Below are 1,153,433 nucleotides of genomic sequence, written 5' to 3' on the forward strand. Positions count from 1 at the left end.
TATTTTTTTGTTCTTGGGGGGGGGGGGAGGTGTCATGTGAGAGTATCTTTAAGAAATGGATGTTTAAGCAATGTACCTTTAAGAAATAGAGCAGCTCATATTACTGAAGTGATGTCAGAGGGTGGGGGGAGCTGAGCTCACTTCAGCTTTTAGTTTCAGTTTGAGAGAGAGCAGCTGAAAAGTGCCAGGCTGGTTTGCTGTGAGCTGTTTGAAAGGGGAAAGCCGAGTTTTGTGAAAAAGAGCTTGGGTGTGTCTGTGTTTGCAGTGAGCTGGATCTGCTGTGATCTCTGCCATGAAAGACTATCTCTGAATCATTTGGGTGATTTAAACTCATAATAGTAATGTCTTTAACCTGATGTGTTTCTGTTGTTAAAGGTGAAGTCTTTTGGAGGTTTGAAGGAACATTTTGAGGGATTATTTCGTGTTTTATTATTTTTGGGGTTATCTTTGAAGTAAGGAGTGTTAAGTGATCCAATGTTTATTTAAAAGCTTAAGGTGAATTCATGGAATAAACATTGTTTTGTGTTTAAAAACCCACATGTCCATAATTGTAATACCACACCTGGAGAACAAGCCCTGTGCTTCAAAAGCAACAATCCATTAAAGGGAGAGGTTGGTTGAGCTCCATGATACATTTTGTGGTTCTGAAAACACCGCTCCCATAACACCGAGGTTGCCGGAGATGCGGAGTTGCGGAGGAGGCTGGATGTTTTCCATTTCGTTAGATGGCTGCTTGCTGGTCAATGCTGATTCACTCGAGGTAGGTCCGTCAAGATCAGTATCGCTCTGATACCATGATGTGTTAGGCAGGTTGGTTCGATGTGGACTGCACTCGATGCAGGGAAGTTAGAAACAGACGTCTAACACTGGAGAAGATCCAACACTGTTTTATTCAACTATACTGCTGTATACAGCTATACATATTCAGCTGTGGGTCGACACTATACTGATCTGACTGGTGACCTTGTAGTAGCCTGACCAGACTTATTAGCTACCGCATGGTGTTTGCACTTGCTAGCTCGTGGACTCTGACTATCTCAGTAGCTGGGTCCTTAGAGAGCGGGAAACCTAGTGCCCTCTGGCTTTATAGTGATAGTGTCCTATCTAGTGATTGGCTGCACTGTGTTGTATGCTTACTGGTCATCTTATGTGTCAATCACTGCCTGTCTGCATCTCATTATATACATGAGTGGATATTATGACACATTCCTCGTGCTCGGACACCTTTTTCTTCACCTCCTGGATTGCACGTCCGTGATTTCTTGGTTCTGCACCACCTGATCAATCGAAGCCTTGATCGGGGTCCAGCGTGTCGTTCTTAAGCTTGGCGAAGCAGTCTTCAAAAGATTTCATCAGCTGCTCCGTCGACTAATGTGCCATCTCCCCACGGCCCTGCTGCTCTGCCATGTCTTCCCGCGTTGCCAGCTCTGCTCGTGTCTTTCTTGTAAAACTTTGTCTTCTCACATGGCCATTTCTGGTCCAATTCCCCATGCATTGGAGGGGGACTTCTCCTCACTGTCTCACTCTCCACCGATTCATCCAATAAAATCTGGGGAAAAAACGGGAGGAAAAGGCCCAAATGTCCGTCACAGGCGGAAGCTATCAAATGTGCGACCTACCCCTCCATGGCCGCCACTGGAAGTCTTGAAGTTTTTTCGTAATGGGGAATTTTATTGTGGGGATTGGAGGGATGGATGTTGATTATTGTTTATGGTTCTTTGCATTTTTCTTACAATAAAGCTGATTTTGGGCTGGTTGATATTCTAGCGGGATGTGTTAAGTAAATTAGTTAACGGGAGAAAAATGATGGGGATTGCTGCAGCTAATGTTGAGCGGGGCTTTTAAGTCAGAACTTCAGAGTTTTGTTTTCGTGTTGGGTAGGGTTTGAGGGGGAAGGGAGTGGGGGAAGTCTTCGGTTGTCTGGTCGATGCTGGGTGTGGTGTTGGAGGGAAGAAGGAGGAAGGGGTGGGTTAGGTTTCCCTTTTTAAAAATGTTTTTATTGAGTTTTTTGTGGCATACAAAACATGGATAAGTGTGGTCAAACAGGAGACAGAAGATAAAGAAACATATTTACACATCGGTCGGTTTCAATTATTTACATACATCGTCGTTCTTTCTCTTGCATTTTTACTCAATTAAGGGGCAATTTAGCGTGGCCAATCCGCCTGGCCTGCACATCTTTGGGTGCGAAACCCACACAAACATGGGGAGAATGTGCAAACTCCACAGTCAATGACCCAGAGTCCCGATCGATCCTGGAACCTCGGTGCTGTGAGGCAGCAGTGCTAACCACTGCACCACCACGCTGCCCAACTCTTGCATTTTTTACAGGGGTGGTTATGATTTCCTGTTATTCATTTGCCATGGGTTTTTTTTGGTTCTGGTTGTTTCCCCTGCCCCCTCTTCTCTTTTCCTACTCCCTGCTGCACTCCCCCTTGGTCATTTGTCTTGCCTTTTTCCCTCATCTGTGCTTGTGCCCTGTTCCTGTTATGTTGGAGTGATACTGCTCCTCATGTTTCTTTTGTTGGGCGTGGTTGGGTTCCATGTCTTCCCCCCGTCCCCCCTACCGTGTCATGGCCACTCCCTCCTGTTCTTTGAGCAGTCCCAGTAAGCCAGCGGACACATCAGAGTGAGACACATTGAAGAGTGAGTTTGAGAGCTGGGAGTTTGAAGCTAGGTGGGAATTGAATTGGTAAGACTGTTCCTTTTTAAATTTCAGTCATATTTTAGGTTAATCAACTTAACAGAAAAACAGAAATCAACCCAGGGACAAATTAAAATGGGGCCGCTCCCAGTAGAAGCACAGCCCAAAAATAGAAAAGAGAAACGGACATTTAAGAAGAAACAGCAAATCAAAATATAGGAAGAGGGGGTCAATAAAACAGTCCAACCCCTGGGGTGCCCACCGAGCATGGGAGAGCTTGAGTGTGCCCGTGGACATCGCATTCTCTCTCTTCAGGGCCACCCAGCTGCAAATGAAGCCTTGGAAGAGGGTCAGACAGTCCGGTCGAACGACCCCTTCAGTCGCCTGCTGCCTGGACCTGTTATGACAAGTTTTGCCAGGCCAAGGAGCAGGTTCACGGAGGTTCTCAGCCTTCCCCGCCCCTCTCCGCACCGGATGCCCGTGGATCAGAAGTGTGGGGCTGAAGTGTAAACAAAATTTAAACAACGTTGTGAACCGGTGCAAGTGATGATTGCATGATACTACTGCGTGCATAACCCTCCATCCAGGTCCCCAAGTTTTAGGGGGAAGATGCCTCTGAAGAGGGACCGCCAGCGGGTCCGCCGCCAAGGCGTGTCCGGACGAGGACAACGAGGTGAAGGGTAGGCAGCTGTACAGAAAACTGATCCGCGCAGTGCGAAAAGATATGGTGGGTATTTCCGCAAGGTGTCTACGGTTGTGGAGCACCAGAGCCCGGGTTCCGGGGCTTGGGACCAATGTGTAATTCCGTCCAAGCAGGGGTTTGCTCAGACGGGATACCACCGCACATCTGTGCCGTCTCCAAACTGAGTGTGCCCTTGGGGCTGAGCATGACCATTTTGAGACCTTGAATGGCTTTGGCCGCGAGCCGGATGAACACCGCTGCATGCGCGTAGAGCGTCATCCAGTCCACTCCGCCACCAATACGTCCCCCATCCTGGCAGCCACAGCCTTCCGCCAGCTGAAAGGATATTGATGGAGGTGCGGATTCCTGGGTAGTGGCTCCCTAACGACAGTTTCTACTCCTGATGGGGGAGAGCTGCAGCGCATGGTGACCATGCTCCGTACAGAATACTTGCCTTCATTGGACGGGACTTTGAGTATAAAAATTGGCAAGTCATGCTGCAGTTGTATAAACCCTCAGTAAGGCCTCACTTGGAATATTTTGCACAATTCTGGTCGCCACACTACCAGAAGGATGTGGAGGCTTTGGAGAGGGTGCAGAGGATGTTGCCTAGACGGTGTTTGCTATGAAGAGAAGCTGAATAGACTCGGACAGATTTAATTAGAACGATGGAGGTTGAGGGGTGACCTGATAGAGGTCTACAAGAATATGAGGGGCATGGGTAGAGTGGATGGGCAGGCACTCTTTCCCAGGGTGGAGGGGTCAGTCACCAGGGCACATACATTTAAGATCCGTGGGGCAAAGTTTAGAGGAGATGTGCGAGGCAGGTTTTTTACACAGGGTGGTGAATGCCTGGAACGCGTTGCCAGGGGATTTTGTGGAGGCAGATACATTAACGACTTTCAAAAGGCATCTTGACAAATACACTGATATTATGGGTATAGAGGGATGCGGCACATGGAAGTACTGAGGGTTTTAGCCAAGGTTAGTATCATGACCAGTACAGGGGTTCGAAGGGCCTGTGCTGTATTGTTCTTTGTTCTTTGAACAAGCCTGGGAACAACTCTATGATGGGGCTGGGCACTCTGGCATCGAAAGTGGGGACGGAGGGGGAAGGGTCTCCCTTGCTACCTCCTACCCACAACCTGAAGATAAATGAATCGCCACTGCCGCTGCAGTGTTCCAGGGTTCAAAACTGCACGGGCGGAATGGGCCCTCGGAGGTCCCATCCGCGCCCGTCCTTGGATCATCCCACTCGGGGCAACCGCAGCTCAAGGAGTCTGGGTGGCTTTTTGACGGGCCTTCTTTGTCTTTGGTTTGGGTATCAGGTCAAGGGGCATGTACTTCGGCGACACTCACCCCTAGCTGGGCAGGGGGGTTGAACGGTGTCTTTCTCTCTCCTCCCCCCCCCCCCCCCCCTTTGAATGGTGTCATTTGCGGGAGGGAGAAATAGAATCAATTGTCTGAAGGACCTCCTGCACCTTCACCCCGTTTAAAATAGGACTGAAGAAATGTCAAATTGGAAGAAGTGAAGTCGACTATTTAGGTTATTCAGTATCAAAGCAAGGTAAAAAGCAAAAATAAGTGGAACATTGGGATATTTAAGGCCAGCAGTGAAGGATTTAGTCTTTATGCCAAACCCATTTATGAAACTTTGAGAGGCGATTTTATGTGGACCAGCGAGGCCCAGAGTGGGTTAGATCAGTAAAAAACAACAGTTGCAACTTTGGGACCATTAATTGGGAGACATGAAGAGGGTGATTTAAGCGTTAAATTAGACCTATATAAAAATGGATATGGTATGGTGCTTGCTAATCATAGCGATCAGGATTAAAAGAGCTGACCAAGAGGCAAATTTGCCAGCAAGGCACGAATACCACTCGATGAGAGAGATGGGAAACCATTCTTTTGAACCCTGACTTAATGTTTGTTCATAATATTAAAAAGGGACAAAAACTTGATAAATCGGCTAGTGAAACGGAGTTGGTCGATGCTTGGGTGTTATATACTAATGGTAGTAAAGTCAAGGAGGATGAAGAAAAAGCCAGATAGGAATTAATTTTTGCTCTCCCCATGCGGTCGGGTCTCTGCGCTCCGGGGTTTCCCCTTGTCCCGGGGGCATCTGCCATGGCCGTCCACTGTGTGTCCGCCACGCGGGTAGTCCCCGGCACTCTGGGGGCCCCCTTCGCCCACAGACCGTACTAGGTGGGTGCTTGCAGCGGTTCCTTGTTTCGAGCCCTTGGTTGTGGCACTTTGTAGCCCTGTTCCTTTTCTGGCCTCTTTTGTCCCTTTGTCCCTGCATTTCCCCTCCCTGGTCTCTCGCTCCCTGTGTGCCCCCCCCCCTCCCGGTCTCTCCCTTTTCCCTCCTCCCCTGTATACCCCTCATTTGTCCCTCTATCCCCTATTCCTGTCCCCGTTTGCTCTCCCGACTTTGATGGGTGATCCCCCCCTCCCCTGCCTGGCGCCTTCCCCCCTGTTGAGGGTGTGCTGCGGCCCTGCTTTGTTGCGTGCCCCCGGCGCTAGCTTTCCTGCTAGTACGGTGACTCCCCTCTCGGAGGTTGTTGTCTCGCTTCTCCTCTGCCTGGCCTCTACGGTTTTGTGCCCGCTCTTCACCCATCCTACCCTGCACCCCTCTCGCCTGCTCTCCCTTCTCCAATACTCTCGTTCCCTCGTGCTGGGGCTTGGCCTCCCACCTGGAGCGGTCCCTTGGGAAGTGGGTTGCTTTTTGTTCTGGGTGTTCCTGCCGGGGGGGGGGGGGAGGGCTGGCTTTGCCTCGCCCCTCCCCACCCCCCCCTTCGGCGTGTCGTTGCCCCTTGCCAGGGGCCCCTCGTCCCTTCCCCCCCCTGGTGTTTTTCCAGCCCGTGCTCCTCGACGAACCTATTCGCCTCAGCAGGGGCTGTAAAGAAATGTTCCTTGTTTTGGTATGTGACCCAGAGTTTCGCTGGGTACAGCATACCAAAACACACTTTGCTCCTGTAGAGAGCTGCTTTCGCTCTGTTGAACTCAGCCCGTCTCTTAGTTATGTCTGCTCCAAGATCCTCATAGATTCGGATGGCGTGCCCTTCCCATTTACAGGCTCTATTTTCCTTGGCAGGATTGTCTCCCTATCCCGGTACCGGTACAGTTTGGCTATGACTGCTCTCAGTTGTTCCCCTGCCTTGGGCTTCAGGCGCAGCGACCGATGTGCTCTGTCCATTTCCGGTGGGGTGGGGAAAGTGTTCCTCCCCGCTAAGTTGCCCAGCATCGCAGCCATGTATGCTGTGGGGTTTCTACCCTCGGTCCCCTCTGGCAGACCCACTATCCTAACATTTTGCCTTCTCGAGCTGTTTTCCTGGTCATCTACCCTGCCCTTCAGGCTTCCCTGTGTTGCGCCCAGTCTCGCCACTTCCCTCTCCAGGGCCGTGACCCGGTCGCTCATGTCAGTCACTGCTTTCTCCAGCTCTTTAATGGTTGCCTCATGGGCTTCCAGTTTCTCCCCTTGGGCTTCCAGTTTCTCCCCTTGGGCATCCACTTTCTCCTCCAATCTGGTCAGAGCCTCCTGCACCCGACATGGCCCTGGTCACTGCTGCCTGTACTGCAGCCTCTGCGTCTGCTTTCCCCTCTGCCTTGATTGCCTGCAGCTGCTCCCTCAGCACCTCGGTAAAGGCTGCCTTCCAATTCCAGCCCCCCTCTAGCCCCAGGGGAGAGGGCACCTGTCTGTCCAGCTCTTTTTGATGCGGCGACACATCCGTCCCGCCGCTTCGTGTGCTGATTCGCTCGCCTGAGCTGGCTTGCCCTTTGTCCCATCTGCTTCTGGTGCCCCCTCTCTGGGAGTGAGTGTAAAAAGAGAGAAAATAATAAAACAATATATATATCCCTCCCCCTCTCTCTTTAACCATTTTCTTTTGGTTTAAAAAAAATAAAAGTCCTTTTTTCTTTTCTCCCCCTTCCTTTCTCCTCACTCACCCAGGAGAGAGAGAGCGAGAGGCTTTTGCCCAGTCCCTTTGTCCTTGCCTCGTGGTGGTCGCTGCCGGTTTGGGGGGGGGGGGGGGGGGGGGGTTGGGCCGGTCCCCGCTGCTCGGTCCCCGCTGCTCGGTCCCTGCTGCCGCACTTCACACCCCACGTCCTCCCGGTGGGGGTGGTTAGGTTGCTGGTCGCTGCCGCCGGCTGGGACCCCCTTCGGTCCCGGCCGCTGCCGCACCGCTCCTGGCCTGCGTTGGGGGGGGCGGGGGGATGTGGACCTGCCGCTACCGCACCGCTCCGCTCCTGGCCTGCGTTGGGGGGGGGGGGTGGACCTGCCGCCGCACCGCTCCTGCTGCCGCCGAACCGCTCCTGCTGCCGCCGCCGAGCCGCTCCTGCTGCCGCCACCACCGCGCCGCTCCTGCTGCCGCCGCTGCCACCGCCGCCGAGCCGCTCCTGCTGCCACCGCCGCCGCCGAGCCGCTCCTGCTGCCGCCGCCAAGGATCCTCCGCCGACAGGTTTGTTTGGGGGGGGGGGGGGGGGCGTCCCTTTTTTCCCCTTTTTTCCCCTTTTTTCCCCTTTTTTCCCCTTTTTTCCCCTTTTCTTCCCTTTTCTTCCCTTTTCTTCCCTTCCCTTTTCTTCCCTTCCCTTCCCTTCCCTGCTCTTTGCCGCTACGGAGAGAAAGGCCCCGACTTCATTACCTTGCGGGAGCCCCTCTATGTGCGACCGCTCCGCTTGCCGACCGGAAGTCAAGTCGTCTGCCGATCTCACTCTTAAATGTAGATGCAAAGTTACTGGCAAAGATGCTGGCCATGAGGATAGAGGACTGTGTGTCACAGGTCATACATGAGGATCAAACGGGGTTTGTGAAAGGGAGGCAGTTGAATGCTAATGTACGGAGGCTCTTAAATGTTATAATGATGCCGGCAGTGAAAGGGGAGGCGGAGATAGTGGAGGCAATGGATGCGGAGAAGGCCTTTGATAGGGTGGAATGGCGATACCTGTGGGAGGTGCTGAAAAGGTTCGGGTTTGGGGAGGGGTTCATCAGGTGGGTGAGGTTGCTATATGAGGCCCCGGTGGCGAGTGTGGCTACGAACGGAAGGAGGTCAGAGTATTTCCGATTGCACCGGGGAACGGGGCAGGGGTGTACCCTGTCCCTCCTGCTCTTTGTGCTGGTGATTGAACCCCTGGCCATGGCGCTGAGGGAGTCGAGGAACTGGAGGGGGATAGTGGAGCATCGGCTGTCGCTACATGCGGATGACTTACTGTTGTATGTGGCGGACCCGGTGGGGGGAATGCCGGAGGTGATGGGGATCCTTAGGGAGTTTGGGGATTTCTCCGGGTACAAGCTCAATATGGGGAAGAGCGAGCTGTTCGTAGTACACCCAGGGGACCAGGAGAGGGGGATTGGTGAGCTTCCGTTGAAAAAGGCGGAGAAGAGTTTTAGGTACCTGGGGGTACAGCTAGCTAGTAGCTGGGGGGCCTTATATAGGCTTAACTTTACGAGGCTGGTGGAGCAGATGGAGGAGGAGTTTAAGAGGTGGCGTGCTGCCACTCTCCCTGACGGGCAGGGTGCAGTCAGTCAAAATGACGGTGCTCCCGAGGTTTTTGTTCTTGTTCCAGTGCCTCCCTATCCTGATCCCTAAGGCCTTTTTCAGGTGGGTCAACAGGAGTGTTGTGGGGTTCGTGTGGGCGCAGAAGACCCCGAGGGTGAGAAGGGTGTTCCTGGAGCGGAGCAGGGATGGGGGGGATTGGCGCTGCCTAATCTCTGTGGGTATTATTGGGCCGCCAACGTAGCGATGATACGCAAGTGGGTAATGGAGGGGGAGGGGGCGGCATGGAAGAGGTTGGAGATGGCGTCCTGTGTGGGCACGAGCCTGGAGGCGCTGGTGACGGCGCCGCTGCCGCTTCCTCCAACGAGGTATACCACAAGTCTGGTGGTGGCGGCTACCCTCAAAATTTGAAGGAAATGGAGATGGCATAGGGGGGAGGTGGGGGCCTTGGTGTGGTCCCCGATACGGGGGAACCACCGGTTTATCCCGGGGAGAATGGATGGAGGGTTCCTGAGTTGGCACAGGGCAGGCATTAAAAGGATGGGGGACCTGTTTGTGGACGGGAAGTTCGCGAGTCTGGGTTAGCTGGAGGGGAGGTTCGGCCTCCCCCCCGGGGAACACCTTCAGATATATGCAGGTAAGGGCGTTTGTTAGGCGGCAGGTGATGGAGTTCCCTCTGCTGCCGCCACGAGGGGTCCAGGACAGGGTGCGTCCGGGGACTGTGGTTGGAGAGGGGAGGATATCGGCAACGTATCAGGTGATGCAGGAGGAGGAGGAGGCCTTGGTGGAGGAGCTGAAGGGTAAGTGGGAGGAGGAGTTGGGTGAGGAGATCAATGAGGGGACGTGAGCGGATGCCCTGGGGAGGGTAAATTCCTACTCCTCTTGCGCGAGGCTCAGTTTAATACAATTCAAGGTGCTGCATAGGGCGCATATGACCGGGGCAAGGTTGAGCCGGTTCTTTGGGAGAGAGGACAGATGTGTTAGATGCTCAGGGAGCCAAGAAAACCATACCCACATGTTCAGGGCGTGCCCAGCGCTGGAGGCCTTCTGGGGGGGCGTAGCAGAGACAATGTCAAGGGTGGTTGGATCCAGGGTTGATCCGAGCTGGGGGCTCGCAATATTTGGGGTGGCAGAGGACCGGGAGTGCCAGTATTCTGGCCTTTGCGTCCCTGGCAGCCCGGTTAAGGATTCTTCTTCAGTGGAAAGATGCGAGACCCCCAGGCGTGGAGTCCTGGATTAATGACATGGCAGGATTTATTAAATTGGAGAGGGTCAAGTTTGCCTTAAGGGGATCGGTAAAAGGGTTCTTCAGGCGGTGGCAACCGTTCCTAGACTTTCTGGCGGGGCGGTAGGCGATGGTCAACAACAGCAGCAACCCAGGGAGGGGGGGGGGGGGGGTGGGGGAAGAGAGTTCGGGGTGGGGGTTTATGAGGATTTGTTTGTTTTTCTTGATTGGGTGTGTATATTTGCGTTTATATCGTTTATCTTTGTTAATTTATTCTGTGTGTATATGGGGGGGGGGGGGGGGGGTTGTTATTTCTTTGTGTTATTTATATTGTTGACAATTTGTGAAAACTTGAATAAAAATTATTTTTAAAAAAAAGAAAATCGAGGTAACTCCAGCTTGGCTCTTCCGCATACCTTTCAAGTAGGGAGCAAGACTTTGTAGATCCAATGAGTGAGAAGCTTGTGCAGAGTGTTAAAGCACAAGACTGGATGATCTCTTCACTTTTGCCACCCAAGTGCAACAACAAACACACCAGGTTGGCATGGATCTGCTGCTGTAAGTTACTGGAGCCTTTAAACTTGGTCAAAATCCCCAACATTTTGAAAGGTGCCACCTGGATTTGCTCACTCGCTGCCCCAAAGAACGGCTGAATCCTGGTGAAGATTGCATCTAAAAGGAGCTGAATTATCTCTGCTGGTGCTTCAATAATGTTTTTTTTGCAGGCATGACAGCAGTCCCAAGTCTTAAGATGGGGTGACCATTCAACCCTAACAAGTTCACCAATGTATCTGTGACACTCCAAACCGTCGTCACTCTCCAAAATTCAGAATTTTGAGGGCTTTGACACAGAGAAACTAGGTAACAGGTGAGGCGTAATACCACAGGTATCTCACTTTCAGTGACCTCACACAATTTTCATTCTAAAGCATACTTGTATGTATCTCAAACTCAGTTGTGAAACTTCTGTTTTGGTGAATTGTGAGACATTGAAATAACTGGTGAGGGATACAAGTGGGCCTTCAAATACCAATGGGAATAATGTACTCACAACTTCTTCCATCTTGCGCTTAGTTATAATATCATATAGTCCAGAGATGGCAACCAATGAAATACTAGTTGAATACACGTTCCCACTGATAAGACAGGTTTTTCTGTGAAGTGGGTTCACCAGATGCTTTATGGTACTCACTGGACAGTCTGTGTCCTCAGACGCTGCTCTCCACACACCCTTGGTAAACTTCTTCCCAGAGATGTGGCAGGTGAGCTGATGGATCACAGCTGCTGTTGAGCTGTGTGAGGTCAAAATTGTTATACCTCATAAAACTCGCCGTTTAACCGCCTGGTATGGAATGAACAGAAAATGAACCCCCAGCACATCAGTGATCTGTGATACCTTGTCCTGAAGTTCTTGCTCTTGATTTTCAAAGATTGTCTCAAACCACTTGCAGCCATAGTGCACAACTCTGATGTTCATCAGCCAAGTTATCGAAGACCATGTCCAGCAGATCATGGGGCATGTACTTGGAAATTATTTCCGTGACCTGCTGCCATTGCGCACTGGGGTTCACTTTTTCTTGATGCAGAGTCATCAGAACTCCAATCTTCTCCTCTTGCTGTTCCAGGCTTAAACCTTGATACAATAGCTGGATGGCAAGCATTCTGTAGACGGTATCCAAGGCTGTCTGTCGAACAGCAAGAGAATGGTCTGAGCAGTGCAGCAACAGTCCTCCAAACAAGGTCCCCATGATCTTCTCAAGCATTCTTCTGCTCACCGAGTAAAATTTTAGCAGCTCCTAGATGGCACATAGTGCTGCCTGGCTCTCATGGTCTTCGACTGAAATGATCGCCTCTTCGATTTTACATATTTGCGATCTTTCCTCTGTGTTAACAAGCATCTCCTCGACAGCAGCTGAAAATAAATGAATAAGCTTAATTTTATGTGTCTATGATGGTATTCCGACACAGAGTCCTCTAGAGTTTAATCGATGTACACAGGTGTGTTTCTCATTGTGGTTTCATGCAGAAGTGAATAGATTGCATTACTTTATTGTGTTTCATTAAATTCTGCCGTAACTGAGTTTTCACGGTTCCCATTGTGATGCCAGGTTACCTAACCCCTCAAATGTAGCTCTGAGGTCTGCGACCCTATCAGTCCTGCCAAATGGTGACCATTTAAGATGGTGCTGGGGTTTAAGTATCAGAATTGAAATAGAAGCCATTGGGGACACTGCAACATTTCCAGTCTTTAGTAGTAATATTTGGCTGAAGAGCTCTCCGTGGCTGATAAAGTATCCATTCTGCCATAGTCACTCAAAGTGCTTTGGCAAAAAATGTTGCAATGGGAGCACAGGATACGCATTTTTAGCAGAGATGCCATCAACTTAGGATGTTGAAGTTTCAGATCATGGGCAAACATGCTGGAATATATGAGGGACTTGGTAAGAAAGCACTTAAAGAGTCATAATATGATTTGGCAGCCACATTAGAGATTTGTGAACAGGAAATCTTGGTTGGCCAACTTATCCAGAGTTTTTGAGATAGTGCAAATGAGGGACTCGGGTGGTGGGTTGGCATCTGCTCAAGTGAAGTTAAATGCTGGTTTGAGACCTTTTATCAAAGCCTATATAAATTGGAGCCCCCAGGGGAGATGTTACCAATGAAGCAATTTTTGGATGGGGTGTCCATCCCAGTGGTGGGGCGGGGGAGAAGAGAGGAGACCCCATTGAGCCTGGAGGAGATCATAAAATGTATGAGTTTAATGCAGTCCTGTAAAGCTCTGGGCCCAGACAGATTCCCGATTGAATTCCATGCAAAATTTGCAGGTCAGCCGAGCTCATTGTTGCTCGACATGTTTAAAGATTCTATGTCCTGGGCTTATGCTGGTCACACTGAACCAGGCATTAATTTCCTAATTTTGAAGAAGGATAAGGAACCAACAGAGTGTGGGTTGTACCGTCCCATCTCGTTGCTGAATGCCGCTCTAAGCCGTTGACTTAGGTGCTGGCAATGAGCATGGCGACCTGTCTTCCAGGGGTGATTTCGAAGAACAAACTGGTTTTGTCAAGGGTTGACAGCTGTCAGCCAACATACATCGACTATGTAATATCATCCTATCCCCCTCTCAAATTGCTGAGTCAGAGGTGGTTATTTCAATGGATGCTGAAAAAGTGTTTGATAGGGTAGAATCGGGGTACCTATTTGAAATCCTTGGGAGGTTGAGTTTTGGGCCTCAATTGATATCTCTGGATCTGTCTTCTGTACAGGGCCCCCACCGCAAGTATTCGTATGAATGCCCTGAGCTTGGGCTACTTCCACTTGTCCCGCTTTTGTTTGCCTTGACAATTGGGCCTCTCGTCGTAGTGTTGAGGTCATCTATAGGGTGGAGGGGGATTGAAAGGGGCGGGAGGGAGAATAGGGTGTCCTTGTATGCAGATGATCTCCCATATATTACGGCTCTGCTTTCCAATGTGGAGGAGATAATGAAGCTACTTCGGAGGTTTAGCTCTGTCTCAGCGTATAAGATGAATCTGGGCAAAAGCAAATACTTTATGGTGAATTCCCGAGGAAGAGAAGCTGATCTGGATGCATCGCCTTTTCACTTGGCCAGATCTAGCTTTCCTTATCTGAGAATCTAAGTGGCCAAGACTGGTCCTTTCTCCCTAAATCAATGTCGCTAGCCTGGTGAATGGGGTTGAGTTCGAATTGAAGAAGTGGGTTAACCTCCATCTATCCTTGGTGGGCAGGTAACCTCCATCTATCCTTGGGCAGGTAGGCACCTTCTAGCGTGGAGGTGATCAAAGTGTATCGCATTAGTTGTCCACGTACACAAACCTGGTTGGATACAGGACCAGGCTGAAAATTCCAGAGAGCCAGCAAGATTCTTTGCCAAAGTTATGAGCGTAGACCACTTCGTCAGGTGCAAAGTATCGAAGAGGACGATGTCTATAATAATAATAATTTTTAGTGTCACAAGTAGGCTTACATTAACTGCCATCCCCACACTACAGTGCCTATTCGGGTACACCAAGGGAGAATTCAGAATGTCCAATTCACCTAACTAACATGCACATCTTTTGGGGTTTGTGGGAGGGAACTGGAGCATCCGGAGGAAACCCATGCAGACACAGGGAGAACATGCAAACTCCGCCAGACAGTGACCCAAGCCAGTAATTGAACCCAGATCCCTGGCGCTGTGAATAAACAGTGCCAACCACTGTGCTGCCCATAGTCAGGAAAAACCCTTGTAAATCTTGGGTACGGCGCACCTTTGCGCCAATGCCAGGGAGCAGCAAGCTCAGTTGTGTCTGAAGTCGATGACTCATCAACATCTTGGCTGCCGCTATCCTAGACACAGTGTGAAACATTGTCCTGTACGAGAACAGGAATCGCGCCAGCCTGGCATCTGTAATGATGCATAAGCTATCTTGTATATAATGATGTAAATAACTTCTGACCATAGGTGGCAGTGTAAGTCTACCATGTGACTTTGTACCTTGAGGAGTTGGGAGTTAGTCATGTTAGTGGATAGTTGTACTTGCAGTAGCTTTAGGATAATTTGTTAGTATTAATAGTTTGTAATATAATTATTATAGTTATCTTTACCACACATTTGTTTGATAATAAAATACTTCAACTAGTCAAGAACTGGATTTTCTTCTGTGTATCATGCACACCGGCCAGAACATATCAGTATTCATCGGACCAAGGGTTTGCTTCTTCAGTCCCCGCTTCACCGTCTGCAGGGCTCTCTCTGCCAGGCCATTGAACACCGAGTGATAAAGAGCAACGGGGACATGGCAAATCCCAATTGTTTTCACAAAAACAGCAAACTCCTAGCTCATAATCAAGGCATCATTATCGGTGACAAGCACCTCTGGGATTCCGTGGGCCAGAAAAGAGGTATGTAGCTGCTCTAAGGTTGCGTGGGCGCCTACATTTTTTCTGCGACTGGTTGTGGGCCATCCTGATTGACCCTGTAGCCTAAATACACCACCTCCTCAGCATCGAAGAAGCATTTTGCCTTGTGTAGGTGGACTCCTTATTTGGAAAACTGCTCACACCAAAGACACACCAAACGGAAGCCGGGTGTGTTTGTATAACCCTTTGTGTGGGTTGATGGTCACAAATATTTGTGAGGCCTTATCCAATTTAAGTTGTAAATAAGCGTTGCACATGTCTAACTTAGTAAATGTAGAACCACCTGCCAATGGAGGGCAGAGATCTCCAATACGGGGTAGCAAATAACAGTCCAACCGTGTTCGCCATTGGCTTAGAATTGTCAGGACTTCCAGTGGTGGCCATGGAGTGAGTGGTGGCACATTTGGTAGCTCCTGCTCGAGGTGGAAGTTTGGTTCTTTTCATCTGATATGGTGGGTGTCTGCTGGTGCAAAGTGCATGAACAATGAGAGATAGGAATTCTCCTCCAGTTAGGGCCTGTTTATGCTTATTGAACGAGGAGTGTATTGAGAAAGGGGCAGCAGTCTGGCCGCGAGGATTTTCGAAATGCGACAGAGGAAAAATGGCATCTTGGTTGGTTTTTTCAATGTCAAGTTCCAACAGCAGAGGCAAAAGGCCTCAGAGGACCTGGCTATGGTGGTGAAGCTGATCAGGGCAGCTATTGAGAGAGTGGAGCAAGGGTTGGAGGTGCAGAGTTCAGCGCTCCAGCAGATGGAGGTGTCAATAGTGGATCATGAGGACCAGTTGGCCTCGCTGGAGGCAAATATGTTGCTTGTGGCAAAGGGCCAGAAATGGCTGAGGGAGAAGGTAGAGGACCTGGAGAATCGCTCCAGGAGGCAGAATCTCTAGATTGTGGGGCTGCCTGAAGGGAGTTAGGGAACACAGGCCACAAAGTATGTGGCAAATATTTTGAGAAGCTGGTGGGAGAGGGGCTCTTTGACCATCCTCTTGAGGTGGATCGAGCGCATAGGACATTGGGGGGGAGGCCGAAGGCGGGGAGCACCCGATGAGTGGTGCATCGTTTTCTGGACAATTAGAAGGAGACAAGAGAATGGACCTGCGAAGGAAACATGCTGCGTATCTACAAGGACTTAGGTAAGGAGTTAGCCAAGTGGCGGGCTGGGTTCAACAGGGTCAAGGCGGCCCTTACAAGAGTGAAGTGAAGTTCGAGTGTTGTATCCTTCTTGTCTGTGGGTCATGTAGCAGAAAAAATAATTTTATTTCAATACGCCAGACGAGGTGAGTAAATTTATGAGACCATGGACTGGGAGGCTTGTGAGGACACTTTGGAGATGCCAGTATGGAAAATGCAGGTGTGTCTGCTGTGCGGATTGTTGTATTTACTATGTGTGGATTGGGTAAGTATGTTCAACTGTTCTTAGGTTATTGCAGATGAGGGGTGGTGGGGGGGTAGGAGGTTGCCTCGAGTGAGGGCCACCATAGAAGCAGGGAGTGCAGTTGGGGGATGATCCATGGAGGGAATGGGGAGGGGTGGGTTTGTTTTCTTTTTCTTTGCTTACGTGGAGGGGGCGTGGGGGGTGGGGGATGCTGACGTGGGTGGAGTTGGTGTGGCGCAGTTGATTAAGGGGAGATGGCGGCGGACGAACTGGGGAGGCCCAGAGGGTGGGCTTGGCATGAACCTGGGGGAGATGGTTAAAGAGGGAAAACAGCTAATCGGGCTGTAGGAGGGCATTGATTACATGGAACGTTCAGGAGTTGAATGGGCAAATTAAGAGATCTCACAATTTTGCACATTTAAGGAGTTTGAAGTCGGAGTGGTATTTCTTCAGAAGTCACACTTGAAGGTGGGGGAACCAGACGAGGTTGAAGAAGAGCTGGGTGGGACAGGTTTTCCATTCGGGATTGGATGTGAAGATGATGGGGTGGCAGTGTTGATCAATAAGAGGGTGGCTTTTGTTGGGGGGGGGGATTCTAATGTAATGCTGTACCCTCGGCTGGACTGGTCGTGTCCCAGGTCCCTGAAGGTGTCGGCCATGACAAAGGAGCTGTCGGAGTTTATGGACTGCATGGGGTAGGCAGACCTGTGGTGGTTTGAGAGGGTGAAGGCGAAGGAATTTTTGTACTTCTCGCATGTCCACCGGGTGTACTCCCAGACTGACTTCTTTGTGCTGGACAAGACGCTGTTGTCGGGGGTGATTGGATCAGAGTATCTGGCGATCGTGGTGTCTGACCACGCTCCATATTGGGTGGCAAAGGGGAATTCTCAACGGCCACAGTGGAGGTTGGATGTGGTGTTGTTGGAGGATAAAGAGGTTTTCGAAAAGATAGGGGAGGTTCTCCAGAACTATGTGGGGCAGAATAAGACAGAGGTTGTTTCCACCTCCACATTGTGGAAGACACTGAAGGCGGTGGTAAAGGGACATTTATCTCAATCTGGGCAAAGAGAAGGTGGAGTGAACTGAGAAGTTGAGGTTGGTGAATGCCATTCTGAGGGCTGACCGGAGGTACTCAGCAGCACCTCTGCTCCAGATGGAGTTTGGGCTTGTGTCCACGGGAAATGTTGTGCGTAACTGCGTAGGGCCAGGAGTCTGTATGTGGATATGTGTAAAAAGCCAGCAGGATGCTTGCACATCAGCTGAGGAAGCAGGCAGCAGCGAAGGAAATTGGGAGGATGAGAGAGTGCAGGGGTACGGTGGTAATGGAGCCAGAGGTGAAGAGTGTTTGAGCCTCCAGTAGGGGATGAGGGGATAAGGCCGGTTTTGGATGGGCTGAAATTTCCGAATTTGGTGGAGGCAAAGGTGCAGGGATGGGGGGCCCCGATGGGGCTGAAGGAGGTAATGGATTGCGTGGGGTCGATGCACACAGGGCAGACCCGGATCCGGATGGGTTCCCAGCAAAGTTCTACAGGAAGTTTGGGTGGGAGCTGGGGCCCCGTTAGTTGAGATGTATAATGAGTCAATGGTGAGGTGAGAGCTCCTCCCCTCGTTGTCTCAGGTCTGGATGTCGCTCATTTTAAAGAAAGAGAAGGATCCGGAGCAGCGTGTCATACCACCCAATTTCGCTATTGAATGTAGATGCAAAGCTGTTGATGAGGTTACTAGCGACACGGATAGAGGATTGTGTGTGTTGTGTAATGCTTCTTCATGTAGCATAAGCTGCTTCCTTGATGTATACTCTGACAAAGGAAGGTTCAGACTTGGAGATAGGTTTAACACATTTATTGAACAGTTAACAATTCTCCGACTTGAGTTTGACTCTCCTACTGATCTTACTATAGTAACTCAATCTAACTAACCAGTCTGCTCTAATCCATGCGGTGGGTGTGATGATTCCTGATCTGCCCGTCTCTCTGAGTGTCTCCTATGGAAAGAGAAAGAGCATGTGTGCCCTGTCCTTTCATATGGGTAGCCCCCTTGTGGTAGTGTCACCTCTGGGTGTGTCTTGACTGCCCATTGGTCATGTCCTATCTTACTGACCTATTGGTTGAATGTCTGTGTGTCATGATGTCTCTGGTGCTCCCTCTAGTGTTTATTTAGTCTAAGTGTATTTGCATGAACCCCTTGTGTATTTACAATGATGCATATCACCACATCCCCCTTTTTTGTGTTACATATTTTCTGTACTACGCTAAAGAAAATTGAACAAAATAGATAGATAAGTGATGAAATGTACAAATCATGATGACAGTGATGATTATACAATACCAAATAATATGTATGAGTCCAAAGTTCATGAATTAACATGGTCAAGTGGCTTTCTTGTTTTGTTGGTGAAGTGGTGATGTTGATGGTGGCATGTCCTTGTGAACGCCATCAGTGTCCCTGTGCTTAAGGAACCAAGAAGTCATCAGGAGGTGTTCAAATGGTCAAATCACCTTGTTGTCTGATTTGGACTCTTTTTTTTCTATGCTTGTGGTAGCAACGCAGTCTGTCATCTGCCTTGAAAGCTGGTTTGCTTGTTCGTAGTGGAGCAAACCCATGTGCCTTAAAAGCTGATTTGCAGTGGAGCAAACTTTGATCAGTGAGATTGCTGTCATGCCATGGTATGGCTGTACTCTTGCCAGTGTTAGGAACTGTGCTGTCACATTGTCCTGCAGATGCAGAGTTGTATCATGTCATCCCAGTCATTGTTCCAGTGTTGTTGGTTTTGTCATGCTTGTTGTCGACGTTGGTGCCTTTGGTACGCTTCTTGTTGTTTTCTTTGTTGTTGTTTTTGTAGGTTGTGTTGTGTTTGTTGCACTCAATGACCACACCGAGTGGCGTATTCGAGTCCTTCACAAAGTTACTTGTGTCAGTGTCCTTTGTGGCATCTGCTGTTTCGTTGAGCATGCCGTCTCTGATTCCTCGGCGCTCCCCGTCTGGAGTCATGTCCGTGCACTGGAATCATCTTTGACTTGTTGATGCTCCACGTCTGGAGTCCTTTCTGGTTCACCTGATTCAGCTTTGGTTTCTTGACACTCCCCGTCTGGAGTCATTTCAGGTCTGAATCATTTGAGGCGTCACTTGAATCATCCGAGGTGTCTTGATGCTCCCCTTCCGGAGTCAAAACATTCAGGAATGCATTTTCTTGTGGAGAGGCTCGAGTGGATGAGGTTTGAATTAACATGGTGTCATTGGACTCACTAGTAGTCTCACTTTGACTGTTGAGTGCCACTGTACATACTAGCGGAGAACAGTCAGTCTCGCTGTCATGTTGCACATCCTGTATGGGAATTGTGAGGTCTTCGTCACTTGTCGCACATACAGTGGGAAGACCTTCTGTGTCTTCTTGTCGGTTAATTGAGCTGGGTAGAGTGTCAGAGTCTTCTTGTGGTGGCTCAAATAATCTGGGTGGACTGTCATAGTCGCTTTGTTGTTCACATGAGCGTGGTAGACTGTCATAGTCTTCTTGCTGTTCACTTGAGCATGGCAGACTTGCATTTTCTGCTGCTGGTTGCTCAGATAAGGTTGCTAGACCTTCATGGTCTTATTCATACAAGGACTGCCCTCTGGAGTCTTGCGTTGCTTCCATCATGGAGTCTGTCAACGAGCTCGCTGTGGAGGCTTGTATCTCTCTCTCTCTGGAGTCTGGCATCGTTCCCTGTGTGGAGTTATGCAGTGGTCTCGCTGTGGAGTCGATCTGTGCATTCTCAACGGAGTTGTGCAGTGGTTTTGCTGTGGAGTCTTTCTGTGTTTCCTGTGTGGAGACCTGCAGTGGTCTCGCTGTGGAGTCTGTCATCACTTTCTGTGCAGAGACGGGGACTCTTCGTGGTACGCGGACCACTCTCTGTGTAGAGTCGGGGACTCTTCATGGTGCGTGGACCACTCTGTGTGGAGTTGGGGACTCTTCGTGGTGTGTGGAGCATGTACGCGGTGCGTGGAGCACTGTTCGTGGTGCGTGGACCTTTCTCTGTCTCTTGCCGTCAGGCCGCTCTCTGTGGTCTTGTACCTATCTCTGTCTCTTGGCGTCAGGTCGCAACAGAATCCTGTACTTCTGGGTTAGGATGTTGTTTGTGCTGGGAATCTCAAATCCGAAGAACACGTCCATGTCTGTGTCGGATTCTTCACTGTACAACACATCCCGTTGCGGTTCGGATCTGGTACTGAGGTCGCCACATCCAATGATGAAATCATCTTCCGAATCGTAGTCTTCAAGAACCATATCATCACTTTTCGTGTCGGAGCTGTCATTGGGCTTGCGATGTCCAAAGAAGTCGTAGTCGTCAAGGACTAAATCATTACTTTGGGCGGTGCTAACTGCTTGTTGCAGGGTTCTGCGGAGGTTACTTTCAGCTACTGGTCGAAGTTCAGGCATTGTGCTGTCGTTCCAGGTGAAAAAATTGTGTTTTCCGGCTTTAAATTTTTATTTCACTGTTTTGGGACATTTCCCCTTTAAGTGGGCATGGTCCGGGGCCTCTGACGTCATGATTCTTGTGACGTAGAGCATAGGAATGGATTACACATGCGCAGCTCGCTGTTCCTTCACTTTGTGCCGTTTTCGCAATGACGCATGCGCGAGACCTTCCTTTTCTGTGCGCTTTGGCAACTGCGCATGTGCGGCTTGTTGTGCATGCGCAAAACACTGTTTTGCCGGTACGCTTCTTTTGGAGAACAGCGCATGTGCGGCTCCTTTCCCAAGATGGCTGCCAATAAAAACTGCCATTTTCTGTATTTGCAGGCCTACCTTCACCTCGTGGTGAGTATTGGCGCCTCTTTTACCCTTCTCTCTTGCATTTTCCTCACAGTATCTATCACATTTGTCCAGGACTGTCTGGAAGTCTCTCTTGTCTTGCCCCCATTGTTGTACTGGAAGGTCTTGAAGATTTCTTCTGCACTTGCACCCTCAATTGTGAGCAGAAGCTTTATTTTCTCTGCATCCGCCACGCTATCTAGGTCGGACACTACCAGGTAGATCTCGAATCTCTGCCTGAACGCACGCTAGTTTGCACTGAGATTGCCGTGGTACCTGAACTGCTGCGGAACTGGAATCTCGAACATCTTGCCTGGGTGCTGTTGCTGGTAGTCACGGATTTGTTGAGTTGAACTATGTAGATTTAACAGGCACTCCTGGAACCATGTGTAATGCTTCTTCATGTAGTATAAGCTGCTTCCTTGATGTATACTCTGACAAAGGAAGGTTCAGACTGGAGATAGGCTTAACAAATTTATTGAACATTTATTGAACAGTTAACAATTCTCCTACTTGAGTTCGACTCTCCTGCTGATCTTACTATAGTAACTCAATCTAACTAACCAGTCTGCTCTAATCCATGCGGTGGGTGTGATGATTCCTGATCTGCCCATCTCTCTGAGTGTCTCCTATGGAAAGAGAAAGCGCATGTGTGCCCTGTCCTTTCATATGGGTAGCCCCCTTGTGGTAGTGTCACCTCTGGGTGTGTCTTGACTGCCCATTGGTCGTGTCCTATCTTACTGACCCATTGGTTGAATGTCTGTGTGTCATGATGTCTCTGGTGCTCCCTCTAGTGTTTATTTAGTCTTAGTGTATTTGCATTAACCCCTTGTGTATTTACAGTGATGCATATCACTACAGTGTGCTGGTGGTGGTAGGTGAGGACCAGACAGGGTATGTGAAGGCAGCAGCTGTCGATGAATGTCCGGAGATTGCTGAATATAAATAAATGCCCTCGGAGGGTCGAGAAGTGGAAGTGGTTGTGGCATTGGACGCGGAGAAAGCTTTCGATCAGATGGAGTGGGAATACTTATTTTAGGTGCTGGAGCGGTTTGGGTTTGGTTAGGGATTCATGGACTAGGTTTGGTTGTTGTATAAGGTGCCTAAAGCAAGTGTTTGGACTAACAAGGTCAGCTTGGAGTACTTTGGGTTGTGCTGAGTGTCAAGGCAGGGCGTCCACTCTCCACTGCTCTTTGCCCTGGCGATTGAGTCCTTGGAAATGGTGCTTTGTGTCTCGAATAGATGAAGGGGTTGGGCGGGGGGGGGGGGGGGGGGGGGGGTGGCGTTGCAGCTCCGTGTTTCTTTGTATGTTGATGATAATTTCAGACCTATTGGGACCTTTGACAGGATCATGGGAATTTGTGGGGAGTTTGGTCTCTTTTCGGGGTATAAGCTCAACATGGAGAAAAGTGAGATATTCCCAATTAATGCCTGGGGATAGGGGAGGAGTTTGGCGGCGCTACCGTTTTGGCCGTGAACCGGCAGAGCAGGCCGTACCAGCACCGAGGAGTGGCGTGAAGCAGTCCGGCATCGGGCCGCCCGGAAGGTGTGGAATCCTCCGAACCTTCTGGGGCTAGGCCAGCACCAGCGGGTTGGTGCCGCGGCAACGGGCACCGAAGGGCCTCCGCCGGCCAGCACGAGTTGGCGCATGTGCAGGGGGGTTCTTCTCCGCGCCAGCCATGGCGGACCGTTACAGCGGCCGGAGGGGAGGGAAAGAATGCCACCATGGCACAGACCTGCCCGCGGATTGGTGGGCTCCGATTGCGGGCCAGGCTAGCAGATTCCCCCCGCGCCCCCTAAGAACTCCGCAGGCCACCTGCAGAGCCAGGTCCCGCCGGTATGGACCGAGTCTAATTTATGCCGGCGGGACTGGCTGAAAACGGGCGGCCACTCGGCCCATCGCACGGCAGAGAATCGCCGGAGAGGGGCCGCTGCCATTGGTCCCCAACCGGCGCGGCGCAATTCCCGCCCCCGCTGAAAAACTGGCACCAGAGAATCTGGCAGCCGGCATTGAGGCGGCACGGCAGGATTCACGCCGCCCCCGGCGATTCTCTGGCCCGGCGGGGAGTCGGAAAGTCCCGCCCATAATGTCAAAGATTATGGGGTAATGGTATTTCCAAGTCTGGAGATGGCGATATTTGGAGTGTCAAAGGATTCAGGAATGCAGGTGTAGAGAGAGGCGGATGTATTGGCCTTTGCCTCTCTGATAGCCCGGAGACGGATTTTGTTCTGTTGGCGGGACTCAGAGCCGCCAAGCGCAGAGGTATGGGTAAACGATTTAATAACAATAATCTTTATTAGTATCACAAATAGGCTTACATTAACACTGCAAATAAGTTACTGTGAAAATCCCCTAGTCGCCACACTCCGGCACCTGTTCGGCTACAGAGGGAGAATTCAGAATGTCCAATTCACCTAACAAGTACGTCTTTTGGGAGTTGTGGGAGGAAACCGGAGAACCCAGAGGAAAATCCACACAGAATGTGCAGACTCCGCACAAACAGTGACCCAAGCCGGGAATTGAACCCAGGTCCCTGCCGCTGTGAAGCAATAGTGCTAACCACTGTGCTACCGTGTGATTTGATAGAGTTCCCACACTTCGCGAAAATCAGGTTCCCCATTAGGGCTGCTGAGGGGTTTGTTCACCTTGAGGTGAAAGCTGTTCATCGACTTCCTTTATTTTAATATAAATGTTTTTTATTGGATTTTTGAAGAGCATATTTTGCCGTTATGTACACAGGATATATCTATATATATGTAAGTAGGCATCCGTTTGTGCTGGCGAGGCATTCAGGAGGACAATCCTCGAGTGGGTCTGGTGCCGGTGTTACCCCTCACTTCTCCCAGTCGGATTTCACCGGCGTTATCTTCTCGTGCATGCTGCCGCTTCATCCGGCCCTCCCATCCTCCGCCTATATTCTCCTTTTTCTCTGTTCCTGCGGATGTCAGGTTGGTTAACGTTTCCCTGCCTCCCTCCCCCTCCCCCCCCCCCCACTACCTACCTCCCTGGCTCTCCTCTATTGTTCCCTGTCTGTTCCCTCCCCCCCGCAGTTCGCCTTTCCTTTCCTCCTCCCCGCCCCCCCTCCCCGGGTTCCCCTTTCCCTTCTCTTAGACTGAGTTGTTTCCCCCCCTCCCCCCCAACCCCTCCCGGTCTATCTCCCCCTCTCATGCTTTGGCTGCTTTCCCCTGGTTCTTGGCTACCTGGCTATTCTTCTGTTGGCCACAAACAAGTCCCGGAACAATCTGGTGAATGGCTCCCATGTTCTGTGGAAGCTGTCTTCTGACCCTCTGATGGCGAATTTAATTTTCTCCATTTGGAGAGATTCCGAGAGGTCGGACAGCCAGTCTGCAGCTTTGGGTGGTGCTGCTGACCGCCAGCCAAACAGGATTCTACGGCAGGCGATCAGGGAGGCAAAGGTAAGGGCATCTGCCCTCCTCTCCAGAAATAGATCTGGCTGGTCTGAAACCCCGAAGACCGCCACTTTCGGGCATGGCTCCACCCTCACCACTTTGGACATTGCCTTGAAGAAGGCAGTCCAGTACACCACAAGTCTGGGACAGGACCAGAACATGTGGGCATGGTTGGCTGCACCTCCTTGGCACCGTTTACATCTATCCTCCACCTCTGGGAAGAACCTACTCATACGGGTTCTTGTTAAGTGGGCTCTATGTACCACTTTTAGTTGTGTCAGGCTGAGCCTTGTGCAGGTGGAGGTGGAGTTTCCTTATTGTTGCATCCAGTACGGTGTCGGCCCCTTCTATCAGTTGGTCGTACATGTCGCTACAGTTGCCTCTCTCTGATATGCTTGCGTCCAGTAACTCTTCCAGTAATGTCTGTTGTGGCAGTTGTGGGTAAGTCCTTGTCTCCTTTCGTAGGAAGTTTCTGAGCTGCAGGTACCTTAGCTTGCTCCCCCTGGCCAGCTGGAATTTCTTCGTCAGTTCGTCCAGTGTCGCGACTCTGCCGTCGGTGTATAGGTCCCTGACTGTCAGTGTCCCCTTGTCCTGTTCATCGACTTCCTTAAGGGGTATTGAAATGTCAGCGGGGGGGGGGGGGGGGGGTGGGTTCTTTGTTGATTTGTGTTGGGTTAGAAGGTAAAAATGAAAAATGGGGAGCGAGCACCAGGCTGGTAGGGGGTAGAGTGTGGGGGAGGGAGACAAAATTGTTGGGGGTTGTTTTGGCTGTTGCCGCGGGTTGGTTTTTGTATTTTTCTTCTTTGTTATGTATATATTTGAAAATGCCTCCAATAAAATGTTTTTCAAAACAAAACTTCTAATCGGCACAAAGGCGAACAGTCTGATTCATTTTCATCAATGGAACCACCGGTGCTGCCCAGTTGGCGAAACGCACCAGTCGTAATACTCCAAGGCTCTCTATCAAAGCTCGGTCTCGACTTTTCCTATGATAGCATAGGGCAGTGTTTTTAAAAGTGGGGAACCTGATTTTCTCGAAGTGCAGGAACTCTGTCAAATCACACGGTAGCTAGCACAGTTGCTTCACAGCTTCAGGGTCCCAGGTTCGATTCACGGCTTGGGTCACTGTCAGTGCAGTCTGCACATTGTCCCCGTGTCTGTGTGGGTTTCCTCCCGATCTCCGGTTTGTTCCCACAGTCCGAAAATGTGCCGGTTAGGTGGATTGACCATGCTAAATTGCCCTTAGTGTCCAAAAATGTTAGTTGGGGTTACTGGGATAGGGCAGAGGTATGGGCTTAGGTAGGGTGCTCTTTCAAAGGGTCTGTGCAGGCTCGATGGGTCGAATGGCCTCCTTCTTCACTGTAAATTCTATGATCCATGTAAAATGAGTTGCCAAAAATGATCCCTGAGGATCGCCTGATCTTGGGCGGGATTCTCCGAACCCCACCGGGTAGGAGAATCGCGGGGGGGGGGGGGGGGGCGGCATGAATCCTGCCCCCGCCGGTCGCCAAATTCTCTGGCAACGGAGATTCAGCGGGGGTGGGAATCGCGCCGCGCCAGTCGGCGCCCCCCCCCCCAGCGATTCTCCGGCCCGCGACGGGCCGAAGTCCCGCTGCTGTAATTTTATTATTTATTTATTTTTTAATTTTAGAGTACCCAATTATTTTTTCCAATTAAGGGGCAATTTAGAGTGGTCAATCTACCTATCCTGCACATCTTTGGGTTCTGGGGGTGAAACGCACGCAGACACGGGGAGAATGTGCAAACTCTACACGGACAGTGACCCAGGGCCGGGATTCGAACCCAGGTCCTCAGCGCCGTAGGCAGCAATGCTAACCACTGTGCCACCACGTCCCGCTGCTGTAATGCCTGTCCCACCGGCGTGAATCAAACCACCTCCCTTACTGGCGGAATTGACGGCGAGGGCGGGGTGATCTGGCCCTGGGGGGTGCCCCCACGGTGGCCTGGCCCGTGATCGGGGCCCACCAATCCGCGGGCGGGCCTGTGCCGTGGGTCACTCTTTTCCGTCTGCATCGGCCATAGCCTCCGTGATGGCCTCCGCGGAAGTGACCCCCCCCCGCGCATGCATGGACTTCCGCCGGCTGGCGAAGTCCCTTTGGCCCTCGCTGGCGTGGCGCCAAAGGCTTTCCACGCCAGCCGGCAGGACGGCAACCACACCGGCACGGGCCTAGCCCCTCAAGGGGCGGCGGCCCGACGTCGAGTGGTTCCCGCCACTCCATCCCGACGGGACACCCCGCCCCGCCGGGTAGGGGAGAATCCCGGCCCTTATTTCCAATTTTCTCCTTGGGTGAATTCTGGCTGCAGTGCTGTGTGTGGCCACATGAGGCTGATGTAGAGGCCGGTGCTGTGGCCTTTCTGCCCCCTTGGGTCACTGTTACAGTCACCGCCACTGACAGTCTCCAGCAGCCACTCCCATTTCTGCAGCAGCTGATCAGCCAGTTTAGTCAGCACCTGCCCCCACAACTTAAGAGTTTTAAAAAAAATCAATGATCTTTAAATTTATTTCTTGCAGATACTCCTAATGCACAAAGTTAGTTTCAGCAGTGCTTTGCGCTCTTTTTCTTCCAGGCCTGCATTCTCCCACCCAAAACCAAGTGACTGCTGACTGGAATATGTTTCCACAATTACGCCAGTCAGTAACTCATAGCCGGAATACAGGATCTAGCAGATAATTCTTGTGTATCCTGTGGGGATCCATCCACCTTTCAATTGATCCATTGTCACAAAGCTGGTTTATGTTTTCCCCGTTCTGAACTCGGCTCTGAGGTTTGGGAACTCCATCCATCCCAGTCAGGAGGAAATGCATCTGTTCAATACACAGGCCGCAGGGAGTCAATGATCACTTAAAAGGACCAACTTCAGGGTTAATATTCTGAATCCGATGCATGTTTAATGTCTACCATTGTTAGTTAATCTTGAATTTCTGTTACCATTATCATTGTCAATGTTGGTTCAATTTCTGCGAGTTAATCTTGATGTCTGTTGAGTTTCAGTTACTCTTAACCTTGTTCATCAGATCTAAGTTTAAAGCTGTGTACATAAGAGGTTTGATGTATATTTAAAATGGGGAGCCATTCTCCGCTCACTTTCTGAGATGAGTCACTCTCTCAGTGAGATTCACTTTGCGATCAATGGTGAGTCTCCTTCCTCCTCTATCAGCCCAAAATCCAGGTGCGTTTCCAATAATTTCCTCATTTCCCCTTCAGAACCCTCAAAAGTCTGTGATCAAAAGACTCCCACAATGATCTGTGCAGAGGCATTTATTACATGTTATTTAGATCTCCAACTGACAACAAAAATAGAAAATATATTTTCATGTACAATTTTTTTACATTTAATGATACAGAAGTGCCAACACTGAACGTGATGTTTTAAAAAGTAACAATGGAGAATCTATTGTAAATGTGGCATGGGTCGCAGGAGGTGATCATTTTGTAAAAATGGATAGCCGGAAAAAAAGTTTGACAAACACTGGCAGAGGGACTGGGCAAGCTTGAAAATACTGGGGCTGGTCCTGCAGGTCCACTTTATTCATAGCCATAGCCCCCTTAATAGTAACAAGGCCCGGTCAAAAGACTGGGAAACTTGCTCAACACCGTGCACAAGCCCTTTGCCTCTATGTTGCCAGTTTATCTGCAAATGGTGCACCCAATCTCGACCTAAAAAGCTAGGGCCATCTCCTTGAACAACAATGATGGGAAGGCACCGGGACTGACAGCTGTAGACCACTGGAGGGTGGGTGGACTCCATGATAGATTTTCATACAAGAGGCAAAAGCATCCAATCGTGGGCGGCACGGTGGCACAGTGGTTAGCACTGCTGCCTCACAGCGCCGAGCGGCCGGGTTTAATCCTGGCCAAGGGTCACTGTTCGTGTGGAGTTTGCACATTCTCCATGTGTCTGTGTGGGTTTCACCCCCACAACCCAAAAAGATGTGCAGCGTAGGTGAATTGGCCATGCTAAATTACCCCTTAATTAGAAAAAAAAATTGGGTACTCTAAATTTATTTTTTAACAAAGCAACCAATCGTCCAAACAAAGGCATAGTGAATCAAATAACACTGTTCCTTAGATCGAAAGAAAGAAAGTTGTGGGAAGACCGTTCAGCTGGATGAGTTGCACGTCGACAGCTCCAGTTCTGGCTTTTGGGCGACAGGGGTTATCCACTGGGGTCGTGGCTTTTGACGCCTATCCGAAGGCCACAGACCGACTCACTACAATGACGCCCATGCAGTGACCGGGGCTTGATTGAGTGGTGCTTTGGCATCTTGAAACTGTGGTTCAGGTGTCTGGACTGCACTGGAGGAGCCCTCCAGTATAGCGCGAGGAGGGTCCCCACATCGTGGTGGCATGCTACATCCGCCACAACATCGCACAGCAGTGATGTGACGTGCTGGAGGGGGAAGATGAATGCCAGGCCTCGTCCGACGAAGAGGATGGGTAGGAGGGTGAGGATGGACAGGACATGGGGCCTGGGCAGACATGAGAGACCGTATAATGTGTGCCAGGGACGATGCGCATGGAACACTCTTAATGGTCTTCAGTTTCAGCGACGAGGGGGGTTCGGCTGGCGGCATGGACATTCCATCCAATCCCCCCACCCAGCCCAGTGTGGGGTGGAGCGGGGGTTGTGGGAGTGGTTGGGGTGGAGCAGGCAATGGTGGGGGTCCGGTCGCCATCCGGGAGGAGTTACGGTTGTTTGGGTCGGGGGTGAGTTCCAGGGGCACAGTGCTGCCTACTCACCCTGGCCGCCCTCATTGACAGGTCCAAGCGGTGTTGCCCACGCCGCTCATGACCTCTCTCACCTGCGCCCAGGCCCGGTAGTGGGTGGTAACCGCCTCTCCACTCCGAGGTACAGGATAGCCTGCCTCTCATCCACTGCGCCCAGTAGGGTCTCCAGCTCTGCGTTGGTGAACCGTGATGCCGTCTTACTGCCATCTTGCTGGCTGTGATGATGTATTTGAGGAGTGGATTGCTTATATTTGGCCGCAGCTTATCAGCCTCTCGAGTGTCAAACCCGAATCCGGCGAATCAGACACCATTTTTCATTGGAATGGGTTGTGCTTCAAGTGGCGCCGGTGCTAGCCCCGTAACGTTTGGTGCATTGATCTAGGAATGGCGCCAATTTTGCTCCTGTAGAATACCATCAATTCAGTCTTGGTCTCAGCACTTTGTTTCCAGCACATAGAATTCTGTCACATTCCTTTGTGCTAACGGGTTTGGACTCATCATTCAAGTCATGGGATAGGAAGGGTCTGGAGAGGTTGGGGACATGTTTTTAGAGGGAAATGTTTCCAGTTTGGGAGCTGTTGGATAAATTCCAACTCCCGAAGACAAACATATTTAGGTTTTTTTCAGGTCCACAACGTTTTGCACAAGGTGATTTCTGCCTTTCCTCTGGCACCTTCACCCTTGCTTTTGGATATGGTTGTACCACTGACAGATTTGGGAGAGGGGATGAATTTGAACGTTTATGGCCAAATCTTGGCAATGGAGCAGGCTCCATTGGATGAGGTGAGGGTGAAACGCGAGGAGGAGCGGGACAAGGTTTTTGATGGGGTATGTGGAGTGAAGCTCTCCACATGGTCAACTCCACCTCCTCATGTCCTAGTCTCAGCTTTATTCCGTTCAAAGCAGTGCATAGGACACACTTGACAATGGTGCAGATGAGTGGATTGATGCGACCATCAATTCATTCACAGACACGAGTTGAAGTAAACTGTGGCTTTAATCGGCTTGCAACTGAGCTGCATGCGGCTATACTGAACTGAGGGCGAACTCGTAGGACCGCAGCACTTATACTTCCTGCTGGGGGCGGAGCCAAAGGCGGAGCCCTGTACATGCTCCTCATCTCCCCCTGTGGGCAGAGCCGCACAACGGCTCACAGATGGAGCCCATAGGGACACAGTAATGTACAGTGTGAATTAATAGTGGTTACACATTCACCACATGGACAGAAAGCCTAACATTTATTTTAATTTTGTAAGATTATGAGGAAATGATACCTCGCTCTCCAGGAGTAATTTAATGAAGTAATAGGGATACGTGTTGCTCCCGGCATATATCGTGCCGTGATTTAACTACCGCGTTGTGCCCCGCATGGATCAGGGTGTGCCAACTGAATAGTGGGAAATGTCAAAATCGAGATTCGCGCCAGACGAGAACCATTTTGCAATTCACCGATCTACTGTTGATGGTGAGTTCCAGATCGCACACAAAAATGCTGAGGATATCATTAACCTTCATTTGAATTCATTTCAATCTCAGAGAGATTAAAGTTGAATGCTGTGGCCTCTCGGGAATTAACCGACTCCCCGGCGAGAAATCACGTGGCCGACGTTAAGCATTCCTTTTTTTAAATGTGAAGGTGGCACAATGGCTTTGTTGGGGTGGGGAAGGGGGGGGGAAACGACCAATCAGGGGGTTTGGGGTGGAAGGTTATGTGTCTGTGAGGCCTTCAAGCCATCTTTAAATATTGTGGCGACACATACCAGGGGGAACGAACCACAGCTACAGACTGTCTGTGCTACCAAATACTTTCAGGACAGAGCCCTGCTGTGGCTAACATCCAGAAAGTCAATTTCACCCCCTTTGTCTGTGACTAGCCTCCAGCTTCATAGCTGAAGGCTATTTCAAATGAGGAATGAGCCTTGTTAATTGTGAGAGCACTTCACAGCTGCAGATTGTATTTGTTGTTGCTCCTGTTGGTGGCAGCAATGACTGGAGGCTGCTGTTGCTGTTTCCTTCCTTTTCTGCAGGCAGAAAGAATGACAATTTTTTCTAAGATACCTGGGTCCGAAACACAGAGCGCAGGGGACGTCTGAGTCCAGAAGGCAATCCGGTTTGAGGCAAGAAGACACAGACCTGGTGCGCAACATTGTTCCAAATGGGCCACCTGCTAACACCATTGAAGAAATGCTTTCACAGATTGCTGATGCTTTTATTGTTGGTGTGGTGAGTGCTGCATGTAACTGGCAGGTCTCCACAGGTCAAACATACTGGAAGGATGTTCAATTACACCTTGAAGTGCCAGTGGAATATGTAGATGCCAGGATATGGCTCAGGTGAAATTGGGCCATGTGAGAGGGTCTGTACAGCTGTGGCTCCTGGACAGAGAACGATACTCAAACATTCAACAACTAACACATTGATGGACTGATCATTTCTTGACAAAGTTCTGGACATGATAACACATTCTTCGATTTCTCCTCCATTTCTGTTGAGGAACCTGCGGGGGCTGATATGTTTTAGCATCAAATGAGTTGGTATAGCTTTGTATTGGTAACAATATGGAAGGATAACGTTTCCTTGTTGTTTCATGGCAAGTGTGATACTGTATGTGGAATGTTACGTAGTTGATTTTCAAGTGCCATGTCTCAAAGGATGATTAATGCCTGGCATGTCAAGCAAACTTTGATGCCTGAACAGTGTGCCTGAACTCGAGGCAGCTGCCAAAAATCAAACAATAAAGAGCTGGCCATAACACTGTGGATTTTCTCACAACCAAAGGGTAATTCTTTGGATCAAGAGAGGGCACCTGAACACAGCCTCCCTAATGTTCCCGGCAGAGGTCTGAGATCTAGGAGCTCCTGATGTGGCTGGGACTGAGTGTGCAGACCAAACTTTTCCAGCACAACAGGCTCGCTCGATGGCATTCTGTGAAAAGGCAGGACACATAAGGGTGGGGGAGGCTTTAGGAATTTGAGTGTCCTGAGATGGAAGCCCTAACTGATTGTCGATCTCTCTCCTTCTCCAAATCCTTCCAGATCAACAAGTGTTTCTGGTGTCGATGTCATAGAGGCTGCCCTCGTGTGGCTGGTGGCAGCCAAGGTGGGCAGAGGCTGGTGAAAGCAGCAATGATGACACATGCTGAGGCTGCACTTCATGTGCATACCTTGGAGACCTGATCGTCCATTAGGCTGAGGAGGGACCCTGAAGGGAAGGCCAGCGACGGCCCTTCGTTGTTGGTCATTCAATGAGATGACAGACACCATGTGCCGCAGAAGACTGCATCTCAGCAGGCACAGTGCTGCACCTGTGCCACAACGTGGGACAGCTATATCCTGGGGATTTCAGAAACCTCTGGTTTCTTCAAGGACCATTTCAGGATGACTGGTTGGCATGATGGAGGACAAGGGATACCCGCTGTGGTCATCCTGATGATGCCGGTGCAAGGCCTGAGACCGAGACAGAGACCTGACATAATGAGGCCCATGTTACCATGAAATTGACTCTCATGAGAGAAGCTGCAGCATGGCTCTGTCCTGGGAGAGTTTGGTAGGACAGACAGGCTGCAGGAGTGATAGCCCCTGTTATGAAAATATTTAAAGATCGCTCGAAAGCCTCAAAGACGTAAGGCAACCCCTCACTAATGAGATTGAAATGAATGTAAATTAGGCTTCATGAGCTCCTCGCTATTTTTGGGTGAGATCGAGACATTGCAATGGGAGCTGACCGGGTGAATCGCAAAATGGTTCACGCCTAGCACGAATCTCATTTTTGGTCTTTTCCACTATTCACCCGGTGGAATGGGATGAGCGCTGGGCATAATGGGATAGGAGAATTGCAACCTAATAGTTATTTTGGGTGAGGTCATTGGCGATGAGTCATTTGGTGCGATCCAGACCGACATTCGCCCACACCTAGTAATGGCAGCATCGTACACAACTGAGGACGCGATGCAGCCAGTATATCTTATAAGAGATCTCTCCCAAGATTCACCTGGCTCTCTATGCCCCAAGAGATCTAATGGGATCTTGTGAGATGTCGCGATCTGCACCCCCCCCCCCACCCACAATGGTGGCACCCGGATGGCACTGCCAGGGTTTCCAGGTGACACTGCCAGTCTTGCAGGGGCACTGCCAGGGTGCCATTGCCAAAGTCGCATTTTGCCCATGCCAGGGATTGAGCCCTGGGGTGCCCTGTCATAATGAGGTTGGGTGCGGGAGCTCGATGACCCCCTTACAGGTGAGTTGGGGGGGTTTAGAGGCTGTGGTTGGGGCTGCAGAGATTGGGGTGCCATTCTCTTCATGTTCTGACGAAGGATGCTGGGTAGTGCAGGAATTAGGAATGAATGTGGCCTCAGTGGGGCGTTCTTTGCCAAAACCCTGAAATGATGCAGAGCTCCATTTGATAGCGAGGGTCATTCTCAGTATTGCTGATGCTGGGAAACACAGCTAATCGCGCTTGACAAGGGACTTAATTTCCATTACATTGAACCCGTAGGCGTTTTTCTAAATCCCATATTTCGAATTTTTTTCTGCACTGGGGAATTAAGCTCGCTGGGAAGACCGGCTCCTCAGAGAATGGGCACTCACTTAAGGGTACCCCGATCTCAAAGTGAGGTCAATGTTCCCCACAACATCCTGCCCCCATCCACAGACATAGGGATCCTTGCAGACATGGGCAACACTCCCAATGCTTGACCCTCGTGGGGGATAACTCCCCCTCGCCCCCCCACCCCCCATGATGATAAGTCCGGGTGACTAACCCACCACCACCCAGGTATGAGGATCACTGTTGCAACACCCTAGGCTACTACATCTCCATTTGGGAGGCCAAGTGTTGACACCGGGACTGAATTGCGTACAGTCTGTGTTCTCATTGGGGGTGCTAGTTCTGAAGCAATTCAGGACATGTGAATGTAGAGAAATTGTCATTGATGCCAGTGTCGGATTCACTGGGGCCGGAATTGGCACAAGAGAACTTGACAAGCTGGAGCTACTTATAAACACTCCAAACCCCACACTCATTCAAGGCACAAAGATGGCCCTACAGAGAACAGAACCATGCTTTGCAGATGCCGATTTGGACCGAATTCTGTGGGCGGTCCACCCTCTTCCCCAGGATGGGCAGAAGGCTACCACCCGTGGATGTCAGCCAGGCTTGGAGGAGTTGACAGAGATGGTCAGTGCAGAACATCTCGCTCGCCATGCTGACTGGCATGCAGTGCCGAAAAAAGATAAACTATCTCCTTAGGTCACCAGTGTCCATGACATCACTCATGTCCTTTACTGCTCACATCACCACCCCCGACCCAGTCCCGCAGAGGCCAATCAAAACCCCTCTGCCCGTATCCCCTTGCATCCCACCCTGCACCAAACCCTAACATATGTATTGTCTTCTGTGGCCAGGTGCCTTGCACACACATACCACCAGCTACACATTCCCCCATGTAACTCGCCTCCATGCATCTCACCATGACCGTTATGTGTTCGCTAGGAAAAGCTGGCCTACAACAGAAGTGAGTGGGAGAGGAACAGAGTGGGCATACTGGACCTCCAGGCCTTCACCCTCGTTGAGCAGAGGGCGATGGAGCTAGCCAGGGAGGAGCAGCAAAGGGCCTTCTCTGAGGCGGAGGTCTGCATGGGACAACCAAGTGAGCTCCTAATGCAAAATGATGTCCCTATAACAAGTCACCCCTCTTCCCCAGACCACTCCTTCCCAAGATCTCAACATGTGTTGTGCCTTTTGTCTTGCAGGATCACTGTTGGACCAAGCCAGCCTGTCTGGGGTACCTCGCCCCCATCCACAACCCAAGCACCCACCCCGGAGGATCAGTACAGGGACAACACCGACTTCTGGGTACTGCAATAACCTGCACCCTCCATCATCCCAGAGACTGTCACCTCGGTAGCTCATGTTAGTGAAGAGGTTCCTGGGTCACCATTTGATGCACACACCACACAAGCTGCAGCACATTAGGTAGAGGTAGTGACGCTCAATGGAGGGGACAGTCGGAAGGTTACCCAGTCCCATGAACCAGCTGTAGTCCGGACTGCTGTTAGGATTTATCTGAGTGGGTCTCAGTAACCTTCCAGTGCCTTCAGATACTATTGAAGGAGTCCAACTGCCTTCAGGCGCAGAAGAGGGTGCCGACAATTCATGGCACCCAGGCCAACCGAGAACAGGTGGTGTATGTGGTGAAAGCCTTGGGTCAAAAAGTGACAGGCATGAATCAAGTCGTCCAAGGCTTGGGACACACTGTGAAGCTGATGGCTGACTCTCACGACAGAGGAGCCCAGTCACAGCCAAACATGTACCGGGCCCACATGGATATTGCTGCGGCGCTCCAGAGTTTGGCCCAGTCACAAAGGTGCATGGCTGAGGAACATCAAGAGCATTGACCAGGCGCTCACTGACCTGGAACAGGCATAGAGGACCTGGCAGAGTCCCAGAGGGATATTGCAAAGTGCCAGTAGAACATGACTGAGGCACAGAGGGGCATGACGGAGGCAAGCTCACTTGCTGAGGGACATGTTTCAGTCTTAGTGCTCCATAGTTGAGGGCATCCTAGTCCCAGGTTCAGATGATAGCAGGCCTCCAGGCCTGGTAGCACCAGGTGACGGGGAGCCTCCAGAGCTCACTATGGCCTCACCTGGGTCCCATGACCCGGAGTCGATCAAGCTCCCCGAGCGAGGAGGAAGTAAGGGGCCCATGCCAGAACCTCCCAAAGGGAGGTGCTGGAACACCTCAGCTCTTCTAAATCCCCCCCGCACCTGACTCTGGTGCATCTGATGGGCAGCGGGCAAAACTGGCAAGCACCTCATCACCTGTGACACCTGAAATTCGGCCTGGTCCATCCAGGTCCAGGCACCCCAGAGGACGGCTGCCAAAGGCGTCGCAAGTCAGAGGGCAAGATACGCAGCAGGCTGCCTCCACGTCAGATATACTGTCTAGGGGCACACCCTAGAAGGAGCAGTAGGCCATGTAAGATAAGGAATTCAGCCATCAGTTAAGTTGGTATGGATGCAGCACATAAGTTAGAGGTTGGGGACAATGCACAATAATATATAGTCACTATTAAACACCTTTTCACCCAACATTCCGACCTGCTCGATCCTCTGAAGGGTGTGACGGATGGGTTGGGGATAGATGGTGTGCCGACTAGGGTGTGGGGTGTGCTGTGGGAGGTTGGTGGTGTGGGTGTTAGAGGATGGCACGGGGCAGACACCCCAGACAATTGGATGTTCCACCTGGGGTCACACTGACAAGTGGCAGGGAACGGTCCAGAAGTGTGAGGGTGCCTTGGAGGACACTTGTACAAGTGAGTAACCCATCACCGCCCACCATCCCCATAACCGTTCCCCCCCCGACAAAGGATACACGGGGACCGTGAGATGGAACAGACAGTACACATGAAAGGATTGCCCGGACTGTGGAATGTGATCCTGAAAGCAGGAGTCAGACTTTGTTGAGCAATAAGGAGTAGCAGAGCTCAGCTCACAGCAATCACCATCGTCCTACATCCCATGGACAAAACCTACTGATACTGCCAACCCAGGGTCAACACCCTGTAGTGTTGCTGGTAGGCCCTTCTGAGGCGGAAAGGGGGCTGGTGTGGTGGGATGGAGTAAAGGGATGAGCGACAGGGGAGGATGTGAGCTGCTATGGGTAAGGGGGCACCACTTGGAAGGTTGGGAGGGGGGGTAGGTTGGAAAAGTATGGAGAGGTGGGACATGGTGGCGGAGCTGCCAGTGGCCAGGCCTCCTAACAGGAGAATCCGGAGGTGATGAGGTTGTCCCATATGCAACGGCCCTGGAGCACATGTTGGGCAGCCTGCCTTGCCCCATACAGAGGCATAAAGGTTCAGTGTGACCATCACCTTGACAACCATCTGAAGCAGTTGGCACCCGCGCAGTGCCAGGTGCGCTATCATCTGGCACAAATGCTGCACTTCTTAGGTGGCACAAGCGGTGCAGCAGATCCTCGAAAGACAGACATTGATGGTATAAACATGGGGGTGGGAAAGAGAAGATATGTCAGCAAGGTGAGTATTCCCTTGCCTATCCAGTTCCAAAAAGCTACATAGTAACCCTAAGTTGTACTCCATCTCCACCCTCTGACATCACCTCCCCACCTCGGCTATTTTCCCCGATATGTTGCCTTCCGCACTGCACCACTGTCCGCAGCAATGAGTGGCACCGGGGAGCTTCGATCCTCACCAGTGCGCCCTATCAACAGGGGTATGGGTTGTTGCCGCAACCCATGGCAAAACACTCTGCGGGTCTCCCCAGTGGGATCTACTGTGAGTGTCCTCATTGGTTGGGCTACGTATTTTCCTGCCAGCAGGCTGGCATCCAGTTGTGCGGTGCAGAGTCACATTTGCCACCAATTACTTCCATGCTTAGAGGCTTGTGTGTGGACAGGTCCGACAGATGGGGTGAGGCAGGGAGGTGGGGGTCTGCTTGGAGTGTAGCTGCACGTGTTGTGGATCCTGGATGTGACAAACATGTTGTGACAACCTGTCTGGCGGCAGGATGGATGGAAGTAGGGGCGCAGTGAGAACCCATGGCTTGGAGTCAGCTGATGGCCTTGTGCAATGGGCTAGCTGAAAGTCACTGTGAGGCCTCTACCCTGAAAGGGGCACTGTGTCAGGGAGGGTGCCAAAGGCATGTGTCCCTTGTTTGGTGTGAACTTTGCTATTCCCGTGTAGTGGGGCTGCACTTCTGATCAGTGAATTGAGGAGTGCAGCACCTGATGTGCCACTAATTGAGCCTGGTCACATCCATCCTGTTGATGGGGCAGCTGAGGTCTAAGGGACGGCTTGGATGGACGCCCGAATCTCCAGAGGTTCTGAGAACATTTACAGGACGCAGTCAGCAATCAGGAGAGTGAGTAGCCAAGGGTCTGTAACATGTACAAAATGGGTGCATCTAAAACAAATACTGCAGCATTGGCAGACTGAGTCAGTCCACCCCGATCCCGAGAGCGACACGCTGAATCCACGGAGCTGTCACCAAGTCATTCCCCACTCCTGGCGCTGGCAGGCACCCCCAGCAAGCTCTGCAATTTACATTTTTTTAAACTTTGCTTACCTTCTCTCATTCCCTCAGTAGCGCACCCAGTACCCGCTTGTAAATACTTGTAGTAAATCGTGTCCAAGTGAATTCCACCTGAGAGGGGCAGAACACAGCAGAGGACCAGAGCATACTGGGTCTAACCCACTAATGATATGTAAATGAATGTAAACGATGGTTTTGCATGCTGCCGCTAATTCGGTGCACATACCTCATTACCATCACCAATGAGGGACCAAAGCATGACATTTGATTCGGTGTCAGGCGCGACCTCGATTTTGGATGGACGCCCGATTGCGTTCCACGATTGGTGTCAAGAGGCTGAGATTCCCACCTTTTTTGGCCTTTGACTCCCCGATAATTACAGTCACCAGGTTTGTAAATTTAAACCCAATTACTTTCTATTATAACAAGAACTATAATTGAATAAGCAGCAAATACAACAGGTTAACTATTACCTAATTCTTAAGCCCCCACTTTAACTTTCCCCCACTCTCTACATGCACACAGAAGACAAACAGAGGAGAGAGGGGTGAATAATAAGAAGTAAAAGGAAACAAAATCCTCATTTCTGATGGTTGTCTTTCGCACACTGTCCTTCAAAACAGGATTTCAGGTCGAGAATTCTGCTTTCCAGTCTGTAATGGTTTTCACTGTAGATTCATTCAGGTTTCCACAGAGAGAGTGAGAAGTGAGCAGGTCCTTCTCCTGAGTGTCCAGGATTCAAAACTGAACTTCTCCTGGCTCTCTGAAAATCAGCCCACTCAAGCAGGACCCAATCACCACTTGTAATTGAGCAGAATGTGTCCTTTAGGCCAATTCATTGGCCACCAGCCAACCAATCGAACCAAGTCCACTCCACCTCTCGGATGCTGAAAAGTCTGAGTTCTGTTGTCCAAAGCTGGCACCATATACCATGTTGCAACTTTTTGAATTCCTTTCTGCTGCTTGACTTAAAGATACATGTCCATTAAGCATCCATGGATCAAAATGATAACAACAAAAATATAAAGATAGGGCAATAAGGGAATCATCAGGAAGGAGCATACAGTGACATGGCCCCACACCTATCAATGTGTGGAATTGGAGCATCACTCCCCCAACAAGTGAGCATACTCCACTATGGGGTCACTGAGGGACCCCCGCTGCCTTTGGCGCCCCTTCCTTGATAACGCTCCCCCTTAACCCCCTGTCCACTCTTCATACCCCCTCTTTCTTCTTTTAAATATTTTATTCGGCATTTATATAATTAACAAACAAAACAAATAAGATCAGAAGCAAAATTGTACAACAGAGTAAATAACCAGCACCCACACTCCCCCACCTTCCGGACCCCTCCCCCGTTTTTAACAACCTTATCCCCCCCTCCCCACTGCTGAGACCTCAATCCTCCTTAAAGAAGTCAACGAATGGTTTACACCTCCGGGCGAGCCAATCCACCGACCCTCTCAAGACAAACTTGATGTTTTCAGGAATTCCGCCAGGTCACTCACTGATAGAGTATTATTTTATTCATAGTTTTATTCACATAGGTGCTAGTTGAATGTATGTAGATAGGAGGTAAAAACATTGAAAAGTGTCTTCACTGTGAATATCCAGTCATTGCTTCAAATAATGAATGAACCATTATATTCCACTGTATTCAGCACTAAGAATGTATTGTTCTCTGTCTAATCAACTAATCAGTTACAGCAAGGTCTCCGCAGAGCTGTGTAATATGGAAAGCGTGGGAAATATATCCAGTAATTTTCCTACGACTGCACACAGATGTTGAGCCAGTTTTGATGGGCACCAGTCAATCTTAAGTAATGTCCAATGTTTGATTAACAAATCATCCTCTAAGTAACAGGCATTCATTTGAACAAACCAGGAGGTCTCAGCTGAGAATTGGAAGGCAATGAAAGTAAATGAGGGGTTAAAGCAGAGGTAAGAATTCCCTTAAAAGTTAAGACCTCGTGGTCAAAGTCTTTGTTCCTGAATTCTTGAATCATCTATCTGTTTGTTTGTGTTAAAGTGATTTATTTTTATGCTTTTTGCCATGTGCTTAACTATTTTATGTATTGTTTGATATTTTGTTTCTAAGTTTTTATTCAGTTCTTATTCAAGTATATTCAAGTGAGTAATTTTGACACCTCCCACCAATCAGACTACCGATTTTTATTGGAAGGTAAAATAAGAGTCCCACACTCAACCACACATCCGTTTTCGGCGGCTTCGAGTCCATCCACCCAAGAAATATCCTTCTACAGACTATCAGAGAGGCAAAGACCAAGACATTGGCCTCTGCCTCTTGCCCCCCCTGGACACCCCAAATATTGCTACTTCTGGGCTCGGGGCCACCTTTACCCCCAACACCTCAGACATTACGTCTGCAAACCCCTGCCAGAAGCACCTCAGTTTTGGACATGTCCAAAACATGTGGGCATGGTTTGCAGGCCTCCCCGTGCTCCGTCCACACCTAGCCTTTACTGCCTCAAATAACCTATTCATCCTTGCCACTATCATATGCGCCCTGTGAACTACTTTGAACTGAATAAGACTGAGCCTTGCACACAGCGAAGATGCATTTACCCTCCACAGAGCCACCTCCCAAGCCCCGTCGAGAACGGCAGAGGTGCTGTCAACAATGCCCCTAAACACATTCCCCTGCAAGAAGCCGCCTGCATCTGCTCATCTGGTCTCAATTGGGAACCCCTCGTTCTTTTCCATGTTCATCTTATCTGGAAAACCGGCCAAAATCCTTCAAAATCCTGATAATTCTGCCAATGCCCCCCAATGGGTCCGAAATGTATAGCAATAGGTTGTTTGCATGCAGCAAAACCCTGTGCTAGCCCCCCCCCCCCCCCCCCCACCCCGCACAATCCCTTTCTAACCCCTCCACCTTGAACAGCTTTGTGAACATCTTTGCAAAATACTCCGTCGGCCCCGTGCCCACATCTTTAAGCATCCCCACAATCCTGTGGTTCTACACTTATTTCTGTCATCCACCTTCAGTAACTCCATTTCCAGCGACATGAGCTGGTCACTGTGTCGTGACACTGATTCATCCACCCCCTTCAGGACCCACCTCACCATGCTCCTGCACCGTCTCCAACGTCTTTTCAAGAACCTCGTTTATCGGGGCCAGCAATCTTCCATCGATTTCTTAAGAGTGTCCATCATCTCCTTCTCTTGCCACTGAAAATGTTTGGCAAATTGCCGCTCAAACTCCATCACCATCACCTCAGCCAACATATTACAGGGTAATGGGCGCAGCCCCACCCGGCAGGCTTGATCCCGCCATCTTTCCACCAACCACATTCTGCACCGTCATCAACTCGACCAGCAGACTAGCACTCGCTCCCTTTCTCCTAATATTCTTCCTTTGGGATTTTAACATCCTCCAGTGCCCACAATTATATTAGGATGTTTCCCCCCCCCCCAAAACTGGTTGCAAAGGATTAAAAACCGAGGATTCTAGAGGGAGCCACCAACATGCAACCTCCCCCTACATGGTGCCACCGGAAGTCCAACCAGGCTCCATGATTCTCCAGAATCATGCACTGAAAAGAAATGAACACCAAAGCGAGTGGTGATAATTCCTGACAGACCCCTGCCCCTCAGCTCTCCACTCCTCTGGGACGCCACCCAGGCACTTCCCTGCGCACTAGTCCTCATATCCTCCACTCTCATAGTGACAAATCCCGACAGCTGTCCTTCTCAACCCCACCAGGATTAAGGGGCCTAGCCCCTCGATAGTCTCAGTGGCACCTTTCCCCAAACTACCCCGCCGCCAAACCTTGCATTAGGTAACAGGGAAGTTGAGTCAATGCATGGGAGCAGCATCTGCAACCTCACAGGGCACCCCAAGACGGCCCCTGTCATGTTCCAGAATGGGTTGAGTAATTATAGACTTAATCATGAAGTCTTGCATTGGGGTACACATCAGTGTAATTTGTGTGATAGTATGAACATTGGAGTTCAATGCTTGGGACTTCCAACTATTTTGTGTGAAAACTAAATCAACTAAATTAAAAGAACTGAGGGACAAAATAAAAGGGATTTCTTAAAGGGATACTGCCTTAAACAAAAACAAATCCCAAATTAAACTTGAAACATCAACTAAAATGTGATTTAAGGGGTAAATAAGGCACCACAGTCCCTGCGGTACCCAGCAGGTATGGTGCCAGTGGAAGTATGGTGCCAGTGGACACAGCATGCTCCCTCTTCAAGGATACCCGGCTGTGAATGTAGCTGCGGTAGAGCAGCAGACAGTTGGGTTGGACAACAGCCTTGGTCGCCTGCTAACTGGACCTGTACATGGCAAGGATTGGGTCTCCCAACTGTTTTGATTAAACCAAATAAACTAAATTTTAAAAATTGAGTGACAAATTAAAATGGACAGCCCCTTAATAGCCTTAAATAAAAACAAATCATAAATGAGACTTACACATCAACCTGAAATGTGATTAAATGGGTCAACAAAGCTCCCATACCCTACGAGGCCTAACATGCATCAAAGGCCTCTGTGGTGTCCATTGGACTCCGTGTGCTCCCTCTCCAGGGACACCTGGCTGCGAATATAGGCACAGAAGATGGGCGGGCAGGTAGTCAGTTCGGATGACCTGACTGTCTGCTGCCTGGACCTGTAGATGGCAAGGCTTGGACTCCAACTATTTTGTACAAACAAGTAAACTAAATTGAATGAACTGAGGGACAAAATAAAAGGGGCAGCCCATTGAAGGGATACTACTTTAAACAAAATCAAAACGGCTTCCGGTGATGGCCATGCAGGTGACGGTATGTACCTGCTGGCTCCTGCGCAGGGAAACTTTCTTTGGCTCAGAGATCCCTATCAGCCAATCGAAGACGGTCTTGAAGTCTCGATTCTTGTTCCCAATTGTAACGGCAACGTTTTGAGTGAGGTCCAGCATGACACACCTAAAAACAACGGCAAGATTAAGCAGACCATGAGCACTGGAGAGTGCGGTCGAAGGTACGATGGCGGTGGGCTCGGAATCAGCACTTCCGACCCAATGGTCCACAACTCAGCTGGTGAACTTTTTAACAGCTCAATTTCAAAAACAGAGGTTGGAAACCTCTGAGGATCTGACATGGGCCTTTGATCCGATTAAGGTGGCAGTGGAGAAAGTTGAACAGTGACATGAGACTCAGGGTGCGTCGCGACAGAAAATGGAGGAGTCCGTTGCTGACCACAAGGACCGACTTCTCTCGATGGAAGCAGTCCTTTCCTTGATGGCTGATAAGTCACAAAAAGTTACGAGACAAGGTTGGTGAGTTGGCGAATTGCAATCCACATAGTCACACATAGCTCCTTCTATCCTTTTGCATACACCCTTATCTGCAAGGAGACCAACATCCAGCCTCCACTGGGGTCTGCTAGGGGGCACCCTTACCGCCGACAGCATGGTCAGAAACCATGATTGCCGAGTACTCTGTCTCAGCCACTTCTGAAATCAACACCTTATCCAAAACAAAAATGTCTATCCAGGAAAACCACTTGAAAAAAGAAAGGAAACTCCTTTGTCCTAGGTCTCTCATAACGCCACGGATCGATGCCTCCCATAAATTGCATGAATCGCGACATCTCCCTGACCATCACCGATATCCTCCCAAATCAACTAAATTAAAAGAACTGAGGGACAAATTAAAAGGGGCAGCTCCTTAAAGGGACACTGCCTTAAACAAAAACAAATCCCAGATTAAACTTGAAACATCAACTAAAATGTGATTTATGGGGTCAAGAAGGCACTCCAGTCCCTGCGGTACCCAGCAGGTATGGTGCCAGTGGACACAGCATGCTCCATGTCCATGTCTAGGACTGTGTGGAAGTCCCCCCTCTGAGGATCAATCTATGTCTATCCAAATCTAGGATCAATGCCAGAGCTCGCCTCATAAAATCCACATCATCTCAGTTCGGGGATTAAACATTGCATCGTACTACCGGAGAACCCTCCAACCACCCACTCACCAGCACGAATCTTCCACTTGGATCAGCAATTAACCCTTTTATTGAAAAGCCAGCCCTCTTGTCTTCATGTCAAGTTCTGAACGGTAGACCAGACCGACCCACCCCATTCTTAGACTTGGCTGGACTGCTCATGCTCTAGATCCGGGAGGATATCGGTGATGGTCAGGGAGATGTCGCGATTCATGCAACTTATGGGAGGCGCCGAGCCGTGGCGTTATGAGAGACCTAGGACAAAGGAGTTTTCTTTCTTTTTTCATGTGGTTTTCCTGGATATTTTTTGTTTTGGATAAGACGTTGATTTCATGAGTGGCTGAGACAGAGTACTCACCATCGTGGTGTCTGACCACGCTGCCGGCGGTAAAGGTGCCCCCTACCAGACCCTAGTGGAGGCTGGACGTTGGTCTCCTTGCAGATAATGGTGTACATAAAAGGATAGAAGGAGCTATCCGTAACTATGTGGATCACAACAACATGTGGGAGGTTTCTGCCAGGCTATTGTTGGAGGCATTGAAGGCTGTGGTTCGGGGAGAGCTCATCTCTCTCCGGGCGCACAGCCTGGGGGTGGAACAAAAGGACCAGACAAGGTTAGTGAAGGCAATTTTGACAGTCGACTGTAGTTACCTGGAATCACAATATAAGGCGCTGTTGAAGGAGCGTCGGAGGCTCCAGGTGGAATTTAATCTGGTCACTTCTCTAAGGCAGTGAGACAACTGCACAGAGCTAGAGGGTATGTGTACGAGTACGTGGGGAAGGCTAGTAGGATGCTCGCTCGCCAACTAAGGAAACAGCGGCGGCAAGGGAGATAGGCAGACTGACGGACAAGAGGGGCAGGGAGCTAACAAACCCGACAGGGATCAATAGAATTTTTGAGACCTTTTATCAGAGACTATACCAATTGGAACCTCCGTCAAGGGACGAGTCGAGACGGTACTTTTTGGATGGATTAGAGTTTCCGACTGTGGATCAGGCAAGGGTACAGTGGGTTGAGGTCTCAACTTCCTGACCCATAGACCACAATCAGAAAGGATAAACAACAACACCTCCTCCATAACAGACCTCAATACCGATACCCCGCAAGGCTGCGTACTTAGCCCCTTACTATACTCCCTGGACACACACGACTGGGTGGCACAATTTGGCACCAACACCATCTATAAGTTTGCTGATGACACGACCATAGTGGGATGGATCTCGAACAACGATGAGTCAAGAGTACAGGAGGAATATAGAGAACCTAGTGGCATGATGTATGACACCAATCTCTCCCTCAACGTCAGTAAAACTAAGGAGCTGGTCACTGACTTCAGGAAGCAAAGTATTGTACACACCCGTCTGCAATGATGCCGAGGTGGAGGTGGTTAACAGTTTCAAATACCTAGGTTTGCACATCACCAACAATCTGTTCTAGTCCACCCACATTGATGCTGCGACCTAGAAAGCACAATATAAGGGGCCTCACGGTAGCATGGTGGTTAGCATCAATGCTTCACAGCTCTAGGGTCCCAGGTTCGATTCCCGGCTGGGTCACTGTCTGTGTGGAGTCTGCACGTCCTCCCCGTGTGTGCGTGGGTTTCCTCCGGGTGCTCCGGTTTCCTCCCACAGTCCAAAGATGTGCGGGTTAGGTGGATTGGCCATGCTAAATTGCCCGTAATGTAAAGGTTAATGGGGGGATTGTTGGGTTAGGGGTATGTGGGTTTAAGTGGGGTGATCATTGCTCGGCACAACATCGAGGGCCGAAGGGCCTGTTCTGTGCTGTACTGTTCTATGTTCTATTTTCTAATAGCACCTACACTTCCTCAGGAAACCAATTTTTTCCCCCAATTTTTATAGATGCACCATAGAAAGCATCCTATTTGGCTGCATCACAGCCTGATATGGCAATTACTCAGCCCAAGATCATAAGAAACTACAGAGAGTTGGAAACACAGCCCAGTCCATCTTGTGAACCCACCTCTCATCCATTGAGTCTGTCTACACCTCCCGCTGCTTTGGGAAAGCGGGCAGCATAATCAAAGACTCCTCCCGCCCAGGTTATTGTCTCTGCAACTGTATAGGGCATTGGTGAGGCCACACCTGGAGTATTGTGTGTAGTTTTGGTGTCCTTATCTGGAAGGATGTTCTTGCTATGGAGGGAGTGCAAAAAAGGTTTATCAGGTTGATTCCCGGGACTGACATATGAGGAGAGACTAAATCAGTTAGCACTATATTCATTGGAGTTTAGAAGAATGAGAGGAGATCTCACAGAAACTTACAAAATTCAATAATTATTATTATTAGATAGGGTAGAGTACCACAGATCAGGGCTCCCGATGGTGGGGGAGTCCAGAACTAGGGGGTCATAGTTTGAGGATAAGGGTTAAATCTTTTAGGACTGAGATGAGGAGAAATTTCGTCATCCACAGAGTGGGAATCTGTGGAATTTGCTACCACAGAAAGTAGGTGAGGCCAAAATGTTGTGTATTTTCAAGAAGGAATCAGATATAGCTCTTGGGGCTAAAGGGATCAAGGGATTATGGGGGGAAGGCGGGATCAGGGTATTGAACTTGATGATCAGCCATGATCAAAATGAATGGCGGAGCAGGCTCGAAGGGCCGAATGTCCTCTTCCTGCTTCTATTTTCTATGTTTCCAACCTCTTCTATCAGGCAGGAGATACAAAGTCTGAGGTCGCACACTAAGATTCAAAAACAGCTTCTTCCCCACTGCTACCAGACTGCTGAATGACCCTCTTATGGACTGAACTGATCTCTCCACACATCTTCTCTGCTAAGTAGAACTACAATACCTATGCTTCACCCGATGTCTACGTATTTACATTGTGTATTTATCATAAGTTCTATGTTTTCATGTATGGAATGATCTGTCTGGACTGTACGCAGAACTATACTTTTTACTGCACCTCAGTACATGTGACAATAAACTCAAATCCAAATTTAAGTTTACAGGAGATGTTAGGTTGTGTGAGATCGATGCAGTCCCAGAAGGCCCCGTGCCCAGATGGATACCCAGCCAAATTTTCCAAACGTTTTGGCGGGCTGCTGCGTCCGTTACTGCTGGGATGTACAATGAATCACTGGAGAAGGGTGTGCTCCCCCCCCCCCCCCCCCCCCCCCCGCACCACCAATGTTGTCACAGGCCTCCATTTCTCTTATCCAGAAAAAGGACAAAGATCTGGAACAATGTGGATTTTATCGTCCAATCTCGCTCCTGAATGTGGATGCAAAACTCCTCGCTAAGATCTTGGCTACACGTATTGAGGGGCGTGTGGTTGGAGAGGATCAAACCGGCAGACTAATAGCAACCAATATACGGAGGCTATTAGACGTAATTATGATACCCGCAGGAAGAAGTAGGGTGGAAATTGTAATGTCAATGGATGCCGAGAAGGCACTCAATCGAGCGGAATGAGCATTCTTGTTTGATATATTGGAGCGTTTGGGTTTGGACAGAGATTTGTGGACTGCGTAAAATTATTGTACAAAGCCCCAAAAGCAACCGTTTTGACTAATGGGGTTAACTTCACCTTGCAACGTAGGACAAGGCAGGGGTGCCCACTCTCTCCTTTGCTCTTCGCCTTTGTCATTGAGCCATTGGCGTTGGCTCTCTGATCATCGAGGGAATGGAGGGGTATTGAGTGAGGGGAAGTGAAGCACCATGGGCGAATTTCTCCCCCTACCCGGCGGGGCGGGGGGTACCGGCGTAGCCGAGTGGCGGCAACCACTCCGGCGTTGGGTCTCCCCAAAGATGCGGAATTCTCCACACCTTTAGGGGCTAGGCCTGCGCCGGAGTGGCTCCCGCTCCGCCGACTGCCTTTGGCGCCACGCTGCCCGGCGTCGGGGCTGGCCGAAAGGCCTTCGCCGGACGGCATGAGTCCATGCATGCGCCGGAGCATCAGCGGTCGCTGACGTCACCACCGGCGCATGCGCGGTGGAGGAGGTCTCTTCCGCCTCCGCCATGGTGGACACCGTGGCAGTGGCGGAAGTAAAAGAGTGCCCCCACGGCACAGGCCCACCCGCCGATCGGTGGGCCCCGATCGCGGGCCGGGCCACTGTGGGGACACCCCCCGGTGTCCGATCCCCCAGGACCCCGGGGGCCCACTCGTGCCGCCTGCTCCCGCCGGCACAGAGGTGGTTTAAACCACGTCGGCAGGAGAGGCCTGACAGCGGCGGGACTTCGGTCCATCGCGGGCCGGAGAATCACCGCAGGGGTCCGCCGGGACGCGCCGGGATTCCCGGGTGGCGGAGAATTCCGGCCACTGCGGGATGTACGCCGGCTCCGGGCGATTCCCCGAACCTGCGGGGGTCGGAGAATTCCGCCCCATGTCTCTTTATATGCAGATGACCTCCTGTTGTACATTTCTAATTCCATGGAATTTCTCGATAAGATACTGGGGATTCTAAGTGAGTGTGTCTCCTTTTCTGGATAAAAGTACAATACGACAAAAAGTGAGATATTCGTGATTGGCTCCGGAGGGCAGGAGGGGTGTTTTACTGAGCTTCCATTCCGCTTGGCAAGAAAGATCTTTTGATATATGGGAATCCATGTGGCACAGTATGGGCCTAGCTCCACAGGTTAAATCCAGCAGGTTTAATGGAAGGGCTAAAAGAGGATTTTAAAAGATGAGATATGATGTTGACTCTGTCTGGGAGAGATCAGACAATAAAAATGGTGGTCCTGTCTGAGTTCCTCTTTATATTCCTGAATCTCCCAATCTTTTTGCCCAAATTGTTCTTCAAAAAAGTTAATAGGCTTGTCCTGGGCTTTGTTTGGGCAGGAAGGATTCCTCGTATTTTAGAGAGCTTATTGGAGAGGGATAGATGATACGGTGGTCTGGCTCTCCCTAACTTTCAAAATTACGAGTGGGCTGCTAACATCGTCATGGTCCGGAAATGGGTGGTGGACCAAGAGTCAGTATGGTGCAGGGTGGAGGAGGCCACATGCAGAGAGACCTCCTTGAGGGCACTGGCTTCGGCTCCTCTGCCGTTCTCACCAAACAGGTACACATCGAATCCGGTGGTAGCTTCTACTCTAAGGGTGGGGAATCAGTGGCAGCTGCATTTTAGCTTGGATCACATGTACATGAAGACCCTGATCTGTGGTAACCATAGATTTGTCCCAGCTAGATTAGATGCCAAGTTTAGGGTGTGGGACCGTTTGGGGATCAAATGCTTTGAGGACCTGTTACTGGTTCGGAAATTTGTGGACTTAACTGAGGTGGCAGAGGCTTACCACTTTCCCAATGGTAATGGGTTCAGATACCTCCAAATCAGGGCCTTTTTGAGAAAAGAGTTGGGTTCATTCCCAATGTTGCCACCCTCAGGATTATAGGATAGGCTCCTTTCAGAGGATGAAATTGAGAATGGCAAGATCTCTGATGTATATGCTGAGCTGGCCAAGAAGGAGGAAGCTTCAATGGTGGTTATGCGTCAAGAGTGGGAGGAAGAATTGGGAGGGGTGGTGCGAGGAGAGATTTGGGAAGAAACGCGATGTAGGATTAATGCGTCCTCGTCATGTGCCAGACTTAGTCTTATTCAGTTGAAAGTTGTACATAGAGCACATATGATGCCGACAGGGTTGAGCCAATTCTTCCCAGAAGTGGTTGATCATTGCATACGAAGTGCTGGGTCCCCCGCCCACATGTTCTGGTCTTGTCCAAAATTGGAGGGTTTCTGGAGAGGAGTCATGGGTGTATTGTCTAAGGTATTTGGATTGGTAGTCACACCTTTCCCATGGGCAGCTATTTTTGGAGTGTCTGGAGATGTCAGTGCTCTGGTGTGGAAGGAAGCCGATGCTGTGACTTTCGCTTCCCTGTTAGCCCGTAGGAGAATTTTGTTAAACTGGAGGTCCTCAGATCCACGAAGTATCGGGTTTTGAGTGCAGGACCTTGCTGAGTTTCTTCTTCTGGAGATAATTAAGTTTGCCATTAGAGGATTGGATGAGGGGTTCTCCATGAGATGGAAGCTGTTCATCAACTTTTTCAAGAATTATTAGAATGTCAGCAGGGTTTGGGGTGGGGAGGGTGGCAGGGTATAGCAGCTATTGGTTATTAAGGGGTAGGAATTGATTATTTTGGTTGAAAAACATTTTGGGGGTGTGGTGGATGTATTTACATATTTGAGAGTTCCTGTTGTGTTATATCGCTATGATGGTGTTAAATGCATTGTTACAGTACTGTGACTTGTTTGTTATCGTGCTGATTGTTTTTGTGTTTGTATTTTCTTGATCTACCTTCAATAAATTATCATTTGAGAAAAAAAACAAAATCAAAACACAAATGAAATTTAAAACATCAAACAAAAATGTAATGGGCTCAATAAAGTACTCCTCAGTGGTACTGATGTTTAGATCTTCAGATTGGATTAGCACAATTGTCGAGTCGATGAAGAGCGAAGCAGCATATCAGGAAATGACTGCCTTTTGTGGCACATGAGGCGCAGCTGATTTGAAACCTGCAATTAGCATGACAAGCACATAGCTGGAGGGCACACTCATTCTCCCAGTTCACAGCCCAACACACTAATTCCTGACAGTCAAACTTCCCTGACAAATGGAATTGATATTCCATACAGCTTAAACCCTTTCTCCTCACAGTGCTGCCTGAGTATGAGGTTCTACTCACACTGCAGTCGTGCTTCCCCAAGTGAAATGGTCTTCATTCTTCATGGGGTACAGATGCAACCCATTCCTGAGTCCCCCACTCTGTCCTTGCAGCCTGGCCTCTGATGGGACCCCACCCACGAATCTCAGTCGTTCCCAGTGCTGGCCCTCTGTATTCATCTCCTCCCACTCTTTCCAGCTCCAATAAGGACAGGCACTTCCTTAGCAGCGACTTGAGCACAAACCCAGCAAGGAGGACACAGGAAGTGATGCCTACATGCCAGCCTCCAGACCCCTAAAAGGAGTGCCCCAAAATGAAGGGAAGGTAAAACCTACTAGCAACTCCTCCTGAGATTGAGAGACTAAGCCCCAGCCCCGAGTTGAACATATCCAAGCCCCCACATCCTCTCTATGCACCCTACAAAAAAATACAACGGTGGTATGGATTGCGATTGATATTGTGCCAACCCACCCGGTAGCAATTGCACCACGTTTCCAGTTGGAGACCACATTTCGAATTTTTTGGGAGAAGTGCGATTTACTGGCCGCGTCCCACCTGAAACGGGGCTCGATGCAGCCGGTAGATTTCGGGAGAGGCCTCTTCCAAGATTTACCCGACTCACCATGTCTCGGGAGATCTAACGGGGTCTTGTGAGATGTTGCAATCTGGATCCCGCCCATTGTGGGTGAGATCCAGATATTTTATTGAGTTTAAATTCCATCATCTGAAAATTGCTTATTGTCACGAGAAGGCTTCAATGAAGTTACTGTGAAAAGCCCCTAGTCGCCACATTCGCGACTGTCCGAGGAGGTTGGTACGGGAATCGAACCGTGCTGCTGGCCTGCTTGAAAAGCCAGTGATTTAGCCAAGTGAGCTAAACCAGCCCCTGTCGTGATGGGATTCGAATCCGGGTCCTCAAATCATGAGTGGGCAAGTGGAATTTAAGTTAAAAACCAGCCATGATTTAACTGAATAGCAAAAGAGACTTGAGGGACTTGTGGCCTCTTTGTTCTTATGCTCATATATGTGAGCTGTGCATTGTTCTCTGTCTTCCTAAATCTCTGTGTACAATCATTATCCTGGATCCCTGGATAACGAGTCAAGTGATAATACCACTACGCCACCGCCTCCCCGTATTTGGCAAATCTGCAAATAGACTAGAGTGAGTATCTCGTCTCACGCTAATATGCACCTGCCTGATCCACCCGAGGCTTTGGCTTTTGCCTCGGGACCTTAGGTGAGCACCGGTTAGCACACTGGTCCCCACAAATGAAAATCAGGCAGAGGCTCGAGGTACCTTGTCCATGTGAGGTGGGGTACGGGAGCCCCCGTGGACCCCCTTATAGGCGAGTTGGGGAGGGTTTGGGGGTCATGTCAGGGGTCGAGATTGAAATCGAGTGGGCAAGTGGAATTTAAGTCAAAAACCTGCCATGATTTAACCAAATAGCGAAACAGACTTGAGGGGCTTATGGCCTCTTAGTTCCGATGCTCATACATGTGAGCTGTGCATTGGACTCTGTCTTCCTAAATCTCTGTGTACAAAACATTTATATACTGCCTTTAACAAAGTAAAATATTCAAAGCTGCAAGAGTATTATCAAATTACTTGAGTTATTATAATAATCTTTGTCACAAGTATGCTTACATTGTAATGAAGATACTGTGAAAAGCCCCTAGTTGCCGCATTCCGGCATCTGTTCAGGTACAGAGAGGGAGAATTTAGAATGTCCAATTCACCTAACAGCTAACCTTTCGAGACTTGTGGGAGGAAACCGAAACACTCGGAGGAAACCTACGCAGACATAGGGAGAACGTGCAGACTCCGCACAGAGTGACCCAGCCGGGTATCAAAACTGGGACCATGAAGCTGTGAAGCCACAATGCTATCCACTGTGCTACCGTGTTGCCTATTATGGCAGATGACCAAAAGCTTGGCTGAAAAGGTAATTTTTTTGTAATGCTTGAAAGGAGCTTAAAGTGGTAGACATGTTCAGGAGGGAATTCCAGCATTTAAGGCCTTAGCAGCTGAAGGGACGTCACCTACAGGGGAGTGACAAAAATGGTGAAATGCAAATAAAGGACAGAATCAGATTTGCTCCGACCCCACCGTGATTTGCTATTATTGCCCATGGGAATCAGTCAATATTCATCATGGATATCTGTCAGTACTCCCCATGGGAAACATGGCATTAAACTGAATACACAGATTACTAAGCGAGGGGTGTGATAAAATTTAAGGATTTAAATCTAAGATTTAGCTTGCCAGTGTCTTCTATAATTATTTCATGGCACATGAGGAATCGAAAAGCAAGGATCCTAATGTCAGCTGAGATCCCTAAATATCCACTTTGGAACAAACCTTGTTTTTTTTGCCTGCCATGGTTCAGGGTGCTGAAGCCAATTATTGGATCTCTACTGCCATGCTGGACCGGCACCCCTGCACACGGCAAAAGGATTGAGCTTGGCACCTGTCAGTCTCTGCAGCACCGTGGTTCACCATGGAGCGGTTGGAGGGATCCATACGCTCGCCTCTCTTAAAAATCAAACTGCGCAGTTTCCGGCCTCGCGCGCCCTGAGACCGGAAACTCCCGCCCTCGAGATCAATTGACCGTTAAACGGTTTTTGTCAAACTAGCCGTTCGGCGCGTGTCAGTAGCTGTGGTCGGTGGGTGGTAGCGCAGTCTTTCTCCGAGAAGAACCAATTTCTTGACCAAGAGCTTGAACAGCTCCTTAATATGTTGGGAAAGCTCACGGCAAGTTAACCAAAGCAACCTCTGCTGTTCATCCTCGTCCAGGTTGTATTTCATTCCTTGGTTTATCCACAAACCGGTACGGTAGTGGTAGGCGTTCGCTTCTCACTTGCGTAACTCACACCCCCCACCTGCCCTCGATGGCTTGTTCGTTAAGCGCCTTGGCTAGAATAACACACATCATCGTTGATAAGCAACTTAAATCTCATGGCATAATGTAGAAATCACGCAAACCAACCTCCCCATCACGCAAACCAGCCTCCCCATCACGCAAACCAGCCTCATCCATTATCTATAATTCCCTCTGCCTCAGAAAGACAGTCAGCATAATTAAGGACCCCATGCACCCAGGACATACTCTCTTCCACCTTCTGTTAGGAAAAAGATACCAAAGTTTGAAGTCGCGTACCAACTGACTCAAGAACAGCTTCTTCCCTACTGTCACCAGACTTCTGAATTGGGTTTGAATTGACAGACCTTGTATTAAGTTGATCTTTTCTCTACACCTTGCTATAACTTATTCTGCAGTCTCCTTCCTTCCCTATGTATGGTATGTGTTTGTACAGCATGTAAGAAACAATACTTTTCACTGTACTAATACATGTGACAATAAATCAAATCAATGATAATGGTGACGATGACGTGTAACAAAGTACTTGAACTGTCCTACAGGTTGAGAAGAGGTGACTGCAGCTACAGCAATAATTAGTTTAAAGATTGGTGAGTTGCAGTCTACTGTTTCTATAAGAATGTAAGTTAATTGTTGCAATTACGATCAGGTTTTTGGGTGCACTGTCACTGCAAGCATCTATCATAACTATAGACAATGCAGAACCCACACTATTCAATCTAACTGATGGGGTAGTTAATGTAGTTGATTTCGCCCTTGGCTGAATGTTTGGAGTTTGTATGTTCACCCTGTGCCTGCGTGGGTTTCCTCTGGTTTCTTTCTAAAGTCCAAAGATGTGCATGCTACATGATGGATTGGCCATGCTAAATTGCCCCATGGTGTTCATATTCAAAAGGTGTACAGGTTAGATGGGGTTCTGAGAGAGTGGGCCTGGGTAGGGTGCTCTTTTGGAGGGTCTGCAGACTCAGTGGGCTGAATGGCCTGCTTCTGTACTGTAGGAATTCTGTGGATTAGAATTAATCTGTACTAGCTGTGATGGTACACGAAGGCTTACCTCTTCAATTTGCCCCGTGTTTGTGTAGTGGTGCTCCTCATGCTAGATAACCAATTATTCATAAGGAGCTGTGAACTAATTGTTATGTGAATTATATCCCAGCCCAGGATGCCACATCTACTGTTGCACTGCAGTCACGTGGTGAGTAAAAGTCTTGCAGTCCACCATCTCCATCTACATGGAGAGCTGAAAGAAATATACTTGCTGACGCTCCAGGATTTGAGTTTCAAAGTGTGATTGTTGCCAACTTATGGGAACCAGCAGACACAACACGGTGCCAGCAGGGTGTCTGAGTAAAAATTCAAAAGATTGAAACTAATTTAATGCTAAATTAGATTGAAAAGTCAACCTAAATTAGTACTAGAGAGAAAGGCAAAAAACCTGAAGTGTTACTGAAAATGGAATGGTTGTTTCGGCAACTAAGCACCACACCAGCCATGATTAATTGGGATCCTGATGTCATGAAGGTTTTTGAGAAGTTTAACTGAAGTGTGGACTGACATTCAATATTTTTCTAAAGACCCTTGCACCCTTGGTTGTAGGAAAGGTCAACTATATCCTTTTGTGAGCAGGGGAAAAGATTTCCCACTCTACTGTGGGTTCCCTGGCAGCAGAGAGTACGCACAACAGGAAGCTCCACTAATGGCAGTGGGATGGGACGATCCCACTGCTGACCAGTGGTGGGCTGCTGCCACTCAACATGCTGCCCGCGGGGGGGGGAAGAGTTTGATCCTGGAGAACATCACAATACTAGAAGATCTTTCCTGAAAATTTACAATAAAATGGTTATCCAAGGAAAGATATTCTGAAACTGAGCAATGTCATGTTAACGACACGGGTGAACTGAAATTCAACAACCAGGAACAATCCAAATCAGGGGGACGTACAAAAGGAAAGACATTAACTACATGTTTTATGCCATTACAACAGTTAATGCTACCATCCTGTGGTTAAGTAGTTGCAAAGAGCTTCAGCTTGTCTCACTAAACCATGAGATAAAAGATGTCAGTGTAGAGATGCATCACCTAGTGAATGCAACATCATCAAAACTGAGTTAGATTAGAGACGAGCCAAAGGGTTACAAATACTCTTATTAGCAAGTGATCCAGGGATGGTCCAATAAGATACAGAAAGCATAGCCAGTAATTCATCAGTCGTGGCATATTAAGAGATTGCATCTTGCTACAAGATGGTGTCCGGCTGCGAGGTCCAGAATAATCCTCCCCAAAATGATGCAGGAAGACGTTCTCTAGGATATTAATGAAGGCAACATGGAAATGGAGAAGTGTAAGCTCAGAACCAGATCAGCTGTATATTTGATAGACATCTACAAAGACATCAAAAGAGTGGTATTGACTTCCAGTGGCGGACGGAGTGAGCAGTCGCACACAGGGCAGCTCTGGCTCAAAGGTGTTGGTTTGGGCATTTTATATCTCTTAGTGGGGTAACTCTGGCAATAAAGTCATGTGGAAAGTGTAGAGGGAAAGGTTCTCCCCAAGATTGGTGTGTCTACTGGCTACCAGACCTGGCAAAAAACAGTTACTGTGGCTAAGGAATGGGAAAGGATTTGTGGTGCGGGAGGGGGGAGGGTCATCACCAGTGGGAAAGGCCCATAAGGGACATATGATGGCCTTCGCAAAGAGGAATTTCAGTAGCAAAGGAAGGAGATGCATGGCAACTGGTCAAAGTCCATTGAGAGAGCAATAGCACCTCCTGTGAGGATCAGTGCACCAGGTAGAGAAGTGCCTCGAGGTGCAAGGGGAGACGATCTGAAGGTGGGAGATGGCATCCAACCAGAGTGATCGGATCGTGTCCTTGGAGGCAGAGGTGGTGATCCTGGGGCATCTATGCAAGTCACTGCGAGTAAAAGTCGAGAGGAGAATAGGTCCTGGCAGCAGAACCTGCAAATTGTGGGTCTGGAAGGAACAAGCGCCACAAAATATGTCCAGGATGCTGGCTGGGTTGGTGGAGGTGAAGATGCTCAGCAAGGCCCCAGAGGTGGACTGGGCCCACAGGTCCTTGGGGCAGAAGGCTGGGGATTCGCCGCGGGCAGTGATTGTGCAGTTGCGGAACTTCATGGAGACGGAGAAGATCCTAAGGTGGGCCAGGGAAAACAAGACTGTGAATGGGAGGGGAGTCTGGTCCGAATATACCACGACATTGGCGCGGAGCTGGAGAAGAGACGTACTGTATTTAACAGGGCCAAGGTTGTACCGAAGGAAGTTTAGGTTTTTAGTGTTGCGATGTGGCAGATTTGGAGACTTGAGCGTGGTCATGGATGGAGAGGGGTCATCGTGGATGGGCATGATTGAAGGTGGTATTAAAGGAGGTCGAACTGGTGGGGGATGATGGGGGGTGGAGGCTTAAGAGTGGGAACATGGAATGACCAAGGTTAAGCTAGCTGATTTTAAAAAGGTTCTGTGTTTTTGTCCACCTGAGGAGTTTGAAGGTGGCGGTGAAAAGTCTTTTACAGGAGATGCACCTCCGGGTGAAGGATCAGATAAGGTTGAGGAAGGGATAGATGGGACAAGTATTTCACTCTGGGTTTGACTCGAAGTCGCAGAGAGGTGGCCATTTTATCGAACAATAGGACAGGGTTTGTGGGAGCTAAGGAAGTGTGAGACCTAGGGGGTAGATATGTGATGGTGTTGGAGAGGACGCTGGTGGTGCTTGTCAACGTATATGCGTCAAATTGGGATGATGTGGGATTTGTGAAGGGTTTATTGGGAACGATCCTGGACTTGGACACATCCAGCTGATTATGGGTGGAGATTTTAATTGCGGACCAAAGGTAGCCAGGTCAAGTCCCCAAGTGAATGGGAAGGTTGAGGATGGCAAGGGAGTTGGGAGAGTTTATGGAATGAATGGGAATGGTTGACCTATGAAACTCAGGAACCCGGGGGGGGGGGGGGGGGGGGGGGGGAAAGAGGAGGAGGGAGTACTCCTCACACGTGTATAAGGTGTACTGGAGAATTGCTTTTTGTTGCAAGTCAAGCAGTGTTCGTGTGGTGGATTATGGGGGAGTCGTGGTTACAGATCATGCGCCGTATTGGCCGTAGGTGTGGCTTGGCTCTGGGCAAGTGTAGAGACCGGGATGGAGGCTAGATTCAGGTCTTTTGGCAGATGAGGGGTTTTGCGAGAAGGTGAGGTCGGCGATTGGGAATCACGTGGAGACTAATCAGGATGGGAAGGTGTTGGTGGCCATGTTCTGGGAGGCGTTGAAGGTGGTGGTGCAAGGGGAGCTTATCTTGTTCAAGGCTCACAAGGAAAGGAAGGACTAGGGACGGTTGCACTCTATAAGACAGTTAAGGTTGACAGGAGATACTCTGGGAATCCCACTGAAGAGCTGTTGACGGAGAGGAAGAGGTTGCAGCAGAGGTTTGATAGGTTGATGACGAGAAAGGCAGTGGGGTAGCTGCGGCGGGGGAGGGGGGTGCAATATGAATATGGAGACAAGGCGAGCCGTATGTTGACCCACCAGCTATAGATGCAGGCTACATCAATGGAAATTCTAAGGGTCCAGGTAAAGAAAGGGGAGGTAGTGTCAGAGCCAGGGAGGATAAACAAGGTGTTCAGAGGATATTAAAAGAAGCTGAGGTTCCTGATTCGATCCCGGTTCTGAGTCACTGTCCGTGTGGAGTTTGCACCTTCTCCCCGTGTGTGTGGGTTTCGCCCCCATAACCCAAAGATGATAAATTGCCCCTTAATTGGAAAAAATGAATTGGTAAGATTTATTTTTTTTAAAAGCCTGCTTAGAGAGGAAGAGGATATGGGACGGTTTTTGGAGGGGCTGGAGTTTCCAAGGGTGGAGGAAGAGAGGAGGCTGACATTGGAGGAGCCACTGGGGCTGAGGTGATTGACAGCATTAGGGGATGAAGTTAACGAAGTCTCCAGGACCGGATGGCTTCCTGGCAGAGATGGCGCCACATTTGTTGGGGATGTTGAGTGGGGTGTTGGAGAAAGGTAAGTTCCCAGAGACATTGATCACATTAATCCCGAAGAAGGATCCGTTGGGAGTGTGGGTTGTATAGCCGATTTTGTTGTTGAATACAGATGTGAAAGTGATGGCTACGTTGCCAGTGGGGAGGATGGAGGCATGTGCCAGGGGTGGTTGCTGAGGATTGATGCACGATCAATTGCACAAAGACTAGAGTTGAATACAATTGAGACTTAACGCTCTAAGATGTGTGGCCTCACACAGCGGCTGGCGAAATGGCTGCAGCATGGAGGACACGCACATTTATACACCGCCTACTGGACGGAGCTAGCAGGCAGGGGCTACCGACGTACATGTAGTACAGGTCCTACCATACATCACCTAATATAGGTGCAACAGTGGTTTATCACAAGAATCAAACCGGTTTTGTAAAGGGCTAGCAGCTCACTAGCAACATCAGGAGGCTGTTTAAATAGAAAAAAATCAAAGAAAAGTACAGCACAGGAACTGTCCCTTCGGCCCTCCAAGCCTGTGCCAACCACGCTGCCCGTCTAAACTAAAATCTTCTACACTTCAGGGGTCCATATCCCTCTATTCCCAACCTAATTCATGTATTTGTCAAGCTGCCCCTTAAACTTCACTATTGTGGGCAGCACGATAGCACAAGCGGATAGCACTGTGGCTTCACAGCACAAGGGCCCCAGGTTCGATTCACCGCTGGGTCACTGTCTGTGCGGAGTCTGCACGTTCTCCCCATGTCTGCGTGGGTTTCCTCCCACAGTCCAAAGACATGCAGGTTAGGTGGGTTGGCCATGCTAAATTGACCTTAGTGACTGAAAAGGTTAGGAGGAGTTATTGGGTTACAGGGATACGGGGGGAAGTGAGGGCTTAAGTGGGTCGGTGCAGACTCGATGGGCAGAATTACCTCCTTCTGCACTGTATGTCCTACGTTCATGTCCCTGCTTCCACCACCACCTCCGGCAGTGAGTTCCACACCCACTACCCTGTTTTTTTAAAAAACTTGCTTTGTACATCTCCTCTAAACATTGCACCTTAAACCTATGCCCCCTAGTAATTGACCCCTCTACTCTGCGGGGGGGGGGGGGGGGGAGAGTCTCTGACTATCCACTCTGTCTATGCCCCTCATAATTTTGTAGACCTCTATCAGGTCGCCCTTCCATCTCCTTGGTTCCAGTGAGAACAAACCAAGTTTATTCAACCTCTCCTCATAACTAATGCCCTCCATACTAGGCAACATCCTGGTAAATCTCTTCTGCACCCTCTCTGAAGCCTCCACATCCTTCTGGTAGTACGGCGACCAGAATTGAGCACTATACTCCAAGTGTGGCCTAACTAAGGTTCTATACAGCTACAACATGATTGCCAATTTTTGTACTCAATTCTCCGGCCAATTTTTATACTCAATGCCCTGGCCAATGAAGGCAAACATGTATGTCTTCTTGACTACCTTCTCCACCTGTGTTGCCCCTTGACCTGTGGACCTGTACACCTAGATCTCTGACTGTCAATACTCTTGAGGGTTCTACCATTCACTGTATATTCCCTACCTGCATTAGACCTTCCAAAATGCATTACCTCACATTTGTCCGGATTAAACTCCATCTGCCATCTCTTCGCCCAAGTCTCCAAACAATCTAAATCCTGCTGTATCCTCTGACAGTACTCATCGCTATCCGAAATTCATCAACCTTTGTATCGTCTGCAAACTTACTAATCAGTCCAGTTACATTTTCCTCAATCAATCATATATACTACGAACAGCAAAGGTCCCAGCACATCCCTGCGGAACACCACTGGTCACAGGCCTCCAATCAGAAACACCCTCCATTGCTACTCTCTGCCTTCTATATCCTTGCCAGTTCTGTATCCATCTTGCCAGCTCATCTCTGATCCTGTGTGACTTCACCTTTTGTACCAGTCTGCCATGAGGGACCTTGTCAAAGGCCTTACTGAGGTCTATATAGACACCATCCACTGCCCTACTTCCATCAATCATCCTTGTGACATCCTCGAAAACTCTATCAAGTTCATGAGACACGACCTCCCCTTCACAAAACCGTGCTGCCTCTCACTAATATGTCCACTTGCTTCCAAATGGGAGTAGATCCTGTCTCGTAGAATTCTCTCCAGTAATTTCCCTACCACTGACGTAAGGCTCACCGGTCTGTAGTTCCCTGGATTATCCTCGCTATCCTTCTTGAACAAAGGAACAGCATTGGCTATTCTCCAGTCCTCCGGGACATCAGCTGAAGACAGTGAGGATCCAAAGATTTCTGTCAAGGCCTCACAATTTCTTCTCTTGCCTCCTTGTGGTTAGGACTCCATCAGGGGTGGCAGGTGCCAGACGTTATTGTTTCTATGGATGCAGAGAAGACTTACGGGGTGGAGTGAATGTATTTGTTTGAAATTTTGGCGAGGTTGGTTTTGGCCAGAAGATTGGCATGGGTGCGTCTGTTGTATGTAGCCCCGGTGGTAAGTCTATGTACAAATTAGATAAGATCAGAGTTTTGGACTGCATAGGGGAAGGAGACGGGTGTCCGCTGTCACCGTTGTTCGTGTTGGTGATTGAGCCTTTGACAATGGCCCTTAGGGGGTCTGTGGAGTGGCAGGGGTTTGTGAAGGAGAGCAGGGAGCACCAGGTGTCGTCTGCAGACTGTTGTTTGTGTCAGACCTGCTGGAGATAATTGGTAGGATCATCGGAATATTAGAGATTTTTGGCCTTCTCTCGGTATATAAGTAATCTTTAATATTGTCACAATAGGCTTACAGTTAAATGTCAGGAAGAGGGGGCAGCACAACCGTAGTTAGCACTGCTGCCTCATGGCGCCGAGGACCCGGGTTCGATCCGGGTCACTGCGTGTGGAGTTTGCACATTCTCCCCTTCTCTTCCTGGGTCTCGCCTTCACAAACTCAAATGTGCAGGGTAGGTGGATTGGCCACACTAAATTGCCCCTTAATTGGGGGGTGGGGAAGAATTGGGTACTCTTAAGTTTTTAAAAAATGTCGGGAGGAGTGAGGTGTTTCCAGTGAATGCGGCGGGGCGGGGGAACCAACTTGGATATGTTGCCGTTCAAGGTAGCTAGGGAAAAGTTCAGCTATTTGGGAATTCGAGTGACAAGGGAACCGGCTACAATGCACAAGTGGAATTTGATAATAGTAGTGGAGGAGATTAGGGGGGATTTTGAGATAGAATACATCACCTGACACTGGCAGGGAGGGTGCAGGTATAAAGATGACTACTGCCAAAGTTTCTATTTGTTTTCCAGACCCTCAACGATCTTTCTCCCTAAGGCCTTCTTACGAAGTTGGAGACAGTGATTTCAGAGTTTATATGGGCAGGGACGGTGCTGAGGGCAAAGAGGGCTCTTTTACAGAGGCAGAGCCAGAAAGGGGGGTTGGCGCTCCTGAACATGCTGCACTATTATTAGGCGGCAAATGTGGAGGGAGGGGATGGTTGAGGGGTGGAGTGGGTCAGGATGGTGGAGGAGTCCTGGATGGGTTCTAGTCTAAGGGCTATGGTGACAGCTCCGCTGCCTCCAGCTCTTGGGCGTATACGGGGAGCCTGGTGGTACAGCCTACGGTTAAGGTGTGGAATCAACTGAGGAGACACTTTGGAGGGAATGTTGGTGTTGATGCCATTGTACGGGAATCATGGGTTTAACCCAGGGGAGATAGATGGGAAGTGAAGGGATGTGGGGCTGGAGAGTGTGAGGGACATTTACTCAGAAGGGAAGTTTGCAGGCTCGGATGATTTCCGCGAGAGGTTTGAGTTGCAGGTGACTGGTTTTGTGCGAAAAGAGTGGAGGACGTTTCCCAGGTTGCCAGAGTGCACCTTACTGGAGCAACAGCTGCTGGATGAGCTGGGGGAGGGTAGTATTGGGGATACATACGGGTGGTTGGGGGAGCAAGTCGTGAGGATCAAGATCAAATGGGGGGGGAAATAGATTGGGGGCTATAGTGCGAGGCGATTCGGAGGGTGAACTCGACCTCTTGCTGCACGAGGAGTTTGATCCAGGTTAAGGTGGCGCGTAGGGTGCACATGACTTGGGCGAGGATGAGTGGCCTCTTCTGGATGGAGGCCGATGAGTGTGAAAACTGTGGGCGAGGGCTGGCGAATCATGTGCACATGTTTTAGGATTGCATGAAGCTGGAGAGATACTGGGAAGTGGTGTTTGGGACACTATCTAAGATTGTGGGGGTGGAGGTCAGGCCAGTGGTGAGGTCAGTGACTGCCCTTGACATCAAGGCAGCATTTGACCGAGTATGGTATCAAGGAGCCCTAGCTAAACTGGAATGAATGGGAATTGGGGAAAAAACTCCACTAGTTGGAGTAATACCTGGCACTAGGAAGATGGTTGCGGTAGTTGGAGGTCAATCATCTCCACTCCAAGGCATCACTGCGGAAGTTCCTCGGGGTATTGTCCTCGGCCCAATCATCTTCCGCTGCTTCATCAATGACCTGCCTTCCATCATAAGGTCAGAAGTAGGGATGTTTGCGGATTACTGCACATGTTCAGCACCATTCACGATGACTCCTGGTGCAAATGCAGCAATACCTGGACAATATCCAGGCTTGGAGCGACAAGTGGCAAGTAACATTTGCATGACAGAAGTGCCAGGCAATGACCATCTCCTACGAGAGGATCTAACCATCGTCCCTTGACAATCAATGGCATTACCATCGCTGAATTCCCCCACAATCTACATCCATTGATACTCACCTGATGAAGGAGCTGTGCTCCGAAAGCTAGTGATTTAACCTGGTGTTTGAAGACCTCTTGCCAAGTCAGAATGTAATGGAATACAATCCACTTGACTGGATGAGCGCAGCTCCAGCAACACTCGAAGCTCAACACTATCCAGGACAAACCAGTAAACTTGATTGCTCCCTCCTTCCACAAACATACAAACCCTCCACCATCGACAAAGAAGTGACAGCCTTGTTTGCCATCTACAAGATACACAGCAGTAAATCACCAAGGTTGCTTAGATAGCACCTTCCACAACCACTGCCATCTAGAAGGTCAAGAGCAGAGATACCTGGGAACCCCACTACCGAGAGATTCCCCTTGAAGTCTCTCACCACCCTGACTTGGAAATATATTGCCGTTCCTTCATTATAGCTGGGACAGAATCCTGGCACTCCCTCCCTAACAGCACAGTGGCGGTGCCTACACCTGAAGGTACTGCAGTGGTTCAAGAAGGCAACTCGCCACCACCTTTTGAAGGGCAACTAGGGATGGGCAATAAATGCTGGCCTAACCAGCGACGCCCATATCCCAGACACACTGGTGGCGATCTGTGGGGTATCGTAAGTGCTAAAGCTGCTAGAGGGGAAGGGGGCTGGGGTTGTGGCCTTCGCCTTTCTAATTGCCCAGCAAAGGCCCGGGGTAAAAAGGGGAAAAATTGTACAAACCATGGAGTGTTTTTTAAAAATATGTTACTGCTTTTTACATCTGTTTGGAATAAAGTACTTTTTTTTTTTAAATGGCATCTACTTGCAGCATATGCCAGAGGTAGATAAATACATAACCAGGAGATGATAGCATCTGAAGTAACGTTCAGACCGTGGCATAGAATGGGAAGTGATTCACAGGTCAAGATGGTATATAATATTTGTTGTAAGATTATTACTCTAATTCTATTTCACCTGAAACTGAAAGTTATACGGTTTTGTGGAGCAAGAGACTCAGTCTGGATTCAACATCATCACCTCGTTGCCATTTTGTCCAAAGGGGCCACAATTTACAGTCAAGAGAACCCTCACAAAATGCCAAGAGACAGGAAGACCTAAATATTGTCAGTCCAATTCACACCCCTCGACTGACATGAAATCACTCTGCCAAGCAAAGTGACTTGAGTGGAAATAAAACAACAATTCTGTGCTAGTATGACTAGAGGTACCACAGTACCTGGGAATGTGAGCTACCATTGATGGAGAAGGCTCGCTGCTCATTGGCCCAAGTGTTACCTTTTCATTGGTCAAGACGTAAGGTAGCTCCGCCCAATGAGGCGGGGTATAAGAACCCGTGTTTCCCAGCAGCCATCGTTCTTTCTGTACTCGAGCTGCTGGGGAAACATTTTGTAGATTAAAGCCTTCAATTCGGACTACTCTTTCGTTTCAGTGGTTATTGATCGCGCATCAAATTCAAAACTTCAAGCAAGTAAAATCTCTGCTTGAGTTGTTGTAGGGATAAACTGTGCATGCACAGGATCGAAACATGACAACTTGTAACCCAAAGGTTGATGAAACTGAGACTTCGAGGTCCTACATCATTGAGACAGAAACATTAAGCAACTGAGAAGGAGCAGAGTCTGTATTCAACAAATTCCTGAACTGGAAAAGCAGAAAAGATCACTATCACTAATCAGTGAGACAACGTAATAGTATATCAACAAGTGGTAATACATCAACGTCACCAGAAACTGACAGAACATAAGGATAGCACCTACAAAACCAGGAGCAACACGTACAACATTGCCATTGAACAGCATACAAATTCACCCTGGAGAAGGATAAATGTAAAATCTGTAAGGTGGAATCACAACATCCTACCACCTACATGATGGAGGGGTAAAAGCCGGAGGCATAGATTTAACGGTACAGTAAGAAGTGTTACAACACCAGGTTAAAGTCCAACAGGTTTGTTTCAAATCACTAGATTTCGGAGCACTGCTCCTTTCTCGGGTGAATAAAGAGGTGTGTTCCAGAAACATCTATGGAGACAAAAGTCAAAGATGCAAAACAATGCTTTGAATGGGAGCATTTGCAGGTAATTAAGTCCTTACAGATCCAGAGATGGGAGTAACCCCAGGATAAAGAGGTGTGAATTGTCTCAAGCCAGGACAGTTGGTAGAATTTTGCAAGCCCAGGCCAGATGGTGGGGGATGAATGTAATGTGACATGAATCCAAGGTCCTGGTTGAGGTTGTACTCATGTGTGCGGAACTTGGCTCTAAGTTTCTGCTCGGCGATTTTTGCATTGTCACGCGTCCTGGAAGGTTGCCTTGGTGAACGCTTACCCGGAGATCAGAGGCTGAATGCCCTTGACTGCTGAAGTGATCCCCAACTGTAAGGGAACATTCCTCCCTGGCGATTGTCATGTCTGTTCATCCGTTGTTGCAGCATCTGCATGGTCTCGCCAATGTACCTCGCGCGATGTCCGTTCATCCGTTGTCGCAGCGTCTACATGGCCTTGCCAATGTACCACGCTTCGGGACATCCTTTCCTGCAGCGTATGAGATAGACAACTTTTGGCCGAGTCGCACGAGTATGTACCGCATACCTGGTGGGTGGTGTTCTCACGTGCAATGGTGGGTACCCATGTCGATGATCTGGCATGTCTTGCAGAGATTGCCGTGGCAGAGTTGTGTAGTGTTGTGGTCGCTGTTCTAAAGGCTGGGAAGTTTGCTGCAAACAATGGTTTGTTTAAGGTTGCGCGGTTGTTTGCATGCAAGTAGTGGGGGTGTGGGGATGACCTTGGCAAGATGTTCATTTTCATCGATGATGTGTTGAAGGCTGCGAGGATGTCGTAGTTGCTCCGCTCCAGGGAAGTACTGGACGACGAAGGGTACTCTGTCGGTTGTGTCCCGTGTTTGTCGTCTGAGGAGGTCGGTGCAGTTTTTTTTTTTTTGCTGTGGTGTGTTGAAACTGTCGATCGATGAGTTTAGCGCCATATCCCGTTCGTATGAGGGCATCTTTCAGCATCTGTAGATGTCTGTTACACTCCTCCTCGTCTGAGCAGATCCTGTGTACACTGATTTCTCCACATCATAGATTTACGGTAAGGAGGATGCAATTTAGAGGGAATTTGAAGAAGACTTTTTCACCCCAAGGGTGGTGGGAATCTCAAATTCACTGCCTGACATGGTGTTAGAGGCTAGAACCCTCACAACATTTAAGATGTGTTTAGGTGAGCACTTGAAATGCCACAGCAGACTTCCGGTGTGGACCATGGAGTAAGTGGTCACATACAAGGCAGCCCCTGCCCAAGGTTACAGAAAAGAGCTCTTTTTAATCAATGGGTGGAATTTTGTTGAAAAGATGTAGGTGAATGTTGGAGGAGTACTTTCCCCCAGGAATGGCATGTCTCTTGGTTACCAGACCCGGCAGAAACAGTGAGGGATTTGGCTGGAGCTGCAGCAAAGACAAAAACCTCTCCCAGCATGCAGGCGGGGGAAGGACAAGCTTAAAGGATTCAAACTGACTTGATGGCCTTTATTAAAGCTGAATTCGAGCAGCAGAGGGAATAACTGTGAAATGATCTCGCAAAGGTCATTGAAGAAGCGGTGCCGAGACTTCTGGTGGCGGCCATGGAGGAGTAAGTCGTGCATTCGGCAGCTCCTGTCTGGAACGGACTCTTGGACGTTTTTTCAGGAGTTTGCACTGACTTTTTGGGCCAGATTGGTGAAGCAAACACTGTCAGAAGGATTTCCTCTCTGTTGTATGGATAGCTGGACCAGGAGTGGCTGGGTGAAGCGTTTAAGTCCCAACAGACAGAAGTGTGCGGAGCGGGTGCCGAGGCACGGCATGGTGGCCGGTATAGACCAGAGTGCATGGGCGCAGTGGGCACAGGAGCAACAGGAGTTCCTTAGGGGCTGCTTTGCTGATCTTAAAATGGACATGCTGGCCCCGATGAAGGCATCAATAGACCAAATTATTGCAACTCAGGCGACACAAGGGAAAGCGATTAAGGAGATGGAGAAAAAGCTATCCGACCATGAGGACGAGTTGTTCGTATTGGCCCTTAAGGTGGAGGTGCAGAATGACCTCCACAAGAAGTGGCAGGAGAGGCTGGAGGACCTAGAAAACAGGTCCAGGAGACACAACTTGAGAATTGTGGACCTCCCCGAAGGTGTGGAGGGGTTGGATGCGGGAGCATTCGTGTCCAAGATGCTGGAGACGCTGATAGGGACGGGGGTATTCCCTCGACCGCTGGAGCTGGACGGGGCGCACAGAGCCCTCGCAAGGAAGCCCAAGGCGAATGAACCGCCGAGGGCCATGGTGGTGAGATTTCATTGCTCCTCAGACAAGGAACTTGTCTTGCGGTGGGCAAAAAAAGAACAGAGCAGCAGGTGGGAGAACAGCGTGATATGCATCTACCAGGACCTGGGTGCGGAGCTGGCCAAGAGGCGTGCTGGATTCAACCGGGTGAAGGCGACTCTCTTCAGCAAGTGGGTGAAATTTGGGATGCTACACCCAGCGAGGCTATGGGTCACGTACAAGGAACGGCATCACTATTTTGAGACGCCGGACGAGGCATGGTCATTTGTCAAACAAGAAAAGCTGGACTCTAATTTAAAGGACAGTTAAGCTTTGGTGGAATGCGGCGGTGGGGCTGGGTAACACGGTACCGTTTCTAATATAAGATTGCATACGATGTTGGGTGCTTGTAAGGGCTGTGGTGGTGGCTGGAGGGTGCAGTGTTTTCGGCAAAGTTGAGATATGGAGCACTGTACTTAGTGCGATTTTTAGGGAAGTTGGAGCCTTGGTTCAACAAGTGTCTCCTCACAGGGCAATGTTAGTGTATTCTGTTTATTTTTTGTTTTGTATTACTATTTACTCACTGGGGCTGAAGAGGTAGTTTAATTGGTTTATTCATGTGGGGAGAGGGGTCCGGACAATGAGGCGACAGTCTGATCGGCGCCAGGGGCGGGAACTGCCGGGGTCAGCATGGCTCAGCTGACTCTCTGGAGCGTAGTGGGGGGTGAGCAAGTGCTCAGCTGGTGCTTGGCGGGGGGTTTTGGGTCATGAGGGGGAGGTGGGGGATGCTGCTTTGTTGACGGGAGGTATCAATTTTGGGGTACCAATTGAGGGTCGGGGACGGTGGCTCCCTGTGGGGGCGCTCGAGGAAGTGAAGGGCGCGGGCTCGAGGTTGGCCAAAAAACGGTGATGGCTAGTTGGCGGGGGGAGGGGCGGGGGCGTTAGTCATCCGTCCAGGCTGATCACGTGGAATGTGAGGGGTTTGAATGGGCCGGTCAAAAGAGCGCGCATCTAAAGGGGTCAAAGGCAGACGTAGCAATGCTTCAGGAGACACATTTAAAGCTCGTAGATCACACGAGATTGAGAAAGGGATGGATTCGAAGACCAGTGGGGTAGCAATTCTGATCAGTAAGGGTGTGGCATTCGAGGCTGGGAGAATTGTGGCAGATGAGGGGGGCAGGTATATAATGGTGAGTGGGAGGGGGTACGGGTGGTGTTTGTGCACATCTATGCTCCGAATTGGGATGATGTGGAATTTGAGATGCATGCTAGGCAAAATCCCGGATTTAGAGTCACACAACCTGATCATTGGGGGGGGGAAGAGAGACTTTAACACAGTCATTGATCCCGAGCTGGACCGGTCGAAGTCCAGGACAGGGAAGCGACCAGCAGTGGCTAAGGAACTGAAGGGTTTTATGGCGCAGATGGGGGGGCCAGATCCCTGGAGGTTTGCGCGGCCGAGAGCGAAGGAGTTCTCCCACATTCATAAGGTTTATTCCCGCATAGACTTCTTTGTCTTGAGCAGGGCGTTAATCCCAAAGGTGGTAGGGACAGAATACTCAGCAATCACAGTTTTGGACCATGCCCAGCACTGGGTGGACCTGCGGCTTAGTGAGGAGAGAGGGCAGCGCCCACTCTGGAGACTGGATGTGGGGCTGCTGGCGGACAAAGAGGTTTGCGTGTGGATTAGCAGGAACATCCAGGATTACCTGGAAACAAACGATACGGGTGAGGTAGCAGCGGCAACGGTCTGGGAGGCTCTGAAGGCAGTTGTCAGAGGGGAACTCATCTAAATTTGATCCCATAGGGAAAAGAGAGAAAGAGCGGAGAGGGAGAGACTGGTGGAGGAGATACTCCGAGTGGACAGGAGATATGCGGAGGCCCCTGAGACGGGACTACTGAGGGAGTGGCGAAGTCTGCAGGCGGAGTTTGAACTGCTGACCCCAGGGAAAGCGGTAGCATAGCTGAGGAAGGCAAGGGGGGCAGTCTGAGTACGGGGAGAAAGCAAGTGGAATGCTGGCACACCAACTGCGAAAGAGGGAGGCGGCCAGGGAAATCAGGGGAGTAAAGAATAAGGAGGGTAACACGGTCTTGGATCCAGGGGGGGTGAACGGAGTCTTTAAGGAGTTCTATAGTAAACTATACAAGTCGGAGCCCCTGACGGGAGCGGAAGGGATGAGGCAATTTTTGGACCAGTTGAGGTTTCCACGGGTGGAAGAGGACATGGTGGAGGGGCTGGGGGGCCCGATTGAATTGGAGGAGATTGTCAAGGGTATAGAGGGCATGCAATCGGGTAAAGCCCTGGGGCCGGACGGTTACCAGGTAGAAATCTATGAGAAATTTTTGGAAATATTGAGCCCACTCCTGATGAGACCTTCAATGAGGCAAGAGAGAAAGGAACCCTCCCCCCAACAATGTCACAGGCTTTGATCTCACTCATTCTTAAACGAGGGAAGGACCCGGGACATTGCGGGTCATACAGGCTGATTTCGCTTTTGAACGTGGATGCCAAATTGCTAGCTAAGATTCTGGCCACAAGAATTGAACATGGGAAAGAGCGAGTTGTTTGTGATCCAGGCCAAGGGGCAGGAGGAGAGACTGAAAGAGCTGCCGCGCAGGATGGTAGAGAAAAGTTTTCGTTACCTGGGTATACAGGTGGCCAGGAAATGGGATGCCCTGCATAGGCTCAACCTGATCCGGTTGGTAGAACAAATGGAAGGGGACTTTAAAAGGTGGGACATGCTCCTGCTGTTACTGGCAGGGAGGGTGCAGACCGTGAAAATGACTGTTCTCCCCAGATTTTTGTTTGTCTTCCAGTGTCTCTCCATCTTCATCCCAAAGACCTTTTTTAAACGGGTGAGTAGGATTTGTGTGGCCGAGTAAGACCCCGCGAATCATGAGATCGCTGTTGGTGTGCAGTCGGGGGTGGGCTGGCGCTGCCGAACTTTCACAACTACTACTGGGCGGCCAATATAGCTATGATTCGGAAGTGGGCGATGGGGGGAGGGGGCGGCATGGGAGCAGCTGGAGGCGGTGTCATGTAAAGGTACTATTTTGGGAGCTTTCATAACGGCTCCTTTGCTGTTCTCGCTGACCCCTTATTCCACAAGTCCAGTGGTGGTGGCGACACTGCGGATCTGGGGACAGTGGAGGAGGTACAAGAAGGTGGAGGGAGCGTCTGTCTGGACCCCGATATGCAACAACCACAGGTTTGTCCCGGGTAGGATGGATGGTGGGTTCCAGAGCTGACTGAGGGCAGACATCAGAAGAATGGGAGATCTGTTCGTAGACGGAAGCTTTCCCAGTTTGAAGGCGCTAGAGGACAAATTTAATCTGCCGCCAGGAAACTCCTTTAATTATCTGCAAGTACGAGCCTTCCTGAAAAAACAGGTAGTGGCCTTTCCGACACTGCCACCACTGAGGATGCAGGACAGGGTGGTCTCCGGCACTTGGGTGGGGGAGGGGAAGATGTCAGATATCTACCAGGAACTATAGGAGGCGGAGGAAACCCCGGTGGAGGAGCTCAAGGGCAAGTGGGAGGAGAAGCTAGGTGAGGAGTTGGAAGCGGGTCTGTGGGCAGAGGTCCTGGGCAGGGTTAATTCCTCCTCATCATGTGCCAGGCTCAGTCTCATTCAATTTAAGGTGGTCCACCGGGCACACATGACGGCAGCGAGAATGAGCACGTTTTTTGGGGTAGAAGACAGTTGTATGAGGTGCAAGGGCAGCCCTGCAAATCATGTCCACATGTTTTGGGCATGCCCAGAGCTTAAGAGTTCTGGCAAGGGTTCGCGAGGGCAATGTCCAAGGTGCTTAACACACGGGTGGTGCCGAGTCCAGAGATAGCGATCTTTGGAGTGTCAGAAGATCCGGGAGTTCAGGGGGCAAAAGAGGCCGACGTCTTGGCCTTTGCTTCCCTAGTAGCCCGGAGATGGATTTTATTAATGTGGAGGGACTCATGCCCCCAAGTGTAGAGACTTGGGTTAACGACATGGCTGGGTTTCTCAGCCTTGAGAAAATAAAGTTTGCCTTAAGAGGGTCTACACTAGGGTTCTCTCGGAGGTGGTAGCCATTCGTCGACTTTCTCGGGAAAAATTTAAATGTCAGCAGCAGCAATCCGTGGGTGGGGGGTGAGTGCTTCATTGGGATGGTGTGGGAAGATTGGGTCGCATGGGGTAATGTCTATTTAATTGTTATTGTCTATTTAATTGTTATTGTATATTCCCTTTTTACACTGTTCGTGTTCACTCTAGTTTGTTTTGTTATCATTGTTACTACTGCTTTATTATGAAAAATTCTGCAAAACCTTAATAGAAATACTTTATATAAAAAAAAATGAAATGCCACAGCATACAAGGCCACAGGCCAGTTGCTGTAAAATGGGATTAGAACAGATGGGTGTTAGATGGCCGGCAAAGACACAATGGCCTGAAGGGATTCTTTCTGTGCTGTAAAAGTCTGTGACTAATATTTTTGAGAAGCAAACAAGCCTCCAAAAGACTTCTTTAAGGAGGGGTCAGAGGGCAGGGGCAAAGTGGGCGGGGGCGTAGGTTGGGGGTCGCTCTGGCCGGGGGTTGAGGGGTTGACTCATCTGTGAGGCTTTCAAGTTATCTTGAAATATTGTGGAGATCCATAACAAGGGCAACCACAGCTGCAGCCTGTCCATCCTACCAAACACTTCCAAGACTGAGCTCTGCTGTGGCTTATCTCATGAAAGTCAATTTCACTCCCTTTGACTGTGAGCAATCTCTATCTTCACAGCTGAATGCTATTTCAATGGAAGAATTAGCCTTGTTAGTTGTGAGAGCACTTCATAGCTACAGGTTGTGTTTGATGCTTGCTCTCACTTGTGGCTGAAAATGCCTGGGGGTTGTTGTTGCGGTTTCCTTCCTTTTCTGTAGCTGGAAAGAAGGGCGATTTTTTTTTTTTCTTTCTAAGATACCTGGATCCTGGAGCACCAGGTACGTGGGAATGTATGAGTCAAGGCAATCCAGTTTGAAGCAAGACGCTCCTGCAGGACTTGGTGCATGTCATTGATCCAAATGGCCACCTGATGACCCGGTTGAAGAACCTGTGAGGGGTGATGCCGTGTGTTTGGTTTTTATTGTGAAAATGAGCTGATATAGCTTACCAATATGAAACAATGATGTTTCCTTGTTGCTTCATAGTTAATGTGATACGTGGAATGTTACGTAGATGACGTTTAAATCTTTGTTACTGTTAACCTTTTAATAAACAAAATATTCTCAATTCTCAAGCCACCTCGATGGCACTTCTGCCATTTCTCAGATGACGATTAGTGCACTGCATGTCAAGCAAACTTTGAAGCCTGAACAGTGTGCCTGTTAGGAGCGTCAGCGCCACAGAGGCAGCTGCCAACAATCAATGACTAATGAGCAGGGCATCAGCACTGGATTCTCTTGCGACCAAAAGAGAAGTATGTACATCTCGGGAGGGCACCTGAGGTTCGGACTCCCTAATGTTCCTGGCACAGGTCTTGGATCTAAGGACTCCTGATGTGGCCAGAGTGAGTATGCAAAGCAAGGTTTGCCAGCACAACTGGCTCTCTGGATGGCATGCTTGAGAGAAGGCAGGACACGTAGGGGAGGCTTGGGGGATTTTTTGGACCTGGTAGGGGAGGCTTGTGGGATTTGATGGTCCTGCGATGGAAGCCCTAACTGATTGTTGGTCCACCTCCTCCAATTCCTTAGATACCAAAATGGTTTCTGGTGTTGATCCCACAGCTGTTTCCCTCGCGTTACTAATGACAGCGGGGCAGCCAGACAGGAGAAGGCAGCAGTGATTACCCTGGCTGGAGGCAGTACCTCATGTGCACGGGACAGCTGCACCCCCTGAAGACTTGGCCGTCCATTAGGCTGAGGTGGTACCCAGCAGGGGAGGCCAGTGACGGCCCAAGGTGTACAGGCACCATTGGTCATTCAGTGAGATGATGGACAGCATGTACCACAGAAGACTCTTGTCTCGGGCGAGAGACAGTGCTGCAACTATGCCACGTCTCACGGACTTGGCACCTTGTGGAGGAGGCGGTCATCCACTCGTGGTGACCGTGAAGGTCACTACTGCCTTCAACCTTTATGCCACTGGTTCATTCCAGGGCTCAAGAGGGGACCTGTGCAGCATTTCACAATCTACAGCCCACAGGTGCATCCGAGAGGTCACGGATGCCCTATATATCCGTGCATCAGACTTTATCACCCTATGAGCTAGACCAGGCCCACCAAGATACCCGGGCTGCAGGATTCTCTGCCCTTGCCGGAATGGCATGCATGTCGCCTTACAAGCACCTGGACACCAGGGAGTGTCCCTTATTAAGATGAAGCAGTTGCATTCCCTGAATGTTCAGATTGTGTGCAGCCACCGTATCATGCACACGTGTGTGCCTGCTACCCACGTAGTGTGCGTGACCGGTACATCCTGGGGCACTCTTGAGATCCTCTGTATCTTCGTGGAGCACCTCAGAATGATGGGTTGGCTGTTTGGGGACAAGGGATACTCGCTGATGCCGTGGCTGATGTTGCCGGTGTGGAGTCCTGAGACCAATTTAATGCCCATGTTGTCACCTGTGCTGTCATTGAGAGGTTTATGAGAATGCTGGAAATGCGGTTCTGATTCCAGGACTGCTATGGTGGTGCTGTTCCGACACCCTGGGCGAGTGCGCGGTCAACTCCAGTCCCACAGACCCAGGAGTCCCAACGTAAAGTGAATTAACCAATAATTCTTATTTTCCGAAGATCTAACCCTTGACTGCTCCAACGCATTGCAGACACCAGATTTATAAGTAAAACATTAACCAACTATAAAGGAGAAAAAACGAACATAATAAGGAAATAACAGGATAACCGTCTACCAGACCGCCTTATCCCAAGATCCCGTCACATTCTCTGTCCAGACACACGCAAGACAAACACCAGTTAAGTGTTGGCGAGGAATAAAATAAAACTGGAATTAAAGGGGTAGGTCTGAGATGAGTCTTCACTCTGTTGTTGCAGTGTCTGGGGAAATAGGTTTACTCGAGGAGGTTTAGGTTGGCGCAATTCCTTCCTTTGACCACCAGATGGTGTTTCACCCAAGAATTCCAGGTCAGTGCAGTTTTTGTCCCCAGCCACCAGATGATTCTGTACACAGGATGCTCAAGTCGGTGCACTTCTGCCTTTTTACCATCAGATGGAGCTTTTGCCACCCTGTGAGAACAAGACAACTCTGGTCTTGGAAGATAGAAGTTTTCAGTTGGCTGATTCCTGTTAAAGACTCTGCAGCTTTGTTACAAATGTTTCTATCTTAAGCTTTAATTCTTCAGCTCTTCTCAGCCCCTGACACACCTTTGGGAAAACTTGTTCCTTCACACAAATCTCTTTCCCAGATCTGTTGGCATCGGAGCTCTTTTAATACCGTAAAGTCTTCACAGATTTGGCTACAATGCTTCTTAATATTGTCCAGCGTAATCTGGGTCTTAACCTCATTGGCTGCTTAACAGAACTGAACAAAAGGGTGGCACTCTCCAGAAGACACTGCTTCTTCCCTGAAAGTTTTGACTGGCCTCACCAACAACAGGCCGCAAAAGGAGAAGGTTGAAAATCTTGTATGCACTGATTGGCAGCTTGTCAAGTTTATCAAACAACTTCACAGATTCTGCCACAGAACCTAAAGGAGATGGGCGGGATTCTCTGACTCCAGGCAATTGTCGGGGGGGGGGGGGGGGGGGGTGGCTTGATTCACATGACACCGATTCTCCGGTCACTGGAGAATCTGCGCCATTGGCTTCGGTGCGGCGCCAGTCGGGGGCTGCTCTATGCCCCCCCCCCCCCCCCCCCCCCGGGGCAACTCTCCGCGCAGGATGGGCCGAGTGGCCGCCGGCATTGGCAGAGTCCCACAGCGCCGCTCACATGTGCTCCTACCTGGCGGGACTCGCCGTTCAGTGGGGGCGCGTCCTGATGGGGGGGGGAGGGGGCCCCAGCCCCAGCCCCGGAATGGGCCTCCACCGTGGCCTAGCCCGCGATCAGGGCCTACTGATCGGCGGACCGGCTTCTCCTGGTGGGAACCTCTTTTACTCCACGCCGGGCCCCTGTAGCGCTCTGCCATGTTGTGTCGGGCCGGCGCGGAGAAGGCAATTAGCGCGCATGCGCGAATTTGCGCCCGTTTGTCACCGCTATTGCCAGCTGGAGCTGCGTGAGTCGCTCCAGTGCTGTGCTGGCCCCCTGTAGGGCCCAGGATCGCTGATCCTGGGAGCCTCTTGACGCCGTCTTAAAACGCGACAACATTTACGACGGCGTCAACACTTAAACCTCCGAATCAGAGAATCCTGCCTGATTGTTTTCAGACCGGCGCATCTGAAAGGGGGCTTGTCCCAGAGGACAGACAGTCAACATCCTAACAGTGCCCTGCTGTACCCGCCATAACCATATTGGGAGCAGCGAATGCAATAGACCAGATTGAAAGAGGTGCAAGTGAAACGCTGCTTAACCTGGAATGAGTGTTTTGGGTCTGGAATGTTAAGCATGGAAGAGGTAAAGGGGCAGGTGTTACACCTTCTGCGATTGCATAGGAAGGTGCTATCGGTGATGGGAGAGGTACTGGGTATGGTGGCGGAGTGGACTAGATTGTCTCGGAGGGAACGGTCTCTGCGGAATGCTGACAGAGGGAGTGAAGGGAAGATGTGTTTGGTGCTGGCATCACGCTGGAGTTGGCGAAAATGGCGGAGAATTATGCTTTGCATACGGAGGCTTGTGGGATGAAATGTGAGAACAAGGGGGACTCTATCCTTGGTCTGGGAGGGAGTGGAGGGGGCGATCCCACCAGCCTTCATAATGTGGTCTCCTCGATATTGGAGAGACCAAACGCAGACTGGGGATCGCTTTGCTGAGCATCTTCGGTCTGTGTGCATTCAGGATCCTGACCTTCCTGTTGCTTGCCATTTTAACAAACGACCCTGCTCCCATGCCCATATGTCTGTTCTTGGCCTGCTGCAATGTTCCAGTGAAGCGCAACGCAAACTGGAGGAACAAGGTCTCATCTTCCGGTTAGGCACGCTACAGCCTTCCGGCCTGAACATCGAATTCAACAACTTCAAATGAGCAGCCCCACCTCGACCCATTTGTTTTCATTTCATTTTAACTGTCTTTTACCATTTTCTTTCTTTCCTGCACCTTTCTCCTCTTTGCTTCCCCCTTCCCCTCCCCCCACACCTACAGTTCATCCTCTGATAGTTTCCCTGCTGTTTGCCCTTTCACATCTTTTGTCCTCTCTGGGGACTGCCATTAGCACTCTTCCCCCTTGGTTTCTGTGGCTATTAGCACCCGGTTTCCCTGGGTTTCTATGGCTTTGACTCATCTTTCATTCTCACTCCACAGTATAAATATTTCCCACTCTCTCTGTCTGTTAGCTTTGACAAAGTGTTATCAGACTCGAAACGTTAGCTCTTTTCTCTCCCTACAGATGCTGCCAGACTTGCTGAGATTTTCCCTTTCGTTCGAAAAAGCTTTCCAGCGTGATTTGAGAAGGAATGGGGGGCATATGATGAGGGTGGTAAATGTCCGGAGTGTGACACCGTGGACCTGGCAGCAGGGCCGAAGAAAGTTTTCCCTCAGTTGCATGGTCAATATGAGTGAATGTATCTGTACCTGACACCTCACACCCACATCACCCTCTCACGGGTCAATGCACCACACCCATATTACTTAGCGAACACCACACCCTGACAATCGTGGTTCCTAAAATCCTGAAACTACTGGCTGGAATTTTCCCCCTCCTGCCGGCATGTTTAAAAACAGGAATTTCGTAAAATGCAGTGTGTCACCTTCTCACCACCTTCCCACCTGTCTCTCGGTTGACAGGAGGTGCCAAGGAGCCCACCTATCCTTCGGCCTATTGAGCCGAGTCTCAACTTTAGGTAATGAATGCTACTTCCAGTGTAAAATGGCTACAGGGAAGTCAGTCTATTGGTGGGCACGCTCCCGAATTACCTTTCGTTGGATGGGGGTGTGAGAATACGGCACCCCATAAAATCAAGTCTAGGATCTCATCCACGCACACACTTAACAAAGCGAACCAGCTGAATGTACATGGCTCTCACTGCCCCTACATACTTCCAGCTATGACAGGCATCACCTAACAGTGACCCACAATCAGTGACATTATGCATTCCCTCTTGCAGGCGAAGGTGAAACACGAGACAGAAAAAACAGAAGATGGGAGAAGGGTCAGGATGGCTACATACCCACAACTCCCTGGAAGAGATTATGAGCAAGGGTGTAATGGAGCTAGTGGCATCTGGTGCCGGGAAGCCACCTTGTGAGTGCTGCCTTATTTATCTCTTCTGTTCATTCCTCAACCTTATCCTGAAAGGTACCACAAAATTAAAAATGCAGATAATGTGACCATGAACATCTAGTATTCTCCCCTTGTCTCAGTCCTGTCCTTATGCATTTGTGCCAGAGTCGACCAGGAGCAAGTGCAAGAGCAGGAACAGAGCTTTGATTAAAAAAAGCACCATCATTTGACCCAACACACTCTGCCCCTAGCTTAGACACTGGCACTTGGAGTGAGTTTAGGGTGGAGTGGGTTTAGGGTAGGGTAAGTATGTGGTGAGTCACTGGACACATGAGCCAGGCCGGGGGGAAAGGTCAGCTCCGATACAAAATACCTGGAGGGTAAGGTCGCACGTCACTTGTACAGGGTTCAGATTAAGGACCTCAGTGCAGGCAATGCAAACTGAGTTGCTTGGTGCATTGGCAGATCTATAGTCTTTAGTCAGTGGCAAAAAGCAGGGAGAAGGCGGGCTCTACCGGCGCACAGGACATTGTGCAGATATCGAACAAGAAGGTTCCTTTTGTACTTTGCCCAGTTTTTATCTGTGCCATAGATATCACTCTATTTTTGTAGGCACCTTTCTAGCTCTGCCTGAAAACTATTCCACAACTCTGCTTCACTGACTTTTGTGGAAGAGTTCCATTGACTCGCAACCCTCTAAACGAAAGCTGATGACCTTCTGAGAGAAATGTTTCTCCTCATCTCGTTGACCTCCCCTATTTTTAAACAGTGACTCCTAGTTCTAGATTCCCCAACAAAAGAAAATATCTCCACATCCACCCTGTCAAGACCCTTCAGGACCTTAAAATGTTTTGATCAATTCTCCTTTTATTCTTCTAAACTCAAATGAATGCAAACCCAACCTCTCCAGCCTATCCTTGCAAGACACCCTGCCCAATCCTGGAATTAGTCCAGTAAATCTTCTCTGAACTGCTTCTGAGGCATTTACATATTTCCTTTTCGGAGACCAATACTCCAGATGTGCTCTCACCAACACCCTGTCCAACTGAAGCATAACCTCCCTACATTTGTATTTAATTCCCTTCACAAGAATCAATAATGTTCTATTAGCTTTCCTAATTACTTGCTATACCTACATAATAACTTTGTGATTCATGCACTCTGACGTCCTGATCCCTCTGTGCTTCAGAGCTCTGAAATCCTTCACCATTTAGATAAGTTTTTTTATTCTACCAAAATGGACAATTTCGCATTTGCCCCTCAACAAACTTTGCACATAACGAAGTCGAGACAGCCTGAGTGAGGAGACAGCGAGAGTGAGGTTGAAACTTGGTAATTTGATGCAGTGAGGTAATCAGAAAGGTAAGGGTTCAATCCAATTGTCCTGTTTTTCAGTTAAAAGTTTACTGTGTATCTTAGTGTCTGATTGGCTGAAGCTGCTACCACCACTGATTGCTGAGTGGTAGTAATATCCGTGATTAGTGGCCAAAGGTATGAATTGTATTGAATTGCATTATTCTTCAGTAAATAGTGTGAATCATCTTTTTTAACTGAGTTCTATATAAACACAGACATAAAGTGCATTAAGTAATTTGATGCAGTGAGGGAATTTGGTGCAGAGTGGGAGGAGGTGCCTTTTCCCTATCGTTTTGTTTTCCTTCTTCTGGCTTGTAACTGTTAATCTGTCGGGAGAGATCTGTTAAATTTGAAAACAATACATTGAAAAATAAATCTAATTAAAACTTATCAATAAACTAGGTAGAGGAGTAACGAAACCTGAAGGCAGAGATTAGTATTTATCATTTAATTTTACAGTAAAAATCTAGTGTCAGGGCCATATAGTTAATTGTAACTCAATCTAACAATAATTCAAGTATTATTTTAAATTAACTAACGTGCTTAAATGTCACTCAGCGGGGTGCAGTGCTCCAACTGAGATGTGGCAGATCTGTGATTCTTCCAGCATTCCGGTCGACTACATCTGCAGCAAGTGTAACCAATGGCAGCTCCTCACAGACCGTGGAGTTCAGTTGGAGCTGCAGTTGGATGCGCTTAGGAGCAGGCATGTGGCGGAAAGTGGCATAGATAGGAGTTATAGAGACGTGGTCACACCCAAGGTGCAGGCAGACAGATGGGTGACCGCAAGAAAGGGCAGGCAGTCAGCGCAGGAATCCCCTGTGGTAGTACCCCTCTCTAGCAGGTATACCATTTTTGGATGCTGTTAGGAGGGATAGCCTAACAGGGGAAAACAATAGCAGCCAGAACAGTGGCACTGCAACTGGCTCTGTTGCTCAGCAGGGGAGGGCAAAGTACAGGAGAGTGATAGTTATAGGGGACTCTATAGTAAAGGGCACAGATAGGCACTTCTGTGGATGTCAAAGAGACTCCAGGATGGTATGTTGCCTCCCTGGTTCCAGAGTCCAGGATGTCTCTGAATGAACACAGGACATCTTGAAGGGGAAGGATGAACAGCCAGAGGTAGTAGTATACATAAGTACTAACGACATAGGCGGGAAGAGTGATGAGGTCCTGCAGAAGGAGTTCAGGGAGTTGGGCAGTAAGCTAAAAAGCAGGACCCCTAGGATTGTCATCTCAGGATTACACCATGTGCCAGTGAGGCTAGAAATAGGAGGATAGTGCAACTAAACACGTGGCTAAACTGCTGGTGTAGGAGGGAGAGTTTCAGATTTTTGGACCATTGGGATCTGGGGGCAGGTTAGATCTGTACAAGAAGGATGGGTTACATCTAAACTGGAGGGGCACTGATATTCTGGATGGGAGGTTTGCTAAATTCACTCCTGGAGGATTTAAACTAGTATGGCAGGGTGGTGGGAACCAGAATGTGAGTTTAGAAGGTGTAATAACTGAAGGGGAAATAGAGAACCGAATTAAAAGAACAAAATTACCCTTGGGCAGAGCAAAAAGGGTGACCAGTGTGAAAAGGGAGGTGGTCAGTGCAGGATTGAGGATATTGTACCTCGATGCGCGCAGTATGCGGAACAAGGTAAATGAGCTTGTTGCGCTCATTGAAATTGGCCAGTACGATGTTGTGGGCATCACAGAGACATGGCTGCAAGAGGATCAGGGCTGGGATCTCAATATACCAGGATATGTGTCCTATTGAAAGGACAGGCAGATGGGCAAAGTGAGCAGGGTTGCATTGTTAGTAAGGAATGAAGTTAAATTGATAGCAAGGAGCAATATCAGATGAGAAGGCATAGAATCTCTGTGGGTAGAGTTGAAGAATTGCAAAGGTAAAAAGACCCTGATGGGAGTTATGTACAGGCCCCCTAGCAGTAGTCAGGATGTGGGGCAGAAAATAAATCGGGAGATAGAAAAGGCATGTAAAAAAGTCAATATTACAATAATCAGGAGGGACTTCAATATGCAGGTGGACTGGGAAAATAAGGTTGGTGGTGGATCCCAAGAAACTGAATTTGTGGAATGTCCAAGAGATGTTTTTTTGGAGCAGCTTGTGACAGAGCCTACTAAGGAATAGGCAATTCTGGATTTGGTGATGTGTAATGAGGCAGACTTGATCAAGGAACTTAAGGTGAAGGAACCTAGTGACCACAATATGATAGAATTTACCCTGCAGTTTGAGAGGGAGAAGCTGCAATCCGATGTAACAGCATTACAATTAAATAAGTGTAACTACAAAGACATAAGGGAGGAGCTGGTCAGAGTTGATTGGAAAAGGAGCCCAGCAGGGAAGATAGTGGAACAGCAATGGCAGGTGTTTTTGGGGGTTATTCAGGAGGCACAGCAGAAATTCGTCCCAAGAAGGAAGAAACATGCTAAGGGGAGAACAAGGCATCGATAGCTGACAAAGGAAGTCAAGTACAGCATAAAAGCTAATAAAAAGCATACAAAGTGGTGAGGATTAGTGGGAAGCCAGAGGATTGGGAAACCTTTAAAAGTGAGCAGAGGACAACTAAAAAAGCAATAAGGGGGGAGAAGATGAACTATGAGTGCAAGCTAGCTGTAATATAAAGGAAGATAGGCAGAGTTTTTTTTCATATATAAAAGGTAAGAGAGAGGCAAAAATGGACATTGGACCATTGGAAAATGTGGCTGGAGAAGTAATAATAGGAAACAAAGAAATCGCAGACGAACTGAAGAGTTACTTTGCCTCAGTCTTCATGGTGGAAGACACCAGTGGGATGCCAGAGCTCCAGGAGAACCAGGGGGCAGTGAGTGCAGTGACCATTACTGAGAAGGTTCTGGGAAAACTGAAAGGCCCGAAGGTGGATAAATCACCTGGACCAAGGTTCTAAAAGAGATAGCTGCGGAAATTGTGGAGGCATTGGTGATGGTCCTTCAGGAATCACTGGAGGCAGGAAGGATCCCAGAGGACTGGAAGGTGGCTAATGTAACACCATTGTTTAAGAAGGGAGGGAGGCAGAAGACAGGAAATTATAGGCCGGTTAGCCTGACTTTGGTCATTGGTAAGATTTTAGAGTCCACTATTAAAGATGAGATCGCGGAGTACTTGGAAGTGCATGATAAAATAGGACTGAGTCAGCACGGCTTCGTCAAGGGGAGGTCATGTCTGCCAAATCTGTTAAGAGTTCTTTGAGGAAGTAACAAGGAAGTTAGACAAAGGAGAACCAGTGGGCATGATTTATTTAGATTTCTAGAAGGCCTTTGACAAGATGCCGCATAGGATACTGTTGAATAAATAAGTTAAGAGCCCATGGTGTTCAGGGTAAGATCCTGGCGTGGATAGAGGATTGGCTGACTTTCAGAAGGCAGAGAGTGGGGATAAAGAGGTATTTTTCAGGATGGCAGCCGGTGACTAGTAGTGTACCTCAGAGGTCGGTGCTGGGACCACAACTTTTCTCGATATACATTAATGATCTGGAAGAAGAAACTGAAGGCACGGTTGTTAAGTTTGCAGATGATACAAAGATCTGTGTAGGGGCAGGTAGGATTGAGGAAGCAGGCAGGCTTCAGAAGGACTTGACAGGCTAGGAGAGTGGGCAAAGAAGTGGCAGATGGAATACAATGTGGAAAAGTGTGAGGTTATGCATTTTGGAAGGAGCAATGGAGGCATAGACTATTTTCTAAATGGGAAGATGCTTAGGAAATCAGAAGCACAAAGGGACGTAGGAGTCCTTGTTCACGATTCTCTTGAGTTTAACGTGCAGGTTCAGTCGGCAGTTAGGAAGGCAAATGCAATGTTAGCATTCATGTCGAGAGGGCTAGAATACAAGAGCAGGGATGGACTTCTGAGGCTATATAAGGCTCTGTTCAGACCCCATTTGGAGTATTGTGAGCAGTTTTGGGCATTGTATCTAAGGAAGGATGTGCTGGCCTTGGAAAGGGTCCAGAGGAGGTTCACAAGAATGATCCCTGGAATGAAGAGCTTGTCGTATGAGGAACGGTTGAGGACTCTGGGTCTGTACTTGTTGGAGTTTAGAAGGATGAGGGGGAATCTTATGGAAACTTACAGGATATACTGCGTGGCCTGGATAGAGTGGACGTGGAGAGAATGTTTCCACTTGTAGGAAAAACTAGAAGCAGAGCACACTAAAGTGACGATCCTTTAAAACAGAGATGAGGAGGCATTTCTTCCGCTAGAGGGTGGTGAATCGGTGGAACTCTTTGCCGCAGAAGGTTGTGGAGGCCAAATCACTGAGTGTCTTTAAATTAGAGATAGATAGGTTAAGGGGATCAGGGGTTGTGGGGAGAAGGCAGGAGAATGGGGATGAGAAAAATATTAGCCATGATTGAATGGCGGAGCAGATTCGATGGGCCGAGTGGCCTAATTCTGTTCCTCTCTCTTATGGTCTTATCGTACTTGATTTGCCATACTTTTGTCCACTAGTTTAACCTATCTGTGACCTTTGTCACCTTTTTTTTGTCCTCATCACTATTTACTTTCCTACCTATCTATGTGTTGTTACAAAATTTACAATTGTATCTTCAGTTCTTTCATCCAAGTCATTTATATAAATTGTAAAACATTGAGTGAAGTACCAGAACATCACTTGGTACATCCTTGAAACCCAAAAAGACTCTTATATGCCAACTCTGTTTCCTGTTAGAACATACAGTGCAAAAGGAAGCCATTCGGCCCATCAAGTCTGCACCGACCCACTTAAGCCCTCACTTCCACCCTATCCCCGTAACCCAATAAGCCCTCCTAACCTTTTTGGTCACTCAATTTATCGTGGCCAATCCACCTAACCTGCACGTCTTTGGGCTGTCGGAGGAAACTGGAGCACCCGGAGGAAACCCACGCAGAAACTGGGAGCTAGCCAATCTTCAATCCATTCCATCCCCCTTACATTGTGAGTATTTTTTGCAATAAATCTTGTGGTTGCTTATCATCCAAGAACAACCAAAGAGTAAGCTATGGCCCAAAAGCCCGTTTTGTCATTCACAGAATCGCAGAATAATAGAGTGCAGAAGATGCCTTCGGCCCATCGAGTTTGCACCTGACCTGCCTACCTAATCCCATTTGTCAGCACTTGGCCCATAGCCTTGAATGTTGTGACATGCCAAGTGCTCATTCTGGTACTTTTTAAAGGATGTGAGGCAATCTGCCTCTAGCACCCTCCGATGCAGTGCATTCCAGACCGTCACCACCCTCTTGAGTAAAAAGGTTTTTCCTCAAATCTCCCTAAACCTACTACCCCTCACCTTGAACTTGTGTCCCCTCGTAACTGACCCTTGAACTAAGGGGAACATCTGCTCCCTGTCCATGCCCCCTCATGATCTTCACCTCGATCAGGTCGCCCCTCCGTCTTCTCTGCTCTAGCGAAAATAACCCAAGCCTATCCAACCTCTCTTCATAACTTGAATGTTCCATGCCAGGCAACATCCTGGTGAATCACCTTTGTGCCCCCTCTTATAATGTGGCGACCAAAATTGCACTCCATACTCCAGCTGTGGCCTCACCAAAATTTGATAGAACGGCAACATGACCTACCTACTTTTGTAATCAGTGCCTCGATTGTTAAAGGCAAGTGCCCCATGAGCATCTTTTACCACCCTATTAACCTGCTCTTCTGCCTTCAGATATCAATGGACAAACCACCAAAGTCCCTTTGTTCCTCGGAATTCTCCCCCCCCCCCCCCCACCACCACCACACACACACACACACACACATTGTCAACTATGTTGTTTGTATAAATGACAAACAATAGCGGACCCAGCACAGATCCCTGTGGTGTGCCATTGGACACTGGCTTCCAATCACTAAAGCAGACGTCTGTCATCACCCTCTGTCTCCTACATCTAAGCTAATTTTGAATCCACCGTATCAAGTTACCCCATATCCCATGTGCATTTGCCGTCTTTATAAGTCTCCCATGTGGGACCTTGTCAAAGGCTTTGCTGCAATCCATGTAAACTACATCAACTGCACTAACCTCATCTACGCATCAAAACATTCAATCAAATTTGCTAGGCATGACCTCCCTCTGAAATAGCCATGCTGACTATTCCTGATCAAACCTTGCCTCTCCAAGTGGAGATAGATTCTCTCCTTTAGAATTTTCTCCCAATAGTTTCCCTACCACTGACACGAGACTTGCAGGTCTTTAGTGCCCTGGCTTATCTCTACAACCTTTCTTAAATAGTGGGGCTGCATTAGCTGTTTTCCTGCCCTCTAGCACCTCAAGGCCAGAGAGGAATTAAAATTTGGGTCAGAGCCCTTGCAATCTCCTATCTCATTTCCCACAGCATCCTGGGACACAATTCATCTGGACCTGAATATGTTTCCACTTTTAAGCCTGCCAATATCTCCAATACCTTGTTACTTCATATGACAATTTGCTCAGGAACCTCAGTCTCTCTCTCCCCGAATTCTATATTTCCCTCCTCATTCTAGTGAGTGAAGACAGATGTGAAGTATTCGTCCACCTTTGGATTTTCCTGTTGGTTCCTAATGGGCCCTAGTCTTTCCCTGGTTATCCTCTTCCCATTGATATATTTATAGAATATCTTTGAGATGTTCCCTACTTTTATCAGCCACAGCTTTCTTTTATCATGAGGGCAGCACGGTAGCACAGTTGCTTCACAGCTCCAGGGTTCCAGGTTCGATTTCCGGCTTGGTTCACTGTCTGCGGAGTCTGCACGTTCTCCCCGTGTCTGCATGTGTTTCCTCTGGGTGCCCCGGTTTCCTCCCATGGTCCAAAGATGTTCAGGTTAGGTGGATTGGCCATGATAAACTGCCCTTAGTGTCCAAAAAGGTTAAGTGGGTTATGGGCGTAGGGCAGGGTGCTCCTTCCAGGGGATGGCGCGGAGTCAATGGGCAGAGTGGCCTCCTATGATTCTATGATCCTCTCTTGGCTCTCCTAATTGCTTTCTTAAACTCTGTCCTGCACTTTCTGTACTCCACTAATGCCTCCATTGATTGCTCCCTTTGTACTGGCTAAAAGCCTCTTTTCCTTCTCATCGTATCCTGAATGTCTCTGGTCATCCATGAATCTCTGGGTTTGTTACTCCTTCCTATTACACGAGAGGGAACATCTTTCGTCATCCTCTCTATCCAGGCCTCGCAATATCCTGTAAGTTTCAATAAGATTCCCCCCCCTCATCCTTCTAAACTCCAATGAGCACAGACCCAGAGCCCTTAACTGTTCCTTATACGACAAGCTCTTCATTCCAGGGATCATTCTTGTGAACCTCCTCTGGACCCTTTTCCAAGGCCAGCACATCCTTCCTTAGATACGGGGCCTGAAACTGCTCACAATACTCCAAATGGGGTCTGACCAGATTCTTGTAACGTCTCAGAAGTACATCCCTGCTCTTGTATTCTAACCCTCTCGACATGAATGCTAACATTTGCATTTGCCTTCCTAACTGCCGACTGAACCTGCACGTTAACCTTAAGAGAATCTTAAGGTTAATGTGCATGTGCTTCTGATTTGTGCTTCTGATTTCCTAAGCATTTCCCCATTTAGAAAATAGGCTATGCCTCCATTCCTCCCTCCAAAGTGCATAACCTCAAACTTTTCCACATTGTACTCCATCTGCCACATCTTTGCCCACTCTCCTAGCCTGTCCAAGTCCTTATGCAACCCCTTTGCTTCCTCAATGCTATCTGTCCCTCTACAGATCTTTGTGTCATCTGCAAACTTAGCAACAGTGCCTTCAGTCCTACTTCCAGATCATTAATGCGTATTGTGAAAAGATATGGTCCCGACTCTTGAGGCACACCACTAGTCACTGGCTGCCATCCTGAAAATTACCCATTTATTCCCACTCTCTACCTTCTGCCAGTCAGCCAATCCTCTATCCACACCAGGATCTTACCCTAAACACCATGGGCTCTTAACCTATTTAACAGTCTCTTATGGGGCAGCTTGTAAAAGGCCTTCTGGAAATCTAAATAAATCAAGTCCACTGGTTCTCCTTTGTCTAACCACTTTGTAGCCTCCTCAAATCACTCTAACAGATTTGTTAGACGTGACCTCCCTTGTCGAAGCCGTGCTGACTCAGTCGTATTTTATTGTGCACTTCCAAGTACTCCGCGATCTCATCTTTAATAATGGACTCTAAAATCGTACCAATGACCGAAGTCACGATAACTGGCCTATAATTTCCTGTCTTCTGCGCCTCTCTCTTCTTTAACAGCAGTGCTACATTACCCACTTTCCAGTCCTCTGGGTCACTCCCTGCCTCCAGTGATTCCTGATAGATCACCACCAATGCCTCCACAATCTCTTCAAAGATATCTCTTTTAGAACCCTAGGGTGTCGTTCATCCGGTTCAGGCAATTTATCCACCTTCAGACCTTTCAATTTTTTCAGAACCTTCTCCTAACCACTACACTCACCTGCGCCGCTGATTCTCCTGGAGCTCTGGCATGCCCCTGGTGTCTTCCGCCGAGAAGACTGATGCAAAGTAACTATTCAGTTCCTCTGCAATTTCTTTGTTTCCTGTTGGACCCTCTACATTTTGAGCTAAAAGTTATGACTCCTGCCCATGGTAGCACCTTCTACCATCCACCTGGGTGATCCCTGCATGTGAACTGGCCATTTCATCACACGGTCCCATCGGATCCCTGGGGTGACGGCGATGGTGGTAGTCGGGAGGGTGGGGAACTCAGCCGACCCACAACATCTGCCCATTGCCAACCCAGACCAGCCCACCCCTCACACCCATGTGACAGATTACCGAGGCAGGTTATAACATTGTGAACAGGTGTTTAATGTGCACAGATATTTACAGATGTGTCCGAGCCCCTATAATTAAACTGCCCCGCACCTGTGCCAACTTAACTGGTGTCTAACTTTCTGGCCCTGTGGGCCTAATGATACGTCTAGGTGGATACGCAGATGCAATATCAGGAGAGGCAGCAGCCTGCTGTGATGCCCACCAGGCGACTGGGTCCTCGTTGGTGGCCGTCTGCTGTGGCGATTGGGCCTGGATGGGCCCGGCTGCTGCTCGAGTGTCCCAGGTGGCGTGGATCTGCCCGCTGCCCACCTGATGCGCCAGGACAGGAGGGGGGTGTCCAAGCCGCTGCGGTGTTCCAGCACCTCTCCTACGGAAGTCACCACACTTCCCATCACCACCTCCTCCCTTGTGGTGCCTGGTGACACCTGGGCTACTCCGTGGGATAGGGGTGCCAGTGGAGCTATCCTCTGAGGCTCCCCTGCCACCTGGCATTGCCAGTCCTGGAGGTCCTGATCTGGTCTCAACCAGGGTCTCCATGCTGGTGGCCTTGGTGCGCAGGGAGTGAGACCATTGGAGTCTGGGACTGTGCTACCACCTTCTGGGTCTGTGTCACATCAGCCAGTGACTGAGCCACTTCTCTGTCTGCGCAACATCTGTCAGTACGGTCAATGCCGTTGACATTTTCAGCCATGGCCTGATGTGAGTACGCCTGAATGCTCGCCGACAACCCCTCTAAGAACAACACAGCACTGGAACAGGCCCTTCAACCCTCCAAACCTGTACCGGTCATGATACCACCCTTGGCCAAAACCCTCAGCACTTTCTAGTGCTGTATACCTCTATACCCATCCTATCCATGTATATCGAGATGCCTTTTGAACGCCATTAATGTACCTGCTTCCACAACCTCCCCGGCAATGTGCTCCAGGCACTCACCACTCTGTAAAAAGCCTGCCTCGCGCATCTCCTCAAAACTTTGCCCCATGAACCTTAAACCCATGCCCCATTGACTTGTGGTCCCCATCCAGTTTTCTCCCGCTTCTGGGCGGTCTTTCCCTGGGGGGGGGGAGGGTGTGCGGAAACAGAAAACAACAGTGTTAGACAGTCCAACGTATACAGCCCATGGATGGGTAGCTGTTGGCCTCCAGTGTCCAGGGCGGCCTCGGCCGTTATCGGTGCTGACATGTGGTGCAGACTGGGGGTTCGTCTGGTCTCTGGGTGGTGGGAAGTAGGGTTACAGGTTTGTGGGACGGGTTGGTGCCAAGAGCACAGTGATGCCTACTCACCCTGGCCGCCCTGAGGAGGTTGTGCAGTTTTTTGCGGCACTCTGGGCTGGTCCAGATGGTGTTGATGGTGGCGCTGACTGCCTTTGCTGCCCGTGCCCAGGCAGGGTGAATGGCGGCTTGTGGCAGCTGCCTTCTCATGTGGCGCGAGTGCAGTGTGTGTATTCGGCTGCAGCTCGTCAGCCTCCTGGTGTTAATTGTGAATCCCGCACCATTTTGCATTGGAATCGATCGTGTTCCATGTGGTACCGATACCAGCCTCTCAACAGTTGCTGAATTGGTCCAGGTGCGGCACCAGTTTTGCTGTCGTGGAAGCCCATGAATCCTGCCCCGGCATCAACACTTAGTCTCAGGAATGGTGAATCCCCCCCCTTATATTTCAAAAGTTCCTATGAGACCATGAATCAGGGGTGTCGCTTCTAATAAAGTGGAGGAGGAAGTTCTGTTGTGTACTCGTCTGTCTTGTGTACGTCTGTCCGTCTGTCTGTGTGGTATGTGTTTGCATCTGCCTGTCTTACATGTGTGTCTATGCATCGGGAGGGCCAGCATCATTTGGAGATCTAATAAATGTAATTAGTAATAAAGTAAAATTCCCGACGGCGAGGTTCACTTGTGCTTAGAAAAATCGGGAAATAGGCACTGGCTGATGAGGGGGGAGAGAGAGGAGGTAGGATGTGCATAGGTGCAACTGGGCTGCCAGTCCTGATACTGGCAGGGCCGGGAGAGGGGGCAGGGTGGGACCTTGGCAACCCCGCAAGGGACCATGATGTCCAGGAATGGACCGCCATTGCCGCAGCCTGCAAGGCAGCAATCTTGCTGTGCGCCCCATTGACCGCCCATGATTCTGCAGAGTGACACCCGCCCCACAACCCACTGGGGGGGAACCAGGGGGCAGGGCCTTCAGTGCCAACCAGGTCCACCATGTAACCCGTTGGGCCTGGTTGGGCACAAGGATACGCACTGTGCTGGCATGTCAGCCTATCACTCCCTGCAAACAGTGGATATTGCAATTCAACCAGCAATGGTGGCCTTCCTCTTTGTCACTGCAATCCTTGCGATACATTGCGTCTATACAAGCTGGAGCTGCTTGAGGAGGGGTTGCTGCAGCAGCAGAGCCTGCCACAGAGGAACAGGAGGCAGCCGGTGAGGTTGGAAAGCCAGCCGTGCAACAGACCAAGGAGGAGGTAGTGCAAAGGAGGTGCTGCATGAGGTCTTATGGTACCGGCAGCGCCTGTCATTCGAGAACCTGCCAGACCTGGCTACACAGAAGGACCCCTTTAGAGTGGATCAGGCACCTAAACCGCATCTTGAGCACACCGATACGCCACTATATCAAGCCCCTCATCATGGAGGGGGGGGGGGGGGGAGAAAAGAGTGGTGATGGGGCTGTGTTTCCCATCCCGTGACCTGGGTCCCCTTTGCGGTAGGTTTTCTGGGGCGACTGGGCCTGGATGGCCAAGCTGCTGCTCAGGTAGGTGATTTTGGTGGGGTGGTGCTCCCCTTTACTGCTCGTTGTCCCTGTGATGCGCCAGGGACAGGTGCAGGGGGAGAAGAAGAGTTCAAGGCGCTGCGGTGTTCTGGCACCTCCCCTCCAATAGTAAACCAGCATAGGCCCCGTACCACCTCCCTCGGGGTGCCTGGGCTACTCCATGGGACAGCGGTGCGAGCGGAGCTCACCCTGAGGCTGCCCCACCTTGGGTGACCAGTCCTGGAGGCCCGCACTCTACTCGACTAGAGTCTGAATGTTCGCGGCCATGGAGCACAGAGTGGACCGTCTCCGTCTGGGACTGTGCCACATCACGCTGCGACTATGCCACATCTGCCAGTGACTGTGCCATCTCCCTCTGGATCTGTGCCATGTCAGCCAGTGGCTGGGCAATGCTGGCAATGCACTCAACCATGGCCCGCTGTGACTGGGCTACGCCCTGAAGTGCAGCTGCAATGTCCAAGTGGCTCTAGTACAATGCTCCCTGTGATAGGGCAGCCCTGTCCTGGGCCTCGGCAGCCGCCTTGCACAGATTGCCTCAGGCCTTGGACACCTTGACCCATGCCTGAGACTTTCGCCCTAAGATCTCCAGCACAGCAACCTGCACACGGTTGGACTCCTCCTGAAATGTGGCTGAGATCAGTTCTTCCAAAGATGAGGATTGGGCTGAGATCAGTTGTTACATTGAGGATCTGGATGAGTTCATCTATCATTCAAAGAGATGGTTGTGGCTGAGTTCCTTGGCTGTTACAAAGAGGATCTGGCTGAGATCAGTTCCTGTGAACAATCAGGTTCAGGACAGATTCTGCTGCGGGTTGAAGTTAAAATTGACAAGAAATCTCCCCCTAGACCAAAAAGGGTCGAGAAATTCTATGTGGTGAACAGGGATTCCCTTGTTTCCCTGACTCCTAGACAGACTTAGGTGGGTGCTATTCGGATCAAACTAATTTTTCAAGTTAAATCAACGGTATAACCCATATAGTTCCTAGAAGATTTCATTTACCTGTCACTCAATAGCTCTACTCACGGTCAGGCTTTTTAAGTAGAATAAGTAAACTTTCTGATAGCCACTTTTCAGGTTATCAACTTAACTTGAGTTTATTTCAAAATTAAAAGATTAAAACTTTTTTTAAAAAAGGATATAACAGATCTTTTTCTTTCGATGCTTTGGACCAGTAGTAAGACTTTCAGGTCTTTCTTGTCAATCATTACTCTTTTAATCTTGGGCCTTCCAATGTATTTTCTGGGATGCTTGGTTTTTAAAAGCGAGTCTCAAGCTTTTTCTTCTTTCTCCCTCCTCTTTATTTATTTCTTTATGACCTTATTCTTTGTAGCCGCTGGCACCTTGTTCGCTTTACGGAGCCATTTGCCCAGGTCGTCGGCTGCCTTCCTCAAGCTGCCTTTCTCCAACTGAACCCCTTTCAACTGCCGTTTATTTTTAAAAATAACGGCCCCTGCGAGTGCCAGCGCGTGCCTCCCCTCGCACTGCCAACCGCTGCTTTTTTTCAAACAGCAGCGGCCCCCGCGAGTCCTGAACCACACCCTTTTCCAATCAAAAACTTTTTAGCCCATAAGCAACAAAAACTCCCATTGGGGCCGACTCCCCACACACCTGCAGATAAAAATAGTGACCAACCTTGTTTTTCCTCCCCCGCAGCATGGTCAAAGACTAGACATGATTTAATTGGATGGCAGGCAGATGAGCTTCAAGGCACTGACTAGTGCCATGCCGTTCCTCTAAAGACACCAGCTCAAGTTGGTCATAGAACATAGAATAATACAGCACAGAACAGGCCCTTCGGCCCACGATGTTATGCCGAAACTTTGTCCTAGATTAATCATAGATTAACATAGAATTTACAGTGCAGAAGGAGGCCACTCGGCCCATCGAGTCTGCACCGGCTCTTGGAAAGAGCATCCTACCCGAGGTCAACACCTCCACCCTATCCCCATAACCCAGTAACCCTACCCAACACTAAGGGCAATTTTGGACACTAAGGGCACTTTATCATGGCCAATCCACCTAACCTGCACATCCTTGGACTGTGGGAGGAAACCGGAGCACCGGGAGGAAACCCACGCACACACTGGGAGGATGTGCAGACTCCGCACAGACAGTGACCCAAGCCGGAATCGAACCTGGGTCCCTGGGGCTGAAGCAGTTGTGCTATCCACAATGCTACCATGTTGCCCTTAAGAAGAAATTAATCTACACTCCATTATTCTACCATAATCCATATACCTATCCAATAGCCGCTTGAAGGTCCCTAATGTTTCCGACTCAACTACTTCCACAGGCAGTGCATTCCATGCCCCCACTACTCTCTGGGTAAAGAACCTACCTCTGACATCCCCTCCTATATCTTCCACCATTCACCTTAAATTTATGTCCCCTTGTAATGGTTTGTTCCACCTGGGGAAAAAGTCTCTGGCTGTCCACTCTATCTATTCCCCTGATCATCTTATAAACCTCTATCAAGTCGCCTCTCATCCTTCTGCATTCTGATGAGAAAAGGCCTAGCACCCTCAACCTTTCCTCGTAAGACCTACTCTCCATTCCAGGCAACAACCTGGTAAATCTCCTTTGCACCTTTTCCAAAGCTTCCACATCCTTCCTAAAATGAGGTGACCAGAACTGCGCACAGTACTCCAAAAGCGGCCTTACTAAGGTTTTGTACAGCTGCACCATCACCTCACAGCTCTTAAATTCAATCCCTCTGCTAATGAACGCTAGCACACCATAGGCCTTCTTCACAGCTCTATCCACTTTAGTGGCAACTTTCAAAGATCTATGAACATAGACCCCAAGATCGCTCTGTTCCTCCACATTGCCAAGAACCCTACCGTTAACCCTGTATTCCACATTCATATTTGGCCTTCAAAAATGGACAACCTCGCACTTGTCCGGGTTAAACTCCATCTGCCACTTCAGCCCAGCTCTGCATCCTATCTATGTCTCTTTGCAACCAACAACAGCCCTCCTCACTATCCACAACTCCACCAATCTTCGTATCATCTGCAAATTTACTGACCCACCCTTCAACGCCCTCATCCCAGTCATTAATGAAAATCCGAAACAGCAGAGGACCCAGAACTGATGCCTGCGGTATGCCACTGGTAACTGGGTTCCAGGCTGAATATTTGCCATCCACCACCACTCTCTGACTTCTATTGGTTAGCCAGTTTGTTATCCAACTGGCCAAATTTCCCACTATCCCATGCCTCCTTACTTTCTGCATAAGCCTACCATGGGGAACCTTATCAAATGCCTTACTAAAATCCATGTACACTACATCCACTGCTTTACCTTCATCCACATGCTTGGTCACCTCCTCAAAGAATTCAATAAGACTTGTAAGGCAAGACCTACCCCTCGCAAATCCGTGTTGACTATCCCTAATTAAGCAGTGTTTTTCCAGATGCTCAGAAATCCTATCCCTCCGTACCCATTCCATTACTTTGTCTACCACCGAATTAAGACTAACTGGCCTGTAATTCCCAGGGTTATCCCTATTCCCTTTTTTGAACAGGGGCACGACATTCGCCACTCTCCAATCCCCTGGTACCACCCCTGTTGACAGTGAGGACGAAAATATCATTGCCAACGGCTCTGCAATTTCATTTCTTGCTTCCCATAGAATCCTTGGATATATCCCGTCAGGCCCGGAGGACTTGTCTATCCTCAAATTTTTCAAAATGCCCAACACATCTTCCTTCCTAACAGGTATCTCCTCGAGCTTACCAGTCTGTTTCACACTGTCCTCTCCAACAATATGGCCCCTCTCGTTTGTAAATGCTGAAGAAAAGTACTCGTTCAAGACCTCTCCTATCTCTTCAGACTCGATACACAATCTCCTGCTACTGTCCTTGATCAGACCTACTCTCGCTCTAGTCTTTCTCATATTTCTTAATATGTGTAAAAGGCCTTGGGGTTTTCCTTGATCCTACCCACCAAAGATTTTTCATGCCCTCTCTTAGCTCTCCTAATCCCTTTCTTCAGTTCCCTCCTGGCTATCTTGTATCCCTCCAGCGCCCTGTCTGAACCTTGTTTCCCCAGCCTTACATAAGTCACCTTCCTCTTAACAAAACATTCAACCTCTCTTGTCAACCATAGTTCCCTCACTTGACCATCTCTTCCCTGCCTGACAGGGACATACATATTAAAGACACGTAGTACCTGTTCCTTGAACAAGTTCCACATTTCACTTGTGTCCTTCCCTGACAGTCTATGTTCCCAACTTATGCACTTCAATTCTTGTCTGACAGCATTGTATTTACCCTTCCCCCAATTGTAAACCTTGCCCTGTTGCATGCACCTACCCTCTCCATTACTAAAGTGAAAGTCACAGAATTGTGGTCACTACCTCCAAAATTCTCCCCCACTAACAAATCTATCACTTGCTCTGGTTCATTACCAAGTACCAAATCCAATATGGCCTCCCCTCTGGTCGGACAATCTACATACTGAGGCACCCTCAATTACGACGCGAGAGCGAGGTCGGTAATCAAAAGGCTTTAATCTACAGAGAACAAGACAGCATGCGAGAGAAGTGTGCTCGCCACATGGAGCCTTATCCATTATACCGTTTCCTGGGGGCGTAGCCCCCCAGGGTTCCAAGCCTCTTAAAGGGGCATGATATTAAAGGTCCGGTACCGTTTACGGCAGTTATTAATACCGTTCATCACATTCACCCCGTTTTAAAAACAAAACACATAGTCCGTCGGGGGTGAAGTGTAGTTATTAGTTCAGTCTTTGTGGTGGTCTGATCGTCCGTGCTGACTTTCGCTGCTCCGGTGGTGGCACCGTGAATGCGGTCGGTTCCGATGGTGGTCTATCCGGGAGCACGGTTGACTGAGCCTTTGCCCGCCTTGGAAGGGGAGGGGTATCAGGGGTGATAGGGTGGTCGGCGCCAGCTGGGGGGCAGGGGGCGCTATGGAGGGGGCGCTGTCGGTGCGGGGCGGGGAGCGTCGGTAGAAGAGGGGGGAGTTGGTGTGAGAGCCAGCGGGTGCCAGGTCTCGCAGGGAGACGGTATCCTGCCTGCCGTCGGGGTGCTCGCCGTAGGCATATTGAGTGTTTGCTTTAGCTTCCTGGACACACTGAACAAACACCACCCCATCCAAACTATTTGATCTAAAGAGTTTCCACTCAATGTTTGGGAAGTTGAAGTCACCCATGACTACTACCCTGTGACTTCTGCACCTTTCCAAAATCTGTTTCCCAATCTGTTCATCCACAACTGTGCTGCTATTGGGGGCCCTATAGAAAACTCCCAACAAGGTGACTGCTCCTTTCCTATTTCTGACTTCAACCCATACTACCTCAGTAGGCAGATCCCCCTCGAACTGCCTTTCTGCAGCTGTTATACTATCTCTAATTAACAATGCCCCCCCCCCCCCTCACCTCTTTTACCATCCTCCTAACCTTGTTGAAACATCTATAACCAGGGACCTCCAACAACCATTTCTGCCCCTCTTCTATCCAAGTTTCCGTGATGGCCACCACATCGTAGTCCCAAGTACCGATCCATGCCTCAAGTTCACCCATCTTATTCCTGATGCTTCTTGCTTTGAAGTATACACACTTCAACCCATCTCCGTGCCTGCAAGTACTCTCCTTTGTCAGTGTTACCTTCCCCACTGCGTCACTACATGCTTTGGCATCCTGAATATCGGCTACCTTAGTTGCTGGACTACAAATCCGGTTCCCATTCCCCTGCCAAATTAGTTTAAACCCTCCAAAGAGTACTCCCAAAGAGTACTAGAAAACCTCCCTCCCAGGATACACTTGTTTTGAGGGGAACGGCCATGAGGGATCCTTGCACTGTCTGCCGTTCGTTTTCTTTCCCCTGACTGTAACCCAGCTACTCTTCTCCTGTACCTTGGGTGTGGCTACCTCCCTGTAACTCTTCTCTATAACCCCCTCTGCCTCCCGGATGATCGGAAGTTCATCCAGCTCCAGTTCCTTAACACGGTCTCTGAGGAGCTGGAGTTGGGTGCATTTCCCACAGGTATAGTCAGCGGGGACACCGGTGGTATCCCTCACCACCCACATCGTACAGGAGGAGCATGCAACTGCCCTAGCATCCTGCCCTCTTACTTTACAGAATATAGCTGCCCTGTGGACCAACTGGACCTCCGCCCTCCGACTCTGCTCCCAGTCAGCTGCACTCTGTAAACTCCTGGCTCCCTTCTCGCTCTTTGCGGAAATGAAATGAAAGGAGCACCTTGCTCCCTCCTCACCTAACTGCCTCAGTCACCACACTCTCACTATAGCACTCAAATGCACGAAATTCAGCACTCCTTCGGTCGCCAAACTCTCACTGTAGCACTCAAATGCACCAAATTCAGCACTCGGTGCAAACAAAGTCTGCTCCCTTTGCCCATCATTGGTTCCCCAAACAAAAATCCCAAGTCCTCCCAGGACAACACCCACTTTTCAGTACAGGATTCAATCGGGTGCTGGACAGCAGCAATTTGTAATTAATCTTTTCCACCAGGAGAAACATCGGGCGAGTTCAAAGCGGCTGTATGCTTCATGAGGAAGGTTGACAAGGCCAGTGCATAATCACAGAGATGGTCATGGTTGTTAAATGGTGCACACTGCATGGCATAGAAATTCACCATACTGGGAATATCATGAACAAGTTGGCGTGATATGCGCATCATAAATTGGAGATCTAGCTCGTCTCCTCTGCATACCTTTCAAATAGGGAGCAAGCCTTTGCAGATCCAATGAAAAGCTCATGCAAAGTGTTAAAGATTGGATGACGTCCTTACTCTTGCCACCCAGACACAGCAACAAACACACCAGGTTGGCATGAATTTGATGCCATAAGTTACTGGAGCCCACAAACTTGGTCAAGATCCCCAACATTTTGAAAACTGCCGCCTGTACTTGTTCACTCGCTGCATCAAAGAGCGGCTGAATCCTGGTGTGGATTTCATTTAAAAGGGGCTGAATTGTCTCTGCTGTTGCTTCAATAATGTTTTTTTGCAGGCATGACAACAAGCTCAACAATGTATCTGTCACACTCCAAGACCGTTGTCTCGCTTCAAAATTCAGATTTTCCAGTGCTTTGACGCAGGAAAACTGGGTAACAGGTGAGGCATAACACCACAGGTATCTCACCAAGTTGTTGACCACAATGTCTCAGACTCAGCTTTAAAATGTACGGAGCTTTTAGGAGTTCCCCAGAAAAGATGATCACTGGAACTGCCTGATAGTCTTGGAGCCCAAAGATTTGGTGAGCTAGTTGGTAAACAATGTCACCCAGATAACAGCTTGTACATGCTGTCATTGCACTGGCCAGCAAAACAATGCCCTGATCAAAAGTAACCCCTACCACCTCATGCCATCATCCATTTTCCACCATCTTTCCACAGATGTCGCTTTGACCTGGCTGATCAAACAATGCCGTTAGTGACCTCGCACAATTTTCATTCAAAAGCCTACTTGTATGTGAATCAAACTCAGTTGTGAAACCTCTGTTTTGATGATGAAGCAAGAAAGACATGGACATAACTTGTGATAGATACAAGTAGGTCTTTGAATATCAGTGAGAACAATGTACTCACCACTTCTTCCATTTTGGGCTGAGTTATAAAGACCAGTGATGGTGACCAGTGAAATACTAGTTGAATACATGTTCCCACTGATAGTTTTTCTCTGAAGTGAGTTCACCAGCTGCTTTATGGTACTCACTGCACAGTCTGTATCCTCAGACGCTGCTCTCCACACATTCTTAATGAACTTCTCCCCAGGGATGTGGCAGATGAGCTGGTGGGTCACAGCTGCTGTTGAGCTGTATGAGGTCAAAATTGTTATACCTCATAAAACTCTCTGTTTAACCTCCTGGTAAGGAATTAACTGAAAATGAACCCCCAGCACATCTGTGAAATCTTGTCGTGAAGTTCTTGCTGTCGATTTGTAAAGATTGTCTTGACCAACTGTGCAGCTATAGTGGCACAACTATGGTGTCCATCAACCAAATTGTCAAAGACCATGAGCAGCAGGTTGTCCAGCGGATCATGGGGCATGACTTGGAAATTAATTCCGCCTTCTGCTGACATTGCGCATCGGGGTTCACTGTTTCTAGATGTAGAGTAGTCAGAACCCCGATCTCCTCTTGCTGCTCCGGACTTACACCTTGACAAAATAGCTGGATGGCAATCATTGTGTAGATGGTATCCAAGGCAGTCTGTCGAACAGCAAGACAATGGTCTATGCAGCAGTCCTTCAAGCAATGTCCCCATGATCTTAAGCATTCTTCTGCTCACAAAGTAAGATTTTAGCACCATGGTGGCACATAGTGCTGCCTGGCGCTCATGGTCTTCCACTGAAAATAATCACCTCTTTGATTTTACATATTTGTGATCTCTCTTTAAGTGTTAACAACCATCTCCTCAACAGCAGCTGAAAAGCTTTGTTTTATGCATCTATGATTGTATTCTGATGAAGTTTAATTAATGCACGCAGATATCTCTCTTTGTGGTTTTATGTGTGCACAAATGCAAAGATTGCATTACTTTACTGTGTTGTCATGGTTCTCGATGCCAAGTTACCTAACCCCTCAAATGAGATGTCGCTCTGAGGTTCGCATTCCTATCAGTCCTGCCAACTGTCGATGGCCATTTAAGATGGTGCTGATCTTTAAGTGCAAGACTTGAAGTACAGGCCATTAGGAACACTGCACCATTTCCAGTCTTCAGTGGTAAAATTTGGCTTAAGAGCTCTACATTGCTAATAAAGTATCCACCTCAATATAGACACTCAAAAGTGCTTTACCAAAAATGTTGGAATGGTAGTATAGGACAGGCATTTTTAGGAGAGATGCCAGCAACGTCGGATGTTGAAGTCTCAGATCATGGGCAAACATGTTGGGATATCTGAGAGACTTTTTAACCCTCTCCGCGCTGGAGCCGCGCAACATGGCGGAGACCCACAGCAGGCCAGCGCAGAAGGAGGTAGGCCCCCTCCAGATCGTGGAGCCACCCCCCCCGCCCAACCAAGATGTCCACCGCGGCCGCGGATCCGAGCTCCTACTAGGTGGTGCTAGGTTGGAACCACGCCGACGGGAGTTTGGCCGGTTGACCGCGGAGAATCGCCGCCGCGGCCACTTTCAACAGCCCGCGATCGCACATGTGTGATTGCCGTCGATTCTCTGGTCAGCAGAGAATTGTGTCCCGGCGTCGGATTGGCGGGATTTTCCTGCGTCCCCATCGATTCTCCGATCCGCGCGGGCTCAGAGAATCCTGCCCGCAAAGTGTCATAATATGATTTGACAGCCACAATAGAGATTTGTGAAAGAGAAATCTTGGTTGGGCGACTTATTCTGTGTTTTTGAGACTATCTTGTAGCATAGATGAGAGGGAACAAAGGGGATGTAGTGTGATTGGATTTTCAAAGTGTTCAAATGGTTGCTACCAAGAAGTTATTGTACAAAATAAGGGCTCGTGATTAAAATTAAACCATCATGGTTTGAGGACTAGTTAGTGGAGACGGGAATAGATGGAATAGGAATAATTTTGATGTTTGAAGGCAGTAAATTAGTAGGGTACCAAAAAGATCCGTTTAAGTTAAGAAAGAACCACGAGCAATTGGGAAATAAACTGAACACAGGCCAGGTAAAATAATGTAGAAGTAAAGTTAACAGAAGGGAAGCAACTGCAAGCCATGAGAGAACAATGAATTATTGTGGAATTTGTGTCTGTAATAAGTGGGAGGTTGTGGAAGCTCCTGGTGTCCTAGATGACCACATGCTCATGAATACCACCAGCTGCAGAAATTCTGAACACATGCAGTGGCCGGAGTCACTGTGGTGCACTCAGGAAGCTGCAATCTACATTGATAGCACATTCAGAGAGCTGGTCACACTGCAGCTTAGGAGCCTTAAGGCAGAAAGAAAATGCGTGACCACCAAGCGGGCCCAGAAAACTCGACAGTATGCTGCATTTGTGCAGCCTTTTCTGTTTTCCTTTCAGATCTCCACAAACAATGTCTTTACCTCATGTCACTGATGATGTAGAAATTATTTATATCAATGCTTTATATTGCATCTCTTCCAAGTCTCTGACTCAATAAATACCATTTACTTTATCCCGCAGAAATCTGTTTTCATCTCTGGTGTACAGAGATGAGAATTGTGGTGGTTTTACTAATCCCTTTTTGTTCACACCTCTGTCTCTCTTTGAGGTTGCACAGGATTCGGGTCCTCCTGTTCTCTCCTGGACTCTGTTGAATAGCTAGCGAATCTTCTGAGACTACTGTCTCTTTTCAGGTTGCTCTCCTAATTATAAGGATAGTTGATCCATTCAGCTGTTTATCTTTTCAGTGTTGTTATGAGTGTTCTACTATTTCTTAGTATCCCATTGTTTCTTTCAGCCACATACGATCTTGGATTTTCTGTCTTTTCCAGTACTTGGCCTTCTCTATGCCGTATCCAGACAGGTTCACCTGATTGAAGTTTGGGTGACTCATACACTGTGTGGGATTGATTGATTGTAATTCTTTGTCTGATTGGAACAGTTCTCATCCTTCTTTTCCTTTCTCTCTTGATGACAGAGGATTTCAGACATGATATTTGGACCGTCATTACTGCAGCCTGCGAGGTAGCCAAATTGCTGTGCACCCACTGACCACCCACCTTGGCCCCTGGTTCTTCAGAACGACACTAGCCGTATGAGTGCCCCCATCCCCTGCACCACAGCCTCTGCCGCACCCCCCACCCATGCAGGGCAACGGAAACACATACCCCTAGCGAGTGCAGTGCCAGCCCCAGTACCCATAGCATCAGGGACGAGAGTCAGAGGCCTGCATGGAGCCGGCCACTGAAGGGGTTAGGAGTGCAGATTGGGGGGGCATACAGGAGCAGAGCCCCCAGTGCCAACTGGGGCCAACATATAGCCTGGTGGACCTGGTTAGTCACAGGGGCACCATGGTAACATGTCGGCCTTTCACCTCCTGCAGACAATGGGTATTGGAATTCAATCAGCAATATCCTACTAGTCGCCGCAGCCCTAGTGGATGCCCTGTGGCTATATGACCTGGAGCTGCTAAAGGAGGAGGAAGCTGGCAGCTGCCAGGGTGGAGAGCGGGCCGCCCCACCGAAAAAGGAGGAGGTGCCAAGGAGGCGGCACATGAGGCCTTGTGTATCGGCAGCGCCTGTCATTCAAGGACCTGCTGGACCAGGCATGCCGTCGAGGACTCCGGCTGAGTAGAGAGACAATGTAACATATATGCCTGCTGATGGCACATCTGGCACTGTGGGGGTATGGGGGAAGGCACCCACTCCCGATGGCCATCAAGGTAACAGTTGCCATAAACCTTTACGCCACAGTCCTTCCAGACGCTGAGTGGGGACCTGTCCGGGATCTCAAAGACATGGGTGCACAAGTACATCCGTGTTGTCACGGAGGTCCTATATGCCCAGGCGGTTCAATATATCCATTTCGATGTGGACTGAGCCCACCAGGCTGCCCAGCGATGGGATTCGCCAACGTGCCCCGGGTCCAGGGGGTGGTTGACAGGATGCATGTCCCCTGCGAGTACCTGCAGATGACAGGCCGCTCGACGCAAACCAAAAGGGGGAACATACAGCTTATAATCTTTATTAGTGTCACAAGTAGGCTTACATTAACACTGCAATAAAATCCCCTTGTCGTTACACTCTGGTGCCTGTTCAGGTACACAGAGGGAGAATTTAGAATGTCCAATTCCCCTAATGAGCACGTCTTTTGGACATGTGGGAGGAAACCGGAACGTCGGGAGGAAACCCACGCAGACAAAGGGAGAACGTACAGACTCCACACAGATAGTGACCCAAGTGGGAATTGAACCCGGAACCCTGGCGCTGTGAAGCAACAGTTCTAACCACTGTGCTGCCGTGCCACCCATGAGTGATCATCAGATGCGCATCATTCAACTCTGCACCTGATATCGGACAGTTTGCACGTCACCTTCATTCTGGCACATTTGACCATTCCTGACATGTTCAAAATGCCTCCCCCCACCATCCCCGACTGGGGGGTTGGCTCCTGGGCTGCAGGTCATGGCTGATGACACCTACCCATGTTGCTCGTTATGCTCTCGCCTTAATTGGCTCTGTTTTTGACGGTTAATATGGTCGCCATCCTTAATTCTAATTATGCTTGCTCAAGAGTCGCCAGGTATCCTTTCGATACCGCCACAAGGTTCAAAGCCGAATACTGATCAAAGACTCGATACTCCAGTTAGTAAGTTCAAAATCAATACTCATTTATTTACACACAGTCAATTATACTCGTGCACAATCTCTACTAATTAAACTATCACTACTACTAAAAGCTGATACTTAGCTTCGGGTGCCCACTTAGTCAGAGGAACAATGGCCGTTGTCCGGTTCTGAGGCTGCTGGCATCGAACTTGTACAGAATAGTAGCTTGGAGCGTCTATCTCGTAGCGTGTGTTGACTTTGGACTTACTTGTCTGGTGCCACTGCTAGGCAGGTCTCTCGCTGCTGAGAGCCAAGGCCAAGAAGAACAATTCTTGCTTGGGGGCTTCCTCTTATGCCCCAAAGGGGCTTCCCGCGCTTTTGGGCGGGCCTTGAACTTGGCCCCAATTAATTGGGCCATATCCTAATCATCGGTATTGATTTTCTCCAATAAAGGGGTGGCTGCCTGATCGCTGGGCGGGCCCTAGGTGACCGTTGGCCTGCTTTGTTTTAGTCTCCTCTGGTGCCGGGATGTCTGCTTTGGTATCGTTTTCTTAAATGTTTCTCTTTTGTCCCCGGAGATAGCCCATTAGTATGCTAATGGCTTTGCAGTATCGGTCTTGTCTGGGAGCTGCAAACTTCAATCCACAGACAAACCTTGCACCTGCTTGCTTTCTTAGCATTGTCCAATTTTCCCTTCATTCTCTGCAAGTGTCCATTTTGTAATAAGGCGTGGCCACCCCAGGTGGCTACACTCCCGCCTTGTGATCCTCAACGCGTAGCGTGAAGGATCACATTACCGCGTCGTCTTTGTTCTCTGACCAAGCGGGGCACCCATGACTAGGCTCTACGCTGACCTATGCTATGAAATACAATTTTATCTAAAATCATTTTAAATACATACGTCATCAAAAAAACTCTACAGGGCGCTATGGCATTAAGGCATGCATTACAAAATTTAAAAAACTGGAACCTCTATCTATTCTCAATAAACTATTCTCACTTAAACAATCCAAAAATATTCTAACATCTTAAACTGTACAAAATAGCAGCATACAAATTTATCTGGCTTGGCAGTCAAGCACAGAGATCACACTTCTTTATTGAGACAAACAAAACACACACAAAATAAACGGATGCTCTTTAATCCATGTCAAGGGGTTCAGGGGTCTGGTGAAATCCGAACGTAGGGGATCTAAGTCTATACCGGGGTGCGAGAGCGGTAGGCTCTCCTTCACCATTTTCTCATCCTAATGGTCTGCACGACACTGCAAAGTATCGCCAGTGCTAAGAGTGCTTCTACAGCATATGAAAGTGAATGCCAAGTGAATTGCTGGACAAGACATCCTAGAGAAATACTGACACAGTGCGAGCCGTCTCGCAGCCTGTGCGATTTACCATTCCACTGTTTGGGCATGTGGAGAGCAACCTACGGGTCGCCGTAAAACAAACCAAAAAAATTTTGAACTAAAAGGGCCAAAATGAGGTGCGTATGGGCCACGGCGGGTAAGAAATGGATGGATTCCTCGGGTAGGACGGTGATCAATGCAGCATGTGCTCTACCCGAGCGTAGCTGACCAGAGGGGGAGTCCTCAGGCAGGGCGGGGATTAGTGCCGCTTCTCCACTTCCTAAGCAACCAGCAAGAACGAGTACGAATGTGGTCGTCGTGGGGGTTGCAGTAATGCCTCTTGTCTTCACTCTCTAATCAGAAGAGCAGTTATGAACCGGGGTCTGGGCAAACTTTCAAGTTCTCAAGAGGTTTCAGCTGATAAACTAGTCGGTTGTCCGTGGACAAACTTGTTCCGTTAACTGCCAGGGGGCGTTAAAGGAGTGGTGGCGTGGGGCTGTGAAAATGTGCAAATTCTAAACGATCAACACTTAACAGTTACACGAACAACCAAACATGCAACAAACATGGTGCAGGTTCCATCAGAAAGGACACCGTATCTCTCTATTGGTTCATTTTTACCATCATCTGCCCACCTCAGTTTTCGGTAGCAAACAGAATCGCAAAGGGATTGGTTTGGTAGGAGTCAGACTCTATGTCATCATCTTCTCCCGGCTGCCATACTCTCGACTGGAGTAACTTTGCCAAAGCTGCATGGTGCGAATTGGGGTCCATCTCATCGTTCCGGATAAGCCTGAACGAATTGTCTCGGTGCGAGAATCGTGTGTCGAGTTTGGAACTACTGGGGATCAGTCTGTAATCGTCAGGCGGTGGGTCTGGGTCAGGGGCTTTTATGTATGTGATTTCGAAGGGGCCACTAGAATCATGCTTGGAATCGCTGGGAGTGGGGCCTGGTGCAGGGGGATAGTCATAACGTGGTATGCTGTGGCTGTCATCAGTGCTGTCGCAATCACTGTCGCTGTCGGTTGGGGGTGGGGATGATCAGAGGATTAGATAGGGTGGACAGTGAGAGTCTTTTTCCTCAGATGGTGATGTCTAGAACGAGGGGACATAGCTTTAAATTGAGGGGAGATAGATATAGGACAGATATCCAAGGTAGGTTCTTTACTCAGAGAGTAGTAAGGGCGTGGAATGCCCTGCCTGCAACAGTAGTGGACGCGCCAACACTAAGGGCATTCAAATGGTTATTGGATAGACATATGGACGATAAGGGAATAGTGTAGATGGGCTTTAGAGGGGTTTCACAGGTCGGCGCAACATCGAGGGCCGAAGGGCCTGTACTGCGCTGTAATGTTCTATGAGAGGCGGAGTCGTGTCTGAGGACGGGCTGGACTGGCTGGGGGAGGGAAGGAATGCATCATCTGTGGGCGGGGCGTGCTCGTGTGCTGCTACAAGCAGGATGTGGTGTGTGTGGTTATTCTGCGAGCCATAATCCTTGAGCTGGTTTATGTGAAACCACGCAAACTTTCCATTGGGATATGTGATCTTGTATACCAAGGGGCTTACTTTGTCCGAAATGGAGTACGGACCTGAGAATTTTGGGGAAAGGAATGAACTTGGGTTGTATAGGGAAAGCATCACTTGCAAATTGATGCAAAACTACTGCAAATTCAGTGGCATGTATTGTCTTATCGAAACAAGCCTTGCTCTATTCCTTCCGTGTTCCCAGTCTCACAGATGCTGCGAGCTGGGCTGCTTTAACATTCTCTACTAGCTGCTGTTCAGCGTTTTCATGTGTGAGGGCTGTGACTGCGGGGCTGGCAAAATCCAATCCAAATAAATATTCTGTCCCTTTCATGGGGCGTCCAGTCATGAGAGTGTGGGGGGTGTATCCTGTGGACGTGGATACCGTGTTTCTTAAAAACATTAACGCAAATGGGAGAACTGAATCCCAGGTGCTATTATTTTGCTGTACCATTTTCCTGAGGGTGGCTTTTAATGTCCTGTTCATTCGTTCGACGATACCACTTGACTGGGGGTGGTATGCGATATGAAACTTTTGGGTTATACCGAAAATTGTGAGGACGTTTTTCATAACTCTTCCTGTAAAATGGGAGCCTTGATCGGTCTCTATACTGCGGGGGAGTTCCCATCTTGTAAAGATGTGGTGGGTTAGGATTTTTGCGGTTGTCTTTGCCGTATTTGTTCGCGATGGAAAAGCTTCCACCCATTTAGTGAAGGTGTCGATGACCACTAACACATACTTATATCTGTTTCTGCAAGGGGGAGGGGTCCTATGAAATCTATCTGGAGATTAGTCCAGGGGCCATTAACGGGGCGGGTATGACTAAGTTGAGCCTTTTTTGCATATCTGTCCGGATTGTTCTGGGCACAGATCAAGCAATTCTCTATGTAGTGGGTAACATCGGCTTTTAAATTAGGCCACCAGCAGAGCGGTCTGAGGTGGGCTAAATTGGGTTCATTTCTTGGTGTCCATGATTGTCATGGAACTGACAAATGATCTGGTTCCTGTCCTGCTTTGGAACTACATAAATGCTGTCTTTCAGGATCACACCTTCATGTGTGGTTAGAGAATTCTTAAACTTGTCATAAGGGGCTGGGAAGGTTCCCTTTAAAACTTCCCTGAGCTTCTCATCCTCCTTCTGAGCCGGAGCTAAATCCTGTATGTTGGTCTGTGAGACCTGAACTGCGTGTACTGGGGTGCTTTCGGGGGGGGGGGTTCCAAAAATAACTATGCCTAGAACCTGCCTTCGCTAGGGCGTCTGCTTTAACGTTACCGGGGGGGAAGAACGGTGATGACTGCAAACTTTAATAATGCGTACTTTCTGTCTTTTGCCTTCTCTAAAATATGGCGGAGTAATGGGGCTGAAGGTAGGGGTTTTCCATCTGCGGAAACAAATCCTCTTGTTTCTCTCAGGGGTAGGAATTCCGTCAAACTATTACAGACATACAAGCTGTCCGAATAGACATCTGCTGGGGTCGGGAACGAGTCGGGGTGGTCTACTATATATGCGATTGCTGCCAGCTCTGCTGCCTGCGAGCCTAAGTGTCCTGGCAACTTGAGGTAAATCTCTTCTTGGGCATGTCCCTGCGTGTCCTCTACGTAAATTCTGCAACTGTTATTCTTTTTCAATTCAAAATTGTGGAGGAGCCATCCACATAAATTTTCATGGGTGCGCACGTGTCTGTGGGCTGGGGTCTCTGGGGTGTACTACCCATTTTCTTGGGAAGTGTCTTCGGAATAAATGGGCCTGTGTTATGTTGTGTGGTGATGATCTCACATTCATGAGGGGTGCCCGGGTACTGTAAATTATCGGCAAGGAAAGTGTAGGTCTTTGTTCGTTTAACTGTAATGTCCCGTCCCTGTAAAAGAAGGGTCCAACGGGCTGCTCGGATTTGGCTGACTGTGCCATCTTTAAGTCGGCCGTCTAACAATAGCTGTGTTGGGGCGTGTTCAGTGAGGATGGTGATGAGTCCTGTTATGTATGTGAAGTATTGTACTGCCCAAAAAACTGCGAGCAGGTGCCTTTCACAGGCAGAAAATCCTTGCTCGACAAGGTCTAAAACTCGTGAGGCATATGCCACGGGTCGTAAATGGTCATGGCGTTCCTGGAGGAGCACGGCCGAAAGGGTTCGGTCAGTGCTTGCTACTTCAATAGCGAACGGGGATAGGGGGTCTGGGACCTGTAGTGTGGGGGCTGTGCTGAGTGCTCTTTTTAAGGCATCCACGGCATCTGTATGCTGTGGAAGCCATTCCCAAGGTGCCTGCTTCTTGAGAAGTTCAGATCGGGACGCTGCTTTCGTGGTGAAACCGTCGATATGGTTTCGGCAGTAGCCAACCAGTCCTAGAAATGAACGGAGGGCTGAGACATTGTGGGGAAGGGGCAATTTGACGATCGAGTCAATTCTCATTTGCTCAATCTCGCGTTTACCATGCGTGATAACTGTACCCAAGTATATCACTTTTTCTTCCAAAATCTGGGCCTTTTTTGGGATTTACCTTACAACCAATTTGTTCTGCGAGAAGTGAAATGTGCTTTGCCTTTGTGTCTGTCTGTAGTAGCAAGTCGTCTACATACTGGACCAGACTTTCGAGGCGGGAAAACTTAGCTAATCCATTTGCCAGCTGTCGGTGGAAAATGGAGGGGGAGTTGTGGAAGGCACGTCCATGTGTACTGCTGTCCTTTAAATGTGAATGCGAATTTATATTGGCACGCTTTAGCCAATGGAATGGACCAAAAGCCGTTGCTGATGTCCAAAACTGAAAAGAATTTTGACTGGAGTCCCTGTTTGAGCATGGTGTCGGGACTCGTGGCTATGGTGGGGGCTCCTGCTGGGGTTACTTTGTTCAGTTCCCGGTAATCAATGGTCAGTCGCCATGATCCATCCGGTTTCCTGACGGGCCAAATTGGTGCATTGTTTGTGGAGGCTACTGATCTCGATACGCCTTGGTCTAGTAAGCTGTCTATCACTTTTGAGATTTCTCCCTCTGCTTCCTGGGGAAATCCGTACTGCTTCTGGGGTCTGGGGTCAGGACCTGTGATATGCACAGAGCCAGCCATTCTGCCACAGTCGTGCTTGTGCTGTGCAAATGCTGCTTTGTGTTCTTGCAGGACTGCCCTAACCTGTCTGTCTGAACTAATGGTTCGACGGTCGAACCAGAAGTCTCCTACTGAGTTTATTCTATTCTTGTACTCTCCAACTGTGAGCGTGGCGGGGGCTCGTGCTGCCTTTGCCATTCTCCAAACACATTTGTTAACTGGATCAAAGGAAAGGTTGTGGGAGCTCATGAAATCGATCCCTAAGATATGTTCTGCTGTGTGGGGCAGATCAACTAACACTATGGGGTGTTTGGTTGTTATATTGTCGATTTGTATGGATACAGGGACTGTAATGTGTCCCTGTTGTAAGTGACCTGTAAAGCCGCTGAGTGTAATGGTGTCTGTTGTGGGCCACGTGTCCCTCTGGAACATCGTGGAGGAATTTAGTTTGGTGCAGGACCCTCCTGTGTCCCAAAGAAATTCTACGGGCTGGCTCCGGACTTTGCCTGCTACGACCGGTCTACCGGACTTATCCCGAAGGGTGTCGCAGACCCAAGTTCGGGAGCCCGAACACCATCAGTCGGTGCCGTTCATGTCTCCATGGTCTGAACGGGCTCTAACACTAGAATTGGCTTTGCCCTATTCCTATTTAGGGTGCCTGTCTGTTGGACTCTCTGCTGTTTCTGTGGTGCGTTGCACTCTCGTGCAAAGTGTCCCAACTGTCCACAGTTGTAACACTCCTGTGATTTGGGCTGGGGTGGGTGTCGCCCTCATTTACCCATGCGGGGTTCTGGTGCGCTTTAATGGGATGCATGTCTGCATCTGCCTGCTCTTCCTCGGGTTTGTTAAATGCGGTTTTGTTGTGAACGGATTGCTCCCAAGCACGAGCCAACCTATTCAAAGCCCATTTTTCATTATGGGCCTCGTCTGAGGGGTCAGAATTTGCGCACGCTCTCTGTCCTGCCTCTGTTGCATGAGAGACCAGGATTCGAGTCCATTTGGCCATGTTATCTGTGGACAAATGGGCGCGGGCTAACTCTCCAAAAACTGCTGTGAAGTGTATCCACAAGTGTCCAGCAAGCGCTGTGGGGTGCTCTGTCTTCTTTTGCCTACATTTGTTTAGGCCTTCTACCGGGTCTCCTCTGTTGTAGCCAATCGCATCAAGGATCGCTGTGTGCATCTCTTGGAGTGTGCCTCCTCCTACATTCTGTGGGTCGGAAAGGGCTGCCACGACTGAAGAGTCGAGGCTTAAAACTATGAGCTTTACCTGCTCTCTCTCGTCCAGGCCGTACATGGTGGCTTGCTGTTTTAATTTAGCTTCCTGGACACACTGCACAAACACCACCCCATCCAAACTATTTGATCTAAAGAGTTTCCACTCAATGTTTGGGAAGTTGAAGTCACCCATGACTACGACCCTGTGACTTCTGCACCTTTCCAAAATCTGTTTCCCAATCTTCCTCCACATCTGTGCTGCTATTGGGGTCCCTATAGAAAACTCCCAACAAGGTGACTTCTCCTTTCCTATTTCTGACTTCAACCCATACTACCTCAGTAGGCAGATCCCCCTCAAACTGCCTTTCTGCAGCTGTTATACTATCTCTAATTAACAATGTCCCCCCCCCCCCTCACCTCTTTTACCATCCTCCTAACCTTGTTGAAACATCTACAACCAGGGACCTCCAACAACCATTTCTGCCCCTCTTCTATCCAAGTTTCCGTGATGGCCACCACATCGTAGTCCCAAGTACCGATCCATGACTCAAGTTCACCCATTTTATTCCTGATGCTTCTTGCTTTGAAGTATACACACTTCAACCCATCACCGTGCCTGCAAGTATTCTCCTTTGTCAGTGTTACCTTCCCCACTGTGTCACTACATGCTTTGGCATCCTGAATATCGGCTACCTTAGTTGCTGGACTACATATCCGGTTCCCATTCCCCTGCCAAATTGGTTTAAACCCTCCCAAAGAGTACTAGAAAACCTCCCTCCCAGGATATTGGTGCCCCTCTGGTTCAGATGCAACACGTCCTGCTTGAACAGGTCCCACCTTCCCCAAAATGCGCTCCAATAATCCAAATACCTGGAGCCCTCCCTCCTACACCATTCCTGCAGCCACTTGTTCAACTGCACTCTCCCTATTCCTAGCCTCGCTATCATGTGGCACCGGCAACAAACCAGAGATGACAACTCTGTCTGTCCTGGCTTTTAACTTCCAGCCTAACTCCCTAAACTTGTTTATGATTTAGGCATATTGAGGGTTTGCGTGCAGCAGGTGGACCCTCTTGACTATTGGATCCGTTTTATGGCTCCTCACGTGCCTCCGGAGTAGGACTGGACCTGGAGTCGTCAGCCAGAGTGGAAGCGTGACCCCAGAGGTGGACTTCCTGGGGAAGACAAACAAACGATTGTGAGGGTCTCGTTCGTGGCCGTACAGAGGAGCGACCTAATGGAGTACAGGGCACCGGGGGTCCTGTAGAAAACTCCCAACAAGGTGACTGCTCCTTTCCTATTTCTGACTTCAACCCATACTACCTCAGTAGGCAGATCCCCCTCGACAGCCTTTCTGCAGCTGTTATGCTATCTCTAATTAATAATGCCACCCCCCGCCCCTCACCTCTTTTACCATCCTCCCTATTCTTGTTGAAACATCTATAACCAGGGACCTCCAACAACCATTTCTGCCCCTCTTCTATCCAAGTTTCCGTGATGGCCACCACATCGTAGTCCCAAGTACCGATCCATGCCTCAAGTTCACCCATCTTATTCCTGATGCTTCTTGCTTTGAAGTATACACACTTCAACCCATCTCCGTGCCTGCAAGTACTCTCCTTTGTCAGTGTTACCTTCCCCACAGCGTCACTACATGCTTTGGCATCCTGAATATCGGCTACCTTAGTTGCTGGACTACAAATCCGGTTCCCATTCCCCTGCCAAATTAGTTTAAACCCTCCAAAGTGTACTCGAAAACCTCCCTCCCCAGGATATACTTGTTTTGAAGGGAACGGCCATAAGGGATCCCTGCACTGTCTGTCTGTTCGTTTTCTTTCCCCTGACTGTAACCCAGCTACTCTTCTCCCGTACCTTGGGTGTGGCTACCTCTCTGTAACTCTTCTCCATAACCCCCTCTGCCTCCCGGATGATCAGAAGTTCATCCAGCTCCAGTTCCTTAACACAGTCTCTGAGGAGCTGGAGTTGGGTGCATTTCCCACAGGTATAGTCAGCGGGGACACCGGTGGTATCCCTCACCACCCACATCGTACAGGAGGAGCATGCAACTGCCCGAGCATCCTGCCCTCTTACTTTACAGAATATAGCTGCCCTGTGGACCAACTGGACCTCTGCCTCTGAAAACTGGCCTAATCCAATTAACAAGCTCCAGCTGCAAGTACCTACAAGTAGAACCTTGTTTAAAGCTGATTGAAAATTCACCTTCTTCTGAACCAAACGGCAACTTTTAAGTTAATTAACTAAATAAGCGAAAGACTAAACCTTCGGTAAAAATGAACCCTTATACTCCTTCAGTCACCAAACTCTCACTATAGCACTCAAATGCACCAAATTCAGCACTCAGTGCAAACAAAGTCTGCTCCCTTCGCCCATCATTGGTTCCCCGAACAAAAATCCCAAGTCCTCCCAGGACAACACCCACTTTTCAGTACAGGATTCAATCGGGTGCTGGACAGCAGCAATTTGTAATTAATCTTTTCCACCAGGAGAAACATCGGGCGAGTTCAAAGCGGTCTGTATGCTTCACGAGGAAGGTTGACAAGGCCAGTGCATAATCACAGAGATGGTCATGGTTGTTAAATGGTGCACACTGCATGGCATAGAAATTCACCATACTGGGAATATCATGAACAAGTTGGCGTGATATGCGCATCATAAATTGGAGATCTAGCTCGTCTCCTCTGCATACCTTTCAAATAGGGAGCAAGCCTTTGCAGATCCAATGAAAAGCTCATGCAAAGTGTTAAAGATTGGATGACGTCCTTACTCTTGCCACCCAGCACAGCAACAAACACACCAGGTTGGCATGAATTTGATGCTATAAGTTACTGGAGCCCACAAACTTGGTCAAGATCCCCAACATTTTGAAAACTGCCGCCTGTACTTGTTCACTCGCTGCATCAAAGAGCGGCTGAATCCTGGCGTGGATTTCATTTAAAAGGGGCTGAATTGTCTCTGCTGTTGCTTCAATAATGTTTTTTTGCAGGCATGACAACAAGCTCAACAATGTATCTGTCACACTCCAAGACCGTTGTCTCGCTTCAAAATTCAGATTTTCCAGTGCTTTGACGCAGGAAAACTGGGTAACAGGTGAGGCATAACACCACAGGTATCTCACCAAGTTGTTGACCACAGTGTCTCAGACTCAGCTTTAAAATGTACGGAGCTTTTAGGAGTTCCCCAGAAAAGATGATCACTGGAACTGCCTGATAGTCTTGGAGCCCAAAGATTTGGTGAGCTAGTTGGTAAACAATGTCACCCAGATAACAGCTTGTACGTGCTGTCATTGCACTGGCCAGCAAAACAACGCCCTGATCAAAAGTAACCCCTACCACCTCATGCCATCATCCATTTTCCACCATCTTTCCACAGATGTCGCTTTGACCTGGCTGATCAAACAATGCCGTTAGTGACCTCGCACAATTTTCATTCAAAAGCCTACTTGTATGTGAATCAAACTCAGTTGTGAAACCTCTGTTTTGATGATGAAGCAAGAAAGACATGGACATAACTTGTGATAGATACAAGTAGGTCTTTGAATATCAGTGAGAACAATGTACTCACCACTTCTTCCATTTTGGACTGAGTTATAATGACCAGTGATGGTGACCAGTGAAATACTAGTTGAATACATGTTCCCACTGATAGTTTTTCTCTGAAGTGAGTTCACCAGCTGCTTTATGGTGCTCACTGAACAGTCTGTATCCTCAGACGCTGCTCTCCACACATTCTTAATGAACTTCTCCCCAGGGATGTGGCAGATGAGCTGGTGGGTCACAGCTGCTGTTGAGCTGTATGAGGTCAAAATTGTTATACCTCATAAAACTCTCTGTTTAACCTCCTGGTAAGGAATTAACTGAAAATGAACCCCCAGCACATCAGTGATCTGTGATATATTGTCGTGAAGTTCTTGCTGTCGATTTGTAAAGATTGTCTTGACCAACTGTGCAGCTATAATGGCACAACTATGGTGTCCATCAACCAAATTGTCAAAGACCATGAGCAGCAGGTTGTCCAGCGGATCATGGGGCATGACTTGGAAATTAATTCCGCCTTCTGCTGACATTGCGCATCGGGGTTCACTGTTTCTAGATGTAGAGTAGTCAGAACCCCGATCTCCTCTTGCTGCTCCGGACTTACACCTTGACAAAATAGCTGGATGGCAATCATTGTGTAGATGGTATCCAAGGCAGTCTGTCGAACAGCAAGACAATGGTCTATGCAGCAGTCCTTCAAGCAATGTCCCCATGATCTTAAGCATTCTTCTGCACACAAAGTAAGATTTTAGCACCATGGTGGCACATAGTGCTGCCTGGCGCTCATGGTCTTCCACTGAAAATAATCACCTCTTTGATTTTACATATTTGTGATCTCTCTTTAAGTGTTAACAACCATCTCCTCAACAGCAGCTGAAAAGCTTTGTTTTATGCATCTATGATTGTATTCTGATGAAGTTTATTTAATGCACGCAGATATCTCTCTTTGTGGTTTTATGTGTGCACAAATGCAAAGATTGCATTACTTTACTGTGTTGTCATGGTTCCCATTGTGATGCCAAGTTACCTAACCCCTCAAATGAGATGTCGCTCTGAGGTCCGCATTCCTATCAGTCCTGCCAACTGTCGATGGCCATTTAAGATGGTGCTGATCTTTAAGTGCAAGACTTGAAGTACAGGCCATTAGGAACACTGCACCATTTCCAGTCTTCAGTGGTAAAATTTGGCTTAAGAGCTCTACATTGCTAATAAAGTATCCACCTCAATATAGACACTCAAAAGTGCTTTACCAAAAATGTTGGAATGGTAGTATAGGATAGGCATTTTTAGGAGAGATGCCAGCAATGTCGGATGTTGAAGTCTCAGATCATGGGCAAACATGTTGGAATATCTGAGGGACATTTTAACCCTCTCCGCGCTGGAGCCACGCAACATGGTGGAGACCCACAGCAAGCACGTGCGGAAGGAGGTAGGCCCCCTCCAGATCATGGAGCCACCCCGCCAACCGGAGTCCGATACCCCTGCCCAACCAGGTCAGGGGTATCGGGAGGTCCGAGCTCCTGCTGGGTAGTGCCAGGTTGGAACCACGCTGGCGGGAGTTCGGCCGGTTGACCGCAGAGATTCGCCGCGGCGGTCACTTTCAGCAGCCCGCGCATGCGTGATTGGCGCCGATTCTCTGGTCAGCGGAGAATTGTGTCCCGGCGTGGCGGGAATTTCCTGCGTCCCCATTGATTCTCCGATCCGCGCGGCCTCAGAGAATCCCGCCCGCAAAGTGTCATAATATGATTTGACAGCCACAATAGAGATTTGTGAAAGAGAAATCTTGGTTGGGCAGCTTATTCTGTGTTTTTGAGACTATCTTGTAGCATAGATGAGAGGGAACAAAGGGGATGTAGTGTGATTGGATTTTCAAAGTGTTCAAATGGTTGCTACCAAGAAGTTATTGTACAAAATAAGGGCTCATGTGATTAAAATTAAACCATCATGGTTTGAGGACTAGTTAGTGGAGACGGGAATAGATGGAAGAGGAATAATTTTGGGGTTTGAAGGCAGTAAATTAGTAGGGTACCAAAAAGATCCGTTTAAGTTAAGAAAGAACCACGAGCAATTGGGAAATAAACTGAACACAGGCCAGGTAAAATAATGTAGAAGTAAAGTTAACAGAAGGGAAGCAACTGCAAGCCATGAGAGAACAATGAATTCTTGTGGAATTTGTGTCTGTAATAAGTGGGAGGTTGTGGAAGCTCCTGGTGTCCTAGATGACCACATGCTCATGAATACCACCAGCTGCAGAAACTTGAGCTCTGAGTTTCTGAACACATGCAGTGGCCGGAGTCACTGTGGTGCACTCATGAATCTGCAATCTACATTGATAGCACATTCAGAGAGCTGGTCACACTGCAGCTTAGGAGCCTTAAGGCAGAAAGGAAATGCGTGACCACCAAGCCGGCCAAGAAAACTCGACAGTATGCTGCATTTGTGCATCCTTTTCTGTTTTCCTTTCAGATCTCCACAAACAATGTCTTTACCTCATGTCACCGATGATGTAGAAATTATTTATACTATTTATATCAATGCTTTATATTGCATCTCTTCCAAGTCTCTGACTCAATAAATACCATTTACGTTATCCCCCATAAATCTGTTTTCATCTCTGATGTACAGAGATGAGAATTGTGGTGGTTTTACTAATCCCTGTGGCCTTGTTCACACCTCTGTCTCTCTTTGAGGTTGCACAGGATTCGGGTCCTCCTGTTCTCTCCTGGACTCTGTTGAGTAGCTAGCGAATCTTCCGCGACTACTGGACTATTTTCAGGTTGCTCTCCTAATTATAAGGATAGTTGGTCCATTCAGCTGTTTATCTTTTCAGTGTTATGAGTGTTCTACTATTTCTTAGAATCCCATTGTTTCTTTCAGCCACATACGATCTTGGATTTTCTGTCTTTTCCAGTACTTGGCCTTCTTTATGCCGTATCCAGATAGGTTCACCTGATTGAAGTTTGGGTGACTCATGCACTGTGTGGCATTGATTGATTGTAATTCTTTGTCTGATTTGAACAGTTCTCATCCTTTTCCTTTCTCTCTTGATGACAGAGGATTTCAGACATGATATTTGGACCGTCATTACTGCAGCCTGCAAGGTAGCCAAGTTGCCGTGCACCCCACTGACCACCCCTCTTGGCCCCTGGTTCTTCAGAACAACATTAGCCGTATGAGTGCCCCCACCCCCTGCACCGCAGCCTCTGCCGCACCCCCCACCAATGCAGGGCAACGGCAACACATACCCCTAGCGAGTGCAGTGCCAGCCGCAGTACCCATGGCATCAGGGACGAGGGTCAGAGGCCTGCATAGTGCCGGCCACTGAAGGGGTTAGGAGTGCAGATTGGCGGGGGGGGGGGGGGGGGGGGGGGTGCATACAGGAGCAGAGTCCGCAGTGCCAACTGGGGCCAACATATAGCCTGGTTAGTCACGGGCACGCCATGGTAACATGTCGGCCTTTTACCTCCTGCAGACAATGGATATTGGAATTCAATCAGCAATATCCTACTAGTCGCCGCAGCCCTAGTGGATGCCCTGTGGCTATATGAGCTGGAGCTGCTAAAGGAGGAGGAAGCTGAGCAGGTGGCAGCTGCCAGGGTGGAGAGCGGGCCGCCCCACCGAAAAAGGAGGAGGTGCCAAGGAGGCGGCACATGAGGCCTCGTGTACCGGCAGCGCCTGTCATTCAAGGACCTGCTGGACCAGTCATGCCGTCGAGGACTCCGGCTGAGTCGAGAGACAATGCAACATATCTGCCCGATGATGGCACATCTGGCACTGCGGGGGTATGGGGGAGGACTCTCACTCCCGATGGCCATCAACGTAACAGTTGCCATAAACTTTTACGCCACAGTCCTTCCAGATGCCGAGTGGGGACCTGTCCGGATCTCAAAGACATGGGTGCACAAGTACATCCGTGTTGTCACGGAGGTCCTATATGCCCAGGCGGTTCAATATATCCATTTCGATGTGGACTGAGCCCAGCAGGCTGCCCACTGGTGGGATTCGCCAACGTGTCCAGGGGGTGGTCGACAGGATGTCCCCTGCGAGTACCTGCAGATGACAGGCCGCTCGACGCAAACCAAAAGGGGGTACCAATTAAACGTGCAGCTGATAATCTTTATTAGTGTCACAAGTAGGCTTACATTAACACTGCAATAACATCCCCTTGTCGTTACACTCTGGTGCCTGTTCAGGTACACAGAGGGAGAATTTGAATGTCCAATTCACCTAACGAGCACGTCTTTTGGACTTGTGGGAGGAAACCGGAACTGGCTCCTGGGCTACAGGTCATGGCTGATGACACCTACCCATGTTGCTCGTTATGCTCTCTCCTTAATTGGCTCAGTTTATGACGGTTAATATGGTCGCCGTCCTTAATTCTAATTATGCTTGCTCACGAGTCGCCAGGTATCCTTTCGATACCGCCACAAGGTTCAAAGCCGAATACTGATCAAAGATTCGATACAGCAGTTAGTAAGTTCAAAATCAATACTCATTTATTTACAGACAGTCAATTATACTCCTGCACAAACTCTACTAATTAAACTATCACTACTACTAAAAGCCTATACTTAGCTTCGGGTGCCCACTTAGTCAGAGGAACAATGGCCGTTGTCCGGTTCTGAGGCTGCTGGCATCGAACTTGTATAGAATAGTAGCTAGGAGCGTCTATCTCGTAGCATGTGTTGACTTTGGACTTACTTGTCTGGTACAGCTGCTCGGCAGGTCTCTCGCTGGTGAGAGCCAAGGCCAAGAAGAACGATTCTTGCTTGGGGGCTTCCTCTTATACCCCAAAGGGGCTTCGCGCGTTTTTGGGCGGGCCTTGAATTTGTCCCCAATTAATTGGACCATATGCTAATCATCGGTATTGATTTTATCCAAAAAAGGGGTGGCTGCCTGATTGCTGGGCGGGCCCTAGGTGACCGTTGGCCTGCTTTGTTTTAGTCTCCTCTGGCGCCGGGGTGTCTGCTTTGGTATCGTTTTCTTAATTGTTTCTCTTTTGTCCCTGGAGATAGCCCATTTGTATGCTAATGGCTTTGCAGTATCGGTCTTGTCTGGGAGCTACAACTCCAATCCACAGACAAACCTTGCACCTGCTTGCTTTCTTAGCATTGTCCAATTTTCCCTTCATTCTCTGCAAGTGTCCATTTTATAATCGGGACGTGGCCACAGACCGACACAAAGACCCGCTACACCGATACCCATACAGCGATGAGGGATGTGATCAAGCGGTGCTCTGGCCTCCTGAAAATGCAGTTCAGGTGCCTGGACTGCTCTGGAGGGGATCTCCAGCTGAGAATGACGCCCACATCATGGCCTGCTGCGCCCTCCACAATATTGCACAGCAGAGAGGCGATGTGCTGGAGGAGGAGGTGGGACACCAGTCCTGGTCCGGTGAGGAGGATGCGGGGAAGGGGAGGACGGGCAGGACATGCAGCACAGGCAGGCAAGGGAGACCGCACGACATGTGCACCAGGGCCAATGCAACGGGACGTTCTGATCGCCTCACGGTTCGCCATCTGGGTGGGGTGGGAGAACTGGCCAGGGGCACAGACACCGCAGCCCAGTCCCCCCCTCCCCAAGCCCCCGCCTGCAACTCCGTGATACATACCTGCCGCACTACGGGATGTGGGCCCTGGGTTGACAGTAACACCGGGTCTGGTCCATGACATGAAGGATGATGACAGCCCGCTCTGTGATGAGCTCTGGTGCTCCACAAGGTGTGACTTCTGGCCATGGTAGCACTTTCAACCATGCACCTGGGTGACCCTGCATGCAAGTTGGCCATTCCCTGGGGGTTGACGGTGGTGGAGACCGTCGGGGGGGGGGGGGGGGGGGGGACTTTCCTCCATTTCCGCCCCCTCACTGTTGTCAGCCCAGATCAGCCCACCCCTCACACCCATCTGGAAGAGCACCGAAACAGGTTATAACAGTGGTAATATGTGTTTAATGTGAACGAATAGTTACAGATTGTGCCCTAGCCCCTGTAACTAAATTGTGCCCTGCATCCGTGCCAACCTAAGTGGTGTCTAATTTCTTGGCCTTGTAGAGCCTAAAGGCGTCTTTGGGGTGACCGGGACTGGATGGGCCCGGCTGCTGCTCGGGGTGTCCTGTTCTGCTCGCTGTCTACCTAGTACATGGGGGGGGGGAGAGGGGAGGTCCAGCTCCTTCCGTGCAAGAGTCACCGGCATGGGCCCCATCATCACCTCCTCTCAGGGTGCCCGATGGGCCCCAGGCTACAGATGTGGGTGTGAGCTTTCCCCTGTGGCTCCCCCACCACCTAGCATTGCCAGTCCTGGAGGCCCACTCTGGACTCGGCCAGGGTCCGCGTGCTCATGGCCATAGAGCACATGGAGTTGACCATCTCAGTCTGGGATTGTGCTACATCACTCATTGACTGTGCAACCACCTTCTGGGTCTGTATAACTTCAGCATCTGTGTAACATCGGTCAGTGACTGCACCATCTCCCTCTGTGACTGGGCCACCTCTCTGTGCCTGTGCCATGTCAGCCACCATCTGGGCGATACCAACGATGTTCCCAGCAATGGCCTGCTGTGACTGGGCCACACTCTGGAGCGCCGCTGCAATGTCCAGATGGCTCTAGCACATGGTTGCCTGTGAGGGGGAAACCCTGCCCTGGGCCCAGCGCCCGCACAGAATGCCCCAGGCCTTGGACATGCTGATCCATTGCCAAAAACGTCGCCACCAGTGCCTCCACTGTGGACGCCACCCGTGCGGTGTTGGCCTGAGTGGCACTCAGTCGGTTGTTGGCACTATCTCCTGCTGCTGCCTGACAACTCCTTATGTAGTCCCTGGCTCTGCAACTCCATCTCCACGATTGATGGGACTGTCCGTTCCAGAAACCCAAAACCCATCTGGACAGAAGCTAGTGCCTGGGATCGGAATTACACAGACCATTAGTGACGTTATTTCCTATTTTTCAGGATTCTTTGGATCCTTTATGAATATTCTACATTATGCACTGCCTATTGGCAGAATAATTTGTTTAATTTTACTCAATTCCTGTCTCCACCGATAAATCATCATGTCCTCAGTGTTCACAGTCCATCTTCAGGACTGGGCTGAGGACTGGCAATTCCTCATTGATACAGGAAAGGGCACTGCTCATCAACAATGGGAATCATTTTACTTGCGCATTTGTCTTTCTGGATATGAGGATATGTATACAAAATATCAAATCAACTGACTCCCGATCCAGAAATCCTAACGCGCTCTAAATTTTGCATAGCCTCGACGACATATGACATCTTCCAAATGATGCCTCATCAATGAGCAGATAGAAATCCCGATAGGATTATTAACCTCCTTCACGAAGAAGAGTTCCCGTACCAGATGAGGATATGCATGAAGGCCCAGCCTTTTCAATCTTTCCCCTCGCCTGAGGTGTGGTGATCCTCTGATTAAATCACCTGTGGTCATTTGGACGATGATGACTTTACCTTTACCACCATGTTATGTTTTCTAACGAGATTCGGGTATTGTCATGGTTATCTGCTATCTAATCTGAATGCAAGCATTGACTCTTCTTGGTGACCACTTCATTTTGCATCTGCAATGACCCCAACCTTTACTGATGGATTCATTTATCAACATCTCTTTGGACTTTTCACACCAAAGTCACCTATCGTTATCGTTCCTTCATGCCTCCATTGCAATAATATTGGTTTCATACTAGGACCATCCCTTACACCATTTTCAAATTCCTCACTTCCTTATCTGGAGATGAGGTCGGATGTGAAAAGTGAGCCTGCTGCCGTAGGTTCATCTTCTCCACCTCTATCTGTTTTGATTTACAGCCTGGACAATTATCTCGCGACAGTTGAATGTTTCAGCAAGGATTGGTGCACTTTTCCCGAGGTACCTTCAGATTTCTCTCCTCTTACATACGAAGATGCCACGGCGATCATCAATTATGTTGAAATTCCCAATCTTTCTAGAGGGAGATCCAACACCAATGTCGAAGAAAACCACGTCTCTGAAACTGACATAAAGCCAGGAAAGTCCAAATCTTATTAATCCTATTGCTTACAAATTACTTATAAATTGGCACTACTCCGACTTAGAAATTTAGGTCCATCCTTAATAATGGTCCTCTTAACAGCCACGATAATGGAAATATCTTGAATTAAGTATAGGTACCAGGATTGATGGTACAATCTATTATATCACTCTCTCCATGTGATAAAACAGTTTATCCCAACCTCATCGGAAAGATGGAGAATGCTGTATTCCTATATCCACCGGGTTCACATTTCGCAAGATTTTACTCTGGAACATTGACATACGAAGTGTTCAGAAACAGTCAGAACTCTTCGATCTAACGTCATCCAACTATCAAGAAGTCCAACATTATTAGAACCAATAGTTCTTAACCGACGATCCATTCCCATTAACAATGAGGAACTAGAAACAGTTATTATTCCTACGGTTTGTTTAATTGGAGGGAACCTGGAAATCTCAGCCCTCTCTCCAGGGATTGGAACAATCTATTACCAATATCACAAATATGGATTTACGAACAAGAAATCAATCATATTTTGAGAAAATTATAAAGAAAAATTTGCCCTTGTGGATGGAGGGAGGACTGAATTACAAAGATACGAAGCTCTAAAGATCGAACTAAGATCAGTATACTTTGAGGCATGTACAATCTGAGCCTCAGGGTACAAACATGTAAATAATGTGTTAAGTAATGATCAGGAAGCTCTATTATTCCTTGCTGTTGTATGTAACAATACTGTACATCCTCTTGGGAAGACAAAATGTTCAATCTGTCACCAAGAGAATGGCCAGAAAGAAATAAAGTCATGCCTGTGTTGCATGCTGAAATTTAAAGATGATAAATGTGATATAGAATTGTCTTGGAGAGGCTTCTATTCTCTTTCAACTTCCTGAGAAAGGAATGAATTGAACCTTTGCATTCCCTTGATTGATAGTAGGCGGCCACTCAGTACAACCAGGAAACACTGGACCTTGGTTTAAGATTGAATATCGAGCAGAGCTCAATGGAAAATTCTCAGACAACCTGGACGAGTTTATGTTCAAGAATATCACACCCCAGAATTAATCCAATGTTGTCAAGATGAGATTCATGACACTGGTTTTCCGGGAAAGAAAACAATTGTATTTTATCCTCCTTTTCAAAAATGTGCTATATGCATATCAGGAGGGAGTTCAAACCAAATCTATTCTATTTCGGTATGTATTTGATGCTATAGTACTTTGTGGGCTCACCTGTGTTCCTAGCATCCCTTTCAGATTTAAATGTTGAGCAATTGCTTCAATTATTTCCACCTTTCTAACTCCAGCTGGTAACTCTATTCTAATTCACCTACCAATTTGACTAACTTGTTTTTTCAAAATTCTTTAAAATAAACCAGAGATAAGTCTTCCACCTGAAGAAAATGCCTGGCAGCTTCCAGAGCCATCCTGTTATATCACTACAAACCTGGTGTCTCTTTAATTGATACAGTAACCCTAGGCAGCACGGTGGCCTCACGGCGCTGAGGTCCCTGGTTCAATCCCAGCTCTGGGTCACTGTCCGTGTGGAGTTTGCACATTCTCCACGTGCTTGCGTGGGTTTCATCCCCGCAACCCATAAATGTGCAAACTAGGTGGATTGGCCACGCTAAATTGCCCCTTAATTGAAAAAAATGAATCGGATAATCTAAATTTAAAAAAAAAATACAGTAACCCAAACTTCGCCATCCACCTTTCCAAATATCCTGGACAAGCCCCCAAGTTATGTTACAACACCCTGGCTAGTGCACGGTCAATTCCAGCCCCATGTGCCCCGGGGTCACAAAACAAGTGAATTATAAAAATGCCCAAAGTCTTTGACCCATGGCCGTCCAATAATCAGGCACCAGGTTTGTAATTGTTAATACAATTACTGTTTATTTGTAACAAGAACTATAATGCAATATGCAGTAAATACAACTGTTTAATGACAGGTTAATACAATTTAAATTTGCCCCCAACTCTACATTCACCTACACCTCACAAGACAGACAAACACATAGGGGTTGAAAGGGGTGACATAGGGGCTGGTTTGTGATGCAGACCAAGGCCAGCAGTGCAGGTTCTATTGCCGTACCACCTTACCTGAACAGGTGCCAAAATGTGGTGACAAGGGGCTTTTCACAGTAACTTAATATTTGTGACAATAAAATATCCCAATTCAATTTGGGAATAATGGAAATTTGAAATGAAATGAAAATCACTTATTGTCACAAGTAGGATTCAAATTAAGTTACTGTGAAAAGCCCCTAGTTGCCACATTCCGGCACCTGTTCGGGGAGGCTGGTACAGGAATTGAACCGTGCTGCTGGCCTGCCTTGAAAGCCAGCAATTTAGCCCTGTGCTAAACCAGCCCCTTATAGACGTAACACCTTCCAACCGTCTTAAACCAGAGAATAGGGAAGGAATAGAACTAACCAGACATCTAGGACAGGATTCTCCGTCCCGCCAGCCCCATTTTCCAGCGCAGCATGCCCCCGCCGGCATTGGGATCCTCCGTTCCGGCAGCCAGCCAATGGGGTTTCCCATTTTGACCATCCTGCATGGTCAGAAAACCTACAGGCATGGCTGCACTGCCAGCAAGTCAGGTTCCCGCCGATGGAGAATCCCCAGCTCGACTATGAATGTGACTACATGGGAATGAGACTAATACAATCAGTTCCTCCTACAGTCTAAAAAGGAACATAGATTAAAAAATAAAATGGAAATTGATTCTAGTCACAATGGTTTCATGTTACTATCCAACAAAAAGAGGAAGGATGTCAGAGCTTGTGGATACACTCCTATGAATAGCGGGACTGGGACCCCTGAGCTCTCTGTCCATGGGAGACAAGAAAAGGAAATGGCTTAGTAAATTAACCCTTATCAGTTTGGTTAAGTTTAGGTAATTTGTAACTTTAATGGACTTAATGCAAAAAGAGATCAACCAAACTCATAAGGAAATAGAGACTGAAATAAAACCTGAGAAAGAAAAACAATTGGGAATCTTGAAATCAATGCTAGAATTAGGTCTAGGCCTTATGCAAAACACTACTGGAAAGACAGAACAAAAAATGCATTGACTAGAACCAGAGAAATTAAATTCCTACAGTGGTCAGGAAACCAAATGTCACCATCTTTTGTACAGGAAATGGAAACGTTCCTCCTTGTAGACCAACGATGTTTGAAAGATCGAATCCATGGAATCCTCAATGTATGTGAGGATGCCCTCAGGGACAATTATCTGCCTGTATAAAAGGAGCTGAGGATGGTTTACAAGATAGTCCGCCAAACGAATGCACAATATACTACTCCTTCTGACTAAAGTCTCTCCTTTGGTGGGGGAGGATGAAGTCAATGTTAGTGTAGTCGAGAGGACGGGCTTGAGTAAAAACAGCTCAGTAAGTCAAGAGGGCGATGTGATGAATATCACACTGACCACAGGATTCAGATTAAAATAAAGCTTTGTGATAATCAGGAGTTAAAACTGATACACAGTATATTTAATCCAAGTAGAGTTAAATCACTATAATACAAGTATCTTTTTAGAATCCTTTAGACGCATTGAAAATGACACATGCTCACCCTTAGACTAATTAAGTTGCCTCAAACAAACAAAGAACCTAAATTTAAAAAATCCTTGGTTTGACAGACCATAAATCCATTTTAATTACAGCTGTAGCTACAGGCAAACCTAATAGGCTTTTTACATGAAAACAGAATAGAACCAGTTAAGTGACTGTCCAATTATATAACTTATCAACACATCAGTGATAAACAACAATAGAGTCACTCTTAATAGTAGCTTTCTGTCCAATTATAAACTTAAAAACTCTTGACACCTAAGAGATAACTGAATGGAGTCACTCTTAGAATGACCTGCTGAACATACGTTAAAATATTTGACACTCAAACCAATATTAGAAGAAACATTTTAAAGACAGACTGAATAAGATTAAGTGAAACTGTAATACCTAGCTGCTTAACTATGAGGTATGTGCCTGGCACTTTTTTTTAGAAATATATTATGTAGGGATATTTTCAATTTCTATTTTCAAATATATCTTTCTCTTAAGATAATCTGCAGATAACAGTGGACTGTTAGTAGATTCAGATTTTGAAGACTGTAACTATGTTTTATACCTTTGAAATGTTTATAATAAAATCTCACTGAAATATAAACTGTATTTTTACATTGAGTAAGTTTAAAATCTTGCCGCTCTTTTAGAATGTCTTAAATGACAGGTTTCATGCTGAAAAAGATTTAATTTTGAGCAACCTACCTGAAAATTCTCCACTAGAAAGTATTGGAAATCTGTTTAAGAAAGTAATCTCCCTTAGTGAGAGCCATTCTGTTCTTTACAGGAACTTAGCTTTCCTTCCTTGGCTTAGTCAGAAATAAGACTAGTAAAATTGACCCTTCGAGTCAGGAAAATACTAAATCGTCCATACAGAGTGCAGAATTAAAAGTGGGAGCCGAGAGTCAGCGGAGATTTCAAAAGAGCAGGAGCTCAGAGTCAGAGTGGAGATTTAAAAAGCGCAGGAGACCAGAGCAGAGATTTAAAAAGAATGGTAACCGAGAGTCAAAGAGATGATTTAAAAAGAACAGGAGTTGAGAGTCAACTCAGAAAATTAAAAAGAGCGGGAACTGAGATTCGGAGTGGAGATTTAGAAAGAGGGATAGCTGAGGGTCATAGAAATTTTAAAAGGGCGGAAGCTGGGAGTCAGCTCAGCTTAAAAAAGATCGGGAATTTAGAGCGGCAATTCAAAAACTGGAAGCTGAGAGTCAGCAGCTATTTAAAGAATGTGGGAACTCAGTCAGAGTAGAGATTTAAAAAGAGCGGGAGCTGGAAGTCAGAGCGTAGATTCAAAAAGAGCGGGAGCTGGAAGTCAGAGTAGAGATTTTTTTTAAATGGGCTGAGAGCGGAGATATAAAAAGAGCTGAGAGTGAAGATTTAAAAAGAGCAGGAGCTGGGAGTCGGAACGCCGATTTTATAAAGAACGGAAACAGTCAAAGCGGATATTTAAAAAGCGTGAGCTGAGTCAGCTCAGAGAATGAAAAAAGGTAGCAGTCGATTGTCAGAACGGCGATTTACTCAAAGCAGGAACTGAAGGTCGGAGCAGAGTTTTAAAAAGAACGGGAGTTGAAACTCGGAGCAGAGGTTTAAAAAGAGTGGGAGCTGAGAGTCTGCGCGGTGATAGTAGAAAGAGTGGGAGTTGGAAGTCAGAGCAGAGATTTAAAAAGAATGAGCTGAGAGTCAGTGCAGACTTAAAAAGAATGGGAACTGAGAGTCAGAGCGATGATAAGAAATAGCAGGAGCTGGAAGTCAGAGTGGAGATTGAAAAAGAACGGGAACTGAGCGTCCGAGTATAGATTTAAAAAGCGGAAACTGAGTCGGAGCGGAGCTTTAGAAAGAGTGGGAACTGGAAGTCAGACTAGAGATTTAAAAAGAAAGTGAGCTGAGAGGCAGAGCAGAGATTTAACAAGAGCGGGAGCTAGGAGTCGGAGCGGACATTTAAAAAGAGCGGGAGCTGAGAGTCAGAGCAGAGATTAAAAGAAAGTGGGAGCTAGGAGTCAGAGCGCCGATTGTAAAGAGCGGGAACTCAGAGTCGGAGTGGATATTTAAAAAGAGTAAGGGCTGAGAGGCAGCTCGGAGAATAAAAGAGAGTGGGAACTGAGAGTTGGAGCACCGATTTAAAAAGGACGGAAGCTGAGAGTCAGCGGAGATTTAAAAAGAGCAGGAAATGTGAGTCATAGAATCCCTACAGTGCAGAAGGAAGCCATTCGGCCCATCAAGTCTGCACTGGACCTTGCTCTGAAAGAGCACCCTACCTAGGCCCAATCCCCCACTCCTATCCCCGTAACCCCACCTAACTTTTGGGCACTTTTGCATGGACAGTTCACCTAACCTGCACATTTTTGGACTGTGGGAGGAAACCAGTGCACCCAGAGGAAACCCACACAGACACGGGGAGAAAGTGCAAACTCCACAAAGACTGTCACCTGAAGTCAGAATCGAACATGGGACCCTGGTGTTGTGAGGCAACAGTGCTAACCACTGTGCCACCATGGCGAGTTAAAAAGAGTAGGAACTGACAGATTTAAAAAGAGCAAAAACTGAGGTACAGCTCAGAGATTAAAACAGAGCAGGAGCCAGAGCAGAGATTTCAAAAGAGAGGGAGCTGAGAGTCAGACCAGCAGTCTAAAAAGAGTCGGAGCTGGAAATCAGAGCGGAGATTTAAAAAGAACGGGAGCTGAGAGAATGGCGATTTGATAAGAGCAGGAACTGAAGGTCAGAGCGGAGATTTAAAAAACGGGAGCTGAGAGTCGGAGCAGAAATTTAAGAAGAGCGGCAGCTGAGAGTCAGAGCAGTAATGTAAAAAGAGCAGGAGCTGAGAGTCCAAGCGACAATTTAAAAAAATCGGGGGCTGAGAGTCAGTGCAGAGATTGAAAAAGAGCAAGAGCTGAGAGTTGAAGTAGAGATTTAAAAAGAGTAGATCTGGAAGTCAGATTGGAGATTTATAAAGAACTGGAGCTGAGAGTCAGAGCGGTGATGTAGAAAGAGAGAGAGCTGGAAGTTGGAGCGGAGATTTTAAAAGAACGAAAGCTGACGGTCAGGGTGGTGATTTAAAAAGCAGGAGCTGGAAGTTAGAGCAGAGATATAAAAGGAATGGTGTGGTGGAATAGTTATTGGTGCAACCTCCAACCAGCAGGTGGCAGTACCGATCTACCATGTGGTCTGGAGATATCAGTCAGGGGACTTCTGGCCACCAGCAGAAGGCTGTAAGGTGTACATGTGGGCTGTCGCACATCAGGGTAGTTCCAGGAGAGTCTAATTTAACTTTATGATAACCTGGTCTGTATTGATTCTGATTGTTACCTTACTACGTATACATCAATAAAACATTGTTCTGGCTAAGTCACCAGCAGTTCTGTAGATTAATTGCAAGGCAGGTCACAGAACACAACATGGTACCAGAAGTACTGAAGATTTAAGGGTAATGTCAGAGCAGGCAAAGTTAAATCGGCTGAAACACCAATCTGGTGAACTGCGTCCATTAGCGACTCAATGCATCAAACTGCATTGAAGTTCGAGATGGAAGGTTTAAAGGCACCCCACCAGCTTCAAGTATCGGGTAACAGACAAAAATTGGCGCGTTTTCAAACAGCAGTTTAAACTCTATGTCTCAGCCCTTGGCCTGCACAGCCTGACGAAAGGTGGATTGCGTTGCTGCTCACGGTGGCGGGTCCACAAGAAATTAAAATATATAATACTTCTGCTTTTAATAGTTAAGAGGGGAGCAAGAGATACGCTGAAATGATCAAACACTCCAATCCGCATTGTTCGCCCAAGAAAAATGAATCCTTTGAGAGATACATTTTTCGTACGCATACCCAGAAACCAGGCGAATCTTTCAACAGTTTTGTGACGGATTTGAGGCTGAAAGCCCAGTCCTGCAATTTCTGCCATCTTAAATCATCAATGACACGTGACCAACTTGTATTTGACATATCAAATGGTAAGCTCCGTGAACGGTTGTTGCGAGAGGAAGACCTGAAGTTGGAAAATCCGATAAAGATTTGTCATGCGAGTGAGTTGGCTGCACAGCAAATCAGTGCTTTCACTTTCAAGTATTTTGGCACCGACATAGAAGTGGATGCCAGCGCCATCAGCACTATGACGCAGGTCAATAAAAAACGTGGTCTCAATGTGGGTGGCCATTTTAAGCGGCCGACAGGAACTACCACCTTATGCCAAATAAGTGGCAATCAGCATGGCCCACAGCAATATCTGGCCTTTGGAAAAGTCTTTTCCAGGTGTGGCCATGTTGGTCATTTTGTGAAGTAGTGGGCGGGATTCTCCGACCCCACCCCCCCCCCCCCCCCCCTCCCCCCCACCGGGCCGGGTCGGAGAATCGCCGGGGGCCGGCATCAATCCCGTCCCGGAGATTCGGCGGGGGCGGGAATCGCTCCGCGCCGGTCGGCGTGCCCCCCCCCCCCCCGGCGATTCTCTGGCCTGCGATGGTCCGAAGTCCCGCCACTGTCATGCTTCTCCTGCCGGCGTGGATCAAACCACCTACCTGACCGGGCAGCGCAGGCGGGCTCCGGGGTCCTGGGGGGGGCCCGGGCCGATCTGGCCCCAGGGGGTGCCCCCACGGTGGCCTGGCCCACGATCGGGGCCCACCGATCAGTGGCAGGCCTGTGCCGTGGGGGCACTCCTTTCCTTCCGCCTTCACCATAGTCTTCACCATGGCGGAGGCGGAAGTGACCCCCTCCCCTGCGCATGCGTGGGGATGACGTCAGCAACCGCTGATGCTCCGGCGCATGCGTGGACTTCCACCGGCCGCCGTAGTCCCTTCGGCCCCGGCTGGCGTGGAGCCAAAGGCCTTCTACGCCAGCCGGCGGAGCGCCAACCCGGTGTGGGCCTAGCCCCTCAATGTTAAGGCTTGGCCCCTAAAGGTGCAGAGACTTCCGCACCTTTGGGGCAGCCTGACGCCGGAGTGGTTCACGCCACTCCATCACGCCGGGACCCCCTGCCCTGCTGAGGAGGGGAGAATTCCGGCCGGTGTTTTTCACGTCCCACAGTGGACAAAATGAGATCAGCCAACCTGGTCGATGAGATGCCTCCGGATGAACAGTTCTTCACCAATCTAATTGCAACCAAGGACTAGAAGAGTCCGAGCCAGAAAAGTGAAGATATAATCTCAAAAAATAACGACATTAGTAAGAACAAACTGGATGCCATCAAAACCAAATGGGAAACAATGGTGTTCTTGAACGACACATTATTACGCTGCAACCTTGACATTGGAGTAAGGGACAACATCATCAGTCAGTCTACATTGCAGAAGCTGAACACGCAGCCGAAAGTCGTTGAGCGACCTGGACTGCACCGGGACTGCCGATACGCTATGATACGAAAAACATGTTGATGTTTGGTGAATGCAAGCTTGAGCTTGGCATGCGCGACACAATGTATATGTTACCGTTTCATATTGTGGACATGAAAATGGAATCCACCATAGGAGAGGATGCCTGTGAGGCCCTGAACCTAGTTGAGTGGCTGTACGTTCCAGAAGACAGGTGGGCAGTTGAACTCTATAAATCCCAATGCGATGTGATAGTGCAGTCATTCGATGAGGATTCAGCAGTAGTCCTGGTGGAAGACGACAAATCCGATGAGGAGCTAGAAGAGTCAAAGACATTCCACACTTCTGGTTAACAGTCTTCAAGAAGGTTAATATACTCAGTGGCATGATGCAGGAGCATTATGAGCCCATATTAAAACATCTACAAGATGTGAATGTTAAATGTTCAGAGCGTGAACAGCCGAGGAGCTTCACTCTGGAGTTGAAGTTCGAGCCGCATGAGTACTTTACAAATGAGGTGCTTACGAAAGTACACCAGCAGCAATCACAGCCTGACAAGCTTGAATCTCCATTCTCTGATGAACTAGAAATCACAGGATGCACAGGCTGCCAGATTGACTGGAAGAAAGGAAAAAATTTCACGTTGAAACCAATTAAAACCAAACCGAAGCACAAAGGTTGGAGCACTCACAAAACAATTACGAAAACTACGAAATGACTCATTCTTCAATCTCTTCAGTCCTCCTGAAGTTCCACAGTGTGGAATGTTAAGTAAAAGTTCTGCAGCAAAGCTCGATGCTGACTTTGAAATTGGTTGCCTCCTGCGCGAACACATAATTCCATTTACGATGTTGTATTTTGCAGAGCTTTTTGCAAAAGACATTGACTCTGATGATGAATACAACAAAGATGTATATGACGACTGCAAAGATGATGCAGAAAGTACAAACATGGAAGCTAAGTCAGTTGAAGATGAATGTGAAATGTTTGTGAACCTTTTTTACGGGAGAAATGGAGAGCTCGATGAAGGGGCCGAGGTAGCGCTGCTCTGGTGGCTTGGTGGGAATTATGAGGGGGTCATGAGAGATGCCAAGACTGCGCAGGACATCGAGAAGGGAGAGAAGTCTGAGACGACACACTCCAAAATGAAAAGTGAGATTACAGTGGCCAACACCTCAGGTGATCAGCTCTCGAATAAGCTTGTAACAGAAGATATTGTTCCAATCCTGGAAACGCTAGTTCCAGGCACACAGGGTTAGTTATCTCAGGCCTCTAAAATGGTTCCGGTAGTCGACTCCATCATTTTGAAGCAAGTCCACCGGGCGATGACTTCGAGGAGCTGATGACTACATCGCCATGTAATTCAATAGATCACACATCCATACTACTGCAAGACCATGATGACCCATCTCCTGATCGCCAGGGCCATTTAGAGTAATTGTGGGCAGCACGGTAGCACAAGTGGATAGCACTTTGGCTTCCCAGCGCCAGGGTCCCAGGTTCAATTCCCCGCTGGGTCACTGTCTGTGCGGAGCCTGCACATTCTTCCCATGTCTGCGTGGGTTTCCTCCGGGTGCTCTGGTTTCCTCCCACAGTCCAAAGACGTGCAGGTTAGGTGGATTAGCCATGATAAATTGCCCTTAGTGACGAAAAAAAAGGTTGGGAGGGGTTATTGGGTTACAGGGATAGGGTGGAAATGAGGGCTTAAGTGGGTCGGTGCAGACTTGATGGGCCGAATGGCCTCCTGCACTGTATATTCTATGTACCCAATTCATTTTTTCCAATTAAAGGGTAATTTAGCTTGGCCAATCCACCTAGCCTGCACATCTTTGGGTTGTAGGGGCAAAACCCATGCAGACACAGGAGAAAGTGCAAACTCCACACGGACAGAGACCCAGAGCTGAAATCGAACCTAGGACTTTGGCGCCATGAGGCAGCAGTGCTGTCCACTGTGCCACCGTGCTGCCCTACATTTCTATCATAATCTCCAGTGATGACGAGCCATCAATAGATGTTCCAGCAAGCCAAGACGGGACAGCACATGATGTTACAGATGTGACTTCCACCCAGGCATCTGAGAGCGAGGCTCTGCAGCCTCCAATTAAGGACATAGAATTGGGCATGGCTACACAATCCCATGGAAGCATGTCGGAGCCAGACGTCCCAACTGAGGTTCCATAAAACTTCAATGCACAGGGTGCAGACCAGCACTAAGATAGGGGTTTCCAACCCCAAATGCAAAAAGAAAAGTACTCGCCAAAAGATCATTAAAATAAAAAAGAGGAAGAGCAGAAGAGTGGGAGAGCTAGTGCATCCCACTGATGAAAACAAAAGAGAAGAAAACAAAAGAAAAGATGTCGATGTCGTGACTGACAAGCCAGAGACTGAGAACATACAACGAAGTAGCGAAGAGCGTTGTGGGAAGAGATGAGAATAGAAAAAACTGGTGAAACAGTGTGTCAAACAAGGACACATGCCTTTAAAAAACATTGCGTCAAATGGATATGAAGCAAAAGACTGGCACGCAAACCAGTCTTTGAAAAGGCTGGCAACAGCGAAGTGATCAGAGGGGCGATCTGTGAGAGAGGCACAGTGAGCTGTGCACAAGGGACGTACATCAAATAGGCATATGTCTATAGACACATTAGTTAAACTTGCTTGTATGGTTTATACTTAAACAAAATACGTAATGTAAAGATATTGATCATGTTTGTACAGGCATATCATGTCTATGGACACATTAGTTAAACTTGCTTATATGGTTTATACTTAAACAAAATGTGTAATATAAAGATATTGATCGTGTTTGTACATAAATATCAAAATCTCCTAAGGAAGAGGATGTGATGATATGCCTGTAAACAATATTGTATATAGTTGGTGGTGCGACCTCCAACCAGCAGGTGCGGTAAAGATCTACCATGCGGTCTGGTGACATCAGTCAGTGGACATCCAGCCACCAGCAGAAGGTTGTCAGGGGTACATGAGGACAGTCGCTCATAAGGGTAGTTCCAAGAGAGTCTAATGTAACTCTATAATTACATGGTCTGTATTCATTCCGATTGTTACCTTACCAGTACCACATGTGCATCAATAAAACATTGTTCTGGCTAAATCACCAGCAGTTCTGTACATTAATAAGAGCAGGGGATTTAAAAAGAACAGGAGCTGAGACTCAGAACAGTGATATAAAAAGAGAGGGAACTCAGAGTGGAGATTTAAAAAGAGTGAGAACTGAGCGTTGGAGCGGAGATTTTAAAAATGCCGGGGCTGGATGTCAGCAGAGATTTAAAAAGAGTGTGAGCTGGACATCAAAGCGGAGATTTAATAAGAGCGGGAGCTGAATGTCAGACCAGAGATTTAAAAACAGTGGGAACTGAAAGTCAGACCAGAGATTTTAAAAACGTGGGAACTAAGAGTCAGAGCGAAGATTTAAAAATAATGATAACAGATTCAGTGCGGAGATTTAAAAAGAATGGGAACTGAGAGTCAGAGCGGAATTTAAAAAGAGAGAGTTGAGAGTCAGTGCGGAGATTTGAAAAGAATGATAACTGAGAGTCAGAACGGTGATTTAAGAAGGGCAGGGGCTGAGAGCCGGAGCAGAGATGTAAAAAGAGTGGGAGCTGAGAGTCCGAGCGGAATTTAAAAAGCATGGGAACTGAAGGGCAGTATGGTAGCACAGTTTTTCGCCTAGTTAATTCACAGCTCCCAGGTTCGATTCCCGGCTTGGGTCACTGTCTGTGCAGAGTCTGCATGTTCTCCCCATGTCTGCATGGGTTTCCTCCGAGAGCTCCAGTTTCCTCCCACAGTCCAAAGATGTGCAGGTCAGCTGGATTGGCCATGCTAAATTGCCCTTAGTGTCCAAAAAGGTTTGGTGGGGTTACTGGGTTCGGGTATGGGCTTAAGTGGGGTGCTAATTCCAAGGGCTGGTGCAGACTCGATGGGCCAAACGGCCTCCTGCATTTTAAATTCTATGATTCTACGAGAGTCGGAGCAGAGATTTAGAAAGACTGGGTGCTGAGAGTCAGAGCAGAGATTTACAAAGAGCGGACACTGAAAGTCGGAGAGGAGATTTAAAAAGAGCAGGAACCGAGTGTCATAATGAGATTTAAAAATGTCGGGAGCTGAGAGTCAGCTCAGTTCAAAAAACAGGGGGAGCTGACAGAGCAGCGGTTTAAAAAGCGGGAACTGAGAGTCAGAGTGGAATTTAAAAAGAGCGGGAGCTGAGAATCAGAGCAGAAATATAAAAAGAGTGGGAGCTGAGTCAATGTGGAGATTTAAAAAGGGCAGGAGCTGAGAGTCGGAGCGGAGATTTTAAAAGAGCGGGAACTGAGAGTCAAAGCGGAGATTTAGAAAGAGCGGGAGATGAGAGTCTGAGCGTTAATTTAAAAGGAGCAGGAACAGAGAGTTGGAGCAGAGATTTAAAAAGAGTGGGAGCACGAAGTCAGAGCAGAGATTTAAAAAGAATGGGAGCTGAGAGTCAGAGTGGCGATTTAAAAAGAGCGGAACTGAGAGTCACAGCGCCGTTTTAAAAAGAGCGGGAACTGAGGATCGGAGCAATAATTTAAAAAGAGTGAGAGCTGAGAGTCAGTTCAGAGAATAAAAAAGCAGGAGCTGAGAGTCAAAGTGCAGATTAAAAATGAGCACAAGCCAAGATTTAGAGCAGCAATTTAAAAAGAACTGGAGCTGGAAGTCAGAGCAGAGATTTAAAAAGAGCGGGAGCTAGAATAGCTAAGATTTAATAAGAATGGGAGCTGAGAGTCAGCGGAGATTTTAAAAGATTGGGAACTGAGAGTCAGAACGGCGATTTCAAAAGAGCGGGAACTGAGAATCAGCAGTGTTAAAAAGAGTGGGAGCTGAGAGTCGGAGCAGATATTTAAAAGGCAGGATCCGGATGTCAGAACGGATATTTAAAAAGTGAGGGAGCTGGAAGTTGTGATATATCTGTGAATAGTACTGTGCAGGTAGCAATGCAACTTCCAACCAGCTGGTTTGGGCAGACCTTGGTCACGTGATGTGGCAGGCTCATTAATTGGTAGACATAGAATTTACAGTGCAGAAGGAGGCCGTTTGGCCCATCGAGTCCATACCGGAAAGACCAACCCATCTAAGCCCACACCTCCATACTATCCCCACAACCCAGTAATCCCACCTAACCTTTTTGAACACTATGGACAATTTAGTATGGCCAATTCACCAAACCTGCACACCTTTGGACTGTGGGAGGAAACCGGAGCACTTGGAGGAAACCCACGCAGACGCAGGGAGAACGTGCAGACTCCGCAGAGACAGTGAAGCAAGTCGGGAATCGAACCTGAGACCCTGGAGCTGTGAAGCCATAGTGTTATCGTGCTGCCCATAATATGGTAGTAAGACGTACACCAGGAGAGTCGCACATCGGGTAGTTTCAGAGCAACAAAGTCTGTATAGCTAAGTTACTCTTTCGCGTGTTCATTAATAAACCATCATTCTAAGTAAGTCACTTGCAGTTTTGTGAGAATCATTGCAACGGCAAGACAACAGAAGACATCATGGTTCCAGGAGAGTTGAACATTTCAAGGTAACAGCAGAAAAGGTGAAGTAAAACCGGCCGAAGAACGGGAAAAAAAGCGAAGATTCTTCAACTGACCTGGTAAACTGTGGCTTGTGGCCACTTAATGCAATAAACTATGGCATAGCTCAAAATGGAAGTTTTAAAGGCACCCCACCAACTTCAACGATCGGGTAACGTAGATGAAAACTGCGTATCTTCAAATAGCAGTTTAAGTTCTAAGTTTTCAGCCCTTGACCTGCAGGCACAGCCTAATGTGAGGCTCATTGTGTTTCTGCTCATGGTGGCAAGCCCACAAGCAATCGAGATCTACAATACCTTTGTGCTTCATAGCGAAGAGGAACGCAAGAGATACGATCAAGTACTGGAGTACTTCGGCCGGCATTGCTCTCCAAAAAAAAAAGAAACATTTGAAAATATATTTTTCACACGCATACCCAGAAACCAGGCAAATCTTTTGACCGTTCTGTCACTGACTTGAGGCTGAAGGCCCAGTCCTGCAACTTCAGTCATCTAAAGTCTTTGATGCTCCGCACCCAAATAGTATTTGGCGTATCGAATGACAAGCTCCGTGAGAGATTGGTGTGGGAAGAAGATCTGATATTGGAAAAAGCAATTATGATTTGCCATGCGAGTGAGTTGGCTGCACAGCATGCCAACTCAGCTCGAAAAATTTTGGTGCCAACATGAAAGAAGATACCAGCGCCATCAGAACTGTGACACAGTTCAATAAGAAACGTGGTCTCAGTGTGGATGGCCATTTTAAGCGCTCAACCAGGTCTGCCATCATATGCCAGAAATGTGGCAACCGACATGGCTCATGATAATGTCCAGTATATGGAAAAGTATGTTCCAGGTGTGGCCAGATGAATTACTTTGTGAAACAATGTTTTTTGTTTCTTTCAGGGACCAAATCAGAGCAATCAACGAATTGGAGGAGATGCCCCTAGAACAGCTGTTCTTCATTGGTCTGATTTCAGTAAAGGATCAGAAAAGTCCAACCAAAACAAATGTAGAAGTCCTTCTGGAGAGTCGTGAGCGACTGTATGGTCCAGACAGCGAGTGGCCAGACGTGACTGCGACTCTTAAGATATGCTGGTACACTCACTCAATGAGAAGCAAGCAAATGTCCAGGTGGAAAATGACAAAGCAAATAAGGCACTGGGAGAGCCAAAGAGAATTCCAGACTTCTGGTTAACAGTCTTCAAGAAGGTGTATGTACTTAGTGGCATGATACAGGAGCATGATGAGCCAATATGAAACCATCTACAAGATGTGAATGTTAAATGTTCAGAGTCTACAAGCTGATGAGCTTCACTCTGGAGTTGTTTTTCTTATTATTAAGATTATTATTAAGTTTGAGCCAAATTAGTATTTTACAAATGCGATGATTTTGAAGGCCTACCAGCTGGAATTGTGATCTGCCGAGTGTGAATTCTCATTCTGTGACAAACTAGAAATCAGATGATGCATAGGGTGCCAGAGCGGCTGGAAGAAAGGGAAAAATATTACATTGAAAACCATTCAAATGAAGCCGCAGCATAACGGTCGGAGCACTCTCAAAACGGTTATGAAAACTGAGCCAAATGACTCATTCATTAATTTCTTCAGTCCTCCAGAAGCACCGCAGCATGGAATGTATAATAAAGGTTCTGCAGCAAGACCCGCTGCTGACTTTGAAATTGGTCGACTTTTGTGGGACCACATAATTCCGTGTGCAATGTTATATTTTACAGGAGAAGTCTTTGCTGATGAGTACCTTCATGATATTTACGAAGACCATGAAGACGATGAAATAAACAAAGGCTTGGAGAGTGAGCCGGAGCAGGATGAATATGAAACACTAGTAAGGTTGTTTCGCGGGAGAGATGGCAAACTCAGTGAGGGAGCCCGTGCAGCGCTTCGTCAGTGGTTTGGCGGGAATAACGAGCTGATCACAAGGAGCGTCCAGCCTGTGCCGTAAAACGAGAAGTGTGAACGCTCCGATATGGCGCACACAGAGATGGTCAGTGAGATTGTCATTGCAGATACCTCAGGGGAAAACGATATAGCTCCGAACATACTAAAAACAGAAGTAATCTTACCCATTCTGGAGAAACACATGGGGAATTATTGCAGCCGTATGAAGAAGTTCCGGTCGTGCACTCCATGAAACTCAAGGCCACTCACCGAAGGAGGAGTTAATAATAATAATCTTTATTGTCACAAGTAAGCTAACATTAACACTGCAATGAAGTTACTGTGAAAAGCCCCTAGTTGCCACATTCTGGCACCTGTTCGGGTACACTGAGGGAGAATTCAGAATATCCAAATTACCTAACAGCATGTCTTTTGGGACTTGTGGGAGGAAACTGGAGCCCCCCGGAGGAAACCCACACAGGGAGAACGTACGGACTCCACACAGACAGTGACCCAAGCCGGGATTCGAACCTGGGACCCTGGAGCTGTGAAGCAACAGTGCTAACCACTGTGCTACCGTGCTGCCCCCAAGAGGAGCAAATAATGGCATCCGTATGCAGTTCCACGGTGACGGATGATACATACATAATAGTACATGACATGAATGAGCCATGACCTGTATCTGTATGCAGCTCCACGATGACAGCTGATATTGAGTATAGATGCAGTTCCTTGGCATTAGACAATACGTATATATTATCACCAGGTAAGGGTGAGTTACTACCTGGTCTCTCTGGAAAAGATGATCTGTGCATAGTTATCTTGAGCGACGAGGAGTCATCACTTGGGGCTAAAGTACAAGATATAGGGACAGCGCCCAACACTAAGGATGTTAATCCAATACAGATATCGGAGTGTGAAGCAATCCAGACACCTGACTGCGATCCAACTCAGACAACAGAGTGTGAGGCTCTGCAGCTGGTCGTTGAAGGTGTTGACTTAACTACCACTGCACAGTCCCTCGGAAGCACAGCAACACGAGATGACTCTGCAGACGCCCCACAAACTACTGCTTCCAGGGCGCAGGCCAGCAGCAGGAAGGGTGCCAACAAAACCAAATGAAAACAGAGAAGTAGTCACAAAATAGTTCTGAAAAGAGACAGGAGGACCGGTCATAGTATCAGTCCCAAAGTCGCATGCAAAACAAAAAAGAGGAAGAGAAAGAGAGTGGGGGAAACCATGAAGCCCACCGAGGACACCAATCAGGGAGACATCGGCAATGTGGCTAACAGACGGGAGACTACACAACAACGCAGCAGCAAAGAGCATCTCGAGAGCACATAACACTGCAGCAGTTTTCATAGGATATTGGCACCAGTATTGAGGAAGAAGGGAGCTGTTCCGATGGAATGGTTTTCATTTGAATCATATTGGAAGCAGAGTCTTGGTGAATCGCATGACTAGACCTGAAGATAGGGCTTTAAACTAAATAGTGGAGGGTGAAGGGTTCAGTGGTATGGAAAATTAGAAAATCAAAGTTAAAGAAGGTAGGTGGCAGCACGGTGGTGCAGTGGTTAGCACAGCTGCCTCATGGCACCAAGGTCCCAGATTCAATCCCGGCTCTGGGTCACTGTCCATATGGAGTTTGCATATTCTCCCGTTGTTTGCGTGGGTTTCGCCCCCACAACCCAAAGATGTGCAGGTTAGGTAAATTGGCCACGCTAAATTGTCCCTTAATTGGAAAAAATTATTTGGGTGCTCTAAATTTATTTAAAAAAAGAAAAGATAGGAGTTCAGGTTAATTATTATGTGGATTATGTAATGATACATGGAATATCATCTGTGTATAATTTAATAACCGAACTGTAAGTAAAGATAGATGCCATATGCATAGACTGAGATTCTAGTATGAGACCACAAGTGGCATGGTGACAGGAGTAGGTCAGTGGAAGACAGGTCGCGTGGAGATAGGAGGTGATCTCCTGGACAGCACACAGAGACAGAATCCGGACAACAAACACAGAGTGCTGTCGCATATTGAGCAGCACCTGAGTCTACAGTTATTAATAAGAGTAAACCATCATTGTTTATTTATATCCAACTGCAATCTTACATCATTGACAAATGGTACATCAACAAACAGTTATTGGTTACAGTGCGGAACAAGGGGCTAAACAAAGCAAATACATGAGCAAGAGCAGCATTGGGCATCATGAATAGTGTTCTTACAGGGAACAGATCAGTCCGAGGGGGAGAGTCTTGTAGCTGTGGGGAAGAAGCTGTTCCTATGTCTGGATCTCCGGACAAATGTGAGGTAATGCATTTTGGAAGGTCTAATGCAGGTAGGGAATATACAGTGAATGGTAGAACCCTCAAGAGTATTGAAAGTCATAGAGGTCTAGGTGTACAGGTCCACAGGTCATTGAAAGGAGCAACACAGGTGGAGAAGGTAGTCAAGAAGGCATACTGTATGCTTGCCTTCATTGGCCGGGACATACGAATTGGCAAGTCATGTTGCAGCTGTATAGAACCTTAGTTAGGCCACTTGGAGTATAGTGTTCAATTCTGGTTGCCACACTACCAGAAGGATGTGGAGGCTTTAGAGTGGGTGCAGAAGAGATTTACCAAGATGTTGCCTAGTATGGAGGGCATTAGCTATGAGGAGCAGTTGAATAAACTTGGTTTGTTCTCACTGGAACGACAGAGGTTGAGGGGCAACCTGATAGAGGTCTACAAAATTATGAGGGGCATAGACAGAGTGGATAGTCAGGAGCTTTTCCCCAGGGTAGAGGAGTCAATTACTCGGGGGCATAGGTTTAAGGTGGGAGGGGCAAGGTTTAGAGGAGATGTACGGGGCAAGTTTTTTTACACAGAGCGTAGTGGGTGCCTGGAACTCGCTGCCGGAGGAGGTGGTGGAAGTCGGGACAATAGTGACATTTAAGGGGCATCTTGACAAATACATGAATAGGATGGGAATAAAAGGATACGGATCTAGGAAGTGTGGAAGATTTTAGTTTCGACGAGCAGCATGGTCGGCACGGGCTTGGAGGGCCGAAGGGCCTGTTCCTGTGCTGTACTTTTCTTTGTTCTTTGTTCTTTGTTACGTCGGGTCTTCAGACTTCTGAACTTTCTCCCTGATGGAAGTGTCTGGAAGAAGGCAATGCCTGGGCGGGAGGGGTCTCTGATAATGCTGTCTGCCTTCCTGAGGCAGAGGGAGGTGTATACAGAATCAATGTGGGGGTGGCAAGCTTGTGTGAAGCGTTGGGTTGTGTTCACCACACTTTGCAGTTTCTTGTGAGCTTGGACCGAGCAGTTGCCACACCAGGCTGTGAAGCAGCCGGATAGGATGCTCTCTGTCGCACATCTGTAGAAGTTTGTGAGAGTCGATGCAGACATGCCAAATTTCTTTAGCTTCCGTAGGAAGTAGAGACAGTGTTGGGCTTTCTTGACTGTTGCATCAATGTGAGTGGACCAGGACAGACTGTTGGTGATGGTGACCCCCAGGAACTTAAAGCTATCGACCATCTCCACTTCGGAGCCAATGATGCAGACGGGAGTATGTGTCATTCTACGCTTCCTGAAGTTGATGATCAGTTCATTGGTCTTTCTAACATTTAGAGAGGGTTGTTTTCGGTACACCATGCAACCTAGTGATTTATCTCCCTCCTGTAGACTGATTTGTCGTTGTTTGAGATACGGCCCACCACAATCGTATCATCCGTAAATTTATAGATTGAGTTGCAGTTAAATCTTGCCACACAATCATGTGTGTATAGGGAGTGCAGTAGAGACTGAGCACACATCCTTGCGGGGCCCCAGTATTGTGGACTATTGTGGAGGAAGTGCTGTTGCCTATCCTGACAGATTGCGGTCTGTTGGTGAGGAAGTCGAGGATCCAACTGCACAGGGAGGGGTCAAGTCCAAGATTGCTGAGTTTGGTTATTAGTCTTGTCGGCATACTGGTGTTGGAGACGGAACTGTAGTCGATGAACAGCAGTCTTACATAGGTGTCCTTGTTCGAGTGTTGGTTGTAGAGCCGGGGAGATAGCATCTGCTGTGGACCAGTTGCGGTGATAGGAAAACTGCAGTGGATCGAGACCGTTTGTGAGGCTGGCAGTGACCCGTCTCATGAATTACCATTTAGTTAATTAATAATTAATAATTAACATAATGTATGTTCTCTGAGCACTTCAACTACAAAGATCAAGCCATCCGTGCATACAGAGAACATTACATGGTACCAGGATAGGTGTTAAATGGGTGCAGTTTGGAAAAACTAGATACGGCAAGAAAAATCAAAAAGGACGAAAGGATGCGCGATAGGAAAGAGATCGGTTGCGAAACATGAGACGACCAGGTGAAGCGAGATGGAAGCGCTCAAGACTCCCAGCCCATTCTTCACAACTGGTAACGTTGACGCTAACTGGCATGCTTTTAAAAAACAATTAACTTTTTACGTGGAGGCCCGAGGTCTCCAGGAGGCCTCAGATCAGCGGTAAATAACCCTACTGATGACTGTAGCAGGTCCCCACGCAATTGACTTGTATAACATGTTCCTGAGGACGACAGGAAAAGCTACGATAAAATAATTGAATGCTATGATGGCTACTGCCATCCGAAGAAAAATGTAACGTTTGAGTGATATGTCTTTTGGATGCGGTTAAAAGAATCGGGCGAAGCATTCGACTCTTTTGTAACAGACATGCGTCTTAAAGCGCAATCCTACAGTTTTGCAGACCTGCAGGATTCTCTAATCAAGGACCAAATTGTTTATGGACTTTAGGCAAACGATTGCTGCGCCAACGAAATTTGACTTTATCCGATGCAATACAGATATGCAAGGCCAGCGAAGTTGCTTTGCAACAACTCACAGAAATTCAAACACAGGGAAGTGGCGCAAAACGAGAAAGGGGGACCGACGCCACCTTTGCTGTATTGCAGCAAACCAACCAAAGTGGTCAGCATGGGGGCGATCATTTTAGAAGACCATCGGAACACGCCGCTTTGTGTCTGAGGTGCGGCAGAATGCACAGCCCACATAAGTGCCCTGCATATGGCAAAATGTGTGCCAGATGCTCAAAGCGCAAACATTTTGTCCAGAAATGCCAGTCCATGGAGCGAACACAAGTGCCAAGGAGCATCAACTATGTAAATGAAATGAGCTACGACATTTCTACATTGCAAGATGCTGTTCGGAGTCGGCAGGATGAGGACACCAGTGCAACAGATGGCGACAAAGATTCATTCTTCATCTATACCATCGTGGAAGACACAAAACGATTTTGCGAGATAGAAGAAACAGGAATAGGCCAGGTAGACAATTGGACACTTCAGCTCATGATACATCAAACCAGCACATTCACTGGTACCAGAGCAAATGTAATAAACTAGGCAGACCTCAAGAAGGGTGCATTCGCGACTTCCGGTTGCGGCTATGTAGAGCTAAGTCGCACGTTCGGCAGCTCCCACTAGAAACGGACTTTTGGGCTCTTTTTAGGGCCCCCAACGGTACTTTTTTGATGATTCCCAGTGTGGGAAGGGGACAGCAATATTCCCCCAGCACTGTATGGATTGGACCAGGAGTGGAGCGGTGAAAAAAGTGGAATTGGAGCAGAGAAAGGTGCGAGGGAGGAAGATGGCGGCGGGTGGAAACCAGGCAGCGTGGGTGCAGTGGTCACAGCAGCAGCAGGAGTTTCTCCAGCGCTGCTTCACGGAGCTGAAAGCAGAGCTGCTGGAGCCGATGAAGGCGTCAATTGACAGGCTGCTTGAGACCCAGACGGCCCAAGGGGCGGCGATCCGGGAGGTCCGGCAAAAGGTCTCGGAGATTGAGGACGAGATCTTGGGCCTGGCGGTGAAGGAGGAGGCGCATGAGGCGCTCCATCAGAAATGGCAGGCGAAGCTCGAGGACGTGGAGAACCGGTCGAGAAGAAAGAATCTGCGGATTCTGGGTCCCCCGGAGGGGCTGGAAGGGTCGGATGTGGGTGCCTACGTGGTCACCATGTTGAACACGCTGATGGGCGCGGGGGCCTTCCAGGGGCTCCTGGAGCTGGAGGGGATTTGTCGAGTGCTGGCGAGGAGGCCCAAGCCCAGAGAGCCGCCGCGGGTGGTGCTGGTACGGTTCCACCGGTTCGCGGACAGAGAGTGTGTGTTAAGGTGGGCCAAGAAAGAGCGGAGCAGCAGGTGGGAGAATGCAGAGGTCCGGATTTATCAGGACTGGTGCGCGGAGGTGGCTAAGAAGCGGGCCGGGTACAATCGGGCTAAGGTGGTGCTGCACCGGAGAGGGATGAAGTTCGGCATATTGCAGCCGGCACGAATGTGGGTCACCTACAGGGGCCATCACCATTATTTCGAGACGCCGGAGGAGGCGTGGACCTTTATTCAGGCCGAAAAGCTGGACTCGATTGAGGGCCAGGGACGAGGGGATGCTGAGGGGGGGTCGGTGGGACTGTTGTGTTGTGTTTTGGGGGCATTTTGTGGTTAGGTTGGGCAATGTTTCTTCTCTGTATGTCGGATGGGTTCGTGGGGGGGGGGGGCAGGTATAAACCTGTGGGCGTCGGGGGCTGGAAATGGGGGGGGGGGGGGGGGGGGGGGGGAGGCCCGGGCCGGGGTAATTGGGACTGGGCCTGGAAAGGGAGCTATGCCAGAGGGGGCGGGGAAGGGTGAGTGGAAAGCGCGGGCTTTTTCCCGCGCTGAGAGTGGAAGGGAGTGGGGTTGGGGAGGTAGGGAGAGCCTGTTGATGGACAGGGAGGGAGGAGGTGAGATTCCCACACTGGGGGGGTCGATGGAGCGGCGGGAGTGGCCGGGGTCAGCAGGAGTCGCCTGACTCACGGGAGTGCAATGGGGGAGCAATGCAGCTAAGGGGAGAGCTAGTGGGGGGGGGGGGGGGCAACCGGGTTGCTGCTGAAATGGCCAAGGGGGAGCTGGAGTCTGTAGAGGAGGCCGGGGCGGGGGTCTGGGGGGAACAGGAAGTGAGGGGGGCACGGGCACATGGCTGGCCTAGAAAGGGTTATGACTAATCGCTGGGGGGTGGGGGGGAGGGGGGGGGGGGGCAGCCCTCTGATCCGGCTGATAACCTGGGATGTAAGAGGTCTGAATGGGCCGGTCAAATGGGCCCGTGTGTTCACGCACCTGAAGGGGCTGAAGGCAGATGTGGTCATGCTTCAGGAAACGCATCTGCGGGTAGCAGATCAGGTAAGGCTGAGAAAGGGGTGGGTAGGGCAGATGTTCCATTCGGGGCTGGATGCAAAAAATCAGGGGGGTGGCGAATTTGGCGGGGAAGCGGGTGTCGTTTGAGGCATTGCGCATCGTGGCAGACAATGGAGGTAGGTATGTGATGGTGAGTGGTAAACTGCAGGGGGTGCGGGTGGTTTTGGTAAATGTATACGCCCCGAATTGGGACGCATGTTAGGCCGGATCCCGGACTTGGAGACAGGGGGCTTGATAATGGGGGGGGGGGGGGGCTTCAACACGGTGCTGGATCCAGCATTGGATCGCTCTAGGTCTAGGACGGGCAGGAGGCCGGCGGCGGCCAATGTGCTGAGGGGGTTTATGGACCAGATGGGAGGAGTGGATCCGTGGAGGTTTGCGAGGCCGGGGGCCAGGGAATTCTCATTCTTCTCCCATGTTCATAAGGCCTACTCCCGGATTTACTTTTTTGCAATGAGCAAGGCGCTGATTCCGAGGATGGAGGCCACGGAGTATTCGGCGATAGCCATCTCTGACCATGCCCCGCATTAGGTGGACCTCGAGCTGGGGGAGGAGAGGGACCAGCGCTTGGAGGTGGGGTTGTTGGCGGACGAGGAGATGTGCGGGCGGGTCCGGGGTGTATAGAGAGGTACCTGGAGGTCAATGATAACGGGGAGGTGCAGGTAGGGGTGGTCTGGGAGGCGCTGAAGGCGGTAGTCAGGGGAGAGCTGATCTCCATCAGGGCCCACAAAGAGGGGAAGGAGAGGAGAGCGAGGGAGAGGCTAGTGGGGGAGATAGTAAGGGTGGATAGGAGGTACTCAGAGGCCCCTGAGGAGGGATTACTTAAGGAACGGCGCAGCCTCCAGGCTGAGTTTGTCCTGTTGATCACCAGGAAGGCGGAGGTGCAATGGAGGAAGGCACAAGGGGCGGTGTACGAGTACGGAGAGAAGGCTAGCCGGATGCTGGCACACTAGCTTCGGAAGCGGGAGGCAGCGAGGGAGATCAGGGGGGGTGAGGGAGGGAGGGGGGAGCACGGTGCGAAGTGCGGTGGGTATTAATTGGGTCTTCAGGGACTTCTACGAGCGACTGTATCGGTCTTAGCCCCCATCGGAGGATGTGCCGGTTTCTGGACCGGCTGAGGATCCCGAGGGTAGAGGAGGGGCAGGTGGCGGGGCTGGGGGCGCTGGTTGGGTTGGAGGAAATGGTCAAGGGACCAGGGAGTATTCAGGCGGGGAAGGCACCGGGGCCAGTTGGGTTCCCGGTGGAATTCTATAGGAAGTGCATGGACCTGTTGGGCCCGCTGCTGGTAAGGACTTTCAATGAGGCAAGGGAGGAGGGGGTCCTGCCCCCGACGATGTCTAGGGCACTGATTTCTCTAATTCTGAAGTGGGACAAGGACCCCTTACAGTCTGTGTCGTCTCGGTCGATTTCACTCCTTAATGTGGATGTGAAACTGCTAGCAAAGATATTGGCCATGAGGATCGAGGACTGTGTTCCGGGGGTCATACACGAGGATCAGACGGGTTTTGTGAAAGGGAGGCAGTTGAATACCAACGTACATAGGTTCCTGAATGTAATTATGATGCCGGCGGTGGAGGGGGAGGCGGAGATAGTGGCGGCTATGGACGCGGAGAAGGTCTTTGATAGGGTGGAGTGGGGGTACCTGTGGGAGGTGTTGAGGAGGTTTGGGTTCGGGTAGGGGTTCGTCAGCTGGGTGATGCTGCTGTACGAGGCCCCAGTGGCGAGTGTGGCCACGAACAGGAGGAGGTTGGAATATTTCTGGCTATACCAGGAACGAGGCAGGGGTGTCCTCTATCCCCCCTGCTCTGCGCTGGCGATTGAGCCCCTGGGCATGGCTTTCAGGGAGTCTAGGAATTGGAGGAGGTTGGTGCGGGGGGTGTGAGGAACACCGGGTATTGTTGTATGCGGACGATCTGCTATTGTATGTGGCGGACCCAGTGGGGGGAATGCCGGAGGTGATGAGGATCCTTAGGGAGTTTGGGATTTCTCCGGGTATAAGCTCAACATGGGGAAGAGCGAGCTGTTCGTGGTGCACCCGGGAGACCAGGAGAGGGGGATTGTGAGCTAAAAATGGCAGAAAGTAGTTCTAGATACCTGGGGGTCCAGGTGGCTAGAAGCTGGGTGGCCCTGCATAAGCTCAACTTAACGAGGCTGGTGGAGCAAATGGAGGAGGAGTTCAAAAGGTGGGATATGCTGCCGCTCTCCCTGGCGGGTAGGGTGCCGTCGGTTAAAATGACGGTGCTCCCGTGGTTTTTGTTTTTGTTTCAGTGCCTCCCCATCCTGATCCCTAAGGCCTTCTTTAAGTGGGTTAACAGGAGTATTATGGGATTCGTGAGGGTGAAGAAGGGTGAGAAGGCTGTTTCTGGAGCGGAGCAGGGACAAGGGGGGGCTGGCGTTGCCTAACCTCTGCGGGTACTATTGGGCTGCCAACGTGGCGATGGTACGCAAGTGGGTAATGGAGGGGGAGGGGGCGGCATGGAAGAGGTTGGAGATGGTGTCCTGTGTGGGCACGAGCCTGGGGGCGCTGGTGACGGCACCGCTGCAGCTCCCTCCGATGAGGTACACCACGAGCCCGGTGGTGGCGGCGACCTTCAAAATCTGGGGGCAATGGAGATGTCACAGGGGAGAGGTGGGGGCTTCGGTCTGGTCCCCGATACGGGAGAACCATCGGTTTGTCCAGGGGAAAATGGATGGGGGGTTCCAGAGCTTGGACAGGGCAGGAATTAGGAGGATGGGGGACCTGTTCATTGACGGGAAGTTTGCGAGCCTTGGGGAGCTGGAGGAGAAATTCGGGCTCCCCCCTGGAAATGCCTTCAGATAGATGCAGGTAAGGGCCTTCGTTAGGCATCAGGTGGTGGAGTTTACGCTGCTGCGGGCGCGCAGGGTCCAGGACAGGGTGCTTTCAGGGGTGTGGGTTGGAGAGGATAGGATCTCGGCAACTTATCAGGTGATGCAGGAGGAGGAGGAGACCTTGGCGGAGGAGTTAAAAGGTAAATGGGAGGAGGTACTGGGGGAGGGGATCGACGAGGGTATGTGGGCGGATGCCTTGGGAATGGCTAACTCTTCCTCCTCTTGCGCGAGGCTAAGCCTGATACAATTTAAGGTGCTGCACAGGGCGCACATGACCGGGGCAAGGTTGAGCCGGCTATTTGGGAGTGAGGACAGATGCGTGAGGTGTTCGGGGAGTCCAGCAAACTACACTCACATGTTCTGGGCATGCCCAGCATTGGAGGAGTTCTGGAGGGGCGTAGCGAGGACGGTGTCAAGTGTAGTGAATTCCAGGGTTAAGCCAAGCTGGGGGCTCGCAATATTTGGGGTGTCAGATGAGCCAGGAGTGCAGGAGGCGAAAGAGGCCGGTATCCTGGCCTTTGCGTCCCTGGTAGCCCGGCGAAGGATTCTGCTTCAGTGGAAGGATGCGAGGCCCCCAAGCGTGGAATCCTGGATTAACAACATGGCCGGATTTATTAAATTGGAGAAGGTGAAATTTGCCTTAAGGGGATCTGTGCAAGGGTTCTTCAGGCGGTGGCAGCCGTTCCTAGACTTCCTGGCGGAGCGTTCGGAGCTGGTCAGCAGTAGCAGCAACCTGGTGGGGGGGGGGGGGTATGTTCGTGTTTGGTTGGGGATTTACTATTGTTTACTGGTTAACGTGTATTTGTTTACTTCGGCACTTTTGTTCTTGTTTTATTATTTGTGTAAAGGGGCGGGGAAGGTTTTCTATTTTTCCTTTCTGTCATTTATAATATGAAAAGTTTGAATAAAAATTATTTTTTTTAAAAAGTTGTGCATTCAGCCACACATTTGTTGTATTTTATATTTTCCCCGCGTCTTGACTGTGATAGAGAAATTCAAACAGCATTCATTAGGTAAGAAAAACTGAACTTTATTCACTAATTAGAACTGACTGCTAGCAGTAAATGGCTGAGATTTGAAGTCGGAAGGCAGTCAAAGACAAACTGCTGAGTCCGTCCCAAGTCTGCGATATTACAGAAAAAGAAGGCGATTCTTATACATTATAGGATCAAGATAACATGAATACAACTTGGTCAGGAATTTAATCGAAAGTAAAACATAAGTAATAATCGTTACAATGGCGTCACCTTGCTGACCTTTAGGGGACTGGAGTTTCATATCATTATCTTGCCTTTGTTTTAAGAAAGGGAAGAATTTGTTTAGGAACAGGAAGAGATAGTTGTTCAGCTTGTTATGTATTGAGACTGCTTCTAAGTTCAAGCCTTATCTAGACTCTCAGAGTCACCCAGTTCTCAGGACATGCTGTCTATGTATATTCTGGGCCTTAGGTTATATGAAAATCAGTTTAAATTCACTTGTACGAAGAAAACTTGACTACTTTTCCCATCATGCCATTATTTGCTTCACACAATACCACACATTCAGCCAGACAATGAGTACAATCTCAGAGACTACCACGGTGCACAAATTAAGACGCTTGGAAAATGCACTCTGCAAGTAGAGGTGGAATTCGGGGTTGTAGAGGTGGATAAGAGATCACAAGACGACGATTTCTTTGAACTCAACGAATTGCACAGCGAGTATACAATTGGTGAGTCAGAAATTCAAGTCACAGGCACCAACTGCACACAGCTGGCGCACACGGCAACTGTGGATGAAAAGACACAACAGACGCTGGAGAACAAATCCAAAGCTCAGGCTGCAGCTCAGCTCAGAAAAAAGCACTGCCAAGCTGCTACCGAAAGAATGGTGGGCCAAGGAGACAGGGTTGCCTCCGAGAGTGTCCACCATTACAGCGACCAAAACCGTGAGTCAAATGAAATAATAAACACAATGCAATGCATATCTAAGCAGCTGATATTGAATAGCACAACGGTGAGCCCAAGTATAGCAAGGAAATCCCTGAAGTCAGATCAAATAAAATCACTTCCTTCAAAACTTAATCGGGATGTTGGGCTGGCAACAAAAGCCGGTAAGATAAAGATAAAGAACGCCCTATGCATTGAAGATGGTGAAACAGCTGAATCAGCCAAAACACTGATACAGACTTTTTAAAATACCGGGCACTTTGACCAATTTTAAAAACTAGTTCATATGTGTATGTAGACCATAAGACATAGGAGCAGAATTAGTCCACTCGGCCCATTGAGTCTGCTCCGCCATTCAATCATGGCTGATATTTTCTCATCCCCATTCTCCTGCCTTCTCCCCATAACCCCTGATCCCTTATTAATCAAGAACCTATCTATATCTATCTTAAAGACACTTAGTGAATTGGCCTCCACAGCCTTCTGCGGCAAAGAGTTCCACAGATTCACCACCATCTGGCTCAAAACATTCCTCCTCATCTCTGTTTTAAAGGATGTCCCTTTAGTCTGAGATGGTGTCCTCTGGTTCTAGTTTTTCCTACAAGTGGACACATCCTCTCCACGTTCACTCTATCCAGGCCTCGCAGTATCTTGTAAGTTTCAATAAGATCCCCTCTCATCCTTCTAAACTCCAATGAGTACAGACCCAGAGTCCTCAACCATTCCACATACGACAAGTTCTTCATTCCAGGGTTCATTTTTCTGAACCTCCTCTGGACCCTTTCCAAGGCCAGCACATCCTTCCTTAGATACAGGGCCCAAAACTGCTCACAATACTCCAAATGGGATCTGACCAGAGCCTTATATAGCCTCAGAAGTACATCCCTGATCTTGTATTCTAGCCCTCTTGACATGAATGCTAACATTGCATTTGCCTCCTTAACTGCCAATTGAACCTACAAATTAACCTTAAGAGAATTGTGAACAAGGACTCCCAAGTCCCTTTGTGCTTCTGATTTCCAAAGCATTTCCCCATTTAGAAAATAGTCTATGCCTAAAGTCCTCCTTCCAAAGTGCATAACCTCACACTTTTCCACATTGTATTTCATTTGTCATTTCATTGCCCACTCTCCTAGCTTGTCCAAGTCTTTCTGCAGCCCCCTTGCTTCCTCAATACTACCTGTCCCTCTATAGATCTTTGTCTCATCTGCAAACTTAGCAACAGTGCCTTCAGTACCTTCTTCCAGATCATTAATGTATATTGTGAAAGGTTGTGGTCCCAGCACAGACCCCTGAGGCACACCACTAGTCACCGGCTGCCATCCTGAAAAAGACCCCTTTATTCCCACTCTCTGCCTTCTGCCAGTCAGCCAATCCTCTATCCATGGCAGGATATTACCCTTAACACCATGGGCTTTTAACTTATTTAACAGTCTCCTATGCGCCACCTTGTCAAAGGCCTTCTGGAAATCTAAATAAATCACGTCCACTGGTTCTCCTTTGTCTAACTTACTTGTTACTTCCTCAAAGAACTCTAACAGATTTGTCAGACACAACCTCCCTTTGACAAAGCTGTGCTGACTCAGTCCTATTTTATCATGCACTTTCAAGTACTTCGCGGTCTTATCTTTAAAGACAGACTCTAAAATCTTACCAATGACCGAAGTCAGGCTAACCGGCCTATAATTTCCCGTCTTCTACCTCGCTCCCTTCTTAAACAATGGTGTTAAATTAGCCACCTTCCAGTCCTCTGGGACCCTTCCTGCCTCCAGTAATTCTTGAAAGATCAACACCAATGCCTCCACAATTTCCTCAGCTATCTCGTTTAGGACCCTGGGGTGTAGTCCGTCTGGTCCTGGTGACTTATCCACCTTCAGACCTTTCATTTCCCCAGAACCTTCTCCTTAGTAATGGTCACTGCACTCACCTCTACCCCCTGGTTCTCCTGGAACTCTGGCATCACACTGGTGTCTTCCACCGTGAAGACTGATGAAAAATAACTATTCAGTTCGTCTGCCATTTCTTTGTTTCCTATTGTTACTTCTCCAGCCACATTTTCCAGTGGTCCAATGTATATTTTTGCCTCTCTCGTACCTTTTATAAAATTGAAAAAAATTCTTCCTATCTTCTCTTATATTACTAGCTAGCTTGCACTCATACTTTATCTTCTCCCCCCTATTGCTTTTTTAGTTGTCCTCTGCTCGCTTTTGAAGGCTTGCCAATCCTCTGGCTTCCCACTAATCCTTGCCTCTTTTTTCTTTAGCCTTTATGCTCCCCTTGACTTCCCTCGTCAGCTATGGATACCTTCTTCTCCCCTTAGCATGTTTCTTCCTCCTTGGGATGAATTTCTGTTGTGCCACCCGAATAACCCCCAAAAACACCTGCCATTGCTGCTCCACTATCTTTCCTGCTGGGCTCCTTTTCCAATCAACTCTGGCCAGCTCCTCCCTCATGTCTATGTAGTTACCCTTATTTAATTGTAATACCGTTACATCTGATTGCAGCTTCTCCCTCTCAAACTGCAGTGTAAATTCTATCATATTGTTGTCACTGCTTCCTAAGGGTTCCTTCACCTTAAGTTCCCCAATCAAGTCTGCCTCATTACACATCACCAAATCCAGAATTGCCTGTTCCCTAGTAGGCTCTGTCATAAGAACATAAGAACTAGGAGCAGGAGTAGGCCATCTGGCCTCTCGAACCTGCTCCGCCATTCAATGAGATCATGCCTGATCTTTTGTGGACTCAGCTCCACTTTCCAGCCCGAACACCATAACCCTTAATCCCTTTATTCTTCAAAAAACTATCTATCTCTATCTTAAAAACATTTAATGAAGGAGCCTCAACTGCTTCACTGGGCAAGGAATTCCATAGATTCACAACCCTTTGGGTGAAGAAGTTCCTCCTAAACTCAATCTTAAATCTACTTCCCCTTATTTTGAGGCTATGCCCCCTCGTTCTACTTTCACCCGCCAGTGGAAACAACCTGCCCGCATCTATCTTATCTATTCCCTTCATAATTTTATATGTTTCTATAAGATCCCCCTTCATCCTTCTAAATTTCAACGAGTACAGTCCCAGCCTACTCAACCTCTCCTCGTAATCCAACCACTTCAGCTCTGGGATTAACCTAGTGAATCTCCTCTGCACACCCTCCAGCGCCAGTACGTCCTTTCTCGGGTAAGGAGACCAAAACTGAACATAATACTCCAGGTGTGGCCTCACTAACACCTTATACACCTGTAAACCAACTTTTTGCGACTCATGCACGAGCACACCCAGCAGCACGTTTTAATATTTTATCATTTAAATAATAATCCTTTTTGCTGTTATTCGTACCAAAATGAATAACCTCACATTTGTCAACATTGTATTCCATCTGCCAGACCCTAGCCCATTCACTTAACCTATCCAAATCCCTCTGCAGACTTCCGGTATCCTCTGCACTTTTTGCTTTACCACCCATCTTCGTGTCGTCTGCAAACTTGGACACATTGCACTTGGTCCCCAACTCCAAATCATCTATGTAAATTGTGAACAATTGTGGGCCCAACACTGATCCCTGAGGGACACCACTAGCTACTGATTGCCAAGCAGAGAAACACCCATTAATCCCCACTCTTTGCTTTCTGTTAATTAACCAACCCTCTATCCATGCTACTACTTTACCCTTAATGCCATGCATCTTTATCTTATGCAGCAACCTTTTGTGTGGCACCTTGTCAAAGGCTTTCTGGAAATCCAGATATACCACATCCATTGGCTCCCCATTATCTATCGCACTGGTAATGTCCTAAAAAAATTCCACTAAATTAGTTAGGCACGACCTGCCCTTTATGAACCCATGCTGCGTCTGCCCAATGGGACAATTTCCATCCAGATGCTTCGCTATTTCTTCCTTGACGATAGATTCCAGCATCTTCCCTACTACAGAAATTAAGCTCACTGGCCTATAATTTCCTGCTTTCTGCCTACCTCCTTTTTTAAACAGTGCTGTCACGTTTGCCAATTTCCAATCTGCCGGGACCATCCCAGAATCTAGTGAATTTTGGTAAATTATCACTAGTGCATTTGCAATTTCTCTAGCCGTCTCTTTTAGTGCTCCAAAAAACCATCTCTTGGACATTCCACAAATTCCATTTCTTGGGATCCACTACCAACCTGATTTTCCCAGTCCACCTGCATATTGAAGTCCCTCCTGATTATTGTAATATTGCCTTTTTTACATGCCTTTTCTATCTCCTGATTTATTTTCTGCCCCACATCCTGACTACTGCTAGGGGGCCTGTACATCACGCCCATCAGGGTCTTTTTACCTTTGTGATTAACAATCATCTTGAAAAAGTGGAGGATGTAATGATATGTAGAATATCATTTGTGTATAATTTAATAACCGAACTGCAAGTAAAGATAGTGCCATTTGCATAGACTCAGATCCTAGCATCCGACTACAGGTGGCTTGGTGATAGGAGTAGGTCAGTGGAAGACAGGTCGCGTGGAGATAGGAGGTAATCTCCTGGACAGCACACAGAGACAGAATCTGGACAACAAGCACAGAGTACAGTTGCATATCGAGCAGCTCCTGAGTCTACAGTTATTAATAAGAGTTGACCATTGTTGTTTGTATTCAGCAACTGCAATCTTACATCATAGAAACCCTTTACTGATTTAGTTAATTAATAAACAGTTTGTTCATTCACAAAGCCGAATGTTCTCTCAGCACTTCAACTACAAAGACTTTGTCATCCGTGCATACAGAGAACATTACAGATTGTTCCCAGAAACTAAAAGAAAGAGATGGAGGGCACGATTCTCCGGCCTCATTACGCTCTCCCTCAAGCGGAAAATGCTAATTTCATGCTCCTATTCAAAAAGGGAGGGAGAGGGCAGCACGGTGGCGCAGTGGTTAGCATTGTTGCCTACGGCGGTGAGGACCCGGCAGCACGGTAGCACACGTGGCTAGCACTGTGGCTTCACAGCGCCAGGGTCCCAGGCTCGATTCCCCGCTGGGTCACTGTCTGTGCCAAGTCTGCACGTTCTCTCCATGTCTGCGTGGGTTTCCTCCGGGTGCTCCGGTTTCCTCCCACAGCCCAAAGACGTGCTTGTTAGGTTGGTTGGCCATGCTAAATTGCCCTTAGTGTCCAAAAAGTTTGGGGGGGGGGCTATTGGGTTCTGGGGATAGAGTGGAAGTGAGGGCTTAAGTGGGTCGGTGCAGACTCGATGGGCCGAATGGCCTCCTTCTGCACTGTATGTTCTATGAATCCCGGCTCTGGGTCACTGTCCGTGTGGAGTTTGCACATTCTTCCCACGTGTGCGTGGGTTTCACCCCCACAACCCAAAAGATGTGCAGGATAGGTGGATTGGCCACACTAAAAAAATTGCCCCTTAATTGGAAAAAATAATTGGGTACTCTAAATTTATATAAAAGATTTGGGAGACAGAAAGCAGGAAAATATAGACCAGTTAGTTTAACATCTGTCATTAGGAAATTTTTGGGAAGTAATGACAGTAAATTTAAAATGCAATCCATCAGAGTCAGCATGGTTTTACGAAGAGTAAATCATGTTTGACTAATTTGATAGGGTCCTTCAAAGATGTAACAAGCCAAGTGGATAATAATTGTCTTGTAAATAGAGCGTATCTGGACTTTCAGAAAGCTTTTGATAAGGTGCCAACAAAAGGTCAGATCAATTGAGATTGGGGTAATTAATTAGTTTGGATAGAAGGCTGGCTCCGAAAGCTCGTGTTTGAAACAAACCTGTTGGACTTTAACCTGGTCCAACGCCGGCATCTCCACATCATGGCTACCATCGACACCGCAAACTGCCGGCTCAAAGTGGAGAGGATCTCCAGGAAGATCGCGCATATAGACACTGACATTAAGTTTCTACAAAGATGCAGAAAAGCAGACAAGATTCCGAAAGGGCTACAGATCACAAACCCACTCAAGTCAACCTACAACACAGACTACGCTGAAAGACTCTGCCGCCGCACCTCTGTCACACTCCTCAAACACCTCATACACCAGCTCTACAGCAGTCGACGCAACCTGGAAACCAAGATAGAGGCCATATTCTCAACTTGCACTCAGGACACAGCATACCAGCTGCGTAACACCGCCAAACAGATGAGACAACAATACTATGCCACCTATATGCACACCAAGAACAGGAAGCTTGAGAAACTCGGCATCACCACCAGCAGCAACCAAGCCTCCCCCAGTACCACAGTCGAAAATAATACAGGGAAATCTATTGTCAACTTGTCAGACTACACCCTTCAACCAGATGAAATCGAAGTCCTCAGCAGAGGGCTCAATTTCTGCACCACCACCAAAATGGACCCCATCAGTCTCGCGGCAGACACGGAGGAATTCATCAGGCGAATGAGGCTCCGGGAATTCTTCCACAGACCCCAAGAGGCCGACAGCGAACCCAAGGAGACGACCAATGAACCAGAACAGCAGACCGCGAGATCTGCGGTGCAGCAAACGAAAAGGAAAGAGTCGAATTGGACCCCTCCGGAAGGCCGCTGCCCTAGACTCGACATGTATGCTCAAGCCATCAGAAGTTGTGTCAATGCCAGATTCATCAGTCGCATTCACAAGGTAGCCCCGAACGTCACCCAACCACAACACAACGCCATCCGTGCTCTCAAGACCAACCGCAACATTGTCATCAAACCAGCAGACAAAGGAGGGGCCACCGTCATACTGAATAGAACGGACTACTGCAAAGAAGTATACCGACAACTCGACAACCAGGAACACTACAGACAGTTACCCGCAGATCCAACCAAGGAACAGATCCGCCAACTCAACAGACTGATCAAGACCTTGGATCCAAACCTTCAGAGCACCCTACGTGCTCTCAACCCACGTAATCCCCGCATTGGAGATCTCTACTGCCTCCCAAAAATACACAAGACCAACACACCAGGCCGTCCTATCGTTTCAGGCAATGGGACCCTGTGTGAGAACCTCTCTGGCCATATCGAGGGCATCCTGAAACCCATCGTACAAGGTACACCCAGCTTCTGTCGCAACATGACGGACTTCCTACAGAAACTCAGCACCCATGGACCAGTTGAACCAGGAACATTCCTCGTCACAATGGACGTCTCGGCACTCTACACCAGCATCCCCCATGACGACGGCATTGCTGCAACAGCCTCAGTCCTCAACATTGACAACTGCCAATCTCCAGACGCAATTCTGTAACTCATCCGCTTCATTCTAGATCACAACGGCTTCACCTTTGACAACAAATTCTTCATCCAGACGCATGGAACAGCCATGGAGACCAAATTCGCACCTCAATATGCCAACATCTTCATGCACAAGTTTAAACAAGACTTCCTCACCCCACAGGACCTTCAACCGATGTTATACACCAGATACATCGATGACATTTTTTTCCTTTGGACCCACAGCGAAGAATCACTGAAACGACTACACGACTATGAGATCAATAAATTCCATCCCACCATCAGACTCACCATGGACTATTCTCCAAATTCTGTTGCATTCTTGGACACACTCCTCCATCAAGGACGGTCACCTCAGCACTTCGCTTTACCGCAAGCCCACAGACAACCTCACGATGCTCCACTTCTCCAGCTTTCACCCAGAACACATTAAAGAAGCCATCCCCTATGGACAAGCCCTCCGTATACACAGGATCTGCTCAGACGAGGAGGAGCGTAACAGACACCTACAGATGCTGAAAGATGCCCTCGTACGAACAGGATATGGCGCTCGACTCATCGATCGACAGTTCCAACGCGCCACAGCAAAAAACCGCACCGACCTTCTCAGAAGACAAACACAGGACACCACTGACAGAGTACCCTTTGTCGTCCAGTACTTTCCTGGGGCGGAGAAACTACGACATCTTCTTCGCAGCCTTCAACACATCATCAATGAAGATGAACATCTTGCCAAGGTCATCCCCACACCCCCACTACTGGCCTTCAAACAACCGCGCAACCTCAAACAAACCATTGTTTGCAGCAAATTACCCAGCCTTCAGAACAGCGACCACGACACCACACAACCCTGCCAGGTCAATCTCTGCAAGACATGCCAGATCATCGACTTGGATACCACCATTACACGTGGAAACACCACCCACCAGGTACACGGCACATACTCGTGCGACTCGACCAATGTAGTCTACCTCATACGCTGCAGGAAAGGATGCCCCGAAGCGTGGTACATTGGCGAGACCATGCAGACACTGCGACAACGAATGAACGGGCACCGTGCGACAATCACCAGGCAGGAATGTTCCCTTCCAGTCGGGGAACACTTCAGCAGTCAAGGGCATTCAGCCTCTGATCTCCGGGTAAGCGTTCTTCAAGGCAGCCTTCAGGACACGCAACAACGCAGAATTGCCGAGCAGAAACTTATAGCTAAGTTCCGCACGCATGAGTGCGGCCTCAACCGGGATCTTGGATTCATGTCGCATTACATCCACTCCCCACCATCTGGCCTGGACTTGCAAAATTCCACCAACTGTTCTGGCTTGAGACAATTCACACCTCTTTAACCTGTGATTATCCCTCTCTCTGGATCTGTAATGATTTGATTACCTGCAAATTCTCGCATTCCAAGCATTGTCCGGCATCGCTGACTTTGTCTATATAAATGTTTCTGGATCATACCTCTCCAGTCACCTGAAGAAGGAGCTGCGCTCCGAAAGCTCGTGTTTGAAACAAACCTGTTGGACTTTAACCTGGTGTTGTAAGACTTCTTACTAAAAGACAGAAGACAGAGAGTCAGGATAAACTGGTCTTTCTGGTTGGCAAGATGAAACTAGTGGGGTTCGTTCCTCGGGCCCCAACTACTTACAATATATATTAATGACATGGATGCCACCAAGTTTGCAGATGACAATAAACTAGGTGGAATAGTAAGTTATAATGAGGAAATAAGAAATTTAAGAATGGATAGATAGGTTAAGTTAGTGGACCAAAATCTGGCAGATAGAGTTTAATGTGGATAAGCGTGATGTTATCCATTTTGGTCAGAAAAATGGAAAGACGATTTATTATCTATATGGAGAAAAGCTTCAGAGTGCCTTGGTGCAAAGTGATCTGGGTGTCCTCGTGCATGAATCTCAGGAAACTGGTAATCAGGCACAGCAGGTAATAAGGAAGGCAAACGGATTTTGGACTATTATAGCTAAAGAGATAGTGTATAAAAGGAAGTAAGTGTTGCTGCAAATGTACAAGACATTGGTCAAACCGCACCTGGAGTACTGTGTATAGTTTTGGTCCCTTTATTTGAGGAGGGATGTAGTTGCATTCGAGGTAGTTCAGAGAAGGTTCACTAGATTGATTCCAGAGATGATGGGGTTGTCTTTTGAAGAGAGATTGAGCAGTTTAAGCCTATACTCACTCAAGATTAGAAGAATGAGAGGGGATCTAATTGAGGTATGCAAGATGATAAAAGGTATTGACAAAGTAGACATAGAGCAGATGCTTCCTCTTGTGTGACAATCTAGAATGAAAGGTGATTGTTTTCGGATAAGGAGGAGCAGATTTAAAACAGAGATATGGAGAAATTACTTCTCTCAAAGGGCATGAATCTGTGGCATTCACTACCCCAGAGTTCAGTGGGATGCCAGGAATATGAATAAATTTAAAGGGACATAGACAGATTTTTAATTAGTAATGGGTTGAAGGGTTATGAAGAACAGGCAGGAAAGTGGAGTTGAGGCAGAGAGGAGATCAGCCATGATCATATTGAATGGTGGAGTGCGCTTGAGGGGCTGAACCTGCTACTCCTGCTTCTCATTCTTATGTCATTTGCTTATGTTCTCACCATTTACTTGCTGAGCACCATTTGCTCATAATTACCTGGGTGAATTTGTTGTGTAGGCAAATCCATTGCCTTCTGTAAATTTCTTGAACCTTTCATTTGCAAACTGTGGACTAAAATGACACCATCTGACAAAAAAAATCTTTGAGTGAATTAATGACTGCATCCTGAGGTTGTTCGATGAAGATGTTTAGTTTCAATGAATCTGGAGTAACAGTCGATATCCATGAGAAATGTCTTTACTTTGAGTTTGAATAGGTCCATTCCGAGAAATTCCCAGGGTCTGGATACAAATGAGGAAACCATTCCTTCTGCTCTTGACAATGGAGTGCACAGCCAATGCAGCTTGAAGTCATGTCCTCGAATGATCTTGAAATTCCTGGCCACTGAGCTGAATTTTGTGACCTAGCATGACACTTTGTAATGCCCAAGTGTATTCTTCGAAGACTTTTGGGACGGTGAACCTCTCACTGTAGATGTGGTGACCTAACGGGCCTAGTTGTGAGCCAGAATAAAATTGGATATCCCAAATTAAAGAATTGGGCACTTTAAATTAAACTACAGTCAACACCAGCAAGTGGCATGCTGGGAATTCGGACATGGCCAAGTTCAAATATACAGAACTCAGACAACCTGCCTGAGTATGCCTGGACCTACCCTGTCAATCGCCTATCAAGAGGTCATCGCACCCTATTGATATGCACCAGTCTATTGCCCACAGTCTAGATTAGTTCAGACTCCTGGTACCCTGAGTATCCACCGTTAACATATTTGGCAAGAGATACATGCACGCCACACTATCAAAAATGGCACATGAGGTGGCCCTGTCAACAGGTCATCGACCAGATCATTGGATGCTGGGACCCCCACCCAAGGCCTTATTGACAGGAGGCCAAGGGAAGTGGCAAAAGTGCACAAAGGAAAATGGGCTAAATATAGACACTTGGGGTACATCGATAACCGCCATCTGGTGCAGAGTGGGGGTTTCGCTGTTGTCCGGGCGAGGGGGTGGTGAGGTTAGAGGTGTGTGGGACAGGGGTTGGTGCCAGGGTCACAGTGCTGCATACTCACCTTGGCTGCCCTGACGAAGTCGGGCAGTTTCTTTCGGCACTGCTGGCCGGACGGTGTTGCCGACAGCATTGACGACCTCGGCTACTTGCGCCCAAGCCCGGCGAACGGCAGCGGTTGGCATCGTCCTTCCCACCTGGGTAAAGGGTTGCCCACCTCTCCGAAACAGTGTCCAGCATGGTCTCCCATTCCGCGGCAGTAAATCTTGGTGCCGCTCTCCTTGTTACCATCTTGTTGGCTGGGATGTGTGTGCATAGGGAGTGCAGTGCATATATATACAGCTGTAGCTTGTCAGGCTCCTGAGTGTCAATCCTGAATCCGGCTAATCCGGCACCGTTTCCCATTGGAATCAATTGTGTTCCATGTGGTGCCGGAGCTAGCCCTTTGATGGTCGGTGAATTGGTCCAGGTGAAGCGCCAGTTTTGCTGTTGTGGAAATCCACTAACTCTGCCCTGGCATCAACACTTCGTCTCAGGAACAGAGAATCCCGCTGAAGATGTTACAAAGTGGAATCAGAGTAAACACACACCATTACCACCTTACTTTCTTAAATTGATAAAACTGCTGTACAGTTCTAGCATTTTCTATTATAATTCCATCAATTTCCAGCATTTTCACATTATTTCTATAATTTGTGTATGTATTTTAATGAACTTTGCTGCCACCTGCTGACTATTCTTTCAAATATCGGTAGGTCAGGAAGTACATAGATACATAGAACATACAGTGCAGAAGGAGGCCATTCGGCCCATCGAGTCTGCCCTCACTTCTACCCTATCCCCGTAACCCAATAACCCCTCCTAACCTTTTTGGACACTAATGGCAATTTATCATGGCCAATCCACCTACCCTGTGGGAGGAAACCGGACTGTGGGAGGAAACCGGAGCACCCGGAGGAAACCCGCGGGGACACGGGGAGAATGTGCAGACTCCGCACAGACAGTGACCCAGCGGGGAATTGAACCTGGAACCATGGCGCTATGAAGCCACGGTGCTAGCCACGTGTGCTGTTGTGCTGCCCAAAAACAAAAAAAACCAAACAAACGAATGCTTCTGAATCCATGCTAATTATTATTTATAATCTTTGACCATATCCTATAGAATGCTCTTAAACCTTTCCCAAACAATGTAATTAGGCTAAATTGTCTTTCATTTCTGGACTCTCATCTAAACCATTTTTCAAATATTGGAATAAATCACCATTCTCTGTATTTTATTAATCCCAACATAGACAAAACTCGATTAGATCATAATTTATGCTAATCCAGAAAAAAACTATTGTGATATTGCACCATAGAAAAGGCATTAATTATCATTAGTAATTTTCCTTTTAAATCAATTTAAAAGTCTCTATGGGTTCTTTTACATTTTAATGTGCCACAATTTTATGTGCTGAGGTGCATAATGAACAATTTCTAAATTTTGTTGGTTCTTTATCAGGATTGACCCTCTTAGATTTGCAACCATTAATTTCCTCAATCAAAAAGGAGGTGCCGTGTGCAGAAATTGAAACATTTTTAATGAATTTGAATTTTCAGGAAAAGTATATTTTCATTGCTTTTGAAAAGAAGTGACTGCTAGTAGTCCATCCAGACTGCAGTGTCCTCCTCCACTTCTTTATTCTGTTTCCTGAGCAGACAAAATAAAAATAGAAGAACAGAAAAGTCAATTGCTTAATCACCGATATTAAATGCTTTTTGTCAAGGCATATTACCCTTTATAATAGTTTGCTCCCTCAGAGGTTTGAACAATCATCAGCTGCCATAAGGATGATTTTCACAAATTTGAAATTGATGGGGTAGATTTTCATCTCCACTGCCCGGGTGATAATTTGATTAGCTGAATACCTGCCTATTTTAGAATGGGATGGCATGGAGACACAGTGGTTAGAACTGCTGCTTCACACCACCAGGAACCCGGGTTCAATTCCATACTCGGGTGACTGCGTGGAGTTTGCCTTCCTCACCGTGTCTGTATGAGTTTCCTCCGGATGCTCTGGTTTCCTCCCACAGTCCAAAGAAGTGCAGGTTAGGTGGATTGGCTAGGCTAAATTGCACCTTAGTGTCTAAAAGGTTAGGTGGGGTTACTGGGTTATGGGGATATGGTGGAGGCATGAGTTTAAGTAGGTTGCTTTTTCCAAGGACTGGTGAAGACTCGATGGGCTGAATGGTCTACTTCTGCACTGTAAATTCTATGAAAAGCTGCCTGATTTCAAATCAATTAAATTAAAATTGGGTGACTGCTAAAACATTTATTGAGCATGAGTATCTGTGTTGGGCACAATCTTACCTGTTCATTTACTTGGAATCACTAGCTTTCGGAGCACAGCTCCTTCATCAGGTGAATGATGAAGGAGCTATGCTCCGAAAGCTAGTGATTCCAAAGAAGCCTGTTGGACTTTAACCTGGTGTTGTAAGACTTCTTACTGTGTCCAACCAAGTCCAACACTGGCATCACCACATCATGACTGTTTATTCACGTCAGCAGTTTCAGAGGGAAACCTGTAAAGTGGCATTGGCCCATGTTGGGATAGCTTCTCGACATTGTTCCACCGTTGAACCAGTTTCCAATATAGAGGTGGTGGGGCGTTAGTTCCCAGGCCTAGGGACAATAATGACACAAAAGAGTAGAATGGTAAAAGAAGGCTTTAATAAGCAGAGAACTAGCTTGTTGCCGAGATGAGCGCTTACTGGGTGCCGCCTACAGGGCAGCCCCTTATGTACGACTCCCTGGTGGGCGTAGCTGGACAGGGAGTCCCCCAGGGTTCCAAGCCCGGTCTTAAAGGGGCATCACCTAAGGTTAAGGTTACATTAACCGTTCATCACATTCACCCCCTGTTTAAAAAAAACGCAAAGTCTGTCGGGGGTGAAGTGGAATCACATGTCTAGTCTTTTCGGTGGCCTGATCGTCCTCGTTGACCTCCTCAGCTCGGGTGGTGGTGCGGCGGACACGGACGTCTTTGGTGAGGGTACATCCGGGAGCACGGTGGTCAGAGCTTTGGTCCGGGTCAGGGTAGGGGGTCAGGGTGCAGGAGGGATAGCTGGGGCTGGGGGTAGCGGTGCCGCCGCCAGTTTTGTGGTGGGGGGGGGGGCTGGGGGGGGAGAGGCGTGGTCAGTGTCTACCGAAGGAGAGGGGGACCGGGGCAGGGGGGGGCATCAGTGGGTGCCAGGTCTCGCAGGGAAACTCTGAGAGAGGGGGCGTCTGCTGTGGGGGAACCAGCGGGTGCCAGATCCCGGAGGGAAACCGTGTCTTGCCTGCCGTCGGGGTGCTCGACGTAGGCGTATCGGGGGTTCGCATGTCGTAGTCGGACCCTCTCGACCAGGGGGTCCGTTTTATGGCTCCTCGCGTGCCTCCGGAGAAGATCAGGTCCTGGAGTCGTCAGCCAAGGTGGAAGCGAGACCCCGGAGGTGGACTTCCTGGGGAAGACAAACAAGCGATTGTGAGGGGTCTCATTCGTGGGCGTGCAGTGGAGCGGAGGGCATCGGGTAGGACCTCCTGCCAGCAGGTGGTTGGGAGACTTCTCGACTGCAGGGCCAGAAGGACATAGAACATAGAACACTACAGCACAGTACGGGCCCTTCGGCCCTCGATGTTGCGCCGACCTGTGAAACCATCTGAAGCCTATCTGACCTACACTATCCATTTTCATCCATATGTCTATCCAGTGACCACTTAAATGCCCTTAAAGTTGGCGAGTCTACTACTATTGCAGGCAGGGCGTTCCACACCCCTACTACTCTCTGAGTAAAGAAACTGCCTCTGACATCTGTCCTATATCTATCACCCCTCAATTTAAAGCTATGTCCCGTCGTGTTGGTCATCACCATCCGAGGAAAAAGACTCTCACTGTCCACCCTATCTAACCCTCTGACTATCTTATATGTCTCTATTAAGTCACCTCTCAGCCTTCTCCTCTCTAACGAAAAAAACCTCAATTCCCTGAGCCTTTTCTCATAAGACCTTCCCTCCGTACCAGGCAACATCCTAGTAAATCTCCTCTGAACCCTTTCCAAAGCTTCCACATCCTTCCTATAATGTGGTGACCAGAACTGCACGCAGTACTCCAGGTGCGGCCGCACCAGAGTTATGTACAGCTGCACCTTGTGGTTCCGAAACTCAATCCCCCTGCTTATAAAGGCTAGCACACCATATGCCTTCTTAACAGCCCTATTAACCTGGGTGGCAACTTTCAGGGATTTATGTACCTGGATGCCGAGATCTCTCTGTTCATCTACACTACCAAGAATCTTGCCACTAGCCCAGTACTCTGCATTCCTGTTACTCCTTCCAAAGTGAACCACCTCACACTTTTCCGCATTAAACTCCATCTGCCACCTCTCAGCCCAGCTCTGCAGCTTATCTATGTCCCTCTGTATCCTATAACATCCTTCAGCACTATCCACAACTCCACCGACCTTCGTGTCATCTGCAAATTTACTAACCCATCCTTCTACACCCTCTTCCAGGTCATTTATAAAAATGACAAACAGCAGTGGCCCCAAAACAGATCCTTGCGGTACACCACTAGTAACTGAACTCCAGGATGAACATTTGCCATCAACCACCACCCTCTGTCTTCTTTCAGCTAGCCAATTACTGATCCAAACCGCTAAATCACCTTCAATTCTATACTTCCTTATTTTCTGCAATAGCCTACCGTGGGGAACCCTATCAAACGCCTTGCTGAAATCCATATACACCACATCAACAGCTTTACCCTGATCCACCTGTTTGGTCACCTTCTCAAAAAACTCAATAAGGTTTGTGAGACATGACCTACCCTTCACAAAACCGTGTTGAGTATCGCTAATCAACTTGTTCTTTTCAAGATGATTATAAACCCTATCTCTTATAACCTTTTCCAACATTTTACCCACAACCGAAGTAAGGCTCACAGGTCTATAATTACCAGGGTTGTCTCTACTCCCCTTCTTGAACAAGGGGACAACATTTGCTATCCTCCAGTCTTCCGGCACTATTCCTGTCGACAAAGACAACATAAAGATCAAGGACAAAGGCTCTGCAATCTCCTCCCTGGCTTCCCAGAGAATCCTAGGATAAATCCCATCTGGCCCATGGGACTTATCTATTTTGACATTTTCTAAAATTGCTAACACCTCCTCCTTTTGAACCTCAATTCCATCTAGCCTGGTCGACTGAACCTGAGTGTTCTCCTCGACAACATTGTCTTTCTCCAGTGTAAACATTGACGAAAAATATCCATTTAATGCTTCCCCTATCTCCTCTGATTCCACACACAACTTTCCACTACTACCCTTGATTGGCCCTAATCTTACTCTAGTCATTCTTTTGTTCCTGATATACCTATAGAAAGCCTTAGGGTTTTCCTTGATCCTATCCGCCAACGACTTTTCGTGTCCTCTCCTCGCTCTTCTTAACTCTCCCTTTAGGTCCTTCCTGGCTAACTTGTAACTCTCAAGTGCCCTAACTGAGCCTTCATGTCTCATCCTAACATAAGCCTTCTTCTTCCTCTTGACAAGTGCTTCAACTTCCTTAGTAAACCACGGTTCCCTTGCTCGACAACTTCCTCCCTGCCTGACAGGTACATACTTATCAAGGACACGCAGTAGCTGTTCCTTGAAAAAGCTCCACATTTCGATTGTACCCATCCCCTGCAGTTTCCTTCCCCATCCTATACATCCTAAATCTTGCCGAATAGCATCATAATTGCCTTTCCCCCAGCTATAATTCTTGCCTTGCGGTATATACCTATCCCTGCCCATTGCTAAAGTAAACATAACTGAATTGTGATCACTATCACCAAAGTGCTCACCTACATCTAAATCTAACACCTGGCCGAGTTCATTACCCAGTACCAAATCCAATGTGGCCTTGCCCCTTGTTGGCCTGTCTACATACTGTGTCAGAAAACCCTCCTGCACACACTGCACAAAAACTGACCCATCTATAGTACTCGAACTATAGTATTTCCAGTCAATATTTGGAAAGTTAAAGTCCCCCATAACAACTACCCTGTTACTCTCGCTCCTGTCAAGAATCATCTTTGCAATCCTTTCGTCTACATCTCTGGAACTATTCGGAGGTCTATAGACAACTGCCAACAGGGTGACCTCTCCTCTACTGTTCCTAACCTCGGCCCATACTGCCTCAGTAGACGAGTCCTCATGCGTCCTTTCTACCGCCGTAATACTTTCCTTGATTAACAATGCCACACCCCCCCCTCTTTTACCATCTTCTCTGTTCTTACAGAAACATCTAAATCCTGGAACCTGCAACAACCATTCCTGTCCCTGCTCTACCCATGTCTCCGAAATCGCCACAACATCGAGATCCCAGGTACCAACCCATGCTGCAAGCTCACCCACCTTATTCCGGATGCTCCTGGCGTTGAAGTAGACACACTTCAAACCAGCGTCCTGCTTGCCGGTGCCCTCTTTCGAACTTTTAACCCTATCCCTGACCTCACTACTCTCAACATCCTGTACACTGGGACTACAATTTAGGTTCCCATCCCCCTGCTGAATTAGTTTAAACCCCCCCGAAGAGCACTAGCAAATCTCCCCCCCCAGGATATTGGTACCCCTCTGGTTCAGGTGAAGACCATCCTGTTTGTAGAGGTCCCACCTACCCCAGAATGAGCCCCAATTATCCAGGAAACCAAAACCCTCCCTCCTGCAACATCCCTGTAGCCACGTGTTCAACTCCTCTCTCTCCTTATTTCTCACTTCACTAGCACATGGCACGGGTAACAACCCAGAGATAACAACTCTGTTTGTTCTAGCTCTCAGCTTCCACCCTAGCTCCCTGAATTTCTGTCTCAAATCCCCATCTCTCTTCCTACCTATGTCGTTGGTACCTATGTGGACCACGACTTGGGGCTGCTCCCCCTCCCCCTTAAGGATCCCAAAAACACGATCAGAGACATCACGAACTCTGGCACCTGGGAGGCAACACACCAACCGTGAGTCTCTTTCGTTCCCACAGAACCTCCTGTCTGTTCCTCTAACTATGGAGTCCCCAATGACAAGTGCTCTGTTCCTCTTCTCCCTTCCCTTCTGAGCAACAGGGACAGACTCTGTGCCAGAGACCTGTACCCTAATGCTTACCCCTGGTAAGTCGTCCCCCGCAACAGTATCCAAAACGGTATACTTGTTATAGAGGGGAACGACCACAGGGGATCCCTGCACTGCCTGCCGGTTCCCTCTCCCTCCCCTGACGGTAACCCATCTACCTTCTTCTTTTACCTGAGGTGTGACTACGTCCCTATAACTCCTCTCAATAACCTCCTCCGCCTCCCGAATGATCCGAAGTTCATCCAGCTCCAGGTCCCTAACGCGGCTCTCGAGCAGCTGGAGTTGGGTGCACTTCCCGCAGATGTAGTCAGAAAGGACACTAGAGGTGACCCTTTCCTCCCACATTCTGCAGGAGGAACATTCAACTGCCCTAGCCTCCATTCCCACTGAACTAACTTCCCAACTACTGAAAAATAAAAATAAAAACTTGTTAGTTTAGCAATCCAACGGACAGAACTTTTTTTTTTGGTTAGAGGAGGAGGATGGGTGGGAGACACTACGTGAGTAGTGTTTCAGGTAAAGCTGTCACTCGAGAACAGCCCCTTCACAAACCACCTACAACTTATGCTGACCGCACTGCACGTATGCAAATCTCCCCGGAACAGCCAATCAGAAGCTCTGCTCTGCTGCCCTCTGCTAGATGTTCGCCTTCCGTCGAACTCCTCGGGTCACTGATGCAGGTGCACCTTCAACTTACGCTGACCGCACTGCATGTATGCAAATCTCCCCGGAACAGCCAATCAGAAGCTCTGCTCTGCTGCCCTCTGCTGGATGCTGGCCTTCCGTCGAACTCCTCGGGTCACTGATGCAGGTGCACCTTCAACTTACGCTGACCGCACTGCGCGTATGCAAATCTCCCCGGAACAGCCAATCAGAAGCTCTGCTCTGCTGCCCTCTGCTGGATGCTCGCCTTCCGTCGAACTCCTCGGGTCACTGATGCAGGTGCACCTTCAACTTACGCTGACCGCACTGCACGTATGCAAATCTCCCCAGAACAGCCAATCAGAAGCTCTGCTCTGCTGCCCTCTGCTGGATGGGCATTCAGTCAGTCCCTTTGCTACTCGGGATTCATGGTTGACATCTCACTTTTCAACCCCCGTCAGCTGGATGTTTTTTGTTGTTGCTTTCCTCTCACGGCTCCGGGTTATGTTTCAGTGTCTGAGACTCTATTTGAATAGTTAGGGAGCAGTGCTTCGCCCCCAAACGGCCTTCCAAATGGTCGTGTTCTCCCTCTCCACCTGCCCGTTTCCCCGCGGGTTATAACTGGCCGTTCTGCTCGAGGCGATGCCCTTGCTGAGCAGATACTGATGCAGCTCATCGCTCATGAACGATGTACCCCTGTCGCTGTGGATATAAGCGGGGAAACCAAACAGGGTGAAGATGCTGTGCAGTGCCTTTATCACGGTGGCCGAGGTCATGTCGGGACAGGGGTCGGAGAATGGGAAGCGGGAGAACTCGTCGACGACGGTTAGGAAGTAGATATTGCGGGTGGTGGACGGGAGGGGGCCTTTGAAGTCCACTCTTAGTCGCTCAAAGACCCCGAGGCCTTTACGAGGCGAGCCTTGTCCGGCCGGTAGAAGTGCGGTTTGCACTCCGCACAGATCTGGCAGGCCCTAGTCATGGCCTTGACCTACTTGGTGGAGTAAGGTAGGTTGCGGGACTTGATAAAGTGGGCGAGCCGGGTAACCCCCGGGTGACGGAGGTCATTGTGGATGGCCCGCAGGTGATCCTCCTGCGTGTTGGCGCACATGCCGCGGGACAGGGCATCTGGTGGCTTGTTGAGCTCCTCTGGACGATACTTGATATCGTACGTGTAGGTGGAGAGTTCGATACTCCACCTCAAGGTTTTGTCATTTTTAATTTTGCCCTATTGTGCGTTATCAAACATGAAGGCTACCGACCGTTGGTCGGTAACGAGGGTGAACCTCCTACCAGCTAGGTAGTGCTTCCAGTGCTGCACGGCCTTGACAATGGCTTGTCCCTCCTTTTCGACTGCAGAGTGCCGAATCTCGGGGGTGATGAGGGTCCGGGAGAAGAATGCTACTGGCCTGCCTGCTTGGTTGAGGGTAGCAGCCAGGGCGATGTCTGACGCATCACTCTCTATCTGGAAAGGGATGGTTTTGTCCACCGCGTGCATAGCGGCCTTGATGATGTCGGCCTTGATGCGACTGAAGGCTGACCGGGCCTCAGCCGTCAGGGGAAATGTCGTGGTCTTTATGAGTGGGCAGGCTTTGTCCGCATATTTAGGGACCCACTGGGCGTAATAGGAGAAAAGCCTTGAGGCTACGGGGGAGGGGAAGTTCCTTAAGGGGGCGCATGCGGTCGGGGTCAGGATCTAGGACCCCGTTTTCCACGACGTAGCTGAGGATGGCTAGTCGGGTTGTGTGGAAAACTTATTTTTCCTTGTTGTAGGTCAGGTTGAGGGCTCGGGCGGTCTGGAGGAACTTTTCGAGGTTCGCGTCATGATCATGGCCGCAGATGATGACGTTGTCCAAGTACGGGTATGTAGCCCGCAAGTCGTACTGGTCCACCATTTGGTTCATCGCCCTCTGGAAGACGGAAACCCCATTTGTGACGCCGAAGGGGACCCTGAGGAAGTGGAAGAGCCGGCCGGCTGCTTCGAAAGCAGTATAGGGGCGGTCTTTCGGTCGGATAGGGGCTGGTGGTAGGCGGATTTGAGGTTGACAGTGGAGATACACGATATAGAGCGATCTGATTGACCATCTCTGCTATGCGGGGAAGGGGGTACGCATTGAGCTGCGTGAAGCGGTTTATGGTCTGGCTATAGTCCACGACCATCCGTTTCTTTTCCCCAGACCGTACTACCACCACTTGTGCTCTCCAGGGGCTGTTGCTAGCCTCGATGACCTCCTCTCCTAGTAAACGCTGGACCTCTGACTTGATAAAAGTCAGGTCTTGGGCACTGTACCGCTGGCTCCCAGTGGCGACGGGCTTACAGTTGGGGGTGAGGTTCGCGAATAGAGAGGGGGATGCGACTTTCAGTGTCGCAAGGCTGCATACCGTGAGGGGGGGGGGGGCAAGGGTCCGCCGAACTTCAGTGTCAGGCTTCGGTGGCTGCATTGTAAATCCAGACTGAGCAGCAGGGGGGCGCATAGATGAGGGAGGATATAGAGTTTGAAACGAGCGTATTCGGCGCCCTGGATCGAGAGATCTGCAATACAATACACCTTGATTTGGACCGAGTTGGACCCGGAGGCGAGGGCTCTGGTTTGGGATGCGGGATAGGTGCCGTTTCTGGGTGGATAAAGCTCTCTGTGCTCTCGGAGTCGAAGAGGCAGGGAGTGTCGCGCCCGTTGATCTGGACCTGCATCATGGAATTCTGCAGGTGCTTTGGCCGCGTTTGGTCGAGGGTGATCACTCCCAGTTGCGGGTAGTCCGAATCCTCAGCCGAATCAGATTCGCAAAATGGCCACCACCGTCGGTCACACTTCTTGGGTCTAGAAGATGGCCGCCGCCAAGATGGCCACCCCATGACTCGAACGAGGCCGATGACGCGTCAGAAAGGGGTGTGTCCGGTCGGTGCGCAGCCGCGTTGCGAGGCCTGCGGGCCTGTGAGCCTGATTTCCAGGCCTGGTGATCTTTTTGTTTCTGGGCCCTCGGCCTGGCCAGGCAGACCCTCGCGAAATGTCCCTTCTTCCCGCAGTCGCTGCAGATGGCGGAGCGGGCTGGGCAGCGTGGACGTGGGTGCTGGTCCTGCCCACAGAAATAGCACGGTGTGCCCCCGGTCTGGACGAGTCGGCGCACGGCGTAGGCCCGTAGCGTGGCCGAGTCTGGGGAAGTCTGAGGGGGGCTCGTAGGGTCCGCGGGGTACGTGCCTAGGTTGTGGCGGGCCACTTCCAGCAAGGTGGCGAGCGTTACCGTGTCCTGGAGGTCTTTAGCTCCATTTTTCAAGGAGTCGCTGCCTGATATGTCTCGGATGTGCAGGTTCATGTGAACTTCTGCCGTCACATCCTGATGATTGCAGTTCCTGGCGAGCGTGGTGAGCTTTTCCATGAACTCATCTCGCATTTCCCCTGAGCGCTGCCGGCAGGTAGAGAGCAGATGCCGAGCATGTACCTCGTTTATGGGTTTGACAAAACTCTTGTGTAGGATCTTGACCGCCTCGTCGTAAGTAGTTGCCTTCTCGATCATGGCGGAGGTTCTGTGACTCACACGGGTGTGGAATAGGCGCAGCTTGCGTGGCCCTAGGACGGGAGTCTCCGAGGATTCCAGGTAGGCCTCGAAGCAGCGGAGCCAGTACTTAAAAATGTATTTTGCCTCTGGTGTCTGTGCTTCCAGGTTGAGCTTCTCTGGCTTGAGACCTGCGTCCATCCTGAATGGCTCCCACGTTCTGTGGAAGCCGTTGTCCGACCCTCGGATGACAGATCTGATTTTCTCCATGTGGGGAGAGTCTGAGAGGTCGGACAGCCAGTCTGCAGCTTTGGGTGCTGCTGCTGACCGCCGGCCGAGCAGGATTCTACGGCGGGCGATCAGAGAGGCAAAGACAAGGGCGCCCGTCCTCCTCCCCATGTAATCTTTGGAATTCTTTACCCTAGGAAGCTGTGGAGGCCGAGTCTTTGAACATTTTGAAGACTGAGATCGATTGATTCTAAATCAGTAGGGGAATTAAGGGTTACAGAGAGAAGGCAGGAAAGTGGACTTCGAATTAGATCAGCCATGATCTTATTAAATGGTGGAGCAGGCTCGAAGGGCTGAATGGCCTACTCCTGTTTTATGATTTTATGGTTTTATGATCTACTTCGATCAGAAAATTCTTTACATGGTGACAATTGCAAGAGACCACTAAACCGAAACGTTCTTTCCCAGATGTGGCCTTGCTGACATTTCAGAAGACGCCATTATTATCTCTGTAGCTGTCAAATCTATACGCCAAGAACATCTGCCAATGTAGATGCTTATGAGGCACTCACTTTGCAGAACATCCATTTGTTTGTTTCCACGTCCCTTCACTGGCAACTGTTGTACAAAAATAAATACACAAGTTATAATACATTGAAAGTCAAGCTATTTAACTCTCATTAAAAATGAAAGGATTCTGCATCTGACAAATAATTATCACCCAGTGAAACCACAATAACTAGTCATGCATTTCCATGGCCCATTAATTATGCAGAGTTCTGTCCCTGTGCCTGGAACTGATGCAAGGGCAGCTGCTGCCTTTCTTGCTCTGGTCTTTAAGATGGTGATGGCCTCCATGGTGCCTGAATCATAAAGGGGCTCAGCATATTTGGGGCTATCTGTATCTGTGCAGTGGCTGCCTTCATCATCAGACCAATATGCAGCATTGATGACACCAAAGGGGCTGGGAATCTACCTTGTTGTCTGTAAAATATCAGACACTTCAACCAGTTTATTACTCAAACTTAAGGTACAAGATGAATAAAGGACAAATACAAGTTTACGATTGAACCAAATTTATTATTGAACACAGTAAAACAGTCAGCCCCCTTAAATTATCCCAAACAATAATAATGATCCCACGATTCTTAACACTATCTGCGCCGATTAACTCCGTTGCACTGCGGATACAATTCTCTGAGTCTCAGTTGTCTCAAGACCTTCATCCGCGAAGGTGGGTCTTGCACACTGCTTCCCTGTGTCTCTAGTCAGTTATCCAATCTTCTCTGCTACCTCTACACCGAGTCTTGGCTGTGGAGGGACCTGGGAGGTCAATCTTTATACACCTCTTTGTGCCTTTCCAGAAAATTCTCTGGCCCTTAGCCAATGAGGTCTCGGGGCAATGGTCGCAACACCCAATGGAGTTGCCAACTGCAACTCTGCAAGACACCAGGAACCCACCCCAAAGGTCCATCTCTAGGTGTATTGTTTGCATGTAACCTTACTCCATATATGGTAACTGGGTGCCAGGAAGTCTAGCTTGATCCAATTGAATGGGAACAATTATCTCTTGATGTCTTCTTGACATGCCAGGTCCAGACCTGTCCTAACTGTTCAGTGGATTTGAAATTGGCTGTTTTTATTCCCAGGAGGCCTGTCTGGAGCTAACTGTGGTGTTATTTAAAATGACAAATTCTTAATTTAAAGTGTTCAATTTCATTGGGTCTAAAATTCAGGCCATTGTCCATCATACCACAGCCTTCAGCTACCAAAGTGTTTTGAGAGAAGCCCTCATTTCCTTCACCATGTCCCTCTTCTGCCCTTCCAGGCCCACATGCAGTCCCATAGTTGCTGAAGTGAGTTAGCTCCTTGCATTTGTGAGATGGGTGGCTGGCCCATCATGCTCTCCTATTGCTCGATTGATCTCATGAAAGAATCCATACTGTGGAGTTCTGTATGCACTCTCTGCATCCACTTGGTGCTAAGAACATAAGAAATAGTAGAGAAGAGGAGAGGATGTGAAGGAATGGGAGGAGACAGTATGTGAGGGATTGGGGGGGGGAGAGAGCTCAAGGGTGGAGGTAGGGAGAGTGTGAAGGGTGGAGGGAGATAGGGTGTGAGGAGGTGGGCAGAAGAGTGTGAGGGAGTGGGGGAATGATGGAACCATCAATTCACCAGACACGTGCTTTCAGATATGAACAGTGGTTTTAATCTACTTACTACAGAGCCAGCCTGTTACCCGTTGATGAACTCTCGGTGAACTGCAGGCTGACTCTGGACAAGGGTATTTATACAGCAGCACAGGGGGGAGGAGTCATGGGCGGAGCCAAGGGTGGAGCCCTGTACAAACTCCTGAGCATTCCCAGAGCTACTCCCCCTAGTGGTCGGATAACGCTACTGCGCTTACAAAGGTATTGGTAAATACAGTGTGAATTACCAAGTTACATTCACCACATTCACCCCCTGCAAAAAAAATCAAGTCTGGCGGGGGTGGTGGTCTACAAAGTCAGTCTGTCCGGTGGTCGAACTGTCCGCTGTGATCTGCGGAGCATCGGGGTTGCAGCCTCTTGCGGTGGCTGGATGGGTGTTGTGTGCTGGGGTACGATGGCGGACTCCAGGGAGCTTCATACTCTCCTGGTTCGACCGGGGACTGGCCGGCGCGGGTGCGCGGAACTGGTGGAGCGAGCTCTTGGGCTCGGGAGCACGAGGGGGCGGCAGCATGGGGTGTAGGGTGAGGGGTCCTTCTGTGGGGGCGGGGGGGCGCTGGATCCGGCGGGTGCCAGATCCCGGAGGGATACAGTGTCCTGACGGCCGTCAGGGAACTCGACCAATGCGTACTGGGGGTTGGAGTGGAGCAGGCGCACCTTCTCAACAAGGGGGTCGGTTTTGTGTGCCCTGACGTGTTTCCTCAGGAGTACGGGGCCCGGTGTCCTCAGCCATGCCAGAAGTGAGACCCCTGTGGTAGTGCCCCTGGAAAAATGAAGAGCCTCTCGTGAGTGGTCTGATTGGTCGCTGTGCACAAGAGGGACCTAATAGCGTGGAGCGCGTCTGGGAGGACTTCCTGCCACTGGGAGACTTGGAGCTTTCTAGAACAGAGGGTCAGCAGGACGGTCTTCCAGACCGTCGCATTCTCCCTCTCCACCTGCCCGTTCCCCCTGGGGTTGTAGCTGGTAGTCCTGCTCGAGGCAATGCCCTTGTCGAGCAGGTACTGACGCAGCTCGTCGCTCATAAAGGACGAACCCTGGTCGCTGTGTACGTAGCTGGGGAAACCAAACAGGGTGAAGATACTATGCAGGGCCCTAATGACTGTGTGGGAGGTCATGTCGGGGCACGGGATAGCAAATGGGAAACGGGAGAACTCATCTACGACGTTTAGAAAGTAAACGTTCTTGTTAGTTGAGGGGAGTGGTCCTTTAAAGTCAATCGTGAGGCGTTCAAAGGGCCTAGAAGCCTTGACCAGGTGGGCCCTGTCTGGTCTATAGAAGTGCGGTTTGCACTCCGCACAGATCGGGCAGTCCCTGGTGACCACTTTTACCTCCTCGTTGGAGAAAGGCAGGTTTCGGGCTCTGATGTAGTGGGCGAGCCGGGTGACCCCCGGGTGGCAGAGGTCATTGTGGATGACTTCCAGTCAGTCAATCTGCGCGCTGGCGCATGTCCCGCGGGATAGGGTATCCGGAGGCTCGTTGAGCTTCCCGGGTCGATACTTAATATCGTAATTGTAGGTGGAGAGTTCGATCCTCCACCTCAGAATTTTGTCGTTTTTAATTTTGCCCCTTTGCGAGTTGACAAACATGAAGGCAACCGATCTTTGGTCGGTGATGAGGGTAAACCTCCTACCTGCGAGGTAATGCCTCCAGTAATGAATAGCCTCCACAATGGCTTGAGCTTCTTTCTCGACTGAGGAGTGTCGGAGTTCTGAAGCGGAGAGGGTACGGGAGAAAAATGCGACTGGTCTCCCTGCCTGATTTAGTGTGGCTGCTAGAGCTACCTCAGAGGCGTCGCTCTCAACCTGGAATGGAGTGGATTCATCCACCACCCGCATGACCGCTTTGGCGATGTCCTCCTTGAAGCAGTTGAAGGCCTGGCGTGCCTCAGCTGACAGGGGAAATCGTGTGGCCTTAAAGAGTGGGCGGGCTTTGTCCGCATATTGAGGGACCCACTGGGCGTAGTAGGAGAAGAAGCCCAAGCACTGTTTGAGGGCCTTGGGGCAATGGGGGAGGGGGAGTTCTAAGAGGGGGCGCATACGGTCCAGGTCTGGGCCCAGGACTCCGTTTTCCATGACATAGCCGAGGATGGCTAGTCTGGTTGTGTGAAAAACGCATTTCTCCTTGTTATACGTGAGATTTAGTTTCTGTGCCGTCTGGAGAAAACGGTGGAGGTTGGCGTCGTGGTCCTGCTGGTCATAGCTGCAGATGGTGACATTGTCCAAGTACGGAAACGTGGCCGGCAGCCCGTACTGGTCCACTATTTGGTCCATTGCTCGTTGGAACACCGAGACCCCATTAGTGACGCCGAAAGGGACCCGGAGGAAATGGAAGAGGCGGCCATTGGCCTCGAATGCTGTGTAGTGGCGGTCCTCCGGGCGGATTGGGAGCTGGTGGTATGCAGACTTCAGATCCACCGTGGAAAAGAGCCGAACAGACTGGGAAGATCATGTCCTGTGTTGGAGAGGGAGTGAGGTGCAAAGAGCGAGAGTGTGGGGAGGTAGTGAGAGTATGGGATAAAGAGAGAGAGCATGATGGTCTAGAGTGTGATGGGGAGCGCGAGTGAGGAAAAGAGAGTGGTGGAGAAAGAGTGTGGGAGGAAGAGAGTGTGATGGGAGAGATATGTGAGGGAAATAGGAGTGTGAGAGGTGCAGGGAGAGAGAGGTTGTGGGTTAATAAGTGTGTGTGAGGGAGACAGCATGTGAAAGGGTACCAGAGAGAGTATGGGAGAGGGACAGATTGGGTGGGATTCTCCGATTGCCGGCGGAGGTGCGGACGGCGATTAAGGAGTATGTGGAGTTGAATCAGAATGGGGAGGTGTTGGGGGCCATTTTCCAGGAAGCACTGAAGGCAGTGGTCCGGGGGGGTAATTATTTTGTTTAAGGCTCGTGCGGATAGGGAAAGGAGGGAGGAGTATGACCGTCTGGTGAGCAGGATAGTGGAGGCTGACAAGGAGTGTTTGAGGGTGCCCACCGTGGAGGGATTAGCGTGGAGGAAAAAGTTGCAGGGGCAGTTTGATAGGCTGACAGCAGTGAGGGCAGCAGGGCAACTGTGTAGGGCAAGAGGCATGCAGGATAGTATGGGGAGAAGGCGAGCCGCATGCTGACGCACCAGCTGCAGAGGCAGGCTACGTCCAGGGAAATATTGAAGATCGGGACTGGGGCTGGGGATGTGGTGTCGAAGCCAGGGAAGATAAACGAGGTGTTTAGGGAGTACTACAAGGGCCTTTACGAGGCAGATCTGGGGGGAGAGGAGCGGGGCATGGGGCGGTTTCTGGACGATCTGGAATTTCCCAAGGAGTTTCCCCTGGCAGCACGTGGTTAGCACAATTGCTTCACAGCTCCACGGACCCAGGTTCGATTCTGGCTTGGGTCGTCTGTGCGGATTCTGTATGTTCTCCCCGTATTTGCATGGGTTTCTTCTGGGTGCTCCGGTTTCCTCCCACAGTCCAAAGATGTGCAGGTTGGGTGGATTAGCCATGCTAAATTACCCCTAGTGTCCAAAAAGATTAGGTGTGGTTCCTGGGTTACGGGGATAATAGGGATAGGGTGGAGGCGTGGGGCTTAAATAGGGTGCTCTTTCCAAGGGCCAGTACAGACTCAATGGGCCGAATGGTGTTCTTTTGCACTGTAAATCCTATGATTCTATGGAGGAAGCGGAGGCAGGCATTGGAGGAAACCCTGGGGTTGAGGGAGGTGCTGGATTGTATCAGGGGTATGAAGCCAGGGAAGGCGCCAGGGTCGGATGGCTATCCGGCAGAATTTTATAAGGAATTTGCAATGGACCTGGCACCATACCTGCTGGGGGCGTTTAATGAAGCACTTGAGAGGGGGAGCTGCCGGTGATGATGACGGAGGCAGTCATCACGCTAATCCTGAAAAAGTGGAAGGACCTGGTGGAATGTGTGTCAAATAAGCCCGTATCAATACTGAGCACATTAAGAAGTCTTACAATACCAGGCTCAAGTCCAACATGTCTGTTTGGAATCACTAGCTTTAGGAGATTAGCTCCTTTACTCACCTGGTGAAGGAACTATGCTCCCAAAGTTAGTGATTCCAAACAAACATGTTGGACTTTAACTTGGTATTGTAAGACTTCTTACTGTGCTCACCCCAGTTCAATGCCGGCATCTCCACATCATGACTATTGAACATTGGTGTGAAAGTATTGGCTAAGTTGCTGGCGGTGAAGATGAGGATTGTGTCCCGGGAGTGTTGCAGAAGATCAAACAGGCTTTGTGAAGGGCAGGCAGCTCGCAAATAATATAAGACGGCTGTTGAATGTAGTGATGAATCCGTCAGGGGCTCTGGCACCGGAGGTGGTGGTGTCCATGGACGCGGAGAAGGCATTTGATCGGATAGAGTGGCAGTATTTGTTCGAGGATTTGGAAAAGTTTGGGTTTGGGTCCCACACAGCCATAACCCCATCCCTCCCTCCACCTGAAGGACAGCCAAAACCCCACCCTGCACCATATGCATGCACCCATATTGGCTGCCATGGCGGTGCTGGCCACTAAAGCCACCAGTTACCCACCCCATGGTCTGCAAGCGTTGGACTGTCTAACACTATGCATTTGGAGGAGTCCAACACGCGTGCAGGAGCAGGAGGTGGTGCTGACCATGCGTGCCACCGAGGCCAACACTGCACGGGTGGTGTCCGCAGTGGAGGCCTTGGAACAAAGTGTTCGGCAATTGGTTAAGATGTCCAAGGCCTGGGGCAATCTGTGCAAGGTGGCCAAGGCCCAGGACAGGGCTGCCCTATCACAGGCAGCCACGTACCAGAGCCACAGGGATATTGAAGGGCGTGGTCCAGTGACAGCAGGCCATGGCTGAGAGCGGCAGTGGCATTGCCCAGGCACAGACCCAGAGGGAGGTATCCCAGTCCCAGAGGGAGATGGCGCAGTCACTGCCTGATGTGGCACAGACTCAGAAGGTGTGGCATAGTCGCAGCATGATGTGGCACAATCCCAGTTGGAGGTGGTCCACTCCCTGTGCCCTATGGCCATGAGCATGCAGACCCTAGTTGAGACGTGATAGGGTCTCAGGACTGACAGCTTCAGGTGGCAGGGGTTAGCTCCACTCGCACCCCAAGGGAGGAAGTGATGGGACCAGTGAGTCCCACAGGGAAGGTGCCTGAACATCGCAGGGCCTCTGGAGTCCCCCTACTCCTGTTCCTGGTGCATTTGATGGGCAGCAGGCAGAACAGGGCAGCACCACACCACCTGGGACACCACAGCAGCAGCCAGGTCCATCCAGGCCTGGTTACCCCAGAAGACGGCTGCCAAAGGGGTCCCAGGTCACAGGGCGGGAACTGCAGCTGGCCAACTCCACTCCTGATATACAGCCTGGGGTTCCACCTAGGCGTAGTGTTGGGGTCCGTAAGGCCAGAAAAGTAGATCAGTTAGGTTGGCACGGGTGCGGCACATAAGATAGCGATAGGGGCTAGGGCACAATCCTGTACATCTATGTTCACAATAAACATCAGTACACAACATTACAACCTGTCTCAGTTCTCTGTCAGAAGTGTGTGTGGAGTGGGCTGGTCTGGGCTGGCAGAAAGAGGGCAAAGGATCGAATGCAGGGGTAGTGGGGGATGGGTGGGGTCTGTGCACCCATACGGCCAGTGTCACTCTTTATCACCAAGGGCCGTGGAGGGTGGTAAATGGGGTGGGGTGCACAAAAAGATGGCTGCCTTGGAGGTCGCGGCAAAGGCAGTCCACGTCTGGACACCTCAGTCCCGTGTGTGGTCACCTTGACCCCACGGCCCTTTCCCTGGTGTATGTAATGATATGTAGAATATCATTTGCATTGAATTTAACAACTGAAGGAAGTAAAAATAGGTGCCATATGCATAGGCTGAGATACTAGCATCCGATCACTAGGTGGCGTGATGACAGGAGAACGCGACTGGAACACATGAGGTGTGCAGCAGAACGTTGATAGCTGGCATAGAGTCCAGTCGCATATTGAGTAACTCCTTAGTCAATAGTAATTAATATTAGTTAAACATAATTATTTGAATTTGGCCATTGTGGTGAATGTATAAGTACTATTAATTCACCAGTATACTGTGTTGCATTATACCATGCTATTAAACCTGTGGGCTCCATCTATGGGCCACTGTGTGGCTTCATCCACAGGGGGAGATGTGGAGCATGTACGGGCTCCGCCCCTTATAGGAAGTATAAGAGCAGCTGACCTGCGGGACCGCCTTCAGTATTGTACCGGTCGCAGGCAGGCAAAGTTGGAAGCTGATTAAAACCACTGTTTACTTCGACTCGAGTCTCCGAGTGAATTGATGGTCGCATCACTTCAATCAGCTTGGAGAACTACTATGGAGTCAGCCCTCAAACCTGACAGACTGGAGCTCGATCCACAGGCCGCGGAGGCGAAAGAAGTTTTTTCACATTGGCTTCGGTATTTCAAGGCCTACCTAGCCGCGTCGTCGACATCATCCGTCAAGGATTAACAGAAATTGAGTCTTCTCCACGCACGGGTGAGCCATCGCATTTCTGCCCAACTCGACGAAGCCACCTCCTATACTGAGGCCCTCGCGACACTCGAACGCATCAACGTGCGACCTGTGAATGAAGTCTACGCACAACATATCTTCACTACTCGCCACCAGCGCCCCGGGGAGTCGCTAGATGACTATCTGCGCGACCTCAAAGCCCTCGCGCGCGACTGTAACTATCAGGCCGTTACAGCCACTCAGCACATGGAACTCGCTGTCTGAGACATTTACGTTGCGGGGGTCTGATCAAACTATGTGAGGCAGCGCCTGCTCGAAAAAGGGGCCCAGGACCTGGAGGACATGGTAAAACTGGCAACCTCGCTGGAGGTCGCTTTTCAGAGTCTCACTGCGTTCCCAACCGATCACGCGATCCCCTCGTGGGCCCCTGGCCAGAGACTACCCCAGGCCTGCGCCGCGTGGCCACCCACCCACCACGGGGGGCTATCTTGCCATTTTTTGCGGCCAGCCCCAACACCCCCGGCAACAATGCCCGGCCCGCAACACGAACTGCAGCAGCTGCGGGCGAAAAGGACACTTCGCAAAGGTCTGCCTGGCCAAGCTTAAACACTCGAACTCGAACACACAAACTCGATCCACCGACTCTCAGGCCCGCAGACCCCGTAATGTGGCAGAGTGTCTTCCGACTCCGCACAACACATGCGATCCATGGGGGCCGCCATCCTGGGCGCCATCTCCCTTGCCGCCCGCCGTGTGCGATCAACGGGGGCCGCCATCTTGGCCATCAGCCGCTACGCCGCTCGACGCATACGACCTGCATGGACAGTCATCGCGGGGCTGCCCCAGCACCGCCGACCACGCCGCCAACTACCATCAACTCAGTGCAGTCACCTTGGACCAGTCAAGACCCAAGCACCTCAAGAGCTCCATGATGGCCGTCCGGGTTAACGTATACGAGGCACCTTGCCTGTTCGACTCTGGGAGCACCGAGAGCTTTGTCCACCCGGATCTCGCAAAACGCTGTTCGCTCCCGATATTCCCGACGCAACAAACAATCTCCCTCGCCTCTGGGACACACTCAGTACAAATCCAAGGGCGCATTTCTGCAACCTTAACGATACAGGGCGCCGAGTATACTAATTTTCAATTGTACGTGCTACCAGACCTCTGCGCCCCTCTCCTCTTTGGACTCAATTTTCAATGCAATCTCAGGAGCCTAACTCTTAGTTTTGGCGGACCCCTGCCCCGGCTCACTATATGCAGCCTCGCAACCCTAAAAATCAACCCCCCTCCCCTCTTCGCTAACCTCACCGCGGACTGAAAGCCAGTAGTCACTCAAAGCAGGAGGTATAGTATGCAGGACAGGGCATTTATTAGGTCCGAGGTCCGGCGTCTCTTAAGGGATGGAGTCATAGAAGCCAGCAATAGCCCCTGGAGAGCTCAGGTGGTGGTCGTCAAGACCGGGGAAAAGATCCGGATGGTGGTTGGTTACAGCCAGACCATTAATCGGTTTACGCACCTTGATGCGTACCCCCTTCCCCGGATTGCAGACATGGGGAATCAGATTGCGCACTACCGCGTGTTCTCCATGGTGGATCTGAAGTCTGCATACCACCAGCTCCCAATTTGCTCGGAGGACCGCCACTACACGGTGTTGAGGCAGACGGCCGACTCTTTCATTTCCTGCGGGTCTCCTTTGGCGTCACGAACGGGGTTTCGGTATTCCAACGAGCGATGGACCAAATGGTGGATCAGTACGGGCTGCGGGACACGTTTCCGTACTTGGACAACATCACCATTTGCGGCCATGATCAGCAGGACCACGACGCCAACCTCCGTCGATTTCTCCAAACCGCCCAAAAACTTAACCTCACTTACAACAAGGAGAAATGCATTTTCCGCACTACCAGGCTAGCCATCCTCAGCTACGTCATGGAAAACGAGGTCCTAGGGCCCAACCCTGACCATATGCTCCCCCTCCTACAACTCCCCCTCCCTCACTGTCCCAAGGCCCCCAAGAGGTGCCTTGGATTTTTTTCCTATTACGCCCAGTGGGTCCCCCAGTATGCGGACAAAGCTCGTCTACTATTTAAAGCCACCCTTTTCCCACTGTCAGCCGAGGCTTGCCAGGCCTTCAACTGCATCAAGGCGGACATCGCCAAAGCCACCATGAGTGCGGTGGATGAGTCTGTCCCCTTCCAGGTGGAGAGCGACGTTTCAGAGGTCGCTCTCGCCGCCACCCAAACCAAGCAGGCAGGCCGGCAGCGTTTTTTTCACGCACCTTCTCCACCTCTGAACTGCGACATTCCTCGGTCGAAAAGGAAGTTCAAGCCATCGTGGAAGCCATGCGGCACTGGAGGCACTACCTCACTGGTAGGAGGTTTACCCTCATCACCGACCAAAGATTGGTTGCCTTCATTTTTGATAATTCGCAGCGGGGCAAGATCAAAAATGATAAGATCTTGAGGTGGAGGATCGAACTCTCTACCTATAATTACGATATAGTATATCGTCCTGGGAAGCTCAACGAGCCCCCAGATGCCCTGTCCCGCGGAACATGCGCCGGCGCGCAAGACGACCAACTACAGGCTATCCACGACGACCTCTGCCACCCGGGGGTCACCCGGCTCGCCCATTACATCAAGGCCCGCAACCTGCCCTTCTCCACCGAGGAGGTCAAAGTTGTAACCAGGAATTGCCAAATCTGTGCGGAGTGTAAACCGCACTTCTATCGACCAGATAAGGCCCACCTGGTAAAGGCTTCCCGGCCCTTTGAACGCCTCAGTATTGATTCAAAGGGCCCCTCCCCTGAAATAATCGGAATACCTATTTCCTTAACATTATAGATGAGTTCTACCGTTTCCCGTTTGCCATCCCATGCCCCGACATGACCACCCCCACCGTTATCAGAGCCCTGCACAGCGTCTTCACTCTGTTTGGTTTCCACAATTATGTCCACAGTGACAGGGGCTCGTCCTTCATGAGCGACGAACTGCATCAGTACCTGCTCAGTAAGGGCATCACCTCGAGCAGGACTACCAGTTACAACCCCAGGGGTAACGGGCAGGTGGAGAGGGAGAGCGTGATGGTCTGGAAGACCATCCTACTGACCCTACGTCCAGGAATCTCCCGGTTCCCCACTGGCAAGAGGTCCTCCCAGATGCGCTCCACGCTATTAGGTCCCTCCTTTGCACGGCCACAAACCAGACTCCTCATGACCGCTTGTTTATCTTCTCTAGGGGAAGTACCACAGGGGCCTCGCTTCCATCCTGGCTGAGGACACCAGGCCCTGTCCTCCTTCGGAAACACGTTCGGACCCATAAGACCGACCCCCTGGTAGAGAGGGTCCAGCTCCTGCACTCGAACCCACATTATGCATACGTAGAACACCCCGACTGCCAGCAGGATACCGTCTCCCTCCGGGACCTGGCACCAGCAGGCTCCTCCACCACTACCACTAATGTACCCCCGCCCAACCCCCCTGTCCTGCGCCCCCGCACCTATTTGGTTTCCGCGCTGCCTTCCACGCGGCACACCAGTCCGCAGGAACAAAGCTCCGGAAGAACCTCCCCCCGGAGTCCACCACCGGGCCCGCACCGAACACACTTCCACAGCCATCCGAAACGGCTGCGACACCTGTGCTTCGTCGGTCGCAACGTACAATCCGGGCGCCGGACCGACTGAATTTGTGAACCCGTCACCCCCGCCGGACTTAATTTTTTTTGCGGGGGGTGAATGTGGTGAATGTATCAGTACTATTAATTCACCAGTATACTGTGTTGCATTATACCATGCTATTAACCCCGTGGGCTCCATCTATGGGCCACTGTGTGGCTTCACCCACAGGGGGAGACGTGGAGCATGTACGGGCTCCGCCCATGGCTCCGCCCCTTATAGGAAGTATAAGGGCAGCTGACCTGCGGGACTGCCTTCAGTAATGTACCGGTCGCAGGCAGGCAAAGTTGTAAGCTGATTAAATCCACTGTTTACTTCGACTCGAGTCTCCAAGTGAATTGATGGTCGCATCAGCCATAGTATCCAACTGCACTTATCGTTCACATCAAAGAAACCTTAATAATGTTTAGGTAGTTAATAAATAGTTTTGTTCTTTAACAAAGCCGTGTGTTCTCTAATTGATTCAAACACAGCAGCATGCCATCTGTGAACATAGAGAACATTACAGTGTGTCCACCCACTCCCCCAGCCTAGCCATGTCAGGAACAGCAGCCCACGGTCAGGCCTCTGCATTTCCTTCCTCCTCTCTCTCTCATCAGCTACTGTGCCTCTTTCCCATTTTTAAAAGCACAAGTGAGCCTCGCAATTGGGAATTCCCCCCGGCAGAGGTAGAGCATTGCAATGGCCCCGGAGAATACTGGATCAGGTCCGCTAATGATATGCAAACAATGTTTACTGTACATGCGGAGTGGAGCGCATTGACGCTGCATCGAGGCACCAGAGAATTGCGATTTGGCGTGAATCTGGAACCTGCCACCATTTCAGCATGAAGACCGATTCTTCGCCTAATCGCCTTTCCTGATTTCGGTGTCAGCCGACAGAGAATCTTGCCCATGATTCTTCCCTCTCACTGACCACATGCCCATTCTCCCGCACGATCTCCATCGGGTTGGGCAGCACGGTAGTGCAGTGGTTAGCACTGCTGACTCACGACGCCAAGGACCCGGGTTCGATCCTGGCCCCGGCTCACTGTTGTGTTGAGTTTGTATATTTGCCCCGTGTCTGCGTGGATGCTACCATGCTACCTGTTAGGGTAGCACGGTATCATAGTGGTTAGCACAGTTGCTTCACAGCTCCAGGGTCCCAGGTTCGATTCCCGGCTGTCTGTGCAGAGTCTGCATGTTCTCCCCATGTCTGCGTGGGTTTCTTCCGGGTGCCCCAGTTTCCTCCGACAGTCCGAAGGTGTCCGAGTTAGGTGGATTGGCCATGCCAAATTTCCCTTAGTGTCCAGAAAATGTTAAGTGAGGGTTATTGGGTTACAGGGATAGGGGAGATACGTGGGCTTCAATAGAGTGCTCTTTGTAAGGGCCGATGCAGGCACGATGGGCCGAATGGCCTCCTTCTGCACTGTAAATTCTATGATCTCACCTCCACAAAACAAAAAGATGTGCATGCTGGAGGTGTTCTATGAGGATCAGACTGGCTTTGTCAAAGAGTGGCAGTTGTCGAGTAACATTCGGAGGCTTCTGAATGTGGTGATGACCTTGTCTAGGGGAAGGTGCCAGAAGTTATTATTTCTATGGATCTGGAGAAGATATTTGACCGGGTGGAGTGGAGGTATCTCGTCAAGGTCCTGGAACAATTTGGGTTTGGGCCAACTTTCATCTCCTGAGTAAGATTTCTCTGCTGCCCCCTCAGTGGGTGTGAGGACCAATGCGGTGAATTTGGGATATTTTTGACTTCATAGGGGCACAAGGCAGGGATGCCTGTTACCGCCGTTCTTATTTGTGCTATCTATAGGGCCCCTGGACAATGCACTTCGAGCACAAAGAACTGGAAACGCATAGTAAGGGAGATAGGGAGCACAGGGTACATCTCTATGTGGACAATCTGCTGCTATGTATGTCAGGTCTCCATGTATTTAATAATGAGACTGTTAAAGAAGTTTGGGTCCTTTTCAGGCTATAAACTCAACATGTCGAAGAACGAGGTATTTCCGGTGAATTCCCACAGAAGGTGTGCGGACCTGGAAGCCTTTCTGTTTAAGCTGGCCAAGGTGAAACTTGGGTACAAAAACAGAAACCTGGACAATCTCAGCATGTCTGACAGCATCTGTTGAGAGAGGAAGGAGTTAACTTTCCGAATGTGAATGAGTCTTTGTCAGAGCTTGATTTTCAGGTGGCTCACGACTGGGCCACCATGCACAAATGGAACTTGGCCTGCTTGATGGACAGGGTGAGAGGGGATTTGAAGAGGTGGAATGCTCTCCTGCTCTGCTTGGTAGAGAGAGCGAAGACCATGAAAATGAACATGCTCCTGAGGTTTTTGTCCCTCCCAATCTTCCTCCCAAAGCATTTTCTGTGAGGTTGGACAGGTTAATTTCGGCCTAAGTGTGGGCAGGGAAGACATCCAGGATCCAGAGAGGCTTCCTGTAGAGGGGAAGGCGGGCGAGGGCTGATATTACCAAATCTGCTACATTATTACTGGGTGGCGAATGTGGATAATGCGCGGCAGTGGCGGGGGGGGGGGGGGGGGGGGGGGGGGGGGGGGGGGTTTGAAGGGGGTATAAATGGAGGAAGCCTCCTGCAAAGGGGGTGTGTTGACAGCCGTTGATTATGGCCCATCCTCCGTTCTCCCCAACCAGGTATACAGTGAGTCCATTGGTGTTGGTATCCCTTAAGATTTGGAACCAGCTTAGGTGACACTTTGGGTTGGGGGGGCATGCCGGTATAGTCAGCAATTTGTGAAAATCATAGGTTTGTGCTGCCGGGGATAGACACAACTTATAAGAGTTGGAGTAGGCAAGGGGTTGACAGGATTTGGGATTTGGGGAGGTTCCCGGGGCTGGAGGAATTAAAGGAGAAGTATCAACTCCCGAGGCTGAGTAAATTAAGGTATATGCAGGTGCAGGACTTTGTCAAAGAGTTTCCTTTGTTCCCTCAGCTGCCGAGCCATACACTGTTGGATAAACATCAAGCAATGTTTTTGGCAGCACGGTAGCATGGTGGTTAGCATAAATGCTTCACAGCTCCAGGGTCCCAGGTTCGATTCCCGGCTGGGTCACTGTCTGTGCGGAGTCTGCACGTCCTCCCCGTGTGTGCGTGGGTTCCTCCGGGTGCTCCGGTTTCCTCCCACAGTCCAAAGATGTGCGGGTTAGGTGGATTGGCCATGCTAAATTGCCCGTAGTGTCCTAAAAAGTAAGGTTAGGGGGGGGGGGGTTGTTGGGTTACGGGTATAGGGTGGATACGTGGGTTTGAGTAGGGTGATCATTGCTCAGCACAACATCGAGGGCCGAAGGGCCTGTTCTGTGCTGTACTGTTCTAGTTCTAGTCTAGTCAATGAGCTGGTGGGAAGAGAGGATCACGGACACATATGGGTGGTTGGTGGAGAGGGGGAAGGCATCATTAGAAGAGAAAAAAGGGAAAGAAGGAGTGGACTTGTCTCTCTGATTTCCACGGCAACGGATACTACTAGGTTGGAGGTCGGCAGTGCCACCAAGGGCATCGGCATGGTTGAGGGATGTGGCAGAATTTCTGCAAATGGAGAGAATTAAGTTTGCCCCTAGGGGGTCAGATGGAGGCTGTTCATCTCTGTTTTCAAGTATCTGGTTGTCGCCAACGAGTAGATGGGGGGCTGGGGTGGTGGAGGATTTGGGGGTAGAGTTGGTTAAGTTTGTAAAAGAGATTAAAAATGACAAAACTATTTGTAATTTGATTTTGCTTTTATGAATGTGGAACTTTCTGTAAGCTTTGGAATACAATATATTTGAAAAAAAAGAATATTGCGCTATTGAATGCAAGAAGAATTGTGAACAAAGGAGAAGTAAAGAAAACAATAGTATTTTTAAACATTTGACCGATCTGCTTGATGACAATGAAATACAATTTATTCACATTAGTGAATTTGGTCTGCCTCACAAGTGCTATTCTGCATTGTTTATTACTGCTCCCTCTAGTTTATTTAATTTATTTGATCATGGTCCTTTAGTTAAGTAATTTAGAGTCCAATTGATACCATTATTGAATATATTAGATATAACATTGCCACATGGTAGTCTCTATATTGTAGTGACTATACTTCAGAATTACTTAATTACATTACTCTGAAAAGCATTGGGATGCAAATTCAAGTAAACTGACACTAATATCATTTCAAATGCAAATCATTGTACAAAGCCTCAAGCGTATGAGTCATTATAGCCATAATTTGATACTTTTCCTTTGGGCATTCTGTTGGCTCATCCAGGTCCAACTTGGCTTGGTCACCCGTGCAACTTTGCCTTTCAGCCTTCAAGATGAGCCTGCAGTTAAAACATTTGCAACAATTGGTGGATATTAATCTTGAATCTTACATGTCACCTGTAACAGAAAAAGCTCATGGCACATTTGCTTTCGTATGGTCAAAGATCTGGATATGTGCGTGGAGTCCATTGTCCTGTTGCAGAGTGATAGGTATTGACACAGTTGCAGCATTCCAACTTTACCCATCAAGTTCCAGTTATTGTGAAGCCTGATATCATACAGGCTAAAATTACTGGTTGGGGATACAGTACAGGGGAGAATGGTTGGCTGGCCAACTGGAACAGTGTGATTATTTATTGCCATTCTTCCCAGGTAAATACCAACCAAGCTGATACAACCAATTGTCATTAGTAGCAGTACTCGGGTACTCTAATACCCCTTTTCACTAGTCACAAGAAAATCAGTCAAAACAGGAAGAAACACTCCCATTATGGATTGGAATTAGCCATGGGCTGGAATTAGCCCTCCCATAATGGCACCACGATTGTCCGCTGAATCCGATTACGTGGCAACAAGCTCATGAACACGGGTGACACGGACTTGCCAGTGGATCACATGGTGGCTGATGGCCCTGACTTTTGGAATCCTTCATGGAGGAGCTGACAGCATATTTACAGGACAGCCAACCTCATGTTAGAGCTGGAAATCATCTTGGCATATTTTTAAGAAGCTCCAACACAAAATCCAGAGAGAGGTTTCCCACACTGTCATACAGGATCATTGGGTGGCATCAAAGATTTCAACTGATGACTGAGATGTCACAGTCCAGTCGGCACATTTCCTGCAGTACTCAATGGTGGAGAAAGGTAGGGTGGATGATTCCACACTGCTATTCCTTTGCTTTTTTCCTTGCAGTCAGCCTCCTAAGTGTCCTCAGAGACTCACTGTAAGGATTGGCCTCTCTACATCTTAGTTGTGCGCTGTCTTTTCAAATTTTGGACACATTGCTTCTGGATTCTGGATTTCCTGCCTGAGGCACCACTCCCCAGAATGTCAATTCAGCAAGGTTTAACACAAAGAAATTGTCTCCCAAATCAATCCAGTGCCTTGTGATTCAGTCTCTTGAAAGTAAAGGACTCACAGTGGATAGTTTTTAATGAAGGCTAGATGGCAGTTCTCACCCACCTGCTGTAAAGCCAGCGAGAACCATGTGCTGCCTCTTTTTGGAAGGCCCACATATTAAGTGTAGTACTGTAGCCATCTGGGATGGCCACTTCCAGAATACAAAATGGATGATGGCAATTACTGTAGGGAAATATGGACAATGTTAAGAAAGCAAGCAGGCACAGAGTTAGTATGCATATTGGAGAAGACAGCTCCCAGACGAGACTAAAACTGTAGGTCAATTAACATATTGATGGCTCATCTCCGGGAACAAAGGGAAGACACTCAAGCAACCGATACAGCTCCAGACATCCCGGCGCCAGTTCCCCAATCCAAAAGCACAAACAAAGCCAGGTCACCGGCCACCTATGAAACACACAGCCATCAGGGCACCCACCCCTTTATTGGTCAAGATCAATACCAATGATCAAGATGCAGCCCAATTAAGTGGGGCTAAGTTTAAGGCCCGCCTAAAAGCGCGCAAAGCCCCTCCAGATATAAGAAGGAACCCCCACGAGAGATTCGCTCTCTTGGACTCGGCTCTCAAAGCGCAGAGACCCGTCCACCAGCTGCACCAGAAGCAAATAAGTCCAAGGTCAACGCTCGCTACCTGACGGATGACCTTAGCTGTTCTCCTGTACCACTTCGAACCCAACAACCTCAGATCCGAACAACGGTCATTGTTCCTCTGACTGAGTGGGCACCCGAAGTTAAGTATAGGCGTTAGCGTTAGAGATAGTTTAGTTTGTAGCATTTTCTGCATGAGTAGATATTACTGTGTATGTAAATAACTAGTATTGACTTTGAACGAACTAACTGGTGCATTGGCTCTTTGATCAGTATTCGGGTTTGAACCTGAGGCGGTATCGAAAGATAGCTGGAGACTCTAAGTGTAAACATAATTAGGATTAAGGAAGGTGACCATATTGAACGCCATATTTATAACCAAATAAATATAGCAACAGTACAAGGATGTTTGCCATAGCAAGAGCAAATATGGGACTGGAAAACAATACTGCCCCACAGTATGATAAAGAGAGGCACATGACAAGAGTGATGCAGGGAGAGTCTTGGAGGAGTCGATATGATTCTATAATTAGGGGGACAGAAAGTATCCTATGCAAGCCGGATCGGGAGTCTCGCATGGTGTGTTGCCTGCCCGGTGCCAGGGTGCGGGACATCTCTGACCGGCTTGAAAGGATATTGGAGCGGGAGGGGGAGGATCCAGTTGTTGTGTCCACGTTGGGACTAACAACATAGGTAAAGCTAGGGTGGAGGACCTGTTCGGGGACTATCAAGCACTAGGAAGAAAATTGAAATACAGGTCCTCAAGGGTCATAATCTCCGGATTACTGCCCGAGCCACGTGCCAATTGGCATAGGGACAAGAAAATTAGGGAAGTAAACACGTGGCTAAGGAATTGGTGTGGGAAAGAGGGATTCCACTTCATGGGACATTGGCATCAGTTTGGAACCGGGGGGATCTGTACCGTTGGGACGGTCTCCACCTGAACCGATCTGGAACCAGTGTTCTAGCAAAGAGGATAAATAGGGTGGTCAGTAGGACTTTAAACTTCTGAGTTGGGGGGAAGGGAAAGTGAAAGCGACAGGAAGCATGGAGTTAAATGGCAAGATACGCAGGAGGATAACATGTAGGCAGGTGGATTTAAGCTTGAGGCAGACTAGCATTCAACAAAAAGGAAGGATAACTTTGGACATCTTAGGACTTCCAATATCTGTAATGATAAGAAAGTTAGCATTAAGGCACTTTACCTGAATGCTCGTAGCATTTGTAACAAAGTAGACGAACTAATGGCACAGATCATCGTGAATGATTATGATGTGGTAGGCATCACAGAGACATGGCTTGCAGGGGGTTCAGGACTGGCAGTTAAACATCCAAGGATATACAACCTATCGAAAAGACAGGGAGGTGGGCCGAGGGGGTGGGGTGCCTTGTTAGTTAAGACAAAATTAAATCTATGGCACTAAATGACATAGGGTCGGATGATGTGGAGTCTGTGTGGGTAGAATTGAGGAACCACAAAGGCAAAAAAACCATAATGGGAGTATGTACAGACCTCCTAACAGTGGTCAGGACCAGGGGCGCAACATGTACCGGGAAATAGAAAAGGCATGTCAGAAAGGCAAGGTCACGGTGATCATGGGGGACTTCAATATGCAGGTGGATTGGGTAAATAACATAGCCAGTGGATCCATAGAAAAGGAATTCATGGAAGCTTACAAGATGGCTTTTTGGAACAGCTTGTCATGGAGCCCACAAGGAGCAGGCTATTCTGGACCTAGTGCTATGTAATGAACCAGACTTTATAAAAGATCTTAAAGTAAGGGAACACTTAGGAAGCAGCAATCATAATATGGTTGGTTCAGTCTGCAGTTTGAAAGAAAGAAGGCAAAATCGGATGTAATGGTGTTACAGTTAAATAAAGGGTAATTACGAGGGCATGAGAGAGGAACTGGCGAAAATCGACTGGAAGCAGACACTAGTGGGGAAGACAGCAGAGCAAAAATGGCAGGAGTTTGTATGCATAATTGAGGACACTGTACAGAGGTTCATCCCCAAGAAAAGAAAGATTATCCGGGGAGGGATTAGACAGCCATGGCTGACAAAGGAGGTCAGGAAATGTATCAAAGAAAAAGAGAGATCCTATAAAGTGGCCAAAAGCACTGGGAAATCAGAAGATTGGGACGGCTACAAAAACAAACAGAGGTTAACAAAGAGACAAATAAGGAAGGAGAGGATCAAATATGAAGGCAGGCTAGCCAGTAATATAAGAAATGATAGTAAAAGTTTCTTTCAATACAAGAAACAAACGACAGACCAAAGTAGACATTGGGCCAATTCAAACTGATTCCGGAAGGCTAGTGATGGGAGACGAGGAAATGGCTGGAGAACTTAATAAGTACTTTGCGTCTGTCTTCACAGTGGAAGACATGAGTAATATCCCAAAAATTATAGAGGGTCAGGGGGCTGAGTTGAGTATGGTTGCCATTACAAAAGAGATGGTGCTAAAAAAAGCTAAAAGGTCTTAAAATTGACAAATCTCTGGCCCCGATGGGCTACACCCTAGAGTTCTGAGGGAGGTGGCTGAAGAAATAGCGGAAAGCGTTGGTTGAGATCTTTCAAAAATCACTGGAGTCAGGGAAAGTCCCGGACGATTGGAAGATCGCTGTTGTAACCCCCCTTGTTCAAGAAAGGATCAAGACAAAAGATGGAAAATTATAGGCCAATTAGCCTAACCTCGGTTGTTGGTAAAATTCTAGAATCGATCGTTAAGGATGAGATTTCTAAATTCTTGGAAGAGCAGGGTCGGATTAGAACAAGTCAACATGGATTTAGTAAGGGGAGGTCGTGCCTGACGAACCTGTAGAATTCTTTGAGGAGGTGACAAGTAGGTTAGACCAGGGAAACCCAGTGGATGTGGTCTATCTGGATTTCCAAAGGCCTTTGATAAGGTGCCACACAGGAGGCTGCTGAGTAAGGTGAGGGCCCATGCTGTTCGAGGTGAGCTACTGGCATGGGTTGAGGATTGGCTGTCTGACAGAAGGCAGAGAGTTGGGATAAAAGGTTCTTTTTCGGAATGGCAGCCGGTGACCAGCGGTGTCCCACAGGGTTCAGTGTTGGGGCCGCAGCTGTTCACCATATATATTAATGATCTGGATGAAGGGACTGGGGGCATTCTAGCGAAGTTTGCCGATGATACAAAGTTAGGTGGTCAGGCAGGTAGTGCTGAGGAAGTGGGGAGGCTGCAGAAGGATCTAGACAGTTTGGGAGAGTGGTGCAGGAAATGGCTGATGCAATTCAACGTGAGAAAATGTGAGGTCTTGCACTTTTGGAAAAAAGAAATCCAAGCACAGACTACTTTCTAAACGGTGAGAAAATTCATAATGCCAAAGTACAAAGGGATCTGGGAGTGCTAGTCGAGGATTCCCTAAAGGTAAACATGCAGGTTGAATCTGTGATTAAGAAAGCGAATGCAATGTTGTCATTTATCTCAAGAGGGTTGGAATATAAAAGCAGCGATGTGCTACTGAGCCTTTATAAGGCTCTGGTTAGGCCCCATTTGGAGTACTGTGTCCAGTTTTGGGCCCCACATCTCAGGAGGACATACTGGCACTGGAGCGTGTCAGCGGAGATTCACACGGATGATCCCTGGAATGGCGGGTCTAACATATGATGAACAGCTGAGGATCCTGGGATTGTATTCATTGGAGTTTAGAAGGTTAAGGGGAGATCTAATAGAACTTTACAAGATAATACATGGCTTAGAAAGGGTGGACGCAAAGAAACTGTTTCTGTTAGGCGAGGAGACGAGGACCCGTGGGCACAGCCTTAGAATTAGAGGGGGTAAATTCAGAACAGAATGCGGAGGACATTTCTTCAGCCAGAGAGTGGTGGGCCTGTGGAATTCATTGCCGCGGAGTGCAGTGGAGGCCGGGACGCTAAATGGCTTCAAGGCAGAGATAGATAAATTCTTGATGTCGCGAGGAATTAAGGGCTACGGGGAGAATGCTGGTAGGTGGAGTTGAAATGCCCATCAGCCATGATTGAATGGCGGAGTGGACTCGGTGGGCCGAATGGCCTTACTTCCACTCCTATGTCTTATGGTCTTATGGTCTTATGATGACAGCACCAAATCGGGCTACAACTTGGAGATATGTACATAATTGTGTGCTGACACTAAAACAGTTTATGTTCAGCCACGCAAACCTCCAGGTCTCTTAGTAAGATACCAAAAACTTTACAACATTGTGACAGCTGAGGAAGGATGCCAAAATCCCAAGGCAGTGAATCAACAAACGCATGATCTCAAAGAAGCTGGCGGAGGAAACCCAGAATCTTTGAGGCATGAAAAATCAGGACAGAAACTGCAGGCTAACCCGAGTGAAGTGTCCCTAATTGAAGACGCAACGATGGGAATAGAGGGATAGGGACCCAGGAAGTGTAGAAGATTTTAGTTTAGACAGGCAGCATGGTCGGCACAGGCTTGGAGGGCCGAATGGCCTGTTCCTGCGCTGTACTTTCTTTGTTCTTTGAAATCACCTAAAAACAAGCTCCATTGCAGATTTGGTGGTCCTTTCCCTGACCTGATTGAATGCAGAGTCAAAGGACCTCGCCAGATCACAAAGGCTCAGCAAAATTCTAAAGAGTCAAAGAACCTGAACCATTAAAAAAGGTGAGCAAAAATTCAGAAAAGGCTGGAACTTACCTTTTACAAACAATCAGAGCATTCATCAGACAGAGCATACTGATTGTTTAACAGCATAGCTGGAGGACGCTGCAGCTGTGTCCGAGTTGGTGCCAGCCCATGGCAGCCGAGTTCGAATGACCGAAATAAAAGTTTTTTAAAACAGCACCAGGGACTAAAATTCCCTTCTACTGTGTTTTTAAGCTTTAAAACACTGAACACCTGGCCTAAACGACTTATTTGAAAATTTCCTGCAGAATTGATTGAAGAATCAGGCCTATGATCGCCACGTCAGCCCGCCAAATCCTGACAAGCACAAGAAAGAGAGAAGAAAATGGTGGCTATGGTGCCATCTTGAAAAAATTGAAGTTGTACTGCCCTGTTATGAAAGACAACCATGAAGAGTAATTGTAAACGATCAAACCAATTTGAGTCATGTAAGGACTAAACCAACTAAACTGGGTTATCATGGAGAAGAAACTTTCCGTGACAGAGTATATCACGATTGAGTAGGAAATCAGAGGAAATGCAAATTAATACATTCTTGTTCTTGTTTAATAATAATAATCTTTATTAGTGTCACAAGAAGCGGCACAGTGGTTAACACTTCTGCCTCACAGCTCGAGGGGACCTGGGTTCAATTCCTTCAGGCCTTGGATGACTGTCTGTGTGGAGTTTGCACGTTCTCCAGGTCTGCGTGGGTTTCCTCCGGGTGCCCCAGTTTCCTCCCACAATCCAAAGGTGTGCAGGTTAGGTGGATTGGCTATGCTAAATTGCCGCTTGGTGTCCAAACAAAGGTCAGGTGGGTTACTGGGTTACGGGGATAAGGTGGAGGCATCAGCTTAAGTAGAGTGTTCTTTCCAAGGGCCGGTGCTTCCTTCTGCACTGTAAATTCTATGATCTGTGAAGTAGGCTTACTTTAACACTGCAATGAAGTACTGTGAAATCCCCTAGTTTCCATACTCCGGCGCCTGTTCGGGTACATGGAGGGAGAATTCAGAATGTCCAATTCACCTAACAGCACGTCTTTTCGAGACTTGTGGGAGGAAACTGGAGCACCAGGAGGAAACCCACACAGACACGGGAAGAATGTGCAGACTCCACCCAGGCAGTGACCCAAGCATCGAACCTGCATCCCTGGCGCTGTGAAGCAACAGTGATAACCACTGTGCTATGAATTTGCCTACAATGTAACCATAAGACCAGGGTGTGAATTCTCCGACTCCCCAGCTGAGTGTTTCTTGGCAGCAAGCCATTGCTGGCAGCAGGATTCTTTGTTCCAGTGGCTGGCCAATGAATCCTCAACCATTTTTTAGTGAGATAGTAAAAGCACTTTGACAAGTATTTTAAATTCCAAATTGTGGAGAATGCAGATCTTAAAAAAAAGTATAGAATGTACTGAGAAAGTGGCAAAAAGGCAAGGCAATCCAGGATGATGGGGACATCAATGATGGCTCAAGTAAACAAAAATGGTGGCAGATCATGTCAGTGGCACATGAAGAAAAAGGTATTGTTAATATGTGGATAATCACATTCTCCCCTGTTTGCATGGGGTTTCACCTCCACAACCCAAAGATGTGCAGGTTAAGTAGATTGGCACACTAAATTGCCCCTTAATTGTAAAAAAATAATTGGGTATTCTAATATTATTTTAAAAGGAAAGAAATATGCTGGGTAGAGATTTGGGGATAGATGCAGTAGAATGGTGTTTGGCCTAGTGATGGTTAACGTGGGTCTGGAGAACAGTATCACCCACAGTATGATGTACAGGGACCCATAACAGTAGAGACAGATTGGTGCAGGGAGAGTCTGAGAGAATTTGGCACTTAACTGGACAGCGCCGGACCTTCCATGGGATCAAGGGCTCCAGGAGTAGTTCTTCCCTGAATGGCAGCGCCACTGGGGTGGTGGTGGCTACTGCCCAAATGGCGCACACGCAGGGCCTGGGCCGAGTGGATCCCAGACCACAGATGAGTGCCGGCATAGAGGTTGCTTGTTAGGGGTCAGCAGCTGGGCCAGGTTGGTGGCTCTGAGTGGGCCCCTTTCAAATGCTGGGTTCCTCAATCAGGCACTGTGCCTTTGAATGAAAGACACCAATCTCCCTTCCAAGGAGCTTCCAAGCAACACTGCAAGGTGAGCCCCTATCCCACAATTGGGTTAATATCAGCAACAGTGTGCTGAGACCCTTGAGTGGGCATTAATTTCCCACTTAAAAGCCTCAATTGCCAACAGGGTGAGAAGGCCCTCCTGCCTGATTAAGTGTCCCTCCAGCAATTCACCATGAGGGATGACATTAAATTCCACCCAATGAGTAAAGAAGCCACAAGCAGTCACCAGCGTTTACTGGGAGTTACTGAAAGCATGAGAGACATGTGGAAGTTTCACTTAACCAGGGAGGCAAGATTAAACATGTCAAATTATATTTAAATGATACACCTGTGGCAATTAAGCATTCAATGAATTTCCCACCACAAATGGGAAGTTTACTGTTTTATCATCCTGCTGCTGACTTAACCACTTACATATTTTTTACTGTCAGGTCTGCTACATGACCTCCCACTCATCTCTGCACCCGCTCACCATCTTGCCTGGTCTAGCAGGCTCCACAACAGCTTCACACCCTCAGGTGCGTCTCCTAGAGGAAGACTGTGTTGGTTTTTAAACTTCTCAGATGGGCGAAGACTCTGGATCTTTTCACTGGGTTATTAAGTCCCCTAATGTTCCAGGTGATAATCCTGGTGGGGGGATTTCTGCACCCCCCCCCCCCCCCCCCCCCCGGCCCTGCGGGATCACCCATACTTACCCGGTAGTGCGCCCCTCCACTCTGGGGTTTCCCTTTGTTAGAGGGCCATCCAAAGTGGCCAAGGGCACCATTCTCACCATGAAGACCCTGCGCTCCGGGGTTTCCCTTTGTCCACCTAACATGGCTGCCAACTGTGTGTACTCAACGAGGATGAGCCGCTGCACTCCGGGTTTCCCTTTGTTTCGGGATCTTCCAAATGGCTGCTTATGGTGCCATCGTGTTCCATCAACCAAACCTAACCTGCTGAAGCCAGTCTAAAACCCTTCCCTTCCTCGTCGTTATGCCCTCCTGTGGTTCCCCTTCCCCCTTCCGACCCCTTTCTACCTCTGCAACAGTGTCATTAACACACACTGATGTCCCGACACAGCTCTCTGACCATGTGAAGAGGTTGTTCAGAAGGGAATGGCAGAACTCAGCAGACATGATGCCAACAGTTCTCAGATCAATGACAATCCACCCAACTGCCATACCCAAATGATTCCCTTTGTGTCAAACAGTGGCACCCAAGGTCATCTATTAATGCAATATCAGCGACATTTAACTTTTCCATTCCCAAAGATACACAGTGACATCCAGCAGTCTCTTACTTTCTTCTCCTACTGGAGAACCAGTGAAAAATACAGATTTACAAAGTAGAATAGGGGTTAATTGATATTGTGCATGTTGATAGTTAATTTGGAGTAAATCAGAATGTGTTTTTATGTGTCACACTCACACTAAAGGTCAAGGTAAAGTCGCCATGGTCCCAGATGGCCATAGGCTGCTTTCCGCTTTGAGGAGGAGAGCTGACTGGTGGTGGTTTAACCTGAGTATCATCACACCTCAGGCGAGGGGCAAAGTTGAGAAGGCGGTGCTGTTATAACCTGCCTGCTTACCATTGGCTGGGGACTAATGACAATCCCACAATCCTATGGGAGTATGAGCTTCCCCAATGAGGGGGGCGGAGAAATCATTAGCAGACTCCCTGCATAAATAAAGCTGGTCAGTTTGGAACCAGCAGGAGAGAGAGGAGTTAGCTGCAAGGGAAGCCGCCGCCGCCGCCGCCGCCCCGCCGCGCCGCCGCCCCGCCGCCGCCGCCGCCGCTGCCGCTGCCGCTGCCGCTGCTGCTGCCGCCGCCGCCGCGTGTGTGTTTTTAAATAATGTTATTTCTTTGTATCCTGAAGACTCGTGCTGGATTCGTCGTGGCCCTCACAAAACTGGCGATGACGGTTAAAGTGAATAGCTGTCTACACTGCTGAAGCCACCTCCCTGGATTTTTGTTGGATACAGGTTGGAAGTTGTTTTCTATTACACCATGCCTCTGTATGGACGTTTGGATGTTTTTGATGCTGTGCTGGAAAGCTGGAATCGGTACGTACAACGGATGCGTTACTATTTCCGGGCAAATAATATCACCGAAAACGAGTGCCATATTACTCACTGCCTACGGCCCGCATACGTTTGGGGTGATTAGGAACCTTATGTACCCAGCTGTGCCGGACACCAAAATGTTTTATGAACTTAGTGGGGCAACGTTTTAACCCACCCCATCCACGATAGTCCAACGTTACTGGTTTAATACCGCTGAGAGGACCCCAGGAGAATCCCTTGCCGATTTTCTATTCAGGCTACGCAGGATTGCACAGTACTGTGACTATGGTGAGACCTTATCAGAAATATTACGCGACCGTTTGGTTTGCAGTATGAACAATGCGGCCACCCAGAGAAAGTTGTTAGCCGAGCCAACATTGACTTTTCAGCAGGCCATTCAAATAGTATTGTCCCGGAGAGCGCAGAATGAGGAGTGCAGAGCTACAGGGAATGGAGGTGCATGCCTTGGGGCGCAACCCTTCCATCCGAAGCATCCCCGCACCCCTGCGGTACCTTGGGCGAGGCGACGTCCGGATCGAGACCAGTGGCCGTCAGACATTCCTCCCCGAGGGAGCTTTCTCCAGAACCAATGGATGAGGAGCCATGCCCATGTCAGACTTGTAGGGGCTGACCCCGTCGCGGATGCCGGTCTTGGGGGCGCCAGAGGCGCCATCGTTCCGACCGAAACTGGGGCCAGCCCAGGGGCCGTACCTTTCATTTGGATGTACCTGCGCCGACTACTCCGAGGCTACTACTACTGGAGACGGAGGATGACTGCCTGCAGCTGCATTGTGTGGCAGCTCCCTGTGTGGCCCCCATTAAAGTGACAGTACGGGTCAATGGTCACCCGCTTGAGATGGAGTTGGACACTCGCGCAGCGGTCTCCGTGATCGCCCAGAGGACATTCAACCGCATCAAGCAGGGTATACAGACCCTTTCATTTTAAAAAAAAAATAATTTTTATTCAAGTTTTTTCAATAACAAATTTTCTCCCACAATTTAAAACAAACAAGGCGTGTTTCCACACCAACACAAGAAAAGAACTCACCTCCCCCAAAATAAATAATAACAAAGAACCAACAGCAATACAAAAGAAGAAAATACAACATAGCAAACCCACCGCCACAAAAACAAACCCCCTAACCCCCCCCCCCCCCCCCCCCCCCCCCCCAAGGTTGCTGCCGAGACCGACCACTCTCTACTCCTTCGCCAGGAAGTCGAGAAAGGGCTGCTACCGCCGAATGAACCCCTGTACCGACCCCCTCAGGGCAAACTTCATCCTCTCCAACTTCATGAACCCAGCCATGCTGTTGATCCAGGCCTCCGAACTCAGGGGCCGCGTATCCCTCCACTGTAACAGAATCCTGCGCCGGGCTACTAGAGACGCAAAGGCCAGAATGCCAGCCTCTCTCGCCTCCTGCACTCCCGGCTCCGAAGCTACCCCAAAGATCGCGCGCCCCAGCCCGGCTTGACCCTAGACCCGACCACTTCCGACAAAGTCCCGCCACCCCCCTTCCAAAACCTCTCCAAGGCCAGACAAGCCCAGAACATATGGGTGTGGTTTGCCGGTCCTCCCGAACACCTCCCGCACCTGTCTTCCCCTCCGAAGAACCGGCTCATCCTTGCCCCAGTCATGTGAGCCCTATGCAGCACCTTCAGCTGAATTAGGCTGAGCCATGCACAAGAGGAGGAGGAATTCACCCTCTCCAGGGCGTCCGACCACGTTCCATCTTCAATCTCTTCCCCTAGCTCTTCCTCCCACTTCGCTTTGAGCTCTTCTACTGAGGCCGCCTCCTCCTCCTGCATCAGCTGGTAAATAGCCAAGATCTTTCCTTCACCGACCCACGTCCCTGAAAGCACCCTATCTTGCACCCCGCTTGGCGGCAGCCGCGGAAACTCCGCCACCTGCCTCTTAACAAATGCCCTGACCTGCATATACCTAAAAGCGTTCCCAGGGGGGAGGTCCCACTTCCCCACCAGCTCCACCAGAGTCGCAAACTTCCCATCCAGGAAGAGGTCCCCAAACTGTCTGATGCCTGCTCTGTGCCAACTCCCAAATCCCCCACCCGTTCTCCCCCGGCGCAAAACGGTGATTACCCCGTATCGGGGCCCAAACTGAGGCCTTTACTTCCCCCCCCTATACCGCCTCCACTGTCCCCAGATTTTGAGGGACGCAACCACCACCGGACTCGTGGAGTACTTTTCCGGGGGGAGTGGAAGTGGGGCCGTCGCCAAAGCCTCCAGACTCGTACCGCACAGGCGCCACCTCCAATCTCTTCCATGCTTCACCCTCCCCTTCCGTCACCCACCTGCGAATCATCGCCACATTCGCTGCCCAATAATATCCACACAGGTTGGGCAGCGCCAGGCCCCCTACCTCCCTTCTTCGCTCCAAAAATACCCTCCTTACTCTCGGGGCCTTCCGCGCCCACACGAATCCCAGAATCGACTTATTCACCCTTCTGAAAAAAGCCTTTGGGATCAATATGGGAAGGCACTGGAAAAGAAAACAAAAACCTCGGGAGCACCGTCATCTTAGTCGACTGGACCCTGCCCGCCAACGGAAGCAGTAGCGCATCCCACCTCCTAGACTCCTCCTCCACCAGCCTCAAAGTTAAGCCTATGCATGGCCCCCCAGGCCCTAGCCACCTGGACCCCAAGATACCTAAAGCTCCTCTCAGCCATCTCAACGGAAGTTCACCTATCTCCCTCTCCTGATACCCCGGGTGCAGGACAAACAGCTCACTTTACCACATTGAGCTTATAGCCCGAAAAGTCCCCAAACTCCTCAAGTATCTTCAGCACCTCTGGCAATCCCCTCAGCCGGATCCGTGACATACAACAGCAGATCATCTGCGTACAGCGACAACCGATGCTCCCCCCTCCCCCGCACAATCCCCCTCCAACTCTTCGAGCCCCTCAGCGCCACGGCCAGGGGCTCAATCGCTAATGCGAAGAGGCAGGGGAGACAAGGGGCACCCCTGCCTCGTCCCCCCCGGAAAGCCGAAGTCCGCCGATCTCCTCCCATTCGTCACCACACTCGCCACCGGGGAGCTGTACAGCAAACCTCACCCAGCTGATTAACCCCTCACCAAACCCAAACCTCCGCAACACCTCCACAGGTAACTCCACTCCACCCTATCAAAAGCTTTCTCCGCATCCATGGACGCCACTATTTCTGACTCCCCAGCCGCCGGCACAATCATCATGACATTAAGGAGCCTCCGCACATTGGCATTCAGTTGTCTCCCCTTTACAAACCCCGTTTGACCCTCATGAATCAACCGTCGGGACTTCCGGTTGCGGCTATGACCAGCTAAGTCGCACGTTTGGCTGCTCCTGCGAGGAAGGTGTTTTCCGGGCCGATTGGAGGGCCCCTAATGGCGCTGGAACGACGATTCCCGGTGGGGGGAAGGTTCCAGAAGAGAACCCTGCAAAATTTATGGTTGTCACCCGAAGTGGGGCAGAAAAAAAAAGCGGCAGCAGCTCCCCGAAAAAAGCGGGGGAAGAAATCCAAAATGGCGGCCGGCGGCGCACCCGAGGACTGGAGGAAATGGGCGGAGGGAGGCAGCAGGCCGTTCTCCTGCGCTTCTTCACGGAGCTGAAAGTGGAGCTGCTAGAGTCGATGAACGCGACGACCACCAGGCTGATGGAGCACAGGCGACCCAAGAGGCGTCAATTCGGGAGCTGCAGCAGGAGATGGCTGTGAGGGAGGAGGAGGCCACGGTCCTCGTGGGAAAGGTGGAGGTGCACGAGGCACTCCACCTGAAATGGCAAAACCGATTGGAGGAGATGGATACCCGCATGAGGCGGAAAAACCTGAGGATCCTGGGCCTGGCAGAAGGGCTGGAGGGTCGGACCTCCCGAGGTATGTGGCAGAAATGCTGGGCTCACTGATGGGGGCAGGGGCCGTCCCTTCGCCCCTGGAACTGGAGGAGGCCTACAGAGTAATGGCCAGGAAGCCAAGAGCAAACGAACCCCCGAGGGCGGTGCTGGTTCGGTTCCAGCGATTCAGTGACCGGGAGAGGGTGCTGAGGTAGGCCAAGAGAGAGAGGAGCAGCAAATGGGAGAACTCAACGGTGAGGATCTACCAGGACTGGAGTGCGGAGGTGGCAAAGCGGCGGGCCCGGTTCAACCGGAACGAAGGCGGTGCTGCATGCCAAGAGAATCAGATTCGGGATGCTGCAGCCAGCGCGCTTGTGGGTGACCTATAAGGACCAGCACCACTATTTCGAGTCCCCGGAGGAGGCGTGGGCCTTTGTCCACAAACAGCTGGACTCGCACTAAAACCAGGGATACTTGGCGGTCGTTGCCGCTCTGGTACTTTAAGCCGGACACGTGGCTTTTCGTTTGTTGGATTTTCACTTGGCTGTATTTTTGGACCCCTTTTTTTTTTTCTCTCTACAAGGTTTTTTCTTCTTTTTTCTGTTATTTATAATGTTATGTTGGGGGGGCGGGGTGGGGGGGGGAGTGCCGGTGGTATGTGTTTCTTGTGGGGTTTCTTTTTATCGGTGTGGGATCGGGGACGGGGGTGGAACTGAAGAGGAGGGGTGGTAGTGGCAGGGCGAAAGCGCGGGCTTTCCTCTGGTTTCCCCGCGCACAGGGGCAGAGGAGGGAGGAGGGTGGGAGGAAGGGCGTGGTCCAGCAATGGCTCCCTTTCCCGCGCTGGAGCGGGGTCAAGGAGGGGTGGTAAGGGGGGGGATGTCCCCCATGCCGGGAGGAGTCGGATTGTGGCAGGGCAGCCGGTTCAGCGTAAACCAGCTGACTTACGGAAGTACTATGGAGGGTGTGCATCGCGGCTAGGAAGGGTCCTAGCCTGGGGGGTAGGGGGGTGGGGGGGGGAGGGGGAGGGGGGAAGGGGGGGCTACCGGGGTTGCTGCTGAAAAGGTCAGGGAGGAGAAGTTGAGGACCGGAGGGGTGGGGGGAGGGCGCCATCGCCATGGGGAGCGGGTCAGAAGGGGAGGGCTGACTCGGGGCGAGCAGGTGACAGGATATGGCTAGTCGGCAGGGGAGAGGGGCGGGCTGCCCTTCGACCCGGCTGATCACTTGGAATGTGAGGGGGCTGAATGGGCCGGTCAAGAGAACGAGAGTAATCTCGCATTTGAAGGGACTGAAGGCGGATGTAGCAATGCTACAAGAGACCCATTTGAAGGTGGCGGACCAGGTCCGCCTGAGAAGGGGGTGGGTGGGACAGGTGTTCCACTCAGGACTGGACGCAAAGAACCGGGGGGTGGCGATCCTGGTAGGGAAGAGGGTGTCGTTCGTGGCTGCGGAGGTGGTGGCGGATAAAGAGGGTAGATATGTCATGGTGAAGGGTAGGCTACAGGGGGAGAAAGTGGTGATGGGTTAGTGTGTATGCCCCGAATTGGGACGACGCTGGCTTCATGAGGCGCCTACTGGGCCTCATTCCGGACCCTGGAGCAGGAGCCTGATCATGGGGGGGGGACTTCAACACAGTGCTGGACCCCGTGCTGGACAGATCGAGTTTCAAGGACGAGTAGGAGGCCGTCAGCGGCAGAAGTGTTAAAGGGGTTTAGGAGCAGATGGGAGGGGTAGATCCCTGGAGGTTTGGAGGCCGAGGGCGAGGGAGTATTCCTTTTCTCCATTGTCCACAGAGTCTATTCTAGAATTGACTTTTTTGTATGAGCAGGGGAACGGATCCCGAAAGTATGGGAAGTGGAGTACTCTCGGCCATAGCGGTCTCAGACCATGCGCCACACTGGGTAGATTTGGAAATGGGGGAGGGCGCGAGACCAGCGTCCGCTGTGGCGCCTGGATGTGGGGTTGCTGGCGGATGAGGAGGTGTGTAAGAGGGTCCGGAAGAGCATGAAAGATATCTGGACACTAATGACACGGGGGAGGTGCAGGTGGGGATGGTCTGGGAGGCCCTGAAGGCGGTGATCCGGGGGAGCTGATCTCCATACGGGCACATAGGGAAAGGGGGAGAGGACAGGAGAGGGAGAGGCTGGTGGGGGAGCTTTTGGACGTGGGATAGAGAGTATGGCGGAGGCACCAGAGGAGGGGCTGTTGGGGGAACGGCGCAGTTTGCAGGCTAAGGTCGACTGTTGACCCACCAGAAAGGCAGAGACACAGTGAGAAGGGCGCAGGCGCGATTTAGGAATATGGGAGAAGGCTAGCATGATGTTGGCGCATCAGCTCCGCAAGCTGGATGCGGCTAGAGAAATTGGGGGAGTGAGGGAGAGGGTGGAACGTGGTGCAGAAGGGCCAGAAGTAAATAGGGTCTTCAGAGACTTCTATAAGGAGCTGTATCGGGTCAGAGCCGCCGACGAGGGGAGGGGGGGATGGAGGGCTTCTTGAACAAATTGAGGTTCCCCAAGGTCCAAGAGGAGCTGGGTAGAGGGGCTGGGGGCGACCGATAGGGTTATAGGATGCTAGTCAAGGGGATTGGGCATATGCAGACGGGGAAGGCGCCGGGGCCAGAGGGTTCCCGGTGGAATTTTACAAAAAATATGCGGATTTGGTGGGCCCTGTGCTGGTACGAGCCTTCAACGAGGCATGGGAGGGGGGGGGCTTCTGCCCCGACAATGTCGCAGGCCACTGATCTCTCTGATCTTGAAGCGGGGACAAGGCCCCCGTGCAGTGGGGTCATATAGGCCTATCTCGCTCCTGAATGTGACCGCCAAAGTTGCTGTGCAAAGATCCTGGCTACCAGGATAGAGGATTGTGTGCCAGGGGGTGATACACGAGGACCAGACGGGGTTTGTGAAAGGTCGGCAGCTTAATACGAACGTGCGGAGACTGCTAAACGTCATCATGATGCCGTGCAGTGGAAGGGTGAGGCGGAGATAGTGTGGCATTGGACGCGGAGAAAGCATTTGATAGGGTGGAGGTGGGAAGTATCTGTGGGGAGACGCTGGAACGGTTGGATTTGGGGAGGGATTATTAAATGGGTGAAAGCTGCTCTATTCGGCAGCCGACGGCAAGTGTAGTGACGAATGGTAGGAGATCGGAGTATGTTGGGCTCCACCGGGGGACCAGACAGGGGTGCCCCTTGTCCCCACTGCTCTTCGCACTGGCAATTGAACCGTTGGCGATGGCACTGAGGGGCTCAGGGGGTGGAAGAGGGCTGATAAGGGGCGGGGAGGGAGCACCGGGTATCGCTATACGCGGACGACCTGCTGCTATACGTGGCAGACCCAGAAGGGGAATGCCGGAGTGATGGAACTGCTAGCAGAATTCGGGGACTTTTCGGGGTACAAACTAAACTTGGGCAAGAGTGAGGTATTTGTGATACACCCAGGGGACCAGGAAGAGGGAATCGGGAGACTCCCGTTTAAGAGAGCAGGAAAGAGTTTTAGATATGTTAGGGGTTGCAGGTGGCAAGGAACTGGGGACTCTCCACAAGCTGAACTTCTCCAGGCTGGTGGAACAGATGGAGGAGGAATTTAAAAGGTTGGGACATGGTGCCGCTGTCGCTGGCGGGCAGAGTGCAGTCCGTTAAAATGACGGTCCTCCCGAGGTTTTTGTTCTTATTTCAGTGCTTGCCCATCTTCCCTCCCTAGGGCCTTCTTCAAAAGGTGACGAGTAGCATCATGAGCTGCGTGTGGACGCACGGCACCCCAAGGGTGAGGAGGGTCTTCTTGGAGCGGAGTAGGGATAGTGAAGGGCTGGCATTACCCAATCTTTCGGGGTATTACTGGGCGGCAAATGTATCGATGGTGCGTAAGTGGATGATGAAGGGGAGGGGGGCAGCTTGGAAACGAATGGAGAGGGCGTCCTGTGGCAACATAAGCCTGGGGGGCCCCTAGTAACGGCGCCATGGCCGCTCCCTCCACGAGGTACACCACGAGCCCGGTGGTGGCGGCCACCCTCAAGATCTGGGGCAGTGGAAGGCGACACAGGGGGGAAGTGGGGGGTCTGATGGAGGCACCGTTAAGATGGAGACCATAGATTCATCCCGGGGGAACATGGACGGGGGATTTCAGAGCTGGCACAGTGTGGCATCAGGCAGCTGAAGGATCTGTTTGGAGATGGGAGGTTTGCGAGCCTGAGAGAGCTGGAGGAGAAATTTGGGCTCCCCCCGGAAACATGTTAGACATTTGCAAGTGAAGACATTTGCTAGACCCAGGTGGAAGGGTTTCCCTTGCTCCCCAGTAGGGGGGGGCGAGTGATAGGGTGCTCTCGGGGTCTGGGTCGGAGGGGGAGGATATCGGAACATCTACAAAGTAATGCAGGGAGGCGGAGGAGGCATCAGTAGAGGAGCTGAAAGCCAAGTGGGAGGGGGAGCTGGGAGAACAGATAGAGGATGGGACATGGGCTGATGCCCTGGAGAGGGTTAATTCTTCATCCTCGTGTGCGAGGCTTAGCCTCATTCAATTTAAGGTGCTACATAGAGCCCATATGACGGGGACAGGATGAGTCGGTTCTTTGGGGGTGAGGACAGATGTGTCAGGTGTTCGGGAAGTCCAGCGAACCATGTCCATATGTTTTGGGCATGTCCGGCACTGGAGGAGTTCTGGAAGGGGGTGGCAAGGACGGTGTCGAGGGTGGTGGGATCCAGGGTCAAACCAGGATGGGGACTTGCGATCTTTGGTGTTGGGGTGGAGCCGGGGGTACAGGAGGCGAGAGAGGCCGGAGTACTGGCCTTTGCGTCCCTAGTTGCTCGAAGAAGGATACTAATACAGTGGAAGGACGCGAGGCCTCCAAGCGTGGAAACTTGGATTAATGACATGCAAGCTTTATTCAGTTGGAAAGGGTCAAATTCGCCCTGAGAGGGTCGTACAAGGGTTCTTCAGGCGGGTGGCAGCCTTTTCCTCGACTTTTTGGCTCAGAGATAGGGTGCAGAGGTCGCAGCAGCAGCAACCGGGGGGGGGGGGGGGGGGGGGGGTGGCAACAACGGTTGTGGTGGGTTATGTACGGTTGAAATGCGGGCAAATTTGCTCGCAGTCCATTGTTTGATGTTGATTGTTGCTTTGTTTGTTTTGGGGGAGGGGGGGAGGGGGGGAGGGACAACGCGCCTGTGCGAGGTTCGGGCGGGGGGGGGGGATATTTGTTAAGAGGAATATTTTGTAATATCCTATAGTTAGTTGGGTAAATATCTTCATGTAAAAATTCTTTCAATAAAAATTATTTTTTTTTTAAAAAATGAATCACCGTAGGGACCACATCCTCCACCCTCCTGGACAGCACCTTTGCCAACAACTTGACATCTACATTAAGGAGCGAGATCGGCCTGTAAGACCCACACTGAAGGGGGGTCCTTGTCCCGCTTCAGAGCAAAGAGATAATTGCCCTGGACATCGTTGGGGCAGAGCCCCCCCCACTCCCTAGCCTCCCTCAAAGGTCCCCACAAGCAGAGGGCCCAGCAAATCTGAAAATTTCTTGTAAAATTCCACCGGGAACCCATCCGGCCCCGGTGCTTTCCCCTGTCTGCATACTTCCACAACGCCTCCCCAGCTCTCCAACTTGATTGGGGCCCCCCAACCCTCCACCCCGGCTCGTCCCCTACTCTTGGGAGCTCCAGCCTATCCAAAAAGCAGTCCATTCCCACTGCTTCCCTGGGGGGCACTGCCCTGTTAACAGCCCCCGTAAACACCCCATTGTGTCCTTTCCACCCCGCACCAAGTTCCCTCCTGCATCCGTGGCTCCCCCCAATTCTCTAGCTGCCTCCGCTTCCGGAGCTGGTGAGCCAACATCCGACTTGCCTTCTCCCCGTACTCATATACCGCCCCCTGGCGCCCTCCTCCACTGCGCCTCCGCCTTCCGGGTGGTTAAAATGTCAAATTCTGCTTGGAGATTGCCACCGCTTCCTCAAAAGCCCCTCCTCCGGGGTGTCTGCATACCTCCTATCCACCCTTACAATTTCCTCCACCAGCCTCGCCTCTCGGCCCTCTTCCCCCCTCCCTGTGCGCCTGAATAGATATCAGCTCCCCTCTGACTACTGCCTTTAGCGCCTCCCAAACCACCCCAACTGGCACCTGCCCGTTATCATTGGTTTCTAGATACCCCTCTATGCCCCTACGGATCCGCCCGCACACTTCCTCCTCTGCCAAAAGTCCCATATCCAGCCTCCACAGCGGGCGCTGATCCTTCCCCTCCCCCAGATCCAGATCCACTAAATGTGGGGCATGATCAGAAATGGCTATCGCTGAATACTCCGCCCCCACTACTCTCGGGATTAGCGCCCTGCTAAATACAAAAAAAAAAAAAAATCCGGAGTACGCCTTACGAACATGGGAGAAAAAGGAGCACTCCCTAACCCCCCGCTCCAAAAAACCTCCAAGAGTCCACCCCCCCCCCCCCCTGCATCTGATCCATGAACCCCCTCAGCACCGAGGCCGCTGCTGGCCTCCTGCCCGTCCTAGACTTCGAGCGATCCAGAGCCGGGTCCAGCACCGTGTTAAAGTCCCCACCCAGGATCAATCCCCCTGTCTCCAGGTCCGGGATCAGGCCCAGCATTCGCTGCATGAAGCCCGCATCGTCCCAGTTGGGAGCATAAACATTAACCAAGACCACCTGCTCCTCCTGAAGTCTCCCACTCACCATCCCATATCTACCTGCACTATCCGCCACCACTTTGGACGCAATGAACGACAGGCTCTTACCGACCAGAATTGCCACCCCACGGTTCTTTGCATCAAGCTCCGAGTGAAACACCTGTCCCACCCAACTTTTTCTTAGCTTCACCTGATCCGTAACCCTGAGGTGCGTCTCCTGGAGCATAGCCACATCTGCTCCCAAACCCCTCAAGTGAGCCAAGACCCGGGATCGCTTCACCGGACCATTCAGCCCCCTCACGTTCCATGTGACCAAGCCGAACTCCCGGGGGGGGGGGGCATCCCCCTCCCCTCCCCCTGCGCCGATCAAGCCATAGCTCTTCCTCAACCGCCCACGCGCCCAGGGAACCCCCCAAGCCCGCTCCCCACGGTGGCAGACCCCCTCCTTCACCACCTATTCCTCACAGTCCCTGCAGCAACAACCCGGTACCCCGCCCACCCCCCCCCCCCCCCCCCAAAACTAGGGCCCCCCCCTAGCTGCGTTACCCCTAAATTGTGCTTTCCGTGGAGTCAGATGACTTCTGCTGACCCCGGCTACTCGCGCCATAACCACGACCCCCCCCCCCCCCCCCCCCCCCCCCCCCCCCGACGGAACACATCCACCAATCCCTCCCTACCAGCGCCGGCCCCGCCCCCAATTCCTCCGCGCGGGTAGAAAGCCCGCGCTTCCACAACCCGTGCTACCGTTCCTCAACCCAACATGTGGGGTTTTTGGGGGCGGCACGGTAGCCATGGTGGTTAGCATAATGCTTAACAGCTCCAGGGTCCCAGGTTCAGTTCCCGGCTGGGTCACTGTCTGTGCGGAGTCTGCACGTCCTCCCCGTGTGTGCGTGGGTTTCCTCCGGATGCTCCGGGTTCCTCCCACAGTCCAAAGATGTGCGGGTTAGGTAAATTGGCCATGCTAAATTGCCCGTAGTGTCCTAAAAAGTAAGGTTAAGGGGGGTGGGGTTGTTGGGTTACGGGTATAGGGTGGATACGTGGGTTTGAGTAGGGTGATCATTGCTCGGCACAACATCGAGGGCTGAAGGGCCTGTTCTGTGCTGTACTGTTCTATGTTCTATGCGGGAAAAGACGGACACATGACCCATCGGGACCGCAAACTACTCCCCAACCCACCAGTGGACAAAACAAAACAAAAAACACAACAGTAAATAAACAACAGCCCAGAAAACATCCCCAAAAAAAACAAAATAGTGAAAACGACAGGCAACATCAATCAGCAAACACAGCCAATATAAACAACAGGATACCCAGGAGGGCAAAGCCTCCAAACAAATAAATTTTTTCCCCAGCCCCCCAGTCCTCAGTTCGAGTCCAAGTTCTCTGCCTGGACAAAAGCCCAGGCCTCCTCCGGAGAGTCAAAATAGAGCTGGCGGTCCTTGTAAGTGACCCAGAGGCGAGCCGGCTGTAGAAGGCCAAACTTCACCCCCTTCCTATGAAGCACTCCCTTCGCTCGATTGAAGCCAGCCCTTCTCTTCACCACCTCCGCGTTCGGGTCCTGATAAATCCTAACGTCCGTGTTCTCCCACCTGCTGCTCCTCTCCTTCTTCGCCCATCTCAACACACACTCCCGGTCGACCAAGCGGTGAAAACGGACCAGTACCCGCCCTGGGCGGCTCGTTCGGCCTCATCTTCCACTGCAGCGCTCGATGGGCGCCCTCCAGCTCCAGGGGACCACGAAACGATCCTGCACCCATCAGCGAGTTCAACATTAGGACCACATAGGCCCCCAAATCCGAGCCTTCCAGCCCCTCCGAGAGGCCCACAATCCGCAGTTTCTTCCGGCGGGAGTGGTTCTCCATCTCCTCCATCCTCGCCAGCCATTTCTTGTGCAGCGCCTCGTGCGACTCCACTTTCACTGCCAGGCCCAAAAGCTCATCCTCGTTGTCCGAAGCCTTTTGCTGCAGCTCCCGAATCTCCTCGGCGTGGGCCGTCTGAGTCGCCACCAGCTTGTCCAGCGAGGCCTTAAATGGCTCCAAGATCTCAGCTTTGAGCTCCTTGGAGGAGCGCTGAAGCAGCTCCTGCTGCTCCCGCGGCCCACTGCTGCCACGCTGCTGCTGCTTCCCTGCCGCCGCCATCTTGCTTTTTCTGCCTCTCGCCTTCCTCTGCTGTAAAGCTGACTTTTGGACCGCTCCACTGCGAGTCCAATCCATCCACCAGTCGCTCGGCACACCAGCTGTGTTTCCCCCCGGGAAAAAGTCAAAAAAAGCGCCGTTGCGGGCTCTTAAAAGTCCAAAAAAAGTGGGAGCTGCCGAACGTGTGGCTTAGCCTCCGCATCACCGCCACCGGAAGTCCTACAGACCCTTTCATTAACCGACACACAGGCCAGGTTGGCCACCTACACGGGGGAACCATTGGGCATTGCAGGAACTACGATGACCCCTGTTGTTTATGGACGCCAGGAGGGGTGTTTCCCACTTATCGTGGTGCGCGGCCATGGGCCCAGCCTGTTGGGTCGGGACTGGTTGCGCCATTTGCGTTTGCAGTGGCAGCACATCCTCCAAACAGTTTCTGGAGGGTTGACTGAGGTGCTGGGACGATACCCAGATGTATTCCAGCCTGGTTTGGGGAAAATAAAGGGGCTGTAGCCCGTATGCAAGTCGAACCAGGAGCCACGCCGCGCTATTTCCGGGCGCGCCCGGTGCCTTACGCCTTGTTCGAGAAGGTAGAAGGGGAGCTCACGCATTTTGAAACTTTGGGTATCATCAGGCCCGTCCATTTCGCTGACTGGGCAGCACCAATTGTACCTGTAATGAAGCCAGATGCCACAGATCGCTTGTGCGGCGACTATAAACGGACAGTGAATACGGCTTCCCGAATCGACCAATGCCTCGCATAGAGGACCTCTACGCGAAGCTTGTAGGTGGACTCCCGTTCACAAAATTAGATATGAGTCACGCCTACCTGCAGTTGGAGCTGGACCCTGCCTCCCGGCCATATGTAACAATTAATGCACACTGGGGCCTGTATGAATGTACACGTTTGCCCTTTGGAGTATCCTCTGCCTGCGCTATTTTTCAACGCGTTATGGAGGGCAGTTTGAGAGGTTTACCGGGTGTTGCTGTCTACTTGGATGATGTTTTGATCACGGGAATGTCGGAACAGGAACATCTGAAAAATTTGGAGGCTGTCCTTCGACGCTTTTCGGAGGCTGGAGTTTGTTTCTGTCGCACAAAGTGCGTTTTTTCAGGCGAAGGAAGTAGTCTACCTGGGTTATCGGGTGGACCGCGAAGGTTTGCACCCCGTCGCAGAGAACGTGTGCGCGATTCAACAGGCCCCCGCCCCGACTGACACTTTGCATCTTCGTTCGTTTCTCAGCCTCGTAACTATTACGGAAAGTTCCTCCCAATCTGGCAACTATGCTGGCTCCGTTGCACCTTCTGCTAAAGAAGAATGACACCTGGGTTTGTGGTCAGCCGCAAGAAACCGTTTTCCAGCGGGTAAAACAACAATTGTCGTCGTCTGGGTTCCTAACCCACTATGATCCTGGAAAGCATTTGCTCGTCACATGTGATGCATCCCCATATGGTATTGGGGCTGTCCTGTCCCACAAGATGGAGAACGGGGCCGAGCGGGCCAATACCTTTCGCCTCCCGCACACTGACTGCAGCAGAAAAAAAGTACGCGCAGATCGAGAAGGAGGGCCTGGCAGTGGTCTTTGAGGTGAAACGTTTCCACCAGTACGTATATGGCTGCCACTTCACTATCGTGACTGATCATAAGCCTCTCCTGGGACTTTTCAGAGAGGATAAGCCAATACCGGCCATTGCTTCCACACGGATCCAGCGCTGGGCTTTGTTGCTCGCTGCATACGAGTATTCTCTGGAACACAAACCGGGACCCCAGATAGGGAATGCCGACGCACTGAGCCGATTGCCTTTATCGACCGGCCCCATGACGACCCCCACGACCGGTGAGGTGGTTGTAACCCTAAATTTTATGTACACCTTGCCTGTCACGGCATCACAGATCCGTGAGTGGACCCAGATGGAGCCAGTCCTGTCAAAGGTTCGGCACATAGTCCTGTATGGTGGGCAGCATAGACAGCTCCCAGGCGAGTTGCGGGCATTTTCCTCCAAGCTGTCCAAATTCAGCGTGGAAGACGGCATCCTTTTGTGGGGGACGCGTGTGATTGTCCCGGAAAAAGGACAGGAGCTGATACAGAGAGACTTGCACAATAGGCATCTAGGTGTGACCAAAATGAAAATGTTGGCCTGGAGTTATGTCTTGTGGCCAGGCCTCGACACCGACATTGAGAAGGTGGCCCACAACTGCTCCATTTGCCAGGACCATCGGAAGCTTCCGCCGGCCGCGCCCCTACATCACTGGGAATGGCCAGGGCGGCCTTGGGCGCGTTTGCATGTGGATTTTGCCAACCCTTTTCAAGGATCCATGTTCCTGCTATTAATCGTCGCCCAGCCTAAATGGCTAGAGGTGCATAAGATGGGAGGTACAACATCCTGCGCAACAATCGAGAAGATGCGTTTGTCTTTCAGTACGCAAGGCCTCCCCAAGGTGCTGGTCACGGACAACGGCACTCCGTTCACAAGTGAGGAGTTTGCGAGGTTCATGAAGATGAACGGCATACGCCACATCCACACTGCCCCTTACCACCCGGCTTCAAATGGATTGGCGGAACGTGCAGTGCAGACATTCAAACAAGGCCTCAAGAAGCAGTCTTCTGGGTCGATGGACACGCCTGGCTCGTTTTTTGTTTTCCCATACGACCACCCCCCATGCGGTGACTGGGGTAGCTCCCGCAGAACTCCTAATGGGCCGGAGACTTCGCACCCACCTTAGCATGGTTTTATCGGACTTTGGCGCAAAAGTACGCCGCACACAAGAACGGCAGGGACAGGGTTTTTCTCGGCATCAGCCGATTCGGCAGTTTACACCCAGTGACCCAGTGTTCGTTCGGAATTTTGCTGGTGGTGCCCAGTGGGTCCCTGGCGTAATCTTTCGCCAAACGGGCCCTATCTCTTACCAGGTGCAAGCCCACGGTCGTCTCCAGCGCAAACATGTAGACCATGTTCGGTCCAGAAGACTATCACTTCCAAAGATTCCCCACCACAGGAGCTCATTTCTACAGCCACAGAGACCAGACACAATGGAAAGTATTCCGCACAATCTTCCTCTGGTGCCTCACTCAAAGCCTGCGCAGGTCGTGACAGAACCGCGTGGAGATAAAGACGGCGAGATGACGGAGGCAGCAGACTCTGACTCCGAGATGGAGACACAAGACGCACAAAATGGAGAATGGACACTTTACCTTAAAACAATATGTAATTAAGAGGTCAGGTAGCCTTTCCTGTCCTATCAATATACATGGAACCACACAAGGCCCTCAAACTAACCTTCATGTCTGGACAAAACATTGAAATGCAAATTAACTTTTAGGACATATCTTTGAGCAGTCATAAAATGAAACAGAACGGACTGCCTTTATCCAAATATTTTTTAAAAAATGGTTCACAATACTGCTTGCAGACATTTTGGCTTTGGAGTGGAATTGCAAAGAATGGGTGTGAAAAACCCCATGTGAATGGGTGAAACTCAGACCCCATTGTTTGACAATGGCCTAGTTGTCAGAAAACATTTGAGGAAAATAAACAGAAGCACTCTGATCCCATGACAGAATCAAGGCTTTCAGAAAAGGACATTCAGTAAGGCACATTTGTGGAGCAGCAAGGCAAAGAAAGATCCAATCCAGCACAGGACGGGGCCCTGCCTGAGAACTATCAGCAGGCTGAGAATTTGAGTTGGCCTTTACCTCGCTATTCGAGGAACCGCTACAGGGAGTGGAACTAGAGAAACCTGCTGCTGTAAGCGGTAAACCACAGCTGATTTGTCTTTCTAAACCTTCACATGCTATTCTTCGATGGATCAAACAGGAATCACAGATCTGCAATTCTTCAAGGCTTCGCCTTGGGAAAAGCAAGTGTGGCGTAGATCTCAAACTTTTAAGACACCACTGCATTTGTATTCACAATCTTTTCTTGAGTTTATGTGCATGTCTGTGTGAGTGTGTGTGGTTGCAAATACATTCGGGTGTTGAATGATAAAGATTTATCTTTCTTTTTAAACACTTACAAGAAAACCTGTTATTTGTTGATGGAGGATGTGTGAACGGGGCAACCATCCCTATCATCTCTCTCCTGCCTGTAACACATGTGTAGAAATCCTATTGTAATTAGAATTATGGAGAAAGGTATCAATGGCTTACTTGTCCGGCATATGGATATATACAAGTGATCATTGCTCAGTAAGTGTTTCACGTATTCAACTGAAGGCACAATTAGGATACGGTACACAAGAAGCAATTGGAATTGTACGGATTGCATTGTACTAAATTATTTGCAGAATCGCAAATATAAAATCTTCATAGAAAGAACAAATTTGAACACCGTAGCAGGAAATAATGATTTATTTTTTTATTTCCATTAAAAAAATGCTCCTTGCTATATTTAAAAGTGATAACCTGATGCAGTTTTATTAATGCAGCTGGAAATAGGTTGATCTCCAAAAATAAGCATTTTCAAAAAAATATATATTAATTCCAATTTTCAACAAAACACTCCAAACAGAAAAAAGAATAAAGCACAAAACAAGCAAAATTTATATATGGGATTACCAACAAAATACACTAACCCCCATTTAGAAATAAACACGCCAGTAAGGAAAACGCCCCACTCTAATCTAAACAAAAAAGAAAAACCAACCGCACCCCCCCCCCCCCCCAATCCTTCACCCCCCCCCCCCCCCCCCCCCCCCCCCCCAGGTTGCTGCTGCTGTTGACCTCCACCTAACGTTCCGTGACAAAGTCTAGGAGCGGTTGCCACCACCTGGAGAACCCCTGCACAGACCCTCGCAAGGCAAACTTTATCCTCTCCAACTTGATAAACCCAGCCATGTCATTAATCCAAGCTTCCACGCTAGGGGGCTTCGCATCCTTCTATAGGATCCTCCGCCGGGCTCCGCCGTCTGGACGCAAAGGCCAGAACACCAGCCTCTTTCGGCTCCTGCACTCCCGGCTCGTCCGACACCCCAAATAATGCTATCCCCCAGCTCAGCTTGACCCGGGTGTTCACCACTTTGGACATAGTCCTCGCAAAGCCCCTCCAGAACCCCTCCAGCTCCGGGCACGTCCAAAACATATGGGCGTGATTTGCTGGGCTCTCCGAGCACCTCGCACACCTGCCCTCCACGCCAGAAAACCTACTCATCCTCGCCCCTGTCATATGCGACCTATTAACAACTTTGAACTGTAATAGGCTGAGCCTGGCGCAAGAGGAGCAGGAATTAAACCTCCTCAGGGCATCAGCCCACAGATCCTCATCCAGCTCCTCCCCGAGCTCCTCCTCCCACTTGTCCTTTAACTCCTCCACCGAGGCCTCCTCGTCTTCCTACAGTTCCTGATAGATCGCCAAGACCTTGCCTTCTCCAACCCATACACCCAAAATCACCTTGTCCTGAATCCTTCATTCTGGGAGCAGCGGAAATTCCCTCACCTGCCGTCTCACAAATGCCCTCACTTGCATGTACCTAAAAGCATTCCCGGGAGGTAACCCAAATTTCTCCTCTAACGCCCCTAGGCTCGCAAAAGTCCCATCAATGAATAGGTCCCCCATTCTTTTAATCCCTGCCCGATGCCAGCTCAGAAACCCCCCATCCATCCTACCCGGAATGAACCTGTGGTTCTCACGTATCGGGGACCAGACCGAGGCCCCCACCTCACCCCTATATCACCTCCACTGCCCCCAGATCTTCAGAGTCGCCGCCACCACTGGACTCATGGTGTACCTTGTCGGTGGGAGCGGCAACGGTGCCGTCACCAGCGGCCCCAGACTCGTACCCACACAAGACGCCACCTCTAGCCTCTTCCACGCCGCCCTCTCTCCCTCCTTACCCACTTACAGATCATCGCCATATTAGCTGTCCAATAATAGCCACATAGATTTGGCAGCGCCAGCCCCCCTCTGTCCCTGCTACGCTCCAAAAACACCCTCTTCACCCTCGGGGTCTTATTCGCCCATACGAATCACATAATGCTCCTGCTTACCCGTTTAAAAAAAGGCTTGGGGATTAGGATGGGCAGGCACTGGAACACAAACAGGAACCTCGGGAGGACCGTCACCTTAACCGACTGCACCCTACCCGCCAGGGAGAGTGGCAGCATATCCCATCTCTTGAAATCCTCCTCCATCTGTTCCACCAACCACGCCAAATTGAGCTTATGCAGGGCCCCCAGCTCCTAGCTACCTGGATTCCCAGGTATCGAAAGCTCCTCCCCGCCCTCTTCAGCGGTAGCCCGTCTATCCCCCTTCCCTGGTCCCCTGCATGCACCACAAAGAGCTCACTCTTCCCCACATTGAGCTTATAACCCGAAAAGTCCCCAAACTCCCCAAGGATCCGCATAACCTCCACCATCTCATCCACTGGGTCTGCAACATATAACAGCAGGTCATTAGCATATAACGACACCCGGTGTTCCTCTTCCCCCCCCCCGAACCAATCCCCTCCAGTTCCTAGACTCCCTCAGTGCCATGGCCAGCGGCTCAATTGCCAGTGCAAACAACAAGGGGGATAAGGGACACCCCTGCCTCGTCCCGCGGTACAACCTAAAGTACTCCGACCCAAAAATAAGCACCTTAATACAATGCCCAGATCTCCACCTGTGAGTGACCTGAATTAAAATCAGTGAAAATTACTTATAAAAATTACACTGAATCATTGAATATTTCATTGGTGCATACTGGTCAGTTTCTTAGTAAAATAAATAGGCACAAATTTGGTTCACGCAGCAATCAAGGGTAGAGCCCACAGCCAGCCACTGCCTGCACAGGTGGTGTGGTGCAGGTGCAGGGGATGAACACACACAGGTCTGGCCCATCTATGCACCAGAAGAGCTTGAACTGATTCTATATTGACATCATACAGCCAAAGTGGCCAGGATTGGCAACTTGGCTGATCAAAGTTTGACCCGCAAATGTGTACATTACTCACTAAAGATCAGACATACAGCTGCAAGATGGCACCTGAACCTGTGCTAATTAAACGGTCACTCCACAAGTTGTAGGTCTGCTGTTTTCTCAGTGATTTTTACTTGGGCACAATTGTTGGGGACCCAGTGCAGGATTCCTGAAGATAATTTTCAATGGTTTATGAATTGAGTCAAAGGGAAGAAAACACTACCTGAGCCATGTATAGAAGCAATTTTCTCACTGCTTCCTGGTCTTCAGCAGGACCAGGAAATGGAAAGGAAAAGGCACATAGGGGGAGGAAGAGAAATGAAAGAGGCACATTGCTCACAGTGTATACTGGATGGAAAGCAAGACCAGGTTGTGTGGTTCTGCTTTCGCTACAAACAACTCCACCTCCTAACCTGGCTAATCAATCACCATCCTCACATCAATTTAACATTCTCCATTACAATGACTCCTTGCCCAATTTCCAACAATAAAGGCCACCAACAACTACCTTCACAAAACATATTTATACAATATCACATCCAATTCTACAACAACAATACAATCAGCTTTGTGCATTCCCTTAGTGCCTGTCTTGCGACTCCCTTTGACTGTCCTGGTGCTCTTATGCAATGTTACCCCATAGGCTCCAGCATGGCTACAGAAGACTTTGGCTTTCACTGGGGGAGACTCCAGATGTTTGTGCAAGATACCCCTGAACTGCTTTGGGGCTTGAACGCTCATCTTCGGATGGTAACACATGAGCATGGGCAGCAACCGTCTGAGGCAAGCACTCTGGCAGCCTGATAGTGGTGGGAGCATGATGCTATCATACTGAGAGAGGACAGCAGGCTTTTGCTCCACAGTGCTATTGGAACTTCCTGGGGCACCTTAATGATCCTCATAATCTGCTTGAGTACAGATTGGTAAAGGCTGTTATGAGAACTTGCATGCTCCTTAAAACACTGGTAACTGCACTCATGATAACTTTGAGTCTGCATGTCTGCAGCCATGGAGCTCATGACCTCCGTTTGAGTTGCCACTCTAATACTGAGATTTTGATAGCTTCTGCCTGTGCTCAGAAGCTGAGGCAGTAACCACCAGACCCCACCCCCATCAGAGATTGGTCTACCAGTGCTCTCGGAATTAGTCAGCACTTTGGCATTGGAAAGGATGGCCTCCAAGTGCTCAAAAGGCCATCATACACTTTGGAGCTTGACTTCTCCTAGAAAGTGATCGACGGCTTTGTGACAGGCGTGTAAATTGTCAATGCACCTCAGTGTGCATTATCATCAGCATCGTCTTGTATGTCTCCCAATTGAGATCCTCATCTCGGTAACCTGCAACAGAACTCACCTTTGACCTCCAATCTCTAGGGATCTGACATGAGTTATCCTTCCTCCTGGACTGACAGCAACCCATTCATGTCCAGTGACTCACCATAGATCATAGAATTTACAGTGCAGAAGGAGGCCATTTGGCCCATCGAGTCTGCACCGGCTCTTGGAAAGAGCACCCCACCCAAGGTCAACACCTCCACCCTATCCCCATTACCCAGTAACCCCACCCAACACTAAGGGCAATTTGGACACTAAGGGCAATTTATCATGGCCAAACCTAACCTGCACATCTTTGGACTGTGGGAGGAAACCGGAGCACCCGGAGGAAACCCAAGCACACACTGGGAGGATGTGCAGACTCCGCACAGATAGTGATCCAAGCCGGAATCGAACCTGGGACCCTGGAGCTGTGAAGCAATTGTGCTATCCACAATGCTACCGTGCTGCCCTGTGCTAGCCATGACTCTATATTACCTCCTAGCATCCTCACAGTGCCAGTGTATGAGCTGGTGGTTGCAAATCTAAGATTAGATGATGATGCACCCTCAACACTTTAATAGAGTATCTCTTTCTCATCCTCCTGCCTCTGCTGAGGCTGTCCAGCCAGCAGCTCTTTTCTACCTTACAGCCGAGGTTAGGGATGGGATGAAAGGAGGAGTTTGATGGTCACACTCTCTAAAACTTCAACTTGATGCCAGATATCACTGTATGTTTGAGGAGGGATCTGAAAGGGGGCTTAACACTGTCACTTCTCATCATCCTAGACAGCTGCAGATACATGGTTACGTTGTCTCTGCAACCATGATGTGGGGGGTCTTTTCCTCCAGCAATCTCAGGACATGGAGCTGTGGAGACACCGTCTTCAGCCATCTGCCTCTCCAGGTGTTATGACTAATCTTCTGCAAGAGAGAGTGAGCAGAGTGCCTGTCATTGTGTGTCACTGTGCTCAATAATCTGGCTGCCATAGCTGAATAGCTGGAGGTACACAAGAACACAAGAACTAGGAGCAGGAGTAGGCCATCTGGCCCCTCGAGCCTGCTCCGCCATTCAATTAGATCATGGCTGATCTTTTGTGGACTCAGCTCCACTTTCCGGCCCGAACACCATAACCCTTAATCCCTTTATTCTTCAAAAAACTATCTATCTTTACCTTAAAAACATGTAATGAAGGAGCCTCAACTGCTTCACTGGGCAAGGAATTCCATAGATTCACAACCCTTTGGGTGAAGAAGTTCCTCCTAAATTCAGTCCTAAATCTACTTCCCCTTATTTTGAGGCTATGTCCCCTAGTTCTGCTGTCACTCGCCAGTGGAAACAACCTGCCCGCATCTATCCTATCTATTCCCTTCATAATTTTAAATGTTTCTATAAGATCCCCCCTCATCCTTCTAAATTCCAACGAGTACAGTCCCAGTCTACTCAACCTCTCCTCATAATCCAACCCCTTCAGCTCTGGGATTAACCTAGTGAATCTCCTCTGCACACCCTCCAGCGCCAGTACGTCCTTTCTCAAGTAAGGAGACCAAAACTGAACACAATACTCCAGGTGTGGCCACACTAACACCTTATACAATTGCAACATAACCTCCCTAGTCTTAAACTCCATCCCTCTAGCAATGAAGGACAAAATTCCATTTGCCTTCTTAATCACCTGTTGCACTTGTAAACCAACCTTCTGTGACTCATGCACTAGCACACCCAAGTCTCTCTGAACAGCGGCATGCTTTAATATTTTATTGTTTAAATAATAATCCCGTTTGCTGTTATTCCTACCAAAATGGATAACCTCACATTTGTCAACATTGTATTCCATCTGCCAGACCCGAGCCCATTCACTTAACCTATCCAAATCCCTCTGCAGACTTCCAGTATCCTCTGCACTTTTCGCTTTACCACTCATCTTAGTGTCATCTGCAAACTTGGACACATTGCCCTTGGTCCCCAACTCCAAATCATCTATGTAAATTGTGAACAATTGTGGGCCCAACACGGATCCCTGAGGGACACCACTAGCTACTGATTGCCAACCAGAGAAACACCCATTTATCCCAACTCTTTGCTTTCTATTAATTAACCAATCCTCTATCCATGCTACTACTTTACCCTTAATGCCATGCATCTTTATCTTATGCAGCAATCTTTTGTGTGGCACCTTGTCAAAGGCTTTCTGGAAATCCAGATATACCACATCCATCAGCTCCCCGTTATCTACTGCACTGGTAATGTCCTCAAAAAATTCCACTAAATTAGTTAGGCATGACCTGCCTTTTACGAACCCATGCTGCGTCTGCCCAATGGGACAATTTCTATCCAGATGCCTCGCAATTTCTTCCTTGATGATAGATTCCAGCATCTTCCCTACTACCAAAGTCAAGCTCACTGGCCTATAATTTCCTGCTTTCTGCCTACCTCCTTTTTTAAACAGTGGCGCCACGTTTGCTAATTTCCAATCCACCGGGACCACTCCAGAGTCTAGTGAATTTTGGTAAATCATCACTAGTGCATCTGCAATTTCCCTAGCCATCTCTTTTAGCACTCTGGGATGCATTCCATCAGGGCCAGGAGACTTGTCTACCTTTAGCCCCATTAGCTTGCCCATCACTCCCTCCTTAGTGATAACAATCCTCTCTAGGTCCTCACCTGTCATAGCCTCATTTCTATCAGTCGCTGGCATGTTATTTGTGTCTTCCACTGTGAAGACCGACACAAAAAACCTGTTCAGTTCCTCAGCCATTTCCTCATCTCCCATTATTAAAACTCCCTTCTCATCCTCTAAAGGACCAATATTTTCCTTAGCCACTCTTTTTTGTCTTATATATTTGTAAAAACTTTTACTGTCTGTTTTTATATTCTGAGCAAGTTTACTCTCATACTCTATCTTGCTCTTCTTTATAGCTTTTTTAGTAGCTTTCTGTTGCCCCCTAAAGATTTCCCAGTCCTCTAATCTCCCAGCAATCTTTGCCACTTTATATGCTTTTTCCTTCAATTTGATACTCTCCCTTATTTCCTTAGATATCCACGGTCGATTTTCCCTCTTTCTTCTGTCCTTCCTTTTTGTTGGTATAAACCTTTGCTGAGCACTGTGAAAAATCGCTTGGAAGGTTCTCCACTGTTCCTCAACTGTTCCACCATAAAGTCTTAGCTCCCAGTCTACCTTAGCTAGTTCTTCTCTCATCCCCTTGTAATCTCCTTTGTTTAAACACAAAACACTAGTATTTGATTTTACTTTCTCACCCTCCATCTGTATTTTAAATTCCACCATATTGAGATCGCTCCTTCCGAGAGGATCCCTAACTATGAGATCATGAATCAATCCTGTCTCATTACACAGGACAAGATCTAGGACCGCTTGTTCCCTCGTAGGTTCCTCGTAGGTATGTGGAGACAGTGAGAAGAGGGTAGATTCTGGCAGCATTGGAAGACATTTGTGGGAGAGGTGGAGTGAATGAATGTTAAGCAGTGAGTCCTGAGTGCCGGGAAATAGTGTTGGGTGAATAATGGAGATGTGGTACATTAAACACTATTGGTGTGGTGGGCATGAGATGCACTCAGTCGCATTCAGTCAGCTTGACCACCCATGTTATTGCATTGTTCCTGCTCTGCTGCCATGTGCATGGAGCCCGATTCATCTTCTGCATGACTTGCTCCTATTCCCTCTTCAGGCTTTTTCATGGGACAGTCTTTCCCACCCCCGAAAACATTGTCTCCCTCTTGGTCTCTAACTCAATTAGCAAAGTCTCCAGTGCTGGGAGTCCTCCCCCTTTCTTGCTGAGACATAATGTCAATCTTGCAACATGATATTTCATCAGCCAAGAATACAGGTTCCACATTTTTGACCCAGTGACAGTGAATCAACAGTTTAACAGTTCCAAGTCAGGATGGTGTGAGTGACTTGGAGGGGAACTTGCAGGTGATGGTGTTCTCATACATCTGCTGCCCTTGTACTTCTAGGCGGTAGAGGTCTTGGGCGGGATTCTCTAAAAATGGGGCTATGTCCCCACACCGGTGGGAAAACCCACGCCAACGACGCCGGCGTCAATAGCCCCCGAAAGCGAGGCATTCTCTCCTTTCTAGGGAGCTAGGTTGCCGCCGGAGTCGGCCCCGCTGCTCCAACCGACGGGGAACGGCCCGCATGAGTCCGCGCATGCCCGGAATGGCCGGCGTATTTCTGCACATGCGCGGGGGTTCCTTTCTCCACACTGGCCCCCGGGCAATATGGCGGAGCCCTGAAGGGACCCGGCGCAGAGGAAAGAAGACCCCCACGGAACCAGCCCGCTCGCTGTTCGGTAGGCCCTGATCGTGGGCCAGGCCACCGTGGGGACCCTCCCCCAGGGTCGGATCCCCCTGCCCACCTCACCCCCAGGACATTCCCTGCACACATACCTGCCAGGTCCCGCCATGTGTGAGATGAGTAATCCACGCCGCGGGACTGGGAAAAACTTGTCGGCCACTCGGCCCACCGGGGCCCGGTGAATCGCCAGGGGGGCCGCTGTCAACGGAGAATCCTGCCCCATGTGTTTGCCTGGTGCAGTTGAAGGACCCATGCTAAGTTGCTGCAGTGCATCAGTCAAATTGAATTTTAAACAAGAAAATGATTGCAGAAAATGTGAGAGCAGGTTACGGGTATAACACACTTACATTAAAAATTTCCCAATCTTTTCTGCAGGCTCGGTCGAATCTGCCCAGGTTCCAACTGAAATTGAAGCAGAAATTGAATTGGATATGTGTGCTGTTGACATGGGTGAAATGTTGATCCTTTGTCGTGGTGAAACTTTATCAGTGTCATTAGCCAGGTTATAATCCCTAGACTCAGGTGCAAAGGAATCAACTTGCTGGTAAATGCAACTGAAGCAATTTTTCATTCCAAGAGGCTTAACTGTAAACTTGTACAGCTCTGGCAGAGTAGAAGAAAAGTGAGCACGACTTAGTGCCACCTACCAATAACTTTTTGTCATAATTAGAATAATCGGATACATGTCTCCCCTGAGTCTGTCAAAGAGCTTCCGTGTGTGAGGTGTAGGGCAGCCTTCAGTTCTGTCAGGGCAGCTAGTTTCCTGTAAACTACACAAGAGCCATGTGGTCCTGTCCTAAGGGACCAAGACCAGTGGGTCAGACAAATTACTCCATGATTTAGCATCTCCTACACCTCAAGGTTTGTGTTTTCAAACACTGTGTGGCACTGCATTTACATTCCATTTTAGCTTAACTGGCAGCATACTTATAATTGAGTGATAAGACTGAGTTCAAGCACCTCTATGAATTTGAACAAATAATTGAGCTGCCATTCAATATTCAACTTCCCACCAACTGCAGAATAAAATTGTGTACTTAGAAAAGAGGTGGTTGAATAGTAAGAACTCTGCTTACAGCCATTGTATGAGCGACATCAAAAATATTACAATAATATTCAATGTACCATACATGTATGTGAAAGGATTTGCTGCTATTAAAAAAAGGGGGGAGTGGTATTGTCGCTGGACTAGTAATCCAGAGATCCAGGGTAATGCTCTGGGGTCCTGGGTTCAAATCCCACCATGGCAGATGGTGAAATTCTGAATTCAATAAAAAGTCTGCAATTGAAAATTCAATGATGACCATGAAACCATTGTCAATTGGCGCAAAAATGTATCTGGTTCACAAATACTCTTTTGGGAATGAAATCTGCCAACTTTACCTTGTCTGCATGTGACTCCAGATCCACAACAATGCGGTTGACTCTTAAATGCCCTCAGGATTGGGCGATAAATGTTGGCCCAGCCAGCAACACCCACATCCCATGAATAGATATTTTAAAAGCAACATTTTGATGTGTGCATTTTTTGTCCAGATAACTGCAAACGATATTGACCTTCAATAAAAACACCACTCCAAGTATTATCACAGTGCTGGAGGTATTATGAATGTACCTGCCCTGCTCCAAAATTTAAGCATCAGCATCATTTATTTCTAAGTGTGTTGACAAGCACTTCAAAATAAGTATACAATGTAAATAGCCAAAGCAAATTCAGTTAATCAAGAGATAGTGACTGATGTAAACATAAAATAGCCCAGATCTTCCAGTCTCCAGATCTTCCGAGGCTGGATGTATGAGCCAATATTTAATTTGATGATATGAGAACTAGCAAGCGTCAACCCAATCACTTTCTCTAGGTACTCAGTCAATTTGCTGAAGTACGCAACAAAGAAAGAAATGGAAGGATTCCAAAATCTTTTAGCACATTGTCTAATATTGCATCCTGTAGGTCAACTGGTAGAAGTACATTTCAGAGGTCTGTGCATGCAGTTATCCAGCCCTGTTGTTTTAAAATGCAATTCCTTCTGCAACTTCGTGCAGGAGAACTGAAAACTGCAACAGTTGTCCATTGAGCTCTTTCATTTAAGAATGGTTGCCAGCCAAAGTCAATGATCCCCTGGCCACATTTTCCAACTTTGAGTGGTATCAGGAATTGGTTCAGTTTGGAGAAAGACGTATGATTTGTGTCTCCTCACCTCATGCAATTCTATCAGATCATGGGCGAGATTCAATGGCCTCATCACACGTGACTTGATGTTGGTACGAGGCTGGGAATCCCGCGAAATTCGCAAACCCTCGCAACATCTCAAGAAATTCATCCGAACCTCGCAAGATGTCATGACCTGGATCTCGTCCAGCAAGGGTGAGCCATTAGGCTCATTTAAATATGCATATGTCAGATTTTCCCAGTGCCTGGGACCTAACGGCCTTGCCTGGTTAGTACACAAAATGTGGACTAGGCGTAACGGTACCAGGGAAGATGGGGGAAGGATCTCCCAGGCCTTTGGACAACCTTGGGTGGCTGGGTTCAGAATAGGGTGGCGCCCTGGCACTTTAATTGGTACCTGGGCCCTTTGGCACTGTCACCCTGGCACTGTCAGGCGCACTGCCAGGGTGATAGGATGACAGTGTCAGGGTGCCCGAGTGCTAGGCGTCAAGGCCTGAGGGAGGCTATGCCCATGAAAGGCAGGGTGAGGGGGTATGAAGGGTTGGGGGGGTGAAGGATGGGTATGATGTAGTCTCATAAAGGTTGGGGGGTGGAGGATATGATACTACTGGCACTGAGTGACTGGTTTGATTGATTAGCCCTTTAAAATCAATCACCAGACTTCCAGTACTGTATTCTGTTGTTCATTGTTTAACATTGCTCCACGTTGTTTGTATTATTAATCTTCTGTTATGGCATGAGGCATAATGGAATTCCATGTCTTATTCAAGTTGTTAAACTTGTTTTGTGCTGTTCTGTATCTCATACATTAAATGTATTAATTTTTAGATCATACAGAGTGCAGAAGTTGCCATTTGAACTGAGAATAAGTTTTAAAATATTGCAAGCAAGCATGGATCATAACTAGTCTTAAATACTCTGAATCTGCCTTTAAATCTGCCACACAATAAGAATTTAGATGGAATATTCTATCACCTTGGAGCAAACTTGGGGGGCCTCTGCCTACCCTTCTCCCTCCAATATAAAGGGTGACGAGTTGATCACTGGGTTGCTGGGAAGCAGGGGCTTCAGTCTGAATTAGGTGGACAGCAGTATAATAGGAACCCCTCCACTTGTGTGAATATCACAAAACATGCGAGTCCATTGCCACCATCCTACTTATCAAACCGAGGACAGTATAATAGGGAAGATACAAGTGTATTAAGCGACTGTGGAATTTGTAAGGGACAGCGATTTGGCGTTGATATTCTTGGATACAGGAAGCATTCCCTGCTTAATTAGATTTTCAAAATATGCAGCTATTCTTAATAATTGATTCCAACATTTTTCCAACGTTAGATGCTCGGGCAACACGGTAGCATTGTGGATTGCACAATCGCTTCACAGCTCCAGGGTCCCAGGTTCGATTCCGGCTTGGGTCACTGTCTGTGCGGAGTCTGCACATCCTCCCCGTATGTGCGTGGGTTTCCTCCGGGTGCTCCGGTTTCCTCCCACAGTCCAAAGATGTGCAGGTTAGGTGGATTGGCCGTGATAAATTGCCCTTAGTGTCCAAAATTGCCCTTAGTGTTGGGTGGGGTTACTGGGTTATGGGGATAGGGTGGAGGTGTTAACCTTGGGTAGGGTGCTCTTTCCAGGAGCCGGTGCAGACTCGATGGGCCAAATGGCCTCCTTCTGCACTGTAAATTCTATGTAATTCTATGTAATTCATCAGTTATAGTTAATGACTTTTTGCCACCCTTCCTTTTGAATCAGAGTGTCACATTGGCAGTTTTATAATCTTCCGGTACATCTCCAGAATCAAAGGATTTTTGGAAAATTACAGCCAATACATCCACAATCTCTGTAGCTACTTCTTTTAGGATCCTAGGATGCAAGCCATTAGGGCTAGGGGACTTATCTGTCTTTAACGCCATTGGATTGTCTAATATTACTTCTCTAGTGATAGTGATAGTATTTAATTCCTCCCCAATATTCTTTTGTATTATTGGGATAAGTGGATCTGCCTTAACTAACCGTAGCCAGAGAATCATTGTGATGGCTTCTCATCCCACTCTCTCTCTCCCAGCTACCTCTGGACTTCCTCAAGAATCTATCCTTCGGCCCTTCTATTTCTCATCCACATACTACCTCCAAGCACTATCATCTGAAAATACAGTGCTATCCACTGTGCTATTGTGCTGCCCAGACTGTTCTACTATCTTTGATTAGTCACACAACACCCAATATTAGATGAACAGAAATGCCAACTAAATAATGAGAAGACTGCAGCTATTGTCTTTGGGACCTCACAACAAACTCCATTCCCATTCTGAAAAAAAAGTCGCTGACCTGAAACATTAATCTTGTTCCTCTCTCCACAGAATCTGTGAAACCTGATGAATATTTCTTGAATTTTCTACCTTTATTGCATTCCCTGTCTACCATTTCCATCCCCGTTAACTGCCTTAAGCTGATCAAGATCATTGCCAACCATTAAGTTGTATTTGATTCTGAAATAAATTTCCAACCATATACATGCACCGAGTAAGCAGCCCACCTGCCTACTTCCACCTCTGTAATATTGTTCAAATCCACTGCTGTTTCAACTCATCTACTGCTGAAATTACAGTCTTGTTACTTATATTCCAATGACTATTCCGATGCACTCCTGGCTGGCCTCCCTCTGGCACCCAACATAGAGCTCATTGAAAACTCTGCTGTCCATATCTTCATTTACTCCAAATCTCATCCACTCATCAGCTCACATTGCTGCCCTTCATTGGCTCTTCATCTGACACTGCCTCAATTTTATAATCCTCATCTTTATTTTCAAATCCCTCCATGGCCCTGTCTCTGTAAATTTCCTCTAACCATACAAGCCTTTGACATCTCTTTGGGGAGGCGGTGGCATAGTGGTATTGACACTGGACTACTAATCCATAGATCTAGAGCACTCTGGGGTCCCAGGTTCAAATCCTCCACTGCAGATGGTGAAATTTGAATTCAATAAAAATCTGGAATTTAAAGTCTAATGATGATCATGGAACCATTGTCAATTGTCGTAAAAATGCATTTGGTTCACTAATGTCCTTTAGGGAAGGGAATCTGCTGTCCTTACATGCCTACATGTCACTCCAGACAAAGAGCAATGTGGTTGGCTCTTAACTGCCCCTCAAGGGCAATTAGGGATGGGCAATAAATGTTAGCACATCCTGCAAAGCCCACGTCCCATGGAAGAATTTTTATAAACCACCTCCAATTCCGGCCTCATGCAGATCTCGGAATTTAATCATTTTTCCATTACCTCGGCCCTAACCTCTCTAAACCTCTTCTCCTCTCTACCTCTCTTTTTTAAGACGTTCCTTAAAACCTATTTGTGTGGTCAAATTTTTGGTCATCAATCCTGATATCTGCTTATGTAGCCCATGTCAAAAAATATTTTCCCCATAGCATTCATTAACCATTCTGGTGTACTTTATTAAGTTTAAATCAAAAAATATATTTTTAAAATTCTTTCATGGGAGATGAACATTTCTGGCAAGGCCAGCATTTGTTACCTATCCCTAATTGCTCTTGAAAAAGTGATGATGCATAGAGCCCACATGACGGTGACGAGGACAAGCAGGTTCTTTGCAGAGGTGGAAGACAGGTGTGGTGGTGTGCAGGGGACCCTGCCAATCATATCCACATGTTCTAGGCTTGTCCATGACTGACGGAGTTCCGGCAGGGGTTCTCGGATGTTATGTCCGAGGTTCTGGGTGTGGGGGTGGCCTCAAGTCCAGAGGTGACGATACTTGATGTGTTGGAAGATCCGAGAATCCAGGTGGAGAGAGAGGCCCAATAAGGAGGTAACAATGGGGGAGGTGGGATGTGGTGGGGTGTTGGTATTCGGGGAGGTTGGGGATTTGTGGTTGTCTGTTTTGGCCTTCTGATATTTTGTGTATATTTCTAAAGAGCCTTGAAGAAAAATATTTTTTTTTAAAAGAGAAAGTGATGGTGAACCACTTTCTTGAAATGCTGCACTACTTCCGGTGTAGGTACATCTGCGGTACTGTTAGGAAAGCAACTGTAGGTTTTTGCCCCGTGATAGTGAAGAAAGTGGTATCATTCAGTTTTCCAAAGGCTAGCAGGTGTTCCAATGCTTCTGCTGCCCTTGTCCTCTTGGTGTAGATGTTACAGGTCTGGAAGGTGCTGTTGAAGGAGCCTTGGAGAGTTGCTGCAGTGCATCCTGTAAATTGTACACATTGCTGCCACTGTGCACCAGTGGTGGAGGGAATTAATGTCTAAGATTGTGTATGGGTGCCAGTCAATGAACTACTATGCCAAGGGTGATGTTGAGCATCTTGAGTATTGTTAGAGCCATAGTCATTCAGAAAAGTCGAGTGTATTCTATTAGACTCCTGACTTGTGCCTTGCAGGTGGTGGAAACGCTTCAGGGAGGCAGGTGGTGAGTTACTCTTCACATAATTTCCAGTCTCTGACCTGCTCTTGCAGCCTTATTCAGTTTTTGGTCAATGGTAACCCCCAGGATGTTGATGGTGGAGAATTGTGCAATGGTATTAAGGGGGATGGCTAGATTCTCTCTTGTTGGAGATGGCCATTGCCTGGCATTTATGAGGCATTAATATTACTTGCCACTTTTCAGTCCGAGCCTGAATATTGACCAGGTCATGCTGCATAAGAGTACAGATTGCTTCAATATTTGAGAAGTTTCAAATGGTCCTGAACATTGTGCAATCATCAATGAGCATTCACTTCTGACCTTATGATGGCAGGGACGTTATTAATGAAGCAGCTGAAGGATTGAGGAACTTGTGCAGTGCTGTCCAGAGTCAGATTATTTTTTCCGCTGAATTCAAGGCTGCTTGATACTACACTCTGTCAAATGTTGCCTTGATGTCAGGAGCAGACATCCCCACATCACCACTTGAATTTAGCTGATTTGTCCATGTTTGCACATAGGTTGTTATGAGACCAGGAGCCGAGTGGCATGAGTATTAATAAACATGTTATTAATGTGTACATGCTGCTTGATGGCACAATCAATACCACATTCCATCACTTTGCTGATGATGGAGAGTAGACTCAAGGGGGACTACTTGACTGCATTGGATTTTTCCTGCTTTTTGTGGGGGGACATATCTGAGCAATTTTCCACATTGTCAAGTAGATTCCAGTGTTGAAGCTGTACTGAAACAGGAAGTATACTGCCAGTTGAAGGGTGATGGTGATGATGACTTTCTATCCTGATAGCCACAAGATCTAGTTCACAGCATTAGAGTCTGCTTGGATGTTTCAAGGATTCCTAAGCAACCATCCCTATTTCTATAGCATCCACACTAGTCTTTCAAGACTGTAAGGTTGCCATTTCTCCAGACTTCTGCATGCCAGTTTTAATTAAAGGTATTAGCAAATACATGTCTATTCTACTGTAGCTTTGAATTGCTAGACTTGAATTCAATAATCGGCACTGTAGGGATTCTAGGATTGAAGAATATGTAATACAATGGGAGGAATGAGTAAATTGACCACATATACTCGAGGTATAAGGCCTCGTCTGGAGCCATGTGGACATTTGTGTAGCTTATTCCTACTGAGTGTTGGAGGGAAGGGTAGAAATGATGCTCATCATCTAACATTTTCTTCGGGGAGGTACACTTTTCAAAATCCCATGTAATCTACTCCTTGCTCTATTCTGATTTTTTTTATGTTGTCCTGAATTTCTGTCAGTTCCCTCTCATTATTTGGTCCGTTCCATTTCTAACGCGATTCACTAGGAAATATCTCGGGATCCTGCCAGCCCTCCAGAGAACAGGCTGGAATTCCTGAGGAAAATGTCACTTACCAGTAATCGCCCTTTTGGACTGTCTTCGGGGATTTTTACTGGTGGATGATCACTTCAAAGCTGCAGGTTCCGCAGAGACGGTCATTATGCTTAACACAGATTTAATTTTACAGTGAGGGTTATCCTGCTCATTCTTTCCGCTTACCAACTAATGTGGAGTAGATCAATCAGTAAAAAAAACTGTAGCCAATCAAGGCTGTACAAAGTCAGACATGCATTGTTTCTGCTAGGAATTGGAAAAACAAATAAGAGGTCTGTTTCTCTGGCGCTAACAGCGTTCCACTTCACTCGCATGTCAAGATAGTATAATTATTGGGGCTAATGTATTATTATCTTGGATAATTACAAAACAAACAGAATCTCAGCCCAGAGACATCAATGGTTCGGTAACCCAAAGCTTGGAGACTTTCAATTTCCCCTCCATGCTGTTTGCTGTACCACACACCTGGATGGCTGAATTGTATAAATAGGCGGCACATTGAACTCATGGACATTACTGTATCATCTCGAAATAATGTCACGCAACAAGCGTTTACATACATCTGCTGTGCCCTGGTCTATATAAAATGTAAGCATGCGCACGACAGCAATAACGAATGCTGCTGGAGACCTGAAATGTGCGGGCAAATGTCACTTTGAAATAATTGCAGCTAAAATGTTACTTGTTCGCCTTTAAATCCAAAGCATCCCGTAGCAGGGGGGGGGGGGGGGTCTGTGTTTGATAATCATGCATAATAACCCCAACATTTCGCCTCGGACAAGACCTGCTCCCCATTACGCGTGCATGTATAAACTCCGGCTGATTTCAGGCAATAGCTCCAAAATACAGCACCCCTTCCAAATTCCACTTGCACCTCGGAGCCACGGTTTGAAAATAAATGGTGCAAACCTTGGATTAGTTTGTTCTGGCAGCATCTTTTTAAAATATGGCACAGGCTAAGCTGACGCGTGACAGACACCCTGCTCTGTCCCAAATGTCGTGTGGCAGAACTCCAGAGAATGAACTGTGTCTCACAGAGGATAACTGACCCATGGGGCTGAGCAGAGAAAGCAGCTTGCAAACCGCTGCTGGAATGAAGCAACGCTTTGATCCACATTGAAACAAAGCGGGGGAGGCAAAACCAGCCTGAAAGTATTATTTAACTGTATATCTTGGCAAATGTCACACTGGATAAAAGGACATTTTAAATGTAATGCATGTTTTCTGTTTCTTCTCTTGTTCTCTCTCTCTCTCTGATTGCCAGAAGGGAATGATTTTTAAAAATAATTCCATTAGGGTCTCAATGAGAAAAAAAAGCTTCTTGTGTCAAAGCCAGAGCATTGACGTCAGTAGCTTTGACGTCAACTGCTGCTCTCCCAAACCTGAGTGGTTTCGAAAAAAGCACTGAGCGCCTCATCAGTAAAGAGAGCTGGCAGAACAGAGAGGGGGTGGGCAGCGGGTATCCATCTCCTGGGGCTCAGACACCTTGGGCAGAGAAAAATGCCCTCAATCTGAATCCCCCCCCCCCCCCCCCCCATTTTCCGAGGGGTTACCCTGGCGGTTGCTGACAACACAAATTGATCCACAATGTGCAGAAGGGTAAACATGTAGCCATATGGGAGGATTCCACTCAGATTCATCTTCCAGGCTCATGTTATTGTGTGTCGCCAATAGATATTATCGATAAGAATTGCAGTAAATGCCGTGAAGAGCACCGTTTGTGTTCCCCATGACCTCTCCTTGTAGTATGTGCTGGGAGTTGTGGTTTGTTAACACTTTCACTCTCAGCAACCCCCCCCCCCCCCCATCCACCAGGACAGCTTGCATTGCATTGCCACAAGCTGGAAAGGATTCCTCGATTCGGCCAAGGTTTTCCACCCGATTGCATTTCTGTTTTTATTCAGAAGAGAGAGAGACTCTATTGATCCCCCCCTCCCCGAAAGAGGAAAGAGAGCTGTCACATAGGACCAGTTGAAAGGGTTCGGTTGCCTTCTGACGCACAAGGCAGAATCCATGGGCAAAATCTCAATGAAATCTCTCTCAGTATCGGAGTTCCTCATGAAAGGCCATTGACCTGAGACCCTGAACTGCTCTCTCCACAACTGGGGACCCTGCTGGGGCACTGCAGCAGTGTATTATCCATCCTCCCCCTTATCTGACGGGGCTGACTGATAATCTGAGCTATTTCAAATCGGAGTCAGAGGCTTTTTTCCCACAATTTTTTCATACACAGAGAGAAAAGGGGGAGGTATAATCAACAAAACTGCAACACGGAATTATGCAAGTGATCTATTGCTCCGGGAATATGTTATATGTGTGTGTGAATTTGTGTTTTTTATTGTTGCAAAAAGTCCACTCCTCTGGTTAGCCGCAGCAATGTTAACCCTGCTCCTGGGCTGTGTGCAGTTGGCTTGCTGGTATTTCACTATCTTTAATTAATCACCACAATTAGATAAAAGACAAAGTTCTGGTCTGTTGACAGAGGTCCAGTCCCCGATAGCAATTGCGTAGGAAGCCTCTTGTCATTTGAATTGTCGTCTCGATGCCTTTCAGAGTCGATGTACACACGTCAATGCCTGTCTGGTGGACGTGAGTGTGGTGTACAGCCGCTGTCAGCCTCGCTTCTGTCAGCCAGCACCTCGGCGAGGACACTGACTCTTCCAAAATATACAAACTTCTAGCGGTTCTGCTAATGGGAATGATTCACTTCAAGTTCAGGATTTGTATAATGTGTGCGCCTGAGGGAACGGATGTGAAACCGCACAGCGAGCCGAGGACAAATCCCCGTTTCTCAGCCTTTCATTTGGCGCTGGAGTCGCCGTTCAGGGTGAATGTTCACCCAATATTGTTCATGAAAGTGTATTTCTGCAACCGAGCGATTACTGGCCGTTTGATTAAAGTAAAGAGTTGCACCATCTAAAGCTGCGCCGACAATGGCTGGAAGGGAACGAGTATGGGACCGAAGAAAATTCGAGCAAGCCTTTCCCAGGAGGCGAAGCAAGTTTCCAACACTTCTCGACCATCACAGAAGAGGTGCCCGTGTGATCGATTGCAATCTGCAGCTTTAGCTCAAAGCTCAAATCCCGCAATAATGTTTGGACAAGATGCTCGCTGGACAGTCACCAATGCACAAAATGTGGACTGATCGTTCGCCCTCTTACCAGTTTCCTGGATGACTGACCAAGCTTCACACATTACTAATCAATCTCTGGATACTGGCAGATTCTGTCTGGCACAATGGGTGTTCAGTTCCAAGTATTGAAGCTGAGTGAGTGAGGAGGAGTGAGCGAGTGACGAGTGAGTGAGGAGTGAGTGAAGAGTGAATGAGGAGTGAGTGAAGAATGAGTGAGGAGTGAGCGAGTGAGGAGTGTGAGGAGTGAAGAGTGAGTGAGCGAGGAGTGAGTGAAGAGTGTGGCATAAGTGTGGAATGAGTAAGGAGTGAGTGAAATGAGTAAAGAGTGAGTGAGGAGTGAGTGAGGACTGAGTGAAGAGTGAGTGAGGAGTAAGTGAGGAGTCAATAAGGCATGAGTAAGTGAGGAGTGAGTAAGAGATGTGAATGAGTGAAGAGTAAGTGAGGAGTGAGTGAGCAGCGAGTGAGTGAAGAGTGGGTAAAGAGAAGTAAGTGAGGAGTGAGTAAGGAGTGTGTGAGTAGCGAGAGTAAGTGAGAAGTGAATGACTGTGACGTGAGTGAGTGAGTAGTAAGTGAGGAGTGAATGAGTTGTGAGTGAGGAGTGAGTGAGTAAGCAGTGTGAGTGAGGAGTGAGTGAGTAAGGAGTAAGTGAGGAGTGCATAAGGAGTAAATGAGGAGTGAGTGAGGTGTAAGTGAGGAGTGAGTAAGGAGTGAGCGAGAAGTGTGTGAGTGAGGAGTGAGTTAGTATAGAGGAAGTGAGGAATTAGTGAGGAGTGAGTGAGTAAGGAGTAAGTGAGTGAGGAGTGAGTGAGGAGTGAATGAGTGAGTGAGGAATGAGTGAGTAGGAAGTAAGTGAGGAGTGAGTGTGCGAGGAGTAAGTGAGTAAGGAATAAGTGAGGAGTGAGTGAGAAGTGAGTAAGAAGTGAGTGAGTAAGGAGTGAGTGAGTGAAGAGTGAGTGAGGAGAGTGTGAGTGAGGAGTGAGTGTGCAAGGAATAAGTGAGGAGTGAGTGAGAAGTGAGTAAGAAGTGAGTGAGTAAGGAGTGAGTGAGTGAAGAGTGAGTGAGGAGTGTGTGAGTAAGGAGTAAGTGAGGAGTGAGTGAGGACTGAGTGAGTTAGGAGTGAGTGAAGAGTGAGTGAATGAGGAGTGAGTGAGGAGTGAGCATGGAGTGAGTGGGGAGTGTGTGAGTAAGGAGTACGTGAGGAGTGAGTGAATGAGGAGTGAGTGAGCGAGCAGTGAGCGTGGAGTAAGTGAGCAAGGAGTGAGTGGGGAGTGTGTGAGTAAGGAGTAAATGAGGAGTGAGTGAGTAAATGAGGAGTGAGTGAGTGGATGAATGGGGAGTGAGTAAGTGAGGGGGGAGTGAGTGAGTGAAGAGAGAGTGAGTGAGGAGTGAAGAGTGTGGTGAGTGAGTGAGGAGTGAGTGAGTAAGTGAGGAGTGAGTGAGGTAGGGGCTCTCACATCTCCCTGCCCACAGGAGGAAAGTGGCGGCAGACCTTCACGCAAAAGACTATTTGGAAGTAATCTTGGGCACACGTGATGCATTCGCTGGGATCGGCACTAACACGGTGCTTCCTCCTCCTCTGTTCCAGGGAAAGACGCGGGGGTCTTTTCATCCCGGTCACAACACCATGAAGTTTGAAGAGCTAAGGTGAGGAGGTGAAGGAGCAGACATCTCCCGGGCTTTGAGCAGGGAGCCAGGCCGCTCTCCGGGAGTGCAGGACACAGGACCGCACTGGCACCGAGCCCTGCCCTGGGCCATTTCTCTGGCACTCGCTGCCTCCTCCTCCTCGGCACAAAGTCTCTGTCAATCCCTGTCCAACCTTCACTCGCACCTCCGCCAGCCACTGCTCAAGGAAAGGGAGAAAACCAAATAAAGCAAGGCGCGCACTCTCACACACACAACAGATCGAAACATCTCTCCGATGTCGAAAAAACGAAAAACTCTTGATGGATCTCCGGTCCCAGACACCTCGCCATCTTTGGGCGCGAACGACCAAGGTAAGAGTGCTCTCCACAAGATGCGTTTGGAGATAGTGAGCGCCAGAGCTGTGAGTTGTGCACAGGAATGTCTTCCCTGTGTGTTAGTGTCTGGGTGCCTGTGGGTGAGATGGCCATGGAGATGCTGCAAGCTTTGTGCAACTTCTTAAGAGCTGAGTGCTCGCATCTTCAGTCTCAGACTGATCATTTTAATCGATTAATGTACCAGGGAAAGGCCAGGGCAGGTTGGCATCACAGCCGTGTGACCAATAACCTCTTAGAGATCAGATATTGTGTTTTAAATTCTATTTTAGTCCCTGCTCGTGTTGGATTTTGTGGCCCTTATCGCATCTGACGTCAATTGGGCCGATTGCATCATTGAGCAGTGAAAGGTGCAGAGGGTCTGCAACAAAGGCTGGGTTTCCCATAGGGGCCAGGCTTCAGAGCCCACTGACTGCAATCTACTAATAAAGTGGAAGGTGCAGCGTTAAAAAAGAATATGCCTATAAAATAGATATTGTTTTCATCCTGATTATATTCGACTATAAGAAGCTAAGCCATTTTAAACAGAACGTTTTCACTCCACACAACCACGTAAGGAGACCATGGTGTGTTTTGCAGAATTTTATTCAGCAGCCACACGCCTTCAATCAAAAGGGAAACATCTGAATTACAGATCGAATTATGTGTCACTGGAGCCTATTTGAATGGCAAAAAATAAATTGAAATCAAAGCTTAGAAAACAAACTACACTTCTCAGAGACTGGGAAGCAATTCATTGGAAAGTCACCATTTTCTAACATTTTTTAGATACACATTTCCCAATAGGGCCTACTCTGCATAACAATTGTCTTGGTGCAAATATAGAATTTACCTGCAATTCTAACTTTCAGAAACAATGTCATTGATTTTTATGTACTGTAAGGTTCTGATGAGGCCCTTGTTGCAGTTTGTGTTTTGACTGCATGTTTTCTCATCTGTTCAGGAATACTTTCATTTAATTTCTTTTTGGTGTATTCATTAATGGAAACATGGCAATTAAGGATGTAGTTCACTCAGCGTGATGGTTAATCTGTGACCATCACTTCAGCGTGCTTTAAAATCACCATTTCAGATTCTGGAAACATGAGGCATCATTTTGTAATGTGTCAGAATTAAGCAGAAAACAACAGGAACCCAAGATCATCTTAATTCAGTGATGTTGGTGTATTCTCTCCCCTTTTCATTAAGCATTTTGCTGGCAAATACGGAATCACAGCATATGGACATTCTGCTTTTGTAAAAGCTAATAAAGAATATTATATTTTGTTACTCTGAATATCTAGTACTGCAATGCACCCACATATTGTTGCATGTCACACCAATGATAGTCCCATCTTCTGATATCTGCCTCTTTGCAAATGAAACATTCCGTATCACTGGTAGCCGTGTATAGACAGTTTTGAATTAATTTCAGGAAAAGTGATAAAACCATGTTTTTGCATACAAGTCCAAGAATAGAACTGTAACACATGTGTATTTTCTTTTGTTATTATTCCCTCCAGCTTTCTTTTGTTATTCTTCCCTCCAGTCCGATTTTAGTATTGATAGGATCCGCACCATGTTTTTAATTGATTGTTGAGAATAAATTGAAGCTACCTGTAGTTTGGATGGATGACAAAAAATGATGGACAATTATGGGTGATAAACAATGGAAGCTGAGATTGAGCGGGCAAGTGACGTATGACTAGGTCTCTGGCAATGCTGTGCTCAATTCATCACTGAAAGCCTGGTGGGAAGGATCAACAATCGCATTCACTGATTTGTTTTTCATTTGTTTTTCACCATAGCCAGCATGAGGCAGCACTTGACTTCCACACAACACTTATCCACAATGATAGTGCTGAAATTGGGAGCGGTACACTACTGGGATCATGGGGGCAGTTATTTAGAAAACTGGTATTGCATATGTGATACCACCATGTTCCTGCTGATATGGCATAAAGAACAATCCATGGTAAGATAGGTTACAAGATGGAATCATGCTACTTAATGTGGTGTTGTCCAATAAAAATTGCTGATTCACCATAGGTGTGGCTGGTTTAGGTACCATCACTATGGGTGAGCTCCATTGGCTGCAACCCACTTCAATTATGCCATTTTTAAGCATACTCTCAATCTCTTTGTTAAACTGTGCCAATTTTAAAGGGTTAAGTCTGTATGGATGTTGTTTGATTGGAACAGCATTTCCCACATATACATCATATATAGCCATTTTAGTACTTCCCAATTTATCTCTACAAACTTGCCCACGTGATATCAATAACTCTTTCAGGTCAGTCCATTTTTCCTCTGGAAGGTAACTTAACAATTTATCCCAATTTTTAAGAACATCCTCGTTTTCCAATTTAATTTGAGGTATGTCAAATTCCAAGTCATCTGGATTTGATTCATCACTTTGAGTTAGAATCATTAAAACATCCACTTTTTTCTCTCCTTCCCTTTCAAAGTATCTTTTAAGCATATTCACATGACACACTCGGTGAGCCTTCTATCTGGTGTTTTTACCACATAATTCACCTCACTTAATTTCCTTTCAATCTGATAAGGGCCACAAAACTTAGCTTTTAAAGGTTCACCTACCACTGGTAACAACACTAAAACTTTATCCCCACTGGCAAAACTACGAACTTTGGATTTCTTGTTCGCTACCCGTTTTATCACATTTTGTGCAACTTTTAAATGTTGTCGAGCCAATTCACCTGCTCTATTTAATCGTTCCCTAAAATTTGACAAGTAATCCAGTAACGTAATTTCTGATTTCTCACTCACCAATTTTTCCTGAATCAGTTTAAGTGGTCCTCTTACCTCATGACCAAAAATTAGTTCAAAAGGATTGAATTTGGTTGACTCATTAGGTGCATCCCTAATTGCAAACAGTACGAATGGAATTCCTTTATCCCAATCCTCTGGATAATCTTGACAATAAGCCCTCAACATTGTCTGTAATGTCTGATGCCACCTTTCTAATGCTCCCTGCGATTCTGGATGGTATGCAGTTGATTTAAATTGTTTTATTCCTAAGCTATCCATAACTTCTTTGAATAACATTGAGGTAAAATTCGAACCTTGATCTGATTATATTTCTGTGGGTAGTCCATATCTAGTAAAGAATTTAAGTAACTCCTCCACAATCTTTTTAGCTGTAATATTACGGACTGGGATGGCCTCTAGAAACCTAGTAGACACATCCATTATAGTCAAAAGATATTGATTTCCACTTTTTGTTCCAGGAAGCGGTCCTACGCAATCAATTAGGACCCTTGTAAAAGGTTCCTCAAATGCTGGAATGGGTATTAAGGGCACTGGTTTTATCACTGCTCGAGGTTTTCCTATCACTTGACATGTGTGACATGATTGACAAAATTTAACTACATCTTTATGTAGTCCAGGCCAATAAGAATGTTTCTGGATTTTAGATTGAGTTTTCCTTACTCCCAAATGACCTCCTACTGGTACCTCATGTGCAACTCGCAACACCTCCTTTCTATACCCTACCGGCAATACTATTGATGAACTTCTGCCCACTTTCAATCCGTCTGCATATGTAAAGGTCTCCATTTTCTCATCAAGACATTACTTTTATGGTAATAACACTCTGGTATACTCTTAGACTCCTCTTCCGTATATGCTTTCTGATATATCCGTTTTATTTCTATATCTTTTTATTGTAACTCCGCCAATTTTCCTGAACTAAAAATATCCGCCTCATCCTCCACCTGTTCTTGTTCTTTTTCAACCATCTGATCAAAAATCGTTTCTGATAATTGCACTTCAACTTCATCTTCACTCTTTGATTTCTCCTCTTGTCTTAACCTGTGACATTGCGACCTTGATACTACACAATCTGGAAAAATCCCAGGATATTCGTCCTTCAACACTTCAGTTGTCTGATTTTCCACTGGCTTATCAACCACAGTAGGCATCACTCCCACCTGCGATCTAGCTATATCATTGCCCAAGATAAACTGTATTCCTGGACAAGATAGTTTCTCGATTACTCCTACGACCACTTCATCATTCTTCACTGGACTTTCCAACCTTACCTTATATAATGGAACACTACTCCTCTCACCCTGAATTCCACATATTACCACCTTTTCTGGCAACATTCTTCCCAAACTACATAACTCCTCATCTCTTAACACTAAAGATTGACTAGCTCCCATATATCTTAAAATTGTGACTTCTTTACCTGCTCCTCCTGATACACATGAGTAAACTTTACCCACACAAGCAAATTCTTGAAAGAGACCTGGCACCTTCTTATCAATCACCTCTTGATCACGTTGTACAATCTTTTGCATCTTCTTCGCTTCACTTAGGTTTTCCTTTACCACTTCAACAAACCCCACTGCCCTATCCTGTTTTGCCACATCAGCCTTCCCAGTGCTTTTCTTCAAGCATGAACACTGTGACTTTACATGGCCTAGTTTATTACAGTGAAAACATTTGAAACTTTTCATGTCTCTTCCACCGTCCTGGATTTCTTTTTTAATCTGAGATGCACTCTCCTTATTATCTCCCATCAGATCACCTTTACCTTTACCACTTGAGTATTTCTCATGTCCCCAGTTTCTATCCCTCACAGGCTGAAACTGATGTTGGACACCAAGCTTTGATTTATGAATTAATTCATAATCATCTGCCATTTCTGCTGCTAATCTCGCAGTTTTAACCCTCTGCTCTCCCAGATGGAAAAGGTACAACCTTTAACCTAAGTGGGTAGAGTGAATAACAGGTAAGCTCTTTCTTTCTTTTTCTTGTTTTATCTAGAGGGGATGGCAGGGAAGGTAGTGCAATGTTCCTCCTGCAGAATGTTTGAGGTGAGGGCCGCCGTCAGTGTCCCTGCTGATTTCACCTGCGGGAAGTGCACCCATCTCCAGCTCCTCAGAAACCGTGTTAGGGAACTGGAGCTGGATGAACTTCGGATCATTCGGGAGGCAGAGGTGGTCATAGATAGTACATAGAACATAGAACAGTACAGTACAGAACAGGCCCTTTGGCCCTCGATGTTGTGCCGAGCAATGATCACCCTACTCAAACCCACGTATCCACCCTATACCCGTAACCCAACAACCCCCCCTTAACCTTACTTTTTTTTAGGACACTACGGGAAATTTAGCATGGCCGATCCACCTAACCCGCACATCTTTGGACTGTGGGAGGAAACCGGAGCACCCGGAGAAAACCCACGCACACACGGGGAGGACGTGCAGACTCCGCACAGACAGTGACCCAGCCGGGAATCGAACCTGGGACCCTGGAGCTGTGAAGCATTTATGCTAACCACCATGCTACCGTGCTGCCCCCTTAGTAGCTTCAGGGATGTAGTTACTCCAAAGAATCAAGGTAGATGGGTGACGGAGAGAGGGGCTGGGAGGAAGCAGGGATCGTCTGTGGTTGTTCCCCTAAGTAACAAGTATACCGCTTTGGATACTGTTGAGGGGGACGACCTACCAAGGGTAAGCCATGGTGAACGGATCTCCAGCACTGAGTCCGTCCCTGTGTCTCAGAAAGGAAGGAGGGAGAGCAGGAGAGCAATAGTTATTGGGGACTCGATAGTTATAGGGACAGATAGACGGTTCTGTGGCAACAAAAGAGACTTACAGATGGTATGTTGCCTCCCGGGTGCCAGAGTCCGTGATGCCTCAGACCGTGTTTTCACAATCCTTGAGGGGGAGGGGGAACAGTTACAAGTTATGGTACACATCGGTACCAACGACATAGGTAAGAGAAGGGACGGGGATTTAAAACAGGAATTTAGGGAGCTAGGGCAGAAGCTGAGAGCCAAGACAATCCATGTTGTCATCTCTGGTTTGTTGCCGGTGCCACGTGCTAGTGAGGTGAGGAACAGGGAGAGAGTGCAGATAAACACGTGGCTGCAGGGATGGTGTAGGAGGGAGGGTTTCAGTTACGTGGATAAGTGGAGCACATTCTGGGGAAGGTGGGACCTGTACAGACAGGACGGTTTGCACCTGAACCAGAGGGGCACCAATATCCGGGCAGGGAAATTTGCTACGGCTCTTCGGGGGGGGGGGGGGGGGGGGGGGTTTTTAAACTAATTTTTCAGGGGGATGGGAAAACGAGCTGTAGTCCAGAAGCCAGTGTTGAGAGTAGTGAGGTACTGAGGAGGGTATCAAGGTCGCAGGAGTGTACCGGCAGACAGAAAGGTGGGTTGAAGTGTGTCTACTTCAATGCAAGGAGCATCCGGAATAAGGTAGGTGAACTTGGAGCGTGGATTCGTACATGGGACTATGATGTTGTGGGCATTATGGAGACATGGTTAGAAAAGGGACAGGAAGGGCAGCACGGTGGCCTAGTGGTTAGCACAACCGCCTCACGGCGCTGAGGTCCCAGATTCGACCCCGGCTCTGGGTCACTGTCCGTGTGGAGTTTGCACATTCTCCCCGTGTCTGCGTGGGTTTCACCCCCACAACCCAAAAATGTGCAGAGTAGGTGGATTGGCCATGCTAAATTGCCCCTTAATTGGAAAAAATAATTGGGTAATCTAAATTTATTAAAAAAAAAAGAAAAGGGACAGGAATGGTTGTTGGAAGTTCCGGGGTATAGATGTTTCAGTAAGAGTAGGGAAGGTGGTAAAAGAGGTGGAGGAGTAGCATTGTTAATCAAGGATAGTTTAACGGCTGCAGAAAGGCAGTTCGAAGGGGATCTGCCTACTGAGGTAATATGAGCCGAAGTTAGAAATAGCAAAGGAGCGGTCACGTTGTTAGGAGTTTTCTATAGGCCCCCAAATAGTAATAGAGATATGGAGGAAGAAATTGCAAAACAGATTATGGATAGGTGTGGAGGTCTCCGGGTAGTTGCCATCGGTGACTTTAACTTTCCAAATATTGATTGGAACCTCTATAGGATGAACAGTTCGGATGGGGCAGTTTTTGTACAGTTTGTGCAGGAGGGTTTCCTGACACAATATGTGGATAGGCTGACAAGAGGGGCGGGGGGGCATATTGGATTTGGTACTGGGTAATGAACCGGGCCGGGTAATGTCGGAAGGACAGAGTGGATGGTAAGGGAGGTGGTGTTGCTCTGTTATTTAAGGATGACATCGGTGCTGTGGAGGATAAGACTGAATCCATTTGGGTGGAAATCAGGAATAGTAAGGCGAAAAAGTCACTGATAGGAGTAGTCTATCGGCCACCAAATAGTAACGTTATGGTGGGGCAGGCAATAAACAAAAAAATAACTGATGCATGTAGAAATGGTACAGCAGTTATCATGGGGGATTTTAATCTACCTGTCGATTGGTTTAACCAGGTCGGTCAAGGCAACCTTGAGGAGGAGTTTATGGAATGTATCCGCGATAGTTTCCTAGAACAGTATGTAATGGAATCTACGAGGGAACAAGCAGTCGTAGATCTTGTCCTGTGTAATGAGACAGGATTGATTCATGATCTCATAGTTAGGGATCCTCTCGGAAGGAGCAATCACAATATGGTGGAATTTAAAATACAGATGGAGGGTGAGAAAGTAAAATCAAATACTAGTGTTTTGTGTTTAAACAAAGGAGATTACAATGGGATGAGAGAAGAACTAGCTAAGGTAGACTGGGAGCAAAGACTATATGGTGGAACAGTTGAGGAACAGTGGAGAACCTTCCAAGCGATTTTTCACAGTGCTCAGCAAAGGTTTATACCAACAAAAAGGAAAGACGGTAGAAAGAGGGAAAATCGACCGTGGATATCTTTTTTAAAAATAAATTTAGAGTACCCAATTCACTTTTCCAATTAAGGGGCAATTTAGCATGGCCAATCCACCTACACTGCACATCTTTGGGTTGTGGGGGCGAAACCCACGCAAACACGGGGAGAATGTGCAAACTCCACACGGACAGTGACCCAGAGCCGGGATCGAACCTGGGACCTTGGCGCCGTGAGACTGCAGTGCTACCACTGTGTCACCGTGCTGCCGACCGTGGATATCTAAGGAAATAAGGGAGAGTATCAAATTTAAGGAAAAAGCATACAAAGTGGCAAAGCTACTAAAAAAGCTATAAAGAAGAGTAAGATAGAGTATGAGAGTAAACTTGCTTAGAATATAAAAACAGACAGTAAACGTTTTTACAAATATATAAAACTAAAAAGAGTGGCTAAGGTAAATATTGGTCCTTTAGAGGATGAGAAGGGAGTTTTAATAATGGGAGATGAGGAAATGGCTGAGGAACGGAAGAGGTTTTTTTGGGTTGGTCTTCACAATGGAAGACACAAATAACATGCCAATGACTGATAGAAATGAGGCTATGACAGGTGAGGACCTTGAGAGGACTGTTATCACTAAGGAGGTAGTGATGGGCAAGCTAATGGGGCTAAAGGTAGACAAGTCTCCTGGCCCTGATAGAATGCATCCCAGAGTGCTAAAAGAGACGGCTAGGGATATTGCAGATGCACTAGTGATGATTTACCAAAATTCACTAGACTCTGGGGTGATCCCGGTGGATTGGAAATTAGCAAACGTGACACCACTGTTTAAAAAAGGAGGTAGGCAGTGATCAGGAAATTATAGGCCAGTGAGCTTAACTTCGGTAGTAGGGAAGATGCTGGAATCTATCATCAAGGAAGAAATAGCGAGGCATCTGGATCGAAATTGTCCCATTGGGCAGACGCAGCATGGGTTCATAAAGGGCAGGTCGTGCCTAACTAATTTAGTGGAATTTTTTGAGGACATTACCAGTGCAGTAGATAACGGGGAGCCAATAGATGTGGTATATCTGGATTTCCAGAAAGCCTTTGACAAGGTGCCACACAAAAGGTTGCTGCATAAGATAAAGATGCATGGCATTAAGGGTAAAGTAGTAGCATGGATAGAGGATTGGTTAATTAATAGAAAGCAAAGAGTGGGGATTAATGGGTGTTTCTCTGGTTGGCAATCAGTAGCTAGTGGTGTCCCTCAGGGATCCGTGTTGGGCCCACAATTGTTCACAATTTACATAGATGATTTGGAGTTGGGGACCAAGGGCAATGTGTCCAAGTTTGCAGATGACACTAAGATGAGTGGTAAAGCGAAAAGTGCAGAGGGTACTGAAAGTCTGCAGAGGGATTTGGATAGGTTAAGTGAATGGGCTAGGGTCTGGCAGATGGAATACAATGTTGACAAATGTGAAGTTATCCATTTTGGTAGGAATAACAGCAAACGGGATTATTATTTAAACGATAAAATATTAAAGCATGCCGCTGTGCAGAGATCTGGGTGTGCTAGTGCATGAGTCACAGAAAGTTGGTTTAACAGGTGCAACAAGTGATTAAGAAGGCAAATGGAATTTTGTCCTTCATTGCTAGAGGGATGGAGTTTAAGACTAGGGAGGTTATGTTGCAATTGTATAAGGTGTTAGTGAGGCCACACCTGGAGTATTGTGTTCAGTTTTGGTCTCCTTACTTGAGAAAGGACATACTGGCACTGGAGGGTGTGCAGAGGAGATTCACTAGGTTAATCCCAGAGCTGAAGGGGTTGGATTATGAGGAGAGGTTGAGTAGACTGAGACTGTACTCGTTGGAATTTAGAAGGATGAGGGGGGATCTTATAGAAACATTTAAAATTATGAAGGGAATAGATAGGATAGATGCGGGCAGGTTGTTTCCACTGGCGGGTGAAAGCAGAACTAGGGGACATAGCCTCAAAATAAGGGGAAGTAGATTTAGGACTGAGTTTAGGAGGAACCTCTTCACCCAAAGGGTTGTGAATCTATGGAATTCCTTGCCCAGTGAAGCAGTTGAGGCTCCTTCATTAAATGTTTTTAAGGTAAAGATAGATAGTTTTTTGAAGAATAAAGGGATTAAGGGTTATGGTGTTCGGGCCGGAAAGTGGAGCTGAGTCCACAAAAGATCAGCCATGATCTAATTGAATGGCGGAGCAGGCTCTATGGGCCAGATGGCCTACTCCTGCTCCTAGTTCTTATGTTCTTATGTTCTAAGTGTTAGATTTGTTTGTGGGAGAGCACTTTGGAGATAGTGACCACAATTCGGTGTCTTTCACTATTGCAATGGAGAGGGATAAGGCCATACGGCAGGGCAAGGTTTATAATTGGGGGAGGGGTAATTATGATGCGATTAGGCAAGAATTAGGGAGCATAAGATGGGAACAGAAACTGTCAGGGAAAGGCAGAAATGAATAGTCGAGCTTGTTCAAGGAAGAAATACTGCGTGTCCTTGATAGGTATGTCCCTGTCAGGCAGGGAGGAAATGGCCGTGTGAGGAAACCATGGTTCACAAAAGAGGTTGAATGTCTTGTCAAGAGGGAAAAGGAAGCGTATGTAAGGATGAGAAAGCAAGCTTCAGTTGGGTCGCTTGAGGGTTACAAGGTGGCAAGGAATGAGCTAAAAAAAAAGGGCTCTGGAGAGCTAAGAAGGGGCATGAGAAGTCCTTGGCGGGTCGGACCAAGGAAAACCCCAAGGCTTTTTACTCTCATGTGAGAAATAAAATAATGACCAGGGTGAGGTTAGAGCGGTCAAGGACAGTAGTGGGAACTTGTGCATGGAGTCAGAAGAAATAGGAGAGGCGTTGAATGAATACTTTTCTTCAGTGTTCACCAAGGAGAGGGGCCATGTTTTTGAGGATGAGAGTGTGATACAGGCGGGTAGGCTGGAGGAGGTAGATGTTCTGAGGATCTAGCAATTTTGAAAAACCTGAGGGTCGATAAATCCCCTGGGCCAGATGGGATATATCCAAGGATTCTTTGGGAGGCAAGGGATGAGATTGCAGAGCCTTTGGCTTTGATCGTTGGGTCCTCACTGTCCACGGGGATAGTGCCAGAGGACTGGAGAGTGGTGAATGTTTTTCCTCTGTTCAAGAAAGGGAATAGGAATGACCCTGGTAATTATAAGCTGGTTAGTCTTACTTTGGTGGTTGGTAAGTTAATGGAAAAGGTCCTGAAGGATAGGATTTATGACCATTCGGAAAGATGCAGCTTAATCCGGGATAGTCAACACGGATTCGTGAAGGGTAAGTCTTGCCTCATAAATTTGATTGAATTCTTTGAGGAGGTAACTAAGTGTGTAGATAAAGGTAGAGCAGTTGATGTCGTATACATGGATTTTAGTAAGGCGTTTGATAAGGTTCCCCATGGTCGACTTGTGAAGAAAGTAAGGAGGTGTGGGATAGAGGGAAATTTGGCCAATTGGATGAGTAACTGGCTATCACATAGAAGACAGAGGGTGGTGGTGGATGGAAAATGTTCAGACTGGAGTCCAGTTACCAGCGGTGTACCACAGGGATCAGTGCTGGGTCCTCTGCTATTTGTGATTTTTATCAATGACTTGGAGGAGGGGGCTGAAGGGTGGGTCAGTAAATTTGCTGATGACACCAAGATTGGTGGAGTAGTGGATGAGGTGGAGGGCTGTTGTAGGCTGCAAAAAGACATTGATAGGATGCAGAGCTGGGCCGAAAAATGGCAGATGGAGTTTAACTCTGATAAATGCGAGGTGATTCATTTTGGTAGAAAAAATTTGAATGCGGATTACAGGGTCAACGGCAGGGTTCTAAGGAATGTGAAGGAACAGAGAGATCTTGGGGTTCATGGCCACAGATCTCTGAAGGTTACCACTCAAGTGGATAGAGCTGTGAAGAAGGCCTATAGTGTGTGAGCGTTTATTAACAGGGGGCTTGAGTTTAAGAGCTGTGGGGTTATGCTGCAACTGTACATGACCCTGGTGAGACCACATTTGGAATATTGTGTGCAGTTCTGGTCACCTCACTATAGGAAGGATGTGGAAGCATTGGAAAGGGTGCAAAGGAGATTTAACAGGATGCTGCCTGGTTTGCAGGATAGGTCTTATGAGGAAAGGTTGAGGGAGCTAGAGCTTTTCTCTTTGGAGCGGAGGAGGATGAGAGGCAACTTAATAGAGATTTATAAGATGATGAGGGGGATAGATAGAGTGGACGTTCAGAGACTATTTCCTCGGGTGAATGTAGTTGTTACAAGGGGGCATATCTATAAGATTCAGGATGGGAGATATCGGAGGGATGTCTGAGGTAGGTTCTTTACTCAGAGAGTGGTTAGGGTGTGGAATGGACTGCCTGCTGTGATGGTGGAGTCAGACACTTTAGGAACTTTCAAACGATTATTGAAAAGGCACATGGAACACATCAGAATGACAGGGAGTGGGATAGCTTGATCATGGTTTCGGACAATGCTCGGCACAACATCGAGTGCCGAAGGGCCTGTTCTGTGCTGTACTGTTCTATGTTCTCTGTATGTTCTATGCGTTCTCACTACATCAGGAATTGAATTTTTAAACTTCTCCAAAAGTATAATTTCTCTGAGAGCTTCATACGTTTGGTCTATTTTCAAAGCCCTTATCCACCTATCAAAATTACTCTGTTTGATCCTTTCCAACTCCATGTATGTTTGACCAGGTTCTTTCCTTAAATTTCTAAACCTTTGTCAGCTTCAGGCACTAGTTCATATGCACCTAAGATGGATTTTTTCACCTCCTCATATGACCCAGATACCTCCTCCGGTTGTGATGCAAACACTTCACTAGCCCTACCTACCAGCTTTGTCTGAATCAGTAAAACCCTATGTCCTGTGGCCATTTCATTTGTGTAGCCACCTTCTCAAATGAAATGAAAAAGGCTTCTACCTCCTTCTCATCAAACCTTGGCAATGTTTGGACATATTTAAATAAATCCCCACCAAGCCTACAACTGTGATGCTCTTTCTCACTACCCTCATCACTATCAACAAACTGTACGTTTCCCTTTACGTCAATTTTAACTGACTGTCATGTTTCATGGCCATTTTCTGAAGTTCAAACACTCTCTCTCCTTATCTTTTTCCCTGATCTGTATCTCCCTTTCACTTTCTTTTAGTTCTGCTGGGGCTATTCTGAATAACTTCCCAAATAACATCCAGAAGACAAAAGAAACACCTTTTTTTTTTAATAAATGTTTTTATTCAGTTTTCATATTTTATATTGAACAAATTACAAATTGTTAGGAGAGAAAAAAAAACAAACACGCAAAAATTAACATACATATTTACAGGTAAGCATCTTCGTAGTAGTAACTGCGCCCCCCCCCCCTCAACATGTTTATTTAGTTTGGTTTTGGGCCTTAGCTAGCCATCGAACCCCCGTACCGAACCTGTAGCCCCCCCCCCTCCCGCTACCTTCCCCCGACTATTCTTCCTCTTGTACATTGGCCACAAATAGGTCCCGGAACAGTTGCATGAATGGCTCCCACGTTCTGTGGAAGCCGTCGTCCGACCCTCGGATGGCAAATTTGATTTTCTCCATTTGGAGAGATTCCGAGAGGTCGGACAGCCAGTCCGCAGCTCTGGGCGGTGCTGCTGACCGCCAGTCAAACAGGATTCTACGGCGGGCGATCAGGGAGGCAAAGGCAAGGGCGTCCGCCCTCCTCCCCAGGAATAGATCTGGCTGTTCTGAAACCCCGAAGACCGCCACTATCGGGCATGGCTCCACCCTCACTCCCACCACTTTGGACATAACCTCGAAGAAGGCTGTCCAGTACTCCACGAGTCTGGGGCAAGACCAGAACATGTGGGCGTGGTTGGCCGGGCCTCTTTGGCACCGTTCACATCTGTCTTCCACCTCCGGGAAGAACCTACTCATACGGGTTCTTGTTAAGTGGGCTCTATGTACCACTTTTAGTTGCGTCAGGCTGAGCCTTGCGCACGTGGAGGTGGAGTTGACCCTATGCAGTGCTTCGCTCCAGAGTCCCCACCCTATCTCCATCCCCAGGTCGTCCTCCCATTTCCTTCTTGTTGCGTCCAGTACGGTGTCGTCCCTATCTACCAGTCGGTCATACATGTCACTACAGTTCCCTTTCTCTAGGATACTTGCGTCCAGTAGGTCTTCCAGTAGTGTCTGTCGTGGCGGTTGTGGGTACGTCCTTGTCTCCTTTCGTAGGAAGTTTTTGAGCTGCAGGTACCGTAGCTCGTTCCCCCCAGCTAGCTGAAATTTCTCTGTCAGTTCGTCCAGTGTTGCGATCCTGTCGTCTGTGTATAGGTCCCTGACTGTCAGTGTCCCCCCGTCCTGCCTCCACCTTTTGAAGGTGGCGTCAGTCAGTGCTGGTGTGAACCTATGGTTGTTGCAGATGGGAGCCCTGTTCGACATTTTGGTCAGGCCAAGTTGCTGCCGCAGTTGGTTCCAGGATTGGAGGGTGGCTGTCACCACTGGGCTGCTGGAGTGTTTTTTGGGTGGGGATGGGAGTGCTGCCGTGGCGAGGGCCCGGAGGGAGGTTCCCATGCAGGAGGCCTCCTCCGCACGCACCCACTCAGCTTCTGGCTCCTGGATCCATCCCCTTACTCGCTCGGCTGTTGCTGCCCAGTGGTAGAATTGTAGATTCGGGAGGGCTAGCCCTCCCCTGGTTTTTTGTTTTTTGTAAGACCTTCTTAGGGATCCTAGCATTTTTACCCCCCCATACGAACGCCATGATGAGTTTGTCCAGCGCTTTGAAAAAGGCCTTGGGGATATAGATCGGAATGGATCTAAACAGGAAGAGGAACCTGGGCAGTACGTTCATTTTGATCGTCTGAACTCTCCCCGCGAGGGAGAGCGGGAGTGTGTTCCATCTTTGCAGGTCCTTTTTAACTTCCTCCGTCAGGCTGGTGAGGTTCCATTTGTGGATCCCTTTCCAGTCATGGGCTAATTGGATCCCCAGGTAGCGGAATTTATGTCGGGCTTGATTGAACGGCAGCCCCTTTAGTGCTGCCCCCCCCCCCCCAGAAACACCTTTTAACAGAAGCACATTAGGTTTACATTCACTACTGAGAACATTTATAATTACGAATTCACCAAATGATCAAGAGATAGTATTTTCATGGCAGAGAGATCAATAGTACACCTTCTGTGTCTGGCTTCAGCTCCAACACTGAAAACAAAACTAAAACACACCCTGCAGCAAACAGCCTAAAATGAAAGTAAAAACTAACAGACAGCCCAGCTTCGCCCACACTCTGACATCACTGATAAACACCCATTCCTTGAAGGTACATTTCTTAAACACCCATTTCTTAAAAGTACTCTCACATGACAGGAACCACCCATAGTCACCATTAACACACACAGTCCCCCTCCCCCAACCCTCCCAACCTCCCCCCCAACTAATGTTCGAAGTTATCGAGTTCTTGAAAGTGCATAATGAATAATGCCCATGAATTGTAGAACCCCTCCATCCTTCCATTCAGTTCAAACTTAACCTTCTCAAGAGTCAAGAATTCAAACAGGCCCCCCTGCCACGCCAGGGCACAGGGTGGAGAGGTTGCTCTCCATCCCATCAGGATCCTCCTTCGGGCGATTAACGAGGTGAAGGCTAAAACATCTGCCTCCGCACCCGTTTCCAACCCCGGCTGGTCTGACACCCCGAATAAGGCCTCCCGAGGGCACGGGTCCAGTTTCACGGGCACCACTTTTGAGATTACCCTAAATACTCTCTTCCAGTAATCCTCCAGCTTTGGACAGGACCAAAACATATGAACCTGTGATTTGCGGGGCCCTCCCCGCAACGTTCACACACATCTTCTACCCCTTCAAAGAATTGGCTCATTCTCGCCCTCGTGAGATGTGCTCTATATACCACCTTCAGCTGTATCAGACCCAACCTCGCACACGAAGTGGAGGTATTCACTCCTCGGAGCACCTCACACCAGAACCCCTCCTCCATACCCTCTCCCAACTCTTCCTCCCACTTTGCTTTGATCAATTCCAGTGGTGCCTTCTCCTCTTCCAAAATAGCTCCGTAAACCGCCGACACTACCCTGTTCTCCAGTCCCCCAGTCGTCAGCACCTCCTCCAGCAATGTGGAGGCCGACTTCACCGGGAAGCTCTGTATCTCCTTTCTGGCAAAATCTCGAACCTGCATGTATCTAAACATTTCCCCCTGCTCCAGCCCATACTTCGTTTCCAGCTCCTTCAATCCTGCAAAAAGCAGGATTGGGGGTTTTGGACCCCCAAGAAACAAATCTTTTAGTGTCTTAATCCCCTTCTCCTCCCATTTCCGAAAATTTCCATCCCATTTCCCTGGCTCAAATCTGTGGTTTCCCCCGAATCGGCATTTCCCTTGACCCTGCCCCCAATCCGAAATGTTGACGAAACGGCCTCCAAATTCTCAAGGAAGCTATTTCCCCGGGGCCATCGGGAGCGGCGCTGTTGCTCGTGCCTTCAATGTGTCCAAAAATATTAGGTGGGTTACTGGGATAGGGTAGAGATGTGGGCTGAGCTGGGTGCTCTTTCCAAGGGCCGGTACAGACTCGATGGGCCGAATGGCCGCCTTCTGCACTGCAAATTCTATGAAATTCTATAGGGGGGGGGGCATTGTAGCACAGTGGCTAGCACAGTTGCTACGCAGCTCCAGGATCCCAGATTCGATTCCCGGCTTGGGTCACTGTGCGGAATTTGTACTTTCTCCCCGTGTCTATGTGGGTTTCCTCCGGGTGCACCACTTTCCTCCCACAGTCCAAAGATGTGTAGGTTAGGTGGATTGATCATGCTAAATTGCTCTTAGTGTCCAAATTGTATGAGTGAGGTAGCTGGGATACAGAGGTAGGGTGGAGGTGCAGTCTTACGTAGGGTGCTCTTTCCAAGGCCAGACTCGATGGGCCGAATGGCCCCCTTCTGCACTGTAAATTCTCTGATTCTATGAAAGCATGTTGTTTAAATACACTTCCTCTCAGCTTGTCCCAAGTCGAGTTTTCTTGTCCCCCTTAGATGTTCTTGTCCTGCAGTAACACATTTAAAATGCAGCCCAGTAATTACTGTTGGTTTTGTTCATGAATGATTAACACATCCATAACACATTCCTTTTTCTGCTTTTTTAAACAGAGGTGTTGATCTATTTTAAATGTCACACAAAAAAATCATTAAATATTTTTGTGATACCACTGCCAATTACTCATTTCTAGCCTCTTTTATCTTCGTTACATCTTGTTAATAAAAATGTAAACACAATTACCAGCCATCTTACTTGCCAATCTTTACTTTTTTTAAATTTAAAGTACCCGATTCTCTTTCTTCCAATTAAGGGGCAATTTAGCGTGGCCAATCCACCTACCCTGCACATCATTGGGTTGTGAAGGTGGGACCCACGCAGACACGAGGAGAATGTGCAAACCCTACATGGACAGTGACACGGGGCCGGGATCGAACCCAGGTCCTCGGCGCAGTGAGGGAGCAGTGCTAACCACTGTGCCACCATGCCACCTTTACTTGCCAATCTTAATGGGATCTTTTTAGTTCTTTGTACTTCTAGTAGAAATATTCACTTCAAAGAAAGGTAACTGTGCTTGCAAGCCATCATATTAAATATAACTGAGCATAGACTTCCTTTCGCCTGGCAACATTCATCAAGTGGATTAGTCTTCAGTCTCTCTAAACTGTGGACAGGCTGTTTGAATAGTCACTGACCTTGGATCCAGGAGACAGAGGTTTTGTGTTAATTTCAAGCAAAATAGTTTTCTTTAAGCTGCTTATTTCCCTGTTAAATCAGGGTGTCACTTTATAGGCATGAAAAGGTCTTGGCCTGGATTTCTTCTGAACTTTTGGGGCAGTAATCAGAAGAAAATTATCCTGTAAAGTTATCTGCCATAAAAATAAGCTGCAGGTAAATTCTCCTCTCAAGGGCCAGCGAGGGGATGAGTGGGCTCTTCTTGGGGCTGGAGGATAGGTGTGAATCACATGCACATGTTTTGGTCTTGCCCCAAGCTTGTAAGCTTCTGGATCTCCTTTTTTGATACTTTGTCAGAGATTTTGGGCGTTCAGTTGGAGCCATGGCCATTGGTGACCATCTTTGGAGTTTCAAACCTGCCGGTGCTGCAGACGTGGACGAAGGCAGATGTCCCAACCTTTGTTTTTTTAATAGCCTGGATCACATAAGAGAGATGTTAGGACAGGTGGTCAAAAGCTTGTCATTTGTAAGGAGACCAAATGGAGAGGTTTTTGACTGAATTCCTCAACTTGAGATCTAGACAGCTGAGGACACAGAGGGAGCGGAGTTGGGGCAGGGATTAAAGAGACTGCATTGATCTTCCCAATGCTGAACTGGAGGAAATTTCTGTTAATCCAAAACTGGATGTCAGACAAGCAGTGAGATAACTCTGAGGTGGGTTCAAGAAAGGGTGTTTGTGGGGTAGAGCTGGAAGATTCCCCAGATAAATACAGTAAGAAAGGAGTTGACCACTTAGCCCTTTGAGATAATCATGGCTGACCTGTGGCCTGTCTCTATATACAATCTTTGCCCCATCCCTGAATAGCTTTGATGAACAGAAATCTACAAAACTCAGTTTTAAAATTAGTTCCATAGTTCTACCACCTTTTGCGTGTAGAAATATTTCCTAATTGCACTCATGAGTGGTCCAACTCTTACATCTGGAATATGCCTCTTAGTCCAAGACTCCTTAAACACATAAATAGTTTCTCCCTAACTATCCTAGCTCAACCCGTTAATAGCTGGAATATTTTAAACTAACCACCAATTACCTTTTTAAATTCTAGGGAATACAACTCTATTTTATGTAACCTCGCCTCACAACATAACTCTTAGTGTCCAAGTATCATTATGATAAATCTGTGCCGCACTTCCTCCAAGGCCAATGTATTCCTCCTGAGGCGGGGTGCCCAGAAGAGCACACAGGCCTCCAGTTGTGGTCTAATCAAGGCTTTGTATAACAAGCATGGGGCCAAATTTTACAGGGAAGTTCCGATCCAAAGTCAATGGACTTTTGAACAACTCGCCACATTTCCTGGTCCTGCCTCAGAAATGACCAGGTCATGAATTTCCCCTGTGATTTCTCCCACTTGTATTCTAATCCTCTTGGTAAAAAAGCCAGGATTCCATTAGCCTTTATTTTTTTGTACCTGTTCATGACATTAAAATTATCTGTGTACCTGGACCCCTAAATTTCTTTGGGCCCAAAGTATCCCATTCTATCTTTTTCTGGGTCCACTGTGGATGAACTAACACTTGCATATATTGAAAACTATTTACCTTTGTTTTATCTGTTGACTTAGTTTATCAATAGCTCTTTGTAAATTTATACTGTTTACACTGGCACCTATCTTTGCACCATCAGCAAACTTGGATATGCGGCTTTCTATCCCAGCATCCAAGTCGTTAATAAGTAGGGTTAATAGGTGAAGTCCTGACACAAATCCTCAGAGGACACCACTAGTCACATTCTACCAATTAGTGTATCTGCCTATTATACCTACTCTCTGTTACTAGCTGCTTAGTCAATTTCATAACCAGACAAAGGCTTTGCCATCCAATTCCACAAGCTTCAACAATATCTATTAAAAATTTTTTTTTACATGGGATTTAGCGCGGATAATCCACCTAACCTGCACATCTTTGGGTTGTGGGGGTGAGATCCACACAGACACGGGGAGAATGTGCAAACTCCACAAGGACAGTGACCTGGGGTGGGGATCAAACCTGGGTCCTCAGCGCCATGAGGCAGCAGTGCTAACCACTGTGTCACCATGCCACCCATAAGCTTCAGCAATATCTAATGGTTTCTAATGAAATACCTTCTGGAGGTCCATTCTAAATAACATTCAGAGACATTCCCCTGTATTTTAATCACCTCATTAAAAAAATCATTCTGATTCATCAGACATGATCTACAAATCCACACCAATCCTCCTGATCAGCTGAAAAATTGAAAGGTATCCGGTTACCCTATCCTTAATAATATACTCTAGTAATTTCTCAACAACCTACATTAGGCTGACTGGTTCTAATTTATTTGTTTCCCTCCCTACCTTTCTTAAATAGTGGAGTGACGTGAGCATTATTCCAATCAAAATGGCTTTCAAATCAAGTGAATTTTGAAAGATTATTGTTTGGGCATGTTGGATTGGATTAGATTGGATTTGTTTATTGTCACTTGTTCTGAGGTACAGTGAGAAGTATTGTTCTGCGTACAGTTCAGACAGATCATTCCATACATGAAAAGAAAATACATAGGGCAGCACAGTAGCATTGTGGATAGCACAATCGCTTCACAGTTCCAGGGTCCCAGGTTCGATTCCGGTTTGGGTCACTGTCTGTGCGGAGTCTGTACATAGAACATAGAACATAGAACAGTACAGCACAGAACAGGCCCTTCGGCCCTCGATGTTGTGCCGAGCAATGATCACCCTACTCATCCACCCTATACCCGTAACCCAACAACCCCTCCTTTAACCTTACTTTTTAGGACACTACGGGCAATTTAGCATGGCCAATCCACCTAACCCGCACATCTTTGGACTGTGGGAGGAAACCGGAGCACCCGGAGGAAACCCACGCACACACGGGGAGGACATGCAGACTCCGCACAGACAGTGACCTAGCCGGGAATCGAACCTGGGACCCTGCATGGAGCACTGGTAGCATGGAGAGCTACCATGCTCCCCATGTGTGCGTGAGTTTCCTCCCACAGTCCAAAGATGTGCAGGTTAGGTGGATTGGCCGTGATAAATTGCTCTTAGTGTCCAAAATTGCCCTTAGTGTTGGGTGGGGTTACTGGGTTATGGGGATAGGGTGGAATTGTTGACGTTGGGTAGGGTGCTCTTTCCAAGAGCCGGTGCAGACACGATGGGCTGAATGGCCTCCTTCTGCACTGTAAATTCTATGATAAAATACACAATGTAAATACATAGATACAGGCATTGGGTGAAGCATACAGGAGTGTAGTGCTACTCAGTAGAGAAGATGTGTGAAGAGATCAGTTCAGTCCATAAGAGGGTCGTTTAGGAGTCTTATAACAGTGGGGAAGAAGCTGTTTTTAAATCTGTTAGTGCGTGTTCTCAGACTTTTGTATCTCCTGCCCGATTGAAGAAGTTGGAAGAGTGAATAAGCTGGGTGGGAGGAGGTCTTTGATTATACTGCCCGCTTTCCCAAGGCAGTGGGAGGTGTAGACAGAGTCAATGGATGGGTGGAGGGTTCATGTGATGGACTGGGCAGTGTTCACGACTCTCTGTAGTTTCTTACGGTCTTGGGCCGAGCAGTTGCCATACAAAGCTTTGATGCAGCCAGATATGATGCTTTCTATGGTGCATCTGTAAAAGTTAGTAAGAGTCAATGTGGACATGCCGAATTTCCTAGTTTCCTGATAATGTATAGGCGCTACTGTGCTTTCTTGGCTGTAGCATCGGCCCCATTGATGCAGACAGGGGTGTGTACAGTGCTTTGCTTCCTGAAGTCGATGGCCAGCTCTTTAGTGTTGATAACATTGAGAGAGATATTGTTGTCTTCACATGTTGTGTTATGCTTCTTCATGTAGCATAAGCTGCTTCTTTGATGTATGCTCTGACAAAGGAAGGTTCAGACTTGGAGATAGGTTTAACACATTTATTGAACAGTTAACAATTCTCCTACTGGAGTTCATCAGTCCTGCTAATCTTCCTATAGTAACTCAGTCTAACTAACCAGTCTGCTCTGAGCCGTGCGGTGGGTGTGATGCTTCTGACCTGCCCCTGTGTGACTCTCTGAGTGTCGCCTGTGGAAGGAGAGAAAGAGCATGTGTGCCCTGTCCTTTTATATGGGTACCTTGTGGTAGTGTTGCCTCTGGGTGTCTTGACTGCCTATTGGTCGTGTCCTATTCTATGTGTTCATTAGCTGTATGTCTGCATGTCGTGATGTCTCTGGTGCACCCTCTATTGTTCACTTAGTCTTAGTGTATTTACATTAACCCTTTATGTATTTACAGTGATGCATATCACCACATCCTCCCTTTTTTCATGTTACATATTTTCTGTACAGTGTTAAAGAAAATTGAACAAAATAGGTAGATAAGTGATGACATGTACAAATCATGATGACATTGAGGATTATACAATACCAAATAATATGTATGAGTCCAAAGTTCATGAATTAATCTGGTCGAATAGCTTTCTTGTTTTGTTATTGAAGTGTCAATGTCGATGTTGTCATTTTCTTGTGAATGCCATCAGTGTCCCTATGCTTAAGGAACCAAGAAATCATCAGGACATGTGCAAATTGTCAAATCACTTTGTTGTCTGATTTGGACTCTTTTTTCTATGCTTGTGGTAGCGATGCAGTATGTCATCTGTGTTGTCCAACCTGGACTGTTTCTTGTGATTGCAATATTGATGCAGTATGTCATCTGTCTTGAAAGCTGGGTTGCGTGTTCATAGTGGAGCAAACTCATCTGCCTTGAAAGCTGATTTGCTTGTTTGTAGTGGAGCAAACTTGAATTGGTGAGATTTGCTGTCATGCCATGGTATGGCTGTACACTTGCCAGTGTTAGGAGCTGTGCTGTTACATTGTTCTGCATTTGCAGAGTTGTACCATGTCGTGCCAGTCGTTGTTCCAGCATTGTTGTTTTTGTCGTGTTTATTGTGTTTGTTGTTGACGTTGGTGCCTTTATGTATGCTTCCTGTTGTTGTTTTCGTAGGTTGTGTTGTGTGAGGTGAAAGAATTGTGTTTTACGGCTTTAAATTGTTTTTTTCTTATTTTCGGGCATTTCCCCTTTAAGTGGGCGTGGTCTGGGGCCTTTGACATCATGACGCTTGTGACATAGAGCGTAGGAATGGATTGCGCATGCGCAGATCGCTTTTCCTTTACTGTGCACTCTTTGTGCGCATGCGCAAAACACTTTCAGTTCGCGTCTTCTGGGGAACTGCATGTACGGCTCCTTTCGCAAGATGGCTGCCACTCAAAACTGCCGTTTTCTTCTGCTGCAAGCCTACCTGTGCATCGTGGTGACTAAAGGCTCCAGTTTTACCGATTTCTTTTGTGTTTCCCTCGCAGTATTTCTCAAACTTGTCCTGGAAGTCTCTCTTGTCTTGCCCTTTGGAGTACTTGAAGGTCTTGAAGATTTCTGCGGCACTTTCACCTGCAATGGTGAGCAGAAGCTTTATTTTCTCCGCATCCGCCTCGCCATCTAGGTCGGACGCTACCAGGTAAATCTCAAATCTCTGCCTGAATGCATGCCAGTTGGCACTGTGATTGCCGTGGTACCTGAGCTGCTGTGGAACCGAAATCTCGAACATCTTGCCTGGGTGCTGTTGCTGGTAGTCACGGATTGAGTTGAACTATATAGATTCTACAGGGCACTACTGGTACCATGTTGTGTTGTGCTTCTTCATGTAGCATAAGCTGCTTCCTTGATGTATGCTTTGACAAAGGAAGGTTCAGACTTGGTGATAGTTTTAACACATTTATTGAACAGTTAACAATTCTCCTACTTGAGTTCGACTCTCCTGCTAATCTTGCTATAGTAACTCAGTCGAACTAACCACTCTGCTCTAAGACATGTGGTAGGTGTGATACTTCTGATCTGCCCCTGTGCATCTCTCTGAGTGTCGCCTGTGAAAAGAGAGAAAGAGCATGTGTGCCCTGTCCTTTTATATGGGTAGCCCCCTTGTGGTAGTGTTACCTCTGGGTGTCTTGACTGCCCATTGGTCGTGTCCTATTCTATGTGTTCATTAACTGTGTGACTGCATGTCATGATGTCTCTGGTGCTCCCTCTCGTGTTTACTTAGTCTTACTGTATTTACATTAACCCCTTGTGTATTTTCAGTGATGCATATCACCACACACACCACTCCCCTAGGTTCTCTATCTCCCTCCTGTATTCTGACATTATTCAAGATCCGACCCACTACGGTTGTCAGATGGAATTTTAGCCAAATTTTGCCGGGGCCCTGCAGGGGGCTAAGTATGCTGCCTTGCAGGGCTCTACTATTGAGGACTATTGTGGAGGAGGTGTTGTTGTTTATCCTTACCGATTGTGGTCTGTGGATCAGAAAGTCGAGGATCCAGTTGCAGAGTGAGGAGCCAAGACCTAGATTTTGGAGCTTTGTGCAATGATCTCACCTCCATCCTATAAAATCCTGGGATTTGTCACATTTTAGGGTCATAATTTTCTTCATTGCAGTTATTTTGGGTCCCTGACTATGATTTCACATTAGTTTCCTTGGATGTCTGGCATTGCTAACCCCTTCCTCTACCTTAAATATTGGCACAAAGCACAATTCATGATGTCTGCAATTTCTGTATTTGTTGGTAATATCACTGTGTCAGTTTTTATGGGAGCCACATTGCTCTTGACTCTTCCTCCTTTTTAATGTAATTGTAATAAATATTTGTGTTGATTTTGATACCTCTTGTTGTAGCTCTTAATATCTGCTCGTCACCATTTGCTCTTCTTCCTAACATTCACCAGCATCTGTGCTATTTGGTGCATTTTTGTATACTTTTCTATTGTTTCTTATTTCTTCAGCTGTCCTGGCTATCTTTTTGGCAAGTAGAGCTCTTGTCCCTTATCGATTTCCCCTGGTTCGGTAGTATCATATAAATTATTTTCTGACCTCCCACTGATCCTCCGTTATTTTACCCAATACCAGATTTCCAGTTTACTGAGGCTGGTCTCGATCTGGTCCCACTGAAGTCAGCCGTAACTTAAATCTATAATCTTATTTGCTGTTTGGCGTTCCTCCCTTTCAAATACAATGTTGAATTTATTCATATTATGATGACTGTGAGATAAATGTCACACACCATTACACCGTACTAAATCATGTTTATTACTCATTATTTAATCTAAAATGGCAGTCCCCCTTGTCTCAAGAACATATTCCTGCAGAACACAATCCTGAACACGCTCAAGATCGCTACCTTACCGACGTGATACTCTGTTTAATAATAATAATAATAATAATGATCCTTATTAGTGTCACAAGTAGGCTTACATTAACGCTGCAATGAACTTACTGTGAAAATCCCCTAGTTGCCATACTCCGGCGCCTGTTCGGATACACAGAGGGAGAATCCAGAATGTCGAATTCACCTAACAAGCACACCTTTCGGGAATTGTGGGAGGAAACTACAGCCCCCGGAGGAAACCCATGCAGACACGGGGAGAACGTGCAGACTCCGCACAAACAGTTACCCAAGCCGGAAATCGAACCCAGGTCCCTGGCGTGGTGAATCGACAGTGCTAACCACTGCACTACCGTGCTGCCCACATTCCAATCAACATGGAAGTTAAAAGCCTCTATTCAACCCACTCTATTCTTGCTTGCCTAATCTCTGCATTTATACAATTTACCACTTCTCAGCTGCTACCAGGTACCCAATACACAACAATCACTACAGTCTTCAATTTTTTTCTTTTTCTTCATTTGAAACATAATCAGCTGGTGTCAATGGTGCTTCCTGTTGAATACACTCGCCACTGCCAGGAAACCCGCGTCAAGTTGCTCCGTGGACAGGACTGGAATATGCCGCCGGCGTGAACAGCTAGAAAATTATGGTTTAAGTCTCCATTGCCTGCTTAACTTTCATTATATCCTCTCTTACCATTGTGATTTAATCCTTAATTGCTTAGGCTACTCTGCTCCTTTACCATTTTCCCCTATTTTTCCTGCAGGCATAACCTGGTATATTTAGCCCAAGCCATGTCATACATTCCAAGAAAAATGTGTGTCCATAATTCAGTTATTTAATTCCTTGATACTCAGTGCGTTTCCATGAAGTACTTCTGCTCTAATATTTTACTCACATAATTTATTTCACCCTCCTGGTTTAATTACTTCACATTTTTTTATTTTTTCCCCTTACCTGTAGAAAGTCTGATCTTGGACATTGGTACTGATGATTGCTGTTTCTCCACCTGAATAGCATCATTGTTTTGTACTTTGGGGATTTTACCACTACTTTTGCTTAGCTCAAAGTATTGTTTTGCCCTTTTACAACAATTTTACAACATGGCAATCAAACTGTTAGAGTACGTTTCTCAAGGCTAATTGCTGCAGATTATACATTTACAGAATCTGAAAAAGTAATTGAAAGTGAAGAGGCAGAATGCACTTCACATACACATACAGTGGGCAATTATGAGGAGCAGGTTATGGCAAAAAAAGGGCTGACTGAATATGAACAAAGTGATACTGAAACGCAGGATAAGTCTATTTGTTTCAAAGGACAACTATCCAAAGTTGGCAGTAAAGTAGCCTATATGTGACTTCCGGTGGCGACTATGGAGTGAATGGTCGCACATTTGGCAGCTCCCGCTCATGGTGGTCTTTGTGCGGCTTTTAAGCTGGAGTGTTGCAGGAAATTTGTAGAGAAAGGGTGTAAAAGCAAGAACAGATGAAAGGGACCCCCAGTTTATGGAGCTGCGGCCCAGAAGTCAGCGGAAGATAACGAACCAGGCGGTGGTGGCGAGTGAGGAGTGGACAACTCGAGTGGAGATGGTGGCCGAACAGGGTCGGACCTCATCAGCTCACTTGTCGACAGACCAGCTGGTGAGCTTCTTAAATGAGAAGTTCACCCAACAATGGAAGGAGAGTGTGGAGGACCTGGCCTGGGCCGTGGACTCGATCAAGGCGGTGGTTGACCGCGTGGAGATGAAATTGGTGGCCCAGGGTCAGGTGATCCTGCAAGAGGTTGGAGGAGTAGGCGGGGGAGCAGGAGGAACAGTCCACCGCAATGGCAGCAGAGATTGGGATGCTGCGTGACCAGCAGAAGAGGCTGCTAGAGAAAGTGGAGGACCTGGAAAATCATTCTCGGAGGCAGAACATTCAGATCATGGATCTGCCGGAGGTAATCGAAGGATTGGACGCTGGTGCATATGTGGGGAAGATGTTAGAGAAACTGTTTGGGGAAGGTATGTTTAATCGACCACTGGAGGTGTATTGGGCCCAAAAGGCACTGATGCGCAAGCCCAGGGGGGTGAGCCGCCGAGGGCGATGGTGCGATTACATTGGTTCCTGGACAAGGAAAGCATTATGAGGTAGGCCAGGCAGATGAGGCGATGTCCGTGGGAGGGTGTTGAGATCTGAATGTATCAAGACCTGGGGGCACAGTTCAGAAAAAGGAGGGCGAGCTTTAATAAGGTCAAGTCGGCCCTGTACAAAAGGACATAAAGTTCGGACTACTGAATCTGACCCGGCTATGGGTGACCTATGGGTGTCGGGAGTGGTACTTTGGCTCATCGGAGGAGGCAGCGGATTTCATGAAGGAGAATAGACTGATAGGAGAAGGAGGATCTTGAACTTTGACTGAGGAGAACCAAACTATGTTTTGTAAAACTTTGGATCCGTGTTTTTTGGGATTTTGCTTGTTTCTTGCTGTTTTTTTCGGTTTGGTTTGGGATTAGGCTGGTATTTAGTAATATGTAAAGGGAGGAGGGATGGGCCACGGTGCTCGGACCTTGGGAGGGATTGTTTGTTTTTACCTCTTGCCTTTGATTAGACTGTTTGCACTAAGAGCGGTGAGGAGGGTAACGAGTGGGGGGTAAGATGCTAGGCGCCATGGGCAGGGGCTGCCAGGCTAGCTGGGAGGGCTAGTTCGCGGAAGCAAAGTGGGAGGTGAGCTGAGGACCAATGTGAGGGGGGGGGGGGGGATGGGAGGGGGAGGGGACTTTCAAAGTGAAGGAGGAGGAGGGTTGATGACAGTGCTTGCCCGGTTCGGGCCAGTGGAGGTGCAGGACATGGGCCGAAGACTGGCCTAGGAGAGGTTATGGTTCATCGGCGGGGGGGGATTCCCCCGACCAAGCTGGTCACGTGGAACGTTCAGGGACTGAATGGGCCAGTCAAAAGGGCCCGTGTGTTTGTGCACTTGAGGCAACTGAAGGCGGACGTGGCTATGTTGCAGGAGACACGGAGGCACATCTGAAGGTGAAGGATCAGATTAGGTTAAGGAAGGGACGGATTGGGCAGGTGTTCAATTCTGGAATAGTCTTTAAAACGAGGGGGGTGGCAATCCTGGTCAATAAACGGGTGGAATTTGTGATGGGGAAGATAGAGGCGGGCCCGGTGGGTAGATACATTATGGTTAGTGGGAAGTTGGAGGGAATGGCTGTGGTATTGGTAATATATATGCCCCAAACTGGGATACTGTTGAGTTTGTCAGATGGGTGCTGGGGAAGATCCCGGTCCTGGATTCATATCGACTGATTATGGGGGGAGATTTCAACATGGTCCTGGATCTGAGGCGGGATCGGTCGAGTTCCAGGTCTGGGAAGCTATCAGCTATGTCAAAGGAGCAGCGGTGGTTTATGCAGTGCATGGTGGGGGTGGATCCGTGGAGATTTGGGAGGCCAAGGAGTAAGGAGTTTTCATTCTACTCCCATGTACACAAGACTTCTTTGCGTTGGACAAAACGCTGCTGGCTGAGGTGGTGGATGCTGAATATTCAGCATTTGTGGTGTCAGACCACGCCCCGCACTGGGTAGACCTACAAGTTAGCAAAGGAACGGTTCAGCGGCCGCAATGGAGGTTGGATGTGGGGCTGTTTAGCGGAGGAGGAGGTATGTGAGCGGGTGAGGGAGGCCATTCGGGGAATATAGGGATCAATGACACAGGTGGGGTTTCAGACGGGGTATTGTGGGAGGCATTGAAGGCAGTTATCAGGGGGGAATTCATCTCAATTCGGGCACATAAGGAGAAGACTGAGCGGGCGGAGTTGGACAGGCTGGTAGGCGAACGTTTACAGGTGGACAGGAGGTATGCGGAGACTCCGGATGACGGGTTTTTGAAGGAGCGCCAGAGACTGCAGCTGGAATTTGGGCTCCTGTGCACAGGTAAGGCGGAGGGACAGCTGAGGAGGGGGAAGGGGGCGGTATATGAATATGAGGAAAAAGCCAACAGGATGTTGGCGCACCAGCTGAGGAAACAGAAGGCGGCGAGAGAGATTGGGAAAGTTGATTTTGGATCCGGCAGGGGTAAATGATGCGTTTCGGGAGTTTTATAGTAAATTGTATAAATCGGAACGCCCAGTCGGGGAGGAGGGTATGAAGCGATTCCGGGGGGGCGGGGGGGGGGGGGGCTGGAGTTCCCGAGGATAGATGAGGAGTTGGTGAAGGGTTTGGGAGCCCCAATTGTGCTTGGGGAGGTTCTGGAACAGTTGGGGGCGATGCAATCGGGTAAGGCCCGGGACCTGTTGGATACCGGTTGAGTTTTAGAAAAAGTTCTCCAGGTTGCTAGAGCCGCTCTGGTAAAGGCTTTTAATGAGTCCAAGGAGCTGGACATGCTCCCCCCAACGTTATTGCAGGCATCGATCTCCTTTATTTTGAAGCGGGATAAGGATCCGGAGTGTTGTGGGTCGTATAGACCGATCTCCCTGTTGAATTTGGATGCTAAATTGCTGGCAAAGATCTTGGCCATGCGCATAGAGGACTGTGTCCCGGAGGTAATAGGGGAGGACCAGACGGGATTTGTGGAGGGACGACACCTGACATCCAATATTAGCGGCTCCTAAATGTAATAATGATGCCTGCAGAGGGGCATGAGGTCGAGGTGATGATGGCCATGGATGCAGAGAAGGCTTTTGATCGGGAAGAGTGGAGGTACCTGTGGGATGGCCTGGGAAGGTTCAGGTTCGGTGAGAATACTTTAGTCTGTGCAGGGGGACAAGGCAGGAGTGCCCACTCCTGTTTGCCATGGACATAGAGCCTTTGGCAATGGTGCCGTGGGCATCAAACATTTGGCAGGGGATAGTTGGGGGGGGGGGGTGGAGCATAGGGTCTTGCCCTATGCGGACGATTTGCAACAGATCCGCGGGGGGGGGGGGGGGGGGGGGGGGGGGGGGGGGGGTGCAGGGATTATGGGAATACTGGAGGAATTTGGCCGGTTCTCAGGGTACAAACTAAACATGAGCAAGAGCGAGGTATTCGCGATCCAGGCAAGGGGGCAGGAGAGGAGACTGAGGGAGATGCCGTTCAAAATGGTGGGAAGGAGTTTTAGGTATCTGGGGAATCAGATGGCAAGGGACTGGGGTCAGCTTCATAAACTAAATTTGGGCAGGGTGATTGAGCAAATGAAAAGGGACTTCCGCAGGTGGGATGTACTCCCGTTATCATTGGCAGGGAGGCCACAGACTGTGAAAATGACTGTCCTCCCCAGTGTTGTAAACACCACTGGTCATACACTACGTGTATTATGGTACTGCCATTGTACTACAGTCATTACAGTAAATCCCGGCCTGCTGGCTCCACCCAGCAGGCTCTGTATAAAAGTGTGCACTCTCCTGCGCTGCCCCCATTCTGGTTCCAGCTGCATTTCGTCTCGTAGTCATTGACATCACCCAGATTGCTCTTTGTGTTTCAGTGTCTACCAATCTTTATCCCCGAGGCATTTTTTACTAAAATGAACGCGCCGATCTCGGGTTTTATGTGGGCTGGGAAAGCCCCGAGGGTGAAGAAGGTCCTTCTTGAGTGGGGGTGCGGGGAGGGAGGCTTGGCCCTTCCGGACTTTATTAATTATTGCTGGGTGACTAATATTTTGATGGTTAGGAAGCGGGTAGTGGGGGAGGGGTCGGTGTGGGAGCAGGTAGAGGCGGCATCGTATATGGGCACGAGTCTGGAGGCTCTGTTAACGGCACCTCTGCCGTTCTCACCGGCTCGGTACTCCACAAGCCCAGTAGTAGAGGCAGCCCTGAGAGGGCGTCGGTATGGTCACCGATCTATGACAATCAGCGGTTCGCCCCGGGGGGGCTGGATGGCGGCTTTAGGAGGTGGCAGAGAACAGGGATTGTGAGATTTGGGGACCTTTTCATTGAGGAGGGTTTCCCGAGCCTGGAGGAGCTAGAGGTGGAGTTTGAGTTGCCGGGTGGGAACGGATTCCGGTACCTGCAGGTACGGGACTTTGCCCGGAGGCAGGTTCCAAGCTTCCCTCGCCTCTCTCTAAGGGGACTACAGGATAAGGTGATGACAAAAACAGGGTTTGGGGAGGGGAGGGTCTCAGAATATATAAGGAATTGATGGAGTGGAAAGGGTTTCCAATCGGGGAGGTGAAGAGGAAGTGGAAAGACGAGTTGTGGGGGGGGGGGGGGGGGGGGGGGGGGGGGGGGGGAGTTGGAAGTTGGGCGATGGGAGAAGGCCCTGAAAAGAACCAGTGCATCCTTGCCATGTGCAAGGCTTAGCCTGATCCAGTTCAAAGTGATCCACAGGGCTCATATGACTGGCCAGATGAGTAGGTTTTTTTGAGGAGGTGGAGGACAGGTGTGGGAGGTGCGTGTGACGTCCGGCGAATTATGTACATATGTTTTGGATGTGTCCAAGTCTGAGTGGATTTTGGCAGGGATTCACAGATGTCATGTCAGAGGTTCTGGAAGGGAGGGTGACTCCCAGTCCAGAGGTGGCAATATTTGGAGTGTCGGAAGATCCAGGAGCCCAGGGGGGGAGAAAGGCTGACGTTTTGGCCTTTCCTACCCTGGTGGCCCGGAGGCGGATTTTGCTGGGGTAGAGGGATGCGGAGCCTCCAAAGGTGGGGCTGTGGGTCAGTGACATGGCAGAGTTTCTCAGGCTAGAGAAGATTAAGTTCACCTTAATGGGTTCAATACAGGGGTTCGCTGGGAGGTGGCAGCCGTTCATCGACTTCTTTAAAGAAAACTGACCATCAGCAGAAGTGCGGAGGGGGGTTGGGGCGGAGGGGAGGCATGGACATGGAGAATAAGGGCAGGGAATCTAATATATGGGTAGTTAGGAGTCAGGGCGGGGGAAGTTGGGAATGCGACTGTGGGGTTTTTGCTTGTGTCAGACCGTTCTGTTCTAGGGAATGTTAATATGTTAAAATGTTAAAATTATAAATGCCTCAATAAAATGTTTCCTTAAAAAAATGTAGCCTATATGAAAATAGGAGCCCGTGAATGGAGGGCTGCCACCATTATCGGAAAGGCTGGAAAAGCCTCAGGCAAATACTTTTAAAAAAATGTTCATAAAATGTTTTCATATTAAACAAAACCACCCGAAACAATCAAACAAAAATACAAAATAGAAGAAAGAGACCAAAAAAATGCAAAGCACATATTAACTTTTATACAAACACCAAACTAATCCCTATTACAGCTGACAGTGACTAGCTCCTTGAAAAAGGAAATGAATTTAAGGCGGGGGAAGTTGGGTATGTTATTGTGGGTTTTTTGCATGTATTGGAGCAGTCTGTTGTTTAGAACATTAAAATTATAAATGCCTCAATAAAATATTTTCTAAAAAAAAAAAGGAAATGAAGGCTGCCATCTCAGATAGAACCTCTCCACCCACCAACCCCCTGATGGTGAACTTGACCTTCTCCAAATGGCGAAAAGACATGAGGTCACCCAACAAGTCGAGGTACTGGGCAGCGTAGGAGATCTCCACCCAATCAGAATTCGTCTCCAGGCTATCAACGAGGCAAAGGCAAGAACATTCTCCTTCACCCCTGACTGAAGCACGAGCATTTCTGATACCCCAAATATGGCCACCAATGGACATGGATCAAAATATATGCAGAATATCTCCAACATGGTGTTAAAGAAACAGGCCCAAAAGCTTACCAACTTGGGACGGGACTAGAATATATGTGTATGGTGATGCCGGCCCTCGAGAGCAGCTCTCACACTTATCCTCCACCCTGGGGAAGAATCTGCTCATCCTCGCTCTAGTCAGGTGTGCCCTGTGCAAAACCTTGAATTGAATCAGACTTAGCCAGGGACATGAAGACGTGCAGTTGACCCTGTGAAGGGCCTCACTCCATAACTCACCATTAAGAATGGGACTCAACTCACCCTCCCATTTCCTCACCTCACTGAATGGAGCAGACTCTGTTGAAAGGATATGGCCGTATATATCCAAAATGGTCTTTCTGTCAGACCCGGACAAAGCCAAAATCTTCTTCAACAGGGAGGGAGAGGGTGGTGCCAAGGGAAAGGAGGGAAAGCCTTACGCGGAAAAACCAGATTTGAAAATACCTGAAAAAAAAAAGGAACCAGGCAGATGAAATTTCTCAGCCAACTCCATAAAACTAGCAAACTTCCCCTCCATGAACAGATTTCAGATTCTCATTGTGGAGGTCACCACCAGATTAAAGGAAAATCTCACCGGAGAGAAATCAACGATGCAGTAACCATTGGGCGCTAGAAACAGAGCAGGAGCTCACTTCCCTTTGGGACCAGGATTGCTAAACCACCACAATATCTTCAGAATATTGACTGCCCAATTGTAAAACAATAAATTGGGTAGGACCAGGACCCCTGATTATCTGTCTCTTTGGAGCAAAGGCCCGCACATTCTGGGAGTCTTACCCACCCAAATAAAGGAAGATATTAATCTGTTGACAAAAAGGAAGTTGGGAAGAAATATGGGCAGACATTGAAAGAAAAAGAAAAGTCTTGGGAGCACATTCATTTTAATAGTCTGAACCCCGCTCATCAAGTATAGGGCAAGATTTCCCCACCTTGCACGCATATCTTGCTACTGTCGACTAGATTAGTGTAATTTAATTTATGAAGTGAAGCCCAGTTGTGGGCCACCCAGAATCTTGGCAAGGCAAAAGGGTAATGACCCCAGTTGGGCTCTCTTCCCCAGGGGATTGACTGGGAAACATTCACTCTTGAGCAAGTTCACCTTGTAACCAGAGAAGGAGCCAAAATCACTAAGCAGTTTCATAATCTTGTTTATGGAGGGTACTGAGTCCGTAATATAGAGAAGTAGGCCATCCGGGTTAAGGGACACCCGATGCACCACCCTCCCCAGTTTATCCCCCTCCACTTAACAGAAAACTTCAGCAAACAGTAGCGGGGACAGTGGACACCCCTGTCTCATACCTCTATTCAACGGAAAATAACTAGAGTTCAGGACAATCGTACGAACCGGTGGTGGGGGACCTATGTAGTCGTCGAATCCTGGAAACAAATTTGTGGCCAGAGCTGAACCTGCCAAGAATCTCAAACAGATACTCCCACTCCACTCTGTCAAATGCCTTTTCGGCATCCAGGGACACAATCACCTTCGTGTTTGGGCACTGAGGAAGGGAAAAAGACGCGTTGTTTATTGACCGACAACTGTTTACCCTTAAGGAAACCTTGTCTGATCCTCCAAGATTACCTTTGGGAGGCAGGGCTCCAGTCGCAGCACCAGCATCTTGGTAAGTAACTTAACATTCGCTATTGAGGCTTCCGGTGGCGGCCATGGAGTGAATGATGTCTTATTTGGTATCTCCCACTCGTGGTGGACTTTTGGGATCTTTCTCCCCGATTTTCGGTGGACTTGAATGACAAAAGGGGAGACTTGTGAAGTAGAGGAAAAGGATTCCCCCCAGTGTATGGGTTTGTGGACCAGAAGTGGTCTGAAAAGGAGAGATCGTTGGTCGAAGAAGGGAGTGGAGTCTGCAGCACAGGAGAATATGACGGAGGGTCAGGAACTGAAATTGCCAACCCAGTGGTCAATGGAGCAGCTGGTGGCCTTTCACCAGGAGAGCTTTGCTCAGCAAAGAAACAAATACCTGGATCCAATTAAGATTGGGATTGACCAGACTTCCGGTGGCGGCTATGAGGGAGTAGGTTGCACATTTGGTGGCTCCCGTTTCGGTCGGACTTTTGGACCTTTTCCCCTGACTTTTTTGTGCTTTTGAGCGTGGAACTGGAAAGCAATGTACTCGGGCACAGGACACATACAGAATTGTATGAACCGAAGAAGCCGGAGGGACCGTAAACAGCAGAAGAAGTGGTCGAGTAAGGGCATAGTGGAGGCTGTGAGAGAGACCAGCATGGCTGGTGTTCACAGCAAGGAGCCGACAGCCCAGCCCACAATGGAGCAGCTGCTGCAGACTATGCAGGAGGGCTTTTTGGCTTTGAAGCGTGACAACTTGGAGCTGCTTCAGAAGTCGATTGATCGAATGGGTAAAAGGCTAGATGATCAGGCTGAGAAGCTCCAGCAGTTGGAGAAGTCAGTGGAGGAGCAGGCTGACTTTCAAACGGTGGCGGATGTGGAGATCTGGAGGCTGAGGGACCAGCAAAAAGTGCTTCTGGAAAGGCTGGAGGACCTGGACAACAGATCTCGCCGGCAGAACATGAGAATCATGGGCCTCCCTGAGGGGGCAGAGGGGCTAGACGCTGCCGCATATGTGGAAGGTATGTTTCAGAAGTTGCTGGGGAACGAGGTGTTCCCGCGCCCGCCGGTGGTGAACAGGGCACACAGAGTGCAGGTGAGGCAGCCGCGACAAGGGGTCCCCCACAAGCGATGGTGGTATGCTTTCACAGGTAGCTGGACAAGGAATGGGTGCTGCAGTGGGCAAAGAGCACACAAAGCTATATTTGGGACAATACCTGTGTGTGTACCAAGATTTGAGCGCGGAGGTGGCCAGGAGGAGGGGAGGCTACAGGAGCGCCATATCCTGTTCGTACGAGGGCAGTGTCTGTAGATGTCTGTTACGCTCCTCCTCGTCTGAGCAGATCCTATGTATACGGAGGGCTTGTCCTTAGGGGATGGCTTCTTTAATGTGTTTCAGGTGAAAGCTGGTATACACAGGATCTGCTCAGACGAGGAGGAGCGTAACAGACATCTACAGACACTGAAAGATGCCTTCGTACGAACGGGATATGGTGCTCGACTCATCGATCGACAGTTCCAACACGCCACAGCAAAAAACCGCACCGACCTCCTCAGAAGACAAACACGGGACACAACTGACAGAGTACCCTTCGTCGTCCAGTACTTTCCTGGGGCGGAGAAACTACAACATCTTCTTTGCAGCCTTCAACACATCATCAATGAAGATGAACATCTTGCCAAGGTCATCCCCACACCCCCACTACTTGCCTTCAAACAACCATGCAACCTCAAACAAACTATTGTTTGCAGCAAATTACCCAGCCTTCAGAACAGCGACCACGGCACCACACAACCCTGCCAGGGTATCATGATGCCAGCGATTGAGGGGGAGGCAGAGATAGTGGCGGCGCTGGATGCGGAGAAGGCCTTCGATAGAGTGGAGTGGGGTTACTTATGGGAGGTGTTGGGGAGGTTTGAATTTGGTGAAGGGTTCATTAGATGGATAAGGCTGCTATATGAGGCCCCGATGACGTGCGTGGCCACGAATGGGAGGAGGTCGGAGTACTTCCGGCTTTACCGAGGGACCAGGCAGGGTTGCCCCCGTCTCCCTTGTTGTTTGCACTGGCAATCGAGCCGCTGGCGATGGCGTTGAGGGATTCAGAGAGGTGGAGAGGTTTGGTGCGAGGTGGGGAGGAACATAGGGTGTCGTATGCCGATGACCTGTTACTGTATGTGGCGGACCCGGTGGGAGGGATGCCGGGGGTGATGGAGCTGCTAGCTGAGTTTGGGACCTTTTCAGGTTATAAACTAAATTTAGGCAAGAGTGAGGTGTTTGTGGTGCACCCTGGAGACCAGGAGGAAGGAATTGGTAGGCTCCCGCTTAGGCAGGCAGGGGAGAGCTTTAGGTACCTGGGGGTGCAGGTGGCCAGGGACTGGGGGACTCTTCACAAACATAATTTCACCAGACTTGTAGATCAGATGGAGGAGGAGTTCAAGAGGTGGGACATGCTGCCATTGTCGATGGCGGGGAGGGTGCAGTCCGTCAAAATGACGGTGCTTCCGAGGTTCTTGTTCCTCTTTCAGTGCCTGCCCATCTTTATCCCCAGGGCCTTCTTTAGGAGAGTGACTAGCAGTATCTTGAGCTTTGTGTGGGCACATGGGACTCCGAGAGTGAAGAGGGTTTTCCTGGAGCGAGGGAGGGATAGAGGTGGGCTGGCACTGCCCAACCTGTTGGGGTACTATTGGGCGGCCAATGTGTCAATGGTGCGTAAATGGGTGATGGAGGGGGGAGGGGCGGCGTGGAAAAGAATGGAGATGGCGTCATGTAGAGGTACGAGCCTGGGTGCCATGGTAACGGCACCGTTGCCGCTCTCCCCTAAGCGGTTTACCACGAGCCCGGTGGTGGCGGCGGCCCTAAGAATCTGGGGACAGTGGAGACGGCATAGGGGGGGAAACAGGGGGCTCGATGGAGGCTCCATTGGGTGGCAATCATCGGTTCATCCCAGGGAACAGGGATGGGGGATTTAGGGGGTGGCAAAGGGTGGGCATCAGTAAATTGAGGAACCTGTTTATTGGCGGGAGGTTTGCGGGCCTGGGGGAACTGGAAGATAAATTTGGGCTTCCCCAAGGGAACATGTTCAGATACTTGCAGGTAAAGGCGTTTGCCAGGCGACAGGTAGAGGGATTCCCTTTGCTGCCCTCGTGGGGGACGATGGACAGAGGGCTTTCGGGGGTGTGGGTAGGAGAGGGGAAGGTGTCTGACATCTATAAGGTAATGCAGGAGGTGGAGGAGTCGTCAGTGGAGGAGCTGAAGGCTAAATGGGAGGAGGAACTCGGGGAGCAGATAGAGGACGGAACTTGGGCGGATGCCTTGGAGAGAGTCAACTCTTCCTCCTCATGTGCACGGCTTAGTCTCATCCAATTTAAGGTGCTGCACCGGGCCCACATGTCCGGGACTAGGATGAGTAGGTTCTTTGGGGGTGAGGACAGGTGCACCAGATGTTCGGGGAGTCCAGCGAACCACGCCCATATGTTCTGGGCATGCCCAGCACTGGAAGAATTCTGGAAGGGGGGTGGCGGGGACGGTGTCGAGGGTGGTTGGATCCAGGGTCAAACCAGGGTGGGGACTCGCGATTTTTGGAGTTGCGGTAGAGCCGGGAGTGCAGGAGGCGAAAGAGGCCGGTGTCCTGGCCTTTGCGTCCCTAGTAGCCCGACGAAGGATCTTGCTGCAGTGGAAGGATGCGAGGCCCCCAAGTGTGGAGACCTGGATCAGTGACATGGCGGGATTTATAAAATTGGAGAGGGTCAAATTTGCCCTGAGAGGATCAGTACAAGGGTTCTATAAACGATGGCAGCCTTTTCTGGACTTCCTGGCTCAAAGATAGGTATCTTGGTCAATAGCAGCAGCAACCCGGGGGGGGGGGGGTTCCTTATTGGAGTTTTGATTATGTAACTTAATATTGTGTTAATTTGCATTGTTATTAAAATGCTGTGTTGTTCATGGAGGTGGGGCGAATGTTTATGATGGCTAAATATTATTGTTAATTTTGGTATTTTATTATGGTTCGTTGCGTATAAATTCAAAATTTTTCAATAAAAATTATTTTTAAAAAAAAACCCTGCCAGGGCAATCGCTGCAAGACATGCCAGATCATTGACATGGATATCACCATTACACGTGGAAACACCACCCACCAGGTACGCGGTACATACTTGTGCGACTCGACCAATGTAGTCTACCTCATACGCTGCAGGAAAGGATGTCCCGAAGCGTGGTACATTGGCGAGACCATGCAGACACTGCGACAATGAATGAACGGACATTGTGCATCAATCACCAGGCAGGAATGTTCCCTTCCAGTCAGGGAACACTTCAGCAGTCAAGGGCATTCAGCTTCTGATCTCCGGGTAAGTGTTCTCCAAGGTGATCTTCAGGACACGCGACAACGCTGAATTGCCGAGCAAAAACTTATAGCTAAGTTCCGTACGCATGAGTGCGGCCTCAACCAGGATCTTGGATTCATGTCGCATTACATTCACCACCCCACCATCCAGCCTGGACTTGCAAAATCCTACCAACTGTTCTGGCTTGAGACCAGTTGCAGCCCTCCTGCTTCTGTGCACTGGGGGTTGAGGAGTCTCTCCTGGTGCGAGTGAGGCGGAGGGGTGTTCCTCCCTCTCTCCTCAACTGGGCATTACCTGTCCTTTTCCAGTGTACTGAGCTGCATGCGGGCGCCTCTTCACCGATGTAGAGCTGTTGCTGGAGCCGGGGGAGGGTGAGGCAGGGAGCGTGCACTGGCTTGAGTGCTGGCAGCTTTGCCTTGTACTTAATTGTTTGTTGAGTTTCTTGTGTTTGTCCTGTATTTTGTCTTGTTTTTTTTTGTGTAAAGGGAGATCTCTCACTCTCTCTTCTGCCATGCCCTGTATCGGTGTGTCCTTTTCGGGTGGTCTGCGCTGCCCAGATGAGTGCCTTTCCACCGATATGGGGCTACCATTTGAGATAGGCCTGATGCTGGCTTTGCAGCTGGTGGTTTATTTATAGGAACTGATTTAGGTTGAACTGTGCCCCCTCTTGGGAGAAGAGGGGGTGTTTTCACTCTTTCTCACACTGTGTCTTGTGGTCTGTGCTGACATTAGGGTGACTTAATCTCGATGTGGGGCTGCTGTTCGGGCCGGTGGAGGGGGTTGGTGGTAGTGGGTGTGTCCTGGCTTGAGAGCTGATGTTTTTTTTTTGTGTGTCTTGTAAATGCTTTTAACATATTACTGATTTTCGTGACTGTTTTTACCATGTTGCTGATTGTTTTCTATTTTTGAGTTGTCAATAAACTTAAAATATTTCTCCTTCTCCGAACTGCTTGCAGGCCGGGATTTATATTCTGTGAGGAGCTCCTCTAATTAGGAGGAAGCTCTGCCCCCTAGTTACTTGAGTAGTTCATACAGTTAGGGGCTGGTTTAGCACAGTGTGCTAAACAGCTGGCTTGTAATGCAGAACAAGGCCAGATTGTGGGTTCAATTCCCGTACTGGCCTCCCTGAACAGGTGCCGGAATGTGGCGACTAGGGGCTTTTCACAGTAACCTCATTGACGCCTACTTGTGACAATAAGCGATTGTTATTATTATTTACTCTTGAGGTATGGGGAATCTGAGAGGGAAATCGTTCTGAGCTCTTGTTGCTGTAACGAAAGCTGTAACCCTCTTCCGGACTTGGTGTGTTATTCTCTATGCGGCCTGCCTTTTTTGGATTTTGAAGCCTGGACTACAGCAAGGGTGAACGATGCTATCACCAGTTGGATGGAGGAGACGTTGCTTGCAAGGGAAAGAGAGGATAGAGTCTCTCTGCCTGTAGTTGCCATGCCTGGGACTCGTACTTGTTACTGGTTGCCTTTCTGCTTACCGGCTGGGAGTGGAAAATGGGGTAGACTTTGGCTGCCGGATTTAAAGCGGAGGAGAATGGACTTACTTTTGCAGTTTTGGACTGGATGGTGTCCAGAGACCAGATGCCAGAACTGCGAAGCAACAGTGCGGTGGCCCCATTAATTGACTATGTGTACTACTTGTATTGATGTTGGTTTTGTTTTATTGTTGGGGGATTGTATGGTTCTTATTGTATTGTTTTTGGGGGGGGGGGGGGGGAGGGAGCTCGTGGCTGGTTGCTCACCAGTTGTGACCCTCCTGCTTTTGTGCATTGGGGGTTGAGGGGTCCTTCCGGTTCTAGTGATGAGGAGCAGTGTGTTCTCCCTCTCTCTCTCTCTCTCTCTGCCACGCGCTGCCTGTACTTTTCTGGTGGACTGAGCTGCTTGTGGGCCCCTCTCCACTGATGTGGGGCTGTTGCTGGATCCGGGGGAAAGGGTGGGGGGAGGGCGAACCCTGCACCTCAACTCACCAAAACCCGAATGATCAAGTTCTCTCCGGAGTTGGAGGACAGATGCGAATTGTGCTAGGGTGCCCCAGCCAACCACGCCCACATGTTCTGGGCCTGCAGTCTTCGGGGTATCAGACCAGCCAGAACTACATATAGGGAAAAGGGCCAATGCCCTGGTTTTTGCTTTTCTAATCGTATGCCGGAGAATCCTGCTTGGTTGGCAGTTGCAGCACTTCCCACATTTGCAGACTGGCTGGCAGACCTGTTGGAAATTCTCCACCTGGAAAAGATTAAGTACACCATCCGAGGGTTGGACGAGGGCTTCCACAAAGAGTGGGGGCCATTCATCAGCCTGTTCCAAGACCTGTTTTGAGGTCAATAGCGACTGCAAAGAGGGGAGGAGGGGGAAAGAGGGAGAGAGGAATAACAAAGGACACATACAAGAGAAAGAAGCAGTGGGGGCAGGAGAGAGAATGGAATTCAAGGAAATCACAGACCGTAACATGGAGAAAAAAGGGAGGGGAGGGGCCATGTAGCCCCCCCCCTCGAAGACAACAACTAAAAACCGCAACAAAAAGAAGCGGAATGAGGTATGTGGCACCCAGGACAGAAGTCAGCACTGAGAGGGAAACTAAGCTACCGACGGAGGAAAGGGAGGGCGGGGTGGTGGGGTGGTGTGGTGGGGGGGGGGGGGGGGGGGGGGGGGGGATTGGGGGGTGGGGAGGTAGATGCGGGGAGCACCTGTAAAAATCTCTGTAAATAAGAAATTACTTTATTTGTGAATACAAGGGACACTTGAGCTGTTACTCTGTAAAAACTGGAAAATAGCAATAAAAATATTTTATATATATATATTTGTAGGAGGGTAAGCGAATGCTATACAGTCTCTGTTCCTGTCGGGGGTTGTAACATTCCCCAGGAGAGGAAACACCTTTTGTAGTATCTACCCTATCAAGCCCCTTCAGAATTTAACATGTTTCAATCAGCTCATTTCTCAGTTTTCTAAACTCCAATGAGTATAGACCCAACCTACTCAACTTTTCCTCTTAAGTATCACCCCACAAACAAGGAATCAGCCTTGTGAATCTTCTCTGAACTCCTTCCAATGTTAGTATATCCTTCCTGAAGGAGACCAAAACTGCACACCTTTGCTCCAGGTGGGATCTCACCAATCTCCAACAAGTTTCCCTACTTTCTCCTCAACCCTCTTTAAAATAAAGGCCAACATTCCATTTGCTTTCCTAATTACTTGCTGTACCTCAAAGCTAACCATTTGTGATTCATGTACAAGGTCATCCAGATGCCTCTGCACTTCAGCATTATGCAGCCTCTCACCATTTCAATCATATTCTGCTTTTCCATTCTTCCTATCAAACCAAACGACTTTGGGCTAAATTCTTTGCCTTGCGACTCCGCAAATGCGAGCCGTGATCGGGTGGAGAATCAGGTGTCCGGCCAAACTCGAGTTCTAAAATGCCAGATACCCTTAGACTAGGATTTTACAATCCTTCCCGTGCTGCAAGATATTACAGTCCCATCAAAGTAAATGGCAGTTTAAATGGCCCGCCGCATCTGCCAGTGGGTGTGGCGGGCGGGGGCGAGGGGGCGGGGGGGGGGGGTGGTGAAACATGCTGTTGAGGAGTCATAAAATCCTGGCTCTGAATATTCAACTCCCAGCCATGGTCACCTTGCAACCATATTATCTGTAATGGCTAGCTTATCTTAATCATGCATTTGTTACTTATATTCTTAGCCTTAATATGGATCACTCATCCATTTCTGGTACTGCAGTGGAGGCCGTGGGCACTGACCACTCTGGTGTTTTCCTCCCATGCAGGCTTGGTACAGGATGCCTCTCCTGGTTGCCACTGCATTGAGCAGCACCGTAAGGGAAGTGTCGCTGAATCTGGGGGCCAGATCTCACTGGTATCTGGGGATCCAGCTCCTCCTTCCATAGTGGCTTCATGACAAAGAAGTTGATGTCTCGGCGCATTTTGAACACTGCACCCAGATATGATGACGCGTCGCCAAACCCACTCCACTGCACAATATGTCCGGAAACCCTCAACTGCCTAATTAATGAGCCGATGCAATTCGGCACAAAGTCCGAGCATGCTCTGAGACAGGAAGCACTCTTGGTTCCCACTACAGCCACAGGACTTAGACCTTGAAGGAAAATTCCAGGCCACAGATTTTTCAACCTCAATTTATTCGAGTTTACAAGTTGACGCTTTATTTGGCTTTAGCATTATTGCAAATCTACCTGCTGTATTTTAGCCTAGAGTACCTAACTAGATGGGCCAACCGTAAGCAATTCCGTTGGCTTTTATTTTAACTTCCCTTCCTTAAGAATGGAAATAGGCAGGTGAGTAATTCAAACTGAGGTGGAGACTTACCCACTCCTATCAGCCTAACCAGTGCAACTCCTGATCGGGCACACTGCTGCTTTGCTGCATTCCCACTCGGTAGTAAGATTCAAAGCCATTGAGTTGGCAAAATCTATTTGATTTGTTTTTAGATGGCTGAAAGGCAGGCTTACATAACTGTTGATTATGATATATTCAAGCTAATTTAAAAATATTCATTATGACTAAAAATAACAATAATAATGGTGTTGTTTTGAACTTACATTACAAAGACTTTAAACATGTCGGATGTAATACTTGAACTGATACGAGGGTTCAGATTGATTCAAATAAGTAATGACATGGAGAATGTATAAAAATCACAAATTCTCCAACTAAGTTGACTGAACTCTGTTTAAAAATCACAAGGATATGAATAACAGACAGATAGCTGCATCATGCAACACCAATCATGGAAAACCAAAATTTACAAACTGATTTCTTTCAATTTAGTTGTGTCCTAATTTTAAAAATACAGAAGCCGAATCCTCCCAATCCACTTCATATTTTACCGTTAAACTACAGGTCAACTGGCCTCTTTCATCCAGTTTCCTGTTTTAATTTAAAACAGGAGATCAAAGGCTTACACATTGAGTTGACTGACTAATATCGAGAAAGCTGAATAGTTCCCAACTGTGTCCATCAATTTCTTTACTTTAGCCCACAGAAAACTGCTCTTTTTCACCCACGAATCCAGCCTTTAACTCAATCACAGAAAACAGGTACTTCTTCTCCAGCTCTCTGCTTCCCATAGAATCCCTATAGTGCAGAAGGAGGCCATTTGGCCCATCAGGACTGCACCAACCCTCTGAAAAAACACCCTAACTAGGCCCGCTCCCCCACCCTGTTCCTATAATCCCACCTAACCTGCACATCTTTGGACCATGGGAAGAAACCGAAGCACCGGGAGGAAATACACGCAGACACAGGGAGAACGTGCAAACTCCACGCAAACAGTCACCCAAGGCTGGAATAGAACCCAAATACCTGGTGCTGTGATGCAGCTGTGCTAACCATGGTGTCACCGTCCCCAACACAACCAGGAGACCTACACAGCCAGGAGGTGCATTACATGTTCACTGAATGATACTCACAAGCTTTTGTCACACCCAGCTCAGCTGATTCCTTGTCATCCCATTTTACACCTGGAGTGCTGGAGACATCCTTCTGACTTGTAACCAACATCCAGTGAAGGAAAAAGGAAGTGTACACCCTTCTTATACCCCACTGTACATGTGCTCAAAACAGTGGCAATTAGGTATTGGTTACACCCTGCAAGGTCACCTCTGTGAGTGGTCAAAGGTGATGTCACCCCTCACAGAGAGAATCCCTGTGAACTGTTTCAGAATGCCCTTTTAGACTATTACAAGACCCCCAAAACAATTCACATATCTGTTAAGCATCATCCAGGTGATTCTTCACACTGTTTCAAGGGTTCTCACTCCCCTGGTCAGGATTACCTATGAAATTAGAAGAAGTTTCAAAATTCCTGGAATTAGATTTTTCCTGTCAGTGTCTTTATAATAATATATATTGGTATCATTGTCAGACTTCCTGACCTAGCCACAATGTTTCTAAACATTCAGGAGTTAAGTGCTTTCACTTCTACTTTTTCTCAGAAGAAAGCACTTAACTGCTTTTGGTGTGACCAAGAGCAGTCAATCATAGCTAGTTGTTTTATAAACATTGTAGTTCGGTTCACAGACGGCTACTTGAGATGCATTAAAGCATAACGGGAAATGCAAATACATAATCCTGATATCTGGCTGTCTGGAAGCTGTCAATTGCAACCTACTAAAAGCTATTTCTCTTTGAAATCAATAGAAACTTTGCAGATCAAAGGATCTGAGGGTTGTAAAGCCGTGTGGTGTGGTTTTGGCTTTCTTTGATGTAATAGCTGCTGCTTTCCAGTCATCTGTCTGAGGCAGCAGGTGTAAGGGACAGGTGAGGGGAAAAGTGATCTTTAGACTGTTCTGCCTGGAGCGCTCTTTAATTTCCAGGCAGAGGTTATTGATGGGGGGGGGAGGTCTCTGTTATGGGAGTTTTCATATATGGGGGACCTCTGTTAAGGGGATTCTGTAATATGAGGGTCTCTGATCTGGGAGGTTTCTTTGTTATGGGGGTCGCGGATAAGAGGGTCCTCTGATTTTGGGGAGTATCACTGATATGAGGGCCCTCTGGTGGGGGCCTCTGATATGGGGGGGGTAGTTAATATGTGGGATCTCTGGTTGGGGGTCTCTGGTGTGGGTCTCTGGTGGGGGTTTCTGATGGAGGTTCTGGTGGGAGTCTCAGGTGTGGGGTCTCAGGTGAGTGGTTGGGGGGTCGGATCGCCCTTATACTTGTACACTGTTGGGCAGGGTGACCCAGTGGGGGAGGATGGATGCCTGACCCATCTGCAGGGGGACAGAATTTGTGTTGCAGGAGGGAGGGGGGCCAGCCTGGACCTCACTGTCGGACCGCCCACTCAGAATGGGGTCCCGATAGTGTGATTTGGAATGGAATCCTTTGCGATCCGTACTATGCATACGTTTGCATGGCTGAGGAGTGAATTACTTGTGGCCGCCGCTCCTCGCGTCAGTGCAAATCAGAAGCGATTCAGCTCTAATAGGAGAACATAGAGCTGGATTCTCCAATTGCCGACGCCGAAATCACATTCGGCGATTGGCCTGAGAATCCGTTTTGATGCCGAGATCAAGGGCGGTGCCATTTTTCAGATGCTCCGCCCCTCCAAACGGCATTATCGTTGAGAACGCTGTACACCATTGGAACGACCTCAGGATATCACCTGAAGGCCCTCCCCCGATGCTTCGCCCCCGATGGGCCGATTTCCCGATGGCATGGATCACTTGTGGTCTGAGGTTTTGCCAAACTCGCGTGGTGGCTTTGGACAGTGTCAAGTGTCGCATCAGTCGGGTGGGGGTGGGGGGGGAGCCGTTCCGCTGGGCGGAAGGCTTCGGCGGGGCTGGGGGACTGGTGGCGGGTGGTCCGGGGTGGCGAGGGGGCTTACAGGGGGTACTATCTGTCATGCGTGGCCGGCACCATGTTGTTCATCACACCGCGCACATACCCGGCAATTCTCTGTCCCTATCTGCAGGTAAAGCCCGGGGCTTTATGTGGTGCTGCTGCTAGCCCCCCACTGAGTAGAGTATTGGTGCGGGGGTGCCGCCGACATTTTGGTCGTAATGACCAAATGAATACATGGGGCTGAATTCTCCGCCGTCGGGAGTCTCCGTTTTGCCGACACCCAGGGGGTTCCCAACGGCGTGAGGCTGCCCCACAATGGGAAACCCCATTGGCCAGCCTGTGAAAAGGAAAATCCCGACGGCATGCCGAACCAGAATTCTGGTGTTGCAGGACGGAGAATCCCACCCATATTCCGAACATAGCCTCAAAATCGAAGAATCCAGTCCCCAGTTTCAGCTCCTTTACTGGGCTATTACTCATAAATACATCAAGAAATACTGTTAAATATAAAGGGGAAAACCAATGATATTTTAAAATGCTTACAGTTCAGCTGTTTCATGTATATTTGTAATTATGCAAGTGTCACGTGAGAGTACCTTTAAGAAATGAGTGTTTATAAATGGGTGTGTATATAAATATCTGTAGTGAGAGTAGCTTTAAGATATGGGTGTTTATTACTGCAGTGATGTCAGCGAGTGGGTGGAGCTGGGCTGTCGGTCAGTTTTTTACTTTTGTTTTAGGCTGTTTGCTGCAGGGTGTGTTTTAGTTTCGTTTTCAGAGCTCGATAGCTGCAGTCACAGCCGGAAGGTGTATTAGTCTCTCTCTCTCTCTGTATTCTAAAGACTGTAAATCGAGGCTTTGGTGATTCAAAACTAATAACTGCTCTCAGTGGTGACTTTAACCTGATGTGCCTCTGTTAAAAATTTTTTTTAAAGTCTTATGGATGTTAAAAGGATAACTTAAGGATTACTTAGTGTTGTATTCTTTGGGGGTTGTATTTGAATTGATGGTTGCTAAGATGTTCACTGTATGTTTTAAAAAGGTTAACTTGAGTTCATAGAATAAACATTGTTTTGCTTTAAAAAATACTTTTCCACTTCTGCTGTACCACACCAGTAGAGTGGGCTGTGTGCTCCCCATACCACAATCTATTAAAAGTTGTGGGTCAGGTGAACTCCATGATACACTTTGGGTTTCTCTGAACCCTGACCCATAACACAAGTGAGTTTGATGAGAAATTCTGAACCAGAAAATGAGAAAACCAGTGCAATACTGAGTGCAATTTGTATCCAGATTGCTGATTGCACCAAAATAATTCTAACTGATATTCCTCTGTATTCTCAGGTACTGCAGCGCAAGGATCCGACGGAGCACCGACTACTGGTGAGTGAGCTCAAAGTCAACTTTTTCACCGGCCCAGATGCCACTTTTAAATGGACTGCATATTCTTAATGGGGAGTTCAAGACCATTTTAGACTTTGAATTCAGATGATTTGCACAAACATTAGTGGTTTATGATATCAATGAAACACAAATCTCATTTTGAAATAGTAGCTACACGGCAGTAATCACACTGAGGGATTTACTCTTGAAGACAATGGATGGCTATTCAGGATGGTTCTGTTTCAAAACTAATTACCTGAAAGCATCTGTGCTGGGACTATTGCTCTTTACTGTAATTATTTACCTAAATGTAGGTGCTGGGGTACAGTATACAAATTTGCAGACAATGCTATTATTTGTATGATTCTCAAGACTGCAGGCGATGTTCAATCACTTCAGTAGATCTTGATATTTTGATATTTTGAGACATGGTGTTTATATCTGACAAACTGTGTTTAATTTGGAGAAGTGTAGCGCTATGCATGCAAGAAAGACATATGCTCAACATACATATAGCCAACTGGGACAAACATTAAAGAAGATGAAGAAAGAAGGAGTCCTGAGTATTCTCATGCATAGGTCTCCAATGCTTCGTCAGCAATTCAGTGAAACGATATCTAGAGTGAATAAGCTGTGAGTGCATTCATAATGCAACATTTCCAAGTTTGCATAGTGGTTAGCACAGTTGTTTCACAGCTCCAGGGTCCCAGGTTCGATTCCCGGCTGGGTCACTGTCCGTGCGGAGTCTGCACATTCTCCCCATGTCTGCATGGGTTTCCTTCGGGTGCTCCGGTTTTCTCCCATAGTCCAAAATGTGCGGGTTAGGTGGATTGGCCATGATAAATTGCCCTTGGTGTCCAAAAAATGTTAAGTGGGGGTTACTGGGTTATGGGGATAGGGTAGATACGTGGGCTTCAGTCGGGTGCTCCTTGTAAGGGCCGGTGCAGACTCGATGGGCCGAATGGCCTTCTGCACTATAAATTCCATGATTCTATGATTCATTGCAAGAGGATTTGAGTTCAGAAGTAAGGATGTCTTACTGCAGTTATACAGGGATTTGGTGTTACCACTACTGGAGTATTCAATTTTAATCTCCATGCCTAAGAAAATATGTACTTGCCATAGAGGGAGTGTAGCAGAGGGTCACGAGGCAAATACTGAGGTTGGCAGGGCTGTCCTTTGAGGAGGGATTGGTTTGACTGAGCCTGTATTCACTAGACTTTAGAAGGATGGAAGAAGATCTGATTAAAACTGTGATAACCCTCTCGGGACCTATGGGGAGGGACCAATTAGCCTCCCTATACGTCTCGTGGAATACGAGCTCTCTCGCTGAGGTGTGGGGGTCCATCAGCGAGGTAATTGAATACGGACGTAAAAGCCGGCCCAGATAGGAGCCTGGGCAGAGAGGTCCTGACTGGGACCAGGATTGTGACCTGTAAATATTTTGCTTTAACAATAAATTATTTTTGTTATACTCTCGTACTCCTCTGTGACCATAAAATTGGTGATGAGGGTAAAATGGAGCTATAGTCAGCGCTGCTAATCATTTGGAGCACAGCCATCTCCTCTCTTTGTACCGGAATAAGGCTTGCAACATTTTGAATATACCTCTCTTTGGACGGCTCGATGCGTTCGACGCGCGTATGGAGGGTTGGTCGCAATACACAGAGCGTATGCGTTATTTCTTTAAGGCTAATGCTATAGTCGCAGATGAGAGACAGAAAGTGATCCTTCTGACTGTCCATGGGGCCCCCATTTTCGGCATTATAAAAAGCCTGATGTACCCAGCAACTCTGGACTCCAAAACATTCGAAGAGCTGGTGACATTGGTGGCGGAGTACTATGACCTCAAGCCTTTGATCATAGTACAGCAGTACCGTTTCAATATGGCTGAGAGTCCCCAGGGGAGCTGATTATTGACATGTTTATGAAAATTAGTGGAATTCTGCGACTGTGGCCCATCTATTCTTAAGATCCTGCGGGACCGAATGGTATGTGGAGCGAATGACATGGCCATCCAGCAGAAGCTGCCAGCAGAATCATTGTTGGCCCTCAAAAAGGCAGTAGAGATCTCCTTTTCATGGGAAAGTGTGGAGAAGAGAGCCGAGGAACTCCAGGGGACATCAAGGATGGAGGCCAACAGCGTGGGGCGAGCACCCTCTCGGGGTAAGGCGCCCCTCGGTACTCCAACCTGGCCCGAGCACCACCAAGGCCAAGTCTGTGGGCCGAGGGCTGCAAAAGCCAGGCAGGACTCCTCCCCCGAATTGGGAGAGGATGACACCAGACGATGCGCCGCTTGTGGTCAGAGCAGCCGCAGGGAAAGAAAACTCCAGAGCAGCCAGCCAACACGCCACCCTGCCCGAGGCAGACACCAGCCCAGATCCTGGACCTTCCACATGGACCAACCCGAGGATGAAGATGGCATGCAATTGAACTGCATCGCAGTGCCAATAGTTGCAACCATTCGGATCACAGTTTGGGTGAACGGACACCCCCTTGGGATAGTGTAGGCATGGGAGCTGCAGGAAGTGAACATTTGCCAAAATTAGGACCGGGTTGCAAAGGTTGAGTCTGAAGGACACAGAAGCGAGACTGGCGACCTATACAGGGGAACACCTCACCGTAGCAGGGACAACTATAACCCCGGTGACCTATGGACAGTAATCTATTCGGCTGCCATTGATTATTGTGAAGGGCCCTGTACCGAACTTATTGGGTCGCGATTAGCTGCAAAGCCTCAATCAAGACTGACAGCAGAACATTCGGATGGGCATCGGAGGACTCTACGAGGTGTTGTGAAAGTACCCTGAAGTTTTCCAAGCAGTTTGGTGTACAATCAAGGGAGTCATGGCCAAAATACAACGGGGCCCTGGTGCACAGCCAATTACTTCCGGGTCTGCCTAGTCCCCAACACAGTATTGACAGAAGTCTGGATTTGGAGCTGAACTGTCCAAAAGAGCTTGGGGGTCATCCGGTTTGGGCAGCACTGGTAGTCCAGTATTTAAGCCAAACAAAACAACTCGACAGGTGACTATAAGTTGACTGTGAATAAAACCTCCCATTTGGACCGGTACCAGTGCCACGAATTGAAGATTTGTACACTGTATTGGTTGGAGCACATTCATTTGTTAAGCTCAACATGAGCCACGAATATCTCCAGCTGGTACTGAACCCTGAGTCCAGGCATTATGCCACCATTAATAACACAGGGGCCTATGTGCGTATATTTATGAGGTGTTTCCCTCCATCCAGGAGAAGGCTGCCCATAACCGTCGGCAGCAGGAGAGACTGGAGGGCGACCACCAGATCTACGGCGCCTGAACGTGGTCAGTAGGCTCAAGGAAAGTGCAGTCACCAAGGTGGAGGTCATCATCAGACGAGGAAGTGAGACCCACCAGTACCCCTACCCCCCCCCCCCCCCCCCCCCCCCCCCCCCCCCAACACCTCCAAACACCCCCCCACAGGTCCAGGCCCACTTTCTAATCATGCTCCTTGTCTTGTGTCATGCGGGACATGCTGGTGTTGGGAGGGCCCTTCTGGTGCCCCCGACCCCAGCCACAGCCAGAACCCCAGGTGCTGACCAGAAAAGATGACACTGACATGGACACGAGCCACAGACCCGAGACCCTGGACACCACGGCGCTTAAGACCAAGGATGACACTGATTTCCTATCACAGCTGTCTCTAACATCCTCCACCATCCCAGAGACACTCGCCTCAGTTGGGCATGTTAGTGAAGAGGCACTTGGAGTACACTCTTCTACGCACCACACACACGCTCTGGTACAGCAGCTGGAGGTAGGAACACCCGAGGGCAGGCTGACCCCAGGGACTAGCTGCCGTCCAGACAGGTTTTGGGTTTCTGAAACGGATAATCCCATTGACCATGGAGATGCACTCGCTTAGCCAGGGACTACATGAGGGGTTGTCGGCATCCAGTACCTGCAGGCGCAGGTGAAGGAGTCGAACCGCATGCAGGAGCAGGTGGTGATGCTGGCCATGCATGCCACCCAGGCCAACACTGCATGTGTGGCATCCGAGCTGGAGGCCTTGTGGTCGAAGGCTTTGGCCAGGTATCAGCATGTTCAAGGCCTGGGGCATTCTGGCCAACCCAGGCCTGCACTGAGTAGTGTGGAAGATACGTAACACAGCGGGTTGCAGACAGGGGGGTGGGGGTTGTGGGGATGGGATGGGCTGTCCGTGCCACTGGCCAGTCCCCCACCCCCAGTCAGTGAATCTTGAGGCGATCAGAGTTCCCCGTGCACGTTGGTCCTGGCGCACGCGTTGTGCAGCCTCCCGTGCCTGCCCGGGCCCCATGTCCTTCCCATCTCGCCCTCTCCCCATGTCCTCCTTGTCGGCCTTGTTGTGGCATTCATCCTCCTTCTCCAGCACGTCACCCCTCTGCTGTGCAATATTGTGGAGGACGCACCTGAACCGCATCTTCAGGATGCCGAAGCACCAGTCAATCACGCTCCTGGTCGCTGAATGGGTGTTGTTGTAGTGGGTCTCCTCATCGGCCTGTGGCCTCCGGATAGGTGTCATCAGCCACAACTGCAGTAGATAATCCCTGTCACCCAAGAGCCAGCCCCCCAGCCGGTGTATGTCGAGTATGCAGGATGAAGGCATCATGCACACTGCCCGGGTATTCACTTGAGTGGAACTCCTTTCAGTTTGTGAAGACCGGCCTGTCATCTACAAGCTCTCAAAGGGGGACGTGCATCCCGTCGATCACCCCCTGGACCCGGGGCATCTGGCTGCCGAGCATCCTGGTGGGCTTGGCCCACATTGAAATGGATATATTGTGCCGACTGTGCATATAGGGCCTCCGTGATGATGCAGATTCACCTGTGCACAGAGGTCTGTGAGATCCCGAACAGGTCCCCACTCGCCGCCTGGAAGGACTCTGTTGTGTAGAAGTTCAGGGCAACCGGCAACTTGATGACCACCAGGAGTGGGTGTCCTCCCCCATTTACTCGCATGCCAGGTGTGCCATAATCTAGCAGATATGTTGCACTGTCCCCCACTCAACCGGAGTCTTCGATGGCATTTCCGTAACGGCAGGTCCTCGAATGACAGGCGCCTCCTCCTCGGCCTGTTGGGTGGCTGGCCCGCCATCCTGAGCGGTTGTATCCTGTTCCTATGGGGCACATTCCGCTGCTGCAGCTTCCTCCTCCTCCTCGAGCAGCTCCAGCTCGTAGAGCCTCCGTGTATCCCCCAGGATGCAGCGAATAGGAGGAAGACCACCATTGTTTGTTGAATTACAATATCTATTATCTGCAGGGGGTGAAAGGTCGACATGTTAGTGTGGTGCACACCCCCTGCCCAACCAGGTCCAATGGGCTGCATGGCGGCTGGCACAATGGGGGCCTCTAGCCCTGGAACCCATTCCTGCTGCTTGGGATAACATCTGCTGGCGCAACCCATGCCAGTGTTGCACTCTGCAGCCCCTGTCTAGCGCCCCCCCCTGCTGCATGATGCCTCGCCGGAGGGTGGCGGCCGGTTGGGCGGGGGGTGGTATGGAGGTGACAGAGGGTGGCGTGCAGAGGTGGTGGGGTGGGAGAGTGGGGGCTGGGGTGTGGAGGTGATAACATCCATACTGCCGGTGTCACTCTGCGGAACCAGGGGCCAAGGTGGGTGGGGTCAGTGGGGTGCGCAGAAAGATGGTTGCCTTGCAGGCCTTGGCAATGGCGGTCCGTGCCTGGACACCACCCTAGTCCCATGGGGAGTCACCCCGGCCCCGCAGACACTACCCCCATCCCCTCCACCCTTGCCAGCCCGGCCAGTGTCAGGACCGGCAGCCCACCGTCACGGTTCTCCGTGTCCCACCTCCTCTCCCTCATCAGCCACGACGTCTGTTTCTCAATTTTTTTTTAAAAGCACAAGTGAACCTCGCTATCGGGAATTCAACCCAGTGGAGGCGGAGAATCGCAGAGGCCCCGGAGAATACCAGGTGATATGCAAACTGTATTTACTGTACCTGCAGAGTATAATGCGCTGTCAAGGCACCAGAGAATTGCTATTAGATGTGAAACCGGCACCTGCCATGATTTTGGCATCCAAACTGATTCTCCGCCCAATGACCTTTCCCGATTCCGGCGTTGGCCAATGGAGAATCCCATCATGCAAATTGCCATTGACTTCGGTGGGACAGGAATATCCCACCAGCAGCCAACGGTGAGCCACCTCCGCTGCAGGAAAGCCCGTGCCGGGGGGGGGGGGTGTGAAGCTTTTCAGGATCCCACACACATCTTGATGAATTCCCCTCAATGTCAGCTAGAGGGAAGCAAACTCAAAGACATGCAGCTAGCTTTTCTGAAACCTCACCTGATGGAATGAAATCAGCCAACATTATTACCTTACAACGAGTCTTTAACTAGATCGCAATTTTTCTAGAAATTATAAAGGTCCAGGTGAAACTCCTCAGGAAATAATAGCCCACCATAAGGGAACAGAAGTCGAGTTCATGAGTCTACCAGAAGGCTGGTTTCGACAATTTAAGGTTTAAGTATGCACATATTTATTATTATGAGAAAGCATGAATGATTAGATTCAGAACGGATCTGAAGCCAAATTGAACAGTCCAAAGAATCTGAAATTATTCAATAATTAAGAAAGTTAAAATGCTATGAATGATGGAAATCAGAAATAAGTACAGAAAATGCTGGAAATACTCAGCAAGTGTACAGTATCTTTGGAGAGAGAAACAGCGAACGTTTCGAATTGACATGGTGCCAGACCTGCTGAATGTTTCCAGCATTCTCTGTTTTTATTTCTGAAATTATTCAAGTTTGGGTTGAGATATTTATAATGAATTTTGGGGTTGCATAATTGATGGTTATACTGAAGATGTTCATTTGATCAATAAATAATAGACCATCCAAAGTAATACCCAATATTTGGTCAAAGGCCGCCTGTACCATGTCGGAGAAATGTTATTTTGAATTTATTGCAGAAAACTGGACCTTGGATTTTTTACTTTTTTTTTAAAATTTAGATTACCCAATTATTTTTTCCAATTAAGGGGCAATTTAGCGTGGCCAATCCACCTACTCTGCACATTTTTGGGTTGTGGGGGCGAAACCCACGCAGACACGGGGAGAATGTGCAAACTCCACACAGACAGTGACCCAGAGCCGGGATCGAACCTGGGACCTCAGCGCCGTGAGGCGGTTATGCTAACCACTTGGCCACCGTGCTGCCCAACTGGACCTTGGATAACAGCCATGTTGGTCAATTTTGTTTCATTGGGATGTACAGTGTCCAGCAAGATCATGAGACCCGAGGCCCATTATTCGTTTCGCTGATTACAGATTTAATTATCAGGGCCAGCATTGTATGTTCATGTGCCAGTGTAGTAGCAGGAACCATAGATTATTATTTTGAATATGTGTATATTTCTTTTTTTTAAATTTAGAGTACCCAATTCATATTTTCCAATTAAGGGACAATTTAGCATGACCAATCCACCTAGCCTGCACATCTTTTGGGTTGTGGGAGCGAAACCCACGCAACACGGGGAGAATGTGCAAACTCCATACGGACAGTGACCCAGAGCCGGGATGGAACCTGGGACCTCGGCACCGTGAGGCAGCAATGCTATCCATTGTGCCACGTGCTGCCCCAAATATGTGTATGTTTCTTAACAGTGAATCCATATCATTGTAAAGGGACCAAACGAGAAAATGCTGTAAAATCTCAGCAGGTCTGGCAGCATCTAAAGGGAGAGAAAAGAGCTAACGTTTCGAGTCCAGGTGACCCTTTGTCAAAGCTAAAAGACGTAGAAAGTGGGAGATATTTATGCTGTAGGGTGAGGGGATGAAATATAAATCACAACCAAAGAAACCAAGCGAAAAGAGTGTTAAATGCAGTTCCCAGAGAGAATAAAAGGTGTGAAAGGCCAAACAGCAGAGAAACTGCAATCAGAGGGTAAGCTGTGACAGGTGTGGGTGTGGGAGGAGGGCAACATGGGTGGGAGAGAGATAAAATGAGAAAAAGGGAGGAAGGGGGAAGCAAAGGGGGGAAAAGGTAAGGAAAGGGGGGATAAGATAGGGCGGAAAAATATATATAACGACAAGAAAGAAATAAAAGGTAGGGAGTCGGTTAAAATTAAATGGAATGAAAACAAGGGGGTCGAGGTGGGGTAGAGCTAATCATCTGGAGTTGTTGAATTTGATGTGGAGGCTGGAAGGCTTTAGCGTGCCTAACCAGAAGATGAGATGTTATTCATCCAGTTTGCATTGATCTTTACTGGAACATTGCAGCAGGCCAAGGACAGACAAGTGTGCATAGGTGCAGGGTCCTGTGGCAGCAACAGGAAGGTCAGGGTCCTGAAAGCGCACAGAGGCTAGCAACAGGAAGGTCAGGGTCCATTCCATTTCTCAGCATCCTACCCTATCCGTGTAACACCACCTAACCTGCACATCTTTGGACAGCAAGGGGCAATTTAGCATGGCCAATTCACCTAACCTGCACATCTTTGGACAGCAAGGGGCAATTTAGCATGGCCAATTCACCTAACCTGCACATCTTTGGACTGTGGGAGGAAACCGGAGGAAACGCTCGCAGACATGGGGAGAAAGTGCAAACTCCACACAGACAGTCACCCGAGGCTGGAATTGAACCTGGAACCCTGGAGCTGTGAGGCAGCAGTGCTAACCACTGTATCACCATGCTGCCCTAGTTGTGTATTTTTTTTAATGGAACATATTTTTGTTCAACATTTTGAATTGTTACTTTAAATGTTCCCGTGGTTTATTTACTGCCATACCTTTTACCAATCCACCTTAGCCAGCTCTCCCAGATACCTCAGTAATTGACTTTCTTTAAGTTTAAGAATTTTGTTTGGACTCTAGGATGTCACTCTCAAATGTAATATGGAATTCAATTTTATTATTACCACTGATTGTGTTATGATCCTCAGAGTTGCACTGTTGAAATTAACCACAGTGGTTATCTGATTGAACTCTTGCTGGAGACCCTCCTGGGCCTTTGTGCCTAGAGAACATCTCACTTTCAGTCCAGCTATTGCATGGGGCTCTCTAGTGCATTTCCAACCCATGGAGTATGTTCTTTACACTTTTGCACTATTAATCAATGTTCTCCCTGCTCACAATGTCTTCTGAGGTGAGCAATCGCACAAAACATGCCACCATCTTTAAACTAGCATAATGTTTGCATGTTGGCCTGCAATTGAAGGCACAGCTTGGGTTTATCATGCACTTCCAACCCCGTTTCTATTTTCAGGCTCTGCTCCAATTTTCTCCCAATGTCTTCTGTGGAAGAGAATACATGCAGTCTAGGATATGTTGAAATGGTCAAGGACAATTTCTGCACATTCCAGAATGAGAATTTGTGGCAATCCTCCCTGTCCTAGCGCTGAACAAAGTCCTCCACATTCAATGCAGACTAAATGGTAGCCAAATTCATGATGATAGTTCACATTTGTGAGTAGTGTTTAATGCCTATTTAAATGCAAAGTCCCAGGCGAGCAACAACTCGGAAGCGATGACTGTTTAGAAAAACATTATACGCTCCGACTCCCCAAAGGGTCTCCCATGCCTGGCCACACTCAGGCCAGGGTGTTTATGTCCCGGGATCCCCCAGGACTGAATAAATACTCAAATTGGTTTACTATCCCCTCATCTGGGGAGATCATACTCGAGTGAGGCTATGGTGCACCTGAGGGTGCAGACCCATGACTTTGGGTTGGGTTATAACTGGGCCATAGTCCCAGTTGACCATAGGCTGCTTTCCCCTTTGAGAGGTGATTTGACCTGCGGATCACCACACCTCAGGCAAGGGTCAAGGTTGACAAGGCAGGGTCTTCATGAATAACCTCAGCCAGTACGGGAATTGAACCCACACTGTTAGCCTTATTCTGCATCACGAACCAGCTGTCCAGCCAACTGAGCTAAACTGACTCCCGGTCACTATTTACCTCAGCAGCAATCCTGATCACGTTATAATTTACAGATTGATGAAAACGCCAATTAAAGTTTACAAAGCTAAAGGGCAGCAAATGATATTGCTAAGCAACAGCATACCAAAAAGATAAGGGAATAATGTATATAATAATGCAATAGATTGACAGGGCAATCTGTCAAAATAACTGCAAATTTATTCTGAGTGAACAAGAACTTTACACTGAAGAGAAACTGAGCACTTTCAGATATTATTTAATACCACATTGTAGAGGCAGAATTATCAATGTAGTTTGTAAATTCAGATTAGAACGAGCTAAATGTATCAAATAGTGGGTATTAGAACAAAGTACTCTGAGAGGAACTTTAAGAAGAAAAGAGAGATTTGCATTAATACAGTACCTTTCACAACCTCAAGAAATCCCAAAGCACTTGAAAGCCAATGAAGTAATTTTAAAGGGTTATCTTTGTTGTAAGCTCCGCACAGCAAACTTCCAGAAACATCAATGTGATAATGATTAGATAATTACTAATGTCTTTGTTAGTGATTGTTAAAGGGCAGCACGGTAGCATAATGGTTAGCACAATTGGTTCACAGCTCCAGGGTCCAAGGTTCGATTCCCGGCTTGAGTCACTGTATGTGCAGAGTTTGCACATTCTTCCCATGTATGCGTAGGTTTCCTCCGGGTGCTCTGGTTTCCTCCCACAGTCCAAAGATGTGTGGGTTAGGTGGATTGGTCATGCTAAATTGCCATTAGTGTCCAAAAAGGTTAAGTGGGGTTACGGGGACAGGGTGGAGATGGGCTTGAGTAGGGTGCTCTTTCCAAGGCCTGGTGCAGACTCGATGGGCCGAATGGCCTCCTTCTGCACTGTAAATTCTATGATCTATGATGTTTATGAAGAGATAAATATTAGAGTGTCTCTCAGGGAGAATGCCCCTTCTTTTCAAAACAGTCCCTCAGTACCTTTTATGTCTATCTGAGAGGTCACAGGGTTACTGATTAGTGTTTCAGGCAGAAATCAGCACTGTCATAATATCCACTCATGTATATCATGAGATGCAGACAGGCAGTGATTGACACACAGGATAACCAATGAACACACACGACACAGAACAATCAATCACCAGACAGGACACCACCACTATAAAGCCCACAGGGCATTAAGGCTCTCCCTCTCTCACAGGACACGGCCAGGGAGATAGTCGCAGTGCACAGGCCAATGAACATCATCACCGTGTGATAAAGAGCTAGTCTGGTCAAGCCAGTAGGAGGTTATCACTTAGGTTAATAGAGTGTCAACCCACAGCAGATTATGTACAGCAATCAACAGGTTCAATAAAACAGTGTTGGACCATCTCCTGTGTCGGAAGCCTGTTTCTCGTTTTACTGCATCCAGTTGCAGTCGATGTTAGACCAGCACAGATAACACATCAAGCACCTTTGAGAATTAACCCTGAATTTTGTGCCCAAGTCTCTGTCGTGAGCTTTTAACCCATAATCTTCTGATTTTGCGGTGAGAGTGCGATAACTGAACCATGATTGACAACTTTAAAAAGCATTAGTAATCGTCAAACAATTTCTGTTTGTATCAGAGGCTCAATTTTCAAATCTAAAATAACCTCAAATTGGTTTCCTATCCCAGCAGCCAGAAAGCTCTCCACTTGCTTCTCAGCAGCTTTATATTCTCCCAGTCTGAGTTTGAATCTTGATCATTTCAGTTCCACCAGCATGGCTTGTGCTGAGCTTTCCCAATACCAGCTGGATGGATGTTGTGGGTTTTGAAACCTTGAAAAGTGTTTGTGAAATCAACATCGATACAAAAAGACTTTGTTCACACCACTCTCTCACCCACAGATGTCAGTTTACCTGAGGCAAAGGATCTAATCACCACAGGAAGTTGCAAATTATCAATGGTTAACAATGAAATATTTCAGATCACTTCGCAATTCATAGCCCCTCATGCCCTTTGATAGCTCCAAATCTAACTTTATAGCATCTCAACTTTCTCAGAAGCTAAAGAAATGGGCATTTCATAACATAGCTAACATGGCATAACGGTCGTGATTTAACCAAAATGTTTTGAAGTGTGGTAGCAAGCAGGAACTGCCGCGCGCATCCCGACACTCGGTCCGGCGAGGCCGTCCCCACTATAAAACCTTAATTGACCCACTTAACGAGGCCCCACGGGCTTCACACTGCATATGATGGTCCCACTGGCTGACTCACTCGCCAGTCCCCTGCTAACAAGGGAGAGCTGCATTTAAACCGATCCTGCACAGCCAATCCTACTCGGCTCGCAGACATGCCACCAAGCTGACAGCTTCACATGGAGACATGGACACATGGACACAGGGGCAGCAGGGTAGCATGGTGGTTAGCATAAATGCTTCACAGCTCCAGGGTCCCAGGTTCGATTCCCGGCTGCGTCACTGTCTGTGTGGAGTCTGCACGTCCTCCCCCTGTGTGCGTGGGTTTCCTCCGGGTGCTCCGGTTTCCTCCCACAGTCCAAAGATGTGCGGGTTAGGTGGATTGGCCATGCTAAATTGTCCGTAGTGTCCTAATAAAAGTAAGGTTAAGGGGGGGGTTGTTGGGTTACAGGTATAGGGTGGATACGTGGGTTTGAGTAGGGTGATCATGGCTCGGCACAACATTGAGGGCCGAAGGGCCTGTTCTGTGCTCTACTGTTCTATGTTCTATGGAGAAGTCCCTGAGGCCATGGGCGCAGGTGATAGCGCCAGCAATGCATGATAATGAGGCCAATACTGCTAGGATGGCATCCGTAGTGGAGAGCCTGGTGCACAACGTCGGCAGCATGAGAGGAGGTGTCCAAGGCATGGCTCAGTCAGTGATGGCGATGGTTGAGCACCTGGACAGCATGTCCCAGTCACTGGGGGACATGAGCCAATACTAGGTGGACCTTGATGGGACACTGTTGGGCATGTCCCAGTCTCAGGTGGACCTTCCAGAGCACGACCCGGTCGCTAGTGTTCGTCTCTCAGGCTCATGTGGGCATAGCCGAGGTGCTGCAGGATCTGTCACATTCCCAGGTGGGCATTGCCGGTGCGTACCAGAGCATGTCGCAGTCACTGAGGAGCATCGCTGAGGGCGACAACACTGTGCTGCAGATTGGGGAGCTGCCATGGCTGGTACAGCCAGATGACACAGGACAGCCAGGGCTAGATCCAACTGTTCCTCTGTCCTGAGGTGACCCCAGGGCTCTATGGATACCGACTGGGTGGAGGGGGTTCTGGGTGCCAATCCTGTGAGAAACACCCTCTCAGAGTCAGTGTTACGGGGAGGGAAATGGTGGGGGAAGGGTTGGGAGAGTGGGGGCGACAGCATCAGAAGATTGGGGCAGTTGGGGACACATGTGGATAGCATCAGAATATAATGCCTCTGGCACTTCCGCAAAGCAGGTCGATCACCAAAACCATGCCCCAGCTCCCCTGACATGGAGGTCCAAGATCTCTCTGTCTCTCTCTCTCTCACTCTCTCTCTCTGTCTCTCTCTCTCTCTCTCTCTCTCTCTCTCTGTCTCTGTCTCTCTCTCTCTCCCCCCCCCCCCCCTTGGGCTGATAAGTGGCAACAATAGTCACAACAGGAAAGTGGCAAGTAATGACCATTGCACCAAGAGAGAACATTCTTCCTTGACTTTCAATGTCATTACCATAGCTGAATCCCCCATTATCAACATCCTAGAGGATTGACCAGAAGCTCCACTGAACGAGTCACAGCAATGTAGCTGCAAGAGAAGACCAGACGCTGGGGATTCTGCAGTATGTGACTCACCTCCTGACTCCCAAAAATTTTTCCACCCACTAGAAGACACAAGTTAGGAGTGTAATGAAACATTCTACAGTTGTCTGGATAAGTACAACTCTAACACACAAGAAAGCCGATGTAAGATGCTCGGAGCTCAGCACTGCAGAAAGCCAAGAGATTTGTACAAAGCGCAGGAATGAAATTAAAATGGAAATTAGGAAAACAGTTAAATCCTGGCAAACCCAAAGATGTTTAATGAACACGTCAATACAAGAGGATAACTTAAGGCCAATTAAAGACCAAAAATGTGTGTGAGGATGTGCTAGGTGTGTGGCTCTTAATGAATGCTTTGTGGCTGTTTTCACAAAAGAGAGAGGGATGGAGCAGTGAGGTTGACAACCAGGAGGCATAAATTGAAACTAATTGGAGGGGAGGGGGATGAGAGAGGTGTTATGGGAGCGGCGGTTTCAGAACCCCAAAATGTATTATGGAGTTCAACCAACCTCTCCCTTTAATGTATTGTTGCTTTTGAAGCACACGGCTTGGTCTCCAGGTGTGGTATTACAATTATGGACACTGGGGTTTTTAAACACATAACAATGTTTATTCCATGAATTCAACTTAACCTCTTTAAATAAACATTGGATCCCTTGACACCCCTTACTTCAAAGATAACCCCGAAAATAATACAATACTAAATAATCCCTCAAAATGTTCCTTCAAACCTCCAAAAGACTTAACACCTTTAAACAGAAACACATCAGGTTTTTTTTTTTTTATATAATTTTTATTGGAATTTTTTACAGAAAATATAAAACATAACGACAAACAATGAAATGCAACAAAATAACCCATAATAACTGTGACACCCCCAGACCGTATCGGCGCATGTATCACATCCCCCCACCCCCCCAACCCTAATGAACAACAAACGAACTTTAAAAATATTAAAATTAAATAAACAAACATAGTCATTGTCGGCCCCCCCCCTTTTCCCTCCCCTTTTCCCTCCCCGGGTTGCTGCTGCTGCTGTCCCCGTACCCTATCGTTGAGCCAGAAAGTCGAGAAAAGGCTGCCACCGCCTAAAGAACCCTTGTACCGACCCTCTCAGGGCGAATTTGACCTTCTCTAGCTTAATGAAACCCGCCATGTCATTGATCCAGGTCTCCACGCTTGGGGGCCTCGCATCCTTCCATTGTAGCAAGATCCTTCGCCGGGCTACTAGGGACGCAAAGGCCAGCACACCGGCCTCTTTCGCCTCCTGCACTCCCGGCTCCACCCCAACCCCAAAAATCGCGAGTCCCCATCCTGGCTTGACCCTGGATCCCACCACCCTCGACACCGTCCTCGCCACCCCCTTCCAGAACTCCTCCAGTGCCGGGCATGCCCAGAACATATGGGCATGGTTCGCTGGACTCCCTGAGCACCTGACACACCTGTCCTCACCCCCAAAGAACCTACTCATCCTCGTCCCAGTCATGTGGGCCCGGTGCAGCACCTTGAATTGGATGAGGCTAAGCCGCGCACACGAGGAGGAAGAATTAACCCTCTCCAGGGCATCAGCCCATGTCCCGTCTTCGATCTGTTCCCCCAGTTCCCCCTCCCACTTCGTTTTCAGCTCCTCTACTGACGCCTCCTCCGCCTCCTGCATAACCTTGTAGATATCAGATATCTTCCCCTCTCCGACCCAGACCCCCGAAAGCACCCTGTCGCTCACCCCCCTCGCGGGAAGCGAAGGGAATCCCTCCACCTGCCGCCTAGCAAATGCCTTTACCTGCAGATACCTGAACATGTTCCCCGGGGGGTGCCCAAATTTCTCCTCCAACTCCCCCAGGCTCGCAAACCTCCCATCAATAAACAGGTCCCTCAGCTGTCTGATGCCCGCTCTGTGCCAACCCTGAAATCCCCCATCAATGTTCCCCGGGACGAACCTATGGTTCCCCCTTAACGGAGCCTCCATCGAGCCCCCCACTTCTCCCCTATGTCGCCTCCACTGCCCCCAAATCTTGAGGGTAGCCGCCACCACCGGACTCGTGGTATACCTCGTAGGAGGGAACGGCCACGGCGCCGTTACCAGGGCCCCCAGGCTTGTATCGCCACAGGACGCCCTCTCCATCCGTTTCCATGCTGCCCCCTCCCCCTCCATTACCCACTTGCGCACCATCGACACATTGGCCGCCCAATAATACCCCGAGAGATTGGGTAACGCCAGCCCCCCACCATCTCTACCCCGCTCCAAGAAGACCCTCTTCACCCTCGGGGTCCCATGCGCCCAAACAAAGCTCATGATTCTGCTAGTCACCCTTCTAAAAAAGGCCCTAGGGATAAAGATGGGCAAACACTGAAAAAGGAACAAGAACCTCGGGAGAACCGTCATTTTGACGGACTGCACTCTACCACACATCAGGTTAAAGACATTACTATTATGAGTTTAAATCACCCAAATGATTCAGAGATAGTCTTTCATGGCAGAGATCACGGCAGACCCAGCTTACTGCAAACACAGACACACCCAAGCTCTTTTCCTCAAAACTGAAACCAAAACACTGCAAAATGGCTGAGCTAAAAACCCAGCTCCACCCACACTCTGACATCACTTCAGTAATATGAGCTGCTCCATTTCTTAAAGGTACATTGCTTAAACATCCATTTCTTAAATGTAATCTCACATGATAGTGTTGAGAATTTATTTTTCACCAGTGGCTGGCAGGGGTCTGTACCTCACTGAAGAAAGGGTGGGAAGTGCAGAAACTCTCAATGCATTAAAAAAAATCACCTGGATATGGGCTTGAGGTGCCAACAGGGCTGTGAGCACGACATCTGGAAGGTGGGATTAGGCTAAATAGCTTTTTCTTGGCCTGGTACAGACAGGATGGGCCAAATGGCCTCCTTCTGCGCTGTAAATCTTTCGATGTTTCTATTGTTCTAAATGACTGTGGTGTGTGCCATGGACAGGATGCAGCAATTCACCATGGCTTCTTCAACAAGAATGAGCAGAACTGGACCAAACGCAGCATTGTTACAAAAACAGAAAATGCTGGAGAATCTCAACAGGTCTGACAGCATCTGTGGAGAGAGAACGGAGCTAACGTTTCGAGTCAGCCTCAAGTGCAATTCCTTCACTGTAGCTGAGTCAAAATCCTAGAACTCCATCCCTAACAACACTGAGTATACCTACACCGCATGGACTGCAGCGGTGTAAGAAGGTGGCTCATCATCCGCCTTCTCAAGGGCAGTTAGGGATGGGCAACAAATGCTGGCCTGACCAGAGACACCCACATCCCAAGAATTCATTTAAAACGAACTTTGCTTTCGACCTTATGCAGTCCTGCAGTTCATTTTGTATATTTTCCATTCTGTGTGCTCACACTAACTTTTCACTGAAATTACTTAGTCAGATTATCACACCCATTAGCATGTTTACGTTGTCAGTTTATTCCCCCTATTCGTTCCTGTGATATGGGCATCGCTGGCTGGTCCAGCATTTATTGCCTATCCCCAAGTGCTCTTGAATACAATTCAAAGGACATTTTGAAGAGGCAATCACATTACTATGGATGTAGAGTCACATGTAGGCCAGACCAGAGCAGGTAAGCGTGTTAGGTTTACTTCGCTAAATGGCATTCGTGATCTTTACGATAATGGTTTCATGGTCAACACTTAATTCCATGATTTTTCAGAGTACTGGTCCAACGACAATACCACTCCACCATTGCCCTCCCCCTTAGTCGAGACCATGAAATACAGACGATGCAGACCATAGACAACATGCACTGGAGTGGGTGGAGATGAGATTCACCAGGACATTACCACGTCTGATCATTTGAGACATGGAGCGGGACTGGATAGGCTCGGGTTGTGTTCCTTAGAGCAGAGAAGATTGAGGGGGGAACCTGATTGAGGTGCATAAGATTATGAGAAGTATGGACATGGTGGATAGGAAGTAGCTATTTCCCTAAGTTGAAGGCTCAATAATGAGACAGCATAATTTTAAGGCGAGGGGCAGGAGGTTTAGAAGGGATGTGAAGAAAACATTTTTCACCCAGAGGGTTGTGGGAGTCTGCAATGCACTGCCTGGGAAGGCAGTAGAGGTGGGAAACCTCACAACTTTAAAAAGTATGTGCATGAGAACTTGAAATGTGTTTTTTTTCCAATTAAGGGGCAATTTAGCATGATCAATCCATCTACTCTGCCCATGCTTTGGACTGTGGGGGTGAGACCTACACAGACAAGGGGAGAATATGCAAACTTCACACAGTCAGTGACCCTTGAGGCAATCGTGCTAACCACTGCACCACTGTGCCACGCTGAACTTGTAATGTCTCTTGAATTTTGTTTAATTCCCTTTTCTTCCCAATGTACTGAATGATCTGATGAGCTGCTTGCAGAAAAATACTTTTCACTGTACCTCGGTACACGTGACAATAAACAAATCCAATCCAATTAAATCCAATCTTAACATTCAAGGCTATGGACCAAGTGCTGAGAAGTGAGATTAGTGTACATTTAATGTAGTTTTGTTGGTGCAGACTCGATGGGCCAAGGGCCTCTTCTGTACAGTATGACTCTAACATTATGAAAGTAACAATTGGGAGCCAGGCACAACCGTACACATCGGCATATACGTCATCTAGCAACAATTTATACATTAGGATTGTGTTATGGGAGCGGCGGTTTCAGAACCCCAAAATGTATCATGGAGTTCAACCAACCTCTCCCTTTAATGGATTGTTGCTTTTGAAGCACACGGCTTGTCCCCACGTGTGGTATTACAATTATGGACACGTGGGTTTTTAAACACAAAACAATGTTTATTCCATGAACTCAAATTAACCTTTTAAATAAACATTGGATCTCTTGACACCTCTTACTTCAAAGATAACCCCGAAAATAGTACAACACTAAATAATCCCTCAAAATGTTCCTTCAAACCCCCAAAAGACTTCACCTTTAACAACAGACATGAGGTTACATTCAATAAACTTATTGAATGGGGCTGTTTAGCACACTGGGCTAAATCGCTGGCTTTGGAAGCAGACCAAGGCAGGCCAGCAGCACGGTTCGATTCCCGTAACAGCCTTCCTGAACAGGCGCCGGAATGTGGCGACTAGGGGCTTTTCACAGTAACTTCATTGAAGCCTACTCGTGACAATAAGCGATTTTCATTTTCATTCATAGTTTTTGGATTTTCAGACATCAACAGACTAGTTCTGTGTTTTCTTCTTGCAGCTTTTTGCAAAACTCACAAACATTCCCAGCTTTCTCCTCAACCCGGCTTTCTCCTTTCAAAACAGCTCACAGCAAACCAGCCAGGCACTTTTCAGCTGCTTTCTCTCAAACTGAAACTAAAAGCAGAAGTGAGCTCAACTCAGCTACCCCCACCCTCTGACATCACTTCAGTAATATGAGCTGCTTCATTTCTTAAAGGTACATTGCTTAAACATCTATTTCTTAAAGGTACTCTCACATGACAACTGCATGCCTAGAATGTTGGGATTGAACATCCATTTTAATGAGAATGCATGTCAAAAAGTGGTCCTGCATGCACGTTCCCAATGCATAATCCTGGAACACACAATTTTCGAAAGAGCTACAATCAAAATAAATGTTCTGCAAAATTTCAGCAGGAATCAACTCGTTTTAATTCAAAGCTGCTGGAGATAATTTTATGATCATTCATATTTGTTAGGAACAGAATTCTAATATTGCTCTATAATGTTGCATTGCTTGTTTCAAAAAATTGGATAAGTTGAGGTTTTTAAGTTCAAGGAAAAGCAAATTTGAATGAGCAGCTATCGACTGTATTTCATTTGGTTAGGGCATGGTGTTTAATGACACCAACACCACCAGTTCAGACCCCTTTACAGCTGAAGTAGTTCTTGAGGATTGCCTCTTCTATTTGCCCCATTGTGATACCACAACATCATGGTGAAAGAGCTGGAGGGAGGGAGGGAGAGAGAGACATTTTTGTTTTCAAAGTATATTAGTTTTTGACCAGTAGAGGGTACTGCACCACATCAATTCAGCACGGTAGGTATTTTCCTCCTACAAGTGATGATGAGCTGACAGTATAACAATTTACAACTACATTGTTACTCTTCATTAAGGACAGTATTGAACAAAGTCTGAAATGCAATGGTGTGATTTTCTGTATAGTTTTTAAAGAAGTGAATAAGATTTGTAAAGCTCTTAAAGTAAGTTGACATTAAACAAAATTATCAGAAGCTAATGTCAGGCAGCTTCATTTTTAATCATGTTGAAAACTATTCCAAGGTCCTTACCTCTTCCGAAGGCTTTTCCAGCATATGGTTCTACAATGCACTGGGTGCCTCAGCAAAAGTAGCCAGTCTTCAAGAGTATTGGGGGCCTGTTCAATTATGACAAACCAGTTTTTCTCTCATAGGACCTTTATTTTTTTTGAAAAAACATTTTATTCGAGTATTTGTGGTTTTTATGAAAATAACAATAACAGCAACATAAACGTGGTACATAAAACATTTCCATCCCTATCACGTTCTTTGCACCCCCAATCAATGAAACAATAGCCTAACGTCCCGCCCTAGATTTCTGCCTCTGCTGAAATTTTTATTTTTTCTGAGAAAGTCGATGAAAGGCTACCACCTCTGGACGAACCCTAACACTGACCCTCTCAGGGTGATCCTTATTTTCTCGAGACTGTGAAACCCAGCCATGTCACTAACCCAGGTCTCTGATTTCAGGTGCTTCAAGTCCCTCCACATTAACAGAATCCGTCTCCGGGCTACCAGGGAGGCAAAGGCCAAAACGTTAGCCTCTCTTGCTCCCTGGACTCCGGCTCTTCTGACACTCCAAAGATCGCAACCTCTGGACTCGGCACCACCCTTGTTTTAAGTACCGTGGACATGACATCAGCAAAACCTTGCCAAAATCCTCTCAGCTTCGGGCATTCCCAAAACATGTGGACATGGTTTGCTGGGCCTCCCGCGCACCTCGCAGACCTGTCTTCTACCCCAAAGAACTTGCTCATCCGGGCCACCGTCATGTGTGCCTGGTGAACTAGCTTAAACTGTGTCAGGCTAAGCCTGGCATATGATGAGGACGTGTTGACTCTGCTTCAGGCATCTGCCCACAGACCCGCCTTTATCTCTCCCCCAAGCTCATCTTCCCACTTGCCCTTTAGTGCCTCTATCTGAGTTTCCTCCAACACCATAAGTTCTTTGTAGATATCTGATACCTTCCCCTCTCCCACCCATGTTCTGGACACTACCCTGTCCTGTATCTCCCATGGTGGCAGGAGCGGGAAGGTCGGAACCTGCTGCATGAGAAAATCCTGTATCTGTAGATATCTATCTGAACCCATTCCCTGCTGTCAATTCAAATTTATCCTCCAAGTCCTTCAAGCTAGGGAAGCTCTTGTCTATAAATAGATCTCCCATCCTCTCAATTCTTACTCTCTGCCATCTCCGAAACCCCCCCATCCAGATTTCCCGGCATAAACCGATGGTTGTTGTAAATCGGGGCCCAGACCGATGCTCCCTCCGCTCTCCTATATTTCCTTCACTGCCCCCCAGACTCTCAGAGTCACCAGTCATAGGACCTTTACGATTGGCTCTGTGACCAATATAAGTGGCCATTCTTTGTGTATGACCCTGGCATGTTCTCTGACTTCAGTGAAGAGCTGACCCAGCTCAGCCCATTGGCTTAATTGGCCTCAACTGACAATCTCACACGTCTTGGTGTAAATTTACAACTTTAAAAATACTAAATTGCACTGTAATGATTGAACTTTAAAAACAACATGAGGGTAGTAGAGCTGTCTGTTCTTGCCATTTGAGTCAACCATGTAAGTCCCGCCCACTCACTACAGACCCAAATGTGAAAACACTGGTTTATTTTAGGTTCTGGTACTGATTCAGTCATTATATGCTCCCAATGTTGTTGTAATAGCCGTGATTAATACTCTCCCATTCCCATGGTAATGAGGGGGACCTGTTGCCTCCTACCCACTTCTACAGTCCTTCAGAAGGTTTCTTTCATCTGCTTTCTGAGCATTTTCAATGACTTGGCACAGAACCCTTACCACATCATATACTATACACCAAGGGTGACACCAAAATACGAAGACTTTGGGTGGGATTCTCCCTTCTGGAGACTAAGGACGCGATTCTCCGCAAATGCGGAGAGTCGTAAAGGCTGCCGTGAAACTGGCCGTGTTTCACGGCAGCCTCCACGTCCCCTCCCGGGACCCGATTCTCCCCCCCGGGCGGGGCTAGCATCGCGGCCCCGTGAAGCACGGCATCGCAGGCTTAGCGACCATCGCTAAGCCCACGCGCCAAGCGTCACGACGGCTGACGCGGACTATGACGTCAGCCGCGCATGCGCGGATGACGTCATCGCGCATATGCGTCAAATCCGCGCATGCGTGGGCCGTGGACTGATCCTGCGGGGCGGCGGAGGAAAAAAGAGTGCGCGGGTATCGGACCCGCTGCCCGCGATCGGTGCACACCGATCGCGGGCCCATGCCGCCCTTGGCACGGCCGTGGTGCGGCCGTGCCAATCGGTGCCATGGTTGCCTGGGACAGCACTTTGCGGCCGTTTTCACGAACGGTGAGAGCAGGTGTGTTTGCGTTCGTGAAAACGGCCGTAAAGGCCTGGGAACTCAGCCCATCGGCCAGGGGAGAATCGCTGTTCGCCGTCGTGGGCTGCGGAGAATCGCGCCCTAAGTCTGTCATACTATGGTCACTACTCCCTAGTGGATCCTCAACATTAATTAATCCCTCCTCATTACAGAATACCAAATCGAAAGTAGCCTCCACCCTGGTTGCTTCCCCAACATACTGTTCCAGGAAACAATCTCTATGTTCCAGGAAACAATCCATTGGATGGAGATCCTGCGGGAGAATGGACATGTGGTCAGTGGGAGGGAAGAATCATTATGTCTGGCATGAACATCTCACTTGTGACCGGTCATCTGGGTAGGGGCCGGTGGCGCTGGCCAAGCTCAATGTCGGTGACCGATCTGTCCTCGGCTACCTCCGCGACCTCCAGGGCCCATTCCTTGTAGTGAGTGAGGAGTCTAATGTCCAACACCTAGCCACCCATCCGAGTCCTATCCCGTTTGTTATGCGTTAACTTCTCCTGTGGGACAAAGAGAGGGCATTGTAAGCCGCATGTTTCATGAATTGCTGGGGATGCGGGTGGGGTCATGGCGGGGGACAGGCATGGGCACTGCAGCTGGTAATAGGTGGGTGGATGGGGTGTGCTGATAGGTGCCAGGGTGTGCAGCTCTTGAAGGACCATGAACTGCAAATATAACCTTTGGATCCATTAGTCCCACAAAATTCAAACAGGACAAACCAATGAGTAAGAAATAAAAGTACAAATAGAACTTAATCACTTGTGCTTCATATACAGGACACCAGGGTTTCTGACAGAGCTGCTCTCAGCCACAGCCAAAGCTAGCAATCTTCATAAAATGTATCATGCCTGATTGTGCCTTCATTTCCTGCCCCCCTCTCTTGCTCATGCACCAGTCTTGGGTCAACTTTTCGCCCAGTTTTTCTCCATTTTAAACTGGACAGAATTCAATTCTCCTTACTGTTGAATTCCATTCCAGCCAGAAGTTTTGCTTTGCTTCTTCCCTGCAGTTTTCATTGGCGCTACAAGGCCAGAACAATCTCCATAAATGCCTTTGTCTCACTCATCTGTCAGCTGCTTGAGACCTGCACTCTCTGGAAATGTTAGGTCAACTCGGTATTCATTCAAACTGAGTGTCACGGCACAGCTGATGCAGCTCAGCTAGTTCCTGCTTTTCTGGGTGTTCAACATGCATGTCCACAGATAACAAATATCTCATTGCCAGCATGTGAGTGAGGTGCCCTCAATCTTTCTGCATGATTTCCCTTTGAAAAAATATCCGTCTTGTAGGGAGGTTAGTTTACGATCAGCTCTATTAACTTTCTGCACCTTTGATTCACGGTGACCGTGACTACTGGCATAGCCATCTATTTCAATAAAAATGTGCAACTAATATTAGGATTATGAAACTCTTGTCTGGGATTAGTGGAATCTAATGTTTATTTTAAATTTAAATTCTGTTACGAGTTTGAAACTGTGGCTGTAATAGTTTTGGAATTAGTTTGAACACTGTGTTCCTATTATCTTACAAATAATTTGGATGATGTGATAGATAGTTTTGTTTTAATTGTATCCATTCACTTCCCCCTCTTCATGCTCAACTTTTCCAATTCCGCTCTCTCCCTGTTTAGGTTTTGCTCTTTCCTTTGCAAAGGTTTTGGGATATTTCACTGTGAGAAAGATAGCACATTATAGCACATTATATTGGAAATTAGCGTGTAGGGTTTGGATTATACCATTTTAATCTAGGATTGGGGGTTTAGATTATTACAGCACCATTTTAAGGTTTGCAATATAATACACTTTTAGAATTAGGATGGAAACTGTGACAGTCTTTCATGAGGATTAATTTTGAATGGTGGCAGCTTCAAATTGCCACCTTGCTCTTCAACCATTCCCAGTCCATAAAACTAGCAAAAACAAATTTGTCCAATAGGCAGGCCTACATTTTTACAGGTTAATGGTTTGTCACACTGCTTGCTTTCCCCACACTCAGTTTAATTGTCAGATCCTCACCAGACTGTAAAACCGATGAACTCTGCTGTACTGGCACAACGGGGAAAGCCAACCCAAGCAATTAAGTAATTTCAGCACTGGACAACTCAGGTCTTTAATATTTCATTGTCCCAGTCTCAGATAGATGGTTCAGGCCATTCTCTATTGTGCTTTTAGATTTTATTGCACCTTATTCAAGTATTGATTTTAATAAATGCAGCTTGTGGCATCCAGGCTCCTCTGTAATGGCAACTGCTCAGCCCAAGGCCGTAAGAAACTACAGAGAGTCGTTCAAACAGCCCAACCCATCATGCAAACCCACCTCCCATCCATTGACTCTGTCTACCCCTCCCACAGTCTTGGGAAAGCGGGCAGCATAATCAAAGACCCTTCCCACCCGGGTTATTCTCTCAACAGCTTCTTCCCCGCTGTTACCAGACTCCTGAATGACACTCTTATGGACTGAACTGATCTATCCACGCATCTTTTCTGCTGTGAAACACTGCACTCAGTATGCTTCACCCGATGTCTATGTATTTGCACTGTGTATCTATCGTATGGCCTATGTTTTCATGTATGGAATGATCTGCCTGGACTGTACGCAGAACAATACTTTGCACTGCACCTTGTAGACGTGACAGTAAATCTAAAATCTAAAATCTCAGTCTGCCAATGTCTAGAGAAAAAGATTGGTAGCATTCAGGTACAGACCCAGAATCTGCAGACAAAACATAAAAAAGGATCCTTATTAGGATAGTGGGGGCAACCATAATGCCTGGAGAAGGGGCCCACCTCAGGCAATAGCCGTTCAAGCTCAGCCCCACCCCTGGTGGTCAGCTCTACAGTCGTAACCAGGGATCGAGGTGAGGAGCAGCTATTACTTGGGAAGGGGAGCCCCTCCAAGCACCATGAAGTAGCCCACTTTCACCCCTTTCAGCTTTTGTACTGCCCTTAGGTTTTGTGTTAGGTTTATTGAACGTTATTTCAAGTGTAAAGAGAACCCTGCATTAAGGGCCCCCCTGTCATTTGGGGACCAGGTGCCATGGCACAGTGTGTTTCAATGTAAATCTGCCACTGAATGGATTGGCAATTCATTTGCGTTAGTTGTTTCTTTTCTTGGGCTGTAAAACTGGAGTGGGGTCACTTCCTCTGTTTTAAAGTCTCTTATGTGGTCTGATGGTCCTCTTGCCATGTGAAAAAAAATGAAATGAAAATCGCTTATTGTCATAAGTAGGCTTCAAATGAAGTTACTGTGAAAAGCCCCTAGTCGCCACATTCCGGCGCCTGTCCGGGGAGGCTGGTATGGGAATTGAACCCGCGCTGCTGGCCTGCCATGGTCTGCTTTAAAAGCCAGCTATTTAGCCCTGTGCTAAACCAGCCTCTTATGTCAATAGTACTTCCTTCCTCAATAACACCATGAGCGACAGTGCCCTCTGAACAAAGCTAGGAATGTATTGTACAAGGAGGTTAAACAATCCCAGACAATGCTCTAGGTCCTCCCTGTGCTGTGGAGTAGGCATAGAACATAGAACATAGAACAGTACAGCACAGAACAGGCCCTTCGGCCCTCAATGTTGTGCCGAGCCATGATCACCCTACTCAAACCCACGTATCCACCCTATAACCGTAACCCAACAACCCCCCCCTTAAACTTACTTTTTTTATTAGGACACTACGGGCAATTTAGCATGGCCAATCCACCTAATGGATCATGTGGAGCATGTCGTCTAATTTGTTTGGATCCGGACGATTACATGTATCAAACCGAGAAACTTAACCTGATGCACACCTTGCCTTCACAACGTGCTGCCTTCATTAAGAGGAGATTGTGTTTTTCCTTTGTCTCGGCAATTACAGTAATATCATCGGTAATGCAAATGCATCCCAGCACCTCTCCAGTGATTCAGCCCAGGTGCTTTTGGAATAAATCCTAGCTGAATGATAATCCTAAAGGCAATCTTTGAAAACAGAACCTTCTGAGCCATATCCGAAATGTTGTCCAGTCCTCTGAACCTTCTGCCACATGGACAGACCCGTCATTGTTTTTAACATCCAACCTGGCAAGGAATTTTGCACATATCCTAATCATTCCATCCTTCTTTACCATGTTGGTGATCATACTACACCAGTCCGTATACTGTTGTATTTTACAGATAATGCCGACCTGCTCCATTTTCTCAACTTTTAATTTGACTCGGATATGAATGCTGCAATTTCTCAGAGAGCTTATTGACGGCATTGCATCCTCCTGTGGACACAACTGCGTTCCCTATAAAGTTACCAGTTGTATTGAACCAAACTTGGAATTTTGGTTCCAAGTTCAGGACTGACTCAATGAGGTTATTCTTGACATCTGGTACCTCCACTGGTACCTTACTGATCCTGTGAATAGTAATGAGTTTAAGGTCTCTACATGTGGATGGACCTGCTGGAGCTGGACCTTGTGTAGCAATGAGATTAAAGACGAGTGACGGCCATGTCAACTGACTGCAGCTGCATTTCAATGTTATCATGCCAATGCAATGAATTGCTGATCCATTAAATACAGTTAGCTTAGCTGTAATTGGTTGTGTCAATGCCTTCCAATGTCGGAGGTACATCTCCTTCAGTATCTTTAATGAAGGACACTGGTACTCATCCTGGTATTAATTTTGGCCTTCAATGCTTTGCTCACTCTCCTTTGTAAGAACTTAGCCATCAGTGTTTTCCATTCAGTCTGCTTTGTTAACAGTTTTGTGTGTGAATCCTAGAATCCCTAAAGTGTAAAAGAAGGCAATTTGGTCCATCGGGTCTGCTCCGACCCTCCAAAGACCACACCCGTCATAGGTCTACTCCCCTGCCCCATCCCATAATCCCACAAATTTATTATGGCCAATCCACCTAACCTGCACATCTTTTGGACTGTGGGAGCATCCAGAGGAAACCCACACAGACATGGTGAGAATGTGCAAACTCCACAGACAGTCACCCAAGGCGATAATCGAACCTGGGACACTGGCACTGTGAGGCAACAATGCTAACTATTGTGTACCGTGCTCAATTCTATCCCCAGCTCACTCTCTGTTGCTGTCAGCATGTTACATATATTGTAGCTGTGGCTTGGCATGACTTCTTACCGCAGCTTCTCACACTGGCATCCTCATTTCCCTTTAATACCACACCCCTTACAGTGATTGGGGTTCCCTGGGCAGCTTCTTGGTGGATGAAGAAATTCACATCTTCCACATGGCTTGTTCAGTTCCACTGCCTTGGCTATTGTGCCAATAGTTGAAGTCACACCTCATGTTTGCAAACTCTGTCGGTCTGCAAGGATAACTTTGTGTTTACATACATCTTTTAAGAAAGCTTCACAGTCAAAATATCTTATGGCTTTTCAGGAGGTCCTTCTGAAAAGCTTCAATTGATATCAACTCTATGATCAACTCTGTAATTCTTTCACGTAACCGAGCTTTGGAAAAGTCACAGTTCCTGCACCTTTGCCCCTTCAGCGACTGACAATAGACGCTTTTCATTGGTGCCTACGTGACATAAATTCCAACCGATGTATCCTGGAACTGACTTATGTAGTTGTCTTGTTGTCCTCTTCTGATCATCTTCAGATAAGCCTGAGGAATTCAGCCTACGAATCCCTTAATTTATGATAGTTATCTTAATTTGGACTGCTGGTTTACCTGCTTCTGATACAGCCAAATCAAGGAATCAGAGCTCTATTCTTGTTGGAAAAGTTTGAATTTGGTAATAATGTCTGCTGCTTTCCAATTCATGCACGGGATTCTACCAACATCTTGTTGATGTTCCTGGGCTTTTCCATGATTTCCGAGGTAGGAAGAAGCTTTCCTGCTTTCCTCCCCCAAAAGGTTTGAATGTATTGCAGATCTGGCTGCCTGCAGTACTCCTGCTTACCACAGTTGCTACGCTGTGATGCTGTTGATCCACTTTCTGCAATTTTTGGGTCCTGTCTGCAAAATGGTATTTTGCGCAAATACCTGTAATAGCTGCAATGGCTTTCTTCAGCCTTTTATAGCCTGTCTTTCAATTGGCCTGCACCAATCCAAATCAATTCGATCACACCCCTTTGCTACCAACCTGAGGGTCCCTTTGTACAGTTACTCACGTCACTGTTCCCAATAGAATACTGCCTGTAGATAGTTCTGCACCTCTCTCTCTCTACACCTATGGTTTAATTACTGGCAAGGCTTTCTTTGAACACGGCCTTGTATCCTTCACTACCCATATGCCACAACCCACCCCACTTCTCTGCATTGGTCCTTCGAAAAAACTCTCCCCCAAGTAATTTATAACTCCATCCTCAAATTCGGAACTGGCTAGCCTTTGGACATCTATTTACCACAATATTTCTGCAGCTGTCAGTCTGTTCACCTCCGCTTTTGATGCCCTTCTCTCCAATAAAACTTTAATTTTCTCACCCCTTGGTCATTCCCTGTTTTCTTTGTCCTTCCAAGTCCAAGGGACACACGTTTGTGTGGCACACAATTAGCTCAATCTCATCATCCATCACCATAATTGATTTGATTTCCGAAGTACAGTGAAAAATATTTTTCTGTGGTCGAGGGAACGTACACAGTACGTACATAGTTGACAAAAGAATAATCAACAGAGAACATCGACAAACAGTGGTTACAGTACAGAACAAGGGGCCTAAAAAGCAAATACATGAGCAAGAGCAGCATAGGGCGTCGTGAATAGTGTTCTTACAGGGAACAGATCAGTCTGAGGGGGAGTCGTTGAGGAGTCTTGTAGCTGTGGGGAAGAAGCTGTTCCTATATCTGGATGTGCGGGTCTTCAGACTTCAGAACCTTCTGCCTGATGGAAGGATCTGGGAGAAGGCAATGCCTGGGTGGGAGGGGTCTCTGATAATGCTGTCTGCCTTCCTGAGGCAGTGGGAGGTGTATACAGAATCAATGAGGGGGTGGCAAGCTTGAGTGAAGCGTTGGGCTGAGTTCACCACACTCTGCAGTTTCTTGCGATCTTGGGCAGAGCAGTTGCCATACCAGGCTAGGATGCAGCCAGATAGGATGCTCTCTATCGCACATCTGTAGACATTTGTGAGAGTCGATGCAAACATGCCAAATTTCTTTAGCTTCCGTCGGAAGTAGACATTGTTGGGCTTTCTTGACTGTTGCATCAACGTGAGTGGATCAGGGCAGACTGTTGGTGATGGTGACCCCCAGGAACTTAAAGCTATCAACCATCTCCTCTTTGGAGCCATTGATGCAGAAGGGAGTGTCTGTCATGCTACACTTCCTGTCGTCGATGATCAGTTCCTTGGGGCGCGATTCTCCGCACCCGCGGAAAATCGCGAAGTTGGCCGTGAAAACGGCCGAATTTTGCAACGGCCCAACACGGCCCATTTCCCGAGGTATTCATGTCCGGGAAATGGGCTAGGAACGAGGCCGCGTCAATCACGTGCGGGATGATGCCGGAACACGGCGACGCTACGAACACGCCCACGTGACGCCGCCCGACGTCGTAAAAAGGCGCGGGCGAGCACAGAAACTAGGCCAGGATGTCGGAGCTGAGGAGAGCAGCCCCTCGATTCGTGGAGGCTGATGTGGAGATGCTGCTCGAATCAATCGAGCAGAGGAGGGGCATCATCTGCCCGCATAGAGGGCATCGCCACCCTGCCAGCGAGGTGCGCCAGGCCTGGCGTGAGGTGGCTGCTGCCGTCAGTGCTGTGGGGCAGACCCCTTGCTCTGCTGACCAATGTCGGAAGAAGATGCACGACCTCACCAGGGCTGCAAGGGTAAGTGCCAAGAGGGTGCCCCCGGGTCACAACCATCCCTCCCCCCCCTTTACTTAATCACTCACCTCCCCCCCTGGCACGGGGGGTGGAGGGGGATTGGGGCAGAGTGAGTTGAGGGTGGTTCACAAAGTTGTCACAGACCCAGCGCTCTGGCCCCCGTGGAGAGATGCAATGGTCTAATTACAACTTGACCCCCAAACTGTGCCAGTATCTGAACGGACTGCTGATACCTGCTGTATTGTAATGATCTACCTATGCCCCCTCCCCCAACAGGACAAGACCGCTCACAACACCCGTGAGCGGAACAAGACTGGAGGGGGTTCGCCCATCCTGCGGCCCCTCACCACGTTTGAGCAGAGGGCACTGGACCTTGTTGGGGGATCTGCCACCCGGGAGATCGCGCAATGCGAGGTTGGCGGAGCTGCAACAAGTGAGACAACCCTGCATGACAAACACCCCCCTCCCCCATTCTCTGTCCCTTCACACACCCTGCCCACTGGGACACCTCCCCCATCCTCTGTCCCTTCACACTCTGCTCACTGGGAAACCTCCCCCATCCTCTGGCCCTTCACACACCCTGCCCACTGGGACACCTCCCCCATCCTCTGTCCCTTCACACACCCTGCCCACTGGGACACCTCCCCCATCCTCTGTCCCTTCACACACCCTGCCCACTGAGACACCTCCCCCATCCTCTGTCCCTTCACACACCCTACCCACTGGGATACGTCCCCCATCCTCTGTCCCTTCACACACCCTGCCCACTTGGACACCTCCCCCATCCTCTGTCCCTTCACACACCCTGCCCACTGAGACACCTCCCCCATCCTCTGTCCCTTCACACCCTGCCCACTGGGACACCTCCCCCATCCTCTGTCCCTTCACACCCTTCCCACTGGGACCGCCCAGCGCCCGGCCGAGCGAATCTAAATAACTCGTTTCATTCTCTTCCCTAGGACGTGATGCCGAACGACCAGGGCCGTCTGCCTCCAGGCGGACACAGGCATCTACCCCCACCTCACCCGGGGCCGCACGACAGAGGGTGCCCGATCAGCGGGGAGTCCCATCCTCTCCAACCGAATCTGTGGAGCAGGACGGCCAGAGGGCGGCGAGAGAGCAAGAGAGAGAAATGGCCCGCGAGCGCCCTGCGGCCTCTCAGCGGGCCGATGACATAGAGGAGGCGTCAAACCAAGACGACCTCGAGCTTGCAGCACAGCTATCTCCCACACCATCCACCATCCCAGAGTTGGGCTATTTAGTGATGAGGCTCCTGGGTCACAGTATGGGTCGCACATCACAGCTGAGCAGGTACAGCAGGTGGAGGTCGGAGCAGCCGAGGGCCCGGACTGGCGGAGGCCAGGCCAGGCCCAGCATGCAGCTGGCTCCCAGACGTTTTCCAAGTTCCTGGACTTTCTCAACCCACCCGCACAGCCGATGCATCAAGAAACCCAGGGACACAATGACGGGATGAGGGCTGTCTTCCAGACTCTGCAGACGCTGTTGGAGGAGTCGAACCGCGTCCACGAGTAGGGAGTGGTGTCGCTCACGGCAGTAACCCAGGCCGACACCGCACGGGTGGCATTCGCGGTGGAGGCAATGGGTCAGGTTATGCAAGGTGTTGGGCTTAATGTGCATGCCACATCCTCGGCCCTGGACAGGATTGCCCTCTCACAGGCAGCAACGTGCCAGAGCCAACACGACATTGCCGGCGCGCTGCGGGCCTTGGCCGAGTCTCAGCAGGTCATGGCCCAGTCGCAGCACGCCATGGCACAGTCACAGCAGTCAGTCGCGGAGAACATCAACCGCCTGACACATATGCTGGATGGTGTCGTGCACTCACAGGTTGAGATCGCACAGTCCCTGGCGGGAATGTCTAACTCCTTGGACTCCGTCTCTGCAAACCTTCGGATCCTGGTGGATACCGTTGCAGGCCTCCAGGACTGGCAGCGCCAGGTGTCGGTGGCGCGACGGGGCACCTCCCCGCTCACACCTCTGTCCCAAAGTGAGGCCCGGGGGCCACCGTGCTCCCCGAGGGAGGAGGAGGTTTCGGGGCCCGTCCCATCAACTCCATCACGGGACGTCCCGGAATTCTCGGCCTCCCCCCGTCCCATCCCTGGTGTATCGGGTGGGCAGCAGGCAGAGCAGGGTGGCACAACGTCACCCGAGGCGCCCGCAGAGCAGCCTGGCCCATCAAGGCCGGGTCGCCCCAGGAAACGCTTGGCCAAGGAGAAACGAGTCGAGGGGGGCGATTCGCAGCAATCCTCCTCCACTCCTGCTGTATCATCTGGGGAATCACATAGACATAGTGGTAGGGCCCGTAAGGCAACAAAGAGAGACACTGAGTAAGTTGGCATGGGTGAAGGGCACAGTTTAGTTGTAGGGGCTAGCGCACCTGTAAATGTTTGTTCACATTAAACGCACTGTTCCACCTTCCTTGTAATACCGTGTGATTGTTCCACAGCCACAGGAATCGTGATGGTGACCGAGTGTCGCTGGGGTTGACGAGCGGTGAAACTTCGGTGCCGGGTGTGCAGTCCCTGCCCCTCCCCCCACCCCCTCCCACAGCTAGCCCACGCGGGCACGTGATAGAGTGTCCGTGATGATTTCAGCGGCCACCAAGGTGGATGGTTCAGCTATTGCCATGCGTCAGACTCTCTCTAACGATTCTGAGCTCACAGCTCTTCGCAGAGCGGGCTGTCATCATTCCACATGGCACTGATCACACCCGCTGACACAGCCATCGATGTTGTACCATACCGTCCCGGACCCAGTGGTAAGGGTGATGTCTAAGTGGAGCAGTGTACACTGAGAGGGGGGGGGGGGGGCTGTTGTGGTGGCAGTTGTGTGTTGACCCTCTGCACGACTAGCGATGCAGGTGGTGGTTTGGTGTTCAGCGGGGACGTCGCATACGTCGTGCCGCCTCCTGGACATCACCAGCACCTGGGTCGTGTCTGCGTGCTGCGCCCACCACTCCGCCAGCCTCCTCCTCCTCCTCCTCCCTCTCCTCCTCCTCCTCCTCCTCCTCTGTGATGGCACCACTGCCACTGGCTTCTCCCTCCGCCTTCTGCAGCAGGTCATCTCCCCTCTGCATCGCGATGTTGTGCAGCGCACAGCAGACCACAACAATGCGAGCCACCCTGTCGGGCTGGTACTGCAGGGCCCCTCCAGAGCGGTCCAGGCACCTGAATCTCATCTTCAGGAGGCCAAGGCATCGCTCCACCACACCCCTAGTTGCTGCATGGGCCTCGTTGTATCGTGTTTCCGCATTGGTCTGAGGCCTCCGTATAGGCGTCATCAGCCAAGACCTCAGCAGATAACCCCTGTCGCCTAGCAACCAGCCCCTCAGCCGGGGAGGACGCCCCTCAAACATCGCAGGGATGTACGACTGCGCCAGTATGTAGGAGTCATGCACACTCCCTGGGAACCTTGCACAGACGTTCATGATCCTCATGTGGGGGTCGCATACCACCTGGATATTCATGGAGTATGTCCCCCTCCTGTTTGTGAACACCTCCCTGTCCCCTGCAGGCGGGCGCATGGGGACGTGAACACAATCGATTGCCCCCTGCACCATCGGTATCCCGGCCACGCTGGCAAATCCACGAGCTTGTGAGTCTTGAGTTGCTCGGTCCTCGGGAAAGGTGATGTAGCGATCGGCGATGGCATAGAGGGCGTTGGTCACATCCCGGATACACCTGTGGACCGATGACTGGGAGATCCCGGAGAGGTCCCCGCTCGGAGACTGGAAGGAGCCGGTCGCATAGAAGTTAAGGGCGACCGTCACCTTGATGGCAACCGGGATCGCGTGTCCTCCCCCCGTTCCACGTGGGGCGAGGTGCGCCATGAGGTGACAGATATGTATCACCGTCCGCCTACGCAGCCGGAGTCTCCTCCTGCAGGTGATGTCCGTCGTTGTTAGGAAAGAGATCCGGACACGGTACACCCTCGGCCTTGGTCGTCACCTCTGGTGCCGTGGCTGCACCCTCACTCTCTCCTCCTCCCCCTCCTCCTCCCCCCCATGCTGCTCGACGACTGGCAACTCCTCGGCCCTTCCCTCTGCTGCTGCAGCTGGCCCTGCATCCACTGCGGGTTGTGGCTGTGGATGCTGCTCCATCTCCAAATGCAGTGCAGCGGCCCCAACCACTGCGCAGAACATAGCCGTTCTGTTCGCAGACATTGTGCTAACCTACAGAAGGGTGGTGGGGGCAGAGAAACGGGACATGTTAGACGGAGGTTAGTCTACACCTCGGCAGCCGCCTGCCACGGGATACCTGTGTGTCCCGGTGGCCTGGTCGCGCTGCTGACACGCGGGCATCCTAACCCCTGGTCACTTTCTGCATCCAACGGGCAGTTAACTACGTCCTCTTCACCGGTGCGTCAGTGGCCTGTGGCCGTAAGCCACAGGGCAACCAGCGGCCGTGTCCTCGTGACCGGCACGCCATGGCATGGTGGCAGACATTTTGTAACCGGGGTTGGACGGGTCACTCGCTCACTCTCTCCCTACCCCCCCCCCCACTCCCACTCCCCCCCCCTCCGTCTCCCCCACTCCCCCCTCAGTCTCCCCCACTCTCCCCTCCATCTCCCCCCCTCAGTCTCCCCCACTCCCCCCCCAGTCTCCCCACTCCTCCCTCCATCTTCCCCACTCCCTCCTCAGTCTCCCCCACTCCCCCCTCAGTTTCCCCCACTCCCCCCCTCAGTCTCCCCCACTCCCCATTCCATCTCCCCCACTCCCCCCTCAGTCTCCCCCCACTCCCCCCCCTCAGTCTCCCCCACTCCCCCCTCCATCTCCCCCACTCCCCCCTCAGTCTCCCCCACTCCCCCCTCAGTCTCCCCCACTCCCCCCCCTCTGTCTCCCACACTCCCTCCCGTTCTGGACCCCCCTCCCGTTCTCGGGGATGCCTTCCCCGTTGTGGCCAGACTCCAGCAGTGCACTGAGCTGTGCGCTGAGCGGTGCGCTCACCTCCTCGAAGCTGTCGTCAGCCAGCACGACTGGTTGACGAACTTGAAAGCAGGTGTGTTGGCCGGCGTGAAAACAGTGCGTGATGACGTCGGGACTTCGGCCCATCCGGGCCGGAGAATAGCGGGGGGCCAATAAGTAGCGATTCTGGTCGTGTCGGGGGCGCATTCGAGGTCTTTGCTGGGAATCCCGACGTGTATTTTGTGCGGGGTTCGGAGAATAGCGGGAGGGCGTCGGACCTGCGTCGCCGTGAAAATTTGCGCGGCCCGCTATTCTCCGAACCGGCGTGAGTGCGGAGAATCGCGCCCTTGGTCTTTCCAACATTTAGGGAGAGGTTGTTTTCGGTACACCATGCAACCAAGTGATTTATTTCCCTCCTGTAGTCTGATTTGTCGTCGTTTGAGATACGGCCCACCACAAGCGTATCATCGGCACATTTATAGATTGAGTTGGAGTTAAATCTTGCCACACAGTCATGGGTGTATAGGGAGTACAGGAGAGGTCTGAGCACACATCCTTGTGTTGAGGACTATCGGCTGGAATAGTTCGAGGACCATCAGGTGTCCCTCTCCTTTGCCCAAAATCACCCATTAAATTATCATAGAATTTATCATAGAATTTACAGTGCAGAAGGAGGCCATTCGGCCCATCGAGTCTGCACCGGCTCCTGGAAAGAGCACCCTACCCACCGCCAACACCTCCACCCTATCCCCATAACCCAGTAACCCCACCCAACACTAAGGGCAATTTTGGACACTAAGGGCAATTTATCATGGCCAATCCACCTAACCTGCACATCTTTGGACTGTGGGAGGAAACCGGAGCACCCGGAGGAAACCCACGCACACATTGGGAGGATGTGCAGACTCCGCACAGACAGTGACCCAAGCCGGAATCGAACCTGGAACCCTGGAGCTGTGAAGCAATTGTGCTATCCACAATGCTACCATGCTGCCCTATAAAGACAAACAATTGCCTCCAACTTCTTTCTTCCATTACCACATATCTCCTTAATCTTCTCTCCTCCATCTCCTTGAAGTTCACACCCAACAAGTGTGATGAGCTAATCCATAAACCCACACTTTCCTCTTGTTTATTGCTCATCTCCCTACATGTCCTCTCTAATATTTCCTTATTCATGGGACCCACAGCCTACACATTAATGCTGTTCTCACTAAATCACTACATTTATTTTATTGACCATCCCCCACCATGTTGGTTAACGTTGTCAATAATTTCCTCTCCTCAGAGGCTGCCCCCAATGAAACCAGTGTCATCACCCCACTCTTCAAAACATGCATTCTCAAACCATCTGTTAGCTACCATCTCAACTACAACCTCCCTACCTTTTTTCAAAATCCTTGAAAGTACTGTCACCTCCCAATGAACCATCCTTCCCACAACTCCTTATTTGACTCGCTCCAATTAGGTTAATATCATCTCATTTGATCCCTGTATGCCACTGTATTATCAAATCACTTGTCCAGAATCCAGGCTTTTTAGTTAAAATTTTCTTTTTTTTAATATAATTTTTATTGGAATTTTTTACAGAAAATATAAAACATAACGACAAACAATGAAATGCAACAAAATAACCCATAATAACTGTGACACCCCCAGACCGTATCGGCGCATGTATCACATCCCCCCACCCCCCCAACCCTAATGAACAACAAAAGAACTTTAAAAATATTAAAATTAAATAAACAAACATAGTCATTGTCGGCCCCCCCCCCTTTTCCCTCCCCTTTTCCCTCCCCTTTTCCCTCCCCGGGTTGCTGCTGCTGCTGTCCCCGTACCCTATCGTTGAGCCAGAAAGTCGAGAAAAGGCTGCCACCGCCTAAAGAACCCTTGTAACGACCCTCTCAGGGCGAATTTGACCTTCTCTAGCTTAATGAAACCCGCCATGTCATTGATCCAGGTCTCCACGCTTGGGGGCCTCGCATCCTTCCATTGTAGCAAGATCCTTCGCCGGGCTACTAGGGACGCAAAGGCCAGCACACCGGCCTCTTTCGCCTCCTGCACTCCCGGCTCCACCCCAACCCCAAAAATCGCGAGTCCCCATCCTGGCTTGACCCTGGATCCCACCACCCTCGACACCGTCCTCGCCACCCCCTTCCAGAACTCCTCCAGTGCCAGGCATGCCCAGAACATATGGGCATGGTTCGCTGGACTCCCCGAGCACCTGACACACCTGTCCTCACCCCCAAAGAACCTACTCATCCTCGTCCCAGTCATGTGGGCCCGGTGCAGCACCTTGAATTGGATGAGGCTAAGCCGCGCACACGAGGAGGAAGAATTAACCCTCTCCAGGGCATCAGCCCATGTCCCGTCTTCGATCTGTTCCCCCAGTTCCCCCTCCCACTTCGTTTTCAGCTCCTCTACTGACGCCTCCTCCGCCTCCTGCATAACCTTGTAGATATCAGATATCTTCCCCTCTCCGACCCAGACCCCCGAAAGCACCCTGTCGCTCACCCCCCTCGCGGGAAGCGAAGGGAATCCCTCCACCTGCTGCCTAGCAAATGCCTTTACCTGCAGATACCTGAACATGTTCCCCGGGGGGAGCCCAAATTTCTCCTCCAACTCCCCCAGGCTCGCAAACCTCCCATCAATAAACAGGTCCCTCAGCTGTCTGATGCCCGCTCTGTGCCAACCCTGAAATCCCCCATCAATGTTCCCCGGGACGAACCTATGGTTCCCCCTTAACGGAGCCTCCATCAAGCCCCCCACTTCTCCCCTATGTCGCCTCCACTGCCCCCAAATCTTGAGGGTAGCCGCCACCACCGGACTCGTGGTATACCTCGTAGGAGGGAACGGCCACGGCGCCGTTACCAGGGCCCCCAGGCTTGTATCGCCACAGGACGCCCTCGCCATCCGTTTCCATGCTGCCCCCTCCCCCTCCATTACCCACTTGCACACCATCGACACATTGGCCGCCCAATAATACCCCGAGAGATTGGGTAACGCCAGCCCCCCACCATCTCTACCCCGCTCCAAGAAGACCCTCTTCACCCTCGGGGTCCCATGCGCCCAAACAAAGCTCATGATGCTGCTAGTCACCCTTCTAAAAAAGGCCCTAGGGATAAAGATGGGCAAACACTGAAAAAGGAACAAGAACCTCGGGAGAACCGTCATTTTGACGGACTGCACTCTACCCGCCAACGATAGCGGCACCATGTCCCACCTTTTAAATTCCTCTTCCATCTGCTCCACCAGCCTGGTAAAATTAAGCTTATGGAGAGACCCCCAACTCCTGGCCACCTGCACACCCAGGTATCTGAAACTCTTCACTGCCCTCTTAAATGGGAGTCTCCCGATTCCCTCAAATGGGAGTCTCCCGATTCCCTCTTTAGTTAAAATTTTCGACAGCGAAACATTGGTAACACCAAAGTCATTAACCCCGTCAGAAACTCAGTTTCCTTGTCACTCATTCCTTTCCCCCTTTCCAGCCATTGTCTCAGTTGAAACCTGACTGCTCACAACCACAGGGTTCTGTTTAACCCCAATCTGAAATTTCTGACCCCAAAGTCTCTCTATTACAAGGAGCGTCTACTCCAAATTCCATAACTGCCTTCACCCGTTGAGCTGCCGTTTAAAATGGTGGCGGCAAACTTTAGATACTTGGGCATTCAGGTGGTTCGGGGATGGGAAGAACTGCACAAATTGAATCTGGCGCGGTTGGTAGAGCAGATGAAGGTGAATTTTAAGAGATGGGACGTGCTCCTGGCGGGGCAGGTGCAGCACGTGAAAATGATGATGCTCTGGAGGTACTTTTTTTTTCAGAACCTTCCGATCTTTATTCCAAAGGTCTTTTATAGGAAAATTAATGCCTTGATTTTGGTGTTTGAGTGGGTGGGGAAATCCCCACGGATAAAGAAAGCATTGCTGGAACGGGGATATGGGCGGTGGATGGGGAGGGGGAGGGGGCGGACTGTCATTACCAAATTCAATAAACTATAACTGGGCAGCTGATATAGCCACTCTAGTTTAGGGGCACTGTTGACGGTGCCTCTGCCGTTCACTGCCGGTACTCCACGAGCCCAGTGGCGCTGGTTGCCCTGAGGGTGTGGGGGCAATGGTGGCAGCACCTGAGGTTGGAGGGTGTCTTGGTCTGGGCACCGATCTGTGGGAATCATAGATTTGTACTTTGTGGGGGCGATGGATGTGGGATTTCGGGGGGGCAACGGGCGGGTTTGAACAGTTTGGGGTCCTATTGGCTTTTCGAGCTTAGAGGAATTGGAAGAGGAGGATGATCTGCTGAGCGGGCAAGGGTTCCGGTACTTACAGGTACAGAATTATGTTAGGAAGCAGGTGCAATCCTTTCCTGACCTGCCGTCCTTGGGGTGGCAGGACAAGGTGGTGACCTCATAGAATTCCTTTGGCTGGAAAAAAAATCAAGTTTGCCTTGAGAGGGTCTCTGGGGGTTTGCCCGGAGATGGAAGCCATTTATTGACTTCATAATAACAATAATCTTTATTAGTGGCACAAGTAGGCTTACATTAACACTGCACCGTGCCGCTGAACTTAATTGGATTCTAATATGCCATGCTTGAAGGTTTTTCTATTGACCCTGCAGGCTCTTTATTGGATGGCGCGCATGCTGTCTAGCTACTAATTAGCCACCCCAACAGAAATTGTGTCAGGTGTTTAACATTGGTCCGACATGGGCCAAAACCTTCCATCCTTGATTGCGGCTGGGATTTTCCGGTGCTGCTGAAAGTGAATGGAGTACTAGCTGGAATTCTCTGCTCTCACTCCCAATGGGTCCCGCCACGGGTGAGACCGGAGAATCCCAGACAAAGGATTGAGATCCAGAACTTCGGCCAGTGATGCCAAAAGAAAAAATCCAGCCAATTTATTGTTTTAACATAGCCTAACGTTTTAGGATGGCGGGACCCAGTCACTGCCACTTGAAGAGTTGGCAGGGAACACACTGCCGCCATTTTAGACTCTAATGAGCATGATTGCCATAAGGCAGGACTTCTGCCCCTCAGTTGGGAGGAAGTCCTGCCTTGGAGAGCTGGTCCACAAATTGTTCACCGAGTCCAGGTGAAAAAAGCCATTCAACCTTTCCGCGCTTATTCATCTAGAAAGACCTGATGATCATGTTCCTGAAGTGAATACTAGATTTTAGCACTAACTACTCTACCCATAGGCCTAACCAGGAACTGATCATAATAATAATCATCTTTATTATTGTCACAAGTAGGCTTACATTAGCATTGCAATTAAGTTATTGTTCCTTCTATAATGAAGGATTTCAAACTTTGTTCATTTGATTTTGTACTTGCTTGATCTATGGTCATCAGTAAACTGTAACTCATGATATGACTTTACCTTATCTATACTATTTAATATTTATATACCTCTGTCAGATTCGCTCCCTTTCACCTCCTTTCAAGGCTGCAAATTAATTTTTGTCTTGACCTTGTTCACAACTCAGTACTGAGATTAAATAGCGACTTTGTCGGTCTTGAAGATAAGATTAATTCACAGCTCTCCTTATCAATACAGAAAGAAGCAAATTCCAGATAAAGCTGCAAATGACCTCAATTGAGTTTCTATTCATTCGTGGGCATCACTGGCCCGGCCGACATTTCTTATCCAGCTGTGGCTGGACTGAAAAGGTGGGGAGAGCCACCTTTTTGAATCGCTGCTGTTCAGCTCATGAATTTACTCCCACTGTGCGGTTATTCGAATTTTCCAAGACTTTAACACATCGTAAATGAAGGAACAGCAGTGATTAATGGCCACATCAGGATGATGTGTGTCTTTGGGGAATTTGGAGCTGGGTGATGTTCATAATAATAATAATGCACTTGCTGCCCTTGGGTGCAATTCTCCCATCGGGAGACTAAAGGCGCGATTCTCCGAAAATGCGGAGAATCGTAAAGGCTGCCGTGGGACAGGCCGTGACCCACGGCAGGCCTTCACGGCCACTTCCGGGGCCGATTCTCCCCCCCCCCCGAGCGGGGCTAGGAGTGCGGCCCCGTGCGGCGCGGCATTGACGACAGTCGTCAAGACCGCACGTCAAGCGTCACGGCGGCTGACGCGGCCGATGACGTCAGCCGCGCATGCGCAGTTGGTGTCTTTCTCCTCAGCCGCCCGGCAAGACGTGGCAGCTTGATCTTGCCGGGCGGCGGAGGGGAAAGAGTGCGTCTGTTTTGGACGCTGGCCCGATGATCGATGGGCACCGATCGCGGGCCTGTGCCCTCCCGAGCACAGTCGTGGTGCTCCCGTGCCAATCGGGCCTCTAGATGCCCCAAACGGGTATCTGGCGCCTGTTTCACGATGGCAGCGAGCAGGTGTGTTTGCTGCCATAGTGAAACGGGCGTGAAGGGCCGGCCGCTCGGCCCATCGGCCTCGGAGAATCGCCGCTTGCCGTAAAAAACGTCATGTCCCTCAGCCGCCCCGCGGACTGATCCTGCGGGGCGGCGGAGGAACAAAGAGTGCGCGGCTATCGGACCCGCTGCCCGCGATCGGTGGGCACCGATCGCGGGCCCATGCCACCCTTGGCACGGCCGTGGTGCGGCCGTGCCAATCGGTGCCATGGTTGTCCAGGACGGCACTTTGCGGCCGTTTTCACGAACGGTGAGAGCAGGTGTGTTTGCGTTCGTGAAAACGGCCGTAAAGGCCTGGGAACGCGGCCCATCGGCCAGGGGAGAATCGCTGTTCGCCGTAAAAAACGGCGAGCAGCGATTCGTGTCGTGGGGCGGCCGTGGGGAGGGAGAATAGCGGGAGGTTGGGAAAAATGTCGGGAAGGCCCTCCCACTATTCTCCGACCCGTCGTGGGCAGCGGAGAATCGCGCCAGGAGTGTTTCACTCCGGCGTCGGAGGCCGCTCCTAGCCCCCTATTCTCCCACCCACGGGGGGCTAGGAGCAGCACCGCGTCATTTACGCGTGCTGGGCCTTGGCACTGTGTAAAAGCGGCGCCGCGTAAATTACGCCGTTGGCGCCACGTAAATGATGTCACATGCGCACGCAGGCCAGACCCCTTTTCAGGCCCCCCCCGGTGCAAGAACCCCTCTTCCTCCCACAGGCCGCCCCCCCCCCCCCCCCCCCAGCGTTCCTGCGCTGTTCCCGCCGCACCGACCAGGTGTGGGCGGCGCTGGCGGGAACCTGTCGTATTGGGCAGGCCGCTCGGCCCACCCGGGCCGGAGAATCGCCGCTCGCCCGTTGCAAACGGCGAGCAGCGATTCTCCCAGCGGCCAGCCGTGAATCTCGCCGCGCCGGTTTTGGGGTGGGGGGGGTGAGAGAATCGCGTGCGGGTGCCGGAGCGGCGTGGCCGGACTCGCTCGCCGCCCCGGCGATTCTCCCACATGCCATTGGGGGGGGAGAATTCCGCCCCTTGTCTTTGGGTTATAAAGCTGGAAAGATATGTGGCATGGTGTTGCAGTGCTTCATATAGATACTTCATTCTGTAGTCACTGAACACCAGTAGTGGAGGATGTGAACTATAGAATAGTGGACAAAGCGACAGTCACAGTTTTTTTCCTGGAGATGTAGAGTTTCTTGTGTGTCATCAAAACTGCAAATCAATCCAAGCAATGGAGAATATTTAATTGCATTCCCTACATATGTCTTAAATAAATAGTGGAGAGGTTTTAGGAATTCACTCTCCACAGAATACCAAGCCTTAGATCTGCCCTAATAGACGCATAATTTATGTGGCTGATCAGATTGAATTCCTGGTCACTGGTGATTCCTAGGATGTTGGTAGTTGGGTTCTAGATAAGTTATATTACTGACTGTAAGAGGGAGATAGTTAAGCTCTCTTGTTGTTGATGATCATTGCCTTGCCCTTATATGGCACAACCATTACTTGGCACTTATGAGCCCAAATCTAGGTCTTGCTGCATATGGACAAAGATTATTTAATTATCTGTGGAATTGTGAATGGAGCTGAACTCTGTGCAGAGATCAGTGAACAGGCCCACTCCATTGCCAACCCTGCTGGAACCTATTTCTGGAGGTTTGACTATGACTTCCCAATGAAGCTTTTGATCCATTTTCTTAAAATGAATACATTTCAAAGAAATAAAACCCTATTTTAATCCCTTCAGGATTTTTCTGCTGAGGGTTCTCACAGCTGTATCTGGGAGATTAATCTGTAATTCCTGAAGACTTCAGGGCAATCCTGGAGGATTGGTAACCCTGCTTCATTGATTTATGGTGGAGAGAAGGTCATTGGTGAAATATCTGAGGGTGAATTTGGATGTTAGGATGCTGCACAAATGAACTCATATAGTGATGGCTTACCTCTGAGAGGATTGGTCTCCAACAGTCACATTAACCTTATTTTGTTCTGGGCATGATTCCCGTCACTGGAGGACTTTGCCCTGATAACCACTGACTTCAGTTTTACTGGAATTCAGTTCTTGTATCCATATTTTCACCAAGGCTGTAATGAGGTCTCGTACTGTGTGGTTTTGGTGAGCATTGGCAAACTGAGCATTGGTGAGCCAGGTCACCAGTGAATAAGCCCCACTTTGATGACTCCTTCCATCACTTTGTGACTGATTAGACCTCAGTTGATAGGACTGCATTTTCCAAGTTGGATTTTCCTGATTTTTATAAATAGCATGCATGGTAGAATTATTCCTCTGATGTGCAGGTAGATATCTGCATGTTTGTTGTAGGTCCTGATCTATTGCATTGGATCATTTTTCAGTGTATTTCTTTTGCTGAGGTTGTATGCTGGAATTGTAATGGACAGAGAAGGTCTTAAATGTATGTGGAAAACTTTGATTAATTTATTTATAGATGCCTGCCTCTGGGAATATTCTGTTACGCACTGAATCTAATTCAGGTTGGAACTCACGGTGTTCAATTTCATGAGGAATTCTATTTCTATGCAGTAAAGTGTACCAATTAATTATTTTTAAAGCTACATAACATCCTTCACAGCTGAAAGGGCTTTTAGTTCTTAAGTTATAGGACCTGCTTCCTTTTGCATGTTAGATTACATTCCACATTTCACAAGAAGTTGGATGTTGAGTGTATCTCTCTAATAGACAAGATACTAATCAGTCATTATATTTTGACAATAGAATGCATATCCAGCAGTACTTTGTACATCATTTTGCCAATTCAGTAATTATTTACAGAAGGACTCTGGTGAATTAAGTGGGAGAGATGGATGATCATGTGGATTCGGATGGCAAGTCGAAGCACTAAGAAATTATTCCTCAAACCTTAACCTGAGGAATTAATATGGAATGGATGCTATAACTTAGAAGTTAGGGCCATAGGTATAATATGAAATGATAATATGGCCCCAGGGATGAGGAACATCAGTTAAGTTGATAGATTGGAGAAATTGGGACTGTTTTCACTGGGGAGGAGAAGATTGAGCGAAGATTTAATAACGGTATTCAAAATCATGAGGGGTCTGGATAGAGTAGATAGGGAAACATTTCTCCCATTGGTGAAAGCAGCAAGAACAAGAGGGCGCAGATTTAAGGTAATTGACAAAAGGAACAATTGTGACATGAGACAAAACTTGGGCGCGATGTACCAGCCTCATTGTGCCCAACCTTTAAAATTAATTTACGGGATGTGGGCATCGCTGGCTAGGCCAGCATTTATTGCTCATCCACCGTTGTCCTTCAGAAGGTGGTGGTGAGCTGCTTTCTTGAACCGCTGCAGTCCCCGAGGTGTAGGTACATCCACTGTGCAGTTAGGGAGAGAGTTCCAGGATTTTGACCCAGCGACAGTGAAGGAATGGCGATATATTTCCAATCAGGGTGATGAGTGACTTGGGGGGAACCTCCAGGTGGTGGGGTTCCCAGGTATTTACTGCTCTTGTCCTTCCAGATGGTAGTGGTCATGAGTTTGGAAGGTGCTGCCTAAGGAACCTTGGCAAGTTACTGCAGTGCATCTTGTAAATGGTGCACACAGTGGCTACTGTTCGTCGGTGGTGGAGGGATTAGATGTTTGTGAAAGGGATGTCAATCAAGCGGGCAGGTTTGTCCTGGATGGTGTTGAGCTTCTCGAGTGTTGTTGGAGCTGCACTCATCCAGGCAGGTGGAGAGTATTCCATTACACTCCTGACTTGTGCCTTGTAGATGGTGGAAAGGCTTTGGGGAGTCAGGAGCTGAGTTACTCACCATAGGACTCCTAGCCTTTGACCTGCTCTGGTAGCCACAGTATATATGTGGCTAGTCCAGTTCAATTTCTGATCAATGGTAACCCCCAGGGTGTTGATTGTGGGGGATTCAGCTATGGTAATGCCATTGAATGTCAAGGGGCGGTGGTTAGATCTTCTCTTGTAGGAGATGGTCATTGCCTGGTACTTGTATGACTTGGTGATGGTGTAGGCTGGTGAATCGTGCACAGAAATGGCAGGCAGAATGGTCTTCTTCTGTGCTATAACAATTCTGCGATTCTGTGATCTCGAGTGTCCCCAAGGATTTATCCTTGGTTCCTTCCTATTTCTCATCCACATGCTGTCCCTGGGTGACCTCATCCAAAAGCGCAGGATTAGTTTACACATTCCCAGCTCTACCTCAACGCTGCAGCCCTTGATCCCTCCAAAGTTTTTAATTGTCATATTGCTTGCCCAACATTCAGTCCTGAATAAGCAGAAATTTCCTCCAACCAAATTTCAGGAAGACAAAAGTCTTCACAAATCTTCTTTCCTCGCCAATGACTCTATCCATCTCCCTGGCAACTGTGAGGTTCAATCAGAGGTTGAACCAGTCTGTTCACCACCTTGGCATCATATTTGAACCCAAAGTAAGCTTCCTACCATACATCCACACAATGATTGAGACTGCTTTTGTAACATTGCCTAACTGTGTCCTTGCCTCAGCTTATCTGCTGCTGAAACCCTCATCCATACATTTTTATCTGAAGATTTGACAATGTCAATACAGCTTGGCTGGTCTCATGAGTGGATTTACAATAAAACCAAAAGCATGGGGCCCTCAAAGGCAGGGACCCCACAAAATGTACATGATCTGATTCATGTCGTTCACAGTCAATCAGCTACAGGCAAGTATTGCAAATCCACCCAAAATTGAAAAGTAAATTACTATTTTCAGCCACAGTAAGAAGTCTTACAACATCAGGTTAAAGTCCAACAGGTTTGTTTCGAATCACTAGCTTTCAGAGCGCAGCTTCCTCCTGAGGGAGGAGCAGTGCTCTGAAAGCTAGTGATTCGAAACAAATCTGTTGGACTTTAACCTGGTGTTGTAAGACTTCTTACTGTGCCCACCCCAGTCCAACACCGGCATCTTCACATCATATTTTCAGCCAAGGACAGATGAGGACGGGACTTATCTGATCCATTGCAGCTCTCGGTTCTGTGCAGGCACTGTGGGGCCATTCACCTGCTGCATGTGGCTGAACGCCTGCACAGTCAGGGGCCTGAGAATGGAATGGGGGTGACCCAGCGCGATGCCTAATGGGAGCACAGAGGCCGCTGGCGCCCAGTGTGGGAGTTTGAATCAGAGAACGTGTGAGCTGAAACAGCTGTCATTTGGGCAGGGTTGGAATTTGAGGTGCACACCAGTAAACGGTGGGAACCAGGATCACAGGCATTTAACCCCCTCTACCTCATCTCCCCCGCCTTCACCCTCTAGGTAGAGCGAAGCACATGCTACAGGTAAATCCCTCACCCTAGCACTGAGGAGAGGCCAAGTAAGCCCATTTAGGCCTCCATTCCCTCAGAAAGTACAATGTACTCTGCTTTTCAATTAATGTCCTTTCTTCCTTTGTGTTAGTGCCAAGCAGGAGTGAATCAGGCAATGGCCTCTATTATAAAATCTCAGCGCCATGGATGCAACCTCTTTAGTTTTCCCGACCGAAATAAATATTTGATAAAGATGAACACTGGGGTCACGTTAATCCAAATCGCTAAGAATATTAACGTTTCTTTAGACTCCGGAAGTTTTGTCAATCACTTCATTTATCCATTTTGAAGCAGAACCAAAATACCTAAAATTAGCTAGGTATATTATGAAATGCTGATAATTGGTCAGAAATTAAGGGGTGCTACCTTATTCAATAGATACTAAGGCAGGGAAAAGATGGTTAAGGGTAAAGGCAAGATTTGTTTTCCTTACTCAACATTTTAGGAAGTAATGAATCTAATCAATAGCAGTACTCCTGAGATGATGCCATTTTCCATGTGGGAACTGTAGAAATTCACAGCACAGAAGGAAGCTATTTGGCCCATCATTGTTACTGCACAGCTTTCAGAAATAAGTACCTATATTTTCTATTTCCCACATTTCTCTATTTTAAAAACATTCAGAGGAAATGTTTGATGGATTCTACTCCTGCCACTGTTACTGGTGGGAACAATCTGTGTCTTAACAACCCCCAATCCATATCACTGGATCATCATGTTTAATTGGTTGAGAAATCTATTGCTGCAGGCAACTTTCTGTACCTGCTATGAGAATGGGTTCAATTTTCAGAAAGGTTTAAAAATGGAGGTTAGGGTGTGCTGCTTGATGGAAATAAGTTGTAGAGAAGAAAAATAAAGCTATTTAACTAGTAGTCAGAAAGTAACCTCAAAAATAAATATTTCTTAACAGTTTTGTTTAGGCGACTGTGGACTCCTTCTTCAAAAGGTGGAGACAGGAAGGGGGGACACTGACAGCTTGGGATTTCTATACCAACAACAGGCTGACAACGCTCGAGGAACTAACAGAAAGATTCGGGAGGGGGGTGACGAACTAAGATACCTATGGATCAAAAATGTCTTACGAAGGGAAACAAGAATGTATCCATGACCACCACGTCCATCACTGCTAGAGGACCTGTTGGATGCAGACATCCTAGGGAAAGGGAACTGTGTTGACATGTATGGGCGACTGCTAAGGGGGGACCTATACCCAATTGGACAAGATTAGGGAGAATTGAGAGGAGAACTTGGAGTTTGAAATTGGGTGGGGACTGTAGAGCAAAGCACTGCACAGGGTCGTCTTCACCTCCACATATGGGCGGCGTGGTAGCACAATGGTTAGCACTGTTGCTTCACAGCGCCAGGAGTGAAGCAACACTCCGGGAGGTGCTCCGGTTTCCTCCCAAAGTACCAAAAGACAAGCTGTTAGGTGAATTGGACATTCTGAATTCTCCCTCAGTGTATCCGAACAGGCGCCCGAGTGCGGCAACTCAGATATTTTCACAGTAACTTAATTGCAGTGTTAATGTATACCTACTTGTGATGATAAACATTATTATTATTATGTGCAAGGCTAAGCCTAATGCAGCTAAAAGTGGTACACAGAGCTCACTTAACCAGAACCCGAATAAGCAGGTTCTTCCAGGAGGTGGAGGACAAATGCGAATCGTACCAAGAAGGCCCGACCAACCACATCCATAATTTCTGGTCTTGCCCCAGACTTGTTGGGTTTTGGACAGCCTTCTTCGAGGTGATGTCCAAGGTGATGGGAGTGAGGGTGGAGCCTTGCCCAAGAGTGGCAGTCTTCGGGGTATCAGAACAGCCAGATCGCTTCATGGGGAGGAGGGTCAACGCCCTTGCCTTTGCCTACCTTATCAGCCGCCGGAGACTCCTGCTTGGCTGGCGGTCAGCAGTACCACCCAAAGCTGCAGACTGGCTGTCTGATCTTTCGGAATTTCTCCAAATGGAGAAAATTAAATTTGCCATCCAAAGGTCGGAGGAGGGCTTCCACAAAACATGGGAGCCATTCATTTGGTTGCTCCAAATGAACCAAAGGAAGGGGGGGGAGGAGAATCTGAGTGGGGGGGGGGGGGGTCAGGGAGACATAGAACCCAACTATGCCCAACAAAAGCACGAGGAGCAGTATCACGCCAACATAACAGGAGCAGGGCACAAGCACAGATGAGGGAAGAAGGCAAGACAAATGGACAAAGGGGGGGGGGCAGGGGTTGGAAAGGGGAAGAGGGGGTAGGGGCAGGGAATCAGCCAGAACCAAAAAAAAAGTGAGGAACGGAAAACAGGGAACCGCAATTACCACTGTAAAAAATGCAAGAGAAAGAATGACGATATATGTGTGTAAATAATTGAAACCGACCAATGTATAAATATTTTTCTTTATCCTCTGTCTCCTACTTTGTCCACAGTTATCTTTGTTTTGTATACCGCAAAAAACTCAATAAAAACATTAAAACAAAATTTCACCAAGTATAAAACACTGGCACGATGGCACGTATAGATGTCAGATACAGCTGAAGTTAAGTTAAGCCACAATTGAACGCCAAAAATGCTTGATTAAAAAAACTGATTTGGTTAAATTCCCGCGGTAATAATAATAATAATCGCTTATTGTCACAAGTAGGCTTCAATGAAGTTACTATGAAAAGCCCCAAGTCGCCACATTCCTGCGCCTGTTCGGGGAGGCAGGTACGGGAATTGAACCCACGCTGCTGGCCACTGCGCTAAACCGCCCCCTAAAAGCTTTATACGTTCTGTTTGTAGCCATAAAAGTCACATAGATCCTATAAATCATTTAGAACCATAAAATCGCGGGGCGGCACGGTGGCACAGTGGTTAGCATTGCTGCCTCACGGCGCCGGGGACCCAGGTTTGATCCCGACTCCGGGTCACTGTCCGGGTGGAGTTTGCACGTTCTCCCCATGTCTGTGTGGGTCACCCCCAAAACTCCAAAGATGGGCAATGTAGGTGAATTGGCCACGCTAAATTGCCCCTTAATTGGCAAGAAAAAGAGAATTGGGTACTCTAAATTTATTTTTTAAAAAGAACCATGGAATCGCTGCAGTGCAGAAGGAGGCCATTCAGTCTATTGAGTTTGCACTGACCCTCTGAAAGAGAACCAACCTAGGTCCACACCCTATCCCCAGAGCCCCACTTAACCTGCACAGTTTTGGACACTCAGGGGCAAGTTTAGCATGGACAATCCACCTAACCTAACATCTTTGGACTGTGGGAGGAAACCGGAGCACCCGGAGGGAACCCACACGGACAGTCCCCCAAAGCTGGAATTGAACCTGGTTCGCTAGTGCTGCAAGGCAGCAGTGCTAACCACTGTGTCACTGTGCCAGTGGATTGAGCATTGAAGAGAAGGATATGGCTGAAATATAAATATGTTTTGTATTAATTTTCCACTATTGAAGATGGTACAGAGATAGATACAAATGCTTCAGATATTGACTTCTTGCCTGTAAATGCATAAATGGCCTTTGGCTTGACTTGATGCACTGAAGATCGATCAGGTTACTGGACCTGATAACATTTAACCTCAAGTGCTGGAGAAAATCAGAGAGGCTCTATGCGAGCCATTAATTTAGCTGACGAATAGCTCTTTGAAATGTGGACTCATTTGAATTAACTGGATAAAGGGCCTGATCCATGAATGCTTTCACACATGTACCAAGACACATTTATTGATGTCTCGATAGGAACATGGGAACAAGGCCATTCAGCCCCTTGAGATTGTTTTGCCATTATGGGTGATCTGTATCTTAAATTTATGTACGCAGTTTTGTTCCATATTTCGTAAGTAAAGCTCGTAATTCATGTTTTAATAGGCTTGAATTACATAATTAAACTGTTGCATAATGAAATTCAATCTATGCTAAAGTCCAATGATTCAGTGATTCATGGTTTGAAATCAAATGCCAACTGGCGCTAGTGTTTTTCACTTAAAAAGCATTGTTTTACTGACCTTTGGGAACTCAAATGATTAATATATAAGAAAACAATGTGATAGAATTTGAAAAATTATACTGCCAACACATTTTCTTAGAACTACATCTGAAAATTTCCAACTACATCAGTTGTGGTGACAGAGAGAGAGAGAGAGAGAGCGAGTGTGAGGAGCATGGGGAGAAGAGAGTGTGTGTGAGGGGCGAGGGGGAGGAGAGAGTGTGAGCGAGGGGGTGGGGGAAGAGAGACCTGTAAATACACCTCTGCCATGTTCTATCATCCACAAACTTGAGGCTATCTAAAACCCTGCTGCCCTTGTCCTAATTTACACCAATTCCCATTCCCCTCTCACCCCTATGCTCGCCGGTCAAACAACGCTTCGATTTTTAGGTCCTCATCCCTTTTTTCAAATCTCTTCTTAGCCTCACCTTTTACTACCTTTGTTATCTCCTCCAGCCCTACACCTCTCCTACATCTCTGCTAATGTTAGTGTTTTGAAAGTTCCTGATTTTAATTGCTCCACAGTTGGCGGCTGTGCTTTCAGCAGCCTCGGTCCAATGCACCGTATTTCCCTTCCCGAATCCCTTTACCTCTTTACATCTCTTTCCTCTTTCAGAATCGAAACCTTGTTCTTGAGCAAACTTGTACTGATCTGGCTTGATATCTCCTGATGTGACTTGGTGTCAAATCTTGTTCCATAATTCTCTCGCAAAGTGCCTTGGAATTACATTAAAGGCATTATATAAATGCAAATTTCTGATTGTTGTTGTTGTGAACCTTAATAAGTACCATTAGGCCTCATCTGGAGTATTGTGTCCAATTCTGCTCACCGTGGGCTGGATGTAACGCTCTAGTGCCAACAATTGTGAAGGCGGAAAGGGTGGGGGGAACATAAAATCTAGTTAACACCATGCCTGCCACCTACCGGCCTGCCCGTGCCCCAGCCTTAATTTTATCAGTGACAGGCCTAGGGCATCCCATCGGCCCATGGGCCAATTGAGGCCTTTAAATGGGCATTAATGCCTACTTAAAAGCCTCATCCCACCGCGTTTGAGGTTCAGGACGGGTGTCCAGCGCAGCAGCTCTCTGAAGTGTGCAGGGGGTTCCTCTTGAAAGGGCCCTCTGGGACCCATTGCTCCCTTATTAGGGCCTATTACCCTGAACCCTGTGAAACCCCAGTGAGACACCCAGACTCTCCTCACTTCTCAGCTCCAATGCTACTCACCTATGCAAGCCTCGCTGCAATAACGACAGGCCTCTGACTGGTTGTCATCTTGAGGTGGGACTTCCTGTTGACGAAGGACGTCCTGCCTCAAGCCAATTATCTGCTCTTAAATGGCTGGGAAAAATTACCCGGAGCAGGGCCTGTCTCCTTTAAGACTTTATGCCTGGAAAGCCTGGGACCAGTTACCTCGTTAGATTTTTTATTTATTCTTTCATGGAATGAGGGCATTTTTGACAAGGCCAGCATTTGTGCTCATCCTTAATTACCTTTGAACTGAGTGGTTTGCTACACCATTTTAGAGTCAACCACATTGCTGTGGGTCTGCAGTTACATGTAGCCAAACCAGGTAAGGACGGCAGATTTCCTTTCTGAAAGGATATTAGACATCATTGTCTTGGAGCGGGTGCAGAACAAATTTATTAGAAATATACCAGGAATGAGGGGCCTCAGCTCTGTGGAGAAACTGGAGAATCTGTTGTTGTTCCCTTTACAGCAGAAAAGGTTAAGAGGAGATTTGATATCAGTATTCAATATCATGAATTGTGCTAACAAAATAAGAAGAAACTAGGCAGGATTCTCCGTTGTGAGTCCACCTCGCTAATGCTGGCAGAGAGGACATAGAATTTGGCGCTCAGCTAAATCTCCATTCGTTGCAGCAGGAACGGAGAACTCAACCAACGTAAAGGAACAGAGAATCCAAGGGCGGGATTTTCCATCAGCTGACGCTGGAATCAGGAAATCAGGAATCGGTTTTGACAACAAAATCATGGCGGGTGCCAGTTTCACCCCAAATCGAAATTCTCCGGTGCCTTGGCAGCGACGTCAATGCGTTCCACTCTGCACGTACAGTAAACACCATGATACCGCAATGGCCGCGTACAACATGGCCCCAGCCACGCACGGACCCGGCCGGCCAAATAGTGTCCCCCTGGACCCCCCCTCGCCACTCCCAGACCACCCCCCACCAGCCCCCCAGACTTTCCGAAGCGACCCCTGCCGCGAGCATGGCTCCCCCCCCCCCCCCCAACTGTAGCAGCGCTGGACACAGTCCACTGCCGCCACGCCAGATTTCCGAAAACTCGCGACCCGAGCGGTCGTGAACCAGGCCCATCGGGAACCGAGCATCGGGGGAGGGCCTCAAATCAACGTGCTGACACTGTTGGTGTGCGGAACACTCCTAGATGACGCCGATTTGGAGGGGGCAGAGCTTCCGAAAAACGGCGCAAACCCCGACTCGGCCGCAAAAGGGGATTCTCAGCCCGATCGCCGGATACGATTGCGGCGTCGGGCAACGGAGAATCCCGCCCTTAGTCTCAGAAAAGGAGAATTGCGCCCTTTGTCTTTAAACTGCTTTATTAAGGCATATATGCAAGGGAACCCTACTCATTCAAGAATGAACACAGGTTCCCTGAAAAACTACAAACCACTAGTTTTATACTAATATACAGATAGTGATATTTTTAATTTTCACCAATCATAAAGTTACACAGTGGTGCTCTGCTATCTTTACCCAGTTATGTCTACAAGACTAGGGGCGGGATTCTCCGGCCCCACCTACCTAGCAACTGGAAATTCCTGGCTGATGTCAATGGACTTTTACATGGTCCGCGTTCTGCCCGTGGCAATCTTGCGGCGGGCGGGGCAGAAGATCCCATCAGAAGGGAGAGGGACCCGATTGAGGTCTACAAAAAATCCCTAGATTACTTCACTACATTCCAAGTGAGAACATGTGATTGTAATATCCAATCACTACTACATACATAAAACATTACTACTTGTGATTTGTCCCACCCACTTCTTTGTCCTGACTGCTTTTCATCTGTAACCCTTCAGGAACAATGTTAAATGGACTGCCGACTCGTACTCAGCTATTTCACTTAAGCACACAATTAAGATCTCCCAGACACACAGAGATATGTTTAAATTTTAGGTTTGTTTCACTTCAGACTTAACACTTGAGAAATGTTGTGTTTTGAAAAAAAATAGAACTACACATTTCGTAAGCATTAATTTTTCTGACCTCACCTTCCCAAGGGCAGGATTTGGTCGGCTACAGAAGCTCACTTCAGCAATTATCCTCTAATTGGCTTCGGGATCTATTAACGTGTCACTTTTCCTCCACAAGAACCTGAGCAATTCCCTTCCTGCAACAAAATTCCATCTTAGCAGCTCAACATCACAAGCATTTCTAGGCCTAGATTACCTCTGAGAACACCACAAGTGGTCAGGTGGATTTTTGAAATATATATTTTAGGTGAGCAATTAACTCGACCATACAAGACTGAACGAAAAATCAAGTACAAAAAAAGAACCTTTTGACCTGGTGGAATGGTCTTTCTGATTTCACCAGCCTAGACATCAACTGTATTTTGAACAAGACTAATATCTTTGACTCCCACTGTTGCAGCTGGCAGATTATAACAACCTTTGAGTAAGAATGTTTTTTCTAATTTATGTTTTAAATGCAATTTTCACTAATTGGATGCGTGACCTCTTGTCAATCTGCCCTGACTGACCTTGCAATATCTTGAGTTCCTTGTCTATACTATTTAGCCATCTTTACACCTCAGTATGATATCTATCTCCTTAAACTTCTTTTTCTAGACTGTACAGATTAAGTTTCACTAATCTTTGACTTCATTTCCTTTATGGTTGAGATTATGCATTATTCAGCATACTTCAATGTCATTGCAGCAGCTTGTGTACTAAAGCATAGATAGACTTTGGCCATTCTGAAGTATTACAATTACAAATGGTTGCGAGGAAGTAGTTCAACTCTAATTTACACGAGGGATTAGAGTGAATCTTCAACAATTTTAGTTGTATTCAGCGTTCCAGGATTTAAGCTCTCTTTTTATCAATATTATATTTCTTACAATATTCATGGCAGTAAAATAAAAGCAATAGTGCAGATGCTGGAGATTAAAATTAAAACAGAAAGTGCTGGAAGAACTCAGCTGGTCTGGCAGCATCTTTGGAGAAAGAAACAAAGTTAGCATTTTGAGTCCGATATGACTTCTTCAGAACTGAAGATAAGCAGGAGGTTCTGAAGAAGTCATATTGGATTGGAAATGTTAATTCTGTTTCTGTCTCCACAGATGCTACCAGACCTGCTGAGTATTGCCTGGACTTTCTGTTTTCATTATAATACACATGGCAGCCTCACCAGAACAAAGACTTTGTGATCGTAGTTGAAAAAACACAAATCACATTAAGTAAAAGCCTTAGAAATTATAATGATGTCAGCATACTGTCATTACACAATTTCCAGGAGGTTAGAATAAGCAAATGATACAAAACAAAACTTGCCATCTGATAGATAATAGGCGTTATTCCCCCCCCCCCGGCCGGGTGGGAGAATCGGCGGGGCGCGCGCGAATAGCGCCACGCCGCCCCGACACCCGCACGCGATTCTCCCACCCCTCCCAAAACCAGTGCTGCGCGAGTCGCGCCGGGCCGCTCGGAGAATCGCCACAAACGGCGAGTGGCGATTCTCTGGCCCGGATCGGCTGAGCTTCCGCTCTGACATGACAGGGTCCGACGGCACCGTCCACCCCTGGTCGCTGCCGGCAGGAACTCTGCAGGAACGCTCGGGGGGCGGCCTGTGGGGAGGGAGGGGGCCTCCTTCACCGGGGGGGGGGGAGCCTCCGAAGGGGTCTGGCCCACGATCAGGGCCCACCGATCAGCGTGCCAGACTCTTTGCCACCTCCCACCACCCCGGGCCTGCATTTCGCCACGGCCGGCCCCTGAACACCCACACCACATTGTGTCGGGGCCGGCGCATGTAAGAAGTTCCCCGCGTATGCGCAAGATGGCGCAGCGCTGGAGCGGCATGAACCGCTCCAGCGCCATGCTGGCCCCCTGTGAGGACCAGAACAGGACATGCCCGGGGCCTGTTCGCGCCGTCGTGAAACGTGACGGCGTTCACGGCGGCACGACCACTTGGTCGCCATATCGGAGAATCGCCCCCCATCTTTCCTTCACTTCTGACATTATATAATATCTCTCACAATATTTCTTGTCTATCTTCTTAAGATTGTCATTGGCAGTGCTCACCTGAACCCACCCATTTTGTTCATTTTAAAGTTCAAGTATTTAACATTTTTTTTGTGAAACATTTTATTAAGGTATTTATAATTTTATGATAATAACAGTAAACAGTACAAATACAGATATAAACATAGTCCATAACCCCCACCTTTCCTATTGCCTCTGCTGACATTCAGTTTTACCCTAAGAAGTCGACAAACGGCTGCCACTTCCAGACGAACCCTAGCATTGACCCTCTTGAGGCAAACTTAATTTTCTCAAGTCTGAGAAACCCGGCCATATCGCTAACCCAGATCTCTGATTTTGGGGGATTCGAGTCCCTCCACGCTAGCAATATCTGTCTCCGGGCTACCAAGGAGGCAAAGGCCAAGATGTCAGCCTCTCTCGCCCCCTGGACTTCCAGATCTTCCGACACTCCAAAAATCGGCACCTCCAGACTATGCACCACTCTTGTTTTTAACACCGTGGACATGATCTCTGCAAGTCCGTGCCAGAATCCCCGAAGCTTCAGATATGCCCAAAACATATGAACATGGTTTGTTGGCCCTCCCGCACACCTCGCACACCTGTCCTCTATCCCAAAAAACTTGCCCATCTGGGCCACTGTCACGTGTGCCCGGTAAACGACCTTGAATTGTATCAGGCTGAGCCTGGCACATGATGAGGACGTGTTGACTCTACTCAAAGCATCCGTCCACAGACCCGCCTCTATCTCCCTCCCCCCCCCCCCCCCCCCCAGCTCCTCTTCCCATTTACACTTTAGCTCTTCTATCTGAGTTACCTCCGACTCCATGAGTTTGTTATAGATATCCAAGACCTTCCCCTCTCCCACCCCCGTTCTAGAAACTACCCTGTCCTATATCCCCCGTGGTGGTAGGAGAAGAAGGGTTGAAACCTGCCTTCGCAAAATATCCTGGGCGAAATTCTCCCAAAACGGGAGAAATCGTCAAATGAATCGGGTTTTACGGCATCGCGCCCCTTCCCGACGGGGGACCGATTCTGGTCCCCCGTCGGGGCTAGCAGCCCGACGTCGGAGGCTCCGACAAGTCGGGCTTAATTTTCGTTAAGCCCGCTTGTCGGACTTAGCGCCGGCTGACGCGTCATATGACGTCAGCCGCGCATGCGCAGGTGGGAAGACTCCACCCGCGCATGCGCGGGTGACGTCATCGTGTTTTTTGCGCGAAACCCGCGCATGCGCGGTCCGGGTTGCCCCTCAGCCGCCCCGCGTATTGATACTGCGGGGCGGCGGAAGGACAAATAGTGCGCGGGCATCGGGCCCGCTGCCCGCGATCGGTGGGCACCGATCGCGGGCCCATGGCACCCTTGGCACGGCCGTGGTACTGCCGTGCCAATCGGTGCCATGGTTATTTTTTTCCAGGTGGTCACGACGTTTTTACGAACGGCAGGACCAGGTGTGTTTGCCATTCGTAAAAAGGTCGTAAAGGGCTGGGACTTCGGCCCTTCTAACAGCTGTGAATCGCTGCCGGCCGTAAAAAAACGGCGGCAGCGATTCGTGTCGGGATTTCGGCGGGGGGGGGGGAGAGAATAGCGGGAGGGCGTCAAAAAAGAAGGGAAGGCCCTCCCGCTATTCTCCCACCCGTCGTGGGGGGGGGAGAATTTCGCCCCCTGTGTCTGCAGATATCTAAACCCATTCCCTCCCAGCAATTCAAATTTCTCCTCTCAACCCTCCAAACAGGGAAAGCTCCCATCTATGAATAAATCTCCCATCCACTCGATCCCTGCTCTCTGCCATTTCAGAAACCCCCATCTAGCCTCCCCATAACAAACCAATGATTGTTACAAATTGGAGCCCAGACCGATGCTCCCTCCTCTCTCATGTGCTTCCTCCTCTCTCATGTCCTTCCTCCTCTGCCCCCAGACTCTCTGGGCCGCTACTACCACCGGGCTTGTGGAGTATCAGGCTGGCAAAAATGGTAGCGGTGCCGTTATCAATGGCTATGTTTGCAAGGGGTTAGTCCGGGGGGTGGGGGTTTAAGACAGGGTCTCACTATACGCTGACGATCTGCCCCTGTATATCTCCTGTCACCGGGGCCTCCGAATATCTCCTGTCTACCTGGAGTATTTCCCCAACCAACCTATCTATCTCCACTCTCTCCACCTTCGCCCTATGGCCCGTATCGATATTAGCTCCCCCCCTAACCACTGCCTTCAGCAGTTCCCAAACCGTTGCTGCCAAAACTTCCCCCGTGTCATTTATTTCCAGATAGTTCTGGATGTACTCCCTCACATGCCAATACACCCCCTCATCCGCCAACAGTCCTACGTCCAATCTCCATGGCGGGCGCTGACCACCCTCCTTGCTCACCCGCAGTTCCACCAATGTGGGGCATGGTCCGACATAGCAATTGCCGGATATGCGGTATCAACCATCCACGCCAGTAAAGCCTTGTTCAGGATTAAAAAAACAATCCGGGAGTATACTTTGTGGACATGGGAAAAGAAAGAAAACTCTTTCGCTCTTTGCCACCCGAACCTCCATGGGTCTACCCCCCCCCCCCCCCCCCCCCCCCCCCCCCCCCCCACCTCCCATCTGCTCCATGAACCCCTTTAGTTCCTTCGCCACTGCTGGCACCCTCCCTGTCTTTGACCTCGACCGGTCCAACCAAGTATTTAACATTTAACAGGGCGGCACTGTGGCACAATGGTTAGCAATGCTGCCTCACATCAGGGACCCAGGTTCAATTTTCAATTCCAACCTTTGGTGACTGTCTGTGTTGACCTTATACATTCTCCCCGAGTCTGCATGGGTTTCTTCCGGGTGCTCCAGTTTCCTCACACATTCCAAAGATGTGCAGGTTAGGTGGATTGGCCATGCTAAATTGTCCGTTATTGTCCAAAAGGATATGTGGGGTACTGGGAAGGGGTGGGGGCGTGTTCCAAGATAGGGTGCTCTTTCGGAGGGTCGGTACACATCAATGGGCTGAATGGCCTCCTTCTGCACTGTAGGATTCTACGATTCTATGATCCTGTATTTGTTTTCTTCCACATCATCTCCATGTGGAAATCAAGTCTTGTCTTCTTTGTCAAGGCTTCAAAACTACTGAATTTCTTCAGTCTACCCTTTTTCAAGTAATACGTGTTTCTTAAAAAAAACTTGATAGTCCCTCTTTCGACTTTAAAAAAAATATTTTTATTGAAGTTTGCACTTTTTCCCTGCACAAGAAATGGATGAAATGGCTATAATTTACAGTTTTTGATTTGTAAATGTCGGAGTTCCTGTCCGTCTGGTAGTTCCAGTCTCTCCATTTGCTCTTCTAAGGTCGCAAGTTTGTCTCCTGTGTAGAAGTCCCTAACCGCTAGTGTCTCTCACTGGGAAAACCTCACTTTTGCCCAGGTTGAGTTTGTAGCCCGAGAAGGCCCCAAACTCTTCCAAAAACTTCATGATTTTGTTCATGCCATTTTGTGGGTCCAAGATGTAGAGGAGCAGGTTAGCCACATTGAGTGAGACTCTGTGTTCTCTGCCTCCTTTTCAGATACCCTTCCAACCTCTTGCGTCTCGCAGGACAATTGCCATGGCGAACAGGAGCGGATAGCGGGCATCACTGCCTGGTGACTCTGTGCAACTGGAAGTATTCAGAGCTGATGGTGTTGGTCTGAACGCTCAGCTTGGGGGCATTGTACAGGAATTTCACCCATGAGGTGAACCCTGTCGCCAGCCCAAACCGCTCCAGTACCTCAATGAGGTATTTCCACTCGACTCTGTCGAAGGCCTTTTCTGCATTCAGGGAAACAATCACCTCTGGTGTTCTCTCCCCAGATGTGGTCAGTATCACATTCAACAGCCATCTGATATTCACAGTTAGCTGTCTACCCTTAACAAAGCCTGTCAGGTCCTCTGCCACAACCTCTGCTATACAGTTCTCCAGACACTTGGACAGGATTTTTGCGAGTATTTTCACATCTACACTGAGCAGCGAAATGGGTCTGCATGATCGACATTCTGTCGGGGCTTTGTCTTTTTTGGGTATCAGCGATATGGTGGCCTGTGTTAACGTTGGAGGCAGGGTATCCCTCACTAGTGAGTCTGCGAACATGTCCCCAGGTGCGAATGTTTTGTAGAAGTCCATCGTCGTGTCCCAGTGCCTTCCCTGCCTGCATGGAGCTAATGCTCTCCATGATCTCTCCCAGTTCTATTGGTGCTTCCATCTCCCCGCATCTGTCATTTCCCAGGACTGGCATGTCCAGTCCATCGAGGAACCGTTTCATCCCTGCGTCCCCATCGGGGCGGCTCAGAGGTGTACAGTCTCCGGTAGAAGACCTCAAATGCTTGGATGACCTTTTTTGGTTCGTCTACCAGTCCGCCTCTGCTGACCTTCACCTGCGCTATTTCCCTCGCAGCTGCCTGCTTTCTCAACTGGTGAGCTAGTAGGCGGCCAGCCTTCTCTCAGTGTCTGGCGGAGTTGGTGCACTGCCTTCCTAGTGGATAGCAGGTTAAAGTCCATTTGTAGCTTTTTTTCTCTCCGGCAGCAGCTCTACGGTTGGGGTCTCGGAGTATCTTCTGTCAACCTCCAGGATGGAGCTGATCAGTAGCTGTCTAGCTGCCCTCTCCTCCCTATCTCTATGAGCCTTGGAGGCTATAATTTCTCCCCTAACCGCAGCCTTCAGTGCCTCCCCGAATGTGGAAGCTGAGATTTCCCTGTTCTGGTTGTTCATAACATACTCGCCTATGGCCTGTGATATTTTCTGGCAGAATACCTTGTCGGCCAAGAGGGCCACATCTAACCTCCACGTGGGGCGTTGGGCTCATTCCGTGTCCAACCTCACATCCATGTAATATGGAGCGTGGTGGAAGATGACTATTGTGGAGTATTCCACCCTGACTATTTCTGGAAGCACAGATTTCTCCACTACAACGAAGCCAGTGCAGGTGTAGACCTTGTGTACTGGTGAGAAGAACAAGAATTCCTTTACGCCTGCGTGCAGGAACCACCATGGGTCTACTGCCCCCATCTGCTCCATGAACATTCCCAGTTCCCTAGCCATGCCTGTCATTTTTCCCGTTCTGGGGTTTGATCTGTCTGTCAGTGGCTTCTACATACAGTTAAAGTCACCCCCCACCCCCATGATCAGTTGGTGTGTGTCCATGTCGGGGATTTCTGCCATAGTTTTCTTTATAAATTCCGTGTCGTTCCAGTCGGACGCATAAACGCTTACAGGACTACCAGTGCCCGGTCTCGGACACCGCTGACCATGGCGTACCGACCCTCTTGGTCCCTAACTCTCATTGTCAGCATAAACCTCGTCCTCTTAATTATCAGTGTGGCTAACCCCTAGCTCTCGTCCCTTGGCAGGAATGGTAGGTTTGTACCAGCCAGCCTTCCTTGCCCTCAGTCGGTCCTTCTCTCTAAGGTGTGTCTCCTGTAGGAAGACTATGTCGGCTTTCAAACTTCTCAGATGGGCGAAGACTCTGGATCTTTTCTCTGGGCCGTCATGTCCTCTAATGTTCCAGGTGACTATCCTGGTGGGCAGTTTCTGTTCCCCCCCCCCCCCCCCCATCCCCCCACACTTCCTGCGGGATCGACCATACTCACCTTGTGGACACACCCATGCACTCCGGGGTTTCCCTTTGTTAGGGAGCCATCCAAAATGGCCACCGACTGTGTGGACGCCATGTGGGTGAGCTCCTTTACTCCACGGTTTCCCTTTGAGATGCACCGTGGCCCCCCTCTCTTTCATATCTCCTAGCGCTAGCTTTCCCCACGAGTGTGGTGGCCCCCCCCCTCCCAGGGCTGATCTTTCCCCCTCCTCATACCCGATCAGTTGCCACCCTCTCTGACTCCCACTCACCCTTTGTTGCGCTCCGCTGCCCTCGCCCCTTCCTTCCTGTGAGCTGGTGCTCCTGCTCAAAGTGAGGCAGTATCCTGCACAAAAATTGTGTATGTCCGTAACGTTTTCCTTTCTCTCCCTGCATGTTCCTCACCGCTGCTTTGTCTGCCTTTTGTCTAGGCCATTTGCCCGCATGAACTTGTCCTCCTCTGTCAGGGTGGTGAAATAATGTTCTTTATTCTGGAATGTCACCCAGAGCCTGGCTGGGAATAACATCCCGAATTTTATAGAACTTTATAATGACTTCCTGTAGTTAAACTCACCCCTGCGCTTTGCCAGGTCCGCCCCAATGTCTTGGTACACCCACATTCGGTGTTCTTCCCAACTGCTCACTTTGGTCTGCCAAGCCCAACGCAGGATCCTCTTCCAATCCTGGTACTTGTGTAACTTAGCTATTATTGCCCTTGGCTGCTCCCAGCCTTGGGATTCGGTCATAGTGACATGTGGACCCTATTGATCTCCCGTGGCTTGGGAAAGCTGTCCCTTCCAACCAAGTTGTCCAGCATCTGGGCCACATAGTCAGTCGGGTCTCAGCCCTCGATCTCCTTTGGCAGGGCCACTATTCGAATATTCTGCCACTGAGATCGATTCTCTTGGTCCTCGACCTTCCCCTTCAGGCTCCCTTGGGTCACCACCAACTTTTTCATCTCTGTATCCAGAGCGAAGATCCTGTCACTCTGGTCAGTCGATTCCTTTTCGAGCTCCTGGATTATCTTTCCTGCGCCTCCAGCTTCTTCCCCATTCCATCGAGCGCTGTCTGCATGGCGACCAGGGCCTCCACCACCGCCACCTGGTTCTCCACCTTCATCGCGGTCAATTCCTTGTTAGGATTGTCTTCCATTCCTCTCCAGGTTGGGGGATGGGAAGTGGGAGAGAGTCCGTCGTCCGGGTATTCGGTCTCCCTTTCTCAGGAGTGCCTTGCCTCATGGGTCCGCCGACCCGCTTGCTCGCTGCTCCTGCCCTTTTCCATCACTTCTGGATTCCTTGCTGCCTCTTGAGCTACTGCTGTTTGCTGGCATACTTCCCTTATTCTCTCCCCTTTTCTGTTTAAGAGTTGAATTTTTGGGCGAAATTCGGTCAGAAGTGTCTATTTTGCTGTATTCTGGTGGAGAGCAACCTGATGTGTGACTGCTCAGCACATCACCATCACTGGTAGTCAAGTGTGGCAAAAAAGGTGTGTAGAGGGAGCGGCAGTGGAGGAGAGAAGCCGGGCCTTGCGGTGTGAGTGAGTTAGTGAGTCCACTCCTGCTCCTCCGGCTCCACTCGCTCTCCCCCTCCTGGGAAGCTGCCATTTTCACACCCTCTTTCAACTTTTAACTTTGATAGTGGCCTACATTTACCGATTTTTACCTCGACATAGAATCCCTCCACTGCAGAAGGAGACCATTCAGCCCATCGAATCTGCACCAACCCTCTGAAAGAGCACCCTACCTAGGCCCACACCCCAACCAACCTGATCATCTCTAAACTGTGGGAGGAAACCGGAGCACCCGGAGGAAACCCACAAAAAGTGCAAACTCCACACAGTCACCAAAGGCTTGAATTGAACCCAGATTCCTGAACTGTGAGGCAACAGTGCTAACCACTGTGTCACCGTGCCGCCCTCAACATCTCAACTTAAAAGCCATATTAGTTCTCACACAAAATTAAATGTAATTTATGGCCCAGTTTATACTTAAGGAAGAATAAACAAGGAGTGTTTCAAGTGGGAATCAGTCACTATGTTTGCTGTTTGCCATGATGGTAGTTACTTTGAGGGATTGTTTTGATGTGCGTGTAGTGTTCATTTGATCTGTGTTTGATTATATGAGTTCTTTCCCTATTCATACTCACTACACTTGATTAGTTAAGCCTGCGTGTGGACTTAGAGGAAAGTACACAGAGCTGTAGAAAGAAATAGCAGCCAGAGCTGTGGAATGGATGAGACATTTCAAAACACTGTGATTAAAACCTGTTACATACAGAAGATAGAAATGTAAGGATTCGTGGGATGGTGCTCGCTATCCTATGAGTCGGCGCTTTAAGACCCACTGCCATTTAGTGCTCACTTGAGCGTTGATTGGCAGTGGGCATGACTTCCATCTACCCTGGAAAGGAAGTCAAATCTTCAATCCGTCCGGCACAATGCTTCAGTGGCCAGAAGCGAGACTGCAGCGCTCTGCTTGGAACCAAGTACTGGGACATTTGAAAAGGTAAGTCTCAGGGACGGGATGGTAGCGACGCTAGAGAGGGGAGACAGGGGAAGGTGACCGCAGCGTTAGGGGGTAGACCATGGGGGAGGGGGTCCCAAAGCTTTAAACTCCTATCAGAGAGGGCACCCCTACTCTGAGGGGGGAGGTCTTTCCGCCTGAGATGGGGAAAAGTGCAAATATCACTTTCTCACCTCCCCACAACTGCTCCCACCAGCTTAAGAATTGAGTCTGGCGGGATAAGGCCCTTATTGGTCATTAAGTGGCCATTTAAGGGCCCAAATATGTGAACAGAAGGGTTTCTCGCCCAAGGCCCTGCCTGCCCAAGCGTGTTATTGCCTCTGGCTTTGGGCAGGTAGATTCCTGGGAGGAATCCCATGCATTGAATTTTACGTTCACCCCCAATCTCCTCCCTCAGAACCTACCTTGGGGAACGTAAGATTCTGCCCAGAGAAACTAGTGCCATACCTGCATTGGTTTCTGAAAAAAAATCACAGAATTGCTACAGCGCAAAAGGAGGCCACTAGGCCCATCGTGTCTGTGCCGGTTCTCCAACTCAACTGAGCAATTTATCTATTGCCATTCCCCTGCCTTCTCCGCATGACCCTGCACATTCTTCCTTTCCAGATAACAATCCAATACCCTTCTGAATGCCCTGATTGAACCTGTCTCCATCACAATCTCCGGTACTGCATACTAGACCTTAACCACTCACTATATGGAAAGGTTTTCCATCATGATGCTTTTGACAATTATTTTTAAAATATGTCCTCTGGTTCTCAATTCTTTCATGAGCAGGAACTGATCTGCTCTGTCCAGACCCCTCATGACTTTGAACACCTCTATCAAATCTCTTCTCAGCCTTCCTTTCTCCAAGGAGAACAGTCCTAATTTCTCTAATCTATCTTTCTAACTGAAATTCCTCATCTTGGAACCATTCTGTGAATCTTTTCTGCACTCTCCCCAATACCTTCACATTTTTTCTGAAGTCTGGCACCCAGAACTAGACATGATATTCCAGCTGAGACCAAACTAATGTCTTATACAAGTTCAACACAACCTCCTTGCTTTTCTATTCCCTGTCTCTGCTAACAAAGCCTAAGATACTGTATTTTTTTATTCATTGCTCTCTCAACCTGTCCTGCCATCATCATTGACTTATGTACATATACACCCAGGTACTTCTGTTCCTGCAAGATTAGTTAAACACAATTTTTCCTGAACAAGCCCACGCTGGCTTTCATTAATTAACCCTCATTTGTCCATGTGATTGTTAATTTTGTCCCAAATGTTTGTTTCTGAAAGTTTCTCCACTGAAGTTAAGCAGATCGGCCTGCAATGTTGGGCTTATCTTCACACCCTTTGTTGAACAAATTGTACAGCAAAGTGATAACCAGGATGATGGAGAAAAGTTTCCATCTGCCAACTCCTGCAGCTTTCCTTTCTTCACTGGGAGATCACCTGTGCCGTGGGATTGATGGGTTTCAGTGTTCAAGACCTACTTACTCACCATGGGGGTGGACAGTCCAGACTTAGCAGCAATCCTCAACATGGCAATACTCGTACGTTGTCTCTGAGCAGAAGGCCATTGAACATTCGAGAAGCCCACAATATACATCTATTGTTTGATACTATGATCAGTGCTCTCAAAAAACTCTTTGGGCCAAAGAAAAGTGTGATTATCGAATGATACACATTCTGCTAGAGATGCCAGGGAAATGGTGAACCCATTAAATAACACATGACAGCATTGCAGCAATTGGCGACTACAGGTAAATTTGGCATACTAACCACCAAAATAATTTATGATCAATTAATTGAAAAGACTTCAATTCCATGAATTAGGTAACATTTCTTCTTGATAGATGATGATTTAACCTTGGAAGAAATCACAACCTTGGCAGTCCAAATAGATTCCGCCGTGTTTGATTTGAAAAGGTGTTGCTTGTTTTGATCCCAACAGTGTCGCCAATACTATTGCTAATATTAATGATAATGTTGGTGAACCACAAGCCTTTCCCTTATTTCGATCAAATGACCACACAACCAGTTAGTTAGTTCAAAAGATGGTTTATTTACATACACAAGAGTTATCTCGACATGCAAACACAATATCTACTACGAGTCAAACTACGCCTATCAGCTACAATAACCTATACTTAACTTCAGGGTGACTGGCACTGTGCAAATAGCTAAAGGCCTTTATCTGGATTTCACTTGGCTGGTTCGAAGAAAGTGGCTCTGTCTCTGCTGGGCTCATCCGTCAGGTAATGATCGTTGGTCTTGAACTTGGCTGGCTGTTCCTGCTACAGTTAACTGGCACAGGCCGGAGCCAAAAGAGACAGAACACATGGCTGTGTCCTCTTTTATCCCTCTGGGATTTCGCGCTCTTTGGGGCGGTCCTTAGCCTTGGACCCAATAGTTCAACATTTTTTAAAAAATTGCAGGCTAATTGGGTCAAAATGAACATGTGGAATTCAGGAGCAACATAAACTTCTTTTATCGTTTTCCAGGCTTCCACTAGAAAATGCAATTGCAGAGGGAAACAGGGGCTTTGTGGTTAACAGGCTCCCCATTCAGATTGGACAACCCGTAAAGCCACTGCTTGCAATCTCTTGGCACCGCTGGTAAATTCTCGGATAACTCCCTGGGCGCAGCACATTTTTACTGCAAGGCTGGATCTGGCCGTTGTTTCTACTATTTTGTGTAGATGTTAATTCCCAGGTAGCATTCCCACCTGGCACTTGGCCATCCATTTAAATGAACTGAATGCAGAAATATGCCCAGAGCTTTGCAAATGTCACTGTCTGCTAATGCTGGGGTGGTGATGCAGGGAAGGGAAATCAGTCACACAGGTCAGAAAACTGACAGAATCTTGATGAGCTGTCATTATTAATTTGACAGCTAACCATAACCATGTAATTTCCATGTTCTGGTCAAAGGTCACCAAATTGAAACATTAACTCCATTTTCCTCTCGTCACAGATGCTGCCAGACTTACTGAGTATTTCCCGCATTTTTTGTTTTCATTTCAGATTTCCGGAATTTGCAGTATTTTGTTGTTGCATATCATTTTCATGTTTATCCTGACATTGACATCAAAATACAGGTATAACATAACATGAAAATCAATAATGAAATCCAAGATATGCACTATTGAATACTTTGTATCTGGGATTTAGAATGTCTACACCATGCCACTGTGGAAGCTCTGGCTTCCAGTGCTTTTTACAACTTTATTTAATTCTTCTTGAGACCACACCCAGGCTTAAGTAATCAATAGTAAACAGCCTCACACAATCAAACACAGAACAATTGAACACTGCATATTTCCCCCTTGTAAAACGAAAGACCTGGGGCGGGATTCTCCGAGCCTCTGTGCCGGAATCGGGCTCATTGCGGGGCAGAGAATGGGCGACAAACCCGAGATCGGGTCCGATGTCGCTTCCCGGAGAATTGCCGTCAATCGGGTGCGTGCGGTCGATTGAAAGAGGCCCCCGCGGCGATTCTCCAGGTGCAGCTGGCCGAGTTCCCATCGGCGTGGGGGTTCTCTCGTGGTTCCATCCGGCAGGCACTCAGCGTGGCGGCTGCGGACTCAGCATGGGGTCGCCCTGGTGGGGGGCGGGGGGTCCTCCAGAACGGCCAGGCTATCAATCGGGGGCCACCGATCTTCCACTAGTGGAAGCCTGGAAAATGATAAAAGATGTTTATGTTGCTCCTGAATTCCATGTGTTCATTTTGACCCAAGTAGCCTGCAATTAAAAAAAAAATGTTGTGCCTTTCTCAGAGTTACAAAGCCAATGCAGAGCGGACAGGGCAACACCTTAATCCATCACCTTGTGTGTGGTATGGTGGCACAGTGGTTAGCACGGCTGCCTCACAGCGCTGAGGACCCAGGTTCGATCCCAGCCCCGGGTCACTGTTCGTGTGGAGTTTGCACAGTCTCCTCATGTCTGCGTGGGTCTCACCCCCACAACCCAAAGATGTGCAAGGTAGGTAGATTGGCAATGCTAAATTGCCACCTAATTGGGAAGAAAAATGTGTAAAATGTTTTTTTTAAGTCCAACTCCTTGCTCCAAAAACCACTTCAAATTTAAATAAAATCTAATTCATAGCTACATAATTCATAATCCAAGAGCTGACAAGAACAGGCGTTGCACCTGATCTCATGCTTGATCCTACGCTTGACCGTAGCCAAAAGGCCAAGAGATATAATTAGGTAATAATGGACGACCAAATACATGTTCACAAATGTCTTCTGCTGCACAATGACCACCTTTGCTCAAGGTGACCATATTATTATGAGTATCATTGACATGGTCAAAATTCCAATCTAGCTCATCAACCAGAGTTTTGAATTAGAAATAAAGTAATCATCAAACAAAATACAATTCTCTTCCTTTTCCTTTGTCTCTCCAGGCAATGTTCCAGTCAGCACTGATCTACAGTTGTGGGGAGAGGTTCAATTTCAGTACCAGAGAGCAGAAATATATTGTTTGGTGTAAAATTGCCATATTAGAAGATTACAGGAGGATTAGGTAGGGGTAATTGTTCTTGGCATTATGTGTATCAACATATAACCTTGTTAAAAGTGTTTAAATTATGATTAATTTTCATCATGAAATTATTGCCACAGGAGAGATTTTTCTCCAACGATGGCATTTTACCACAAAATCCACATGAAGATAGAGTTTTCTCAGACTTCATATGCATTATTAGATCAGGGATGAAATGCTGGGCAGGGCACTTTGTCAGGGTTAATTGTGTGCTATCTTTGTGAATTGCTGGGACAAGGCTACATAGTGTATTAATGGTGGGAGTCAATTGCCTGGACTGGAAAATTCTTCAAACTCCACTCTGTCTGACCATTGAGATACGCATAATTTTTCTCTGTAAATTAGAACTCAAATTCGCAATTCTAAGATATTATCAAAAGGAATGCATTTTCACGCATTTTACCAAGGCCATTGGTGCCTGACCTGCTCAGGAAGGTTTCTGTAAAACTGTCTTGTGAACAATGAATTCTTTTATATTTCAAATGTCTTGGAAGTTTCCATGCTCAGCAAATCTGGCCTCGGAGCATATTGTTATTGTATTCATCTTGCTTTCTTGCAATTGATCACTGCATCAGTCTCTGATTGTGCGTCATTGAATCTTTGGAACGGTGCCAGTTAAAACAGTGACTGTGATGCTGCTGAGGAACAAAAGCATTTGTGGAGAGGGCAGCAGTGCCTTATCAAAACAGGCTGGCACTTTGATGCAGTAAATATTAAAATCTGTAGATGTGCTGCCTGACATCTTATCCCCAGGGCAGACCTTGTGCTATTCCACAGGTGAGAATCAGGATATGCAATATGCTTCAGAGATTTGCCTTCCAGAGCTTGTTTTTTGCCCCCCTGTTTATTTTCCCTCCAGCATTCTTTTTAAAAAACCAACATCTCCTGAAGGCACTGATGTTTGCGAAGAAATGCGTCCATTCTCTCATTTGAGCCTACACAATAACTGCTGGAAAGCATTTTTTATGGTGTGGACCATTATTTTCACCTGATAACAATCAGAAGCAAGCGCCTGGACAATGTTTTGTTTATTTCTCCTAGTTCAGGGACTAACTGTAATGTTTCAACTAATAACATCAGCAATCTCATCCAAGAACAGCAGTGGATTTACTGTTGGTTGGAGGCCATGATCAGAGGCAGGTGAGTGCGCGATTTCACACCATCAGCCTCTCTGTTTCCCACAGTAAAGGTCTGAGCATTTTGTTATGCTTCCCTCTCTGCTGCCTCTCTGTTGGGGTCGTGAAAACAAAGTTAGTTTAACAATGGCTGCCTGCAGTTTTGTTAATCGTAGTGTGATACACAACAGAAAGAGGACAACAAGGCTAGGATGGAATTATTTTTTAACATTTCATTTAAGAAATTAAGGACATCGCGCTGGATTCTTTGCCTCTCGAAAATGCGAATCGTGATCAAAAGGAGAATCGGGCATTTCGCAAGAATTGATGTTCGTGCCCAACACTGATTCGGGTGAAAATGTGGGCGGGGCGGGGGGTCCTGGCGGGACAGAGTGGCATGAACCACTCCGGCGTTGGGCCTCCCCAAAGGTGCGGAATTCTCCGCACCTTTAGGGGCCAAGCCCGAAAATTGAGGGGCTAGGCCCACGCCGGAGTGGCTCCCGCTCCGCCAGCTGGCGCGAACGGCCTTTGGCGCCCCGCCAGCCGGGGCCAAAAGGCCTTGGCCGGCGGAAGACCGCGCATGCACCGGTGCGTCAGCAGCTGCTGATGTCATACCGGCGCATGCGCAGGGGAGGGGGTCTCTTCCGCCCCCGCTATGGTGAAGGCCATGACGGGGCGGAAGAAAAAGAGTGCCCCCATGGCACAGGCCCGCCCGCCGATCGGTGGGCCCTGATCGCGGGCCAGGTCACCGTGGGGGCACCCCCTGGGGTCAAATCGCCCCGTGTCCCCCCCCAGGACCCCGGAGCCCACCCGCGCCGCCAATCCCGCCAGTCAGGTAGGTGTTTTGATTCGCGCCGGCGGGAGAGGCCTGTCAGCAGCGGGACTTCAGCCATTGCGGGCCGGAGAATCGCTGTGGGGGGCCCGCCAACCGGCACGTGCAAATCCCCCCCGGGGGGTCGGAGAATTCCACCCGTGGTTTATGCTCCGCACCAGCGGGGAAACATAAATCTGACATTTGCATTTATTTAAATGTACTTTCCAGGTTGGACCCAGTATGATCTGTGCAGCCGCGATGCTCCGCCTCTTTTAGGTGGAAGTCACGCGAGCGCAAATTACTAGAAATATTTACAAACGAGGGCTGAGTGCCTTGGGTGCAGAGGGGGGAGCGGGAGGCTACAAAGACACTGAAAACCGTTAAAAAATGTCGGACTTGCTGGGGGATAGCTGCCAGGGGCAGTAGAGGGGAGTGACTTTGTGCCAAGTCTGTGGACTCAGGGTGACTCCCTCGGGATCGGGGTGCCTGGCTCAGACCACCATTGCTGCAGTCTGTCTTTTAAATGCACCCCTTTGGTGCTTCTTACAGGCTCCTGGCTGCTCACACTGCTGAGTGCTGCCTGTATTCTTTGAATGCTCAGAAAGCCTCTGCTCACCTGCGAGCCCACCAAGGCCGCCTCTCTGGATACGCTCATACCCTAGCTGTATCATCTAGGGGATGGGCGTGGCAAAGCTCAATCAGGGGTCTACCAGGTGTTCACACTCCGAAGGTTCCACCTCTGATTCCCGAACCCGGGAGAATGGGGGGATGGGGGGGCAGGCCTTCTCTGAATCTTACTGGCTGCAGTGAGTGTGGTAAGTGGAGCATTTATAAACACCTACAGCTGGCAGGTTCTTTCGCACTAACTCTGGCCCAGTGTTTAGAATGCCCACTAGGCTGGGAATTGCTCTGGATTCGCACCAGCAGACTTCTGCCAATTTACATATCCTGATTCTCTTGCTAAAGAGTGCCCTCAATGGGAGCGCAAACCCCAGGCAATTCAGTCCCAACATCAACACTTAGTCCACCAAATGGTGAATCCTGGCCATTGTGTCACACTTCTAGATTCCCTGCAAATATCATTTATTTTCCTGAGCTGGCAGTGGAAGTCAGTGGAAGTGGATTTCAGCAAGATCCAACTCTCGGCAGCAAAGTTCACAGTCTCAGAGTCAGAAATCGAGGGCACAATTTTCCAAAGCCCCTGCCGGTGGATTCAGTGGCAGATGGGGGATGCAGGGTGCACTCTCCTGGCACCTGGGCACCGTGGCACTGCCAGGCTGGCAGACCCACTGCCAGGGTGACAGGATGGCAGTGCCTAGGTGCCAGGTTACTCGTGCCGGTGGTCAGGCCTGGGGGGGGGGGGTCCCATAAGAGGTGGGGTGAGGGAATGGGGGGGTGGGGGGGGCTCGAGGATCCCAGAAGAGGTAAGTTGGGTGAAGTGGGGGATCATGAGTCCACAGTGGGGTCGAAAGATCAGGGCTGTCTTTAAAAAATAGTTCCCCTCTTCTGCAAGTAGTCTTCCTGTACTGGCAAGATCACCAAAGTGCTGTTGAATAGCGGGGTCTTTCTCAATGCTGCAGGCGCTAAGAAACACCCCACTAAATGTGCCGTTCAGCGGACTTTAACTTGAGTCTGCTGAATCCCACCCGACGTGCTAGTCCCGCCATGGAATAAGCTGCAAAACACCCGTTTGCATAATTAGGTTGGGGCTGGAAGATTTGGCTCTCCCACCTGCCAATGCAGTGGTGGTAAATGCTCCACGTTCTCACTCTCACTGTGTGTCTCAGTACCCAGATGGAAGAATTCCACCCTTAGAAGTTCTCATTGCCACGTTAGTCAACAACCGTTTAAATGTTCCTATTTCCAGTTTCCCACTGCCTGTGGGAAAAATCAGCCATTTTCAGATGGCATGCAGGAGTAGAGGAATCAGTAAGCTCCAGCTCATGGTAAAACTCCCCATTGCATCCATCCACCAGATCGAGATCACAGTAGATCGAAAACTTGTTCAGAAGTCTGGAAATCCTGAAATATGCAGATGATAGATTTGAAACGGAAGTCGATGTTATTGAGCATGAAGATCAAGTGTTGGAGTCAGTCCGAGAGCAAGAGAAGCAGTACATGGAAGATAAAAGTAATAGTGTTGAAGACTAAATTCCAGCACCCACAGTAGAAAGGAAAGTCAGAGATTAACAACTTATTTTTATCGTTGACATCTCAAAGAGTACAAGGAATCGCAAAATCACATTTACTTATGCAAAACCAGTGCGAAACAAAGAACAAAGAATTAAGATCAAAGACAATTACAGCACAGGAACAGGTCCTTTGGCCCTCCCAGCCTGCGCCGATCCAGATCCTTTATCTAAACCTGTCACCTATTTTCCAAGGATCTACTTCCCACTGTTCCCCGCCCATTCATATATCTGTCTAGATGCATCTTAAATGATGCTATCGTGCCCGCCTCTACCACCTCCGCTGGCAAAGCGTTCCAGACACCCTCTGCATAAAAAACTTTCCACGCACATCTCCCTTAAACTTTCCCCCTCTCACTTTGAAATTGTGACCCCTTGTAATTGACACTCCCACTCTTGGAAAAAGCTTGTTGCTATCCACCTGTCCATACCTCTCATAATTTTGTAGAGCTCAATCGAGTCCCCCCTCAACCTCCGTCTTTCCAACGAAAACAATCCTAATCCACTCAACCTTTCTTCATAGCTAGCACCCTCCATACCAGGCAACATCTGGTGAACCTCCTCTGCACCCTCTCTAAAGCATCCACATCCTTCTAGTAATGTGGCGACCAGAACTGCACGCAGTATTCCAAATGTGGCCGAACCAAAGTCCTATACAACTGTAACATGACCTGCCGACTCTTGTACTCAATACTCCGTCCGATGAAGGCAAGCATGCTGTATGCCTTCTTGACCACTCTATTGACCTGCGTTGCCACCTTCAGGGTACAATGGACCTGAACTCCCAGATCTCTCTGTACATCAATTTTCCCAAGGACTCTTCCATTGACCATATAGTCCGCTCTTGAATTAGGTCTTCCAAAATGCATCACCTCGCATTTGACTGGATTGAACTCCATCTGCCATTTCTCTTCCCAACCGACCACCTATACCTTCGTCCAGATCATTTATGTATATCACAAACAACAGTGGTCCGAGCACGGATCCCTGTGGAACACCACTAGTCACCTTTCTCCATTTTGAGACACTCCCTTCCATCACTACTCTCTGTCTCCTGTTGCCCAGCCAGTTCTTTATCCATCTAGCTAGTATACCCTGAACCCCATACGACTTCACTTTTTCCATCAACCTGCAATGGGAAAATTTATCAAACGCCTTACTGAAGTCCATGTATATGACACCTACAGCCCTTCCCTCATCAATTAACTTTGTCACTTCCTGAAAGAATTATATTAGGTTTGTTAGACATGACCTTCACTGCACAAAACCATGCTGCCTATCACTGATAAGTCTATTTTCTTCCAAATGTGAATAGATCCTATCCCTCAGTATCTTCTCCAACAGTTTGCCTATCACTGACGTCAAGCTCACAGGTCTATAATTCCCAGGATTATCCCTGCTACCCTTCTTAAACAAAGGGACAACATTAGCAATTCTCCAGTCCTCCGGGACCTCACCCGTGCTCAAGGATGCTGCAAAGATATCAGTTAAGGCCCCAGCTATTTCGTCCCTCGCTTCCCTCAGTAACCTGGGATAGATCCCATCCGGAGCTGGGGACTTGTCCACCTTAATGCCTTTTAGAATACCCAAAACTAAACTTCCCCCTTCCTTATGCCGACTTGACCTAGAGTATTTAAACATCTATCCCTAGCCTCAACATCCGTCATGTCCCACTCCTTGGTGAATACCGGTGCAAAGTACTCATTAAGAATTTCACCCGTTTCCTCTGACTCCACGCATAAATTCCCTCTTTTGTCTTTGAGTGGGCCAATCCTTTCTCTAGTTACCCTCTTGGTCCTTATATACGAATAAAAGGCTTTGGGATTTTTCTTAACCCTGTTAGCCAAAGATATTTCATGACCCTTTTAGTCCTCTTTATTCCGCGTTTGAGATTTGTCCTATTTTCCCGATATTCCTCCAAAGCTTCATCAGTTTTAAGTTGCCTCGATCTTATGTATGCTTCCTTTTTCATCTTAGCTAGTCTCACAATTCCACCCGTCATCCATGGTTCCCTAATCTTGCCATTTCTATCCCTCATTTTCACAGGGACATGTCTGTCCTGCACTCAAATCAACCTTTCCTTATAAGACTCCCACATTTCAAATGTGGATTTCCCTTTAAACAGCTGCTCCCAATCCACATTCCCTAGCTCCTGCCGAATTTTGTTATACTTGGCCTTTCCCCAATTTAGCACTCTTCCTTTAGGACCACTCTCGTCTTTGTCCATGAGTATTCTAAAACTTACGGAATTGTGATCGCCATTCCCAAAGTAAACACCGACTGAAACTTCAACCACCTGGCCGGGATCATTCCCCAATACCAGGTCCAGTATGGCCCCTTCCCGAGTTGGACTATTTACATACTGCTCTAAAAAACTCTCCTGGATGCGAGAGCGTCCTGTGGGGATACAAGCCTGGGGGCCCTGGTAACGGCGCCGTGGCCGCTCCCTCCCACGAGGTATACCACGAGTCCGGTGGTGGCGGCTACCCTCAAGATTTGGGGGCAGTGGAGGCGACATAGGGGAGAAGTGGGGGGCTCGATGGAGGCTCCGTTAAGGGGGAACCATAGGTTCGTCCCGGGGAACATGGATGGGGGATTTCGGGGATGGTATAGAGCGGGCATTAGACAGCTGAAGGACCTGTTTATCGACGGAAGGTTTGCGAGCCTGGGGGAGTTGGAAGAGAAATTTGGGCTCCCGCCGGGAAACATGTTTAGATATCTGCAGGTAAAGGCATTTGCTAGATGGCAGGTGGAGGGATTCCCTGCGCTCCCCGCGAAGGGGGTGAGTGACAGGGTGCTCTCGGGGGTCTGGGTCGGGGAGGGGAAGATATCCGATATCTACAAGCTTATGCAGGAGAAGGAAGAGGCGTCAGTAGAGGAGCTGAAAACGAAGTGGGAGGGGGAACTGGGGGAACAGATCGAAGACGGGACATGGGCTGATGCCCTGGAGAGGGTAAATTCTTCCTCCTCGTGTGCGCGGCTTAGCCTCATTCAATTCAAGGTGCTGCATAGGGCCCACATGACTGGGACGAGGATGAATAGGTTCTTTGGGGGTGAAGATAGGTGTGCCAGGTGCTCGGGGAGTCCAGCGAACCATGCCCATATGTTCTGGGCATGCCCGGCATTGGAGGAGTTCTGGAAGGGGGTGGCGAGGACGGTGTCAAGGGTGGTGGGATCCAGGGTCAAGCCAGGATGGGGACTCGCGATCTTTGGGGTTGGGGTAGAGCCGGGAGTGCAGGAGGCGAAAGAGGCCGGTGTGCTGGCCTTTGCGTCCCTAGTAGCCCGGCGAAGGATTTTGCTACAGTGGAAGGACGCGAGGCCCCCAAGCGTGGAGACCTGGATCAATGACATGGCGGGCTTTATTAAGCTTGAGAAGGTTAAATTCGCCCTGAGAGGATCGGTGCAAGGGTTCTTTAAACGGTGGCAACCTTTCCTCGACTTTCTGGCTCAACGATAGGGTACTGGGACAGTAGCAGCAGCAACCCGGGGGGTGGGGGGGGGGGGGGGGGGGGGGGGGGGACGTTGATTATGTTAGCTTATTTTATTTAAATTTGATTTATCTAATTTTAATTTATGGTTAAGTTCTCTTGTTTGGGGGGGGGGTGGGGGAATGTGATACATGTGATGTTATGGTATGGGGGGAATTGTGGGTGTTATGGGGCTGTTAGTTGCATATTACTGCTTTTTGCTATACTTTTTGTTATATTTTCTGCAAAAAATTCCAATAAAAAAAAAATTAAAAAAAAAAAAAAAAAAAAAAAAAAAAAAACTCTCCTGGATGCTCCTTACAAATTCTGCTCCATCTACGCCTCCAACACTACATGAGTCCCATTCAATGTTGGGGAAGTTAAAATCTCCCATCACAACCACCCTATTGCTCCTACATTTTTCTATAATCTGTCTACATATTTGTACCTCTACTTCACGCTCACTTTTGGGAGGCCTGTAGTAAAGTCCCAACAATGTTACTGCATCCTTCCTATTTCTTAGCTCTACCCATATTGCCTCAGTGCTCGAATCCTCCATTGTGCCCTCCTTAATCACAACTGTGATATCATCTCTGACGAGTAATGCAACTCCTCCACCCCTTTTATCTCCCTCTCTATCTCTCCTGAAGCATCTATACCCTGGGATATTTAGTTGCCAGTCTTGCCCTTCCCTCAACCAAGTCTCAATAACACCAATAACATCATATTCCCAGGTACTAATCCAAGCCCTAAGTTCATCTGCCTTACCTGCTACACTTCTTGCATAAAACAAATGCACCTCAGACCATCTGTCCCTTTGCGTTCATCATCTCTTCCCTGTCTGCTCTTCCCCTTAGTCACATTACCAAACGGACTTCGTTATTCCAATGCCAGTATTTCAGAATTAGTTGAAGAAGAATATGATGATGCATCCAATTACATGCCATTGGTAATAATATAAGGGAAGAAAGTCTCCCTGGTGGGGCAATTGACTGAAGCAAATACTGCTGAACTGGGCTGAGTTAGTTACAGTAGGGATCAGTAAGTGCATGTTTATCATTAAGCAAGTCCTCATAGAGTACTATGCGTACATAGAGCAAGGAGGCCCAAATGATCAAATTAAGCATCACAAGGACAAAGTCAAGATAAAGGAAAATGTATAGCTGAGGGTTTGTAAGGTGAGGCCAGAAACAACTATCAAAAAACCGAATAGATTACAAAGAATGGGTCAATTAAGGTGAAGAGCAGTGAATGAGCCGCACGCATTGTGGCAATAAAACTGTCCACTCGGATCATAGAATCCTACATTGCAGATGGAGGCCATTTGGCCCATCTAGTCTGTGAAAGAGCACCCCACCCATGCCAACACCCCCATCCTATCCCCGTAGCCCCAACTAACCTTTTGGACACTAAGGGGCAATTTAGCATAGCGAATCCACCTAACCTGTACATCTTTGGTCTGTGGGAGCACCCGGAGGAAATCCATGCAGACATGGGGAGAACATGCAAACTCCACAGTCACCGAATGTCGGAATTGAACCCAGGTCCCTGGCGCTGTGAGGCAGCCATGCTAACCACTGTCCAATGTGCCGCCCAATGTGGAAAGTATAAACAAATGGTAAATAAAATGATTGAAAATGCCTACCAGCGAAGATGTATTTTCTAATTTAATCAATGAAAAGTGTTCAATAAATGGATTTGTTAATTACTTATTTGCAATTAGAATGAACTGACCACAGCTAGGAACTGCTAACCATCCTTAGAAAGAAAGGGCTGTACCAGTACAAAAGGTGGAGTGCCTATTGCTCCTATAGTGTTCCAGAGCATCGTGGATCAGGTGCTATGTGGGACGTAAGCAGTGTGCAGCTTCTTAGATAACATTGTAATTCGCAGTAAGCCAGATGAAGAGCATATTGTAATTTGAACAAAATTCCAGGTCGACCTCAAGAGTGTGGAATCAAAGCTAAAAATCAGAAGTGTTGCTTCATGGTATCAAGTGTGGCATACCTGGGTCACCAAATAGATGGTGAAGGTAACTACACAACACAGGAGAAGGTAAAAGAGACTTAGTCAGCAGAGAGACTAGCAAGCAAAGAACTTAGAACATTTATAGAGATACTATAGAGTTACGAAGTGGGTCTCAGAATGAGTAATGATCCAACCAAGGTTCCTTTCATTTCATGGTGAAACACAAGAAAATCATGGGAACAAGTACATGTCAGTTTCTTTGTCGTGGAACAAAAAGAATGCTTTGTTTTGGCCGATAGCTATAGCAAGTGGATAAATGTTGAATCTATGCCCAATAACACAAGTGCCAGAACTATAGAGATTTTGAGAAGTTGGTTTGCATTTTATTGGCTCCAGATGTGTTGGTGTCAGATAATGGTCCACAGTTCACAACAGAAGAGTTTGAAATATTTCTGAGTTAGAATGGAGTCAAAATCACTCCAATACCAACACATCACGCATCACCGGAATGGTGTTGCAGAAAGGTTGTGAAGAGGTATTTGCAGGAGTATGTGCTCGGTGACAAGCTAGGCATTCATTTCCATGGCCAGAATGGCCATGCGCCCTGACCCAGACGCAGGTGAAATTGTGTGAGAAGGCGCTAGGTACACGTCCTGACATCATTGCACAATATTTCGGGTGGTACACACAGGCAAGAGTTAGAAGCGCGCCCACCAACAATCAAGCAAGCTAATTTAGTCCATTGAGGGGCCAATTGAATACAATTTGACGTGGTCCGTCTGCTTTTCCAGTTGCCGAGTGGGCCGATTGGCCAGGTGGCCTTTACGTTTTAGCTTCAACATCAATCCAGGGAGAGATGAAATATCACAGCTGAAATAAAATTAACAAACGTGTCTGGGGACTGAGGTGCTGCCTAGATACTCATGGTATAGTTTTGACATGACTATTTATTTTTCACTGGTCAGCTGCTTCCTGAGACAGTGGCTGGCCAAAGGCAGGTTGGTGAAATGGGCAGATGAAACTTAATGTAGAGAAGTGTGAAGTGATTCATTTTGGTAGGAAGAACACAGAGAGACAATGGGCCATAACGTCCGACTGGAATCAGAACGAAATGGCCCGCAGGACTGAGAAGGATTTAAAGTGCACTTCCCTGCTCTTGAAAACTGCACTGAAACTTTGAATGGCTGGAGCTGCTCGGGGCCTGTATTTAAAGAGCCTTTGCAGGCCCAAGCTCAATTCAGTTCAGGTGGATTCAAGAAGGCCACACACCCTATTTTACTGCAATAGCTGCCGCAAAGCAGCTAAATTGAAAGGGGGGCTTATAGTGGGTCCGGGGGAAAGGGGGGGGGGGTCTTTGGGTTGGTTGGACGGTCCACAGGTCTGGAGAACGGGGATGCAGTTTCCGGTCGGGTCCTTGGGTTGGGGGAGATTCGTTCACGTCGGTGGGGGGGGGGAGTTCGAGACGGGACTGCGGGGAGCAGCAGTGCTGCCTTGGGAGTATGGGTTGGGGTGGCGGGGTTTATGTCCACAGGCCGGGGATGAGGGTCAGGTTGGCTCCGTGGTCGGTGGGGTCGGGTTGGGTCAGGGGATGTCAGATCAGGACTGCAGGTCATGGGTAGAGGGTTTGGGTCGGGTCCATGAGTTGAGGGAGGGTGCAAGCCCATGGTGGGGGGAAGGGGGGCGATGGGGGGTGCGGCTGGGGAAGGAATATTTGATTTGATTTATTATTGTCACATGTATTAGTATTCAGTAAAAAGTGTTGTTTCTTGCATGCTGTACAAACAACGCATACCATGGATAGGGAAGGAAGGAGAGACAACAGAATGTAATGTTACAGTCATAACTGGGATTTGGCGTATCATTGTGGTGGGAAAACCTTTAGGAGGTGAGACAGTGGTGTGAGGGGAGTCTCGTTTGGGGATCTGTCTTGGTGTTTACAATAATGACCCAGAAGTCAGAAAAGGTGTCAATTCTTCTTTTACGGGGTAACTATTGATGTGACCTTGGTGGAACCATCTGAAGTTTGCGATGTAAGTCTCATTTTCGGATAGTTCCAGGTGCAGGACTGCCCAGAGCAATTGTGATGCAAACCCTTACCTGTAAAGTTCCAAGAGGAATCCCCAAGCGTATCTTTGAGGTTCTCCACCTCACCCCAACCGAAGCTGGGAAGTTACAGCCTGTAAAATAAAAGTTTACTATTCTAAAGTGGCTGCAGGTCCCTTCAATAATAAGGGCTTTGAATATAAAAGCAAGGAAGTTACTTCATGCTTGTGTCGAACACTGGTTCAGCCACAACTGGAGTATTATGTCCAGTTCTGGGCACCACACTTTAGAAAAGATGTAAATTATTTGGAGAAAGCTGTAAAATCACAAATCATAGAAATTACAACGGAAGGGAAGAGTTTCATTTTCAATTTATGAATTGCCAACCTGTTTCACATCTGTTCAGATTTTTATTGGAATTCACTTCAATTTCCAAAAACGCAAGAGGTCCAGATTACTCCCACTATCCCTGTCCCAGTGCTATCTGCTCTTATCCCACTGGCATGTATCCCAAAGGACTTGGAAAGGAACCAAAATGCTAACAGAGGACAGAGAGAATTAAACAACAGTAAAATCAGAAATATTCCAAAAATTTGCGTGGAGCAGATTGAGGAAAATAGCAAAGTGACAAAGGGGTTATTAAATTACACGAAGATCAATGTCTGCAGTGTAACTGATAAGGTTACTGTGTGAACTGCATGCAGAAATTGCTTGGTGGGATTATAACGCGATTGCATTAACAGAGACATAGCTCAAATAAGGCCAGGAGTGGACCCTTCATATTTTTTGTTCCAAGTATTCATGAACAGAGAAGGAAGAAGAGTAGACTGCATGACAGTATTGATTAAGGGTCATGTTATATCTTTAAATAAAATAAAACGTAGATGGTTGGATTGATTGAATCTATTTAAACTGATGAACATTGGGAGTTTTTATGGAGCTGCAAACACTGGGAAAGAGATAAATTAGTAAATTTATGGACAAATTTCAAAAGCATGTAACCAAATTAGAGTAATAATATGAGGCGACTCATCATCGTGATGGATGGGGAAAAATATGGCAGTGAAGGAGAGGAGTTTCTGATCTGTGCTCAGGAGAATGTTTCTGGACCAGCAAGCATGGAAGCAGTGTTGGTTCTGGTTCTGGATAATGAACTGGGGTAAGTGGAAGGATAGAATCATCCAACTAACACAACACAATTCAGTTTAATATAATTATGGAGTGAGACCATAAAATATTAAAGCAAAAAATGGATAACTAATTTTAATAATTGAGGAAGTGATCTAATACAGTAGGTGGGAAAAGCTTAACCAGTAAAGGAGCAATGGAACATATTCATGAAAGAAATAGTTCAAGTACAGGCACATTCTATTGAAGGTAAAAAGGTAGAAAATACTTGATTGACGATGGAAATAAATGTTGAAATCAAATAGAAAACTGAAGGTTTTGACAAATGTCAGGAGCAAGATTCAGTTAATAACCAGGAAGATCACGGAAATAAAGACGGGGTTGAAAAATTTAGTAAGAGAAGAATAGGGGCAGCACGGTGGCGCAGTGGGTTAGCCCTGCCGCCTCACGACACCGAGGTCCCAGGTTCGATCCCAGCTCTGGGTCACTGTCCATGTAGAGTTTGCACATTCTCCCTGTGTTTTGCCCCCACAACCCAAAGATGTGCAGGGTAGGTGGATTGGCCACACTAAATTGCCCCTTATTTGGAAAAACTGAATTGGGTACTCTAAATTTATATTTTTAAATTACAAAAAAGAAAAAAAGAAGAGAAGAATAGAATGGTTAAGAGAAATAGTTCATAGAATCCCTACACTGCAGAAGAATGCCATTCAACCCATCGAGTCTTCACTGACCCTCTGAAAGATCACCCTGCCTAGGCCCACTCCCCTGCCCGATCCTCGCAACCCCACTTAACCTGCATATGGGCTACACTTTCCTGTAGATTTCAGGACCCCGATGTCAGGACCAAATGGAGGCCTCAAGCCAGCAACCATACCCAAAGGCAGAATCTTCCTGGAGGCTACCTCCTCACTGGCCACCTCTGAATTCATAATCCTTTTAAGAGAAGCGAATGGGCTCTCGATGCTGGTGCCTGAACACAGGCCAGCAGCTCTGAAACCAGAGTGCCAACAGTAGAGGTGGCGACTGCCAAAGCAGGCCGGGGACTGTGAGAGCGCCTCAATATGGTTAAAAACAAAACATTCTGAGCATTAAAGCCATTCAGCCCTTCAGAGCAGAGGAGATTACGTCCCCCCACCACTGCCACTCCAGATGGATCATTGTGCCACAGGCATTGCCTTTCTAACCAAAGCCCTGTCATTGGGGCTTCTGGCTCAGAATTACCCAGAGCTTACTACAGGGAGGTAGTTTCCATGCATACAACAGGAAGTAAGGTGCTATGCTGGCAGCAAAATGCCAACTAGGCAGTAAAATAGCCCTGACTTGTGGACATTTAAAAAAAAATTTAGAGTACCCAATTCATTTTTTCTAATTAAGGGACAATTTAGTGTGGCCAATTCACCTACCCTGCACATCTTTGGGTTGTGGGGGCGAAACCCACACAAACACGGGGAGAATGTGCAAACTCCACACGGACAGCGACCCAGAGCAGGGATTGAACCTGGGACCTTGGCGCCCGTGAGGCAGCAGCACTAACCACTGCACCACCGTACGGCCCGTGACTTGTGGATTTAACCATGTCAATTGTCTAACCGCCTCTGAATATTTTCCCCTCCCTCGTGAAAGTGCAAATGTGTTGGCGAGCTTCCCCAATTCAGCACCTCCCTAGTTCCCAGCCCAACCCCCCCCCCTTAAAATTCCTACTGTGCAGAAGGAGGCCATTCAGCCTTTCGAGTCTGCACTGACTCCGAATGAGCATCCTCTCTGGGCCCACTCCCCATCCCCAAGCCAGCTATCACAGGGCGGGAAATTGAGACTTGTGGCTCTCTTTATAAATCCGAAGATTACATATGCCTGACTAATCACTTTCTCAACCTACCCTACCACCTTCAACGTTTTGTGTACATATATCCCCAGGTCTCTCTGCCATTGGACCCTCTTTCAAATGGTATCCTGTTATGTTCAGACCCCCACGTTTTTGGTAAGTTCCAATTTTGGCTTCTTCTGAATTGTACCGTTTCCAGCACGGAGCCAGTGACCACCTGCTACTTCTCAGCTACCCAGAATGTCTCCTGAACCCCAGCTACACAGAGCTATCAAAAATATCATGGAATGTCTCCTAAGACCCAACTGCACAAGGCCAGCCAACAGCAACATTTTGTTGCCTGGAGCTTGCTAACAGCAGCATATTTTCAGTATGGCCTTTTCCCCTGCTGCAGAACATTTACCTCTCCCCAGCTAACACACAGAGAATTTAAAACTCCAGAACTTTCTTAAGGTCCGTCCACCTCCAAGACAACGTAGCCTTCCAGGGCTCATTGAATTCTTCTCAATTCACTGTCACTCTAACACCCAAACCAAAACAACTCTTTGGGATGTATTTCTTTGCAAGCAATGTAGACACCTTGGCCGAAATCCTCTGACTATTCGCTGGTAGCCAGCAGTGCTACCCCGCCCACGTATTTCCTGGAGGCATGGAGTGGCTTCAATGGAAATCTATTTTCGAGGCAGGAGCAGAGAACCCCGTCACCAGAGAACGGCGCGCTGCCTCCTGCTGCCGAGAAGCACGCAGCTGGGAGGCCAAAGAATCCTGCCCCTTGTTTTCAATTCTCCAGCTAAGGAAGTCCACCTGCTGTTTTATTTCTTTATTCTTTCCTGTGATGTGGGCGGCCCTAGCAAGGCCAGCATTTGTTGTCCATCGCTAAGTACCCTTGGACTGAGCTCATTGATGAGGTTTTAGACCACACCAGGTAGGGACATTAGTGAACCAGATGGGTGGGACAGCACGGTAGCACAGTGGATAGGACTGTGGCTTCAGAGCACCAGGGTCCCAGGTTCAATTCCCTGCTGGGTCACTGTCTGTGCGTCTGCACGTTCTCCCCATATCTGCATAGGTTTCCTCCAGGTGCTCCGGTTTCCTCCCACAGTCCAAAGACGTGCAGGTTAGGTGGATTGGACATGCTAAATTGCCCTTAGTGTCGAAAAAGGTTAGGAGGGGTTATTGGGTTACGGGGATAGGGTGGAAGTGAGGGCTTAAGTGGGTCGGTGCAGACTCTATGTGTCGAATAGCCTCCTTCTGCACTGTATGTTCTATGTTACCACAATCGACAATGGTTTTATTAAATTAAAATCTCACCATCTGCTATGGTGGGATTCGAACTCCGGTCTCCAGAGCAATATGCTGGGTCTCTGCATAATTATCCCAGTGACAATAACACAACACCACCACCTCCCCTTACCTTTATAACCCTTAAACCCCTGAAGTCAACATGGCCGCTAACTTTTACGTGCAATAATCTTCAAACTGCAAAGATTGCATTCATCCCATTTTTTAAAGCTAACTTTAATCATCCGAGAATGAAAAGTTCACTGTGAACCATAAACTGGGTATTTATAACAATCCTTTACTTGATATCGCTTCTCCTCAATTAGTTTTCATTTGTCCAAGTGGCTGTTAACTTTCTCCCAGGTTATTGTTCCTTAAAGCTTTCCCATCATCAGGTTAAACTGACTGGTCTGCAGTTGCTGGGCTAATCCTTGTATGCTTTTTGAACAAGGATGTGACATGTGCAATTCTCCAGTCCTCTGGCACCATCCCTTTATCAAAAGAATTTTGTAAGATTTTGGTCAGTGCTTCTGTAATTTCCACCCTGCTTTCCCTCAGTATCCGCAGATAAATCGCATTCAGCCCTGGTCACATCCTTTGATAAAATCAATTAGTTTGTCCTCTAACTCACATGCTTAGTCTTCAAATGCCTTTGAAGTTTTGAGGGGTTTCCGGTACTTCCCTGCACATGGGCTTTGCATCCTGATTGGCACAATTAACAAAGCCATACCTAAAGAAACCATCTTTATTTTGCTTTGTTCCCGATTTCAGTTTTTTCTATGTTTAAAATTATCCGTCTTCAGTTCTTCACAGTCCCTTGTCTTGCTTCTTGCAGCTAGAAAATGGAAGAATCTCTCCTCCTTGATTTTGCACTGAAAGCACGGACGTACAGGGCGTGTAACATCAGTATATTGGGCACGTGACCTGCTCTCTGTTGTCGCTCCTGGCTGGAAGACTGCATTGTTCCATTGAAAAGCCAGTGGTGGCCGTTTCTCCAGCGATCGGAAACACCGCAATCGATCACTCCCTGACCCACGGACACCCGCCTACGACCCACGACACACAGTTTGAAAACCCTGCCTTATGAGATGCTATCTAAAAATTCATCAACATACACTGCATTTTCTGTATCTCTACAGCCAGGGATCACCTCAAACATTTTAATTAAGTTAGCCAAGTATAAGTTAAATACACTGAATACACCGGAATATTAACTTCTAATTTTGACCATTTCATCCTTTTATTATGCATTCCAATGTTGATTCACAACTGATCTAAGATTATTTGGCCAATCTAAAAATCTCGGGCAGCAGAGGGGCGACGTGATGGAGGAGGAGGATGTACTCCAGGCTTCGTCCGATGAGGAGGATGCAGAGGAGGGTGGGAATGGGCAGGACATGGTGCCTGGGCAGGCAAGGAGGCCGCACAACATGTGCGACTGGGCCAACACGCACGGGATGCCCTAGTCATTTCCGGTTTGACCAACTGGTGGGCCTGGCCATCGGCACGGACATCCCATCCCACCTCCACAGCACCCCCCCCCCAACCAACTGCTCCCCATCCCCCGCCCCTGGGTGACTGCCCTCCCTCTTATGCCCCAGAGAGTAGTGGGGGCATGGAATGCACTGCCTGTGGAAGTAGTTGAGTCGGAAACGTTAGGGACCTTCAAGCGGCTATTGGATAGGTACATGGATTAGGGTAGAATAATGGAGTGTAGATTATCTTCTTCTTAAGGGCAGCACGGTAGCATTGTGGATAGCACAATTGCTTCACAGCTCCAGGGACCCAAGTTCGATTTCGACTTGGGTCACTGTCTGTGTGGAGTCTGCGCGTCCTCCCCGTGTGTGCGTAGGTTTCCTCCGGGTGCTCCGGTTTCCTCCCACGGTCCGAGGATGTGCAGGTTGGGTGGATTGGCCATGGAAAGTTGCCCTTAGTGTCCAAAATTCTATGATTAACCTAGGACAAAAGTTCGGCACAACATCGTTTTCCGAAGGGCCTGTTCTGTGCTGTATTTCTCTATCTTATTACAACCCCCTCCATGATTCCTACCTCCTAGCTGCCTTACTATAGGGTGTGGGCCCTGGGTTGGGAGTAACAGCGGGTCTGGTCCATGGGATGGAGGGTGATGATGACCTGCTCTGTGATGAGCTCTAGCACCCCCAATGCCCCCCTACAGCCCATTCCTCACACCCTTCGACAGAGCACCGAGGCAGGTTGTAACGTAGTGAACATGTGTTTATTGTGAACATATACACACAGATTTGTGCCCTATTTCCTATTGCTATCTCATGTCCTGCACCCATGCCAACCTGGTTTGTACCAGGTCTGGCCTTACAGGCCGGAATGCTACATGTAGGTGGATGCCCAGGCAGTACATCAGGAGTGGAGACGGCCTGCTATGATTCCCGCCCTGCGACCTGGGTCCTCTTTGGCGGACGTCTTCTGGGGTGACTAGATCTGGATGGGTCCGGCTGCTGTTCCGGTGTCCCAGGTGGCATGGCCCCATCCTGTTCTGCCCGCTGCCCATGTGATGCGCCACAGACAGGATTGGGGGGGGGGGGGGGGGGGGGGGAGGCTGTCCGAGGCACTGCAAAGGCCAATGCATCGGCCTCCCCCCGCGCACTCCCGGGCCTTCCGACACACTGGATATTACCACCTCCGGACTCGGGGCCACACTCACACCCAGAACCTTGGACATAACATCTGAGAAACCCTGCCAGAATCCCCTCAGTTTTGGATATGTGGACATGATTCGCGGCAACCCCCCTCCCGCACACTGCCCACACGTCTTTCACTCGTGCAAAAAACCTGCTCATCCTCGCCACCTTCATGTGTGCCCTATACACTACTTTAAATTGGATGATGCTTAACCTCGCACATGGCGAGGACGTGTTTACTCTCCACAAGGCCTCTGCCCACGCCCTGGCCCAAACCCCCCCCAGCCGCCCAGCTCCTCTTCCCACTTGCGTTTAATCTCCTCCACTGGAGTGCCCACCCCCCATCAATTCCAACATTCTCCCCTCTATATCGTCCTCTGACAACAATTTGTCCTGTAACACTGGAGGCGGCAGCCCCAGCAAAATCTCTCAACTTCAGGTACCCTTTGGGCAACCCATACAATTCCTCTAACTCCTCCAGCCCCGCGAACATGCCCCCTAAAAACAAGTCTCTAAAGGACTCTAACCCCACCTGCCGTCACCCCTGGAACCTCGCATCTAGCCCCGCCAGCACAAACCTATGGTTGTCGCATATTGGCGCCCACAACCAAATGCCCTCCAGCCCGAAATGTTGCTTGAACTGGCTCCACACCCATAATGCTGAAACCATCACTGGGCTCACAAAGGGCGGGATTCTCCCAATGGGAGTGTAAGTGCTGACGCCGGAGTAAAAACCGGAGTATTTTACTCTGGTGCTGGCGCACGTTCCCAGACCCCTATTCTCCCTCCTCCATGGGGTTGGTAGGGACGTCGCGCGGTTTGTGGGGGCGGGGCCTCGGCGTGGTATCAGAGACCCAGGGATGCGTAAAAGACGCAGCGCCTTGGGTCCTACGCATGCGCAGTTGGGCCAGCGCCAACTAGCGCATGCACGGTTACCTCGTGGAGCGCTCCGGCCCCTCACCAACATGGCGCCGGAGTTCTGGGGTCGGCCACGGAAGGAAGTAGGCCCGGGGGAGGAGCGGCCGGCCCACCGATCGTTGAGCCCCGATTGCAGGTGAGACCCCAGCGGATATCCCCCGGGAACGGAGCCACCCCCCCCCACAGACCGTTCCCCAAGCCTTCGCAACAAGTACCCGCCGGCAGCGATCAGGTGTGGACGGCGCTGGCGAAACTTGGGCGTTTACGCGTGGCCTCTCGGCCCATCCAGGCCGGAAAATCGCCGCTCGCCGTTTGCAGCAATTCTCCGAGTGGCCCGGCACGATTTGCGCGGCACAGGTTTCAGGAGGGTGGGAGAATCGCGTGCGGATGTTGGGGCAGTGTGGCGCAATTCGCGTGGCGCCCCGGCGATTCTCCCACCTGGCCGGGGGGGGGGGGGAGAATACCATCCTAAGTACCTGACCAGCGAGAACGGAAGAAGTGCCAATAACAGAGCCCTCAAACCCGATCTCCTACATGCCACCGTCTCCACCCGCCCTGACCTCTCCTCCACAGTTTCCTCACCATCGCAATGTTCGCCACTCAATAGTAATTTATCAGATTCGGCAATGTCAGTGCCCTCTCCAGGAACAGCCGCTCACCTGCAGAACCCCCCCCCCCCCCCACACACACACACATGCACCCAGCCAGTGACAGCGGCAACACACCCCACCTCTTGAAACCTGCCTTCATTCCCTCTGCCAATCGTGCTGAGTTCAATTTGTGTAGCTGGGCCCAGCTCTGCGCTACCTGGGGAGGCATTCTCCCCTATCCGGCGGTGCGGGGGGTCCCGGCGTAGGGGAGTGGCGCCAACCATTCCGGCGTCGGGCCTCCCAAAAGGTGCGGTATTCTCCGCACCTTTGGGGGCTAGGCCCGCGCCGGAGCGGTTGGCACTACGTCGACTGGCGCCAAAACCGGCACCAGCAGCCTTTCAGGTCCGCCGCCCGGCGCCGGTGCTGGCCGAAAGGCCTTCGCCGGTTCGCGCATGCGCCGGTGGGGGATTCTCTTCTGCCTCCACCATGGCGGAGGCCGTGGCGGCGGCGGATGAGAAAGAGTGCCCCCACGGCACTGGCCCGCCCACCGATCGGTGGGCCCCGATCGTGGGCCTGGCCACCATGGGGGCACCTCCCGGGGCTCGATCGCCCCGCGACCCCCCCAGGACCCCAGGGGCCCGCTCGCGCCACCGATCCCGCCGCCACCAGAGGTGGTTCAAACCTCGGCGGCGGGAGAGGCCTCCCAGCGGCGGGACTTCGGCCCATCGCGGGCCGGAGAATCGCCGCAGGGGGCTCGCCGCTCGACGTGGCTTGATTCCCGCCCCCACAAATGCTATGGCAGGGGCGGGATTTTCGGCGGCCCCGTGCGATTCTTCGACCCTGCGTGGGGTCGGAGAATTTCGCCCCAGGTTCCTAAATACAAAAAATTCACCCCACAATCCTGAACGCCATCTCCCCTAACCTCCTCCCTTGCTCTCTGGCATTGATCCGGGAACACCTCGCTCTTTCCCATGTTCAACCTGTAGCCCAAAAACGGCCAAATTCCTCCAAAACCTCCAATAATCCCTCCAATGTGGCCACCGGGTCCAAGATATATAACAACAAATCATCCGCACATAGCGAAATAATATGCTTGACAGCCCCCCCCCCCTCAATCCCTTTCCAATCCCTCAACGTCCTAAGCGCCATTGCTAACGGCTCCATCATCAAGGCAAACAGCAAAGGGGAAAGCGAGCACCCATGTCTTGTCCCACAATGTAACCCAAAGTACCCCAAACACATCCAGTTTGTCTGAACACTCGTCGCTGACGCCCTGTACAGCAGCCGAACCCAACTCACAAGCCCCTACCCGAACCCAAACCACTCCAGCACCTTCAGAAAATACGCCCACTCCATCCGATCATAGACCTTCTCCGTGTCTATGCCACTATTACTTCGACCTCCTGCCCCTCCGAGGGCATCACAATTACATTTAGTAGCCTGTACATATTCACCGACAACTGCCTCCCCTCACAAACCCCGTCCGGTCCTCCCCTATCACCCCTGGCACATGGTCTTCAATTCGAGATGCTAGCACCTTTACCAACAACTTCGCATCAACGTTCAGCAGCGATATCGGGGGGTACGACCCACACTGCTCCGGGTCCTTATCTTTCTTTAAGATCAGGGATTTAGACTCCTGTGACGAGGTAGGGGGGAGCTCCCCCCATGCCCCTCGCCTCATTGCACATCCTCACCGACAGCGGCCTCAGCTCCGCACCAAACGTTTCACAAAACTTTACTGGGAACCGTCTGGCCCTGGGGCCTTCAGTGCCTGCAACGTACCAATGCCATCCATCACCTCCTTTAACCCAATCGGGGCCCCCAGCCCCTGCACCTTCTCCCCCTCCACCTCAGGGAACTCCAGGTATCGCTGCAACCCCTCCTCCATGGTTGGGGATCCGACTCGTACAGCCTCCAGTTGAAGGCCTCAAATTCCCCAATCACCCTCTCCGGATCCATCACCACCTTATCCCTCTCATCCCTCACCTTGCCAATCTCCCTTGCCGCTGCCTGCTTCCTCAACTGGTGAGCTAGCATCCTGCTCACCTTCTCCCCGTACTCATTCACTACCCCTCTGGCCCTCCACAACTGCCCCACCGCCTTCTACGTGGACATGAACCCAAACTCCATCTGAAGCCTCTGCTTCTCCCTTAACAACCCCTCCTCAGATGCCACCTAATACCTCCGATCCACCCTCAGAATCTCCATCACCAGCCTCGCCCTCTCCTCACGCTCCACCCTCTCCCTATGTGCCCAGATTGAAAACGGTTCCCCCTAACTACCGCCTTAAGGGCCTCCCCCAGCACCAACCGCAAACCTACCCAATATGGCGCATGGTCGGAAACCACAGTCACCGAGTACTCCAAGTTGGCCACACCCACCAGTGACATCTTATCCACAACAAAAAGATTGATCCAGGAGTACACCCGGTGCACATAGAACCATAGAATTCCTACAGTGCAGAAAGAGGCCATTGACCCATCGAGTTTGCACCGACCCTCTGAAAGAGCACCCTACTTAGGCCAACCCCCTCCCTATCCCCATAACCCCAGCTACCCTACACATCTTTGGACACTAAGGGGCAATTTAGCATGACCAATCCACCAAACCTGCACTTCTTTTGACTGTGGGAGGAAACCTCGAGGGGCTTGTCAAAGGGCCCGTCCCCCATCGGTTTCTCCAGCATGCTGACCACATACCTGGTGGCCTCCAATCCCTCAATGTCTTCAAGCTTCCCAACAATCCTCAAATTCTGTCTCTCAGAGCGGTTCCCGAGGTCCTCCAATTTCTCTCTCAGCCTCTTCTGGCCACTCAACTCCATCCCCAACTCGACCTCCAGCGAGGTCAGCCGATCCTCGTGCTCCACCACCGACAACTCCACCTTCTGGATCGCCAGGCCCTGAGCCTCCTGCTTCTGCTCCACTCGCTCAATCGCCACCCTAATTGGCACCACCACCTTGGCCAAATCCTCTGAGGCCTCTTCCCTCTGCTGCTGGAATTTGTTATTTAAAACCTCCACCAGCTGCTCTATCGACCACTGAGCGGGCAGCGCTGCCCCCTTACCCTCTGCCATCCTCACCTGTGGCGCATCACGAAAACTCTCCTGCTCCAGCGGCTCTCTCTTTCTCGTGGCACTTCTTGTCTGGTGATCCATACACTGACCTCACCAGAGGAGTATTCCCTTCCCTGGGCACTCATACGCCTTTTGCCCTCAAATCCACCTTGAACGAGATACACCAAAATTGTGACCACTCACTCCACTGGAAGTCCTATTTTAATAATGTTTTAATAATGTGTACAGTTTTGATCCCTTTATTTGAGGAGTGATGTAATTGCATTAGAGACAGTGCAGAGGAAGTTCACTCGATTGATTCCTGACATGAGGGGTTTGTCTTCAGAAGAGATTGAGTTGTTTAGGCCAATGCACTCTCCAGGTTAGAAGAATGAGGAGAGATCAAACCGAGGTATATAAAGTGATAAACTGTATTGACAAAGGTAGACATTTTATTTGCGGAGCTAGTTGCATTTGTTCAGAATCATCACCATCCTAATCCCTCAGTGATTGTCCAACATGTTAAGTTCCATGGTCATTTTTGAAAGGCACACCATTCTTTAGCTGCTTTTGTTGCTGAACTGGTCAACTCTCTGAGCACCGTGAGTTTGGGGCAGTGTTAAAGGATATGCTCCAGGAAAGATTGGTCTCTGGCATTAATGAAGACAGTATACAGTGTCGTTTGTTGGGGAAAGCCACATTAACTTTCAAAAAAGCTCTGGACATTTCTCAGGGCATGTAGATGGCTGCAAACAATGCAAAGGACATTCAAAAGGCACATAGTGGGGCACAGGCAGGTGCAGTACATCCAGTAAGAAAGAGCCCGAAAACAATTAGGCAAATGCAGTGGAATGTTTCAGGTGTGGAGCCACGCAACTATGCCAATCATTGCAAGTTCAGGAATACTGTGTGCCGCAATTGCAACAAAAAGGGACATTTGATTAAAAAGTGCAGGGATACCAAGAGCAAGTCAAAGGCTGGGAAGGGAATTTAAATTAGAATTCAAAGCCTCAGTCTTCTATGCATCACTTGGTAAGCTCAGTTCAATTTGTGTGAAGTGCGCTCGGAGCCTATCTATGCTACAGTGGAGGTCGATGGACAGAAACTTAAGAAGGAGATGGACACAGGAGCCTCTGCATCTGTCATCTGTGAGGAGACCTCCAGGAGCATTTGGGGCTCTAAGCAGGTTCCAGCCCTTACTCAGGCAGGGATTAACCTTTGAATATACCCTCGCAAGACTATACCATTACCTGGAGCATTTGAGGTGGGCCTTGTGCATCACAGCCAAGAAACAAGAGCACAGCTCCTGGTAGTAAAAGGGCATGGGCCTAGTCTACTCGGGCATGACTGGCTCAGGAAAATTCAATTTAACTGGGGTGAGATAAAGCACACAGAAGTGACAGAGGGCGTCATTCAGATTACAATCAGGGATTACAATCAGGCTTCCAAGCTGGATCCTTACCAATTGCCAAGGGTAGAAGATTTGTTTTCAATTCTGGCAGGAGGAAAGATGTTCTCCAATCTTGACATGAGTCAAGCCTACCAGCAGCTCAGGTTAGAGGAGGACACAATGCAGTATGTCACAATCAATACCCATAAGGATTTGTTCAAATACAACCATCTGGTTTTTGGGGTGCCTTCCAGTCTGGCGATTTTTCAAAGGACAATGGACAAGGGGATTCTCCATGTGGCAGTTTATTTGTACAATATCCGGATCACAGGGAAAACTGAGGAGGACATCAACAACCTGGATCAAGTGTTACAGAGATTTTCAGAGGTAGGCCGGCGTCTGAAGCGTAACAAATGCATCTTCCAGGCACCGAGCTGGAAAATCTGAGTGATAGAATCACAGTGCAGTGTCTGTCCCTGGAGGAAAATGTTTGAGCTAGGAAGGAAGCGTCAAATCCCAATGCCCAAGCTCAGATCATTTCTGGGCTTAGTGAAATACTACGGGAAGTTTCTGCCATACCTTTCAACAATGTCAGAACCACTGTATCTGCTGCTCCAAAAAGTGACCAGATGGAAGTGGGAGCCAACACCAGAGGAAGTTTTCAAGGACATGAAGACTTTGCTACAATCAGCTAATCTGCTGGTTCACTTTGATCAGCACAGGGAGCTCATTCTGTCATGTGACGCTTCGCCTTATGGTGTCAGGGCAGTGCTCTCATCTGAAGGAGGACAGGTCAGAAAAACAGCTGAGAAGGGATATTCACAGCGAGGCAAGGAAGTTCTAGCCATCGTTTTCACTGTGAAATGGTTTCATCACTACCTTTATGGGCATTCATTCACCATATGGACAAACCGCAAGTTATTGATGAGCCATATAAATGAGTCCAGATGCATTTCTCCCATGGTCTTGGTAAGAATACAATGCTAGGCTCTCACATTGTCAGCCTATCAGTACAACATTGTGTAAAGGGCAGGGAAGGACAATGCAAACGCAGGCGCGCCCGGCTACTCTACCCTTACTGACATGCCAACCAAGACAGTATTTTCTCCGCAGACTTCCAAATTCTTCTGTGAATGCCAAACAGATTAAACAGTGGACGATGAGGGATCCTGTCCCAGCAGGATCTTTTGCGGGTCATATGTTTCTAGTTATCATGGATGTGCATTCTAAGTGGTCAGAAGTGCACATCATGAGCAAAATTACAGCTTCCATTACAATAGAGAAACTACAGAAAGTTTTTGTGACTCATAGCTTACTGAATTCTCTGGTTTCTGATTACGGGACAATGTGTATGAGTGATTTGTTCCAAGTGATTGTGCAAAAAAATGGAATATGCCATGTGTGCATTGGCCCTTTTCATCCAGCGTTGAATCATAGAATCCCCACAATGCAGAAGGAGGCCATTCGGCCTACCGAATCTGCACTGACCCTCTGAAAGAACACACAACTCCGGAACCCCACCTAACCTTTGGACACTATGGGACAATTTAGCATGGCCAATCCACCTAACCTGCACCCTTTGGACCGTGGGAGGAAACCGGAACACCCGGAGGAAACTCATGCAGATACAGGAAAGAACATGCATGTTCAACACAGTCACCCAAGGCTGGAATCAAACCGGTTTCGCAGAGTGAGCTGTTCAGCCAAAGAAAGGGGTGAAGAGAATGGCATATAATACTTCAGGAACAAAGCTCTCACAGTTCTTGTTTCAGTACCGTATCACATCACAAACGACAAAAGATTTTCGCAGGCTGAAAATATGTTGATGTATAGGAAGCCAAAGTCTCACCTGGATCTGTGACATCCAGATGTCAAAGCGAGCATGGGAAGGAGACAGGAAAAGCAGACGCAGAGGCATGACTACCATGGTAGGGAGAGGCATTTCAATCTGTGCCAATTACTCACCATTGTCGACTGAGTCACAGGTGGTTCTACGCAGATCATAATTTAGTTGCAAAGTTTCTTAGTATTAGTTTGAAATCTGTATTATGACATTTGTTGTTGTCCCTCCTTAAAGGAAATTGAAATTTAAGGGAGGGAGAGAAGTGTTAAGACGTGTTTTAAAAAGAATCCTCTTACTTGATTGTGGCCAGATTCTCCGGCCATTGGGATTCTCTTTTCCTGCCAGCAGCGCACCTCTGCCCGCGGGTTTCCCAGCGGCACGAGTGGCTTCAATGGGAAATTCCAGTCATTAGAGGCGGGAGTGGAAGATTCCGCCACCAGCGAACAAGCGCGCTGCCGTGAACCACGCGGCTGGGGACCAGAGAATCAAGCCCTATGTGTCTGGGTGTCTTTAATTGAGGCACTCTCAATTACGACACGAAAGTTAGGTCAGTAATCAAAGGCTTTAATAAGCAGTGAACAATGGCAGCCTCCATGAGAAGTGTGCTCGCAAAATGGAGTCTCATCTTAAGTACTATTTCCCAGGGGGCGTAGCCAGAGGCGGAGTCCCCCAGGGTTCCAAGCCTCTTAAAGGGGCAATGTATTCCGATCATCACAAGCCTCTTAAAGGGGCAAGGTATTCCGATCATCACATTCACCCCCTGTTTAAAAAAAAACATAGTCCGTCGGGGATGAAGTGTTTTTAAATTATAAGTTCAGTCTTTGTGGTGGTCTGATAGTCCGTGCTGACTTTCGCCGCTCCGGTGGTGGCGCCGTGGATGCGGTCGGTTCCGATGGTGGTCTATCCGGAAGCACGGTTGACTGAGGCTTTGTCCGCCTTGGAGAGGGGGGGTATCAGGAGTGATTAGGGTGGTCGGTGTCGGCTGGGGGGCAGGGGGCGCTATGGAGGGGGCGCTGTCGAAGTCGGCGTTCAGTGTAGGGCCGGGAGCGTCGGTAGAAGGGGGGGGGGTCGGTGGGAGGATCGGTGGAGTCGGTGGGAGAGCCAGCGGGTGCCAGGTCTCGCAGGGAGACAGTATCCTGCCTGCCATCGGGGTGCTCAACGTAGGCATAACGAGGGTTTGCGTGCAGCAGGTGGACCCTCTCGACTATTGTATCCGTTTTATGGCTCCTCACATGCCTCCGGAGTAGGACTGGACCCGGAGTCGTCAGCCAGGGTGGAAGCGAGACTCCAGAGGTGGACTTCCTGGGGAAGACAAACAAACGATTGTGAGGGGTCTCGTTCGTGGCCGTACAGAGGAGCGACCTAATGGAGTGCAGGGCATCGGGTAGGACCTCCTGCCAGCGGGCGATAGGGAGACTCCTTGACCGTAGGGCTAGGAGGACAGCCTTCCAAACTGTCGCGTTCTCCCTCTCCACTTGCCCGTTTCCCCGCGGGTTATAGCTCGTCGTCCTGGTCGAGGCGATGCCCTTGCTGAGCAGGTACCGACGCAGCTCATCGCTCATGAAGGATGTACCCCGGTCGCTGTGGATATAAGCGGAGAAACCAAACAGAGCGAAGATGCTGCGCAGTGCCTTGATCACGGAGGCCGAGGTAGTATCGGGGCAGGGGACAGCAAAAGGGAAGCGGGAGAATTTATCGATGACGGACGGCCTCCACTATGGCTTGTGCCTCCTTCTCGACTGCAGAGTGTCGAATTTCCGAGGCGTTGAGGGTTCGGGAGAAGAACGCTACTGGTCTGCCCGCTTGGTTGAGGGTAGCAGCCAGGGCGACGTCTGATGCATCGCTTTCTATTTGAAAGGGGATGGCTTCGTCCACCGCGTGCATGGCGGCCTTGATGATGCCGGCCTTGATACGGTTGAAAGCCGACTGGGCCTCATCCGTCAGAGGAAAAACCGTGGTCTTAATGAGTGGCCGGGCTTTGTCCCCATATCTGGGGACCCACTGGGCGTAATAGGAGAAAAGCCCCAAGCACCGTTTGAGTGCCTTGAGGCTACGGGGGAGGGGGAGTTCCTTAAGGGGATGCATGCGGTCGGGGTCCGGGTCTAGGACCCCGTTCTCCACGACGTAGCCGAGGATGGCGAGCCGGGTTGTGTGGAACACGCATTTCTCTTTGTTGTAGGTGAGGTTGAGGGCCCGGGCAGTCTGGAGGAACTTCCTCAGGTTTGCGTCGTGGTCCTGCTGGTCATGGCCGCAGATGGTGACATTGTCCAAGTACGGGAAGGTCGCCCGTAAGCCGTACTGGTCCACCATTTGATCCATTGCCCTCTGGAAAACGGAGACTCCGTTTGTAACACCAAAGGGTACCCTGAGGAAGTGAAACAGCCGACCGGCTGCTTCAAAAGCCGTGTAGGGGCGGTCCTCTGAGCGAATAGGGAGTTGGTGGTAGGCCAATTTGAGGTCAACCGATACTGGACAATTTGGGTCACCATTTCAGCTATTCGGGGAAGTGGGTACGCATCGAGTTGTGTGAAGCGGTTTATTGTCTGGCTATAATCCACAACCATGCGTTGCTTTTCCCCGCAGCGGACTACTAATACCTGGGCCCTCCAAGGGCTGTTGCTGGCCTCTATGACCCCCTCTTTTAGTAGCCGCTGAACCTCCGACTTGATGAAAGTCAAGTTTTGGGTACTGTACTGGCGACTCTTGGTGGCGATGGGCTTACAGTCGGGAGTGAGGTTCGCGAAGAGGCGGGGTGGCGCAACTTTGAGTGTCGCCAGGCTGCAGACTGTGAGTGGGGGCAGGGGTCCGCCGAACTTCAGTGTCAGGCTCCGGTGGCTGCACTGAAAGTCGAGGCCAAGCAGCAGGGGGGCGCAGAGTTGAGGAAAAATGTACAGTTTAAAACGGGAGTATTTCGCGCCTTGAATTGCGAGGTCAGCAACACAATACCCCGTGATTTGAACCAAATGGGACCCTGAGGCGAGGGCGATAGTTTGGGAGGCGGGATGGGTGCGCAGGGAGCAGCGCCTTACCGTGTCTGGGTGGATAAAGCTCTCCGTGCTCCCGAAGTCGAACAGGCAGGGAGTGTCTTGGCCGTTGATTCGCACCCGCATCATTGAGTTTCGCAGGTGTTTCGGCCGTGATTGATCAAGCGTGATCGCTCCTAGGTGCGGGCCGTCAGAGTCGGACTCACAAAATGGCCGCCCGGAGTCACAAGATGGCCGCCGCCGCCGGTCGCACGCGTCGGGTTTCGAAGATGGCCGCCGCCAAGATGGCCGCTCCCATGACTCGCACGAGGTCGATGACGCGTCAGAAGTGAGCGTGTCTGGCCGCAGTGCAGCCGCGTTGCGGGGTCTGTGAGGCCGGGAGCTTGATTTCTGGGCCCGGTGAGACTTTTGTTTGTGGCCTTTGGGCCCAGCCAGGCAGACTTTCGCGAAGTGCCCTTTCTTCCCGCAGTCGTTGCAGGTCGCGGATCGGGCCGAACAACGCTGACGTGGGTGCTGGCCTTGCCCACAGAAATAGCATGGGGAGCCCCCGGAGTGAGTGGATCGACGCGTGGCACAGGCCTGTAGCGTGGCCGAGTCTGGAGGGGATCGAGAGGGATTCGTAAGGTCTGCGGAGTACGTACGGAGGTTACGGTGGGCCGTTTCGAGAGAAAAGCCGAGCGTTACCGTGCCTTGGAGATCCTTCGCCCCGTTTTCTAGGAGCCGCTGCCGGATGTACGATGACCTGATGCCAGACACAAGGGCGTCGCGAATGTGTAAGTCCCTGTGTTCTTCAGCCGTCACTGCTTTGTGGTCGCAGTTCCTCGCGAGCGCGGTGACTCTTTCCACGAACTCGTCCAGCATTTCTCCGGAGCACTGGCTGCAGGTCGAGAGCAAATGCCTGGCATGTACCTCATTGGTAGTCTTTATGAAGCGTTTCTTCAATATTTCGATCGCCGCCTCATAGGTCGTAGCGGTTTCAATCATGGCAGAGATTCGGTGGCTCACCCGGCCATGTAGGAAGCGCAGCTTGCGAGCGCTGTCGACATCAGACGGTGAGGAGTCCAAATAATCCTCAAAACACCGGAGCCAATGTTTAAAGATTTCCGAGGCTTCAGGCGTCCTGCCTTCCAAGTTGAGTCTCTCTGGTTTCAGACCGCTGTCCATCTTGATGTGCACTGCTTATTAAATTGAGGCACTCTCAATTACGACACGAAAGTTAGGTCAGTAATCAAAGGCTTTAATAAGCAGTGAACAATGGCAGCCTCCATGAGAAGTGTGCTCGCAAAATGGAGTCTCATCTTAAGTACTGTTTCCCAGGGGGCGTAGCCAGAGGCGGAGTCCCCCAGGGTTCCAAGCCTCTTAAAGGGGCAATGTATTCCGGTCATCACAAGCCTCTTAAAGGGACAAGGTATTCCGATCATCACATTAACAAAAGTACGTATGTGCATGTGACATTATCGGGGGAGGTGGGCTTGCACGCGTTTTCAGTATAGCCAAGAGGAACTTCTGTATTGTTGTGTTTAGCTGCTGCTGGTGTTTGAAGCCAAGCTGTATTATTACCTCAATGTCTACTGAAATAAAGAAAATTTAACTTCTACAACGTGTTCGACTACATTTCTTGTTGTCAAGTTACCACAAATTCTTTGACAAAACTCTTAATTCCAAGAATGCTTGGAAAGTCCTGACGCTGGCGTGGGAACGGTGGCATTTTACATTAGAAAAAATGGCGTAAAATGACCACCGATTCCCCTTTTTGCTGGGGCCCAGCATGCCGGCAGCATGGAGCACCCGGCTCTAGCTGCTGATGTGGCACGAAGAATTGCTGGGTCAGTGGCCACGCATGCGCATGGCGGCAGCCTGCAGCGGCCCCGCCGTGCTACATGGCGGAGTCAGCTCACCATCCTGGCCTGCAAAATAGCGTCCCCCCTTTGGCCAGCTTGCGCGCCCCGGACCCCCCCCCACAGTGCCCCCAGCCCCTAATAAAGTCCCCCCCGCCCACGGATTGGCCCTCCCCCGACTGTGGCGGCGCTGGACTGGGTCCGCAGATGCTACGCCAAGTTCTCCGCCGGTTGGGGCGGATCATCGGCGGGGGGGGGGCCTCAGGTAATGTCCTGAAGACAACGATACGACACGTGGCGTACTCGCTTTGGAGGGGGCGGAACATTGCGAAAGTGGCACCGCCCCCGATTTGATCAAGAACAGTGGGTAGCAGATTCAGGGTCCCAGGTTCGATTCCCAGCTTGGGTCACTGTCTGTGCAGAGTCTGCATGTTCTCCATGTGTCTGTGTGGGTTTACTCCGGGTGCTCCGGTTTCCTTCCACAAGTCCCGAAAGACGTGCTTTTAGGTAGTTTGAATATTCTGAATTCTCCCTCAGTGTACCCGAACAGGTGTCAGAATGTGGCGACTAGGGGCTTTTCACAGTAACTTCATTGCAGTGTTAATGGAAGTCTACTTGTGCCAACCGGTGCCGAAGGGCCTCCGCCGGCCGGCTCGAGTTGACACATGCGCGGGAGCGAATCCCCATGCATGCACAGAGGGATTCGCTTCTACACCAGGAATGGCGGACCGGTACAGCCTCCTGTGCGGAAGGATAGAGTGCCCCCAGGGCACAGGCCCACCCGCGGATTGGTGGGCCCCGATCGCGGCCCAGGCCACTGTGAGGGCACCTCCCGGGGCCAGATTCCCCCGCAAGAACCCCGGAGGCCGCCTGCGCCGCCAGGTCCCGCTGATAAGGGGCCTACTCCAATTTACGCCGCCGGGACTGGCAAAAAATGGGCGGGACTTCGGCCCATCGCGGGATGGAGAATTCGGGGAGCCCCGGGGCCCATTGAGTCGCGCCGGTCCCCGCTATTCTCTGAGGCGGGCGGCGCGACTCACGCCGGGCCGATTTTTGTGGGGCGGGAGAATTTGGAGGACGGCGGGGGCCGGATTCACGCCGACCCCCAGGGATTTCCTGACCCGGCGGGGGGGTCGAAGAATCACGCCCACTGTCTTTGTTAAAAAAGGTCTTTTAATTATGGATGTTGTTAGGAAAGTTATTTTTTTTTTTTTTTAATTTAGATTACCCAATTATTTTTTCCAATTAAGGGGCAATTTAGCGTGGCCAATCCACCTACTCTGCACATTTTTGGGTTGTGGGGGCGAAACCCACGCAGACACGGGGAGAATGTGCAAACTCCACACGGACAGTGACCCAGAGCCGGGATCGAACCTGGGGCCTCAGCGCCGTGAGGCGGTTGTGCTAACCACTAGGCCACCATGCTGCCCTTTGGGAAAGTTATTAAGGGCTACCTATAGAGTATTGTATCTGTGGGGATTATCAGTGTTGGTAATTGATAAGATGTTTACTGTGTGTTTATAAAATGTTAACTGGATTCATAGAATAAACATTGTTTTTTGTTTAAAAATACTTTAGATCTCTGTTGCATACCACCGGTAAAGTGGGCCCTTGTGGGCCCCATAACCAAAGTTGTGGGTCAGGTGAACTCCATAATATACTTTGGTGTTCTCTAAACCCTGGCCCATAATAATTGTAATGGTACAGTGATGATGCACAAAGCATGATAGGTTTGGATATAAGTTATGTTTGTAAAGGAATGCAGGAAAGCTTTTCGACACACTTTTTCATGGTGATTGTGTCCCTTAAATGGTGAAATAGTGTTCTTTTCTGTCTGTACCAAAAACACATACAGGAAATGCTCTACGTTATCTGTCATGTAAAATAAATCTTACTAGGTCTGGGCAACATTGACAGGCTGCATTTATTGCCCAGGTCTAAATGCTCTGAGAAACTGGCTTATAAAGCAGACCAAGCAGGCCAGCAGCACGGTTCGATTCCCGTACCAGCCTCCCCGGACAGGCGCCGGAATGTGGCGACTAGGGGCTTTTCACAGTAACTTCATTGAAGCCTACTCGTGACAATAAGCGATTTTAATTTCATTTCATATCAAGTGATGATGGGTGTTATATTACTCTTTGGTAATATGTTGTTACTCTGTGCTTTATATATCCAGAATGGTCTGATGGTGTGATTCTGAAGAAATCACCAATCTTCAAATTAAAACAAAACAGATTTAATGAATAACGAAGTGATTAATATTGAGTTTGCACACTCTACAGAACTATAACTAGTAATCAGAGTAATCTAGGATAAAGTATTAACTAATTTAAACTACACATGCTAACTATGCTGTTATCTATCTCTCTAACACTCTGCTGTCGAGTCACTCCTGGTTCGAACTGAGGGTGGTCCGGGTGTTCGGTGCCGAGGGGGGATGGCGCTCATATGGCCGGTGCCACTGTGCAGAACTAGGGGCCAGGGAGGGAGGTCAGTGGATGTTCAGCAAGATGGTGGTTGGTGCCTGGGCAGTGTCCGGGCCAGCGGCCCCCAGTCACTCCATGCCATTTGCTACTGCCGCTTGCTCGCTCAGCAGCCAGGACGGCAGGTTCACGATTTGTGAGAGCACAAATGAACGACGCCGCCGGGAATTCAGCCATTCGGAGGCGGTGAAGCATTGGGTGTCAGGCCCGCAAATGCGCGGTGAGCGACGCACTTACTCCATTTCCAGGGTGCCGGAGCATGCCGATTTGGCGTCAAACCAGACCCAATTTTGGCTTCGGAACCGATTCTCTGCCCAATCGCGTTTCACGATTTCGCCGTCAGCCAATGGAGAATCCCAGTCATGACCTTTAAATGAAGCAGTGGAAGTGAGGAGCCCAAATGTTGCAAAATAGCACACTGTGCTGTGGGGTTTTACATTTTGAAGAGAAGAACCCAGACTTTATGGCACCCAAGGGATTGGAGGGATTTGGTTTGATTGGTGAGCTGGTAACCAATGGATTGGCCAGGGACAGTATCCTACCCAGCAGCAGACAGTGATTGCGACCTGCCGAACGGGGTTTTCAGAGGACCGAAAAGAAAAGCTTCTGGCCTCGAAAAGGAAAGGCTCTATTTCTCTTGCTCTTGCTCTCACTCTCGCTCTCTCTCATTTCTGCTCCAATGTCGGCTACTTGCAGTTACTGTGAATTTACAGAGAAGCCTCAAGGTGAAAGCAGCTCTCTCTCTCTCTGCTCTGCTGTCTACCGTCGAAAGTCAGAGTCCCACAAACCCAATCAGTCAACAGTAAAAACCATTACAGACTGAAAGCAAAGGTATCGTCCAACGGTAGGCCTGGACTGAAGGAAGAAACTAACTGGAAGACGCCATCTGAAACAGAGACTTTTAGCGTCTGATTTGCCCAATAAATTACTAAAAATGATTTAATGGGACAAAAACAAAATCCTGTTTTGGGCACGTTTAACGGGGTCTTTCTTGGCACCTGCAGCACCTAGAATGACACTGCTATTTAACGGGACTTTTAGGCCTCGGTGAGGAATGCCCTGCTAAGGCCACACTTACAATAATTTCCTGCTCTGACAAGCTCAACCCGCCGGTGCAGGAAGAGCATTTGGGCATCGGGGAGCCATTTTTCAATTCCGCCCAATAGTTTGACCCCTCTCTCAGCCATCCCACAACGGCTTCCAGACCCCCCCCCCCCCCCCCCCCCCACTCCACTGGATCCAAAGTATCTCTTTGGAGGTCCTTGAGCCCCCCTCAACCTCTCAAGGGCAATGCACCCCCAGGCCCGATCTCAGGCACGGGCAGCCTGGCACCTGGGGACCTTGTCACCGCCAACCCTGCACCTTACTAGTGCCCTAGTCAGCCTGGCAGTACCACCAGGGCATGAAAGGGCCTCCAGAAGGTTGGAGGGCCTGTAAGGGCAGGGTGGAAATGAGGTGTGGGAAGGTCTGAAATGGTAGGGCCCTCAGTGATCCCATAGCAGGCGTCATCACTTGGGGGGTGTGTGCGGTAGTGCCAATGTTTGTGGGGTGTGATATTGCCCATCTGTGGGAGGTGTGGGTGGACCCTCAAGCCCATTTAGAGATCAGGGCACCCTTTCAAAATGGTCGCCCGATCTCTGAGGAGCCGTTCTGGCCATGAGTTCAGCTCCCCGGTGATGAAAATGGTTCTAAGTGTGGGCTAGCCCGGTGAGAAACTCCCCAGGGTCCATAATAGTGACTAAAGTGTAGTTAGATCGTGGTGAGGAGAAACTTCAAGCAAAACCCCTCACAAGTGACTCTTAGAGAGCACGGTCTACTGGCCACGTTGTGCCTGAAAGGCAGCGCGGTGTGGCCAGTAGATGGTGGGAGATCCCACTTCCCGGCTCGCCATGCCTCGCGAGATCAAATGTCGTGATCTGAATCCTGCCCTTGTGGACAGGATCGCAATTTTGATAATTTGCATATTTGAGCGAGACAGCTCGCCTCACTCTGATATGCATTCCCGTGATCTACCGAGGCTCTGGGATCTAACCCCTTTGCCTTGGAGATCTCGAGCAAGCACTGTTTAGTGCTGGTCTCCACAAACAGGGAACAGATGGAGTGGGGGCATCAAAGGTTGCTGCTCTTGGGGCAGTGTGGCACCCTGGCACTGCTGGTGCCACCTGGGCACACTGGTAGTGCCAGCCTGGTACCTTGGGACAACCAGCCTGACACCCTGGAAGTGCCACCTGGGTGCCAGCCTGGCACTGCCAAGGTACCCAGGTAGCACTGCTAGCGTGGCACTGCCAAAGTGCTCAGGTGGGGTTGGCAAGGGCACTGCCAGACTGGCATTGTCCTTGGATTGGGGATCAGGCCCGGGGGAGCCCTATGCTGGTGAGAGTCCCTGAGGACCCCCTTTTGGTGGGTTGGGCATTCAGTTAATGTGTTGGGGGGGGGGGGGGGGGGGGTCGAGAGAGTGTGATGCCATTTAAAAACAACATCTTAATCTCTCCCTGCACTGAGGAGTTCAGGCAAATGGTGCTCCTCAGTACATGGAAAGGAACTAAGTGCGGTCTCGTCAGTGAGTTCCCTGCTGAGGCGTCGAATCTACCGAATAGGAACAGAATCCCGTTCGATAGCGTGGGGTTTCTCGGTGCTTCAAGCACTGGGAAACACCAGGCTAAACGCGCTCATTATGGGACTATGTTCCCATTCGGGTAGATCATGCCCAGAAACCTTTCCATTCGATTACCTCCTTCAAATTCTTTTCTGCAGTGGGGAACTAAACTCATCAATCAGACCATCTCCTCACACATCAGGGTGCCATTTAGAAAGGGTGCCCCGATCTCAAAGTGAGCTTGTGGGTTCCCCATACACAAGGACAATGGGACCCCCTGCAGGCATGGGCAACACCCCCAACCCTGGCCCGCGAGGGGCAACCACTCTATAGAATCTGAACAGAGAGATTATGCAGAGCAAATGGTAGGATGCAAAATAAAGGTTTCTTTTAGGTACACATGTGACTAACTCCACTCCCCGAAAGGGAAGGGGACTTACATACAGGTCGGGGTTTCCATACTATGAGGGCTTACCCATTAAAGTGAAGGCCCCACCCCGTTACCGGAGAAGTTCCTACTCAGTGGAGGTCACGGGGAACCAGATGATCTATATCCCATGACCACCATGGAGGTTGTATCACACCCCCATCACTAAAAGTTTTCCTGAGCTCCCCCACCACCACCCAGGTGTTGTCTCTTCCCTCCCCCCTCCCACTTTCAGGTCCTACTTCAGCCACCGACCTTCATGGTGCCCATTCACACCTCCACCTTCTTACTCCCTCTTCACCCTACCTTTCATGAGCCTGGCCTCCTCAGGCCTTGCCCTTTGGCAGTGCCATCCTAGCACCCAGGCACTCTCAAGATGGCACTGCCAGGGTGCCAGGTTGGCACTGCTATGGTGCTAGGTTGGTATTGCCAAGGTGCCCTGCCCTATCCCAAACCTCCCGGGGGGCTTCAATGGCCTCCGGATCCCATGGAGTGGCCATCACGCCTGTGGAGACCAGAACTAATTTATGCTCGAGTGAGGCCTCGCCGGTGCAGCCAATGACTTTCAGGAGCTGGGAGAATGGGGCATCAAACAGTCCGGGCATATTTCGATGTGCCTAGTGGATCATTTAATCATGATTATGCGGATCACACCCAGCAAGGCTGGATCACACGAGGCATAGCAAGTCAGGTGATTCACGATCGCCTCGACCCTCGGTGCAAAGCTAATTTTGGGCCTCACCCGCGATGCACCCGGCACAACGGGAAAACCACTCCTGTATCTTTTTAATATTTATTTTATAAGCATCTTTCCCCTGTGTTTGTTCATCTTGTGTGGGTGTAGAGGGTGGAGAAGTTAAGGGCAGGCGTGGTTAAAATTAGGGGTTAACCGGTTGTATTTGTTGCTTATTTATAGCCACTGTTAATAATAAAAGTTAATTGTGTTTAACTTTCAAACTTGGTGACTGTAGTTATTGGGAAGCCAAAGACCAAAGATTTCGAGTATTTTTTAAAATAAAAAGTTAATTTCAACTGTGCTACGATTCCGGGTCAAGTGGGGCTGGATTTGACCTCACACTACCCCAGGGGGTGGTAACAACTGTCAAAGCTGCAGCCTTCTGGCTTCTGTGCAAGTATCTACATTCATGTCAGCTAAGGAAGTCCGTCATTGCTCCCACACTGAGAAGAGGTTTTGCTGTCCTTTACCTGTGCAGCATGACAACAAAGACGATCTCGCTCCTTGCTTTCTACTCAAGATGATACCATTTTTTTGACTTTGTACAAAATGGAGGGAATTCCAAATCTTTTCAGCATTAAAATGGCTCCTCGGTGCAAAAAATGAGGGAAAAGGTTATTCTCCTCAGAAATATCACCACCCACTTTTACAAAAGCAGGGTCATAAATATTTAGAGCCATGGACTTTTCTAACATGATTTCTAGCTTAATCCAAAATCATTTCTTCCACACATATTTCATCTCAGGAAAGAGCAGGCACAATGTTCTGCCTTTTTTCATTAGTGATTTTACATTTGGAATATTTTGGAAAGTGTAACAACATTCATTAGGTAATGAATATATACTTATTTTCATTAGAAAGCATGAATTATCACATGCTAATGCTGCAGGACTTGAACACAAGTTTTTGTGCGGCAAAACCTCTTTATCACTCCCTGCGTTTTCAGCTGTAGTCTCACTGGCAGATCACAGATCAACGAAACTAACGTGGGAAAGAAAGAAAATCTCTATAATGTTAAACATGTTACGAAACAAAAATGTGCTGACTGTGAGAAATACGATAAGTACCAGAGCTATTTAAGAGGGGCATGGATAAATTGAAGGATTCATTACACATTTTGCACATATTAAAGGACGTCACAGAGGCAGTAACAAATTAAGATACATTTTTTAAAATAATCAGGGTTCTGTACAGTAACTACATGATGGCAAAGCACATGAAGCTGGAGGCCACTATTCCAATGCATTGACGGATATAGGCCAAGGTCAGAGCCAGAATCATGGGTTAACAATGCTGGTCTCCATAGTTCTGTCTCTGTATTGGGGTGGCAAGCCCTCTAATTTCAGTAACTATTTTGTGAAGAAAATCAATAACGTAATACATCAATATCCTAATTTGCTATCAAAATAACATCAAGCCTAATGCCGCTCTCTGTTTTTTATATGCAAATTGCATAGCGACTCCAGGTGAGGGCAGATGTGTAGTTAAGCGACTAGTCAAAATTGCTAACCGATTTGTAACATTTGTCTTCTGAAAGTAGCATCTCACTCTCTGCTTCACAATTGGAGCATATTGACTGGTGTGATGTTGCTGTTTGTGTATGTATGGAAGGTAGAGCAAAGCTCATGACAGAAAGTTAAGTATTATCCATTTCAGTTTAAATACCTTTTTAATGATGAGCTAAGTATTAACCACTGTGAACCAAACTCTCTGGCATGGGTTGAGGGGAGAGCTGGCTACGGTTGATTTAAAGAAAAAACTAAAAGGTATGGTGTTAAATAAATAGTAAGAAACATTGAAAGAAATTGTTCAAAATGTTTAACAGAAATATATTCCTTGAAAAAACAAAGGGCACAATTAAGCGGCCAACATGGTGTCAGGAAGAGGCAGTTAAATCTCGTGAGAGGTCTGCATCGAGGTTCACAACGCTCGAAAAGTCTTGTGAGATCAATGGAATCTTGGTGCATCACGATCTGGATCCTCGCTGGGCGAGATCCAGGCGCACATATTTAAATACTCCATTTGGCTAATTTAAATAGGTGCTCGCCCAATTCACCTGGTGCCCAGGATTCACCGGCCTCTCCAGCGAGGCCTCAATGGAAGGCCATTTGGTACTGGTTCACAAAGTCGTGATGGCAACTCAGGATGCCTTCCTGGTGGGGTTGAGGCACCCAGGCACTGGGCAAACTGCCAGCTTGGCACTCCCTCTGGCACATGGGTACATTGGCACTGGCATCCTGGCATTGCCAAGGTGCCCAGGTGGCACCGTCAGGTTTGGGATGTCAATGTGCCTAGGTGCCAGGGGTTGGGCTCGGGCCCGGGTGGGGTGGGGGGTTTTTCCCATAAGAGGTGAGGGGGGATGCTCAAAGACCCTGTGAGAGTTAAATTGGGTGAAATGGGGGTTTGGGAAGTGTCAGCTTACCAGTGGAGGGAGTGACTTAAAGAATAATGAGGCCTGAACGGGGACTTTAACTTAAGTCTGCTGAATCATGCCCAAAATCTCAGCACGAAATATCCATCTATATCTTACAAAAACAGGTGAGGCTAATATTAGGTTAGGTTTTTACGTGGCAAAGAATAAGTGCAAATTTGATGATTGGGAATGTTCTCGAAACCAGAAGAGTACCACCAAAAGTTGATCAAAATAAAAAAATATATAATGAGAATAAATTAGCCAGGTTTTAGAAAACAGATTATAAGAGCTTTTGCAAGTATATAAAAATGAGAGAAGCAAAAGTAAGCATTAGTCCCCCAGAGACAGAGACAGGAGAAAATCATCATGGAGAATGAAACATTGAACAAATATTTTAGGTGGAGTTCTCCCATGCCCCCACCGATGAGTTCAATGGCAGATGGTGGGGAAGAATTCAGTGATAGGTTCAGGAGGTTTTATGGGGCATGAATTTACAGTGAGAACTTCTGCAGGTTCCCGCCATAGTGCATCAGGAATCCCAGTGGAGGCTGGCGTGAAAATCATTTGCATGCTATTAATGGAATGCAGATGAATATCCGCCCACCCACACTTGATTCTCTGCACCGCCAGTGGGAAAATACGCTGGTACAAAATGTGTCTGTGACGACATGGCATGCAGATGTCAGGACTCACCTGAACAGTGCCTGAGACTGACTCCAGAGCAAAGTGCTTTGACTTTCTCTTTTTCACAGCTGAAAGCACTGAGTAGCTTTTGATGTGGCGAGGGGCTGTCAATCATAGCAACAGCATTCATAAACATTGTGGTTAGCATTAAATCAGGGTAATGAAGATGCATTTAAACGTGAAGGGAAAGATAGATCAGCAATCCACAAAGCAGCTGTCTCTGGAGTAATAAAACTGTCAATCACTGACTAATATAATGTATTGCTGTGTGAAGTTTAAAGGAAGTTTTAAAGCCCTTTGAAATTTACTGGGCTTTCCAGGGTCTCTCATTGAGGTTGCTGATGGATGGCATTGATGGCTCTCTGTTGGTGGTCTGATGGGAAAATCTCTGACCGAGGTCAGATGGGGATCTCTCTGATGAGGGTCTCTCTAATGGGGGCTGGGAGGGTGGTCGGGCAGGGGGGCAGGATTCATTGTGGGTGGGGGTCCTTCCGATGGACTTTGAGGTGTACTTCTGTTATACATTGACACCCTTGACCCACTGCGGGGTCCACCGTGTCAGGGCCACACTTGTAACCTGCACCAATTCACGCCCGAGTGAATCCAGGCAGAGAGGGCTGGAGCATCTCGTAGGCCTGGAGAATCAGGCTTCCAGCCCATAGATTGGATGCAAATGCTGGCAAATGACCCATTTGCATCATCCCGCCAGCACCGTGTAGCTCGCTGCGGCTAGGGACCGAAGTCCAATCCCATTTTTAGACCGATGCTCAATTCTCCGCCGGATCAGGCATCACGCTCCTAATCTTTATCCCATTTAAATTAGAAATAAACAGCTGTTAAAAACAGGTTGTGACAGACTTTGCTGACTTTGAACAGGTACAACTCCATCTAAATTAGTCCTCCTAAAATATAATCAGACGTTAAGTAAGTTCCTTGTCAAGCACTGTGTCCTTCAAATTTTTTGCTCATTTTCTGTTGTACGAATTGTTGGCGAGCTTTGTCTTCTCTATTGTTTCTGGTTGGTGCTTACAAAATACAATTGTCAACTCACATCTAGAAATTTGCAGCAACTATTCACAAGTTTTTGATAAGTTTCTGGACTGAATATTGAGAAGACTGATTGTTTCAATGCCATGTGATGCCTTTCTTTAATTAAACAGTTACAGGAGTCTTCATTCTTTTCATTTATATTCACAGTACCTTGCACGGTACTGGGTGATAGATAATCAAAGAACACAGTTACATAAGTTACCAGACCTTTGTTTGGATTAACCCTGGCAGAGTCACTAGGTTACATTGCCCATTCCCAGACTGGAGGTGCGATTCTCCAGCTGTGCCCACCCGACGACCTGAAATTCCCACCCAAGGCAATCTTGCGGCGGGTGGAGTGGAAGAATCCACCTCTGAACTACAACACCATTGTCATAGTATTCACTGGTTTTTGAACCTGATAAGAGACGCAGTGTTATCTCTTACCCTTTGGCGCTGCCAAATATGCATTATACTGGCATGGACTGGTTGTGGTCTCTTGCTGTATTGATGCCCATTTCAACTTGCCAAATGTATCTGAATCTTCAAAACATTGCATTGGCTCACACATTTAATTTGATAAAGTTTGAGAATGCAGTTTATGAGCTCAAATGTACTCAGTGCTGGTTTTTGTTTAGTGATTGATACAAGCTTCATGTAAGTGTTTGTTGATATCCAGATGTTTGTTTTTCAAGGATGGAATTTTGCCAGAAGGAAGTCAGGTCAATTTTCCAAAGAGTTCTAACTCCATATGTAATGCCTACTGTACTGCAATCATTGGTTACGGGTGAATTGCAACTACAACACATGTTCAGTTCGGATTTTAAATATGAAGCAACTTTCCCACAACTCAGCTGTTGTTTCATTGTGACCTCTTCATCTGACTGGAATTGCTCAGCATTGAAGGCAACGTCAAAATGTTCTTCATAAATCAGTCAGCTACATGATCTGTACTATGGCCACTTTCTTCAGCCACTTAGAACATTCCCTATTTGATCTCTTGTATTAGAGTCAGTGCCCAGGCAGGCAATGTAACCTAAGTGATGGTGCCCACAGGGATTTTGTCAGACAAGTTTGTCAGACATTAATGTATAATTCTGAACACACTTCATAACAATAGAATTTTTTGTAATACTCCAACTCAGTGAGGAAAATTGGTCTAACTTGTACATCGCCACACAGCTCGGGAAAAGCTGCCTTGGCAGTGATTATAGGACTCCCTGCTAGCATAGGAATTTGAATTGTTTGCTTATTAAATATAGCACAGGGCCAGTGAAGAATTCTGCTGTCTTGTCCCAGACTTATTGGAGTCAGTTTTCCATTTTAATTATGAATTGTCTCTTTGTTTTTTCAGGTTTACACATTCCATCAAACTTCTTTCTTCCACAAAAAAAAATAAAGATATAGCTAGCCTCGATCATGAGAGTTGGCAAACTATTCAACTAAGGCCAAAGAAGTACAATTCCAAAGCAAAGCTTTGTGGCACTGGTTCCCAATTTGCTGCTTCATTGAGGGGCCTAAGTGGGGGACCAGTGATGGTCAAATACTGCAAATGATCCCTGCACTATCTTGGAGGAGTAAAAAGCAGTAATGTTAAGAGTGGTGATCACCTTGATTTGCTGTGACAGTACCATCCCTATTTAACAGTCAATTTCTGGCACAGTTGTACAACTGGTTCCGTGTTCACGTGGAACCAACAGAGGAAATTGGCTACAGTGATAGCCTGAAGGGATGCCAAGGTCTGCAGATAGATTTGGCACAATGATGGATGTGAACGGTCTAATTCTAGTTGTTACTTGAATTCACTCACCTTTTTCATTTTCCACCAATTTTCATAAATACTGTGCTATAAAAGCAAGCCCTACCTACCATTAATTTGAAATCAAGTTGCCAATTTGTAATGATGACTTTCATGGTAAGGAAGATGGAGTCTAAATATAATAAAGTCTTGCTATAATTATACATGGCATTGGTGACACCACGGGCTGAATTGTCCGGTTCCCCAGCCGCTTGTTTCTTAGCGGTGTGCCGCTCGCTGGCGGAGGGATTCTCTCTTCCCGTTGCTTGTTAATGGGATTTCCCATCAAAGCCCCCCCCCCCCCCTCCCCCCCCCCCCCCCGTGCTGCCAAGCAGGTTGGCCCTATATTCACTGGAGTTTCGAAGAATGAGAGGTGACCTTATTGAAACATGTAAGATTCTGAGGGGGTTTGATACAGGAAATGGATTTGAATTATTGTCACGTGTCCCGAGGTATAGTGAAAAGTGTTGTTCTGTGCACAGTCCAGAGAGATCGTTCCATACATGAAAAAACATAGAAACATAGAAAATTGGTGCAGGAGTAGGCAATTCGGCCCTTCAAGCCTGCACCACCATTCAGTATGATCATGGTTGATTATGCAAATTCAGTATCCCATTTCTGCTTTTTCTTCTTGATCCCTTTAGCCGCAAGGGCAACGTCCAGCTCCCTCTTGAATATATCCAACAAACTGGCCCCAACAGCTGTCTATGGTGGAGAATTTCACAAGTTCACAATTCTGAGAGAAGTTCTTTCTCAGCCCTGAATGATTTATCCTTTATTCTTAGGCTGTGACCCCTCGTTCTGGAATTCCCCAATATCGGGAATATTCTTCCGGCATCTAGCCTGTCCAGTCCCATCAGGATTTTATATTTTTCTATGAGACCCCCTCTCACTCTTCTAAATTCCAGTGAGTACAAGCCCAGTCGATCCAGTCTTTCTTCATATTTCAGTCCTGCCATCCCAGGAATTAGTCTGGTGAACCTTCACTGGACACCCTCAATAGCAAGAATGTCCTTCCTCAAACTAGGAGACCAAAACTGCACAAAATACTCAAGGTGTGGCCTCACCAAGGCCCTGTATAACTGCAGCAAGACATCCCTACTCCTATACTCAAATCCTCTCGCTATGAAGGCCAGCAAGCCATTAGCTTTCCTCACCACCTGCTGTACCTGCATGCCAACCTTCAGCGACTGTTCCACCATGACACCCGGGTCTCATTGCACTTCCCCTTTTCCTAAACTGCCTCTAATCAGATAATAATCTGCCTTCCTGTTCTTGCCACCAAAGTGGATAACCTCACATTTATCCACATTATATTGCATTTGTCAAGTATTTGCCCACTCGATCAGCCTGTCCACATCACCCTGCAGCCTCTTTGCATCCTCCTCACAGCACATGCTGCCACCCAGCTTAATGTCATCTGCAAATTTGGATATTTTCATGCAATTCTTTTGTCCAAATCATTAATATATATTTATATATTGTGAATAGCTGGGGTCCCAACACTGAACCCTGTGGTACCCCACTAGTCACTGCCTGCCACTCTGAAAAGGACCCATTCATTCGCACTCTCTGCTTCCTGTCTGCCAACCAGTTCTCAATCCACATCAATACATTACCCCCAATACCATGAGTTTTAGTTTTTCTCACTAATCTGTTGTGTGGGACCTTGTCAACAGTCTTTTGAAAGTCCAGATACACAGCATCGACTGGTTCACCCTTGTCCACTCTACTGACACATCCTCAAAAAAATTTCAGAAGATTTGTCAAGCATGATTTCCCTTTAGTGAATCCATGCTGACTTGGACCGATCTTGTCCCCACTTTCCAAATGAAATGAAATAAATGAAAATCGCTTATTGTCACAAGTAGGCTTCAAATGAAGTTACTATGAAAAGCCCCTAGTCGCCACATTCTGGCACCTGTTCGGGGAGGCTGGTACGGGAATTGAACCGTGCTGCTGGCCTGCCTTGGTCTGCTTTCAAAGCCAGCAATTTAGCCCTGTGCTAAACCAGCCCCTCTAAATAAATGCTGTTATTTCATCTTTAATAATTGACTGTAGCATTTTCCCCACCACTGATGTCAGGTTATAATTCCCTGTTTTCTCTCCCTTTTTAAAAAAGTGGGGTTACATTAGCTACCCTCCAATCCATTGGAACTCTTTCAGAGTCTAGAATGCTGAAAAATGATCAGCAATGCGTCCACTACCTCTAGGGCCACTTCCTTAAGTACACTGGGATGCAGAGCATCAAGCCCTGGGATTTATCGGGTTTTAATCCCATCAATTTCCCCAATATAAATTCCTGACTAATAAGAATTTCCTTCAGTTCCTCCTTCATGCTCAACCCTCTGTCTCTAATATTTCCAGAAGGTTATTTGTGTCCTCCCTAGTGAAGATAAATCCAAAGCATTTGTTCAACTGATCTACCATCTCTTTGTTGCCCATATTTTCCAGCATTTCCACTTTGGTCTTTGTTGCCCAGTATGTATTCACTGGATTCTAACTGTAAGGAACTTACATTTGTCTTCACCAGACTTTTTCTTTTCACATATCTATAAGACATACATAAATACACAATGTAAATACATAGACACAGGTATCAGATAAAACATACAGTGTGTAGTACAACTCAGTAGAGAAGATGTGTAAAGAGATCAGTTCAGTCCATAAGAGGGTCATTCAGGAGTCTGGTAACAGTGGGAAAGAAGCTGTTTTTGAACCTGTTAGTGCGTGTTCTCAGACTTTTGTATACCTGCCCGATGGAAGGTGGAAGAGAGAATAACCTGGGTGGAGGGGTCCTGAATTATGCTACCCGCTTTCCCAAGGCAGCGGGAGGTGTAAATAGAGACAGTGGACGGGAGGCGGATTCACGTGATGGACTGAGCTGTTTTCACGACTCTCTGAAGTTTCTTAGGGTCTTGGGCCGAGCAGTTGCCATACCAGGATGTGATGCAGCCAGATAGGATGCTTTCTAAGGTGCATCTGTAAAACTTGGTAAGAGTCGGTGTGGACATGCCGTATACCCTTCGTTTCCTGAGGGAGTGTAGGCGCATTTGTGCTTTGTTGGTCGTAGCGTCGATGTGGGTGGACCAGGACAGATTGTTGGTGATGTGCGCACCTAGGACTGTGAAACTGTCAGCTATCTCCACCTTGGCACCATTGATGCAGACAGGGGTGTGTATGATATTTCACTTCCTGAAGTCAATGACCAGCTCCTTAGTTTTGCTGACGTTGAGGGAGAAATGCTGTGAGGATGTTTTCCATGTGGGGGAATGGGGACACAGTTTTAAAATAAGGAATCTCCCGAGAGTTGAGGAGGAATTTCTTCTCTCAGAGGGTTGTTAATCTTTGGAAATCTCTTCCCAGAGAGCTGGGCCATTGAATATATTCAAGTTTTGTTAGAGGTTTTTAATCAACAAGAGAGTTAAGGGTTATGGGGTGCAGGCCACAATCAGATCGGCTGTGATCTTTTATTGAATCATGGAGCAGGCTCAATGGGCTAACTGGCCCAGTCACGCTCCTACTTCTTATGATCTTATGTTATGCTAACCGTATAAGGCCCGACAGCTTGCCGTCAAATATCTGGTCAACACTCGAACCAGAGAGAAGTTTTGTATTTTAAGAGTCTCCTTACACCGTATTATTTCAGGTCCTCTGAAAGTTACTACCATTTGTTGAATCTCTCTCTGTAAGTGCTTTATTTACAACTGTCTTTCTGATGATTGTGAAGATATAGAATTTGCAGTGCAGAAGGAGACCATTCGGCCCATCGGGTCTGCACCGGCCCTTGGAAAGAGCATCGCATTTAAGGCCACACCTCCACCCTATCCCCCTAACCCAGTAATCCCACCTAACATTTTTGAACACTAAGGGCAATTTAGCGTGGTCAATGGGTAATCCCACTATGAAAGGGATAAAACTGCACAAACAGTATATTTTTAAATGTTATTTGAATTGAACTGAAGTCATTAACAAGCCGCTGCATGAGAGCATTTTACATCAGGCAGTTCCCAGCTCTCATTCAGCTACTCCTCATCAGCAGGATCATCCTCTACATTTGTCGATTTAAATCAAGGAAGAATCATTTTCCCTGATCTCCTCCATTTTAGTTTCATTTCACAGTAGCATTAAGTGGTATGATTTGTTTCATGATCAAACTATTCACTGTACATTAGTAGATTTGCAACATGGAGGTCACAAAAAGCTTACCACAGTAACGCACGTTCCCCCTAGATTACTTTCTTCAGAATTTAGTGTTGCATTCATTCTTATCTCTTTTCCCTGATTTACATGAATTAATTTATGGAGTGCCTGCCACAGAATCCTCTGCGAGGATCATCAGTTTGTGTTCCCACAGGATTCTTCTAACGGTGTCACAGATGGTTGTTCCTTCACGCTTGAGGGATCTCGAGGATTACATTTCCAGATTAAAAAGTGATGCACGTTTAAAGGAAGCATTAACACCTCATTGAGGAGCTTTTAAACTGGCGGAGTTCCTGGAACAATCTCTGAAAAATCTTGCTCATATGCAGTGGTGACTGCTCCAGTAGCACCTTTCCCACTGGCTGAGTGGTGAGATCCTGCGCTTTGACCCTCATTAATAATACACAGGCAAGCTCCCCTCCGAACCATCTGGCAGTAGCCTGGCTGTGGGTTTGAAGGACCCGTCGCTATATTGAAATACCAAATAGCACACTCATTTCACTTTCTCCAGCCCATGTGTCTTCACCAGACCATGCAGGATGTCAGCAAACCATAAGACCATAACCGGAAGACCATAAGATGTCGGAGTAAAAGTAGGTCATTCAGCCCATGAGGTCTGCTCTGCCATTCAATGAGATATGATAATCCAACCCCACTCTCCCACCTTATCCCCATAACCCTTGTTTCGCTTACTAATAAAATATCTGTCTATCTCCGCCTTGAACACACTTAACAACCCAGCCTGTACAATTCTCTGCAGTAAATAGTTCGACAGATTCACTACCAGAAGAGACGAAATTCCTCCTCACCTCTGTCTTAAATGGGCGACCCCTTACTCTGAGATTATGCCCTCTGGTCCTAGAATCTCCCACAAGAGGAAACACCACAGCATATGAGCATCTACTCTGTCAAGCCCCCTGAGAATCCTATGTGTCTCAATAAGGCCACCTCTCATTCATTTAAATTCCAATGAGTACAGGTCCAACCTACCCTTAGGAAAAGAAGCAAAAAGCTATTAGTTTCAAGAAGATGTTCCTCGATTCAGCCATCCTCCCCTCGAACCCATCACCTGCTTGGCATATATGCCCCACTTAGACTTCTGCTCACCCCCTCCAGAGTCTTTGTGCACCCCCTCCCAGTAAATGTTGTGACCTTTGACCCCCTTATTTGTGAGCTTTTCATGCATCTTTGTCAGGGTTTAGCTTCCCTCCCCTCGTTCTTTCCTCAGTCTTCAATTGTTTGTCTTCTTCACCCACCTCCTGGCCTCTCTGACTGCCATCGTAATCGTTCACCCTTCCCCATTCTTTGTACAGACGTCAGACTACAGTCGGTTTAGCTCAGTGGACTAGACAGCTGGGGAAGGATTCTCCCCTACCTGGCGGGGCGGGGGGTCCCGGCATAGCGGAGTGGCGCCAACCACACCGGCGTCAGGCCTCCCCAAAGGTGCGGAATTCTCCACACCTTTAGGGGCCAAGCCCTCACATTGAGGGGCTAGGCCCACGCTGGAGTGGTTGGCACCACGCCGACTGGCGCCAAAACCGGCGCCAACGGCCTTTGACGCCCGACGCTCACCGCCGGGGCTCGCCGAAAGGCCTTCGCCGGTTCACGTATGTGCCGGTGCATCAGCTGCCGCTGACATCACCACTGGCGCTTGCACGCTGGGGGATTCTCTTCCGCCTCCGCCATGGTGGAGGCCGTGGCGGCAGCGGAAGAAAAAGAGTGCCCCCACGGCACTGGCCCGCCCGCCAATCGGTGGGCCCCGATCGCGGGCCAGGCCACCATGGGGGCACCCCCCGGTGTCCGATCGCCCCGTGCCCCCCCCGGGGGCCCGCTCCCGCCGCCGATCCCGCCGCCACCAGAGGTGGTTCAAACCACGATGGCAGGAGAGGCCTCTCAGCGGCGGGACTTCGGCCCATCGCGGCCGGAGAATCGCCGCGGGGGCTCGCCGTTCGGCGGGGCGTGATTCCCGCTCCCGCTAATTCCTGGGTGGCGGAGAATTTCTGCCACGGCAGGGGCAGGATTTCCGCCGGCCCCAGGCGATTCTCCGACCCTGCGGGGGGTCGGAGAATTTCGCCCCTGGTTTGTGATGCAGAACAAGGCCAGCAGCTCAGGCTCAATTCCTTCACCGGCTGAGGTTATTCATGAAGGGCTGCCTTCTCAACCTTGCCTCTCGCTTGAGGTGTGGTGATCCTCAGGTTAAATCATCGCCAGGCAGCTCTGCCCCTCAAAGGGGAAAGCAGCCTATGGTCACCTGGGACTATGGCGACTTTACCTTACGCATTGTCCCCTTTGTCTTCATCAGGCCATCCCGCACTCTTTATCAATCATGTTTTAGACTGATATAATTTCACACTGGTGTGACACAAGATTGGAAGGCCTGACGGGTTTCCAGCTTTTTAATGAGCATTCATGACACAGAAATGAATTCAAACTGTGTTCACCCCAGCAGCCGACAGGGAGAGTGACCTACCATTAACTCACTCTGTGAGAATTGTTACCTGATTTTATGCCGGTGATTTCTGACTTTATGACTCTTGCTAGGTCCTCTGCTCCAGTGAGATAGGAGAATTCCTGCCATTGGTGAGATGGTAGAATTCTTGGGCGGGATTCTCTAGAATCTGGCGAGCGGGCTGTACCGGCGCCAAAGGGTGGCATGAACCCACCTCCTGGCCTCTCTGACTGCCATCGTAATCGTTCACCCTTCCCCATTCTTTGTACAGACGTCAGACTACAGTCGGTTTAGCTCAGTGGACTAGACAGCTGGGGAAGGATTCTCCCCTACCTGGCGGGGCGGGGGGTCCCGGCGTAGCGGAGTGGCGCCAACCACACCGGCGTCAGGCCTCCCCAAAGGTGCGGAATTCTCCACACCTTTAGGGGCCAAGCCCTCACATTGAGGGGCTAGGCCCACGCTGGAGTGGTTGGCACCACGCCGACTGGCGCCAAAACCGGCGCCAACGGCCTTTGACGCCCGCCGCCCACCGCCGGGGCTGCCGAAAGGCCTTCGCCGGTTCGCGTATGTGCCGGTGCATCATTGGTGAGATGGTCGAATTCTTGGGCGGGATTCTCTAGAATCTGGCGGGCGGGCTGTACCGGCGCCAAAGGGTGGCATGAACCACTCTGGCGTTGGGCCGCCCGGAAAGTGTGGAATCCTCCGCAACGTCAGGGGCTAGGCCGGCACCGGCGGGTTTGGCGCCGTGCCAACCAGAGCCGAAGGGCCTCCACCGGCCGCCGCGAGTTGGCACGTGCGTGGGTTCTGGCTTGATCCCAGCGCATGTGCAGGGGGTTTTTTCTCTGCGCCGGCCATGGCAGACCGCTGACTCGGGGTTGGGCGCGGCTGCACAAGTTGAATCTGTCTCGGCTGGTGGAACAGATGAAAGTGGATTTTAAGAGGTGAGATGTGCTGTCACTGGCGGGATAGGTGCAGACAATAAAATCACGGTGCTGCCAAGGTTTCTGTTCCTGTTTCAGAACCTCCTAATCTTTGTCCCAAAGATGTTTTTCAAGAAGCTTAATGCGCTGATCTCTGGGTTTGTCTGGGTGGGTAATACCCCATGGGTTCATAGATCATAGAATTTACAGTGCTGAAGGAGGCCATTGGGCCATTTGAGTCTGCACTGGCCCATGGTAAGAGCCCCCTACTTAAGCCCACACCTCCACCCTATCCTCGTAACCCCACCTAACCTTTCTGGGAGGCTCTTTTTGGAGTGGGGATGAGGGAGGGGGGAGTTGGCGCTGCCAAACATGATGAATTACTACTGGGTGGTGAATATTGGTATGGTTAGGAAGTGGGTGGTTGGGGGAGGGGTCGGCGGGGGTTGGATGGAGCCGGCATCGTGTTGTGGAACATGTTTGAGAGCTTTGTTGTCAGCACCTCTGCCATTCTCACCGGCCAGGTACTCCGTGAGCCCAGTGGTGGTGTCCGCCCTGGAGTGTGGAGACAGTGGAGGCAGCATTTGGGGTTGGAGGATACCTCAGTGTGAGCACTGATTTGTGATAACGATGGGCTTGCGCCGGGGGAGGGGGGGGGGGGGTTGGATGCGAGGGAAGACTACGAGCTGCCCGGGTGGGACGGTTTTAGATACCTGCAGGTCCGGGATTTTGTAAAGAGAGAGGTACCATCCCATCGTTCTTTGAGGGAGTAGAGGATAGGTGTGGACAGTGCGCGGGGAGACCCGCGAATCAAGCCCACATGTTTTGGCATGTCTTAAGCTGAAGGGGTTCTGGCAGGGCTTCACAGACGTAATGTCCGAGGTGCTGGGGGTGAAAGTGTTCACGAGTCCAGAGGTGGCGATATTTGGCGTATCGGAAGACCCGGGAATCCAAGGGACGAGAGAGGCCGATGTCTTGGCCTTTGCCTCCCTGATAGCCCGGAGACGAATCTTGCTCGGGATTCAAAGCCGTTGATAACGGGGCTGTGGGTGAGCAACCTGGCAGAATTCCTGACGTTGGAGAAGGTCAAGTTGGTCCTGAAAGGGTCGGTCGATGGGTTCACTTGGAGGTGAAGCTGTTTATTGATTTCTTTAAGGAGAATTGAGGGGTCACAAAAGTGGAGGGGGAGGAATGGGGAATGGTAAGGAGGTTAAAATGGGGAAAGCAGAATGGGGCAGTACTAGGGGAGCAGGAGTGGAAAGGGTGTTTTTTTTATAAATGTTTTTTATTGAGTTTTCATATTTTATATATGACAAATTACAAATTATTAGAGAGAAAAAAAAAGAAAACACAAAAATTTAACATGAATATTTACAGGTAAGCATCTTCATAACAACAATTGTGGCCGCCCCCTTTAGCCAGCATACATATTTTACATTCCCCAATATGGCCGAGGCACATGTTTATAGGCATTTATTTATAGTTTGGTTTTGGGCCTTGGCTTGCCAGCAAACCCCCAGAACGAGCCCGTAACCCTCCCCCCCCCCCCCCCCCCCCCCCCCCCCCCCCCGGGCTACCCTCCCCCGATTCCCGTCCATTTTCCCCTGATTCTTGGCCACCCGACTATTCTTCCTCTTGTACGTTGGCCACAAACAGGTCCCGGAACAGTTGGAGTGGAATGGGTGTTGGCTGTTTATAATGTTGTTTGGTTGTTCTTCTGCATTTGTTTGCGTATATAAAAATGTCTTCAATAAAATATTTTTTAAAAAATTAAATAGAAATGACACGCCAGGCGGAGAGAGTGGTGTTACTTATCATAGGCCTGGAGGCCAGGGCGGAGCCCAATTTGGGGTTCATGTGTGATTCATTGATTGCACCTGGATCCGCAATAGGGTCGCTGAATCATGCACGTTAACTAGGAGGCTATGTATACATGTTTGACTTATCCATCCACTGCCCTGTGCTGAGTTTAGAGTCATGACTCTAACATGTTACATCCTGTGTTGGCAGTAGTGATTGACAGCAATTTAGGGTGCCCTCCTTAAAGTTACATGCGCATCATCTCATAACACTACCAAAAGAATCGCTTCACACTTCTCTGCATTAAATGTCATCTGTCACATGTCCGCCCCTCCCATCATCCTGTCTATTTTCTCTTGACGTTTATCACTATTCCCCTTAACAGTTCACAAGAATCCCAAGCTTTGTGTCATCTGCAAATTTTGAAAATGTGCCCTTGATGCCTAAGTCTGGGATATTAATCTGCAGGAACGCAAACTTTCCTCAAAGTGTGCATTTAAAAAAATCACTTTTCAGAAAAGTTAGCTTTGTTAAGTTTAAGTAAAGAAGGTGGCCCAGGTGCAATAAGTGAATGGCTATTCAGGACTGATATTTCCAAGCAGCACCCCATCCGCCAACCTAAACTTTCACTTCCTCCACCACTGACTTGCCGTGTGTACAATATTCAAGATGTACTGCGGCAACAGGACCGTCCAAACTCATGATCTCGACCATCTAGAAGGACAAGGGCAGCACATGCTTCGGAACACCACCACCTAGCTTCCCCTCCATACCACGCACCATCATGACTTGTGGCATTTCTTCACTGTTGCAGGATCAAAATCCTGGAACTTACTTAGCACTGCGTGTGGACCTACACCACATGCTTCCACCACATGGACTGCAGTGGCTCAAGAGAGTAACTCCATCACCTTCACAAGGGCAATTAGGGATGGGCAACGAATGCTCGGCTTCACACTGAAAGATTTTTTAAAAATGTGCCCAGTTATATTTCTGCCTTCTTCTCCTAAAGGCACTGAGATGTATCCTTTTTTCATTCGGAATCCAACTGCATACACTTTCCAGAATGAGTCACTGGATAGTGATCAGGAGCAGTAATCATGACTCATAATTATCCTCCTTAGACCAGATTCACTGAAGCTAATTTTTTTTCCGCTGCCACTGCAGTCCCACTGAACTCTGGTCAGTAGGAACAGAAAATCCCTATTTATAAACAGGGCAAGCTATCTTGTAAAACACCTTCAAATGATTGGAAAGACAAATGACACAATAAAATTAAGTAGTTAAAAAGCAAATTACTGCGGATGCTGGATTCTGAAACAAAAACAGATAACACTGGACAATCTCAGCAGGTCTGGCAGCATCTGCGGAGAGAGTAGGGAGCTAACGTTTCCAGTCTGGATGGCTCCTTGTCAAGAATTAAGTAATTATTTATATTAGCTATTAGACCGCTTGAAGGTTTTCTTTAGTAGGACGAACAATTAAACAGAATGGGCAGAATTTTCCATCCCGGGTTTGAGAGGGGGGAGGCAGAAGCGGGGGCGGGGAATCTCGCGTGAGTCCCAAAACGTCTTTTACAGGGACAGGATTTCCCCAATCGATTGTCCCCACCCTTCGCCAATGACATAACAGGCTTCCTGATATTGAACTTTGGAATTTCCCATTTGAATACATTTAAATGTCATTATCAGGCCTTTGTGCCTGATGGTATCCCCCCACCATTGGATTGTCACCTGCCGACGGCAATGGTGACAGGTCTCCCACAGCGTGCATCTGGTGAGCAGAACCTGTCGGAGGTACAAGGGTGAGTACAGCTCCCAGGAGTTCCTCCCAGAGGTACCCTGTCACTGCCTCCTGGCATTGGTTAGGAACTGTCCCATGGTACTGCTCACTGGCAGCACCCTGGATCGTGTTCCATGGGGGGGGGGGGGGGGGCCCATTTCCACACAGGGGGGCTCTGTGGTGGTGGTGGTGGGGGGCGTAGTTCCATGTGGAATCTTCTGGGGGGGAGGGCGAGTCCTGTGTTGGGGAGAGGGGATGGTTCTGTAGTGGGGGAGGGTCAGAATGGAGTTCTGTGGGGGGGGGGGGGGGGGGGGAGGGAGGGGATTGGGGTTTCTATTTGTATTTTCCATCGGTGTGCCCTTTAAAATCCACTCTGTCAGAGTTACAATGTTGGACCAGCCCCTCACTTGTTTTTGTCCATTTCAAATTACGGTGGGAAAACCCGTCAATGCCACCAGCAGGCCCTCCCCTTTTCCTGCCTGAGATGGCACTTTGCCAAGAAATGGCAACATTCCACCCAATGTCTTTTTCATTAAGAGAAACTTCTAAATGTTGGTGTTCAGAGATATTAATGTGTCCCCGTATAGGAAACACAGAAAGCAAGCAATTAGAAACGCAAACGGCATGTTGGCTTTTCCAGCACTGGGGTTGGAATACAAAAGGAAGGTAATCTCCCTGCAATTGATGCAACAAACCCTTAGGATTGCGAAGGGAACCCTCCCTCTGCTGCCTGGTATTGATCCCATTTTTGGGCCGACACAGATTACCCACCTGAACTGGGGCGGGATTCTCCGACCCTCCGCGCCAGAATCGCGGCGTTAGAACAGGCCCCCGCGGCGATTCTCCGCGGTCGACCGGCCGAACTCCCGCCAGCGTGGTTTACATGTGGTACCACCCGGCGGGAGCTGGGACCCACAGCCGCGGTGGTGGTCCTGGTGGGGGGTATCAGGCTCCAGCTCATCGGTGGCCAGGGGGGGCCTCATCGGCGGCCAGGCCTGCGATCAGGGGCCACCAATCGGCGGGCCATCGCGATCTGGGAGGGAGCTATCTTCGTCCGCACAGGCCTACTTTGTGGCTCCGCCATGTCGGCCACGCCCGAGGTGGGCGGCTGCACACATGCGCGGACCCGCTTGCGGCCGCACAGTCTGGCTAGCAGGGCCCCATCGGCAGCCAGAGCTGCGGGACGCATGCCGGGGCTCTGCTTGCCCCCTGGAAAATGGAGAATCACCCCGGATTCCTTCGAGGAAAAAGTCCGGAGTGATTCTCGTCCATTTTCCGGCGGGCGTGGGGACGTAATTCCCAGAACGGAGAATCCCGCCCCAGGATAGCCGATCTTAGCGGCAGAGAATGGAGAATTCCACCAAATGATGTTTCCTTTGCTTTCCAATGGCTTCCACACTCTACTGCCAAGTCCACAAATGTGGGGTGGGATTCTCCGACCCTCCGCCGGGTTGGAGAATCGCTGGGGGTGGCAGCGTGAACCTCGCTGGCTGCCGAATTCTCCGGCGCCGGTGATTTGGCGGGAGCGGGAATCGCACCGTGCTGGTCAGCAGCCGCTGGCAGCAGCCCCCTGGCGATTCTCCGGCCCGCGATGGGCCGAGTGGCTGCCCGTTTTCGGCGGGTCCCGCCGGCATATGTTGCAACAGGTATTTGCCGGCGGGACCTGGCTCCGCGGGCGGTCTCCGGGGTCCTCGGGGGGCATGGGGGGATCTGGCCCCTTGGGGTGCCCCCACAGTGGCCTGGTCCACAATCGGGGCCCACCTCTATTCCTCCACACCGGCCAGTGTAACGGTCCGCGATGGCCGGCGCGGAGATGAACATGCGCTGGGACACGCTGAAGGCTACGCTGAAGAGTACACGCTGGCACTCCCACGCTTGCGCCAACTCGCGCCGGCTAGTGGAGGCCCTTTGGCACCAGCCGGCGCGCTGCAAACCACTCCAGCGCCGGCCTAGCCCCTGAATGTGTGGAGGATTCCGCACCTTCGGGGCAGCCCAACGCCGGAATGGTTCACGCCACTCCGCGCCGGAGTTGCCCGCCCTGCCGGTTTCCGAAGAATCCCGCCCCTGGATTTTTAACGGTTTAAGAGGAGTTATAAGGATATACTTTAGCCATTTTAAAAAGCCTAACTCAGAATATTAAGACTGTTCAATCTTTAATGTAATTGTACTTGGCAAAATCCAGAAGCACTGTGAGTGGGAGTCTCCAGAAACCGGCAACAGGAAATAATCTAATAATCAGTTTGTAGGTTAAGCATTTTAAGTCCTGTCTTTTTGATTTTTTATAAAGGTTTTTGAACCTGACAGAGGTATTATGTAAATTATAGTCTTAATGGGGAAGACTTGTTGAAATTGGCTCTAGATGGGAACACAAAATAAGTTGTGGCAAATTAATGGTCTCTTTTACACTTTATCCGATTGACTTCAACTACTTCCCAAGAGTGCAAGGTATTAAATGAAACCTGGGCCCTGCAATTTTTCTTATGTCGTAAGCGTGTGACACTTCCCCGTGGAACAACGACCATGTAACACGACCCAGTATTATAGTGCCACAGTTACCCGTTTCTATTCAAATTTTAGGAAAAAGGAACAAAATAAATTATTCAATGAAAATAAAAAGAATGGAAACTGCGAAATGCTTAATTGAATGTAAACAAAAGAATGCACTTGTCTTTACATAGAATCTTTAATGCCCTCAATGCATTCCAAGTGCTTCACAGTTGATGCAATATTTATGCACTGTAGTCACCACTAAACAGCAAACTAGTCAGGACATCCGGTCGGTACCAAAATGCTGTACAGCCTTTTTAATGAATGCTAGCAGGCAACTAAAGTGGTAATCATTCCCATAATGAGCCTCTGCTTGGCCACCCAAGTGTCAGCTTCCAATTCCAGGATAGTGTCTTGCACTAAACACAGGTTAAACTGAGCTCAACCCCTCTACTGCCGATGCACAGTAGTAGCAGTGTGTACCATCTACAAGATGCACTGCAGTCACTCACCAAGGTTCCTCAGGCAGCACCTTCCAAACCCAAAACCACTACCATCTAGAAGGACAAGGGCAGCAGATACCTGGGAACCTCCACCACCTGATAGCTCCCCTCCAAGTCACTTACCATTCGGACTTGGAAATATATTGCCACTCCCTCACTGTCACTGGGTCAAAATCTCAGAATTCCCTCCCTGACAGCACAGTGGGTGTACCTACACCTCAGGAACTGTGGTGTAGCAGTGGTTCAAGAAGGCAGCTCGCCACCACCTTCTCAAGCGCAAATAGGGACGGGCAATAAATCCTGGCCCAGCCAGCGATGCCCACATCTTATGAATGAATAAAAAATGACCTCCATCTCGGCCACCACTGGGGATCACTGTGACTAGATGCATTGCTAAATATCAGCCATCAACTGTTTTTTACTGGAGTTAGCCTTCTGCAAAGCTTGTACCAGCGTGTATTTCACACCTACAACCCTCCACACCATGAATTTCTGACATTAAAGTTAGAGTTCTTTTCACAAAATGACTAATAATCTGCATCTGCTCAGCAGTCAGCAGCAGAATAAGGCTTTACATGGACAGCAGTAAATTGAAGAGTTGTAGGTTAGGTTGATCTTAGATTAGGATAAATAGTCGGCACAACATCGTGGGCTGAAGGGCGTGTACTATGCTGTACTGTTCTATGTTCTATGTATGAGAGTGACCTGCTCTGCTGATATAATTGACGATTTTTGCCAACATCTCTGCCAAGAATAGAGTTAAGCCAAGTTTTCATTTCTTTTTTTAAAATATTTTTATTCTCCTTTTTCACATTTTCCCTCATATTTGCACCCATCAACAACAAACAATAAGCAGAAACGAATATGATGTCAAACCCCATGTCAACACTTGGCCGGGATTTCGGAGAATCCCGGACCACGGGCGAAATTCTCCGACCCCCAGCAGGGTCGGAGAATCGCCTGGGGCCGCCTAAAATCCCGCTTCCGCCGTGGCAGAGATTCTCCGCCACCCGGGAAGTGGCGGGGGCAGGAATCTTGCCCCTCCGATCGGAGAGGCCCCTGCGGTGATTCTCCGGCCCGGATGGGCCGAAGTCCCGCCGCTGGGAGGCCTCTCCCGCCGCCGAGGTTTAAACCACCTCTGGAACGGCGGGATCAGCGGCGCGAGCAGGCCCCCGGGGTCCTGGGGGGGCGGAGGGTGATCGAACCCCGGGGGTGGGGGGTGCCCCCACGGTGGCCTGGCCCGCGATCGGGGCCCCCCGCTCAGACTCCGGGCCAGTGCCCTGGGTGCACTATTTCTCCTCCGCGGCCGCCACGGCATCCGCCATGGCGGAAGCGGAAGAGAACCCCACATCGCGCATGCGCCGGCAGTGACATCAGCGGCCAGCTGCCGCTGACGTCACTGCCGGCGCATGCGCGGACCCGGCGAAAGCCATTCGGCCAGCCCCGCCGCCGGGGACGCCAGTTTTTTGCGCCGGTCTTCTGGTGGCAACCTCTCCCCCCACTACTCCCTCTCCCCCCCACTACTCCCTCTCTCCCCCCCACTACTCCCTCTCCCCCCACTACTCCCTCTCTCCCCCCTCTACTCCCTCTCTCCCCCCTCCCACTACTCGCTCCCTCTCCCCCTCCTACTACTCCCTCTCTCCCCCCTACTCGCTCTCCCCCCCACTACTCGCTCTCCCCCCCACTACTCCCTCTCTCTCCCCCCCTACTCGCTCTCCCCCCCACTACTCGCTCTCCCCCCACTACTCCCTCTCTCTCCCCCCTACTCGCTCTCCCCCCCATTACTCGCTCTCTCCCCCCCACTACTCGCTCTCCCCCCCCACTACTCCCTCTGCCCCCCACTACTCGCTCTCCCCCCCACTACTCCCTCTCCCCCCCACTCCCTCTCCCCTCCACTACTCGCTCTCTCCCCTACTCGCTCCCTCTCCCCCCCACTACTCGCTCTCTCCCCCCCACTACTCGCTCTCCCCCCACTACTCCCTCTCCCCCCCACTACTCGCTCCTCCTCCCTCTCACTCCCTCCCCCCCCCCTACTCCCTCTCTCCCCCCCCACCACTCCCTCTCCCCCCACTACTCACTCCCTCTCCCCCCCCACTACTCCCTCTCCCCCCACTACTCCCTCTCCCCCCCCACTACTCCCTCTCTCTCCCCCCTACTCGCTCTCCCCCCACTACTCCCTCTCCCCCCCACTACTCCCTCTCCCCCCTACTACTCCTCTCCTCCCCCCCACTACTCGCTCTCCTCCCCCCACTACTCACTCTCCCCCCCACGACTCGCGCATTCTCGTCCCCGACGCACGTCCAGCTCCCCCCCCACTACTACCCCTCTCATCCCCCCACCACATCCCTCTTCCCCCCACTAACTCACTCCCTCTCCCCCCACTACTCCCTCTCACTCCCCCCACTACTCTCCTCTCCCCCCCACTACTCTCCTCTCTCTCACCTCCTGACTTCGCTCTTCATCCCCACCACTACTCCTCTCCCCCCCACGACTCACCATCTCTCCCCCCCCAACGCGCTCGTCCCCCCCACTACTCGCTCTCCTCCCCCCACTACTACCCCTCTCTCTCGCCCCTACTCGCGCTCCCCCCCACTACTTCGCTCATCCCCCCCGCACTACTTCCCTCTCTCTCCCCCCTACTCCTCTCCCCCCCAGTTACGCGCGCTCTCCCCTCCCCACTACTCTACTCGCTCTCCTCTCCCCCCCCCCCCACTACTTCCCTCTGCCCCCCACTACTTACTCGCTCTCCCCCCCCACTACTCCCTCTCCCCCCCACTCCCTCTCCCCTCCACTACTACGCGCCTCTCCCCTACTCGCTCCCTCTCCCCCCACTACTCGCTCTCTCCCCCCCACTACTCGCTCTCCCCCCCACTACTCCCTCTCCCCCCCCACTACTCGCTCTCCCCCCTACTCACTCCCCCTCTCCCCCCCCCCCCACTACTCCCTCTCTCCCCCCCCACCCCCTCCCCCCCACTACTCACTCCCTCTCCCCCCCACTACTCCCTCTCCCCCCACTACTCCCTCTCCCCCCACTACTCCCTCTCTCTCCCCCCTACTCGCTCTCCTCCCCCACTACTCCCTCTCCCCCCCACTACTCCCTCTCCCCCCCTACTACTCCCCTCTCCCCCCCACTACTCGCTCTCTCCCCCCCCCCCCTACTCACTCTCCCCCCCACTACTCCCTCTCCCCCCCACTCACTCCCCTCCCTCCCCTACTCCCCTCTCTCCCCCCACCACTCCCTCTCCCCCCCACTACTCCTCCCTCTCCCCCCACACTACTCCCTCTCCCCCCCCACTACTCCCTCTCCCCCCCACTACTCCCTCTCTCTCCCTCCTACTCGCTCTCCCCCCACTACTCCCTCTCCCCCCCACTACTCCCTCTCCCCCCCACTACTCCCTCTCTCCCCCCCACTACTCGCTCTCTCCCCCCACTACTCCCTCTCCCCCCCACTACTCCCTCTCCCCCCCACTACTCGCTCTCTCCCCCCACTACTCCCTCTCCCCCCCACTACTCGCTCCCTCTCCCCGCCTCCCACTACTCCCTCTCCCCCCCCACTACTCGCTCCCTCTCCCCGCCTCCCACTACTCCCTCTCCCCCCCACTACTCGCTCCCTCTCCCCGCCTCCCACTACTCCCTCTCCCCCCACTACTCCCTCTCCCCCCCACTACTCGCTCTCTCCTCGCGCCCCCCCCCCCCCCCCCCCCATCCCCCCCACTGGCCGCTGCGGCAGCGTTCTCGGGGAAGCCCTCCCCATGTCTGCGGAGACTCAGGGACGGTCCGCTCACCTCCTCACTGCTCGGCAGCCAGCACGACTGGCGGACGACTTTAAAAAGCAGGTGTGGACGGCGACGGCGTGAACTGGGGTCACGCCGTCGGGACTTCGGCCCATTCGGGCCGGAAAATAGCGGGGGTGCCGGAGAATCGCCATTTTGGGTGCATCGGGCGATTCTCCGTGTTTTTGCACGCGAAATACAATGGAACAGATTTGGCCGTTTCGGAGAATAGCGGGAGCGCGTCGGACCGGCGTCACGTGAAAAACTGGCGCGGCCGCTATTCTCCCAACCGACGTGACATCGGAGAATCGCGCCCCATGTTTTTTGGATCACCCAAGGATGGAACCTTAAGCAGCGTTTATCTTATTTGTCCTCAAAACATCTTCCTTTTGGGTGCTTCATCATAGTATTTAGTCCAAAACAACAAAACTAGCATTTGTATGTGGCCCTGTGTCAGAATTAAATCCTATTGGTGTGGGTACTTAAAGAGCTTGAGAAGATATTCGATACAGCCTTAGAATCTGATCCTTTTTTCCTAATTCTGGGGCTCCCCGATTGGAGAATATTGATGCTGATGGTGCGGCACAGACGAACATTCTTCGCTTCTGGCTTAACAATAAATTGGCTTAAGTTGATCATGAAATGTATCCCAATGGAGTTCCTAACCTGCATGCTCCGTTCTAAATTGGATGCATTCCAAAAACTATGTGACCTCTATCCCAAATTTATAGGTTCCATAATGTCTGACTCGTGCGTCATGGTGGTACAGTGGTTAGCATTGCTGCCTCACAGCGTCAAGGACCCGGGTTTGATTCTGACCTTGATTGAATGTCGATGTGGAGTTTGTATGTTCTCGTTGTGTCTGCGTGGGTTTCCTCCGATGCCTGGTCAAAGTATGAAGGGGAGGGAGAAATTGGGCTCTACAGCACCTGCTTAGGTGCTATGTGGCCTCCTAACACTCGAAAAAGGGGGCAGCACGGTGGTGCAGTGGTTAGCACTGCTGCCTTACACCGCCGAGGTCCCAGGTTCGATCCTGGCTCTGGGTCACTGTCCGTGTGGATTTTGCACATTCTCCCCATGTCTGTGTGGGTTTCGCCCCCAGAACCCAAAGATGTGCGGGGTACGTGGATGGGGCACACTAAATTGCCCCTTCATTGGAAAAATGAATTGGGTACTCTAAGTTTTTAAAAATACACTTGAAAACGGTATTCAAAATGCATGTGCACATTTCTGATGGGAAGTGCTAGACACCATCTGGGCAATGCAATTATGCGCACGGACCCACCAGCAGAATGCAGAGCAGGTAGATTATGATGTCAACATTGATTTAATGTTTTGAATGCCAAGCTTTAGCTATGCTGAACACAATATTAAATGATAGGAAAGACCCCTCCCCTCACTTCCGCAGTGTACCTTAAAAGAATCATGCTCTACTTAAAGGTTAGCTGCTGAATATGAACATAGGAACAGGAATAGGTCATTTAGCCCCTGAAGCTTGTTCTGCCATTCAATGAGATCATGACTGCTCTGTGACCTAACTCCATAAACGTTAATACTTTTGGTTAATGGAAATCTGTTAATCTCAGATTTAAAATTTATATTTGACCCAGGATCCACAGCAATTTGCAGAAGAGAATTTCAAACTTCTACCACAATTTGCCAGCGGAAATATTTCTTAATTTTGCTTCTTAAAGGCCTCGCTCTAATTTTCATGCAATGGGGGCAATTCTCTGGCCATGTTGCACCTGGCGCAAATCCCATTGTGTCAGGCGAATTCCGGGAGAGGCTCAACATGGAATTTGCACCAGGTGAGTTCCTGGAGAGCCCCAAAATGGGGTTGGTGCCGGGTGCCAAACAGTTTCCGATGCTCCTGGCCCACTCCAGTTGGTGTTATGGGTGTCACGTTAGCACAGTGGTTAGCACTGTTGCTTCAATTCCCAGCTTGGGTCACTATCTGTGTGGAGTGCTGAAAGACGCGCTGTTAGGTAATTTGGACATTCTGAATTCTCCCTCTGTGTACCCGAACAGGGGCTGGAATGTGGCGACTAGGGGATTTTCACAGTAACTTCATTGCAGTGTTAATGTAAGACTACTTGTGACAATAAAGATTATTATATATTATATCTGGTTCACACTCGATGAGGGCGTGAACCCGATTAGCATATTAAAAGTAGCATTTAAGTATTCAAAAATCGGGTTTAAACCAAATTCCCCTGGCTCTTGCTTTTCTCCCACCCGCCGGTGAAACGCAAAACCAGCACAAATCGCTACTGCGTCAGGATTCTCCGATCTGAGATCGCCCCTCCACCGGTGCCAACGTTAACGGAGAATTTGGCACTCAGCCAAAACTCCATTCACTGTAGCAGGACTGGAAAATCCTACCGGAATGTAAGGAAGGAGAATTCCATCTGTTCACTCAAACCTTCCCATTCTAAATACTGAAGCAGTTTGTGTCCACATGCAGCAGACCTGGACAACATTCAGGTTGGGGTGATGAGTGGCAAGCAACATTTGTGCCACACAAGTGCCAAACAATGACCATCTCCAGCAAGGGAATACCTAACTATCTCTCCTTGATACACAATGGTATTACCATAGTTGAATCCACCAACATCCTGGGCGTTACCATTGACCAGAAACTGAACTGGACCAGCCAGATAAATATTGTGGCTACAAGAGCAAGTCAGAGGCTGGGAATCCTGTGGCGAGTAACCCACTCCTAATTCCCCAAAGCCTGTCCACCATCTACAAGGCACAAGTCTGGGGTGTGGTGGAATACTCTCCACTTGTCTGGATGAGTGCAACTTCAACAACACAAGAATTTCAACCACCTAGAACAAAACAGCACCTTTGAACATTCACTTCCTCCACCACTGTTGCATTGTGGCAGTAGTGTTTACCATCTATAAGATGCAGCAACTTACTAAGGATCCTTTGACAGCACCTTCCAAACCCACGATTTCTACACCTAGAAGGACACGGGCAGCAGATGCATGGGAACATCACCGACTGAAAATTCTCCTCAAAGCCACACACCATCCTCACTTGGAATTATATTGCCATTCCTTTACTGTCACTGTGTCAATGTCGTGGAATTCCCTTCGAACAACACTGATTATATCGATACCACATGGGCTGCAGTGGTTCAATAAGGCATCTCACCACCACTTTCTCAAGGGCAATTATGGATGGGGAATAAGTGCTGGCCTAGCCAATGAGGCTCACATCCCTTCAACGTATATTTAAAAAATAGTACCAACGTCAAAAACTTTCATTCACTTCACACCTCTTAACCTGTGTAAATAAACAGGGGGAGCAGGTAATTTGAAAAGCCACTCGAATGTTACTGTTTCTTGTGAGGGGAATTGATTACAAATGTAGGGAGGTTATGCTTCAATTGTACAGGGAATTGGTGAGAGCACATCTGTATATTGTATGCTGCACTGGTCTCTTTATTTAAGGATGGATGTAAATGTTTGGAAACAGTTCAGAGAAGGTTTACTAGAGTAATACCGGGAATGGGCAGGTTGTCTTATGGGGAAAGGATGGAGAGGTTTTATTCATTAGAGTTTAGAAGAGTGAGAGGCAACCTGATTGAAACTGAGGGGACTTGACAGGGTGGATGTGGAGGGGATGTTTCCTCAACTGTTTAAAAATAAGTGGTTGCATGTATAAGGCAGAGATGCCGAAAATAATTATCTCAGAGGGTTGTGAGACTTTGGAATTCTCTTTCTCAAAAGGTGGTTGAGACAGAGTCTGTAAATATTTTATGGCAGAAGTAGATAGATTTTTGATAAGCAAGGGGGTTAAAGGTTATTGGGGTATGCAGGAATGTGAAATTGAGCTTAAAATTAGATCAGTCATTTGGGCTCCAATTTGTGGGAACCAGAGGTTCGTTCCGGGGGGGCTGGACGCGGGGTTTCGGGGGCGGCGGCGGGTGGGGATTGAGCGTTTGGGAACCTGTTTGGGGGGGGGGGGGGGGCAGCTTTTCGAGCTTTCGAGCTTGGGGGGCTTGGTCGAAGACTATGAGCTGCCCAGCGGGAATGGGTTCCAGTGCTTGCAGGTTGGGGATTATGCGAGGAAACAATGCCGTCCTGTCCTGACCAGCTGCCCCCGGATTTGCAGGACAAAGTGGTGTCGAAAGCAGAGGTGGGTGAGGGCAGGGTGTTGGAGATTTACAAAGAATTAATGGATTGGGAGGGTGTCCCGATAGGAGACGTTAAGCAGAAGTGGGAGGAAGAGCTGGGGAGAGTGCTAGAGGCCGGGCTGTGAGGGAAGGCTCTGAGAAAGATGAATGCATCCTCTTCATGCACTAGGCTTAGCCTCATCAGGGCGCATATGACGGTGGCCTGAATGAGCAGGTTATTTGAGGGGGTGGAGGATAGGTGTGGGTGGTGTGCGTGGAGCCCGCGAACATAAGAACATAAGAACTAGGAGCAGGAGTAGGCCATCTGGCCCCTCGAGCCTGCTCCACCATTCACTGAGATCATGGCTGATCTTTTGTGGACTCAGCTCCACTTTCCGGCCCGAACACCATAACCCTTAATCCCTTTATTCTTCAAAAAATTATCTATCTTTACCTTAAAAACATTTAATGAAGGAGCTTCAACTGCTTCACTGGGCAAGGAATTCCATAGATTCACAACCCTTTGGGTGAAGAAGTTCCCCCTAAACTCAGTCCTAAATCTACTTCCCCTTATTTTGAGGCTATGCCCCCTAGTTCTGCTTTCACCCGCCAGTGGAAACAACCTGCCCGCATCTATCCCATCTATTTTCTTCATAATTTTATATGTTTCTATAAGATCCCCCCACATCCTTCTAAATTCCAACGAGTACAGTCCCAGTCTACTCAACCTCTCCTCCTAATCCAACCCCTTCAGCTCTGGGATTAACCTAGTGAATCTCCTCTGCACACCCTCCAGCGCCAATACGTCCTTTCTCAGGTAAGGAGACCAAAACTGAACACAATACTCCAGGTGTGGCCTCACTAGCACCTTATACAATTGCAACATAACCTCCCTAGTCTTAAACTCCATCCCTCTAGCAATGAAGGACAAAATTCCATTTGCCTTCTTAATCACCTGTTGCACCTGTAAACCAATTTTTTGCGACTCATGCACTCGCATGTTTTGGGCCTGTCCGAAGCTGGAGGGATTCTGGCGGGGGTTAGCTGACGTGATGTCTGAGGTGCTGAGGGTGAAGGTGGTTTCGAGTCCAGAAGTGGCAGTTTTTGGAGTGTCAGAAGACCCGGGATTCCATGGGGTTGAGAGAGGCCGGCGTTTTGGCCTTGGCCTCTTTGGTAGCCCGGAGACAAATTTTGTTGGGATGGAGGGACATGGGACCGCCGAACGGGGGACCGCTGAACAGGGGGCGGGGTGCGATCGAACTCACAGAGTTCCTCAGGATTGAAAAAATCAAGTTCTCCTTGAGAGGGACTGTGTAGGGTATTGCCCGGAGATGTAAACTGTTTATTGATTTCTTCCAGGATAGTTAGGTCAGCAGAGGGAGTGGAGGGCTGGATTTTGAGGTTTAAAAAAAAGGAGTCTAAGTGGGTGGAAGGTGACAGCAGGGAGGGTGGAAAGCGAGGGTGTTGGTTATTTATTTGTTATAAGGTTTTCTGTTTGTTCTCTTTTTGGTTTTGGTTGTGTTTGATGTATATAATGCCTTAATAAAACATTTAAAAAAAAAATTAGATCAGTCATGATCGAATTGAGTGGTGGAGCAGGCTCAATAGGCCAAGTGACCTACTCCTATTTGTATCACCCTTGTAAATCTTTTTTTTTGCAACCACGCAGTGCTTCTGTATCCTTATTCTAATATGATGACCAGAATTAGTCTAACCAAGGTTCAATACAAGCTGATCCAGCTTTTCTACTTCTCAATCCTATCCCTTTAGGTTATTTTATGGCCTTATTTTCCTGCATTGCTACTTTTAGTGATTTGCATTCCTCTACTCCATTTCAATACTTATTTAAATGTAATGGGTAGAACTTCACTGGCTCAGGGCAACAGACTTGGAGATGGGTAGTAGGGGACAAGTAAAGTTATAGACGAGCCCATCAGACTGGATCCCCAAAATGTTCCTGCTAGCAGGCAATTTTCCCAGAGCTGGTTCAGTAGCGGGGTCAAGAGCACGTGTAGTGGCAATGAGCAGGCAATTGAGCCTGTTAAGAAGCAAATTGTTTGGTTTTTGATGTGCTTTTAAAATTCAGCCTATTCTATTACCTTGTCTTTGTCAGTTGTCCTCAGTTATTATTTCAATATAATATTTTAGATAATGCTCACTTTTGCCTGGGTGCTCCTCTAGAAAGGATGTTGTTGTAGTGATATGCATCACTGTATATACACAAGGGGTTAATGTAAATACAGTACAACTAAGTTCCCACTAGAGGGAGCACCAGACATGTATATAATAGACAAAACAGGAAGTCAAGGAACACTCTTCAAAGGAACGGCAGCTGGTGAGCAGGACACAGACAGGCAGCTCAGATGTAACATATAGTATAAGCGCTGGAGAGAAAACAAACTCACACAATAAAGCATCTATTTCAACTGTAAGACTACGAGCTTTATTCAGACACAAGGAATAATACATGGTACCAGGTAATGTCAGAACATTTACAAGAAGATTACACAAGATGCAGACAAAGAAAGATTGAAAACAGAAGAAAACTCATACCGGACATTCGACATAGGGAGACTTCGCTGAGTCGATGAAACTCATTGGAACTCTACCGCAGCTGAAAACAACTGGTAATTGAAGTTGTAGATGGAAAATTTTTAAACAAACGTTCGAACTATATATCGTAGCTAATGATTTGAGCACCGCCTCAGAAGAAACGAAAATAGCACTGCTACCAGCAGGACATGAAGCTAGAGAAATCTATAACTGCTTTAATTACTTAAAAGGTGAAGACAACACTAAATTAGAAGTAATATTCAAAACATTTGAAGATCACTGTAACACCAGTAACAATGCTTCTTTAAGACAGTCAATGCTTGGAGACCAAATTGCACAGGGAATGAGTGATGCAAAACTCAAACAATCATTATCAGAACAGAAAGGATTAACCCTAGAAATCGCGATTGAAAAGTGCAGATCGCAAGAAAAAAATAACATTAAATCTTTATCAAGAAAGAACACCGGGTTCTTCTCCACGGGTCTAAAGCAGTTAAAATGGCGTCTGTGCACATTGTAAACTGCCCGGGGAACAAAAGACGCAAATCTGCCTCTGCGCATGTGCAGGAAATCGTAGCCACGCATGCGCAGTTTAAAATAGCCAGTTTGTGCGAAGACCGTTCTGCGCATGCGCAAGCTGAGCATGCACAATTGAAACAAGACGTTTTGGCTGCAGATTGTTCTGCGCATGCGCAATTGAACAAAAAGAGCGCACAGTTCGAACTCGGATCTGCACATGTGAGTTTAGGAAAAAGCGCAAGGTGAAGGAAAATTGATTTGCACATGCGCAATCGATTCCTACGCTTTACGTCACAAGCATCATGATGTCAGAAGACTCAGACCACGCCCACTTAAAGGGGAAATGCTTGAGAATCACAAACAAGACTCTTAAAGGCACAAAACCAAAAAATTCACCGCAAAAGGCACAATATTGCCTGAACTTCTACCAGCAGTTGAAAATAACTTTCGCAGCACCCTGGAACAAGCAGTTTGCCCCACCCAAAGCGAGGAACACAATGACAAATCCAAAACCAAAGATGATGATTTGTTCATTGAGCATGAAGAGAACAATAATAAAACAAAAACGAAACAAAAAAAGATGATTTGTTTATCAAAAAATACTACTCAGACATGGCTGAGTTATTCGGATATGCTAATCATAGCATGAGCGATATGGTTGAAAAGCTCAACACGATTCTACTCATGGTAGATGAATCGAATACCATGATGCAATGGCAGATCGTCAATACGTTGGATGACAGCAACCTGTCAAATACCTAAGAAGAAAACAACGCCACACAGCGAGTACTGACCGACTCCGTTGAGAGAGAGCACAGATCGACTCCACAGAGCGAACACTGCATGACTCCACACAGAGAGCGATGAAAGACTCCATAGAGAGAGTGACACAAGCCCCCACAGATAGCTCGTTCACAGACTTCAAAATGGAAGCAACTAAAGACTCCATAGCGAAATACATGCATGAACAAGACCATGAAGGTCTATTCACCTTATCTGAGAAACCAGAAGGAGACTATGAAAGTCTACCAAGCTCACGAGAACAACAAAAAGACTATGAAAATCTACCCAGCACAAGAAGACGATGCATGTCCAACCACTGTATGTACGAATAGTGACACAGTGATCACAGTCAGCATACACGATGTGCTAGATCACAGCGAGACTGACAGATGTCAGCTCGTCTGTACTGAAGCACTCCATAGTCAAAGTAAAACTACTCTTGAGTCCAGCGAGACCGCATCAATTAAAACCTCACCCACTCTTGACAACCCACAAGAAACTGAAATCTTGACGATGTTGACTCCAAAAGAGGAGCACCAAGAGACCAACAATGAAGCAAATTGAGCAGAAATGACTCCAGAAGTGGAGCACCAAGGAATCAAAGAGGAATCCCATCGACCACAAATCACTGATGTCACCAAGATCAATGCAACATCAGAGCATTTTCACGATCCTCAAGAAGAAATGCTCAATGAAACATCAAATACCACAAAGGACACTGATACCAATAACTTTGAGAATGACTCAAATTATCCACACGGAGCAGTCACTGAGCGCAGCAAGAACAACAAAAACCACAAGAAGCACAAGAGAAACAAGAACAACAACAAAAACAACAAGAAACACAAGAACAACATCAAAAACTCCAGCACAACAACAAAAACTACAAGAACAACAACAAAAACAACAACAAGAAGCATAACAATGACAACAACAGCAACAATAAAGCATCTACTTCAACTGTAAGACTACAAGCTTTATTCAGACACAAGGAATAATACAGTTGTGACATTGAAAGCAGTTCGGAGGAGGTTCACCAGATTGATTTCGGGATGAAGGGGTTGACCTATGAGGAGAGATTAAACAGTTTGGCCTTATACTCACTGGAGTTTAGAAGAATGAGAGGGCATCTGATCGAGGTACATAAAATACTAAAAAGGATTGATAAAGTAAATGTAGACCAAATGTTCCCCCTTCTGGGGCAATCTAGAACAACAGGTCACAGATATAGGTTGAGAGGGGGTAGATTTAGAACTGAGATGAGGAGGCACTACTTCTCGCAGAGGGTGGTGAATTTGTGGAACTCGCTGACCCATAGTGCGGTGTAGTCTAAATCATTAAATGATTTCAAAAGGGAGATAGATACATTTCTGATTTTAAAAAGGGTTAAAGGGACATGAGGAACAGGTGGGGGGGGGGGGGGGGGGCTTTGAGACAAGGAAAAGATCAGCCATAAACTGATTGAATGGCAAAGCAGGCTCAAAGGGCAGAATTGCCTACTTCTGCTCCTAATTCCTACGTTCCTATGAGATCCAGGAGTGAATCTTCCCTTGTTAAACATTTAAATACTGGGTTAAAAAGAACACATGGTAAGAACCCGAATCCCTTATCCTTTTAACCTCGGCCAATTAATTTCAGGGCTATTGCAATCTCCATAACTATTATTCTTTGTTTCTTTACTCATTTCCTAAATTTGTTGCATATTTGTTACATATTTTCCTCCATCTTCCTTCCAAAATTAGGTGATCTGTAGACCACGCCTGTAATTGCTCCTTTATTATCTTTTATCAGAAAACTGTGGTGGGAGTAGTTTATAGGCCCCTAACATTAGAACAGAGAATTAAGAAAAGCATAAATAAAGTTTGTAACAAAGACCATGGGCGGGATACTCCAGTGATGCCGAAATCAAGAAACATGATGCCGAAACCACGAAAATCGTGGCAAGTGCCGGGCGCCCGACGGAATGCTGTGCTTTGGTGCCTTGACAGTGGCGTCAATGTGTTCTACTCTGCAAGTACAGTAAACACCCTTGGCATATCATTAACAGGCCTGACCCAGTATTCTCTTGGACTTCTGCGATGCTTTGCCTCCGACAGGAGGAATTACCGACGGCAAGTTTCACTTGTGGTTTTAAAAATAGGGAAACAGGTGACATGGCTGCTGAGGGAGAGAGAGGAGGTAGGACATGTTTCCAGCGTCCGACCGTGGGCTGCAGGCCCTGCCGCTGGCATGGCTGGCTGGAGGGGGGTGGGTGTCTTCCAGGGCTGGGTGGAAGGGGGGTAGTGGTGTAATGGGGGGGGGGGGGGGGGGGGCGTGACCAGGTGATGGGCTGTGGGTCAGGGTTGACCCCTCAGCACAAGGGTGCCAAGGCATGCACCACCATTGCTGCGGCTTGCAAGACAGCCATCTTGCTGCCTATCTCACTGACATGCAGGGGCAAAGGCTGCAGTGCAGGCCAGGGCAACCATGTAGCCCGTTGGACCTAGTTGTACACGGGGGTATGCACCATGCCAACCTGTCTGCCTTTCAGCCCCTGCAGACAATGGACTTCGGAATCCAACCAGGAATGATGGCCTTCATCCTGGCCACAGCAACCCTGGGGGATGCACTGAGGCTGTACGAGCAGGAGCTGCTCAAGGAGGGTTCTGTCACAACGGAGCCTGCTCCAGACAAACAGGCACCAGATGGAGAGCCAGCTGCCCAGAAGGCCGTGGAGGAGCTCACTAGGAGGTACAGTAAGAGGCCTCGTGTACCGGCAGCATCCGTCATTCAAGGACCTGCTGGACCGGGCATGCCGTCAAAGTCTCTGGCTAAGCAGAGAACACAGAGGCATAGTCTCAGAGTTAGGAGTTGATCATTTAGGATGAGGAGAAATTTTTTTCAGCAGAGAGTTGTGTATCTTTGGAATTCTCTGACCAAGATAGCCATGGATGGTCCATTATTGAATATATTTAAGAATGAAATAGATTTTTGGTCTCTAAGGGAATGAAGGAGAAAATCAACCCTGATTGGAGGGTCAGACCCGAAGGAGCCTTCTGACCTACTCTTGCTCTTTATTCTTACATAGAACATACAGTGCAGAAGGAGGCCATTCAGCCATCGAGTCTGCACTGACCCACTTAAGCCCTCAGTTCCACCCTATCCCCGTAACCCAATAACGCCTCCTAACCTTTTTGGTCACTAAGGGCAATTTATCATGGCCAATCCACCTAACCTGCACGTCTTTGGACTGTGGGAGGGAACCAGGGCACCCGGAGGAAATGCAGACATGGGGAGAATGTGCAGACTCCGCACAGACAGTGACCCAGCAGGGAATCGAACCTGGGACCCTGGAGCTGTGAAGCCACAGTGCTATCCGCTTGTGCTACCATGCTGCCCTACTTATCTCTATGCATATGGACTGTATCTCTGTCTTACTGCCATTCAGTTATTGTGTTCAACTGCCCTTCTCCCTCCCCATCTTTTGAAAATACCTTCAATAGCTTTTAAAAGGCCAAGATTTATTAAAGTTAAGTGCATTATGCTTTTTTAAAGCTGCTTCTTGGCTTTTTGAATGGTTATTTTTTTTTTTGCAGTGAGACTTTCATGAACATGCCAAGTTTCCACCAAACACTTCTGAAGACCCAGGAGATCCTTTTAGTAATGGTACTGTTTTCACAGACTTTAGGTCACCAGCAAGCCGGAGCCAGAGCTCTGAAATCACCCACAGCTCCTGCCCAATATTCAACTGGGACATTCAATGATACAAACCATCTGCTGTGGCCTAAAACTGGGTTCAACTCCTTTCAGCATGCAGCGGTGCTGACCAATGGATATGCTGCCACAAGGACCAGCCATCTTGCAACCACCTCATGAAAAGGAATTCACTTCAGCAATCATTTACTCTCCAGGGTTACTTATCTGTAATCACATTTATCTCTTGAACTTTGGGTTTCCATTTACTTTATTTTTGCCTGCTACCATCCTTCAGCCTTGTTAAAGGCTGCTAATGGGTTGAGATGCAGCACTGTAGCACAGTGGGTAGCACTGTTGCTTCACAGAGCCAGGGTCCTAGGTTCAATTCCCGGCTTGGGTCACTGTCTGCGTGGAGTGTGCATGTTCTCCCGGTGTCTCCTTGAGTTTCCTCCGGGTGCTCCAGTTTATTCCCACTAGTCCCAAAAGACGTGCTATTAGGTAATTTGAACATTCTGAATTCTCCCTCTGTGTACCCGAACAGGTGCCGCCATGTAGTGACTAGGGGCTTTTCACAGTAACTTCATTGCAGTCTTAATGTAAGCCTACTTGTAACCATAAAGATTATAAATATAAATGCTTCTGATCTTTTCCAGCAGCTTTTAGAATCTTTTGTCCACTATTGGAACACCCCCTTCAATTATTGCCTTCCCTTCATATTTCAGTTATATGTGTGCTGCATTTAGACTGTGAATAATTATGCTGATCATTTTGTCCCCAAAACTTGACTGCTGTTCTAGTGACGTTTGCATTTGGAATTGACTTCATAGAGTGGGTACAGATCAAGCCCCTTGTATTCTAAATGGTAAAATACTCCTTTCCATTTGGAACAGTGTGTACTCTTTGTTCTATTCTGCGCAATGCAACTGTCAATCCCCTGGTATGTGAAAAATATTGATTGGTGAATCATCACATAAAATGTTTCAAAAAGGTTTAATCTCCAGTATCTGGATCAAACGTTCTCCACCTCTGTCTCAATAAGAGCAAAATCCACACTGAGATATTCTACCCCCTACGTCAGGACACATCTATCACATAAGATTGGACCACCATGCATGCTCAAAAGCCTCTTTAATTTGGACTTTGTCTTGGCTATCCTCCAGGCAATATTAAATTTCCCAAGGCCATCTCTGTTCTTATGACCCAGGAAGTTCCATTTATTTCCTGAGCAATCTTCGCTCATATACAGCGTTTGGGCCAGTTTGTTGATCTAGGGATGCTCTAGTGAGTACAGTAATAGGCAGATAGAGCAGATGAATGTGTGGCTGGAGAGATGGTGCAGAAGGGAAGACTTTAGATTCATTTGGCATGAGGACCAGTTCCAGAGGAGAATGGACATGTAATAGCCAGATGGGATGGAACTCACAGGAGTCAGGATAAATATCATGGCAGTGAGGCTTGCTGGTGCTGTTGGAGAAGGTTTAAACTAGCTTGGAGGGGGCTTAAAACCTGACCATAGATTCAGAAATGGAGAGAAGCAAAGCTGGAAATGGAAGTCAGAACATTAGTGAAGAAGTATGGAAGGCGGGGAGAACAAAGGCGAGAAAATAGACAACAAATAAAAAGCTGTTCATTGATTTGTGGTATAAACTTCAATGCAAGGAATCTAGTGAATTAGGTAAGTGAGCTGAGGGTACAGATAAACACTTGGAATATCACAGCTATTACTGAAATGTGCTAAACAAAGAGCAAGAATGGCAGCTCAACATTTCTGCTTGCAGGATTCTTCAGATGGGTTAGCGAGGGAGCTGGAAAAAGTTGGGGACGGGGACGGGGACGGGGGGGGGGGGGGGGGGGACGGGACGGGAGACAACGACGACGGTGGGGGGAATGGGGGGGGGGGCAATATTGATTAACGGAACAATGCAGCTCTGAGGGGGCATGAGATGCTGGAAGGACCATCTAGGAACAAAAAAAAAAGTGATCACACTGCTGGGAGTAAACTGCAGTTCTCAAACAGTCAGAGAAAGATAGACAAGCAAACACAGAGGCAAACAATGGGGCAGTCACAGTAGGGGATTTCAGTTACCCTAATATTAACTGGGATAAAGTACATGTAAAGAATATAGAGGGCACAAAATTCCTAAAATACATTCAGAGGATTTTGTTTGAAGGTATGCAACAAGCCCAGTATGAGAAGCGGCAGGTCTAGGTTTAGGTTTAGCACAGGGCTAAATTGTGGCTTTTAAAGCAGACCAAGGCAGGCCAGCAGCGCGGGTTCAATTCCCGTACCAGCCTCCCCAGACAGGCGCCGGAATGTGGCGACTAGGGGCTTTTCACAGTAACTTCATTGAAGCCTACTCGTGACAATAAGCAATTTTCATTTCATTTTTCATTTTCATGTTAGACAATGATGCTGAGCAACTGGAAGGAATATCGATGGAAGGGTAGTCTGGCGGCGGTAACATTAATTAATTGGATTTTGAGTTGTTATGGAAAAGGCCAGAGATAGACCAAGTGTAAAAGTTTTAAATTGGAGAAAGGCCAATTTTTTGAAATTGAGATGTGGGGCGCAATTCACACAAAAAAGTAAAAGTTTGGGCGAGTTTGGCGGGGTGATTTGCGCTGAGCTTTTTGGTGGAATCTAGACTGGTATTCACCCACACTTCGGGCGCAATTTAATGGAAACCGTTCTAAGTGTGGTAGCGAGCGGGAACTGCCGCGAGATTCCTGACGCCCTACCTGGCGAGTTGTCATCAGCATCAAATGTTAATTGGACCACTTAAAGAGGTCCCACGGGCTTCACGCCGCAAATGATGTTTCCGCCGGCTAATTGGCCGGGACTGCGCCCGCAAGCTCCCCACCAACAAGGGGGGGCAGCACTTAAACCGATTCTGAGGAGCAAACCCCACACAGCTCGCAGCCATGCCACCGAAGAGACCAGCCCCATGATTCGGGGATACCGACCAGGCCAGATTTCTGGAGGTGGGTGAGTGCAGACAGGATGCCCTGTTCCTCCAAGGGGCTTGGAGGGTCAGCTACAGGGCAGCCAGTGTCGCCTGGGAGGAGGTGGCAGTGGTCGTCAGCTCAGGGAGCATCACCAGGAGGACTGGCACCCACCGGGCCACACAGGTGGGTTGGCACAACCATGACACCAGTCCCACCTCTTCCCAGCATGTATTCACGACACAGCTGTCATCCCATCCTTCACCAGCGCAGAGAAACACACCTTGGTGGGCGACAGTAGTGGTCAGGCTTCTGGGGCACATTCTGGTGAGCACAACACAGCTGCTGATGCACATCTGGTGGAGGCAGGAACATCCAGGCGAGACAGCAGTCGGAGATCTGCTGGATCCCAGGACCCAGCTGGGTCCCAGCCAGATGCTGAGCCTCTGGACCAGGTTTATCCCGAGCTCATGCAGTCGATAGGGTGCAGCCGTGATATTCAGAGGGGGATGTCAGCAACACTCCAGCAGATCCATAGCCGATTGGAGGAATTCCCGAGTCTACGGACACAGGAGATAGTGCCGGAAATGCGTGGCACAGAGGCCAACACTGCTAGAATGGGAACCGCAGTGGACACCTGGTGCATGACATCAGCAGCATGAGTGAAGGTGTCCAAGGCATCAGTGATGGTCATGGCTGAGCACCTCAGCAGCATGTCCCAGTCACTGGGGGGCGTGTCCCAGTCTCGGGGGGATCTGTATGAGATGCGGTGGAGCATGTCCCAGTCTCCGGTGGGCATTGCCGGGGCATTCCCGACCATGTCCCAGTCTCCGGTGGGCATTGCCGGGGAACTCCCGACCATGTCCCAGTCTCCGGTGGGCATTGCCGGGGCACTCCCGACCATATCCCAGTCTCCGGTGGGCATTGCCGGGGCATTCCCGACCATGTCCCAGTCTCCGGTGGGCATTGCCGGGGAACTCCCGACCATGTCCCAGTCTCCGGTGGGCATTGCCGGGGAACTCCCGACCATGTCCCAGTCTCCGGTGGGCATTGCCGGGGAACTCCCGACCATGTCCCAGTCTCCGGTGGGCATTGCCAGGGCACTCCCGACCATGTCCCAGTCTCCGGTGGGCATTGCCGGGGCATTCCCGACCATGTCCCAGTCTCCGGTGGGCATTGCCGGGGCACTCCCGACCATGTCCCAGTCACTGAGGAGCATCCCTGACAGCGTGAACACAGTGCTGCAGACACTGGAAAGCCGCCTGGGCTGGCAGAGCCAGATGACGCAGGAGCAGTTGGTACGCAATCCACCAGCCCCTCTGTTCGAAGGTGACCCCCAGGACCCTATGGACACTGACTGGGAGGAGGGGGTGCTGGTGCCAACCAGGAGCCACCCTACAGAGTGGCAACACGGCCACCAGCTCCCTCAACTTCCACTCTAACAACGGAGCATCTCGAAGTCAGCACCTAGAACAGGGTGGCACAGCGAGGCATGTGTCACCGGCAAATGGGCCAGCGCCCGAGAGCCGCCAGGGGCATCAAAATCCAAGGGATGGGATAAGCAGCAGGTTGCCTCCACCTCTGATGTGCATCCCAGGCACACACCTAGACACAGCAGTAGAACATGGTAGAAAAGCAAGCTGAGAATCACTGAGAGGGCACTGGGGGGATGGCGGAAACGGGGGAGAGGGTGGGGTGAGCATGGGCCCGCCTCCCATCCATTGATTCTGTCTCCAATTCCTGCTGCCTTGGGAAAGGGGGCAGCATAATCAAAGACCCCTCCCACCGAGGTTATTCTCTCTTCCAACTTCTTCCATTGGGCAGAAGATACAAATGTCTGAGAATGCGCACCAGCTCTCAGCGGGTTATCATCGGCAGTGACCCATTGAAGCACCAACACAGTCCCATCACCCTGGGGTGATGACACACTGACTCTGGGTGGTACAGGGTGGTTGGTACGGGGGAGGAGATGGGTGGGGAAGATGGATGGGGGTCGGAGGAGAGGAGTGTGATGGACGAGGGGCCGAAGGGGAGGGGGTTGTTGAATGACAGACAAAGCACCTATGTGAAGCAGGCAAAGATGAAAGCCTTCCGGGCAGCATGGTGGCGCAGTGGGTTCGCATTGCTGCCTCACGGCACCGAGGTCCCAGGTTCGATCCCGGCTCTGGGTCACTGTCCGTGTGGAGTTTGCACATTCTCCCCTTGTTTGCGAGGGTTTCGCCCCCATAACCCAAAGGTGTGATGGGTAGGTGGATTGGCCGAGCTAAATTGCCTCCTAATTGGAAAAAAATGAATTGGGTTCTAAATTTATATAAAGAAAGAAAAAGATGAAAGCCTTCCTGGCCCTCCCGCTTGCCAGACCCTCGCCGCTCCTGCCAGTTGGTCCTGCGGGTCCTCCCGGTTATGTCCTCCAGGCCCTCCTGGTTCGGTACCTCCTCATCCTCCTCCTCCTTGAAGGTGACTGTATGTTCCTCCCCCTCCACCTTAGGCATGTCGCCCCGCTTCTGTGCCAGGTTGTGGAGGGCACAGCAGACCACCATGTAGTGGGCAAGCCTCTGGGGTTTTACTGCAGTACATCACCAGAGCGGTTGAGGCATCAGAACAGCATTCTGAGGAGTCCAATGCACCGCTCAATGACCTGGCTGCATAGGCCTTGTTTTATCAGGTCTCCGCATTAGTCAACATCCTCTGCACCGGCGACATTACCCAGGCCCTCAGTGGGTACCCCTTATCCCTCAGGAGCCAACTGGCCATTCTGGGGTGTTCCTCGAAGAGTCTGGGAATGTCCGACTGCCCCAGGATGCAGCTGTCGTACTCACTCCCTGGGTTCCTCATGTGGTGGTTGCACACAAGTTGGACATTCAGGCAGTAGGACTTCTTCCTGCTAGTGTAGGGCAGTCTCTGATGTCCCGGTGTGTGCAAGGCGACATGCAAGCCATCTATTACTCCCCTGGACCTGGAGTATTCCATCAATGCCGGAGAATCCTGATTCCTAGACATCTTGTTGGGCCTGATCCAGGTCAAAGTGTATATAGTTATCTGCCTTGGCAAACATGACATCTGTGACCTGATTCACCTGTGGGTTGTAGCTTGTGCGATGGCACATAAGTCCCCGGTGAAGCCCTGGAATGACCTTGGGGTAGAGGTTCAGGGTTGTGGTGACCTTGACGGCCACCAGGAATGGGTATCCTTCTCCTCCACGTGGTACCAATCCCGCGAGGACATGCACAGGTGCCGCACCGTTCCCTTGTTGAGGCGGAGCCTCCTGCGGCACACGCTGTCCGTCATATGTGCGAAAGACCAGTGACGCTTGCACACTTGGGCCGTTGCCTCCGCCCCGGTCCCTCCCTAGTCTGATGAGCGGCTGGGTCCTCAGGGTGTAGGGCTGGGCCCTGTCCCCCCATGGAGACTGGACACAGACCTCCTCGCTTACAAGTCATTCTGTGAAAGAATGTCAAAAGCTATTGACTAATATGTAACCTGCAACCAAAATGGGGAGGTCTCACCCTCCACATTCTGGGAGGCACCGATGACGGTGATAAGGGGAGAAATAATAGCATACAGGGCACTTAGGGACAGGAAAGAGAGGGTGGCTAGGAAATGGGTTATCGACTCCATATTGGATCGGCGGTACTCCACAGCCCCGACCCACACATGTTAGTTGCAGGTTTAATATTAGTTGTATCGGCAATGGGATTCGAAGATGTGATGGTTTCTCGATGACTTGGACATACCAGCTTTGGGGAAGGATAAGAGGTAGAAACTGGAAGCACCACTAGAACTGGGGGAAGTCATGGAGAGCATCCAATCCATGCAGTCGGGGAAGGCACCAGATCTAGACAGACTCCGGTGGACTTCAAAGAAAATTTGCGGCATCACTACCCCGCACCTGCGGGAGATGTTCAATGATTCGCTGTCAAGAGGGACCGTGCCACCCACACTGGCACAGGCTTCAATATCACTGACCCCAGAAAAAGGCAAAGATCCGATGAAGTGCGGGTCATACAGACTCACCTCACTACTGAACACTGTCACCAAGTCCTGGAGAGGCAACTGGAGAGTTGTGTACCAGAGGTATTCATGGAGGATCAAACAGGCTTTGTCAAGGGCAGACATCTAACGATGAACATTATATGCTGGTTGAATGTGGGAGGAGACACCAGAAATGATCATCTCCCTAGATTCAGAGAAGGCCTTCGACAGAGTCGAATAGAGGTACTTCATGGAGGTACTGGAACAGTTTGGGTTTTGGCCAGGGTTGACCTTGTGGGTGAAACTAACGTACAGCTTTCCCATGGTGAGCAACCAGACAAACGCCACCAACTCTGAATAGTACTGGCTGTACAGAGGCATGAGGCAGGGATGCCCATTGTCCCCGCTGCTAATTTCCCTGGCAATTGAGCCACTGGCTATCATCCTTAGAGCAGTGAAAGGGTGGAGAGGTATCCAGACGGGAGAGAGGATGATCTGCTCCTCTCGACCTCAAATCCCCCAGCCAGCACGGGAGGAAGAATGGAACTTCTAAAGGAGTTTGAAACCTTCTCGGGTTACAAACCCAACCTGAGCAAGAACAAAATCTTCCCTGTGGGGGAGGGGGCAGAGGGGGACGGGGACGGGGACGGGGGGGGGGGGGGGGGGGGGGGGGGGGGGGAACAGGGGGGAGAGGATTGGAGCTGGGAGCTGCCGTTCAAGTTGGCCCCAACAAAATTCTGATACCTGGGGATCCAGAGAGCCCATGACTGCATGGTTTCACCCCTACAACCCAAAAGATATGCAGTTTAGGTGAAGTGGTCACGCCAAATTGCCCCTTAATTGGAAAAAAAGAATTGGATACTCTAGATTTTAAAAAAAGATTCCTCTTCCTATTCAGATCATTCCAGAACTTCATCCCCAATAAACAAGTTATTTAAAAGCTGGACAAAGGGGTACTGAAGGTAGGGGGCCTATATGTAGGCAGCAGAGCAACGACCCTGGGGGAACTAAGAGACAAGCTCCGGCTCCCAAAAGGGAACAAGTTCCGGTACATATAATTGAGGGACTCCCTCTGCAAGGAGACTGTAATGTTCCCTCAGCCACCCGGACAAACCATACTGGACGACCTTCAAACATTGAATGAACCAGAGGACGCTAACTGCACTGACATGTACAGACCACTGCTTGAGGATGTAATGGGCATTGCTGGAGAAGACACGGGAAAGGTGGGAGGAAGAGCTAGGCACAGAGATATGGGGCTGACTCTGGATCGAAGCACTGCACAGGACGAACTCCTCCACCTCATGCGCAGGGCGGAGCCTAATGCAGCTAAAGGTTGTGCACAGGGCGCACATAACCAGAACATGCATGAGCGGATTCTTCACAGGGGTGGAGGACAAATGTGAATGGTGCCAAGGACACCTGGCCAACCACACCCACGTGTCCTCAGACTTTTTCGAGGCCATGTCCAAGGTTGTAGGAGTGAGGGCTGTGCCATGTCCACTAGTGGCAGTCTTCAGCATATCTTTACAGGGAATGGGGCAGACCCCCTAGCCTTTGCCTCCCTGATCGCAGTCGGAGACTCCTGCTTGGCTGGAGATCAGCTGCACCACCCAAGGCCGCAGACTGGCGGTCCGACTTAGCGGAATTCCTTAAATTAGAAAAGATAATTCACCATCAGAGGATCAGAGGTAGGCTTCCACAACACATGGAAGCAATTCACCAACCTGTTCGAGGACCTGTTCGTGACCAGCAATCAATAAGGAGGATGGAGGAGGGGAGAGGGGACGAAAACAGACAAAGGAAGAAGAGAAGGGAGGGGGGGCAACAGGGAAGAGAAGACACCACCCAGGGTACAGGGGAAGCAGGGCAGAACTAAAAGGCACCGAAGGAAAGATAACCCATGGGCGCGGCAACAACAACAATGCCTTGGAGGCCCAAACATGCCCCTGGTGTGTTTTAATATCTTGGGGCCATATGTAAATAGTCAAACAGTACGGTTGTGGATATAAATTAATGGGAGCGCAATGTTAACATGTCCGTAGCTGTATCCATGGGCGAGAATCTCTGGCCACATCCGCCCAGCGACCGGAGAACCCTGCCCGAGGTCAATGGAGTTCTCCATTGTACGTGGCTGACCTGTGGCGCTCTTGCAGTGGGCAAAATGGGAGAATGCAGCTCTATATGTTTCCTACGTAATCATACCTTGTTTTCCCTGACATCATTTTATTTTTCTGTACAAATTATTTATTCTTTTGTTTTTTACAATGTTGTCACAATCAAATGCAAAACCAATAAAAAATATTTTAAAAACAAAAAGAAGATAAACCTTTCCACCCAGAGGGTGATGGGGATCTGGAGCTCATTGCCTGAAAGGTTGGTAGAGGCAGAAACCCTGAGTGAATTTAAAAAACACTTGGATATGCATTTTATTTGCTGTAACCTATGGACCATGAACTGGTAATTGGAATTAAGCTGGATCACTATTTGTTTGGCTGGCCAAAACACAACGGGCCCAAAAAGCCTCCTTCGCAAGCCATAAATCTTCTATTTCGATGGTAATTTTATTTTTTCACATTTCATGGTTTTCTCCATTCCAAAGCTTTCTACCATTTAAAATTAGGGGAGGGGTACTGCTAAACAGTGCCCTCAATCACATATGGATATGACTATTCCAGGACTACATTTTCCAACTGACGAGCATTAAGATGTATTCATACAGTTTGCAGCTTCAACCCAAATGAAAGTGACTTTGAACTGTAGTGTAGGTCAAGCATGATTTTGACCAAATCTGGCACAATTGAAAGTAGGACAATCATTGCTGCTATGAATATTATTTTTAATGGAATGCCACAATCCCTCCTACATCAAGCTAAACTTGTCAGGCTTAAAGGTATTTTAAGTAAATATAATGTACAAGGTTCATTGGCCTTCTCAGTAATTATTTTTGTACTCTTCAATATTCTTGTAGTAATGATATGATAAATCATTAAGCCGTGAGGATGAATGATACCACACTTCAGTAACACTGAGTGCATTCGCTGTCAGAACCAGCATTATAAACTACAGCTGGCCAAAAAAGCACACACCTTAATAAATTTCAGTGCATTAAATTATGAGATAACGCATACTTATAAGTGATTTCAAGCTGTGAAGGTTTTCAAATAACTATTGAAATGTCAATATTGCAATCTATGATATCATCTGAGTTCCAGTCATTTCAGGATGTTTCAGTATACTGACAGGACTAAAAGCAAGTGAATCTTTATTGTGGTTATAGTATTTCTTTTAGTGTTTTTACATTTTCGCAAACTACACAACAAAATACAAAAATGATATGTTGCCATAAGCAAAGAAAAAACAGCTCAACATACATGAATATAGAGGGGGACAACATTACAACTGACTCAATACAATCATTAGACATATCTAGACACCACTTTTTGCTCCACCAGAGACCAAGGGAGAAACAGAACGAGGCAATGAAAGCATGGTAAAAATGGTGCCCAGCCTCCCATCATGCATCTGCTCGCAGTTACCACGAGGGTTCAGGATAAATTTTCACACCATGTTGGGGCACGCACCAATATATATTCCCCCTCAATTCAAGCAGCACCAAAGGCACGAAGGACACATCACAGCCTCCTTGCCCGGGATACCAGGCCCATCTTCAGCAATGCAGGAGACAAGCATGGATTCTTCGTACCCACCCTTACAAAAATAAGAAACCGAAGAAAATGTGAAAGCCCCAGTTTTAAGGGGAGTTACATATATATATCACACCACACAACTTAGCCCCAGTCTCAGGCCCAGTGGAAAACCAACATCATTCCATACATTTGTGCTGAGAGGATCGGCAACAGCATGTTCAGATTATGATCAAGCCTTCAGGGTCTCCCAAGAAAGACAAAGGAGGAAGAGTTCAAACTATCAAATGTAATACACAGGAGAACAAAGTATCAGGACCCAATCCTGGTTCCAAATCTCCCTGGTGTATGCTGAGCATCCATCAATGAAGAAGAGAACAGCTGCTCATTAAACAAGAATGCACTCCAATCCCAGTGGGAGTGGGGAGGGGGGGGCAACAGACTATTGACCAAAGTACAGGACCCGGCTCAACACCAGGCCCCTGCGCACTGAAGAAGCAAAACTAAGCCTCACAGTGTGTCCCTAATTAGTGCCCCCAAGCAAGGACATCCCAAGCCCTTTGGGCAACAGGATACCAGCCACAGTACCGGACCTGGCCTAGCCAAGCATATTCCTACTCATAGGAATCGATACCCCACAGACCTCCAACACAGCCCAAAACACACTCCCCAGCTGAACTTGCACCTCTCCAACCACATCCAAGGCAATGTGCCACCCTCACTTATAGTCGGAAGAAAAAAGGATGATTACGAATGCTCCAGCCGGGGAGACCCCATCACCAAAGACAAGAAGAATCGTCAAGGCATCCACCAAATGGGCACCCTCGGAGGGAAGGCTGATTCCCACCTCCCTGGAACAACCAGGGAACATCCCCTAAACTACAGGACCGTACCAGGACTAAACAAAGCATACTGCTCAAGCAGATGAAGAAAACAATACCAAGGGAGGAATGCCCAAACTGACCCAAAAACATCGACAACTGCCCTACACTATCTGCCATCACAAAAAGAATACCAAGAACAATCCCTCTCTTCAACAGACCAACCATAGATTAACAAATCTCACCTCAGCATGCACCATTCCTCAAACCCTCTCATTCTAATAGTTCTCAAGAAAAAGAGCAAAGACTCTGATCAATGTAGCAATTTCAGATGTATTGTATTATAGGTTTTAGGTGTAATTCAGGTTAAAAGCCTGGGTTAGAGTGTGTTTGACTACTGCAGTCATGCTTTTACAAGAATCTTGGCTTGAAAGGTTGGTAGTCAGGGATGCAATTAAAGCATCATAAAAAGCTTGAGCTGATGGAATTTTGTTTTGATTAAGGGGATTCCCTGTGGAGTTAATTATATTTTGGCTTGGTAAGGTGATGTCATTACTGGCTGGAACTAAGATATCCGGCATTTTGTAGGAAAAGCAGATCAGTGCAGTTCTGGATGAAGCTGTGATCAGAAGTCAGGCCCTTTGCTCTCTGCAGTTCATTAAAAGAGATTAACAGTTTTTAAAGCTGCGCAGACTTGTCTGACAACAAGGGGGAGCTGAAACAAGCTGAAAAATAGCTTCTGATGATATACAGCCAGAGCTGCATAGGTCCAATCTTGTCTTTAATCAATATCTCACTCAGCTAAATCGCTGGCTTTTAAAGCAGACCAGCAGCACGGTTCGATTCCCGTACCATCCTCCCCGGACAGGCGCTGGAATATGGCGACTAGGGGCTTTTCACAGTAACTTCATTGAAGCCTACTCGTGACAATAAGCGATTTTCATTTCATTTCATTTTTTCATTTCATATCTCTCAAGAGATTTCTCTTCTTCTAAGCACAGCTCTGTAAAGCAAATATTCCGCAGTGCCGATGCTGGTTAAAGTGGATTGAGAGCGTGTTTTTTTTTCTTTGTTGTTTAAGTCGGAATAAAGATAGAAACACTCACCTGATGAAGGAGCTATGCTCCAAAGGTTCGTGATTCCAAATAAACCTGTTGGACCTTAACCTGGTGTTGTAAGACTTCTTACTGACCTGGGTAACAGCAGCAACCCCAGGTCACTCAGTAGTGGTGGCCTGGCATCAAAGGTCTTTCTTAATTTAAACTGAAAAAGTTGGAGAGACAACCCCTCCATTTTGAAGCACCCTCTCCCACATTTACCCAAAGTAGCATCCTGCTGTTGTTTTTAAATTGGAAGACCTCTGTTTGGACCTCCAGCTTGGAGAGCTAACCCATAGTTTTTAAGTGGATGGTGAGCCCTCTGTCTGACATTAATTGGCTACTTCAAGGCTTCTGACCGCCTGTAGAATCTGACAACAGGATTGAAGCCAGCAGGGTGAATCTGGTCCTTTGTCTTTCTTGTGAATAAAGTCACCAGAACAAAAGTGGTACAGGCTCTTCTAATTCTTCTAACACCCCAAAATAAAGTTTGAAGGAACTTTGCCTTTCTGGAAACTTCCGTGGAGCCAACTTATGCTGCAAACCTGAACTTCTACTTCACTAGAACCCCCACTGATGGTTCTATCAAACCCTTTCTGTATACAAACTTGGACTGTTCACCTGTTACGTGCCTCACATAATTTATTTAGAGCAGTCCCTAGCAGCCCTTTAAATCTGGAAGGGAGTCTTCACATTCATATCACTTCTGACTGCAGCCCGACTGCACCCCAAGGCCTGACCTAACCCGACACTTCCCCCAACCCTTTACACTTACCTTACATACTTACCTTCTCCCTGGCTTACCAAGGACCTTTAAACTTGACTGGACCTTCAAACTTACCCGGTTTATGACAGCTAGTCCTGTCAAAAAGATGCTGAGACATCCTTACCTCTGACTCTGCATCCCCGATGCTAGGCCCTGGGAACCCACTGCACTGCACAGATCCCACACAGCCTGAATCAGAAGATCGGGCAAGATGGGATTGTCTGGATTTCAACATTGGAACCTTATGGCAGAGTGGCAATCCAACGCAATTGCCACTCTATTGGAAGTTACAGCACGTTACCTCAACAATATCAGAGAAAATAATAAAATATTTCCACTATGGATTTTCTCAGCATAAAGCACACTTGCCATATTACAGTGCCCTTCCAGGAAGCAGGAATATGGTAAATGAATTCATTAATAACTGAATGGACAGTCTCAAGGCCTTTTCATCAATTATCAGTTAAATAAGAACTACTGTTATCTTTTAACAGTAGAAAATATACAGGGAGATGAAGACAATTATTCTCAATAGTTTAATGTATTGGTTGCCTATAATGCCCTCTACTAGCTCCATTTTTAATTGATATGATTGGAAAATATTTACAGCATTTTAGATTCCTCTGAGATCCATAGGATTTAAAAAGAAATTTGAACTTTCTATGACTAGCTGAAAGGATCACATGACAAGGGGCGAGATTTTCTGGTCTCCCTGTGGGGTGTGTTTCCCGGCAGCGGGAGGCAATCCGCCATTGGTTGATGGTGGGATTTTCTGGACCTACCACTGCCAATGGGATTTCCCATTGAATCCACCCCATGTCGCCGGGAATGCCATTGGCAGGACCGGAAGATCCTGCCGGTGTGAACAGCTGGAAGATCTCGCTCAAGATTTCAAATTTGAAGAGTTTCACTGTAACACACAATTTAAAAGCAACTTTGATTAAATACTATTTCAGCAGTCAACTTATATCCTAAAGTAGGGAAAAGAACCATAGTTTAACATTTCAAATGTCTGAAAATCCCCTCTGTGGTTCTATTTTGCTCTGTCCCTTATGTAGAAACTCTACCCCCTGAACTACTCCCAAGTGATTCTTAGCTCCTGGGGGCTTGCTTCCTTTATTTTCCTTTCCCAGTTGGATAACGTTTTACCCCCAAACTGGCTTTCACGGTGAGGGTTACCTTGGGTTCCCTCACTCTATTTTTCAAAAAAAATTATTTTTATTCAAATTATTGTCAAAAACATAATTTTTTTTTGCATAACCGTACACAACAATTAACATAACAAAATAACATAACAGAGAAAATAACAATACTTAGGTAACAATTCCCCCCCCCCCCCCCTCCTCCCCTGCTGCTGACCTTTACTGCTCTCCTAGAAAGTCGAGGAACGGCTGCCGCCTCCAAGAGAACCCCGCCATGGACCCTCTCAAGGCAAACTTTATTTTCTCGAGACTGAGAAACCCAGCCATGTCACTAACCCAGGTCTCTGCACTTGGGGGCTTTGAGTCCCTCCACATTAAAAGGATCCGTCTCCGGGCTACCAGGGAGGCAAAGGCCAATACGTCGGCCTCTTTCGCTTCCTGAACTCCCGGATCGTCTGACACACCAAAGATCGCTATCTCTGGACTGGGCACCACCCGCGTGTCCAAGATCTTGGACATTGCCTTAACAAACCCTGCCAGAATCCCTTAAGAGCCGGGCATGCTCAGAACATATGGACATGATCTGCAGGGTTTCCCGCACACCTCGCATCCTCAACCCCAAAGAGCTTGCTCATCCTGGTTGCCGTCATGTGCGCCTGGTGGACAACCTTAAACTGGATTAAGCTAAGTCTGGCACATGATGAAGAGGAATTGACCCTGTTTAGGGCATCCGCCCACAGGCCCGCATCCAGCTCCCCGCCTAGCTCCTCCTCCCATTTGCCCTTAAGTTCCTCCACTGGGGCTTCCTCCATCTCCTGAAGTTCCTGGTAGAAGTCCGACACCTTGCCCTCCCCTACCCAGGTGCCAGAGACCACCCTATCCTGTATCCTGCGTGGGGGTAGCAGCGGAAATGATACCACCTGTTTTTTGAGAAAGGCACGTACCTTAAGGTATCTGAAAGCATTTGCAGGGGGCAAACTGAATTTCTCCACCAGCGCTTTCAGGCTGGGGAAGGTCCTGTCTATGAACAGGTCCCCCATCCTTTTAATGCCTGCCCTATGCCAGCTTTGAAATCCTCCGTCTATCTTGCCCGGGACAAATCTGTGATTGTTGCATATTGGGGTCCAAACTGAGGCTCCCTCCACCCCCCTGTGCCTTCTCCACTGACCCCAGATCTTAAATGCCGCCACCACCAGACTGGAGGAGTACCGGGCCGGCAAGAATGGCAGAGGTGCCGTTACAAGTGCCCCGAAGCTGGTACCTTTGCATGAGGCCGCCTCAAATCGCTCCCACGTCGGCCCCTCCCCCAATACCCATCTCCTAATCATGGCTATGTTAGCCGCCCAGTAGTAGCTGCAAATGTTCGGCAGTGCCAACCCCCCCCCCCCCCCCTCCCCCCCACTGACTGCACTCTAGGTACAGTCTTATTACTCGCGGGGTCTCATTTGCCCATACGAATCCCGAGATGATCTTGTTCACCTGCTTAAAGAAGGACTTAAGGATGAAGATGGGAAGGCACTGGAAGACGAACAGGAATCTGGGGAGAACCGTCATTTTAATGGTCTGCACCCTCCCCGCTAAAGATAGCGGGAGCATGTCCCACCTTTTGAAGTCCCCTCCATCTGCTCTACCAGCTGAGATAGATTAAGCTTGTGGAGGGCATCCCACTTTTGAGCCACCTGTATCCCTAGGTACCGAAAGCTCTTCTCGACCATCTTCAGCGGAAGCTCTCCCAGTCTCATCTCCTGCCCCTTAGCTTGGATCACAAACATCTCACTTTTCTTCTCGTTTAGCTTGTACCCCGAGAAATTGCCAAAGTCCCTCAGAATCTGCATGACCTCCCCTATTGTCTCTCGTGGGTCCGGGATGTACAGGAGCAGATCATCCGCGTAAAGTGAGACCCGATGTTCCTCCCCCCCCCCCCCCCCCCCCCCCCCCCCCCCCCCCCACCCCACCCGAACCAACCCCTGCCAGTTCCTTGAAGTCCGCAGCGCTATAGCCAGCGGCTCTAATAACAGGGAGAGGGGGCACCCCTGCCCAGTCCCCCAGTGGTGCCTAAAGTATTCCGACCTCACCCTGTTCGTGCAGACACTTGCCACGGGGGCCTGGTAGAGTAGCTGGATCCAACTTATGAACCCCTCACCGAATCCGAACCTTCTTAGCGCTTCCCATAGGTACTCCCATTCCACCCGGTCAAAGGCTTTCTCTGCGTCCATCGCCACCACTACTTCTGCCTCCCCTCCCTCTGAGGGCATCATGATGATGTTTAGGAGCCTCCATACATTGGAGTTCAATTTCCTGCCCTTGATGAAGCCTGTCTGATCCTCCCCTATCACCCCAGGGTCACAGTCTTCAATTCTCGCAGCCAAGATCTTGGCCAGCAGTTTGCTACGTTCAGGAGCGATATCGGTCTATAAGAACCACACTGTAGCGGATCTTTCTCTCGTTTGAGGCTGAGTGAAATCGAAGCCTGTGACATTGTTGAGGGGAGGGTCCCTCTCTCTTTGGCCTCATTAAAGGTCCTTAGCAGGAGTGAGCTCAGCAGCTCCGAAAATTTCTTGTAGAATTCTACAGGATAGCCATCCGGCCTCGGGGCCTTGCCTGACTGCATGTTCCCAAGACCCTTTACCATCTCCTCCAGTTCTATCGGGATCCCCAGTCCCTCCACCAGATCCTCTTCCACTTTTGGAAACCTCAGTTGGTCCATGAATTGCTTCACCCCCTCCCCTCCCATTGGGGGCTCTGACTCATACAATTTACCATAGAATGCCCTAAAGACTTTGTTCACCCCCTCTGGGTCTATGACCGTGTTGCCCGCCTTATCCCGTACTTGGTTCCCTCACTCTAGAAAAGCTAGATGAATCTTTCAATCTCGCTAAAATCCTCATGAACACTGTCTCTTAAATCTCAGCATGAGCTCAGACACACATTCTTGAGTGGTGAACCATAGAAAATTGCCACCTCTATCACTCTGCCATCTCTTTCTCGGATCATCGCAGACTAACTCAGTGAGATTCAGTATTTTTTCCTTTTTGAAAAACTTGTAATCTGAATCTACAATGACTTGTTATGAACTCTTCCCTTCTCAAAGCTCTTCTACAAAGTGATGTGAATCATATGGGCTTTGTATCCAGGTAGAAATGCTAACTACCTATTCCCTGGACCCCCAACACTTCTATCTTGGAATAAAATGGACAGTTTAAAGTATAACTGTTTATAAAGGCTGACATTCTTAAAACTTCCCTGGAACTCTCACATTGATTCTGTATTCACCTCCCGCTGCCTCAGGAAGGCAGACAGCATTATCAGAAGGCATTGCCTTCTTCCAGACTCTTCCATCAGGCAAAAGGTACAGAAGTCTGAAGATCCACACATCCATAGATAGGAACAGCTTCTTCCCCACAGCTACGGGACTCCTCAAAGACTCTCCTTTGGACTGATCTGTTCCCTGTAAGAACACTATTCACGACGCCCTATGCTGCTCTTGCTCATGTATTTGCTTTGTTTGGCCCCTTGTTCCGCACTGTAACCAATCACTGTTTCTCGATGTACTATTTGTCAATGTGCTCTTTTGATTAATCTTTTTGTCTACTATGTACGTACTGTGTATGTTCCCTTGGCCGCAGAAAAATACTTTCCACTGTACTTCGGTACATGTGACAATAAATAAATCAAATCAAATTGAACTCAGGACTAACAGCCTCTTTCCCATCAGCACAGCTGCCTGATGATTGTTTACAGATGTGAATACCTAGCACCCTCTACTCAGTATGCATCCCGCCATTAGTCTTTAACAACCAAGCCATCCAGGATTATTGTCAGACAGAATTCAGGACAAGTCCTCCATTTTACCCTGAATTAAAGAGACAGTTCCAAAACACAACAACCATATAAAATCTTATATTTGTAACAAGGAAACAATTCACACTCAATCTCCAAGTTGACATCTTTCTGTAAAGCATTTCACTTAATAAACACACGCTAGATACCTTCATAAATTCATATTTCAAAAAGCTTATAATATATTCCTTCTGGTGACTTGATGAAAGTAGTTGTTGTCAGCCAGTGATAACATAGTAAAAGTAGATCCTGTAGGGCATCTCAGATCATGATAGCAACTAGTTTGTTCCATATAATCTTAACATGTGTGCAATCTTGGTCATTTCTTTGACATCAATGTTTAACATAAAACAATCTGACTTAAAGAAAAAAAAGAGGTAATTTAGCCTAACTTCCTGCACCACTGCCTATATCATTACTACAAGGCCCTATTTAAAATGGCAGGTACATTTTCACATAAACATTAAAATCAATTGATCACACAAGACCGTCTATTATTCTATTTTGGATCTTTTGAGCACAGATTACTTACTGTTATAAACTTTTCCCATTGATTTTTTTGCTCCAAAAAGTATGTTTACCAAAGTAATAAAATTGATTATTCAAGTTTTGTTGCCACAGGAACATAGAGCTAAGGAGCAGGAGTAAATCATTCAGCCCTTCAAACCCACCCCACCATTTAATAAAGTCATGGCTGATACGGATGTGGTCTTCACTCCACTTTGCTTCCTGATTACCCTTGACTCTCTTGTCAATCAGAAAATTGTCTAATTGGACCTTGAATAAATTTAATGATAAGGAGACCAAACCTGTACACAGTGGCCAGGATTCTCCTTTCAGGGGACTAAGTCCCCATGTCGGCGGGAAACCGGGTGCCAAAGACTCCGGTGTCAATGGGCCCCCCAAGGTGAGGAATTCTCCAAATACCTTCACTTTCCCGGAGGCTAGGTGGACGGCGGAAGGGTTGGTGCCGCAGCAGCCGGCGCCGAAGGGACTGCGCGAGTTCGCGCATGCGCCAGAGGGCTGGCGTGATATCACGCATGCGCGGAACCGCCGGCTGTTTTGCCGCATTCACGGGGGGTCCTCTTCTCTGTGCCGGCCATGGCGGAGCCCTACAGGGGCTGGCGCAGAAGGAAGGAGTGCCCCCACAGAATAGCCCCACCCGCAGATCGGTGGGCCAGGTTACCGTGTGGGCCCCGCCGAGGACCGCCCCCGCCGACATACCTGCCAGGTCCCGGCGGTACGTAAGCAGACTGATTCATGCCCAGGACTGGCCAAAACTGGACGGATTGCTCGGCCCATTAGGGCCCGGAGAATTGCTGGGCGGGGCTGTTCCAGCGTAGCGTAAACCCCTCCCCCGCCCGAAAAATGGCGCTGGAGAATATGTCAGCCGGCATCGGGGCGGCGGAAAGGGATTCGCACTGCTCCCCGGGAATTCTCCAACCTGGCCGGGGGGGGGGGGGGGGGGGGGGGGGTCGGAGAATCCCGCTGAGTATTCCAGATGTGGGGCGGGATTCTCCACCCCCCCCCCCCCCCCCCCCCCCGCTGTGTCGGAGAATCGGCGGGGGTGGGCGGCGTGAATTCTGCCCCGCCGCTCCGATGCCGGCTGCCAGATTCTCCGGCGCCGGCTTTCGGACGGGGATGGGGATCATGCCGCGCCGATTGGGGGCCGTTGTCAGCTGTCCTTCCCCGGCAATACTTCGTGCCCCGAAGGGCCGAGCGGCCACCCGTTTTCAGCCAGACCCGCTGGTATGAAATGGACATGGTCCATCCCGGCGGGATCTGGCAGGAAACACACTGGCGGTTCTGCGCATGCGCCAACTCGCGCCGGCCCATGGTGGCCCTTCGGCGCCGGTTGGCGCGGCGTCAACCCTGCCAGCCTAGCCCCCGGAAGTGCGGAGCATTCTGCCCGACGCCGGAGTGGTTCACATAGCAGTCAGCTGGTTGCTCACCCTGTTGTAGATGCCAGGGCAGTACCAAAGCATAGTGGTAGGGTTAGGAAAGTTTAAGGATTTTGATCTCACTTCTGGTTCATGGGCATGCTACTACTGTAAATAAATTGAAATTTTTGAAATTAGTTGATGAGTATGTGAATGTTCTGGTCAACTGAAGGCATTGTGAATGTGAACTTTGTAATCCTCTTATCTCGATGTGGAGACATCCTCCCACTCGATGACAGTATCCCACTCTGAGAACAACACTCATGTGATGTCAGACTCTGCACTACTAGTCTCCGGAGCCTTGTGTGTTGTCAGGAAGATGTGTTTCAATCTTTATTAGAAGTATATGATAGAAATGTTTGTAACCCTTCTTCCTCAAAGGACAGCAATAAGTGAGGGCAGCTCTTCAGTAATGATACTCTAACGTATTTGGGTCTGCTCAGTGTTAGTGCCTGAACTTATTCATGCACTTTTGGATGAGATGTCTCAGCGGGTCCTCGCGGCAGTGTCTGCATCATCAGATGGTGTTGAAAGCATCAGGCCTTGTCTCTCATCACTGCCGATCCTCAGTGGACAAGTTCACAGAGTGAGCCCATTAGCAGGGTAGCTCTGACCAAGGTTAAGACCATGTCCGAGCAAGTCATGAGGCCAGGACGCACAAAGTGTGAATGCAAGACTCGTCCTCTCGGTGATTGTTTGGCCATCCTCTGAGATGACAGGGAATGGCTTTGAGGGCTGGGAGAGAGATTTCCAGACGGCCTCGCTTAACTTTACTCTTCCTGGAAGCTGACAGAATTAAAGTATCATGGTCTTGTCTCCCTTATCTTCCTTCCCCCATGTCATTAGCACATTCATACTGTCCCTCGGTAGCTCTGGGATTCATGGACCTCTGAATCTTCATCTTTTGATGAGCTTTCATCTTCCTCTGGAAAGGGATAACCAGACTGTGAAGGGAACAACATACTGAAATCAGGCTGGAAACCCTCACTTGTTGTGCATTCCAATGTTTAAAAGGTCCACAGGGGAAGCTCTGCCTGAGATACCTATGGGAATTGTCAAGCTCCACAGCTTTGGGTGCCTTGTTTGTATTGCACCTCATGCAGCCTTACCCCTGAGACACTAGCACAGCATTGAGCTGAGCAACATTCCACTCGAGAAATGTAACGGCTGGAGCCCTCTGTGGGGTGAAAGGTGTGAATGAGATGATTAAACCGAAGTAGCTATGCGCTTCATTCTTTGAAGTGGCGTGCCAATGATCTTTCAGTTACCCATGGTCAATGAGTGGAAGCCATTTGGCCAGTGATGAATGGCAATCAGGAACACTGCCTGTGTGACAGCCCTGCAGACCAAGCGTGCTTGATCCCTGTGGGGTATACAGCCCATTCCTCTCCCTGCAGCTGGAGTGCACCATGCATCCGGTGATTGCTCCTGCTGCATGTCTGCTGCAGTTCTGCACTGTCTCCTTTCCCTGTTTTATGACTGTGAGGTCCACATAGCTCCTGGATTGTCTGTCAGCTGTGACTCCTTTCCATTTTGCTATGGAATCTCTGCACTCTGTGACCCCTGTCTGTGAACCCCTGAACAAAACCAGAACCCTTTACATTGCTTTACAATGAGGGCTCCCAAACCACAGCAGCCCTCAACTTTTGAGTCTTCATGCAAACCAACCCTCATGCACTCGACCAATGAGCCCCCCCGTCCAATCCAGAATCTGTGTACATCACCTTCCAATCAATAAAATTATAAGACCATAAGACCATAAGACATAGGAGCGGAAGTAAGGCCATTCGGCCCATCGAGTCCACTCCACCATTCAATCATGGTTGATTTCAACTCCATTTACCCGCTCTCTCCCCATAGCCCTTAATTCCTCGAGAAATCAAGAATTTATCAATTTCTGTCTTAAAGACACTCAACGTCCCGGCCTCCACCGCCCTCTGTGGCAATGAATTCCACAGACCTACCACTCTCTGGCTGAAGAAATTTCTCCTCATCTCTGTTCTAAAGTGACTCCCTTTTATTCTAAGACTGTGCCCCCGCGTCCTAGTCTCCCCTGCTAATGGAAACAACTTCCCTACGTCCATCCTATCCAAGCCATTCATTATCTTGTAAGTTTCTATTAGATCTCCCCTCAACCTCCTAAACTCCAATGAATATAATCCCACGATCCTCAGACGTTCATCGTATGTTAGGCCTACCATTCCTGGGATCATCCGTGTGAATCTCCGCTGGACCCGCTCCAGTGCCAGTATGTCCTTCCTGAGGTGTGGGGCCCAAAATTGCTCACAGTATTCTAAATGGGGCCTAACTAGTGCTTTATAAAGCCTCAGAAGTACATCCCGGCTTTTATATTCCAAGCCTCTTGAGATAAATGACAACATTACATTTGCTTTCTTAATTACGGACTCAACCTGCAAGCTTACCTTTAGAGAATCCTGGACTAGGACTCCCAAGTCCCTTTGCACTTTAGCATTATGAATTTTGTCACCGTTTAGAAAATTATATCCCTTTGTCCCTCTTGCTGGTCAGCACTCTTGTCGGGGTCCAGTTTCTCAAATCAAATCAAATCAAAAGCTTCTCACCCCTCAGTCTTCCTTCTGTTTTCCATTGTTCATAATCCTCCTTCACCTCCTTACCCTTTGCCTTCCATTGTATCCCTTGTCCTTCCACCCTGCCCTTTCACAGCCCTCTGTCCTCATTGCCCACTTGTATTTGCTCTTCCACCCCTGCCCTTTCACACCCCTCCTTCACAACTGTCCTGTTGGCTTCATCAGCCCTACCCTCAGCTCTCTGGGTCAAATTCTGAGTCCACCAAATGGAGGGTGTATGAGTCCCACAGCACAGTGCTGTCTATAGAGACAACAGTGTCAAGCACCTGAAGCTGAAGACCCTGGCAGTCTATACCCTGGGCGTAGCTCTGCGCAGAGTCTATCCAAGTGGAGGGTCCCTGAGTCTGGCAGCACAGTGCTGTCCATACAGACAACGTCAGCATGGAGCTGCAGGGCACAACTGTTCTGCCCCAGCTGTGTGGCATTCAGCAAAACAGGAGCAGCGCAGCACTATGGTAGATGGGTTATACATGTTGCACTCACATCAAAGTCTCAACCAAACTGAGGTCTGACGTGCACACCACCACTTTTCAAATGCTTCATAGCTGACGTGATTTCTCGCTTGGGAAAGGCATGGGAGATTCTGGTGAACGTCTGTTTTAATGAGCAAAAATATGCAAATGGAATCCACGCTACTAGGCAGCCATATAACTGACTTGCCATTAACTCGTCATTGGGAGAATTGCAACCTGTTTTTATGTTGGCGGGTTTCCAACTTTTTGGCTCCCGCTAGATTCCCCCCTCCCGTCTGTCACCAAACCCGCCATGGACTGGATGGGAGAATTCTTCCCATGGCATTCCCATGTCTAACGGCATATGAAGCAGACTGTGTAACCCCCACGAGAACCACGGGGAATCACTCATCAATCTTTCTCTGTGGCTCATGGAGTTCCCATGGTAAGAGTGGTGACTCATTACCGAGCCCTTTGAATGTCGTCCCAGACCCAGTCTGGGTGTTCTGTTAGTTCCAGGCTGCGACACTTGCGTTGTGCACTGCAGGTGTAGCTTTAATTATGTGTTTAGGATAAATCTGTTTAAACCTTCATCTTTGTGTCTCCTGTATTACTATACTGGCAATGAGGAATAAGAATGGGATTCTGGACAACCCTGCTTAAAAAGAAACAACAACTCTGGTAAGGAAATGAACGATGAGAACCCATGAATGCCATTATTTGGGATATGATGTGGGTGTGGAGGATTGACCCCAGTACACCAAAGAAATGGGCTATATTTTTCGTGGAAATGGCATGACGACCAACAAAAGCTTGTGGTGTCCTGACATTCAGAATCATGAGTGTTTATTTACCCGGCAGCCCCGGACTCAAAAACTTTGAATGAACTGGTAGAATTTGGGACAAACCACTACAACCTGAGACCGGTAATCTTCCAGTGCTACAGGTTTAATACAGCTGGAAGAATCCCTGGAGAACCTGTAACGGAATTCCTGATTAGGCTTAGGAAACTGGCGGAACACAGTGATAATGGGTCATCCCAGCCAGGGATGCTACGAGACGAATTGGTTTGTGGGATAAACAACATCGAGACACAGAGGAAACCGCTTGCAGAACCCACCCTGGACCTTAAAAGAGTTATAGAACTGGCACTGACCTGGGAAATGCCAAGTGGCCTAGAACTTCAAGGTTCAATGGACTACTGTGCTTAACATCGGGCGAACCTCGTAGAGGAATACCGGGTTCCCTGTAGAAAGCACCTTCGCGCCCCACCCACCACCTGTTCACCACACAGCCATGGCACGCATGGACATGGGTCGATGTCCAAGAAACCCCAGAAATGTTAGGGAAGCTTCACCAGAGGACTGAGGGGAACAGTCTCACAAATACTGGACCTGCTGCCATAGGAAACACCCAAGGCAAGGCTGCCAGAATTGTCAGTCCACGTACCACTCAGGCCAGAAGCCAAAGCATTTTCGCAGTAATTCTTTAATTACTGTTTTTACAATGTAAAAACAAAAAAATGCTGCTTCACTGCTGCTCCTCAACATAAAATTGACCCTTCCTACATGGCAAAACCTACCCTTTCTCCTTTGATAGTCCTGTATCTCCTTGTTTTCACCCTGACTGCTGACATAGGGGCTGTTTAGCACACTGGGCTAAATTGCTGGCTTTTAAAGCAGACCAAGGCAGGCTAGCAGCACGGTTCGATTCCCGTAACAGCCTCCCTGAACAGGTGCCGGAATGCGGTGACTAGGGGCTTTTCACAGTAACTTAATTGAAGCCTACTCGTGACAATAAGCAATTTTCATTTCATTTCATTTCACATGACAGAAAGTAAGCCTCAGATGCTATTTAAAATCATTTGATGGCAGCACGGTGGCCTAATGGTTAGCACAACCGCCTCACGGCGCTGAGGTCCCAGGTTCGATCCCGGCTCTGGGTCACTGTCCGTGTGGAGTTTGCACATTCTCCCCGTGTCTGCGTGGGTTTCGCCCCCACAACCCAAAAATGTGCAGAGGAGGTGGATTGGCCACGCTAAATTGCCCCTTAATAGAAAATAAATAAATAAATAATTGGGTAATCTAAATTTATTAAAAATAAAATCATTTGAAAATAAATGGAAACAAAGGGCATTAAAAACTGTGGCTGGATTCTAGGATTGTAGCGCACTGGAAACAGGGCCATCCAGTCTAACTTGAAACCACATGGAATGAATCTGCCAGTGGTATTTTGGTCCAGCCAGTGCAGTACTGTGCAAGGTACCAGTTAGTGTGAGCAGTGCAATGCCAACCCACTTGGGGCAATTTCAAATCCAACAATTAAAGGGCCACTCAAGCAATTTGATAAAATTTGCAGGTGAGAGCACATTAGAAGGAATTGGTAGAATGGTGTCCAAAAGCAGAACTTTGTTTCAGTGATACCTCCCTGGATGTTCTGCGGTGAGCTGTAAGGACCCATAGAAAGTGATGCTTTCCTATTATAGGAAGATGAAAATTGCGGATCAAACAGAGGTGTGGCTGGAGATTACCCATGATTGCGCTTCGATTACATCTGTTTCACAAAGCATCACTCTTCCCATAAACAACTAGGTACATGGGTAACGTGAACCCACATCTTTGAAACCACTTCCATGGAGTACGGACTGTCACTAGATGAATGCATATAATGGCTGCTATCTGAAAATCTTGCACGTACATTATTCAGTGTGATTTGGACAAGTTGAGTGAGAGGGCAAATGCATGACAGATGCAGGATAATGTGGGTACATGTGAGGTTATCCATTTTCGGAGCAAAAATAGGAAGGCGGAGTATTATCTAATGGCAATAGATTGAGATAGGGGAATGGGAAACGAGACCTGGGCATCCTTGTACACCAGTTGCTGAAAGTAACCATGCAGGTGCAGTAGGCAAAGAAGGCAAATGGTAATTGGCCACCATAATGAGAGGATTTGGGTACAGGAGCAGTGATGTCTTGTAATGATACAGGGCCCTGGTGAGGCCACACCTGGAATATTGTGTGCAGTTTTGGTCTCCTTATCTCAGGAAGGATATTCTTGCTATAGAGGGAGTGCAGCAAAGGTTTGGGGTGGTGGACTGATGTATGAGGAGAGCTCAAGTGGATTAGAATTAGATTTGCTAGAGTTTAGAGGAATGAGGGGAGCTCTCATAGAAACGTATAAAATTCTAACAGGACTAGACAGGGTAAATGCAGGAAGGATGTTCCCAATGGTGGGGATGTCCATAACCAGGGGCCAGAGTCTGCAGATAAACAATTTACCCTGCAATTTAGGGACAATTTAGCATGGCCAATCCACCTAACCTGCACAACTTTAGACTGTGGGAGGAAACCGGAGCACCCAGAGGAAACTCATGCAGGCACGGGGAGAAATGAAAATTCCACGAGACTGTCATCCAAGGCCTGAATTGAACTCGCGTCCCTAGCGCTGTGAGGCAGCACTGCTAACCACTGAGCCACCATGTAGCCCATAAGATTGGACTGAGTGCAATATTGCCCACACAGTGATGTAAGAGAGTATGTGACCTGCTCCGAGGATCAGTTGAGTATTGGACAGAGCTGTGCTCACCAACTGGCAAGACAGCTCCCAGCTTTATAAAGTTGAGAGTCAGAAGCAGAGTTGGGAAAAAAACCCGTTGCTAAAATCCAATCTCTGAGTTGATTCCAAGCAAAAGGTCAGCAAAAGCCAGAATGCAATGAAATTGCAACTTTAAACATTAAAACTGAGCAAGAGAGTCTTGGTTGAATTTTTTTTCAAGCTGAGCACAATTGCCATTTTAGCGAAGCCTGCCAAAACCAGAAAGTGTGGAAAACCCCTTTGCCTCCAAAACACCGGTGATGCCATCTTAAAATTCAGAAAGCTGCAGCAATGTTTCCACAGCTGCACCACAGCATGCGCTGGCCAAGCTCAAATGAATGAAAAAAATGTTTGAAAACTAAAGGCAGATCTTAAAAATCGCTTTCCAGTACATTTTATCTCATCTAAAATTCCACTCGATTTTCCAGGCTTCTTGTTTTCAAGGTTTCTGCACAGAGACTAAGTTTTAAAAAGCGGCCCCGTCAGCACAACAGGCCGCTGAAACCCGACCAGTGCAGGAGAACAAAGAGAAGAAAAAAAGGTTACTGCAAAGCCATCTTGGAAGAAAAAAATTATTTAAAGAGGTACAGGAAAAGTAAATTAAAAGCACCAGAACAATCCAAGGGCCAAACCTAACAGGAAATTTTATGTCCTTGAGAAGAGAATTTTTAAACTGCTGAGTACATCAGGTCTAAGTAAAAAGTCAGTGCCTGGCTCAACAGCAGGCAGAGATTGCACACAAAGAAGTTGCAGCCTTGAAAGACACATTGACCAACTAATACTTACCCCTCGGAAAACATGAGGATTTAAAATAGAGGTTGAATACTACTTCATAAAAAGCTGCTTTGGGACTAACGTTAGTAACAAAGTGATGCGTGATCAATTGTACAAAGACTAAGGTTGGATACAACTGTGGCATTATTGCAATAAGATGTGTGGCCTCCCACAGCAGCTGGCGAAATGGCTGCTGAATAGAGGAAACTCTCCTCCTACTGGGCGGAGCCAGCAGGCAGGGGCTACCGGCGAACCTGTAGTACAGGTCCTACCTTGCATCACCTAATACAGGTGTAACAGTGGTTTACCACATTCACCCCCTGTTAAAAATAAGTCCGGCGGGGGTGGTGGAGAATGATATACAGTATTGAATTCATGTACAGTGTTATATCAAGGAAAAGAAAAAAACAAATGTCCTTTGAAAGTCCGGTGCCAGTTAGAGATTCAACCGGTCTGGTGCCTTGATGTTCCGCTGGGAGCAACGTAGCGGTGGCGGTGATGTCGATGCTGGCGATGTCGATGCTGGCCTGCTGTTGGATGACTCCGGGGGTGTGCCAAAATCCTCTTCATCCTCTGGCGTGGGCAGGGGAAGGAGGGATGGTCCTGGTGGGGTTAATATTGGGAGCGCTGGGGGAAGGGAGGGTGACGCCGGGCCGGAGAAGTTTGTATGGGTGGAACCTGCTGGTGCCAGGACCCTGAGGGAGACAGTATCTTGGCGGCCGTCGGGGTACGCCACATAGGCATACTGGGGGTTGGCATGGAGCAAGTGCATCCTATCCACCAACGGGTCCACCTTGTGGAGTCGGACGTGCCTACGGAGCAGGACCAGTCCTAGAGCTGCGAGCCAAGTGGGGAGCGACACCCCGGATGTGGACTTCCTGGGGAAGGCAAAAAGACGCTCATGGGGTGTGTTATTCGTAGCGGTGCACATTGTGACCGGATAGAGTGTAGTGCATCAGGGAGGAACTTGTAAAATCAAATTCAACAAAGATAGATCTTCAATTAAAACTTAAGAACTTCAAGCATCAGAAGTCTCTATTAAATATTGTGGAAAATGCCTTGAACAGGAGAAGGGATTGCTGATGAATCAGAATGGTTGTTTGGAAGCAGAAATAACATCCAAAACTGATTAAATTCTTGAACTTTGGTCAAATCTGAACAACATGAAGATCAAGCTATGCAATATAGAAGAGCAAATCCAAACTTTGAAATCAGATAAGGGAAATTCTATGAAACAGATTGATGATCTAATGAGTGAATTGAAAGGTCCAAGGAGGAGTCAATGACCATGGGAGGAAGATCCCAAACAGCACTGAATGCCCAGAGTTCTGCAGGTAACTTGCAAACTAAGATAGCTCAATTTACCAAAGTATTGCCAGCTGAAAATACTCATAAACATGAAAAGCAACTGGGCAAGACGAAAGTACTCAAAACTTTTGAGTAAAGTTATGAAATAAGAGCAAAAGAAGGTTCCATTGTCGAAACATGAACTTCCATATGCATCATGATGATCCACGGCAGAATAAGCGGAAAACGAGTACAATGGTCACCCTCCCTGCAAGAAACATGTTAAAGTAGCAATCACTGATCAGCACGACAGCTGAACTGACCAAGTGTGGTTCAATGTGAAAGAATAGAAGAAAGAGATGAAAACCTACCCAAATACTGGAACAATTTCCAAACCTGTAGGAAGAAACAGCAGCAGCAGAGCCTACCATTCCTCCAACAGTAGTGCAAACACGATATGGAAGCGATATAAGGCCTTCAGGCCACCTCAATCTTTTGAATTCAAGGGACGGGATTCTCTGAGCCTGCGCCGGGTCAGAGAATCGCCGAGGATGCAGGAAATTCCCGCCACACCGCTCCAATGCTGGGATGCGGTTCTCTGGTTGCCGGAGAATCGGCGCCAATCGCGCCCTTGCAGTCGCTGCGGCGCCGGTCGGGGGCCGCTGAAAGAGGTCCCCATGGCGATTCTCCGCGGTCGACTGGCCGAACTCCCGCCGGCAAGGTTCCAACCTGATACCACCCAGCGGGAGCTCGGACCCACGGCCGTGGTGGACGTCCTGGGGGGAGAGCGGGGGGATCTGTCTCGGGGGGGCCTCCACAGGGTCCAGGCCCACGATCAGGAGGGGGCGTCCGATTGGCGGGCGCCCGTGATCTGCAGGGGGCCTACCTTCTTCCGCGTGGGCCCGCTGTAGGTCTCCGCCATGATGCGGAGACAGCAACCACGCGCATGTGCCGGTGCGGAGACTGCAGGGCGGCCTTTCGGCGCTGGAACAACGCGCAGCACTCTGGCGCCATGCTGGCCCCCTGAAGGACGCTGAATTGCTGGGCCGGGAGGCCCGTTGACGCCGGTGTACCCCACTCTGGTGTTTATGCCGGCGTCAACACTTGGCCGGAATTTTGTAGAATCCTGGCCAAGGACTTGAAGCGAGGAGATGGTATGCAACATGATGCACTATGAATTATGGTGAGACGAGAGTCGAGGCTTTATTAAGCAGAGATGTGGAGCCTCCCGCAGCTGCTGCCGAAATGGCTGCAGCTCGGAGAGCCCACACATTTATACTCCGCCTACTGGACGGAGCCAGCAGGAAGGGATCTACCCCCGTACCTGTAGTACAGGAGCCTTACCGTAATACACCTCATATGCGGTACGTACAATACAACAGTGGTGACTAACACATTCACCCCCTGTTAAAAAAGAGTTCGGCGGGGGTGGTGGAATGCTATCTACATGTAGGCGTTTAACATTTTAGGAACAGTTCATAAATTCAGACTATCGGGCGCCTTGATCCATCGTTGTGAGCGCCGCAGTCTCGGTGGAGATTCAGGCGTCAGTTCGGTCGCCAGTGACTCCGGCAGCGTGTCAACCTCATCTTCATCCCCGGATGGGACCAAGGGGAGGATGGATCATCCTGGAGAGGGTGCTGTGGTGGGGTGCACTGGGGGGAGGGGTGGCGCCGGGGCAAAGGGGGGGGGGGGACCCAGCTGGTGCCAGGTCCCTGAGGGACACCGTGTCACGGCGGCCGTCGGGGTACCGCTACGTAGGCGTTACTGCGGGTTCACGTGAAGAAGCTGTGCCTTCTCAACCAATGGGTCCGCCTTGTGGATCCGCACGTGCTTGCAGAGGAGAACGGGTCCTGGAGCTGCCAGTCACTTTGGGAGCGAAACCCCAGAGGTGGATTTCCTGGGGAAGGCAAAGAGACGTTAATGGGGAGTTTCGTTAGTCGCCATGCAAAGGAGAGACCGAATGGAGTGGAGGGCGTCGGGGAGGACCACTTGCCAGCGGGAGGCCGGGAAATTCCTAGACCGTAGGGCCAGCTGGACGGCCTTCCAGACCGTCCCATTCTCCCTCTCCACCTGCCCGTTTCCGCGGGGGTTGTAGCTGGTCATCCTTCTCGAGGCAATGCCCCTGCTGAGCAGGTACTGGCGCAGCTCATCTCTCACAAACGAGGATCCCCGGTCGCTGTGGAGGTAGGCGGGGAAATCAAACAGAGTGAAGATGGTGTTGAGGGCTTTGATGACGGTGGCAGACGTCATATCGGGGCATGGGACGGCGAAGGGGAATCTGGAATATTCGTCGACCACGTTAAGAAAGTACGTGTTTCGATCGGTGGAGGGGAGGGGCCCTTTGAAATCCACGCTGAGGCATTCAAAGGGGTGGGAGGCCTTCATCAGGTGCACTCGGTCTGGCCGGAAGAAGTGCGGTTTGCACTCCGCGCAAACCTGGCAATCTCTGGTGATAGCCCTGACCTCCTCGATGGAGTAGGGCAGATTGCGGGCCTTTATGCAGTGATAAAAACGGGTGACCCCCTGGGTGACAGATCGTCGTGCAGGGTGCGGAGTCGGTCTACTTGTGCGCTGGCACATGTACCTTGGGAGAGGGCGTCTGGGGGCTCGTTGAGCTCACCGGGGTGATACAAAATCTCGTAATTATAGGTGGCGAGCTCGATGCTCCACTTCAAGATCTTATCATTTTTGATCTTACCCCACTGTGTGTTGTTGAACATGAAGGCAACTGACCGTTGGTCAGTGAGGAGAGTAAATCTCCTGCTGGCCAGGTAATGCCTCCAATGTCGCACAGCTTCTACAATGGCTTGGGCCAGCTTCTCGACAGAGGAGTGCCGAATTTCGGAGGCATGGAGGGCCTTGGCAATGTCGGCCTTGATATGGTCGAAGGCCTGGTGAGCTTCGGCCGTCAGTGGGAAAACGGTGGAGTGGATGAGTGGGCGGGCCTTGTCCGCATAGTTAGGGACCCACTGGGTGTAGCACGAGAAGAACCCCAGGCATCCTTTGAGAGCAGTGGAGGAGTGGGAGTTCCATGAGGAGGCGCATGCGATCGGGGTAGGGCCCTAAGACTCCGTTTTGAACCACTTAGCCGAGGATGGCTAATCGGTTTGTGCTGAACACAAACTTCTCCTTGTTGTAGGTTAGGTTGAGGAGTTTGGCGGTGTGGAGAAATTTGGAAAGGTTAGCGTCATGGTCCTGCTGGTCATGGCCGCAGATGGTGACATTATCCAGGTCCAGGAAAGTGGCCCGCAGTCCGTACCGGTCAACCATTCGGTCCATCTCCCGTTGGAAGATCGAGACCCCGTTAGTGACGCCAAAGGGGACCCTAAGGAAGTGGTAAAGGCGGCCGTCCGCTTCAAATGTGGTGTAGGGGCGGTCTGCCTTGCGGATGAGGAGCTGGTGGTAGGCAGATTTCAGATCCACTGTCGAGAAGACAAAGTACTGCGCAATCTGATTGACCATATAAGTTATACGAGGGAGGGGGTACGCGTCGAGCTGCGTGTACTGATTGATGGTCAACAACCATCCTGTTTTTCTCCTCAGTTTTCACAACTACCACTTGGGCTCTCCAGGGGCTGCTGCTGGCCTCGATGATGCCTTCCCGTAGCAGCCGCTGGTCCTCAGACCTGATGAAGGACCTATTCTGGGCGCTGTACCGTCTGCTCCTGGTGGTGATGGGTTTGCAATCCGAGGTGAGGTTTGCAAATAGGGAAGGCGGGTCAACCTTAACAGTCGTGAGGCCGCAGACAGTAAGGGGTGGTAGGGGCCCGCTAAATTTCAGGGTTAGGCTCTGGAGGTTGCACTGGAAGTCCAGGCCGAGTAGCAAGGCAGCGCAGAGGTTGGAGAGGATGTAGAGCTCAAAGCCGCTGAACTCTACGCCCTGGATGGTGAGGGTGGCGGTACAGTACCCCCGGATCGCCACAGAGTGGGATCCGTAGGCCAGGGTGATTTTTTGGTTAATGGGGTGAACCGCGAGGGAGCAGCGCCTTACCGTATTGGGGTGGATGAAGCTCTCAGTGCTCCCGGAGTCCAGAAGGCAGGATGTCTCGGGCCCGTCGACCTGTACTGATGTCAACGCGGTCACGAGGTTGTGCGGTCGGGACTGGTCGATCGTGATGGAGGCAACACGCGGCTGATCAGTGACGGTTGCAGGCGATGATCTGCCAAATCAGGTGCCCGTCGATCAGGAGTCCTGAGGGGAGAAGATGGCTGCGCCCACGGGGCGCACGTGGCGGGCGGCATTAAAGATGGCGGTGCCCACGGGCCACACGTGTCATAAGGGGGGCGAGATGGCGACGCCCACTGGCCGCACGTGTTGTGAGGTGAGCAAGATGACGAACAAGATGGCGGCGCCCACGGGCCGCACGCGGTCTGTGGCGAGGAAGAGGCGGTGCCCATGAAACGCACGTGGGGGGTGCAGGGACAATGGTGTGATGGAGTGGGCCTCGCACACAGCATCGAAATGTCCTTTCTTCGCTATGGCCTGCAGAGTGCGCTCCACGACCGGCAGCTCTGCCGGGGGTGTTTTGTCTGTCCGCACTTGGGTCCCCCGGGGTTGGTCGGCTGCCGCGCGGCGCAGGTCTGGGGTTGGCTGGCGGTGGCCGCTGGTGGGGTCCATGATGGGGTGTTCGCCAGCGGGATCCACGATACACAGTAGGGGTGGGTCGAGCGGTCGGGGGCATATGACTGTACATTGCGGGAGGCAACCGTAAGTGAGATCGCTAGCTTCCTGGTCACCACCAGGTCGAGGGTAGCCCCTTCTCAGAGGCGCTGCCGGATGTAAGCTGACCCTAGGCCAGCGATGAACGCATCTCGAATTAGAAGTTCAGAATGTTCAGCAGCAGAAACGGCCTGGCAATCGCAGTCCCTTGCCAGGGCGTGCAGGGCACGGCAGAAATCTTCCACAGACTCACCGGGGAGTTGATGCCGCATGGAGAGGAGGTGCCTGGCGTAGATTTTGTTGGTCTGCTGCGTGTAGTTCTCCTTCAGTAGCGCCATGGCCTCAGCGTAGGTCGACACGTCCTGGATGAGGGGAAAGATGTCGGAGCTCAGTCGCATGTAAAGGATCTGGAGCTTCTGTGCCTCTGAGGGTGGTTCAGTCGCAGATCCGATGTATGCCTTGAAGCAAGCTAGCCAATGTGCGAAGGCCGACTTGGCGTTGCCTGCTTGAAGGTGCAGCTGCAGGCGATCAGGCTTGATGCAAAGATCCATCATTTAAAATTCTCTGCGTAATAAATTGATGCACTATCAATTACGACGGGATGAGAGTAGAGTGTAATCGAGGCTTTATTACGCAGAGATGTGTTGCCTCCCGCAGCTGCTGCCGAAATGACTACAGCTCGGTGAGCACACACATTTATAGTCCGCCGACTGGGCGGAGCCAGCAGGCAGGGATCTTTCCCCGTACCTGTACTACAGGGGCCTTACTGTAATACACCTCATATGCGGTACATACAATACAACAGTGGTGACTACCACACAACATAGGAGCAGAAATAGGCCATTCGGCCATTGACCCTATATCCTAGGGATACCACATGAGCAGGTTTGATACAGAAGGTGGGTTGTGTGACAGTCAGGTCAAATTATTTCTATCGGTAAAAGATTTGAAAGTTGGCGTTACATAGAACAGTACAGCACAGAACAGGCCCTTCGGCCCTCGATGTTGTGCCGAGCAATTATCACCCTACTCAAACCCACGTATCCACCCTATACCCGTAACTCAACAACCCTTCCCCCCTTTAATCTTACTTTTTAGGACACTACGGGCAATTTAGCATGGCCAATCCACCTAACCCGCACATCTTTGGACTGTAGGAGGAAACCAGAGCACCCGGAGGAAACCCACGCACACACGGGCATGATACATTCTAATCCCTCTGTTAACAGATTTAACAATTCCATGGCTGAGATTGTCCTTTCATGCCAGCTGGATTCTCTGATCCCACTGCATTGAATGGAAGTTTTGGCTGAGTTTCATATTTTCCCTTCTCACTGGAAGTGGTAGCAGGGCGCACTGGGATTGGAGAATCATGGCTCATGTTTTCTACATTGAGATTGTGTGGAATTTGGGAACATTAACACTTACAGAAGAAATCCAATCCCCCAGGAATTAACTGACAGAACCACGCCACAAAATTTTGGGTGCGATTCAGCGACCCTGTAGTGCCCAGCGCGGATCCGGATGCAATGAGAGTTACCCGACTCACTCTGCCCACCACGGTCTGGATCTCGCCCTCATGATTCAACGTAAAATTTTCAAAGTGTGATTTTGGCTGTGTTTAGCAGGGAGTTTCTTGATGGCTGCATTTGGTGAAATCGCAGCCCATATTCAACAGCACTTTGTGCCAAAAATGAACCCCCACAAAGTTCTCAACATTACTGGATTCCTCGCCGTCTGATTCACCTGACACGTGCCTCAGCTTCTCGCTACTAACAAGAGAGAGCTGCTTTTAATGCTCCCTCACCACTCCCTCCCAACCACACACCAGCATGGCAGCGTGCAGACCTGCTCCTTGCTTTGGCGATGCCAACTTGGCCAGGCTTCTCGACGCTGGGGTGGTCCTCCAGGATACTGGGGATCTCTGAGTGCCCTAGGATGTAGCTTTCATGCACACTCCCTGGTTAGTGGGCAAATGTGCATTATACGGAGGTGGTGGTCACACACAATCTGAACATTCAGGTAGTGGAGCCTTTTCCTGTTAATATAGATCACTCCCTGATGCCCCAGTGCGAGCAGGATGACATGCATGCCATCGATTATCCCCTGCTCCTGGGGCATCCCAACGGAGAGACCTACAGTGTGGGCATCTTGGTGGGCCTGGTCCATGTTGGAGCTGATATAATCTGATGCCCACGCATACAGAGCATCGTCACCTCTTGCATTCTCCTATGGGCTATGGTTTGTGAAATGCCACACAGGTGCCCGCTCGAGTCCTGGAATGACTCAGTGGATAAACATTGTAGACTGTGGTGACCTTCATGGCCACTGGGAGAGGGCGCCCACCTCCTCCACAGTATGCCATGTCCTTGAAGACATGGCACATGTGCCATCTCCCTGCTGAGATGCAGTCTTCTGCGGCACATGGTGCCCGTCATCTCATTGAATGACCAATGATGCCGGTACACCTTAGGGCCGTCGCAGGTGCCTCCTCAACCTAATGGGCAGCCGGGTTTGCAGGGTGTGTGTGGCGGTCCCCTATACATGGGGTGTTGCCTCCAGCCTGCGTCGTTGCTGTTGTCTTCTCTGGTATCTTCCCGCCTCGGGTGACATCAGTAATGTGAGGGCAGCTTCTGCGGGATTGACACCAGCTAACATTTTTTGATCTGTAAGGAATTGGAGAAGAAGAAAGGCCGACAATCAGTTAGAGCTTCCATCCCGGGACTCTCAAATGCCCCAAGCCTCCCCGCCCTTACATGTCCCACCTTCTCTCAGAGCGCCATCCAGTGAGCCAGTTGTGCTGGAGAACCTTGCTCTGCACACTCACCCCCGACCTTCAGCTGTTAAGCTAGAGGCTGCTCACAGTCAAAGGGAGTGAAATTGACTTACAGGAGAGAAGCCACAGCAGGGCTCTGCCCTGGATGTGTTTGCAAGGACAGAAAGGTGCAGCTGTGGTTACTCCTTTTATGGGTCTTTGTAATATTTAAAGATGGCTTGAAGGCGTCACAGACGTAAAGCCCCTCATCCGCCCCACCCCAGTCCAGGGGAAACACTCTGAGCAAGCCCAACCCCACTGACGGGTTCTGTCCCCCACCCCCATGAATCCTGAAATGAATACAAATGAGGGTAAATGATATTCTCGCCATCTTTGGGTGAGATCCAGAACTCGCCATTGGGAGCGGGCCGGATGAATTGCAAAATGATGCACTCCCACCGTGAATATTGATTTTGGCCTTCCCCACTATTCACCCGGCCCGCCCTGATCCAGCGGGGTGTAACGTGGTGGTTAAATCACACCCGTTCATAGCCTTTGCTGTATCCAGCATGCTCAGCATTATTTTGAAATCACTTCAAGTGAATCAAATTATTTGAAAGCTTGGATCTGCATTGGTGGGGACTTCAGTAAGAGGCCAGGATGGATCATTCATTTGACGTGTTTGGCTGAAAGTGGTCTTGTCCAGGCTCCCCTATCATTTGAAGCTGGGGGTGTTTGTGCAACCTCCTCCTCCTTTAGTTGTTCATATGTCCACCATCATTCCCAACTGGATGTGGCAGGACTAGAAAACTTTGATCTGATCTGTTAATTGTGAGATTGCTTAAAACATGCTGCATCTGTATTGTAGTTCTCTGTTTTAGGTTCATTAGATTGGCAATTAATCTTTAGATATGGATTGATATTGGCCCTGGTATGCTCTCCTGCAGTCTTCATTGAACCAGGAATTGACCTCTAACTTAATGGTAAAGTGAGAGCCACAAGGTTACAGATTGTAGTTCAATAAAATTCTACTGCTGCTGATGGCTCAAAGTTCCTCATGGATGTTGTGTTTTGAGCTGTTAGATCTGTTCTAAGTGTTACGATAGGGAGATGTTCAGAAATTGGATCTGGAAATTAGATCAAAGGTGTAGTGGGTAATTTAGGGGTTAACAGACCGAGACTAAACTGCTAGCACTGAGTCAGAGATATACGCCAACACCTGGCCTGAGTTACATTGTCCCATTCAGACTTAAACTTGTTAATGGGAATAAACAGGATACCCCTGTTCAGCCGGGGTGATTCACTCAAGATCTATTGTCCTCTGGGACACTGTGATCTGACCAGCTGTTAGCCTATTACAGAGTCCGATGGCCTCTCTTGTCCGTAATTGGAGCTTATTTGCATATTCATAGCATGGCCCTGTTCTTTTGTGTAAACGGGAGTGGGCAATCAAAAGTTTAGATAACGATGATGAGTTCAAGTCTAGACACCCCAGGACACAACCATTGTTTGAGGGGCTAGGCAGAGCTCAGGGAGAGAAAAGAATCCTGTTTGAACAGGTGGGGGCAGAAGGATCTGGAAAGCCACCGAGAGAGATCATGAAAAGCTGCCACAAAGACTGGTTTTCGAAAAGGGGTCTGAAGGAGGTACTCCAACAAAAGGAATATATTCTATAAATGCAAGTATCATTGTAGCCAGCCTGCCTAAATGGAGCTGAGAGCTGTATGTTTATTTAATGTGCTATTTAATGGAAAGTCCTGTGTTAGAGTTAAGAAATACATGTAAGCTGTTCTTGTTAGATTTGAAGTTAAAAGTTTAAATATTGTTTCTCTTTTGTTGTAATAAAGTTTTGTTTGCAAAAATAGCCAAGCTCTATTTCTTATGCTGGAACAAATCCATCTTTCCGCACAGTCTTAAAACTAAAAAAACATTGTGGTTCTGCCCCAGTATCTTAGCCACTGTTGGGATCTGACCAGGCATCCATAACATAAGTATTCCATTCAGCATGGCAGTAGTGCCACACAATATAATGGAAGGTATTGTCAATCCAAAGATGGGACTTGACTCCACAAGAGCTGTGTGGTTGTCACTCCTATCAATATTGTAATGGACAGGTTAGTGAGGACACGATCAAGTAGGGATATATATCCCTTTTATTGGTTCTCTCACCACCTACTGCAGGCCCAGTCTGGCAGCTATATCCCTGAGGACTCAGCCAGCTTGGTTAGTAATGATGCTATCTGAGCCCCTCCTGTGGTGATGGAATTGAAGTCCCTCACCCAGAGTACATTCTGTGCCCTTGCTATCCTCAGTGCTTCTTCCAAGTGGTGTTCAACGTGTAGCAGTACTGGTTTGAGGGCAGTAGGCAGTAATCAGCAAGTTTCCTCATGCTGTGAGAATTCATAAGGCCTGAAATCAATGTTGAGGACTCCTAGGACCCTCCTGTCTGTGTACCACTGTGCCTCTACCTTTGATAGGTGTGCCCTGCCAGTGAGACAGGATGCTGATGGAGAAGTCTGGGACATTAGCTGTAAGGCCTAATTCAGTGACTACAACTATGTCAGGCTGTTTTTTGACTAGTCTATGGGATAGCTCTCTCAATATTGGCACACGTTTCCAGATATCAGTAAGGAGAACTTTGCAGGATCGATTGGGCATTGCGTGCTATTATCATTTCTGGTGCTTAGGTCAATGCCAAGTGGTCTGTCCAATTTTCTTCTTATTTAACTGTATGATATAAATTTTGGTTATCCTTTTCCACTAATTAAATAAGTCTGTTTACCATAGATCATTTCCATTCATTCATATGCAAGCTACAGAATAGCATATGGGTCTGAGGAGGATGATGAACAAACTAGGAAACACATTCTGTTTATATTGCTGTTTCATTAACACAATGTGGTATGGCCCACAGTCGAGAAATTCATGGCCTGGAAGATCTTGCCTTCTTACTGAAGGTTATGTGGAATCATCAAACTACAATGTGTTGGTGGAATGGAGTTTGTATTACTTATCCTGTGCAGTTACTGATCTTAGGTGTGACTATATGAAGGGTTAATATAATTGTGATTGGGTCTTAGTCAGTACATAGTGGTGGTGTATTACAGTTCACTCAGTGAGTCCAAGGTGCTATGATAACATACACTTTTACATGCATGACATAGTTTGGAGCAATGGATAGTGACGGTAGAGGTTCCAATATTCTTTCCATCAGATGGCTGGCCAGGAATGTTTCCCACTCTTACTACCTGCTGTTGTACGTTGGACAGATTGCAAAACCATTTCCACTGGCTGCCTGAGCACCGAGCACAGATCTGAGCACTGTTCACAGGGAGTACAGGGTTCAGCCACTTTGCTCCTCCTAAGGGCAGTTTGCACCTCTTAAAGGAAGACTCACTGAATCACAAAAGGCTACTTCAGATTCCCATCGCTGCTATTCTAAACAAGGAAAATGGACCAACGGGACAGAGAGAATGTTCTCAGGTTCACAATTATAGCTCTGGAGACCTTCGTGGTGAAGCTAGGCAGGAGAAGAAATGTCATCGGTCTATAGATGGACAGGAGGCCTTCAAGGACAGCTTTAGAAATAGATAGTAGCAGGTGGCCAGGGCAGTCAATTCTCAAAACCTGGCTCCAGGGACCTGGCAGCTGGTGCCACAAGAGGTCCAATGACTTCATGTGGATGGTTAAGGTGAGTGGATGCATCTTGATATGACATTGTTTCACTTACTTCGCATGCTGCTCAATGCACCAGACACCTATCACTTACCCAGCAGCACACCCTGGCAGTCAGGACACAGGCCTATCATCCAGAACTCCACCACACCCTCGCATACATTCCAATGATGCCAACCTCACATCCAGTTACTGCTGCTTCCTTATATCTCCAGGTTTTTAGCTGTTGAAAGCATAACATCCAAACACAATGCAGCACAATTACTGACATTCCTCCCTCTCTCTTGCAGGAGAAGGTGGCCCATAGCAGGAGAGAGTAGGGCAGAATCAATAGGGATCAAGGCTGCCTGCATTTCCTTAATCCTTCAGTGGAGATGGTTCACTGTATCATAGAGCCAGCTGCAACAGAGTCCTGATTCTCATATCACTAAAGACATTCAGGATAATGGTATGTTACTGCTTTATGCCCCTTATCAATTCCCAGCTCAACCTCATCCTGCTGTCTGGCTAGGTGAGCAAGCTGCAGATAATGTAGCCACGACCCTCTTGCATTCCCTCTCAGTCAGCCAAGAACTGTCACCTGCCCTGCCACAGAATATCTAGAAGGAAGAGAGAGATCAACAGCAGGGTAGATAAAGAGGAACCAGTAGATTTAGTATACTTGGTTTTCCAATATGCATTTATAAAATGCCACACAATAGGTAATACATAAGATACAAGTTGGGGATAACATATTAGCATGCATGGAGGATTAGTTAACAGACAGGAAACATAGGATAGGGATAAATGGTGCATTTTCAAATTGGCAGGTTGTGATTAGTAGAGTGCTGCAAGGGTCAGTGCTGGAGTTTCAGCCATTTACAATCCGTGGTTGAGATTCTTTTGCCTCCCTCTGACATGTTTCTTGATGGCCCACCCCTAGCCGGCAGCAGGATTTTCTGATCCTGTTTTACAGCGTTTTACAGTACAGAAAGAGGCTCTTCAGCCCATCGTGTCTGTGCCGGCCAAGCATCTATCTATTAGGGTGGCACGATAGCACAGTGGTTATCACAATTACTTCACAGCGCCAGGATTCCAGCTTTGATTCCAGCTCGAGCCACTATCTGTGCGGAGTCTGCACGTTCTCCCCGTGTCTGTGTGGGTTTCCTCCGGGTGCTCCGGTTTCCTCCCACAAGTCCCGAAAGATGTGCTGTCAGGTAAATTGGGTATTCTGGATTCTCCCTCAGTGTACCCAAACAGTGTGGCGACCAGGTGATTTTCACAGTAACTTCTTTGCAGTGTTAATGTAAGCCTACTTGTGACACTAATAAAGATTATTATTCTAATCCCATTTTCTAGCACTTGGTCCGTAGCCTTGAATAGCGTTTCAAGTGCCCATCTAAATGCTTCTTAAATGAGGGTTCCCCCCTCTACCACAATTTCAGCCAACGAGTTCCAGATTCCCACCACCCTCTGGGTGAAAAAGATTTTCCTCAAATCCCCTCTAAATCTCCAGCTTCTTACCTTAAATCTATGCCCCTGGTTATCAACCCTTAATGATAATAATCTTTATTGTCACAAGTAGGCTTACATTAACACTGCAATGAAGTTACTGTGAAAAGCCCCTAGTCGCCACATTCAGGCGCCAGTTCGGGTACACAGAGGGAGAATTCAGAATGTCCAAATTACCTAACAGCACGTAATTCGGGACTTGTGGGAGGAATCAGGAGCACCCGGAGGAAACCCACACAGAGGAGGAGAACGGGCAGACTCCGCACAGTGACTGAAGCTGGGAATCGAACCTGGGACCCTGGAGCTATGAAGCAACAGTGCTACCCATTGTGCTAAAGAGACATGTTTCTTCCTATCTACCTTATCTATGTCCCTCATAATTGTGTACACCTCAACGTGCCCCCCTCAGCCTTTTCTGCTCTAAGGAAAACAACTCCAGCCTAACCAGTCTCTCTACATAGCTGAAACCCTCCAGACCAGGCTACATCCTGATGAATCGCCCTGAATAAGGAAGACTTTCTACGATTGTGTAGGGCTTTGGTGAGACAACACCTGAAATACTAAGCTCAGTTTTGGTCTCCATATTTAAGGAAATATGCATTTACCTGAGAGGTTCACTAGAAAGGTTAGTAGGTTGATTCCTGGGATGGAAGGGAGGCTGATTAAATTGGGCCCACTGTCTCTGGAGTTTAGAAAAATGAAAGGTGATCTCATTGCACCATACAAGATTCTGAACAGGCTTGACTGGGTGGATATGAGAGGTTGTTTCCCCTGGCTTGGGTCTAGAACACAGCGGCACAGCCTCAGGATCAGGGCCATTTAAACTGGGATCAGGAGGATTTCTTCACTCAGATGGTTGTGAATCTTTGGAATCCACCATTGAGTGTATTCAAAACTGAGAGCAATAGATTTGTGATCTTTCAAGGAATTAATGGATATGGGGTGCAAGCAAGAAAGTGGATTTGAGGGAGAAGGTAAACCATGATAATATTGAATGGCGGAACAGACCCAAGGAACTGAATGAATGACTTCTGTTTCTATTTTTGCTTATGTTCTAAGCAAAGCATTGATGAAGAGGCCTCATCACTTAAACTGACTCAGCCAGCAATCCAGATCATGGCATTGCATGTATCATCGGAGCAATTATAGAGTTGGGATCTGCGCATTGTGAGCCATCAGAGACAAAGGGACTGCAGCCAGGAGAAAGGATCGTTTATGTGTCAGTTCACTAGAGAGAAATGACACAGGTGAGTTCTGCTACAAGGAACTCAGATGAGCACATGGATGGAGCAATATATAGGAAAACACTGATGAGGATCACATCAGGATGCTGTGTGTACTGGCTGACCTGTCAGGCAGTATCCTGCCACAGTCAAGGAGCACAGAGGAATCCAGATCCAATCTGGTAGAGGAGATCATGCAGGACTTCCACTCCACATATCTGCAAGCCTATCTCCTTGTTGTGAACTAGACACAGATACACTGCAACTGCTGCCCTGTGTCTGTGCAGCATTTGTGACAAGTCATCAAATTCTCTGCCTTCCATGTAAGGATGCAGCCAAATCCAGGAACTCACCACAACACCTCCAAAACATTCCACTGCACTTCCAGAGACTTTGCATTAGCAGAAATTATTCTAAATTATCTCACCTATTATTTGGATATCTGGCCCTGTAAATATCACTATTGGTGGGCCTCTCTGCTTACCACGTCTTTTGATGAGTGGCAAGTAAATAAGTTGAATGGAGCAATATGGTTCAGGTTTGTATGTGAAGCGACATATTGCCCAATATGGCTGTTTGACGTCTTTTTAAAAAATCTTTTAAAAAATAAATTTAGAGTACCCAGTTATTTTTTCTAATTAAGGGGCAATTTAGCATGGTCAAACCACCTACCCTACACATCCTTTTGGGTTGTGGGGTGAGATCCACACAGACATGGGAGAGAGCTGTTTGACGTCTTGAATGCACAAGTTCTAAGTTTTGCAACACTTGTAGGAAAGCCTTTCCCAACATAGGGTGGTGCACAAGCCACACTGGATGCAGCTAGAGGCATTACAAGCCTGACTAAGAACATCTGTTGGCTTCTAGAACATAGAACATAGAACGATACAGCGCAGTACAGGCCCTTCGGCCCACGATGTTGCACCGACATGGAAAAAAAACTAAAGGCCATCTAACCTACATTATGCCCTTATCATCCATATGCTTATCCAATAAATTTTTAAATGCCCTCAATGTTGGCGTGTTCACTACTGTTGCAGGTAGGGCATTCCACGGCCTCACCACTCTTTGCGTAAAAAACCCACCTCTGACCTCTGTCCTATATCTATTACCCCTCAATTTAAGGCTGTGTCCCCTCGTGCTAGCCACCTCCATCCGCGGGAGAAGGCTCTCGCTGTCCAACCCTCTATCTATCTAACCCTCTGATCATTTTGTATGCCTCTATTAAGCCACCTCTTAACCTTCTTCTCTCTAACGAAAACAACCTCAAGTCCATCAGCCTTTCCTCATAAGATTTTCCCTCCATACCAGGCAACATCCTGGTAAATCTCCTCTGCACCCGTTCCAAAGCTTCCACGTCCTTCCTATAATGAGGCGACCAGAACTGTACGCAATACTCCAAATGCGGCCGTACTAGAGTTTTGTACAACTGCAACATGACCTCATGGCTCCGGAACTCAATCCCTCTACCAATAAAGGCCATCACACCATAGGCCTTCTTCACTAACCCTATCAACCTGGGTGGCAACTTTCAGGGATCTATGTACATGGACACCGAGATCCCTCTGCTCATCCACACTACCAAGAATTTTACCATTAGCCAAATATTCCGCATTCAGGGATCTATCATGCACTTGGAGACAAATTTTACACCCGTATGTATTGATTGCATCTGATGACGTTACAGTGAGCCATTTTCTTTTTTCATGACATTTATGTTGTTTGCATTTATTTCTGATCAGCAAAGTGCAAAGGAGACAGACATGCTCTTGAGAGAGTATGGAGACAACCTACAAGATTAAACTCTAATTGTAGATAATGGAATTGTGAAGAGAGATTACAGAAATTTAAGACTTTCAACCTTAATGAAAAGGGGCTGGATTCTCCGCCCTCGGGATGCTCCGTTTTGTCGGCAGCCCAGGGGTTTCCTGACGGCGTGGGGCTGCCCCACAATGGGAAACCCTATTGACCAGCCGATGAAACGGAGCATCCCGCCGGCGTGCTGAACCAGAAATCTGGCGTGGCGGGACGGAGAATCCAGCCCAAGATCTTGAAAGGAGATCTCGGGCGGGATTCTTCGGAAACCGGTGGGGCGGGCAACTCCGGCGCGAAGGAGTGGTCCTTCCGAAGGTGCGGAATCCTCCGCGCCTTCAGGGGCTAGGCCAGCGTGGAGTGGTTTGCGCCGCGCCGGCCGGCGCAGAAGGGGCTTGGCACCAGGCCAACCGGCGCCGAAGGGCCTCCACCGGCGAGTTGACGCATGCACGGGAGAGCCAGCGTGTGCTGATGTCAGCCCAGCACATGCGCAGTGGGGGTTCATCTCTGCGCCGGCCATCACGGACTGTTACATCAGCCGGCGCGGAGGAATAGAGTGTCCCCACGGCACAGGCCCGCCCACGAATCAGTGGACTCCGATCGCGGGCCAGGCCACCGTGGGGGCAATCCGCTGGGCCAGATCCCCCCGTGCCCCCCCCCCCCCCCCCACACTTTGGTGATGCCAACCTAGGATGATATTTAGGCACGGTGGAGACCAGACCGATGCCCTGATTCCCCAAGAATTATGAAGGGTCAGCCACAGGGCAGACACCACCATTTGGGGGGAAGTGGCAGTGGCCATCAGCTGCAAGAAAGGCAACAACGTCTACCGAGCCGCTCGGGTGAGTTCGCACCGGACCCCGATCCCTTCCCCATACGGCGCATCTCCCCAAGACACCCCCCTCCCGCGGCATGCATGCAGTCGATGATAACTGCTCTGTGTTCGCGCAGGAGAATTTGGCCCACAACTGATGAGTGAGGGCCGACACAGGCGGCGGGGTTATAGACATCAGAGTCCTCACCCGTAATGAGGAACGGGCCCTGGTTACGGAGGGTGCCTGAGGAAAGATCGGTCACCAACATGGAGTTCAGCACCATCGCAGAGGTGAGGATCCACCGGCTGCCACCCAGATGACCTATCAAAAGTGATAGGTCAAAAGTGATAAGACTGACTCATCCCTCCCACTGACCACATGTCCATTCTCCCGCAGGACTTCCAGCTTATGGCTGGCCTCCATGGCGGCATGGCTGTGAGCGCAGTGGAATTGACCGTGCAGGAGCGGTTTAAGTGCTGCTGTCACTTGTCAGCAGGGGGTGGGGAGCGTGGTCCGAGATGAATCAGCTGGGGAACCGTGATTTGCAGCATGAGTTTACCCTCTCCCTTCCCCAGCCTCCTGTGAGAACACCCCAGAGGGCTTCGAGGATGCCACCACAGAGGTGGCAAAGCTGTCATCCTATCCTCCACCAGCGCAGAGAAACACACATCAGTGAGCAATGGTAATGGTCAGGCATCTGGGGCACATTCCGGTGAGCACCACACAGTTGCAGATGCACAACAGGTGGAGTCAGGACCGACCAGGCGAGACAGCAGTCGGAGGTCTGCTGGATCCCAGGACCTGGTTGGGTCCCAGCCTGATGCTGAGCCTCTGGAACAGGTTTACTCGGAATTGATACAGAAGAAAGGGTGCGACTATAATATATTCAGAGGGGGATGTTAGCGATCCTCCAGAAGGTGCTTAGCCGATTGGAGGAGACCCAGAGGCTACGGGCGCAGGAGACGGCGCCATCAATGCGTGGTACTGAGGCCAAGACTGCAAGAGTGGCGACCACAGTGGAGAGCCGGTGCATGACATCAGCAGCATTAGTGGAGGTGTCCAAGATTTGGCACAGTCGGTAATGGCCATGGCAGAGAGCCTCAGTAGAATGTATGATTCATTGGGAGACGTGACCCAGTACCAGGCTGACCTTGATGAGGCCCTGGGGGCATGTCACAGTCTCAGATGGGAATAGCGATGCATTGCAGATCTTGCCCCAGTCACAGGTGGGTATTGCTGAGGCGCTGTAGAGGATATTCCTGTCACTGAGGAGCATCGCCGAGGATTTAGACATAAATTGAAGGTCAGTTAGTCTTACTTCGGTGGTAGGCAAAGTAATGGAAAGGATACTGAGGGGTAGGCTTTCTGAGCATCTGGAAAGATACTGCTTGATTAGGGATAGTCAGCACGGATTTGTGAGGGGTAGGTCTTGCCTTACAAGTCTTATTGAATTCTTTGAGGAGGTGACCAAGCATGTGGATGAAGGTAAAGCAGTGGATGTAGCGTACATGGATTTTAGTAAGGCATTTGATAAGTTTCCCCATTGTAGGCTTGTGCAGAAAGTAAGGAGACATGGGATAGTGGGAAATTTGGCCAGTTGGATAACAAACTGGCTAACCGATAGAAGTCGTGGTGGATGGCAAATATTCAGCCTGGCGCCCAGTTACCAGTGGCGTACCGCAGGGATCAGTTCTGGGTCCTCTGCTGTCTGTGATTTTCATTAATGACTTGGATGAGGGAGTTGAAGGGTGGGTCAGTAAATTTTCAGACGATACGAAGATTGGTGGAGTTGTGGATTGTGAGGAGGGCTGTTGCCGGCTGCAAAGAGACATAGATAGGATGCAGAGCTGGGCTGAGAAGTGGCAGCTGGAGTTTAACCCTGAAAAGTGATGAGTTTGTCCATTTTGGAAGGACAAATATGAATGCGGAATACAGGGTTAACGGTAGGGTTCTGGATAATGTGGAGGAGCAGAGAGATCTTGGGGTCTATGTTCATAGATCTTTGAAAGATAGAGCTGTGAAGAAGGCCTATAGTGTGCTAGCGTTCATAAGCAGAGGGATTGAATTTAAGAGCCGTGAGGTGATGATGCAGCTGTACAAAACCTTGGTAAGGCCACATTTGGAGTACTGTGTGCAGTTCTGGTCACCTCATTTTAGGAAGGATGTGGAAGCTTTGGAAAAGGTGCAAAGGAGATTTACCAGGAAGTAACCTGGAATGGAGAGTAGGTCTTACTAAGAAAGGTTGAGGGTGCTAGGCCTTTTCTCATTAGAACGGAGAAGGATGAGGGGCGACTTGATAGAGGTTTATAAGATGATCAGGGGAATAGATAGAGTAGACAGTCAAAGATTTTTTTCCCCGGGTGGAACAAACCATTACAAGGGGACATAAATTTAAGGTGAGTGGTGGAAGACATAGGGGGGATGTCAGAGGTAGGTTCTTTACCCAGAGAGTAGTGGGGGATGGAATGCACTGCCTGTGGAAGTAGTTGAGTCGGAAACATTAGGGACCTTCAAGCGGCTATTGGATAGTTACATGGATTACGGTAGAATGATGGAGTGTAGATTAATTTGCTCTTAAGGGCAGCATGGTAGCATTGTGGATAGCACAATTGCTTCACAGCTCCAGGGTCCCAGGTTCTATTCCGGCTTGGGTCACTGTCTGTGCGGAGTCTGCACATCCTCCCCGTGTGTGCGTGGGTTTCCTCCGGGTGCTCCGGTTTCCTCCCACAGTCCAAAGATGTGCAGGTTAGGTGGATTGGTCATGATAAATTGCCCTTAGTGTTGGGTGGGGTTACTGGGTTATGGAGATAGGGTGGAGGTGTTGACCTTGGGTAGGGTGCCCTTTCCAGGAGCCGGTGCAGACTCAATGGGTCGAATGGCCTCCTTCTGCACTGTAAATTCTATGATAATCTATGATTAATCTAGGACAAAGGTTCGGCACAACATCGTGGGCCGAAGGGCCTGTTCTGTGCTGTATTTTTCTATTATCTATGATGCTGCAGACATTGTGGAGCCGCCAGGGCAGCCGAGGCTTGAACCAGCTGCCCCCCCCCCCCCATCCCGAGGTGAACCCAGGGCCCTTTGGGCACCGTCCGGGAGGAGGGAGTGCTGGGTGCCAACCCGGACCCATCCTACGGAATGGCAACAGAGACCACCAACTCCCCCGAGTTCCACCCCTCTGACAACACAACATCTCACACTCAGCACCTGGTACTGGGTAGCACGGCGGGGCATGTGCCGCCAGCAAGTGGGCCGGGATCCTCGACCAGTATGACATCGCTGGCACGTTCTTCTGCTATGCGGGCCGAGCACCAATCCCATGTCCTATTTCCCCAGACATGGGGGTCCTAGACCCCTGCGCCCCCCTCCTTCCCAGCATAAGACGTGCAGGTGACGAGTGTGTGCGACCACTCAGCAGACTATGGCATCGATTGAGGAGTACCAGCGTTTGGCTCTCTGCTGTTTATCATTTAGATTTAGATTTATTGGCACGAGTACCGAGGTACAATGAAAAGTATTGTTCTGCGTACAGTTCAGGAAGATCGTTCCATACATGAAAACATCATGCGCTGCCTGCTGACAGTGCCGACACAGTCCCCGCACCCTGGATTGACATTATACAGATGCTGGGAGGATGGGAAATAGGGGGGGAGGGGGGGTGATGATGCTGAAGAGGGGGTGCAGAGGGATGGGGAGGGTGGAGGGAAGGGGTGGTTGGGTGAGTGGGAATGATGGACGAGGCCACATTCTATGTGAAGAGGGCCAAGATGGGGACCTCCCTGGCCCTCCGGGTTGCCGGAAACTTGCCGCTGCTGCCTGTACTCCATTCTCTGGCTGTTCGTGTGGGTCCCCTCTGGGCTTGTCCTCCAGCACCTCCTGGTCCAGCGCCTCCTCATCCTCGTCCTCCTCGGACATGGCCACATATTCCTCCTCCTCCACCCCCAGCACATCACCACGCTGCTGTACCAGGTTGTGGAAGACACAGCAGACCACCACAAAGCAGGCGACCCTCTGGGGGATGTACTGGAGTGCACCACCAGAGTGGTCCAGGCGTCGGAATTGCATTTTGAGGAGTCCGATGCACCACTCAATGACAGCCTGGGTGGCTACATGGGCCTCGTTGTACCAGGTCTTCACATTGGTCACCGGCCTCCGTACTGGAATCATTAGCCACATCCTCAGCAGGTACCCCATAGCCCCCAAGACGCAACTGGCCATCCTGGGATGTTCCTCAAAGAGGCCAGGGATGTCCAACTGCTGCAGAAATGAGCTGTCATGCACACTCACTGGGAAGCACACACACACATGCATGATTGGCATCTGGTGGTAGCACACGAGCTGGATGTTCAGGGAGTGGAACCCCTTCCTGTTGATGTTGGGCACGACAGCGCAAGGTGACATGCATGCAATCTATTAGCCTTGACGTGGGGCATCCCGTCAATGGCGGAGAATCCTGCTGCCCGGGCACCTTATTGGGTTCAGTCCATGTCAAAGTTTATATCGTTCGCTGCCTGTCTGTCATCTGCTCAGTACACCCGAAGCCATCACGGGCCTCCCCCTCTGGGCCCCTCTCTGGTTTGTTGGGCTGCTGCTGCCACCACCGTCTCTGGTGTCTGGTCACCCAGCCTGCCAGCAGCACCACTAGAGCAAGTTCCGCTGGATCCAAAATACCGTCCATACCGTACAATATCTGTAAGAAATCAGGAGAGGGTGTGAGATTGATGCACTATCAATTACGATGAGACAAGAGTAGAGAGTAATCGAGGCTTTATTACACAGAGATGTGTGGCCTCCTACAGCTGCTCCGAAATGGCTGCAGTTCGGAGAGTCCACACATTTATACTCCACCTACTGGGCGGAGCCAGCAGGCAGGGATCTACCCCCGTGCCTGTAGTACAGGGGCCTTACCATAATACCCTCGTATGCAGTGCAGTATATACAATATAATACAACAGCGGTGACTACCACATTCACCCCCTGTTAGAAATGAGTCCAGCGGGGGTGGTGGAAAACTATTTACATACAGGTTGTCATTAAAATTTCAGAGACGGTTACAAATTTAGACGATCGGGCGCCTTGATCCGTCGTTGAGAGCGGCGCAGTGCTGGTGGCGAGTCAGGCGTTGATCCGGTCGTTGGTGACTCCGGGAGCGTGTTGACATCCTCTTCATCCCCGGGTGGGACCAAGGGGAAGACGGATCATCCTGGAGCGGGGGCTGCAGCGGGATGCGCCAGGGGAAGGGAGGATGGTGCCGGGGCAGAGGGGGGGGGGGTGTGCGGGGACCCAGCTGGTGCCAGATCCCGAAGGGAGACTGTGTCTTGGTGGCCATCGGGGTACGCTACGTAGGCGTACTGTGGGTTCGCGTGGAGTAGCTGTACCCTTGCTGGGTCCGTCCTGTGTAGCCGCATGTGGTTACGGAGGAGAACGGGTCCTGGAGCTGCCAGCCATGTTGGGAGCGAAACCCCGGAGGTGGACTTCCTGGGGAAGGCAAAGAGACGTTCATGGCGGGTTTCGTTAGTCGCAGTACACAGGAGTGACTGAATGGAGTCAAGGGCGTCGGGGAGGACCTCCTGCCAGCGGGAAGCCGGGAGGTTCCTGGACCGTAGGGCCAGCTGGACGGCCTTCCAGACCATCCCATTCTCCCGCTCCATCTGCCCGTTTCCCCGGGGGTTGTAGCTGGTCGTCCTGCTCGAGGCCCCTGTTGAGCAGGTACTGGCGCAGCTCATCGCTCATGAATGAGGATCCCTGGTCGCTGTGGACATAGGCAGGGAAGCCGAACAGAACGAAGATGGTGTTAAGGGATTTGATGACGGTGGAAGACGTCATGTCGGGGCAAGAGATGGCAAAGGGGAATCTTGGGTACTCGTCAACCACATTGAGGAAATACGTGTTGTGGTCAGTGGAGGGGAGGGGCCCTTTGAAGTCCACGCTGAGGCGCTCAAAGGGACGGGAGGCCTTCACCAGGTGCACACGGTCTGGCCGGTAGAAGTGCGGTTTACACTCCGCGCAGACCTGGCAGTCTCTGGTGATAGCCCTGACCTCCTTGATGGAGTTGGGCAGATTGCGGGCCTTTATGGAGTGATTAAAGCGGGTGACCCCTGGGTGACAGAGATCGTCGTGCAGGGTGCGGAGTCGGTCTACTTGTCCGCTGGCAAATGTACCTCGGGATAGGGCATCGGGGGGATTGTTGAGATTACCGGGGCGATAGAAAATCTCGTAATTGTAAGTGGAGAGCTCGATCCTCCACCTCAAGATCTTATCGTTTTTGATCCTACCCCGCTGTGTGTTGTTAAACATGAAGGCAACCGACCGTTGGTCAGTGAGGAGAGTGAATCTCCTGCCGGCCAGGTAATACCTCCAATGTCACACAGCTTCTACGATGGCCTGGGCCTCCTTTTCGTCGAAAGAGTGTTGAATTTCGGAGGTATGGAAGGTGCGGGAAAAGAATGACACGAGCCTGCCTGCCTGGTTGAGGGTGGCAGCCAGAGCGATGTCTGAAGCATCCCTCTCGACTTGAATGGGGAGTGTCTCATCGACCGCGTGCATCGCGGCCTTGGCGATGTTGGCCTTGATACGGTTGAAGGCCTGGTGAGCCTCGGCCGTCAGTGGGAAAATGGTGGATTGAATGAGTGGGCGGGCCTTGTGGGCATAGTTCGGGACCACTGGGCGTAGTACGAAAAGAACCCCAGGCATTGTTTGAGGGCCTTGGGGTGGGGGAGGGGGAATTCCATGAGGGGGCGCATGCGATCAGGGTCGGGCCCTAGGTCTCTGTTCTGGACCACATAGCCAAGGATGACTAATCGGTCCGTGCTGAACACATACTTCTCCTTGATGTAGGTTAGGTTAAGGAGTTTGGCTGTGTGTTGAAATTTGGAAAGGTTAGCGCCGTGGTCCTGCTGGTTGGGGCCGCAGATGGTGACGTTGTCTGGTACGGGAAAGTGGCCCGCAGTCCGTACCAGTCAACCATTCGGTCCATCTCCCGTTGGAAAACAGAGACCCCGTTGGTGACGTCAAGGGGAACCCTGAGGAAGTGGTAAAGGCGGCCATCTGCTTCAAATTGCGAATGGGGAGCTGGTGGTAGGCAGATTTCAGGTCTACTGTCGAGAAGACCCGGTACTGTGCAATCTGATTGACCAGATAAGATATACGAGGGAGGGGGTACGCGTCGAGCTGCATGTACCGATTGATGGTCTGACTGTAGTCAACGACCATCCTGTTTTTCTCCGCAGTTTTTACCACTACCACTTGGGCTCTCCAGGGGCTGTTCTGGCCTCGATAATATCTTCCCGTAGCAGCCGCTGGACCTCAGACAATGTGCGAAGGCTGACTTGGCGTTGTCTGCTTGAGGGTGCAGCTGCAGGCGATTAGGCTTGATGCGGAGATCCATCGTTTTAAAATCTCTGTGTAATAAATTGATGCACTATCAATTACGACGAGACAAGAGTAGAGAGGAATCGAGGCTTTATTACACAGAGATGTGTGGCCTCCTACAGCTGCTTCCGAAATGGCTGCAGTTCGGAGAGCCCACACATTTATACTCCACCTACTGGGCGGAGCCAGCAGGCAGGGATCTACCCCCGTACCTGTACTAGAGGGGCCTTACCGTAATACCCTCGTATGCAGTGCAGTATATACAATTTAATACAACAGTAGTGACTACCACAACTGACAACCAGCAAAGTCTTCCACCCCAGGATCCTTCAGTCCCCCCACTGCACTGCCCCCCCCCCCTCCACCCCCCTCCATCTGGGCATGCGCTGCCCACGCACTCTCAGCTGTAGCAAGGGCCTCTGCTGACCTAACCTCACACCTTGCACCCCAGACACCCACACATAATGTTACCTGGACCACGTGCAGGTCCCCTTCCTGGTGTACTTACCCACACTCCGGCTACGGTAATGTCCCCGGGGATGTGACCCAGCCCCTGGGTGTTCAGATTTTGAATGCTGTGTCCATGGTGTTACTTCCTGTCATGTCCAGGCATCACGGTCTGATTGGCATGCTCGGCAATAACTCCCAAATGCTACATGCCACGCATACAGGGCCGGTTTTAAGCCTATTTGACCAATTTAATCAAATTGGGCCCCGCACCTTAAGGGGGCCCCGCGCCAGCGGCGACAGAGTTACCGTTTGAAGCCTTTTCTGTATTCTAAGAGGAACTATAGGGTAGTTTTTACTTTTGGGGAACGCACCGCATTACCGTCGACAAATCCAAGGTCAGGCTATAAGGTTATCTTATAACCTTATCTATAAGGTTATCAATGTAATAGCCTCTTCTAAACTTTCCCCTTCATATTAATGCCAGATTGAAATATTCCATTGAATTGCCCCCAATATTCCAATTATAAGGTTAACTTAGAGTTAACGCCATTCATCAGAATTCTTGCCTTCAGGACCTTGTACAATAATCAAACCCAGTCCACAAACCCCTGACGAAACCCAAACCATTCCAGTATATCAAACAAGTGCGCCCATTCCACTCAGTCAAACGCCTGCTCGGCCTCCATTGACACCACCACTTCCATCCCCCTCCCTCCTGTAGACATCATAATTACATCCAATAGCCTCTGTATATTAGTCATTAGTAGCATACCCTTAATGAACCCAGTCTGGTCTTCTCCAACCACACTCGGCACAAACCCTCCGATTCGTGTACCGAAAATGTTTGCCAGGAGTTTTGCATCCACATTCAGAAGTGAGATCGGCCAGTAACATAACATCCACATTGTTCCAGGTCTTTGTCCTTCTTTTGGATAAGTGAGATTGGTGTTTGTGACAGCATGCAGTGGGGGGCGGGGGGTGTGGTGGTGAGCACATCCTTCCTCAGTGCTTCATTGTACATCTGCACCAACAAGGGAGAATTTGGCTGGGAAATCCATCTGGGTCTGGGGCATTCCCGGACTGCATCGACCACACACTCCATCACCTCCTGTAAACCTATTGGGGCCCTCAACCCCTTGCCCTTGCCTGTTCTACCCTCGGAAACTCTAACCCATCCAAAAAGTGTCAACTCACCTTGTCCCCGATGGAGATTCCGACTGATATAATCTCTGATAAAAACTCAAAAATTCCATTGACCCCCCCCCTCCTGATTTGTTACCGCCTGCACCTCTCCCTCGGCCTACTTATGTCCCTCACTGCTGCCTCTTTCCTCAATTGGTGAGCAAGCATCCTACTGGCCTTCCCCTACACTCATACACCAATTCTATAGCTTTATGCAATTGTCTCATCACTTTTTTGGAAGAAATCAGTTTAAACTCTATCTGGAGTCTCTGTCAACCCTTCAGTCGCACCTCCTCAGGTGATTCCAATATTTACGATCAGCTTCCAAAATTGCTTCCATCAACCTTAACTGGTCTGCTCACTCCATCCTCAGCCTGCGCACACAGATTGAAATGAGCTCTCCCTGAATAACAACCTTCAGTGCCTCCCACACCACACTGGCAGAAACCTCACCCATATCATTCTGGTCCACATAATTGCAAATAGCCCCCTACATCCTTTTGTAAATCCCTTTACCTGAAAGAAGACCTTATGTCCATCCTCCACTGGGGCCTTTAGGCGTCACCTTCACTATCCACCCAGTGTGGTGCGTAATCAGACACCGCGTACTCCATCCCAGGCACTTGTGCCATAATGTTTCATCCAAAACAAAAAAAAGTCTATCCAGGAATAGCTCTTGTGGACATGGGAAAGGAAGGAAAACTCTCTTGACCTAGGTCTCTCAAAGCGGCACAGATCCACGCTCCCCATAAGCTGCATAGACCGCGACAGCTCCCAGTCTAGCACTGTGTTAAAGTCCACCCCGACAATCAATATGTGAGTATCCAAATCTGGGATCAACACCAGAACCCACCTCATGAAAACCACATCATCCCAGTTTGGGGCGTAGATGTTGCCCAGTACCACCACCAGGGAACCCTCATACCACCCACTCACCACCACGAATCTGCCACCAGGATGGGTCACGATCTTTCTCGCTGTGAAAACCACCTTCTTGCTGATCAACACAGTCACCCCTCTCTTCTTCATGTCAAGCCCCGAATGGAAAACCTGACCCACCCAGCCCTTCTTTAGTCTTGTCTGGTTTGCCATTTTCAAGTGAGTTTCCAGTAGGAATATCAAGTCCGCCTCTAGATTCTTCAAATGCGGGAAGATGTACAACCTCTTAACAGGTCAATTTAGTCCCCACAAATCCCAAGTCACCAATCGAGTGAATGGGCTAGCTTTCCTGCCAGTATTGTGGTCCCCACAAAGGGCCCTCACCTTCCCTGGCCCTGTCACATCTCCCATACCTGATCCATCATCACTGTCCCACCCTCCGCATCGCCCTCAAACTGAGAACACATGACTCCCATCAATAAAAAGAAAACAGGGAGAAGAACAATAGAGAAAGGGAAAAACAAAGAAACACAAATAAACAACAACCAAACTATCAACAATATCAACAATATAATTCAAACCCAGTCAAACATATTTACAAACTCAAGATCCCCTGGTAACGTACAATCTTGCTTGCTTCCTCTGGAGTGTCCATATAATGCTTCCGATTCCGAAACATGACCATAAACGAGCCGAATACAGAATCCCGGATTTCACGCCTTCTTAATGCAGGGTCGCCTTGACCCTACTGAATCCAGACAAAAACTTAGTCAGTTCCGTGCCCCAATCAGGGTAGACTCAAGTCACGCTCCCTCCCATGTACTCTTCTTTGTCTGTCTGGCCCATCTCAGGATTTTCTCCTTGTTCAGGAAATGGTGCAGGCGTACCACCATCGCCCTCGGCTGCTCGACTGCTGTTGAAGCGGCGACTCCAAACCTGCTGCCATTGCACCTTCGACAGCTCTCTTCAAGCCCTTGCTATCCGCTTGGAGCTGCTTCCCCCCCCCCCCCCCCCAATCACTCCCCCACCACTCACTCACCCCACCACCACTCACTCACCCCCCACCACTCACTCACCCCCCCACCACTCACTCACCCCCCCCACCACCACTCACCCCCCAAACCACTCACCCACCCACCACTCACCACCCCACCACTCACCCCATCACTCACCCCCCCCACTCACCTCCCATCACTCACTCCCCCCACCACTCACTCCACTCACACCCCACCACTCACTCCCCCCACCCCACCACTCACTCCCCCCACCCCACCACTCACTCCCCCTCACCCCACCACTCACTCCCCCCACCCCACCACTCACTCCCCCCCACCCCACCACTCACTCCCCCCCACCCCACCACTCACTCACCCCCCACCACCACTCACCCCCCCACCACTCACCCCCCCACCACTCACCCCCCCACCACTCACCCCCCCACCACTCACCCCCCACCACTCACTCCCCCCACCACTCACTCCCCCCACCACTCACTCCACTCACACCCCACCACTCACTCTCCCCACCCCACCACTCACTCCCCCCCACCCCACCACTCACTCCCCCCACCCCACCACTCACTCCCCCCACCCCATCACTCACTCCCCCCCCACCCCACCACTCACTCCCCCCCACCCCACCACTCACTCCCCCCACCCCACCACTCACTCCCCCTCACCCCACCACTCACTCTCCCCCACCCCACCACTCACTCCCCCCACCCCACCACTCATCCCCCCCACCCCACCACTCACCCCCCACCCCACCACTCTCCCCCCACCCCACCACTCACTCGCCCCCACCCCACCATTCACCCCCCACCCCACCATTCACCCCCCACCCCACCACTCACTCCCCCACCCCACGACTCACTCCCCCACCCCACCACTCACCCCCCACCACCACTCAACCCCCCCACCACCACTCACTCCCCCCACCACCACTCACTCCCCCCACCACTCACTCACCCCCCACTCACTCCCCCCACTCACTCCCCCCCACTCACTCCCCCCACTCACTCCCCTCCCACTCACTCACTCACCCCCCCACTCACTCACCCCCCCACTCACTCACCCCCCCCACTCACTCACACCCCCTACTCACTCACACCCCCACCACTCACTCCCCACTCACTCCCCCCCCACTCACTCACCCCCGCCCTCCCACTCACTCGCCCTCCCACTCACTCACCCCCCCACTCACACTCCCCCCACTCACACTCCCCCCCACTCACACTCCCCCCCACTCACACTCCCCCCCACTCACTCCCCCCCACTCACTCACCCCACACTCACTCACCCCACACTCACGCATCCCCCCACTCACGCATCCCCCCACTCACTCACCCCCCACTCACTCACTCACCCCCCACTCACTCACTCCCCCACTCACTCACCCCCCCACTCACTCATACCCCCTACTCACTCATACCCCCCACACTCACCCCCCACCACTCACTCACCCACCCCCCCACCACTCACTCACCCACCCCCCACACCCACCACTCACTCCCCCCCAACCACTCAGTCCCCATCCCAACCACTCTCTCCCCCCAACCACTCACTCCCCCACCACTCACTCAACCCCCCCACTCACTCACCCCCCCACTCACTCACCCCCCCACCACTCACTCACCCACCCCCCCACCACTCACTCACCCCCCCACTCACTCACCCCCCCCCACTCACTCACCCCCACCCCACCACTCACTCACTCACCCCCCCACCACCACTCACCCCCCACACCACTCACCCCCCCACCACTCACCCCCATCACTCACTCCCCCCCACGACTCACTCCACTCACACCCCACCACTCACTCCCCCCACCCCACCACTCACTCCCCCCCCACCCCACCACTCACTCCCCCCACCCACCACTCACTCCCCCCACCCCACCACTCACTCCCCCCCACCCCACCACTCACTCCCCCCCACCCCACCACTTACACCCTCACCCCACCACTCACTCCCCCCACCCCACCACTCACTCCCCCTCACCCCACCACTCACTCTCCCCCACACCACCACCCACTCCCCCCACACCACCACTCACCCCACCCACCCCACCACTCTCCCCCCCACCCCACCACTCACTCGCCCCCACCCCACCATTCACCCCCCCCACCCCACCATTCACCCCCCCCACCCCACCACCCACTCCCCCCACACCACCACTCACCCCCCCCACCCCACCACTCTCCCCCCCACCCAACCACTCTCCCCCCCACCCCACCACTCACTCGCCCCCACCCCACCATTCACCCCCCCACCCCACCATTCACCCCCCACCCCACCACTCACTCCCCCACACCACGACTCACTCCCCCCCCACCACCACTCAACCCCCCACCACCACTCACCCCCCCACCACCACTCAATCCCCCACCACTCACTCACCCCACCACCACTCACCCCCCCACCACTCACTCACCCCCCCACCACTCACTCACCCCCCCACCACTCACTCACCCCCCCACCACACGCACCACTCACTCCCCCCCAACGACTCAGTCCCCATCCCACCACTCTCTCCCCCCCAACCACTCACCCCCCCACCACTCACCCCCCCACCACTCACATCACCCACCCCCCCACCACTCACTCACCCCCCCACTCACTCACCCCCACCCCCCCTCTCACTCACCCCCCCCCCCCTCTCACTCACCCGCCCCCCTCCTCTCACTCCCCCCCCCCCTCTCACTCCCCCCCTCCCCTCACCCCCCCCCTCCCCTCCCCTCACCCCCCCCCCCCTCTCACTCACCCCCCCCCCCTCCCTCACTCACCCCCTCCCCCTCCCTCACTCACCCCCTCCCCCCCCCCTCCCCAAACATAGTTTAAAATAGAGCCGCTCTCTTCCTGTAGGGTTTGAAAAAAAATTCGCGCGCGTTCGGCCGTCCAATCGGGGTGCGGGTTGAAATACACTTGCCCACTTGGGAGCCACCAGGTTTGTGACTGTCTACAACATGGTCATCGCTGGAAGTCCTCGTTAGCCTTTTTAATGGTTTTGCTAACCTGTGGCACAACTTTTAGTGATTGCTGGTATTTCTACCCTAACATTTCTTTATCCCTCTATCCCTCCTATACGGCATCTTAAAGGTGAGAAATTATCTCCCAATTCTTCTTACCTCGGCATTTCTGACTATTCCCGTTAATAAGCATACCTTAGTGGCCCATTACATCTAATGGGCATTGAGCCGAACTCAGGACGAGGCTGTTGAATCTCGCGGGATATACGACAATGAATACATCTCACGGAGTCTTACAAGACGTCATGATCTGAATCTCGCTCTCGCTGGGTAAGATCCAGATATTGGCTCATTTAAATATGCATTTGCCAGATTCTGGCAGGGCCAGAGATTCACTGGCCCCACCTGGGAGACCTCGGCAGGGCGCTGCTTAGTACTCATCCACACAAATGTGGACCAGTCATAATGGCTGCCAGCCTGGCATCCTGCCAGCTCCTTCTGGGCATCCTGACAGTTCCACCCTGGCATTGCCTGGGTGCCAGGCTGGCTCTGGCAAGGATTGGTGCCTGAGGAGGGTCATGCCCATGAAAGAGGGAGTGAGGGGTGAATGAAAGTGTGGGGGGTGAAATGGGGATATGAAGGGGCCTCAGGCCTCATAACCGTTGGGGGTGAAAGGGGGGGGGTGAAAAGAAGATGGGGAGCCTGAAAAGGCGAACCCTCAGCGAACCACAGTAGGGTGTCCTCATTTAGGGAGGGGGGTATGCAGGGGTGTCTGTAGGAGTGGCAATGCCCATGGGTGGCGGATGTGGGGGGACCCTCAAGTTTTCTTAGCGATCGGGGCACCCTTTCAAAATGACCCCCAATTTCTGAGCAGCTCGTCTTGCTGATGAGTTCAGCTGCCCACTGCTGAAACATTTTCCAAATGTGGGCTAGACTGGGGAGAAACTCCCCAAGGCCCCAATAAAGTACTAAGGGAGCCGTGCTGTGCCCAACTCAGATTATGACCGTTAAATCTCGTAAGAGGCATCACATGAGATTTACCCGGCTTGTTACACCTCGCAAGATCTACCGGAATCTCACCAGGCGTCAGGATCTGAATCCCACCCACAATGGGCTGGACCTAAATTTGCATATTCAAGTAAGTAGTCAGCCTCACATAAATACTTCGATACCAGAGTTACCCAAGGCATGGGATCGAAGCCTTGGAGACCCCAGCCAGGTGCCGTTTAGCACTGGTGTCCATAAACATGGACCAGGTGGAATGCCACTTGGGGGTCTCCCAGGTGATCGGAGGCCCCGGGTGGGTTGGCCTCTGGGCTGGGTGTTATCCTGGCACTGCTGATGCCACCCAGGCACATTGACAATGCCAGCCTGGTATCCTGGGTTGTACCAAGGTGCCCAAGTGGTATCTTGTCCGTGCTTGGGATCGGGCTCAAACCCAGGCCCAGGGATGCCCTGCGCTTATGAGGTGGGGTGAAGGGGGCTCGAGGACCACCTAATTTGTAAATTGGGGTGTTGAGGGCTTGCAATGGGGGGGGGGGGGGGGGGCTCGAAAAAATGGCCTGAGAAAATGGGAGTTGAGCTCCTCAGTACAGGAAATGGAGGTACGTGCAGCCTTCGTGTGCCCTTCCTCGCCTATGCCCCAAAAAAGAACAGAGTCCCTTTTAATAGTGGGATCATTCTCGGCATTGCAGGCGCTGGAAATACTCCGCTAAACTTGCCCACAATGGGACTCTTTTTTTCCCCCTCGTTAAATCATGTTCTAAGTGTGGGTGAATACTGGTCTGGATCTCACCAAAAACGTCGGTGGGAAACACCCCAAAATGAGACTTACAAATGTTTTGGTTGAATCATGCGCAACCTTTCTTTTATATCTGTTCCGAAATAATTAATTGCTTGGCCAATTGGATGTTTGACATTGGATTTGTTATTTACCATTCTGAACAGAAACTCTGCTTCAGTCTTAGAAACATAGAAAATAGCAGCAAGAGGAGGCCATTCGGCCCTTCAGCCAGCTCTGCCATTCATTATGATCATGTCTGATCATCCAACTCAGTAGCCTAATCCTGCCTTTGCCCACATCCTTTGATCCCCATAGAAACATACCATCAACAATAACCTACAGGGTCTCTTTGTTAAAATGTTAACTTATTTCATCCTCTCCCACTCTATTAGCGCATCTGATAGTAGAAACAAGACTTGCATTTCTATAGTACAGTTCATAACCTCCAGATGTCCCAAAGTGTGTATCAGCCAATGATGTACTTGTATCGAATTGTAATCACTGTTGTAGGAAATGTGGTAGCTAATTTGCACACTGAGTTCCCATGAACGGTAATGTCATAATCACCAGAATAAGTTGCTTTTATTGTGATGGTAATTGAGGAATAAATATTGCTCATGACACAAAGGATAACTCCACTACTCTTCTTTGGAATCGAGTCATTGGACTTTTTTACATCCACTTAAAAAAGCAGACAGGGCCCCAGTTTAAGGTGTCGTCCAAGAGAACAATAGCAGGAGTTCTCCGAGCTTAACCACTGCTAATAGATATACATTTCATATAGATAAATTGGTTCCTCTAATGTTACACTAAGTGCTCCAACATTACAGTTGTGTTCTGGCCATGCAGACACTTTCTCTCAAGTCTGACAGGAATCCCAAATAATGTGATTCCAGCTTATTTACGTGACCAACAAATAAAAAGCACTGCACTTCACCAGGTTTTACAGGTGCAGAGAATTCTGCGCCCCCCCCCCCCCCCCCCCACCCCCCCCATATCTAACTGCTGCTGTAATAATCCTGGACCTGGCAAATTTACAGCAACAAGCCATTGTCAAAAGCAAGGCTTGTTATAACGTTTATCAGGCTGTTTGTCTCCTGAAGAGAGATTGAACATTTTAGGCCTATGCTCTCTAGATTCATAGAATTTACAGTGCAGAAGGAGGCCATTTGGCCCTTCGGGTCTGCACCGGCCCTTTGAAAGAGCACCCTATGCCTCCATTCTATCCCCGTAACCCAGTAACCCCACCTAACCTTTGGACACTGAGGGCAATTTTAGCATGGCCAATCCACCTAACCTGCACATTTTTGGACTGCGGAAGGAAACATGAGCACCCGGAGGAAAGCCACGCAGACACAGGGAGAACATGCAAACTCACACAGTCACCTGAGGCACGGAATTGAACCCGGCACCCTGGTGCTGTGAGGCAGCAGTGCTAAGGACTGTGCCACCCATTCAGAATTGTGAGAGGAGATCTAATTGAGATATATGAGATGATAACAGGTATTGACAAAGTGGGGGTGGAGTGGCTGCTTCCTCTTGTGGGGAAATCTAGAATCAGAGGTCATTGGTTTAGGATAAGGGGCAGCAGATTTAAAACAGAGATGAGGAGAAATTACTTTTCTCAAAGTGAATCTGTGGAAATCACTACCCCAGAGTGTGTTTGATTCCAGGACATTGAGTAAAGTTAAGAAGGAGATGGAAGGGTTTTTAATCAGTAATGGTTTGAAGGGTTGTGGAGAATGCGTGGGAAAGGGGAGTTGAGGTCGAGAGGATATCAGCTATGATCATATTGAATGGAGGAGCGGGCTGGAGGGGCTGAATTATCTACTCCTTCGAGCTCCTCGTTCTTTTCTTATGTGTGAAAAACTTGTTATCGCATTCAGCTGCAGTTTTTTGATCTCGCGCATTTTTTCAAAATTCATTATTAAAAAAGTTTTTTGACTTTAGGTCCATTGGGTGTGTGTTCGAATAACTAGATTAATCAGCCAGTTTACAATTTCAAACATCTTTGCGAAATAAAACAACTCTTATCTACTTGCATCTCAGATTCTTTGAAGATCACCAAAATGATTCCCAGGAAAAAAGCCGTTGCGGTTAGGGAGAGGTTTTAGGGTTCATTTTGTGCCCATTTGAAAACCTGCCTCTGCCTGCTCGTGGGATTTCTTCTCGCGATTTAGATGTAAGATTGAAGTCGTAGATCTAAAATTCCGACTGTCTCGACTTTGTTCACTTGATTATTGCTGTCTAATAATAATACAGACGTCCTTGATATATTAAACTTGATATATGCAAACCAATTCTAATGGTGATTTAAATCCAACATGTTGAACGTATGTTGTCAGAATAACGAACTGGAGATTGGTCCGAAAGTCTGGGTTGACTAATTGGGTTCAGAACGTTTACACTTTAAGAATTTGCTAGATTCGGTGTTTTTCCCTGATTGCGATAAGGGTGTCGTTGAAATGGAAACGAAAATACCATATCCATTGCAAGTTTTTTTCTTCAAAATATACTATTGAACATATGAATAATTTCGTTTCCTCGCTAATTCATTATTTCTTATGATTATAAATATGGTTTTTTTTTCAAATAGTTCTATTGGATACTTGACACCACGGTTTTATATGAAGAGGCACATTACTATGTTCAGACATGAGGGTCCATCTGTAATAGTTATCATCCCATTTCCTTCCAACAAAACTATCGTGGAAATTTGATCCCGAGCAGCAGATGATTGTAGCCCAGAATCTGTTTCATTTGGCTCCGAAAAAGAATTCAGAACCAAAACTGAACTACAAGTTAGGCGTGCTTCCACCTAATAATTCATACAAAAGGCGAAAATAAGTAAAACGAAATAACTTTATTCAGTTTTATTCTCGGCAATTTGGCTCTGTGGGAAGCGGGCGGGATGTTGCAATTTAAACTGCATTGCCTGCATTGAAACATTGACTCCAAGACACCATTGATCCACATATATTTTACAATTTTGTCACATGATTGCATCAGGGAAAAAAAGCCGTTTACAAAATGATTTTTACTCCAGGTGAACATTTAAAATACAGCCTCAGAATTATGGTTAGTATCTAGTTGGAAAATGGAGCTTTCAAGTTTGCCTTGACTTTGTTGTTCTTTCTTTGACAGCTTAAACAAACTTCAGAGAGACCCTCAGAGGCACCTCAGATCGAAATAATTAGAGGGAAAATGCCCACGCGCTGGAAGATATTTAAACTATTTTCAGTACAATATGTAAAACATCTATAATCCGTTTTAATTTTGTTGACCTGTCAACAACGCCAACTGCATTGCGAAATTGATCGGTTCAGTCATTGCGTAAATAAAAGCAAAATGAAGATATTTACTTGTTGCACCTGGACCCGCTATCCAAACATTGAGCGGATCCACTTCTAGACGTGGTTAATTCGTTTTTGTAAGACAATTGCTGCATGCTTGTTTGGTAACTTCACAGCACTTCACAGTGCCCGTGTATAAACCCTGTCCCCAACCATTTACTTCAGCCATAAACAAATGCTGTTTTTCTCAGATGTTTTACATAGTGTGAAATAAAGTTAGGGATCGTTCAGCTATCGTGCTGAATTAGTCTTCCAGTTATGGAGCAGTTGAAAGGTGGTTTTCATTTTATTTTAATGGGTGGGGGAGAAGAGCCATGCATTGGATAAACATTCTGTATTCATAACTAATGTCCTGATATTGAATTCCACTTTAACACTAAATGTGTGCCGTTGAGAGGTAAGCATTCATTTGTAAACAGTTTCAACAGCCTCCATGGTGAAATTGTAAGGTAAAATATATATCCTATTTCCATTTAAGGCGGCAGTTTAGTTCTGATTGTCAGAGAGGTAGAGATAGGTAGAGATTTAAAATATCAGTTGAATAAACTCATGGATTGACCTCTCTGTTATTCTCTCAGACTCGACATTATCAAGTCCGCTAAACAGACCCAAGTTGCTGAATTGTCATAATGGAAGACTGCATTTTTTTTACATGTGGTTATCATTTTAAGAAATTAGAGGTAAAATCGGAATTCATCATTCTAAAAGATTGATTTTACCTGGATTGGAGTTCAGGTTAGAATGTTGCGCGTCATGACGTCGAGAATAATAAATCAGAATTAGATAATTTTGTGCCATCATATATTGACTATCAAGATAGGATAGTTACCAAGAAATTCAGTGAGGGATTCAGAGGAGTGTTGAGAATGTGGAACTCGCTACCACGTTGAAGAACAGTATCACGGGAAGCAGAACAAGGACATGGAGAGAGAAGGGAATGAGAGGGTGAGGGTTGTGGATTTAGACGTGAAAAAATGGAAGGAGGTTACAGTGAAGCATCAAACTGGCATGGACTAAATGGGCGAATGGCTTGTTTTTGTGCCTTATATCCTATATAAATTATATCTCATATAAATTATGCAATGTTAATGTAAGCTTTCTTGTGACACTAATAAAGATTGTTATTTGCATGATTAATGATTGTCTTTAGTTAAAATTTGAGTGTTTGAGAACAACATGTGCTTACTTTCACATATTTTGATAACAGACACTGTACCCTATTGTTCCGGAGGCTCTTTGTCTATTATTTTCCCACTGGGTAGGGTATAGACTCCAATGGCAGTTAAAGCCGTAAGAGACTGTGTGGAGCCCAATAGACGTCAGCAAGACGTAAATGGCACATCTGCAGGAAATCCCTTGTATAGCTGCTCCCACAACACCATACACAGTCAGACTCCGCGTTTCTTCTGTCAGTCAAATGAATTACAACGCGGTTTGTTGCACACGCTATGCATCAATAACAGACCCGTGTTAATAATGCAATGTCCTAATGTCAATTATCTATTTTTTAAAAATCAAGATTAAAGGATAGTATGACTGCATGTTACCCTTTGGGATTCATTTTTGGAAGTTGATGCAAAAATCTGGGGTGGAAAACGCAAATCAATGTTGGATTAAAGGACATGATTAAGATAGTGTATTTGAATCTCACGCGAGTATCCTTGCATCTGTTGGTTGTGCACATCAAATGAAATTACGAGAGTCCATATTTTAAAGAATTGAAGTGTTGAACTTCGTAACATTTTGAATTAAATGGGATCATTAACTTTACATTTTCAGTGCATCGAAACTCAAAATGGCATATTGCATGTTAATGTGAACACAAAAGCTTCCTGCCTGTCACAGCAGAGCTTTGAGGGCTTATTCAACATGGACTAACATAGCTCGAGGTTGGCTGCCTGGCTGCCTGCTCTCTGCTAATATATGCGGAGTGTAGATTGATGATTCACGATATCTCCCCAGACACACCTGTTTTCTTTATTCTCCCTCCTCACCTTCTGTAATGAAGTGAGCAGTTTAGCTTAGACATCCCCTTACTTCCTGACCGCTATGTGTTTGCCGCATTCTGTACTGTACATGATCCGATCACACTGCAGCATATTCAGAAGAAAACGTGTTTTGCAAAAGACCGATAAAGGTTTGTTTTGCAAGGTTAGAAACCACGATCTCACCGAGTGCCTCTTTAAAAGCCGGGCAGATATTGGATGAACACCTCGTTCCGGGCCGTTTATTTATAAATTGGCCATTTTTTACCCCCCATAAAAGTGTATGTCTGCTGCGTTTCGCGCGTTTTGGAGATGTGATGATTTATTGCAATAAGGAGCAGCGATGCTGTTGGCTCCGCCGCTGAGGTCCTCCTGCGGGGACACTCGCTGCGGCGATTGAAGCTGGCTGCAAGGAACTTTGAGAACATTTAGAAATAAAAGAAAGCAGCAGACGATGAACGGCATAATGCTCAGAAAACACTCGGGGCAAAGGGTGCACCAAGTTAGAACTTGGAGGGATTTGACAGCAAAGTGAGAGCCTGTGCACAGGGCGGGCGGGCTAGCGAGACTGCTCCATGCCCCGCCCCCTCCCCCAGTCCCGGGCTCTGGATGGTGTCCGCCTCTCAGCAACAGACCCGCCCTTCCACCACCTTTCTCCTCCCACAGCAGCATCCCCACTGCCGCTAGCAGCAGCGCCCTGCTCTCTCCCACTCCAGCAGTCGGCAATCTCCGCAGCAATCTCCGGCATCAACTGCCTCCTCAGGATTAAAAGGAGCGGGAAACGGAGCGGGGAGCGGAGGACGGAGGACGGAGGACGGAGCCCCCCCCCCCCCCCCCCGGAACCGGCCGCCAGCGGGCACACATGGAGGAGACAGCGGAGTCCTCCCCGGGCTGCCTGCGGAGATTTGCCACCTGCCTCCTCAACCACAGTAGGTTTACTCAACCACCACTCGCCCGGAGGAGAAAATGGGAAGGGGGCATCAGGAGAAGGGAAACGTAGGGTATTAGAAGGGAAGGTTATCGGGGCAGGGAAGGATATGGGAGGGGCTGGCCATCAGGAGGAGTGATGGACATGAGAGGGGGAAGGAATGAGGAAGGGGTGGGAAGGGTAGAGGGGAGGAAGGGGTGGGAAGGGTAGAGGGGAGGAAGGGGTGGGAAGGGTAGAGGGGAGGAAGGGGGGGGGAAGGGTAGAGGGGAGGAAGGGGTGGGAAGGGTAGAGGGGAGGAAGGGGTGGGAAGGGTAGAGGGGAGGAAGGGGTGGGAAGGGTAGAGGGGAGGAAGGGGTGGGAAGGGTAGAGGGGAGGAAGGGGTGGGAAGGGTAGAGGGGAGGAAGGGGTGGGAAGGGTAGAGGGGAGGAAGGGGTGGGAAGGGTAGAGGGGAGGAAGGGGTGGGAAGGGTAGAGGGGAGGAAGGGGTGGGAAGGGTAGAGGGGAGGAAGGGGTGGGAAGGGTAGAGGGGAGGAAGGGGTGGGAAGGGGAGGAAGGGGTGGGAAGGGTAGAGGGGAGGAAGGGGTGGGAAGGGTAGAGGGGAGGAAGGGGTGGGAAGGGTAGAGGGGAGGAAGGGGTGGGAAGGGTAGAGGGGAGGAAGGGGTGGGAAGGGTAGAGGGGAGGAAGGGGTGGGAAGGGTAGAGGGGAGGAAGGGGTGGGAAGGGTAGAGGGGAGGAAGGGGTGGGAAGGGTAGAGGGGAGGAAGGGGTGGGAGGGGTAGAGGGGAGGAAGGGGTGGGAAGGGTAGAGGGGAGGAAGGGGTGGGAAGGGTAGAGGGGAGGAAGGGGTGGGAAGGGTAGAGGGGAGGAAGGGGTGGGAAGGGTAGAGGGGAGGAAGGGGTGGGAAGGGTAGAGGGGAGGAAGGGGTGGGAAGGGTAGAGGGGAGGAAGGGGTGGGAAGGGTAGAGGGGAGGAAGGGGTGGGAAGGGTAGAGGGGAGGAAGGGGTGGGAAGGGTAGAGGGGAGGAAGGGGTGGGAAGGGTAGAGGGGAGGAAGGGGTGGGAAGGGTAGAGGGAGGAAGGGGTGGGAAGGGTAGAGGGGAGGAAGGGGTGGGAAGGGTAGAGGGAGAGAGAATGGCGGTGTGAGATAGGATAGAGGGAAGGAGATAGTGAGAGAGGAAGGGATGGAGGGAGGAGGATAGAATGAGGGAGGGGGTGAGGACGAAATGTGGGGGAGGGAATTGGGGAGAGAGGGAAATCAGTCAGTGGAGGGATAGGATTGTGGTGGAGGGAGTGATGGAGAGGGAGGGAAGGAATAGAGGGAGAGCGGTGGAGTATGGGGAGGCAATGGAGACAGGGAAGGGTTGAAAGGGGAGGGGATGTGGGGGGATAACGGGGGAGTTGAGGGATGGAGTGCGGTGTGGCCAGTTGGAGAGGGGCGAGGAAGAGAGACAATCTATTATTGTCGCCAGTAGGCTTACATTAACATTGCAATGAAGTTATGAGATAAATGGAGTAGGGGGGGAGAGGGGGATGGAGCCGGTGGGGAAGGAGGGCAGGGATAAGGGGGTAGGGGGGAAGGTGATCAGGGGGTAGGAAGGATATCACAGGGTAGGAAGGGGAAAGTAAAGTGTGAGGGAAGGTAGGAAGGGGATCAGGGGGTGGGGGGTCACCTGGGGTTGGGGAAGGGGGTCACCTGGATTTGGGGGGAGGGGGGTCACCTGGATTTGGGGGGAGGGGGGTCATCTGGATTTGGGGGGAGGGGGGTCACCTGGATTTGGGGGGGTCAGCTGGGGGGAAGGGGGGTCAGCTGGGTGTGGGGGGAGGAGGATCACGGGTTGGGGGGTCACTTGAGGTTTGGGGGAGGGGACACCTGGGATTGGGGGGAGGCGGTTGCGGGGGAAGGGGTCACCTGGGGTTTGGGGGGGAGGGTCGTGGTTGGGGGTCACCTGGGGGGAGGGGTCACCTGGGGTTGGGGGTCACTTAGGGTTGGGGAGGGTGTCACCAGGGGTTGGAGGAGGCGGTCACCTGGGGTTGGAAGGGTCACCTGGGGTCGGGGGAGGGGGGTCACCTGGGGTCGGGGGAGGGGGGGGTCACCTGGGGTCGGGGGAGGGTGGGTCACCTGGGGTCGGGGGAGGGTGGGTCACCTGGGGTCGGGGGGAGGGGGTCACCTGGCGTTGGATGCAGGGGGTCACCTGGGGTTAGGGGGAGGGGGTCACCTGGGGTGGGTTGGGGGGGTCACCTGGGGTGGGTTGGGGGGAGGTCACCTGGGGTGGGGTGGGGAAGGCCACCTGGGGAGGGGGTCACCTGGGGGAGGGGGTCACTGGGGTCGGGGGGAGGGGGTCACCTGGGGTCGGGGGGGAGGGGGTACCTGGGGACGGGGGGTCACCTGGGGTGGTGGGAGGATGTGGTCTCCTTGGGTTGGGGGTCAAGGCTTGGGAGAGGGGGTCTCGGGGATTGTGGTAGGAGGGGGTCTCGGGGATTGTGGTAGGAGGGGGTCTCCTTGGGTTGGGGAGGGGGGGTCTCCTGGGGTTTTGGGGGGAGGAGGTCTCCTGGGGTTGGTGGTCTCCCGGGGTTGGTGGTCTCCCGGGGTTGGTGGTCTCCCGGGGTTGGGTTGGCGGGGTGTGGGGGGGGGGGGGGGGGGTCTCAGGGGTGGGGGGGGGGGCTGTTGCGTGCTGGCGGTTGTGTTTGTGATGGGGGGGCCGCCTCATTGTGCTAACGGGCCGCTGCCGCAGCCGCGCTGGTTCCGGGTCGGCCGCAGAATTTTCTCCTGTGTTTCGGGACCATTACTCAGTGACCGCTCCGCGGTTATGATTCACACCACCAACCTTTCATCGTCGACCTTGCATCGCGGCGACAAATCAGGGATGAGAGGAATGCGCGTTCCGAGAACGCGACGAGGTGTTAGTAACAGCTTTGTATTGCCAATAACATCCATTCATTAACAATAGGTTTATATTGGGGGGGGGGAGCAGCAATATGGAAGGGGACTTGGCCACGGGGCAAGTTGCCAGCCTCTCAGGCCTCACACCTCTTGGCCTATTAGGCTTCAAAGAAATGGGAAGGGTGGTGAAGACCAACTCTTCTCATGGTCTAGTCAGTCTTTATGGGGCGGAAATAATAACGACAACGATTTACAATCAAAAAATAATGAGCACTCCTCATACAATGAAGGTATTTTGTTTTAGCCGCTTCATACAGAAGCAACACGTGTATCCGAAGTTGCTGACGATTCGAAAGGATCTTTTTCGGTTGTGATAAATTGACTGAGTTTGATGTTTATCAGAGAATACCCACAATGCAGAAGGAGGCCATTCGGCCCATCGAGTCTGCACCGTCCCTCCGAAAAAGCGTCCCATCCAGACCCACTCCACCACCGCGCCCCCCCCCCCCCCCCCCCCCACCTTTGGACACTGAGGGACAATTTGGCATACATCAGGATCTGGACATATATTTGGACTGTGGGAGGAAACTGGAGCACCCGGAGCAAACCCACGCAGACCCGGGGAGAATGTGCAAACTCCACACTGTCACCCCAGGTCAGAATCGAACCTGGGTCCCTGACACTATGAGACAGCAGTGCTAACCATGTGCCATCCCATGCCTCCCTCTTATGAATTAATTATTTTTTAAAGAGAAAATTTAGAAGTGGAAGTGTTGTCATTAACATGAGTTAACTGAAATGTTGACAGAGCAATATTTAATATTTGGAAACCTGAGCTCCAAAAGCAATTTGGCAGTAGTCTTCATTGTTTTATGTTTTTAGCGTTGACTTTCAGAGTGTCTATAGCCCAGGAACTTCAATTACTTATATATTGTCAGTGTTCTTATTATGTGTTTTATATCTGCAATAATTTGCAAAAATGTTAATAAAACATAGATAGTGCTTGGAGATGAACAATTAGGTCAACATATAATTTATTTTTCTTTGGATAACATTGATAACATTTTAGCAGTTGTTTTGAAAATTTGTGATGGGGATGTGGGTGTTCCTGGCTGGTCCAGTATTTATTGCCCATCCTTAATTGCCCTTGAACTGAGTGGTTTGCTGGGCCATTTTAGGAGTTAATGACATTAGAGTTACATGCCATCCAGGTAAGGACGGCAGATTCCCTTCCCTAAAAGGACATTAGTGAACCAAATGAATTTTTATGGTCACCATTAGATTTAAGTCCAGATTTTGTATTGAATTCAAATTTGACCATTTACCGGATTTGGATTTGAACCCTGGTCCCCAGAACCTGGATTATAAGGCCAGTGACAATACACTGCGCCACTGCCTCTCATAAAAGTCCTCATCAACCAGGGATTTATATTTCAAGTATTTGTACATTGCAATGTTGCATTTTCACAAGCCTATTGAAGATATACATGGGAAATTCTCTAAACTTGAAAGCATTAATTCTTTGCTGGATAGAATTTTGTATCTTCACCTCAACATATGGGACTGATAAAGAGCCTCACAAACTGGATGGAGTGCCAACGAAGATGAACTGCACCTCCAGAGCAAGATTAACATGGAGGGTTATGGTCGTCAATGCCCTCTTGGGGCACTCCTCTCCACTCCAATAGGTTCTGAAATCGCTGATATATCCAATGCGCAATCTACAGACCCTGCCACATACAGGACAGGTGGTGCTTAGAGGATTTGGTGGATGAGTTGTTGGGAGATTTGTGTGCTCTCTCTGAAGCCTGACTTGGCTGCTGTATGTTACGGTGAAATCTCTGGTTGCTTTTCTGAATGAATCTTCTCCATTTTGGTCAGTCACAAACCAGGGACTGCCATGACTCAGCAGGATGTTGGACCTCTTTATAGATATCCTCCAAAGCTCTCCTGAAGTATTTCTGTTGTCCTCCTGGGACAACCAAGTTCAGCAGCTGCTGAGCGAATCGGATGTGAAGTGTACGAATGGCATATCCTGCCCAGTGGAGCTGTTTTTGCGTGATTGATGCCTCAATGCTGGTTGTGTTGACTTGGGAGAGGGCATTGCTGTTGGACTGCCTTTCCTGCCACCAAATCTTCAAGATCATGGTGGTATTTTTCCAGTTTTTTGAGGTGCCTGCAAATAGGTTGCCCAAGCCTCTGAAGCATATAGGAGCAAAAGAACACAGTGCCCATGTGAACCATTACCTTGGTCTCGGGTTTGAGATCCTGGACATCAAATGCACACAACCTGAACTGGCACATTGGTCTATTCCTACCTTCAACGGCAGAAGGCTTCCAAGATATGGAAGCTGGTTTATGTCTACCAAGATCTCACCATTGATCTTAATCAATGTGATTAGGTGCTGTGCTGTATGAGCTGGCTGAAAGACAACCTTTGTTTTTGTGGGTGTTGAGTGAAAGGTCCATTTTCTCATGTGCCCAAGTCATTCTCAACTCCTTCTCTGAAACATATGATATGACTCATCTGGTTGATCTTGAAAGTTTTCTTCAGATTTAAAATCTCGATCTACTTATGAATGGTTCCAGAACCTGACATTATGCTATTACTAGTGGGCAAATACTGCTGGTTGTCTTGAAGTTCCTGTATGTAATTGTGCTAAAGGCTGGTTGTTTTAAAATAAATAGCTTCAGTATTTCATTCAAATAGTCCTTGCTGTGATTTCAAGTTTACAAGAAGGAGAAAGCCAGGCAGAACATTTTGTCATTTTTATCATCATTGCTATATGCATAATATCAACAACATTAAATTTCAACACAAAGGGAACAATGACCTGTATAACATTCAGTGGGTATGGTTTCTTTGGCATCTCCTTGACATAGAATATGCCCTAATATTTTTGATAAAAAGAATGCCATGACAACTGCCTCAACCACAGTTAGAGTTTCAGCAGCCAGATAACTTTTTGATCATTCTTCTTATTTTCTTGACTTCCCAAACTAAGGGGCAATATTTCTCACTTTCTTCCCTAAGAAATATTACAAAACAGGCTGTGCACAAAAACTCATCAAAAAGGTTTGCATGAGAGGGTCACCCAAAGATGGAAATTTCAGCACACATTTCTCCATATCTATTTATTTGGACATTTTTGCCTGTAAAATGTCCTCAAGCTTCGGATGGTTCAATATAGTACTTAGTTCTGAGACATCAAAACTTACATCCGGCCATGCCTGTGTGCCCAGCCAGTTTAACTGTCCAACTATTTGCAGTTACTCTGTGTCAGCTTTGAAAGTATCTACATCTTTTTGTGAGCATAAGGGCAAAAAATATTTAAAATGAGCTTTCCTGCTAATAATAATAATCGCTTATTGTCACAAGTAGGCTTCAATGAAATTACTGTGAAACGCCCCTAGCCGCCGCATTCCGGTGGGAGGGTTCTCTGATTATGCTCCCCGCTTTCCCAAGGCAGCGGGAGGTGTAGACAGAGTCAATGAATGGGAGATGGCTTTGTGTGATGGACTGGGCTCTGTTCACGAATCTCTGTAGTTTCTTATGGTCTTGTACTGAGCAGTTGCTATACCAGGCTATGATGCAGCCAGATAGGATGCTTTCTATGGTGCATCTGTAAAAATTGTTAAGAGTCAATGTGGACATGCCGAATTTCCTTAGTTTCCTGAGGAGGTAGAGGCGCTGTTATGCTTTCTTGGTCGTAGCGTCTGCATGGGTGGACCAGGACAGATTGTTGGTGCTGTGCACACCTAGGAATTTGAAGCTGTCAACCATCTCCACCTCGACACCATTGATGCAGATGGGTGTGTACGATACTTTGCTTCCTGAACTCAATGTCCAGTCCTTAGTTTTGCTGATGTCGAGGGAGAGATTGTTGTCATTACACCACGCCATAGGTTCTCTATCTCCCTCCTGTACTCTGACTCATCGTTGTTCAAGATCTGACCCACTATGGTTGTGTCATCAGTAAACTTATAGATGGAGTTGAAGCCAAATGTTGCCACAGAGCCATGTGTGGAGAGGGAGTATAGTAGGACACTAAGTACGCAGCCTTGCGGGGCCCCGGTATTGAGGCCTATGTGGAGGAGGTGTTTATCCTGTCTGATTTGAGCACCTTTCCAATGTACATGAATGTTCCCTCAACTGGGACTCCCTGACCCATTGCTGGAATTCAAGATATTCTTTATTTTCTATTCTTGTACACCATTTATCCAGTCCATGGCCCTCACCCCTTGTCCATCATCCAAGACATTTTTTCATAGAACCATTAAAAAAAAAATCAATTGGTTTTCCTGCCTGTCCATCCTTCCTGTTATATGATCCTTCTGAATGCAATGCACATGGTGCGTTGTTATCCTCTATCAGGTTTTCAGTATCCAAAAATGTATAATACATCCCAGTAATCTGTGAGGAATGGACTTTTGTTTGACTCCCATGTTGGATAGTAACTGTTTTCCCCCCCACATCCTAAAACTTCCTTTAGACATTACTTCCTATGTCACTCTCATAATAAGCCATACCACCGGAAATGAAGTCTACCTCAAACAGTCTTAAGTGGGTCTGCAACGCTCTCGGAATTCATTCCGATGCTTCAGCCTTGATAAAGAGCTTTCCTTTTGCATATAACGCATTATAGTGAGCAGAGCAAATGGAAGTAACGGTAGTTTTCATTTCATTTCATTCTAGGGAAGGGGGCCGACAAACAGTACAAAAGGCAACTTTGGATTCCTTCCGTATGGGTTATACCCGCTAAACACATGCAAAGAATTGTGCTTGCATTGGCTCCACCATTGCAATGTGCAACTTGCAAGTGGGTTGGTCAGCTCATAGTTATGGAACATCTCATTAATTACTGCATGATTCCTCTCAAATAAACCATTCTGAAGAGGCTCTCAGCCACAGTTCTTAACCATATTCACATTTGTCTGCATGTCCCAAAATTAGTCATTTACAAATTCCCCATTATCTTTCAAAAATGTTGCTGGTGTTCCTTGTCCAGTAGCGACAGAGACCACAGAGCAATGAAGAGACTGATTCCAGCTATGTGCATGGGATGACTACTCTTTTTGTAAGCATATAGTCACCCCCAAACCTAAAGCAAATGAATTTTTCATGCTATTTAACCGTATGCCAATCTTTGTCTGGAGATCATAAGTAGCTATTGAGCCAATTCACACGGTAAAGGTGCAACCACGGTCCAACACTGCAGAGTTGAATGAATTAGCGATCAAAATACTCCACCGAATTTGGGCTTTCATTAACCAATACAATTCCTTAAAGCTGATCATCGTCATCATTCTCAGCCTCAGAATTGTCCATAGCATGCGTTACCTAAATGTCTTGATTTTTGCATTTTGGAAAATTTGCTGCCTAATGATATTGAGAATTACAACAAAAACACCCATTCGTCAATCCCCATGCATTTCTAGAGTTCATACACCTATGGTTGCTATCACAGTCCTACTTTCTGGCTTGATTCACAAATCAGCTAAAGGTTCCTCATACAATCTGTCAAAATCCATAACATACTCTTCCATGGACTGATTGCCCATCTTGTTAATAGTTGCTGAGGTTTAATAGGCTTTCAACACATCATCTTTCTTGTAAATTCTATCTATAGATCATAATAGAAAAACAAATCTCTCCAATATCCAAGTCACTCACATCCAGCTCTTAAACTTTTCCTGGTAGTGACAAACCCAAGGTCATACTTTGCTTCTTGTTGAATCAGGAGGTAACCTGAGTCCACATTCCCACCTCATTTTCCACTGCTCGTACAGTTCAGACTCCAAAAAAGTTTGAGAATTTGCTTTGGGCCTCAGCCATTTTGCACCAGAGGTTGCAAGGAGCATTAGTTTTGTCAGAAAAGAGAGACAAAAAACATCTTATTCATCATCCAACCTCCATAGATTGTTGTTAAATTTCTGTGACCATGTTAACCTGCTGAATATGTATCTGGTAAAGGAGGCTGGAGCCAATCTATCTTCAACAGAAGCTGTACTGAGTTTTGTGAAGAAACCCAAGTGCAGATCCTTTTCCCTCCTACACAGGTGAAAACTGTTTTTTTTATAAACATGCCCTAATCTTTTCCAAATTAGTCCCAGCTGTTCTTAATCAGAACCAGAGTCCGCACTCAATTGTCACAGCATTTGTAACATCGTTGAAGTTTTTTGACCGTGAAGTTTTGACGTGTTTATGTTTGCCATTGCCTTGTGCATTTGTAAGTAAAAGCTGTTTTATATGGGAGAATAACTATAGTTTTTATCACTGTGTAAGTAAGGTTTTCCGAGATTGAATGTGTATTTATAATTGAAAGCCGGCTATCTTACATATTTTTGAAGATAATACTTATGTTTGAGACTATTTTCAAATGGTTTCTTTAACGTAGATTACTTAACTAATCCGAGCTACTTTATTCCACTGCTCCTCAATTCGTCTCCTGATCAAATCTAGTTAACTGAATGTGAAACGTTCATTTAATGTGTTGCTTGGGAATGAGTTTAGGATGCTAGTGTGCAAGAATACATTGCTAATGTCAGTTTGTCCGAAGTACTCACAAAATTAAACCTCTGAATTGGGTAGCATGATTGAAACTGTTGTTTCCATTCTCTAAGTAGATACATAAAGTAAAGAAACAAAATATGGAAAATAAAATGATTGTATGACTAATATTGTGTATTAAGGTATGTCTTTAAAATCAGGCAGATTTACATGTAGTCTTGCATTCTAATTCACAGAATTGCATTGAAGTTTGTTTATGGCTTGGCATTGCAACATTGTAAAAACTGCAGTATAGTTGGGGTAATAGTGAGATTGATCTGCACTTGGTTTGAAGCCATATGAAGATTATTCAGTAACCCATCGGATGTTTTTACATATTTAACATAGGTGCTGGTGCATTTTTCACATCAGTAGTGAACGGATGGGACTGAAATGCAGTTGGTATCTAAGTGGAGCTTTATATTCACCTTTAATTGTACATATGTATAGATTTGTGGTGATCTACTTAGCTGAATACAGAGCAGTGTGAATCCAGCAATTTCCAAGTTTGTGATTTGGTTTAATGTATCATTATGAGAATGTGAATCTAAGTTCCAGTCTAGCAATTTAGAGTTTATGAGACTGTGTAGCTGTAAATCAGGAGAAGGTATTTTGCTGTAATTTGGGTGAAATAGTAATATTATCTAAATGTCAACTTATCAACAGTGACATCAAGTAACTGGGCTATTTTCCTTGATGTCATTTTCTGTGAAAATAATGGAAAGAACAGAACACATATCAATATGTGCAGAGAACCAAGAAAACAACCGAGGGCACGATAAATCCACCCTGTTGCGCACAGTGCCGATCCCGTTGCTCTGGGAGCATCGCGGGGAGACCCAAAAGGCCGAAATGCGCCCGGGTCACCCAACCCACAACATTCAGTGCGATCTGGATGACGTCCTCACTGGGCGTGATTCAAATAATTATATTTAAATGGGCCATTAGGCTTCTAAATATGCGTGGCTGGTTTGAGACGCATTTTGTCAGCTTTCAGGAGTCACCGACTGCACCAGCGAGATCTCACTCTGTCGCCGATTAGTACTTGTCTCCACAAGCGGAGACCAGGCATGATGGCCATTCCGGGGTCTCGGGGGGCCATTGTAGCCCCCCTTGGATGGTTGGGAACAGGGCAATCTGGGCAGTACCAACTTAGTGCTGCCAGGGTACTAGGTTGACAATGCCAGGGTGCCGGTTGGCAGTGGCAAGGGGCAGGTCCTGAGTGGGGCCAGACCCATGAAAGGGGCGTGAAGGGTGGGGGTGAAGGGGTAATAATGGGGCGTCACGAAGGTCGGGGGGGATGTCTTGAAAGGGGTGGGGACTTAAAGGGGGGGCCCCCTCAGTGACCCCATAGCAGGCTATGCTGATTTGAGGAGGATGATGCCCAGATGCCCATAAGAATGGATGGGTATGGGCCAGGGTCGCCCTCATGTCTGGGTGGTGTGGGCATTCCGTGCTAACATTTATTGATGGGGGACGGTTACCCCTCGAGTGTTGGGGTCTTGCTCATGTCTACAAGGGATTGCATTTTCCATGGGTGGGGGGTGTGAGGGACCCTGAAGCTCACTTTGAGATATGGGGCATGATTCAGCGGCCTCGTCGTGCCCGACTTGGTGTCAGGACGAGGCCCTTGAATCTTGCCAGATTCACGACGCTTGAAACGTCTCGCTAGATGCATTGTGCTCTCGCTGGGCAAGATCCAGGCACACGTATTCAAATGATCCATTAGGCTCATTTAAATATGCGCTTGCCCAATTCACCCAGGTTCCCCAGTGAGGCCACAACCAGGTGGCGTTTGGTACCGGTTCACAAAGTCGTGAACCAGTTGTGATGGCACCTGGGGAGGTTGCTCTGTTGAGCTGAGACATCTGGGTTGTCGGGGACTAGGCAAGGTGGCGCCCTGGAACGTCCCCTGGCACCTGGGCATCTTGGCACTGTCAGCATGGCACTATCACAGTGCCACCCTATGAGGAACAGGAAATAGTAATCGCGGGGTTGCCCGAGGAGAGTGCTGTCACTGACTGAGAGATTGACTTGACGGATACAGCCTTGTCCTAGTAGAAACTGGAGATGAGGGCCTCCCTGGTCATACCCTTGTCATACCCTTGCCACCGCTCGTCCTCCATCCTCTCGCTCATCCTCGTGCTCATCCTCCAGCCCATCCTGGACCACCTCTTCCTCCTCAGATGAGGCTGTATGTCCCTCCTCCTGCTCCTTCTCCAGCTTGTCGCCCATTGCTGTGTCAGATTGTGGAGGGCACAGTAGTACACCCATTTGCGGGGTGTACTTCAAGGCACCGCCAAAGCGGTCAAGACATCGGACAGCATTTTCAGCAGGCCGATGCACCACTCAATGACAGCACGAGTGGCAACATAGGCCTCATGGTAATGGGTCTCCACCTCGGTCTCAGGTCTGCACAGGCGTCATCAGCCATGACCTCAGTGGGTATTCTTTGTCCCCAATTGCCAACCTGTCATCCTGGGGGGTCCTCGAAGACACCAGGGATCTCCGCGTGCCCCAGGATGCAGCTGTCATGCACACTTCCAAGTGTAGCCGGCACACACGTGCATGATTTGGTCACACACAATGTGAACATTCAGAGAGTGGGACCTTCCTGTTAATATAGGGCACTCTCTGCAGCCCTGGTGCTCGCAGGGGGACATAGGTGCCATCGATCGCCCCCTGGACGGGTTCATCCCAAGATGACAGCAAATCCTGCAGTCGAGGCATTTTGGTAGGCATGGTCCAGCTGGAAGGTGATATAGTCTGATGCCCAGGCATTCAGAGCATCAGTCACCTCCCGGATGCACCTGTTGGCGGAAGAATGTGATATGCCACACAGATCCCTGCTCGAGCCCTGGAATGACCTAGTGGCGTCAAAGTTCAGGGCTGCGGTGACCTGCACGGCCATCAGAAGTGGGAAGTCCACCTCCTCCATGGGGTGCCATGTCCGTGAGTACATAGCACAGGTGCTGCACTGTCTCCCTACTGATATGCAGCCTTCTGCGGCACATGCTGTCTGTCAGATCATTTAAATGAGAAAAGATGCCTGTACATGGTGGTCCGTCGTTGGCCTCCCCTTCTGGATCCCTCCTCGGCCTGGTGGGTGGCCGGATCTTCAGGGTATGTGGTGGCCCCCTGCACATGTGGTGTCGCATCCAGCCTGTGTTGGCGTTGCTGCTGTCTCTGGCGTCCGCCTTCCTCAGCTGCGACAAAACAAGGACAGCCTCCGCGGGATCGATTCCAGTAAACATTGTTTTATCTGAAAGGAATTGAAGAAGGAGAGAGATCAATTATCAGTTGTGACTTCCACCCCGGAACCCTAAAATTCCCCAAGCCTCCCTCAACCTTACCTTTCCCACCTTCTCTGAGTGCCATCCTGTGAGCCAGGTGTGCTGGCAAACCTTGCTCTGCACCCTGAACCTCTGGGCACACCAGGAACCCTTAGACCTCAGACCTTTGCCGGGAACATTCAGGAGATGGTGCTTAGTTGCCCTCCGCTCATCCACATACTTAACCTTTGTTCACAAGACGATCTACAGTGGTGAAGCCCTGCTCTTAGTGTCTGATTGTTGACAGCTGCCTCTATGGTGCTGACGCTCCTAAAGTTCAGGCACACTGTTCACGCATCAAGGTTTGCTGGACATGCAGTGTGCTAATCATCCTCTGAGGCATGGCATGTGTGCCCTCGAGGAGGCACTTGAGAGTTGAGGAGTATGAAGTGCTAACACAACTAACAAGGCTAATTCCTCATTTGAAATAGCCTTCAGCTGTGAAGCTAGAGGCTGCTCACAATGAAAGTGAGTGAAGTTGACTTTCAGGAGAGAAGCTGCAGCAGGGTTCTGTCATGGATGTGTTTGGTAGGACAGACAGGCTGCAGGTGTGGTTGCCCCTGTTATGGGTCTCCACAATGTTGAAAGATGGCTTGAAGGCCTCATAGATGCAATGCCCCAAATCCTCTGGTTCAGGGGCGACCCCCAACTGGAACGCTTCAGCCCCCCAAGAGAGATAAATGCTGTAAATTTCCAGCGGAGCACTTCAAAATCACTCCAGTGTGGAAGGGGGTGATTGGAATGCACTTCTTTGCAGTGGTTGATGTTTGTAAACATTGTGGTTACAGCACTTCAGTTACTGAATCATTAAAAAGATGAATGAAGCACGGCTCACAGCTGTGTTTGTAGAAGCTGCCGATCGCAGCCCACTGAGGAGAATGAATGAATGGTTTGCAGCTCAAGGATCTGAGGGGTTTAAACACAGGTCACTGGTTTACTCTTTCCAGGAATTGACACATGGAGCTTCCTCTGTCTGAGGCTGTATGCCAAGGTGTCATTTTTTCCCTTGCCCCTGTCTGGATTGCTCTCTAGGTTCCAGACAAGACTCTCTTTTCTGTGGGGCCTCTAGGGGAGGGTGTCCCTTTATTTAGGGGGTCTCTGGGGGGGGGGGGGAAGTCCCCCAGGGGGTCTCAGGGCCACCTTATTTAGGCAGTCTGGGGGTCCCGTTATTTAGGGAGTCTCGGGGGGGGGGGGGGGGTCAACTTGGGGTAAGGGGGTATGACTCAGGAAATCCAGGGGTAGGGGGGCTGATTGGTGATGCGGGGAGTGGGGGCCGTTTTGCGATATGGAGAGGGGAGGGTGTCTAGCCATGGGACCTCGCTATCAGGAGCTCGCTCAAAATGGCAGCCCGGTGGCGGGATTCCTTTGGGAATCCCTTGTGTCCTCGCCATGCAAATTTATGCATGGTAGGTACTGAATTGCTTGGAGCGCAAATCAGTTCCAACCCACCTCTGCCGGTACCCAAACGGAGAATCCCGGCCAGGGAGCTCCTTTGCTAAAGGGAATTTGTGACTAAAGCAATGGTTGAATAAAGGTCATTGGGGCTTTTTTGCTGTTATTACAATATAACCTACACAGCACTGCTTTTCCAGTAGCATTTTGTGAATTTTTAGGTTATATTTACATTACCGCTGCTGTTTCGATGCTAAATAATTGTGCTGCAATTGTGTAATATATTGTGAAGATGGAGTCTTATTTTGCTTTCCTTTTCTGGACATAAGCGATGGTCAGATTATCAAAATGTAGCACCAGTAAAGCCATTCTTCGTGTTAATGCTAAACCCGCAGTGTAAGTGCATACTTACTGGTTTTAGTGATTCAGCCTAATTGGAAAACAAGATTCTCATTGTTTCACTATAATAGCAAATCCCTAAACAATTTCCTAGAAATGCAGGACAGATCAGTGCTAGTGTTAGCTCTGTGCAGAGCTCCAAGGCCTCTGGTAAACAGCCTACAAAGAAGAAACTTAACTTGGGAATCAAGCAGTACACAGATAATTTCTTGTGGTATTATTTTGTTAATTGTGTCACTGCAAATAAGGATGCAAAGCCAATGTGTGTTATATGCAGGGAACTACTGGCAAATGAGACAAGTTTCAGATTTTGAAAGAGATGTGATGGATCAAAAATTCCTTTTGAGGTTGAGACCCCAGCTATCAGCTTACAACTGACTCCAAAGTAAAAGACTAAGCTGCTGTATCTGACCTGTGACAGCACATTAAAAACATTAAAAACGTGCCAAAATCCCATGAGGCTGTCAGCATTTTGGAGTAGCATCTCCCAGGAGTAATCCAGTGCTGAATAAAACAAGCATTTTGTTGCTATTGCCCTTCATGGTGACCTACATTTGCGAGGTTGGACACAAAGATGAAAACGTCACGAAAGAACTGGCTAAAGCCGGCACCTGATATAAGACCTAAAGATACAGGAGCAGAATTAGGCCATTGGCCCATCAAGTCTGTTCCACCATTCGATCATGGCTGATGTTTCTCAAGCCCATTCTCCTTCCTTCTCTCCAAAACCTCTGATCCCCTTATTAATTAAGAACTTATTTATCTCTGTCTTAAAGACACTCAGTGACTTGGCCTCCACAGCCTTCTGCGGCAAAGAGTTCCACAGATTCATCACCCTCTGGTTGAAGAAATTTCTCTTCATCTCTGTTTTAAAGAATCGCCCCTTCAACTGGAAGCTGTGCTCTCGGGTTGTACTCTCCTACTAGTGGAAATATCTTATAATAATAATCTTTATTGTCACATGTAGGCTTACATTTACACTGCAATGAAGTTACTGTGAAAATCCCCGAAGTCGACACAATCCGGCGCCCGTTCGAGTGCAGAGGGAGAATTCAGAATGTCCAAATTGCCAAACAGCACGTCTTTCAGAACTTGTGGGAGGAAAGCCGAGCACCCGGAGGAAACCCACGCAGACACAGGGAGGACGTGCAGACTCCACACAGACAGTGACCCAAGCCGGGAATCGAACCTGGGACCCTGGAGCTGTGGAGCAACAGTGCTACCCACTGTGCTACTCTGCTGTCCACGTTCACTCTATCTAGGCCTTGCAGTAGTTTGTAAGTTTCAATAAGATCCCCCCTCATCCTTCTAAACTCCATTGAGTACAGACCCAGAGTCCTCAACCGCTCCTCATATGATAAGAGCTTCATTCCAGGGATCATCCTTATGAACCTCCTCTGGATCCCCTTCTTTGCACACTCACCTATCCTGTCCATGTACTTCTGCAGCCTCCCTGCTTCCTCACACTACCTGTCCCTCCATATATCTTTGTATCGTCTGTAGCAAATGTAGCAACAATGCCAGATTGTTAATGTATGTCGCAAATAGTTATGGTCCCAACATTGACCCCTACAGAACATCACTAGTCACCAGTTGCTATCCTGAAAAAGACCCCTTTATCCCCACTCTGCCTTCTGCCAGTCAGCCAATCCTCTATTCGCGCCAGAATCTTGCTCCTAACACCTTGGGCTCTCATTTAGCAGTCTCTTGTACGGCACCTTGCCAAAGACCTTCTGGAAATCCAAATAGATCATGTCCACTGGTGCTCCTTTGTCTAACTTCCCTGTTACCTGCTTCTAACAGATTTGTCAGACATGACCTCCCCTTGACAAAGCCGTGCTGACTCAGCTTTATTTTACCATGCATTTTCAAGTACTCCACAATTTCATCCTGAATAACGGACTCTAAAATCTCAGAAATGACCAAAGTCAGGCCAACGGCGATAATTTCCAGTCTTCTGCCTCCCTCCCTCCCTTCTTAACCAGGGGTGTTACATTAGCCATTTTGCAGTCTTCTGGGACCCTCCCTGCCTCCAGTGATTCCTGAAAGATCACTGCCAATGCCTCCACAATCTCCTCAGCTATCTCCTCGAGAACCCTGGGGTTGTAGCCCATCCTGTTAGGGTGATTTATCCACCGTCAAACCTTTCAGCTTCCCCAGCTCCTTGGTGTTGGCCACTACACACCTCTGCCCCCTGACTCTCTTGAAGTTCCGGTATGCCATTGATGTCTTCCATAGTGAAGACTGATGCAAAGTGCCTACCAGTACCTCTGCCATTTCTTTGTTCCCCATTACTGCTTTTACAGCCTAATTTTCCTGTGGTCAATTCTTGCCTCTCTTATCTGTTCTATATAAAAACAAACCTCTTGTAACCTTCTTTTATATTACTAGCTAACTTGCACTCATATTTAATCTTCTCCTGTCTTATTGCTTTTTTAGTTGTTCTCTGCTTGTTTTTAAAGGCTTCCCTCCTCTGGTTTCCCACTAATCCTTGCCACATTGTTTGATTTTTCTTTACTTTTATCTTTTATGCTGTCTCTGACTTCCCATGTCAACCATGGTTGCTTCGTCCTCCCCTTAGCATGTTTCAGCCTCCTTGGGATGAATTTCTGTTTTGCTTCCCGAATAGCCCCCCAAAACTCTTGCCATTGCTGTTCCACCATCTTCCCTGCTAAAGTCCTCTTCCAATCGACTCTGGCCAGCTCCAGCCTCATAGAATCACAGAATAATAGAGCACAGAAGAGGCCCTTCGGCCCATCGAGTCTGGACCGATGCATGAAAAACACCTGACTTGCCTACCTAATTCCATTTGTCTTGGATGTTATGACGTGCCAAGTGCTCATCCAGGTACCTTTTAAAGGATGTGAGGTAACTCACCTCTGCCACCCTCCCAGGTCTGCATTGCATTCCATACCATCACTACCCTCTAGGTAAAAAGGTTTTTCCTCAAACCCCCTAAACCTCCTGCTCCTGACCTTGAATTTGTGCCCCCTCTGAACTGACCCTTCAACTAAGGGGAACTGCTGATCCCCACCACCCTGTCCGTGCACTTCATAATCCTGTACATTGATCAGGTCACCTCTCAATCTTCTCATGTCTTTGTAGTTACCTTTACTCAATTGTAATACCGTTACATCTGACTCCAGCTTCTCCCTCTCAAACTGCAGAATACATTCTAGCCCATCGTGGTCACTGCTACCTAAGGGTTCTTTCACCTTAAGATGCCTAATCAAGTCTGCCCCATTACACATCGACAAATCCAGAATTGCCTGTTCCCTAGGTCCCTAGTGGCTCGACCACAAGGTGCTCCAAACAACCATCTCGCAGATATTCCACAAATTACTTTTCTTGGGATCTGCTACCAATCTGATTCTCCCAGTCCAGCTGAAGTTTGAGTCCACCATAATTATTGTAATATTGTCTATCTTATATGCCTTTTCTATCTCCTGATTTATTTTCTATCCCACATCCTGAAAACTGCTAGGGGGCCTGTAAATCCCATCAGGTCTTTCTTTCCTTTGTGATTCCTCAACTCTACCCACACAGATCCCACACATCCTGACCCTACATCGCTTCTTGCTATCGTTTTAATTTAATTTCTTCTTAACAAGACAACCCCGCCCCATCTGCCCATTTGCCTATCCTTTCGATAGGACACATATCCGTGGACATTTTGATCCCCTGATCCCCTTGCAGCCATGTCTTTGTGCATCGAACCTGCCAATTGCAATGTGCGCCACAGGCTCATTTTACCTTGTTTCGTATGTTGCGTGCATTTAGGTACAACACCTTGAGACCGCTCCCCCCTTCTCACAATTGTCCCCTTAACTGCTGCGGCTGAAGTTAGATTCCTGTTCAGATCACCCAGGCTCAAAACGTTAGCTCCCTTCGCAGATGCTGTCAGATCTGCTGAGATTGTCCACTATTTTCTGTTTTGGTCTCTGTTCTATTACTTGTTCTGGAAAACTTTACTAACCTCTCCTGAGCCATCCCCCTCTTTAACTAGTTTAAAGTCCTTATCGTTAACTTGTACTCCTACCTTCTCCTTTAACTTTGATTTTCTAATTTTCCATACAGCTGTACCCCCTCACCCCACGATCAAGCCTAAAGCCCCATCCACATGACCTGCCAAGACTCCAGCTCCAGCATGACCCAGGAGAAATGGGTCCTGGGACAAAAAGTTTGAAAAACACCGTTCTAAAGTCTAAACTGGACTAATGTTGGGAAATGGCTCCATGAATATCATCTGCCTTTTAGTATCCTGACTAAATACTCATTCTTGGGATTGGAGAGACTAATGTTAGGAAATGGCTCCATGAATGCCATCTGCCTTTTAGTATCCCATACTTGGGATTGGAGACTGGATAGTGCATGTTGGCAGCTGTTTTATTTTAGAGACATGATAACTGCCCGTCGTGCCCTCCCTTAACTGCACAAGTGCACCTTTCTGCAATGGTCAGTAGATAGTAATGAGAAACAGATGTTGTGGGCAATATTCTCCCAGATTGGAACAAAGTGAAATGAATTGCAGTATATTCTCCAGTTGGCACAGTTTAAGTAGGTTAAAGATTGAAAATGACACCTTGCTAATCTGTCGAGCAACACTTTGGGCTGGATTCTCCGCAGCCCCGCGCCAAAATGACGTTTGGCACGGGGGCGGTGAATCCAATTTCACGCCAAAATCTTGATAAAGTTTTACATCGGAAACTACTGATTTACAAAATATTTTCTGATTACCTTTCGTTATCACTTTGGTTTTATGGATTTATATCACAATTAATATAACTTCCCCATTGAGAAGTGCAGTATAATTTCTGCTTTGAAATATTAGTGTTCCAAAACTACATCTTTCTCTCCATATCCTGTTGCACTGAGTTATTGTCTTGATTAATTCAGGATGGGTGTGATTAGGGAGAGTATACAGATGGAGTCCAAGAAAGTAACACATGAATTCCAGGAAAGCACAATTTTGTTCGATTTACTATTGGCCAAATGTGCTCATCCAAATGTTAAATGCCATTTGCCTTGTGGTTAATGTAAAACTGGTATGTTTGTGATAAATGATCATTTTAATGGCATTTGTAATACAAAGTTCGCTGAAAGATTAACCATTAGTTCCCCTCCTTTCCCTCTGTACTTGCTTAACATCTCTTAAACATCTCTTAACATCTCTTAAATCTCTAAATTTTTCTAATTCTGATGAAAGGTCAGCGATCTGAAACATTAACAGTTTCAATGCTGCCTGACCTGATTACACCCAGCAATTTTTGTGTCCATTTCAGGTTTTCAGTATTGTATTTTGCTTTTATTTTAGTGTTTAAATCATTACTCTTTCTCTTCCACGAATGCCCTTCTGAAGAAATTCTGGGGCTGGTTTCTCCCCTACCTGGCGGGGCGGGGGGTCCCAGCAGGATGGAGTGGTATGAACCACTCCGGTGTCAGACCGCCCCAAAGGTGCGGATTTCTCCGCACCTTTAGGGGACAAGACCTCACATTGAGGGGCTAGGCACGCGCCGGAGTGGTTGGCGCCCCGTCGGCCGGCGGGAAAGGCCTTTGGGGCCACGCCAGCCGGGACCGAAGGGACTTTGCCGGCCGGCGGAAGTCCGCGCTTGCGTAAGAGCATCAGCGGTTGCTGACGTCAACCCTGCGCATGCGCAGGAGAGGGGGTCACTTCCGCGTCGGCCATCGTGAAGACTATGGCGAACGCGGAAGGAAAAGAGTGCCCTCACGGCACACGGTGGGGCCCAATCACGGGCCATGCCACCGTGGGGGCACCCCCCAGGGCCAGACCGCCCGGCGCCCTCCCCAGGACCACGGAACCCGCCCGCGCCGCCAGTCCCGCCGGTAAGGGAGGTGTTTTGATTCACGCCGGTGGGACCGGCATTACAGCAGTGGGTCTTCGGCCCATCATGGGCCGGAGAATTGCCGGTTGGTGGGGTGGCTGCCGACAGGCGTGGCGTGATTCCCACCCCCGGCGAATCTCTGGTGCCGGAGACTTCGGGAGACGGCGGGGGCGGGATTCACGCCGCCTCACAGCGATTCTCCGACCCGGTGGGGGGTCGGAGAATCCAGCCCCTGATCTTGTCTCGTGGGACTTCTGCTTGTCTCTTTTATATTGTTCAACTCCATTGCTTTCTGTTTCTTTCTCAGGTCTGATCAATTCGCTTCCACAGACATACCTCTTTCCTCAGCAACTGACCCTAGCTATGGTTTCTTCCACATGGATTCATACTGAAATTCCACCCTTCTTGTTTTAGGCTATTCCTGGCACCGAGGTTCAGAGGCTTACTCTGGATATCAATAACTCAAAACACGAGATTTCATCCAAAACAACTGCACTTTATTATTTGATTTCTGTTGCAGACAGATCAATAATCCTTACACCAGTGACTACTGAATCTGTGCTTCCGTTGTTTGGTTTCCCGGAGGAACAGACAGGATCAGTTTCTCTGTTCAGAGAGCTGACCAGGGTCCCCCCCTTCCTAGTCCATCTACAGTGATGACCTCCGGTTTACCGAACACCATGCTTAAATAAGTCTCTGCTTCCTGTCCTGCCATTGACACACTTTCTGATTGGCTTATTTCTCTAATAGTAGCAGTCGATGATTAGCTCCTTTCTCTGCTAACAACAGTTCATGATTGGCCCATTTTCCCCCACGGCAACTCTCTCCAGAGCAGGAAGGCCCCAACAACAAGTTTGGCCAATTTACTCCTCGATCATCTTGCTTTAGTGACGTTTGTTTGTTCCACTGTCAATGCAGTTTTAGGTAATAGAAGAGGTCCACCTCCCCCACCTGTCTTCGGTTCCATGTAACAACCCTAAAATTAGGGGTTGATTAACACAAATATATGTAGCTTAAGGTTCAGGATTTTTAAAGTTGGTAGCAGTATTACACGGTTGGAGAGCTTATACACATGTCTCAGTTGGTAGCTTCCCTACCAAACCAAATGAGACTAAGTCTGAATTACAGGGTACATTGCATAATTTCCCCTCTAGTGATATATACAGAAAACATAATCACAGCAATTTAAAGATGTACTACAACATCCCTACATTTTTCAAATGGGTAACTCCCCTCATTTATAATACATGAAAATGCCCACTTACATATTACAGAATGTAAGGAAATAGAGATAGTTTAAATCATTTTTATTTATATTGTGGATTTTAGAAATAGGGGGCTGGATTGTCCAAAAATGGGGGGCACGATTCTCCCGACTTACGAGAAATCGGAGAATAGCGGGCGGCGTAAATTTTTACGGACACGCTGGTCCAACACCCTCCTGCTATTCTCCCCCCCCCCCCCCCCCCCCCCCCCCACACCCGCCTCCCGACACGAATCGCTGCCCGCCGTTTTTTTACGGCGAGCAGCGATTCACTCCTGGCCGATGGGCCGATTTCCAAGGCCTTTACGGCCGTTTTTACAAGCATAAAACACACCTGCTCTGACCGTTCGTAAAAACGGCCGTAAAGTCCCATTCTCGGGAACCATGGCACCGATACGGCCGTGCCAAGGGTGCCATGGGCCCGCGATCGGTGGGCACCGATCGCGGGCAGCGGGTACTTACCCCGCGCACTCTTTCTCCCTCCGCCGCCCCGCTGGATCCATTCGTGGGGCGGCTGAGGGGCATACCGGCCCGCGCATGCGCGGGTTTCACGCATATGATTTTTCGTAACTCGGGAGAATCGCGCCCGGGGCGTTTCACTCTTGACTTTCCTTAAAAAGAGTCAAGAGCAATTCTCCAACCTACATCGATTCTCCATCCCCGCTACAAACGTGGTTTTTGCGCGGGGCTGCGGAGAATCCAGCCCAAGGTCTCAGTTTAAACTTAAGCTTAATTTATGCTTCTTTGTTTGTGTGTTAAGAAAGAGTTAAAAGTTTGGAGAAGTTATGTTTTATCCACTAGAGTGTCTTAATCAAAACCCTTAAGATCCTGTGGGGGATTGATGGTGGATGTGGAGAAATTGATTCCTCTTGGAGAATTGTTGTTCTGTTTACTTACTATAAATATGCCGGTAAATAAGGTTGCCTTTCTTAATCCTAATTATGAGCATGCTTTCAGAGTCGCCAGGTATCTCGATACCGCCACAAGGTTCAACCCGAATACCGGTCAAAGAGCCAATACACCAGTTAGTTCAAAGTCAATACTACTTTATTTACACACAGTATGATCTACTCATGCACAATAACACTACAGGCTAAACTATATCTATCACTAACACCTATACTTAACTTCGAGTGCCCACTTAGGTCAGAGGAACAATGGCCGTTGTTTGGATCTGAGGCTGTTGGGTTCGAAGAGGTAACAGGAGAACAGCTAAGGTCGTCCATCTGGTAGCGAGCGTTGACCTTGAACTTACTTGCTTCTGGTGATGCTGGTGGAAGGGTCTCTCCGCTTGAGAGCCGAATCCAAGAGACTGAACCTTTTGAGGGGGTTCCTTCTTATACTTGGAGGGGCTTTGCGCGCTTTTAGGCAGGCCTTAAACTTGGTCCCAATTAATTGGGCAGCTTCTTGATCATTGTCATCGATCTAAACCAATAAAGGGGTGGGTGCCTTGATGGCTGGGTGTGTCCTAGGTGGCCGTTGGCCTTGCTTTGTTTGTGTCTTTTGGTTGGTGTAGTGGCACCGGGCTGTCTGGAACAGTATCGGCACCTGAGCACTCGTTCTTTGTTTCCCGGAGATGGGCCATCAATATGTAAATTGACCCAGAGTTTCAATTCCGTCTGCTGACTGTCATCCAAATATACATTCAGGCTCTATGCCTGCTTGTTGCTTAGGCTCTGCGAATGTCCATTTTGTATACTGAAAGTGGCCATCCCAAGTGGCTACACTCCCTCCTTGTGATCCTCAACGCGAAGCGTGAATGATCATATTACTGAATCTTCTTTGTTCTCTGCCTAAGTCGATCACCCCCAATCAAGGACAGGTTCTATCCTACTCTGTCCTATGGATTGGAACCATTACCTAAATTGCTTTATGTACATCACATTATTATAAAATCCTAAGGGGGCACTATGACATTTAAGCATGCATTACAAAACACGGAACCTCTAACTATTCTTCTCTAAACTATCCTTCATCGATTACAATAAATTACAACAGCATAAACTACAATAGCAGCATTACAGTTCTCTGTATCTTGGCAGTCAAGTACAGAATTTCACATTTTTCTTTCATTAAAACAAACAAAAAAATTAGTTGATGCACTTTATTTACTCAGAGAGAGTGGGGGGGTTTGCTGAAGTCTAAAAGTAGGGGGTCTGAGGGTATATACCGGGGTGCGGGAGGCTTTCCTTCGCCATTTCTGAAGTCTGTGTGTGGATGACACTGCAGAGTATCGCTATGACTAACGGTGCTTCTACGATGTACGACAGGGAGTAGCATGTGATACATTTGTCACACCATGTTGGTGTATCAGTGGCTGTCTCTGGGTGTGGTGTATGGCAGGGATGGGAAACATTCATGGCCTGTGGGGTAGGAGTCAGGGGGGTCGCGTCCGCGCGTAACTGTAGTGATCCCACGAAGATCCAAATGTAGATCATGATGTCTGTCTTAATGTTCTCTTTTTCCTTCCTGGTCTACCTTTGTATCCTGTTGTTCTGGATTTCCTGTGGACACAAGCATAATATCTGTTATTACCTTGCTTAAGATCTCGTATGTCTGTTTGTCAGTCCTTTTATTATCAATTGCCCATTAGAATTGTCACCATATGTGACTCCCTCATTTTTTTTTTAAACCAAATATTTTTGGGGACAAGACATCCGAAAAGAAAATACTGTCACAGTGCGAGCAGTCACGCAGCCTGTGTGATCGATGCGGTGAGTGGATGGACAATTTCACCGTCCAGCAGCAAAGCGCTTCATCCAAGTGTTTGAGGATGTAAATAGCATATGGGAGAGCGACGTAAGGGTCGCCGGAAAACAAACAAAACTTGTGGCAAAGAACATTCTTTAAACCACAGACTAAAAGAACAGTAAAAGAGTTTTAAATCAAAAGTTCTGAATGGGGTGTGTATGCGGAGCAAGAATGAGTGGAATGTTGTTTCCACTGGAAGGTGAAAGCAGAACTAGGGGACATAGCCTCAAAATAAGGGGAAGTAGATTTAGGACTGAGTTTAGGAGGAACTTCTTCATGCAAAGGGTTGTAAATCTATGGAATTCCTTGCCCCGTGAAGCAGTTGAGGCTCCTTCATTACATGTTTTTAAGGTAAAGGTAGATAGTTTTTTGAAGAATAAAGGGATTAAGGGTTGTGGTGTTCGGGCCGGAAAGTTGAGCTGAGTCCGGAAAGTTGAGCTGAGTCCACAAAAGATCAGCCATGATCTCATTGAAGGTGGAGCAGGCTCGAGGGGCCAGATGGCCTACTCCTGCTCCTAGTTCTTATGTTCTTATGAATCCCCAGGTAGGACGGTGACCAGTGCCGTAAGTGCACTACCCGAGCGTAGCTGACCAGATGGGGGTCCTCGGGCAGGGTGGGGCTCAGTGCCGTTACTCCACTGCCTGAGTGACCGGACAAGAACGGAAAGAATTTGGGTTCATCATGGATACTGCCTCTTATGATTACCTTCGAATCAGAAGAGTATCTATGAATGGGTGTCTGCCGACAAACTAGTTCCTTTAACTGCCACTCGGCATTAAAAGAGTGGTTATGACTACATCAAAATCTGGCATGGGGACATGAATAAACGTTATCACAGTACAAACATTCAACATTTAAATTTAACAAAATAAAGTAACAAAATCAGGCAGGCTCCATCAGAAAGAAGGACACCGTATATCTCAATTGGTTCCGTTCTACCATCATCTGGACACCTCATTATTCAACTGCAAAAAGAGGCAAAGGGGCTCGTCTGGTGGGAGTCAGACTCTGAGTCATCATCTTCTCCCGGTTACCACACTCGTGACTGGAGTAGCCGTGCCAAGGCTGCTTGGGGTGATGTGGGGTCCATCTCATCGTTACAGATGAATCTGTAGGAATTGTTGCGGTGCCAATGTTTCGTGTCGAGGTTGGAGGTGGTAGGGGGCAATCCATAGTCGTCGGGCGATGGGTCCGGATGAGGGACTTTTATATAAGTGGTCTCAAAGGGGCTGAACAAATCTTGTTAGGATTCGCTGGGAGTGGGGCCTGGTGCAGAATTGAAATCGTGTGCGGGTCCATGGGATCTCGTGTATCATTGCTATTGCTGTCGGTGCTGGTCGAATGAAGGGAGAGGCGGACTCGTGCCTCAGGGGGTGGAGTCGAAGTGGTGGCCGAGGATGGGCTGGACTGGTTGGGGGAGGGTAGGAATAGGTCGTGTTCGTCTGCTGCTGCCAGTGAGATGTGGTGTGAGTGGTTGCTCTGTGTGCCATAAGCCTTAAGCTGGTTTATGTGAAACCATCCTGACTTGCCATTGGGATAACTGATCTTGTAAACGGAGGGGCTGATTTTATCTGAAATGGAGTAGGGTCCTGCAAATTTTGGGGAAATAAATGAACTGGGATTGTATAGGGAGAGCATGACCTGCTGCCCGACTGAAAATCCCATGGCGTGTACCGTTTTGTCAAAACATACCTTACTTTGCTTCTTTCGTGTATCAAGCCGAAAAGCTGCGGTGAGCTGGGTTGCTTTAACATTTTCGATAATCTGCTGTACTGCTTTCTCATGAGGGCGGTGACTGCGGGGCTGGCCAAATCAAGTCCTAACAAGTATTCTGGCCCCTTCATGGGTTGTCCGGTCATGAGGGTGTGAGGGGTGTATCCGGTCAAAGTGGATACCGTGTTCCTTATGAACATTAGTGCAAAGGGGGGGAAATGTGTCCCATGTGGTATTGTGCTGTTTCACCATTTTCCTGAGGGTTGCCTTGAGGGTTCTATTCATTCTCTCTACGATTCCGCTTGATTGAGGGTGATAGGCAATGTTGAATTTTTGGCGGATGTTGAAAATTGTGAGGACATTTTTCATGACGCGTCCTGTGAAATGTGAGCCTTGGTCTGACTCTATACTACGGGGAAGTTCCCATCTTGTAAAGATGTGCTGCATTAGGATCTTGGCTATTGTTTTTGCCGTGTTAGTTCTGCATGGAAAAGCTTCCACCCATTATGTAAAGGTGTCAATGACTACCAACACATACTTAAAATCATTCTTACAGGGGGGTAGGGGCCCTATGTAATCAATCTGCAAATTTGTCCAGGGGCCATTAACAGGGCGGGTGTGACTGAGCTGACCTTTCCTTGCATATCTGTATGGGTTGTTCTGGGTGCAAATTAGACAATTTTCAATGTAGTGCGTTACATTGGATTTCAAATCGGGCCACCAGCAGAGAGGTCTGAGGTGGACAAGGGTTGCATCTATCCCTTGATGTCCATGGTTGTCATGGAATTGACAGATAATTTGGTTTCTAACCTGGGTGGGGACCACATAAATATCATCCTTTAAAATTATGTTGTCGTTAAAGTGTTTATGTACTTATCGTAGGTGGCTGGGAAGTTACGTTTTAAAACTTCCCTGAGCTGTGCGTCTTCCTTTTGGGCCTGAGCTCATGCTTGAATATTGGCCTGTGAGACCTGGACCGCGTGTACTAGGGCACTCTCGGTGGGAATTCCAAAAGTGACCGTGTCTGGAACCTGCCGTTGCCTTAACGTTACCAGGGGGAGAAGAACGATGGTGGCTACGGACTTTAATGATACCATATTTAAGATCATTTGCTGTCCTGAGACTATGCTGGAGTAATGGGGCTGAGGGTAGGGGTTTTCCATCCGCGGAAACAAAACCTCTAGATTCCCACAGGGTGTAGGAATTCGTTGAACTATTGCAGACATAGAGGCTGTTGGCGTTTATGGGGCTGGGAACGAGTCGGTGTGTTCTACAGTATATGCTATGGCTGCTAATTCTGTTGCCTGCGAACCTAGATGTCCAGCTAATTTCAATGATATCTCCTCTAACGCGCGTCCCTGTGTGTCCTCTCCATAAATGCCACAACCAGTAATTCGTTTACCATTCAAAACAGTGGAGAAGCCATCCACATAAATCTTTAGGGATGCGTCTGTGTCTGTGGGCTGGGGTATGTGGGGTGTAGTGCCTGGTTTCGGGGGAGCTGATTTGGGTACAAAGGGTCCTGTATTGTGCCTGGTGGCGATGATTTCCCACTCATGTGGGGTGCCTGCGTAACGTAAATTATCTGCGAGGAACGTGTGTGTTTTAGTCCTTTTTACTGTAATGTCCCGTCCTTGTAAGAGTAGGGTCCATCGTGCGGCGCAAATTTGGCTGACTGTGCCGTCCTTTAGTCTAGCGTCTAGTAGAAGTTGGGTTGGGGTGTGCTCTGTTAAAATGGTTACGGGGTCGAGTCCTGTTATGTAGGCGAAGTACTGAACAGCCCAAAAAACTGCAAGCAAGTGCCTTTCGCAGGCAGAAAAACTTCGCTCTACTGGATCGAGAACTCATGAGGCGTATGCTACAGGGCCTAAACGATCATGTCTTTCTTGGAGGAGCACGGCCGAAAGGGTTCGGTCGGTGGTTGCAACCTCAATTGTTTATGGGGAGAGTGGGTCTGGGACCTGTAATGCGGGAGCTGTGCTGAGGGATCGTTTTAATGCATCCATGACATCCGTGTGCTGTGGAAGCCATCCCATGGGGCTTGTTTTTTCAGGAGTTCGGAGAAAGGGGCTGCCTTTGTGGCAAAACCGTCTATGTGATTCCTGCAGTAGCCAACCAGTCCTAGAAATGACCGGAGGGCTGTGATATTATGGGACAAGGGTAATTTAACAATTGAGTCAGTGCGTTTCTACTCAATCTCACGTTTGCCATGGGTGATCACTGTGCCCAAATAAATGACCTAATCTTGTAGAATCTGGGCCTTTTTGGGGTTTACCTTACATCCTTTTTGGGGGCCTCACGGTAGCATGGTGGTTAGCATCAATGCTTCACAGCTCCCAGGTTCGATTCCCGGCTGGGTCACTGCCTGTGTGGAGTCTGCACGTCCTCCCCGTGTGTGCGTGGGTTTCCTCCGGGTGCTCCGGTTTCCTCCCACAGTCCAAAGATGTGCAGGTTAGGTGGATTGGCCATGCTAAATTGCCCGTAGTGTAAGGTTAATGGGGGGATTGTTGGGTTACGGGTATACGGGTTACGTGGGTTTAAGTAGGGTGATCATTGCTCGGCACAACATCGAGGGCCGAAGGGCCTGTTCTGTGCTGTACTGTTCTATGAATATCCAATTTCGTAAAGGAGTCCTAATAATTAATCGAGAAGTGAAATGTGCTGTTACTTAGTGTCTGTCTGTAGAAGCAAGTCGTCTACATACTGGTCAAGTCAATCAGGGCGGGACAATTTAGCTAATCCATTCATAGAATTTACAGTGAAGAAGGAGGCCATTCAGCCCATCGAGTCTGCACTGGCTCTTGGAAAGAGCACCTTACCCAAGGTCCACACCTCCACCCTATTCCCATAACCCAGTAACCCCACCCAACACTAAGGGCAATTTTGGATACTAAATGCAATTTAGCATGGCCAATCCACCTAACCTGCACATCTTTGGACTGTGGGAGGAAACCGGAGCACCCAGAGGAAACCCACGCACACACGGGGAGAACATGCAGACTCCGCACAGACAGTTACCCACGCCAGGAATCGGACCTGGGACCCTGGAGCTGTGAAGCAATTGTGCTAACCACAATGCTACCTTGCTGCCCAGCTGTCAGTGGAAAATGGACGGGGAGTTGCGGAAGCCTTGTGGTAGGCACATCTACGTGTATTGCTGTCCCTGGAAGGTGAAAACAAATTTATATCGGCACGCCTTATCCAAAAATTTGACTGGGGTCCCTGTTTTAACATTGTCTCGGGACTCGTGGCTATGGTGGGGACTGCTACTGGAGTTACTTTGTTTAGTGCCCTATAATCGATGGTGAGTCGTCATGAGCCATCGGGTTTCCTGACGGGCCAAATTGGGTCATTGTTCGTTGAGGCTACTGAACGGAGAACGCCTTGGTCAAGCAAACTCTGGATAACCTTTGCAATTTCGCCCTCTGCTTGTTGGGGAAAACCGTACTGTTTTTGGGGTTTGGGGTCGTGTCCTATAATGTTCACTAAACCTGCTATCTTGCCGCAGTCGTGCTTGTGCTGGGCAAAAGACGCTTTTTGTCGCTGCAAAACGTCTCTAACGTCTTTGTCCTGACAATGGCTCGAGGATCGAACCAGAAGTCTCCTACTGCGCTAATCCTGTGTGCGTAGTCTCCAACTGTGAGCATGGCGGGGGCTCGTGCTGCCTTTGCCATTCTCCACACACATTTATTTACGGGGTCGAACGAAAGATTGTGGGAGCTCATAAAGTCTATCCCCAAAATGTGTTTGGCTGTCTGGGTTAGATCTATGAGAACGACGTGGTGTTTGGTTTCAATGTTTCCTATCTGAATCGCTACAGGGGCTGTAATGTGTCTCTGCTGCAAGTGTCCTGTGAAACAGCTGAGCGTAATGGTATCTGTGGTGGGCCATGTATCTCGTTGGAACATTGTGGAGAAATTGAGTGTGGTGCGGGACCCTCCTGTGTCCCAAAGAAATTCTACGGGGTGTCCCTGGACTGCGCCTGCTTCTACCGGTCTTCCGGACTTCTCCCAAAGGGTGTCGCAGACCCAAGTTGGAGAGTCCGAACACCGTCAATCGGTGCTGTTCATGTCTGCGTTCTCGGAACGGGCACTAACACTATGAATTGGCTTGGCTCTATTCTTATTCAAGGTATTTGCCTGCTGGTTTCGCTGTTGTTTCTGGGGGGTATTGCATTCTCGGGCGTAATGTCCTAACTCTCCGCAATTGTAACGCTCATGGGATTTAGGCTGCTGTGGGCTATTTCTTCCCTCGTTTACCCATGCGGGGTTCTGATGCGTCCTGACTGGATGCATGCTCTTCCGCTGCTTTGCCAGAATCTGATTTTCCCTGAATGGACTATTCCCAAGCTCAGGATAATCTCCTCAGTACCCATTTCTCGTTATGGGTCTCATCTGAGGGGTCATAATTGGCGTAAGCTGTCTGTCCTGTTTCGGTCGCGTGAGAGACTAGGATTCAAGTCCATTTGGCCATATTGTCTGGTGTCAAATGGGCGCGGGCTAACTCTCCGAACACTGCTGTGAAATGAATCCAAAGGTGTCCAGCAAATGCTGTTGGGTGCTCGGTCTTTTTCTGCCTACATTTATTGAGGCCTTCTACTGGATCTCCCTTATTGTAGCCGATCGCATCTAGGGTCGCTGCATGCATTTCTTGGAGGGTGCCTCCTCCTACATTTTGTGGGTCAGGAATGGCTGTCACGACTGAGGGGTTGAGGCTCAAAACTGTGAGCTTCACGTGCTCTCTTTCATCCAGGCCGTACATGGTCGCCTGTTTAACCGTTGCAAAGTAATGGTGTGGGTCCAATGTGGGTTGGAACGGTATTATCTTATCGCACGCGTACCTTAATTGAGTGATGGTTAATGGGGTGGTGTACAGAAAATCGGGGTCTCCGTCTGTTGTAGCCCTGCGCTGTGTGGTAACATGGTTCATGGGATTGTGCTCTCCCTGTACGGTCAGGGGTGGGGGTGCTTTTCTCTTCTGAGGTTCAACCTGAGTACATGTTCCATGTACATAGCGATGGGCAGTTTCATTTAACTCCTGCTAATCGGGGCCATTTTACTGATCTAACTTGGGTCCAAATGTATTCTGGAAATCATTTTGTACAAAAAACAGGGATTGCAGGTCGGCAATTTGCTTTCGGCATTTAGCATGGTCTACCGAGCTCTTCCTTTGTTCTGTCGTAGAACTGCGGAGTGCTTGTCGGGCAGCTTTTAAATCGTTACATTGCTTCTTTAGTTACTCAACTTGGTGTTCTGTCTCTTCTCTTACCAACACCGCGCGTTGCGTGTCTTTGTAGGCCTTTTCATATTGTGACTGAAAGCTGCTTAGGTGAGCGAGACAAGATTGGTGTGCCCGTTTGACATCAGCCATCTCCTTGTCCTTCGCCGCTAACTGCTCTCTAAGTTGCCTGTTAACTTTTTCGCACTCGCTAACGTCTCCCTCACTATTCTTCTCTCTCTCCTGAATCTCTCTGTCGAGCGTCGTCACGATCTCCTCTGTGTCTCGCAATTGTGCCAAGCAGGACACGATTGCCATCGGATTACGAACTTTACCTAAGCTTTTCTTATGAATCTCGGTCAGGTTCTCCCACCAAGTATGTCCTATACTTCCGGGACCCGTTTCGTCGTTTGCACAAAATTCGCTCCAAAGGGGCCCTTTTAGATATTTCCGAATTTCCTCTTCCCACATGGGACACTGCCCTGCTCTATTGGTCGCTGCGACCTTGAATTCCTGGGGGTTCATAAGGTGTTCCATTGCCTTCATTGCCATTTCTACTGTTATCTATGGGTTTCTACTGACTTTGGAACATGGGGGAATAAAGTGGTGATGCAAACATGGGTACTGCTTACGCTGTTTTCCGGTCTACAAAAGTACCGACAGTTTTACGCAACAAAATCTATCGAGGTTACCTTATATCCCTTGTTAGTATGCATGTAAATAACACACTTCCGAATCTTGGTGGTTTGATCGATATTGGTCTTACGCTTGTGGTTTTTACTTTTACCAATTTGGGTTTCTAATTCAAATGTGGGTTCTCTCAGAATGACAAAGCCACTTCTAGGTCGGGTCCCGCCAGAGTCGCCAGTAATGTTGCTCTGTTTACTTGCTATAAATATGGCGGTTAATAAGGTCGCCTTTCTTAATCCTAATTATGAGCATGCTTTTAGAGTCGCCAGGTATCTCGATACCGCCACAAGGTTCAAACCGAATACCGATCAAAGAGCCAATACACCAGTTAGTTAGTTCAAAGTCAATACTACTTTATTTACACACAGTATGATCTACTCATGCACAATAACACTACAGGCTAAACTATATCTATCACTAACACCTATACTTAACTTCGAGTGCCCACTTAGGTCAGAGGAACAATGGCCGTTGTTCGGATCTGAGGCTGTTGGGTTCGAAGAGGTAACAGGAGAACAGCTAAGGTCGTCCGTCTGGTAGCGAGCGTTGAACTTGAACTTACTTGCTTCTGGTGATGCTGGTGGAAGGGTCTCTCCGCTTGAGAGCCGAATCCAAGAGACTGAACCTTTTGAGGGGGTTCCTTCTTATACTTGGAGGGACTTTGCGCGCTTTTAGGCAGGCCTTAAACTTGGTCCCAATTAATTGGGCAGCTTCTTGATCATTGTCATCGATCTAAACCAATAAAGGGGTGGGTACCTTGATGGCTGGGCGTGTCCGAGGTGGCCGTTGGCCTTGCTTTGTTTGTGTCTTTTGGTTGGGATAGTGGCGCTGGAATGTCTGAGATAATATCGGCTACCTGAGCACTCGTTCTTTGTTTCCCGAAGATGGGCCATCAATATGTAAATCGACCCAGAGTTTCGATTCCGTCTGCTGACTGCCTTCCAAATATACATTCAGGCTCTATGCCTGCTTGTTGCTTAGTATTATCCATATTTCCCTATAGGCTCTGTGAATGTCCATTTTGTATACTGAAAGTGGCCATCCCAGATGGCTACAGAATCTAGAATGAGGAATCACTGTTTAAAAATGAGGGTCACTCATTTAAGATGGAGATGAGAAGAATTTTTTTTCTTTCAGAGGATTGCGAGTCTCTGGAACTCTCTTCTTCAAAAGCTGAATCTTTTGATATTTTTAAGACAAAACTAGATGGACTCTTAATTAACAACGGGGTTAAGGTTACAATCAGATCAGCCATGATCTTATTGAATGGCGGAGCAGGCTCGAGGGGCTGAGCGGCCTCCTCCTAATTCATATGTTCATATGTTTGCCTGTTCAGTGAACTTCATGTTAAACAAAGGTGCCTGAATGTCTATAGGTTTTAGTTTCAATTTAAACTTTGCCTGCATTGTAATGAAGGGTTTATGATATAAAAGCAGTTACATGCTTTTGAAAAAAACTAAGCTGTTGCTTAGCAACCAGTGGCTCACAATGAAAAGCAGAAACAATTGTTTTCAGTTGGAAGTAGGCATTTGAGACAAAAGCAACTCCCACAGGAGTTACAAGTGTAGGCATGACAATAAAGTAAGGGGCAGAAAGTAAGTTCCAGAAGCTAAAGAACAGTCAGAAACTGGGTAATGAAATGAATGAAAATCGCTTATTGTCACGAGTAGGCTTCAATGAAGTTACTGTGAAAAGCCCCTAGTCGCCACATTCCGGCGCCTGTCCGGGGAGGCTGGTACGGGAATGTAAAGAGAAATGTCCCAGGAATACTGAAGACAAAGGGCCAAAGAAACCAGGCATCTGAAGTTAAAGATAGGGAAAGGCTCTCAGTTAAAGGCAGAGCTGCAATGTGCAGACTTGGTGAAGCCAGCTAGCGAGAAGCCAGACAACTGAAGCTTTCCTAAAATTGGTGACACCTTAAACAGCGTTGGTGTGTGGCTGGGTACCTGAGAGATTGCGTGGAAGCCTGCATGCAAGTGGCAATCCAAGGCAGAGCAATAATAAAAGGAGTGTTGAAATCCTGGATGTGGATCCTTGGTGAAGGCATCCAGGTGAGAGCCTTGTGTGGGAGAGGATTTCACAGCATGTTCTTTGAGAGTGGAGCTTGGAAACACTTATGTGGAAGCCATTGTTCCAATGAGACCAATTGGCTCACAGTGTGACAAGCATTTGGGGGAATTTGATTATAAATTCACTGAAGTTATATTGGGTGACATCTATCTGTACTTGGTTTCCGAGCGTGGTGTGTCTGACCACATTTTGCCTATTAGTTTAAATGGACTGTGTACTTAGAAAATCAGAGTATAAGTTGTAACTTTGGTTATCCTTCCAAATCTGTGTGCATTGTAAATGTACATATAGTTGGGGTGAAGGAATAGTGTATTATGCTTATTTTTTTCTTGTTTAATAATTGTTTTCTTTTGATAAATGTTCTCAGCAGCCTGTTCCTCTACATCTCTTAAAAGAAATTACAATCTATTGAGTCAGGATTCCGCTCTGGGACCTGACTCCCCAGTAGTAACATCAGCTGGGATCATTACAAGCGTGACGAGTTGAGTAACTCAGCTACCCTTCAGGGACTTGTATGGTCTGCCTATGCCCCAACTTAGTAACTGTAATGTTAGCTGAAGGTTGATGAATTTTCTCAAAGTGGTCAATGGGAGTGTCATACTTGGATGTTGCTTTGGATTTTGCCTTGGATCTTGTCCTGGATGTAGTGGAATTACACGGTGGTTAAGGATCTGTTATTTCCCTGAATTGTTCACTGTTCTAGCTCACAGTTGCAATATTTGGTGTAAGACCTTTTATAGCCTTGGCTTCTGGATAGCTTCTTCGGCTGGTTGCCAGGTCCATAGAAACATAGAAAATAGATACAGGAGTATGCCATTCAGCCCTTCAAGCCACACCACCATTCAATATGATCATGGCTGATGATGCAAATTCAACCTCCCACTCCCGCTTACTCTCCATACCCCTTGATCCATGAGATGTAACATTGCAATGTGTGGATCTTGTTTGTTCTGTCTGCACTTAGAACTAAAGATTTCACCACATGAATCATTCCTTTGGCTATGCCATTATATGGGAAAGGTTTGTGTGATCTTTTCCCCATTTTTCACGTATATCCCTGAATGACTTGTCTGCAGATTGAGGACTGTTATCGATATTTGGGTGCCCAAAATAACCTGAAAATAACATGTGAGGTCTGTGATCCATTGTGCTTGATGTATAATACAGATGATAGAATACTTACAAAAATGATCAGGGACAACTAAAAAAACATTCCCCATCAACATAAATGAGGTCAGAGGTCAATCTTGACCCAATGTTGAGTAGGAACTTTGTGTGGCAAAAGTGGTTCCTTGTGCTGATTTGACATATTTTCCTGACTTGCCTTGCACTTGTTAACCGCATTCAATGTCATTGTTCATACCCAGCCTACAGACAGTCTCTGTTGTGAGTCGGCTTCTACAATGAACACGCATAATAATAATAATAATCGCTTATTGTCACGAGTAGGCTTCAATGAAGCTACTGTGAAAAGCCCCTAGTCGCCACATTCCGGCACCTGTTCGGAGAGGCCGGTACGGGAATTGAACCCGCGCTGCTGGCATTGTTCTGCATTACAAGCCAGCTATTTAGCCCACTGTGCCAAACCAGCCCATCGCATGCATGTGTGACTGATGAAGTTGATGTGGTATGTCACCTTGCAATGATTCCGGTATGATGACCTGCTTGCCCCTGAAGATGACTCTGGCTCGTTCACTTGCTCATGGATATCCTGAATGGAATGTGGCTATCCTTCTGGAATGATTTTCCTTAATTCCTGCAATGTTGAGTCTTTCACTGTTCCCTCCTGTAATTGCTGACACTTCTATTGTGCAAATTCATCAGACCAATGTGTTGAACAAGTTTGAGTTCAATGAACACCTTTGAGATCAGGTCAATCTGCAGATTTTTGGATGAGTTTGCCCTCTCCACCAGATTAAGCAATCAGCTGAGTTTATTGGAGGTGGCCATCAAGTTACCTCAAAGTCGCAGCCCTGTACCTTTACCAGCAGACACTGCAGTCTTGGTTGTAGGCTAGTCACTGGTTTCCCATAAGTCATCTCCAGTGGCTTGTGGTTTCTAGGACAAATGTTTTGCTATCTAAATAGTTGTGAAAACTCATAAATCGAAAGATCAAGATAAATATCTCCTTCCTGATGTTATAGTGCTCGGACTGCACCAAGGATTGAAAGAGATTTTGCCGCAAACATAATTTCTGTAATGTGCATGCTCCTAAGCCTTTTTGGGATGCATCCACTTCTGGAGTGGTTTCGTCTCTGAGATCATAGAATTACGATAATGATGCTTCTGTTAGTGATTCCTTCAGGATCTCAAAAAAGGCACCTTCTTCAACAATTCCTGGAAAGGTGACATGTTTTTGCAGAGATGTAGGAGACTAAAAATTGAAGAAATCCAAGCATCATTGAAGAACCACCTTATGAAAAACGAAATGAAAATCGCTTATTGTCACGAGTAGGCTTCAGTGAAGTTACTGTGAAAAGCCCCTAGTCGCCACATTCCGGCGCCTGTCCGGGGAGGCTGGTACGGGAATTGAACCGTGCTGCTGGCCTGCTTGGTCTGCTTTAAAAGCCAGCGATTTAGCTTAAGTGAGCATCTTGAGGTGTTGAGATTGCATTGGATATCTTGCAGCTTTCTCTGATGAGGATGGAAGGCAGAATATTCCTGATTGTTAAAAACCAGGAGCGGGATACATGGGGCGGGATTCTCCGCGATTCTCTGTGTGAACTACTCCGGCGTCGGGCCGCCCCGAAGGTGCAGAATCCTCCGCACCTTCAGGGGCTAGACCGACGGCGGAGTGGTTTGCACCCCACCGGCTGGCGTGGAAGGGGCTTTGCGCCACGCCAACCAGCGCTGAAGGGCTTCCGCCGGCCAGCGCGAGTTGGCGCATGCGTGGGAGCGCCAGCGTGTGCTGGCGTCATCCCAACGCATGCACACTGGGGGTTCATCTCTGTGTCGGCAATCGCGGACTTTTACACCAGCCGACGCGGAGGAATAGAGTGTCCCCACGGCGCAGGCCCGTCGCGGATCGGTGGGCCCCGATCATGGGCCAGGCCACCGTGGGGGCACCTTCCGGGGCCAGATTCCCCCCGCACCCCCCTGAGGACCCCGGAGGCAGCCAGGTCCTGCCGGTAAGTACCTGTTGTAATTTACGCCGGGAGGACCGGCCTAAAACGGGCAGCCACTCGGCCCATCGCGGGCCGGAGATTCGACGGGGGGTGCCGCTGCCATCAACTGCTGCGGCGCGATTCCCGCCCCTGCCAAATCCCCGGCGCCGGAAAATCCGGCAGCCGCCGGGGCCGGGATTCACGCCGCTCCCCTGGCGATTCTCCGACCCATGCGCTGGGATGACGCCAGCACAAGCTGGCGCTTCCGCGCATGCACCAATTCGCGCTGGCCGGCGGAGGCCCTTCAGCACCAGTTGGCGTGGCGCCAAGCCCCTTCCGCGCCGGCCAGCATGGCGCAAACCACTCCGGCGCCAACCTAGCCCCTGAAGGTGCGGAGGATTCCGCACCTTCAGGGCGGCCCAATGCCGGAGTGGTTCCCGCCATTCCTCGGCGCCCATTGAGAATCCCGCCCCAGTTCTTCTTTGTGTCACTTGCATTAGCAGATAAAAATTCCAATCATACTTCAGTTTTGTCTTTTCCAAGATGACTATATCATCTGTAACGGATCCTGGTATTGTACAGATAATGCAATCTGTGTGCGCCTGAAAGAAATCCTGGCTAACACCCCAAAAGGAAGTTGTTGGAAGCAATAATGTCCAAATGGGATATGAAATATAGGAAGCTAACGGGACTTCTGCACTAGGGATTTTGCAGCAAAGGCAATTTCTGTAATATGTATGTGCCTAAGCCTTTTTGGGATGCATCCACTTTCCTAAGCCTGATCTGTGTTTAGTGTGAGGTTTTGAAAATATCTTTGCTCCCACGAAATTCAGATTGAGCACTTCCAAAGTAGGGATTTAATAATCTTTATTGATAATCTTTATTGTCACAAGTAGGCTTATATTAACATTGCAATGAAGTTACTGTGAAAAGCCCCTAGTCGCCACATTCAGGAGCCTGTTCGGGTACACAGAGGGAGAATTCAGAATTCCCAAATTACCTAACAGCATATCTTTTGGGACTTCGAACCTGGGACCCTGGAGCTATGAAACAACGGTGCTTGCAACCGTGCTGCCAGTACCGCTGTGCTACCATACCGTGCCGATTTTATGTGGATACCACTTCAGAGCGTTGTTTAAACAGGCTTGTAGTGACCCAACCTTCTTGATGACACACGTGATCAAGCTGCAGCAATTCATGTGTTTTGTACCTTCCAAATGAACCCATTCTTTTCTCATTTTGTCCAGCTTGACCTTCCATTTGGCCTGCATGTGGAGGCTGTATTTGCATGGTGGGCCAATCGATGGTGTCCTTTCTAAAGTGTAAGGCTGCAGTTCCCTGATAATTGCTAATTCTATTGAAACACTTGAAGTATTGCGATGGCAGATTGCGAACAGATTGCAGGTTGTAACTGCTGATGCTGATCTGCCTTGTGGTATCTGGCTGATTCCTTGGCTATTTGCCAGTGTGAAATCTCAACATGCTGGTAGACCTGCAATTGATATGCCTTTCTTTTCCACGGCTATCATGTTCCAGTATACCATGAACTTTCGGCCAATACTTTAACATTTTGAACACAAACAGACTATTAAAATGGCCGCTGCAAATCATATGACCGTTGGCATTTTAAACTCCAGACAATCCTGAGTCTCAATAAATATTCACCTCATCCGGGGAATTCCCATATCCTTTTGGTTGAGGAGTGGCCATCAGCAAAAGGCATATAGCATTCCAGGTGACTGGTCTTATTGTTTCACCATGGACAAAAATAAATCATAGATAAATGTGAATGGATTCCATTGACCTTTCATTGTATTATGATAGTCCCTCTAAACTGAACTTGGTGAATGATTTGCAATCACCACAGCGCCCCTTTTTGGAAAAACAACATTGAACTTGTACAAGTCACTTGGTCAGGAAATCATTTTGTCGTCTTCCCACCTCCCCCCCCCCCCCCACCACAAAGTCATTTTGTTGTGCGTGTCGTCGTCCCCCCCCCCCCTCCCCCCCCCCTGGCCCGCCCCTCCCCCCGTGAACAACTTTGACTTCACTTGAGAACCAATCTCCTGGAAATTCTACCATAAGGAGTATCACAGCTTAATAAAAATCCGCTGCTTCAGTTGAGGTGATGCCCAGACACCTTTTAAATGAGCTGAGAGTTTCTGCCTCTACTATCCTTTTCCGGCAGTGAGTTTCACACCCCTACCATTTCCAATTGCTAGACTAATATTTCTGGCCTACTTTTCTGGCTCAGAGAGCTCGTGTTGACAAACCATAATTCTGTGCATTGCTTGAATAATGTAAAGTAACTCAGCTGCCTTTCAATTTGAGTGTGAGAATTTTGTGAACGTTTTTTTACAATATTCCCCAGATCTTTCTGCTTCCCTGCTGCTTAAACTTGATGTTTTGCTGATCAGAATTTAAGTTCTGTGCACACTGCACTGTGTTAGTTGCTTGCAGTTTGACTCACCACAGCACGTTCTGCTGCTGCAGAACTTGGAATGAATGGTGCGGTTGCTTGTGTGCACATTTCAGAAGCTATAATAATAATAAGAAGAATCTTTATTGTCACGTATAGGTTTACATTAACACTGCAATTAAGTTACTGTTAAAAGCCCCCAGTCGCCACATTCCGGTGCCTGTTCAGATACACAGAGGGAGAATTCAGAATGTTCAAATCACCTAACAGCACGTCTTTCGGGACTTGTGGGAGGAAACCGGAGCACCCGAAGAAAATCCACACTGACACGGGGAGAACTTGCAGACACTGCACAGACAGTGACCCAAGCCAGGAATCAAATCTGGGACCCTGGCGCTATGAAGCGACAGCGCCAACCACTGTGTTACCATACCGCCCAGGATGCTGAGCTTTGGCAGGATCGCACCACATTGCTCCACAGAACGAGAAATGGCCCCAAAGACTTTTCCAGCTTTCATCAACGCTTGATTTTGCTTGTTGTTTTTGCGCCCTTCCTTGACCCAATTTCAGTAATGGCTCTTGTTTCTCCCTTGCCTGTAATTGATCTAGTTTGCATGCCAGGCTTTTCCAGCTGAACATTGCCTGGTGCAGAACCTCTGACATGCTGTCACTGCCTGTTGAACTCACACGTTTTGCACTTCCAAGTCCGGTTAGAAATTACACACATTGCATTGACCGAATTGTTTTAAACCGTAGATCACTTTCCGCTTACAACTTCTTCCATCAGCACATTGTGTATGATGTGCTTCAAAATGAAAAATTCTCCAACGCTGGGACCATATTGGGCACGATTCTCCCAAAAGGGAACAAAGTCCCAGAACGAACGTGGTTCGCTGTGTGTTTCCCGGCGCTCTCCGTGCCGAGAATCACATGGCTCTTCAACATGATGGGGAATGGATGGCCGAGGCTGCACATAACCCCGTTTTGTACAGCGGGGAGCTCCGCTTGCCAGAACTCCCCAATGTAGTGAGGGATCGGGGTGCCATTTAAAAATGCCGCCCTGGTATCTAAGGCCCCCAAAACGATCCCCGGCCACACACCCCAGCCCGAACGCACTATAGGAGGATCCCTGCCTCCCCCCACGCTCCCCCTGTGCCTCCTCAACACCCATGCTGGGCAACCACGGCCCGATCACGCACAAAATGCCAGGTTGGCACCTTGCCAGTGCCAGGATGGCACCCAGCTGGCACTGCCACGGTGGCACCAGCAGTGCCAGGATACTACCCTGCTCAAAGGGCATACAACTGGGGACCTGCGATCTCCTGGGAGACCCATGCCGAGTGCCCTTCCATGTGCTCACCCGAGGTCTCTGACGCAAAGGGGTTTAACCCCAAAGACTCGGGTACCTGGGGAATCGGCACATTAGTGTGAGGTTTACTGCCTCACTTTAATATGCAGATTTGCCAAAATGTGATTGTGACGTCTTGCAAAATTGCGAAGGATCTCGCGAGGCGTGGCCGAGCCGGGTAGATCCCAGGAACGGGGTCTCCCAGCTTTCGCACCGCAGTGAGCTGCTTTTCAGGCGCAGTGTGGCCATTGGATCACACCCACTGTGTTTCTCTTCACTTTGTTTCTTACTGAGTGGATAATCATCAAGGTACGAATGGGGGATCAGTTAATACAAAAATACATAGACTCAATTATTAAGGACTTGAGAACTTAGTAGTATTAAACAGATGGAGAGTTTGTACACATGTCTCAGTTGGTAGCTCAGCTCAAACTAAGTCTGAATCATATGATCATCATTGCATAATTTCATCATGAGTGATGTATACAAAAATCACCCATTTAAATTATATAGAAACATAGAAAATAGAAGTAGGTCATTTGGTTCCTTGAGCCTGTTTCACGTGCACCACTTTCGAAATTACCCTAAAAACCTCCTTCCAGTAATCCTCTAGCTTTGGAAGGTGGAGGCATTCACTCTCCGGAGCACCTCACACCAGAACGCCTCCTCCATACCCTCTCCCAACTCTTCATCCCACTTTGCTTTGATCCCTTCCAATGGTGCCTTTTCCTCTTCCAAAATAGCTCCGTAAACGGCTACCAAGGAATGATTAATAATGTTATATTGTAACTCAGATTACATCATTACATACTCCACTGTCTATGGTCCTGTGGAGTTTTACAAAGCATTGCCTCTTTTATTGCAGTCATCCAAAGCTGCATTTGTTAATCTGAGATGCAGGATTTTAAAAACCCTCTCTCAGTTGTAGGATCAGGAGTGCTCCATGTTGAACACCACTTGGCAGCAGGTGGGGACCTCAATGTCCATCGTTGAATCAGGCATCAGAAATGGCCCAGGATCACGGCATATTATAAAAGAGAAGGACAGAAGGAATGTAGAGGCCCACAAAAGTTTAGACACTGATGGTAAGATGATTATCGGCACTTGCACTGTACTATTATCAGTGGAATATACTCTAACAGTTTGGTTTACCATGTTGCAAAGATGATGGAAACTGAACAGAGGACGGAAACTGAAGCTGCACCATGCACTTGACACGTATTTATGCCAGACTCGAACAGAGAACAGATTGTAACATATAATGATGTGATCAATGTAGGAAAGTATATATTCTGTATTATGTGTCTGTTGCTGGAATGGTATTAAAAGAATTTAGTTGAGGAATCCAGATTATGGCCTGGAATCTCCATTCGGGAGACTATGTTCTCTTGGCCAGAGCTGAAACCTTCTGGTTCGTGCTGGTGCTGGGAGCGATTCACTCTACCTAGCCATGCAAATTTATGCATGTCAGGGATTGCAAGGGATTCTGTCACGATTCCCACTATTGGGCCGCCAATTTAAGCTGGTGGCCTAATAACGATGTCCGTTTGCTGGCCCCCTACTCCCCCACATTACAAATCCTGTCCCCCCTGACAAATGGGGCCATACTCCTCCCTCACCCCCACACACATGGGAATTGCTGGGTTACGTGCCCTCCCCCCCTCCAAACAGAGCGCACACATGAGGGTGACCCAACCTTCTCTTCCGATTTCCCATCAGACACCCCCCATCATACACCCCCACCAGAGACGTCCACCAGAGTCCTCCAACAGGGACTCCCCCCCCCCCCCCCCCCAAAGACCCTCCCCATCAAAGTCTCTCCCCACCAGAGATGTCCATCAGAGACCACCATTAGTGACCCCCACCAGAGACCTCACGAGAGACCTCCACCAGGGACCCCACCAGAGACCCCTGTCAGACCACCCACCAGTGATCCCCATCAGAGACCCCCATCCGAGACCCCCTATCTGACCCCCTCCAGACACCTCCTTCCATATCAGAGAAAACCCCACTAGAGACCCCCCCCTCCCGAAACTCTTGGGAATGTAATCCATTGACAACAAAGCAACATTTTTGCAAGAGGAACAATTTCAAAGATAAGCATTCTTAACATTTCCAAAAGAGGTTGGTGATATAGAGGGCAAACTCTGGACGGGGCTAAGTGCATTTATGGGATGGGCTAAACGATGGATCAAGGGTATAGTATAGTTCAGTTAAGTCTGTCCGACTAAGAACTGTGTCTTCAGCTAAAAGCAGATCCAGCGGGGTGAATTCTCTGTCTCCCCAGCGGCGCACCATCTCCGACAGCGGGATTCTCTGTTCCTGCTGATGGCCATTGGGATTCCTCATTGTAGCCACTGGGAAAGTGGCAGGCAGGGTTGCACTGCTGGCGGACAGAGAATCACACTGGCATAGAAATCACCCCAGCAATATTTTATTGGTATGAAGAAGGAAAACGTTTTTTCTGTGCAGGGGATCTGCGACATTTGAGAAATTTATGATAGATAAAATGATAAAGGAATTCAAAGTTGTAAGTCTTCTGGAACTTGTATTTATACTGGGTTGGGAATAATCCTAACTCAACAGTCTAACCTGAAGATTGTGGGGCGGTGGGGTGGGTTGGACATCGGGGGATGGGCAGGTTGGACATCGGGGGTCAGCAAACCCCTGCCAAAATCCCCTCAGCTTTGGACATGCCCAGAACATGTAGACATGGTTCGTTGGTCCTCCCGCACATTTTGCGCACCTGTCTTCCACCCCAAAGAATCTGCTCATCCGGGCCACTGTCATGTGGGCCCGGTGAACGACCTTGAATTGTATCAGGCTGAGTCTGGCACAAGTTGCGGTTGCGCTGGCTCTACTCAACGCGTCTGCCCAAAGGCCCTCCTCTATCTCTCCTCCCAGCTCCTCCTCCCACTTTCGCTTTAGCTCCTCGGTCTGCGTCTCCTCTGATCCCATAAGTTCCTTGTAAATGTCAAAAACGCTCCCCTCTCCTATCCATCCTCTGGAAACTACCCTGCCCTGAATCCCCCTTAGTGGCAGGAGTGGGAAGGTTGATACCTGTCTACGCAGAAAGTCCTACATCTACAGATATCTAAATTTGTTTCCCCCCACCAATGCAAACTTCTCCTCCAGCGTCCTCAGACTCAGAAAGCACCCTTCTATAAACACGTCCCCCATGCTCTCAATCCCCGCTCTCCGCCATATTCGGAACACCCCGTCCATCCTCCCCGGGGCAAACTGGTGATTATCGCAGATTGGGGACCAGACCGATGGTCCCACTGCTCCCACGTATCTCCTCCATTGCTCCCAGACTCTCAGAGACGCCACCACTACAGGGCTGGTGGAGCGTCGGCGGGAACGGCAGAGGCGCCGTTACCAGTGCCCCCAAACTTGTGCCCTTGCAAGAAGCTGCCTCCATCCGCACCCATGCCGAACCACCCCCCCCCCCCCCCCCACCACCACCACCACCACCACCAGCCACTTCCTAATCATGGCTATGTTAGCCGCCCAGTAATAATTGCTAAAGTTTGGCAGCGCCAGCCTGCCGTCTCCCCGACTCCACTCAAGCATTACCCTCCTCACCTCACACGTGGGGACTTGCCCCCCCCCCCCCCCCCCCCATACAAAGCCCGCAATAACTTTATTGACCCGCTTAAAAAAGGACCGCAGAATAAAGATGGAGAGACATTGTTAATACAAATAGGAATCTCGGGAGGACAGTCATTTTCACCGTTTCCATCTCTGGAAATCATCTTTCATCTGATCAACCAACTGGGCCAAGTTCAATTTATGTAGCCGGTCCCAATCCTGCACCACTTGAATACCTAGGTACCTGATACTGTCCCCTACCAATCTAAATGGCAGGTCCCCCAGTCGCCTCTCCTGACCCCGCGCCTGGACCGCAAACATCTCTCTCTTCCTCATATTAAGCTTATTCCCCGAGAACCGGCCGAATTCCCCCAAAATTTTCATGATTTCTTCCATCCCCTCAATTGGATCTGAAACATACAGAAGCAGGTCATCCGCATACAGCGAGACTCTGTGCTCCACCTCCCCCCCCCCCCCCCCCCCCCCCCCCGCCCCCTCTCCCCGGACCAGCCCCTTGAGGCCCTCAGAGCAATTGCCAGCGGCTCTATAGCAGCGCAAACAGCAGTGGGGAGAGGGGGCGGTGGGGGGAGGGGGGGGGGGGGGGAGGTGGAGCACAGAGTCTCGCTGTATGCGGATGACCTTCTGTATGTTTCAGATCCAATTGAGGGGATGGAGACATCCCTGTCTCGTCCCCTGGTGCAGTCTAAAATAGTCCAAAGTCATCCTGTTCATCCGTACACTTGCCACAGGAGCCTGGTACAGCAACCTGACCCAGTCAATAAAGCCCCTCCCAAATCCAAACCGCCCCAGAACCTCCCACAAATAATCCCACTCAACCCGGTTAAAAGCTTTGTCCGCATCCATTGCAATCACTACCTCCACCTCCCTACCTTCCGGGGCCATCATGATAACATTTAACAGCCTTCTTACATTGGCCACCAGCTGCCTGCCCTTAACGAACCCCGTCTGATCCTCCACAGTGACGTTCGGTACCCAATCCTCAATCTTGGAGGACAAAATTCTGGCCAACAGTTTGGCGTCTACATTCAACAAGGATATCGGCCTGTAAGAACCACATAGCTCTGGGTTCTTGTCCCGTTTCAGGATAAGCAAAATCGTGGCCTGTGACACCGTCTGGGGCAGAACCCCTCTTTCCCTTGCCTCATTAAACACCTTCATCAGCACCGATCCTAATATCCCAGAGAACTTTTTGTAGAACTCCACTGGGTACCCCTCTGGCCCCGGGGCTTTACCCGACTGCATGGCCTTTAAGCCCTCCACTATCTCTTCGAACCTGATCGGGGCCCCCAGTCCTTCTACCAGCTCCCTGTCCACCTTCGGGAAAGTCAGCCCCTCCAGGAAGTGCCTCATCCCCTCCGGCCCCACAGGGGGCTCCGACCTATACAGCCTACTGCAGAAATCCCTCAACGCCTTGCTCACCTCTGCCGAGTCCCCAACTAAGTTCCCATCCCCGTCAATAACTTTCCCTATTTCTCAAGCCGCCTCCCTCTTTCTGAGCTGTTCTGCAAGCATCCTGCTAGCCTTCTCACCATGCTCGTAGATCGCCCCCCTCGCCTTTCTGAGCTGTTCCACTGCCCTCCCTGTGGTTAACAAGCCGAACTCCACCTGGAGCCTCCGCCGTTCCCTCAAAAGCCCTATCTCTGGAGTCTCCGCGTACCTCCTGTTGACTTGTAGAATCTCTTTTACCAGTCGATCCGTCTCTGCCCTGCCCGTCCTGTCCCTGTGAGCCCGGACCGAAATCAGCTCTCCTCTCTCCACTGTCTTCAGCGCTTCCCAGATCACCGCTGCTGAGACCTCCCCCGTATCATTTACCTGCAGGTAATTTTGTACATGCATTTCCTCAGCCTCTCACACACCGCTTCGTCCGCCAACAGCTCTACACCTAACCTCCATTGCGGGCGCTGATTGCTATCTTTGCCAACCTGCAGGTCAACCCAGTGTGGAGCATTGTCCGAGATTGTAATCGCCGAGTACCCCGTGTCCACCACCCTGCCAGCAAGGCCCGACCCAAAATAAAGAAATCGATCAGAGAGTATACCTTATGCACGTGGGAGTAGAAGGAAAAGTCCTTCACCCTTGGCTACCTAAATTTCCATGGATCCTCCACACCCCCCCCCCCCCCCCCCCCCCCCCCCCCCCCCCCCATCTGCTCCATGATCCCTTTCAGTTCCTTTGACATTGCTGGCACTCTGCCCGTTTTCGAGCATGACCGATCCAGGCCGGGATCAATAACTGTGCTGAAGTCCCCTCCCATGATCAGCTTGTGCGAGTCCAGGTCTGGTATCTTCCCCAACATCCTCTTTATAAATTCCACGTCATCCCAATTTGGTGCAGATACATTAACCAGCATTACCTTCATCCCCTCCAGCTTACCACTGACCATAATATATCGACCTCCCACATCCGAAACTATTCTACCCATCTCAAATATCACCCGCTTAAAATAATGATGTTGGTCTTCATATGTGACCCAGAGACGAACCGGACACAGCAGTCCAAACTTCACCTGTTTCTTGAAGAAGATTGACTTAACTTGGTTGAAGCCTGCCCTTTTCCTGGCCACCTCCACAGTCAGGTCCTGGTACACCCATAGGATACTGTTGTCCTTTACAGCTCTGCGCTCGCTTGGCCCACTGAAGAATACATCCCTTGTCCAGGAACCTGTGGAATCTCACCACCATTGCCCTCGGAGGGTCCCCCCGCCGTTTGCGGCTCCCTTGCAAGCGCTCTGTATGCCCTGTCCACCTCCAAGGGTCGGGAGAATGTCCCCTCCCCCAGCAGCTTTTCAAACATACCCGCGACGTATGACCCAGCATCAGCTCCCTCAGACCCCTCCGGGAGCCCGACAGTTCTTAAGTTTTGCCGAACGGGCCCTATTCTCTAGGTCCTCCACCTTCTCCAGGAGCCTTTTCTGCTGGTCCCGTGGCATCCCCACCTCCAGCTCCACTGCAGTTTGATGCTCCTCCTGCTCAGCCAGCGCCTTCTCAACCTTCTGGATCGCCCGATCCTGGGCGTCCAATCTGTGCTCCAGCTGATCAATCGTTTCTTTAATCGGGATTTGGCAATCCCGTTTCTGCTTGGCAAAGCCATCCTGAATGACCTGCATCAACTACTCCGTTGATCGCTGCGCCGACACCCCAGGGGTCCGGTCCTCGGCCATATTGTCTCCTGCTGCAGCTTCAGCACAGTTCTTGCCTATCTTTTTATTTCTGCCTTTCTGTGCACTTCTGGTTTTTTTCTCCATACACTGATATGTGGAAACGGTGCCCAATTGCCTCAGCCGTCGAATTTACAGTTTAAAACTGGAAAAAATCGGGAGGGGTAGAGGTCCAAAAGTCCGACCAGAGCAGGAGCCACCAAATGTGCGACTTACTCCTTCATAGCCGCTACCGGAAGTCGGTGGGACTAAATTCTAATACTATAGGAAACAATTTCAGCCAGGTTGCACAGATTTAAAAATCTGACCCATTCTTTTTTCTTTTCATCCTGACCCATTCTTAGAGGACCTTCCACTTAGTTCACGTTTAAATCATGTTGCCATGGTGCATCATATAACTTGTATCACTGAATGTTTGTAAAGCTATTTAGGTGACTTAAATTCTTCAGTAAACATAAGTGCAAAATTATAATTTAAATTCATGACTCAAGTCAGTGATCTAATTTACAAAAAAATAATTAAGAACAGTTCTCTGCCGTACTTTCCATGGCAACACTTCTACCAGAGTCCACTTGCCAACCAATCAGCACACTTCTCAGGCAGCATAGATTGTTGTTCACATAGAACCCATAGACTCCCTACAGAGCATAAGGAGGCCATTTGGCCTATCAAACCTGCACCGTCCCTCTAAAAGAGCACCATACGTAGACCCAATCCCCTGCTCTAGCCACGTAACTCCACCTAACCTGCACATCGACACTAAGGTGCAGTTTTTTTAGCATGGATAATCCACCTAACCTGCAGATCTTGGACTGAGGGTGGAAACCAGAGCATCCGGAGGAAACCCACGCAGACACGGGGAGAACATGCAAACTCCACACAGACAGACACCCAAGGCCAAAATTGAACCCAGGTTCCTGGTGCTGTGAGGCAGCAGTGCTAACCACTGTGCCACCATGCCTCCGCCCTTACTGTTGGTCTATTTTATGCAACTATCGGATGAGTGCAAGATGTAAAGCTTCTCTGTCTCTTTTAGAAATACTTAAGCTCCCCTTTATTCACATTACTTGTTACTTCTGCATGGAGCGCGAATAAATTAGTAAAACATGATTTCCCCTTCACAAAACCATGACTCTGCCTCTAAGTGTCCTGCTACTGCTTCCTTAATAATGGCTTCGAGCATTTCCCCTGTGACAGATGTTATATTAACTTGCCGAGAGTTTCCTGCTCTTGTCCTTTTAGGTGGTAGGCTCCTTTTGAGACACTATTGCCCTTTGGTGGTTGGTCAGCTTCAGCTGTACCTCCTGGTGGCTTTTCAATTAAATGAGGCCACCCTCGCTCTTTCTGGGTCAGTTTGAGATTTTTCCTGGTCCCCATTTAAATTAGTCATAAATATCAGCTAAACCAATCGTTGGCTTCCTCATAGGGTCCTTTGGCTTTGGAGGGGGCGCTCTCCTAACTTTTTCCAAGTCTCTTGGACCACTTTGCCTTCAAATGAGGGTGCAGTTCCAACTACAACTTTGTGGCTTTACAACAGGGCGAGGTATCTCACTCCCTCTTTGCTTGTCTGTTTGGGAACACCCTTTGTGCTTATTTAATGTTGGAAAGAAGGCTTCTGCTAGCCATACTTCAGGCAAGCCCTTAACCTTTTCCTCCAATGGTTTAATAATCTGCTTTCCTTCAGGTTCTTTGACTGTGTGGCGCGAATATAACTTGGCACTTGTCAGCCCAAGCCTGGATATTGTCCAGGTCTTGCTGCATTTGGACATGGACTGCTTCATTATTTGAGGAGTCGCGAATGGTACTGAACACTGTGAAGTCATCTGCAAACATCCCCACTTCTGACCTGATGTTGGAAGGGAGATCATTGATAAAGCAGCTGAAGGGCAACACGGTGGCACAGTGGTTAGCATTGCTGCCTACGGCGCTGAGGACCCGTGTTCGAATCCCGGCCCTGGGTCACTGTCCGTGGGGAGTTTGCACATTCTCCCCGTGTCTGCGTGGGTTTCACCCCCACAACCCAAAGATGTGCAACAAAAAAAAAAGATCAAGCAGCTGAAGATGGTTGGGCCTAGGCCACTACCCTGAGGAACTCCTGCAATGATGTCCTGAGGTTCAAATGATTGACCTCTAACCACCACAACCATCTTCCTTAGTGCTAGATATGACTCCAACCAGCGGCAAGTTTTCCCCCTGATTCCCATTAACTCCAGTTTAGCTAGGGCTCATTGATGCCATACTCCATCAAATGCTGCCTTGATGTCAAGGGCAGTCACTCTTACCTCACCTCTGGCATTCAGCTCTTTCGTCCATGTTTGAACCAAGGCTGTAATGAGGTCAGGGAACCCAAACTGAGCATCCATGAGCAGGTTATTGCTGAGCAAATGCCGCTTGATAGCATTGTTCATGGCTCCTTCATCACTTTGCTAATGATGGGGAGTAGACCAATAGGGCTGTAATTGGCTGGGTTGGATTTGTCCTGTTTCTTGTGTACAAGACACTTGTAATTTTGGTGGGTAAATGCCAGTGTTGTAGTTGTCCTGGAACAGCTTGGTAGGGGGCGGCAAGTTCTGGAGCACAAGTCTTCAGTACTATTGCCGGGATATTGTCAGGGCCCATAGCCTTTGCAGTATTCAGTGCCTTCAGCCGTTTCTTGATATCATGTGGAGTAAATTGTATTTGCTGAAGACTGAGATCTGTGATGCCTGGGACCTCTGGAGGAGACAGAGATGGATCATCCACTCAGCACTTCTGGCTGAAGAGTGTTGCGAATGCCTCAGCCTTGTCTTTTGCACGTATGTGCTAGGCTCCTCCATCATTGAAGATGGGCATATTTGTGGAGCTGCCGCCTCCTCCAGTGAGTTGTTTAATTGTCCACCACCATTCACAACTGTATGTGGCAGGACCACAGAGCTTAGATCTGATGGGTTTGTTGTGGAATTCTTTAGCTCTGCCTGTTAATTGCTGCTTATGCTGTTTGGCACACAAGTAGTCCTGTGTTGTAGCTTCACCAGGTTGACACCTCATTTTTAGGTTGCCTGACGTTGCTCCTGGCAAGCTCTCCTGCACTCTTCATTGAACCAAGGTTGATCCTCCAGCTTGGTGAGAATGGTAGAGTGGGGGATATGCCGGCCATGAAGTTGCAGATTGTGGTTGAATACTGGTGCTCAAGTTGTAGTTAAACATCCTTGACATGGAGTGTGTTTGACCCGCAGTGACATGCCAGTTACTTTCAGCACTCACCACACCAGCAACACAAGCATCAGCAATCTGCAAAAGTACATCTTCAACTGTGCAGCTGGTGGCTCATTTGGATCAATGTCGCGCATCAGGTCCTGCAGCGTCTTCTTGCTTCAAACCTGATTGCCTCCTGGACTCTTACGTCCCCCAGAGCCCGCTGCTCCAAGATCCAAGTATCTTAGAACAAAAATGTCCTTTTTTCCAGCTGCAGAAAAGAGGGATACAGCAATAGCAGCCTCCAGGCATCTGCGGCCACCAGCAGGAGCAAGCGGCAAAAACCAACTGCAGCTGTGAAATGCTCTCAAAACTAACCTCCCCCCCCCCCCCACCTCTGGGGTAGCATTTCTGGTGCCCTTGAGCTCCATGTCCGAAAGGGAAATGGCCACTCACATCCTCACTTTCCCCTCAGACACCATCACGCAAGCTTCACATTTTAAAAAAGGAGCACTAAATGACGCCCGAGGGATTTCGAGCTGACGAGTTGGGTAATTCCCGGGAGGCCGCTGCATTCGACTTCAATCTCGCTAATTAGATTCAAATGAATGCAAATGAGGGTTAATGATACGCTCGCCATTTTGGGGCGAGATCCGGAACTCGCTATCGGGAGTGGGCTGGGTGAATTGCAGACTGGTACACGCTTGTCCCGCTGTTTACCCAACACGCCCAGACCTGCGCAGGGTACAACACAGTGGTTGAATCACGCCCAAAGTCTAATGGCATACTCCTTCAGAGGTTGGCAGGCTGTCCTGATGCTGGATAAGTGACGTTTCCATTAAAGTTGATTTCCACAATGGGATAAGGATGCGAAAATTATTCAGTCTTGTAGGTGATTGTACAAATATTAGAAATATTGCAAATGGATCCAGGTATTCAAATCTGGACAGTGTACCTTTTTTATGCTGCTGCCTGGTGAATGGTAAAATGGCAGACTGAGAGGGGAATATTACTGATCCCACCAGCGGGTAGAGGTGGAAGGGGGTCATGTCACATGACGCTTATCTCTCCAGTTTGGCTTTGACAAAGGGTGTGCATCCCTTTGTCTGGGTCTTTTGTCTTAGCGGGTGAATTAGACCGGTTGGCCAAGTCTGGCTAAACGTAGATGCCCTCTGTATAGTTTCCTTTGAAACTGGTCTCTGCAGCCCAGGTCATGAGGGTCTCATCAGAAATAAGGATATGCAATTTTTTTCCTATGCTGCCAAGTAACCCCAATTGTTAAAAGGTCACGGACACACATGGCTTCAGCTATGTGTTTTTCATCAGTTTTTAAAATTTTAATAGGATAGCCATATATATATATCATAAAAATACAGTGTGAAGTCTTAGCACTGTGACACGTTCCACTATCAAGCAGGCAGATTTCCTTCCTTAAATGGCATTAGTGAAGTATTTGAGCTCTTTCAACATGGTCATTATTATTAAGACTAGTGTTTAATTTCTGATTAATTCTATCAGCTGCCATGGTGGGTTTTGAACTCTTGTCTCGAACAATAATTTAGTGCCTCTAAATTACTAGTTCAGGAATATTACCACTATGCTACTAGGAAATGCAGAAGGCAGGGGATTATGGGACAGCTAGTTTAACATCTATTATTGACAAGATGCTGGAGTCAATAATCAAAGAAGAAATAGCTAATCGTTTAGGAGAGCTGAATATGATCAAACCTAGGCAATATGGTTTTATGAAAGGTAAATCATGTTTGACAAATTTGCTTGGATTCTTTGAGGATGTAACAGGGAGAGTAGATGGAGGGGAACCTGTAGATGTAGTGGGCGGGATTCTCTGATCCCGCGCCAGATTGGAGAATTAGAGAATCGCCGCCGGGGGAGGGGGGGGGGGGGCGTGAATCCCACCATGCTGCTCCGACGCCGGGCTGCCAACTCTCCATGCTCGACGGGCCGAGTGCCTGCCGCCGTCGTTCGCGTGTGGTCCTACCCGGCGGAACCTCGGCATTCTGGCTGCTTGGGCCGCCCTGGTGTGGGGGGGGGATAGGATCCAAGGTGGCCAGGCCTGCGGTCGGGGGCTATCGATTGGCAGGCAGGCTAATGCCGGGGGGTGCCTATGTTCCTCCGCACTGGGCCCCTGCAGGGCTCTGCCATGTTGCCCGCGGGCCGGTGCGGAGACGGCAACCCACATGCATGGGCGGACCCATACCTAGTTTGTAGCGCGCATGCGCGGACGCACGCCGGCCGTGCTGGAGCCTGTATCAGCAGCTGGAGCTGCGTGAAGTGCTCAAGTGCCGTGCTGGCCCCCTGTAGATTGAGGGATCGCTGCTCCTAGCGGCCAGATTACGCCATCGTAAAGCGCTCTGGTGTTTACGACGGCATCAACACTCTGTCGTTAAAATGGACAATCCCGCTCAGTGTATTTAGTTTTCTAAAAGGCATTTGACAAGATGCTGCATAAGAGGTTGGCATAAAGTAAAATCCCGTGGAATTGGAGGAAGTGTGTTCGCATGGATTGAAAACTGGCTGTCAATGTAGAAAACAGAGTTGGAATAAATGGGCCCTTTTCGGAGTGGAAAGATGTAACTAGTGGAGTGCCGCAGGGATCAGTACTTGGCCAGCAATTGTTTACTATTTACATTAATGACCTGATGGAAGGAACAGAATGTAAGGTTTCCAAATTTTCCGACAATATGAAAATAGATAGAAGGGCATGTTGTGATGAGGATATTGTGATTCTATAAAGGGATATAGATAGATTGGATAACTGGGCGAAATCCTGGCAATGGAGCTTAATCTGGGGAAGTTTGAGGTTGTGCACTTCGGTTGGAGGAATCAGAAGACAGATTATTATCTAAATGGAAAGCGACTGCAGGTGAGTGAAGTGCAGAGGGATCTAGGTGTAGTGCATGAATCATAAAAAGCTAGCAGGCTGTTGCAAAAGAATTTTAAAAGACAATCGGCATTTTGGACTTTATTGCAAAGGGATTGGAGTTTTAAAAAGGAGAGGCTTTGCTGCAATTGTACAGGGTGTTGGTGAGGCCTCACCTGGAATACTGCATACATGTTTTGAACCCCTTACCTAAAAAAGGATATAATAACATTGGAGGCAGTCCAAAGTAGATTCACCAGGCTAATTCCTGGGATGAGAGGGTTGTCCTATCAAGAGAGACTAAATAGTTTGGGTCTGTATGCCTTGGAGTTTAGAACAGTGAGGGGTGACCTTAGTCAAACATATAAGATCCTGAGGGAGCTTGACAGGGTAGATGGTGAGATGTTTTCACTCGCAGGAGAGAGTCACAAACAAGGGGATGTAGCTACAAGACAAAGGACCGGTCATTTAAAACTGAGGAGCGTAGAAATTTCTTCTTGTGAGGGTGGTGAATCTCTGAAATTCTCTGCCCCGGAGAGTGGTGGAGGCTGGATCATTAGAAGTATTTAAAGTAGAGGTGGATAAATAATTGAAAGATTGAGGAATAGAGGGCTATGGATAAATGGCACAGAAAAGGCGGGCATAGATCAGCCATGATCATATTGAATGGCGGAGCAGGCTTGAAGGACCTGGTGGCCTACTCCTGCTTCTATGTATTGTGATCTTGTGTGCCACCCATGTACACCACAGCCATTGCATTTCTACCATTTACCATCTTCGTTACCAAGTCAAAGAATTGTATATTTATCAAGCACAACGTTCCCATTGCTATCCAGTGCTGGCTAGTTCTAACTAGTTCTACCTTTTTTTTTGATTTGTGGTAATTCCTTGCTTATTAAATTTTCTCTTCTTCAGTTATTAGGCTAATGGATATTGGATCGGCATCCTCTTTTAAAATGGGTACTACATTAGCCACACTGCAGTCATCTGATACATATCTACTCTCGAGAATCTTGAAATGTAATTTCTAAAGCCGTGGCAATTTTCCCTCTCATTGCCTTAGGATCCCAAGATGTACCCACTGGTACCTGACCTTTGTCTTCTTTAGCTTAACCATTAATTGAATACTTAATCAGATGCATTTCCAGTTCTTTTTATAAATGGAATGAAGGTTAATAAGGATAAATATGGGCAGAAATTTTCAATTAGAACACAGTGGCTCTGCAGTGATAGGGATCAAAAAATAATCTCTGGAAGGCAATCACTCAGGTCAAAATAGTGAGATGTGATGAAAAATGGGTGTTCTCAAGCTTTGTCTCAGTGTTGAGGAGGAACTTTATCGAATTTTCCAGTGGGAAATTATAATAGATGGGAACTGAAATGTTAGAAATATTGCATCTGGGGCGAGACAAACGGAACTAACATTTTGGGTTGATTTTTTTTCTTATTCCATTCTTTAACTAATAGTGCTTTGAATTATTCTGCTGGCATGAATGTCTTTTCAAAATCGCTATCCTTTGCTGATTGTTATGGGCTTTGTCAAGGACAACATTTTTACATGTTAGTGCATTTGTTAACGATTCAGAAAGCAGTTACATTGGACCCTCATTTACTGCTGCAGATGGTGAGATTTGACTAATTGTGGCATCCGGGAACCCGAGGAAAACTGCAGTCATTGGGAATCGGGGAAAACTCTCCGCTGGTTGGAGTCATACCTGGCACAAAGGAAGATGGTTGTGTTGTTTGGAAATCCATCAACTTAGTTCCAGGACATCACTCCAGGAGTTCCTCAGGGCAGTGTCCTCAGCCCAGTCATCTTCAGTTGCTTCATCAATGACTTTCCTTCCATCATCAAATCAGAAGTAGAAATGTTCGCTGATGATTGCACAATGTTCAGTGCCATTCATAACTCATCAGATACAGAAGCAACAAGATCTGGACAATAACTAAGCTTGGGCTGATACATGGCAAGTAATATTCGTGTCATACAAGTGCCAGGCAATGACCATCTCCAAGAGAGAATCTAACCATTGCCCTTTGCCATTCAGTGGCATTACCATCACTGAATCCCCCACTATCAACATCCTGGGAGTTTCCATTAACTAAAACTTGAATTGGACTAGCTATATAAATACTGTGGCTGCAAGAGCAGGTCAGAGGCTAGGAATCCCACAGTGAGTAACGTGCCTCTTGACTCCATAAAGCCTGCCCACCGTGTGCAAGACACAAATCAGGCGTGAGATGGAATACTCTCCACTTGCTTGGATGTGTGCATCTCCAGCAAATTTGAGAAACCTGACACCATCCCAACAAAGTAGTCCGCTTGATTGGCACCCCATCCACAAGCATTCACTCCTTCCAGCACTGTTGCACAGTGGCAGCAATGTGTACCATCTACAAGATATGCTCACCAACACTGCTTAGACAGCACCGTCCAAATCCAAGACCTGTACCATCTAAAAGACAAGGGCAGCAGACACAGGGGAACGCCACCACCTGGAAGTTCCCCTCCAAGTCACTCACCATCCTGACTTAGAAATATATCGCCATTTTACACTGTCGCTAGATCAACATCTTGTAACTCTCTCCCTAACAACACTGTGAGTCTACTTGCAGAACATGGACTGCAGGGGTTTCAGAAGGCAGCTCACCACCACATTCTCAAGGGAAATTTGAGATGGGCAATAAATGCTGGCCTAGCCAACGACGTCCACATCTCATGAACCAGTAAGAAGAAAAAGGGAAGGCTAATCTTCTCTCTCATTCCTGCTGCAGATAAAGTAAATTGGTGGATAATTGACAGTCCACCCATACTTACTCTGACAGTGAAGTTTTAGATTTGAACTTGTAGTTATGAATAAATACATTTAACTTAATATAAAAAGGGAAGTCCAGTGTAGTGTACAGTAAAACTATTTTTGGGTTAGGAAAGCAGGGATTTGGATTTGGAGAGCTGAATTGCAGAATTATAGCCAGAATTGTGAAATATGGGTCTGCCTCCAGAATTCTCTTTGCCAAAGATGGAACAGGGGAAAGGAGCAATACCAGGGTCCATAAGATATAGGAGCAGAATTAGGCCAATCGACCAATCAAGTCTGCTCCACCATTTGATCATGGCTGATATGTTCCTCATCCCCATTCTCCTGCCTTCTCCCCATAACCCCTGATCCCCTTATTAATCAAAAACATCGGATTTGTGCGTGAGGTTATGCTACCTACAGGGCTACAGACTAAGAGCTGTAAGGTGGGGTTAGACAGAATAGTTCTTCCTTAGAACGTAAGAACTGGGAACAGGAGTAGGCAATTTAGCCTCTCGAGCATGTTCCACCATTCAATACGATCATGGCTGATCTCATCATGACCTTAACTCCACCATCCTGCCCGTTCTCATAACCCTTCAACTCATTACCAATTAAAAAAATCTGTCTAACTCCTCCTTAAATTTACTCACTTCTCTAGCATCCACCACACTCGGGGAAAGCGAATTCCATAGATTCTCTACCCTTTGGAAGAAGTAGTTTCTCTCCATCTGTTTTAAATTTGCTACCCCTTATCCTAAGACTATAATGCCTGACAAGAGGAAGCATCTGCTCCACGGTTACTTTATCCATACTGTTTATCATCTTACATACATCAATTTGACCTCCATTCTTCAAAACTCTAGGGTCAGAGGAAGCAAGGTGTTTGGAGGGAAGAGAAAGACATAATATGAGAAATAGCAGTAGGAATAATAATAATCTGTATGGTTCCTTGAATCTGTGGAGGTCGGCATGGGACAACCAGGTGAGCCCCCAATGCGTTGCTATGTCTCTATGGCACGTGAGTCACCCTCTCCCCCACACCACACCGCCCTGCGATCTCACCATGCATCTTGTGTCTTGGGGAGTCATCTCCCTCACCCCCAAGCCACAACCCTGCGATACACCTGCCGATGAGGTGGGACCATCCAGGGCACCTTGCCCCAACTGCAACACCCCGGAGCATGTGTCCAGGGACGACACCTAACTTCTCGTCACTGCTGTCACTGGAACCCCCCACATCCCAGAGATACTCACCTCGATTGGGCACCTTAGTGAAGAGGCTCCTGGGGAACTATCTGCTGCGCATGCCACACATACAGCAGTGCATCAGGTGAAGGTAGGAATTCCCAAGGGGGCAGCTGGTCGGAGGGCAGCCCGACCCCAGGGACTAGCTGCCGTCCAGACAGGTCTAGTGCTTCTGGAAAATGTTGCAGATGCAGAGTCAGGAGCTACATGAGGGGCTGTCTGCAACCATATAGCGCCTGTATGCGCAGTTGGTGGAGTTCAACCGCCTGCAGGATAAGGAGGTGGTGCGAACCATTCGTGCCACCTCGGCCAACACTGCACAGATGGGGTAGAGATGGAGGCCTTGGATGTGAGGGTCGGGCCATGGGTCAGGATGTCCAAGTTATAGAACACAGTGGGCACAATGTGCGGGCGGAGGCTGATGGGCAGGACAGACAGCCTTGTCACTGGCAGCCATGTACTAGGGCCACGTGGACATTTCTGTGGTGCTCCAGAGCATGGCTCGGTCACAACGGGCCATGGCTGCGGACCTCAAGAGCATTGACCGGGTGCTGGCTGACCTGTGCCAGACACAGAGGGTTGTTGCAGGGTCACTGAGTGATGTGGAGCAGTCCCAGAGGGACATGGCACAGTCTCGGTGCTCCATGGCCGCAAGCGTTGAGACCCTGGAGTAGCCGGGGGGCCATCGGGCACCTCGAAGGAGGAGGAGGAGATGGGGCCTGAGCCGGCGACTCCCGCAGGGGAGGTACCGGAACACCACAGCACCTCTGATACCCCCCCCCCCCCACCGCCCGCTCCCCCCATAGAGTGTCTATCCCTCTACCCCGCACCTTCTTTGTAACCTTTATTTGGCACCATTAGTGAATGTGTCCAAGGCGTTGTGCAGTCAGTGACAGCCCTGGCTCAGGGTCTCGGAAGAATGCCCGACTCGCTGAGGGGATGTCATCCAGTACCAGGCTGACCTTGATGAGGTGCTGCGGGACTCATCAGAGAAGTGGAATTCAGGAGAGCTGGTGGCAAAGAACCTCACTCCATGGGACAGGTCTGGGTTGACACCAAGTGCCCTCTCCACCTGCTCGGTGTCCATAGGGTCCCGGGGTTCACCTCGGGACGGAAGGGCAGCTAGTTTGAGTCCCTGCATCATCTGGCTCGGCCAGCCTTGGCGGCTCGCTGATGTCTGCACTATCATGTCGACGCCCTTGGCGATGCTCCTCAGTGACTGAGACAAGACCCTGCAGCGCCTCGACCATGCCCATCGGAGCGGGACATGTCCCGCAGCACCTCATCAAGGTCAGGCTGCTTCTGGGTGACATCCCCCAATGAGTTGGACATTCTGCCGAGACCCTCAGCCATGAGAATCGCGACCATAGAATTGTTTTTAGCACTGGATAGCTGAACTCAGGAGATCGGGCCCCCATTTTGAAAGAGTGCTCCAATGTCTAAGTGAGTTTGTGGATCCGCCACACCCCCTACCCATGGGCAATGTCACCCCCGACACACATGGGCACTACCCCATACTCCCATGTGAGGCCATCCTGCTATGCAGTCCCTGGGGGTCTCCAAGCCCCTTTCCAGCACCCCCTCCATTCCAGGACTCGCACCCATAAATCCCAACTTCCCAGAGGCCATACCTATCTGCCCTGCACACGCACACCCTTCAAACCCACTTGCATTTGTGGAAAAAGTTTAAACTCGGAAAGCAATATTGTTCCGTTGGAGTGTATTGTTGCAAATTTACAATGTGAAAATTGTACAAAAAACAAAGAAAAGTACAGCACAGGAACAGGCCCTTCAGCCCTCCAAGCCCGTGCCGACCATGCTGCCCGTCTAAACTAAAATCTTCTACACTTCCTGGGTCCGTATCCCTCTATTCCCATCCTATTCATGTATTTGTCAAGATGCCCCTTAAATGTCACTATCGTCCCTGCTTCCACCACCACCTCCGGCAGAGAGTTTCAGACACCCACTACCCTCTGTGTAAAAAAACTTGCCTCGTACATCTCCTCTAAATCTTGCCCCTCGCACCGTAAACCTATGCCCCCTAGTAATTGACCCCTCTACACATGACTTCCCAATTCTAATACTCAATGCCCCAGCCAATGAAGGCAAGCATGCCGTACGCCTTCTTGACTACCTTCTCCAACTGTGTTGCCCCTTTCAGTGACCTGTGGACCTGTACACCTAGATCTCTCTGACTTTCAATACTCTTGAGGGTTCTACCATTCACTGTATATTCCCTACCTGCATTAGACCTTCCAAAATGCATTACCTCACATTTATCCGGATTAAACTCCATCTGCCATCTCTCCGCCCAAGTCTCCAAATGATTTAAATCCTGCTGTATCCTCTGACAGTCCTCATCGCTATCCGCAATTCCACCAACCTTTGTGTTGTCTGCAAACTTACTAATCAGACCAGTACATTTTCCTCCAAATCATTTATATATACTACGAAAAGCAAAGGTCCCAGCACTGATCCCTGTGGAACACCACCAGTCACAGCCCTCCAATTAGAAAAGCACTCTTCCATTGCTACTCTCTGCCTTCTATGACCTAGCCAGTTCTGTATCCATCTTGCCAGCTCACCCCGATCCAGGGTGACTTCACCTTTTGTACCAGTCTACCATGAGGGACCTTGTCAAATGCCTTACTGAAGTCCAAAGAGACAACATCCACTGCCCAACCTGCATCAATCATCTTTGTGACCTCTTCGAAAAACTCTATCAAGTTAGTAAGACACGACCACCCCTTCACAAAACCATGCTGCCTCTCACTAATACGTCCATTTGCTTCCAAATGGGAGTAGATCCTGTCTCGAAGAATTCTCTCCAGTAATTTCCCTACCACTGACGTAAGGCTCACCGGTCTGTAGTTCCCTAGATTATCCTTGCTACCCTTCTTAAACAAAGGAACAACATTGGCTATTCTCCAGTCCTCCGGGACATCACCTGAAGACAGTGAGGATCCAAAGATTTCTGTCAAGGCTTCAGCAATTTCCTCTCTAGCCTCCTTCAGTATTCTGGGGTAGATCCCATCCGGCCCTGGGGACTTATCTACCGTAATATTTTTCAAGACACCCAATTCCTCGTCTTTTTGGATCTCAATGTGACCCAGGCTATCTACACACCCTTCTCCAGACTCAACATCCACCAATTCCTTCTGTTTGGTGAATACTGATGCAAAGTATTCATTTTGTACCTCGCCCATTTCCTCTGGCTCCACACATAGATTCACTTGCCTATCCTTCAGTGGGCCAACCCTTTCCCTCGCTACCCTCTTGCTTTTTATGTACGTGTAAAAAGCTTTGGGATTTTCCTTAACCCTATTTGCCAATGACTTTTCGTGACCTCTTCTAGCCCTCCTGACTCCTTGCTTAAGTTCCTTCCTACTTTCCTTATATTCCACACAGGCTTCATCTGTTCCCAGCTTTCTAGCCCTGACAAATGCCTCCTTTTTCTTTTTGACGAGGCCTACCTCTCTCGTTATCCAAGGTTCCTGAAATTTGCCGTATTTATCCTTCTTCCTCACAGGAACATGCCGGTCCTGAATTCCTTTCAACTGACATTTGAAAGCCTCCCACATGTCAGATGTTGATTAACCCTCAAACATCCTCCTCCAATCTAGGTTCTTCAGTTCCCGCCTAATATTGTTACAATTAGCCTTCCCCCAATTTAGCACATTGTGTGTATTCCTGGATAGGAAATATTGTGGATGCATTGTCACGAGTTTAAGTGCTGATAAGTGGCAGATATAAGAATTGGCGTTTTATGTAGTCGGATAGATAGGATGCATGTTTTGTGGTTTGTGTCATATACCTTGTGATGAAAAGTCCTTGCAATAACCTTTCATCCCTCTAAAGGGGGTGGTATGAAAGAATCCTTCCTTTTTATTTCCTTTGTTCCCATTTCTTTTATGATATTTTGTTATTACGGTCCTTGGACACATAATCGGAATGTGCCTTTGAGCAGAAGACTTGAGGTTGAAACAGCCTGCTTGTCAGGACACTGTGTTCCCAGGTTTTGTTTTTAGTCAGACTCCTCGGCACCAATTGGATATTCGGGAGTTGGAGCGATTGGTTGGCTGGCAACTGGTGGGTTGGCCAGGGACAGTGTTCTGACTGACAATAGTCAGTGATTCCTGCGCGATGCTTTGCTGTGAACTTGGAATGATGCTGAGTCTGCAGAGAAGATAGACAACCTTGCTAGAGAAAACCATCTCGAGCCTAGAAGGAAGATAGAGTGGCATAGTGGTTAGCGGTGCTGCCACATGGCGCTGAGGTCCCGGGTTCGATCCCGGCTCCGGGTCACTGTCCGTGTGGAGTTTTCACATTCTCCCCGTGTCTGCGTGGGTCTCACCTCCACAACCCAATGATGTGCAGGGTAGGTGGATTGGTCGCGCTAAGTTGCCGCTTAATTGGAAGAAAAAGAGAATTAAAAGCCTAGAATTTACAGTGCAGAAGGAGGCCATTTGGCCCATCATTTCTGCACCGGCCCTTGGAAAGAGCACCATACTTAAGCCCACACCTCCACCCTATCCCAGTGGCCCACCCAACTAAGGGCAATTTATCATTGCCAATCAACCTAACCCGCACATCTTTGGACTGTGGGAGGAAACCGGAGCACCCGGAGGAAACCCACACAGACACTGGGAGAGCGTGCAGACTCCGCACAGACAGTGACCCAAGCTGGGAATCCAACCTGGGACCGTGGCGCTGTGAAGCAAGTGCTAATCACAGTGCTACCGTGCCACCGAGAAGGAAGAAGTGTCAAAACAAAAGCTGACCTTCAGAAAAACACTCACTAGATATCATCCCAGTATATCAATATCTTTGTCCTTTTGATTTTATTAATATTTTCTATCCATTTTCACCACCCTTTCCCCTCTGTTGTATGTCTGCATGTTGTGTATGTGTGTGTAGATTGGGGGTAGTTAGAAAGGGAACTTTGGGAACATTGGGCGGTATTCTCCGACCCACCGCACGGTCGGAGAATCGCCCAGGGCCTGCGTAGATCCTGCCCCAGCCGTGACCGGAATTCTCCACCACCCGGGAATTGGCGGGGGCGGGAATCCCGCCGCATCGGTCGGCGGGCCCCCTGCGGCGACCAGCCCGCGATGGGCCGAAGTTCCGCCGCTGAGAGGCCTCTCCTGCTGGCGGGAATTGGAGCACCTCTGCTGCCGGCGGGATTGGCGGCGCGAGCGGGCCCCGGGGTCCTGGGGGGGCGCGGGGCGATCGGACCCCAGGGGGTGCCCTCACGGTGGCCTCGCCCGCGATCGGGGCCCACCAATCGGCGGGCGGGCCAGTGCCGTGGGGGCACTCTTTTTCTTCCGCCGCCGCCACGGCCTCCACCATGGTGGAGACGGAAGAGACCCCCCCCCCCCACCCGCGCATGCGCCGGGATGACGTCAGCGGCAGTTGACGCTCCGCCACAGGCACGGCCTTACGCCGGCCGGCGAAGGCCTTTCGGCCAGCCATTCGCGCCGGCTGGCAGGGCGGAAAGGCCGTTCGCGGTGGCTGGTGGGGAGCCAAAGGCCGCTCACACCGGTCGGTGGGGCGCCAACCCCTCCGGCGCAGGCCTAGCCCCTAAAGGTGCGGAGAATTCCGCACCTTTGGGGAGGCCCAACGCCGGAATGGTTGGCGCCACTCCGCTACGCCGGGACCCCCCGCCCCGCCGGGTAGGGGAGAATCCCGGCCATTATCTCAGTCGAACTTCAACCTAAATTATATTTTTTTATTCTTTCACAGGATGTGGGTGTCACTGGTGATGTCAGTATTTGTTGACCATCCCTAATTGCCCTTGAGAAATGCTGAGTGCAAAAAATGACTTCCATTTGCACAGCAACTTTCATCAGCACAGTCCATCGCAAAGGGCAGACACTTTTGTAATGCAGGAAATGCAGCCGCCAATTTGTGTATAGCGAACTGCCACAAATAGCAATGTGATGATGATTAGATAATATGCTTTAGTGATATTGATGTTAGTGGTGTAGCAGTTGTATTATTAATGTTAAGGATATACAGTTGGAGGTCATTGATTTATCAAGTACCTTGAGACATGTAAGGAGAAACTTCTGGGAATTTTGCGTGTTGGCTGGAGAAGACACAGACATCTGCATTCTGGACATAAACCTAGTGGGTGCGATTCTCCAGAAAAATTTCGAATTTCATTTGTGGCGGATTTTTCAGGAAGCTCCCTGTCAAATTCCCCACCGCTATTCAATGACACTTAGAGCACGATTCTCTGGCCATGTTGCGCTCTCTATCGAGCGAAATGAGGCCGATGAACAGCGGGGAGGCAGAAAATAAGAACTGCGCCAGGCGCCAAACAGTTTGCGATGCAACCGGCTCGCTCCCGGAGGAGAAACCAATTATCACCACTTAAGGCTTATTTCCAAACAATTAATGGGAGCGATCCCATATCCAACGGCCTCCCACGATTCAGTGGCCTCCACCACCAAGTGGTCAAGCTGGCACTGATTGGTACTCCTTTGCTCACAGGCAAAGGGGCCGGGGAGCTGGGCTTGCCCCCGAGTGCTCGGTGGGGGGTGGGGACCCTTGGCTGGGGGTTGGGAGACCCTCCGCAGCGGTGGGCTGCCATGGGAGGGTGGAGAGGAGGTGTTGGGGACGGTGAAGGGCAAGGGCAAAACCAGGGTGGCAACCATGTGCGGTACCACCATGCCAACCCCGGGATCATATGTACCTATTCCGGGGGCATCCATTGTTCCTTCCCATCTGCCCCACCGACCACCCATAACCCCCATCGACTGCTGAGGCCACTGGCCGTGCAGCTGAAGGCTGTTGCTAATAGGAAATTGCCAACCATGGTTAAGTGAGCACTTCACACAACCCAAGAGGATTTCCTGAGGTAGGCGTGCCATGTAGCATGTGGGAGTCATTGCCTAGCATCCCAAACAGACCTTGGTGCCTGGATACTGTGCCTGGATCTGTGGGAGGCAACACCACACACGTGGCAGCCAACATCTTAATACCCAGGGGATGGGGCACAGTTCTCGGGACATGGTGAGTGCCACGGGAAGTGGGGGGGGAAGCCTGGAGAGATGGGCCAAGGGTTCGGTGGTCGGCCCGCATTGCGGAAGAATGCGACAGAAGCGTCATACTGGTTGTGCACAAGGTTGTTTATTGTGTGTAACAATTCCCCCCCCTCCTGATGGTGCTGCCCCTCCTCCGGTGCTCTCAGTGATCCTCTATGTGCTTTGCCATCCTAGCTCTACCACTATGTCTATGTATGACCCAGGATGTACATCAGGAGGTGGAGGCAGCCAGCTGCTTACCATGTCCCCACGTCTGGGCTCGCTTGTTGGTGGCACATGCAGAGCCGTCCCCCTCTTCCGGGTGCTGATTGTGAGACGCAGCCTCATCAGAGGGGTGGAACTCGGGCGAGCTATTGGCCACCGTCGTCAGGCCATGGGACGGATCCGGGTTGGCACCCAGTACCCCCTCCTCCTGCTCAGTGCCCATAGGGCCCTGGGGTTCACCTTGGGACAGAGGTGCAGCTGCTTCGAGCCCCTGCTGCCCTGCATCATCTGGATCTGCCTGGCATGCCGACTCCCCATGGTCTGCATCATTGTGTTGTGACCTCGGCGCTGCTCCTCAGTGACTGGGGACATGCTCTGCAGCGCCTTGGCAATGCCTGCCTGCGACTGGGACAAGCTCCACAGCGTCTCGGCCATTCCCATCTGAGAGCAGGACATGTCCCACAGAACCTCATCAAGGTCGGCCTGGTTCTGGGTGACATTCCCCAGCGAGTCGGACATTCTGCCGAGACCCTCAGTCATGGCTGTCATCGACTGCGCAACACTTTTGACACCCTCACTAATGGTGCCGACGTTATCCACCAGGCTCTTCGTTGTGGTCGCCTTCCTAATGTTGGTCTCCGTTCCACACATTGCCGGTGACAGCTCCAGCACCAGGAGCCTCTGGGACTCCTCCAACCGGTACAAACCTGCTGGAGTGTCGCTGATATCTCCCTCTGAATGTCATGGCCACATCCTAACAGCTCCATCAGCTCTGGAAAAACCTATTCCACAGGCTCAGCAACAGGCTGGGACCCAGCTGGGTCCTGGGATCCAGCAGCCCTCTGACTGCTGTCTCGCCTGGGGGTTCCTGCCTCCACCTGATGTGCATCAGCAGTGGTGTGGTGCTCACCAGATTCCCACCGTGGTGCGTGTATCTGTGCTGGTGCAGGGTGGGGATGACAGCTGATTGTGTCATCCTCGGAGCTTTCCTCTCCTGGGAGGCAGAAAAGGGGGCTATCTGGGAGGGATCGGTGCCGTCGGCTGGAGGACCTGCAGGAGAATGGATATTTGGGGCGGGATTCTCCGACACCCCGGCGGGTCGGAGAATCACCGGGGGCGGCATAAATCTAGCCCGGCCGCCCCGCGATATTCTCTGACTCCCCCAAAAATCCCGTTGTCGTGAATCTCGCCGTGCGCCTCGGAGAATGTCGAGGAACGGCGCGACGCAACGGGCCCCGGGGCCGCCCCAATTCTCCGGGCTGGATGGGCCGAAGTCACACTGACGTGACCACAGGTCACGCCGGCGTAAATCAAATCACCTATTTAACAACGTCAACCAGTCGTGATGGTTGGCGCCGGCGAGCGCGGAGGTAGGGGTCAGCGTGGTACGGCTGCCAGAGAGGTGACGGCACGGCCGCAGGTGCCGTTGGGGGGGGGGGGTGGTCACAGGAGCCGTTGGGGTGTGCGTGCCGGGAGGGGGAGGGGCTGGGTGCGAGGGAGGGGATGGGGGGGAGGGACTGGGGGGAAGGGACTGGGGGAGGGAAGGGCTGAGGGGAGGGAGGGGCAGGGAGCGAGGGAGGGGAGGGAGAGGCTGCAGGCAGGGAAGGGCGGGAGTGGAGGGAGGGACTCGGGGGCAGGGAGGGGCTCTGGGGGGGGAGGGAGGGGCTGGGGCAGGGAGGGGCTCTGGGGGAGGGAGGGGCTGGGAGAGGGAGGGTCTGGGGGAGGGAGGGACTGGGTAGGGAAGGGCTGAGGGCAGGGAGGGAGGGGTGGAGCGGAAAGGGAGGGGCTGGGGGTGGAGAGGGAGGGAGAGGTTTGGGGTGGAGGGGGGAGGGACTGGCGGTGGAGGGGGGTAGGGGCTGGCGGTGGAGGGGGGTAGGGGCTGGCGGTAGAGTGGGGAGGGGCAGGGGTGAGCGAGGGACTGGGGGAAGGGAGGGGAGAGCAGAGGGGTTTGGAGAGGGTGCGTGATGGAGATGGTGCGTGCCGGGGAGGAGGGGGGGTTTGGGGAGGATGTGTGCCGGGGAGGAGAGGGGAGGGTGTGTGCCGGGGAGGAGAGGGGATTTGGGGAGGGTGCGTGCCGGGGAGGAGAGGGGATTTGGGGAGCGTGCGTGCCTGGGAGGTGGGGGGATTTGGGGAGGGTATGTTCCGGGGAGGAGAGGGGGTTTGGGGAGGGTGTGTGCCGGGGAGGAGAGGGGGTTTGGGGAGGGTGCGTGCCTGGGAGGAGGGGGGGTTTGGGGAGGGTGCGTGCCTGGGAGGGGGGGGGGGGGGGGGGGTTGGGGAGGGTGCGTGCCTGGGAGGAGGGGGGGGGGGTTGGGGACTGCGTGCCGATGAGGGGGGGGGGGTCCGCCTGGCCGTGGCACTTGGCTGCAGGGGGTGGTATGGGCAATGGTGGCATGTCGTCTATCCCCCACCCCCACCCCCACCCCCACCCCCTACAGGCCGTTATATTTGGTCATCACCCAGCGATGTTGGCCGCCGTGGCGGGAGCCGCCCTTCTACATGTTGCCCTGGGGGAGCTGGAGCAGGAACGTGCCAGGGAGGTGGCGGACGCTGCCGCAGCGGAGCGTGCCTCATGGAGGCAGGTGGCAGCCGCCCAGGCTGGAGGGCTGCCCGCACGACAGGACGAGGACGAGGAGGAGGTGGTGGTGGTGGTGATGGTGCCACGGCGACGGAGACGCCCGAGGAGGCCCCGTGTGTACCGCCCCCGCTCGTCGTACCAGGACCTCACGGACCGGGCATGCAGGTGGAGACTCCGGATGAGCCGGGGAACCGTGGCACACATCTGCCACCTGCTGGCACACCTGGCACCGTGTGGCACTGGGGGAGGACACCCTCTCCCCGTGGCCGTCAAGGTTACGGTGGCCCTGAACCTCTATGCTACGGGGTCATTCTAGGTGCCGAGTGGGGACCTGTCCGGCATCTCGCAGCCATCGGTGCACCGGTGCATCCGGGCAGTGACAGACGCCCTATATGCCATTGCAGACCGCCACATCCAGTTCCCTGTGCACCGGGCCACCTAGGATGCCCGGGCAACGGGCTTCGCTGCGGCGGCAGGGATGCCCATGGTCCAGGGGGCGATCGATGGGATGCACATCGCCACCTGCGGATAACAGGGCCGTGTTCACGAATAGGAAGGGGACCTATTCCATGAACATTCAGATGGTCTGCGACCACCACATGATGATCCTGCACATATGTGCCCGGTGCCCGGGAAGTGTACATTCGTATTGGCAATCTTTCATCCCCACCATTTTCTAGGGACGCCCCAACCGGCTGAGGGGCTGGTTGCTGGGCGACAGGGGGTACCCGTTGAGGTCGTGGCCGATGACACCTATACGGAGGCCACAGACTGACATGGAGAACAGCTACAATGATGCCCATGCAGCGACCAGGGGTGTGATAGAGAGGTGCTTTGGGCTGCTAAAAATGTGTTTCAGGTGCCTGGACCGCTCTGGAGGGGCCCTCCAGTATCCGTCAGATAAGGTCGGCCGCATCGTTGTGGTGAGCTGCATCCTGCACAACATAGTGCAGCAGAGGGGCGATGTGCTGCAGGCAGAGGCGGGGGAAGTGGAGGAGCAGCAAGACGAAGCACAGAGCTCCCCAGATGAGGAGGATGAGGGCAATGGTCAGGACAGATGGGATGGACATGGACGGGAGGCTTCCCACCGTTACCGGCTGGGCCAGCGGGCTCGGGACAGGCTGATAGCCGCCCGGTTCACGGAGTAGGGGGGCGTGGGAATCACCGAGTATGGGCACAGACTGCACATCACGGCACCAGCCGACCAACCTCTTTCCCCCCCCCCCCCCCCCCCACCACGAACCACCATCACCCCCCACCACCACCACCCCCCTCACCCACTCACCACCACCCCCCTCACCCACTCACCACCAACCACCATCACCCCACCCACCCACCCACCATCAACCACCCTCACCCCACCCACCCACCAGCCGACCACCCTCACCTTGCCCACTCAACACCAACCACCCGCACCCCCCTCGCATGCACACCACCCCTCCATTACACATCCACCTGCGGCACAACGGGCCGGGCTCACACGGTCGCCGGTGGAAGTGTGTCTATTGCAGGCCATGGAGGATTATGACAACCCGCTCTGAGATGAGCTCTGGGCTCTACATCGTTGGACAATGTCTGACCCATGGCCACAGTACCACCATCCACCCAGACCGACCCTGCATGCGGCCGTGACACTGCAGCGCAGGGTCCCGTCCTCTGCCCCGGGGGGTGGCGAGGGCGACTCGGTAGGGACGGGTGGCACACTCACCTGAGGCCAATGTTCTACCACCCCTCACACACCCACTGGCGCTCACCTCACACCACACCCCCGCACATCGGACAGAGAACAAAGGCAGCTTCTGTAGGTGTGAATGGGATTTTAATAACAGACAGTTCATACATGTGCCCTAGCCCGAGAACTAATCTGTGCCCTGCACCCGTGCCAACTTACTCAGTGTCTAATCTTTTGGCCTTACAGACCCTATGACTACGTCTAGATGGTTCCCCAGACGGTACAGCAGAACTGGAGATGGACTCCTGTGATTTCTGCCCTGTGCCTAGGGACCCCTTTGGCGGCCGTTTCCTGAGGTGGCCCGGCCTAGATGGGCCAGGCTGCAGCTCGGGCGACTGGGATAGAGAGTTGCCAGCCTGTCCTTCCTGTGGCCCACCAGATGCACCTGGGACAGAAGGGGGGGGAGGGGCCCGAGGTGTGGCGATGTTCCGGGACCTCCCCTACAGGGGGACCCAGAACGGGCCCCAGCACCACCTCCTCCCTCGGGTGCTCTATGGCCCCCAGGCCTCTACATCGGTCGGGGATGTGAACGGACCGAGCACCCGACGCCCCCCCCGACACCTGGTGCTGCCAGTCCTGGAGGCCCGCCCTGGTACCAACAAGGGTCTGCAGATTTGCAGCCATGGAGCTCAGGGAATTGGCCATCCCTGTCTGTGTCTGGGCGACGCTGGCCAGCACCTGGGCAATGGCGCTGATGCCCTCAGCGATGGCCTGCAGAGACTGGACCACAGTGTTGAGCGCCTCTGCGATCTGCTGCTGGCTCTGGATCATGGCTGCCTGTGAGAGGGCAGCCATGTCCTGGGCCATGAAAGCCCCACATCTTGCATACTGCAACCCATGTCTGACACTGTCGCACCATTGCCTCCACCGCGGACACCACCCGTGCGGTGTCAGCCTGGGTGGCACGCATGACCGGCACCACTATCTGCTCCTGCACGCGGGTGGACTCCTCCACCTTCATCTGCCGCAAGCCGGCCGTCACCCCCTTCGGCCGTCCCTTGGTCCGTGCCTGCATCGGGTCTATGGGTGGGTGTGGTAACTCTAGGAACCTGGGTCCCGTCTGGGCGGCAGATGTTTGCCTGCGCCGGGCTGGCCTCCGACCGCCCGGCCCCTCGGCTGCTCCTGCCTCCACCTGCTGTACCGGGACGGCTATGTTGTGCGCACTAGTTAGTGTCCCAGATGCCTCATCGCTAAAGTGCCCAACCGAGGTGAGTGTCTCTGCGATGGTTGAGGGTGTAGGAGATAGCAGTGGTGTAATGGCGTCCTCTTCATCCGACCCGAAGTCCGGGGTCCCCTGGAGTGGTCATTCCTGTCCATCCGTCCCCTGTGTGTGGGTGTTGTGTGCGTCAGTGTCCTCGGCGTCTATGTCCTATGTGTCAGTGTCCTGTGCGTCGGTGTCCTGTGCGTCAGTGTCCTGGGTCGCCGCACTTGCACTAGATGTGGGCGGCATCCGCCTGGTGCTCCGGGTCTGTCCCTGGCTCGTGGCTGCCCTGGAACGTCCTCGGCGTGGCATCCGCCTGATGGGCTGGGTCGGTCCCCCCTTCCCCCCCATATCCCCATCCCCCCATATCCCCTTCCCCCATATCCCCCTTCCCCCCCATATCCCCCATTCCCCCCCATATCCCCCCTTCCCACCCATATCCCCATTCCCCCCCATATCCCCCATTCGCCCATATTTCCCCCATATCCCGGCATATACTCTTCCCCCATATCCCCCTCCCCCATATCGCCCTATCCCCCTTTTCCCCATATCCCCCACCCCCCATATCCCCCACCCCCATATCCCCCACCCCATATCCCCCACCCCCATATCCCCCCACCCCCATATCCCCCCCCCCATATCCCCCACCCCCATATCCCCCACCCCCATATCCCCCACCCCCATATCCCCACCCCCATATCCCCCACCCCCATATCCCCCACCCCCCATATCCCCCACCCCCATATCCCCCATCCCCCATATCCCCCACCCCCATATCCCCCTCCCCCATATCCCCCCTCCCCCATATCCCCCTCCCCCATATCCCCCTCCCCCATATCCCCCTCCCCCATATCCCCTCCCCCCATATCCCCCTCCCCCATATCCCCCTCCCCCCATATCCCCCTCCCCCATATCCCCCTCCCCCCATATCCCCCTCCCCCCATATCCCCCTCCCCCATATCCCCCTCCCCCCATATCCCCCTCCCCCCATATCCCCCTCCCCCATATCCCCCTCCCCCATATCCCCCTCCCCCCATATCCCCCCATATCCCCCTCCCCCCATATCCCCCTCCCCCCATATCCCCCTCCCCCCATATCCCCCTCCCCCCATATCCCCCTCCCCCCATATCCCCCTCCCCCCATAATCCCCCTCCTCCCATATTCCCCCTCCCCCAATATTCCCCCTCCTCCCATATCCCCCTCGCCCATAATCCCCCTCCCCAGATCCCCCCGCCCCATATCCATCCCCTCCCCATATCCATCCCCTCCCCCCATAGCCCCCTCCCCATATCGCCCATCCCAGATCCCCCTCCCCCATATCCCCCTCCACACAGATCCCCCCTCCCCCATATCCCCTCCCCCAATCCCCCTCCCCCATATCCCCCTCCCCATATCCCCCCTCCCCATATCCCCCTCCCCATAATCCCCCTCCCCCATATCCCCTCCCCTTCCCCTCCCATATCCCCCTCACCCTCCTCCCATATCCCCCACACCCCATTGACCCCCTCCCCCACTCATCCCCCTTCCCCCATATCCCCCGCCCCCCATAGCCCCCTTCCCCCATATTCCCCTCCCCCCATGATCCCCCCCATATCCCCCCCATCATCCCGCCCCATCCCCCCATAATCGATCCCCTCCCCCATATTCCCCGGCCTTCCCCCATATTCCCCCGCCCCGCCATATCGCCCCTCCCCCGTATGCCCCCTCCCTCCCGTATCCCCCTCCCTCCGGACATCCCTTCCCCGCCGTATCCCCCCTCCCTCCGTATCCCCTCCCCCCGTATCCCCCTCCCCCCATATCCCCCCCCCCCTATCCCCCCCTTCCCCCATCCCCCCCTCCCCCATATCCCCCTCCCCATATCCCCCCCCCCCATACTCCCCTTCCCCCATTACCCCCCTTCCCCCATACTCCCCTTCCCCCATATCCCCCTTCCCCCATATCCCCCCTTCCCCATATCCCCCCCCTTTCCATATCCCCCCTTTCCCCATATCCCATTCCCCTATCCCCCTTCCCCCTATCCCCTTCCCCCATATCCCCCTCCCCCATATCCCCCTCCCCCCAGATCCCACCCCGTCCCCCCATATCCCCCCTCACCCCATATCCCCCTCCCCCCATATCCCCCTCCCCCCCATATCCCCCTCCCCCCATATCCCTCCCCCCCCATTCCCCTCCCCCCATATCCCCCCTCCCCATCCCCCTCCCCCATATCCCCCTCCCCCCTATCCCCCTCCCCCCATATCCCCCTCCCCCCCATATCCCCCCTCCCCATTCTCCCATATCCCCCAACACCCCATATCCCCCAACACCCCATATCCCCCAACACCCCATATCCCCCAACACCCCATATCCTCCCTTCCCCCATATCACCCCTTTCCCCCATATCCTCCTTCCCCATATCCCCCTGGGGGGATATGGGGGGAAGGGGGTGGGATATGGGCGGATATGGGGGAAGGGGGGAGATATGGGCGGATACGGGGGAAGGGGGTTATTGGGGGATGTGGGGGATATGGGGGAAGAGGGATATGGGGAAGGGGGGATATGGGCGGATATGGGGGAGGGGGATGGGGGAGATATGGGCGGATATGGGGAAGAGGGGTTATTGGGGGATGTGGGGGGTAGGGGGATATGGGTGGTTATGGGGGAAGAGGGATATGGGGGAAGGGGGGCTATGGGCGGATATGGGGGAACGAGGATATGGGGAAGAGGGGTTATTGGGGGATGTGGGAGAAGGGGATATGCGGGAATGGGTGATGGGGAAGGGGGAAATGGGGCAGGCAGTGGGGGTCTCACTTGGCGATACGCGGCGGGTGGCCATTTTGCCTGGAGGGGGTGTCTTTTGTGCAGTGACGCCACGCGCGTCCGTGACGGGTGACGCCCTCACGAATGGTGTCATGCTGCTACTAGCCCATTGTGGGCTGGAGATTTCGCAACGTTTCGGGGGGCTTGATGCCGGAGTGATTTGTGCCGTTTTTGGCGCCGGTTTCAGGCCATCGCGCCGATTCACGGAGAATCCCGCCCGTGGTCAGTGGGAGGGATGGGTCAGTCAGTATGGCAATATAAACTCGCGTTTGACAGGTCCTTTGGCTTGGACCTGGTGGTTCCTCACCCCTGCAGAGTCCACCAGCTTCCGGGATCGTGACCGCCCTGTCCTCAGCCACCCCAGTCACATCCAGGGCCCCCTCCTCAAAGGTGGTGAGGATTTTGATGTCCAGCACACCACTGCCAGTCTGGACCCCTCTCCCGACGATTGTGGGAGAACTTTTCCCGAGGAGACACAGAGAGGGCATCATTAGCCACATGTGTGGTTCACAGTGGTGGATGGGGGTGTGCAAAGGAAAGGTTGGGGTGGGTTCAAGGTGGAGGGGGATGGAGGGAAGGTTGGGGGTCGCATGGAGAGTTGGGGGGTGGATACTTGCGTGGGGTTGGAAAGGTTAGAGGTGCGGGGGGAGGGGGCTGAAGAGCATTGGTGTTTACTCATTTGTGCTGCCCTGTGTAGACCGTTGATCTTTTTCCAGTATTGGAGGCCAGTCCTCCTGGTCACATTCCCGGCGCTCACAGCCGCTGCCACCTCATCCCAGGCAGCACAGGCCACCGTGACTGACCCTCTGGGACCCTCGGGGGAACAGGACATCCCTCCTGGACTCCACTGCATCGAGGAGCCTCCCCAGATCTGACTCCTTGAATCTTGGGGCTGGTCTCCTGGGCGCCATTGTTGCGAGCTGGCTGGGGTTGGCTGAGCAGGAGCTCTTTCAGTGCTGCTCCACCTTGTTAGCAGACCGGTTGGCGAGCGCAGTCCCAGCGAATCAGCTGCCGAGCCTTCATCTGTGGTGAGAAGCCTGTGTGGCCTCGTCAAATGGACGAATTAAAGTTGAATAACGTTGCCGGCCTTGCTGGTTGCCTAAAGATGAAGATTGGAAACTGAACCTTTTTTTCCGGAGAGATGATTGTAATTTTGTGGAGAATGGCTGAAAAGAAGTGAAAATTGTCAGGATACGATTATTGATCGATGTCCTCCGAAGATGATAATGATAAGCTGAAGATGATAATGATCAGGCTGAGCGAATTGTACTGGTCACAAGAAGACTTAAACAAGGAATGAATGTATTACTCATGGGTTCATTTAGCTGTTGTTGTACCCCAACAGTGTGTGGAATGGGTTGGTGAAAATATTATTTAGATTCACGCAGAAGTAAGGGTCAAAGTAAGACCAATGAGTGTGAAGATTCTACTCATTTCAGGTTTGGGGATGACCACACATAGAGGTCATTAAAAAGAGCGATGATTCCATGCTAAATAGCTGAAGTAAACCACTATTAGTGCAGTCTCTAGTGCAGGGTTTCCGAAAATGGGTTCCGCTGAACCCTTGGGTTCAGTGGGAGGCTCCAGGGTTCTGTGGGAGGCTCCAGGGTTCTGTGGGAGGCTCCAGGGTTCTGTGGGAGGCTCCAGGGTTCTGTGGGAGGCTCCAGGGTTCTGTGGGAGGCTCCAGGGTTCTGTGGGAGGCTCCAGGGTTCTGTGGGAGGCTCCAGGGTTCAGTGGCAGGCTCCAGGGTTTTCGTGGCAGGCCAGGCTGATATATAAAATTTTTTAAAATACCTGTGAAACTTCTTGTTCAATCAGAGGCTAGCATCTCTAATCCAGCCTCTGATTGGACGAGCTGGGAACAGCAAGGAACTCACATTTCCAGATCAGGGCAGGCACAGAGATTGTAGCGGTAGGGAGAGCGGAGAATGTAGCGATAGGGAGAACGGAGAGTGTAACGATAGGCAGCGCGCAGAGTGTAGCAATAGGGAGAATGGAGAGTGTAGCGATAGGGAGAACGGAGAGTGTAGCGATAGGGAGAACGGAGAGTGTAGCGATAGGGAGAACGGAGAGTGTAGCGATAGGGAGAACGGAGAGTGTAGCGATAGGGAGAACGGAGAGTGTAGCGATAGGGAGAACGGAGAGTGTAGCGATAGGGAGAACGGAGAGTGTAGCGATAGGGAGAACGGAGAGTGTAGCGATAGGGAGAAGGGAGAGTGCAGCGATAGGGGGAGTGTAGCGATAGGGAGAGTGTAGCGATAGGGAGAGCGGAGAGTGTAGCGATAGGGAGAGCGGAGAGTGTAGCGATAGGGAGAGCGGAGAGTGTAGCGATAGGGAGAACGGAGAGTGTAGCGATAGGGAGAGTGTAGCGATAGGGAGAGCGGAGAGTGTAGCGATAGGGAGAGCGGAGAGTGTAGCGATAGGGAGAGCGGAGAGTGTAGCGATAGGGAGAGCGGAGAGTGTAGCGATAGGGAGAGAGGAGAGTGTAGCGATAGGGAGAACGGAGAGTGTAGCGATAGGGAGAACGGAGAGTGTAGCGATAGGGAGAACGGAGAGTGTAGCGATAGGGAAAACGGAGAGTGTAGCGATAGGAAGAGCGGAGAGTGTAGCGATAGAGAGAGCGGAGAGTAGAGCGATAGGGAGAGCGGAGAGTGTAGCGATAGGGAGAGCGGAGAGTGTAGCGATAGGGAGAGCGGAGAGTGTAGCGATAGGGAGAGCGGAGAGTGTAGCGATAGGGAGAGCGGAGAGTGTAGCGATAGGGAGAACGGAGAGTGTAGAGACAGGGAGAGCGGAGAGTGTACCGATAGGGAGAACGGAGAGTGTAGCGACAGGGAGAACGGAGAGTGTAGCGACAGGGAGAACGGAGAGTGTAGCGATAGGGAGAACAGAGAGTGTAGCGATAGGGAGAACGGAGAGTGTAGCGATAGGGAGAACGGAGAGTGTAGCGATAGGGAGAACGGAGAGTGTAGCGATAGGGAGAAAGGAGAGTGTAGCGATAGGGAGAAAGGAGAGTGTAGCGATAGGGAGAACGGAGAGTGTAGCGATAGGGAGAACGGAGAGTGTAGCGATAGGGAGAACGGAGAGTGTAGCGACAGGGAGAACGGAGAGTGTAGCGACAGGGAGAACGGAGTGTGTAGCGACAGGGAGAACGGAGTGTGTAGCGACAGGGAGAACGGAGAGTGTAGCGATAGGGAGAGTGTAGCGATAGGGAGAGTGTAGCGATAGGGAGAGTGTAGCGATAGGGAGAGCGTAGCGATAGGGAGAGCGTAGCGATAGGGAGAGCGTAGCGATAGGGAGAGCGTAGCGATAGGGAGAGCGTAGCGATAGGGAGAGCGTAGCGATAGGGAGAGCGTAGCGATAGGGAGAGCGTAGCGATAGGGAGAGCGTAGCGATAGGGAGAGCGGAGCGATAGGGAGAGCGGAGCGATAGGGAGAGCGGAGCGATAGGGAGAGCGGAGCGATAGGGAGAGTGTAGCGATAGGGAGAGCGGAGAGTGTAGCGATAGGGAGAGCGGAGAGTGTAGCGATAGGGAGAGCGGAGAGTGTAGCGATAGGGAGAGCGGAGAGTGTAGCGATAGGGAGAGCGGAGAGTGTAGCGATAGGGAGAGAGGAGAGTGTAGCGATAGGGAGAGCGGAGAGTGTAGCGATAGGGAGAGCGGAGAGTGTAGCGATAGGAAGAGCGGAGAGTGTAGCGATAGAGAGAGCGGAGAGTAGCGATAGGGAGAGCGGAGAGTGTAGCGATAGGGAGAGCGGAGAGTGTAGCGATAGGGAGAAGTGAGAGTGTAGCGATAGGGAGAGCGGAGAGTGTAGCGATAGAAGAAGATGTAGCGAAGGGAGGAGCGGAGAGTGTAGCGGATAGGGAGAGCGGAGAGTGTTGTAGCGATAGTGTGAGAGAGCGGAGGAGAGTGGTACCGCCAGGGAAGAGCGGGAGAGGGTGTAGCGACAGGGAGAGCGGAGAGTGTAGGACACGGGAGAGCGGAGAGTGTAGCGGCCAGGGAGAGCGGAGAGTGTAGCTACCGGGAGAGCGGGAGAGGGTGAAGCGGATAGTGGAGAAGGGAGGAGTGCAGCGATAGGGAGAGCGGGAGGAGTGCAGCGATAGGGAGAGCGGAGAGGTAGGCGATAGGGAGGAAGGGAGAGTGTAGCGACAGGGAGAGGCGGAGAGTGCAGCGATAGGGAGAGCGGAAGAGTGCCGCGATATGGAGACACGGAGAGTGCAGCGTAGGGGGAGCGGAGAGTGCAGCGATAGGGGAGAGCGGAGAGTGTAGCGATAGGGAGAGCGGAGAGTGTAGCGATAGGGAGAGCGGAGAGTGTAGCGATAGGGAGAGCGGAGAGTGTAGCGATAGGGAGAACGGAGAGTGTAGCGATAGGGAGAAGGGAGAGTGTAGCGATAGGGAGAGCGGAGAGTGTAGCGATAGGGAGAGCGGAGAGTGTTACGACAGGGAGAGCGGAGAGTGTAGCGACAGGGAGAGCGGAGAGTGTAGCGACAGGGAGAGCGGAGAGTGTAGCGACAGGGAGAGCGGAGAGTGTAGCGATAGGGAGAGCGGAGAGTGCAGCGATAGGGAGAACGGAGAGTGTAGCGATAGGGAGAGCGGAGAGTGTAGCGATAGGGAGAGCGGAGAGTGTAGCGATAGGGAGAGCGGAGAGTGTAGCGATAGGGAGAACGGAGAGTGTAGCGATAGGGAGAAGGGAGAGTGTAGCGATAGGGAGAGCGGAGAGTGTAGCGATAGGGAGAGCGGAGAGTGTACCGACAGGGAGAGCGGAGAGTGTAGCGACAGGGAGAGCGGAGAGTGTAGCGATAGGGAGAGAGGAGAGTGTAGCGACAGGGAGAGCGGAGAGTGTAGCGACAGGGAGAGCGGAGAGTGTAGCGACAGGGAGAGCGGAGAGTGTAGCGACAGGGAGAGCGGAGAGTGTAGCGACAGGGAGAGCGGAGAGTGTAGCGACAGGGAGAGCGGAGAGTGCAGCGACAGGGAGAGCGGAGAGTGTAGCGATAGGGAGAACGGAGAGTGTAGCGATAGGGAGAACGGAGAGTGTAGCGATAGGGAGAGCGGAGAGTGTAGCGATAGGGGAGAGCGGAGAGTGTAGCGATAGGGGGAACGGAGAGTGTAGCGATAGGGAGAGCGGAGAGTGTACCGACAGGGTGAGCGGAGAATGTAGCGCCAGGGAGAGCGGAGAGTGTAGCGATAGGGAGAGCGGAGAGTGTAGCGATAGGGGGAACGGAGAGTGTAGCGATAGGGAGAGCGGAGAGTGTAGCGATAGGGAGAACGGAGAGTGTAGCGATAGGGAGAACGGAGAGTGTAGCGATAGGGGGAACGGAGAGTGTAGCGATAGGGAGAACGGAGAGTGTAGAGACAGGGAGAGCGGAGAGTGTACCGACAGGGTGAGCGGAGAATGTAGCGACAGGGAGAGCGGAGAGTGTAGCAATAGGGAGAGCGGAGAGTGTAGCGATAGAGAGAGACTGTGGGAGGAAACGGAGCACCCGGAAGAAACCCACGGCAACACAATGAGAATGTGCAGACTCCACACAGACAGTGACCCAAACTGGGAATTGAATCTGGGACCCTGGAGCTGTGAAGCAACAGTGCTACCCACTGTGCTGGGGAGAGGGGGGATCTACTTTAAAGCACATTTAAATAGGACAATGAGGGTGGAATGGCAACGGCTGGTGGATGGGTTCCTCGAGACGGATCGTCAATATTCGTCTGACCCTACCACGGAGTTGCTTGCAAATAGGAAGAAGCTGCAAATCCAGTTTGACTTGCTGTCCACTGGGAAGGTGGCGAGCCAGGGTATTTTTAACGAGTATGGGGAGAAGGTCAGTCGTCTCCTAGCTCACCAGCTGAGACACAGGCAACTCCCCAAGAGATTATACAAATTAAAACCCCAGACAGCAGTTTGATTTCCCCCCCAAATTCTTTTAAAAAATATATTTAGAGTACCCAATTCATTTTTTACAATTAAGGGGCAATTTTTAGCGTTTTTAATCCACCTACATTGCAGATCTTTGGGTTGTGTGGCGAAAGCCACGCAAACACGGGGAGAATGTGCAAACTCCACACGGACAGTGACCCAGAGCCGGGATTGAACCTGGGATCTCGGCGCCGTGAGACTGCAGTGCTACCACTGCACCACCGTGCTGCCCTCTGCAATGTGGTCTTTGAGTCCTTTACAGGCACCTCTATAGGCCAGAGCCCCTGGAGAATAAGTTGGTCATGTTGGCATCTTTAAATGGGTTGTCCTTTCCAATGGTGGAGAGAGAAAGGCAGGAGGATTTGGGGACCCTGTTGAGCCCGGAGGAAGTGCTGAAGGGCATTGGACTGATGCATTTGGGTAAGGCCCCTGTTCCTTACTGGATTCCCGTCGAATTTTACAAGACATGTGCGAGCCGGTTAACACCATTGATAGTGGACATGGTTGCGAGGGTCTTTGCTCCTTACACTATCCCAGGCTGCTATATCCCTCGGTTTAAAAAAAGACAAGAATCCCATGGAGAGTGATTCTTATAGACCCATTTCTCTCCTGAACGTCGACATCAAATTAATAGCTAAGGGGCTGGTGCTGCGTTGCGTGCCATGGGACAGGATTCTCCGGTCTTCGGGTAGCACGGTAGTGTTGTGGATAGTACAATTGCTTCACAGCTCCAGGGTCCCAGGTTCGATTCCGGCTTGGGTCACTGTCTGTGTGGAGTCTGCACATCCTCCCCGTGTGTGCCTGGGTTTCCTCCCACAGTCTAAAGATGTGCAGGTTAGGTGGATTGGCCATGCCAAATTGCCCTTAGTGTCCAAAATTGCCGTTTGTTTTCTTTTTGGGCGTGGAAGACAGGTGTGAGCGGTGTTCTTCTGGACCTGCTAATCACACCCACACGAGCCAAAACATTATGTAATTTGAAGAAGGAATTCGATCTAGCTCTTTGGTCTAATGGATCAAGGGATATGCGGGGAAGGCGGGATCAAGGTATTGATCTTGATGATCATCCATGATCGGAATGAATGGCGTAGCAGGCTCAAAGGGCCGAATGGCCTTCTCCTGCTTCTATTTTCTATGTATGTTTTGGGTCTCCTTTTGCACCATGTCAGCAAACCTTAACAACCCTTCAGTGGCCATTTTCAGGGTATCAGACTTGCCGGGGTTACAGATGCGGGGGGGGGGGGGGGGGGGGGTGAAGGCAGATGCTTTCGCCTTTGCCTCTCTAATAGTCCAGAGGTGAGCTCTGCCGGGATGGAGATCTGCTGCTTTGCCCAGTGCCTTGGTCTGGTCGGATGACCTTATGGAATTTCTACATATAGAGATGGTCAAGTACACCGTCAGGGGGGTCAGTCGAGGGCTTCTACCTGAGGTGGCGGCCATTCATTTCCTACTTTAAAGAACTAATCACCATCAGCTGTTGGGGGGGGGGGATTAGTTCTTAGTTCTCATTGTCGGGGAAAGAGTGTTTCTTTCCTGGGTGGGTTTTGTGTCTTTGGTTCTGTTTTTTCTGATGTTGCCCTTTGTAATATCTGTTTCTCCATGTTGCTTCGTATATTTTGTTTGCTTTTTATAGATTAAAATTCTTCAATAAAAATACTTTAAAAATAATATTCTTAACATGCAGTATACATATAAGCTGGCTTGTGACTAGTTGACGTTTTATCCTCTCTTTTAAAGATCATCCCACTCTTTGAATTTCCGTTGACCAACCAGGAATTGGCATGGTCAGGGTGCTAAACCCTGCAGAGATAATCGAAAGGGCAACTGGTCCAGATTTTATGCAAAGCTTCAGGGAGTGCTTGCACTGTCTTACTGTTATTGTCTTTTACCTTTGCAGGTCTGACAGATGAAAAAGTGAAGTCGTACTTATCCCTTCATTCAAATGTACTCGATGAATTTGTGGCAGAAAGCGTTAGTATTGAAACACTGGAGAGATGGCTGGTGAAAAAACAGAGCAGACAAGACGGTAAGCTTTACTGTTATCGCTAGTTATTGAGGAGTTATATATTTGGCATAATGTACAATTCATGCAGTGGAATGTATTAATTAACACATGAAACAAAAACATTCTGCTCCATATGTACCTGACATTGTTGCTGTTGGTGTTGATAGTATTGGAAAATGTAGCCTGGTGACATTTCTTTTTCCACATGCAATCCTGTGCTGTTTGGGTGCAAGCACCAACAGAATCAGTCTTGGAACTTAATACCTGATGCACGATCAATTGCACAAAAACGAGAGTTGGATACAATCGAGGCTTTAATACACTAAGATGTGTTGCCTCCTCCAGCAGCTGGCGAAATGACTGCTGTACAAGGAGCACACATATTTATACTCCGCCTACTGGGTAGAGCCAGAAGGCAGGGAACTAGCCCCGTACCTGTAGTACAGGGCCTTACCACAAATCACCTAATATATACATCAGTGGTGACTACCACAATACCCAGGTATTGTTTCAACTAAAACCAAGAATTTTAACTTGGTGGAAAGTAGGTAATAAATAAATATATTTTACATTTTAATTATTGCAATGGAAAGCCACTCAAACTTTAGAATGTGCATTTTTCAGTGACAGAAAAAATTATTAATTTCAGGATATATCCAATCAATCTATCTAAATGAGCTGCACTGTTTACAATCTATACAAATGGTCTGCAAGCAGGGATAGAGTGCAACATAGCAAAATTTGCGCATGACACTAAAATAGGTGGGAAAGCAGGCAGTGAAGAGGAGATAAACATTTTACAGACGGATATAGATAGGCTGGGAGGCTGGGCCAAAATTTGGCAGATGGAATTTAATGAAGATAATTGTGAGATTATCCATTTTGGCCTAAAAAATAGAAAGGCAAATTAGTATCCAAATGGAAGGCAGATTCAAAATGCATCTGGGCAGAGGGATCCTGGTGTCTTTGTTCATGAAGCACAGAAAGTCGGTATGTAGGTACAGCACGTAACTAAAAAGGCAAATGGAATATTAGGTTTATTGCAAAAGGACTGGAATATAAAAGTAGAGAAGTATTGTTGCAATTGTATAGGGTGTTGGTGAGACCACATCTGGAGTATTGTGTCCAGTTTTGGTGTCCTTATTTGAGGAAGGATGTGGTGGCATTGGAGGCAGTTCAGAGGAGGTTCACCAGGTTGATTCTGGGGATGAAAGGGTTGGCGTACGAGGAGAGATTAAACATTTTGGGTTTCTACACGCTGGAGTTTAAAAGGATAAGAGGCGATGTGATCGAAGTATATAAAATATTAACCTTGTTCAGAAGCCCAGCTGAGTCCTGGGATCCAGCAGATCTCTGACTGCTGACTTCCTTGGATATTCTTGCCTCCACCTGATGTGCATCAGCAACTGTGTGGTGCTCATTAGATTGAGTCCCAGGGGCCTGTCCACTCACATCGCCGACCGAGGTGTGTGACTCTACACTGGTGGAAGGTGGGGGTAAGAGCTTTGATGCCTTGATGGTGGTCTCGGAACTCTTCTCCGAGGTGTTCTCTTAGGTGGCAGGGGGTGGACGGCTCCGGATGGCTCATCCTCATCAGATGGAGATCCCGCGGGAGAAGGGATATGTGGTTAGTCAGAGGGAACGATCATTTTGTCTGACATGAACAACCCATATGAGACAGGTGCAAATTGCATTATGGCTGGAGATTCTCGCAAGAGGGGCTGCAATGCAATTTGTGACAGAGAGAACCCCTTTTGAGATTCTTCCCGCCTCTGGCTGGCAACATAATCTGGTTCATACCCTGCGATGGCATGAACCAGATTAACATATTCAAATTTCAATTTAAATATGCATTTTCAATTTTAAGCCAGATTCGCACAGCTCCCCGGTATTCACCTCCCCGACCCTGCTGGTACAATGCCAAGCTGGCAGGAATCTCTACACGTCTCTTAAAAACGCCGACCAGATTTGATGACCAAGGCTCTGAGGCCATTGGAGCTTCAGGGTGGTTAGGACATGGCTTCTGGCACCCTGGCACAGCCAGGTTGACAGTGCTGGGGCGGGGCCTGAAGGGGACATGAAGGGGATGTAGGCCTGAGGGGGGCATGGAGAGGGGCCTGAAAAAGGTGGGGGGGGAGGGGACCTTTGGCGACCCTGTAGCGGGGTGTCGGTCACTTGGCCATATGTGTGCGCGGGCGGGGGGAGGGGTGGGGGGGGTGGACCTGATGCCTGCGAGTGGAGAGCGGGCTCTGCCAATGAGTAAGGGGGCTGTAGGTTTCACTGGAGATTGGGGCGGATTTTTTTTTAAAATTTAGATTAGCCAATTATTTTTTCCAATTAAGGGGCAATTTAGCGTGGCCAATCCACCTACTCTGCACATTTTTTGGGTTGTGGGGGCGAAACCCACGCAGACACGGGGAGAATGTGCAAACTCCACACGGACAGTGACCCAGAGCCTGGATCGAACCTGGGACCTCAGCGCCGTGAGGCGGTTGTGCTAACCACTAGGCCACCGTGCTGCCCCTGGGGCGGATTTTTAAAGGGCCTACAGATCTCATTCCCGATGGAAATTTCCCCAAGCTCCAAAAGAATGATTAAGTGTGGGTGGATTGCAATCTGGATCTCGCCAAACCACCCAGCGGGAATACTTGGGCGCGATTCTCCGGTTTCGTCCGCCCGGAGAGCGGAGAATCCCACCCGAGGTCAATGGACTTGTCCATTGATCACAACACGCCTGTGGTGTTCTTGTGGCGGGCTGGGCGGAAGAAACCAACCTGTAAAATAATTTTGGAAGAATGCTGCCCATTATTTCCTGTCACTTTGCTTCTTATCTGTTTGTCAATTTCAGTTTTTTGTTTTGTTTTCCTTGCTGCTCCATTTTCAGTATTTGATCTCACCACAGGCACATCTCTTGTTTTCTTTTGCCTTGAAACAGTAAGCAGCAATAAAATAATCACCAAACAATTTAGGAATTTTAGTGATGATTTCAGAAGCTTTTCAATAGTGTAGGAATCCTATAGAAAAAGAATCAGAATTTGTTTCGGAATCCTATTGAATGGGAAACATTTGTGATACAGGACATTCTACAATTTTCTCAATTTTGCATTTATTTGGTTGCTGTAATGTATTTCATAAGTCAGTTCAATGGGAATTTTGTGAAATCGCTGGTGCACAATCAAACTGCAATTCTGAATTTGGAGGTGCATGTTTTGTAGTGTATAATTCTTTAGGTAGAAGCTATCGGTGTGTAAAGATCAGGCTCCAGTTCTATCATTGCTATCTGGAGTGGAACACTATTAAAACAGTGGCTGACAGAATATTATTTTAGTTTGTTAAAACGCTTCAAACTTGAGGTAATTTAGCCTTTAAGGGAGAATATTTGTTTCTAATTGGCCTGAATTCAACCAGTATTGCACACACAAAGGGGCGGTGCTGGAACACCACAGCGCCGCATCTTCAGAATGTCGATGCACCGCTCGCTTACAGTCCTGGTCGCGGCATGAGTGCTGTTGTAGTGAGTCACCGCGCTGACCTGTGACCTCAGGACAGGCATCATCAGCTATGGCCACAGCGGATAACCCTTGTCACCCAAGAGCCAATCTCTCACCATGCGGCATGCCTCAAAGGTGTCGGGAAGCGTCGAGTGTGACAGGATGAAGGCGTTGTGCACGTTGCCTGGGTATCGGGAGCTGACATGCATGATGTGCAACTCGTGGTCACACACCAGCTGTACGTTCATGGAGTGGAGCCCCTTTTGGTTGGTGAAGACCACTCCTCATGCGCCAGTACTCGTAACGGGCCATGCATCCAGTCGATCGCCCCCTGGATCTGGGCATCCTGGCGATGGTGGCGAACCCCGCTGCACGGGCAACCGTAGGCTCGGTCCATATTGAACCTGATATATTGTGCTGACCGGGCATATAGGTCCCCCGTGATGGCGCGGCTACACCTCTGCAAGATCCCAGGCAGCTCCCCACTCGGTGCCTGGATGGACCCCGTAACAAAAAGGTTGAAGGCAACCATCACCTTGACGATCAATGAGAGCAGGTGTCCTCCCCCATGTGCCCTTCCCCTAACAACACCCGTTGTTCCAGGTGCGTCATGATCCTGCAGACACGTTGTCGTTTCCCCCTGTTCAGCTGGAGTCTTCGACAGCACGCCCGGTCCGGCAGATCCTCAAAGGACAGGTGCTGCCAGTACACACAAAGCCTAATGCCGTGCCTCCTTGCCACCTCCCCAGCCTGTTGAGCTGCCGGCTCTCCATCGGCGCTCCATCCTCACCGGCTAGCTCCTGTTCCTCTGGGGCAGGGTCCGCTACTGCAGGACCCTCCCAGAGCAGCTCCTCCTCGTACAGCCTCAGTGAATCCCCCAGAGCTGCGGCAGCAAGGCAGATGGCCACTGTTCCTGCTTGGATTCCGAAATACATTGTCTGCAGGGGGTGAAAGACAGATATGTTAGCATGGTGCGTTGGGTGGCACAGTGGTTAGCACAGCTGCTGTCGGCGCGGAGGACTCCGGTTCACATCCCGGCCCTGGGTCACTGGGTCACCGTTTGTGTGGAACGTTCACATTCTCCCCGTGTCTGCGTGGGTTGCACTCCCACAACCCAAAGATGTGCAGGTTAGGTGGATTGGCCACGCTCAATTGCCCCTAAATTGGAAAAACAACTAATTGGGTACTCTAAATTTATAAAAAAAGAAAAAAATGTTTGCATGGTATGTAAACCATGTCCAACAGGCTACACGGCCCTGACCTGCACTGCAGCCCCTGCCTCCAAATACCCCCCGCCCCCTCCTCTCCCATCCCCACACCCACCCCTGGCTGTTCCCCTTGGCACTCTGCCCTCTGCACCACACCCCTGGCCCTGTTGGTGCCCGACACAGCTGGGGCCTTTGGCCCAGGCACTTGTCCCTGCCAGCAGGGGGACAGGTGGCTGGCGCTATCCATGTCAGCAGTACGCTCTATGGCCCCCTCCTGTAGGAGCTACTGTGGGTGTCCCCCTTGGGTGGGCTGTGTGATGCCCCATGACAGGCTGGCGCCTGGTTGTGGGTGAGGGGTATGGGGGTGGGGGCACCCCGGCACCCATACAGCCGTTGTCACTCTGTGCAACCACAGACCACGGTGGATAGTCACTGGGGTGTGCAGTAAGATGCCTGCCTTGCAGGCCACGACAATGGTGGTGTCTGCCTAGACACCCCAATCCTGGGGGGCACCCCATAGCCCAACACCTGGTCACGCCCTGCCACTCCCCCTCCCCCGGCTGGGTAGAGGCGCCCCTCTCCCCCTTCAGCCAGTCCTGCCTACGGTAGTGCCTTTGGGAAAATGTCAAACCCCCGCTCTCTCCCTCAGCAGCCATGGTGCACGTTTCCTGATTTTAAATCCCACAAGTGAACCTCGCGGAGGTGGAGCATAACGGGGGAGGCCCAGAGAATACCGGGCCAGGCCCGTTAATGATATGCCAATGGTGTTTACTGTACATGCGACGTAGATTGCTTTCACGCCACTGTTGAGGCACCGGAGCCTGGCACCCCATTGGGCGCCCTGCGTCGGCCACGATTTTCGGCTGACAAGTGATTCTCCGCCGGATCGTGCTTCGTGATTCCAGCATCGCTGGACAGAGAATCTCGCCCACGGTGTTTCCTGCTAAAGTTAAAGTGATGATTGTAAGACATCTTCAGCAAATCACTCTGATCTACATTTTGCTCGTTGTTTTGTCGTGTAGCTAACTAAATCTTATAGGAGCGCGCATATTTACATTTGTTCCTAGACAATATTTAAAACCATTGAATATTTTTGGATAGTTGCTGAATTAGAGGTGTGTGATACATCTCAGTTGGACATTGTACAGATTTTGTTTGCATCCTACCCATTTTGGTTTCTTACTGGTACTTCTCGCCATTGTATTTTATCATTGAAGAGGACTGAGCATTAGCAATGGTGAAATGCAAACTGCTATTAAGACTGCTAGTAGAGTGCCAGCTAAAGTTGCAATTTGAACTTGTGACCTTTTGATTTGGAATAGTGTCTATCGACTGCCACCTGGTGCTGGAAATGAATAATAATTCTCGAATTCTCCCTTCAAACACCAAAAGGTACACTGTGCATTAATCCTGGTCTTTTAAAAACATCACTTTTTTCTGCATCACAATAGATTTGTTAGTAACAAAATGCACATTTTGGCTTGGATAACATATTTATAATTTAAAAAAAGATTTACAGTACCTAATTATTTTTTTCCAATTAAGGAGCAATTTAGTTTGGCCAATCCACCTCCCCTGCACATCTTTGGGTTGTGGGGGTGAGACCTAGACAGACAACGGACAGTGACCCGGGCCGGGATCGAACCCAGATCCTCGGTTTTGTGAGGCAGCAGTGCTAACCACTGCACCACCATGCCGCCCCTTAACATATATAGAATAAAGGAAATTTTACTTAAAAACTTTATGAATTATAGTTGCGATATTTGATGATGAACATAGCTGGGGAGGAAAGTAAACTGTGAAGAGGACATAAGGGGCACGATTCAATGGCCTCGTGCCCCACCTAGTGACGCAACAGGACGTTGAATCTCGCGAGAGGCCTGTTGCAAGATTCACGACACACGAATCGTCTTGCGATATTCAATGGAATCTCATGAGACGTCGCGATCTGAATCGCTTCATCGCTGGGCAAGATCCAGATGTACATAGGCTCATTTAATTATGCCTGCACCATACTCTCCCGGGGTCTGGGAACTAACGGCTGCGCCTGGTAGACCTCACCAGTGCGACATTTAACACTGGTCCACTCAAATGTGAGCCAGGTGTAAATGGCACCTGGGGGGTCTCCCAGTCGATCGGGGCTGCAAGCGCCAGGAAATAACCAGCTAAACGCGTCCGACATGGGTCTGTTTAATTTTCATTAAATTATGCCCAATAACTTTTAAAGAGGAATTCAAACTTCTAGCTAACAGTTGAAATAATAAGACAACAAGATTTCCTGTTTTTATGGTAACAAATGACTAAAAACACAATTGACTAAATAGAATTTCATAGATGGCTTATACTTTAAACTACAGTACAAACCTCCTGCTAAGGTTACATGTTACACTGTCCCTTAAGTTAATAGTTTATGATTCTAGAACTGACTTTTACTGTGAAATTTATACTGTAGATTCTTTCCCTTTAGCTTAAGCTGGGCTAATATTTCAACGTCCTTTAATTCCTTGCCTACTCAGTAACCTCAATCTGAGCATAAGCACTGTTAGGAAAACAAAGGTGGTTTTTTTGGCATTGATATTTGTATTGCTAAAAATTATAAATAAGGAATAGTTTTAAGTGTGTTTAATGTAATGTTTCTGTACGTGGAAAGGTAAAATCTATAGTTAGATTCATGCTGGATGCAGGTGTTTGGATGTGTAGGGGTTGGTTAAGTTCGAACTGTGTTTCTTTTGTGCTTAGAGAGGGCTCAGGTGTGAAGAATCAATAGGCCAACAGAGGTATGCGGCCATTGCTTAACAACTGGAGGCCCTTGTAAGGTAAAAAAAAAAGCTTTTACGTTTTCGGTTGAGCTAGATATATTGTAGTTGGAGGATTCTGCAAGACACTGGGCGTGAACATCTCTCAACTCTGCCAGGAGAAGCTGGGCAGGACAAGGGACTTGCAAAGATGTAGGCTTCCTAAGAAACAAGATACAGTCCAGATATCGAGGGAATTGGGACAGAAAAAATGTCTAAGACAACTGAGGTTAAGAGAACAGCGGCCAAGATATTATTCAGAAGGCTTCAAGGAAGAGTAAACAAAGGAGTATGAGCTAAAGAGACAATTTCAGTAACCAGATTTAAAGTGGGGCAGCAGACTTCTCAAACCTTTGATGCCATTTTAATATGGTCTGGGAATTGAGAGTAAGCAATTATGAACAGTTTATGCAGCAGTCAAGCCACAAAAATCCTAAAGGGGTTGATGTAAATCATGGACAGGATTTGCCATCAAAAGTGGAGTGGAAAGTTTGTTTAAAAATGTCAGTTGGAAAACTGGAACTGGATTTTGGAATGCCAACCACCAAGGAAAAATATTATTGAGAAGATTTTAAAGCATGTTTTTTGAGAGTGAAGTTTGGAAAGTTTGTGACAATCATCTGGGGCATTCTGATGGTCACTAACTTGGGTTCAGAGTTGAGAGTGTATTTGACCACAGCCATCATGCCTGTTTAAAGGGACCTTGTGTTACTGAGACCATTTTTGCTTAATATGTACTTTGTAATCCATATTAATCTTAAAATCTGTGTGTATTTCTCAAGATAAGGAGGGGGGGGGAGTAAATCAGTATTAACTTTTCATGTTTAATAAATGTCTTTTTGTGTTGTTAAAAGTAATTAGCATTCCCATGACTCTGTTCGTCTACCTCTTTTGAGCCAGGTTTCCATTCTGGGATCTTCCCGTCTAGTTATACCACCAACTTGGATTGCAACAAGCACCCATTCACTTTCTGCGTTTTCAGGAAATTAATCTTTTTTCCCCCTTTAGGTGCAGGATTTTAAGGAAACCTGTTGCCTGATCTCAAAAATGACTTCCTCTGCCCTCTTCTCCATGGTAACTTGAAATCATTTTATTATAGGTTGAATCATTGCTCTCACTTTTTTAATGCCTTCAAAATAAGTCTGCCTCCAAAATGGAAGAAAGTTACAATTAGTCCCCAGTTCAAGCATCAGCAACTAATACCCCATTCAGTCACATTATATCATACTGTTTAGATGTTGATAAGAGGCACAGTCTCAATTACATTGTAATTCAGGCCCATTCCCAATTTTCTGTAAACTTTTATACTAGACTTATCTAGGTAGGATTGCTAATTAGCTATCTTTGATCCCAACTCCCTTTCACTTTAGAAATAAATGGATAATTTATAGCACAACTCTTGCCAACCCCATGTTATTGAGGGCGCTTGTGGACCACAGATCTTTGAAGCCTTGCCTGGTGAAATGAGGTGGCAGCAAAAGGGAGGGTGGCAAGGAAGTTGGGATAAGTGCCGACTCTCTGACAAAGCTATCAGGGGAGTCAGTATCCAGTGGCAGAAAGGGTGGTGCAGATGTCGGTAGAAATGTAGAGAAGTTGCTAGTCCTTTGACATTGCTTCCAGCTTCTAACGTCCTATCCGCTGCTGGCCTCTCTGCAATCTCTTCTCGAGTCCTTTCTTCCTCCTCTTCTTGGGGAGGCAGACCTCCTACCTTATGCTTCCAACCTGGAGGAGAACCTGCAGGGACTCACCATTGAACTGCGGGGCCACTTGGGATTTTGCTTCTGCCATTGTTGGTGTTGCCTTCCTCCGTTGCCTGCCTTCAGTTAGGCTGCAGTAGCAGCAGGATGTCTCAAGGTGGCAGTAGCAAGGCAACCTAGGAAAGCATGAACAGGACCACTCAGGGCAACAGGAACAGGAAGGTTCAGGCAGGAAAGAATGGAGGGCTGGCAGAACCTGCCATGGCATTAGTTGATGTCAACCTTGTTGCTGCTTCAGACCCAGGATTGGACAGCTGGCGTGCCCCACATTTCATAATTAGATGGGCCCCCCACACATTCTGTAATTAGCCTAAAAAACAACGAAAATTACACCCACTTCCGATGCCAGTTTCCTGAGCCACGCGATCAGGATAAATTCAGCCGATTATCTTCAACCTTATGTTAAGCATTTGCTCACAGGAGGTTCTGTTTTGACAGCTGAAATGATTTTATAACTTTGCTGGATTGAAAATTTTAAGAAGTTTTCTGTGAACTCTTTCGTCCAAATAAACAATGAGACAATGACAAGATAACTAGGTGTGAAGTCTTCCTTATTGTATATAAGACAAAAAATAAAAGCAGGAGCTGACTATATGGCCTACTGAGCCTGCTCTGCTAGTCATGGCTGATTTTGGGCTCCAAGTCAATTTTTTCACCAACTCCCCATATCCTTTAATTGCCCGAGAGACCAAAAATATGTCTGTCCTAGTCTTAAATTCGCCGAAGATAGAGCATCCACAGTCCTCTAGGGTAGAGCATTTCAAAGATTCACAAGCCTTTGGGTGTAATAATTTCTCCTCATCCCAGTCTCAAATGATCAGCTCCTTATTCTGAGACTGTGGCCCAGTGTTTTTGACTCCCTGACCAGTAGCACCAATCTGTCAGTGCACAATCAAGCCTCTTCAGAATTTTGTAGGTTTTAATCAGATTGCCTCTCAATCTTCCAAACTCCAGAGAATATAAGCTTAATTTACTTAGCCTCTCATCATATGATGGCCCCCTCATCTCAGGAACCAGTTCAGTGAAACCTTTGCTGTGCCACCTCCAATGAAAATATAGAATTTCTTAAATGTGGAGACGGTACTGCAGATGTAGACTCCCCAAAACCCTGTATGATTGTCGGAGGACTTATTTATCCTTGTGCTCCAGTCCCCTTGTATCAAAAATCAACATGTCTTTTGCCTTCCTAATCGTTTGCTGGGCCTGCATGCTAACTTTCTGAGTTCCCTGTATGAGCACACCCAGATTTCTTTGAGCATCAACACTTATAAGATCAACACCTTTCAAATATAATTGTTTTCTATTCTTACGGCCAAAGTGAATAACTTTACACTTCTCTTCATTATACTGCATCTGCCATCTTGTTGTCTGCTCACTTAACCTGTCTATATCCCTATAAACTTCTCTGTGTCCTCCCCAACTTGATGTTCACATCTATCTTGGCATCATCAGCAAATGTTGATACATTAATTTCTGTCTCTTCATCTAAATCATTAATATAGGCCTGGATTTTGGACCCCTGTTTGCCGGGAGCAGAAATGGCTTCAGAGGCACAAAATATCACAAGAGCCAAAAAACAGGATTTCCAATGGCAGGACTTCCTGAAGCGAGCAGACAACAAGATATGAGTCATATGTTCCTAGTCATCATAATCACGTATTCTAAGTGGTAGATGTACACATCATGAGCAACATTATAGCTCCCATTACAATAGGGAAACTACACCAAGTTTATGCAACTCATGGCTTGCTGGATTCTGTTGTTTCTGATAATGGGATAATGTTTAGGAATGATTTGTTCCAAGAGTTTACGCAAAGAAATGGAACATGCCATGTATGTACTGCTCCTTTTCACCCAGTGTCGAATGGTTCAGCAGAGCGAGCTGTACAGAGACTGAAAGAAGGACTGAAGAGAATGACATGGTGATACTTTAGGAACTAGGCACACATGGTTTTTGTTCCAGTATTGTATCACGCCACAAATTACAACAGGACTGCCATTAGGTAGGAAGCTAAAGTCTCACCTGGATCTGCGACATCCAGATGCCAAAGCGAGCATGGGAAGGAGACAGGAAAAGCAGAAGCAGAGGCATGACTTTCACGGTAAGGAGAGGCATTTCAATCCAAATGTCTGTGTCTATGTAAACAACGGCTGCCTGTAGTTATTCTGAATCAAAATGGTCAAGTATCGCACGTGGTGAAGCTGATGAAAGGAAGATTCATCTTCCATAAAGATACCAAGATCACATTCATCCACACCACGACTCTGAGACAGCTAAGTTTCCAGATCACACGGCAGAAGGAAATGTGTGAAAATATGACACGAGGTGGTTCTTGTTGTTCAGGGGCATCCAGTGGACTCTACTCTGGGAGTGGATGAGGGATATTCATTCACAATCACCAACATACTCCTGCGCCCACAAATCTACCTCAACTTCGCCAAGCCATACCAGTGTCCTCTGAGTCACCAGCCGTTCTGCACATATCACAGCGTAGTCGCAAAGCTCCTGAAAGACTGATGTACAGTTGAGACATGAGTGTCATTAGGTTTCCTTCCTTCTGGGGATTTGCAATTTAGGGAGCGAGAAATGTTAGAGAGTGTTAGTATCTTCCTATTTGATTATATATCCTGATGTCTTTATCAAGTGTGAGCATGCGTGAGTGACGTTATCGATAGTGTTGGCTTGCTTGGGTTTTTAGTATTGCCTTGAGGACCCTGTGCATAATTCTGTAAAGTGCCAATTGTTTCTGAATCCATGCTGTACTGTTATTTCGATATTTTTAGAAGTAAAGAATATTGAACTTTCACAACTTGTTCAACTACCTTTTTGAGATCAAGTTACCACATTAAGGAATTTTAGATAATTATAGCCTGCATACACACTATCTCTTTAGCTATTTCTTTTAGAACCCCAAGGTGTATGCTATTAGGTCCCAGAGATTTGTCATATTTTAATTTCTTAAGTTTCTGCAATACTTTTTTTTTTGTTGACACTCATTTCCTCATTCCTTCTGGCCCCTAGGTTACCGCCTGTTTCTTATACTGCCTGAAACTTATACCTTCTACTGTGAAGACGGACACAAAATATTTGTTCAGTGCCGCTGCCATTTCCTCAAGCCCCATGATAAGTTTTCCGGGGTGGGATTTTCCGGCTGTTCACGCCGCCGTGTTATTCCGGGGCACCGGTTTCCCGGTGATGAGGGGTGCTGTCACCGGGAAATGCCGTTGGCAACGACAGGGTCCGAAAAACACATGGTGGGTTTGTCGGTAAATCCTGCCCCATGTCCCTCCTTCCAAGGGACCAACATTTATTTCAACTTCCCTCGTCCCTTATTTATACAAATAAAAGCTCTTGCAATCTGTTTTTAAATTTCTGGCTAGTTTATTCTCATATTTTATTTTTCCCCTTTTTTTGCCGTTTAGGTGGGCCATCAGCTAGTTTCTTGTACCATCCCAGCCTTCAGATTTCCTAGGTTTTTGCAATGATGTAAACTTTATTTTAATGTAATAACTTCCTGAGTGGGCCACGGATGCGTCGTTATTGTTGAGTTTTTGTTTTTCAATGGAATTTATTTAATTTTGATCATTTTGAATTGTTGCTGTAAATTTTTCCTACTGTTCATTTACCTCCATATCTTTTAATCTAATAACCCAATTAACCTTAGCCAGGTTTCCTCTCATATTTATGTAATTGATTTTGTTAAAGTTTAAGATTCTTGTGTATTGCTGAAAAAGAGACAAGCTGTTTAAGCTTTTTGTCTTGCACTCAACAGGGCACATCGCAAGATTACTAACAACAACAATTTATACTGCACGAAGAGAGTGCTGATTGGTTGGCAAATGGCCGCAAATGCCACTCAGAATGCAGCAGGGAACAATGAACTACCAAGCTATTGTTCATGCTATTTGTGCAAAGTTCCTTGCCGTTGACCTGGCCCTTTTAATCAGCCCACTTCTGCGTGCGATAGTCCCTGAGGCTGCCTCGACACTTTATTTGCAGGTCGGCAGGCCTGACTCCAGCACATGGCCCCCAGCAATGAAAATCCAGGCCTTAATGTCCTCTTGACAACTTACTTTCCTACCTGTCTTTGTGTTATCAGCAATTTTAGCAACCAATCATTTGGTCCCTTCATCCAAATAATTGATATAAAAGCTGAACTTTTAAAAAATATGAATTTCAGTTTTCCTAACTAATTATTTGCCTGCGTTAGAATGCCTATAATACTCAGGCATTGCTGCTTATTGCCACAGAGGCAGCTGCACGAGTACCAGCAAGCTAAGCCTGGGACAAAATGCATTCTTACTTACAAGATATTCTGATGATGCAGTCTTCTGTTGTGACCTCTTTTCAATTCCATCCCAAAGGGACAACCACCTTGTGGCACACTGGACGTTTTCTCAACATAATAATAATAATCGCTTATTGTCACAAGTAGCCTTCAATGAAGTTACTGTGAAAAGCCCCTAGTCGCCACATTCCGGCGCCTGTTCGGGGAGGCTGGTGCAAGAATTAAACCCGCGCTGCTGGCCTTGTTCTGCATTACAAGACAGCTGTTTAGCCCACTGTGCTTAACTAGCCCCTATGGAATAAACAATGCAGAAATGGCTGTAAAGTAGGATTGTCCCGTGGCTTTGGGAATTCAGTTTGATCTGCCTATTTAATGTGGAACTAATGATTGTAAATTTGTCAAGATTTTTCACATTAATTTAGTGGTAGATCACCTGAGGAAGAAATGTAAAAATGGAAAATGGATCGCCTGATATATAGCTCACCTACAATACCATCAACATCATCAGAGAGAGCACGTTAATTCTGTGATTTTTGACGGCTGAGCTTTGAGGTTATGTGGGAGCTTTATACTCTTGAAAAGAAAGTGACAGTTCATAGAATCACTACAATGCAGAAGGAGGCCATTTGGATCAGCGAGTGTGCATTGACTCTCTTCCAGCCTGGCAGTGCCATCTGGGAACCCTGACTCTGCCAAGAGCTATGATGAGGTAATAAAGTACTTTGATCGGCATTGCTCTCCGAAGAAAAACAAAACATTTGAACGTTAAATATTTTGTACACATACTCAAAAAGCAGGCAAATCTTTTGATAGCTTTGTAACCGACTTGCAGTTGAAGGCGCAGTCGTGCAATTTTAGTACTCTAAAGGCGTAGATGATCCCAACCAGATAATGTTTGGGATATCGGATGATAAAGTACGTGAGAGGTTATTACGGGAAGAAGACCTTAAATTAGAAAATGCTATCAAGATCCGCCATGCAAATGAGCTGGCTGCACAGCAGATCTGTATGCTCAACCTAAAATCCTTTGGCGCCAATCTGGAACAAGACGCCAGCACCATCAGTGGGAAAGTATGTTCCAAGCGTGGCTGTACAAATCATTTTGCAAAGCATGTTTTTCATGTCCTACAGTGGACCAAACAGGGTCAGTCAACGCAGTTAATGAGATATCCCTTGAAGAACAATGAACAGTTTTTCATTGGTCTGATTACAACCAAGGACACAATGAGTCCGACTATGAAAAGTGAAGAAGTCTTACTGACCAGTTGTAACAATAGCGATGATGAAGCCGATATCATTGAAGGCAGATGGACAATTCCAGTGATGCTGAACGACATATTGATAAAATGCAAGCTTGACACGGGAGTGAGGGCTAACCTCCTCAGTCTGTCTGATTTGCACGGGCTGCAGGTTAAACCGAAAGTCGTCAATCAAACAAGATTCCTGACAGACTACAATGGGAAGGAGATTGCGACGCTGAATGTAATGTGAACTCAAAGCATGGATGTACATCGTACCATTTTCCATTGTGGACATGGAACGCAAGTCCATCTTAGCAGCGGATGCGTGTTAAGTCCTGAACCGAGTTAAGCGGCTGTACATTCCAGGTAGTGCTGTGATGGAGGATCATTGTGACTGGTGACGAGATAAAATGGCGTTGTTATCCGATGAGATACAAGCAAAAGTTAAAGTGGAGGACGACAAACCAGATGAAGAGATGGGGAGCCAAAGGAAATTCCAGAATTCAGGTTAACAGTCTTCAAGAATGTGAATTTACTCAGTGGAATGATGCAGGAGCACGATGAGCCCATCTTTATGCATCTACAAGATGTGAACGTTAAATGTTCAGAGCTTAAACAGCCAATGAGCTTCACTCTGGAGTTTAAGTTTGAGCCAAATGAATATTTCACAAATGAGATAGAAATGAATAGAGAGTTGCGGCACCATTTGGCCCATCATGTGCATATCACTTATGGGGTTGTGAATCACACTGCTCTAATTAGCCACTGGGATAGCCATAGCATAGCTATTTGATCTGGAGTGGTGACATAATTCAGTTACTGACATGGTACTGCAACCTGATTTGCCATGGAAGCTGAGAGTGGAATATTTGACATGACAGTTGGAAGCGGGAAAATTGAAGCTTTGTTTATGCCGGTGGGAGACTAACTTTTGGAAACCTTCCACATTTTCCACTCCGCCTGCCACGATGCTAGGAAATCCTGCTGTTTTGCCTATTACCTTAAATCTGTGTTCTCTGGTGCATAATGTTTTGTCAATGTGGTGCAATACCAATGTAGACCTGAAGGTCCCAATCCTGCACTGCATGTTCCAGAGCACCAGATTTCAGCAAGAATCAGCAACCTCAGTGAGGGAATGAAAAAATGAGGAAATCAAGCTATAAGAGTCGACTTGAATTTTCATAAGGAAATTGTTTTGAAATCACAGTTTAAATACTCACAAATTAGAACCGCAGTAATCTAATAAGTGATCTTCCATGTACACTTTCACTGTTTTGCTGCTTCTGCACGTGCGTTCACCCCTTTAACATTGTGGCCACCTCTGCACTTTGATCATTGGCCAACTTCAGCTTACTTGGAAGTACTTCCCTTGGCCTTAAAGTACTTCCCCTAAAGCTCTCCTGGATTATTTATATTTTATTTTCACTCCTCCTGACGCCGATCATGCAGGTGTCAAAAGCAGTAGCGCATGTGCACTCAGCATATACTGTGTGCGTCGGTGTTACAGTCACAGGCCAATTAGGAGTTCTGTGGCCCGGATACAGTCTTTGGGCATAGTTTGCCCATGTCTGATATAAACGTTCAACTATCATCTTATTGAAACATGAAGTAGAGTAGAGGGGGCATCTCCTGCTCTTGGTTTTTATGTTGCTGACTTTTGGAAAGTAGCTTTTTGATCAACCAATATTTCAAAATACCAGATCTGAACCCAGTGCTGTCCTTTTCCAATATACTAATTTTTTAGAGGAGATAACTGAATTTTATTTGGCGAAGGAGAGGATTGAGTGGCCACTTACTGTTCCAGGTTATACGATAGCATGTGTTCAAGAGGTTCATGTTCTATAGGTCTAATGGAGGTTTTTAATATTAATACATAGAACATAGAGCATTGTTGCGCCGACCTGTGAAACTCCTCTAAAGCCCATCTACACTATTCCCTTATCGTCCATATGCCTATCCAATGACCATTTGATATTGGTGCAAATGCTGCAATAGCTCCTTTTTCCCAGTGACCTGTTTCTTCCCCTTGCTTTCTATTGAGAAAACAGTAGTGGAATTATGCAATATTCAGGAGACTGGATGGGTTGCACCCATCCAATGGGTATATTGGGCTAACACATGGAGTTTATTGGAGTAAGCGGTGACTTGTTTGAAACGTATAAGATCCTGAGGGGCCTTGAGAGGGTAGATGTGGACAGGATCTTGACTATTGTGGGAGAACAAGAACTAGGGGTCACTACTAAAAAATAAGTGGCCACTCAGCTGAGACAGAGATCAGGTGATTTTTTTTTCTAAGAGGGCTGTGAGTCTATTGAATTCTCTTTCTCAAAAGGCAATGGAAGCAGAGTCTTTAAATATTCTTAAGACCGAGCTAGATAAGCAAGAGGATGAAAGGTTACTGGGGGTAGGCGGAATGTGGAGTTGAGGTTACAGTCAGATCAACCATGATCCTACTGAATGGCAGAGAAGGTTTGAGGAGTCTAATAACCTTTCTCTGAACAGCTTCCAACATATTTACATCCTTCCACAAATAAGGAGACCAATACTACACACAATATTAGGGAAGCACGGTAGCATTGTGGATAGCACAATCGCTTCACAGCTCCAGGGTCCCAGGTTCGATTCCGGCTTGGGTCACTGTCTGTGCTGAGTCTGCACATCCTCCCCGTGTGTGCGTGGGTTTCCTCTGGGTGCTCCGGTTTCCTCCCACAGTCCAAAGATGTGCAGGTTAGGTGGATTGGCCATGATAAATTGCCCTTCGTGTCCAAAATTGCCCTTTGTGTTGGGTGGGGTTACTGGGTTATGGGGATAGGGTGGAGGTGTTAACCTTGGGTAGGGTGCTCTTTCCAGGAGCCGGTGCAGACTCGATGGGCCGAATGGCCTCCTTCTGCACTGTAAATTCTATAAATATTCTAGATGTGGTTTTGCCAATGCCCTGTATAACTGAAGCAGAATCTCTACGTTTATATTAAATTCCCCTCACAATAAACAATAACATTCTATCAGCTTACTTAATTACTTGCAGTACCTGTACACTACCCTTTGCAATTCACGTACTTGGACACCCAGATCCCTCTGCATCTCAGCTCTGCAATCTCCCACCATTTAGATAATATGCTTTTTTTGTAGGCCCCTCGAGCCTGCTTCTAATTTGTATGATTGTAAGGCGAATTTATACATTTTGTTTGGTTTTTAACAAGGTTAGCAAGTATATGTACATTAAGCGAAGGGCTTACCTTAGAATTGGCTATCTTCATCAGGAACAGTAACATATCAGTTATGTTATGAGATTAGAATCCGGGTGCCTGGATTAATAAACTGGAGACATGAGTTCAAATCCTACCATGGTACCTGAGGTATTTAAATTAAATTAAATAAATAAAATCTGGAATAAAAAGACTAATCTCAGTAATGATGATCATGACACTACCAGATGTCGTGAAAAACCACTTGGGTTCCCTTTAGGGAAAGATATCTGCTGTCCTTACCTGATCTGGCCTACCTTTAATTCCAAATCCACAACAATGTGGTTAACATCCAACAGTCCTCTTCAACATGTGCCAAAATTAGGAGAACTGTCCTACAGACTAGTCAAACAATAGCCAGACATAGTTGCATTCACAGAATCATACCTTGCAGCCAATGTCACAGATTCCCATTTCACCATGTCTGGGTATTTATCATCTCAACACCAGGAGATGCCCACCAGATATGTTGGGACAGTGGTGTACAGCCAGGAGGGAGTGGTTGTGGGAGTTCTCAACATTGACCACGGCCCTTTAGTATAAAGGCCTGGCACATAGACAGTTAATGTGTGACTGAGTATAGAACTGCACATGCAGTGATGCAAGAAGGCACATGACCCAAACGAAGGTCTGTGTGGAATTGAGCGGAGTCTTATCTTCAGGTACTTCCATCAGTGAGCCTCCTTCCATCATAAAGTCAGATTTGGGGATGTTTGCAGATAATTGCAGTGTTCAAATCCATGAAAGCTCTCCTTCCGATTGCACATCATTCTGACTTGGAAATATTTTGCTGAACCTTTATTGTCACTAGGTCAAAATTCAGGGACTCCCTACCTAACAGCATTGTTGGTGTGCCTACACCATAAGGACACCAGCAGTTCTAAAGAGCAGCACATCAAACAGGTTCTCAAGAGCAATTAGGTATGGAGAATAAAGGCCTCATCAGTGAAACCCACATCCTGTGAATAAATAAACAAAGGGCTGGATTTTTGTGTGGGAGTTGGAACGGTGAGCCTGGAAAGTTTCTGACTTGGCAGATCCATCGTCTTGAAAAAGGCCTCCGCCGGCCAAATTTGGAATTCAGGAAGGTGGAGGTGGAATGGAGTTAGGTTTTCTACCTCCGGAGGCAGGACTGAGGTGGCAATGGATCCAGGCTGACGGGGAGGCTGGCAGGCTAGAATGCTCATCTTCATTCACTGGGTCATTGGCCCAGTTGTGATGATGGATTTCAGGCCCTCAAACTCTCACCCACTCATCCCCAACCACCTCTACAGCCGCCATTCCTATTCACACACCCAAAACCCCTTCTATACCCTGCCATGTTAGCTCCATAGCCACTCACTCGGTATTCACTATAAGCTGATCTCAGAAGCCATGGGTGGAATTCTCCGCCACCCGGGAATTGGCGGGGGCGGGAATCGTGCCGTGCCGGTCAGCGGGCCCCCCGCGACGATTCTCCAGCCCGCGATGGGCCGAAGTCCCGCCGCTGACAGGCCGTTCCCGCCGACGGGAATGAAAGCATGTCTGGTGCCGGCAGGATTGGCGGCGCCGGCGGGCTCCGGGGTCCTGGGGGGGGGGGGGGGCCGCGGGGCGATCTGGCCCCGGCGGGTGCCCCCACGGTGGCCAGGCCCGTGATCAGGGCCCACCGATCGGCGGGCGGACCTGTGCCGTGGGGGCACTCTTTTTCTTCCGCCCCTCCATGGCCTTCACCATGGCGGGGGCGCAAGAGAACCACCTCTGCTGCGCATACGGCGGTATGACGTCAGCAGCTGCTGACGCACCGGCGCATGCGTGGACTTCTGCCGGCCGGCGAAGGCCTTTCGGCCCCGGCTGGCGGGGCGCCAAAGGCCATTCGCGCTGGCCGGCGGAGCGGGAGCCACTCCGGCGCGGGCCTAGCCCCTAATGGTACGGAGAATTCCGCACCTTTGGGGAGGCCCGACGCCGGAGTGGTTCACGCCACTCCGTCCCGCCGGGGCCCCCCGCCCCACCGGGTAGGGGAGAATCTCGCCCCATATCTTTGCAATGGACATGAAAAAAGACTTAAACCTCTGACAATCTAGAGCTGTTAAACACTCTACATACTGAAAATAAGTTTCAGAACCATTCTAAATAAGTTAGAACAAACATCTATTCACGAACCATGTCAAGGACAGTTAATCTTTTGATGACCTCTTAAAACTGGCAAACTATCTACACAGCCCTCTGCTGAGATAAGTGGTGCAGGGGCTTTTGAAACATTCAAAGGGCCTCAGTTATCAAGAAAAATGCTTGGAAATGCAAACAATGGAGTCTATTGCAACTGAAAAACAGAATGTTAGATTTTTCCTGAGCTACACCAGATGTCCTGTCAATCAATGTAGACTTGAGCCAGTGTCTTTTTTCACTCAAGTGAATGCTGCAGACTGGGGGCTGGATTCTACCGCCCCGCCGCCCACAAGAACGCCATGGGCGAGACGCCGCCAATGGAAAAATCCATTAACTGCGGGTGAGATTCTACGATCACCGGACAGCAGTGGTTGGAGAATCCCGCCCTAGGTAGGTTTTTTTCAAATTTAAAACACTGACTACATTTAAATCACTTCAGATTATGACATTTAAGAGTTTCCAAGCACTGTTTTCTTCATTTTGAAAGATAACAGAACTTTTTCCCAATGGGAGAAGTATTTTAATCCATCTCAACATTCACACAATGCTCATCAATATAATGGTCAACTTGCGTTTTCAGGACAGAGTTATATGATCAATCACTGCAGTAAAAACACAACCATCTTATAATACAACATTTATCTATTCCAAATGAAAGAAGAGTTTTTGGATTTTTGGTCTGTCAATCAAAGAATTCCTGAACCAGGTAACTGTTTCCTTTTGCTTCCTCATTCGGAATTGGGGTTCTGGTGTGGATCATGAAGTGCTGTGAACTATGTATACATGCAGAAGAATTCCAATTCTAATTTTAAAAAAATGGGAGGGTTGTTGAACTGCTGAACTCCACAATGGAGCTGACCGAAATGAGAGTGCTGTGTGCAGGATAGCTCCTCTCACCCTAATCCTATGCCAGTCAAAGTTGCCAGAAACAGGAATAGGAGGAAACAATCATAGAAACAGGTCCGGCCTGCTATTTTCAAAGGACGCCTATGTCTTCCCAACGTGACGGAAATCTGGGCCAAAATGTATTGTGTATTCACTGATTTGCAGTAGATAGTAGGAAATTTAAAGGTGCAGTTGATCAGTACAGAAACTGGTTAACTCATTTTATAGGGGATGGGACGTTTCGGCGTGGCTGATTCGGCGTGACCAGTTCGGCGTAGCCGATTCGATGGAGGAATTTTTCGGCGGAAGGACGTTTCGGCGTCAGATATCGTGTTTGTGCACCAAACTGGGTCTCTTAAAGAAAGGCACCAACATTAAACCAGTTCGCCAGTGATCTACACTGCTGTCTGACTTTACTGAGCCGGTGTTACTGAAAGTATTGAAGCAGCTGCCCAGTGATCTACACTGCTGTCTGACTTTACACAGCCGGTGTTACTGAAGGTATAATAAATCTAGACAAGTATAGTGCTTAAATATAAATTAAATAGAATAAAGTGTGGGGGCGGCTCACTGTCTGCACGGATCCCGGCCGAGTGTGGGGGTGGCTCACTGTCTGCAAGGATCCCGGCCGAGTGTGGGGGCGGCTCACTGTCTGCAAGGATCCCGGCTGAATGTGGGGGCGGCTCACTGTCCGCACGGATCCCGGCCGAGTGTGGGGGCCGCTCACTGTCTGCACGGATTCTGGCCGAGTGTGGGGGCGGCTCACTGTCTGCACGGATCCCGGCCGAGTGTGGAGGCGGCTCACTGTCTGCACGGATCCCGGCCGAGTGTGGGGGCGGCTCACTGTCTGCACGGATCCCGGCCGAGTGTGGGGGCGGCTCACTGTCCACACGGATCCCGGCCGAGTGTGGGGGCGGCTCACTGTCTGTCTCTATCCCGGCCGAGTGTGGGGGCGGCTCACTGTCTGTCTCTATCCCGGCCGAGTGTGGGGGCGGCTCACTGTCTGCACGGATCCCGGCCGAGTGTGGGGGCGGCTCACTGTCTGTCTCTATCCCGGCCGAGTGTGGGGGGCGGCTCACTGTCTGTCTCTATCCCGGCCGAGTGTGGGGGCCGCTCACTGTCTGCACGGATCCCGGCCGAGCGTGGAGGCGGCTCACTGTCTGTCTCTATCCCGGCCGAGTGTGGGGGCGGCTCACTGTCCGCACGGATCCCGGCCGAGTGTGGAGGCGGCTCACTGTCTGCAAGGATCCCGGCTGAATGTGGGGGCGGCTCACTGTCTGTCTCTATCCCGGCCGAGTGTGGGGGCGGCTCACTGTCTGTCTCTATCCCGGCCGAGTGTGGGGGCGGCTCACTGTCCGCATGGATCCTGGCCCGACTGTGGGGGCGGCTCACTGTCTGCAAGGATCCCGGCTGAATGTGGGGGCGGCTCACTGTCTGCACGGATCCCGGCTGAGTGTGGGGGCGGCTCACTGTCTGCACGGATCCCGGCCGAGTGTGGGGGCGGCTCACTGTCCGCATGGATCCTGACCGACTGTGGGGGCGGCTCACTGTCTGTCTCTATCCCGGCCGAGTGTGGGGGCGGCTCACTGTCCGCACGGATCCCGGCCGAGTGTGGGGGCGGCTCACTATCCGCACGGATCCCGGCCGACTGTGGGGGCGGCTCACTGTCTGTCTCTATCCCGGCCGAGTGTGGGGGCGGCTCACTATCCGCACGGATCCCGGCCGACTGTGGGGGCGGCTCACTGTCTGTCTCTATCCCGGCCGAGTGTGGGGGCGGCTCACTGTCTGCACAGATCCCGGCTGAGTGTGGGGGCGGCTCACTGTCCGCATGGATCCTGACCGACTGTGGGGGCGGCTCACTGTCTGTCTCTATCCCGGCCGAGTGTGGGGGCGGCTCACTGTCCGCATGGATCCTGGCCGACTGTGGGGGCGGCTCACTGTCTGCAAGGATCCCGGCTGAATGTGGGGGCGGCTCACTGTCTGCACGGATCCCGGCTGAATGTGGGGGCGGCTCACTGTCTGCACGGATCCCGGCCGAGTGTGGGGGCGGCTCACTGTCCGCATGGATCCTGACTGACTGTGGGGGCGGCTCACTGTCTGTCTCTATCCCGGCCGAGTGTGGGGGCGGCTCACTGTCCGCACGGATCCCGGCCGAGTGTGGGGGCGGCTCACTATCCGCACGGATCCCGGCCGACTGTGGGGGCGGCTCACTGTCTGTCTCTATCCCGGCCGAGTGTGGGGGCGGCTCACTATCCGCACGGATCCCGGCCGACTGTGGGGGCGGCTCACTGTCTGTCTCTATCCCGGCCGAGTGTGGGGGCGGCTCACTGTCTGCACAGATCCCGGCTGAGTGTGGGGGCGGCTCACTGTCCGCATGGATCCTGACCGACTGTGGGGGCGGCTCACTGTCTGTCTCTATCCCGGCCGAGTGTGGGGGCGGCTCACTATCCGCACGGATCCCGGCCGACTGTGGGGGCGGCTCACTGTCTGTCTCTATCCCGGCCGAGTGTGGGGGCGGCTCACTGTCCGCATGGATCCTGGCCGACTGTGGGGGCCGCTCACTGTCTGTCTCTATCCCGGCCGAGTGTGGGGGCGGCTCACTGTCTGCACAGATCCCGGCTGAGTGTGGGGGCGGCTCACTGTCTGCACGGATCCCGGCTGAGTGTGGGGGCGGCTCACTGTCTGCACGGATCCCGGCTGAATGTGGGGGCGGCTCACTGTCCGCATGGATCCTGGCCGACTGTGGGGGCGGCTCACTGTCTGTCTCTATCCCGGCCGAGTGTGGGGGCTGTGTAAAGTCAGACAGCAGTGTAGATCACTGGGCAGCTGCTTTAATGCCGATGTAATTTCATTTTGTACAAAACAATTGCTGTCATATTGTGTTGAGGATAGGTGAATGAGGGTGAATGAGCTGGGGGCTCTTCCATTCGACTCCACCACCCCCACCTCCTCCTCTTCCCTCTTCCTCTCCATCGATCCTGTCCTGATTCTCCACATTGATCAGCTTTCTGTAACACCGCAGTCAGACAGCAGTGTAGATCACTGGGCAGCTGCTTCAATTATGGACGTCGAAATGTCCTGGCGCCGAAACGGCTGCGCCGAATAGTCCAATTATTTCCCTGACTCCGAATCGGCCACGCCGAATCAGCTACGCCAAATGAGCTATGCCGAAACGTACCAAACCCCATTTTATAAACTGTATAATAGAGTTTTTGAAATAAACATGCCAACGCTTGTGAATAGCTCTCTACCAATTGCAGTTTGCATACCCAATAAACTAATTTGATTAGATTGTTTAGGTGTTATCCAGCAACATGTTTAATCTACGAATATTTTCTTACCGTGCATTATAATTTTTATTAACGTTGCAACTTGCAATGTCTGTATTAAAATGCTGCATTTTCATGGCTCACCAGTCAGGGTATAGACAAGAAATGGTCCAAGACCATTGTTTGTTTTTATGATTCCCAATGTAACGTGGTATTTTCTTGCTCTCGGCAATGCCCCAGAATACTGGAAAATCTGCCTAACTCAGAAATTGGATTACCGAATTAGCAGAGGGTTGATTCCTCCAACTTTCTGTGGCAGAGGGTTGATGGGGATGGTTCAACCAGAGAAGGATACAAAGGAGTCAGTGATACTTCAGAACAGTTCTGTGTGATGGGAAGGTGGGGTAAATGTGCATCACCTGCTTAGTCATGCCTCAGAGTCTTGTAGTTTTTTTTTACCAATTTATGGCCACTTCTTGCTTGCCTGTACAAGTGAACTCAGCTTCTAGGGGAAGATGATTTCCAGCAAATTAGATAAATAAAAATGTTAAGGTTTTAGTGATTTAACACCTATTATCTAACAACGATTATCTGTAAGTCAAATGGGACATCTTAATCGTATAGTTGTAACCGTTCATGGAATTTTGTTCATGTAGGTGAAACATTCCAGCTCTTAGCAGCGTCCACTTCCAATGCACCGTCAGCAGACATTTCTCAGGGTGAGTCCATTGAATGAGGAAATATTTAGTAGAAATCGTTCAACAGTAAAGGTAGCATTTATAATAGTCCATTAGAATTAGACCTGACCTTACAGAAAATGAAAAAAGACAAAAAAATGAATTATTCGGTCCAATTTTAACTGACTGTCATGTTTCATGGCCATTTTCTGAAGTTCAAACTCTCTCTTTTTCTTTTTCCCTGATCTGTATCTCCCTTTCTCTTTCTTTTTGTTCTGCTAGGGCTATTCTTCCTTTTCTCCATTCTTCTCCTTTTCTTTATCCTCTCTCTCTCTCTTTCTTTTTCCTCTCTTTCGTATTCAAGCTGTTTTAATTCTTTCTCATGTTCCATTTGTTTAATTTGTAAGTGAATTTTAGCCATTTACAATGAGTCAAACTGAATCTCAGGCAACTTTAAATGCTTAGCCACCGCCATAATTACCTCGTCCTTTCGCATTTAGTCAGGTAATGTTAATTGCAATGTTTTTTGCCAAATCTAACAGTCTGCTTTTAGTCTCTGTCTGTAAGGTACTGAGTGTGACCGTTTCCACCCCCAAAAACCTCTGAGCCTCTGAAAGAGCCATTGTCCACAACACACTCCCTACTTAAACTAAAATACCACACCTGAAAAGCAACCACAATATGCTCACCCCTCACTGTCTTTAAGTTCACTAAGCCAATCCAATAGATAGACTTTTATCCCCCTCAAGCCCCCAGTTTGTTATGGGCCAGGGTTGAGAGAACCGCAAAGTGTATCATGGAGTTCACCTGACCCTTTTAATAGATTGTGGTATGGGGAGCACACGGCCCACTCTACAGGTGTGGTACAGCAGAAATGGAAAAGTATTTTTTAAAGCAAAACAATGTCTATTCTATGAACTCAAGTTAACCTTTTTTTAAAGTATTTTTATTAAGGTTTTGTAGAATCTTTCACAATAAAACGGTATTAACTATAATAACAAAACAAACTAGAGTGAATATTAACATAGTGCAAAAAGAGAATATACAATAACAATTAAATAGACATTACCCCACGTGACCCAGTCTTCCCACACCATCCCAATGAAGCACTCACCCCCCCCCCCCCCCCCCCCCCCCCACGGATTGCTGCTGCTGACATTTTAATTTTTCCCGAGAAAGTCGACGAATGGCTACCACCTCCGAGAGAACCCTAGTGTAGACCCTCTTAAGGCAAACTTTATTTTCTCGAGGCTGAGAAACCCAGCCATGTCGGTAACCCAAGTCTCTACACTCGGGGGCTTCGAGTCCCTCCACATTAATAAAATCTGTCTCCAGGCTACTAGGGAGGCAAAGGCCAAGACGTCGGCCTCTTTCGCCCCCTGAACTCCTGGGTCTTCTGACACCAAAGATCGCTATCTCTGGACTCTGCACCATCCGTGTGTTAAGCACCTTGGACATTGCCCGAACTCTCTAAGCTCCGGGCATCCCCAAAACATGTGGACATGATTTGCAGGGCTGCCCTTGCACCTCATACAGTTGTCTTCTACCCCAAAAAACTTCCTCATTCTCGCTGACGTCATGTGTGCCCGGTGGACAACCTTAAATTGAATTAGACTGAGCCTGGCACATGATGAGGGGTAATTAACGCTGCCCAGGACCTCTGCCCACAGACCCGCTTCCAACTCCTCACCTAGCTCCTCCTCCCACTTGCCCTTGAGCTCCTCCACCGGGGTTTCCTCTGCCTCCTGTAGTTCCTGGTAGATATTTGACACCTTCCCCCCCCCCCCCCCCCCCCCCCCCCCCACCCTGTCCTGTATCCTCAGTGGCGGCAACGTCGGAAAGGCCACTACCTGTTTTATCAGGAAAGCTCGTACTTGCAGATATTTAAAGGCGTTTCCTGGCAGCAGATTAAATTTGTCCTCTAGCGCCTTCAAACTGGGAAAGCTTCCGCCTATGAACAGATCTCCCATCCTTCTGATACCTGCCCTCAGCCAGCTCTGTAACCCATCATCCATCCTACCCGGGACAAACCTGTGATTGTTGCATATGGGGGTCCAGATTGAAGCTCCCTCCACCGTCTTGTACCTTCTCCACTGTCCCCAGATCCGCAGTGTCGCCACCACCACTGACCTTGTGGAATAACGGGTCGGCGAGAATGGCAAAGGAGCCATTATCAAAGCTCCCAGACTAGTACCTTTACATGACGCCGCCTCCAGCTGCTCCCACGCCCCCCCCCTCCCCCCCCCCCCCATTGCCCACTTGCTAATCATAGCTATATTGGCTCAAGTTAACCTTTTTAAAACATACAGTGAACATCTTAGCAACCATGAATTCAAATACAACCCCCAAAGAATACAACACTAAGTAAACCTTAATAATTGCCCAAATAACATCCAGAAGACAAAATAAACACCTTTTAACAGAAGCACATCAGGTTAAAGTCACTACTGTTATTAGTTTTAAATCACCGGGATCGATTTACAGTTTTAGGTTACAGAGAGAGACTCTAATACACCTTCTGGCTGTGACTGCAGCTATCCAGCTCTGAAAACGAAACTAAAACACACCTTGCAGCAAACAGCCTAAAACAAAAGTAAAAAGCTGACCGACAGCCCAGCTTCACCCACTCTGACATCACTGCAGTAATAAACACCCATTTCTTAAAGGTACTCTCATGACAGACACTTATATACACACCCATTTATAAACACCCATTTCTTAAAGGTACTCTCATGACAGATACTTATATACACACCCATTTATAAACACCCATTTCTTAAAGGTACTCTCACATGACAGTGACATCACTCTGGATGCAGGAACAGTGCCCTGACATGTACAGTGTATTTACTACAGTCTATAGTGCAAATGGCACAAAGGCGCATAGGGTGGGAGTTTCCACGCCCACCATGGTGTGATTCGCGATGGATGTGATAGCCCACCATTGGCTGGAGTTGGGATCTTCTGGTGCTGCTGCTGTCTACGGGGTCTCCCGTTGCATGCATCCGCCCCCGCAGTGCCGCCAGAAAACCCGCGGTGGGGGAGGGGGGGTTGCTGTCAGCAGGACTGGAAGATCTCACCGGCGGGAAGAGTCGGAAAATTCCAGCCATAGAGTGGATCGCAGCTACACCCCAGATGGTGGTTACCTCTAACGATCAATTATCCTATGAAAAGGCCGTGGAAGCGACAGATGGTGATTAAGGGGCCACCTCTCTTTGGGCACCATAATCCTCATCTGCCCATGACTGCACCAAAGATGGAAGCATCTGAAGCATTTCATCCTGTACAGAGGCTATACCTACAATGATACAGTACAGTAGATTGTGGAGGTATTGCCCAACCTTCTTGTAGCACTAATAAGTTGAGGCCAACTGCTATGAGCATCTCGGCCCCAGAAAGGCACAGGCAAGCACATTGCCTCCACCTTATCCTCAGCCTCAGGGTAAGAAACGCTTCGGAGTGGCCATGACCAGAGTCTACTGTGTCAGTGATGTCATTATTTGCATCACTTGGATGTTCTTCGCCTTAGGCTTCTTTTCCATTTCCTCCTTTTCCTCAGCAATGTCAATCCAGTGCTCCACCCTCCCCAGAGGACTATATTATGGAGAGCACAGCAGACCAGCAGAACTGAAGAGATCCTCGAGGGTGTGTACGAGGGCACCGCCTGACCAATCAAGACACTTGAGCACTACCTTCATGAGGCTAATAGCTCAGTGATGGTCCTTGTTCTCAGGTAACATTGGTTGCAGTGTCTTTCAACTGTTGTGGCAGGATGATGCACTGGTGTCATTAGCCATCTCTTTGTGGGCTGAGCTTTATCTGCTGTAAGCTATCCATGGATTTCTGATAGTTCCAAGAAGAACTGCAGTATTGCTGAAGGAAGAACCATCATGGCAGTTTCCAACGTAGTGTGCATGCACTACATAAAACACATGGTATGGTTGTACACCAGCTGAATGTTCAGTGAATGGAATCCATTCATTGTTTTTTAATAAATGTTTTTATTCTCCATTTTCACATTTTCCTTCAAAATTTAGCCCCACCCACAGACAGTAAACGGTAACAAATACAAAATCAATCCCCCTAACAATAACATTGATCCCATCCTCCCACCACCCCAAACAACGGCCCACCTGTCAATACATGCATCCAATAAAACAAACCCTCCCACGGTGGAAACAAAAAACAAAGGAGAAAAGAAAAAAGTAGTCCGGGACCACCCATGGTCACCATAGAGTCCACTCCCCCCCCCCCCCCCCCCCCCCCCCCCCCACACACACACACACTCACACACACACACATATACACACACACACACTCAACGCTGTCCAACCTCTGAACATCGGCTCCTTTAGCCCTTACACCCGCACGCAGTAAGACAAACAAAAAAAAAAGAAAATACAGTCATGAGGTTACATCGGCACATGGCCATTTCTCAATTTCTCAGTTCTGCCACAGTCCTTCTGCCTTCGCAAACTCCTCCGCTGCTTCCGCCGTTCCAAAATAAAAGTCCTTGAGCTTGTAAGTCACCCTCAGCTTCACTGGATATACAATGCCACACTGCACCTTGCTAATGTACAGTGCCCTCTTCACCCGGTTGAAAGCAGCCCGCCTCCTCGCCAGCTCCACCGTAAAGTCCTGGTATACACGTATTCCAGCTCCAGCCCACTACACCACCCGCTTCTGCTTGGTCCAGCACAGGACCATCTCCTTCACACTGTACCTACGGAAGCACAGAGTCACTATCCTTGGCGGCTCACTCGCCTTTGTTACAGGCCTCCACGACCGATGAGCCCGATCCAGTTCATATCGGGAGGGATCCTCCCCCTCCCCCAATAGTTTTGCCAGCATCGCAGCAAAATACTCAGTCGGCCTCGGCCCTTCAACTCCTTCGGGCAGCCCCACAATCCTCACATTCTGTCGCCTGGATCTGTTTTCCAGGTCTTCCATTTTTCCTCGCAGATCCTTATTAATCTCCATAACTTTCCCCATCTCCTTCCCCATCGACGTAAGTTGACCACCATGCTGCAATAATGTCTCCTCCACTTCCTTCAGCGCCTCCCCTTGCTCCCGCACCTCCGCCACTGCGCTCGCCACCGCCGTCGTCACCGGGGAAATCGCCTCCTCCACCAGCACACTCAAAACCTCCCTCCTCTCCTTCCTCATTGTCTCCATGTATTTTGTAAACTGCCTTTCGAATTCCGCAGCAATCACCTTAGTTATTTCTTCAGCTGTAAACAATGCAGCCTCCCCTGGTGCTCCAGCCTCCATTTTCCTTGGTGACCCCACGGTGACCTTTCTACTTGCCGACGAACTTCCAGCTGTTTTCACAGCCGTTTTCTTACTGGACCTCGACATATCTCTTCCCTGTGCTTTCTCCTGGCCTTCACCACCTTCGCTGCCCCTAGGACCAGGCGACAATCCCCGACAATGCCGTTCCCGAACGGGAACCCCATCAGTTGTCTGCCTCCCGCCCACTGTCACCGGAAGTCAGCCGTCACTGCTTCTTCAGTGCCCTTGGTGAGATCTTTTCACAGTTGTTCCCTCTGCTGCTAGAATTCAGCTTTAATAAAGTCAGCTTGAGGGCTTTAAGCTCGCCCTTCCCTGCCTGCCTGCTGGCTTTTGTCTTTGCTGCAGCTTCAGCCAAATCTTTCACTGTTGCAGCCGGGTCTGGTAACCAAGAAACATACCATTCCTGGGGGAAAGTACTCCTCCAACATTCACCTACGTCTTTTCATAAAGATTCCACCCCGTATTGATTAAAAAAAGCTCTTTTCTGTAACCATGGGCAGGAGCTGCCTTGTGTGTGACCACTACTCCATGGTCCACACTGGAAGCCTGGAATCCATTGATATTGAGAAATCTCCCAGGCTGGTTGTTAGTGCCAACCATGTCAATGATCCCCTGATCCTGAAGAAATACAGTGAAGGTGGCAAATCATATTGCCTTTTGAGCTCAAGACCTGCTGTCCACCTGGATTTCAACATAATCCTCTGCCCTCTTGAACAGAGCATCCGTTATGTCAACATTGCAATAATGTCTGCAAGATGTCACTAATATTTGTTGCTGTTTCTTAGAAGGAACTGATTGCAAAACCATTGTACGACCACTGTAACTTTTACTGCCATGAAACATCCAGAGTGAGGAGATATTACAGATAATTCTCCTGACACTATCCAACTGGTTGATCTCAATGAGGGTCTTCCTAGAAGACCACAAGCATCTTTGCCAGCCCAATCCCAAATTCTTGGTAGATCCGCACTCAGCAACTGTGTACCCATCCCAGTCAATGTTGTGGTTCATCTTGGCCCTCTCCAGGACCCGCTCTTTCATCTGGAAGGTATGAAAGTGGATAATCAATGCGTGTGGTGGCTCATTAGCTGTAGCTTCTGCTATCCAACTCTGGAGGGGCAAACACTTCATTCCCCCCCCCCCTCCCCCCACCACCACCACCACCAGCTGCGAAAACATCTCCGAGAGGTACTCGATTGGCCTTGAGCCCTCCACTCCCTCCGGCATCCCTCCCACGATTCTGAGGTACAATCGCGCCCTCGCCTAACCCAAAACAGGCAAAAGGGATCGAAAAACAAAGACACCTTTTGTGAGTCTTGCTCTTCCATGACGTCACCAGATGTCCCCTATCTTGAATTTAGAGAGCAGTCCAGACAGGGGCAGTGAAAAACATCACAGTTGTAAAACCTGGAAGCATCACGTGTGTATTCCTGGAAAGAAAACAGCTGCAACCTGTGTTTAAACCCTTCAGATCCCTTAGCTGCAAGCCATTCATTCATTACTGATAGTGGGCTATGATTGACTTGCTTTATTTATCTTCTTCACTCTAAGTGCTGTAACCACAAGCTTACAAACAGCACCCACATCAAAGAGACTTGCGTGCATTCTATTCATGCCCCTTCACACTTGAGTGATTTTGAAGTGCTGAGCTGGAAATTGATAGCACATCTCTTTGGAGGTCTCTGTGGGGGGGGGGGGGGGGGGGGTCTCTTTAAAAGGGGGCTCCAGTGTGGGAGGGGGGGGCATATCTGTTATGGGGGGGGTGGCCCTTGGGTAGACTTTGGTGACCTTAAGGCGCTACCCCTTTGGCCCACGAGCACATGTGATTCCTGGCCTGGAGGACCGGAGAATCACACGGGCCTGGAGGAACTGGTGCCTGGCCCGCTAAGTGGATGCAAATGGGTCATTAGGAACACCAATTCCACCGCTAGCGGAACCTCGATTCTGGCCGGATGCCCGATTCGCCGCTCGATGGCGATCCACGTTGCCAGCCAGGCGGAAAATCCAGGCGGAAAATCCAGCCTTTGGTTAGTCAAGATTGGTCATAAGATTGAAGCTTAAAAGTCTAAGGAAGACGAAGGAATGACTAAGGAGTTGAGGAGTGCAATTTCTGAATTCCGTATCGAGAATAAGAAGAGGAGCCTGTGTAATCAACCTGAGTTTAGTGAGGAGGGATCTAGGTGAAGTGAGTATGAAGAACAGTTTAAGAAGAATATTCCGATAACAAGCACTATATGGAGAGAGAAGTTGCTAAATAAAAAAGCAGTGTCGGAGGAAAATAAATTACCTGGAAAAAATTAACATCCTCAAATCAGAGGAAAATGCTTAGAGCAGGATCATCAACTTTGATACAAGTGGCAGTAAAAGACACAATTTCAGAAAAAGAAAACAAAAATAAATTGTTCATAATGTGAGAAAGATAAAGGGGGGAATTTCTGCTCTTGTTGTTGTTGGGTTGGAGAGTTTGAATGTTTGTGGAAGGAGGAGCAATTAAGCGGGCTGCTTTGTCCTGGATGGTGTCGAGCTTCTTGAATGTTGCTGCAGCTGCACTCATCCAGGCAAGTGGAGAGTATTCCATTACACTCCTGACTTATGCCTTGTGGACAGGCTTTGGGGGGTCAGGAGGTGGGTTACTCACCATAGGATTCCTCGCCTTTGACCTGCCCTGGTAGCCATAGTGTTAATATGGCTAGTTCAGTTCAGTTTCTGATCAATGGTAACCCCCAGGATGCCCTCATGCTGATGGGAATTACGATACGTCTCCAAATGTGTTCACCTGGAGAGAAGAACCTGCCAGAGGAGTTCAGCTGAGTGTATTGCTCAGGGGGTGGAGGGTCAGGCTTGGCCACGGCTCCCCTGCACTGCCCATCGGGGGGGGGGGGGGGGGGGGGGGGGGGGGGGGTCTTCAGTTTTGCCTTTCTGAAAGGGCGCCCCATTGTTTAGAAAATTAAGTTGCTGGGTTGGGCCCAATCAGAGCCCACCCAGCCAATGTTGGGTCGTGGGAGCCACCCCTTCACATTTTTTCCCACTATCAGCCAAACGATATGGCACAGCCAGTTGCTGTTGGGGCCGATGGCTTCAATGCTCTTATTCGCGCCCGCTGCACCACCCTGCTGAAAAAATGGGAACATTTCAACCTAGAACTAAACTTCATAGAATCCCTACCATGGAGAAGGAGGCCATTCAGCTCATCGAGTGTGCACCAGCCCTCCGAAAGAGCACCCTACTTGGGCCCCCTCTTCCACCCTACTCCGTAACCCCATAGCCCTACCTAACCTGCGCATCTTTGGATACTAAGGGGCAATTTTTAACATGGCCAATCCAATCTTTGGAATACAAAGCAAACCTTTTTAAATCAGAGGAGATGATATTGGATTTGGATTTGATTTATTGTTACGTGTACTGAGGTTATGCGAAAAATATTGTTCTGCTAACTGTCCAGACAGATTGTTCCATAATGAAAGAACCTGGAAGGATGACACGGTAGCACAATGGTTAGCATTGTTGCTTCACAGAGCCAGGGGCTTGGGTTCGATTCCCGGCCTGGGTGATTGCCTGTGCAGGCTCTGCATGTTCTCCTCGAGTCTGCGTTGGCTTCCTCCGGCTGCTCTGGTTTCCTCCCACAGCCCAAAGATGTGCAGGTTAGGTGGATTGGTCATGCTAAATTGCCCTTAGTGTCCAAATAGGTTAGGCGGGGTTACTGAGTTACGGGGAGAGGGTTGAGCTTAAGTTTGGTGCTCTTTCCAAAGCCCAGTGCAGACTCAATGGGCCAAATGGGCTCTGCACTGTAAATTCTTTTTAAAAAAAATAATTTTTATTCAAATTTTCAATATGTTTTAACCAACAAAAACAGAAGAAAAAGAGAAATAACAGTACCCCCCCCATACAGAAGCAATAAATTAACAAAAATAATTAACCTGAGAACAAATACACACCCAATAAAGGAAAAATAAAACGAGCCCGCCCATCCCCCCCCCCCCCCCCCCCCGTTGCTGCTGAAATTGACCATCCTCTAATGCTCTGCCAGAAAGTCTAGAAACGATTGCCACCGCCGGCAGAACCCTTGCACCGACCCCCCTCAGGGCAAACTTAACCCTCTCCAGTTTGATAAACCCAGCCATATCATTGATCCAGGATTCCACGCTCGGGGGCCTCGCATCCTTCCACTGCAAAAGAATCCTGCACCGGGCTACCAGGAACACAAAGGCCAGAACCCCGGCCTCTTCCGCCTCCTGCACTCCCGGCTCCGCTGCTACCCCAAAAATTGCGAGCCCCCAGCCCGGCTCAACCCTGGAACCAACCACCCTTGACAGCGTCTCTGCGACGCCCCTCCAAAAGCCCTCCAGCGCAGGGCACGCCCAAAACATGTGGGTGTGGTTTGCTGGGCTCCCAGAACACCTGGCACACCTGTCCTCTCCCCCAAAGAACCGGTTCAGCCTAGCCGCAGTCATGTCCGCCCTATGCAGCACCTTTAATTGAATTAAACTAAGCCTCGCGCAGCAGGAGGAGGAATACACGCTCCCCAGGGCATCCGCCTATGTCCCCTCATCGATCTCTCCCAGCTCCTCCTCCCACTTATCTTTCAGCTCTTCAACCGAGGCCTCCTCCCCCTCCTGCATCACTTGATAAATTGCCGAAATCCTCCCCTCACCGACCCACGTCCCCGAGAGCACCCTGTCCTGAACCCCCCTTGGCGGCAACAGTGGAAACTCCACCACCTGCCGTCTGACAAACGCCCTTACCTGCATGTATCTAAAGGTGTTCCCTGGGGGGAGGCCCAACCTTCCCTCCAACTCCTCTAGGGTCGCAAACTTCCCATCGGGAAAGAGGTCCCCCATCCGCCTGATACCTGCCCTGTGCCAGCTCAGAAACCCTCCGTCCATCCTCCCTGGTACAAAAAGGTGGTTCCCCCGTATCGGGGACCAGACTGAAGCCTTCACCTCCCCACTATGCCGCCTCCACTGCCCCCAAATTTTGAGGGTAACCGCCACCACCAGACACGTAGTATATCTTGTTGGGGGGAGCGGCAACGGCGCTGTCACCAGCGCCTCCAGGCTTGTGCCCACACAGGATGCCGCCTCCAGCCTCTTCCATGCCTCCCCCTCCATCACCCACCTACGTATCATCGGTGGCCACATTGGTGGCCCAGTAGTACCCACATAGGTTGGGCAACACCAACCCCCCCACATCCCTACTCCGCTCCAGGAACCCCCTCCTCACCCTCAGGGTCTTCTGCGCCCACACAAACCCCATAATACTCCTATTGACCCTCCTGAAGAAAGCCTTAGGAATCATGATAGGGAGGCACTGGAAGAGGAACAAAAACCTCGGAAGCACCGTCATTTTGACCGACTGGACCCTGCCCGCTAGTGAGAGTGGCAACACATCCCACTTCCTAAACTCCTCCTCCATCTGCTCCACCAGCTTCGAAAAGTTGAGCCTGTGTAGGGCCCCCCAGCTCCTGGCTATCTGGACTCCTAGGTACCTGAAACTCCTCTCCGCCCTTTTCAGCGGGAGCTCCCCAATCCCTCTCTCCTGGTCCCCCAGATGCACTACGAACAGCTCACTCTTCCCCACGTTGAGCTTATACCCGGAGAAGTCTCCGAAGTCCCCAAGAATCCTCATCACCTCCGGCATCCCCCCCACCGGGTCTGCCATGTACAACAATAGATCATCCGCGTATAACGACAGCCGATGCTCCCCCCCCCCTCTCCAGTTCCTCGACTCCCTCAGGGCCATGGCCAGGGGTTCGATCGCCGATGGACCTAGAGCGGTCAAGTGCTGGGTCCAGCACTGTGTTAAAATCCCCTCCCATTATTAAACCCCCTGTCTCAAGGTCTGGAATCCAGCCCAACATACGCCGCATGAAGCCCGCATCGTCCCAGTTCGGCGTACACATTGACCAGCACCATCCGCTCCCCCTGGAGCTTACCGCTTACCATCACATATCTGCCACAGCTTTCCGCCACCACAATCGACGCCACAAACAACACTCTCTTCCCCACCAAAATCACCACCCCTCGGTTCTTCTCATCTAACCCAAATGGAACACTTGCCCAACCCACCCCTTTCTCAACCTCACCTGATCCACCACCCTAAGGTGCGTCTCCAGGAGCATGGCCACATCCACCCTCAGCCCCTTCAGATGCGCAACCACCCGGGCCCACTTGACCGGTTCATTTAGACGCCTTACATTCCAGATGACCAGCTGAATCGGGAGGCTATTCGCCCCCCCCCCCCCCCCCCCCCAACCGATCAGCCATAGCTCTTCCTAGGCCGGCCACGTGCCCACCTCCCAGTGGCAAATCCTCGTCCCGACCCTCCTAAAAAACCTCAGTTCCCCTTCGGCCCTTCCAGCAGCAACCCAGTACCTCCCCCCCCCCCCCCCCCCCCCTCCTCTCCCCCCTAGCTAGGGACCCCCTTAGCTGCGTTGCTCCTCTGATTGTACTCCCGTAAGTCAGCTGACTCCTGCTGACCCCGGCCGTTCCCGCCACCCCAACGACCCCCCCCCCAGTGTAACACTGCTCCTCCCCTCCCTGCCCACCAACAGGTACAGTCCCCTCCTGTTCCGGCCCCAGCGCGGGAAGAAACCTGCGCATCCAACTTTAGCCCCGCCCCTCAGCCCATAGCGCGGGAAAAAAGCCCGCGCCACCCGCTCGGCCGGCCCCGCCCCCTCTTGCGCAGCTCCCTCTCCAGGCCCAAACTCCCCGGCCCAGGCTACCCTACCCTCCCCCGAGGCCCTGTCCGCCTTCACCGACCTTCCACCCCTCCCAACCAGTTGCCATACCAGGGGCAGATCCCATGCTTTCTATGGTGCATCTGTAAAAATTGGTACGGGTCAATGTGGGCATGCCGAATATCCTTGGTTTCCTGAGGAAGTATAGACACTGTTGTGCTTTCTTGGTCATTGCGTCAATGTGGGTGGACCAGGACAAATTGTTGGTGATGTGCACCTAGACGTGAGGTTAGGTGGATTGGCCATGCTAAATTGCCCTTAGTGTCCAAAAAGGTTAGGAGGGGTTATTGGGTTATGGGGATAGGGTGGAAGTGAGGGCTTAAGTGGGTCGGTGCAGACTCGATGGGCCAAATGGACTCCTTATGCACTGTATGTTCTATGTTCTAGGAATTTGAAGCTGTCACCCATCTCCACCTCGGCACCATTGATGCAGACAGGGGCGTGTACAACACTTCGCTTCCTGAAGCTGATGACCAGCTCCTTATTTTTGCTGACGCTGAGGGAGCCACCAGGTTCTCTATCTCCCTCCTGTACTCTTAACTCATCATTTTTGACATCCGACTTTAAGATGGAGTTGGAGCCAAATTTTGCCACACAGCTGTGTGTGTATAGGAAGTATAGTGGAGGGCTAAGTACGCAGCTTTGTGGGGCCCGGTATTGAGGACTATCATGGAGGAGGTGTCGTTTATCCTTACTGGTTGTGATCTATGGGTCAGTATGTCGAGGATCCATTTGCAAAGGGAGGAGCCAAGTCCTAGGTTTTGGAGTTTTGATTGGATCTTGCCTGGGATTATAGTGTTGAAGGCAGAGCTGTAGTCAATGAATAGGAGTCTGATGTAGGAGTTCTTGTTGTCGGGATGCTCCAAGGATGAGTGTAGGGCCAGGGAGATGGCGTCTGCTGTGGACCGGTTAGATCAAAGAACATAGAATTTCCAAGCAGAAGGAGGCCTTTCATCGAGTCTGCACCGGCCCCTGAAAAGAGCACCCCACTCAAGCCCACACCTCCACCCTATCCCAGTAACCCCACCTAACCTTTTTGAAACGAGCATATAACGCATTGAATCCATCGGGGAAGGGTGCGCTGTTGCCGGAGATTCTACTCGGCTTTGCTTTGCAGCCCGTTATGTTGTTCTCAGCCTTGCCACAACCGATAAGAGTCCGTGCCATTAGTCTAGTGACTCTAGCTTGGTCTGGTACTGTCTCTTGGCATCCCTGATGGTTTGGCAGAGGTCGTACCTGGATTTCTTGTACAGGTCAGGGTCGCCTGTCTTGAACGCCTCAGACTTGGCTTTCAGTAGGGAGTGAATCTCCCGATTAAACCATGGTGTCTGGTTGGGGAATGTATGTACTACCTTCTTTGGCACAGAATCCTCTACACACCTCAATATTGAAATGACAAGATCCCTCCCACCCAAAATATAACTATCAATTTTGAACATTGCCAAGAAATCAGTACAACTCAATTGCACAATATAAACTGGCCATCCTTAATGACAAATTAAAGTGTCAAGGGAAAGAGGAATCATCATTCTGATCATGAATGACTTACATTCAATACCTCCGACAGATGCTGGCAATGTGAACACACCAACACATATTCCAGGAAATAAGCAAACATGTTGCCAATGTTTTTTGGTGTGTTGGAGGAACAACTGCCACAAAGTTGATAAAACAGGTATTTTAGCACTTTTATTTCCACATTCAAGGATTTCTTTTGTAATAAAATCTTTTTCACAGTGACAATTATTCACAGTTATTGTTGGATTGCAATATGGCCATAGTATTGTAATCAAGAGATATCCATGTATGTTACAATACTGCTGCATATTTATGAAACAAAACGAGTTAAAAGGCTGAAATGTCAGTTTATGAAACCACAAAACTTTATTAACAAACAAGACTATAGATGAATAATCAAAATGTAAAGTGCTGGCAGTTAAAGAACTGAAGCAATTGAGGAAAAAAAAATTTTGGGGGGAGATTCTCCGCCCGCGTTGTGCTCAGCACACATCCCGCTATGCCAGGAGAATAGTGGCAGGGTCTCTAAACAGGCTATGAGCAGGGTACGAATGGGGTGCAATGCTCCTGTTCCTCTACAGATGATGAAATTTGGTTCATACCGTCACTGGGTGTGAACCAGATCAGCATATTTAAATGAGAATTTAATATATGCTGCTTCCTTTTAAAGCCGGTTTCTCCTTGCTCTCAGGAGTCTTCACTCCTGCTCGTGTAGCTGAGACTGACGGGAATCACTACCAGTCTCCACATTGGAGAACAGACATGGGGCTGGATTCCCCGATCGCCGACGCCGAAATCTCATTCGGCGATCGGCCGGAGAATGCGTTTTTACGCTGGAATCGGGGGCGGTGCCATTTTTCCGATTCTCCGCCCCTCAAAAACGGCGTACTCAAGGGGGCACGTCGCTTGCCATGGGGACGGCCTCAGGATATCACCTGAGGCCCTCCACCGATGCTCCACCCCCAATGGGCCGAGTCTGACGGCGTGGGCCGCATGTCCTCACAACTTGCGAGGACATCATGTGACGGCTGCGAACTGTGTCCAGCGTCACCACAGTCGGGTGGGGGGGGGGAGAGCTGTTCTGCTGGCAGGGAGGGCTTCGGCGGGGGCTGGGGGGACTGGTGGGAAGTGGTCCGGTTACAGGGGGCAGGTTTTGGCAGGCAGGGTCCGCACGCGGCCAACGCTATATTGTACTGCGTGGCTGCCGCAGGCCCGGCTGTGCGCATGCGCAGCCATGGATCTGGCCATTCTGCGGCTGTATCCACAGGTAAAGCCAGTGCTTTTCGCAATGTAGCTGCTAACCCCCCACCGGGTGGAGGATCGCTGCAGGGGCGGCGCCAACTTTTTGGTTGTACGACCTGGCGGATCCTGCGTACTTAGCCGTAGAATCAGAGAATCCATCCCGAGGTGACCGCGCCAAGGAGGCTCGGAGGCCATTGTAGTCCCCAGGTTGGCACTGCCGAGGGATGGGGCCTGAAAGTGGGAGAGCCTGAAGTGGGGGAGGAGCACGGGACATCTGGTGACCCCATAGTGATTGTTGCTCACCTGGGGGGGGGGGGGGGGGTTGGTGGGCCACTGGTACCAATGATTGGGCGTAAGTGGGGTGGGGGGCCTGATGCCGGCGAGAAGAGGTGTGTCTGAAGGGAGACTCAATGGGGAGGGGCAGGAACCCGATGTCAACTGTCCTTGGGGTGGACGGAGTGCACTGAAACCCCGATGCCGGCTACGTTGGCTATGTTTACGGTCACTTTGAAAACTTTGCCCCGATCTCTGTGAAACCTGCCGGTGACCACACAATGCTGTAGATGCTGGAAATGTAAAATAAAACAGCAAATGCTGGAAAAACTCAACAAACCTGACAGCATCTGTGGAGAGAGAAACAGAGTTAACGTTTCGAGTCCATTTGACTCTTCGACATTAACTCTGTTTCTCTCTCCATAGATGTTGCCCAACCTGCTGAGTTCTTCTAGCACTCATTGTTATATATTTTTTAGTTTCTGTAATTTCAAATGAGGAAATCAAGCAAGGGTTAAAGAAATTCAGAATAGAATTTAGTTATGATCTGATTTTCCTATATTGTGTATTTTGTGTAATTTCATAGCATGTGCCCTCAATCCTAGTTTAAAATGTTTGCTCATCATTATCAGTTAGCGGTAGGAAAGAGATTTGGGATTTCTTTCCAGGGTTTGTTGATATTGTTCTAATTTAGGTCAGGTTCTTGCTCATTTTGCTAAGTATTTGATCTAGTATTGGTTTTGGTGCACTGGGACCTCTGTGGGGGAAAACGGAAAAACAACAATTACTTCGGGGGGGGGGGGGGGTGACCTTCTGAAGTCCCCAGCCCCCTGTAATCTGTAATTATCTTGCAATTGTGTCTCTCCTATACATGCTGTGATTGTGAATCTGCCTCCACTACACCTGATGAAGTAGCAGTGCTCTGAAAGCTTGTGATTTCAAATAAACCTGGTGTTATGAGACTTCTTACTGGAATTATTAGGGAAGAGGGTTTTGAGTTTGAGTCATAAGGCCTCTGCTCGCAGTGCATTGTTGGTGCATACACTGTGTCAGGAAGATGTGAAGAATGGCAATGTTGGGAAGATAATCTTGCGTACTGTTATGACACCCTGGGCTGGTGCACGGTCAATTCCAGCTCCACTTGACCAGGAGTCACAACACAATTGAAATTAATTATTAATTCTTCGACAATACCCATAATCTTTGATCTTTGCCTGTCCAATAACTAGTCACCTGGTTTGTAAATTTAAACACATAATTTTTATAAATAACAATAACTATAATTAAATAGGCAGCAAATATAACTGGTTAACTAATATCTAATTCCTAAGCTTCTCTCTTATACCCACCCTCTCTACACACACAGACCAACACAGAGGGGAAAGAGGGGGTGTAAAAAAAATACGAAAAGTGAAAGGGTAAAATTCCTATTTTAGATGGACGCCTTCCAGTTAGATTTTTCTTCACTCTAGGCCTCCAGTTGAATGAGGTATTTGCTTTCAGTCTGTAATAGTTTTCATTGTAGATTCGCCAGTTGCCTTTTAGCACACCAGTTGAGGCGGCAGACTGCCTCCGGGAGATATTGCAGATAAGGGACTCAGAGGGTGGGTTCATATTCTCCCCAGGGCAGGTTAATACAGCGTTTGAGGCCTTTTATCAAGAGCTATATAAGTCATAGCATACAGAGGAGAGATTGCCAAAGATACAGGGTGGGATTCTCTGTTTCAGAAACTAAGTGTTGACGTCGGATCTGAATCAGTTGACTTCTATGACAGCAAAATTGGCGGTGCTCCCGGACCAATTCATCAACTGTTAATGGGCTAGCACCGACGACACGTAGAACACGAGTGATTCCAATGAGAAACTGTCAAGAGGCTGACAAGCTGCAGGCGCATACAGGCACTCCACTGACCATACACACTCATCCCAGTCAAAAGATGGCAGGACAGAGAGCGACACCCCTGATCACTGACGCTGAACTCAAGACCCTGCTGGACACTGTAGAGCAGTGTTTTTCAAACTTTTTTTCCGGGGACCCATTTTTACCAACCAGCCGATCTTCGTGGCCTACGCTGGCCGACCTACGCGACCCACCATTCTCTCTTACCTTGTTTCCTGCTGACAAAAATGAAGGAAATGGTTTTGGGTCCCCTTGGCTCTCGTACACTCTCCTCCAATGGAACCTGTTGGATGACAGTGAAGCCTTCCGGTGTGGGAATGTATGGAGTCTCCATCTGTCCAAAATTCTGCATTTTTTTCCTGTAAAATTTTATCAAATAAACCCCCCCCCCCCCCCCCCCGAAATTGTAAAAAAAACAAATAAATGAATAAAACCGCACCGAACTTGGAAAACAAAATAAAAATAAAATGAATAAAATAAATAAAAATAAAATGAATAAAATAAATGATTAAAATGAATAAACCCCTCCCGCGAACTTGTAAAACAAAAAGCTGCGACCGTTTAAAAAAAAAAAGGGGGGCGCACTGCGCATGCGCGCGGATCATGGGTGCGCATGCGCAGTGCGGCCCCCTTTTTTTTAACATGTTCGCAGCCATTTTGAAGGCCACTTGCAGCCGACGTTATTAACAGCTGGCTGCTGCGTGTAGATTTGCGTGATCGGGAGCACCGCGACGGACGCCGTTGCGACCCACCCGCGGTTAGCGCCCCCGAGTTTGACAATGCCTGCTGTAGAGGAGAGGCGGGCTATTCTTTACCCCAGGGTGGGAAGGAGTTGTCACCCACTGCTGTTCCGATACTGGACCTGGGCACAGATGGCAGAGATTGTGAGTGCCGTGGGCAACACTGGCAGGACCAGCCAACAGTGGAGGAAAAAAATGCATGACCTCCTGAAGGCAGCCAGGGTGAGTGGGAAGCGTGAGTAACCCCCTTCCCACACACCTGTCACCCCCCACCTGCAACCCAGAGGGCGACCAAACTCCCACCCTGCAGCACTTGTACCCTGGCCACAAGCCACCCACCCCCTGTGCTGCATGAATCCGACTGCCTAACACTGCGTTTTCTGTTTCCCCCCCTGCCAGGAGAAGGCAGCCCATAACTGCCGGAAGAGGCAAAAAACTCAAGGGGGACTGCCGTACCTATGGCCCCACACTGCAGCAGAGCAGCGGGCACTGGACCTGGTCGGCGGGCCTGGAGAGAGGCATCGGGCGAGCAAGCGAGTCCCCGCTGAGTTGTGGTTTCCCATGGCAAGTGTGTCGCCACCAACCCCACCACCCACCCCCACCCCCACATCACTACCACCTACCGACCTGCGATCCAATCATGTTAGCGTCATGTGTACCCCGTGCCCAACCAGGTCCACTGGGCTACCCGTTAGCCCCAGTCTGCAGACCCTCCCCATCCCCACACCCAGCTGTTCCCCCTGGCATTCTGTCCTCAGAATCCCTGGCCCCATCGGTGTCTGGCATTGTAGGAGTCGCTAGCTCAGGCGCCTGCTGCCAGGGGTACCGGTGCCTGGAACTACCCATGCCAGTGGTATGCTCCATGGCCCCCATCTGGCGCCCTCCTGCAGGAGCTGATGTGGCCACTGGCCCTGGCTCGGCTGCGTGGTGTCCCACCGACAGATGGCGGCTGGTTGGTGATGCAGAATCAATTGCACGAAAGACTCAGATTGGTACAACTGTGGCTTTATTACAGTCAGATGCGTGGCCTCCTGCTGCAGCTGGCGAAATGGCTGATCAGGAGGAGGGCATGCATATTTATACGGCTCCTGGTGGGCAGAGCTAGCCGGCAGGGGCTACCGGCGAACCTGTAGTGCAGGTCCTACCGTACATCCCCTAACACAGGTGCACAGTGGATCACCACATTCACCCCCTGTTAAAAATGAGTCCGGCGGGGGTGGCGTGGAACTATATACAGATTTACAAATAATTTACAGTGGGGAGGTGAAAGAAATATGTCCATTTTGGTAGTCCGGTGCCCGTCAAGGTTAAGTCGGTCCGGTGGTTTGACAGTTCACTGGGAGCGACGTAACGGTGGCGGCGGCGACGGTGCTGGCGTCGCCGACGTCGGTGCTGGCGGTGTTGGTGCTGGCCAGTAGTCGGATGACTCCGGGAGCATGCCGAAATCTTCCTCGTCCTCCAGCGTGGGCAGGGGAAGGAGGGATGGTCCTGGTGGGGCTAATGTTGGGAGCGCCGGGCGGAGGGGAGGGTGGCGCGTGGGTGGGGAAGTGTGTGGGAGTGGAACCTGAGGGAGACAGGTCCCTGAGTGAGACCGTATCCCGGTGGCCGTCGGGGAACTCCACATAGGCATGTGGGGGTTGGCGTGGTGCAAGTGTACCCTGTCCACCAAGGGGTCCGCCTTGTGGAGTAGGACATGCCTACGTAGAAGGACCGGTCCTGGAGCTGCGAGCCAAGTCGGGAGCGACACCCCGGATGTGGACTTCCTGGGGAAGGTAAAAACACGTTCATGGGGTGTGTTATTTGTTGCGGTGCACAGTAGAGACCGTATGGAGTGTAGTGCATCAGGGAGGACCTCCTGTCAGCGAGCGGCTGGGAGGTTCCTGGACCGTAGGGCCAACTGGATGGCCCTCCATACTGTCCCGTTCTCCCTCTCTACCTGCCCATTTCCCCGGGGGTTGTAGCTGGTCGTCCTGCTGGAGGTGATACCCCTGCTGAGCAGGAACTGATGCAGCTCATCACTCATGAATGAGGATCCTCTGTCACTGTGGATGTAGTCGGGAAAACAGAACAGAGCGAAGATGATGTTGAGGGCTTTGATGACGAAGGCAGAAGTCATATCGGGGCATGGGATGGCGAAGGGGAACCTGGAGAATTCATCGACCACATTGAGGATATGTGTTGCGGTCGGTGGAGGGGAGGAGCCCTTTGAAATCCATGCTGAGGCGTTCAAAGGGGCGGGACGCTTTCACCAGGCACGCGCGGTCCGGCCGGTAGAAGTGCGGCTTGCACTCCGCACAGACCTGGCAGTCTTTGGTGACTGTCCGTACTTCCTCGATGGAGTCGGGCAGATTGCGGGCTTTGACGAGGTGGTATAATCGAGTGACCCCCGGGTGACAAAGGCTGTCGTGCAGGGCCGGGCGTTGGTCTACTTGTGCGCTGGCACATGTACCTCGGGAGAGGGCGTCTGGGGGCCCGTTGAGCTTGCCGGGGCGATACAAAATCTCGTAATTGTAGGTGGAGAGCTCGATTCTCCACCGCAAGATTTTATCATTTTTGATCTTACCCCGCTGCGTGTTGTTGAACATGAAAGCTACCGACCGTTGGTCAGTGAGGAGAGTGAATCTCCTGCTGGCCAGGTAATGCCTCCAATGCCGCACAGCTTCAACGATAGCCTGGGCCTCTTTTAACGGATGAGTGCCGAATTTCAGAGGCATGAAGGGTGCGAGAAAAGAATGCCACGGGTCTGCCTGCCTGGTTTAGAGTGGCAGCATCTGAAGCGTCACTTTCTACGTGAAAGGGCAGCGTCTCGTCTACTGCGTACATCCCGGCCTTGGCTATGTCTGCTCTAACACGGGCGAATGCATGTTGTGCCTCAGCCATGAGGGGAAATTGAGTGGACTGTATGAGTGGGCGGGCCTTGTCCGCGTAGTTTGGGACCCACTGGGCGTAGTAGGAGAAGAACCCAAGGCAGCGTTTGAGGGCCTTGGGGCAGTGGGGGAGGGGGAGCTCCATGAGGGGGCGCATGCGGTCGGGATCGGGCCCCAGGAGTCCGTTTTGGACTACATAGCCGAGGATGGCTGGACGGGTCGTGCGGAACACACGCTTCTTCTTGTCTGTAAGATTGAGGAGAGTGGCGGTGCGGAGAAATTTAGAGAGGTTGGCGGCGTGGTCCTGCTGGTCATGGCCGCAGATGGTGACGTTGTCCAGGTACGGAAACGTGGCCCACAGACCGTACCGGTTGACCATTCGGTCCATCTCCCTTTGGAAGACCGAGACCCCATTAGTGACGCCGAAGGGAACTCTAAGAAATTGATAGAGCCGACCGTCCGCCTCGAAGGCAGTGTATGGACGGTCCAATTTACGGATGGGTAGCTGGTGGTAGGCGGATTTCAGGTCAATTGTTGAGAAGACCCGGTACTGTGCAATCTGATTGACCATATCAGATATGCGAGGGAGGGGGTACGCGTCAAGCTGCGTGTACCGATTAATGGTCTGGCTGTAGTCCATGACCATTCTGTGTTTCTCCCCAGTTTTAACCACTACCACTTGGGCTCTCCAGGGGCTATTGCTGGCCTCGATAATATCCTCCCGAAGCAGCCGCTGGACCTCGGACCTGATGAAGGCCTTGTCCTGGGTGCTGTACCGTCTGCTCCTGGTGGCGACGGGCTTGCAATCCGCAGTTAGATTGGCAAAGAGGGAGGGGGGGGTTCAACCTTGAGGGTCGTGAGGCCGCAAATGGTGAGTGGAGGTAGGGGCCCGCCGAATTTGAGGGTGAGGCTCTGGAGATTACAGTGAAAATCCAGACCCAGCAATAGTGCAGCGCAGAGGTTCGGGAGGACGTAGAGACGGAAACCGGTGAATTCTACGCCCTGGACAGTGCAATTGACCACACAGAACCCTCGAATCGAGAAAGAGTGGGATCCGGAGGCCAGGGAGATCCGTTGGTTGGCGGGGTGGACCGCGAGGGAGCAGCGCCTTACCGTGTCCGGGTGGATGAAGCTTTCGGTGCTTCCGGAGACCAGCAGGCAAGAGGTCACGTGGCCGTTGATTTTCGCTATCGTCGAAGCGGTGGCCAGGTTGTGAGGAAGGGACTGGTCCAGTGTCATCGAGGCGAGCTGTGGGTAGTCGTCTGAGGATTCAGATGGGGAGCGTCGACGACCCGGATCCAGCGTTCCACTCCCATCGGGGAGACAAAACGGCGGCGTCCGTAGGACCTGTTGGGAACAACATGCCGTCGTCTATGGAGCGCACGTTGAGAGGCGGGGCAAGATGGCGGCGCCCATGGTGCGCACGTTGTGGGGGCGGGGCAAGATGGCACTGCCCATGGGCCGCACGTGGACCTGGGGGGAGAAGATGGTGGCGCCCAGTGGTCGCACGTGGCCTGGGAGGAGAAGATGGCGGCACCCATTGTGCGTTCGGCAGGGGGGAGGGGGCAATTGCGGGCGCGATAGCAGCGACTGCGCGGGCCTGGCACACAGCTGCAAAGTGGCGCTTTTTACCGCAGGATTTGCAAGTGGCGGTGCGGGCTGGGCAGCGTTGGCGGGGGTGCTTCTGCTGGCCGCAGAAGTAGCAGTGGGGACCCCCAGGGTGCGTGGCGTGGTGGGCGGCGCAGGCATATTGATTAGGAGGGGCCCTAGCCGGGGGGGGTCGTTTGCGAGGGGCAGGAGGGGTGGGCCGCGTTGCGAGCGGGGTAGGCGAGCGTCATGGAGAACGCTAAGGTTTTCGTCTCCGTTAGGTTAAGCGTGGCCCCTTCCAGCAGTCGTTGTCGGATGGGGTCCGACGCAATCCCCGTTACAAATACGTCACGCACGAGGAGATTGGAATGTTCAGTGGTCGTGATGGCCTGACAGTCACAGTCCCGTACGAGTGGGATAAGAGCCCGCCAGAAGTCTTCGATCGATTCGCCAGGTAGTTGTACGCGAGTGGCGAGTACATGCCTTGCGAAGAGTGTGATTGTCTTCTGAGCGTAATTCTCTTTTAGGAGTGTCATTGCTTCCGCGTAACTTGGGGCGTCCTGGATCAACGGGAACACACTGGAGCTCAACCTGGATTATCGAACTTGGATCTTCTGAGCTTCTGTCGGCGTGGGGGTCGCAGCGTTGATGTATGCCTCAAAACAAGCCAGCCAGTGATTAAAGCCTTTTCTGGCATCTGGTGAGTGCGGATCCAGCTGCAGGCGATCTGGTTTGATCCTGATGTCCATAATGTAGAAAAATCTGACTGCAATAAATTGATGCACGATCAATTGCACGAAAGACTCAGATTGGTACAACTGTGGCTTTATTACAGTCAGATGCGTGGCCTCCTACTGCAACTGGCGAAATTGCTGATCAGGAGGAGGGCACGCATATTTATACTGCTCCTTATGGGCGGAGCTAGCCGGCAGGGGCTACCGGCGAACCTGTAGTGCAGGTCCTACCGTACATCCCCTAATACAGGTGCACAGTGGTTCACCACAGTTGGGGGAGGGGGGAGTTGGAGGGTGGGGAGGGTGGTTTGTGGGGGTTGGGGGGGGGGAGTGGACTGCACGGGTGGTGGGGTGGGTGCACCCATACAGCCAACGACACTCTGCACAGCCCTGGACTATGGAGAGGGGACAGTAGGGTGCACAACAAGATGGCTGCCTTGCAGGCCATGGCAATGACCCTCCGTATTTGTACCCCCCACACCCATGGGGGGTCACCCCAACCCCACAGCCCATCCCCTGGTCACGCCCCACTGCCCCCGACCCCGGGCCTGGTAGCCATCACTCACCCCTCAGCCAGCCCTGACAGTGGCAGGACCAGAAGCCCACGGTCGTGCCTCTGCATGTCCTACCTCCTCCTACCTCGATTTTTGAAACCACAAGTGAAACACGCCATCGGTAATTCCTGGAGGCAGAGCATCTTGCATGCCCCGGAGAATACCAGGTCAGGCCCGCCAATGATATGCAAGTGGCATTTACTGCACATGTGGAGTAGAACGCATTGACGCCGCTGTCGAGGATCCGGAGTTTTGGCTTCACGACCGATTTCCTGCCCAATCATATTTGACGGTTTTGGCATTGGCGATGGAGCATACCGCTCCCAGTTTCTGGATGGGTTATCTTTCCTGGTGGTGGAGCAGAGAAGTTGGAGTCAATGATGGGATCGGGGTATGAAGTGTATCGAATTAATGCAGTCGGGTAACCAGATGGGTTCCTTATCAAATTCTATAAAATGTTTGCAGGTCAGTTTAACCCACAGTTGCTGCATATGTTCAAAGATTCCTTGTGCAGGGGGCTGTTGCTGGCCACTCTGGTGCAGGCATTGATTTTCCTGAAGGAGGACAGGTATCCTATGGAGTGTGCGTCGCACCGACCACTTTTGTTGTTGAACGCTGATGTAAACTGTTGGCGAAGGTGTTGGCAAATGCATTTGGAACCCTGCCTTCCAAGGATGATTTCAGAGGAGCAGACTGATTTTGTTAAGGGCTGACAGTACCGGCCAACATACAGCGATTGTTAAATGTTGTTCTCTCCCCCTCTTGAGTGCCCAAGCCAGAGGTGATTATCTCAGTGGAAGCTGAAAAAGTGTTTGATAGGGTTGAGTGGGAGTACCTATTTGAAATCCTTGGGAGGTTTAGTTTTGGGCCAAAATTTATATTATAGATTAGGCTTTTGTACAGTGTGCTTACGAATTTCCTGAATTTGGGTTACTTCCAATTGAACAGGGGTGCAGGCAGGGTTGTCCATTGTCTCCTTGGCAATGAAGCCTCTGGCCATCGCATTGAGGTTATCCACTGGGTGGAAGGGGATCGAATAGGAGGGGAGGGAGCGTAGGGTTTCTTTATATGCGGATAGTCTGCTTCTGTAGATCTGAATGGGGTTAAGGCTGACTTGAAGAAATGGAATCACCTCCCTCTGACCTTGGTGGACAGGGTGCAAATTGCAAAAAAGAAGTGTCATCCCGAGATTTTTGTTTTTGTTTCAGTGTCTCCATGTCTTTCTCCCCAAATCTTTCTTTGGAAGGATTAACAAAATAATCTCCTCCTTTATTTGGGCAGGCAAGACCCCACCGATTCGTGGGATATTTCTACAGGGAGAGAGAGAGGCAATTGGGCGCCTTGGTGCTATCTAAATTGTTATTTAATTACTGGGCTGCAAATATTTAAAAGGTATGGGGGTGGGGGGGAAACGCAGAGGTTCGAGTTTAAGGGCGCTGCATTTTCCTCTGCGAAATGTACCTCAAACTTGGTGGTGATGGCCTCTGAGGATTTGGAAGCAGTTTGGGCAGCATTTTAAACTGGGCTCTGTAGTGATATCTTTTTATCAACATGATCAATGTATGTAAAACTAGTACAGTCAATTCAACACTAGATGTCTCACCATCAGATGATATAATAAAGACTTTCCCTCTCTGAGAGTGTGCGCTTCAGGAGAGTGAACAGATAAGACGCAGAATAGCTAGAGTGAGAGAAATTATAATTTATTTCATTATTACATTGTATAGTTAGTTACCTTTACTGTATTTTATTTCTTTTACTAGTTGAGTATTAAGTACAAAGCAATCACAAATATTATTTATATTACTCAATAAATTAGTTCATCTTTACAAGAAGACTATTGTTCATTTCATCAACTTAGTTGGTTCAAAGAATAATTTATATATTACCTAAGGTAATATAACAGGCTCCATGTCAATGTTGATTCCTATTTGCAAATTAATAATAATAATAATAATCTTTATTAGTGTCACAAGTAGGATTACATTAACACTGCAATGAAGTTACTGTGAAAATCCCCTACTCGCCACATTCCGGCGCCTGTTCGGGTACACGGCAGGAGAATTCAGAATGCCTAATTCACCGAACAGCACGCCTTTTGGGACTTGTGGGAGGAAACCGGAGCACCAGAAGGAGACCCACGAAGACACAGGGAGAACGTGTAGACTTCGCACAGACAGTGACGTAAGCTGGTAATCGAGCCTGGGTCCCTGGTACTGTGAAGCAATAGTGCTAACCACTGTGCAGTCATGCCACCCAACCATTTGACCCGCCATTCAAGGCATGGGGAGGGAGGGATTGGAGAGTTTTGAGGACATGTTTATTGAAGGGAAGTTCGCCGGGATGGAGGGGTTATTGGAGAAGTTGCAGCTTCTGAGATCTAATGTATTTCGGTATTTGCAGGTTTGCCATTTTCTGTGCACGGAGATTCCTTAATTTTCCCTGGCACTATCGCCCTCACTCTTGGTGACAGTCCTGTCTCTGGCCAAGTTGCGTGAGGGGAGGATTTCAGATATCTGTGGTCGGACCAGGTCGTCGGAGCAGGCTTCGTTAGAGGAAGTAAAAGAGGAAGTGCGAGGGTGAACTGGGTCTGGCTTTTGATGGGGAGGTGTGGAGTGAGGCTCTTCACAGGGTCAATTCCATTTCCTCTTGTACTCGGCTCAGCTTGATTCAGTTCAAGGTGGCTCATGGCCAGGGTGCGGAGGAGTGGTTTCTTCTCTGGGGTGGTGGATAGCTGCAAACTTATTGCTAGGGGACCGGTGAATCATACACCGGTCTTGCCTAAACCTGTGAGCTTCTGGGTCTCCTTTTTCAGCACCATGTTGTGGATTCTGGGCATTCGGCTGGAGCCATTCCTGTTGGTGGTTAATTTTGGTGTATCGGACTCGTCGGAATTGCAGACAGGAGTGAAGGCGGATGTCCTCAACTTCACCTCATTGATAGTCCGGAGGCGAGTTCCCCGGTACCGCCCAGTGCTTCGGCCTGGCTGAGTGATCTAATAGAATTTTTGTATCTTGAGAAGGTCAAGTACACCATGAAGGGGTCAATGGGAGGGTTCTACTCGAGGTGGCAATCTTTCATTTCATTTTTCAGGGAGTTGGTTACTGTCAGTTGCTAGGGGGAGTATGGTTATGTTTGTTTAGGGGAGGTTGGGGTTGGAGGAGTATTAGATGTGGGTGGGTTTATTTTGAAATTGTGTTTGCTGTATGTTATTGTTTTGTTTTACCTTGCTATAATGGACAACATTTTTGAATAAAAATATACTTTTAAAAATTGTTCTGTTTAACCCTTTCAAATTCAGTATTATTCTGTCTCGGCTGTTTCCTTCAATTCTGAAACTTTAGCCTATGTGCCTCAGGAACTAATTCATATGCACCCAGAATAACCTTTTTTACCTCGTGATAATCCTTAAACCCCCTCCTCTGACGGGGAGCATAACCTTCCTGTGCCCGCTCGGTCAATTTACTTTGCATGGGTAATATCCACTTTTCTTTCGGCCAGTCCATTTGGGTTGCTATTTTCTCAAATGCTGTAAAATATTACTCTACTTCCTTTTCTTCAAAGTTTGGGAGGGCTTGTATAAATTTGAACATATCACCACTGGGTTCTGTACTAAGATTAAGCTCCCCTCTAGCTCCTGGCTGCTCTCTTTTAATTTCCAGTGCCTTAAACTGGAACTCTCTTTTGCTTTTCCTTCTCTCTCTAATTCCAACGTCCTCATTTCAATTTGAAAAACTCTTTCTTTTTGCCACATCTCCAATTCTCTTTCCTTTTGCTGCATCTCTATTTCTTTTCCCGTTTTTAAAAACTCCCTCTCATTCTTGAGCTGCAACCGAATTCTCGCCAGCTCAGTTTCTCCACCAGAAAATGTCTTTGATGCCTCACTACTTGGGCTACTTGCTCACGTGTTTTCCTGTGTTTCTAACAGACCCAAGCACTCAGCCAATATATCATATATCTCTGCCGTCTTAGCTTTAGTTGACGTCTCTATTTTTTATTCACTTGCCAATTCAATTAGCTTGTCTTTTAGAATCCCTGATAAATAAACCAAAGGCAGCTCCTCTACCTGAAGAAAAGCTTTAATAATAATAATAATAATAATTTTCCAGAGCAATAGTGGAATACTACAAACCTGGATAGGGTGCTGAGCTTCAGAGGCATGACAAAGGGATGCCTGTGTTCAGAAACATCTGTGGGGCCATTGAAGGATGTCAAGCGAAGTGTCTTCCAAAGTAGTGGAGAATTGATGTCTTCTAGTTTAAGAAATTGTGATTACTTTATTATACTGAATGATCTTGGGTCTGTGGATATAGGTAGCTGGAGCTTGTCAGTAGAAATTAAACTTGACTTAGTAAATATATAACCTGATGTGCTACTTACCTTTAAATATCTTAAACATGGTTACATGCTTAGTGCCAAGGAGGTTATTGTTGGACACCCACCCTTTCTCCTTGAGAATTGTATAATATGTATGTTTTTTGGCTTTGACCTGGATAATGAGTTTGAATGCTTGAATTGCTAACTGCCTTTGTTGAACGTATAGTTTGTACTCTAAAGGTTTTTTTAAGATGGCCTCAGTTCACTCCCAGGACACAGCGATAACATTGGTCTACTCAGGTGACAAAGAGGAACAAGAAAATAACCACAGAACTTGGAAATGGGGGGGGTGATGGTGCGGCAGGAACAATTGGGGATTGGAATTTTCCATGTCCCCCACGGCGTGTTCTCGGTAGCAGGAGGCCGCTGCTGTTGGCCAACGGCGGGATCTTCCTGTTCCGCCATTGTCAATAAGGTTTCCCATTGAATCCATTCTCTGTGGCGGGGGTTTGACAAGGATGGCTGAGAAATAGCCCCCCCCCCCCCCCCCCCCCCCCCGTCCAACACACACACAACAAAAGAAAGCAGAGACGGGTGAGGGGTACAATGGGCTATGTATAGAGCTGGAAAGGCAGCATGTGTTGGATGAAATAAATAATTTTTACAGGTCTGGACACAGCCTGCATTATGGAGGATTGCTCCATTTACTACCTCAATGGAGTTTGGGGAACTCCGAAGAAAGCAAAAGTACAAGTTTCAGTGTGAATAGGAACGCAAGATTGAAGTATTGAAGTAAATTTTAAAATGATCACAATAATCCAACTTCCTTTGGTATATTCCTGATTTTGCTTTTAACTGTTGAAATGTTCCAAGCGATGTGGCTTCCAAAGTAGTGGAGAAGAGACAATTAAGAAACAATCAGACAATTAAGAGAGGTTTTTGAGTTTAAGAAATTGTGACCCCCAATTCCAACCCCAATTGTTCCTGCCACACCATTACCACCCCCCCCCCCCCCCAAGCCCCAGCCACACCCTTTCCAAGTTCTCTGGTAATTTTGAGATCCGAGTCTCTCCACATCGTTTCTTACAGCACAATAAAATTGAAATTTACAGAAAGCCAGCCAGTGAATAAAAGAAAAACTTGCGTGTTGATAGCGCTTTTCAGGACAACCAGAAGTCCCAAAGCACTTCACAGCCACTTTGTAAAGTGTGATCACTGCTGCACTGTAGGAAATGTGGCAGCTAGTTTTGCACATCAAGCACCTGTAAACAGCAGAGGGCTAGCACTGACGTGATGAGCGGACTCCTTCTGTACTGTAACTACTCTATGATTCTAGGAGACGGCAACAAATTGCCTCAGAAACAGCTACTAACATTTTTTTCCTGCTTTTTTAACTCAATTTCCTTTCATATCTAATTCTTTGTTTGTCTCTTCATAGATAAAGCCAATTTTAAGAACATTAATAGGGTAAGTACAACAACAATGTTACAATGCTTTACCACTGGGATAAGTTGTAATTACTTGAATATGTGACAGTATGTCTGAGAAAATTCAAAACAGCAATGCCACAGAAGGAACATTTTGTGTGAGACTTTGCAGTTACCACACCTGGGAACACTGCAGAGTCCCGAGTGGAAACAATATAAGCTATCTCTGTGAAATACTGAAGGCATTTTACGTCAAGCTCATGGCCTTGAAATATGTATTAAAAGAACAGGCGTACATGTTTATATCATTCATCAACCCCAAGTGATAACTCTTGAAATTCCTAATTATCCAAAGTAATTGCAAGACTCCAGGGGCGTTTCCATTTCTGTGTAATGTTAACTAAAAGGTATCTACTAGTTGCAATATTTCTTTTCAAACTGTCTGTGCATTTTTCCTTAATCCAACTTTGAAAATTGATTAGAAATGTATGACGCATTCTTATTCAATGTTATGTTAAACTGCATGACCTACGACCTCCCAAGAGTTGGCCCAGAAACATCAAAAACATCAAACATCAAAAACACACTTTAAGTATTCTCGTGCGCAGAAATCAGCATTTACCACATAAGAAATACTGAAAATCAGGCCTGGATTTTTGCCATGATAGAGAGGCTCTCTTTTGTGGAAAAAGTCTCAGACGTTGCCAAAATTTGTAAAGCCCTGCCCCCGAACCCGGCATTTCCCATCTTAGCTGGGGTAGGACTGGAGTCAGACTGGTATTTGCCATTTGCACATGCATGGTTTATGGAGGCAGTCAGCCATTTAAATCACCAGCTGCCTCCACTGAAGTGGGATTTTGGAAGAAAAGAAGTGTGGAATCAAGAATTTGAAAACTAGAACAGGTAAGAGGAGGCCTGACCTTGGTGGGTGCGTTTAGATCGCCAGGGTGCCCCTTTGAAATAGTAAAGAATATACCTTTGAATAAGGCCCTGGGACAGCTTTAGGATTGTCAAAAGTGAACAGGATTATGCTCATTTTATGCACAAAACCTTGGAAATGTCAAGCTGTCAATCAACTTTCTGGCTGTAAAGGAACTATCAAGAAACTTTCCAGCTTTCAAGGAGCTGTCCAGCTGTCAAGGAACTGTTAAGGAGCTGGTAAAGCTATCCAGGAAGCAACAAATCTGTCAAAACTGTTAAAGCTATTTGATGTAGTGAGGAACTGTCAATCATATCAAGAGTATTTATAAGCACTGTAGTTAGCATCAAAGCAGGGACCTTGAGATGTATTCAAGTTTGAAGGGAAAGTTAGATGCCTTGGCTTTTGAGGAAGCCTCTAACACTGTAACAGCTGCTGCTTTAAACACTTTGGACTGAGGCAGCAGATGTTAGAGAAGGGTAGGAAATGGTGCAGTGATTTTTCACTCTATTGCCTGGACTGCTTCAGCTTTCAAGCAGAGGTGACCGATGGGGGTCTTTATTGGGGAGGTATCTGATGGTGGTCACTGAAGGGATCTCTGTAGGAAGTCTCTGATGGGGGCCTGGGTAGATCGGTGGGAGGGTGGTCAGGCGGGGAAGGGCAGGATTCTCGTTGTGGAGGGGGGCCTTCTGATGGACTTTAGGGGCACTGACCCAGTTTGACCTATTGTGGGGTCTACTACATCAGGGTTATGCTTGGGAAAACTTGCACCAAATCCCACCAGGAGGATTTCCCACTGTGGGAGTCAGTGCATATTGTGGGGCTGGAGACTTGGGCTTCCAGCCCATAAATCAGATGGAAATCTGTGATTTGCATCCTCCCGACCACGTGGGGCTTGTAGCTCACTGCTGGTAGGGGACCAGAGCATCGAAACAGATTTGGCGTCCGGCACCGATCCCTTTTATCGGCTGACGCTCCATTTTATGCCCAATCAGGAAACTCGATAATGGTGTAGAGGAATGGAGAATGCACCCCTATTTCAGTAGACAATTTATACTATGGAAAGAATCTCCTATTTAATTTGTAAAATGACTGACCCCCCTCCCCCAGCAAAACCCACCCTTACCTGAGGTCTACTTGTGACCACCAGCAATTTGGTTGACTTTTAAATACCCTCTGAAAAGGCCGAGCATGTCACTCAGTTGTACTAAACCGCTGGGAAGCTGCTAAAGATTGAAACCAGATGGACCACTGCCGTTGGCCAAGCCACTGCAAACGACAATGGCAAACTCAGCCTTGTCGACCCTCCTCACTAACGTTTGGAGTTTTTGTCAAAAGTGGGAGAGCTGCCACACAGACTAGCCAAGCAACAGCCTGACATATCAATACTCACAAAATCACACCTTACAGACAATGTCTCAGACATCACCATCAACATCCCTGGGTATATCCTCTCCCATCGGATGGACCCAGCAGAAGTAGCAGCGTAGTGGTATGTAGTCGGGAGGGAGTTAACCTGGAATCCTCAGCATCAACTCCGGAACCCATAAAGTCTCACGGAATCAGGTCACACATTGGCAAAGAAGCCTCCTGCTGGTTACCATGCAGCGTCCCCAGTACTCCTCTATGTTGAACATCACTTGGAGGCAGTACTAAGAATGACAAGGGTGCAGAATGTACTCTGGGCGGGGAGACATCAATGTCCATCACCAATAGTGGCTCAGTCATACCACCACAGACTGAGCTGGCCAAATCCTATAAATGGGGAGCCCACACTGAGGAAAGTAAAGAAGCAAAGTGTTATTTACAACATCATATATACACAGCCTGCTAAATACCTACTGGGTTACTCACTGGCCGGTGCCTTACTGGCCAATCTTTCATACAAATGTTAATAGACCTTAGTGGGGGAGTTTGTACTCCACAAAGACTAAGTGGAAGATAACCATTCCCACCCTGTAGGCCCTGTGTGGGCTATCACAGTCATAGCTGCTAGACTGGGCCTGCAGGAACCAACACTGGGGAAACACATAGTTGACCTCATCCTCACCAACCTGCCCATCACCGATGCATCTGTCCATGTCTGTATTGGTAACAGCGACCAATACACAGTCCTTGTGGGAAACTATGAGGTGCTGTGTGCCATCAGCATGAACAGCATTGTAAAAAACCACAATCTGTAAGCTCATGGCCCAGCATACCCCTCATATCTACCTTTGTCACCAACCCAGGGGATCAACTCATATTCATGAAAGAATGCATGAGGGCATGCCAAGAGCAGCATCGGGCATACCTAAAAATGAGGTGCCAACCCGGTGAAGCTACAACGCTGGATTACTTGCGTGCCAAATAGCACAAGTAGCAAGACGTTGACAGAGCTAAGCAATTCCACAACCAACAAATTAGATCTAAGCACTGTCATTCTGCCACATACAGCTGTGAATGGTGGTGGATAATTAAACAACCCAGTGGGGGAGAAGGTTCCACAAATATCCCCAACCTCAATGAACGAAGAGCCCAGCACATAAGTGCAAAAAATAAGGCTGAAATATTTGCAACAATTTTCAGCCCCAAGTGCCGAGTGGCTGTTCCACCTCAGCCTCCTCCAGAGCTCCCCAGCATCACAAATGCCAGTTTTCAGCCAATTTGATTCACTCCACGTGATATCATGAAATGGTGAAGGCATTGGATGCTGCAAAGGCTATGGGCCCTGACGGTATTCCGGCAATAATAATGAAGACTTGTGCTTCAGAATTTGCTGTGCCCCTAGCCAAGCTGTTCCAGTACAGCTACAACACTGGCATCTATTCGGCAATTGGAAATTGTTCCGGTATGTCATGTCTACAAAAAGCAGGACAGTTCCAACCTGGCCAATTACCGCTCAGTTTACTCTCAATCATTAATAAAGTAATGGAAGGAGACCTCAACTGTGCAATCAAGTGACAATTACTTAGCAATAACCTGCTCACTGACACTCAGTTTGGGGTCCGACAGCTCACTCAACTCCTGACCTCGTTATAGCCTTAGTTTAAACATGGACAAAGAGCTGAACTCCAGAGGTAAGGTGAGAGTGACTGCCCTTGATATCAAAGCAATATTTGATTGTGTATGGCATCAAGGAGTCCTCGCACAACTGGAGTCAATGGGTAGCGGGGAAATCCTCCACTGTTGGAGTCATACCTGGCACAAAGGAAGATGGTTCCGGTGGTTGGAGGTCAATCATCTCAGCTCCAGGACATCACTGCAGGGGTTCCTCAGGAGAGTGTCCACGCAAAAACACTTTCAGCTGCTTTATCAATGACCTTCATTCCATCATAAGGTCAGAAGCGCAGATGTGTGCTGATGATTACACATTTGCGACTTCGCGGATACTGAAGCAGTCCGTGTTCAAATTCAGCAAGATCAAGACAATATCAAGGCTTGAATTGACAAATAGCAAGTTACATTCACGCCACAATACCAGGCAGTGACCATCTCCAACAAGAGAGAATCTGACCAGCATTCCTTGATATTCAATGCCATTACCATTGTTGAATGCATCACAATCAACATCATGGAGGTTAACCCAGACCAGAAACTGAACAGGACGAGCTATATAAATACTGTGGCTACCAGTATCTGAATCCTACAGCAAGTAGGACTTTGTGACTCCCCAAAACCTGTCCACAATCTGCAAGGCACAAGCCAGGAGTATGATGGAATATTCCCCATTGCATGGATGAATGCAGCTTCATAAATACTCAAGAAAAGAAGCTTGACACCATCCAGGACAAAGCAACTTGCTTGATTGGCTCCCCATCTGCAAACATTCACTCCCTACACCACCAATACACAGTGGCAGCCGTGTGTATCATCTACAAGATGCACTGCAAGGCTCCTTCGACAGCACCATTGAAACCCATGGCCATGAACATCTAGAAGAACAAGGGCAGCAAACACATGAGAATGTCACCATCTGGGATTTCCCCTCCAAGCCACTGAGCTGCAACGGTACGTTACCACCTCTCTCCTGCATCAGTTCCACCTGCCACCTCTCAAATTCCGAAAGCCCTCAATGGCTGACTCCTCACACCCTCCCCATATCCAATCTTCATGCTTGCTCCTCAGCACCCCCAGCACCCAACAGCACAACCCCTCCATGTCCAGTTGCAGTGCCCACGCATGCCACCTGCCATAGACACCCCTGATCCATCAAGCACGCAGCTCACGGTGCCCTCTCTTTGTCCTCACATGAGAACGTAGCCCCTGATAAACAGAAAAGGGTCAAGACACTGGGTGGAGTACCAGAGATCCGAGTCCTCACCTCCTGTGAGGAACAGGCCCTGGAGATTGCGGGGTTGACCAAGGAGAGAGCAGCCACCGGCAGTGAGGTTGGCCTGCACCACAGAGGTAAGGATGCACTGCCCCTTCACTCAGTCGATCTGTCTCAAGTGAGTTGTTCATGTCAGACAAAATTATCTTTCCCTCTCACTGACCACATGTCTATTATCTCACAGGACCTCCATCCGATGGGGCCGGGCCATCCGGAGTCATTCCCCATCTCACCATCCAAGAGCACAGCTCGGAGGAGAGTTCTGAGGAGACCACCATTGAGGCATCATGATTATCACCCCCACCTTCTACCAGCACAGAGACACACACCTTGGTGGGCGAGATTACTGGCAGGCATCTGGGGCACAATCTAGGTCAGGGGTGGGCAAACTACGGCCCGCGGGCCGCAAAGGTCTTTATGCGGCCCACCAAGATCAAGTCATTAAAAAAAATAAATTATTTTTTATTTTTTTAATTTTTTTTTAATTTTAAGGTTAATGGGGGGGGGGGGGGCTGTTGGGTTACTGGTATAGGGTGGATACGTTGACTTGAGTAGGGTGATCATTGCTCGGCACAACATGTGTTTCATGTGAAGTTTCTACTTTAAAATATTAATTAATAAAAATTAATTGCTTTTTTTTCCTTTAAAAACCTTTTATTTTGGCTATTTTAAATATTAATTATTTTACTTAATATACTATGCGGCCCTTTAAAATTGTGAATTTCTGAATGTGGCCCTTGCACGGAAAAGTTTGCCCACCCCTGATCTAGGTGAACAGCTAAGTGAGTCAGTAGTCGGAGGTCTGCTGGACTCCCGGACTCAGTTAAGTCCCAGTCAGATGCTGAGCCTCTGGACAAGGTTATCCCAGAGTTGATACAGATTCAAGGGCAAATCCGTTGATAGATTCAGGAGGGGATGCCAGTTACATCCCAGTGACTGCTTAGCCGATTGGAGGAGTCTCAAAGGCTACGGGCGCAGGAGATGATGCCGGCAATGCATGGCACCTAAGCCAACACTGCTGGGGTGACGACCACAGTGGAAAGCCTGCAGCACGAGGTCAGCGTCTTGAGTGGTGGTGTCCAAGGCATGGCTCAGTTTGTGATGACCAGGGATGAGAGCCCCTACATCAAGTCCCACATGCCCCAGATGCAGGTGAACATTGCCGAGGCATTGTACAGCATCCACCACTGAGGGCGTCAACACCATGGTGCAGACAATGGGGAGCCGCCGGGGCTGGCAGAGCCAGATGACTCTGAGGACTCTGGAGCTCATTCCAGCTGTCCCTCCGTCCAATGGAGATCCCCAGAGCCCTAAGGGCACCGTCAAGGAGGAGGAAGCACTGGAGGCCAACCCAGTGCCAGCAGCCATCAAGGAGATGATGGTGGTCTCCAGTACTTCCGAATCCCTCTCCTGACACCAGTGCCTCTCCAGGGCAGCGGGCAGAATATAGAGGCATGGCAATGCCAGTGACAATGGGAGTCGGCTGGGCCCTCTGGCTCCAGGCCCTCCAGAGGATGTTTGCCAAGGGCGTCAAAGGTCACAGGGTGTGAAAAGCAGCAGGCTCCATCCCTGATGTACATCCTGGGCCACACCTAAATGTTGCAGTAGATTACGGCAGATCACAAAGATTGAAGATCGCTGAGCGGGCACTGAGGGGGGTGGGTAGCTAGGGAGAATGGAAATGTCCAGTGTCCACCAGTAAAACATGTTACACCTGATACATGTGAAACCTCTGTCATATCAATCTTCATAGTAGAAGTCTTACAACACCAGGTTAAAGTCCAACAGGTTTGTTTCAAACACGAGCTTTCGGAGCGCAGCTCCTTCCTCAGGCTCCATGTCGCTCCACATCATGGCTATTAATCTTCGTGCAGACCCTGTTCTGCCTATTGGTATGACCTCGCTGTCAGCAGAAAGACAGGAGTCAGACTCTGGCATAAACTAAGAGCCCCAGATCGTGCTTCACAGTGAGTAGTCCTCACTCTGCTGCCTTGTATATTGATCCGCTGACAGTGCCGACACAGCCCATCACCCTGGGCTGACGCTGGGAGGGTGGAACAGAGTAGTTCGTGGTGTGGGTGGGTGGGTCAGGGAATGGGAGGGTGGAGGAAAGAGGTGAATGGGGAGATGCTGGGAATAGGGAAGAATTGGGGGAAGATGGGGAATGGGAGAAGGAGGGGAATGGTGGGGGGAGGGGGTGAGCTGACAGACAACGCCTCATCCTGGAGATGCGGCTGAGGATGAGGGCCTACCTGGTCCTCCGGCCATAACGGAACCATGCCGCTCCCTGTCCTCAACCGTCCGGCTCCTCTCTGGGATTGCCAACCATCCCTTCCTGGTCTGGCTCGTCCTCCTCCTCCTCAGATAAGGCCACATGTTCCTCCTCCTCCAGTTTGTCGCCCTGCTGCTGATCCAGATTGTGAAGCGGATGACTCTCTGTGTCTGCAGGGCACCAGCAGAATGGTTCAGGCATCGGAACCGCGTTTTTAGCAGTCCGATGCACCGCTCAATGACAGCATGTGTGGCATATGGGCCTCGTTAGATGGGTCTCTGCCTCGGACTCTGGCCTCCACACTGGCGCATCGGCCAGGATCTCAAAGGTACCCATTAGAGCCAATCCGCCATGCTGGAAGACGTTGGGGGTCTCCCACTCAGTGATCTTCAATCTTCGTGATCTACCATAGTCTACTGCTACGTCTAGGTGTGTCCCCAGGATGCACATCAGGGATGGAGCCTGCTGCTTTTTGCACCCTGTGGCCTTTGATGCCCTTGACGAAGGCCTCTGGAGCGCCAGGAGCCAGAGGACCCAGCCGACTCCCAGTGTCACTGGCATTGCCATGCCGCTATATTCTGCCCGCTGCCCTGGAGAGGCACTGGTGTCAGGAGGCGGATTCGGAAGTACCAGACCACCATCACCTCCTTGGTGGTTGGCACCAGGTTGACACTAAGAGTCTCAGGATGTAGCTGTCATGCATACTCCCTGCAAAGTGTGCACCAATATACATGATGCGGAGGTGGTGGTCGCACACGATTTGAACATTCAGGGAGTAGAACCCCTTCCTGTTATGAAGGGGACTCCCAGATTCCCTGGTGTGTGCATGACAACATGCATGCCATCAATGACAGCCTGGACCTGGGGAATCCCAGCAATGGCAGAGAATCCTGCTGCCCGGGCATCGTGGTGGGCTTGGTCCAGCTCAAAGTTAATATGGTCAGCTTCCCGGGCATACAGAGCATCTGTGACCTCATGTATGCACTTGTATGTAGCTTGTGAAATACCGCACAAATCCCCGCTCGAGTCCTGGAATGAATCTTTTGCATGAAAGTTAATGGCTGCGGCAACCTTCATGCCAACTTGGAGTGGGTATTCTCCTCCTCCACAGGATGCCAAGTCCATGAGGATATGGCACAGGTGCCACACTCCGGGACCCTCAGATCCCCCATGCATTGCCCACCCTACGTGACCCACCTTCTCTCAGAGTACCGTCCACCAAGCTAGTTGTGCTGGAGAACCTCACTCTGCACACTCCCCCGGTCACAGCAGGAGCTCCTAGACCCCAGAACCCTGCTAGGAACATTAGAGAGACCGTGCTCAGATGCCCGCCCCTGATCTATATACTCCCCCTTTGGCCACAAGGATATCCTCAGTGCTGAAGCCCAGCTCTTGAGTGTTTGATTGGCTGCTGCCTCTGTGGTGATGGCGCTTTGAGATTTCAGGCAAAGTGTTCAGACTTCAGATTGAATGAAATGCAATGTAATGCAATAATCATCGTCTGAGACAGTGCACATGTACATACGAGAAGTGACTTTGAGTTGTGAAGTGCTCGCACAACTAACAACACCAATTACTTACTAGCAATAACCTTCAGCTGTGAAGTTCGAGGCTGCTCATAGTCAAGGGGAGTTAAAGCAACTGTCAGCATATACCAATAACAGGACTCTGTGCTGGAAGTTTTTGTTAGGGTGACAGGCAGCAGCTATAATTGCCCTGTGATGGGTATCCATAAAATTTAAAGATGGCTTGAAGGCTTCACAAACAAAAAACCCCACACCCCACCCCGGCCTAGGTGCGACCAGTCCAACCACCCTGAGGGGGCCCTCCCCAAGCACTAGGGCAACAGCTCCAGTGCCCTTGAGCTACATGCCCGAAAATGGAAATGGCTCCTCAGTTCCCTTCAGAGTCCGTTCATGTTTTTAAAAAAGGAGTGCTAAACGTCGCCGGCGTGATTTCTCATTGGGGAGCTGGTTGATTCCCGGGAGGCTTCTACATTCGACTTCAGTCTCACTAATGAGATGGAAATGAATGCAAATTGAGGTTAATGATATGCTCGTCATATTTGGATCTTGAACTCGCCATCTGGAGAGGGCTGGTTTGATAGAAAACTGATTCGTGTTCATCACATATCTCGATTTAGGCCTTTCTTGCTATTTAACCGCATCACGATGGTTAAATTACGTCCTTGGTCTTTTCAATCTACATGCAACTCGAACCTGCAATTGCCTGTTGAACAATAGAGACTTGTTGCCTCTATCTCTGCTTTCTCTGTCTCTCTCTAATTCTTGCAGACTGACACTGTGAGATTCAGTAATATTTAGTAAAACCCAATCGTACAGTAGCATCCTATGAACTGGTCACCTCTCAAACAGCCCATTTCTGTGGTAATATGAATCACATGAGCCTTGTATCCACATAGTCATCCAAACCCCAACTTCATCCTCTCTTGGAAGTAAATACACAGTTTAAAGTAAACCATTTATAAAACCTGACGTTCATAATGCCTCCCTGGGACTTGGAGACTAGCAGTCTAACTCCCATCAGCAAAGGTGCTCTCATCATTATTTGTAGATGCAAATGTCATGCACTCCTTTGCAGTAAGACAACCTGCTTCCCTTTTTAATCTTTATCAACCAAGGCTTGCTGTCAGCAAAAGTCAGAACAGGTTACATGACCCTTTTCATTTCTCCATCTTTCAAAAATTAAAGAGATGGTCGTAAACGATAATGTGCTGGATACTCCGAGGGTGACGGCAAAATCGGGAAACACGATTGGGCGGAGAAGAGGTTCCAATGCCGAAATCATGGCCGGCGCCGATTACACACCAAATCGCAAGTCCCGTCACCTCGACATTGACGTGAATGCGCTCCGGAACTCTCATACAGTATATGCTGTTGGCATATCATCAACGGGCCCGACCCCCCCCCCCCCCCCCCCCCCCCCCCCCCCCCCACCCACCCCCTCTATGGCCAGTCCAGACCAGCCCACCTCTCACATCCATCTGTCAGAGCACCGAGGCAGGTTGTAACTGTGTTAAAACAGGTGTTTATTGTGCACAAATATTTACAGATATGTGTCCTTGCCCCTATCACTTAATTACCTGCATCCAATTTACAATTCAGGTGTCGCTGGATGGAGAATCCCGCTCGTTGTACCTGCAACAAATTTATAACATTTCCCCTAAAATTGCTATAAGTGGCTGAGTCCAAAGGAAGCCCATTACATTTGGGGGCTGAATGATATACATAATTATGTTCTTTTTAGCCATAACAGTGATTGGTACTTTACAGGGCTTAACTGTTTGTTCAAGTCTCAGTACAAGTTGATTATCAAATAAAAGATTTCTTAATTGGTATTAGTTTGATTCATTTTTAAAGTTACAAATGCTGAAAAGTTATTATTTTCAAAGATAATATGCTATTTCTCTAATTTACTTAGTACCTGGACTCGAACATGCAAGCAGTGGTCTATGAATTAAACTCCAATGTAGAACAGCGGCTGGATCCTACCAGTGACAACAAACTACTTCTGTATGAATTGTGTAACATCATAAAAACAGGTAGGGTGTTACATTTGTGAAATCCTGCAGATAGAAAATATCTAATCATTCGATTAGCCTTTTTTTAATTCAAGTTTGTATCCATTAGAATTTTATTTTAATTTTCCCATCCTGTCCACTATTTGTCATGCACTTTCTCCAACCAAGGTGATAGGCGAGATTCTCCGTTTGGGAGGTTGTTCTCCCGCCAGAGGAGAATTGCTACTGATTTATGTTCTTCCTGGGAGCATGAATCGGGAAGCAATTCAGTATCCCTTGCCATGTAAATAATGCATGGCGAGGAGTACGAGGGATTCCCGAGGTATCCCAGTATTGGGCCGTCATTTTGAGCAGGCAGCTCGATAGCGAAGTCCACAGGCAATCATGGGGGCACCTATACAGCCAGTGGCGCTCTGCACATTTACAGGACACAGTGGGCAGTCAGCGAGTGTGCAGCTAGATGGCTGCCATACAGGCCGCGGCAATGGCGGTCTGTGCCCACACTCCTCTGTCCCGGGAGGACACCCCGACCCCTTGGCCCATCTCCTGTTTGCCCCCGTCGGCCCTAAAAGACACCTCCCAGCCAGCAGCACAACTGTCAGATACATGTAGGTGGTCTCTGTGGGGGGTTCCGTTGGTTAGTTGGTCCCTATGGGGGGGGGGTCGGGGGGTCCTTTTTAAGGGTTTCTGTGGGGGGGCCCTCTAGATAGAGGGTCTTTGGGGGGTTCCTTCAGTTAGGGAGTCCCGGGGGGTCTCTATTAAAGAGGTCCCTGGTAAGGGTCTCCCTCTTAAGGGGATTCCTGGGGCGAGATCCTCTCCTTATTAATTGGGTCTCTTGGGGGGTTCTCCCGTTTTTGGGGTCTCTGCAGAGTTTGTGGGGGGACATCTGTTAGAGGAGTGGGCAGGCAGTTAATATTGAGGGGGGGGAGGTGCCTTCTGATAGACTTTGGGGGCAACTCCTTTGGCCCACCGTGAGGTCAAGCTTGATGAGACCTGTTGTAATTCCCAGCCCAGAGGACCGGAGAATTTCGGAGGGCCGGAGAGTAGAGTGCTGGGCCCACTAAATGGATTAAAATGCGTCATCAATACTCATTTACATTGATTTAGACCCTCACGCAGGCGGGAAACTTGATCCCGGCGCCAGCAGGGGGCGGTTGGAGCATCGCGTTCGAATTGGTGTCCACCAACGCCCGGCACCGATCCTGATTTTTCAATTCTCCGCCACATCGGGGACCCCGCTACTGGCGGCGAGCAGCAGGGAATCCAGGCAGATGTGTCAGAGATCTAAACCTAGGCCCCCAATAATGCCATTCAGAAATTGCCATTACAAGGTACCCAAAAGAATCCCAGTTCAATTAGTTCCAATCCCATTGGAAAATTAAAGTTGTAATCCTGGAACTATGAAATAGCATCAGCATTCTACATAATAAAAACAGAGAATGTTGAGTATGTAGAACGCATGAGCATTGATCTTTGAAGGAAGTAGGACATATTGAGAGAGTGGTTATCAAAGTGTATAAGGGACTGGATCTCGGGGTCTCATGCCCGTGTTTCTCAGCGGTGCCGGGTCCGCTGGTGGCAGGATTCTCTCTTCCCGCCGAGTGACAATGGGATTTCCTTTGCACCCACCCCAGGGCTCCGGAAAACCTTCGGGCAGGGGTGTGCTGCCAGAGGGAAAAGAGAATCCCAATCGCCGGAGAATTCCGGCCAAGATCTTCGGTTTAATAAGGAGGTTATAAGGATGTACGGGTCCTTGAGAGGGTGCAGAGGAGATTCACCAGAATGGTTCTCGGGATGGGGATTTTAGTTGCAATGCTAGGTTGTAAAAGCTGGGATTGTTCTAACTTTTTGCAGTGGTACATGACTCACAAAAAGCTAGTGTGCAAGTGATTAGGAAGGCAAATAGAATGTTATAATTTATTGTAAAGGGATGAAATAAAGAAGTGGAGATGTTTTTCTGCAGTTGATGAGATCACATCTGGGGCACTGTGTGCAGTTTTAGTCTTCTTATTTAAGAAAGGATATTATTGCATTCGAAGCAATTCTCTAAGGGCCTGGTTTAGCTCACTCAGCTAAATCGCTGGCTTTTAAAGCAGACCAAGCAGGCCAGCAGCACGGTTCGATTCCCATCCCAGCCTACCCGGACAGGTGCCGGAATGTGGTGACTAGGGGTTTTTCGCAGTAACTTCATTGAAGTCTACTCGTGACAATAAGCGATTTTCATTTCATTTCATTACCCAGAGGGCCATGGAAGCTCAATCATCAAGTATGTTCAAGACTAAGGTTGATATATTTCTACATAATAAAAACATCAAGGGATATGGCGACAGTGCAGGAAAATTCTGTTGGACATAGAAAATCTGGGAACATACAAAATAGGAGAAAAGGTAGGCCATTCAGCATCTCGAGCCTGCTCTGCCATTCAGTGAGATCATGGCTGATCTGTTGGTGTTTCAAATTCTACATTCCCATCCACCCCTGATAACCGTGGATTCCCTTGCCTAACAAGAATCTATCTACCTCTGCCTGAAAAAATTCAATGACCTGCCCCTACCTCCACCCCTTCTGAATCACTCAACCCTCTAAGAGAAACAAATTCTCCTCATCTCTGTTCTAAAAGAGCTACCTCTAATTTTTTTTAAATTATTTTTATTGAGATTTTCAAAAACTTATCAAAAACAGAAAATAACAACAAGAAAACAATATTAACAACAACAAAAAGAAAAACACACTAACCTCAAAAACCCCAGTAACTATAAAAAGGAGAAATAGATAAACACCCGGCATATTCAAGAAACACATATACACATTTCTCCCTTCCCCGAAACAAACCCCCCCCCCCCTCCGGGGTTGCTGCTGCTGCGGGCATATTTTCCTACCGTTCTGCCAGGAAGTCCAGGAAAGGCTGCTACCGCCTAAAGAACCCCTGTACTGATCCCCTCAGGGCAAATTTCACCTTCTCCAATTTAATGAACCCCGCCATATCATTGATCCAGGCCTCCACGCTTGGGGGCTTCGCATCCTTCCATTGAAGCAAGATCCTCCGCCGGGCTACTAGGGACGCAAAGGCCAGAACACCAGCCTCTTTCGCCTCCTGCACTCCCGGCTCCAATGCAACCCCAAAAATTGTGAGTCCCCAGCCTGGCTTGACCCTGGATCCTACCACCCTCGACACCGTCCTTGCTACCCCCTTCCAAAACTCCCCCAGCGCTGGGCATGCCCAGAACATATGGGCGTGGTTCGCTGGGCTCCCCGAGCACCTAGCACACCTGTCTTCACCCCCAAAAAACCTGCTCATCCTCGTCCCAGTCATGTGGGCCCTGTGCAGCACCTTGAACTGTATGAGGCTCAGCCTCGCACAGGAAGAGGAGGAATTCACTCTTTCCAGGGCATCCGCCCACATCCCCTCCTCAATCTCCTCACCCAGCTCCTCCTCCCATTTACCTTTCAGCTCCACCACCGAGGCCTCATCCACCTCCTGCATGACGTGGTACACGTCCGAGATCCTCCCCCCTCCAACCCACACCCCCGAGAGCACCCTGTCCCGTACCCCACGTGGGGGCAGCAGAGGGATCCCCTCCACCTGGCGCCTGGTAAACGCCCTAACCTGCACGTACCGAAACATGTTCCACGGGGGGAGCCCAAACTTCCCTTCTAACTCACCCAGGCTCGCGAACCTCCCCTCCACAAACAGATCCCTCAACCTCCTAATACCTACCCTGTGCCAGCCCAGAAACCCGTCATCGATGCTCCCTGGAACAAACCAGTGGTTCCCCGGTATCGGGGACTCCATCGAGCCCCCCACCTCCCCCCTATGCCGTCTCCATTGCCCCCAAATTTTGAGGATAGCCGCCACCATCGGGCTCGTGGTATACCTCATTGGAGGGAGCGGCAACGGCGCCGTTACCAGCGCCTCCAGGCTCGTGTCCACGCAGGACGCCATCTCCATCCTCTTCCATGCTGCCCCCGCCCCGTCCTTTACCCACTTACGCATCATCGCTGCGCTGGCAGTCCAGTAGTACCCACACAGGTTGGGTAACGCCAGCGCCCCCCCCCTTTCCCTGCCCCGCTCCAGAAACACCCTTCTCACCCTCGGAGTCCCATGCGCCCATACAAATCCCGTAATACTCCTATTGACCCTCCTGAAAAAGGCCTTCGGGATAAGGATGGGGAGGCACTGGAACAGGAACAAAAACCTTGGGACACCGTCATCTTGACGGACTGCACCCTGCCTGCCAGCGACAGTGGCAACATGTCCCATCTTTTAAACTCCTCCTCCATTTGCTCCACCAGCCTAGTGAGGTTAAGTTTGTGTAGGGCCCCCCAGCTCCTAGCCACCTGGACTCCCAGGTATTGAAAGCTCCTCCCCGCCCTTTTCAGCGGGAGCCTACCAATCCCCTCCTCTTGATCCCCCGGGTGCACGACGAATAGCTCACTCTTACCCAGAATAGCCCCCAAATTCCCTAAGGATCTGTATTACCTCCGGCATTCCCCCCACTGGGTCCGCCACATAAAGCAACAAGTCATCTGCGTATAATGATACTCGGTGTTCCTCCCCACCCCGCACCAGACCCCTCCAATTCCTCGACACCCTCAACGCCATGGGCTCAATTGCCAACACAAAGAGCAAAGGGGACAGGGGACACCCCTGCCTCGTCCCCCGGTACAAACGAAAGTACTCCGATCTCCTCCTATTCGTGGCTATGCTCGCCATCGGGGCCTCATATAGCAGCCTCACCTAACTGACAAACCCCTCCCTGAACCCAAACCTTTCCAGCACCTCCCACAAGTACCCCCACTCAACCCTATCAAAGGCCTTCTCCGCGTCTAATGCTACCACTATCTCCGCCTCCCCTTCTACCGCTGGCATCATTATAACATTCAGAAGCCTACATATTTTGGTGTTCAGCTGCCTTCCCTTCACAAACCCCGTCTGGTCCTCATGAATGACCCCCGGCACATAATCCTCTATCCTTGTGGCCAAGATCTTCAGCAACAGCTTGGCATCCACATTTAACAACGAGATCGGCCTATATGATCCACACTGTCGGGGGTCCTTGTCCCGTTTAAGGATCAAGGAAATCAGCGCCCGTGACATGGTCGGGGGCAAAGCCCCCCCACCCCCCCCCCCTCTCTCTCTCTCTCTCTCTCTCTCTCTCTCTCTCTCCCCCCCCCCCCCCCCACGTCGTTAAAGGTCCTAACCAACAGGGGCCCAACAGGTCTGCATACATTTTGTAAAATTCAACCGGAAACCCATACGGCCCCGGCGCCTTCCCCGACTGCATGCTGCCTATCCCTTTGACCAGCTCCAACAGCTCAATCGGCGCCCCCAGCCCCTCCACCTGTCCCTCCTCCACCTTCAACAGAGCCAGCCTGTTCGTTGTTGAACTTCAGATGAACTGGCAGGCTGGCTCTAAGGCACTGATCTTTATACATCAGTCCCAGAGGAAGGGGTCCTGGGCGGAGCCAAGGGAGGAGCCCTGTACAAACTCTCGCGTACTCCCAGAGCGACTCCCCCTTGTCGTCGGATAGTGCAACTGCACTTACAATGGTGGATAGTGAACATATATACACGGGGTTATATTGGCAACTATACACAGCATTGATCTTACAACGGGTAGATAACAAACATATATACATGGAGTGATATTGGCAACTATATATAGTGTGAATCACATTCACCACAGACCCCATTATTAATGTCCACCCCCCTTCGCACCACATTTCCTCCTCTATCCGTCACTCCACCAATCTCCCTGGCCGCGTCTCGTTTACGTAGCTGATGCGCCAGCACCCTACTCGCCTTCTCCCCATATTCGTACACCGCTCCCTGTGCCTTCCTCCACTGAGCTTCCGCCTTTCCGGTGGTCAGCAAGTCGAACTTGGCCTGAAGGTTACATCCACCCTCATCATCTCCCCCACCAACCTCTCCCTCTCTCTTTGCTCTCTCCTCTGCCTATGGGCTCGGATGGAAATCAACTCCTCTCTATTCACCGCCTTCAATGCCTCCCAAACCGTCCCCACTCGGACCTCCCCATTATCATTGGCCTCTAAGTACCTCTTGATACACCCCCGAACCCACCCGCCCACCTTCTCATCCGCCAGCAGTCCCACCTCCAGGCGCCAGAGCGGGCGCTGGTCCCTCTCCTCCCCCAGCTCAAGGTCTACCCAATGCGGGGCATGATCCGAAATGACTATGGCCGAATACTCAACATCCTTCACCCTCAAAATCAGCCCCCTGCTCAGGACAAAATAATCGATCCGGGAATAGGCTTTATGCACGTGGGAAAAAAATTAATACTCCCTGGCCCTCGGCCTCGCGAACCTCCAAGGATCCACCCCTCCTATCTGGTCCATAAACCCCCTCAACACCTTAGCCGCCGCGGGCCTCCTGCCCGCCCTGGACACGGATCGATCCAATGGGGGAATCGAGCACTGTGTTAAGGTCGCCCCCCCCCCCCCCCCAGTATCAGGCCCCCCGTCTCTAGATCCGGAATGCGGCCCAGCATGCGCCGCATAAAACCCGCATCGTCCCAATTTGGGGCATAGACATTCACCAGCACCACCCGCTCCCCTTGCAACTTGCCACTCACCATCACATACCTCCCTCCACTGTCAGCCACCACCTTTGACGCCTCAAACGACACCCTTTTTCCCACCAGAATCGCCACCCCCCCCGAATTTTTGCATCCAGCCCTGAATGAAACACCTGGCCTACCCAGCCCTTCCTCAGTCTAACCTGCTCCGCCACCTTCAGGTGCGTATCCTGGAGCATAGCCACGTCCGCCTTCAGCCCCTTCAGGTGCGTAAACACCCGGGTCCGTTTGACCGGCCCATTCAGCCCCCTCACATTCCAAGTTATCAGCCGGATCAGAGGGCTCCCTGCCCCCCTCCCCTGCCGACTAGCCATAACCTGTCCCCTGCCCGCCCCAAGCCAGCGCCCTCCGCTCAGCCTGTTCCCCACGGTGGCAAACCCCCCCCCCCCCCCCCCCCCCCCCCCCGGCCTCCCCTGCATACTCCAGCTCCTTCCTGGCCATTTCAGCAGTAACTCGGTACCCCCCCCCCCTCACCAGGCTAGCACCCCTCACAGCCGCGTTACTCCCTCTGTAGCACTCCCGTGAGCCAGCTAACTTCTGCTGACCCCGGCGACTCCCGCCACACCTCCGACCCCCCCCCCCCAAACGTGGGGTACTTCTCTTCCCCCAGACCCATCAGCAGACCCTCCTCCTCCCCTCCCGCTCTCGCGCGGGAAAAAAGCCCGCGCTTCTCAGCTCCGACCCCGCGCTTCTCAGCTCCGACCCCGCCCCCATCCACCCTCAGCGCGGGAAACAGAAGAAAAGCCTGCGCTTTCCCGCTGCCCGACCCCGCCCACTCAAAAAAGACAGCACCCCACCAGCCCAAGAACCAACACACAACCAGCTTAAAACAGCATAAAACAGCATAACACAGAGACCCTTCCCACCAAAAGTTAACACAGTTATTTACAAACCCCTGACCCTCAGTCAGAGTCCAACTTCTCGGCCTGCACAAAGGCTCACGCCTCCTCCGGGGACTCAAAATAAAAAAGCCGGTCCTTGAAAGTGACCCACAGATGCACCGGCTGTAACATGCCAAACTTCACACTCTTTCTGTGGAGCACCGCCTTCGTTCGGTTGTACCCGGCCCTCCGCTTAGCCACCTCCGCACTCCAGTCCTGGTAGATCCGCACTACCGTGTTCTCCCACTTGCTGCTCCGCTCCTTCTTGGCCCACCTAAGCATGCACTCATGGTCACCGAACCGGTGGAACCTCACCAGCACCGCCCATGGCGGCTCATTCGGCTTGGGCCTCCTGGCCAGTATTCTGTGGGCCCCCTCCAGCTCCAGGGGCCCCTGGAAGGACCCAGCTCCCATCAGCGAGTTCAGCAAGCCGACCACATAGGCCCTCAGGTCTGACCCCTCCAGCCCCTCCGTGAGGCCCAGGATCCGCATATTTTTTCCGCCTCGACCGGTTCTCCATCTCCTCGAACCGCTCATGTCACTTCTTATGGAGCGCCTCATGCATCTCCACCTTTACCGCGAGGGCCGCGGCCTCGTCCTCTCTTTCGGAGGCTTGTTGTCGGAGCTCCTGGATCTCCACCCCCTGGGCTGCCTGCGTCGCCAGCAGCTTGTCTGCATTTGCCTTCAGTGAGTCTAGCAGCTCCACTTTAAGCTCCTGAGAACATCGCTGGAGAGTCTCCTGCTGCACCTGCGCTCACTGCCTCCATTCCTCGAGGCCTCCTCCGGCCGCCATCTTGATTCTCTTCGCCCGCTTTTTCTTAGGCGCTGCCACCGCTATTTTGCTGGCCCCACTCCTGGTCAAGACCATAGACCACTGGGGATCTGCTGCTGACACCTTCCCACGTCGGGAACCGTCGAGCAAGTACCGCAGGGGGCCCTTAAAAGAGCCCAAAAGTCCGTTCCTGGCTGGAGCTGCTGAACGTGCGGCTTAGCTCCGCATAGCCGCAACCGGAAGTTTCCCTACCTCTAATTTTTAAACATTTCCCCTGTGGACTCGCCCACAAGAGGACACACCCTTTCCACGTCCACCTTGTCGAGGCCCTTCAGGGTCTTTTATGCTTCAATCAGTCTCTCTTTCTTCTGAAACTTCACTCTTCTAAACTCCAGCGGAAGCAAGCCCAGGCTGTACAATCTTCCAGCATAAGACAACCCGTTGTTTCCAGTTATCAGTCTGTAAACCTCCTCTGAACTGTGTCAAACGCTGTGGTGAGTCACAATCCTAGTAATTCACACTGTGTTATATTGTATGTGTTGTGTCTCTGTAAGCTCGGTATACGAGCCGTTGCGCGGCTCTGCCCATAGGGGGAGATGAGGAGTTTGTACTGGGCTCCACCCTTGGCTCCGCCCATGGCTCCTCCCACTAACTGGAAGTATAAAGGTCTGCAGTTGTGAGCCTGCCGCTAGTTCATCTCGTCGCAGGTAGGCTCAGTTGTAAGACTATTAAAACCACTATTCACTTCCAACCACGTGTCTTGTGAATTGATGGTCACATCAAACGCATTTACACCCTTGCTTAAATAAGGAGACCAAAACTGCACACAGCATTCGAGATGTGAGCTGGCATTTTCTCTGAAATGCACTAAGTGTGATGGTGGGTGTATCATCCACTATTTGCCTAATAAAAAAATGTATGCATGTGAAAATCACTGAATTGCTGGCGGGTGACCCCGATTTGCCTGCCCGATTTGACCTCATCGCTTCCCCAATGCAGGGGTCATATTTAAACAGACATAGCGCGCACACTTCTCAATGCTTGCAGGTCAGCTTCATTGATGAGATAGCCCCAAAGGCAAAGAGGAGTGCTGTCCCCAGATTTAATGGTGCCTCATTTGAGTGCCTGCTTGACACCGTGGAAGCCCGCCGTGATGTCCAGGACATTGGCCCCGATCTCCAGCGCTGAAGCCATAACTGGCTTCCAACAGTGCCAATGGAGAGGGCTGCAGGGCAGCTCGATCTCACTCCAGTGTCCCCTTCTCCCCATGGAGTTCCTCAGGCACCTGTAGGGATGTTGACCAGCAACACAAGGCAATCCAGACAGCTGACTCTGTGACTATCTGGCCGATCCCAACCCCCTCTTCCTCTGACCTCATCAGCTTCAGCTCCATAGGCCACAGCAGGACACCCTAAGAAGCTAGGGCCCTCCAGGTCTCTACCCACTAGAGGAGTCCCACCAAGGAGATCACAGTCAACAGGGCATAGCAGTGACAGGTTACCTCCATCCCAGCTGTGGATGTAGGAGATGCACCAAGATGTAACAGTAAGAGTTATGAACACTAAGAAATATTAGGAGCACAACTGTGGCACGGGTATTCACAAGATGCATAACTGTAAATAGGATGTGGCCCATTCCACATCTCCCTCTGGTTTGCCTCCTTTTTATTAAGAGCTGTGTTGTAGTCACTCGGGTGACACACCATGGTCCCTCACCCACTTATAGTGGATGTTGTGACCATGGGAAATCATTTGTGTAGTCTGGTTACATTTTGCCCCAGTGTTTGGCCATTTTCGATACTGTCGAGCAACCGCACTTACGACTTCCTGACTACATCTAATAAACTGTGCAATAAGTGCAAACACATTTCCAACTTAAGCGTAGAGATTCTGGCCCTCTCAGCTAAACTAGTGTCCCTATGCTCGAGCCTATAGGCCTAACCGTCTTGTCACCATGGATGTGTGTGTGGTTACATCCACCTGGCTCTCCTTTCAACGTACGAATGCAGCGTTGTGCATCCTGTAATGAACTCCAATTGGCTTTATTGGTTGGCCAATTGGAGTATGAGCTCTCTCAATGATAGCACATTGAGGGGGCCCATATAATCACCTGTGTAGGCTTTGTGAGCCAGTCTTAAGTTGACTGGACTGCTCGCAGCACTGTTTGTAGCTGCTCCTGTAATATCGTTATTGTAAATAAATATTGGTGTGGTGACGGCACCCCTGCCTCCCGTGGATTACTACAGTGGCGACGAGGTAAACTAAGAATTTTGCGGAGACCAGCTGCCGCACTCGGAGGGTAAGCCTTGCCATTTTAAAAATGCCGCTTTTTGGAAGGTTAGAGGCATTCGACCCGGCTATTGAAGACTGGTCCCAGTATGTGGAGAGAATGTGTTACTTCTTTCGGGCAAATGATATACTGACGGATGAAAGGAGACGGCTTATCCTGCTGTCGACGTGCGGACCCTCAGCTTTTGCCATTATACGTAGTCTGACTTATCCCGATGCGCCGGACACGAAAACTTTCCAAGAAGTAACGGAATTGGTGAAAGAGCACTACGACCCAAAACCACCCCTCATTTTGCGTAGGTACAGATTCTACACAGCGAAGCGGGAAGACAGCGAGTCAGTCACGAATTTCTTGACCCGCCTGAGAAGGTTGGCGGAAAAATGTGAGTTCGGCCCGACGCTAAATGAAATGATTCGGGACCGGTTAGTGTGTGGTATAAACAACCTCACAATACAGAAACGCCTATTGGCGGAAACGGAGCTAGACTGCAGGCAGGCGTTACAGCTCGCACTGTCCCTAGAAAAGGCAGTAAGTGGGGCGCAGGAACTACAGGGCACGCCAATGGAGGTAGATACCTGTGAGAGGGACTACCACAACGGGTCCTCCTACCAGATAGCCACCCTCAGGAAAAACCTGAGGAATAGAGGGAAAAAGAAAAACCCCAGAACTGCCCCCAAGTCTGCCAGGACGAACTGGAGACAGAGGGAAGTACCGGCTGAGGCTCCCCCAACAGAGAAGGACCGTTTCTGGCACCAGACAGAGTGGGGTAACAACGACAGAACCCCTAGAAGGAGGTGGCAAAAGAGGAATAGCAGGTGGGGACGCAGGGAAGTACACAACCTAGACGCCCCATCCTCCTCCGAAGAGGAACAATTATATAATATTGCAACGAAGAAAGCAGAACCCATTAGGATTACCCCACGGGTGAACGGGCGGCCGACAATAATGGAAATAGACACGGGTGCAGCCGTATCAGTAATGGGAGTGGCAGCATTTAGAAAAATCAAAGATGGACTCCAGCCACTAACCCTAACAAAAACACCGACGAAACTTAAAACCTACACGGGGGAACCCCTGGAAGTTCTAGGCACGACTCATGTACCCGTGGAATATGAGAAATAATTGCTCAGATTACCGTTGACTATAGTAGAGGGCTCCGGACCGAGCTTAATTGGACGGAACTGGCTGAAAGACCTAAAATTAGATTGGATGAAAATTTTCCAGAGTGGAAGCGGGCAGTTGAGTGGAGTACTCCAAAAATACCCGGAGGTCTTCCAGGAAAGTTTGGGGGAAATCATAGGCGCCAAAGCAACTTTGCACGTGGACCCAGAAGCCCTTCCGAAATTTTGTAAGGCCAGGCTGGTACCTTTTGCATTAAGGAAAAAGGTAGATGACGAAATAGAAAGGTTACGGCGCGACGGCATTGTCAGACCAGTACAGTTCTCGGAATGGGCAGCGCCGGTGGTACCAATTTTGAAGCCAGGCGGCTCGATACGTCTCTGTGCAGACAGTAAACAAATACTCACTGCTGGACAAATACCCAATCCCGAAAATAGACGACCTATATGCCAAATTGGCAGGTGGGCTTTTGTTCACGAAACTGGACATGAGCCACGCCTACCTGCAGTTAAAACTGGACAAGGGCTCCCAGACGTTCGCTACGATCAACACCCTGAAGGGCCTTTTTCGTTATACGAGGCTACCTTTCGGAGTGTCATCAGCCTGCGCTATATTCCAGGGTACGATGGAAAATATTCTGCAGGGACTACCGCAGGTGGCGATTTATTTGGACGATGTCTTAATCACGGGTAGGACAAACAGGGAACACTTAAGGAACCTGGAGGAAGTGCTCAGGCGTTTCGCAAAGGCAGGCGTACGGCTAAAAAGGTAAAAATGTGTTTTTCTGGCTCCACAAGTGACGTACCTGGGATATAAAGTAGACGAGTCAGGCTTACACCCATTAGAAGACCGAGTAAGGGCAATAAAAGAAGCCCCAGCTCCCACCATGGTCCAGGAGTTACGATCATTTCTAGGGTTGGTAACCTATTATGGAAAATTTATTGAAAATAGGGCGTCCATCCTAGAACCCCTCCACCAGCTACTAAAAAGGGGCAAGAATGGAAATGGTCCACCCGCCAAAACCGAGCATTTAGGGACATTAAGGAACAGCTGTCATCCGAAAATGTCCTAGAGCATTATGACCCAAGGAAGGAGTTGGTGGTCACTTGTGATGCATCCCCCTATGGGTTAGGAGCCGTCTTAGCCCATAGAGGAAGGAATGGGGAAGAACGGCCAATAGCCTATGCTTCGAGGACCTTGGCGATGGCTGAGAAGAAGTACGCCCAAATCGAGAAGGAAGGACTGGCGATGATATTCGCAGTAAAGAAATTTCACCAGTATCTGTACAGGCGGAAATTCACCATAGTGACAGACCATAAGCCGTTATTAGGGTTATTAAAAGAAGACAAGTCAATACCCCCGATTGCATCAGCTAGAATCCAACGCTGGGCGTTGCTACTGGCGGCGTATAGATACGTTCTGGAGCACAGACCAGGAACGCGAGTAGCAAATGCAGATGCTTTGAGCAGACTTCCCCTCCCGGACACTCCGCCGCAAATACCAAAAGTAGAGGAGACAGTAATGACTCTAAATTTTATGGACACCCTACCAGTAGACGCACAACATATTCGGTTGTGGACGCAAAAAGACCCAGTTTTAGCCAAGATGAAGCATTTACTGCTAACAGGGGAACTGGAAAGACCAGTGGAGCCCCAGATGCACCCATACTGGAGCAGAAGGGACCAAATAACCGTAGAAGACGGTATCCTATTATGGGGAGCCCGGGTAATCGTCCCAGCTCAGGGCCATCAGGCAATCTTAACCGAGTTAAATCACGGACACCCAGGGGTGTCTGAAAAGAAGATGCGAGCTCAAAGCTATGTTTGGTGGCCAGGTTTGGACACAGATATAGCAGCCTTGGTACTTCGGTGCCAGGAGTGCCAACAGGGGCAAAGAGTGCCACCAGCCATGCCATTGCACCCGTGGGAATGGCCAGGCAGACCGTGGACCCGCCTGCATATTGACCACGCCGGCCCTTTCATGGGCTCAATGTTTTTGGTGATAGTGGACGCCCACTCCAAATGGTTGGACGTCCATCGGGTAAGCACAGCACGACAATTGAAAAGCTAAGGGCCTTGTTTGCAACACATGGACTTCCGGAGGTATTGGTGTCGGATAATGGAACGGCATTCACAAGTGGGGAATTTGGAAAATTCCTGAAGGAAAACGGAGTCCGTCACATCAAAACGGCCCCTTACCATCCAGCGACCAACGGCCTGGCAGAGAGAACGGTCCAGACACTTAAAGCAGGACTCAAAAAGCAGCCGGCAGCGTCAATGGACACAAAGCTCTCCCGCTGGCTGTTTGATTACAGGACCACACCGCATTCCACAATGGGCATACCGCCAGCTGAACTCTTAATGGGAAGGCGGCTGCGAACGAGGCTGAGTCTCCTTTTCCCAAATTTAACGGGGAAAGTGGAGAAACAACAGGAGGCCCAACGCAGGGCGCATGATAATAGTCGGCAGCAGAGACATTTCCAGGTGGGGACACCGGTTTTGGTCAAGAATTATGGGAATGGACCAACGTGGGTCAAAGGCACGGTAGAGTCCCAAACAGGGCCCATATCCTATAAGGTTTCAATAGGAGGTAAGATGCTGAAGAAACACCTAGACCAAATAAGGGCAGCGGAACCACACCTGGAGGCAGGCGAAGCAGGACCGCCTCAAGCTGGGATAGCCCAGACGGAAAGGATACCCACACCCCAGCCCCGAGCAATTTCTGCAGACCCCGTCATCCAGTCATCAGAGTCGGAGATGGACACGCTCGACGAGGCCGCCGCGACATCTCTCCCCAAGGAGGAGGAAGAACAACTTCCAAGGAGGTCGTCAAGGAAAAGACGGGCATCTACAAGGTACACCCCGCCCACTTCGGAGAACGACCCGGCGGACGACACAGAGGTGACAGACCCAGACATGAGGAGCAGGAAGAAGCTCCGAGGAATGCCAGCTGGCAGGAATTCCTCGGACCTTGGGGGGGGGGGGGGGGAGGGGTGTAATGAACTCCAATTGGCTTTATTGGTTGGCCAATTGGAGTATGAGCTCCCTCAATGATAGCTCATTGAGGGGGGCCCATATAATCACCTGTGCAGGCTTTGTGAGCAGTCTTAAGTTGACTGGACTGCTAGCAGCACTGTTTGTAGCTGCTCCTGTAATATCATTATTGTAAATAAATATTGGTGTGGTGACGGAACTCCTGCCTCCCGTGGATTACTACACATCCCTTCACCCGAAAACTGGCTGTGGTCACTAATGCTGTATCAAAATGTTCACATGCTGGGCCGTGGATCTTTTAAGAATGATCAGGAACCACCAGTTGTGCGTTTGGACAATGTTGAGAGGAGATATGAGGAATATAAAACTGAAACTTCATTGTGCTTCATATTGGAAACGACCAGAAGCAATAAGCCGCAAATTCAAGGATTTTCTGAGCCTGAAATATAACCCCAACTCGAGAGCATGAAAGCAGCTCTACAGATGGCTGAAGGCTGAGGTCTGTTAGAGGGAATGAATCCAGAAGAATCACTCAACACTCAAGTATACTTCAACGTCAGATGGTTTATTACGTGAGCGGGGAGCAGTCAGCTGGGCATACCATGCGTCTGTCCACCTAGCATGAGAAATCATGAACACTTATACAGTTATACAGCCTATGCCGGCTGGACACAATTCCATAAAAAGCATTGGTTGCTAGGCAGCACAGGGCTGCATAGTTTGCTCAATAACAGATGGAGGCATCCCTTATCAGCTGTCCTTGGGTTCTGTGAATACCTACAGACTATTACTACCATACCTGCATCTGTTGTAAGCAGCATTCCATGAGCTCAGCTACTGATAAAGGATGTCTTGCAGAATAAGCCATTTCAGTGTAGGCCCATTGTTGTTAGCCTGTGATGCCTCACAACCTGTTATGTTTCTCTAGGAGGCAGGGTTTTGGAATATGTATTGCATATTGTCCATGTATATTTACAGATCGTGTGTGTATACGATTATACATATAGTTAGTATGTGTATTGGTGGTGTATTTGGTGGTGTATGTTCCTATAGGGATTAATATGTTCTTATAGGGATTAAGGGTTATGGTGTTTGGGCCGGAAAGTGGAGCTGAGTCCACAAAAGATCAGCCATGATCTCATTGAATGGCGGAGCAGACTCGAGGGGCCAGATGGCCTACTCCTGCTCCTAGTTCTTATGTTCTTATTTCTGAGATTAGTATGAGACTATATATTTGCACTGTATACATTCAGTACACGCACATATATTGCAGGTGTCTCTGCTCCAGGCCTACGTCTACAGGTCCAAAAAAAGTACTCCGCAACCTAAAGAACAGATGGTGGATGGAGAAAGCGCATGAGATCCAGCAGTTAACCGACATGTGAGGTTTCTTTAGTGCAGTCAAGGCCACTTACAGCATAAGCACCTAAGGCTCCATCCAACTGCAAACCAAGAACGGAGAGGTGCTCATCAAGAACAGAGAGGCAGGCGGCACCTGCTGGAAGGAGTACCTCAAAGACCTCCTCAACAGAGACTCTGGAAGAAGGAGAACATGCCAGGAGATCTCAGTTGGGATAATCGTGACCATCTGAAAGGAAGGTGACAAGTCCGACTGAGCAACTACAGAGGAATTTCACTGTTCTCGGCCACAGGGAAGGTCATCACAAAAGTCCTCATAAGAACACAAGACCATAAGACGTAGGAGCAGAACTAGACCATTCAGCCTGAGATCATGACTGATCTGATAGGATAATCCTCAACTCCACTTTCCAACCTGATCCCCATAACCTTTGATTCTCTCACTGATTAAAAATCTATCTTATCGCAGCTTTGATCGTATTTAATGACCCAGCTTCTGCAGCCCTTTGGGGTAAAGAACTCCACACATTCAATACCCTCTGAGGAGAGTAATTACTCCTTGGCCGGGATTCTCCCCTACCCGGCGGGGCAGGGGATCCCAGCGTAGCGGAGTGGTGCCAACCACTCCGGCGTCAAGCCTCCCGCGGCAATACCGGCGCCAACGGCCTTTGGCTCTCGACGCCCGGCATCGGGGCTGGCCAAAACGCCTTCGCCGGTCGCTGACGTCACCACCGGCGCATGCGCGGTAGGGGGGGGGTCTCTTCCACCTCCGCCATGGTGGAGGCCATGGCGGCGGCGGAAGAAAAAGAGTGCCCCCACGGCACTGGCCCGCACGCCGATCGGTGGGCCCCGATTGTGAGCCAGGCCACCGTGGGGGCACCCCCCGGGGTCCGATCGGCCCGCGCCCCCCCCAGGACCCCGGGGGCCCGCTCGCGCCACCAATCCGCCGGCACCAGAGGTGCTCCAATTCCCGCCAGCGGGAGAGGCCTGTCAGTGGCGGGACTTCGGCCCATCACGGGCCAGAGAATCGCCGCGGGGAACACACCGATCGGCGGGGCGTGATTCCCTCTCCTGCCGATTCCCAGGTGGCGGAGAATTCCGGCCACGGCGGGGGCGGGATTTACGCCGGCCCCGGGCGATTCCCCGACCCTGCGGGAGGTCGGAGAATTCCGCCCCTTATCTCTGTCTTAAATGGACAACCCCTTACTCTGAGATTGTGCCCTCTGCTCCGAGACTCTCCCACAAGGAGAAACAACCTCTGAGCATCTACCCTGTCAAGTCCCCTGAAAATCCTATGTGTCTCAATAAGTTTGCTTCTCATTCTTCTTTTTTCTAATTTAGAGTACCCAATTATTTTTTCCCAATTAAGGGGTGATTTAGTGTGGCCAATCCACCTAACCTGCACATCTTTGGGTTGTGGGAATGAGACCCATGCAAACACGGGGAGAATGTGCAAGCTCCACACGGACAGTGACCCGGGGCCGGGATTGAACCCAGGCACTGTTAGGCAGCAGTGCAAAGACTATGTTAAGGTGCTGCCCCTACCTCTCATGCTTCTAAACTCCAATGAGTAACCTACTTAACCTCTCCTTATAATAAATCCTTCCACACCTGAGATCAACTGAGAGAATCTTCTCTGCACTGCCTTTCCTTAGATAAGGAGACTAAAACTACACAGCATTCCAGGTGTGAGCCAGCAAGTGCCTTGTATAGTTTGAGCAAGACTTCCCTATTTTTTACTCCATTTTCTTTGAAATAAAAACCAACATTCCATTTGCCTTGCTTATTACCCGCTGAACTTGCATGCTAGCCTTTTGTGCTTTATGCACGAGGAAATGAAATCAAATGAAAATCGCTTATTGTCACAAGTAGGCTTCAAATGAAGTTACTGTGAAAAGCCCCGAGTCGCCACATTCCGGCACCTGTTCGGGGAGGCTGGTACGGGAATTGAACCGTGCTGCTGGCCTGCCTTGGTCTACTTTAAAAGCCAGCGATTTAGCCCAGTGTGCTAAACCAACCCCTTATGCCCAAATCCTTCTCTGCAGCAGCTTTCTGCAGTTTTTCTCCATTTAAATAATATTCAGCTCCTTTATTCTTCCTACCAAAATGCATAATTTAACATTTTCCTACACTATATTCCATCTGCCAAGTTGTTGCCCATTCACTTAACCTGTCTATAACCTGTGTCATCCTCATCACTTGCCTTCCCACTTAATATTGTGTCATCCGCAAACTTGGCAATAGTACATTCACTTCCTTCGTTCATAGGCGGTACGGTAGCACAGTGGTTAGCACTGTTGCTTCACAGCGCCAGGGTCCCAGGTTCGATTCCTGGCTTGGCACTGTCTGTGCGGAGTCTACACGTTCTCCCTGTGTCTGCGTGGGCTTCCTCCCACAAATCCCGAAAGACATGCTTACTAGGTGAGTTGGACATTTTGAATTCCCCTCAGTGTACCGGAACAGGTGCTGGAGTGTGGCGACAGGGGGTTTTCACAGTAACTTCATTGCAGTGTTATTGGAAGCCTACTTGTGACAATAATAAAGATTATTATCAATTCACTGATCGTAAATAATTGTGGCACTGATTCTATTGGCACTCCACTAGTTACAGGTTGCCATCGTGAAAATGCCCTTCTTAACCCAATTCTCTGCCTTTTATTAGTTAGCCAATCATCTATCCATGCTAATATACTACCCCAATACTGTGGGCTCTCATCTTATTAAGCAGCCTTTTGTGTGGTACCTGGTCAAATTAATTTTGGAAAAAGCTGTTACATCTGCTGGCTCCCCTTTATGTATCCTGCTCATTATCACCTCAAAAAATTCTAATAAATTTGTCAGACATGATTTCCCCTTCATGAAGACATGCTGGACTCCGCTTGATAATATTATGTATTTTGAAATGCTCTGCTATTATATACTTTATATTGGCACTAACATTTTCCCAATCACAGCTGTTAAGCTAACTGGTCTATCGTTACTTGTTTTTTGTTGCCCTCCCTTTTTGAATTGGCAGTTTTCCAATTCACTCACTTTCCAGAATTTAAGGATTCTTGGAAGATTATTACCAGTGCATCCACTATAACAGTAGCTATTTCCTTTCAGATCCTAGGGTGCAACCCACCAGGTCCAGGGGACTTGTTGATCTTTAGCCCCATTAGATTTCCCTAGTACTTTTTCTCGAGTGATAAATGTATTTATTTCCTCCCCTCTTTTGCCCCTTGATTATTTAGTCTTTTTGGTATGCTGTTGGTGTATTCTACCATGAAGACTGACACAAACTATTTATTTAACTTCTCTGCCATTTCTTGGTTGCTCATTATTATTTCCCCAGTCTCATTCTTTCAGGGGCCTATGTTCACTTTGGCATCTCATTTCCTTTTTATATATTTAAAGTAGCTCTTATTGTCCATTTTTATATTAGTTGCTAGTTTGCAGTCATTGTTTATCGTCTGCCTCTTTATTATATTCTTGGTCACCTTTTGTAAGCTTTTAAAACTTTCCCAATCCTCTGGCTTGCCATTAAGCTTTGCCACATTGTACATTTTTTATTTCCGTTTAACTTCCTTGATTAACCATGGTTGATTTAACCCCTTCCTAGAATCCTTCTTCCTCACTGGGATATATCTTTGTTGTGAGTCATGAACTATTTTGACAAACATCTGCCATTACTGATCATCCATCTTTTCTGCGAAACTCCTTTCCCAGCAAACTCTACCCTAATTCCTTTGTAATTACCCTAACTTAAGTTTAGCACAGTTGTTTGTGACCCAGGTTTCTCACTCAAACTGAATGCTAAATTCTCCTGTTTCCTGGAGAATCTTTTACTCTGAGATTGTTTATTAAACCTGCATCATCAGATCCAAAATAGCCTGATCCCTGGTTGGATCCACGGTAGCACAATGGTTAGCACTGGTGCCTCACAGTGCCAGGGACCCAGGTTCAATTCCTGCCTTGGGTGACTGTCTGCGTGGAGTTTGTACATTCTCCTCGTGTTCTATGAGTTCCTCTGGGTGCTCCGGTTTCCTCCCAAAGCAGTCCACGTTCGGTTGATAGGTCATGATAAAATTGCCCCTTTGTGTCCAGGGATGTGCAGGTTACATGGGGTTATGGGAAGAGAGCGGGGCAGTGAGAGTAGGTAAAGTTCTCTTTCAGAGGGTCAGTGCAGACTTGACGGGCTAAATGGCCTCCCTTCAGCCCTTTAGGTAATCTATGATTCTATGATATTGTTCTCGGAAACTGTTCTGAATGCACTCAATGAATTGTTCCTCATGGCTACCTCTACCAGTTTGATTTTCTCAGTCCACATGAAGATGAAAATCACCATGATTAATATCCTGTCTTTTTTACCTGCCCTCATTATCTGCTGATTCATTCGGGGTCCTGCAGTATTGCTAGTTAAGGAGCCTCTAGACTGCTCCCACCAGTGTTTTCTTCCCCTTTCTTACCTCCACCCATCTGGATTTTTCCAATCCTAGATCATTTCTTGCTATTGTACTTATTTCATCTCTTGTTAACAAAGTTACCTCAACCACCCTTTCCTTCCTTCCTGCCCTTATGAAAGGCCAAATACCCTTGAATATTTAGGTCTTAGCTTCAATCTCCTTGTAACACCGGCTGGGTTTTCCGACGCTGGTAGCAGAATTCTTGATGTGGCGGAGAATCCAGCATTGGCTAAAACACAGGATCGGCTCCCATCCCCCGCTGGCGACGGCATCAATGTAGTGCTGTCACCCATTTGCATACTATTAACCGCTAGGCACCAGATTATGCAAGCCCACATGAAACTCCGGTCATCTGGGCCAGGATTCACATAGATGAGAATTGGTGCAGTTATATTCCAGCGTGGTCCTGGCAGGGGGGCCAAATGGATAACTCTTTTAGGGAGTTACCCACAAAATCCATCAGAAGGCATCCCGCCGGGGCACAGAGCTAAGTATAGCCCCGGGCTGGAGAGGGATATACCAGGGGCACTGCCTCCTGGCACAGGTTGGCACTGAGAGATTAGCACAGTGTCATCCTGGCAGTGCCAACCTGTGCCAGAGACAGTGCCATATGCAGGCCATAGTAGGGGCCCTACGGATGGGGGAGAGTGGACTTGAGGGTGGGATGGGGAGGACTGCCAGCTATACTTCTGCAGTGTGGCTGGGAATGCTGACGAAGATCTAAGAGGCTCAATGTTTGGAGCGAAAACTGGTCTGTGCAACTGGAAAGTTACACCCCAATTTTCAGTCTGAGCCTGACACTTTGTCAAATTCTGATAAGATTCAACTTACAAAAGAACAGTTCCTATACTATTTTAAACCTTACGAATGGAATAAACCTTAAAAACACTTACTAGATACTCACTAGATGTGAACCAAACAGCGGGCTACTGCTGAAACAGGGCAAGACCACTTTTTGAAGAGTGATAAAGTTGGGAAGCATATAACAAAAGAGAATCTCTTCCACTCTGGACCGAATTCCTACTTTTATCCAAATTCCAAAATCTACTCACTCGGACTGTGTCTCAAGCATGATGTGGCCTCTCCAATTTCTCAAGCGCTTTCTACTGTGGCTGAAGAACTTTTCCCAGAGTCGCAATGCAGATTTCATCCACTAAGGGGCACAACGCACATGATTTTTGCTGCGCAGCAACTACAAGAGAAATGCAGGGAACAGCACCAGCCCTTGTACGTGGCCTTCTTTGACCTCACTGATGCACGATCAATTACACAAAGACAAGAGTTGGATGCAATCGAGGCCTTAATACACTAAGATGTGTGGCCTCTTACAGCAGCTGGCGAAATGGCTGCTGTACAGGGAGCGCACATATTTATACTCCGCCTACTGGGCGGAGCCAGCAGGCAGGGAACTACTCCCGTACCTGTAGTACAGGGCCTTACCATAAAACACCAACATCGACATCCTCTATATACAATATATACAGCAGTGGTGACTACCACATTCACCTCTTGATAAAAATTGAGTCCGGCGGAGGTGGTGGAGAACTATATACAGAAAGATGTGTTTTAACAGTACAGATAACATTACAAATTCAGGCGGTCCGGAGCCTTGATCTGTCGTTGAGAGCGCCACAAGTGCTGGCGGCGACTCCGGCGTCGGTTTGGTCTTCAGTGACTCCGGGAGCGTGTCGAAATCCTCTTCATCCCCGGGTGTGAGCTTGGGGAGGACAGATTGTCCTGGAGTGGGGGCTGCGGTGGGGTGCACCGGAGGAGGGGAGGGTGGCGCCGGGTCGGAGGGGGGGATGTGTGGGGAACCAGCTGGTGCCAGGTCCCTGTGGGAGACTGTGTCTTGGCAGCCGTCGGGGTACGCTACGTAAGCGTACTGCGGGTTGGCGTGAAGTAGCTGCACCCTCTCAACCAACTGGTCCGTCTTGTGGAGTCGAACGTGTCTACGGAGGAGAACGGGTCCTGGAGCTTCCAACCACATTGGTAGTGAAACCCCAGAGGTGGACTTCCTGGAGAAGGCAAAGAGACGTTCATGGGGGGTTTCATTAGTCGCGGTGCACAGGAGCGACAGAATGGAGTGGAGGGCGTCGGGGAGGACCTCCTGCCAGCGGGAGGCCGGGAGATTTTTGGATCTTAGGGCCAGCTGGACGGCCCTCCAGACCGTCCCATTCTCCCGCTCCACCTGCCCGTTTCCCCAGGGGTTGTAGCTGGTCGTCCTGCTCGAGGCCCCTGTTGAGCAGGTACTGGCGCAGCTCATCGCTCATGAATGAGGATCCCCGGTCGCTGTGGACCAAGGTGGGGAAACCGAACAGAGCGAAGATGGTGTTGAGGGCTTTGATGATGGTGGCAGACGTCATGTCGGGGCATGGGACGGCAAAGGGGAATCGGGAATATTCATCGACCACACTGATAAAGTACGTGTTGTGGTCGGTGGAGAGGAGGGGCCCTCTGAAGTCCACGCTGAGGCGTTCAAAGGGGCGGGAGGCCTTCACTAGGTGTGCTCGGTCTGGCCGGTAGAAGTGCGGCTTACACTCTGCGCAGACCTGGCAGTCTCGTGAAAGTCCTGACTTCCTCGACGGAGTAGGGCAGATTGCGGGCCTTGATGAAATGGTAAAAACAGATGACTCCTGAGTGACAGAGGTTGTTGTGCATGGTGCGGAGTCGGTCCACTTGTGCGCTGGCACATGTACCTCGGGATAGGGCATCGGGGGGTCGTTGAGCTTACCGGGGCGATACAAAATCTCGTAATTGTAGGTGGAGAGCTCGATCCTCCACCTCAAGATTTTATCATTTTTGATCTTGCTCTGCTGTTTATTATTGAACATGAAGGCAACCGACCGTTGGTCAGTGAGGTGAGTGAATCTCCTGCCGTTTTAAAGGCTCCACTTACCACATACTCACTGCAGCCACCAAGATGGCTCAGAGAAGACCTGCCCCTTGAGTTTGGAAGTCCGAGGTGGATCCATAGTTCAGTATGGAGAGGTGGGACACCCTCTTCCCCAGGGTGGGTCGCAGACTCAAGCCTGCCCCTTGAACACTGCCTGGAAGGTGATAGCAGAGGCAGTCAGCACTGCCAACCTTACCAGAAGGAGACAGCTCGTGATCCTGAGGGGTGGAAGTCACTGGTGAGAGCTCCACCCTCAGATGGGGAGAGAACCAGGGAGGGCCATGGTGCAGGTGTCCTTTGGTTAGAATGAGCTCTGCTAATCCTCTACTTCGTTTGTAGTGGGGCAGCGATCTGTGGAGTGCCAACACCCCCCCCCCCCCCCAGTAACTACAAAAAGAAGAAATAGATAAGCACCCAGCATATTCAAAAAACACATATACACATTTCTCCCTTCCCCCGCAACAAACCCCTCCCTCTCCCCCCCCGCCCCCTATGCCATCTCCATTGCCCCCAAATTTTGAGGGTAGCCGCCACCACTGGGCTCGTGGTATACCTCGTTGAAGGGAGTGGCAACGGCGCTGTTACCAGCGCCTCCAGACTCGTGTCCACGCAGGATGCCATCTCTATCCTCTTCCATGCTCTCTCTGAGCATTCATAGGACACAGTGAGCAGTCAGCAGTGTGGCCAGTCAGGATCTGTATGTAGCACCAGAAGGTTGCGTTTAAAACACATACTGCAGCAATAGCACTCTTAGTCAGGCCATCCCGATCCTAAGGGGACACCCCCATGTCCATGGATGTGCATCAAGTAACCCTAACCCTAATAACAGTGGTAAGCACTGTTACCTCACTGCGCTGAGGACCGGGTTCGATCCTGGCCCCGGGTCATTGACCGTGTGGAGTTTGCACATTCTCCCCGTGTTTGCGTGGGTTTAACCCCCACAACCCAAAGATGTGCAGGCTAGGTGGATTGGCCACGCTAAATTGTCCCTTAATTGGAAAAAATTAATTGGGTACTCTAAATTTATTTTAAAAAGACATTCGTGACTATTTAGATTATTGATTACTGCTGGACAAATTCAACATTACTTTATTATTAACTATAGCTCAGTAGAGTGTGCGAACTTCACTTAATTGATCTTTATAATAAATTAGTTTTGTTTCAATCTAATGATTGGTGGATTCTTTGGCATCAACACAACGGGCCATCCTGGAAGAAAGGACAAAGAACACAAAATATTACCACCAAAGGTAATGTAACAGAAGCAAGTCATCCACGACTCAGAAGGATTGCCTAAGAAGAAGAAGTTGGGGCAGGCCATTTATGGAAAAATGTCTTCACTGAGCAGGTGGTGAATCTCTGTAATTTCCTGCCCCCAAGGGCTGAGGTGGATCAGTCATTGAGTATGTTCCAGACTGAATCAATGAGCAAGATCTTCCAGCTGTTCACGCCAGCGAGATCTTCCACTCCGGGTTTCCTGGGGCCAAGGAGTGGATTTAATGGGACATCCAATCGACAGCTGGGGGACCAGAAGATCCGCCCAAGGGCAGGCTGCCATTTACTCACAGGGTGATGAGATTATCAAACTTGCTACCACAGAGGGCCGAAGGGCCTGTTCTGTGCTGCACTGTTCTATGTAGATGTACGTAAGGTACATTTACGGCAACGCTACATAGGTACATGAAGGAGATAGGAATAAAAAGATATATTGTTCAAGTGAGGTGAAATGAGGTGGGAGGCTGCCTGGAGACAGCTTCCCTGTCCCCTGATACTTGTGGGACCTGGAGGCAGACTGGAAAATCCCAGTGATCATCCACAAAATGGCTTTAAGTGGCCAATTACATGATCAATTGGTTACGCTGCCTCCATCCCCCCACCCTTTTCAACTCCAGGAAAATGGCCTGGAGCTGGGTTGGATCTGGGGAAACCAGCATATCAGCTGGGTGGTGCTGTTTTTAGCAGCCGTCCCCGTAATGCCAAAACATTCTGCCGCGGGTTTCATCACACTTCCAATATGGACCTAAATATTACAAATCCTTTACAACATAAAATTTCTCGACACGATTATCAATATTAACAATTATTCACGATTAACAATATTACTCACACGAGTTGCCTTTTACTAATTCATTTCTCTTGTGGAGAAGTGTCTGGATTCTCCAGGGTGCCTGCCCAGGATACCAGAGAGGACGTCTGCAGCTTGCTGCGCAGAGCATTGCTAGCACAGACTTGATTTGGTGAGTGGCATAGAGGAAAAAAAGAGTATTGTATTATCAAAACATATTTGAAATAGAAATGTTGTGTCATTTTAATATCAATGGATAATTCCACCCTGGTGTTGCTACCGAAATGCAACATGTGAAACTGCCAAAATGATTCCCGTGAATGGTTCCAGAGAGGAGGAACGTCAGTTCTGCAGAGAGATTGGAGATGGTGAGATTATTTTCTTTCGAAAGAAAAGGTCGAGAGGAGATTTGATAGAAGTATTCAAAATCATGAACGGTCTGGACAGAGTGGGGCGAAACTGTTCCCATTGGTGGGAGGATTGAAACCAGAGGGATAAGATGATTGGCAAAACAAACAATAGCGACATAAGGAAAAGCTTATGCGATGGAGGCAGGTTCAGTCGAGTCATTCATGAGGGAATTGGACTATAATTTTTTTTTATTGTAAATTTAGAGTACCCAATTATTTTATTCCAATTAAGGCGCAATTTAGCATGGCCAATCCACCTACGCTGCCCATCTTTTTTGGGTTGTGGGGGTGAGACCCACGCAGACATGGGGTGAATGTGCAAACTCCACACGGTCAATGACCCGGGGCCAGGATCGAACCTGGTCCTCGGCGCAGTGAGGTAACAGTGCTAACCACTGCACCATCGTGCCACCCTGGAATTGGGCTATCATTGTCTTATTATTTGAGAAGGAAGTACGAGCAAGCTTACAGGGAGTGGCTGTAGGTGAATTGTTCCTTAAGGGAGCCAGCGCAGAGACTACGGGTTGAATGGTCTTCTGTGCCATTCTATAATTCTACAATGGGTATTTTTCTTTCATTAAGTTTTTGATTTCTGCCTTTAATAACCTTTAGCAACACGTGGATTAGAATCTGGGGCGAAATTCTCCGACCCCCAGCAGGGTCGGAGAAACGCCTGGGGACGCCGAAAATCCCGCCCCCGCCGTGGCAGAGATTCTCCGCGACCCGGGAATTGGCGGGAGCTGGAATCACGCCACTCCGATCGGCGAGGCCCCTGTGGTGATTCTCCGGCCCGCGATGGGCCGAAGTCCCGCCGCTGGGAGGCCTCTCCCGCCGCCGAGGTTTGAACCACCTCTGGTGGCGGCGGGATCGGCAGCGCGACCGGGCCCCCGGGGTCCTGGGGGGGGCCCCCACGGTGGCCAGGCCCGCGATCGGGGTCCCCCGATCAGGGTGCAGGCCATTGCCCTGGGGGCACTCTTTCTCCTCCGCCGCCGCCACGGCCTCCGCCATGGCGGAAGCGGAAGAGAAACCCACAGCGCGCATGCGCCGGTGGTGACGTCAGCGGCAGCTGGCCGCTGACGTCACCGCCGGCACATGCGCGAACCGGCGAAAGCCTTTCGGCCAGCCCCGCTGCCGGGCGGCGGGCCTGAAAGGCCGCTGGCGCCGGTTTTTGCGCCAGTCGGCGTGGTGCCAACCGCTCCGGCACGGGGCTAGCCCCTAAAGGTGCGGAGAATATCGCACCTTTGGGGAGGCCCGACCCCGGAGTGGTTGGCGCCACTCCCCTACGCCGGGACCCCCCCGTCCCGCCGGGTAGGGGAGAATCCCACCCCAGCTGTGTAATATTTTTGCAACTGTTTACACTTGATATTTATTTGATTTAAATTTGTTTTTAACACGGGATAATCTATAGCAATTTTCTGCCAGAGATCCACCTATTTTTAAATAAGGAACATAATTTGCAGCAGATTTTATTTTAATGTTTGCCTTTATTATTTTTCTTTCAAAAATTGCACAATGGAATAGAAACCCAATGCGCAGTATTCATTTTAAAAAATAATGTTATTTTAAATGATGTGTTGTAACTGTTTGTCCTAATTATTTATAACCTTTTTCAATGCAATAACATTCTCTTTCTGTTATTGTTTTCGCAGCTACTGGTGCTGATGGATTTTCATTATATTTTGTGGGAGATTGCAGCAATGTGAGTACAACATAACAGGTGACCAAACAAAAGGGGTTAGCCATGGAATTGTAATATTTTAGGAACCAAGGACTGCTTTCTCCTCACATTTGCTGTATTGGGAAGAGAATATGACAGTAGGCCTTGCCACCCAATTTTCCAACCGTTGCTACTTCTATCCTACCCAAATTGGAGTAGGACAGTGGAAGTAAATTTAACCCTAAATGTCTTCAGATATGAATCATTAGTGAATTGTTTTGATAGCTATTCTCCACACGTGGAAATAAGTAGCTCAGCAGTACAAATAGACAGTCCCGTAATATTCCAGAAACATTTTAGAAAGCAGTGGTGCTGATCAGACTTCCATCTACACTGGAGACAAGATTTCTTCCCAGATATTGGGGCAGGAACTGGGGCAGGTAGGAGTGCAATTTTGTGCCTCTAGCTGACATGTTGGCTGGCTGGCACTGCCATGGCAGATAAGTGTGAAGAGGCCTGGTAAGGCCAATGATCAGAGGGAAACTGGAATTTTCCCAACCTGCAGGCCTTCAATGGTACCTGAGCATTAGCAATTGTCTTCAGGTGACTTTCTGGTAGCAGAATGGAGTGGCAATATTCCAGAAAGAGTTTGCGGCCTCCCCTGCCTACCTAGTCACAGATGGGACCACTGGTTTCCTTGTGGAGGGGGAATTCTTGTGGTGATTTGGCAGATGTGGTTATTTATTCAAAAAAATCAATGGATGGGAGGCAGGTTCGTGTGATGGACTGGGCGGTATTCACGACTCTCTGAAGTATCAGAGTATCATGAAATATCAGATAAATAAGTGTGCATTTCAGATTAGTTAGCTAGGTGCATGCCAGGCAACATTGATGATTCCCTGTCCAAGAAAAGATAAGATTATTATTACAAAAACGAAAAAGCCCAGGCTGCTGGAAACTACATACAAACATAAGAACATGTAAATTCTGAGCAAGAGTAGGCCATTCGACCCCTTTCAAGCCTGCCTCGCCATTCAGTAGGATCATGGATGATCTGATTGTGGCAGCAAAGCCACTTTTCTGCCCATCTCCTGTGTCCCTTGACTCTTGTTAGTCAGGACTCTCCCTACATGTGCCTTAAAATATTCAGTGACATTGCTTCTCCTGCTCCTTGGGGATTGACTTCCACAGATTCACGACCCTCTGAAAGAAAAACGTTCTCCTTTGTCTTAAATGGGAGTCTTTCAAAAGGAGAAACACCCTCTTAGAATCTAGTCTGTCAAGCTCTCTCAGGGTCGTATATATTTCAATAAGATCACCTCTCATTCTTATAAACTCCAATGGATACGGGACCAAACTGTCCAACCTTTCCTTAACCCCCTCATCCCATAAATCAGTCGAGTGAACCTTCTCTGAACTTATGCAATTATGCCCTTTTTAAAAGAAGGTGGCCAAAACTGTATCCAGTTCTCATGATGTGATCTCACCAATGCCTTATGTGACTGTGGCAAATATCTCTACTTTTATATTCCATTCCTTTTGCTACAAACGACAACATTCCATTTGCCTTCCAAATCATTTGTTTTACCTGCATGCTAATGTTTTGTGATTCAACTGAAAAGTCAGTCACTGGCACCATATTTAAAAGCCAGACAGCAGTACAGTGTCATGCTCCAGCCTGACAGAACTAGCGAAAAACCCATTGCAGCAGTGCAAGTGGAGGAAATGGTCGAAGCTTAATCAAGGGTAGTCCCAGGGCACAGCAATTCCTCGCTGGATGTACTTCTCCAGGTTGCAAGGAAGTGGAGGAATGTCTTGTTACCCCAGAATGGCAGGAGGCGGCCGGTGATTAAGCAGCCGTGGATGGAGGTTACAGGTGTGGCCAGCAGCTATTGGACCCGTTCCTTGTACATGGCTGCAGTGCCAAAAAAGTGTCAATGACCTGATGTGTTCTAGTAAGGTGAGTTTAGCACATAACGTTAAGCTTGAAGCCTTAAATATCAGCGAGGATGAATAATTTAATAATAATAATTTGCTGGTGAGACAATGAACAAAGAACAAACAAAGAACAAAGAAAAGTACAGCACAGGAACAGGCCCTTTGGCCCTCCAAGCCTGTGCCGTGTGTGCAAAGAGTGGAGTGGCTGGCTGCAGCATTGGTGGGCTCTTCTCCGGGAACTGTTGGTGTGGGCAACAGCCCCTCTGACAGCGAAACTAACACCTCACAAAGCTGCGGAGACAGAGGGGCTCCTGCACCTGTAGAAGAGACCTTCAATATGTTAGGGGTGTCGACACCTCGGGTGAGTAAAGGATAACGGTTGTTAGGTCCCGATAGTATCTCTGACATAAGAATTAGAAAGTAAGTCTCGACTTGTTCAACTCCAATTTTATTGTGTTCGACAATCACCTCTCCTCCAACTCCACAGTACCACCTGTTTATATGTGTGCAGTCCATCAAACAATAAGTGTGCTCTATTAAACAATTAAAACTCCATTAAGCACTGAGGAACATTAACTCTTTCCCAACAGATTCCCCCCGAAAGAAAGAAAATTATTCTTTAAGTTTGACGTAAATTACCATAACACAATGTATATATTTTCTTTTCCACAATAAATGCACCCAATTCCTCCTTAAAACGCTTTTTTAATCCAACCTCACATTCTCTTCCTTATAGGAAAAAACACCCCTCTTTAATCATTTCTAATAAGCCAATAAGATAGCTCCTTTATGCATCAGTCAGTCAGATAATTGGTAACTGCTGTCAACCCAATTGATCTGGTCAATCTCCCTGATCTCTAGTGTTTGTTTTAGGCTCGCTATGTCAATCTGTAATCTCTTTTCACTGACTTTTTTCATCGAATGGACATTCTCTCAAAGGACTTATCGTCTGTGTGACACTCTATAGGTACTGGGCTGGATTCTGCGCACCCCGCCGCCGGAATCGCGGCCAGTGCGGGAGCAGAGAATCCATTTTCCCGCAAGGAATCAGGACTGGCGCCGGTTCCCCGATTCTGCGGGCCTCAAAATGCGGCATATTCGGGTAGCACGCCGCGCTGCCTAGGACCTACTTGGGGCCATTGCCAGAGGCCGTTCCGCCATTCTCCGCCCCCAACCGGCCGAAGTCCCGATGGCGTGGATCTAATGTGGTCCAGCCGGTCGGGATACTCGCGTGGCGGTTGCGGACTCAGTTCGCACTCCCTGGTCTGGGGCGGGCCGATCGGAGGGTGGGGGGATCATTATAGGCGGCCGGGAAATGTTTGTGCAGGCGGACAGGGTCGGGTGCACAGCAATCAGGGGGTTTATTTTTTGGGTCCAGCTCCGCGGTCCAAGTCCGCCGTGGAGCACAACGCGGCCACTGAAGGCCGCCACCGTGAACATGCGCGGCCTCCAACCCAGAAGTGCGGGGGCCCCTATCTGCAGCAAAAGCTGTTAGATCTACACTGGGCCCCTGCAGGGCTAGGAATTTGTGGCCCTTTCACGCCAGTTTTCTGGCGTGAAACACCACAGTTTTGACACCAGCGTGGGGACATAGTCCCGATAACCGAGAATCCAGCCCACTGTTCCTGAATGCCCTATTCCATTCAAAATTTCAGTCAGGACCCTACTGCCTCCATTGAGAAAAATGTCTCTGTTGCCAATGTACTTTTTAACCACTCTTTGTTTCTTTTTAGTTTCCCATGCCAAAGGGGAAAAATTATAAATCCTCCCGCACTCGAAAAGGCAACACAGAGATTAGTATAAGATGCGTGAAGATAAACAATCAGTTTCAGTTGTCTAATATCACCTAAAGATGGGAATTTCAAAACACAATTCTCCCATTTTAATTTTGCCAATGTTTTGTTTGCTCAATCAATTTCTTCAACTTTGGGATTGTTCATTTTAGTGCTTAGTTCAAACACACCATAATTGGCGTCCGGTCTTGTTTCTCTAGTTAACCAATTCAGCTGCCTAATTAAACTTCGGAGATCCTCTTTTTCCATTTCAGAAGCCGCCGCATCCTCTAGTGAGGCCCTAACACGAGTAATTGCTATGGGGCTAATATTCTCCAAGTAAGACCTGTGGAGTGACATGTCAACCACTCTGCCCAATTTCTAACCCAATTTACTTGGCCTGACTTCCAATCTTGATTTCCATTCTCAGCCCGTTTATAACAGTATTTTCAACTTCACTACTACCACCCCACAAAAAATCATCTACGTACGTCATGAAGATCATAGAATCATAGAATTTACAGTGCAGAAGGAGGCTATTCAGCCCATCGTGTCTGCACCAGCCCTTGGAAAGAACACCCTACTTAAGCCCACACCTCCATCCTAACCCAGTAACCCCACCTAACCTTTTGGACATTAAGGGGCAATTTAGCACGGCTAATCCACCTAACCTGCACATCTTTAGACCATGGGAGGAAATCGCAGCATCCGGAGGAAACCCACGCAGACACAGGGAGAAAGTGCAAACTCCACACAGACAGTCACCCGAGGTCGGAATTGAACCCGGATCCCTGGAGCTGTGAGGCAGCAGCGATAACTGCTGTGCCAGCTTTCTGCCCAATTGTGTTAGTGAATGTTCTCCAATACATTTGGATGATGTAGTTGTTATGGTTGAATTTATTTATTTATTTTTTATAAATTTAGAGTACCCAATTTATTTTTTCCAATTTTTTGGGTTGTGGGGGCGAAACCCACTCAAAGACGGGGAAAAATACAAACTCCACATGGACAATGACCCAGAGTGGGGATCGAACCTGGGACCTCAGCGCCGTGAGACAGCAACGCTAACCACTGTGCCACTGTGCTGCCCTATTTATTTTTTAATTTTTCTAATTAAGGGGCAATTTACCGTGGCCAATCCACCTACCCTGTACATCTTTGGATTGTGAGGATGAGACCCACGAATGCGCGGGGAGAATGTGCAAACTCCACACAGTGACCCGGGGCCAGGATCAAACCTGGATCCTCGATGCCGAGAGACAGCAGTGCTAGCCACTGCTCCTCCCCACTGCCCCTTACCAGAAAGTTTCCCTCCCCAACCGCGGCGGTGCTCGGTTCCTGGAGAATCGCGGGCCCGATTTCGGTGCAAAAGTTGATTCTCCACCCCCGTGCCAAATGCGTTTTTGGCGCGTGGCTGCGGAGAATCTTGCCCTCTATCTCGAAGAATCTTTTCCAATAATTTCCCTATTACTGACGTAAGGCTCACCAGCCTATAATTTCCTGGATTATCCTTGCTGCCCTTCTTAAACAATGGAACAACATTGGCTTTTCTCCAGTCCTCTGGGACTTCACCCATAGCCATTGAGGATACAAAGATAACTGTCAAGGCCCCAGCAATTTCCTCCCTCGCCTCCCTCAGTATTCTGGGGTAGATCCCATCAGGCCCTGGGAATTTATCTACTTTAATGTTTTTTAAGATGCCCAACACCTCTTTATTAATATCAACATTACTCAGACCTATACTCCTCATCCACTAAATCCTTCTCTTTGGTGAATACTGAGGCAAAGTATTCATTTAGTATCTCTCCCATTTCCTCTGGTTCCATACAAAGATTCCCTCCAATATCCTTGAATGGACCAACTCCTTCTCTGGCTACCCGCTTGCTCTTTACAATGTATAAAACACCGTAGAATTTTCTTTAATCATGTTTGCCAACGACATTTCATGACCCCTTTTAGTCTTCCTAACTCCTACCATAAGTTCCTTCCTACTTGCTTTATATTCTTAAAGGGCCTCATCTGTCCTAAGCCTTGTTAGACCTTACGAATGCTTCCTTTTTCTTTTTGACAAGGTTCATAATATCCCTCGTTATCCAGGGTTCGCATACTTGCCACCCTTATCTCTCGTCCTCACAGGTACATGCCTGTCCTGAATTCTAATCAACTGACATTTGAAAGCCTCCCACATGCCGGATGTTGATTTTCCTTCAAACAGCCTCGCCCAGTCAACACTCTCTGGATCCTACTTTATGCTGTTGTAACTAGCCTTCCCCCAGTCTAACACCTTCACCTGAGGACCACTCTTGTCCTTTTCCAGAAACAGCTTAAAACTTACAGAATTATGATCGCTGTTCCCGAAATAATCTCCTCCTGAAACTTCGATCACCTGGCCGGGCTCATTTCCCAGCACCAGGTATAATATGGCCCCTTCCCAAGTTGTGCTATTTACATATTTTTTCAAGAAACCCCCCTGGACAAATTCAACTCTCATCCAGGCCTCTCGCAGTAAGTGTGTCCCAGTCAATATAGGGAAAGTTAAAATCACCCACCACAACAACCCTATTGTTTATGCATCTTTCCAAGACCTGTCTGCATATCTGCTCCTCTGTCTCCCGCGGGCTATTAGGAGGTCTGTAGTTAACCCCCAACATTGTGACAGCACCTTTCCTATTCCTGAGCTCTACCCAGATTGCCTCGCTGCCTGAACCCTCCAAGGTGTCCTCCCTCAGCACAGCTGTTATAGTCTCCTTAACCAATAATGTAACTCCCCCATCCCTTTTGCATCTGCCCCTGAAGCATCTAAATCCTGGAATGTTTAGTTGCCAATCCTGTCCCTCTTTCAAACAAGGTTCTGTAATAGCAACAACATCATAATTCCATGTACTAATCCAAGCTCTAAGTTCATCTGTTTTACCTGACATACTCATCGTATTGAAACTAATGCACTTCAACCCACCAACCCCGCTGCGTTGACCAACCCCTCCCTGCCTACTCTTCCTCTTAATCTTACTGGCCTTAGTCTGTAGCTCTCCCTCAGTATACTTTGAGTTGATAGAGAGGCATGCTAATAAGGTTTACAACAGAAATGCAGATGTTATAGATGTAAAGTTTTTTTTTATAAATGTTTTTTTATTGAGTTTTCATATTTTATATATGACAAATTACAAGTTATTAGAGAGAGAGAAAAAAAAAGGAAAAAAAGGAAAACACAAAAATTTAACATGAATATTTACAGGTAAGCATCTTCATAACAATAATTGTGGCCGCCCCCTTTAGCCAGCATACATATTTTACATTCCCCAATATGGCCGAGGCACATGTTTATAGGCATTTATTTATAGTTTGGTTTTGGGCCTTGGCTTGCCATCAAACCCCCATACCGAGCCCGTATCCCCCCCTCCCCCCGGCTACCTTCCCCCGATTCCCGTCCATTTTCCCCTGGTTCTTGGCCACCCGACTATTCTTCCTCATGTACGTTGGCCACAAACAGGTCCCGGAACAGTTGCATGAATGGCTCCCACGTTCTGTGGAAGCCGTCGTCCGACCCTCGGATGGCGAATTTGATTTTCTCCATTTGGAGAGATTCCGAGAGGTCGGACAGCCAGTCTGCAGCTCTGGGTGGTGCTGCTGACCGCCAGCCAAACAGGATTCTACAGCGGGCAATCAGGGAGGCAAAGGCAAGGGTGTCCGCCCTCCTCCCCAGGAATAGATCTGGCTGGTCTGAAACCCCGAAGACCGCCACTATCGGGCATGGTTCCACCCTCACCCCCACCACTTTGGACATAGCCTCGAAGAAGGCTGTCCAGTACTCCACAAGTCTGGGGCAAGACCAGAACATGTGGGCGTGGTTGGCCGGGCCTCTCTGGCACCGCTCACATTTGTCCTCCACCTCCGGGAAGAACCTACTCATACGGTTTCTCGTTAAGTGGGCTCTATGTACCACTTTTAGTTGCGTCAGGCTGAGCCTTGCGCACGTGGAGGTGGAGTTGACCCTATGCAGTGCTTCGCTCCAGAGTCCCCACCCTATCTCCATCCCCAGGTCGTCCTCCCATTTCCTTCTTGTTGCGTCCAGTACGGTGTCGTCCCTATCTACCAGTCGGTCATACATGTCACTACAGTTCCCTTTCTCTAGGATACTTGCGTCCAGTAGGTCTTCCAATAGTGTCTGTCGTGGCGGTTGTGGGTACGTCCTTGTTTCCTTTCGTAGGAAGTTTTTGAGCTGCAGGTACCGTAGCTCGTTCCCCCCAGCTAGCTGAAATTTCTCTGTCAGTTCGTCCAGTGTTGCGATCCTGTTGTCCGTGTATAGGTCCCTGACTGTCAGTGTCCCCCCGTCCTGCCTCCACCTTTTGAAGGTGGCGTCGGTCAGTGCTGGTTTGAACCTATGGTTGTTGCAGATGGGAGCCTTGTCCGACATTTTGTACAGGCCAAATTGCTGCCGCAGTTGGTTCCAGGATTGGAGGGTGGCTGTCACCACTGGGCTGGTGGAGTGTTTTTTGGGTGGGGATGGGAGTGCTGCCGTGGCGAGGGCCCGGAGGGAGGTTCCCATGCAGGAGGCCTCCTCCGCACGCACCCACTCGGCTTCTGGCTCCTGGATCCATCCCCTTACTCGCTCGGCTGTTGCCGCCCAGTGGTAGAATTGTAGATTCGGGAGGGCTAGCCCCCCCCTGGATTTTGTTTTTTGTATGACCTTCTTTGGGATCCTAGCATTTTTACCCCCCCATACGAACGCCATGATATGTTTGTCCAGCGCTTTGAAAAAGGCCTTGGGGATGTAGATCGGAATGGATCTAAACAGGAAAAGGAACCTGGGCAGCACGTTCATTTTGATCGTCTGGACTCTCCCCGCGAGGGAGAGCGGGAGTGTGTTCCATCTTTGCAGGTCCTTTTTAACTTCCTCCGTCAGGCTGGTGAGGTTCCATTTGTGGATCCCTTTCCAGTCATGGGCTATTTGGATCCCCAGGTAGCGGAATTTATTTCGGGCTTGTTTGAACGGCAGCCCCTTTAGTGCTGCCCCCCCCCCCCCCCCCCCCCCCCCCCCCCCCCCCCTTGCGGGTGTACTGGGAAGATCTCACTTTTGCTCATGTTGAGTTTGTAGCCCGAGAAGGCTCCAAACTCTTTCAGGAGCGCTATGATTCCGTCCATGCTGCTTTGTGGGTCCGAGATATAGAGGAGCAGATCATCCGCATAGAGTGAGACTCTGTGCTCTCTACCTCCCCTTCGGATCCCCCTCCAATTTTTTGCTGCCCTGAGCGCGATTGCTAGCGGTTCGATTGCTAGTGCGAACAGCAGCGGGGACAGTGGGCATCCTTGTCTGGTGCCCCTGTGCAGCTGGAAGTATTGGGAGTTGGTATTGTTGGTCCGTACACTCGCCATGGGAGCGTTGTATAGGAGCTTTACCCAAGCGGTGAACCCTGTTCCAAGCCCGAACCGCTCCAGTACCTCTATGAGGTATTTCCATTCGACTCTGTCGAAGGCCTTTTCTGCGTCCAGGGAGACGATCACCTCTTGTGTTCTCTCCCCGGAGGGGGTATAGATGTAAAGTTAATGAGGAACTAAAATTGAAAATAAAATTAATGTTAATCCATTATGCTCATTTGTTATGCATTAAGAAAATCAATAAATTTTAATATTTTTTTCTGGATGCTGGAGAGGTTCTTAAGACTGACATCTGGGCTATGGGACTTGCTATCAATGACCACCTCTTCAGGACATTGAGCCTAGTGTCCTCAGCCCAACGATCTTCAGCAGCTTCATCAATAACCTTCCTCCATCATAAGGTCAGAAGTGGGGATGTTCGCAGATGAGTGCACAATGTTCAGCACTATTCGCGACTTCTCAGATGATGAAGCAGTCCATGTTCAAATACAGCAACACCTGGTCAATATCCAGGCTTGGGCTGACAAGTGGCAAGTTACATTTGCACCACACAAGTGTCAGGCAATGACAATCTCCTACAAGAGAAGATCTAACCACCGCCCCTTGACATTCAATGGCATTACCATCGCTGAATCCCCCACAATCAACTCCTGTGGGTTACCATTGATCAGAAACTGAACTGGACTAGCCACATTAATTCTGTGGCTACCAGGGCAGGTCAAAGGCTAGGAATCCTACCTCGAGTAACTCACCTCCTGACCCTCCAAAGCCTGTCCACCAAATACAAAGCACAAGTCAGGCGTGTAATGGAATACTTTCCACCTGCCTGGATGAGTGCAGCTCCAACAACACTCAACAAGCTCAACACCATCCAGGACAAAGCAGCCCGCTTGATTGTTCCCCCTTCCACAAACATTCAAACCCTCTACCACCGATGAACAATGGCAGTCATGTGTATCATCTACAAGGTGCATTGCAGTAACTCACCAAGGCTCCTTAGACAACACCTTCCCAACCCATGACCACTTCCATCTAGAAGGACAAGAGCAGCAGATACCTGGGAACTCCACCATCTGGAGATTCCCCTCCAAGTCTCTCACCACCCTGACTTGTAAATACATCGCTGTTCCTTCACTGTCACTGGGTCAACATCCTGGAACTCCCTCCCTAACAGCACTGTGAGGGTACCGACACCTCAAGGACAGCAGCAGTTCAAGAGAGCAACTCCCCTTCGGAAGGGCAACTAGGGATGGACAATGAATGCTGGCCTACCCAGTGACACTCACATCCATTTTTTAAATGAATTTTAAAAAGTAAAGCCAAGGCCAACTGTCATCGTCCGTCCGTCCGTCCCCCCCCCCCCCCCCCAAAACCAGGATCCCAGGTTCGATTCCCTGCTGGGTCACTGTCTGTGTGGAGTCTGCACGTTCTCCCTGTGTCTGCGTGGGTTTCCTCCGGGTGCTCCGGTTTCCACCCACAAGTTCCGAAAGATGTTAGGTGAATTGGACATTCTGAATTCTCCCTCTGGCGCCGGAATGTGGCGACTAGGGGCTTTTCACAGTAACTTCATTGCAGTGTTAATGTAAGCCTACTTGTGACAATAAAGATTACTATTATTATTGTACTACAATGAAATGTGAATATATTTAACAAAATCTTGGCACTCAAAATTGCCATGGCATGTTCCTTTGACTTTATGGTTAAAAATAAACACTCGCTTCACAATAAAACACTGGTGGTGAAAACTGCAATGATTTGATGATTTGAGCATGCCATTAGTGCATTATTGCTTGATTAAACGGGTATAATCGGTAGGGTCTGATTTGTTCTGTTTTTTCCACCAGTCATTGTGCTTGTTTACACCACTGGGATTTAAGGATCAAAGACAGAGGCCAGTTTCTGCTGCACCATATGGCGTTGCTATAGCATCATATGTAGCTAAGTTTAAGAAAACGCTGGTAGTGCAAGATCTTGTTGAGGTAAGAATGAAAGTGACAAGATAGCAGTTCCATTTTATGCTTTACATTGATGTTCATTTGCATTTTGTGGTATTAGAAAAAAAATGTACTGCTAAAGGGAAAGGAATCTTCAGGGGAACACATTAATTTATTCTTCTACTACTATCTCATGGAGGAAGATCTGCACTCTGTGAATTTGGGCCCCTCACCCTGCTGAGCCACTGTGGAACAGTTCCTCAGACAAGTGTGATGATTAAGGTCTTCAGCTGACAAGGAAGGTGTATGCCCTGTGACAACCATGTTATATATGTCATTGCAACTGGAAAATACAAACTACTTCTAAGAATTTTATTATTATTTGTATTATAAAATGATTTTCATTCAAATCTTAGTTTTAATTATTTCAAAAAGGGAAATACCTGGATGTAACATAACATTTACCATTTGTTTCTTGTGTAAGACACTGGCACATCCCATTTATTTCCTTTTGTCAAATTTATCAACATGTATTCAATAATCTTCTTGCCTGGGCAGAGTTAGTTAAATTTACTGTTTCTTCAGGCTTTCAAATGCACATTGGATAAATGTACCATGTAGTACTTAGACCTGAGCCTTTTTAAACTGTCAGTTAAACTGTAACCTCAGAACCCCCTGCTGAGATAATTCTAGCTTTTGAAAATCAGCCAAGCATTTGTAATTATATAATAATAGCTCTTGGGGATATAGCAACCAAAAAACACTATTGAAACTGAATGACCAGACGGATTTTTAAAAAACTTACACCAGGTTACCTACGCCTGTCAATAACGCAGTCCAACAGTGGGGGGTTTTAAGCTCACTGTTTTTTTTCCATATTTAAAGACCGGGGAATTTAAAAAACCTCAAATCATGACACTGAAACATACCTTATCATCTCCTCAAGAGCATTAAAATCGATCCTATTAATCTGTAAATCCCACACTGCGGGTTCAAAATGGAATTTGTTCCAATTTATAAGTTCAAATGATCCTACTGAGTTTGAGTTTCACTCCTGTGTGATTCACACTCTGCCCCCATCTCCGTGTTGGAAAAATTGGATCTGTTGGAAATTGGGTAAGATTTCCACATCAGGGTTGTGCCCACCATTTTATAAGGCACTCCACAAAGCTCTGACCACAAGTCCAGCAAGGTTTTCTATACCCTGCTTAATTTGACAGCCTTCCAGCACTCTCACAATCCCTGGACTTGCACATTGATAATTATTAGTTGGAGGAGCGATCATGACACATAAGAAACTGTTGACTAGATGATGCTTTAACTATAGAAGGGGACAGTGTGTAAGATTGGGAAAGTGAGAAGTTGAAGCATAAGGATAAACTTACATTTTCTTCCCATTCTTTATTTTCCCCATGAAATTCAACTAAGAAGGGATGATTGCCAAATTTGCTGCTGACACAAAAATAGGTCGGGAAGTAAGTTGTGATGAGGACATAAGGAAGCGACAAAAAGATTTAGATAGGTTAACTGAGTGGGCAAAGATCTTGCACATAGAGTATGATGTGGGAAAATGTGAAATTGTCCATTTTGACAAGATGAATAAAAATTAAGCTTATTATGTAAATTATAAAAGCTCTGAGGTGCAGAGGGATCTGGATGTCCTAGTGCATGAATCACGAAAGTCTGCAGATACAGCAAATAATTAGGAAAGCTAATAGAATGTTATCATTTATTGTGAGGGAATTGAATACCAAAGTAGGGAGGTTGTGCTTCAGATATGCGGAGCACTGGTGAAACCACATTTGGAGTACTGTGTACAGTACTAGTCACCTTAAGGAAGGATGTAAATGTGATGGAAGCAGTTCAGAGAAGGTTTACCAGACTAATATCTGAAAGAGTGGTTGTCTTCTGAGAAAAGGTTGGATAGGCTGAGCATGTATCTGCTGGAGTCTAGAAGAGTTAGAGGTGACTTGATTGAAGCACTGATGGGTCTTGACAGGGTGGATGGGGAGAGAATGTTTCTTTTTGACAGAGGATTTAGAACTAGGGGGTCACTGTTTAAAAATAAGGGTTGTCCATTTGAAACAGAGATGAGGTGAAATATTTTCACTCAGAATGTGATGAGTCTTTGGAACTCCTCCTGAAAAGATAATGGAAGCAAAGTCTTTTAATATTTTTAATACCCACCCCCGGTCTCCCCCGAGTCAACTTCACCCTGTCTCTACTGAGTTAGCCTTCTGACTCACCCGAGTTAACCTCTAACCTCCTGGTCTCCCCAAATCAACCCCCCGGTGTCCCCCATGTCAACATCCAAGTTCCTTGAATTCCTTATAATTATTATAATGAGGTTCTCGACGTTAAACAGCAAGAAATGATGGAAACAGGGGACGATCACGGCATGCTGTCACGTTGACATAAAATGCGACTTTTGCCTTCTGCTGATACCTTCCCCTCCCGTCGTCAAACCCACTCGATGTGAACGTCAGCAAAATATCCCAGTCAAAGTATATTGTTTCTCTTAACAAAGCATGCTTGTGTGGCTAGAAATGGCACCTTATTGTAGGTGAATTGGTTGATGCTCATTGATTTTGCCATGTTTAAACTTGGAAATGAAACCAGGAGTCATGTGCCAGCTGTTAGTTAAGGATATTCTCATTTGAACATGGAATTGATGTTTGCAGTGCTTGTGAGGTTCAAGTCTTTTGGATGTTGCTGTTCAGCTATTGCATGGGGCCAGGTTCAAATAAGTGTTGTTGGTTCCACAATATGGATGATTAGGTTCTGTGTGATTTTCTGACAAAGCAATGGTTGTAGATTGTATCATAGAACATAGAGCATACAGTGCAGAAGGAGGCCATTCAGCCCAGCGAGTCTGCACCGACCCACTTAAGCCCTCACTTCCACACTATCCCCGTAACCCAATAACCCCTCTTAATCTATTTGGACACTAAGGGCAATTTATCATGGCCAATCCACCTAACCTGCACGTCTTTGGACTGTGGGAGGAAACTGGAGCACCCGGAGGAAACCCACGCAGACACGGGGAGAACGTGCAGACTCCACACAGACAATGACCTAGCGGCGAATTGAACCTGGGACCCTGGCACTGCGAAGCCACAGTGCCAGCCACTTATGCTACCGTGCTGCCCATTAATACTGAAACTTGAACTTTGAATACAAAAAACAGTAAATTATGCTAAACCTATATAAAACAGTTTGGCCCCACAGTGACAATGGTTCCCAATTCTAGCACCCAAAGGATGTGAGAGGAATGGTTAAAGTGGGTAGGGCAGGAGGTGGGTTGTGGTAATAAGGAGCTTGGAAACAAGGGGAGCAGTAGGGCCTGTGATTTATCTCCCTGGTCCTGCTCTCAATGACCTACTGAAGCGAGTTAAGATCCTTCACAATTAGCTAAGCACCCTCTTTTTAGTGTCATCTTACAATTGTGATACTGAGCCCTTTAACCATTAAGCCCAAGGGTCTAACCCTGACCTGGAAAGTACAACTGGCTAAATCCATCCAGCCCCAGAAACATCCATTAACCAGCCACTGTTTTGTGTTGTTAGTCAACTTCTAACCCTTTGAACCTTAGTTTTAGCACTGTTTCCTGTGCAACTTACTTTTGTAATATAGGACTACATAATTTGGGGGGGGAAATTATTTTTAAAATATAATAATTAATAATAATTAAATAAAATATAAAATAAAATTAAGAATGAAGTGCAGTAAGCTTTTATTGTTTTATTTCTGTGCCATATATAAAACACAAAATGCAATGTTTGTTAAATTTGAGGTGTTTGTAACTAATTTCAGGAAACAGCCAATGTACTGGAATAATATAAAATAAAATATCTGGACAAAACCTTTGCTTTTTTTTGAAGCATAAGCTTAATAAGAATTCACTGCTTAAAGCTTGAAAGATTATTAAAAGTGTTGCATGTGCGGGAAATGCATGAATAGCAGCCTGTTTTAATTGCCATTCTGAATATTACTAAAGGATCACACATTCTGTTTAGCTCACAGGGCTAATCGCTGGCTTTGAAAGCAGACCAAGGCAAGCCAGCAGCACGGTTCAATTCCCGTAACAGCCTCCCCGAACAGGCGCCGGAATGTGGCGACTAGGGGCTTTTCACAGTAACTTCATTTGAAGCCTACTCGTGACAATAAGCGATTTTCATTTCATTTCATTTTCATTCACTTGTTTATTTGGCAGATTGCAAAGAAACAGCAGTGACATTCTTGTGTTAGAGAAAAATAGTCAATGCCACCTTCTCGGGTTGTATCCATTGCACTCTCATGTTCTCATTTTCTTCCTTTTAGGATAATCGATTCCCCAAAGGAACGTTGGTGGACTCAACGCCTCCTATTCAATCTGTCCTCTGTTTACCAATAGTTACCACCAATAATGACTTGATAGGTGTTTTGGAGTTGCACCGACAACGCGGCAGAAATCCCTTCGACAGTGAACAGCAGCAGGTGGGTTTCTACTGAGCAGAAGTCTCATTACCTCTTGAGACTTGAACATAAGGCAAAGATTTAAGCTTTTAACAAATATTTCCATGGCATTCAACAGTCTTAAAATATGTAAGCATGGCTAATCCAGAAAACCAGCATGATTCCAAACTTTAATGATTTATTATACTTCCCGTAAACAGCTGATAACGCATGTAAACGAGATGGCCATGTTTGTGAGATAAAGGTTCAAGTAATACAGAGTGGAAGTTCTACCAATGGCTGAGTGGGTCAGTATGTGAATGAGCCATGTGTACCAGGTTTATCCTGTGTTAGTTTATATCAGCAAGACTGGAAAAAATCAACCTGGATTTCTGCTCCTGCTCAACATCCAAAGAAAATAGTGTATGTGCACAAAGGGTGAAATCAGGATTAGGCTTTGGCGTGTTCCCTATGATCAAATAACTTTCTGGTATTCATGGTCAAGGTCCACAAATGGCAAATGTCCAATTAGCCAGTTTCTGTGGGAATAGAAGGCTGCCTTGCTCATTGAGCCAAACCAAAACCAAAGTTGGTGCCTTTAGAGCAAGAGGGGCAAGATTTGGAGATGGTATTGGAAAAATTATCCTAGTTTATTCGGATCATATTTTAAACCCTTATTTTTCATTCTTTGTTCCAGATTGCCACTGCAAATTTAGCGTGGGCATTAGTGGCGATTCATCAAGTTCAGGTAGGATTCTAATATTTTCTGATTTTGTTTCCGATCTCCTGGCATATGCATGTGGTGGCAGCTTGGTTCTTTTTCACCTTCTGTGACTATGCACTGTCCTGCACCTTTCTCTATTGTGCCATCCGTGGCCACTTCCCATGTTTCCCCACAGCTATCAGTTTTCCAGATGTGAGAGTTAACTAAAGAGAAAGGTATGGTAGCAGATCACTGAAGAAAATGGAAAGAGAAAAGGAGACAGTAACAAAGAAAGAGTAATAACGGAGAAAGAGGAGAATTAACGGAGTCACAAAACAAAGTTACAAAGAAATACACAGGAATGTACCAGGGATAGCTAATAGAGATCAAGAGGAAGAACAACCAAAGAAAAGATCTTGTAAAGGAGTTAGGCAGCATGAGCCAGGAAAGTTCCCGACTACGCAAACTATCTCCATTAAGGAGGCCCTGCCCATCATATTTTCATTCTGAGGTAACGGGCAGGATGGAATTGGACCCACTGCATCTGGAAGCAGGCCAGTAATAGTATGGAAATAGCAAGGCAGGGAGGCTAGCAGGCCCACCTTGTTTAATGATATGTCAGTCCAGTTCTAATCATGACAGTCCGATTCTCACGTCCTCGCCCCTTACCCACCCACAAGCTCCTTTAATACTCCCAAGTCCCTTCAAGTCATTCTTGAGATGCTGTTAGCCATCAACAGCAATAGAATTGTATGTCCAACCTGTAACCCTATGGTCCAGCCTATCCCTTAGTCTACTTGAGCATCACGGCAAGGGATGAACCCTGATTCAATAAGGGGTGTGGAAAAACATGCCAAGTCCAGTGTCATTCAGAAATCTAGGTGGCAACGTGGTGAAACTACAGCACAGGATTACACGCATGCTAAGCAGTATGCTGTAGACAGAGCTAAACTACACTGTTTAACAGACCAGGTTAAAGCTCTTCAGCCCTGCCACATCTGGTCATAGACAAGTAACCTTAACCATCTTCCCTCAATATTTAATGGTTTTATCATTCCTGTCCTTGATCATCAACATCCTGGGATCACCTAGAAAGGAGCAGTTACATAAATGCTGTGTCACTTAGCGTGTCTCAGTCAGAGACTGGTTATTCTATGCGGAGTAGGTCATGCCCAATTCCTTAAAGCTATCCACGACCTCAAAGGCACAAACTAGGTAGGTGATTAAATGCATTCCAGCTGCTTAGATGGGTGAAGCTGGACCAAAACTTCAAGAAACTTGGTGATATCCAGAATAACGCAATCTGCTTCATTGTTGCCTCATTGCAGAATCATAGAGTATGGAAGGAGACCATTCAATCTATCGTACCTCTGCGGATCCTCTAAAGAGCTTGCAAAATAGTCTCACTCACAGGCTCGTTCTCCTTTTACCTACATTTGTTTTTCTAGTTAAAGTCCATGTCTAATTTAATTTTCTAAGTTACTATTCAATTAGCTTTCTCCACTTTTTCAAGTAATGTATTCCTTTTTTTTTCATTTTTTAAAATTTTGTGTACCCAATTATTTTTTCCAATTAAGGGGCAATTTTAGCGTCACTAATCCACCTACCTTGCACATCTTTAGGTTGTGGGGGTGAAACCCACGCAGACACGGGGAGAATGTGCAAACTTCACACGGACAGTGACCCAGAGCCGGGATTCCAACTCGGGTCCTCAGCGCCGTAGGCAGAAATGCTATCCATTGTGCCACCGCGCTGCCCAAGCAATGTATTCCTGATCATAACTCAATGGCGGGATTTTCAATTCCCGCTCGTGTCTGCTGGGTTTGGCGATGGGATTAGAAAATACTGCGAGAACTCAGTCGCGTTTTATGTTGGCATAAATACACAATGCATTTGTTCCCTACCCCTGCATCAGTGACTGGGTAAGTTTCCTGACATTGAATATTGGGAACATCATTTGAATATATTATATAATAATTATCTATTATATATATAATAACCTGTTTTATATATATATAATTATCAGCCCCCGCACCTGAATTATCCCTCCCCTGTCAGAAAATCCATTCACGTCGGGGTGACGACACAACGACGGGAATCACGACTGGTCTCCCAAAGCGTGCACCTGACGAGCAGATCTCCTAGGGGAGCTCAGGTGCAACACTCGGGGGGGGGGGGGGGGGGGGGGGGGGGGGGGGGAGTCATGCCTGGGCAGTGCCAGGGGCAGCATCCAAGCAGTGGCAGGTGTAGAGCTTTCAGGGTGAACTCCTTTATGTTCTCTGCGCTGGGGTGGCTATTAAAAATGACGCCCTGATCCTCGGCTGAGTAAGTTGCTGATGGGGCGGACGAATCAGAGGCTGCCCACCAGCGATACCTTGTGGGACCACCTCTTGAAGTTTTTTTTCAAATCCCCAGGCCATACAGCGGAGAATACCACCATTGCAGTTGGCTGCTTCAACGCCGCTTTTCCCATCCAACATCAGCCTTTTTCAGTTTCCAGGGAAACCTCGCCTGATGTGTCAAAATGTCTCCTTGTCTCTCCTCTAGTTCTTTTGCAAGTTACTTAAAATCTGTATCCTCTGGTTACTGGCCCACCTGCCAGTAGAAAATGTTTTTTCCTATTTATTCCCCCTATCAAAACCCTTCTTCCGCCAGCTTAAAAATCCACTCACGCACACACAGATGTACACACACTTGATTGAACTCATTGAGTCCTTTATAATATTGTCCTGATATGAAAATTCCTCTTTCAGATTTCCAGAGGTCTTGCCAGGCAGAGTGAAATGAATGATTTTCTGTTGGATGTGTCCAAGTAAGTGATTCGTATATTTTATGTGATAATTACATTGTTTAGGGTTATCATTTATGCAAATGTATTGTTACAATTCACTTAGAAATTGATAACTTTTACAAAGAGAGGCAGCACGGTAGCATGGTGGTTAGCATAAATGCTTCTCAGCTCCAGGGTCCCAGGTTCGATTCCCGGCTGGGTCACTGTCTGTGCGGAGTCTGCACGTCCTCCCCGTGTGTGCGTGGGTTTCCTCCAGGTGCTCCGGTTTCCTCCCACAGTCCAAAGATGTGCGGGTTAGGTGGATTGGCCATGCTAAATTGCCCGTAGTGTCCTAAAAAGTAAGGTTAAGGGGGGGTTGTTGGGTCACGGGTATAGGGTGGATACGTGGGTTTGAGTAGGGTGATCATTGCTCGGCACAACATCGAGGGCCGAAGGGCCTGTTCTGTGCTGTACTGTTCTATGGTCTATGAGATGCATTTTTCAGAGGAACAACAGAAATAACTGAAGGATGAGATTTCGCTTTTTAAAACTTTTATTATAACAAACAAACAAAAATCAACATAGATCATTAATTAATAGGCAACTAATGTACCAAACTAAAGAAAAAGCATTTTTACATTAACTAACTAATTCAATCGAGAAATGTCATGCAGTCCCTTTCACTGTGCACCACACTTCTGGCAAATGTGGAGCAATACGTATAAATTTACTCCCAACTCTTCAGCAAGCTCACTTCCCCCTGCCATGGCAGGTCAGAAATGTCAGCGTCTTTCAAAAGTCATTACTCTCAGCCTGAGTCCTCCAGATCTTCATAAAAAATCCACACCACCAATGGAAAAATTATGAACCACCCCCTATTGAAGTAGTGAAAGCTTTTCTCTGTCTATTGAAAAAAAATCCTTGCTTTGTTTTGTCTTTGAAACTCCCTTCTTCCCTATTTCTTTCTTTTTCTATTTTTTCTTATTCCAATTTTTCTCTTTCTCCCTCTTTCTTATTGGAATTCAAGTTATTTCTTTGCTGACTGCAGCTCAAGATGTTTCATATGCAATTGAACCCTAGCTGACTCAACTTGAGTACTATTGTGATCACCCTTTTCCTCTCCAACTGTACCAATACTTCAACAACCCCTGCCTTTTAAAAACCTACTTTCAAGTTGACCCCTAATTTCTCTGCCACTGCCTTCAAAGCAACTTTGTTAATTATTGCAAGGCACAAAAGTGCAGGTGTTCTCTCCCCCGAAATACCTAAGCATTGCAAGTGTTCATGATGATTTATCACAGAATTGAGCAAAAGTAAACAGGACATTTTCTCCCAGTTCCTCCATCTCCATCATTTCTTCCACAACAGCGCTACCGAGACATCGGGCGGGATTCTCGTCCCACCAGCCCCGTTTTCTGGCGCGGCGTGTCCCCGCTGGAAGTGGGATTCTCCATTCCCACAGCCGGCCAATGAGGTTTCCCATTGTAACCATCCCACAGCATCAGGAAACCCGTGGACATGGGTGTGCTGTCGGCGAAGCGGAGGATCCCGCCGATGGAAAATCCTGCAGTTTGTCTTTCCTCAAGCAAGGATTCTTCCCTACCATTGATAGGGCCTTCGACCATGTCTGCCACATTTCCCACACTCCACACTTTCCATAACCATAATAGGATTGTCCTCAAATTCCACCCACCCCACCAACCTCTGTATTCAATGACCATTTCTGCCACCTCCAGCACGTTACCACCACCAAATACATCCTGTGGGATTCTCCGTCAGCGGGATCCTCCGCTTCGCTGGCAGCGCACCCACACCCATGGGTTCCCAACGTTTGGGAGTGGTCAGAATGGGAAACCCCATTGGCAGGCTGTGGGGATGGAGAATCTTGTTGCCGGTGGGGGCGTGCCGTGCAAGAAAATAGGGCTGGCGGGACGAGAATCCCCCCCATTTTCTCTTTCTGCTTTCTGAAGGGACCATTCTTTCCGTGATAGTCTGGTCCATTCCTCAGTCACACCCACAGCACCTTTACATGCAAACATAGGGCATGTAACACCTTTCTTTTTAGCGCCTCTTTCCTCACTGTCCAAGGCCCCAAACATTCCTTCCACATGAAGCAGGGTTTTTAAGTGTACTTATTTCAATCTAGCATACGCTATTCGCCTCTCAAAATGTAATCCCTGCTACACTGGAGAGACCAAAACACAGCTTGGGGACAGCTTGGCAGGACATGTTCATTCAGTCCACAAACATGACCCCGCGCTTTTGATGGTCTGTCATCTTGATTCTCCATCTTGCCCTCATGCTGACATTTCCGTTCTTGGCTGACTATATAGCTCTAATGAGGCTCAATGTAAATCTCAGGAGCAGCATTTTCAACTTTTGATGAGGCACTTTATAGCCTTCTGAGCACAGCATTGAGTTCTGGATTGGACTGGTTTATTGTCACGTGTACCGAGGTACAGTGAAAAGTATTGTTTTGCGTGCAGCTCAAACAGATCATTCTGTACATGAAAAGAAAATACATAATGGAGCAAACAGAAAATACATAATGTAAATACATAGACACAGACATCGGGTGAAGATGTGTGAAGAGATCATATCAGTCCATAAGTCCATCAGTCCACGACAATGCTTGGGACCTTCTGGGGTCAGTATTGGAGGGCCCCACAAGACCTGTTGAGGTAGCGGAATCTCATCTTTACCAGGCTGATGCACCCACCACTCGATAACAGATCAGGTGGCACTGTGAGCCTCATTGTATCTGGCCTCCACAGAGGACTGTGGCTTCCGCACTGGCACCGCATCAGTCACGTGGGCCAGCACAGCAGGTTTGATTCCGGCCTCGGGTGACTGTGTGTAGTTTTCACATTCTCCCTGTGTTTACGTGGGTTCCTCCGGGTGCTCCGGTTTCCTCCACAGTCCAAAGATTTGCCGGTTAGATGGATTGTCCATACTAAATTGCCTCTTAGTGTCGAAAAGGTTGGGTGAGTTTAGGGAGATAGGATGGAGTTGTGCGCCCAGGTAAGGTGCTCTTTCAGAGGGTCGGTGCAGGCTTGATTGGGTTGAATGGCCTCCTTCTGCACTGTAGGGATGTTATGATTCTATGACCTGAGGGAATGAGCCCAATGAGCCATCCCTGAGCGTGGTGTGTCCCTCAAAGTTTCCAGGGCCCTGCGACTGGCCAAAGGTGTAGCTATCATACACGCTTACTGGAAAACAAGCACACACCTGCATGACATGCATCTGGTGGCCACCCACCAGCTGCACATTGAGGAAGTGGAATCCCTTCCAGTTTATGAAGGAGATTCCCTGGTGCCACAGTGCACGGAGAGCGACATGGGTGCAATCGAACGCCCCCTGCACCTGTGGCAGACCAGCTATGTTCCCAAAACCCACATCCCTCTTGTCCTGCTGAGCCTGGTCCAGGTAAAAATCTATGTAGTCTGGAGCCCTGGCAAAACGTGCATCAGTGATCGCAAAGATGGACCTATGGACCTATGGGTGGATGCCTGTGATATTCCACACATGGCACCCATGGAGCCCTGGAAGGACCCCATGGCACAGATGTTGAGGACTGCCATGTCCTTCCTGGTCACAGGATGTGGGTGTCCTCCTCCGCCACGTGGCGTCAAGTCCGCAAGGGCATGGCACAGGTGCCACATAATCAATCTCCCTCGTGAGGCAAAATCTTCAACGGCACATATTGCCCGACAGCTCCATGAAGGGCACACAAGTAAATAGCACGCAGTATTGACGGCCTCAGGATGTTACCTGAGGCCCTCCCCCCGATGCTCCGTCCCCGACCAGCCGAGTTCCAGTCGGCGTGGGCCTCTCATGCTATTTGTTGTCGGGATCTCGGCGTGACGGCTGCAGACTCCGTCCAGCACCGCCACAGTCGTGGGAGAGCCGATCCGCAGGCAGGGTGGACGTTGGCAGGGACTGGGGGCACTGTTGGGGGGTGGTCCAGGGGTCGCGAGCCTGGCCAATGGGGGCGCTATTTGGCAGGACGGGTCCACGCATAGCCGGCGCCATGTTGTACAGCACAGGCGCGGCAGATCATCGCCGTGCGCGACCACGGACGCGGCAATTCTCCGGTTGTATTGGCAGCTAGAGCCAGCTGCTCTACCCTACATGTCTGCTAGCCCCCAGCAAACGGAGGATCGGTGGCTGTTTTGCTCTGATTTTACGGTTATAAAACACCACCGTTCCCACACCAGCTCTCGACATAGCCCGGAAATCATATAATCTAGGCCCTCATTGCTGTTTTGCCTCAACATTTAAGTCTCCTGGATAACTACCGCAGAGGTTATGATCACCACCCTACTTTTGAAACTGTTTGAAAAGATAGACCTGAACAATGTCAAGACAGTGCAGAATCTCTGGCTGTATTTCTTTTCAAACTTCTCAGCTTGTCTTCCAGACACAAACTAAAACTGAGCCTCAACACCTTACTGCTTCAACTCCTGTGCCCTCCCATTAACTACTGCATCGCCTCACTAAACTGAACACAATGTTTCTAATTAACTACTTCACAGGGAATCCTCTTCCTATAAACAAAGTTCCATTAGCCCAAACTTTTACAATGCTTTGATTGCACTTCTGGCTCCCAAAAGGCCTAGCTGTGTTGCAAACGAGCGGCGAGATTTTCCAGTTCGCCAGCCGCGTTTCCCTGTACAGCGCGTCCCCGCCAGCAGCGGGATTCTCTGTTCCCACAGCCGGCAAATGGTGTTCCCTATTGTGGCCACCCCAATCCATCGAGAAACTTGCGGGTGTGGGTGCGCTGCCTGCAGACTAGAGGATCCCGCTGACGGAGAATTCTGCTGCAGGTGTTTTAAAAACACTACTGTAGCAGTCACACACACTAAGCCGGGCTTTTAACCCTCGCTGCACCAAATACCTATACTACAATACATCTGAAATTCCTGCATTCAGCACAAACAACACAGTCAGCAGATGTACACAGCACCAGAAGCCCACTTAGCAACACAGACAGCAGACTTTAGGACTACCCGCACCAGCCGCGATCCGCACCCCACCCTGCAAATGCAGCCTTATTCCCTCGATAGCTGAACCCCTCTTTCTCTCACACCCCCTGATACCCCCCCCCCCCCAAAATCACTGACCCCTCGCTCCAAAACGAGGCTCCAACCTCTTCCACTCTCTCGGGAGCTGGCCAATGAACTCTGTCCCCTTGGACACTCTAAGTGGAGAGAGTAATGCTCACCACCTTCCTCCCTCTCGGAGGCCAATGCACCTGGTTCCTGTTTTTAAAAAGCAGAAGTAATTTGCGTTGGCATGATGCCATGCCTGGTGGGTTTGAAGATTCAATGAGGGCTAAAGATGTGGCATTAATCATGCTAAATATATGGTAATTGATTCTAATTCATGCAAATCAGGTTTGCGCCCTCCTTCTTGCGAGGTTTAGTTGCCATGGTGGGATTTGCCTCCCTTGGCTAACGAGGCCGCTAAATCCCGGCCATAGGTCCTGAAGACACACATGACTCAAAACAGGTTGCAAGATAAGTCGTCATTTAAAGCAGTTTATTAAGAATTTAGATGTGATACATATGTTAAATAGACAGGAAAAATTCATAGTTGGTTAAACAGTCTTCAATTGGGCAAAAAGAATGGAAGAAAGCAGCATGATATTGTCAGTCTCTTCATCTCAATCATGTGGAGCTAATCAAAATATTCGGCCAAAGCCAACACTCTCAGCTGTGTGAAGTGACTTTTCTGTCTACCTGAAGGCCTGTGCCTAAAGGAGCGATGTGACCTGGAGAACATTTTCTTGAACACAATTGATTATGTTTTGTTTTTGTTACCCCTAAGCTTGGGACAGAGAGGGAAACCATTTTGTTAAGAAACCACAGTCCCAGTATTTATTTTAACACTATTCTTTAGTACTCTTCCATACAACTATATTACTAAAATTACCATTTTCAGGGGTCACGTGATGTGTGCATGGGAGTGGCTGCATTTTTGCGAGCTCCGGCTCTTTTAGTCTGTCTTTTCATTCTAGTCCACATTTCGTATTTGTCTTTCCTTGGTGTACGTAGCTTGTGCTATGTCCTGAGAAATGTTTGGCTGGTGTCTCTACAAGAAAGAGTTGATAAAATGCTTAAATCCTCGTTTGTTCATGGCAGCTGGAGTGAATGGGGTGAGTCACTGCTTTCAGTGGCGCAGTTGCTATTGAGCGGGCCGTGCTATGTGTAATGATGGATGATGGCTGCTAATGAAAATGTTGCTCTTATTATGGGTCAGGGCTTAAAAACTCCAAAGTGTATTATGAAGTTCACCTGACCTACAACCGTTATGTTGAATTTGGCTAGGATGAGCACAAATGCCTTCACTGCAAGTGTGATTCATCAGACTTCCTGGACACTTTGATCAAAACAAGATTTATTCTAAGAATGTAGTTATATATATATATATATATATATATATAAAACACAGCAAGAATTTTTATCAATTACAAACATAAAGACACCACACAGCTACAGTAATCTAATGAATTCCCCGTTAGCTGTTCCAATTCAATAACAAAATCCAATTCAATAAAACCCCTTTTCAAGGGCGTGGCCCAGCACACTGTATTCACACTTGAATGGGACTTGTTCTTTTCCTGAAATTCTGATCCAGGTCCAACCAGCAGATTCAAACTCCTTCTAGAAAGCAACTATATCAGTAAAGTTACCAAGGCAGTTTGCCACACCCAATGTGCTTTTTACTGGTACAGCTTTTAAAATGAAAACCAGAGAAAAAACTTCTTTCTCCTGCTTTTCCAAAGCAGTCAAAACCCCCTCTCACCTCACAGCCACAGCCCAATGTGCTGCAAGTCACATGATAAGAGACAAAACCTTTCTTAAAGGGACACACACATGACATTCTGGCTGAAAATCTCAACTCAGTTCAGGTTATCAGGGCTCAATTCGAAGAGTTGCGGGTTACTCCTGTGGAGGCAATGGAAGAGCACAAGAAGGTTCAATGAAGGAGACAGACCACTGTCCCTGATGAGAGCCCACCGCTGCAATTTCAAGATCCTACTGCATGGCCTCTCGTCCATCCTGACAGATTCGGGAGAGAGAGAGGATGACCAGGAGGAGCACACTACTGAGCCCGGTCTGAGATGCGAGGTGGTGGGAAAATCCCCAAGTGGGTTAGAGAAGCGGGTGTCATGTTTTGGGGATCTTGATTTGGAATTCAGCGTATTGTATCAGATTTGATGGGAGCTCAATATATCCTGTCTTCGAGGTCTGGGGTCAGTTTGGCCTGCTAATCACTGGTTTTCCCCCCACCCCTCCCCATCCCCCTCTCCACCCTGTTGGGTATCCAGGCTGTAGACCGCCGGGGTTTTGGAGTGACAGCATGGTGGAAGTATTGGTGTCTCATGAGCAGCACGGTAGCATTGTGGATAGCACAATGGCTTCACAGCTCCAGGGTCCCAGGTTCGATTCCGGCTTGGGTCACTGTCTGTGCGGAGTCTGCACATCCTCCTCGTGTGGGCGTGGGTTTCCTCCGGGTGCTCCGGTTTCCTCCCACAGTCCAAAGATGTGCAGGTTAGGTGGATTGGCCATGATAAATTGCCCTTAATGTCCAAAATTGCCCTTAGTGTTGGGTGGGGTTACTGGGATATTGGGATAGGGTGGAGGTGTTGAACTTGGGTAGGGTGCTCTTTCCAAGAGCCGGTGCAGACTCAATGGGCCAAATGGCCTCCTTCTGCATTGTAAATTCTATGATCTATGATCATGCGTCAATCGCTGGAATCTTTGAAAGGTCCTGAGGAGTGGTCATTGATCCTGTTTTATCCTTGGCCTTGGCTTTCTTCGTGCAACCGCGATGAAGTCTTTATCCTGGGGATTGTCGTGAAACTCAGTCGTTATCCTGGACATTGCTCCCTGTTCATCACGTTGTTATTGGCTTGATGTTGTCTTTGTCTTTCCATCCAAAGACATATGTAATATGGGTGTGATGGTCTGTACCGTTGGTTATCCTGATTTAGGCTTGAAACTTTGCTCAATTCCCACATTCAACATTCATGTTATATTGAGACGAATGTTAAATGTGGGATTTGTGCACAGTTTCAATCCTAAATATCCTATGTCTTAAAATGCCTGATAATCCTTGTGGTGGAAGGAGAGGGGTGTTCCATGTTGTCTCCTTCCTGTCTCATTTAGTGGGAAGAAGAACAGAGCCGGAGTGGGGAGAGGAGTCGAAGGTTGGGGTTGGTTGGGTTTGTTTCCCTTCACTGTGACTGAGGATCGCACCACCCCTCCCCACCCCCTTCCCGTCCTCATGCCCGTGCCCATTCTGGGGCGGACTGGGTTCTGTTTAACGCTTTCTTTGGGTCAATCTGTCTTTTCTCCTAGTAAGGGTCTCTCTCTTTGACGGTTTTCGATACTTTTGGAACTGATAAAGTGTCTGCCCCGTTTTTGGAGAACGTGTTTATCCTTTCTCTTCTCATGTGTCGACGTTTGCTCAACAAGTTAGTGGTTTTGGTTCATTGCCGATACCCTGTCATCCTTGCATTTAGTTCTGATAGTTCTATTTATTTCTTCTTTTTCTGAGAGGTCTTGAAAGTGGTTCTTCCACTGTGTCGCAGAGTTGCTTGAGGTGAAGTTTTGCCTTGGCGTATGTTTAAGATAGTTAGGTCTCAGTGTTCTGGCTGACAAGGAATCGTTCCACCTTGAGCGCTTGTTTCATCCCCTTGGGGGAGGTGTTATCTACTTGCTAGTCAGGTGGCTTATTCCCTTTTGGTTGATGGGCACCTCATGTGTGCTGTGGACCAGGGTTCCGGTGGGGTTAGCTCTGGTAGCTTCGGTCTTTACTTTTGTATTCTTTTTCTGTGGGAGACCCTGGGTCTGAGAATGATTTGGACCCGTCACTGCTGGTCCTCTCTTCATAATTTTGTAGTCATATGATTATTGTCTCTTCCATCCTGGGCCTGGATGGGGGTTGGATTGCATTGTGGGGAACGGTAAATTCCCGCTTAATGCTGAGGTACTCGTCAATTTGCTTTTGTTCTCTTTTGTAGTGATGGGTATGATGTACTTCCTATTGTTGACTGTATTGCATCCTACGCTGATTACTTTTTTGTTTTCCATTTGCAATGGTGCGACATTTGTAAAAATGTAAAAATCCAATTCAAATATATATTTTTTAAGTGACCATTTTCTTATAGCTCCCATTTTCTTAACTATTTTTATTAGCCTGTGTTTATTGGTGCTGCAACACTAAGGAGAGCATTTCCTGCACATACGCAGATGCAGTGTTAGCAGCAGACTGTTTAAAGGAAGAGATGCTTTTAATTGCAACTCTACTTTTCGATTAATTATACATTTCTTTGCTCGCTGATGTCTTAAGCTGTCCCCTTTATAACAAAAGCAGTTCATGAAAAAAATGCAACGACTCCGAGATCAACCATTTTAACAGTCAACTTCATATAACAGCAAAAATAGATTTTTTTTCCCCCAGCAACGAATTAGTTTAGGTAACAGCCAGTCTTGAAAACCAAAACTATATGCTCTTAATTGTGGAGTTTTTAATTTTGGGAAAATTGAAGGTCAGATAATTGAAATGCTAGGCTTTAGAGATTGCCAGAAGAAATAGCAGACCTATGTTTATTAATACGGTCAGGATAGAACAGATAGAGCTATAAAACAGCTAACGAAATGGAGATGCGGGGCGTGATCTACCGGCCACATCGCACCGGGCCAGAGAATGAGCTAGCCAGTTAGATAGTGGGAGAAGCCAAAATCGGAACCATGACAGGCGCCAATTGGTTTCCGATCTAACTGGTCCGTTCCACTTGGCGACATCAGGATCCCACCATGGCATGGAGAGAAACCAATCTCCATCCTACTAATGGGAAGGTCCCCTATCAGACTGCCTCCCATGATCTAACCACCTCCCCAGCGAGTGGTCACACGGGTGCTGTTTAGTACACCTAATTAAAACATGAAGCTGGGAGAGGAGCTGCTGTGGGGATCCGAGGAGGTGAGTAGCCATCTTGGAAATCGGCCACTGCCCCAGTGTGCGGCGGGGGAAGGAGAGCCACGGGGTGGGGACAGGCTGGATCGGTAGGGGGGGGGGGGGGGGGTGGTATATGGGGGGAGGCCTCCATCAATGGGGGTTGCCCCTGGGCTAGAGAGGATGGGTGGCCCATCGACTGCGGGTCCAGCATGCTACCCCCCCAGGATAGTGTAGACCCACAACGGGGGCAGCTCCAGCTGCTGCCTGTCCGTCCCACCGAACACCCCCCAGCTGACACGTATGCCACCTTGAGCTCACCAGGCAGTCCAGGGCCACTCTTCATTAACAGGAAGGGGTACCACTCCCTGAACATCCAGTTTGTGTGTGACTACCACATGACAATCATGCATGTGTGTGCACCCCTCCCAGGGCGTGTGCACGACAGCTACATCCTAGGGCAGTGGGAGATCCCCGGCGTCTTCGAGGGATACCCGAGGGTGACCGGTTGGCTCTTGTGGGATAAGGGGTACCTACTTCGGACTTGGCTGATGAAGCCTGTACAGAGGTTGGTGCCCGATGTCGAGACCAAATACAATGAGGCCCATATGGCATTGAGCAGTGCATCAGACTGCTCAAAATGTGGTTCCAATGCCTCGACCTCTCTGGTGGTGCACTGCCGGAGGGTCACCTGCTTTGTGGTGGTCTGCTGTGCCCTCCACAACCTGGCACAGCAGCGGAGGAGGACGGACATGCGGCCACCTCTGAGGAAGAGGACAAGGAGGATCCGGACCTGGAAGCACTGGAGGACGAACTCATGGAGGAACCGCGCGACCACCTGGAGGATGGCAGACAGGCAATGACGGCGAGGATCCAGCATGCCCAGAGGACCAGGGAGGCCCTCATCCTTGCCTGCTTCACATAGGACGTAGCTTTGTCAGTCACCTTTCCTCTTCCCACACCGCCCTCCTACCCTGTTAACTCCCTGCCCCCACCCCGCAGCATCATCCTGTTCCACCCTCACAGGGTCTGTATAACATCACTCCAGAGTGATGGGCCTCTCCTGGCACTGTCAGCGGGTCGATATACAAGGCAGGAGGGTGATGATAACCTGCTGTGACCTAAGCTCTGATGCTTCTCAATCTTTGTCATAGCCTGATTCCTGTCTGCTGAATCCGCGCTCACATCCGAGACCTGCATATGGTTTGCCTTGGGGGAAGGAGGGTGGTAGGGAGCCTGAGGGAGGGTGGAGAGTAAATGGGGAATGGGGGTGCAGACCAGCTTGTAGTGCGGAATAACGTGACAGAGGCTTCACGTCTCCAGTTCAACGTATGTTTAATGGTGTACAAGTACAATAGTGACCCCAACTGTCCCTAGCTACCAATGGTGCCAACCCCCGCCCCCAACTCCCTCCCCCACCACCACCACCACCACCAGTCCCCTCTCAGTGAACATTAATCTTCATAGCCCTCCGAGCTCTACAGCTACGTCTAGATGCTTCCCCAGGATGTACATCAGAGGTGGAAGCAGCCTGCTGCCTATTCCCGTACCAGCCTCCCCGGACAGGCGCCGGAATGTGGCGACTAGGGGCTTTTCACAGTAACTTCATTGAAGCCTACTCATGACAATAAGTGATTTTCATTTCATTTCATGTCCTGTGGCCTTTGCCGCCTTTGGTAGGCATCCTCTGGAGGGCTTGGTGACAGAGGGCCCCTGTTGACTTGCCGGTGGCACATGCCTGCCGTGCCATTCTGTTCTGCACGCTGACTCTGAGACGCTCAGGGGGCAGACTCGGGAGGGCTTTTGACCTCCATTGTTTCCCTGTAGGGGGGCTCCAGGTCGGTCTCCAGCGCTCCCCCCTCCCAATCGGTGCCCGCTGGGCCATAGGGATCAACTTGAGACAGAGGGGTAGTTGGATTGGGCTCCATCTGCCGCAGGGTCATCTGGCTCTTCCAGCCCAGGCGGCTCTCCAATGTCCATGCCATGGTGTCGCTGCCCTCAACAATGCTCCTCTGTGTGCAGGCCGTGCTCTGCAGTGCCTCGCCAATGTCCACCTATGTCTGGGACACAGTCCTCAGCGACCGGGACATGCCCAGGAGCGCCTCAGCGCCGCCTACCTGAGATTAGGACATGCCCCGCAGCACCTCGGCAACGCCCACTTGGGGCTGGGACATGCTCTGCAGCGCCTCGGAAAAGTCCAGCTGCGTCTGGGACATGTCCCCCAGTGACTTGGTCATGCTGCTGAGGAATTCAGCCATGGCCGACATTGACTGAGCTATGTCTTGGACACCACCATTCATGCTGCTGACGTCATGCTCCAGGGTTTCCACTGTGGTTGACAGCCTAGCAGTGTTGGCCTTGGTGCCACGCATTGCCAGCGCTATCTCCTGTGCCATTGGACTCCTCCAATAGGCTATGGACCGCTAGAGTGTCGCTGACATCCCCCTCTGAATCTCTCGGCTGCACCGTATCGATTGCAATAGCTCTGAGATGGCCTCGTCCAGAGGCTCGACATCTGACTGAGACTCAGCCGGGTCCTGGGATCCAGCAGATCCCTGACTGCTGCCTCCACTGGACGTTCCTGCCTCCACCTGATATGCATCTGCAACTTGTGTGATGCTCACCAGATTGTACCCCAGAAGCCTGTAAACTAACATTACCTGTGGAGGTGTGTGCCTCGGCGCTGCTGGAGGGTGGGATTGATGGCCTTGACGTGATGATGGTGGTACCTCGGACTAACTTCTCCTGCAGGGACACAGAGAGGTCATTGTGAACCTCACACTTCATGCATCAGGACAGGCATGACGGGGGCAGGGAGGGCACCTTTGCTGGTCATGGGTGGGGTTTCCTGGTGGATGCCAGGGAGTGCTCGGTCATATGGTGGTGGTATTGTGCTGGGGTGCTGGGAAGTAGGCGTGGGGTCGTTGGGGGGCCCACGGGGTTAGTAGGCGAGACCAGTGGCAGGGGACCGATGCCAGCTCACCCATGCTGCTCGGTGGAGGTTGGGTACTGGGTGGAGGTCCTTCTTGTCACACTCCAGGTCAGTATCTCTGAATCGTGGAGCTGGTCTGTGCGGTGGCATGGCTGCTCCCCCTCTTTAGTGGGGTGCTGTCATGAATGTGGCCCGAACGAATCAACTGGCGACACAGTCATTTGCGGCGTGACGAACCAGGGGCTCCATTAAGTGGCCTAATTAACGTTGGATACCAGTGACGCTCACATCGGGTCGGTTGTCGGGAAACTCTCGGCATTTCCTGCTCGCTAAAACACTGAGAACGAATTCCATTAGCTCGCACCTGCAATCTCTGTAAACCTGACAAGAAGGAGTCCAGAGAGATATTTTTGTTTTGGGGATTAGATCTAAATTAGTTAAAGAGCACTCAGTGAACTGGACAGGTTGTAAAACCCATTTGCTTCATCAGATCAAAAACAATGGGCGGAATTTTACCAAAAAATGACACAGGTGGAATTTACTAACAATGGCAGAGTGCTGGATCAGGTGAGAAAAGCAGTGTGAAGCTCTGTCCAATTTCAAAGTGCTGGAGCCCTTACCCTGGCGGAAAGGAGGAGGTCATACAGTCATCGTGGTCTACAGCACTGCAAAGGCCCTCAGCCCACCGCACCTGCGTAGGTCAAAAACAACCACCTAACTATTCTAATCCCGTTTCCTAGCACTTGGCCCATAGCCATATATGCCTTGGCATTGCAAGTGCACATCTAAATACTTCTTAAATATTATGAGGGACTTTGCCTCCACCCCCCCCCCCCCCCCCTTCAGGTTTTCTAGACACCCACCGCCCTTGGGTGAAAAGGCTTTTGCTCACATCCCCTCTAAACCTCCTGCCCCTTTCTTTAAATCTATTCCCCTTCACCAAAGGGGAAAAATTTCTTCTTGTCTACTTTATCGATGCCCCTCATAATTTTATTCATTTCAATCATGTCCCCTCCTCAGTCTCCTCTGCTCCAAGAAAAACAACCCATTTTATCCAATCTCATTGCTAAAACTCTCCAGCCCAGGCAACATCATAGAATTTACAGTGCAGAAGGAGGCCATTCGGCCCATTGAGTCTGCACCGGCTCCTGGAAAGAGCACCCTACCCAAGGTTAACACCTCCACCCTATCCCCATAACCCAGTAACGCCACCCAACACTAGGGGCAGTTTTGGAGACTAAGGACAATTTATCATGGCCAATCCACCTAACCTGCACATCTTTGGACTGTGGGAGGAAACCGGAGCACCCGGAGGAAACCCACGCACACACAGGGAGGATGTGCAGACTCCACACAGACAGTGACCCAAGCCGGAATCGAACCTGGGACCCTGGAGCTGTGAAGCGATTGTGCTATCCACAATGCTACCGTGCTGCCCTGGTAAATAACATCCTGGTAAATCTGCACCTTTTCAAGTGCTATCACATCCCTTCAGTAATATGGATTCTCGTGTGTCCAGTCCATCTCTCGTGTGTCCAATCTATTGATTCCATCTACACCTCCCGCTGCCTGGGGAAAGCGGGCAGCATAATCAAAGACCCCTCCCACCCGGCTTATTCACTCGTCCTACTTCTTCCATCGGGCAGGAGATACAAAAGTCTGAGAACACGCACGAACAGACTCAAAAACAGCTTCTTCCCCACTATCACCAGACTCCTAAACGGCCCTCTTATGGACTAACCTCATTAACACTACACCCTTGTATGCTTCACCCGATGCCGGTGTTATGTAGTTACATTGTGTACCTTATTATTTATTTTCTTTTATTTCCTTTTCTTTTCATATACTTAATGATCTGTTGAGCTGCTCGCAGAAAAATACTTTTCACTGTACCTTGGTACACGTGACAATAAACAAAATCCATCCAACTGCACGTAATACTCTGTGGCCTAACCAAAGTTTTATACAGTTCCTGCGTAACCTCCATGCTCTTAAATTCTATGCCTTGGCTAATAAAGACAGGTATACCGTATGCCTTCTTAACCACTGTATCCACCTCCTCTGCTACCTTAAGGGACCGGTGCACATGCACATCAAGGTCCTTCTGATCCTCGATGCTTCCCAGGGTCTTGCCATTTATCATGTATTCCCTTGCCTTGTTTGAGCTGCCTAAGTGCATCACCTCACACTTATCCAGATTGAATTCCATTTGCCAGTGACCAGCCCGTCTGTATCCTCTGGAAATCTAAGACTATCCTCCTCACTATATACCACCCCATAAATTTTCGTATCATCCGTGAACATCCTGATTAACCCTCCAACATTCATATCTAAATCATTTCTTAAAACCGTGAACAGCAAAGGCCCTGACCATGATCCCTGCGGGACGCCACTGGACACAGGCTTCCAGTCAGAAAAATACCCCTCGACCATCAGCCTCTTCTTCCTGCCACTCAGCCAATTCTGGATCCAATTTGCCAAATTTCCTTGGATCCCATGGGCTCTGACCTTCACTATCAGTCTCCCATCTTGGACCTTATCAAACGCCTTGCTGAAGTCCAAATAGACAACATCAAATGCATTTCCCTCACCTACACACCCGGCCACCTCTTCTAAAAATTCAATCAAGTTGGTCAGACATGACTGGCCCTTAACAAAATCATGCTGACTTGATTAATCCCTGCCTCTCCAAATGCAGATTAATTCTGTCTCTCGGAATTGCTTCCAATAATTTCTCCACCACTGAGGTTAGACTGACTGGCATGAAGTTTCCTGGTTTATCCCTTCCTCCCTTCTTGAATAATGGCACCACACTGGCTACACTCCAGTCCTCCGGCACCTCTCCTGTGATCGTCATCTTCTTGCAGCATTGAACCCTGGTCCTCTTGTGGAAGGTTCTGGCAGTGACCACTGCTGCCACCGTCTCCAAGGCGGGGTTCATGATCTTGCTGGAGGGTCTCCTACCAGCCTGAGCGTAGATTGTTCTTCTCTCCTCCACTGCATCCAACATTCTGGTGAGGAAATCGAGGAGCTGGCTCCCTCGTTGCTATCTTCCTGGCTTGAATGAGAGCAAATGCTGCAGCACCATTTAAATGCAATGCTCCTTGACTAAAGTGCTCAGATGACACCCGGTCCGGGCGAATCAGATGCTTTTTGTGTTTTTCACATGGGGAAAAATTTTAGTGCCTAAAAATTGTGGCCCAGATTGCGCCAGCAGGGCCAATGGGATTCACACCGTCTTTGACACTGAAAGTGACACGTAGCCATATTTTGGGAAAATTACACCCTTTAAATGTTAACGGTCCTTAACCAATGATAACAAAACCAGCATGCCAAGAATGTGGGCCACCAGATAGATTAGTTGGTTGGCATAATCAGTGAATCGAGACATGGGCCGGGATTCTCCCCTACCTGGCGGGGCGGGAGGTCCCGGCGTGATGGAGTGGCATGAACCACTCCGGCGTCGGGCCGCCCCAAAGGTGCTGAAGTCTCCACACCTTTAGGGACCAAGCCCTAACATTGAGGGGCTAGGCCCACGCCGGAGTGGTTGGCGCTCTGTCGGCTGGCGTTTCCGGTCTTTGGCGCCACGCCAGCTGGGGCCGAAAGGACTTCGCCGGCCAGTGGAAGCCGCGCATGCGCCGGAGCGTCAGCGGCTGCTGCCGTCAACGCCGCGCATGCGCAGGGGAGGGGGTCACTTCCGCCTCTGGTGAAGACTATGGCGAAGGCGGAAGGAAAAGAGTGCCCCCACGGCACAGGCCCGCCCGCTGATCGGTGGGCCCCGATCGCGGGCCAGGCCACCGTGCGGGCACCCCCGGGGCCAGATCCCCCCACGCCCCCCCCCCCCCAGGACCCCGGATCCCGTCCGCGCCGCCTGCCCCCGTCGGTAAGGTAGGTGGTTTGAGCCATGCCGGCAGGAGAGGCTTGACAGCGGCGGGACTTCGGCCCATCGCGGGCCGGAGAATCGGCGGTGGGGGGGGGCGCCGACCGGCGCGGAGCGATTCCCGCCCCCGCCGTGTCCCGAATTCTCCGGCACCGGAGATTCGGCGAGGGCGGGATTGACGCCGGCCCCCGGCGATTCTCCGACCCGGCGGGGGGGGTCGGAGAATTTCCCCCATGGTTTGTACATGTTGCTAGGAAACCTCTGGTTATATCGAAGGCCCCATCGTAGAAAATTTGAGAAGCACTGCCTCTGTCTCGTTTAAAAATGGTTGAGAAATGCAAACTGCCATGTGGTCTGTTGAGTCAGAAATAATATTACGATTCACATCTGCTATCTGCACCAATTAATTGATAAGGAGAATTTAGTGGCCACAGACGAGTCCAAAATGAGAAACGTAAAGAAACTTAATTCATTACTCAGTATATCCAGTACACTTCAGCTTCCAGCTGGGACTATTCTTACTCTGCTCCCATCTGGGCCGCCTTTTATGCTGGAGTTAATTTACTCCGTTGATGGGCCCCTGCCCCTCAGCGGAGAAGCTCGTATTCCATGAGGCTCAGGGAGAGGCAAATTAGTCCGTCCCCATAGGTCTCATGCAGGTTGTAACAGAGAGGTAAGTTAAAGAAATTAGAAATGATTGATCATAGGTGTCTCGCACTTTGTTTCACATGAGATTTTAAATGTTGCACAATCTACAAAGATTATTTAGATTAGATATGACAAGAGAATTCCTTAAAGTGTTGAAACTAATTTTTATTTTACAAATGGCATATGAGGTTGTAATCCTGGTAACATTTTGTTCATTCCAGTCAGAGCAGATCCTGATTCCATCAAAAGAACAAAAGTTAGCACAAAGAACTCAAAAAACAATCTGGTGTCGAAATCCCTACTTCAATCCATTTTTTCTTTTCTTGCAGAACCTACTTTGATAACATACTGGCAATAGATTCCCTACTTGAACACATTATGGTAAGTACCTGACAATGTTTTATCCAGAGACTCCTGGAAGAATCCAAATATTTGACTTCGATGAAAATTGATGGAATAAAGTATGGTTCACTGTTTCTGCTTGTAATGGCTTGAGTCAATCACACACATTTGGCAGAAAAAAACAGTCTGACAACATCTGTGGAAGGAGAAACAGATGCCCAAACATTCATCACGACAGAGAGCCTTTCCATTATGACAAAAATTGCAGAATGGCTAAAATCATAAGCCCTGCCCCCAAAGGTGGCAATTCCCATTTGCACAGGGACAAAAATAAGGATGGGGCATATTTCATGCATGTGCATTTTACAGGCAGCTGTCCCATTTAAGTCATTAGCTGTTTCCACTCGAGTGGGATTTTGGTGGCCTTTAAATGTGGTGCGCAATTCTCCGAGCCCCGTGCCGGGCCCCGTGCCGGGCCTGACGCTGGCACGCGATTCTCCAAGATGCGGAAAATCGGCGGCATTTGCGCCGGTGTGTTTGACGCGGCGCCGGCCGTGGGCTGCTGGAATCCGCGGGGTCGCCGATTCTCCAGCCCGGATGGGCCGAGCAGCCACGCAGAAAAAGCAGAGTCCCGCTGGCGCCGTTCACCCCTGGTCGCTGCCAGCGGGAACTCTGGGAGGCCTGTGGGACAGGGAAAAGCGCTCCTTCACCGGGGGGGTCCTCTGATGGGGTCTGGCCCGCGATCGGGGCCCACCGATCAGCGGGCCGGCCTCACCTCCCCCCCCCCCCCCCCCCCCCCCGGCCTACTTTGTTGCGTGGCCGGCCCCTGAACTCCCACGCCATGTTGCGTAGGGGCCGGCACGCGGGGCCCAACTGTGCATGTGCGGGTTGTTGCGGTCCCCATTTGCCGCCAGGAAGGGAGGCTGGAGAGGCGTGAACTGCTCCAGCGCCGTGCTGGCCCTCTGTGGGGGACAGAATCGGTCATCTCCGTGCCCGTTTCGCGCCATCGTGAAACACAACGGCGCGAACACTTATTCTCCATTTTGGAGAATCGCCCCTGTGAATCCTGAAATCTGCAGATTAGATCTGGTAAGAGCAGGTCTGAACTTTCTGGATTCATTTTGACAGCCATGGTAGCCGTTGGAGATAAGATACCCCCTATGCATCTCGTCCTGGGACATCTTTTGGGGGGGAGATAATATGGTGCCTTCTTGTGGAGGTCTGGTGCCCTTTGGATTTGTTAAAATTAAGCATATATGTATGAAAAAAGGGACTAAACTTATTACTGTTTCTCAAAGAATCAAAGGACAGGACTTATAAGTGCTTGCCAGCTTCATTTGACAGGTGCTTTTGAGAGATCCACTTCTGACAGCTCCTCTGGCTCATTGAAACTATCAAAAAAGTCAAGAGGAGCTGTCAAAAGTGTCAAATGGATCTCTCAAAAGCACCTGACAAATAGAACTGGCTAGTCGCTTATACGACCTGTCCTTTAATTCTTTGAAAACGTGTCTATCGAGTAAAGAAAAGGTGCTGGATTCTCTGTTGGTGGGATTCTCCGTTGCGCCGACAGCGTACCCACGCCCGGGGATTTCCCTACGGCATGAGGTTGCCCACAGTGGGAAACCCCATAGGCCAGCTGTCGGATGGAGAATTCTACTGCCAGCGGGGGCCTAAGGTTTGCTATTTTGGTCTGTCTGTTGACATAAGGCTGAGGACTTCATTATTGGATAACTGCTGCCTGACTGATTTCATAATCATCCATTATCACAACAGAGTGCCTGCCATTTCACAGTTTAATTGACAGCTACATGTGGTATAGACTCTTTGAAAAGGGACAATGAATTCCAATGTTTAACAATGCTTGTTATAGGGGATTGTACACTTTAATTAAATGTTCGTCACTGTAAGGCTTTATTTAGTTGAAAGAATGTAAATGTACTGAATGGGGTTTTTATTGATGAGAATATTTTTTTAATATAGTGAAGCCTGCAATAGACGCTGATAAAGTTATCTGGGTTCTGATGTCTGCCAATGGTGGATACTGGGTGAGATGACTTAATAGGTGTAAGGACAAAGGATAGTGGGTGGGAAGCATAGGTTTTCATGAGTTGGCACAAAGTTGACATGGGGGTCATAAAGGGTGCTGGATGGGCCATAGGTTGGCATGGAGGGTGTGAGGAGCCATGGGGCAGTAGGTGGAGTAGCATAGGTTGGAATGGAAGGTACAAGGGACTATGGGAGTGAGTGGAGTCGCATAAATTACCAGAGAGGGTCTGAGCAATTTTGGGGGGTGGTGGTGTCACATAGGTTGGCATGGAGAGTATAAGGAGTTATGGGGGGTGGTCTGGGGCATGAAGTGGAAAGGTTGGCATGGATGAAACATAAGGAATGTGTGGGGAGGATGTTGAGATGGATGAGAGCTGGAGGGATGTTTCATGTTTTAATATTTTTTTAAATTGTGGACACAGTGCCCAGACCCCTTAGGCAGGCTTTCTGCCTAGTTCACCTGTGCACCTGGCAGCCTCCCAGGTCTTTGAGCCCAGCCTTCCACATCTAATCCCGACTGAAAACCTGACATCCAGGCAACCCAGGGATGAAAGTCCAAGCCAGGGTTAACATTTTGAGTTGAACATTTCTTTTTCTGCAATGGAGTTATATTCAACTCAAAGACTCATATTTGACTCAAAGCATTAACTGTTTCTCTCTCCAAAGATGCTACTAAACCTGCTGTGTGTGATAGTATTTTGTTTTTACACCAAATTTCCAGTGTCCGCAATATTTTTCTTTGAAATAGGTATTTGGCATTTTGCTATGAGGATGACAGATGATTAATACTCCGGCACTCTGTTGTCGTTGCTCTTGTTAATGTTTTCCCTCTATGAGATGCATTGCACAGGCATCAATATATTTACTCAAGTACATTTTTACATATGATTACAATTGGAGATTTCCTGGAAAAATAATTGTGGATGTGGAAATAATAATCTTTATTATTGTCACAAGTAGGCTTACATTAACACTACAATGAAGTTACTGTGAAAAGCCCCTAGTCGCCACATTCCGGTGTCTGTTCGGGTACACAGAGGGAAAATTCAGAATGTCCAATTCACCGAACAAGCACCGGCTCTCCTTGAGCTCTTTTGAATCTCCAGCTTGTCTCGGGCTCTTTTAAATCTGCGGCTCCACTCTCGCTCTTTTTCTATTCTTTAGAACTTGGCTGGCTTGGTCAGTAGTGCTACTACAAACTGGACATTGATGTTCCCAGCCTGAATACATTCTGTCCCCTTGCCACCCTAAATCCTTCTTTCAGTCAGTGTTTAATATAGAAGTATACTGAGTAACCATGCTTCGAGGTCACATTCCTCCAACATCTCAAACTCATTCCCACTGTAGTCGATCAGCATTCTTGGTCAGGCTACGACTTTCGGCGCCAGTCGGAGGCCATGCAAATCATCCAGACTGAGTAGTTTCCCTTCGCTTCCGTGTCGAGTTTGCATTTTATCAGTGTGTCGTTTAGCATCACTGAAATGGTCCATCTGTTTTCAACGGTATCAGCTGGATTAGTACTGTTGTTCCAACTAGTCATTAAAACTTCTTCCTCTCTGTGTTCGGACTCATCATGTCCTTGGTTGAGATTAGATCAATGAAAAATAATTCATCAAGGGTCATCTCATTAACTGCATTGATTAACCCCATTTGGTCCATTGGAGGACGCAAAAAACATTGTTTCGCAAAACGATTTATACGGTCACACCTGGAACATACTTTTTCATATGTTGGACATTGCCGTGGGCCATGGCGATTGCCACATTTCTGGCATAAGATGGTGGCTCCTGTCGGCTGTTTAAAATGTCCGCCGCACTGAGACCACATTTCTTATTTACCTGCATCATGGTGCTGATGGTGCTGGCATCCTCTTCCATGTTGGCGGCAAAATATTTCAGAGTGCGTTTACTGATTTGCTGTGCAGCCAACTCACTCGCATGACAAATCTTTATCGCATTTTTTAATTTCAGGTCTTCCTCCCATAACAACCCTTCGCAGACCTTATCATTCGATATGCCAAATACTATTTGATCACGTATCAAATAGATTTTAGATCGCTGAGATTGTAGGACTGGGCCTTCAGCCTCAAGTCAGTTACAAAACTGTCGAAAGATTCACTTAATTTCTGGGTACGCATACAAAAAATATATCTGTCAAATGTGTCTTTTTTTTTCGGAGAGCAATGCTGATTGAAGTACTTTGTCACCTCATCGTATCTCTTACTCTCCTCTTCACTATCAAAAGCAAATGTATTATAGGTTTCAATTGCTTGTTGACCTGCCACCATGAGCAGCAATACAATTCACCTTTCATCATGCTATGCCTGCAGGCCAAGGGCTGAGACAGAGAGTTTAAATTGCTGTTTGAAAATATGCCAGTTTTTGTCTACATTACAATAGACTTGAAGCTGGTGGGGTGACTTTAAACTATCGATCTCGAATTTCAACATCATTTGTTGCGTTGAGTCGCCAATGGCCGTAGTTACCAGGTCGGTGGAAGAATCTTCTCTCTTTCGTTCTTCGGCCGGTTTCATTTTGTCTTTTCTGCTGTTACCTTCAACTCTTCAACACTCCTGGTATCATGTTGCATTCTATGACTTTGTCTTTGCAATGATTCATACAGAACAGCTGGTGACTTAAGTAGATTGATGCTTTATTGATTTACACATGGTAAGGTAACAATCAGAATGTTATACAGACTAAGTGACTGATTGAGTTACGTTAGACTCTCTTGGAGCTACCCTTATGTGCGACTGCCCTGGTGTATGCCTTACAACCTTCTGGCGAGAGCCGGATATCACATGACTGATGTCTGATGCCACCTGCTGGTTGGCGGTCACATCGCTAAGTGTGTAGAATATTATTCACAACATATCACCATACATATGAGCTTCTCAATGTTCCCATCGATGCCAGGCCACCAGACATAACTATAGGCCAGCATCTTCATCTTAGAGGAGCCCGGTGACCACAGTGTAGGTCCTTCAGTAGGGATTCCTGACCTGTAGTGGATTGTCTACACGAACTCCCCACAATATAACACCGTCCTCCACAGTGAACTCCGAGAGCTTCTGGGCAAAAGGCTATTGGGCTGCAGGAGGGGTCCACTGCATTCCGCCGCTCAAAAGCATGTGGCAGAGTTTCGTCAGTCTCGGAGTCTGCTACATCCATGCTTACATCTGAGCAGCCAAAACTGGCAAAGTAGGAAATTTGCAACCACTTAATCCGCCATTGGCGGGGTTGGGGAATTCATAGGCAATGGTAGACTAAGAGCATTGGCATGAGCAATCTGCATACCCGGGTGGTATTGAAACAAATATACATACGTGGCGAGTAGAAGCTCCTAGTGCTGAGTTTTGGCTGATGCAATAGATGCGATTGCCTTATCGTCCCTAAAAAGGCCGAGCAGAGATTTGAGGTCTGTCACAATAGAGAGGTGCTTCTCATAAACATATTAGTAGAATTTCTTGACTCCCAAGTATTACCGCCAAGCACTTCATCCCGATTTGAGCCTGTCGTCTCTCAGCGTCCGCCAAGGTCCTTGAGGCAAAAGCGATGGGGCAGTCATGCCATCGTCCCATCTGTGGGCCAGCACCACCCCAATGCCATAGGGGGAGACATCTCATGCCAGGCTTAGTGACCGAGCTGGATCATTGTGAGTGAGGAGCTATGTGGACGACAGACGCTCTTTCACCCCAGTGAATGCTTTGTCTTGCGATGCACCCCAGGACCACTTTTGGTCCTTCTTCAACAGTATGCGGAGTGGAGCCAAAAAGGTGGCCAGGTTGGTAATTAACTTTCCAAAATAATTTACCAGGCCTAGGAACGACTGGGTTCAGTGGTGTTCTACGGGGTCGGGGCCAAAACTTTGTCCCCTACTGGGTGTAGACCATCCCTGTCCACTCTGTATTCTAAGTAAGTCAGCCTCCCCGGACAGGCGGCGGAATGTGGCGACTATGGGCTTTTCACAGTAACTTAATTGAAGCCTACTCGTGACAATAAAGCGATTTTCATTTTCATTTTTTCATCGTTCTAATGTGGAACACATAATTTCTCCTCATTAGCCGGGCGCCCACTTGGGAAAACCACCTGAGTACTTCTTGGAGGTTGTCCATTCGCTCCTTCTCCATGGTGCCTGTGATGAGCAAGGCATCTAGATAGAAGGCCACTTTCAGCAGACCCTGCAGGATACTTTCTGTTACACGCTGGAAAATCGACGGGGCAAATGAGACCCCAAGCAGGAGGCGGGTGTATTCAAATAACCCTCTATGGGTGTTTATGGTCGCACATTTTCTGGAGGCTGGATGTAGCTCCATCTTTAAATAGCCATGCCACTTGTCAAGTTTTGTAAAAGAACATCCTCCAGCTAGTTTTGGGGACAAGTTTCCAATCTGGACATCGGGTACCGGTCCAGGAGTAAAGCTCTGTTTACCTTGAGCCTGCAATCCCACAGAGTCGGACAGATTTGTTGGGCTTCAATATTGGCACCACAGGTGTGGCCCACTCCGCAAATTGTACAGGGCATATAATCCCCAAATCCTTCAGGCGCTGGAGCTCCATGTCAACCTTGACAATGAGTAGGAGACTAGGCCTCACCCTAAAGGACCAGGGCTGAGCATCAGGATCCTCGTAGATACGGGCCTTGGCGCCTTTTATCCTGCCCAGACCCTCCTGGAACAGGTGGGGTATTTGCCCAGTATGTCATACAGATTCCCGGTGCCTCTCCGAAAGACTTATTGCCATTTGAAACAGAATACTCGCAACCGGTCATGCCCCAGAAAATTGGGTCCCGGTCCCCGTACCACAGCCAAGGATAGCCGGACCAACTGTTGCCCATGTGTTACCGGAGTCATGGTGATCCCCACAATTCTCAGAGGCTCGCTGGTATAGGTTGAAAACCTCTCCTTGGTGTCATAAATATCAGCGGCAGGATCACTGCACAAAGTCATCAAAACGCCTGATGATTCACATTGAAGACAGCAGCTCCAGTGTTCATTTCCATGACTACAGGATGACCATTTACTTGTAATGTGACCCTGATCGGTGCTACCTTCGAGGCTGTGAAGCAGTTCAGCAGCATCAAACAGTCCTTCCCATCTGGGTGGCTCATGTGCAAGGCCCTAGTTCATGGTGGTCTCAGTGACTGCCTTGGACAGAGTTCTTTGCACTGAATCTGGCAGCTCTGGCCATCACGTGTCCTCTGACCACACATTTGGCATTGTTGCCAGCTCTCACCTTTATCCTCGGTCCCACAGGTCAGCGGTGGCTCCCGGCTTGACCCGGTTGTGGAATTGCCTCAGGAGTTGCCCTTTGGGAGGTGATCTGGTCTGACTGGCATTATCCTGTGATGCAGTGGGAGTTCAAAATGGAGGGCGGGCCGAACTATGGACACCATAGACCATGGGCCCCTGCAGCTCTTGCACCCCTTACTCTGAGTGCTCACGGGGCAGTGGCAGCTTGATGGTCCATTTTAAATCTAAGGTGGGCTCCGCCAACATCTTCCTCTGAGTGACCATGTTGTTTATCCCACAAACCGGCATATCCGTCAACATTTCAGAGAGGGATGGCCCGAACTTGCAATACTCTACCAGTTGTCTAAAGCAGGTCAAGAAGCCAGTGACCGATACACCTGGAGACCAAACCGCTGTGTTAAACCTATACCTCTGTGTGATAATAGTAAATTTAGGGTCATAATGTTCTGCCACCAACGAGACCAGCTTGTCAAATGATTTGGAGTCTGCTGCGGTGGGTAAGTGAGCCTTTAGAATACAAAAGTCGGGGCTCCGCAGCAGTCATGAGAATGACTTTCTGATGGTATTTCCCCCAAAATCCATTAGCCTGGAAGAAGAACTTCATGTGTTCAGCATACTGACTCTAGTATTCCAGGCCTGCATTGAAGGCATTGAAAGCTTACCGAACAGTGGCATCTTGAACTTTTATGTCTGCAAGTTCTGAGATTGTAATCGTCTGGGGTGGCTGGGCAGTTCCACAAGTGAGTCTGCCAGTTAAGTAACTGAGGAAGCCAGTGGCTTCCAGAACAAGGATTGATTGAACTACATACAATACTCTGCCCATGTCAGTAACTCTCTCCCAATCCAATTCTTGTTGGGGCAACCAACAGCTCGTGGCCCTGCTTGGGCCGACTTTATATCTAGATCTAACTAGCTCCATCTGGGAAGCTTGTGCTCCACGAGTCCCACGGGGAGATTGTCAGTGGTTTCCCTGTGGTCCTCGTGGGGGCTATGGCAACCACCAATATTAACAGCAACAACAACATAGAAGAATAAAAGCAAAATACTGCGGATGCTGGAAATCTGAAATAAAAAAAGAAAATACTGGATAAACTCAACTGGTCTGATCTGGCAACATCTGTGGAGAAAGAAACAAGAGTTAATGCTTCAAGTCCATATGACGTCAGCGCTTCCTGGTCACATGCTGCTTTACATCCTGGTTCTGCGATAACATATGCAAGTCATTTGCATATTCCCTTAAAGTGGCATTACAATATTCCCAACATCAAAACAGCCGTTGATTTATTTTATTTTGTTACTGTGGGCCAGACTTCCGCTACCAAGGCAAGTAGCGCAAGTCAGGAAATTTCCAAACTCCGCAGACTCTCTTCGATATAAAGGGCAATTTTTGCCCCAGGATTGAGGCGTGGGTCTGGACTCCCATCTCTGGAGACAGACAGCCGCTGAAGCGGACAAGTGCTGGGATGAACTTATTAGGAAGCCCACCTCAGTTGCTTCAGCCCCCTCTCCCCCTCACACCCACACGCTACAATGCTTCCTCCATGCCTCCTCATACCCCCATGTGACCTCATATCTCATGCTTCCAAACCTCTTCCGTGCCACCTCATATCCTCATGCAATCTCCATAATCACTCATCTAGTATCCACAATGGGCATATCCCAGGAGCCATGTGGAGATGAAATTCAATTAAACTTCTGACAATCTAACAGAGCTTTCACACACATACACTTGATACAGAAAAAAGCTCATTCATGAAGCTCATTGAATCCCTTCAAGTGGTCAAGCTGTTATAAAAACACCTCTATTCAGTAACCATATCAGGGACAGTTAATCCTTTAGCATCAATTGTAACAACAGCCCTTGAGAAATATCAAAACTGAACACTACTAAGATTGCCGGAATATTGGGAAAGAGTATTCTAAGTTACACAAGATGGCGTGAGAATCAATGCACTCCTAGTTCATTTTAATTTTAAAGGGCTGGAGATTTAAATAGCTTCACATCGTGACACTTAAACAGGCCTCATCTTTCAAGAATGTTTATGTCTCCCGCAAAAATAGGTAACTCCGACAGTGCAGGTTGAGGTCCTCGTAGCAGTGAAAATGGACCCTTTTAAATTATTTTCAAAACACTCGGCAGATTCATGTTTCATTCCTGTGCAATTCATGCCTTGTTCCTTTTTCCCTACCAATGAAGCGAGAAATGAGAGTCGGACTTCCCGGTCCGTGTCTAGCCCACCATTTTTAAAGGTCTCCCGAATTAACCCAACTCTGCAAAAATTCAACCTGATGTTTCATCTGTTATTGATTATCTTTTAAAATTATTTTCCAGATAAATGCAAAAAATTTGGTGAATGCAGATCGCTGTGCGTTCTTTCAGGTTGACCACATCAAACAGGAGTTGTATTCAGACTTGTTTGACATTGGCGAAGAGAAGGAAGGAAAACCAGTCTTCAGGAAAACCAAAGAAATTAGGTACCAGGTTGCAGCACTTAGCACTGAGCATCACCTAGACTTTTCATTGCAAAATTAAAAAATTAAGGAAAAAAGTTAAATGTAATAGTTTTATCCTAATTCATATCTCTGTTATCTAATTGACAGTTGACCTTGCTGCAGTTTTGTACTAATGAGGAACACTGCTTTGTGTTTTGCTGTGTGACGTACAACATTAATGTTGACTATGTGGGTGGGATTTTCCCAAAATTGCAGAGTGATGGATCAGGCGAGAAAAGTTATGTGAAACTCACTAACTTCACAGATGCCTTTTCTTGCCTGATTAAACAGCATTCTGTGCAATTTCAAAGTGCTGGCAAGGATCACACAGTCAGCTGGAGTGGCGGGGCATTTCAAAGTTACATTAAAGACCCCCCTCACAGAGACCGAGATACCTGCAAGGAGATCAGGTCCCGTTCCCCCCCCCCCCCCCCCCCCCCCCCCCCCCCCCCCCCTTACGGCCAAGGGGAACACCCCTCAGCCCTGCCTCAACACCATGCAAGCATCGGGGTGACCTGGCACTGGCCCCTGGCACCTCCAAGGTTGGGCACTCAGGGCATTGCCCAGCCATGTCACTGACCACCCGGGGGCTATACTCACCTCTGTTCGCCCGGAACATAGAAATTAGGAGCAGGAGTAGGAAATTCTGACCTTGGAGCCTGCTCCACCATGCAATCAGATCAGGCTGATCTGTTCCTAGTCTCAAAGCCACCTCCCCACCTGTTCGCCATATCCCATTAACCCATTTTTCATCAGAAATATATCTATCCCCTCATGAAACCATTTAATGACTCGGACTCCACCGCACTATGACCAACGAGTTCCACAAATTCACCACCCTCTGCGAGTAGTGCCTCCTCATCTCAGTTTTAAATCTACTGCCTCTCAACCTATATTTGTCACCTCTTGTTCTAGATTGCCCCACAAGGGGGAACATTTTCTCTACATTTACTTTATCAATCCCTTTTAGTATTTTATATACCTCAATCAGATCCCCTCTCATCTTTCTAAACTTCAGCGAGTCTCAGCCCAAACTGTTTAATCTTTCCTCACACGTCAATCCCTTCATCCCCAGAATCAATCTGGTGAACCTCCTCTGAACTGCCTCCAATGCCACCATATCCATCCTCAAATAAGGACACCAAAATTGGACACAATACTCCAGATGTGGTCTCACCAACAGCCTATACAATTGCAACAATACTTCTCTACGTTTATATTCCAGTCCTTTTGCAATAAACACTAACATTCCATTTGCCTTCCTTATTACATTTTGTACCTGCACACAGGCTTTCTGTGATTCATGGACAAAGATACCCAGATCCCTCTGCCTAGATGCATCTTGAATTTGCCTTCCATTAAGATAATTTGTCTGACTATTTTCTCGGCCAAAATGGATAATCTAATACTTATCCACATTAAACTACATCTGTCAAATTTTGGCCCAATCTCCTAGCCTATCTATATCCGTCTGTAAAATCTGTATCTGCTCTTCACTGCCTGCTTCCCCACCTATTTTAGTATCAACCGCAAATTTTACTATGTTACACTCTATCCCTGCTGCAGATCATTTATACAGAGTGTAAACAGTTGAGGTCAGAGGACTGAACCTGGTGACACCCCGCGAGTTACAGTTTGCCAGCCAGAGAAGGACCCATTTAACCCGACCCTCTACTTTCTGTCAGGCAGCCAATCCTCAATCCAATCTATTATTCTACCCCCATCCCCCTGCGATCTCACCTTCTGGATCAATCTATTATGTGGCATCTTGTCAAACACTTCTGGAAGTCTAGATATACCACATCCACAGATTCCCCGTTATCCACCTCGCTAGTTACTTCCTCAAAGAACTCAAGCAAATTTGTCAAGCATAAAACCATGCTGACAATGGTGGATTGAGCTTTGTCTTTCCAAATGTTCAGTCATCTCCTTCTTAACGATTGATTCCAGCAACGTCCACACCACAGAAGTCAAACTAACCGGTCTGTAGTTTCCTACCTTTGGAAAAGGGGAGTTACATTAGTGTGTTTCCAATCCACTGAGACCTTTCCATAATCCAGGGAATTTTAAAATGTCATAACCAATGCATTCACAATCTCTGCTGTCACCCACTTTAATACCCTAGAGTGCAGGTCATCAGGTCCCGGAGACTTATCTGCCTTTAGTCCCATTAGTTTATTCACTACCTTCTCCCGAGTAATGTTATTGCACTAAGTTCCTCTGCATTAACTGCAGTTCTTGGAAAATCTTTTATTACACCCTGCTTTGAAGACAGAGGCAAAATATTGATTCAGTGCCTCCGGCATCTCTGTGTTTCCCATTATTACTTCACCACTATTGTTCTCCAAAGGGCCAATGTTTACTTTAGCTAATCTCTTCCTCTTTATATACTTATAGAAACTCTTGGTATCAGTGTTTTATGTTTTCTGCTAGTTTCCTTTTGTCGTTCATCTTAGCTTTTTTGATTCTAATTTTAGTAGCTTTTTGCTGACCCCTAAAGTTTTCCCAATCCTCCACCTTACCACTAGCTTTTGCAGTATGGTATGCCCTAGTTTTTGCCTTTATGTCCTCCTTGACCTGTGACTTTCAGCGTGACCATCCCAACTGGTTTGCGCTTTTGAAAACCAGTAGTGATTAGCGTCAGAGTGACGTCTTGCCCCCAGGGGGTGAGGACATAATGTGGGTAGACACTGTGGCGTAAAGCCTTTAAAATGAAAAACAAACGAGGATGTAGCTGTCAGAGCAACAATAGAAAACAGACACTTCTACAATGCATTCATTCATACGCCACCTTGTGTGACTTAGAATAAACCTTTCCCATCTATTCCGACAATTGCTAGGCGTGAACCTGATTACGTCACCGGCTGGGGGCGAGGGAGATCTGCCCGGTGTGTCGACAATTCCATTGCCTTCTGTTTTAAGAGTATTCACACACTCATGTAATTGATTAACCATTAACGCAGCAGTGAAAAGTTTATTGAGTCCAGATGCTAAACATTTGCCTATAGCAATTGCATGTTCTGTATTTTAACTACCAGATGGGTACAATTCTCTCAAAAAATTTCCAAGTGTGGTCTCTGGCAGGAAAAGATGTGCGATTCCCACCGAGTGGTTCGGTGTAATCCATATCGCAATGAACCCGCACTTAGAACTTATTTTGGAGGTTAGGGCGAACTACGCCCTGAGTGAGGGGAGTGGGACCTGAAGGCACTGACAGGTCCGGCTCCTCATAGATCGGGGTGCCATTTTTAAACAACGCCCCAATCTCAGACTAAAGCTCCTGCCCCCCTTCTCACTGACAAAGACTCCCCCCAATTGCCGGCATGAGGATTTAAATATGCTAATCTGGTCACACCCTCACCAGCTGGAGCGGGCCAGGAGGATCAGAAAATGTTTGGTACCCAAACGCAAAACCTGTTTCAAGCCTCTCCCAGAATTCTGCCGACATAGCGGGATTTGCATCAGGCACAATGCGGCTGGAGAATCGCCCCTGATGTATTTCTTTCCATACAGTCGGCAGGAACTGATGCCAAAGCTTCAAAATATCCTGAAGCATTTCTGAGGCAGGTTATGAATATTGTTATCCTTTGTAATGTAGCTTCGTATACTCAACTAAAATACTTCCTGTTCAATTTCTTTCAGAGTTATTCGAACAATTGACATTTGCTAATTCATTGCTGTGTCTTCTAAATACAGAATAAAAATCTCAAACTCACTGTCTTTCCTGCGGTTTAGATTTTCTATTGAGAAAGGAATTGCCGGGCAGGTGGCACGAACAGGAGAAGTCTTGAATATTCCTGATGCCTATGCAGATCCACGTTTCAACAGGTAATGTGTGTGCAAAGCACCTTGCATGGTTACTTCAATGTGTGGCCTGATGTTTGGGACCAGATGCAGAGTATTCCGACAGCGCAGTCAACTGAATTATGAGTCACCACAACACATTTTCTTAGCAGTATAGCACCATCAAAGTGTTATTGGCCTTGATCAAATCTCTAGGCAAGACTATCTTTAGATCCATCTTTTCAACTGTGTTTAACAGGTTTGTCCCCCACAGAGAACACAACTACATTCTTGTGATGAATGGTATCGGTAACTGCTGTAACTGTACCTTGCCTTTAATACATTGGCCCTTTAAGACCGGGCTTGGAACCCTGGGGGACTCCGCCTCTGGCTCCGCCCCCAGGAAACGGTATATAAGATGATGCTCACTGGGCAGCAGGCTGTGAACACACCTCTCGGCAGCTGTCCGGTTCTCTGACGATTAAAGCCTTTGAATTACCAATCTTCTCTCCTGTGTCGTAATTGAGGGTACCTCAATTTAATCATCAGACAGATCAAGATGGACAGCGCTCTAAAGCCGGAGAAACTCAACCTAGACGCTCGGTCGCCGGAAGCCCCAGACATTTTTAAATATTGGCTCCGGTGCTTTGAGGACTATCTTGACTCCTCAGAGACTGAAGTCAACGGCGCTCGCAAGCTGAGATTACTACATGCTCGGCTGGGCCACCGACTCTCCTCCGTGATCGAGGATGCTACGACCTATGAAACTGCGGTCAATATACTAAAGAAACGCTTCGTAAAGCCAATTAACGAGGTACACGCCAGACATTTGCTCTCGACCTGCAGCCAGCGCTCCGGGGAAACTCTAGACGAATACGTAGAGAGACTCACTGCGCTCGCGAGGAACTGCAATCATAAAGCAGTGACGGCAAAAGCCCACATGAACTTGCATATTCACAATGCCTTCGTGTCAGGTACCAGGTCCTCGTACATCCGGCAGCGGCTCCTAGAAGACGGGGCAAAGGATCTCCAAGGCACGGTAACGCTTGCCTCTTCTCTAGAAACGGCCCACCGTAACCTCCGTACGTACTCCGCGGACCTTACGAATCCCTCTCGATCCCCTCCAGACTCGGCCACGCTACAGGCCTGCGCCGCGCGGCGATCCGCTCACTCCAGGGGTCCCCCATGCTATTTCTGTGGGCAAGGCCAGCATCCACGTCAGCGTTGCCCGGCCCACTCCACGATGTGCAACAACTGCGGGAAGAAGGGGCACTTCGCTATAGTCTGCCTGGCTGGGCCCAAAGGCCGCAAACAAAAGCCTCACCAGGCCCAGAAATCAAGCTCCCGGCCTCACAGGCCCCGCAACGCGGCCGGACACGCCTACTTACAAAGCGTCATCGACCTCGTGCGAGTCATGGGGCGGCCATCTTGGCGGCAGCCATCTTCTAATCCCGACACGTGCGACCGACGGCGGTGGCCATTTTGTGACTCCAGGAGGCCATTTTGTGAGTCTGACTCAACCGAGGACTCTGACTACCCGCAACTAGGAGCGATCACGCTCGATCAATCGCGGCCAATGCACCTGCGGAACTCAATGATGCGGGTACAAACAAACGGCAACGACACTCCCTGCCTATTCGACTCCGGGAGCACGTAGAGCTTTATTCATCCAGACACGGTAAGGCGCTGCTCTCTGCTCACCCACCCCGCCTCCCAAACTATCGCCCTCGCTTCAGGGTCCCATTCGGTACAAATCACGGGGTATTGTGTCGCGGACCTCGCGATTCAAGGCGCAGAATACACCCGTTTTAAATTCTACATCATCCCTAACCTCTGCGTCCCCCTGCTGTTCGGTCTGGACTTCCAGTGCAGCCACCGGAGCCTGACACTGAAGTTCGGCGGACCCCTGCCCCCACTCACAGTAGGCAGCCTGGCGACACTCAAAGTTGCGTCACCCCCCTCTTCGCGAACCTCACTCCCGACTGTAAGCCCGTCGCCACCAGGAGTCGGCGGTACAGTGCCCAAGACATGACTTTTATCAAGTCAGAGGTTCATCGGCTACTACATAGAGGCCAGCAACAGCCCTTGGAGGGCTCAAGTATTGGTAATCCGCTCAGGGGAAAAGCAACGAATGGTAGTGGATTATAGCCAGACTATAAACCGCTTTACGCAACTCGATGCGTACCCACTTCCCCGCATAGCGGAAATGGTGACTCAAATCGCCCAGTGTTGGGTATTCTCCACGGTCGACCTAAAATCGGCCTACCATCAACTCCCTATCCGCCCAGAGGATCGCCCCTACACGGCTTTCGAAGCAGCCGGTCGGCTGTTTCACTTTCTAATGGTCCCTTTTGGTGTCACAAACGGAGTCTCCGTTTTCCAGAAGGGCGATGGATCAAATAGTGGACCAGTACAGCTTACGGGCTACCTTCCCGTACTTGGACGACGTCACCATCTGCGGCCATGACCAGCAGGACCACGATGTAAACCTGAGGAAGTTCCTCCAGACTGCCCGGGCTCTCAACCTCACATATAACAAAGTGAAAAGAGTGTTCCACACAACCCGGCTCGCCATCCTCGGCTACGTCGTGGAAAACGGGGTCTTCGGCCCAGACCCCGACCGCATGCGTCCCCTTAAGGAGCTCCCTGATGAACCATCAATTGAACGTGAGACGAGTTGCTGTACAAAAGTAAGGCTTTAATAAGCTAGATGTTAGCCCTGCGGTCGACTACAGTAAATGGATGACCGCCGGGCGTACTGGGTATTTATACCTCGCCCTGGAGACGGGGTTAACTCAGCCTCTCGACCAATCGGGGAGCCGTCACGTGACTGGTCTCAACCAATCGGTCGAGAGGCACATGACCGACCAGGGCCAATGGTAAGCCGGTGTTCTGCACCAATGGCAGACAGCTATATTAATCATACCACCACACTCCCCCTCCCCCGTAGCCTCAAGGCACTCAAACGGTGCTTGGGGCTTTTCTCCTATTATACCCAGTGGGTCCCCAGATATGCAGACAAAGCCCGACCACTCATTAAGACCACGGTCTTTCCCCTGACGGCTGAGGCCTAGTCGGCTTTCAGCCGTATCAAGGCCGACATCATCAAGGCCGCCATGCACGCGGTGGACGAAGCCATTCCCTTTCAGGTAGAAAGCGACGCGTCAGACGTCGCCCTGGCTGCTACCCTCAACCAGGCGGGCAGACCAGTAGTGTTCTTCTCCCGAACCCTCACCGCCTCGGAAATTCGGCACTCTGCAGTCGAGAAGGAGGCACAAGCCATTGTGGAGGCCGTGCGGCACTGGAGGCACTACCTCGCCGGTAGGAGGTTCACCCTCGTCACCGACCAACGGTCGGTTGCCTTTATGTTCGATAACGCACAACGGGGCAAAATAAAGAATGACAAAACTCTGAGGTGGAGGATAGAGCTCTCCACCTATACGTACGATATTAAATATCGCCCGGGGAAGCTCAACAAGCCCCCGGATGCCCTGTCCCATGGCACGTGCGCCAATGCGCAAAAGGACCGCCTGAGAGCCATCCACGATGACCTGCCACCCGGGGGTCACCGGGCTTGCCCATTTCATCAAGTCCCGCAACCTACCTTATTCCACAGAGGAGGTCAAGGCCATGACTAAGGAATGCCAGATCTGTGCGGAGTGCAGACTGCAATTCTATCGACCAGACAGGGCTCGCCTGATAAAAGCCTCTGGGCCCTTTGAGCGACTAAGTGTGGACTTCAAAGGGCCCCTTCCGTCCACCAACCGCAACATCTATTTCCTCACCGTTATCGATGAGTTCTCCCGCTTCCCTTTTGCTGTCCCCTGCCCCGATATGACCTCGGCCTCCGTGATCAAGGCACTGCACAGCGTCTTCACACTGTTTGGTTTCCCCGCTTATATCCACAGCGACCGGGGTACATTGTTCATGAGCGATGAGCTGCGTCGATATCTGCTCAACAAGGGCATCGCTTCGAGCAGAACGACGAGCTATAACCCGTGGGGAAACGGGAGGGTGGAGAGGGAGAACACGACAATTTGGAAGGCTGTCCTTCTAGCCCTACGGTCAAGGAGTCTCCCAATCGCCCGCTGGCAGGAGGCCCTACCCGATGACCTACATTCCATTAGGTCGCTCCTCTTTACGGCCACGAGCGGGACCCCTCACAATCGTTTGTTTGTCTTCCCCAGGAAGTCCACCTCTGGGGTCTTGCTTCCACGTTGGCTGACGACTCCGGGACCAGTCCTACTCCAGAGACATGTGAGGAGCCATAAAACAGATCCAATAGTCGAGAGGGTCCAATTGCTACACGCAAACCCTCAATACGCCTACGTCGAGCACCCCGACAGCAGGCAGGATACCGTCTCCCTGCGAGACCTGGCACCCGCTGGCTCTCCCACCGACCCCCCCCCCCCCCCCCCCCCCCCTCCTACCGACGCTCCCCTCCCCGCACCAACTGCCGACCCTGACAGCACCCCCACCCCCATAGCGCCCCCAGCCGGCACCGATCACCCTAGTCACCCCGGATACCCCCCCGCCCAAAGCGGGCAAAGGCTCAGTCAACCGTGCTCCCGGATATACCACCATCGAAACCGACCGTATCCACGGCACCACCACCGAAGCGGAGAAGGTCAGCACGGAAGGTCAGACCACCCAAAAGACTGAACTTATAACCCCACTTCACCCCCGACGGACTATGTGTTTTTTTTTAAACAGGGAGTGAGTGTGATGAATGGTATCAGCAACTGCTGTAACTGCACCTTGCCTTTAATACATTGGCCCTTTAAGACCGGGCTTGGAACCCTAGTGGACTCCGCCTCTGGCTTCGCCCTCAGGAAACGGTATATAAGATGATGCTCACTAGGCAGCAGGCTGTGAGCACACTTCTCGGCAGCTGTCCGGTTCTCTGGTAATTAAAGCCTTTGAATTACCAATCTTCTCTCCTGTGTCGTAATTGAGGGTATCTCAATTCTGGGAGCTCAGCTCACTGAAACTGGTGGTTAGGCTTGACCATCAGATTTGTGAGGCATGAAATGATTTTTGTTTTGAAAAGGTCTTGAAAAGTGACTGTGTGAACCTCATTGCACCTCTTAATTTTAGGCAGTTGTATTTATGTTATTCCCATTCAGAAGTTAAGAATATTCTTTCATATATTCACTCTTCCCGGGCAGCTAACTTATTTGATATGAGTGTCATTGGGACTTGCTGTTCTGTCTTTTTAAAGTTTGATTTGTAAAGGTGAGTCTGACAGTTCAGTGGATCTAAAATGGTAGTTTTTAACCTTAGAAAACTCACCCGTTACCTCAAACCTTTGCACAGTTCATTCTCCCAAGACCGTCATAGCAGCAATATCAGAAACAATTCAACTCCAAGCCTTTTCGGACAAAGGGATAGGTTTTAAGGAACAGCTTAAAGAAGAAGAGAGAGGTAGAGCGGACAAAGTATTTAGGGAGGAAATGACAGCCCAGACTGCTGACTATTCTCTCTAATGGTGAGACAAAAGAAATAGGTGATGGATGAGTCTGGAACTGGGGGCTGCATTGTTCTCGGGAAGTTGTAGGGCTGGTGTAGGTCACAAAGAAGAGGAGCTTGCAAGGCCATGGAGGAAGGGTGAGCATTTTAAATTGTATGTGTCATTGGACTGGGTGCCAGTCAGTGAGGGCTGGGGTGATGGGTGAGTTAGGAAAGCGACAGCAGAGTTTTGGATGAGCTGCAAGTTATAGACGGTGAAAGGCTGGCCAGGTCACCATTGGAGTGGTGAATTAAAGCAAGGCTGATGGTTTCAGCAATAGATGAGCAGCAGGAGGTGGGGGGAAAGGCTTGGAGGTGAAAGTAAGTGATCTTGGTGATAGAAATCATATGAAGGACATTCGGGAACATAAGGGATTTCTGGGTAGTTTATTCCGCAGTTTGATCAGACCCTAGAGGAAACCAGGTGAGGGTGTTACTATCAGTCAACAGAGTTGAAGGAACCAAGGGGAGATAAAAGAGGATGTCATGCAGACTGCAACCCTGTTCAACCTGGACTGTGTGTTTGCTTCCTTTTGAGGGTAAGGGGAAAGACTGCAGGAGGTCAACCATAATGCTGATCCAAGCACCCATTTGTCAGGAGGATATCCAAAGGTAAAGGACCAAACCGGAAACATGAAGATTCAGTAATTAAGGTTTTTGCTGGCATCCTCTTCAACCACAAGCAAGAGGCCAGAAGAGTCTGTTGCCTACCTGGTGTCAGGGTAAAGGGTACCCTGATGCAATGAAAAGTAATTAGGAGAGAGAGAGAGTTGGAGATCCAATTCGTTGGACGAAAGATCGATGAAAGAACAAGCAGGAGGTCCTGCTGAGGAAGAGATAGGGGCTAAATTAAAAGTCAGAACCATTGAGGGAGATTATTACCTAAAAGACCTGCAAATTAGCAAATGAAGAAAGATACCACGTTGTTCAAGGATTCGTGTGGGAACGAGGGTTCCATAGCATGCTGACACAGGAAGGAGCTGTGTCACTCGGTGGATTCACCTGGACCAGAATTGGGATCAAGATCCGAGCTGAAAGTCAAACAGAGCTGTTGAAAGGACGTTGAACCAATAAAGAGCAGGAGCAAGGGGGAGGCCAGAGGGAAGTATGCCTCAAAGAAAAAGAAAAATAACTGAAAGATGAAAAAAGGAATGACAGTAAAGACCTGGTCACCAGTATGGTTAAAGATACAGATAAAGTCATTACAAAGGTACGATAAGTTAAATTGGGTATTAAAAATAACCTCAGGGCATAAAGACAGGACCAAGGCTATTGCCTAGTTGAAAGTTCTACGCAATAATACATGAAAACTAAGAAATAAAACAAGTTAATTAGAAGCAGTAATTCCCACATCCAGTCCCACATTCTGTAGTCACCATAACTGAGGTCAGGCTGCAGACCTGAGCATGGCCATGAGATAAATGTTCCAGGTGTTACCACACCCTGGGCTAGTGAGTGGTCAATTCCAGTCCCACATGCCCCGAGTCACGACACAAGTGAATTAACCAATAATTCTTATAAAAATGGCTGATAGAACATAGAACAGTACAGCACAGAACAGGCCCTTCGGCCCTCAATGTTGTGCCGAGCCATGATCACCCCACTTAAACCCACGTAACCCACATACCCGTAACCCAACAATCCCCCCATTAACCTTACACTACGGGCAATTTAGCATGACCAACCGTGAGAACAGTACAGCACAGAACAGGCCCTTCGGCCCTCGATGTTGTGCCGAGCAATGATCACCCTACTCAAACCCTATACCCGTATCCACCCTATATTCGTAACCCAACAACTCCCCTCCCCCCCCCCCCTTAACCTTACTATTAGGACACTACGGGCAATTTATCATGGCCAATCCACCTAACCTGCACATCTTTGGACTGTGGGAGGAAACCAGAGCACCCGGAGGAAACCCACGCACACACGGGGAGGACGTGCAGACTCCACACAGACAGTGACCCAGTCGGGAATCGAACCTGGGACCCTGGAGCTGTGAAGCATTTATGCTAACCACTATGCTACCTGGTTCTTTTTAATTTATCTGGGTGTTCCTCACAGAAGAAAACGATCAGGGTATGAGGGGCGGGCTGGATTCTCCGTTCCACTGCGCCAGATTTCTGGTTCAGCACGCCGGCGGGGTGCTCCATATCGCCGGCTGGTCAATGGGGTTTCCCATTGTGGGACAGCCTCACGCCGTCGGGGAACCCCCGGGCTGCCAGCAATGCGGAGCATCCCACCAGTGGAGAATCCAGGCCAATGTCTTTGGCCCGTGGCTGCCCAATATTACAGTCACCAGGTTTGTAACTGTAAACATAATTACTGTTTATTTATAACAAGGGCTATCATGAAATATGCAGTAAGTGGTTAACAACGGATCGCAAACTCGCCCCCCCCAACAACCCCTCTACCTCAACCAGCGCCCGGGACCCTGCCAGACGCGACCCCAGAAACGAAACAGCGCCCTGGACCTCGCTAGCGCCCTGGACCCCGCCAGATGCAACCACCTACCTCCCACAAGGGCTGACGTCTCCCATCGGATCCCAGGATCATCCAGCAGCAGCCGCCGACCGAGGAAGCGAGGGAAACGCAGCGGTTTTCAGGTTAGACTGAAGCAACGCGGTTTCAAGACCCCCTCTCCCCAGCCATACTTACCTCTCAGAGGGAAGTTAGAGACTGCTGTGTGCTCTGTTTCACAGAGACATGGCTCACCCCCGCCTCACCGGACTGTGCCATACAACCTGAAGGCTTCTCTATTCACCGGGCGGACCGCACGGCATCTTCAGGCAAAGCGAAGGGTGGAGGGGTTTGCCTCCTCATCAACTCCTCCTGGTGCTTGGACGTGATGACCCTGGCGACCTACTGCTCCCCAGACCTGGAATACTTGACCGTAAAGTGCCGCCCATATTATCTTCCACGTGAGTTCACTTCAGCCATTATCACAGCGGTCTACATCCCACCCCAGGCAGAAGTGAGGAAGGTGCTGGATGAACTGTACACAGTCATAAACAACTATGAAACAGAACACCCGGAGGCCTTGTTCATTGTGGCCGGAGACTTCAACAAAGCCAACCTCAAGAGTGTACTGCCAAAATTCCACCAGCACATCTCCTGTCCTACCAGGGGCGACAACACTCTTGACCACTGCTACTCAAAAATCAAGGACGCCTACCGTTCCATTCCCCGACCGCACTTTGGGAAATCAGACCATAAGACTGTGCTCCTTCTCCCTGCATACAAGCAGAAACTCAAGCGGGAGAATCCAGCTAAGAAGGTTGTGCAGTGCTGGTCCGAGGAGACAGAAGAGCTCTTATGTGACTGCTTAGAGACAGTGGATTGGTCCATATTTAAGAACTCAGCGACTAACTTAAATGAGTATGCCATCACCGTCACAGACTTCATCAGCAAATGTGTGGACGACTGAGTGCCAAAGAAAGCAGTACGTACGTTCCCCAATCGGAAACCATGGCTCAATCGCGAGATTGACTCCCTACTGAAGGACAGATCTGAGGCGTTCAAGGCAGACGACCCTGTCATATACAAGAAATCCAGGTATGACCTCCGCAAAGCCATCCGAGATGCCAAGAGAGAATATCAAACTAAGCTAGAGTCACAGACAGACTCTCGGCGGTTGTGGCAAGGACTAAACAACATAACGGGCTACAAAGCGAAGCCGAGCAGTATCTCTGGCAGCAGCGCACCCCTTCCCGATGAACTTAATGCATTCTATGCTCGGTTTGAGCAGGTAACCAACAATCCGCTGTCGAGTGCCCCAGCAGCCCATAATTCACCCATACCCACCATCACAGTTTCCGAAGTCAGATCGGCCTTCCTGAAAGTGAACCCACGGAAGGCGATGGGCCCGGACGGGATCCCTGGTCGTGCACTCAGAGCCTGCGCATACCAGCTGGCAGAGGTATTCACAGACATCTTTAACCTATCCCTACTCCACTCCGAGGTCCCCACCTGCTTCAAGAAAACCACCATCATATCGGTACCAAAGAAGAACCAGGCAACATGCCTCAATGACTACCGCCCGGTGGCCCTGACGTCAGTTGTAATGAAGTGCTTCGAGAGGCTGATCATTAAGCGCATCACCTCCATACTCCCGGAACGCCTTGACCCACTTCAATTCGCATACCGTCGCAACCGGTCCACATCAAACGCCATTTCCCTGGCCCTACACTCATCCCTTGAGCATCTCGAAAACAAGGACTCCTACATCAGACTCCTATTTATTGACTACAGCTCCGCCTTCAACACCATAATCCCAGCCAAGCTCATATCAAAGCTCCAAAACCTAGGACTTGGCTCTCCACTCTGCAACTGGATCCTTGACTTTCTGACCAACAGACCACAATCAGTAAGAATGAACACCAACACCTCCTCCACAATAGTCCTCAATACCGGTGCCCCGCAAGGCTGCGTACTTAGCCCCCTGCTCTACTCCCTGTACACACACGACTGCATGGCAAAACTTGGTTCCAACTCCATCTACAAGTTTGCTGATGACACGACCATAGTGGGCCGGATCTCGAATAACGACGAGTCCGAATACAGGAGGGAGATAGAGAACCTAGTGGAGTGGTGTAACGACAATAATCTCTCCCTCAATTCCAGCAAAACTAAAGAGCTGGTCATCGACTTCAGGAAGCAAAGTACTGTACACACCCCTGTCAGCATCAACGGGGCCGAGGTGGAGATGGTTAGCAGTTTCAAATTCCTAGGGGTGCACATCACCAAAAATCTGTCCTGGTCCACTCACGTCGACGCTATCACCAAGAAAGCACAACAGCGCCTATACTTCCTCAGGAAACTAAGGAAATTCGGCATGTCCACATTAACCCTTACCAACTTTAACAGATGTACTATAGAAAGCATCCTATCGGGCTGCATCACAGCCTGGTATGGCAACTGCTCGGCCCAGGATCGCAAGGAACTTCAGAGAGTCGTGAATACCGCCCAGTCCATCACACGAACCTGCCTCCCATCCATGGACTCCATCTACACCTCCCGCTGCCGGAGGAAAGCGGACAGCATAATCAAGGATCCCTCCCACCCGGCTTACTCACTTTTCCAACTTCTTCCATCGGGCAGGAGATTCAGAAGTCTGAGAACACGCACGAACAGACTCAAAAACAGCTTCTTCCCCACTGTCACCAGACTCCTAAATGACCCTCTTATTGACTGACTTCATTAACACTACACCCTGTATGCTTCAACCGATGCCAATGCTTATGTGGTTACATTGTATATCTTGTGTTGCCCTATTATGTATTCTCATGTATTTTCTTCCATGTACTGAATGATGTGTTGAGCTGCTTGCAGAAAAATACTTTTCACTGTACCTCGGTACAAGTGACAATAAACAAATCCAATCCAATCCAACAAGCTAATACCTACTATCCACTTTAACTGTCCCACCTCGACCCACATACACAAGACAGACAAACACAGAGGAGTGGAAAGGGTTAAAAAAGTAATAAGGTGAGGATCAAAAGATAAATGTCTTTGCTTCAGGTGATATATAGCCGATAATGGCCTTCTTTGTAGAGTCATTCATTCGCTGTAGTTTCAAAAATGCAGTGCTCACAGGCATCAGGCATTCTTTTTTTTTAACTTAGAGTACCCAATTCAGTTTTTCCAATTAAGGGGCAATTTAGTGTGGCCAATCCACCTACCCTGTACATTTTTGGGTTTTGGGGGCGGAACCCACGCAAACATGGGGAGAATGTGCAAATTCACACGGACAGTGACCCAGAACCGGGATCGAACCTGGGACCTCGGCACCGTGAGGCCGCAGTGCTAACCCACTGCGCCACTGTGCTGCCTGGGCATCAGGCATTCTTAAGAGACACCTTGGGTGGGATTCTCAGTCGGCTGATGCCAGATTCGGGAAAAGCAATTGGGCGGAGAATTGGTTTTGATGCCAAAATCATGACGCTGCCTGTTTCACGCTAAGTCACAATTCTCCAAAGCCTTGACAGCGGCGTAAATGCGTTCCATTCTGTATGTACCATATATGTCGTTGGCATATCATTAGAGGGCATGATCCAGTATTCTCCGGGGCCTCTGTGATTTTCCGCCTCCAATGGGGCGAATTCCCGGCGGCAAGATTTACTTGTATTTTTTTAAATTGTGAAACAGGTGCCTTGGCTGCTGAGGGAGAGAGAGGGGGCACGGAAAGTGTCCAACATCGCCATAGTTTGCTGACAGTTTTGCGCTGGCCGGGGGACTTTTTCCAAGGCCGGGGAAAGTAGCGGGAGTGGCCAGGAGGTAGGCTGTGGAGCCAGGGTGGACGGGCACTAAACACCATTACTGTGGCCTGCAGCCGCTGACAGCCCACTATGAACCTAGGGCCACAGGTTATACTGGTCTCCCCTAGGACACCCCCCTGGGTGCCCTCTGGCTCCAGCCAACCCATCAGTGGGATGGGCGTGCTCCAGTCCAACCAGTGCCATCTTGTTGAAGGTGAGAGCAGAGGCAGACCAGCTGAATTGTGGCCCCTTTAAACTTAACACAACAGCCATTACTGGGTCTGCAGTTTGAGTAGTCAGAGTGCATAGTGATGATAGCAGAGAAGCTATAGCTGCATTTCTCATGGCAATTGCAATTGCAGGTCTGAGTCCCCTCTTTTTTTAAAAACATTTTTATTAAGGCATTTGTATATATACATCAAACACAACCGCAACCAAAAGCGAGAAAACAGGAATTCACATAGCAAGTTAATATCTAACACTCCACCGTCCACCCTCCCTGCCACTAAGCCCCATCCCGTTGACCTCTTAACTATTCTTGAGGTAGTTAATACATAGTTTCCATCTCCGGGCAAACCCCTGTACAGTCCCTTTCAAGGCAAACTTGATTTTTTCCAACCTGAGAAATTCCGCAAGGTCCCACGCCCCCGGTTTCGGCGGCACCGAGTCCCTCCACTCCAGCAAGGTTTGTCTCCGTGCTGCCAGGGAGGCAAAGGCCAGAACATTGGCCTCTCTCGCCTGCTGGACTCCCGGGTCTTCCGACACTCCAAATATCGCCACTTCTGGACTCAGGACCACCTTCACCCTCAACACCTCAGACATAACTCAGTAGACCTCCGCCAGAACCCCTCCGGCTTCGGACGGGCCCAAAACATGTGGACATGGTTCGCGGGCTCACCCGCGCACCGCCCACACCTAAACTCCACCCCCTCAAAAAACCTGCTCATCCTGGCCACCGTTATATGTGCCCTGTGGATACCTTGAATTGAGTAAGGCTAAACCTCGCATACGAAGAGGATGCGTTCACTCTCCTCAAAGCCTTCCCCCATAGCCCATCGTTCAACCCCCTCCCCAGCTCTTCCTCACATTTGCGCTTGACTTCTCCTATCGGGACGCCCTCCCAGTCCATGAGTTCTTTGTAAATCTCCGACATTCTGCCCTCACCCACCCCTGTTTTCGACACCACCTTTCCTGTAATGCCGGGGCAGCAGGTCAGGGAAGGACGGAACCTGCTTCCTCACATAGTCCCTCACCTGCAAGTACCGGTACCCATTCCTGCTGGGCAGCTCAAACACCTCTACCAGCCCCTCCAAGCTTGAAAAGCAACCCCCAACAAATAGGCCCACAAACCTCTCAATCCCCACTCACCACCGGCCCCGGAACCCCGTGTCTAGTCCACTGAAAGAAAACCTATGATTGCCGTAGATCCGTGCCCAAACCGAGGCAACCTCCAACCTCAAGTGCTGCTGCCACTGTCCCCACACCCTCACGGCCACCACCACCACCGGACTAGTGGAGTACCTGGCCGGCAGTGACGCCGTCAACAGTGCCCCTAAGCTCGAGTCCTTACAAGAGGCTGCCTCCATCCGCACCTATACTGACCTCTCCCCTACTATCCCCTTTCTTACCATGGCTACATTTGCTGCCCAGTAATAGTTTATCAAATTTGGCAGGGCCAGCTCACGCACCCCACCCCCACGTCCCCATTCCAGCAGCACCTTCTTCACCCCTGGGGCTTTACCCGCCCACACAAACCCCGAGATCAGTGCATTAACCTTCCCAGAAAAAAGCCTTTGGAATAAAAATCGGGAGGTTCTGGAACACAAATGAAAACCTCAGGAGAACTGTCATCTTCACAGACGGCATCCGCCCATCCAACAACAGTGGGAGCACGTCTCACTTCTTAAAATCCCCCTTTATTTGCTTCACTGCTAGTTCCAATTCAGTAAGAAGTCTTACAACACCAGGTTAAAGTCCAACAGGTTTGATTCAAACACGAGCTTTCGGAGCGCAGCTCCTTCCTCAGGTGAATGGCGAGGTATGTTCCAGAAACATTTATATAGACAAAGTCAGAGATGCTGGACAATGCTTGGAATGCAGGCATTTGCAGGTAATCAAATCATTACAGATCCAGGGAGAGGGATAATCACAGGTTAAAGAGGTGTAAATTGTCTCAAGCCCGAACAGTTGGTAGGGTTTTGCAAGTCCAGGCCAGATGGTGGGGGGTGGATGTAATGCGACATGAATCCAAGATCCCTGTTGAGGCCGCACTCATGTGTGCGGAACTTAGCTAAAAGATTTTGCTCGGCAATTCTGCGTTGTCGCGTGTCCTGAAGACCGCCTTGGAGAACGCTTACCCGGAGATCAGAGGCTGAATGCCCTTGACTGCTGAAGTGTTCCCCGACTGGAAGGGAACATTCCTGCCTGGTGATTGTTGCACGATGCCCGTTCATTCGTTGTCGCAGTGTTTGCATGGTCTCGCCAATGTACCACGCTTCGGGACATCCTTTCCTGCAGCGTAAGAGGTAGACTACATTGGTTGAGTCGCACGAGTATGTGCCGCGTACCTGGTGGGTGGTGTTACCACGTGTAATGGTGGTATCCGAGTCAATGATCTGGCATGTCTTGCAGAGATTGCCCTGGCAGGGTTGTGTGGTGTCGTGGTCGCTGTTCTGAAGGCTGGGTAATTTGCTGCAAACAATGGTTTGTTTGAGGTTGTGCGGTTGTTTGAAGGCCAGTAGTGGGGGTGTGGGGATGACCTTGGCAAGATGTTCATCTTCATTGATGATGTGTTGAAGGCTGCGAAGAAGATGTCGTAGTTTCTCCACCCCAGGAAAGTACTGGACGACGAAGGGTACTCTGTCAGTGGTGTCCCGTGTGTGTCTTCTGAGGAGGTCGGTGCGGTTTTTTGCTGTGGCGCGTTGGAACTGTCGATCAATGAGTCGAGCGCCATATCCCGTTCGTACGAGGAAGGAGCTGCGCTCCGAAAGCTCGTGTTTGAATCAAACCTGTTGGACTTTAACCTGGTGTTGTAAGACTTCTTACTGTGCTCACCCCAGTCCAACGCCGGCATCTCCACATCACAGTTCCAATTCAGTTTATGCAGCTGCTCCCATCCCCCACCACCTGGCTGCCCAGATACCTGAAACTCGCCCCCACTACCTTGAAAGACTGCTCACCCAGCCTCCTCTCCTACCCCCTCACCTGGATCGGGAAGATCTCACTCTTCCCCATGTTGAACTTATACCCAGAAAACCGGCCGAATTGCTCCAATATGCCCATGATCCCTGCCCAATACCTTCCAGTGGATTTGATATATAAAGCAATCAATTGTCCGCATATAGTGAGACAGGAACTGCCAACTCACAACATGGCTGCCACCGGAATGTCCTGAGTCCCCTCTTTTACAGACACCACTCACAAAGTCATATAGGAGTCCGAGAGAGAGATAAGGTAGATCCTCTTCCATGAGAGTGACAGATGGAGACCACCTACACAAATAAACAGTCCTGAATAGAAATCATGCCACTGTGAGCATCTTCTTCCTCCTCCTCCTCGCTTACCTCCTTTTCCTTAAATTGACTTTTCCTTTCAGGGTCTCACCACCATCACGGTCCACCTCTCTGGAAGGCCATGTTATGGGGCACACAACCAGCCATCATAATGAGCAAAACCCTTGCAGGAGTGCATAGCAGGGTGCAACCTGACCAGTCCAGCATCAGAATTACATTTTCGGAAGACCATTGGCCTGCTCCAATGGTTGGCCACATGAGAAGGTGGCATTGGTTGTTGTCCTTCTGATTTGACCTAAACACCTTTCAAGTACAACAGAAAAGGCCCTGTTGATACTGGCTTGAAATTAATTTGATATTTTAGATAAATGCCAAGTAATCCGACTCCAAATCATTTTTCACCACATACCCACAAAATGGATTTGCCGCAAGCGACAAAAGTGTGCTGATATGCAACATGTTTCACCAGCTCCTCATAATGAATTGATTCTTTTAGGACTTTTTTATCTCTTCTTGTTAGCACCTTTTGGTATTGCATATACTCCTCCATCCATCCAAATGGTTCCCTCTGTGCTACAAAATTCTATGATTCACAAGTAGTGTTAATGTGAGAGGTGTCATGTGAGCACGTTTAATGTAACTAAAAACACAACATGTTGGAAAATACTCAGCAGATCTGGCAGTACCTTGGGAAAAGAGAGGGGGGGTGGGGGGTTCCATCTTTCACCTCCATTTTTGGTAGGTGGGAAGCCAGTGGGGTCGGAGAATCAAAGGAGAGACCCCCAAATGGCTTTTGCTAGTGGACAGTGCTGGCCAGCAGCGGGGGCGGGGGGGGGGGGGTCCCGTTCAGGAGGTTCATGTTGAGGGCAGGAAAGAGCTCCCTTTGGGGTGAGGAATGGTTCCCATTTCTGTGAAGGGGGTCCTTTTTAATACAAAAATTCAAATAGGGCCACCCTTTAAAAGGGACATCCCAATCTCCAGTGACTCTGCCCCACCAGCATGATGCTGTGTGTCCTGCCTCTTTCTTTTTTAGGAAATGCTTGAAGGTTTGGCAGAAAATTTGAAAAGGCAGCTGGCAGGCTCCCCTCTGCATTTCCCGCAAGAGACAACACTTTGGAAAAAACATCATAAAATGTTATCAAGTCATGAAGTCATATCAGAACCCTAAATCAGAAACTTTCCTGAAGAAATATCACAACCTGAAAATGTAACTATTTCTCTCCCCACAGATGTTGTCAGACATGCTGAGAATCTGCAATTTTTCCTGTTTTAATTTCAGATGTCCAACACCACAGTTTTTGTTTTTTAACCCAAATTTAATGTTATTCATTTCCCACTTTCCCCCATCTTTAGTTTTCTACCATGCTGGGTCTCACATTTAGATCAAGAAAAGAATCACAATCAGTGATTATCGGAAATGCTCAGGGTCATGTGCTCAGCTACTTATCCTACTATGCTGCCTTGGAAATTATGATTGTGATGTTAAAGTGTCGCACAGTGTACTGCCCTTCTCTACCCTGCCATAATTCTCAGTCAAGAACCATGAAAAACCTTACAACTTTTCAGACAACATTTATTTTGGCTCAAGCACAAGGTGAACCAGTGAGCAGATGCTCTCCAGCTGTTCCGTTTCCATCAAGCGAGCCGTTACACCTTCAACAGTTTTCTGACACTTTCCAGCTAAAGAACAAGAGCTGATGAACCCACCTGCAACATCACCAAGCCGCAACAGGAGTAAAACCATCAGAGCTATGAGACTCCCAGAAATATATTTTTAAGCAAAGGTACAAGTGCCATGATTACTCTTGGCTCAGACGAAGTGAGATATCAAGTGTCATCTTCTACTGGCTAGGCTGCTGAGTAAGAGAGAGATCCACACACTGACTGAATGCTTTGTATTGTCTCTGCTTGTGTCAAATTAATATAATCGTGACATGGTTAACATGCAAAAAAGCTGCAACAAATTGCCTTCGAGCATCATCCAGTGGCTGAAATTAAGAATAGCAGGCATAAATTATTTGCATTGGCAAGATTAGGGTGGTAAGCAATGATAAGAAACTTATCCCAAGAGATTCCTGAGGAATATCTATGATGATCCTGAAAGCTACTTTTCAATAAATATGGCAAAACACAATATAAATAGAAAAGTGTGTACCCAAGCTGTGAAGTAAGGTAAAATTGGCCCAGATTAGTTAGCAATAACATGCACTGTTGGCCTCAAAATAAGGGGCAGAGTTCTCCCATTTTGAGACTAAGTGTGGGGCGGGCGGCTCTGGCGGCAGCATCTGTCCCACTGACCAGAACGGCGGGATCCTGCGCCAGAGTCAGTACTTGGAACGTCATTAATTATGCACAGGTGAATTCCCCTCCGACTCTCCTGGTGGACCAGCAGCTGATTCGTCCGCGCAACTGATTCATCCGCTCGCCCTCAGCTGATGGGTTCAAAGGGCCCAGGGCCATATTTAAATACCAGCCCCAGCACACTCATATCGCTCCTTCCAGCCCACCTGCCTTCAGCAGCCCAGATGGAAAAGGCTAACAGCCTCAAGAAGAAGTTTGTTCCTTGATTCAATCACCTATCTTTTCCCCCAAGCCCAACACCTGCAATAATAATAATAATCTTTATTACTGTCACAAATAGGCTATTATTAACACTGCAATGAAGTTACTGTGACAATCCCCTAGTCACTTCTTGGCGCCTGTTCGGGTACACAGAGGGAGAATTCAGAATGCCCAATTCCCCTAACAAGCACGGCTTTCGGGATTTGTGGGAGGAAACCGGAGCATCTGGAGGAAACCCACGCAGACACTGGAGAATGTGCAGACTCCACACAGATTGTGACCCAAGCCGGGAATTGAACCCGAGTCCCTGGCGCTGTGAAGCAACAGTGCTAACCACTGTGCTGCTGCACCAACCTCAAGGCGCCCATGTCCCACTTCGATGTTTACCCAATGTCTCTGGAGTCTTCATCCATCCTCTTCCAGTAAACAATGTGGTATCTTTTTGACTTCCTTGTGAGCTTTTCATGCAGGCTTGTCGGGGTCCAGCTTCCCCCTTGGTCTGCCTTCCATTATTCATCATCTTTATCCATCTCCTTGCTATTCTGTGTGCCATTGTCAGCTCCCACCCTAACCCCCCCACCACCCCTTGCACAGCCCTCCTTCAAGAGGATAGTTGTCTTCAACAGGCAACCACCACCCCTCCCCCTTTCCTCATCTCACACTCCACTCCCGGCCGAACTTCAGATCTTTATTGTGGTGGTTGCATAAGTCTTGAATCACCATGCTGTCTAGATAAACACTGGTGTGGAAATGGAAGGAGATCACTGTAATCCCCAACTCTAGGTGCAGTACTGAACCGAGACAGTGACAGAGGAGGGTCCCTGGATCCCTCCACATGGTGCTGTCCATGACGACCAGTTCAGCATGGAGATGGAGGGCAGGAACTGGCCTGCCAAGGCAGAGTGGTGTACAGCGCATCAGGTGCAGCGCAGCGCTGTGGTAGAAAGGCTTTGTTGCCCTCACATCGAAGTCTCTGGCGATCTGAGGACCGCCTTGTGCATGCCACTCATTAGCAATTGGGTTTGACATCAAAGTGATTTCCGGCTGGCGGGACACAAGATTGAAAGGCCTGACAGGACATCGTCAGGCAGCTGTTTAATGAGCATTCATGAGATGCAATTTAATGCAAATGGTGTTCATGCCACCTGCCAGCGGGAAGACCAACTCGTCATTGGGAGAACTGTAATGTACTTTTACACTTGCATGTTTTCGACTTTATGGTTCTCACCTGGGGCCGAATTCTCCGGCGCCGGTTTTTTGGCAGGGGCGGGAATCGCGCCGGTTGGGGGGCCATTGGCAGTTGCCCCCCCCCCCCCAGCGATTCTCCACCCCGCGATGGGCCGAGCGGCCGCCCGTTTTCGGCGGGTCCAGGTTCCACGGGCGGCCTGCACAGTCCTCGGGGGGGGGGGGGGGGGGGGGGGCTGCAGGGGGATCTGGCCCCAGGGGGTGCCCCCACGGTGAACTGGCCCGCAATCGGGGCCCACCAATACACGGGCGGGCCTGTGCCATGGGGGCACTATTTCCCTCCGCGCCGGCTGATTTCACCTTTCGCCATAGGTGGCGCGGAGAAGAACCCCCCTGCGCATGCGCTGGGATGACGGCAGCAGAAGCTGGCGCTCCCGCGCATGCGTCAACTCGCGCCGGCCATCGGCGCCAACCCCGCCGGCGCCGGCCTAGCCCCTGAAGGAGCGGTAGATTCCACACCTTCCAGGCAGCCCGACGCCGGTACGGCCCACCCCGCTGGGTAGGGGAGAATCCCGCCCCAGGTTCTTTGCACCCAACCGGCACCAAACCTGCTGCAGATGGGTTGGGAGAATTCTGCCCAAGGTGTGAACAAGATGGTGAGCAGGTTTCTCCGACCCCCTGCCAGGCCAGAGAATCGCCCGGGTGCGGCGTGAATCTCGCCCTGACGCCGGTTGCCGAATTCTCCGGCTCCGGTTTTTTTTGCGGGGCGGAAATCCCGCTGCGCCGGTCGGGAGCCATTGGCAGCGAACCCCCCGGCAATTCTCCGCTCCATAATGGGCCAAGCGGCTGCCTGTTTTTGGCCAGTCCCGCCGGCATAAATGACACAAGGTTCTTACCGGCAGGACCTGGCTCTGCGGGCGGACTGCAGAGTCCTTGGGGGTCACGGGGGGAATCTGGGACCCTGTGGTGGCCTGGCCCGCGATCGGGGCCCACCGATCTTTGGGCGGGCCTGTGCCATGGGGACACTCTTTCTCTCCGCGCCGGCCTCTGTAAGGCTCCACCGTGGCCGGCGCGGAGAAGAAACCCCTTGCGCTGGGATCTCGCCAGCGGTTCTGGGAACATGCTGACGCTCCTGCGCATGCGCCAACTCGCGTCGGCCAGCGGAGGCCCTTCGGCGCCGGTTGACGTGGCGCCAATCACTCCAGCGCAGGCCTAGCCCCTGAAGGTGCGGAGGATTCCGCACCTTCCGGACGGCCCGACGCAGGAGTGGTTCACGCCACCCTTTGGCGCCGGTATGGCCCGCCCGCCGGATACTGGAGAATCCCGGCCAGTGAATTTCACTTGCAAAGAGGGAGAATTGCCTCAGCATGACTCTGCAATGTTCTCAAACGTGGACAGATCATGTATTGCAGTGAATAGAAACAATGTCCATGGTGCCTGTCAATGCTAAGCTGCAGCAGTATCTCTTAATGTTAAAAAGTTACGGAACACAAGATCAAATACGTTTGATGGAAAAACATTTTAAAAAGTCATGCATTAAGCATTTAAAAAGCCAGATAAATCTGGTTAAAAGTCAATATACATCAAAACATTTATAAAAGTATTAGTAGTTAACAAAATAATTATTGAAGAATATTATGTGCACCGTAGAATTTACCAGCATGTAACTCAAAGTTTCGGAATACCATCCAAGAACAAAAACCTGCCATTAAAAGTCAGATAAAACCTATTTAAAAAGTGATGTACAATTGGGAACATTAAAAAAGTTAGATTATGATACAAGTTCAGATAAATTTTGGGGGAGCTGAAAAATGTGTCCCGCAGCCATTTTGAAAGCTGAAATGGCCTCATCAATATTGGCGAAAGGAGGCTGTTACCACTTGAAAGCAGCAGCCTTAAAAAGTTATAGTGAATATACCTGGGGCGGGATTCTCCAATAAGACCATAAGACATAGGAGCAGAATTAGGCCACTCGGCCCACTGAGTCTGCTCCGCTATTTAATCATGGCTGATATTTTCTCATCCCCATTCTCCTGCCTTCTCCCCATAACCCCTGATCCCCTTATTAATTATGAACCTGTCTATCTATGTCTTAAAGACAATCCGTGAATTGGCCTCCACAGCCTTCTGCGGCAAAGAGTTCCACAGATTCACCACCCTCTGGCTGAAGAAATTCCTCCTCATCTCTGCTTTAAAGGATCGTCCCTTTAGTCTGAGATGATGTCCCCTGGTTCTAGTTTTTCCTAGAAGTGGTAACATCCTCTCCACGCCCACTCTATCCAGGCCTCGCAGTATCTTGTCAGTTTCAATAAGATCCCCTCTCATCCTTCTAAACTCCAATGAGTACAGACCCAGAGTCCTCAAACGTTCCTCATACGACAAGTTCTTCATTCCAGGGATCATTCTTGTGAATATCCTCTGGACCCTTTCCAAGGTCAGCACATTCTTCCTTAGATACGGGGCCCAAAACTGTTCACAGATGCGGTCTAACCATAGCTTTCTATGGCCTCAGAAGTACATCCCTGGTCTTGTATTCTAGCCCTCTTGACATGAATGCTAACATTGCATTTGCCTTCTTAACTGCCGACTGAACCTGTGCATTAACCTTAAGAGAATTGTGAACAACGTCCCTTTGTGGTTCTAATTTCCAAAGCATTTCCCCATTTAGAAAATAGTCTATGCCTAAATTCCTCCTTCCAAGTTGCATAACTGATGAGACCATCAATTCACTAGACACGTGCTTTGAGATATGAACAGTGGTTTTAATCTACTTACTACAGAGCCAGCCTGTTACATGTTGAACTCTCGATGAACTGGTCGGCTGGCTCTGGGCATCGATATTTATACAGCAGTCCAGAGGGAGGAGCCGTGGGCGGAGCCAAGGGTGGAGTCCTGTACAAACTCCTAAGCATTCCCAGAGCTACTCCCCCTAGTGGTAGTGGTCGGGCAACGCAACTGCGTTTACAATCGTACGGTCTCATATATATATCACAGTGTGAATTACAGAGTTACATTCACCACAATAACCTCACACTTTTCCACATTGTATTTCATTTGCCACTTCATTGACCAAGTCCTTCTGCAGTCCCTTGCTTCATCAATACTACCTGTCCGGGGCAGCACGGTGGCCTAGTGGTTAGCACAACCGCCTCATGGCGCTGAGGTCCCAGGTTCGATCCCGGCTCTGGGTCACTGTCCATGTGGAGTTTGCACATTCTCCCCGTGTCTGCGTGGGTTTCGCCCCCACAACCCAAAAATGTGCAGAGTAGGTGGATTGGCCACGCTAAATTGCCCCTTAATTGGAAAAAAATAATTGGGTAATCAATACTACCTGTCCCTCTACAGATCCTTGTATCATCTACAAACTTAGTAACAGTGCCTTCAGTACCTTCTTCCAGATCTTTAATGTACATTGTGAAAAGTTGTGGTCCCAGCACAGACCCCTGAGGCACCTAGTCACCAGCTGCCTTCCTGAAAAAGATACATTTATCCCCACTCTCTGCCTTCTGCCAGTCAGCCAATCCTCTATCCATTCCAGGAACTTACCCTTAACACCATGGGCTTTTAATTTATTTAACAGTCTCCTATGCGGCACCTTGTCAAAGGCCTTCTGGAAATCTAAATAAATCACGTCCACTGGTTCTCCTTTGTCTAACTTCCTTGTTATCTCCTCAAAGAGCTCTAACAGATTTGTCAGACAGGACCTCCCTTTGACAAAGTCATGCTGACTCAGTCCTATTTTACCATGCACTTCCAAGCACTTCGCAACCTCATCTTTAATAACAGACTCTAAAATCTTACCAATGACCGAAGCCAGGCTAACCGGCCTATAATTTCCCGTCTTCTGCCTCCCTCCCTTCTTAAACTGGAAGGTGTTACATTAGCCACCTTCCAGTCCTCTGGGACCCTTCCTGCCTCCACAATTTCCTCAGCTATCTCTTTTGGGACCCTGGGGTGTAATCCATCCGGTCCAGGTGACTTATCCACCTTCAGACTTTTCAGTTTCCCCAGAACCTTCTCCTTAGTAATGGTCACTGCACTCACCTCTACCCCCTGGTTCTCCTTGAGCTCTGGCATTCCACTGGTGTCTTCCACCGTGAAGACTGATGCAAAGTAACTATTCAGTTTGTCTGCCATTTCTATTATTACTTCTACAGCCACATTTCCTGTGGCCCAATGTCAATTTTTTGCCTCTCTCTTACCTTTTATATATTGAAAAAATCTCTTCCTATCTTCCCTTATATTACTAGCTAGCTTGCACTCATACTTCATCTTCTCCCCCCTTAATGCTCTTTTAGTTGTCCTCTGCTCGCTTTTATGGCTTCCCAATCCTCTGGTTTCCCACTAACCCTCGCCACTTTGTATGCTTTTTTTAGCCTTTATGCTGTCCTTGACTTCCATCGTCAGCCATGGATGCCTTGTCCTCCCCTTAGCATGTTTCCTCCTCCTAGGGATGAATTTCTGTTGTGCCTCTGTATGTCCCCACGCCCAGGAAAAAATGCGCATGAATACTCTGGACTTACCTGGAGAAAGTCCAGGGTGATTCTCCGATTTGCAGGGGGCTAGCAGGGCCCCGGAGTAGTCCTTGCAGCTCTGGCTGCCGATACGGGCCCCGCACTTCCAGTTGGGGGTCCGCGCATTCGCACGGCGGCGGCATGCGTCGACCACCCAGCGCCACATGGCCAACCCACACCGCGGACCGGCACCAAAAACGTAGACCCCCCCCCCCCCCCAATCGCGCGCGCCTCGGATCGGTGGCCCATGATCGGTAGCCTGACCGTCCTGGAGCCCCCCGCCCCCATGAATGGTCCCCCGCCCCCCACCAGGGTGGGTCCACAGCCGCCACGCCAAGTTCCCGACGGGTGGAACCATGAGAGAACCACAGCATCGGGAACGTCTGCCAGCTGCCCTTGGTGAATCGCCGCAGGGGCCTCTTTCAATGGCCATCGACTGGCGCCGTGTCGTTCGCGTGCGCGCAATTGGCAGCAATTCTCTGGGGAATCGCAGGAGCGGCGTCGGACCCCATCTCGGGCTTGACACTCATTCTACGACCCGCGCCGATCGCGATTTCGGCACGGAGGCTCAGAGAATCCCGCCTCTGTTTGTTCATCGGTAACCAGCCCAAATTCCCGCCGTGTCATGTCTCCCGTTTTAATCTTAAAATCAGCAAGTGCAATAACAAAGCACCAGAACATCATAGAATGGCCCAGTGCAATTTCCAGATTAATTTGGTACAGTGCGGGCAGAGCCTAAAGGTTGCTGGACCTCTCGCTGGTGCAATATCAGAAAATGCTGCTAACCTTTCTATCAGCACAGTAAAACTGGACCATTCATCTTCCCAATATCATAAATTTGAGGGAGAGGGTAAACCCATTTTCAGCAGTATTAATCAAACTAATGCCAGGCTGGCATTCTTCAATATATCAAGAAATATCTTTTTTTTCTAAAATATTTTTATTCTCCATTTTCACATTTTCTTCAGAATGTACCCCCCACCAACAAACAGTGAACAGTAACAAATACAGTGTCAATCCCCTTATCAACAACAACAATCCCATCCTCCCACCGTCCCCCAAACAACAGCCCACTTGACAATATAAGCATCAAATAAAACTCAACCTACCAAGGAGGAAAAAAGAAAAATGAATCACTCCTGGTCACTGTTGACATATATAGTCCACCCCCCCTTAATATTCAATGCCATCCAATCCCAGAAAGAGTACTGTGAATGGCACCCATGAATTGTAGACAACCCCCTCCCAGACTCCTCCCCTCCACTTCCTCTTGTAAACGCCTACCCCCAACCTCGGTTCCGACCCCCAACCTTTCACCCTGGCTAGACTCACCAAAACCTGTTCTACCAGGCTCCGATGGCCGCAGCCCCTCCCCCCACCTCACTCCCGTTCACTGGCCGGCTTAAACCGGCCATCGTGGGGGCCCCCGCCCCGTTCTCCTTCCGCCTTGCCCGGTACCAGGAAAACCAAGAAATTCCCTTTAGCGCACAACCCCAGCATACACACCCAAACCCCAAAGAACCGTCATTGCAAATGAAAGTCCAAACTCTTCCCTTGTCCAAATATACAGCGTTGACTCATTTAGTACATACACCAACATGCAGTGAAAAAGTAAAGTTACATGAGGCTACACCGGGACACGACCGCTCTCAGTCACATTTCTCAATTCTGCCACAGTCCTTCTGCCTTTGCAAACTCCTCCGCCGCTTCCGCCGTCCCAAAATAAAAGTCCTTGGATTTGTAGGTCACCTTCAACTGAGCTGGATATACTATGCCGCACTGCACCTTGCCGATGTACAGTGCCTTCTTTACCCGGCTGAAGGCAGCCCGCCTCCTCGCCAGCTCCACCGTAAAGTCCTGCTGGATGAGTATACCAGCTCCAGCCCACTGCACCACCCGCTTCTGCTTTGCCCAGCACAGGACCCTCTCCTTCACGCCGTACCCACGGAAACACATAGTTACTACTCTTGGCGGCACACTTGCCTTTGGTATAGGCCTCCACGACCGATGAGCCTGATCCAGTTCGTATCGAAAGGAATCGTCCCCGTCCCCCAATAGCTCCGCCAACATCGTGGCAAAATACTCCGTCGACCTTGGGCCTTCCACCCCATCGAGCAGACCCACGATCCTCAGATTCTGCCGCCTGGGTCTGTTTTCCAGGTCTTCCATTTTGGCTCGCAGACCCTTGTTGGTCTCTGTCACCTTCCACAACTCCTTCCCCATCGAGGTGAGTTGATCACTGTGCTGCGATAATACCTCTTCCACTTCCTTCAGTATCTCACCTTGCTCCCGTACCTCCGCTGCTGCGCTTGATACCGCTGTCCTCAACGGGGCAATCACCTCTTCCATCAGCACTTTCAATACCGCCCCATCTCCTTCTTCATCACTTCCATGTGTTTTGTGAACTGTTTTTCAAGTTCCACCACCATCACTTTGGTAATTTCTTCGGCTGTGAACGATGCGGCCTCCCCTGGTGCTCCAGCCTCCGCTTTCCTTACAGTTCCTGCGCTGACTTTTCCACTCACCAGCGGACTTTCATTAAACCCCTTTTTCTCAGCCATTTTTTCCCAAGCTTGGACATTTCTCCTCCCTGTGCCTTCTTACAGCTTTTTCAGCCACCGTTGCCCCTGGGACCGGGCGTTAAAACCCCAAAATTGCTATCCCCGAGCGGGAGCCTTCCAGTGTGCAGCTGCCTCCCGTCCGCCGTCACCGGATGCCCATCAAGAAATATCATTTAATAGATTTTTAAATAATTATGTTCTGAAACGGGCTCATGCAAGATTTTATGTTCGGTGATATACAAATTGGTTTCGATAGAAACAGGAGTGAAACAAACTTACCAGTGCAATTTTGAGCACGATTTGCACCCAAATCCCTTATTGTGCCCAATGTGGAAACTCCTGGCCAATAATTATAAGAGCTCAAATGATCATTGTTACAGTGCAACTTGGCAACCGGCCAAGAATCAGAGCAACGAGCAAAACTGTTCTCTTTTGTTCATGAAATTGAAAACATGACAGATTTCCAATGGTGATATATCGTTTTGTTCAACATAGCAATAGTTGAGTCGAATTCAAAACTCATTTTGGATTTGGAAGGTTTCCATGTTACATTATTAATGATATGTGTTATTCTTTAGACATTTGGTTGATAATTTGGACAATGCATTTAAATTGCCTTGGCAAACCAAGAAAGGTCTGCTTGCACTCTCTTAATCCTTTCAAATGTGAAGTCTTATGGGGAAATGATTTAGCCTCAGTCACTTTTAAACTAATTGTTGTATGTTTTGTTTAATAGAGAAGTCGACCTATACACAGGGTACACCACACGAAACATCCTGTGCATGCCTATTGTCAGCCAAGGAGTTGTCATTGGTGTTGTGCAAATGGTGAACAAAATAACAGGCAATGCCTTTACTGAAGTAGACGAGGACAACTTTAAAATGTTTGCTGTTTTCTGTGCTCTGGCCTTACACTGTGCAAATGTAAGTGATTTATATAATTCTTGCATTAATGTCTGGAAGCTATCTTTAACCAATATCTATCTTTTAATTTAGACATGTAATTTGGAAACCATAATTTATATGAGTAAGTTATTCAGGTTACGTGTGGAAAATTTAACCACTTTGAGTCACAGCTACTGATTTATTTTAGATGTTGTAGAAATAATTCTGCAAGTCAATGTGTCAGGCAGAAAGCCTGTTGACTATGTGGACTGGGAATTCAGGCATTAGCTGAAGTGCATTAGCTTGAAGTGCATTCATTGAGCCTTTAATAGATGGAAAATTATGTAGATTTGTACAATTATCCAAATTGTTTGATAAAACAAAAAAGCAAAATGTTGGAAATCTGAAATAAACTGCTAACACTGGAAATACTGGATAGATCAAGCAGTAGGGAGAGTAAGGAGAGATTCAGTTTCAAGATTTTCTGATCCTTTCTCTAGTTTTGAGAACCATTTTCCAGGCGCATTTCTCCCGTCTTGTTGCGCTCCAGCTCGAACAAAACGAGGCCGGTAAATAGCGGGAAAAGCTGAAAACGAGAACCTCACCAGGCGTCAAACAGTTTGCGATGCAACCAGCCCGTTCCCATAGGTGAAATTGGGATCTCTCCGTTGCATGGCGAGAAACCAATTCTCACCACTTACGCCCTATTTCCATACAATTAACAGGATCAACCCCTTATCCAACGGCCTCCCATCATTTGGACAGCATGGTAGCATAGTGGTTAGCACAATTGCTTCACAGCTCCAGGGTTCCTGGTTCGATTCCCGGCTTGGGTCACTGTCTGTGTGGAGTCTGCACGTTCTCCCCGTGTGTGGGTTTCCTCCGGGTGCTCCGGTTTCCTCCCACAGTCCAAAGATGTGCAGGTTAGGTGGATTGGCGATGCTAAATTACCCTTAGTGTCCAAAAGTGGCCTTAGTGTTGGATGGGGTTACTGGGTTATGGGGATAGGGTGGAGGTGTGGGCTTGGGTAGGGTGCTCTTTCAAAGAGCCGGTGCAGACTCGATGGGCCGAATGTCCTTCTTCTGCACTGTAAATTCTATGATTCATCGGCCTCCCCAGCAGCTTATCACGCTGGCACCAATTAGTACTCCTTTTGAAAAACATGAACCTGGCGGAAGGGCATCTGTGGGGAGCCGAGGAGGTGATTAGCCATCTTTGCTCTCAGGCAAAGAGACTGGGAGCACTGGTCTTGCCGCCCCAGTGTTCGGCGGAGTGTGAGGGACCCTTGGCTGGTGGGGGGAGGTGAACCACGGTTGGGGGTGGGGGACCCTCCGCAGAAGTGGCCGCCATGGGATGGTGGGGGGCAACCACACGTGGCATCACTATGCCAACCCCTGGATCATGTATATTCGTTTCGGGGGCAACCATGTCCCTCCTGTCTGCACTACTGACCACCCATAACTCCCACCCATTGACGAAGCCTCTGGCCTTGCGGCTGAAGGCTATTGCTAATAGGGAATTAGCAATTGTGGTTAAGTGAGCACTTCGCACAACACAAGTAGATTCCCGTGGGTAGACGAGCCATGTAGCATATGGGAGTCATTGCCTAGCATTCCAATCAGACCGTGCTGCCTGGGTACTGTGCCTGAACACTGTGGGAGGCAACACCACACACACGCAGTAGCCAACATCCAAACACCCAGGTCCTGTATCACATTGCAATCTATTAATACAAATAACAGAACCCTACATAATGCAAACCTCAATTCCAATCAAGAACCCAACCCCAACAAGAACAAGAAAAAAATAAGAACAAGCATGAAACCCCCCACAATGTAATAAAACAATACAACATGCCCATCGACAGAGCCAAAACCCCAATTGCAACTACAGCGCACCCAACTTTTTAACGAAAGAGTCCGTCTCTCCCGGCACGTCGAAGAGATAGGGTGCGATCTAATGGAAACAAAACATCCCATTCTGGTCGGGATTAGCGGGGTCGTTCCAGGCGCTTGTAGCACAAGGAACGACACCGCTATCAATTGGCACTCTTATTATTTTTTTCAGGCCCTCAGTGGGGCCGCACTCTGTTACATAAATGGTGGCCCTGATCTCTCGACCCGACCCCCCCAACAGCGCAACTCACCTGTTGAGAGCTCCTCAAGCCAATCCGCACCCCACCTCATATGGGCAGGGCACCCATGAGCCCCATCACCAGCGTGAGCAAAATGCCACCTGGGAACCTTGGCACTGGCACCCTGGCAGTCCTCCTGCCAGCATGGCAGTGCCACCTGCACACCCTAGCATTGTCGGGCTGGCATCCCTGTTGGTAGTGACATGGTGCCCAAGTGATATTAGCAGTGCCAGGTTGCCAGCCTGCCCAGAGGCCAACCACCCGGGGGCCTCCAGTCACCTGGCAGACTCCCCAACTGCCATTTCATCTGGTCCCCGTTTGTGGGGACCAGTGCTAAACGGCGCTGACTGCGGTCTGCTCGGCAAGGCTGGTTGGATCCTGGGGATCGGTTAGATCTGGTGTAGATATAATTAGGTGAGCACTTAACTATGCAAGCCTGGATCCCACCCATTGTGGATGGGATCCAGATCGCGGGATCTTGCAAGGTCTCATTAGATCTCGCAGGACGTAACGACCGTCAGACATCCCGGACGAGGCCTCTCCCGGGATCTACCAACTGTGTCCAATCCTGATTCCAGTGAGACGTGGCCGGTAAATCATGTCGATAGTCTTTCCCCTCAAATGTCACTCTGAGACAAATTGGGTAGACCACCCCAAACTGGACTCCACTCGTATACAGGGTGGCCTTGATCCATTGAACTTGGCTCTCTTCTTTGCTAACTCTGCACCCATGTCTTGATAAAAACCCGATGGAGTGGCCTTCCCATTTAAAATCACAGTGTTGCCTTACCCATCACAAAACCCTCTCCTTTTCTTTAAAGCTGTGGAATCTCACTCTCACAGCACGTGGTGGGTCTTCAGGACGAGGCTTTGGCTTTGTGTGTGATTGGCTTGGTCCAATTCAGGTGGGGACATCAATCCACCCTCACCCATCATTTTGCAGAACATGCTGGAGAAGTATTCCATGGAGGCCCTCAATCCCCTCCAGCAACCCCACAATCCGGATATTTTGCCTCCTGGACCTGTTTTCCAGATCATTCAACTTTTCTCTAAACATTCTGTTTGTTTTAGTCACCAAAGTCAGCTCAGATACCAACGAGGTCATCCGATTGCAGTGGTCTGTTAAGGTCACCTCCATATTTTATATAGTGGCTCCCTGGACTTCGACAGTCTGGGTTTGTTCTTCCCAGAGCTGCTCTAATGGTGAATAAGGCCTCTTCAACTGATTTTTTGAGATCTTCCGAGGACTGGAGAATTGCAAGCGTGTCGTCCTTGTTTAAAAAGGGTTGTAACGATAGCCCCAGAAAAGATAGACCGGTTAGTTTAACTTAGTGGACAAGTTTCCAGAAACAATTACTCGAGATAGAATTAGTAGTCCTTAGAAAATGTCAGTTGATTAGGAAGTGCCAACATAGATTTTTAACAGGCAAATCGTGTTTAACTAACTTGTTGGAGTTTTTTGAGGAGATAACTGAAATGATCGATAAGGGTAATGCTGTTCATGTGGTGTATATGGACTTTCAGAAGGCATTCAATACAGTGCCACACAACAGACTAGGGAGGAAGTTGTAGCTCATGGAATAAAAAGGATAGTAGCAACGTGGATACAAAATTGGCTGAATAATAGGAAACAAAGTGTAATGATTAATGACAATTTTTCAGGCTGGAGAAGGTTTCTGGAGGTGTTCCCCAGGGATCAGTACTGGAACCCTTGCTTTCTCTGATACATATTAACGATTTAAACCGAGGTGTGCAGGAGACAATTTCAAAGTTTGCAGATCACATAAAACTTGGATTTTGTAAACTGTGAGAACTGCAGAAGGACATAGAGAAGTTGGTAGAGTGGGAAGAGAAGTGGCAGATGAAGTCCAATGTGGAGAAATGTGAGGTAATGCATTTTGGTAGGAAGAACATGGAGAGACAGTATAAAATAGGGCAAAGTTCTCATTCGAGTCATTCGGATCTGGAATGCGCAGCCTGGAAGTGTGGTGGAGGCAGGTTCAAACAAGGCATTCAAGAGGGAATTAGATGATTATTTTAATAGAAACAGTGGAGAAACAGCAGGGGAATGGCATTAAGTCATGATGCTCGTTTGGAGCGCCAGGACAGACACGATGGGTCAATTGGCCTCCTGCAGTGCAGCAGTGTTGTGATTCTGTGAAATTTGGACAACAGGTGAAGCTGTTTCACGCTGCTGCTATGCAGTAGCAACAAGAGTGCTATTCGTCTCTTAACAGGATGCTGCCATCAAGTAAGAAGACGTCTTACCTATCACAGAAATGAGCAATGTGGTAAATGAATTTCGGTATCAGTGTGATGCTAGGTATGTAGGCAATCCCTTCCAGAGACTGGTAGATTGTATCATACAGCACGTCCCAGCTGCTGTTCACAACAGGCAAGGCACAGACCATATCCAATCACCCTGAGCTTGCAAACCTCAAATGAAAAGTGTTCAACATTGTGAAACCACGAGTGGGCAACATTTGCTAAATAATCCTCAGTATGCTAAGAAGTATGCTGATAACCAATTTAAGATTATCAGTCGGGTTGGCAGTGTGGCATATTCTCTTGTACTTATATGTTTTTACACAAGGCCATTTTTTTGCAGACAGAATGAACATGTGCACGCATTGCACCTGTTTCAGCAAAACAAAATAAGTAACAGCCATTTGCGTATTCATTCCCCAGGGCAATACCTTGACCAATCAGGATCAAACCACCTGGCTTACATTTCAAACAGTGCTTTGCAGTTATCTGTCAATCACCATCAAGTGGTGCATTCTCCATGGCAACGCCTCTCCCAATCAGAACCCACTTGCCAATAATCAGCATTCTCATCTCACACAGCATGCCTTGTTCTTTCCCCCTTATGCTGGTACTCTTGAGAGGATTCCTGATCAGTGCAAAACGAAAAGCTTTGATAAATCACTTTTTTAAGCAATACAAAAGTTCTGTATTACCAAATCACTATCTTATCGTCTGCTGTATTTATTTCCCAATCCTGACCATATTGCAGATGTGTCTCAGTATTGGAGGCAGGAGCACTTGTCTGCTCTTCCCTATATTTTTCCCAAAATTGATCACAGTGATCCCTTCTCCCTCTCCAACGTCCTTCCAAGCTGATTTGAGATGTTTCGCATCCTAGTTCCAGTAAAGCAGCATGCCATGTGACACTCTCAATATAGATTATGAAGAAACCACAGAATTATTACAGGGCAGAAAGAGACAATTTGGCCCATTGTTTCCACATCAGCTCTCCCACGAACATCATGACTTAGTGCGATTCCACTGCCTTTTCCCCATACTCCTTCTCATGTTCCCCTTAATTATTGAACTCCTCCCCACCCCCCACAAATACCACATTATTTTACCCCTCATCCTCGACCCCCTTTTGGACAGCTTCCAAGGTGACAGTTTTTGATATTTATCCTGACTAGTAACAAGTACATTGTAGCAAATAAATTGCATCTGTTGGATCGAATCAGTTTCTGCAGTTTCCGTTCTCTATCTAAATCTGGGTTCTAACTCTGCACATTACCAATCTGAACCTGCGCCTCTGCATTTTTAAAATTCTTTCAAGAGATGGGGGCATCGCTGGCTAGACCAGCGTTTGTGCCCATCCCTAATTGCCCTTGAGAAGATGGTGGTGAGCTGCCTTCTTGAACTGCTCCAGTCCATGTACACTCACAGTCTGTTTGAGAATGAATTTTCACCCAGCTGCAGTGAAGGAACGGCGATATATTTCCAAGTCAGGATGGTGAGTGACTTGGAGGGGAACATCCAGGTGGTGATGTTCCCATGTGTTTCCTGCCCTTGTCCTTCTAGATGGTGGCATGTCATGGGTTTGGACGGTGCAACCTAGGAGCCTTGGTGAGTTCCTGCAGTGTATCTTGCAGATTGTACATACTGCTGCCACTGTGCGTTGGTTGTGGAGGGAATGAATGTTTGTAAACGGGATGCTAATCAAGCAGACTGCTTTGTCCTGGATGGTGTTGAGATTCCTGTGTGTTGTTGGAGCTGAGCTCATTCAGGCAACTAAGGAGTATTCCATCACACTCCTGACTTGTGCCTTGTGCTCAGGCTTTGGTGAGTCTGGAGGTGAGTTACATGCCGCAGGATTCCTAATCTCTGACCTGCTCTTGTAGCCACAATATTTATTTGGCTGGACCAGTTTAGTTTCTGGTCAAGGGTAACCCATAGGATGTTGATTGTAGGAGATTCAGCAATGGTTAGATTCGCTCCTGTTGGAGATGGTCATTGCCTGGCACTTGTGTGGCATTGAATGTTATCTGCCACTTATCAGCCCAAGCCTGGATATTGCTCAGATCCTGCTGAGCTTGGACATGGACTGTTTCAGTATATTAAGAGCGGCGCATGGTGCTGAATATTGTGAAATCACCAGAAAACACCCTACTTCTGACCTTATGGTGGATGGAAGGAAGGTCATTGATGAAGCAGTTGAAGATTGTTGGGCCTCGGCCACTACCCTGAGATATTCCTGTAGTGACCTTGTGCTAGGTATGACTCCAACCAGTCAAGGATCACCCCATTGATTCGCATTGACTCCAGTTTTGCTGGGGCTGCTTGATGCCACACTCAGTCAAATACTACTTTGATGTCAAGGTCAGATACTCTCACCCCACCTCTGACATTCAGCTCTTTTGTCCATGTTTGAACCAAGGCTGAAATGTGGTGAGGAGCTGAATGATCCTGGCGGCACCCAAACTGAGCGTCAGTGAGCAGGTTATTGAGGTGTGAGCAAAGTCTGGAGCAAACTGACTATATACTGCATCCTCACTTAAGTGTCACTGTGTCTCAAACTCCAGCTCAATGACTGAACTGGGGAGATTCAAGACTTTAATTGCATACACACTTGTGAGAGTGTCCCATATCTCCCACATACTGCAGTCCGGACGTACAAGCTGCTCTGTCATAATTTTACCTAGATTACTCATATTATTTATATCTACTTTTTAGTTTGCTCTAAGGATTTTTGTCTTTTTCTGGATTCTAACTTTGATGTACCATCAATGACCACGAGACGAAAATGGTGAAACTATTGAGGCTTTATTGCACAGGATGTTGAGCCTCCTGCAGCTTGAACCAGAATGGAAGCATGGCAGGAGAGCGTACACTTTTATACGCCGCCTGCTGGGAGGAGCCAGTAGGCTGGGATTTACTGTGGTACCTGTATTACAGTGGCAGTACCGTTACACGCGTTACCAGTGGTGTTTACCACAAACTTTAAACACTAAAACCTGGACAAAAATGTTAAATACTTAGCACCTGAAGTTCCCACAAAGAAATACAAAAACTGGAGGCAAAAGAGCACTTCCTATGCATCCTATTCCCACCAAATTCCTAACTTTTGCGCTCTAGCCACACTGCACTCTCTTCATAAACACTCTTGTGCACTCAGTGTACCGCTGTTTCTCAGTCACTGTGTATTCTCTCTCTCCCTTTGTGTCAGGGTGTAGCTCCTTCTTTACTCAGTGTGATCTCTCACTTTCTCGCAGTTTGTTGAAAAGCTCTTTTTCCTGCTCGGTATGTGGCAGTTTTAGAACATAGAACATAAGTGCAGAAGGAGGTCATTCAGCCCATCGAGTCTGCACTGACTCACTTAAGCCCTCACTTCCAACCTATCCCTGTAACCCAGTAATCCCTCCCAACTTTTTGGTCACTACGAGCAATTGATCATGGCCAATCCACCTAACCTGCACATCTTTGGACTGTGGGAAGAAACTGGAGCACCCGGAGAAAACCCACGCAGACACGGGGAGAATGTGAAGACTCCCGCACAGACAGTGACCCAGCAGGGAATCGAACCCGGGACCCTGGCGCTGTGAAGCCACAGTGCTAATCGCTTGTGCTACCGTGCTGCCCGGTTTTGCTCTGGTATAGCTCTCTCTTGCCTGTTGTGTAGCTCACACGCTCTCCCGTGCTCTGTGTTTCTCCCTCTTGTGCTCAGTGCAACTAGTTCTTTACAGACTTTAGTTACTACCTCGTTACTGTCCACTAACCTCCGTATTTGGTTCCCATCCCCCTTCCACATTAGTTTAAACCCTCCCCACAGCATTAGCAAAAGCAGCCACAAGGACATTGGTTCCAGTCCGGCCCAGGTGTAGACCATCCAATTTGTAGTAGTCCCACCTCCCCCAGAACCGGTCCCAATGTCCCAAAAATCTGAACCCCTCCCTCCTGCACCATCTCTCAAGCCACGTATTCAACCTGCCTATTCTTTCATTTCTACTCTGACTACCATGTGGAACTGGTAGCAATCCTGAGATTATTACCTGAGGTCCGACTTTTTAACTTGGCTCCTAACTCCCTAAATTCTGCTTGTCGCACCTCAACCCGTTTTCTGCCTATATCATTGGTGCCTATATGCACCACGACAACTGGCTGTTCACCCTCCCCCTTCAGAATGTTCTGCAGCCGATCTGAGACATCCCTGACCCGTGCACCTGGGAGGCAACATACCATTCGGGAGTTTCATTTTCGACCAGAGAACCGCCTATCTGCTCCTCTTACAATTGAATCCCCTATGACTATAGCCCTTCCACTCTTTTCCTTCCCTCCTTCTGTAGAGCAGAGCCAGCCACGGTGCCATGAACCTGGCTACTGCTGCCTTCCCCTGGTGGGCCATCTCCCCCAACAGTACCCAAAATGGTATACCTGTTTTGGAGGGAGATGACCGCATGGGACACCTGAACTGCCTTCCTGCTTTTCCTTTGCCTTTTGGTCACCCATTCCTTTTCTCCCTCTAATCCTTATCTGTGGTGTGACCAATTTGCTAAATGTGCAATCCACGACCTCCAAAGTGAGTCCATCCGCAGCTGCAGAGGTGTCATGCGGTCTAACAAGAGCTGCAACTGGACACACCTCTCGCACGTGAAGGAGCCAGGGACATCAGCCACGTCCCTGAGCTCCCACATTGAGCAAGAGGAGCATAACACGGGTCTGAGATCTCCTGCCATTTTTAATCTTAAACTTAACTTAGTCCAACTATAATATCAAATAATAGATAAATGAAAAAGGAAAAAAAAAGAAAAATTGTTACCAATCAGACAATAAAAAAAATAGAAATAGAAAAACCTTACCTTGTCAACACATCGCAGGGAAAAGAAAAACTACTTACCAGTCACCAGCCAATCACTTACCTGCTGGCTGTGATGTCACAGTTCAACTTCTTTCTACTTCTACCTGCCCTCGAGTCTCCCTCTTGATCTTTACTTGCCTGGGATCCTTACAGTGATTGTTTTTGTTTTGGTTAAAGGAGGTGGTAGGAAGGGAAACACTGAAGAGGTTTTTGGGGTTCAACTGTCACTTGACAACAGCTCCTCCACAAATCACTTTCTGGGTACAGTGATATCATGTGTGGCTTGACTGATATAATTGACATTACAAAATATATGCGCGATTGACATTTTTCTCATTCTTCCTGCTTCGTTTGTTTATCAGATATACCACAGAATACAACAGTCAGAATGTATTTATCGGGTCACAATGGAGAAGTTGGCTTATCATAGCATTTGCACAACTGAAGAATGGCAGGGCCTCTTGAGAACTTCACTTTCCAAAGCCCTTTGCAAAGAAGTTGATACGTAAGTGGACTTTAATTCAACACCTGGGATAATAAATTACGTGTTGTAAGAATGACAGTAATGTTCACTGTCTACCATACAAACCAGTAATATAGTGTGTGAATTTCAATATCCAGACGATGCCAAGTATGTAGGCTATACGTCCTAACAACTGGAAGATGGTATCAAACAGAATGTCCATTAAGCTGTTTGCAAAAGGCAGAGTATTGACCATTCAACCAGCCTGTGCTAATGTTGATGTGATTCCGTGAATGGACAGCTTTTGCTAAACAATCCCAAGTGTGCTAACAATTGAACTAAAACCAATTTAAGATAATGAGTTAGACTCACAATGTGACTCACTTACTCTCTTGCCAGATGATGCACATATTCATACACATGAATTGTCCTCTGCAGGCAAAAGAACGTGGCCAGGCATTGCACCTTTAATGAATGAATAAAGGCGCGCAAGACAATAGTTTCCTGGGGCATTATCCATAGCAGCGCTTTGACCAATCAGAGTCTGTTGCCAACCAGTCAACGCCCTATTCTCATGCAATATGAATTGTTGATCCCTTTGAAATTTGGCGTTTTTCATGGGTCCTGATGTGTGCAAGTCAAAAAGTTTCAACAGCAAGTTTATTTTTTCAGCATTACAGTCATGTTTGTTATATCAATGCCAGTTGGTGAAGTATGAATCTAGACACTGACACTTTTCTTGATAATAGACTTACTTACAGAATAAGTAGCATTACACTTGTCTGCTTCCTCCCTCTCATTGCCCCAGCAATCTCTCTTTGCACTCTTTTAGTTCCAAAAAATGGAAAATAGACCAATTAACATATCAGATGAAAGAGTATCATCGTAAAAGAAAGGCCTTTGCATTTGGAATTACTTATTTGTGTAATTTTTAAGAAGGTCTTAGGCTCTGCTCAACTTTCAATTTGACTTTTCATTGGAGTTATCATTTCAGAATTGTCTTTTCTTGGGTTGCATGGCTTGTGCTATGTCCCGGAAGTGTTTGGTCGGTGTCTTTGCAAGAAAGAGCCAAGATAAATTGCTAAAATCCACAATTCTTTATGGTGGCTTGGATGGAGCCCTGCTTTCAGTGAAGCAATTGCTGTTGAGCGGGAAGAGGTGTTAAAAGAGTCTATGTCAGAATCCCATCTCTAGAGTCCTTCTTATCAAATAACATTCAATGAGTTGAAATTACTTGAAGCACCTTTCTCTGTGTTTCATCCAATGGTCCTGTGTAATTGGCTGCTCTGGAAGATGTGAAAGTGCAGTTCAGGCTCGGGTACCATTTGATTCTGCAGCCTCTGACTTTGTGTTATTCAGGGTTTCCAAGGACAGTACGTTGCAATATGGTGATTTCTCCTCATTGTAGTATGGTGCATTTGCAGATTAAAATGTCACTTGGACAGTCAATACTTTTTAATGGTCAAGTATTGTTTGTCACACAGTGATAATGTTCTTATCAGTTTAAGGGCAGCACAGTAGCGTTAAGGGCAGCACAGTAGCATTGTGGATAGCACAATTGCTTCACAGCTCCAGGGTCCCAAGTTCGATTTCGACTTGGGTCACTGTCTGTGTGGAGTCTGCACATCCTCCCCGTGACTGCGTGGGTTTCCTCCGGGTACTCCGGTTTCCTCCCACAGTCCAAAGATGTGCAGGTTGGGTGGATTGGCCATGAAAAATTGTCCAAAATTCTATGATTAACCTGGGACAAAAGTTTGGCGCAACATCGTGGGCCGAAGGGCCTGTTCTGTGCTGCATTTCTCTATCTCTATCTAACCTGTAGCATGCGAATATGAGTTTGGAGCAACATGGCTCTAACTGAAAACTATGTTCAGACACAGCAATCAACAAAACATTTATCCCAGTAACTTTAACCATGGCATTAAGTTTTTTTTTAACAAACAATTTTATTGAGGTATTTTTTGGCATTGTGAACAGTTACAGGTAACAGAAATATGCAAGCACCAACGGAAAAGCAATACTTCAACCAAACCATAGTGCACACAACCGTTCCTCTCCCATAAACATTACTGTAGTGAATGTGTAACCACTATAATTCACACTGTACATTACTGTGTCCCTGTGGGCTCCATCTGTGAGCCGTTGCGGGGCTCTGCCCACAGGGGGAGATGAGGAGCATGTACAGGGCTCCGCCCTTGGCTCCGCCCCTTCAGGAAGTATAAGTGCTGCGGTCCTGCGAGTCCGCCCTCAGTTCAGCACAGTCCCAGCCTCCCTGGACAGGTGCCGGAATGTGGCGACTAGGGGCTTTTCACAGTAACTTCATTGAAGCCTACTCGTGACAATAAGCGATTTTCATTTTTCATTTCATTGTAAGACGATTAAAGCCACAGTTTACTCCAACTCGTGTCTTTGGGTGAATTGATGATCGCATCAATTTAATCGGCTTAAAGAACTACTATGGAATCAGCCCTCAAACCTGACCGACTGGAACTTGATTCACAGGCCGCAGAGGCAAAGGAAATATTTTTGCATTGGCTTCGGTTCTTCAAGGCCTACCTGGCTGCGTCGATGACCTCCTCTGTTACAGATGAACATAACCTAAGTCTTCTCCACGCACGGGTGAGCCATCGTATTTCTACTCAACTTAATGAAGCTGACTCTTACACCGAGGCCCTCGCGATGCTCTACCGCCTGTATGTGCGGCCCGTGAGCGAAGTCTACTCACGACACATCTTCACAACTCGTCGCCAGCGCCCTGGGGAGTTGCTAGATGACTATCTGCGCAACCTCAAAGCCCTAGCACGCGACTGTAACTTCCAGGCCGTGACAGCCTCTCAGCACATGGAACTCGCAGTCCGAGACGTGTACGTTGCGGGGGTCCGATCAAATTATGTGCGGCAGCGTCTTCTTGAGAAAGGGGCCCAGGGACTTCCGGTTCGGTGGCTCCCGCTATTTTAAGACTTTTGGGCTCTTTTTAGGGCCCGTAACGGCACTTGACGGACGTTTCCCGGTGTGGGAAGGCTTCAGTAACGCTCCCCTGCCGGTGGATGGACTGGACCAGGAGCGGGACGGTTAAAATATTGGCGCTGGAGCAGAGAAAGGTGCGAGGGAGGAAGAAGAAGATGGCGGCGGGCGGGGAACCGGCAGCGTGGACGCAGTGGGAGTAGGAGCAGCAGGAGCCCAGTGGGGCGGAGATCCGTGAGATCCGGCAAAAGGCCTCGGAGAACGATGATGAAATCCTTGGCCTGGCGGTGAAGGTGGAGGCGCACGAGGCGCTCCACAAGAAATGGCAGGCGAGGCTTGAGGAAATGGAGAACCACACGCAGTGGAAGAATTTGCAGATCCTGGGCCTCCCGGAGGGGCTGGAATGATCGGACCTGGGGGCCTATGTGGTCACTATGCTGAATTCGCTAATGGGAGCGGGGTCCTTCCAGGGACCCTTGGAGCTTGAGGTGGCCCACCGGGTGCTGGTGAGGAAGCCCAAGCCCAACGAGCCGCCGGGGCGGTGCTGGTGCGGTTTCGCCGGTTCGTCGATCGAGAATGTGTGCTCAGGTGGGCCAAGAAGGAGCGGAGCAGCAGGTGGGAGAATGCAGATGTCCGAATTTACCAGGACTGGAGCGCGGAGGTGGCGAGGAAAAGGGCCGGTTATAACCGGTCAAAAGCAGTGCTGCACAGGAGAGGGGTGAAGTTTGGCCTGTTACAGCCTTTGGGTCACCTATAAAGACCGCCAGGATTATTTTGACTCCCCGGAGGAGGCCTGGGCCTTTGTCCAGGCCGAAAAGCTGGACTCAGACTGAGACTTGAGGAGGGGTCAGGGACTGTGGTAGTGTTTTGGGGTTTTTTCTTCCTTGTTCCTTTGTTATGTTTTTCTTTTTGGGGAAGTTTGGGGATGTTTTGTAGGCCCGTTGGACGGGCTCCGGGAAAGGGGGGAAGGTGTTGGATCGCTCGAGGTCCAGGACGGGTAAGAGGCCAGCGGCGGCCAAAGTGCTGAGGGGGTTCATGGACCAGATGGGAGGGGTGAACCCCTGGAGATTCATGAGGCCGGGGGCTAGGGAATTTTCGTTCTTCTCCCATGTCCACAAGGCTTACTCCCGGATTGACTTTTTGTTCTGAGCAGGGCGTTGATTCCGAGGGTGGAAGGTGCTGATTATTCGGCGATAGCTATTTCAGACCACGCCCTGCATTGGGTGGATCTAGAGCTGGGAGAGGGGAGGAACCAACGCCCGATGGGGAGGTTGGAGGTGGGCTGCTGTCGGACGAGGAGGTGTGCAGGCGGATCCGGAGGTGTATAGAGGGGTACCTAGAAATTAATGATAACGGGGAGGTGCAGGTGGGGGTGGTCTGAGAGGTGCTGAAGGCGGTGGTTAGGGGGGAGCTGATTTCCATCAGGGCGCATAGGGAGAGGGGGGCGAAGAGGGAGAGGCTGGTGGAAGAAATGGTGAGGGTGGACAGGTGTACACGGAGGTCCCGGAGGAAGGGCTGTTGAGGAAGCGCCGTAGGCTCCAAGCGGAGTTTGATATATTGACCACCAAGAAGGTGGAGGCGCAGTGGAGGAGGGCACAGTGGGCGGTATACCAATATAGGGAAACGGCGAGGCAGATGCTGGCGCACCAGCTCCGGAAGCGGGAGGCGGCTAGGGAGATAGGGGGAGTTAGGGATGGAGGATGAAGTCTGGTGCGGAGTGCGAGGAGCATTAACGGAGTGTTCAGGGCCTTTTCTGAGGAACTATACCGGTCAGTGCCCCCAGTGGAGGAGGGAGGAATGGATCGCTTTCTGGGCAAGCTAAGGTTTCCGGGAGTGGGGGAGGAGCAGGTGGGGGGGTTGGGGGCACCAGTTGGGTTGGAGGAGCTGGTTAACGCGATGGGGAGCATGCAGTCGGGGAAGGCACCGGGGCCCGATGGGTTCCCGGTTGAATTAGAACATAGAACATAGAACAGTACAGCACAGAACAGGCCCTTCGGCCCTCGATGTTGTGCCGAGCAATGATCACCCTACTCAAACCCACGTATCCACCCTATACCCGTAACCCAGCAACCCCCCCCCCCCCCCTTAACCTTACTTTTATTAGGACACTACGGGCAATTTAGCATGGCCAATCCACCTAACCCGCACATCTTTGGACTGTGGGAGGAAACCGGAGCACCCGGAGGAAACCCACGCACACAGGGGGAGGACGTGCAGACTCCACACAGACAGTGACCCAGCCGGGAATCGAACCTGGGACCCTGGAGCTGTGAAGCATTTATGCTAACCACCATGCTACCCTGCTGCCTGACTTCTATAAGAAGTTTTCAGACCTGCTGGTAAGGACCTTTAATGAGGTGAAGGAAGGGGGGGCTTTGCCCCTGACAATGTCTAGGGCGTTGATCTCATTGATTCTGAAGCGGGAGAAGGACCCCCTTCAGTGCAGGTCGTATAGACCGATTTCGCTCCTCAACGTGGACGCAAAACTGCTGGTAAAGATATTGGCCAGGAGGGTGGAGGACGTGGTGCCACAGGTCATACACGAGGATCAGATGGGTTTTGTGAAGGGGAGGCAGCTGAACGTCAATGTACGGAGGCTTCTTAATGTCATAATGATGCTGGCGGTGGATGGGGAGGCGGAGATAGTGGCGTTGATGGACACGGAGAAGGCCTTCGATAGGGTGGAGTGGGGATATCTTTGGGAGGTTCTGAAAAGGTTCGGGTTTGGAGGAGGATTTATTAGGTGGGTGAGGCTGCTGTATGAAACCCCGGTGGCGAGTGTGGTTACGAATGGGAGGAGGTCGGAGAATTTTCGACTGTACCGGGGGACGAGGCAGGGGTATCCCCTGTCTCCCCTGCTGTTCACGCTGGCGATCAGGCACCTGGCCATGGCGCTGAGGGAGTCGAGGAACTGGAGGGGGATAGTGCGGGGTCGGCGGGGGGGGGGGAGGAGCATCGGCTGTCGTTATACGCGGATGATTTATTGTTGTACGTGGCGGAGAGGAGTTTCAGGTACCTTGGGATCCAGATAGCCAGGAGCTGGGGGGCCTGTACACTGCACAGGCTCAACTTTACGAAGCTGGTGGAGCAGATGGAGGAGGAGTTTAGGAAATGGGATGTGTTGCCACTCTCCCTAGCAGGCAGGGTCCAGTCTGTCAAAATGACGGTACTCTCGAGGTTCTTGTTCCTCTTCCAGTGCCTCCCTATCATGATTCCGAAGGCTTTCTTCAGGAGGGTCAATAGGAGTATTATGGGGTTTGTGTGGGCGCAGAAGACCCTGAGGGTGAGGAGGGGGTTCCTGGAGAGGGGTAGGGATGTGGGGGGGTTGGCGTTGCCCAACCTATGTGGGTACTACTGGGCCGCCAATGGGGCGATGATACGTAGGTGGGTGATGAAGGGGGAGGGAGCGGCTTGGAAAAGGATGGAGGTGGCGTCCTGTGTGGGCTCGAGCCTGGAGGCGCTGGTGACGGTGCCGTTGCCGCTCCCCCCAACACGGTATACTACGAGTGCGGTGGTGGCGGCAACCCTCAAGATTTGGGGGCAGTGGAGGCGGCATAGGAGGGAGGTGAAGGCTTAAATTTGGTCCCCGATATGGAAGAACCACCGGTTTGTACCAGGGAGGATGGACGGAGGGTTTCTGAGCTGGCACAGGGCAGGTATCAGGCGGATGGGGGACCTCTTTCTCGACGGGAGGTTTGCGACCTTGGAGGAGTTGGAGGGAAGGTTGGGCCTCCCCCCAGGGAACACCTTTAGATACATGCAGATGAGGGCGTTTGTTAGGCGGCAGGTGGCGGAGTTTCCACTGTTGCCGCCAAGGGGGGTTCAGGACAGGGTGCTCTCGGGGACGTGGGTCGGTGAGGGGAGGATCTCGGCAATCTACCAAGTGATGCAGGAGGGGGAGGAGGCCTCGGTGGAGGAACTGAAGGATAAGTGGGAGGAGGAGCTGATAGAGGAGATTGATGAGGGAGCGTGGGCGGATGCCCTGGGGGAGGGTGAATTCTTCCTCCTGCGCGAGGCTTAGTTTAATTCAATTAAAGGTGCTGCATAGGGCGGACATGACTGCGGCTAGGCTGAGCCGGTTCTTTGGGGGAGAGGACAGGTGTGTCAGGTGTTCTGGGAGCCCAGCAAACCACACCCACATGTTTTGGGCGTGCCCTGCGCTGGAGGGCTTTTGGAGGGGCGTCGCAGAGACGTTGTCTAGGGTGGTTGGTTCCAGGGTTGAGCCGGGCTGGGAGCTCGCAATTTTTGGGGTGGCAGTGGAGCCGGGAGTGCAGGAGGCGAAAGATGCCGGTATTCTGGCCTTTGTGTCCCTGGTAGCCCGCCGCAGGATTCTTTTGCAGTGGAAGGATGCGAGGCCCCCGAGCGTGGAATCCTGGATCAATGATATGGCCGGGTTTATCAAACTGGAGAGGGTCAAGTTTGCCCTAAGGGGGGTCGGTGCAAGGGATCTTCCAGCGGTGGCAACCGTTTCTAGACTTCCTGGCGGAGCATTAGGGGGTGGTCAATTTCAGCAGCAACTGCGGGGGGGGGGGGGGGGGGGGTTCTTTACTGGGTATGTGTATTTGTTTCCATGTTATTTAATTATTATTTTTGTTAATTTATTGCTTCTGTATTTGGGGGTGGGGTTACTGTTTTTTCTCTTTTTTTCCGTGTTGTTGGTTAAAATTTGTTGAAAATTTGAATGAAAATTATTTTTAAAAAAAAGAGAAAGGGGCCCAGGACCTGAAGGACACGGTAAAAGAGGTCGCTTTCCAAAGCCTAACTGCGTTCCCGGCTGATCACGCAAGCCCATCGTGGACCCCGACCAAAGGCTGCCCCAGGCCTGCACCGCGCGGCCACCAGCCCACCACGGAGGACTATCGTGCCATTTTTGCGGCCAGCCCCAACACCCCCGGCAGCAATGCCCGGCCAGCAACGCGAGGTGCAGCAGCTGCGGGCGAAAAGGGCACTTCCCTAAGGTCTGCCTGGCCAAATCCAAAAACTCGAACCCTAACTCAAACACTCGCTCCTCCGACTCTCAGGCTCGCAGACCCCGTAACGTGGCAGCGTGTCTGCCGACTCCGCCTCCACTCAACATGCACGACTCACGGGGGCTGCCATCTTGGCCATCCTCCCCCACGCGGCCGACCACGTGTGATCCATGGGGGCCGCCATCTTGGACACCATCTTCCTCGCCGCCCGCCATGTGCGATCCATGGGGGTGACCATCTTGGACGCAATTTTCCTCGCTGCCCGCCACGTGCAATCAACGAGGGCCGCCATCTTGGCCATCACCCGCTACCCAACTCGAACAGTCATCGCGGGGCCACTCCAGCATCGCCGACCACGCCGCCGTCTACCCTCAACTCAGCGCCGTCACCTTGGACCAGTCGCGGCCCAAGCACCACAAAAGCTCCATGGTGGCCGTCCGGATCAACGGCCACAAGACACCGTGTCTCTTCGACTCCGGGAGCACCGAGAGCTTCGTTCACCTGGACCTGGTACGGCGCTGTTCGCTCCCGGTATTCCCAAGGCGGCAAACAATCTCTTTCGCCTCGGGGTTGCACTCAGTCCAAATACAACGGCGCACCTCAGCGACTCTAACGATACAGGGCGCCAATTATACGAATTTCAAATTGTACGTGCTCCCAGACCTCTGCGCCCCTCTCCTCCTAGGACTGGATTTCCAGTGTAACCTCAGGAGCCTCACACTCAGCTTCGGCGGGCCCCTGCCCCCACTCACTATCTGCAGTCTAGCGACTCTGAAAGTCGATCCCCCCTCACTCTTCGCTAACCTCACTGCCAACTGCAAGCTAGTGGCCACTCGTAGCAGGCGGTATAGTCTGCATGACAGGGTGTTCATCAGATCTGAAGTCCGGCGCCTGTTGTGTGAAGGTGTCATAGAGGCCAGTAACAGCCCCTGGAGAGCTCAGGTGGTGGTCGTCAAAACCGGGGAAAAGCTCCGGATGGTGGTTGATTACAGCCAAATCATTAACCGGTTCACGCACCTTGATACGTACCCGCTCCCCCGGAGTGCGGACACGGTAAACCAGATCGCACAGTACCGCGTGTTCTCCATGGTGGATCTGAAGTCCGCATACCACCAGCTCCCAATCCGCCCGGAGGTCAGTTCGAGGCAGACAGCCGCCTCTTCCATTTCCTCCGAGTCCCCTTTGGCGTCACAAACGGGGTTTCGGTGTTCCAAAGAGCAATGGACTGAATGGTGGACCAGTACGGGCGGGCCACTTTCCCGTACTTGAATAATGTCACCATCTGCGGCCATGATCAGCAGGACCACGATGCCAACCTCCACCGATTTTTCCAGACCGCCCAAAAACTCAACCTCACCTATAATAAGGAGAAATGCGTTTTCCGCACCCCAGGCTAGCCATTCCAGGCTACGTCGTGGAAAACGGAGTCCTAGGACCCCCGACCCTGACCGTATGCGCCCCCTCTTACAACTCCCTCTCCCTCACTGTCCCAAGGCTCTCAAGAGATGCCTCGGATTTTTTTCGTACTATGCCCAGTGGCTTCCCCAGTATGCGGACAAAGCCCGCCCACTATTTAAGGCCACCCTCTTCCCACTGTCAGCCGAGGCTCGCCAGGCCTTCGACTGTATTAAGGCGGACATCGCTAAGGCCGCCATGAGTGCAATAGACGAGTCTGTCCCATTCCAGGTGGAGTGCGACGCCTCAGAGGTTGCTCTCACTGCCACTCTGAACCAGGCAGACAGACCAGTAGCGTTCTTTTCCCGAACCGTCTCCTCTTCCGAACTTCAACACTCCTCAGTCGAAAAAGAAGCCCAAGCCATTGTGGAAGCCGTACGGCACTGGAGGCACTACCTCGCAGGTAGGAGGTTTACCCTCATCACCGACCAGAGATCGGTTGCATTTATGTTCGATAACTCGCAGCGGGGCAAAATCAAAAATGACAAGACTTTGATGTGGAGGATCGAACTCTCCACCTACAATTATGATATCGTATATCGTCCTGGGAAGCTCAATAAGCCCCCAGATGCCCTGTCCCGCGGCACATGCGCCAGCGCGCAAGACGACCGTCTTCAGGCGATCCACAATGACCTCTGCCATTCGGGGGTTACCCGGCTCGCCCATTACATCAAGGCCCTCAACCTGCCCTTCTCCACTGAGGACGTTAAAGCCGTCACCAGGAATTGCTCGATCTGCGCGGAGTGTAAACCGCACTTCTATAGACCAGACAAGGCCCACCTGGTAAAGGCATCCCAGCCCATTTAACGCCTGAGCATCGATTTCAAAGAGCCCCTCCCTTCAACTAATTGCAACATTTATTTCCTCAACGTTATAGACGAATTCTCCCGTTTTCCCTTTGCCATCCCATGCCCCGATATGACCTCCCTTACAGTTATTAGAGCCCTGCACAGTGTCTTCACCCTGTTCGGTTTCCCCAACTATGTTCACAGCGACAGGGGTTTGTACTTCATGAGCGACGAGCTGCGTCAGTACCTGCTCAGTAAGGGCATCGCCTCGAGCAGGACTACCAGCTATAACCCCAGGGGGAACGGGCAGGTGGAGAGGGAGAACGTGACCGACTGGAAGACTGTCCTACTGACCCTACGGTCCAGGAATCTCCTGACCTCCCACTGGCAGGAGGTCCTCCCCGATGCGTTCCATGCTATTAGGTCCCTCCTTTGTACGGCCATGAATCAGACTCCTCATGATCGCCTATTTGCCTTCCCTAGGGGAACTACTGCGGGGGTCTCGCTTCCGCCCTGGTTGAGGACACTGGGCCCTGTCCTCCTTCGAAAACACGTTCGGACAGATAAGACCGACCCCGTGGTAGAGCGGGTCCAGCTCCTGCACTCGAACCCCCACTACGCGTTTGTTGAACACCCTGATGGCCGACAGGACACCGTTTCCCTTCGGGACCTGGCACCTGCAGGCTCTCCCACCACTACCGCCGATACACCCTCCACACTACACCCCATCCGACTTCCCATGCCCTGCGCCCCTGCACCTATTTGCTTCCCGCGCTCCCTTCCACTCGACACACCGGTTCACAGGAACGAAGCTCAGGAAGAACCATTCCTGGAGTCCACCCCCAGACCCGCACCGAACATTCTTCCACAGCCATCCGAAATGGCTGCAACACCAGTGCTTCGTCGGTCGCAACACACGATTTGGGTGCCGGACCGATTGAACTTGTAAACCCTTCACCCCCGCCGGACTTGATTTTTTAACAGGGGGTGAATGTGGTGAATGTGTAACCACTGTAATTCACACTGTACATTACTGTGTCCCTGTGGACTCCATCTGTGAGCCGTTGCGCGGCTCTGCCCACAGGGGGAGATGAGGAACATGTACAGGGCTCCGCCCTTGGCTCCGCCCCCTTCATTAACTATAAGTGCTGCGAGTCCGCCCTCAGTTCAGCACAGTCGCAGGCAGGCTCAGTTGTAAGCCGATTAAAGCCACAGTCTACTACAACTCGTGTCTCTGGGTGAATTGATGGTCGCATCAACTGCCCGCCTATTTTTCCCTCCTAATCTAACCTTCCCCTTCCCCCCCCCCCCCCCCCCCCCATCTCCTGCTGACGTTCAATCTCCCGCGAAGAAGTCGATGAATGGTTGCCACCTTCGGGCGAACCCCAGTACAGATCCCCTCAAGGCGAACTTGATTTTTTTCCATACCCAGAAAACTCGACATGTCCGAAAGCCATAGTTCAGTCTTCGGGGGTTTTGAGTCCCTCCATACCAGCAGTATTCGTCGCCCGCCTATCAGGGAAGCAAAGAACAGAACATCGGCCTCTTTCTCCTCCTGGACTCCCGGGCCTGTCAAAATGCCTGAAAATTGCCACCTCTGGACTCATCACCACCCTTGTTTTCAGTACCCGGGACATGACACCCGCAAATCCCTCCCAGTACCCCCTAAGCTTAGGGCATGCCCAAAACATGTGTACGTGGTTCGCTGGTCCTCCCACACATCTAGCGCACTTGTCCTCTACCCCAAAGAATTTGCTCATCCGAGCCACCGTCATGTGGGCCCGGTGAACGGCCTTAAACTCAATCAGGTTGAGCCTGGCACATGTTGCGGTTGAGTTTACCCTACTCAGGGCTTCCACCCATACCCCATCCTCCATCTCCCCGCCGAGTTCCTCCTCCCATTTGAGTTTCAGTTCCTCCGTCTGGGATCTTCCCCCTTCATGAGCACCTTGTAGATATCCAAGACTCTACCCTCTCCTTCTCCTCTAGAGACTACCCTGTCCTGGATCCCTATTGGCGTGAGGCGTGGGAAGGATGGGGCCTGTCTGCGTATAAAGTCCCGCACCTGTAAGTACCTAAAGTAATTTCCCCTTACAAGCACAAATTTCTCTTCCAACGCCCTCAAGCTCGCAAAGGTCCCCTCCAGGAATATATTGCTCACCCCCGCCCGCCGCCATGTTCGGAACCCACCATCCATGTTCCCGGGGGGGGGGGGGCGAATCGATGGTTATCACATATTGGAGCCATATCTGCAGGGCCGCCCCACCACCGGGCTGGTGGAGTACCTGGTCGGTGAAAGCGGTAGGGGAGCCGTGACCAGGGCTGCCAAGCTGGTGCCCCTGCACAAAGCCGCCTCCACCTGCTCCCAAATAGACCCCGTACCCACCATCCATTTCCTTATCATGGCTATGTTAGCCTCCCGGTAATAGTTGATCAGATTCGGCAACGCCACTTCCCCCTTGCTGCGGTTTCTTTCCAGCATTGCATTCCTCACCCAGAATCCTGTGAGTCATACAGGCCAATCTCCCTGATCAATGTGGATGCCAAGCTCCTGGCGATTAGAATTGAGGACTGTGTACCGGAGGTGATTGGGGACGACCAAACAGGGTTTGTAAAGGCAGACAGCTGGCAGCCAACTTGACTCCCCCATCTCCCATTATCAACTTGCGTGAGTCTAGCTCTGGGATTTTCCCCAGCACTCTTTTAATAAAGTCAGCGTCGTCCCAATTTGGAGCATATATGTTCACCAGCACCACTCTCCTCCCCTCCAGCTTGCCCCTTATCATAAGGAATCTGCCCCCGCCATCTGCGACTCCGCCCTCCGCCTCAAATTAAACCCGCTTATTGATCATAATTGCTACCTCCCTGGACTTAGAGTCCAAGCCCGAGTGGAAGACCTGGCTGATCCAGCTCTTCCTTAGTCTAATCTGGTCAGACACTTTCAAATGTGTCTCCTGCAACATAATTAAGTCCACCTTTAGAGCCCGCAAGTGCGCGAACACACGTGCCATTTTGACTGGCCCATTTAGTCCTCTGACATTCCAGGTGATCCCCCCGCCCCCCGCGTGCCGGTCAATCATAACCCTTCTTGGGCCCACCCCCGGCCTATGTGCCACGCATCGCTTGGTTCGCCTCTTGGCAGTTTCCACCCCCCCGACCTCCTCTCCAATACCTACTTCAGACCTCTCCCACATCAGCAGAATAACTTCCCCCCTTCCCCCACTAGCAACATCTCCCAATAACCCCACCCCTGCCATCTACTGGTTGTCTACACCCCCCCCAACCTGACTCCCTTGACTAGCCAATCTGCTAGCCCGGTGACTCATCCCTCCGGTGCCCACTTGTCTCACTCCCATTGTTTCCCCGACCTCATCACCCCACTCATCAACACACCAGCCCCCCGATCTGACCGACTGGAGCAGTCACACTATAATGGGAAAGATCAAACGAGATGGGGACATCAAACAGCAAAGTGAAGCTGCTCCAGGTGTAATACAGTTCCAGCTATGTAAACAGATAAGTGTTAACACATGTCCCTTTCTGAGCATTAATAAAGTAACAACGCTGTAACACAGTACCTGTATAACACCCACCGAAAACAAACATAAAAAACTTTAATCTCCATTGCTTACCGGCCACCTTTATGTTACAGTAAAGGCGCCAACAAACAAAAAGAGCACGACAAAAGGTTTTAAAAAAAAGCGAGAGGGGGATCTCTCTCCCCGCACACCCCGTAGGCAAAAACTGCCAAAAATACAACACAAGGCACCTTTAAAGCAGTAAACAGTCGCCCGTCAGTCCAGGCACAGTAGGCATCCTCCCAGACAATAACTCTCGGACCCTAGCTTGAGCCCGTGGGTCCTTTTTGCGGGACCAGACCCTGATCCCTCGCGAAGTCCATCGCTTCTTCTGAATCGGAGAAGTAGTGGTGTTGGCCCTGATGCGTGACCCAAAGACGAGTCGGGAAGAGCAGACCAAACTTCACGGGCTTTTTAAACAAAACCTCCTTAACTTGTTTAAAGGCTGCTTGACGCCTGGCCACCTCCTGGCTTAGGTCCTGATAAATGCAAAGAACACTGTTATTCCACGTGCTGCTCCTAGCACTCTTTGCCCACTGCAACACGTGCTCTTTATCAGTGAACCTGTGGAACCTGATCACCATCGGAGGGGGGGACCTCCCGGACTCATCTGCCTCGCCTGTACCCTATGTGCCCCCTGCAGCTCCAGCGGTCGCTGAAAGGCGTCAGCCCCCATCAGCTGCATCAACAGGTCAGCCACAAACGCTGTGGCATCAGCTCCCTCAGCCCCCTCCAGGAGGCCGATGATCCTCAGATTTTGTCTGCGGGCTCTATTTTCCAGCTCCTCTACTCTGTCCAGCAGTCTCCTCTGCCTCTCCTTCAACCCATCAATTTCTAGCGCTGCAACCGTCTGCGTGTCTGCCTGCTCCTCCACCGCTTCCCCCAGCTCCTTAACTTTTTTGTTCTGGGCATCCAATCTCTGGTTCAATTGGTCCACTGCCTTCTGAAGTGGGTCCAAGTTATCCCGCTTCAACTCTTCAAAACTGCTCTTAATCACCTGCAGCATGTTTTCCAGCGCTAGCCGGATCGCCGGGTCCGAGGTCTGTAGGTCCGCCATCTTTGCTCCCGGGTCAGCTTCCACTGTACTTTGCCTTTGTCCCTTCCTCTCCCGTTTTCGCTGCCTTCTGCTCTCCAGCGGTTCCATGCAGCTCTGCCCGTTACTCAGCCCCTCCGTGGCCGCCTTTCCAGCGCCCAGCAGTCCCGAAAAAAAACGGGGAACCAGGACCACACCTCCCGCCGGAGTGAGAGCCACCGAATGCGCGGCTTACTCACTCATCGCCGCCACCGGAAGTTCCATGGCATTAAGTTAATCTATAAAAAATGACTGTAGAAAGCCCACTTTGGGCTCATTCGATTGGGAAGAATATATTAGTATGAATGGAGAAGTAGTGAATTGACAGGGAAAAGTGCAAAGAACAAAGGAAGCTACTGCATGTTGCTTTTGCAAACCTGATCTAAACCTCGCACTCACCTGACCAAAACCGCCAGTAGTGGCACAGTGATTAGCACTGCTGCCTCACGGTGCCAGGGACCCGGGTTCAAGTCCGACCTTGGGTGATTGTGTGGAGTTTTCACTTTGCCTGTGTGGGTTTCTCTGGGTCTCTGATTTCCTCCCATAGTCCAAAGATGTGTAGGTTAGGTGGATTGGTCATGCTAAATTGCCCCGTAGTGCCCTAAAGTGTCCAGGTGGGGTTACGGGGTTAGGGATGGGGAGTGGGCTTTCAGACTGACCAAAGGCGTTCTGCAAAACGGTCACCCAGTCTATATTTAGTCTCTCAATGTAGAGGAGATGGCATTGGCAGCAGCGAATACAGTAGACCAAATTGAAGGAGGTGCTGCACCTGAAAGGTGGGTTTGGGGCCTTGGATAGTGAGGGGGGAGGAGTTAAAGGGGCAGGTGTTGCACTTTCTGAGATTGCATAGGAAGGTGCATTGGGAAGGGGATGAGGAGTTGGAGACAATGATGGAGTGGTCCAGAGTGTCACAGGGGGAGCAGCCCCTGCAGAATGTTGTCAGGGAAGGTGAGGGGAAGATTGTTCAATGGTGCCATCGGGCTCGACAGAAATGTCAGGACAATTCTTTGACCGCAGAGACTGCTGGGGTGAAAAGTGAGGACCGGGGGGGATGGACCCTATCATGGTTCTGGGAGGGAGGGTGGAAGTGGGGTGGGTAGAGGTGTAGGAGATGGGTTGAACTACCTGTCGACCACAGCGGGGAGAAAATCCCTCAGTTTAGGAAAAAGGAAGACATGTCAGAAGCGCCATTTGAAAGGTAGCACCGTCGGAACAGATGCAACGGAGTCAAAGAAACTGAGAGAATGGGGTGATCTCCTTGCAGGAAGCGGGGTGTAAGGAGCTGTATTCGAGATAGTTGAGTGAGTCCCTGGGCTTGTAATGAATATTGCTAGTTAGCCTAACACTAGAAATGGAGAAACAAAGAGGTTAAGGATAGGAGGGGAAGTGCTGGAGATAGACAATGCGAAGGTGAGAGTGGGGCGGAAACAGGAAGAAAAATAAATCTATAAATGTTTGTAGATCCAGCTGGACTTACCCTGGTAAGCACAGCAGATCATCCATCTGTTTCCTTCACAGTTGGGTAGTCCTTTGGACTCCATGGGTGCTGACTTCTTGGTGACCTTCTCCCTGGCCAGTGTGGTTAGACGGGATAGCCTTCTGCTCTCATCCCATGGAAAGATGATTTCCCACCTTACCACAATAGCCTGGACAAGAATCTCAAAGCAGTCTTTGCTGAACCGTAGGTTGCTCTCTTTCCTGGACATAATTTTTACAGGGTCTGGAGGCCCTGGGCTGCAGTGAGGGAATGGCTGTTTGAGTCCTAGTTAAATATGCAGCATGGACGTTGGAACCTATGAAGTGATGATGGGGAGCGCAACTTCCTGCCCACCTTGTCACAAGATTCAATGTATTCCTCACAGATGCATAAGTAATTAGCTGAACAGCATAAGATCTCACATGTTCTGTGCCCTGCTCACCAGCGGAAGTCACTACAATTTCTGCCCTCACCACCACTCTTTGACTCCAGAATGAAAGATTCTTCTCAGTGACAATAACATCACATGGTCATCCCAATGTAATACTATAATGAAACAACGCTGAATTAAAGTATGTAGAAAATTCTTCTACCTGGGATCAATGGTCTCAAGTAAAATGAAGTTTGATCAGGAGATATCAGCATGTATTTGTAGTACTGCTGCATTTAGAAAGCTTCAAGCAGGAGTCTTAAAAAGCTTCAAATCACAGTTGCCAGAGGACTAAGAATCTGTAATGCTTTAACTAAATGCACTGCTATATGATGCTGAATCTTGGACAGTATATCAAAAGCAGGATTGCCGATGGAATTAATTTCATATGCATTGTTTGAAAAAGATCCTTGGGATCCATTGGCAACAGAGAAGCCCTGACACAGAAGTACTGCAGCTTTCTAACTCATGGAAATGTGCAAGCAAAGTTGACTGCAATGGTTAGGCCATGTTGTTAGAATAGATGATGGTCACCTACCAATAGATGAACTGTATGGAGAGCATGATGCTGCCAGAAGACCCGTTGGATGGCCAAAACTGAGCTACAAAGATTCTTGCAAGCAAGACTTCATTCCATGCCAGATTGACTTCAACTGGGAGTAATACAGATATCCAAAGTACTTTGCGCCAAAATCTTCACTCTGGAGCATAGAAATTTGAAGATCTGCGTCTTTGGATTCCCACAGAAAGCACCAGCGCAAGAAGGAGCACTCCTCATTGGTCCCTGCATCAGCAAATGACGACGATGTTTCCACTGCAACCAACAATGTCTGGTGCAAATTGGACTATATTCCCATTTGCCCGCACTTAGGACATGAGCAGTAAATGTGAATATTTGGCCATGTTGCAAAGCCAAGAAAGTACTTGACAAAGAACAAAGAATAGGAACGAACTGGACATTTTCATGTTGGAAGTACATAACCAGTGGGGTACCAGATGGGTAAGTGCTTGGGTGTCATCTATTTTCAATTTATAGCAATGATTTAGATGAGTGGCCAAATATATTATATTCAAGCTTTCCAACAATACCAAGTTAGTTGGGAAGCAATCTGCGAGGAGGGCACAAAAAGGCTTCAAAGGGATATAAACATGTTAGGTTGTTGGACAAAAACAGCAGTTGGAAGAGAATGCGGAGGAATGTGAATTTATCAATGTTGGAACGCAAAATAGAAAAGCAAATTTTCATTTAACTGGTGAGCAATTAGGAAGCATTGGTATTCAGAATGACCTGGATGTCCTTGTGCATGAATCACAGAAAGTTAACAAATCAGGAAAGGGAACAGGTTGTTAGTCTTTATTTCAAAGCAATTGAAGTATAAGAGTGAATAAGTCCTACTGAAGTGCATGACGCATTGGTGAGACTACACCTGGAGTATTGTGTACAATATAGGTTTCCTGTTTTACAAAACTGATTCCTAGGATGAGGGAATTATTCCAAGAGGAGAGATTTAGTAGACGGAGCATTTATTCCCTGCAATTTAAAACAAGGAGGTGATCGCATTGAACTATGTAAAATTCCTAAGGGGCTTATGGTTGATGCTGGAAGGATGGCTTCCTGGTGGGGGAGTCTAGTACTCGGGATTACAGTCTCAGAATAAGGGAAATTCTTGGGCAGCATGGTAGCACAAGTGGATAGCACTGTGGCTTCACAGCGCCAGGGTCCTAAGTTTGATTCTCCGCTGGGTCACTGTCGGTGCGGAGTCTGCACGTTCTCCCCGTGTCTGCGTGGGTTTCCTCCGGGTGCTCCGGTTTCCTCCCACAGTCCAAAGACGTGCAAGTTAGGTGGATTGGCCATGCTAAATTGCCCTTAGTGACCAAAAAGGTTAGGAGGGGTTATTGGGTTACCGGGATAGGGTGGAAGTGAGGGCTTAAGTGGATCAGTGCAGACTCGATGGGCCAAATGGCCTCCTTCTGCACTGTATGTTCTATGTTCTAAACCTCATTTAGGAGATGGGGAGAAATTTCTTTTTTTGAAGGTTTACAAATCTTTGGAATTCTCTACCAATGAGGTGCTCAGTTGTTGATAGATATTTGGATACAACGGAAATTGAGGGGCCTGATGAAATTAAGGTAGGTCAGCCATGATTACATTGATTGGTGGAGCAGGCACATTAGGCTGTATAGCCTATTTCTGCTCCTATTTTTGAATGTTAACTGCTCTTCCACTACAGCAAGCCTACTTTCTCTCATAGTATTGTTGCTGCTAACCTTTTAATAAACATGTAGTGAGGTCTCTTGGCGGGGTGGGGTGGGGAGTTAAGGAGTGGGTGATGGAGAGAAGCTGCCTTCCTGAGAAAAATAATGAATTATCAGTATAGTTAATTAGAATATTTAATCTTCCAACCTTTCCCTACAAAACAACTTTCTTTCAGTGTAATGCAAATTAGAGCAAATATATGTAAATATTGATGATTGCTGCGGAAATATCTACCTATTCTATTGGTATTCCTTTTTCTATAATTTTATCTCAGGTTCCAATTCGATATCACCCCCTATGAAGACTCCTGGCCATCCTTTTTTGTCTTTATGGTTCAAAACAGCTGCGGAAAGAACAGGTACAGACCATAAAATAATCCCATTTTAATTTTCTTAATGAGAACAAAATGCCTTGACAAGCCACAGTGAAGATTAGATCTATTCCATTTTAATGACAATTATCTTGTGCCTTAAAACTGTATTACTTTTCGTGCTGGATTAGTGTCATCGAATATTATTCACCAGTAAGGGTTCTCGGGTATAAAAGTTACTGAAGGCTCTCTGACTCTCATTACAGACCAGGGTTGCATCATCAAGCCCCCGTTGTTTTCTTCCAAACCACTGCAGTTGGTAACATCCTTAGATGTCAGTGGATTTGGTTACAATCCAGCTGGGACCATTAACATTTACAGAGAAATCTGAATATGTCTTAATCAATAGAAATATGCCACAAAATTTCACTATTTTTAACAAACCAACTTTGTTGTACATGAAAGTATTAAACAACACATGCACTGTTAACTGTACAATTTTGTTGATGGCAATGTACGTTATGCGCTCGGGTTTACTTCTTAATTTCCCCAAACATCCCCTTTAAGATGCATCAATCTTAATTACTTCTGTAGGGACCACCCATTGATATGCCACAGTGCTCTGAAAATGTTTCCTCCCTCCAGCTATTTTCAGAGATAGAAATTTCATTTAGCATCTCTCAACTGTGAATACCTCAGTCTCTTTTTATGGTTACTTTCCCAATCCTTCCAAGCTAATCTGTTGGTTGTTTTATTTTGCCACAAGACTCTGTGGGGGCCACTGTAGATTCTTCCTTTCAAACCAGGCAATCCTCTAGCTTCTGTTCCTTCACAAAATTCAAACTGAGGTTCAGCCTCACTTACATCTCACACAGTAAATGATTAAGTTATTTATATTTTACTATGGCTACCTCTCAGTGAGCTACAAACCACATAATGTCAAAACTACAACTCATGTTCTCAGAAAACACCCAAATAAGCTGAAACAAGAGAAGCACCTTAAGCTCCACCCATCAGCATGATGACATAACAGTTCTGGGATGTCCTCAAACTGACCTTCAGGTTGATTATCCCTCATTTAAAATGTAGTTTTTGAGCTGTTGAAATAACTAGGTTTTACAGCCTGAATACTTATAAACTAATTTAACTCTAACTCCCAAAACAGAACACCTTTCTAGGCTGCCATTACTGCAAAAGATTTAAGTTGGCACATCGCCGGTCTTTAGCTGAGTAAGTCCATTTGCTGTTTTACAGCTCTATCTCTTGTATTGTGGCTTTATTAAACAAATACAGATCATATTCTGAACTGCCTTTTCTTGAGGTGTTCCGGTAATCTCTAAAGCACAGCATTTTAGTTATTTTACCTTTATAACTTTAATCTGCCTGACAACTAAAAGTTATCTCTTAAATGTTAGACCATAAGACATAGGAGCAGAATTAATCCACTTGGCCTGTCGAGTCTGCTCTTCCACTCCATAAGACCATAAGACATAGGAGCAGAATTAGGTTACTCAGCCCATCGAGTCTGTTCCGCCATTCAGTTATGGCTGATATTTTTTTCATCCCTATTCTCCTGCCTTCCCCCATAACTCCTGATCCCCTTATTAATCATGAACCTATCTATCTCTGTCTTAAAGACACTCAGTGATTTGGCCTCCACAGCTTTCTGTGGCAAAGAGTTCCACAGATTCACCACCCTCTGGCTGAAGAAATTCCTCCTCGTCTCTGTTTTAAAGGATTGTCCCTTTAGTCTGAGACTGTCCTCTGCTTCTAGTTTTTCCTACAAGTGCAAACAGCCTCTCCACGTCCACTCTATCCAGGCCTCGCAGTATCCTGTAAATTTCAATCAGATTCCCCCCTCATCCTTCTAAACTCCAATGGGTACAGACGCAGCGTCCTCAACCGTTCCTCATACAACTAGCTCTTTATTCCAGGGATCATTCTTGTGAACCTCCTCTGGACCCTTTCCAAGGCCAGCACATCCTTCCTTAGATACGGGGCCCAAAATTGCTCACAATACTCCAAATGGGGTCTGGCCAGAGTATTATACAGCCTCAGAAGTACATCCCTGCTCTTGTATTCTAGCCCTCTTGACATGAATGCTAACATTGCATTTGCCTTCTGACTGCCGACTGAACCTGCACGTTAACCTTAAGAGAATCGTGAACAAGGACTCCCAAGTCCCTTTGTGCTTCAAAGCATTTCCCAATTTAGAAAATAGTCTTAGCCTAAATTCCTCCATCCAAAGTGCATAGCCTCACATTTTTCCACATTGTATTTCAACTGCCACTTCATTGTGAACTCTCCTAGCCTGTCCAAATCCTTCTGCAGCCCCCTTGCTTCCTCAATACTACCTATCCTTCTACAGATATTTGTATCATCTGCAAACTTAGCAACAGTGCCTTCAGTTCCTTCTTCCAGATCATGAATGTAAATTGTGAAAAGTTGTGGTCCCAGCCCCTAAGGCACACCACTAGTCACCGGCTGCCATCCTGAAAAAGACCTATTTATCCCCACTCTCTGCCTTCTGCCAGTCAGCCAATTCTCTATCCATGCCAGGATTTTACCCTTAACACCATGGGCTCTTAACTTATTTAACAATCTCCTATGCAGCACCTTGTCAAATGCCTTCTGGAAATCTATATAAATCACGTCCACTGGTTCTACCTCAATGTTAACATGAACCGTGACGTAGAAATTTGCAACATGTTGCATGTTGATAAGCTATCAGAATTTCCCTGCAAAAGATGTGTTAAGTTTCATTGAACATTAGTTACTTGATAGATATGTCACCTTACCCATTAAAAACTATATGAGCTTCGGAATCCTGACAATTTACAATAGGATAATGTTAGCATTGCTGATCTTTATTTAATTAATGTCTTTCCTCTCACTGTTTTCTTATCTGCCTAGCTTTGATCTGGAGAAACTGTGTCGCTTTACTATGTCAGTAAGGAAAAACTACCGCCGTGTGCCCTACCACAACTGGAAACATGCAATCACCGTGGCACATTGCATGTATAATATCCTGCAAAGAATTCAGGGAACATTCTCGGAACTGGAGGTAGGTGAATTAAATGTTTCTATCATTGCCTTGGACATGCACCCACCAAGGACATTTATTAACATATATTCACATTAAGGACAAATTATAGTCCCAGCCAAATAACTGAGCTGAAAAACTCATGGGGCAGAATTTAGCCCAAAATGGCAAAGTGTCTTTTCAGCAATAAAGTCAGTTCAACTACCACCGGCTCCAGCTGCACAATCCAGATTGCAATCTTTAGGCACTTGGAACATTGTTCTCCCCCCCTCCATGTGAAAAAGCTGTGCCTGAATCGCAAAGCATCTGAATCAGCCACCCGGGAGTCATCTGAGTACTTCAATCAAGGGGGCGCTGCTTTTAAACGGCTCCACAGTAGTTGCTCACAGTCAAGCTAGGAGAATGGCAGCCAAGAAACCAGCTGCAAGTTTTGCTGAGGGGGCTCTCACAAGAAAGTTGAATGCCACAGAAGATAGTATGGCAATCCCCAGACTGGCAGGAGACTCTCTCGCAAGGGCGCGAATGGTGGGAAGGGACATTCCCCAAGCTGTCAGAAGTAGACAGAACCCACCTCCCCTCGGGCTCGGTATAAAGGTGGCTGATCTCCGGCCCTGCCCCAGTTCGGGATCAGAGGCCAGGAAGCTTTCTGTTTAGCTTATTAAAGCCTCAGTTTCGTTCACTACTCGTCTTGTGTTCATTGATGGCACATCAGCCGGGAAACAGCCGAGGGTCGTAATTGCCAAATTACACCAGTACCAAGATCGGGACATAATCCTGAACTGGGCCAGGCAGACAAGGTCCTGCAAGTGGGAGGGACACCCGATCAGGATTTATCAGAACATTGGGATGGACCTGGCCAAGCGCCGGAAAGAATTCAATAGAGCCAAAGTAGCCCTGTATAAAAACAGGGTGAAATTTGGAATGCTGTACCCTGCCAAGCTCTGGGTCACCTTCCTGGTCAAGAAGCATTACTTCACCACACCTGCAGATGCGGACAAATTCGTCCATAAACACGGGCTGGGAAGACAGCATCAGAACCAGCGATGAAGCGGACACCCTGACGAAATGGGACAATGAAAGACTATTTGTGCGGGACTGCACAAATGAATGTGAGAGCAAAGGCTCAGAAAGGTTGGGGGTGAGAGCAGTAGGCCACAAGAAAGGGTGATGAGGAGGAAGTGGTAACAGACATGTAGTGGGCGAAGGGGAGGTTTCGGCCAACCCCAGGAGGAGGGCTGCCATACTACCGGGAAAATTAACACCAGGTGGTACGAATGAGGGGGAGCAGCAGTGCATCTCGCCTCAGGGACATGGCACCTGGTGACAGGGGGATGAACACCACCAATGGGGGATGACAGTAAAAGGATAAATGAGAGGGGGAATGGGACAGGGGGAGAAACAGATCCAAAGGGAAAACAAAGAAACAAGGTGGCGGGGGGGGGGGGGGGGGGGGGGGGGGCTCTAGGCTGGCTAAGACAGATCGCACATGGCAGCAAGGAACACAAAGGCACCTTAAACAGCCACTTTAGAGGGTCCCCAAACAAAGGGAAACCCCGAGGAGCGCAGGGGCCTGGCCTCATGGTGAGAACGGTGACCGCACCGTCTTGGATGGTCCCCTAACAAAGAGAAACCCCGGAGTGCAGAGGCTTGCCCACAAGTTAAGTATGGCTGACCCCGCAGTTGGGGGGGGGGGGGGGGGCGGTTTCTGTTCAGAACAGTCACCTGGAAAGTCAGGGGACTTAACGGCCCAGTGAAAAGATCGAGGGTCTTCGACCACCTGTAAAGGTGAAAGCTGACATAGACTTCCTCCAAGAAAGACACCTGAGGGAGAAGGACCGACAACGAGTAAGAAAGGGCTGGGTGTAACAGGCTGACCATTCATGCTATGGGACAGGAGCTAGAGGGGGTAGCCATACTGCTCAATAGGAGGATGGTGTTTACAGCGACGAGGACGGCTACGGACCAAGGGGTACCGTACGTCATGGTCAGCGGTGTCCTTGACTGGGCACCAGTGGTCCTTGTTAATGTGTACACACATTGTCATGAACAATCCCCATCGTGCCTCAAAGCCCTTTTCCAATCGTAGGCCCCCCTAACCAGGCACCTCTGGCGCCGCACCGCCCACCAATTTAACAAGATCCTCCACCGGGCAATTAGAGAGGCGAAGCCACATCATCAGCCCCCTTCCAATCCACCTGCTCCCGCATTTCTGATACACCAAAGATCGCCACCATTGGGTTGGCCTGACCCCCCCCCCCCCTACAATTTTGGACAATGTGCCAAACACCACTTCCCAGTATGTTTCCAGCTTCTCACAACATGTGCACATGGTTCGCTGGCCCCTGCCCGCAGTTCTCACACTCGTCAGCCACCCCATGAAAAATCCCCACTCATCCTTGTCCGTGTCATGTGCACAATCTTGAATTGAGTCAAGCTCATCCGCGCGCAGGAGGAGGTAACATTCATCCTAATCATCGCCTCAAACCACAGACTCCAATCTATTTCCCCCCACAGCTCTTCCTCCCATTTGCTGTTGACCCTCATTACTTGCTCCCCAAACCACCAGTATATATCTTCAATCCTACCCTCTCCTGCCTCATCCAGGAGCAGCGATTGCCCCAACAGGGTACATTCTGGCTACCTGGAAGACGTCCTGCACTCCTTTCTTGTGAAGTCCCGCACCTGAATATACCTAAATTCACTCCTCCTCGCCAAGTGAAACCTCTCCTGCAGCTCATCCAGACTCGCAAACTGCTCTTCCAGATACAAGTCTCTCACTCTCTTCAGCCCTGCCTCCCTCCACTTCCTATACATCCCATCCATCTCCCCAGCTGGTCCTCCCGCGCACCTAGCGCATTTGTCCTCTATCCCAAAGAATTTGCTCATCCGAGCCACCGTCATGTGGGCCCGGTGAACGACCTTAAATTGGATCAACCCGAGCCTGGCACATGTCGCGGTCGAATTTACCCGACTCAGGGCCTCTGCCCACAGCCTGCCCTCCATTTCCCCGCCTAGCTCCTCCTCCCATTTAAGTTTCAGTTCCTCCGTCTGGAACCCTCCTCCCTCATGAGCACCTTATAAATATCAGAGACTCTACCCTCCCCTTCTTCCCCCCTAGAGACTATTCTGTCAAAGATTCCCATTGGCGGGAGGCATGGGAAAGATGGGATCTGTCTACGAACAAAGTCCCGCAACTGTAGGTACCTAAAATCATTTCCCCTTACCAACCCAAATTTCTCCTCCAAGCTCCTCAAACTCGCAAAGCTCCCTTCCAGGAATATATCACCCACCCTTCCCACCCCCGCCCGCCGCCATACTCGAAACCCCCCATCCATACTCCCGGGGGCAAACCGATGGTTGTCGCAGATTGGCGCCCAAACCGACGCTCCCGTCTCCCCTACATGCCTCCTCCACTGGCCCCATATCCGCAGGGTCGCCACCACTACCGGGCTGGTGGAGTACCTGGTCGGCGGTAGAGGAGCCGTGACCAGGGCTGCCAAGCTGGAGCCCCTGCACGAAGCCGCCTCCACCCGCTCCCAGATAGACCCCGTACCCACCATCCACTTCCTTATCATAGCGATGTTGGCCACCCAGTAACAATTAATCAGACTCGGCAAAGCCAGCCCTCCCTCGCTGCGGTTCCTCTCCAGCATCGCCTTCTTCACCCGCGGGGATTTTCCCGCCCAGACAAAGCTCATGATCATCCTGTTAACTCTTTTGAAGAAGGACTGTGGAACAAAATCGGGAGGCACTGAAAAACAAACAGAAATCTAGGGAGCATTGTCATCTTTACAGTCTGCACCCTCCCTGTCAGCGACAGCGGGAGTGCATCCCATCTCCGAAACTCTCCCTTCATTTGCTCCACCACCCTGGCCAAATTTAACTTATAGAACATAGAACAGTACAGCACAGAACAGGCCCTTTGGCCCTCGATGTTGTGCCGAGCAATGATCACCCTACTCAACCCCACGTATCCACCCTATACCCGTAACCCAACAACCCCCCCTTAACCTTACATTTTAGGACACTACGGGCAATTTAGCATGGCCAATCCACCTAACCCGCACATCATTGGACTGTGGGAGGAAACCGGAGCACCCGGAGGAAACCCACGCGCACACGGGGAGGACGTGCAGACTCCGCACAGACAGTGACCCAGCCGGGAATCGAACCTGGGACCCTGGAGCTGTGAAGCATTTATGCTAACCACCATGCTACCGTGCTGCCTGCCCCAGTCTCGTGCCACCTGGATTCTCAAATACCGTAAATTTTCCTCAACCAGCCTAAACGGTAGCCCTCTCAATCTGTTCTCCACGCCCCTTGCCTGTACCACAAACATTTCACTCTTGGCCGTATTTAATTTGTATCCTGAAAACTGGCCGAACTTCCTCAACATTCCCAGTATACTTCCCAACCCGGCCACTGGGTCCGACACGTACAGGAGCAGGTCGTCTGCGTAAAGAGAGACCCTATGTTCTACCCCGCCCCTCACCATCCCCTTCCAATCCTCTGCGGCTCTCAGCGCAATCGCCAGCGGCTCTATGGCCAGCGCAAACAGCAGCGGGGAGAGCGGGCAGCCCTGCCTGGTCCCTCGGTACAGCCTAAGGTACTCCGACTCCTCTCTGTTAGTCCTGACACTGGCCCTCGGGGCCTGATATAATAATTTGATCCAATCCCTCCCCGAACCCAAACCGTCCGAGCACCTCCCATAGATAGTCCCACTCCACCCGGTCAAAGGCCTTCTCGGCGTCCATCGCCACCACTACCTCCACCTCCCTGCCCGCCGGGGGCATCATTATCACATTAAGTAATCTTCTCAGGTTGGCCGCCAGCTGCCTATCTTTCACGAACCCAGTTTGGTCCTCCCCAATCACCTCCAGTACGCAGTCCTCCATTCTAACCGCCAGTACCTTTGCCAGGAGCTTGGCGTCAACATTAATCAGGGAGATTGGCCTGTAGGACCCGCACGCCTCCGGGTCTTTACCCCGCTTCAATATCAGTGATATAGTGGCTGGCGACATTGTCGGCGGCAGGGTCCCTCTGTCCCTTGCCTCATTGAAAACCCTCACCAAGACCGGGCCCACCAGCTCGGAGAACCTCCTATAGAACTCTACTGGGTATCCATCCGGCCCCGGGGCTTTCCCCGACTGCATGGCCTTTAGGCCCCCCAATACCTCCTCCACTCTAAACGGGGCCCCCAGCTCATCCACTCGCCCCACCCCCCTACTGTTGGGAATGTTAACCCGTCCAGAAACCTTTTCTTCTCCTCCAGTTCTTCCGGCGGCTCCGAAGTATACAGCTTGCGAAGAAGTCCTGGAATACCTTATTCAATCCTGCTGGGTCCTCCACTTTACGCCCCTCCCCATCCATCACTCTACCTATTTCCCTGGCTGCCTCCCTCCTCCTGAGTTGCTGCACTAACAGTCTGCTAGCCTTTTCCCCATGCTCGTACACCACTCCACTCGCCTTCCTAAGCTGTTCCACGGCCCTACTCGTGGATAGTGCCCCCAGTTCCGCCTGTAGTCTCTGCCTCTCCCTGAGTAAAACCTCCCCCGGGGACTCCGCGGTGTTCTTCATCTATCCAACCCATTTCCCTGACCAATCTATCCATCTCTGCCCTATCTGCCTTGGCTCTGTGGGCCCCGATTGAAATCAGCTCCCCCCGCACTACTGCCTTTAGCGCCTCCCACAGGGTCGCCGCTGAGACCTCCCCCGTGTCATTCACCTGCAGGTAATTTTGCATACACCTCCGAAGCCTCTCACAGATCCCCTCCTCCGACAGCAGTCCCACGTCTAGCCTCCATTGCGGGCGTTGGTAGCTCCCCCCCCCCCGATCTGCAGGTCTACCCAGTGCGGGGCATGATCTGAGATAGTAATTGCCAAATATTCCGTGTTCTTTACCTCCCCTATACAATCCCTGCTTAGTACGAAGAAATCTATCCTAGAATATACTTTATGGACGTGCGAGTAAAACGAGTAGCCCCTTCCTGTTGGCTGTCTATCTCTCCAGGGGTCCACTGCCCCCATTTGCTCCATAAACCCTTTCAGCTCCCTTGCCATTGCTGGGAGTCTACCCGTTCTGGGACACGACCGATCCAAAGCCGGGTCAAGGACCATGTTAAAGTCCCCCCCCATTATTAGCCTGCGAGAGTCCAAGTCCGGGATCTTCCCCAGCACTCTTTTAATGAAGTCCACGTCATCCCAGTTCGGGGCATATATATTCACCAGCACCACTCTTCTCCCCTCCAGTCTGCCCCGTACCATCAGGTATCTGCCCCCCCTGTCTGCGGCTATGCCCTCCGCCTCAAATTGCACCCGCTTGTTGATCATGATTGCCACCCCCCTGGACTTCGAGTCCAAGTCCGAGTGGAAGACCTGGCTAATCCAGCCCTTCCTTAGCCTGGTCTGGTCAGACACTTTCAGATGTGTCTCCTGCAACGTAATTACGTCCGCCCTCAGAGCCCGCAAGTGCGCGAACACCCGCACCCTCTTAACCGGCCCATTCAGTCCCTTGACGTTCCAGGTGATCAGCCTGGTCGGGGGGCACAACCCCCCCCCCCCCACCACGCTGGTCAGCCATAGTCTTTCTCGGGCCGGCCCGTGCACCGCGCCATTCCTGGCCCGCCCGTTGGCTGCCTCCACCCTCGACCTCCTTTCCAGTGCCTATTTCAAGTCCCTCCCACGTCAGCAGAACAACCCCCCCCCCCTAACAACATCCCCCGATACCCCCACCCCTGCCATCCACTGGCTGTGATCTCCTCCCCCCCCCCCCCACCTGACTCCCTTGACTAGCCAATCTGCTAGCCTGGTGCCTCAACACTCCGGCGTCTTCCTGTCTCATTCGCATTGTTTCCCTGTCCTCCTCCTCACTCCCCGGCGCCCCATCCCCCTCTCCAACCCACTGGAGCAAACTCACTGGCACAGGAAGGCATGGACATCAACAAAACAAAAACAAACAAAAAAAAAAACCCCCCAAGAAAACCCCCCCAACCCACGTCCTTGGCCCCCCTTGCTGACCGGCCCCCCTTCGTTACCGTGCCGGCTCCAGTGTCCTCCGCGAGCTGCACAAAAAGTACAAATCCGCCCAAAAAGGAAAAAACAAAAAAAAGAGGAAAAAACAAAAACATAAGAGAAAAAACAAACAATTAAAAAAAAGGAAAAAAAAACCCCAAACCAATGTTCATGAACAAAGGAAAGAGTCCCAAATGTTCCGCTTGGCACCTTTGACCCAGCGAACCGTTGACCAGCAGTCCAAGCCCATTCGGCGTACCTTCCTACGGTAGCCCTCGGGCCCTAATTCGCATCCGTGGGGCCTCTTTTCGGGACCAGCCCCTGATCCCTCGCAAAGTCTATTGCTTCTTCAGGCTCGGAGAAGTAGTGGTGCTGACCCTGGTGCGTGACCCATAAACAAGCCGGGAACAACAGACCAAACTTCACGTGCTTCTTGAACAGCACCTCCTTGACATTCTTAAAGGCTGCTCGCCGCCGAGCCACCTCCTGGCTTAGGTCCTGGTAAATGCGGAGGACGCTGTTGTTCCACGTGCTGCTCCTGGCGCTCTTTGCCCACCGCAGCACCCGCTCCTTGTCCACGAACCTGTGGAACCTGATCACCATCGGGGGGGGGGGGGGGGGGGGGGGGGTCCGCCCGGCCGTCCCTGCCTCGCCTGCACTCTGTATGCTCCCTCCAGCTCCGGCGGTCGCGGAAAGGCTTCGGCCCCCATCAGCCGCATCAATAGGTCTGCTACAAACGCTGCGGCATCAGCTCCCTCAGCCCCCTCCGGGAGGCCGACCATCCTCAGGTTGTTCCTGCGGGCTCTATTCTCCAGCTCTTCCACTCTGTCCAGCAGTCTTCTCTGCCGCTCCTTCAGCCCGTCAACTTCTAGCGCCGCAACCGTCTGCGCATCCGCCTGCTCCTCCACCGCCTCTCCCAGCTCCTTAACTTTAACATCTTGCGCATCCAGTCTCTGGTTCAGCTGATCCACTGCTTTCTGGATTGGGTCCAAGCTGTCCCGCTTCAGCGCTTCAAAACTGGATTTCATTACCTGGAGCATGTTATCCAGCGCCTGCTGGATTGCTGAGTCCGGGGTCCGTGTGTCCGCCATCTTAGGTTCCAGGTAATTTTCTTCAGGTCCTTTCCTCTGTCCCTTTTTCTCTCTTTTCTTCTGCCTCCTGGACTCCCGCTGTTCCACATGCCGCAGCCCGCTCCTCCGCACTTTCCCTGCCGCCTTCCTTCAGCTCCGTGGTCCCGCTATCGCGGGGAATCAGCCCCTAAACGCCCGCTGGAGTGAGAGCCCGCCGAATGTGCGGCTCACTCGAACATCGCCGCCACCGGAAGTCCACATAAACTGACTTTTAATAATCATAATAATAATCTTTATTATCACAGTAAGCTTACATTAACATGGCAATTAAGTTACTGTGAAAATCCCCTAGTTGCCACATTCTGGCACCTGTTCAGGTACACAGAGGTCGAATTCCAAATGTCCAATTCACCTAACAGCACATCTTTCACGACTTGTGGGAGGAAACCGGAGCACCCGGAGGATAGTTCTTTAGGTTATTAAAAATATTGTTCACAGCCCTTAAGTTATTCTGTTATGAACCACGTTTTCTCAACATATTGGATGGACTATTATTGGCTGAGAGTGGAATTTTAACCAATTTGTTTCTTGTTTCCTATATATTTTTATTTGAAAAGCGGAAAGGTCTTCTCGTGGCTTGCTTGTGCCATGACCTAGATCACAGGGGTTACACCAACAGCTACCTACATAAGTTTGACCACCCACTGGCTGCCTTATACTCCACCTCCACAATGGAGCAGCATCACTTCTCTCAGACAGTTGCTATATTACAGGTAGGATTGCCACAGACACGATTTTATGAACTATCATTAAACTGTACAGCATACAAAAACTCTTTTGGAATAAGTGACTGTGTGATATGTGATGCTAATGGTGTTTCAGCTCTGGTTGCAATAGATCCTTCTTCAATTAAGCTATTCTTTCCTAGAACTGCAACGCTGTGGGACTATGTAGCTCACTCCTACAATCGGTGGAACAGTGGTTAGCACTGCTACCTCACAGCTCCAGGGACCCACCCAGGTTCAATCCCGGCCTTGGGTGACTATCTGTGTGGAGTTTGCACTTTCTCATCGTGCCTGCGTGAGTTTCCTCCAACAGTCCAAAGATGTGCAGGTTAGGTGGATTGGCCACGCTGAATTGCCCTTTGGCATCCACAAGGTTAGAAAGGGTTACTGGGTTACGGGGATAGGGTGGACTTAGGTAGGATGCTCTTTCCAAGGGCCGGTGCAGACCCGATGGGCCGAATGCCCTCCTTCCGCACTGTAAATTAAATGATTCTATGACAATCCAAACAGGTAATTTCTAAACCGCTAATTGTAAATTGACTTTGTCTTACCTACCAGTATTAATGTCATCCTTTAATATGGACTTTGGCTGCAGCTTCTAGCTCTTATCTAGGTTTCAAAATATAATCAGTTTATACAATCACAGGTGCCCACTCATGATCATCTCCTTGGCGGCTTTCAAAGTGACGCATTTCAACGTAGCACTGAAATGTTTCTTTTGTGATTGAAATGAATTAAGCACTTTAAATAAGTCAAAACGTGCTAATGTCTGTAATCAATACAGCACCGTAGTATTTTTTTAAAAAGACTTAGAGTATCCAATTAATTTTTTTCCAATGAAGGGGCAATTTACCGTGGCCAATCCACCTACCCTGCACATCTTTTTGGGTTGTGGGGCGAAACCCACGCAGATACGGGGAGAATGTGCAAACTCCACACGGACAGTGACCCAGAGCCGGGATCGAACCTGGGACCTCGGCGCCGTGAGGCTGTAGTGCTACTCACTGCGCCACCTCAGCATCGTAGTATTATCTAGTTCAAAAACCTTCTCTTAGACAAAATCCAAGGCCGGGATTTTTCACCCTCACTTTCGACAGGCAGAGAATTCAGCAGGAGCCCCAAAACGGCTTTCACGCCAATGGGATTTCCTCTCTGAATTGTCCCTATCACCACCGCCAATGCCCCCCCCCCCCCATGACAGAACAGTGTTCCCACCATGCAATGACAAGAACTCCATTTAACTATATTTTAATGTCATTAGCAGGTTTCCCGTTCTTTTATTTCCCCCCCGACATTAGGATCCACACCCTTCCAACATGACAACACCTTTTGTAAAATGGGAACCTGGAAAATGGTCCCCACTGGGGACACACAAATAAGGAAAACCCCCAAGGAGATGGTCATGCCTGGCCACTGTTCCCTGGCTCTGCCCCCAGCATTCTTTTCAACTATGTTTCAAAAAATGGGGTGAAAAGGCTTCACTGGGGCCAGTGGTCCACTCACCACTTCTCCCACCCTAAATGACACTTAGTTTTTAAAAAAATTCCGTCCCAAGTTTGGAGAGATAGAGGGTGGAATTCTCTGATTCCCCCTGCAGCAGGTTTGGTGATACGCAGGTGCAGAGAATCTAGCGGCAACCAAAAAGTCAGAAGCCAACCGGTGTAAAAACATGTTGCAATTCTCCCAGTGGCGCTGCCTGGTGGTTTGGCTCCATTTGCACCAATTAATTCCTTTAAAAATCTCTTCATGGGTGGATGGATCAAGATAAGAGGATTCTAAAGTACAGAATCACAACCAGAAGGTTCACATACCAATCAAATTATTTTGAAAAAGTGTAATTTGTTTGTCTGACAAATCTGTTAAGAGTTCTTTGAGTAGGTAACAAATAAGTTAGACAAAGGAGAGCCAGTTGATGTGATTTATTTAGATTTCCAGAAGGCCTTTGACAAGGTGCCGCATAGGAGACAGTTCAATAAGTTCAGAGTCGGGTTAAGAGGGTAAGATCCTGGCATGGATAGAGGATTGGCTGACTGGCAGAAGGCAGAGTGGGGCTAAAGGGGTCTTTTTCAGCATGTCAGCCGGTGACTAGTGGTGTGCCTCAGGGGTCGGTGCTGGGACCACAACCTTTCACAATATACATTAATAATCTGGAAGAAGGATCTGAAGGCACTATTGCTAAGTTTGCAGATGATACAAAGATCTTTAGAGGGATAGGTAGTTTTGAGGAAGCAGATAGGCTGCAGAAGGACTTGGACAAGCTAGGAGAGTGGGCAAAGAAGCGGCAGACGGAATACAATGTGGAAAAATGTGAGGTTATGAACTTTGGAAGGAGGAATGGAGGCATAGACTATTTTCTAAATGGGGAAATCAGAAGCACAAAGAGACTTGGGAGTCCTTGTTCAAGATTCTTTTAAGGTTAAATCATTGAGCGTCTTTAAGACGGAGATAGATTCTTGATTAATAAGGAGATCAGGGCTTATGGGGAGAAGGCCGGAGAATGGGGATGAGGAAAATATTAGCCATGATTGAATAGCGGAGCAGACTCGATGGGCCAAGTAGCCTAATTCTGCTCCTATGTCTTATAGTCTTATGGTCTTAGAGTATTAGCACACCCGTGAACTAGAAGTGGCATCAAAATTTACTAACATTCCTAACCCTACTGCTTAGCCTGGTTCAGCTCCAATATCCGCAGCAGAGATGGAGGCAGCCTGCTGATTGCTACATCCAGATGCCTGTGATGACCTTGGTAGTTGTCCTCTGGTGGTACTTGATCAGGGGTCCCCAGCCTGAAAGTGGTCACTTGCTCAGGGACCCTCAGTGGCCTGTGCTGCTGGTGGGTTGGGGCATAGACAGAGGGGACTATGAGTGGCTGTCGCCCATGGAATGTCCTGAGAGGAGGCCCCGAGGATGCCCAACTGATGCTCATCTTCCCTGAGGGTGCTGGATGCCCTGGCCTGACTCCTGCAAGAGATGGAGCACTTGAAGAGAGGTCAAGGTGCCTCATCGTCTTGTTGCCTCCATCCTGATAGTGGCCATGGAGTGTATGGCCAAACGCAAATCCGGCAAGATCTGCTGAACCAAGGTCTCCATGGTGGACGCCAACCTTCCCACGGTGACGTCGCGCTGTTCGCGTGTTGGAGCCATGACATCAGACAGAACGTAAACCGACGTCTCCATCGCTCGCTCTAATCTGCAGTGACTCCCTCCATGTACCAGAATAAGCCCCTGAATGTGGCGACTAGGGGATTTTCACAGTAACTTCATTGCAGTGTTAACGTGAGCCTACTTGTGACAATAAAGATTCTTTTTTTTTAAATGTGAATTATTAACAATGGACAAAACTTTCCTTCCCCTGTGGTGTGTATTGTGGTGGCAGGATCTTCTTGTTCCACGACTATCACGTGGCTTCCTCTTGTTTGCAAGCTCTGTCATCAGGAACCCGCATTGGGGGTCGCCATTGGCGGGAATAGAAGATTCCGCCGGTAGGAATAACTGAGTCAAATGTCTCAGACATAGCTGAAGCTCATCCACTAAAACTCTATTTTATTTTTTCTGGACATCAGCAGATCGGGACTATCCAGCCCCAAATCACCTCCAAGGACGAGGAGGCTCAAAGGATCAGTCACAGTCCTCACCTGCACCTTCCCAAACAGAGATGCAAACCTCGGTGGGACATATCTCTGCCTGATGTTCTGCCGGCTACCACTGCATCTCCACCACTGAGCTGGCAGACAACCGGATGATCATCACCTGACTGGGATTGAGTGGATGGCTGGTCTTTGCCGGAGACTTGAGCTGTCTCTGCCTCTGCTGCAGATGTGTCAGTGAGTTGTTCTCGAGAATGTGATCCCAACTCTAATCTAGCGCTATGTCCCACCGAGGTTTGCATCTCTGTTGGGAAGGTGCAGGTGAGGACTGTGACTGATCCTTTGAGCCTCCTCGTCCTTGGAGGTATTTTTTTTTTTAGAACAGTACAGCACAGAACAGGCCCTTCGGCCCTCAATGTTGTACCGAGCAATGATCACCCTACTCAAGCCCACGTATCCACCCTATACCAGTAACCCAACAACCCCCATTAACATTATTTTTTGGACACTAAGGGCAATTTAGCATGGCCAATCCACCTAACCCGCACATCTTTGGACTGTGGGGGGAAACCGGAGCACCCGGAGGAAACCCACGCACACAGGGGGAGGACGTGCAGACTCCGCACAGACAGTGGCCCAGCCGGGAATCGAACCTGGGACCCTGGAGCTGTGAAGCATTGATGCTAACCACCATGCTACCGTGGTGCCCACATTTTGGAGCTGGATAGTCCCGATCTGCTGATGTCCAGAAAAAATAAAATAGAGTTTTAGTGGATGAGCTTCAGCTATGTCTGAGACATTTGACTCAGTTATTCCTACCGGCGGAATCTTCTATTCCCGCCAATGGCGACCCCCAATGCGGGTTCCTGATGACAGAGCTTGCAAACAAGAGGAAGCCACGTGATAGTCGTGGAACAAGAAGATCCTGTCACCACAATACACACCGCAGGGGGAGGAAAGTTTTGTCCATTGTCTTTATTGTCACAAGTAGGCTTACATTAACACTGCAATGAAGTTACTGTGAAAATCCCCTAGTCGCCACATTCAGGGGTTTATTCTGGTACACAGAGGGAGAATTCAGAATGTCCAATTCATCTAAGATTTGATGAAGTGCCGGAGCTTTGGTCTGTACGAGATTTTGATTTGATTTGATTTATTACTGTCAGATGTATTACTATACAATGAAAAGTGTTGTTTCTTGCATGCTATACAGACAACGCATACCATGCATAGGAAGGAAGGAGAGACAACAGAATGTAATGTTACAGTCATAGCTAGGCTGTAGAAAAAATATCAACTTAATATGAGATAGGTCCATTCAAAAGTCTGATTGCAGTAGGGAAGAAGCTGTTCTTGAGTCGGTTGGTACGTCATCTCAAACTGGTATCTTTTTCCTGATGGATAAAGGTGGAAGAGAGTATGTCCGGGGTGCGTGGGGTCCTTAATTATGCTGGCTGCCTTTCTGAGGCAGCGGGAATTATAGATAGAGTAATGGATGGGAAGCTGGTTTGCGTGATGGATTTGGCTACATTCACGGATCTTTTGTAGTTTCCTGTGGTCTTGGGCAGAGCAGGATCCATACCAAGCCATGATACAACCAGAAAGAATGCTTTCTTTTTCTTTGAAATAATTTTTATTAAGATTTTCAAAAACATATCCAAAACAGAAAATAACAACAAGAAAACAATATTAACAACAGCAAAAAGAAAAACACACTAACCCCCAAAACCAAACCCCCCCCCCAGTAACTACAAAAAGGAGAGATAGATAAACACCCGGCATATCCAATGAACCCATATGCACATTTCTCCCTTCCCCCGAAACAAACACCCCCCCTCCCCTCCTCTCCCTCCCTCCCACCCCCCCCTGCTGCTGCTGCCAGCCTACTATCCTACCTTTCTGCCAGGAAGTCCAGGAAAGGCTGCCACCGCCTAAAGAACCCCTGTACTGATCCCCTCAGGGCAAATTTCACCACCTCCAATTTGATGAACCCCGCCATATCATTGATCCAGGCCTCCACACTTGGGGGCCTCGCATCCTTCCATTGGAGCAAGGTCCTCCGCCGGGCTACTAGGGACGCAAAGGCCAGAACCCCGGCCTCTTTCGCCTCCTGCACTCCCGGCTCCACTGCAATCCAAAAAATTGCGAGTCCCCAGCCTGGCTTGACCCTGGATCCTACCACCCTCGACACCGTCCTTGCTACCCCCTTCCAAAACTCCCCTAGCGCTGGGCATGCCCAGAACATATGGGCGTGGTTCGCTGGGCTCCCCGAGCACCTAGCACACTTGTCTTCGCCCCTGAAAAACCTACTCATCCTCGTCCCAGTCATGTGGGCCCTGCGCAGCACCTTGAAATGTATGAGGCTAAGCCTCGCACAGGAAGAGGAGGAATTCACTCTTTCCTGGGCATCCGCCCACGTCCCCTCCTCAATCTCCTCAACCAGCTCCTCCTCCCATTTACCCTTCAGCTCCTCCACCGAGGCCTCATTCACCTCCTGCATGACGTGGTACACGTCCGAAATGCTCCCCCCTCCAACCCACACCCCGGAGAGCACCCTGTCCCGTACCCCACGTGGGGGCAGCAGAGGGAACCCCTCCACCTGCCGCCTGGAAAACGCTCTAACCTACATGTACCTAAACATGTTCCCCGGGGGAAGCCCAAACTTCCCCTCTAACTCACCCAGGCTCGCGAACCTCCCATCCACAAACAGGTCCCTCAACCTCCTAATACCTACCCTGTGCCAGCCCAGAAACCCGCCATCGATGCTCCCTGGAACAAACCGGTGGTTCCCCCGTATCGGGGACTCCGAAAGAATGCTTTCTGTGGTGCAGTTGTAAAAGTTGATGTGAGTCGTAGCGGACATGCCAAATTTCCTTAGTCTTCTGAGAAAGTAGAGTCGTTAGTGGGCTTTCTTAACTATAGTGTCGGCATGGGGGGGACCAAGACAGGTTGTTGGTGATCTGACACCTAAAAACCTGAAGCTCTCGACCCTTTCTACTTTGTTCCCATTGATGTAGACAGGGGCATGTTCTCCACTACGCTTCCCGAAGTCAATGACAATCTCCTTTATTTTGTTGACATTGAGGGAGAGATTATCGTCTTCGCATCAGTTCACCAGATTCTCTATTTCATTCCTGTACTCTGTCTCTTCATTGTTTGAGATCCAACCCACTACGGTGGTGTCATCAGCAAATTTGAGAATCGAGTTGGAGGGAAATTTGGCCACATAAGTGTATAACGAATATAGTAGAGGGCTTGAGGATGATCGTGGAGGAGGTATTGTTGCCTATCTTTACTGATTGTGGACTGTGGGTTAGGAAGTTCAGGATCAAGTCGCAGAGGGAGGAGCCGAGGCCCAGGCCACGGAGTTTGGAGGTGAGTTTTGTAGGAATAATGGTGTTGAAGGCTGAGCTGCAGATTGCTGGGAGAGGCAAATTCCTGTCCTCCCCAGGAAAGCAGACAGCAGTCTCCTCAAATTCAATGAGGGCAAGGATCTTGGCTGTCTCGCTCCTGGTCCAGGCTCACTCATGTTTGTTGTCTGCCAGATGGCCTGTATGAAGACATAAGCAAGATGTGTGAGCAGGAGCCATCCAACGTGCGACCTCCTCCTACCCATGCTACCACCGGGAGTTTCCACAGTTTCATGATGTTGGCCCATGGCTGCTCCCCGGCTTTGGGCTTTGACCGGAGTGACCTGTGGCCACAGCCGCTCTCCCATCTCCCTCAGTCAAATATTCAAGGAGCCCAGTGGTAGTAGCCATGCTCCAGACGTGGTAGCAAATGTGGCAATATTTTGGCCTAACCATGGTCCCCTTCTGCCACAACCATTGGTTTACTCCTGCAATAATGGATGCCACCTTCAAAAGGTGGAGACAGGACGAAGGGACTCGGACGGTTAGGGACATGTACATGGACAGTAGAGTAGCAACCCTGAGGGAATTCATGGAGAGGTTCCAGTTACCAAGAGGAAACGACCTGAGATACATTCAGGTAAAAAAATTTCCTCTGTAAGGTAACAACGATGTGCCCCCAGATACCAGGACACTCGTTAGTAGAAGAACTGCTGGATGCGGGTAACCTAGGGAAGGGCGGGGGGAGACATGGACGAGAAGCGGGACAGTGAAGAAAAGGAAAGGGGGACGGGGAGGCGGGGGAAGGAAGATGGGTGGAGAGGAAGGGGAGGGGGACGAAAGCATGCAAAAAGAACGTGAGGGACAAGGGACAAAGACGTGAGAACAAGCAAAGGCCCAAACCAAACTAGATAGACACTTGTAAATGTGTGCTTTGGCCATATTGGGGATTGTAAAATATGTATGTCAACGAAAGGGGAGAGAGGGTAACAGCCACAGTTGCAGTGAAGACACTTGATTGTAAATGTATCTTGTTTCTTTTAGAGCAGTTTTGTATATTGTAATTTATGAATGGTTGGAGATAAAATATGGAAAATTAAATTAAAACATTTTTTTAAATCTACTCCTGACACGCCTCACTGAAATATTAGCAATAAATACACACACCATACAGTGCTTTATTAATACCAAAATAAATTAGCTATAGACTCCACAAAGAGAAAATCTATTATGCAGCTGAGCTGGTGTTTACTGATATGAAAATGCCTCATATTGGAATTTCCTCACCTACGTATTTTAATACTCGGGAGTAGAAACCATCAAGCGATGGATATTTTCTATCTTAAGTCGCACTATTTTCTCCCCTGCTACATTTACTTAAATGCAATAAGTCCTCTTGACTTATTTTTAGGATCCCTTGAAGTTGGTATTTTGTCTCCTTTCTCCACTGCGAAAATATATGTGAAGTACATGTTGAATATATTCGCCAAATCCTAATTGTCCAGTATAGTCGTGTTTCTATTTGTGCTTCATGTACGAACATTTCTTTTACCGTTCTCTTTCCCTTAATATTATTATTTTTTGATAGCTTTAAAATGTCTTTCAAGTTCTCTTCATGTTCACTTTTTCTGTATATTCCGTTGTCCCTTTTTATTCCTCCTAACCTGCTGCATTTCCACTTTTATATACATATGCGTAAGTCTTTGCTTTTAGTTTGATAACTGGCTCATAACTCCTCTTCTTCATGGTTATTCAACAACACAAGTGGAACCTTTGCCATTTAGGAAATTCTGGTGCTTTCATCATTCTAAATATATATTTGAATAATTTCCACTGCTTATCTATAATTTTGTCTATTAACAATTGACCCCACTTTATTGTGGTGAGTCTATTTCTCATCTCTTCGAAGTTTGACTTAAAATTATAACCTTACCTGTAACTCTGCCTTCCTCCCATCAAGCCTAAAATCAAATTCAATCATGTAGCCACTATTCACTCACTGTCATACAGTAACTAATTCTGATCCCTTACTCATTGCTAAGTGTAATATTGCATATTCACTGGCCTGTCGAAAACTAACTGTTTTAGAAAATTGTTCCAAGTACATTCTAAAAATTCATTGCTTTTATGACTCGACTTATTTGTTTCTTTTTTATTTCATGGGATATGGGTGTTGCTGGGCCTGGCCAGAATTTATTTCATCCCTAATTGTCCCTGAGAAGGTGATTGTGAGACATCTTCTTGACCACTGCAGTCCATCTGATGCTGGTACACCCATAATGCTGCTAGGAAGAGAGTTCTAAGATTTTGGCACAGTGACGGTGAAGAAACTGCTAAATAATTCCAAGTCAGGATGCTGTTTGGCTTGGAGGGGAACTTTCAAGTTTCATGTGCTCGTCCTAGATAGTTGTGGTTGCGAGTTTAAGTTTCTGCAGTGCATTTTGTAGATGGAGCACACTGCTGCCACAGTGATGGTGTGGCTGGTTCAGAGAGTGACTGTTTAAGGTAGTTTGCCAATCAAATGGGCTGCTTTGTCCTGGATGGTGTCAAGCTTCTTGAGTGTTGTTGGAGCTGCATTCATCCAGGCAACTGGAGAGCATTTCATCCCCCCCCCAACGACTTGTGCCTTGTGGTCAGGTTTTGGGAGTGAAGAGGTGAGTTACTCATTACAGAATTCCCAGCCTCTGGACTGTTCTTGTAGGCACAATATTTATATGGCTAGTCTAGTATAGTTCCTGGTCAATGGTAACCCCCGCGATGGTAATGCCATTGAATGTCATGGTGCAATGGTTAGATTCTCTCTTGTTGGGTATAGTCATTGTCCGACACTTGTGTGACATGAATATTACTTGCCACCCAACAGCCCTCATCTGAATATTTGTGGAGCCATTTCCTCAATTTGTTTATTTTCTACTACTGTTCAAGACTGGATGTGGCTTGTCGACCCAATGCGGCGCATGATCCGAGATCGCTTTCGCCTAATTCTCTGATCTCCTAACCCCAGCCAACAGCGCCTTCCCTACCACAAAAAGTCTATCCTCGAATAAACCTTGTGAATTGAGGAGAAAAATGACTACTCCCATTCCCTCGGGTGCAAGAACCTGTACGGGGCCACCCCTCCCAAGTCCTCATAAGCCCAGTTACGCCTTCGCCCCTACCCCCCAACTGGGCCAGCCAACGCTCTGTGAACTCTCCATCCTTGGCTCTTGCACCAAATTCTAATCGCCTCCCACTATTGGCTCGTGCGAATCCAAGTCCAGAATTGCCCCAAACACCTTCCTCACAAATCCTGCATCATCCCGGTTAGGGCCATGCATACTTGCCAACGCCGCCAACCTCCCCTCCATCGTTCCTGTTATTATCACATATCTACCCTCCTGGTCCGCCGCCACCTTCTCCATCTGGAACCTCACTCCTTACTGACCAAAAGCGCAACCCCCCCCCGCGCTCTACTGTCGAACCCCGAATGAAATACCTGGCTCAACCTGCCCTTCCTGAGCCTCAGCTGATTTTTCAGCTTCAGATGAGTTTCCTGCAGCATGACAACATCGGTCTTTAAGCTTTTTAGTTGTGCAAACACCCTCGACCTCTTCACTACTCCTCCCCCCCCCCCCCCCCCCCCCCCCCCCCCAACCCCTCATGTTCCATGTAACTTGTAACTATCCTGACCTGGGGGTATCTCAGCCCCCCCCCAACTCCTCCTATCTGCCATCATCATAACTCTGGATCCTGCCCAGCCCACCCCGTCCCATTGTTGCCATCGAACCCCCACCCCCCTGAATCTCCCCATCCACTTCCTCTCGAAAACACGTCACCAGTGTTTTTGGGAAATCCCCCTCCTTCCTTATATATTCCTGCACTTCATGAAAAGTTGCCCTGGGAACGGGGATTAAATTCTTAAAAAATCAAGCCTAGAGCAGTAGCCACCCAACTTGTCGTCTTCCTGCATGCTGCCACCAGAAGTTCTTTAGACTCCAAAATGATGTCAACATTTACATATTTCTTGTGCGAGCTGCACTGAACATCATAGGTGGGATTTTCCCATAGGTTGTCAGTGTCAGGCTCTGACTGAAAACTGGCTTGTATCTCCCCAACTACACAGCCGAGGTTTTAGACCAGGGCCGTGATCTAGGGCCCTGTTAGCCACGGGGGTAAATCCCATAATGGCCGCTAAATCTTGCGCGTGAGCAAAACCAGAAAACAACCCTCCCCACCCAGCTGGTGATGTAATTTTTAAAATACTTTAACAATAACCACCGGCCTTGAGGCTGTAACACCTGGCCCATGCCTTATCCACCCACCCACCTGATGTGACGTCACGCGGTGCAAATCACTACTGGCTTTCAAAAAGGAAAACCAGTCGTGGTCACTACGCAGTGGGCGCACAGTGAGATATTGCTCACGGTTGGTGTGGGACAGGGCCAGGCAGTGTCCTGACAGTGCCATCCCGAGTGGAAGCTAGCAGAGCCGGGGTGGGCTGTCTTGGGAGCCCCATTGTGGGGGGATTCCTTTATATGGCATGGGAAATGCTTGTGAGATAGGGAGGTCTGGTGCCTGTGAAGTGGGGATGAGGGAGGGCGGTGCCACTGATGGGCGTTGGGGTTGCACCAATGCATGTGAGGAAGGGGCGATGCCTGTGAGGGCGAGATTGCCCCGCTGTCTGTCTGGTGGAGGGCTGTGCCTTGATCTTAGTGTGGGTGGGGGGGTTAAATTTGTTTTCAATGTTCTTTCTTCCAAACATGTGCAAAAAACAGCAACATATACAAGCCCTTCCCAAACGCCACTCTGTAACAGCCTGTGCCAGGGGTAAGTGCCAGGGCACTGCCAGGCATATCTCTCTTTCATCCCCCCGCCCCCCCTCCCTGGAAGCTATACCTATCATGGTGCCCCCGGTGAGATCCCCTCGATTGAATCCCGTTGTTCTGAAGCTGTTGTTAACCTTGCCGTCATAATATTAGGTCAACGTGATTTGAATATTTTATGTGGCGGGAAGGTCCGTTAATTATTAAAGTGCATTTTAATGAGGTTCCTGCCGTTTATGGGCGGGAATCTCGATACACTGCCGGCAATGGACAGGGAAAATGAGGGAATGAAATCTCGCTGGCAAGAATCCCGTTTCCCAACTCTACCAGAACTTTGTGTCCGCATCGCCGTTTATTCTCACGGCAAAGACGGGTGGAAAATCACCCACATGTTAATATCGGCAGTAACCACGTGAAGTGAGCATGTACCATAAGTACACAGGATAGGCAGATCATGTTCTAACTGCTAATTTGCTGACATTTTGGAGCTCTAGCTAATGATGTCTCTTAAACATGCATACTTGTGCATACATTCAGCAGACAAGTGGAGCCCTCCACCCACGAGTGCTATTTAACGGGCCAATCAACTAACATAACTTGCAGATTAGTTGCTGGTTGATTTCCACTTTGCAACAATTGTGCAAGTGTTTGGTGTATTTTTTAAATTCTAGGGTTTTAAAAAAAGTTACTAAAGGCCAGAGGGGAAGCATGGCCAGTGCTGAAGGGCCTAGTACAGACTTTAAGGCCTCTGCATAGACCACTTGTTCCCATGCATAGTGTTAATAGCTATTCCCCCCAGGGCAGCACGGTGGCGCAGTGGGTTAGCCCTGTTGCCTCACGGCGCCGAGGTCCCAGGTTCGATCCCGGCTCTGGGTCACTGTTCGTGTGGAGTTTGCACAGTCTCCCCGTGTTTGCGTGGGTTTTGCCCCCACAACCCGAAAGATATGCAGAGTAGGTGAATTGGCCATGCTAAATTGCCCCTTAATTTAAAAAAAATAATTAATTGGGTACTCTAAATTTATATTTAAAAAAAAAAATAATAATAGCTATTCCCCTTGGAAAATGAACAGAAGCAAGAGAAAATAGGACGTCCTGCTAGAAGAGGGAGGATGACGAAGAGTGTTCTGAGCCGCGGTCCATAGACACTCAGGGTGTTCAATGGGCAAGTCAACAAGGAAGTTTGTGAGAAGTCCAAACTTCACTGAGGACATCCTCACTGAAATCTGCATCTCCTGTAGCCACAACCACAACAGAGCACAGCAAGGACAGGCTTGCCAGTAGCTATGAAGCTGACAGTGCCCATGAACTTGATGCATCAGCCACCTTCCAGGCTGGAGCAGGGGATATTTGTAACATCGCTCAGTTTGTAATCCCAGATAAAAGAGGTGATAGTGACTCTTATACTCCAAGAGAACTGAACACATCTAATTCCCTTGAGCCAGAGAGAAGCATGCAAAGCAAACAGGTGAAGCATGCACTAAGTCTTGTGAGGTTTGCAGGCGTTCTCGGCGCAGGGTGCCAGTGACTAAATACATGTAGCTTGTCAGCTCTTGCGATGTACCCCAACCTAGAAAGATTCCAGTCCTTCAATGTCCTGTTAATGTGTGACAGTGAAACATGCTGGTTAATGCCTGGGATTCACCACAACAAACCAAAGAGTAGCTGCTGAGTGATAAGAGCTATTCACTGACAACTTGCCTCATGATTCCAAAGTGCAACCCATGTACAGGTGGACAGCATGCATCAAATGAAAGCCATGCTGCCGTATGGAATGTGATAAGGCAGACCACAAGCATTCTGAAACAACACGCTCATGTCTTGGACTACACTGAAGGACTACCTGTCGTACTAGGTAGAGGGTGTCATGATTCATGGTGGTCTTCTCTAAGCTGAACAACCTCAACATTATTAGAACATAGCCTTTGTCACCAGCTATATGGTGACAAGCTAAGGAGCAGGAAAGGAGGAAGTGGAATGGAGCAGGCAGCTCTGACGGCGCTTTCTGGATGGGCTATACCTGAGCAATTCCGATTGCAATATCAGTGAACGTAACCTCAATTCTCCAACAGTTCCACACTTTACCGTATTCATATTACTGACGGTCAAAACATCTACTTGACCACAACGCTAAAACGAAAGCCACTCCAAAATAAACCTTCTATATTCAATTTATAAAGCAAACTATGCATACAAACATCAACTAATCATTTTTGCATTAGAGTCTGTCTTCCACCTGCCTTTCCCTGTCCTTATACTCCTATGCAGCACTACACTAGTGGCTAGAACATGGCTGTTGGGAAAGCTGATGACTTTCAGTTCTGAAGATGACAAATGGCCTTGGAGGATCATCTCGAACAGCTCTGGACATAGAAGATCTAGTTTTACATAGAACATTGAACATACAGTGCAGAAGGAGGCCATTCAGCCCTTACCGACGCACTTAAGCCCTCACTTCCACCCTATCCCCGGAACCCAATAACCCCTCCTAACCTTTTTGGACACTAAGGGTAATTTATCATGGCCAACCCACCTAACCTGTGGACTGTGGGAGGAAACTGGAGCACCCGGAGGAAACCCACGCAGACACGGGGAGAACGTGCAGACTCCACACAGACAGTGACCCAGCGGGGAATTGAACCTGGGACCCTGGCGCTATGAAGCCACAGTGCTATCTACTTGTGCACCGTGCTGCCCATAACACTGCATCAAGTAGGTATGGGTAGCTGTAGTCACCAAAGTAGTGGTCTGGCAGCTGTTGGCTATGTGATATTGGCCCTCCAGCCTCAAGAACCCACCTGCCATCCTTTTTTGAAAAATGAATTTTATTACAAACATGTATCAAAACATACGAATGAACACCCCAGAAAACATACTTCCCAACAATCAACTATACAGTCTGTACAGATTTTTCCTCTTTTTCACCCCCCTCTCCCCCGCGATGAACAGGCCCTCAAACACGGTCACAAACATCCCCCATCTTTCCTCAAACCCACCCCCGACGAGCCCCTTAACTCATACTTTATCTTCTCTAATCGCAGGAAGTCGTACAGGTCAGCCAACCAAGCCGCTACCCCCGGTGGCAATGGCAAACGCCACTCCATCAAAATTCGCCGCCATGCAATCAGAGAGGCGAAGGCCAAGACATCGGCCTTCCTCCTCTCCATGAGCTCCGGCTTCTCTGAAACCCCAAATAGCACCACAAAAGGGTTCTGGACACCTCCTCCTCCACTATCCTGGCTAAGACTGCGAACACCCCCGCCCAGAATATTCCCAATTTTTCGCAACCCCAAAACATCTGCGCGTGATACGCTGGCCCCCGCCCACACTTCTCACACTCAGCTGCTAGCCCCTGAAAGAACCCACTCATTCTAGCCCGAGTCCCATGCACCCTGTGCACCACCTTAAACTGTATCAGGCTCATCCTTGCAGAAGAGGAGGTCCCATTTATCCGACGCAGTGCCTCACTCTATGCTTCCCAATTGATCTCCTCTCCCAACTCCTCTTCCCATTTCTCCATGATCTTCACCAACCTCTCGCTTCCCTGCTCCCCCAGCCACTTGTATACCCCCAATTATTCCCTCCCCTTCCTCACCTGGAAGCAGCAGTCGCTCCAGCAGGGTGTAACCCATCAACGTAGGGAACCCCCTCTAGACCTTTTGCGCAAAGTCTCTAACCTGCAGATACCTGAACTCACTCCCCCTCGGCAGCTCTACCCTCTCCCTTAGCTCCTCCAGACTGGCGAACCCTTCTTCCAAATATAGATCCCTCACCTTGACCAACCTCACTTCCCTCCACCTCCTGTATACACTATCCATCCCCCCACCCTCCGGCTCAAACACATGATTCTCGCACAGCGGCGTTAGCACCGACATCCCTTCCACCCTAAAATGTCTCCTCAACTGTTTCCATATCTTAAATATGGACTGCACCACCGGGCTCCTTGAATACCTACTCGGGGCCATTGGCAACGTTGCCGTCACCATAGCCCTCAAACTAGACCCCTTACAAGATTCCTCCTCCATCCTAACCCTCTCTATCCCTTCTCCTTCCCACCACCATCGCTCCTTTTCCACATTTGCCGCCCAATAATAATGAAGCAAGTTCGGCAATGCCAACTGCCCTGCTGCACCCGCCATCCTTAATTGGGAAGCGAAGTGCATATCCTAGCCATTAGTTGGACAGCCGTTCAAACATCGAATCATGCCTCAGGTGCTGACAAAACACAAGGTGAGTCCCAAGAAATTATCATGATCGTAAAAACAAAGCTTTCAGCCAATGTCACGGTGAGGATGTTTTGGCATTTGCCTCCCTGACGGACCTTGCTCGGGTGGAGGGACTCTCAGCCACCAAAGCAGGGATGTGGGTGAGCAATCTGATGGAATTCCTGAGATTGGAGAAGATCAAGTTCGTCTTGAGGAGGTCAGTTGAGGGGTCAGAGGTGAAAGCTGTTTATTGATTTCTTTAAAGAGGTTTGAGGGGTCAGCAAAGGGCGGGGGGACTGTGGGGTAAGGGGGTTAAAATGGGGAAGGCAGAATGGGAGAGGGTGGCTGTGTTAGGGGAGCACGGGGGAGTGGGTGTTGGTTGTTTATAATATTGTTTGATTGTTCCTCTATTTTGGTTGTATATATGAAAATGCCTTGAATAAAATATATTTTTTTAAAAAGTACATCCACAGAAGTGTTAGAAAGCAAGCTCCAGGATTTTGACCTAATTACGTTATTAGCATTATTAGCACTCACTTAAAGGGCCAAGATCAATCGAGTAGAATAAACCAATGTTGAAAAGCGAGAAAGAAAATACATTGTGAATCAGAGGGATTAATAAGCAATGTCGACTTTCAATTTTAAAAGTCTTAAGATTTTAGGATGGAAGAAAGACTGGAGGATGTAAAAGACCCACTGTCATACTTGCGTGTTGACTGGGAGTAAGTGGTGAGGGAGAATTTAAAAGCAACCCCCTTTTGTTAGCAGCGAGACACTGAGGCGCGAGTCTGGCGAATCAGACAGCGAGACAGCCAGTAATGGCAAAAAGCTCGAGGGAGCTCATTCCTGGCTCTAAGTGCCATTAAATACAGGCCACGCTATCGCCAACATGGCCGCCGAGAAACACCCTGCCAAATGTGTCCAAGATCCCACTTGAATATTTTCCTGTTAAATCATGCCTGCTACCGTCTGGCTGAGACTTTAAATTGAGGTCCTTTATGATCAATGGATGTAAAAGGCCTCACGGTAATATTTGGCACTGTGCCCCGGCCAACGTTACCAAAAACAAATTTAACTCTATGCAGTTTGTGCAACCTTTGGGGTGTTTACATTTGTTGCTGTATTTACCTACAGAGGAACAACAAGAAAAGTGCCAAAAAAAATTAAGAAGCTGTTGGGATGACATGAAAGATGCACTATAAATGCATATTCTCTTTTTTTACAGTAAGATGGATGCAAGCTATTGATTTGGTCTCAGTTGCCTTGAGAATTGTATCAACTTGTGACAAATGGTCCAGAGTCTTTACAGGAAGAGTGGTAGGAGGAAGTGCTGTTACTGAGCTAAACGTGGGTCTTTATCAATATCCTATCCCCAGAAATGAAGACAAAAGTTGAGGAAGGGAAGAGTTGGGCCATGTGCAGGAAAGGGAAGGGTGGAAATTGGAAGCCATAACCCAGTAACCCCACCTGCAAATCTTTGGACTGTGAGAGGGAACCGAAGCTCCCAGTGTCCCAAGCCAGGAATCAAACCTGTGATCCTGGAGTTGTGAAGCAACAGTGCTAACCACTGTGCTACCATGCCGCCCATTAAGCTTGTGCAATCACAAAGGGTAAAAAATAGGAAATATTGACCATTTCCACATGCCCAAGCAGGTTCACCTTTTATGTGATCCAGGTAAGTGAAGTTCAAGGAGAGGTTTTCAATATGAGAATCGGCAGCCAGGTGGAGGAGGGTGGTGGTAGTGCCCTCAGACTGTGCTGGGAGGTGTGGAGGAGGACGGGGTGTCCGTGCCACTGGCCAGGCCCCCCAGTTGGTGAACATGGAGGCGATTATGGTGTCCCGTGCAAGCTGGCCCACGTTGTGTGGCCTCATATGCCTGCTCGGGCCCCATGTCCCCATTCTCACCCTCCCCTGCAACCTCCTCATCGGCAAAGGCCTGACGTTCATCCCTCTCTGGCACGTTGCCCCTCTGCTACGGGATGTTGTGGAGGAATAAACAGGCCGCCACGATGTGTGAGACTCTCCTGGTGCTATACTGGAGGGCCCCTCGACTCAGACACCTGAACCGCATCTTCAGGATGCCAAAGTACCACTCAATCACGCCCCTGGTCGCTGCATGCGTTGTTGTAGCGGTTCTTTGCGTCGATCTGTGGCCTCCTGATAGGCGTCAGCAGCCACGACCGCAGCAGATAACACCTGTCGCCCAAGACCCAACCCCTTACCCAGAGGGCACCTCAAAGGTGTCAGGAACCGTTGAGCACACCAGGATGAAGGCCTTGTGCACACTGCCTGGGTATCGGGTACAGACGTGCATGATACATAGCTCATGGTCACGCACCAGCTGTAAATTCATCAAGTGGAACCCCTTTCGGTTTGTGAAGACCGGCCTTTCATGGGCCGATGCTTGGTGGGCAACAAGCATCCTGTCAATCAGCTCTCGGCCTGGGGCGTCCCAGAGATGACGGCGGATTGTGCTGCCCAGGATCCTCGTGGTCTTGGTGCACATTGAACTGGATATATTGTGTCGACCGGGCATATAGGGCCTCAGTGACAGCGCAGACCCTGGCACCAGGTTCTGCCTGCATTTAAGTCAATCATTCCTTCCAGGGACTTTTGAGCCAAAGCAAACATCAGAGGGGAGACATAAATGACAGAGTAAATGTAAATACATTTTAGTAAAGTGGTGAAGATTAAAATTAGCTTCTGTACTGTTTATTGAATTTTTCTTTCCACCAGCTGGAAGGGCATAATATTTTCTCCAACCTGAACGCTACTGATTATGAACAGTTACTAGAGATCATTCGGAAAGCCATCATTGCCACTGATCTTGCACTATATTTTGGAAATAGGAAACAGTTATCTGACCTGCAAGAAGCAGAAGCATTGGATATCAACAATCAAACACACAGGTAAATGTTTTCTGCATTTAAACTGTAGTTTTAATTTATTTAATTATTATGTTGGCTACATACCAAGAAAATTATCGAAATTATAAAAATGTATGAGCCAGTTTGAACTCTCCATTATAAGTACCTATCAGGGGAAAACAACAACAACGAGAACAGTGGGACCACAGCTGGCTCTGTTGCTCAGCAGGGGAGGGCAAAGTGCAGGTGAGCGATAGTTATAGGGGACTCTATAGTAAGGGGCGCCGCTGTGGAAGTGAAAGAGACTCCAGGATGGTGTATTGCCTCCCTGGTGCCAGGGTCAAGGGTGTCTCTGAATGAACACAGGACATCCTGAAGGTGGAGGGTGAACAGCCAGAATTCGTAGTACACATAGGTACTAATGACATAGGCAGGAAGAGTGTTGAGGTCCTGCAGAAGGAGTTCAGGGAGTTAGGCAAGTAAGCTAAAAAGGAGGTTCTGTAATCTCAGGATTACTCCCTGTGCCACGTGCCAGTGAGGCTAGAAATAGGAGGATAGTGCAGCTAAATATGTGGCTAAACTGATGGTGTATGAGGGAGGGTTTCAGATTTCTGGACCATTGGGATCTCTTCCAGGGCAGATGGGACCTGTACAAGAAGGATGGGTTACATCTAAACTATAGGGGCAACATTATCCTGGCTGGGAGACTTGCTAGAGTCACTCGGGAGGATTTAAGCTAGTATGGCAGTGGGTGAGAACCAGAGCGTGAGCTTAGAAGGTGTAATAACTGAAAGGGAAATGGAGAACAGAAATAAGAGAACAACATCATATTGTCTGCTCAAACGCAGGGGTCTGAAGTGCATTTGTTTCAAAAGCCAGAAGTATAGCAGGTAAGGCAGAAGAACTTAGAACACTGATAAGTACTTGGAACTATGATGTTGTGGCTGTCACAGAAACATGGTTAAAGGAATGGCAGGATTGGCAGCTGAACGTTGGAGGACTTAGATACTTCAGGAGAGCTAGAGGGGATATAAAAGGGATGGGGGAGACACCTCGGAGGGTTCATACAATAAAGCAATGTGGGTAGAGCTCAGGAACAGGAAGGGGCACAAAACTGCCAGTGAGAGATAGAGGAGCAGATAGGTAGAGAGATTGTGGTTAGGTGCAAAAGTAGCAGGGTTGTTGCGGTGGGGGATTTTAATTTCCGGTATATTGACAGGGACTCTCAGTGCTAGAGATTTGGATGGGGCAGAGTTCATAAGGTGTATCAGGAAGCTTCTTGATGCAATATGTAGATAGTCCAAATAGGAAAGGGGCAGTACTGGACCTTGTATTGGGGAATGAGCCTGGACAGGTGGTTAAGGTTTCAGTAGGGGAACATTTTGAGTAGTGACCACAATCCCATAAGTTTAAGGGTACTTTTGGTATAGATGAAGGTAACTCCTCGGGTGAAGGTACTAAACTGGGGAAAGGTAAATTACGCTAACATTAGACAGGAATTAAAGAATTTCGATTGGGTGCGGCTGTTGGAGGGTAAATCAACATCAGACATGTGGGAGTCTTTCAAGCGACAGTTGATCAGGATTCAGGAAAGTCACGTTCCTGAGAGAACAAAGGATAAGTATGGGAAGTTTAGGGAGCCTTGGATAATGAAGGGTATTGTGAAATGCGTCAAAAAGAAAAAGGAGGCTTTTGTACGGTCTAGAAGGGTGGGGACAGTCGAAACCCTTGAGGAGTATAAAGAAAGTAGGAAGGTAGTTAAGCGGGAAATTAGGAGGGGTCATGAATAGTCCTTGGCAAGTAAGATTGTGGGGAATCCTAAATCTTTTTATTCATATGTGAAAAGCAAGAGGGTGGCCAGGGAAAGGATTGTACCACTTAAGGACAGTGGGGGGAATCTGTGTGTTGAGCCAGAGGAAATGGGTAAGGTACTAAATGAGTGCTTTGCATCAGTGTTCACCAAAGAAAAGGACTTTGTGGAAGATGATTCTTGGGTAGGTTGTGTCGACAGTTTGGGCCATGTTGACATCAAAAAGGAGGAGGTATTGGGGGCGAGATTCTCCTATATGGGGAGAAATCGTAAGGCTGGCGTCAAATACGGGCGGGTTTGACGCCAGCCCCCCCCCCCCCCTTCCCGACCGGGAACCGATTCTGGTCCCCGGTCGGGGCTAGCAGCCCGACGCCGTAAGCTCCGGCATCACGGGCTTAACGAATTTTGTTAAGCCCGCTTGCCCGAGTTAGCGCCGGCTGACGTGTCATATGACGTCAGCCGCGCATGCGCGGATTGGAAGACTCCAACCCGCGCATGCACGGATGACGTCATCGCGTATTTGCGCGAAACCCGTGCATGCGCGGGCCGGGATGCCCCTCAGCCGCCCCGCGAATGGATACTGCGGGGCGGCGGAAGGACAAATAGTGCGCGGGCATCGGGCCCGCTGCCCGCGATCGGTGCCCACCGATCGCGGGCCCATGGCACCCTTGGCACGGCCGTGGTACTGCCGTGCCAATCGGTGCCATGGTTATAAAATGCGAGTGTTTACGGCCGTTTTTACGAACAGCCAGACCAGGTGTGTTTGCCGTTCGTAAAAACAGCCGTAAAGGGCTGGGAACTCGGCCCATCTATCAGCTGTGAATCGCTGCCGGCCGTAAAAAAAACGGCGGCAGCGATTCGTGTCGGGAGTTGGGCGTGGGGGGGGGGGGGAGAATAGCGGGAGGGCGTCGGAACAGCGTGGCCGTAAAATTTTACGAGCCACGCTATTCTCCGCACCGTCGGGAGTGCGGAGAATCTCGCCCTGGGTGTTTTAAAAGGCTTTAAGATTGATACGCCTCCTGGGCCAGGTGGGGATCTACCCCAGAATACTGAGGGAAGCAAGGGAGGAAATTGCTGAAGCCTTGACTGACATCTTTGTATCCTCATTGGCGACTGGTGAGTTTCCACAGGACTGGAGAATAGCCAATGTGGTACCACTGTTAAAAAAGGTAGCAGGGATAATCCAGGAAACTACACGGCGGTAGTAGGTAAATTATTGGAACGAATTCTCAGGGACAGGATTTAAACCCATTTGTAAACAAATGGACTCATAAGCGATAGACAGCATGGTTTTATGAAGGGGAGGTCGTGCCTCACTAACTTGGTCGAGTTTTTTGAGGAGGTGACAAAGATGATTGATGAGGGGAGGGCAATGAATGTTGTTTGTATGGACTTCATTAAAGCCTTTGACAAGGTGCCTCATGGCAGACTGGTACAAAAGGTGAAATCACACAGGATCAGAGATGAGGTGTCAAGCTGGATACAGAACTGGCTTGGTCACAGAAGGCAAAGGGTAGCAGTAGAAGTGTGTTTATTTGAATGGAAGGTTGTGACTAGTGGTGTTCCACAGGGATCTGTGCTGGGGCCTCTGTTGTTTGTAGTATACATAAATGATTTGGAGGAAAATGTAGTCGGTTGTAGTAAGTTCACAGATGACACCAAGGTTGGTGGAGTGACAGATAGTGTTGAGGTTTGTCAGAAGATACGGCAGGACATATATAGGTTGGAGACTTACGCAGAGAAATGGCAAATGGAATTTAATCCAGAAATATGAGGTAATGCATTTTTGTCGGTCTAACATAGAGGGAAAATAAACAATAAATAGCAAAACTCTTGGGAATATAGAAAGTCAGAGAGATCTGGGCATACAGGCCCACAGATCTTTGTAGGTGGCAACACAAGTAGACAAGTTAGTCAAGAAAGCATATGGAATGTTTACCTTCATTGGACAGGGCATCAAGTTTCAAAACTGGCAAGTCATGCAACAGTTGTATAGAACGTTGGTATGGCCGCACTTGGAATATTGTGCACAATTCTGGTCGCCATACTACCAGAAGGATGTGGAGGCTTTGGAGAGGGTGCAGAGGAGGTTTACCAGGATGTTGCCTGGTATGGAGGGTGCTAGCTATGCGGAGAGGCTGAATAGACTCGGACTATTTTCATTAGAACAGTGGAGGTTGAGGGGTGACCTGATAGAGAGCTACAAGATTATGAGAGGCATGGATAGAGTGGATGGACAGGCACTCTTTCCCAGGGTGGAGGGGTCAGTCACTACGGGGCGTAGGTTTAAGGTCCATGGGGCAAAGTTTAGAGGAGATGTGCGAGGCAGGCTTTTTTACACAGAGGGTGGTGAGTGCCTGGAATGCACTGCCAGGGGAGGTTATGTAAGCAGATACATTAACGCCGTTCAAAAGACATCTCAACAAATAAATGGATAGGATGGGTATGGAAGGATACGGCACTAGGAAGTGCTGAGAGTTTTGGCCAAGAGTGCTATCATGACTGGTACAGACATGGAGGGCCGAAGGGCCTGTTCCTGTGCTGTATTGTTCTTTGTTCTTGTTCAAAATATTGCAACATCTGGAAATCTGAAATAGTAAGTAAATAAGTAAAGTCGTCATAGTCCCAGATGACCATATGCTACTTTCCCCTTTGAGGGGAGAGTTAACTGATGGTGATTTAACCAGAGGATCACCATACCTCAGGCAAGGTTGAGAAGGTGGGGCCATTGAATAACCTCCAGAAAGTTCAACAAATCTGACAGTATTTGTGTAGAGAGATGCAGAATTGAATTTTTATGTCTCCAACCTTTCATTAGAACTGGGAAAAGTTGGGGGCCTTCCGGTGGCAGGGATGTGCTAAAGTCTCAGGTAAGGTGACTCTCCTCCTGAACCCTGGAAATTGGCAATTTAGCCCACAACCTCCTCCGAGATGATTGCAGACACAGAGAGATGCCCAGAAACAACCCAACAAACCAAATGGACATCCGAATTAGTAAAGGTCGGGAGAGCAAAATTGAAGCGGCGAGCACGCAGAGCAAATTGGAGCCGATCGGCCAGGTGACCGAAACACACGTCAGACTACTCGCCAATAAGCCAGTGGTTGGAGATCCTAACGGTGCAGCTCCCCAACACAGGAAAGCAATTAAGTTAGAGATGATGGCGATGGTGAAGACGATGATCGCGGATGCTCTGGCCTCCTTCAAGGAGACGCTGGAAAAGACAGAACAGCGGTTGGAGGCGCAGAAAGCGATGATAAAGGAGCTCAAAAAAGCAGCATCTGAACAAGGCAACAGGATCGCCTCATTGGAAACAGAGGTGGCAAGGTCGGTGGTGATCCAAGAACCCTTGAGGCAGGAAGAGGATCAGGAGAAACAGTCACGCTGCCAGAACCTCTTCATTGTGGGCCTGCCAGAGGGTATTGAGGGCAGGCACCCCACGTCGCCGTGATGCTGGGCAAGCTGGTCGGGCAGAGGGGGGGTCTTACTCAAACCCTCTGAAGTCGACAGGGTCCACCAGTCACTCCAGGCAAGGCCAAAACAGGAGTGCAGCCATCATTGCCAAGTTGCATCGGATCGAAGATGGAGAGCATATCCTGAACTGGGCAAGGTCCTGTAAATGGGAGGGACACTCAATCTGTCTGTACCAGGACATTAGGGTGGACCTGGCCAAACGCCAGGTCGAATTCAATGAGCCAAAGGTTGGGATACTACCCGTCCAAGCTATGGTAACCTTCCACGGCAAAGAGCATTATTTTACCGCACCAAACATGGACAGAGTTGAAAAGATAATTGCATGGGAGAAAGCTGAATTGCTTTCAATCTGTTGTACATCCCAGGAAGGAAAGGAAGAGAGAGCGTAAGGCACAGAAATGGGGATGGGGGGGGGGGATGAACACAATGGGCAGGGGGAGGTAAAGATTGCTCACCGGGGGCGGGGGGGAGAGGGAGGGCACCACCACATTAGCAAGCAAGCTAGCACAAGTATGGGGAAAGGGGAGACCAGAGCACAGCTCCCGATGGGGAGGGAGTGTCGGGGGGCAGACGTTGGGGAGAAAACTCGACGAAGGGGGTAGACAGGGGGAGAGAGGTTTGGGGGAGGGGGGGAAGGGCCATAGGAGCACAGGAAGATGGGGACAAAGGCCCAGGAGAGAAATCTTGGTTTGAAGGGAGGGGGGTAGCTAGAACGCTGTTTATGACAGGTCATCCATGGTGACAGCAGGAACAAGAACAAGGGTTAAACTAATGTGGCAGGGGGGGTGGAATAAGGACAGTAAGCCAGCAAGTGCAGAGACTGGGGATGAGCATGGTACCAGGGCCAGGCTGGCTAAGAGGAAGGGTAGGCTGGGGGAGTCAAATGCAGTGGGTCTGGAGTGTATCTGCTTCAATGCACTGAGTATAACAGGTAAAACAGATAAACTTAGAGCCTTGGTTCATGCGTAGAACGTGGATGTGGTTGTGGTAATGGAGACTTGGTTAACAAAGGGACAGGACTGGCAACTAAATATTCCAGGATATCGGTGTTTTTAGGCGAGACGGTGTGGGGGGTAAAAAAGGTGGGGAAGTTGCAATACTGGTTAGAGAACATATTACAGCTGTACAGAGGGAGGACACCATGGAAGAATCAAGTAACGAGGAACTGTGGGTAGAACTCAGAAACAGGAAGTGGGCAGTCACTGTGATGGGGGTGTAATACAGGCCTCCCAACAGCCCACGGGCAGTTGAAGAAAAAATATGTAAGCAGATTCTGGATAGATGTAGAAATAATAGGGTTGGTGTCATGGGAGACTTTAATTTTTCTCATATTGACTGGAAATCCCTTAGGGCTAGGGGTCTGGATGGTGAGGAATTTGTTAAGTGTGTCCAGGAAGGTTTTTGAAACAATATGTGGACAGTCCGACTAGAGAGGGGACTATACTGGACCTAGTACTAGGGAATACACCCAGCCAGGTCATCAGTGTTGCAATGGGGGAACATGTGGCGAACAGTGACCACAATTCCATAAGCTTTCAGATACTCATGGGAAAGAACGAGTGTTGTCCTAGGATTAAGGTGCTAAATTGGGGGAAGACCTAATCTACAACCAGATTAGGCAGGATTTGGTGGCTGTTGTTTGGGAGAGGCTGGTTGAAGGTAAATCCACATTTGGCATGTGGGAGTCTTTTAAGGAGCAGTTGATGGGGGTGCAGGACAGCCATGTGCCGATGAAAAGGAAGGACAGGAAAGGCAAGATTCAGGAACCGTGGATGACCAGGGAAATTGCGAGTCAAGTCAAAAAGAAAAAGGATGCATATGTGAGATCTAGGCAACTTAAACAAATGAAGCATACAAGGAAAGTAGAAAAGAGCTCAAGTACGGAGTTAGGAGGGCAACAATGGGTCACAAAATGTCCCTGGCAGACAGCATTATGGAGAATCCCAAGGTATTTTATTCGTATATTAGGAACAAGGTGGTAGCTAGAGAAAGAGTTGGTCCACTCGAACAAAGAAGGGAAATTATGCATAGAACCAAAGGAAGTAGGTGAGATCCTTAATGAGTGCTTGCATCGGTATTCACAAAGGAAAGGGACACGTTGATTGGTGGTGTCTCAGAGGGATATGTAAATACTTTAGAACAAGTCGTTATTACGAGGGAGGAAGCGTAAGGTGATGCCTCTCATCACCTTATACACCTCTATCATGTCACCTCTCTTCCTTCTTCGCTCCAGTGAGAAAAGCCCTATCTTCCTCAATCTTTCTTCATAAGACATGCCCTCCAGTCCAGGCAGCATCCTGGTAAATCGCCTCTGGACCCTCTCCAAAGCATCCACATCCTTCCTATAATGAGGCGACCAGAACTGAACACAATATTCCAAGTGTGATCTATCCAGGGTTTTATAAAGCTGCAGCAAAACTTTGCGGCCCTTAAACTCAATCCCCCCTGTTAATGAAAGCCAACACACCAACGTCTTCTTAATATATCAACCTGGGTGGAAACTTGGAGGGATCTATGTACGTGGACCCCAAGATCTCTCTGTTCCTCCACACTTCCAAGAATCCTGTATTTAACCTTGTATTCAGCATTCAAATCCAACCTTCCAAAATGAATCACTTCACATTTATCAAGGTTGACCTCCTTCTGCCACTTCTCAGCCCAGCTCTGCATCCTGTCAATGTTCTGTTGTAACCTGCAACAACCCTCAATACTATCTACAATTCCACCAACCTCCGTGTCATCGGCAAACTTACTAACACACTCTTCAACTTCCTCATCCAAGTCATTTCTAAAAACAACAAAGAGCAGAGGTCCCAGAACAGATCCCCGCGGGACACCACTGGTCACCCACCCCAGGCGGAGTACTTTCCATCCACGAGCACTCGCTGTCTTTCGGCCAGCCAATTCTGTATCCAGACAGCCAAATTTTCCTGTATCCCATGCCACCTGACTTTCTGAATGAACCTACCATGGAGAACCTTATCAAATGCCTTATCTTGACTAGAAGCTCCACTTCTCTTGCCATCCAAGGCTCCTTCACCTGACCATTCCTTTCTTGTTTCAGTGGGACAAAATTAGCCAGCACTCGCAGCAAGTGCTCCTTAAACAACCCCCACATTACTGTTGTGCATTTCCCTGAGAACAGCTGTTCCCAATTTATACTCCTCAGTTCCTGTCATATAGCAGTATAATTTCCCCTCCTCCAATTAAATACTTTTCAATACCGTCTGTTCCTATCCCTCCATGACTATGGTAAAGGTCAAAGAGTTGTGATCACTGTACCGAAATGCTCTCCAACCGAGACATCTGGAGGACCTCCTGCCAGCGGGGGACCGGGAGATTCCTGGACCATAGGGCCAGGAGGACGGTCTTCCAGACCGTTCTGTTCTCCCTCTCAACCTGTCCGTTACCCCGGGGGTTGTAACTGGTCATCCTGCTCGAGGCAATGCCCTTGCTAAGCAGGAATTGACGCAGTTCGTCACTCATAAAGGAGGACCCACTATCGCTGTGTATGTAAGCGGGGAATCCGAACAGGGAACAAATGCTGTGGAGGGCTTTGATGATGTTGGTTGTGGTCATGTCGGGGCAGGGGATGGCGAACGGGAAGCGGGAGTACTTGTCAATCACGTTGAAGAAGTACGTGTTGTGGTTGGTAGAGGGGAGGGGACCTTTGAAGTCCATGCTGAGGCGTTCAAAGGGACGGGAAGCCTTTATCAGATGCGCTTTCTCCGGACGATAGAAGTGCGGCTTGCACTCCGCGCAGATGTTGCAGTTCCTAGTGACTGTTCTGACCCCCTCGATGGAGTGGGGCAGGTTGCGGGTCTTTACGAAATGGAAGAAACGAGTGACCCTGGGGTGGCAGAGGTCCTTGTGAAGGGCTCTGAGGCGGTCCACTTGTGTGTTGGCACATGTGCCGCGGGACAGGGCATCAGGAGGCTCGTTTAGCTTCCCGGGACGATACAAGATCTCGTAGTTATAGGTGGATAATTCGATCCTCCACTGCAAGATCTTATCGTTCTTTATCTTGCCCCGCTGTGCATTGTCGAACATGAAAGCTACCAACCGTTCGTCCGTGAGGAGGGTAAACCTCCTGCCGGCCAGGTAATGCCTCCAATGTCGCACAGCTTCTACAATGGCCTGTGCTTCCTTCTCGACCGAGGAGTGGCGGATTTCGGAAGCATCGAGGGTACGCGAGATGAAGGCCACGGGTCTGCCCGCTTGGTTGAGGGTGGCCGCCAGAGCTACGTCGGACGCGTTACTCTCGACTTGGAAGGGGAGGGACTCGTCGATGGCGCGCATCGTGGCCTTTGCGATATCCACTTTGATGCGGCTGAAGGCCTGGCAGGCCTCCATCGACAGGGGGAAAGTTGTTGTTTGGATAAGAGGACGAGCTTTGTCGGCGTAGTTGGGGACCCACTGGGCGTAATACGAGAAGAAACCGAGGCAGCGCTTCAGGGCCTTCTAGCAGTGAGGGAGGGGGAACTCCATAAGTCACCTCTCTGCCTTCGCTCCAGTGAGAAAAGCTGTAGCTCCCTCAATCTTTCTTCATAAGACATGCCCTCCAGTCCAGGCAGCATCCTGGTAAATCTCCTCTGTATCCTCTCCAAAACATCCACGTCCTTCCTATTATGAGGCGACCAGAACTGGACACAATATTCCAAGTGTGGTCTAATTCGGATTTTATAAAGCTGCAGCAAAACCTCACGGCTCTTAAACTCAATTCCCCTGTTAATGAAAGCCAACACACCATACGCCTTCTTAACAACCCTATCAACCTGGGTGGCAACTTTGAGGGATCTATGTACGTGGACCCCAAGATCCCTCTGTTCCTCCACACTTCCAAGAATCCTGCCTTTAACCCTGTATTCAGCATTCAAATTCAAATTTGCAAAATTAATCACTTTACATTTATCAAGATTGAACTCCATCTGCCACTTCTCAGCCCAGCTCTGCATCCTGCCAATGTTCTGTTGTAACCTGAAACAACCCTCAACACTACAACTCCACCAACCTTTGTGCCATCAGCAAACTTACTAACCCACCCTTCCACTTCTTTCTCATTTATAAAAACCACAAAGAGCAGAGGTCCCAGAACAGATCCTTGCGGGACACCACTGGTCACCGACCTCCAGGCGGAATACTTTCCATCCACTGCCATTTGCTGTCTTCTTTTGGCCAGCCAATTCGGTATCCAGATAGCCAAATTTCCCTGTATCCCATGCCCCCTAACTTTCTGAATGTGCCTACCATGGGGAACCTTATCAAATGCCTGACTGAAATCCATATACACCACATCCACTGCCCGACCTTCATCAATATGTCTCGTCACAACCTCAAAGAATTCAATGAGGCATGACCTGCCCCTCACAAAGCCATGCTGACTATCTTTAATCAAACTATGTTTTTCAAAATAATCATTAATCCTATCTCTCATAATACTTTCCAATATTTTGCTCACCAGAGCAAATATTAGACTGATGGGTCTGTAATTCCCAGGAATTTCCCTATTCCCTTTCTTGAATAGGGGAACAACATACGCCTCCCTCCAATCATTCGGTACTACTCCAGTGGAGAGTGAGGACACAAAGATCATTGCCAACGGCGCAGCAATCTCCTCCCTCGCTTCCCGTAGTAACCTTGGGTACATCCCGTCAGGCCCAGGGGACTTAGCCATCCTGATGCTTTTCAAAATTTCCAGCACATCCTCCTCCTTAATATCAACCTGCTTGAGTCTATTAACCTGGTACACACTGTTCTCATGGGCAACAAGATCCCTCTCTCCAGTGAATACTGAAGCAAATTATTCATTTAGGGCCTCCCCCATCTCTTCAGACTCGAGACACAAGTTCCCTCCACTATCCTACTCTCACTCTGATCATCCTCTTATTTCTCACATAAGTGTAGAACGCCTTGGAGTTTTCCTTAATCCTTCCCGCCAGGGCTTTTTCATGCCCCCTTCTAGCTCTCCTCAGTGCATTTTTGAGTTTCTTTCTGGCTACCTTCTAACCCTCTAGAGCCGAGTCAGATCCTTGCTTCCTCAACCTTACGTAAGCTTCCTTCTTCCTCTTGACTAGAAGCTTCACTTCTCTTGTCATCCAAGGCTCCTTCACCTTACCATTCCATCCTCGTTTCAGTGGGACAAAACTATCCAGCATTCGCAGAGCAAGTGCTCCTTAAACAATCCCCACATTACTGTTGTGCATTTCCCCAAGAACAATTGTTTCCACTTTATGTTCCCCAGCTCCTGTCGAATAGCAGTATAATTTCCCCTCGCCCAATTAAATACCTTCCCATACTGTGTGTTCCTATCCCTCTCCATGACGACGGTAAAGGTCAAGGAGTTGTGGTCACTGTCACCGAAATGCTCTCCCACCGAGACATATGACACCTGGCTTGGTTTGTTGCCGAGCACCAAGTTCAATATGGCCTCCCCCCTAGTCGGCCTATCTACATATTGAGTCAGGAATCCTTCCTGTACACACCTGACAAAATCTGCTCCATCGAAACCATTTGTACTAAGGAGGTTCCAGTCAATATTGGGGAAGTTGAAGTCACCCATGACAACAACTCTGTTACTTCTGCATTTTTCCAAGATCTGCCGCCCAATCTGGTCCTCTATCTCTCTGCTGCTATTGGGGGGTCTATAGAAAACTCCCAATAAAGTGACTGCTCCTTTCTTGTTTCTGACTTCCACCCATACTGACTCAGTATGGTGACTCAGTATGACTCAGGTCACGTACCAACCGACTCAAGAACAGCTTCTCCCCTACTGCCATCAGACTTTTGAATGGATCTACCTCGTATTATATTATATTCTGCAGTCTCTCCTTCCTTCCCTATGTACGGTATGCATTGTTTGTACAGCATGCAAGAAACAATACTTTTCACTGTAGACTAATACATGTGACAATAATAAATCAAATCAAATCAAAGTCAACAAACCCACCTCAACTACCTCCTTTTCTGCAGCTGTGGTGCACTCCCTAATTAACAGGGCCACTCCCCCTCCTCTTTTACCTCCCTCCCTATTCTTTAAACATCTAAACCGCAGCACATCTAACAACCATTCCTGCCCCTGTGAAATACATGTCTCCGTAATGGCTTCAACATTGTAGTTCCAAGTACTGATCCATGCTCTAAGTTCATCTCCCTTATTCCTGACACTCCTTGCATTGAAACAGATACACTTTAACCCATGCCACTGAGTGCAACTTTGTCCTATCAACTGTCTATCTTTCCTCACAGACTTGCTGTATACTATTTCTACCTGTTCAACAGCTACCCTAGCCTCTGATCCGTAGCTCTGGTTCCCACCCCCCTGCCATTGAGGGGTATGTAACCTGCAACAAAATGAGGAGGTTTTACCCTCCACATTCTGGGAGGCACTGAAGGCAGTGATAAGGGGGGAAATTATTGCGTACAGGGTTCTCAAAGTTAAGAGAGAGAGGGCAGCTAGGCAGCAGCTGATCGACTCCATATTGGAGGTGGATCGCTGGTACTCCACAGGCCCGGCCGTGGAATTACTGGCGGAGAGGAAAAATGGACTTTGACTTGCTCTCCTCCGGAAAAGCAGTGAACCAACTCCGCGAGACATGGGGGACCTTTTATGAGCATGGAGACAAAACCAGCCCCTGCTGGCTCACAAACTGAGATGACAGAAAGCCATGAGGGAGGTAGCTGAGGTAAAGGATAGGAGCGGCAGGCTAGCTGCAGTGCCAGATGCGATTAACGAGGCCTTTGTTGCCTTCTACCAAGAGCTGCGCACCTCCAAGTCCCTGGAGGGGGACATGAAGATGAAACAGTTCTTTAACAGACTGGATTTGCTAATCATGGGGGAAGAAAGGAGACGGGGCCTGGAAGCACTGGGGGAAGTCATAAAGAGCATTAGCTCCATTCGGGTGGGGAAGGCACCAAGACCGGACGGATTCCCAGCAGACATCTACAAAATATTTGCGCAAGCACTGGCCCCGCATCTGAGGGAGATGTCCACTGACTCTCTATCAAGGGGAACCCTGCCACCAACCCTGGCTCAGGCCTCAATATTTCTGATCCCAAAGAAGAACAAAGACACAACGAAGTGTATGTCATATAGACCCATATTACTCTCGAATACTGACTCTAAATCCTGGCGAAGGCCCTGGCAAGGCTGGAGAGCTGCATGCTGGTGGTAGTTGCGGAAGATCAGATGGGCTTTGTCAAGGGCAGACAATTAACAGTAAATATTAGGTGCCTGCTGAGCGTGATCATGACCCCATCCGGGGAGACAACACCAGAGGTGATCATCTCTCAGGACACAAAATAGGCCTTTGACACGTTTGAATGGAAGTAACCTCAGAGGCACTGGAATGGTTTGAGTTTGGACCAGTATTCACAGCATGGGTGAAACTACTGTCCAACGCTCCCATGGAACAAACACCACCAGTTCTGGATAGTTCTGGCTGCACAGAGACATGAGACAGGGATGCCCCCTATCCTCGCTACTGTTCGCTCTTGCAATTGAGCCACTGGTAATCGCCCTCAGAGCGGCAAAGGGGTGGAGAAGTATCCAAAGGGGAGATAGAAAGCACAGAGTGTCGCTCTATGTGGATGACCTGCTCCTCTACATCTCAAACACCGTGGCCAGCATGGAATGGATAATGAAACTCCTCAAGGAGTTTGGAGCCTTCTCGGGTTACAAACTTAACATGTGAGAGCAAAATTTTCCCCTGTGAACCCATGGGGGGGGGGGGGGGGGGGTGCAGAACTGGGGAGGGTGTCTTTCGAACTGGCCCACACCAGATCCACAAGTAGAACTTGACAAGTCTGGTGGAGGAAGTTAAAAGGGACCTGCAGAGGTGGGTCTCACTCCCACTCTCCCTGGTGGGGCGAGTGCAGACGATCAAGATGAATGTGTAGCCCAGATTTCTCTTCCTATTCAGATCCCCAAGGCCTTTTTCACCACAGTCGATAAACTATGAGCCTGAGGATAATGAAGAAGGTCCGACAGAGAAAGAGAAATGTGGGAGGCCTGGCCCTCCCGTAGCTCCAGTTCTACCACTGGGCGGGCTACCACAGAAAGGGTACAGGGATAGGTCAAGGAACCGGGAGCAGAGTGGGTCAGAATGGAGGAAAGTTCCTTCATTCTGAGCACTGGCCACAACCACAATCCCATTCCCCCAACCAGATACTCAAAAAGACTAACGGTAGTGGCCACACTTCACGCGTGGAACTAAATGCGACGGCACTTCAGACTGACTGAGATGTCTACCATGGCCCCCATCTGTAGAAACCACAGGTTCAAACCCGCAACAATGGATGCCTCCTTCAAAAGGTGGCGACAGGACAAGGGGATACTGACGGTTAGGGACATGTACACGGACGGCAGAGCTGCGACACTGGGGGAGCTCACGGTCAAGTTCCAACTCCCAAAAGGGAACGCACTAAGGTAAGTGCAGTTCAAAACCTTCCTCCGCAAAGAGACATCGACATTCCCCCAGATACCCAGGTCACTCATTACTAGGCAGACTACTGAACGCAGGCAAACTAGAGGAAGGGAGCTGTGCGGACATGTATGGATGACTGTTGGAGGAGGACGAGACAAGGAAGAAATGGGAGGGAGAGTTAGGCAGGGAAATAGGGGGAGGACTCGAAGCACTGCACAGGGCAAACATCATCTCCATGTGTGCAGGGGCTGAGCCTAATTCAGTTAAGCATGGTGCACAGGCGCACCTAACCAGATCTAGAATAAGCGGGTTCCTCCCAGAGGTGGGGGACAAGTGTGAACGATGCCAGGGAGGCCCGGCCAACCACACTCACATGTTCTGGTCGTGCCCCAGACTTGTCGGGTACTGGATGTTCTTCTTTGGGGTCATGCGCAGGGTTGTGGGAGTGAGGGTGGAGCTGTGCCCACTAGTGGCGTACTTAGGGTATCAGAACAATCAGAGCTCTTCATCGGGGGGTTGGGGTGGGGAGCGCCAAAGCCTTTGCCTCCCTGTTCGCCTGCCGGAGGCCCCTGCTCAACTGGTGATCAGCAGCACCACCCAAGGCTGCAAACTAGCCAGGTGACATTTCTGACCAGGTGAAATTTCTCAGGCTGGAGAAAATAAAGTACGCCATCTGAGGATCGGAGGAAGGCTTCCACAAAACGTGGAGGCTGTTCACCAACCTATTCCAAGACCTGTTCATGTACAGCACCCAGTAAAGCAGGGAGGGAGGTGGGAGGGGGGTTGTGTGTGGTAGTCACCACTGTTGTACTATATGTACCACATATGAGGTGCATTACGGTAAGGCCCCTGTAGTACAGGTACGGGGATAGATCCCTGCCTGTTGGCTTCGCCCAGTAGGCGGAGTATAAATGTGTGGGCTCTCTGAGCTGCAGCCACTTCGGCAGCAGCTGCGGGAGGCTACACTCCTCTGCGTAATAAAGCCTCGATTACTCTCTACTCTCGTCTCGTCGTAATTGATAGTGCATCAATTTATTACGCAGAGAATTTAAAACGATGGATCTCCGCATCAAGCCTGATTGTCTGTAGCTGCACCCTCAAGCAGACATTGCCAAGTCGGCCTTCACACATTGGCTAGCTTGCTTCAAGGCATACATCGGATTTGCGACTGAACCACCCTCAGAGGCACAGAAGCTCCAGATCCTTTACACGTGGCTGAGGCCATGGCGCTACTGAAGGAAAAGTGCGTGTTCAGCACGAACCGATTAGCCATCCTCGGCTATGTGGTTCAAAACGGAGTCCGAGGGCCCGACCCCAATCGCATGCACCCCCTCATGGAACTCTCACTATGCCACTGCCCCAAGGCCCTCAAACGATGCCTGGGCGTCTTCTCATACTATGCCCAGTGGGTCCCTAACTATGCAGACAAGGCCCGCGCACTCATCCACTCCACTGTTTTCCCACTGACGGCCGAGGCTCACCAGGCCTTCGACCGTATCAAGGCCAACATCGCCAAGACTGCAATGCACGCGGTCGACGCGACCCTCCACTTTCAAGTCGAGAGCGATGCATCAGACGTCGCTCTGACCGCCACCCTCAACCAGGCAGGCAGACCTGTGGCATTCTTCTCCCGCATCCTCCATGCCTCCGAAATTCAGCACTCCTCCGTCGAGAAGGAGGGACAAGCCTTCGTAGAAGCTGTGCAACATTGGAGGCATTACCTGGCCGGCAAGAAATTTACTCTCCTCACTGACCAACGGTCAGTTGCCTTCATGTTCAACAACACACAGCGGGGTAAGATCAAAAATGATAAGATCTTGAGGTGGAGGATCGAGCTCTCCACCGATAATTACAAGATTTTGTATCACCCCGGTAAGCACAACGAGCTCCCCGATGTCCTATCCCGAGGTACATGTGCCAGCGCACAAATGGACCAACTCCGGACACTGCATGATGATCTCTGTCTCCCAGGGGTCACCAGTTTTATGACTTCATAAAGGCCCACATCCATCGAGGAGGTCAGGGCTATCACAAGAGATTGCCAGGTCTGCGCGGAGTGTAAACCGCACTTCTACCGGCCAGACCGAGCGCACCTGGTGAAGGCCTCCCGCCTCTTTGAACGCCTGAGCTTGGATTTCAAAGGGCCCCTCCCCTCCACCGATCGAAATATGTACGATAACATGGTCGACAAATATTCCAGATTTCCCTTCGTTGTCCCATGCCCCGATATGGGCCGGGATTCTCTCTTACTCGGCGGGACGGGGGGTCCCGGCGTGTTAGAGTGGCCTGAACCACTCCGGCGTCGGGCTGCACCTTTAGGGGCCAAGCCCTCACATTGAGGGGCTAGGCCCGAGCTGGAGTGGTTCACACTCCGCCGGCTGGAGTGAACGGCCTTTGGCGCCACGCCAGCCGGGGCCGAAAGAACTTCGCCGGCCGGCATAAGTCCACGCATGCGCCGGAGCGGCAGCGTCTGCTGACGTCATACCGGCGTATGCGCAGGGGAGGGGGTCTCTTCCTCCTCCGCCATGGTGAAGACCATGGCGAAGGCAGAAGAAAAGGAGTGCCCCCACGGCACAGGCCCGCCTGCCGATCGGTGGGCCCCGATAGCGGGCCAGGCCACTGTGGGGGCACCCCCCCGGGGTCAGATCACCCCGTTGCCCCCCCCCCCAGGACCCCGGCGCCCGACCGCACCGCCAATCCCGCCGGTAAGAGAGGTGGTTTAATCCACGCAGGCGGGAGAGGCTCGTCAGCGGCAGGACTTCGGCCCATCGCGGGCCGGAGAATCACCACAGGGGGCCCGCCGACCGGTGCGGCGCGATTCCCGCCCCCGCCAAATCTCGGGGGGCGGAGAATTCGGGACACGGCGGGGGCGGGATTGACGCCGGCCCAGGGAGATACTCCAGGGGGTCGGAGAATCCCGCCCCAGATGTCTGCCACCGTTATCAAAGCCCACAACACCATCTTCGCTCTGTTCGGTTTCCCCGCCTACGTCCACAGCGACTGGGAATCCTCATTTATGAGCGATGAGCTACGCCAGTACCTGCTCAGCAGGCACATTGCCTTGAGCAAGATGACCAGCTTCAACCCCCGGGGAAACGCACAGGTGGAGGGGGAGAATGTGGCAGTCTGGAAGACCGTCCAGCTGGCACTACGGTCCAGATATCTCCCGGCCTCCCGCTGGCAGGAGGTCCTCCTCGACGCCCTCCGCTCCATTCGGTCGCTCCTTTGCACAGCGACTAACGAAACTCCCCATGAACGTCTCTTTGTCTTCCCCAGGAAGTCCACCTCCGGGGTATCGCTCCTAACGTGGCTGGCAGCCCCAGGGCCCGTTCTCCTCCGCAAGCACATGCGGCCCCACAAGGCGGACCCATTGGTTGCGAGGGTACAGCTGCTCCATGCAAACCCACAGTACGCCAATGGCCGCCAAGTCACGGTCTCCCTCAGGGACCTGACACCAGCTGGGTCCCCGCACACCACCCCTTCCCCCCCCCCCACCACCCGCCCCGGCTCCACCCTTCCTCCCACCAGCGCACCCCACCACAGCCCCTGCTCCAGGACGATCCGCCCTCCCCTTGGTCCCACCCGGGGATGAAGATGAGGTCGACACGCTCCCGGAGTCACCGACGACCAAACCGACGCCAGAATCACCACCAAGACTGCGGCACTTGCAACGACGGATAATAGAATTTACAGTACAGAAGGAGACCATTCGGCCCATCGAGTCTGCACCGGCTCTTGGAAAGAGCACCCTATCCAGGCCCACATCTCCACCCTATTCCCAAAACCCAGTAACCCCACCCAACAACAAGGGCTATTTTGGACACTAAGGGCAATTTGGCATGGCCAATCCACCTAACCTTCACATCTTTGGACTGTGGGAGGAAACCCAGACACACACGGGGAGAATGTGCAGACTCCGCACAGACAGTGACCCAAGCCGGGAATCGAACCTGGGACCCTGGAGCTGTGAAGCAATTGTGCTAACCACTATGCTACCGTGCTGCCCGATCGTCTGAATTTATGAACTGTTCCTAAAATGTTAAACGCCTACATGTAGATAGCATTCCACCACCCCAGCCGAACTCTTTTTTAACAGGGGGTGAATGTGGTAGTCACCACTGTTGTACTATATGTACCGCATATGTGGTGTATTATGGTTAGGCCCCTGTAGTACAGGTACAGGGGTAGATCGCTGCCTGTTGGCTCCACACGGTCGGTGGGGTATAAATGAGTAGGCTCTCTGAGCTGCAGCTATTTCGGCAGCAGCTGCGGGAGGCTACACATCTCTGCGTAATAAAGCCTCGATTACTCTCTACTCTCGACTCGTCGTAATTGATAGTGCATCAGTGCGGTTGGTGGAAGGGACCTAGAACAAGGCAGAAAACAAAGAGAAGGGGATGGGAGAGAATAAGTTGGGGGAGGGGGGGGGAGAGGTGGAGGAGGGACGTAAGCACTAAAGGGAAACATAGGACAAGTAGAGGAGGACAGAACTGCAAGGACAGCAAGAGAAAGAGCGCCCTGAGCAGATACGCCCCCCCCCCCCACCTCCAGCACAGCTAAATGCCAGGAGGCAACCAAGGAGGGTGTCAGGCCGCAGAGCAGCAATGGCCCATCCCCAGGGAGGCCCCCAAACAGGGATCCTCCCCGCAGGTACATGAAAGCCCCCTCCCAGTGGAGCACAGCCAACTACCAGCCCCCCACACGCTGAGCAGACACACCTCGGGGTCACCGCCTGGCCCAGCAAGCGCTCAATAATATCCTTATATCTTTCTTTGTTTATTTTTTTTCTCTGTTTACAAATTACTTTCTGGACAACAACGGTTGTAAATTCTTGTCGATACGTGTTTCGTTTTAGTCTTGTGTAAAATATGTTATGAAATGTTAAAACTGTAATAAAAAATATTTTTTAAACGAACTGGGACATGTTGGAAATGTAATAGATTTTGAGTGAAAGAGAGTTCGGGCAGGAAGGAGATTGATGTACCATCAATTGAACGCGAGACGAGTTGCTGAACAAAAGTATGGCTTTAATCTACTGGATGTTAGCCCTGCGGTCGATTACAGTAGAAGGACGACCGCAGGGCGTACTGGGTATTTATATCCTGCCCTGGAGGCGGGGTTAACTCAGCCTCTCGACCAATCGGGGAGCCGTCACATGACTGGTCTCAACCAACCGGTCGAGAGGCACATGACCGACCAGGGCCAATGGTAAGCCGGTGTTCTGCACCAATGGCAGGCAGCTATGCTAATCATACCACCACAGAGATCAAAACGGACGATCTGTGGAGACCGTAAGAGATTAAATGGTGAGAGGTCTAGTGTAAAAGGCCAAAGGAATGGGACAAGTGAAAAGTAAAACAGGATATGTCAATGGGATGGGGGGGGAATGGTGGATCCTGAACTGAATAACTGCCATCAAAAAACAAAGCCAATTAAATAAGAGAAACAAATGAGAGAAAGTAAACAACCAGCAAAGATAAACAAAACAAAATGCTCCCACTCTGGCATTCCTCTCCTCGGCCTACTATAGTATTCTGATGGAAAGTATTCTGCAATCTTGAGACACAGCACCCCAACTTTCAGCTGATTACTTTACAACCTTCTGGACTCAGCATTGAGTTCAACAACTTTCAGTCATAGCCTCTGACCCCATTTTGTTTTTTCAAATTCTTTCCTGGGGTTTTTCCCTTGTTCCCTTGGCTTTACTTTCAGGCAGCAGCTATTCAGGACCTGCCATTCAGGCCTCTTCTGCTCACATATTTTGTTTTTTAACTCGTTCCACTCCCTTTCCCTTTGGCCTTCTCCCCTGCCCTTCAACCCATCACACTGTTCTTTTGTTCTTACTCCAACCCTGTCCTCTTCCACTTGCTCAAATCCTAGTACATTTCTAACTTCTCTTAAGTTCTGATGAAAGATCTGCAATGTTAATTCTGTTTCTCTCTTTGCAAGTGCTACCAGACTGACTGATCATTTACTGCCGTTTCTGTTCTTTTATTTGAATTCCTCCTTGTAGCTCAGCAATAAAGAGCTGAATTCCCGTGCTTTATGTCAGGTGTTCACATTGCAAAATTGCGCATCATTCAGATGTGTTGAAACAGTGGATTTAATTTTGCCAGTGCCTGGCTGGGCTACTGTACAATCTACCTACATGGTGCAGGGAACATCTTGAATCAGAATTTTATAGCATAGGAGTCTTTAACCTTTTATGCCTTCCTCACCTCTCAAAGATCTATCATAATCTGTTCCTCCACTGCGGATTATGTTTCCACCACTGATCCTTTTGGTGTTCTCGCTCTCTACTTACCAGTTCATTGGACATTGGAAATTATTTTTGCCAATTCCCTTTATAAAAACCTATCATTTTAAAATGTTTTATCAGATCATCTCATCTTCTTTGTTCTAATTTTTCTACACTTTCCTCATAACAAAAACCCTGGCTATGTTCCCATTAATTCACCTGGAGCAAGCCACTGTTCGAGGACTCAAAGAAATGTTAGCAGTTGCGGCCAATAAACTTCTGCAGTCTTTATTTCCCATGAGAGAGAATTTATAAAGTACCAGAATACACACAGTTTTTTTTCTGCTGGGTAAATAGGAATGTGCAAAAAACAAAAATAGTTCTGAATGGACAAAATATATCGAAATTTGTGGTATCAAGCAAGTAATGAACTGAACCTGGACCAGAGGGGTACCAATATCCTTGGGGGGGGGGAATTTGCTAATGCTCTTCGGGAGGGTTTAAACTAGTTCAGCAGGGTTTGGGAACCTGAATTGTAGCTCCAGTATACAGGAGGTTGAGAGTAGTGAGGTCATGAGTAAGAGTTCAAGGTTGCAGGAGTGTATCGGCAGGCAGGAAGGTGGTTTAAAGTGTGTCTACTTCAACGCCAGGAGCATCTGGAATAAGGTGCGTCAACTTGCAGCATGGGTTGGTGCCTGGGACTTCGATGTTGTGGCCATTTCGGAGACATGGATAGAGCAGGGACAGGAATGGTTGTTGCAGGTTCCGGGGTTTAGATATTTCAGTAAGCTCAGGGAAGGTGGTAAAAGAGGGGTGGCATTGTTAGTCAAGGACAGTATTACGGTGGCAGAAAGGACGTTTGATGAGGACTTGCCGACTGAGGTAGTATGGGCTGAGGTTAGAAACAGGAAAGGAGAGGTCACCCTGTTGGGAGTTTTCTATAGGCCTTCCAAAAAGTTCCAGAGATGTAGAGGAAAGGATTGCAAAGATGATTCTGGATAGGAGCGAAAGTACCAGGGTAGTTGTTATGGGGGACTTTAACTTTCCAAATATTGACTGGAAATGCTATAGTTCGAGTACTTTAGATGGGTCCATTTTTGTCCAATGTGTGCAGGAAGGTTTCCTGACACAGTATGTAGCTAGGCCAACAAGAGGCGAGGCCACATTGGATTTGGTACTGGGTAATGAACCAGGACAGGTGTTAGATTTAGATGTAGGTGAGCACTTTGGTGATAGTGGCCACAATTCAGTTACGTTTACTTTCGCGATGGAAAGGGATAGGTATATACCGCAGGGCAAGAGTTATAGCTGGGGGAAAGGCAATTATGATGCGATGAGGCAAGACTTAGGATGCATAGGATGGGGAAGGAAACTGCAGGGGATGGGCACAATTGAAATGTGGAGCTCGTTCAAGGAACAGCTACTGTGTGTCCTTGATAAGTATGTACCTGTCAGGCAGGGAGGAAGTGGTCGAGCAAGGGAACCGTGGTTTACTTAAGTAGTTGAATCACTTGTCAAGAGGAAGAAGGAGGCTTATGTAAAGGGGAGTAGAGACAACCCCGGTAACTCTAGACCAGTGAGCCTTACTTCTGTTGTGGGCAAAGTCTTGGAAAGGTTTATAAGAGATAAGATTTATAATCATCTAAAAAGGAATAATTTGATTAGGGATAGTCAACACGGTTTTGTGAAGGGTAGGACGTGCCTCACAAACCTTAAAGATGGGCGCTCGAGAGTTACAAGTTAGCTAGGAAGGACCTAAAGAGAGAGCTAAGAAGAGCCAGGAGGGGACATGAGAAGTCTTTGGCAGGTAGGATCAAGGATAACCCTAAAGCTTTCTATAGGTATGTCAGGAATAAAAGAATGACTAGGGTAAGAGTAGGGCCAGTCAAGGACAGTAGTGGGAAGTTCTGCATGGAGTCCGAGGAGATAGGAGAGGTGCGAAATGAATATTTTTTGTCAGTATTCACACAGGAAAAAGACAATGTTGTCGAGGAAAATATTGAGATACAGGCTACTGGACTAGAAGCGCGTGAGGTTCATAAGGAGGAGGTGTTAGCAATTCTGGAAAGTGTGAAAATAGATAAGTCCCCTGGGCAGGATGAGATTTATCCTAGGATTCTCTGGGAAGCTAGGGAGGAGATTTCAGAGCCTTTGGCTTTGATCTTTATGTCATCATTGTCTACAGGAATAGTGCCAGAAGACTGGAGGATAGCAAATGTCCCCTTGTTCAAGAAGGGGAGTAGAGACAACCCCGGTAACTCTAGACCAGTGAGCCTTACTTCTGTTGTGGGCAAAGTCTTGGAAAGGTTTATAAGAGATAAGATTTATAATCATCTAAAAAGGAATAATTTGATTAGGGATAGTCAACACGGTTTTGTGAAGGGTAGGACGTGCCTCACAAACCTTATTGAGTTCTTTGAGAAGGTGACCAAACAGGTGGACGAGGGTAAAGCAGTTGATGTGGTGTATATGGATTTCAGTAAAGCGTTTGATAAGGTTCCCCACGGTAGGCTATTGCAGAAAATACAGAGGCATGGGATTCAGGATGATTTAGCAGTTTGGATCAGAAGTCGGCTAGCTGGAAGAAGACAGAGGGTGGTGGTTGATGGGAAATGTTCAGCCTGAAGTTCAGTTACTAGTGGTGTACCACAAGGATCTGTTTTGGGGCCACTGCTGTTTGTCATTTTTATAAATAACCTGGAAGAGGGCATAGAAGGATTGGTGAGTAAATTTGCAGATGATACTAAAGTCGGTGGAGTTGTGGACAGTGCGGAAGGATGTTGCAGGTTACAGAGGGTCATAGATAAGCTGCAGAGCTGGACTGAGAGGTGGCAAATGGAATTTAATGCAGAAAAGTGTGAGGTGATTCATTTTGGAAGGAGTAACAGGAATACAGAGTACTGGGCTAATGGTAAGATTCTTGGTAGTGTGGATGAGCAGAGAGATCTCGGTGTCCATGTACATAGATCCCTGAAAGTTGCCACCCAGGTTGGTAGGGTTGTTAAGAAGGCGTATGGTGTGTTAGCTTTTATTGGTAGAGGAATTGAGTTTCGGAGCCATGAGGTCATGTTGCAGCTGTACAAAACTCTGGTGCGGCCGCATTTGGAGTATTGCGTGCAGTTCTGGTCGCCGCATTATAGGAATGATGTGGAAGCATTGGAAAGGGTGCAGAGGGGATTTACTAGGATGTTGCCTGGTATGGAGGGAAGATCTTATGAGGAAAGGCTGAGGGACTTAAGGCTGTTTTCGTTCGAGAGAAGAAGGTTAAGAGGTGACTTAATTGAGAGAGGTGACAAGATGATCAGAGGATTAGATAGGGTGGACAGTGAGAGCCTTTTTCCTCGGATGGTGATGGCTAGCACGAGGGGGCATAGCTTTAAATTGAGGGGAGATAGATATAGGACAGATGTCAGAGGTAGGTTCTTTACTCAGAGAGTAGTACGGTCGTGGAATGCCCTGCCTGCAACAGTAGTGGACTTGCCAACACTAAGGGCATTTAAATGGTCATTGGATAGACATATGGATGATAAGGGAATAGTATAGATGGGCTTTAGAGTAGTTTCACAGGTCGGCGCAACATCGAGGGCCGAAGGGCCTGTATTGTGCTGTAATGTTCTATGTTCTATGTTCTATGAACAGAATCTTCAGCGGTCATTTATTTTTCAGCTTCATTTTCTTTTTTCTCCAACAGAGACAGGGTGATTGGCTTAATGATGACATCTTGTGATCTCTGCTCCGTCACCAAATTCTGGCCAGTTTGCAAGGCAACAACTAATGATATTTATGCCGAATTCTGGGGAGAGGTACATCCCTTTCTAATTTACGTAATAACAAACTTTGTGTAGTATGAAGACACCCAGACTAAGTTATTGCAGAGATCTTCTGAAACAGACACAGGTGTAATGTTCCGGTATCCAGTAAGGTGGCCATATCTCCCCCCACCTAATTCAACGTCATCCTACCACAGAACTCATGTGGGGGAGGGCAGAAGTATCCATTCTTAAACTCAACTCAGGACCAACACTTCTGACCCACTGCCTGAGATCAGTCTCAGTACATCAAGTTACAGAAATTACAGCCCAGGAGGAGGCCATTCTAGTCCAGGTGCTTTGCTTTCTCTCCTGTTACATGAAGACCCTTTCATATTTCTCCTTTTTCAATATTTGTGTCTCTCCCTTTTAAATGAACTTTGAGTGTCTTATCGCAATAGCCATATGCGGGGTACGATCTCGGCCTGATAGGGCTGGATTTTTATCTTCAAGCTGGGGATCTCGTGTCAGGTCACAATTCCACCACCTGTCCGGTAGTACCCATACATGTTATTTTTTTGGTGGGCTGGCAGCGGCAGACAGAAGTGGAGTCAGAGCCACCACCTTTAGAAATAAGCCTAATGGAAAAAGAGGGGATGGAAGGATTTCCTGGGGGGAATTAGCTGAAATGCCAGCACAGTTCTATAGATAAGCATGAGAACCTCTAACCTCAATCCTCTCATCCCCAATTACCCATTCCCTATTCACCTCCCATGCCCCCTCATACCCCTATGCCCCAATATCTCTTTCATTCCCCATGCTCCCCATCACCACCCATGCCCATTACCTAGTATCCACTATGTACGGAACTCCTGAGCCCTACAATATATTGTAAGTCTTTGCGATGCTCATGAAACTCACAAGATAAACAAAAGACATTTAAAACCAACTTCAAAAAATATTATCCGATTAAGTGGTGTTAATATAAGCATGCCCTTTGACAGCTGTATCAACAACCCCTGCTGAGCTGGATCCATTCATGGGGTTTTGAACTCAGCCAAGCGTTCATAATAAATTCTATTGCGCAACTGAGTTAACCAACTCTCCAGATATTAACACATTAAAGCATTCAGACATCTGTTCAAACTTTGAAGCAGAAAAACAGATGTCTGAACTATCATTCAATGAAAAGATTAAGTCACCGGGGAAATCTGACACTGTCAAATCTCAATATATATGTTGTCAATGCAGAAGAGCACTTTATCGAGTGGATAATGTACTGTAATGCACCTGAAGACTTCTCCATTTTCAGAATGCTGTTCAATTTAATGGTCACTTGCCTTTTAAGAACAAAACCCCATCATCACTCACTGCATTGAAAAGGTATTTAACTTATCATACAGGATTTTGTCACAGAGTAAGAAGTTGGAAACACCTTTTGAATTTACCTGGCAAAACATTAACTCCAGACTGAGGTATCTACATGGCTCATGATCCTGCCGAGCTGTTGTGAACCACATTGCCTTCAGAAGCTGGTCTGACTCCATCAAATTGTAGGGGGTCTGAAAGGGTGATACCCAATGATACCAGCAAGGTCAAGAGTTCTGTGTGCTAGCTCGCTACCTGCACCCTTATTCCTAGACACAAATTGGGACCTGAATTTTGAAGGATATGTGACATTTAGGAAGGATAAGAAGTTAGGAAAAGACACTGAAAAGATGGAGGCATGACTCTGTTAAAGACGACATTAGAATAATAGAGAGGGATGACCTAAGTTCAGGAAACCAGGATATAAAAACGGTTTGGATAGCGATGAGGAATGACAGCGGCAAGAAGTCACTTGTGAGAGTGGTGTACTGGCCTCCTTTGAGTGATCACATAGTAAGACATGGTGTTAAAGAATAAATAATGAGAGCTTGTCAGGAAGACATAACGATTATCACAGAGGATTTTAATCTACGGCAGACTGGAAAAATCAGATGGGCAAATGTAGTGTAAATTACAAATTCATACCATGTTTTCAGGATAGTTTCTTAGATCAGCATGCTCTGGAACCAACCAGGGAACAGGCTATACTCACCCTGGTATGTTACAATGAGATAGTATTAATTAATTACCTCATAGTGAAGGTGCCCCTAGATAGCAGTGATTATAATATGGTTGAATTTTATATTCAGTTTGAGGGAGAGAAAAATGGGTCTAAGGCTAGAAATTTAAATTTAAATTAAGGCAATTATGAGGACATGAAAGCAGAGCAAGCAAAAGTGAACTGGCAGTTTAGGTTAAGGGATAGGCCAATAGAGTTGCAGTGTAAGTGTTAAAGGCAGTGATCGGAGGAGAAAAATATTGTACAAGGCCCCTAAGGTTAAGGCTGGTAGAATTAATCTTGCGGGTGAATTGGCAATACTCCACGACCCCCAGGGCAGAGTTTTTGGCAGACAGAACAAGGCTACAAAGGATGTTTAAGCTTGAATCAACGGGGAATGCGGTGAGCCAACTTCGTTGTTTGCGAGGGACATTTTATGAGTACGAGGGTGATGTCAGTTGATTATTGGCTCACCAATTCAGATGGCAGGCAACCACATGGGAAATAGCTCAAGTTAAAGATGAGGGCTGGTTGCTGCCCAAAATAGAATTAATGGAACTTTTGAGATTTTTTCTCAAAGGATATACAAGTCTGGACCGCCAGAGGATTCCTCGGAGATGGAGTGATTTTTGGGCAGATTGGACTTCCCATAGGTAGAAAGGGTGAATTTGGAGGGTCTGGAGGCACCATTTGGGTTGGAGGAAGTTATGGACTATTAGTTCCAGGCAATCGGGGAAAGCACTGGGGCTTTCCAGCCAAATTATACAAACAGCTCGCGGGCTTGTTGGCGCTGCACTTACTGGGAATGTTCAACAACTCTCTGCTGAGAGGGGTGCTCCTTGCTACGCTGACGCAGGCCTCGATTTCTCTAATCCTGAAAAAGGACGAAGATCCCCTTGAGTGTGGGTCTAATAGGCCTATTTCACTGTTAAACACTGGTGCAAAAATACTAGCTAAGGTTCTGCGAAATGTTTGGAGGGGTGCCTACCAGAATTGTTCTCTAAGGACCAATCGGATTTGTCAGGGGCTAACAGTTGTTGTCCAATATTAGGAGGTTTTTGCATGTGGTCATGTCGCCCTCCGTGGAGCGGGTCACCCTGGATGCGGAGAAGTCCTTTGACCATGTGGAGTGGACCTATCTCATCGAGGTCTTGGGCGATTTGGGTTTGGTCCAACATTTATTTCCTGGATGAAACCGCTATATAATTTGCCCACAGCTGGTGTCTGGATCAATGCTATAAACTCAGGATATTTCTGACCACACAGGGGCACGAGGCAGGGATGCCATGCCCACTGTCTGCAGTGGGGCTGAGGGGGGTGGGAGATTTAGGGTTGTTGCTGTTACATTGTCAAAATTAAAATGACAAACTGTTTGTATGATATAATTAAACCTCTATATGTGAGAATTTGATAATGTTTGGAATAAAATATATTTTTAAACATTGGGGATGCAGTGGCAGACATTTCAGTGGATATTTCAGAATACAGAGAATAGATACATTCCACCAAGAAAGAAAAATTCCAAGCGGAGGACACACCATCTGTGGTTAACTAAACAAATTAAAGGTTGTATCAAACTTAAAGAAAAAGCATTCAGTTTCACAAAGGTAGGTGGTAGGTCAGAATATTGGACAGAATATAAAAACAGCAAAAATTAATAAGTGTGTACGAAGAGAAGAATTGGAGTACGAGAGCAAGCGAGCGGGAAATATAAAGACAGACCAAAAAAGTTTCTCCAGATATTTTAAATAGAAAAGAGTTAACAAAGTGGCCGTTGATCCCACAGAAAGTGAGTCTGGGGAATTAATAATGCAAAATAAGGAGATGGCAGTCAAATTGAACAGTATTTTGCATCCACCACAGAAGATACAAGTAACATCCCAGCAACAGATGTAAATCAGGGGACTTCCGGTTGCGGAATGTAGGTGGAGGTCGCACGTTTGGTGGCTCCTGCCAGAGCTGTCTGTTATGGCCTTTTTAGCCCAGTTTTCAGTGGAGATTTGTTTGTGAGGAGTTGTGGAGTGTCTTGGGGCACTTATAGAATGGCAAAAGCTGGCAAGAAGAATCTTGGGAAGAAAACAGTGAGCGAAAATCCACCACCGACTGTGTCGAGGGATGCAACAGGAGGAAAGATGGCGGGAGAGAGCCTGTCGGATGGGGCCGCATCCATCACGGTGGAGAAGGTGACAGATGTGATGGCTGGAGAGTTTGAACGGCTGTTCGCGAGGCATTTTGTAATACATCAGATGGGGATGATGTCCTTGCTTAAAGCATGGGTGGGAGCGACCCTTGCCCTGTTGAGAGAGGAGTTGGTGAGAACTTGGACGACAGTGCAGGAGTAGTGGGAGAGAATGTGGAGGGTGCTAGTGACCATACCGGACCTGGATGGCCACCAGCTTATAATGGGGGGAGGGGATTAGAATACGGTGCGCTAGCCCCCTCGGGGGTGGGGGGGGGGGAGGTGTTAGGGAGTTTATGAAGGAGATTGGAGGGGTGAACCCGTGGAGATTTTTGCACCCGCGGGTCAGGGAGTATTTGTTTCTCTCCTCGGTGCACCAGGTGTATACAAGAATCGATTTTTTTTGTGGTAGGGAAGGCTTTGCTGCCTGGGGTAAAGAAGGCAGAGTACTCGGTGATCATAGTATCAGATCACACGCCACACTGGGTGGATGTGGTCCTGGAGAAGGGGCCAGCCCTGAGGCAGGCTTGGAAGCTGGATGTGGGCTTGATGGCAGTCCCAAACTTTTACATTAAGGTGGGGAGAGTGGTGGAGGAGTAGGTAGAGTTTAATCAAAATGGGGAGGTCTGTCGTCAAGGATCTGGGAGACATTGAAGGCGTTAGTGACGGGGGGAAGTCATCACATTTAAGGCAAAGGTAGATAGGGAGGCGTGGGAAGAGCAGCAGCGGCTAATAGAGATGGACTTTGAAGGTGAATGGATGATATGCAGAGGATGCGGAGCCGGGCTGTTGGTGAGGAGGAAGGAGTTGCAGTCGATGTCTGACCTCCTGTCCACGGGGAGGACGGTTTGGCAGTAGAGCTGAGCGCAGTGGGTTATATATGAGTCTGGTGAGAAGGCCAGTCAATTGCTGGCGGGCTAGTTCCGCCGGCAGGCAGCGCCGAAGGAGATTGTGCGGATTCGGGATGGGTCAGGAGGGCTGGTAATGTCTTCAGAGATGGTCAATAGGGTGTTTGAGGACTTTTATAGAGAGCTTTCTAAGTCGGAGACCCCGGAACATGGATCGGGGATACGGTAGTTTTTGGAATGGTTGGAGTGGCCAGAGCTGGGAGAGGTGGAAAGGGCCAAGCTGGAGGAACCATTATACCTGGAGGGAGTGAAGGTAGAGATGGGGAAGATACAGTCAGGTAAGGCGCCGGATGGGTTCCCGGCGGAGTTCTATAAAAAAATTCAAGTACGAGTTAATGCCACTGATGGTATAAATGTTTGAGGATGCGATGGCGAAGGGGAGGTTTCCGGGGACAATGAGGCAGGCATCTATTTCATTGTTATTGAAAAAGGATAAGGACCAGGTAGAGTGTGGGTCGTATAGGCCCATTTCTCTACTGAATGTGGATGCCAAGGTATTGGCTGAAGCACAGTGGTGAGGCTGGAGGGGTGTCTTCCGAAGGTGCTGGAGCAGGATCAGGTGGGGTTCATCAAGAGCAGGCAGCTGTCGTGTGGTGGCTGCTGAATGTGGTGCTTCCTCCGGCAGAGGGGAGGGAGTTTGAGGTGGTGGTGGCATTGGATGCGGAGAAAGCATTTGACAGAGTGGAGTGGAGGTATCTATTTGCGGTACTGGAGAGGTTTGGAGTTGGGGCAAGTTTGTGGATTGGGTAAAATTACTATATAAGGATCCAACAGTACTTACTTTGGGTACTTGGGGGTGCAGGCAGCACGGAACTGGGTACAGCTCCGTAAGCTGAATTTCACGAGCCTGATAGGGAAGGTAGAGGATCTGGGAAGGTGGGATAGTCTCCCACTGTTGTTGGCTGGCCGGATGCAAGCAGTCAAGATTAATATTCTGCCGCGTTTTTGTTCCTATTCCAGAGTCTGCCGGTCTTTTTGCCAAAGGCATTTTTTCAAGGGGTGGACAGGCTGATTTTGTTGTTTGTGTGGGCAGGGCAGGTGGCGAAGATAAGGAAGGCGGTGCTCCTAAGGGAGCGGCAGCTGGGAGGCTTGGCTCTTCCAGATCTGTTGCACTATTACTCGTCAGTGAATGCAGAAAAAGTGCGGGGCTGGAGAAAGGAGTCGGGAGCTTTGTGGGTGCGGGTGAAGGCGGGGTCCTGTAAGGGGTCAGGATTGCGGGAGCTGGCAATGGCACCGCTGCTGCTAGCCCCAGGAAAGTATTCTGGGAATCTGGTATTCGCAGGTGCGGAATTTCACACCGCCCTCCTCTTTGTTGGAGGAGGTAAGTGCCGGTGAGGGTTGGAGGAGGTAAGTGCCGGTGAGGGGTGGAGGAGGTAAGTGCCGGTGAGGGGTGGAGGGGGTGCTGGAGAGTGGAGCTGTCTCAGAGATTTATGGTCAGATCATGGAGGAGGAGAAGGAGTCAATGGAGGGGCTTAAGGCCAATTGGAGGAAGAGTTGAGGATGTTGCTGGAGGAAGGATTATGGTGCAGAGTGCTGCTGTGGGTCAATGCCTTGGCCTTGTGCGCATGGCTGGGGCTGATTCAGCTACAAGGGGTGTATAGGGCTCACTTAACAAAAAAAATGATGAGCCGGTTGTTTGAGGGGCGGAGGATAGGTGTGAGCGGTGTGGGAGGGGCCCATCCAACCATGTCCATATGATCTGGTCCTGTCTGAAGTTAGGCAGGTATTCGGGGTCGGTGTTCAGCACCGTGTCCGAGGTTCTGCACGTGGATCTGGAACCGGGTACCCTAGAGGCCACATTTGTGTTGTAAAACCTGCCGGAGTTGCAGATAGGAGCGGGGGCAGATATTTTGGCCTTCGCCTCGTTGATCGCTCGCAGGGCAGATCCTGTTCGGGTGGAGGTCAGCTTCTTCCCCCGTGCCTCAGCATGGCTGGGGGATCTAATGGAGTTCCTATATTTGGAAAAGGTGAAATTTGCTCTGAGAGCAGCAGATGAGGGGTTCCACAAGAGATGGGGGGTGGAATTTCCCCCCCCCCCCCCCCCACCCCACACCGGGTGGGAGAATCGGCGGGGTACCGCGCGAGTCCAGCCCCAGCACCCGCACACGATTCTCCCACTCTCTCCCCCCCCCCCCCCCCCCAACCAGCGCGGCGAGAATCACGGCTGGCCGCTGGGAGAATCGCCGTTTGCAACGGGCGAGCTGCGATTCTCCGGCCCGGATGGGCTGAACGGCCTGCCCAACACAACGGGCTGGCGCTGTCCACACCTGGTCGCTGCCAGCGGGAACAGCGTGGGAATGCTGGGGGGGGGGAGCCTGCACCGGGGGGGGGGCCTCAAAAGGGGTCTGGCCCTCGATCGGTGCCCACCAATCGGCTGGCCGGCCTCTCTGAAGGAGGACCTCCTTTCCTCCGCCACCCCGCAAGATCCATCTGCCATCTTGCAGGGCGGCCTCGGGGAGGACAGCATGCACAGGTGACGTCATTTACGCGGCGCTGGCCGCGTCATTTATGCAGCGCCGCTTTTACGCGGCGCCAAGGCCCGGTGCGTGTAAATGACGCGACGCCGCTCCTAGCCCCCCAGGGGCGGGAGAATAGGGGGCTGGAAACACTCCGGATTTCACTCTGGCGTTGGCACTTAGACTCCCGATGGGATAATTGCGCCCGGGGTTCGCTCATTTTGAACATTAGAGACCCGGTTGCTGCCAACGGGTGGGAGGAGGTGGCGGGAGTGGGGGGTGCATTGGTTTTGTTTTGTTTGTGTTCAAATGTTGAATAAAAGTATATACTTTTTAAAAACAGCTGTAAATCAGGATTTGGAAGGGAGGAAGGTGAACTCAAGAAAAACAATCACCAGGGAAGTAAATTGTCGGAACTGTAGGTTGGCAAGTTCCCGGATCCTGATGGATTTCATCAGAGGATCTTATAAGAAGTGGCTAGTGAGATAGTTGATGCATTGGTTTTAAATTTCCAAAATCCATGAGATTTGGGGAAGGTTCCATTCAATTGGAAAATAATTAATGTAACTCCTTTATTCAAAATGGGAGGGAGACAGAAATCAGGAAACTACAGGCCAGTCCACTTAACTTCTGTTGTAGGAAAAATGTTAGGAGCGATTATTAAAGATGATATAATGGGGCACTTAGATACATTCAAGACAATCGGGCAGAGTCAACATGGATTTGTGAAAGGGAAATCATGTTAACTAATTTATTAGAGCTCTTTGAAGAAGTAGTATGCGCTATGGATTAAGGGAAACCGGTGGGATGTACTTGGATTTTGAGAAGGAATTTGATGCCACATCAAAGGTTATTGCAGAAAATAAAAGCTCCCAGTGTAGTGGTTAACATATTGGTATGTATAGAAAATTAGCTAGTTAACATCGAGTAGGCATAAATAAGTTATTTTCTGGTTGGCAGGATGTGACAAGTGGTGCGCCATCAATTATTGAGCCTTGACTCTTTACAATTTATGTTAATGATTTGGATGAAGGTTGCTAAATCTGATTACGACACAAAGATAGGTAGAAAAGTAAGTTTTGAAGAGGACATAAGGAGGCTACAAAAGGATATAAATAGATTAGGTGAGCGGACAAATAGAGTATGATGTGGAAAAACGTGAGGTGATCCATTTTGGCAAGATGAATAAAAAAGAAGCATTATCTAAATTATGAGAGAGGTCCAAGGTATAGAGGGATATGGATGTCCTCAAGCATAAATCAAAGAAGATTAGCATGCAGATGCAGCAAATAATTACCAAAGCTAATTGAATGTTATTGTTTATCCCAAGGGGAATTGAGTACAAGAGTAGGAAGGTTATATTTCAGTTATACAGGGCACTGGTGAGCCATATCTGGATGACTGTGTTTGGTCTCCTTATTTAAAGAAAGATGCAAATGTATTGGAAGCAGCTCAGAGAAGGGCCGGGATTTTCCACTCCCATTTGCGTTGGGTGGGTTCAGCGGCGAGACTGGAAAATATTGCAAGAAGGCCTTAGTCACGTTTCACATTGATGTAAATGCAGGACCCAATCGTCAAATCTCGCATCAGTGGCAGGCCACATTTCAAGGGCTGGATTCTCCGCAGCCACACGTCAAAATCGCGGCTGGCACCGGGACAGCGATTCTCCAGGACCCGAAAATCACCGTGAGCGCAGAGTACGCCGCACGGCTGGGGGCCCATTGACAGAGGCCCACCCAGCAATCCTCCGCTCCCGACCGGCTAAGTTCCCGACGGCGTTAAACTAACCACCTATTCCACCTATTGCTGGTCGGGATACTGGCGTGGCGGCTGTGGACTCAGTCTGCGGCCGCACTGGTCGGGGACGGGGGGGATCAGACACGGGGGGGGGGGGGGGGAGAGAGTTGGCTTATAGGCAACCAGGGGTTAGATCCACGGGGTTGGATGCTCGGGCGTGTGACCGATCACGGGGGTCTCCTTTCTGTGTGTGGCTCTGCAGTCTGAGTCCGCACTGGAGCTCGGCGCGGCTGCTGGAGGCCGTGGCCATCCGCATGCTTCCAAACCAGAAATGTGGGGGCCCCTTTCCGCAGTTAAAGCTGTGAGATTTACTCCGGGTCCCTGCCAGCTTGCTGCAGGCATTGAATTAGCTCAACTTGTTTCTCGGAATTTCTGGAGTAAAACACCACCGTTTTTACGCCGGCATGGGGACAGAGTCCCATTTTGGAAGAATCCAGCCCCTTGCCTTTCGACATCGGGAACCTCATTGTAATATATTAATGTATCATTATCAGGCCTATATGCCAGAATCATTCCACCTTCTCAAATAATGTGTCCTCGGTGGCCTGATGTTAAAACAGCACAATGTACGACTGGTTTCAAAAGGCTGGCATTTGGCGAGCAGAATTCCGAGGGGAGCTCGGAGGTGGCTGCAGTGCTTGCACAGCAGCTCCACGTCTTCGGAGAGAGAAGGGGGACAGGGGTTGAGCGGTGGCAATAGGAGATGGGTCAGAGGCGACGAGGGTAAGTCAGGGTTGATGGGGTTAGTCGGAGGGTGGACACGGGTGAGTGGAGGGCCAGGGACGAGGTTGGAGTGTTTCCTGGGTCTGACAGCTGTGATTTCCTCATGAACTCCAAAGTGTGTTAGCTGAGTGTAGGGCGACCTTAAATATGCCGGCCCGATCACTGAAGCACTGCGGTGATGGCAGGGCAGACAGGCCAGAGGCTGCACACCTACCAGCGATATGGCGAGAAGCCCATGCCTGCCAATTTTTATTCCAAAGTACCGCAAAATAGTGGAAAAAGCCTCCATTGCGGTCCATGGGCTCGGCGCCGCTTTTCCCATCAAACATGGAACTTTGCCGATATTGGAGATAATTCCTCCCAGGGTTTTCTGGGTTAATAACTAGAATGGGCGGGTTATCTAATACCGACAGGATGATGGTATTGAATGGCAGAGCAGGCTCAAACAACTGAGTGGACTGCTTACTCCTGCTCCTAATGTGTACACTTGTATCATGGGTGGGCAACCAACCCACTCCCAGGAGGTGGATTGATCATTTAATTATTTTAATTGGGCTTTACACCTCATTCCTAATCCACTTTAGTTTTAGCCATGAAGAGCCTCGTTTCACAAGTGTCAAGAAACCCAGCTCTTGAAGGGAGGTGCAGACAGCTTTGGGAAGTTAAAAGCTTTCATCTCCCTGCACATGCTCCATTAGAATCACCCCCACTCCTCCCACAGGATCGGAGATTGGAACAAGAACTTTCCACCCCCATGCTCCGATTAGCAGCAACAGTCAATTTACCTTAATCTGTTCCAGAGTGCACTCCCCACCTGGCTGGAAGCCAAGCCTATTATTCAATGTGGTGCAGGGAAATGCAAGCTTCTCAACCTACCTCTCTGTCAAGATTCAACCTTCACAGGTTGGAGGCAGGCGGATGTAGGAGTTTGGGGTTGCAGGCCCTCCCGTTTGCCCCAGGGAAATACCCGGGTAGTCCGGTGGTGGTAGCCAGGCTGAAGATGTGGAGGCAATTTCAGCAACATTTTACGTTAGGGGCTGGGTCGAAGCTGATGCTGGAGCGAATCTGTGTTTGAGCCGGCGAGACTGGATGCTGGGTTTCGGAGATGAGAGGATCCGGGCAGGGAAGGGGGGGTGATGGAAATGAAAGACCTATTTTTGGAGGGTGGGCATGGAGGAGTTAACAGAGAATTTGGGATTCTGCAGGGGGAAGCTGTTAGGTATTTGTAGATGCGGGACTTTGCCTGGAAGGTTTTCCCAACGTTTCCAGTGACACCTCCCTCCTCATTGTTAGAAGGGGTGTTGTCGGTTGTGGAGTTGGGAGGGCGGGTTATCTTGTGATTTATGGGTGGATTTTGAAGGATATGGTGTCACTGGAGGGCGTTAACGCCAAGTGGGAGGAGGAGCTGGGGGTGGCATTGAAGGAGGGGTTGTGGAATTAAAATATTTTTTTAAAAGGGAAAGATGGTGGTGTGAGGTGTTGCGGAGGGTGAATGTCTCCCCCTTTTGTGCAAAGCTGGGGTTAATACAGTTAAAAGTGGTGAACAGGGCGCACCTAATGAGGTTGAGGATGAGCCGGTTGTTTGAAGCGTGGGGGACACTTGTGAGCGGTGTGGGAGAGGCCTGTCCAACCGTATACATATATTCTGGTCCTGCCTGAAGTTGGAGAAATGTTTGGGGTTGTTTTTCAGCACCATGTCGGCAGTCTTGCACTTGGATTTGCAGCCCAGTCCCCTGGGAGCCATGTTTGGGGTGTCGGACTCGCCGGTGCAGCAGACCGGAGTGGGAGCAACTGTTTTATCCTTCACCTCGCTGATTACTCGCAGGCGGATCCTGTTGGAGTGAAGGTCAGCCTCTCCACCCAGTGCCCCAGTATGGCTTGAGGATCTGATGGAGTTCCTGTATTTGGAGAAGGTTAAGATTGCCCTGAGGAGGGTGATTGAGGGGTTCCACAAGAGATGGGCTAACCACTATGCCACCGTGCTGCCCCTATTAGAACATAGAACAGTACAGCACAGAACAGGCCCTTCGGCCCTCAATGTTGTGCCGAGCCATGATCACCATACTCAAACCCACGTATCCACCCTATACCCGTAACCCAACAACTCCCCCTTAACCTTACTTTTATTAGGACACTACGGGCAATTTAGCATGGCCAATCCACCTAACCCGCACATCTTTGGACTGTGGGAGGAACCGGAGCACCCGGAGGAAACCCACGCACACAGGGGGAGGACGTGCAGACTCCACACAGACAGTGACCCAGCCGGGAATCGAACCTGGGACCCTGGAGCTGTGAAGCATTTATGCTAACCACCATGCTACCCTGCTGCCCTATTCTTCATTGTAAAGTGTTAGTTACAGTCAGCTGCTAGTGGTGTGTGTGGGGGGAGGGGTGGCAGTTAGGGGGGCTATTCTTTGAGTTATTGGGGTGTTGGTTGGTGGGGAGGGTTGTTGTTTTTCTTGTTTTGTATAAAATGTTAAAAAAATATTTTAAAATATTTTTTTTTAAAGATTCAACCATTTTGAGTGGTCACACAGGAGGAATGGCCAATTTTCGGCAATTTAGTAGAGAGTTGGAACCAAAGCCCATCAAACATCAGCAACACTTTGGGTGGAGAGAGAGCGAGATCTGGAATAATGACTTACTGTCATGGCAAATCTGATATAAATAATTTTCATAATTTCAGTGTTTAAGACAACGTGTACTCTCACACTGATTGAAAAGTCGGACCATTCAATTTCTGCTAATTTATTTGAATCGTTTTCTTCATGCAGGGTGACGACCTGAAAAAAATGGGAATACAACCCATTCCTATGATGGACAGGGAGAAAATTGAAGAAATCCCCAATGGCCAGGTAAATTACATTGATTAGTGTTTGTGACTGATTTTCAGAAAATCATGATTGATCAGTTGTGAATCTTCCTTGATATAGGAATTCTAAGGAACCAGTACTTCACCAGCGCACATTCGCACACAAGCTGATTATAACTGCTTCCGGTTTAATTTTGTGCTAATGCTCATGCACCAAGTAACCTGCTTGCCTGTGCATTCCCTCAGCATGTAGAAAACTAGATGGTGTTTGATTCTTTTTTGAGAAAAGAAGTTCAGAGTTATTCATAACTTCCATACGTTGAGGGCTAGAATTTAATGGGGGCAACAACATCCACTGGCTGGAGACCTGGGGCCAGAAACTCATTCCCCCCCCAACCCCCACCCCCAAGAGCTGGCCAGTCAGAGGCCAGCAGCTGTGCAGTGCTTCTCTTTCTCAAGCTGAAAGAGTTTGAGTTGTATTCTGGATGGCGAGGCCCTCCCGCTGTTGGGTGAATACCATCAGCGGCAGGTTGGCATTAATTGTCCACTTACAAAGCTCAATTGGCTGAGGGTCAGGAAGGCTCTTGGAAGAGTAAATGACCTCCCGTTACCAATTCTTCAGAGGAGGGTATTGAATGCCACCCTCGGAGTCATAACTGTCACTATTCTCAGAACTCCTTTCAAGCGCCCAGAGGTGGAATACCCAAAACTGCGCAGAATTCTAATATTGGTGATACATGTAGAGAATTATTTGGTTTGTAGGAGCACCTTAACGGATGATCTGATCTTTGCAACGGAGAATTCTATGGTTTGCACTATTGCTTCACAGCGCCAGGGTCCCAGGTTCGATTTCCGGCTTGGGTCACTGTCTGTGTGGAGTCTGCACGTTCTCCCCGTGTGTGCGTGGGTTTCCTCCGGGTGCTCCGGTTTCCTCCCACAGTCCAAAGATGTGCAGGTTAGATGGATTGGCCATACTAAATTGTCCCTTGTGTCCAAAAAGGTTAGGTTGGGTTACTGGGATACGGTGGAGGTGTGGGCTTAAGTCGGGTGCTCTTTCCAAGGGTGGTGGAGACTTGATGGGCCAAATGGCCTCCTTCTGCACTGTGAGTTATATGATTCTATATATATGAACTCTAGTCTTTGTAGATTTGGTGCCCTTAAATTATAAAACAATCCTAAGCTGTTATATTGGAACGTTATTGGACAAAATGTGGCAACTTCTCATTCTTGTCTTCACAATGGCCAGCACCTCATTTGAGTGGTTGATTAATCAGTACATAGAACATACAGTGCAGAAGGAGGCCATTCGGCCCATCGAGACTGCACCAATCCACTTAAGCCCTCACTTCCACCCGATCCCCGTAACCCAATAACCCCTCCTAACCTTTTTGGACACTAAGGGCAATTTATCATGGCCAATCCATCTAACCTGCACGTCTTTGGACTGTGGGAGGAAACCGGAGCACCCGGAGGAAACCCACGCAGACACGGAGAGAACGTGCAGACTCTGCACAGACAGTGACCCAGCGGGGAATCGAACCTGGGACCCTGGAGCTGTGAAGCCACAGTGCTATCTACTTGTACTACTGTACCTCCCATAATTGTTCATGCCTTTCTCTTTACTTAACATTTTTAATGACAGCAGGTGTTACTGCTGCCTTTGTGAACTCTGTGCAGATTTCAACATTTTACACAGGTGTAAAAATCTACGGGGGGTATTTTCCGCGACACCCGCGACATGTTTCTCAGCGGCAGGAAGTGGCACGTCGTTGGCCGGCAGTGGGATCTTCTGGTTCCGTCGCTGCCAATGGGATTTTTCCTTTTCCTAAGGTGGGGGTTCATGTCAGGGGAACTGGAAGAACCCACTTGCGTGGACAGCCAGAAAACCCTCCTCCATGTCCACATTTAAAACTGTCCTCATTTTCATCTAACCTGTTGGCTCGCTTGCATCCTCCAGGCGAAGCCTTTTATAGTTGCTTTACATGTCATATCCAAGTGTTACAACAAGATTGCGATGGTCAAATCAGTCACCTTAGTCTATGCACAGCGAGAAATTTCCATGGCCTTATGATAGAAACATAGAAGGTAGGAGCAGGAGGAGGCCTTTTGGCCCTTCAAGCCTGCTTCGCCATTCATTACGATCATGGCTGATAATCCTACTTAATAGCCTAATCCCACCTTCTTCCCATATCCTTTGATCCCCTTCGCCTCAAGTGCTAAATCTAACTGCTCCTTGAAGACATACAGGGCAGAGTTATCCATTTGGGAGCCTATGTTCTCCCACAGGAGATGAATAGCAACTGGTTTACGATCCCCCCTGGGAGCGCAACTGGCAAGCCATTCCGTATTCCTTCCCATCCAATTTCATGCATAGCATGGAAAACCACAATGGGCCGCCATTTTGAGTGGGCAGCCCAATAGTGAGGTCCCACAGCCGGCCACTCCCCCCACCCCGCCCAGCACCACAAATTAGCCCCAAACCCCCAGTGCAATCACACGCTTGAGTGATTGGAATTCACTTAGTGCTTGGAATGCACTTACTTCTCTTTGATGTGGTCAATGTTTACAAACATTGGGGTTTCACCACTTAGGGCAATGAACCATGAAGGGAGGTGACTGAATCAAAGTTGTAGATAGTTTATAGAAGCTGTCATGCCCACACCTGTCTCTACTCCCTCAAAGAACCTACTAATCATCTCCACATCCGCTCTCATGTGAGCCCTATGTACCACCTTGAACTGAATGAGGCTTAGCCTTGCACACAACAAGGACATGTTCACCCTCCGCAAGGCCTCCGCCCATGTCTCGGCCACCACTTCCCACCCCCTCCCCCAGCTCCTCCTCCCATTTACGCTAATGTCCCCTACCAGGGCTCCCTCCCATTCCATCAATTCCTTATAAACATCTGACACCTTCCTCCCCCCTATTTCGTCCTTAGACAGCATCTTGCCCTGCAACTCCAAGGACAGCAGCCCAAGAAAGGACGGCAATTTTCTCCTCACGAAATGCCAAACCTGCAGGTACCGAAAGCAATTCCCCCGAGGGAACTCATACTCTTCCTCCAAGTCCTCCAACTTCACAAATCTGCCCCCTATAAACAGATTGCAAAGCACTCAATCCCTGCCTGCCATCACCCCACGAAACCTCACGTTGAGCCCCGCCGGTGCAAACCTATGGTTATTGCAGATCGGTGCCCACACCATTGCGCCCTCCAGGCCCCAATGCTGCTGCCACTGCCTGCACATTGTTACGGTCGACACAACTACTGGGCTCACGGAGTACCTGGCCAACGAGGATGATAAAGGCGCCAACAACAAAACTCTCAAACATATCCCCTACACGACGTCGCCTCCATCCGTCTCCGCACCGATCCCGCCCCCACAGCCCATTTCCTAACCATAGCAATATTCGGCACCTAGGAGTAATTCATCATATATGGCAATGCCATCCCCCCCCCCAGCCTTGCCCCCGCTTCAAGTAAGCCTTCTTATATCACAGGGTCTTCCCCGCCCATACAAATCCAGAAATCAGCCCGTTAACCTTCCTAAAAAATGACTTGGGGACGAACAGAAACCTTGGCAGCACCATAATCTTTACCGTCTGCACCCGCCCTGCCAGCGACAGCGATTGCAAATCCCACCTCTAAAAGTCTCCCTTCACCTGCTCCACCAACCGAGCCAGGTTCAACTTGTGCAACTGTGCCCAGCTCCGCGCCACATGGCTACCCAAATATCTAAAACTCGCCCCACCACGCTAAACAGTAAATCCCACTGTCTGCTTTCCTGCCCTCTGGTCTCAGTTGAGAACACCTCGCTTTTTCCCATATTCAATTTGTATCTCGATAGCCGGCCTAACTCCCTCAGAATCCCCATGATGCCTGTGATGGTACCCACCTGGTCCAAAATATACAGTAGCAGGGGCTGGTTTAGCACAACGGGCTGGTTTAGCACAGGGCTAAAGAGCTGGCTTTGAAAGCAGCCAGGCCAGCAGCCACGGTTCGATTCCCGTACCAACCTCCCTGAACAGGCGCTGGAATGTGGTGACGAGGGGTTTTTCACAGTAACTTCATTTGAAGCCTACTTGTGACAATAAGCGATTTTCATTTTCATTTCATTTCAGGTCGTCCACATACAAAGAGGCCCTGTGCTCAACGACCCCCACTCTGCTCAATCATCAGTCTTGATGCCCTAAGCGCCATTGCCAGCGGCTCTATCGCCAAGGCAAAAAGCAACGGGGAGAGCGGGCACCCCTGCCTCATCCCACAACGCAGCCCAAAATACCACAAACTCATTCGATTCGTCCACACACTCGCACCAGAGCCTTTTGCAGCAGTCAGACCGAATCTACAAACCCCTGCCCAAACCTGAATCTCCCCAACACCCCAACAGATACCCCCACTCCACCCGATCAAAAGCCTCCTCCCCGTCCATCGCCACTACTACTTCCACTTCCTGCACCTCCGAAGGCATCATGATTACATTGAGCAGCCTCCTCATATTCACCGACAACTGCCCCCTTCACGAAACCCGTTTGATCTTCGCCTATCACTCCCGGGACACAGTTCTCAAATCGCGATGCCAACACCTTCACCAACAACTTGGCATCCCCTGTCTCTTGGCATCTCTGATGGCTTTGTGAATGTCGTACCTGGATATCTTGTACAAGTCAGGGTCAGCTGTCTTGAATGCCTCAGACCTGGCCTTCAGTAGGGTGTAAATCTCCCAATAAAACCATGGTTTCCAGTTGGGGAACGTACGTACTACCTTCTTTGGCACGCAATCTTCTACACGCTTGATGTTGAAGTCTGTGACAGTGGTGGCATACTCTTTTCAGTTGGCCGCTGAGTTCTTGAATACGGACCAGTCCACTGTCTCAAAACAATTGCACAGGAGCTGTTCTGTTACCTCACACCAGCATTGCATGACCTTCTTAACGGGATTCTCCCGCTCAAGTTTCTACTTGTATGCCGGGAGAAGAACCGTCTTATGGTCCGATTTTCCAAAGTGTGGTCAGAGGATGGATCGATAGGAGCTTGATGTTTGTGTTCCAGTGGTCAAGGACGTTGGCACCCATGGTGTGACATGAGATATGTGGTGGAACTTTGGCAGTACACAGTTGAGGTTGGCCTGGTTGAAGTCCCCGGCCTTGATGAACAAGGCCTCCAGGTGTTCTGTTTCAGTTTTTTATAGCGGTAAACCACGGGATTCTCCGAGCCCCACCGGCTGCCGAATTCTCCGGCGCCGGGGTTTTGGCGGGGGCGGGAATCGCGGCATGGCGGTCGGGGCCATTGGCAGCGGCCACCCCGGTGATTCTCCGACCTGCGATGGGCCGAGTGGCCACCCGTGTTTGGCGGGTCCCGCCGGCGTAAATCACAACAGGCCCTTACCGCCGGGACCTGGCTCTACAGGCGGCCTGCAGAGTCCTCGAGGGGGGTGGGGGGGGGGGGGGGGGGGGGGTGGCTGCAGGTGGATCTGGCCTGGCCCACTGGCGGGCTTGTGCCATGAGGGCACTCTTTCCCTCCGCACCAGCCGCTGTCAACCTCGACCATGGCCGGTGCGGAGAAGAACCCCCCTTCGCATGCGCTGGGATGACACCAGCACACGCTGGTGCTCCCGCGTATGCGTCAACTCACAGAGGCCCTTCCGCGCCGTCTGGCACGTGGCAAAACACTCCGCCGCCGGCCTAGCCCCTGAAGGTGGGGAGGATTCCGCACTTTCGGGGCGGCCCAACGCCAGAGTGCTTCACACCACTCCTCGGTGCCGGAGTGGCCCGCCCCGCCGGTTCACGGAGAATCCCGCCCCACTTCTTCAGGATGCCGAAGCACCGCTCGGTCACACCCCTGGTCGCACATGGGTGTCGTTATAGAGGGTCTTCATGTCAGTCTGGGGCCTCCAGATGGGCATCATCAGCCCCAACTGCAGCAGATAACCCCTGACACCCAGGAGCCAACCCCCAGCTGGTGGTGCGCCTCGAAGAGGCCAGTAACCGTCGCATGTGCCAGGATGAAGGCGCTGTGCACACAGCCCAGGTATGCGCATGATGTTCATCTCCTGGTCACAGACGAGCTACATGGATGGCGTCCTGCGGAGGCACGAGCCTGAAGGCACTGGTAACGGCGCCGTTGCCACTCCCTCCAACGAGGTACACCACGAGCCCGGTGGTGGCGGCTACCCTCAAGATTTGGGGGCAGTGGAGGCGACACAAGGGCCCCGCTGCGGGGGAACCACCGGTTTGTCCCAGGGAACATTGATGGCAGGTTCCTGGGGTGGCACAGGGCGGGCATAAGGAAGTTGGGAGACCTGTTTATTGATGGGAGGTTTGCGAGCCTGGGTGAGCTGGAGGAGAAGTTTGAGCTCCCCCTGGGGAATATGTTCAGGTACCTTCAGGACAAGGCGTTTGCTAGGCGGCAGGTGGAGGGGTTCCCTTTGCTGCCCCCGCGGGGGGTAAGGGATAGGGTGCTTTTGGGGGTGTGGGTCGGGGATGGAAAGGTGTCTGACATCTACCAGGTGATGCAGGAGGTGGAGGAGGCGTCGGTAAAGGAGCTGAAGGCTAAGTGGGAAGTGGAGCTGGGGGAGCAGATTGAACTCCTCTTCATGTGTGAGGCTTAGCCTCATGCAGTTCAAGGTACTGCACAGGGCTCATATGTCCGGGACGAGGATGAGCAGGTTTTTTGGGGGTGAGGACAGGTGCATTAGGTGTTCGGGGAGCCCAGCGAACCATGCCCATAGGTTTTGGGCATGCCCGGCACTGGCGGAATTCTGGCAGGGGGTGGAGAGGACGGTGTCGAGGGTGGTAGGGTCCAGGGTCAAGCCAGGCTGGGGACTCGTGCTATTTGGGGTTGGGGTGGAGCCGGGAGTGCAGGAGGCGAAAGAGGCCGGTGTTTTGGCCTTTGCGTCCCTAGTAGCCCGGCGGAGGATCTTGTTGCAATGGAAAGATGTGAGACCCCCAAGCGTGGAGACCTGGATCAATGACATGGCGGGATTCATTAAGCTAGAGAAGGTCAAATTTGCCCTGAGGGGGTCGGTACAAGGGTTCTTTAGGCGGTGGCAGCCTTTCCTCGACTTTCTGGCTCAACGATAGGGAACTAGGTCAGCAGCAGCGGCAACCGTGGGGGGGGGGGGTATTGTTTATGTTGATTTAATTTATTTTTTATTTATTTTGATGTTCATCGGGTTTGGGGGGGTGGGGGGGGCTCGTTATATGCGTTGTTACGGGTCCGGAGGGTGTTTATTATTGTTATTATTATTGTTTCGTTATACATTTTTCAAAAATGTCAATAAAGAATTTTTTATTTTTTAAAAACAGACGAGCTACATGTTCATCAAGTGGAATCCCTTTTGGTTTGTGAAGACCGGCTTGTCATCTGCATAGGTGCTCAGAGGGGGTCATGCATCCCATTGATCTCCTGGACCCGGGGCATCTCGGTGATTGCGGCGATCCCCACTGTCTGGGCATTCTGGTGGTCTCGGTCCACATTGAAATGGATATATTGTGCCAACCGGGCATATAGGGCCTCCGTGACTGCACGGATGCACTTGTGCACCAAGCTCTAGGAGATCCCAGACAGGGCCCCACTCGGCGCCTGGAAGGACCTCGTGGCATAAAAGTTCAGGGTGACTGTCACCTTGACGGCCACCAGGAGATTCTCCTCCCCATACCCCTTTCGTGCCAGGTGCACCATGATCTGGCATATATGTCGTACTGTTCCCCTGCTCAGCCGGAGTCTTCAACACAATGCCCGTTTGGGCATTTCCTCGAATGGCAGGCGCTGCCGATACGCCCGCGACCTCATGCGATGCCTCCTTCCCACCTCCTCCTCAGCCTGTTGGGTGTCAGGTCTCCATCCTCAGCGGCTGCCTCCTGTTCCTCTGGGGCAGTCTCCGCTGCTGCAGCTTCCTCCTCCTCAATCAGCTTCAACTCGTACAGCCGTAATGCATCCCTCAGGCTGTGGCAACTAGCAGGAAGGTCAGCATTCCTGGTTGGATTCCAATATCCATTGTCTGCAGGGGGTGAAAGGCTGACCGGTTAGCATGGTGCATACCCCCGTGACCAACCAGGTCCACCGGGCTACGTGGTGGCCCCGGTTTGCACTGTAGACCCTACCCCACATGTCCCCCTCTATCTCCTTCTCTTCCCCATCGCACCCCTGGCCCTGTCGGTGCCCAGCACCGTGGATGCCTCCGGCCCTGGCGCCCGTCCTTGCTGCCAGGGTACCATCGGCTGCCGTTGCCCTAGCCAGCGGTTTGCTCCGTTTCCCCAGTGCCCCTGTAGGAACTACTGTGAGCATTGCCCATGGGTGGGCCGCATGATGCTCCGGCGGTGGTGGGTGGCCGGTTGGGGAGAACGTGCAGACTCCACACAGACAGTGACTCAAACCGGGGAGCCGTGTGTGGAGGGGATATTATTTGCCACTTGTCAGCCCAAGCCTGAATATTATGCAAGTCTTGCTGTATTTGGACATGGACTGCGTCAGTATTTGAGGAGTCGTAAATGGTGCTGAACATTGTGCAGTCATCAATAAACATTCCCACTTCTGACCTCAGGAAGTCATTGATGAAACAGCTGAAGAAGGTTGGGCCTAGGACACCAGCCTGAGGAACTCCTGCAGTGATGTCCTGGAGCTGAGACGATTGATCTCCAACCTCCACAACCATCTTCCTTTCTGCCAGTTATAACTCTCCATGGGGTCCACAGTCAAAGATGAGAATTCTCAGAGCCACTCCCTTCTGAATGAATACAAATGTGCCTTCGTCTCTGGTAGCTCTCTCCACCTGTTTTTGTTTTCATTTATGGGATATTGGCATTGCTAGCTAGTCCAGCATCTATTGCCCATCTCTAGTTGCTGTTCTGAAGATGCCATTCTTGGTAAAATGCTGCCTTGACATCAAGGGCACCTCTGAAGTTCAGTTCTTTTGTCCATGTTTGGTGGGATAAAATATAACCTGGATGGTAATGGCGAGTCTGGGACATTAGATGAAATATATGCCAATCCACCTAACCTGTGCACCTTTGGGCTGCGGGAAGAAACTGCAGCACCTGGAGGAACCCACACAGACACTGGGGAACGTGCAGACTCCGCACAGACAGTCACCCAAGGCAGGAATCAAACCTGGTACCCTGGCGTTGTGAAGCAGCAGTGATAACCACTGCTGCACCTTCCTCAGCTCCTACGCTGGGATTGAATTCATGGCCAGGCTTCTCCCCTACCCGGCAGGGCGGGGGGTCCCGGCGTGATGGAGTGGCGTGAACCACTCCGGCGTCGGGCCGCCCCAAGGTGCGGACGTCTCCTTAGGGCCAAGCCCTAACATTGAGGGGCTAGGCCCGCGCCGGAGTGGTTGGCGCTCCGCCGGCTGACGTGGAAGGCCTTTGGCGCCACGCCAGCCGGGACCGAAGGGACTTTGCCGGCTGGCGGAAGTCCGCGCATGCGCCAGAGTGTCAGCGGCTGCTGACCCCGTGCATGCGCAGGGGAGGGGGTCACTCCGCCTCCGCCATGGTGAAGATTATGGCGAAGGCGGAAGGAAAAGAGTGCCCCCATGGCACAGGCCCGCCTGCCGATCGGTGGGCCCCGATCGCGGGCCAGGCCACCGTGGGGGCACCCCCCGGGGCCAGATTGCCCCGCGCCCATTCCCCCCAGGACCCCGGAGCCCGCCCACACCGCCTGCTCCCGCCGGTAAGGTAGGTGGTTTGATCCACGCCGGCGGGAGAGGCTTGACAGCGGCGGGACTTCGGCCCATCACGGGCCGGAGAATCGCCGGGGGGGGGGGGGGGGGCGCGATTCCCGCCCCCGCCAAATCTCTGGTGGCGAAGACTTCGGCACACGTCGGGGGTGGGATTTACGCTGGCCCCCGGCGATTCTCCGACCTGGCGGGGGGTCGGAGAATCCCACCCCATGTCTCTGATTAGTAGTCCAGATTAGGGCTAATTAGGTTGCATAGATTTTCTTGAATAAGAAGATCAGTGGGTGATCTAATTGAAATATTTTAAGATGATCAAATAAATTGATATATTTGATTTTTTTTTTTAATGAGTCCCTCTCGTAGAAGGGGCCAGAACAAAGGTGTGTAACTTCAAAATCTGTGCTCGGCTGTTCAAGGGTAATATCAGAAAACACTTGTAACCAGTGAAAATCCAGAATTTCTTTTCAATCCCTGCAAAATGGCTGTTGAGGAGAGATTTACATCACATTCCAAACCTGAGGTTGATCATTTTTTGTTCGCAAAAGTTTTCAAGGTTTTGAATCAAGGTGGATAGATGGAGTTAATTGGATGCCCAGGCAGATTTCTCTGGCTGAATGCTCTTTTTTTGTGTTTTTATGGTTGTTTAAAAAGCTAACACTCTTTTTGTTTCACACAGATTTTTTTCTTCAGTAGTGTAGCCATACCTTGTTATCATACACTTGCAGGTATATTCCCAACAACCTCTCAACTGCTAAAATATGCCAGGTAGGTGTTTCTAACATTGCATTTCACCCCATCACGTATTTGAAGCAAGCATATTTAAATGCAGAAGGAAACGAAAAGTGTAAAAATGTTTTGTACGGCTTTTGTAGTTCGGCTAAATGGTTCCAGTGGTGAGTGGCTCACTTAAAATGACTCAACTAAAAATTTATCACCAAGGATCCCATTGTGGAATAGACATATTAAAAGTCATGGGGCTGGTTTCTCCATTCCTGAGACTCCAGGGCAGGATTCATGGACTTCCAGGACAACAAAACTGGCGCCGCACCCGGACCGATTCAGCCATTGTTAAGGGGCTAGCAGCGGAGCCACGTGGAACACAATCGATTCCAATGAGAAACGGTGCTGGAATCACCTGCGATTGACACTCAGGAGGTTGACAAGCTGCAGCCGCATATACACACCACCCCCCACACACACCATCCCAGCCAACTAGATAGCAACAAGGAGAGTGGCCCCAAGATTCACTGACGCCGAGCTTGAGACCCTCCTGGAGGAGAGGCGGACCACCTTGTACCCCGGCCCAGGTAGAAGACTATCGTCCGCTGCCGTTGGCCGTGCTTGGGCGCTGGTGGCAGAGGCAGTAAACGCCACAAGTAACACCTTCAGTGCCGTAAAAAACTGCGTGACCTCCTCAGGGCAGCCAGGGTGAGTAGGCAGCACTGTGCCCCTGGCTCCAACCCCTGTCCCACACACCCATTACCCCCCCTCCTCAAACCAGAGGGCGCCCGAACCCCCACCCTGCACCACATGCTGACACCCATACGGGCGCCATGGCCGGGTGCCCTGGCCACTGAAGCCACCAGCCACCCACCCTGGGTTGCATGCGTCAGACTGTCTAATCTGTCACCCCCCCCCCCCCCCACAAATCACACCAGGCGAAGGCCGCTCATAACACCAGGGAGCGGGAGAGGACTGGAGAGGGATCACCAGACCTGCGGCCCCTCACCGCAGCAGAGCAGCTGACCACCTGGATGTGGTCAGCGGGCCTGAGGAAAGGGCAGTCTCCGAAGTGGAGACTGGCCTTAGGCAAGGATGTCCCCGTGACACGTGTGTCAACACCGCCCTCACTCCCACTGCACCCGCACACCAACCCCACACCACCCTCACTCCTGCAACACCTGCACACCAACCCCACACCACCCTCAACCTCAAACCAACCTCCCACTACACCCAGGCCCGTGGTCTAATCATGCGCCTTGTCTTAAGTTTTGCAGGGCATGCTGGTGATGGGGCAGGTCCTTCTGGTGTTCCCCGCTCCCAGCCAGAGCCCGGGTGCCGAGCAGCGACAAGTATACCGACACAGAGGGGGCCCATGTGCCCGAGACCCATAACACCCCAGAGCACGAGTTTGATGATGACACTGATTTCCCATCACAGCTGTCTCCAACACCCTCCACCATCCCAGAGACACTCACCTCAGTTTGGTACTTTACGGGGGAGGGGGAGGTTCAGGAGGACATGGGGCCCTGGCAGGCACTGGAGGCACATAACGTCTGCACCAGGGCCAACGTGCATGGAACGCTCTGATTGCCTCCAGGTTCACTGACCATATACATACCTGCCCCACTACTGGGTGCAAGCTCTGGGTTGGCAGTAACACCACAGGTCCAGTCAATGGGATGGAGGATGATGACAACCCGCTCTGCGATGCACCACACGATTTGACAGTGTCTGACTCCTTTCCACCGTCCACCTGGGCGATCCCTGCAGGCGAGCTGGCCATTCCATCACATGGTCCCATCGAGTCCCTGAGGTACGGGGGGGTTAAGGGTGGAGAACCCAGCCCACACGCAATGTCGACCCAACCCCTGCAGGAGTCACCTCCTCTTCTCTCGGGGTGCTTGATGACCCCGGGCTATTCAATGGGACTGGGGTGCGAGCGTACCTACCCCCTGAGGCACGCTGCCAATCCTGGAGGCCCACTCTGGCCTCAATCAGGGTCTGCATGCTGGATCCATGGAGCATTATCTCCAGCTGGGACTGCACCACATCAATGCTGCGATTGTACCTCCACCTTCTGGTCTGTGACACATCAGCCACTGACTGCGCCATCTCCCTCTGGGGCTGAGCCACCTCCCTCTGTGTCTGTGCCAGCGCCTGGGAAATGCCGCCAACATTCTCAGCCATGGCCCGCTGCAATTCCAGGTGGCTCTGGCACATGGCTGCCTGTGAGAGAGCAGCCCTGTCCTGGGCCTCGACCAGCGCTTGCACAGAGTCCCCTAGGCCCTGGGCATGCTGATCAATAGACAATACCTTCACCCCCTACGCCTCCACTGCAGATGACACTCATGCGGTGTTGGCCTGGGTGGCACGCATGATCGGCACCACCTCCTGCTCCTGCACGCAGTTGTACTCCGCCAACTGCATCTGCAGGTGCTGGATGCTCTCCAACAACCCCTCATGCAGTCCTTGGCTCTGTAGCTGCATCTCCACAATCGATGGAACCCTCCGTTCCAGAAACCCGAAACCCATCTGGACGGCAGCTAGTCTCTATGGTTAGCGCGACCGACGTGTCATGGGGAACTAACTGCAACTCAGTGGGGTCTCACCTCCACGCCCGAGGCCGATCTCCACCTCTGCAAATTCCCTTCTGACCCACCGACCATGTCCAGAGCCCATTTCTCTGCCACGTTGAGGGGTCACAGGTCCAGCAGTCTCCCACCAGTTTTCTCCCACAGTTATGGGCCGCTTTTTCCTGGGATGGGAGGACACAGGAAACAACAGTGTTAGGCAGTCCGACGCATGTAGCCGAGGGGGTGGAGAGCTGGTGGCCTCAGTGGCCAGGGCACCTGGCCATGGCGGACGATATGGGTGCCGGTATGTGATGCAGGGTGGGGGTTTGACCGCCCTCTGGGTAGGGGGGAGCGTCACTGGTGTGTGGGACAGGTTTGTGGCAGGGGCAGGGTGCTGCCGACTCACCCTGGCCGCCCTGAGGAGGTTGTGCATTTTTTTCCAGCACTGCAGGCTGGTGGTACTGACCATCTCTGCCACCTGCGCCCAGGCACGATGTGCGGTGGTGGCTGGCAGCCTCCTTCCCGGGCTAGGGTACAGGATGGCCTGCCTATCCTCCACCGCGTCCAGGAGGTCTTGAGCTCGGCGATATTTTGAGACTAGTTTTGATCCCACCCACGTCAGTTTGGGTCCTCCAGTCTTCCCCCTGGAACTGCATTGCATGTAGGTAGACCTCCCTCCAATTATTATCCAGCCTCCCCCAAGTAACCCTGGATCCCATTGTCATTGTGTGGACATTCTAGCCCTCCTTTCTGAACCCATCCCTGGTGATTTCCCCATGTCCCATGTGGACCCCACCCTTCCCTATCTTGAGGCTGTGTGCATAGTCTCATACAAGGAAACCCCAACCCCTCCCTGACAGCTTTGAATAATCCTCCCCCTTACTTACCTTTTCCCTATCATAGGCTGCAAATGCTTCCCTTAACTATGATCATCCCATCTGCCTCCCAGTCCCGAAACAGCCAACACCATCACCATTGACTGTATGACAATGAACACACCCTGCATACAAAATTGGGCCTTATCCGGGCCTTGCACCTCGCTGGAACAGATCTACAATGTGCGTGCCATGCACAGCCCTGTAGCATGGCCCACAGAGCCTGAGGATTATCTTTAATCTCTCACTCTGACTACAATGTCCGCAAATCCCCCAGTCTCCCTTTCCCGACCTCCATGAGTCTGTGGTACCTATCACTTATGTTCCCGACAAACACAGCACCCCCCCCCCCCCCCCCGGCCCGGCCCCCTGACTCCTGAACCAGAGTCTGCATGTATCCCCTCCCATTCATACAATTCAATTCCTATCCTTCCCCTTTCTGTGCCTGTGTTCTCCTCTCTTCCATGTCAGGCTTCAAGTTATCCACCCTTGATCTCCCCTCTGCCTGATATCATCCCCCGTCAATCCCACGATACCCCACTGTCCCTCATGTTTCTGTCATCCTTGCCTCCCAACTCTCTAATCCCACCAAAGCCATGTCCCTGTCATCCATCCCCACCACCGTCCCCACAGACAACCACCCCCACCCAGTTGGAATACTGGTCTCTGTCTCAGAGTTCAGCCCTGCCTGAGACCCGCAGGACACACTGAGTGCAGGCCTCAGGAATATGGAGACAGCCACTGTGAGGAGACCAACCCCACATACCCACCCACCATTGCGGCATTAAACTGGTATCGCTGAGAGACTGGAGCAGCGCTATTGCAGGTAGACTTTAAATGTTGCAAAGTCACAAGTGATGTGAGGGCCAACAGCTGCACGTCACTTATATTGGTAATGATTTAGACCCATTTAATTTCCTGCTGATGTGGCACGTAGTTGGGAGGGGGAACTTGATTCCGGCGAGTAGCATTTTAATAAATATCCATCCACAACAGTATAAATCTGACCCTGTTTCCAGTTGTCTCCAGCTTTGACAAAGAGTCATCCAGACTTGAAACGTTAGCTCCCTTCTCTCTCCACAGATGCTGTCAGACTTGTTGTGATTGCCCAGTTTTTTCCTTTTTTAAATCATCTTTAATGATGGTTTCCAGCAATTTACTCACCACAGAAGTTAAGCTAAGTTGCCTGTAATTTCCTGCTTTCTGTCTTCTCTCTTTATTAAGTAGGATTCATATTGGCCATTTTCTAATCTGATGGGACCTTTCCAGGAAACTGTAGAAATTTCAGATCAATACATCGAGTATCTCGCCAGCCCCCAGAATGAAGTCCATCAGCACCTGGAGACTTGTCAGTTTTTATTTGTAATCATTTTCTCAGTCCCCTTTCACTGGTGATTGTAATTGTTTTAAGCTCCTCCCTTTCACCACCTGATTCACAATTACTTCTGGGATGTCATTTGTATCGTATCCTCTACGGTGAAGATAGATTCAAGATAACTGATGATTGATCTGCCATTTCCTTAATTTCCATTATTAATCCCTCATTCTCACTCTCTGGAGGACTAATGCTCACTTTACTATCTTTTCCATTTTAAATTTCTGTAGAAACTCTTGCTATCTGTTTTTATATTTGTTAGCTGGCTTTCCTCGTACTCTAATTTCTCCCTCCTTGTTAATCTTTTCATAATTCCTTACAGTCCTTTATATTCTGTCCACTCTTCTGAGCATCTATCCTGTCAAACCCCCTGAGAATCCTTTGGGCGGGATTCTCCGGTCGCCGACACCGAAATTGCGTTTGGTGATCAGACGGAGACTACTCGTTTCCGACCAAATCGTGGGCAGCGCCGCTTTCACGATATTCCGCACCCTCCAAAGCAGCGTACTCGCAGAGGCCCGCCCCCGATGCTCCGCCCCCGACCGGCTGAGTTCCTCCGGCTAGTGCCAGGTGCTCTACGCTGCTAGCCCCCAGCCAAATGGAGGATCGGTGGCCGCTTTGCGCCGAATTTTCAGTCGTAAAACGTCACCATTCCCACGCCGGCGTGGGGACATAGCCTCAGAATCGGAGAATCCAGCCCTATATGTCTCAATTACGTCGCCTCTCATTCTTCTTAATTCCAATAAATACAGGCTCAACTTACGAATGGAATACTCTCCACTTGCCTGCATGAGTGCAGCTCCAACAACACTCACCATCCAGGACAAAGCAGCCCATTTAATTGCTCTCCTTCCACAAACATTCAAACCCCCCACCACCGACGAACAGTGGCAGCCGTGCGTACCATCTACAAGGTGCACTGCAGTAACTCACCAAGGTTCCTTAAGACAATACCTTCCAAATTTCACAACCACGACCATCTAGAAGGACAAGAGCAGCAGATACCTGGGAACCCCACCACCTGGAGGTTCCCCGCCAAGTCATTTGGAAATATATCGCCGTTCCTTCACTGTCGCTGAGTCAAAATCCTGGAATTCCCTCCCTAAGAGCACAGTGGGTGTACATAGACCCCAAGGACTGCAGCGTTTCAAGAAGGAAATTCACCACCACCTTCTGAACGGCAACTAGGGATGGACAATAAATGCTAGCAACACCCACATCACGTAAATGAACAATTAAAAAAAACTTAATCTCCCTTGTAAGCAAATCCCTCCATGTCTGGGATCAATTTAGTGAACCTTCTCTGGATCCAATGGCAGTAAGTCTGACTCCTGTCTTTCCGCTGGCAGCATGCTCACACCCACCCACTGAATGGGGTCTGCATCGGGGGAGTTTAGTCTTGGACCACTGTGCCCAGGAGTGCAGGGAGTGGGGGAAGCGGAGAGCAACAGGGGCTCGAGGTGCAGGCAAGCCCAGTGTGAAGATTAACGTGAGAGGTTTCACAAGTATCAGGTGTAACATGTTTTAGAACATAGAACAGAACAGGCCCTTCGGCCCTCGATGTTGTCACCCTACTCAAACCCATGTATCCACCCTATACCCGTAACCCAACAACCACCCCCCCCCCCCCCCCAAACTTAATCTCCCTTGTAAGCAAATCCCTCCATGTCTGGGATCAATTTAGTGAACCTTCTCTGGATCCAATGGCAGTAAGTCTGACTCCTGTCTTTCCGCTGGCAGCGCGCTCACACCCATGGTGAACATTTGACATTTCCATTCCCCCGAGCTACAGATAATTCCCCCCCCCCCCCTCCCCCAACCCTGAAGTGCCCACTCAGGGATCCTCTCTCTTCTTGAACTTTTGTGGTCTGCTGCTACATCTAGGTGTTAGCAGGATGCACATTAGAGGTGGAGGCGCCTGCTGCTTTCTGCGCCCTGTGGCCTTTGATGTCCTTGGCGGAAATCTTCTGGAGGGCCTGGAGCCAGAGGGCCTGGCTGACTTACCAGTGTCACAGGCTTTACTGTACCACCTTGTTCTACCCACTGCCTTTGAGATACGCCGGTGTCAGGAGGGGGGAAGTCGGAAGAAGTGGAGATCGTTGTCGTCTCCTTGGTGGCAGGCCCCAGGTTGGCCTCCAGTGCTTCCTCCTCCCTGAAGGTGCCTGTCGGGCCCTGGAGCTCTCCATGGGATGAAGGGGCAGCTGGAGCGAACTCCAGAGGCCTCTGGGTCATCTGGCTCTGCCAGTCCTGGCGGTTCCCCATTGTCTGCACCATGTTGACAATGCCCTCGGTGATGACCCTGAGTGACTGGGCCATGCTCTGCAGTGCTTCAGCAATATCCCTCAGCGACTGGGACAAGATGTCGAGGCCCTCAACCATGCTTGTCATGGAGTGAGCCATACCTCGGGCACCACCACTTGAGACGCTGACGTCGTTCTCCAGGTTTTCCATTGCATTTGCCACCCTAGCGGTGTTGGCCTCGGTGCCATGCATTGTCGGCATCATCTCCAACACCCGTAGCCTTTGGAACTCCTTCAATCGGCTGGAATGTTGCTGACATCCCTTCCTGAATCCCATGGCTGTATCCTATCAACTGCATCAGCTCTTGGTAACCTTGTCCAGAGCCTCGGTATCTGACTGGGACCCAGCTGAGCCCTGGGATCCAACAGACCTCCAACTGCGTTTTCCCCTGGATGTTCCTGCCTCCACCTGATGGACATGTGGGAAGGATCAATTTCTGAGTGATTTGTGGGAAGTGGGGGGGGGGGGGGGGTTGGGAACTTGAGGGGTGGCAGGCGGAACTGGGAGAGAGGTAGTAACTTACCCTTTCAGCTCGGTGGAGGTAATTGGTCTTCTGACACTGGAGAGCGGTCCTCCTGGTCATGCTGCCCACACTGACAGCTGCTGTTCCTGCCTCCCAGGTGGTATTGGTGACCCTGCTGCTGGTCTTCTGACCCCTCGGGGAACTTCTCATCTCGCATCAGTGGTGTCGAGAGGACTTGTGAGGTCGGCATCCCCTCAGCGAGGAGCTGCCCCTGTGCGCGGCCATGCTTGTGTATTGACTGCAAGTGACTGGTGAGGGAGTGTTTAAAAGCAGCTACTCCTTGTTAGCAGCGAGACACTGAGGTGCGAGTCTAGCAAATCACAGCAAGTCAGCCAGTAATGGCAAGAAGCATGTGGAGACTCATTTCTAAATGCCATTAAATACGGGCCGCGATCTCGCCAACACGGCCATCGGGAAACACCTGCCGATCACGCCAAAAATAACTTAGAAATGTTTCCATTAAATCACGCGCAAATTATAATATATAACAATTTCCAACATTCATCACACTCTGTAACCTCTTTGTGTCATCCTCACCACTTGCCTCCCATCTATTTTTATGCCATTCGCAAACTTGGAAAGCTGAAAGAACCTCACACCTGTTGGACCATTGCAGAGGCTGACACTCCTCCACTCTGCCCTCCGCCACACTGAGGAACACCACTGCAATCTCCAGGTGGCTCTGGCACATGGTTGTCTGTGAGTGGGCAGCCCTGTCCTGAGCCACGGCCCCCGCCTACACAGAATGCCCCAGGCCTTGCGCTACCTGACCCATGTCCAACACCATCGCCCCCATTGCCTCCACCACGGGCATCACCTGTGCGGTTACAGCCTGGGTGGCACGCATGACTGGACCCACTCCCTGCTCCTGCAGGCGGATGGACTCCTCCACCTGCATCTGCAGGTTCTGGAAGCCGGCTGTCATCCCCTCTTCTAGTCCCTGGGTCTCTGCCTGCACCGGCACTATGGGTGGGACTGGATGTTCCAGGAGCCTGGGACCCATCTGGGCGGCAGCTAGTTGCTGGGGCCGGCCTGCCGTCCGGCCCCTTGGCTGCTCCTACCTCCACCTGCTGTACCGGAACGACTGTGTGTTGCGCACCAGTGAGTGTCCCAGAAGCCTCTTCACTAATTTGCCCAACCGAGCTGATAGTCTCTGAGATGGTGGAGGGTGTTGGAGATTAGCTGTGACGGAAAGTCCGTGTCCTCCTCTGACCCGAACTCCTGGGTTGTGGTGTCCTGCGTCATCTCAGGCAGAGGGCTGGTGTTGCGGCTGCTCTCTCCGTCGGTGCTCGGATTTCTGGGGGGTACCGGCCCTGGCACTCGCTGGGTGGGGAGTACCAGACAGGCCGGGACCATCCCCGGCTAGTCCTGTAAGACACAAGACAGCATGTATAATTAGACAGCCAGAGGGAGGTGAGACATGAGGTGGTGAAGGCTGGGTTAAGGGGGGTGTGGGGTGAGGGGGGTTGAGGTGTGGGGTGAGGGGGGGGGTGTGGGATGAGGGGAATGTGGGATGTGGGGGTTTGTTGTGAGAACCCGTTGTGATAAGGAGACCCCACAATGAGCCCTATAATAGGGGGGCCCTTCAGGGACCCCCTAATAGGGAAATCCCACCTCCTCAGGGACCCTGCCTGAAGGGACTTGCCTGACAGACACGGTCCCCATAGAAAAGAGACCCGTCTGGAAGCTAGAGAGCAGTCCAGACAGGGGTAGTGAGAAGAATTACAGCTGTAACACTTAATTTGCAGCTCCACTTGTCCATTCCTGGAAGGAGTGCAGCAGTGAGTGACCTGCATCCACAGATCCATTAGCGATAATCCATTCATTGGGCTGGATTCTCCGTTCCTGAGATGCCATTGTGAAAACGGTGGACTTTCATGATGGCGTGATCGGGTCCTCAGTTGCAGCGATTCAACCGCTCCCAAGGGGCTAGCAGGGGCAGATCATGAAACTCGTCAAGATGTTAACGGACCAGTGGCCAATTCGGCTGTTCTGTGATTGACGCCCCGTCGCGGCTGCACATAAACCATTCTCCCCCTCACACAAACAAGCGTCGCAGACAACATGGCCGCAAGGAGGACAGCGCTGCGATTCTGGGACGCCGAACTCAAGACCCTTCTTGACTCCGTGGAGGTGAGGAGGCTGAGACTATACCCCAGGCCGGGACGGAGGTCAACAGGCGCCATCGTTCACCGTGCCTGGGCAGAGGTGGCAGCCGCCATCAGGGTGATGGCCCAGACTGCAGACCAGTGCAGGAAAAACTGCACTAACTCCTCAGGGCGGCCAGGGTGAGTACTCAGCACTGTTCCCCTGGCACAAAGCACACTACTCCCCACACACGTGTGACCTGCCCCCCCCCCCCCCCCCCCCCCCCAGGGGAACTGTCAGACCCCCGCCCTGACCCACATGGCTGCACCCACCTGTGCCAGCCGCAATGGCCGTGTGCCCTGGCCACTTATGCCATCAGAGACCCAACCCCTGAGCTGCATGTGTCGGACCATCTAACACTGTTGCTGTTTGTATTTGCCTCCCTCCCCCCCCCCCCCCCCCCCCAGGACAAGGCTGCGCACAACCGGCGGGAGTGGGAAAAGACCGGAGGGGGACCACTGGACCTACATCCCCTCAGTGTGCCTGAGCAGAGGGCACTGGACATTGTCGGTGGGCCAGAGGAGAGGGAGGTTGCCGACGTGGAGGTTCTGCGGCGCACGACCAAGTGAGACCCCCTGTGGGGGTTCATGGGGGGTCTGGTAGAGGCGGTGTAGCCAGGTAGTGCATTGTGCTTGGGGGGGGGGCTCGGATGGTTTCTACCAGCATGGTCCTGGCATGGTGGACCTCATGGGGACCGGAGAATCATGGAAGGCCGGAATATAGGGCACCAGGCTCGCTAAATGGGTGCAAATGAGTCATTAACACCCATTTGCATTTAGTTACCTTTTTCCATCCACCAGCGTCAGAGCATCACGATTGGGTCGGCGCCCGATGCCTGATTCTCCGTCCCATTGGGTAACACATTCCGGGCATCCCAGGATGGAGAATCCCGTCCCACATTTCTAGAATCAATCGATTGAAGCTCCTTTGAGCTGTGTCTAATGCAACTACATCCATCCACAAATAAAGGGACCAAAACTGTACACAGTACTGCAGGTACGGTCTCACTAACACCCTGTACAGTCGCATCGACACTTTACTCTATCACTTTGGCTATAATAGCCAAATTCCGTTTGCCTTCCTTATAACCTGCTGTACCTGCATAATAGTTTTCTATGATTCATGCACAAGGACACCCAGATCCCCTTGTACCGAAGCACTCTAAAGTTTCTCTCCGTTTATATAATAAGTTCCCTTTCAATTTTTCCAGCCAAAATGGATAACTTCACACTTATCCACGTTAAACTCCATCTGCCAAGTTTTGACCCATTCACCTAATCTATCTATATCTATTTGTAAATTCTTATTTCCTCATTGCAGCTTACTATCCTACCTATTTTAGTGTCATCTGCAAACTTGGCGATAGTACCTTCTATTCCTAGATCTATGTCATTAACATATTATAAATAGTTGGGACCCGAGGATTAAACCCGGTGGCACCCCACTACTTACATCTTGCCAACCAGAAAAACACACTTTTCCCAACTCTCTGCCTTCTGTCTGTTAGCGAGTCTTCTATCCAAACTGATAAATTACCCCAAACCCCATGTAATCTTATCTTGTGTCCAGATATCTACACGATATACTACATGATATACTACATCTACATGATATACTACACCTACATGATCTTCATTACGTTATCCACTTGGCTTGTTACATCTTCGAAGAACTCTAGAAGATGAGTTAAACAATATTTACCTTTCATAAATCCATGCTGGCTCTGATGGATTGCATTTTAACTTTCCACATTTCCTGGTATTTTGTTAATGGTGGATTTTAACAATTTCCCAATGACAAATGTTAAACGAACTAGTCTGCAGTTGCCTACTTTCTGCTTCCCTCCCTTTTTGAATAAGGGTTTTACATTGCCATTTTTCCAATCCACTGGAGCCTTTCTGGAATATTATAACCAAAGGATCCATTGTCTCCGCTGCCACTTCCTTTAAAATCCTAGGATGTAGGCAATCAGGCCCTGGGGACTTCAATCACAATCAGTAAGTTCAGTACTTTTTCCCTATTGATGATTGTTCTAAGCTCATAGAATTCCTACAGTACAGAATGAGGCCAGTCGGCCCATCGGATCTGCACAAACCTTCTGAAAGAGCACCCTACCTAAGCCCACTACCCTCCCTCATCCCCACAACCCTGTCACCTGCACACTTTGGGACACTAAGGGGTAATCCACCCAATCTGCATATTTTAAAACTGTTTCTCCCTTTCTGTTACCTCTGCATTACCTGTTACTATTGGGATTGTATAGTCTCCTCCACTGTGAAAACTGAGGCAAAGTGTTGATTTAGTGTCTCCGCCATTTCTGTGCTCCCCACTATTAACTCCACGGTCTCATCCTCCATAGGACCAACATTCATGTTAGTTACTCTCTTCCCTTTTATCTACTTATTAACCTTTTTTATATTTTGCGCAAGTTTTCTTTCATTTACATAGAATTTACAGTGCAGAAGGAGGCCATTCGGCCCATCGAGTCTGCACTGGCTCCTGGAAAGAGCACCCTACCCAAGGTCAACACCTCCACCCTATCCCCATAATCTAGTAACCCCACCCAACACTACGGGTAATTTTGGACACTAAGGGCAATTTATCATGGCCAATCCACCTAACCTGCACATCTTTGGACTGTGGGAGGAAACCAGAGCACCCGGAGGAAACCCACGCACACATGGGGAGGATGTGCAGACTCCGCACAGACAGTGACCCAGCCGGGAATCAAACCTGGGACCCTGGAGCTGTGAAGCGATTGTGCTATCCACAATGCTACCGTGCTGCCCCTAATTTACCTTTGCTCCTTTTATACTTTTTTATAAATTTCCCAATCTGCAAACCTGCCACTGGTATACATTTGTTTTTTTTTTGTCTTTATATTATCTTTAACTTTGCTTTGATATAGATTTTTTAAATCATGATTAGTTCTCATAGAGAAAATAAGTAGAAATTATTTCGAGTGGCAGGAGGGTCAGTAATCAGAGGACACTGATTTAAGCAAATTGGCAAACGACTCAGAGGCAACATGAGGGAAAACATATTTAGGCAGTGAGCTGTTCTGGTATAAAGAGTGGTGTGACCAAATCCAATAATAACTTTTGGAAAATACTTTAATGGATGCAAATTGTCATATTATGGGAAAGCTGGCATGATGGACCGAACAACCTCTGTGATGTACATGTCCTCTGATACTGGATACCTGGAGTATTTTGATTGTGTAAAATATTGGGGAAAGAGAAGCTTTCACTAATCTAAAAGGAAAAGTGTCTGAATCCAAAACCAGTAACCAGAGGCATTTTGAAACCAAATTACTTTGGCCTTCATGTGTTGATGAAATGTTGATGGAAGAAATATTTTTAAAATTGTGTCCATTTCTGCTTTTTAGGGAAAATCTCGCTCAGTGGGAGAAGGTTAAACAAGCAAGGGATGGCTCAGATCTGAGCCAGGCAGCTCCCTCAAATAAGTGATGGAACTGGTGCTCCAGGCCGAATGCTTCACTGTTCGATGCTTGACTCTGAATTGAGAAGAGAAACCTGTTACAGCAATGAATACAATGACATTACCTAATGAGTCCATGAAGACATGGCTCCAACTCTAGCTAATAATACAAGTCATTTGGAGGTTTACCATTTGTTAAAGCATCAGATATAGCTGTCTTAGCGAATCTGTTGTATTTGAAAATGATATGTTTTTAAAGAAAACATTGGCCCTTTCTTGTATGCTGTATTGGTGTGGCCTTAATATTTATTCTGAGACAGGCAGGTACTTTCCATACAATTTTACACTTGGTATAGCATCTTCAAATATTCTGTCTGGGTCTGAAATCATTATTTTTGTCCGGTGGTTTACATATTAGTATGAATGCCACTAAAAGATAGGATGAGACTGCATTATAGTAGTTATAGTCGGAGAGTGACAAATCTTATTGAAATATCATTTAACTGATGGCAGCATGCATTATCCATGCAAATTGCAAAAAAAAAGACTAGTGTTTCAGCTATCCTTTGACATTTTATTTTAAATGGGAATTGCAAAATGGCTAAAGAAACTCATTGCCAGTTCTTTATTGGGGATGTAAATGAAGGAGAGTCGTGGGATGCAAGCCTCCTTTGAAAGGCAAAGGGAAACAATGCGTTTCTCCACCCCTTTTAATATGCTGATTGAGACACTTTTTCCATCATGAATTTGAGCAGTGGTTGTGATGAACAGCAGGCGGTTGAGTCTTCTCCAGCCTACATTAAAATAGCTTCAGTTTGGTAAATAACTTACAAAGAAAAGTAATCATTTTCCACACATCTAGACAGTAATTTATTAATTTACATGTCTCCAAGAATGTGATGCTAAGCAGAAAGAATAGAAAAATAGCAATTCATTAAAGAGTTTTTCAAGATCGACTGCGTGCATTAGCGACAAATGGATTGCAAATGTATGGATATATTTTCTTCCTTTTGATTTTTAAATGAATGGAACAATTGGAGAGGGGAGATCAGAGTTTACCCATCCACTCACTAAGTGCCATACTTGGAGTTTTCAGGTTGATGATCACACTGCAATACACACGTGCCTCTCTACAGGAGGCATTAAATGACATTCATGACTGCCCTAAAATGAATGCCACACCAGCTGATTGATCCACCACAACGTCGTTGGTAGCTAAAGTAGTTGAATTATTGAATATCGGCCAGAAGTTCCAATATTGGAGTATGCTTCAGCTGATTCTAGACTGTAGTAACAATACTGAAGAGCAGGACATGGCCTTTGGGAAAGGCAAATATGAACCCACCTGTCTGGTCACACCAGACGTGAACTTCCCTGCTGATAGATTAAGGTAATTATCATTATGCCAGTGCCTGTACAGAAGACTTATTTCCAGGAGGGTCTAACTTTTGTGTCTTCATGATTCACTTACCTGCATATTATACATTTCGCCGGCTTCTTATAAATAACAAGATAACAGCATCTCACCAACCACCACTGAAATTAAAAATTAATTTTGTGCAGTTAGAGATATAAAATACTCTGCATAAGCTAAATTACAGACTTAACATAAGTGCCAATAGAAACACAGTAGGCAAGGTCATATGACAAGGCCCCAGGCATATGTTGTCTAGTTCTCCTGAATACATTGGGATATATGATTGCCGCAAACTCTCAAGAGTTGCAAAAGAAATATTGGCAATATGACCGAGTCCTCATCTTAGATAGACAAGGAAAAGATGACAGGTAAAGAGGAAAATGGAAACTAATTCACACACCAGACAGACCTCAATGATGTCCTTTGCATAAACAGCTCATTATTATTTATATCTACACATTCACATATCATTGATGGAATGATCAATGTTTATTACTTACAAAGTTAAGAAAATCCTTCAAGTTTCAGGGCACTGAATTATTTGAACTTCATTTGCATCCCTAATATACACTGTGGAAAATCATACCATTTAACTGTAAGATATGTGATAGACCTTTGAAGGCACTGCTAATATTGCAGGAGGTTGCACTAGTCTATTCAAGATTCAATCAATAGTATTAGTTCTAGTTTCTTCGAGAGGTTGTAGAGGATTTTTTGCACTCTTTCAGTGTGCTTATCATAATGGAATGCTTTGCGTGCATGTAATATGTACAAACAAACTGGAACTTTGTAGCATATTACCAATCATGTCTGCTGCCTGAGCAGTTTCAACACAGCCTGTAAATACAAACAAATGCTGTCTACTTCAGTTTTATTGTAAAATGCAATGTTTCAATGTAACAGATGTTAATTTTGGGCAACTATACTGCAAGTGATCTTGGCTATGTACATTTACAATGTAACAAGATGTAGGTGTAAATTAATTTTTACAATGAGTATATATATATTGCTTATGTTTTAAAAAGAGTCTAAAGTTTTGGATGAGCTTTTCTGTTACAAGAGAAGTAATTCCAGAGTAGATACATGTCAAGTAGAAATAGAACAGTGTAAGGATAAGATGAAAAAGAATGCAAGTGCAATAATTTTGAGCGGTTTTAACTTCCAGTTTATAAATTATAAATATTGTATATGTTCCATAAGTTTTTCATCTATTCATTTGCAGTCTTTGTATTAAAAATATGATGCCCCTTATGTTTGTACTATACAGCATTTTAAACCATTTATTACATTATTATTTATAAATAAATGCTCAAACCAACCAACCAAAATTCAGCAATACCAGAATTTCATGAACCTTCTAATTGCCACGACTGTTATCGAAGCTAGTAGTGCCCTAACTCCTCAGAATGAAAAGTCAAAGGTGCAAAAAAAACAGAGCTCTCTAGCACTCCAACTCAACCAGCTGAACACCCAGGTGCATTTTGAACACTAAGATCTTTACCTCTACTACTTTACATCAACATGGCAGGTTATTTCAGATCTAGCATCTGTTGTAAATCTTTCTTTAAATTTACATCCTCTGTTCCTGCTGGCTAGAATTGTCTTAATTGTAAACTGGATTAATTTAGTTTATACCATTTAACACAATATCTAACACTGTGAAAACCACATAACCGTTTAATAATATAGAAATGATCTAGCTTTTTCTCTTAACTTAAACTTGGGTTAATTCTCATTGCACTTTTATGCAACATCGCCAATGAAGCATAGTAACTGAATTTGCATACAATGGTCACAATATTACTGGGTCTGCAAGAGAAGATGGGTAGCAGGATGCTGAGAATTGAGGTTGTGTTGCTCAAGCAAAGAACAATACAGCACAGGAACAGGCCCGTGGGCTCTCCAAGCCAGCGCCGACCGTGGTACCTGACTCAACACTTCCAGGACAGAGCCCTGTTCATGGTTATATTTTGCAGGTCACTTTAACTCCCCTCTAGTCTCTAGCTATGTGAGCACTTCAAGCCTCCCAAGGGGCTGTAGGTTGTGTTTGCTGATTATTCCTGCTTCTGGCTGCAATGCCTGAAGCCTAGTGTTTGCTGCTGCCTCTTCTGCTTCTGTGGCCTGGGATAAACAAAGGGAGGATGTAAGCTGGCCTACTACCAATGCTGGAGTGGGGAAAGGGGGTTCTCTTTCACTCTTCTGATGTGCCTTATGTCAGAATGTATGACTTTCTGGTATGATTATTGCTGCCTTTGAGAGTCTGTTGCTGGGAGCGACAGGAGGGGAGAGGCGGAGTGGCTTGAATGCTGTGTCTGTTTGCTGCCACTTCTTTTGCTTCTGTGACGTGGAGCAAGAAAAGGGAGGGAGTAAGATGTCCCACTGCCAGTGCTGGAAAAGGGGAAGGGGCGGTGGACTAATTTGACTGAACAAGCTACTGAAGAACTGTTTTGCAGTTTGCTGGTGACTTTGTTGTACTATTGACTGTTCAATGTTTAATGTCTGGAAGCTGTGTGTTTGCTTGTTACGACCTCTTTTGCTTCTGTGGCCTGGAACAAGGAAAGGGAAGCAGTCAGATGATCTGCTGCCAATGCTGGAGGAGGAGAAGGGTGACGGCCCAATTCAACTGAGCAACTTGTGGAAGGTATTGAAAACCTGCTCTTACAGATTGTTGATGACTTTATTGTATTGCTGACTGTTCAATGTCTGGAAGCTGTGTGTTTGCTCGCTGCCACCTCTTTTACTTCTTTGGCCTGGAGCAAGAAATGAGAGGAAGTCATTTGACCTTCTGCCAGTGCTGAAGGAGGGGGAAGGGTGGCAGCTCGATTCAACTGAGCAACTTCTTGAAGATCTTATGTACATACAGATGTTGGGTACTTTATTGAACTGTTGACTGTTTAATGTCTGTAAGCCGTGCAGATTGCTGGTGATTTTATTGTACTGTTGACTGTTTAATGTCCAGAAGCCGTGAGTTTGCTATTGTGCTGTTGTTTAATGTTTAATGTCTAGAGGTAGTGTGCTTAGCTGATGCTGCCCCTCTTGCTTTTGTGGATTGGAGCAAGGGGATGGGTGGCATTAAGATGACCTACTACATGGGCAGCATGGTGGCATAATTGTTAGCACTGCTGCCTCACGGTGCCGAGGACCCGGGTTCGGTCCTGGCCACGGTCACTGTCTGTGCGGAATTTGCACATTTTCCCAGTGTCTGCATGGGTCTCACCTCCACAATCCAAATATGTGCAGGGTAGGTGGATTGGCCACGCCAAATTGCCCCTTAATGAAAAAAATGATGACCTACAACCAGTGCTGGCAAAGGGAACAGGGTGCTCTTTTGCTTTTCTGCCATACTATGTGTCGGGAAGACATTCCAGTGTTTTGTTACGCTACCCTCGAGCGACGTTCCACTGATATAAGTCTACTGCTGGAGCTGCAGGCAAAAGGGAGAGTTATTATACTGTTGACTGTTTAATGTCCAGAGGCCGTGTGTTTGTTTGCTGCTGCCCCTTATGCTACTGTGGCCTAGAGCAAGCAACCCACTGCCAGTGCTGGAGGAGAGAGTTGCTTTTCGCTCTTCCGCCATGCTGTGCATCAGTATCACCTTCTGGTGTATTGTTATGCTCACCCCCGAGTGACTTTGCACTGATGCCAGTCTATTGCTGGGAGCTGTGGAAGAGAAATTGTGCTGTTGACTGTGTTATGTTTAATGCTTGGAGGGAGTGTATTTGTCTCCTGCAGCCCCTTCTGTTTCTGTGGCCTAGAGTAAGTAACCTACTGTCAGTGCTGGAGAGGGGGAGTGGGCACTCTCATGCTCTTTCACCATGCTTTGCATCAATGTAGTTATGCTGCCAAGTGACTGTCCACTGATGCAAATCTACTGCTGGGGCCTGTGGGAGGGGGAAAGAGAGCAGGGGGTTGATTGGAATGCTGGTGACTGTTTAATGTTTAACGTGTATTTGGTTTTCTTTGTATAAATGCATTGTTTATAGGCTGGTTAGGATCGACCATCCACATGGTCCTTGGTTTCCCCATGCTAGGAAGTGCAGTGTCACTGGGCACAGGGCAGTGGCTTGTTAAATGAATTAACCAGTAAAAGTCCAGCAAAAAGGGAGAGCTTTATTGGAATGGATGGATCAGGTAATAGGGATTATTTGAAACCCTCCTGTATTAGTCCAGCTGAGCCCTCCCTTGTGCCTAGCTCATGGTGCCTTGCCTGTGCCCTCTGAGGCCCTTCATGAAGCATTGTCCTGTCAGTAATCTCCTCCTCCACATCTTCATGATCTCAGGAGGAATTGCACTCGATTATCTCCTCACTGTTCAACACCGCACCAGCCCCACCCCCATAGTGCTAGGTTGTGCAGTGCACAGCAATCCAGCACAATACGTGGGACTCTAGCTTGGGTATAATAAAGGGCTATACCCAATCAGGCACCTGAATCACAAGCTCAGTAGACCAATGGCTTGCTGAATGGTCACTCAGCTAACACCTTGGCATGCGTGCCCCTCTCCTCCACATCTGCAAGGGTTCTCACAGGAGTAAGCAGTAATCTCTTTATTGGGTACGCTTTGTCTCCCAGAATCAATCCTCAGTTCATCCTTGCATGGGTGAAGTTCTGGCACCTGGAACTGCTGAAATAAGCGAGCATTTGACTTCTTCCGCAGTAACCATGCATACCACTGAACGATTTATCTTTGGTGGTTGTGGGCTCATTGTATATCAAGGGAGTGGAATCCTCCCTGGTTATTAAGGCTGATGGCTGGCCCATGGGAGCCTGGATGGCCACATCATCATCATCATAGATTACAGTGCAGAAGGAGGCCATTCGGCCCATCGAGTTTGCACCGGCTCCTGGAAAGAGCACCCTACCCAAGGTTAACACCTCCACCCTATCCCCATAACCCAGTAACCCCACCAACACTAAGGGCAATTTTGGACACTTAAGGGCAATTTATCATGTCCTATCCACCTAACTGGCACATCTTTGGACTGTGGGAGGAAACCGGAGGAAACCCACGCACACACAGGGAGGATGTGCAGACTCCGCACAGACAGTGACCCAAGCCGGAATCGAACCTGGGACCCTGGAGCTGTGAAGCGGTTGTGCTATCCACAATGCTCACATGCATGCAGTGAATCGAACTTTGCACCTGGGACACAAACTGATGGCCCTAAACCCAATGTTTCTCTCAGCCAGACTGTGAAAATTAATGTATTGGCCATCCTTGAAGAGAGCGTTGACTGCCATCTTGATGGATCGATGTGCTGCAGACTGGGAAATCGCACATATATCTCCAGTAGGACTCTATTCTAACCAACCTGCCCAGCATCACTAATCAGCTAATCACTCAAACACCAGCTCCACTGGGCAGGAAATGCTGCTCATATGCCTGACACTAGACTCCTGAAGCAACAGTTCTACTCAGAACACGGTCGCAGCAGGAGATTCCCAGAAAGACAGCGGAAATGCTTTGGGAGTGTCTACAATGCCTACCTGCAGTGGTCAAATATCCCCATTGACTTCGGAATCACTGGTCTGTGACTGACCAAAATAAAGGAAGTTCATCAAAGGACTTCGGGAGCATCCAGAGGTGAAACTGAGGCATCGGAGGAGTGCATAAGCGTTAAAATACCTTATCTCCAGGCAGCACAGTGGTGAGCACTGCTGCCTCACGGCGCCAAGGACCCAGGTTCGATCCCGGCTCTGGGTCACTGTCTGTGTGGAGTTTGCACATTCTCCCTGTCTTTGCGTGGGTTTCGCCCCAACCCAAAAGATGTGCAGGATAGGTGGATTGGCCATTCTAAATTGCCCCTTAATTGGAAAAAAAAATGAATTGGGTACTCTAAATTTTTTTTTTTTTAAACCTTATCTGCCTAACCCTTCCTGCACCACCTGCCCTGCATGTGTCAGAGCCTGCAGGTCAAGCATTACACTCAACAGCCATATCAGCATAATTTGCTAACTTCCAAAATAATGTGGCCATTCCCACCACTATCTGCAACTATCTCTTTTAAAACCTAGGGTGTAAACCATCAGGTGCCTGGGATTTGTCATATTTTAGGCCCTTAGGTTTCCACAATACTCTGCTTATATTTATCTCCCTAATTTCATCACTTTTTATTTTAACTATTTATTGGCTATTTCTGATCTGAAACTTGTCTTCTAATGTTAAGACATAGACAAAATATTTGTTCAATGCCTCCACCAAATTTGAAACAGGCAGCTTGACCCTGATTGGTCAAGGCATTGCTCGGGGGAATGAATCGGCAAATGGCTGTCACTTATTTATTTTTTTAAAATAATTTTTATTCAAATTTTTCAACAACAAATTTTCTCTCAACAATAAAATAAACGAGGCATAGAAAAAACAGGGAAAAAAGCCCCTCCCCCCAATACAAAGCAATAAATTAATAACAAAAAAGAAAGTAACAAACATACAGTTGCAAAAACAACCCCCCCCCCCCCCGCCCCCCAGGGTTGCTGCTGAGATTCCCCACCCCCTAACACTCCGCCAGGAAATCAAGAAAGGGCTGCCACCGCCGGAAGAACCCTTGTACCGACCCTCTCAGGGCAAACTTGACCCTCTCCAGTTTGATTAACCTGGCCATGTCATTAATCCAGGATTCAGGGCTCGGGGGCTTCGCGTCCCTCCACTGCAAAAGAATCCTACGCCGGGCTACTAGAGACGCAAAGGCCAGAATTCCAGCCTCTCTCGCCTCCTGCACTCCCGGCTCCGATGCTACCGCAAAGATTGCGAGCCCCCAGCCCGGTTCCACTCTGGAACCGACCACCTTGGACAAGGTTCCCGCCACCCCCTTCCAGAACCCCTCCAACGCCGGACACGCCCAGAACATGTGGGTGTGATTCGCTGGGCCTCCTGCACCTGTCCTAACTCCCAAAGAACCGGCTCAGTCTGGCCCCAGTCATATGCGCCCTATGCAGCACCTTCGACTGAATTAAGCTGAGCCGCGCGCAAGAAGAGGACGAATTCACCCTCCCCAGGGCATCCGCCCACGTCCCCTCGTCAATCTCCTCCCTTAGCTCCTCCTCCCACTTCGCTTTCAGCTCCTCCACCGATGCCTCCTCCCCCTCCTGCATCACCTGATAAATTGCCGGGATCCTACCCTCACCGACCCACGTCCCCGAGAGCACCCTATCCTGCACCCTCCTTGGTGGCAATAGCGGAAACTCCGCCACCTGCCGCTTAACAAACGCCCTAATCTGCATATACCTGAAAGTATTCCCAGGGGGGGGAGACCCCACTACCCCTCCAACTCCTCTAAGGTCGCAAACTTCCCGTCGAGGAAAAGGTCCCCCATCCGCCTGATGCCTGCCCTGTGCCAACTCAAAAACCCACCATCTATTCTCCCTGGTGCAAACCGGTGATTGCCCCGTATCGGGGTCCAAACTGAGGTCTTCACTGCCCCCCTATGCCGCCTCCACTGCCCCCAAATTTTGAGGGAAGCCACCACTACAGGACTCATAGAATACTTTGCCAGGGGGAGTTGGAGCGGGGCCATCACCAGTGCCTCCAAACTCGTGATCACACAGGACGCCACCTCCAACCTCTTCCGTGCGGCACCCTGCTCCTCCATCACCACCTACGAATCATTGCTACATTCGCCGCCCAGTAGTACCCACACAGGTTGGGCAACGCCAAACCACCTACCTCCCTGCCTCGCTCCAGGAATACCCTCCTCACTCTCGGGGTCTTCCGCGCCCACACGAACCCCAGAATACTCTTATTAATCCTCCTAAAGAAAGCCTTCGGAATCAAGATGGGGAGACACTGGAAGAGAAACAAAAACCTCGGGAGCACCATCATCTTAACCGACTGGACCCTGCCCGCCAAAGAGAGTGGCAGCGCATCCCACCTCCTAAACTCCTCCTCCATCTGTTCCACCAGCCTCGAAAAATTTAGCCTATGTAGGGCCCCCCCAGCTCCTCGCTATCTGGATGCCAAGATATCTAAAGCTCCTTTCCGCCCTCTTCAACGGGAGCTCCCCTATCACCCTCTCTTGGTCTCCCAAGTGCAGCACAAACAGCTCACTCTTCCCCACGTTGAGCTTATAGCCCGAAAAGTCCACAAACTCCCCAAGTATCCTCAACACCTCTGGCGTCCCCCCCCCCCGGCTGGATCCGCAATGTACAACAGTAAATCATCCGCGCACAGCGATAACCGGTGCTCGCCCCCCCCCCCCCCCCCCCCCCCCCACCCCGCACAATCCCCCGCCAATTCTTCGAATCCCTCAGCGCCATGGCCAGGGGTTCAATCACTAATGCGAAGAGCAGGGGAGAGAAGGGGCACCTCTGCCTCGTCCCCCGGGAAAGCTGAAAGTCCTCCGACCTCCTCCCATTCGTCACCATACTTGCTACCGGGGCACTATACAGCAGCCTCACCCAGCTAATGAATCCCTCACCAAACGCAAATCTCCTCAACACCTCCCACAGGTAGCTCCACTCCACCCTATCGAAGGCTTTCTCCACATCCATCGATGCTACTATTTCCGCCTCCCCATCCGCCGCTGACATCATCATAACATTAAGAAGCCGCCGCACATTAACATTCAGCTGCCTCCCCTTCACAAACCCCGTTTGGTCCTCATGGATAACCATCGGGACCACATCTTCCACCCTCCTGGACAGTATCTTAGCCAACAACTTTGCGTCCACGTTGAGGAGCGCGATCGGCCTGTAAGACCCATACTGGAGGGGGTCCTTATCCCGCTTCAGGATCAGTGAGATTATTGCTCTAGACATCGTCGGGGACAAAGCCCCCCTCCCTCACCTCATTCAGGGTCCTCACTAACAACGGGTCCAGCAGGTCTGAGAACTTCTTATAAAACTCCACCGGGAACCCATCAGGCCCCGGTGCTTTCCCTGTCTGCATGCTCCCCAGCGCCTCCATCAGCTCCTCCAACTCGATTGGGGCCCCCAGACCCTCCACCCACTCCTCCTCCGCTCTTGGGAACTCCAGCTTATCCAGAAAACGGTCCATCCCGCCCACCTCCCTAGGGGGCACCGACCGGTACAGCTCCTCGTAGAAGGACCTGAACACCCCATTAATGTCCCTAGCACTCCGCACCAGGTTCCCTCCTGCATCTGTGACTCCCCCTATCTCTCTCGCTGCCTCCCACTTCCGGAGCTGGTGGGCCAGCATCCGACTTGCCTGCTCCCCGTACTCATATACCCCCCCCTGCGTCCTCCTCCACTGCGCCTCCGCCTTCCGGGTGGTCAGTATATCGAACTCTGCTTGGAGACTGCGATGCTTCCTCAAAAGCCCCTCCTCCGGGACATTCGCATACATCCTGTCCACCCTTACCATTTCTTCCACCAACCTCTCCCTCTCAACCCTTTCCCCCCTCTCCCTGTACGCCCAAATAGATATCAGCTCCCCTCGAACCACCGCCTTCAGCGCTTCCCAGACCACCCCAACTTGCACCTCCCCATTGTCATTGGCTTCCAAATACCCCTCTATACCCCTACATACCCACCCACATACTTCCTCCTCCGACAGAAGCCCCATCTAACCTCCACAGCGGGCGCTGATCCTTCCCCTCCCCCAGCTCCAGGTTCACCGAATGAGGAGCGTGGTCAGATATGACTATCGCCGAATACTCCGCCCCCACCACTCTCGGGATTAGCGCCCTGCTGAAGACAAAAAAATCAATCCGGGAATAAGCCTTGTGGACATGGGAGAAAAAGGAAAACTCCCTACCTCCCGGCCTTAAAAACCTCCAAGGGTCTACCCCTCCCATATGATCCATAATCCCCTCAGCACTGAGGCCGCCGCCGACCTCTTACTCGTCCTAGACTTCGAACGATCCAGAGCTGGGTCCAACACAGTATTAAAATCCCCTCCCAAGATCAAGCCCCCCCGTCTCCAGGAATCCGGCTCAACATTCGCCGCATGAAACCTGCATCGTCCCAGTTGGGGGCGTACACATTAACCAGAACCACCCGCTCCCCTTGAAGCCTACCACTGACCATTACGTATCTGCCACAGCTATCCGCCACCATACTTGACGCCATGAACAACAAGCTCTTACCAACTAAAATCGCCACCCCTCGATTCTTCGCATCTATCCTGAGTGAAACACCTGTCCAACCCAGCCTCTTCTCAGCCTCACCTGATCCGCCACCTTAAGGTGCGTCTCCTGGAGCATAGCCACATCCGCTCCCAGCCTCTTCAAATGCGCCAAGACCCGGGACCGCTTCACCGGTCCATTCAGCCCCCTCACGTTCCATGTGACCAGCCGAATCTGGGAGGTCTTCCCCCTCCCTCTGCGCCGGTCAGCCATAGCTCTCCCTCGGCTCACCATGTGCCCAGGGAACCCCCCAGGCCCGTTCGCCATGGTGGCAGACCAGCCCCCCCCCCCCATCACCAGCAGTTCCCCTTTGGCCCCTCCAGCAGCAACCCGGTACCCCCCACCCCCCTATTCCCCCCCCCCCCTCAAGCTAGGGCCCCCCTAGCTACGTAATCCCTTCCATCGTACTTCCGTAAGTCAGCCGACTCCTGCTGACCCCGGCTGCTCCCACCACCCCAACGACCCCCCCCCCCCCCCCCCCCCCCGGTGTAACACAACCACCAACCCCCCACCCAGTGCCGGTCCCGCCCACTGCGCCTCCAGCGCGGAAAGAAAGCCCGCGCTTCCATCTCAGACCCCGCCCCCCCGACCCAACACGCGGGAAAAAGAAGGGCGCATGACCCAGCGGGACCGCGAACAGCTCCCCAGCACTCCACCAGTGAAAAACAAGAAAGCTCCAGAATAACTAAATAACAGCCCCAAAAAGCAAAAGAGCAAAAAAGCAAAAAGGCATCAACAAACACAAACAAAAAAACGAAAGGATACCCAGGAGGGCAAGGCCTCCGGACTATGCACATCAGTCCCCAGCCCCCCAGTCCTCAGTTTGAGTCCAACTTCTCTGCCTGGACGAAGGCCCAGGCATCCTCCAGGGAATCGAAGTAGAGCTGGCGGTCTTTGTAAGTGATCCAGAGGCGTGCCGACTGTAACAGGCCAAACCTCACCCCCTTCTTGTGAAGCACTGCCTTCGTCCGATTAAAACCAGCCCTTCTCTTCGCCACCTCCGCGCTCCAATCCTGATAAATCCGGATCTCTGCATTCTCCCACTTGCTGCTCCTCTCCTTCTTCGCCCATCTCAGCACACACTCACGGTCAACGAAGCGGTGAAAACGGACCAGCACCGCCCTAGGCGGCTCGTTCGGCTTGGGCTTCCTCAACAGCACTAGATGGGCACCCTCCAGCTCCAAGGGCCCTTGGAACGACCCCACGCCCATTAACGAGTTCAACATCACGGCCACATAGGCCCCCAAGTCCGAACCCTCCATCCCCTCCGGGAGGCCCAGGATCCCCAAGTTCTTCCGACGGGAGCGGTTCTCCATCTCCTCCATCCTCGCTAGCCATTTCTTGTGGAGCGCATCGTGGGACTCCACCTTCACTGCCAGGCCTAGGAGTTCATCCTCGCTCTCCGAGGCCTTTTGCCGTAGCTCTCGGATCTCTGCACCCTGAGCCGTCTGAGTCGCCATGAGCTTGTCCAGCGAGGCCTTAAGTGGTTCCAAAGCCTTCCAGGCCTTCAGCTCTCTGAAGCAACTCCTGCTGCTCCTGCTCCCACTGCTGCCACGCTGCCGTTCCCCGCCCGCCACCATCTTGTTTCTCCTGCCTCGCACCTTCCTCTGCTCCAAAGCCGATCCAGTCCATCCACCGGCGGATAAGCGCAGTGGATGTGTTCCGACACCGGGAAAAGTCCAGCCAGCTCCGCTACGGGCCCTTAAAAGAGCCCGAAAGACCGAAAATAGCGGGAGCTACCGAACGTGCGGCTTAGCTCCGCATCACCGCAACCGGAAGTCTCTGCTGTCACTTATTTTGTTTAGCTGAAACAGGCACAATGTGTGTCCATGTTCTTTCTCTCTGCAAAGAACAGGCCCTACACATTAATATATGTAGCTTCCAGTACACACAAATATGCCACACTGAGCCTGGCTGACAATCTTAAATTGGTTGTCAGTGTAATTGTTAGCACACTGAGAATTATTTAGCATACTCTTATTAACTCTTTGGCTTCAAATACTATTACAATTCAGAACTTCTCCATAAATAATACAAACAACATAATATCAGAACATCTTCATAAATTAATTAAGCAAAATATTTAGCATTTCTCACATAGCCAGCTGGAAATTCCATCAAAATCCAAATTGGATCTTCAGGGATTATTTACTTGAACTATTTCCAACATGTTAAAAAAGTCTGAGGAAAACTTCTTTAGTTGTTTACGGCCCATAGAATCCTGCAAGCTTTAGTTGCCACTCTATCAAATGGGGTTAGCTTAGATGGGCCTTTTGGTCGGCATGGACCAGTTTGGGCCAAAGGGCCTGTCTCCGTGCCGTAGGTTCTATGATTCTATGAACTGTATTTGATTTGGTATAAAGACATACTCAGCCTATATTCAAGGTTCTCTCCATGATCATTTTGGAGTTTCATTCATGTCAGGAAATTGTTGTTTCTCTGCTTATTTGACAGCACATTGAGCAAAGATCATTCTTAGAAATTAGTTAGCATCTATACAGTAGAATTTCAGTTTATGTTCACCAAATGCAGGAATTTAAAAATCCAAAGAAATGATGTGCGTCTCCTGCAAAGAAAGCTCCTAGTAAGTGGGTCACAGAAATTCAAATGTTTCAATTGACTTAATTGAGGCATACAAGATGATCAGAGGATTAGATAAGGTGGACAGTGAGAGCCTTTTTCCTTGGATGGTGATGTCCAGCACGAGGGGACATAGCTTTAAATTGAGGGGAGATAGATATAGGACAGATGTCAGAGGTAGGTTCTTTACTCAGAGAGTAGTACGGGCGTGGAATGCCCTGCCTGCAACAGTAGTGGACTCACCAACACTAAACGCATTCAAATGGTCATTGGATAGGCATATGGACAATAAGGGAATAGTGTAGAGGGACTTTAGAGGGGTTTCACAGGACGGCGCAACATCGTGGGCCGAAGGGCCTGTACTGCGCTGTAATGTTCTATGTTCTATGTTCTAATTTTGATTCATACATTTTACACCAAAGATAAACTCCTTTAGTTGCAGATATGGGGGAGCGCTAATAGGAACTGGCAGCTTATCAACTAGAAAACTGCAATCAAGTGCCTTCATAAACCCCATTTTTATATCTGTCAGATATTTCAAAGTATTTCACAACCAATAAATTAATGTGAAGTCACTGGTATGTAGCCAAACACGGCAGGCACATGGGCAACACATAGCAAGGTTCCAAACCTGCAGCAGATCTAAATGACCAACAACGGTTTTAAATGTTGTTGGCTGAGGGATAAGTGTTGATTGTTGTTCTTTGAAAAAATACTGTGGGATATTTTATACACATCTGAAAGGGCTGAAAACGGCAACTTAACAAGTTGTCTGAATGATAAGATCTCTGATAATGCAGCAGTCTTCAGCACTGCACTGAAAGCCCAAATTAGGATTGGAATCAGGGTAACAAACGATCTGAACTCCACAGCATGAAGCCCAAGAAACTTGCTGCGGTCAGTCTGTTAGTTGATATGGGTTGTTAGTTGATATGGTGGGTGGTGGGGGCTATGTTCCTGCTGCTCTGGCACAACATCAACTCAAAAACTGTAAAAGGCTTTAGGCCACTTCTGGCTCTGATTCTTCTTCCCACTTGGTTTGGCCAATGTGATCTTAATGTGTAAACGGAGACCTGGCTGGTCTCCATCACAGAGCCTTCTCCATGGATGAGAGGAGATGAGATGAGCAAGAACCTTGCACACATTAGTTTAAGTTGGCACTCACCCAGTTTCTGCTAGGCAGGCAGGCTTAAAAATGGCTTCTGGGTTATTACATTAGGTTATGGCTCAGTCATGGAGCAGACCCTGAATCTACACCCTCTGTTAAGAGCAAGAACACATCTAAATAAACCAATCTGCAGGCTGGAGTCTCTTTCCCCTTTTCCAGTGACTAACATACAGGCTAAAACAAAGAGTCATAGATTCTCCATAGTGCAGAAGATGGACATTCGGCCCATCGACTCTGCACCAACCATTGGACCCTACACAGGTCCAATCCTCGCCCTATCCCTGTAACCCCACCTAACCTTTGTACACTTGGGTGCAATTTAGCATGGCCAATCCACCTAATCTCCACATAATCTATGAACTGGGGGAGGAATCCTGAGCACCTGGAGGAAACCCACACAGACATGGAGAGAATGTGCAAACTCCACACAGTCACCCGAGGTAGGAATTGAACCCAGGCACTGTGAGGCAGTAGTGCTAACCACTGTGCCATCATGCTGCCTAGTGACTGCTAATCACAAACATGTGCATTCTGCATCCAGGCAAAGTGAAAATGTACCTGTGGTAGCATGCCCCCGAAGGGCGAGTCCCCGGAAGGTCATGTGGTACAACTGGCCAATAGGGCTAGAGTGTGTGAACCCTGGGCAGAGCAGGTTCCCAGTTAGTTAGCAGTTTGGAACATGGTACCTTTTATTTCACTCTCTGTACATAATTTTTTACTTTAATACATCATTCATTTGTTAATCCATCTGGTGTTACCCATTTGTCAGGATATTGCATTGATGATGAGGAACAACCGGAATGCCTTCCTGCTGTAATGAAAATCGGGAAAGTAGACCTCGTGTGAAAACTTGTCCAACGAAGCAAACTCGTTTCACAGTCCACGAGTGACAATGACTCTCTTTGGTAAACTAGAACTATTCCTCCACCCATAAGGAGAAATGGACACTTTATGTAAAGCATCGCCATTGCTTTTTCAAGGTAAGTTAAATTGGGGGATTTGAGGAGTTGGTCATGGGTCATTACCACCCAAAACCCGCGATAATAATGAAGCCTTACAAATTCAATTCAAGGGCCCCGGAGGAGACAATCACATTGTTTGTCACGCGCCTAAAACAAACAGCTGAACAATGTGAGTTTGGATCTGCACTCAACGACATGTTGAGAGATAGGCTGGTCTGTGGTGTTCACGACATGGCCAAACAAAAAGAATTGCTAGCAGAGGCACAGATTAACTTAAAGAAGGCATTGGAGGTCATCCAGACTATGGAAAGTGCCAAAAGAGGGGGGGGGGGGGGGGGGGGGGTGCAATGTAGCTGCAGTGTGTGCAAGCAGGTGTGGTCCAACAGGTTTGGTAGGATGCCACAAGCAGTCATGGTGCTCGAGATGATGTCACAAAAACCATGGAACAAAGAGATTTGGAGCAAAAAAGAGTGCATAAATATAGGGAATTTGGTCTGCAGACCAGGAACTATGAAAATTGCAATTGGTGTGGGGTAGATCACGGCCAGGAAAGCTGTGTATCAGGGAAGCTGCATGTTATGTTTACAACAGAAAGGGGCACATTAGAAGGAAATACAAGACTAGGCAAAGCCTACAAGGGGTCAGTGAAAAAAAATCTCCGAGTGCAGTACACAGTGTTGAGAATAATCCTGATGATGAAGCTGAGATGTACAGTTAAAACAATATCAAAGTGGGAAAGACGCCTCCAATTACGATTGTGGTGATAGTAAACGGTCAGCCGCTCAGAATGGAGACGGGCCTCAACTACAGTTGTAGATGAGCAAATATATCGTTACCTGCAATGTGGCGTGCAGCCCTTGAAGTTAAGAAGTACGTTGGCCAGGTGATCCACACATACTGGGGAAGCTTTAAGAATCACATGGTTAACACTGCTGCCTCACAGCGCCAGGGACCCAGGGTCAATTCCAGCTTTGTGTAACTATCTGTGTGGGGTTTTCATGTTCTCTCCATGTTTGCATGGATTTCCTCCAGATGCTCCAGTTTCTTCCCACAGTCCAAAGGTGTGTAGGTTAGGTGCGGTTACAGAGATAGGGTGGGGGAATGGGCCTGGGTGGAGTGCTCCTTCAGAGATTCAGTGCAGACTCGATGAGCCAAATGGTTTCCTTCTGCACTGTAGAGATTCCAAGGACAATCCTGGGAACAGCCACAACACCCCTAAGCTACTGGGACCAGTCCGCTCAACTTCTTCTTGGGCATCCCTGAACATAGAACAGTACATGTTAAGGATGATTTGCTTCCACTCCGGGGTGGTGGGTTCTGCAGTGGTTGAATAGTTCAATCCTGTAACCGCAGACTCTGCCGCAGGTTTGGCAGGTGGTGTTTGATGAGGTGGGTGGCTGGGACGCTCCAGATTCTGCTGTTTACACTTTGCCTCCACATGCCTCTGACAACACTTGGGGTGATTGGTGCCCTTGTAGATGCCTTTTCTCCAGTTTGTGCGTTCTAAGGCAAGTGATTCCCACATGTCGATGGGAATTTTGCATTTATTTAGGGAGGCATTCAGAGTGTCCTCGTAGCATTTCCTCCACCCGCCTCGTGATTGCTTCACATTGTGGAGTTTGGAGTAGAGCACTTGGGCATGCAGGCAATGCGGCTTGCCAATCGCAACTGGTCGAGTGTGACCAGTGCCTGGGGAAGAGGACGCTCACGTCGGTACACCTATCCTGCCAGTGGATGATTTGAAGGATTTTGCAGAGGCAGCATTGGTGATATCTCTCTAAGGATTTGAGGCATCTGCTGTACATTGTCCATGTTTTGATGCATACAGGAGGGTGGGGACCACGGCTGCTGTGTAGACCATGAGCTTAGTGTTGGGTTTCAGGTCCCGGTTTTCGAACAGTCTGTTACTCAGGCATCCAAAGACTGCACTGGTGCATTGGAGTCGGAGCTGAATTTTGTTGTCAATGTCTGTTCGTAAGAGAGGAGGCTCCTGAGGTATGGGAAATTATATAGGAGCTGAACTATCCCTAATAGTAGTGGGGGCCAAAGGCCAGGTCTGATGAGTAGGAAATGGCTCTGCCACATTAAATTAAATTGGTTGGAGATCTTTCATATTAACAAAGGAGGCTTTCATTACATCTTTAAAAATATCAGGAGGTTTTCCAAAATGAGTTAGGCAAGATACATAAAGCAAATATTTATGGGGATGCGGAGGCCAATCCAAGTTTCCTAGAGCTTGGCCTGTCCCATATGCCTTAATGATCGCTTATTGTCACAAGTAGGCTTCAATGAAGTTACTGTGAAAAGCCCCTAGTTGCCACATTCCGGCACCTGTTCGGGGAGGCTGGTACGGGAAATGAATCCGCGCGGCTGACATTGTACTGCATTACAAGCCAGCTGTTTAGCCCACTGTCCTAAACCAGCCCAAGAAGGTTAAATGAGAAGGCTGAATCTGAACTCAAGCAACCAGAAGAATTAAGTATCATCAAACCTATAGTTTTCAGGGTGGCTCCAATCGCGCCATTGGTGAAGCCAGATGGAACCTTCAAAACTGTTCGTTGAGTTGAGTCGCTCTCCAAAGATTAAAAAGTCTCCTGAAAGATTGACCCTATAAGAGGTTATTTTGAGAGTCACTTATTGTACATTTTTTCACATCGTTCCTTTGCTATTTGAGAATGTTAATCTTGGACTTAAAGAGGGAGGGATATGGTAACGTGCCCCTTTGCTGGTCCATTTATAGGCTTCATGTTCTAGTTTATTGTTGACACTCACTCCAAATGGTTAGAAATACACAAAATTAAGTCCATGACTTCATCAGCAACAGTAGAAAATTGCGGCAGGGACTTCCAGTTGCGGCTATGCGGAGCTAAGCTGCACGTTCGGCAACTCCCGCCATGGGAAGGTGTCAGCAGCAGATCCCCAGTGTTCTATGGTCTGGACCAGGAATGGGGCCAGCAAAATAGCGGTGGCAGCGCCTAGGAAAAAGCGGGGGAAGAAAAACAAGATGGCGGCCGGCGAAGGCCTCGAGGAATGGAGGCAGTGGCCGCAGGAGCAGCAGGAGACTCTCCAATGCTGCTTTGGGGAGCTCAAAGTGGAGCTGCTGGACTCGCTGAAGGCTACTACGGACAAGCTGCTGGAGACGCAGACAGCCCACGGGATGGCAATCCGGGAGCTCCGACAACAAGCCTCCGAAAGAGAGGATGAGGCCGCGGCCCTCGCGGTAAAGGTGGAGATGCATGAGGCGCTCCATAAGAAGTGGCAGGAGCGGTTCGAGGAGATGGAGAACCGGTTGAGGCGGAAAAACTTGCGGATCCTGGGCCTCACGGAGGGACTGGAGGGGTCAGACCTGGGGGCCTATGTGGTCGTCTTGCTGAACTCGCTGATGGGAGCTGGGTCCTTCCAGGGGCCCCACAGAATACAGGCCAGGAGGCCCAAGCCGAATGAGCTGCCACGGACGGTGCTGGTACAGTTCCACCAGTTCGTTGACCGAGAGTGCGTGCTTAGGTGGGCCAAGAAGGAGCGGAGCAGCAAGTGGGAGAACACGGTAGTGCGGATCTACCAGGACTGGAGTGCGGAGGTGGCTAAGCGGAGGGCCGGGTACAAACGGACGAAGGTGGTGCTCCACAGAAAGAGTGTAAAGTTTGGCATGTTACGGCCGGCGTGTCTGTGGGTCACCTACCAGGACCGGCACTTTTACTTTGAGTCCCCGGAGGAGGCGTGGGCCTTTGTGCAGGCCAAGAAGTTGGACTCTAACTGAGAGTCGGAGGCGGGGGTTTGTATGTAACTGTGTTAATTTTTGGTGGGGGAGTTTCTCTGTTTTATGCTGGTTTATGCTGGTTGTGTGTTGTTTCTCAGGCGGGTGGGGCGCTGTCTTTTTGCGTGGGTTCGGTGGATGGGCTCGAATCGGGGGGTAGCCTTGGAGTGTGGGGAGCTGGTGGTGGGGGCCGACAATGGGAGCTACCCTAGAGGAGGTGGGGTCGGGCAGGGGAAAAGCGCGGGCTTTTCTTTTGTTTCCCGCGCTGAGGGTGGATGGGGGCGGGGTCGGAGCTGAGAAGCCCGGGCTTTTTTCCCCGCGCGAGAGCGGGAGGGAGAAGAGGAGGGTCTGCTGATGGGCATGGGGGAGGAGAAGTAGTCCCACGTTCGGAGGGGTCGGAGGTGTGGCGGGAGTCGCCGGGGTCAGCAGAAGTTAGTTGGCTCACGGGAGTGCTATGGAGGGAGTAACGCGGCTGGGAGGGGTCCTAGCCTGGGGGGGGGGGGAAGGAGATGGGGGGGGGAGATGAGATGGGGGGGGGGAGATGGGGGGGGGGGGGAACCGGGTTGCTGCTAAAATGGCCAGGAAGGAGCTGGAGTATGCAGGGGGGGCCGGGGTGGGAGTTTGCCGCCATGGGGAACGGGCCAAGCAGGGGGCGCTGGCCTGGGGCGGGCCGGGGATGGGGGCAGGGAGCCCTCTGATCCGGCTGATAACGTGGAATGTGAGGGGGCTGAATGGGCCGGTCTAATGGGCCCGGGTGTTTACGCACCTGAAGGGGCTGAAGGCGGACGTGGCTGTGCTCCAGGAGACGCACCTGAAGGTGGCGGACCAGGTTAGACTGAGGAAGGGCTGGGTAGGCCAGGTGTTTCATTCAAGGCTGAATGCAAAAAATCGGGGGGTGGCGATCCTGGTGGGAAAAAGGGTGTCGATTGAGGCGTCAAAGGTGGTAGCTGACAGTGACGGGAGGTATGTGATGGTGAGCAGTAAGCTGCAGGAGTGAGCGGCTGGTGCTGGTGAATGTCTATGTCCCGAACTGGGACGATGCTGGTTTTATGCGGCGCATGTTGGGCCGCATTCCGGATCTGGAGACGGGGAGCCTGATACTGGGGGGGGACTTTAATAGAGTGCTGGATCCCACATTGGATCGATCCATGTCCAGGACGGGCAGGAGGCCCGCGGCGGCTAAGGTGTTGAGAGGGTTTATGGATCAGATGGGAGGGGCGGATCCTTGGAGGTTCACGAGGCCGAGGGCCAGGGAGTATTCATTTTTCTCCCATGTGCATAAAGCCTATTCCCGGATCGATTTTTTTGTTTTGAGCAGAGGGCTGATTTCGAGGGTGGAGGATGCCGAGTATTCGGCCATAGTCATTTCGGATCATGCCCCACACTGGGTGGACCTTTAGCTGGGGGAGGAGAGGGACCAGCGCCCGCTCTGGCGCCTGGAGGTGGGACTGCTGGCGGATGAGAAGGTGGGCGGGCGGGTTCGGGGGTGTATCAAGAGGTACTTAGAGGCCAATGATAATGGGGAGGTCCGAGTGGGGACGGTTTGGGAGGCATTGAAGGCGGTGATTAGAGGGGAGTTGATTTCCATCCGAGCCCATAGGGAGAGGGGAGAGCAAAGAGAGAGGAGAGGTTGGTGGGGGAGATGGTGAGGGTGGACAGGAGATACGCGGAGGCTCCAGAGGAGGGATTGCTGGGGGAGCGGCGTAATCTTCAGGCCAAGTTCGACTTACTGACCACCAGAAAGGCGGAAGCTCAGTGGAGGAAGGCACAGGGAGTGGTGTACGAATATGGGGAGAAGGCGAGTAGGATGCTGGCGCATCAGCTCCGTAAGCGGGACGCGGCCAGGGAGATTGGTGGAGTGAAGGATAGGGGAGGAAATGTGGTGCGAAGGGGGGTGGACATTAATGGGGTCTGCAGGGACTTTTATGGGGAATTGTACCGGTCTGAACCCCCGGTGGAGGGGGGGGAATGGGGCGCTTTTTGGACAGGCTGAGATTTCCAAAGGTGGAGGAGGGGCAGGTGGAGGGGCTGGGGACGCCGATTGAGCTGGAGGAGCTGGTTACTGGGATAGGCAGCATGCGGTCGGGGAAGGCGCCGGGGGCCGGATGGGTTTCCGGTCGAATTTTATAAAATGTACGCAGACCTGCTGGGCCTCCTGTTGGTTAGGACTTTTAACGAGGCAAGGGAGGGTGGGTGGCTTTGCCCCTGACTATGTCACGGGCGCTGATTTCCTTGATCCTTAAGCGGGACAAGGATCCCCTGCAGTGTGGATCATATAGGCCGATCTCGCTGTTAAATGTGGATGCCAAGCTGTTGGCGAAGATCTTGGCCACAAGGATAGTGGACTGTTTGCCGGGGGTCATTCATGAGGACCAGACGGGGTTTGTGAAGGGAAGGCAGCTGAACACCAATATGCGTAGGCTTCTGAATGTTATCATGATGCCGGCGGCAGAAGGGGAGGCGGAGATAGTGGTGGCATTAGACGCGGAGAAAGCCTTTGATAGGGTTGAGTGGGGATACTTGTGGGAGGTGCTGGAAAGGTTTGGGTTCGGGGAGGGGTTTGTCAGTTGGGTGAGGCTGTTATATGAGGCCCCGATGGCGAGTGTAGCCACGAATAGGAGGAGATCGGAGTACTTTCGGTTGCACCGGGGGATGAGACAATGGTGTCCCCTGTCCCCCTTGCTCTTTGCGTTGGCAATTGAGCCCCTGGCCATGGCGTTGAGGGAGTTGAGGAATTGGAGGGGTCTGGTGCGGGGTGGGGAGGAGCACCGAGTGTCACTTTACGCAGATGACTTGTTGCTATATGTGGCGGATCCAGTGGGGGGAATGCCGGAGGTGATGAAGATTCTTAGGGAATTTGGGGGCTTTTCAGGGTACAAGCTCAACCTGGGTAAGAGTGAGCTGTTCGTCGTGCACCCGGGGGATCAGGAGAAGGGGATTGGTAGGCTCCCGCTGAAAAGGGCGGGGAGGAGCTTTCGATACCTGGGAGTCCAGGTGGCTAGGAGCTGAGGCGCCCTACACAAACTTAACCTCACAAGGCTGGTGGAGCAAATGGAGGAGGAGTTTAAAAGATGGGACATGTTGCCGCTGTCGCTGGCGGGCAGGGTGCAGTCCGTCAAGATGACGGTGCTCCCGCGGTTTTTATTCCTATTCCAGTGCCTCCCCATCCTTATCCCGAAGGCCTTTTTTAGGAGGGTCAACAGGAGTATTACGGGATTTGTATGGGCGCATGGGACTCCGAGGGTGAGAAGGGTGTTTTTGGAGCGGGGCAGGGATAGGGGGGCTGGCGCTGCCCAACCTCTGTGGTACTATTGGGCTGCCAACGCAGCGATGGTGCGTAAGTGGGTAATAGATGGGGAAGGTGCAGCATGGAAGAGGATGGAGATGGCGTCCTGCGTGGACACGAGCTTGGAGGCGCTGGTAACGGCGCCGTTGCCGCTCCCTCCAACGAGGTATACCACGAGCCCGGTGGTGGCAGCTACCCTCAAAATCTGGGTGCAACGGAGACGGCATAGGGGGGAGGTGGGGGGCTCGACGGAGTCCCCGATACGGGGGAACCACCGGTTTGCTCCAGGGAGCACTGATGGCGGGTTTCTTAGCTGGCACAGGGTAGGTATTAGGAGGTTGAGGGACCTGTTTGTAGATGGGAGGTTTGCGAGCCTGGGTGAGTTAGAGGGGAAGTTTGGGCTCCCCCCGGGGAACATGTTTAGGTACATGCAGGTTAGGGCGTTTGCCAGGCGGCAGGTGGAGGGGTTCCCTCTGTTGCCCCCACGTGGGGTACGGGACAGGGTGCTCTCCGGGGTGTGGGTTGGAGGAAGGAGGATTTTGGACGTGTACCACGTAATGCAGGAGGTAGAGGAGGCCTGGGTGGAGGAGCTGAAGGGTAAATGGGAAGAGGAGCTGGGTGAGGAGATTGAGGAGGGGACGTGGGCGGATGCCCTGGAAAGAGTGAATTCCTCCTTTTCTTGTGCGAGGCTTAGCCTCATACAGTTCAAGGTGCTACATAGGGCTCACATGACCGGGACGAGGATGAGCAGGTTCTTCGGGGGCGAAGACAGGTGTGGTAGGTGCTCGGGGAGCCCAGCGAACCACGCCCATATGTTCTGGGCATGCCCAGCGCTGGGGGAATTTTGGAAGGGGGTAGCAAACACGGTGTCGAGGGTGGTACGATCCAGGGTCGAGCCAGGCTGGGGGCTCGTGATATTTGGGGTAGCAGTGGAGCCGGGAGTGCAGGATGCGAAAGAGGCCGGTGTTCTGGCCTTTGCGTCCCTAGTAGCCCGGCGGAGGATCTTGCTCCAATGGAAGGATGCGAGGCCCCCAAGCGTGGAGGCCTGGGCCAATGATATGGCGGGGTTCATCAAATTGGAGAGGGTGAAATTTGCCCTGAGGGGATCAGTACAGGGGTTCTTTAGGCGGTGGCAGCCTTTCCTTGACTTCCTGGCAGAACGGTAAGAAAATAGGCCGGCAGCAGCAGCAACCCGTGGGGGGGGTGGGGGTTTCGGTGGAGGGGAGAAATGTGTACATGTGTTTGTTGAATATGCCGGGTGCTAATCTATTTCTTCTTTTTGTAGTTACTGGGGGGGGGGGGGGGGGGGGGGGGTTTGGTTTTGGGGGTTTTTGTGTTTTTTTTTTTTTTTTTGTTGTTAATACTGTTTTCTTGTTGATATTTTCTGTTTCTGATATTTTGTGAAAATCTCAATAAAAATTATTTAACAAAAAAAAAGAAAATTGCGGCAGCCATTCACCATCCACGGGTTGCCTGAGGTTCTGGTCTCAGATAATGGGATTGCTTTTACCAGTGAAGAATTTCAACATTTTATGAGGACCAACAGTATTCAACATATTTGATCAGCTCCCTACAACCCTGCTTCAAATGGACTGGCAGAGAGAGCTGTCCAAACGTTCAAGGCCGCCATGAAACAGTAGTCGCCAGCCCATTAGTAACTCAGATAGGCCCAGCTCGTGCTCACTATCGTACTCCTCACACCACCCCAGGGGCCACAACCATCAAGCTGCTAATGAGCAGAACCCGATTGGACCTTTGGTGGGGATGGGGAGGCTGAACAAAATTAACAGAAAAGACACAATGGTTCAAAGAAACTTGAAAGAACATTTGTGGTGGGTGATTTAGTTTATGTGAACATGTTGGTGCTGGCCCTAATTGGGTCACTGGAATGGTTGTGGCATAAACAGGTCCAGTGTCATAAAATGTAGAAGTTCACGGGAGGAGGTTAAAAATACACCTGCACCACTTAAGGAGCAGAGAACTACACACCAAACTAGCAGGAGACCCTTGCCCTAGTAGACTTAGCAACGAGATGGATGCGGATGGAAGGAATTCCGCAGCAACTCAGTATTGGTTCAAGAGAAACCGAGGACGGATACACCTTCACTTATCGAGAATCAGCATGTTGAGGGTCAACAGCAGTCACATTTACTGCTGAAGCACCCATCGTTGAGTTGCTCTCAAAGGATTACAAAATTTCCTGAAAGACTGACCCTATGAGAGATTATTTTGAGAGTCACTTGTACATTTTTGTGCCTAGTTCCTTTGTTCTTTGAGAATGTTAATCTGGGACTTAAAGGGGGAGGGATGTGGTAACATGCCCCTTTAAGGGGCACATCTCTGGAGGTCATGTGACCCAATCAGCCAATGAGGCTGAGCATAAGAACCCTGGGGGCAGAGAGCGGATTCCCAGTTAGTTACAAGTTTGGCCTCTTGGAACATAAAAGCTTTTATCTCACTCTCTGTATTTCGCTTCTTACTAAATTGTCGATTTGTTAATCCATCTAGTGATCGCTCATGTGTTCAGGATATTACACGATCTATAACACATTAAGGTTTATTTATTTGCTCTGAAGTGACAAAATGGCAATCGGCACATTTTACTCATAAACTGCAGATGTAGTAAATCTGTTCTAGCTCTTCCAGTCATTACCAACAGAGTAAATTGCCACTCTGAAATCCAGTTTATATACTTTATGTAGCAAACCCTCCAGCTTCCTCTTCAACACATACATTTGTGAAAAAACAGTGAAAAGAATCTGATCAACCCGTGAATGAAAAGGTTGATTATAAAGGTGTTTTCCTCATCTTGCAAACAACCGTTATCAGTTCTGGAAATTGTTCATCCTGGAAGTGCCCTCGGTCTGTGAATTTGTAGAGTTCTGCCTGGAGACCATCTGCCACCTTCTGCTGTTCAGACCACGGGAGGAAGGGGTCATCAGTTGAACCAAACTGAACAATTTGTTTGCAATTGCATTTGATCTTCTCCCATTGCCAAGGACTGCTGAAATATCCTTTAAAAAAAGACGTCACATCAAATTAAAGTCTGATTTCTGTACATATAAATATTTGCATTAATGATTAAATTAAAGCTGAAAACATCCATGCGTTTTGTTGAAAAACTGATTTTATGATATAATCTTTCAAATTGTTTGTTGCGCTTTATAACTAATGAACAAAAGAGCCTTTAGATTTTCTGATGGGAACTTAATCAATTTTACATGCTCAACCTTTGCCGCTGTTCTTTGCCTGAACCTTCTATAAATTCACCTTATGACTTTTTAGCTGGCTGCATCTGACCATCTGAACGAGGTACACTAATGTAAATAGCATGCTAAGGGGAATCAGATGCTTTCCTGTAATTTGCCAAAAGTGCCCAGTTCTCTGATGCTGTTTGCATACTCGCCCCAGGAAAACTGACCATCTTAAGTAAATTTTATCACACCTTCCAGTGCCAAAGTACTCTAACAGGAGAGGTATGGCACAGTGGTATTGTCACTGGACAAGTTATCCAGAGACACTGGACAATGCTCTGGGAGCCAGGTTTGAATCCCACCATGGCATAAAAATAATTGGAATTGAAAAAGTCAAACTAAATGATTGTCGGAAAAAATTCTCGGGTTCCCTAATGCCCTTTAGGGAAGGAAATCTGTCATCCATCTGCCATCCTTACCTGGTCTGGCCTACATGTGACTCCAGGCCACAACAATGTGATTAACATTTAAATACCCACTGATCAATAGGAATGGGTACAGCCTTATTGAAATAGGAATGCCCCATCGTGCCCAAAGGTTAGGTGGGTTACGGGGGTGGGTGGAGATGTGGGCTGAGGGAGGGTGCTGTTTCAAAGGCCGGTGCAGACTCGATGGGCCAAATGAAAATAGACTCTCTGAAATCAGTTTCGTAATGTAAGAAGTTCATCCATCCTTCAAAAATGCAGTTGGTTTCTCATTGTAGACCAGAGGAGGGTTGCCCAATTCTGCATTGAAGTATGGTTTTTCCAAAGAGCTGTCACCTGAAAAAGGAGTCACATTCTGGTAAACTGGCAACCTTAAACAAATTGACCAAAAGGCTGTCCAAAATTTCTTTCACACCACAATTTACATCATCAACTGCCTTACACAAAGAACTTCCTTTGAACTATCACACCCCGACAATGGTCACACCATACAATCCTCTTGAAGCTTTACATACAATTTCATTGTGCAGCAAGACACATTTTTTACCTTCAACTTTAAACTGATATGTTTAAACATTAGCACCCTGAAGTAAGTATGGTTCCCATGAAGACCCAGGAGCTCCTTGTAGGTGAATAAATGAAAGTTCATTATAGTCATAGAAATTCAGTCCTGTCAGGACTACCAGAATGGTGGTCCCTGTCTGGGCCGACTTTTACATAGTCCATTAACAAGCCAAAACTGGGCGGGCCTCCGCCCACTAGCGGGAAAGTTCGTATTCCGTGACTACGTGAAAATAGAGTTCCCCTCCAGAGGCCTGCTGAGGGCGTCTTTTTCACCGCTTTGCACAAGGCCGCACCTCTGCCAGCGGTGGGGCTGGGTCGGGGAGTGTGTATCGAGTCCATTTCCTTTTTTGTGACGAACGTCGGAAGGTCACTGCCACCTTGGCAGGGGGACCTCGGCTCCAGTTCCAGTGTGGTCAGCAAGCGCTCATGCTTCTGTGTCCATGACCGAGTCGTCGCCGTACTGTCGGTCCAGATGCTGGCCCATTGTGGTGTGCCTGTTGTATGTCGGTACGAGGGGTGGGTAGAGGCACTGAAGGGCCTGATATGGTTTCCTCAGAGGCGGGTTCCATGCTCGAGATGGTCCACTTGTTTCCGTACGATCTCTTGGGTTCTGACCTTGTACGAAACGAGCCCCGTTCTCTCCAACATGAACCCAGGTACCCAACAGAAGCCGTCCCCGAAATTACAGACATACACGGCGTCTCCCATGCCTAAACCTTCTCCCTGGCATCCGATGGTCATGGTCCTTTTGGAGGTCCTACTTTGTCTCTGCTTTCCTGCCCAGGTTTGGAAATGTCAGGCTCAGGCGGGTTCGGAGGCTTTGGCCCATTAAAAAGCTCCACTGGTGCCACCCCTGTTGTGATGTGAGGTATGGTCCAATAATGGAATTGGAACCGTGCCAGCTTTGCATCAAGGGAACACGTGTTCTGCTTCCTCATGCCTTGTTTGAATGTTTAAACGGCTCGTTCTCCACATCGAGTTCCTGTGGCTTCGTGACGTAGAGCCGTAGCACTGCCGTGGATCTTCCCTGTAATCCGCCATGCAGGATGATTTGACGTAGTTTTTGCCAAGGTGGGATCCCCTGGCTCCATGTACGGATCTGCGCGACTGTGATGCGCAGAGTGTCCATGCAGTTCAGCATTGCCATGACCTCGTTACTGGTTTGGGCCGGGGGGGGGGGGGTATAGGCTGCAGGAGCTGACTGAGGGTATCAGCATTTGCTACATGTACATCTGAGCAATGCTCAAATGTGTACTCGTACGACACTAATAACAATTCCCACACTGGATCTGAGCTGAGGCTATGGGAGGAATCCCCTTGAAGAGGCCCAGCAAAGGTTGTCTGTGATGATAAAGTAGTGGCACCTGTAGACTTATTGATGGAATTTCTTCACCGCGTACCTCCGGTATCCCATGGGTGCCAAATGATTGATGTAATTTGAGGTAGTTTGAGGTGGTGGTGGGCATCTGGTGCATGTCTGGAGTGGGCATCTACAAGGACCAAAAACATAGACTCCAAGAACAGCCCAGCGAAGTTGGCGTGCAAACGCACCCGGGACGCCCTGGCCATCCTCTGGGATAGAGCAAGGCCTAGCAGTGTTGCCCTAGATGCATATACATTCCTTGTCGTCATCCCACCGATGGGACACACTTCCAATGCCGTACAGGGTGGCATCGCATGTGAGGATGAGCACTCTTTAAGGGTCGTAATGTGTCAACAGCTGGGAAGATAGTAGCTGCCTCTTTTCCCTTGCAAACGTTATCTCTAACGGCTCTCCCCATGCCCATCTTTGGTTTTCCTTCAGCAGCACATCGGGGTTCGTACACAGTCGCCAAATGTGTGTGAAATCTCCCATAATAGTTCACAAGCCCCCAAAATAATCTCAGTTCGGTCATATTTTCTGGTGCCGGGGCTCCCTTTATGGCCTAGTCTTCTTCTTCTACTGGGTACAGGCCATCCTTCTCCACGCGATATCCCAAGTATGTAATCACCATCACCTGAAACACACACTTACCTCTCCTCAAGCGGGCACCCGATTGGCAGAACCGCCTGAGGACCTCTTCCAGGTTATCCAAGTGTTCCTCTCAGTGGCCCCGAAATGAGCATGTCGTCCAGGCATACCACTACTTTGGGCAGTCCTTTAAGAATGCCTTCCATTACCCTTTGGAACATTGCACATGCAGATGAGACCCCAAAGGACAGCCGAGTATACTCATACAAACCTCTGTGGCTATTGCTGGTCGCGTAATTCCTTAATGCTGCGTCTAAACTCTAGTTGGAGATGCGTGTGGCTCATGTCCAGCTTTGTGAATGAGTGGCCCTCAGCAAGCTTTGCATACAGATCCTCTACACGTGACATGGGATACCAGTCCGGGGCGGGGGGGGGGGGGCTGTTTGCTGCTGCCAATTTATAATCGCTGCAGAGAAGAACCAACTTATGTGGTTTCAATACCGGGACTATGGTACGTCCACTCTGCAAATCAGACCGGGCAGTTGATTCCCAAACGTCCAAGTGCCGTAATTCGGATTCCACCTTCGGGAGCAAGGTGCAGCGGGCCGGTTCTGCTCTGAAGTTGCCCTGGCCCCTTTTAGTTTTCCCAGGCCCTCCTGGAAAACCTCCATTTATTTCCCCTCGGACCTGGTACTGGCTGCCAGTGCCCACCTGGAATAATTGCTGCCAATCCAGGCAATCGTAGCCCAATCGTCGCCCAACAGGTGAATGCTGGCTCACTCCTAGTGGAAACCTGATTGTCTGCTGCCCATGGGTCACAGGGGTCACGGTGGTATCTATGATGTTCAACAGCTCCCGGATATACTTTGCCAGCTGGAGCTTGGTTTCACCTGTGCAATGCCTGTACAAAGCCAGCGGAAGGCTTGTTGACCGATGATGGATGTGGCAGCCCGTATCAATCTGCATTACCAGGGGGTGACCCTTGACTTGAAGTCTAATCCAAATCGATGCCACTTTAGGGGCCGTAATACAAATCAGCTACATCAGGTCATCCTCCTTGGGCTGGGCCATGTTAAAGGCCCTGGATTGGGCCGACCTTGTTGTCTGCCCAGGTCAGCGTGTTCTTTGTCAATTCTGGTGGCCTTGGTTGCCCCACGTTCTGTGACCGCAAGCATGGCAATGCCGCTGGTATTCCCCGTCGTCCTCTGGGGGAATGTCACGCTGGTCTGAGGTGGCCCTTGACCATTGAGTCCAGATGCAACGTTGTGTACTTGGTTGCTGCTTTGGTGGCGACCTGGCCATGCGAGCACTGTCCTGAGGGGATGCTGCACTCCTGTACGGGGATTGTCCAGCACTATGGACGCTGTAGTCAACCGAATCCTGGAGCTCCAGAACCACCACCTTGGCATTCTCATATGACAGGGCTAGCTTGATGGCTCTTTTCAGGTCCAATATTGGTTCTGCCAACAACGTCCTGAGTTGCCACATTATTAATCCCACACATCAAACGGTCCGTTAACATCTCAGAGAGGGATGGGCTGAACTCTCAAATGTTCTCCTAGCCTTCAGAGCAGTGTCAGAAAATCTGTCACCGATTCCCGTGGAGTCCACACAGCCATGTTAAACCGGTACCGTTGAAATATCATGGACAGTTTTGGGTCATTAAGATTCGTCACTAACTCCACTAGTTCATCAAAGGACTTCAAGTCCAGGGCTGCCAGGTAAGTGGGGTTCTTGATTAGAGGATTACCATTGGTCAGTCCTTTCATTGATGCCATTCGCCTGGGAGAAATACTACATTCGCTCGGCATATTGAGTCCAATTCTCCAGACCTGCATCAAAGGTTTCCAATTTCCCGAAGAGCAGAATTGTTAAAACTTCTCTAATTTTGTTCCTGTATGGCAATTTTGGTGTGGCAGGAACATCCAGATGTGCAATTGCCGTTTTTACTTTGTCGCCAGTACGAAGACCCAGGACGCCCCTGTAGGTGAATAAACGTGAGTTTATTGTAGTAGTAGAAAATACCCGCTACAGCGAAGTACACACAATGAGTCCCCGTTCGAGGAGGACTACCAGAATGCCGATCTCTGTCCGGGCCGGCTTTAAATAGTCCGGTAATGAGCCCCAGCTGGGCGGGCCTCTGCCCACTAGCAGGGAAGCTTGTATTTCACAAGTCTCACTGGGAGATTGATTAGGCCCCTGTGGGCCTCGTGAGGGTTATTACTGTTTCAGCAAAGTCCAGCCGTATGATCCATGTTCATGTACTCTCCCACTTTGGGATTGGCACCTCGGGGTAATGCTCTCTCTAAACCGTGTGCGCGTGTGGCCTCTCAGCAATGCAGAACCTTCTGCACCAGGGACAAACAAGCCCAGCACAAGACGTGGTCTTATTTCGATTCTGCAGACCTTTAGAGGGGTTTACGGCGCTTAGTGTGTTTTTTTTATTCGTTCATGGGACGTGGGCTTCGCAGGCTATGCCAGCATTTATTGCCCATCCCTAATTGCCCTGAAGGGGGCAGTGAAGAGTCAACCACATTGCTGTGGGTTCTGGAGTCACATAACCAGACCTGGTAAGGATGGCAGATTTCCTTCCCTAAAAGGACATTAGTGAACAAGATGGATTTTTACGGCAATCAACAATGTTTTCACGTCATCACTAGATTTTTAATTCCAGATTTTATGGAATTCAAATTTCACCATCTTCAGTGGTGGGATTTGAACCTGGGACCCCAGAGTACTCTGGATCTCTGGATTACTAGTCCAGTGACAATACTACCATGGTACCGCCTCCCCCTGTGTGAACTGCAGTCAACTGGGAAGAATCAAAGTTTTTGCAATGGTAAAACAACTTCAAAAATTTCAACTCAATAACTAAAACTCCAGCAAAGTACGTCAACTTGAGCTTGAGGATCCTGGCCCAGGAGTAACCTTTTCCAAGCAAACATTTTCATGGGATTTAAATCACCATCAGGACAATTCTGGGTCAGAAGCAGCATTGGATTCTGTTTTTTATGTAACAACTGTTGCTTTGGCAACTGAAGGAAAAATATGCAATGACAGTTCAAACTAATTTCACAAAAGCTTTTGAGAGAAACGTAATTGGTCACTTCCTAATTCCTATTGGGGGAAAGTGATATTAGGCTATTGAGTTGGGTGATCAGCCATGATCATAATGAATGGCAGAGCAGGCTTGAAGGGCCGAATGGCCTCCTTCTGCTCCTATTTTTTCTGTTTCTACTATTTGTCAATTTGGCATTAATAGTTTTCAAAACAATTGAGAGAATTGATTGACTAGATTTCTGCTGCTCACTTACCTGCTCATTATAAGTATTCATTTAGCAACTGAACTGAACCACCTAGAATTGCTTGAATTTACATATTTAATCATTTGATTGGCTGTGTGGACTTAAATCGCCAATCACTAATGTTGACTTTATGGATGTTTGATGGAAGGAGAGGCAGTAGTTTAAGATATAGTAGCTATCAAAGGCATAGCATAAGAGACATAGATGAGAGGCAAGACTTTCCATTGTATAGATTCAGTATTCATATTTACTAATTATTTACTTTCCTTCACTTTGTGCACTAGCCGAGACAATGAGTTTCAGCAGGCCTTTAGACCAGTGTTTTTTAAACTTTTTTGCCTGAGACCCATTTTTACCAGCCGACCTTCGCGGCCCAACCATTGTGACCCACCATTTTCACTTGCCTTTAATGTGACAGGTGAGCCTGCTTGGTCCTCACAATCTCACTTGCTTTGTTATTCAATGTTACATTTCTGATAAGGACCTCCAGCTAATTATTTTAAGTTCTCACTGCATCCGTTGAAAAAAATCAAGAGGTTTGTCCTCGAGCTCGTCATGCTCTGCCTTTGATGTTTTGAGGGTTTTAATCTTTCTTTTGCCAGTACTTTCCTGCATATAACACACATGAGCTTTGTATCCTGATTTGCAGTGGCATAATTAATAAACCTGGATCTCAACAAATCATCTTTATACTGCTATGTTCCTGATTTCAGCTTCTCCTTTTTAAAAAAATGTATTTTATTCCAAACATATATGAAAAGTTACAGCACATAAACAATTATTTCAGCTTCTTCTGAAGGGTTGTTCACCAGAGGCCCTGGAGCTCACACCAGCATTGCTGACAGCTAACAAAATGAAGGCATCTCTCTCGCGCCCAGAGCATGTGATTTCAATATCTGGGGTGCGTGACCTGCTCTCTGCCGCCGCTTCTGGAAAGATTCCATCGATTTTTAAAAAGAATCTGCTCCTAGGTCAGAGCGCTGACATCAGGAGGAGGCGGTTTCCCTCGCTGCGCGTACTGCTGAGGGGACACACATCACAAGACAGCCAGGATTCAGAAAGCTGGTCGCAGCCAGCATTTTAAAAAGCCGGTTGCGGCCGTTGGCGCGATCAGGTATGCCGCGACGATGACCCGCAACCCTTCCGACACCCACCCACAGGTCGTGACCCTGACTTTGAATATGACTGCTTTAGACCACCAAGTATCACAACCAATTCCAATCCTTTTGAATGAATGAAAATTGCTTATTGTCACGAGTAGGCTTCAATGAAGTTACTGTGAAAATCCCCTAGTCGCCACATTCCGGCGCCTGTTCGGGGAAGCTGTTACGGGAATCAAACCGTGCTGCTGGCCTGCCTTGGTCTGCTTTTTAGCCCAGTGTGCTAAACAGCCCCTTCTCATCCAATAACCATACTTACATGCTGCCTCCAGGATTGTCAAATTGTGCCAGCTGAGTTCAGCTAACTCAGCACAGCCCTGAGCCAAGAGCTAACCTGGAACCTTTCTGGTCTGTATCACTCAGCTACTCACAACATTAACCCCCTGTGATGATTGAGACAGTAACATATCATTTATTTCTATCACATTACGTGGGTCTATAATCCCCCAAAAGATTCAGAACAAAGCCAAACAATTAAACTCTCGTGTGGATGCTGGGTCAATTGAAGCTTTCAAGAAATTGATGGAGAAACTTTCAAAAAATTGATAGATTGACATGAAGAGCAGTGAATGGTAGACAGGTTGAAAGCAAGATTGAAAGGAAGAACAAAACCTTACCACTTTCTCGTTCATTGGCATCCCCGAGGTCAGAAGTATATGCAGATACCAATATAATGGCATATACTCTGTGTGTTTCAGCATATCTAAAACAAATATACATAACATGAGTAAACATACCCAGTGCTTTGTGGGAAATGATATGACTAGTTTCCTACTACTTGCCTTTAGCTCAGCAGATTAAAGGCCTTTTCTATTTTGGGTAATGTTTAAAAAGGGAGGTATTTTCAAAATGCACAAGCGATCAACATAGTTCTGATTTTTTAATTCAAATATCCAACTACGTCAAGGGCACATTGTATTTGTCAGCACTTCTTCCTTAATCTAACAACAACTTATGGTGCCTTTCACATCACAAAATATCCCAAGATGCTTAAAAGAACAATTATGAAACACCTCGCCTCATAAGATGTTAGGACAGATGAACAAAATCTTAAAAGGTTAAGAACTATTCAGTCAACCCAAGAATTATGTTAAGGGGGAGATAGCACGGTGGCTCACGTTGCCGAGGACCCGGGTTCAATCCCGGCCCCAGGTCACGGTCCATGTGGAATTTGCACATTCTCCCCATGTCCAAGTGGGTCTCACCTCCACAACCTAAAGATGTGCAGGGTAGGTGGATTAACCACGCTAATTTGCCCATTAATTGGAAAACTTTAAAAAACAGAATTATGTTAAGACCTTCTTAAATTTGCTCCAGCCACCTTCAGTGCAGGAACTTAGGGTTCATGATGTGAACATCACGATTCTAGTTAATAAAGAAATATATGTATCGAATTCAACGATATTGTTCAACCATCTCAAAAATTAAAAGTCTGTCCATAACAAAAGTAATATTTCTTCCACCTGGTTTTTAACACATCACAAAATGGGGCAGCAGGGTAGCATGGTGGTTAGCATAAATGCTTCACAGCTCCAGGGTCCCAGGTTCGATTCCCGGCTGGGTCACTGTCTGTGTGGAGTCTGCACGTCCTCCCCCTGTGTGCGTGGGTTTCCTCCGGGTGCTCCGGTTTCCTCCCACAGTCCAAAGATGTGCGGGTTAGGTGGATTGGCCATGCTAAATTGCCCGTAGTGTCCTAATAAAAGTAAGGTTAGTGGGGGGGTTGTTGGGTTACGGGTATAGGGTGGATACGTGGGTTTGAGTAGGGTGATCATGGCTCGGCACAACATTGAGGGCCGAAGGGCCTGTTCTGTGCTGTACTCTTCTATGTTCTATGTTCTATAACAACGTCAGGAACAAGAGTATTGCTGCTGGTTGTTATTCCATACTTTCCTATGGAAAACCAACACATTTGGGTGGATTTACAGATTTACATAGAATTTACAGTGCAGAAGGAGGCCATTCGGCCATCGAGTCTGCACCGGCTCTTGGAAAGAGCACCCTACCCACTACCCAAGGTCAACACCTCCACCCTACCCCCATAACTCAGTAACCCCACCCAACACTAAGGGCAATTGTGGACACTAAGGGCAATTTATCATGGCTAATCCACCTAACCCACACATCTTTGGATTGTGGGAGGAAACCGGAGCACCCGGAGGAAACCCACGCACACAGGGGGAGGATGTGCAGACTCCGCACAGACAGTGACCCAAGCTGGAATCGAACCTGGGACCCTGGGGCTGTGAAGCGATTGTACGATCCACAATGCTACCGTGCTGCCCTGAAAATGACTCGCATGAAACACATCACAGTTTTGTGAACACAAATCCTATCTATCAACCTTTTGCAAAACAAACTCATACCTCATAGCTGCAACAGCCCCAGAACTGTGTCCAATGATGACAGTCTGTTCGTCACACTGCAGTGTTTTCTCCATAAAAGGAAGCCATATTGTTTTTCTAGCTGTCACTGAACAGCAGACATGGATTAAATAAAACACACTATCTTTCTCAATAAAAAAAATTAGTTTTATCCGTAACTGCAATGTCACCTTTCAAAAATCACTTACATGGGTCAGGCATGTTTTGAAGCAGGCATTGAAAATCTGGAATCTGCAAAATATTTTTTGAAATGAGGATTACAATCTGATTAAACAATAATGGTTGGCATTCTCCGATCCCCAGCTGCATGTTTCTCAGTAACGTGCCATTCGCTGCCGGCGGGATTTTCTACTCCCACCGCTTGTCATTGAAGCCACTACACGCCGCTGGGAAACCCGCGTGCGGAATGCGCTGCTGGCGGGAAAAGAGAATCCCAACGGCCGAAGAATTCCAGCCATTGTCTTTTCCATGTGCATTAAGTTATAGCAATCAATTATACTGAATTGGTACGGAATATAGAGGTAAAAAGATTGACTCAGAATTACATAATGAAAGGACATTTAAAAATTGTCAACACTTGTAAACTATTAAAATGCATAGCTTAAATCACCTTAACGGCTGCGGAATAATTGAACTTTCCTCTTTGTACTTCAGGAAGGTTTTTCAAATATATTACGTTCATAGGTGATTGTTCGGGCAGAATACTTTTCAGTAATTGAGATGGGGCTAGTATCACATCAAATAGTCCATTCAACATTGGATTCCTAATATTTTGGCCTGACGAGTAATTAATTGGACATTGTAAGGCCTAGAGTTGTAGAATGAAACCATTTGACCCACCTTGTTTGTAATAGGTCTTTGAATGAGCTACCCAATTAGAATTACTCTCCTTCTCTTTCCCCATAGCCATGCAATTCTTTTCAATGTCAAGTTCCCTTCTTTAAAGTTATTACTGAACTTGCATCACCAACCTTTTCAGGCCATACCAGTTCATAATAACTCAGCGCATTAAAAACAAATAATTTCCTCTCTGATTCTTCCTTTCATCAATCATTTCAAATCCAATTTTGCAATAGAAACAGTTTCTCCCTATTTACTACATCAAATCCTCGTTGTGATTCTGTAATAGTATATCCCATTGCAATATGATTGCATCCACCAGGATTCAAGAAACCTGTCGTCACACACACGAGACAGATCGTGGCAATTCTTCAACATCAGATCAGATTATTTGAATACTTCTTCAACATCAGATCAGATTATTTGAATAGAAACAATGTGCAAGGATACATGGAAAGAGGAGGAGGGCACTGAGCGGTAATGCTGATTTGGAGAGCCGGTGTAGACATGATGGACCATAACAGTTCTGTCAGCCTATGATTCCCTGATTAATGACTCATCTGTCACACTCAGGTGTAGGATTCACTTCATTGAGGATGACACAACAAGATGCATGCTACCAACCACAAAGTAAAAGCACCATTCTCACTTAATGTCAGGCAAACAAAAAGACCAGGAATTAAACAATATGTCCAGGTGCTGACCTCAAACTCACTTTCATCTTGGGCTTATCACCTGTTACTTAACACCCTTGCAGCAAGAGATGGCAACACCAGCATGAAACCAATTTATTAGGAATTTTTTATGAAAAATATTAAAAACAGGATTGATTCTAAAGCAATGGTATCTTTGTGCAAAAGCTGTAAGATGGCTATTCACTGTGGCTCAGCCTTGCCAATAGGCCCTTAATTCGGTCCTGAGCTGCAAAAATTGCTCTGTCACTATGGACTACTTCGATGAGTAGCATCTACCAGTACAGAAGCAAGTTTGACCTCTGTGAGTCCAGGTTAGAGAGTGAGAATTAATAAATAAGAACAGACTACCGGCAGGGGAAGCAGAAGTAAGTTTCAGGAGAAGGCCGAGTCCGCCTGCAGGACTCTCTCTCCCGCCCGCAATGTTTGCAGCCACGAGTCGGCACTCCTCACCTAAAATAAACTATTTCTATTACCGACCTGCTTCAGTCGATCCTTCACCCATCTGTACCAGTTTCCTTCCTCCACGTCCCCCGCCCCATTGCCGGGCACGATCACTGCTCTGCAGAGCTCCCCACTGTCCTTCAGAGCCATTGTAGAGGCGGGACCCACTTCCCAGCCACACACTGCCAACTGGCTGCTGCCAGGCACACAAATCCACTTTCTGGTTTTATTACACAAAACCTTTGTTTCAGTGGGTGTTGCTGAAGGGAAAACCCACACTTTAGAGAGTTATATTTATTTTTAAAAATCCTCCATTTTTATACATTTTGAGAAACTCAAGAATATAAAATCAAAGTGTTCACGTTTCCTTTGCTGATATACTGACACTCTTTAAAAGTGCACCTCACTAAAAGAAATCAACATTATAAATGTCATGGGCCAGACTCTCCGTTCCTGAGACTAAGGGCGCAATTCTCCGCACTCACGACGGTGCGGAGAATAGCGGGGGTCGTAAATTTTTACGGCCACGCTAGTCTGACGCCCTCCCGCTATTCTCCCCCCCCCACGCCCGGCTCCCGACACGAATCGCTGCCGCCGTTTTTTTACGGCGAGCAGCGATTCTCAGCTGGCCGATGGGCTGAAATCCAAGCCCTTTACGGCCGTTTTTACGAACGGCAAACACACCTGGTCTGGCCGTTCGTAAAAACGGCCATAAAGTTCCGATCTTGGCAACCATGGCACCGATTGGCACGGCAGTACCACGGCCGTGCCAAGGGTGCCATGGGCCCGCGATCGGTGCCCACCGGCGCCCAGCGGGTCCGATTCCCGCGCACTCTTTGTCCTTCCGCCGCCCCGCTGTATCACTTCGCGGGGAGTCTTCCAATCCGCGCATGCGCGGCTGACGTCATATGACGCGTCAGCCGTCGCAAACTCTGGCAAGCGGGCTTAACGAAATTCGTTAAGCCCGCGATGCCGGAGTTCACGGCCGCGGCATGCTAGCCCCGACCGGGGACCAGAATCGGTTCCCAGTCGGGGAGGGGGAGGCTGGCGTCAAACCCGCCCGTTTTTGACGCCAGCCTTACGATTTCTCCCTGTTTGGGAGAATCGCGCCCTAAGTGTTGACGCCGGGACAGGATTAGTGGACTTCAACAGCAAAATTGGTGCCGCACCTGGACCAATTTACTGACTGCTGAGGGGCTGGGACCGGCGCCATGTGGATTCCAATGAGAAACGGTGCTGGATTCGCCGGGTTGACAGTAAGGAGGCTGACAAGCAGCAGCCCCATATCAGCACTCCACTCCCCATGCACGCTCCTCCCAGCCAACAGATGGCAGCGAAGAGAGCGGCATACCGTTTCCTGGGAGCTGAACTCAAAACCCTGATGGATGCTGTGGAGGAGAGGCAGGCGACCCTGTACCCTGGGATGGGACGGAGACTGCCAGCCGCCACCATTCGCCGTGCCTGGACGCAGGTGGCAGAGGTCGTGAGCGCCGTGGGCAACATCACGAAGACAGCCAACAGTGCCGAAAAAACTGGACAACCTCCTCAGGGCGGCCAGGATGAATAGACAGCACTGTGCCCCTAACACAAACCCTTGTCCCACATACCCATAACCCCAACCACCCAGAGGGCAACCAAACCCCCACTGTGCAGTTGGAGGAGTCCAACCCCGTGCAGGAGAAGGAGGTGGTGCCGACCATGCGTGCCACCCAGGCCAACGCAGCATTGGTGGCATCTGCGATGGAGGCTTTGGGGGCGAAGGCTTTTGCCATGGGTCAACATGTCCAAGGCCTGGAGCAATCTGTGTGGATGGTGGACGAGGCCTAGGGCAGGGCTATCCTGTCAGAGGCAGCCATGTACCAGAGCCACCTGGACATTGCAGCGGCACTCCAGAGCTTGGCCCAGTCACAGCGAGTCATCACTGAGAGTGTAGGCAGCATTGCCTGGGCACTAGCCGATGTGGCAGACACAGAGGGAAGTGGCCCAGTCCCACAGGGAGATGGCGCAGTCACTGGTTGATGTGGCACAGACCCAGAAAGTATTGGTACAGTCACAGCGTTATGTGGCGCAGTCTCAGAGGGAGGTGGTCCACTCCCTGTGCTCCATGGTCGCGAGCATGGAGACCCTGGTCAGGTCGGGGGCGATCCTCCAGGTCTGGCAGGTAAGGTGGTGGGGGAGCCTCAGGGGTTAGCACCGCTCACACCCCAGTCCCATGGAGTAGCCCGGGGGCCATCGGGCACCCTGAGGGGAAGTGTCGGGACAGCGCAGCACCTCGACTCCCTCCCTCATGTCCCCGGCGCATCACAGGGCAGCGGACAGAGCAGGGCGGCACCATGCCACCTGAGCCACCCGAGCAGCAGCCGGGCCCTTCTGGGCTGGGTCATCCCAGAGGATGGCCGCTAAAAGGGACCCAGGTCACAGAGCAGGCCACCTCCACTCCTATTATACCGCCTGGGGATCCACCTAGACATGGCGTTAGAGCCAATAAGGCCAGAAGGGTAGACACCAGTTCGGTTGGACGGGTGCAGCACATAAGATAGCAATAGGAGCTAGGGCACAAACCTGTATATATATGTTCACAAGTAACACATGTTTCACTATGTTAAAACCTGCCTTGGTGCTCTGTCAGATGGGTGTGAGGCACGGGCTGGGCTGACTGCAGAGGGGGTGCTGGGTGTTGAGTGGGGATGCTGGGCATAGGGTCGGGAGTGCTTGGGGACGAGCCCCAGTATAGCCAGCACTCACCACTCCTGTGCCCCACACCCATCCCACCCTCTCCACCCCACCCCCACATCGGCCACTCCATGGGTTTGGTGGGACTGTGTGATGGAATGGCCAGCTCGCATGCTTGGATCACCCAGCCGGACGGTGGAAAGTGCTAAAGTGGGCAGGAGTCAGGCGTTTGCAAATGATATGGAGCACCAGAGCTCATTGCAGAGCGGGCCATCATCACCCTCCACCCCGCTGTTACTGCCAATCCAGGGCCCGCAACCCTAAGTGAGGCAGGGAAGAATCACAGAGAGGGTTGCAAGGGTGGGGGTGCTGGTGCAAAGGGGGTGTTCATGGGAGGGGTTGGGATGAGATGTCCGTGCCGCTGGCCAGTCCCCCTAGTCAGTGAACCTGGAGGCAGTTAGAGCGCCCTGTGCACCTTGGCCCTGGCACACATGTTGTGCAGCCTCCCATGCATGCTGGGCCCCATGTCCTGTCCATCCTTGCCCTCCCCCGTATCCTCCTCATCGGACGGGTCCTGACGTTCATCTCCCTCCTCCATCTCCCTCCTCTGCTGCGCGATGTTGTGGAGGACGCAGCAGGCCGCCACAATGTCGGAAACTCTCCCAGCGCTATACTGGAGGGCCCCTCCAGAGCGGTCCGGGAACCTGAATCACATCTTCAGGATGCTGAAGGTCCCCTCGATCGTGCCCATGGTCATGGCCTGGGCATCGTTATAGTGGGTCTCCACGTCAGTCTGTGGCCTCCGGAGCAGATGACACCTGTCACCCAGGAGCCAACCCCCTACCTTGGATATTGGGTGGCACGTGCTTGATACGCATCTCATGGTCACACACCAGCTGCATGTTCATCGAGTGGAACCCATTTCAGTTTGTGAAGACCGGCCTATCATCTGCAGCTGCACATAAGCCGACATGGATCCTGTCAATCGCCCCCTGGACCCGGGGTAACTTGGCGATGGCGGTGAACCCTGCTGCCCGGGCATCCTAGTGGACTTGGTTCACCTTGAAATTGATGTTTTGTGCAGATTGGGCATACAGGGCCTCCGTGACAGCACAGATACACCTGTGCACCAAACTCTGTGAGATTCTGGAAAGGTCCCCACTCAACGCCTGGAAGAACCCCATTCCGTAAAAGTTCAGGGTGACCGTCACCTTGACGGCCACCAGGAGTGAGTGTCCTCCCCCATTTTCCCGCTAGGTGTGCCATGATCTGGCAGATGTATCTCAGTGTTCCCCTGCTTAGCCGAAGTATTCGACGGGATACCTGGTCCAGCAGATCCTTGAATGACAGGCATTGCTGGTACACACGAGGCCTCATGTGGTGCCTCCCTTGCACCTCCTCCTCCTCGACCTGTTGGGCAGCCGGATTTCCATCCTCATTGGCTGTTTCCTTTCCTTTGGGGCAGGCTCCGCTGCTGCATGGTCCTCCTCCTCAAGCAACTTCAGCTCGTACAGCCTCAGTGCAACCCCCAGGGCTGCGGTGACTAGTAGGAAGGTCACCATTGTCTGCAGGGGGGTGAAAGTCACACATGTTAGCATGGTGCGTACCCCCCGTGCCCAACTGGGTTCAACGGGTTACATGGTGGTCCAGTTGGCATTACGGACACTACCTCCCCATGTCTCCCTGCCCACCTCCTCACTCATCTCTGCACCGTTGACCCCATCAGTGCCCAGCACCATGGGGGCCTCTGGCCCTGCTGCCAGGAGTACCATCGTCCGGCGCTACCCTGGCCAGCAGTACGCTCCACGGCACCCTTCCAGCGCCCCCCCTGTCAGAGCTACTGTGGGCATTGCCCTTGAGTGGACTGCGTGATGTCCTGCCGGCGGGTGGCGGCCGGTTGGGGGGTGGTATGACATAGGGTGGGGTGCAGGGGTGGTGTGTGGGGGGTGAAATGCAGGGGCTGTGGTGGTGAGTGGAATACAGGGGTGGTGGGATAGATAATGGAGGCTAGGGTGCAGTGGGTGGTCAGGTGGGGGCACCCATACGGTTGGTGTGACTCTGCAGAACCACGGGCTACAGTGGGGTGTACAGCAAGGTGATTCCCTGGCAAGCTGCGGCAATGGCGGTCCATGTCTGGGCACCTCGGTCTGGTGGGGGGTACACATGGCCCACCCCCACCGTTACCCCCCACTGCCCCCCAACCAGCCAGTTTGGCCAATGTCAGGACTGGCAGTCCACAGGCATACCTCTGCACGTCCTACCTCCTCTCTCTCCCTCATCAGTCATGGCACTTATTTCCCGATTTTTAAAACCATAAGTGAACCTCGTCGTCGGGAATTCCCCCCGGCAGAGGCGGAGGATCGAGGAGGCCCCGGAAGAATACCGGGTCAGGACCGCTAATGATATACAAACGCCGTTAACTGATTGTGCGAAATGGAACGCACTGGTGATTTGGCATGAACCCAGCGCCAACCATGATTGCGGCGTCAAGACCGATTCTGCACCCAATCACCTTTCCCGATTTCAGCATCGGCCGACAGAGAATCCTGCCCCATGTTCTTGGCTAATGCCATAAACAGCTAACCTCAAAGGCCTGGTTTGTTTTTGTTTAATTTTAAATGGATGAGAGAGAATTGTTGATGGGAGGAGGGGGGCATGTTGCAAGGTTTTAAAATATTGTGATTGAGCATATCCAATCCTGTCAGGTTAAAATTTAACACTCACAAATTAGGCAATTGGTGAGGCTGCAAAAGGCGGTGGGTGGGTGGGTGGTCCGGTTAATCTTCAGAAGTCGCAGCCGGCTGACATTTTCAGCACCACAGAAGAGTGAGGGGGAGGCCTTGAGATTCCTGGCAGTAGATCAGGGGCAGGTGTCAACTGTAGATTTGCCGATCACCCCACTATCTATTATTTAAGAGATAAACGGCTAGAAATTGGTATGCCCAATTTAGATTGATTGACAGAGAACCAGTATGGGCTGAATTGATTCCTTCTCTGCCATGATTACGCTATGATTCATCAGCTGCCCAGGCCAGTTCCAAACAAGTTGGGCAGCACATATAATTGGTTCATCCATTTCAATCCCAGGATTGTACATGACCCAAGCAGTTCCTATGCTACACTGATCCACAAAACTGCCAGTGGCACCTGCACACTGCAGGGAACCAAAAAGCATCGTGAGGAAACTATATGCTCCAGGACGCCCCCCCCCCCTACTCTTTTAAAGGCATTCTGCAGCTCAGGATGTTGGATAGTGGAGAGTGAAGTACTGGGCATAGGACAGAAGGACTCTGTACTTACTGCAGAATGAGAACAATGATGCCACAAATAGCATCATCAATCAGTTCATTCAAGAAAAACATTTGTTTCCGAGGCAGTTCCAGAGAAGCTTTGCAAAACGTACATAAGCAGGTATCCAGATTATTGGTTCATGGGATGTGAGTTTTGCTAGCAAGGCCACCACGTAGCACTAATCCCTAATTACCCTTGACAAAGGGCGTCCGTTAGATCAGGTGGCTAGAGTGTGGTGGAGAATAATGGCAACACCACAGGTTCAATCCCTATACCAGCTGAAGTTGTTCTTGGGGTCTGCCTCTTTGCCTTGCCCCTTAACACTAAGCGGTGTTAGTGAGCCTTCTTCTTACGCTGCTGCAGTGCATGTGGTGTAGCTACAACCACACTGCCTATGAAGTGGGTTGCTTTATCCTCGAGTTTCTGAGTGTTGAGTTTCTTGTGTGCAATTGAAGTTGCACTCATCCAGGCAAGTGGGAGTATCCCATCTCACTCCTGACTTTTGCCTTGAAGATGGTGGAATGACTTGGATGAGTCAGGGGATAAATTACTCGCATTGTCTGAGAAAGCTTGAGAGAAACCCAGAAATTCACTGCTAGAATTGTTGAGATGGCATTTGTTTATGGCATGTAAGAAGACTCTAATGTGGGGTAATGTGGTGTGTTCCTTATTTTGTATGATTATGTGCAATGAATTCCCTTGTGTTGCTGAAATGGATGTGACGACGTTGAAGATGAGAGGAGACAAAACAGAGGCAATGGAACCAATTTTAACCCAACATCTCCATTTGGATACTGAAGGGATTGGATGCCAGGCTGATTTAACAATTTTACTCTCCGTCAAATGTTGGACCTTGTAGACACCCTGATATCATAGCTTTCCCTACCTGACAGATTAGGTTAAAATGGCCTCAGTATTCCATCTGGAAGATGTCACCTCTGATAATGCAGCACTCTCTCAATTCTGCATTGATGTTTCAGACCTGATTTTGTACTCAAGTCCCAGATGAGCATTTAACTCCGTGTGGTCGTGTAAAATAGACAATTTATCAGCCGCCTATTTGATCTCTCCCAATTTACCTTTCCATTGTCTTTAATAAGAAGGGAAATCAATATCTTAGATATTCTGGAGAGTTGTAGATTGAACATCTGAGTGAATAAAGGATTAGCAATCAAATATCTGTAGCTAGGAGAAATAGATTCTATTTTAATGTTGAAAATGGCAAGTGGTGCAGGAGTGCTGACTTACAGCTGCTGTATCGCTAACCTTGAGCAGGCGATTATTGCTCACATGTACATATAGTTCAGTTTCTACAAGTTTCAGACTAGACACAAAGTAAAATGCTGTCATCTTTGAGTAATGGTTGTAAAATGGCTGATATTCAAATGATAAATACATCAAGTCTGTTTTTTCCATCCATTGACTTTAGTGGAAATGGTAATCAGCAGTGACATATCATGCATGGCTAATTTGAGATGACCCATTTTATACAATTGCCCAAGGTTAAAATTATCTCCCTGATGTCTTATCCACTAGATGTTGTGAGAATTTAACCCACTCCACACAGTGTAATGGTAAGATTTTTATATTCTTAAGGCTTTATTTTAAGTATTTCCAATGTTCAAGGCATTTACTTGATTTTTGAGTTTGTGGTGGGGGTGATAGGGGTGTGAGCATTTTTGGGAGGGGTATGAGCATTGCCAAGGATGCAGCTGTGGTGAACACTGACGGTGGGCACAGTGGGAGAGTGAGCATTGTCAGGCTGCGCAGTGATCATTGTTGGAGGTGCAGGGGAGTGAGCATTGTTGGGTGTGTGAGGGGGTTGAACAGTGTTAGGCATGTGGGGAGTAAGCTTTCTCAGGGTGTTGCGGGGGAGAGCATTCTTGTGGTGCAATCTCAGCAGCACACCCAGACATCAGTGATCACTATGAGTCACAAAATCGTTCAAACTTCATTGTCCTCACCAGGGATTTCAGTTCCTAGCCTTTGAGGATAAAGCCTCTGATTTCCATGAATAACCCAGCCTGGAAGCCCTCTTGCTTCTGCCTGAAATGAGCTGTCAGGCAAACAGACACCAGTTCAAACTACCTCAGCGATTGCTCACCTTCCGATTGCTCAGTCACTTAATCCAAGACTGTATCCGACAGTATTTTTTCCAGGCTGTACCACAGAGTCTATACTCAGCTGTAGGTCAAGGTCCCCAGCTGCCAATCTTCTTCCCATCTTTACTGAAAAACTACTACTCCAGAGATTTTCTGAGCCCCAGCTCTCCGCTGCATGGAGCTTTCAATGGTTCCCAGGGATTCTCCTATCTCTAGCACCATAGACATACTAATGCCATGTCAGCTGCATGGAGCTGACCCTTTTCTTTGTCTACTCCCGACTCACTATCACATGGGCTCTCTTTCACACTCAATTTCCCACACCTCGCCACCCATCAAGGTCCTGTGGTTGGGTTTTTGCAGTGCACAACTGGTCATTTGGGCAACTTATGTGTTGTATACCATACAGATGCATTGTTGATCCGTCCTGTGACATCTTTCAACCAGAGCCCAGCATCTGCTCCAAAAACCTGCCACCAAATTGAAAAGTGAAGGATTCCCTCACAAGGAGGAATGGGTGATATGTGGAGTAGTAAGAGGCATCTGGTTATGGAGGAGGTATATGGGAGGGACATGGACGATCTGCAAGGAGCATATAGGGTATAGAAAAGGCAGGGTGTATGGAAGGGGTGAAGGTGGCTGGGGGATAAGGAGGTAGGAGGATGGAGGTTGGGAATGAGGGTGAGGGACCCACCATTCATGTACAAAACTGGGTTGATGTCGCAATGAATATAGTGGAGCTTCTCACCTACCCACCTCGGCATCCACCTGACTATTCCTGCTGGTGAAGGATCTTGCTAAATTGGTTGGATACACCGCTGGGGTGACAGCCTGGCTGGGGGATTTGTACGACTTTCTCCAGTTTGAAAACATTAAGTTTGAGTTGATGGGATCTGCGGAGGGCTTCGAGACACAGTGGGAATTGTTCATGACATTGAGGAACTGTCCGTCGCGGGGAGGGGGGGTGGAGGGGGAGGGGGGAAAAAGGGAGAAAATTGTACAAATTGTCGACTGAGTTTGTGGACTGGGTTTGTATATGTTGCTTTTATTTTTACACATGTTTGTAATAAAGTACATTAAAAAAATTTAAAGATGGTAAAAGGAGTAGGGCCAATTGGGGGCATAATGATGATTTACGCATGGAGTCAAAGGGCAGAGTGGAGGTATTAAATTAATAATTTGCAGAACGAGAAAGAAGATGTTTCCCAGGCTATGGTGAATGAGGATGTAATTCAGACACTTGAAGGGTTTCAAATTGATAAGGAGGAAGTATTGGATAAACCATCTGTACAGGCACCAGGACCAGATGAGATACATCCAAGTAGGGAAATAAGCGTGAAAATTGTGGATGTACTGGTCATAATATTCTGGTCTTTCTTAAACTCAGGGGTGGTGCCAGAGGACTGAAGAATTGAAGAGATTACACCCCTGTTCAAAAAGGGGTGAAAATGTACAAATTCGGAACAGGAGTAGATAACTCAGCCCCCTGTGCCTGTTCCAACATTCAATAATATCGTGGCTGATCTAATTGTAACCTCAGCTCCACATTCCCACCTACCCCAAAAATCTATCCAGCTCTGCCTTAAAAATATTCAACGACTCTGCTTCCACTGCCTTTTAAAGAGAGTTCCAGAGACTCACGACCCTCTGAAAGAACTTCTCCTCATCACGTATTTTTAAAGTGATCTTAGTTCTAGATTCTCTGACAAGAAGAAACAACTTCTCCACATCCATCCCTCCAGTACCCCTCAGGATCTTAAAGGTTTTGATCAAGTCGCCTCTTACTCTTCTAAACTCTCGAGGATACAAATCTAACCTTTCCTCATAAAACACCCCGCCCATTCCTGGTAAACCTTCTCTGAACTGCTTCTAACGAATTTACATCCATCCTTAAAGAAGATCAGTACTACACAATACTTCAGGTCTGCTCTCACCAATGCCCTGCACAACTGAAGTAGAACCTCCCTAGTTTTATAATCAATTCCACTCACAATAAATGATAACATTCTATTAGCTTTTCCAATTACGCTGTACCTTTTGTGACCCATGCACTAGGACACCCAACTCCCTCTGCACCTCAGAGTTCTGAAATCTCTCACCATTTAGATAATATGCTTCCTTTTTAGTCTTCCTGCCAAATGGACAATTTCACATTTGCCCCACATTATACTCCATTTGCCAGATTTTTGCCCACTCTGTTAACCTAGCTATGTCCCTCTGTAGCTTTGTAACGTCTTCTTCACAAGCCCATAAGCCCAAGATTCATTTTGGTCGGAAGAACACTATAAAATAAAGGATACAACTGTAAAGTTGTTGCAGGGGCAGAAGAACCTGGGTGATGTGCACAATTCATTGAAGGTGGCAAAACAGGTTGAGAGAACAGTTAATAAGGCACACAGTAAATTAGGTTTTATTAATATGGGCAAAGATTATAAGAACAAGGAAGTTTATTGAACTTGTATAGTTCAGCCTGAGCTGGGGTAATTCCATATCTGGGCGCCACACTTTAAGAAGGATGTTAAGGCATTGGAGAGAATGCAGCAAAAATCCACGGGAAAATCCCAGAGATGATTAACTTCAGTAATGTAGAAAGGAGAAGTTAGGACTGTTTTTCTTAAAGAACATGCTGATAGATTTGATAGGGGCTTGCTTGGACAGAGTACATCAGCAGAAACTGTTCCCACTCCAAAAATAATTGCGAACGAGAGGGTACAGATTTACATTAATTTGCAAATGATTTAGCTCACTGGGCTAAATCGCTGGCTTTTAAAGCAGACCAAGCAGGCCAGCAGCACGGTTCGATTCCCGTATCAGCCTCCCCGGACAGGCGCCGGAATGTGGCAACTAGGGGCTTTTCACAGTAACTTCATTGAAGCCTACTCGTGACAATAAGCGATTTTCATTTTTTCATAAATGATATGAGAAATTACTTTTTCACAGAGACAGGGGTTAAGGTCCAGAATGCAAGCCTGAGAGTGGGCGGTGGAGGCAGGTTCAATTGAGGGATGCGAAAGAGGATTAGACTGTTATTTGAAAAGGATCAGGAGTAGCACGGTGGCACAGTGGTTAGCACTGCAGTCTCATAACACTGAGGACCCAGATTCAATCCTGGCCCTGGGTCACTGTCCGTGTGTAGTGTGCACATTCTCCCTGCAGCGCCGGCCCTAGGGTTGCTGGCGCCCCAGGCAAGCTGAACTTCGGCGCCCTTGGGGGGGGGGGGGGCGGGGCCGGGGGCTGAGAGGGGGGGGCGGGGCCGAGAGAGGGGGGGCGGGGCCAAGAGGGGGGGGGGGGCGGACCCGAGGGGGGGGGCGGAGGGGCGGACCCGAGGGGGGCGGGGGGACGGACCCGAGGGGGGGGCAGACCGGGGGGGGAGCGGACCGAGGGGGGCCGCCCTGGGGGAAGGCGGCCACCGCGCATGCGCTGGTTGGCACCGGCCCAACTGCGCATGCGCGGGACCCGAGTCTCTGGCGCCCCCTAGCACATGGCGCCCAGGGCGACTGCCCGAGTTGCCGGTGCCTTGAGCCAGCCCTGTCTCCCTGTGTCTGCGTTGGTCTCATCCCCACAACCAAAAAAGATGGCAGGCTAGGGGAGATTGGCCATGCTAAATTGCCCCTCAATTGGAAAAAAATTAGGTACTCTAAATTTATACATTAAAAAGAAAGGAACAATGTGCAGGAAAGAGGATAGGAGAATGGCTGTGTGAATTGTTCCATCCGAGAGCCTGTGCACTCTTGATGGGTTGAATTCCCTCCTTTTGTGTTTTAGAAAATTCTGTGATTCATCTACCGGCAGGATTTTCTGGCCGTTCACGCTGGGGTGGGATCTTACAGACCCGCCGATGGCGCACCCCGGGTGCGTTCAACGGGAAACCCCATTGACAATGTCGGGGTAAAAGATCTCACCGCCGCTGCAGAACACGCCCGCGGAAGGGGAGGAAAATCCCGCCCGAAAACTCAGGTGGCAGAAAAACGTAAAGTGATTCATTTTGGTAGGAAGAACACAGAGAGACACTATAAAATAAAGGGTACAACTGTAAAGTATCTTGTCCTGTTTGCAGCAGGTACATCAGGGGGGGGGGGGGGCAGATTGAACTTTGCAGCCGCATATGTAGCCACCGCCGGGAATTCGGCTGAACACCCCAGATGATGAACGCGATCGTCTTCGCCTGGAAGGATGTAAATGTACTTAGAGACGCTCCCTGTTGTGACACTCCCCGCGGTTTTTATTTACAGACGCTCCCTGGAGCTTCAGTGACGTGGCACCGCCTGGTCCGTGCTGAGCTGTACTTCCTGTCAGTGACGTCAGGAGAGGAAGTGACGCGTGTGCTCGGGAGAGGATCCTGTCGGAGGGAGAGAGTCGTTGTCGGAATCGGGACCAGGGACTTCACAGGTACGTGAGCCGCTCACTCTCCGTGGCCCAGTTGAGCCCCGGTGTCACCTCTCCCCGCCGCCGGGTTGAGCCCTGGCCCCCAGTGGCTGGTTGCTTGGGACTGACCCCAGCAGTCTCAGTGCTCTGGCCGTTCAGATTGTGTGTAAGTCACTGGCTGGCCGTTCACAGGCGATCCCGGTCTGATGTGTAGTGAATGTGAAGGAGAGCGGGGCTGGTTGTCAATAATTTGGATCCATTGCCCCCCTTTTTTCCTAAGGAACGTGATACCGAGTGAAAAGCCGAGATGAGTGAAGTTGTTTGGGGATAAGGGGTGGGAATGGGATTGTCTTGTGGCAGATGACTGGGCTTCAGGCTTGTTGGTCGCTTCCTATTGGAGAATTCCTATCAAAGTAGTAAACTGGGTGATGGATCCCGTCGCTCTCCAAACAAAAATGAATTCCCCTTCATTTCTTGTTCCTCACACCAGCCGTAGTGCATTGTCCACAGCCGTTGATTCATTGCTAAGAGTCATCTCCAATTAATGACAACAATTTATATTCTGCTTTAAGCATAGGAAAATATCACAAGGTGAGTCACAGTTGTATTCCCTTTCAATTTATATCAATGATGATGGCATGGTAATTAAATTTGAGATGACACAGATGGGTAGGAAAATATGTTGTGAACAGGACGTAGGGAGGTTACAGGTGGATATAGATGGTTAAGTGAGTGGGCAAAAGTCTGGCAGATGGAGCATAATTTGGGAAAATGTGAAGTTGTCATTTTGGCAGGAAGAATAAAAAAGCAGAGAATTACATAAATGGAGAATAACTGCAGAATTCCAAGATGAGGAAGGATCTAGCTGTTCGAGTATATGAGTCACAAAACAACATAATAGGTTATTGGAATGTCATCCTATTTTGTAAGAGGAACGGAATATAAAAGTAAGGATGTTATGCTTAAGATATACAGGGCATTGATGAGACCACATTTCGAATACTGTGTGAAGTTTTGCTCTCCTTATTTAAAGAAGGATGCAAATGAGTTAGAGGAGGCTTACTAGATTGATATCTGGAATGAGTGGCATGGTGGCACAGATTAGCACTGTTGCCTTACAGCGCAAGGGATCATGGGTGACTTCCCCCCATGGTTTTGTGAAGGGTAGGTCATGCCTCACAAACCTTATCGAGTTCTTTGAGAAGGTGACTGAACAGGTAGACGAGGGTAGAGCAGTTGATGTGGTGTATATGGATTTCAGTAAAGCGTTTGATAAGGTTCCCCACGGTCGGCTATTGCAGAAAATACGGAGGCTGGGGATTGAGGGTGATTTAGAGATGTGGATCAGAAATTGGCTAGTTGAAAGAAGACAGAGAGTGGTAGTTGATGGGAAATGTTCAGAATGGAGTTCAGTTACGAGTGGCGCACCACAAGGATCTGTTCTGGGGGCGTTGCTGTTTGTCATTTTTATAAATGACCTAGAGGAGGGCGCAGAAGGATGGGTGAGTAAATTTGCAGACGACACTAAAGTCGGTGGAGTTGTAGACAGTGCGGAAGGATGTTGCAGGTTACAGAGGGACATAGATAAGCTGCAGAGCTGGGCTGAGAGGTGGCAAATGGAGTTTAATGTGGAGAAGTGTGAGGTGATTCACCTTGGAAAGAATAACAGGAATGCGGAATATTTGGCTAATGGTAAAATTCTTGGTAGTGTGGATGAGCAGAGGGATCTCGGTGTCCATGTACATAGATCCCTGAAAGTTGCCACCCAGGTTGATAGGGTTGTGAAGAAGGCCTATGGTGTGTTGGCCTTTATTGGTAGAGGGCTTGAGTTCCGGAGCCATGAGGTCATGTTGCAGTTGTACAAAACTCTAGTACGGCCGCATTTGGAGTATTGCGTACAGTTCTGGTCGCCTCATTATAGGAAGGACGTGGAAGCTTTGGAACGGGTGCAGAGGAGATTTACCAGGATGTTGCCTGGTATGGAGGGAAAATCTTATGAGGAAAGGCTGATTGTCTTGAGGTTGTTTTCGTTAGAGAGAAGAAGGTTAAGAGGTGACTTAATAGAGGCATACAAAATGATCAGAGGGTTAGATAGGGTGGACAGCGAGAGCCTTCTCCCACGGATGGGGGTGGCTAGCACGAGGGGACATAGCCTTAAATTGAGGGGTAATAGATATAGGACAGAGGTCAGAGGTGGGTTTTTTACGCAAAGAGTGGTGAGGCCGTGGAATGCCCTACCTGCAACAGTAGTGAACTCGCCAACATTGAGGGCATTTAAAAGTTTATTGGATAAGCATATGGATGATAAGGGCATAGTGTAGGTTAGATGGCCTTTAGTTTTTTTCCATGTCGGTGCAACATCGAGGGCCGAAGGGCCTGTACTGCGCTGTATCGTTCTATGTTCTATGTGTGGGTGGGTTTCCTCTGGGTGCTCTGGTTTCCTCCCACAGTCCAAAGATGAGCAGGTTAGGTCGATTAGCCATGCTAAACTGCTCCTTGGTATCCAGGGATGTACAGGTTGGGTTCGGGGGATAAGGCTGGTTGGGTGGGGGAGTGGGCCTAGGTGGGGTGCTCTTTGAGAGGGTCAGTGCATACTTGATGGGCGAAATGGCCTCCTGCACTGTAGAGATTCTGTGATGTCTTATTAGGGTAGGTTGGACATCTTTCTACTGGAGTTTAGAAGGATGAGGGGTGATTTGATTTAAGTACATAAGATCCTGACCAGTCTTAACACGGTGGATACAGAACTGATGCTTCGTCTCGTGGGGGCACTGTTTTAAAATTAGAGTTCACTCATTTAGGAGAGAGATGAGAATTTGTTTTCTCTGCGGCTTGTGCGATTTTAGAGCTCTCTGTCTCAGAAGGTGGTGGAGACAGTGTCATTGAATATCTGATGGCAGAGGTAGATAGATTCTTGTTAGGCAAAGGAATCAAAGGTTACGGGCGTAAATGGGAATGTGGAATTTGAAACTCAAACAGGTTAGTCTTATGGAAATGGTGAGGCAGGCTCAAGGGGCCGATGTGGCCCACTCCTGCTCCTAATTCATATGTTCATATGGTGTGTCTGCGATTAGTTTGACAGAGTACTATGTTATAGACTTGTGACCAAAATGTAAAGCCTATGAGAATAAAGGACAGTTGCATCACAGTACAAAAGGAACAGAAAGCCAAGAGTAGTGGTGAATGGTTGTTTTTCAGACTGGAGGCAATCTACAGTGGGATTCCAGGAGCTGACATTAGGGTCAGTGCTGTTTTTGATAAATGATCTGACATAGTTACACGGGGTCTAATTTCCAAATTTGCAGATGACATGAAACTCAAATATAATAACGAAGTGGATAGAAGCAGACTTCAGCCAGGCATACACTGCGGACCATGGCAGGTTAAATTCAATGTGGAAAATATAAAGTGACATATCTTGTTGTGAGAATTGATGAATGTCAATATAAACTAAATGGTACAAATTTAAAGGAGCTGCAGGAACAGAGGGACAAAAATCTTTGACAGTGGCAGGACAAATTGAGAAGGCTGTTTTTATTATCATATGGACTTTGTGACAACAAGGAAGTTATGCTAAACCTTAGAAAATACTGGTTAGGTCTCAGCTGCAATATTGTGTACAGTTCTTGGAACTGCACCTTAGAAAGAAAGTACAAGTCTTAGAGAAAGTGCAAATAGATTTGCTGCAATAGTCATAGAGCTGACAGATTTCAGTTATGGGGTGAGACTGGTCACACTGGGGCTTTTCTCCTTGGGGCAGAAAAAAACTAAGAGGAGATTTGATAAAGATGTTCAGAATCGTGAATGATTTTGATACACTAAAGAGTCGGCAGAAGGATATGGATTGACAAGAAAAAACTAGAGACCACCCGAGGAAGCATGTTTTGCACAGTAAGTCACTGTGGCCTGGAAAGCCGGAAAAAGGTGGTGGAAGCAGATTCATTGGTAACATTCAGAAGAAAATTGGATGAATATTTTTAGGCAGAATCTTCACAGGGAAATTGGGAAAGGACAGTGCACAAGTGTGGTCTAAATAAGGCTCTATATTGTTTTAAAATTACCTCCCCGCTTTTATATTCTACTACTCTTGAAATAAAACACAGTTTATTTGCACTTATGGCCTCATCAACTTTGTGAAGCAGGCTCAAAGGGCCGAAAGGCCTACTCCTATTCTTCATTTCTATGTTTCTAACTGGTGCAACAACGTACATCACCCTGGAATGTGGCGACTAGGAGCTTTTCACAGTAACTTAATTGAAGCCTACTTGTGACAATAAGCAGTTTTCATTCATTTTTCATGATAACCAGTTATTCATTTCATTTAAGGGGAGGTTTCATTTCATTTAAGGGGTGGAGATTGTATAGTAGTATTGTCACTGGACTGATATTCCAGTCTGACTTGGTCCCACTCATGGAATGACTCGGCCCCCACCATCATCATCCCACCCAGCAACGGTGGTGGCACGTTTGGGAGGGAGTTTCCCTGGGAGTCCTCGGTATCAATTCTGGACCCTGTGAAGTCTCACAGAATCAAACCTCCTGTTGATTATGATATACCACGCCCTCCCCACTCCAAGCTGATAAATCTCCTCCATGCCGAACATCACTTGGAGGAAGCACTGAGGGTGTCATGGGTGCATAATGTACTCTGGGTAAGGTACATCATTGCACAGCAACAAAAATGACTCGGGAGCAGCAGTACAGACCGAGCTGGGCGAGTCCCAAAGGACATAGCTGCTGGAATGGGACTGTGGCAGCTGGTAAGGGACCTACTTGACCTCATCCTCACCAACCTGCCTGTAGCCCTCTATTCCCTTGTTCTTAATTGAGGCGTCGATCCTGTCCTTGAGCGCACCAATGTTTCCTGCTTCACGTGACATATGCATTTGTCCATGGCAGTATCATGACCACCACAGAGTCCACGTGAGGCAAAGTTTCACTTTCACATTGAGGATATCCTTAGTTGTGTTGTGTGACCGTGTTAAATGGGGTAGATTTTGAACAGATCTAGCACCTCCAGATGCGCATTGGGACCCCATAAGGAACTGGTTTGTATAATCTGTAACCTCAGAATAGGGGGGGCGGAGAAAGAACAGAGCTGCCCAGAGACAGGTGACGGGGAGCTCAAAGTTTCTGTCATGCTTCTGTACACTTAATATACTTCTTATACAGATCGACTTACGATATTGTGTGTTAGTAAAATTTACAGTAAATGTGACAATCACAATATTATGCTCAATATCAAATAATACAGTACTATTTGCTGTCCAGATGCTGAACTTTTGAACTTCGAACTGTGAATTGTATAATGTTGGAATTCAGCCAATCCAGTCCCACACCATTTGAATTGAATGGATTGATTTAATTTTTCTGTTCTGAGGCAGTCAGACCTTGCTTTTACAAATGCAGCAAATGTTGTGCTATGACCCAGCTTCTTGAATAACTAACTTAGTATGTATGTATTGTGGAATTTCATTGTTTCAAAATATTTTTGTTTAATGTAAAGATCACAATGACAAGCTTGTCAAAAATTGAAGAAATTCCTCAAGACGTTTTAAAATTACTGTGTATCCTACTCAAGCCTCATACTGTATGTGTGAATTGAGAAAGATATAAGGCAGTAATATTAAAAAAAAACTGCAAGGGGTGGAGTGTGAATGAAGGAGACTGGCATCTTGCCTGGCAACTGGAGTGCTGGTGAAAGCCTCATGTTGCCCCATTTAGGGAAGGTCACCCGTACTAAGTGCCATTCAAGCAGGTAACTGGGCAGCAGCGGATCTTTCATGGTTTAAGAACCCTATTTCAGAATGCTTGCCCACCAAGATCTGCCAACCAATCAGAGGCCAGCAACTCGATTGAACAGAGACCCACCAGGAAGCGATAGCTGCTGCTGGTATGACACCCACCCGAGGCCTAGAAATGTCGCTGGATCCAAGGCCCCCAGTGTTGGCAGCAAAAGGCAGGGAGTAGCTCACTGCAGCCAACCCCCCCCATATAATATATTTAAATATGAAAATGTAACTGACGACTTGAATCATGCAAACTTGATATTTACAATGTATATGTGATGCATTCAAAGGAACTCATTGTGCTTAAATTTTCTCTGAAAATGGCGAATATGCAGGATTGCAGGGAATGGCACAAAGTGAATGGCTCATTTGGAGTGCCAGCGCCGAGACAACACATTAAATGGCCTCCTCCTGTACTGTAACAATTCTGTGATTTTTTTTTCTAGAATACCTCGGTGGTCATGGCAACATATCAGGAATTCATTCAACAGAATGAAGAGCGCGATGGTGTTCGGTTCAGCTGGAATGTGTGGCCATCTAGTCGACTCGAGGCTACACGCATGGTGGTTCCTTTGGCTTGTCTCTTTACTCCTTTAAAAGAACGCCCAGATCTTCCACCAATACAGTATGAACCTGTACTGTGCAGCAGGGCTACCTGCAGGGCTGTCCTTAACCCTCTGTGGTACTGTATCTCACCGTTGGTATTTTGTTTCAAAATATAAGAACTGATTAATTTTGAAATCCTTTTAGTTCTTTGTATGTTATGGCCTGTGACACCTGGACAGGTGTCATAACTAGGGAGTGCCCCAAAGGTGCACTGGGGACACACCCCAGCTCCCTGGAAGCTTGAGGTTTCAAGGTAAGTATTGCACGGCAGTTGCCTGGGAAGTTCATGCTTCTGTTGGCAATTGCCCTGCAATCAGGATTATGCAAAAGTATAATTTTAAATTGCAAACTTCAGATAGTTCTGACTGTCTTACCAGCATAGTTACCCAGGAAAAGTTAGAAGAATTAACACTACTTCTTGCTCCCAGGTAACTATAGTACAGTATAATTACCCAGGAAAAGTTAGAAGAATTAACACTACTTCTTGCTCCCAGGTAACTATAGTACTGCCTCCACCCACCCTGACCAAACCCCAGTCCCAATCCTGCAGTAACCCCTCTCACACCCACCCTGCAACTGACGACCCGACTCCCACCATGAAAGGGTTACATCTGAACTCCTTTGATTAGATTACAGCCCTTTGACCAGAATTTCCATTTAATCTAATCATATATTTCTGTATTTTATTTTCTCCTTTGCTTGTGCATTAGCATGTTCTGAATTGTCCCTCAAACAGCGCCCCCAACGGGAACACAAACCATACACAATTCAGTCCCAGCGTCAACACTTAGTCTCCCAAATGGAGAATTTTGCCCTTGTTTGGACTTAATACAGTGAATAAGAATAGCTGGAAATATTTTAACTTTTGTTTTGAAATGCAGTGAAAATATAACTTTTACGGAGTATTAATAGTGATTAAATTACTCATTTACTCCTGATATTACTGTCTTTACGTAAGGTAGCTAAGTGGAGATAGCGACCCAGAATGTTTTGACTTCACTTATATAGTGCCAATATAGTAGCCTTACTCTGATGCCTGCTGCTTTATAAATCTGAAGATTACTTTTGGAGTATAATATCGTCAGCTGTTTGTCTTGTGCTTACTGTAAAAGCATCAGGTAGAAAGAACGCAAGCTAGAAACCTCATTCATAATGAGGAGAAGTGGTATATCTTTTTCTTTTATAAATTTAGAGTACCCAATTCTTTTTTTCCAATTAAGGGGCAATTTAACATGGCCAATTAACCTACCCTGCACATCTTGGGTTGTGGGGTGGAACCCACGCAAACACGGGGCGAATGTGCAAACTCCATACGGACAGTGACCCAGAGCCGGGACCTCGCCGCCGTGAGGCAGCAATGCTAACCACTGCGCCATCGTGCTGCCTGCTAAGTGGTATATCTCATTAGAGCACCAATATGGTGGAAAATGACGGGAATGATCCACAAATTCGATGTGTCACTCCAATCAATCCCAAATTTTGGCGGAGATGCTGAATGTAGACTAGGTGCTGTCCTTGAAGTGCGGGTGAAAATTTTGAGTGTTTTTCTTTACAGATGTTTGGTGACTGATCACCCTAGACTTGGTTGGCAAGGGAAAGACTAAACATGTTAGAATATTCGGGTTATTTTAAATTATATCATTGAGCAAAATCAACCTCCATGTGGCATAGTATGGAGTACTTTATCAGACCTGTAGAATGCACAATGGTAATCCTCACCCGACCATGAGTTTTGTATGTAGATAGAACTAAATGACAAAAGATAATGCTACCCATTTTAGGAATGTTGAAAATAAATAAAATGCGTAATGTATGTCAACATAATGAAAACAAATCAAGTTGTTTCCCAGAAATAATGAAAGTTAAATATTGATTTTTGTCTTATTTTAAAACAGTCAAGTGGACTACAGAGCAAAACTATGGGCGTGCAATTTTTGTTTCCAGAGGAACCAGGTAAGGCATGAACTTTAACATTGTTTAATGAATCTTGTCATATGTGAGCTAATAAAAGGAAAAGTAAGAGTTGACTGAAAGGAAATGAAAAAAATTGAACTGTTCCACGCTTAACACACTGAATGCAGTGAATATTCCAAGGATGGGACGTTGTAGCAGAATTTTACAGACAAATTTCTAGATCAGTGGAAAAGTATTGGAATAACTCAGTTGAACACAATTAGAAGTGCAGAAAACTCCTGTTGCAAATTTCAAGGACTTTACCTGATGGAAGGTTATGTGCTACTTTGTCGGCTGTCTTTATGAATGAGAATGACTGTTTATGCCACATTTGCAAATTGTGGTATAAACCAATTGATCATTGATTTCAAAATGAATTTGGTTAGGCACATGAAGGAAATGAATAGGCACATGAAGGAAATAAATTTGCAGGGGTACAGGAACCAGAGCAGGGAAGTGAGACTGACTCTTGCTCTGCAGGGAGGACTCGATGGGCTGCATGGCCAATTCTTTGTCATAAAGCACTCTGAAACCAGTTAATGGATTAAAAAAAAAATATCATGGGTAGGGTCAGCCTGTGGTCAAAAGTACACCCAAGGTTCAAAAACGTATGCGTGCTATTTTACTCGGGATGAATACAACAAAGCGGTTGTTTATTTGTAACCAGTTATACCCTCTCTACTGCCATCTCATGGCTTTACACCTGCCTGTTCCAACATAAGATATCTCTCTTTAATACGTTGTTTCCAGTGTGCCCAGGACTCTTTCTTAGCACTTTTTTACTCTTCTGTGTTGGTGGTATCATCTGCAAGTTTACTTACTACCGACATTGTCGAATTATATTTAATACCTGATTGGTCATTTGGTGGGACAGAAATGGGCGGGCTTCTCTGTTGGCTGATGCCGAAATCGAGAAACACGATTGGTCGGAGAATCGGTTGCCCGAGTCTGCGGCACTAGCTGGGGACATCAGATGGACCCACTCCATCATCAGCCGGTCCTGCAACACAAGATGCATGATTAGACTGCGCACGTTTGGGGAGAGAGAGGGGGGGCGGGGGAGGGGAGAGAGAGAGAGAAAGAAAGAGAGAGAGGTGTGTACACACGTAGCATGGGAAACCGCAACCCGCTTGGGTCTCACCTCCTCGCATGTGGCCAATCTCCACCACTGTGACTTCCCGCTCCTCTGGGCTGCCGTCCAGGCCCCTCTACTTCTCCACGGTCAGCGGCCACAGCTCCGGCGGTTCCTGTCCAGTTTTCCACTGCTCCCAGCAGCCAGCAGCTATGGGAGGCCTTCTCCTGGGAGGGGGTGGGGGGCTTAGACAGTCCGATGCATGCAGCCCAGGGGATGGGTAGCTGGTGGCCTCAGTGGCCAGTGCACCCGGCCAGTATGGGTCGCGGCCTGTGGTGCAGGGTGGGGTTTGGACCCCCTCCAGGGCGGGAGGGGGGAAGCTTCAGGTTACGGGTGTGTGGGACAGGATTAATGTGAGGGGCACAGTGCTGCCTACTTACCCTGGCTGCCCTGAGGAGGTTGAGCAGTTTCTTCCGGCACTGCAGGCCAGTCTGGACGATTTTGCTTGTGCTGCTAACCACCTCTGCCACCTGTACCCTGGCATGGCAAACAGCGGAGGCTGGCAACCTCCTTCCAGGCTGGGGTACAGGGTGGTGCACCTCTCCTCCACCGCATCCAGGAGGGTCTCGAACTTGGCATCAGTAAATCTTGGTGCTTCTTTCCTCTCTGCTATCTTGTTGGCTGGGATCGTGTGTAGGGTAAGTGCAGTTTGTATGTGTGGCTGCAACTTGTCAGCTTCCTAAGTGTCAATCGCGGAACCAGCGAATCCCGCACCGAATCAATTGTATTCCATGTGGTGCCGGTGCCATCCCCTCAACATCACTGAATTGATCCAGGTTAGGCACCAATTTTGCTGTCGTGGAAGTCCACGAATCCTGCCCTGGCATCAACACCTAGTCTCGGGAATGGAGACTTCCACCGCTTGAGTATTGCTGAAAAAGGAGACCTGTAGAAGTTTTTTGTCTTGTACTCATCAGGACACTTCCTAACTACCAGTTTGAACAGTTTATACTGTGAGAGAAGGGTATGCTGGCTGGTTGGCAAGTCAACTCTGGGAAAGGTGTTGCCATGGAGAATGCGCCGATTGATGGTGAATCACAGATAGCTGCCGAGCATTGTTTAAAATTTAAACCAGGCAGCTTTATCCTGATTGGCCAAGGCATTGTCATATGAAATGAATCAGCAAATGACTGTCACATATTTTGTTAAGCTGAAACAAGTGCAGTTTGCCTGCATGTTCTCTCTGTCTGCAGGGCACAGTGTATTCATATATATATATATATATATATATATTTTCCGGTACATGCAAATGCAGCACACTGCAAGCCCGACTAAAAATTGGTTGTCAGTGTAATTCTTAGCACGCCTGAGGATTATTTAGAAAATGTCTAATCGCAGAATCACATCTAATGTTGGTTACTATGTTTTGAGTTCTGCAAGCACAGGCTTGTTAGGTATAGTCTGTACCTTGCCAATGCGAAAAACAGCAGGGACATGGTGTTTGATACGATCAACCAGTCCTGGGGACGTACGGCTACATACCTCCCATCACATTGTCACTGAAATTCATACACCACATTATTCATTGTGCGATAGGGAGAACATTTTCTTAGCTTGACAGCAGCATCCTGTTAGTGATGAATACTACTCATGTTGCTTCTGCGTAATAGCAGCATGAAACATCTGTTGCTCAAATTTTAAGATACCTTACCCTGCCAGGATAATCTGAGTTAGATGAGCATTTTTCAGGGGAAAATGTGATACCATGGGCCCGTTAATGAGTTTGTGTGATATTCTGCAAAAAATGATTTGATTAGGGTATCCATTATCCTAAGGATACATTGGATGCACCCTATTTCAGCATCAAGCTGAATGCTTTGGCCTTATTTACAAAGTTGCCAAAAGACTAATCCTATAGAATGTGGACCTGTAAGAATTCCAATGCATATATTGACCAGTAAATGAACCTCCTGGCAGATTTCCAAACTAGGACGCCAAGGACGAGGAGTTCATTTGACTGCTCCATTTCAAATGGGAGCTTGATGAACAAGCTGTTGCCCTTCTGAATAATTCATAGAATTTACAGTGCCATTTGGCCCATCGAGTCTGCACCTGTTCTTGGAAAGAGCACAAATCTCCATCCTATCCCCGAAAACCAGTGACCCCACTTAACCTTTTTTGGACACTTAAGGGCAATTTAGCATGGCCAATCCACCTAACCTGCACATCTTTGGACTGTGGGAGGAAACCGGAGCACCCGGAGGAAACATACGCAGACATGGGGAGAATGTGCAGACTCCGCATAGACACTGACCAAAGCCAAAAATTAAACCTAGGACCCTGGAGATGTGAAACAACAGTGCTAACCACTGTGCTACCGTACCACACTAATCGGTAGCAAGCTCCTCCTAGTCCATTAATGTCAATGCTGCCGCGCTTCAAGGAGAGCTTCAGAATGTCTTTGAAGGACTTTCTTCATCCTTCCCAGGAGCATTGCCTATTTGAGAGATGAGAAAACTGGATCTGATGGGGAAGATGGTTTCTGACAACCGTGTCCGGACGACCAGAGTTTGTTGTTGGGACTTCATAGAATTTACAGTGCAGAAGGAGGCCGTATACATTGTTGCTCGTTTTACTGGAGTGTGATTAACACGCCTCCGTTTAAAGGCCGTGTGCTTAACACTGCTATGGCTCTGTATATGTAATTATGCTCGGAGTCGCCAGGTGCTGTATTTAGACACCGTCACAAGTATATCAAGGTCAGGTTCAAAGTAATAAATCTGTACACCGATTAGTAAGTCCAAACGATTGGTGTTTATTATAACAAATATAATAAATACACATGCATACGCTAAAGAGACTAACTTACTTCTAATACTAAACAACTAAATACTTATCTAGACAGGAACAGGCAAGGCCAGGGAACAAGGCCTTCGTCCCGTTCTTGGTCTGCAACTCTCTGTATCGTAAAGTTGTCAAGATCTAGCAAGGTCTGGATCACGTAGCGATCGTTGTATTGGCACTTACAGTTCGATGGCTGATGGCTCAACGGCTGGTGATGAAACTGGAGTCAGGATGCGATGTAGCAAGCAAAGCAGAGCAGAGCCGGAGCAACAGAACAGACCGAACCATGTGCGGGGTCTATTCTTATAGGTCCTAGAAGTCCGTGCCCCCTTGGGGCGGTTCTTTTACCTGCCAGGTATCGATTGGGCCTTTCCCAATCGATATCTTCCAAACCCCCCAATCTGAGGGTCGTTCCTCGATGGGTGGGGCGGTCCCTACGGTTCTTTGTGTTGGTTACTGTGGCGCCATTCTGTCTGGGCGTCTACGGAAAAGTATCCATTGATACTTAAATGTTTCTATTGTGCGGGGTCTGGATCTGGATCACCTCATTACTATGCAGATCTGTTTCCATTTGCACCTTTGGCTGAAACTCTGCACCTGGCCAAAAACTGGTTTCTGTACGTGCAGAATGCAAATTAGTCTTCTGCAAACTGCTTGTCCTCACTAAGACTGTTTTTCCCTGCAGTCTTAGCAGTTCTCCATTTTGTAGCCCAGTGTCCATCTTAGATGGCTACAACATTCATCAGGACCGCCGGAATACCTCCCAACACCCCCATTCATTGTGACATATCTCCCCCCTGAATCCATCAAATATATTAGCCACTGAAAAGGCCACCCACCTATTGATCAGCACTGCGGTCCCCCTGGTCCTCGTGTCAAAGCTTGAGCGAAACACCTGCTCCACCCACGCCTTCCTCAGCCATGTCTAATCTTGAACTCTCGGATATGTGATATGCCTCCTGCAAGAAAACAATGTCTGCATTCAAACATTTTAGATGGACAAACACCCGAGATCTATTAATTGGCCCATTTAACCCCCTTTCCGTATAACCAGCCTGGTTGGAAGCCTCTGGCCCCACCCTCCCCACGATGGTTAGCACCCATCCCCCCCAAGCACCAAACAAACAATCCTCCCCACTCGTATCAACCCACCCTAATGAACAAAAGAAACAAAAGCCCCAAGGCGATTCTCCAGGTCGTCAACTTGGCCTTCAATGTCTTCTGCCCCTCTGCCAATATCGCCACCTCTGCCTCCAAGGCGGCAATCCAATCATCGTGATCTGTGAACGTTCTCTCCACCTTCCAGATCGTCGAGCCCTGTACCTCCTACTGTTGTTCAACTCTGCCTAGAGTGGACCAAATGGGCTCATCCACTTTTGCCAAATTGTCCATCACCCCCTGCCTCTTTTTTCTGAATTCTTCCGCCAGAAAATCCATTAGCCTCCGAGTTGTCCATAGAGAGGGCAACAACGGCACAGAGACCTCTGCCGTTTCCTCTCTCCTGCGACACCAAGGCCTTCTGAGTCAGCCGAGGACCCCTTGCTTGACTTGTTCCTCATTTTGTAGCTTCCAGACCACCCACTCCAGAGGGGGAATTCAATCTCTCCAACGACACCACTTTTCCACCTGAACAGCACCTGTTAAACGGGCAGAAAGAGCCAAAAACCAAATCCCCAAGCAGGAGCCACCTTTTGTGCAACCATTCACTTCATGGCCATCACCAGAAGTCCAAACCCAATAGTCGTAACACAGGAGTCTAGTCCAGCTGACTTTATTTGATCAAACTGATTAGGGACTGAGTTGGTTGTGTGAAGATTTTCAGGTTAGTTGTAAGGTACCCATGGAATTCTTCTCTTCAGGCTGCTTTAGGGCAGAGACATTGAGTATCTTCCTGTTGAACATTTGGGCCTTGCAGTGACTTGTTGCTAGGCGGATGTTCATCACCGATGGAGCATTCCATGATCTGTTCAGGTGACATCAGTTCTCTCCCTTGCAGGGATCACATGATACAGACATCAATTAGATCTTCGATCTGAACAATTACATAATCCAAGAGGTGCCTGTGCTATGATCTTTGACGTCTCAATACAGATGCAACAAAAACAAACCAAAAAATCCACAAAATGTTAGAAAACTTTCTAAAGACGAGGAGGTGCATTCATTTTATATGGGATCTCTGAGATGAAACAGTGTTTAAGAAGCGTAGAACCATAGAAAATCTCTAGATCAGACATGGCATGTGATTTTGCATCTGGACTTCTGGCAGAAGAAGGTGATTGTTCTAATGAAGCACCCCCGCCCGCCAAATTTGTTCCTTCAGCTGCCTCTCGAAGGAAGGTGTGTCTAACTAAGGGTGGCGATGTTAAATTGGAGTCTTGATGGCTTGAGTTATAATTGCAATTCTACTTTCTAGACGGTCACTCTTCAGATTATTCATGAGTGTTCGAACATTCCAAGTTGCAAAATTTAAGTTTTTTTTATCGTAAAGGTGGCGATCTCGCAGGAGAAAATGGGGACAGCCTATTTTCAGGGCACCTTTTCTAGTCTTCTCTCCATTTGGGGTCAGCAGAGGCTTTTCTGTTGAGGACTGCTTTGTAACAAATGCCGCTGGCCAAAGACTTCTCTGTCCCAACTCAAAAGTCCAATGACCTTTCCTGCCATCCGTTGCTTGTGTGCAGAATCTTGACTAGGTACTCCCAGATTCACACCCGTATGCTTGTCGCCATTTCTCCATTGTCACACAATCACAGAGCAAAACCTTTTAATCTATTCCATATTTTCTCCTCGTCTATGTTAAGCTCTTTTAATGCATTTCATATATAAATATAATAATAATCTTTATTGTCGCAAATAGGCTGACATTAACACTGCAACAAAGTTACTGTGAAACACCCCTAGTTGCCACGTTCCAGCACCTGTTCGGGTACACGGAGGGAGAATTCAGAATATCCAATTCACCGAACAGCATATCTTTTTTGGGAGGAAACGGGGGCACCCGGAGGAAACCCACGTATACACAGGGACCCAAACCGGGAATTGAACCTGGGACCCTGGAGCTGTGAAGCAACTGTGCTACCGTGCCGCCCAATATACCTCCCGGGTGCACCTTTAAGGTGTAGTGTAGAATTCACATTTTCTAAGGCCATGATGCCTCCAGTCACTTTAAATCAACCTATTTACATGTGTACAGTTGATATCATGGTTGGCACGCAGCTGGTGCACATATCTGCCTTCGTGCATGTGCTCCTTTCAACTTACAAAATTTCAAGACTGCTTTCTGTTTGTAAAGCATAGTGGTATATTTAGAGACCATTCTTGATGTCAAAATGCTTTTCTGACATATCCAATAAATCCAGTGGGTCTATTGATCACTTAGATGCTAACAAGTCTGTGCAACCTACCTCTGCTACTAGCAGATCTTGTTTTTGAGTATTTCCCATTGTTTTCTAGGTCCCTGAGGGCAAGAGGAATTCTCAAAAGAATGTTCATCTGACCCTTTATAACTTTCGCAATAAACAAGAAACTTCCTTGTAGGCAGTGAGAAAAAATTAAAATCAAAATGATATTTCTCAATGCAGATGCAACAAAAACAAACCAAAAAACTTACAAAATGTTAGCGGTTTTGCGGTTCTTTCATTTGACAGCTGGAAGAGCACTGATATACTCTTGAAAACTTAGTCATAAGACTAGGAGGTGCACCCATTTTATATGGGATCTTTGAGTTGAAGCGGTATTTAAGAAATGTAGAACCATAGAAAATCCCTAGTATCCAGCCGATTCTGGATGGAACAACTTCCAGTAAAATTATCAATAACTTTATACTGAGTGTGTGCAAATTGCAGTGGGTAATCTCTCATTATTAAATTGTGTATTCTTTTTGATCTTCTGCAGCTTGGTGATTGGATTGTTTCAAAACTATAACCAGTAAATGCAATTTTATTTTTGAATATTGGTCAAGAACTATTTCTGTTCAAATCAGTTTTGTTCAGCTCAGTAATTGAAACTACTGTTCAACAATTACGTGTAACAAGTTGCAAATGATCCTATAGTCAGTACTGTCAGCAGCCATTAAGACTAGAATTTGCAAAAGATATGTAATGGTTGTTATATGAAATATCAACACAACGTGTAACAATGGAATTTTCTTGCTATGCCCCCTTTGAATTATGGAAATATCCATCAATGCCACAGTAGATTTTGCCCTTCCAAACATTGTGTGACAAAGGAATTTTGTACTATTGAGTATCATGCAAGTGTACTAACACAACCTTAAGATATATTGGATTAAATAAGAGTTTCCTGCACATCTAATGACATTATTGTGTTTTTGATTTTACAAATTATCTGTTCTGCAGTTTTCACCATCTTACTCCGGCATTTCTGAAGTAAATCAGCCGGCTGAACTATTGCCGCAGTTTTCAACTATTGAATATGTTGTCCAGGTAATATCAGAAACGTATTTTAATGTTTTAGAAAATACTTTTGCAAATGTGATACTTTATTTCATAAAGTTATATCTTATTTTTATAAGTTTAATTCACTGAGTGGTGTCCTATTGATAGCTGCATTAATGATCAATTCATTGTGTGTTGAGCAGCGAGGTACGCCTGCCCCTCTCATCTTCCTGTATGTGGTGGACACTTGCCTGGAGGAAGATGATCTTCAGGCCCTCAAAGAATCCCTACAAATGTCCCTGAGTCTGCTGCCTCCCAATGCACTAGTTGGTTTGATTACATTTGGACGAATGGTACAGGTCCATGAGTTGAACTGCGAGGGGATTTCCAAAAGCTACGTCTTCAGAGGCACAAAGGACCTGACGGCAAAACAAATACAGGTGTGCTTGGATGGCTGTTTGAATGTTCAAAGATGTCATTTATATTATTTGAAGTAAATCTCTTCAGCAAGTAGTATGGATATTTCAGCTTTCGGGAGTTTTCTCCCCCTATTTACAAAGCTTTTAAGTCACAAATTGAATTTATTGCAGGTCAAACTTTTGTAATTCTCCTCTACTCTCCAATTATAGTGTGTAGTTATTGTAATTATGTGACTTAGATTCTATGATATTTGCAGTTCTTTGGCTAAAGCTAGCACTTGGAAAGTCTGTACCTATTACCTTGTGCTTCCATGGATTCTTCTAAGCACAAATATTTTGAGAAGGTAATTTGCGCAACATAAGATGGGCAATGCAGTTTTTAAGATTGCAGCAAACATTTAGTTTGTTTTGTATTTTTCTTTAAACAGAGTTTGTTGAGTTAGAACCATAGAATTCTTACAGTGCAAAAGGAGGCCTTTCGGCCCATCTAGTCAGCACCGACTCTCTGAAAGATCACCCTACCTAGGCTCACTTCCCCCAGACTGTTGGAGGAAGCTGGAGCACCCGGAGGAAATCCATCCAGACATGGGGAGAAAGTGCAAACTCCACAGTCACCCAAGGCCGGAATTGAACCAGGGTCCCTGATGCTGTGAGGCAGCAGTGCTAACCACTCTACCCCTCAGTTCAGCTAAGTGAAAATACAGTGTTTACATATAATTCAGTAAATCAATCTGGAACACTCTGTTAATACTCCCCCTAACAACTTTTATTCGGCTCTCTCACATTTTGAGTCTAGAAACTTATGGTGCGATCAGCTTCCGTTTTGAAATTATTTTCATATAGGGTTGAAAAAATTACTACTTTTCATCATCCAAATTTTATAAAAATGTCCTGGTGAGGTTTTTCCATGCTGATGAGAAATAAATTGCTGCTTAGTACGGTGTTCACAATCTTCAAACTACTAATATGTTTTTATTTTGTTATGATAAAATACCTTTGGGAGAGAGTTGTTGAATATTCACTAGCTCCATGCTCCCAAACCACTAAGTGGTAAGATTAATGTCTTGTATAAGTATTTTTTTTTAATTTTCTCACTTTGATTAGGATATGTTGGGTCTCACAAAGCCACCTGCACCAGTTCAAGGAAGGGCCCCTCAACCACAGGAGCATCCTGGTATATCCAGCAGGTATAATGACAGCAACTAGCTATCACTTTTTTTTTTCAAGCAACACGTGACACATTTAGAATTTAAAGGAAAATATATTTCTAGAGATGGATGGGGAGGGGCGCAAAGTGGAGGACCTGGCAGGATTGAATAAGGTATTCCGGGACTTCTATCGCAAGCTGTATACTTCGGAGCCGCCGGAAGAACCGGGGGAGATGAAAAGGTTTCTGGACGGGTTAACATTCTCAACAGTAGGTGGGGGGCGAGTGGATGAGCTGGGGGCCCCGATTAGAGTGGAGGAGGTATTGGGGGGCCTAAAGGCCATGCAGTCAGGGAAAGCCCCGGGGCCGGATGGATACCCAGTAGAGTTTTATACGAAGCTCTCTGAGCTGGTGGGCCCGGTCTTGGCGAGGGTTTTTAATGAGGCAAGGGACAGAGGGACCCTGCCGCCAACAATATCGCAAGCCACTATATCACTGATATTGAAGAGGGGTAAAGACCTGGAGGCGTGCCGGTCCTACAGACCGATCTCCCTGATTAATGTTGACGCCAAGCTCCTGGCAAAGGTACTGGCGGTTAGAATTGAGCTCTGCGTACTGGAGGTGATTGGGGAGGACCAAACTGGGTTCGTGAAGGGTAGGCAGCTGGCGGCCAACCTGAGAAGATTACTTAATGTGATAATGATGCCCCCGGCGGGCAGGGAGGTGGAGGTAGTGGTGGCGATGGACGCCGAGAAGGCCTTTGACCGGGTGGAGTGGGACTATCTATGGGAGTTGCTCGGACGGTTTGGGTTCGGGGAGGGACTGGTGAATTGGATCAAATTATTATATCAGGCCCCAAAGGCCAGCGTCAGGACTAACAGAGAAGTGTCAGAGTACTTTAGGCTGTACCGAGGGACCAGACAGGGCTGCCCGCTCTCCCCGCTGCTGTTTGCACTGGCCATAGAGCCGCTGGCGATTGCGCTGAGAGCCGCAGAGGGATGGAAGGGGATGGTGTGGGGCGGGGTAGAACATAGGGTCTCTCTTTATGCGGACGACCTGCTCCTGTACGTGTCGGACCCAGTGGCCGGGATGGGAAGTATACTGGGAATGTTGAGGAAGTTCGGCCAGTTTTCAGGATACAAATTGAATATGGCCAAGAGTGAAATGTTTGTGGTACAGGCAAGGGGCCAGGAGAACAGATTGAGAGGGCTACCATTTAGGCTGGTTGAGGAAAATTTCCGGTACTTGGGAATCCAGGTGGTGCAAGACTGGGGCAGGCTGCACAAGTTAAATTTGGCCAGGGTGCTGGAGCAAATGAAGGGAGAGTTTCGGAGATGGGATGCACTCTCGCTGACAGGGAGCGTGCAGACTTTAAAGATGACAATCCTCCCTAGATTCCTGTTTGTTATTCAGTGCCTCCCGATCTTTGTCCCACAGTCCTTCTTCAAAAGAGTTAACAGGATGATCATGAGCTTTGTCTGGGCGGGAAAATCCCCGCGGGTGAAGACGGCGATGCTGGAGAGGAACCGCAGCGAGGGAGGGCTGGCTTTGCCGAGTCTGATTAATTATTACTGGGCGGCCAACATCGCTATGATAAGGAAGTGGATGGTGGGTACGGGGTCTATCTAGGAGCGGGTGGAGGGGCTTCGTGCAGGGGCTCCAGCCTGGCAGCCCTGGTCACGGCTCCTCTACCGCTGCCGCCGGCCAGGTACTCCACCAGCCCGGTAGTCGTGGTGACCCTGCGGATATGGGGCCAGTGGAGGAGGCATGTAGGGGAGATGGGGGCGTCGGTTTGGGCGCCAATCTGAGACAACCATCGGTTTGCCCCCGGGAGTATGGATGGGGGGTTTCGAGCATGGGCCGGGGTGGGGAGGGTGGGCGATATGTTCCTGGAAGGGAGCCTTGCGAGTTTGAGAAGCTTGGAGGAGAAATTTGGTCTGGTAAGGGGAAATGATTTTAGGTACCTACAGTTGCGGGACTTTGTCCGTAGACAGGTCCCATCCTTCCCACGCCTCCTGCCAATGTGGATCCAAGACAGAATAGTCTTTAGCGTGGAAGAAGGGGAGGGTAGAGGCTCTGATATTTATAAGGTGCTCATGAGGGAGGAAGGGTCCCAGACGGAGGAACTTAAACTCAGATGGGAGGAGGAGCTAGGCGGGGAAATGGAGGACGGGCTGTAGGCAGAGGCCCTGAGTAGGGTAAATTCGACCGCAACATGTGCCAGGCTCGGCCTGATTCAATTTAAGGTCGTTCACTGGGCCCACATGACGGTGGCTCAGATGAGCAAATTCTTTGGGATAGAGGACAAATGTGCTAGGTGCGCAGGAGGACCAGCGAACCACGTTCACATGTTTTGGGCATGCCCTAAGCTTAGGGGGTACTGGGAGGGATTTGCGGGCGTCATGTCCCGGGTGCTAAAAACAAGGGTGGCGATGGGTCCAGGGGTGGCAATTTTTGGGGTTTCAGAAGACCTGGGAGTCCAGGGTGAGAAAGAGGCCGATGTTTTGGCCTTTGCTTCCCTGGTAGCCCGGCGACGAATACTATTGGCATGGAGGGACTCAAAGCCCCTGAAGACTGAGTTGTGGCTTTCGGACATGTCGAGTTTCCTGGATATGGAAAAAATTAAGTTCGCCTTGAAGGGATCTGTACAGGGGTTCGCCCGAAGGTGGCAACCATTTATTGACTTCTTTGCGGGAGAGTGAGCGTCAGCAGGGGGAGGGGATCTTGGGGGGGGGGGGGGGGGGGAGAGAGAGAGGGGGAGGAGATAGAGTAGAGTAGGAGGGATAAATTGGCGGGTAGTACCGGTGGGAGAGGAGCGGGCTTGTACAGTAGGTTACGACTAAAGTATTGAATGTACGTGGATGTTTGCACATTTTTGCCTTTTTTGCTTTCTTTCTGTTGATGTCTGTAACTGTTTACAAAGCCAAAAACTACCTCAATAAAATTGTTTATTTAAAAAAAAATATATATATATTTCTAGATGAATTTTGGGTAATTTATTTCCCTATGTACCTCCCTCATTTGCTAAATATTTCTCAAAATTAAGTAATTTCAACAAGAAAGCTTCTGTTGCATGTTAAATGAAAGTTCAAAAATTAACCTGTCATTTAATGTTTGTTCTCCGATGAGCAACCTTTTTATCAATCTGTCACTTGGAACTGGGATTCCAAAGAGATTGCCTTCCCATCCCATTTAAAATAGAATCACGATAACGTGCATAATTTTCAGAGCTTCTTCACAAAGATTCTCTCCTTTTATTCCTGACTAAATTTTATTAGAAAATATAGTATGTTTATTCCAAAACACAGTAGTATTTTCAGTATCAGTTTATTCAGTCTTGGTAATAAGGCTTTTTGACAATCTCAAACAGTCTTATTGAGCCAACCCATAATTAGAAAACAACTAAGAAATCAAATCCTTGGGCGCTCATGCCAAATTTAGTTTATTTCGGATGGTGAGATTTAAGGTAAAATATCCTAGTTGAATCCTTTAGTTACCAATTCTTGACACTTCACAAAACTGAATAGCTAACTGACTAGCACTGTTCTGATAACGTTTGCTTATCGAAGAATACTCCAGTTTACACAGATGATATGCTATTTTTTAAGGTTCTTACAGCCTGTTCAGAAGATTGACATGAATTTGACAGACCTGCTTGGAGAACTTCAGAGAGACCCATGGCCTGTATCTCAGGGCAAAAGACCATTGCGATCTAGTGGCGTGGCCTTATCCATAGCTGTTGGTTTGCTGGAGGTAATGAGTTGCAGGGTTATGTGATTATTTTTGTGATATTACACTATCAAAACTAACAGAAGCTTCTCCATCTTCATAGTGGATTATTGCTTGACATTTGGTCCTTTTTAAAGGACTTTGTTAATTAATTTCCTTTGGCCAGTGCTCATATCGGACAGCTTTCTGTTGGTATCTAAATATATGTAAAATTTCTGAAAATGTAAAATATACTGTTCCAGAGTGGTTCTCGCATGGGACCATCAGACAATTTCTCTAGATCATCTTCTGCAGTGAAGTAGGTAAAACTGAGCACACACGCTTCTGTGTTGCCCACATTCAACAGCTAGTGAAGTTTTAAAAAAAAAATTCCAATTAAGGAGCAATTTAGCAAGGCCAATCCACCTACCCTGCTCATCTTTGGGTTGTGGGAGATGAGACCCACGCAGACACGGAAACAATGTGGAAACTCCACACAGCCAGTGACCTAATGCCAGGATCGAACCCAGGTTCTTGGCACTGAGGCAGTAGTGCTAACCACTGTGCCACCATGCTGCCAGCTAGTGATTGTGGATGGAATCTGATTTGCAAATGGGGAACAGGCCATTTCATTGGTTCACATGTAGAAATCCTTGAATGAAATGAAATGAAAATAGCTTATTGTCACAAGTAGTCTTCAAATGAAGTTACTGTGAAAAGCCCTTAGTCGCCACATTCCGGCGCCTGTTTGGGGAGGCTGGTACGGGAATTGAACCGTGCAGCTGGCCTGCCTGCCTTAGTCTGCTTTAAAAGCCAGCTATTTAGCCCAGTGTGCTAAACCAGCCCCGATGCAGGCAGACAGATCAGAAACAAAAGCATTCATTGTATCTAATACATTATTTTTGGATGCATTGCCCTTTATTTTCTCCCATATTATTCTATGATAGAGCGGAAATTGGCAACTAGTTCCCAAACCTTTGCCACCTTGGAATTTCCTTCTCTATCAACCAGTGGAGATCTTGGACATGATTCAGCGGCCTCTTGCGAGATTCAAGACACTCAAAACATCTTGGGAGATACAATGGAAGCTCGCAAGGCGTCGTGATCTGGATCCCGCTCTCTCCGGGCGAGATCCAGGTGTGTAAAAATATGTTTGTCAGATTCATCTAGGTCCCGGGATTCAATGGCGCTCGGGGGACCTTGCCAAGGCGCCGTTTAGTATTGGACCACACAAATGTCGACCACCCGGGTGGGTGTTACTGCCAGTCTGGCAACGACAAGGTGCCAGGTGTTGGGCCGGAGTGGGGGGGTTGGTTCTCGGGCGCTCGAGGATCCCGTAAGTAAGAGGTAATTTGGGTGAAGTAGGAGGGGAATCCTGAGGCCGCTGAGGGGGTTGATAAATCATGGCTGCCTTTAAATATGGCATCCGATCCGCAAGATCGCCAGTGCAGGGAATGCCTTAAAAGTGTGGCCTTGAAGGGGAGTTCCTTGCCAAGGCCAAAAAAGGGAAAGTGAATAGTGCTGAGAAAGACCCCGCTAAACCCGCATTCAGCGGCTTTAACTCCAGTCGGCTGAATCGCGGCCCTTGTCAATCAACACCTAGATTAGGAATAAATGTGTGCCAGTCGGCAGTGTTCAGTGCTGGATAGGTGCTAATTTATGGGACATCCAGTGGAGCAATTCATCTTGAAGAAAGAAGATACATAGATACAAAGAAGAATTACACTGATATTTTTCACTAACCAAATTTGGGAATGGGTGAACGGAAAATTTTGAAATAATTTATGTGCGAGAAATCTTTTTGTTTACTATGCTTATTGCTAATGCAGTTCTGCTGTTCCAAATTGTTCTGTGAACGTAAGTGATGCTGTTGAAGATGTACTGGCTTTAGTTTGGACCATTCATTGGTTTATCTTGATCTCTTGTTGCATGAAATGAGTTATTAATGATTGAATGCCTTCCTTCAGGGTAGTTTTCCTAACACTGGAGCTAGAATAATGTTGTTCACTGGAGGACCACCTACCCAGGGGCCTGGTATGGTGGTGGGGGATGAACTTAAAGCGCCCATTCGTTCCTGGCATGATATAGAAAAGGACAATGCCAGATACCTGAAGAAAGCAACTAAGGTGAGTCCATTGATTCTTTATTTTAGTTTTCCATAATTGCCCAGAATATAATTTAATTATTTGAATAGTTTCTGATATGTAAGATATAAGACTGGGGGGTAGATAATCTATTCGTCAAATATCTTTTATTCTGAGTGACAGTCTAGTCATTTTGGATTATAAATACTTATATTTTGCAAAGACACAGATTGCTGGTGAAGATTATCTTGCATACGAACAAGGAGCAGGACATGGTCATTCGGCTGCTTAAGCCTGCTCAGCAATTCAATAAGATTGTGGGTGATCTGATAGTAACCTCAAATCTACATCCTGTCTACCCCCGATAACTCTTGCTTACCAAGAATCTAGGCTCTTCTCCCTTAAAAATATTCAAAGACTCTGTCCACCGCCTATTCAGGAAGAGAATTCCAAAGGCTCTCAACCCTTTGAGGAAAAACATTTTTGCCTCGTCTCCATTTTAAATGGGCAACCTCTTATTTTTAAACAGTGAACCCTAGTTATAGATTCTTCCACAAGAGGAAACATCCTCTCCACATCCACCCTGTGAAAACCCCTCAGGATATGAAACGCAATTGTGAATCTGTTTCTAAAGGAGTTGCATTTAATCTCCTTCCACATTGTTTTCATGCAGTGCATTCCAGATCATAGCTTGCTGAATTTTAAAAAATATTTTCCGTGTTTCTCCTCTGACCTTTGTGCCAGTTTTATGTCTTCTGGTTACTGACCCTCCTGCCCTCTGCAATGGTTTCTCCCTACTTTTATCAAAACACTTTTAATGATTTGGTTACTACTTTCCTGTATATTAAATTCTCAACTTGCCCACCAATTTCTTCACTTAGTGCATGTTACAGACAGGCTGGAAGGAGCCAACTTGTTCCAAGCCCTCAGCTAGTTTCTTTCTGGGATGGTCATTGAGACAAGTCCAGTAGAATCCCGATTAAAAATTACCTGCTGATTTTCCTCTCTCCAATGTCTGATTACTGCTTGATAATACTTTGCAGAGAGGTGATTGAGTTAGGAAATTCAGTCGTTGAGAAATTTCTGATTTTAAACAAAATGGATGTACTGAAATTGTGATAGTGAATTATCATTGCACTCCCAAATCGTTGATTCGAGTAGCTCTGCTAACACAAAAGGTTGTGTGTTCTCATACCAAATTCCAATATTTGAGTATTTAATCTCAATTGATGTCTCAGCATGTGCTGGGCAATTGCAATATTGAGTGATGTGCAGCCATTAAACCAAGACCATGTCTGGCTGTCCAAAATTGGACGTGCACGTTCTCATGGTACAATTTGAAGAGCAGGAAGCTCTGATATCCCTGGCCAAATATTCTTTCTTAAAACAAAACTGCCAAAAAAAAATTTATTTGATCATTTGTTCGTTCATTTGCAATTTTTGGGACCTTACGGTGAACAAATTAGCTGCTATGTTTACCTGCATAATAGTGGGTACAACTTTTAAAAGCAATCACTCTCATACCCTGAGATGTGATTCGAGTTACATAAATGCTCTCTTCTTCATTCTTTAATTTGCTCTTTCTTTGGAAGGTCACTTGCTTTCACTTCCAAAACCTTTCCATCAAAACTCTCATGTATGACCCTTTTCATCTCCAAACTTGATTACTCCAATGCTGACCTTGTTGGTGGCTTTGTTCCTTTTCAGATACTGTTTTGAAATTTTTAAACAATTTTTTCCTGCAGCACTATGAGGCTCTGGCGAACCGTGCAGCAGTTAACGGACAATGCATTGACATCTATGCTTGCGCCCTGGATCAGACTGGTCTTTTGGAATTGAAGTGTTGCTGCAACCTAACTGGGCAAGTGATTACCAAAGAAATTAAATACTGTAAGGTCTAACTAACTGAAGAAGGATACCAGCTCTTAAATGCTGCAATGCAATGTTTAATATAGCAGAGGTTTGTGGTTGTATAACTTGTAAATCAGTTACTTTTTTCCCCTAATTCCCCTAAGATGTATATATTTTTCATGTTATGAGAGACCAATCAGGGTACCTGATTATGCAAAATTCTGTGTCTTCATTCAAACAGACACTTGCTTGACATGAACATTCAGAAAATGATGGGATGAAATGCAAGCAATTTTATCCACTTACATCTCAACCTTTAGATTCTGAGGCCCCTGAAGTTTGTTTAAAAATAATTTTTCTTAGTGATGGATATTGCACTGAAAAAATATACATGTTGTGAATGTAATTTGATTGTAATTGACAATCTGTAGCAGGAAGAAATATAATAATTACAAGGTGAGGAAAGCACCCTGGGATAGGGTAATATTGGACTTTGGATCAATTTGGAATTTGGGTGCAAAATGTTTTGGTTGCTTACTGTTCAAGGGCGGAATCTTGTTCATTTAGACCCTACTAGAATGGCATGACCACTTTCAGGTTAGGAACTCTAACAATTAAGGGCAGCACGATAGCACAAGTGATTAGCACTGTGGCCTCACAGCGCCAGGTTCCCAGGTTCGATTCTCTGCTGGGTCATTGTCTGTGCGGAGTCTGTATGTTCTCTCCGTGTCTGCGTGGGTTTCCTCCGGGTGCTCTGGTTTCCTCCCACAGTCCAAAGACGTACAGATTAGGTGGATTGGCCATGATAAATTGCCCTTAGTGACTAAAAATAATGGTTAGGAGGGGTTATTGGGTTATGAGGATAGGGTGCAAGTGAGGGATTAAGTGGGTTGGTGCAGACTCGATGGGCCAAATGGCCTCCTGCACTGTATGTTCTATGCAAGTGCAAATGGGTCTCCAGTGACGGGCATCCTTACAGCCACTTGTGATGTGTGGCCACCTGCTCCACAGAGAATAGTGACCTACTAATGCTTAGACATGTAGGCCCAATTCTGGGTGTTTCTTCCTCCTTCCAGCTAGATCTCTGCTTCTAGCCCTTCTGCCCCACGGAGGGGCATGTGGTTATGAGAGGTAGCTGGTGCTGCTGTGGTGTTGCTTCTGCTATTGAGGCAGACGGTGATGGTGTGATCTCTGCTCCTGGCCCTCGGCAGAGATAGAGGATAGAACTACATAAGCTGCTCATGCTGTGGGGAAGGTTGGCAGTAAGGAAATTGCTAAACAGGTGAAGTGTCCCCAGGAATTTGACATTCATTTATTAATCACTGAATGCATCTTGGAGATGGAGTGCTTTCAACAGCAGTCTCTTATTGGCCATGACTGGAGTTTTCAGCTTCCCAGCTTGTTAGTTTCACTGCGGAAGCTCCACTGCTGTGCACTCACCTCGATGATCTTGATGAGATGCAGAAACAGTGTGGAACTCCTACACTGTTGGGAAAGAAGGATTCCGGGCTTAAAAAAGTTATTTTACTACCAATTTTAATTCCCTCAATTGCTTTGCTGCCAGACCCACAGGGGCTCCCCAATGAATTCTGAACCTGTACTAGGGAAAATCTGAAAGCTGTTGGGATCATCCCAATATGATGTCAATTTCTGGAACTTTCCCACCACACGTTCTCCAGGTGCACATCCACCTGGCTGAAAAATGTTTCTGCTAAAAGGAATTTGTTAATTAAAAATGCAAAATCTTCCATGAACAATGGTAATCAGTCAGAATAATAGAAGGTAATTGTTCATATTTTTCTTTTCATTATGAAATATTTTAATATATTTTAGAGGAGTAACTGAGTACTGTTTTATTACGGCCGGCCGCTGAATATGGGCTTACCACAAAAAAAAAGATTTTTTAATAAGAGCATCTAGCTTTGCATCTGTGGTGGTCTGATTTTTAAATCACTAAAAATGACTTCGACTGAAAAACATATTAATTTAATTAGTATGCACAAGTCAGTTTTGTAGCAAATTAATTGTTTAAATATGTAAATATAATGTTAGCATGCTTGTTTGTGTCAATGTGCCTCCGAAAATAAGCTTGTTTTAATGGACTCTTTGGGTGGCCATAAATGTGTGTGAAACAGGTGGAAATAGTTATGGTTTGTTACAACCGAGTGGCTTGCTCAGCCATTTCGGAGGGACGTTTAGTGTCAGCCGCGTTGCTGTGGGTCTGGTGTCACGTGTAGGCCAGACCAGATAAGGATAACAGATTTCCATCTCTAAAGGACATTAGTGAACCAGATGGCTTTTTACGACAACCCCATGATCACTATTACAGAGACTAGCTTTTAATTTCAGATTTATTCATTAATTCTACTAGCTACCATAGTGAGATTTGAACTCCTGTTCCCAGAACGTTATTCAGGATTGTTAGGAAAGAGTTGATGTTCCCCACTGCTTAAGTTAGAATTAGAGCTTTAATTATTCAATAGACCACACTTATTGTTTGATAGAAACAATATAGGGTCCCAGGTTCAATTCCCAGCTTGGGCCACTGTCTGTGCAGAGTCTGCACGTTCTCCCCCTGCCTGCATGGGTTTCCTCCAGGTGCTCCGGTTTCCTCCCACAGTCCAAAGATGTGAATGTTAGATGGATTGGCTGTGCTAAATTGCCCTTAGTGTCCAAAAGAGGTTGTTTGGGGTTACGGGGATAGGGTGGAGGTATGGGCTTAGGTAGGGTGCTCTTTCCAAGAGCCAGGGCAGGCACGATGGGCCGAATGGCCTCCTTTTGCACTGTTAATTCGATGATTCTGTATGAACCTTTACATGGAAAACAAACAAGCCTTTGTATTTGGAAAATACTATGGACTTAACAATAGTGTGCAGACTGTGTAAATGGTATCCCATTAATGAATCCTAATTTTTCTTGTAAAAAATTAAAGAAGTAATGTGAGCATCAAAGAACAAAGAAAATTACAGCACAGGAACAGGCCCTTCGGCCCTTCCAGCCTGCGCCGATCCAGATCCTTTATCTAAACCTGTCTCCTATTTTCCAAGGTCTACTTCCCTCTGTTCCCGCCCATTCATATACCTGTCTTGATGCCTCTTAAATGATGCTATCGTGCCCGCCTCTATCACCTCCGCTGGTAAAGCGTTCCAGGCACCCACCACTCTCTGCGTAAAAAACTTTCCACGCACATCTCCCTTAAACTTTCCCCCTCTCACCTTGAAATTGTGACACCTTGTAACTGACACCCCCACTCTTGGGAAAAACTTGTTGCTTTCCACCCTGTCCATACCTCTCATAATTTTGTAGACCTCAATCAGGTGCCCCCTCAACCTCCGTCTTTCCAACGAAAACAATCCTAATCTACTCAACCTTTCTTCACAGCTAGCACCCTCTATACCAGGCAACATCCTGGTGAACCTCCTCTGCACCCTCTCCAAAGCATCTAGGAGAGATGGTAATGTCCTTCTGGTAATGTGGCGACCAGAACTGCACGCAGTATTCCAAATGTGGCCGGACCAAAGTCCTATACAACTGTAACATGACCTGCCAACTCTTGTACTCAATACCCCATCCGATGAAGGCAAGCATGCTGTATGCCTTCTTGACCACTCTATCAACCTGCGTTGCCATCTTCAGGGGACAATGGACCTGAACTCCCAGATCTGCACATCAATTTTCCCCAAGACCCTTCCATTGACCATATAGTCCGCTCTTGAATTTGATCTTCCAAAATGCATCACCTCGCATTTGCCTGGATTGAACTCCATCTGCCATTTCTCTGCCCAACTCTCCAATCTATCTATATTTTGTAGTATTCTCTGACAGTCCTCCTCGCTATCTGCAACTCCACCAATCTTAGTATCATCTGCAAACTTGCTAATCAGACCACCTATACCTTCCTCCAGGTCATTTATGTAAATCACAAACAACAGAGGTCCGAACACGGATCCCTGTGGAACACCACTAATCACCCTTCTCCATTTTGAGACACTCCCTTCCACCACTACTCTCTGTCTCCTGTTGCCCAGCCAATTCTTTATCCATCTAGCTAGTACACCCTGAACCCCATACAACTTCACTTTTTCCATCAATCTGCCATGGGAAACCTTATCAAACGCCTCACTAAAGTCCATATATATGACATCTACAGCCCTTCCCTCATCAATCAACTTTGTCACTTCCTCAAAGAATTCTATTAGGTTTGTAAGACATGACCTTCCCTGCACAAAACCATGCTGCCTATCACTGATAAGTCTATTTTCTTCCAGATGCGAATAGATCCTATCCCTCAGTATCTTCTCCAACAGTTTGCCTACCACTGACGTCAAGCTCACAGGTTTATAATTCCCTGGATTATCCCTGCTACCCTTCTTAAACAAAGGGACAACATTAGCAATTCTCCAGTCCTCCGGGACCTCACCCATGCTCAAGGATGCTGCAAAGATATCTGTTAAGGCCCCAGCTATTTCGACCCTCGCTTCCCTTAGTAACCTGGGATAGATCCCATCCGGTCCTGGGGACTTGTCCACCTTAATGTCTTTTAGAATACCCAAAACTTCCCCCTTCCGTATGACAGCTTGACCTAGAGTATATAAACATCCAACCCTAGCCTCAACATCCGTCTTGTCCCTCTCCTTTGTGAATACCGATGCAAAGTACTCATTAAGAATCTCACCCATTTCCTCTGAGACCACGCATAAATTCCCTCTTTTGTCTTTGAGTGGGCCAATCCTTTCTCTAGTTACCCTCTTGCTCCTTGCATACAAATAAAAGGCTTTGGGATTTTCCTTAACCCTGTTAGCCAAAGATATTTCATGACCCCTTTTAGCCCTCTTTATTGCGCGTTTGAGATTTGTCCTACTTTTCCGATATTCCTCCAAAGCTTCATCAGTTTTGAGTTGCCTCGATCCTATGTATGCTTCCTTTTTCATCTTAGCTAGTCTCACAATTTCACCCGTCATCCATGGTTCCCTAATCTTGCCATTTCTATCTTTCATTTTCACAGGAACATGTCTGTCCTGCACTCTAATCAACCTTTCCTTAAAAGACTTCCACATTTCAAATGTGGATTTACCCTTAAACAGCCGCTCCCAATCCACATTCCCTAGCTCCTGCCGAATTTTGTTATACTCTGCCTTTCCTCAATTTAGTACTCTTCCTTTCGGACCCCTCTTGTCTTTGTCCATGAGTATTCTAAAACTTACGGAATTGTGATCGCTATTCCCAAAGTAATCACCGACTGAAACATCAACCACCTGGCTGGGATCATTCCCCAATACCAGGTCCAGCATGGCCCCTTCCCGAGTTGGACTATTTACATACTGCTCTAAAAAAACTCTCCTGGATGCTCCTTACAAACTCTGCTCCATCTACGCCTCCAACACTACACGAATCCCATTCAATGTTCGGGAAGTTAAAATCTCCCATCACAACCACCCAACGGGCAGCACGGTAGCATTGTGGATAGCTCAATCGCTTCACAGCTCCAGGGTCCCAGGTTCGATTCCGGTTTGGGTCACTGTCTGTGCGGAGTCTGTACATCCTCCCCGTGTGTGCGTGGGTTTTCTCCGGGTGCTTCGGTTTCCTCCCACAGTCCAAAGATGTGCAAGTTAGGTGGATTGGACATGATAAATTGCCCTTAGTGTCCAAAATTGCCCTTGGTGTTGGGTGGGGTTACTGGGTTATGGGGATAGGGTGGAGGTGTTGGCCTTGGGTAGGGTGCTCTTTCCAGGAGCCGGTGCAGACTTGATGGGCCGAATGGCCTCCTTCTGCACTGTAAATTCTATGATCTATGATCTATTGCTCCTACATTTTTCTATAATCTGTCTGCATGTTTGTACCTCTACTTCATGCTCGCTTTTGGGAGGCCTGTAGTAAAGTCCCAACAATGTTACTGCACCCTTCCTATTTCTCAGCTCCACCCATATTGCCTCAGTGCTCGAATCCTCCATCGTGCCCTCCTTAATCAGAGCTGTGATATCATCTCTGACGAGTAATGCAACTCCTCCACCCCTTCTACCTCCCTCTCTATCCCTCCTGAAGCATCTATACCCTGGGATATTCAGTTGCCAGTCCTGCCCTTCCCTCAGAGAACAAGAGTCTAGAAAACAAAAAGTTGATTGTATTAAAGTTTCATCGACAATCATCCATCTTCCTGAAGATTAAAAATTTTGCTCAGGGATGCGGGTATAGATGAAGAGTATACTAAACTTCTAGAACATAAGAACAGCCTTTTGCGCAGCACCGTCTGACAATCCAGATACACCGCATCCACAGAACAAGTAAGCGATAGATGTGATATATTTAAGAAATGTTGAAGAACACCATTGCAACCCATAGTGAGTGTGCCCTTGGTGACGGATTGTAAGGAAGTTACGTCAATGGATATGGGATAAAGAAAAGAACATTTTCCAATTACACTTTAAAGACTTGGCAATGAGGTTTAGTCAGTCGACAATTATACATTATAAAGAAAATAATTATCGAACAGATAATGGAAAATGGATAGAGACCAGACTAGGGCCACCGGCAAAGCTCCTCACTCATAACGAGGGGAATTTGCTAACAATGAATTTCGGGATATGCTTGAGAACATGAACATAATAGTTATGAATACATCTGCAGAAAACCCATTTAGTAACGGGGCTGTGTGAGATAAATCGTTCTGTGATAGATTAAATATTTCTTAAAATGTTGGGAGATAGGCCAGATTGGCTTTAGCGTGGGCTGACCATACAGAAAATTCAGGAGGGTTACAGCCCATATCAGTTGATTTTTGTTAGAAATCCCAAAAGTTCTTCAGTTATACTGAACTTCCTCCAGTTTGGGAGGGGAGCAGGATTAGCACTACCTTTTCTAAGGACTTGAATGCACTGCACACGAGCAGAAGAACATTCCTTAAAGCAGAAATTTCAAAGAATTCTGAGAGCTTTGAGGCACCATGCACGGCCATCGGAAATTACTATCAAATAAGGAGACGGGCATTATGGATTTAATGAGTGGAAAGGTCCAGGAAAGGTTATAGCTATATATGGTATAACAATCCTTTTCAGCATGGAAATCAGATTGTTCAGGTACACTCATCATGATTAATGGACACAGATTATAAGTTTGCGGAATCAAAAGGGGTTATGGAACATGCTGAGGAACCAGGTGCCTATCATACACTAATGTTACAGATTTATGACGACTAGATCATGGAAAGTGACAAGGTATCTGAAGAAGGACATAGTAATTCTGGCGACCGGATTAAGCTATTTACTGGAATTAAAGGAAAGCTACCAAAAATTGGCAGAAGAGGCCAGTCAGTGGAAGGATGCAACTATCGTTGGTAGAGCAAGTAAAGCCATCAGAAAATATAAAACTGGTTGAATGCATAAGATAAAGGGAAGGAGGTTCGGCTCGTGGTTTGGGAACATTAAGTACAAAAATGGAGAGTAGTTAGTGTGCCAATTAGCGGACAATAGGTCTGGCAGTAAACATGCCCACAGGAAAGATCACGGACTTGAAAGAAGATCCCAATATAGCAGGGGGAGATGAAGCAGTAGCTGTCCGGAATGAGATACAAGGGAGAAATTGATACAGACTAGGAATGCTACAAGGAGCTCATACTCGAGAGGCCTTAGTGCTATCCATCAAATTGGATGATAAAATATATAAAACAGCAAGAACTGCAAAGTAGGAAATAATTTGGGGTGTACACTGAAGTCCCAGATAGGGGACAATGTGGTCTATCTCGTAGGTGGATATGCACATAAAGGGTGCTTCCTGATGGAACTTGAGACCAAAGCCAGGCTGGCGGCACAAGGTTTTTAAGAAAATTTGGGTGACCAAGATGTAAGGGTAGATTCACCTATGGCAGGAAAGGTTATTTTGAAGATCATCTTGGCTCTGTGCTTGAGAATGCAAGTCGATAGATATAAAAGCTGCTTTCTTACAGGGACATCAGCTTTGTATTCCGGAAGTTAAATAAATGTGTATATGGGTTGAATGATGTCTCCAGAGTTTGGTATTTCTCTGTGAGCTTTGTTTTGTTAAAGCTGGGCTATCTTCAGTTGAAAGCAGTCCCTTGGATGTTTTATTGGCACCATGGAGGAAACTTTTGGACATCTTCATGATGCATGTAGATTGTTTTTGTAGGGTGGTAACAGCAAATTTGAAAATACTGTTTGTTTTTTAAAAAAATATTTTTTATTCGCCTCCTTTTTCTCATTTTCTCCCAAAATTTACACCCGACAATAAACAATAATCAGTAACTAATGTAATGTCAATGCCCATATCAATAACAACGATCCCATCCTTCCACCAAACCCCAGAAAATACTGTTAATAACGGGCTTAGAATGGAATTCAAGATTGGAAGTCAGGCATCTGGTGCATTCAAATATATTGGGTTAGAAATCAGGCAGAGTGGTTAGCATGTTACGCTACAACAGCGGCCTTCTTGGAGAATATTAACCCCATAGCAATTATCACTGAAGGATATGGCTGTATCTGAAAAGGAAAAATTGGTACTCCAAAGTTTATTTGGGCAGCTGAATCGGTTAACTAGACAATCAAGACTGGACGCCAATTTTTATGTTTTTGGAACTAAGCACTAAAATGAACGATCCCAAAGTTGATGAAATTGATTGAGCAAACAAAACATTGGCAAAATTAAAATCAGAAAATTGTGTTTTGAAATATCTATTTTTAGGTAATATTAGACAACTGAAACTGATTCGTTGACGAGCATCTTGTACTAATCTGTCATTGTTTTTTGAGTGCAGAAGGATTTATAATTTGGGGGAGAAAGGTAAATATTACCCTTTGGCATGGGAAACTAAAAAGATATGAAGAGTGGTAAAAAGTACATAGGCAGTGAAGGCAATAGATATGGCATTTTGTATATTCAGGATCTGGACAGAAATTTTGATTGGGATAGGACATTCATGAACAGTACCTATAGAGTGTCACACAGACAATAAGTCCCTTTGAGAGAACGTCCATTCAACGAAAAAGGTCAGTGGAAAGAGATTATGGATTGACCTAGTGAGCCTAAAATAGATGCTAAAGAACAGGGAGATTGATCAGATCAGGTGGGTTGATAGCTGTTACCAATTATCTGACTGATGAAAAAAGCAGCTAGCTCAAAGAAGGTATTGGGAATCGTTGAAGGGGGGATGTATTTTCCTTTAAGCAAGAGAATGTGAGGGTGGATTAAAAAAATTGCTTATGAAGGGGGAATAGATTGTAGAAAAGAAAAGACATATATTCTGTGTTAATTTAAGTCAAACTTTTCCTTTTCCCCCGTGCTTAAGTTAGAAATGGAGCTTTAATTGTTTAATAGACCACACTTATTGTTTGATGGACTGCACATATATATAATTGGGAAACGGGTAGCACAGTGGAGTTGGAGTAGAAGTGAAGATCATAAGACATAGGAGAAGAATTAGGCCACTCGGCCCATCGAGTCTGCTCTGCCATGCAATCATGGCTGATATTTTTCTCATCCCCATTCTCCTGCCTTCTCCCCATAACCCCTGATCCCCTTATTAATCAAGAACCTATCTATCTCTGTCTTAAAGACACAGATTTGGCCTCCACAGCCTTCTGCGGCAAAGAATTCCACAGATTCACCACCCTCTGGCTGAAGAAATTCCTCCTCTTTGTTTTAAAGGATCGTCCCTTTGGTCTGAGATTGTGCTCTCTGGTTCTAGTTTATCCTACAAGTGGAAACATCCTGTCCATGTCCACTCTATCCAGACCTCGCAGTATCCTGTAAATTTCAATAAGATCGCCCCTCATCCTTCTAAACTCCAACGAGTATAGACCCAGAGTCCTCATACGACAAGCTCTTCATTCCAGCGATCATTCTTTTGAACCTCCTCTGGATTTTTTCCAAGGCCAGCACTTCCTTCCTTAGATACGGGGCTCAAAACTGCTCACAGTACTCCAAATAGGGTCTGACCAGAGCTGTATACAGCCTCAGAAGTATACCCCTGCTTTTGTATTCGAGCCCTCTCGAACATTGCATTTGCCTTCCTAACTGCCTATTGAACCTGCATGTTAATCTTAAGAGAATCTTCAACAAGGACTCCAAAGTGAATGTGGAATTCAATAAAATTGGAGTTGAAGATAGAACATAGAACAGTACAGCACAGAACAGGCCCTTCGGCCCTCAATGTTGTGCCGAGCCATGATCACCCTACTCAAACCCACGTATCCACCCTATACCCGTAACCCAACAGCCTCCCCTTAACCCTACTTTTATTAGGACACTACGGGCAATTTAGCATGGCCAATCCACCTAACCCGCACATCTTTGGACTGTGGGAGGAAACCGGAGCACCCGGAGGAAACCCACGCACACAGGAGGAGGCCGTGCAGACTCCACACAGACAGTGACCCAGCCGAGAATCGAACCTGGGACACTGGAGCTGTGAAGCATTTATGCTAACCACCATGCTACCCTGCTGCCCCAAGATGTCAAGGCTTTCTTTCTAGTTATTACAGAGATACAATCGGAGCTTAACAGGGATTACTAGTCCAATCACATTACGCCACTGTTCCCTACTGAAGCACCCCATGTCCACATGAAGCAAGACCTGGATATATTCAGGCTTGGCCTGATAAGTGGCAAGTTGCATTTGAGCCACACAAGTGTTGGGCAAGGACCAGCTTCAACAAGATACTCTGAGGATGATTTTCCAATGTTCACTAGATACAGGGGAGTTACTGGAGGATTGGAGCAATGCAAATGGAGTTCCGTTGTTTAAAAAGGGATTGAAGAAAATGCCAAACTATAGGCCAGATAATCTTATGTCAGTGGTGGGCAAATTAGTAGAATCAATCCAGAGAGATGGGATTAACTGTCATGTAGAAAGGCATGGGACCCTTAACTGTTTGTGTTATATATTAACAATTTGGATGTGAATGTAGGGGGCATAATTGGGAAATTTGCAGACAAGATTGGCTGAGTAGTGGATAGTGTAGAGGATAATTATAATCTCCAAAGCAATGTAGGTTGGTGGAGTGGGTAGTAATGTGGCAGATGGATATTAATACAGAATTGTGAGGTCATACATTTAGGAAGGTCAAACAGTTGTACGGAGTACACAATAAATAGGAATATACTAAGAGAAATACATGAAATTAGAGATCTTGGTGTACAAGTATACAGTTCCCTAAAGGCTGCAGTTCAAGTAGACAAGGTTGTAAAGAAAGCATATGGAATGCTTTCCTTCATTGACAGAGGTATAGAATAAAAGTAAGGATATAATGTTGGAATTGTATAAAGCAGTGGTGAGGCCACAACTGGAGTATTGTGTGTAGTTCTGGTCACCGCATTAAAGGAAGGACGTAATTGTTCTGGAGAGAGTGCAGAGGAGGTTTACAAGAATGCTGCCAGTGCTGGAAAAGTGTAGCCTTGAGGAGAGATTGGATAGGTTGGGGTTAGCTCCTTGGAACAAAGAAGGCTGAGGAGGTGACTTAATTAAGGAGTACAAGAGGGTGAGCGTAGAGTGGACAGGATAAAATTGTTCTCTTTGGCAGAGAATTCTGGAACCAAGGAACATGGAGTCAAAATAAATGTAGAGGGGTCGCGATGAAGAACCTTTTTTTTTACATAGAGGGGTGTCTGGAATTCACTGCCCGAGTTGGTGCTGGAGGCAGAGATCTGAAACTCTTTTTTAAAAGGTACTTGGACCTGCACGTTAAGCGCTGTGAGCTACAGGGCTATGGGCTGGGTGCAGGAAGGTGAGATTAGAAAGGGGACATGGGTGTTCTCTGGATGGGATGGACAAAATGAGCCAAATGGCCTGCTTCTGTGCTGTAACTTTTCTATGGTTTTCAGACAGAGATTTTAATGATCTCCCCATGACATTAAAGGCATTAAGATTGCTGAATTGCCCACCATCAACATCGTGGGGGTTTACCATTGACCAGAAACTTAACTGGCCCAGTTATATAATACTGTGACTACAAGATGCAGTGAATCATTCACCTCCTGACTCAATGTAATGGAGTGCCTGGTTGAGGTGCTTTCATAGGCAGATTTGATTGCTGCCTTCAACCTGCAGCTGATAACCGATGTGCTTCTTGTCTGAATATTTTAGCTATTGTACTGATCAATGTCATGCATTTTGTCATTAAATAACCTAGAATTTGTTATTAATTAATCCAGAGGTTACATTGTGATGGGCGACTCCTTCAACACTTCCCTCTTCAAGCAAACATTCCAAAGGGTTTTCAGTAAAGGCTTGCAAGGGGATTTCAGAATGGCATTTGGTGCCACTTTAGAGATTAAGGTAAGCAAAACCTACTCATCATTAAGATTCTGATTTCATGATTGACCTGGCATGTGAAATACTTGCTGTGTATTTCTTTATTTCGCTTATTTGCTTTCACTATCTGCCAATTCTATCACCCTCAATGGTGTCACAGCTCACCCATCTTCCTTGGTGAAAATAAAACTATCCTATTATAATATTGTGATCTTGTCCTGGCTCCATTACTTTGAAACTGGGGCGAAATTCTCCGACCCCCAGCAGGATCGGAGAATCGCCCGGGGCCGCCGAAAATCCCGCCCTCGCCATGTCCAGAATTCTCCCACCCGCAAAAAGTTGGCGTGTTGCCAATCCCGCCGCCCGCCTTGGAGAATGGCGGGAGGCTACGGGTTTCTGTGCTGCCGTTATTCTCCGGCCCAGATGGGCCGAAGTCCCGCCGCTGAGAGGCCTCTCCCGCCGCCGTGGTTTGAACCACCTCTGTGCCGATGGGATCGGCGGCGTGAGCGGGCCCCCGGGATCCTGGGGGGCCCCGCGGGGTGCCCTCACGGTGGCCAGGCCCGCGATCGGGGCCCACCGATCGGCGGGCGGGCCAGTGCCGTGGGGGCACTTTTTCTTCTGCCGCCGCCACGGCCTCCACCATGGCGGAGGCGGAAGAGAATCCCCCAGTGCGCATGCGCCGGTGGTGACGTCAGCAGCAGCTGACGCACCGGCGCATGCGCGAACCGGCGAAGGGCTTTCGGCCAGCCCGGGCGGCGGGCGTCAAAGGCCGTTGTTGCCGGATTTGGCGGCAGTCGGTGTGGTGCCATCCGCTCCGGCGTGAGCTTAGCCCCTCAATGTGAGGGCTTGGCCCCTAAAGGTGCGGAGAATTCTGGAGTGGTTGGCGCCACTCCACTACGCCGGGACCCCCCGCCCCGCCGGGTAGGGAAGAATTTCGCCCCCGACTCTCAACTGATGGCACAAAAGCAACGACTAATATCCTGCGTCATTATTGGGCCATATCTGGTGTTGAATGTACCTTGTTGAACATGACCTCTTTCTGGAGCCTTGTGACAATGAGGTTATATTTTTATGCTGACTGTGGTTATCTTTAATAAACCCTATTCCTTGCCAGCCTTCATTGTGATTGTGGTTATGTGTCACCTTTGCAAAATGTGTACCACAATCAACACTGTTAATGAAAATAAAGTATCTTTATTCTACAGATGAGAGCAATTAAAATATACCTGCAAATAAATGTGGTGAGATCATGTTTTTTAATCGAAAGAAATCAAAGCCAAAATTTTGGAAGCCAGAGACATTAATCCCTTAATACAAGTCTTCTTCATCGATGCCACGAGCATTTGACAATCCGTTCTGTTGCTCGTTATGCTTTCCTTAATTTGCTCTGTTTTAATTACCTTTGCTCAAGAGTCGCCAGGTATCTTTTTGATACCACCACAAGGTTCAAAACCGTATACTGATCAATGACTCGATACACCAGTTAGTAAGTTTGAAATCAATGCACATTTCTTTACACGCACAGTCAATTATTACTCATGCACAAACTCTACTCACTAAACTACAACTACTACTAAAAGCCTATACTTAGCTTCGGGCGCCCACTCAGTCAGAGGAACAATGGCCGTTGTCCGGTTCTGATACTGCTGGCTTCGAACTGGTATAGAATAGTAGCTAGGAGCGCCTATCTCGTAGCGTGCGTTGACCTTAGACTTACTTGGTTGGGGATTGGCGGGCCTCTCGTCGCTGAGAGCCAAAGGCCAAGGTAAAGGTGAAGAAGAGGAGTTCTTAAGAGAGCGTTCTGACCTTGGGGACTCTGCTTTATAGCCCAAAGGGTTTTGCGCCCTTCTGGGCGAACCCTGGACTTGGTCCCAATTAATTAGACCATGTCCTAATCATTTGTATCGATTCTCTCCAATAACGGGGTCGTTCCCTGATCGCTGTGCGGGCTCTAGGTAACCGTTGGCCTGCCTTTGTTTTAGTCTCCACTGGCGCTGGGGAGTCTGCCCTGGTACCAATTGTTTAATTGTTTCTCTTTTGTCCCCGGAGATAGCTCATTACTATGCTAATGGCTTGTAGTTTCAGTTCTGTCTGGGCTCTACAAGTTCCAATCCACAGGAAACCTTGTACTTGCTTGTTTTTCTAGTGCTGTCCATTTTTCCCTGTACTCTTTGCGAATGTCCATTTTGGAATCGGGACGTGGCCACCCCAGGTGGCTACAGTTCCAAACGCTAAAACATTCAAAATAGAATTTTAAAAAGTCTCTCTGAAATGCAGTGTGCCAGGAGTGATCATAAGACTGTAATCTTATCCCGGTTCAGAGTGCTGTTAACAATACTTGCAATTTTAATTGTTTGTGATGTTGTGAGATCCTGTAAACTAGATTGAAGAAAAAGCACCAATGTGAAATATCCATGCTTTGATTCCAAAGCTGTACACGAGCAGGATAGTGGTAGGAGAGTGACAACTGATCCAATTTCCTCTGGTTAGAGGGGAGGAAGGTTGCCCAGTGACCTCGGACATCTTATGCTAGGGCCAGGCTCGGTTCACATCCATGGAACATAGTTTGCTTACATTTAACAATTGGCTGAGATGATGGGTGTTCTATACCACTCTGGAATCCAGTAGGGAGCATTACCTGTAGGACAGCAGACAATAGAAGAAGCTGGAAGAAAACATACATGTACAGGCTCTTCAGAATTGCGGTGCTGTTCTATTAGAAGGAAAGATGCTTTTCTGTCAAATGTGTTTTTAAGTTTGTGAATGATTGATTCTGTGTCCAGTGCCTTATTTACTTCATTTTGTAGCTGCTGAAGATATATTTAGCAATACAGTAATCAGTCAATTTAGCTGTAGCTGATTTGAATCAGCAAGTCCACAGGTGAATTTCGATTTGTTGGGGATTCTTTTTATTCGCAGAGTGTTCCATCCCAGGGTGAGGTAAAACTATAGTGCCAATGTTGTCTTCTATCCTAAACACAAGTTCATTCATTATCTGTTGATAGTAGACCATACCACTCCTGCTGAGAGGTACTTTGGCTTGCATAATATTTAGCTACTTTTGAAGTTTTATCTGTCAATTGATTAAAGAATTGTCTGGCCTAATACATTTGAGAATAATGACACTAATATTCCAAATCCATGCATTTTATTAATGTTTGTTCTTTCAGGAACATATGTGTGAGAAAAGATTGTATTCACTACACTGACTCCCATCTCTGAAATAATTTATTCCCTTTAGACAACTAGAGAACTGAAGATTGCTGGTGCAATTGGGACCTGTGTGTCTTTGAACTCCAAAGGCACTTCTGTGTCTGAAAATGTAAGTTTGGGTTTATTCTGATACATGGAATATGTGACTATCTGGCATCATAAGTTAGCATGGAGCTAATATTTTGTTTATATATCATCAGCTAATCACTGAGTAGAAAAACAAGTGTATAACTATTGAAACTTTTAATTTATCTGTTGATTTTTTTTAAAAAACAGCATTGGACAACTGGTGATTTGGCTTGATATTTGGAACATATCTTTTAATCTTCCTATGAATCCAAGTAGTAAAATAATCTAAATGTTTAGATTCTCTGTGCAGAGTGTGATTGCAAGTTTAAAATTATGAACCATTTAAGAGTACTTTACATTTTTTCTAAATTTTCTAATCAATATGTACTTTGCTGTACTTAATTACTTGAAGACTTTTTGAAGTAATTTATCTATTTTTGCAACATGCATGTGTGCCCAGGATTTATTTTTATTGAGTTTGATGTGTTTTATGGACAATTCAAACAGCTATGTATTTGAATAACTTCCACAGTCTTCTGTTCCTTTAGGAACTGGGTGTAGGTGGTACATGCCAGTGGAAAATTTGCAGTTTAGATCCCTGCACTACACTGGGGATCTACTTTGAAGTAGTGAATCAGGTGAGCCTTTCTCTCGTATCCAAAAATCGCAGGTTAGAAATTCCTTCCATTTACAAGTCTTGCTGAATTTCCTCATGAAACTTGTCGTGTGAGAGTACCTTTAAGAAATGGGTGTTTACTATTGCAATGATGTCAGAGAGTGGGTGGAGCTGGGCTGTCTGTCAGCTTTTTACTTTCGTTTTAGGCTGTTTGCTGCAGGGTATGTTTTAGTTTCGTTTACAGTGTTGGATCTGAAGCCATACCAAGCAGGTGTACTGTTGTTCTCTCTGCCATCAAAAGACTTTCTCTTGATCATTTGGTGAATTCAGAATTATAAATGTTCTCAGTAGTGAATGTAAACCTAATGTGCTTCTGTTGAAAGGTGTTTCTTCTGTCTTCTGGATGTTGTTTGCGAAGTTATTAAAGATGACATAGTGTTGTATTCTTTGGGGGTTATATTTGAATTGATTGTTGCTAAGATGTTCACTGTATGTTTCAAAAAGGTTAACTTGAGTTCATAGAATAAACATTGTTTTGCTTTAAAAATTACTTTCCATTTCTGCTGTACCACACCTGGAGAGTGGACCGTGTGCTCCCCATACCACAATCTATGAAAAGTTTTGGGTCAGGTGAACTCCATGATGCACTTTTGGGGTTCTCTAAACCCTGGCCCATAACAAATTGGGGCTCTGGGTGGATTTGCATCTTGGGGAGGACAGAGGTCAGCCCCTGCTATGGAGGCTAGATGTGGGGCTGCTAGCAGATGACGAGGTTTGTGGGCGGATAAGGAGGAACATTAAAAGTTACCTGGAAACTAATGATACGGGGGAGGTAGCAGTGTCCAAGGCGTGGGAGGTCCTGAAGGCAGTCATCAGAGGGGGGTTAATCTCTATCGGATCCCATAGGGAGAAGAAAGAAAGAGCGGCGAGAGAAAGGCTAGTCAAGGAGATACTCAGAGTAGACAGGAGCTACGGGGAGACCCCCAAGACGGGGCTACTGAAATAGCGCCAGAGGTTGCAGGCGGAATTCGACCTGCTGACCACTGGGAAAGCAGCAGCACAGCTGAGGAAGGCCATAGGGGCTGTCTATGAATACGGGGAGAAAGCGAGTAGAATGCTAGTGCACCAACTTCGCAAGAGGGAGGCGGCCAGGGAAATTGGGGAAGTACGGGATAAGGAGGGCAACAGCAACACGGTCATAGACCAAGAGCGGGTGAACAAAGTCTTTAGGGCATTTATGGTAAATTGTATGAGTCAGAGCCCCGCCGGGAGGGGAAGGGATGAAGCAATTCATGGACCAACTGAGGTTTCCAAAGGTGGAAGAGGATCTGGTCGGGGGACTGAGGGCCCCGATAGAGCTGGAGGAGATGGTAAAGGATCTAGGGAACATACAGTCGGGCAAGGCCCCGGGGCCAGACAGCTACCTTGTAGAATTGAACAAGAAATTTTTGGAACTGCTGTGCCCACTCCTACTAAGGTCCTTTTAATGAGGCCAAAGAGAAAGGGACACTCCCCCCCCCCCCCCCCATCATCACAATGTCACAGGCTTCGATTTCACTCATCCTCAAACGAGAGAAAGATCCGCTAGTGTGGATCTTATAGACCGATATCGCTTCTGAAAGTAGACGCCAAACTGCTGGCCAAGATCTTGACTGCTAGAATTGAGGACTGTGTCCCTGGGGCGATAGGAGAGGATCAGACAGGCTTCATTAAGGGCAGGAAATTGAACTCCAATGAATGGAGGCTCCTAAACATCATCATGATGCCCTCAGAGGGAAGGGAGGTAGAAGTAGTGGCGGCGATGGACGCAGAGAAAGCCTTTGACCGGGTGGAATGGGAGTACCTATGGGAAGCGCTAAGAAGGTTCGGATTTGGTGAGGGGTTCATAGGTTGGATCCAGCTACTCTACCAGGCCCCCGTGGCAAGTGTGTTCACGAACAGGGTGAGGTCGGAATACTTTAGGCTCCACCGGGGATGAGGCAGGGGTGCCCCTCTCCCCATTATTATTTGCCCTTGCGATAGAGCCGCTGGCTATAGTGCTGCGGACTTCAAAGAACTGGCAGGGTTTGGTGGGGGGGGGGGGGGGGGGGGGGGTGTGGAAGCACTGGGTCTCGCTTTATGCGAATGACCTGCTCCTGTATATCTCGGACCCACTAGAGGGGATGGGGGAGGTCATGCAGATTCTGAGGGACTTTGGCATTCTCGGGGTACAAACTAAAGAAGAAAAGCGAGATGTTTGTGATCCAAGCTAAGGGGCAGGAGATGAGACTGGGAGAGCTTCCGCTGAAGATGGTCGAGAAGAGCTTTCGGTACCTAGGGATACAGGTGGCTCGAAAGTGGGATGCCCTCCACAAGCTTAATCTATCTCGGCTGGTAGAGCAGATGGAGGGGACTTCAAAAGGTTGGACATGCTCCCGCTGTCTTTCGCAAATTCAGTGTTGGTGGTGGAAGAAAAGCACTGGGAAGGCTGATATGGTAAAACAGGATAAGACAGTGAGGGTTGTTTAAAGTGGTAAAGGAAAGCCCAAGTGAAGTGAAGGAGGTGCAAAAGATTGTACAGCCTGATCAAGAGGTGATTGATAAGAAGGTGCTAGATCTCTTTAAAGAATTTACTTGTGTGGGTCAAGTTTACTCGTGTATCAGGAGCAGCAGGTAAAGAAGTTACAATTTTAAGAGATACGGGAGCTAGTCAATCTTTAATGGTGAGAGATGAGGAGTTATGTAGCTTGGGAAGAATGTTGCCAGAAAAGGTGGTAATATGTGGAATTCGGGGTGAGAGGAGTAGTGTTCAGTTATATAAGGTAAGGTTGGAAAGTCCAGTGAAGAGTGGTGAAGTGGTAGTAGGAGTAATAGAGAAACTATCTTGTCCAGGAATACAGTTTATCGTGGGTATTGATGTAGCTGGATCGCAGGTGGGAGTGATGCCTACTGTGGTTGATAAGCCAGTGGAAAATCAGACAACTGAAGTGTTGAAGGACGAATATCCTGGGATTTGTCCAGATTGTGTAGTAACAAGGTCTCAAAGTCACAGGTTAAGACGAGATAAGAAATCAGAGAGTGAAGATGAAGTCCAATTATCAGAAATGATTTTTGATCAAATGGTTGAAAAAGAACAAGAATAGGTGGAGGATGAGGCGGCTATTTTTAGTTCAAGAAATTTGGAGGAGTTACAACAAAAAGATGTAAAAATAAAATGGATGTATCAGAAAGCATACACGGAAGTGGAATCTGCGTGTATACCAGAGTGTCATTACCATAAAAGTGATGTCTTGATGAGAAAGTGGAGACCTTTACATATGCAGGCGGATGAAAAGTGGGCAGAAGTTCATCAAGTAGTATTGCCGGTAGGGTATAGAAAGGAGGTGTTGCGAGTTGCACGTGAGGTACCAGTGGGAGGTCATTTGGGAACAAGGAAAACTCGAGCTAAAATCCAAAAACATTTTTATTGGCCTGGACTACATAAAGATGTACTTAAATTTTGTCAATCATGTCACACGTCATGTGATAGGGAAACCTCAAACAGTGATAAAACCAGCACCCTTAATACCCATTCCAGCATTTGAGGAACCTTTTACAAGGGTCCTAATTGATTGCGTAGGGCCGCTTCCTGAAACGAAAAGTGAAATCAATATCTTTAGACTCTAATGGATGTGTACTAGGTTTCCAGAGATCATTCCAGTACGTAATATTACATCTAAAAAGATTGTGGAAGAGTTAGTTAAATTCTTTACTAGATATGGACTACCCACAGAAATACAATCGGATCAAGGATCAAATTTTACCTCGAGGTTATTCGAAGAAGTTATGGATAGCTTAGGAATAAAACAATTTAAATCAACTGCGTACCATCCAGAATTGCAGGGAGCGTTAGAAAGTTGGCATCAGGCATTAACGACAATGTTGAGGGCTTATTGTCACGATTATCCAGAGGACTGGGATAAAGGAATTCCATTCGTACTGTTTGCAATTAGGAATGCACCTAATGAGTCAACCAAATTTAGTCCTTTTGAATTAATTTTTGGTCATGAGGTAAGAGGACCACTTAAATTGATTCAGGAAAATTGGTGAGTGAGAAATCAGAAAATCAGAAATTACATTATTGGATTACGTGTCAAATTTTAGAGAACGGATTAAATAGAGCAGGTGAATTGGCTAGACAACATTTGAAAGTTGCACAAAATATGATGAAATGGGTAGCGGACAAGAAATCCAAAGTTTGTAGTTTTACCAGTGGAGATAAAGTTTTAGTTTTGTTACCAGTGGTAGGTGAACCTTTAAAAGCAAGGTTTGTGGCCCTTATCAGATTGAAAAGTGAGGTGAATCATGTGGTAAAAACACCAGATAGAAGGAAGACTCACCGAGTGTGTCATGTGAATATGCTTAAAAGGTACTTTGAAAGGGAAGGAGAGAAAAAGGAGGAGGTTTTAATGATTCAACTCAAAGTGACGAACCAAATCCAGATGACTTGGAATTTGACATACCTCAAATTGAATTGGAAAACAAGGATGTTCTTAAAAATTGGGATAAATTGTTGAGTTACCTTCCAGAGGAAAAACAAACTGACCTGAAAGAGTTATTGATATCACGTAGGCAAGTTTGTAGGGATAAATTGGGAAGTACTAAAATGGCTATACATGATGTAGATGTGGGAAATGCTGTTCCAATCAAACAACATCCATACAGACTTAAGCCTTTAAAATTGGCACAGGTTAACAAAGATATTGAGAGTATGCTTAAAAATGGCATAATTGAAGTGGGTTGCAGCCAATGGAGCTCTCCCATACTGATGGTACCTAAACCAGATGGTACCCAGCGGTTGTGTGTGGACTGTAGAAAGGTTAATGCAGTTACAAGAATGGACTCTTATCCTATCCCACATTTGGAGGATTGCATTGAGAAAGTGGGACAATCAGCTTTTGTTTCCAAATTGGATTTACTTAAAGGTTACTGGCAGGTACCTTTATCTGAAAGTGCAAAGGAGATTTCAGCTTTTGTGACTCCAGATGGTATATACCAATTCAAAGTTATGCCATTTGACATGAAAAACACCCCACCCACATTTCAACGGTTAACTAACAAAGTCGTTTCAGGATTACCCAATTGTGCGGTATACATAGACGATCTGGTAATTTTCAGACAGACATGGAAAGAACATTTAAAACATCTGATGGAGTTATTTGATCGACTTCAGGAGGCAGGTTTGGTGATAAACCTAGCCAAAAGTGAATTTGGAAAAGCCCAAGTCACTTTCCTTGGCCATACAATTGGACAGGGTCGAATGGTTACACGGGATGTGAAACCAACAGTTATTGAGGAGTTTTCAATACCCTCAAGACCAGTGTTCTTCAAACTTTTCTTACGGGGACCCATTTTTACCAACCGGCCAACCTTCGGGACCCACGCCGGCCGACCTGAGCGACCCACCATTTTCTCTGACCTTGTTTGCTGCTGATAAAAATGGAGGAAATGGTTTAGGGTCCCTTTTGACCTTATACACGCTCCTCCAATGGAAACTGTTTGATGAAGGTGAAGCCTTCCGGTGTCGGAAAGTATGGAGTCTCCATCTGTCCAATGTTCTGCATTTTTCTTCCTGTAAAATTTTATTAAATAAACCCCCCCCCCCCCCCCCCCCCCCACCGAACTTGTACAAAATAAAATAAAATGAATAAAATAAATTAATAAAATGAATAAAACCCCCGAACAAGTAAAAAAAAAATTAAATGAATAACCTTCTCCTCTCTCCCCCCCCCCCCCCCCCCCCCCCCCCCCGAACTTGTAAAACAAAAAGCTGCGACTGTTTTAAAAAAAATAGTGGCAGCACTGCGCATGCGCGCCCGATCATCGCACGCGCGATGATTATGCTGTGGCTGAATTTTTTCTACATGTTCACGGCCATTTGAACAGCCGCCGTTATTTAAAGTCGGCTGCTGCGCGGGTATTTGCGAGATCGGGAGCGCTGTGAAGGACGGCCCCAGCGACCCAACAACCGCCCGCGACCCACCCACGGGTCGCACCCCCGTCTCTGAAGAACACTGCTCAAGACAAAGGGAAATAATGCCATTTCTTGGCATGAGTGGATTTGTTCCAACATTTGTGCAAAAGCTTTGTAGCGTGGTTGCTCCACTGATGGACTTGCTGACGAACTGTCGAAAATTTCATTTGACAGTGGACTTTCAACAGACATTTGACTGCCTGAAAGATTTGATATCCAATTCTCCTGTGTTGGAGAATTATAAGGGACTCTGTGATCAAATTGAACTAAAGTATCTGACTTTGAAGAGAAATGCCGAGGCGTAGAGAAATGGACGGATCGTGCAGAGATCTTGTTCAAAGAGACTCAATCAGGAAGGATTTCAGTTGGAGGAAGAAGACGAAAAATGGACTATATTATTGTGCCTGTTTGCGTGTGTTGTTTTTATTTTGAAACAACAAAGTATATTTACTGTGTGCATTAGTGAAAAGGTGAAAAATGAAACCATCTTGAAGTTGATGGGTTTTTTTTTCTTGGGGGGAGGTGTCATGTGAGAGTACCTTTCAGAAATGGGTCTTTATAAATGGGTGTGTATATAAATGTCTGTAGTGAGAGTACCTTTAAGAAATGGGTGTTTATTACTGCAGTGATGTCAGAGAGTGGGTGGAGCTGGGCTGTCTGTCAGCTTTTTACTTTCGTTTTAGGCTGTTTGCCGCAGGGTGTGTCTTAGTTTTGTTTTCATTGTTGGAGCTGAAGCCAGGCCAAGCAGGTGTACTGCTGTTCTCTCTGCCATCAAAAGACTATCTCTTGATCATTTGGTGAATTCAAATTATAAATGTTCTCAGTAGTGAATGTAAACCTAATGTGCTTCTGTTGAAAGGTGTTTCTTCTGTCTTCTGGATGTTGTTTGCGAAGTTATTAAAGATTACTTAGTGTTGTATTCTTTGGGGGTTGTATTTGAATTGATGGTTGCTAAGATGTTCACTGTATGTTTTAAAAAGGTTAACTTGTGTTCATAGAGTAAACATTGTTTTGCTTTAAAAAATTTCCATTTCTGCTGTGCCACACCTGTAGAGCGGACTGTGTGCTCCCCATACCACAATCTATGAAAAGTTTTGGGTCAGGTAAACTCCATGATACACTTTGGGGTTTTCTAAACCCTGGCCCGTAACAATAAATACTCTGACTACAAGTGCAGGTCAGATGTTAGGAATTCTGCAGAGAGTAACTAATCTCCTGACTTCCCAAAACCTGTCCACCATCTATAAGGCATAAGCCATTGTGTATGATGGAATAGTCTACACTTGCCTGGATGAGCTCCATCAACACACAAAGTTCTTCACCATCCAGGACAAAACAGGCCACTTGGTTGGCACCCCAGACACCACCTTAAATATTCATTTCCACCACTGACCGTTTAAGCATGTACCATCTACAAGATATATTGCTCCCCATCTTCATCCCAAGGGTGTTTTTCAAGCAGGTGAATAAGCTTATTTTGGGCTTTGTGTGGGCAGGTAAAACCCCGCGAGTGGCGAGTGAAGAAAGTGTTGCTGGAGTGCAGTCGGGGGGGGGGGGGGGGGAGTGTGGGTTGGCGCTGCCGAACTTCTGCAACTACTACTGGGCGGCTAATATAGCCATGATTAGGAAGTGGGTAGTGGGGGAGGGGTCAGTATGGGAGTGGATGGAGGCGGCGTCATGTAAGGACACAAGTTTGGAAGCACTGATAACGGCATCTCTTCCGTTCTCGCCGGCCCGATACTCCATAAGTCAGGTGGTGGCGGCGGCTCTGAGAATCTGGGGGCAGTGGAGGAGATATAAAGAGTGGAGGGAGCATCGGTTTGGACCCCGATTTATAATAATCATCAGTTTGTGCCGGGTAGGCTGGATGGTGGGTTCCAGAGATGGCAAAGAGCAGGAATTAGAAGGATGGGGTATCTATTTATAGACGGGTGCTTCCCCAGCTCGAAAGCCTTGGAGGATAAATTTGAGTTGCCAGGTGGGAATGGGTTTGGGTATTTGCAGGTACGAGACTTCTTGAGAAGGCAGGTTCCGTCCTTCCCGCTGCTGCTGCCATGGGAGATACGGGTTAGAGTCGGCTCCAGTATCTGGGTGGGAGAGGGGAAGGTATCAGATATTTAACAGGAGCTTTGGAAGCGGACGAAACTCTGTTGGAGGAGCTTACAGGCAAGTGGGAGGACGGGCTAGGAGGAGAGATAGAGGCGGGTCTGTGGCGGATGCCCTACGCAGGGTTAATAATCCTCATCATGTGCCAGGCTTAGCCTAATACAATTGAAGGTAGTCCAACTGGCACACATGACAGTGCCTCGGATGAGCAAGTTTTTTGGTGCGCGGGAAGCCCAGCAAATCATGTCCACATGTTTTGGTCATGCCTGAAGCTTAGAGGATTTTGGCAGGGTTTCGCTAAGGCAATGTCCATGGTGCTAAAAACACGGGTGGTGCCGAGTCCGGAGGTAGCGATCTTTGGAGTGTCGGAAGACCCGGGAGTTCAAGGGGTGAAAGAGGCCGACGTCCTGGCCTTTGCTTCCCTGGTAGCCCGGAGACGGATCTTATTAATGTGGAGGGACTCGAAGCCCCCGAGTGCAGAGACCTGGGTTAGTGACATGGCTGGGTTTCTCAGTCTCGAGAAAATAAAGTTCGCCTTAAGAGGTCGATGGTTGGGTTCACCCGGAGGTGGCAGCCGTTCGTCGGCTTTCTCGGGGAAAATTAAAATGTCAGCAGAAGCAGTATTCCATGGGGGGATGGGTGGGGAGAGGGTCGGATTGTTGTTTTATGGTGGGGGTGTGTGAAGATTGGGATGGGGGTGGAAATGTTTATTATACCATGTTTATGTCATTGTTATTAGTATCATAAAAACTTTCAAATACCTTAATAAAAATATATATTTTTTAAAAGTATAGCTATTCGAGCTGTCAAACAATCACGTTTGCACTGTCTAATGGCTGTGAATCAATTCATTGGTTTTTTAGCGTTCTGATCATTTTAAATAAGCCCCATAACACGAGGTGCAGCATTTGTTAATGGCACATGCTTCCCATTAAGTATTAGCATGTTTTTCTTTTTCTCTGCTAATGCATCAGCTGAGGCTAATGTATTCTACCAAGTTCAGTTTTGGGAAGTGATTTTCCAATACTGTGTGAGTACAATGTTCCCTCAAAGCTGCATAACTCGGACGGCCAGGTACAGGCCATGTTCAAGTTAGCTCCTTTCAATTGCCATGCGTGAGTGAAAGCACAAAAATATTCAAAAGACCACTCACTTAAATAAAGTCTGTGCAATCCCAAAGGGTAAAAAATAGGAAATATTGAACATTTCTACATGTCCAGGCTGGTTCCCATAGCCAAGTGAATGGAGTTACAAAGAACAGCACAGGAACAGGCCCTTCGGCCCTCCAAGCCTGTACCGGTCATGGTACCAATCTTGGCCAAAACCCTCAGCACTTCCTTGTGCCATATCCCCCTATCCATGTATTTGTCGCTGTTAATGTATCTAAAATAAACACAACCACTTACACTTTCAAACTGAAATTGTCAACTGAACTTCCCCTTTCCACTTTGACACCCCCCATAGAAAGTCGTTGCTTGCTTACCAGGCTCTTGAAGGTTCCTTCACTTCCTGAGATTCAGCCGCCCAAAGTGCCAGAAACTTGTTATGGGTATCTGGGTGCAAACAGTTCTGCTGTAAACTGTGCACAGTTCAAGAAGTTTTTCAATTTCAGAATCTCCAGCCAGGTAGTGGAGGAGGGTGGTGGTGGCTGGAGTCTGTTTTGGCCTCTTTACAAGATAGAGAGTACCCTCAAACTGTGCTGGGAGGGATGGAGATGCAGAGAAATTGGATGTCCATGATGAAAAAGTGACAGATTGGGCCTTGGAAGAAGACTTTAGTTTTGTGTTGAGTTAATTGAGGTAGGAGTGTAAGGAAATGAAGCGGAACCCTTTGTTGTGAACTGATCAGATTTGATGCTCAGATCGGGTGAGCACTTTTGTGGGCACTGATCGCCCCCTGTATTTGCTGTTCAGATTGGGTGAGTACTTTATGGAACATCTCCATTCCGTCTGCAAAGCTGACCCTGAGCTTATCGTCGCCAATCATTTTAATTATCCACTCCACCCCCACTCTGGCCTTCGCTACTACATTGATATGCTTGAAGAGCACCACTTCCTATTTAAATTTGGCAGTTTATAGCCTTAGAGTCACAGAGGTCTACAGCACAGAAAATGCCCTGATACCCATCGCATCTGTGCCGGTCAAACACAACCACCTAAGTATTCTAATTCCATTTTACAGCACTTGGACCATAGCCATGTATGCGTTGGCACCGCAAGTGCATATCTAAATACTTTGTAAATGTCATGAGTACTCAACATTGAGTTCCGTAGTTTCAGATCATCATCGCTTTTCCTCCATTTTGGTTTGCAGAGCAGCTGTTGGTGATTCTGCTAGTCCTATGTACAGAACCTCTCGCCCCATCTTTTGTCTCTTGGCCCATTTACTGTCTCCTTTTGCCTTGCACCATCATCCCTTTTGTCATTTAGTTTTCTGCCTTCCACCAGATCACCAACCTCTTTTGTTCCAGCCTGACTGATTTCACTTTGTGTGTTTAAGGTTAGTAATGGCAGTTGCAAAGTTCTCGAATTTTCATGGATGGCTTTCAATTGATATAAATTTATGAACTTTTGATTACATTCCCAAGAATTTGCCCTTTCAGATGCGGATGTGTCTAAAGAAAACTGGTTTAGCCATGGTACAAGTTGGAATGCTGGTGGATTTATGCTTGTCAGTAGTGCTTACAAATTGAATTAAGAATATGCGCATATTATTCCACATTCAAATGTAATGGCTCCATTGATAGTGTGCTAAATAAGCCCAGCAGAACAATTGAGTTCTGTGTTGATTCTGACACATTTTAAATGCATCATTTAAAAGTACACTGCCATAAACGTTCTGTTCTGTTTATATTATAATTTTGCAGCATAATGCACCAATTCCTCAGGGTGGACGAGGTGCGATTCAGTTTGTCACCCAATACCAGCATTCCAGTGGTCAGAGACACATCCGAGTTACGACGGTGGCCAGAAAGTAAGTTTGCTGTGGGTTCTCCAGTGCATAATTACATAATGTAACATCTTTAATCTCTATCATATAATGTTTGGATTATGCTTTAAATTTTACTTTACTTCTCCATTGTAATTCTTCATCAGACTTGTTAATTTTATAGGTGTCTGACATTCTAGTATCCTACAAACATTTCTATTACACTGTAACCTCTCTGGTAAGAATTTCTGGATTTTGAAATAATGTTATAGTGCCTAGCACAAGTGAACTGGATATAAATACCGACTCAAGAACAGCTTCTTCCCTGCTGCCATCAGATTTTTGAATGGACCTACCACGTATTAAGTTCATCTTTTCTCTACACCTTGCTATAACTGTAACATTATATTCTGCAGTCTCTCCTTCCTTCCCTATGTACGGTATGCATTGTTTGTACAGCATGCAAGAAACAATACTTTTCACTGTATACTAATACATGTGACAATAATAAATCAAAATATGTTCCTGAGATATAACAAAATATTATAAAGCTGTAATAAAAATTGTTTGATTTATCCAAATACCATATTTTCCATGTTTCCAAAGTACTGCAGTTTTTAACATTTATCATAAATGCTGAGCAGGCCCTGGATATTTGTGTGCCATCTTGACACAGGCAGACTGAATGTGGGAAAAACTGGGAGGTCATGCAACTGAGCTAGGAATGTGTGTGGTGGCTTCAAACCTTGCTGTGTTTCTGCCCCTGTCTGAATGTTGTACAGCCTCCATACCCCTGATTAGGCAACCCTGCATTGTGTGTGAAAGGATGTGAGGGTGGGTGGGGTACAGGGGCTGGTTACTATGTTTGAAACTTATCTCTGTCCATCCTCAAAAACCTTCTTGAAACATAGAATCATAGAATTTACAGTGCAGAAGGAGGCCATTCAGCCCATCGAGTCTGCACCGGCTCTTGGAAAGAGCACCCTACTTAATCCCACGCCTCCACCCTATCCCGTAACCCAGTAACCCCACCTCACCTTTTTGGACAGGGCAATTTATCATGGCCAATCTACCTAACCTGCATATCTTTGGACTGTGCTACCGTGCTGCTCATATTTCCTTGATTGCATCCTCTTGTATCTCTACTGCTCCACCTGCTTGGATGTGTTAGAGGCACTTGCCCTTGACAAAGGCCATTAAAGTCTTGCACGGAAAAGTTCTGGAGATACTATTTACAACCATTTGGACCATAGCGTTAACTCTGTTGCAGAGTGACAAACAGCCAATCCTGGAATTGCATACGCACTCAAACAAACATGGGCAGCATGGTAGCACAGTGGTTAAACTGTTGCTTCACAGCACCAGGGGGGTCCCAGGTTCGATTCCCGGCTTGGGTCACTGTCTGTGCAGAATCTGTACGTTCTCCCTGTGTCTGTGTGGGTTTTCCCATAGGTCCCGAAAGACGTGCTGTTAGGCAACTTGGACATTTTGAATTCTGCCTCTGTGTACCCGAACAGGAACTGGAATGTGGCCACTAGGGGCTTTTCACAGTAACTTCATTGTAGCTTTAATGTAAGCCTACTTGTGACAATAAATATTATTATTATACTGTTATAAATTCGAGACAACTGGTATTTCCTGATTTCAGAGTTCCAGAATTTAGGGTTACGGTGTTTCTTGACATTTTAACGTTTCCTCCATGGAGGTTTTTTCGTGAAAGTCTGTTCTGTGCACTAATCTTTCTAAATTGTATTAAATCTCAAAATCACCCCTCCTGCTTTTATTTGGAGAGGTTGTGACACATTCTTGCCGAAATGTGACCAGTTTCAACTTTTAATTAACTTTCTTGAGATCTAGTCCAATGTTTTGGTTTCCTAACCTTTACACAGATTTGATATGTTAATCCAATGATCTCTGTTGTAGACGTGGCTTGCTGTTTCGAGTAAAGAGAAATTATGCTATACTAAAATATGTGCTGGTTCTTCTGTATAAACATTGTCTTCCTTACATTTGTCACCTAGATTGATAATAGAAAATCAATATAATTTATAATTAAAAATTACGGGGAAAGGACAGAAGTCCTGCCACCTACTGAAAGCAGGAATGCAATGTAGTGAGGGCTGCCTTTATTGTTGAGGAGCCCATCAGTGGGATCAGAATTATAGTATTGTACAGATTAAATAATTTTAAATCGAGCAGAACAAACAGATTGAGGAGGAGAAAACATTCACATACACGTGCATACTTTGATATACAAATAGAATTCAGCAGTGCTATTTGTGGCTGTCTGAATTGTGGCACTCTGAATCACAATGTTCCAGTTTCATGTTTCACTTCAGGATTTGAGCATAAAAATCAAGGCTGACATTCCAGTGCAGTGAGTGCTGCAATATTAGTTATGATTGTTGTTGACAGCAGAGAGCTCAAAATATGCCTATGAGAACTCGCCTACAAGTTCACTCCCTACCAATGCTATGTATTTACAAGAATGCAATCCAGATCACGGATTTCCTGGCTATTCAACTGTGTCCATGCAACAGGGTTAATTCTGGCATCGGAAGAGAGAGTGAAGAAAGAATGGGCATTTTAAATTATTGACTCTTCGTTTTCCAATTTAAAAGCGCTGGATTCATAGTAATTACATTATCAACTATACTTCTCAATTAAAACAATGGCCAGGATTTTATCCATGATGTGGATATGCAGACGTTGGACTGGGGTGGGCACAGTAAGAGGTCTTGCAATACCAGGTTAAAATCCAACAGGTTTGTTTTGAATCACTAGCTTTCAGAGCACTGCTTCCTCGGGTGAATGAAGAGGTGGGTTCCAGAAACATATATATAGACAAAGTCAAAGATGCAAGATGATGCAAGCTAGTGATTTGAAACAAACCTGTTGGACTTTAACCTGGTGTTATAAGACTTCTTACAGGATTTTATCAGCACTGGGGGCTGGTATAGTCTTGGGCAGCATGGCAGTTAGCACAATGGCTTCACGTTCTTCCCGTGTCTGCATGGGTTTCCTCCGGGTGCTCCGGTTTCCTCCCACAGTCCAAAGATGTGCAGGTTAAGTGGATTGGCCATGCTAAATTGCCCTTGGGTTAGATGGGGTTGAAGGGTTGCCGGGATAGAGTGGAGGTGTGAGCTTATGTAGGGTGCTCTTTCCCTTTCCAAGAGCCGGTGCAGACTTGATGAGCCTAATGGCCTCCTTCTGCACTGTAAATTCTATGATTCTGTAGTCACATGTTGGCAACATCAGGAACTGCCAGCCAGCCCTAATTGGAAGCGGGCCCACAGGTGGTCAATTGGGAGACCCTAATGGTAAAATTTCCAAGCAGTTCCTGTATGCTGGCAGGTGCATGCTTGGGAACTCATTTTTTACTCTGACCCTTTGTCTTGATGCTCCTGTCAGCCCACTGATTGGAAACTGAGTAATCATGATGAAATTTAACCTGTGAACATTTGCTTTGATTTTTAGCTGGGCAGATGCACAGAGTCAACTCCAGCAGATAGAAGCTGCATTTGATCAGGAGGCATCAGCTGTCTTGATGGCTAGACTGGGAGTTTTTAGGGCTGAGTCTGAGGAAGGCCCTGATGTACTTCGTTGGTTGGACAGACAACTGATCCGGCTGGTAAGGTCATCAAGTAGCTATGTTGAGTCTAAAAAGGCAGTTGGCTGGTTTTAAATTGAGACTGTACCAAATTTTAACCTGTTAATTATTTTCTGCCCCTTTTTTCCATCAGTGTCAGAAGTTTGGCCAGTTCCACAAAGATGATCCTACCTCTTTCAGACTTTCAGAAACATTTTCCCTTTATCCACAGGTAAATATAATAAAATGACTAGCTTGGTGGTTATATAAAATGATAATCCTAAAATGTAATGGATTGATGGGATAATCCGAGAAAATTGCCTTAAACAAGGAGATATTTGTTGAACACTGCAGTCTCTTCACAAAGCCAATTCTTAAAGATTTAGTTGCATCCATCCTCAGATAGAGGAAGAGTACCTAAGGAGAGCACAATGATTTACTTCTAATGTTTTTTTTAAATGAAAGCTCCCAATAGATAAGAATGAGAGGAGATTTGATAGAAGTATTCAAAATGATGTGGGGATTTGACAGCATAGATATTGAGTAATTGTTCCCATTAGTTAAAGGTCCGGGAAGCAGAGGGCACAGATAAGGTCATTGGCAAAAGAAGCAAGGGTGACATTAGGAAAGTTATTTTTATGCAGCGGGTGGTTAGGATCTGGAATGCACTCCTGAGTGTATGTTGGAGGTAGATTCAACCATGGGAACTGGATCATTATCTGACAAGGAAAGAAATTGCGGGGCTCAGGGGGTGGCTTTTACAGAGAGCCAGCAAATGGCCTCCTGCGCTGTAAACATTCTATAATTATGATGAAATACTAATCACTACAGACTAGGGCTGTCCCTGGGCTGTGTTGAATTAGTTGATCTCTGTCATAGCTACATTTATCCTAAGGATGGGGATAAATCAGCCAGAGGTCCTACTTTTATTCAACTAGTAGCTCCCTTGTGTAGCTTGTGACTTGGAACATCTGGTGGGTATAAAAATGGTTGTGGCGTAATTTCATCCTCTTTCAATGTGGGCGAATAGCTATTTGGGAAAGGGACTGTACCACAATATGGATCAGGAAAAATAGGGATAAAATGGCAAGCTCTGTCTATTGTGTCTGTATCGTGTCAATTCTGGTATTGAAGGAATAGGAATGGGGGTGTCTATTTGAATGAGGGATGGGTTCTTTAGAAAATAAGCTTCACCCAGGAAGACACTGGATAAAATAAACCTTGCAAGGGATATTTCTAGTTATTTCTGTTCAGAAACTTCCTTAAGGATACCCATCACACCATGGCTCCTCGACAGAACAAACAGGCAGAGAGGGATCTTTTCCTCTCTTGGGTAGTATTTCTGTTAATCTGATGCTCAGCCTAGATAACTTTCTTCCAAAGTATTTTATAGGGGCACAAATGTATTCTGATTTATCCCGCGGTGCTTTGACTAACTTTTTAAAAATTATCATTTTAGTTTATGTTCCACCTGAGACGGTCCCCTTTTCTTCAAGTTTTCAATAATAGCCCAGATGAATCATCATACTACCGTCATCATTTCATGCGACAAGATCTAACACAGTCTCTCATCATGATTCAGCCTATTCTCTATTCCTACTCTTTCTATGGACCACCTGAGGTGAGATTTAGCACATAAATAATGCATTAAAAGTTGTTAATTACAAAGTTTATTCGACAAGTGAAGGATTGTGCGTAACTGAGTAGCATCTGTGGAGAGAGTCAGGTTGTTGATCCTGATTGTTACCATCTGCTCATGATAGAATGCATACACATTGATGATTGGTTCCAGTTTAGCTGTGAAGCCTGTCTCTGTAGCAGAATAATCTGTTATCATTCATTTTTAGATGAACACATGACAAGGGCATGTAGCCAAGATAGCTGAGGGGACTAGAGCCTCTAAACTGTAGCCCAGAAAAAACCCTTGAAGAGAGGAAAATTGGAATGCATGCAAGATGTTGCATAGTGCGTTCTAGTGAAATGTTCTGAATAGCTTATTGTTTTTCAGTTTATCAGTTTATATTTGTGCACTTTGTTTTTATTTATTCACAGGACTGGATGTCACTGGCTAGGCCAACATTAGTTGACCTTTCTTAATTGTCCTTGAAAAGGTGGTGATGAGCTGCTACTTTGGCCATGTGGTATAGATACCCACAGCAGTGTTAGGAAGCAAGTTCCAGGACTTTGACCCCACGGCCATGAAGGAATGGCGATGATGGTGTGGGGCTTGGAGGGTAACGTGCAGTGATGGTGTTCACAGGCAACTGCTGCCTGTGTCCTTCTAAGTGGTAGAGGTCGCTGGTTTGGAAAGTGCTATGAAAGAAGCCTTTGTGAGTTGTTGCAGTACATCTTGAGGATTGGTACATATTGCTGTCACTGTGCATCGATGGTGGATGGGGTACCAATCAAGTGCGCTGCTTTGTCCTGGATGCTGTTGAGCTTCTTGAGTGCACTTATTCAGGCAAGTGGAGAGTATTCCATCACACTCATGCTTGTGCCTTGTGGATAGGAAATAAGAGCAGGAGTAGGTCATTTGGTCCCTCAAGCCTGCTCCACCATTCAACCAAATTATGGCTGATCTTTACCTTAATGTTATTTTCCCCATATTATCACCATATCTCGATATCTTTAATATCTAGAAATCTACCAATTTCTGTCTTGAACATACTCGATGACTGTCTCCACCACATTTTGGGGTAGAAAATTCCAAAGTGTTATCACCCTCTGTGTGACAAAATTCCTCTTCATCGGGGCAGCGTGGTGGCGCAATGGGTACCTGAGATCCCAGGTTTGATCCCGGCTCTGGGTCACTGTCCATGTGGAGTTTGCACATTCTCCCCATGTTTGCATGGGTTTCGTCCCCACAACCCTAAGATATGCAGGTAGGTGGACTGGCCACACTAAATTGCCCCTTAATTGGAAAAAAAATTGTGGGTACTCTAAATTTATAAAAAAAATAAAATATAAAGAATTCCTCTACATCTCCGTACTAAATGGTCTACCTCTTAGAGTGAGACTTTGACCCTGGTTCTGGACTTCCAACCAGGGGAAGCCATCCTTTCTGCGCCTACCTGTAAGGATTTTGTATGTTTGAATGAGATCATCTCTCATTCTTCTGAACTCTGGGGAACACAGACTCCATCTCCTCAATCTCTCCACATCGGACAATCCTACCATCCCAGAGATCAGTCTGGTGAACTCTTGTTGCAATCCCTCTATGGCAAATATATGTTTCCTTAGCTAAGGAGATCAAAACTGACAATACTTTATGTGCAGTCTCACCAAGGTTCTATACAACTGGAACAGGACTTCTTTTCTCAAATCTGATGCAATAAAGGCCAGCATACCATCTGCCTTCCTAATTGCTTGCTGCACCTGCATGTTGGCTTTTAATGACTTTGGTCCCTTTGGACATCAATACTCCCAATTTCTCATCATTTACGGAATGCCCTGCATTTCTGTTTTCCTTACCAAAGTGGATAAATCTTTCTACATTTATGTTTCATCTGCCATGTTCTTGCCCTCGCACTTATTCTATCTAAATGCCCTTGAAGCCACTTTGCATCCTCCTCGCAGCCTAGTTGTGTGTCATCAGCAAACTTGGTCTCCAATCATTGGTACTCATCGTGAATAGCTGGCGCCAAAGCACTGATCCTTACAGAATCGTACCAGTCACAGCCTGCCGACCTGAGAGCGACCCATTCATTCCTATTTTCTTTTCTGTCCCATTAACCAACATTCAATCATTGCCAATATATTACCATAATCCCACACGGTCTAATTTTGCTTACTTGACTCCGGTGTGGCTCCTGATGGAAAGCCTTCTGAACGACATCCGGTGGCCACCATGGTGTGAGTGGCGCACGTTTGGCGGCTGCAGCTCATGGTGGACTTTTTGGACCTTTTCCCTGGCTAACGGTGGAGCTGAGTGTTTGTAGAAGGTGCAGGAGGGGTGGAGGAAGAGAGTATCCCACCAATGTATGGATTTGTGGACCAGAAGAGGTTGAAAAAGGAGAGTACAACGGTCGAAAGTTGGAGTGGGCCTGCGTCACGGGGGAAGATGGCGGAGGGTCAGGATCCGAGCCTGCTGGCCCAGTGGTCGATGGATGTGTTAATGATCTTCCTCCATGAGAAGTTTGCCTAGCAGAGGAAGGAGAACTTGAAGGTCCTGGCCACGGTGGTGAATCCGATAAAGGCAGGGATCAACCGCATGTAAATGAGGTGAGAGGCCATGGGGCAGGCGATTAAGAAGGTGGAGGAGGCGGTGGTGGAGCATGAGGAGCAGCTTGTCTTAATGGTTGTGGAGATGGGGTTGATGAGAGATCAACAGAGGAAGCTGCAGGACAAGGGGGAGGACTTGGAGAACAGATTGTGCAGGCAGAACTTGAGGATCGTGGGTCTGCTGAAGGGCAGCGAAGGAGCGGACGCTGGTATGTATGTGGTATGGATGTTCGAGAAGCTGCTGGGTGAAGGAGCGTTTGCTCGCCCTTGGAGGTGGACCGGGTGCACAGGACGCTTATGAGGAAGCTGCAAGGAAATGAGCTGCCGAGGGCGATGGTGGTGCGACTGCACCGGTTCCTTGATAAGGAATGGATTTTGAGGTGGGCCAGGCAGATGAGGCGCTGCACTTGGGAAGGTAGTGACAGGACCTGGGTGCAGAGCTGGCCAAATGGAGGGTGAGCGTTAACAAGGTGTAGACGGCTCTCTTTAAGAAGGGAGTGAAGTTCGGAATGTTATACTCAGCTGGTCTGTGGGTATCGTACGAAGGCCAGGAATTCTACTTTGGATCGCCAGAGAAGGCGATGGAATTTATTAGACAGTGAATTGGCAGGAGTGTCAGGACATTGAACTCTGGAGGGGACGTTCCTGTCTTGTATCTTGGTTTTTTTCTGGTTTGCATGAACCACATTTGCAGTGTACTTGGGGCTGTTGCTCTCTTTTGGATTTGTTTGTTTTTGATGGGGATAGTGTTGGGTGGGGATTGTAATGTTTGCACAGGGAAGATGGTTGGGGGGACGGGGATTCAACGGTGGGTAGGATGCTAGGCGCCATGGGCAGGGGCTACCAGTCTAGCTGTGTGGGTTAGCCCACAGAAGCGCAGAGGGGGATGAGCAGGTAGTAAGTGTGTGGAAGGGGGTTGGGATTGTTATTTTGTCATGGGGAGAGGGAGGGGGGTGGATGTCTGCTGATAGGGGAGGGACTGTTGAAGGGTGACATGGTGAGGGCCAAGGATGGTGGGCACCCGAGGGCGGGCCTGATGAAGTGAGGGACGCGGGCTGGAGGCTGGCCCAGGAAGGGCTATGGTTGATCGGTGGGGGTCGAGTGACCAGGCTGATCACATGGAATGTTTGGGGGTTGAATGGGCCAGTCAAGAGGGCCCGTGTGTTCGCACATCTGAAAAGCTTAAAGGCGGACGTGGCAATGATGCAGGGGACACACCTGAAGGTGGTGGATCAGACTAGGCTGAGGAAGGGGTGGGTAGGGTAGGTATTCCATTCAGGGCTAGATTACAAAACAAGGGGGTGACGATTCTGATTAATAAGCTAGTGGCATTTGAAGTGGGAAGTATAGCGGTGGACTCGGCGGGGGGGATAGAGGGGAGGGTGGAGCAGATACGTTATGGTGAGCGAGAAGCTGGAGGGGATGCCGGTGGTGATGGTGAGCATTTATGCACTGAACTGGGATGGTGTAGTGTCCATGAGGCAGGTATTGGGGAAGATCTCTGATTTGGACTCGCATCGGTTGATTACGGCGGGGGATTTTAATACGGTTATGGATCCAAGGCTGGATCGGTCGAGTTCGAGGACAGGGAGGGTGTCAGCGGTTGCGCAGGAGCTAAAGGGGCTATGGGACAGGTGGGAGTGGCGGGTAGATCCGTGGAGGTTTTGGCGGTCGAGAGCGGAAGTGTACTAATTTTTTTCCCATGTCCAAAGAAGTGTACTCCCGAATTGACTTTTTGGTTATGGATAGGACGTTGTTGGCGGGGGTGGTGGGTGTTGAGTGCTCGGCGATAGTGGTGTGGGATCATGCCCCACACTGGGTAGACCTACGGGTGCGTAAGAAAGGGGGCCAGCGCCTGCACTGGAGGTTAGATGTAGGACTATTAGCGGAGGAGGAGGTGTCTGTGCGGGTGAGGGAGGCCATTCAGAGGTATGTTGAGATAAACGATATGGGGAGGTCTCAGCAGTGACTGTATGGGAGACGCTGAAGGCAGTGGTGAATTTATCTCGATAGGGGCACATGGAAGGCGGTGTGGGCAGAGATGGATAGATTAGTGAGGGAGATAACATATTGTAGATGCTGAAGACAAAATAAAAATAGAGACACTCAACAGATCAGGCAGGTTAAGAAAACACTAGTCTCTTGATGTTTCAAGCATAAACACTTCCTCAAAAATGAAAGATATTGCAGAAAAATAACATTTAAGAAAGAACTAGAAAAGAGGTACAAGTGGGAATAAAACACACAACCACACACAAGGAAATTATAAAGTGACCTATAAAGTGTTGTGGTGGAGGCCAGGAAATGATTACTGAGCAGAAGTAATATGCACAGGGATTGGAAATAGGAATAATGAACATTATGCACGCGATTTAATTTAAGTTTCTAAGTGTCATTTGAGGCATGTTTGCCTGGGAGTTTCTCGACGGCTCTGTCGGCGGGTTCCCCACCAATATCTAACCCATTTTTTGGGCCCAGGGGAGTTTCTCTCCCAGGCTAGCTCACACTTATGTTTTTCATCACTGGCCAGACTGGCTTATCAAAGATCGAGCCACCATTTTGAAAGGGTGCCCTAATCTCTATGTGAGCTTGAGAGTCCTCCACACCCCCAGCCCACAGGCAATGTCACCCCCCCCCCATGCACACAGCCATAACCCCTCCCCTACCCCGCCAAGTGAGGATAGCCCGCTATGGGACCGCTTCATATCTGACTTTCACCCTGCCATCCTTCACAACCTCTATCATCGCTCCTTCCATGGCCCCCCCCTCAGGACCTGACCCTTGGCAGTGCCACCCTGGCAGTACCACCTGGATACCATGCCAAGGTGCCAGGGGTGAGCCAGGGTGCAACTCTCCCCCTGACTGTCCAAAGGCCTGGGAGACCCCCCCAGGTGCTGTTCCACCAGGTCCAATTTTATGTAGACCAGTGCTAAAACGTGGCTGGCTGGGGTCTCCTTGGGGAGGCCAATAGATGCCGGGAGCTGGTTAGGTCTGACTGTTTGACAGGTTCTTAACCCACTTGAGTGGGACCCAGATCACAACGTCTCGCAAGATCTCATTAAACGTCGCGAGGCATTGCAGCCAACAAGGATCCCAGGTGAGGCCTCTCCCAGCATTTACATGTACCGGCCGCGTCCTGCTCTGATTCTGGCGGGATGTAGCCAGTACATTGTGCTCTATACGTTATGTACAAGACACTTGGGATGCAAGAAGAGCTCAAGAGGGGTAGGTAAGTAGAATGGGCAGCATGAAACGTGGAAAAGGTGGATCAGGCTCCAGTTTTCAAGGTGTCTGCTGGAGAAAATAAGTAAATAGGTTGATGACAAGGATGCACACCATCCTGCCAACAATTTTCCAAGAGAAAGAATTAAGGTTGCCACCCGAACGTTTGCACCCTTAATCTCCGCTGGAGCATGTTTGAGAGCTTGTATATGTGTAGAAATAGAATCTGCATTTGTGCAGCAGAGGTCTTGTTTATCTTCAGTAATGATGATAATCATTGATTCATTCTTGTCTTCAGCCAGTGCTTTTGGACAGTAGCAGCATTTTACCAGACCGAATACTCCTCATGGACACTTTCTTCCAGATTGTTATCTATCATGGAGAGGTTCGTATTCAATTAAATAATTTAGGAAATGTTATCCTGTTTATACTGGGTTTCTGGTATTTTTCTGAAAAATCTGTCAACTCCTCTAAAGCTTACATCATTTCAGGTCAGTTTGATGGGCTAAGTTTCACTAATTTTTGGTGAGGGTTTTCTTATTCCCAAACAGCAATCAGCTGAAGGATTAATTTCCCAGATTTACCATAAGAAAGCACCATCTCTTAATTTTTAAACAATGCTATGAGGTGTTGGATTTATAATTAAAATGAATATATGGAATTGCTTTCCAAATATACTGAGAGAAATACAAATGCCTCAAATCATGAACATTGTTTTATTTATCATTAGATGCAGGACATTAAATCTGTTTATGAAATAATTGATGTTTGTAGCATGGAAAGAACCTGTTAAATCCTCACCAGCCAACAAGGAACCATTCATCCTTATCCCACCTTGCAAATCTTGGTCCATGACCTTGTAGGTTACACCACTTCAAGTTCCTTTAGAACAGTACACTTGGCGCAACCAAGTGTCCTTATGCAGGAAGACCGGGGCAACATTAAACCGTGGGCTGAAGAGCAGCAACTAAAAATCGTGCCAGGCAATGATCATCTCCAACAGGAAAATATCTAACCATCTCCCCTTTAGATTCAGTGGGACTAGCATCACTGAATCCCTGACCATTAACATCCCTGAAGTTGCCATTGACCAGAAAGCTGACTGGACCATAAGTCCTGAACTGGCCCGTTAATATTGTGGCTACAAGGTCAGAGGTTGGGAATTCTGTGGCAAGTAACCCATCTCCTAACTCGTCAAAGCCTGTTCACCATCCAAAAGGCACAAGTCAGGAGTGTGATGGAATGCACTCTAACTACGCTTGAATTAGGCTTCAACAACACTCTAGCTCAAAACCGTCCAGGACAAAGCCTGCTTGATTGGCATCTCATCCACCACCTAATACATTCACTCCCATCATCATTGACACAAAGTGGCAGGATCTATAAGATGCATTGGAATAGTACCACCTCCAAGTTTCCCCTCTAAGTTGCACACCATCCTGACTTGTAACGATATTTCCATTTGCTGTTGATGTGTCAAAACCCTGGAGCTCCCTCACAGAACTGTAGTCGTACCTACACCAGGTGAACTGCAGTTGTTCAAGAAAATGGTTTCCACCACCTCGAGGAATTAGGGATGGGCAACAAATGCTAGCCTACTCAGCCATGCTCACTATGTAAGAAAAACATATAGCATTGAAGGCTAAAAACCTTCTTTTCTAGATCCTTACCGAAAATCCATGCCCCCTGGTTATGGACCCCTGAAGCAGAATAGGGCTGCCATTTCCACTCCATCTACACTTTTATATACCTCAATTACATCTTCCCTCAGCCATCTCTGTTGCAAAGAAAACAACCTATCCAACCATTCCCCATTGCTAAAATTCACTAGTCCAAGCAACATCCGTATGAATCTCCTCTTTACCTGCTCAAATGCAGCCATATCTTGCTATAGTGCAGAGACCAGAACTGCATGCAGTACATGGTTTGACTTGTGTTTTATACAGTTCAGGATAACCTTTCAACTCTTATATGCCTCACCTAATAAAGGAAAGTATCCCACATTTATTTTCAGCCACTTTACCTGTCCAGCCACCTTCAGGAATCTGTGGACATGAACTCCAAGCTCCCTCTGTTCTTCTGCACTTTTCAGCATCCTACCATTTATTGTGTATTCCCTTGCTTTGTTAACCTTTTCCAAATGCATTATCTCGCACTTCTCTCCAGATTGAATTCCATTTGTCATTCATAGAATAATAGATTCCCGACAGTGCAGAAGGAGGCCATTCGGCCCATGGAGTCTACACTAATCTTCTGAAAGAGCACTTCACCTAAGCCCACTCCCCTGCCTCATCTCCACAACCCCACCTAACCTTCGAGCAGTCGGGGGCAATCATGATTGGCCAGTCCACCTAACCTGCACATTTTTGGACTGTGGGAGGAAACCGGGGCACCCAGAGGAAACCCACGCAAACACTGGGAGAAAGTGCAAATTCCACAGACAGCCACCCAAGGCTTGAATTGAACCCATGTCCCAGGCGCTGTGAGGCAGCAGTGCTAACCACCGTGCCACCGTTCCGTCCATTGTTCCGTCCACCTGCCTGGTCCATTGATATCTTCCTGCAATCTATAGTTTTCTTCATTATCAACCACATGGCAAATTTTTGTAATGCCTACAATGGCGCTGTTCAGTACACAGAAGGAGAATTCAGAATATCCAATTGACATAACAAGCATGTCTTTTAGGACTTGTGGGAGGAAACCGGAGCACCCAGAGGAAACCCGCGCAGACACTGGGAGAACGGGCAGAATCTGCAGAGACAGTGACCCAAGCCAGGAATCGATCCCAGGTCCCTGGCGCTGTGAAGCAACAGTGCTCACTACCATGCTACCGTGCGCCCAACAGAAAATCTCAGTGACCCTGACGTGATTTGAACACGCAACCTCTGGAAGTCAGACGCACTATTATTGCGCCACAAGCCCAACTGCTGCCATGCACCTTCATCAACTAAGAACCAAGACAATGGATTAGTATTCTGACCAGAACTGTGCCCCAATTGCATGCTCCCAGCAACGAGTGGTTCAGTAGATTCGTGCACCATTCTGAAAGTCAGTCAATCCACGTGGGTGACCATGATAGCAGATTGCTTAACACTGTGGCTTCACAGCTCCAGGGTCCCAGGTTCGATTCTCAGCTTGGGTCACTGTTTGTGCGGAGTCTGCACGTTCTCCCGTGTCTGCATGGGCTTCCTCCGCTTTCCTCCCACAAGTCCTGAAAGACGTTTTGTTAGGTGAATTGGACATTCTGAATTCTCCCTTTGTGTATACGAACAGGTGCCGAAATGTGGCGACAAGGTGGTTTTCACAGTAACTTCATTAGTGTTAATGTCAGCCTACTTGTGACAATAATAAAGATTATTATTATTAATTAGCCACAGTGTTTGACATAGACTTCTTCAATGTTCAGCCAGCAATTTTCATCTATAATCCTTGAAAAAGATTGGGAATGAATCTGCAGCAGAGAACATGGAGAATGAAGGGCTGACTAAAGTTTGCAACAGATTTACATAGGTTGTATTTGGTCATAATAACTGAAGTGAGTTATATTTTGGGAAAAGGATACTTTGAGTATTTGAAGGGCATTGATCGGGCATTAATCTTACTGAAAGTTTCTTCTTCGGCGATCACCCGCTAACAAGTTTGATTATCCATCTAAGTAACGCCCAGTTACTGTTCATGGGTTCTGTGGGTCCTTGCGTGGCTGGTGAGCCTAATCCTAGAGCCGCATCTTCGACCGCAAACTTAGCAGGTGTTTCTGCGAGCTAAGATCGATCCTTGGACTCGAGCGCTGGTATTCCTTTTTCAGGCTCCTTTTCCAGGCCTCCTCTTGCCATCGTGTCCTCAAAGAATAGTGTCCCTTCAATCAGGAGGTACCTCCAAGTAGGGTTTTTTCTGAGCAAGATTCTCCCAGGGGTCGATGTTGATGTTGCATTTCTTGAGGTAAGCCTTCAGGGTGTCTTTGAAGTGCTTCCTTTGTCCTCTGTTCGTAACTTCTTCCTTGAGCTGGGCAATAAAGATTTACTTTGGCAGTTGGGACCGTGACATCCTAAGCACATGGCTGGTCTAATGGTGTTAGCTTTGGATGATTATGGCCTCTTATGTTGGTGCTCTTGGACACTGATGTTAGTATGCCTGTCCTCCCAGCTGATGAGGCAAATCCATCTCAGACAGCGCTGATGGTACTACTCCAGGGCTTTGAGATGGCGTCTGTATGTAGTCCAAGTTTCTGAGTTGTATAGAAGAGTCGGGAGGACGACCACCTTGTACATGAATGTGTTGGTGTCAGCACAGATGATGCGGTCATCAAAGACTCTCTCCCTTGAGCGTCCAGACTAGATACGATGTTGTATCTCAGCATCAATGTTGGCCTGAGAGAAAAGGTGGCTCCCCAGATATGGGAAATGTCCCACATTTTGGAGGGATTCTCTGTTGATCTTGATGGAAGGAGAGACTGGATCTTGCTCTGGGGCCTCTTCTTGAGGTTGAGGCTTCCGCAAAGATGTCAAGCATAGCTTGGATATTTTCTGAGAGTGGAAAAGGCAATATTAGCCGCATACTGGAGCCCTACGAGAGATGTCAGTGTCCTTTTCTTGGATTTCAACTGGTTGAGGTTGAAATGTTTTCCATCCATCCTGTCGACAATATCCAATCCACTGGGAAGCGTACTCTTAACAAGGTGAAAGATGGTGGCGATAAAGATGGAGAATAGGATGGGGTGGTGACATATTCCTGCTTGACTCCACTCTTGACCTCTAAGGTTTCTATCTTATTTCTGCCGGTGAGGACTGCCGTGGAGGAATCGGAGGATATTGATAAATTTCTCTGGACTGCCGGCCTTTGACAGAGTGTTCCATAGCATCCCCCGACTGACTGAGTCAAAAGCCGTGGTCAGATCAATGAAAATCATGTATAGTGTTTCCGAGACCACGTTCTTGTCTATGCTTGTATCACATTGCTCCTGGCATTTCTCTTGCAGCTGCCGAGCTATGAAAATCATGTCCGCTGTTCCATGGTTTGGTTGGAAGCCACACTGGCTTTATGGAAGGATTTCTTCAGACTGGGAGAAGGTGGCTAGCAAGGATTTGGGTAATGCCCAGCGTGAAGAGTAGGGAGATTTCTTGGTAGTTCCCACAGTCCGTTTTGAGTCCTTTCTTGAAGATGATGGCCATCATGGCACCCCTGAGGTCAGCAGGAACTTCTTGTCCATCCCAGATTTTCAGGAACAACTGATGGAGATGACGGGTGATCTCTTCTCCTCCAAGTTTGAAAATCTCCGCTGGATCCTCTCCACTCCTGTGGCTTTTGATTCTTCCATGTGTTTAATGGCAGCTTTGACTTTGTTCATGCTTGGTGGGAGTCCAAGATGTTCTTTGGGGAGTTGGAGGATTTCCTAGAACACGTCCTCAGCTATGATTGTATCACAATTTAGGAGTTCATTGGACTGCTCTCTCCATTGAAGGCTGATGTTTTCTCTGTCTCTTAAGAGGGTTCCATCCTTACTCCGTACCAGTTTAAGGCCTGCGGTATTGGGTCCATGTATTGCCTTGGTGGCACTGAAGAAGTCCCGGGTGTCATGCTTGTCAGCGAGGAGTTGCAGCTCCTTGGCTTTCTCAGTCCACCATTGGTTCTTGAAGTTGAAGATAATGGTTATCCTGAAAAACATTTTGTCTGATTTCAGCTGAGCTCCTGTACTGTCTTGCCGTGTAATCCTTATTCTTTGTATAATAATTCATTTGTTTCGCAAACACTCTCTCTCTTGGGTAATAATATATTCAACATGATCTATTGTTGAGGGTAGGTTTTGATAATTTGATGAAATTCTTAGGGATTTTAATAACACCTGAGACAAGCTAAATTGGCACTTAGCTCCCTTGGATGGTATGCAGGAAATCTTTCAAACTTGATTCATATCTGTTTATATTCATGAAGATTTATCAAAAGTAATGTTAACTTATGGTTCTACAAACTGATGAAGATTAAATGTCTATGTAATTATGAGTTGTAATGGAATAGTTTGAAAACTCATGTCAATGCACCTACCTGTAGTATCTAATGTGTAGTTATTGAGCAGCTATTAGTATTTGGTTGTACTTTTTTTTAGTTTGTTCATAAATGCCAAGCTTACACAAAGCAAATACTTTTCCGTTATTTGAAATAAATGGTAGAAAAAATAGCTGAGTGTACTCGAGAGAAATCTGCTGTGTATTTTGTATAAGGCTTTTGCTCTTCCCTCAGACTATAGCTCAGTGGCGGCAGGCTGGATATCAAGATATGCAGGAGTATGAGAACTTCAAACAGCTTCTACAAGCTCCCCTGGCTGATGGACAGGAAATCCTTCAGACTCGTTTTCCAATGCCTCGTTATGTTGACACAGAGCATGGTCGGAGTCAGGTATTTTAATTGTATTTAATAATTATCCATCGAAAGGACACCTTTAAAGAAATGCTGAAACAAATCTGTGGGAAAAGGACTGCAAGGTGGCACAGTGGTTAGCACTGCCGCCTCACGGCACCAAGGACCCGGGACCGATCCCGGCCCCGGGTCACTGTCTGTGTGGTTTTCACATTCTCCCTGTGTCTGTGTGGGTCTCACCCCCACAACCCAAAGATGTGCAGGGTAGGTGGATTGGCCACGCCAAAATTGCCCCTTAATTGAGGGAAAAAAAGGTTTAAAAATATTTTAAAACTATTCTTCAGGAAAAGAAAAATAATATGATTGTCCTCCATACTCTTCTAGCTGGCTAAAATTTAAAATTTGATTTAAAAGGATCAAATCCATACAGGTTGCTTTTAAAAGTAACTTCTAACAGTAAAACTCTTGTTTACACCATGTTAATATTGTAGTTTATTCAGAGATTTTTTCCCTCGCTGTGGATTATTCTTGTAATGATATTTTAGACAGTTAAAAAAAAATTATTACCAATGTCTCAAGCTGAAGTCTGCTGTCTTTGCCTATTTGGCCAAACCTCATGCTAAGACATGATAAGCTGATCGTGAGTATGTTGGGGGCAGCCAAGATTGTAAATTTGTTTGCTTTCCATCTGTGTTTACAAAACAAAAATCACCCTTGACTAACTACTGATTGTTTGGAGATGTCCTTGGCTCAATCCAAGAATTGCCAGATGAAAAATAGAAAACATTTTAAAAATGTTTTTTGAAGTTAACCTACATTGGCTTTTTTCTTTCTTTTAGGCTCGATTCCTTCTATCGAAAGTGAACCCATCACAGACTTATAATAATATGTACGCATGGGGACAGGTTGGTATCCTCTCAAAAGGTCTTATTAAATATGTTGGGTTTTAATAAATATCTACCCCAAAAAACTATTTTTACCCAGCGGTCCTGCTCTCATTTTTGCACAGGCCCCACATCATTCATGTCAGAATCACTGGGTAATCACTGCCTCTTTGGTACTGAGCAGTACAGAAAGTAAAGATATAGATTGGTACTATTGCCTGATCTCAATTGGGATTGCAATAGATTTTCTGCAGCTGGTCTCTGACCTTGTTCTCGAGGGGAGGGAAAAAGGCAGAATTCCTCCTTCTCATGTACTTTTTTTCTGCTGTAAAGTGAATATGTGTAGGTATCTAGTGAAGAAAATATACTATCCATGAGTGAATAGCCTGCCAGTCCTTCCTGTCTGCATTCGCACATGAAGAATGAGCATTTGAGTGAATTTGGGCGGCACGGTAGCACAGTGGGTAGCACTGTTGCTTCACAGCTCCATGGTTCCCGGCTTGGGTCACTGTGTGAAGTCTGCACGCTCTCCCTGTGCCTGCGTGGGTTTCCTCCGGGTGCTCCGGTTTCCTCCCACAAGTCCCAAAAGACGTGCTGTTAGGTAATTTTGACATTCTGAATTCTCGCTCAGTGTACCTGAACAGGCGCCGGAATGTGGTGACTAGGGGCTTTTCACAGTAACTTCATTGCAGTGCTAATGTAAGCCTACTTGTGATAATAAAGATTATTAATATTATTACTGGAAAACTGAGAATCTCTATATTAGCACGAATTAGCAACATGAGGCAACATTGGAAAGAAACCTAGACCCCAACTTTTGATCTTGGTGATATTACTAATATTGGAGCCATTAAAATGTCTCTATCGTTGGGAAGAGGTACATTGAATTACATACTGAAATTTTATCATTGGTGTTTCACTCATCTGGGGAACACTAAGCCCAGTTAACCATACCTGCTATTAAAATGGATGGAAAGCAGTGCAGCCTAACCATTTGTGGATATTAGCCGGGTGATCAGCAGCGAGCAAGGATCTCGACACAGACTGCGTAGAAAGCAGTGCTGGGGGACCTGGCGATCTCTGTGCCAAGAATGTTAACTCTCTTGATGTGAAATTAATTGTAACATAGTCCAGTAGTAATTCAGAGTCAAACTGCAGTGATGCTGTCCAGCATCAATTTGATAAATTCCCACCAACAACCAAGTGAAAGTGTCAGCCATGGCTCAGTAGGTAGCACTCTTGCCTTTAAGTAAGAAGGTTATAGATTCAAATCTTACTCTTGAACGTGAGCACAAAACTCAAAGCTGAGACTTCAGTATAGTACTAAATGAGCGCTGCATTGTTGGAGGTGCCGTGATTTGGATTAAATGCTCAATCTGTCTGCCTTTTCAGGCCAATGTAAAATGTCCCATGATACTTTTTAGAACAAGAGTAGGGAAATTATTCATGCTGTCCTAGCAAACATTAGCCCTAAATTCACGACGCCCTATGCTGCTCTTGCTCGTGTATTTGCTTGTTTGGCCCTTATTCCACACTGTAACCAATCGCTATTTATTGAAATGAAAATGAAAATCGCTTATTGTCACAAGTAGGCTTCAAATGAAGTTACTGTGAAAAGCCCTTAGTCGCCACATTCCGGCACCTGTTTGGGGAGGCTGGTACGGGATGCACCATTAATGTACCATTTGTCAATGTATTCTGTCGATTATTCTTTTGTCTACTGTGTACATACTGTGTACGCTCCCTTGGCTGCCGAAAAATACTTTTCACTGTACTTCGGTACATGTGACAATAAATATCAATCCATATCAATCAATATCACAAAAACAGATTATTTGGTCATTATCAGATTACATTTGTGGCAGCTTGCTGTGCTTTGAGACGTCCCTGTGGTTGTGAAAGGTACTATAGAAATTCAAGTTTTTGTTCCAGGTAGGAAATGAAAAGTACTAATAATCTTTAAAAAAAACAATTAAATTGTAAAATAATTGGGACATACTTATGGAGATGTGGTAAAATTAGAATATCATGAACAAAAGTAATTAGAAGATTACAATTTAAAATATCTAGTAATTAATTTTCATGAAGACATAACAAATCGCGAGTATAAATAAATTTATTTTCAGGACCAGATCAGTTGTTCAGCAGTAGTTGTTACTCAGATCACCATTAAAAGTCGCAGTTAGCTGACGACGGGGGGACTGGAGAAAGGGGTTGTGTCAGCGGTCTATGGAGCTATTTTGGAGGAGGAGAAGGCACTGCTGGACGGGATCAAAGCAAAGTGGGAGGAAGAGTTGGAAGAGGATATGGAGGAGGGGTTCTGGTGTGAGGTGCTCCAGACAGTGAATGCCTCCACCTCGTGCGCAAGGTTGGAGCTGATACAGCTGAAGGTGGTATACAGAGCACACCTCACGAGGGCGAGGATGAGCCGATTCTTCGAAGGAGTAGAAGATGTGTGTGAACGTTACGGGGGGGGGAGGTGATGGCCCCGCTAACCACGTTCATATGTTTTGGTCCTGTCCCAAGCGAGAGGATTACTGGAAGGGGGTTTTTAGGATAATTTCTAAAGTGGTGCACGTGAGACTGGACCCGGGCCCCCGGGAGGCAATATTCGGGGTGTTGGACCAGCCAGGGTTGGAAACTGGTGTGGAGGCAGATCGCCTTGTTGATCGCCCGAAGGCGGATCCTGATGGGCTGGAGAGCAGCCTCTCCACCCTGTGCCCTAACTTGGCTGGGGGATCTGTTGGAATTCTTGACTCTTGAGAAGGTTAAGTTTGAACTGAGGGGAAGGTCAGAGGGGTTTTACAATTCATTTGGGGGGGGGGGGGGGGGGGATGGGTGTTATGGAGGATTCCTGATTCCTTTTTGTTAGTTTATGTGAACATGTGGGTGAATGTTTTGTGTTTGGTGGGAGGATGGGATTGTTGTTCTTGATATGGGGATTGACATATTTGTTACTGATTATTGTTTTTGTCGCTGGTTGTAAATTGGGGCGAAAATACAAAAAAGGAGGAGAATAAATAAATATATTTTTTTTAAAGTCCCAGTTATACAGCACTGAACGAGGCTTGGCTTTTCATGGGATTTTTAACAGCAATTTGTGAGCAGAAAAGGGGAAGTTCCCCGATTGTTCGCTCTGGAAGAAGGTCCACCATGCAGCTTATGTCAGAGTAGTGAATGATGTACTGCAACTTCAAGATTTCTGCTATAATCTCCATTTGCACTGTACCTTAAAATGGGGGTCAGATTCAGAGGGTAATGATGGCGAATGCTGATAGATTGTCATACAAAAACCCATAAATTTTGATTTGTCATGGTAATTTTTGTCTCTTGATATTTTACATTCCGATTGTATTATTTTACAGAAGTGTACTGAAAGTAAGTAATAAGAAGCACTGAAGGATAAGCTTGTTTTTAACTGAATCAAATGTTAAGCACAGTCATACTTAGCATAATGTACACAGCATTTCATTTCATTTCATTTCAGCTGTGTGACAATTGATTTGGTAATATTTTGTAGGCCGAATACGTTTCTGCCAAAGAACAGCAAATTATGTAAAATGGTTTTATATTATTTTAGTTCACAGAATTAATCCCATTTTAATTATCCACGATTGCATTGTTATTTGGCCTGCTTCTCATATGATGTTTTTCATATTCTTCAGGAATCTGGAGCACCTATCTTGACTGATGATGTCAGTCTTCAAGTTTTCATGGACCATCTAAAAAAGCTAGCTGTATCGAGCGCATCATAAATCCATCAAACAATGGAGGAGCACAAGAAAATACTGGAAAATGTTGAATGTTACATAGATTCTTTATTCTAGGTTATAACAGTCTAGCTACATTCATGTCTCAACTTGCTTATGTTTGGTTTGCTTGGTACTTGATTCTATTTTAATTATTTCATCTGACTCATTCCGAAAATCACTGCATTCTTGAAGAAATTTCTATTTTCTAGTAACATTATATTCCTCTTTAATTTATCATTCCATCAAATGACTTTTATATAAATGCAAGAGCTAGTAATAAATAACTTTAAATATATTGACTGCTTATCTCTAAATTACTTTCTAAATTATTTACACAGGAAATTGTTTTTTTTAGCCTGCTTTGAAATTGAGGTTATTTTTAAAGTACCTGTTTGTTAAAAGTAACTGGAAATTTATGCAGAAACAATATTAAATTTGGTGACTATTTATGTTGCAGAATTATTTACTGTAAAGTCTCCAATATTTGGGATGATAATTTGTGGGTATAATTGTGGGCAGCACGGTAGCACTGTGGTTAGCACAGTTACTTCACGGCTTCACGGTCCCATGTTCAATTCCAGGCTTGGGTCACTGTCTATGCGGAGTCTGCACGTTCTCCCCGTGTCTGCGTGGGTTTCCTCCAGGTGCTCCGGAGTTTCCTCCCACAGTCCAAGGTTGGATTGGCTATGATAAATTGCCCTCAGTGTCCAGAAAGGTTAAGTGGGGTTACTGGGTTAAGGGGCTAGGGTGGAGGTGTGGGCTTGAGTAGGGTGCTCTTTCCAAGGGCTGGTGCAGACTCGATGGGCCAAATGGCCATCTTCTGCCCTATAAATTCTATGATTCTATGAATTCTACATTATAATGTAACATATTATAGTTATCTTTACAACCTATTTGATTTCCCTTTGTTTACACTTCTGGCTATCTGTATAGACCTTGTATTAACATTTTACTTCAACCTTTTTAAGTGTAGATTCTGACTTCCTGAACTTGAATTGAAAAATCAGCTATTTGTTTCAGTTCTGGAGCAGGATTGACAAAAGGAAAGAAAAAAACAAATTACAGCGGATGTTGGAATCTGAAACAAAAACAGAAAATACTGGACTTTCTCAGTTGGTCTGACAACATCTGTGGAGAGAAAAGAGAGCGAACGTTTCCAGTCTGGATGACTCTTTCTCAGATGTTGTCAGAGCTACTAAGATTGTCCAGTATTTTCTGTTTTTGACCAAAGGGAAGCACATATGATAGCTGAAACGTATAATGGTTGCTAAAATCTTGCTAATTTTCTTAATTGTAATTGTAACTTTTTCCTAATGTTGGTCAGGTAGCATTAGTAGGCTATAGTTAAGAAAAAATCCCATAGGTCCCAGTTCCCCACTAGAGGGATGATGACAGAAATGAGAAATACAACAACCACTTTAAAGTATAAAAAGACGCCAAAGATTTGACACTGAGCCACATTGAGGGGTCAGTGACTGGAAAAGTTAACTGTTTCTATTTTTATTTAAAATATTATGAGGACAGGTGATCAAAAGCTTGGTCAAAGAGATTGGTTTTAAGGAATGTCTTAAAAGAGGACAGGGCAAACAGGTTAGAGAATTCTGGAGCTCATGACCTTGTGAGCTGAAGACACAGAATAGGGTGCATAACGGAGATTTTGGCAAAAGAAAATACCATGGAGAATGTCCAACGTAGATGGGAGCTAGAGAAACAAATGAGAAAGGACAATTTAAATGACATGAGGCAGCTCTCCAGCACATTCATTGTAAGAGTGGGGAGGAAGAAGTTTTGTTTTTCCACATAAATCAAAAAGCAACAAAGAACCACCCCACATGTTTCATTCAATTCCTGTGTAGTGTTTCTAACTTCAATTCAAGTTTGGGTGTGGCTGCCTATGGCTAAACTTTTCTCAACTCCCTGATTTCCCCTGAAAGCCAATGGTTTTGATTCCAAAGTTTAAAAAAAAATAAGGTTGTAATCTAGTCCCTTCCAAACCCCTAAACATGCTGTCAATCCCATAGCAAATTGACCTTGACTTGGGTGTACAGGGCACACTTTCAAAATTTTCAGATGACACAAAAATTGAAAGTGTTGTGAATTGTGAGGAGCTCCGTGATACACTTCAGAGGGACATAGGCTGGTGGAACAGGCAATATTCTATTCAATATAAACATACCAATCATATGACAACGATTAGTTAAACTGTAATCTGGGTTACTTGAAGTTAAGGCTGAGACTGTACACAAATAATATGCATTGGGGATCTAAGTAAAGACTCCACCTCTTCCATCTGCTGCATTTACTGAATACAATTCTTGGGAGTAAGACATCATATCCTGTAGAGATGATGGTGATCGATAGCAGTTTCAGATACATCCCTTAAAGTTACATGTGCATCATCTCGCATCCCCTTTTTCTAAACTAGAGGTTTATGCTCAGCAATTGAAACTATTTACATGACAGCAAAAGAAAATAACTGAATAAACTATGAAGCAAAATTAAAAGTTATAAGCCTGAAACATATCGGCAGTATGCTTAAGCTTCCAGATTTATTTACATTGATTTTGGCCGGAGGCTAATCTGTGTTTTCAGAATACTGGTTTGGGGTGATATGTTTGTGTTGTGTTGCTCGTTATGCTTTCCCTTAATTTGCTCTGTTTTAATTACCTTTGCTCAAGAGTCGGCAGGTATCTTCCTGATACCACCACAAGGTTCAATCGAATACGGATCAATGACTCGATACACCAGTTAGTAAGTTTGAAATCAATACACATTTCTTTACACACACAGTCAATTATTACTCATGCACAAACTCTACTCACGAAACTACAACTACTACTAAAAGCCTATACTTAGCTTCGAGTGCCCACTCAGTCAGAGGAACAATGGCCGTTGTCCGGTTCTGATACTGCTGGCTTCGAACTGGTACAGAATAGTAGCTAGGAGCGCCTATCTCGTAGCGTGCGTTGACCTTAGACTTACTTGGCTGGTGCTTGGCGGGCCTCGTCGCTGAGAGCCAAATGCCAAGGTGAAGATGGAGAAAGTAAGAGTTCTCAAGAGAGCAAACTGTTTTTTACCCCAAGGGGTTTCGTGCCCTTCAGGACGGACCCTGGACTTGGTCCCAATTAATTGGATCATGTCCCAATCGTTTGTATCGATTCTCTCCAATAACGGGGTCGTTTTCTGATCGTCGGGCGGGCTCTAGGTAACCGTTGGCCTGCCATTGTTTTAGTCTCCACTGGCGCCAAGAAGTCTGTCCTGGTACCGATTGTTTCAATATTCCTTTTTGTCCCCGGAGATAGCTCATTACTATGCTAATGGCTTGTAGTTTCAGTTCTGTCTGGGTTCTGCAAATTCCAATCCACAGGAAACCTTGCACCTGCTTGTTTTTCTAGTGCTGTCCATTTTTCATTGCACTCTTTGAGAGTATCCATTTTGGAATCGGGACATGGCCACCCCAGGTGGCTACAGTTGCAACTTGTACAGTGATCTATTTGCAGTATGAAATACTCAGTATTTCTGATTATGGTATTGTTCTGATTTTTGCATATGTTGCACTGCCATATTTGCTGCTCATACTTGATATATCTTTGTTCTGGGCATATGCTGATGGTACATGGAATCCAACAGAAAGTTGTACTCAGACTTCTTTGTTCAGTTTGGGTAATTTGTAACCCACGTGCTGGTCATGAGCATCTTTCACCTTCCTCTGCTTTTCAACTGATGCATCATGTATTCTTGAGAGTAATGACTGTTATAATATGCACCAGTAAATCATGGTGCAGACACACACACTGATGGACACACAGTAGGACCAATCAACACCACAGCCAATCGCCAGTTAGAGCACACTCACTGTGAAGACAGAGGGCATCAGTTTTCCCACTCATTCGGGATGCAGCCTCTCAGAAGGACACAGCTTACAGCACAGATCTTCACCATGTGCTGAGTGCATAGACTGGTTAGGATAGGCATAGGTCTTTAGTTTAATCTAACATCGTGTTAACCAACAGTGAAAGTATGTTCGACAGTTTGCAGCTTAATAAAATAGTGTTGGACTTCCGGTTACAGCGCTGCGGAGCTAAGCCGCATGTCCGGTGGCTCCCGCTATTTTCGGACTTTTGGGCTCTTGGTAGGGCCCGTAACGGCACTTGACGGACATTTCCCGGTGTGGGAAGGCTTCAGTAACAATTCCCTGCCGGTGGATGGACTGGACCAGGAGCGGGACGGTAAAAAAATTTGTGTTGGAGCAGAGAAAGGTGCGAGGGAGGAAGAACAAGATAGCAGCGGGCGGCAAACCGGCAGCGTGGGCGCAGGAGCAGCAGGAGCTGCTTCATCACTGTTTTAGGGAGCTGAAGGCTGAGCTGCTGCAACTGCTAAAGGCCTCTTTCGACAAACTCCTGGCGACCCAGGGGGCGAAGATCCGCAAGGTTTGGCAAAAAGCCTCTGAGAACGAGGATGAAATCCTAGGCCTGGTGGTGAAGGTAAGGTGGAGGCGCACGAGGCGCTCCACAAGAAGTGGCAGGCGAGGCTTGAGGAAATGGAGAACCGCACGCAGTGGAAGAATTTGCAGATCCTGGGCCTCCCGGAAGGGCTGTAAGGATCGGACCTGGGGGCCTATGTGGTCACTATGTTGAATCCGCTAATGGGAGCGGGGTCCTTACAGGGGCCCTTGGAGCTGGAGGGGGCCCACCGAGTGCTGGTGAGGAAACCCAAGCCCAACGAGACACCAAGGGCGGTGCTGGTGTGGTTTCACCGGCTCGTCGATCGAGAATGGTGCTCAGGTGGGCCAAGAAGGAGTGGAGCAGCAGATGGGAGAATGCAGAGGTCCAAATTTACCAGGACTGGAGCGTGGAGGTGGCGAAGAAAAGGGGCGGTTACAACCGGTCGAAAGCAGTGCTGCACAGGAGAGGGGTGAAGTTTGGCCTGTTACAATCGGGGGGGGAGGGTTGGTGGGGTAGGGGAGGGTGGGTGGGGGTGGGGTGGGGGAGGGTTGGGGGGGTGGGGGAGGGGGGGAAATGAGGGGGGAGTACCGGGTTGCTGATGGAAGAGCCGAAGGGGAACTGAGGTCTTTAGTGGGGATTGGGATGAAGATCTGCCACTGGGGAACGGGCCATGCGGGGACCGCGGGCACATGGCTGGCCTAAGAGGAGATATGGCTGATCGGCGGGGGAGCGAAAGGGGTGGGTTGGGCAAGTGTTCCATTCGGGTTAGATGCGAAGAACCGAGGGGTGGTGATTTTGGTGGGGAAGAGAGTGTCGTTTGTGGCGTTGTGTGGTGGCGGAAAGCTGTGGCAGATATGTGATGGTAAGCGGTAAGCTCCAGGGGGAGCGGGTGGTGCTGGTCAATGTGTATGCCCCAAATTGAGATGATGCGGCATCTGCTGGGCCGGATTCCAGACCTTGAGACAGGGGGTTTAATAATGGGAGGGGATTTTAACACAGTGCTGGACCCAGCACTGGATCGCTCATGGTCCAGGACGGGTAAGAGGCCGATGGCGGCCAAAGTGCTGAGGGGGTTCATGGACCAGATGGGAGAGGTGGACCCCTGGAGATTTATGAGGCCGGGGGCTAGGGAATTTTCGTTCTTCTCCCATGTCCACAAGGCTTGCTCCCGGATTGACTTTTTTGTTCTGAGCAGGGCGTTGATTCCAAGGGTGGAAGGTGCGGATTATTCGGCGATAGCCATTTCAGACCACGCTCCACATTGGGTGGATCTAGAGCTGGGAGAGGGGAGGGACCAACGCCCGATGTGGAGGTTGGAGGTGGGGCTGCTGTCGGACGAGGAGGTGTGCGGGTGGGTCCGGAGGTGTATAGAGGGGTACCTAGAAATTAATGATAACGGGGAGGTGCAGGTGGGGTGGTCTGGGAGGCGCTGAAGGCGGTGGTTAGGGGGGAGCTGATTTCCATCAGGGCGCATAGGGAGAGGGGGGAGAAAAGCGAGAGGGAGAGGCTGGTGGAAGAAATGGTGAGGGTGGATAGGTGTACACGGAGGTCCCGGAGGAAGGGCTGTTGAGGAAGTGTCGTAGCCTCCAAGCGGAGTTTGATATATTGACCACCAAGAAGGCGGAGGCGAAGTGGAGGAGGGCACAGGGGGTGGTATACGAATACGGGGAAAAGGCGAGGCAGATGCTGGCGCACCAGCTCCGGAAGCGGGAGGCGGCGAGGGAGATAGGGGGAATTAGAGATGGAGGAGGAAGTTTGGTGCAAAGTGCGAGGGGCATTAACTGAGTGTTCAGTGCCTTTTCTGAGGAACTATACAGGTCAGTGCCCCCAGTGGAGGAGGGAGGAATGGATCGCTTTCTGGGCAGGCTAAGGTTTCTGAGAGTGGGGGAGGAGCAAGTGGGGGGGTTGGGGGCACCAGTTGGGCTGGAGGAGCTGGTTAACGCGATGGGAAGCATGCAGTCGGGGAAAACACCGGGGCCCGAAGGGTTCCCGGTTGAATTCTATAAGAAGTTTTCAGACCTGCTGGGCCCACTGCTAGTAAGGACCTTTAATGAGGCGAGGGAAGGGTGGCTTTGCCGGACGATGAGTGGTGTGCCACCCTTACGGTCAACCGGTCCCAAATTCGATTCTGCCTGGACACCGGTGCCTCCGCTAATCTCATTGCACGTTCTGACCTCCAAAGCCTTTGTGTCAAACCAGCCATCCTGCCATCAGCCTGCCAGCTATTAGATTATAGTGGAAATGCCATTGCTGCCAGTGGCTCATGCCAACTTGAAGTGACGCACAGATCATGCAAAGCCATCCTTCCCTTTGAAATCATGGGCTCCTCGAAAGCCTCCCTGCTTGGCATGCAGGCATGCAAGCTGTTGAACCTAGTTCAGAGAGTTCTCTCTCCTGACGCCTCTGCCTTTCAGAACACTGATTTCAGGGCGCACTTGACGCCATTATCAACCAGTACCACGACGTCTTCGAGGGCATAGGCACGCTCCCGTGTAGAAGTCAATATTTTTCCCGCTTCTGGACTGTGGTAGAAAGATTCAACAACGCTTATTAAGAAAACATAACAAGACTTTATTTTCAAACAGACTGCAGTTTATGGCTGAAAGTTGAGGTCAGAGTGCAGTTAATGTCACTGCGGATTCCTTCCCAAGTTTGCGCTTTCACAGAAAATTAGCTCAGTATTTATACCTTCTCAGAATCAGGATTACGTGACTACAGCTTGGTCAGGAATTCGATCAGAAGTACAAACATAAGCAATATCATAAAGCAGGCGTCACCTTGCTGACCTTTCAGGACTCTGTCCCGTCACTCAGTTCATTATTTTGTCCTTTGATGAAATGTTTAGGAGTCGGAGGAGATTTGTTTCTTCCTGACCGTATCTTGTCGTATTTAGACTGCTTTTGGTTATGACGAGTTTAGTCTTATCAGAATTTACGGAGCTCCGGCATTTCGGATCAGCTTGACCTTCTCTGATCTTATTCAGGCTTTAGGTCATGCAAAGTCAGCTTTTCTTACATTGTACCCAGTAGTTGACCAGTTTTCCCATCATGCCATTATTTACTTCGTACAATATCACATTCCCTCCTTTTGTCATATCATGGCAACTGGTCAAATGGGCATATCCATGACTTGATTGAAAATGCATTTACACAAGCAGCCAAGCAATCCTATCCCTAGTAGCATTAGTAGTAGTAGAATGAAGGCCTTAAAAATCCAATCAAATAATCCGTGACCCAACCATCCTAGCCAACCCGGCGGGTTATAGTCATGAAATTCACTGCCAATCTCTTAAAGTTGATCCGCCTGTCTCTTAATATGGTCGGCCAGGTTAGTGATATTTTCAGAGCCATCTGGAATATAAGTACAACACTCCTGTCCTACAATAGCGCACGTTCCTCCCTGCAAGGCTAACAGATAATCCAAAGCCAATCGATTTTGTAATGCCACGGTCCGGACAGCCACCAGCTCAGCTGAGACCTCGGCCAGTGTCTGTCCAGTTTCCCTGGCTTCTGCTGACATTACATTCGCCAGTTGTTCCAATGCTGAGGCCATGTGGATCAGTTCGTTGGATGCCTTGCCCGTTCCATATTAGGTTTTAGTAATAGACCTTTTGGCTCGTGAGAGGGAATGCTTAAGGGTGGGTAGGTGACGCATTTGAGGCACGACATAGCCCAAAAAACAGGATCCTGTCCAATTAATAGGGAGCCATGGGTAGGCTTTAGTGCCGCATATGAAATAAATTCCATTATAGGCCGTAAAATCATCAGCTAGCGTCATCCAGGGGATGGGGGATGTCTGGCCCCATGAGCTGTTAGAGGTTCTATTCCATACCTTGGACCAATCACAGTTAAACATGCCCTTGTTGGATATGCTTGGTACTGGTCCTTGCCAGTCAACTGTAAGGTTGCACCTACTTCGCCCCATCCACTTCCCTTTCCCTGATTTGTTAAAACACGTGGAATCTTGAATATTATACAAGTGGACAGTGAGGGAGGGTGGAGTCAGGGCATAATTGTAAGCAGGTTGATATGACATAGTCATAGACATAGCCATTTAGTCATGACATAGCCAACAGATCTCCATATTTCCATATTTCCATATCTCCCCTATCTCCCCTGATCCCTGTTTGATTTTGTCGTAAAATCCATTCAACTGTCTCTACGGTATGAAAGGGGAGGGATTGGAGAGGTATTCCTTCTCTTGAATGGATGGGAATGTGGGTACAAACCCAACACTTACTTATATTCAATTTTTCAGCATAACGATATGACATGTATAAATAGGTATTAGAATGCGGTTCCCGGGCAGTTAGTTTTTCTACTATCGAGTGGTCATTAAGGCTAAATAGTCCAGAGAGTCCAAAAATTATAATGAAGATCTTCAACCTGGGTTCTCGTCTGCGTTGGAGACTATCTTCTTGCAATCGGATTGATGTATCCAATTGGAACGTCCTTCAAGCCTGACCGAAGTTGGTGTCGTCAATAGTGTGGTGACTGTGATTCACACTATATATAGTTGCCAATATCACTCCATGTATATATGTTCGTTATCTACCCGTTGTAAGATCAATGCTGTATATAATTGCCAATATAACTCCGTGTATATATGTTCACTATCCACCATTGTAAGTGCAGTTGCACTATCCGACCACCAGGGGGAGTCTCTCTGGGAGTACGCAAGAGTTTGTACTGGGCTCCTCCCTTGGCTCCGCCCAGGACTCCTCCCCCTGGGACCGATGTATAAAGATCAGTGCCTTAGAGCCTGCCTGCCAGTTCATCTGGAGTTCAACGACGAATAGGGTGGCTCTGTTGTAAGTGTATTAAAGCCTCTGTTCAGATCCAACTACACGTGTTCGCTGAATTGCGATCGATTTCAAAGGGCTACTCCCCTCCAGTATCAAAAACATTTACTTCCTTAACATTATTGACGAGTTCTCCCGATTCCCCTTCGCCATCCCATGCCCCGATATCACCTCCCACACAGTCATTAGGGCCCTGCATAGTGTCTTCACCCTGTTCGGTTTCCCCAGCTACGTGCACAGTGACCGGGGTGCGTCCTTTATGAGTGACGAGCTGCGTCAGTACCTGCTCGACAAGGGCATCGCCTCGAGCATAACTACCAGTTACAACCCCAGGGGGAACGGACAGGTGGAGAGGGAGAACGCGACGGTCTGGAAGACCGTCCTATTGACACTTGGGTCCAGAAAGCGAAGTCCTCCCTGACGTGCTCCACGCAATTAGATCCCTCCTGTGTGCAGCTCCCAACCAAAACCCCCACGATCGGCTCTTCATTTTTCAAAGGGCACTACCACAGGAATCTCACTTCCGGCGTAGCTGAGGACGCCAGGCCCGGTTCTCCTAAGGAAGCACGTCAGGGCGCACAAAACCGACCCCATTGTTGAAAAGGTGCGCCTGCTTCATTCCAACCCACAGTACGCATTTGTTGAGTTCCCGGACAGTCGCCAGGGCGCAGTATCCCTCCGGGACCTGGCACCCGCTGGATCCAGCCCCCCATCTACCCCCACTGAGGAACTCCTTTCCCCGTTCCCTTTGCGGCCGCCCCCTTGCTCCCCGATTCTGTGAGCTCACCCCACCAGTCCCGAGCGCCAGCACCAGCCCGCCCCCCACGCCCCCAGTCTCCATTCGACCAGGAGGTGTATGAGGCTCGGACAAGACTCGCCCCGGAGCCGGCAACCGTACCCCAGACCTCGACGCCCGCCCAGCCACCGCAAGAGGCTGCAACCCCGGTGCTCCGCAGATCAAAACGGACAATTCATCCACCGGACAGACTGACTCTTTGAGCCATCTCCCCCGTGGGACTTGATTTTTTTAACAGGGGGTGAATGTGGTGAATGTGATTCACACTATATATAGTTGCCAATATCACTCCATGTATATATGTTCACTATCCACCATTGTAAGTGCAGTTGCACTATCCAACCACCAGGGGGAGTCTCTCTGGGAGTATGCAAGAGTTTGTACTGGGCTCCTTCCTTGGCTCGCCCAGGACTCCTCCCCCTGGGACCGATGTATAAAGATCAGTGCCTTAGAGCCTGCCTGCCAGTTCATCTGGCGTTCAACGACGAATAGGCTGGCTCTGTTGTAAGTGTATTAAAGCCTCTGTTCAGATCCAACTACACGTGTTCGCTGAATTGATGGTTCCATCAAGTAGTACCAAGAAAGGTCCACTCCAGCGTTGTCCTAGTTTCTTTCTGTCCCAATTCTTCACCAATACGTAATCTCTCGGTTTGATTAGTGGGTATCGAGGGACGGCTGTCCCTGTTGTCCCTGGGAGATGCGCCTGTTTCACCTGTGAGTGGAGAAACTTCAGAGAAAGTATTAATTGCTTTAAATAATAGGGTGCAGTCTGTCAAAATGACGGTGCTTCCGAGGTTCTTGTTCCTCTTTCAGTGCCTGCCCATCTTCATCCCCAAGGCCTTCTTTAGGAGGATGACTAGCAGTATTTTGAGCTTTGTGTGGGCACATGGGACTCCGAGAGCGAAGAGGGTTTTCCTGGAGCGAGGGAGGGATAGAGGCGGGCTGGCGCTGCCCAACCTTTTGGGGTACTATTGGGCGGCCAATGTGTCAATGGTGCATAAATGGGTGATGGAGGGGGGGGCGGTGTGGAAAAGAATGGAGATGGCGTCATGTAGAGGTACGAGCCTGGGTGCCTTGGCAACGGCGCCGTTGCCGCTCTCTCCTAAGAGGTATACCACGAGCCCGGTGGTGGCGGCGACCCTAAGAATCTGGGGACAGTGGAGACGGCATAGGGGGGACATAGGGGGCTCGATGGAGGCTCCAATAGGTGGAAATCATCGGTTCATCCCGGGGAACACTGATGGGGGATTTAGGGGGTGGCAAAGGGTGGGCATCAGTAAATTGAGGGACCTGTTTATTGGTGGGAGGTTTGCGGGCCTGGGGGAACTGGAAGGTAAATTTGGGCTCCCCCAAGGGAACATGTTCAGATACTTGCAGGTAAAGGCGTTTGCTAGGCGACAGGTAGAGGAGTTCCCTTTGCTGCCCTCGCGGGGGTCGATGGACAGATTGCTTTCGGGGGGTGGGTCGGAGAGGGGAAGGTGTCTGACATTTATAAGGTAATGCATGAGATGGAGGAGTCGTCAGTGGAGGAGCTGAAGGCTAAATGGGAGGGGGAACTCAGGGAGCAGATAGAGGACGGGACTTGGGCGGATGCCTTGGAGAGAGTCAACTCTTCCTCTTCACGTGCGAGGCTTAGTCTCATCCAATTTAAGGTGCTGCACCGGGCCCACATGTCTGTGACTCGGATGAGTAGGTTCTTTGGGGGTGAGGACAGGTGCACCAGGTGTTCGGGGAGTCCAGCGAATCATGCCCATATGTTCTGGGCATGCCCGGCACTGGAAGAATTCTGGAAGGGGGGTGGCGGGGACGGTGTCGAGGGTGGTTGGATCCAGGGTCAAACCAGGGTGGGGACTCGCGATTTTTGGAGTTGCGGTGGAGCCGGGAGTGCAGGAGGCGAAAGAGGCTGGTGTTCTGGCCTTTGCATCCCTAGTAGCCCGGCGGAGGATCTTGATGCAGTGGAAAGATGTGAGACCACCAAGTGTGGAGACCTGGATCAGTGACATGGCGGGATTTATAAAATTGGAGAGGGTCAAATTTGCCCTGAGAGGATCAATACAAGGGTTCTATAAACGGTGGCAGCCTTTTCTGGACTTCCTGGCTCAAAGATAGGTATCTTGGTCAATAGCAGCAGGAACCCTGGGGGGGGGGGGGGGGGGGGGGGGTTCATTATTGTTTCTACTGTTTATATTTTTTCTTTTTTTTTCTATGGTTATTTAACTTAATATTGTGTTAATTTATGTTTTGTTGTTCATTGAGGACGGGCAAATGTTTATGACTGTTATCATTATTGTTATTGTTGGTATTTTATTGCGGTTCATTGTTGTTATATAAATACAAAATTTTTCAATAAAAATTATTTTATAAAAAAAATATGAAAAATGAGTTCTGGATGTTCCAGAGGACGATCTGTTAAATCTGGGCGTGGCGCAGTAAGGAAGCAAGCAGTCGTGCGGTTCGTCATTAAGGTTATCGGGGGGGCTGATCGAGGAACACAACAGGATTTAAGGTTGAACAATAATAAAAAGAAAGGTACGGGTTCTGCAGTAGTGAAACCTCATAACGGCTCAAGCGAGCTTGAGTCAAATGTTGGGTTTGCTGAGATGTTAGGAGAGCCACAATAGAGTGCGACGTGTGCACCTGTACTGGTTGGTGAAGGGTCAGGTTAGAGGCCGTCTGTGCTAACAAATGAACAGCCGTAAGAATCTGAGTGCAAGGAAGCAGACCGCAAGCTACAGGATCTAATTTAATAGAATTTAGTAGGCTACCGGGGGACGCCAGTTACCGTGCTCTTGTGTCAGAACACCAGTGGCACATTCATCAAGAACATTAACGTATAACTGAAAGGGTCTGTAATACATAGGTCGACCTAGTGCTGGGGCGGTAGCCAGGGCGTTTTTCAGAGCAACGAAAGATTGCTTTGCTGAATCGGGTAGTTCAAACTTAAGAGGAGCATTTTGAGAGGAGTACGGAGTTAGTTCTTTAGTATGAACAGTAACATTCGGAATCCATTGTCTGCAAAAGTTAACCAGTCCTAAAAAGGCTCTCACCTGCTTGGGAGACGTAGGAAACGGGGTCTGCAAAATAGGATTAATACGTTCCTGAGTAAGAGAGCAATCAGTTGCACTTATTAGGACCCCTAAAAATTTGACCTGCCATTGGCCTTGATGAACTTTAGCGGGCGGGATTACATATCCCCATGAACGGAGACGGATTGGCAGATAAACGGAATCACGTTGGTTAGCGACGAAGTCAGGACTGGCAAGGAGTAAGTCATCAACATATTGGATAATGGTGGATCCGCCAGGGGGTGTTACTGTTGCTAACAGAGAGTGCAATGTCTGTGAGAACAGAGTCGGAGAATGAATAAAGCCCTGTGGGAGCCTGGTCCAAGTGTACTGGTTGCCCTTAAATGTGAAGGCAAACAAGTATTGCTATTCAGGGGCGAGAGGTACCGCAAAAAAAAGGCGTGTTGTAAGGGTAAAAACAGTTGCATCAGGTGGAACATTACTAAGGATTGTAGCCGGGTTTGGGACAATAGGATGTAAGGGTTCCATGATCTGACTAATACGTCGTAGGTCTTGGACAAAACGTCATTCCGATGGTCTTCCTATCTTAGGAACTGGAAGAATCGGGGTGTTACAGGGTGATTGACATGGTATCAAATTTCCCTGCTGAAGGAACGATTGAATCATGACCGAGACTCCCTCTTCAGCCTCGGGGCGTAATGGGTACTGTGAAATGGAGGGCAAGGCCATATCAGGCTTGAATTTAATAACGACCGGAGGTACAGTAGTGAGACCAACTTCATGTTTGGAAGCAGCCCATAAGTCCGCGGGGACTTCCGAAATTGGAGTTTGGGCTGATCGATGGTGGTGTAATGTGCCGGTGATACAAAATGGCTGTGAAAAGTATCCTAAGGTGCCGTTGGGGAAGGTTTGCTTTGCTGTAAGGAATGGATCAGCATGTCGGCGTAGCACGGCTGCCAGAAATCCCAAGGATTTGGCACTGTAGCCTTCATTGACAGTAAGGGTCACGTGGGGTGATACGAGTCTGGACTGATGCCACAGGCCGTGGGGTACCTCAACAAGAAAGGCAGAACCTTCCTTTCCCTCAGCCATGCCAACAAAGGAAACGGATTGTAGAGACCCTAGGGCTTCATGGTAAATGCTCTCCAGTTTAGCTGAGCATCCCGTATGATCATAGCATAGAGTCACATGTGGATGAGGAATATTTAAGAGAGGTGTAAAGTGGGAGGGATCAAAATCAACCGACCACCACTGTGGGGCAGTGAAAAGTGGAAAGTTCCGAAGCTGGGCTTGTGGGATGTAAGGGACACAGCAAGTCACACCCGGCGAGGTTAACGCCGAGGACCCGGATAGCCGTGAAAGGAATGCAACATTCTCGGCCCTCAAATTGATCTGAGATTGGCTTTGTAAGTGGGTAAACAGCACCTTTCCCCATGAAACCAGCAAGTTCCACATGGTTATCAGAAAGGGGAAATCTTTGCTTCTGAACTAATGTCCAGCCCAATGTAGAATGAGTAGCACCTGTGTCAATCAAAAAGGAGATGGGCACGCCTTCTATGTAAATCGTAGCTGTGGGCTCGTCAGAGTGGTCCGCTGAAAGGACGGGAAAGTTCGATCAGGCTAGTCAGTAGGGGTTGGAGGCAGTGAAGGGTGTCTGTCGACAGGGTTGAAATCTACCTAGTTGTCGGGGTGATGGGCAATCCCTAGCGTAGTGGCCTGGCAGTTGGCAGTTGAAGCAAGTGACATTGTATTTATAAATTGTATGCGTGCTCATCCTCATGAGCGTACCAAGCCGTGCAATAGGTCACTATATTCTCTCATCTGGACTCTATCAGGTGTTTTAATAGCTGTGCCCAAGGGTCATTAATCTTTTGTAAGACTTCCTGCAGTTTTTAGATTTTTTTTTTTAACAGTGGTACTGTAAGGGTTAACGTTCAGCTGCCAGCATAGAACACAGACACAGAGCGATCGGGCGCAGGCTCAGAAGTTATTAAATTTTGCAGCTGGTGAGCTCGTATTTGAGACGGTTCCATAAACATTCCATTATCAATGCGATGTATTACTGCTGCTAATTTGCAGAGTGTCTGTCTGCCTAATAGGGTCAGGTGTCGTTAGTTGCGGTACATCCTTCCTGGGAGCTAAATGCTCCTTGGCCCCTTGCATGGTAGCCGCTTTCCCTCTATTTGCTAACCAGTGTTTGAGGGACTCATTTCCTTCATTCAAATGATTATCATTATTGGGAACCCAGCCCCCATTTATGCCAGGTGGGATCCCATCCTTCAAAGCAGCAAAACATCCCCCGGGAGGGGGCTATGAATCTAAGGGGGCCTTACCTTGTCGTATTTAGACTGCTTTGGGTTATGACGAGTTTAGTCTTATCAGAATTTACGGAGATCAGGCATTTCGGATCAGCTTGACCTTCTCTGATCTTATTCAGGCTTTAGGTCATGCAAAGTCAGCTTTTCTTACATTGTACCCAGTAGTTGACCAGTTTTCCCATCATGCCATTATTTACTTTGTACAACATCACACCCGTACACCTACAAGATTTTATTAAAACCGAATGCCACGCCTGTGGTGCACGCACTTCGCAGGGTCCCAGCGCACCTCAAGGACCGCCTCAAGCAGCAGCTGCAGGACCTCCAGGACCAAGGAGTGATTTTCAGAGTCACGGAACCGACCGACTGGGTCAGTTCCATGGTATGTGTAAAAAAAACCTTCCGGAAAATTGAGAATTTGCATTGATCCCAAGGATCTCAAATCGCAATATTATGAGAGAGCACTATCCAATTCCCAAGCGCAAAGAGCTCACATGTGAGATGGCTCGCGCCAAGCTCTTTACCAAATTTGACGCCTCGAAAGGATTCTGGCAAATCCAGCTCGATGAGTCCAGCAGGAAACTCTGCGTTTAATACCGCCTTTGGAAGACATTGCTACAACAGGATGCCGTTCGGGATCATCTCTGCATCAGAATTGTTCCATAGGATTATGGAACAAATGATGGAAGGGATTGAAGGGGTTCGAGTCTATGTCAATGACATAATCATCTGCTCCACCACCCCACAGGAGCATGTTAATTTCCTCCAGCGCGTATTCAAACATGAGCATGGCCTCCGCCTCAACAGGGCCAAATGGTCTTTTGGTCAGACAGAAATTAAGTTCCTCGGGGACCACATCTCCCAATTGGGTGTGCAGCCGGATACGGACAAGGTAGCTGCCATCACAGCTATGTGAACGCCAGAAGACAAGAAAGCGGTCCTCCGGTTCTTGAGGATGGTAAATTTTTTAGGGAAATTCATCCCTAACCTCGCCTCTCATACCACGGCTCTCAGGAACCTGGCCAGGAAGGCGACAGACTTCCAATGGCTCCCTGCCCACGAGCGCGAATGGAGAGAACTCAGGCAAAACTGACCACGGCCCTGGTCCTGGCTTTCTTTGATCCAGCAAAGGAGACCAAAATTTCTACCGATGCCAGCTAATCCGGCATTGGAGCAGTGCTCCTTCAACGTGATGAGGCCTCATCATGGGACCCCATTGCATATGCGTCGCGTGCGATGACCCCCACGGAGCAGCACTACGTGCAGATAGAAAAGGAGTGCCTGGGCCTTCTGACATGTGTTGTTAAATTTCACAATTATGTCTACGGACTTCCTCAATTCACCGTCGAGACCGACCATCGCTCGCTGGTCAATATAATACAGAAAGACTTGAATGACATGACGCCTCGCCTCCAGCGTATTCTTCTCAAGCTCCGGCGATACGACTTCCAGCTGGTATACACCCCAGGCAAGGACCTCATCGTTGCTGATGCTTTCTCCAGGTCAGTCAACACTCCATGTGACCCAGTGGGATTTGTCTGCCAGGTTGACACCCATGTGGCATTTGCGGCCTCCAATCTACCTGCCTCGGATGAATGCCTCGTCCACATTCGCCGCGAGACGACGTCTGACCCCTTGCTACAGTGTGTCATGCGCCACCTAGCGGACGGGTGGCTCAAGGGCCAATACCCTCAATTCTATCATGTCAGAGATGAGCTGGCGGTAGTAGACAGGGTTCTTCTAAAACTGGACCGCATTGTTATCCCGCATAGCGTGCGCCAGCTTGTCCTGGAACAGCTACACGAGGGCCACCTTGGCATGGAAAAGTGCCGCCGACAGGGCCGAGAGGCAGTATACTGGCCCGGCATTAATGAGGACATAGCCAACACAGTGCTCAATTGCCCCACTTGTCAGCGCTTCCAGCCGGCTCAACCACATGAGACCCTGCAGCCCCATGAGTTGGCCACGTCACCATGGACCAAGGTGGGCATCGACTTGTTCCACGCGCTGGGTAGAGACTATGTCCTGATCGTGGACTACTTTTCGAATTACCCGGAGGTGTCACGGTTGCACGACCTCACCTCGTCTGCAGTCATTCGTGCATGTTAAGAAACCTTTGCTCGACACGGAATCCCACTCACGGTTATGTCAGACAATGGCCCCTGCTTCACCAGCCAAGAATGGTTCAACTTTGCCAGGCGAAACAATTTTGCCCATATAACGTCCAGTCCCCTGTACCCCCAATCCAACGGCAAAGCAGAGAAGGGAGTACATATCGTCAAAAGGTTCCTATGCAAGGCTGCCGATGCTGGGTCTAATTTCTACCTTGCCTTGCTGACCTATCGCTCCGCCCCACTGTCCACTGGCCAGTTGCCAGCCCAACTACTCATGAATCGCACCCTGAAGACGATGGTGCCATCCATCCATGTCCCAGACCTCGACCACGTTCTGGTCCTTCACTGGATGCAGCTGTCTCGTGCACAGCACAAGGCGGCTCATGACTCCCGTGCAGCTGAGCTCCCTGCTTTGGCTCCAGATGACAATGTCCGCGTCCATCTCCCGAATGGTGGCTGGTCTGCAACCACTGTTGTCCTTAGGCAGGTGGCTCCCCGCTCGTTCCTGGTTCGTCTACCGGATGGCTCTATTCTGCGCCGCAATCGATGCGCCCTTCGCCTCGTTCCACGCTCGCCACGAGATCCTCCGGTGTCGCCTCACCCTCATGCTGACTCTGCCACGGACTATGCAGAGCTCCCAGTCACTCTGCCTCCCCCTGACTGTGACGCAGTCCAGCCTGCTCCTGAACCGGCAGCTCTCGACCCACCCTTGAGGCGGTCAACCAGAATTTGTCGCCCACCTCAGAGACTAAATTTATGAACTTTTCGAATTTATGGACTCTCTGAATTGTTTCATTGCTTTGTTTGATCGTTTTCCTGGTTTGTATATCATGTTGATCTCGTTACTCTTGTTGCATACTGCTTCTCTGCACCAGGCACCTTCCCTTGTAAATAGCTTAGTTCTTATGTACATAGTCCTGTAAATATGTCTTCACACCCCACACGTAGTTAGGAACATGAAAAAAAAAATGAAAATCGCTTATTGTCATGAGTAGGCTTCAATGAAGTTACTGTGAAAAGCCCCTAGTCGCCACATTCCGGCGCCTGTCCGGGGAGGCTGGTACATTAGCACCATATATTATTTATTGCCACAAACATACATTTTTTAATAAAAATATACACCAGTATATCATGGTGCAGACACACACACACTGATGGACACACAGTAGGACCAATCAACACGCACAACACCGCAGCCAATCACCAGTTAGAGCACACTCACTATAAAGACAGAGGGCATCCGTTTTGCCACTCATTCGGGATGCAGCCTCTCAGAAGGACAGAGCTTACAGCTTACAGCACAGATCTTCACCATGTGCTGAGTGCATAGACTGGTTAGGATAGGCATAGGTCTTTAGTTTAATCTAACATCATGTTAACCCACAGTGAAAGTATGTTCAACAGTTTCTAGCTTAATAAAATAGTGTACTATTTTAAGTGTTGGTATCCTGTATGTGTTCCACGGAACCAGAGCACCCAACACATCAATGACATCAGTGATAATTGAGGAGTGGTATCTGCTGAATAGTTCTGCAGTAGGATGAAGTATGCAAATTTGGAATGGGTATACATATTTGGTTCTGTTAGTTGATGATTTGCACTGCAGTTAAGTAATGTTCTCCCAGTGTAAACATGGATGTACCAATGTCACTCCTTGTGGACTATGCCATTGTCTTGGCGATACTATGAATGGCATCTGCAGATAGGTCCTTCCATGCCAATAGGCCTGCAGTCACCCATGGTGTCCACGCATAAATTATCTGGGATGGCCAGGGTGAGTTACAGTGAAATTTGAGTGTAATGGGTCCCAGGACAGAAACTCTGAGCAATTGTACACCGCGAATTGGCAATGTTTTGTTGAATCATCACTTGCCACTTTTGTAGGTATATACATTTCAGTGTGCGAAGTGGAGGGATGTTTGCAGATAGGCTATGCTGACCCTGCATTTGTGGACATATAATTTGAGTGGTGGCAAAGGCTTCTGTTGCCAATACATTTTTGTTAACCATGCTGAATATCTGCTCACTGACTGTCAATGTTCTAGTCATCCTCCTCATCTGACTATAAAGCCTGACCAGATATTTTGTGGATTTTGTCTTGACGCTTTAGTTAGAATGCTGTAACTATCTGGCTTATGGTAGTGACTTCTTATGATATTAAACTACTTGTTCTGATATTTGTTATCTGCTTTGGCATTTCAAATGTCCTCTGGTGCCACATGCTTTGCATATATCGGACATTTTTTGGGTGCATGTATGAGGCTGCATCTCCCGCATTGCTTACTAGGCTTGCCTCCATTGGTTATTGTGTCAATGCGGATGATTTGTATGTAGCCTGTAGGCTCTGGCTACCCAGTAGTATGGCTTTCTACTTCCTTCAGCTTTGTAGTAGTGCTTCCACGCTGCAATCTTTAGGTTGGCTCAAGAACACTTCTCTTGGGATAAATGCAATCATTGGCTCAATTACTCCGTCTGCAAGCTCTGCTGTCATGAAATTGCAATCATGTCCCTTGTCTCTCCATCTACTGATGAATTGGTCAATGGTCTCTGTCAGTAACAACGGACATTAATTAAGATGCTTTATGTGAAAATTGAGCTTCATTCATAACTGAGCAATGACTATATTTTCTAAGGACTTTTAAAGATAATTTTTGAACAAAGTTGATGTGTCAATCTGTGGTGACCTTTGTGCCATATAGCAAATTTAATTTTATTGGCTTGTTTATCTGGTTAAGAAACTATGGAGATCCAGAAAACACAGCTCTATGTCTTGTCAGAACAAAGTATACTCAGTTAAAAGATCTGCTGCCATGTTGGAAAACTGTGGTAATCTTTTAGCTATCTGGAACTTTAGACAACTATTCAGGCTGTTTGGCTCTGAATTGCAGTACCAACTGCCGTGGCTTGTCATGGGTTGTTGCTTACTGCAGTTCTCTTCTTTCATGGTTTTACTTCAAACTCCACCTACAAGTGATTTAGGCAGAAGAATGCATTGCAAACTTCAAATGTGCAATTAAATATGGGAAAGAAAAGTCTTTTTGCGGGCATGTTTTAGTTGTTAGGAGCTGTCACTGACTAGAATCATCTTCCCAGCCCAGTCTGCAATGTTTAGTCTTCGCCCCTAGCCCCTACGATAGAACCACAGAAAGGTTACGATGCAGAAAGAGACCATTCAGCCCATCGTGTCTGCGCTGGCAAAACTAAAAAAAGAACAACCTTCTGGGATGTAGTGCCTTTCTGGTTGTGGAGCAAGGTCCGATCCCAGAAGTAAGATAAAGTGTTGTTGGATCGCTTGCACCATCTGCAGAATCACTTACACCAAGGTGAGTTGAAACTTGATTGTTTCCACACTAGTTCTTACTGTATGTAAAAGAGTTGGGGTGTATAGATTAGATTTACATTTATTGTCACATGTACCAAGGTACAGTGAAAGGCATTGTTCTGCGTACAGTCCTGGCAGATCATTCCATACATGAAAAACATATGACATTCGATAAATACACAATATCAATACATGGACATTGAGTGAAGCATACAGAGTGTGCTATTCTGAAGAGAAGATGTGTGGAGAGATCAGTTTAGTCGATAAAAAGGTCATTCGGGAGTTTGGTAACAGCGGGGAAGAAGCTGTTTTTGAATCTGTTAGTGGATGTTCTCAGACTTTGTATCTCTTGCCCGAAGAGGTTGGAAGGCAGAATAACCGGGTGGGACGGGTTTTTGGTTATGCTGCCCATTTTCCCAAGGCAGCGGGAGACTCATTGGGTGGGAGGTGGGTTTGCGTGATGGACTGGGCTGTGTTCACGACTCTCTGTAGTTTCTTACGGTCTTAGGCCGAGCAGTTTCCATACCAACCTGTGATGCAGCCAGATAGGATGCTATGGTGCACCTGTAAAAATTGGTAAGAATCAATGTGGACTTGCCAAATTTCCTTAGTCTCCTGACGAAGTATAGGTGCTGCTGTGTTTTCTTGGTCATAGAGTCGATGTGGGTGGACCAGGACAGATTTTGGCGATGTGCATGTGATGATAAGTAGATTATCATCTGTTTTATCATCTGTATGTAAATATTGTCATCTGTATTATCATCTGTATGTAAATAATAATGTAAATAATAATGTATGTATAACTGTTGATTTCCAGCATCTGACCACCAGGTGGTGGGAGTATGCAGGTACATGACCCGGACACACCATGTGTTCCAGAAGAAAGTGTTAGTATGGAGTTTGTAGCAGTCGTATATTAGCGTAGCTCTGTAGTACCTTAGTGTAAGCTAGTGTTAGACCATTATTTCCAAATGTAATAATCTTAGACATTTTAGTAATTTGTTAGTGTAGTGTTCGTAATAAATAACTTTGTTTAGAAAACAAAGTCTAATGTTCTTTGTTCACACTACAATATCAAGATTCAACATCAGCCCAATCAAAGAACTCCCCTTGGAATTTGAAGCTGTCAACGATCTCCACCTCGGCACCATTGATGCAGACGGGTGTGTACGATACTTTGCTTCCTGAAGTCAGTGACCAGCTCCTTCGTTTTGCTGATGTCAAGGGAGAGATTGTTGTCACTGTAAGACATAGGAGCAGAATTAGGCCACTCGGCCCATCGAGTCTGTCCGACATTCAATCATGGCTGATATTTTCTCATCCCCATTCGGCACGGTAGCACAGTGGATGGCACTGTTGCTTCACAGAGCCAGGATCCGAGGTTCAATTCCCAACTTGGTCACTGTCTGTGCGGAGTCTGCACGTCTCCCTGTGTCTACGTGGGTTTCCTCCGGCTGCTCGAGTGTCCTCCCACAAGTCCTGAAAGATGTGCTGTTAGGTGAATTGGATGTTCTCAATTAACCCTCTGTGTGCCTGAACAGGTGCTGGTGCCGGAGTGTGGCGACTAGGGGATTTTCAGTAACTTCATTGAAGTGTTAATGTAAGTCTGCTTGTGATAATAATAAAGATTACTATTACTCCACTAGGTCTCTATCTCTCTTGTGTACACTGACTCATCGTTGTTCAAGATCCGACCCACTACGGCCTTGTTATCAGCAAATTTATAGATATTGGAAGCAAATTTTGCCAGTCGTGTGTATAGGGAGCACAGTAGGAGGTTAAGTAAGCAGCTTTGCAGGGCCCGGTATTGAGGACAATTGAGGAGGTGTTGTTTATACTTGCTGATTGTGGTCTATGGATCAGGAAATCCGGGATCCAGTTGCAGAGGGAGGAGCGATGTCCAGGTTTTGCTTGGCTCTACACTGCTTTAAAAACCTCACTCGCTGTGACCATGGTACTGTATATTGATTGGGAAATCAATTTGGGTTCTTTACGTGATTATGACACAAAAGTTTAAACTAGGAGACAAAGTATACATTTCTCTTCCCCCCTCCCCCCCCACCCCGAGCATTAGTGACACTGAAAAGTAATGAGGGCAAATGTCTCCACATCGGAAACATATAGATCGTATCACATTCCGCCACGATTTCAGCATTTATTAATAGGTTCGATTGCTATTTTAAACTGAATTGCAATTTTGCGGTAAATTGTAACATTTGCTGTCTCCAAAACGGATGTTTCTTTTTGTGACTCAATTATATGAAGTCACTCTTCAAACATACTTGCATTCCACCCCGCCCCCTTGCTGTTAACCTGTTATGTCTGAGCCTAAACGCAGACATCTGACGCATATAAAACTGAAAGTAGCCAATCACTTAAATCAGTCTTTTATTGACAGCCCTTTCAGCCACACACAACCCTTTGAGGACAGCAAACGGGAGTGAGATGAAAGTACATTCTACTCCAGTTAACTGCAACTTAACCCCGGAACCGTAACTCTGGATCGCGACAGTCTGACCCATTATTTGTTTTGGTGAAGGACAAACACAGGTAGGTTTGTCAGCTTTTGCTAAATCTGGAAACTGATGGCACCAGAGTCTTTGTAATGTTAAATTCACATGCCCTGTCCTGCCTTGCCTGCCCTGGAGTTTATAGGGAGAGGGGGAAGGAAAATGGACACACGCTACAGTTATTGAATTATGCCAGTGTTGGGCGGCATCAACATTCAGTGTTTGTTAACAGAATATGTCCTGCAGTAATTATGGTGGTAAGAGAAACGGAAAATTAGCTTTAAATCTAGTCAGAAAATTAATTATGTTGATAAATGTACATGCTGACGGATAAAAAAGCTAGGTATAATAAAATAGGTTGAATGTAAAATATAAAATAACATCTTATCGAGTGTAAAACATTTATGGCAAACCGCAGGTCATAACACTGGGTATCTTGGAATAATGTATATTTGTTAGTTATCTGATAACTAACCCCAGAGGGGGGGGTGGCGATTTTGGTTAATAAGCGGGTGGCATTCCAGGTGGGGAATATAGAGGCGGACCCGGGTGGGGGGGGGGGGTAGATGTTATGGTTAGTGGGAAACTGGAGGGATAGCCGTGGTGTTGGTAAATATATATGCCCCGAACTGGGATGACGTGGAGTTTATGAGACAGTTACTGGGGAAGATTCCGGACCTAGATTCGTATCGACTGATTATGGGGGGAGATTTCGACACGGTCCTTGATCCAAGGGCTGGACCACTTGAGTTCTAGGTCTGGGAAGGTATCAGCAATGGCTAAGGAGCTCTGGGGGTTCATGACCACATTGGGGGGGGGGGGGGGGGCGTCGATCCGTGGAGATTCGTGAGGCCGAGGAGTAAGGAGTTTTTGTTCTACTCCCATGTGCATAAGGTGTATTCCCGGGTAGACTTTTTTGTGATGGACAAAACGCTGGCTAAGGTGGTAGATGCTGAATATTCAGTAATAGTGGTGTCAGATCACCAGATACCCTCCCCGGTTGCTGCTGCTGCTGACCTTTTGTTTTTACCGTTCTGCCAGGAGATCTAGGAATGGTTGCCATCTCCTGAAAAACCCCTACACTGACCCCCTTAGGGCAAATTTCACCGTCTCCAATTTAATAAACCCCGCCATATCGTTGATCCAGGCCTCCACGCTTGGGGGCCTCGCATCCTTCCACTGAAGAAGAGACCTCCGCCGGGCTACTAGGGACGCAAAGGCCAGAACACCGGCCTCTTTCGCCTCCTGCACTCCCGGCTCCACTGCAACCCCAAATATTGCGAGTCCCCAGCCTGGATTGACCCTGGATCCTACCACCCTCGATACCGTCCTTGCTACACCCTTCCAAAATTCCCCCAGCGCTGGGCATGCCCAGAACATATGGACATGGTTTGCTGGGCCCCCAGAGCACCTAACACACCTGTCCTCACTCCCAAAAAACCGACTCATCCTTGTCCCAGTCATATGAGCCCTATGCAGCACCTTAAACTGTATGAGGCTAAGCCTCGCACACGAAGAGTAGGAGTTCACCCTTTCTAGGGCATCCGCCCACGTCCCCTCCTCAATCTCCTCACTCAGCACCTCCTCCCATTTATCTTTCAGCTCCTCCACCGAGGCCTCGTCTACCTCCTGCATCACCTGGTACACTTCCGAGATCCTCCCCTCTCCAACCCATACCCCCGAGAGCACCCTGTCCTGGACCCCACGCGGCGGCAGCAGGGGGAACCCTGCCACCTGCCGCCTGACAAACGCCCTTACTTGCATATACCTAAATGTGTTCCCCAGGGGAGCCTGAACTTCCCTTCCAGCTTGTGGTGAATGTGATTCACACTATATATAGTTGCCAATATCAATCCATGTATATATGTTCGTTACCTACCCATTGTAAGTGCAGTTGCACTATCCGACCACCAGGGGGAGTCGCTCTGGGAGTACGCGAGAGTTTGTACTGGGTTCCTCCCTTGGCTCAGCCCAGGACTCCTCCCCCTGGGACCGATGTATAAAGATCAGTGCCTTAGAGCCAGCCTGCCATTTCACCTGAAGTTCAACGACGAATAGGCTGGCTCTATTGTAAGTGTATTAAAGCCTCTGTTCAGATCCAACTACACGTGTTCGCTGAATTGATGGTTCCATCAATTTAATACACTTAAGAAGCTGCCGAAGTAAAGCATGGAATCCGCTCCAAAACTAGGACGTCTAGAACTCGATCCGTAGGATTCAGAGGCGAAAGAAACCTTCTGCCACTGGCTGAAATGTTTTAAGGCCTACCTGGCCGAAATCAGCACCGCTGAAACTACAGAGGAACAAAAGCTCAGCCTACTGCACGCGAGGGTAAGCCACAGAATTTCTACACAACTAAATCCAGCCGGTTCCTACACCGCTGCGCTGGCGATTTTGGACAAAATGTATATTAGGTCCATGAACGAGGTCTTTGCCCGCCATGTGTTCACGACTCGCCGACAACGACCTACTGAAACTTTAGCTGAATTTTCACGCGAGTTGAACAATCTCTCAAATGACTGCAATTACCAGGCCGTAACCGCGGCCGAACATAGGGAGCTTGCTGTGCGGGATGTTTTTGTAGCGGGCCTTCGATCTAGCTATGTACGCCAGAGACTATTAGAAAATGGGGCCCAGGGCTTAGAGACTACCATAGAGGCTGCTATCACAATGGAAGTTTCCTTCCGCAGCCTCAACTCGTTGCCCGCGGACCCCGCTAACCCCACATGGGCCCCCGACCTGAGGACTCCCCCAGCCTGGCAAACCTCCACCATGCGGCCGGCCACGTGCGATTCATGGGGACCCCCAGTCAAATACTCAAGCTATTCAGCTGCTCCAGCTAATTACTCAGCTTCCCCAGCCAGCTACTCAGCTCGCCAAACCAGTTATTCAACTGCTCCAGCCTGACACTATTCAGCTCCCCAAACCAGTTATTCAACTGCTCCAGCCTGCCACTATTCAGCTCGCCAAACCAGTTATTCAACTGCTCCAGCCTGCCACTTCTGTGGACAAAGCCAGCACCCGCGGCAGCACTGCTCAGCCTGATCCGCGACCTGCAGCAGCTGTGGGAAGAAAGGCCACTATGCTAGAGTGTGCCTCGGCAGAAGGGCCCCAGCCCTCAACACCCCAACAGTCCAAAAACATCGCCCCCAGCATCAGCAGGCCCGCGGGGCCCGAAACGCTGCGGCCTATGCTCAGACTCCGCCCCCTCCCGCCACATGCGATCCATGGGGGCCGCCATCTTGGCAAACCTCCACCATGCGGCCGGCCACGTGCGATTCATGGGGGCCGCCATCTTGGATGCCATCTTCATCACCACCCTCCACCTGCGATCCACGGGCCCTAGCTGCATCCCAGACTCAAACAGCTCATCGGAGGAGTACGACCTCCCCGGGCAGTCACCACATGGCCCGCAACTCAGCGCAGTGTTCCGGCATCATGCTCGCCAGAACGCAGCGGCATCTACTCGACAGGACGCCCAATCGGAAGAATTCAACTCCCCCGGGGCACCCACCACGCGGCCCGCAACTCAACGCGGTCACCCTCGACCAATCTCGGCCCACGCATCTGAGAAATTCGATGACGGAGGTCCAGATCAACGGGTACAACACGTCGCGCCTCTTCGACTCCGGGAGCACAGAGAGCTTCATATACCCAGAGCTGGTAAGACGCTGTTCCCTCCCTATTTATCCCGTCAACCAAACTATCGCCCTCGCTTCGGGCTCCCATTCCATCCAAATCCAAGGCCGCACTACAGCAACGCTAACGATTTGAGGCGCTAGCTATTCCAAATTTAAACTGTATGTCTTGCCCGACCTCTGCGCGCCACTCCTCTTAGGCTTGGATTTCCAATGTAACCTCAAGAGTCTCACCCTCAGCTTTGGCGGGCCCCTGCCCCCACTCACTATCTGCAGCCTCGCCACGCTGCGCATCGCCCCCCCCTCCTCTCTTCGCCAACCTCATCCCGGATTACAAACCGGTAGCCACCTGCAGCAGGCGGTACAGCCTGCAGGATAGGGTATTTATCAGAACGGAGGTCTGAAGGCTGCTCAGTGAGGGGATAATAGAGGCCAGTAACAGTCCCTGGCGAGCTCAGGTGGTGGTCGTCAAGGCCGGGGAAAAATTCCGCATGGTCATCGATTATAGCCAGACCATCAATCGCTTTACGCTCCTAGACGCATATCCCCTCCCCAGAATTGCAGACATGGTAAACCAGATTGGCCAATATCGGGTATTTTCCACGGTGGATCTGAAGTCTGCATACCACCAGCTCCCAATCCGCCCGGAGGACCGCCACTACACGGCGTTCAAGGCCGATGGCCGCCTCTTCCATTTCCTCCGGGTTCCCTTCGGCGTCACTAACGGGGTTTCGGTGTTCCAACGAGCAATGGACCGAATGGTAGACCAGTACGGGCTGCGGGCCACGTTTCCGTATCTGGATAATGTTACCATCTGCGGCCATGACCAGCAGGACCACGACGCCAACCTCCACCGTTTTCTCCAGACGGCCCAAAAATTAAACCTTACATATAACAAGGAGAAATGCGTGTTCCGCACAAACAGACTAGCCATCCTCGGCTACGTCATGGAGAACGGAGTCCTGGGCACAGACCCGGACCGCATGAACTCCCCCTCGCCCATGGCCCCAAGGCCCTCAAACGGTGCTTGGGGCTCTTTTCCTACTACGCCCAGTGGGTCCCTCGATATGCGGACAAAGCTCGCCCACTCTTCAAGGCCACACTATTTCCCCTGTCTGCTGAGGCACGCCAGGCCTTCAGCTGCATCAGGGATGACATCGCCAAAGCAGCCATGCGGGCGGTGGATGAATCCACTCCCTTTCAGGTTGAAAGCGACGCCTCAGAGGTAGCGCTAGCAGCCACTTTAAACCAAGCAGGGCGGCCCTTTGCATTTTTCTCCCGTACCCTATGCGCTTCAGAACTCCGACACTCCTCAGTCGAGAAGGAAGCACAAGCTATCGTGGATGCTATCCGACACTGGAGGCATTACCTCGCAGGTAGGAGGTTCACCCTCATTACCGACCAACGGTCGGTCGGCTTCATGTTCGACAACTCGCAAAGGGGCAAAATTAAAAATGACAAAATTCTTCGGTGGAGGATTGAACTCTCCACCTACAATTACGATATCAAATATCGACCGGGGAAGCTCAACGAGCCCTCGGATGCCCTATCCCGCGGGACATGCGCCAGCGCGCAAATCAGCCGCCTAAAAGCCATCCACGATGACCTCTGCCACCCAGGGGTCACCCGGCTCGCCCACTACATCAGAGCCCGAAACCTGCCTTTCTCCAACGAGGAGGTAAAAGCGGTCACCAGGGACTGCCCGATCTGTGCGGAGTGCAAACCACACTTCTATAGGCCAGACAGGGCCCACCTGGTCAAGGCTTCTAGGCCCTTTGAACGCCTTGCGATCGATTTCAAAGGGCCACCCCCCTCCACTAACAAAAACATTTACTTCCTTAACATTATTGATGAGTTCTCCCGATTCCCCTTCGCCATCCCATGCCCCGATATCACCTCCCACACAGTCATTAGGGCCCTGCATAATGTCTTCACCCTGTTCGGTTTCCCCAGCTACGTGCACAGCGACCGGGGTGCGTCCTTTATGAGTGACGAGCTGCGTCAGTACCTGCTCGACAAGGGCATCGCCTCGAGCAGGACTACCAGTTACAACCCCAGGGGGAACGGACACGTGGAGAGGGAGAACGCGACGGTCTGGAAGACCGTCCTACTGACCCTCAGGTCCAGGAAGCTCCAAGTTTCCCAATGGCAGGAAGTCCTCCCTGACGCGCTCCACGCAATGAAATCCCTCCTGTGTGCAGCTCCCAACCAAACCCCCCATGAGCTGCTCTTCATTTTTTCCAGAGGCACTACCACAGGGGTCTCACTTCCGGCGTGGCTGAGGACGCCAGGCCCGGTTCTCCTAAGGAAGCATGTCAGGGCGCACAAGACCGACCCCATTGTTGAAAAGGTGCGCCTGCTTCATTCCAACCCACAGTACACATTTGTTGAGTTCCCGGACGGTCGCCAGGACACAGTATCCCTCCGGGACCTGGCACCCGCTGGATCCAGCCCCCCATCTACCCCCACCGAGGAACTCCTTTCCCCGTTCCCTATGCGGCCGCCCCCTTACGCCCCCGATTCTGCGAGCTCACCCCACCAGTCCCGAGCACCAGCCCGCCCCCCACGCCCCCAGTCTCCATTCGACCAGGAGGTGTATGAGGCTCGGACAAGACTCGCCCCGGAGCTGGCAACCGTACCCCAGACCTCGACGCCCGCCCAGCCACCGCAAGAGGCTGCAACCCCGGTGCTCCGCAGATCAAAACGGACAATTCGTCCACCGGACAGACTGACTCTTTGAGCCATCACCCCCGCCGGACTTTTAACAGGGGCTGAATGCGGTGAATGTGGTTCACACTATATATAGTTGCCAATATCACTCCATGTATATATGTTCGTTATCTAACCAGTGTAAGTGCAGTTTCACTACCCGACCACCAGGGGAGTACGCGAGAGTTTGTACTGGGCTCCTCCCTTGGCTCCGCCCAGGACTCCTCCCCCTGGGACCGATGTATAAAGATCAGTGCCTTAGAGCCAGCCTGCAGTTCATCTGGAGTTCAACGACGAATAGGCTGGCTCTATTGTAAGTGTATTAAAGCCTCTGTTCAGATCCAACTACACGTGTTCGCTGAATTGATGGTTCCATCACAGCTCACCCAGGCTCGCAAACTTCCCGTCTATGAACAGGTCCCCCAGCCTCCTGACACCTGCCTTGTGCCAACAGGAACCCGCCATCAATTCTCCCCGGAACAAACCGGTGGTTCCTCCGTATCAGGGACCCCATCAAGGCCCCCATCTGCCCCCTGTGCCGCCTCCATTGCCCCCAAATCTTGAGGGTAGCTGCCACCACTGAGCTCGCGGTATACCTCGTCGGAGGGAGCGGCATTGCAAGCGCTTCCAGGCTCGTACCCACACAGGATGCCATCTCCATCCTCTTCCATGCCGCCCCCTCCCCGTCCATTACCCACTTACGCACCATCGCTGCGTTGGCAGCCCAATAATACCCACAGAGGTTGGGCAACGCCAGCCCCCCCCCCATCCCTGCCCCGCTCCAAGAACACCTGTCTCACCCTTGGAGTCCCGTGTGCCCACACAAACCCCGTAATGCTCCTGTTAACCCGCCTGAAAAAGGCCTTCAGGATAAGGATGGGGAGGCACTGGAACAGGAACTGAAACCTGGGGAGCACCGTCATCTTGACTGACTGCACCCTACCCTCCAAAGACAGCGGCAGCATGTCCCACCTCTTAAACGCCTCCTCCATTTGCTCCACCAGCCTTGTGAGGTTTAGCTTATGCAGGACCCCCAGCTCCTGGCCACCTGAACCCCCAAGTACCTGAAACTCCTCTCCGCCCTTTTCAGTGGGAGCCTCCCAATCCCCCCCTCCTGGTCCCCCGGGTGTACCACAAACAGCTCGCTTTTCCCAAAGTTAAGCTTATACCCTGAGAAATCCCCAAAAATCCTACCCGTCCTAGAACTGGATCGATCCAGTGGCGGATCCAGCACCGTGTTGAAATCCCCCCCATTATCAGGCCCGCATCATCCTAATTCGGGGCGTATACATTGACCAGCACCACCCGCTCCCCTTGCAGCTTGCCGCTCACCATCACGTACCTCCCGCCGCTGTTTGCCACCACATTCGACGCCTCAAACGACACCCTCTTCCCCACCAGGATCGCCACCCCCCCTGGTTTTTTGCATCCAGCCCCGAATGAAACACTTGGCCCACCCACCCCTTCCTCAACCTAACCTGATCCGCCACCTTCAGGCGCGTATCCTGAAGCATAGCCACGTCTGCCTTCAGCCCCCTCAGGTGCGCGAACACGCGGGACCGTTTACCTGGCCCATTCAGACCCCTCACATTCCAGGTGATCAGCCGGATCAGAGGGCCACCTGCCCCCCTCCCCCGTTGACTAGCCATCACCCTTTCGTAATCCGCCACGTCCCCCGCTCAGCCTGTTCCCCACAGCAACAGACTCCCTCTACACGCTCCAGCTCCTTCTTGGCCATTCCAGTAGCAACCCGGTATCCCCCCCTCGTACCCCCCCCCCCCCCCCCCCCCCCCCCCCAAGCTAGGGCCCCCCTAGCTGCGTAACTCCGGTCATTGTACTTCCGTAAGTCAGCCGACTCCTGCTGACTCGGGCTGCTCCCGCCACCCCAATTACTCTCCCCAGTGTCCCCCAACGGTTGGCCGGTCGGTGGTTGCAGCGGCCAGCTTACGGTCGGGCGAGCTGGGTTCCCGGGAGGCAACGGAGGGGTCCCAAGATGGCGGCCCCCATGAGTCGCACATGGTGGGCGAGGTGCAAAATTTCATCCAAGATGGCGACCCCTGTGGGTCACACGTGGCGGGTGAAGTGCAAGTTGGTGTCCAAGATGCCAGCCCCCATGGGTCGCATGTGTCGGCTGAGATTAAAGATGGCGCCGCCCACGGGTTGCACATGGCGGGTGGCGCGGCAGCTGGGGGTGGCTTTTGCAAAGGGGCCCTTCTTCCCACAGCCGTTACAAGTCACGTTCCGTGCCGGGCAGCGTTGTCAGGGGTGATTATTCTGGCCGCAGAAGTAGCACTTTGGGCCTCCGGCATTGGCGGGCCGGTGCGCCGCGCAGGCTTGCGTCGTGCCCGGATCGGCTGATGGCTGCGCCCACGAGGGTGCCGCGCAGTAGGAGGTGTTGGCCCCCATGTTCTGCGGGGCTACCTCCAGTGAGCTGGAGAGCTGGACTGTCTCTGGGAGGCCGAGTGTCCCCCCTTCTAATAAACACTGGCGGATATAGTTCGAGTGCATGCCCGTGACACAGGCATCTCTGATCAGCAGCCCCGCGTGCTGGGTAGCTGATATCTCCCGGCAGTCATAGTTTCGACAGAGGATGCGCAAGGCGTGTAGGAATTCCACGAGTGATTCCCCAGGGCGTTGGCATCTCGTGGCAAGGAGGTGCCTAGCATATACCTGGTTGAAGGATTTCACATAGTGTCCTTTGAGCAGCGTTATTGCCTCTGCATATGATGGGGCGTCCCTGATGAGGTTAAAGACTCTTGGGTTCACCCGTGCATGGAGGACCTGCTTCTTCTGGAGGTCCGTGAATTCCTCGTTGAAGGACGCAAGGTAGGCTCGAAGCAGCTTAGCCAGTGTTCAAAAGTCTCTGTAGTGTCAGCTGCTTGTGGGTCCAGTTCCAGGCGATCGGGCTTGAGTGAGGAGTTCATCTTGAGTGAAGCGTCCATCTTGGAAGTTTAGTGTATTAAATTGATACACCATCAATAATACACGATGAGTTGATAACGTTAACTGAGGCTTTAGTACACTAAACAGCAAGCCTCCAGCCTCTGGACCCGAACTGGGGCCAGAGGCGGAGACTTGCCACTTTTATACAGAAGCCCCGAGGGGAGGAGCCGCAGGCGGAGCCAAACTGGACAAGCCCAGGCACGTACGATACAGTACAGTCCAGACAGTACAATCACGTGGTTTACCACAGAAACTTTCCCCAACCCACCAGAAATGGACAGAGCACACAGGTCGCTGCGCCCGAAGCCCAGTGGCAGGGGACCCCCCGAGGGCAGTTACAGCTAAACTGCACCGGTACCAAGACAGGGAAACAAACCTGTGCTGGGCCAGGCAAAACAGAACTTGCAAATGGGAAGAACATAGAACATAGAATGTTACAGCGCAGTACAGGCCCTTCGGCCCTCGATGTTGCCCCGACCTGTGAAACCACTCGAAAGCCCATCTACACTATTCCTTTATCATCCATATGTTTATCCAATGACCATTTGAATGCCCTTAATGTTGGCGAGTCCACTACTGTTGCAGGCAGGGCATTCCACGTCCTTACTACTCTCTGAGTAAAGAACCTACCTCTGACATCTGTCCTATATCTATCTACCCTCAATTTAAAGCTATGTCCCCTCGTGCTGGACATCACCATCCGTGGAAAAAGGCTCTCGATGTCCCCCCTATCTAATCCTCTGATCATCTTGTATGCCTCAATTACGTCACCTCTTAACCTTCTTCTCTCTAACGAAAACAGCCTTAAGTCCCTCAGCCTTTCATCATAAGATCTTCCCTCCATACCAGGCAACATCCTGGTAAATCTCCTCTGTACCCTTTCCAATGCTTCCACATCCTTCCTATAATGCGGCAACACGAATTGCACGCAATACTCCAAATGCGGCCGCACCAGAGTTTTGTACAGCTGCAACATGACCTCATGGCTCCGAAACTCAATCCCTCTACCAATAGGACACTCCATTAGAGTTTACGAGGACATTGTGGCAGACCTAGCCAGGCGATGGGCTGAATTCAATAGAGCGAAAGCAGCTCTTCACAAGAACAATGTGCGTTTTGGTATGCTGTACCCAGCAAAACTCTGGGTCACATACCAAGGAAGAGAGTACTTCTTCACAGCCCCCGCCGAAACAAACAATTTTATCGAGGAACATGGGCTGGAAAACCAACAGCGAGGGTAGAAATACGGGACCCCTGGTGAGGGGCAACAACATGCTGACGGAGGGGGGGGGGGGAGGAGTGAGGCAACGCCAGGCCCCCCCCCCGCCCCACCCCCACCCCGGCGAGCGCACCCTGAACAAAAAGCAAACCACTACCCGAGGGACCGCCACAGGTGGGAGACCAGGCCCCAGCACGAGGAAACGAGAGCAGCGGAGAAGAGAGAACAAGGGAGGGGAGCCCAGGGTAGGATGGGGGAAGAGTGGGCTGAAAAACGGAGAGGCTCGACAAGGGAGAAGCGAGACAGTAACTCCCAAGAGGGGGGGTCACCGCACTAGCAAGAAAGCTAGCACCGGGGACATGCAACAAAGCAGGGCCGCAGCGCGCCTCCAACAGGGAGGAACCGGGGGGGCGCACAGGAAGGGAGGGACCGGGTTGGGGGGGGGGGGGCGCACAGGAAGGGAGGGACCGGGTTGGGGGGGGGGGGGGGAGCGCACAAGGAAGTGAGGGACCGGGGGAGGACATGGGGACGGAAGAACAAACAAGGCTAGAAAAGGAATAGGGCTGCAAAGTGCCACAACCAAGGGCTTGGAACAAGGAATTGCTGCAAGCACCCACCCAGTACGGTCTCTGGGTGAAGGGAGACCCCAGAGTGTAGGGGGCTACCCGCGTGGTGGCTGCACAGTGGGCGACCATGTCGGGTGCCCCCTAGATGGAGGGAAACCCCGGAGCGTGGGGGCCCTACCGCATAAAGAGAGCAGTGACAGCGGCCATCCTGGACGGCCCCCTAACAAAGGGAAACCCCGGAGGGCAGGGGCGCGTCACCAGGTAAATATGGTTAATCCCACAGGAGCGAGGGGACAGATGCCCCCCACCAGAATAGTCACCTGGAATGTAAGGGGACTCAACGGCCCAGTGAAAAGATCCAGAGTCCTCACCCACCTAAGAAACATGAGGGCCGACATAATCTTTCTCCAAGAGGCACACCTGAGAGAGCAGGACCGACTGCGGGTAAGAAAGGGCTGGGTGGGTCAGACCTATCATTCCTGTTAACGGGACGAGGGCCAGGGGGATGGCAATACTGATCAGCAGATGGACGATGTTTAGGGCGACAAAGACGGTTACGGACCCGGGGGGGGGGGGGGGGGGGGACGGTACGTCATGGTCAGCGGGGCCCTGGATGGGGCACCGGTAGTACTAGTTAACGTGTACGCACCCAACTGGGATGACACGAGCTTCATCAAGAAGACCATGGCAGAAATCCCTGACATAGCGACGCACCGACTAATCATGGGGGGAACTTCAACTGTGTACAGGATCCAGTGACTGACCGATCAAACCCAAAAACGGGGAAGACCTCAAGCATAGCAAGGGAACTTCGTCACTTTATGGAACAGATGGGAGGGGTGGACCCCTGGATGCTCACCCGCCCAGGGGAGAAGGAGTTTTCCTTCTTCTCCTCAGTACACAACGTATGCACCAGAATTGGCTTCTTTTGGGGTGTGGAAAACGGTGCTTCCAGGGATAGACAAAGTGGAATACTCTGCAATTGTGATATCAGACCATGCTCCACACTACATGGACGTGAGGCTGGAGACAGGCAGGGCCCAACGCCCCACATGGAGGTTGGACGTTGCCCTACTAGCTGACAAGGCCTTCAACAGAAAGATATCGGGGGCCATAGCAGAATACACGGAGAACAATCAGAACGGGGAGGTCTTGCCCTCCACGTTCTGGGAAGCGCTAAAGGCCGTGCTAAGAGGGTAAATCATCGCTTTCAAAGCGCGAAGAAATAGGGAGGAAAGGGCTAGGCTGGTCGACTCCATACTGGAGGTAGACCATAAATACTCCGAGGCCCCGACCATAGAGCTCCTGGCGGAGAGGAAAGTTACAAAGGAACTTTGATCTGCTCTCCGCCATGAAAGCAGTGCATCAACTCTGCCAGGCACGTGGGACCCTGTACGAACACGAAGACAAAGCCAGCCGCCTGCTGGCACACCAGCTGAGAAAGCAGGCAGCCACCAGAGAAATTACACAAATCAGGGATACTAGAGGCACATTAGAAACAGAACCAGAAAAGATCAACAAAGCCGTCAGGGCCTTTTACCAGGGGCTGTACACCTCAGAGCCCCCAATGGGGGAGTCCGGGATGAAACGGTTCCTTGAGGGACTGGACATACCAGTCGTGGGAGAGGGCAGAAAATGGGCCCTGGAAGCACCACTAGCACTGGGAGAGATCATGGACAGCATTAGCTCCATGCAGGTGGGGAAGGTGCCAGGACCAGACGGGTTCCCGGCGGACTTCAACAAAAAATTTGCGACAGCACTGGCCCCGCACCTGCGGGAGATGTTCACAGACTCGCTAGCTGGGGCACACTGCCGCCCACACTAGCACAGGCCTCAATCTCGCTGATACCTAAGAAAGACAAAGACCCAACGGAATGTGGGTCATACAGACCCATCTCACTGCTGAACGCTGATGCCAAAATACTGGCCAACGTTCGAGCTAAAAGGTGTGGTGAATGTAATATAGATGTATATATGTTAATTCACACTGTCTTTGTAAGCGCAGTAGCGCTATCCTACCACTAGGGGGAGTAGCGCTGGGAGCACTCAGGAACTTATACTGGGCTCCACCCTTGGCTCCGCCCATGACTCCTCCCCCTAGTGCAGCTGTATAAATACAGTAGTCCCCCGTTATACCGCGCTCCGCAATACCGCGGTTCGCGATATACCGCGGGGGGGCTTATGGACCCCAACTGTCAGTTGTGTCAATTTCAGCGGCCGGCTCACTTTGATCCGGAGAGGGAAGCTGCTCTCTCACTGAAACAATTAGCTGGCCGCTGAAATTGACACTGCCCGCTGCTCTCTCCCTCCAATCCAACTTTTAAGTTTTAATGTTTCTGATTGGAGGGAGAGAGCAGCCGGCAGTGTCAATTTCAGCGGCCGGCTGATTGTTTCAGTGAGAGAGCAGCTTCCCTCTCCGGATCAAAGTGAGCCGGCCGCTGAAATTGACACTGCTTTTAAGTTTTAATGTTTCTGATTGGAGGGAGAGAGCAGCCGGCAGTGTCAATTTCAGCGGCCGGCTGATTGCTTCAGTGAGAGAGCAGCTTCCCTCTCTGGATCAAAGTGAGCCGTCCGCTGAAATTGACACTGCCGGCTGCTCTCTCCCTCCAATCAGAAACATTAAAACTTAAAAGTTGGATTGGAGGGAGAGAGCAGCGGGCAGTGTCAATTTCAGCGGCCGGCTGATTGTTTCAGTGAGAGCAGCTTCCCTCTCCGGATCAAAGTGAGCCGGCCGCTGAAATTGACACTGTTTTAATTGGATCCACGATGGGGATTTTAAATTTATTTTAAAATCTATGCTAGCGCTTCCCATTGTGAGTCTACGGGGGTCTGACCTCTCCCCCCGCCCCCCGTAGACTCACAATGGGAAGCGCTAGCATAGATTTTTAAATAAATTTAAAACCCCCATCATGGATATCCGCGGCTCGGATACAACGCGGGTGGCTGTCTTGGACCCCAACACCCGCGTTATAAAGGGGGACTACTGTACCCGTGTCCAGAGTCAGCCTGGGTCACTACGAGTTCATCGACAGGTAACAGGCTGGCTCTGAAGTAAGTCGATTAAAGCCTAGATTCACATCGGAAACACGTGTCTGGTGAATTGATGGTTCCATCAAAAGGCTAGAAAGCTGCGTGCCAAAGGTGGTCGCAGAGGACCAGACGGGCTTTGTCAAAGGTAGACAGCTTACAGTCGAACATTAGGCGCCTGCTGAATGTGATAATGATCCCCTCCGGGGAGAGAACACCAGAGGTGATCGACTCCCTAGACGCAGAAAAGGCTTTGACAGAGTCGAATGCAAATACCTCATAGAGGTACTGGAGCGGTTCGGCCTTGGAACAGGGTTCACCTCCTGGGTAAAGCTCCTATAAAACGCTCCCATAGCGAGTGTACAGACCAACAACACCAACTCCCGATACTTCCAGCTGCCAAGGGGCACCGGACAAGGATGCCCACTGACCCCGCTGCTGTTCGCTCTAGCGATCGAACCACTAGCAGTTACGCTCAGAGCAGCAAAAAGCTGGAGGGGGATGCGAAGGGGAGGCAGAGAGCACAGAGTCTCACTCTATGCAAATGACCTGCTCCTCTACATTTTGGACACACAAAGCAGCATGGATGGAATCATCGCGCTCCTTCTCGGGCTACAAACTCAACATGAGCAAAAGGAAGATCTTCCCGGTACACCCACAGGTAGGGGGGGGGGGCAGCACTAACGGGACTGCCGTTTAAACAAGCCCGACACAAATTCCGCCTCCTGGGGATCCAAATAGCCCATGACTGGAAAGGGATCCACAAATGGAACCTCACCAGTCTGACGGAGGAAGTAAAAAAGGACCTGCAAAGATGGAACACTCCCCCCACTCACTCGCGGGGAGAGACCAGACAATCAAAATGAACGTACTGCCCAGGTACCTCTTCCTATTCAGATCCATCCCGATCTACATCCCTAAGTCCTTTTTCAAAGCAGTGGACAAACTAATCATGGCGTTCATATGGGGGGTGAGTGGGGGGGGGGAGGAAGAATGCTAGGATCTCAAAGAAGGACTGACAAAAAACAAAATCCGGGGGGGGGGGAGGCTAGCCCTCCCAAACCTACAATTCTACCACTGGGCGGCGACGGCCGAGTGAATAAGGGGATGGATCAAGGAGCCAGAAGCCGAGTGGGTGCGTGCGGAGGAGGCCTCCTGCATGGGGACCTCCCTCCGGGCCCTCGCCACGGCAGCACTCCCATCCCCACCCAAAAAACACTCTAGCAGCCCAGTGGTGACAGCCACCCTCCAATCCTGGAACCAACTACGACAGCAATTTGGCCTGACGAGCGCTGACTGACGCCACCTTCAAAAGGTGGGGGGCAGGACAGAGGGACACTGACAGTCAGGGACCTCTACACGGACGGCAGGATCGCAACAATGGACGAACTGACAGCGAAATACCAGCTAGCTAGGGGGAACGAGCTAAGGTACCTGCAACTCAAAAACTTCCTATGAAAGGAGACAAGGACGTACAACCGCCACGAAAGACATTACTGGAAGAGTTAGTGGACACAAGCATAGTAGATAAGGGAAACTGTAGTGACATGTATGACTGACTGATAGAAAGGGCCGACACCGTACTGGATGCAACAAAAAAGAAATGGGAGGAGGACCTGGGGATCGAGATAGGGTGGGGACTCTGGAGCGAAGCACTGCATAGGGTCAACTCCACCTCCACGTGCGCAAGGCTCAGCCTGACGCAACTAAAAGTGGTACATAGAGCCCACTTAACAAGAACCCGTATGAGTAGGTTCTTCCCGGAGGTGGAAGATAGATGTGAACGGTGCCAAGGAGGCCCGGCCAACTACGCCCACATATTCTGGTCTTGCCCCAGACTTGCTGGGTCCTGGACAGCCTTGTTTGAGGCAATCTCCAAAGTGGTGGGGGTGAGGGTGGAGCCATGCCTGAAAGTGGCGGTCTTCGGGGTTTCAGACCAACCAGATCTATTCCTGGGGAGGAGGACAGACGCCCTTGCCTTTGCCTCCCTGATTGCCCGCCGTAGAATCCTGTTTGGCTTGCGGTCAGCAGCACCACCCAGAGCTGCAGACTGGCTGTCCGACCTCTCGGAATCTCTCCAAATGGAGAAAATCAAATTCGCCATCCAAGTGTCAGACAACGGCTTCCACAGAACGTGGGAGCCATTCACCCAATTGTTCCGGGACCTGTTTGTGGCAAACAAACAAGCAGAAGAATAGCCAGGGGAAAGTAGCCAAAGCATGAGAGGGAGAGATAGACCGGGAGATGAGGGGGTGGGGGGGGCAGCTAAACCTAAGAGGAAGGAAAGGCGAACCACGGGATCGGGGGGGGGGGGGGGGGGAAGAGGGAAGAGACGGGGAACAATAGAGGAGAGCCAGGGAGGGGGGGGGGGGAGCGGGGGGGAGGCAGGGAAACGTTAACAAACTTGGCATCCACAGGAACAGAGAAAAAGGAGAATACAGGCGGAAGACGGGAGGGCTGGCTGAAGCGGAAGTGAGCGCGAGACGACAATGGCAGCGAAATCCATCCGGGAGAAGCAAGGGGCAACAGCAGCACCAGACCCATTCAAGGATTGCCCTCCGTAATTGTCTCTCCGGCGCCCAAATGTATATCTACCCCCCCCCCCCAACACACACACACACACAAAAATAGATGCCTACTCATGTGTGTAAATAATTGATTTTGTATTTCTCTTATGTTGTTACCTTTTTTTCTTTCCCTTTGTGATTTGTATGTGTGTGCCCTTCTCTTCTGTACATATATATATATATATATATACATATCATATCCTGTGTACTTAATGGCAAATATACTTTGTTCAAAAACCCAATAAAAAACATTTGTAAAAAAAAAAATAAAGGGACCGTGTATACCAACAAATGGGCTGTGTACAGAAAAGAGACATGATACATTTTGTCTACAAGAATGTAACCAGTTTCTTATCAAACCCAAAATCTATCTCACAGTTTCTCCAAATTCAGTCTTACTCGTAGTTATTTGGGCCATTTATGTTAAATGTATTTATGTGATCTTTAGCATTGTACAATAATTCAAGTAATCTTTTCTGGTTCATAGTTCATAGCTCTCAGGTTGGAATCCTTTACTGTCCAAAACAGGGTCCATGTAACCTCTTAAATCTCAGCCAGATCTTAAAATCAAAGAACCCCTACAGTGCAGAAGGAGGGCATTTGGTACATCAAGTCTGCACCGACCCTCTGAAAGAGCACCCTACCTCGGCCTACTTCCCCGCCCACCCTGTCCCTGTAACTCCATCTAATCTGCACATCTTTGGACAATAAGGGGAAATTTTATCATGGCCAATCCACCTAACATGCACACCTTTGGACTGTGGGAGGAAACCAGAGCACCCGGAGGTGTGACAGACACAGGGAGAACGTGCAAACTCTAGACATCTAGTCACCCAAGGCCGGAATTGAACCCAGGTCCTTGGCATTGTGAAGTAGCAGTGCTAACCACTGTGCTGCCTCCTCTTCCTCCTTAACAGAAAGAGAATTGTCAAATACTTTGTGAAATTTATGCCCTTTAAGTATTATCAAAGTTAACTAGTATTCCTTTGTTCAAACAGGACTGACATCTGCACCAGGCAGTGTTAGTGCAGTGCAGCACATCTCAACAAGGGCTTTGCCACTTTGGTTGAAAGTCATTTTGAGTCTGCCTCCTAGGACCATGTTTTTATTACTGAATGAAGAGAAGCTGCTGATTTTAGAAAAAGCTTTACAGAATTATCTGCCAGCTTCAATAAAGGTAAGGATGTATTGTATTCTGGTAAGCTTGGTAGGAGATTATTTGTATTTCTATCTGTTATCAGTAAAGTTTAAATATACAGTATTTAATACATTGTAATTTTCACAAAAAAGTGAATATAAAATATTAAAGTAGACAGAATTGAAGGAAATGATCAAAAATTACATTAGTTACAAGAGTGGCTGATGAAATTTGACACCTACAAGTATAAAATATCCTGGGCTGGATTCTCCATCCTGGAGACTAAGTCCCCACGCTGGCGTGAAAACGGTGGTGTTTTACGCCAGGAAAAGTCCCAGTTATATTTCATTATAGTTCCTGTTATAAATAAAAAGTAATTAGGTTTAAATTTACAAATCTGGTGTTGGGCAGTCAAGGGCCAAAGGCTTTGTGTATTTTTCTAAGAATAATTGGTTAATTCAATTGTGTTGCGATTCCAAGTCATGGGGGGCTGGGGTCATAACACCATGGCTAATGGTACCAGTCCAAACCCCCACCATGGAGGTAGTTGAAAACAAATCATTGCCATTTGACCAGAGACCATGGAGCAGGCTATTGATTTTCGCAAACTGCATTTCTGGTGCCTTCACTAGTCTGGGGTGTCTTGCATTATGATGGTTTGCAGCGCCCTGCACAACAATGTGCTTCAGGGAGGGGCAGAGCTGATGGTGGAAGATGGCCAAGAATGCACAGCTTCCTCGAGGACACAGCTTCCTTGAAGGAGGGAGATAGCTGGAGGAATATGCCAATGCAGAGTTTGAATGAGAAATGCATGGCAGAGATGCCAGCGACACACTTATCCAGATATATTTCACCTGAAAACTGTCCATGCAGCACTGTACTCTTGGTACTCAAGTCCACATGCTTCCAAATGTATACACACTCTAGACCCTCCCCCAGCAATGACCACCAACATCTTCAAGGATAGCTATGACCTTGAGGGCTACCAGGTACCGCCACTGTGAGCCCTGACATAATTGAGAATTGATCCCGGGAAGGATTTTCCAGCCGTTCTCACGGGCAGGATCTTCCAGTTTTGCCGATGGCGCACCCGCGCCTTGGCTTTCCTGGCAGTGAGGAGTGGATTCAGTGAGAAACTCATTGACAGCGACGGAACCAGAAGGTCCTGCCGCTGGCCAACATTGGGCTGGCTCCCACTCCCGAAAAACACGCTGCGTGGGGCACAGAAAATGCCCCCCCCCCCCCACCCACATGATGTAATATAAATCACCCATGCATAATTCTTGACTTTCTGGGCAAGATGTTGATCGATAATCATTAGCAATTATCACATCATTAATATGGTATTGGTGTGAATTACTAGACTTAGCTTTGTGTGGTAAGAATCATGTGCCAAACATACAGAATAATGTGCAATTAATTTGCAGATATAGCAACTTAATGAAAACACAGGAAATTAAGGGCGAGCTGTCATTTTCCCAAGATTAATTACAGAGCAGCGTAAATCACCCAGCAGCTTTATCCTTTGGCTCCAACCTTCCTTTACAAATCCCATTTACGTCTGGCGCCAATACGAGGATATTACTTCACACAAATCCCTTGAACGAGGGCAAACAAGAATATTACAAAAATATGAACACAAATGGGAGGAATTGCTGAACAAGGGCAGCACGGTGGCACAATGGTTAGCACTGCTGTCTCACAGTGCTGACAACCCGGGATCCTGGCTCCGGGACACTGTCCATGTGGAATTTGATTCTCCCCGTGGCTGCATGGGTCTCGCCCCCACAACCCAAAAAGATGTGCAGAGTGGGTGAATTGGCCACGCTAAATTGTCCCTTAATTGGAAAAAATATTGGGTACTTTTATGGAAAAAAAAGAAATGGCTGAACTAGGGTAGGGAGCACAGTAGCAGGGCGTTTCCTGACTTTGCCCACCTGACCTTAGGAGAATGTGTCCTCAAAGATCAGATTTCATTCCCGAAACGACTGCAGAGGATGTTGGGGGTGGGGGAGAGTTGGGTGGAGGCCTGCCTTGGTGCACAGGTACTATTATCAAAGTGTTTTTTAAAAAAGAATATAAAGGACTGGACTCTCCGCTTGGGAGACTATGTTCTGCCGGAGCTGAATTGCAGCCAGTTTGTGAACCAGAAGGCAAACTGGTAAGCAATTCAGTGTTCCACGGCATGCAAATGTATGCATGGAGTGTAATACGAAGGATTCCCAGGGAATCCCGCTATCGGGACGACATCTTGAGCAGGTGGCACGATAGCCACCCGCTCAAGAAGGTGTCCTGGTAGCAAGGTCCTGCAGCTGGCCATTCCTTCCCCCGCCCACCGCAGCCCCCCATCTCCGGATTGCCTTGATGCCTCCGCTGGCCATAAGTAATAGCGGACCCGCCCCCAGGGAAGACCCCACAGGCACCCCTGTAATCCCGACAGGGACACCTGTTTAAAAAATAGAAGTAAGTGCAATAAAATCACAAGCATGCTTAAGTGATTGTAATGCACAGTCCTTGAATGCACTTACCTCTCTTTGATGTGGTCAATGTTTACAAACATTGGGGTTTCACCACTGAGGCCACTGAATCATGAAGGTAGATGAATGAACCAAAGCTGCAGATGGTTTGTGCTAGCTATCAACCACAGACCACTACTAGAAAGCTATGAATGTTTGCAGTTAATGAATCTGTGAATGCAGGTCACAGCTGCTCCCCTTCCAGGAATGGACATGTGATGCTCAAGGCAAGTGTTATGGCTGTAATTCTTGTCTTCCCCTGTGTGAGGTACCTCGAGGCAGGGAGTCTCTGTGGTGGGTCCCCATATTACAGGGGCCCTTGAGGGAGTCCCCCTACTATAAGGGTCTCTTGGGGGGGGGGGGGGGGGGGGGGGTCCTCCAATTACAGTGGTCCCGGGGAGGGCATTGGGGGTTTGCTATGTGGGTCTCTAGTAGAGGAGGCATGGGCAGGCAGTGCATTGTTGGGGGATGGGGTAGTTGGGCTTGGCCCCTTGGACCACCACAAGGTCGACTATGCCAGGGCCATGCTGGTAGAGACCATAAGTGATCCGCGCCGAGGTGATTCGTGGCTGGAGACTCACGAGAGGCCAGAGCATAGGGAATCGGGTCCGCTCAATAGATGCAAATGGGTCAGCAACGGTCATTTGTTACGTTAGTAGAGCATGGAAATTGTGAAACAAGTTTAAATAGATAGATTGAGATAATTATTTTCCTCCAGATTATGTTGATTTAGTTGGTGACTGTTACATGTTTTTCTGTTATTTACAATTGATCTGTGTCTACACCCTTTTCCTAGATGAGAAGCTAAGTTTGATTCCTCTACATTAGGAACTGTCTTAATTGAGTTACTTCATCAAGCAACCTAGCACAATTTTTAATAGATTCCGTTGCCATAAAGGATGCTCTGTTTTATTGTTCTAGACTTATGGAACTATTCTAAACATTAACAGAGGCAAGATATCTGATCTGGAAGCTGTTGTTGACTCTTGGCCTAACTTCAGCACTGTAATATGTCGGCCGTGTATGAAGGTACCCAAATGTACTTTAAGAAATTATGTACTTTATTGCCAGTAAAATAAACACGATAAAGTAATAAGTAATACATTGAATTAAAAATAAAAGGAGCAGATCTAGTGTTAAGATTTGTCTCTATTTATATCCACTGGTTTTTCATTAGTGAATTTAGGAACCAAAACTTGTAATCTTAAAAAGACAATGAATGGAAGTTGTAAGCCCCCATGCCAATAGTATACCCTTATCATGAATTATTTAAGTTAATTTATATGGGATGTTTGTTACACTTTTGATTACCCTGATAGTCAATAATCTACCATGCTGCCAGAGTTCAGAATAAAACTCCAAATTATGTTTATTACAGGAAATATATTTACTCAGAAGGAAAATAAACTGAGAAACAGAATGAGGTTTGCCATACAAAAATACTTAAAACTATTTTATATTCAAAATGACAAGTGTTTGATTTCTTAAAAATCCTTTAACAGAGTCTTCTAATGATTCTTATGTGGAGCTGCATTTCCTGATAGTTATTTCTCTGTGACGGAGAAGATAAACTGTTCAACTGAGTTAATTAAACATCGGCTATTGCTCTGATTTACTCCTCTGTTCTTTTTAAAAAATGTTTTTATTCACCATGCTTTCATCATTTTTGCCATACAAAGAAAGAAAACAACAAACAACAACCCCAACAATATAAAATCTAAAATATAGACTCGTAAATCAACAACGAAGAACAAACAAACCCCCCCAGCATTCATTGGCAACCAGCTCCCGAAAGTGCATGATAAACAAACCCCAAGAATTGTAGAACCACTCCTTCGCCCCCCTCAGCTCAAACTGTAGTGATATGTTTAATGTAAGGAGTGTAAAGGGTTAACAAGATGATGTTCGTGTATCTCAACATTAGATGGTACTACAGAGTAGTCTTATAAAAGGCTGCATCTCTAGGTATTCTGGGAGGTTATGAAGAAGGATAGTGAGAGGTTAAGATAGATTGTTAGCTGTACTAAATATATTATAGATTTCTGTAACATAGATTTTATACTGTTGTTTTATTAGCTTTTATTTAGTGAAGTGTGCAAACCATTTGAAGTAGTGTAAAATAAACTAGCTTTGTTTCAAATACATAGCTTGATGTTCTTTGTCAACACTCCGACTTTTAGCCATCTTGGAAAACTACACAAGGAATATCACATGGTACCAGGTAATTACTGAAGTAATTAGAATCTAAGAAAAAAGAAAAACAACAAATGCTCAGACTTCAACGGCAAGACTGCTTCTAGACCTGTTTCATCAACTCACCCAGACAAGTGGGACCTCATGGGGAAACTGCAGACTCTGAAACAGTTCCGGACTTCTGATAAAAGAGATGTGAACTGGAAAATTTTCAAGCGGCACTTTCAGCTTTATCTATCTGCCAAAGATCTTGACTCAGCTAGTGATCAGCGTAAAATTGCTTAATTTTTAATAATAGCTGGACCACAGGCAATTGAGCTATATAGTACCTTACATTTCTCCATTGGAGATGATAAAAAAAGATTTACTGTGGTGATAGAAACATTTGACTATGACTTCCAGTGGCAGTGATGCAGCAGTAAGCCACACATGTGGGAGCTCCCGTTTTAAAGAGATTTTTCGGCTCTTTTGAGAGCCCAAAACGGAAATTTTTCGACGTCTCCCGGTGGGGGAAGGTGTGCTGAACGACTTTCCCTGCAGTCCATGACTCGAACTCGGAGTGGAAAGGTGGAAAAAACAGCAGCAGCTCCTCAGAAAAAACGGGGGAAGGGATCCAAGATGGCCACCGACAGAGCTCCAGAGGAGTGGAGACTCTGGGCCCAGAAACAACAAACTGATCTCCTGCGCTGCTTTAAAGAATTCAAGGATGAAGTACTGAGCTCTCTGCAGGAAACAAACAGAAGGCTGTCAGAGATTCAGTCCACCCAGGGTGCTGCCATCAAGAAGTTGCAGACGCAGGCCATTGAACGAGAGGAGGAGGCCGTGGTCCTCGTGAGTAAGGTGGAGGGGCACGAAGCACTCCACAAGAAGTGGCAGGAACGCTTCAAGGAGCTGGATCACCGCATGAGGTGGAAAAACCTGCGGATCTTGGGCCTTGCGGAGGGGCTGGAGGGATCGGACCTGACAGCCTATGTGGCTGTAATGCTGAATTCGCTAGTGGGGGCCGGGTCTCTCCATCTGCCCCTGGAGCTGGAGGGAGCACACAGAGTACTGGCCAGGAGGCCTAAGGAGAATGAACCCCCGCGTGCGGTGCTGGTGAGGTTCCACCGGTTCAGTGATCGGGACTGCGTGCTGCGCTGGTCCAAGAAGGTGAAGAGCAGCAATTGGGAGAATGGGGTAGTGCGGATCTACCAGGACTGGAGTGCGGAGGTGGCTAAGCGGCGGTCCGGATTTAATCGGACGAAAGAGGTGCTTTATAGAAAAAAGATAAAGTTCGGAATGTTGCAGCCCGCGCGCCTGTGGGTAACTTATTCGGACCGGCACCATTATTTCAATTCCCCGGAGGAGGCGTGGGCCTTCGTGCGGATGGAGAAACTGGACTTGAACTAGGGGTTGGGGGTTGCGAGGTCGGCTGTAAGATATTAGTGCTGGATTCGGCTGTTGCTGTGTTCTCTTTTTCTTCGGTTTTTTTCGTCTTGTTTTAGTACTTTTGCAATTTTGATACGGTTATTTACGGAGGGGTTGTTCTGCTATGTTTTTGTTTTTGTGCTTGGGGCATTGTTTGGGCTGTGTATCTTGCGGGGAGGGTCGGGGGGGTATGTTGTATTCTATGTCGGAGTGGGGGTATGGAGGGGGGCTGATATTTGGGAGCTGCGTCAGAAGGGTGTGGTGGGGCAGGGCGAAAGCGCGGGCTTTCCTCTGGTTTCCCGCACTGCGGGGCTGGGGGGCGGAGACGGTGACGGGGGAGGTGGGGCCTTAACTGGTTCTTCCCCGCGCTGGAGCGGTGCCAGGAGGAGGGATAGATTGGGGGATGATCCCACTTCGGGAGGGGTCGGGCTATTGGCGGGAGTTTCCGGGGTCAGCAGATGTTAGCTGACCCACGGAAGTACAATGGAGGACAGTTCGCGGCTGGGAGGGTTCCTAGCCTGGGGGGGAAGGGAGGGGGGAAAGGGGAATACCGGGTTGCTGCTGGTAGGGGCAAGAAGGAGCTGGTGGGGGCTGGGGGGACAGAGGTGAGGGGTTGTCGCTATGGGGACGGGGTCGAGCAGGGGATGCTGGCCTGGGGCGGGCAGTCGACGGGCTATGGCTAGCCGACGGGGGAGGGGGGCGGGACGCCTCTGATCCGGTTGGTCACCTGGAATGTGAGAGGGTTGAATGGGCCGGTGAAGCGGTCAAGGGTACTGGCTCACCTGAAGGGGCTAAAGGCGGATGTGGCAATGCTTCAGGAGACCCACCTGAGGGTGGCGGACCAGGTCCGCCTGAGGAAGGGATGGGTGGGCAGGTTTTCCACTCGGGGTTGGATGTGAGGAACCGGGGAGTGGCGATTCTGGTGGGGAAAAATGTGTTGTTTGAGGCATCGGAGGTGGTGGCGGATAAGGGGGGTAGGTATGTGATGGTTAGGGGCAGGCTACAAGGAGAGAAGGTGGTACTGGCTAGTGTGTATGCCCCAAATTGGGACGATGCGGGCTTTATGAGGCGTATGTTGGGACGGATCCCGGATCTGGAGGCGGGAGGTCTGATCATAGGGGGGGACTTTAATACGGTGTTGGATCCTTCACTGGATCGGTCCAGCTCTAGGACGGGTAGGAGGCCGGCGGCGGCCAAGGTACTGAGAGGGTTTATGGATCAGATGGGTGGAGTGGATCCATGGAGGTTTGTGAGGCCGAGGGCACGTGAGTACTCTTTCTTCTCCCATGTACATAGGGTCTACTCTCGGATAGATTTCTTCGTGGTGAGTAGGGGACTGATTCCGAGAGTGGAGGAGGCCGAGTATTCGGCCATTGCAATCTCCGACCACGCTCCGCATTGGATAGAGTTGGAGATGGGGGAGGTGCGAGACCAACGTCCATTGTGGCGGTTGGATGTGGGGTTGTTGGCGGAGGAGGAGGTGTGTAGGAGGGTCCGGGCAAGTATTGAGGGGTACCTTGAGGTGAATGATACGGGGGAGGTTCAGGTGGGGATGGTCTGGGAAGCCCTGAAGGCAGTGATTCGTGGGGAGCTGATATCCATCCGGGCACACAGGGAGAGGAGCGAGAGGAGTGAGAGGGATAGACTGGTGGGAAAGATGCTGGAGGTGGACAGGAGGTATGCAGAGGCACCAGAGGAGGGACTGTTGGGGGAGAGGCGCAGCCTGCAGGCTAAATTTGATTTGCTGACCACTAGAAAGGCTGAGGCACAGTGGAGGAAGGCACAATGGGCAGTGTACGAACATGGTGAAAAGGCGAGTAGGATGCTGGCTCATCAGCTGCGTAAGCGGGATGCAGCTAAGGAAATTGCTGGAATGAGAGACAAGAGTGGGAATGTGGTGCGGAAGGGGGTAGAGGTGAATGAGGTCTTCAAGGACTTTTACGGGGAACTGTACCGGTCGGAGCCAACGGGGCAGAGGAAGGGAATGGATAGGTTCCTTGACAGGCTTTCTTTCCCGAAGGTGCAGGAGGAGCAGGTGGAGGGGTTGGGTGTGCCGATTGAGCTGGAGGAGCTAGTTAAGGGGATCGGGCAGATGCAGTCAGGGAAGGCACCGGGGCCGGATGGGTTCCCGGTGGAATTTTATGAAAAGTTCATGGACCTAGTGGGCCCCTTGCTGGTGCGGACACTGAACGAAGCGTGGGAAGGGGGGACTTTGCCCCCGACGATGTCACGGGCGCTGATCTCGTTAATTTTAAAGAAGGACAAGGACCCCCAGCAGTGTGGTTCATACAGGCCCATATCTCTCCTCAACGTGGATGCTAAGGTGCTGGCAAAAATCCTGGCCACCAGGATAGAGGACTGTGTGCCAGGGGTTGTGCATGAGGACCAGACAGGTTTTGTGAAGGGAAGGCAGCTGAACACGAATGTGCGGAGATTGCTGAATGTCATTATGATGCCGGCGATTGAGGGGGAGGCAGAGATAGTGGTGGCGCTGGATGCGGAGAAGGCCTTCGATAGAGTGGAGTGGGGGTACCTATGGGAGGTGTTGGGGAGGTTTGGATTTGGTGAAGGGTTCATTAGATGGGTAAGGCTGCTATATGAGGCCCCGATGGCGTGCGTGGCCACGAATAGGAGGAGGTCGGAGTACTTCCGGCTTTACCGAGGGACCAGGCAGGGTTGCCCCTTGACCCCCTTGTTGTTTGCACTGGCAATCGAGCCGCTGGCGATGGCATTGAGAGATTCAGAGAGGTGGAGAGGCTTGGTGCGAGGTGGAGAGGAACATAGGGTGTCGTTGTATGCCGACGACCTGTTACTGTATGTGGCGGACCCGGTGGGAGGGATGCCGGGAGTGATGGAGTTACTAGCCGAGTTTGGGACCTTCTCAGGTTATAAATTAAACTTAGGCAAGAGCGAGGTGTTTGTGGTGCACCCTGGAGACCAGGAGGAAGGAATTGGTATGCTCCCGCTTAAGAGGGCAGGGGAGAGCTTTAGGTACCTGGGGGTGCAAGTGGCCAGGGACTGGGGGACTCTCCACAAGCATAACTTTACCAGACTGGTAGATCAGATGGAGGAGGAGTTCAGGAGGTGGGACATGTTGCCATTGTCGTTGGCGGGGAGGGTGCAGTCCGTCAAAATGACAGTGCTTCCGAGGTTCTTGTTCCTTTTTCAGTGCCTGCCCATATTTATCCCCAGGGCCTTCTTTAGGAGAGTGACCGGCAGTATTCTGAGCTTTGTGTGGGCACATGGGACTCCGAGAGTGAGGAGGGTGTTCCTGGAGCGAGGAAGGGATAGAGGCGGGCTGGCGCTGCCCAACCTTCTGGGGTACTATTGGGCAGCCAATGTGTCAATGGTGCGTAAATGGGTGATGGAGGGGGGAGGGGCGGCGTGGAAAAGAATGGAGATGGCGTCATGTAGAGGTACGAGCCTGGGTGCCATGGTAATGGCACCGTTGCCGCTCTCCCCCAAGAGGGTTACCACGAGCCCGGTGGTGGCGGCGACCCTAAGAATCTGGGGACAGTGGAGACGGCATCGGGGGGAAACAGGGGGCTCGATGGAGGCTCCACTGGGTGGCAACCATCGGTTCATCCCGGGGAACACGGATGGCGGATTCAGGGGATGGCAAAGGGCGGACATCAGCAAATTGAGGGACCTGTTTATTGGCGGGAGGTTTGCGGGCCTGGGGGAACTGGAAGATAAATTTGGCCTTCCCCAGGGGAACATGTTCAGATACCTGCAGGTAAAGGCGTTTGCTAGGCGACAGGTAGAGGGATTCCCTTTGCTGCCCTCGCAGGGGACGATGGACAGAGTGATTTCGGGGGTGTGGGTAGGAGAGGGGAAGGTGTCTGACATCTATAAGGTAATGCAGGAGGTGGAGGAGTCGTCAGTGGAGGAGCTGAAGGCTAAATGGGAGGAGGAACTCGGGGAGCAGATAGAGGATGGGACTTGGGCGGAGGCCTTGGAGAGAGTCTACTCTTCCTCCTCATGTGCGAGGCTTAGTCTCATCCAATTTATGGTGCTGCACCGGGCCCACATGTCTGGGACTAGGATGAGTAGGTTCTTCGGGGGTGAGGACAGGTGCACCAGATGTTCGGGGAGTCCTGCGAACCACGCCCATATGTTCTGGGCATGCCCAGCACTGGAAGAATTCTGGAAGGGGGTGGCGGGGACGGTGTCGAGGGTGGTTGGATCCAGGGTCAAACCAGGGTGGTGACTCGCGATTTTTGGGGTTGGGGTGGATCCGGGAGTGCAGGAGGCGAAAGAGGCCGGGGTCCTGGCCTTTGCGTCCCTAGTAGCCCGTCGAAGGATTCTGTTACAATGGAAGGATGCAAGGCCCCCAAGCGTGGAGACCTGGATCAGTGACATGGCGGGATTTATAAAATTGGAAAAGGTCAAATTTGCCCTGAGAGGATCAACACAAGGGTTCTATAAACGATGGCAGCCTTTTCTGGACTTCCTGGCTCAGAGATAGGTAACTGGGACAATAGCAGCAGCAACCCGTGGGGGGGGGGGGGGGGGGGGGGGGGGGGGGGGCATTATTGTAGTGTTTATTCAGTAACTTTATAGTGTGTTAATTTGCGTTGTTAAAATGCTGGGCTGTTCATGGGGATGGGGCGAATGTATATGATTGTTAATATTATTGTTATTTTCGGTATTTTACTAAGGTGCGTTATTGTTGTATAAAATCAAAATTTCTCAATAAAAATTATTTAAAAAAAGAGAAACATTTGACTATCACTGCAAGGCTCAGATTAATGAAACCTATGAGACATTTGTCTTTAAAAAGTGTTCAGAAAGATGGAGAATCCATAGCCTGTTTTATTACTGATCTGAGATTAAAGTCACAAACCTGCAACTTTTCAATCCTTTCAGACTCCATGCTAAGAGATCAAATAGTTTTTGGAATCAAAAATGAAAAGCTAAGAGCATGTTTATTAAGGCAAAAAAATGTAACTTTGGAAGACGCGATTGAAATGTGTAGAGGGCGTGAATTATCAACAAATCAGTATCCGATATGCTGATCAGGGAAAGTGGCACAAAACTGCACATCGGGGGCGACTGGGTTGGATCCGTGGCGCAGTTAAAAAGTAGGCGCGTTTCAGACAGTGGCCATTCTGTGCATGCGCACTACAAAAAAACAGCGCAAAACAGAAGACTGTTCTGCGCATGTGCAAAGCAACGTCATGACGAGTGGAGATTGTGGACACGCCCACCAATATAAAAAATGCCCGGCACATGGAAAAGTTTGTTCTAAATGTGGCAAAATGAATCACTTCGCTGTACAGTGCAGATCAGCATTAAAAGGAACACACTTTTAAAAAAAATTTTAATTAAGAAAAATATGAATGTGCAGAGTGTTCATACAAGTGCAGATACCTCAAAGATTGATAATCTTGATGTTAATATAGATGCTTATTGTCTTGAAGATTCTTTCTTTGTTGGTATTGTTGAGAAGTACTAGACTGTGAAGTGCAATTCCTATCCACAGATCTTGCACCCAATAAAATTAATCAGCTCGGAAGATGAATGGAACACTCCATTACAAGTTGATGGTTCCGAGATTGTGTTCAAACTGGACACTGAGGCAGCTGCCAATTTAATCAATACTTTTGATTTATCCAACTTAAATAAACGTCCCAAAATTCAAAATACTGATTGCCAGTAATGTGACGACAATGGTAACACAATTACCTCTTTAGGGTCATGCTATCTCTTAGTAACAAACGAAGACATAGAGATGCCTTTGCGATTTAAAATTCTTGATGCTAGACGTTATTCACTATTAGCTGTACAAGTGTGTCAAAACTTGAACCTTGTAAAACAAATCTAAAGCACCGACAAAATTCTTCCACCTGTGCAAGAAGATATTGAAAGTATACTAGCAAAGTTTCCTCATGTATTTGAAGCTATGGGTACTCTTCCTTTCCAGTACAAAATCCAACTCAAAGCAAATGCTAAACCAGTGGTACACCCTCCAAGAAAAGTTCCTGCTCCATTACGTGACCGTCTCAAGCAAGAACTGGAACGAATACAACACCTTGGGATTATTTCCATGATCACAGAACCTACAGATTGGGTATGCTCGATGGTGTGCATGAAAAAATCCAATGGTGACCTCAGGATTTGTATTGATCCGAAGGATCTGAATATGAACATCAAATGCAAATGCTATCCAATACGAAAACGCGAGGAGATAACCAGTGAAATGGCTAATGCCAAGATATTCTCCAAACTTGATGCCTCAAGAGGTTTTTGACAAATGCAACTGGATGGCACAAGTGTCATGGGAATGTCACTTTAAGAAATATTTGTCTTCTCAAGTGCCTGCACTGATGTCAGTGTGTGGGCGGAGCTGAGTTCTGGCTCTGCTTTATACTTTCATTTTGAGCTGGAAGCTGATTTTTGCTCTGAGTTTTAGTTTCATTTTCAGTTGGGGAGCTGCATTCAAGCAAGAAGGTATATTTTGATTTCTCTCTCTGCCTACTAAAGAATGTACCAGATCACTTGATGATTTCAAAGTAATACCTGTTTCTGTAAGGAATGCAAACCTACTGTCTTTGTTAAAAAGGTTTTTTGACTTATGGATGTTGTTAGGAAAGTTATTAAGGGTTACCTATAGAGTATTGTATCTGTGGGATTACCAGTGTTGGTAGTTGATAAGATGTTTATTGTGTGTTTATAAAATGTTATCTGGATTCATAGAATAAACATTGTTTTTGTTTAAACATACCTTAGATCTCTGTTGCATCACACATGGAGAGTGGGCCCTTGTGCTCCCCATAACCAAAATCTATTAAAGGTTGTGGGGTTAGGTGAACTCCATAATATACTTTGGTGTTCGCTAAACCCTGGCCCATAATAAATTGGGGGCTCGCGGGGTAAAAGTCTATTTTTCAAGATTGGGTTAGCTTAGTGAACTAAAGACAGTGAGGGGTGAGCATATTTGTGTTTGCTTTTCAGGTGTGGTATTCCAGTTTAAGTATGGAGTGTGTAAAAGCAAAAAATTGTGCCCCTTCAGCACGCCATATGATTGTTACTACTTTAACAGAATACCATTTGGTATAATCTCAGCATCTGAGATATTCCGTCGTGCCATGGATCAGATGACAGAAGGCACAGATGAAATTTGTGTATATGTCGATGACATCATAATATGGTCATCTGCTCGTCAAGAACACAATGCAAGACTCTTGCAGATCTTATAAAGAATACACAAGTACGGATTAAAGCTTAATCGGGCCAAGTGTAACTTTGGCACCTCAGCTTCAAAATTTCTGGGTGATCAAATATCTGAACATGGTGTGCAACCAGATGATGACAAGATTGCTGTCCATTCCAGAAGACAAGAAAGCAGTACTGAGATTCCTTGGTGTGATAAATTTCCTAGGAAAATTCATCCCGAACCTTGCTGCACAAACTGCTTTGCGACACCTCATAAGAGCACTGTCTTCTTATGGAATGCAGAGCATACAAAAGAATGGTCTAATCTAAAGCCAGCACTGACCACCGCACCTGTCCTTTCCTTTGACCCTGGGCCAGAAACAAAAGTTTCCACAGACGTGAGTCAAAATGGGATTGGCGCAGTTCTACTTCAAAAGAATGATGATGATGCTTTTTAGAGACCCATTATCCAGATCTATGACAACTACGGAACAACGTTACACTCAAATGGAGAAAAAGTGTTTAGGCATGCTTACGGGAATACAGAAATTCCGTGACTACATGAATGGACTTCCAATGAAACTGATCACTGACCACTTGTCCATATAATCAAGAAAGATTTGAATGATATGACTCCAAGACTGCAATGAATCATTATGAAACTAAGAAGGTACGACTTTCAACTGGTTTACACTCCAGGGAAAGACCTTGTGATTGCCAATGCTTTATTTCGTGCTACTGAAAAAGATGAACAGCAGCCTGAGATAGTTCAACTTGTAGAAGCTCAAGCGCAACTCTCAGTCTTCCTGTCTCCGATGGAAACTCCAGCTCATCAGAGCCGGAACTGAAAAAGATGCATTGTTACAATGAGTAATCGGTCATATGAGGAATGGTTGGTCGAAAGGAAGTTGTTCAGATTTTAGAAATATTAGATCTGATCTAAGCGACGTAAATGGATTTCTACTCCATCTTGATCGTATTTGATTCCTACAATGCTAAGACACATGATCCTCCAAAAGGTTCACGAAGGTCATTTAGGGATAGAAAAATGCAAACATTGAGCAAGGCAAGCAGTATACTGGCCTGGAATAAATACTGACATAGCCAATTTTGTGTCAGAATGTGACACATGCCAACATAATCAGTCAATACAGAGAAAAGAGAAACTCACAACTCATGATCTCGAGACGATTCCGTGGTCAAAAGCTGGTATTGATCTTTTTCATTTACATGATCGTGATTATGTCTTGATCATTGACTATTTTCCCAACTACCCGGAAGTAATGAAATTGTCTGATACTACTTCCAAATCCGTGATCAAAACAACTTGCTTTGATAGTACTGATTGGACAGAATTTGCTCAAAAGTATAATTTTGCTCATATCAAGTCGGGTCCTCTTTATCCACAATCTAATGGCAAGATAGAAAAAGGCGTTCACATCGTGAGACAACTTTTCAAGAAAGCACTCGACTCTGGCTCAGATATGTACTTAGCTTTAATGAAATATAGGGCTACTCTTCTCACTGGTTTATCTCCTCCTCAGTTGTTAATGAACAGGTCATTGCGCACGACTCTTCTATGTTTACAACTAGCTGATCCTGATCTTCAGCAAGTCGTCGAGAAAATGCAGCATTAAAAGCATCTTCAGGAAAAATACTATAATGAACATGCAAAATCGCTGGAACTGCTTGATCCAGCTGATTTAGTGAGAATTCAGATTCCCACTGGAGAATGGTCTGAATTAGCTAAGGTGAGATGCCAAGCAGCACCTCACTCGTATACTGTTAAAGCGACTGATGGTTCTGTTCTAAGAAGAAACCAACGTGCTCTTTTGAAAGTCAAGTCTTTTCAAACTTTATTTCCACGCATTGAATTTGATGGTAATTTATTGCATACTACTACAAGACCTGATGACAAACAAGGTAACTTCCAGAAGACATTGGAAACATCTGCAACTCAGTCGACTGGATTGAGGAGATCATCAAGAATCAGAAAAACTGAAAAACCTGTTTAAAAAAAAAACTTTCTAACAAATTTTTATTCACTTATTAGCGTTTTGGTATACATATAATAATAATAATAATAATCTTTTTATTGTCACAAGTATGAAGTTACTGTGAAAAGCCACTAGATTGATTTGATTTGATTTGTTATTGTCACATGTATTAGTATACAGTGAAAAGTATTGTTTCTTGCATGCTGTACAAACAATGCATACCGTACATAGGGAAGGAAGGAGAGACTGCAGAATATAATGTTACAGTTATAGCAAGGTGTAGAGAAAAGATCAACTTCATACGAGGTAGGTCCATTCAGAAGTCTGATAGCAGTAAGGAAGAAGCTGTTCTTGAGTCAGTTGGTACGTGACCTCAGACTTTGGTATCTTTTTCCTGACGGAAGAAGGTGGAAGAGAGTATGTCCGGGGTGCGTGGGGTCCTTAATTATGCTGGCTGCCTTTCTGAGGCAGCAGGAATTATAGATAGAGTCAATGGATGTGAGGCTGGTTTGCGTGATGGACTGGGCTACATTCACGACCATTTGTAGTTTCCTGCGATCTTGGGCAGAGCAGGCTCCATACCAAGCTGTGATACAACCAGAAAGAATGCTTTTTATGGTGTATCTGTAGAAGTTGGTGAAGGGCGTAGCTGACATGCCAAATTTCCTTAGTCTTCTGAGAAAGTAGAGTCGTTGGTGGGCTTTTTTAACTATAGTGTCAGCATGGGGGGACCAGGACATGCTGTTGGTGATTTGTACACCTAAAAACTTGAAGCTCTCGACCCTTTCTACTTCGTTCCCATTTATGTCGACAGGGGCATGTTCCCCACTATGCTTCCTGAAGTCGAGGACAATCTCCTTCGTTTTGTTGACATTGAGGGAGAGATTATTTTCGTTGCACCAGTTCACCAGATTCTCTATCTCATTCCTGTACTCTGTCTCTTCATTGTTTGAAATCCGACCCATTACGGTGGTGTCATCAGCAAATTTGAAAATCAAGTTGATGGGGAATTTGGCCACACAGTCATAGGTGTATAAGGAGTACAGTAGGGGGCTGAGGACACAGCCTTGTGGGGCACCGGTGTTGAGGATGATCGTGGAGGAGGTGTTGTTGCCTATCTTTACTGATTGTGGCCTGTGTGTTAGAAAGTTCAGAATCCAGTCGCAGAGGGGGGAGCCGAGGCCAAGGCCACGGAATTTGGAGATGAGCTGGTGTTGAAGGCTGAGCTGTAGTCGATAAATAGGAGTCTGATGTAGGTGTCTTTGTTATCTAGGTGTTCCAGGGTAGAGTGCAGGGCCATGGAGATGGTGTCTGCTGTGGACCTGGTGCAGCGGTAGGCGAACTGTAGTGGATCAAGGCTGGAGGCTGGAGTTTATCCGTGCCATGAATAACCTTTTGAAGCACTTCATGATGATGTATGTCAGAGCCACTAGACGATAGTCATTAAGGCACGCTGCTTGACTTTTTTTGCTATAGGGATGATGGTCGTCTTCTTGAAGCAGATAGGGACCTCAGATTGTTATAAAGAGAGGCTGAAGATGTCTGCGAATACCCCCGCCAGCTGATCCACACAAGACCTGAGTGCTCGTCCGGGTACCCCATCCGGGCCTGTGGCTTTCCATGGGTTGACCTTTGAGAAGGCTGCTCTGACGACTGCAGTGGTGATCTCAGATACAAGTTCATCAGCGGCTTCTGGGGTGGAGGGCTTTCTCTCGCTGACCTCTTGCTCAAAGCTGGCATAGAATGCGCTGGGCTCATCAGGGAGGGGTGCGATCGAGCCGACGATTTTACATGCCTTCATCTTGTAGCCCATTATGGCTTGCAGACCTTACCATAGACGGCGGGGACCCGTGTGGCTAGCCTTTGACTTGAGCTTGGTCCGGTACTGTCTTTTGGCATCTTTGATGGATTTCTTTAGATCATATCTGGCTTTCTTGTAGAGGTCAGGTCACCTGACTTGAATGCCTCAGACCTAGACTTCAGCAAGCAATGGGTATCCCTGTTCATCCAGGGTTTCCGATTGGGAAACACGCGGATTTGCTTCTTTGGCACACAGTCTTCTACACACTTACTAATGAAGTCAGTTACTGCAGTGGCGTACTCGTTCAGGCTGGTCACAGAGTTTTTAAATACTGACCAGTCCACTGACTCTAAGCAGTCCCGTAGGAGAGCATCCAATTCCTCAGACCAACAATGCACGAATTTCTTTCACGGATTCTTCCGCTTCAGTTTTTGCTTATTAGCAGGAGCACAGCCTTGTGGTCAGATTTGCCAAACTGTGGGTGGGCGATAGAGCGGTAGGCATGTTTTATATTTGTGTAGCAGTGATCCATGATGAAATGAAATGAAAATCGCTTATTGTCACAAGTAGGCTTCAAATGAAGTTACTGTGAAAAGCCCCTAGTCGCCACATTCCGGCAGCTGTTCGGGGAGGCTGGTACGGGAATTGAACCGTGCTGCTGGCCTGCTTCCAAAGCCAGTGATTTAGCCCTGTGCTAAACCAGCCCCTGTATGTTTGGGTCTCTGGTGGAACAGGTGACGTGTTGGTGGCAACTTGGTAGTACGCTCTCGAGCTTGGCCTGATTGAAGTCCCCAGCTACAATGAACAAGGCCTCGGGATGTTTAGTTTCAAAGCTATTTGTGGTGGTGAATATTTCGTCCAGTGCGATTTTCACATTTGCATGGGTGGGATGTAAACTGCCATCAGGATAACGGAGCTGAACACCCTCGGAAGGTAGTAGGGGAGGCATTTTAGCGTCAGGGATTCCAGGGCCGGGGAGCGGAAACTCACCAGTGTTGCTACATCTAGGCACTAGGAGGTGTTGCTTAGGAGGAAGACCTCACCTCCCCTTGCCTTGCCTGAGGCCATTGTACAGTCCATTCGGTGGATTGAGAAGCCCTGTGGTTGTAGGACAGTCCTGTGAAGCAGGAATGAGCCATGTCTCCGTGAAACAGAGCACACAGCAGTCCCTTAGTGATGCGACCATCAATTCACTCAAGACACGAGAGGAAGTAAACTGTGGCTTTAATCGACTTACAACTGAGCCTGCCTGCGACCAGAAGAACTGAGGGCAAACTCACAAGACCGCAGCACTTTATACTTCCTGTAGTGGGAGGGGCCATGGGCGGAGCCAAAGGTGGAGCCCTGTACAAGCTTCTCATCTCCCCCTGTGGGCAGAGCCACGCAACGGCTCACAGACGGAGCCCATAGGGACACAGTGATACACAGTGTGAATTATGCCTTATACATTCACCACATTCACCCCCTGTAAAAAAAATCAAGTCCGGCGGGGGTGACGGGTCTACAGATTGAGCCGGTCCGGTGGCCGAGTCGCCCGCTGGGATCGGCGGAGCACTGGGGTTGCAGCCGCTTCGATGGCTGTGTGCTGACGGGCGGTGTGGATCTGAGGGTGGATTCCAGGGGTGGTTCGTTCAGAGCTAAATTCCTGACCGGAGCAACGGACGAAGGGGGGCGCAGGAAACCTGGGGGCGCAGGGGGTTGGGTGGGGTGTAGTGTGTGGGGTACCTCGGCGGTGGTGATGGTGGTGGATCCTGCAGGTGCCAGGTCCCGGAGGGAAACGGTGTCCTGACGGCCGTCGGTGTGTTCTATAAAGGCGTAGTGTGGGTTTGAGTGCAGCAGTAGTACCGTCTCTACCAGTGGGTCCGTTTTGTGTCCGGACGTGCTTCCGGAGGAGAAACGGGCCCGGTGTCCTCAACCAAGATGGGAGCGAAGCCCCCGTGGTACCCCTAGGGAAAACAAATAATTGCTCGTGAGGGGTGTGATTAGTGGTCATACACAGGAGGGACCTAATTGCATGGAGCGCGTCGGGAGGACCTCCTGCCAGTGGGAGGTCGGGAGATTCCTGGACCGGAGGGTCTGTAGGACGGTCTTCCAGACCGTCGCGTTCTCCCTCTCCACCTGCCCGTTCCCCCGGGGTTATAGCTGGTAGTCCTGCTCGAGGCGATGCCCTTTTCGAGCAGGTACTGACGCAGCTCGTCGCTCATGAAGGACGAACCCCTGTCGCTGTGGACGTAGCTGGGGAAGCCGAACAGGGTGAAGACACTGTGCAGGGTTCTGATGACTGTATGGGAGGTCATATCGGGGCACGGATTAGCAAACGGAAAACGGGAGAATTCGTCTATGACGTTGAGGAAGTACACATTACGATTGGTCGAGGGGAGGGGCCCTTTGAAATCGATGCTCAGTCGTTCAAAGGGCCGGGAAGCCCCCTGTGGGCAGAGCCGTGCAATGGCTCATAGATGGAGCCCACAGGGACACAGTGATACACAGTGTGAATTATGTCTGGTCTATAGAAGTGCGGTTTGCACTCCGTGCAGATCGGGCAATCCCTGGTGATGGCTTTTACCTCCTCGGTGGAGAAAGGCAGATTTCGGGCTTTGATGTAGTGGGCGAGCCGGGTGACCCCCGGGTGGCAGAGGTCATTGTGGATAGCCTGTAATCGGTCGTCTTGCACGTTGGCGCATGTGCTGCGGGACAGGGCATCTGGGGGCTCGTTGAGTTTCCCCGGCCGATATATGATGTCATAATTATAGGTGGAGAGTTCAGTCCTCCACCTCAAGATTTTATCGTTTTTTATTTTGCCCCGTTGCGAGTTGTCGAACATGAAGGCAACCGATCTCTGGTCGGTGATGAGGGTGAACCTCCTACCTGCGAGGTAGTGCCTCCAGTGCCGTACTGCTTCCACAATGGCTTGAGCTTCTTTTTCGACTGAGGAGAATCGAAGTTCTGAAGAAGAGAGGGTTCGGGAGAAGAAAGCTACTGGTCTCCCTGCCTCTTTCAGAGTGGCAGCGAGAGCGACCTCTGAGGCGTCGCTCTCCACCTGAAACGGGTCAGATTCATCGACCACCCGCATGGCGGCTTTGGCGATGTCCTCCTTGATGCAGTTGAAGGCCTGGCAGGCCTCGGCTGACAGTGGGAAGAGTGTGGTCTTAAATAGTGGGCGGGCTTTGTCCGCATACTGGGGGACCCACTGGGCGTAATAGGAGAAAAATCCAAGGCACCTCTTGAGGGCCCTGGAACAGTGAGGGAGAGGGAGTTGTAAGAGGGGGCGCATACGGTCCGAGTCAGGCCCCAGGACCCCGTTTTCCACGACATAGCCGAGGATGGCTAGTCTGGTTGTGCGGAAAACGCATTTCTCCTTATTGTATGTTATAAGTATGTTGCGACCATCAATTCACTCAAGACACGAGAGGAAGTAAACTGTGGCATTAATCGACTTACAACTGAGCCTGCCTGCGACCAGACGAACTGAGGGCAGACTCACAAGACCTCAGCACTTTATACTTCCGGTAGGGGAGGGGCCACGGGTGGAGCCATGGGCGGAGCCAAGGGTGGAGCCCTGAACAAGCTCCTCATCTCTTCCTGTGGGCAGAGCTGCGCAACGGCTCACAGACGGAGCCCACAAGGACACAGTGATACACAGTGTGAATTATGCCTTATACATTCACCACACTTAGTTATCTTTGAAAAGTGAGTCTGGCTTTAAGTTTGCCTAGCTTGTTTTCCAGAGATTGGACATGAGCTTGGAGTAAGCTAGGCAGAGGGGCTTTGGGGCTGCGTTGTTTCACTCTCACCTGCAGGCCTGCACTATTACCACACTTCCTGGAATGACTGCTTCTTTTCGAGCCTGGGAGACGGTGATAGCATGCAACATTAAGGGAATAGTTGTGTCCAATGTGGTTAATCACTCTGGTCGGTGTGTGGATGAAGGATTTGTTGCCTTGCATGCGGTTCCTGCGCCGGTAGATGGGTTTGCGCGGTCGAGTGTTCTGGGTCACTGTCGGACTGCGGTCTGTCTTCACAGGTCGGTGGATGTCCAGACCACGCTCCGGCGTGGATGTGGTGAAGGCCGGTAAGTGGATGACATCTCTGGGATTGTGGTTGCGGATGAGTCGATGGCCGGGTCCCCATGTGTTGGGGCCGCAGGGTCTTTTCCAGATCGCGGTCTTCCTTCAGAGGACAGAGGATCTCTAGACCTGCAAGTAAATTTAAAAGAGCAGTATTAGTGATTGTTAGGCTGTGGGAGTTGAGTTTTAGGAGTGTGGGGTGACTGTGGGGGGGAGAGGGAAGAAGTGGAAGGAGTGCTTGGGGCCTGCAGGGGGTCGCAGCTGGAGAGGTCAGTGGGGTTGGAAGCTGGAGGGGTGGGGGGGGGGGGGGGGGCAGCACACATGTTGTAGTCACCACATTCTGACGCCTGTTTGGGTAAGCCAGTACGGAATTTAACCCGCGCTGCTGGCCTTGTTCTGCATTACAAACCAGCTGTCTAGCCCACTGAACTAAAAGTCAAGTGTTTACTTGAAAAGTTGTTTCACGATGTGAACACACCAATGTATCATGTAATATCGATACTTATATACTGTTTGTTACTGTACAAATGTCTAAAAAAGAGGGGGGATGTAATGATATGTATAATGTAAGGAGTGTAATGGGTTAACGAGGATCCTGTTTCTCAACACTGGATGGCACCACAGATTAGTCCTTTAATAGACTGCGTCTCTAGGTATTCTGGGAGATGGTTATGAAGAAGGATAGTGAGAGGTTAAGATACATTGTTCGCTGTACTGAAAAGATATTATAGATTTCTGTAACATAGATTTTATACTCTTGTTTTATTAGCTGTTACTTAGTGAAGTGTGCGAACCATTTGAAGTAGTGTAAAATAAACTAGCTTTGTTTCAAATATATAGCTTGATGTTCTTTGTCAACACTATGACTTTTAGCCATCTTGGAGAACTATACAAGGAACATCATACAAACTTCACCTCCAGGGTCAAAAACACCAGGACCCCGCCGAGGTACAGGGGGGGAGAAGCTGACTTCCACCCCAACAAGATCCGCCTACGAGCAATCAGCGAGACGAAGGCTAAAATATCTGCTCCCACACCTGTCTGCAACTCAGGCTGGTCTGACACCCCCGAGGGTGGCTTTAGTTAACCAGGCTCCACATCCATATGCAACATCCCCAAGGTAGTGCCAAATACCTCCCTCCAATATCTTTCCTGCAGGACCAAAACATATGAACATGGTTTGTGGGGCCCTTCCCACATCACTCTCGAACACCCTCCACTCCCTCAAATAGCCAGTTCATCCTTGATTTTGTGGGGTACGCCTGATACACGACCTTCAATTGTATCAGCCCCAACCTCGCGCTAGAGGTTCAGGCTTCACCCTTCACAGCACCTCACACCACATACCTTCTTCCGTCGCCTCCCCCAGCTCTTCCTCCCATTTCACCTTAACTTCCTCTATGGACACCTTATCCTCCTCCAGAATCCTCCCATAACTCACCGATACCACCCTGTTCTCCAAACCCCACCCCACCGACAGTACTGCCTCCAACAGTGAGGAGGCTGCGTTATCGAGAAGGTCGGGGAAACCTTCCTTGTAAAATCTTGAACCTGCAGGTACCTAAACCCTTCCCCCTGCGCCAACCCGTACTTCTCCCCCAACTCTTCCAAGTTCGCAAATCGTCCCCCAAGAAACAAATCCTTCATTTCCTTAATCCCCCTCTTGTCCCATCTCCGAAACCTTGGATCGAGCGTCCCCGGCTCAAACCCATGATTCGCCCGAATCGGCATCCCCCCTGACCCGGCCACCAGCTTAATGTGCTGTCTAAACAGCCTCCGGATCTTCAAATTGGCTACCACCACCAGACTCCCTGAATACTTACCCGGTGCCATCAGGAGCGGCACCTTTGCCAGCGCCCTCAACCCCGGCCCCCTCCATCCATCAACCCTAGCCCTCCTCCATCTTAGCCCTATGGGATCCCCCCCCCCCCCCCACTTTACTCAGCCCCACACCTTCTCAGCATTTGCTGCCCAATAATAGTACCCTTACCCCAGTTGGGGCCATCAAGTGGATAGATAATGGCCACTGCCTCAATTTTAGACTGGTGGGTTCCTTGGGGGAAGCCCAAAATATAATGCACGGACAGAGTTTTGGGGGGAGGGGAAGTACATCCCCTTGGGGCAAATGTTCATCCTGGAGTTCAGTTACTAGTGGTGTACCGCAAGGATCTGTTTTGGGGCCACTGCTGTTTGTCATTTTTATAAATGACCTGGAAGAGGGTGTAGAAGGATGGGTTAGTAAATTTGCAGATGACACGAAGGTCGGTGGAGTTGTGGATAGTGCTGAAGGATGTTGTAGGATACAGAGGGACATAGATAAGCTGCAGAGCTGGGCTGAGAGGTGGCAGATGGAGTTTAATGCGGAAAAGTGTGAGGTGGTTCACTTTGGAAGGAGTAACAGGAATGCAGAGTACTGGGCTAATGGCAAGATTCTTGGTAGTGTAGATGAACAGAGAGATCTCGGCATCCAGGTTCATAAATCCCTGAAAGTTGCCACCCAGGTTAATAGGGCTGTTAAGAAGGCATATGGTGTGCTAGCCTTTATAAGCAGGGGGATTGAGTTTCGGAACCACAAGGTCATGCTGCAGCTGTACATAACTCTGGTGCGGCCGCACCTGGAGTACTGCGTGCAGTTCTGGTCACCACATTATAGGAAGGATGTGGAAGCTTTGGAAAGGGTTCAGAGGAGATTTACTAGGATGTTGCCCCCCCCACCCCCTCCTCCCAAGGTGTCTCCCCCAGGATCCCAATCAAACCCCTTCCCCAGGCCAGGTCTTCTTTACCCTCCCCGTCCTTGTTCCTTTGCGCTTACATGGCCTCCCACCCCTGGACTTCGTCTCCAATGTGTTCTTAAACTTCCTCTGCTGTCCACTGAAGGGCTGTTGCTGCTGGAACCCGAGAGCTGTCCGCCAATCAGATTGGCTGGCCAACTCTTGAGATGGGATTTCTTCCCAGATGAGGGGTGGAAGTTCCTCCTGCAGCCAATCCATGCTCATTGTAGTTTAAATTGGCTGTGGGCTGGTCTGAATTGGTGGGGATGTATTCCCCATCAACTCTTTGGATGGCGAGAAACAAGATGTCGCCATCTGAAACATACAAACTTACATTGTCCCTTAAACTGCCATACTTACCAAGAAAGCTGATCGAGGGGCTATATATTGAAATTAAAATTTACAAGTTGGCATGTTTTTTTAAAAAGTTAAAGATTGATGAAGAACAATTTTCCCTTTTGGTTCATTAAATGAATTAACCATTTTGTTCTCTTCTGTAGGATGAAACAAACAATCTAGTTGAATCTACGCTTACAGTGTTTTCCAAAGATCAGAGCAGTTTGTACCATCTTCTAATGGATGACAATGTTGTCAACTGGACAACCAGTTTCACGTTTGGAGGTATGATGTCTACAGAGAGAGCAAAATACCTGTAACTGAATTTGTGTAATATTTAATTCAAAAATTTTAGCCATCATAAGAATTGCCAATTTATAAACTGTTCTCTTTAACTTACCCCATCACATTTATAATTTTATATATAAATTTACATTTTATGTGTAAATGCAATAATGACACACCTTAAATTTTGCAGCACCGGGTCCTTATCCTTCCTTAGCAGCAGGGAAATCGAAGCCTGCCCCATCGTCTGTGGCAAGACACCTCTGCCTATCACATCCTCGAACATTCCCACCATCAGCAGCACCATCCCATCCTTAAATTTCTTGTACAATTCAACTAGGAAGGGCGTCAGGTCCTGCCTCCTTCCCTGCCTGCATCATCCCAATCACATCCTTTACCTCCTGCTCCCCCAGTGGCCCCTTCAAGCCCGCTCTATTCTCTTCACCCAATCTCGGGTACTCCAACCCGTCCAGGAACTCCCTCATCTCTCGTTCCTCTCCAGTGGCTCCGACCTATATAACTTCTTATAGAGCTTTTCAAATGCTTTATTGATCTGCTCTAGGGCAACCACCAGCTTCCCCACCTTATCCCGTACCTGGACTATCTTGCTCGCCGCCGCCTCCCTCTGGATCTGGCCGCCCTGCCTTCTCCCCGTGCTCTTAGACCTTCCCCCGACACCTTGTCAACTGGTGCACTGCTTTCCCTGTGGACAACTGAGCCTCGCCTGAAAACACCTCTCCCAGTATCAATCCCATCCGCCCACCATTCACACCTTCCAAGCCCATCGAAACCTGTAGAACCAGGTTCCAATGACCACGGCCCCTTCCCCCACCACACTAGCCAACATTTGCTTGCTAGTGTGGTGGCCCCTCTCCCCATGACCTAGTCCCTGATAACAAAGACAAACAAACATAACCAGCGCACAAAGACTGCGCCTCAGAAAACCACCATAACCCCAAAGCCCAATATATTTGTACTCAACTGTAGCCCATAGCAAAGATAAACTACCATTGCCCATCAACCAACCCAAAACCCCGACTGTTCCCCTCACAAATATAAAACAAATACACCTCCTGAAACAAGAAATAAAGGTTGTACACAACATTTAACCCTCTCCCCTCAGTCTGAAGCCAAATCCCAGTCCCATCTCTCATTTCAACCTCCGTCCTTCGGCCTTCACAGACGCCTCCGCCGCCTCAAAGTAGAAGTCTGAGGTCACCCTCCGCGTCGCTGGGTAGAGCACGCTGAACCTCACACCATTGCTTTAGAGTGCCGCCTTCATCCGACAGAACGCCACCCGCATACTCGCCAGCTCCACAGTTAAGTCCTGGTATATTCGAATACCAACTCCTTCTCACTTCATCTCACGCCTTCGCTTCGCCCAACTCAGGACCTTCTTAACATGGAACTTGTGGAAGCAAATTATGACCGCCTTTGGCGGTTCATTTGCCGTCGGCTTGGGCCTGAGCGACCGATGAGCCCTGTCCAGTTCATACCGGGAGGGTTCTCCCCCCCCCCCCCCCCCCCCCCCCAATAAGTCCACTAACACCTTCGCGAAGTACTCAGTCGGCCTCGATCCCTCCACCCCCTCAGACAAACCCACAATTCGTAAATTCTGCCACCCTGACTTGTTCTCCAGGTCCTCCATCTTGGCTCTGACTCCTTTGTTGGCCTCCACCACCCTCCGCAGCTCCTCATCCATCAAGGTGAACTGGTCACTATGCTGTGACAGCTTGCTCCACCCCCTTCAACTTCTCTTCTTGCTCCTGCATCTCGGCTGAGACACCGCTCCTCCACCCACTCCTTCATTGAAGTCATCCTTTCGCAGCACTTCCATGTGCTTGGCGAACTGCCTCTCAAAATCACCAGCCATCACCTTGGTCAGGGTCTCCGCTGTGAAAGGCTCGGACCCACCCAGTGACCAAGCCTCCGCCATCTTTCCTGCTGCCAGGCTGACCCGTTCACTCGATGGCAAACGTTCGCTCGCCACCTTCTTCCCAGTGGCTTTTTTCTGGATCTTAGGTATTCCCCACCTTTCTTATGCCTTCCTGCACCAGTTTATTCAAAAACTGCTCCTGGAAACGGGCGTTAAACTCTAAAATCCAGAGCCTCAAGTAGGAGCCACCCAACGTGCGACTCCCACCTATATGCCGCCACTGGAAGTTCAACTGGATGCAAAGTTGATAAAACTTGCCAGTTAAAGTCAGAGCTGGAAGCATCACTGATAGTCATTAATGTACCGGAAAAAGTGGTGAGAGAGGTGACTTGACTAGGAGTGGAACAGGAAATGTTCCACATATCCTATTAAAAAAACACATAGCTCGGATCCATGCAGGTAACTATAGCAACAACTGGAGGAAGAGATTGAGATTATAAAGAGAATTTTTTCATTATTAGAACAAGGCCAACCAGGATGGAGATTGGTTGGGCCTTCATTCAAGGAAGATTGGATTGGATTTGTTTATTGTGTGTACCGAGGTACAGTGAAAAGTATTTTTCTGCGAGCAGCTCAAACAGATCATTTAGTACATGAAAAGAAAATACATTATAGGGCAACACAAGGTACACAACGTAAATACATAAACACTGGCATCGGGTAAAACATACAGGAGTGTAGTATTAATCAGATCAGTTCAGAAGAGGGTTGTTTAGGAGTCTGGTAACAGAAGGGAAGAAGTTGTTTTTGAATATGTTTGTGCGTGTTCTCAGACTTTTGTATCTCCTGCCCGATGGAAGAAGTTGGAAGAGTAAGTCGGGTGGGAGGGGTCTTTGATTCTGCTTCCCGCTTTCCCAGGGGGAGGTGTAGATAGAGTCAATGGGAGGCGGGTTCGTGTGATGGCCTAAGCTGTGTTCACGACTCTGAAGTTTTTTGCGGTCTTGGGCCGAGCAGTTGCCATACCAGACTATGATGAAGCCAGATAGGATGCTTTCTATGGTGCATCTGTAAAAGTTGGTAAGAGTCAGTGTGGACATGCTGAATTTACTTAGTTTCCTGAGGAAGTAAAGACACTGTTGTGATTGCTTGGTGGTAGAGTCGACATGGGTGGACCAGGACAGATTTTTGGTGATGTGCACACCTAGGAATTTGAAGCTGTCAACCATCTCCACCTCCCCCCGTTGATGCAGACAGGGATGTGTACAGTACTTTGCTTCCTGAAGTTGATGACCAGCGCTTTAGTTTTGCTGACATCGAGGGATAGATTGTTGTTGTTACACCACTCCACTATGTTCTCTATCTCCCTCCTGTATTCTGACTCGTCGTTATTCGAGATCCTACCCACTATGGTCGTGTCATCAGCAATCTTGTAGATGGAGTTGGAGCCAAATTTTGCCACGCAGTCATGTGTGGAGAGGGAATATAGTAGGAGGCTACGTACGCAGCCTTGTGGGGCCCTGGTATTGAGGACTATTGTGGAGGAGGTGTTGTTGTTTATTCTTACTGATTGTGGTCTGTGGGTCAGAAAGTCGAGGATCCAGTTGCAGAGTGAGGAGCCAAGTCTTAGGTTTTGGAGCTTTGATATGAGTTTGGCTGGGATTATGGTGTTGATGGCGGAGCTGTAGTCAATAAATAAGAGTGATGTAGGAGTCCTTGATGTCGAGATGCCCCAGGGATGAATGTAGGGCCAGGGAGATGGCATCTGCTGTGGACCGGTTGTGGCTGTATGCGAATTGAAGTGGATCAAGGCGTTCTGGGAGTATGGAGGTGATGCGCTTCATGACCAACCTCTCAAAGCACTTCATTACGACTGATGTCAGGGCCACCAGCTGGTAGTCATTGAGGCATGTTGCCTGGTTCTGCTTTGGCACCGGTATGATGGTGGTCTTTTTGAAGTAGGTGGGGACCTCGGAGTGGAGTTGGGACAGGTTAAAGATATCTGCGACACATCTGCCAGCTGGTCCATGCAGGCTCTCACGACCAGGGATCCCGTCCACACCCGTCGCCTTCTGAGGGTTCACTTTCAGGAAGGCCAATCTGACTTTGGAAGCTGTGACGGTGGGCATGGGTGTGTTATGGGCTTCTGGGGCACTCGACAGCGGATCGATGGCTTCCTGCTCAAACCGAGCATAGAATGCATTGAGTTCATCAGCGAGGGTTGCGCTGCTGCTGGAGATACTGCTCGATTTTGTTATGTGGCCTGTTATGTTGTTTAGGCCTTGCCACAACCGCCGAGAGTCTGTACCACTAGTCTGTGACTTTAGCTTGGTCTGATAGTGTCTCTTGGATCCCAGATGGCTTTGTGCAGGTCGTACCTGGATTTCTTGTATATGTCAGGGTCGTCTCAGACCCGTCCTTCAGTAGGGAGTCAATCTCCCGATTAAGCCATGAAGTGGTGAGCCCTCAGACTGGTGAGGGAGGGATGTGGAAAATTATGGCCAGGAAACTGGAAACTGTTAAAATGATGGAGTCACAGATATAGGTTAGAAGAGACTGGACAGAGGAAGGAAATCACTAGAGGAGATGAGATCGGTGACAGTCATGATTATGCTGCCTTTAATCTCCCAAGATTGAATCGTAGCTCTGGTACTGCCTGAAAAGCAAAATTACTCAAGCTCCTAATTTATTTTTCTGAAGGGATTAATACAAGTTTTCTTGAACTGGTGAAGGATGTTGCAGCTTGCAAAAAATTCACCATAAGTATTCCAAACAGTTCACGTGTAATGATACTTGAAGAGCCAGAGGACCTGCGTGACATCACCCCAGAAATGTAAGCACTAACCTTCTGTATCACATCAATTTATAAGCAGTATCACGCTCTCAAATGTTCCTGTTTTTTGCCAGAAGGGTGGGATGTTATGAATATCTAACTCGTGGATCGTGTTAATATTTTAGAGGTCATTTTTAGTTCTGGCAAGATTAAAGATTAATTGTAGAAAATGGGATAAATGCCTGGAGTTTGGAGTCTCTTACACTTAAAAGGATGAGGTTGGGGACATATTGTTTTAAGAGATTGACAGCTGGAACATAAAAAATCAGAAAATAGCAGGTGGTCTTCCTGAGCTGCAGATATGTGGCAGAATTTAATGGAACTGTTTTTAAGCATGGTAATAAGCAGGAACTTCCCCAAGCTCGACCCGGCGAGGCTCACCAGTATCAAACGTTAATTGGTCTACTTAACGAGGCCCCATGGGCTTCACTCAGCAAATGATGGTTCCGCCGGCTGATTCGCCAGAACTGCGCCTGCCAGCTCCCCACTATAAAGGGAGAGCTTGGCGACACATGGCACAGTGGTTAGCACTGCTACCTACGGTGCTGAGGATCCGAGTTCGAATCCCGGCCCTGCGTCACTGTCCGTGTGGAGTTTGCATATTCTCCCCGTGTCTGCATGGGTTTCACCCCCACAACCCAAAGATGTGCAGGGTAGGTGGATTGGACACACTAAATTGTCCCTTAATTGGGTACTCTAAAAATTAAAAAATAAATAAATAAAGGGGGCGCAGCACTTAAACTGATCCTGTAGAGCAAACGCCACACAGCCCGCAGCCATGCCACCGAGGAGACTAGCCCCACTATTCAGGGATGTCAACCTAGCCAGTTAGTTGGATGTGGTCGAGTCTAGACGGGAGGCTATGTTCCCTCGAAGGGCTCGAAGGTCAGCCAGTGTCGCCGGGAAGGAGATGGCAGCGGCCATCAGCTCGAGCATCACCAAGACGACCAGTATCCTGCGCTGTAAGAAGATCAACAACCTCCACAGAGTCACATGGGTGGGTTGGCACTGCCCCTGACCCCACGATCATGCTCCTGGCACCACCCTCACCCAGCATCATAACCCCACTCATGTCCGGTGACTGGGGGTAGGACTTTTTCCCATTTGTGGGACGTGGCAAGTGGCCATCTTGGGTGGGCTCTGGCTTTTAAAAAATAATCTTTATTGTCACAAGTAGGCTTACATTAACACTGCAAAGAAGTTACTGTGAAAAGCCCCTGGTCACCACATTCCGGCACCTGTTCGGGTACACAGAGCGAGAATTCAGAATATCCAATTCACCTAACAGCACGTCTTTTGGGACTTGTTGGAGGAAACTGGAGCACCCGGAGGAAACCCATGTAGACACTGGGAGAACGTGCAGACTCCGCACAGAGTTACCCAAGCCAGGAATCACACCTGAGATCCTGATGCTGTGAAGCAACAGTGCGAACCACTGTGCTACCCTACCATCCTTAGGCCACAGGATAACTGGTGCAAAAATGTACTGGCTTTGCTTGGATAATGATAAGGCATTTTTGGGCCTTATTTCTGAATCCGTCCTGTATCACATCTGATCTGAAAGTATTTGCTGATAACATTGCTTGCTAAAAAATTGGGCATGTTCATTCCTGCAGTAATGATGTCAGTTAATCACAAGTAACACAAATTTCTTTCCACTTATTTTTTTGTTTTTAAAGGACTGATGTTGCCTCAAGAATAAGTTGTCTAGACCCATCACACGCACAGATAGTAAACAGAAATTGGAAGTATGGAAACGATGATAGTGGCCTCCAATTTGTGAAAAGTATCTTGGAGAAATTCCCCAGCTACTGTGTCCTGGATGAAACTGATAATCCTGTTTCCTGGATACTTACCTACCAATACGGTGCAATGGGATTATTGTACACTCTACCAGAGCATCGTCGGAAAGGCTTTGCCAAACTACTGGTGACCAAAATGGTGAAGGTTCTGCAGAACCTCGGACAGCCAATTTATTGCTTCATTGACGAGGAAAATACAAAGTCGTACCAGTTATTTGAGAAGCTTGGTTTTAAGGAAGCCCCTGACATTCGCTTTTCATGGTCATGGTGCAGACCTTTTCAAAAGTAAACTTTGGAGCAGGTTGCCTGGTGGAATTTTTCTTTTACCTTCAACTTTATATCAACGGTAGCATGGTGGTTAGCATCAATGCTTCACAGCTCCAGGGTCCCAGGTTCGATTCCCGGCTGGGTCACTGTCTGTGTGGAGTCTGCACGTCCTCCCCGTGTGTGTGTGGGTTTCCTCCGGGGGCTCCGGTTTCCTCCCACAGTCCAAAGATGTGCGGGTTAGGTGGATTGGCTAGGCTAAATTGCCCTTAGTGTCCTAAAAAAAATAAGGTTAATGGGGGTTGTTGGGTTACTGGTATAGGGTGGATACGTGGGCTTGAGTAGGGTGATCATTGCGCGGCACAACATCGAGGGCCGAAGGGCCTGTTCTGTGCTGTACTGTTCTAAAAAAAACATTGCTACAGCAAACTAGTGAGGTTTCTGCTTGTGCAGTGTACAGTTTTGAGCAAGGTGGAATCCTCTGATTTATAATGCTAATTTTGAGCAGGTAATAAGTAATTGGTTACCATGTTCAACATCTCAAAGGACTAAACAGTGCTAGAATGTTTTTCGACAAGTGGAGGGAACCCAGTTTTCAGGCATTTCACCAACATTCTGAAAATACTCAGTTGGTTGTGCAACATCTATGGAGAGAGAAACAGATAATGGACTAAATTTTATACTGGGGCCTTATCCCTGGACCTGACATAAATGTTTGGGGTGAGCCTGACCATACTTGGTCACTTGTCCCACAGCCATTTAACAGGCCACTAATTGACTTATAGCAGGAATTCCACCCGCGATGGGGAGGAGGTCCTGCTTCAGAGCTTCAAACATTTAAATAGGCAGTTGGGAAGGAAACACTTTGGAAGAGGAAGAAACTCCAGTGGTCACAGGGAGACCCAAAGAGGAGGTATGTTCCCTTGCCCGGCCATCAACCCACCCAGTGAAACATGGCAGGCTAGTTGAACTAGCCTCTCCCTACCACAGGTAAAATCCCAGCACTGGCAGGAGGAGGCCCCTTAAGTGGCCATCAAAGGGTTTCAACAGTTTCATGGGTGGGCTGCACAAGGCCTCCCCCATCACTGGTAAAATTGCAGTGTTGTTGCTGCTAGCATACTGGTGGGGGTGCGAGGATGTAAAATGCAGCCCAATCGTTCTATCGGGTTCATGACCTTTCATCAGAACTGGAAAAGGTGACAGACGTAACAGGCTTTTGACATGTACAAGCAAGAACGTGGAGAGGAAGAGAGGAAAGAAAAGAGGAACAGTCTTTGTTAGAGTGAAAGGCAGGAATGATTAAAAGACAAAGGGATGATGGAACAAAGCAAAAGGGGTGGTAAAAGGATGAGAAACAAAAGGTGGGTCTAAAGGAACACCGTGACAAAAGAAATCCTCAGCAGCAACCTGGGGAGGTAAAAGGGGAAGGTGCTACATCTCCTGTGCTTGCACGTGATGAGAAATAGCTGTTGGGGTAACTGAAACACGGACCGATGTGTCGTGGAGGTAACAATCCTATTGGAATACTGAGAGGGGATGATATGCTTCATGGTAGGATCACACTGTGGTGGTAGATGATCAGTTGAATGTGGAGATGTTGGGTGTAGTCGGTGATAAGGAGGGGAATGCAATCATAGAAACCCTGCAGTGCAGAAGGGGGCTATTCGGCCCATCGACCCTCGGAGCATCCTACCTAGGCCCAATCCCCCCACCCTATCCCCATAATTCAACATGGGGGCAATTTAGCATGGCTAATCCAGCTAACTTGCACATTTTTGGATTGTGGGAGGAAACCGGAACACCCAGAGGAAACACACACAGAAATAATGTGCAAACTCCACCAGAGGTCAGAATCAAATCTGGGTCTCTGGCGCTGTGAGGCAGCAGTGCTAACTACTGTGCCGCCACATTCCCCCACTTCACCATTGACAGCTGTGTCTTCAGCCATCCAGGCTCCATGCTCATGAACTCCCTCCTTGAACCTCTCTGAATCTCTCACCCTCCTTTCGGTTCCTCCTTAAATCCCACCTCGTTGACAATATTTTTGGTCGTTCTCTCCTAACATCTCCTTCTCGGTGTTAATTTTTCTCTGATTACTTCTCTATGAGACACTTTTGGATGTTTGACTATATTAAAGTACTCTCTAAGCTGTTATCCCCTCACATTCCCTCCATTCGCAAGGTAATGACCTGGAGTACAGACTGCCAACGTTGATTGTCCTCTCGTGCTCTGTTCGAGTGGCAATCAGCATGTGTCGACCCAGACAGTGAATATTGTGAGACAATGGAGACTGTCACAGCCGAGACATATCCTGCCCTTCCCATGACTTCCCCTGGCACTGAAAAGGGGTATGGAAGTAAAAGTACGGGAAATGGTACAGACATGGTCGAGGGCTATGTTGACTGAAATAAGAGGAAATCTTGAGATCATGGGATCCAGAGCGAGTTGGCAAATTGGATCCAAAATTGGCTGAGTGACAGGAGGCGGAGAATGACGGTCAAAAGTTGTTTATGTGACTGGAAGCCTATGTCCAGTGGTGTATTGCAGGAATTGAAGCTGGTCCCTTGCTGTTTGCAGTGTACGTTAATGTCCTAGATAGGAATGTGGGAGGTACAAGATTATGAGAGGCATTGACAGAGTGGATAGTCAGAAGCTTTTTCCCAGAGGGAAGAGTCAATTACTAGGCGGCATAGGTTTAAGGTGCGAGGGGTGGGGTGCCTGAGGGGGGTTGAAAGATCGGGGTGTCATTTAAAAATGACGTCCTGATCCACAAATGCTCTTTCTGCACTGGTCCAAAGATCCCTGAAGGCAGCAGGGTATGTAGATAAAGTAGTTAAGAAGGCATAAGGGATACTTGCCTTTATTAGCCGAGGACGTTCTGATGAAGCTGCATAAAACACTTGTTAGGCCACAGCCATGTGCAGTTCTGGTCACCACACTATAGGAAGGATGTGATTTCAGAAGAAAGGGGCTAGAGACTTTCAGCTATGAAGAGAGGCTTGGTAAGCTGGGGTTGTTTTCCTGAGAGCAGAGAAGGCTGAGGGGGGACCTCATTGAGGTGCATAAAATTATGTGAGCCATAGATAGGATAGATTGGAAGACTCTTTTCCCCTTAGCACAGGGGTCAATAACCAGGGGGTATCAATTTAATGTGAGGAGCAGAGGATTTGAGGAAAACTTTTTTCACCCAAAGGGTGAATCTGGAACTTACTGCCTCAAAGGATGGTATAGGTGGGAACTCTCACAACACTTGAGAAGCATTTATTTGAGCACTTGAAACGTCGTTGCATGCAAGGCTGAGGATCAAGTGCTGGAAAATGGGATTATGATAGGTTTGATGGCCAGCACAGACATGATGGGCCGAAGGACCTTTCTGTGTTGTAAAACTCTATGACTCAAAGAAATGTAATATTGGAAGCATTGGTACAGAAGGTAACATTGTCAGAAGAGATATGATAGAGGGAGGACATGAGAGAATGGAACAGATTCCTTATGGTAAGCACGGTGGGGAAAACGTGAAATTGAGATAGCTGAGGGGTCACTAGGTTTCTCATAGATATTGGTTGCCAGCCTATGAAAGTCAAGGAATGAAAAGCATTGAAAATGAACTATGGACAAGATTTTTCAGATGACAAGGTTTTCCACCCAACATGTTAATGAGGAATGCAACCCCACCAATACTGGCTGTCCTACAGCCATTTAATACTCCAAAGGCATAAATTGGCTGAAGATGGGACTTTCACCCTTCACACAGGAGGAAGACCCTCATCAAGTTACTGACCAATTTGATTGGCTGGCAACTCTGCAGTCCAAGTAGTGCAGTAGCTAGAGTGGGACTACGAACAGTCCCCAGATTCAATGCCTTACGAGTCCAGAAAGAGGACAAATGCAAGTGGCCTTATGTAGAGGTGGAAAGGTGAGGCCCAGAGAGGGATGGGGCCTTGATGGTGAGACTGGAGGGTCAGGGGAGACCCTGTCTAGATGGACTGCCAATGTGGAAAAGAGGCCGTTGAAGGAGGCACCTCTCCCTACCCTCCCCACCCCAGACCTGAGGTGAATCTCTGCTATGTAGGAACTGTGAAGTCATCAAGTAGGCTGAGGAAAAAAATCAGATTTAAGAATTTTCAAAGCAGGAAGCAAAAAGGGATTATGATTTTGTTTTTAATCATTTTACAGAACCAACATAAAAATTGGGGCATATACACAGGATTAAGGTAGAGACTGTAATATCTTAAGCTTTAAAAAAAAACTTAAAATCATTAAACATCATGAGGGAATGACACACCCACACATATAAAATTAATTTTTCAGGGTCAGAGAAGTTGTTGAACAGGAATTATGGCTTAGTACGCCAGTGAAACCTCAATTACACGCATTCAACAAGGTTTTCACTGTGTAAAAAGCAAATTCAGAAAATAACAATGGTAAGCACATCAAGAGGCCATTCAGTCCATTGAGGGACAGCCCAGCTCTCAGCAAGAGCAACTCAGTAATCCCATTCCCTGCCCTTCCCAGTGGGACAGATTGGTTTTCTCTTCAGGTGCTTATCCCATCCCCCTTTGAAAGCCCCAATTATATCTGCACCCACCACACTCTTGGTAGTGTGTTCTCTATCCTAACTCATGTCATGTATCCTCTGCAGGTCCTTGACTCATTGTCTGCTGATGCTTCATCCTGTGTAATTTTCTTGGCACTTTTTGATCAGTGGGGAGGCGGTGACGTAGTGGTATTGTAACTGGACTAGTAAACCAGAAATCCAGAGTAATGCTCTGGGGACTCAGGTTCAAATCCCCCATTGCAGATGGTGAAATTTGAATTTTAAAAAAAAATCTGGAATTAAAAAAAGTCAAATGATGACCTTGGAACCATTATTGATTATTGGGAAAACCCCATCTGGTTCATTAATGTATTTAGGGAAGGAAATCTACCACCCATACCTGGTCTGGCCTACATGTGACTCCAGACCCACAGTAATGTGGTTGACTCTTAACTGCCCCTCAAGGGCAATTGGGGATGGGCAATAAATGCTGGCACAGCCTGCAATGTCCATGTCCCATGAACAAAAAAATATATACATGCACCATTGTCCTTTGCTCTCAGGGGCAGGTCGCAAGTCTGCATCAGCTGGAGTGTAAATCAAACCAGCACTGCTGTTGTTACTGAACTATAGTCTAGCCTAATGACCCCCCCCCCCTCCCTCCCACCCACAAAATATCCCACCTACCCTTTTTTCTCATATCACTATTGGTTCTTTTGCCAACCATCTTAAACTGGTGCCCTCTGTTTTTTGATTCTTAGCCAAAGGGAACAGTTTTCCCCCTTATGATTTTGAACATTTCTATTAAATCTCCTCTGACTTATCTCTTCTCTAGGACAACTTCTCCAATCTAGCTACGTAACTGAAATTCCTCATTCATGTAACCATTTTCTTAAATCTCTTCTGCAGCCTTCACATGAGTCCGAAAGACTGACGTCCAGAATTAGACACAATCCTTCAATACAGGCTGAACCAGAATTTTATAAACTGGTGCATACTTCTTTGCTTTGTGCCCAATGCCTCAAAATCCAGGATCCTATGTACCTTTTTCACTATTTTCTCAAACTGGCCTGGCATCTTCGTCAGTTTGTGCATATATATTCCCAGCTGTCTCTGTTCCCCCTTTAAAATCATCCCCTTTAAAACATTTTAGAAACCTCAACTTCTTCCTACCAAAATGTATCACCACACTTCAGTGCATTAAATTTCATCTGTCACATGTCCATCCATTCTATCACTTGAAGTCTTACAGTTCAGCGTATTTAAAAGTTTTATGTGATCTTCAAATTTGAAATTTTGTTCTGCAGAAAGTAGTCTAGGCCATTGAAATATATCACAAGGAGCGATTCTGCACTGATGTGTGAAGATTGGCAACAGTATAGACGGGCAGGGTATTCATAGAATCCCTATAGTGCAGAAGGAGGCCATTTGGCCTATCGAGTTTGCACCGACCCTCCGAAAGAGCACCTTACCGAGACCCACTCCGCACATGGCACAGTAACACAGCACCAGGGACCAGGGTTTGATTCTTGGCTTGGGTCGCTGTCTGTGAGGAGTCTGCACGTTCTCCCCGTGGCTGCATGAATTTCCTCCGAGTGCTCCGGTTTCCTCCCACAAATCCTGAAAGACGTGATTGTTAGGTGAATTGGTCATTCCGAATTCTCTCTCCGTGTACCCGAAAAGGTGCCGGAGTGTGGCAGCTAGGGGCTTTTCACAGTAACTTCATCGCAGCGTTAATGTCAGCCTACTTGTGACACCTAACCGTTGCACCCAAAGGGCAATTCAACATAGCCATTCCACCTAACCTGCACAATTTTGGGCTGTGGGCGGAAACCACAGCACCCAGACGAAACCCACGCAGACACGGGAGAATGTACAGATTCTGCACAGTGACCCAAGGTCGGAATCAAACCTGCAGCCTTGCCGCTGTGAGGGAGTAATTCTAAGTCCTCTGCCGCCCTATTTCGGAGAGCAACTTCTAATTTCTGTTCTCATCTCCAGATGCCGATGGTTGCTGTCAATTTTATAGTGACGAATGTGAACCCTGACGATCAAACATTGTGGAGCCAACGTCTTTCTGTCCTTTTCTGCAGATGAATATATGACAGAGAGGATTGGAACAGCCGCGCGCTTTTGGCCCTGCGAGCTGTCCGTACTGTTAATCCCCCTCCTCCCACTGCAGCCGTTACTCGCAGCTGGCGGTTGAACGGCCAAGTCGCGATGCCGAATCCGCATCGAAACTCGGTTCTCATCACCTCCTGCATCAAAGCCCCCGTGGACCCCAAAACCAGAATACCCACCACTCTGTACGAGAGAGAAGAGGGCCAGCCTCTCCGAATGAGCCAGAAGCTACCTGACGCCGAGGAGGTGAGGGGGCGGAGGAGCGGCGTCGATGGGGAGGGGCAGAAGGCAAGAGGCGGGGCCAGTTCAAAGCACCTGTCTGTGACCGGGGAATGGCGCAGGTGCAGACGGGGAGGGGCGTGGTCGATGGAGGCGGGGCCAGTTCAAAGCACCTGTCTGTGACCGGGGAATGGCGCAGGTGCAGACGGGGAGGGGCGAGTACAAAGCACCTGTCTGTGACTTGTCAATGGCACAGGGCGGGGCGCGTTGTCAATGGTAACTGATGCCTGCAGCTCGAGCTGTCTTCAGAAGGGCCAAATGTCAGGACTCGCGGGAGCGTTAGAAATCCAGTTATTCTTAAAATGAAAATTGTTCAGGTAAGTGTAATTGTTTTAAAGCATCATTCGGACGGCAGGGTTTGCCTGGAAAAATCTTAATGTGAATGGTTGGATCGATTGTCCTGTCAACAAAAATGGATTGTTTCAATCGACTTAATTTCTTTCAAAGGAAGTTAGTACTCCATCTCCGGTATGTATTTCAAATCCTGATAGTTGGGTCGTCCAGGATTCCGATTCTAGTCGCAGTTATCAAACGTGAGTTGTATCCGTAATGACAGCTAGTAATTTTCACGACGATGTGTTTATTGAATGTGGTATTTCTTGGTAATAAACTGCAAACTATATTTTATTTTAATTCTACACACTGGTCAAGAATGTTGAGTAATGTGTCGGCACAAGCATTGACTTTAAAAAGTAATGTATATCTTCTTCGGCGATCACCCGCCAACGCGTATGATTGTCCACCGAAGAAACTGTGTGCTACTGGTCCTGGATTCTGTGGGTCCGTGCATGGGCTGATGACCGCAATCCTACAGCAGCATCTTTAAAAAAAAATAAAAAAATTTTATTAACCTTTTACAGTTTGTAAAATCGAAACAACAACAGTAAAATAATGCGTGGAAACAACAAACCAAATCACATAACCCCCACCAATCAACAAAAAAAAAGGAAAATAGAACAGCAACTGCTCCCAACTCCCAGGCGATTGGAACAAATACCCCCAGCAGCTAACAGTGACCAACTCCTTGAAGTAGACGATAAACGGCCGCCATCTCTGGTAGTACCATTCAATTGATCGCCTCACGGTGTTTTTAACCTTCTCCATTAAGGAGAAACTTCATTAAGTCACCTAGCCTTGGAAGGAATAACAGGAAGACAGAGTACTGGGCTAATGGTAAGATTCTTGGTAGTGTGGATGAGCAGAGAGATCTCGGTGTCCATGTACATAGATCCCTGAAAGTTGCCACCCAGGTTGAGAGGGTTGTTAAGAAGGTGTACGGTGTGTTAGCTTTTATTGGTAGAGGAATTGATTTTCGGAGTCATGAGGTCATGTTGCAGTTGTACAAAACTCTGGTGTGGCCGCATTTGGAGTATTGCGTGCAGTTCTGGTCGCCGCATTATAGGAAGGATGTGGAAGCATTGGAAAGGGTGCAGAGGGGATTTACCAGGATGTTGCCTGGTATGGAGGGAAGATCTTATGAGGAAAGGCTGAGGGACTTAAGGCTGTTTTCGTTAGAGAGAAGAAGATTAAGAGGTGACTTAATTGAGGCATACAAGATGATCAGAGGATTAGATAGGGTGGACAGTGAGAGCCTTTTTCCTCGGATGGAGATGTCTAGCACAAGGGGACATACCTTTAAATTGAGGGGCGATAGATATAGGACAGATGTCAGAGGTAGGTTCTTTACTCAGAGAGAGTAGTAAGGGCGTGGAATGCCCTGCCTGCAACAGTAGTGGACTTGCCAACACTAAACGCATTCAAATGGTCATTTGATAGACATATGGACGATAAGGGAATAGTGTAGTGTAGATGGGCTTTAGAGGGGTTTCACAGGTCGGCGCAACATCGAGGGCTGAAGGGCCTGACCTGCGCTGTAATGTTCTATGTTCTAGCCAACCTAGGCACTGGGCAGAGTTGCCAACCTCCACCTCAGCAGGACTCGCCTTGTGCTTCCTAGAGCCGCATCTTCGACCACACACTTGGCAGGTGTTTCCGGAAGGTGGGATCGGTCCTTGGACTCTCGATCAGTGGTATTCTTTTCTCAAAAATCCTTTTCCGGTCTTCCTCTTGTCGTCTGGTGTCCTACATGAATAGTGTCCCTTCAATCAGGAGGTTCCTCCAATAAGTCTCTTTTAAGCCAAGTGTCTCCAAGGTATTAACATCTATGCTTCATTTCTTGATGTAAGCTTTCCGGGTGTTTTGAAGTACATTCTCTGTCCTCCTCTTGTTTGGGAGCCTTCCTTGGGGTGAAGAAGAGTTGCCATGGCAGCTGGGATTGAGGCATCCTAAGAATGTGGCCAGCCCAGCCAGGTTGGTTTTGGGTGATCATGGTGTTGATGTTGGTGCTCTTGACTCATTCAAGGGTGCTGATATTCCTGTGCCCGTCCTCTCAGCTGATGCAGAAAATCCATCTCGGATATTATTGATGATCCCTCTCCAGGTCTTTGAATTGGTGTCTGTACATAGTCCAAGCTTCTGAGCTGTAGACAAGAGTTGGAAGGATGACTGCCTTGTACATGAGGATCTTGTATCAGCATGAATGTCATGGCCCTTGAAGACTCTCGTCCTTAGGCATCCAAAGGCGGTGCTTGCAGATTGAATATGATATTGGATCTCCGCATCGATGTTAGCCTTGGATAAGGTGGCTTCCAGATAGGGGAAATGTTTCACAATTGGGAGGGTTCACTGTTGATCTTGATAGAGGGAGAGTCTGGGTCTTGCAATTCTTCATGTGTTTAATGGCAGCTTCGACTTCATCCACAGTTGGTGGGAGTCCAAAGTGATCTCTGAGTGGGAGTTGTGGTATTTCCTCAAACACATACTCATCTATGATTGTATTGGGGCAGCACAGTGGTGCAGTGGTTAGCACTGCTGTCTCACGGCGCCAAGGTCCCATGCTCGATCTCGGCTCTGGGTCATTGTCCGTGTGGAATTTGCACATTCTCCCCGTGTTTGCATGGGTTTCGCCCCACAACCCAAAGATGTGCAGAGTAGGTGGATTGGCTACACTAAAAATTGCCCCTTAATTGGAAGAAATTAATTGGGGACTCTAAATTTATTTTTTTAAATCTCTGATTGTATCACAATTTAGGAGTTCTTTGAAGTGTTCTCTCCATCGAAAGCTGATGTTTTCGTTGTCTCTCAAAAGGGTCCAACTTTCCTCCATACCGGTTTGAGGCCGAGGGTGTTGGGTCTATATCTTGCCTTGGTGGCACTGAAGAAGCCCTGGATGTCATACTTGCTGGATATTCCTTCAGAATGTTGGAGAGTATGATGTCCAGGGTGGATTAGAAGCCTTTTATGGACTCATCGTTGGTATCAAGGATTGGGGTGTTGGTACTTGTGACAGTTGCCTGCTATTTTTTCGGAATGTTGTAGACACAGAATCATGAGGCATTCGTTGATGCCGATAGGGAGCTCCGAGAGCCGGTTGACGAGTTTGTTCATTATTTTAAATTGAAAGTACCCAATTCATTTTTTCCAATTAAGGGGCAATTTATAGCATGTTCAATCCACCTACCTTGCACATCTTTGTGTTGTGGGGGCGAAACCCACGTAAACACGGGGAGAATGTGCAAACTCCACACGGACAGTGACCCGGAGCCGGGATCGAACCTGGGACCTCGGCGCCATGAGACTGCAGTGCTAACCACTGAGCCATCGTGCTGCCCTGAGTTTGTTCTTGATGGCGAATCTAATTCTTTGTCTCCTGGGCTGCTTCTCGGGTTTTCCTCTTCAAAAGAAGGTGTAACCACCGCCATCTTCTCTCAGCTACCCTCCGCCTGCTCTTCAGGTCTCTTGCAAGTTAGCGCTAATTTTAAGATTCCCAACGTCATCGCTCTCGGGATCAATGGAACACTTGAACCTCTCCACCACGACAAGGTGGCAATCCACAGAAAATTATTTTAAAGCCTAGAAGTTGGGTCGTTTGGGATTTTGATTCCTATTTTGAGTTTAGTTGTAGTAATCACATGTGTTGTATCCGTAATGGTTAATCACATATATACACACACAACAGACAAACAAACACAGGGGGGAAAAGTGGGGTGTAAAAATAAGTAAAAAGGATAAGAGTCTTTGTTTCAAATGGTTATCTTCTAATAATAGTTAATAATCTTTTATTGTCACAAGTAGGCTTACATTAACACTGCAATGAAGTTACTGTGAAAAGCCCCTAGTCACCACATTCTGTTCGGGTACACAGAGGGAGAATTCAGAATATCCAATTCACTTAACAGAACGTCTTTCGGGACTAGTGGGAGGAAACCAGAAGCACCCGGAGGAAATCCACGCAGACATGGGGAGAATGTGCATTCTCCGCACAGACAGTGACCCAAGCTGGGAATCAAACCTGGGACTCTGGAGCTGTGAAGCACGGTGCTACCCGTCCTTCATTACACCTAGCACACTTTCTTTCAACCTAGGCTTTCAGTTTAAAGTTTCTGCCTTCCATCTGTAATGATTTTCATTGTAGATTAATTTGGATCTCTTCAGTTTCAGAAAGACAGCAGCTATGTAGCTTTTCTGGAGAAAACAAGAAAGAGAGAGTGAGCAGCTTCTTCCTCTGAGTGTCCAGGTCCCGACTGTGCTTTCCTTAGTTCTCTGAAAATCATCCCACTTGGGTAGCACCCAATCAGTGCTTGATGCTGTGTAGTATACAACCTTTTCGCCAATTCATTGACCACCAGTCAACCATTTGAACCACATCCTTCCGATCCCTTGGTGCCAAAATGTCTGAGTTCTACTGTTCAAAGCTAGCACAGTGTACTGTAACTTTCGAGTCCTTCACTTCCTCTGCGCCCATTAAACATCCATGGATCAAAAATGATAATGACAAAATAAAGAAATGAGAAATAAGGGAATCAACAGGCAGGGCTCTTATATTGCATACAAAAGAGAACACTGAAGCTTCTCCAACAATCTTCAGTCAAAAATGCTGAGTGGATGATCCATCTCAGCCTCCTGAGGTCCCCACTATCACTGTCTTCAACCTATCCAACTCACTTCCTGTGAGATCAAGAAATGGCTGAACACACAGGATACAGCAAAGGCAAGGCTATGGGCCCCAACAACATCCTGGCAGTAGTCCTAAAGACCCGTGCTCTGAATGTAGCCACACCTCTTACCAAGCTGTTCTAATATACTACAACACCAGCATCTTCCTGACAAAGTGAAAATTTGCCTAGATTTGTCCTGTGCATGAACAGCAGGACAATCTAATGTAAACAATTACTATCCCATTAATCTTCAGCAACATGATGGATGGTATTGTTGACAGTGCTATCAGGTGCCACTTACTACCAATAACCTGTCCACTGATACTCTGTTCTGGTTTTGGCAGGACCACTTGGCTTCAAATGTTATTACATCTTTGATCCAAAGATGGACAAATAGGCTGAATTCCAGAACCAAGATGAGATCAGGATAGCATTTATTGAAGAGTTGCATTAAGAACTAAGTAAAATTGAAGTCAATGAGAATCAAGCAGGAAACTCTCCCTGGCCCACACAAAGGAATCTGGTTGTGGTTGTTGGAGGCCAATCATCTCAGACCCAGGACATTGCTGCAGGAGTTCCTCAGGCCACGGGATTAGGCCTAACTACATTCGATTGCTTCATCTAGAACATTCTCTCTCTGTATCATAAGTTCAGGAGAGGGGATTTAGCCCCATGATAGCATATTGCTGAGTTCCATTCGCAATTTCTCAGGGAATGAACTAATCTGTGCCTAAGTATAACAAGACTTGGATAACATTCAGGTTTGGGCCAACAAGTGGCAGGTAACATAATTTCACACAAGTGCCAGGCAAAGACTGTCCCCATGACATTCAAAGGTATTACCATTGCTGAACCCTCACAATTACTATCCACGGAGTCAACATTAACTAGAAACTTAACTAGGTCAGCTACATATATATTATGGCTACCAGAGGGCTCAGGGGCTATTTTGTTGTGGTGAGTGATTCACCTGATTTCCCCAAAGACTTTACTCTGTCTGCAGGGCACAAGTTAGGAGTTTGGAGGAAATGAAATGAAAATCGCTTATTGTCACAAGTAGGCTTCAAATGAAGTTACTGTGAAAAGCCCCTAGTCGCCACATTCCGGCGCCTGTTCGGGGAGGCTGGTACGGGAATTGAACCGTGCTGCTGGCCTGCCTTGGTCTGCTTTAAAAGCCAGCGATTTAGCCTAGTGTGCTAAACCAGCCAATGGAGTTCCAATCTCTGGAGCCCCCAACGTGAACTTGACCTCCCTCTTTTCCCCAAGCCCCCCTGCTTTCAAAGCCAGCGATTTAGCCCAGTGGATAAACTTCACTTGCCTGGATGAGTGCAGCTCCAACATTACTCAAGAAATTAACACAACTCAGGACAATGCAGCCTTCTTGTTTGATACCCTGCTCCCCCCCCCCCCCCCCCCCACATTCACACACTGGCCCACCATTTCAGATTTCAGCAGTGTATTATATACAAGATGCATTGCAGAAAATAGCCACCACTTCTTTGATTTCATCTCTAAACCCAATGACCTCCATCAGCTAGGAGGATAAGAGTATCAAATGCATGGGAACACATCCCCTCCAAGACTCTACACTACTTGGAGAATATGTTCATCACAGGACTTCAGTGGTTTAAAAAGGCTTTCACCACCCCTTCTCAAGGGTACTTAGGAGTGAGCAATAAATGCTGTGCATGCCAGAGATGCCAACATCCCATGAATTTTAAAAATTCCTAACTAATTTGTGCCTAATATCAGAGAATTATTCTGATGTTTTTTACAGAACTTATATTTACCACAATTTTAAGCGATATGTTAGTGATTCATTTGCATTTGTATCTTGTTTTGTATTGCCTTTTGAGCTATATTAACCCAGTTTTGTTTCCTTTGTTCCAGTTTTTGCCATTTATGCAGACATAATGGGCTGAGCGGCCTCCTATGCTGTAACAAACTTGATTTGTTTTATCAACTTAATTACCAATCATATATTAATGGTACCTTAGTATTTTCGTGAAATGATAAGTGTACATGTGAATAATAGAATTTCTCTGTATTTAGAGTGAAAATGATTCTGATCCTGATACCAGTGAAACCAGGCAGCTTAAGCAAATTAATTATATGGATGAAATGGATTCATTAATCCCCAGCAGTTTATGTGGTGTGTCCAATGAAGACTACTATAAGAAAATTGGGGAACTAAAAGATGCACATGCACATACTATGGCAGTGCTAGAAAAAATGTATGAAAATAAACTTTGTGTCAGAGACACGATAGCGGGATCAGAGGATCCCTGTGAATCTTCAGTGCATTGCAGGTAGGCTACATTGAGAACTAAATATAATACATTCAAAGGCAAGTAGGATTGATCCGAGCTGCCTGACACTGTACAGAAAAATACAAGGGCAATATGGTTCTTTTTATGGTGGTCAATTCTAAACATGATGTACACTATCAAAATGTAACTAGTTGAACTAGGTACCAGTGTACACAATATGGTAGCTCATGGCAAAAGCATCATTGGCTGCTAGGTCTAAGCGGAGTAATTATATAGATGGCACTCAAAATTTTACTTTCAATTCATTTTCAACCAAATAGCAGTATTTGACAGAAGTAAATGTTTGATTTTTGTCTCCCAAAAAGATTCATATTATTTTCTCCACGCAGTTTACTTCTGGTTGCTTACCCAATCATACACCTTTTCCAGTATCCTCTCAACCTTCTACTCCATCTACCATTACATCCCTGTTAAATTCCTAACCTACTCGGATGCTAGGTTCTTCTTTCTTCTTGATAGGACTACCTTGGATCGTTGCTTCATCTCTTTGACCATACAGTTCCCCTGTTAACTACTCCAGGATCATTATTTCCACAACTGGAAAAATTATGAACTTTCATTGACAACATCTTAAATTCACACCTCTCCCTCCTTATGTCCATCATCTGTACTCACAAGTGCCTCATTGATCTGCTTGACAACTACAGTGTCCCTCAATGTCCTTATCACTCCAAGTTCCTTGATCAGGGATTAGAGCACTTGTGGAATATGATCTGTTTGGCTGTCTACCACTTGATTTGATTTGACCAGTTCAAACAATATTGCTTTATCTCTCTAAGAAAAACTTCCCAATGATTCACGGTCACCTTAGAGGTCATGGCCAACCCAGAACTTTTTGTCTCCACTAGTATTCCCCTTCTATCCACATCTGATTCTAAATGTGGTGCTCATGGACATCACTTAAAAATCCGGCGATTTATTGGATTGCCTCTTATTACTTGCACCACTTTTCTCTTTTTAAAAAAACATTATTGACCCTTCTAGCTTTGCATTAACCTATCCTTTCAACAATTGCTACCTGAATGTGATTGTCACTGAACCATGTATTCAGCAATCCTATTTGAGCCCCTCAGTATAATCTTTGTTGAAATCACCAGTGTAATTATTTGTGACTTCTGCCAAAGTTGGGATTGCTTTTTCTATAGCTTAATGTCATCAACACTGAGCCAACCCTGTTGTGTTTTGGCACTGACTCCACCAGCCTTCCAGACTGCACTATTGGGCAGAGCCAGGTAGTGGTTGAAACAATTTCTTCTCTCTTTTGCCATGAGCTGAGCTTTACATTATCCACTTATGTTTGTATCTCATTCTGCTGTGATCATTATCCTTCACTGCATTAGTTCAACATATCCATTACCCCAGTTCTGGATTACTGCTCACCTCCATTCCCTTCAGTCTGTCATTGGAGGCTTTTAAAAAAAATTGTTCCTGCATGAAATGTAATTGGCCGGACCTACATTTATTCCCCATCCTTAATTGCCCTTGAAGTGAATACCTTGCTTGGCCATTTCAGGTAGCAGTCTAAGAGTCAACTACATTGCTGTGGGTCTGGAGTCACATTTAGGCCAGACCAGATAAGGGCAGCAGATTATTTTTTTTAATAATAATTTTTATTAGTGTCACAAGTAGGCTTACATTAACACTGCAATGAAGTTACTGTGAAAATCCCCGAGTTGCCACACTACGGCGCCTGTTCGAGGTCTCTGAGGGAGAATTCAGAATGTCCAATTCACCGAACAAGCATGTCTTTCGGGACTTGTGAGAGGAAACCGGAGCACCCAGAGGAAATCCATGCAGACACTGGGAGAACATGCAGACTCCGCACAGACACAACAATCACTGGTGATTTCATGGTTACCATCACAGAGACTGGCTTTCAATTCCAAAATGTATTAATTTAAAAAATAAATTTAGAGTACCCAATTCATTTTTTCCAATTAAGGGACAATTTAGTGTGGCCAATCCACCTACCCTGCATATCTTTGGGTTATGGGGGCGAAACCCACGCAAACACGGGGAGAATGTGCAAACTGCACACGGACTGTGACCCAGAGCCGGGATCGTACCTGGGACCTCGGTGCTGTGAGACAGCATTGCTAACCATTGTGCCACCATGCTGCCCTCAAAATGTATTCATTGAATTTAAATTCCACGATCTGAGCTCTGTCCTCTGGATTACTAGTCTAGTGATATTACCATTACTTCAACATCTCCTGTGTTCCTGATCTTCGGTCTCTTCTTGAATGCTGTTCCAAAATAACTTTGCCCTGCAGCCCTTCTCACTGTTACTGAAAGCAATTAACCAAATTATTTTATTACTTTCCTGCATCACCTCTTTCCCCATGTAGTACGCTTTAGATGTACTTTTAGAAGAATGGATTGTGTAATTAGTTTTAATGAACAATTAATAATATTCTAAATTAATACAAACTTACTTTTGTAACATTTTATAGTTCAGATAAGCAAAATGATGGCCATCTATCTGACACGACAACTGAGGGGGACAATGCTACATACTTGCGTGTTTCAGAAATGTCCAGTGAAGATCAGGAAAAAGACGGAGAAAATATCATGTCCTGTGGAAGGGATCGAATTCGAGGAATGTGGGATGGATTTTCTGCGCAGGAGTATATTTCGAATGAAGAATCCCAGAAGCCTGGAAGATCAAGTTTACCAAAAATGAAAACAATAAAGAAGGAGCAAAAGCAGTGGTCACCAAAGATCACAGTACCACACCCTTTCCTGATGACTCTCAGAGAGGCTGAAAAAAAGAAGCGCAAGATCAGATCAAGGTCTGAAATTGAAATAGAGAATCATATGCTAAGAAAACAATTAGAGGAAGAAGCAGAATGCCAGAAAAAATTCCGTGCTAACCCTGTACCAGCCCATACCTATATTCCGCTATTGGAGGAAATAATAGAACGGAATGAAGAAAGAAGGAGCTTTGTAAAGATGAGAAACAAAGAAATTTTACTGGCGATGCAAAAACCATTTGGTTTTCTTGAAAGAGAGGAGAAGAAGAAAGAAATCAGAAAAATGCAAATAAAGGACCTAGATGTTCCAGTAAAGAAGCCAAATAAATTTAAAGCAAAACCAGTTCCCAGATATCTGTATGATCATACAATCAGTGACAAGATTAAAGAGGAAGAACTCTACAGAGTAATTAGAATAAAAGTGAGAGCTCAAGAGATATTACGTAGTGCATCTCTTCCAAAAAGTATGCTTCGTAATACTTCCTTGGAAAAGAAGAAACCAACAAGTTGGGACCCTGATAAAGAACTGAAATTCAAACCCCAGATTAATGCAAAAGTACCAGATTTTAAGATGTTGCACAGAAAGTCTCGAGGAAAGCTTATGAGAAAGAAGAACTTACAATTGACAACCGTGTGTGAACCCTTTCAGTTGCTCACTCCTCATATTCGTTCAAAAAAAGAAAAGATTTTGGATGATATAATGGCAGATGAAAACCGGATGAAAGAGACCCAATGGCCTTATAAGTCTTGCAGAAACCAATGGAAATCACATGGCGGCATAAATTCATTTCCATCAGGATCTGTGGACTTGGAAATTATAAAGATCACAAAGTCTGCAAAGAAGAGGAAAGAAGCTGTCAGGTAAGAACAATTTTCATCTTTCAAGAAATTCATAAAATCAGATCAGATGTGATCTGCCCTCCACTATTTTCTGAAAGCAGCATTTTAATGAAAAGCTTAAATCTCACTCGAACTTGTCCAATAATCTTTCAAAATTAAATTTTGTCAATTTATATATCTATTGGTTCAGAAATTTATGCATTAAGGCAGGTAAATAATTCAATTAGCATTTAAGATTAATTTGATCCCGGGAAGAAAAGTCAAACATAGGAAGCATTCTGATATGTTAATGAGGAAATATCAGTACAATGTGAACTTGGCTTTTTGTTGGTACATACCTACCCACAAGTAGTACGCTGGTATCTTCATTTGAAAAAAATAGTGTAAGCACATAGGACATGATCAAACTGTAAAATTTGAGTCGCTTCGTGCCCAAATGTTCCGTAACATTAATTTGTTTAAAACACTTATTATTTTATATCTTCTCTCTCTTCCCACCTCCTTGGAATTGAAATGATGAACTGTTATGTGTCAAATGCAATACTAAACATTTAGAGTTACATTAAAATTCATGGGTTGTTTGAGATAGCAGGCAATCCAACCCATAAAGATTCCTTGGTAACTTTATTCAGATCTAATAAATGGTTTAAAAACTATAAACCGCAGTGTTTATTATAGATTACTGCTTCACCTCACAATTTTTCACTTGAGCTAATGATCAGAATAATATAACAGCGGAATTCTGTTTTCATTCTAAGGAGCTAGAACAACATTTATTGCCCATCCCTAATTGGTTTGAGAATGTGGTGGTGAGCTGCCTTCTTGAAACACTACAATACCCCTGTAGATACACCTCCAGTGCTGTTAGGAAGGGTGTTCCAGAATTTTGATTCAGTGATGGTGAAGTAATGCCGATATTGTTCCAAGTCAGGATGATTTGTGATTTGAAGAAGAACTTGCAGCTGGTGGTGTTTCCATGTGTCTGTTTTTTTTTTCATTCATGGGATGTGGGCTAGATCAACATTTATTGCCCATTCTTAATTGAGAAGGTGGTGGTATAAATGCAAATACTATCCAGCGTAGAGCCCCGGTTACGGCTATGGTAACAGCCCGGGGCTAGCCTTTCAAACCTATATCATTGTATGATACTTTATGGGTGAAAGCCAGTTTTTGTTTTTCTTTTCTTGTTTATTCTATAATTGTTACTTGAAATACCAATAAAAATACTTTCAATAAAAAAGAGAAGGAAGCCCTCTTGACCTGCTGCAGTCTATGTAGTGTAGATGCATCCACAGAGCTGTTGGGGAGGGAAGTTCCAAGCTTTTGACCCAGCATCAGTGAAGGAACCAAAATATATTTCCAAGTCGTAGAGTTTTACAGGATAAAATGAGGCCCTTCGGCCTCAAAATGGTGAGTGGCTTGGAGGGGAATTTCGAGTTGGTGGTGTTCCCATGTGCCTGCAGCTCTTGTATTTCTAGATGTTCACTGGATGAGAAGCCTTGGTGAGTTCCTGCAATGTATCTTGTAGATGGTGCACTCTGCAGCCATTGTGGATGTGTGCCAATCAAGCAGGCTGACTTTGTTGGAATGTATCACACTCCTTGAGTGTTGTTGGAACTGCATTCATCCAGGCAAGTGGCAAGTATTCCATCACACTCTTGACTTGTCTTGTGGATGTGGACAAGCTTTGAGAGGTGAGTTACTCATGGCAGGATTCTTGACCTCCGACCTGCTCTTCGAACCATAGTATTTATATAGCTCGTCCAGTTCAGTTTCTGGTCAATGGTAAACCCCAGGATATTGATGGTGGGGATGCAGCGATGGTAATCCCATTGAATGTCAAGGGGCAGTGGTTAGATTTTACCTATTGGAGATGGTCATTGCCTGGCTCTTGTGCGTGGCAGAAATGTTACTACTCGTCAGTCCAAGCCTGAATATTGTCCATATCTTGCTGCATTTGGACTAAAACTGTTTCAGTATCTGAGGAGTTGTGGATGGTGTTGAATATTGCACAATGATCAGCGAGCATCCCAATTTCTGATCTTATCATTGAAGAAAAAGACAGCTGAAGGTGGTTGGGCCCAGGACATTAAGTCGAGGAACTCCTGCAGTCTTGTTCTGGAACTGAGATGATTGGTCTCCAACAACTACAACTATTTTCTTTTGTGCAAGGTAGGACCAGAGGAGATTTCCCCTGATTTCTGTTGACTCTATTTTTCTAAGGCTCCTGGATGCCACGCTCAGTAAAATACTGCCTTGATGTCGAGGGCAGTCACTCTCACCTCATCTCTGGAGTTTACCTCTTTTATTCATGTTTGAACCAGGAGGTCATCAGCTGAGTGGCCCTAGTAAAACCCAAACTGAGTGTCATTTAGCAGGTTCTTTGCTAAGCAAGTGCCACTTGATAAGCACTTGATATAAACATGGAAAAGAAAAAAATAGGAGCAGAAGGAGGCTATTCGGCCCTTCAAGCCTGCTCCACCATTCATTATGATCATGGCTGATCATCCAACTCAATAGCCTAATCCTGCTTTCCCCCATATCCTTTGATCTCCTTCGTCCTAAATGCTATATCCAACTGCTTCTTGAAACCATATAATGTTTTGGACTCAACTATTTCCTGTGGTCACGAATTCCACAGGCTGCCCACTCTCTGGGTGGAGAAATTTCTCCATATCTCCGTCTTAAATGGTCTATCTCGTATCCTCAGACTGTGACCCCTGATTCTGGACACACCCACCATCGGGAACATCCTTTCTGCATCAACCCTGTCCAGTCCTGTTAGAATTTTATAGGTTTCTATGAGATTCCCCCCTCAATCTTCTGAACTCTTGCAAATACAATCCTAACTGATTCAGTAATAATAATTTCTCCTCATGCGTCAATACTGCCATCCCAGGAATCAGTCTGGTAAACCTCTGCACTCTCTCTATAGCTAGATCATCCTTCCTCAGATAAGGAGACCAAAACTGCAGACAATATTCCAGGTGTGGCCTCACCAAGGCCCTGTATAATTGCAGCAAAAAATCCCTGCTCCTGTACGTGAATCCTTTCTCAATTAAGGCCAGTATACCATTTGCCTTCTTTATCACTTGCTGTACCTGCATGCTTACCTTCAGTGACTGATGTACGAAGACACCCAGGTCTTGTTGCACATTCCCCTCTCCTAATTTATGGCCATTCAGATAATAGTCTGCCTTCTTGTTTTTGCTACCAAAGTGGATAACCTCGCATTTATCCAAATGATACTGCATTTACGATTCATTTGCCCATTCGCCCAACTTGCACAAATTACACTGAAGGATCTTTGCATCCTCCTAACAGCTCACCCTCCCACCTAACTTGGTGTCATCTGCAAATATGGAGATATGACATTTTGTTCCCTCATCCAAATCATTAATATATATTGTGAATAGCTGGGTCCTAGCATCAATACCTGCAGTACCCCACTGAGTCACTGCCTGCCAATTTGAAAAAGACCCGTTAATTCCTATTCTTTGTTTCCTGTCTGCCAACCATTTTTTTTATCCATCTCAATACACTACCTCCAATCCCATGCGCTTTAATTTTAAATGCTAATCTTTTATGCAGGACTTTGTCAAAAGCCTTCTGAAAGTCCAAATACACCATATCCACTGGCTTCCCTTCATCAATTCTACTAGTTACATCCTCGAAGAGTCCCAGTAGATTTGTCAAGCATGATTGACGCTTCAGAAATCTATGCTGACTCTGTCCGATCCTGCCACTGTTTAGTGCTCTGCTTTAAAATCTTTGATAATGGATTCTAGAATTGTCCTCACTATTGATGTCAGGCTTACTGGTCTATAATTCCCTGCTTTCTCTCTACTTCCCTTTTAAATAGTGGAGTTACAATAGCCGCCCTCCAATCTGGAGGAACTGTTCCGCAGTCTATAGAATCCTAGAGAATGACCACCAATGCATCCACTATTTCTAGAACCACCTCCTTCAGTCCCCTGGGATGTAAATTATCAGGCCCTGGGGATTTATCAGCCTTAAATCTCATCAATTTCCTGAACATCATTTCTCTATTGATCACCTTCAGTTCCTCCTCCCAACTAAACCCTGCATTCCCCAACATTTCTGGTATTATGAAATGAAATGAAATGAAAATCGCTTATTGTCACGAGTAGGTTTCAATGAAGTTACTGTGAAAAGCCCCTAGTCGCCACATTCCGGCGCCTGTCCGGGGAGGCTGGTACGGGAATTAATGTCTTCATTTGTGAATACTGAACCAAAGGATACATTTAGGCATTTAGTTGCTCAGCCATTTCTTTGTCCCCTATAATACATTCCCCTGTTGCTGACTGTAAGGGACCTAAATTTGTCTTCACCAATCTTCTTCACTTCACGTACCTATAGAAACATTTACAGTCAGTTTTTATGTTCCTTGCAAACTTAATTTCGTACTCTATTTTCCCCTTCTTAATCAAACCCTTGGTCCTTCTTTGCATTAATCAATCCCTTTGAAGGGGCGGCATGGTAGCATAATGGTTAGCACTGTTGCTTCAGCGCCAGAGATGCGAGTTCGATTCCCAGCTTGGGTCACTGTCTGTGCGGAGTCTGCACATTCTCCCCGTGTCTGCATGGGTTTCCTCTGGGTGCTCCAGTTTCCTCCCACAATCTAAGATGTGCAGGTTAAATGGATTGGTCATGTTAAATTACCCTGTAGTGTCCAAACGTTAGGTGGGGTTGCTGGGTTATGGGAATAGGGTGGAGATATGGGCTTCGGTATGATGCTCTTTCAGGGGCCGGTGTAGATTCGATGGGCCGAATGGCCTCCTTCTGCACTATAAATTCTATCATTCAGTCGTCAGACCTGTTGTTTTTCTTGGCCAATTTGTAAGCTGGGGAGAAAAGAGGAGAAAAGGGCAGAAGAAGGCAACTATCAACACCAAGGTGGGAGTGGAGCCCTTTGGTCTGCCTGTATGCTGGGCCCTCCTGGGCTGAGGGCCCTGCGTGGCCCGGTCCTCCATGGCCCGGTCCTCCAACCCATTGACATCTGCCTCCAGCAAGGACAAAACCAAGACAGGGGTATCCACTAGACATGCTGTCTGCTGCTGAGCTGCCTGAAGAGAGGAAGAGAGGAGAGGAGAGAAGGACAAAAGAAGATGACTTCTATCAACAAAGTGGAAGCAGAGCGCTTTGGATTGCTTGTTTGTTGGGCCCCTCTCGGGCTAAGGGCCCTGCCTGGCTCTCCCACCCATTGATGACTGCCTCCAGCAAGAACAAAGCCTGGACAGGGGGATCCATAGACGGTGTGATTGCTGAACCCCTCCTGGGCTGCAGACCCGTTTGCATACCAGCAGCTTTTTTGGCGGAGAGAATATCTGATTCTTTGGTGTGGTCGTTCCAGGGTAGGGAGCACGAACTATGGTTTTGCTGGGCCCGTCACGGCTGACGACCTCACACAACTGCACCTACTTACATTGGTGTGTTTGTCCTAGGAGTACAGACTGTGAGTGTGCTGGGCCCCCCTTCCGGGCTGAAGATCTGCCTTTGCTCCCCTATCCTCCCACCCTGCAGCTGTACAGGTGTTTTCCACCGCTGGCACCAACACAGCCACGGTGCCCCACCCTCCTGTGGTGATATCCTCCTTCTCTCGCTGTGTCCTTTACTCTCCCTTCCTTACTTTCCCTGTTCCTCTGCATTCCTTCTTGGAGGAGAGTACACTCTTCCACCTCACTCTTCACTGAACCGCCCCCCCCCCCAAACCCCCCCTGTCTACTTCAATCTCATGAACACTGTAAAGCCTACATTGGGGTCGGCGTGGCACTTGCCTTGATGACCACTCCACCTACAGCAGTGGCAGGGCCATCCAGGGTTACCTGTCCAGGGTTACCTATGCGGGGGTAGTGGCCTCTTCCACCTCCACTACTCCCGCAACCCCACCACCTTTCCGGTTGCTGACCCGAAAGCTGAGTCTTAACTGCTACGCTCACCCCACCGTCACCATAGAGGCTTTCATTCGCGCAGTGGCCGGGGTCAGCGGCTCCTTGACCATTGTTGCCGCCTCTCTCATGTACGGGAAAGGCGTGTTCTTCCTGAGGGCTGAGAGGGTGGTCCACCACGCCCTTGAAAAGGGGCTCGCTATGGGCGAGACCTAGGTGGTGGTGGATTCTCTTGAGACCACCGCCGAGAGGGTCATATTGTCCAATGTCCCGCCCTGCCTCCCAATGGAGCTCCTCCTCCCTTACCTCCAAATACTGGGGGAGGTACGTTCTGAGGTGGTACCACTCACTCATGGCCTGAAGGATGCCCCGCTCAGGCACATCTACTCCTTCCAATGCCAGGCTTTCATCTGCCTGGCCCGGGAAGATGTATTAGATGGGGGATTTGAGGTCTCCCATGAAGGGGAGACCCACATTTTCTGGTCTGCAGAAGGCGTGCGGTGCCATGCCTGCAAGAAGGAGGGGCATGTGAGGAAGAATTGCACTGCCTCCAAAGCCACCATGGACACCAAGGCCACTCTGGCTGGCACTGGCGCTTTTCTCCCTCCATTGACGTTCCCACCCCAACCCCACAAGGGGACACAACTGTCGTAAACCACTGTTGCACCTATATTAGGTGATGTATGGTCGGACCTGCACTACAGGTACGACGGTAGTCCCTGCCTGCTGGCTCCGCCCAGTGGGCGGAGTATAAATATGTATGTCCTCCGTGCAGCACCATTTCGCCAGCTGCTGTGGGAAGCCACATATCTTAGAGCAATAAAGCCTCAGTTGTATTCAACTCTCGTCTTTGTGCAATTGATTGTGCGTCAATTTATTGCTCTAAGATTTTCAGAAGGTGGACCTCCATATCAAGCCGGATCGCCTGCAGCTGGATCTGCAATCAAGCGACGCCAGAAAGAACTTTCAGCACTGGCTAGCTTGTTTCGAGACGTACATCAACTCGGCACCAAGCCCTGTTCCGGAGGCTCAGAAAATACAGATACTGTACTCGAATTGAGCTCCAACATTTTTCCGCTGATCCAGGATGCGCCAAACTACGGCAAAGCCATGACACTACTTAAAGAAAATTCCGCCCAGAAGACGAACACGCTCTTCGCCAGGCACTTGCTCGCCACTCGCCCTCAACTCCCTGGTGAGTCCATAGAAGACTTCTGGTGCCCTAATCCCAGTAGTCCGGGACTGTGACTGTCCGACCGTTACGGCCACTGAACATTCTAACCTCCTTATGCGGGACGCTTTTGTTACGGGGATTGGGTTGGACCTCGTATGCCAGCGACTTTTAGAAGGGGCCACGCTCAATCTCGCAGAGACAAAGAAGCTAGCGCTCTCGATGACGGTCACCTTGCGCAATGTTCAGGCCTACACCCCCAGCTGTGCGGCCCACCCCTCCTATGTATCGTGGACCCCACAGATGGCCGCCCCAGCGGGGGCCTTACCCAGCCAATATGTCTGCGCCACGCGCCAGCCAGCGAACACTGGGGGACCCGATGTTACTTTTGCAGCCAGCAGAAACGCCAATGCTGCCCGGCCCGCACTGCCCTTTGTAAGGCTTGCTGTAAGAAGGGGCACCTCACCGCGGCGTGCCAGGCCTGCGCAGTCGCCGCTATCACCCCCACCCCCCTCGTTTACAGACAATGGGCACCGCCATCTTCACCTCCCTGGACCACGCGCGGCCAGTGGGCGCCGCCATCTTCCCCTCCGCGCAACACGTGTGGCCCATGGGCGCCGCCATCTTTTTCAACCCCCGCCACGTGCGGCCCATGGGCGCCGCCATTTTGTCCTCCCCAAGAACTTCAGGCACCGCCATCTTGTCTCCCCCACGTCACATGGGCACCACCAGCGTTTCAGGTCCCGTGCCCCCTGGGCACCCCATCATCCGACACCAGCAACGACCAACCGCGACTCGCCTGCACAACCTGGCCACCGCATCGACCAGCGTTAAGATCGACGATCCCATTCTGTGGCGATCCGGGGGTACTGTACTATCACACTCACGGTCCAGGGCGCAGAATTAAGCAGCTTCCGCCTCTACGTCCTCCCTAATCTCTGCGCTGCCCTACTACTCAGCCTGGACTTTCAGTGTAACCTCCAGAGCCTAAACCTGAAACTCGGCGGGCCCCTACCACCCCTTAGTGTGCGGCCTCGTGACCCTAAAGGCCGATCCACCTTCCCTCTTCGCAAATCTAACCCTGGATTGCAAACCCGTCGCCACCAGGAGCAGACAGTACAGCACCCAGGACAGGACCTTCATCAGGTCCGAGGTCCAGCGGCTGCTTCGGGAAGGCATCATCGAGGCCAGCAACAGTCGCTGGAGAACCCAAGTGGTAGTAGTTAAAACTGGGGAGAAACACAGAATGGTCGTGGACGACAGCCAGACCATCAATCGGTACACGCAGCTCGACGCGTACCCCCTCCCACGCATATCTGATATGGTCAATCAGGTTGCACAGTACTGGGTCTTCTCAACAGTAGACCTCAAATCCGCCTACCACCAGCTCCCCATCCGTAAAGCGGACTGTCCATACACGGCCTTCGAGGCAGACGGTCGCCTCTGTCACTTCCTCAGGGTTCCCTTTGGCGTCACCAACGGGGTCTCGGTCTTCCAAAGGGAGATGGACCGAATGGTCGACCGGTACGGTTTGCGGGCCACCTTTCTGAACTTAGACAACGTCACCATGTGCGGCCATGATCAGCAGGACCACAATGCTAACATTGCCAAATTTCTCCACACCGCCACTCTCCTAGACCTCACCTACAACAAGGAGAAGTGCATGTTCAGCACAAACCTCTTAGCCATCCTCGGCTATGTGGTCCAGAACGAAGTTCTGGGGCCCGATCCCGACTGCAAGCGCCCCCTCATGGAGCTCCCCCTCCCTCACTCCCCCAAGGCCCTCAAACGCTGCCTGGGGTTCTTTTCATACTACGCCCAGGAGGTCCCAAACTATGCGGACAAGGCCCGCCCACTCATACAGTCCACCCATTTTCCCCTGATGGCCGAGGCTCAACAGGCCTTCGCCCGTATCAGAACTGATATCGCCAAGGCCGGGATGCACGCAGTAGACGAGATGCTGCCCTTTCAAGTGGAAAGCGACGCATCAGACGTCACCCTAGCCGCCACCCTCAATCAGGTAGGCAGACCCGTGGCATTCTTCTCCCGCACCCTTCATGCCTCAGAAATTCGGCACTCATCCGTCGAAAAAGAGGCCCAAGCTATCGTTGAAGCTGTGCGGCATTGGAGACGTTACCTGGCCGGCAGGGGATTCACTCTCCTCACTGACCAACGGTCGGTAGCCTTCATGCTCAATAACACACAGCGGGGCAAGATCAAGAATGAAAAGATCTTGAAGTGGAGTATCGAGCTCTCCACCTACAATTACGAGATTTTGTATCGCCCCGGCAAGCTCAACGAGCCCCCAGACGCCCTATCCCGAGGTACATGTGCCAGCGCACAAGTAGACCCACTCCAGGCCCTGCACTACAGCCTTTGTCACCCAGGAGTCACACGGTTGTACCATTTTATAAAGGCCCGCAATCTGCCCTAGTCCATCGAGGAAGTACGGATAATCACCATGGACTGCCAGGTCTCTGCGGAGTGCAAGCCGCACTTCTACCAGCCAGACCGTGCACGCCTGCTGACGGTCTCCCGCCCCTTTGAGCACCTCAGCGTGGATTTCAAAGGGCCCCTCCCCTCCACCGACCGTAACACGTACTTTCTCAGTGTGGTTGATGAGTACTCCAGATTCCCCTTCGCCATCCCATGCCCCAACATGACGTCTGCCACCGTCATCGGAGCCCTCCGCACAATCTTCGCTCTGTTCGGTTTCCCCGCCTATATCTACAGTGACAAGGGATCCTCATTCATGAGTGATGAGCTGCGTCAGTTCCTGCTCAGCATGGGTATCGCCACCAGCAGGACGACAAGCTATAAACCCCGGGGAAACGGACAGGTAGAGAGGGAGAACGGGACGATTGGAGGGTCGTCCAACTGGCCCTACGGTCCAGGAACCTCCCGGCCTCCCGCTGGCAGGATGTCCTTCCTGATGCACTACACTCCATTTGGTCACTACTGTGCACCGCCACTAACACACCCCATGAACGTCTCTTTGTCTTCCCCAGGAGGCCCACATCCGGGGTGTCGCTCCCGACTTGGCTCGCAGCTCCAGGACCCGTCCTTCTCCGTAGGCATGTCCGACTCCACAAGGCGGACCCGTTGGTGGAGAGGGTGCAGTTACTCCATGCCAACCCCCAGTATACCTACGTGGCGTACCCCCACGGCCGCCAGGATACTGTCTCCCTCAGGGACCAGGCACCAGCAGGTTCCCCACCCTCCCCTCCTCCGGCGCTCCCAGCAGCAACCCCGCCAGGACCGTCCTTCCTCCCCCTGCCCACGTCCGAGGATGAAGAGGATTTTGGCCCGCTCCCGGAGTCACCGAAGACCAGAGCAGCATTGGCATCGCCGCCACCACTGCGTCGCTCCCAGCGGCACATCAAAGCCCCTGACTGGTTAAATCTCTAACTGGTCCACTGGACTTCAAAAGACATTTTTTTTCTCTCACAAAAACTGTATGTGTAAAATTCAGTTGTTGTATATAATTCTCCACCCCCCCCTGCCGGACTCAATTTTAACAGGGGGTGAATGTGGTAAATCACTGTTGCACCTATATTAGGTGATGTATGGTAGGACCTGCACTACAGGTACGACGGTAGTCCCTGCCGGCTGGCTCCGCCCAGTAGGTGGAGTATATATATGTGTGTCCTCCGTGCAGCAGCTATTTCGCCAGCTGCTGTGGGAGGCCACACATCTTCGAGCAATAAAGCCTCAGTTGTATTCAAGTCTCTCTTTGTGCAATTGATTGTGCATCAACAACATCGGCGCCTATTGACAAATCCGCTGCCGGTGTGGAGGAGGGAGGGCATCCACCAAGCCGCAAGGCCCGAATGTATGGCAAACATTCAAGGAACGCATGGAGGAACTACAGCAACTGTTCATCTCTGTCTGGCACAAATGCAAAGGGGGTAAGAGGGCCAATCCATAGCTTACAAAGGAAATTAGAAATAGTATCCGATCCAAGGAAGAAGCATATAGATTGGCCAAGAAAAATAATAGGTCTGAGGATTGGGGGCAGTTTAGAATTAAGCAAAGAAGGATGAAGGGATTGATTAAGAAGGGGAAAGTACAGTACGAAAGGAAGCTTGCAGGGAACATAAAGACTAACTCTAAAAGTTTTACAGATATGTGAAGAGAAAGAGTTTGGTAAAGAGAAATGTGGGTCCACTGCAGACAGAAACAGGGGAATGCATAATAAGGGACAAAGAAATGGCTGAGCAATTAAATACATACTTTGGTTCTGTCTTCACAAATGAGGAGACAAATCAGATACCAGAAATGTTAGAGACTAAAAGGTTTAGTGAGGGAAGAACTGAATGAGACCAACATTAGTACAGAAATGGTGCTGGGGAAACTGATGGGATTGAAGGTGGATAAATCCCCAGGGCCTGAGAATCTGCATCCCAGAGTGCTTAAAGAGGTGGCTCTGGAAATAGTGAATGCATTGGTGGTCATCTTCCGGGATTCTATAGACTCTGGAACTGTCCCTGAGATTGGAGGGTAACTCACGTCACTCCGATATTCAAAAAGGGAGGTAGAGAGAATGCAGGGAATTATAGACCAGTAGGTCTAACATCGGTAGTGGGGGAAATGCTTGAATCCATTATCAAGGACTTTATAGCGGAACATTTAGAAAGCAGTGGCAGGATCAGTCAGAGTCAGCACGGATTTATGAAGGGAAAATCATGCTTGACAAATCTGTTGGAATTCTTTGAAGAGGTAACTAGTACAATCGACAAGGGGGAGCCAGTCAATGTGGTATATTTGGACTTTCAGAAGGCATTTGACAAAGTCCCGCATAAGAGATTATTGAGCAAAATTAAAACACATGGGATTGGGGCAAATGTATTGAGGTGGATAGAAAACTGGTTGGCAGAGAGGAAACAAAGAGTAGGGATCAATGGGTCCTTTTCAAATTGGCAGGCAGTAACCAGTGGGGTATCACAGGGTTTGGTGCTGGGACCCCAGCTATTCACAATATATAGTAATGATTTGGATGAGGGAACAAAATGTAACATCTCAAAATTTGCAGATGATACCAAGTTAGGTGGGAGGGTAAATTGTGACGACGGTGCAGGGATCCTACAGCAAGATCTGGACAGGTTGGGCGAGTGGGCAAACCAATGGCAGATGCAGTATAATTTGGATAAGTGTGAGGTTATTCATTTTGGAAGCAAAAACAAGAAGGCAGATTACTACCTGAATGGTTGTAAATTGGGAGAGGGGAGTGTGCAGTGGGACCTGGGTGTCCTTGTGGGTAAGCTTGCAGATGCGGCAGGCGGTAAAGAAGGCTAATGGTATGTTGGCCTTCATTGCAAGAGGTTTTGAGTATAGAAGCAGGGATGTGTTGCTGCAATTGTACAGTGCCTTGGTGAGACCACACTTGGAGTATTGTGTGTAGTTTTGGTCTCCTTCTCTGTGAAAGGATGTTCTTGCTCTCTCTCAAGTGCATCGAAGGTTCACCAGACTGATTCCAGGGATGGCGGGACTGTCATATGAGGAGAGATTGACTAGGTTGTGATTGTTCTCGGTGGAGTTCAGAAGAATATGGGGGGATCACATCGAGACTTAAATTCTAACCGGACTAGACAGCGTAGATGCAGGGAAGATGGTACCAATGATCGGTGTGTCCAGAATCAGGGGTCACAACCTGAGAATTCAGGGTAAATCATTTCGGACAGAGATAAGGAGACACTTCTTCACACAAAGAGTGGTAAGTCTGTGGAATTCATTACCACAGGAAGTAGTTGATGCTAAAACTTTGAATATATTCAAGAGACAGCTGGATATAGCACTTGGGGAGAATGGGATCAAAGGCTATGGGGAGAAAGCAGGATTAGGCTATTGAGTTGGATGATCAGCCATGATCGTGATGAATTGCGGAGCAGGCTCGAAGGGCCAAAAGGCCTCCTCCTGTTCATATCTTCTATGTATCTATGTATGAAGGCGAGTCGGGGATCGGCCCCAGATACCTCCGACCCCGTCAGTCTAGTGAGCCCCACGCTCCGGAGCTCCAGCTTAGGGGCCACTGATACGCCTGACACCACAGACACTAGATCTCATCCCAGGCCCAGTGATGCCTCAGTGTCGGGTACTGGGCCCGGCATCAATTTGGTGCAGATCAACAGTGGTGGGGGGGGGGGGGGCGGTCATGCGCGTGACCGCAAGCCAGCACTGATGACCTGCCGCTCATGTTCGCTGACCTGCAGAGGATGCAAGAGTGCCAGGCTGTGCACTCCGTGCATCATCTGCCAGGATCAACTTGGCCAAGTGTTCCGGACTCCTGGTTGGCCCATGGCAGATAGATCCTCTCACCTGGTGCAGGACCAGCCTACTCTAGTTGGGAGTCCATCCTTGCCCGGCTGAGGAATCCTGGCCGACTAACTGGCAGGAGCTGGAGCCCAGAGTCACCGCTAGCCTGGGACGCTGGACAGGACTGCTCAGAGTGCTGTCTTACAGGGGTCGAGTTCTGGTCATAAACAAGCTGAAAGCCTCCATGTTGCGGAACTGACTGCTCGTTTTGACCCCTCCACCTGATTTTGTCACAAGGATCAAGTGAAAGCGTGTTGAGTTATCAGAACGTAGAACATACAGTGCAGAAGGAGGCCATTTGGCCCATCGAGTCTGCACCGTCCTGCTGAAGCCCTCACTTTCACACTATCCCCGTAACCCAATAACCGCTCCCAATCTTTTTGGACACTAAGGGCAATTTAGCATGGCCAATCCACCTAAACTGCACATCTTTGGACTGTGGGAGGAAACCGAAGCACCGGAGGAAACCCACTCAGACACTGGGAGAACGTGCAGACTCCGCAGACAGTGACCCAGGGGGGAATCGAACCTGGGACCCTGGCGCTGTGAAGCCATAGTGCTAGCCACTTGTGCCACAGTGCTGCCCTTATTCTGGGACAAGAGGCTGCACTGAGTCGCTGCTGATGTACTAAGTCTCCTGCTTGAGGAGGGTGGCTAGGCGCTGGTATGCCGTTGCACCCAGGTGGTGACCTTCGGACCCTGCAGCGATACCTCTACATTGAGCCCCCTCCACGATGCTGTGCCCAGGCAACACATTTCCTCCGCCAGGTGTACGGTCTGAATTACGAAGTGCAGCTCCTGTTCATAGATCTGAAGGGTCTTCATTACCCCTTGCAGGCACTGCCCGTCCTGTACCAGGAACTACTTCAATCTGGAGCATGGTCGCTTTGTGCCGCAGTTCTCCCCCGTCAGCAGAGGTGGCAGTCATCAGGGAGCCGCTACTCAGGAATCTGCACCTCCACCATTTCAAGTGCCTGGAGAGGAGCAAGCTGTGGCAGCCGGGATGACCAGGATAGGGGACGTGCTGGGTGGCAGAGGGGTAGGCTGGATGACACCCCATTAGTTAGCATGATGCGTGGCTCGTGGCCAATGCCATCTGAGACTTCAAAACGGTCGTGTTCGAACCCAATGTCACTCGCGGTCTGCAGGTGTTCGGTGGTATCCCGTCTGAGCGAACCCCTGTTCATTTTCAATCATGATTCTTGCTCCTTCCTCCCTTAACCTTCTTGCCCTGCCTCAAATGTTCAAACACTTGATTCTTGACTATATATGTGGAGTGCACAGAATATCAACTGGTATATCCAAAGAAATGTGGTTTATATGTAGTTTCCATAACTGTAGTTTCCGGGAGAGGGAAAGCCGGAGTGCAGCTTGGGAATCAGGTAGGTGATATAAACATACCTCCAGATTCCAGTGGCCTTCATTTCCGGGAGCGGGAGAGAGAGAGCCGGAATGCAGCTTGGGAATCGGGGGCGAAATTCTCCACTACCCGGAGGGGTCCCGGCGTAGCGGAGTGGCGCCAACCACTTCGGCGTTGGGCCTCTCCGCACCCTTTAGGGGCTAGGCCCGCGGCGGAGTGGCTCCCGCTCCGCCGACTGGCGCCAACGGCCTTTGGCTCTACGCCGATCGGCGTCGGGGCTGGCCGAGAGGCCTTCGCCGGTCGGCGTGAGTCCGCGCATGCGCCGGAGCGTCAGCGGCCGCTGATGTCACCACCGGCGCATACGCGGTGGAGGGGGTCTCTTCCGCCGATTGCGGGCCAGGCCACCGTGGGGGCACCCCCCGGGGTTCGATCGCCCCCCCCCCCCAGGACCCCGGGGGCCCACTCGCGCCGCCAATCCCGCCGGCACAGAGGTGGTTTAAACCAAGTCGGCGGGAGAGGCCTGACAGCGGCGGGACTTTGGCCCATCGCAGGCCGGAGAATCGCCGCGGGGGGCCTGCCGATCGGCGCAGGGGGCATGCCAATCGGCGGGGTGCGATTCCCGCTCCCGCCGATTCCCGGGTGGCGGAGAATTCCGGCCACGGCGGGGGCGGGATTCACGCCGGCCCCGGGCGATTCCCCGACCCTGCGGGGGGTCAGAGAATTCCGCCCCAGGTCGGTGATATAAACTTACCTCCAGGTTCCAGCGGCCTTCATTTCCAGGAGCGGGAGAGAGAGAGCCGGAGTGCAGCTTGGGAATCGGGTAGGTGATATAAACTTACCTCCACGTTCCAGCGGCCTTCATTTCCAGGACCGGGAGAGAGAGAGTCGGAGTGCAGCTTGGGAATCAGGTAGGTGATATCTATTGTGAGCTTTCCGGCTGGGGAAAAAAACAAAAGAAAAACCTGAAAAGTGCTGTCACAGGATAGCTGTGACCGGATTGGCTGGTAGGGAATTTGCATTAAATTTTAAAATAAAATATTGTTAAACTAATTAAACATAATTAATTAATTACTTATAATTTATAGGGGCAGCTAAGCCAGAGACTGGAGAGTACTGTATTTAGCATTTACATTTATAGCATAAATCTAGTGCTTGGAAACATACAGTTAACAGTAACTGTTATTTAATTCAATACTTATTTATTTTTAATTTAATTTATTAATTAGTTAACGCAATGTCAGTCAGAGGGGTGCAGTGCTCTGACTGTGAGATGTGGCAGGTCCGGGAGGCTTCCAGCATCCCGGATGGCTACATCTGCAGAAAGTGCACCCATTTGGGACTCCTCACAGACCTCCTGGTTCAGTTGACGCAGCAGTTGGATGCACTTAGGAGCATGCAGGTGGCGGAAAGCGTCATAGATAGGAGTTATATAGATGTGGTCACACCCAAGGTGCAGGCAGAGAGATGGGTGACCACCAGAAGGGGCAGGCAGTCAGTGCAGGAATCCCCTGTGGTTGTCCCCCTCTCGAACATGTATACCGTTTTGGATACTGTTGGGGGGAATAGCCCATCAGGGGAAAACAGCAACAGCCAGAGCAGTGGCACCACGGCTGGCTCTGATGTTCGGCAGGGAGGGTCAAAGCACAGAAGAGCAATAGTCACAGGGGACTCTATAGTCAGGGGCACAGATAGGCGCTTCTGTGGACGTGAAAGAGACTCCAGGATGGTATGTTGCCTCCCTGGTGCCAAGGTCCAGGATGTCTCAGAACGGGTAGCGGGCATCCTGAAGGGGGAAGGCAAACAGGCAGAGGTCGTGGTACACATTGGTATGAACGACATAGGCAGGAAAAGGGATGAGGTCCTGCAGCAGGCGTTCAGGGAGCTAGGCAGAAAGTTAAAAGACAGGACCTCTAGGGTTGTAATCTTGGGATTACTCCCTGTGCCATGTGCCAGTGAGGCTAGAAATAAGAAGATAGAGCAGCTAAACACGTGGCTAAACAGCTGGTGTAGGAGGAAGGGTTTCAGTTATCTGGACCACTGGGAGCTCTTCCAGTGTGACCTGCATAAGAAGGACTGGTTGCATCTAAACCGGAGAGGCATAAATATCCTGGCCACGAGGTTCGCTAGTGTCACATGGGAGGGTTTAAACTAGTATGACAGGGGGGGTGGGTACCAGAGCAATAGGTCGGAAGGTGAAAAAATTGAGGGAGAACTAGGGAATAGGGCCAGTATGGCTTTGAGGAAGAGCAAACAGGGAGACGTTGCTGAAAACAGCAGGACTGGTGGCCTGAAGTGCATATGTTTTAATGCAAGAAGTATAACAGGTAAGGCAGATGAAGTTAGAGCTTGGATTAGTACTTGGAACTATGATGTTGTTGCCATTACAGAGACCTGGTTCAGGGAAGGACAGGATTGGCAGCTAAACGTTCCAGGATTTAGATGTTTCAGACGGGATAGAGTGGGAGGTAAAAGGGGTGGAGGAGTTGCGCTACTGGTTAGGGAGAGTATCACAGTTGTATTGCGGGAGGACAACTCCGAGAGCAGCGAGGCTCTATGGGTAGAGATCAGGAATAAGAAGGGTGCAGTCACAATGTTGGGGGTTTAATACAGCCCTCACAACAGCCAGCGGGAGACCGAGAAGCAGATAGGGAGACAGATTTTGGAAAGGAGTAAAAGCAACAGGGTTGTTGTGACGGGAGACTTTAACTTCCTCAATATTGATTGGGACTCACTTAGTGCTAGAGGCTTAGACGGGGCAGAGTTTGTAAGGAGCATCCAGAAGGGCTTCTAAAAACAATATGTAGATAGCCCAACTAGGGAAGGGGCTATACTGGACCTGGTATTGGGGAATGAGCCCGGTCAGGTGGTCGAAGTGTCAGTAGGGGAGCATTTCGGGAACAATGACCACAATTCAGTAAGTTTTAAAGTGTTGGTGAACAAGGATAAGAGTGAACCTAGGGTGAATGTGCTAAATTGGGGGAGGAAGGCTAATTATAACAATATTAGGCGGGAATTGAAGAACCTAGATTGGGGGCGGATGTTTGAGGGTAAATCAATATCTGACATGTGGGAGGCTTTCAAGTGTCAGTTGAAAGGAATTCAGGACTGGCATGTTCCTGTGAGGAAGAAGGATAAATATGGGGGGCGCGATTCTCCGCCCCCACGACGGGTCCGAGAATAGCGGGAGGGCCTTCCTGACATTTTTCCCGACCTCCCGCTAATTCTCTCCCCCCCCCCCCCCCCCCCCCCCCCCCCACGGCCGCCCCATGACACGAATCGCTGCTCGCCGATTTTTTACGGCGAGCAACGATTCTTCCCTATCCGATGGGCCGATTTCCCAGGCCTTTACGGCCGTTTTCACGAAGTTAAACACACCTGCTATCACAGTTCGTGAAAACGGCCGCAAAGTGCCGTTCTGCACAACCATGCCACCGATTGGCACGGCCGCACCACGGCCGTGCCAAGAGTGGCATGGGCCCGTGATCGGTGGGCACCGATCGCGGGCAGCGGGTCCGATTCCCGCGCACTCTTTGTCCCTCCGCCGCCCCACAGGATCAGTCCGCGGGGCGGCTGAGGGGCATGACGGACCGCGCATGCGCAGGGTTTGACGCATATGCGCGATGACATCTGCACATGCGCGGGTTGGAGCCGTCCAACCCGCGCATGCGTGGCTGACGTCATCGTGCGCGTCAGCCGCCGTGAGTCTTGGCAGCCGGGCTTAGCGAACGTTCGCTAAGCCCGTGCTGCCGTTCTTCCCGGGGCCGCGATGCTAGCCCCGACCGGGGGGGGGGGTGAATCGGGTCCCGGGAGGGGGCGTGGAGGCTGCCGTGAAACACGGCCGGTTTCACGGTAGCCTTTACGACTCTCCGCATTTGCGGAGAATTGCGCCCGGGAAATTTCGGGACCCTTGGATAACGAGAGATATTGTAGGTCTCGTCAAAAAGAAAAAGGAGGCATTTGTCAGGGCTAGAAGGCTGGGAAGCCTGTGTGGAATATAAAGAAAGTAGGAAGGAACTTAAGAAAGGAGTCAGGAGGGCTAAAAGTGGTCACGAAAAGTCATTGGAAAATAGGGTTAAGGAAAATCCCAAGGCTTTTTACACGTACATAAAAAGCAAGAGGGTAGCCAGGGAAAGGGTTGGCCCACTGAAAGACAGGGGACCCTCATGGCAGATTGGTACAAAAGGTGAAGTCACACGGGATCAGAGGTGAGCTGGCAAGATGAATACAGAACTGGCTAGGTCATAGAAGGCAGAGAGTAGTAATGGAAGGGTGCTTTTCTGATTGGAGGGCTGTGACTAGTGGTGTTTTGCAGGGATCAGTGCTGGGACATTTGCTGTTCGTAGTATATATCAATGATTTGGAGGAAAATGTAACTGGTCTGATTAGTAAGTTTGCGGACGACGCAGAGGTTGGTGGAATTGCAGACAGCGATGAGGACTGTCTGAGGATACAGCAGGATTTAGATCATTTGGAGACTTGGGAGGAGAGCTGGTAGATGGAGTTTAATCCGGACAAATGTGAGTTAATGCATTTTGGAAGGTCTAATACAGGTAGGGAATATATAGTGAATGGTAGAACCCTCAAGAGTATTGACAGTCAGTGATCTAGGTATACACGTCCACAGGTCACTGAAAGGGGCAACTCAGGTGGAGAAGGTAGTCAAGAAGGCATACAGCATGCTTGCCTTCATTGGCCGGGGCATTGAGTATTAGAATTGGCAAGTCATGTTGCAGCTGCATAGAACCTTAGTTAGGCAACCCTTGGAGTATAGTGTTCAATTCTGGTCGCCACACTATCAGAAGGATGTGGACGCTTTAGAGAGGGTGCAGAAGAAATTTACCAGGATGTTGCCTGGTATGGAGGGCATTAGCTATGAGGAGTGGTTCACTGGAACGAAGGAGGTTGAGGGGTGACCTGATAGAGGTCTACAAAATTATGAGGGGCATAGACAGAGTGGACAGTCAGAGGCTTTTTCTCAGGGTAGAGGGGTCAATTACTAGGGGGCATAGGTTTAAGTTGCGAGGGGCAAGGTTTAGAGGAGAAGTACGAGGCAAGTTTTTTTACAGAGGGTAGTGGGTGCCTGGAACTCGCTGCTGGAGGAGGTGGTGGAAGAAGGGACAATAGTGACGTTTAAGGGGCATCTTGACAAATACATGAATAGGGTGGGAATAGAGAGAAACAGACCCCGGAAGTGTAGAAGATTTTAGTTTGGACGGGCAGCATGGTTGGCGCAGGTTTGGAGGGCCGAAGGGCCTGTTCCTGTGCTGTACTTTACTTTGTTCTTTGTTTGTTCTGATGCCAAAGTTAATGAAAATGGAAATGATCAGGAAAATCAAGCTTATATCAATTTTATATGAAAAAGAAAGAGGAAGGAAATTTCCTAAAGCAAGTTAAGGGAGAAGCTAGAAATGTAAAAAGGCCACTTGGGATAAGTATATTTGTAAATGTTAAGCAAAAAACTAAAACAATATCATACAGTAGAAAGAGTAGATATAGAGGAGGCTTAGAACTTTAATATTAGAAGTGATATTTAAAAATATGATTGTTGGAATATTAAATGAATATTTTCATGGCACCGAGGTCCCAGGTTCGATCCCGGCTCTGGGTCACTGTCCGTGTGGAGTTTGCACATTCTCCCCGTGTTTGTGTGGGTTTCGCCCCCACAACCCAAAGATGTGCAGGGTTGGTCATGCTAAATTGCCCCTTAATTGGAAAAATTGAATTGGGTACTCTAAATTTTTTTTTTTAAAGATTTAGATTTAAATGAATATTTTATACATGTATTCACCAGGTAAATACAGCTAACTTTCTCATACAATTTCTGGGGTATATCCAACATCTTCAGCAATTTTGAAGTTGGTGCTTCAAAGGTAATTGATAAATTAGGGGATTTAAGGTTGGCAGATTTCTTGATCCAGATCATCTATAATCATATTTTACTCAGTGAGTTGGGGAGAAATATTTGAGGCACTGTTTAATCTCATTGAGCAATCATAGGATGTATGGCATAGGAACACGTCATTCTGCCCAGCCAGCAGTTGCCACGCATTAGTGAGATTCTGCAGGACTGGATGCACAAAACCATTCGTTTCAAAAGGTGATAAATCAAATTCAAGCAATTAGACAACCAACAGTTGTAATAAATAAAGTAATGGTTAATGCTTAAGGACCATGATGGAGCACTACCTATTTAGGAATAATGTATTAGAAACGTAGCAATATAGAAAATAGGAGCAAGAATAGATTATTCAGCCCTTCGATCTTGCTCCGTAATTCAATATGATCTCTACCTCAATGCCATACTCCCCCGCTCTCCCCATATCCCTTGATGCGTTTAGAGTCTAGAAATCCATTTCCTCCTTAAATGTATTCAGTGATTTGGCCAGCATTTTGCAGTATTGAAGATAGAACATGCATGCAGTGCAGAAGGAGGTCATTCGGCCCATCGAGTCTGCACCGCCCCACTTAAGCCCTCACTTCCACCCGATCCCCGTAACCCAATAACCCTCCTAACGTTTGTGGACACTGAGGGCAATTTAGCATGACCAATCCACCTAACCTGCACATCTTTGGACTGTGGGAGGAAATCAAAGCACCCGAAGGAAACCCACTCAGCGACGGGGAGAACGTGCAAACTCCGCACAGACAGTGACCCAGCAGGGAATCGAACCTGGTCCTTGGTGCTGTGAAGCCACAGTGCTAGCCACTGTGCTACCGTGCTGCTAAAGAACAGCTAACATTAATTTAAAAGGATAAGATCGTAGGTGACAATCCATGGCCTGAAATGCTCACTCCCCTGCCGCGGGTTTTTAGGCAGGGGGGCGCATGAAATTCAATGAATGGGATTTCCTCTGGGTGCCTGCCACCGCGACCCCGCAGTGGTTTTATGCTGGGGCAAGGGTCTCGAATGGACAATCCACCCTTGCTTCATTTATCCCATTCCTGCCCAGCCTCAATAGTTACTTGGCATGGAGGAAGCCCAATAATGAATGGACTTAGTCCTCAGATGGGAAGGGCAGCACCACCATCAGAAACCTGTTCTGTCTTTGAGTGCCACCCACTTAAGGCCAGGTGACTGCTGGACCTGCCCTCCCCCCAACCTTCCCTCCGGCCTGTCCCGCAACACTCCAGCCGCCCACCTTCCACTGCCCCAGACCTTCACTGAAGATCCCACTCTGAGACCCCTGAAATGTACCTTGCCATCCAGTCCCGGACTGAGGCTTGGGCATCTTTCTAAATTTCCTCTTCTATCCACTTATCTCTTCAGGGACTAGAGCTGCCAGCCAATCTGATTGCTGCAGTCAGTTCAGTCACTTTCCCCCTGGGTGAGCTTGTCAAACAAGTACTCTCCTATGCCATTCTCAGGGACTCCTAGTCTCTTCAGATTGGTGATGTGATCTCCGAGCTTCTTGATCATCTTCACTTGTTCATCCAAGTAGTGAGTCTCCAGGAAGGCACGAAAATGAAGGGTCAGTGTTCCCAGAGGAGAGTTTGTGCAGATCAAGCAGACTCTGGTTCACATTCTTCTCCATCTGCAGAGCTCACGGCATTGCCTCCATACCATTGCTCCACTCATCATGCTCTGGTTTCTTGACTTGCTCCCGAGTGCGAGATGCCAGTTGACGCTCATTTGAGCATGAAATGGCTACAGGGCAGTGAGATTCAGCGTTGATGTGTTCCCCCTGCCGACTCTTTGGATGGTGGGAAGAGAAACACTACCTGAAGTGTTGGCTAGTGTAGACTTGAGAGATGAACAGACACTTCCAACACTGATGAAGGTTCAACTCAATTTTATTAACTACTTTGAACTAACTAACACACGATGACTGTGGGTCTAAATGATGCTAACTTAAACTAGAGACCTAAGCCTTGTCCGAACCAGTTGGTTCTCTCAGCACGTGGTGTGAGTCTGTGCTGGGCTGGATGAGTTCTTGTTACACTGAGAGACAGCACTCAGAATGAGCGGGAACCGTGGTGCCCTCTGCCTTTATAGTGTGTGTATTCTAACTGGTGATTGGCTGCGGTGTTTGTACATGTTGATTGGTCCCTGTGTGTGTCCATCAGTGTGTGTGCACCATGATATACTGGTGTATATTATGACACTACCATCCAAAATATTCAGGCCCAAGATTTTTTTAAAACTGTTTATTGGCAGATAGTGGAACTCCCTATTATTGTGGTTTATTTGACTTTGCCAATATTTCACATGAAAGACTTGTGTGGTTTATAATTTGACAAGGATTACAGGATAGAAGTCTAAAAACATTCACATCATACTTCTAAGTGAAGTAATATTCAACTTGATGATGTGCTGAGTAGAGTTTTACGAGATTTGGTTGTTGGAACCTTGTTGTTTCTAATTTACATAATTTAACCTAATACTGAGTCAACTATAATTTTCTCATATTTGCTTGCAACACAAATCAGGAGTGCAGTCAAGCAAATGATACAACTAAAAACAAACTAGAAGCATTGATTGTTTATATAATTAAGGTAATCAGAGCCGCCTAATGTCATAGTTTTGGCTTATTTCAACAGAAAATAGCACTAGATGTACGGTAACAATTGGCGAGTTTCCATTAAACACATTCAAGTACTGCCAGACTGTTTTGAAAGCATTTACAACTACCTTTAAGGATAAGAAAAAACCTGTGATAATTTAATTTAGCTTCTGTAGTGAGGTTTTTTAACCGTTATTTTTTAATTCTATAAAATTGAATCACGGGCAATTGCTTCTTCAGTTTTCACCAAATGATCTTGATTGAAACATATCACGAGATAGGAACTGCATATAATGAATGTCAGAAAGCATCTTGAAAGAAGCTGCTCGAGTCAGAGGATCAGAAGCAACATCAGCATTTAAAAAATTTTAGCTATTCACTCAAATTTAATTTTGTCGAGGGTTGGCTTAAAACTTCAAGAACTTCACTAAAGCAGAGTTAAGTTATCAAACTGCAGAGTACGACTGAAGACCATAATAATAGCTTCATTGAGAATTTGGAGGCAGTTCCGCCAACACTTCGGGGTGGGGGCAGGGTCAAGGGAAATGCCGATTTGTGGGAACCACAGATTTGAGCCAGGGAAGTGGGATGGAAATTTTCGGAAACGGGAGGAGAAGGGGATTAAGACACTAAAAGATTTGTTTCTTGGGGGTCGGTTTGCAGGATTGAAGGAACTGGAAGCGAAGTATGGGCTGAAGAATGGGGAAATGTTTAGATACATGCAGGTTTGAGATTTTGCCAGAAAGGAGATACAGAGCTTCCCCATGGAGCCGGCCTCCACATTACTGGAGGAGGTGCTGACGACAGGGGGGACTGGAGAAGGGGGTAGTGCCGGTGGTTTACGGAGTTATTTTGGAGAAGGCACCACTCGAAGGGATCAAAGCAAAGTGGGAGGAAGAGTTGGGAGAGGATATGTAGGAGGGGTTCTGGTGCGATGTGCTGCGGAGAGTGAACGCTTCCACCTCTGTGCGAGGTTGGAGCTGATATAGCTGAAGGTGGTATATAGCGCACACTTCACAAGGGCAAGGATGAGCCGATTCTTTGCAGAGGTTGAAGATGTGTGTGAACGTTGCTGGGGGTTGGTGGGGGGCCGTAAATCACTTTCATATGTTTTGGTCCTGTCCAAAACTGGAGGATTACTGGAAGGAGGTTTTTAGGGTAATCTGTAAAGTAGTGCATGCGAAACTGGATCCGGGCCCTCGGGAGGCCATATTCAGGGTGTCGGACCAGCCAGGGTTGGAAACGGATGCGGATGCAGATGTTGTAGCTTTCGCCTCGTTGATTGCCTGAAGGCGGATCCTGATGGGTTGGAGAGCAACCTCTCCACCCTGTGCCCAGGCGAGGCAGGGGGACCTGTTGGAATTCTTGACTCTTGAGAAGGTTAAGTTTGAACTGAGGGGAAGGATGGAGGGGTTCTACAATTCATGGGCATTATTCATTGTGAATGTTCTAAGAACTGGATAACATCGAACATTAGTTGGGGGGGGGGGGTGCTGGTTGGGAGGGTTGGGGGGAGGGGGACTAAGTGTGTTAATGGTGACTGGGTGATTCCCGATTCCTTTTTGTCATCATTTGTTTATGTGCACATGCGGGCTAATGTTTGGGGTTTGGTGGGAGGGTGGGATCGTTGTTATTGATTTGGGGATTGGCATATTCGTTACTGATTATTGTTTATTGTTGGAGGGTGTAAATTTGGGAGAAAATGCGAAAAAGGAGAATAAAAATATTTTTAAAAAAGACTGAGGACCATTAGCAGGGATCAGTTCAGCTAGCCAAAGTTACTCCCAAATGCTCAGCAGTTCATGATCAGTTTCAATGCGATATTCTCCTGCGCCATATTCTCCTGCCCTTACTGACCATACTTCCATGGCAAAAGTAGTTTGCAAATCCAAATTTCATGACACCCAGCAAACTAATCAGGAAACCTGTTTTGGCTTTGTAAGCATCTAGTCTTTTTCTACAAAAGCAAAATACTGTGGTTCAGGTGGGTGGGGGGGGGGGGGGGGGCAGTTGGGATGGTGGAAAGACCAGGAGAGTAGGTAAGGGTAGTCAGAGATGGTGGGGGAGGATGGTGGTCAGGATATCGGGCTGTGGTGTTTAAGGGAGGGTGTGGGGTGGGTAGTCGATGGTTTGGGGAAGTAAGGGTTTTGGGAAGTTATTTGGGGGTGGGGGGTTGCACAGTCAACTCTTGGACCGGGATCTTCCCAAAAGGAAACAAAGTTCCCTAGCGAGCATGTTTAGCCGCGTGTTTCCCGGCACTCGCAATGCCGAGAAACACATGGCTATTCAACACTACTCTGGCAGTGCTGATGCCATAGGGGCATCCTGGCAGTGCCAGCATGGCACTCTGGTAATGCCACCGGGGTGCCAACCTAGCACTGCCAAGGTTCCCTAGGTGGCACTGCCAGGGTACCAGATTGGCAGTGCCAAACTGGCATTTCCCACGCGGTGGCGATCAGGCCGGAGGTGCCCTGCGTGGGTGTTTGGGGGGGGGGGGGGGGGGGGGGGACCCCTTCGTAGTCAGCGGGGCTTGGGGAAAAGAGGGAGGTCAAGGTCGCGTCGGGGGCTCCAGAGATTGGAACTCCGTTGGCTGGTTTAGCACACTAGGCTAAATCGCTGGCTTTTAAAGCAGACCAAGGCAGGCCAGCAGCACGGTTCAATTCCCGTACCAGCCTCCCCGAACAGGCGCTGGAATGTGGCGACTAGGGGCTTTTCACAGTAACTTCATTGAAGCCTACTCGTGACAATAAGTGATTTTCATTTCATTTCATTTCAAATAGCATCCCAATCTCGCTACACTGAGGAGTTCTGGCGAGCAGAGTTCCTCAGTGCAGAAAATGGGGCTATGTACATTCCCCGCTGAGGCCCCTTATCTAACCCAAGTGTCGTTTGGTACTGTTGTGTTTCTCGGCACTGCAAGCGTTGGGAAACTTCTATTGATGCCCCCAATCCAACATTTTGTTGGAGATCAGTCGAGTCTGGCTACTTCTGGTTCATACTCTGTATCCAAGTACTGTACACTGGTATGTGAGGGCCAGCACTGATGTCAGTTTATTGATGTCAATTTACAGAAGTTTGTTAACGCTTTACAATGCACTTGTTGGACAGCATTAGTGGTAATCCTGGGTGTGATATCGCCAAAAACATATGCATATAATAGAAAAAACACAGAGAAGAACTATAAAACTGATCCCCAAGCATCAATTCAAAACAAATATTGAGGAAAAAAAAATTTTACTCCAAGAGTACAAAATGTTTGAAATAGACTGTCAGTTCTGTTAATATTAACAAAAACATTGTGATATTTAAAATATAGTTGAGCTTAAAGATGAGAGGGTTAAGCACTAGAGTGCAGAATATCAATAGATTGAAGAATTTTTACTTGTTCCTGACCTTTTTAAAATTTGTATATTATGTATCACAGTGTTTCTTTAACACTGGCCAAATCAATTGAGATGATATACTTGAATGAGTCAATCCACAAAATGTTACTGATCACAGCTCCACAAATAGACAATCCAAGGCTAGATCTTTGCAGAATTTCATTTCGTTAACATGTTAGGAAAATAGTATTTGCGTATTGGATTCAAGGCCCAAGTACTGTACAGATAAAGTGCAATATATGGAATGGATTCACTGGACATATGGGGCTGGATGCTCCGATTTGAAGACTAAGTGCTGACGCCGGCGTGGGAACAGTTGCGTTTTACACCCGACAAAACGGCGCAAATCTGCAAAGATCCGCCTTCTGGTAGGGGGCTAGCAGGCACGCAGCATAAAGCCCCAGCTTTACCTGCGGATACGACCGGAGAATTGCTGGGTCTGTGGCCGCGCATGCACGCGGCAGCGGCCTGCAACGACCGCGCCGTGCAACATGGCCCCAAAACCTTGCCCCCTATAATCAGCCTTGCCACCCCCGGAAAACCCTCAGTGCCCGCCAAAGCGGAACAGCTCCCCCTGATTGTGGTGGCGCTGGACTCAGTCTGCAGCCCCATGCCGGGTTCACGAAAATAAAAAGTACAAGTGTTCCACGCCGTCGGAACTCAGCCCATCGGGGGCAGAGCATCGAGGGACGGCCTCGAGTGACGCAAAAGCAGCTCCGCCCCTGATTCTCCGGCCGATCGGCAAACGTGATTTTGCCGTCGGCGACCGGAGAATCCCGTCCATGATTTTATAACCAATGGTCCTGTATAACATGTGATAAACTCTCCAGGGAAAGTTAACATTATTAACTTCTTTAACCTGGATAATCATAAGATAAAAGGACTACATAAGTGATGATATCATTATGGTTGCATTAGCACAGCAAAACATTGAAAATAGATTGAATTTTTTTCTCCTAGTTTATAAACCAAATAATTTTTATTTAGACATTGAAAGTTAAAACAATAAATTCTGCTTCTGTGGCATTGTATATAACTGCTTCTAGTTGCACTGACATATTGAGACGCAAAATTAATATTTAATATTTATATTATTTGCATTTGATAGTGACATATCAATAATGAATGCAAAAATATTTTTAAAAGTCTTTTACAAGAAAGCATTTTGATATGTGGATTATCAAGTATATACAGTTATTCTTCTCTCGATTATCCAGTTAAATTTGTATTTGGAAAATTATATTACGTTATCCAGTATAAATATTTCATAAACTTGTCAAATAAGAAACACTAAAGTTGCACCATTATTAAGATCTCAAGGGAGACCATTAACTTTAAAACAAATTGAACTCCCACAAGATTTTAAACAAAAATGTTTACTTTACAAGAATTAAACAAAGCAAGTATCACTAATTTAAAACAATATTTTGTAAATCCTTAAACTTTAAACCTGGAAATATTGACAGACCGCTTCTGTTATTTCCACCCAAATATTCCCCTATATTTTTCAGGACATTGTGGGTTCTTTCACTTCTTCTGGCAGCAGACCAAGGTATGCCACAATTCTTAGGATTGTACTTTGGTTTTCCAGAGTGTCCCACTTTTTCTGAAATGTGAGTTTCCTTGGGATCCCTCCACTTGGCGTTTAGCCAGGCAACCCCTCCTCCCAACTCTCTTTAAGCACCTTGCGAACATGGGCGCCCCAGCCAAAGCATTGGCGTCACTGCCTTCATGTGTACTGATTTAAAAATCAGGAACAGCTTTGGTTACTAATGGTCTTCCCATACATTGTCCCTGCTTCGGACAGACACATCTGCTTTCTCCCAGTCTGCTCCCATAGATCTTGGTCCGACAACTACATTAGAGCTCCTGGCAGACTCTATTCCTGCCTTCTCCAAGCTCCAATCAAGCTGACAGTTTAATGCCTGTTTCTATGAGCAAACAAACAGAGATAAATTAAAAGAACGGAACATCCTAAGCCCTATAGCTCATCTCCATGGCAGCGGAAGATATTTTCGGATGCTTGAAACAAAAATGTAAACTAATTATTACCTTCAAAACAACTTGCATGATGAAAAGCATGTCTTTTTTTCAATGATACTCAAGTTCTGTACTACCAAATGACAATTTCTAATTTGTTAACCATTTCTAAAGCTATCAATACTTAATTTTATACTTGACCACTCTCTAGGAAGTCTCTGGAAGAGAAAAAGAAGAAAGAAGAACAGGAAGTAAACTGGAAACGAGAGCAAAAACTGAGGGAGAGAAAATTGAAAAAAATCATATCTACCCGTGCCCAAGCCAATGATCCGCACCAGAGCTTGGCTGAAGTGTCAAAATCAAAAGTAAAACAATACAGGTATGCTTTTTACTAACAGCATGTACGATATCCTCCTCTTTGGACCACAATTTTAGCATGTCCACAATGTCTGACAAACTATTTCCATGTGCTCTGTGTTTGTTTTTCGTGATAGTTGCTACCTTTGAGTTGTTTAGGAGGCAGCCCAAAATGCACCGTCCTTTAGTGCACAGAGGCGACACCAACCTCCTTCTGCAACCTTTGAAATCAGGTTTTAAGATATTTGTCACCATTGCACTAATCTGCCTTTGTCCAGAGAATTCATGAGTAGCGTTGCTGTATACGAATGTGAGTGACGCTGTATACAAAACTGAGTGACATGAAACCTTGCCAGTGATCTCTCGCTCTCCTAAGACCAGCATGGTATAGTTGTTTGGGGACAGCAGTATCCACCGGATTATTTTGCTGCTGCTTAAGCTCTCCATGTAGCTGCTCCACATGTCACGTTTTCAATTGTCTTCACCACTGAAGGGTTGGACACAGTGCTAACTGTTATATTGTGATTGTAATACGTCGTTACTCTTTTGCTTACTTCTGGTCTGATGGTTGTAGTTCAATAAAACTATCAGTCTTCAGTTTAAGCAAATAACATTTAATGAATAACGAATATAAATATTAATGAGTTTTTTCACTCTGCTACAACTATAACTGATGATAAAGTAAATCAGAAAAAGTATGTTTAACTACACGTGCCAACTAAGCTATCTCTCTAACACTCTGCTATCCAGTTACTCCTGATACGTTGCCTCTGTAGCAGAGTCCTCCCCACCCTCGGCACCTTCCCCATAAAAAGTCCGAAATGATCGTGTCCAATTGCCGAAGAAAGGCCTTTGGTATAAAGATCGGGAGAGCCTGAAAAATAAACAAGAACCTCGGCAGAATATTCATGTTCTTCACTTGGACCCTCCCCGCCAACGTCAACTGAAATGTATCCCACCTATTAAGATCCTCCCTGGCTTCCTCCACTAGCTTCGTTAAGTTTCACTGATGGAGTCCGTCCATTCCCTCGCTACCTGAATCCCCAAATACCTAAACTTATCCCTTGCTACCAAAAATGGCATTCCCCCTAAATTAGCCCGCTGTCCCAGCTCATTCACCAAGAAAACCTTGCTTTTCCCTACATTCAGTTTATATCCTGAGAATCCTCCAAACCTCCCCAGCAAGCCCATAATCCTTCCCATACACTCCAGTGGATCCGAATCATACAGCAAAATATCATCAACATAGAGTGACACCCGAAGCTCCCTCTGTTCCCTCATAATCCCTCAGTAACCTCGACCCCCTGAGTGCCATCACTAGTGGCTCTATGGCCAGCGTAAACAATAACGGCGACAGCGGGCATCCCTGTCAAACTGCCCCAGCAGCTTTTACCTCCTCGCCAATCCCTCCATGGTGGGCACCCTCGAATACTCCCTGTCCACCTCTACTAGCTCGCTCACCAGATGGTCACGTTCCCCCTGGATCACTGCCTCCAGTGCTTCCTAAAAAATGGCCGCTGACACCTCCCCATCCTGATTCAACTGCACGTATTCCTTAATCGCCGCCTGCACTTTATCACAAAAACATCCATCCGCCAACAACCCCAAATCAAACCTCCCCCCACAACCTCTGCTCTTGTCCCAATCTAAACCGACTCTCCAGCCAGTGGGTTGCATGGTCAGTGATAACTATCCCCACATACTCTGCCCCCTCCACCTCAACTAAAATCACCCGACTCACTACAAAGTAATCAATCCTCAAATACACCTTATAGACATGTGAAAAGAAGGAATACTCCCTTTCCCCTGGGATCTGAAAGCACCATGGATCCACCATACCACCTAGCTGCCTTGCCATTGGTACCCTACCCATCAACCTGGGGCACGACCTAACCACCTTTGGCTCTAGGACACAATTAAAATCTCCCATGTTCAACTGGTGCGTGGCCAAATCTGGGATCGTTGCCTGCAACCCCCTTATATAACCCACATCATCCCAATTTGGGGCATACACATTTACCAACACCACCGGCTCCCCTTCCAATACCCCACTCACAATCACTTAGGGGCAGCAGGGTAGCATGGTGGTTAGCATAAACGCTTCACAGCTCCAGGGTCCCAGGTTCGATTCCCGGCTGGGTCACTGTCTGTGTGGAGTCTGCACGTCCTCCCCCTGTGTGCGTGGGTTTCCTCCGGGTGCTCCGGTTTCCTCCCACAGTCCAAAGATGTGTGGGTTAGGTGGATTGTCCATGCTAAATTGCCCGTAGTGTCCTAATAAAAGTAAGGTTAGGGGGGGTTGTTGGGTTAACGGTATAGGGTGGATACGTGGGTTTGAGTAGGGTGATCATGGCTCGGCACAACATTGAGGGCCGAAGGGTCTGTTCTGTGCTGTACTGTTCTATGTTCTATGTTCTATGTACTTATAGAACAGTACAGCACAGAACAGGCCCTTCGGCCCTCGATGTTGTGCCGAGCATTGTCCGAAACCAAGATCACACTATCCCACTCCCTGTCATTTTGGTGTGCTCCATATGCCTATCCAATTTGGTGAGTGATTCATAGGGTGGGTCAAACTACTGTATCAGGCCCCTGTAGCAAGTGTGTCTACGAACCAGCTGAGGTCGGAATATTTTAGGCTACACCGAGGGACGAGTCAGGGGTGCCCCCTATCCCCGCTACTATTTGCCCTTGCAATTGAACTGTTGGCCACAGCACTGAGGACTTCTAGGAATTGGAAGGGGCTGGTTTGGGGGGGAGGAGCACCGGGTTTCGCTCTATACAGACAACCTGCTCCTGTATATTTCGGATCCGCTAGAGGGGATGGGGGAGGGCATGCAGCTCCCACCCGGATCCCTCACCTCCTTCGCACTCTCAAATCCCATTTTTTTGCTCATTAAGATTGCCACTCCCCTCGATTTCAAATCAAATCCCGAGTGAAAAACCTGCCTGGCCCACTCCTTAAGCTAACCTGGTCCTTCACACCGAGGTGCGTCTCCTGCAGAAATGCAGCCCTCGACGGGAGAAAGATTGGGAAATTACTGTCAATGGTAGGCCAGCAAGCTGTAGACATTTATAACTCTTTTACGTATGGTGACAATGAAGATAAAAATAGCTTTCAAGTGATAATTGTAATTTGATGAACACTGTAAATCACACTCAAATGAAATCATGGAACGCTTTGACCTGCATAACAGATTCCAACAAAATGGGGAGACTATCTTTAATTTTGTCACAGATCTCCGATTGTTAGCACAAGGTTGTAACTATGCTGATGTAACAGACTCCATCATCAGGGATCAATTAATCTATGGGGCGGAATTCTCCGCTCCCGGGAAAAATCGGGAGGGCCGTCGTGAACTCGGCCGAGTTTCACGACGGCCTCGGAGGCCGCTCCTCGCCCCCTATTCTCCCCTCCCGGCGGGGCTAGGAGCGGTGCTCCGTAACTCTCGGCCGCCGGGCAGCGCGCCGAGAGACGGGATGGCGGCGCCTATGTGACGTCAGCCGCGCATGCGCAGGTTGGCCGGCTCCAACCCGCGCATGCGCGGCTGACGTCACGACAGCTGACGGCTCAAACCCGCGCATGTGCGGTTGCCGTCTTCCCCTCCGCTGCCCTGCAAGACATGGTGGCTTGATCTAGCGGGGCGGCGGAGGGGAAAGAGTGCGTCCCTTTGAGACGCCGGCCCGACAATCGGTGGGCACCGATCGCGGGCCAGTCCCCTCCTGAGCACGGCCATGGTGCTCACTCCCCTCTCCGCCCCACACAAGCTTCAATCCAGCTTTTGGCGCTACGTTCACGACGGCAGCGACCAGGTGTGGTTGCCGCCGTCGTGAACCGGTCGCAAACGGCAGGCCGCTCGGCCCATCCGGGTCGGGGAATCGCCGGTCACCGTGAAAAACGGCGAGCGGCGATTCTACTGAGCGGGCGTGGGATAATCGTGGGGGGCGCCAGGGGGGCATGTCGTGAGTCGCCCGGCCCTCCCGCGGTTCTCCCACCCGGCGTGGGGAGCGGAAAATCTCTCAGATGAAAATTTAAAGGAATCATTAATGCAGCAAAATGATTCAACCTTAAAAACTACCATAGCAAAATGCTTACAGCAAGAACAGAAGAAACAACAGTACCTAGAGTTTCTCGAGGAAAAAAACACGGAGAAAATCCTCCATGAGGTGGAAGACGTTAAAATGATGGCCTCTCCTCGCAGGCATTCTTTTCCGGCCGCCGACGCCCATTCCAGCATGTCCGCGCATGCGCACAGTCAACAGAGACGCGATCCGGCAAGATCCCGACATGCGCACGAAGCTGCTCATGCGCAGTATGCAAAGTTCCGAACCCAGCCAGAAGAGCGAGTCGTGCATGCGTGATCGCTGCCGACGTGTGATGTCACAAACGTCATGACGTGTTACTGTTGTGGCAACGCCCACTTAAAAGGGAAATGTCCTGCACTAGGGAAAAGATGTCTAAAGTGTTCCAAAATGAATAATTTTGCCCCCCAGTGTCAGTCCACAGCAAAATATTACTCTCCAACGCAAAGACATGAAAACTTCAAGTTTTGCACAGTAGATGCAATGGACACTCAGACACTCAAAGAAAATTTTTCCGACCACGAAGATTTCCACTCCTGGAAGAACACGTATGGCGTTGGAATCATAAATGCCACATATCAGCACGAGCTGACCACACAGCCTCAATACGTGCATACCATTGCCATGGTGCAAGTGAACAACTCCCCAATTCCGTTCACGCTTGACACGGGAGCAACCATGAACTTGATGACAAGCAAAGATCTCGCATCCATCCCAGGGACACACGAGATGATACCTGCTGCATGCAAGTTAACAGACTACAATGGCAACCAGATCATCTTGAGGGGATCATGCCACCTACAAATAGTCAATAAGAAAGTCACAAAAGGACTATGCTTTGAGATCATGGACGACAAACGAACGTTGCTGTTAGGTGCTGAATTCAGCCTGCAGGATTTGCGGCTGATACAGAGGATTTTCATGAACATGATGATTCATCACGACTGGCTGATGCCATCCAGCTGCTTCTCAGTGAGTATCCTGCCGTCTTTTGTGGCATGGGTACATTACCCTACAAGTACAAAATCCTGCTCAAAGATGATGCACAACCGGTCATTCATGCACCAAGGAGGGTACCAGCTCCGTTGTGGGACAGGGTAAAAGCAGAACTCCAATGCCTCCAATCTCAAGGCATCATATCACAGGTCACACAGCCGACTGACTGGGTCATCTCATTGGTGTGTGTCAAAAAGCCGTCCGGTGAACTCAGACTTAGATCCCAAAGATTTGAACAAAAACATTTGCAGGGAACACTACCCCATCCCCATCCCCAAGTGAGAGGCGATAACGAGTAAAATGGCGAAGGCTCGCATATTCACCAAACTATATGCCTCACAAGGCTTCTGGCAGATGCAGCTCAATGATTCCAGCCGACTGTTGTGTACCTTCAACACACCGTTTGGACGATACTGCTATAATCGTATGCCTTTCGGGATTATCTCTGCATCCGAAATATTTCACAGAATTATGGAGCAGATTGCGGAGGGCATTGATGGCATCCTAGTATATATTGATGACATCATAATATGGTCAATGACAGAAGAAGACCACATTGCTCGGTTAAAGCAAGTCTTCAAAAGAATCCACCAATTTGTGCTGAAGCTCAACCAATCCAAGTGCACCTTCGCACGTTCAAGTCTGACCTTCCTGGGTGGCACGATATCAGAGCACAGGGTGAAGCTGGACACTGAGAAGATCGCGGCAATTCAGAACATGCAGCGGCCACGTGACAAGAAAGCGGTGGTCAGGTTTCTTGGATTCATCAACTTCCTAGGCAAGTTCATATCGAACCTAGCAGCACGGACGACAACATTACAAAATGTGATAAGGAAGGACACGGAGTTTGATTGGACTCCATACCACCAAGACGAGTGGGTGGATCTGAAGCACCAATTGATGGCAGCTCCAACACTGGCATTCTTCGACCCTCCAAAACCCACAAAGATCTCCACCGACGCCAGTCAACATGGAATTAGTGCGGTGCTAGTTCAACAGAATGACCGATTGGACTGGGTCCCAGTGGCATACGCTTCTAGAGCAATGACTGCCACAGAGTGCTGGTGTGCACAGATAGAGAAGGAGTGCCTGGGATTGATCACGAGTATAACAAAATTCCACCATTATGTGTATGGCCTTCCCACATTTCTAGTGGAGACTGATCATAGGCCACTGGTCAACATTATCAACAAAAATCTCAATGACATGATAAATTGCCCTTAGTGACCAAAAGGTTAGGAGAGGTTATTGGGTTATGGGGATAGGGTGGAAGTGAGGCCTTAAGTGGGTCGGTGCAGACTTGATGGGTCGAATGGCCTCCTTCTGCACTGTATGTTCTATGTTCATCTTCTACCCCCTCAAAGAGCCGGCTTATCCTCGCAAGACCACCCTACTTAACCCCACATGTCCACCCTATCCCTGTAACCCTGCAACCCCATTTAACCTAAGAGCAATTTGGCATGGCTAATCCACTTAACCTGCACATCTTTGGACTGTGGGAGGAAACCGGAGCACCCATAGGAAACCCACGCAGACATGGGGAGAATGTGCAGACTCCGCACAGACGGTGACCCAAGTGGGAGTCGAACCTGGGACCCTGGCGCTGTGAAGCCATAGTGCTAACCACTATGCTACTGTGTTGCGCAGATGTAACCCATCCGGTTTGTACTGGTCCCATCACTCCCAGAACCGGTCCCAATGTCTCAAGAATCTGAAAGCCACCCCCTTGCACCATTTTTCCAGCCACGTATTCATCTGATACATCCTGCTATTTTTACTCTGACTAGCACATGGCACTACTACTAATCCTGAGATCACTGCTTTTGAGGTCCTACTTTTACTTCCTAACTCCCTATATTCAGCTTTTAGGACCCCATCCCTTTTTCTAACCTATGTCATTGTTGTCAATGTGTACCACGGCCACTGGCTATTCACCCGCCCCTCCAGAATGTCCTGTAGCTACTCCAAGACATCCTTGACCCTAGCACCAGGGAGACAACACACCATCCTGGCATCTCATTGGTGGCCACAGAAACGCCTATCTATTCCCCTTATAATTGAATCCTCTAAAACTATTGCGCTCCTCCCCTATGCAGCAGAGCCAACCATAGTGCAACAAATTTGGCTGTCACTATTTTCCCCTGAGAGGCCATTCCCCTCAACAGTATCCAAAGCAGTATGTCTGGTTTGCAGGGGAATAGCCACAAGAGATGCCTGCACTGACGGCCTAGTCCTCTTGTTCTGCCCGGTGGTCACCCATTCCCTTCCTGCCTGTGTAGTCTGAGCCTGCAGTGTGACCACTTCTCTATATGTGCTATCCACAATACGCTCCACCTCGCGGATACTCCACAGTGTCCCCAGCCACCGTTCCAGCTCCGAAACCCAGGCTTCCAGAAGTTGCAGCTGGAGTCAATTTCTCTACACCTGTTGGTCTGGCCCGAGCACTGGAAATGTTTCCGGCTTCCGCATGGAACATGAGGAGCAAACTATGGCTTGGAACTCTCCTGCCATTAAATTAAACCTTTTGAAGATATATAATACCAATTACTCAAGAATCTTCTTTCCTGATCCTCAGTAATACAGAATATAGCCCTTACAAACTATAAACCTCAAAAGACCTTACAAACTATAAGTGATAAAAGTAGTAACCTTCTCATTTATGGTGAATATAGTCTTACTCTGGATTGTTCCTTATCTATTTCCTAAACTGAAAGATACAATGATCACTGTCCCATAAATGTCCCCTGTAAGGGCCATTCCTGCTGATTCCCTTTTTCTCCTTTCTTTATTGGATGGTTAATGGACATGTATCTTTCAGTCAAGCAGCAGAGAAAGGGGAATTCAGAAGTTACAACATAATATATGGTGCTAGTTTTCAAGTAGCAGAACTCCAACCTTGTGGCACCTGAGAGATGGAGTGGGACTCAATTTGATTGGTTGGCTGGTGGCCAATGAATTGGCCAAACGGCCATATTCTGCCTGGTAACAGGTGGTGATTGGATCCTGCCTGAGTGGGATGATTTTCAGAGAGCTAGGAATAGGCAGTTGGAGACTTGGAAACGGAGAAAAAGGACCTTCTCTCTCTATCTCCCTCGTGTTTTCTCCAGAATAGCCGCTGTATTTCTGAAACTGCAGGACCTGAATAAATCTACAGCGAAAACCATTATAACAGGAAACAGAAATCTCAAACTGAAAGCCTTGAAGGGGAAGGTGTGCTAGAAACAACTATCTGAAACAAAGACTCTTTATCCTTTTACTTATTGTTTTCATGCCTCTCTTCAGCTCTATGTTCATTTGTCTTGATGTGTGTGTAGAGAGTGGGGGATTAGGAATTAGATGACAATTAACCAGTTGAATTTACTGCATATTCAATTAGAGTTCTTGTTATTAATAAAAAAGTATTGTATTTAAATTTACAAACCTGGTGACTTTAATTAATGGGCAGCCAAGGGCCAAAGATTTGGGGTATTTTTTCGAAGAAGAATTGGCTAATTCAACTGTGTTGCAACTCTTGGTCAAGGGGGGGCAGGTATTGACCTCTATTGACACTTGATCCACTTGGCCCACTTCATTCCCAAGAACCAGGTCTAGTAATTACCCTTTCTCGTTGGACTAGAAACGTGCTGGTGTAGTAAATGATCCTGAACACACTCCAAGATTTTCCGCCTCTTTGTCCTTTATATGATTCCAGTCTATAATTGGACAATTAAAGTCCTCCATTCTTAACTACTTTATAATTTTTGCACCTCTCTGTAAATTCCTTGCAGAGTAGACTGAGCAACATAAATGCACCTTTTTTTGTTTCTGCTGTAGCCAAATAGATCAAATGGCCTCGATCACGCTCGACTTGGTGATGCGACGAGACCGTTAAATCCTGCGAGATATTGCAAGATGTCGCAGTTAACATATTTAAATGAGCCATTGGGGGCACTCTCCTGACATTGACTTCCTCTGCAATCTCTTGTCGCTGCCTTTAACCCCACCCCCTTTGAGGGTGGAGGACCTCTCTCTCTTTTCCACCTCTTTGACCAAGTGTTTCCAGCTGAGTGTGCAGTGAATGCCATGGGCATTGTTGGCTGTACTCAAAATTACGCAAATGGACAGGGAGCATAATGCGTGCATTTGAATCGAAGAGCATGAGTTAATCATGTATTACAATCCCTGCACCCATTTTAAATGGTCATTCAGTTTAACCCCCATTATGTCTTGTAGGACTTACCAAAGAAAACGGACAAAAGAGTACCTTCTGGAGCTGGAGAAGATTCAGGAGAGAGTAAGCAGGAGGCCTCTGCTGTTCGAAGAGCTTACACAGGTATATTCTTAAAACAGTTTGAACTGTGTAAGTATTCCTGATTACAAATGTTAACATTTGTTCTGTTGATTTTTAGCCTTTTATTGCATATTTCAAAAGAAAAGTAATTAACCGTTTTTATATGAATCATATCGTTTCTTTGGGTTAATGTCTTTTTGTTAAGGAGATGTTACTTTGCTTACTGGTTTCTGAATTTTGATGATGAAGGAGGAATTGATGTTGGACATAAATGTGTCTTTGTATTTTTATTTAATTTTTTTTAATAAACATTTCATTGAGGATTTTTGGTGTAGTAACAACAAAAGAAACAATATACATGAAACCATAAACATAGTGCAAATGCCATTTACCTCTCATACAGGTCCCACCCTTATTGACCCCCTACTCTACTCTAAACTACTCTTTCCCCCCCCCCCAAACCCGGTCTACTGACTATTAATTTCCCGCAATGAAGTTGACGAACGGTTGCCACCTCCGGGCGAACCCTAACAGTGACCCTCTCAAAGCGAACTTGATTTTGTCCAAACAGAGAAATCTAGCCATGTCCGATAGCCAGGTGTCAAATGTCGGGTGCATTGAGTCCCTCCATGTTTGCTTCTTTATCCTCCTGGATTCCCGGGTCTTCTGACACCCCGAAAATCGCCACCTCTGGACTCAGCACCACCCTTGTTTTTAACACCGTGGACATGACATCCGCAAACCCCTGCCAAAATCCCCTAAGCTTTGGACATGTCCAAAACATGTGGACATGGATCGCCGGTCCACCCACACATTTTGCGCACCTGTCCTCCACCCCAAAGAATCTGCTCATCCGGGCCACTGTCATGTGAGCCCGATGAACAACCTTAAATTGTATCAGACTGAGCCTGGTACATGTTGCGTACACGTTGACTCTACACAACGCGTCTGCCCAGAGACCATCCTCTATCTCACCTCCCAGCTCCTCCTTCCACTTGCACTTCAGCTCCTCGGTCTGCGTCTCCTCCGACCCCATAAGCTCCTTATAAATGTCCAAGATGCTCCCTTCTCCTACCCACCCTCTGGAAAATACCCTATCCTGAATCCCCCTTAGTGGTAGGAGCGGGAAGGTTGAAACCTGTTTACGAAGGAAGTCCCGCACCTGCAGATACCTGAATTTGTTTCCCCTCGCCAACCCAAACCTTTCCTCCAACGCCCTCGTACTCGGAAAGCTCCCCTGTATGAACATATCCCCCATCCTCTCAATCCCCACTCTCCGCTATAACCGGAACCCCCGTCCATACTCCCCGGGGCAAACCAGTGATTATCACAGATTGGGGCTCAGACTGATGCTCCCACATGCCGCCTCCGCCTGCCCCAAACACTTAGGGCCGCCACCACCACTGGACTGGTGGAGTACCGTGCCGGTGGGAACGGCAGAGGCGCAGTTACCAACGCCCCCAAACTGGTGCCCTTACATGAAGCCGCCTCCATATGCACCCATACCGACCCCTCCCCCACCACCCACTTCCTGATCATGGCTATATTAGCCGCCCAGTAATAGTTGCTAAAATTTTGCAGCGCCAGCCCGTCCTCTCCCCGACTCCACTCAAGCATGACCTTCCTTACTCATGGGGTCTTGCCGCCCAGACGAAGCCCATGATCACTCTGTTGACCTGCTTAAAAAAGGACCGCTGAATAAAGATGGGGAGACACTGAAATACAAATAGGAATCTCAGGAGGACCGTCATCTTCACCGTTTGCCCCCTCCCAGCTAGAGACAACAGAAGCGCGTCCCATCTCTGAAAATCGTCCTTCATTTGGTCCACCAGCCGGGCTAGATTCAATTTATGCAGCCGGTACCTTTCCCACGCCACTTGGATGCCTAGGTACCTAAAGCTTCCCTCTACTAACCTAAATGGCAGCTCTCCTAGTTGCCTTTCCTGTCCCCTCGCCTGGACCACAAACATCTCACTCTTTCCCATATTAAGCTTCAACCCCGAAAACCGGCCAAATTCCCCTAGAGTCCTCATGATTTCTTCCATCCCCTCTATTGGGTCCAAGACATAACAGAAGCAGGTCATCTGCTTAGAGCAAAATCCTGGGCTCCCCCCCACCCCCCCACCCCCCCCCCCCCCCCCCCCCCCCCCCCCCCCCCCCCCCCCCCCGGACCAGTCCTCTCCAGCCCCTCGAAGCTCTCGGAGCAATTGCCAATGGCTCTATAGCCAGAGCAAACAACAGTGGGGAGAGGGGGCATCCCTGTCTCGTCCCCCGGTGCAGTCTAAAATAGTCCGATGTTGTCCTATTCATTCGTACACTTGCCACAGGAACCTGATACAGTAACCTGACGCAGTCAATAAAGCCCCGCCCGAATCTGAACCATCCCAGTACCTCCCACAGATAATCCCATTCTACCCGATCAAAAGCCTTTTCTGCATCCATTGCGATCACTACCTCCACCACCCTACCTTCTGGGGGCATCATGATCACATTTAACAACCTTCTGACATTGGCCACCAATTGCCTGCCCTTAACAAACCCCATCTGGTCCTCCCCAATAACGTCCGGAACACAATCCTCGATCCTGGAGGACAAGATTTTGGCCAGCAGCTTGGCATCTACATTCAACAGGGAGATCGGCCTGTAGGACCCACACAGCTCCGTGTTCTTGTCCCGCTTAAGAATCAGCGAAATTGTTGCGTGTGACATCGTCGGGGGCAACACCCCTCTTTCCCTTGCCTCATTGAACATCCTCAACAACAGCGGTCCCAATATCCCCGAGAACGTTTTATAAAACTCCACTGGGTACCTGTCCGGACCCGGGGCTTTACCCGCCTGCATGGCCTTCAAGCCCTCCACTATCTCTGCCAGCTAGACTGGGGCCCCCAGCCCTTCTACCCGCTCCCTGTCCATCTTTGGGAAATTCAGCCCCTCCAAGAAGTTCCTCATCCCCTCCGGTCCCGTAGGGGGTTCCGACCTATACAGCCTGATGTGGAAATCCCGAAACGTCTTATTCACCCCTACTGAATCACCAACCAGGTTCCCATCTCCGTCCTTTACTTTCCCCATCTCCCTAGCTGCCTCCCTCTTCCTAACTTGCTGTGCAAACATTCTGCTGGCCTTCTCTCCGTGTTCATAGATCACCCCCCTCGCCTTTCTCAGCTGCTCCACCACCCTCCCTGTGGTCAGCAAGCTAAACTCTACCTGTAGCCTCTGCCGTTCCCTTAAAAGCCCTGCCTCTGGGGTCTCCACACACCTCCTATCAATCTGTAGTATCTCCTTTACCAGTCAGTCCATTCCTGTCTACCTTCTCGCTCTGGGCCCGGATCGAGATCAGCTCCCCCCTGACCACCGCCTTCAGTGCTTCCCACACCACCGCTGCTGAAATTTCCCCAGTGTCATTGACCTGCAGGTAGCTTTGAATACATTTTTTCAGCCGCTCGCACACCCCTTCATCCGCCAAAGGTCCCACATCCAACCTCCAGTGCGGGTGCTGGTTATTGTCTTTACTAACCTGCAGGTCAACCCAGTGCGCGCATGGTCTGAGATTGTAATCGCCGAGTACCCCGTGTCCACTACCCCAGCCATCAAGGCCCTGCTCAAAATAAAGAAATCAATCCAGGAATACACTTTATGCACGTGTGAGTAGAAGGAGAACTCCTTCACCCTCGGCTGCCCAAATCCCCATGGATCCACCACCCCCATCAGCTACATGAACCCTCTTAGTTCCTTTGCCATTGCTGGCACGCTGCCCGTTTTTGAGCTTGACCGGTCCAAGCCTATAACTAGGGGTCTATAACTGTGTTGAAGTCCCCTCCCATGACCAACCTGTGTGAGTCCAGGTCCGGTATCCTCCCAGCATCCTCTTTATAAACTCCACATCCTCCCAATTTGGCGCATACACATTTACTAATACCACCTGCATCCTCTCTAGCTTCCCACTGACCATAATGTACCGACCTCCTACGTCTGATACTATTCTACCCGCCTCAAACACCACCCGCTTATTGATCAGGATCGCGACCTCTCTAGTCTTTGAATCTAGACCCGAGTGAAAGACCTGACTGACCCAGCCTTTCCTCGGTCTAACCTGGTCCGTTACTCTAAGGTGCGTCTCCTGCAACATTACTACGTCCGCCCTTTTGACCGGCCCATTTAACCCTCGAACATTCCCGGTGATCAGCCAAGTTGGGGGGCTCATTGCCCCCCCCCCCCCCCCGCCGATCAGCCATCCCCTTTTTTAGGCCCGCCTCCAGCGCATGCTCCGCGCCTCTAACGGTCCATCGCCAGGCAGCCCCTGCCCCCAACCTTCTCTCTGTCCCTCAGCCCAAGTCCCTCCCTTGTCAGCAGAACATTCACCCCCCCCCCCCAGTAACAACACCCTGTAACCCAACCCCTTTACTAAACAAAACATATGCGCACCCCCCACTGCGCTTCCGAGAAATAGCTCACCCAGCTAGCTTGGTGGCCCCCATCCCCAGCGCCAGATAGTCTCCCGCCTATTGTTCCCCCCCCACCCTTCCCCCCCCCGCTCATACAAACTCCAACATGAAACAATCCCCACACAATTGCCCAACAGAAAAACACCAAAATCAAAGCAAACACACCTCCATCCTCCAACAGTGCAAATGAAAACCTTAACTCACTCAGCTCTACCTCTCGTTACAAATTAATGCAAACGGCATCACAAACATCTTCCATGAAACTCAAAACGAGAAACTTTTTACAAAAGCAGAGAAACAAAAAGAAAAAACAAATACATGAACGTTGCAGCCAAGTTCAAAAGTTCTCAATCCATCACCAGCCCTTTCTTTTTCGCAAAGTCCAACGAATCCTCAGGCGACTCGAAGTAGAAGTGCTGATCCTCATACGTGACCCAGAGACGGGCTGGTTATAACAGCCCAAACTTCACCTTTTTCTTAAAAAGGATCGCCCTGATCTGATTGAAGCCTGCTCTCCACCTGGCCAACTCCACACTCGGGTCCTGGTAAACCCGCAGGATGCTATTGTCCCACTTACAGCTCAGTGTCTGCTTGGTCCACTGTAGAATGCGCTCCTTATCCGAGTACCTGTGGAATCTCACCACCATTGCCATCGGGGGGTCTCCCATTCACGGCTTCCTCGCGAGTGCTCTGTGAGTCCTATCCACCTCCAAGGGCCGGGAGAATACCCCCATCCCCCAGCAGCTTCACAAACATGTTTGCGATGTATGCCCCGGCGTCTGTTCCTTCAGACTCCTCTGGGAGCCTGACGATTCTTAGGTTCTGCCGGCGGGACCTATTTTCTAGGTCCTCCGCCTTCTCCAGAAGCTTCTTTTGCTGGTCCCTCAGCATCCCCACCTCCAGCTCCACCGCAGTTTGATGTTCCTCCTGTTCAGCCAGCGCCTTCTCCACCTTCTGGATCGCCCGATCGTGGGCGTCCAATCTATGCTCCAACCGCTCAATCGACTCTTTTATCGGCTCCAAGCAGTCCCGTTTCTGCGTAGCAAAGCCATCCTGAATGACTTGCATCAGCTGCTCCATAGACTGCTGGGTCAGCAAGCCAGAGGTCCGGTCCTCCGCCATGCTGTCTTCTGTTGCAGCTACAGCCCAAGTCTTCTCTATCTTTTTGCTTCTGCCCTTACAAACACTTCTAGTCCTCTCCATGCACCGAAGTGGGAATTCAGTAAACAATTGCCACTAACATCCGTTTTACAATTCAAGTCCAGTAGGAAAACGGGGGAAAGGTCCAAAAGTCCGACCAGAGCGGGCGCCACCAAATGTACGACTTACTCCTTCATAGCCGCCACCGGAAGTCCATATTTTTATTTAATTAATAAGGACAAAACTCTATATTTGAAAATGACCAGAGAAAATATAGATGTGAAAGTTGCTAACATTCCAGATAATGTGTACTGCTGCTAGCGTATTTAACGTACCTGGATAAGGATATAGGGCTAAAAGATCTGAAATTCTTATAAAAAGAGAAGTATTAAAGGGTGAAAGACACATGGAATGTATATAACATTTATAAACTGTATTCCACTTTGCAAACCTTTTTCTATGACTAATCATAATTTTAGTTATGACTAATCAAATTTTATTTAATGGTAAACTGTGTAGGAGTTTAGGCTACCTTGTTGATGAAATCGTAGTACAGAGGATCTCTCAAAATAGGTGGTAAACATTACCATCTTAATTTACTATGCAGCTCAGATCTCGATAGTCAATATCTTATTTGGATATAATCTTGGCTGCCAACTGTACAATACTTAGTGTGAAGTTGAAAAAGCCAATTCTGTAAAATGTTAAATTGAAAGTCGTACTAAGCTGTTAAATGTTATTGTATCCAGAGGAATGCCAGAAGAGCAGCAGAGAGGTATTACACTGCAGCACTAAAAGAGCAGGGTTTAAGCGAAGATTTTGTTTCCAGAAAAGGTCACTCTGTTCCAGGCTTCATTTTCCATTCTAGTGATGAAGAGTCTGAAAAGAACGAAGACAACAGTGTAAATGAGGAAAGGTAACTCTTCTCTGTACTATGACAACTGATTTTTGTTTTTAATGTTCGAGAGGTTTTCAGTTACCCAGATTTAGAAAAATCTGTTAATTATATTTCAACAATTAACAGGAAATTCTGAATTTTGGATCTAGCTTCCTTAAATATTATTTAATAAGTTGAGACATCTGATGGCCAGGGTTATTTTAGGGTACCATGGTATTCTCCTTTTAATATTGCTAATAGAATTTTATTTCCATTGTTTTTGTGGCAAAATAAATGCAGTGAAAACATGGCCTGGGTCTTGTGTGAAATAATAATCATAGTGAGATTGCCACACTGGTGTAACTTTCCCACTTCTAGATGTTGTGCTGCATTTCTTGCTGGGTCATCTGAGCTTGGCTTCGCCAGAAATGGGGAACTCAGGATTCACCTGAGAACTCCAGTGCGGCGTTACAGAAATGGGGGAATGATGAGAGGCACACCCTTTTTCTGAATCTAGCTGCAATATGGTAAGTTTAACGGTCCAGTGCAAATAGATGAATGGGTGGAGTGGTAGGTGGGTGAAATAGCAGGTGGGTAGAGTGCTGGGTGGATGAAATAGTAGGTGGGTAGAGTGGCAGGTGGGTTGGTGGATAGTCGGGTCAGGAGGGGTGGTCAGGTCGGGGGCTAGTCAGGCCATATAGTGGGGAGGAGTTGTCGGGTGTTGGGGAAGGTAGTTGGACTGGGGTTAGTGAGGGGGGTGAGTCAGATGTGGGGTCGGGGCAGTATGAGTGATTGGGGGCAGTTCTGTAGTTACCTAGGAGTTAGACGAGGATTATTCTGTGTAATATTTCCTGGGTAACTATTCAGCTAAGTCCCACAGAACAGTCAGACATTGCAAAGTCTAGCTCAGATTCTGAGACACTCGCGGAGGGTACCGGGAAGCAGGGGAATTGCCCATCGGAAGTTCAAACTTTCCAGGCAATTCCCACAGAGCTCAGTGTATTGGGAATTCTGCAGGGTCCAGTCTCTGACAATCTGGAGACCAGAAGTTCTGGGCTGATGACATTTAACTCACTCACTGGTGGATGGTGAGGTCATGTATTGCTCTTAATTACAATTTAATTCAATAACATTTTATAGGGTTGGGTTTAATTCATTTCCCCTTCAATTTCATTAGTGTCTAAGATTAATGGTGAAACTTGATTACCAATTTTGGTTTCATCAAGCTTTTATGGAATTTCAACATACAGGGTATCTTCTTTTGCTGTAATCCTAGCCCAATTGCAGAATAATTTATTGTATAATCCACGTTATATTGATAACATCAATTTGGCTGTACCATATTATTTAAACAGAATAGACATCATTTTATTGGGTCAATATGAAGAGATAAATATACAAATCTTCTGCGCCCTACAGATCAGGGGGAAATAAAGAAATACGTTGCAGCTCATCTAGCTAACGTATTTGATTGAAGATTTGGTGTTTAGCAACTTGTAACTAAAAGCCAAATTTGTTCAGTGGTGAACATTTCTAATCAACATCAAGTTACTGTTAAGCATTAAGATTAGAACCATAGAGACTGTTTGTACAGGTTTAAAACTTTCTTCTTTAGTTCTCAAGAAGAAGCTGATGGATTTGAATCTGATGATGACCAAGATGATAGTGAGCACATTGAAGAATCAAGTGATATGGAGGAAAAGGAGTTCAAAGAATCTGAAGATGAGTGACTGGAAAGAAAATCTAAGAAATCTGAAGATTTGATAGAAACAGTTAACCGTATAAGAAAGATATATTTAATAATAATTATGGTTACTTTATTTCTCCTGGTGGATACTAATTTTACTGTTAAAAGATTAACTTTTTCAACATGACGAAACACTGGTAAATTTTGGTATTCATGGCAGAACACTGAAATGGATTAATTTTTGTTACTAATGTTAATTGCTTTTTAATAAGGCTCTGAAAAGTTTGTGTTGTGCATTCTCACCCACATAGCAGAAACCCAATTAATATTAATGTCAACTCTTTCTGATTGTGGAATTACTTCAAGCATTTTCTCAGTGTATCTGCTGAAATTAGTTTTATGCTGCATATCAGCAGGGAAAGACACTTGCATTAAGATGTAAACAGTTTTCTAAACATTTTGGTCAAATATTCAGGCTGTAAAAATTTTAAATGGCAGTGAAGGCATTCTCATCACTAATGGGCTAGTGCATCAGTTTGCAGAGGTAAATGTGAATGTATTTAAAATTGCTAGCCTATATTGCATCACAGCCCTGTGTACTGCAGAAAATATGTTAACTGCACTTATGAACTCCAAGTTCAGGAATTAATTAATTCGATTCCGTTCTTTTACATTACATTCTGATTAAAAATTAAGATTTTAAAAAGTCAAGTAGAAAGCAAATATCACCTACAGTAACAGAAAATTTATTGCAAATGTTATTAGTAAATATAAAGTCGCCATAGTCCCAGATGACCATAGTCTGCTTTTCCCTTTGAGGGGGGGTTGCTGCCTGGTAGTGATTTAATGGATGCAATCTACCAGCTGCATTGCACTCAAGCGAGAGGGGCGGCACTGTGGCACTGGTTAGTCCTGCTGCCTCACAGCTCCAGGTTCCCAGGTTCAATTCCGGCCTTGGGTGACTGTGTGGAGTTTGCACTTCCTCCCCGTGTCTGCATGAGTTTCTTCCGGGTGCTCTGGTTTCCTCCCACAGTCCAAAGATGTGCAGGTTAGGTGGAGTGGCCATGCTAAATTGTCCCTTCGAATTCAAAAGGTTGGGTCGGGTTCCTGGGTTACGGGGATAGGGTGGAAGCATGGACTTGGGTGGGATGCTCTTTCCAAGGACAGGTGCAGACTTGATGGGCTGAATGTCCTCCTTCTGCATTGTAAATTCTATGAATCTATGATTCTATGAGATCCCAGGAAAGGCCTCCTGTGGGCATCCCGGCAGCCGTCATGCCTTTGCGGAATATACCCAGGTTCCGTGAGATGTCAGAATCAGGATCTTGCCCAAAAGGAGCATAACCAAACGGCGAGCGCCTTAGGGTTTAAACTTACTTAGGCAAGCTCACTCGGGTCTACCAGCCTCCCCAGGGAGGCTGCAGCCGGGAGCCATTCAGCACAAGTCCACACAAATATGCACGAGGCGGGATGGCAGCCTGGGGGTCTCCCGGGCCATTGGAGGCCCCTGGGTGGTCTGGGATAGTGCAGGGTTACTCTCTGGCCCTCTCCTTGGAACATGGACATCTTGGTACTGCCCAGGTGGCACCTTTGCACTGCCACTCTGGTATTGCCAAGGTGCCTGGGTGGCACCACCAAGCTGGCAGGAGCACTGCCAAGGTGGCAGCGTTTGTGTGCCAGAGTAGCACTGACAAGGGTCAGAGCTTGAGGGGAGTTTGATGGATAGGGGGCTGCATGACAGGTAAATAGGGGCCTCTTGGAGGTTGAGGGTGACAGGTGGTGGTGCTGGAAGTGGGGGGCCTGAAGAGAGGGGCCCCAGGGACCCCATGGCGGGTGCTCTCACTTGGGGGGGGGGGGGTGTTATAGTACCGATGTGTATGTGAGGGTGGCATTGCCCGTGGGTGGGGGCTGTGCAGGACCCCATATCCAACGGCCGTCATTCATCGGCCTCCCCAGCAAGTGGTCATGCTGGCGCCAGTCAGTACACCTTTTGAAAACCGTGAACCTGGCGGAAGGGCTTCTGCAGGAAACGGAGGAGGTGAGTAGCTGTCTTTGCTCACAGGCAAAGAGTCCGAGGGCGCTGGTGCCCTCGGTGGGTGTAGGCACCATCCGGAGGGGTGGGCCGTCATGCCAACCCCTGGATCATGTGTACCCGTTCCTGGGGAAACCCTAGCCCCTACCCGTCTGCCCTACCTACCACCCATAACCACAACCGACTGCTGAGGGATTTGGCCGTGTGGCTAATAGGGAATTGGCAATAGTGGTTAAGTGAGTACTTCACACAACCCAAGAGGATTCTTGTGGGTGGGCGGGCCATATAGCATGTGGGAGTCATTGCCAGAATTCCAGTCACACCTGGACACTGCTTGAACACTGCGGGAGGCAACACCACAAACACAGCAACCAACATTCAAACGCCCAGGGGATGGGACACAACTCCAGGGACATGTCCACAGCCGAAGGGTGGGTGAGTGCTAAGGGGAGAGGGAGATGCATGGAGAGATAGAAGAAGGGTTCGGAGGTCACGCCACATTGCAGAAGAAAGTGACAGAACTTCATACTGTCACTTCCTTACCTCTACCTATCACCGCCAACGTCCCCCCTCACTCACTGCCCTCAGTGATCCTTGTTGATGTGCATTGCCTTCCAAGCTCTACTGCTATGTCTAGGTGTCCCCAGGGTGCACATCAGAGCTGGTGGCAGCCAGTTGTTTACCTCGTCCTGTGGCCTTCGATGCCCCTGGGGGCATCTTCTGGGGGCTCTTGGGCCAGAGGGCCCCAGTTCACTTGTCGATGGCACATGTACAGCTGTGCCGCCCTGTTCCATGTGCTGAATGCGAGGTACAGCCTCATCAGAGGGGCAGAACCCGGGGGAGCCACCATCCCCACTCCATGGGCAGGTCCGGGTTGGCACGCAGCACTCCCTCCTCCTGCTCAGTGCCCATTCGGCTGTGGGGTTCATCTCGGGAAGGAGGGGCAGCTGGTTTGAGCGCCTGCTGCCCTTGCATCATCTGGCTCTAGTTCCCCATGGTCCGCACCATCGTGTCGATGCCCTTGGCAATGCTCCTCAGTGACTGGGACATGCTCTACAGCTCCTCAGCAATGCCCACCTACGACTGGGACAAGTTCCACAGCACCTAAGCCATTTCCATCTGAGAGTGGGACATGTCTCGCAGAACCTCATCAACATCAGCCTGGTACTGGATCGCATTCCCTAGCAAGTCGGACATTCTGCCAAGACCCTCAGCCATGGCTATCATCGACTGCGCAATGCTTTGGACACCCTCACTAATGGTGCCGACGTTGTGCATTAGGCTCTCCACTGCGGTCGCCACCCTGGCAGTGTTGGCCTTGGTGCCACGCATTGCCGGTGGCATTTCCTGCACCCCTAACCTCTGGGACTCCTCCAGGCAGCTATGGACCTGCTGGAGTGTCACTGACATCTCTCTCTGAATGTCCTGGCTGCACCCTAACCTCTCCATCAGCTCCGGGTAACCCTGTACCAAAGGCTCAGCGTCGGGCTGGGACCCAGCTGAGTCCTGGGATCTCCGATTATTGTCTCACCTGAGGATTTCTTTCTCCTCCTGATGTGCATCAGTTGCGGTGTAGTGCTCACCAGATTGTGCCCTGGAAGCCTGATCACTAACATTTCCCACCGAGGTGCGTGTATCTAGAACATAGAACATTACAGCGCAGTACAGGCCCTTCGGCTCTCGATGTTGCGCCGACCTGTGAAACCACTCTAAAGCCCATCTACACTATTCCCTTATCATCCATATGTCTATCCAATGACCATTTGAATGCCCTTAGTGTTGGTGAGTCCACTACTGTTGCAGGCAGGGCATTCCACACCCTTACTACTCTCTGAGTAAAGAGCCTACCTCTGACATCTGTCCTGTATCTATCTCCCCTCAATCTAAAGCTATGTCCCCTCGTGCTAGACATCACCATCCGAGGAAAAAGGCTCTCGCTGTCCACCTTATCTAATCCTCTGATCATCTTGTATGCCTCAATTAAGTCACCTCTTAACCTTCTCTCTAACGAAAACAGCCTCAAATCCCTCATAAGATCTTCCCTCCATACCAGGCAACATTCTGGTAAATCTCCTCTGCACCCTTTCCAATGCTTCCACATCCTTCCTATAATGCGGCGACCAGAATTGCACGCAATACTTCAAATGCGGCCGCACCAGAGTTTTGTACAGCTGCAACATGACCTCATGGCTCCGAAACTCAATCCCTCTGCCAATAAAAGCTAACACTGTATGCCTTCTTAACAACCCTCTCGACCTGGGTGGCAACTTTCAGGGATCTATGTACATGGACACTGAGATCTCTCTGCTCATCCACACTACCAAGAATCTTACCATTAGCCCAGTACTCTGTCTTCCTGTTATTCCTTCCAAAATGAATCATTCACACTTTTCTGCATTTAACTCCATTCTGCCACCTCTCAGCCCAGCTCTGCAGCTTATCTATGTCCCTCTGTAACTTGTAACATCTTTCCGCACTGTACACAACTCCACCGAGTTTAGTGTCATCTGCAAATTTACTCACCCATCCTTCTACGCCCTACTCCAGGTCATTTATAAAAATGACAAACAGCAGTGACCCCAAAATTGATCCTTGTGGTACACCACTAGTAACTGGACTCCAGTCTGAACATTTCCCATCAACCACCACCCTTTGTCTTCTTCCAGCTAGCCAATTTCTGATCCAAACTGCTAAATCACCCTGAATCCCATGCCTCCGTATTTTCTGCAATAGCCTACCGTGGGGAACCTTATCAAAAGCTTTACTGAAATCCATATACACCACATCAACTGCTTTACCCTCATCCACCTGTTTGGTCACCTTCTCAAAGAACTCAATAAGGTTTGTGAGGCACGACCTACCCTTCACAAAACTGTGTTGACTATCTCTAATCAAATTATTCCTTTCCAGATGCACTGCTGGAGGGTGGGGATGACAGCTGTGACACATCAATCTCGTCTTCCTCCGAGGTATTATCCTGGGAGGTTGGAGAGTGGGCCAAACAGGATAGGCTGATGCCATCGGTTGGAGGACCTACGGGAGAATGGATATGTGGTCAGTGGGAGGGATGGGTCAGTTAGTAAGGCAATAACAATTCATGTGTGACAGGTCTTCCTGATGAGGCCTGGTAAATCCTCACATCTGCGGCTTCTGCCAACCTCTGCGTTGGTGACCGCTGTGTCCTCGGCCACCTCCAGGGCCCATTCCTCGAAGGCAGCAAAGATTCTTAAGTCCGGCATGCCTTGGCCAGTCTGGGCCTCTCCCAATGATTGTGGGAGAGCTTCTCCTCCGGAGACACAGAGAGGGGATCGTTAGCCACACGCATGGTTTACAGTGATGGGAAGGGTATGAAGGAAGGGTTGGGAGGGGGGTTGAAGGGAGAGGGGGGGTGAAGGGAGGTTTGGGGGCCACATTGAGAGCTGGGGAGGTGGATGCTCACGTGTGGGCAGAAAGGTCGGATGGGGCGGGGTTGGGGGGTGTTGGTGTCTAATCACCCGTGCTGCCCGGTGTAGGTAGTTGACCTTTTCAACGACACTGGAAGCTAGACCTGGTCACGCTCCCAGGGCTTACAGCCGCTACCTCGTCTCAGGCAGCACTGGCTGCCCTGTGGCTTACCCTCCAGGACACTCGGGGGCCAGGACATCCCTCCTGGCCTCCACCGCATCTCGGAGTCTGGTCAGGTCCGCATCGCTAAACCTTGGGGCTCAACCTTGTTAGTGGGGGCTGGCAAGCGTGGTCCTGGTGAATCAGCTGGCGAAGCCTTAATTGTGGCGAGAGGCCTGTGGGGCCTCATTAAGTGGACCAATTAATGTTAAATAGTGAGCTCGGGGCAGTTCCCGCTTGCTACCACACTTAGAATTTCCTGCCGGTCTGCCGGCGAGTTCCCCACCTACTCTTGTTTGGGTCCTGGGGAGTTTCTCACCGGGTTAGCCCACACTTAGAATTTCGCCACCAGACCGGTGGGAAACACCCTGAATAACCCACCACAAATTAACTTTGAAATGTTTCCGTTAAATTCCACCCAACCTGAGGATCACCACATCTCAGGTGAGGAGGGGCACGGTTGAGAAGGCTGGGCCTTCATGAATAACCTATGTTATTACTAGCTTGTTGTCAACCGCTATGAGTAAATTTGTTTTTGATTATGTATCTGCGACTCCTCAATTCATATGAATCTACCCTGAAGAATAATTACAAAAATAATTCAATTTTTTCCTTTTCGTAAAAGTAAAGACATGCTAAAATATAAGCCAAGAATTTCTGTCCTTCTTCCGCTGCGGCGTGTCCCGCACCATGGGGCCACAAAATTCTGACCATAGTGTTCAACAAAGAGTAAAATTTTCTTCCAAATGGAAAACAAAATTCAAGAAAACATTAGAGATTTACAATAAATGCTAGCATAGTCACCAATATCATGGATGGGCCCAAATCAACACATACTGGTGTACTTACTCCACTTAGGCCTCCTTCCCAAGATGGCCCATCAGAGATACTTTAGAAACATAGATACAAGATAAGGTATTCAGTCCCTCATCTGTTCTGCCATTCAGTTGCACCATGACAGATTTGTACCTCAATCCTCTTTACCTAACTTGATTCCGTATCCTTTGATATCCATTATTAGCAAGGTTCTATTGGCCTCTGCCTTGAAAGCTCTAACTGGCTTGACAAGCTCCAATTGTATTAATCTTCACAATTGTTTGGAGAGAGAGTTCCAGATTCTTTACCATACTTTGTGCAAAAATCTTTGCCAAAACCTTCCCATGATCGTGTTTGGAGGAGACTAAACTCTCTTCCTCCAATATTTATTTTCATCCAAAAAGGTCACTCTTCATAACAATTGTATCCAGTAACTCCTCGCCATTCATCAGTTTTGTTGGGTCTCAATTAAATGACAATATAAACGGGCCTATGCTATCAAACCCAGCTCCCATAAAATTACTGGAGGTGAAGAAAACATCACAAATATGAACATAGAACATAGAACATTACAGCACAGAACAGGCCCTTCGGCCCTCGATGTTGTGCCGAGCAATGATCACCCTACTTAAACCCACGTAACCTGTATACCCGTAACCCAACAATCCCCCCATTAACCTTACACTACGGGCAATTTAGCATGGCCAATCCACCTAACCCGCACATCTTTGGACTGTGGGAGGAAACCGGAGCACCTGGAGGAAACCCACGCACACACGGGGAGGACGTGCAGACTCCACACAGGCAGTGACCCAGCCGGGAATCGAACCTGGGACCCTGGAGCTGTGAAGCATTGATGCTAACCACCATGCTACCGTGAGGCCCGTGGTGATTGTTGAAGTAAGGAAAGATCCTTTAGAACTTCCATACAGCATCAAACCATATGGACCTCTTTGCATATCCAGTAGAACCCATTATACTGAATGTCAAGATATTTGATCAGATGACTTGCCCACCACGGAGTTGTAATTTGTGACAGGTGAACACCATTGCACAATACCTACACTTAAAATGGCCTATTATAAACTGAAACCAATCCTACACAATGGTGAGTTAGCATGGTCTTGAAAAATGCTTTTGGTCAATTTTGAAGACTTGCACTGATGCTGAAATCCATTTGAAGAGGTGACATTGATATCACAATTCTGCATCTGCAAATAATGAATCTGCAGATTCTTTGTTGGCACTTGAGTTTTGAACAAGCTGTTTGAAGTCCAAAGGGTTGAACACTTAAATGCAAATGACATATTACTAGTGGAAAGCACCTGAGATATTCAATACAAGTTTTAAAATTGAAAACCAGTATAAATCAGGTACAAAGAATAAGATTATTGGCAGTGTACCAACTGAACAATTCCTCAGCGGGCTTATATCAAGATGCAACTGGTATTGGCTGGGGAAGAATAGTTAAGATGACTAACAAGTTTCAGCTATGAAAAATACTGAATTGTTTAGAATTGTAGAAGACTGAAACACACTTAAATAATTGGTTAATGGGCAAGAAAATAATTTTGTGTGTGAGACAATGATTAAGACTGCTGCCAATCATGGAAGAAAAGGAATGAAGAGTGCATTGCAAATAAGACTTCAATTTGAATGGAATACGACTTGAATTAATCAGCATGACTGTGCCTGACACAAAGTTCTTAAATGGGTACATATTACGCAAATTTAGTTGAACAAATGAGTACAAATTCTTTATTTTGTATACTGCAATGTAGCTAGGAATTTGTCTCCAGTGAATCCAACCTTGAAATTCTTTATATGCAATACAGTAAAGGTAGCAAGATTATATTGCATTAACACGAGGGTTAAGTTACATAGAACATACAGTGCCATTCGGCCCATCAAGTCTGTTAAAGAATGTTCTCACCTTATCACTGTAGGATGAAAAGCTAATTATCCTTGGATTTGTCTGTCATTTTGCACAAACACATGTTGGGGAGGGAATTGAATCAATGTTTTTTCTAAAATGTATTTTACACTGCACTGCAATTTCTTCTTTAAAATATAGGCAAATTAGCATCTTATTGAAATATTTTAATATAGGAAATTGATGAGGAAAGAACGGTGAATTTGCTTTGAAACTAATTAAATCACTGAGGCATTGGTAAAGTACCTGGATGATATTTACAAAACAAACTATAGGATGTTCAGGGTGGTTCTTATTAATTAACTTAAGAATTATATGTGTAACATTGAACTTTTTGAACTAATGCATCTCCTAAATAAGTGAAGGGGTTACCAGCACATATCTTAGCCATGCTTTGTTAACTTGACATTATTACAAACTTCCAGTGACGACGGGCAGGACGCAGCCGCGCACTGGAGGGCTCCCACTCGGGAATAGGAATTTTGGAGTTTTAACGCCCGTTCCCAGGGGCAACGGAGGCTGAAAAGGCTGTAAGAAGTCACAGGGAGGAGAAATGTCCAAGTTTGGGAGAAAAACGGCCGTGAAAAAGGGGTTTAACGGAAGTCCGCCGGTGAGTGAAAAAGTCAGCGCAGGAACTGTAAGGAAAGCGGAGGCTGGAGCACCAAGGTGATGGCTGTGGAACTTGAAAAACAGTTGACAAAACACATGGAAGTGATGAAGAAGGAGATGGGGGCGGTATTGAAAGTGCTGGTGGCGGAGGCGATTGCCCCGTTGAGGACAGCGGTATCAAGCGCAGCGGCGGAGGTACGGGAGAAAGGTGAGACACTGAAGGAAGTGGAAGAGGTATTATCGCAGCACAGTGATCAACTCACCTTGATGGTGAAGGAGTTGCGGAGGTTGATAGAGACCAACAAATGTCTGTGAGTCAAACTGGAAGACCTGGAAAACAGATCTAGCCGACAGAATCTGAGGATTGTGGGTCTGCCCGAAGGGGTGGAAGGTCCGAGGCCGGCGGAGTATTTTGCCACGATGGTGTTGAAGCTGTTGGGGGAGGGGGACCATCCCTCCCGATATGAACTGGATCAGGCTCATCAGTTGTGGAGGCCTGTATCAAAGGCAAGTGAGCCGCCAAGAGTAGTAACTCTGTGTTTCCGTAGCGTGAAGGAGAAAGTCCTGTGCTGGGCAAAGCAGAAGCGGGAGATGCAGTGGGCTGGAGCTGGTATATGTATATACCAGGACTTTACGTTGGAGCTGGCGAGGAGGCGGGCTGACTTCAGCCGGGTGAAGAAGGCACTGTACATCAGCAAGGTGCAGTGCTGCATAGTATATCCAGCTAAGTTGAGGGTGACCTACAATTCCAAGGACTTTTATGTTGGGACGGCGGAAGTAGCAGAGGAGTTTGCGAAGGCAGAAGGACTGGCAGAATTGAGAATTGGTCGTGTACCGATGTGGCCTCATGTAACTTTATTTTTTCACTGCGTGTTGGTGTATGTACTAAATGAGTCGATGCTGTATATATTTGGACAAGGGAAGAGATGGGACTTTCATTTGCAATGATGGTTCTTTGGGGCTTGGGTGTGTATGCGGGGGTTGTGTGCTGAAGGGGATTTCTTGGTTTTCCTGGGACAGGCAAGGGGGAAGGAGACCTGGGCAGGGGCCTCCACGCTGGCCGGTTTAAGCTGGCCAGTGAACGCGAGTGAGATGGGGGGAGGGGCTGCAACCATCAGAGCCTGGTAGAACAGGTTTCTGTGAGTCTAGCTGGGGTGAAAAGTTGGGGGAAGGAGCCGAGCTTGGGGGGAGGAGTTTACAAGAGGAAGTGGAGGGGAATAGTCTGGGGGGGCGGTGTCAACAATTCATGGCCGAAATTCTCCGACCCCCAGCAGGGTCGGAGAATCGCCTGGGGCCGCCGAAAATCCCGCCCCCGCTGTGGCAGAGATTCTCCGCCACCCGGGAAGTGGCGGTGGCGGGAATCTCGCCACTCCGATCGGCGAGGCCCCTGCGGTGATTCTCCGGCCCGGATGGGCCGAAGTCCCGCCACTGGGAGGTCTCTCCCGCCGCCGAGGTTTGAACCACCTCTGTAACGGCGGGATCAGCGGCGCGAGCGGGCCCGGGGTCCTGGGGGGGGCGGGGGGGCGATCGAACCCCGGGGGGTGCCCCCACGGTGGCCTGGCCCGCGATCGGGGCCCCCCGCTCAGACTCCGGGCCAGTGCCCTGGGTGCACTCTTTGTCCGTCCGCGGTCCGTCACGCCGGGTAGGGGAGAATCCAGCCCCATGGGTGTCATTCACGGTACTCTTTTGGGGATTGGATGGCATTGAATATTGGGGGGGGGTTGGGGGGGTGGACTGTATAGGTCAATGGTGACCATAGGCGATTCCTGATTCCTTTTTCTTTTTTCCTTTTCTTTATTTTCCCACCTTGGGAGGGTTTGTTTTAATTGATGCTTATATTGTCAGGTGGGCCGTTGTTTGGGGTGGTGGGAGAATGGGATCGTTGTTGATAAGAGGATTGACAGTGTATTTGTTACCATTTACTGTTTGTTGGTAGGGTGTAAATTGTGAAGAAAATGTGAAAATGGAGAATAAAAATATTTTTTAAAGAACAAAAAAAAACTTGACATTATTACAATTTCATAGCACTTCCGAGAGGCTTTTCCCTGCCTGTTTGTTGCCCTGTAAGCAGAAAGCTGAAAATAAATATTTTTATTAAGAGCTTCCATTTCACTGAGGAGGCTTCAAGCTAATCCATGTTCAGGAACCTGCTCTGAAAACTCTGTTCACATTTTGACAGCTGTGACAAATTCCACCACAGCCGCTGAGACAACTTTTAACATTCTAAAACAATCAGCAACATTCGAAACAAAAATAAGAAAAGCAGAAATGCTGCAATACTCCAGAAGACCAGGCACCATTATAATGAAAGGTGCTCACTGCAGGAGTCCAAACTGAATGCACCCTAGTATCACAGCAGCAGCTGTCACCCACTTCCACTTCCTAAAAGTAACTGTAAAACTCATTGCTGAAAACCATGGTAACCATTGCCATGAAAAAGCTTGAAGGTGGACATCTTGTCAGCTTCTTGTGTGGAACTTTAACCACAATTAATACATACAAAGCCAATGCGCATCTTTATTTTACTTCCTTATTCCCCGGCACCGTAGTATCTTTTCTCGCTCACCTGCTCAAAAGAAAATGACATAGACCTCCTACAAAGTCTCTGCACCCCCAGATATTTATGAACATCGACTTGAGAACAACTTCGAAAAGGAACTCACTCCTCAAGAATAGGTGAAAACAGAAATAATAAAATCATCACGTTCTGAGTTCAGTTATGAGGAAGATGAACCCTGAACGTCCAGCCAGTTTGAATGAAGCCATGAAGCTGTAATTCTAATAATGGATTTTCAATAACACGAGACCTAATTTGTTGAATAACCTGTCAGCTGGACAGGACATACACAGCTCTGCATTCTCAGCGGTATTTCAATGAAAGCGCATGCCACAGCCATGCTGACTTAAGTCAACTTTATTGTAATTACACAGCTCTTTCCCAAGGTTTTCTTTCTGCCTAATTAATGCCCTGTAAATACAAAGCTGAAAAAAAATCATTTTTTAAGAGCTTCTATCTTACTGAGAAGGCTTCAAGTAAATCCACGGGGAACACTCTGCTCTGAAAACTCTACTCACATTTTGGCAACTATGACAAATTTCACCAAGCAGCTGAGACAATCCACAACATTCTAAATCAGACAACTCACATCATTCTCAAAGGAAAAATTCAATTCACATGGATCCTGTGAAAAACATTCCAGGATCTGGCTCGGCATTTCCAAACACAAATTGTTCTTCCAAGGACCATACCCTGTGTAGTGCAGTTTGCTGAAATCCATCCATTATTTTTTGAGATATATTATTTGCAGTCAAACAGGCAAAAATATTATCATAGAATTTATAGTGCAGTAAGGAGGCCTTTCAGCCCACCAAATCTGCACCGGCCCTTGGAAAGAACACCTACCTAAGCCCACACCTCCACCCTATCCCAGTAACCCCATTTAACCTTTTTGGACACTAAGGGAAATTTGGCATGGCCAATCCACCTAACCTGCACTATTTGGACTGTGGGAGGAAACTGGAGCACCCGGAGGAAACCCACACAGACACGGGGAGAACATGCAGACTTATCAAGGACAGTGACCTAAGCCGGGAATCGAACCTTGGACCCTGGAGCTGTGAAGCAACTGTGCTAACCACTGTGCTATCGTGCCGCCCATTACCATCAAGCATTTTCAGTGGCAAACATAATAAAGCTATTTACTATGGTGTAACAACTGGAAGGAGTTATTTTACTTTTTAAATTAATTTATGGGATGTGGGCGTCGCTGGTTAGGCCAGCGTTTATTGCCCACCCCTAGTTGCCCTTCAAAGATGGTGGTGAGTTGACTTATTGAACTGCTGCAGTCTTTGAGGTGTAGGTACACCCACTGTACTGTTAGGGAGGGATTTGCCCCAGTGACCGTGAAGGGACAGCAATATATTTCCAAGTCAGGGTGCTGAGTGACTTGGAGGGGAACCTCCAGGTGTTGGGGTTCCCAGATATCTGCTGCTCTTGTCCTAGATGGTAGTGGTCGTGGGTTTGGAAGGCGCTGTCTGAGGAACCTTGGTAAGTTACTGCAGTGCATCTTGATGGTATACATGGCAGCTACTATTTGTCGGTTGGTGGAGGGTTTGAATGTGGAACGGGGAGCAATCAAGCAGGCTACTTGTCCTGGATAATGTCAAGCTTCATGGGTGTTATCGCTGCACTCATCCAGGCAAGTGGAGCGTATTCCATTACACTCCTGACTTTTGCCTTGTAGACAGTGGACAGGTTTTGGGTGGTCAGAAGGTGAGTTACTTGTCATAGGATTCCTAGCCTTTGACCTGCCCTGGTAGCCACAGTATTAATATGGCTAGTCCAGTTCAGTTTCTGATCAATGGTAACCCCCAGAATGTTGATTGTGGGGGATTCAACAATGCCATAGATGATCATTGCCTGGCACTTGTGTGGCGCGAATGTAACTTGCCACTTGTCAGCCCAAGCCTGGATATTGTCCAGGTCTTGCTGAATTTGGACATGGACTGCTCCATTATTATAATCACCCTTGCATGATTGAAATGTCTTTAATCAAGCATTCTAGTAAGCATTAGTTTCCAATATGGTTTTTCTATTGATATTTAGACCTGAAATGATACTGGGAGGGCAGTGGTCAGACATTTTTTTCCTTCAGACTTTTACAGGTTTATACACAAGATTGAGATGTAAAAGGATGAATGGTGAAACTTGCAGCTGTGACTAAATATCTTGGATTCTTCAGCTTGTTTTCGAGATACTCCCAGCCTGTTATAAACCCTAGGTAATCCCAATTCTGCCAGACATTGGGGTACTGGAAAAAAAAGGCGGCTCGTAGCACAATGGTTAGCACTGTTGCTTCGCAGCTCCAGGGTCCCAGGTTCGATTCTCGGCTTCAGTGACTGCCTGTGTGGAGTTTGCATGCTCTCCCTGTGTTTGCATGGGTTTCCTCCGGGTGCTCCGTTTTCCTTCCACAGTCCAAAGATGTGCAGGTTAAATGGATTGGCCATGCTAAATTGCCCATGGTGTCCAAAAAGGTTAGGTAGGGTTATAGGGATAGGGCGGAGGTGTGGGCTTCGGTAAGGTGCTCTTTTCATGGGCCAGTGCAGACTCGATGGGCCGAGTGCCCTCCCTCTGCACTGTACATTGTATGATTGTATGAGGAGTTGTGAATGGTGCTGAACATTGTTCAGTCTTCCGCAAACATCCCCACTTCTGACCTTATGATGGAAGGGAGGTCATTGATGAAGCAGCTGAAGATGATTGGGCTGAGGACACTACCCAGAGGAACTCCTGCAATAATGTCCTAGATGCTGCGTGAGCATCAAAGGTGCCTACCTCTCCATTCCCTGACCGCAAGTCGGTACTCCTACTTCCGGCTTACAAACAGCAACTCAAGCATGCTGAACCAGTCAAGAAAACCGTGCAGTGCTGGTCCGAGGCATCAGAGGACACTCTCTGCGATTGCTTGGAGTCTGTGGACTGATCCATAATCAAGGCCGCGACAGCTAACCTGGACGAGTACGCAACAACCATCACAGACTTCATCAGTAAGTGTGTCTGGACTGTGTACGAAAGAAGACAATACAGGTGTTCCCCAATTGGAAACCCTGGCTCAACTAAAGGGTCCACTCCCTGCTAAAGTCCGGGACGGAGGTGTTCAAGTCTGATGACCCTGACCTATATAAGAAATCCAGGTACGACGTACGGAAAGCCATCAGGGATGCCAAAAGACAAAACCGCATCAAACTAGAGTCCCAAGCCAATGACACAAACCCATGACATCTATGCAGGGCTTACACGAGATCACAGGCTACAAAGAAGACCACCATAATACCAATACCAAAGAAGAACAAGGTAGCGTGCCTCAACGACGACTGACCGGTGGTCCTGACGTCTGTTACCATGAAATACTTTGAGCGGCTAGTCATGAGACTGATCAACGGCAGCCTCCCAGACGGTCTCAATCCACTGCAGTTTGCCTATCACCACAACTGGTCCACAGCAGATGCTATCTCTCTGGCCCTACAATCAACACTCGAACATCTCAACAACAAGGACACCTATGTCAGACTGGTGTTCATACACTACAGCTCTGCCTTCAACACCATCATCCCAACAAGACTAATAACTAAACTCTGCAACCTTTGTCTTGACCCCTCCCTGTGCAGCTGGATCCTTGACTTCCTCACCAAAAGACTGCAATCTGTCAGGATAGGTAACAGCACCTCCTCCACAATAGTCCTCAACACCTGGGCCCCGCAAGGATGTGTGCTCATCCCTCTACTGTCCTCCTATGCACACACGACTGTGCGGCAATATTCAACTCTAATTCAATCTATAAGTTTTCAGATGATACGACTGTGGTGGGTCGTATCTCAAACAACGACGAATCAGACCACAGAAGGGAGATAGATCACTTGGTTGCATGATGTACCGAAAACAACCTCTCACTAAATGTTGGAAAGACCAAGGAGCTGATCATCGACTTCAGGAAGCGTAGGACGACACGCACTCCCATCTACATCAATGGCTCTGAAGTGGAGATGGTCGATAGCTATAAGTTCCTGGGGGTCACCATCACCAACAGTCTGTCCTGGTCCACTCACTTTGATGCAACAGTCAAGAAAGCCCAACAATGTCTCTACTTCCTACGGAAGCTAAAGAAATTCAGCATGATTGCATCGACTCTCACAAACTTGTACAGACGTGCCAGAGAGAGTATCTTATCCGGCGGCATCACAGCCTGGTGTGGCAACTTCTTGGTCCATGATCGCAAGAAACTGCAGAGTGTGGTGAACTCAGCCCAACGCATCAGACAAGCTTGCCATCCTCCCATTGATTCTGTCTACACCTCTCGCTGCCTCAGGAAGGCAGACAGTATTGTCAGAGAGCCCTCACACCCAGGCTTTGCCCTCTTCCAGACCCTTCCATCAGGCAGAAGATACAAAAGTCTGAAGATCCACACATCCATAGATAGGAACAGCTTCTTCCCCACAGCTACGGGACTCCTCAAAGACTCTCCTTTGGACTGACCTGTTCCCTGTAAGAACACTATTCACGATGCCCTATGCTGCTCTTGTTCTGCACTGTAACCAATCACTATTTGTTGATGTACCATTTGTCAATGTATTCTGTTGATTATTCTTTTGTCTACTATGTATGTTCCCTTGGCCGCAGAAAAATACTTTTCACTGTACTTCGGTACATGTGACAATAAATATCAATCAATCAATCTATCAGCTGAAATCATTGACCTCCAACCGCCACAACCATCATTCTTTGCACCAGATATGACTCCAACCAGCAGAGAGTCTTCCTCTGATTTCCATTGACTCCAGTTTAGCTATGGCACCCTGGTGCCATACTCGGTCAAATGCTGCCTTGATGTCAAGGGCAGTCACTCTCACATCATCTCTGGCAATCGGCACTTTTGTCCATGTTTTTGAACCAAGGCTATAATGAGGTCAGGAACTGAGTGTCCTGTTGGTGATGGTGACCTCCAGGAACTTAAAGCTATCGACCATCTCCACTTCAGAGCCATTGATGTAGACGGGTGTGCGTGTTGTACTACGCTTCCTGAAGTCGATGATCAGTTCCTGAGTTCGGAACCCAAACTGAGTGTCTGTGGGCAGGTTATTGCCGCTTAATACTTTTTAAAAAAAGTATTTTTATTGGAATTTTAACACAATATCAAAATTTACATAACACATAAATTTTAAAAACAGCCCAAGAACCACAAGCACATCAACAACATATATATCACAGGTTGTCGCGCATCTGTGACCATAGTTTTCATAATCACGTTTCCTTATTTACAATGGTGTACATAGTTACAAAGGGAACCTTTTATTTACATTCAAAGGTTACTAATGCAGGACTTCCTACCACCAAATTCTTTTTTTTTAATAAATCTTTTTATTGGCATTTCACATATTTATAAGCAGTTGTATATATATACACATCACATTTTTCTCGCCCGTGCTAATTTAGTTTGTCCTTTGTTTAACTGACCCTATGTGCAGTTCGTTGCCCTCTGGATCGGTCTATGATTCATCCCCCTTTCCTCGTGCTGTCCCCCCCCCCCCTCTTTTAGTTTCTGGACAGAGTGGAGAAAAAAAAGGGAGGAGTGAGGCCCCCCCCCCCCCCCGATCTCTCGTGGTTCCCCCACCTTCCTTCCCCCCCCCCCCCCAGGTTGCACAGTCTTTTGGTACCTCATCAATCTTGATGTTTTTTTCCAAATTCTTATTAGGTTACTCCTCGTTTCTGGCCTCGAAAAGGTTTTGGAACAGCCCGACAAACTGCCCCCAAGTATCCAGGGAGCCTTCCTCTGACCCTCGGGTGGCGTACTTAATCTTCTCCAGGTGGAGAAATGCTGAAAGGTCAGCGAGCCAGTCTGCAGCTGTGACTGGTGCTGCCGATCGCCAGCCAAGCAGGATTCTGTGCCATGCGATTAGGGAAACGAAAGCGAGGGCGTTGGCCCCCTTCCCCATGTGTAACTCTGGCTGCTCCGATACCCCGAAGGTTGCCACTATTGGGCATAGCCTCACCCTCACCCCCACAACCTTGGACATTGCCTCGGAGAAGGCTGCCCAGAACCCAGCAAGCTTGGGGCAAGCCCAAAACATGTGTGTGTGGTTGGCCGGGCCCCTCTGGCACTCCTCACATTTGCCCTCCACCTCCGGGAAGAACCTGCTCATTCGGGTTCTGGTCAGGTGCACTCTGTGCACCACTTTAAGCTGCATTAGGCTTAGCCTTGCGCAGGACGAGGTGGAGTTTACCCTGCTCAGTGCCTCGCTCCAGAGTCCCCATCCTACCTCTGTCCCCAGTTCGTCCTCCCATTTTTTGTCCGGTCTCGTCCAGGTGCTGTTAGAGCTCTGTCCAGTAGTTGTCTGTATATTTTCCCACATAGCCTCACCCTTCTCGCTGCTTGTGCCTATCAGGTCCTCTAGCAGTGTGGTTTCTGGGGCCCCGGGGTACCCTACCATCTCTTTGCAGAGGAACTGTTTTATTTGGAAGTGTCTCATTTCCTGTCCTTTTGCTAGCCTCCACTTCCTCGTCAGTTCGTCTAGTGTCGCCAGTCTGTGCCCTACGTAGAAGTCCCCGACCGTCAATATGCCCCCATCCCGCCTCCATCTTTTGAAGGCGGTATCCAGCATGTCTGGGGGGAGCTTGATAGCACTGTTGATGACTCCTTCCATTACTTTGCTGATGATGGAGAGTAGACTGATAGGGCGGTAATTGGCTGGGTTGCATTTGTCATGTATCTTGTGCACAGGACACACCTGGTCAATTTTCCACATTGCCGGGTAGATCGCAGTGTCGTAGCTGTCCTGGAACAGCTTAGCTGGAGGGGTGGCAAGTTCTGGAACACAGGTCTTCAGTACTATTGCCGGAATATTATCGTGGCCCATAGCCTTTGCAGTATCCAGTGATTTTGCATTTCTTGATATCATATGGAGTGAATCATATTGGTTGAAGACTGACATCTGTGATGTCTGGGACCTCCGGAGGAGACCGAGATGGATCATCCACTCAGCACTTGCGGCTGAAGATTGTTGAGAATGCCTCAGTCAGCCTTGTCTTGTGCACATATGTGCTGGGCTCCTCCATCATTGAGGATGGGGATATTTTTGGAGCCTCATCCTCCAGTGAGTTGTTTAATTGTCCACCACCATTCATTACTGGATGTGGCAGGATTGTAGAGCTTAGATCTGATGCATTAGTTGTGGAATCGCTTAGCTTTGTCCATTGCTTGCTGCTTATTTGTTTGGCACATAAGTAGTCCTGTGTTACAGTGTCACCAGGTTGACACCTCATTTTTTGATATGCCTGATGTTGCTCCTGGCATGCTGTCCTGCATTCTTTATTGAACCAGGGTTGACGCCCTGGCTTGGTGGTAATGGTAGAGTGGGGGATATCCTGGGCCATGAGGTTGCAAATTTTGGTTGAATACAATTCTGCTGCTGCTGATGGCCCACAGCGCCTCATGGATGCCCAGCCTTAGTTGCTGGATCTGTTCGACGCCTATCCCATTTAGCTCAGTGGTAATGCCACACAACACGACGGAGGGTATCCTCAAGTGAAGAAGGGACTTTGTCTCCAAGGATTGTGTGGTGGTAACTTCTACCGATATTGTCATGGACAGATGCATCTGCAGCAGGCAGATTGGTGAGGATGAGATCAAGTATATTTTTCCCTCTTGTTGGTTTCCTCACTGATGCGACCATCAATTCACTCGAGACATGAGTAGAAGTAAACCGTGGCTTTAATCAACTTAGAACAGTGCCTGCCTGCGACTGAACCAATGCTGAGAACTGCCTGCAGGTCAACTGCTCTTTATACCTCCCTTCAAGGGGGAGGAGCCATGGGCGGAGCCCATACATGCCCCAACATGTTCCCCTATGGATAATGCCATACAATGGCCCATAGGAGAAGCCCACAAGGGCAACAGTAAGGCACAGATACAAATATACAAATACAAGTGCGACAGCACAGATATAAATACACTGGTGGTTATTAGTATAATACATTCACCACACTCACAACCTGTTGCAGTCCCAGTCTAGCAGCTTGATGGTGGTACAACCAAGCCACTCTTGGTGATGGACATTGAAGGCCCCTACCCAGAGCATATTCTGTGCTCTTGCCACCCCCTGCGTCCTCTAAGTGGTGTTCAACATGGAGGAGTACGGATTCATCAGCTGATGATAGTCAGTATGTGGTAATCAACAGAAGGTTTCCTTGCCCATATTTAACCTGAAGTCATGAGACTTCATGGGGTCCAGAGTTGATATTGAGGACTCCCAGGGCAACTCCCTCCCGAATGTATACTACTGTGCCGTCGCCTCTGCTGGGTCTGTCCTGCCGGTGACAGGACATACCCAGGAATAGTAATAGTGGTGTCTGGAAGGTATTATTCTGTGAGTATGACTATGTCAGGCTGTTGCTTGACTAGTCTGTGATTCAGCTCTCCCAATTTTGGGACATGCCCCCAGATGTTAGTAAGCAGGGTCGGCGGGGTGGATTTGCTGTTGTCGTTTCCGGTTCCTGGTTTGATGCCAGCTGGTCCGTCCGGTTTCATTCTTTTTTTGAGTTTTCGTGGTGGTTGAATACAACTAAGTGGCTTGCTAGTCCATTTCTGAGGGCATTTAAGAGTCAACCACATTGCTGTGGGTCTGGAGTCACATATAGGCCAGACTAGGTAAGGATGGCAGATTTCCTTCCCTAAAGGACATTATGTTCTGAATGGTACAATTAAATTTCTTTAATACTGGATTAATCTTCAAGTACACAAGATCCATGTACATTTTGATAAACTATTGTTTTATACTCTTAGAAATTAATATGTTCACTGACACTGCTAACCACATATCAAAAACCTAAAATCTTATGTATTCTCTTGATAAGAACTATTTTTATCAGCTTGAATTATTATTACCCTATGTTTTTCTGTATCCATTTGTCCTCTAAACCCACTTCCATTTAGTTCACTATGCATTAATCTACCACATCTCAGATATTTAAATAATGTAAAGCTTGGATTTCTAGTTCATCTTATAACATTAAAAATGCCTGAAGTTTATAATGTCCTTAAATGTTCAAAAAAGTGTTTTACAGAAAAAAAAGGGGCAGCCATCCTAAGCACAGTAATGAGATAAATGACCAGTTAACTTTTTTCTGTTTGCTTTAGTTCTGCTTTTGAAATACCATGAAGAGAATATAAATTATCTGTGTGCGATGATGCAAAGTTTTGCTTTTTTTGACGAAAACAAAAACACCACAATACTGTAGTCTACCAGTTTATTTCTCAACACCAACTCAATTGGACAATTCTACAAAATAATGTTGTTTTCAGTCTCTTACTAGAAATTAAACAATTGGTACTACTGTATAATGTTTTGTGTATTGTGAAATTCTGTGACATACTATTTTTATCAAAATGTACACAAATTTACATGCTTTGCATCTTGAAGTTTGTATTTTAATTTGATATCTTAATCTATTAAAATATTTTACGTTACTTTGTTTAAAATGTGTTAACAATGTCCTCATGTCCTAAACATCTTTCAGTTTAACAAATGCACTACAAGGTGATGTGTGAAATCTTGAAAACCACTGGTAAGAACTATTGGATGGAATTGTCCCGTAATTTGTCAGTGTCAGGATCTGAATCCTCGCAAATTACGACAATGCTCTCCCACCAGTGGGAAAACCAGAGTGATTCCCACTGGCGCGCAGAACAACCCCCCCGACCTGCTATGCTATTCCGCTTAAACTTATTTTGTGCAGAATCGGCTTTTCCGATCCATTCCATGGCACAGCAGGGTCAATGCTGCAACTGGGATGGGTGGGACCTAATCTCTGACACGTTCCGCACCTCTGAGATCGGAGCGCCATCTTTGGCGGGCGCTCCAATCTCAAATAGCTGCTGCAGTATCCCCCCCCCCAAACACACATCCACCCCCGGATCATTGGCAGGGCACCCCCCTCAGAATCCCCCGCATTGATCCCTTTCAGCACTTCCCTTAATTCCCCCCCATCCCCACCCGAATGCCCAGCACCTTGCAGTCCAAGTGGTGGCAAGGTGGTAAGTGCCCTCCCAACAATTGCCACCCGGGTGCCAAGGGGATTCCTTCATGGGAGTTGGGAGTCAGGGGGGCTTATGCTGGGCTGGAGGGGCTCAGGTCAGAGGTTTTCCCTGAGGTGGAATTCGTTTGGCTGCTCTCCCCATCTGAAACCTTTAAACCCATTCAACAGTCAGTCAGTATGTATAAATTACAGTTTTCTCATTATGAAGTGAAAGTGCTCTCATCTATACCCCCAAACCCTTTAAAATGTCTGTTAGTGTGCCAAGTTTAAAGGTCTGTCAGATGAAGGTAAAAGTTATCCCTTTAGAGTGGTGGAAACATTTGAAGAGCTTTTTGCACAATTTAATTTCCCTTTTAAGTGTAAAAGTCTACGTGTTTGGCTAGAAAGCTTTGAACTGGGCAGAATGGTGGTGCAGTGGTTAGCACTGTTCTCTATGGCTCTGAGGACCCAGGTGCAATCCCGGCCCCAGGTCACTTTTTGTGTGGAGTTTGCACATTCTCCCCATGTCTGCGTGTGTTTCACCCCCACAATGCAAAAGATTTGCAGGTTAGGTGGATGGCCATGCTAAATTGTCCCTTAATTGGAAAAAAATAATTGGGTACTCTAAATTTTTTTTAAAAGAAAGCTTTGAACTGGATTGTTTACATTCAATTTCACACCATTGCCTGCTGAAAACTTCTTGATTGACAATCCGAGGAGTTATAAAGGTGAGAGTCAGAGTGTGTATTTTTAAAGCTCTTAGCTCAATAGGGATCCATTAACTCAGATGTTTTCCTAACCGCACTTTTGTTAATGCATCTGCCTCTTTGATCTCAAGTGCTTCCTAGAAAGTGAAAAGGAGCTGGGGAGAGCAGCCAAACGAGCACCTCCTCAAGGAAGACCCTCAATCTGAGACCCTCCAGCCTAGCATAAGACCCCTGACCCCCACCTCCCATGAAGGACCCCCTTCAGCATCCTGGTGGCAATTATTGGGAGGGTACTTACCACCTTGCTACTCCTTGGACTGAAAGCCGGCAGGTTCACATTCCTCAATACTTGCACCAATTCACAGCAGTGGTACTCTCGCTGGGTGGGGGGGGGGGGCTGGAACATCTCAGCTGGCTAGTAAATGGTGTGTCCTACCCGTCAGTGACATGTTAAATAGCAGGGCAGGCCCATTACGAATCCAGATTTCGGCCCAACATGGGATTCTGCAGCTGATCGCGAATCTCTCTTCTAGTGGACAGAGCCAGGGGCTCCCGGCCCAGATCTTTAGCCACTCTGACAAAAAGAAAATCTGAGACGTAGTTACACCGTCAGTCTGGCGGCCAGGGCAGGGCTTGCCAGCTTCACAGAGATCGGGATGCAATCTTTAAACAGCACCCTGACCAGTGCTGAGATTAAATTGACCTGCACGCCAGCATGGAGGTATCAGAGCTCTCCTCCACCCAACACCCCGCCAACTGCACAAGTGTCAGGATTCTCTCCCCCCCCCCCCCCCCCCCCCCCCCCCAGTATCACAGGCACTCTCCCCTTCACTGGCAAGTGCCCCCTTTCCCCTCCATATATAATGGGAACTCTGTCTCAATGGGGGCCCTCCAGAGGACCTGCTTCTGTGACAGGGGTGCCCATGCCTGTCCCTCTCTCCCCTTCCTCATGTGAGGTTTGAATATTCAGTGAGGGGGCGGGGGTGGATCATGTGGCGGGGAGGCCCGTTAATAACATAAAAATTTCTTAAACTGTATTTAAATGAGGGCGGCAACCTCATCATGTCACCGGCGAAGGCTGGGAAAAATCAGGCACGAGATCTCACCGACAAAAGTCTCATTTCACTCTCGGGAGATTTGACACCCACGTCGCCATTTACACTCGTGGCGAATGCGGGTGCAAAATTATTCACATTCAAACAAATAGATTAAATACAAATTGAAAATTAATTCACTTAAATACTTAATGGACAGATGTTGGAGAATGAATTATTCTTCCATCAGCCCATGGGTAAATAGTGATTTGTTTAGATTATTTTTTAATGCTCAGTCCATATCATCTGATTTTATACCACATTTTCTCAGTGTTCTTTTGATATGGGGAATGGCTTCTTCAACAAACCACCTGCGAGTGTACATAATCATCATGACATCAAGAAGCAATTTACGCTCTCGTTTCCTGAAAGAAAAAAAATCAAAATATCAGGGAGGTAGGGTTTCTGCTTTGGGCGCAATCAAAGAATTGCAAAATGCACTTGAAATTGCACAGGTTAATTTTTGACTAAAATTGATTTACATCATCTTAAAATCTTCCATGAATCAGTGCAGTATAACACGCAATTTCATTTTTATTAAGGTGCATTCCTTGTTGTATTTAAGAATGGTAATCTAATGTAGATTTATTAATACTATGGGAAATGGATTTATCACCAAAAATATGCATTTTTCATAACTTGAGTGACCTGATTTAAAATCACGATTAGAAAAAACTATACTGAACCATTTAATAGTTTAATTGGGATAGTCATTTTCTGAGGAAATTACCTTACAGTATGAAAAAAGGTTTAAAATGCATCCTGGCACCCAAGAAAATGAGTGAAAATAGAAGAGCTTTCTCTAACCATCACCATTGGCAGAATCCTGCAATTATGACCTCAATGCATGGACAGGGCCTAATCCAGAGTTTTGAATCAGCATAAAATATTTTGGGAAACATGACACGGAGTGGTTTCGTGCTTAACTTATATTTAAAATATCCTGATATTTTGTGCTGACTGATGATTACTAACATAAAAAACAACCTCAAACCACAATTTATTTATGGAGGCAGTTGTAAATCTTGTATTTTGTGAGGAAATTAGTGCTTTGCTTACTTTGCAATTTCCCATTATATTGGCATTTTAAAGATTTTAAATAATTTATAATAACTTTAAATATGCATACAAATGTCTACAAATGTAGTTATCCGTTGAGTGGGCTGGACCATGTTCCATTTCAAGATAGCAAAGATGAGCTACTGGGGAAATTATCTAGTAGAGTTTTTAAATTTCAGGTGTACCTAAGGAAGCTTGTAATATTTTATTTTCAATGAATGATAATGAATCAAATGGCGTTCTTCATTCGTGTTTATCTTGTGAGTTCATCTTTGTCAATACTTATGCATGCATTGAGGTCAGTAGACGGAGAGCAGTCAGGTGTAAGAACCCTAATCGGTGTTAATCTACATCCCATCTGTTCTCTGTCACCTCCGATTTAAATCAATTAATTAGATATAGAACAGCGATCAAACATGGAACATTTGCTCCAAATCACTTCACCAATGGATAAAAATAAAAACACTTTAAATAGGAGTTAGCTCATTTAGACTGAATACTTTTGTCCAATTCACAATGTTATAACTGTAAAAATAAAATGTAATTTACAGACTGATAGCTTACAATTGTTTAAACATTTCTTTAACTTTGCTGGTTTCCTCATTGTATTCTGTGGCAGCATCCACTGTCAAATTTGCAACTGCAGAATGTTGGCTAGCAGACTCATTTGAAGGGGCAGCAGAGCCTCCAAAGAAACAATCTGGAAATTGAAAGAGTTTTATTTCAAATGTATTATATTCTTCTAATCTTTTCATATATTATGACAATGGCATTCCATTTTTCAGTTAAAAGGATCGGGCCTGAAATCCCAGAGTGGCAATCAGAGTCGAATTGCCTCTTAAGAAAATCCTTCTATCCCTGTCCCGAACTGCTGTAGAATTATGTAGGACAGCACGTTCCTGGGGCCTTCTGTTCAGTTTTGGAGAGTCACAGGAAAGGAAGCCAAACATCAGATGGGTTCAAAGATCCAGTCAGGGAGAAGTTA

General features: G+C 48.7%; 5 protein-coding genes and 2 long non-coding RNA genes across 18 annotated transcripts; 5 read left to right on the plus strand and 2 right to left on the minus strand.

Annotated features, from left to right (window-relative positions):
• Positions 1-53,564: 53,564 nt before the first annotated feature.
• On the plus strand, positions 53,565-80,042 carry LOC119972277. Of its 2 annotated transcripts, XR_005462024.1 has the most exons (4): positions 53,565-53,723; positions 54,351-54,398; positions 77,253-77,342; positions 77,971-80,042. It is a non-coding gene; the product is annotated as an uncharacterized LOC119972277 (long non-coding RNA). The 2 variants fall into 2 exon arrangements; XR_005462023.1 differs by having other exon boundaries at positions 77,253-80,042.
• A 108,648-nt stretch (positions 80,043-188,690) lies between these two features.
• On the minus strand, positions 188,691-232,906 carry LOC119977899. The gene is made up of 3 exons (XR_005463317.1): positions 232,707-232,906; positions 225,060-225,114; positions 188,691-189,131 (listed from the first exon to the last, which is right to left on the minus strand). It is a non-coding gene; the product is annotated as an uncharacterized LOC119977899 (long non-coding RNA).
• A 4,274-nt stretch (positions 232,907-237,180) lies between these two features.
• pde10a (phosphodiesterase 10A) lies at positions 237,181-865,777 on the plus strand. Of its 7 annotated transcripts, XM_038808728.1 has the most exons (25): positions 237,181-237,813; positions 284,638-284,676; positions 574,417-574,545; positions 599,506-599,568; positions 613,122-613,229; positions 628,725-628,753; positions 639,658-639,778; positions 667,229-667,278; positions 678,167-678,301; positions 682,577-682,732; positions 683,388-683,438; positions 686,147-686,205; positions 703,919-703,970; positions 713,561-713,703; positions 717,457-717,549; positions 744,343-744,529; positions 754,086-754,228; positions 773,452-773,535; positions 776,401-776,551; positions 785,229-785,384; positions 804,075-804,247; positions 828,839-828,950; positions 841,823-841,903; positions 852,214-852,302; positions 865,444-865,777. In XM_038808728.1, exons 1-25 carry the CDS (start codon positions 237,738-237,740, stop codon positions 865,523-865,525), a joined length of 2,562 nt encoding a protein of 853 aa, XP_038664656.1. In that variant the 5' UTR covers positions 237,181-237,737; the 3' UTR covers positions 865,526-865,777. The 7 variants fall into 7 exon arrangements, with proteins under 7 accessions (XP_038664656.1, XP_038664687.1, XP_038664696.1 ...); XM_038808759.1 differs by lacking the exon at positions 613,122-613,229 and having other exon boundaries at positions 237,182-237,813; XM_038808750.1 differs by lacking the exons at positions 237,181-237,813; positions 284,638-284,676 and adding an exon at positions 493,130-493,222.
• A 25,508-nt stretch (positions 865,778-891,285) lies between these two features.
• rbbp9 (retinoblastoma binding protein 9) lies at positions 891,286-903,968 on the minus strand. Its single transcript, XM_038808796.1, has 5 exons — positions 903,797-903,968; positions 901,973-902,015; positions 901,767-901,872; positions 900,021-900,106; positions 891,286-891,758 (listed from the first exon to the last, which is right to left on the minus strand). Exons 1-5 carry the CDS (start codon positions 903,908-903,910, stop codon positions 891,532-891,534), a joined length of 576 nt encoding a protein of 191 aa, XP_038664724.1. The 5' UTR covers positions 903,911-903,968; the 3' UTR covers positions 891,286-891,531.
• Positions 903,969-916,069: 12,101 nt separating this feature from the next.
• On the plus strand, positions 916,070-991,710 carry LOC119972310 (protein transport protein Sec23B). The gene is made up of 20 exons (XM_038808811.1): positions 916,070-916,215; positions 922,427-922,662; positions 924,482-924,539; positions 932,811-932,897; positions 933,053-933,289; positions 934,373-934,455; positions 938,024-938,168; positions 940,091-940,249; positions 941,953-942,068; positions 954,221-954,344; positions 957,562-957,642; positions 958,151-958,240; positions 969,183-969,289; positions 972,722-972,875; positions 972,988-973,065; positions 974,293-974,454; positions 980,575-980,661; positions 986,511-986,666; positions 987,467-987,532; positions 991,177-991,710. The coding sequence occupies exons 2-20, from the start codon at positions 922,442-922,444 to the stop codon at positions 991,264-991,266; spliced, it is 2,301 nt and encodes a 766-aa protein (XP_038664739.1). The 5' UTR covers positions 916,070-916,215; positions 922,427-922,441; the 3' UTR covers positions 991,267-991,710.
• A 22,767-nt stretch (positions 991,711-1,014,477) lies between these two features.
• LOC119972315 (glycine N-acyltransferase-like) lies at positions 1,014,478-1,063,746 on the plus strand. Of its 3 annotated transcripts, none has more exons than XM_038808843.1 (6): positions 1,014,478-1,014,635; positions 1,032,263-1,032,441; positions 1,035,840-1,035,947; positions 1,056,813-1,056,933; positions 1,061,507-1,061,639; positions 1,063,319-1,063,746. In XM_038808843.1, exons 2-6 carry the CDS (start codon positions 1,032,364-1,032,366, stop codon positions 1,063,728-1,063,730), a joined length of 852 nt encoding a protein of 283 aa, XP_038664771.1. In that variant the 5' UTR covers positions 1,014,478-1,014,635; positions 1,032,263-1,032,363; the 3' UTR covers positions 1,063,731-1,063,746. The 3 variants fall into 3 exon arrangements, with proteins under 3 accessions (XP_038664771.1, XP_038664762.1, XP_038664751.1); XM_038808823.1 differs by lacking the exon at positions 1,014,478-1,014,635 and adding an exon at positions 1,014,758-1,014,852; XM_038808834.1 differs by lacking the exons at positions 1,014,478-1,014,635; positions 1,035,840-1,035,947 and adding an exon at positions 1,014,748-1,014,852.
• Positions 1,063,747-1,069,902: 6,156 nt separating this feature from the next.
• On the plus strand, positions 1,069,903-1,128,370 carry fam161a (FAM161 centrosomal protein A). 3 transcript variants are annotated; one of them, XM_038808872.1, is made up of 7 exons: positions 1,069,903-1,070,609; positions 1,077,692-1,077,948; positions 1,080,423-1,081,583; positions 1,110,390-1,110,557; positions 1,119,824-1,119,923; positions 1,126,332-1,126,379; positions 1,127,956-1,128,046. In XM_038808872.1, exons 1-6 carry the CDS (start codon positions 1,070,463-1,070,465, stop codon positions 1,126,332-1,126,334), a joined length of 1,836 nt encoding a protein of 611 aa, XP_038664800.1. In that variant the 5' UTR covers positions 1,069,903-1,070,462; the 3' UTR covers positions 1,126,335-1,126,379; positions 1,127,956-1,128,046. The 3 variants fall into 3 exon arrangements, with proteins under 3 accessions (XP_038664800.1, XP_038664784.1, XP_038664791.1); XM_038808856.1 differs by having other exon boundaries at positions 1,069,906-1,070,609; positions 1,126,213-1,126,379; positions 1,127,956-1,128,370; XM_038808863.1 differs by lacking the exon at positions 1,069,903-1,070,609 and adding an exon at positions 1,070,756-1,070,959 and having other exon boundaries at positions 1,126,213-1,126,379; positions 1,127,956-1,128,370.
• Positions 1,128,371-1,153,433: the final 25,063 nt, after the last annotated feature.

The sequence above is a fragment of the Scyliorhinus canicula genome, chromosome 1, assembly GCF_902713615.1.
Source record: "Scyliorhinus canicula chromosome 1, sScyCan1.1, whole genome shotgun sequence".
NCBI classification, from domain to species: Eukaryota; Metazoa; Chordata; class Chondrichthyes; order Carcharhiniformes; family Scyliorhinidae; genus Scyliorhinus; species Scyliorhinus canicula.

Coding starts and splice junctions, on each gene's coding strand:
- LOC119972315 (XM_038808823.1), top strand. CDS start 1,014,831: ATGTCCTGCAGTAATTATGGTG. Junction 1,056,934..1,061,506: donor AACCAGTTTCACGTTTGGAG/GTATGATGTCTA, acceptor ATTTTTCTGAAG/GGATTAATACAAGTTTTCTT. Junction 1,061,640..1,063,318: donor CGTGACATCACCCCAGAAAT/GTAAGCACTAAC, acceptor TTGTTTTTAAAG/GACTGATGTTGCCTCAAGAA.
- pde10a (XM_038808728.1), top strand. CDS start 237,738: ATGTCGAAAAAACGAAAAACTCTTGATGGATCTCCGGTCCCAGACACC. Junction 804,248..828,838: donor ATCAACAATCAAACACACAG/GTAAATGTTTTC, acceptor TTTCTCCAACAG/AGACAGGGTGATTGGCTTAA. Junction 852,303..865,443: donor CAACTGCTAAAATATGCCAG/GTAGGTGTTTCT, acceptor TCTGCTTTTTAG/GGAAAATCTCGCTCAGTGGG.
- rbbp9 (XM_038808796.1), bottom strand. CDS start 903,910: ATGGCTCTGAAGGACAGTGGGGAGCTCTGCAGAGCAGTGATCGTGCCC. Junction 900,107..901,766: donor GGGGCTGTTGCAGCTATGAG/GTATGAGTTTGT, acceptor TATTTGTTTTAG/ATATGCTGAAACACACAGAG. Junction 891,759..900,020: donor TGCCAATGAACGAGAAAGTG/GTAAGGTTTTGT, acceptor CTTTTTTTAAAG/GATATTTCAGCAGTCCTTGG.
- fam161a (XM_038808856.1), top strand. CDS start 1,070,463: ATGCCGAATCCGCATCGAAACTCGGTTCTCATCACCTCCTGCATCAAA. Junction 1,119,924..1,126,212: donor TGTTCGAAGAGCTTACACAG/GTATATTCTTAA, acceptor TATTGTATCCAG/AGGAATGCCAGAAGAGCAGC. Junction 1,126,380..1,127,955: donor AACAGTGTAAATGAGGAAAG/GTAACTCTTCTC, acceptor TTTCTTCTTTAG/TTCTCAAGAAGAAGCTGATG.
- LOC119972310 (XM_038808811.1), top strand. CDS start 922,442: ATGGCAACATATCAGGAATTCATTCAACAGAATGAAGAGCGCGATGGT. Junction 922,663..924,481: donor GCTGTCCTTAACCCTCTGTG/GTACTGTATCTC, acceptor ATTTTAAAACAG/TCAAGTGGACTACAGAGCAA. Junction 958,241..969,182: donor ACTTTGAAGTAGTGAATCAG/GTGAGCCTTTCT, acceptor ATAATTTTGCAG/CATAATGCACCAATTCCTCA.